General features: G+C 40.8%; 6 protein-coding genes, 1 long non-coding RNA gene and 2 other non-coding genes across 45 annotated transcripts; 3 read left to right on the forward strand and 6 right to left on the reverse strand.

Moving 5' to 3' along the window:
- Positions 1 to 25,847: 25,847 nt before the first annotated feature.
- PALM2AKAP2 (PALM2 and AKAP2 fusion) lies at positions 25,848 to 571,861 on the forward strand. 7 transcript variants are annotated; one of them, XM_054519580.2, is made up of 11 exons: positions 178,465 to 178,808; positions 265,878 to 265,958; positions 279,119 to 279,249; positions 321,902 to 322,016; positions 323,209 to 323,230; positions 330,085 to 330,186; positions 340,807 to 341,502; positions 414,825 to 414,910; positions 535,360 to 537,787; positions 555,599 to 555,777; positions 567,720 to 571,861. In XM_054519580.2, exons 1-11 carry the CDS (start codon positions 178,764 to 178,766, stop codon positions 567,816 to 567,818), a joined length of 3,984 nt encoding a protein of 1,327 aa, XP_054375555.2. In that variant the 5' UTR covers positions 178,465 to 178,763; the 3' UTR covers positions 567,819 to 571,861.
- Positions 423,067 to 423,568, reverse strand: LOC100452985 (large ribosomal subunit protein eL21-like). The gene has a single exon (XM_054520419.2). It carries the CDS (start codon positions 423,505 to 423,507, stop codon positions 423,082 to 423,084), a length of 426 nt encoding a protein of 141 aa, XP_054376394.1. The 5' UTR covers positions 423,508 to 423,568; the 3' UTR covers positions 423,067 to 423,081.
- Positions 571,862 to 597,044: 25,183 nt separating the features above from the next.
- On the forward strand, positions 597,045 to 597,117 carry TRNAR-UCG (transfer RNA arginine (anticodon UCG)). The gene has a single exon. It is a non-coding gene; the product is annotated as a tRNA-Arg (tRNA).
- Positions 597,118 to 598,073: 956 nt separating this feature from the next.
- Positions 598,074 to 606,680, reverse strand: C13H9orf152 (chromosome 13 C9orf152 homolog). The gene is made up of 2 exons (XM_002820082.4): positions 605,908 to 606,680; positions 598,074 to 599,960 (listed from the first exon to the last, which is right to left on the reverse strand). The coding sequence occupies exons 1-2, from the start codon at positions 606,098 to 606,100 to the stop codon at positions 599,434 to 599,436; spliced, it is 720 nt and encodes a 239-aa protein (XP_002820128.1). The 5' UTR covers positions 606,101 to 606,680; the 3' UTR covers positions 598,074 to 599,433.
- A 34,697-nt stretch (positions 606,681 to 641,377) lies between these two features.
- TXN (thioredoxin) lies at positions 641,378 to 653,763 on the reverse strand. The gene is given in 5 exon segments (NM_001132431.1): positions 641,378 to 641,631; positions 642,121 to 642,186; positions 648,140 to 648,199; positions 648,679 to 648,783; positions 653,703 to 653,763. Coding segments are annotated over 5 exon segments (318 nt in total). The 5' UTR covers positions 653,727 to 653,763; the 3' UTR covers positions 641,378 to 641,568.
- A 386-nt stretch (positions 653,764 to 654,149) lies between these two features.
- On the forward strand, positions 654,150 to 805,824 carry LOC112134913 (uncharacterized). Of its 8 annotated transcripts, XR_010136584.1 has the most exons (10): positions 654,150 to 654,277; positions 656,692 to 656,799; positions 668,124 to 668,787; positions 671,861 to 672,043; positions 712,955 to 713,111; positions 729,697 to 729,807; positions 795,298 to 795,382; positions 797,221 to 797,305; positions 798,685 to 798,834; positions 800,091 to 803,754. It is a non-coding gene; the product is annotated as an uncharacterized LOC112134913 (long non-coding RNA). The 8 variants fall into 8 exon arrangements; XR_010136579.1 differs by lacking the exons at positions 668,124 to 668,787; positions 671,861 to 672,043 and having other exon boundaries at positions 800,091 to 805,824; XR_010136581.1 differs by lacking the exons at positions 668,124 to 668,787; positions 729,697 to 729,807.
- On the reverse strand, positions 702,705 to 738,217 carry TXNDC8 (thioredoxin domain containing 8). Of its 19 annotated transcripts, none has more exons than XR_010136577.1 (8): positions 738,059 to 738,186; positions 734,496 to 734,600; positions 729,495 to 729,554; positions 726,447 to 726,512; positions 724,158 to 724,281; positions 721,837 to 721,982; positions 703,721 to 703,786; positions 702,705 to 702,819 (listed from the first exon to the last, which is right to left on the reverse strand). XR_010136577.1 is itself a non-coding variant. In XM_054520427.2 (7 exons), exons 1-7 carry the CDS (start codon positions 738,080 to 738,082, stop codon positions 702,812 to 702,814), a joined length of 396 nt encoding a protein of 131 aa, XP_054376402.2. In that variant the 5' UTR covers positions 738,083 to 738,173; the 3' UTR covers positions 702,705 to 702,811. The 19 variants fall into 19 exon arrangements, 16 of the variants coding, with proteins under 16 accessions (XP_054376402.2, XP_054376401.2, XP_054376400.2 ...); XR_008509940.2 differs by having other exon boundaries at positions 702,705 to 702,943; positions 738,059 to 738,173; XR_010136578.1 differs by lacking the exon at positions 729,495 to 729,554 and having other exon boundaries at positions 738,059 to 738,194.
- SVEP1 (sushi, von Willebrand factor type A, EGF and pentraxin domain containing 1) lies at positions 767,150 to 969,626 on the reverse strand. Of its 6 annotated transcripts, none has more exons than XM_009244733.4 (48): positions 968,351 to 969,346; positions 940,064 to 940,319; positions 936,328 to 936,504; positions 904,075 to 904,233; positions 903,056 to 903,235; positions 893,273 to 893,452; positions 889,285 to 889,482; positions 887,062 to 887,180; positions 879,887 to 880,016; positions 873,814 to 873,921; positions 872,579 to 872,710; positions 871,450 to 871,644; positions 869,839 to 869,960; positions 866,404 to 866,515; positions 862,365 to 862,529; positions 861,569 to 861,802; positions 859,135 to 859,296; positions 856,364 to 856,525; positions 849,380 to 849,541; positions 848,899 to 848,990; positions 847,691 to 847,787; positions 846,014 to 846,127; positions 841,716 to 841,829; positions 840,264 to 840,465; positions 837,111 to 837,268; positions 836,047 to 836,248; positions 833,756 to 833,931; positions 824,976 to 825,100; positions 823,837 to 823,960; positions 822,938 to 823,108; positions 821,067 to 821,240; positions 820,520 to 820,639; positions 818,881 to 819,057; positions 818,527 to 818,611; positions 817,760 to 817,951; positions 816,207 to 816,374; positions 804,883 to 805,555; positions 800,067 to 802,849; positions 798,654 to 798,879; positions 795,206 to 795,361; positions 790,388 to 790,451; positions 788,141 to 788,314; positions 786,796 to 786,972; positions 780,204 to 780,374; positions 778,123 to 778,218; positions 776,239 to 776,334; positions 770,830 to 770,923; positions 767,150 to 767,434 (listed from the first exon to the last, which is right to left on the reverse strand). In XM_009244733.4, exons 1-48 carry the CDS (start codon positions 968,879 to 968,881, stop codon positions 767,413 to 767,415), a joined length of 10,707 nt encoding a protein of 3,568 aa, XP_009243008.4. In that variant the 5' UTR covers positions 968,882 to 969,346; the 3' UTR covers positions 767,150 to 767,412. The 6 variants fall into 6 exon arrangements, 5 of the variants coding, with proteins under 5 accessions (XP_009243008.4, XP_054376395.2, XP_024107811.3 ...); XM_054520420.2 differs by lacking the exon at positions 767,150 to 767,434 and adding an exon at positions 767,469 to 769,755 and having other exon boundaries at positions 968,351 to 969,626; XM_024252043.3 differs by lacking the exon at positions 767,150 to 767,434 and adding an exon at positions 767,469 to 769,731 and having other exon boundaries at positions 968,351 to 969,340.
- Positions 770,500 to 770,608, reverse strand: LOC112135106 (U6 spliceosomal RNA). The gene has a single exon (XR_002916404.1). It is a non-coding gene; the product is annotated as a U6 spliceosomal RNA (small nuclear RNA).
- Positions 969,627 to 1,059,439: the final 89,813 nt, after the last annotated feature.

The raw sequence follows: 1,059,439 nt of genomic DNA on the forward strand, positions 1-1,059,439 counted from the left end.
TGATCCCAGTCAACCTTCCCTGCTTCCTCTCCTAGAAGTCCCTTTATATGCCTTATGTGCCTTCCAAACAGAACTACTCAACCTTCCCCAGAGGTATCCTTTCCTGTATCTGTGCCTTTATTTGTACTATTCCATTACTTAGAATATGGAACCTCCCACTTCCCATCAACACAAATCCTTTATGAAGTCTTCCCTGATCCTTTCATTTTTCAGAAATCTTTTCTCCATTTGAATTTCTAATAGAATTTTAGCAGAGTTCTTTTTGTGTTCATTCATTCCCTAGTGAGCTCTCAAGATTGTGCTAGACACTGTGGGAGGTACTGAAATGAGTGCTGTCTATTCTGTTCTGTGACTTTGCTGCTAGACTCCTTTAAGCTCCCAAGGGCAGGTTTTGCCTAGATTCGCCTATGTCTGGCCTTCCAGTCAGTGGGTACATACTCCCTAATATTTGTCAATTCAATAAAAGAATGAATAAATCAATGGCTGCCAGATGACTTTCAAGAAAGGGGCATACCAAATCAAACCTACAGTGAGATATCACCTCACACCTGTTAGAATGGCTATTATCAAAAAGTCAAGAGATAACAAATATTGATGAGGGTGTTGAAAAAAGGGAGCCCTAGTACACTGTTGGTGGGAATGTAAATTAGTACAGCCATTATGGAAAACAATATGGAGGTTCCTCAAGCAATTAAAAATAGAACTACCACATGAACCAGCAATCCCTTCACTGAGTATATACCTAAAAGAAATGAAATCAGTATCTCAAAGAGATATCTGCACCGTCATGAACATTGCAGCATTATTCACAATAACTAAAATATGGAGACAACCAAAACATTCATTGATGGGTAATGAGAGAAGAAAATGTGATACATATATATATCACAATACATATACAATGGAATACTGTTCAGCCTTAAAAAAGGAAAATGCTGCAATTTGTTACAACATGAGTGAACCTGAAGAACATTATGCTAAGTGAAATAAGCCAGACATAGAAAGACAAATACTGCATGACCTCACTTATATGTGGAATCTTAAAAAAAAGGACACATAGAAACAGAGTAGAACAGTGGTTTCCAGGGATGGGGAGAGGAAGGAAATGGGAAGCTGTAGGTCAAAGGGTACAAACTTGCAATTATGTAGGGTAAGTCTAGAGATCTAATGTGCAACACGAGGACTACAGTTAATAATATTGTATTATATATTTAAAGCTTGCTAAGAGAGATTTTATGTGCCTTTACCACACAAACATACACGCACAACCATACACACACACACAACGTTAATTATGGAAGATGATGGATATGTTAAATTTCTTAGTTGTAGTAGTCATTTAAGTATGGACACATATGTCAAAACATCATATTGTACATCTTAAATTTATACAATAAAAATAAATTTAAAAAGAAAAGGGCATACATTCATTTGTTAAGTAAATATTTTTTGAGCACCTACTATGTGTGAGACTCTAAGTGTTGGGAATATAGAAATGCAAAAGGCAGATTGGTCCCTGTTTGCCTGAAGCTTACAGTTTTTATGGGGGAGGCATAGAATAAACAGACAAACAATCAAAGGAACAAACCAGAAAAATAATAACTGCTCCTAAATGTGTTGGATGTCATTATGAATGGATGGTGTGTTTGAGGGTGTCTGAGAGATTCTTTTGCATTGAATTATCAGGGAGGTTGATACCACCAGGTGACATTTAAGCTGAGCTCTGAGTATCAAGAAGGAGAAGCTTTGGGAAAGTAAAGAGCAGAGGGTTTAATGCAGAGAATCTGGGCAGTGAAAAGTCCTCAAGGTGAAGATTAGCTTAGGGTATCAAGGAGTTTTGATTTTTATTCTAAGTGTGAAGGAATGCCTTTGCGGACTGAGAATGTTGGGCTTAAGCACAGGAGGAATGATTTGAATTCCATACTGTGGCTTGTGAAGTGGCAAGAATGGAAACAAGGAGAGTTTAGGCTGAAATAGTCCAGGTGAGAATCACTAGTGGCTTGGACTAGGGTAGTAGCGACTTGATTACCCAGGTGTTTGTGCTGTTCTGGGAGATAGAGGAGATTAGGAGGGATGCTACAGAGAAGTTCCACCAAGCAGATGAGGAAAGTCTGGATGGGTGTGGCATGCAATAAAGGATTAACCTTGCCCAAAAGCAGGTCTGGCATGTCTCCTTGGCCACTGGGAGGTAACCTCTAATGCCTTGGAATGTCCTGCCTGATTTGTTTACCTGGGAGCCTTGGGCCGTGCTAGATAATCCATGCTAATCATATGATTTATAATGGGGGACCTTGGGCCATGAAGTATCAGCTCATCCTCTGGAAGGGCTGGAGACTAAGGTCAGTTAAGGGGGCAGCCAAACATGTCAATGTTGCTGAGTCCCAGTAAAAACTTTTGGACACCAAGATTCAGATGAGATTGCCTGATTGGCAATACTCTGTGTGCATTGTTATACATCACAGCTGTGAAAGTAAGCACTAGCTGCACAACTGCCCTGGGAGAGGACAACTGGAAGCTCCATGCTTGGAACTCTCCTGAACCCTGCCTTATGCTCCTCTCCCCATGGCTGCTTTTAATCTGTAGCCCTCTGCTGTAATAAACTGTAATCTTGAGTGTAATGGCTTTCAGTGGGTTTTGTGGGTCTTTCTAGCAAATTATCAAATCTGAGGATGGTCTTGGAGCCCCCTGAACTTGCAGTTGGTATCATAAGTGAGGGTGGTCATGGGGATCCCCAAACTTTGCGATGGCGGTAAAAAAAACCTGACAAAGGGAAGCCCTGAGTGACCAATATCAGCTTATATGCCATTGGTCAGCTGAGTCCTAGGAGGATTGAGGAGTGAGAAGGGAGTAAAGAACCCTGCTGTCCCTTGGCAATTGTCTCAGGGAATTTTTTTCTCCTCTACACCCATGTTACATTGAGAATAATCTAAACTCTTCTGACCAGAGAGCTGTCTATAGTGTAACCTGGAGAGACAGCAATGAAGGATAATGTCTTTAGTCATTGCATGTGTGGATATCTGTGGGCAGAAATAGCATTTTTGATAAGCAAGTCACCAACATGGTCTTCATCTAATTGAATTCATTCACTGCTACATTAAAAAAGAAGCTGACACAATTGAAGAATGAGTTCAATAAATCTATCTTGCCACAGAGACAGTTGTGTGTGTGTGTTGACATGGATCTCATCCTAAAGAAAAAATAAATCTTGGCTTCAATCAAATGAAGACTCATTTCACATGGCAGCCTCCTTGCATACAGCTGATGGTTGAAGCATGTGGAATTATTTAAAATTGAAGACTTTGAAAATGAGGACATGGCACTCAATATATCATCCTCTTCTCTGAGGTTTAAAGAGTTCTTCAGAACATAAGCCAGACCAGTTGCTATTTTAATAAAGCTGTAAGTGTCATTTCATGGGCTTAATGAGGGCTTCCCCATTTGGCATCTCTCAGCATCCCCACAAACTTGGCTGTAGATGTTGCCATAGATGTGTTGGATAGAGGCTGCTTGGGAAAGTGTGTCTTGTTTCACAAGCTCTACCATGGACAAGGGCAGCCATAACAATTGTTCAGAACTTCAAAAACCAGATATTCCCTCCTGGATACCTCAGCTTGGATCAGGATTGTATTAGTTTTCTACTGCTCCATAGTAAATAACCACAAAATTAGTGGCTTAAAGCTTCTCTGGGTCAAGAGCCTGGGCTTGGTAAGCTGAGTCCTCTGCTTTAGGGTTTCTCACAAGGCTGCAATCAAGTTGTCAGCCAGGGCTGTGGTCTCATCTGAAAGTTCAACTGCAGAAGAATCCATGATCTGCTTCTCAGCCCATTCAGGTTGGCAGAATTCAATTCCTGGAGGACTGTTTGATTGAGAGCCTTAGATCATTCCTGGCTATTTGCTATAAGCCACCTTCAGATCTTTTCCATGTGGGTCTCTCCAACATGGCCATCTCCTTTATCAAAATACGTAAGTGAGGAAGCAAGCAAGAAAGTTTGCTAGCCAATATGGAGATTATAACCTCATCACATCCCATTGCCTCTGCTGTATTCTATTGGCCAATCCACACTCAAGGGGAGAGGATTGCACAAGGGAGTGATACCAGGACATAGAGATCACTGGGGACTATTTTAGCATCAGCCTGCCATGAGGAGGCTATCCCTGATTGGAGAAGTCACAGCAATATCCTCTTATAAAAAATCGCTGCATATTCCTGAGTTTCAAAAATATTCATGCAGCAGGCAAATTGTATCTCTGAAGAAACTGTGATGTCCTGGTGGCAAACTTATGTCTCTATATTTTCATTTATCTTCTCATCTTTCTCATGAAATGCTATTTTCTATTCTCTCCAGAATCTATTTCCTTTTATTCCTCCCCTTATCACTAACCTAGTTGGGGAAATAGCTGGTCAAATTAGAATCTGGGAGGAGCTCTGATTCCTAGAGATTGGACAGAGTAGACTAAACCTTAGCTGGTGGGTGGTATTGTGTCTGCTTAGGGAAGCTTCCTGACCTTGGATTTCAGTTTCACCATTTCTCTTTTATGCTTATGAGGCTCTGAATCAGACACCCACACAGTTCCAGAGCTGTTTCCTAGAGCTGTCTTCATGACAAAGGATTTCCAGGGAATTCCACGCTCCATCTTCTGTAGTTTTAAAACATATTGAATCTGTTCCTGCCAGTTTTCCTTGTAGATGTGAGTTAAAGTTACAGATGACATTCAAATAGAAAAACCTACATGTCTTTTTCAAATGGTCAATTATATCAGGGATTAGAAAATTGTTGTTATTGTTTTGTTTGCCATAACAATCAAGCACTAGACTAATTCATTCAATCTCTCATTCACACAGTCACCTTCTACTCATTCAGGAATAGTCATTGGCTGCCCACTGCAGCTGCTGAGTGTGACAAGATGTCAAAGGCGAAGTTACTGCTCTTACTAGTCCTTGCTCTCCCCATCCTCATGGTATTTCTTCTTAGTGCGAGCAAAGGTGCCTGCACACTGCTCTGCCCTTTCCTAGAAATAGTATTTTATCTCTAGTGCCTGGTATGGAATTAACATTTCCTTTGTCTGAACAGAGGGAGTCAAGGGCAATTCTTAGGTCCAATCAAATCAGCAGCCCCTTCTGCACGTTCTTCTGGGGACCCAGGTGCTATCAGGAGCCTGCCTGCACTGGGTCTGGGTCTGACCCAAGAATTTGCAAGGTTCCTCCTTTCATAACCTCGTTGGGAGTAGACGATGGAGAAGAGAGGGAAATGGGAGGGATGTTAGGATCTTGCAGGCTAGAGAGGGTATTAGAGCCTTTAAAAGACAAGACAAGATGGTGGATCCCTGAGCCTGTAGGGGTCTAGAGGTAGTTCTCAAACACATTAGTGCACATTAGAATCCTTTGGGGGAAGGTTTTTTGAAATGAAAATTATCTGTCTCCATTCACAGATATTTTGACTCAGGGGCCCAAATAAGGCCTAGGAATCTGCATTTACATTTTGCATTTCTCATAATTCAGATGCTGGAGGTCCATGTTTAGAAACAGTGGGACTTCAGCAAAATAGATAGATTACATGTAAACCATAAGAAGAAAGAATCCAAGGAATACATTTACTGCTTGTTTTTCCCTTCATTGATTTCAGATATATAATCCCAAACTCAATACAGTCTACTTGTTTTTGACCAGAGGTAGAGTGACTGCAGTGCTTATTAGATGAGTGAGATCTGAAAGCTGAAATTAAACCAACTGGCTACTTAATTCAGTTATTCGTCTACTCCAGGCAAGGGGCATTCATTCACTTCCTTTCTTTTCTTTCATTCAAGAACGTAGTCACCTATACTTTATGAATGAAAGCCAGCAGCCTTTCACAGCTAGACAAATAATGCCAGCTTTGGACAACCAGACAATGTCTCCTCTGTACTGATGTCTCTAAATCACGCCCTGAGTACCCACTGCTGTTATTCTCTCCGAAAGAAAGCAAACCAAAGTTTTGGAATTGCAAAGACTGAGAGTGGGAATTCTATGGGCTACTAAAGAGAAAAAGAACAGGTTTAAGAAGATGAATATAATACAATGTAATATAACACAATATAATAAAATATCCATCCATATGTGTGTATACATGTTTTAATATTTCATGATGTAAACTTGTGACTTTTAAGAAATATTATGGTATAATATTTTTATGAGAGAAACAGGTGGAAGAAAAACTCCATGCTGTTAATATTGGTTTTTTTTTAACCTAATTGGGGGATTGGGGATGAAACTGGTTGTAGGAAATTATTACTGCTTTTCATATCTTTGTAACATTTTTCCTAAGGTAAAATCCATATTTTTGTGTTAACATTTTTAACAATAGAATATTATATAATAATTACAAGGAATAGGTCTCAGGCATGTCAAAGTTAAAGGAAGAGCCCAAGTTCAAAGTAGATGCACTTCCTAGAGAAGATGTGTTTTTGTTTTGTTTTGTTTGTGATTTCACTGAAATCTGGGTTGCCTTGGCTTCCTTTAATTTAAGATTTTATTACCAGTGATTGTGTAGGACCTGGATTTTATTTAAAAAAAAGATTTTAGTATGAATGAATAATTCGAATAAGGAAATGGTGCAGACCAGGCTTAAGGACATAATACAGAGGCTGACTGTTTTGAATGTGTCAGAGCTAACCCCTGAAGTCTTCTGGAGAATACACAGACAACTGAAATTGCTTCCTTTGACAACCCATTCGGCTGCCCTAGGGTAGAGGCCCCAGACTGGCCTTTTTGCTAGCTTCCAGCTAAGCAATATTTTACCCAGAGCATGAAAATCTAAGTTTGTGTTCCAAAGTGACTTAGTTTTTCTGTTTTCCTTCTTCCTTTATATGTAAATCCTGTGAGGTTTTTTTTTTTTGCCTTGATTAGAGGAAATCAACCTATTATTATTTTTCACTGTATACAAATAAACAGTATGCTAATAATTTTACTGTATGTTCTTGAGTTATTTTTTGTTATCCTGGAGATTCTGCTGTGATATAACCCTTCAGAAAAATGTGCAGATTCAAGGGCACCTGGTCTGAATCTGGTCTGTACCTGGTCCTCGTGGATCCTTGGCTCATCTCTTGGCTTCTGTGATAAGTCGTGGGTGGCAACTGAGCTCTTTGGCTCTCACATGCTAAATCTGATTCTTGGTTACATCTGTTTCTGCTTCTGATTCTTGGTCTGCTTGAACAGAGCTGATTTAATCCATCATGGTGGGAACTATGGTGGAACCTGGGTTTTCATCTTATGGCCAGACCATTGAATGACTTCTGTCAATTGGCAGCTGACAGGAAATATGAAATCTAGTGTCTGTTAACTTTTTGTTGTTTGGCTGAGAATTCTGATGGTTCTTGGTCCTTGATAATATAGTGTCATAAAGTTTTTGGAGTTTTTCTTACTATTGATAGAATTCTCTGTGTTTACATGTTTTGGTTTGTATCAATTTGATGTCCTCTATCTGATTCTAAAGCTCAGAGACTTTTTCCTTATTCCAAAATTAAGTTTTCATGTGCATTTATTCTAAACCCAATAGTGCCAATGTCTGTAAAGCTAAAATTCTTGCACCAAAATTGAAAGGAAGTAGAACCCTTAGTATTCAATGATTCACTTTTATTTCTCTACACAACTGAATAATTCCAAAATTCCTCTCTTCAGGACTTATAAAATAAGGCTAATGAAAGGATATTATCACTATTGCAAAAATATAGACACTAGAAAAGCAGAAAAAATACTATTTTGGTAAATTTAGAGGGAAATTGCAAAAGCATATAGATTTATCAGCAATGATGCTTCCCCAAAGGAAGTAGTGTTGATTAATTGCATATCTTATAGTATTTGAAATTGAGAATATTGTTTACTTGACCAATATCCTGAATACTGGTGCTCTATGTTTCTGCCTTAAATTCTGCTGCTTCTAATGTATAGATTCAATACTATTTCCAAATTAAATTAAACTACCATTGGGATACTTCAGAGAACTAGAAAAAACCATCTTAAAATTCACATGGAACCAAAAAAGAGCTTAAGTAGCCAAGGCAGTCCTAGGTAAAAAAAAACAAGATAGAAACTGGACCCCTTTCTTACATCATATATAAAAATCAACTCAAGATGGATTAAAGACTTAAATGTAAAACCCAAAACTATAAAAACCCTGGAAGACAATCTAGGCAATACCATTCTGGACATAGGAACAGGCAAAGATTTCATGATGAAGATGCCAAAAGCAATTGCAACAAAAGCAAAAATTGACAAATGAGATCTGATTAAACCTAAAGAGCTTCTGTGTGGCAAAGGAAACTATCAACAGAATAAGCAGACAACCTACAAAACGGGAGAAAATTTTTGCAAACTATGCATCCAACAAAGATCTAATATGCAGCATCTATAAGGAACTTAAACAAATATGCCAGTAAAAAAGCAAACACCCCCATTAAGAAGTGGGCAAAGGACATGAACAGATACTTTTCAAAAGAAGACATACATGCAGCCAACAATCATAAGAAAAAAAGCTCAACATCACCAATTATTCAAGAAATGCAAATCAAAACCACAATAAGGTACCATCTCACAGTAGTCAGAATGGCTATTATTAAAAAGTAAAAAAATAACAGATGCTGGTAATGTTGTGGAGAAAAAAGAATGCTTATACACTGTTGGTGGGAGTGTAAATTAGTTCAACCATTGTGGAAGACAGTGTAGCGATTCCTCAAAGACCTAAAAACAGGCATCTGCCTGCCTTCTCCACTGGAAAGGTACCTGTATTAGTCTGTTCTTAGGCTGCTAATAAAGACATACCTGAGACTGGGTAATTTATAAAGAAAAAGAGGTTAATGGACTCACAGTTCCACATGGCTAGGGAGGCCTCACCAGTCATGGTGGAAAGCAAAGGAGGAGCAAAGGCACATCTTACATGGTGACACGCAAGAGGGCATGTGCAGGGGAACTGCCCTTTATAAAACCATCAGATCTCATGAGACTTATTCACTATCAAGAGAACAGTATGGGGAAAAACCTGCCCCCATGATTCAATTACCTCCCACTGCGTCCCTCCCATGACATGAGAGGATTATTACAACTCAAGGTGAAATTTGGGTGGGGACACAGAGCCAAACCATATCAGTACCCTTCTCCATAACCCATTTGTCGTACAACTAAGCCTTTTTCCCTCCCTCCTTCCCTTCCCTTCCCTTCCCTTCCCTTCCCTTCCCTTCCCTTCCCTTCCCTTCCCTTCCCTTCCCTTCCCTTCCCTCCCCTTCCCTTCCCTTCCCTTCCCTTCCCTTCCCTTCCCTTCCCTTCCCTTCCCTTCCCTTCCCTTCCCTTCCCTTCCCTTTCCTTCCCTTCCCTTCCCTTCCCTTCCTTCCCTGCCTCCCTCCTTCCATTCTATTGACTCATGGATTTGTATTTTATTCAATGGTTCATAATCTGCTTCTGTCATTTTTTTCTGTTGCTCCTAATTTGGCCCTTGAGACAAGATCAATTCGAGTGGGTCCCTATGTTCTTTTGAAATGTTCCATCATCCTTTGAGTACTTCTTTGCTTTCTGGCACAAGCTGTTTCAGGCTCATCTTGCACTTTTCCAGTTCTAGCTCTGGAATGAGTCATTTCTCCAAGGAGCTTTGGTTCCTTTTTGTGGAGAATGATATCTGGAAACCCAGATTTGTGGGCCAAGTATCCTCATTTTTATTGGGATATTACTGCTCCCAGACCCTCTCTTAGTGGACAGAACTAGGGAATATATGTTTGTATGTACATATTACATGTACATACAGCTATGCATACATTTGTTTCTATCTATCTGTCTATCTATCTATCTATCTATCTATCTATCTATCTATCTATCTATCTATACCACTAATTCCAATCCAACTCCACAGGTTTCATTCTAGTTTTTCCCTTTCTGTCTATATAACTCCCTTCTCTGACACTGAGAAACCCAGCTCCCTTATCCATAATGTATTCACTTATTTGCTCAATCTTCCTGTTAGTAACAAATCTCCCATCTGTGCCACCATCCTCATTTTGACTAGACTGATGTTCAACCTTGATGATAATCCTAATATGATATTGTTGGATAATGCTTTACATATGAAAAATAAGGTATACTTTGTTCTGATATACTATAAATTTAAAATATTTTATTATACATACATATATACATAAACATATTTTACTTACAGCTTATTCCATTCAGGTAGCCACATTACTAGATGTTCAAGAGTTAACATTTATACCAATAGTGAATATGTCTTCAGGATTGGTTGTGACTTTGACATGGTGTAAATTTTTTTTTAAAAAAGTTAATAACCTATCGAAGTTACTTCAACATCTGAAGAAAATCTCAGTTACTAAGATTAAAGCTTCAATGAAAGAAAATGCTCCATATGACTGATATATGAACATCTAACCATTGTTCATATGGACTCCAGGATTCTGTCAATGCAGAATGAGCTACAGGTATGTTAAAATCAAAACTATCTGGATTTCTAGAAAGGCTTATTCATTACATTTAGCTGTAATTATAACAATACAGTTGATCCATGAAAACTACTGTGTTCTCATCCTATAAATTCCTACAGGAGGACCTATTGGACTTCCTTGACTCCTCCCTTCACAAACTCTACCTCATTGGACTTCAATTATGCAACTAGTGAGATTCATCATATTTGTTGGGTTTTTTGGGATTCTCACCTTGTACTGCCTCAAGTTTGTTGGCTGTGACCTCAGGCTCTTGCTAATTCTTGTGTCCTCCCTCACCTCTGCTTAGACATGGCAGACTGCTTTTGTTTCAGTCCCTGACTTGGCTCTGGAAGTGCTGACTGGGGCAGGGGCCACTCTCTTTTTCACAAGGGAATGAAAGGCACATGGCACAGAGCAGAACATATTCTAGAATGTTTTTGCCTTGTAGCACAGGCAGTCAAAGCCCAGAACTATTCTAAAAAGGCTAGCTAGCATTTAATTTAGATGGGAGAGTCCTGTGATTTGTACAGTGTTAAATTTGATCCGGTCAACCTTGCTCCTTTATACTGTAATTTAATATTCATTTTAAAAAGTGATATTGAGAGCCTTTCCTGGACCAAATTATTTTTCTTGAGACCAGTCACAGTGTTGACATCAGAACATCAGAGATTCATCTGACGAAAAAGGAGAGCTTCAAAATATTCTTGGTCCTTAATTGCCCTCCATGGAAATATTAATTTCCAAGGAAGTATTGTGAGGCTGAGAAAGGTTCTGGAGTTCTTGAGATAAATTTCATGTTTCAGAGCCAGACTGTCTCCTGCCCACTATTTTTGTTTTAACTTCTCAAATACTTTTTAATGTTTTGGTTTAGGAGTGCAGTGGAAATGATGCTTATGAATATGAAAAATTAAAAGGGAAGCAGGACAAACACATTTAGTTCAAGTGCATCTTTTTAAGTTGTTGGCAGAGAAGGGTTTTATCTTAAGTTAAGGAATGCCCAGGAAAAAAAAATATCTGTAATGTTAAATAGAACCACATGTCAAGGCAGGGGGCCCAGAGAATAGGGGAATAGTTTGGGGAGGCCTCAAGGATGGCTCAGGAAGCAGAATTGCCACACTGGGCAGAGGGTCTAACCACTGGGACAAAGGGGTTTCTGAGCACCATCTTGTACATCACACCTGCAATCGACAGAGCAGCCTTCAGGGCAGTCATCTCATGGCCAAGGACTGTAGCCACCCTGAGTCTGTGAGAGGCACCTCATTCCCCTCCTCTCCACTGATCTTCTCAGAGCCCAGAAAGTGGCATGTCCTGAAACCCCTGACTCCGACAAGCAACCTTGTGTGTGCCCTGAATGCTTTTACTTCCTAACAACTGACACCTTTTAAAGAAGCCCAACGCCTACCTCTTCTAATCCATCATTAAGTAGCCATGGAGTGTATGTAAACTGTGTGACTCTGCAGGAAAGCTATGAAAATTGATGTGGTCTGTGAAATTCAAACCCATCGCAGCTGATCCCTTAAACCAGAGCTGACCCCTTAAACAAAAGTGGCCACAGGATCCACCGGATTACTTTAAAACTTTTACTTTCTTATCCTTTTCTAGGGGGAGATTTTATACAAAGATAAATATTTTTCTTGTTTTCCTAGAGAAAATTCAGGAGATCTGGACACACCAGATCTGTCTATACTCCTGCATGGTCATGGTTGACTGGCCTGAGTAGAGGTTAACCCTGTATATGGTGTATAGTCTCCTTGTCACCACCCCCATCATTTCCTATGGTCCCTCCACCTGGCCCACTTTACTCTTTTAAAATGCTTGACTTCTGTATGCTGAACTCTCAAAACTCACCCCAAATTATCCTGGCAGGGTTGGGGTAAGGTAAGAGAAAATAACTCAGAGGTTGAAAAGGGGTGGGGAGGACTCCAGAACAAAATTACCCTATTTCAAAATGTTTAAGCAGGACATTCCCCTGCCTGCAGGCCACAGAGCCTTAGCCTGATCCTGACTTAGACTTTCTCATTGACTCAGGTTCACTGCCCAGATCTGTGTCAGCGTCACTGGGCAAATATTGGAGGTGGGGGGTATCAGCATCCTCTCTCACTCATTGGAAAGAGGCCAGGGTGTAGTTCCATTTTCACAAAACAGTCTTAGAGTTCAGGGACCAAGAATATGGGGTCAGGGAAGCAAGGAGAGAAGCTGCCCTTGTTCCATACCTCCCATCTGCTTCTGCTTCACAAACCTGCGTCCCCAGGGACAGTTGACACATCAGGGGTGGCTGTGAGGGAGACAGCAAGTAGAGTGTGGGAGTGGTACTGCACTGTCCCTTTCCCAGGATTTGATCCTCAACCCAGGAGTACCCCTGCTATTTTCATGTTGCAGTAAGTTTGTAGGTCATGTTCACATTTGGCATGCGAACATGAAATCTGTTGGGAGTAGCTGGCTGGAGTAAAATGGAGGTAAAGTTTTTGACATTGAAGAGGTCAAGGAACTTTGAAGGAAGGTTTGCATAAGGCATTCACACCGCCATTTAAGTCAGTGATATGAGGATGATATAGGCAGAAAGAAGAGTTCTTGGAGTGTTGATGAAGGTGGGCAACTGGAAAAGGAAGTGGGAGGGAAAAGTTGGTATAATTCACTTGGTTAAAAGGAAGACATTTAAAAGCTTTATCTGAGAATGGAGGTATAACGGGAAGAAGCGGCAACCAGTAGCTAAAAAATGCCTAGCCCAATTTGCTGATCTTTCTAATGATAGAAAGTTTACTACCTGAAAGCCAAGTTATTTCTTATTGGGAGTGACTTACTTGGTTCTCTAGATTAACATATAACAGAAAATGCAACTTGTGAATAACCAGTTGCATTACTTATTTTCCCCCAAGCCCTCTGATACTATAATTTCACAGCTCTCCAGGAGAGTGTATTGCAGAAAATCAAGTTCAATCAATACCACAAACATTCCAGACTTCTTTGCACAGCTCTAATGCAAAAAGCTTGAGATATGTCATAGGTCACACAGAATACAAGGTGGTCCTAGTCCAGAGGAAAGTGATGATAAGCTGCTGTTCATTTGCTGAGGTCAGGATCCTCTAATGGCACCTGTGGGCCTCTCTTGATGCTCTGTGGAGCTCAGTTGGTGCTATCGCCTTTCAAACTGAGTCATTCAAGCCGTGAGAATCAGGCTCAATGCCTTTCTCTTACCCACATATTCTGAGTCCTGGCATATTTCTTGATTCTCTTTCCTTTCCATGCCAACTTTCACTGCCCTAATTTAGGATCTCATTGTTGCTTGTCTAAACTATTGCAGCAGCCTTCTCACTAGCTTTCCTGCCTCCAGTCTTGTGTACACTAAAATCCACCATCTACACTGCATGCCAGTACCTTGTGGACATGACACAGAAACCATAGCATAAGACTGAGTGGGAGATATGCGGTCCAACCTCCAGATGATACATTCCTCCACCTCACAGTATACTGTTCCAGTTTCCCAGTGGGAAGAAAATCTAAACGACTTGAAATGAGATAGAATATAAATTATGATTATAGATAAAACCAGCTATGTCAATCATGATACATGGTTCTATTTGTTCTGTATGTGTCTCAAAAATTTCAAGGAAATACAAATTATAAACTAAGGAAGACTATGACTGTCTCCAGTTATGATGGTCTGCTTGTGATTTGGAGGTGAGCTTAGTTAAGCGTCTACATTCAAATCCACTTAGTCTCATTTCCAGCCTTAGCTTCAGCCTCATCTTTAACCACTTCCTTCAGGACCACTGCATTGCACAACCCCGGGAGGTACCATCACACTGTATTTTATGTTAATGGTACCACTGGAATTGAGCAATACTGTGGTCCTTCTCCGTGCCTCACATTCAAGCAATTGCCAGAAATATGTAGACTTCATCCTACTGATTCTTGTTCCTTGGTCTTTGATTTTGCTGGTCTCTCTACCTGGAAAACATTCTCATGACTTTTTTCTAAATTCTTGGACACACAGGCACACAAAGGCACACAGGCACACAGATGCACACACACACACACACACACACACTCTCTCTCTCTCTCTCGCTCTCTGTCTTTCCTGATCAAGTATTAAAGACATAGTCTAAGTATCAGCTATTCCAGTAAGTTTTACCTATTTCTCTACTCACTGTCATCTCTGTCATCACTAACAACCTTGAACTGCAATTTTAATCATATATGTAATCAGATGATTTTGATTATATAGATTTATTTAAAATATACATTTATATTTATAGATCTATAAATATACTTATATTTATAGATCTATAAATATACTTATATTTATATTTATAGATATATAAATATATGTATTTCCCCCACTCAACCCTGAGTTCCTTAGGGGCATGTCTTATGCACCATTGCTGTCCTGTATTCTACTATAGGACCTGACACCATTTTCCCTTTAACCCAGTGCTAACATCCCTCTTGGCAGGTTTCCTATCCTGAAACTGACCCTTTCCCAGAATGAGAGCGACACTATCTACTCCCTTCACTGGAAACCCTGCCCTATCTATAGGGATATGATTTGATCCTATGGATTATACATTATACATAATACTGGTTCCCAAACATATTCCCAAAGTCTAGGTTAATTGAGTATTAATACTATAGGTGGAACATTAACAATCTAGACCATGTTGTATTGCCTCAAATGTAGTTAAGTTGCTTTTCATAATTTTCTCCGGCATCAAATGAAGAGAAGACAGATTTGCATGTTTTCCTGCATATCGTGCCTGTGTATGTATGTGTGTGAGTGTGTGTTGTTCACATGGGTCATATTCTTGATCCCTTAGCTAGCAACATGTACACACAAAACAGATAACACTATACAGGCATAAGACAGTCAGTGCATGCTTAGAGAAAAAAACATTTCTATGGGAGCCATCAACTGTAATGACTTCAATTTGATTAAAGGTGCATCTAAGAAAGTACCACTTCTTGGGGTCTTGCTCAGGAGGAATTTTTTCATTATTCTATTCAACAAATATTTATTGAGATCCTACTATGTGATAGGTACTATTGCAGGGAACATGTGAATAAATAAAATTGAAAAATAAATCCTCGACCCCTCAGGGCTTACATTCAAATGGGTCCTTGATTGTATTTGTAGAAGATGTTCCACTCACATTTTTCCAAGGGCTAGATAACATTCTGCCTCAGGAATAAACCCCAATTTTCTACTCTCGGAAGGGAGAAATGAGTTTTGAGTCTCATATGATCCTCCTCAAAAGAGTTTCCAAAAAAAATTTGAGGTCCATCTCTGTTGCGGGAAGTCAGGGACCCCGAACGGAGGGACCAGCTGAAGCCATGGCAGAAGAATGTGGATTGTGAAGATTTCATGGACATTTATTAGTTCCCAAAATTAATACTTTTGTAATTTCTTATGCCTGTGTTTACTGCAATCTCTAAACATAAGTTGTGAAGATTTCATGGACACTTATCACTTCCCCAATCAATACCCTTGTGATTTCCTATACCTGTCTTTACTTTAATCTCGAATCCTGTCATCTCATAAGCTGAGGAGGATGTATGTCGCCTCAGGACCCTGTGATGATTGCGTTAACTGCACAAATAGTAGAGCATGTGTGTTTGAACAATATGAAATCTGGGCACCTCGAAAAAAGAACAGGATAACAGCAATGTTCAGGGAATAAGAGAGATAACCTTAAACTCTGACCGCCAGTGAGCCGGGTGGAACAGAGTCACATTTCTCTTCTTTCAAAAGCAAATGGGAGAAATATCACTGAATTCTTTTTCTCAGCAAGGAACATCCCTGAGAAAGAGAATGTGTCCCTGAGGGTGGGCCTCTAAAATGGCCCCCTTGGGTGTGGCCATCTTCTATGGTCGAGACTGTAGGGATGAAATAAGCCCCAGCCTCCCATAGCGCTCCCAGACTTATTAGGATGAGGAAATTCCCGCCTAATAAATTTTGGTCAGACCGGTTGCTCTCAAACCCCATCTCCTGATAAGATGTTATCAATGACAATGGTGCCCGAAACTTCATTAGCAATTTTAATTTCGCCCTGGTCCTGTGGTCCTGTGATCTCGCCCTGCCTCCATTTGCCTTGTGATATTCTATTACCTTGTGAAGTACGTGAACTCTGTGACTCACACCCTATTTGTACACTCCCTCCCCTTTTGAAAATCCCTAATAAAAACTTGCTGGTTTTGCAGCTTGTGGGGCATCACAGAACCTACTGACATGTGATGTCTTCCCCGGATGCCCAGCTTTAAAATTTCTCGCTTTTGTACTCTGTCCCTTTATTTCTCAAACTGGCCGACGCTTAGGGAAAATAGAAAAGAACCTATGTGAAATATCGGGGGTAAATTTTCCCCAATATCTGGCTGAATTTCCCCCGATAATCTCTGCCACAGTTGCTTTTAATATTGACATTTATCCTGTGCGCAGTGTCTCATGCCTGTAATCCCAGCACTTTGGGAGGCCGAGGTGGGCAGATCACAAGGTCGGGAGTTCAAGACCAGCCTGACCAACATGGCAAAGCCCTGTCTCTACTAAAAATACAAAAATTAGCCAGGCGTGGTGGCAGCGCCTGTAATCCCAGCTACTCAGGAGGCTGAGGCAGGAGAATCGCTTGTACCCGGGAGGTGGAGGTTGCAGTGAGCTGAGATTGTGTCACTGCAATTCAGCCTGGGCAACAGAGCGAGACTCCATCTCAAAAAAAAAATGGACATTTAATATTGTATTAGATGAAAGTATTTAATGATGATATACATAAGCCTCCCTTCAAAGATACCACAAAGTAACCAAATAGCTTCTCCATCTTCATGCAGGATGGTGGAGCTGATAGGATTATACTGAGTTAAGTATTAATGGCCTTATATCAATTAAACATCACTGATGTCTTCTGGCTCTCAGCTTAACCAATGTGCAGCATATCCGGATGACATTGCCCTTGCCTATCTCTAATGTGTGGTTAAGGGGCAGCTGTTTTCCTCAGCAAAGTCCCCTTGATGAGTCCATGGTGTCACTGGGTTATCTCTGAGAGGTCATTGTTCTTCTTCCATCATAGGTCAGACTTGGCAGTGGTGAAATAAATGTTCTTGCTACATCTGTACACACATAATCATGAGCTGTTCTGAACACATACGTCATTTTGTGGATGTGTGAGTGGATTCTCAAAACAAAAAACAAATAGGTCTTTTCAGCTTTCTGAGCTAGAAAAAACAATAAGTATGCTGCAACAAAGAGGATGATCCCAGGTCAAGTGCAAAAGTTTGTGTTGGCTGTGGGACTAAGTCACCCCCAGGATCCCTCCATCCTCAATAGACTATGATTCCAAGAATTATCCAGAGTCAGAAGCCAATGCTTTCAGTGTCTGATGTGAGCATACCCATAAATATATATAGAAATCAATGGAAAGACTGTGAAGGGGAGAGGGAGAGATCAATTTTGCCCATGTTTAACCAAAGAAAAGACTGATTTGCATTTTCCCAACATCCTGTCACAATCTATAGGCCACTTTTACCCAACATCTGCAGAACTGCAAGAGACCATTTGAGTGACGTATTTCAGAGAGAACTTATTAGTGGTAGAAGACTAAGACATGAAGGCTAACAGTGACTCCATGATATTAACTCCAGCCCTATAACCAAGTGGGAAGTCTACAGATTAACAAAACTCCACCCATTATTTATTTACTTATTGAGACAGGGTCTTGCTCTGTTGTCCAGGCTGGACGACAGTCATGTCAAGTAATCTAGTAATGTCAGGTAGATGAGAAGACTGCCTGTTTTTATATTTTAATTATCAATCTGATGGTTTGCTTTTGTATGTTAATATATTTATATTATAAAGTATTATAAATTTATTTATTTATTGTAACAGGGTCTTGCTCTGTCGTCCAAGCTGGAGTGTAATGGCTCTATCATAGCTCACTTCAGTCTCAAACTCCTGGACTCAAACAATCCTCCTGATTCAGCCTCCCAAAGTGCTGGGATTATAGGCATGAGCCACTGTGCCTGGAACCATAAATTATTGAATTATACCCTCTGACTCTCCCTCCACCTTACAGCGCTAGATGAACAAATACCTAATTTCAGTTAGAGATGTTTCTTTTCTACACGTCTCTAACAGTAACATTATGTACATGGTAATATAAAAAGGCAAAACAGTACATGGTATAAAATGTAAAAAAGTACAGGAAGCTCCATAGGATAGAATAGTTCCCACTGTAGGAATACAACTGAAATCCACTAATACCAAGTAGATGAGAAGACTACTTGTTTTTACATTTTGATTATCAATCTAGTGGTTTGCTTTTGGTTTGTTAATAAATTGGAAGGCTGCGTTGAGCTTGACAGTGATTGTGCTGGTTTTTATTCCCATCATCCTCAGATAGACATTTTAAATTATAGTGATATGTCCATTCATCCAACACTGACAAGGAACAACAATGCCACTTGAACATGGAAATGAATACATTTTCCAAACAACTAAATTTTAGCCTAGCCAAATTGGAAACATTAAGAGCCTAATCTGAATGGAAAATTGTGACAGCCTGTTTAGTTAAACACGGGTGCTGAACATTGTTACTGCTTAATGTTCTCGGGAACTACTGAGATATGTAAGCCTGTGTATTCCCCTTTTAAACAACCTTCACACGTGTTGAAGTGTGGTCCTGAACTGACGTTTTGGTGGCTGTTGTTGCCTTGTGTGCATTTTCACAGTTTTCTTCCTTGTAGTGGTTACTGCCTAAAGTACCACTTTTCTTGTTTTTCTCCAACCCCTTCTCATGTGTGTTTCTATTTTTAGTAAGCCAGAAAACCATTTAACCAAACATACCAAGTGTTATATCTAGTCATATATAGAGTTGTGTTTGTTTGTTTTGAATCAGGGAACACTGAGATCCTGGTGAGAGGTGTGGACCCCCCTTCTCTATCCCCTACCTCCTCCCAAGCCATAATTCTATCTGTAGTCTCAGCCAAATCCCTGACACCCATACATGGCCCCCAGTTTAAGAATTTCTGTTCTAGTATAGATGTTCTTTAAAGAACTAAAAATAGAACTTCCATTCCATCCAGCAATGCCACTACTTGGTAACTATTTGGAGGAAAATAAATCATTATATGAAAAAGACACATGCACATGCATGTTTATAGCAGCACAATTCACAATTGCAAAGGTATAGAACTAACCTAGGTGCCCATCAACCAAAGAAATATGGTGTATATATACACCGTGAAATACTACTCAACCACAAAAAGGGACAAAATAATGTCTTTTGCAGCAACTTGGATGGAGCTGGAGGCCATTATTCTAAGTGAAGTAACTCAGGAATGGAAAACCAAATACTGTATGTTCTTGCTTGTAAGTGGAAGCTCAGCTATCAGGATGCAAAGGCATGAGAATGATATAATGGACTTTGGGAACATGAGGGGGAAGGTTGGGAGGTAGGTGAGGGATAGAAGACTACATATTGGGTGTAGTGTACACTGCTTGGGTGACAGGTGCACTAAAATCTCAGAAATCACCACTAAAGAATTGATCCATATAACCAAAAACCACCTGTACCCTCAAAACTATTAAAAAACTGGGTATATACCCAAAGGACTATAAATCATGCTGCTATAAAGACACATGCACACATATGTTTATTGCGGCATTATTCACAATAGCAAAGACTTGGAACCAACCCAAATGTCCAACAATGATAGACTGGATTAAGAAAATGTGGCACTTATACACCATGGAATACTATGCAGCCATAAAAAATGATGAGTTCACGTCCTTTGTAGGGACATGGATGAAATTGGAAATCATCATTCTCAGTAAACTATCGCAAGAACAAAAAACCAAACACTGCATATTCTCACTCATAGGTGGGAATTGAACAATGAGAACACATGGACACAGGAAGGGGAACATCACACTTCGGGGACTGTTGTGGGGTGGGGGGAGGCGGGAGGGATAGCACTGGGAGATATACCTAATGCTAGATGACGAGTTGGTGGGTGCAGTGCACCAGCATGGCACATGTATACATATGTAACTTACCTGCACGTTGCGCACATGTACCATAGAGCCTAAAGTATAATAATAATAATAATAATAATAATTAAAAAAAATTTTTAAGAAAGTATTTCTGTTGCAAAGCTCATGCATTTTGCCTATGTGAAATCCCATTAGGTTTTGCTGTCCAAGGTGAATCATTCTTTGATAGATCAGGAGGTTGAAGACCTCGGTTCTGTTGATGAATTTGACTCTTACTGCTATGACTTGAACAAGTTTTTAACTACTCTAAACTTAAGTTTTTTCATCTATAAAATGATGATAATAAATAACTGTCCTATAGGATAATTGCAGGATGAATATAAAACAACATATAAGCAAGGAAATTGCAAATTTCAGGCTAGTAGAACTTTGCCCAAGGTCCATGGACAAGGGATGAGCTTCAGAGCATCAGCAAATGGCCTGATATTTTCAGCAAAATGTGGGTTTGTGCCACCTGTGTGTTTTTCATCAGAAGTTTATGATCTCAAGAAAGTAAGAATAAGTGCTTCTAGCATGGACTTTATGATATCATTGTTTTGCTTATTTCCCAATTCTAAACTACATTTCAGATAGGAAGAGCTGTTAATTTACTGACTTCCAGGTTGGAGAGGCATTAATATGTACTTGGTGTGCAAAGGACCCTCAGTGAACTCAGCTTAATGAATTAACTATGATTTCATTAATTAACTAGTTAATGAATTAACTATTAGAGAATGTGTACCCATGTATCTGCATAGTCATACTCTGCTACTTTGTAGCTGATATGGTCTGGATGTGTGTCCCCTCCAAATCTCATGTTAACGTGTGATCCCTAGTGTTGGAGGAGGGGCCTAGTGGGTGGTATTGGATTACGGAGATGGATCCCTCACGAATGGCTTAGAGCCATTTCCTTGGTGATGAGTGAGTTCTTGCTCTGTTAGTTCATGCGATATCTGGTTGTTTAAGAGTCTGGGACCACTACTCTCTCTTGTTCCCTCTCTCTTGCTCTCACTCTTGCCATGTGATATACCGGCTGCCCGTTTGCTTTCTACCACAAGTGTAGGCTTCCTGAAACCTCACTAGGAGCAGGTGCCAGCACCATGATTCCTGTACAGTCTGTAGAACTGTGACCCAAAATAAGCCTCTTTTCTTGATAAATTACCCAGTCTCAGGTATTCCTTTATAGCAATGTAAATGGACTAATACAGTTAGTGATAACATATAGTTCACAAATGGACTAATGGATATAGATAGCTATGCTATATTTACCAATATAATCTATATTATTTTAAGTAAATAAATAGATTACCTGGGCCAACATTCTTACTTCATTAACGAAAATAAAGAAATTGGTCTTCTCAGTGTCTGTTATCTGTACTGGTTTCCTATCTTCAAAGGGATATCATGAAGATAAATAAAGATATAGCTTTTAAAATTTTGAAATTTCAGGGAAAATTGCAATGTAATGAGGATGATGATGAGGATTAGCTAATTAGAGTTATTGTTTATTGAGTATCTACTAAGTACCAGACTCCATTCTAGGCATTTAATACACTTTGTGTTTAATTTTCAAAACAACCTTTAAAGATAGGTATTATTGCCCTCATTTTATAGGTAAAGAAACCTGAGACTTAGGTTAAGTAATAGATCCAAGTTCACAAAGCTAGTAAATGTAAAGCTGGAATTTTAATCAAAGTCTGTTTGACTCTACAGTCTGTTATTTTTTTCCTACAGTTAATATAGCAGAAAATATATCTGTGACTCTTAATAAGGCATAACCCAGCCCTATAAAATGAATTTTTCTTATTTTCCTATTGCATTTGAAAATTGTAATAGTCAGTCTACTAACTTGAAAAATCTTAGGATGTACCTAAAACTCAATTTAACCTTTATATTAAAGTTAAGAAATGCCGTTGAAAGTTTTCAGGCAAGGAGATGATATGATCAGATTAGTGTCTTTGGAAGTTTGCTCTGGCTGTAGGGTTGAGTGGGTTGGCATGGGATGTGACTGGGGGCAAGGAGGCCAAGAGGGAGGCTGTTTTAACAATAGCAATGGGGTTGGAGAGAAGTGAATGGGCTTGATGACTATTTAGAGGATAGCCTGGATAAATCGTGTTCATTGACTGGATATGGGAGGTCAGGATGGTTAGAAATCAAGACAGACACCCAGATTTTTGGGTGAGGCCTTACATCCTTTCTGGTATTAGGATAGGGGGCAGGTTATTAGGGAGAGATTTACAGGTGAAAATGACAAGTGCTTCTGAGACGTACTGGGTTTGAGGTGTTTGCGAAGATGTTACAATGACCTTTGGGTATCGGTTTTGAAGTTTAAGAGCATGATCTGGACTACAAACTTAGTTTTGGAAGTCAGCATCATATTGGTGGTTAAGTTAAGCCATAGAAGTAGATGAAATTGCTCAGGGAGGGTATGTATAGTGAGAAGTGAAGAGAATTTAGGCAAGAATCCTACAGAACACCAAGATTTAAGAGACAAATAGAAGGGGTAGCTAGAGGTGTGGTACTGTGTTGTCACCGAAGACTGTTTCAAGATGGAAGGGATGACTCTAAATATTTACCCCAAAGAGAACACATTTATTCACATAAAGACCTGTACATGAATGTTTATAGCAGTTTTATTTCATAATTGCCGTAAACTGAAAACAACTATCCCTCAAGTGGTGAGTGGATAGACAAATTGTGGTGCATCTGTACAATTGAAAGCTATACTTATCAATGAAAAGGACCTACCTACCTATATACACAACATGGATGGATCTCAAAAGCATTTGCAATGTGAAAGAAATTGAACATGAAAGGGTATATACTGTCTGATTCCATTTATATGATATTCTAGAAAAAGCAAAATCATAAGAACAGAGATGAGACCAGTGGTTGCCAGAGGCTGGAGGTAGGAGGAGTGGATTGACTATGAAGGGACTTAAAATAACTGTTTGGGGGTGATGGTCATGTAATATATTGACTATGGTGGTAGTTACATGATTGCATAATGTATCGAAACTCATAGGCCTGTACACCTACAAAGGGTGAATTCCACTGCATATAAATTATACCTGAATAAACCTGACTTCAAGTAAAAAACCAAAAACAAAAGGGAGCTGTTAAAATGTTCAACACAGCTTTAAAATGACATAAGAAGAGGACTGAGACATATCCATTTGGCACTGGGGACTTTACAGGGAGCAGTGGCAGTGGCATGGGGGAGGCAGAAGCCAGAACGCTAAGCATTGAGGAGAATTGCAAAGATTACTGGTTGTCTGTCCCCCATACCCATTTCCCCCTTCTTACATGGGAATGGAGGTCTCAACTTTTGGATAGGCTCATGACTATGCAGAGTAAAAACTTCTTTGTCTACTCTCCCTGAAAACTGAATGTAGCCATGTGACTGAATTCTGGCCAAGGAGATGTAAGTGTCCTGAGGCAGCTTCCGGGAGCCTTTCTTAAGAGGCAGCTGGCATGCTTCCTTTAGCTACTTTTCTTTCCTCTTTCCACATTTATGTTGGCTGGAATGCAGACATAAGGGCTAGAGCCAGAGCAGCCAACTTGGACCATGAAACAATTTTAGGAAGGGAGACCACATATGATAGAGCAATGTTTTGTAGGAGCCTGGATCTCTTTGCTCTTTTAGGAGTTGAGCTGATAAACTGGCCCAGGACAGCTTATCTCTGAACTTTTAAGACAGAAAAGCACATCTTTTTCCTGTTTAAGCCTCTTAATTATTCACACATGAACTTAATCCTATATGCAACTGGAAAGGGACATGGATTGGGGGAGGGTTTTATGATCTCCGAATTCACATAGAATTTCTCTGTGAAGGGAAACCTGGAGTTGATCCAGAATTTCCTTCCACCAAACAGCTCTTTGAATCTTCAGTGGGTTTGACTTTGCAGCTCACTCTCCAGAGGAAAATGAGGAGCAGTGAATCCACTGAGAACATTTTTCACGGTTCTCTTTCCAGCCCCTTGACATGTGGAGCTGTCTGCCATCTAGAGCCACCATACAGGCTGTTGACTGGCAGGAAAGCCCTAGCCCTGTGGCTTGCATATCTGAGCCCTCTCCCCTTTCAACCCCAGTCCCTCAGGAAGGCTTTCCCTGAACACCTACCTAAGCACATCCACTTTCCTTTTATTCTCCATCAAAGCATTTTTTAAAAACACGTCTTTATTAAGACATAATTCATAGACCACAAAATTCACCCGGAGTGTATAATTCAATAGCTTTCAGTACGTTCAGTTGCACAATCATCACCAAAAATTAATTCTAGAACATTCATCACAGCATCTAATTACTTAATTTTTATAGCAATATTTTCAGTCTGTGACGATATGTTTATTTTTGTCTTTATCTGTGCTTTGCCTTTCTACTTTAACCCGTGAACTCCTGCAGGGCAGGGACTATGATGGCTATGCCCATGCTTGGTGCTGCGTTTTCAGCACCTGGCAGACACCGACTCACAGAGGGACCCGGCTGCAAGATACAAGAAAAGCCTGAAGCTGTCCCATCTACGCTTCATTGTAGCAGGTGCAGGACACCTGGATGAGAACCAGGTTCCTGCTCTGGAAACCGTTAGGAGTAGAGGATTCTCAGAGGGGGTGGAGGCAGGGAGTACGTACTCCAGGTGGCTTATTACCGCGGGGCCGGGGCCCTGGTAATTTGGGAAACCATAGTCAATATAGCTATTGTTTTCAAATAACAGACTAGGGAAACTGACCCTGGACAATGTCTTCCTGGCAGGCGGGAACACGCAGAATTTGGAGTGAAACGGAAAGGGGCATGGGGTCGCCAAGGTGGTGAAACGCCGCATTAAGGCGCTTCAAGATAGCTGGAGTTTTGCTTGGGAAACTCAGAGGGATCTCGCCGGGCCGGCACAATGGCGTTTCTGAACCCATGCCCAGCCCACTGGGGGCAGTCCTTGCTGCTTGCAGAGGCCAGACGCTTCTTGCAACTTCTAAGCGGCGAGAGCTGCCACTTTGCCAATGATTCACCCGTTTCCCTATGCCCTCTGGGCTGTGCCACCCGCCGCAGCCGCCCTGCTCCCCCACCCACCCTTCTCCCCAGGCTCCGCGCCGCGCCGCCAGTCCCAGGGGAGCCGCCGGCGCACCTGGCGCCTAGAGCGCGCGGCACTGCGCGCTGGTGGCCACCTCACCCGACGCGCAGCTGCCAGCGCGCTCCCTCCCCGAAACCCTGAAGTGGGGTGGCTTGTCTAGCGCCCAGCGAACAACATTATCCAATTGCTTCCCGTTTTATTCGCAGGCTGGGAGCTGAGAGAGCCTGAGCATTCACTTTCAACCCTCCAGGGGAGGAGGGGGTGCGGGCGGGGAGGGGAGACGGCTCCCAGCTCCACCTCGCGCGCGGCGCGGCCAGTGCACTCGGCTCCGGGAGAGGCAAGCAGCGCCGGTGAGCCCCGCAGCAGCGCGCCTGGCCGCCGAGCTCCGCGATGGAGTGAGTATCCCCGCGCCGCGCCGCCAGCTGCTTTCCTCTCGGCATGTTGCCATGGTGACCGCGGCGGCAGGCAGATCCCGCTCGGGTCCGCGTCCAGGATGGGTGTTTAATTTCAGCCCCGTGTGTACGCCTGGTGTTTCTATAGCAGCCGCCGCGGCGGCAGGAGGCAAGGGGTGGGAGCCCCGGGTGGTGTGGTTTTTGCGGCTGCCCCTTGGCCAGCAGGGCCTGGGGGGCGAGTGAGGGGAGTAGATGATGTTGCTAAGGACGGAGGCACGTTCTAGGCTTTCCTATCTCTGCCCCAAGCTTCCGCTTATCGGGGAGTTGGCCGCAATAGCCATGACTTCCGATTCCTAACCATGTCAGCATTATTGGACTGCAGTTAAAAAAAGAGGGAGGGGGTCACTGCGGATCGGAAGCAAACGCGGTTCAGTGTGAAGCGTGTAATGGAAGGATGATGAGTTAGTGGGTAATATGAGCCAGGGCTGCAATGTCCTGGCTACTAGAAACCATCAGAAAGACCCAAAAGAATTGATTTGTTCCTGGGGTATTGGAGAAATAAGACAGAAACATATTGGCGGCAGCCCGGAGTGGAATTACAAGGTTTGGCACCGTGGATACGGCATGGATGGGTGGGGAAGACAAGAGAGGCGTTAACCAGAAAAGACATTAAATAAAGGGCTCCGGTTGTGGGTCTGGTCTAGGCTTCCTCTTTTCTCTGTTTGCATCCCTGCATTGCTTTTTGGACACTCTCGAGCTGCTGCCACAGCAGGACCACTCTGACAGGCGACAGCCAGCCACTCCAAGGAAGGGTCATTTTTGGAGCCAGCTATTAGATCCCGCTCACTTGGTCAGCTTCTCCTCTTCCGTTCTCTTCCCACGCTACTCCTTGACATTGAGGCCGTCTGAAATCATATTTCAAGTTAGAGATGAAGTTATGTTTTCAGACATCAGGACCTTCATACCAAACCCAAGAAACCTTAGATGCAGCCTTTATCCCTCTGCGTATCTGATTGTGTAGATGCAATTTAATCCTCAGAAAGGCTGCTAAAGCAGGAGTGAGAGATAGTGTAGCATTGTAGGAGTCACAGTCATGGATTTCAGGCCCCACCTAGCCTGATACTGCTGTTATTGATTTTCTACTCCAGCAATTGAATGTCTCTGAGCCTCAGTTTCCCTATCTCTGCAATGGAAACAAAGATGTTCCTTACTCACTTTGAAGCATTATTGAGAGGATCATGTAATATTTGTATCTCTTCCAAAGGGCTTTGTAAATTGTAAGATATGTACAAATTTAAGGAACTAGTGTCATGTTTAAGAGCTGGGCTCTGGAGTCAGATTGGCTGGTTTGAGCCTTCTGACACTTTGCTGAATGTTGTTAATCTCCCCGGGCCTCATTTTCCTCATCTGGAAAATGGGAATAATAATAGTAACTATTTCATGTACTTTTTGTGAACATTAAGGAAGTTAATGATGTAAATTGATACATATACATATAAGGTTCTTAGAACAGAGCCTGGCATAAAGTAAGCTCAATAAATATCATCTATTATCTATGAATATTATCTATTATTATTAGGTTGGTGCAACAGTAATTGCAGTCTTTGCCATTCCTTTCAATAGCAAAAACCGCAAATTACTGTTGCACCAACCTAATACTACAGTCTACAGCATTTAATGGGGTTTCGGATTGGCACCAAGCTATTCTTTGTTTTAGACAGGGTCTCACTCTGTCACCCAGGCTGGAGTGCAATGGCGCTATCATGGCTCACTGCATTATTGACCTCCTGGGCTCAAACAATCCTCCTACCTCAGCCTCCTGATGGGACTACAGGCATGCACAACCATGCCCAGCTAATTTTTAATTTTTCATAGAGACAGGATTGTCCTATGTTGCTCAGGCTAGTCTTGAACTCCTGGGCTCAAGCAATCCTCCTGCCCCGGTCTTGCTGGGATTATAGGTGTGAGCCACCATGCCCAGTCTTTTCTTTTTTGTTTTTAATTTATAAAGAAATACATGGTGTGGTTCATGACTGCAATCTCCGTGCTTTGAGGACAGAGGTGGTAGGAAGTCTTGATGAGCCCAGGAGTTCGAGAATGCGCTGAGCTATAATTGCACCACTGCACTGGGTGACAGAGCAAAACCTCATCTCAAAAAAAGAAAGAAAGGAAGGAAGAAAGAAAGAAAGAAAACGAAAGAAAGAAAGAAAGAAAGAGACAGGGGGAGGGAGGGAGGGAGGGAGAGAAGGAAGGAAAGAAAGAAAGGGAAAGACAATGTCTGAAGGGCAATTGAGAGTAACATAATTCCCAAGATACCACTGTAGACGTGAGAACTAGCAAGAAGCCACAGCAGGCTTGGGTATACGGAACAGACTCGGCCTGATGCACACTTTATTCTTGTTCCTCACTGTCATTTTCTTAGACATGGAGACTGTCCTTTTACAAGAGACTGAACATAGATCTAGTCCTCTCACTGGGTAGCGCTAAAGGAGAGCCTGGTCATTTGTCAGGGCAACAACTTTCATCTTTATGCTCTCACATGGATAATCTAATATTTGATATGTTTCTCCCAGACTTAGCACTTGGGTGCTCAATAACTGGAACAGCACACAGGATTGGTAAGTTTACAAAGGTCCTCAGCTCTTTCCCACATTCCCTCTGAGTCTCCTGGCTAAGGTTTCCTCCAGGTGTGCTAAGCTCACACCTGGAACTCCTTGTGAATAAAGACCTTCCTCATCACATTCTTCTCGCTCCACAGGATCCAAATTACTGCCACAATTAGCCTCCTTCTCCCTTGTCAACTTGGCCTCAGCTTTCCCATTCCCAAGCGACATTCCAAAGTTCTCACTTCCTGGTTAACCTTCCCAATTTCCAACTCTGTTTTCTGCCCTACTTCATTTGCTTCCTTAATGTATTAGGCCGTTCCTGCATTGTTATAAAGAAATAGTTGAGACACGGTAATTTATAAAGAAAAGAGCTTTAATTGGCTGATGATTCTGCAGGCTGTATAGAAGTGTGGTACAGGAGTCAGCTCAGCTTCCGGTGAGGTCTCAGGAAGCTTTCAGTCATGGAGAAAGGTGAAGCAGAAGCCTGGCAAGTTGTATGGTGGGAGCAGGAGCAAGAGCAAGGGGTGGTGGGGGATGTCACAGACTTTAAACAACCAGATCTCAGGAGAACTCACTCACTATTGCAAGTGGACACCAAGGCGCCATCCCCAGGATTCACCCCCAGGACCAAAACACCTCCCACCAGGCCCCATGTACAACACTGGGGATTATATCTCAACATGATACCTGGAGGGGGACATCCAATCTACATCACTTAATATAGTGAGTTTTTTCTTTCTTTTTTCCCTTTTAGAATATCATCTTTTCCTGTCCCTCCTTGGGTCTCACAACATTTCCCTTGTGCCAAGTACTGCCCCTACCCTTCAATCTAAACACTCCTCAAATTTCATCCCAGGTAGGAAAGCCCACTTTGAATATGAGTGAAATAGGGACTCCATTCCCCTTACTTACTGTAACCAACTTATATTTATAAACATTTATTAAAAGAGGGAATAAAATTCACTTCTTTTATGTTTTAATTTAACCAACAAATATTTGTTGAGATTAGCACTGGTCAACAAAACAGTCATGATTCTCTTTGTCTGATGAGAGATAGATGTTAAATCAGTAAATGTGTGTATATACTGATTGAATTTCTCCTCAGAAAAAGGGTTTTTCTTTTCTATCACATTGTCAGCCTGCAAATTTTCTGAACTATTATGCTCTGCTTCCCTTATAAAACCGAATGCCTTTAACAGCACCCAAGTCACCTCTTGAATGCTTTGCTGCTTAGGAATTTCTTCCACCAGATGCCCTAAATCATCTCTCTGAAGTTCAAAGTTCCACAAATCTCTAGGGCAAGGGAAAAATGCTGCCAGTTTCTTTGCTAAAACATAACAAGAGTCACCTTTGCTCCAGTTCCCAATAAATTTTTCATTTCCATCTGAGACCTCCTCAGCCTGGATTTCATTGTCCATATCATTATCAGCATTTTGGTCAAGGCCATTCAGCAAGTCTCTAGGGAGTTCCAAACTTTCCCACATTTTCCTGTCTTCTTCTGAGCCCTCCAAACTGTTTCAACCTCTGCCTGTTACCCAATTCCAAAGTTGCCTTCACAGTTTTGACTATTTTTTCAGCAACACCCAACTCTACTGGTACCAATGTACTATATTAGTCTGTTTTCATGCTGCTGATTAAGACATACCTGAGACTGGGTAATTTACAAAGGAAAGAGGTTTAATGGTGAACTCACAGTTCCATGTGGCTGGGGAAGCCTCACAATCGTGGCAGAAGGCAAGGAGGAGCAAGTCACATCTTATGTGGAGGGCAGCAGGCAAAAAGAGAGCTTGTGCAGAGAAACTTCAATTTTAAAAACCACCAGATCTCATGAGACCCATTCACTATCATGAGACCAGCACGGGAAAGGCCTGCCCCCATGATTCAATCATCTCCCACCAGGTGCTTTCCAACACATGGGAACTGTGGGAGCTACAAGACGAGATTTGGGTGGGGACACAGAGACAAACCATATCACCAAGATTTCCAATTTAAAATGAAACTTAGTGAAAATTAGGATACATAGTCATTTTTTTTCACAAGCATTGTTGGTTTTAGTAAAATATGAGCTTCTTAGTTTAAGGGGAAAAAAAAAAACCCCAGCCATAAAAGAGAATGAAATCATACTCTTTACAACAACGTGAATGGAGCTGGATGCCATTATCCTAAATGAGCTAACTCAGAAACAGAAAACCAAATATTGCATGTTCTCATTTATAAGTGAGAGCTAAATGATGTGTACACATGGACATAAAGATGAAAATAATAGATACTGGGGACCTCAAAACAGGGAAGGGTGGGAAGGGACAAGGGTTGAAAAATTACCTATTGAGTACAGTGTTCACTATTTGGGTAATGGGTACATTAGAAGCCCAGTCCCCACCAGTATACAATATACCCATGTAACAAACTTGCACATGTACTCCCCTGAATCTAAAATAAAATAAAATTTACAAAAGGTCTATCTTGGAAAAGAAGAAAAGTCTAATTTCCACCTTAAGAGGCTAGAAGAGCAAACTAAATCCAAAGCAAGCAGAAAAAGAAATAAAAGAAAGAAAGAAAAATATAGGTAATAAACAAGAAAAGAGGATACTAACTGATTGAAGTTAAAAATTTTCTTAGTGACATGCTCTGTACTGGATGTGTAGAACAGAGAAGACCTACTGGAAAACCAGAAGGTGGGGTTGGTGTCATGTTCTGTACCATGTCAGCGTTCTTGTGTGGTACATGAAACATCAGGCAATGGCAGGTACTTGCTGCCTTCCTGGGTGGGTTGGGTATGAGATCCATGTGTTTGTAGGAATGCACTTTAACGCCTGCAGTTATTAATTTGATGCCACACCTATAGATTTTGCCTCACACTTCTCTGGAATGGTCTTCAAAACAGTATGGGATCCAAAAGGCACAAAGAACATAACACAAGAACTGTAAGTTGTTGCTATCCCTGTAAGCCCTGGGGCTCTGACAAAGTGGGTGGCAGCCTTGGATCAGAAGTGGCATTCCCCATCACCAGTCAGATGCCTGTTATCACATGGACTTAGGCTTATAGCATCCAGTGGTGATCATGAAACATCTGAAGTTTGATTTTGCAAATGAACAAATCTAGGTTCATGAAAGAATAGGTGCAGTAGGGACATTAAGTTACAGATAACTTAAGGTTCTTAACATATGCCTTCATTCATTCATCCAGTAACTCATTTAGTTAGCAAATATTTATTGAATACTTCCTATGTATGAAGCACTGTGATAGGTACTTGCGATAAATGGTGATGAAAACATCCCTTACCCTGTCTTCAAGGAGCTTACGGTTTAGTCTATGTGTGACTATGGATACTTTGTGAGTTTGAACTATTTTTCTTGCTAAATCAGTCTTCTGATGACACAAAATGTGGCATTTTATGTGCTCAGCTTATGGTGGGCATTAAACAAATGTGTTTGGAAATGTGTAAGACTTTTAGAGGTTAATTTCTGTGATGAAAGTAATGTATGCTTTTTAAAACAATTCAAATATTGTAGAAGTTTATGAAGTAAATATCCCCATTTTCCATTCTCTCCCTCATATCTCAGTTCCTAGAGGCGATTACCATGAACACTTGGGAAACCTCTTTCCAGATATTTTCCATGCAAACATCATAGAGTTGGAAACACTTATATATATAGGTTTGAATATTTCTTTTACATAAATGAAATCATACCACGTATGTTGTTCTGCAGCTTGCTTTTTCCACTTCATATTATATTCTACATACTTTTACTTATCAATATATGTCAGCATGTGTAGCCCAGTGGTAAAGCACATGCTTTGAATATCAATATATACACATCTACTTCATTTGCTTTTATAAAACTGCTTAGTATTTACTTTTGGAATATCATTAACCAGTTCTTTATGATGAAGAGTTAGACTTGTTTCCACTTTTTGCTACTATTTTCAATGCTACAATGAATATCCTTGTCCACACTGCAAATGAATCTGCATACAATTTTCTAGAAATGAAATTGCTGGGTGAGTGAATATGCACATTGTAAATTTTGTTAGATATTTCCCAGGTGCCTTCAAAAGTGTTGTATCCCTTTACATTGCCATTCATCATGTTTGAGAGCCCCTGTTTCCCCAAATCCTTGACAACCCTAGCCACATTGTATATTCATATTTGAATATTTATGTTTGACTAGTCTAACTTGATGTACATCATCACTGTCAGTGGTCGTGGTCTGTGCTCTTGCTCTCTCTACTTGTCACTTTCTCAGAGAGCCCTAGTAAGCCACAAGGTGCAAACACGTTCAGAAGATAGTGAAAATCACTTACAAAGACAAAGCTTAAAATATCTCATTGACTTTTAAAAGTGATCAAGTGATTGTTTTACAGTTCATCAAATGTAGACTTTATTGATAGATTTCTTACTCTTAAAGTTGAGGAAATGAGCACACGTCACTTAGCCCCCCTTTTACCATTTGTTGCAGTTATAGTGTGATATAGTTTGGCTCTGTGTCCCCACCCAAATCTCATTTCAAACTGTAGTCCCCTTGTTTTCAGGAAGGGACCTGGTAGGAGGTGACTGGATTATGGGGATGGTTTCCCCCATGCTGTTCTCATGATAGTGAGTGAGTTCTCACAGGATCTGATAGTTTAAAAGTGGCAGTTTCCCCTGCTCTTTCTCTCTGTCCTGCTGCCATGTAAGACGTGCCTGCTTCCCCTTCCACCATGATTGTAAGTTTCCTGAGGCCTCTCCAGCCATGCAGAACTGTGAGTCAATAAAACCTCTTTGTTTACAAATTATCTAATTTGTAATTACACTAATGGACTAATTACATAGTGTTAATTATGGACTAATACATAGTTTTATGTTTTCAAAGTTTTTAGCATTTGCAAATTTGAACATAATTCTCTTAGTTCATTAAATCAATGGATTCTTTTTGAGTGCCCTTTTCATCCTAGGCACTGCTCCAAGCACTGAGAATACAGCAGTAAATTGTCAAAGAGGCAAAGGAGCTTATATTGTGTTAGAGGAGACAGACAATACATATATTACATATATACTTTGTCAGGCAGCAATAAATGTTAAAAAAATAAAGCACATTAGGAGACTGGAGAGTGATGGGAGGGTTATTTTTGATAGTGTCATCAGGGAACAGGTTTCTGATGTGGCAAGTTTGGATAGAGACTTGAACAAGGTGAGGGGATGAGACATGCAGAAGAAGGAAGAGCAGTTGCAAAGGTAGGGCCATGCTTTGTGGGCTGAGTGTTAGTCTTGGATCTAAATGCAGTCAGAACACCACCAGCCCTTTCATCAATGACATCCTCTTTTTTGAGCATCTTATAGGTTGATTTAGTGTTTAGTTAAAAGGGTTTGTTTTCAAACGGCCAAAGTGTATTAAATTCTAAATGCCTGTTGGTTGTTTCTATGAACAGACAAGTTGAATGTGTATAAAATTATAGAATCATGTTTTTAGCCCCTCATAATTCTCCAAGATGTTGTTCCATTGTGTTCTGGCATTGACCCTTGCTCTGGGAAAGTCTGAGGCTAGACTGACTATTTCTTCCTTGTAGATGGCTTGCCCACTGCCATCCCTCCCACTCCTGCAATTTTTTTTTTGGCTTTGATGCCGATCAAGTTATTTTTAAACACTGAAAGTTTGGTAACTTCTCTTTGATATTTCTTACTGTAAGTCATTGTGTTTTTTTTTTTCTGGAAAATGGTAGTTCCTTTGCTCTGAAGAGTCATATTTTCCTTTATTTTTTTGTAAAGATATTTTCCCTGTGGCTTTCAATTGAAGAATCTATTAGTTCTGTTATCTACTACAGGGACATCTATTACCCATTGCCCTCCATAACTATTAATTCTGAACTTTTCTCATTTTTTTCCTGATGTTCCTATGAGTTTCCTTACATTTAAAAGTCTGTCATGTAGATAGTTGACTCTCTTTTTAAGCAGCAGTTTCTAAGTAGGGTTCACTTCTGAAATGGTTTTATGGTTATCTTCAATTTATTTTCTGGCTTGGCTAGCACATTTTGCACTTTTTTTACAAAAGAGTTCATGTATTCAATTTTTTTGAATGTATGGAGAATAATTTATCAGAAAATTATCTATTTCTTGGGCTATTTTTCTGAAATGTATTTATCTGCCATTTGCTGGTAACTCATTTTTATAAAAATAATAACTCTGCATATAGAATCTATGCATGTTAATGGCTTTGCATTTATTATCCATTTCCAAATAGAGGTAATTCTATCCAAACCTACTATTTGCCAAAGAATAGGTAGAGGGGATGGAGACAGTGATTTGGGGGAGATATTAGAGATATTAGCTTTAGATTGGATATTTTGTCTCATAAAAAATTCTTACAACTCTGCAATATCTTCTGTTCAAAAAAGTTGTGTAGAGAGTGAGCAGATCATTCAGACAGATCACATATCCCAGCTTACTGAGTGTGTGTGAGTTGCAGGAGGGTAGACAGGTATTTGGTGCTTTACCACTACTTGATGACTTGGTTTAGCATTTATGAAGAGAGTGGCAGGGCAAATCAACTACAAAGGTAATTGCTCTTTTCCTTCTATTTTCCTACATCTCTTGCCTTGAGGTGATTCCTCCGTATTAAGGTTTTCAGTTTTCGGGTTTTGCAGATAATAACCATGAAGGATTCAGACAGTAGTGCCATCAGTGTCACTTTCTCCATCACTTCACTCTGGTAGGGAACCAGCCCCTTCACACAGATATCCCCCACATTTTGCCAGTTCTCACCACCAAACGTTGGGCCTTTCTGTACTCTCTCCTTACTTAGAGAGAAATCTGAAAGCCAGTTAAGATTTGTAGAGGACTATATCACCTTTTAGGGTTGTCCACTGATTTAATAAAAATTATACTCTGTTTGGCAGATAATTCTTATAGCTGGTGATTTGAGAAATGTATCTCTTTGCTAGTTTCATAGTAGATCAATTTATTCATTTATTTATTTGTTTTTTAGAGATAAAGTCTTGCTCTGTCACCTAGGCTGGAGCATAGTAGCACAACCAGAGCTCACTGCAGCCTTGAATTCCTGGGCTCAAGCGATCTTGCTACAGGGCCCCAAGTAGCTGGGACTATAGGCATACACCATCATGCCTGGCTAATTTTTAAATTATTTTCATTTTTAGTAGAGACAGGCTTTCACTAAGTTGTCCAAGTTAGTCTCAAATTCCTGGCCTTAAGCAATCCTCCCACTTCAGCATCCCAAAGTGCTGGGATTATAGATGTGAGCCACCATACCTAGCCTCACAGTAGATACAATTTTTCTTCCAATTTTTCCTTCTTTTAGTTTATTTCAGCAGCTTTGAGGGAAGTACAGAGAAGGCTTTACCATATCTTTGAGTTAATGAATCAATGAATCTTGTGTTTCTATGAAAATAATATTAGTAACTACCAAATGTCATTGTTATTAACAAATCTGTTGTTATTATATACCTTTATTTTTTTTTTTTTTTTTTTTTTTTTTTTTTTATTATTTTTATTATTATTATACTTTAGGTTTTATGGTACATGTGCCCAATGTGCAGTAAGTTACATATGTATACATGTGCCATGCTGGTGCACTGCACCCACCAACTCGTCATCTAGCATTAGGTATATCTCCCAATGTTATCCCTCCCCCCTCCCCCCAACCCACAACAGTCCCTGAAGTGTGATGTTCCCCTTCCTGTGTCCATGTGTTCTCATTGTTCAATTCCCACCTATGAGTGAGAATATGCGGTGTTTGGTTTTTTGTTCTTGCGATAGTTTACTGAGAATGATGATTTCCAATTTCATCCATGTCCCTACAAAGGACATGAACTCATCATTTCTTATGGCTGCATAGTATTCCATGGTGTAGATGTGCCACATTTTCTTAATCCAGTCTATCATTGTTGGACATTTGGGTTGGTTCCAAGTCTTTGCTATTGTGAATAAAGCCGCAATAAACATACGTGTGCATGTGTCTTTATAGCAGCATGATTTATAGTCCTTTGGGTATATACCCAGTAATGGGATGGCTGGGTCAAATGGAATTTCTAGTTCTAGATCCCTGAGGAATCGCCACACTGACTTCCACAATGGTTGAACTAGTTTACAGTCCCACCAACAGTGTAAAAGTGTTCCTATTTCTCCACATCCTCTCCAGCACCTGTTGTTTCCTGACTTTTTAATGATCGCCATTCTAACTGGTGTGAGATGGTATCTCATTGTGGTTTTGATTTGCATTTCTCTGATGGCCAGTGATGGTGAGCATTTTTTCATGTGTCTTTTGGCTGCATAAATGTCTTCTTTTGAGAAGTGTCTGTTCATGTCCTTCGCCCACTTTTTGATGGGGTTGTTTGTTTTTTTCTTGTAAATTTGTTGGAGTTCATTGTAGATTCTGGATATTAGCCCTTTGTCAGATGAGTAGGTTGCGAAAATTTTCTCCCATTTTGTAGGTTGCCTGTTCACTCTGATGGTAGTTTCCTTTGCTGTGCAGAAGCTCTTTAGTTTAATTAGATCCCATTTGTCAATTTTGGCTTTTGTTGCCATTGCTTTTGGTGTTTTAGACATGAAGTCCTTGCCCATGCCTATGTCCTGAATGGTATTGCCTAGGTTTTCTTCTAGGGTTTTTATGGTTTTAGGTCTAACATTTAAGTCTTTAATCCATCTTGAATTGATTTTTGTATAAGGTGTAAGGAAGGGATCCAGTTTCAGCTTTCTACATATGGCTAGCCAGTTTTCCCAGCACCCTTTATTAAATAGGGAATCCTTTCCCCATTTCTTGTTTTTCTCAGGTTTGTCAAAGATCAGATGGTTGTAGATATGTGGCATTATTTCTGACGGCTCTGTTCTGTTCCATTGATCTATATCTCTGTTTTGGTACCAGTACCATGCTGTTTTGGTTACTGTAGCCTTGTAGTATAGTTTGAAGTCAGGTAGCGTGATGCCTCCAGCTTTGTTCTTTTGGCTTAGGATTGACTTGGCGATGCGGGCTCTTTTTTGGTTCCATATGAACTTTAAAGTAGTTTTTTCCAATTCTGTGAAGAAAGTCATTGGTAGCTTGATGGGGATGGCATTGAATCTGTAAATTACCTTGGGAAGGATGGCCATTTTCATGATATTGATTCTTCCTACCCATGAGCATGGAATGTTCTTCCATTTGTTTGTATCCTCTTTTATTTCCTTGAGCAGTGGTTTGTAGTTCTCCTTGAAGAGGTCTTTCACATCCCTTGTAAGTTGGATTCCTAGGTATTTTATTCTCTTTGAAGCAATTGTGAATGGGAGTTCACTCATGATTTGGCTCTCTGTTTGTCTGTTATTGATGTATAAGAATGCTTGTGATTTTTGCACATTGATTTTGTATCCTGAGACTTTGCTGAAGTTGCTTATCAGCTTAAGGAGATTTTGGGCTGAGACAATGGGGTTTTCTAGATATACTATCATGTCATCTGCAAACAGGGACAATTTGACTTCCTCTTTTCCTAATTGAATACCCTTGATTTCCTTCTCCTGCCTAATTGCCCTGGCCAGAACTTCCAACACTATGTTGAATAGAAGTGGCGAGAGAGGGCATCCCTGTCTTGTGCCAGTTTTCAAAGGGAATGCTTTCAGTTTTTGCCCATTCAGTATGATATTGGCTGTGGGTTTGTCATAAATAGCTCTTATTATTTTGAGATACGTCCCATCAATTCCTAATTTATTGAGAGTTTTTAGCATGAAGGGTTGTTGAATTTTGTCAAAGGCCTTTTCTGCATCTATTGAGATAATCATGTGGTTTTTGTCTTTGGTTCTGTTTATATGCTGGATTACATTTATTGATTTGCGTATATTGAACCAGCCTTGCATCCCAGGGATGAAGCCCACTTGATCATGGTGGATAAGCTTTTTGATGTGCTGCTGGATTCTGTTTGCCAGTATTTTATTGAGGATTTTTGCATCAATGTTCATCAAGGATATTGGTCTAAAATTCTCTTTTTTTGTTGTGTCTCTGCCAGGCTTTGGTATCAGGATGATGCTGGCCTCATAAAATGAGTTAGGGAGGATTCCCTCTTTTTCTATTGATTGGAATAGTTTCAGAAGGAATGGTACCAGCTCCTCCTTGTACCTCTGGTAGAATTCGGCTGTGAACCCATCTGGTCCTGGACTTTTTTTGGTTGGTAAGCTATTGATTATTGCCATAATTTCAGCTCCTGTTATTGGTCTATTCAGAGATTGAACTTCTTCTTGGTTTAGTCTTGGGAGGGTGTATGTGTCGAGGAATTTATCCATTTCTTCTAGATTTTCTAGTTTATTTGCATAGAGGTGTTTGTAATATTCTCTGATGGTAGTTTGTATTTCTGTGGGATCGGTGGTGATATCCCCTTTATCATTTTTTATTGCATCTATTTGATTCTTCTCTCTTTTTTTCTTTATTAATCTTGCTAGCGGTCTATCAATTTTGTTGATCCTTTCAAAAAACCAGCTCCTGGATTCATTGATTTTTTGAAGGGTTTTTTGTGTCTCTATTTCCTTCAGTTCTGCTCTGATTTTAGTTATTTCTTGCCTTCTGCTAGCTTTTGAATGTGTTTGCTCTTGCTTTTCTAGTTCTTTTAATTGTGATGTTAGGGTGTCAATTTTGGATCTTTCCTGCTTTCTCTTGTGGGCATTTAGTGCTATAAATTTCCCTCTACACACTGCTTTGAATGCATCCCAGAGATTCTGGTATGTTGTGTCTTGGTTCTCGTTGGTTTCAAAGAACATCTTTATTTCTGCCTTCATTTCGTTATGTACCCAGTAGTCATTCAGGAGCAGGTTGTTCAGTTTCCACGTAGTTGAGCGGTTTTGAGTGAGATTCTTAATCCTGAGTTCTAGCTTGATTGCACTGTGATCTGAGAGACAGTTTGTCACAATTTCTGTTCTTTTACATTTATTGAGGAGAGCTTTACTTCCAAGGATATGGTCAATTTTGGAATAGGTGTGGTGTGGTGCTGAAAAAAATGTATATTCTGTTGATTTGGGGTGGAGAGTTCTGTAGACGTCTATTAGGTCTGCTTGGTGCAGAGCTGAGTTCAATTCCTGGGTATCCTTGCTGACTTTCTGTCTCGTTGATCTGTCTAATGTTGACAGTGGGGTGTTAAAGTCTCCCATTATTAATGTGTGGGAGTCTAAGTCTCTTTGTAGGTCACTCAGGACTTGCTTTATGAATCTGGGTGCTCCTGTATTGGGTGCATATATATTTAGGATAGTTAGCTCTTCTTGTTGAATTAATCCCTTTACCATTATGTAATGGCCTTCTTTGTCTCTTTTGATCTTTGTTGGTTTAAAGTCTGTTTTATCAGAGACTAGGATTGCAACCCCTGCCTTTTTTTGTTTTCCATTTGCTTGGTAGATCTTCCTCCATCCTTTTATTTTGAGCCTATGTGTGTCTCTGCACATGAGATGGGTTTCCTGAATACAGCACACTGATGGGTCTTGAGTCTTTATCCAATTTGCCAGTCTGTGTCTTTTAATTGGACCATTTAGTCCATTTACATTTAAAGTTAATATTGTTATGTGTGAATTTGATCCTGTCATTATGATGTTAGCTCGATGTTTTGCTCGTTAGTTGATGCAGTCTCTTCCTAGTCTCAATGGTCTTTACATTTCGGTATGATTTTGCAGTGGCTGGTACCGGTTGTGCCTTTCCATGTTTAGCGCTTCCTTCAAGAGCTCTTTTAGGGCAGGCCTGGTGGTGACAAAATCTCTCAGCATTTGCTTGTCTGTAAAGTATTTTATTTCTCCTTCACTTATGAAGCTTAGTTTGGCAGGATATGAAATTCTGGGTTGAAAATTCTTTTCTTTAAGAATGTTGAATATTGGCCCCCACTCTCTTCTGGCTTGTAGGGTTTCTGCCGAGAGATCCGCTGTTAGTCTGATGGGCTTCCCTTTGATGGTAACCCGTCCTTTCTCTCTGGCTGCCCTTAACATTTTTTCCTTCATTTCAACTTTGGTGAATCTGACAATTATGTGTCTTGGAGTTGCTCTTCTCGAAGAGTATCTTTGTGGCGTTCTCTGTATTTCCTGAATCTGAATGTTGGCCTGCCTTGCTAGATTGGGGAAGTTCTCCTGGATAATATCCTGCAGAGTGTTTTCCAACTTGTTTCCATTCTCCCCATCACTTTCAGGTACACCAATCAGACGTAGATTTGGTCTTTTCACATAGTCCCACATTTCTTGGAGGCTTTGCTCGTTTCTTTTTATTCTTTTTTCTCTAAACTTCCCTTCTCGCTTCATTTCATTCATTTCATCTTCCAGGGCTGATACCCTTTCTTCCATTTGATCGCATCGGCTCCTGAGGCTTCTGCATTCTTCACGTAGTTCTCGAGCCTTGGTTTTCAGCTCCATCAGCTCCTTTAAGCACTTCTCTGTATTGGTTATTCTAGTTATACATTCTTCTAAATTTTTTTCAAAGTTTTCAACTTCTTTGCCTTTGGATTGAATATCCTCCCGTAGCTCGGAGTAATTTGATCGTCTGAAGCCTTCTTCTCTCAGTTCGTCAAAGTCATTCTCCGTCCAGCTTTGTTCCGTTGCTGGTGAGGAACTGCGTTCTCTCTCAATTCTTAGGAACATGTATGGCAAAAAAAGAGTTAATGAATGAGATTATAAATACTTTACAGTAGAAGTATTTTGGAAAGGGTGTATCTGGTGATGTTCTCCATCTCATCCCTCAAGTCCATTTTCTACCCTTCCCCGCCTATGTTCCTCATGAGGCTGTGCTTCGTGCCCTATGAGGCCGACCTCTATGGACTCCCTCAGCTTGCCTCTCTTACTCTTTGACTTCCTGTTGAGTTGGATCAATGGAAGGCACCAGGAGGAGAACCATGGATGAGAGAAAATTGAGGTCAGTGTACGGTTTAATCTATGGTTTCTCTTCCTACAGGGCAGTGGGTTGGCCAGGGCATCTTTCCTCTTCTGAAGGCCGCAGCAGCCCTTCCTACTGCTACAGCTACAGCTCTCTCCCACTGCTGGTAGCCACTTCCTTCCTTTGCTCCTCTGGGACTTGATGTGGCTATGGCTCCCTCATCACTTTGTTAGCCCCTGGGTGCTTCACCATTGCTGTGGGTTACTGTCAGCTCTGCCTTTGCCTTTGTAAAGCAGTCTCTTTATTAAGATTATTTCAGTTATCCAGCTGGAGTATGCCATCTGCTTCCAGCTGGGATCCTAGCTCACACAGCATGTGAGGATAGAAGCACTGAAAGTCTTATGAGAACCCTTCTTCTTACTGGGATGGAATCTGGTGATTTCTGTTTGTTCATACATTCTGGTCATTGGACCTCAAGGCTCCAATATAGGGAAGAGATATTGAGTGTTGTTATGTGCATACTCAAATATTTAAGAAGGAGACACTCCTATTCCACAGATAGCAAAGTGCTCATTTACTTCCCACTGAAAGATGTCATTTTCTTATATATAACTTATAACAAAAATTCCCCAAATTTGATGCCTTAGAGGGAAGACCAATCTCAGTTATGAGTAGGCTTAATCAAAATTTTATTTTATTTAAAGAAATGAAATCTTATTTCTCTTCATTATAGGAAGGAACATTCCTGGTCAAAATTCTGTTTTTGTAAATAGATCTTTATAGTATTTGATGTACTATTTAAAAATGTGATAATTTAACCTATTAATAGTATATAAACGGATGCTACCTAAATTACTGCCAAGTCAATTAAGCCTATACCATCATGTGTAATCTTCTTCACAGATAGTACAAAAGCATAAAATATAGTGTAACGAAAATGTGTGTTTCACAAGTTCTGAATAAATGGGTTATAAATTAAATATTTTACAATCCACTGACTTTTATATGGTATTTTGATATAGTTTGGATATTTGTCCCCCGCCCAGATCTCATGTTGAAATGTGATCCCCAGTGTTGGCAGTGGGGCCTAGTGAGAAGTGTTTGAGTCATGAGGGTGGATCCCTCATGAATGGCTTGGTACCTTCCCTGAAGTAATAAATTAGTTCATGCCAGAGCTGACTGTTTAACGGAGCCTGGCACCTCCTCCCCTCTCTCTTGCCATGTGACACTCCTGCTCCCCTTCACCTTCTGCCATGAGTGGAAGCTTCCTGAGGCCTCACCAGAAGCAGATGCTGGTGTTATGCTTCTTGTACAATGTGCAGAACTGTGAGCTAAATAAACCTCTTTTCCTTATAAATTACCTAGTCTCCAGTATTTCTTTATAGCAGTGCAAAAACAGATTAATACATATCTCATACTTGAAAAGTCAGTTGTTGTTTAGACTGCTTGCCCTACTTTTAATACTTCAATTTCTCTGTCAATCGTGTTTATTTATTAATTCATTCAACTCATAATTATTAAGTACCTAGTATGTGCCAGACACTTTTATGGGTATCTGTGGTACAAATAGGAGTAAGACATTGTCTTTGCCTTCATAGGGATCACAATCTAATGAGAAACATAGTTGGTCAAGTAATTATAATAAAACATGGCAAGTGTTATGCAAAGGAAAGGTTTGATGGAATACTATCTGTCAGAGGCACATAGCATTGGGGCAGGAGCCTAAATGAATTTTAGGAGTCCAGGGATTCTAAGATGAGGTCGAAATCCAAGCCTGTTTCATAGCCCTTGAAATTAATTCAGCATAAAAAATCTTTAATGTTTGGACTAGTCATCTTACAACTGGTTAAGTCATTTTCTTAAAAAATTAGCAACCCAAATCCTGTATTAAAACTAGTTTGAATAATTTACTTAACCTTCAAATCTTTTTGTTTGCACTTATGAGTCTATGACTAATGCTGCCTCCATGATCATGGGTACGGCAGCATTGTGGAGAATGCCTGCCCCCTTGACGAATCAGAAACTCAGGTTTCAGATGATGGTGGAAAGTGGGATCACAAACAAAACAAAACAAAAAACAAAGAACAAAAAGGAAACAACACAAAACCCCAAACAGAACAAACAAAACGATATACAGATTTGGTGGGCACTGCTAAAATCCTTTGTAGATACTTGGTTTTAGTCACGTTTGCTGAGATCACATCAAAAGCCTCTGAACCTTTGAAAGGCATTAAAAGTTGTCCCACTGCACCTATGAGCCATCCAGAAAAGCGTTAAATAAGTTGGTCCAGAAACACTTTTGAAGTCCTCCATCCCTTCAATACTTTTCTTATCTTCTTTGCTTCTGAGCGGGAGGTGCAGCATTTAAAATCAAGGACATCAATAATAAGGTCTCATTTCCTAAGACAGCATCTTTCCCACTGTAATGTGCATGGGAATCATTTGGGATCATGCTGAAAAGCAGATCCTGATTCTGTAGATAGGGGGTGTAGTTGGGGGGGTTCCTGTGTTCCCAACAAGCTTCCCAGGAGGTGATGCTGATACTGCTGCTCTGCAGACCACACTCGAGTAGCAACATTCTCAGTGCAAATGTAGAGCACAGGGCTTTATATAACACAAGAAGTGGGTGTGGGGTTCCTCATCCTTTTACATTTCCCATCCCAAGACAATCTCATAGTAGGTGAGTCTGATGATGAATTGGAGTTCAACAATCTGTGTGTGGAACAAGGAAACACACCAAGCAAAACCTGGCTCTTCAATTGGCACAACTTAGCAGTTACATGTGGATAGGCAAGTCTCTATTTTTTGGGAAATCAGACTGCGGTAGGGGTTAGCCAATAAGTGTATATGAGATAGGTAAATGCAATCTTATCTTTTAAAATATGATTTGAAAATTTTGTGGTCATAAATAATTTAAATCCTAAAACTATTTTTCTTTGGTCAGTTCTTTAATATTTTAAAAATAGTGAATATAATTATTTATGGCCTCATGTGGCTGTAAGCCATAATAGCTTGGTATAAATCTCTAGTTATGATTATATGGATATAATATGAATATGATGTGTTAGGCCCAAGAATCTCGTGGTATTCCATTTTCTGAACAAGATCAATAAACTCTGGGATCCTTACTATTAAAAGCAAGGGAAAAGCAACTTGTTTTGTAAAAGATAATTCAAACATGTTAGTAAGTTGTGTTTTCATTTATGTGAGATGAGAATTATCTCCAAAACTCTTTCATTGTAATGGGAGCTAAGCTTTATAAAGACAATGCATATTTGATAATTAGACTGCACACAACAAGGTTCAGTTATGGATTCTTGATTACTTGGTAAAATGATGGCTTTTCAAACCTAATTACATTTGGGTGAGCTAAAGCACAGTTCCGAAGGACTCAATATGTTCACTCCCAGCCTTCATCAGCTGTACAATTTGCTTTCCTGTTAGTTTTACTTCAGATCTTGAAATTAAAAGCATTTTGTTATATAAGGATGGTGTGTCTATGACTTCAGTGCAAGTAGAGGAGGAGTGTTCTACCCTGGAATAACACAAATTAGAGGTGCATGTATATATGTGTATGGTGTGTGTGTGTGTGTGTGTGTGTGTGTGTATGTGTATTAAACTTCATGCTTTTTAAAGCTTCCTTCTAAAATGCCATCTTTCAGATATGCCTATCTGTGTCTTGTTTTGGTAGTTTTTTTCTTTCCCCATTCAACCATCTCTTGGCAATTAGAAAAGGATTCCTAAGATCAAAATCCCCAATTTTCTGGAAAAGCTTTGGCACTTGTCACTCTCTCCCCACATTTACTTGCTTCCTAAGATTGGTCAAGGGCAGGGGCCGGGCACAGTGGCTCATGCCTGTAATCTCAGCACTTTGGGAGGCCGAGGCGGGTGGATCACGAGGTCAGGAGATCAAGACCATCCTGGCTGACATGGTGAAACCCTGTCTCTACTAAAAATACAAAAAAATTAGCCGGTCGTGGTGGCGGGTGCCTGTAGTCCCAGCTACTCGGGAGGCTGAGGCAGGAGAATGGCATGAACCTGGGAGGTGGAGCTTGCAGTGAGCCGAGGTCGGCCACTGCACTCCAGGCTGGGCGACAGAGCGAGACTCAGTCTCAAAAAAAAAAAAAAAAAAAAAAAAAATTGCCCAAGGACAGCCATAGGCCCTCTGGGTGACAAGGAACAGAGATTTATATAGTCCATCTTACAAAATATGGATAAAGGGTCTCTTTCTCTCTATAGATGTATTTTGTGTGTGTGGTAAAATATATATAGCGTAAAATTTACCATTGTAACCATTTATAAGTTCATAATTCAGTGGCATTAAGTACATTAACCATGTTGTGCAATCATCACCATTTCCAGAACTTTTTCATCATCCCAGACTGAAACTCTCTACCCATAAAACATCATCTCCCTATTCTCCCCACCCCCTACCCCCCCATTCTACTTTTGGTTTCTGTGAAACTGCCTACTCTAGGTGCCCCATATATGTAGAATCAAACACTATTTATTCTTCTGTGTCTGCATAATTTCACTTTGTGTGATGCTTTGAAGGTTTATCCATGTTGTAGCCTGTGTCAAAATTTCATTCCTTTTTAAGGCTGAATAATATTCCATTGTATGGCTATAACACATTTTATTATTCATTCATCTATTGATCGACATTTGGGTTGTTTCCCCCTTTTGGGTATCATGAATAGTGCTTCCATGAACACTGGTGTACAAGTATGTGTTTGAACTTTATATTCTTTTGGGCATAAGGGTTAATAGATATTTATTGAAAGCCTATTATGAGCCGGTACAGTATTTTCTAGAAGTTGAGGCTATTGAGGAAATGGACAGCATCCCAGCCCTTGTATAAACACAAGAATGATAAATAAGCAATTCTAGATACCAAAAAAATCCTACCAGAAAAAGAAAATTTAAAAATGGGTTAGAGTATCTGAAGTTGGGGCAAAAAGTGAGTGTGGGCAACCACACGTAACATAGAAGGAAGGCGAGCTCCAGGAAAAAGGAATGGCCAGTGCGAAGCCTGAGCTAGAAAGGGCACCAAGGTGGTGGAAGGGGCTCGAGGGTGGCGATTGGGAGAGATGCTGGGGGAGAAGAGGTCAGAGGCTAGGTCAGCCAGACCTTCTAGGCCACTTAGGTCCAGGTGTCACAAGGCTCAAAGTTTATGCAACTTTGAAGGCCGTTGCAGAGGAAGAATAAAAACGTATCTTCCTTTTGCAAACTTTACAAAAACATGCCCATCCCTTGAAAACACATTACTAGGTCCCTTCCAGAGTTTTCAGGGGTTGTCCAAGTGAGGGGCCGTGGCTCTTAAGCTTCAGTGGGTCCACAGTGATCTGTCTCTGAGTGCTGTAGCAAGAGTCTGGCTTTTGTTTAGGTGATGAAAGGAAACTATTGGGGGATTTTAAGCAGAGAAGTTACACAATCTGATATGTGGTTTAGAAAGATGGTTATGGTTGTTGTGTGAAGAACAGGCTGTAGAGGGCAAAGAGGAATTAGGGGATGAGAGGAGGCCGGAGACCTTTTGCAGGTGAGAACTGATGGGTGTGATTGATGGCTGTGCCAGTCCGGATGGTGAGAAGTGGTCAGATTTGAAAACAGTCTCTGAGGAGAGAATTCAAAATTGGTATTGCTAATGATGGCGTGATAGACAAACACACTGTGATATTGATGAGAAGGATTCTTCCTTTCCTTTCGTCTTAGCCTCCTCAAGCCCCTGGTCTCACCATTACATTGTAGCAATATTGTCAGTCATTTCAGTTTAGGAGCTAAGAGGTCCCTCCCAACTCTATTGAAGCTGTATGATGTTCACCTTGGCTACAGTCAACACCTATTTCTCAAATGAAGTTACACTGCCTTGTGGCTAAAAGCTTTGACACTGAAAAATGTATTCTCTGTAAAAGAGATGTCAGTGTATCACATTAAAGGTCAGAGATGCCCCAGGGTCAGAATCTCTGTGGTCCTAGCCAAACATTTTGTAAGAAAAAAATTCTCAACCACTATGAGATCGTTTCAGATTCAGGAGCAAAGCAACCATTTGTCATTTGCAATTTATGATATTTTGCTTCTTCAGGCGCTAGCTTGATGGCCTTTCATCTGGACCGTGAAATATCATGACTGATTGGTTTTTTGAGGAGGGAGAATGTTCACACTTTTCAAACCAGCACATCTGGGGGCTAAGAAGGAAGCTTTGCTTGGGAGGAATCAGCCAGTTGTTTACTGTGGTGGCTTTATGTTTTCTGAGAACAAAAGTGATATGGTATGTGTGTGTGTGTGTGTGTGTGTGTGTGTGTGTGTGTGTGTGTGTGTAAAATCAATGGAGGGTCTCGGGAGCAGGGGAGACAGAGGGAGAGAAATACAGAGGAAGAGAGGATGACAGAGAGAGAGAGACAGAGACAGAGAGAGAGAGAGAGAGACAGACAGAGACAGAAAGAACATACCCATACTGTGTAAACACATTTCCAGGAAACAGAAACAGAAAGACAGGTTGATTGCCTTGGGGGAGGGAGTTGGTATAGTTAAATGATAGGGTTTGGGGGTTTGAATCCTCAGAGAAGCTCAGGTAGAGGCAATGATAGTTGGGTGTCTGCTGATGAGCAGAAGGCTAGGTAACTGAGTGCTGGAACCTAAGCTCTCCCTGCTCATAGCAGTTTTTCTTTGGGTCTCAGGATGTCAGGCAAGAAGTGAGGATGGCTGGGAGCTAGGGAGTGGCATGTCATCCCTGGGGAGATGAGAAAGGGTCAGACTTGGCATAAGTTTTGGAGATTGAGCTCACAGATTTGTGTGTGTGTGTGGGTGTGTGTGTGTCAGGTTGTATGTATATTGTGGCAAAAAGAGAGCACTCACAGAGGGGGCCAAAGTATTTTGGCTTGAGCAGTAGGTAAATGATGTGCGATTTGCTCAAATAGGGAACCCTTGTTTGGGGGTGGGAAAGTAAGATTTGGTTTGGGAGCATGTTGTTTGAAATGCTTATTAGACATTCAGATGGAAATGCTGAGAGGGTGGTTGGCTGTATGAGTCTTGTGTTCAGGGAGGTTCAGGAGTTCAACTGGGGAGTCGTTAGTCCATGGATGGTGTTTAAGGCCATAGGATGAATGAGATCACTTTGGTATTGACTGTAGGTAGCATAGACAGAGACAAGATTCAAGTTGATAGGCAGAAGTTTCTGGTATTCTGTAATCAGGTTTTCATTCCCTGTATCAATATAGCCAATTTTATAAATATCCCTTCTGACCTCTCCAAAAATCTTATAAAGATATAAAGATATATAAAGAATATGTGCATGTCTCCAGGGAATTTAGGAATAATGAGTTTAGCACATGAGTGTCCATACATAATAAAAAACTCTTAGCAAACTAGAAATAGAAGAAAGTTATTTTATTAGTTCACTTTCATACTGCTGATAAAGACATACCTGAGACTGGGTAATTTATAAAGTAAAAGAGGTTTAATGGACTCACAATTGCACACGGCTGGGGAGGCCTCACAATCATGGTGGAAGGCAAAAGGCACATCTTACATGGCAGCAAGCAAGAGGGAGAATTAGAGCCAAGTGAAAGGGATTTCCCCTTGTAAAACCATCAGATCGTGTGAGACTTTAACATGGTTGCTAGATACATGATGAATATAAAAAATCAATTTCATTTCTACAGTCCCATAATAAGTAGAAAATCTAATTTTTAAGAAAAAATACAATTTCAATAATAACAAAATCTGAAAAGTACTTATAAAGAAATATAGCACAGACTTGCAGGACCTTTATGTGAAAAAATAAAGTTTAGTACATTTACAGATTATTTAACTCCATGTATCTCTACAGAAAGTTGCCTTTGAGAGTAAATAAAGCAAATATCTTCCAAACAAACATGAACTATGAATGGAAAAGATATTAATGCTCCATCTCTCTTCATTATGTTCACCTCCAAATACATATTTCATATCCTAAAAATGGTAAAAATGCTATGTAATGGGATTTTTTGTGTGAGAAGGAGGGATTGCTTCAGAGAATAGGTTAAACCAAAGTAAGCAGAATTTTTAAACAACTTTTTTGAGAGATAATTTAAATACCACACAATTAATCCATTTATAAAGTGTACAGTTCAATGGCTTTTAGTGGTGTATCCACAAAGTTGCCCATAAAGTCCATCCACAAAGCCATGTTGCCCAGGCATCCTTCATCAAAATCAATTTTAGAAAACTTTTTTTAAGCCCAAGAATCCCCCCTACTCCCTTACCCACCCACTCCCAATAGCCTATCTTTCCAGCCTTAGGCAGTCACTAATCTACTTTCTATCTATATAGATTTTTAAATTCTGGACATTTCATATAAATGGAATAACACAATACGTGGTCCTTTGTGCTGGCTTCTTTCACTTAGCATAATGTTTTCAAGGTCCTTCTACACCATAGTATATTATCAGTATTCCAGGTCTTTTATTGCTGAGTAATATTTCAATGTATAGTAGAATTTTATAAACATTTAACATTTTGCAAAGATGTGAGTCAGCTCTAAGTAAAATGATGTATCCATAATTATAAATTAGACAGATTGTATTCTAACTAAAATTCATACTGCTCCACTAAAAAAACCTTTTATAGAAAATTCAGATAAAATGCTTACACAAAGCACACAACTGTGCATTAATACAAATACAATAAGTGCACTTCGAAAAAACTTTTTAATTTTATTTATTTTTTTGAGAGAGAGTCTTGCTTGTTGCCCAGGCTGGAGTGCAGTGGTGCGATCATGGTTTACTTCACCCTTTACCTGTCAGACTCAAGTGATCCTCCTCCCTCAGTATCCGAAGTAGCTGGAACTACAGGCACACACTACTGCACTCAGCTAATTTTTTGTAGAGATGGGGGTCTCGCCATGTTGCCCAGGCTGGTCTCAAACTCCTGGGCTCAAGGAATCCTCCCATGTTGGCCTCCCAAAATGCTGGTATTATAGGTATAAGCTACTGCACCTGACCCAAACATAACTCTTTTAGAAAAATGTGTGGCTTCTTGAGATACAAACCCCAGCAAAGTATCTTTTTTAAAATTATTATTATACTTTAAGTTCTAGGGTACATGTGCACAACGTGCAGGTTTGATACATAGGTATACATGTGCCATGTTGGTTTGCTGCACCCATCAACTCATCATTTACATTAGGTATTTCTCCTAATGCTATCCCTCCCCCAGCCCCCCAACTCCCGACAGGCCCTGGTGTGTGATGTTCCCCACCCAGTGTCCAAGTAATCTCATTGTTCAGTTCCCACCTGTGAGTGAGAACATGGTGTGTTTGGTTTTCTGTCCTTGTGATAGTTTGCTGAGAATGATGCTTTCCAGCTTCATCCATGTTCCTTCAAAGGACATGAACTCATCCTTTTTTATGGCTTCATAGTATTCCATGGTGTATATGTGCCACATTTTCTTAATCCAGTCTATCATTGATGGACATTTGGGTTGTTTCCAAGTCTTTGCTATTGTGAATAGTGCTGCAATAAATATACGTGTGCATGTGTCTTTATAGTAGCATGATTTATTATCCTTGTCAAATGGTAATTCTAGTTCTAGATCCTTGAGGAAACCCCACATTGTCTTCCACAATGGTTGAAATAATTTACACTCCCATCAACAGTGTAAAAGCATTCCTATTTCTCGACATCCTCTCCAGCATCTCTTGTTTCCTGACGTTTTAATGATTGCCATTCTAACTGGCATGAGATGGTATCTCATTGTGGTTTTGATTTGCATTTCTCTGATGACCAGTGATGATGAGCATTTTTTCATGTGTCTGTTGGCTGCATAGATGTCTTCTTTTGAGAAGAGTCTATTCATATACTTTGCCCACTTTTTGATGGGGTTGTTTTTTTCTTGTAAACTTGTTTGAGTTCTTTGTAGATTCTGGATATTAGCCCTTTGTCAGATGGGTAGATTGCAAAAATTTTCTCCCATTCTGTAGGTTGCCTGTGCATTCTGATGGTAGTTTCTTTTGCCATGCAGAAGCTCTTTAGTTTAATTAGATCACACTTGTCTATTTTGGCTTTTGTTGCCATTGTTTTTGGTGTTTTAGTCATGAAGTCCTTGCCCAGGCCTATGTCCTGAATGGTATTGCCTAGGTTTTCTTCTAGGGTTTTCATGGTTTTAGGTCTAACATTTAAGTCTTTAATCCATCTTGAATTAATTTTTGTGTAAGGTGTAAGGAAGGGATCCAGTTTCAGCTTTCTACATATGACTAGCCAGTTTTCCCAGCACCATTTATTTAATAGGGAATCCTTTCCCCATTTCTTGGTTTTGTCAGGTTTGTCAAAGATCAGATGGTTGTAGCTGTGTGGTGTTATTTCTGAGGCCTCTGTTCTGTTACATTGGTCTATGTATCTGTTTTGGTACCAGTACCATGATGTTTTGGTTACTGTAGCCTTGTAGTATAGTTTGAAGTCAGGTAGTGTGATGCCTCCAGCTTTGTTCTTTTTGCTTAGGATTGTCTTGGCAATGTGGGCTCTTTTTTTTGGTTCCATATGAACTTTAAAGTAGTTTTTCCCAATTCTGTGAAGAAAGTCATTGGTAGCTTGATGGGGATGGCATTTTGAATCTATAAATTACTTTGGGCAGCAAGGCGATTTTCAAGATATTGATTTTTCCTATCCATGAGCATGCAATATTCTTCCATTTGTTTGTGTCCTCTTTTATTTTGTTGAGCAGTGGTTTGTAATTCTCCTTGAAGAGGTCCTTCACATCCCTTGTAAGTTGGATTCCTAGGTATTTTATTCTCTTTGAAGCAATTGTGAATGTGAGTTCACTCATGATTTGGCTCTCTGTTTGTCTGTTAATGGTGTATAGGAATGCTTGTGATTTTTGCACATTGATTTTGTATCCTGAGACTTTGCTGAAGTTGCTTAAAAGCTTAAGGAGATTTTGGGCTGAGATGATGGGGTTTGCTAAATATACAATCATGTCATCTGCAAACAGGGACAATTTGACTTCCTCTTTTCCTAATTGGATACCCTTTATTTCTTTCTCCTGCCTGATTGCCCTGGCCAGAACTTCCAACACTATGCTGAATAGGAGTGGTGAGAGAGGGCATCTCTGTCTTGTGCCAGTTTTCAGAGGGAATGCTTCCAGTTTTTGCCCATTCAATATGATATTGGCTGTGGATTTGTCATAAATAGCTCTTATTATTTTGAAATATGTTCCATCAGTACCTAGTTTTTTGAGAGTTTTTAGCATGAAGGGCTGTTGAATTTTGTCAAAGGCCTTTTCTGCATCTATTGAGATAATCATCTGGTTTTTGTCTTTGGTTCTGTTTATATGCTGGATTACGTTTATTGATTTGCGTATGTTGAACCAGCTTTGCATCCCAGCAATGAAGGCAACTTGATCGTGGTGGATAAACTTTTTGATGTGCTGCTGGATTCTGTTTGCCAGTATTTTACTGAGGATTTTTGCATTGATGTTCATCAGGGATATTGGTCTAAAATTCTCTTTTTTTGTTGTGTCTCTGCCAGGTTTTGATATCAGGATGATGCTGGCCTCATAAAATGAGTTAGGGAGGAGTCCCTCTTTTTCTATTGATTGGAATAGTTTCAGAAGGAATGGTACCAGCTCCTCTTTGTACCTCTGGTAGAATTCAGCTGTGAATCTGTCTGGTCCTGGACTTTTTTTGGTTGGTAGGCTATTAATTATTGCCTCAATTTCAGAGCCTGTTATTGGTCTATTGAAAGATTCAGTTTCTTCCTGGTTTAGTCTTGGGAGGGTATATTGTCCAGGAATTTATCCATTTCTTCTAGATTTTCAAGTTTGTTTGTGTAGAGGTGTTTACAGTATTCTCCGATGATAGCTTGTATTTTTGTGGGATTGGTGCTGATATCCCCTTTATCATTTTTTATTGCATCTATTTGATTCTTCTCTCCTTGTATTTGATTCTTCTCTCCTTTCTTCTTTATTAGTTTGGCTAGCAGTCTACCAATTTTGTTGATCTTTTCAAAAAACAAGCTTCTGGATTCATTGATTTTTTGAAAGGTTTTTTGCTCTATCTCTTTCAGTTCTGCTCTGATCTTAATTATTTCTTGCCTTCTGCTAGCTTTTGAATGTGTTTGCTTGCTTCTCTAGTTCTTTTAATTGTGATGTTAGGTTGTCGATTTTAGATCTTTCCTGCTTTCTCTTGTGGGCATTTAGTACTATAAATTTCCCTCTACACACTGCTTTAAATGTGTCCCAGAGATTCTGGTACATTGTGTCTTTGTTCTCATTGGTTTCAAATAACTTCTTTATTTCTGCCTTCACTTTGTTATTTACCCAGTAGTCATTCAGGAGCAAGTTGTTCAGTTTCCATGTAGTTGTGTGGTTTTGAGTGAGTTTCTTAATCCTGAGTTCTAATTTGATTGCACTGTGGTCTGGCAGACAGCTTGTTGTGATTTCTGTTCTTTTACATTTGCTGAGGAGTGCTTTACTTCTAATTATGTGGTCAATTTTAGAATAAGTGTGATGTGGTGCTAAGAAGAATGTATATTCTGTTGATTTGGGGTGGAGAGTTCTGTAGATGTCTATTAGGTCTGCTTGTTGCAGAGGTGAGTTCAGGTCCTGGATATCTTTGTTAACCTTCCGTCTTGTTGATCTGTCTGATATCGACAGTGGGGTGTTAAAGTCTCCCATTATTATTGTGTGGGAGTCTAAGTCTCTTTGTAGGTCTCTAAGGACTTGCTTTATGAATCTGGGTGCTCCTGTATTGGTTGCATATATAGGATATTAGGATAGTTAGCTCTTCTTGTTGAATTGATCCCTTTACCATTATGTAATGGCCTTCTTTGTCTCTTTTGATCTTTGTTGGTTTAAAGTCTGTTTTATCCGAGACTAGGATTGCAACCTCTGCCTTTTTTTGTTTTCCATTTGCTTGGTAGATCTTCCTCCATCCCTTTATTTTGAGCCTGTGTGTGTCTTTGCTTGTGAGATGGGTGTCCTGAATACAGCACACTGATGGGTCTTGACTCTTTATCCAATTTGCCAGTCTGTGTCTTTTACGTGGAGCATTTAGCCCATTTACATTTAATGTTAATATTGTTATGTGTGAATTTGATCCTGTCATTATGATATTTGCTGGTTATTTTGCCCATTAATTGATGCAGTTTCTTCATAGCATCAATGGTCTTTACAGTTTTGCCTGTTTTTGCAGTGGCTGGTACCGGTTGTTGTTTCCATGTTTAGTGCTTCCTTCAGGAGCTCTTGTAAGGCAGGCCTGGTGGTGACAAAATCTCTTAGCATTTGCTTCTCTGTAAAGGATTTTATTTCTCATTCACTTTTGAAGCTTGGTTTGACTGGATATGAAATTCTGGGTTGAAAATTCTTTTGTTTAAGTATGTTGAATATTGGCCTCCACTCTCTTCTGGCTTATAGAATTTCTGCTAAGAGATCTGCTGTTAGTCTGATGGGCTTCCCTTTGTGGGTAACTCAACCTTTCTCTCTGGCTGCCCTTAACACTTTTTCCTTCATTTCAACCTTGGTGAATCTGACAATTATGTGTCTTGGGGTTGCTCTTCTGGAGGAGTATCTTTGTGGTGCTCTCTGTATTTCCTGAATTTGAGTGTTGGCCCGCCTTGCTATGTTGGGGAAGTTCTCCTGGATAATATCCTGAAGAGTGTTTTACAACTTGGTTTCATTCTCCCCATCCCTTTCTGTTACACCAATCAAATGTAGTTTGGTCTTTTCACATAGTCCCATATTTCTTGGAGGCTTTGTTTGTTTCTTTTTGCTCTTTTTTCTCTAACCTTGTTTTATCACTTTATTTCATTAATTTGATCTTCAATCACTGACACCCTTTCTTCCACTTGATTGAATCGGCTATTGAAGCTTGTGCACATGTCACAAAATTCTCGTGCCAAGGTTTTCAGCTCCATCAGGTCATTTAAGTTCTTCTCTATAGTGTTTATTCTAGTTAGTCATTTGTCTAATCTTTTTTCAAAGTTTTTAGCTTCCTTGTGATGGGTTTGAACCTCCTCCTTTAGCTCTGAGAAGTTTGTTATTACCAACCTTCTGAAGCCTCCTTCTGTCAACTCGTCAAATTCATTCTCCGTCCATCTTTGTTCCATTGCTGGCAAGGACCTGCAATACTTTGGAGAAGAGGCGTTCTGATTTTTAGAATTTTCAGCTTTTCTCCTCTGGTTTCTACCCATCTTTTTGGTTTTATCTACCTTTGGTCTTTGATATTGGTGACCTACAGGTGGGGTTTTGGTGTAGATGACCTTTTTGTTGATGTTGATGCTATTCCTTTCTGTTTGTTAGTTTTCATTCTAACAGTTAGGTCCTTTAGATGCAGGTCTGTTGGAGTTTGCTAGAGTTGCACTCTGGACACTGTTTCCCTGGGTATCGCCAGCGGAGGCTGCAGAACAGCAAATATTGCTGCCTGATCCTTTCTCTGGAAGCTTCGTCCCAGAGGGGCAGCCGCCTATATGAGGTGTCTGTTGGTCCCTTCTTGGGGGTGTCTCCCAGTTAGGCTACGTGGCGGTCAGGGACCCGCTTGAGGAGGCAGTCTGTCTGTTGTCGGAGCTCAAATGCCGTGCTGGGAGAACCACTGCTCTCTTCAGAGCTGTCAGACCGGGACTTTTAAATCTGCAGAAGTTGTCTGCTGCCTTTTGTTCAGCTATGCCCTGCCCACAGAGGTGGAGTCTAGAGGCACTAGGCCTTGTTGAGCTGCAGTGGGCTCCACCCAGTTCGAGCTTCCCTGCTGCTTTGTTTACCTACTCAAGCCTCAGCAATGGCGGATGCCCCTCCCCCAGTCAGGTTGCTGTCTCACAGATCCGTCTCAGACTGCTGCGCTAGCAGTGAGCAAGCCTCCACGGGTGTGGGAGGTGCACAGCCAGGTACAGGAGAGAATCACCTTGTCTGCCGGTTGCTAAGACCTTGGGAACAGCACAGTATTTGGGCGGGAGTGTCCTGTTTTTCCAGGTAGTCTGTCACAGCTTCCCTTGGCTAGGAAAGGGAAATCCCCTGACTCCTTGAGCTTCCCTGGTGAGGTGACGCCCCACCCTGCTTCGGCTCACCCTCTGTGGGCTGCATCCACTCTCCAACCAGCCCCAGTGAGATGAACCAGGTACCTCAGTTGGAAATGCAGAAATCACCCGTCTTCTGCGTTGATCACTCTAGGAGCTGCAGACCGGAGCTGTTCCTATTCGGCCATCTTGGAAAGCCCTCACAAAGTATCTTTTTAAATGCAGTTGAAGGTCTTTTGTGCCTCTTTTTGATGAATCTCAATTTGGAAAAACAACTCTTAAATGCTTTCTGTATTTTTCATTAAATGGAAGGGTATAGGCCCAGGTAAATGAATGAAAATGCTCTTATACTATTATTTTACACAGAAACCAGAGATGATATCACAACCAGTTAAGCTTATTTCACATTTGTTGATTATAGTAAATTTCACTTCTCTCCCACTCTCAGTTCTGGTGGGCTGACTCCATCCTTTATGCCATTGCTCTTGGTTCTAAATGTCCAGGCTCCCACTTGCAATTTGGATTTGCCATTACAGATGTCGGCTCCTTTTGGGTCTGGCACCCTTGTTAGCAGAAGCCTTGGGAGTCAGCAGAAGGCTCCCAATCAATAACCAGGCTGGATTACCAGAGGAAAAAAACATAGCAAAAGCTGGACAAAGGTGGTGACCCAGAGAAGAATCAGGCATAAGAGCCAGCCCACCAAAGAAGCACAACAGGAACAGAGCAGTTAGATGTGTTCTGTGTGTGCAGGCGACAGAAGCAAGCAACAGAAACCAGCTCTGCATAACTTGTGCAGAAAATAAATGTTTAGAAAGGATGTTGGGGACCTAACAGCCCCCTTCCTAACAGAAGGAAGTGGCGAAGCATCAGTCTTTGGAAAAGACAGAAGCCAAGGCAACTCCAGGTATCTAAGTACCAGGATTCAGTGGACAGTTCTTCAAGGACCCACAGCTGTAATGAACAACCTCCAGCAATGTTCATATTCTGAGCCACTCAATTCAAGATTCATAGGCCCTCCTCTGGAATCAGAGGGAGAGTGGAGGAGAGAGAGAAATAGGAGAACAAGGAAAATGTGAGCTATGTTGCTGGAAGAAAAGAGAATGATGATAGATAGATGAAAAGAACAGCTATCCCCTAAAGGAAGACACAGACACCACCCTACTGACACCCAGAGATGACCTGAAGGAGTACCTAGCTGTAGGCTAGGCCAAGATGTTCTTCAAAAATTACTTTTGGATTTTTTTCTAATACAGAAAGACAGGACAGACCTAGGCCCGAAGATCTACACCAGAGGTCGTGGTTCAATAATTTTATTCTAAAAGCAAAATGAAGAAAGAAACAAGCAAGACCTTTTAAACAAATGTAACCCAGCTGGGCATGGTGGCTCACGCCTGTAATCCCAGCACTTTGGGAGGTCAAGCGGGTGTATCACTTGAGGTCAGGAGTTTGAGACCAGCCTGGCCAACATGGTGAAACCCCATCTCTACTAAAAAAAATACAAAAATACGCTGGGCGTGGTGGCACACACCTGTAATCCCAGTTACTCAGGAGGCTGAGGTGGGAGAATCACTTGACACCGGGAGGCAGAGGTTGCAGTGAGCCAAGATGGTGCCACTGCACTCCAGCCTGTGCATTGGAGTGAGACCCTGTCTCACACAAACAATAACAACAACAATAAGATAAATATAACCAGAAGCCTATAGCTCAGGATAGGTTAGCTGTAAAATATAAACAAATGAGGTAATATGCATGGAATTATTGGGAATACCTTTAAAAATGATGGCTTTGGTTTTAAAGTAATTGAACTACATATCCCTCTGCCAACAACTAGAGAGAAAAGATGGAAACTCACTACTAATCTGTTTATAAAACTGTCATTTGCATGTAGAGGAAAACTTAATTTGCTGTTTCTAGCAGGAGGGCTTACAATTAGCTCATCCCAAAGAGAAAGGAACAAAACACATTCTTGTTTTATCCCATTGGAAAATATCATGCTCTCTATTAAGAAGCCTGTCAAAGAATAACTCAGACTTTTAGTCAGAACACAGCTGAAGCTTAATCATATGTATTGAGAGATTAATTATGTATAGATTGTATGTCTGGGCAAAGGCAAAGCAGAGTGCAGGATACATAAAAGGAAAATCGATTGTCTGGGGCACATAGAGTCTGTCTGTCTCTGTCTTTTTTTTTATTTGGTTTGTGGGCAAACTGATTAGCCAACCAACACTGTCAAGAAGGTGTATGATTAGAGAAGGCAGTTTTAGTTATATGAGGGCTTCCAGAGAGTGTTGTGATTTCATGTTGGAGGGTGGGTATACGATGTTCATTGTCTGCTCTCTTTCCATTGGTGCCTCCACCTTGGTTAGACAAGGTCTGCACCATTTTCTGATTGTATCTTAAGCCCTGTCCCTAGACCTTGACCTTCCGGGTGGCACTAAGGTGCAGATTCCATGTGATCATCAACAGCTGGGACCTATCTTGATACTCTGAAAGCTTAGGTCATCACTGATTTTCATTCCTAAAATTCTATGGGGTGGAAAAGTATAAACCAGGGATCATGGGTAATATCATTGCCTCAAGTCTGCTTAGCACTGGAATGGAAGATTTGGCTTGCAATTGATGAAGAAAACTCACCTATACTTTAGGGACATAGAGGTAAGCTTAAAAACAGGTCTACATTTGTGGAGGGTAAAAGAACTTCCCTTTTCACTATTAAGTAGGATTTTAGTTGTAGGTTTTTCATAGGTACTCTGTATGATCTTCAGAATGTTCCCATTTATTCCTAGTTTCCTGAAAGTGTTTTTTTTTGTTTTTCCTTTTTTTCAATGAATACATGTTACTTTTGTCATATACTTTTTTCTAGATCTAATGAGACGATCATATGGATTCCCTTTGCTAATGTTCTGTTCAGGCTTCCTTATCTATGTTCGTGAACAAATATTGTTGTAATTTTTTTTCTTATAATTCCTCTATCAAATTTTGGTTCAGAGTTATGTTGGCATCATAAAACTAGCTGGAATGGGGTGTCTTCCTCTTTTATTTTCTGAAAGAGTTTAGGTTGAAGTGCTATTGTTTCTTCCTTAAATGTTTGATAGAAATCACTAGTGAAATGATTTGGATTGAATTTTTCTTGGTTGAAAGGTTTCTAATTACAAATTCAATTTATTTAATAGATATAGAACTACTCAGATACTTATATTTCTTTTTGTATTGTTTCAATAAGTTGCATTTTTCAGGAAATTTTTGTTAATATCATCTACCTTTTTAAATTTATTGACAAAGTTTTTCATAATATCTTCTTGATGTTTTTAATGTGCATAGGAATCTATACTGATGCCCCCTTTCATTCCTGATATTTGTTTTGTTTCTTTTCTATTAATTTTAAGAGATTTATTAACTATTCCAAAGTACCAACTTTTGTTTTTATTGACTTTTTTATTGTTTATCTTTCATTTTCATTCTTATCTTTTTTTTCTTTTTCTTTTATGTATTTTGGCTTTAATTTTTTCTTTATCTAGCATCTTAAAAACTTAGGCCATTCAAACATCTTTTTCCTTTTCTAATATTAATATTTCAAGTTATACATTTCCTTTTAAGTACATTAGATGCATGCCACAAATTTTGACTTGTTTTATTTTAGCTGTCATTTAGCTTGAAATATTTTATTTTTTAAAAAAACTTTTGATTTCAGGGGTACATGTGCCGGTTTGTTACATAGGTAAACTTGTGTCATGGGAGTTTGTTGTACAGATTATTTCATCACCCAGGTATTATGTCTAGTACCCATCAGTTGTTTTTCCTGATCCTCTCCCTCCTCCCACTCTCCACTATCCAATAGGCCCCAGTGTGTGTTGTTCCCCTCTATGTGTCCATGTGTTCTCATCATTTAGCTCCCACTTATAAATGAAAACATGAGGTATTTGGTTGTCTGTTCCTGTGTTAATTTGCTATGGATGATGGCCTTCAGCTCCATCCATGTCCCTGCAAATGACATGATCTTGTTCTTTTGTATGGCTACATAATATACCATGGTGTATCTGTAACACATTTTCTTTATCCAGTCTACCATTGATGGATATTTAGGTTGATTCCATTTCTTTGCTATTGTGAATAGTGCTGAAATGAACTTATGCATGCTTATGTTTTTATAATAGAATGATTTCTATTCCTTTGGGCATATACTCAGTAATGGGACTGCTGGGTCAAATGGTGTTTCTGTCTTTAGGTCTTTGAGGAATTGCCACACTGTCTTCCACGATGGTTGAACTAATTTACACTCCCACCAACACTGTATAAGGATTCCTTTTTCTCCACAACCTCACCAGCATCTTTTATTTTTTGACTTTTTAATAATAGCCATTCTGACTGGTGTGAGATGGTATCTCATTATATTTTTGATTTGCACTTCTCTAATAATGAGTGATGTTGAGCCTTTTTCATATGATTGTTGGCCACATGTATGTCTTCTTTTGAAAAATGTCTGTTCATGTCCTTTGCCCACTTTTTAATGGGGTTGTTTGGTTTCTTTTCTTGCAAATTTGTTTAAGTTTCTTATTTATGCTGGGTATTAGACCTTTGTCAGATGCATAGTATGCAGAAATTTCTCTGATTCTTTAGGTTGTCTGTTTACTTTGTTGATAGTTTCCTTTGCTATGCAGAAGCTCTTTAGGTTTAATTAGATCCCACATGTCATTTTTTTGCTTTTGTTGTCTTCATCATAAAATCTTTGCCTGTGCCTATGTCCTGAACGTATTGCCAGGTTGTCTTCTAGAGTTTTTATAGCTTTGGGTTTTAACATTTGTCTTTAATCCATCTTGAGTTAATTTCTATATATAGTATAAGAAGGGGATCAAGTTTTAATCTTCTGCATATGGCTGGCCAGTTATGCTAGCACCATTTATTGAATAGAGATTTCTTTCCTTATTGTTTCTTTTGTCAGGTTTGTTGAAGAACAGATAGTTGTAGGTGTAGAGTCTTATTCTTGGGTTCTGTATTCTGTTCCATTGGTCTATGTGTCTGTTTTTGTACCAGTACCATGTTGTTTTGGTTACTGTAGCCCTGTAGCATAGTTCGAAGTCAGGTAGTGTGATGCCTACAGCTTTGTTCTTTTTGCTTATGATTGCCTTGGCATTTTTGGTTCCATATGAATTTTAAAATAGTTTTTTTTTCCAGTTCTGTGGAGAATCTCAATGGTAGTTTAATAGGAATAACATTGAATCTGTAAATTGTTTTGGGCAGTATGGCTATTTTAATGATATTGATTCTTCCTATCCATGAGCATGGAATATTTTTCCACACGTTTGCATCATCTCTGATTTCTTTGAGCAGTGTTTTCTAGTTCTCCTTGTAGAGATTTTTCACCTTTGACACAGTTAGCTGTATTCCTAGGAATTTTATTATTTTTGTGGCAGTTGTGAATGGGAGTGCATTTCTGATTTGGCTCTCAGCTTGACTGTTGTTGGTGTATAAAACTGCTAGTGATTTTTGCACATTGATTTTGTATCTTGAGATTTTGCTGAAGTTGTTTATCAGCATCAGCTTCAGAAGCTTTTTGGCTGAGACTATGTGGTTTTCTAGCTATAGGACCATGTTGTCTGCAAGCAGGGATAGTTCAACTTCCTCTCTTCTTATATGGATGCTCTTTATTTCTTTCTCTTGCCTGATTACCCTGCAAGGACTTCCACTACTACGTTAAACAGGAACGGTGAAAGAGGGCATCCTTGTCTTGTGCCGGTTTTCAAGGGGAATGCTTCCAGCTTTCGCCCATTCAGTATGATATTGGCTGTGGGTTTGTCATAGATGGCTCTTACGATTTTGAGTTGTGTTCCTTCAATACCTATTTTACTGAGAGTTTTTAACGTGGATCAATGTTGAATTTTACCAAAAGCCTTTCTGTATCTATTGAGATAATAATGTGGTTTTTGTCTTTAATTCTGTTTATGTGATGATTCACATTTATTAATTTGCATATGTTGAACCAACCTTGCATCCTAGGGATAAATCCTACTTGGTCATGATGGATAAGCTTTTTGATGTGCTGCTGGATTTGGTTTGCCTGTATTGTATTGAGGATTTTTGCATTGATTTTCATCAAGAATATTGGCTTAAAGTTTTCTTTTTGTTGTTGTATCTCTGTCAAGTTTTGGTATCAGGATGATGCTGGCCTCATAGAAAGAGTTAGGGAGAAGTCTCTCCTGCTTGTTTTTTGGGAATAGTTTTAGTAGGAGTGGTACCAGCTATTCTTTGTACATCTGGTAGAATTTGGCTATGAATCCTTCTGGTCCTGGGATTTTTTGGTTGGTAGGCTGTTTATTACTGCCTCAATTTCAGAGCTCATTATTAGTCTGTTCAGGGATTCCATTTCTTCCTGGATCAGTCTTGGGAGGGTATATGTGTCCAGGAATTTATCCATTTCTTCTACATTTTCTAGTATAGGTGCATAGAGGTGTTCATAGTATTCTCTGATGGTGGTTTGTATTTGTGTGAGGTCAGTGATGATATCCCCCTTGGTGTTTCTGATTGTGTTTATTTAAATCTTCTCTCTTCTTCTTTATGAGTCTAGCTAGCAGTCTATCTATTAAGTTTTTCAAAAAACCAGCTCCTGGATTTGTTGATCTTTTGAATGCTTTTTGTGTATGTGTGTGTGTGTCTCAATCTCTTTCAGTTCAGCTCTGATTTTGGTTATTTCTTGTCTTCTGCTAGATTTGGGATTTGTTTTCTCTTACTTCTCTAGTTCTTTCAGTTGGGATATTAGGTTGTTAACTTGGGATCTCTCTAACTTTTCGATGTGGGCATTTAATGCTATAAATTTCCTCTTAACACTGACTTAGCTGTGTCCCAGAGATTCTGGCATGTTGTATCTTTGTTCCCATTAGTTTCAGAGATCTTGACTTCTGCCTTAATTTCATTATTTACCCAAAAGTCATTCAGGAGGAGGTGATTCAATTTCCATGTGATTGTATGGTTTTGAGTAAATTTCTTGGTTTTGATTTCAAATTTGATTGCTCTGTAGTCTGAGAGACTGTTATGATTTCAGTTGTATTGCATTTGCTGAGGAGTGTTTTACTTCTGATTATGTGATTGATTTTAGAGTATGTGCCACGTGGCAATGAGAAGAATATATATTCTGTTGTTTTTAGTTGAAGAGTTCTGTATATGTCTATCATTTCCATTTAATCGAGTGCTGAGTTTGGATCCTGAATATTTTTGTTAATTTTCTGTCTTGATGATCTGTCTAATATTGTCAGTGGGATGTTAATAGTCTCCTACTATTATTGTGTGGGGACCTAAGTCTTTTTGTAGGGCTCTAAGAACTTGCTTTATAAATCTGAGTGCTCCTGTGTTGGGTGAATATATATTTAAAATAGTTACATTATCTTATTGAATTGAACCCTTTACCATTATGCAATGCCCTTCTTTGTCTTTTTTGATCTTTGTTGGTTTAAAGTCTGTTTTGTCAGAAACTAGGATTGCAACCCCTCTTTTTTTCTGTTTTTCATTCACTTGGTAGATTTTTCTCCATACCTTTATTTTGAGTCTATGTCTGTCATTTCATATGAGATGAGTCTCTTGAAGACAGAATACCAATGGGTCTTCCATTCTGATAATTTCTTTTGACCTGTCTTTGAGTTCAGTGGTGTTTTTCTTCTGTACTGTCCAGTCTGTTGTTAATTTCATTCAATGAATTTTTGGTTCCAGATACTTTATTTTTCAGTTCTAGGATTTCTTTTTTGTTTTTTTTTTTGTTAGATTTCATATCTTTCCTAAGTTTTCTTATCTTTTTATTCGTCATATCCATATATGCCTATAGATTCCTTATATGCATATAAGGAATACTTATTATAGTTATTATACTTATTATACTTATTATAGTTATTCTAAAGTCCTTATTTGCTAATTTCAATAATCTGGGTCATCTGTAAGTCTGTTTCAGTTTACTATTTTTTTCTTTGTGGCTACAGGTCACATTTTCCTTCTTTTTATGTTTAGTGATTTTTAATTATATTCTGTATATTAAAAATAATATATTGAAGAGACTCGGGATTTATCTTCCTCAGAAGACTGTTGAACTATCAGGCAGTTAAGTTACTGGTGGCCTCCCTTAACTTTGTGGAGGGTTAATTTTGGGCTTTGTTAGACTGTCCTAGACTGATGTTGTTCTTAGGCTTAGGGTATACTTTCTTCTAATGTGTGGCCCTTTTGGGGGTTTAATGGGAAGTCCAAGGTGTTCAACAAGTCCCTTTATATAGGTAATTGGCAAGAACATATGTAATTATATTATGGGGGAGTCTTGCCACATAGGCTACTTTCTATTCCATTTAGGCCCTAGGCTTGGCTTGTTTATTTGTTTTAATCACATGTGTTTTTAAGAAACATTTATGAGAATATGACTAAAATAAATATTACCTAAATTGAGGAGATCCCACATCTTAAAAATCAAATACAGATAGTCCCCGACTGATGATGGTTTGACTTATATTTTTTTTTACTTTATGATGGTTCAAAAGCAATACTCTTTCAGTAGATATCATACTACAAGTACACATATAACCACTCGATTTTTCACTTTCAGTACAATATTCAATAAATTACATGAGATACTCAACATTTTGTTATAAAATATTCTTCGTGTTAGATGATTTTGCCCAAATGTAGGCATATTTGAAGTAAGCTAGCCTAAGCTATGATGCTTGAGAGTTTAGGTGTGTTAAGTGCACTTTTGACTTACAATATTTTCACTTATGATCGGTTTATTGGGATGAAACTCTGACGTAAGTCAAGGAGCGTCTGTATTTTCTAACCCAAATAGAAAACTTATCATGTTCAAATATGGTGGGTGAATGCAAGCCCACTGCCCTTTCAATTGCTTTATGTTTTATTTGTTATATTTTCAAGCATCTTAAGCATGTTATCTATTAAAAGACACTAAGATACTAACATTTTCTTCTGAAAATATGCATATATCTTTCTAGCTGTTAATTACCAATTTTGATAATTATTGATAGGCTATATATTGATAGGCTAAATGCCAATCTAACATAATAATTGGAAAAGTTCTAAGTAGGCAAAAGTTGCCTCCATACTTGTATGGCCATGGTTGGCATATGTATTTAGTTTTTTAATCATCTCTTTTTCTTTTTACTACATATTAACAAAATGTCTGTTCATTATGTTAGCAGAATCCTGCCTTTTCTTTAGGCACAGTTATTCAGCTGTAACATTGCAGTCAGCCAAGTGTGTTTCTACTTTAGCATCCCAATCATCATTGTTTTAATTATAACATTTGTTCTTACAAAGGTGTTCATACATTTCTGACAGTAACACTTTCCCGTCAGACTTTGCTTAGTCCATACTGTCTCCAATTATGCCTGGACACAAGTGGGCATTTTGCATACCTCTTCTCCAGTTGTGCTAGTCAACACTTACGTATGCCTTGTCCCCCTTTGATGACTCTTTACCTTTACCACGTTTGTCTAAGTTTTTCGAATGGTGATAGAAAACTGCCACATTAAATGGTATCCTAAGAGCTCTTAAAGCATCCTAAATTTCTTAATAAAATATCGAAAGATACCAAAAACAAAAATTTTCAACACCCCAAATTGAGATAAATGACCTATTGTTACCTTCTAGAAGGAATTTTCACTAATTGTAGTCAATGGAGTTGGGTAGAGAAGAGCAGTCAGTCAGGGTCCTAACCATGCTCTGCTTCAGGAAAAGAGAATAGCTTCACATTCCTTAAAGAGGTAGAATAAGAGTTCCTCACTTCTTCACACTCTGCTCCTTCATCTGTATTGTTCAAAAAATTGGGCAGCTTTATCTCTATTCATTTCAAGGCATGTATTCTATGATCTTATATTATACTAGAAGAAAACAGGTAGGAATTATTGTTTGTCCACGGTAATCTTGGAGTGTAGCTAATGAGAAAAGTAGTCCAGGATGAGGAAAAGAGAGTAGGGTAGATGGAGGCACCTTAATGAAGATAGGGAACATGGGATGGAAGAGCAAATTTGGATGAAATATGATTACTTCAGTTTTGTATATACTGTGTTTTATTGCAATCATTGAGACTTGAGGCACTGCACATTTTATCATCGTTGAGACTTTTCATGTAGAATCAGGTGAAATTATCGGTAGGAACTTGGCCAGGTGAATAGACTTTAAGGTGGAAGTGATATGGATTTGGAAAACATGTCATAGTTGAAACCATGGATATGGATGAGAAAAGAGAAAAGGGCTTGCATAAATCCCCAAGATGCACCGACTTTAAATTTAGGCAAAGGAAAAGGAGCAGGCTAAGTTAAGGAGGGACAGAAAGAGAGATGGAAACAAGTCAAAGAGAGAGTGATCTCTCAGAAACCAAAGGAGAAAAGTGTTTCAAGAAAGAAGGAATAGATCACAGTGTGAAATGCTTCAGATTAAGTAAGTATGTAAGCTGTGTGTATGCATTAAGCAAGTATTAAATAAGAGTAAGTAAGATGAATACTGGGAAGTGATTACTGTAATTGGGTATTATTTAGTCATTGATTATCTTTGGCAAAAACATTTCAGAGGAAAGGTGGAGGCAGGAGAGATTCCCATGAGTTGAGTGCATGAGAGGGCCGAAATAAGGGTCACAAAAGTCTTTCTAGAAATTTCACTTTTAAAGTAAAATAATGGGCAGTAGCTAGAAGGTTATGCAGGATCAAGGGAGGTTTTTATTGTTTGTGAGAAAGACTTGAATACATTTATATTTTTAAGGGAAAGAAGCAAAGAAATTGACAGAAGAGAGAATAAACAGCATGTTCATTCTCTGAACCTAGAGAGGAACAGGTACATTTATTGGCAAAGAGACAACTTACTCTGTGATTCACAGGACCCAACTTAGAGATATTTGGATCCTTGAGTTCTCAAGCGAAATTAACTTGGTGCTAGGGCTCATAGAGGGCTTTAACGTAAAGTTTGACTTGGCTATAGAATTTTTGCCATACCAGGCTGGGCGCGGTGGCTTATGCCTGTAATCCCAGCACTTTGGGAGGCCGAGGCTGGTGGATCACCTGAGCTCAGGAGTTCAAGACCAGCCTGGCCAACATGGTGAAACCCCGTCTCTACTAAAAATACAAAAATTAGCCAGGCACAGTGGCAGGCACCTGTAATCCGAGCTACTCTGGAAGCTGAGGCAGGAGAATCACTTGATCCCAGGAGGCGGAGGTTGCAGTGAGCAGAGATCGTGTCACTGCATTCCAGCCTGGGTAACAGAGCGGGACTCTGTCTCAAAAAAAAAAGAATTTTTGCCATACCAAGAAGGGGGTTGACTTTGTCCTGCATTTTAAAACAGAGGTTTCTTCTGCCTCAAGCCCCTAACTTCAGCCTGAAATCATCAACATTCATCACGGTAGCAGAACAACCTAGTAGGAATTGTTTCATTCTGAAAAGGCTTTGAGATGATTAAAATATGCAATACAAACGGGTAAAAAGAAATAGGTGAAAAAATCAAGACAAAAGGGAAATTAGGTTTGGGAATATTGATTAAAGCTGGGCAAAATTAGTACCTGGTAAACTCATAGTACACTGTTCTGTTCAGCTGTTACAGGGAGCCTGCAAATTGCCTCTAAGCTTGTTAGTGGCCTGAGCAAGGAGCGGGGAAAACAATTGGTTACAAGATTCAGAATGTCTAAATGACAAAAACAAACTAGTAATTAAGGAGGCCACACAGCTTTTCTTAGTAGTGAGGCTTGAGAGAAGGGTTCTTTCATGGATGTTCTACATTTCCACAATAAATACACAAGCAGGTTTTATAGGGATTTTCTTACAATGCCCCTCACTGAAAATGGACGGCAACATGACTGTCCACATCACTTTTTGTAGAATGAAATGTCAGCAACGGTCATGTAATAGGTACTAAATACTTAAAAGATTTTGATCATTTAAATGGGTCTTATTACTTACACTGAATTGTTCCTCAAACAGCATCTGTCCAGTGTTCCACTCTTTACTTTCATTTTCTTTAAAACTCCTGAGATAAAGATGATTCCCATTTCACTGTAGAATGGATTTGAAAATTGTCTCAATTTCAATTGTCTTTCTCATTGTTTACCATGCTTTATATTCAAGGTGAGCGAAGCAAAGCACTTGTTATTAGGAGATAACAGCACTGGGTTTCATTTATAATCATTAAGATTTTCAGATAGATGCTGTTTTTGGGGGCACATCCTTATCTAGGAGAGGTGATCAATGGGCCTTTGCTAGTGCCCAGTAGAGACAAGGTACAGACAGAGGAAATTAAAATTCTGGGAAGAGGAAATCATTGTTAGTCCCAATGTTATAGTGTTGTTTTCTTTTCTTTTTTTTTTTTCTGGCCGGAGGTAAGCCAAAATTTAATTACATTCCTGATGGTTTGGGCTTGATAAGTGTAATGGATGATAAGTCATAGGTGGCTGAAAATCAATATGTTTTTTCAGCAAATAATAACGTTTGCTTTGGAATATTTTATCTAAGTGTGAGATGCAACGTGCAAAGGCTTTCATATTCCTTTGAGGTGAGAGCTCTGGGAAATGCAATAGGGCAAAGGCAAACTCATGTTTAGGGCTTAGATATGCCCTGGTAGACCCTTGTCTTTGGATAATTATTTTAGAAATCTTCATGCACCAAAAGCTTTGCCTCTGGTTACTGGGGACAAGGTCTTTATGTGTCTGAAACTACATTAGCTTTCTGCTTGTGCTGCTTCTCATGAGTTTTCCAGATTATGTATTGCCAGGCTGTGGCTGTGCTTCCTGCTGAGAGCACCAACTTAAATGAAAGTGTTTTTATTTTGGAGCTGTACCAGATTAGAGGGAAGGTATTCTCAGAAATAGCTGTTGCAGAAGTGAGAAGAGCAAAGATTTACAAAGAGACAAGTGGTATGAGAACAAGAGCAGTCAATGTGTAGAGCAAGAAGCCATCAGAAGAACTTGAATCTGGTTCCTTCCCTAGCCAGATGACTTTGTTCTCTTCTGTTCCATGGATATAGACCTTGTCTTTCACCAGGTGGGAGTAAATTGCCATTTCCCTTTTAAGAAGAGAACCCATGTATACCTTAGATCCCAATCACTGAGTTTTGCCATCGAAAACTCTGACTTATAATACGATGTTTGGAAAGTAATTGAACTTCTGGGCTTCAGATGCCTCTTGAGTATGATCTAGACTAATAATATTGGGTTTTTCTTACCCCAATGGGAGATGCAGAGCTACTCAAAGCATGGAATTCTAAAGCTCAAAAGTCATCTGGCTTAGTCTAGCCCCACGTATGTGAGCTCAGTGGTATGAGCTCTCCATCACAATTGGACCCGCACTAAAAAACAAAAACAAAAACAAAAAAAACAAAACTCTCTTCTTCTCCCCTAGGGTAAAGAAACTTCTCTGGTTGATTATTAGACTATTTTATTGGTCTTATGCAAGTATATGCTCTTTGTTATAAGAAATATCGTTACTGGAGCTGGAAGTAAGATAATATAGACAGTATCCTTTAGTTTGACAAGATGCTTCATTTATTAGCTATGTGACTTGGTAAATTACCTTGATCATTCTGAATTGTTCATCTGTAAAATGGAATAATAATCCTACCTCTCTAGATTCATGCAAAAGGAGAGAGTTTTTCAACTCACATGTGCTAGTGTTACTTTATATTTTGTTCACATTTATTCTGGGAACTAACCACTTTTCATCAATGGCTCACATTTGCTTTGTGGTGCACCAAGATTTCCAGGTGCCTCTGGCTACATCTGGGGCTGTCCAGTTAATTTCTTCCCACCTAGGATATATATGGTTTGCTTTTTTTTTTTTCTTTTATTATTATTATTATTATTATTATTATTATACTTTAGGTTTTATGGTTTGCTTTTGATTCAAATGGTGCAGATTATGTTTAAACTCCTTTCTCTGAATGAAGCCCAGGCACACAGGCAGACAGGCCCAGAGATACGTGCAGATGGGTCCATTTTATCTCATGGGTGGTCAGAGCAGGACAGTCACACGAGGTGTATAGATGTGCGATGTCCCACCTGCTCCCAACACATGGCTGTTCCACAGCAGGTAACCCAAAGCTCAGCTCTGTCTTTGGACATTAACTCAAAGAAAGGTCTCAAATGTGTGTTAAGAATTGAGAATACTACTCTCAGGGCATAAGAGGTCATAAACTTTTTCTGTGCCATGGATCTCTTTGGCAGTTTGGTGAAGCCTATGGACTCCTTGAATCCTATAAAATATCTAGGATTATAATTTTTTTAAAGGAGCAATTATATTGAAAGTCATTAAAATATTTTCAAAACAAATCTGTGCTATTGTAAGGCATGTATTTTTTATTCATTAACTAAATACTAAGCCAAACAGCAAATAGAATAACTAATTTAAAAGCTGTGGTGTGCATAATAGTTATTTTAACATATCTACAAAAAGTATAATATAGTATGAAAGTGTCTGTGATTTCTGTTGGTGACAAGGTCACAGGTACTGCTAATCCTTCTGAGGTTTGTTATCTACAATTGCAACTGAGAGAAATGCTAAAATTCTGTTCGAGATTAATGAAAGTAAATACGTAATTTTTTACTATCCAAGTTCATAGATTCCCCTGGATTCCATCCCAGGTAAAGATCCCAGAGTTAGACAATAAGGAAAATAGAAGAAAAGGTAAGTATAAGGAAAATGGAAAGTCTTATTTTTCAATGTAAAGTTATCTGACAATTATATTTCAAACGAATAACATTAAATGTGTTCCAGTTTAGTGATTAGCACAGCTTTTTGCATAGTTTTCTCTCAATAAATATCTTTTGAAGAAATTAACAAAAACATTGCTTTGCATTGTAATTATCCATCTACTTGTCTTTTTCTTCCACTGGTCTATGAGCTCATTGAGGACACATTAACTGCCCACACATCATTTGTACAGCTTTTTAATATCCTATTAGATAGGAAAGAGAGAGCTCTCACAAATTTCTGGTAGAATTCTGTTCAATAGCTTCCATTGGTTATTTATTATAAGTCAGAGATATAATGTCATTTAATACTCACAATAAGCTTACAGGTATACATTATTCCAATTCAACGATGCAATTCAAATGTTGAGGGTTTATGTGTAGTAAGCCAGGGCAGGCATTGCACTAAGCACAATGTCGCAGTGGGGATGTAGAGATGAAAAAGATTCCTGCCTGCAGATAACATACAATCCAGTAGGGTGGAAAGACATGGATATGCCTAATTATGAGACAAGGTAAACAAGGGCAGGCTGGGGGATCAGCATGACAAAAGACACTAGGGCAGGATTGAGTGTTCATTTTTACAATGGGTTTTTCAGAGAAAGCTGAATAGATAGGCTGAAATTTGAACTTCAGAGCTAAGTATTTTAGACTTATTATTGTATCACTGTTTCCTTCAAACCACATACCAATTGTACATCTCATTCCAAATCATTGTACACCAGATGATAATGATTCTGTAGGAGCCTCTGAGAAGACCATAATGAATTTTGATGTTTTCAAATTAAGTTTAATCAGCACCCCTCTCCCCATCCCTAATGTAAGTGTTGCTCAAAGCATTCAGGTGACTGGATTTCTCACAGGAACAGAAGCATTTAAATGCCATCTGTTACCAACCCAATAATGCTAACCTGAAGCCCTGCTTTGCTGTTGGATTCAGTGGTTAAGCATCATAGTAGTGGTTCCTGGTAATTTTTCCAAATCAAAAGTTTAAGAGGATTAATAACATGTATTAATTTCATCCAACTTTATTCTCTTGGACCAGTCAACACAATTAAGGAGCCACCATCCATGCCATGCCTCTGTTTATCCCAATGAGAAGTGTGTGGATTGATAATGAAGGCTGGCAGCTTAATGTAGCTCAAAACATAATTTGTAAACTCTAATGACCAGAGTGTTAGCCATAAGAATGGTATAAATGGAACTGCTTCTCAGAATATATGCTGTTTTGATGTTTCTGGATCACTTTGCTTCGTTCACTCAAGGAAAAATATTGCCTTGTACATAATGCACTAGATAATCATACAGTTGCATCTTCTACTGAAAACGTTTCTCTCAGAATCATCTGTTTATGTACATATTTGGGTTTTGAATATGTAAAGTCATGGGATATTTGAGTAGAAAGGGCTTACCAGCTCTCTCATCAAATTGCCTTATTTTACAGTTAAGATTCTGAGGCCCAGAGAGAAAGGACTTAACCAAGGCCATTTGACGCCTTACTACTAGACCTGGGATAGGACTCAGGCCCACACATTTGTTCCACACTGAGTAGTTTTTAGGGCACTTGATCTTTTATTTTTTTGCAGTACCTTATGTTGCACGATAACATTTTTCTCTGTCAGGTTTCCAGAACCTTCTTGCCTAGTGCCATTTTGTATTTTGCACCAAGTGGAGAGATAACGTCGTTGACGAAGCATCCTTTCCTCTTCTTTGACTTCTTGCCTTTATTTCTGAATATCCTTCTTGCAGTGGGTTGAATAGTGGCCCTCCAAAAAACATACTTATGTCCTAATCCCTGAAACCTGTGAACATGACATTATTTGGAAAAAGAGTCTTCGCAGAGGTAATTATTGTAATCTCCAATATTGGAGGTAGGACCTGGTAGGAGGTGATTGGATCACAAGGGTGGATTTCTCATGAATAGTTTAGCACCATGTCCTTGGTGCTGTTCTCATGTTAGTGAGTGAGTTCTTTCGAGATCTGGTTGTTTAAAAGTGTGGCACCTCCCCTCCCCGCTTGCTCCTGCTTTCACCATGTGAAGTGCCTGCTCTTTCTTCACCTTCCACCATGATTGTAAGTTTCCTGAGGCCTCCCCAGAAGCCGAGCAGATGCCACTATGCTTTCTGTACAGCCTGCAGAATGGTGAGCCAATTAAACCTCTTTTATTTATAAATTACCCAATTTCAGGTATTTCTGTATAACATAGCAAGAATGGATTAATACAGATCTTGAGATGAGATCATTCTTGATTTAATCCAATGTCAGATATCCTTGTAAGAGAAGTGCAGAGGGAGATTTGAGACACATATGAGAAGGTCATGTGGAAATGGAGACAGAGATTGGAGTTCTCCTGCTACAAGCCAAGGAACAGAAAGGATTGCTAACCTCCACCAGAAGCAGGGAGAGGAGGCAAGAATAGATTCTTCCTCATAACCTCCAAAAGGACCAAACCTGCTGACATCCAGATTTCAGACTTCGGCTTTCAGCACTGTAGAGAATACATCTTTGCTGTTTGAAGTCACCCGGTGTGTGGTGATTAGTTACAGCAGCCCTAGGAATCAAATATGCTTCACAAGCCATTTTCCTTGGGCCCCACTGAGGACTGGGCACTGTAGAGGCCACGTGTGTGAGCATTGAGGGGAGCTGATTCATGTTCATGTTCTTGCTCCCACAATGACTGGAGCTATGATGCTGGTAGGTTAGATTACTGCTCTGTGACTTGGGTTTTTCAACTATAAAATGGGGATCGTTATGGGTTATGATAAAGTACATAATTATACATGATAATGTATAATATACATTATATAGTGTATATTGGTTATATTATAACTGATAATGATCCCCATTTTACAGTTAAAAAAATGAGATAATGAGATAATGTATATCTCATAATGAGACAATGTATATTAGTGCTTAGCATGGGTCCTGGAACACACCAAATGTTTAATAATGTAAGCTGATATTATTATAATGTCACCAGACTCTTTTGCTTGCTTCTTTGCTTGTAGAAAGGGGATTCATAAGCATTTCCTAGCCCGATGAATGGCATATGTGCTGTTGCTTGTGGTGTGGCAAACTCCGTGTAGGAAGGTAGTCCTTTCTGATACATGGGCTCTGCCCTCCTTTCTATCAGTGGGTTCTCATGGCCCCAACACGCCCTCAGCCCTGATGAACCTTCCTTGAGAAACTCTCTTCCTGCAGCATCTAGGGCAGTGGTGCTCATCTCTGGCTATGTGTTGGAACCACCTGTGGAGTTTCTAATGAGCTAATGCCCGGGCCCCACTCTAGACCCCTCTGAATCAGTGTTTTCGATAGAACAGGCTCAGTGACCACAGGGAGAAGGGCTCAGCTATGGTTCAGGTAACACACCTCATTGGAGTTTCTAATCTGAGAAACCGTAGGCGGCAGGCAAGGAAATAAGAGTTGTCACCTAGAGCAGAATTTTTCTATCCAAGGTGAATTACAACTTTAAGAAAATTTCTAATCCACCACAGCCAATATATTAGTAAAATACAATAAAAAGTGAATTACACAAATTCTACCAAATACCCGACCGGTACTCCTCATAAATGAATTACTTAAAAAACAAAATTTAAAACACACACAAAATAAAACCTCTTTTTGATTATTACATTAAACAGATATAAATCATTTTGTCAAATTGCTGAAAAGAAGTTAAGCATATACTTACTATACGAACTAGCAATTCCATTCTAGGTATTTACCTAAGAGAAATGAAAACATATAAGCATACAAAGAGTTGCATATGAATGTTCATGGCAGCTTTATTCTTAAGAATCCTAAACTGGAGATGATCGAAATGTCCATCAGCAGGTGAGTAGATAAGCAAACTATGGCACATCCATACAATAAAATGTTACTGAACCATAAAAGAAATAAATTACTGATACACACAAAGCATGAATGAATCTCAAAGGATTACACTAAGTAGAGAAACCAGATCTCAAAGATTACAGTATATATGATCCATTTATGTGCAATTCTAGATGATACAAAATTATAGTGATAAAAAGCAGATTAGTGATTACCTGAGTCTAAGGGGTGGTCATAGGAATGGAGTGCAAAGGGACTGAAGGGAGTATTTTGTGGTAATAGAAATGTTCTGTATCTTGACTGTAGTGGAAATCCCATGACTGTGTATGTTTATACATATACTGTGTATGTCATTTAACTGGACACTTAAAATATATGAATTTCATTTTATGTAAATTACACCTTGAAAAAGCCGATTTTTTACTTGCTGTAAAACTTTTTAAATATACACAGTTATATGTCAGAGATATTGTGAGTTCAGTTCCAGACCACCACAATAAAGTGACTATTGCAATAAAGCAAGTCACACAAGTTTTTTTTGGTTTCCCAGTGCATATAAAATTTATGTTTACACTATACTATAACTATACTATACTAAAGTAGTTATAGTATACTATACTGTAACTACACTATACTCTAAAGACTATATAGTCTTTTAAGTGTACAATAGAATTCTGTCATATATATATTTACACATATATATATACTTTAATTAAAAAAATACTTTATTGCTAAAAAATGTGGACAATTACTTGAACCCTCTGTGAATTATAATTTTTTTTTTTTTTGGTGGTAGGGTCTTGCCTTGATGCTGATGGCTACTGACTGATCAGGGTGGTGGTTGCTAAAGGTTGGGGTGGCTGTAGCAATTTCTTAAAATAAGACAACAATGATGTTTGCTGCATTGATGGACTTTTCCTTTCATGAAAGATTTCTCTGTAGCATGCAATGCTGTTCGATAGCATTTTACACATAGTATTTTTTTTTCAAAATTGGTGTCAATCTTCTCAAATCCTGTCTTGTAAACTAAGTTTATGTAATATTCTAAATCCTTTCTGTGATTTCAACAATGCTCACAGCATCTTCACCAGGAGTAGATTCCAAGGAACCATTTTCTTTGCTTATTTGTAAGAAGCAACTCCCTGTCCATTCAAGTTTGATAATGAGATTGCAGCAATTAAGTTACATCTTCAGACTTCATTTCTAATTTGAGTTCTCTTGCTATTTCAACCACATCTGCAGTTACTTCCTCCACTAAAGTCTTGAACTTCTCAAAGTCATTTATGAGGGTTGGAATCAACCTCTTCCAAACTCCCATTAACGTTGATATCATGAATGTTCTTAATGGCATCTAGAATGGGTAATCCTTTCCAGAAGGTTTTCAATTTACTTTGACCAGATTCATCAAAGGAATCATTATCTGTGACAGTTATAGCCTTATAAAATGTATTTCTTAAACAATAAGACTTGAAAGTTGAAATTATTCCTTGATCCATGGGCTGCAGAATGGACGTTGCATTAGCAGGCATGAAAACAACATCAATCTCCTTGCACATCTCCATTAAAGTCTTGGGTGACCAGGTGCATTGTCAAGGAACAGTAATATTTTGACAGGTGTCTTCATTCTGAGCAGTAGATCTTAACAATGGGCTTAAAATATTCAGTAAACCATGCTGTAAACAGCAGATGTGCTGTTGATCCAGGCTTTGTTGTTCCATTTATTTATTTATTTTATTTTTTATTTTTTTATTTTTATTTTTTAGAGCATTAACCTTTGCAATTTTTTAAATTATACTTTAAGTTTTAGGGTACACGTACACAACATGTGGGTTTGTTACATATGTATACATGTGCCATGTTGGTATGCTGCATCCATTAATTCCTCATTTAACATTAGGTATATCTCCTAATGCTATCCCTCCACCCTCACCCCACCCCACAACAGGCCCCAGTGTGTGATGTTCCCCTTCCTGTGTCCGTGTGTTCTCATTGTTCAATTCCCACCTATGAGTGAGAACATGTGGTGTCTGGTTTTTTGTCCTTGCAATAGTTTGCTGAGAATGATGGTTTCCAGCTTCATCCATGTCCCTACAAAGGACATGAACTCATCGTTTTTTATGGCTGCATAGTATTCAATGGTGTATATGTGCCACATTTTCTTAATCCAGTCTATCATTGTTGGTCATTTGGGTTGGTTCCAAGTCTTTGCTATTGTGAATAGTGCTGATAGAACACAGGCAGAGTAGATTTTGCATAATTCTTAAGGGCTCTAGGATTTGGGGGATAGTCAATGAGCATTAGCCTCAGTTTAAAGTCACCAGCTGTATTAGCCCCCCAAAAGAGAGTCAGCCTGTCTTTTGAAATGTTGAAGTCATGCATTGACTTCTCCTCTCTAGCTGTGAAAGTGCTAGATGACCTCTTCTAATAGAAGGCTGTTTTGTCCTTATAGTGAAAATCTGTTGTTTAGTGAAGCCACCTTCATTCCTTATCTTAGTTAGATCTTCTGGATTATTTGCTGAAGCTTCTACAAGAGCACTTGCTACTTTGTCTTGTACTTTTATGTTATGCAGACAGCTTCTTTCCTCAAACCTCATGAACGAACCTCTGCTGGCTTCCAACCTTTTTCCTGCAGCTTCCTCACCTTTCTCGGCCTTCATAGAATTGAAGAGAGTTAGAGCCTTGATCTGAATTAGGCTTTGGCTAAAGGGAATGTTGTGGGTGGTTTGACCAATAAATCTTTCTTGATATCAGCAATAAGACTGCTTCACTTTCATATTCATGCATTCACTGGAGTAGCGCTTTTAATTTCCTTCAAGTGTGTTTCATTTGCATTCACAACTTGGCTAACTGTTTGGCACAAGAGGCCTAGTTTTCAGCCTGTCTTGGCGTTCAACATGCCTTTCTCACTAAGCTTAGTTATTTCTAGCTTTTGATTCAAAATGAGGGATGTTGTGACTCTTCCTTTCACTTGAACACCTAGAGACCATTGTAGGGTTATTAGTTGGCCTGATTTCAAAATTGCTGTGTCTCAGGAAATAGAGAGGCTTAAGGAGAGGGAGAGAGACAAAGGAATGGTTGATCAGTGGAGCAATCAGACAACACACAGCATTCATTAAGTTCACCATCTTACATGTGAGTGGTTTGTAGCACCCCAAAACAATTACGATGGTAACATCAAAGATCACGGATCACAGATCACCATAACAGATATGATAATGATGAAAAAGTTGAAATATTGTAAGAATGACCAAAATGCGACATAGAGACACGAAGTGTGCACAAGCTCTTGGAAGAATGGTGCTGATAGATTTACTCATCACAGTGTTGCTGCAAACTTTCAATTCGTAAAAAATGTAATATTTGGGAAGCACAATACAATAAGGTATGCCTGTGTTGTTGATTTCTGTATGTATCTTGTTGTAGATGAACAATAAATCATTTGTAAACCCGTACTGGTCTGTGAACCAAACTTTGAGAAGCATTGAACTAGATGATGGAGCACCCATAGGGTGGCATTCAGAGCCTTGCTCTATCTTGAGTGTCTTAGGAGGTTATCGTCAATGACTTGAGTGCAAGAACCAACGTAGCAGCCTGATCCCTCAGAATAGTCCTGCAAAGGGTTTGAAAGAGCTGCTCAGGCCCATATTTGGAAACACCAGGTTGGATGTTTGCTTGGCTGGAAATACAATCCAAGAATAGACATTTAAGCCCCACTTGAATTATGATGAGGCCATCAGACCTCCAGTTTTAAGAAGATATTTAATTTTGACCTCCCTGAAAAGGGGCAGCGAGATTAAGCTTGCAGTATGAGTAGAGATATACTTTATGGAAAGTGGATGCTAACAAATAATTATAGGTTGAATGAGAGGCAAATAAATGCTTGCTTCTAAAAAGTACATAATGGTCCAATTCATCAGCCTGCCAAAAAATTAGGCCCTGTAGAGAAGATAATAGAAGGTTGAAATTCTCAAAGGAGAGGCAAATTCCATTGTAACCTTTTTGATGCCAAATGTATTTTTCTGCAATAATCGATTATGTGAGTTTGAGACTCCAGTTGGTATCATCATCTGGGAAAGATCCCGCAGTTCTTCCATACTTCGCCACCATCAGTCAGTAGGAGGATAACTGTTTTTTCTTCAGGGTGGAGGTAGGCTCTGAAGGATCACATTCCCATAAGTGGGCTAGTGGCAATAAGAAGAACTAAGTGAGTTCAGTGATTGGCTCTGGGTCTTTTAATAACTTCTGATCTTCAATTTTTTCATCTGTAAAATGGAACAATACCTTCTTTTTTTTTTTTTTTTTTAGATAGAGTCTGGCTCTGTCGCTCAGGCTGGAGTGCAATGGTGTGATCTCAGCTCACTGCAACCTCCACCTCCCGGGTTCAAGCGATTCTCCTGCCTCAGCCTCTTGAGTAGATGGGATTACAGGTGCCCACCACGCCCAGCTAATTTTTGTATTTCTGGTAGAGACTGGGTTTCACCAAGTTGGTCAGGCTGGTCTCAAACTCCTGACCTCAGGTGACCCACCCGCCTCGGCCTCCCAAAGTGCTGGGATTACAGGTGTGAGCCACTGCTCCTGGCCAAAAACAATACCTTCTTTAAAGCCTTATAGAGATCCCAATGTGAGATGGGTGTGATACATATTTTTAAGAGAACACAATAAATAGCACTCCACTACTTGCCTGAATTCTGAACACATTGAGAAATAGGACAAAAGAATCAATAGATGGAAAATGAAAGTATCATCTTCATGGTTAATAAAGGCTAAGATGAGCGCAGTGTGAGACTCACATGTGGCTGTAAATCCCATCGTGGGGAGGACCTGCCTTTCCAGTCTCAGGCCACATTGGACCCTGTTGTGGGGCCAGAGCCTGTCTCTGGAGGAGCTGGGCAAACTTCACATTCTCTATGGTCTGGCCAACTTCCGAGAGGAAGAGGCAGGATTATGCATGTTAAATTTATGTCACCAAGTTCACCACCCAACTGAATGACTCCCAGGGGAGGAGTAAGCTAGAAGTGGAATGAGGCCAGGAATGTCATGGAGATAGAGAGTCTTCCATACAGAAAGAGACATCAAGAATGGGGAAGAGTTTTTTGTTTTTTGTCTTTTTTTCCTCTTAAACAATCAGGACTAACCCCTAAACCTGTGCTTATCCATGGAGTAGTTTTCCCCCTGCCAGAGGGGACCAGTGGGTCAGGAGGGCTGTCCCATTCCCATCCTCATGGGGCTGTTCCCCATACCAACCACTGCTCACCAGCACAGCATCTTGCCTTGGTTTATATACAAGATAATACTTGTAGTTTAGTTCACAAATCTAGAAATATGTACTTTGAAAATTTCTAATAGTTGGTATAGATTTTGAAAGAAATCAGCTGTAGGTAAATATATCTTGATAATTATGAAGTTAGAGGAATGAATCTTTTTCTTTTCAGAGTGTTGGCTAAAAAGGGAGGTTGAGAATTCTCTCTTTCTCTGTCTCTCTCTGTCTCTTTCTTGCCTTTCTCCAAAGGCCCATCTGTTCTCTGCTCCAAATTTATGTCTCTCAATCTCAAAAAGTATAGTTGGCTTTAAAACTCTTTATAATTTTGAAATGGTGTTCTATTTTCCTACAGTTGTTATAGCTTAATACTATGCAATCAGGAAGATTGCCTAATGCTCATAATTTGTAATAGATATGAAATTGTAATTGATGTTGTATATACATTTATGATTTTTCCGTCTTCAAACTGAATTCAAAGATAAAATTAACCTAGGGTACATGGAGACCTGGGATTAAATATTTTGAAGAACTAAGTAAAGCTGAATTAGTATAGCTTACAAGTGTATAAATTATAAAGACTCTCTCGCTTTATGTGCACCCAATACCCATGGGAACTGGTTATTAAGTTTGGATCACATCCAATACCTTTAAAGATGAAACAAAATCTCAATTTTACATGTTTTATGTTCTGTGACAGCAATTCTGCTTGTCTGCGATATGTCTCCTAACTTCAACATATGCACACTGGTCACTTCTCAGCATGAGGAATGGATGTATATGTTTCAGAACAAAAGCTATAAAAATGGATTTTTAGTGCCCTGTAAAGAAGCCTGGAAAATCTTGAAAGAAACAGAAGTGGGGAAGTTGAAGGGGCAGTGGAAGAATTTGCTATTGGCACTAAATCAGAGGAGGCTAAAACATAATCACATTTGCAAATGTTCTCTTTCAAAAGTGCTTCGATCTCTGAGAGGTACCAATGTTGCATTACTTTGAATTTTACACACACACACACGTGTGCACACACAGCTTCATATATCCTGCAGCGAGCTGTAATCTGTCAGCACAATAGCTGGGATGGAGTGAGAATCAGTATCTGATTTAATAGTAAAGTAGAAAATTTCCTTCCTGTCTTTTTCTTTCCTCTTTGAATATTCTACCTATGTTTATTTACAACATAGCCTCTTGGATCTTTGAGAGATAGAGGGGACCTTACTTAGAAAGACAGTCTAATTTCCCAGCAAATTTAAGAATGCTCTTTCTAGCATTTCAAATTGTGGTCTTCCTACCTGTATTTGAACAGGTCTAGGAAAGAGATACTCCCAAATGCTAAGGACAATGGTGTTCTTTGTAGATGCTGCTAACAATTAGAAAACTCTTATATCAAATTTGACCTTTCTCTCCCCATAATTTCTAGTCTATGGTCTTCATTCAATCTTTTGGAAGTTAGGAACCAAAAAGACTAAATTTAGTTTCCCCCAACCCCTCCTTCTCACAGGACTCTTCGATGTTGGAAATAACCTCTCATATTACAGTAAGCCTGCCCCCACCCCACCCATGCTTATATTCAAATACTGCCCATAGCGAGAAGTGGCATTTCTAGAGGAGAATTAACATCTTAATATCAATTTTCTAATCCAGAAAGATGATATATATATATACACACACACACATATATATACATATATATACATATATACACATATATATACATATATATACATATATACACATATATATACATATATATACATATATACATATATACACGTGTATATATATACATATATATACATGTATATATATACATATATACATGTATATATATACATGTATATATATATTATCTCCATCTCAGTATTCATTAGTTTGCTTCAGTAATGCTTTTTAATCATTTTAATGTGCAGGTTTGACATAATTTAGTTAAATTTATCTCTAAGTATTTAATAAAATTTTTAAATTGAGATATAATTCACACATGATAAAATTTATCCCTGTAAAGTATATAAGTCAATGGTTTTTACTATATTCATAAAGTTGTGCAAAAATCACCATTTCATAGTTTTAAAATTTTATTGTAAATTTCAATTTCCAATTATTTACATATAGTATCATAGTTGGTACTACATAGATATACAATTGAGTTTTGCATTTTGACTTTGTATCTTGAGACCTTGTTAAACTCATTAATTAGTTCTAATAAGGTTTTTTTTTTTACATTCCATAGGATTTTCTATACAATCATGTCATCATTGAAAAATATAGTCTTAATTATTCTTTTCTTATATCTATCTTTTACTTCTTTACTTTGTATTATTATTAAACTTCCATTAAAATGGTGAATGGCAGTGGTGAGAGCAAGCATATTTGCCTCATTCCTGATCTCAGGAGAAAGCATTTAGTTTTTCACCATTAGGTGTCATGTAGCTATAGGTTTTTTTATACATGTCCTTTATGAAATTGTAGTTTCCTTCAACTCTTAGTTTGCTGAGAGTTATTTTAATAAATGGATATTTAATTTTGTCAAATGGTTTTTCTGCACCTGTTGGTATTACTATATGGTTTTCCTTTTAAAATATGTTAATATGGTGAATTACATTAATAAATTAATTTGAAAATGTTAAATGAACCTTGCCTTTAGGGATGAACCTCACTTGGTCATGATGTATTATTCTTTTTCTATATTGGTTTATTTGATTTTTTAAAAAATTTGAAAGTTTTGCATCTATGTGCACAAGGAATATTGATCTGTGATTTCTTTCCCTTCCCGCGCCCCCTCCATCTCTCTTTTCCCTCCTTCCTTTCCTTCTTTTCTTTTTCTTCTTTCTTTTGCTAACAATTTAATGGTGGCCTTATAAAATGAACTTGAAAGTGTTCCCTTTCTTTCTATTTTCTGGAATATTTGTGTAGAATTGGCATTGCACTCCCGTAAATGCTTAGTAGAAATTACCTAGAGAAACATTTTGGGCTTGGTATTTCTTTGTGAGAATGTTTCCAATGCTGAACTCAATTTATTTAATAGATATAGGCCTATACAGGTTATTTATTTATTTATTTCTTGAGTGAGTTTTGGTAGTTTATATCTTTAAAAAACTGCCAATTTATTTAATCTTTGTCAGATTTGTTGTCACAAAGTTTTCTTACAATTCTCTCATTATTCTCTCTGTAGGATCTCTGAGCAGTTTTCCTTCTTTCACTGCTAATATTGGTAATTCATCTGCTCTTTTCTGATCAATCTACCTAGTGTTTTATCAATTTTGCTGACTTTTTCAAAGAGCTGTAGTTGATTTGCTTTATTCTTTTACTTGGTTTTTTATTTTACCAATTTCTAATCTTATCTTTATTACTTTCTTTCTTCCACTTACATTAGATTTAATTTACTTTTTAATTCTGGCCCCATAAGGTGGAAGATTAGATAATTGATTTTAAACTTCTCTAATATTGATATTCTACACTATAAATTCTCTCTAGTCATTAGTTTAGCTGCTGCTCATAATTGTAACACACTGTGTTATCATTTCATTCAGTTTTAAATATTTTCCAAATTCCTTTGTGATTTTTTTTGATTCATGCATTATTTAGAAATATGTTGTTTAATTTTTAAATATTTGGGACTTTATCAGATATTCTTCTAACATCGATTTCTAGTTCAATTCCATTGTGGTAAAATTTCAGTACTTAAACTTATTGATACATGTTTTATGGACTAGACTATAGTGTCTTCGTAAATGTTTCATGTATACCTGAAATGAATATATATTCTGCCAGTACTGGGTAGTGTGTTCTTTACCACAACAGTTTTCCTTTATTCGTTCCACATCACCTACCACCATATGATATGATGTTATAGATTTATTTCTTCACTTGGCTTGTTTTCTGCTCCCCCAATCTCCCCCTTCCCCAACGTACAACTGGAATACATACTCCGTGAGGGCAGGAGCTTGACTGTTTTGTTTACTCCAGTATTCTCAGTTCCTGAATGATTAAATAAATGAGTGGATGAATTCATGAACTTTTCTCAAAACATCAAGAAAGTGTATATACTCGAAGTTATGTACAGGCTAGACCATAGGGCTCAGATGAGTACTTTAAAACTTTTCCTCTTTGGTTGGAATAAAAAATGTGAATTTCCTCTTTGGTTGGAATAAAAAATGTGAAAACTTACATCACGTACATATTTACCTAAAAAATCAGCCATTAAGAAAAATAATTTGTATGTTTCACACACAATTACTTCTTAAATTCAGAATTCAAGAAAATACTAACCCACTGCATTTGTCAAAATATATTTATAGAATTAAGAGCGGAAATATAAACAACAACCACTATAAAATATAATGGAAAATGATCCCATTTACATCAGGAACATTAAAGAAAATCTAGTGATACACTTAACAAAAATGTTTAAGATCTACATGAAGAAATCTTCAAAACACTATTAAGAGATACAGAAGTTTAAATAAATGCTTATTTCTTGGAAAGGAATACTCAATATTATCAGCTGTCTATTCATATTTATTAATGTACAAAGTTAAAATAATGCCAAAAGAAATACTAAAGGTTTCTCTGGTGTATCAGGAAAAAGAAATCTGCCAGAGTAGAAAGGAAGATTCTGAAAAAGAAGACCAATAGTCAGTGGTGACTGGCCCTCCATGTGTTCAAGTTTATAACTGCTGTACTTCAAACTGTGTAGTACAGAATCAGACTTAGACAATGAATAGGTCAATGAAAAAGAAAGGGAGTCTAGAAATACACCCAAATACTTATAGGAACTTACACTATCCCAAAGACACCATTTCGTTTTGGTGAAGAAATGATGACTTAATTAATGCATGGTATTAGGACAAGTGAGATGTCACCTGGAAAATAAAGTATTTTAAAAAGTTGGATTCTACTTTACTGCTTATACCACAATAAATTCCAGCCAGATCAAATATTTAAATGTAAAAAATAAAGCCATAAATTTCAAGACAAAAATAACTGAATAATTTTTTATAATCTTGGAGACTTTGGAAGCATGACACAAAATTGAAATGCCATTAAAAAGAATAACACTGACTATTAAAATGTTTTAAATTGTCTTTTTTTAAATTTTATTATTATTATACTTTAAGTTTTACGGTACATGTGCACAATGTGCAGGTTAGTTACATATGTATACATGTGCCATGCTGGTGTGCTGCACCCATTAACTCGTCATTTAGCATTAGGTATATCTCCTAATGCTATCCCTCCCCCCTCCCCCCACCCCACAACAGTCCCCAAAGTGTGATGTTCCCCTTCCTGTGTCCATGTGTTCTCATTGTTCAATTCCCACCTATGAGTGAGAACATGCGGTGTTTGGTTTTTTGTCCTTGCGATAGTTTACTGAGAATGATGATTTAAATTGTCTTATAAAATGCCATAAGCAAAGTCAAAAGCGACTTTGGCTATGGTGAATAGTAGCTGCAAAAAACATGGGAATGAAGATGTCTCTTCTATAACTGATTTCCTTTCTTTTGGATGTATTCTCAGCAGTGGGATTGCTGGGTTATGTGGCAGTTCTATTTTTAGTTTTTTGAGAAACCTCCATACTGTTTTCTATAGTGGCTGTACTACTTTACATTCCCACCACCAAGTATATGAGCATGCTCCTTTCTCTGCATCCTCATCAGCATTGTCATTTTTTGTCTTTTTGATAACAGTCATTTTAACTGTGGTGAGAGGGTATCTTACTATGGTTTTGATTTGCGTTTCCCTGATGATTAGTGTTGTTGAACATTTTTCATACACCCATTGGCCATTTGTATGTCTTCTTTTGAGTAATGTCTATTCAGGTCTTCCCGCATGTCCATCAATGAATGAATGAGTAAAGAAAATGTGTTATATGGACACAATGGAATGTTATTCCATATAAAAAAGAATGAAATACTGTAATTTTCAACAACATGCATAGAACTGGAGGTCATTATTTAAAGTGAAATAAGCCAGGCACAGAAAGACAAATATTGCAAGTTCTCACTCATATGTGGGAGCTAAAACCGTAGATCTCATGGAGGTAGAGAGTAGAACAGTGGTTACCAGAGGTTGACAAGGGTGGGGGTGATGAAGAGATGTTGTTTAAGGGGTACAAACATACAGTTAGAAGGAATAAGTTCTAGTGTTTGATAAAACACTAGGGAGACTATAGTTCACAATAATTTATTGTGTATTTCCAAATAACTGGAAGAGAAGAATTGGAATGTTTCCAACACAAAGATCAGATAAATATTTGAAGTAATAGATTCCCAGTTATCCTGGTTTGATCATTACACGTTGCATAAATGTATCAAAATATCAAATGTACCCCCAAAATATGTACAACTATCACATATACATAGAAAAGTCACTTTGAAAAAAACTGTGAATATTTTTGACAAAGAAAGGCTAACGTCATTGATGTCAAGAGCACTCATGTTTCAGCAAGAAAAAAAAGCCCAGTAGCCAAATTTTAAAAATGGGCAAAGGACACAGTCAGTTCATCGAAATGGAAATAAAAATAGCTTTGAAACATATTGAAAAATATTCAGAACTTCTCATAGTAAGAGAAATGTGAATTAAAGTTGCAACAAGATGCCATTTTCTGTCTATCAGATTGACAAAGATTAAAAAATTTAGTAGCGTATGTTTTCAGCAAGGGTGCGAGGAGACAGAAACTCATATGTTTTGGGTCAGAATGTAAATTGGAAAGCAATTTGGCAATATCTATCAGAATTTTAAAGTTTATAGCTTTTGACCTGGTTATTTCGCTTCTAGTCATTGATCACTCAGCGGTGTTGGCACACATATACAAAGACATGTATCTACAAGGATATCAGCATTGCCTGTCCTTACAAAATTGGAAAGTACCTAATATCCAATGTGGTGTTCCACCTGCATCCCCTTCCCTGGGCCAGTGCATCTGTCTCCCGCCACTGTGAATGTTGGCTGCTGATGGCTCACAGCTCACCCTTCCCCAGAGAATTACCCTCAACTGACCAGGACCTTCCTGACCTGGAAGTAGCTGGGAGGTTACCCAGACGTCCATTTCTTTGTATATTGGCAATATACAAAGCCAATGTCTATTGTATATTGTGGTACAAAAACTCAAAATGTTTTCCTGCTGCCATGCATGCTCCAGTGCTCCCCATGGGATCAGGTTTGACTTGACTAAAACCACATCTTTGAACCCATCTGGTCCTGGACTTTTTTTGGTTGGTAAGCTATTGATTATTGCCACAATTTCAGCTCCTGTTATTGGTCTATTCAGAGATCCAACTTCTTCCTGGTTTAGTCTTGGGAGGGTGTATGTGTTGAGGAATTTATCCATTTCTTCTAGATGTTCTAGTTTATTTGCGTAAAGGTGTTTGTAGTATTCTCTGATGGTAGTTTGTATTTCTGTGGGATCGGTGGTGATATCCCCTTTATCATTTTTTGTTGCATCTATTTGATTCTTCTCTCTTTTTTTCTTTATTAATCTTGCTAGCAGTCTATCAATTTTGTTGATCCTAACTGGTACCATTCCTTCTGAAACTATTCCAATCAATAGAAAAAGAGGGAATCCTCCCTAACTCATTTTATGAGGCCAGCATCATCCTGATACCAAAGCCTGGCAGAGACACAACCAAAAAAGAGAATTTTAGACCAATATCCTTGATGAACATCGATGCAAAAATCCTCAATAAAATACTGGCAAACAGAATCCAGCAGCACATCAAAAAGCTTATCCACCATGATCAAGTGGGCTTCATCCCTGGGATGCAAGGCTGGTTCAATATACGCAAATCAATAAATGTAATCCAGCATATAAACAGAACCAAAGACAAAAACTACATGATTATCTCAATAGATGCAGAAAAGGCCTTTGACAAAATACAACAACACTTCATGCTAAAAACTTTCAATAAATTAGGTATTGATGGGACGTATCTCAAAATAATAAGAGCTATCTATGACAAACCCACAGCCAATATCATACTGAATGGGCAAAAACTGGAAGCATTCCCTTTGAAAACTGGCACAAGACAGGGATACCCTCTCTCACCACTTCTATTCAACATAGTGTTGGAAGTTCTGGCCAGGGCAATTAGGCAGGAGAAGGAAATCAAGGGTATTCAATTAGGAAAAGAGGAAGTCAAATTGTCCCTGTTTGCAGATGACATGATTGTATATCTAGAAAACCCCATCATCTCAGCCCAAAATCTCCTTAAGCTGATAAGCAACTTCAGCAAAGTCTCAGGATACAAAATCAGTGTACAAAAATCACAAGCATTCTTATACACCAATAACAGACAAACAGAGAGCCAAATCATGAGTGAACTCCCATTCACAATTGCTTCAAAGAAAATAAAATACCTAGGAATCCAACTTACAAGGGATGTGAAGGACCTCTTCAAGGAGAACTACAAACCACTGCTCAAGGAAATAAAAGAAGATACAAACAAATGGAAGACCATTCCATGCTCATGGGTAGGAAGAATCAATATTGTGAAAATGGCCATACTGCCCAAGGTAATTTACAGATTCAATGCCATCCCTATCAATCTACCAATGACTTTCTTCAAAGAATTGGAAAAAACTACTTTAAAGTACATATGGAACAAAAAAAGAGCCCACATCGCCAAGTCAATCCTAAGCCAAAAGAACAAAGCCGGAGGCATCACACTACCTGACTTCGAACTATACTACAAGGCTACAGTAACCAAAACAGCATGGTACTGGTACCAAAACAGAGATATAGATCAATGGAACAGAACAGAGCCGTCAGAAATAATGCCACATATCTACAACTATCTGATCTTTGACAAACCTGAGAAAAACAAGCAATGGGGAAAGGATTCCCTATTTAATAAATGGTGCTGGGAAAACTGGCTAGCCATATGGAGAAAGCTGAAACTGAATCCCTTCCTTACACCTTATACAAAAATCAATTCAAGATGGATTAAAGACTTAAATGTTAGACCTAAAACCATAAAAACCCTAGAAGAAAACCTAGGCATTACCATTCAGGACATAGGCATGGGCAAGGACTTCATGTCTAAAACACCAAAAGCAATGGCAACAAAAGCCAAAATTGACAAATGGGATCTAATTAAACTCAAGAGCTTCTGCACAGCAAAAGAAACTACCATCAGAGTGAACAGGCAACCTACAAAATGGGAGAAAATTTTCACAACCTACTCATCTGACAAAGGGCTAATATCCAGAATCTACAATGAACTCCAACAAATTTACAAGAAAAAAACAAACAACCCCATCAAAAAGTGGGCAAAGGACATGAACAGACACTTCTCAAAAGAAGACATTTATGCAGCCAAAAAACACATGAAAAAATGCTCACCATCACTGGCCATCAGAGAAATGCAAATCAAAACCACAATGAGATACCAACTCACACCAGTTAGAATGGCAATCATTAAAAAGTCAGGAAACAACAGGTGCTGGAGAGGATGTGGAGAAATAGGAACACTTTTACACTGTTGGTGGGACTGTAAACTAGTTCAACCCTTGTGGAAGTCAGTGTGGCGATTCCTCAGGGATCTAGAACTAGAAATACCATTTGACCCAGCCATCCCATTACTGGGTATATACCCAAAGGACTATAAATCATGCTGCTATAAAGACACATGCACACGTATGTTTATTGCGGCATTATTCACAATAGCAAAGACTTGGAACCAACCCAAATGTCCAACAATGATAGACTGGATTAAGAAAATGTGGCACTTATACACCATGGAATACTATGCAGCCATAAAAAATGATGAGTTCATGTCCTTTGTAGGGACATGGATGAAATTGGAAATCATCATTCTCAGTAAACTATCACAAGAACAAAAAACCAAACACCGCATATTCTCGCTCATAGGTGGGAATTGAACAATGAGAACACATGGACACAGGAAGGGGAACATCACACTTTGGGGACTGTTGTGGGGTGGGGGGAGGGGGGAGGGATAGCATTGGGAGATATACCTAATGCTAGATAACGAGATAGTGGGTGCAGCACACCAGCATGGCACATGTATACATATGTAACTAACCTGCACATTGTGCACATGTACCATAAAACCTAAAGTATAATAATAATAAAAAAAAAAATAATAAAAAAAACCACATCTTTCCTTAGCTTCTTCCCCAACCTAACTTTTCTCTCTGGTTTCTATATAAGATTCTCTTGAAAGCACTTCTTGATAAATCACTTGCATGAGAGTCTCCCCCTTAGGTTGTGCTTCTAGAAAATCTCACCTAAGACATTCATCAACAGGGTACTGGTTAAATAAATTACGGTATTCCATATAATGGAGTACCACCTAGACATTAAGAACAGAGAAGGAACTATTCTCTATATACTGTCATGGAAGTCTCAAAATAGAGTGAAAAAAGCAAGTTACAGATTAATATGAATAATATATTACCATTTATGTTAAAATGGCAATTTACAAATATAGTTGAATATTCATAGAATATCTCTATGTATAGAATATCTCTGCATAACAGTGTTTGCTTGTTGCAGAGGGGAGGCCAATTGGGGTCTATGAAATTAGAAGGAAGAAGATACAGTGAATTTTGCACTATATACTTTTTCTACCTTTTAAATATTCTACTATGTAAATAAATTATCTGTTAAATTATATTATTTCAACAGTGGTAAAAAAGCATTAGTATTTTCAAATAACTTCAGTGTTTTGAAACTGAAAGCGTTAGTAGTCTCAAATATCTTCAGTTTAGGATAATGTCATTTATCAGAAATCTTTTCTTCTGCCCTCAGGAATAAATTACATTTAAAAAAATTAGCATGTCAGTACTCTAAATGAAAAAGTATGTTTTTGAAGTCCCTAGAGGGTGCAAAAAAACTATCTCATTATCTGTATCTTAAGAATTCTCGGAGGGAGGAGCCAAGATGGCCGAATAGGAACAGCTCCGGTCTACAGCTCCCAGCGCGAGCGACGCAGAAGACGGGTGATTTCTGCATTTCCATCTGAGGTACCGTGTTCATCTCACTAGGGAGTGCCAGACAGTGGGCGCAGGTCAGTGGGTGAGCGCACCGTGCGCCAGCCGAAGCAGGGGCGAGGCATTGCCTCACTCGGGAAGCGCAAGGGGTCAGGGAGTTCCCCTTCCAGGGGTGACAGACGGCACCTGGAAAATCGGGCCACTCCCACCCGAATACTGTGCTTTTCCGACGGGCTTAGGAAACGGTGCCCCAGGAGAGTATAGCCCGCACCTGGCTCAGAGGGTCCTACGCCCACGGAGTCTCGCTGATTGCCAGCACAGCAGTCTGAGATCAAGCAGCAAGTCGGCAGCGAGGCTGGGGGAGGGGCGCCCGCCATTGCCCAGGCTCGCTTAGGTAAACAAAGCAGCCTGGAAGCTTGAACTGGGTGGAGCCCACCACAGCTCAAGGAGGCCTGCCTGCCTCTGTAGGCTCCACCTCTGGGGGCAGGACACAGACAAACAAATAGACAGCAGTAACCTCTGCAGACTTAAATGTCCCTGTCTGACAGCTGTGAGGAGAGCAGTGGTTCTCCCAGCACGCAGCTGGAGATCTGAGAACCGGCTGACTGCCTCCTCAAGTGGGTCCCTGACCCCTGACCCCCGAGCAGCCTAACTGGGAGGCACCCCCCAGCAGGGGCAGACTGACACCTCACACGGCCGGACAGGTACTCCAACAGACCTGCAGCTGAGGGTTCTGTCTGTTAGAAGGAAAACTAACAGAAAGGACATCCACACCAAAAACCCATCTGTACATCACCATCATCAAAGACCAAAAGTAGATAAAACCACAAAGATGGGGAAAAAACAGACCAGAAAAACTGGAAACTCTAAAAACCAGAGTACCTCTCCTCCTCCAAAGGAACGCAGTTCCTCACCAGCAACAGAACAAAGCTGGACGGAGAATGACTTTGACGAGCTGAGAGAAGAAGGCTTCAGACGATCAAATTACTCCGAGCTACGGGAGGATATTCAAACCAAAGGCAAAGAAGTTGAAAACTTTGAAAAAAATTTAGAAGAATGTATAACTAGAATAACCAATACAGAGAAGTGCTTAAAGGAGCTGATGGAGCTGAAAACCAAGGCTCGAGAACTACGTGAAGAATGCAGAAGCCTCAGGAGCCGATGCGATCAAATGGAAGAAAGGGTATCAGCCCTGGAAGATGAAATGAATGAAATGAAGCGAGAAGGGAAGTTTAGAGAAAAAAGAATAAAAAGAAACGAGCAAAGCCTCCAAGAAATGTGGGACTATGTGAAAAGACCAAATCTACGTCTGATTGGTGTACCTGAAAGTGACGGGGAGAATGGAACCAAGTTGGAAAACACTCTGCAGGATATTATCCAGGAGAACTTCCCCAATCTAGCAAGGCAGGCCAACATTCAGATTCAGGAAATACAGAGAACGCCACAAAGATACTCCTCGAGAAGAGCAACTCCAAGACACATAATTGTCAGATTCACCAAAGTTGAAATGAAGGAAAAAATGTTAAGGGCAGCCAGAGAGAAAGGTCGGGTTACCATCAAAGGGAAGCCCATCAGACTAACAGCGGATCTCTCGGCAGAAACCCTACAAGCCAGAAGAGAGTGGGGGCCAATATTCAACATTCTTAAAGAAAAGAATTTTCAACCCAGAATTTCATATCCTGCCAAACTAAGCTTCATAAGTGAAGGAGAAATAAAATACTTTACAGACAAGCAAATGCTGAGAGATTTTGTCACCACCAGGCCTGCCCTAAAAGAGCTCCTGAAGGAAGCGCTAAACATGGAAAGGCACAACCGGTACCAGCCACTGCAAAATCATACCGAAATGTAAAGAACATCGAGACTAGGAAGAGACTGCATCAACTAACGAGAAAAATATCCGGCTAACATCATAATGACAGGATCAAATTCACACATAACAATATTAACTTTAAATGTAAATGGACTAAATGCTCCAATTAAAAGACACAGACTGGCAAACTGGATAAAGACTCAAGACCCATCAGTGTGCTGTATTCAGGAAACCCATCTCACGTGCAGAGACACACATAGGCTCAAAATAAAAGGATGGAGGAAGATCTACCAAGCAAATGGAAAACAAAAAAAGGCAGGGGTTGCAATCCTAGTCTCTGATAAAACAGACTTTAAACCAACAAAGATCAAAAGAGACAAAGAAGGCCATTACATAATGGTAAAGGGATTAATTCAACAAGAAGAGCTAACTATCCTAAATATATATGCACCCAATACAGGAGCACCCAGATTCATAAAGCAAGTCCTGAGTGACCTACAAAGAGACTTAGACTCCCACACATTAATAATGGGAGACTTTAACACCCCACTATCAACATTAGACAGATCAACGAGACAGAAAGTCAACAAGGATACCCAGGAATTGAACTCAGCTCTGCACCAAGCAGACCTAATAGACATCTACAGAACTCTCCACCCCAAATCAACAGAATATACATTTTTTTCAGCACCACACCACACCTATTCCAAAATTGACCATATACTTGGAAGTAAAGCTCTCCTCAATAAATGTAAAAGAACAGAAATTGTAACAAACTGTCTCTCAGATCACAGTGCAATCAAGCTAGAACTCAGGATTAAGAATCTCACTCAAAACCGCTCAACTACGTGGAAACTGAACAACCTGCTCCTGAATGACTACTGGGTACATAACGAAATGAAGGCAGAAATAAAGATGTTCTTTGAAACCAACGAGAACCAAGACACAACATACCAGAATCTCTGGGATGCATTCAAAGCAGTGTGTAGAGGGAAATTTATAGCACTAAATGCCCACAAGAGAAAGCAGGAAAGATCCAAAATTGACACCCTAACATCACAATTAAAAGAACTAGAAAAGCAAGAGCAAACACATTCAAAAGCTAGCAGAAGGCAAGAAATAACTAAAATCAGAGCAGAACTGAAGGAAATAGAGACACAAAAAACCCTTCAAAAAATAAATGAATCCAGGAGCTGGTTTTTTGAAAGGATCAACAAAATTGATAGACCGCTAGCAAGATTAATAAAGAAAAAAAGAGAGAAGAATCAAATAGATGCAATAAAAAATGATAAAGGGGATATCACCACCGATCCCACAGAAATACAAACTACCATCAGAGAATATTACAAACACCTCTATGCAAATAAACTAGAAAATCTAGAAGAAATGGATAAATTCCTCAACACATACACCCTCCCAAGACTAAACCAGGAAGAAGTTGAATCTCTGAATAGACCAATAACAGGAGCTGAAATTGTGGCAATAATCAATAGCTTACCAACCAAAAAAAGTCCAGGTCCAGATGGATTCACAGCCGAATTCTACCAGAGGTACAAGGAGGAGCTGGTACCATTCCTTCTGAAACTATTCCAATCAATAGAAAAAGATGGAATCCTCCCTAACTCATTTTATGAGGCCAGCATCATCCTGATACCAAAGCCTGGCAGAGACACAACAAAAAAAGAGAATTTTAGACCAATATCCTTGATGAACATTGATGCAAAAATCCTCAATAAAATACTGGCAAATCGAATCCAGCAGCACATCAAAAAGCTTATCCACCATGATCAAGTGGGCTTCATCCCTGGGATGCAAGGCTGGTTCAATATACGCAAATCAATAAATGTAATCCAGCATATAAACAGAACGAAAGACAAAAACCACATGATTATCTCAATAGATGCAGAAAAGGCCTTTGACAAAATTCAACAACCCTTCATGCTAAAAACTCTCAATAAATTAGGAATTGATGGGACGTATCTCAAAATAATAAGAGCTATTTATGACAAACCCACAGCCAATATCATACTGAATGGGCAAAAACTGGAAGCATTCCCTTTGAAAACTGGCACAAGACAGGGATGCCCTCTCTCACCACTTCTATTCAACATAGTGTTGGAAGTTCTGGCCAGGGCAATTAGGCAGGAGAAGGAAATCAAGGGTATTCAATTAGGAAAAGAGGAAGTCAAATTGTCCCTGTTTGCAGATGACATGATAGTATATCTAGAAAACCCCATTGTCTCAGCCCAAAATCTCCTTAAGCTGATAAGCAACTTCAGCAAAGTCTCAGGATACAAAATCAATGTGCAAAAATCACAAGCATTCTTATACATCAATAACAGACAAACAGAGAGCCAAATCATGAGTGAACTCCCATTCACAATTGCTTCAAAGAGAATAAAATACCTAGGAATCCAACTTACAAGGGATGTGAAAGACCTCTTCAAGGAGAACTACAAACCTCTGCTCAAGGAAATAAAAGAGGATACAAACAAATGGAAGAACATTCCATGCTCATGGGTAGGAAGAATCAATATCATGAAAATGGCCATCCTTCCCAAGGTAATTTACAGATTCAATGCCATCCCCATCAAACTACCAATGACTTTCTTCACAGAATTGGAAAAAACTACTTTAAAGTTCATATGGAACCAAAAAAGAGCCCGCATCGCCAAGTCAATCCTAAGCCAAAAGAACAAAGCTGGAGGCATCACACTACCTGACTTCAAACTATACTACAAGGCTACAGTAACCAAAACAGCATGGTACTGGTACCAAAACAGAGATATAGATCAATGGAACAGAACAGAGCCGTCAGAAATAATGCCACATATCTACAAGTATCTGATCTTTGACAAACCTGACAAAAACAAGCAATGGGGAAAGGATTCCCTATTTAATAAATGGTGCTGGGAAAACTGGCTAGCCATATGTAGAAAGCTGAAACTGGATCCCTTCCTTACACCTTATACAAAAATCAATTCAAGATGGATTAAAGACTTAAATGTTAGACCTAAAACCATAAAAACCCTAGAAGAAAACCTAGGCATTACCATTCAGGACATAGGCATGGGCAAGGACTTCATGTCTAAAACACCAAAAGCAATGGCAACAAAAGCCAAAATTGACAAATGGGATCTAATTAAACTCAAGAGCTTCTGCACAGCAAAAGAAACTACCATCAGAGTGAACAGGCAACCTACAAAATGGGAGAAAATTTTCGCAACCTACTCATCTGACAAAGGGCTAATATCCAGAATCTACAATGAACTCCAACAAATTTACAAGAAAAAAACAAACAACCCCATCAAAAAGTGGGCAAAGGACATGAACAGACACTTCTCAAAAGAAGACATTGATGCAGCCAAAAAACACATGAAAAAATGCTCACCATCACTGGCTATCAGAGAAATGCAAATCAAAACCACAATGAGATACCATCTCACACCAGTTAGAATGGCAATCATTAAAAAGTCAGGAAACAACAGGTGCTGGAGAGGATGTGGAGAAATAGGAACACTTTTACACTGTTGGTGGGACTGTAAACTAGTTCAACCCTTGTGGAAGTCAGTGTGGCGATTCCTCAGGGATCTAGAACTAGAAATTCCATTCGACCCAGCCATCCCATTACTGGGTATATACCCAAAGGACTATAAATCATGCTGCTATAAAGACACATGCACACGTATGTTTATTGCGGCATTATTCACAATAGCAAAGACTTGGAACCAACCCAAATGTCCAACAATGATAGACTGGATTAAGAAAATGTGGCACTTATACACCATGGAATACTATGCAGCCATAAAAAATGATGAGTTCACGTCCTTTGTAGGGACATGGATGAAATTGGAAATCATCATTCTCAGTAAACTATCGCAAGAACAAAAAACCAAACACCGCATATTCTCACTCATAGGTGGGAATTGAACAATGAGAACACATGGACACAGGAAGGGGAACATCACACTCTGGGGACTGTTGTGGGGTGGGGGGAGGGGGGAGGGATAGCATTGGGAGATATACCTAATGCTAGATGACGAGTTGGTGGGTGCAGCGCACCAGCATGGCACATGTATACATATGTAACTTACCTGCACATTGTGCACATGTACCATAAAACCTAAAGTATAATAATAATAATAATAATAAAAGAAAATAAATAAATAAATAAAAAAAAAAAAAAAAAAAATATTATAATAAAAAAAAAAAAAAAAAAAAAAAAAAAAAAAAAGAATTCTCTCTGCAATTCTGTTAATTTTCTTAGTAAACACTTCCCTTATAGATAATGGCATTGCAACTTCCAGCTGGCCCTTTTAAAATGATCACAAATTGCCATGTATCTTCATTTAAATGAATGTGCTTTTTCTTAACCTGAATTTAATTACCATTCATTTTACTGCATTAATTATGATAGATTTCCTGCCTCCTTCATACCTGTGGCCACATAGACATTGCACCATTATTAGTGCTGTTGGCCTTTGGTTACAAATTATACACACACATCTGCTGTGAATTGTGGATTACATTAAGAATCAAACATACTGGATCTAGGGCTTCAACACAGAAAGTGATACCAATGCATAGTCCTGAAACATGAGACCACACATTGTCTCTGCCTCATAGAACAGAGGTCATGACTATATAAAAAACCTTTTTGCAGCTGAGACATGGTTGAATATATTTCATACATCTCTCACTGTCCATTCATAAGACCAGGATGTATAACAGCCCCCAGTGGCCTTACCCTTCGCCTGCATGTGTGCTTTTTTTTTTTTTTTTTTTTTGAGACAGAGTTTCGCTCTTGTCGCCCAGCCTGGAGTGCAATGGCATGATCTCGGCTTGCAACAACCTCCACCTCTTGGGTTCAAGCGATTCTTGTGCCTCAGCCTCCTGAGTAGCTGGGATTATAGGCGCGTGCCACCACGCCTGGCTAATATTTTGTATTTTTAGTAGAGACAGAGTTTCGGCATATTGGCCAGGCTGGTCTTGAACTCCTGACCTCAAGTGATCTGCCAGCCTCGGTCTCTCAAAGTGTTGGGATTATAGGCGTGAGCCACCGCACCTAGCCGAGTTGCTAATCTTTGAGGCAGGCAACACACATCCAAAATGCTTTACCCTACCATCTCCCCTCCCTGCCTCTCACTCCTGTCACATTGGTATATCCATTCAGAGACGGCACAGGAAATACAGAGTGGGAAGGCTGGTACGAATGCTCTTGTGGCAGTGGTGGCCATTTGTTTGTTCACATGTTCTTTCATTCAATAAACATTTAATGATTCCTGTGATGTGCCAGGCACTGTGCTAAAGGAAAGGATAAGCCATGGTGAATATAGTATCTAGCCTTGAGGGGTAGAGACTTACTTTTGAGAGTCAGAGAGTAAGCAAATGTCTTTTCAATGTACAAAAAGGAGAGGGGGAAACACTGTGAAATTTAATGCTCTATGCATGTATAATTATATAAGTAATTTGACTACATAACATTTAAAAATTCTGTGCACAAGAAACAGAAGAAATAAAGTTGAAAGGCTAAAGATGACAACTTGATTGCAGCACATAGGACATTTTTATGGGCAAGTCGTGCTTAAAAATAACAGAACGACAAATGGGCAAAAAGAAAAATGGGCAAAGACACAAACAGATGATTCACAAATAATGATCACATTAAATCAAACACAACATGCCATTTTCACCCACTGAACTGGCAAAATGTTGTAACTATATTACCTTATGAAGCAAGAATGTAGTTGAAAAGATTCAACACAGCTGTTAGTAGAATTGGTACCTCTTTTCTGATGCCTGTCTGGTGGACAATCAGACAGTATAAATCAAAAGCTTGAAACTAGTTCTTGCCGTTGGAGTCATAATTCCACTTTTCAGAATTTTATATTGAGGGAATAATCAGAGATGTAAATAAAGATTTTTGTACCAGGATGTTTATTGTAGCATAATTTATAATTATGAAAAATTACAAGCAATCTATTCCAAAATTAGATGATTAAATTTACTGACAAAATTATAGGCCAGAACATTATTCCACCATTAAAATCCATATTTTCAGAGTAAAAAAATATTTCAGAGTAAAATATGAGAAAGCACTTAAAGTATATTATTAAGTGAAGAAAGCATGACAACACAGTGAGAACCCAAATGGACATAGACAGAGAAGAGGAAGCCAAAACATTAAGATTGATTATTCAGAGGTGATTGAATAAGGAGTGATTTTTATTTCCGTTTTGTCTTTTTCCCTGTATTTTCCAATATCAACTGTCAGCAGCCATTACCTTTTCTTTTTTTTTTTGAGACGGAGTCTCACTCTGTCGCCCAGGCTGGAGTGCAGTGGGCATGATCTCGGCTCACTGCAACCTCCGCCTCCCAGGTTCAAGCAATTCTCCTGCCTCAGCCTACTGAGTAGCTGGGACTACAGGCATGTGCCGCCGCACCCGGCTAATTTTTGTATTTTTAGTAGAGACAGAGTTTCACCATGTTGGCCAGGATGATCTTGATCTCCTGACCTCATAATCCGCCCACCTCAGCCTCCCAAATTGCTGAGATTACAGGCGTGAGCCACTGTGCCTGGCCTACTTTTATAATACATTAAAATATTGTACCAAATGGGAAGGAAGAGATATAAATACCACCAAATTCATTCTGCACTTGATATGGTTTGGCTGTGTCCCCACCCAAATCTCATCTTGAATTGTAGCTCCCATAATCCCCACGTGTCATGGGAGGGACCCAGTGGAAGGTAATTGAATCATGGGGGTGGGTTTTTCCTGTGCTGTTTTCATGATACTGAACAAGTTTCACAGGATCTGATGGTTTTATAAAGGGCAGTTCCCCTCTACATACTCTCTTGCCTGCCATCATGTAAGACGTGACTTTGCTCCTCCTTCACCTTCCGCCATGATCGTGAGGCCTCCCCAGTCATGTGGAACTGTGAGTCCGTTAAACATCTTTCCTTTATAAATTACCCAGTCTCGAGTATGTCTTTGTTAGCTGCATGAGAACAGACTAATATAGCACTCAATCCAATATTTTAAATGATTTTTTGCTCAAACTCTTTAATGATTTCTTATGTCCTTCTGAATACAACTGCCCCATGACATCTCAAAATTCCTCTCGGATAGATTCCTTGTTCACAATTACACTTTGTTGTCTCACTGGAAAGCTTGGGCTCTTTCTAAAAACTTACTCTAAAAAGTTCTTGACATCCTCCCCAAATATTTATTTGAAAATTTTTACTGGGCTGTCTCTGTCTCACCTGGAGCTCTTTGGAGGCTTCATATCCTTTTAATCCAGGAAAGCAGATGTATTATTTCTCTGTTTCCTTTTTCACCACTCTCTTATGTTTTCAAAGTGTGCATTTTAACATCAAATAAAATTAGCCTTTCACTGGAAGGTCAAACATGAGTGTAGCTGGCAAAAATGTACTATGTCAATAATATGACTGGAATCGTAACAAGAGCAAAGTATGGGATATTGCATATGATAGGCATGGAAATAAAAGCTGAAATGCAACGTTTTGTAGTTGGAAAAGAGGGAATATTTTAAACAATATTTTGTATTAAGTATTAAATTTTAAGAGATAATGTAAGGTTAGGGTATATAAATTATGGATACAGACAACAGAACAATCTACAAGATACTATGGTTAGAAAATAAATCCTTGGGCATGCCAAGGTAATTTATAGATTCAATGCCATCCCCATCAAACTACCAATGACTTTCTTCACAGAATTGGAAAAAACCTACTTTAAAGTTCATATGGAACCAAAAAAGAGCCTGCATCACCAAGTCAATCCTAAGCCAAAAGAACAAAGCTGGAGGCATCACGCTTCCTGACTTCAAACTATTCTACAAGGCTACAGTAACCAAAACAGCATGGTATTGGTACCAAAACAGAGATACAGACCAATGGAACAGAACAGAGCCCTCAGAAATCATGCCGCATATCTACAACCATCTGATCTTTGACAAACCTGACAAAAACAAGAAATGGGGAAAAGATTCCCTATTTAATAAATGGTGCTGGGAAAACTGGCTAGCCATATGGAGAAAGCTGAAACTGGATCCCTTCCTTACACCTTATACAAAAATTAATTCAAGATGGATTAAAGATTTATATGTTAGACCTAAAACCATAAAAACCCTAGAAGAAAACCTAGGCAATACCATTCAGGACATAGGAATGGGCAAGGACTTCATGTCTAAAACATCAAAAGGAATGGCAACAAAAGCCAAAATTGACAAATGGGATCTAATCAAACTAAAGAGCTTCTGCACAGCAAAAGAAACTACCATCAGAGTGAACAGGCAACCCACAGAATGGGAGAAAATTTTTGCAATCTACTCATCTGACAAAGGGCTAATATCCAGAATCTACAATGAACTCCAACAAATTTACAAGAAAAAAACAAACAACCCAATCAACATGTGGGCAAAGGATGTGAACAGACACTTCTCAAAAGAAGATATTTATGCAGCCAACAGACACATGAAAAAATGCTCATCATCACTGGCCATCAGAGAAATGCAAATCAAAACCACAATGAGATACCATCTCACACCAGTTAGAATGGCGATGATTAAAAAGTCAGGAAACAACAGGTGCTGGAGAGGATGTGGAGAAATAGGAACACTTTTACACTGTTGGTGGGACTGTAAACTAGTTCAACTATTGTGGAAGTCAGTGTGGTGATTCCTCAGGGATCTAGAACTAGAAATAGCATTTGACCCAGCCATCCCATTACTGGGTATATACCCAAAGGACTATAAATCATGCTGCTATAAAGACACATGCACGCATCTGTTTATTGCGGCACTATTCACAATAGCAAAGACTTGGAACCAACCCAAATGTCCAACAATGATAGACTGGATTAAGAAAATGTGGCACATATACACCATGGAATACTATGCAGCCATAAAAAAGGATGGGTTCATGTCCTTTGTAGGGACATGGATAGAGCAGAAAAAGCAAGTACTCAAGGGCTGAAGGAAAGAACAGAAGATACCCTTCTTCGGGCCAGATATTTACCAGCTGGGCAGGTGGGCTGGTGCTCAGAGAAGTTCTCAACTATGACCATGAAGTCAGCAGATTCATGCTTCTTCCAAATTTCCCCCCTTTTTAGCCTGTAAAGCCACAGCTAAGCCAGTGCTGGCTCTGAATTACTTCCCTATGCATGATGTGTAAATGATTGAAATCAGATTAGCCATAGACTGTAAATTCACTTGTATAAATATGTGAATTATTGACATGGATCCAATTAAATGGGGAATGGTAGCAAGAAGTAGTCCTTGGTCCTTCATTGTAGGGAGAAAAAGTTTTAGAGGGAGGATACGGCAGAATGGAGTTTCTGATGGAAAATGTTTCCACCCTCACAGATTTTAAATAACTCTTCTTTAGAGAGGTCAATGAGGCTACAGGGAGCCAGAAGGTGGCCCCTGCTGACTGTTTCAAGGCTGTTCTTCCCCTCGTCTCAGGCCTTTCACCCACTGGTGTCATTTCACACGCGTGATAATCTTCAAACCCAGCTCTGCCACCATCTACCTTCCCCATTGCTGCCCTTCTGCCCCAAAGGATTTGAGAACAACATAAAACAATAAATACTCAGCTCCCCATGAGCTGCCATTCACTTCTACTTGGCTTTCACCAGTGCTTGACACATCTTCTCTCCATTTCTCCCTGGAAGGTCTCCAAAAGGGCTGCTTTAAACCATTCCTCTCTCCTTAGCCCCCAGTCCCACATGCTGAGAGTCAAGAGAACGTGTGTGAGAACGTAGGTGTAGGCATCAGATGGAACTCAGCACTCACCAGCTGCAGGACCTTGGTTGCATTTCCTAACTACATCTGGAAAACAAAGATGATCATAAATAGAACTTAACCTTTGAAGGTTTTATGAGCCTGAAAAGATGTCTGGAAAGAGCTTAGCCCACCAGGACAGGGCTCCGTGAATGTCATCTGTGACTGTGGGTACCCTTCCTTCAAATGGGTAAACAATTCCCTCCTCATTGACTTGGAAAACAAGTGCCCCTAGCATGCTCCTTCAACTACTTGATATTAATTTTCACATATAACTCACTATTTCCACTTAATCGCCTTTTCCAAAATGTACCTCCACCCCTGTGTTACTGGATGCCATTGTTTGTGCCTTAGGCTCCTTGTTGTTATCATTATCCCGCCTTCTCTGGGACCTTCCTTGGCCTTTAGGAAAACTTTATACTTTGAAGCAAGTGGGCTGAAATGCTGTGTTCTCTTGGATGACCTGGCACCATTGCTACTATATGTCACTTGTGTCCCCCACTTTTTCCTGTGTCATCTCCTGTGGTTCAGTTCTTAGTGTTTCAATCTTTGCTTTTGACCCATTCACTCCAAGGGCTTCTAGAGGATGTTGAATGGGACAAAATATTGCTATGTGACCCACATTCAGAGAAGATCCAATGACAGTTGGAGCCAGACACCTCCCTATGATTTACCATTGGGAGGCAGAACTACCCAGTTAAGGAAGGTGGTATTTGTCCTTTTCCAAAGGTAGCGTAGTGGTTAAGCACACAGATATTTGGAGTCAGACTACTTGGGTTTGAATCCAGCCTCTGCCACTTACTAACTGTATGCTTTTAGTTGAGTCACTTAACCTAGTTGAATTATTTAACTTCTCTGTGCCTCTGGTTTCTCATTTGTTAAATAGAGATAATAAAACTTTCTTACTCCATAGGTCAATTGAATTAAATGAATCCACTATTAAGAACAGCAATGATATCACTATAATTCCCCAATCCTTCTGCCCTGCCCCAAGTCCCACTAAGGGAGGAGAGAAGAAAAGAAGGAATGAACCATGTTTGCCTCTAACTTCAAGTCTCCCCAGCAAGGGGTCAAAATCGTGTAGAAGGGAAGGGGAGGGGAAGAGGTGAGATTTTAATCACATTTGAGATAGAAACGTTTAACTGGTTTGAAATTTTAATACCTTTTCAAAAAAAAATGCCTGGAAAGCTATGATATATGTTCAAGATGTAATTAAGAACTGAAAAGGCTTTATTGCAGTTTTTTAGAAAAATAAAAATGATTTCATTTAAATTCACCAACTTGATTCCTCAGTAATAGTCATAATAATGATGATGATGGTAGCTAGCTGAATTCAGGATATGTTTTTTGATATTCACTACCATGGCAAACTATCAAACTTAAAAAATCATTTATAACTCATATCCACTAAGATGGATATTATGAAAAATGCAAATACTAACAAGTATTGGTAAGGATGTAGAGAAACCCAAATACTCATACATTACTGGTGGGGATATAAAGTGGTGCAGCCACTTTGGAAAAAAGTTTGACTCTTTCACAAAATGCTAAGCATAGAGTTACAATATGACCTGGGAATTCTACTACCTAGATACATTTCCAGGAGAAATGCAAACATACGTTCACACAAAAACTTGTCCACAAATGTTCATAGCAGCATTATCCATAATTGCCAAAAAAGTAGAAACAACACAAATGTCTGTCAATGGAAAAATGGATAAAGAAAATTTGGTATGTCCATAAATAAAATATTGTTTTGCCATGAAAAGAATGACATATTTATACATGCTACAACCTGGATGCACCTTAACAAACACGCTAAATGAAAGAAGCAAGTCACAAAACCTATATATTGTGGGATCCCATTTATTTGAAATGTCCAGAATAAGTAAATCTAGAGAGGCAGAAGTTAGATTAGTGGTTTCCTAGAGCTAAGTGTGGGCTGGGGTGGGAAGTGACTACTAAGGGTACAAGGTTTCATTTTTGGGTGATAAAAATAGTCTAAATTTAGATTATGGTGGCGGTTGCACAATTATTTTAATATGCTAAAAACCATTGACTAGTACACTAAGTGAGTGAGCTTTACAGAGTATGTAAATTTATATCTCAGTAAGTTATTAAGAATCAGCTTATTATTATCCAAGTTTTGAAAACAGAGTCACAGTTTCCCTGACCTTGGGCTTTAATCTTTAGAATAAATAACCTTTGCCTCCTCTCTCTGCATGGCCTCACTTTCCAGTTGGTGATGGCAATGGACATGTGTCATTTTTCTGGCTGCCAGCATTTGAATCCATTTCCAAGTTTAGGGAACTGCCCCCCTACCACCACCATTTATGAGTCTTGGTGGAGTGCATCAGCCGCCTCCCATTATAAAATGGAAAACGCTGGTACCTGCTTGCTAAAGTTTAGAGGCCCCCACCCTGTCCCATCTTTGAAGTCAGGCACTTCAAATACAAAGATACACTTCAGATACAAAGAAGTGAGGACAGTGGGCAATCCATTCTGATGGCAGGTGAGCAGTGACAACAGCCAACTTGGTTTCCAGGGACAGCGTCCATGTCCAGTGCCAGGTAGCGCAAGGCATGGCCCCACTGTGCTCAGCAGCAGTGATCTCACCATATTGACTTTTGGCTTGATTTTGCCTGTGACTATATGCTACTTAGTCTTCTGGTCCTGCCTGTTTCCAAGCCTGTTTCTTTAACTTTCCCACTAATTGTGTGAGTTGATTAATAGCCTTCCGATCAGTTCCTTTCCTTCCATGCGCAGTTTCTCTGCTTGCTCCTAAGAATCCTGTTTGATACAGTCAGCAAGGCAGGATAATTTTCACCCCAGTCTCCAGGACCTTTCTCTTTAGATTCTGTAAACATTTACTTATTTAGTGACTACTTTGTGCCATCCAATAAATGATCTCATAATCACACAGTGGCACCGATACCAATAGCTCCCATTTCACAGTTGAAGAAACAGGCTCGTTGAAATGAATAGCTTGTAGATTCAAACCCAGGCCAAGCCCAGTGCCTTTCCCATTAGATCTTCGTGGCCCCTTCTCCATTTTCACTGACACCACATCTCGCTCATTATTTACAGAACAAAAAGGTCCCACTCCTCTCCCTCCCTCCACTATCTTTCTTCTTTAAATCACTGTGGGCATCATTGTCATATTTCATCATAAGAGTATTGTTGATTCCTTTGTACAACAGCTGATGATGACTCCCTACTGTTTAGGTGATCAGACCTCAGGACGGTATTTCCTGCTCACATCCAATGCCTCCTTTGTCTCTGGCCATATCTCTTACTAATTCTAAACAAGCCCATCACATGCTACAAGAGTAAGTCCTGTTTTCTCTTAGTCTGGCTCAACTTACTATAGACAGCAGGACCTCAATCAATACCCTTAATCTGGAGGCTGACTAAAGACAAAATATTGAATTCACTCTTCATGTTTTCATCATAAACCCCAAATTCTATGACAATGATGATTTTGGAAACAATAAATTAAGCATCAAGCATCATATGGCAAAATCTATTGGAATGTGATATTTTTGGCAGGAAATCATTTCAGAGTGGAAAATGTTTGCTAAATATAAACACTGCAAATCCATGTGCACTGCCAAGACTTTATTATTAGATTCTCAGGGATTTTTATTTAGAAGCTGAGGAACTTGTGAGGCTGTACAATTCCTGGAATGGAATTTAGGTTTGCTTTCTGAAATCAATCCGGGCAAGCCTTTTTGCACATGAGCATTCTTAGAAAGTCTTTGAATGTCTATTCTTACTCACTTCTACGGGTGGCACAAAATCCAAAAATAAAATTACCATGAGGTTCTGCTTGCTTCCTGCTTTAGTGACACTGGAAATCCTCCAAGGATAGCTCATGTACTTTGTAAGTTCTCCTTTGCCTCTCTTATTGCCAGCAATGGGTAGTTGAAGCCTAGACTCAGGGCAAGGTCTGGGATGGTGTGAATGTCAGGAAGGCTGTGCAGGAGAATTCAGAGGACTGGGCCACAACTTCTAAAGGTAGACCTGGAATGCAAGGGCAATTCACAGAGGGTTGGTCAGCAGGGATGGGGCCAGCTATTGTGGTACTTGAGCCTGTCAAGGGGCTGAGCAGAGAAGCCCGGCCTGACTCCTACCTTGCACTACTCCTCTCTCAAGTGGGAATACTGGGGGATCCAAACAGATCCTGGCCATTAGCAGGAGAGATTGAAGAGACCACAGCCCACATTCTGGGGCACTGCAGCATGTTCCTTTTATTGCTGGATCTGGCTCTAACTTTGGGACCTGAATGTGACACCCTGTGTAGTTATCTTGTCAAATCCCCTTGTAAGGCCCATCCTAGTGCTTGGATGCTTGACATTTGCGTCTTCTTTCTGTGTGCTTCTTCCTGCCTCCCATGTGACTTTCTCAAGATGGCTATCGCTCCATCTTTGTGGCTATGAGCTTTGAGCCCCTTTGGACAACTCCTCTGGATGCTGCTTGCTCACCTGGGCCACTGCCTGTTGTTCAGGCCATGGCTTTCCATCAACACTATCTTTTACCGTCTCTTGCCAAGTCAAGCCTGTGCCCTCAGGGCCAGTCTTCCTCCATACAACCCTGTGAACAGACCTAATTTCAGACCCTGACCACGTGTTGACTTCACCAGGCTCTACTCCTCAGAGGGGTAGCAGGAGCTGAGGAGGCTGTCAGGAGCCCTGGCATGGGTTAAAGACTTTGGTAGCATGAATAGAAAGAATGGGTCAGAAACCCAGACTGATGGACACAGGCATCAGGGAATGCACCAAGGAGACCAGGGCTTCATTGGCTCACAGGTCCCTGTGCTAAAGAAGAAAGCACATGCACAGTTTAAAAAAAGCTGCTCTTCCTTCAGGTGTATACAACCTGTAGCGATTTGAATGTTGGCTCCAAAAAGATATGTGCAAGTCCTAACCCCTGCTACCTGTGAATATGATCTTATTTGGAAAAAGGATCTTTGCAGATGTAATTAAGGATCTTGAGATTGAGATCATCGTGGATTATCCAGATGGGCCCTAAATCCAACGACAAGTGTCCTTATAAGAAGAAAAGAAACAGTGAGAAGAAGGCCACGTGATGATGGAAGCAGAGATTGGAGTGGCATAACTACAAGCCAAGGAATGCCAAGTATTGCTGGCAGCTGGCAGAAGCTAGGAGAAAGGCAGGGAACAAATGCTTCCTCAGAGCCTATATAGAAGGACCCAATCTTGCCAACACCTTAGGACTTCTGGCCTCCAGAACTGTGAGAGGATAAATTTCTGTTGTTTTTAGTCAGTTTGTGGTAATTTGTTAAAGCAGACTTTGGAAAGTAATGCACAGCCCCAGAAGGAGACATGGCTTTTTGGGGAGAGCACAGGCTAACTTTCAGCCCTTCCTGCCCAGCAGTCTGGTTTCTTTGTGCAAGGCACAAACTACACCACCATTTATCAAGGCTCTGATGGAGACTGAGGAACCAGAGCCCAAATCCACAGAAAGACTTAAAGGAGTCAGCATTTGGTAACAGGAAAATAATGAACTCTATAGGCAGATGGAAGCCTGGGATTCTGACACTGTCGCAAGTTAGTATGACGTTGAGTATCAGTTTTTTTCACCTGCAAGACGGGGTGGGAAGGGAAGTAGCACTTATTGATCACCTTTTGGGAATGATGATTCCCTTGAATTCACTGGATGGCTCTCAGGATTGGATGACAGAGTACAGTACTTGGTTTCCCGTCTGTCCTCAATAGATATTTATTTCCTGTCCCCTCCTCTCCTCACCTTGGGTAACTGGTATTAGTGTTGCAGGAGCAATAAGGACACTTGAACTCTGCTACAACTTTGCTTAAGCTCAGAAATATTTGGAGCCTCTTGAAATTGCAGCCAATGGTGTCTGCCATTGGCTCCATGGGCCTTGCAGGGAGAATGAAATTGATATACCTTCTGGAAAAGAAAGAGCAGGGAAAAAGCAGGAGCTACAGTTTATAAATTATGTTTCTCCAACGTGGCCACAATTTGAAATCTACACTGCATGTTTATTCTGTTGTAGCACTAAATACATGCAAAACTGGTTGAAGACAGTTTCCATGATGACACAAGCATTATAATTGCCATGTTGATCTCCATAGGAATTCAAGTGGAAAAAGGGTTCTTTATTCCAGGATGCCCATATTTGGACATTGTTGCCCTTGCCAGACAAGAGGTAATGACCTTGTTCTTAATTAAAAAAAAAAAAAATGGAAAGGTGGTGGTAGTTGCCTGGTAGTAGCCTTGGTTAAAAGATTATGGGTTCACACTTTTCTACCAAGTGGAATCTGTCTGGCTATTCTGAAGCATAGAGACATTCTACGTCTTCTGAACATAAACAGGAGAGTTTGTTGAAATAAAATATTAATATGCACTACTGAGAAGATTTTGATGGTTCGTAAAACCCTCATGAATCATGGATGAGAGAGTTATTGGAGTCTCACAGATCAATTAATTAGATGTACAAAGTGTATACATTTTTCATTTGATTATATTTTGGTGTTGTGTTATAGATATTTGGTGGATAAAGTGAATCCAAGTATTTATTAATTAATTTATTTAAAAACTACTGCAAGATGACATTGGAGGGTGGTTAGTGAGTCTGAGTTGAAGGATTATGAGGGCCCCAAGGCTGGTCCTGAGTGTGCTGGTTAAAGGGGTGCACAGGCACCTGACATAACAGAGCTGGGAGTCCAGCAACTAACAGGAGAGAGAAAAGGTGGCATCCTTCTCCCTGTGAAAGTCACCTTAAGAAAGCTTAGGCTCCACTTATGGCAGAGAGAGCTAAACATGCATTGGCTTTTCCCTCCAGGGAAATCCTTCGGGGTGCTCTGAACACATTTCTGTTGGATTCAACAGGGCCCTTAGTGAGATGGTGTTAGGCTGTCCAGCGACTGGGATCTTCCATTTCTTTCAGAGCAGGAGACAGCAAAATCATGGCTTTTGTTATCTATCTATATATACTTATTAATGAAGACATTCCAAATGAATGATGACTTCCTGAGCTATCCTTGTGGCATGTGCCTGTCCTTGTGTGAGTGCTTGTGTGTGTGTGCGTGTGCATGTGCGTGTGTGTGTGTGAGCAACTCACCTAAAAAGTAGGCTCTAAAGTAGGCTCTAAAGGACTTGGCTGTGAATTTTGAACTGACAGATAAATATACTTTATAGAACTGTGAACTTTTTCACCCAATAAAACAGGGGTAATACAAGAGTCTTCTATATCTTTATGTTTCATGTCAGTATTACCAGGAATTCTGAGGCTGAAGTTCATTGCTTACAGGGTAGTTAAATAAAGATGCTAAAGGATTAGCTAAAACATTATCCATGTATTATCCCAGAGTCAGTGGTAATATCTACTGACAAAAGAGAAAATTAACCTCAGAGCTTTTTGCTAAACAGCAAGCTGATGCTCAAGTCACGTTTCAACATATTTCTTTGCAAGGAGGCTGTTTTATCTCTATCCAAGGTGATACTGATAGACATATGGAATATGTTTTCCTGGTCTCCAGAAGTGTGTCAGCTTTCCAGTGACATGTTTTTTTCAATAATTCAACTCATCAGATCCATCTGGAAACAGTTGTTTTGATGTCTTCTGTCTTTCATGTATGTGGTGCCCTAATAAAGGCTGCAGAAGGAATATGGTTTGCAGAAAGATTAAGGTGTCCCAAAGATGTACAAATGCCCTGCTGATGTTCAAACAAGCCAATGGCTTTTTCTTTGGAAGTTTAGGTGTTAGTAGAAGGAGACACAGAGGCTTGGAGTTACAGAATGTTTGGCCCAGAAGAGCTTAGAGATCCCATACCCACCTCGCATTTGGGAGCCCTCTATGGCTTCCCATTTAGGTGGTCTCCAGCCATAGTTTCTGCACATTCAGGGCAAAGAAAGCTCACTATTTCCCCAAGGCAGTCTATTTCCACTGTTAGACCATGATAACACAAGAAAAGTACTTCTGAGCTGAGCTGAAGTGAAATATGCTTATGTAACATTTGGTCCTAGTTCTGCTTTCTAAAGCAACAAAGAATAAATCTTTTTCACCTTGATGGGCCACACAGTCCAGATGAATGGATAGAGATATTGGGTTTGACCCTGCTCCATCACTTAAGTAGCAGAGCATGTTAGAATCTCTCAGAATCTTGGCTTTTTGATCTCTTAGACGAAGATCAGGATCCCCATCACCTGGGCTATTGTGGAGTTTGGGCCAAATAATATAGTTTAACCATCTATCATGGTACTTGGCGCATGGCAGGCATTTATTGAATGCTCCCTTCCTCCTTCTACTTGGCAGCTCTTCAAACACTTGCATGCAGCAAGTCTATTTTCCTTTGGTTTTCCCTTTTCCCAGCCTTTGTGCTGCAGATCAAAGGAATGGAGCTGAAAGTGGGGGCTGGGAAATATCTAAGTCAGTGTCTCCTAAAGTGTGGGCATCAACAGGTGGTAAGAAAGGTTATTTTTAGATAGCACATGCATGATCATCTTATAATTTAAATATAAATCTATCTATCTATCTAAATGATATATTTCATAGCTGTCCTGTATTATGTCAGGGAATACTATTTTTCTATATATGCTAGTGATATAAAGTCTCCTTTAAAATAAGGTTATTTAGGAATAAAGGCAAATCAAGTACAACAAAAGCTGTTATTATTACCTTGTTGAAAATTAAATGAGTTTCCAAGCAAATCAAAGTCTATTTCAAAATCTCATTAGCAAGCAGATCTGAAGAAACGACATGGTGTATGACTCCAACTATGTGATATTCTGGAAAAGGCAAAACTAGAAAGAGAGTAAAAAGATCAATGGTTGCCAGGAACCTGGAAGGAGGAAGGGATGAATAGGCAGAGCACAGGGGATTTTTAGGGCAGTGAAACTACTCTGTATGATACTGTAATGGTGGCTATTTTTACATATTACATTTTTCAAAGCCCATAGAATGTACAACACAAAGAATAGGTCTAGTAAACTATAAGATATTAATATTAGCTCATCAATTGTAGCACATGTATCATACTAATGCAAGATATTAATAATAGGAGAGACTTGAGGGTATATGGACACTCTTTGTACTTTCTGTTCAGTATTTTTGTAAGCCTAATACTGCAGAAAGAGTCTATTAATTAAAAAAATTCCAGCCTGATTGTTTATTCACTGCCATTTCTCCATCTGTCTTGGGGACATTTCATGTCAAAAACCAGATTAGTCACCTTTCTCTACAGAAGAGTACTGCTATCTAGTTACTTCCAATTGCTAACCTCTGAGATCCTCCCAACCTTAGAGAATATTGTGCTCCTATTCCTCCTTAATTTACCACCTTAGGTTCATTACTAAATCTCTCTGTCCCTCTACTCCCTCTCTTTACTGTCTCTGGAATCCCAAACCTTCGCAATTTCCACAACTATTGCCGTGGACTGGGAGCTCTCGTCACTCCAAGCCTGGGCTACTCTGATTGCCTCTTGGATGGTCTTCTTATCTTTAATTTCTCCTCCATTCCAAGATCATCCATGAACAGCTGTTAAAATCAGGTTTGAATACCAATTTCACCCCATTCCTTCTTTGCTTGAGAATTTGCAAACCTCTGTTTCCAACCATCCAAGTGCATGGAATGGTCAAAGACCTGGATATTACCTGTGCCCACCAAGTCAAGACAAGGACTTGGATGATCAGCTACTAACTGATCCAACAAAGATAATTAACACCGATAGTTATGACCATGTACTGAACACCAGTAGAGGATTCTGTGGTGCATGCCCAGGATGAGGTTCTCATTCCTTCACCCAGTGGCTGGCACTCTCAACTGAGCCCCTCTCTAGGAATTGCCCCCACCTGAAGGCAGCCACCTCCCAGGGCCAGCACAGACTTGATGACTGGTGGATGAGGAGGAATAACGGCCCCATCTCCTAGCCATGAAGCAAGATACTTCAGAAGGGTCAGCTGAACATGAGAGCTCCCATGGGATGGGCTGCCCCTGTTGTGACTGCATCAAAGTTTAGCTTTTCCCCAACTTCCTCACAGCTCTTGCATCCTACTGTGCCAGCCAATAATCTCCCTGCACACAAATCCCATCTGGGCATCTGCTTTGTGGAGAATGAGCCCTGCAACAGCATCCAAAGTCAGTTGGACTCTGAGTTTGTGCTATGTCCACTGATCTACACTATCTTTTGAAAGCAGGCATAATAATAGCTGTCTGCTGTCAAATACTTTCTCGGTTCCAGGTGCTCTCCTAGGATATTTTATTTGTACAAATTCTAATCTTCACATCAACCCTGTGACATAGGCCCGCTTTCCAGATGAGAATACCTAAGAATTAGAGAATTTGGAAATGTACAAAAGTGGTCCAGTCAAAAAGGTTTTGGGGACTTAGGGAAGGCCAGTCCGTGGCACCAGGGAGGCATGAAATACAAGTGACTTGACATTGAATTATTCACTTCAGACTCATTTACTTCTCCCTGCCCAGGGACAGATCTTAAGAGGGGTTAGGAGGGCTGGGCAGTTGTTCAACGTTCCCTGCTTATCTCCATTCTTCTTCCCAGGGATGCATCCTCATTAGCTCTTCTTCTGACTACATGTGAGCATTCCATTCCAATCCAGCCACTCAGCCTGCTGTCCACTCCCTGCAATGTAACCCAGCCCAGCCCCTGCCTTATGTGTGTGTCCTGTTTTGTCTTCTGACATGCTCATTCCTCTGCCCATGCCCATCATGTTCCTTTCAGTTTGGTTAAAAAAGGATCTCCTTCTGAAAGGACTTTCTGGTGCTATTTCCAGAGAGACAATTCACCTCCGCAAGTACTTAAACACTCATTGTGGCCCCAGTTGTTCTAGCCTATTTCACATCCATTAGAGGTCATACTTAGAATTCAGACAATTTCTTTTTCTTCTTTCTTCCTTCTTCCTTCTTTCTTCTTCTTTGTTAAGCAAATATACTCTTCTCTATGTATTACCACCTCTATGGTGCCCGTGTGATGTTGAAGTGTTTTTCGTATGCCGTTAGACCTGGTCTTTTCTGCCAGGTTGACTGGAACTGGTAGAACATTTTAGCATCTGCAGCTGGGAAATCATAGAAGAAATGCCTGAATGTTTTCCTATGTGAGTGATTCTTATCTCAGCCAAAGCAGAAGTAAGATTTTAAATAAGCCAAAACTGTTCCATAAGGCAATTCTAGGAGTGAGCATTGTGTAAAAATCTGGAAAAATAAAAAGTTTAATTGTGATAACTGGGGTTTTATGTGGTAACTCTCTCCTCTTTATGTTGTGTTATACCCAAGAAAATCTTAATATCTCTTCCTATGTTTATAATATTATTGAGGGTCAAAATTACATGATGAAGGCGTAACTGTGCATGGTTCCTGTAGCCACTGAATCCAGATAAATAGACAGATAAACTCTATGTCCAGAACCAAGGAGTCTATTTTGGTTGTCTATTGTCTGGATCCACTCATTAGGCTAGAGAAGGGTTACCAGATAAAATACAGGATTCCCAGTTACAAGTGAATTTCCGATAAACAGCAGTATAAATGTCAAGTATCACATGGGCTATACTTATACTGCTGTTTATCTGAATTTCAAACATAAATGGGCATTCTGTATTTCACTTGCTAAATCTGGCATCTGTAAGCTGGCAGGTACCTGGAAAGACTCCTCCTTCCAAGGAGGAAACCAGGTCATGGGTGAAGGCTTTAGTCAGGGATGGGGGAAGGAATATTTTTTAGTGGTATCCAAGTAGGTCAAAGTAATGCATGTTGTTCCATCAAATGCCTTTCTCCCTTGGAAAAACAGAAACCATTACAGGAAGGTGAGCCTAACCAATGATATGTGAAAGTCGGAGGATGAGACAGAGGGCCCACATGTGTACATCTAGAAAACCAGCTGGGTGATGTGGATAGGTTTGGCTTTTGGTTATGCGGGTATCCTAGCAATATTATGAGTAAGTGAAGAAAAATGAGGTTTTGGGGAATCAGAAGGGCAGGGCTGGCTTGCCAGAAGGACTGACTCCTGATGGGATGTCTGGTTTTTTTTTAACATCTAGTATTGAAAGTTACAGGGCAAATTTGGCCTTGGTTTGGGCAAGCTATACAATTCAGTGAGATCCAATGTGGCAGGCTGGTTGTGGGAGAAAGGTTTGGCTCCCACAGAGAGCACTGGTAAGAGTTAGGGTTAAGTGTCATAACTCTTGACCCAGTAGGGGCCTGGAGAACATAGAAGGTCATGATGAAAGAAGCTGAAGGCTGGAGAAGGGAGTTAATGAGGACACCAGCTTAAAGCTCTTGGACTCCTAGGCTTCTCCCAACACTCTAAGGATCCTTCTAGGGAAGCCTGTTTGATTCTGGGTCTAGCCTAGGGGTGGAGTTGAGGCAGTTCATGGCCTATCTGCTTTGGTCAGGCTGGCTCAGAGTTCAGGAGGTGGGAGGCCCATGAGATATACCAAACAGTCAAGATCTGAGTAGCTCACAGGAAGCTAGAGGAACAGCTCCCAAATCATCTTCATTTGTGCCAGGAAGGTGTGTGGGGTAGAGAGTAGGCAATGTACCAGACACCACATGAAGGAGTAGCAGAAACAGTTGGAGAGACAAGACTGATTGAAACAGGAAAGTACAGGCCAAAGAGGCAGATGAGTCATCATGTAAAGATAGCACTAGACGCCATACAAGGTCTTCTTCTTTTGAAAAGCAGAAACAATTATGAAAAGGTGGGAATAGGCTTTTGAAGGTTGTGTCTGATCTCTGGCTAGGCTCACAAGCCCAGCAGGAGCCTGTCCTACAAAGCCTTTCCCTGAGGAGAGCTTGCAGGTTGGGCAGCCTAAGCCCTCGACAGAAAAGCACATATTTCCATGAAGTCTGAAGTCTCAAATGATTGCATTTTATGGAGTTTGCCTTGTGCAAAGTCATAGAAACAAATCCAGGTACACTGTGGGCACCAGAGCTAATAAAGAAGAGAATCTTGTAGATGTGAAAGAGAGAAAGTAAGAGAGATAAAAGGAGATATGTGGAAAGAGAGAGAGAGAGAGAGGGAGGCCATAAACTTTGGTGGTTTTTGCCTTTAGTTTCACTGATGTAGGCCTTTTTGACTAAAAATGCTGAAGATTAGTGTTTGCTAGACCTTCAGTTACCTTATTTTTCTTTTCTTTCTTTCTTTTTTAAAAATTTTTCTGAGACAGGGTCTCATTCTGTCTCCCAGGCTGGAGGGCAGTGGCGCGATCTTGGCTCACTGCAGCCTCAACTTCCCAGGCTCAGGTGATCCTCCCACCTCTGCTTCCTGAGTAGCTGAGACTGCAGGTGCATGCCACCATGCCTGCCTAATTTTTCTGTATTTGTAGAGATGGGGTTTTGCCATGTTTCCCGGGCTGGTCTCCAACTCCTGAGCTCAAGAGATCTGCCTGCCTTGGTCTCCCAAAGTGCTGGGATTAGAAGTGTGCACCACCATGCCCAGCCCCAATTACCTTCTTTTTCAATATTTAAGTTAGATATTACACAAAAATGTTTGCAATGTAATTATCAACTTCTATAAGGCATTCCTTACTTGTTTACTTTGCACTGAGTTGATTTATATTACAATGTTGAGAAGCTCACTGTCTGGATGTGGACTGTGCTGGGCCCTGAACACTTGCTTGTCTAACTTCTTTTTTTTTTAACATTTAAAAAATAAGCTTTATTTTGGAGTAATACTAGATTTGCAGAAGAGTTGCAAAGGTAGTACAGAGAAGTCTCATATGCCCCTTGCCTAGTTTCCCCATTGTTAACATCTTAACAATACCAAGTACATTTGTCACAACTGAGAAACTGGCTTGTTTAACTTCTAAATGCGCTCCTAAATGCCCAGGCTTTCAGGAGTGGAGAAATGCTCTACTCAGGTTGATGTTTTTTCTTGCTCCGGGAGCCTGAACTTTCCCACCCTTGGCTTTGGTATCCATGTGTGGTCCCTTTTCCAATGGTGTTTTCCTTTCTTATTTGATTTTTGTATTTATCATATCTCAATTTACATTCCCAAATGTAAAATAAACTATTTCAAAATGATTTTTTCATACTTCTAGAGTTAAAACAGAGGAAAAAAATGCATTGTTCTGGCAAGGAAAAATATACTAACAGGAGTAAAATAAAAACAGTCACTTCATACTCAAGGCCAAACTCTGGAATTTAATCATCTCTCATAAAAAAATAAACAATTTTTGAAACTTACTTAATTCATCACTGATTGAGCCTAGAAATTAGATATCAAGGAGCAAAAACAATAAAACTCTGTTAGTTAGCATGAAAAGGCCAAAGCATGTTTAGTCTAAGTGCTTAGGTTAATAGACAATCACTGTGTGTTCACTCTAAAATAAGAGATCAGTTGTGAAAGAGGGCTCTAGTGAGTGGGTTAGGAAGGTACAATGCATGAGAGCACTGGGCTGAGAGTCTACTTCCAGTTTCTCAGGCTAATTCTACTACAAATGCTTTGTATCCTCCAAGGCAAGCAACTTTATCTCAAGCCCTGATGTCTTCACTTGTAAATAAGAGATAGTTAGAGATAAAGAAGTGGCTCAAGATTTCCCCAAATTCTAGATTCTGATTCCATAACAAAATCCAATTCCCTAAACACTCAGGAGTTTAACTGAGTATTATTGGATGATTCACTTGGCAGTTAGGAACTTGCTGTGGAAGAGGGTCACCAGTATGAATGTTCACTATGGTGTTGATGAAATGTATAGGTGAGAATTCACGGATAGTTGGAGGATCAAACACAAGATCAATGCTTCCAAATCTGCTTTATGATGTGGCACACATAGAAAACAGGGGTAAACAGATGAGGATGCCTAGACCTGGGGCATACTTAGATTCTCTAAACTATTCCCAGTTCCTCCATGGGCTCATGCTTAGATTCCCTAAGCTCTTCCTAGATCCTCCAAGGGCTGAGAGGATTGATTTCTTAGGTAACAACTTATAACCCAGTAATGGCATAGCCTAGCCCAACAGTCAGGAAGCTCTTGACTATGGACCAGAATTTTCTCTAGAATGGAGAGTGACATGTAACACAATAAACATGATAGCTACTAAAGATAACATGCCTTTATATTTTTATTCCTTTTTTTTTTTTGAGATAGAGTCTCACTCTGTCACCCAGGCTAGAGTACAGTGGCGTGATCTCCGCTCACCACAACCTCTGCCTCCTGGGTTCAAGTGATTCTCCTGCCTCAGCCTCCTGAGTAGATGAGCTTACGGGCACATGCCACTGCGCCTGGCTAATTTTTGTATTTTTAGTAGAGATGGGGTTTCACCATGTTGGCCAGGCTGGTCTTGAACTCCCGACCTCAGGTGATCCGACCGCCTTGGCCTCCCAAAGTGCTGGGATTACAGGCGTGAGCCACCGTGCCTGGCCTCTATTTTCATTCTTTAGTTCTTGTAAAAAAAAAAAAATTCAGAATGAGTGAGAGGGAACAGATAATGTGAAGGGGGTGGATAGTAAATACAATTGGTGACACACTGATTCTGAGATACCTCTGAAGCATCTGAATGTAGATATTGAGACTATTGGTAGGTCCTCAGAGCTGGAAGTCATGAGGGAATTGTGGGCTGCAGAGAGTTTTGGAAGTCATTAGCCTATATAGATGAGAGTTGAAGCCATGGATGAGGTTTCTCTGAAAGAGAAAATGAGAAGAAGCCAAGGATAAAGCTCAGGGGAACACTAATATTGAAGGAGCTGGCAAAGAGAAGGAGCTAGCAAAATCTATAGGGCTCATTTAGAGCTACTTACACAGTGATTTAAAGTCATTTCATGTGTGAAAAACGTAAGACCAATGGATATCCACATATAGATTTGATTTGTGTTGTGTAAGGATATACACAAATGCAGGCAAAGTAACCCACATGCTGTGGATTTGTTCACTCATTCACTCATTCACAGTGGACGCATTGATTCTTTCAATGAATGTTTACTGAGCGCTTACTGTATTCCTGGCATTGTTCTAACCACTAGGGATAGAGCAGTAAGCAAAACAGGTTAAGTCCCTTCCCTAGCGGAGTTTTACTATGGCACATACCACCACACACACCACTAAATACTTCAGAGCTTGCTCTCCAAGAGGGAGAGCAGAATGTAGACAGGCTCTGTATTTTTACCTCTCAAGGATCCTGTGTCTTCCTGAAGGATTGCTTGTCATCACACCAACTCATAGCTTTGGCCCTGGTTCTGTATTTGACTTTTATTCACTTAAAAGTTTAACTGGATGGCTGAATTACAGGATTCTAGCCAAAGTATGCTCCCTAGAGGATTCCCAGCTAATCAGTCAGCTGAGCTGAGCTGACGTCTGTCTTCCATTCCTAAGGAGCTGGGCATCTGTAGGCTGAGCTCACACTGTGAAGGCTCAGCAAGACCTTGATCTCCCTTCACAAGTCATGGCTGAGTGACAGGGAGCAGTAAAGGTCATGGTTCAAATCTGAGGTGGCAGATTCTGAGGACAAAGCCTGCAGAGATCACTTTATATTGGGAATTTTCTCATTTTAATCCATTGTCAGAATATTCCAACTCCAGGCCTTCCAACTCCAAGGAAACTGAGGCAAAAATCTACCTTCTATCTTTTTATTTCCCCCAGATTAATATTTTTCTTAAAATGTTCTCAGATAATTAGTAGATCAGAGATTTCCTTTATTTTGGGGCTGGTATGTTTTGGGTTTTCGTTGGCTAATTAGCCAACTTCATCTCTAGAATTTTCTATTTCTATCAATATCTATCCAAGGATGTCTCTAATCTCCCTGGTTCTTTAAAGTAATTCCCATGCATGAAGCCCCCCACATCCACTTCTTTCTCCATTGTCTGGTTGAGATCTAGTGGAAAGCCTACATGGCGGTGGAGATGGGAAAGTAGACAGTCTTTGGGTGAAAATATGCTCCATTATGGCTAAAGTGTTGGCTGTGCCAGTCCTTTTAATTAATGAACTTAAAGTAACCTTAGACTCCTTCCTCTTCCATCATCTGTCATATCTAAATAATTATATGTGAATTAGATTTCTTAAAATGCTGTATGTACATGCATGCTTTGGCAATTAACTTTTAATGCATCCCTATTACAGATTGGAACCCAAATTTATTAGCCTATTCTTTGACCTGGTGATGAGTGCTTTCAGGATTTATCTTACAAATAGAGTCAAACATGCAAAATGACCTATTTGAAAAATTATTTATTGTAGCATTGTATGTAATAGCAAAATACAGGAAGTGATTTAACTGTCCATTTATTGGGGACTGTTAATAAATTATGATTCATCTCTACAGTGGAGTACTATGCAGCTGTTAAAAAGGAAATTCTTTATATACTAATGATAATGACCTCTAAACTATATTGTAAAATGAAAACAGCTAAAATTTGTGAAAAAAGAATACACACACATACACACATACATATCCAATTTCTTGTAATATGCACTTAATATCCCTGGAAGCATACATAAGAAACATCAGTTTCCTCAGGAGTGGAGAGTTCGGTAACTGGGGAATAGGGGTGGGAGGGGAACTTTTCACTATAATATGCTATGGGAACTTTTGATTTTTTTTTATTTCCCTTCGTTAGTATTTATTTATTTATTTTTTATTATTATACTTTAAGTTTTAGGGTACATGTGCACAACGTGCAGGTTTGTTACATATGTATACATGTGCCACGTTGGTGTGCTGCACCCATTAACTCGTCGTTTAGCATTACGTATATCACCTAATGCTATCCCTCCCTCCTCCAGGAACTTTTGATTTTTGAGCCATGTAAATTGTTACAGATAAATATACAAATAGGAGCTAGGTGACGTGCCTCACACCTGTAATCTCAACACTTTGGTAGGCTAAGATAGGCAGATTGCCTGAATCCAGGAGTTCAATACCAGCCTGGGCAACATGGAAAAACCCCATCCCTACAAAAAATACGAAAATTAGCCAGGCGTGGTGGCATGCACCTGTAGACCCAGCTTCTCGGGAGGCTGAGGTAGGGGGATCGCTTGAACCCAGGAGGCTGAAGCCGTAGTGAGCCTTGGTTGCATCACTGCACTCCAGCCTGGTAGACAGAGTGAGACCCTGTCTCATAAATAAATAAACAAACAAAAACACTTCAAATTTTAAAATTCTTCACCTGGCATTTGAAAGCCCCTCACAATCTGCCCTTGATTATATTATCAGGCATATTTCTAGAATATCACATTTTCCCTTGCACAAGCCCTCTGCTCTGCCCACCAAGCACCTCCTGTCGCATGTATGATTCCATTTAGGTCCTTTCAAAGCCAAGTTGCCAGGTTCTAGTCCCAATTCTACCCAACTCACATCTTCTGGAACCTCCGCGAAAAGCACTGTGCCTGCAGCTGCAGGCTATACTCTCAACTTAGCCTTTCCTCACTTTGTATTCCCTGGGCATGTAAAATTTGTTAGGGCAACATCCTTGATCTTAGACCCTTTTGTGGAGAGAAGGAAAATAAATGGGGTAGAAAGAGCTGACAAAAGCTTCAAACTTCTTCAGTATCCGCTTAAAGGCCCATCTCCCCTAGGAAACCAGGCCTACCCATTCAGCCATGGAGATCTCCTCCCCTGGCTCCTATAAGTCTAATTATGATGACCCATACCACTGCCCAGCACCGACCTTATGTAGCCATACATTGACATGTGCGATCATGCTGTGTCCCCCCACCAACTCAATGCGTCTATGTCTTTACCAAATATTTAATGAACATCACCATGCTACCATGTTACCAGGTAGCAAAAGATGACCAAGACCCCATTCCTGCCAACAATGGAACTCATAGGCGAATCAAATAACAATTGTACTTGAAGAAATTGTCTCTAAGATAGTACAACATGGAAGTGAGACCTCTGTGCTCTGCATAGAAGACCCGAGAGGGCTGCTAAGGGGATACTGTCCTTGACATGAGTCATGAGGATATATATATATATATAACTTTTCAAGTGGAAACAAGTGGAAAAAGAAAAAGGCATTTAACAAGAAGGTGTTTCAGGAGAATTCCAACTAATTCAATATGGCTAAAGTACACAGCACCTGCAAAAAAGCAAAGGTGGTGAGGGTGGATCCATAGGCATGAGCTAAAACAAATTCCTCCTGTGCGTAGGGTCCTTAGCAGCAGAGATTTTTGTCTGTTTATTGATGGATCCCGGGTGCTCCATAGTGCCTGGCACAGAACAGGTACTAAATATATATTTGTTGTATAGGAAAACAAATCAATATTGGAAATGGATTAATAAATGTATGTCAGGACCAGAAGTTTGGACTTTGACCTAAAGGGTTATTGAAGGACTTTAGGCAGCTCAATGGCTAGGTCATACATTCATTTCGGATAAGCACGTAATCAACTGGAAAACAAATGGAAGTATATAAAGGGGCTCAATGTGAAGGCTTCCAGAAAACATACAGACATCATCTCTTTATACATATATGTAATGTCCAATAATAAAATAAATAGCAATAAAAATTTAAAACACCAAGTAAAATTAAAATGTGCAAGATGTACATCTTTAAAAACTATAAAACTTAATAAAAGTAAAAAGAAGAAGACTTGACTAAATAAAGGGAAACATCATGTTCTTGGGCAGGAAGACTCATATTGTAAAGATGTCATGCTTCCCTAAAGTAATATATAAATGTAACACAGTTTCAATTAAAATCCCAGTGAGGTTTTGTGGTACTTGACGAATAGCTTTTAAAATTCATTTATATGTACAAGTGAATGAAGATAGCCAAGAAAAACTTGAAAAACCAACAAAAATGAGAAAGGAGCTTGCTTAACCAGATCAAAAGACACCAAATAAATTTATGGTAACTAAAACAGTAAGGTACTAGAGCAGGAACACAGAAATTGAACAGAATCAAGTATCTAAAAACAAATCTTGTGTATAGTTAGCAGTGGTGGTAGCTCACATTTATTGAGTGCTTACTATGTGCCTGGCATTTTTCTAAGCATTTTGTGTTACTCATTTTATTCTCATAAAACCCTCTGAAGAGTGTCCTGTTATTATCCCCATTTTATATGTGACAAAGCATACATAGATTATGCTACATGCCTATGGTTTCAGAGCTGATGAGTGACATCCAGGCTATCTGACTCAAAAGCCTTCATTTTCAATCACAATAAAATGGTCTTTCTGCAGGTAAAAAGCAGAGGCATTCAAAACATAAGAGACAAATTTGACTATATAAGTATTTAAGGCATCGATCCTGAAAAAACAGTGTTAAATGAAAAACGAAAAGCTAGGAAAATATTTGCAAAGTATGTGATAGCAGGATTACTATTCTCAATATAAAATGAATTCTTACACATCAATAAAATATGAACACCTAAATAGACAAAGTAAACAATCATTATGAACAAGACAATTTATACAAGAAGAAATGAAAATGGCCAATAAACATATAAGATGCTCAATCTCAATAGCAATCAAAAAAAGAAAACTAAAATGAGATGTCATTTTTCTCCCATCAGAATGATAAGAATGAAAGGTAGGAGCCTAGGGTTGGCAAGAACGTGGTGGGAACAGTGTCAAGCCAACAATATTGGAGCTTGAGGTAAAAGGAAAAATCAATAATATTGATTCTACCTTTATTTCAAATGTCGATATTTTGTTCATCATGGACTTTTCTTGCATGAATTTTGATTTAAAAATATTGTATCAAAATATTTGTTTTGATTACTGAAGTTTGTTTATGGCACGTTAAATTTTGTGTCCAAGGGAAAGTGCCTCACTCATGTCCTCTTAGTCCCAACTCTGCATGGACAGTCTGCAAATATAAATAAAAATGTTTAGGTGTGCTTAGTCACTACTAGCACAGCAATTCTTTTTCTAGGAATTTAACCTAAAGGAATAACTCGTCAAGTGCACAGAGATAAAAGTACACAGATGCTCATTATGGTACGACTCGTAAGAAAAAGTTGTAAAGTATCATTAAGAGATTGGTTAAAGTATGATATATTTGTACACTAGAATACTATACAGGCATTAAAAATGATGTCATAGAGGTGTGCATATTTAAAGGAAAAGATATCCGTGTTGCATTAAAGAGTACATAAAAAAGCAAGAATATGTACAATATGTACAATAATTCCAATTATGCAACACACACATGTAACTCCAAAAAAAGTCTTAAAAAGTAATAAGTTTTTATTGGAGTGACATGAAAAAGTAGCAAAATGGAATGTCACACTTCACACAGTCTCTCATCGTGGCAGCTATTTTATTTTCTCTCACAAAACTCCCTTTTGCTAACATACCCTCTTATAATTTTTTGACATATTTTAATTTCCCCATGGTAGCAGGTAGTGCCTCATATGCCAGCATTTAATCTGCCCCCATGTTTTCAATTCTATAGCTCTGCCCATCACCCAGGAGGACTAGTACCTTTAACACATTAGCCTTCTTTCCTACAAGGCAGGTGTAACAGACATTTATTTTTCTTAGGGGAACTCCTTGACTTATGAGTCTGCCTCCCTCTATAGAAGCCAGACTCTTGTTATTCCAGCCTCCCTTTCCACTTGAGCATAGACATATGACCTGGGCTCTGTCAATCAGCTGCCCCTGCCCAAGACTTGCAGTCAGAAGCTAGTGACTGAAAGCAGCAGGTGCCACGTAGAATCCAGTCTGGTGGTGGTGGTGGCAGCCAATGCCTCCAGTTTTCAGAAGCAGCAATTTCAGGGCTCCCGGTGGAGGCAACCAGTGCCCAGCATCTGCCGGGTCAGCAGAGCAGGCTTCTGTACCGCATTCAGTGGTGGGGCTGTTGTGTTTCCTCCAGACCAGCTCTGCAGTGTGACTGGGACTTCTCTGGCCATGCAGCCTCCACGCCTGGGTTGCTGACCATTCCAGAGAGTCTGTGAGTGACTTCACATTCTTTAACAAATCTCTTTCCTGCTTAAATTAAATGTTTGCTTTCCATTGTTTTCAACTAAGAATCCTCACTAATACATAGGTATTTTTGGTACTGCCATATATATGTGTGTATGTGTGTAGAAATCTGATTTCAACACCCATTATAGCATACTCTCCCAAAGAAAAACAAGAGTATAGGTTAAATCAAGTTGATATGCTTGGGGAAGCTTCATTCATCTAGAGCTGTATAGTCAAATACAGTAGCTACTAGGCATGCATGGCTATTCAAATTTAAATTAATTAAAAGTAAATAAAATTTAAATTCAGCTTCTCAGCAACTCTAGCCACATTTCAAGTGTTGAAAAGCCACATGTGGCTATGGGTACCAAATTGGACAGTGAGATCTAGAACATTTTCGTTATTGCAGAAAGTTCCATTGGACAGGACAATCTAGAGGGATCTTGAGATTTCACCAGCCCACCTCACTGAACCATTACAGAGAGTGAAAAACCACTTTGGGATACATGCATTGCACTATCTAACCATATCGCAGAAATTTTATGTTAACAGACAAGTAACCTTGCTAACTAGATTAGAGTGTGCTTTACTTCTCTATTTAAATTATTCTTGTTTTCTTGCTCTCTGCCTCCCAACCTCCCATTCTCTTTCCTTCCTTGCCAGGACTTTGAATTTTTTCAGGTTACTTGGCCATATGCTTTAAGTCTTCTATGATAGTATCTTCCCCACCAACTTTACAGGATTGCTGTGAGCCAATAATATACTTTGGGAGGGAATTTTATATTCATGATTAGTCTGAAATGAGCCCTGATATTAGATGATTCTATGATTCTAGCCATCTGACTTTGAGCAAATCACTTAACTTTCCTGGATTCCTGTTTCCTCACCAATCAATTGAAGAAGTTGAATAAGATAATTTCTAAATTCCATTAACAACATTAAAAAATTATCTTATTTTATACAGAGCCCCAAATACTTTATTTATGATCTCTTCAGCAGAGCTGAGAATAGGAGTTCTGATGCAGGTGGCCAATGATGAGGCGGGTAGAGATGACAATAATCAAGAATGAGTCTTTTTTCAGGATTTGGGGCACTAGCCCATTTTACTAGAGGCAAAACGGAATATAAAAGGTAGAATAGCAAAGTGAAAGCTTATACTACAACCTCTTTCTCTCAAATCACTCAGTGGTCATATTTTTCATGCACTGTAGTTAATGTTTAAATGTTCAGAAGAAATTGCAAATAAGTGAAGTTTTTAATCTCTTTCTTTTTGAGATGCCCAGCTTCATGCTTGGCAACGCATTCCTTGCTACGGCAACACAGTCTACCTGAAAATGATTCCATTGTTGTTCTAACTAACTACATGTTCTTCTAAAAAAATTTAAACACATATTTCAGAGGTGACCCCTTTAGATCAGTGCCAGGTCCATCCCAGAGAAAATCGCTTGAGCCTCCGCAAAGGGCTTTCTATTCAGGAATTCAAATACACGCGACAGTGTCAACCTGTCTCTCTTGAGTATCCTCCACTACAGTTTCTATTACCAGATTAAAATGTTAAGCTGAAGCTTCTTGAGAAGCAAGGGTATTCTAGGTAAGAATGTGTTCAGGTCTTGCAGATTGGATAGCTTAGAATATCTTTTTAGAACTTTCTATCAGGAAAATGGACAGTCCTTATTGTTATTAGGGAATTGTGTTATGATAACAACATTCATTAAGCATTTTCTACGTGTTAAGCACTTTATATGCATTATAGCATTCCCATTTTGCAGATGTAGACACAGGGATGCAGAGTGGTTTGGCAACTGCCTTGCCTTACATCTCATAGTTAATCAATGGTGTGAAGTTGAGAGGATTTGAAGCTTGGAGCTGCTGCAACCATCTTGCTCCTACTTCCAGGTGGAAAGTGATCACAACACACAGAAGGAAGAAGTAAAAGAAGCGAGCTGAGAAAAATCTCATCCTGATGCAGCAAGTGAGCCCTAAAATCAGTTGTGCCTGAAGCCAGCTCTATCCCTGCACGCTGAAGCTTTGATGAATCAGTCCCAACCCTTTTCACTTAAGCTTTGGGTGTTAGTTCTTCTTTAATATGTACTCTCAAGAATTTTACTTGATCTAAACTTGTTTTAGTTAATGTTACCAGTGAAAATATACATAACCTTATCCAAGGGATAAGTTTTAATTCAGGAATGTGCAGAAAAATAGTTCAAATTTTTTTTATTGTGGTTGATTTTAAAACCACACCACCCCCATTGTGGCTCCCATAAGCTGGCTGGACATGGAGGTTTGTATGTCACACTCACCCACTATTTCCTCATTCAGGAACCTAAGCCCTGAATTGCACTGGAGAAATAATTTAATGTGGCATTTTACTGAAACATCCTGTGGATATTTTAGGTATTTGCACAGAGAATTTTTTGACCTTTGAATAATATATGTGCTGAGAAAGGTCTTGGGATATTTTAACAACATGTTAAACTGAGATAGTCCTGATGAGATTTATTTTGGTCTCTGTTGGCTGCTACGTTTTTTCAAATCCTGTTGGAATTTTTAGTTTCTATGAGGACACTTTCAAGATTTTTTTACTGCAGCATATTTCATGCTATTTAATGGTCCCTTTATCAAAGATGACAGGCAGGCAGTTGATAAGCTCTCCAGAGAGTGACTCCTCATAAAGCCTTTCCTCCGTTAATGTGCTAGGTACATTGCTACTGACCTCCCATGGCCACCTGAGCCTCCAGTAGGCCCCTCCAACTTGACGTATCCTAAAGTGGGTGCTGGGTACTTAAAATGAATACACAGTTTTCTAACATTTAAAACCACTGATTAATTCTCTGAAAACATAAGTACAGGTGATCACAGGCATAAACTGGCCAGTATAGCCAAAGGCATCATGAGGATTGGATCGCTTCCACGGGCAGTGGACATTAGATGATTCTATGATTCTAGCCATCTGACTTTGAGCAAATCACTCAACTTTCCTCAATTCCTGTTTCCTCACCAGTTGATTGAGGAAGTAAATATTAATTAGATTAATTAATCGAAGAAATAAATATGATCAGACTTCCCCCATCAGCCCCTTGTAGAGGAGGCCAGAAGTAATTCTGTCAGTGCGGTATGACAGACTGCAGCTTAAACAGAGGATTAATTGAAGGTGCATGCATTTAAACCACAAGGCGCATATTCTCCCAGAATGCAGGATGGTTCCTAGGCTAGGGTTTGGTATCTTTGAAGGACCTGTTTACATTTCTGTGCAAGTAGGCTGCCAGGAAATACATTCCTGCCCCAGAGGACCCTTTGTCTCCTAAAGAAAGGAACTTGCATTGTGGAAATTTGTGGGTGAGAATGCAATAGGTTGGTTCTAAATTATGTTAACTGGATTTTCTTCCAAATTAATAAAAGAGCATGGACTGGACCTGTTTGCTCATTGCTGAGTTCCTAGAAACTATCACATTGTTTGCATACAACAAGCATGTACTAATTATTTCTTGAGTGAACAAATGTGCTAAAGTGGTGAGCAAATGTCTTGAGGAGACGGAAGTTACCTTGCAAAGGAGACTTTTGGAACTGGGTGTTCAAGAATGAGTAGGGGCTCTCTTGATGAAAGGAAAGAGGAGTAATAGGAGAAAAAGAATTGTAGTCAAGGAAACAATGCACAAAGGAATGGAGACATGGATTTCAAGCTTCTAGTAATTCATAGCAGGAATCTATAAGGAAAATCTTGCACAAAGTTATGAATGACAAACCTTCACAATAAAAGTGCAAACAAAATCCCAATTCATAAATGTCTTGCTGTGAATATTGGTCAGAAGCTGGACTTCAGCCAAAACATAAGCATTATACTAGGTCAATTACCTTTGTGAGGTGATGAACCATTTCTAGAAGTTGGCAAGGTCCCCCGTGCTGGTTTTATAGGCTATTGCATAATGTCAACCTATTCTAGAATGTTGCCTGAGGCTGCATCACTAGGATTCAAGGATTGGTCAGGAACATACATTAACCATCTGTGTTTGATAAAGTGGGAAATTCTTCTACAATTGGTCTTTGGCTGATTGCTGTGTTTTTGCCAGTAGTGTACTTCTGACAGTTTGGATTTGGCTTAAGAAATCTAAGACAATTTTTAGAAATCAATGTGTCTTAGAAACCATTAAACACATTTATCTCCTTTTATAAGTTTAGGATATGAATAAGAAGAGTCCTTAAGGAATGGTAATCACTCTCTTCTCAGGCCAATGGGATGTGTCGCAAAAGAGAATGGGGATAATCTCCAAATATGTTAGGCTGCTGGGCACACCAGAGCATATTCCCTACTCAAGCAAGGGTGGAGATGTCTGCAATCTTTCTAACCAACAACATATCTTGAATAGCACTCATTTGCCAATGGAAAAAAAAAAAGGGTAACGTAACATCCCTTATACTAATTAACAAACCATCTGGTGCATATTTAGATAACTGTTCCTGAAGTGCTTGCCTTTGCTTTCCAACTGGGGACTGTCAAATGCTAACCAACCATCCTGAAGCATGAATTGTGTGAATTTCTTATTAGGAAATGCAGATGTTAAACTAATTACACCTGGAGTGTATATTGACGTTAACTTATATACATGTATACATACAGACACACACTGTCTATGCTGAACTACTCTGAAGTAATTACAGAGGAGATTGTGTCTTAATTCCTGATTTTTTCCTAATGGTTCCATCTCTACCTCTACTGCCAGCAAATAATGGAATCAATAAGGCTGCATGAATGAACCGACTTATACTGGACATGATTTTGCTCTTTTCTGTGTCAAATAATGCAGTTGTCAAACTTCTTATTATAGTAGTTTGGTTCTCAACAAATTTATTCGTTATCCTGTTGATCTCATCTTCCTACTCTTCTGAAAATGAAGAAAAGTAAACTGAAGAAAAAAATTAGTCATGGCTCCAATACCCTAACATAATCACCTTTTGAATTCAGTAAAAAGAATGGTGAACTACAATGTTTAAATTGAAGTGAAATTGTCAATTAAAATATGCTTTTCTTTATATAGTCTGATTGCCTGATTATCTTTTACCTCAGTGGACATTAGGGGTGAGTTATGTTACATCTAATTTATTACCAATGCTATTATTATTAATAGTAGTATTTCTTGACTATAAACAATAATTTATAATTTATAAGTAAATAGTATTATTTATGAAATGCTGAACATTGTGAAAAATTTTGTAATATAAACTGGAATAGAATAAGCATGTTATACTCCTACACCTGTTCTCAGGTGAGGAAATGTTGAAGTTAGCCATGGTGCCGGTTAATATGCATATGTGTTGCATGTGTGTCAGGGGAGAAGAGAGGGTAAGATCTCTGTCTTGTTTTGGCTTGAGATGCTTATGTATGAGATGACCTTGGCTTTGATTCTGCTCCAGCCACAGAGCTGGATGGGGACTGTGGATGGTGCCACGAATAACATCCTGGCCAGAATTCAGCCAGGTCTGCGATTTGAGAAGCTGGGTACTTTCGTGCCTTCAGCAGGAGCCACTTTGGCAGGAAGGACAATGAGACAGGAAGACCCCAACGAGACCTGTCTTCCTCAAAGCAAATTCAAATTACCTGCTTCATTATGTGCAGGGCTGGAAATTGTGCAAAGACCAATGTACAGATCAATGGAAGTGAAAGACATTGCACATAAGAATAGCATTCCTTCCATGTGTACCTAGCTCTGTGGTTTCCCCAAAGCTCTCAGGTATATTGCCTCAGAAGGCTGGGAAGGTAGTGTGTTGTGATGAGAATAGCACCAGCTTTGGAGTCAAACAGTCTGAAAGCTCAGTTGTGTCTTCACTGTGTCCCTGCATGTTCATTATTTATAATAACATATCCATGACAAGGTTTCTGTGATGATTAATGAGGTATCTTTGGGGGAAAATAGCTTTTATTTATAATTGATTGCTGTCACCTAAGAATGGGTGGATGACAGTAGTTGGAAGACTTTTTGTTTGTTTATCAGATTGATGGGTGGTGGGCACGCAAGGTTAGACTGGTTAGGAAAGAGCTAAATTTTTTCCACTCATTCATTCAACACATGGATATTTGGGATATAGATGAACAAGGCAGACAAAGACCCTGGTGATACAGTGATTACCTTCTAGTTGGGGAAAGACAGATAATAAAGAAATAGTCAAATAGAAAAACCATATAATGCGGGTAATGATGAGTGTTATGGAGAAAAAGAAAGTCAGGGGAGGGGTTAGAGAATGGCTGTAATGGAAAGGGTAGCAGGGAGAAGGTCTCCCTTTCAAGATGCTCAGAGAAGTCCTTTTTCTGAGGTGGTGGAGCAAGTTGTGTAAAACTCAGGGTTGAAGAGTGTTCCTGGCAGAGGTTGCTGAGGTATAAAGACCCTGCAGTGGGCATGGGGTGGGTATGTGTGACAAATTCCCCAGGGAGATCAAGGGATCAGGAGTAGAATGAGGCATGCATGGTAAGAAGTGAGTTCTGAGAGGTAGACAGGACCCAGATAATGTTAAGAGGCTCCAGTTAGTGGTTCAGATTATATCCTATAGGGGCTGGGAAGCCATTGAAATGATTTGAAAAGAATGATTCCAGTAATGTATATAAGAAGAGGGGAGGGATTTAGAGGCCTAGAAGGAAGAATGAGGAAACTAGAATGGGAAATAGAGTAATTTAGATGCATCCTGGAAAGGGGTTGAGGGAAAAATATATCCCTTACCTTATCTTCCCACTGGCTTGGTCAAAGAGGGTCGTTGGGGAGAAGAGAAGTGACCAAAGAACATTTGTTAGATTGTTCAAAGTATGGTGTATAATGAGAGCTCTTGCCTCTATCTCTGCTACAGAATCTTCAAGAAATCTCACACTGGTTAACAATACTTTAGGGTGAGTAGATCCTGAATGGTGAGTGGGAGGAAGTGTTGTGTCTGGCTTAATGGCTAGGCGGAGTGAGAACAGAGGCTGGAACACATGTGGAAATACCCTGGCATGGTACAAAGCAGAGACTCATGAAGTGTGCCTTTTCCCTTCCGTAGTCCTTGCTTTGTTTTCAATTTGTGTGTAGGGCCATCTCCTTGTTTGTAGAATGACATTCAACCAGCCTGAGTTCCTTTCAAGGCTGACAGTTTATAACCCTATGGCCTATGGCTTTTATCTCCCAGACAAGGGAACTCTCTCTAAATGTAATTTTTCCCTCAATTTTAATCACAGCATTTAATGTAATCATTTGGGGGAATCAATCTGAAAATCATCAGGGATTCTTTTTTCTTTTTACTGCTACCACGAATAGTGATTGTGCAACAGAGTTGGGGAAAGACTTTTGTTTTTGATGTTGTAATAGCAGGAAATAGAAAGTTGCTGCTGTCAGCCACTTGGTCAGAGTTACATTTCTTTTGCACCACCAAAGAAGACTTGTAGGAGACTGGAATATGGTTCCAGGTAACTCAACTAACTATACATCCAATGATGAATGCACCACTGCATAGGAGAGGTGTGGCCATTGTTGAGTAATTTGATGAAAGAACAACTAAAACAGATTCTAGATGATTTAACCTTGACTTAAAGTGAGCCCGAGGGGGAGACCATAGTTATAACTAACTTCCATTTTTCTTGGCAGAGTCTACAGTCCATTTTGTTTTCATTTCATTTAAAGTATTCCCACTACTGGATTATTTCCATTTTAGATCAATAATCCCCTTCCTCCTCTTGCAGTGGCTTTAAATGTTTTAAGAATTTGTAGTCATTTTTTTCTTTCAGCTATCCTGAGGAATCAATCTAGACTATCACTTAGGAACAAGAAATGCATCATAACTGGCATCTTGCAGCTAGTATAAAGAGAGTAAATTACAAATTAAATATTGAAACTAACATTGAACTGTGCTAATAGATAGCCAATAGGCACATTTGTCAATTTAAATTTAAATGAATTACAATTAAATAATATTAAAATTTAGTCCTTTATTTGTCACATTTCAGGTGCTCAAAATAGCCACATGTGTCTAGTGGCTACCACATTGATGTAATAGATATGGAATATTTTCCTCTTTGCAGACAATTCAATTGGACAGCCTGATTTAGGAATTTTAATAGTTGGAGTCAAGAGAAGAGTTCTTTAGAGTGTATAAAGAGGCAGGAGAGTCTCATCAAACAGATTCCATGACATTTTAATTTCATTAAACATGACATCTTCAGCAATGGATCCATGTGTTAGAACCAATTAGCTATCCCAAAGGAAGAAAAGTAAAGATAACTTTCCCACAGTTTCCAATGTGTTAGTATTGCCCAGATTGTAGGTTACTTTGCAAAATGGCCAAAAGCATTTGCAGCATGTGGAAAGAGGGTCCCTCTGCCAAATAATCACAGGGACCTTCCCCTCCCTGGAGAAATAGATTGAAACCTCTTCCCCTGCCTGGAGAAATAGATCAAAGCCTCTCCACTGCCATCTTGTCAGACGTATTTACATTGCTCAACTGACTTGGGAAGAAAACAAATTTCCAGTATGAGACTCTCTGGTGGGCCAAGCTGTTTCTCAAGGAGCATTGAGAAATAATAGCAACTCCAAATATTACCTTGGGCAAGACAAGGCAAATGATATCCTTAACTTTGTTATCCAAGCATAGTTGAAAGAGTGTCTTCTTCCAGTTCTCTGTGTCTTTGACTCTGGCTAGACCCTCAGGGCCTGGCTACTGCCTTGAATACTAGATTCATGGGTATTTTCCTGAAGTTCCTTTGTAGCTCAAGCTGGGCCTGCTCTCCAGCAACTCAAACTCAAGTAGAGCTTTTGGCCCACCATCTTTTATGATCTCCTAGCACTGTAGGGAAGGACACACTGTGTATATATGCATATTCGCACACTTGGGATACATGCTCTCTGAGGGGCTCTGGGAGGTCATGTTTCAAAGGCTTCCTGCATCTGGGGAGTCTGGGTTAAAGGCAGTTTCATGGGACAAACTCTCAGCTCAAATCTTGTCCTGCAGGGAGCTGTGAGCTCTGAGTCCAGTAACTTCAATCTTCAATGCTATGGAATTGGGTAGAAAAAGACTAAATGAAATGCCTGTAATCACACAGTAAGTTAATTATGGAATCAAGAAACGATTTTTTGGTTGAAATATCTGTTGCATGATTAAGAAGTTTCCTCTTTTCATTTTGCACTGCTCTTTATAAAGGAGCTTTGTGTGCCCAGAGGAAAAGGGAAGATGGTGTAGATACTGATTTTCACTTAATAGAGTTTCCTTGGGATGTTTGTTAGTTTTGTTCCAGGCATTAATGGTAGGTCTGCCTTCATGCACCTTTTCATCATGCTGATAGGAGGAAGAGAAACAGAAAAAAGAATCCTTCTTTCCCTGCTGCTTAAGACTGTAACTTGGGTTTGCCTTCTGTTTGTGTGCAACAGGCTTGGGAAGACAGGCCATTTCTCTGGTTCTCAGATGTTAAGGACTAGGACCAAATGAGAAGAAGAAAGCCAAGCAGGCGTTTCTCCCACGGTAGTTATCTTTAGTCTATGCTGAGGTCATGTCCCAGCATAAGAAAGTTGCCTGCTTATGGGCTTGGGGCCAAATTCACACTGATTCTTGAAGTCTGGAAAATCACCAACCATTCCAGCATCTAGGATCAGACTTCTTCACAGGCACGACGGTTAAAATCCCCTGTGTTTTTGTCTTGCCTTTGTATATTTATATGTGGAAAATAGGTCCTGGGGGGCTAGTCTTGTACAAAAAAGTGAATTATTATAAATACATATAATTTGTGAATATATGCATGTACATATAAACACACACTATAAAAGTTTTCTGTAGCGACAATGAACGTGAGAGAAATTGATCATTTACATTTAAATTGAATGAATTGATGATTTATTGGAAGACATGTTCCAAGAATGGTCTAGGTGTTATGAAAGGGCTTAATCTTCCAAACCGAAAGTGAATTCAGATCACCACTCAGTCACTATTGGCCAAACAATAGTCTAAGCAAGATTAGTTATTCTTTCTTTAGTTTTAGTAGAAGGCATTGATGTAGAGCCATTTTTGCTTCATGACTGAAAATATTTGACTGCCATTTTCTTTTTTTACTTTTATTTTTATATATTTTAAAATTTAATTTATTTTTAAGTTTTTATGTATTTAGGGGGTACAAGTGCAGATTTCTTAAATGTATCTATTGCATAGTGGTGACATCTGGGCTTTTAGTGTACCCATCACGTGAATAGTGAACACTGTACCTAATAACAGGTGATTTTCAACCCTCACCCCAACCTTCCACTCTCCCGCCGTCCCACCTTTTGTAGTCTCCAGTGTTTATTATTCCGGTCTGTATTTGACTGCCATTTTCTGGAGGCTGGAGAAAAGCATCTCTTCCCATGATTACAGCTAACATATGGTGTGAATGTGCAACCCAAGAGCAATTGACAGGAAATAGCCTTAAGGAACTGAATCACTACCACTGTAGCCATCTCTTTTGTATATTAGCCTTGGCCATTCTAATCTTTAACATCATTGGGAACTAGAAAACATTCGAAAATTGATTATAAGGACATCATAGTGTAAGACGATTTTATCGCTAGGGAGGCATCATCTAGGAAAGTCTTTGCCAGGAAGCGTTCTTTCTCATCCCAAATCCTAGGAGGCACAGGAGGAATAGGGATGAGTGTTCTGGATCAGAAGGCACCAAAGGGATCCTGGAAACGCTGTGATTACAGTGGCTTCCAGAGATGTGGTAGGAAAAATGTGAGCACCAGTGGTCAGCATGACCAACTTACAGGTCCAGCAAACTGGGTGGCCTGAGTGGTCATCATGATGGGAAAGAAGTGACCCATGGATCTATTTGTTCTGTGACAGCACAGTTAGGACTGTGCAGTCATGGGAGGTGACTAACAAACTCACTGACTCCATGGCCATGTGGCCAAGGGTGAGGTTCAGCTTGATTGTACAAAGCGTCACTCACTCTGCTGAGTGTGTATTTGGAAGAAGAAAGAGGCAAGTGAAATGTTAGAGACAGCGGCAGCCACTGTAAATGGAAATGAAGCGTGCCAGGAGACCTGCCACAGATGAAAAGAAGCAAGCCAGGCACAGAAGAAAGAAAGGTTGAAGGAAAACAGGACAAGGACTGGAACTAGGGCTTTGCTAATTTTAGCTAGGTGCATCTACTGACCTCATAGTAAGAGTAATTGACAGTCCAAAGAGAACAATAACTAGTTAGCACACAGTCAATTAGTTATTTTTCATCCTACATTGTTTAGCAAATCTGTAAGTAGTTCACTCATAGGGTTCCAAGGCTTGTGCTTTCAAAGAACCAAATTAAAGAACTCTGTTCAAACATTATTACTAATCTTAAAATGGGCAGTTGCCATCCAGTTTGAAGGTTTTATTCCAACTGTGTTTTCTTGAAACCATCATAACATTTGGGTGTTGGAAACAAAAGACATTAGGTGGATGGACACCAACCTGACTAGCATGGCTTTGATGCCTTGGCATGGAAAATCTTTATTGAGTCTTCCAGATGGCAAAAGGCACAGACAATCATATATTTGGCCTCTAAACTGAAAGTGTTCCTGATACCAATATTGAAAAAAAAAGAAGTGATACTCATTTACTGAGCACCAACTATATATAATCTATTGCACTTGCTATGAATTTCTTTATATACTCTTATGTTTCCCTCACAGTATATCTGGGAAGTAGAACTACTATTCCTCTATTAAAGATAAGGAAACAGTGGTGTAAAGTTTCAAGTGAGATCTTCAACCCACTTTCTCACAGTTGCCCCCAGAGCCTGCCGCTGAGAACTTACAGTTTGGAGAAATGAGAGCTGCCACCAGGGGCTTACTGATTGGTGTGCTCTTTTTGAAGAATGAACAGAAGTAAAAGTCGTACACTTAGGAAAAGAGAATAAAACCGTCTTTATTCACAGAAAAATGATTGTTTATGTAGGAAATTAAGAAAGCTACAAAAAAGTTACTAGAACCAATAAATGAATTTAGCAAGGTCTCAGGATAAAAGATAAATATAAAAACATCTATTTCTATACACTAGCAATGGTTGTGTATAGAAATGTGATTGAAAAATGACATTTAAAAACATTTCACTTACAGAATTCCTGGAAAGCATTAGGATCTGACTCATTTGTCATTATGGTAGTCTTCTATCCAGAAGAAAAAGGGAGTCAACAGAGAATAGTTGCTAGGACAATCAAATGTCTACATTTTACTTCCAAAGAGTTGAGAATCCTCAGACTCTTTACACCATTCCCAGAGATACTAAATAATTTGCCCAAATCCACACAACTAATAGGCCCAAAAACTGGGATTTGAATTTTGGCGTCTTTGATTTAAAAAATCTCTAGTTTTTTCCACAGAGCCCCTGCCATTAATTAAATTCTTTCCCTGTGTACTGCAAATGGTGGAACACCTTATCTACTCTTTATTCCAAGTGCCTAAAGGTTCAAAAATTGTTTCTGAACTCTCAGAATTTCCATTTGGCTCTTGGTTGGCATTCAAAGTCCAATAGTATAATAATACTGTCTCATATTTGAACAATACAGTTTATTAAACTTTCCCATGTATTACCTCATTTAATTCTCACAATAACTTGTGGATAAGAAATGGTTAAAATTATTTTCTCAATTTTATAGCTGATGCATAGCTAGACCCAGATGAAAATCTACTTTGAAAACATCAATTCAGAAAGAGCACCAGACTTTGCTGACATAGACGGGTTTTGTTAATTCAAGTAGTTCATTGACTTGGACAACATCTAAGCATTGGAATTTATTTAAGAAAGTACAGGTTGTTATATCCATTTACTTAAACCAGTACTCTAAGAAAGATGGGGAAACGCAAGTGCGGTGTCATGTTTTAGAGAATGCCATCAATTGTAAAAAGAAATAGGAAACTCATTTGTAATATGCCCATTTAAAAAAAATAGATGTCATGACTGAAGGCTTTAGTCATCCAAAGCTGAACTATTCCTTGGTATATAGGTGTGTAGATCACTGATTCAAAACATTCAAGACTTAGAAATGGATCTTAGAGGTCTCCTAGTTGAACCTGCTCTTTCCTAGTTGAGGGAACAGAAGCTCCAGGATTTTCAATGATTATTTCTGGTCACACCACTAATTAGTGGCAGAATTGGTCTTGGAATCCAATTAGAGCCAGACTCCAGGCCAGTTCTATCATATACCCCAAGCTCAGGAATTTCTTCTTTCTCTTTTTAATTTCTATTAGACAGTTTCAAGAATAACTTTGAGGTCTCTAGTTCTGAGTGGCCATGATTTTGTAATTCAAGTGATGCCAGCTCAGAAACTCCATGCCTGGCCCTCTGTAGACACCCAAGGGAAGGGATGCAGAACATGGGCAACTCCCAGGGCTTTTCAGGCCCTGGACCTTCCCACCCGGAACACAAAATACACTCTCATGTGTCATCTTGCTTTGTGACTTCTCATCTTAAGGTCTTGTCAAAGCTAGCCACGTAGGCCTTTGAAAATATCATAGAGTTCTTTGAAGTAGGTTGTTTACTTTTCTTGAAACACGTCTGTGATTCATCTTATTTGTGTTTTAAAATGCAAGTGTTTTGGCCAGCAATTTGAAAGAGAAGTCCAATAGAAAATCAGTATACCAGTCCAATTTGACAGCTTTCATCTAATCTATCATCACTTTCTATTCATTTGTTCACTCATTCATTAAACAGCTACCTAATGGGTATTTACTACATGCCAGGTACTGTTCTAGATGCTTGGGAAACAGCAGTGAGCAAAGCAAGGTCAAGAAGGTTTCATTCCAGGGAAAAGAGACAGATAATAAACAAAGGTATAAATTTTTTATGTGTCAGATGTTGATGAGTACTATAGCAAATAAGCAGGGTGAGTGAGGACAGGGAATGTGGTGTGGATGGTGCTGATTGGGATGGTTAAAAAGGCTTCTTTGCTAAGGTGGCATTTTGTGCAGAGACCTGATGGAAGGGAAGAAACAAGCCATGTAGCCATTTGGGGTAAGAACTTCCAGACAGAGGCAACAACAAGGACTGGCTCCTGAGGCTAGGAGACTGCTCGGTATGTCTAAGAAACAGCTAAGAAATACCAAGTGGAGTGAGTGAGGTCTGGAATGGTAGAAGATGAGGTGTGGGGAGGTTGCAGGGACCAGGTTATATAGAGCTTTATAGAATAATATAAGGACTTTTGCTTTTTTTTTTTTTTAGACGGAGTCTCACTCTGTTGTCAGGCTGGAGTGCAATGGTGCGATCTCAGCTCACTGCAACCTCCGCCTGCCGGGTTCAAGCGATTCTCCTGCCTCAGCCTCCTGAGTAGCTGGGACTACAGGTGCGTGCCACCACACCCAGCTAATTTTTGTATTTTTGGTAGAGACGGGGTTTCACTATGTTGGCCAGGATGGTCTCAATCTCTTGACCTCGTGATCTGCCCACCTCGGCCTCCCAAAGCGCTGGGATTACAGGCGTGAGCCACTGCACCCGGTCAGACTTTTGCTTTTAAAAAAAACTAGGTTTTTAAAATTGAGGTATGATTTACATCCAAGGAAATGCACAGATCTCAAATTTGTTTTCAAGGTATCTGGCAATTTTATACTCTGCAACTGTCATGCAAACCCAGACATAGAGGATTTTCATCACCTCAGAAAGTTTATTTGTGATGCTTTCTTTTTTTTTTTTGTCAATTCTCCATCTGCTCCCAGCCCAGAGGTAACCAGTGTTCTGATTTCTATCACTATTCTGGAACTTGTAAAAATGAAATTATGCATGCTTTTGAGTCTGGGTTTCTTTCACTCAATGGAATGTTTTAGAGATTCACCCGTGTTGTTGCAAATATCCATCGTTCATTGCTGGGTAGTACTCCATTGTGTAATTATATCACCACAAGTTTATTCATTTTCCTGTTGATAGGTAATTAGATTGTTTCTTGGTTTTGGCTATTTTCAATAAAGCTGCCGTGAATATTCTTGAACAGGTCTGATTGTGCATATAGTTTTCATTTCTCTTGGGTACATACCTAGCATTGAAACTGCTGGGTCATAGGGTGACAGATGTTTTAACTTTATATGAAACTGCTGAACAGTTTTCCCAAGTGATGGAACCATTTTATGCTCCCATCAGCAAAGTGTAAGAGCTTCCATTGTTCCATATATTCACTGACATTTGGTTATGCCTGGTGGGTTTGTTTGTTTTTGTTCTAATCATTCTGGACAGTGTTCTGTATAAGAAATATCTGTCTACTCCAAGATCGTGAAAGGATTTTCTCGTAGAAACATTATAGGTCTTAGCATTTAGGTTTTAGCTCTAAGATCCATCTTAAATTAATTTTTGTGAATGCTGTAAGGTGGAGGAAAGAAGCAGATATCCAATTCCATATTATTTGTTAAAAACACTGTATTTTCCCATTGAATCGTCTCAGCAGAAGGAGTTTGCTTTTATTCCAAGTGAGAAGAAAGTTGCTGGGGTGTTTTAAATTTTCCTCAAGGCAATAATAGTTGTCTTGCATAATAGTGGTCTACTTTGCATATTAGTTGTCTATTGCACTTTTAATACACATGTGCATGCACATTGCACACACTTTGAGAACAGGAACTACATTTTGCTTTTATTTTTATCCTCAACTTCAGTACCTAGAGCAGTGCTTGGCAAACCATAATCAATGAAAGAATGAATGAATGAATTCCAGCAAATGACATAGCTTTTTATTTTCCTGGGTAGCCTGTGGATGTACTCATTTTTCTGTGACGTACTCACATGTATGTACTCACATGTACAAATGAGTACATGTGATGTATTCCTACACACACACACACACACACACACACACTCACAGCCACTAGAGTCGACTGAAGAGATCAGAGAAGAAAAGAAGTGAGGCAGCATTCACTCCAACCTAGAAGCCAAGCCTCAGAAGAAGTGAGAGCCTGGAACTATGAGCCTTATGTTTGAGCAGCTCTTGTACAAAAGAGAAGTGAGATAAAATGGGTCAGGAGTCTAAAAGATGGCAATCCCAGTTTACCTTTGCTTTTATTCTACTTTGATCAAATAATGAGTACATGTGATGTACTCTTTGTCAAACGTACTCATTTGTCTGTGTTCTATATGGCTCCCACACATACTATGACCATTTCCACTTGAGGTTGTTAGTCTCAGATTTATGGGTCATTGATAATGTACATGCAGGATTATATATTTCTTATATATACCACATAAACCTATGCTGGCCCCTTACATGGTTAACTTAGCTGCTATTTTTGTTTTCACTTCTATATGCCATATTTGGGGTAGAGAAGATTAAAAAGCATATGTGGACAACACAGAAATGGCATCTGGAAAGCAGCCGTGTTGCAGCGCTCTCAACTTCCCTTGAAAATTTCCAGAAAGGCTCAGAAACAAGAAAAAAATCTCACCACAGCCACAAAAAGCATGTTTGTCAGACAGCCTATTGCCAAGACCCAGGAGCCGCCTCCCTGAGGGAAGCAGAGATAGAGGGAGTGGAGAAAGGCTTTTATGCCTCCCCTGGAGTTTTCCATTTACAGAGCCCCTTGGTCTTTCCAGCCAGAAAGCTGAGTTCCCCTCCCATTTTTCAGGGAGCTGCTTCCTTTTAAGGCAGGCAAAAGGCTGCTTCCCATTCACCCTTCCTTCTTTCTCTATTCACCCAACCTCCACAACTCCCCAAATCCAGTAGGATGAAAAAAGGGAGGGATCTTTTTCCCTCCCTTGAAGCATGTGTAAAGCTTAACTGCATCCTGGGAAGTGTAGTTCCAGCACTTAGGTGGATCCAAGAAGAAAGATTTATGGCAGAAGTATTCTACATGATGGGATTGTAGCTTTTCATGCACAGGGTGTTGAGTCAGCGTCTCAAAGAATCAGACAATGACGGGTAGGAGCAATGCCCCCTCAGGGGTGCAGAGCTGCATTAGAATTTAGAGTTAGGTTAGAAGCTGCGCAAACACCTGTTCTCCAGCTGCAGGTGTGAGATCATCATACAAATGGAGGGCCGGCATTGATGAGGCCAACCCCGTACCATGTATGACTGCTGCCTCGAAGTCTCAAGAAAGCTCACCTTATTTAAATATTTATATTGAAGAAGTAAGTTATATGAAAGACTACTTGGAATCAGTGAAAAAAGTGTTGCAGACCCCAGGATGTCTATTTAATGAACCAGGAGAAAATTTCAAAAATTTTCAAAATATCTTTTGAAATGTAAGCCTTCCTCAGGTAGGCAACACTTTCTACCTTGCATTATGGTTGTTTGTGTGCAACATCGTAATACACATAGGCATATACATCTGCCCACACACTTTGATAACAGGAGACATATCTTTCTTTTATTTACATTCCTAACATCAGAGCCCAGCACACTGCTTGGAATGTCATAGGAACTCAATGAATGAATAATGAATGAATTCCAGCAAATGACAAAATTTGCTTTTTTTTTTTTCTTATTGAGTAGGTGGCTGTTCTCATTTGTTTATGTTCTATATGGCCTTTAAGAAAACAGAAATGGAAAACCACAAGGTCATAAGCATGGGAGTGAGAGTGAGGTGAAAATGAAAATGTGAAATGGATAAAATCTGACTGAAAGTTAACAACTCAAGAGCAGAATTGAAATTCGTATTAGAGTCAACAAATAACTGAACTAAACCAGAGAACAACTGAATAATGATTGGAGAGGATAAACTGGAAATCTCTCTCAGAATGCAGAGAAAAGGGAAAAAGCTATCCATGTGATAGGAGAGATATCGTTAGATGTGGAAGGCAGAGAATGGAGTTCCAACCTCAAAATTATAGGTATTTTGAGTTAGTAAGAATAACTGAAACAGAAATAATTATAAAGACTTTGAAGAAACAATTTTCTGTACTAAAACAAAGAATATGGTTGTCATACTCCAGGCAAAATGAATAACGACTTTTTTAAGACAAAGAGAAAGAAAAATATCTTGCAGATCTCAGCTGATATCATCTAGCTGCATGGAGTGGGCAATTTTCGGAGCCTAATTTTCTTCATCTTTAAAGGGGAAAGTTTCCAGAGAGTCACTAGATCCCTGCTAGACGTGACTGTTTTATGATTTCATAAATGTTTGGAGGACTAGAGGGTCTAAGACAGCGACTATCTTAACATCTCATTTGAGATAAACCAAGCAAAGAACAATTGCAAGTCCTCCTAAACAAGGCTTTATTGCCCCTTAATATAATTTGCTCTAGTGCATTAACTGGGATTCCAGGAATGTTCTAAGCACCCCAGATGTTCTCATAGTAACATCAGGACCTCACAGCCTCTGGGAACACTACCTGTTTTTGACTTCTTGTGGAGCAGAAACCTCCTGATCATGATGATGTCTGTCAAATCCAGCATTAAGATTTTGAACACTAGGACCCTCCAACCTCCCAGCAGATTTTGGCGCACTTCTTGCTCTCTCTTTTCTTCCAGAAGACTCTAGGACTAAGGCATCTTCTCCATGAGCTCCCTCTAAGTCCATGCATGCCCTCAGCCCCAATAATTTTTGGCTTCCAGAGCTCCTTCCTCTCAGCACAGGCACCAAGCAACTTTTCAGCATTTATTCAGCATTTAAATCAGCCTCAACAGTGAACACAGGCTTCCTTTTTGCTCATTTTCAGAGCCCAGCGATTTCATAGAATGGCAGGGCATCAGGTCCAGATCATTTAGACCACTGCCATGACCAGCGAAAGGTATGGACTCCACTTAAAAATAAGGCTCATAGCCACGCATGGTGGCACAAGTCTGTCATCCTGGCTACTCAGGAGGCTGAGGCCGGAGAATCGCTTGAACCTAGGAGGCAAAGGTTGCAGTCAGCTGAGGTCGTGCCACTTCACTCCAGCTTGGGCAACAAAGTGAGACTCTGTCTCAAAAAAAAAAAAAAAAAAAAATAAGGCTCATAGTTCCAGGCTCTCATTTCTTCTGAGGCTTGGCTTCTAGGTTGGAGTGAATGCTGCCTCACTTCTTTTCTTCTCTGATCTCTTAAGTCGACTCCAGTGGCTCTGTGTGTGTGTGTGTGTGAGTGTGTGTGTGTGTGTGTGTGTGTCTGTGTATGTAGGAATAGGCATGAATTCACCAGCCAGAATGTACACACACACCCTTTCCTGTCTTGCCATGTCCTGTTTTAGGTTATTCAAAATGTTATTCAGTGGCCACATTTGCAGCAATAATAAAAATAGGCAGAAGTCATCAAGACTATGAATAGTAAACACATTTAGAAAAAGGTGGCAGACAATAACCACATCTGGGAAGTGTTTCATGGAGTCTTTCCTCACATGAGCACACAGTGGCGTGGCTGCCAGAACTCCCTGGCTTCTGCACTTGATTTACACAATGGCCTGGGTTGCCCTAGTTGTAACCATGCAGCTTGGCTCTGGGCTTCATAAATTCAGACCCCAGAATACAGTTTATTTATGTTATGACTCCATCCAAAACGTTGCAAAGAAGCCAACTCCCCTCATCTCATTAAAAAGGTATAATATGTATTTTTACTAGCCTGCAGAGCTTGGCATTCAGAGGTAACAATATGTGCTTTGTTACTCCACAAGTTTGCCGTGAAGTGTGCTGTAATCTTTGCCAGGGGTGTGCTGCTCTCTCCCAAGAGGGTTCACAGCCCAGGAGGAACACTTCAGACTGCTTAATGACTTGCTCGGGCCTTGCCTTATATGGAATTTTTCCTTCTGCACAAGAGAATGACAACCACTTAGAGTGTCAGCCAGCAGGGAACAGATGACAGCCAAAAATCCACTCTGCTCTTGGTCCCAGGATGTCCTATCTGACTTGAACTTTTGCTCTTTAGGCTTGCTGTCTGATAATGAATTTGGGAATGCCAACAGGTTTGGAGGAATAGGAGTCACTTAGAAAAGCTAGCCAGATAACTCCATTTTAGAAAGCACGGGGGAATGTCTTTCCCATTAATCCTGGTAAGTTAGTTAACAAGCACAGGGCACAATAGGTCCCCAAATAAATGGAAGAAATGGTGCAAAATGCAAGCTGCAAAGTAGGTGTTTGATCATACACATTCATATTTTATTATTTAATTTAATTCAATCTAACTAACAGAAATAATTCAATCAAGCTAACAGAAATAAATATATTTATTATTATTATTGATCAATAATTATTAGAACCATAAAGAAGTGTCCTCACACTCAAAGTCTAGTGTGCTAGCCCAGTTGAGAGAGACACCAATGATATCCCCAGGAGGTTGAAGGGAGGATGGTGTGGCTCTGGTTCAGGCACTGCTGTAAATGCTTTAGATCTACTGTCTCACTGAATCATCACCACAACCCTATAAGATAGTCCTATTTTATCTTCATTTTGCAGATAAGGAAACCAAGGCATAGAGAGACTAAGAAACTTGCCCAAAGTCACACAGCTAGTTGTGGCTAGTTGTGGCTTCTGGTTGGCAGCAGCGTAGAGTTCAAATACAGGCAGTCTTGCTTTGTGAAGATTTTAACAGGCACAGGTGGAAGAAGGCAGTGGGTGTGGCAGAGATGTCAGAAAGAACATGAGAAAGGCATGGAGTAGAGAACAGGGACATGTCCAGTTGGACTGGAGTATGGGTAAGAGGGTTGGGGGAAAATTACACCACAAACACAAGCTACTGCCATATTGTGGAGGGCCATGAATGCTGATGTGAATATACTCTAATAAATATTATTGCTAATAATAATAAAAGCCAATATTTCTATAGTTTTATATTGTGTATAATATCTGTAAGTCTAGCTCTGTTTTTACAGGTGCCCAAAAAGGCCACCAGCAGATGGACTCACCAGGCTCATTTCTCTTTGCCCTTGTCTTACAAGTGGTTGATGTCAGGCCAGCCCCAGGCCACCACGCTGATTTTCAGTTAAAAAGTCACTGGTATTGAGGTTTTTTTAAATTACAAATGCCTTCTTAAACAGATGCTTTACTCTAGAAATGTTTTTAAAAATACATTCTATTCAATTTCTAGTAATGGTTAGCAAATTTGCCTTGACGTTCTTGGGGTTCCTGTCTTGGCATCCATGCAGAATTTGATATAAAATTATATATACTCATAAGAAGAACCAAAGAATCAAATAGTTCTTCTTGCCAGTCACTTGGAGATTACAAAACAGCATTTCTGAGTAGAAGGCATAATCAAATGTGATTTCATGAACTGATGCATATGAGTTAGAGGCCAAGAAATATTGAATCATGAAGTAAGGTTCTTCTCATTTCTAAAATACTGTAACTCCATAATTTTTTTCTTTTTTTTTTGAGACACAGTCTCACTCTGTCACCCAAGTTGGAGTGCAGTGGCATGATCTCGGCTCACTGCAACCTCCACATCCCAGACTCAACGGATCCTCCCACCTCAGCCTCCCAAGTAGCTGGGAATACAGGTGCTCACCACCAGGCCTGGCTAATTTTTTGTATTTTTGGTAGAGACAGGGTTTTGGCATGTTGCCCAGGCTGGTCTTGAACTCCTGAGCTGAAGTGATCTGCCTGCCTCAGCCTCCCAAAGTGCTGGGATTACAGGCATGAGCCACTGAGCCCAGCTGGCTATATCTCCATAATTTTAAAGATTACAAATGACTCTATCAAAATTTTTTCTGTCGACAGTTTCAACACAATATTTACCAGTTGAAACTGATTTTTATGCTCTTGGAAGCTGGTGGCCACCTTCTTACATATATGTTTAGTTTATTCTGGGATACTTAGTTGATTAACCACTGGAATGAAGTAGAATTGTGTTTTCGTTTTTTTCTTTTTTTAACTGTAGCAGAGTGACCAAGCATGCAGAGGAGGAAGAGAGAATATGATCCATGGCAAACACAAATACCCCCTATACTCTTTCCATCTGGACTTGGTGAATTGGGCTGCCCTTCTGCAGTTGAGGGCAGATGAACAGCCCAGTTTCTCATTCCCAAAAGGACACCAGGGTTTGCAGGGAATGACGCACTACAGGGGATCCCAAGACAACTGGGGCATCTGCCTTAAACATGAGGCAATAGGAGCAGCTCTTGTACAGAAGACGAGTGAGATAACATGGGTCAGGAGTCTAAAAGATGGCAATCCCAGTTTACCTTTGCTTTTATTCTACTTTGATCAAATAATGTGTGACGCTGACATCATTGTATTGGAAATAGAATCACGATGCTTCCTAAGTTAAATGGCAGATTGCATGTACTGTCATGTGTCCTATCTGTCATGATGCTGACAGTTACACAATTTTGCTCTGGAAATTGGGAATTACACTTTGGTGCTGGGGTAGAGGGTGTTGTATTGGCTTGCTAGGCTGCCATGACAAAGTACCAGAGACTGGGTGGCTTAAACAACAGAAACTTTTTTGCTCACAATTCTGGAATCTGGAAGGCCAAGATCAAAGTGTTGGCAGGATTAGTTTCTTCTGAGGCCTCTCTCTTTGGCTTGTGAATGGCCATCTTCTCCCTGTGTCTTCACCTGGTCCTCCCTCTGTGCAAGGTTATGTCTTAATTTCCTATTCTTATAAGGACTCCAGCCATATTGGATTAAGGCCCACCCTGATGATCTCATTGTGACTTAACTGCCTCTTTAAAGACCTTATCTCCAAATACAGTCACATTATGAGATACTGGGGATAAGGACATCAACAGATGAATTTTTGGAGGACACAATTCAGCCCATATCAGATGTGCTCTCCCTTAGGGGTTCTAAGACAACTGGGACATCGGCTTTAAACATGAGGCGATAGGAGCAGCTCTTGTATTTCTGTCTTTAGTCCCTTGGTCTGCCCGTTAGTCCTTCTAGAAGGAGTCCACTTGACAGATCATGATGCCCTTCAGAAGTACCCAGGTCTCTCACAGTATCTAGCAGGGCATCCCCAGGCTACTCCAACAGATTATTGAAATTAGTCATGTGCCCCACCATATTAGAACCACTTTCCTGGGCCTAGGCAAGTCCCTAGTGCTGGGGAATAATCACTGGACTAGTGATCAAGAGATATCATTCTTGTCTAGATTGCTGCTGGCTTGCTCTTGGGCAAGTCTTTTTCTCATCTGGGGCTGATTTTCTTACCTAAGAAATGTTGAGCTTTATGATTTCTGAGGTTGGCTGTATGTGAATTGCCCTAGTAAGTGCAAATGTGTTTTCATAGGTTAGAAAAAAAAAAAAGCCCAAAAAGTATTTTCTGGGAACTGAGAGTTTTAAGCACCTACAATTCTAGAATATACTTTATTATAAAAGTTAAAATATTATGCAATCCTATAGAAAAATTCAGGACCATTTTGCTGTTGTCTAAAATCAGATGTGTGATCTCCATCTTCTTAATTTGACAGACATTTGCCACAAGTCACTTCCACACAAGGCAGAGTGCTGAGCACTGTGAGAAGGATGTGGGAATTCAGAGGCTAATAAGTTTTAGTCCACTGCTCCCAAGGAGTTCGTTGTCAACCTGTTTTCATCATTGGATGTTTAGAAGCCTTAGATAATATCAAAGGTATCTATGTTGGAGACCATGGGCTTCAATTTCTGGCTGTCTTTTGGCATTTAGAACCTAAACAGCTCTGGGCTGGTAGACATCACTGACATGACTTTATTGCTCCCATGAGTGAAAATTATACCCCTCCATCTGCATGAGATCAAGAGTAGTGATTTCAGTGTCGCCAATATTGAAAAATACAGAAATTGAGATTGTAGGTAAACCCCTGGATGGTTATAGTTAAGGACAGAAAGACAAGGAGTGAAAGAAACTCCATGAAACAGGAAATGCCAAGAAAAGCCTATAGCTTCCCTGACTTGAGACAAAGACTGTTGACTAGGGTCTCTTGATTCTTAGTCCACTGATTATTTTCTAACAATAGGGACTTGCTCAAGCACAGGAAATTAGTTCCAATATGGCGGGGGCACATGGCCAATTTCAATAGCCTGTTGGAATTGCCTGGAGATGCCTTGTTATATACTGGCATGTTGATTCCTTATTAAAGAAAGATAAAATATATACAATTGCAAAATTCTTATAATTCTGCAAAAGTAATATAATGTAAAGAAAAAAAGAGGAAAAAAAGTTCTGCTACCATTTAAAAAAATCATGCAATACTAAGTATGATACCTGAATTAGAATGGTCAAGGGTAGCCAACCAGTGGAGACAAAACTCATTTCCTTCTCATCCTCAGAGCTCTGCCCTAGGACGTGTGTGTGTGTGTGTGTGTGTATGTATGTGTGTGTGTCTGTGTGTATACCAGGATGTTAGCTTGTATGAAATTTCTGGGCTAGATGAGAGGGGTTGGGATTGAGGCAAGTTCTGGAAAATAATTTGGTTTTTTTCTAAAGGTCATGATAGCTACTTGGATCTAGCCAATTGTTACCATGAAGAAATTTTTAAAATGTTGGCAATCAACTGAAGACATTCTTTTGTAAGATATAGTATGGTCCAAACAAAACCATGCCTTGGTCACTAATTTGCAATTTCTGTTCTACAGCATCTTCCAGATCTTTATGGTTACATTAATGATCTGAGGCAAAAAGTGCAATTCAAGACAAGTTCCTTTCCCAATGAAGAAATACCAGATAGGACCCAACGCAGGCAGAGACCCTTGCATCCCACACTTACCCCTGCTTCTGACTTCCTAAGCAAACTGTACAATCTACTTAAGTGTGATGTCCATGTGAGTCTTTCCAAAATATACCTGAATCCAGCCAGGCAACCCTAGATTTTCAGTTCCGTTTTGTTTGCTTTCAAATGATTTTCATTCAGTATTCCACTCAGAAAATGTCTAAACTGAGTGGGGAACTGCATTTGAGTTGGGCATATACAAGGATATCCTCAGTTTGAATCTTCCCTAAATATCCATAAGGGAAAAAACCCCACTTTAATAATAAATTATTCAAATGTGCATTCGTTCTTGAAACATTTTAAGGATGTTTACATTGAAACCAGATGCCTGCTCCACAGACAGCCCCCGTTTCTGTTGATTTTACAGCTCTCCTGCTCACTTCAGTTTTCTCAGTAGGGTCTTTGTTTTACTCACTAGTAAAAAGAATGTTTCTTTTGTTTGCTTTTCTTTGCCATCCGTGCTGGCCAGACTCTAGAGGGAACTCCAGCCATGCTGTGATTTGGCTAGCATCCCCTTCATTTCACTCCTAAAAGTCATATGTGCACATAATAGTAAATCGTTTCTGAGACCTCATGCACTTGGGCTTTTCCTAGCTCGTTCTTCTTCCATGTGGTTGGAGTTTTGCAGCAGTTTGAGTAACAGTTCGATCATGCTCTCAATTAAAGAAGTTGAGTCAGTTCATGAGACCCATCTCATAGAGCAAGATGAAGCTAGGATTTCTAGGGAATTTCTGGCCCTTCAAAAATGTCATCTGAACCCAAAGCTTTTATTTCTAAGCTGAGCCGAATCCATCACCGAGTAAAGAGCAGGAGGGAGAACTCATTTGTTCAAATGCCTGCAGGTATTGGCCTGAGGGAATATGGGGAGAATAGCTATTCCCAAGGATACCCTTGTTTTTTCTTAGTGGTTGGCCATTCAAAGTGTAGCAAGAACCAGAAAGGTGAGCTATCTAAGTCTAAGAAAAAGTAAAAGTCATAAAGATAACTAAGCAAACCTTTTCTACTCACACTCTATTTGGCCTGATTGGTCCTTTCATGTATTCATTTGTTTATTCAAAAAACCTTTATTGAGCACCTACTATGTATTGCTAGGTCTGTGCTAGGTACTGTAGTGCATATCTCTTGGTGGAGGTAGCAGAAGAGTCCAGAAAATTTTAGTGTGGTAACTAATATGGAGAGAAACACATAGGATAATGGGACATTGGAGAAAGGCATTCAATGAAAACCAGTTAGAGTGAAGGTAGAATGCAAGAAGACTTCTGGGAAGAGGTGGAGCCTGAAGTGACCATGAGTAGGAATTAGCAAGCCACAGCTTTTCAAACTTTCGCATGCACAGGAATCTCCTGGGAATCTTGCTATACTGGTGATTTTGACTCAGGTCTGGGATGGGTCCTGAGAGTCTGCATTTCTAAGGAGCTCCCATGTGAGGCCAATGCTACTTTGGGTAGGAAGGAGCTAAATGATGACTTGACATGGGAAAAGAGAAAGAGGGATTGAAGAAAACATTTCAGGTAGAGGGAATGGTGTGTCAAAAAGCCTAGAGGTGTAGGAGCAGGTGGAATGTTTGGTAAGTTGCAAATAACTCAGAATGGGAGAAGCCCAAGGGGATGAGGGGGAATGATGACCTTGAAGCTGGAAGCAGCCATCCGATTATGAAGGACCTTGAAGGTGGTGCTAAGGATTTGGGGCTTTTTCCTAAGAACAAGAGGAAAGCACTGAAGAGTTTTATATAAAGGAATGATAAGAACCACTTCATTTTGAGAGGATTACTCTGATTGCGATGCAACAGATGGATTGGGGAAAATGCCACCTAGAGGCAAGAGACCAGTAGCCGGGCAATCTTATTAATCCAGTTGAGAAAAGATGAGGTCCTGAACATAAAGAGTAGCAGTGAGTAGAGAGAAAAAGCAACCGGCTTTGGAATATTACAGAGGTTCAATGATGAGGAGTACTAGCTGGTCAAGAAGAGGAGAGACAAGTTCAAGAACTGCCTGTTTTCTGGCTTTAGATGAAGTTCACTCCATTTCAATCCTGGTCATAGTGTCCCTCTTCCTCAAGATAATGATTGGTGAACCAAGATGCCACTTGGAGTTTCCAAGAGAAAATACCAGAGCCAGGATTTGTAGCCATGACTTCTTGGTTCAAAGCCCAAGTTCATTTTACCATACTCCATTGCTTCTCAGTGGCTTTCTTAAAGCCAGAGAGGAGAAATTTGGAAGTTCCCACCCAAGTTGAGTCTTAGAGATTTTACTACTGAACGCTGAAGCACAGGGGAGGGATCAAGGCTTTAGGGAATCAGAGTGACTGGGGTACTTAGTGGTTGTTTCCAAAACCGTTCCAGTTCTGCTCTAATAATGGGGGAGGGGGGAAAAGAGGGTGCCTCTTTCCTCAGTTTGCTGTCTTCTTTTTCCAGCTTCCAAAAGCATACTCGAGGAAAGCCATTGGAAACCTGTCAAGCTGTTCCCTACTACTGAAAGACAGTTTGTGACAAAACAGGCTTTTCTGCCCCCTTGGGCTTTCTGTGAGTTTCTGAAGATGTTTGCAGTTGATGATCTGCCTGCAGCAAGCCACGCTGACAGTTTCTGACCTGTTTCCAGCACCTTTGCAAGTGTGTGTGGAAGCACTGTTCAGATTCATTTTGGATGCTTTTCCGTATGTCATGGGGAATTTGATCTATATATCTCAGAGTCACTTAAAGTTAACTCATCAAGGCAGTTACAGATTGTGCCCATCATTTACTAAATTATAAAAAGGATTAACTAAGACTAAAAGCCATCCAGGCATTGGAGTTCTTCACTTATTAAAAGTAATTGAATTCAGCTCTTAACTTTTTAAAAATCAAGGATACTACATTTTTCGGATTTCAAAAATGATACAAGTTTATTGTAGAAAGTTTGAAAAAAATACAGAAAAGACTAAAGAAGAGAAAAGAGTAATTATAATTTCACTGCCCTGGTGTAACTACTGTCAACACCTTGGCATGTGACCTTTCCATCTTTTAAATAGACCTGCCTATACACAACTTTTCAGTGATTGATACTGTACTCTGCACATTGCTTCCTCACTTCCTGTACATTAAATGTTTTCCCTTGATTTTTCCTTTAGTAGATTTTATTGGAGTGCCAAATACAAAACATGTGGCATGAAAGATAAAACAGAAAAAGTATCTTCTAAGGTATCCAAAGTAGCTTGGACTCTTATTTGTAAAAATCAAGACCAGTTAAGCTACTTCTCTAAGATCACATTAGTTAGGAACTGAGCAGGACTACAAAGTAGAACATTGTAAGTGCATTGTTTTGGTTACTATGAATCCTATAACAGAATCCAAAAGCTGAGAACTAGAAGTAATTTTAGAAATGATCAAATTCAACTTCTTCATTCTCTCTTTTTTGTCTTATTATGGTAAGAACACTTAATGGGAGATCTGCCCTCTTCACAGATTAAGCATAGTATACCGTGTTGTTAATTATAGTCACAGTGTTCTATGGTAGATCTCTAGAACTTATTTATCTTGCATTTTGTCATTGACTTCCTCCTTCCCATCTGTTTTAGTCAGTTTGGGCTGCTACAACAAATTGCCATAGACTGAGGTTTCTGAGACAACAGAAATTCATTTCTCACAGTTGTGGAGGCTGGGAAGTCCTAGATCAGGGTGCCAGCTTGATGAGGGTTCTCTTCCTAGTTGGCAGATGGCCTTCTGGCTGCATTCTCACATAACTGAGAGGAGAAGCAAGCTGTCTTGTGTCTCTTCTCATGTGGGCACTAATTTCATCATGAGGGCTCCACCCTCATGACCCAATTACTCCCGGAAGGCCTCAACTCCAAATACCATTACATTAGGGATTAGGGTTTCCACATATGAATTTTGGGGAACACAACATTCAGGCCATAGCACCATCCTAATAAATGGCACCACCATCCAACCAGTTGCACAGACTCCAAACCTAGGCACCATTGCTGCCTCTAGTTCCTCTTGCCCTATAGCCTGTGTATAAGCAAGTTCTGCTGGCTCTCCTGCCAACACCAAGGGCTCCTTAGAGTCTCCACCTCTGCCACCCAAATCTAAGCCACCATCACCTCTTAGCTGCACAAATTCATCGGCTTTCTACCTGGTTTCCCTGCTTCCTCTCTCACTCACCCATCCCCACTACCACATACATAGCAGCCACAAGTATTTTTTTTTTTTTTAGTTTCACTATTTCATTTTATTTTATTATCTTTTTTTAATTATTATTATACTTTAAGTTTTAGGGTACATGTGCACAATGTGCAGGTTAGTTACATATGTATACATGTGCCATGCTGGTGTGCTGCACCCATTAACTCATATTTTTAAAATGTAAACCAGACAATGCCACTTCCCTGCTCACACTCCTCCAACAGCTTCTCATTCAACTAAAATCCAAATTCCTTATCCTGACCAACAAGCCTCTTTATAATTGGTCCTGCCAGTTCCTCTTTCCTCACCTCCCACCACTCCCCCTCCATTCATGTTGTTCCAGCCACAGTGACCTTCAGACTGTTTCTGTAATGTGTCCAGCTTGTTCCCATCCCAGACTATTGGTCTCATTGTTCCCTCTGCCTGAAACCTCTTCTCCCTCATCTTTGCATGGCTCACACCTTGTCATTTGAGAATAGGAACATATTTCCTGACAACTCTATTGAAAACAGCCCACAGCCAGGTGTGGTGGCTTGTACTTGTAAGGTGGGAAGATCATTTGAACCCAGAAATTCCAGGCTGCAGTGAGCTATGATCATGCCACTGCACTCCAGCCTGAGCAACAGAGTGAAACCTTGTCTCTCAAAACAAAAAATAGAAAATCAAAATAAAATAGTCCCCAGCCCCCACCTCCACCCCCTCAGTATCCCTTTACCCTGCTTAACTTTTCCATAATGCCCTCACGACTATGTAACGTTAAATATTTATTTATTTATTTATTATATGTGAGGAGAGCCTCACTAGAATGTAAACCTGATGAAGACTTCAAAATCCCTGGAACAGTGCTTTTGCACAGAGTAATCGTCATCAATACATACCTGGTGAAAAACTGTAAAAATGGCAGCACAATCTTTTATCACAGAGATGTACCATGATGAGCACACAGATTGATTTTGATTTTTCATCACTGCACATGATGGTTTGATGAGCTTCCTTATACATAAACCCTTGTTCCCATCTCAGTTATGTTCATTACTGATATTCCAAGGGGCAGAATCACCTAAATCAAGGGGTATATATAGTTATAACACTTTTGATTCACATCACCAAATGGTTCACCAGAAGACTTGCACCATTTATATACATACGGATACCAACAGTATGTAAGTCTGTTCCTCAAACCTTCACTAATGCTGAGTGTGATTGCTTTTGAAATCTTTTCCACTTTGATAGTCAAAGTAACACATCACATTTTGTGTTTCTTTGGGTATCTGTGAAATGAACATTTCTCTCATGTCTGTTTGCCACAGGTATTTATTTGTATGTGAATGTGTGGTTGGACCCACATTCTGCTATTAATCTTCATTTTTTTCTTATTGATTCATAAGGGCTGAACTGTTGATCTGTTACACACAGATGTTGTGGATATGTTTTCCTATTTTGTTGCTTGCCTTTTGATTTTGATTGTGGTGCTATCTTTTATAAACATGTTCATTGGCTTTTGGCCAATTTTATCAGTTTGTTCTTTTAGGATATGTCCTGTTCCTTTTACACTCAAAAGTCACTTTTCACCCTGAAATTAGGTGTTTACTTTTTATGCTTAACTCTCTAATCCATATGGAGTTTATCTGAGTGCCAGTTGTGGGATATGAATTCTAACTGTGGTTAATTTTCCCCAGAAGTTAACCAGATGCTCTATGCACTTTACTGGATATCCCATTATTTCACCACCAGTTGGAATTTCAAGATTCATCATATACTGATTGCTTTGAATCACTTGAGATTGTTTTATGCATGGTTAGCTTTTAGTAATTCTGACCATCTTTAATTTTTTATTGATGAGTACATATTTATAGGGTACATGGGATATTTTGAGAACATGTATTGAAAACAATGATCAAATCTGGGTATTTAAGATGTCTATCACCTCAAGCATTTATAGTTTCTATGTTTTGGGAACATTTCAAGTCCTCTTTCTAGCTATTTTGAAATATACAATACATTGCTGTTAACCATAAGTGACCTATTCTGCTATTGAACATAACGTGTTCTTTCTATTTATCTGTATGTTTGTGCCTATTCACCAACCACTCTTTATCCCCACCTACCCTCATACACACCCTTCCCAGCTTCTAGTAACTATCATTCTAATCTCTACCTCCATGAGATTAACTTTTTTAGCTCCCATGTATGAGTGAGAAAATGCAAGATATGCCTTTCTGTGCCTGGATCATTTTACTTAACATAATAACCTCCAGTTGCATCATGTTGCTTCAAGAGAACATTTAGTGGCAAAGAATACTTTGTAAGAATTCCATACTGTATATCCTTCTTTCATACCAATGCATGGTTTAATATATAATAACCTTGTTTGAAATAAAAGGCTTTGATGCCTGGTGCCCTTACCACATATGAAGTAACCATCGGTTTCCACCACTAAAAGTCTCCTATGGTCACAAAGTCCTTTGTGAAAAAATCCAAAGGCAAAGAGAGAGGCAGGTCTGCCCCATACAGAAGTTCAAGCTGTGCATTGCACAACTCCAAGGAGTGTCTATCACATAGCAAGTTATATAAATGGTGCCCCTAAGTTTGATAGTCCACAATACGTACAGTTGTGTGCACTGATCATGAAGAGAGAATCCGTGTTCACATCCCAACTCAGCCCTCAAGAAAACCAACACGAGGTCTTCGAGAGCTTACTAGATCTTAGAGATCAACTTCGTCATTTACAGCAAAGCATGCCAAGGTTCACCAAAAAGGTATAGGCTTGTCTATGGTCATAAGACTTAGTGATAGAAAAGGGATAGATCCCAGATTTCTCTTTTTTTCATTGATTTATCTATGTAACTTTTTATGTATTTCATTGATTTATCTATGTCATTTTTTATTTATTTTCAAGTAGGTAATATATTCTCATGGCCCAAAATTCAAAAGGCACAAAAATTTATATCCACAAAAACTGCTTTACCCATCCTAACCCCCTCCCAACCCCTCTGAGAGTTCCCATAAACAAACCCTAATACCAGTTGGTGACATATATTTCCAGGGATAGTCCAAGTATATACAAGCAAATAACAGCCATACATTCTCCAATCACTCCCCTTTTTAACCTAAATACTAACATACTGCACACTATTCTGCATTTTGACTTTTTGATTTATAATATGTCTTCATGCTTGCTCCTCATCAGTGCATGAAGAGTTTTTCCATTCTGTGTTACAGAGAAGTTGTGTACTATTGTATGATATACAACAACTCTTTTAACCCTATGGATGTACATTCATTTGCTATTAGAAATAGTACGACAGTGAATAATGTTCTCATATCATTTTGAGCGTGGGTCATCTGTAGGATAAAATTTGTGGAAGTGGGATTGCTGGGTCAAAGTACATTTGTAATTTTAATAGACATTGCCAAATGGTTCTCTATAAAGGGTTGTTCCATTATTAGCTGATTTTCTTATATCATCATTAACACTACTAGCAAACTTGGTACATTTTGCCAGCCCAATGCATACAAGAGAGTGCAGTTTGTGTGTGTGTGTATCAATGTAAAGACAAATATTTCATTAAATAATAATGTATTTGTATTTTTTTGCAGTGGAATTGGAAATTTTCTCATAGTCCTATTCAGATGTGCAAAGAAGTGGTAGTTTATTTCTATAAGTGAACTAATCATCCACCATGTACATTTGCCGTTTAATGAAATCTCAGCTTCTCCCAGCTTTAACATGTATTCTCATTTAAAGATATAGAAAGATAAAGTAAAAGGATGGGGATCAGATTCTGCCCTTCCTCTATTCTTTCCTACAATTTGAGTCTCATGTTGGCTCTTTGGTTCATTTGTTTTTAATTGACTTATGATAGTTGTACCTACTTATGGGGTACAATGTGAGATAGTGCAGCTTTCATTTGCCTTTCTCTTGTTATGAGTATGTTTAAGCATCTTTTCATGTGTTTCAAGCTATTTGTATTTTCTATTCTGTGAGCTATTTCGTTCCTCTACTCATTTTTTAAAAGAACTGAGCTGTTGGTCTTTTTGCTTACTAGTTAATAGAAAGAGAAGTAACTCTTTCACTAATTATATTGAAATAGAACATCTTTTCATAGTTTGAGAGCCAGTGTATTTTCTCTCCTGACCTGTCTGCTGGTATAGTTTTCCCTTCTCTTCTTTTGGGGTATTAATCTTTTTGTTCTTGATGTATGGAGTCATTTATGCATTATAGAACCCAGATTTTTGGAACCCCATTCCCAGCCTCTTACACTTAGATGTGCTGTATCCTCATTTCTTCATTGCACATTTCTTCATTTCATAGAACGGTAGAATGTTTTGTAAGTGTACATGTAAAAATTAATCAATTCCAGAATCACCACAAACTCAGAAAACATAGCATCAAAACGGTGATTCTTTAAGGTGCAAGATAGTGTGAATCATTTAGTCTCTGGCAAATGCATCTATCATAATACAAGACCTTTTAGAATTAGAAAAATAATCAAACCTGTAACAAATTTTGCAAGCAATTTATAAACAGGTGCTAGAATCTAAGATATTGGTGACAGTAGAGAAGCAAACAAACAACAACAACAACAACAACAACAACAGCAACAACAACAAAAACCAACCAGTGATTAATTGTAATCTTTTAGGCCCATTTTAAATGCATCCTCCTCCATGAAATATTTCTTGGTTTCTCTGGGCGGATGTTGTTTCTCTTGCCTCTGAATTCCCAGAGAACTTTGTACCTCTCTTAGGGAAATTATCAATGTTCTGTCTTTTATTATAGTTAGTTATGTACATGAGTATTTCCAGGAGCACTGCCAATTTCCTATATTGATCATAGATTTTTCCTAATGAAAGGCTCAAAGGTCCCAAGGCGAAGTATTCTTTTTTGAAGTAAAGTTATTGTGGTGTAATTTATATATGGTAAAATTCACTCTTTTCAAATGTACAGTTAAACCTGTTTTGACAAATGTATACATGCACATAATTACCTCCAAAATGAAGATACAGAACATTTCCGTCACCACAGTGTTCTCTTGGTACTTTTGTTGTCAAGGCACCCTTTTCACCCTCAGCCCCTATTGATCACTGATTTGATTTTTGCCGCTACAGTTTTGCCTATTCCAGAATGTTGTATGAAAAGAATCATGCATTCTGTAGCATTTTGTGTCTATTTTTACTCTAAACCGCAGTACTTTGAAATTAAACACGGGAAATAATTTACTCATTGCTTTGTGGAATTTAGGTTAAGTAGACTTGCTCACCAAAATCATGCCAGTGGTTAGTCAGTGGTCAAAAGGAAGGAACAAAGAGGAAAAGGGAGGGAGAACAGAAATTGAGAAAAACACAGAAGGAAACTTTAATATTTATTATAATATTCTTTATTGTTTAGAAATTATTTTCTATAGAGCACGTCCAATGTCTCCAGCATTTTGTGTCATCTTCACGATAACTTTACAAACTGTTATTATTCCCGTTCTGCAGATGAGGATGCTGAGGTTCAAGTTATTTGACTGACTTGTCCCCAAACAGAACCATAGAAAAATGAAAAATCAGCATTGAATAAACTCTGATTTGAAGGACATTGTTTTGTGGACTCCTTCAGGTTTCCTGTTCCCCAAATTCTAGTAAGAGAGAGTTAACAAGAAGACCTGTCAGCTCTGGAAGGAAGAGCTTCTCGCTTTCACTTACCATTGTAAACCCAGAAACTAGCACTGTGTTAGCCCACTGTGTAAGAGGTGTTCATTAAATATTGTTAAATGAACTCACGAAACAAGTATCTATCCTTCGGATCCTTAGAGTACAAATGCACTCAATTTTCCTCCCCAAGAGCTTACTGGGAGTTTTTCTCAACGGTTGCATTTTTTTTCTCATTTTTTAAAGTTTCCTTTTTTTACTCAAAGTAAAACACAAATGATTTCTCAATTCCTATAACTTTGTGTCAGGGCACATTATCCCAACACATGCATTAAGGTGTGTGACTGAGTACCACCTTTTGGATTGTCTGTCATTTGAATAAAGAATATGGTTTATGTTCATTAAGGACCACTCCAGAGGTAGCCTTCAGCTAATCATTTCTTATGTTCTTCATCTAGACCAGTGGAGTAATGATCAAACATAAAGTGATCTATTTGAATGCAAAACAGGCTATACATAAAATGGTTTTAAAATGAAAAGAAAATCTAATCTTATGGCATTTTAAGATGCTGACAAACCAACAGGGTATGTGGAAAATTCCTTACAAAATAATATTATTGCTTTCCTAAAACCAATCTGAATGTTTGAAGGCAGATGAATAGGTCAGGAATTGTGACAATATCTATCACTTTGTGGATTGTTGTGATGTCTGAAAACAAGGATAGGATTTTTTTTTAAATTTTACTTTAAGTTCTGGGATACATGTGCAGAACGTGCAGGTTTGTTACATAGGTGTACATGTGCCGTGGTGGTTTGCTGCACCCATCAACCCATCATCTAGGTTTTAAGCCCCACATACATTAGGTATTTGTCCTAATATTCTCCCTGCCCTTGCTCCCCACCCCTGACAGGCCTTGGTGTGTGATGTTCGCCTCCCTGTGTCCACGTGTTCTCATTGTTCAACTCCCACTTATGAGTGGAACATGCGGTGTTTGGTTTTCTGTTCCTGTGTTAGTTTGCTGAGAATGATGGTTTCCAGTTTCATCCACATCCCTGCAAAGGACATGAACTCATTCTTGTTTATGGCTGCATAGTATTCTATGGTGTATATGTGCCACATTTTCTTTATCCAGTCTATCATTGATGGGCATTTGTGTTGGTTCCAAGTCTTTGCTATTGTAAATAGTGCTGCAATAAACATACATGTGCATGTGTCTTTATAGGAGAATGATTTATAATCGTTTTGGTATATACCCAATAATAAGATAGAAGACATTTATGCTGTCAACAAACATATGAAAAAAAGCTCATCATCACTGGTCATTAGAGAAATGCGAATCAAAACTACAATGAGATACCATCTCATGCCAGTTAGAATGGCAATCATTAAAAAGTCAGGAAACAACAGATGCTGGAGAGGCTGTGGAAAAATAGGAATGCTTTTACACTGTTGGTGGGAGTGTAAATCAGTTCAACCATTGTGGAAGATAGTATGGTGATTCCTCAAGGATCTAGATGGATAGAATTTTTTTTTTTAATGGTATTGTATCATATAAACCTATGTAGTTCCCAAAGAGGTCTTCAAAGTGTTTTAGGTTCCTGGGAAGTTTTTGATCTTTTGAATTTCTCATTTTCTTTTTACATAATTATGTCTCCAAGATGGCTCCTCTTTTGGCAATAAACTTTGATCAGTGGAAGACTAGTGACACCTGGATTCTAGGTCTAAGTTTCCACTTTTAATTTAAATATTTGTCTATTTAACACCCTGGAACTTTCCAATGAAATTCCATCCTAGAGTATAAGAAAAGTCTTTATTAATCTAGATGTGTGGGGCAGTATAGATATTCACCTTTAAATTAATTGATTGATTATCCTCACTGGCAAATTTGCCACCCCAGACCCACAGAAGGGATTATCGGAGCTGGCAATCTCTTGAAATGGCAATGTCCACATGGAAGTGGCAGTAATACAGCAGCCTTTGTGCTTTGTCATTGCAACCCAGGCCAATGTAAGTCACTCACTGTGAGGCAGGAAAAAAACCCTAAGTTATTATAAAGGGGCAAAAGCTACTTTTATATACTTTTAAGAAGTCTCTTGCCTTGGAGCTGAGATAATGGGACATTTTAAAAAGGAAAATAGGAGAATGACATAGACGAAGTGACTTTTTGCCTTGGCAGACATGGCTTTCCTACCCTCCCTTTATCTCAATGCCCCTCCTTCCCATTCCCCAGGGGGTTGGAGGGGAGGAAAGAGATGGGAATGCTGAGAACAGAAACCAGAGTAAACATTAGGATTTTCGGGTCAGGAAAGAGCTCAAAGCTGTTAAGAGCATGTGGCCAGAGCTGGCCACATGATCAGAGCCAGGCACGTGCCTATGTGGACAGAGAAGCCAAGAGAGACCAGAGGGCAGCACTTTCAGGGAGTCAACAAGGGTAGAGCCCTTTCAAGGATATAAGTGGAGAGAGCAAAGGACTCCTTGAGAAGCAGGTCCCAAAAGCAGGGCTAGAGAGTTGGACAGGTTAACATATTCCGGGGGTCACTGTGGCATGAAAAACAGAAGCTGAGGGAAACTCAGAGGGCGGAGGGACCACAAAAGCCTGAAACCCAGAAGGCTGGCCTCCTCCTGCCCACCCTCCATTGCCAGGCCCTATTCATCCTCCCCGCCTCCTCAAATCTGCCCTTTTCTCTCTATCTCCATAGAGCTGAGACCACGGGCTATACTCCCAGACTGTCGGTAGGTAAGACCCTGCCCTGCCTCCTACTTGCTTTGCAACCCTAGGTCAAATACCTAACTTCTCTGTGCCTCAGTTTCTTCATCTGAAAGATGGGAATAATACTACCATATCCACTTTAGGAATTGTTTGGGGTGCCAAATGAATTGACACTTGTGAAGCATTCACAGGGTACTTAATATTAGTTTGTTAGCTATGTTAGTTTCCTAGGGATGCTGTAAGACATGACCACTCACTGGGTGGCTTAAAACAAGAGAAATTCACTCTCTCATAGTTCTGGGAGTGGGAAGACTGAAATCAAGGTGTCAGCAGGGTTGGTTCCTTCTGGAGGCTCTAAGGAAGAATCTGCTCCTTGCTTCTCTCCTAGCTTCTGGCAGCTGCTGGAATTTCAGAGATGCAAAGGCCCTCAATAGGGGGTGGGAGGGAAGTAGGTGGAGTTCCTTGGCTCATGGACACATTGCTCCAATCTCTGCCTCTGTCTCCACATGGCCTTCCCCTCTGGGTGTGTGTGTGTGTCTTAAATCTCTTTCTCTTATGAAGACGTTGGTTATTGGGTTTAGGTCCCACCTTAAATTCAGGATGATTTATCTCAATATCCTCAACTAAATTACTTCTGCAAAGACTCTATTTCTAAGTAAAGTCACATTCACAAGTACAAGGGGTAGGACTTGGACAGATCTTTTGGACAGCCACTATTCACCCAGGTACAGTCATCATAATTATTACTTTCAATTCAGGCTCCTATTGTCTCTTGACTATACTCTTATAATAGTCTCCTTGCCTGCAGTCTTCACACAGCAATCCATTCTCAGTAAAGTAGCCCCAGTGAGCTTTCCAAAACATCTTCCTCTTTTACACCCTAAAGTGGCTCCCTGTCACCTTCAGGGGAACATCTGACATGCTGAACTAGACCCAACCTGGAGCTTATCTCATCTCCCCAGGGCCATCTCCCACCCCCCTCCATCTTGTACATCCTTCTCCAAAACAGGGTGGCTCCCAGAACTCTAAACACACTGCGCTCTTTTATACCTCCTGGCCTTTGCACAGCTTGTTCTCTCTGCCTATATACTACCTCCCCGCTAGCCCCCATTGAGAGCCTATGCATCCTTGAAATTCAGTTCTTATTTCATCTCCTCTGAGATGCCTTCCTGGACCCTTCTCTGGCAGTTCCCCTAGATCCCAAGAACTGCCTCCTTATCCTCACTGATTCTTGAGCTCACCCCTGTCATCAAACTGTATCAACTGATTCCCAAATGTCTGTTAATGTTTCTGTTGCCCCTTGAGAGTTACACCTTATTCAACTCTACCTCACCGATGCCAGTCCAGTAGTGGAAGGTGTTGAATGATGAATGACTGGTGGATGGATGCATGGATGGATGGGATGGGATGGATGGATAGATGGATGCATGGGTAGATGAATGAATGTATAAAGGGATGAATATTAAAAAAAAAAAATCTCTGAGTCAGGAATCATTTGGAACTACAAGGTGAAACCTGGACCAAAGCTAGGACCATCTGTGATGAGAAGACCTGAGCAGTTATTAGTGAGGAAGGAATGTGGATACTCAGGATTCATATATTTGTCATATAAATAATGAACAGCCATGTATCTGAACTGCCCCATAGATGATGCCAAGAGTAACTGCTGAGCAAACTCATTATAGCTCTGATTCTTTTTAATGTCTAAAGCCTTAAATTAAAGAAGGCCCTTTGAGAGTGGATAAAACATGGTTCTCACATCTTACACTTTAGTATGAATTAGATTTACCTGGTGCAGAAGTTTAAAATGTGGACACCTAAGCTCCACCCCCAGAGATTCTGATGAAGTCAGCCTGAGGCAGGCTCAGTGATTTGTGGAGAGGTTAAAATTGCAAATTCTGGCTCTGCCACATCTGTGCTATATGACCTTAGGCAGTTCCTTAATTTTTCATCTCTTAAGTGGAGACAATGCTAGTACTTCTTCACAGAATTGTAATGAGTTAAATACTAGTAAGAAGAGTTCAGCACATGTAAGTGCTCAGTAATGTTACCTGCAATCACTGCCATCTTCATCACCACCACCACCACCATCATCATCATCATCATCATCATCATCATCATCAATGACATCTGTGGTTTTTAATAGTGGCTGCATAGTAAAATCACCTGGGAAATGTACAAATAGATCCTGATATAGTTAGTCTGGAGTGGGCATTGGGTAAGGGTATAATTTTAGAGCATCCCGCCTTTAAAAGTCTGATGTGCAGTCACAGTTGAGACCCAGTAGGCTCTTGATCTGTGCTTCTCGAACTTGAATTGTGCACAGATCACTAGGGCAGTTTGTAAAAAATGCAGATTCTGATTCAGAAGGTCAGAATCAGAATTTGAATTTGAATTTCAGAATGCAGATTCTGATTCAGGGTGTTGATAATCTGCATTTCAAACAAGCTCCAGGTAATGCTGATGCTGCTGCTGTCACAGACCACAGTATGAGTCATCAGGTTTTAGGGGATGAGTAAAACCTCCTGAGCCTGAGATGCAATGCACAACATGGTCGGGGACTTGGTATCAACCCAGTGGCCAATTGTGATGGAGGCCACATGGTTCCTTGTTATACCCAGGCCTGTCACATGCAGAGTGTCACATGCCTTCCTTCTGGAATTCCCCCAGCTCCTCACTAATGTCCCAGGGAGGAGAGGCAGGCAGGCTGTCTTGGACTTCTCTGATAAGATATGTCAAGTGTACATGCATTACCTTCCCTACTGTCTGGGGAGTCCTTTCGGAAACCACTTAAGGACACGCTATGCACTGAGCACTTAGCTCTTTAGATTGTGGAGCTCAGGGTCAATGTTTTGCCCATAAAAGGGCCACTTGTGTAGGTCAAACTGCCGAGTCAATGACCCTGCCCAGTGGGAATAGTATTGTCACCCCTGTTTTTGGCACAAATGATTTGAGTGTTTTCCAAACACCATTAAATGCCAAGGTCCCTGACCCTAAATGTGGTTCAGGTGTAGGGACCCAGAGGCCCACAGCTAGACTGGGCAAGGGAGGGGTAGAAGATTAAAATGGGAACTGATAGGCATAGGCTATTAATTCTCAAAGGCTGGCTCTACATCTTCTTGCAGACTCATTGCGATTTCCTCAAAGCAAACGCCTTCACTGCCTGGTTATGCATCATAGAGTTCACAGCATTGTGAAATCACCCTTAAGGCAAAGCTGACAGCATCTTTATTTATTGTGCATGGATTTCATGTTAGCCTTATCATCCTTTTGCTGCATGTTATAAGGCAGAAATAGTGAGTCATTTAAATAGCGGATTACAAAGACTCTGATGTAGTAAATCTACCCTCTAGGTTTTCATTTCATAAAGAATCTGTGCATTATTTATCATCTTAATCAGCAGAATAATAAAAGCCAACACAGACCTTCTCATGAAGCCCATAATGTAGATATTATTGTCCTCAGTTTACCCAGGATAAAATTGAGGCACAGAGAGGTGAAGTAACTTGCCCAGGGTTCCCCCATACCAATAAATATGGAGCTGACATTGGAACCCGGAGCCTTGCAGTGCCAGTGCTCTTAGCCACTGTCCCTGACTCCATTTGTGAGAATGCTGCTGACTGGCATTTATGAGAGTGCTTAGTACCTGCCAGGCACAGTGCCAGGGGATTTACATGGATTATCTACTTTTACCCTCAAAACACCGATATGAGTTAGGCACTATTAATTTCATTTTCTGATTGAGAGAGCTGATGTGAGAGAAATGCAGTGATTTTCTCAAGTTCAAACTCACCTTGTAAGCTTCAAAGCTGTGATTGGAACCCGAGGGGTCCATGTTCCCCTTGCTCATGTGTTCTGGCCCCTCCTCAGCTGACTTTGGATTTTTGCCCCCTCCTACTGCCCCCTCCAACCCCAGAGTGAAGGTCTCCTGGCTTTGTCCAAACATTAGTTCCATCAGGGCCGCCCCACCAGCCTGTGCCCACCCTAATACCACTTCCTTGGAGTCCCTTTTGCCATTGGAGATGATGCATTCACAGGTTCCAGGGATAAGGGCGTGGGCGTCTTTGGGGGCTGTTGCCCCGTCTACCCCTACCACACCATTTTGCAGGTCTCTCACATGAATCCTGCAGGATCCTGCTGGTTTCCCTGCTTACATCTTCTTCCCTGCCTCATCCCTGGCAGCTGGAGTGACCTTTTAAAATGTAAATACATTACTTTGCAGTTTGCTTAACCCCTCCCAAGGCCAAGATCTGGTGGGGCCACTCTTTGGCCTCCTCTCCCCGAACCCCTCCCCTCGCTCCCTCTGCCCTGACATGACTCCATCGTTGGCTTCATTCGAGGCTCTCTGATTGTCACTTCCTCCTCCCATACCTAAACCATCACCCCCATGCCACTCTCTGCCCTTAGTGTTGGCTTGCTTCAGAGCATTCCTAAGTTACAGTGTGCACTTCTCTGCTCTTAATGTCTCTCTCCCTTCTGTGGATTCTAGGTGGAAAAAAGGCAGCTGATCTCTAGCACATGGGACAATGCCTGGTTCAAAGTGTGGGCTAATACATGCAGCAGGATGGAAGGAGGGAAGGTGGGATGGAAGGAAAAGAGGGAGAGAGGAAGAAAAGAAGGAAGGAGAAAGGAAGGAAGGAAGGAAGGAGGGAGCAAAGGCAGGTAGGTAGGAAGAAAGGAAGGAAGGAAAGAAAAAGAGTGAAGGAAGGAGGAAGGGAGGGAAGACAGGCAGGAAGAAAGGTAAGAAGAAAGGAAGGAAAGAAAGAGAAAGAAATGGAAGGAAAGAAGGAAGGAGGAAGGAAGGGAGGGAGAGAGAAAGGAAGGAGAAAGGAAAGTAGGAGGGCAGGAGGGAGTAAAGCAGGCAGGCAGGGAGAAAAAAGGAAGGAAGGAAAGAAGGAAGGAAGGATGGGGAAGTCAGCTCAGTTGATTGTCCTTTTAATGTTTGTTATCTGAGGCCTTATTCCTTAGAGAGGATGACAGTCCAAGTACTTAAAAAAAAAGTATCCCTTTTGCCTCTTTCAAATGCATTTTTTTATTCTTAAATTTTTTATTGATACATAATATTTGTACATATGTATGGGGTTTATGTGATATTTTGTTACATGCATAAAATATGTAATGATTAAGTTAGGGTATGTGAGGTATCCAGCACCTCAAACTTTTATGATTTTTATGTGTTGGGAACATTTCAAGTTCTCTCTTTTAGCTATTTTGAAATATACAATTTTTTTTATAATACTGCTAAATGTTCCTGATACTTAAATAGTTCCACACAGTCACGTACTGCAAACAGTAAGCTCATCACCTGATATTATTACATCTGCCACTTAGAAGCTGTGTGACTGGAAGCACTCTGTGGCTCAGTTACCTCATCTGTAAAATTCGGATAATAATAGTGCTACCCTCATAGGCTGATGTGAGGATTACATTAGTTAATATATGTAAAGCACTTTGAATGAATTCAGTAATATAGTCAGCACCATGTAAGTGTGTATTAAATTTAAAAATAGACCAGGCAAGGTGGCTCATGCCTATAATCCTAGCACTTCAGGAGGCCAAGGTGGGAGGATTGCTTGCATCTAAGAGTTTGAGACCAGCCTGGGCAACATAGTGAGACCCTATCTCTATTTATAATAAATAAATAAATAAATAAATTTAAAAACAACTTAAGTTCAAGACTATCCTTTTCAATCTTCTATTCATACTTTTATTTAATTTAAAAAGACTGTTGGAAACTTTCAAGTTTTTACTTGCATTAGTTTGTTTCTGCCTTATCAGAACCCATAAAAATAGTAGTTTTTACTCGCATTAGTTTGTTTCTGCCTTATCAGAACCCGTAAAAATACTAGTTTTTACTCCTACGAAAGTAAAATGGCAAAAGTGTACCTTTGCACATTTTTTTTCCCACCAGTGATCATATTCTTAGCAAATAAAGGTTTTCTCTGTGGGCTGGGGCTGTTACAATGTTTTTTAAATAGTGGGATTATCAAGTTTAGGGTTTTATTGGCTCAGAGGGCGAGTGTGAAATCTTGAGTCTGTCTGGTGCTGGGGTTTGAAACCTGATGCCCATGTGTCACTTGCTTTATTAAGTCACCACCTTGGAAGGGCTGCTTCCTTCTTATTAATGAAAAGCCTGCTCCATTTGTTTTGGCTTGCACCAACCTAACAGTGTCTTTAAATCAGCGACAGTCTGTTTTCCTTGGAAGCCACAGAGTCCAATAGTTTTGGACTAAGCTCAGATTCTGGCTGGAACTTCCAAACTGGAAGTAAAATGACTTCACCCAAGAGTGGTTGGGGGGAAAAGCCAGGCAGGCTTTTGGAAAGTGGATTTTTAATATTGGAGGATATTTGTGAAGGTGCCTGACGAGATGGACCTAACACTGTTTGAGGGTGATGTGGACAAACCGTTTTCTTATTCTGTTTCAACATAGTGCTATGTTTTATTTAAATGAATTTACAACTTGGGGTCCTGAAATCTATTTTTGTTTTGGTTTCCACCTAGAATAGAAAGCACTTTCAAGCTTATCCTGGGAGGCAAGAATAGATTGAAAGGATAACACTGTATGTAGATGCAAAGGAGGTACCTTCTCTGGGAGATCGGGTGAAGGCTGTTCTCCCTAGAAGAAGAACTAAAGGCTTGGTAGACATGGAGTCAGAGGAAGCTTTGGTTGGGAGAAAGACAGTGGCAGTAACCCAAGCCCAGAGAGGGGATTCCTTGGCATTTGTGCCTTTTCTGTGCCATCAACAGCAAAAAGAACTAGGGAAGGACAGCTCTCAGAGCTCAGACAGCCAATGGTTGGCTAGGTCAGAGGGGCTCTTGGGCTGGGTAGGAGTTGGCCAGACTTCTTGTGCTCTTCCATTCATACCCAAAGGGAGCTTCTGGGTCTTGAAGATAAACCCACTTTCTCTTGTTCCTCTCAGTTGCTCTGATATTCTAAGACCCAGAGCAGATTTTTTTTTTTTTAAACCAGGAGTCCATGAGTCTTCTAAGAATGTCCTTGGAAGAATTCAAGGAATTCCTGAAACCCCACAAACTACATATGAAATGCAGTATGCATGTGCACTGCTCTGAGAAGGAGTCTATACTTCTTACCAGATTCTTGAAAGGATTCTGTGAACTCTTCTCCCCTAATGCTTAGAATCACTGTTCTGGATGGTAGCAAAAACCACACAGTAGAACACTTTGTACTTTTGTCTTCCACCTTTCATAATAAATGCAGAATTTGGCATAGTCAAAATGTTACAAAATGTTTGTACAGCATCAAAAGACCTTGGATTGCAAATTTTACAGGTGAGAGGCAATGACCAGGTTAGCAACCAGTCAAGAACATTCATGAGCAAATGCTGGTCTAGTCTGAAGGGCCATCTTGGGTACATGGGCACAACTGGTGCTGGGCTGAACATGCCACTCAGGAGTTTTTACTGGAACACAGGCACGTAGAAACACATCCAGAAGGATATAGGTGTCAACATCCAGAAGGATACGGATGTCAACAGATAAATAAGATTATGCTCATAATTAGAAAATAGAATTCATTGAGCATCTGCAATATGCCAGGAGCTTTGTATACATTATCTCATTTGTTCGTCACAATAATCTTATGAAATGAATACTGTTGTCTTTCCCATTTTACAGACAGCATAGCTTAAACTCAGAGAAGTCAAGTAAATTTCTCAAGGTCATTAAGTGGTAAGAGCTGGAAGATAAGGTCAGGTTTGTCCAATCTGTGCTTCCTCCCAACTTAAGTAGTTTCATCACATGCAAACAATGATCATGGTGGCTTATGGGACACCAATTAATCTGACAAGAGCTCCTTCGAGGCTGTGACTTTATAATTTTTAGAATTAACTGAAAGAGTGACAAGTTGAGCATTCAATTTGCAAGTCACGCTATGTTCGGAATTAGGAGGGATAACCACTTTTCCTTCCCAAAGGGACTGACAAGCATACCCAGAGGGGGTGGGATTTCTGGAACTCTGTGAAGTTAACAAGAAGGGACTTGGAAAGTTAGAAGAAGGAGGGGGAGCTGCATTCCAAGCATAGCTCATGGTATGAGAAAGCACCAAATTTGGAATGGGACGAACAGATGAAGAAGGTGTCAAGTTCTCTGGGGAGGAGTGGAGGGTACTAGACACCAAATACAGGGTAAAGCTCTGGCAAGATGCTGTGGTGACTTATCTGAGCCTAAAACAAAGGAGAACCATCCCAGAATCCTAGAAATCTCCCTTCCCCCAAATCAACGAAAGGAAGTTTCATAATGATGGACAGAGTCCCAGATGGAAATTGACTACCTGTTCTACAGAAAGGTCTTCAGTTCTAACAGAGAACTCTCTGATCACAGGAAAAGCTATCTCAATTTCAATGACTTGTCTACTGACAGAAAACAGTGTAAGAAGGGCTCACTCTGGGGGAGTGAGAAGTAAAGAATTAGAGGAGGAAAGATGATAACTGAGTGGGAAGAAAGAAAATCATGAAGGACCAACAGGAGGCACCTGGGTCACAGCCCAGGGAGCATTAATGATCCTGCCTCCAGTTTTAGGGGCACAATACTTAATCTGACCCAGAAGGTGGAATGCAACAACCTCCCTCTCCTCCCCTCCCACCCCAGAGGCATTACCCCAGCAGATAAACAACTGGCATGACCCTCCAATAGAAAGCAAGATCACCTTTGCAGCAGAAGTGGCCCTGCCAGCTGCCCTTCTTCTTTCCATGGGGACAGACACTGTTTTCCTTGGGGAGGCCCAGAGAGCTGCTGAGTCTTCATTTCCTGAAGGGTTGGGCCAGATTTGGGAGCTCATGGGAGTTATGGAACTGCTTTTTCTAATTTACAAGTTCTAAAGTCTTGTTCCTGGTCACTCCCTTCTCAAAAGCAAAGGACGCAGAGGCTTCTGTGGAAACACCTTCCCTTGTGAAGTCTGCACAGGTTCCTCACAGAGCCTCTGGAGTGGCTACCTTCTATGTGCTGGCTCCCACCGTCTTCTTCCAGGGAACTCCACAAGGCTCCTGGCTCCCAGTCAAGCAGCCGCCTTTGTGTCTGCTCTTTTTCCACCCCCACCTCCCCAAGTATGCCTTCTCCTCTAGTGGGATAAATTTAGCTCTGAATGAATGCAGAAAGAAGAACACATTAAAGTAAACACAGACCAAACAGCATTCAAATATAGGTTTGGCACACACACACAACTGACAAAAGATCCAAGTTTTTCTGTTTCCTTCTCTTCTGCTTATCTCTGTTTCTCCCATCTCATCCTCTGACTGCTACACTCTTTTCTGCATGTATTTAAGCTAATTAGATATGTAGATCAGAATGTGGGGCTGTTGATCTTCAGACCCCATGAAGGAGAAATCACTGGAGTGACTGAGAAACATCAAGGAGTGAATGAGAGCCCCAGGTGGTGCTGGCATTTTCATTTACTGGCTTGATCATCTTAGAAACTCATCCAAAAACTTGAAAGCATATTTTATCTTATGTGTTAGCACAGCCTTTTCTCCCGGTGCACTGAGTCTACAGTGGCTATAGAATGTTGCAAGGTTGGGCCGGGTGTAGTGGTTCATGCCTGTAATTCTAGCACTTTGGGAGGCCGAGGCGGGCGAATCACGAGATCAGGAGATGGAGACCATCCTGGCTAACACGGTGAAACCCTGTCTCTACTAAAAAGACAAAAAATTAGCCGGGTGTGGTGGCGGGCGCCTGTAGTCCCAGCTACTTGGGAGGCTGAGGCAGGAGAATGGCGTGATCCTGGGAGGCAGAGCTTGCAGTGAGCCAAGATCGCGCCACTGCACTCCAGTCTGGGTGACAGAGCAAGACTCCATCTCAAAAAAAAAAAAAGAATATTGCAAAGTCTTTTTCTTTTTTTTGATATAGGGTTCTCATTCTGTCATCCAGGTTGGAGTGCGGTGGCATGATCATGATTCACTGCAGCCTTGACCTCCTGGGTTTAAATGATCCTCCTGCCTCAGCCTCCTGAGTAGGTGGGACTACAACCATATGCTGCCACACCTGCCTAATTTAATTTTTTTTTTTGTAGAGGTGGGGTCTCACTCTGTTGCCCAGGCTGGTCTTGAACTCCTGGCCTCAAGCTATCCTCCCACTTCAGCCTCCCAAAGTGCTGGGATTGTGGGCATGAGTCACTGCACCTGGCCTGCAACACCTTCTAAACATCTTCCCACCAACCAGTCAGTATGTCCCTAAGCCCTACTTTTGAAATATTTTATTTCACTGTAGTTCTTCACTCTCACAGCATTTGTAGTTCTCAAAGCACTTTCTCATTCACGAACTTTAAACTTATAAGAATCTAATGGGGCTAGTTAGCTATCCCTGTTCCCAGTTTACAGATGGAAAACCTATTCCCATTTTACAAATAGAGAATCTCAGTTCAGAGCAGGCAAGTGACTTGTACGAAGTTGCACAGTAAGTGGCAGAGTTAGGATTAGGACCTAGGATTGATACTTTGTCTTATGTTCATTCCACTCTACCATGAGCTGCTTTGGGGAAAGGCAGTTTGTCTGGGAGGCCCTGGCTGGGAGGGTCACACATTAGTAATGAGCAATTTTTGAGACTGGCTGGCTACTTCTCAGTGAGACAGGCTCAGAGGGGTCCAGGATCCATTTAGTCAATATATGGAGGGTGTGCAAGGGGTGGTCAGGCAGTTGAGACCTCTGTCATTCCCAAAGGTGTCAGGCAGGCACAGCATCCGTAGGTGGTAGGAGCTGAAGCTAGGCTTTCCCAATTTCATTATTCATTCCCCAGCCAGCAGGGTGGACAGGATTTAGTGGGCAGGCCACCATCCCTCCACTGCCAACCCCGCAGGAAATTTCTCTCTTGTCAGCAGTGCTGACTTGCAGAATGTACACGGCATAATTGAAACATGGTTAACAATGAAAGTGTTGATGGCCACACTACCAAAAGGGATTCCAAGCTGACGGGGCACATCGTGGTCATTGTGCTAAGGTAAACTAGACTGGCCCCTAAGCTCTCTGAGAAGCCAATGACCCGACTGTGTCTACTGGCATCAGATAACCAGGCTGGGGTAGAACCTGGCCTTCCCAAAGACTTTCTAGTTTGTAGCTAATTCATAGCCAAACCTAGAATTGTTTCTACCACAGAGCACCTTCAATATGTAGGCATGTAGCTCTCTTCCTAATGCTCAAAAATTAAGCTGTTCTTCTCATATTTTCCTAGGATTTAATCTATCTCCTCTTAAATTTTTTAATTCCTTCTTATTTATAATTGTTAGATTGACCCACTGTAAAATATAAGACTGTAGATGTCTAAGAATCATTAAAAGCAGAGTCTAGTAAAGACGTTTCTAGATAATAAATGACATAGGGCAGAATCCTCTTGTTTAAAAGATGGAAAATGAGAAGTACTGACTAATGGGAGGAATGTTAAGAATACCGATAGCTCACCCCTTTAAAAAAAAAAAGCCTACATAAAAGGGTGGATAAAATCAAGTCATTCACTTAACTTGGTCTATGGCATTTTTATTGAAGCAACGATTGGGTTGAGTGATCAAGATTACCATTTCCAGAGCACCTACCATGGCCAATCACAAACCTTTTACATCTGTTATCCTTATTTATTACAACATCCCTGTGAGAGGGCTGAGATTCCAACTTGTCTTCAGAGTTCCTGTCTTTTCTGTGTCATATCTACCTCCTACTTCCTAATCCCACTTTTCAAAACTTTTGTCATTAACAGGACTACTACTCTGGACCAACATCTGAATAACACAGTATTTAAACTCATCAGATATGACAACCCAGTGAGACTGGACATCATATATTTTCATTTCCATCTTAATGTAAGGAAACTGTCCTTCTAATCTATTATGTGATTTGTCCATACTACCACAACAAAGTAAATGTAGAATGATCGCTAACCATTCGGCTCTAATTGATTCCCGTACACTCTCCTTATCTACCCAGTTTCCTCTAGGGACTCATGTTGATCAACTGACATTGCCAAAGCTAACCAAGAGAAAAGGAAGCCATCACAGTGAAATACTAATATTCATTTCTAGCCAGATTTCCAATTGCTCATTTTCAATCTGCTATGTAAAGACCTTAGCCACTATATACCTTAAGCAACATTCAGCCTAGTTTATTTTTCACAATGGTGCTGTTTTCTGACTTCTTTCTCTGTCTTCTTGCTCCATGGGGACTCCCTAAATGAATCTATCATTTGGATCCCATGGAGAAAAACAGCATATACTTGAAATCCCATCAACTTTCCCAAAGAGCTAACAACCACAGGAGCCAAGAGGACCACAGGCAATGTTCTCCTTCTTTTGATTCTGTGCAGCTATCACATATGTTTTAAATGACCATTTATTTTCAAAAGATCCCAGGCAAAAGAGAACTAACACAAATATAAACATTTGAGGGGATCCTGGCATTCCTTTCAAAATTACTTTTGTCCAAGGGAAGCTTCAGGTTGCTGGGAAATGTCACACTCGTAGCTCTTGCTCAACAAGACTGACTTTTACTCACACAACGGGCCTTGGCAAGTCATTTCCCTTTTGGTATACAGAGCTCTCGTTTTCCCCACAAGGGAATTGGCTATGATCGTTTGTGATTCTCAAAGGACTCATGTTCTAAAATAGATTCTGAAATTTTTATTAACAAAACATCTATTTTGCATATCTAGCATTCAGTATCCTTTTCGTATAATGCTTTGCAATGAAGCATCTATCATAAAAACCACTAAACAGTACAGATGGTGCTTATGCAACACAATTTAATGTCCCAGCAAGAACCAGTGATTTGTTACATACATTATGCATCATTGTGATGTATATTTCCAGATTTTTAATGTTTGGAGGGCAAATAGTCACCAATATCATTGTGGCACTAGACTATGATTTTTTTTCTTAATACCAGGCCATGGCCTAACATCTAATATAAAATAATTATACAATATAAGTTTATTAAATAAATAGCATAGTTTGGGTTTTAAATGCCTGTGTTTGTAATGGGTTCAAAGATTTTAAAATACTAAAATTTAGAAAGTTGAAAGAAGTGCTGAAAGAGGAGAAAAGATTTTCCCTCTGCTCCTTGGCCAACCATCAGGCAGTCATTTCATGTGCCTTCCTGTTTCACCTGGGGTTCTTGGTCCCAAGCAACAGAAATAGATTCTAGCTGATAGGAGCAGAAAAAGAATGAAATGAAATTGTATTAGATAGCTCACAGGAGAGATGGAACATCCAAAGAAGGAAGCTTGGGCAATGGGTACAACCAAAGGTGAGCTAATAGCCTGAAGGAATTCTCTAAAATGCTAGTCTCCAAAATTCTTGGCAGGCACACATGCCTGACTGAGCCCAGATTGCCTGCCATACCATGGCTTCAGGGGGATCTGGGGAACAAGTGTCTGATACCTCCCAGCTTCTACCACAGGATGTGGCTCTGCCTCTCACTATGGCTTGAATATGGGAATTCCCCAAGGACGGGAAGGCATACACAAATTGGCCAGCCAAAAAAAAAAAAAAAAAAAAGTGTAAATGAACAAGTCTGTTACACTTCCTACCTGGCCAGAAGCATTTTGAATTTCCTCTCTTCTTTGGCTTTTTGTCATACCTGCTTTGATAATCCGCAACACTGAATAAACACAAGCTTTTTTTATTGTGGGTCTCAGGGCAGTTAAAAATCACTTAGGAAGTACACACAATTGGTCATGAGTCTTTAGTCTATTCCTAGTAAATTCAATTAGTACAAAGGTTCTAAACCCATCCCTGACTCCCATCTCACCCCGTAGAAATTTAATTCTGTACAGGTCTTCAGGAGATACTGATGCAGATTTCTGGTTAGGAACCATGTTTTAGTCTTTTTCATCTTTCACAGTTTCTTTACAAACGATTTCTACGTTTCTGAAGCCCCAACCCTACGCCATCAGTCTTAATCAATGACTCTTTGTTCAATTGGGAAAACCAGTCCATCTGATGCAAATTCACTTAACTTCCCTCCTGAGACTTCAATTCAAACTTTCTTCTTGTCTTTATCCATTTCTTCCTCCTGCCCTGCTTCGTTATTCCTTCTTCCCAAGGCTAACTGGCTAATGTGATGCTCATCTGAATGTCCTCTCGACTAATTAGAGACTTTGCCTAATATTCACCTTCCTTTTTGACTGTGTCTTTGGCCTAATTTCCCTGTTGTCTAATTTGCTTTGACCCCCAAACATCCAAGTCTTGCCTGACCTAAAAACCCTTTCCACTAGACCCTGCTTCCCATGGGCTATGTTCCTGTTCTCCACCTTTATCTTTCACATCCGAAGAGCTGAAAGAAGCAGTTTGTACTCATGGTTGCTTCTCTGATCTCTCGCTCATCCCCATTTTTGTTTGTTTTATTTTCAACATTCACTTGGCAGCAGTCATTCCTCAACTCTTGTAAGTGCTTCCAAGCTCATCTTCTGGACACAAGTCACTCATGGCTTCCTGACAGCCCTCCAATGGCCTCTTCTTCATCTGCATCCCCCATGACCTTTCAGAAGCATATGACTCTGTTGAAAACCTCTTTCCTTCTTTGTGGCTTTTGGTGCAAATCCCTTTGGATTTTTCCTTCTACTTTTCAGATAATGCTTTATCAGTCTTCTTTGCTGGGCTCTCTCCTCTTCTTGCTCTGTTTTCTCATCCTGGCTGTTCTCATTTCTTCAGCTGTAACTGCAAAGTAGATGACACTTGGATGTGTGTCCCTAACCCTGATTCTTCTATTCAGAGTTCAGATATTTCCAACTGATCACTTCCAAAGGGTGCCCAGGCCCTTTTCCTTCTCCATCTCCCCATTCCATCACTCCTTTTAAAAATTTATTGTGGTTAAAAATACAAAACTTAAAATTTACCATTTCAACCACTTTTAAGCATATGGTTTGATGACAGTAAGTACATTCACACTGTTGTGCTCAATCATACCTTTTAAATATCTGTATAGCTGGGAGTAGAAGGACCATTTCTGGTTCAATTGTTTATTCCTGGGGCCTGCTTCTATCTCCATATCATTGGTCAAGCCTGGTGCTTAATGGTTAAGAGCATGGGCTCTGGTGAGTGTGATCTGAGTTTAAATCTCAGCTCTATAACTGTAGCTGAGTCGTTCAACCTCTCTGGTCTCATTTTCCTCATCTTGGTATTCTCTACAATCACTCTGCTGAAGCAATAACAGCTTTATTTATTTGTGAGCAAACCCCCTTTAAATAACTTGTCCTGCTGGGGCTTGTGCTGGAAATGAAGAAAAAAGGATGCATTTGAAGAAAAGGATGGGCTTAGCCAGAAAGTAGAAGTTTCTGATATATTGGAGTGGGATGTAGAATCTGGCACTGGCTTGGATTTATTAAACAATCAGCCCCACCTACACTTGTTATGAAAAAGATGGGAAAACAATCCATCAGTAAATAATTTTGGTGAGTGCTTCCATCTTTGGTCAGAGGAGTAATTGTTCATCAGTGACAGGTGAACCTCTGTGAAAATTGAAAGGGCAATTTAGTTGAAATGGAAGCATTTATTCAGGAAACAGGTGATTTGGGAAAATTTGATGTGCATTTTTTTTTTTTTTGAGACAGAGTTTCACTTTTGTTGCCCAGGCTGGAGTGCAATGGTGTGATCTCGGCTCACTGCAACCTCTGCCTCCCAGGTTCAAGTGATTCTCCTGCCTCAGCTTCCCAAGTAGCTGGGATTACAGGCACCTGCCACCACGCCTGGCTAATTTTTTGTATTTTTAGTAGAGAAGGGGGTTTCACCATGTTGGCCAGGCTGGTCTCGAACTCCTGACCTTAGGTGATCCACCCGCCTTGGCCTCCCAAAGTGTTGGGATTACAGACGTGAGCCACCGCATCTGGCCTGATGTGTATCTCTTTTAACATGCCTTTAAATCCTGTGGATCTAAAGAGGCCATATTAGTTATTTCGGTGTTTATTTCATTTGATGAAGAAACGTTTGCATATGAATGTTGGGAATTCTAGCAGGTCCTGCCTCAATGTGAAGAGGCTTTTTTTTTGTCTTTGGCATTGATCTCCTTTTGGACTGGGCCTGATCCACTTCTTACATCCAGTCCAGGACCTGTCACAAAAGACTCACATTAGTACCACATGGTATCCTGTTTTAGTAAAGAATAGGTGAAATATTTTAGTGAGTGGATCCTACTTTTCCTTTCAGATGCAATGAACAGAAGACCCTGAAAGGATTTCAATCCAGAATGTCACAGGATAATGACAATAAGAGCAGATGTCTGTGATGCCCTTTACAAAGCACCTTTACATACTGTCTCTCATTCGTCTCTAATGACACCTATGTGATCCTCCATTTTTTTCAGATGAGGAAACTGAGGTTCAGAGTGGTTAAGCGAGTTGCCTGAGATTTCACAGCTAACACATTGTGAAGTCTAGTCTAGCACCCAGGACTAAAAACTCTCGGCTTCTTTTAAGGCCACATATCGCCTCACCAGAAGGGTGGCTTCTCTGGAGATATACCCTACCCTGAGAACTTGGTCATCTTAAGCATGTGGGCCACTTGGGCAAGGCAGCCCTTCCCAAATTGTAAATGTCCCCACGTGGAGCTCAAGCGTCTGGCTTGAGCTAGAAGGTGCCCTGAACACTCGGTGGCCCCAGCCCCCACGTAACAGCACGTGCTCGGGTCCCACATTCGGTCAGACGCCCCTCTCCACTGGCATCTGCCCGGTGGAGGCGCCACTGCGCTCTGCCTCCGCCCCAGCAAGCGCGTGTCCACCCGGGCGCGCCACGCCAGCCGTGCGCCCCAGCAGCTCGCCGTGCGCCCGCGCCCCAGGTGCCCACTGGCTCGCGCGCCCTCCGTCTGCGCCCTGGAGACCCGCGGCGGCGATCGCTCGGAGCCGCCCTGGACCGCCGCCTTGGGTCCACCACACTCCAGGGGCGGAGCGAGGCACCGAGACGTCAGGGCGGAGAACTAGCGCCGGGCTAGCGCGCCCTCCCGGCGGCTGCCCGCGTCCCACGTCCTCGGCTGGCGCGGCCGGCGGCGGCGGCGGCGACCGGGAGATGCAGTGAGCGGCGGCGCTGGGGCGCAGCCAGGCGGCCGGGAGGGCGGGGGCCAGAGGCTGAGCCCGGGCGAGCCCGCCGTGCGCACAGCTCTGCCCGCCGCCTCTGGAGCGGATCCCCAGCCGTCCCTCGGCGTTCTCCCGGGTTCTAGCAAAGCCCCCCGGGGTGCCCATCAGTTTCCTTGGGTGACTACAGCGTGTGTTTTTTCTTTCCTCTTTCCCCTGCCTGTGTGCCCTTCTCCAGGATGGCAGAGGCGGAATTGCACAAGGAAAGGCTGCAAGCCATAGCAGTAAGTCCACTTTCATTTTATTTTCTTGCTCTATTGTCTGGGGTGGAAGGGGGCCCCCGAGGGTTTCGGGGCAAGCGGCATGCCAGCACAGTAGCCGCAGGTCATATGTTCCGGGGGCTAAAACTCTGTCAGGGCTCAGCTAGGCTGCTTTTTCTTTTCTATGTCTGTAGATGGAAACCCCGAAGGGCGCGCTTTGGACTGAGGATTTGAATGTGGAAGATTGGCTTAAAAATAAGATGCTTGCTGCTGGGCTTTGGGGAAGGACTAAACAGAGGCTTGGGGTGGGGGGGACGACTCCAGGAATATTATGACCGAATGCTCAGGCATACGTTGACTTCATAGCCTGGAAAACCAAGAGAAGGGTGACCTGAACAGTGGCTGCCATCCTTTCTGCGGAAGCTGTCCTCCTGTTAAGTGGAAAACCAGGAGTCAGCGACTCAGCCAGCCACGCGGTAGAACCTCCTCCCAGAAACCGGGAATGTTAGTTTTCCCTTCTCTGTTTGATACTGACAAGGGCACTGGCGCAAGCCACCACCCTGGAGGTCTGGGGACTTCATACAACTGGGTCCTGGTTATAATATTCCATGAGAGCCTCCTTCTTATGGTGTGAAGTATCTGAAAACCTATTTTCAGCCTACAAAGGAGCAGTCAGTTTTGGCAAAGTTCGTAGGCACTTTCAGAAAAGTGTACCCATGTGCATCTTGGGTTTAAAAAAGAACTCTCTGAGACTGCCTAGATTTGAGCAATCTTAACACAGTGTTGCCAATGATCCACAGATGTGGTATTTTTACTGGAGCCACCACAGCTGGATTATATATTTCCTTCGAGGATGAGGGAATGATTACTGCTGCCATATGAAATAGTAACAATTAAAAAAGAAGGTCCGTTAACATATTGGCATAAAAGAATCTCCAGACATTCTTCCACCTAAATACATTTTTTTTTTTCAGTTCGGAAGTTCTCTGGAAACGCATATAAATTTGTTGGAGAAATAGTGTGTAATGTTTTGGAACCAAAGTATATTAAAGCATTTTCCAAAACCTTTTTGGACAGATTCTTCATTGGGAAAATGCACACAGACCCTTCGCTTTTTAGAAGCATTTGACATGGTCTCCATGGCTCTGAGACCCTCTTTCTCAAATGCCTCAAATCTGAAATGTCTTGGAGACTTCACCACTGAAGTGAGAGAGATGTTTGCTGGCAATATTGAAATGCCATGGTTTGCCTATTAGGTAGTCTTTGAATGTGGTGCTCTGAACTCAGAAGGGTTGTTTTTTCTTCTTTCTCTTTCCCCCTGTGCATGTGTATTTTGATGGTTTGTGAAGTTATTTGTGGTTTCTAAAGTTGGTGGCAAGGCAGCATGGCCAGTGTGTCATGAACTTGATAAGAATGGTGACATTGAGTTAATGGTGCCATGTAGCTGGTGGGTGTTTTGTGTGAACTGGATAATAGGCTGCTTCAACTGTTGATGCAGTGGCTGTTCCCATTGGCCGCTGCTGAAGGCTTCCAACAGTTGTCACATTTTCTGCCTTTGCACAACCAGCTTTACTGGATGCCTGAGGAACAGCTGAACTCCATGAAAGGACTTGCTTTCCAAACATGGAGCCAGTAGCTGCTAACACTGGGGCTACCCTTTTCCAAGTGCGGTTGAGTAATCCCAGCAGAGGCCAAGTTGATTTTCCAAGAAAGATCTAGGCAAATCTTTGGGAATTCTCTTGAGTGTATAAGAATATACCCAAATACTCACTCGTGCCTCTTCAGTTATTGAAGAATTGAGTTTGTCCTGTGTATCTGGGGAGCTGTTGATTATTCTCATGAATGTGCACCTATACAGTCTGCCCTCCCTATCCATGGGTTCCATATCCACGCCTTCAGTCAACCTTGGATTGTAACTATTGGAAAAAATAATGGATAGCTGAGTCTGTACTGAACATGTACAGACTTTTTCTTGTCATCATTCCCTAAATAATACAGTATAATCAACTGTTTATATCGCATTTACAGTGTATTAGGTATTATAAATAATCTGAAAATGATTAATGTATGTGGGAGGATGTGAGTAGGTTATATGCAAATACCATGCTATTTTATAGGGACTTGAGCATCCTTTGATTTTGGTATCCAAGGGGGTCCTGAAACCAATTCTCTGAGGATACTGAGGGATGATTGTATAATGTTGTCAGGACAGATTTGCTAACAGCGTGTGTGTGTGTGTGTGTGTGTGAGAGAGAGAGAGAGAGAGCCAATTAAGAGACAGAGGGAGTTGGGTGGGGGGACTTATGGCCACATCGGTAAATGGTTTTATGCTATGCTTTGGTCTAGTGCCTACTCTCTGAATTCTGCAAACCCTGACTCTCTCATCACTTTCCTGGAGTTCTCAGGGGACCCTGAGGAGATCACAAGCCTGCCCCCAGAACCTAGCACTCCTGAAGTCTCTCTGGAGATGTGAGGGAAGAAGAGAATAGGTCCTCACATCTTCACCTACTTGGGCTTCTCTCTCAGAGGCAGAGCATTGACGGGGATTCCAGTCTGCAGGGCCTTGGGCAGTCTTTAGTCTGGGTCTCAGCTCCTTCATCTGTAGAATGGGTTCATGAGTTCTACCTCCTGGGCTGGTTGTAAGGTTTAGTTAGGATGGAGGTGAAGCACCTGGCAGGTAGCTGCCATTGGTGTTGAGCAGAGCCCTTAGCTTTTGTCTGTATTGCTGTCTTGTCCTGTGGGGGTTCAGAAGCAACATCTCTGAAGTAGAATGTGTATTAATGACTTTTTTTTTTTTAGACAGTCTCACTCTCTCACCCAGGTTGGAGTGCTGCCATGACGGCTCACTGCATCCTGAAACCATCCTCCCACCTCAGCCTCCCCAGTAGCTGGGATTACAGGCATGTGCCACCATGCCCAACTAATTTTTAAAATTTTTGTAGAGATGGAGTTTCGCCACGTTGCCCAGGCTGGTCTGGAACGCCTGACCTCAAGTGATCCTCCCACCTCTGCTTCCCAAAGCACTGAGATTAGAGACACGAGCCACTATACTCGGTCTGAACAGCTTTTTTTTTATCCCTTCCTTCAACTGACTGAAAGTCAGGGCCCTGCCCACCATCACTTTCTCTAACTGCTTTAGACAGAGGCAGAGATATGACTTGAGGATTCATTCATCCATTTGTTCAGTAGGTATTTACAGATTGCCTCCTCTGGGAAGGTATTGGCAACATTGAAAAGTTGGTGTCCCCAAGTTTCAGCCACCTGAGGCTGAAACCTTTATTTCACCTTTTGCACATAATTTCTTGAAGGACAGATGTCCTGAGACCTAAGATACTTGTCACATGAACATCTGTGGAATATCCGCCCCCCCCAACAAAACTGAATTAAATACTTAGAAACTACAGTGCTTCAATGGAATCTTCCATTTGGGTCCAGGAAGTAATCAATGAGAAAAGATGGCTCTTATCCTAATTTCTGCCAAAAGAAGAGTAAGTCTATCTTTGGCAATGATCTCTACACTCACATGCTCCTTTCTTCTGTAGGGATACTCCCCAAACTTTACATTTAGAACATGGTAAAAAGCCTCTGAAACAGCATGAGTGAGAATGGTAATCCCAGGGACTAATAACAACAATTGCCATTTATTGAATATTGTTCATTCAGAAAGGCACAGTGTGAAATACTTTTTGTTTTTCACCTAACGTTATTTATAGTCTAATGGAAGAAATAGAAAAGCACATAAGCAGTTACTATCCAGGAATACTATGAAAATGAGCATCCAGGAGGAACATGTAAACCAATCTCAGAGTTGTGAAACAATTCCCCAAAAAGAAGACATTAGAGTAAGTCCTGAAAATTGGGTAAAATAAAATATAAAATAACATCATAACCTTCCCAATTACCAGGAGGCATTTGTTTATTCGTTATTTGATTATTATTTATTCAGGACATTTAGTGTGAGGAAGGGAAAGGCAAAAACATGAAGAAGTTAAGTCAGTAGCTGAAGACACAAACTCAGAATGAACACTGAAATGCTTTTCAGCATGTATTATCTCATTGAATCCTAATAAGAAGCTTATGAGGTAGGCACTACAGTATTACTTATATTTTATAGGTGAGGAGGTTCTAGAACTGGTCTAACATTAAACTGATAGTATCAAAGCCAGGATTTGAATGCTGCCTGCAGCAGTCCATTGGAGCCTTTGCTTTGACTGCTGCCCTGAGCTGCCACCCAAGATGGCGGCAGCGTCTCGCACTTTTCCCATGAGCACACTGTGCAGGTGGTCTCAGCAGCCTGAGTGTGAGCCACAGACTGATTCCATTGCAATGGGAAAGCTTGAGACAAGCCAGGAGGCCTACCTCCTTTTGAGAGTCTTTCAAGCCTGGATTCAGTGCATAGAAACACCCAACGTAAAATTTAATGGAACGAGTAACATTCCCATGGGGAAGAAGCTGTTGTGTCTCAGTGGAAACTAACCTTGTGGGAGGGTGCTGTTATGTCTGCACATTGGAGAGGAAGATAGTTTTCTTTGGGCATGAGTGAAAATAACTAAATGTTATAGAAATTGTCTTGGGTGAAACTCCTAAGAGCCACGTGGACAAGGCTCAGGCTACACCAGGGACCGGCATGAGTATGTTTATATATGTGCGGAAATAGGAAATGCTAATCTAACCTATGCTGTTCTTTAGGGAATTTTGTCATTTAATTAGAACCCACTCTGTGAAGTAATAAAAATGATCTTTGCGTTTGTGCAGTACTTTATAATTTATGAAAACCTTGTATATGCTACCTTCTTCCTGAGGTGTGTAGGGCAAATCTTATACGCTTTACAGGTGAGTATTCAGAGCTATCCAAGCTTACACAGATAGAGGTGGACGAGTTGTAGTAAATCCCAACCTCGCCTGACTCCCAATGCTTGTATTAGTCCGTTTTCACCCTGCTGATAAAGACATACCCGAGACTGGGTAATTTATAAGGAAAAAGAGGTTTAACGGACTTATAGTTCCACGTGGCTGGGGAGGCCTTACAGTCATGGCGGAAGGTGAAAGGCACATCTCACATGGCAACAGACCAGAAATGAGAGCTTGTGCGGGGAAACTCCCCTTTGTAAAACCATCGGATCTCGTGAGACTGATTCACTATCACAAGAACAGCATGGGAAAGACATGTCCCCGTGATTCAATTACCTCCTACCATGTCCCTCCCACAACACGTGGGAATTCAAGCTGAGATTTGGGTGCGGACACAGCAAAACCATATCACTTGTGTTAGTGGTACAGCCAGCCTTGGAAGGGTGCTTTGATATGGGCTGAAACTGCCACTAAGATCCTGCTGGACTAAAATCTTCTGGCTGGGAGGAGAGGAGTGAGCTTGGATGTGTCTCTATGGAATATGCCCTTGTTAGGATTTCGCTTTCGGCCTCTTTCATTCTTGAAACTCTCACCAAGGGGTCGGCTAGTGAGTTTATGGCTTTCATCTGATTCTATTCTCAGTCCTGCATAGACCTGGGTATACGTTGTTGGCCTAGGCTGGCTGTGCCGTGGGCTTACAGAGACGTGCTCATTGGCTTTTCGTTGGATTTGCCTCTCCATGCCTTTTCTTGCCTGGGAGCTTTACAGCCTTGAGTACCAGACTTGGAGTGTGGGGCCAGTGGCCAAGGAGGCCACCACCCTGCTTTTGGTCCAGGCCTTTTAGGCCGACCTGCCCAGCATGGGCAAAAGTCCTTGCAATGATTTACATACTATCCAGTCCGCCTTCCCAAGGATCCCTCAGAGGGGTTAGAGACGCAAACCCAAGCCCTGTAGAAACAGACACTGTGATTCATGTGGGGACCATCCCCATCCATGTTCCTTGTGGACTTGTGTCATTGGTATGCAGCTGTCAGAGAACTGGAGAATTTAAGATCCTGGTCATTCATCTGTTATCTTCTATCTCAGAGATGCAGATGACACCATGCTTCTAAAATTCCATGTTAAGGCCTAAAAAATCATTTGCATGGGATATCAGTGCTGAGGAAGGGTTCAACTTGGCTGAGTCTGCGGAGCTGCCCACTGGATAGGTGACACTTTGGGCCCATGCAGGGTCATTGCTGTGTCTGGGAGTGCCAAGGCAGGCCTTACACAGCATGCGTAAGGGTCACACACCTCCCTGCTACTTATTTGTACCTCTGAGTATTTCAGTTTTCAGCTTATTGGGACAAAGAGCAGCTACTCTGACAAACTTTAAAATGCTCTGAGAAATAGAGCACTTATCATGAAAAAAAAAAGTCATCATAGAAAAAGCTAAGCGAGGGGGGTTGTGGGTTATAGTTTGTCAATATTTAAAGGAAAACCAGGGCCCAGTAGAGTTGTTTCTATATTTCTTTGGGGGCTACTCAATGCTTTGGGGCCACTGCTGGCCCCTTTGAACTCTCCACATTTCACCACTGATCCCATTTGGGAATGTTGATGAACTTGCTTGGCAGTAAGAATTGGTCATTCTGTGGTATGAAATTGACTGAGACAGCAGATGGACATTGATGCACAGAGATGGTGGTCCCAAGGGCTGTCAGTCTGGTAGGGTAGTTACCAGCATGGATTTTGGTGTCAGGAAGGCCTGGCGCAAGTCCTGGCCTTTCCATTAGTATCTGTATGATGTCACTGTACCTTGGTTTCCTCACCTGTAAGATGGGGCTAATGATCATACTCAGTTCATGGTCTTGTTATGATGGTTCTTTTAGAGGTTTCTTGGGAAATGCTTAGAGAAAGCATGCACTAAGCACTCACAAACTTTCCTATTTATAATAAGCAAACCAACAAATCATAACTCATGCATCTTTAAACAGAAAGTGAACACAAAGAGTGAAAGGAGAATTCTGCTGGCCGTAACATTTTTGCCAAACTAGGAAATTAGATAAATACTAGGAAATCAGATAAATGTTGTAACTCCTGAGTTTTCAATGCATGAAGATAGTATTAATAATAATAAAATGGATTATTTGTAGTGAGCAGGAGTAGTAAACTCAACAGGCCAGGGGGCCAGCGTGCAATGTAAATGAGGGACACAGATTGAGTCGAAAGTATTGGTCCCTAGAGAGCAGATGCCACCTCTCAGTTAAGATGCAGTTAATTTATGCCTTGTGAGAACGTGGGTCTTATGTTGTTACATCAACTCATTTTCAAGAGAAGCCAGAAATCTGATTTTTAAAATGTGAGATCTCCCACTTAAAAAAGAACAGTATTAACTAGTTTAAAAACTTTAAAAAGATTGGCAGTCACAACACAATTCCTTTTGATCAAGAGGCCGACATTTTGTGACCTTTAGATATAGATAGAGCTTTGAATTTTACAGTATGCTTTCCTTATGCATTGATTTATTTGGATTTCATAAGGATACTGTGAAGTAAGCCTATCAGCACCCCCGAGATCTTTCATAATGTTGTAATATCGGGTTGCATTTTCACCAGAGCTTTGTGAGTTTGGTGTCCAGATGTTTGGATCGTTGGATAAATGGTGCTTATTTGCAATATCTTTTGACATTAAATGAGCCCTTGAAAATCACTGACATTATTAAAACTCAGAATACTCACATCTAGATAGGTAATTGCTCTCTAACTCAACCAAAACAAATCTAAACCACATCAAGTCAGCACTTTAATTTGGGAAATTCCTCTTATTAGAAAAGAATCTTTAAGAACTATACTCAAGGTATGCAAATCTGAAATGCAAACCTGATATGAAGCCCAAGCCTATCTCATGTCAGCCAGGATGTTTGAGTTGATCCTGATTTATTATTAGCCTCAAGTAATGGACATTGTAGGGAGATTCTGCTGGGCTCAGGACTCATAGTAGCAGCAACTGCCATTTGACCGGTGTTTTTTATCATGTATGGTATAGAACAGTGATTCTCAAACGTTAGTGCATTAGGACCACTTGGAGGGTTCCTTAAAACACAGATTGCAAGAGCACACTCCCAGAGTGTCTAATTCTGTAGGTCTAGGGTGATGTGGCCTGAGAATTTGTATTTCTAACAAGTTCCAAACTGCAACTGCTATTCTGGGGAACACACTTTGAAAACGACTGGTGAAGTGTAGGAGGTCAATAGTAAAGGAAGATTATGACCTGGGTCCTGATATGCATCACATGCCCATTGTGATATACCCAGGAGTTTGTGTGGTGTTTGTATTCTGAAGAGGTGAAATAGAATAAAAGGCCAAATTTAGTCTTGATTAATGAGAGCCTTAAACATAGCCCAGTTTGGAAGTCATGCAAGCCGGGTGCGGTGGCGCACTCCCATAGTCCCAGTTACTTGGGAGGCTGAGGTGGGAAGATCGCTTAAGCCCAGGAGTTCAAGGCTGCAGTGAGCTATGATCACTGCCACTGCACTCCAGACTGGGTAAGAGTGACACCCTGTGTAGCTGTGTCCTTCTCACATTAGATTGGCTAATCAAGAAGAGGTCTTTGCTTATCTCGGGAACTTGCTTTAATCTATTTAAATAAAGCGAGATATCTGTTTGTTACTTGACAACACCGGTTTGGAAGGTTTGCCTGTGATTGGCTGGGCAGGTTGAGAGAGTTTGCCTGGGATTGACTGACTGAAACTATGGGCTACAGAATTCCCTTGGGGAGGCCTTAGGGGACACCTCAGTGAGATAAGAAGTCATGCGGTAGAGAAGATATCCAGCAACATCATGACAGCCCCGTTGAGAGAGGTGTGCCATACATATGATGGTGCTGTAGATGAAGACATCCCATAGCAGATCAGCCCATCAAGCCTGGTGGCCCCTTCTCCAGCCTGCAGGTGCTAATTCACGATGTGATTGCTTCTCACATGGGCAACTCCAATAGGATGCCAGGAGAAGCAGCAACTGATGTTCATTTATTTAATGATGGTTAATATTTTATGAAGCCAGTCTGTGTATATACAAGTAAGACTAGTTATTGGCATATCAAGGACAAGTTTATTCTTCCGAGGATGTCATGCAGACTTCCCTCACTTGTCTTTGTACCATGCATTTTTTGAGCTAACCCTTCATTTTTGGAAGGATTCTGCCTCACCGGATCTCTTGTATATCTTAAAACACAAAGCACCGAGGCTGCACTGTATAGGATGAGGCCTAAGAGAACGTGGAGACTGTAGGGGATGGGCCACACAGCACGGAGGAGTTTGTAGAGGAAAGGTTGCTCATAAGTGCTCTGGGTTTGGGAGAAGACCACACAGCTGAGATCTATTTCTGACAGGAAATGCCGGCAGGAGCAGAGAGTGGTGTGGGGCAGTGCATGTTGGAGCTACAGTGCCTTGGTTAATTATTATCTCAGTATTTCTCATTAGTCTCTTGTTGAATTAAAATGCTCAAAAGGAAATTATTAAATACACACAGAAAGGGAGACAGACTGACAGACATAGAGACAAGACTCAGCCTATTTACATAATGCTTGAACATATATTAGAAATACTTTGGATTACTCTTTGACCCTAGTATCACTGTTTCTATAGGATCATATAAGTTTAGCTAGAAGAAAAGAATAGGGAATCTGTACCTTTCTTTTGCATAAGATCGAAGGGGAAAGAAAAGCCATGTGAGGCCCAAGATAAAAGCCCCAGCTGTAGATGAAAAGGCTGTGGGCCAGACGTCAGAGCACATCTTCCTGTCCATCATTTCCCTTGTGGAAGCCTATTTCATTACCCTGCAGGCTTTTAGGCTCTAGACAGCCTGTGCAATACCAAATATCTTGAAGGCATTTGTAAAACCTACTCTTACTTTTTTCCTGGAAAAAAAAAATTATACTGGTTTACTTACTATTCTAGGTGGGTGGGATTTTTCTCCCCCTCTGCTAAATTATAACCAGTCATCTAAGTATTCACTTTATTTTTAAATTCAGGGCTGAAACTTAAAACCTTGAGGGTTACCAAAAAATGTTATTCTTAAGAGAAAAACATGCTTGAAAACTTAACCCCTTTGGTGGCAGGCAGGGGATTTTCTTTGTCTGTGTTTGAGTGCTAATGTCGACAACTTTGAGGCCAATAAATACCAGATGGGGCTCTAGGATTTGGGCAACTGTGATAGTGTGTGTGTCCTGCATGTGACATGAGAGAGAGGGAGAGGCCAGGATTTAAGAAAGGTGCCTCCTGGCTGGGTGGCATGAACTCAGTCAGCTGGCTTTCCCCAGACACCTGATTGGCCTTAAACACTGAGTTTTTGTGGCGTGATTTGACATACATCTTGGGCTGATATCACGTGCTGTTTCTACTGGGGTGGGAAGTGCTTTGAAAATGTCCTTGCTCCAGTGGAACTGTGAGACATATCTAAAAAGCTTAAGGCCAATATGAGTGATGCTGAAAGGAAGTCCTGCTTATCCAGGTAAGCAAAAGCATACTCTAGGATAGCAGTGCTCCTGTAACCTGCATGACCTCTTTTTCTTTTCCAGGTGGTATGCAGGCAGTCTTGTTCATGAACATTGATGTCTGAGCATGTGTGTTCAAAATTCAGTGTTGTTAATCAAATAAAACTCACCACAAAGCCCAAAGGATATTTAACAATAGGTGGGATAGGTTTGGTGGGGATGGGTCAGAAGACAGAGGAGGTCCCGGAGGCAGCAGTAGAATGTACTTTCCAATCTTACTGATGACTAGAGATAAGACACTAGTAGCCTGTTTACTCCCCATCCGTATTTACACTGGAGTGAGAATGATATATGTCAGATCAGTATTGGATGCGATGAGGGAGAATGAAGAGAAAATATTGACTCTGAAAAATACAGACAAGAGGAGGCAAAGTTGAAAGTAATGTAAACTGCTTAATTACCTGCCTTTCTCTCTTTCCACCATCATCTCTCTCTACTTGACATGTTCCTGCTTTTGCCTCTGGATGGTTCTATCTCTCATTCCCTCTCAGCCTGAGTCCACAGAGAAAAGCAGGAAGCAGCCTGGCATGGCAGTGGAGGGAGCCTTTTCCAGGCTTCCTCCAGCAGAAGTGGGCCCTCTCCCCTATAGGGAGATAGGGCGCCCCAGGCTTCAGAAAGCAAGGGAAAGATGGTACTTCATCATGTAGCTTTTCTTAAGGGGATAGAGGGAAGGGCTTCCAGTTCTGGAGAGGGTCCATGTGCCAGCCACCCTGCTGAATGCCTTATGTTAGGGGGGTGAGATCTCAGGTGTGCACAGGTACCAGGTTGACTTGGCTGAGCTTTTGGGACTGTGGTAGCCAAGAGAGGGCAGACTCCTGAGGGGACAGAGAGCACTCAACTCCAGCTGATGGGTACTGTGTGGGAATTTGAGCCCAGAGTCTCCTGCTTTTCCTAAAGAACCTGGAAATCCAATTTTGAAGGAAGTCTGTTGATGTTTAAATGCTCACAACAATTTAAATACTGTATGGGCCAAACCAAACATAACACAGATTTTAACACGGTGTGGGCTTGATTTGTTCCCTGTCTCAATGACCCTCCCCCTCTACCCACAGCCTGGGCCACCAGTTTTCCACGTCTGCATGTCACAACCTATTTTATTTAATTACAAAGCCAATAGTATGTGGGAATGGGGGCTGGGGGGGTGGTACAGCATAAAGCTATGTGAGATGTAGACACACTTAGGTATATTGGGCGCCTTGGTGGGATGGGCCTGCAAGAAGGCCATTTGTAAGAGCAGTGAGGGCCCTCTGGGATCCATACCCTATAAGAAAACCATAGTCTTGGGTCAGAGTCAGGGCTGCTACTTAAATCAGTTCCTTATCCAACATGCTGGATGAACTCATGAGTTCTCTGTAAGAAGTAAAAACTACAAGCACTCTTTTAAAAAAATGAAAATGAATGAAGAGAAAAATAGACTTATTAAATTTCTTTAATTTGGAAGGCTGGGTCTCACTATGTTGCTCAGGTTGATCCTGAACTCTTGCGCTCAAGCGATCCTTCCACCTCAGCTTCCTAAGTAGCTGGGATTATAGGCATGTGCCATTGCTCCCAGCACTAAAATTGACTTTCTTGATGTACACCTCTCTCAATTTGAACACAGGTGTGGATTTGTGCAATCACTGGTACACTCAGGCAACAGAACAGTTCCATTGACCCCAAAAGTCTCCCAGGAAGCCTGATTTTAAAACTCTAACTGGAATCTAAGTAGTTCTGCTTGGGGCTACCTTATACCCTGACTTTGAAGACCCTAAGAATCAGTTGAGGGTGGGAGGGTTGACCAGAACATGAAACTTGGGTTCCTAGCCATTGGTGGGGAACTGTTTCATAATGAGCACCCTACCATACCTATATAACAAGTTTTTGCTTCTTCCTAGTACATATCTTCTGCTCCAGCCTGGGTCATCTTTTTACTATCCCCTACTAGGGTTGTTCCATTTAGCAACTAAACGTATAGGATGCCCAGTGATTCCATGGGGCCATATTTATATTAAAATATTATTTGTTGTTGATCTGAAATTCACATTTAACAGGACATTCCATATTTTATCTGGCAAGCCCATCCTCTTCACATTCGTGCCACATTCTCATGTAAGTTCAAAACCTACTTTCTCTGTGTTTCACCAAAGGGTGAAAATACTCTTTGAAAATACTCTTTGATTTTATTACACTTAATCTTAGCCAAAGGCCAAGAAGCGATTAGATGCTTTGATTTTAAATAGTAGCATGTTTATAGGGAGATAGGGCAAGTGTTGGAAGGATAAGAGTGCTTTCTATACACATAAATGGGTTTTCAAGAAATATTTTGTGACCAACTGGTTATATCCTTTCCTGAGAACAAGAAATGATCTAATATGTGCTCAAGGAAGGAGGACAACTGGATTTCAGAAATTGGTTCATGTTACAGCCCCTCCTCTACCCTTTTTCTCTGGCCCGACCTTTGAATAATATAAGTCTGAAAAGACTAAACAAAGAGATTGCTCAAACTGGATGAGTTTAAAAATAACATTGGAATGCTAGCCTTCAGCAAGCCATATATCTTATACTGCACTGAGCAGGACAGTGCCTTGTGGTTGGTAGAAGATGAGTCACACAGTGATCACAACCAGATCCTTCCCAGCCTGGATACTTTGGTGGAGAGTGGTGTGATGGCTGATTTATTTGTCTTGTTTGTTTGTTGTTTCATTTTCCCATTTTACTAGTGTGATTTCAGAATCACAAGGAGGCAAGAAGGAAAATTGATTTTAGATAGCAGCTTCAGAATGAAAAATGAGTTGAAATTCCAATTTTCGGTCTAGACCAGGGACCAGCAAACGATAGCCCGTGGGCCAAATTCAGCCTGCAGCCTCTTTTCATAAGGCCTATGAGCAGTGCCTGGTTTTTATATTTTTACAAGTTTGAAAAAATTCAAAAAAGGATCTTTTATGACACATGAGATTTGTATGAAATTCAAATGTCAGCATCCATAAATAAACTTTTACCAGAGCATAACCATGCCCATTCATGTATGTGTTGTCTATGGCTAAGTTTGTGCTATAATGGCAGAGGTGAATAATTAAAACAGAGACTCTATGGCCTGTAAAGCCAAAAATATTTACTATCTGACCATTGGAGAAAAACTTTGCCAACCCCTGCTTTCTACATGGCGTATTTCAATGGCTGTATTTGCGATGAAGGCTCCAGGAGTCTTTTATCTAAAGAAATCACTATTGCCTCGTTGCTTACAGTCCAGAACAATAAAGCATCTCAGACATCCTTTTCACTGTTTTCTGGGCTTACCATGATGAGAGATTTTGTTTACTGAAGCTGGCATGTGAGTTTTGCTGCTGTGGAATTTTCTCATTATATCCTTTGCTATCTAAGCCAACTGCATGTTGTTGTTGTTTTTTTGTTTTTTGTTTTTTTTTTTTTTTGAAAACCAGAAAATCTGATCTCTTAGAGGTAACAGTTTGGCCCATCTAAAATAAGTCCATACAATTAAAAACATTTCTTTCTATTGACAGGGACTGAGGGTTGAGGGAAAGCACTACAGATTTTCCAGGTGAATTTTTTTTTTTTACTCCCTGGATTTTGCCTGAACCCTCACTTTTCTCTCTCCACGTAACTTTAAGCACACTTAGTGAAAGACTAAAGGTCAGAGAGCACACCAGCCACATTCCCTGAGTCCAAGCAGGGATCCAGAGAGGAGTGGCTTCTGGCCAGCCTTCCCTGTTCAGTTACCTCATGGAACCTTTGGGACCACTGCCTTGATTTACAAATAGAGTGGCCACCAGGTAAAAGTTGCCCATGGCCAGTGGTAGCAGGGTCGATCCTAGTGTCTCTGAATCATTAAGTACTTCCTTTCTGCCCTCTTCCATTTCTTACTCGAAAATACCAGCTACAATTTTGAGTCTGGTCTGCCTGGAAATTTCCAAAGGGACTTTGGTGCCTTAATAAATATTTTTTAATTGCTCAAGATTTTGGAAGATAGCAGAGCCATAATTGTGAAATCAGGTTAAAAAATGATTGCTGCAGTACTTGCGCCGGCCCTGTGGCCATGCTGAAGTGGATAGGGTTGTGGACACTCACAATTGCTCACTGCAGATGGACAGCCTTTGCTTTTCTGGTCATACATATGCTTGATCCTGAAACTCTCTAGATGGGCTACTTCTGAGCAGCTGCTTGGAGAATGGGAAGCCAACCCTATAGTGTAAGGTTTCTTAACTGAAGTACTATTGACACTTTGGGATAGATAATTTTCTGCTGTCTGTGGGGCCGATCTTTTGCATTATAGGATGTTAGTGGCATCCTTGGTCTCTATCCATTAAATGCTAGTAGCACCCCCCACTCTTCATTGTGACAATCAAGAAGGTCTCCAGACATTGCCAAATATCCTTTGGGGAACAAAATAACCCCTTTGAAAATCACTGATGTAGTATAACATAAAGGTTACCTGACCAAATGTACTTCCCATTCTTTTACCATTAGGGATTTATCCCTTTAAGTCTTCACTGTCATCATTAGGGATTAATTTCTTTAAATGTCAAAGTCTTTTTTATTTTCTAGAATCCCTCACAACAATATTGATTTAACTAACCTGCACATTGTGCACATGTACCTTAAAACTTAAAGTATAATAAAAAATAAAATTAAAAATATGGTAAAGCCTTAAGCCTGGGTTGGCAAATGATTTTCAGCTCTTATGTGAACTCTAACTGACAGAAAGTGTCCATCTATAGTGCTGCCGTGGGAAGATCTTTGAAGCTGCATTTTAGGTGTTGGAGAAAGGACATCAAGATAGATTAGAGCTGTCTTCCATGGGCAAGAGATGAGGGAGTTGGCATACACGCATAAGGAACCTTCTTACCTAACATTTCTGCGGAGATTCACTATAGTCAGGCCTTAGGCTGGTGCTGTAGTTCAGCCTTACTGCTGAGCCCTGTGCCAGGGCACTGTTCACACAAGGTCCCTGTAGCCTTGTGTATTTGTTAGGGCAATTTTCCAGCAGGTTTTGAGGAAGGGGCACCTTTTCTAGATCACAGAGTGGCATATGGGCAAGTAGAGGTGCTGTACTCTGTTCATGGGAATAGAAGTCAGGGAACAAAAAGAGAGGGGCAAAGAATATAACTTCCTGTCTGTCTCTCCCGCCTGACTGTAAACTTCTTGAGGCCAATGACTATGTCATATTCACCATTATCTACTCTCTGCCTGTCACAACACATTTTGCATAGTGTCAAAGCAAGTTTAGTGACTTTTAGCAGAGTTCTTGTTCTGTATCTTAGACTCCTTCGCAGTCTTGTGAAACCTATGGGTCCCTTTTCAGAATAGTGCTTAAATGCACAAAATGAAATATTTAGGATTAAAAATATAACCAATGAAATTTATATATAGTCAGCAAAATATTAGAAAACTGTGATAGATAACGTGCTTTGATTGATTGATGTACAGTCAGCAAAATATTAGAAAACTGTGATAGATAACATGGGCTTTGATTGATATACAGTCAGCAAAATATTAGAAAAGTTATAGATAACATGCTTTGTTATTAAGTAAAATCTAGTGGCAGTTTTAATACTTACTCTAATTGCAAATTATTGGTGAATGTAAGTGATATTTTGAGCTGTCTCCAACAACTGTAATGTTACATAAAAAGTCTGTGATTCCTACTCCTAATAAAGTCATAGTATATTGGTCCAATCCCACACTGCTGTAAATAACTTCCCCTGGGACTGGGTAATTTATAAAGGAAAGAGGTTTAATTGACTCACAGTTCTGCATGTCTGGGGAGGCCTCAGGAAACTTACTATCATGGTGGAAGGGGAAGCAGGCACATCTTACATGGCAATAGGTGAGAGAGATCATGTGCATAGGAGTAACTGTCAAACACTTACAAAACCATCAGATTTCATGGGAACACACTCACTAGCATAAGAACAGCAGGGGGGAAACTGCCCCCATGATCCAATCACCTCCCACCAGGTTCTGCCCCTGACACATGGGAGTTATGGGGATTACAATTCAAGATGAGATCTGGGTGGGGACACAGAGCCAAACCATATCGTATAGGTACTAATGATCTACCTGGGGCTTGCGCTTACATTCATAACTGAAGGTGGTGCTAAATGTTATCTAGGGGGTGGTAAAAATAACCTTTAGCTGGGTACCCCAAATTCTGTCTTATCCCCAAACGCCGTGAATTCTCTCTTCTTTCTTTTGTAACTGGGCCCCTGCTCTGATGGTTTCCTCCTTTCCTTTGCCTGATGCTACCTCTGTCACCTTCTTGGGGTTCTTCCCCAGCAAATTTCTCCAGGTTCTTTCTTCTGCATTCACTTTCCATCTCTCCCAGCTGGGTTGTGTCCTTTGGCCCCGAAGTTCTCACTCAGCTTAGCACAGGAAGGGAAGCTTCCAGGCCCAGCTTGGGGTTACCCTGAACTTCAGAGGAGAGAGGGAAGTTGGCACATCACAGATACTCACTGAATGCTTTTTGAATTGAAACAGTTGCTTGCCAACTTCACCTTTTTTATCAGGGGCTCTTCTTGGATGCTCGGACTGTGTTTGAGATCAGTTCACTCTTGATGTCTCCCCTCCGCATGGAAAGCATCCACAATTTCCAGCTACAGCATGAACTTGCAGTTTGGTTTGCCTAGATCCTGGAAGTCTACAGAGTTAGAACCTTTCCTGGTTCTGAACTCAGAAGCAGCAGTGAGCAGTGGGACTGCTAGGACCTTTACCAGCAATCACCCACCACATGCACCAGCTTCAAGCAGCTCTGCAGAAGCCGTCACCCTCCCTGTTGCACAACTTGGCTGTGAACCGCCAGGGCAAGGGCATGTGTGGGAAGCAGGTGGCCTGCAGATTCATTATTGCTACAAGTGAATTTCATAATAAACAAACAAAAACGGGCCATCTCTAATTTAGTTCCTTTTGAGCATATAGGCCATCAGGTCCCAAAATGTCCAGAGTTGGGTTAGTATCTGTGGCTTTCACCAGGTAAACACATCAGTGTTCTTCCTAATTTGGACTGTTGTGGCTTCCCCAGTTCTTTTTTCCCCTAGATTGTTATAAAGACTCTGTATTAGTTTTCCAGGGTGTTATAATAAAGTGCCACAAATTGGGTGGCTTAAACAACAACAATTTTATCATCTCATAGTTCTGGAGGCTAGAAGTCTGAAATCAAGATGTCCAGCTAGACTGGTTTCTTCTGAGGGCTGTGAGGGAAGGATCTGTTTCAGGCCTCTGTCCTGGACTTGGGGATGGCCAACTTCTCCCTATGTCTCTTCACATCGTCTTCCTTCTACATATGTCTGCCTGTGTGTCCAAATTTCCCCTTTTCATAAGGACACCAATCATGTTGGAATAGGGCCTACCTTAATGACAAAAGTTGATGACTTCTGAAAGGACCCTGTCTCAGAAATATCCTGAGGTACTGGGGGTTAGGACTTCAATATATCTTTCTGGGGACAGGGTCCTTACATGCTGTCAGATGATACCTGCATCTCGCAGTGATGGTCAAGTGTACCCTACTCTGCTTCTGGCTATGGCAGTAGAAATTGTGTCCTAGGGGAATGGCTAAGGGGCCTGTAAACAATGGGTGCCATTTGCCATTAATGGCTCAAACCTCTGCCTTGTCTACACACTCATGTATCCCATAACCCTCTGTCTCCTGTCAAAGCCTTTTATCAGGAAAGATATAGAACCACATTTCACGCTAAGGCATAATGAGTATTAAACATACCCTCACCTAGCCAGTTAAAAACATTGGGCAAAGCTGTAAACTACATCACAGGAGTTCAAAATGTCAACTGAGCCGCCCCCAGTCCTGTCTGTGTTTTTGCTCAGTACCCAGTGTTGTGTCACTACTCCCCATTGATAATAAACAAAACATTCCTCATATGTTCACAGTTATTTAGAGTTTACAGAATTCTCTCCTTCTATCAATTTGTTTGTGCCTGAAGGAGCAGGAAAGGTATTATTTTCTGCATTTTATTTCAGAGAAAACAGAACCTCAGCTGAGTAATTTGTTCAAGATCATCCGGGCTGTGGCCAGAGCCCACATTGTCCATGTCTCTATGTCAGCTGTCTTTCCACTGCTCCAAGCCACCTGCCCTGCTGCCCTCCGTTTCCCCTCCAGGTCACTGTTGTGCAGACCATGCAACCTGAGTCTCAAAGACTTATGGATCCCCTTGCTGTGCTCTAGGATCCAGTCCTAGCACCTCCTAACCTCCCCAAGAGGGCAAAAAGCAGCCTAGGTCTGGTGAGGGTGGCCAGGGCCAGAGAATTCTGTTAGTATGCAGATCAAAGGAGGAGCATGGGCAAAGTGACGAGGTTTGTGATGGAGCAGAACAGTGTCAGGAAGTGACGTGAAGCTCAGTGTGGCTCGTGGATGTTGAGAAGTGAGGTTGATGGGCAGGGGCTGCTGGACCACAGAAGACCAGGTGTTCCAAGTGGGGCAAAGATGTGGTCTGTGAGAGGCTGAGAGCCACTGAAGACCTGTGATTTATCAGAGACTGCTGTGGTGGCAGAGTGGAGGCAGGATGAGGCAGGGAGCTGCTCCAGGTTCCTGACTGCCCATCCCTGCCAGTGCTGGTACATTCCTCAAGGCTTCTCAGTGGCTCACCATTATTTCCATAGAGGGGTCACCTTTAGTTTTGGGGAGTTTATTTTTGGGATGGGGTCTCACTCTGTTGCCCAGGCTGAAGTGCAATGGCACGACCATTACTCACTGCAGTCTTGACCTCCTGCGCTCAAGTGATCCTCTCACTTCAGCCTCCCAGGTAGCTGAGACTGTAGGCATGCAACACGATGCCTGGTTAATTTTTTTGTATTTTTTGTAGAGGTGGGGTTTCGCCATGTTCCCAGGCTTGTCTCGAACTCCTGGGCTCAAGCAGTACACCTGCCTCAGACTCCCAAAGTGTTGGGATTACGGGCATGAACCACCGCGTTGGCCACCATTAGTTTTTTTAACTGTTTAAGGCATTCTCTTTATACTGAAACCCAGAAGAAGCATCCTCCCCGGCTTCAGTGGAAAGCCTTAGAGCTGATGGAAAACCAATTTCGAGTTGGAATGTGGAGGCTATTTCTGGCCTTTGTGACATCCTGTTCAACTTTCAGAGGAGCCTGGGAAGAAAGGGGTGACTCAGACTATAAGCTTATTTTTAGGGAAAGCTAAGAATTCAGTCAGAGCCACTCAGATTCCCCATTGCCTGCCATACAGAATGTGCTGTTGGTGGAGAGACTGCTGGGCAGAAATCCTGTGTTTATCACCTGATTGTTACCCAGCACCTCCCATGTGCCAGTACAAGGTTTACTGATTTGAAAAGAGGATGGAGATCAACACAAACCCACTTTTAAATCAGAGGAGCATATTTCAAGGCATTTATATTTAAGAACTAATTTTAGGGCCAAAGAACTAATATTGTAAGAGCTTCTGTGATTAGGTACTTAATATATACTACATGTTATGGTAAGTGTTTAGCAAATACTACCGCATTTTATAGAAACAATAATACTCTGTTAGAGGAATTCTTATCACTGTTTTAACAGAAGAGGAACTGTTAACTTGAGGAGGTTTAACATTAGCCCAAGACCAGGTAGCTGAGCCCAGATTCGAACTCAGATCTGTCTGGCTCCAAACCCATGCAAATGACCCCTCCAGGTTTGGCAATTAAACGACTCACATGTTGCCACCCTTTGTTCCTATGTATCACTAATTGATCATGGAATTATTTCTTGCTCAGCTCAGATTTGACCTCAGGATCCTTTTCAACACAATGCTACAGGTAGCTACTGCTCCCAGCTGAGCAATGGTAGTACTGAAGTAGCATCTACCTGTCATCTTAGCTTTATCTTTCTCTGTATTTACTCAAAATAGAATCTTTAAATCTTCAGAGGTTTGTTGTTGTTTATTTCTACAGATGTATTTGTAATCTTTTATTGATTAAACAATTGTAAGAAATGGAGTATTCAATACAATTTCCTTTTATAGTCACTGGAAACTCTGCGTGCTTTAATAGAGGATCCTAACTGCCTTGGAGGGAAGAATGACGTCTTAAGACTCAGAGCCTTGATACAGGCAACTGGCTTATGTGTCAGTGTGGTGGTGATGAGTGGGAGATGAGGAATCAGCCTGAAGAACTCAAGCTGTATAGCAGTAAAACTTTCAATTAGCCCAGTCTGGTTAATTACAACTGGATGGTGAGGTGGGGTTGGGGGATGTGGTGGGAAGGCTAAAGAAGCAAGATGACGGAGTAGATTTGGGGGTTGCACACATACACACCCTCAGTTGCCGTGAAACATTTCAGCTCAGCAGACAGACCTGTTGTCCTAAAAGTATAGCACCATGTGGGGCTGTGGGTCCCTCCAGGGAGAAAGGAGTTCCTTAAAAGCAAGCTCAGACAAGAGAATGGGGAAGATACCCGCAGGGATGGTGGTGAAGGGAGAACCTAGAACCCAGCCATGCAGGAGGATGAGGTAGAAATTGGTCCAGGAGGAAGTCCATGGACAATATCTAAAACTGGAACATCAAGAAATAGTAATAGAAATATGTTGCTTAGAAAGGTGGATTCCAGATGATTGAGCTGAAATGGAGTTGGACAGTTACAGTGTATGGAAGGTAGTGCAGGTGCATCACCAACACAGATTCATTTGATAAAATTAAAATGTTTTTGTTTTACTTTCAAAAAAATAAATAGCAAAAAAGCAAGCTCAGGCCAGTGTTGGCTGGTGGCCTGTCAGCATGGAGCATGGACCTTAGCCACAGGCCAGGGCTTTAAAGCCAGGACTCCAGGACCTGGGATGGGTCATTCTGAAAGCTGATTATCAGAATGCCGAGGCCAGAGCTGGGCCAGCTGCCCAGGTGTTGATGTGTGTGTGTGTGTGTGTGTGTGTGTGTGTGTATGTGTGTGTGTGAAGGGCTGAGAACTGCATCTACTAACATACTCCTTGTGTGATGTTAGGGTTAGTGAATTGACCTATAGTGGTACTTGGCCTGCAGGAAGGGGATAAAAATGGGCATCACGGTAAGAAGTTGAGTCAACAAGCAGCTCTAGTCTCACAAAGCCTTTTCCTGGACTAATGAGAGGGACCATGGGGAGGGGTGATCCCCCCAAAATCAACCAGATCAAGTTCCTGATGAATGGGCAATTTATGACAGACCAGCTGGACACAAAATGCCATTGAACAACCCAAATGAGCAACACTTCTCAGTCAAAATGCTGCTTTGGAGAGTCTGTATATGCAAATATACCCCATATATTCTCACTGTGGGACGGAGCAAGAAGGCCCTGAGCGTGTTTCTGTAAAAATGCATAGCAATAATCCTAGTCTTAATTTTAGCCTCTTCTGGACATCTGAAATGGGGTTGCTACAGTTAAAGTAATGCTGTATAACTAACATGATATTGGGTATTCAGGTCAGAGCAGCGCTGGCTTCATCAGCACGTGACTTCTGTAGTCACATAGGTTCCTCACTTTGTTAAATGCTCCATAGCCATATTGAAATTCTTAATAACTTTTGGACCAGGGGCCCTGCATTTTCATTTTGCCCTGGGCCCTGCAAATTATGTAGCCAGCAGTGGGTTGTCACACCCCAGAGTCCCAGACACCAGCCAGACCTTTGCTGTGTTGAAATTATATAGGGGAAAAATATAATTTAGAGCATAAATAAACCCCCATACTTTCAGCAATTTAACAGTCTAATGCAGGTATTCCTTGCCAGCGGACAGCTTTCCTCCATGTGGTTTCTACTATTTCTGACTCTGCTATCTCCCAGGGCCTCAGAATCCTTTGCCTCCAGCCTGTCAAATGAGAGAGGATGAAGAGGTATACTCACTTATTAACTGCCTTGGTCTGGAAGTGACCCACATCATTCCTCTCATAGTCTGGAAAACTAGTCATATGACCACATCTAGGTGCAAAGAAAGCTTGAAAACATGGTACCTGGCTGGGTGGTCACTTTCCAGGGCTGCCTCCATCCTAGGGGAGGAAGAGCATAAATTTAGATGGATCATTAACCTTCTCTGCCACATAGATTGTTCATGAAGGAATGCTGATGCAAAAGCAGGTATCTCGGTGCACACTACTGTGATGGATCAGGAAAGGTAGGAATCCAGGTCTTTTTAACACAGAGGCCAGTCTCTTAACCTCAGCAGTTCATTATTATTAAGGATGCTTGCTAGTTCCAGAATAGGAAGAAACTAGAATCAGAATAGTCTGTGTTTGTTTGCTTGCTTGCTTATTTATTTATTTCCAAGAACAGGTTTTTGGGAAAAAAAAAAAAAAACACTAACACGTTAAAATGTACACATTAACTGTAAGATGCATTGCTATTTCAGTAACATTATAATGTGAGGGGAAACACAATAGCATATCTTAGAATTGAAGAAATCTAATAATTGTCACTGTGAATTATTGGTTTAGTAATTTTTCACACATCCTTTTGCTAGCTTCATGAAGTCCTTTAATAGTGCTCATCGGGGATAGCCATGTGTTGGCACTTGGATCTGGTAGGTTCTGCCTGACCATTTTAATCAAAATGCTGTTAACCAGGGTAGGCACCACCTGTTGAATAGCACACCTTCTTGGTGAATTTGTCTCGTGGAGCCTCATTTCTGGGTGTGTCTTAGGCAAGCTAGGAGCCCTCAAGATCATCTAGACCCACGCTAGAAAGAGGTCTACCTTGGAGATGCATTTACATTCCCCCCTGAGATGCTGGTGATTTTACAAGTAGTAATCAGGCCTGGAAAGCTTCAAGAGTTCTGTAGGAAATATGTCCTGGTCAGTTCTCATCAGCTCAACAAACTGATGTGGCTCTTGAGGGAACCAGTTGCAGGAGGCAGGAAAGCAAGTTAGCATCAACAGAAGTGGGCCGACACCATAGTCCTAATTCTCCTCTTTCACCTGCTTCTCCTCCACCCTAGTAGACACCTTGGGAAGACAAGGTAGAGACAGTGGCTTGAAATTCCTTGTGTCTGCCTTTGACGGGTATGTGCTCCTGCAGAGTTAAGGGAGTAGATGAGGTTAACTGTCATCTAAACAAAGGCAGTGGCTGTAAATATATTCCTTGGAACTTGGGAGCCCCATGGCTATGTTCCAGGCCAGAGAGTCCAAAGAAAATCAAAGACTGCCACTTAACAGCTTTTTTGGGCATCCTGAAAGTCCCCACCTTCTCCCAGGTAGCTCCAGAGAAAGGCAACTCCCAGCCAGGCTCTGACAGCTGAATCGAATGGCCCAGTGGTGGCACATTCCCCAAGGGGCTTCAGGTTCAGGATGCAGCCAAGTTTCCTGCTTTATCCTGAGTTAAGCAGAGATCATCACCTGCCTGGATGTTGTTTTGTCTGTGTCACCTCATCACTGGAGAAAACACATTACCACCTCCTGCAGTTTTTTTTCACAAAACAGAGCATGGTATCGAGGAAATAAGATAGTCAGCATGGCATCTCGGTGGGTCAGAAACAATATCATCTGTATACTTTGATTACATTTTCAATTCAGTTTGCACACAATTGGGGTTCATTTAATTAACTCTAAGCCGTAATCTCAGTCTGGGTTTGAATGGATCTGCATTTTAATAGCTTTTTCCTCCAAAATATTATTTCTATGGCAAATAAGCAGCCCTTCCTTGTAATGCTGAAATCATAGACGTTAGTTGTTTTCCCCTCATTGTTTGACAATCATTCTTTTTGCAGGAGTAACGAAATCAAGCAGTTTTCATTTGGCTTTTTGGTCGTTGAAGTTAATTTGTTAATTTCCTGCTAGTCTTCTATTACGTACACATTTTTCTGGTTAGCTGACAAATCAGAATGCTAATGATGGTGGGGAAAAGAAGACTGGCAAATTTTACTTCTGTGTGTTTTACCAAAATCATAATTGGTTGATTTTTCCTTTAGATTTTCCAGGATAAAGGATTTTTTATTTTTAATAATATTTTCTTCATTCTAAATAAGAAAGTGAAATGTACAAAACAGTAGAAAGAATAAAATAACTTAAATGTGCCTGTCACGGGGCCTTACACTCAATCAGTATGTTAACATTTTTAAAGAAAAGCAAAATGCCCATAATCTCATCACCAAACACATGTGGGGAATTTTTTTGGCAAAGATTTTATGTATTTGTAGTTATACGCTCTATAAATTTTGCATCAAGCTTTTTTCATTTCACATTTTCATAAATAATTTCTCATGCTATTATAAGCTCTTCATAAACATCATTTTAATTGGCTATGTAATTGTTTTTTAGGAGTACATTTGGCTGCAAGTACCTGAAAACCTGGGAAGAAACAGCTTAAGGGTTTTTGTTTGTTTTTTTCATGGAAGAAGACATTGAGACAAGGGGATAAGGGGTCATTGAGGCCATCAGAGAACCTCCTCTTGCAGCTCTGTCTTTCTTAGTGATGGTGGCTGCAAGCCAAGCACAGGGCTCTCCCAGAGAAAACAGGGAATCACTCCCATCTGCAGACTAAGCCATGTGATCACCCTAGCTCAAAAATATCTGGGAAGGTGAGTTGATAACTTTCCAGCCTTTGTAGTGGAGGAATATGGGTTTCTTAAAATAAAATGACCTGAATTAGAATTACTGTGTCAAAGAGCAGTTGATTATTTTTTTTTTCCCGAAATTCCAGTCTGATTGCTTATTTGGTGAAAAGCAGGATTTAAAAACCTGTGCTCCATTTACTACCATCTCATTTGGCGCTGGAAACACAAATGTACAACTAGTTATAAAAGTAGGATCAAGCCCAAAACCTGTGGCTATCAGTTTCAGGGAGGCAGCTGTCAATGCAAGATAAGGAAAAAATTCCTCAATATTTAGAACTGCCCCAATTTGGAATTAACTACTTCATGGGATGGTGAGCAACCTTTCCCAAGATGCAGAGACTGAATAGATACTTGGTATATAGGCAGAAGAGGTAATTTACGCATTTGGTAAAGTAGACCAGGTGACCTGTACCATCTAGGCATCTCCATGATTTTAAAATTAGGGTTCATTTGCTGAAATATTTCCCCAAGCACCCAGGATATCCTTTGTATGGTGGAACCTTGTTCCAGTGTTGCTTCAGATCAAACATAGTAGCCTGAAATGTGGCTGTAGTAGAGTAGTTGCCTGAGATGGGAAGAATTCACCTCCCAGGCTCCTGACTCCAGGGCCATGGAAAAGCTCTATCTTGGGTTTGAGACCAGCCATTACCTGGGTCAGGCCCATATACCAGCCCCATCCAAGATTACATATCTGATTTCCTCAGTGCCTGTTAACATGACTTTATTATTTTTCCTGATGCCATGGATTTCTTCTTTTGTATCAACAAAATGTGCATGTTCCTTAGGTAAAAGGTGGTATAAGTTCTATCTTTGACATTACCCAATTATAAAATGAAGTAAATGTAAAAACAATCTTCTTTTTGATTTATTTGCAAAAGTGGTCTTTCCAAAACAGTTTTACTAGTTTAACTCATTTTATCTGAAGTCCAGCTTAAAGCTGTGAAGTCATGTGTGATAAATAAACATGCGTCTGAGTTTATGTAATTCAGCCAAGAAATATTTTTTGAACATTTTCTATGTTATAGATATATTTGTGGGTTCTGAGAATGTTCATGGTCAATACAAGACAGTCTCTGCCCTCACGGAGCTTGCATTCTGGTGGGAGACTAGGGAAGAATAATTTATGAATAAACTATTGAATATATACTGTTTGTATAGTTTGTAGTACAGAGACTAGGTTGTGCTGGGGAGGGGGATACCTTCATAGAATGTTCAAGAAAAACCTTACTAATAAGCTAGTGTTGGAACTGTGATAAAAAAACAAAGAGTGAGCCATGTGGATATCTGGGGGAAACACACTTCTGGTGGAAGGAACAGCAAGTGCTGACCTGAGCTGAGATCATACTTGGTGTGTTCAAAAAGCAAAAGGAAAGCCTAGTGTGGCAGGTGGGGAGTGGGTGAAGGACAGTGGTAGGTGATGTGACCAAAGAGGTGGTAGCTGGGGCTGGATTATGAAGGCATCTATATACTGTGGTAAGGATGTTGGCCTTTACTTGACATGAGATCAGAATCCAGTGGAAGATTTGGAGCACAAAAATTGCACAATCTGACCTATTTTTTAGGAAGATTACTCTGGCTGATGTGGTGAGATGAGTTAGAAAGGAAGTGGGCAAGCGTGGAAGCAGAGAGACTAGTTGGAAGGATATTGTGGTAATTCAGAGGGAAAAGAGATATATGTGGGCCAAGCTAGCAGCAGAGGAGATGGTGAATCCTGGATTGATGTTGATAGTATAGTTCAGGGGATTTTTCTCATCCAGTAGATCTAAGTGGAATGTGAGAGAGAAAAAAAAGTCCAGAATGTGCCAAAGGTTTTGAGGTAAGCAACTAGAAGGATGGAGTTTCACTGGAATGAGATGGGGATCACCATGGGAAGGCCTGCTGTGAAGGGAAAATAGGAGTTCAATTCTGGAGATGTTAAGTTCAATTTTTGGAGATGTTGATCTGATACCTAGGTGGAAGTGTTGAGTGGTCAGTGTCTTAGTCTGTTAGTGCTGCTGTAACAAAATACCATAGACTGGGTGGCTTATATACAACAGAAACTTATTTCTCATAGTTCTAGAGGCTTGGAAGTCCAAGACCAAGGCATTAGTAGATTTGGTGTCTGGCAAGGGCCTGTTTCCCGGTTCATAGATGGAACCTTCTATATATATGTTCACATGGTGGAAGGGGCAAGGCAGCTCTCTGGGACCTTTTTTTTTTTTTTTGTCTGAAAGAATTCCAATATTATGAGCATGTAATATAGACAAAGGTAGTGCTTTAATCTATTGGGAAAAGGATGAATGATTTAATCACTAGCAATGACATGGAGGGAGAAAATCAATATGAACCAATGGAGCCTCTTTTATAAAGGCACTAATTCACCCCCTGATATGGTTTGGCTATGTCCCGACCCAAATCTCATCTTGAATTGTAGTTCCCATAATCCCCACATATTGTGGGAGGGACTATGTGGGAGATGACTGAATCATGGGGATGGTTACCCCTGTGCTGCTGTTCTCATTATAGTGAGTGAGTTCTCACAAGATCTGATGATTTTATAAGGGGCTTTTCCCTGTTTTGCTGGGCACTTCTCCTTCCTGCCACCATATGAAGAAGGACATGTTTGCTTGTCCTTCTGCCATGTTTGTGAGGCCTCCCCAGCCATATGGAACTGTGAGTCAATTAAATCTCTTTCCTTTATAAATTACCCAGTCTCAGGTATGTCTTTATTAGCAGTGTGAGAACAAACTAATACAGTAAATTGGTACTGGTAGAGTGAGGTGCTACTGTAAAGATACCTGAAAATGTAGAAGCGACTTTGGAACTGGTTAACAGGGAGAGGTTGGAACAGTTTGGAGGGCTCAGAAGAAGTCAGGAAGTTGTGGGAAAGTTTGGAACTTCCTAGAGACTTGTTGAATGGCTTTGACCAAAATGCTGGTAGTGATGTGGACAATAAAGTCCAGGCTGACGTGGTCTCAGATGGAGATGAGGAGCAAAGGTGACTCTTGTTATGTTTTAGCAAAGAGACTGGTGGCATTTTGCTCCTGCCCTAGAGATTTGTGGAACTTTGAACTTGAGAGAGACGATTTTTGGGCATCTGGCAGAAGAACTTTCTAAGCAGCAAACTGTTAAAGATGTGACTTGGGTGCTGTTAAATGCATTCAGTTTTATATATTCACAAATATATGGTTTGGAATTAGAACTTATGTTTAAAAGGGAAGCAGAGCATAAAAGTTCAGAAAATTTACAGCCTGATGATGCGATAGAAAAGAAAATCTCATTTTCTGAAGAGAAATTCAAGCCAGCTGCAGAAATTTGCATACGTAACAATAAGCCACATGTTAATCACCAAAACAATGGGGAAAATATCTCCATGGCATGTCAGAGGTCTTCATGGCAGCCCCTCCAATCACAGGCCCAGAGGGCCTATGAGGAAAAAGTGTTTTTTTGGGCTGGGCCCAGGGCCTTGCTGCTTTGTACAGGCTTGAGACTTGGTGCCCTGTGTCCCAGCTGTGGCTAAAAGAGGCTGATGTAGAGTTCAGGCCGTTGCTTCAGAGGGTGCAAGCCCCAAGCCTTGGAGGCTTTCACATGGTGTTGAGCCTGCAGGTGCACAGAAGTCAAGAATTGAGGTTTGGGAACCTCCTCCTGGATTTCAGAGTATGTATGGAAATGCCTGGATGTGCAGGCAGGGGTGTGCTGCAGGGGTGGGGCCCTCATGGAGAACCTCTGCTAGGGCAGTGTGGAAGGGAAATGTGGGATTGTAGCCCCCACACAGTGTCCCCACTAGGGCACTGCCTAGTGGATCTGTGAGAAGAGGGCCATTGCCCTCCAGACTCCAGAATGGTAGATCTACTGACAGCTTTCATCGTGCAACTAGAAATGCCACAGACTTTCAATGCCAGCCTGTGAAAGCAACTGGGAGGGGAGCTTTACCCTGCAAAGCCACAGGAGCAGAGCTGCCCAAGGCCATGGGAACCCACCTCTTGCATCAGTGTGACCTGGATGTGAGACATGGAGATAAAGGAGATAATTTTGGAACTTTAAGGTTTAATGACTGTCCACTAGATTTTCGACTTGCATGGAGCCTGTAGCCCCTTGGTTTTGGCCATTTTCTCCCATTTGGAATGGGTATATTTACCTAATGCCTGTACCCTCATTGTATCTAGGAAATAACTAACTTGCTTTTGATTTTACCGGTTCATAGGTGGAAGGGACTTGCCTTGTCTCAGATGAGACTTTGGACTGTGGACTTTTGAGTTAATGCTGAAATGAGTTAAGACTTTGGGGACTGTTGGGAAGGCATGTTTATGCTTTGATGTGTGAGGACCTGAGATTTGGGAGAGGCCAGGAGTGGAATGATATGGTTTGGCTGTGTCCCCACCTAAATCTCATCTTGAATTGTAATTCCCATAATCCCTGTGTGGGATCATGTGGGAGATGATTGAATCACAGGGGTGGTTACCCCATGCTGCTGTTCTCATTATAGTGAGTGAGTTGGTTTTATAAGGGGCTTGTCCTCTTTTTGCTGGGCACTTCTTCCTGCCACCATATGAAGGACATGTTTACTTCCCCTTCTGCCATGATTGTGAGGCCTCCCCAGCCATGTGGAACTGTGAGTCAATTAAACCTCTTTCCTTTTTAAATTACCCAGTCAGATATGTCTTTATCAGCAGTGGGAGAATGAACTAATACACCCCCAAAGGCCCTACCTAATATAATCACATTGATAATTAGGTTTTCAACATATAAATTTGGCTGGTGTTGGTGGGGAGGTTATAAACATTCAGTCCAAGCATGCAGATAAATTTAGGAGTCTAGAATTCAAAAGAGACGTCTGGCTGGCTGTATAAAGATGGGAATCATCAATGTTTGGATGGTACTTCAAGCTAGGAGGTTGGATGAAATCACCATGGGAGTTAAGGTAGGTAGAGAAGAGGTCTGAGAATAGAGCTCTGGACTGTTACAGGAGATGGTGAGGCACTAGGAAATGAAAACAAGAAGGGCTGGCCAGTGAATTAGGAGAGGACTAAGAGAACTAGGGACCTAGAATTTAAGAAAGTATTTCTTGAAAGGGGCAGTGACCATCCTTATGAAATGCTGCTGACATGCCATGAAATCTGAGGCCAGAGGATTGTCCACTGGATTTAGTAGCAAGGAGGTTACTGGTGCCCTGAACAGGAGCTGTTTAGATGGAGAGGTGGAGGTGAACACTGGGAGGTCTGGATTTAAGTGAGAATGAGATGAGAGGAGGCAGCAGGAGTGTTGACTCCTTCAAGGAGTTTTGCTGTAAAGAGGAACAAAAAAAACGGAGTAGTAGATGAGGGAGAGTGTGGGCTTGGAAGGGGATACTTTTAGAGGTATGACAGTATGTTTGAGGGCTGCAGAGAGTGATCTAGAGCCTGGGAAACATTGATGAGGGAGGAGACAGATGAGACAACTGCTAGAAGGAAGCGCTTGAGTTGGGAAACGAGGAAGGCATCGAGTGCACAAATAGAGAGGCTGTTCTTAAAAAAAAAAAAAAAAAAAAAAAAAAAAGAGAGGCTGTTCTTGTGCAGGAGTGATAGCAGAGCCCACAGAATGAGTGCAGGTGTGCGGGAGCCCTTGGTGGCTTGGTCTGTGGATAAACCTTCTGACTGCTTCCATTTTCTCAGTGAAATGGGAAGCAAGGTCATCAGCTGGCAGGGAGGGAGGGGGAAGAGGTGTTGGAAATTTGAGGAGAGAAGAGAAGGTGTGAAATAATCCTCTCGGACAGTTCAGGAGTAATTGATCTAAGGCAATACAGTCAGATTTCTGGATACCTCCAACGGCTCCCCTGTGATTAGGGATCTTGAATTTAAATAAGAGCAGACAGTAGAAATCAGGTCTTGGGTGTGTCTCCAGTGTTTTCAACTCAATAGGTGCAAATACAGGTAGGCAAAGTATTGGATTTAATCTGAGTTTGGCTTTTGCCAGCTGAGCGTGACAGAGAGTGAGGGGTGCAAGGCAATTGAGGATGTGGACTGTGGTATGATGATGGTTATTGATCATAGAATCTGAAAGCTGGTCAGAAAGGGACATGAGGTGGGTGCAGGGCAGTGAAGGGGTGGTAGAAAGAGTGCTATGCTTTATTTGACTTAACAAACTGGATTCCTTATTATAAATTCAATCACATTTCTAATGCATGGTGGAAAGTTAGTATGTTAAAAAAATCTATAGTACATTTTTATATGTTAAATATCCTATATAATAGTAATAATTATCTGCTATGTTGCTGTTTTTATTATATTCTTTTTCTTTATGTTTTTAGAGATGGAGTCTTGCTCTGTTGTCCAGGCTGGAATGCAGTGCCATGATCATAGCTCACTGCAGCCTTGAAGTCCTGGGCTCAAGAAATCCTCCTGCCTCAGCCAACTAAGTAGCTGTGACTACAGGTGTGTGCCACCATGCCTGGCTAATTAAAAAAAATTATTTTAGAGACAGCGGCTTGCTATGTTGCTGAAGCTGGTCTCAAACTCCTGGCCTCAAGCCATCCTCCTGCCTCAGCCTCCCAAATAGCTGAGATTATAGGCATGAGCCACTGTACCCGGGTATATTGTATTTTCTTAAAGCAAGTCATGGTATACCTGAAAGAAACCAAATATAAGGCACTGTAGATGAATCCCAGTGCAGTTGGCAGAAGGGACAGGGAGGCCACAGGTGACCCAGTGGTCACTGGCCCTGCCCCAAAGGCTGAACTTGAATATGCAGCTGGTGCCACTGGCCAACAGAGCCACGGTCTCGGTCACAATAATAGAACTGTTGACCTATGAGGTTTCTGGTCATAGGGGCATAAACTGCCAACAGGGAGACAGGGAGAGGGCAGCTGGCCATCTGAAGCCAGGATCTGTCCCATCCAGGAAAGGAGAATTGGCAGGAGTTGGGGACATCTTGCCATGGGTGAACACTCCTCTGAGAAGGGAGAAGGGAGGAGGCAGCTTACAGACAGAACCACGAAGGAGGGACAACCTGGAACCCAGAGCCCTGCCCTGAGTTGCTGGGTCTGTTTCTCGGGGTCAGGGTCGTTTGTGAGATTGCAGAGGCAGCAGAAGTAGCCCAGATGAAAGGGAAGAACCTGGGTTGGTCTCTTTGCTGGGCAAACTCTTTGCACCACAGTCTGGGCTGGCTCAGGCATTGGATAGGAGTGAGCCTGAGGGTGGGGGTACTGACCCATCCAGAGGCAAAATTTGGGAAAGGAAGGGGCAGAAGAAGCAAAGCGCGGCTGATGAGGAACATCTGTTCTCTTCCCACAGCGCAGATGGAAGGCCTAAATGCCAGCACACCGTTTATTTCACTTTGGCAAAATCCATGTTTATTTCATCCCTCACCTCATTGTCTAGACTTAACATAAATCAGGACAGTGCAAATGGAAACCACAGGTCTTTCTCTTGGCCTTGCCAGCTTTATTCTTCCCTAGGGCAGGTGAGCATGTTGCATTAGTGTCATAAGGTGGCATGAGACTGTATTAGGCCATTAGTCCTGATTCTAATCCAGCAGCATCACTGCCTTGCTCCGTGATCTTCCCATGTTTGAGTCACCTCATCCTTGATATGGAAGTGGCAGTACCTGTTCTCTCAGTAGCATAAGATAAGAGATAGGGAAGTGCTTGGGAAAATGCAATAAAAGACGCTGCTGGAAGCCTTCAGCAGTAGGTTGGGATACAGAGGTCCTGGCCTTGCAAAATGAAGTGAGGTCAGCACAGATTAAGCAGACCAAATCAAATCTTTGATGGTTGAGTGATTTTTAAAAATGATTGCAGGTCTGCACAATTTAACAAGACTGCCCATAGCAGCTGAAAACATTTCCAGAGCAGATCAGATAAAGCCAAGTTAGAAACTGGTCATTGCTGTAAATCAAGTGGCAGACTATCAATGACCTAGATTACCCCAGTTTTCCCACAGGAAGTGAAAGGAAAACCACTGTGTGGCTGCTGAGGCTTGATTTGTCAAGAGCTGAGAGAGCTACACAACATTAAAAGATTGCCCATTTCTCAGCTTGCCCTAATGAATTGGGACTCATTTAATTCAGAAGCCAATGAGATGTGTAAATCACATCTATAGAATAAGTGGTCAGATTTAAACTCCAGTTGCCAACAATCTGTAACAGCCTCTGGTTGCATTGTTCATCTCTTAGTTAATAAATGCTTGGCTTTTTGCTGAAGCTGCTGCTTTTTAATGTCTAACACCATGACGTCAGCATTTTTCCCATTTTCTGCCCTCCCTTTAAGGAGGTAGGGATAAGAAATGGTAAGAGGATAGGGCTTGTTATGGGCCTTGACTTGGAAGACCCAGAGCATGGGTCTTGAAGTAGAGCCTTGATGGCTCTTTTCTGTCTGTGCTGCAGGTTTAGGGGCCTGCATTTAGACCGGCCCATAACTATGGGAGCTGCTCCCAGCCATCCTAGACTTCTCAAGAAGCCCATAACTCTTAGGAAGAACTAAGAGCCTAACTCATCTTGTCCTGGACTTTTCAAGAAGCTGATAACTCCTAGGTTGAACCAGGAACCCAACTCTACTCGTCTGTCCTATGTAGGGTCTACAAGGCAGTGTAACACACCACACCCTGCACCCAAACTGATCATAGTCAGCCGTGGTGACCACAGGATGGTTCATCCTTCTTGCTGGTTCCCAATGTGCTCTTTTGGCACTTATCACTCCCACATTCTGAACTCCTGGCCCTGCAGTTGACTTTGACCCTACCTTCGGCCCTTTGAATTTGTGCAAATACCACTGCTGAGCTGACTTGACTCATTCTCCAGCTCCCACTACCCTTTGCAGTGAAGATTTGTAATGCCCTTGATGAGAATGAAGCTCCCAGTTTCACACTGGGACACAGTGGGTAAGCAAATGCCACACAAAAGAAGGCACATAGTGCACACTTGTACCGTCATCTAATGTCTGCATGGTTCTATTGCAGGGCTATACTTTCTTATCGGTAGATACATGGAAATGGAAATGCACGTGCTTTTAAATATATACTTAATGCACAAGTGTCAATGATATAGTTTTCACCTGAAGAAAATCTAGAGCCATCAAAGTACAGGGAGAGACTTACTATATGAGCCTGAACGATTGTGGCAGGATTCTAAGAATCTGGATGATGAATCTGAAGAACTCTGTAACAAACAGATGCAAAGATGCCATATTTAGACCTCAGAGGAAGTGAGCCTCCTGTCACTGGGAGAATCCATTCATTCTCCTGATTCACTCATATGCAGAATAAGTGTTGATGGCCTGCTGTGTGCTAGGGATTCAAGGACAGTGCAATGGAAAAGATGAGCTAGTACGGAGGATTTAGAAGGTGGTGTGGGACAATAAGTACTCTGATAGAGAAGCATGTGGTGTTCTCAGAAGTAACTTGTCCATGATCACAAACCAGTAAGTGGCAATTTAATTTTGAACACATGTATATCTGACACCAAGACTCATCTATCAACCATTAAGCTATATCATTGCATAAGCCGTTCCCTGTAACTGGATTGGAAGGTTTGAGATAATGGTGAGAATGGTGAGAAAGGATGATGGAGAGATGGACTGTCTTGTATGCCATTTTAGGTAGAGTTTGGATTTTATCCTGTGAGTCATGGGAATCTCTCAGAAAGTGATCTAGTTGGATATGCATTTTTGAGAGAGTACTCCACTGTAGTATATGAAGTAATTTGAATTGGGAGGGATGGGGATTGGGCAGTAAGACCACTCAGAGGTGGCTATCCTGATATTGATCCAAGAATGAAATAGGGATAGACTGACATGAGAGAGTGGCTGTGGAGATGGTGAAGAAGGCATGGATTTGATAGTTATGTGGTTGAATTGCTGGAACTTGATACTGATTGAGTAAAGGGTGAGAGGTATGGAGAAATAAAGTTAATAGCCATGTTTCCAGCATAGACAAGGGGATGGTTGATGTTGAACATGGAAAGAGGGACATATTTTGGGGAAAGGTGATGAGTTTATTTTGGACATGTTGAGATCATAATACCTTTGGAATATACATGTGAGATGCCTGATAGGAAACAACATGTAGATATGGGATTCAGGAAGGAGATCTGGTTTTGGGACTTCAGTCAATCTGCATTGAGTAGTAACTTTAGCCATGGATGTGAATGAGGCTATCTAGGGAGAGAATGCAAAATATAAGGTCAACCTGGTGACTCACCGTGCTGAGGGCAGCCAGGGAAGCAGAAGGGGAGTCAGGCTAGGCAGAAACAGCAGGGTAGGTGTTGATGAAAGAATTTTCCAGGAAGGAGGGAGTGATGCATGGTGCCAAATGCCACTGACAGGCAATGGCACACATTCTAAAAGGTGTCCATTGAACATACCAACTAGAAGGTAACTGGTGGCCCTCACAAAAATGGAAAAGCAGGTTCAGTAAGGTTGTGGAGTGTGGAGTTGAGCTGAGAGGAAGTCAGGGGAATGAATGAAGTCTTTGTCTCCCTAAGTGGTGTGGCTGTGAAAGAAAGAAGAGAAGTAAGTCTTAGCTAGAGAGGGCATAGGATTTGCATGGATTGTTTTAAGAAGAGGAAGTCTAAATTCTTAGGTGAAAGAGTTAGGAGAAAATAGTGAAAGAGGTGAAATGCAGGTGATTGGAAGATAAATGATGGTATGGGGTCCCTGAGAGGTCAGCGCATGATGGAATTCAAGGTACTGGTTATTAGCCTTTTTATGTACAAACAAAAAAGATATTGATGTTCTATTTATGCTAAGTATGGGCTTGTCCTGGGGAGAAAGTATCTTTAACCGAAGCTAGAGAGTTGACAAGGAACATGTACAAAGATCCCTGGACAGTGTTGAGAGCTCAGATAAGGTTGGAGACCACAGATTTGTAGTGTCGTTCTCGTACACTCCAGGGCACCTTATGTAGGTGTTTGATCTTGGGAAATGAGACTGTGCTTAGCTCTCATTTGGGATTTCTGCCAGATACCTGGATGTAGCCAAAGGACGAGGAGGCAAGATTGTTGAGGGTATAGGAAGACAGTGCAGTGATTGGAATGGATTGTTCACATGATCTTAGGTGAAAAGACATAAAAATGAAGACAGGAGGGCTATGATGGACTGGGATAAGATAGAGGAAGCTGGAGATTAGAAGATTTGAAAAGACCCAAGGGCAGGGGTGTGAGGACAAGCCAGTGAGAGACAGGGAAAGAGGCGAGGCTGTGGTTGGAGTCTGGGCCATTGCACCTAAACAGTTCCACATTTAGTGATGAGGCCAGATTTCAGCCCTGAGGACAGATGGTTGAGGAGAATGAAGATCAAGGTCATCAGAGTTGAGGTTTTCAGGAAACTGTGGGAATAGGGTTGAATGAGTCATTAACACAAACACTGAAGTCACCCCGGATGATGGTGGGATTTCATATAGCTCCTGTGAGCCAAGGAATGAAGTCATCAGTGGATGTACGGAAGTGACCAGAAGATCAGCTGGGGACACAGTTAAGGAGAGAGGGAACAAGGGAACAGATGAGACTTTTTCCATGAGGGCAGAGGAGTCATGGTCTGGAAATGACATGAAGGAGTAAGAAAAGTGCCAAACCCACTTCCTGATCCTAATGCCATCTGGCTTAAGAGCCCATATTCATTGAGTCTGAAATGCAATGGACAACTACCAGTTTGCCTGGAGGTGGTACCAATACTCTTCTAATATTTTTTAAAAATCTATAGGATGTAGTCTATTTTCAACTTTATTCAACCAAATTTATTTACCCCTACTGAGTTTTCTAAATCAGTCAGTATTTTAAGGAATAAATCTTAGGCACATGAAATGATAGGAATAAAATATGTATTATAAAGCCTCTTTAATCATTACAAGCTATTCTTATAAGTCTATTGGTTAACGTCTAGATTGCCGTGCCCACTTAAAATGGGAAAACATTCCAGTTGGCACTTTGTGGATGTTGAGTTGCTACTTGGACACAGTTGCTGGCCTTTTGGTCCGATCTGAGGCCAATTTTGAGCTCGGAGTTTCCCATGCATATGCATGATGTCCTACTATCTGTGATACATGCTGGGCATCTGAGCCTGCCTGGTATGCTAATTATCAGACCAGGGAAATGCACATCACTGTGAGTCACAAGGGTAGCATGTCTAATCTAAAAAATTCAAACCCCTATAATTATAGTTCAGATGTCTTCATAGCTCTATTCCTCAGATTTTTTTTTATCTGAAAAACAAAAGCAAACAACAAATCATCGTGTAAAAGTAGACAGTCTAGGCTTGTGTAAATTTGCAGTGGAAATCTGCCTGTCTGATGAGCCGTACAGTGTCTATGGGTTGAAAAACGAAATTCAGAAAGCAAATAGTTGGTCACCTTAGAGCCTGGAGTGATGCTCAGAATTTTCTAACCTCACAGTGGTGACTACTGAAAGTTTCATTCTGTTTTATGACTTGCAGCAAGGAAGGTAGCACAGCTGTAAACCAGCTGTATTTTATTTATGCTTGGAAACAGGGCCCCTTTGTTCCAAATGTTCCTGGCCCCCTCCCTCAATTTCACGGATTTAGGTTGTTAGTGGAAAAGTAGTTGTTGAAATATCAGTTCACTCTTGGAACCTGCCACTCACCAGGACTTCTGGCAACCAGTGAGCCTTTTCGTGATATGCAGCAAGGTAAAGAAGTCGTTAAGTGAATCTCCCACATGTTCCTCTGTGACTTCATTCGTAGAAATGCGCTGATAACTGAGTTACATTAAGCGCAGTCTTCCCAGCTGTCTGAGGACATAAGGGATGTAGCGCCTCCTAGTGGAGGGAATTTCTTAGCGTGTGTTCAACCCCGCACATATTTTTGGAATGAGGCAAGGTATTTAAAAATACTGTACGCTAATGAATGTGTTTATTATATGTGGGTAGCAGCGAAACAGAAAAGGTATGAATAAGCCTTTCGAAAAATGTGCTTACTACACAATCTCTTTTTTTTGGCAAGTCAGCCCTTGAATACAAATAATCTTTTAATGGTGAAAAAAAAAATGACTGAATCATAGCATCTTATAACCATAGGAGCTATGGGTATCAATAACATGGAAACTGAAGCTGTGGTTATTTTTGAGTGGAAGAAGAGGGATTAAAATTGGCATGGGGCACATGGAGAGGCTTCTGGAAGTGGCTGGCAAGTTCTATTTATTTTTAACTGGGTGGTGATTACAAAGGTGTTTGCCTTATAAAAATTCATTTAGCTAAACATTGGTTTTATGATGCTTCTGTATCTGTATTGATAAGAAGGTAAAAAAAACATAAAAACTTTTCATTAAACATACTACCTGCTAAATTTTAAGGAAAAACCTCAAAAATGCTAAGCCATGTATAGTTTACTTTTTATTTTTAGAGATGGAGTCTCACTATGGTGCCCAAGCTGAACTCAGACTCCTGGGATTAAGGGTTTCTCCTGAGTATTTGGGACTACAGGCGTGCCTGGCATGGTTTTGACACTTTATTTCACTGTACTTTCAAAATAAGACTTAGGTACCAGTGAACACCTACATTGACAGGCCTGGTAATATCATTAAAACGTGAGCTTTTATGTTGTCTGTGGCACAGACTCTCTTCTTTCTAGTTCTTCAGAGAACTCCAAATTCAGTATTTCACTTGGAACATCCAGTTGCCATAGAAATGACCATGTAGGTTACAAGTTCATTGTTGTAACCAGTCAAAAGGAGAAACTAAGAATGACATGAAGTCATCTTTGCATTGGAAAAAATCCTTTGCAGAGTCCCAATTTGAGAAAAATTACATTTTGCTTTAGAAATGAGAGGCGAACAGATGAATTAGTAATGCTGAAATATTTGACTCGTTCCCCCACAGGTGAAAACTCCTGCAGAGCATCTTATAAGAAAAATTATTTTAGACTAATATAGGTGATGGCAAATTGACATTGGGTTGTAATATTCTATCCAACATAGTTTAATTCTGAGTTATTCAATCATAACTAAATTTACTCAAGACATAGAATACATTTAAAAATTCATCTTAAAGGAAATTTCATAAAGGCTTTTACATTTGTGTAATCCAGATGAGAAATGAAGAGGGGGGCGAGCAAAAAGGTTGAAAGACCCAAATTGATTCCAGAAGGACTTGCCAAGTTTCTATAATGCCTCATTAGCTGCTTAGGTGGGAGGGATACCTGGGAAGAGCAATAACTCTTTTCTAGGTTCTCAGGTTAGGGAATGAGATTTTGAAGTGGCCAATTTGATCTTATATGTCCATTCATGTCTTTTACCTTATCATTTTCTTTTACCTTATCATGGACAGAGTGGCCCCTCAGAAGCACAGGATGCAAGGGCCACACACATTTCAGTGGCTGCTCCTTCTACATACATCGTTGAGCTCTGCCAACCACCCAGGGGTTTGAACACACACACACGTAAATAAAGGCCTAATTATGTATGTGTGTGTGTATTATATGTATTAAGCTCTTTTTTCTTTCTCCATAGCACTGCATATATAAAGATCAGCAACCCTGAGTTGAAATAAACTGTCATGATCTGTTTGGCATTGTGAGATCACCACTCACCAAAAAATAAGCTTTTTAAAATGTTAAAATTGAAGTGAGAGCATGAGCACAAAGAAACAAGGACCAGAAGGTGTTTATAATCATGAAAAATTGGGAACAATTCAATAGGAAAACAGGAAAATGGTTAAATATGATATGTTCGGAGTATGGAGTATGATGCAGCAGTTACAAATAGTAAAATAGATCAGTATGTACCAACATGAAGAAAATAGACTTACACATACCTTATGTAAAGGAGGTGAGGAAAAGGAACTTTGGTCTTTTCTGTATTATTAGAATTTGAATATCAAAATTGGATTCATATATTATATAATTAAAAAATTTAAGTTAGTCAGACTTAGAACTCTTTGAAATCTAATTTTTGAAAGTTAATTTATGCCACCTGGAAGCAAACATGCCAATGTGATTGAAGTTTCAGTGGTAACCTGAATCCTCAGTCTCGTTGCACATTTACTCTGAAGACATTCTCAAAAGAGAATTGGAGAGGAAATCCACCCAGCGAGTCCCCTCATGTATGTCTGTCTGGGATGCTCCAGAGGTGAGATGCCGTCACCTCAGTCCATTGTGTTAGTTTATTGCAATGTTCTAGGGTTCAGTCTTAGCCCCATTCCTCCCAACTGTTAGCTTAAGGCCCTTGAGCAAAGGAGATAAAATTGTTCAGGGCCAACAGATCTCAGAGTTTCTTGGAACCTTAAAAGGAAATGACCCAAACATTTCTTATTCAAGATGCCACCAGCTCTAGTCACTCAAAGTGACTTGCCACAGGGGCTGGTGATGTTAGCTGCTTCCTTGGCATCTGAGTTCTCGCTTGTGAGCAGATCTTATGCCCAATACATCAGAAACTCCAAGTCTCCTTCAGTTGTAGTCGTTGGGAGAATCTGTGGGTTGACTGGAGCCTAAGGAAAGCACCAAAAAGTCACTAGAGGCACTGGAGTGGATATGACCTTTTCCTTTGAACAGCATTTTGCACAACATATACCGATGGCTTTGTAGATCTGGTTTTCATTACCATTTCTGTCCTGGGGCAGCCATGGAAGCCACCTGAATATTTCAATTAGTGGAGCAAGCTGGAACTCATTTACTTTAGAGTCTACTGCCTGAAGCTTCTCCCAGCTGGGCACCCAACTATGCCCAGGAACTTCTAGATATAACACAGCATCCTGATTTCAGTCTAATAAGTAGATCTATTTTAGTCTTCTCAATTTCCAGTCATTCTGAAAGTGCTCTCCTGTCCCCATACCAGGCATGGGTTCCATTCCCAACTTCTATCACTGTCAGTGGAGGTGGCAGCCTTGTGAGCTGCCAGGTGGGACCAGGTGCAACCCACAGCAAGGCCACTTGATGTCTCAGTCTGTAGAGTAGGTGCTTAATAATTGTCTTTGATGAGTTAATGGGTGCAGCACACCAACATGGCGCATGTATACATATGTAACGAACCTGCACATTGTACACATGTACCCTAGAACTTAAAGTATAATAAAACAACAACAACAAAATAATAATAATAATTGTCTTTGAATGGCTGACTGAACGCACATTCATATTACCTGGTCAAATGAATGTCCACCCACCACCATAGAGCCTTTGTAACTGAGCCACTGGAGTCTACCTCATTTCAGAATCCCTCAGAGTCCATGGTGTATCCATTCATGCATTCATTGAGCAAATATTATATACCTGTTCTGTGTTAGAGAATATTTGAAGTGGTAGGAATATAGTGGTGAGAAAGGCATGTTTCTGCTTTCAAGACATCACCATATAAAAGATACTCTAGGATGGATGGAGGGTGTTATAGAACCCCAGCAAATTGACAAGGCTGCTTCCCCTGTGTCCCCTGACTAGTAAGGGATTGGTGGCTCCATGAAACAAGGAGCTGCCCTGTGCTGCCCAAGGCTCCAGCCCTGCTTCCTCCTCATCTCCCCGCTGGACGTGACTCTGCCTCATGGGGAGCCCATTCTCTTAGGGATCTTTGTAAACTGATCTTGTCGTGTCAAAAACATAAAATGCCTCAGATTCCATTGCTTATAATAAGCACTTTGGGACCCAAGGAATTTTTTGTAATGAAAAAAACAGTTTTTCATAAGTTAATGTTTTTCCTTTGAGACCTGGATGCCCTTCTCTTATTCATCCACTGCCCACACAGCTAATCAGATGTGAAGGGTAAAATAATACCAGACTTATCATTGCATGTTACATGAGAAATGTATTAGTTAGGAGTCTGTGGTTCTAAGGCATAGAGACAGCATGAGCTAGCTCAAGGAAAAAGGGGAGGGAATTGTTATAAGGGCACAGGGGTGCCTCACAGAATCAAAAACAGAAATGTGACTAGGCCTAAGGAAAGCATCAAAAAGTCACTGGATTTTTTTTCTGTCTTTCATCTCTCTTCCCATCTTCCCTATCCATCCATCCATCCATCCATCCATCCATCCATCCATCCATCCATCCATCCATCCATCCATCCATCTCTCTTTCCTTCTCTCCTTCCCAGATCCTGCCTCTGTATTTCTTCCTCCTTTTTTCTTCCAACTTTTATTTCAGGTCCAAGGGGTATATGTGTGCATTTCTTATATGGGTAAATTGCATATCACGGGGGGTTGGTGTACAGATTACTTTGTCACCCAGGTAATAAGCATAGTACCTGAAGGTACTTTTTCGGACCTCACCCTTTTCCCACCCTCTACCCTCAAGCAGGCCTTGGTGTCTGTTGTTCCCTTCTTTTTGTCCATGGTATACTCAATGTTTAGCTCCCGCTTATAAATGAGAACATGTTGTGTTGGTTTTCGGTTCCTGTGTTAGTTCACTTAGGACAATGGCCTCCAGCTCTATCTATGTTGCTGCAAAGGACGTTATCTCATTATTTTTTATGGCTGTGTAGTATTCCATGGTGTATATGTACCACATTGATGTCCACCATTGATGGGCATTTGGGTTGATTCCATGTCTTTGCTGTTGTGAACAGTGCTGTGATGAACATATGTGTGCATGTGTCTTTATGGTAGAATGATGTATATTCCTTTGGGTAGCTAACCAGTAATGGGATTGCTGGGTCGAATGGTAGCTCTGTTTTAAGTTCTTGGAGAAATCTCCAAACTGTTTGCCATAGTCCGCCTCTGTATTTCTTCCTCCACCTAGCTTCCTCTGCTTTCTGGTCCATGAGGTCAATCAAATAGGGCTGCCCCATAGTGTCTAAGTTTTCATGTCACCAGCCCAGTCACATCAGAGAGACTCTGTTCATATCAGCTATGGCCAGAGGTCATATTGTTCCATAGTGGCTCCTGGATGCAGATTAACTTCCAGCGAAAAGGGACACATTTTGAGCAGGACAGACATGGCCAAAGCTATCTAATATGCCCAAGTCTACACACAGACACATGCCCAAATCCCTGTCATGGCTACACATCTAACTAGAGATGGTCAAATGGACCCTGCCTGAACCCACATGGGAAGATGTGGTTCTGACTTGAGTTGCAGGATCCTAGAGCTTGTGTTGAGGTGGGAACAGCCCTGGACCTGAGCCTCCAGTCATGGCTTCACCATTAAACAACTCTAGAGTCTTAAACAAGTTCTTAGCCTGTCTGAGTCTTTATTTTCTGTATAAATTGGGAGTCACAGAGGCAGCTTTCAATTATTTAAAGGACCACATTGTGGGAGGGGGATAGGTGTGTTACCTGTCTAGTGTTGGAAGGTGAAACCACCATGGAGACCACAGAGTGGCAATTTGTGGCTGGAGATTCAGAAGAACCTTCTCCCAATCAGGCTGCCCCAGCATGTTCAACCTGTCTGCCTTGCAGAGAGTTGGCTCTCCCTGTTACTGTGGGAAATCCAAGGGGTCTCAGAAAACATTTACAGAATGGAGATACTGGCCCATTTCCTAGCATGATTATCTGTGTTTGTGTAGGGGTGGGGGGAGTAAAGAGAAGTTTGAGTGCTACATACAAATGAGTATTTTTCGCATTGTGATCTTAACAAAGAGAAAGAAGTATTTTGCTCCAGTTTGTATATTCTTTCAAAGCCTTTGAGCCACACTTTATTTTTTTAGACAGGATTTCACTCTTGCACCCAGGCCGGCGTGCAGCGGTGTGATCATGGCTCACTACAGCCTCAACCTCCCCCAGCTCAGGTGATCCTCCTGCCTCAGACTCCCAAGTATCTGGGACTACAGGCACATACCACTATGCCTGGCTTTTTTTTGTATTTTTGTAGAGGCGGGATCTCACTGTGTTGCCCAGGCTGCTCTCAAACTCCTAGGCTCAAGTGATCCTCCCACCTCCACCTCCCAAAGCCCTAGGATTATAGGTGTGAGCCACTGCAACCAGCTGAAGCACACTTTTTACTGTGTCTGCCACAAGGGTTTCCAAGGCCACTAGTTGGCAGAAGGATAAGGTGGGAATGTAAATGACATGCCCCTCTCTTCATGAAAATAATGTCAGTTGTTCCTGCCAGTCCCCACCATAACAGTTTCTGAAATTCTTTCTCACCTCCTTCACTTATTTATCCTTTCTGCTCCCTGCTAGACTGCTAGGGGTGGGGACAGGAGTGATGTCTGATCACCACTGCCTCTGTGACCATAACCTCTGATACTGTCATTTCTTCTTTCCAAAGTCTTGGCTATCATTTGAGGAGCTGAGACAATAGGATAGTTCTGCTTTCACAGAGCATATTAGCAAAGACCCTGTGTGAGGCCCTAATGACATATTTGGCCCTTTCCATCTTTGGGGCTGTAATATTCCCTACAGATGGACCCTTTGGTTAAGTCTCCTTATGTTGCTTTTAGTTTTCATCAATATCTGGTTGGTTTTTGGAACTACTAAATGGAGCCATTAGGTCATTCAAAAACAGGCAGATATATGTATGTTTGTGAGCCATGATAGGGATCCAGAAATATTTACATAATTTTCATCTATTAAGAGATTTAACAGCTGTGTCTGCCATGTAGTTACTTCAAAATATAAAATGCAAGGTCAGATCTCTTGGGGATACTGTTTTGTTTTTCTTTTCTTATGATTGCTGTTAACGATGTCATGTTTAAGTAAGGAAAGAAGGTTTTGATATTCCTCTAAGAGTTGCCAGCCTGTGGAGGAGTTGTGCTCCAAGATGATCGATGGCTTAGAATTCAAATGTAAAAGTGTTTACCTTCTTAGGCCAGTCATCTGATCAACACGTAATGTAGCTGAATTAGTACACATTTCCAAAGAATTTACAAAACAAGACACCTTGCAAAACTAGCAGTCAAATAAAACAGAACTCTAAAATTGAATTTAAAATACAGTTTTGTCTGGCTAGCCATATGTAGAAAGCTGAAACTGGATCCCTTCCTTACACCTTATACAAAAATTAATTCAAGATGGATTAAAGACTTAAATTTTAGACCTAAAACCATAAAAACCCTAGAAGAAAACCTAGGCAATACCATTCAGGACTTCATGTCTAAAACACCAAAAGCAATGGCAGCAAAAGCCAAAATTGACAAATGGGATCTAATTAAACTAAAGAGCTTCTGCACAGCAAAAGAAACTACCATCAGAGTGAACAGGCAACCTACAGAATGGGAGAACATTTTTGCAATCTACTCATCTGACAAAGGGCTAATATCCAGAATCTACAAAGAACTCAAACAAGTTTACAAGAAAAAAACAAACAACCCAATCAACAAGTGGGGGAAGGATATGAACAGACACTTCTCAAAAGAAGACATTTATGTAGCCAAAAGACACATGAAAAAATGCTCATCATCACTGGCCATCAGAGAAATGCAAATCAAAACCACAATGAGATACCATCTCACACCAGTTAGAATGGCGATCATTAAAAAGTCAGGAAACAACAGGTGCTGGAGAGGATGTGGAGAAATAGGAACACTTTTACAGTGTTGGTGGGACTGTAAACTAGTTCAACCATTGTGGAAGACAGTGTGGCGATTCCTCAGGGATCTAGAAGTAGAAATAGCATTTGACCCAGCCATCCCATTACTGGGTATATACCCAAAGGATTATAAATCATGCTGTTATAAAGACACATGCACACGTATGTTTATTGCGACACTATTCACAATAGCAAAGACTTGGAACCAACCCAAATGTCCAACAATGATAGACTGGATTAAGAAAATGTGGCACATATACACCATGGAATACTATGCAGCCATAAAAAAGGATGGGTTCATGTCCTTTGTAGGGACATGGATGAAGCTGCAAACCATCATTCTCAGCAAACTATTGCAAGGACAAAAAACCAAACACCACATGTTCTCACTCATAGGTTGGAACTGAACAATGAGAACACTTGGACACAGGAAGTGGAACATCACACACCGGGGCCTGTTGTGGGGTGGCGGGGGGAGGGATAGCATTAGGAGAGATACCTAATGTAAATGATGAGTTAATGGGTGCAGCACACCAACATGGCACATGTATACATATGTAACAAACCTGCACGTTGTGCACATGTACCCTAAAACTTAAAGTATAATAAAAAAATAAATAAATAAAATACAGTCTTGTATTTTGTATAAAATACAAAAATTAGCCAGGCATGGTGGGGTACGCCTGTAGTCCCAGCTACTCAGGAGGCTGAGGCAGAAAAATCGCTTGAACCCAGGAGGCAGAGGTTGCAGTGAGCCGAGATCGCACCACTGCACTCCAGCCTGGGTGACAGAGTGAGACTCTGTCTAAAAAAAAAAAAAATTATGAGTTGCTGGACTGCATGATGATCTACTGAATGAGAATCCATTCTCCCCCCAGTAGACTTTTCCTTTATCTGCTTTATCTCATTGGCAGGCACTCATTCACAGGTCCACTCAGGACAGTCACAGACAAAAGGAAACAGGATTGTGAGGATTTAGCCCCATGGGGCTAGAGCACTGCTACTGAAAAAAACCACCCTAACTATATTTGCAGCTTTACAGTGTGTAAAACTTCCGTTTAAAAACAAAAGGGAAAAAAGGTCTCTGCCTTCAAAGATTATATGCTATTCATTCAAAAAGACCAAACATTGTAAGAAATAACTGGATAGTTAATCCATAAAGGGCAAGAGAAATAGAGCTAGCCTTTATTGAGTACCTGCCTACCTGTGTGCTGTGTGCTGAGTGAGTACTTTATATATGTCACTTCCTTTAATCCTCATTTTAATCTTCAGAGGTCAGTAGTGTCACTGGCATTCTACAGATTAAAATACTGTAGTTGAGGGAATTTAGGGGATTTGAATTGCATTACCTCTCTAGAATGGGGTGAGATAGAAGTGGTGTCCTTCTTTTGGGCATCTAGGTTTGTTTCTTTGGGGTGTGTATGTGTGTATGTTTCCATGTGTGTGGCAGCTTACCAGGCTATCTCCCAATTAATAAGGAGATGTATCATCCTCATTCCAGTTTTTCAAATGTGACTTGACCAAAATGCATTCTATTCCTATTCTTTGAGTTTATATGCCAGAAATGGAGTGGGCATGTGTGTCTTCTCAGGACTAATCCATGCATGAAGCTCTTTGAATCAGCACAATATTATACAGCCTAGTTGCGTTCTGTTCATCAAGCATTGGTCAATGATTTATTGACAATGCAAACAAGTGGTCTGTTCATGTGAGTTCATGATGATTTGTGAGTAACAGCATGCTTCCTGCCCATCTGCTCTCTCATTTTAAGTGTGCTCTGTAATATAAAAATGATGGTCATACAATAATTCTCTTGGGGTAGATCTGTACCACTACCCAGAAATATTTGTTTGACTTTTACTATTATTTTACAAAATGGGAATTTCTTTCACAAAGAAGATGAGTTCATCGTACTTTGGCTTTTTGTAAGAGAAAGTGAATGTTGTGACACTGACATGAATAAATGAGTTCATGTTTTCTGATCCCATGGAAAGGAAAGAGTAGAATAATATCAGCACGTGGATCTCATAATGAAAGGGGAGTAAAGTGAGTCTTCAGAAACAGACTTAAAATAAGCTCAATTCATTGTAATTAGAAAATGGATCTTGAAAGGGCATTGCCAAAAGGCGACTGTGTGATGTTGGGGTGTAGAGGTTTTTTGATAGTGGACTCTTTTATCACAGAATGTGAGGTGGGGCAGAGGAAATATGATTCATGTTATAGTGCTTTAGTTATTGATTACATAGGAGTTTGCTTTCTCCAGCTCTTGTTCATAGCTGCTAACTGGCATACAGAGGAAATATTGTTTACTTATTTAAATAATTTTTAAGATAGTGAAAATTCTGTATGTTTGGTTAAATTAAACTTGGTTGTTTGCATAGGCTATCTCTCTCTGAGACGCTCACCTCACTTCTCTATGGGTCAGGGAAGCACATACCCTGTGGAATCACCTCCCCTATAAAACCCCATGGCAACCTCTTCCAAGAATTCATCCTTTGCATTCCATCCAAGTATGTCTTGTTATATCCACAGCATTTTAGTGCATTTATTATTTCCTCTCCTGCTTTCCTCTACTAGATTGTGAGAGCCTTAAGGACTAGAGAGTGACTGATTTATCCTTGTTTCCCCAGCACCCTGAAGCAAAGAGCCCAGCACATAGTAGTTGCTTGTGGTGAATGTAATTCAGGATATCTTAGGACTATCCTGCTCATTGTGAATAGAGGATAAAAACAGATTTCTAAGTTCTCCATCTGCCATAAAATTCTAGGAAGAAAAAATATGAAGTATTCCTTTCTGCACACACAGAAGTCTTCCATTTTGCAGTTTTCTATCTAGTCTGCTGTCTTTTCTCTCTCTTCTTTATCAGGGCTACACATCCTCTCTCCTGGCCAGAGCGTCATTTGAGGCGTGCTTATGCAATTCTCATTGTCTTCAATTAAGGTTCGGGACTGATATTACCAACTTGGCTTGGTAACCCTGTTCACTTATTAAAAAATCAGTCAATCCTTCATTTTTATAAAAAGATGCAATGCAAAATAACCTGGATTTAGAATTTAATGAGGCTGACATTTAACCTGAGTTCAGTTAGGCAGACAAACGAAAAGCACAGACAAAGTTGAGAGAAGGAGAATAATTACCTACTTAAATAGCATGGGCGATTCTCCATCCATGTGCCGCAGGAGAATATGAGGTGGGAGACACATGAATTACCTGAAATCTCTTTTAGCCTCTGTTTATGATTTTAGTCTTTCAAGATGCAGGTATGTTTTTCATGCCTTGTGGTCCCTAAACACAAGCAAGCTTTCTTTATCTGATGGTCAAAAGAAGTGATGATCCAGTCCTTAGTAGGAGAAAAATGTGCCTGCATGGACTCTTTGTGAGACAGTGTTGTTGGATACTTTATGAACATTTTAAGGGATTCTCATGAGTAATTTTGATTATAGATGATTTTTACTTTATGCATTGACTAGGAACCAAAGGCAACTTTCTTAGAGAGACACAAAATTCATTGTCCAAATAGACCATAGGGTCAGCAGGCTTTGTAAACTTGTTTTGTATGTGCCTGGGGGTTAAGAGCAGGGGCGGGAGAGGATCTGCTCAGTTCACCAAACCAGGGGCTGGTGCTAATGTTTGATCAACAAAACACATGTAGGCCTAGGCTCTGATCTAGGTCCAACTGTCAACATAGCCTTTTCGTGCCTGCCTTTCCTACTTCAGGTAGAGAGAGGAGAAAAAAAAAAAAACCTATTGAGGAAAAAAAGAAAGAATAATATTAGCCCAAGCAGTGGTTCTACTCACTTCAGGAGAATGGAGTATGTTTATTTAATTTTAACTGAAAAGTCCTGGCCAATATTTCTAAGCCTGGCTTGGGATAACAGAATGAATGGCCTTGGGGGAGAGGGAGGAGAAAGAGGATGACTGGTTTTAGTGTCTGCTTTATGGTGTGTGCTGTTTTTAATCCTCATGACAATCCTAAGTGGAAGGAAGAACTCCCCATGTTACCAGTGATGCAGCGGAAGCCCAGGTGCTACTGAAGGTCACACAGTCAGCATTGACGAAGTCTACACTAGAATCCAGGCCTGACCCAACCCAAAGTCTGTATTTTTTCCCTCTGCAGTCTCTTAAAATTGGCAAAGGGTAAACCTTCATGCGACCCTAGATTTGATTGAAACAGCAGATTTAGGGGTCATGCAACAGGAGAATGAGTGGATTATAAGTCTTTGAGTCCCCAGATCTTTGGGGAGAAAACCCAGTTCTGTTGAAGTAGGAGCTATTCAATTGGAGGTGAGATTTTTAGTAGGGGTTTCTAGTGCATTCTTTTTTCCCATTGATGGTTGTTAATACTTCCCCTACACACACACACACACACACACACACACACACACACACGCATAAATAGGGCACATGTATTCTCCCATGTAAGGGCTGCTGTCCCTTCTCCCTCCCACTTACAGCAATGTGTGCCTCTCTGTAGCTGAAGGTTGCCTTTATTAGGACACTGACTGATGAGTACTCCCCACCAGGGTCCAGAGAGTGTGCTTCATTCACCTTTCAGCCTCTCACAGTTCTAGCACAGGGGAGATAAAGATGTTGATGGTTTGAGGTGCTTTTTGATAAATAACATAGGCAAACACTTGACACCCCTAGGCTACCACCTGTCCTGTTGTGTGGATACCTATTCAGTGAAGCCAGATAACTTTTACAAATCACAATGAATACATCCTCAGCAGAGCCAGTTGCCTGAGGGAGGTTACTGAATCTTCTGGGAGTCGTTTGCAGGCCTTTAGACACTGGGCTCCTTTCTGGACCACCCCCAAACTAGTGACAGATGCAGTCAGAGTAACAGAATAAGGAAGTCTAAAATCACCCAAGCCTCTTAGTTCTTGATAATTGACATGTCCAGCATTTCTTGACCATCAGTGGAAAATACTAAACTTTACAGTGCATAAAATAATCAATTCATTCCTCTGATGGGCCAGCTATTTAAGTCAGTATGGAACTCTATCTTTCTGATTGCTGCATTAGTCCCTTTTTTTTTTGTTTATTTTGCTTCTTAGTAGAAAAAAAACAATCTAAAAGATTCTCATTTTAAGTGACTTGAGCTATCAGTTAAATTTTAAAAGCCAATTATTTTGAAGCAGTAGAGCCTTACGAATTCTAAAGTCACACACTGGAAGCCAAACTATCCAGATTATAAATATTTTCTTTTGAGGGGGATACTGACAGATTCTTCTATTTCATCCCAATTCCAGTTCCTGCCCTCCACTCACAGACAGGGAGGCAAGGGGAAGGCTCACTAATTGGCAAGGCTGAACAAGCATAAAGGATTCAGTGCATAAAGAATCAAGCTTCTGATCCTCTCAGGAGGTCACACGCAGAGTGTCTATGTGCTGGACAGCTTTGGCTATACACACCAGAAGTGTTCCAGGCTTAAGGTTTTTGGCAAGTCTCATTGCCTACATTCAAGCCCTCTCTGAGTCGCTTACTAGTGTGTAAACATAGCTGAGATATATGTTTCTAAGCATCAATTTCACTGTCTGTAAAATGGGGATGACGATAACTGTACCCACCTCACAAGGATGCTGTGTTGTGAGGTGTGAATGAGCCATTTGTGTCAGAACAGCACAGCGCTGGGCTCACACTAAGCATTCCATTCATGTCAGCTACTAGCTCTTTGGAACTTTTCAGCTTTGGTCCCTAGGGCTACATTAACCCCTCTTTCCTGCCAGACAATAATCTGAGGTTGGTTGCTGCTTTCAGAAGAAACAGTGTTTGAAAGTTAAGAAAAATGTACCTAGAAATCTAATTTCTAATTTCATTGTCATGCCTTAACAGAACACCCAGATGCCTTAGAAGACTTTTACAAAATGCAAATTTCTGATCCAGAAAACTCAGCCATAGTGCCAAAGAACATTATCAGACCCAATTCCCTTTATCCCAACAAAACCACTCCCCAGTCACAGATTATCTGACACAATTTCATTGGGGTTCTCAAATGGCAAGAGTTTGTTTAAAATGCAAATCTCTGAGCCCCACCCTCAGAGAGGCCAGCGGGGCAGTGGAATATGCACTGAACACTTCGGGCACTAACTTGCGTGCCAGTGGTTGCATTTGGACATATACTACTCTAGGCCTTTGGGCTCCTTTCACCCCTGCAGCACCTTCTGTCCTCAAGACAGGGGCTCTCTTGTTTTCCTCATGCGAGAGCTGTTGCTCAGCTAGTCCATCCCACTGAGGACAAACTGACTCACCTTTTAAGATGTAGTTCTCTGGCTGGGCACGGTGGCTCACACCTGTAATCCCAGCACTTTGGGAGGCCGAGGCGGGTGGATCACGAGGTCAGGAGTTTGAGACCAGCCTGACCAACATGGTGAAACCCTGTCTCTACTAAAAATACAAAAATTAGCTGGGTGTGGTGGCACACACCTGTAATCTCAGCTACTCAGGAGGCTGAGGCAGGAGAATTGCTTGAACCCAGGAGGCGGAAGTTGCAGTAAGCCGAGATCACACCGTTGCACTCCAGCCTGGGCGACAGAGTGAGACTCTTTCTAAAAAAAAAAAAGAAAAAAGAAAAAAGAAAAAAGAAAACATGAAGTTCCCAACCATGTGCTGTGTAGTGAGCACCATGGTGGCCCTGTAGAGTACAAAGGTGAATTGGCCATGATATGTGTTGGCATGGAGCTCCCAATCCAGCTAAGAATACCCTTCAGGGCCAAGCTGGCTCCACCCTGTTTCCTAAGGCCCAGTCAGTGGTCCCAGCTTCTGGTCTGTGGGATCACCTAGTTTAAAGACCCCCTTGAGCCTCAAAGGATGTTCCAAGCATGATTCAGGTGGGGAGTTATTGGTCAACATGGTGGGACAATTCTTCACTGTGTGGGACTGCCCTAAACAGTACAGGGTACTTAGCATGTCTGCCCTCCCAACGCTGAGTACCAGTGGTGCTCCACAGTCACTGTGACAATCAAGAAAAGTAATGATTGCCACATGTTTCTGAATACCCCTGACCTCTGGGGAGTAATACTGCCCCAAGTTGAGAGCCTCTGTCCAGTTTAGGTCTTTCTACTCAGTCCATACCTCTGCTACCTCCTTAAGGGACCAGTTCCCTCCAAGGGGGATGCTTTCTTAGAAATGTCATTTGATGGCCGGGCACAGTGGCTCACGCCTATAATACCAGGACTTCGGGAGGCCAAGGCGGGCAGATCACCTGAGGTCAGAAGTTCGAGACCAGTCTGACCAACATGGTGAAACCCCGTCTCTACTAAAAATATGAAAATTAGCAGGATGTAGTGGCATGCACCTGTAATCTCAGCTACTTGGCAGGCTGAAACACAGGAATCACTTGAACCTGGGAGGTGGAGGTTGCAGTGAGCCAAGATCGCACCACTGCATTCCAGCCTGGGTGACAGAGCGAGACTCCATTTCAAACAAAACAAAACAAAACAAAACAGAAAAGAAAAGAGTGTCATTTGACAGCGTACAAAGTTTATATATTTTAACGTACAAATGAAGTTGACATGATATCAACCAAAGGGAAAGAAGGGCCATTTTGTAACAGGCAGAAACCAGTTGGGATTTAAGAAGCACTTTAATTACCCTTATTTTTTTTCTATAAAGGAAAATACTTTTATTTCTTTCACTGATGTGCCGGTGAGAGTCTTAGTAGGCTTGCCTTTGTAGGTAAATATGATGGCACTTCCCAATCATCATGTATTGGGATGTGAAGTTGTGTGGAGTCTGAGGCTGACCCCTGGTAGTGTGAGGACCTTGGGGGATTGCGTTGGAGAATAGAGGGTCCAGCCCAAGGCTCTGGCTTTCAGGGTCAGGGTTTGAGATGAATTTGTCACAACTCTGCCTGAGCTCACCACACTGGGAAGTCAAACAGAGGCAACAGCTTCTGTTTGCTAAGTGTTACCACATGCTAGGCACTGTGTTGAGTATTGTGAAGGACCTCTTAAATCTTCAGATTTAAAACCAACGTTTCAGCATTTTACAGCTGCAAAAACTGAGTCTTAGCAAACATGGTCTTAGAGCCACGAGAATGGACCTGGGACTTAAATACCAAGTCTAGAGCCTGGACTCAACCACAGCACCATCCAGCTTCTCACCCATCTTTCGCTCAATTCATCCCTTTAATCGTTTATTTTAGGATTCAGTTTGATTCCCTCAATCTCAAAACTTTCAAGGATGAGCAATACTTCTCACACAAACACACCTTCTACTGAATGCTAGGAGGGGTCTGCGCTTAGATTCCTCTGCTGTCACAGTGCCATTGAGTCTGACTGCTGCCTGACTGCTCGGCTGTGGTTTTTTGACACCTGGCATTTGTGTTTAACGGCCCCAGTGGTTGAGAAGCAGAGGGGACCCACACTGGCAGAGGTGGAGGGAAAGAGGAGACGGTGTAGGGAAAGAGGAGAGGGTGTAGGAAAAGAGGGGAGGGTTTAGGGAAAGAGGGGAGGGTGTAAGGAAAGAGGAGAGGGTGGAGAGGTAGAAGGGAGAGTGGGGGGAAAGAGGGGAGGGTGGAGAGATGGAGGGGAGGGTGGAGGGATAGAGGAAAGGGTGGAGGGATAGAGGGGAAGGTGGAGGGAAAGAAGAGAGGGTGGGGGCGGTTCCAAGATGGCCGAATAGGAACAGCTCCAGTCTACAGCTCCCAGTGTGAGCGACGCAGAAGACGGGTGATTTCTGCATTTCCAACTGAGGTACAGGGTTGATCTCATTGGGGCTTGTCAGACAGTGGGTGCAGGACAGGGGGTGCAGCACATTGAGTGTTAGCCAAAGCAGGGCGAGGCATCGCCTCACCCGGGAAGTGCAAGGGGTCAGGGAATTCCCTTTCCTAGCCAAGGGAAGCTGTGACAGACAGCACCTGGAAAATCGGGTCACTCCCACCCTAATACTGCACTTTTCCAATGGTCTTAGCAAAAGGCACACCAGGAGATTATATCCCGCGCCTGGCTCAGAGGGTCCCACGCCCACGGAGCCTCGCTCATTGCTAGCACAGCAGTCTGAGATCAAACTGCAAGGTGGCAGCAAGGCTTGGGGAGGGGTGCCTGCCATTGCTGAGGCTTAAGTAGGTAAACAAACTGGCCAGGAAGCTCGAACTGGGTGGAGCCCACCGCAGCTCAAGGAGGCCTGCATGCCTCTGTAGACTCCACCTCTGGGGGCAGGGCATAGCCGAACAAAAGGCAGCAGAAACCTCTGCAGACTTAAATGTCCCTGTCTGACAGCTTTGAAGAGAGTAGTGGTTCTCCCAGCATGGAGTTTGAGATCTGAGAATGGTCAGTCTGCCTCCTCAAGTGGGTCCCTGATCCCCAAGTAGCCTAACTGGGAGGCACCCCCCAGTAGGGGCAGACTGACACCTCACAAGGCCGGGTACCCCTCTGAGATGAAGCTTCCAGAGGAACAATCAGGCAGCAACATTTGCTATTCAGCAATATTCGCTGTTCTGCAGCCTGCGCTGCTGATACCCAGGCAAACATGGTCTGGAATGGACCTCCAGCAAACTCCAACAGACCTGCAGCTGAGGGTCCTGACTGTTAAAAGGAAAACTAACAAACAGAAAGGACATCCACACCAAAACCCCATCTGTACGTCACCATCATCAAAGACCAGAGGTAGATAAAACCACAAAGATGGGGAAAAAACAGAGCAGAAAACCTGAAAATTCTAAAAATCAGAGTGCCTCTCCTCCTCCAAAGGAATGAAGCTCCTTGCCAGCAATGGAACAAAGCTGGATGGAGAATGACTTTGATGAGTTGAGAGAAGAAGGCTTCAGACGATCAAACTTCTCCGAGCTAAAGGAGGAAGTTCAAACCCATCGCAAAGAAGCTAAAAACCTTGAAAAAAGATTAGACGAATGGCTAACTAGAATAACCAGTGTAGAGAAGTCCTCAAATGACCTGATGGAGCTGAAAACCATGGCATGAGGACTATGTGGCGAATGCACAAGCCTCAGTAGCCGATTCGATCAACTGGAAGAAAGGGTATCAGTGATGGAAGATCAAATGAATGAAATGCAGCAAGAAGAGAAGTTTAGAGAAAAAAGAGTAAAAAGAAATGAACAAAGCCTCCAAGGAATGTGAGACTATGTGAAAAAACCAAATCTACATCTGATTGGTGTACCTGAAAGTGACGGGGAGAATAGGACCAAGTTGGAAAACACTCTTCAGGATATTATCCAGGAGAACTTCCCCAACATAGCAATGCAGGCCAACATTCAAATTCAGGAAATACAGAAAACGCCACAAAGATACTCCTCGAGAAGAGCAACTCCAAGACATATAATTGTCAGATTCACCAAAGTTGAAATGAAGGAAAAAATGTGAAGGGCAGCCAGAGAAAAGGTCAGGTTACCCACAAAGGGAAGCCCATCAGACTAACAGTGGATCTCTCAGCAGAAATTCTACAAGCCAGAAGAGAGTGGGGGCCAATATTCAACATTCTTAAAGAAAAGAATTTTCAACCCAAAATTTCATATCCAGCCAAATTAAGCTTCATAAGTGAAGGAGAAATAAAATCCTTTACAGAGAAGCAAATGATGAGAGATTTTGTCACCACCACACCTGCCCTACAAGAGCTCCTGAAGGAAGCACTAAACCTGGAAAGGAACAACCAGTACCAGCCACTGCAAAAACATGCCAAATTGTAAAGACCATCGATGCTAGAAAGAAACTGCCTCAACTAACGAGCAAAATAACCAGCTAACATCATAATGACAGGATCAAATTCACACATCATAATATTAACCTTAAATGTAAATGGGCTAAATGCTCCAAGTAAAAGACACAGACTGGCAAATTGGATAAAGGGTCAAGACCCATCAGTGTCCTGTATTCAGGCAACCCAGCTCATGTGCAGAGACACACATAGGCTCAAAATAAAGGGATGGGGAAAGATCTACCAAGCAAATGGAAAACAAAAAAAGGCAGGGGTTGCAATCCTAGTCTCGGATAAAACAGACTTTAAACCAACAAAGATCAAAAGAGACAAAGAAGGCCATTACATAATGGTAAAGGGATCAATTCAACAAGAAGAGCTAACTATCCTAAATATATATGCACCCAATACAGGAGCACCCAGATTCATAAACAAGTCCTTAGAGACCTACGAAGAGACTTAGACTCCCACGCAATAATAATGGGAGACTTTAACACCCCACTATCAACATTAGACAGATCAACGAGACAGAAAGTTAACAAGGATATCCAGGAATTGAACTCAGCTCTGCACCAAGCGGACCTAATAGACATCTACAGAACTCACCACCCCAAATCAACAGAATATACATTCTTCTTAGCACCACATCACACTTATTCCAAACTTGACCACATAGTTGGAAGTAAAGCACTCCTCAGCAAATGTAAAAGAACAGAAATTATAACAAACTGTCTCTCAGACCACAGTGCAATCAAACTAGAACTCGGGATTAAGAAACTCACTCAAAACTGCACAACTACATGGAAACTGAACAACTTGCTCCTGAGTGACTACTGGGTACATAACGAAATGAAGGCAGAAATGAAGATGTTCTTTGAAACCTATGAGAACAAAGACACAACATACCAGAATCTCTGGGACACATCTAAAGCAGTGTGTAGAGGGAAATTTATAGCACTAAATGCCCACAAGAGAGAGCAGGAAAGATCTAAAATTGACACCCTAACATCACAATTAAAAGAACTAGAGAAGCAAGAGCAAACACCTTCAAAAGCTAGCAGAAGGCAAGAAATAACTAAGATCAGAGCAGAACTGAAGGAAATAGAGACATAAAAAACCCTTCAAAAAATCAATGAATCCAGGAGCTGGTTTTTTGAAAAGATCAACAAAATTGATAGACCACTAGCAAGACTAATAAAGAAGAAAAGAGAGAAGAATCAAATAGATGCAACAAAATTGATAAAGGGGATATCACCACCAATCCCGCAGAAATACAAACTACCATCAGAGAATACTATAAACACCTCTATGCAAATAAACTAGAAAATCTAGAAGAAATGGATAAATTCCTGGACACATACACCCTCCCAAGACTAAACCAGGAAGAATTTGAATCCCCGAATAGACCAATAACAGGCTCTGAAATTAAGGCAATAATTAATAGCCTACCAACAAAAAAAAGTCCAGGACCAGACAGATTCACAGCCAAATTCTACCAGTGGTACAAGGAGGAGCTGGTACCATTCCTTCTGAAACTATTCCAATGAACTGGAAAAGAGGGAATCCTTCCTAACTCATTTTATGAGGCCAGCATCATCCTGATACCAAAGCTTGGCAGAGACACAACAAAAAAAGAGAATTTTAGACCAATATCCTTGATGAACATCAATGCAGAAATCCTCAATAAAATACTGGCAAACCGAATCCAGCAGCACATCAAAAAGCTTGTCCACCACAATCAAGTGGGCTTCATCCCTGGGATTCAAGGCTGGTTCAACATACACAAATCAATAAACGTAATCCAGCATATAAATAGAACCAACGACAAAAACCACATGATTATCTCAATAGATGCAAAAGAGGGCTTTGACAAAATTCAACAGCACTTCATGTGAAAATCTCTAAATAAATTAGGTATTGATGGGACGTATCTCAAAATAATAAGAGCTATTTATGACATACCCACATCCAATATCATACTGAATGGACAAAAACTGGAAGGATTCCCTTTGAAAACTGGCACAAGACAGGGATGCCCTCTCTCAACACTCCTATTTAACATAGTGTTGGAAGTTCTGGCCAGGGCAATCAGGCAGGAGAAAGAAATAAAGGGTATTCAATTAGGAAAAGAGGAAGTCAAATTGTCCCTGTTTGCAGATGACATGATTGTATATTTAGAAAACCCCATCATCTCAGCCCAAAATCTCCTTAAGCTGATAAGCAACTTCAGCAAAGTCTCAGGATACAAAATCAATGTGCAGAAATCACAAGCATTCTTATACACCAATAACAGACAGAGAGCCAAATCATGAGTGAACTCCCATTCACAATTGCTTCAAAGAGAATAAAATACCTAAGAATCCAACTTACAACAGATGTGAAGGACCTCTTGAAGGAGAACTACAAACCACTGCTCAACGAAATAAAAGAGGACTCAAACAAATGGAAGAACATTCCGTGCTCATGAATAGGAAAAATGAATATCGTGAAAATGGCCATACTACCCAAAGTAATTTATAGATTCAATGCCATCCCCATCAAGCTACCAATGACTTTCTTCACAGAATTGGAAAAAACTATTTTAAAGTTCATATGGAACCAAAAAAGAGCCCGCATTGCCAAGTCAATCCTAAGCCAAAAGAACAAAGCTGGAGGCATCACGCTACCTGACTTCAAACTATACTACAAGGCTATAGTAACAAAAACAGCAATGGTACTGGTACCAAAACAGAGATATAGACCAATAAAACAGAACAGAGCCCTCAGAAATAATACCACACATCTGCAACCATCTGATCTTTGACAAACCTGACAAAAACAAGAAATGGGGAAACGATTCCCTATTTAATAAATGGTGCTGGGAAAACTGGCTAGCCATATGGAGAAAGCTGAAACTGGATCCCTTCCTTACACCTTATACAGAAATTAATTCAAGATGGATTAAAGACTTAAATTTTAGACCTAAAACCATAAAAACCCTAGAAGAAAACCTAGGCAATACCATTCAGCACATAGGCATGGGCAAGGACTTCATGTCTAAAACACCAAAAGCAATGGCAACAAAAGCCAAAATTGACAAATGGGATCTAATTAAACTAAAGAGCTTCTGCACAGCAAAAGAAACTACCATCAGAGTGAACAGGCAACCTACAGATTGGGAGAAAATTTTTGCAATCTACTCAACTGACAAAGGGCTAATATCCAGAATCTACAAAGAACTCAAACAAATTTACAAGAAAAAAACAAACAACCCAATCAACAAGTGGGCTAAGGATATGAACAGACACTTCTCAAAAGAAGACATTTATGCAGCCAAAAGACACATGAAAAAATGCTCATCATCACTGGCCATCAGAGAAATGCAAATCAAAACCACAATGAGATACCATCTCACACCAGTTAGAATGGCGATCATTAAAAAGTCAGGAAACAACAGGTGCTGGAGAGGATGTGGAGAAATAGGAACACTTTTACACTGTTGGTGGGATTGTAAACTAGTTCAACCATTGTGGAAGACAGTGTGGCGATTCCTCAGGGATCTAGAAGTAGAAATAGCATTTGACCCAGCCATCCCATTACTGGGTATATACCCAAAGGATTATAAATCATGCTGCTATAAAGACACATGCACACATATGTTTGTTGCAACACTATTCACAATAGCAAAGACTTGGAACCAACCCAAATGTCCATCAATGATAGACTGGATTAAGAAAATGTGGCACATATACACCATGGAATACTATGCTGCCATAAAAAAGGATGGGTTCATGTCCTTTGTAGGGACATGGATGAAGCTGGAAACCATCATTCTCAGCAAACTATCGGAGGGGCAAAAAACCAAACACCGCATGTTCTCACTCATAGGTGGGAATTGAACAATGAGAACACTTGGACACAGGAAGGGGAACATCACACACCAGGGCCTGTTGTGGGGTGGGGGAAGGGGGGAGGGATAGCATTAGGAGATATACCTAATGTAAATGATGAGTTAATGGGTGCAGCACACCAACATGGCACATGTATGCATATGTAACAAACCTGCATGTTGTGCGCGTGTACCCTAGAACTTTAAGTATAATAAAAAAAAAAAGAAAGAAAGAAGAGAGGGTGGAGAGATAGAGGGGAGGGTGGGGGGATGGAGAGGAGGGTGGAGGGAAAGAAGAGAGGGTAGGAGGAAAGAGGATAGGGTAGGGGGGTGGAGGAGAGGGTGGAGGGAAAGAGGGGAGGGTGGGGGGATGGAAGGGAGGGTGGAGGGAAAGAGGAGATGATGGAGGGATAGAGGGGAGGGTGGAGGGAAAGAGGGGAGGGTGGGGGATGGGGGAGAGGGTGGAGAGAAAGGAGAGCGTGGGGGGATGGAGGGGAGGGTGGAGGGAAAGGGGGGGTAGAAAGATAGAGGTTAGGGTGGAGGAAAAGAGGGGAGGGTGGGGGGATTTAGGGGAGGGTGGAGAGATAGAGGAGAAGTTGGAAGGATAGAGGGGAGGGTGGAAGGGTAGAGGGGAGGGTGGAAGGAAAGAGGGGAGGGTGGGGGGATGGAGGGGAAGTTGGAGGGATAGAGGGGAGGTGGGAAAAAAGAGGCCTGGAGCTGGTGTTAGGAGGCCAGGGTCTAAACCCCGCTTGAAAACCTACCTGGTGGATGACATGCACAGACTCTCTGGGCCTCAGTTTCCCATTCACATGTGAGATGGGGAGGCCTTTATCCACTTCACTAAGAGGGTTGTTGTGACAATTCAGAGCAGTGTTAGAGTCCAAAGGGGGTGAATGCCCCTGGGGAGTGTACAGGACCATCCTTTGTAGTGTGAGTAGAAAGCCTTAGCATTTTTATTTTTTACTCAACAAGAAATTAGGTTTTACACATACTTGATATATGGATGGACCGTGACATCCACATCAGCTGCATGTTCTGGGCATGTCCTCAAAGAACGAAGGGACTTTGCAAATGGGAAGGGGTTGGGAGCTCTATCCTCATTCATTCCCTTGCAGCCTTTGTGATGTTTGATTGCAATTTGCCACTTCCGGTGAGGTGGGTACACAGAATACATTATCCAGCTTAAACTCAACAAACCCTGTTTCAACAAACTGAAGAAGTGGCTTAAAAAGTTTTCACGAATTAAAAGCTAATTAAAATCTATAATGAACAATATCCACATAAACCAAAAAATGACAGTTAACACTTCACTGGGAAGAAGTTTTTGTTGTCATCGTTGTTGAATCAGCCCCAAGAAGATGTGGAAAAAAAACAGACTAATGATATCTGACAAGAAGTTGGCCCAAGAAGTTCAAAATTATCAAGGTGAGGTGCAGTGGCTCATGCTTGTAATCCCAGCTCTTTGGGAGGCCAAGGCAGGAGGATCACTTGAGGCCAGGAATTTACGACCAGCCTGGGCAATATAGTGAGATTCCATCTCTACTAAAAATCAAACCGTTCGGTGGCTCACGCCTATAATCCCAGCACTTTGGGAGGCCAAGGAGGGCAGATCACCTGAGGTCGGGAGTTCAAGACCAGACTGACCAACATGGAGAAACCCCATCTCTACTAAAAATACAAAATTTGCCAGGCATGGTGGCGCATGCCTGTAATCCCAGCTACTTGGGAGGCTGAGGCAGAAGACTCGCTTGATCCTAGGAGGCGGAGGTTGTGGTGAGCCGAGATCGCGCCATTGCACTCCAGCCTGGGCAACAGGAACGAAACTCGGTCTCAAAAAAAAAAAAAAAAGAAAAGAAAATCAAACAATTAGCTGGATGCTTGTTGTCTCAGCTACTCAGGAGGCTAAAGAGGATCACCTGAGCCCAGGACTTAGGTGCTGCAGTGAGCTATGATGGCACTACTGCACTCTAACCTGGGCCACAGAGTGAGACCCTGTCTCAAAAAAAAAAAAAAAAAAAATGAAGAAGACCTTTTGAATGAAAGAAAGATTTACATCTCCTCTCATTAATAGCACTATTGATTTTTATTTGATTTAACACATTATTTCATTATATTATTACAAATTATGTGTTTTAAATGCCTATTTTGATGCATATTCTATAATGTACAGTTAGTTCAGTAGTACATGTATATTACTTGTATTTATCATGTATGAATATATATATACACACATGGTATGTGCTCAAAATATTTTACAGATTAGAGTATGTGAAAAAAATTTGAAGACCACTCTGCATAATAAGTGTGCAGGGGCTGGCCCATGAGACATGTTCAGTAAATGCTTGTTTCCATCCTCTTTCTCCCTGGAATAAAGTCAGTAGTGTGTGTGTGGACCTTGCTGATTAAAGGAGAGTGGCTGATTTGATTTCTGGAACAAGGTGCATCTCAAACTAGCTGGCAGCACTACCTCAGCCTGGCCCCATCCCAGCTGTTCACACCGAGTTCCAGACATTTGTAGGAGCCCGGACGAGGCCAGCTGGCTGCCTATCAGTGGCCTTCTTCTGTCAGCACTACACAGTTGTCACGGCTCACATCCAACCGCCAGACAGCCAAGAAGGAGATGCCAAGATTTAAATCTGCAGTTCCTGACCTCTGCAACCACACCCGATTCTTTGGTTGGTCCTAGACAAAAACAACAGTTTTGCAGATTTGGGGTCTCTTTCTCAAACTGCCTTTTGATGATTTATTTGTGGGATATGATTGCTCCTCTTGCAAATCAGAGCTGGTTGCAGTAGCTAACATTTATTGAGCAAGTAGTATTCCCAGGCTTCAGCTAAGTGCTTTCTGGAATTATTTACTTTTCACAGCAACCATGTAGAGTAAATTCTGCCACTGGCACCACTTTACAGATAAGCAAATGGAGACTTAGAAAGGTTAAGTAATTTTACTAGAGGAACATAAACTAATGGTGAAAGTGAGAAATCTCAGAGTCTCATTGGTCTGACAGCTATATAAGGAACTGAGGAGATGTACCATTGCAAATCGTCAAAATGGAAATACCCCAAATGCAATGCAGGACTCTGGATGCGATTCTGGAGCAAAGAAAGAACACTTGTGGGGAAAAAAAAATAGTGCAACCCAGAGTCTTTAGTTAACAGTATTGTATTAATGTTAATTTCTTAGTTTTGACAAATGCGTCCTGGTTATGTAAGATGTTAGGATTATGGGAAGCTGGGTAAGGATAGATGGAGAGTTTCTGCACTATGTCTGTACTGTTTTTGTAAATGTAAAATGATTCCAAAATAAAAGGTATATTTAAGAAACAGAAATGCCAAGCATGTGTGTGTGTACACGTGCTTGCACATGTGTGTGTGTACAGTTGTGCACATGTAAGTCTTTGAAACCCACCCTGCCCATTGCTGCACACCCCCTGCTGTTCTCTGTGTGCTGCTCCACTCAAGCACCTGGGACTTACATGGATGTCAGCGAGAGGGAAGCCCACACAACTCACATGTGACATGCCCACCATGCTCTCGTCATACCTCACCTGTGCTGTAGAACCCCTGGGTCACTGGTGGCAGTCTTGTTCCCCCATAACAAATGCCAGAAAATGATGTGTATGTGTGTGTGTGCATGCACGCACGTGCACTCTGTAGGGGGGTTTCAGGAAGTCATTCGTGAAGATGCAGTGTAGCATCCAGAATAAAATAACCAATTTACACCTTGAACGCTCTTCTCCAGTAAGGCCACTACAGCCGCCTCTGCTTACTAAGTGCATTTGAAGAGTCCTCTGCTTTATCCGTTCTTTATCCTCCTGAAAAGCGGCACTGGCCTGAAAGGCAAGCCCAGGAGCTTCTGGGCCCAGACTTTTGCTTTGTTTCTCACCATGTGCTGTGTCAAAACTGAGAGAATATTTTGATCACCTTTTAGCTAAGAGCTATCTCCTGGGCAGCAGCTTAAGGCTGGAGTAAGGACATTTCACAGTTTAGGAGAGAGCAGTCACTGCCCCAAATGGCTCCGAGGAGGCCACAAAGTGCTTGACTTGCAACAAATTGCTCCATTATCTAGATTCAGGGATTTTCAGGATTTATGGGCTAGGTTGCGCTAATATTACTGTGGTGCTTCTCAGTATAATTGCTAGAGGCCTCCAGTGAGCAGAGGAATTGTGTGTTCAGTCTGTCCTGGGTGACCCTTACTGTGTAGTCCTAGGCAGAAAAAGAAAACCCACTCAATCCAGGAGGCTACAGAAATAATGTTTGTGGAGATCTCAGTGGGTATCGAATCTGTAACCTGAGGGGGAGAACTCTAGCTGGGCTCAGTCTTTGCTGGAAACAGAACTTACTGGATGTGTGTGTTTACTCACTCATTCATTTGTTTATTTATTTACTGTGACAGGGTCTTGCTATGTTATCCAGGCTGTTCTTGAACTCCTGAGCTCAAGTGATCCTCCCACTTCATCCTCCCAAGTAGCTGAGATTACAGGTGCACGCTACCACACCCAGCCGTCATTCATTTACTTATTGAGTGTCTACCATGCACCAGATGCCCAGGTTAAGCATAAAGGATATAGAGCAGGACAATCAAAAAGTCTCAGATTCAGAAGGAGGAGATGGATAAAAACCAGCAAACATCTAAAGTAGATAATTTCAGATTGTGATAAGCACAAATAAGCAAGGAATACATTGATGGGATAGAGAGGGCCGTGTGGGGGGGCAGTATGATTCCTTTAGATTGGGTGGATCAGGGTGATGACTTTTCAGTTGAGATTGGAGGAATGAGAAGGAGGAAGGAGGAAGAAGTGGCAGCTGGGTAGGACAGCAGGTCTTCTCTGTCCCCCCAATTCTTCTGATGTCCTGCACAGGAACCTGAGTGGTAGACTAGCAAAGGAGAAATCCAAGCTCAGGCTGGGAAAGAAGCTCATGGCACCAAGGTTAGGGCTTATGAAAACAGGGACCTGCTTCAAGAGAAAGGGAGGTGGGTGGCAGATTGGTCTCATGGCTGCCACCCACATAATTCTAAAAGGCTCCCAATGGGAGAACAGCCACCCTGGTAAGCGTCCAGCATCATACAAGGAGTCTCTGCCCATTGTGGCTCTTGCTCGAGCCTCCACACTTAGCCCACACCAAGCTGTGTGATTTAGGATTCAGGTGTTAGAATGGAAAAGGCACCAGGCTTACTGCACCATATCACTGAAGCCTCTGCTTTGGGGGAAACAGAGCTGGGTACGAATACCAGTGCCACCCATTCTTCCCTCAATGCTTTGGACATTCAACCCATCTGAACCTTAGTCCCTTCATCTGCAAAGTGAGGACCATGCAGTCTTCCTGGTGGTGTTGTAAGACTCAGATAGAATAACCATACAGTTCCAGGAGCATATGGCACTCAGTGAGAATCCGCTTGCTTTATCCTCCCTCACTCCCTTCCTTCCTCCAGGAATAAAGAGCACACTAGTTGAAGAATATTTCTTTGCCTTCCTTCTGTAGCAGCTCCAATACCAGCCTAACAGCACAATGAGCATCAGATGTGCTTTTTTGATGTTTGAAATTTATAGTCTCTGTTGAATGTTGGCCAGGACAGCACTTCGTCATTTGAACAATTTCCATTTTCCACAAGCTCTCTGTGATTGATGACCTAACCAGGCACATGGCATTCCGTTCCACCAGCAATGTGGCCAGTGGGGAGATGGCTATGTCAGTAACACCTGTTTGTGGTAGACCAACAATGGCGCCCTAAAAGATATATCCACATCAAATCCCTGGGACCTATGTGTGTGACCTTATTTGGAAGAAGGGTTTTTTTTTTTTTTTGCAGATGCAATTAGGAATCTTGAGATGCAGAGAACATCCTGTGCTATCCAGGTGGGCCTTAAATGCAATGACTACTGTCTTCATAAGAGACGTATAGGGAGATCTGACAGATAGAAGGGGAGAAGGCAATGTGATCACCACTAGGTAGAGGTTAGAGGGATGCACCCCTAAGTCAGGGAATGCCAACAGCTGCCAGAAGCTTAAAGAGGCAAAGGATGACTTGTCCCCTAGAGCCTCCAAAGGGAGTGTGGCCCTGCTTACGCCTTGGCTTTGGACTTCTGGCCTCCAAAACTGTGAGAGAATAAATATCTGTTGTTTTCGCTGGGTGCGGTGGCTCACGCCTGTAATCCCAACACCTTGGGAGGCCAAGGTGGGCAGATCACAAGGTCAGGAGATCGAGACCATCCTGGCGAACACAGTGAAACCCCGTCTCTACTAAAAATACAAAAAAGTAGCTGGCCGTGGTGGCGGGTGCCTGTAGTCCCAGCTACTCAGGAGGCTGAGGCAGGAGAATGGCGTGAACCTGGGAGGCGGAGCTTGCAGTGAGCCGAGATCGCACCACTGCACTCCAGCCTGGGCGAGAGTGCAAGACTCCGTCTGGAAAAAAAAAAAATCTGTTGTTTTAAGCCAACCAGTTCGTGGTTATTTGTGTAGCAGCCCTAGAAATGAAGACAGCCTGCGAGCACCTTGCCCCACCTGGCTGTAGGTGACTTTTGGTGCCACCATTTTTGACTCTTGTGGATAAAGAGCAGACTATATTCTTTTTATAAGTAAGTCCACCTTTTACAGAAAAATTAATAGCCAGGATCATGGTTTTAGAACTCATAGAATACACTCCTCTCGTCCTCTCGTTCTTTCCCCCACCCATTGGCTTATAAACTTGTTCCTATGAAATAAGTCAGCTGAGTTGAGTTTGTAAATGTATCTTGAATAAATGTGTCAGGTGGGGTCACAAACATGCAGACATCTGCCTGTGAGTGTCACTGACCTGCACTCTGAAAGGCCCCTATATTGATGATACTTCTTAATCTCCTATGGCTCTTCTTCAGCCCTGGGAGCAGGGGAGTGCAGATTTTTGTTCAACCCCTTTTACAGATGTGCACACTGAGGTCCCGGTGTGTCCAGTGACTTGCCCAAGGTCATCAGCACTGTCTGGTGGAGCTGGGACTTGAACCCAGTCCTCCTGCTCTCAGCTGTGGGAAATGGAGACAGCAGTTGCCCTGGAAGATATTTCCTGTGCTGCGTGTTTGTGGTTGTCTCAGGATTTGTGAGACTTACTGTTTTCTTGTGTCTCCTGTCCCTGTGACTTATCTTTGTGCCCACTCAAGCCACCACCACTTCCAACACACACCCACACCTGTGGAGAGACTGCAGCCTCCTAGAGCTCATGTCGTGGCAGGGCTGAGGGCAGTAGTCAGTTCTTGGTGCTCTCTAATAGGGCTCTGAATTGCAGCCTGGGCCCTGCCCATTCATTTATGTATTGTCTATAGCTGCTTCTGTGTTACAAGAATTGACAGAGACTGGGTGTGGTCGCTCACACCTGTAATCCTAGCGCTTTGGGAGGCTAAGACAGAAGGATCACTTGAGCCCAGGAGTTTGAGATGAACCTGGGCAACATGATGATACTCCATCTCCACCAAAAAAAACAAAAAAAAAAATTAGTTGGGTGTTGTGATGGAGGCTGAGATGGGATGATTGCCTGAGCCCAGGGGGTCGAGGCTGCAATGAGCTGTGATTGTGCCACTGTCTCACAAAAAAAAAAAAAAAAAAAAAAAAAAAAAAAAAAAATGTTGACAGAACAAGTTGATTCAATTATAGACTTGAGTAGTTGTAATGGAGACTATAAAACCTAAAATATTTATAATGTTAACTTTGATAGGACAAGTTTGCCAGCTCCTGCACTAGAGGATAAAGATTAAGAGGACTGACTCCATATAGAGCAGAGGAGAAGAGAGGAGAGGAGAGGACAAGAAGGGGCAAGGATGGAAGCAAGGAGGGAGAAGGGGCAGAGAGAAAGAAAGAGGGAGGGGGTCACTCAGAGACTTCACAAAGTATGTTATTTCCTAAAAACTGTAATGCCCAGTATCTAGTGATTACCTGTGGCACTGTCAGCCTTCTGCCTGGGAACAGGAATCTTGCAAAGATCAAATGCAGAGCCCAGAGCCCCAGGACTCTGCGTTGGCATTCGTCAGTAAGTTTTGAAGGAGGCAGACATCTCAAAACCAGCCTAAGCATAAGGCACCCAGCTGGTGATTTGAAGATAGGCGTCTTCCCCATTACTAGTTGGCCTCACTTTAAAAAATTTTGTTTCTTGGATAGCATTTTTCTTTCACAAGTTAGTTGGCTTTCACATGTCAAAAAACAAAACCAGGGCTGGGCACGGTGGCTCACACCTGTAATCCCAGCACTTTGGGAGGCCAAGATGGGTGGATCATCTGGGGTCAGGAGTTCGAGACCAGCCTGGCCAACATAGTGAAACTCCGTCTCTACTAAAAACAACAACAACAACAACAACAACAACAACAACAAATTAGCCAGGCATGGTGGTGTGCACCTGTAATCCCAGCTATTCAGGAGGCTGAGGCAGGAGAATCGCTTGAACCTGGGAGGCAAAGGTTGCAGTGAACCAAGATTGTGCCATTGCACTCCAGCCTGGGCAACAAGAGTGAAACTCTGTCTCAAAAAAACAAAAAGCAAAAACAAATAAACGGGAAGAGAGAGAGAGAGAGGAGAGAGAGAGAGAAACACATACCATTTGCCATATTTGTGGTTTCTCATTCTTGGGCTATTTTTTAAACCTTTCATTACATTAGGCCTTTATCAGATATTAGCGTTGGTTCTTCAGTTTCCCCCCTGATGAGGAACTTCCCTGAAATAAATGCTGGTAAGATCATGGAAAGTTCCCAGGAGAAGGATAGAACAGGTGTACCCCAGGGAGGCTGAGCCAGTACAGAGAGACCTATGGGTTTCACGGGCCCTCAGTAGAACAGATTCCCTCTCCTTGTCTCAGGTTGTCATCAGCCACTGAGCAAGACCGAATAAGGAATCTCATGAGGCTTTGGAGATGGATGCAGGATCTGTTGCCTGCGATTCAAAGCTGGTGGAGGACTTGCTTAGGTCATGTTAATTAGTTTTTCTCAGCTCTCACCAGGTGTCATTCATGGAGGTTGCATAAAAGAAACTCATTCTCAGGGATGAGCTTTTTCTTAAATATTACCTTTCTGAATTTTGAAATTTAGTGTAGCATTGAGACATTTAAACACATTTTTGAAGCACAAAACTTATTTATCCTAGTTCAAAGCCAGATTTGGTTTGACCTGTCTTGGTGGCGTTTTCTGTGGTTCTGAGATCCAACCCCCAACTTCGTCCCTTTTGACCTGGTTTATCACCCATGTCCTTGGGTTGAAAATAGTAGTCTAATCCTAAGAGAAGGGGCCTAAAAGGAAGGGAAGAGAAATCAGATGTCAGCTGGCGAGGATGAGAAATACTGCAACAAGGGAGCAGCGTTGACCATTGAGAGCTACATGCTAGGTAGAGTCAAGCTCTACCTGCCCTAAGTCAAAAATTTCAGTGACCTGTGGCTAAAGCCCAGACTTTGAAGAGCAAAGAAAGCAAGGATTTAACTGTAAAAATAGAAAAGTGGCTGACCCAGTGCTGAGGCTTTTAACAAAATTTACCCAATAGTTTATTTCAGACTGAGAAAGAAAGAGCTCAAACAAGCTTAAGCAGCAGCAAATGCTATCAGCCTGGACCATGAGATTGCATGTGCCCTGCAGTGATTTTCCACCTTGACTAACATTAAAACTACCTGGTGGTGGCCGGGCGCGGTGGCTCACACCTGTAATCCCAGCACTTTAGGAGGCCGAGGCGGGCGGATCACGAGGTCAGGAGATCAAGACCATCCTGGCTAACACGGTGAAACTCCATCTCTACTGAAAATACAAAAAATTAGCCGGGCATGGTGGCGGGCGCCTGTAGTCCCAGCTATTTGGGAAGATGAGGCAGGAGAATGGTGTGAACCCAGGAGGCAGAGCTTGCAGTGAGCCGAGATAGCGCCACTGCACTCCAGCCTGGGCAACAGAGCGAGACTCCATCTCAAAAAACAACAACAACAACAACAACAAAAAACACTACCTGGTGGTGTTTACAGCCTTGAGTGCCCAGATCAATAAGATCAAAATCTCTGAAAGTGGGGCCTGGGCTTGGTGCTTTTTAATGATCCTCAGGTGATCTTAACGGTCTTCCAGGGTTGAGCACTGTGGGCAGAATTGAGGTCAAGATGTGGAGGGATCCAACTGGCTTGTGCGTGTTAAGAACTGGATGAGACGGGAAGCCAGACATTAGAAATAATGGGGTCAGGGCACCACTTACATGGTATTAATAGCCAGAGGTCTTGAATCTTCCTCCAGTCTACAGCGAAGAGAGATATACATATGGGGCCCAAAGGGAAGCAAAGTTCCACATTATTTTGAGCCAGTCTTAGTATGGACCCCCACTGCCTGCCTGCCATCCATTCCTCTCCATGGCCAATCTCCTGTTATCTGGGTTTGGGTGAGACTGTCCTCTTTCCTGAACCACTGCCAACCCAAACCTGAGTCTGACTACCGCAGCTACATGAAAGGACAGTGAATTCAAGTGGGAGAAGCACCTGGGTAGCTTGCTGTGCTGTGGCACAGGTGGAAGAGGAAGACCCAGAGAACCATGCTCATGGGTCTGCCCATTTGAAGCAGGGACCAATCCACCTTTGTGTGCAGGAAATACCCCAGTATGAGCAACTCCTCTCAGGAGCCCTAAGGGTTCAAGGAGAAGGTTGGGGAAGGATAGAAACGCAGAGTTCCCCTCTCTTAGATCCCTACAATAAAGCTAAATTTTACAAGGAATTTCTACCAACTACCAACATGCTGAAGTCTGTGTGGGAGACCCTTGCCAGAAAATTCCTGTTCATCCAAACTTGAATCTGGAACATGGTAAAAGACTGGCAGAAAATTGGAGAGCATCTGGTCCATGGGTGGGAGCTCCTAATGAGAGGGAGAAGAATAGGAATGCATCTCACAGCATGGAGAGTGCTTCCCTCTTGGAGATGGGCTTGTTTCTGCCATCTAAGAAGGTTCACGGAAGGAGATAGGGCCTAGTAGCTCCTCACTGCTTGCTCTGAGCAGGGCAGTACTGATGGGCAGACCTGGAAGAGAAAGCTGTCCAGGAGACTAGACAGAGCGGGGGAAGAGCCCAAAGTCCAGTAGGAACTTCCTGGGAACTGTAGAGGTGGCTAGAGTGGGCCACATGCTGCAGGGACATGAGTGCCCAGCCCAATAAGATCAAAATCTCTGAAGGTGAGGCTTGGGCTTGGTGCTTTTTAATGATCCTCAGGTGATCTTAATGGTCTTCCAGGTTTGAGCACTGTGGGCAGAATTGAGGTCAAGATGTGGAGGGATCCAACTGGCTCATGCATGTTAAGAACTGGATGAGACTGGAAGTCAGACATTAGAAATAATGGGGTCAGGGCACCACTTACATGGTATTAATAGCCAGAGGTCTTGAATCTTCCTCCAGACTACTGTGAAGAGAGACACACATGTATCTACCTGATGGTAGATACCAAAGGGAAGCAAAGTACCACACTAAAGCAAAGTACCATGGAAGGACTGCTCCCCACTTTTGATGCATGGTAAAGACCAACCTGCCTGCATGAAGATGATGGTGCACTTCTCCTGGACTTCACCGTCATGACCACAGTCAAAGCCAGAGCGACAATGATGGAGTATAATCACACCAATAAATGAAGTTCCCCTGCTGTCTTCTGACTCACTTCTAAGTGGCCTGGACCCTGGTGGTTAAGAAAAGTAAACCCCCAAAGCAGTCAGTCATTGTCGGTTTGCTAACTTGAGCATGCTGAAATTAAAGGACTAAGTACTTTAACTGGGTCACCTCTATTAGTGGGTAAAAAGCTGTGTGTTCTTTGTTCACTTCCTTAAAATGCTGCTATACTTGATGGCAAGCAACAGAACTAGCCACGAGAAAGCAACATGGAAACCACTGAAGTCAAGACTTAATCCTACCTGGTTCCCCATCAATAGGTAAAACAAAGTGGTTCTGAGCACAAACTCTGAAGCCAGATGATCAGCTTTTAAAAAAAAAATTAAAGAATATTTATTTATTTATATTTTATTTTAGATTCAGGTGGTACATGTGCAGATTTGTTACATGAGTATATTGTGTGATGCTGAGGTTTAGGCATCTAATAATCCTGTCACCCAAGCCATGAACATAGTACCTGATAGGTAGTTTTTCAACCCTTGATCCTATCCCTTCCTCCCTCCTTTTGGAATGCCCAGTGTCTGTTGTTCCCACCTTTGTGTCTGTGTGTACCCAATGTTTAGCTCCCACTTACAAGTCCATGTTGCTGCAAAGAACATGATTTCATTCTTTTTTTATGGCTGTGTAGTATTCCATGGTGTATATGTACCACATTTTCTTTATCCAATACACTGTTGATGGGCACCTGGTTGATTTCATGTCTTTGTTCTTGTGAATAGTGCTGTGATGAACATACGAGTACATGCCCTTTTGATAGTATGACTTATTTTCCTTTGGGTATATATCAGTAATAGGATTGCAGAGTCCAATGGCAATTCTGTTTTCAGTTCTTTGAGAAATCTCCAAACTACTTTCCACAGGGCCTGAACTAATGTGCACTCCCAAAAACAGTGTATAAATGTTCCCTTTTCTCTGCAACCTCACCAACATCTGTTGTTTTTTGACGTTTTAATAGTAGCCATTCTCACTGGTGTGAGTTGGTGTCTCATTGTGGTTTTGGTTTGCATCTGTCTGATGAATAGTGCTGTAGAGCATTTTTTCATATGTTTGTTGGCTGCTTGTATGTCTTTTGAAAAGTGTCTGTTCATGTCCTTTGCTCACTTTTTAATGGGGTTGTTTTTTACTTGTCAATTTGTTTAAGTTCTTATAGGTTCTGGATATTAGTCTTTTGTCAGATGCATGGTTTGCAAATATTTTCTCCCATTCTGTAGGTTGTCTGTTTACTCTGTTGGTAGTTTCCTTTTGCTGTGCAAAAGCCCTTTAGTTTAATTAGGTCCCAGTTGCCAGACCAACAGCTTTGAATTCTGGTCTTAACACTTCATAACTGGGGGATCTAGGGGCAAGTTACCTAACCTGTCTCAGCCTCAATGTCCTCATCTGTAATGGAGGGATAATAGAAGCTTCCCCCCAGGGTTACAGTGAGGGTTGATGAGGTAGTTCATTTAAAGCACTCAGAACTGTGTGTGGCACTTGTAAACACTCCCACCCCCAGTACCTTTTCACAATTACTATTAGGATGATGCTGTTTAACAGCAATTATCAGCACCCCTCAACTCAAGTTATATTGCTAGTAACAAAACCTTTGGCATTTCAGTGTATAGCTTTCCAATCTTTTCCATAACTGTATTTTTTCTTATAAAAGTGAGATTATAGTGAGCATACTCTTTGCTTTTTAAACTGACTATATTGAGCACATCTTTCTATTTCATGTAATCTTCTACAGCTTCATTTGTAATGACTGCATAATGGTGCAGATATATCATAGATTATTTAACCAAACACCTGTGGTTTAATACTTAAGTCTCTCTTTCTCTTTTTTAAAAGCAATGCTGCAGTAAATATCATTAAGCAAAAGCACTGCTCATTGGCATAATTTCTCCTTTAGAATAAATTCCTAGAAGTGAAATGTCTTGTTCAAATGGCATATAAACTTGAAAGTGTTTGCTATTCTATATGACTGCCAAATTATCCTCTAGAAAGATTCTACCACCACCAGCAGGGGATAAAGAGCCAGTTTCCCCTCACTGTACTTGACACTGGGTATTACAGTTTTTAAACTATAATCTGTTGTATTTGTTCTTGACCTAAAGCTGAGCTCTGCTGTTTGGGGCTTGGCTTCTCTGAACTTGGTGCTGATTCTTGCTTTAACTGGAGCTTCCTACTGGAGCATCCTAGGTGGGCTCTTACTGGCTCAAACAACCCTATGAGGCTCTTCTTAGTCTTCTAGGACTAGAGTAGGGCTCAGCCAAGCACATGGTGGTGGCAGGACCCTTGGAGCTGTCCCTATACCAGCAACAATCTTTTGTCTTGCTTATTTAATTACTTTATCCTAAAGTACGTCTTTACTAGAAATTTGCTGTCCTCAGTGAGAAGAAGTACCTTTCCCTTGTTGCCTGCTGAACCACTGGGGTCACCACTAGCAGATCAGAGCCACTTCCCTGTCCCTGGGGGCATCATCTTAGACTTTGGTCACCACCAAAGAGGAGACATAAGGAGAAGGGCAGGAAGAGGTAGCATTGAGCAGGAACCCTGGATATGCCATCATCAGCTGAGGATTCTGAATTAGGAAACATATCTATTTAGGTTTAAACTACAAAATATGCAAGGGTTCCTATTCCTAGCCTCTCAGAAACATCCCTCTGGCCACAGGCAACTGTCACTGGTGATGGTTATTCTCTCAGAAGATGCTGAGGATCAGGGTGTCTAAGGAGTGGCTTTGCTTTAATCTGAGCTTGGTATGTTACATTTTGCATGTTAGCCTACCTAATAGGGTGGGTTCACTTAGAAATACTAGAAAACACAGAAGGATATAAAGAGCAAAGATGAAAGCATTTCAAATCCTACCATCTAGATACAACCTATGTTGATATTTAGCATCTATCCAGAGGTAGAGCTGTAGCATGATCATTTATATGCATGTACATACACATGCATTTACTTTTTATAAAAATGATACAATACTGAACATGCTATTCTGTAGTCAGTTTTTAAAAGAATGTTTTTTTTTTTTGTTTTTGTTTTTGTTTTTTTAGATGGAGTCTTGCTCTGTTGTCAGGCTGGAGGGCAGTGGCACAATCTCAGCTCACTGCAACCTCTGCCTCCTAGGTTCAAGTGATTCCCCTACCTCAGCCTCCTGAGTAGCTGGGACTACAGGTGTGTGCCACCACACCTGGCTAATTTTTTGCATTTTAGTAGGGATGGGGTTTCACCATGTTGGCCAGGATGGTCTTGATCTCCTGACCTTGTGATCTGCCCACCTTGGCCTCCCAAAGTACTGGGATTACAGGCGTGAGCCACCATGCCCAATGCCCCCCGCCTTTTTTTGGGGTGGGGGAAACAGGGTCTTACTGTGTCCCTAGGCTGGAGTGCAGTGGCAAAATCTCAGCTCACTGCAACCTCCACTTCCCAGGCTTAAGCAATCCTCCCATTTCAGCCTGCTGAGTAGTTGGGATTACAGGCATGTGCTACCATGACTGGCTAATTTTTGCATTTTTTGTAGAGATGGGGTTTCACCATGTTGCCCAGTCTGGTCTTGAACTCCTGAGCTCAAGCAATCTGCCCGCCTTGGCCTCCCAAAGTACTGGGATTACAGGCATGAGCCACTGCTCCCAGCCTTAAAAGAATTTATCTTTAATGGCTGTGTTTTATTTATACATTTTCAGTCATTCATTCATCAATAATAGTGATTCAGGCCCAGTATGTGTTAGGCTTGATTCTAGGCAAGAGAGAGAAACCATGAATGAGAGACATGATCTCTGCCCTTGGGGAGGGTGTAATGAAGTTCGTCAGTTTTGTGCTTTGTGGTTTCTTTCTATGCGTTATGTTTTTAAAGTCCTCTTCCATCCTAAAGTCAGACAGTCACTATATTTTCTCATATTTTCACTTTTTACATTGCCTGAGTCCATCTAGAAATTGTTTTGGTGGATGAAAAATTTTGTACTTTTTAACCATTGGAGGACAGCAATGACCACAAAAGGATTAAATCCTCTTTCCTTATAGACAAGTGGCCACAACTTGGCTATGTGATAATTCTAACATTAGCAGTGCAAAGAAGGGAAGTACAGTGTTGATTCTTCATGGGAGACTGATGGAGTTATAATAGACTTCTGTTCTTAAGGTAGCAAATTATCATTTTTTTAACCTGAAAAGATAGAGTAATAGTCTATGATAATGACAAATTACCCCAATATGTTTTTAAAACATTGCAATTATTAACAAAGTGGTAGATACTTTCTTTCATTTAAAACCCCCTTGGGCCCTAAAGATATAGCTAGCAAGAGGAAAAACTGTCAAAACTCTTATTAGTTGGTTGAGTTTATTTTCTGCTCACAATTGTATCATTTAAAACCCTGAGAAACTGTTTTTTGGAGAGCAATTTGTCCCTATTAGAGTTTTATGTGTTCAAATCCTTGACTTAGCAGTTCTGCTGGTAGAAATCCACCCTATATATGGAATCACAGAAGTACGTCTAAGAGGAACATAGAGGAAGATTCATTGCAGTCCTGTCTATAATTGCAAACAAAGCACTGAGAACCACCTAAATTATCTATTAGCAGCAGACTGGTAAAGTAAGTTAAGCTACATCTGTGAATCGCCATGCCGTAGTTGTAAAGAATGTGGTGGGATTCCATGTGCTGAATGAAATAGTAAAATCTCTAAGATACATCACGAAGTGGAGAAAGAAAGCTGAAGGGCAGGTCTTTTGTATTAAGAATAAAAGACCCCAACTTATAACATGTTGGTGTATCCATTTTTTCCTGTAGGATACATAAAGGACTAATAGGAATTGTTGCCTGAAGGAACAAAGCTGGTAGGGATGAGGTGAAGAGAGAGTCAAATGTTCATTTTATTCCTGTGTGGATGGTGTGAATTTTTCTACCCTGCACGTTTATTACTTTTATTTATATTTTGTAATGCTTACTCCATTTATCTAGGCAGGGAGGTTATAGACAATTGGTGTTTCCTTCTTTATACTTTTCTATATTAAAAAATGAACATAGATCAGAAATGTTCACCAGATACTGGCATCTAAGAAACAAACAAAAACATGATTTGTCAAAGTCAGAAAAGGAGTGTGTGTCTCTGTTTGGAATTATGCTAATTTCTTGGAGTTTGCGTTCCTTTGTTGTCATCAGAATGCTGCACATTGTGTTCTCTCTCTATTTTTGTGCACACTATTTTGTTTTGCATTTCCAACCACGACAGCTATGTTCAGTCGTGCCCCATCCCCTCCCCTGTTCTGTGGCCTGCGGTACTGAGAACCGCGAGCAGCCAATGGGACTGCTGCTTACTGTAAGGTCCATGCAGTGTCCACCCCCGCTTCCTGCCCTGAGACTGCCTCCAGGCCCGGCACGTCTTCCTAAGACAGGCCTATCAACCCAGTGGATCCTTCTGCCCCTTCCTCCTCCTGTCCTCCAAGTTCAGGGAGCCATATTCTGATATCCAGAGATCCTGGATTTAGAGCATCTCCTCCATTCTTGGTAAATTGAGAACCTTCCCAACCGCTGCCTCATCTGCAGTAGTTCCTTTCAGATGAAAAGTTCAGATGGGAGAGAAATATTTTGCATTTGCTCTTTTCATTAGACTATTCGATCCCCATGGAAAAGTCTTCTACAGGGATTGAAAGAAACGAATATATTGGTTCACCAGACATTGCTGAAGGTTCCAACACAGCCTTGACCTATTTTTGTTTGAAACTGAGAAATGCTCACAAATGTAAGAGGCCTCCTTTTTTTGGAGATTGGAGGGATTTGACATCAAGATGTTTTGCATTTTCAACAGCTCATTTGCTCTGGATGGCTTTTGGCAGATAAATGTGGAGGAGGTGGTGTAATAGGTTTCATGTGTCCTAAGTGGAATTCACTCAGAGCCAAAAGCTAGTAGCTCTGAACATGTCTCTTTTCATGGTAAAGTACTCTGGAGTGAGACTGTTTTAAGTTTCAACCCCTGTTTCGCCACTTCTTAGCTCAAGGGCACTTCCCTTACAGTAGCTAAGTTTTGGTTGTTTCATCCATAAAACGGAAGATATTAAAGTATCTACCTCAAAGTGTGATGAGGATTAAGTGAAAAACTGCAGGGCAGTTCTTACTATAATGCCTGACATAGCAAGGCATCAATAAACTCAGTTGCCATTATTATTCTTACCATTATGGTTTATGCCACTACCATCATTGGGATTATTAGGTTCAACCACTACACAACTGAATTGTTGTTGCATGAGTAAATTGCAGTTGTTTGGACAAAATCCTAAGCCAAAAACTTGGTGCTAGGTAGAAAGGAAGCACCTTCATTTATTAAGTCCCTGCACTCTACCAGGTGATGTGCTTAGTTCCATCTTTGCTGTATCTCATTTCAATCCTGCAGTAGCATTTTGCAGGTAGTTCTATTTCAGTACTTCAGAAGAGTTCCAATTGTTTGATGCTTACTAGCCACATGACCCTGTCTCTTTATCTTCCTGTGCCTCAGTTTTCTCCTCTGTAAAATGGGGATAATGATAGTACCTAACTCATTAGGTTGTTGTGAAGATTAAACATGTTAAATCACACAGAACAGTGCCTGGCACACAGTGACCACTATGTAAATGTTTGCTAGAATTACTTTATAACTCAGGAAGGGCATATGTGACAGTCTGGAACGTGTGAAGTCGTTGTTCTCCTTAGCACTGTGGAATGTTAGTGATGCTGGAGGAACCTTAGAGCTAAGCTGGCCCAACCTACTCATTTCACAGGCTGGGGATCCAAGGCCCAGAAACAATAAGGGACTTGTCTAAGTCACTCAGGGAGTTAGTGGCAGAGCCCCTACCTGATACGAGATCTCCTGACTCTGCTCACAAGACTTCATGGTGGGAATAAGGCAACACACGGAGAGGGATGAGATGGAGATCACATTCTTTGGGAGAGTTTGATTCTGTTATTCCTGGCATTTGGGACTTTTTCAGAGTCCTCTACCATTCTGCCTACCTGTACAGAAAGTGCTGGATTTTTCCACCACAAGGGGCTTATCAATGTGGTGTCATAAAGCAGGTCTGACTTTCTCATCAGAGCCCATATCAGACCACTTCCCTTCTTGGTCTTTAGAGGAAACCAAAGGGAAGCACTCCTAGCAAAGAATTTGATGTTATGACCATCTAAGCAAAAGTGTAGCTCTGTGGTTAAATAATTACTTAAAGGGTCACACTGTGGGCAGACCTTAAAAAATAGACTTAAGATATAACCCATATGGGCTATAAAGTATCTATAAAGGACCCTAAATGGAAACTCTGCTGTGTTGTGCATTTGACTTGGCACTAATAGGCCAGATATATTAACTGTTGGGTGAAATTAATGATAATATTGCATCTAAAGTCTATGGGATGTTTTGGGTGTTAAATTACCCCTTCTAAAAGCCAGTGTTGAGGCTCGAACTAATCAATGTCTTCTTTTTCTTTTAAAAGTTATCTTGACCATATTGTTTCTATTACAAATGAAACATGAAGGTAGAAAGTAGAATGATAAGTTACAAGAAGTGGAGAAGGGAGTGTGTGTAATGGAGGAAGAGAGAGGTTGGTTAATGGGTACAAATATACAGTTAGGTAGAAGGAATAAGATCTAAGGTTGGATAACACAGTAAGGTGACTTTAGTTAACAACAATATATTTTAGATTTTAAAATAGCTAGAAGAGAAGACTAAAAATGTTCCCAACACAAAGAAATGATAAATACACAAGATGGTGGATGTCCTAAACACCCTGGTTATTATACATCCTATGCATGTAACAAAATATTACATGTACCCAACAAATGTGTACAAATATCATATGTCAATAAAACATTTAAAAGCAAATAACTACAGAAAACAATACAAAGCTGGCAGTTCCCTCTTTTACAGATAGATGGCAAGCTCAAGTCCAAATAATCAGTTGAAGAAAAGAGAAGTTATATAAATGGAAATGCTGGTCCAAACTGAGGGATGAGGAATAAATAGAGTTGTGGAATTATCCACTTCACATGGTGATGTTGAAGGTTAAATGGGTACACGGCTAGGCAGAACAACGTAGAAAACCTACCTTACTTGTTCTTCTGACCAAGCCTTTTAAGGCTGTCATTTAAACTGGCTCTGAGTTCTGTTCCTTAGTTTTGTAGGATCAGAAAATCACATGCCAACTTAGCTTTCAGCTACTTATCTACAAACCCAAGTGTCTATGTATTTTTCAGTGGATGGACACTGCAGGGGTCTTAGCAAGTACCATCTCTCCATTTAGCTAACTACATAGGAAGCCTGAATAGAAATCAGGATTATGGTTGGTGATCTTGAAGATAGAGCCAGGAGAGTGAGTTTTAATATCTGATGGTGTTGAGATGAGATAACTGATCTCGAACAGGGATGTGTCTGCTGAGCAAACTCAGCATTACTTGTTAACTGGACAGGCGATTGGACATAGCTGAGTGAGCACCTCTTCAATTTTTTTTATGCTTCATTACTCAGGTTTTCAGTTTTTAGACAGACTATTTTTCTTTTTTTTTTTCCCCTCAGATGTATAAATAGCATTGAATCTGCAGTAGTGTTAAAAAGGTAATTATAACCCAACCATGCCTGAGATGACATTGTGATTTCTTAATAGAAAAAGCTTGTTGGGTCCCCACTTGCAAGTTGATTTTTCATAATTTAATTCTCGAAATGTCACCTTATTTCTTGGTGTAACCCAGATAAAACCTAGGTACCCTGGCAATCCAGTTTCAGCATGAAGTTATATTCAAAGAAACACAGGCTAGTTGGCCGAAGTAATTTCAGTATCCTTACTGGAATCTTCTGGAGAACATCAGAGGGGATTCATGTTATAAGCCACAGTAAAATATCTCAAGGTTCTCTTTTCCTGATTTCCTGGCCTTAATTTCTCAGCCTTTTCGTTTTAAACTCTTGAACTTTAAACTGTCTCTGACCCCTTTCAGTGCTTTACTTCTTCATCTCTTCTTTCCTTTTCTCGATCATTTTTCCCCCTAAATAGCATCCCCCACCTATTCCCTTTCCAAGTGCAACTATATAAAACAGTCTGTTTCTCGCAGTTTTTCAGTACTTTACCTCTTTCTATTATTCTTCATTGCAAAAGCCTAGGAACCCGCTGGCAAAAAGTCACTTAAAAGGTTTGGGGCAAGGGCACAAGATTCCCTTTAGCTCACATGGAAGGAAGTCAAAGCTGAATTATCTTCATCTAGCAATAGAAAGAATAAAGATTGCAACGTTTACAATTTAATATATTCTCTTTACCCTCCTCTTGTCTAAATTCTGTGACCTCATGATGGCAACAGGGCCTTGAGTAGGTCTTCTGGTCGCTTCCCACTGCTATGCCCTGGGGCGCGAGGTATCAGCGCAAGCTAGAATGGGGGTTCAGTAGAGGAAAGGAAACACCCTATTTCTGCTTCTGACTACCTTCCCTGCTTAGCTTCTTTCCCTGTCTCCCTGTTTCTCACACACTCAGTTGGGACACCCACCTTGTCCACAGCCACAGCCTGGCATCCCCTAGTGCTCCAGTTGCAGCACAGTAAGCAGGAGAGAAGAGGGAGTCTCAAGGAGCAAAAAGGTGGAAATAGGCTTTCCTAACAACAGGTACTTACCATATCTGTCTTCTTATCATATTTATTGAACAGAATGTGCTTCATTCTCTACGGGTGCTCTTTAACAATAGTTTACGTGTTCATCATGTTATAATCCTTCCAGAAAATACTTGCCAGGAAAATATATAATTTATAGAAAGCAAATGAAAGTGGCTTGTTAGCCTTCCCAGATAGTGGAGGAATCTGGAAGTCTTTCTAATGGATTGAGATCACGTCATTCCAGATGTCTCTTGAGGCACACTGCCCCGAATGGTTGCTACTGTCAGCTCATTATGCTTTTCCCTGGAATTTCCACTTCCCCCAGCCTTTCTCCCCAGAATAAGCTTTCCATGATTCTTTCCCAGAATTAGCCTTTTCAACTCTTTCCTCATATGCATAGCAACAATAATTTATTTCATGTGGGTTAATGTCTTTAGCATTAGGACACTTCTGGTTTTATGGACTGATGGCCAATGTGTTTTTAATAATGTATTTTGCTTCTATTGAAGTCATGAGTACAAATTCGTAATTCATTTGAATGAGGGATATGGACAAACAGGAACACAAATAGAAGAGAGAAAAAAGAGGATAGTACACTCAGAGATACTCAGTAATCATAAATTACATGTATTCATCATGCAATATTCTAGGCTTTAGAGATGTGTCAGCCAAGATCCTTGTCCTCAAGGAGCCCATAGTTTGTTAGAGAAAGAAGATGTGTAAATAGTTAAGTATATAAAGTGCTACAGTGCTTGAGGTCTAATGTAGAAAAATCCACAGCCTGTGGGGAGGGAAGAGAAAGGAGGGAGTGATGCAATCTATTTGGAGGGAACAGAAAACTCTTCTGTATTTGTCAGTACTCTTTGAGTTGTAAGTGGTAGAAACATCACTCAAACTAGCTTAAGAAAATGGGAGATTTATTAGTGTATATAATTTAGGAAGCCTGGGGATGGTTCTGGCTTCATGCATGACTAGATCTGGGACTCAAACAATGTAGTGGGACCCTTTTTTCTCTTTCAACTCTGCCTCCTTCTGCATGTTGACTTTATTTTCTTCAATGTAGATGCATTTCTTTTTGTGACTTGGAAAAATTGCTACTCAGAAGTACATCATCTCAGCTTAATCCTAGTGGTATGTTTTTTCACTTCTCTCTCGGTATCCATGTGTCTGTCCCTAGAAATATCTCTAACTGGTGTTTCTCAGTTCACTTAGCTATCCCTTGGATCAATAGCTATTGCAAAGAAACAAGGTAGCATGATTGGCCTAACCTGGCTCACAAACAAGTCCTAGTGTCAGGAATGAGCAAACCATGACTGGCATTTCTGCCAGAGCCATTTACAATGAGGGTAGATGTGTTTCCCCAAAGGAAAGAATACTAGGCAGATCAAAATTGACAGATGTTCATTAAAGCTTCATGGATATTTAAACTGTGCCATCATAGATTAATTGTTTTTTGTCAAATGAAGCAGCAATGGACATCGATTATTGTTACGGGAAGCAATAAGAGCAAAACTAAGAGGACATGAACCAGCCTAGAAGATCAGGAGACTGTAAGTAGTCTTTGAGGTTGGATCATGGTTGGGGGCCATGGCTTGAGATGAAGCTGTGAAATAGGAGCCTCCCTGTCTACGCTAGGGAACCTGCTCTTTGCACTGTAGACAATGGGGAGACATTCTTGGTTTTAGGCAAGGGTCGGAGGTGGTCAGATTTCCATTTTAGAATATCACTCTGGCAGCAGTGTGGAGATTGAGTTGGAGAAGCCAAGAATGGATGCAGGGAGACTAATAAGAAAACCACTACAGTAATCCAGCTGGAGATAAGTTCTGTGGTGTGCTAAAGATGCTAATATGGAATAGTCTGCATGTCCAGGTAGGAGATAAAGGAAGGAGTGTTAAGGCAATACTCAAGGTTATAGTGGGGAAGCAAAAGATGTGGAAAAAGATGTGGAAACTGGCCAGCAGAATCAACATGACTTGGTCTTTCAAGAAAGTAAGTGTCTAGGATGACTTAGATTTCTGACTTGAGTAGTGTCATTTGCTGAGATGAAACATAGAAGAAGGAACAGGTGTGAAGGTAGAGGGTGGGGAATTTCTTGAGATGGTGATTGCATGTGTTTGAGTTTGGGGGAGTGACTATGAATAGTTGGCAGTTCACTATAGGGATCTGCAGCTCAAAGGAGAGGTAGAGTTGTAGAGTTGGTGAGAATGAAGGGCCCAAGAGTTACTGGTTTTGTCCTGGTTAAGGGAAAGAGAAATCTGGAAACCAGTGGGCTAGCCAGGTGAGGAGCACAGCTCAGACCTCAGCCATCAAACAAGTGTCAGAAACTGCAAGTGAGTTCCTTAATGGTGTCCTATGCGAACTTGTTGTCGTTTGACTCATATCTAATTCTGAGCATAGGCTGGTTGCCTCTTGTCCACCTAGAAGTGACTTTAAGACCATCACTATGGGCCGGGTTCGGTGGCTCACACTTATAATTCCAGCACTTTGGGAGACTGAGGTGGGCGGATCACCTGAGGTCAGGAATTCGAGATCAGCCTGGCCAACATGGCAAAACCCCATCTCTACTAAAAATACAAATACTAGCCAAGCGTGGTGGCACACACCTGTAATCCCAGCTACTCGGGAGGCTGACACAGGAAAATCGCTTGAACTCAGGAAGCAGAGGTTGCAGTGAGCTGAGACTGTGACAACAGAATGAGACTCTGTCTCAAGAAAAAAAAAAAATCACGTGAAAGGGAGCTCAGCTAGTCAAAGAATCCTGCAATAGCTATGGATGCACAGTGGGTCCTTGTCATGGGGCCAGGCCCAGGGTCATCAGTCAGAATGCAGTTGTAAACATGCTAATGCCGCTGCCTGGTTGTATGTGCTAACAACTGCTTAGTTCCAAATTCTAACCCAATAAGGAATTTCCTCAGGGGAAATGTATGACTACAGCACAAATGGGCTCAGCCTTACTGCTTTCCCACTGTTACCCCTTCCTGCACCAGCGCTCTTCTGGTCTGTGTGACTAAAAGCCAAAACACTGCTTTGCCTAACCCCCCAGATCCTATTAGTCTTGAGTCTCATCAATTCTGTTTCTTGCATTTGTCCTTTTCTTTCCATTCTGATTGGTACAACTCTAAGCTAGGAGGCTTGTTAGTTCATCCATCCTCACTGAACAACCAGGTGAATGGAACATCCTCCTAAGGCACTTAAATGATATTTGAATCCACAGGTCAGCAAACTAGGACCTGTGGGCCAAATCTGGCCCACTACCTGTGTTTGCAAATAAAGTTTTATTAGAACACAGCCACACTCATTCATTTAAATATTGTCCAGGACTGCTTTTGAACTACAATGGTAGCATTCAGTAGTTGCGACAGAGACTATATGTCCCACAAAATCCAAAATATTTACTTTTGTTTTATAGGAAAAGTGTATCAGCCCCTATTAATCCATGTTATATATGAATGCCAGATTAATGTTCCTAACATGTCATTTCACCGTATCATTCTATAGCTTAGAACCCTGCAATGACATTGCATTGTCCATGCTATAAAATCTAAACTTCATGGCCCTCCATGGTATAGTCCTAGCCAATCTTTTGGGTCATTGGTCTCTGTTCCTAAAGGCAAGCCCTACAACCAGTTAGATTTTCCTCCTCATTGTCCCTGGAATATGCAGTGCATTTCTACCCTTGTTCACCTAGTTCCTTTTGCCTGGAATGTGTTGCCCATTTGTATCTACCTAAATCCTACTCATTCCTTTTTTTTTTTTTTTTTTTTTGAGACAGAGTCTCACTCTGTCGCCCAGGCTGGAGTGCAGTGGTGTGATCTTGGCTCACGGCAACCTCCACCCCCTGGGTTCAAGTGATTCTCCTGCCTTAGCCTCCCAAGTATCTGGGATTACAGGCATGCACCACCACACCTGGCCAATTTTTATATTTTTAGTATAGATGGGGTTTTGCCATGTTGGCTAGGCTAGTCTCAAACTCGTGACCTCAGGCGATCCACCCGCCTCAGCCTCCCAAAGTGCTGGGATTACAGGTGTGAGCCACTGTGTGCCCGGCCCTAAATCCTACCCATTCTTAAAGGACTAACTTGAACTCTACATCCTTCATGACCATGTCAGTTACAGTGATCACCAGTGAGCCTGCTGCTTGAGCATGTAAAGGTCCACTGCCCGTACCGCCTGGTAAGGTTTCTTCTGCTCAGAGAATGGTTCACCAATATGATGACGGGCAACTCTGGAGTGAGGACTTTCTGATGGAACAAAGTCACAGCTGTGGGAAAGCCTGGGAATGGTTTGGAAATGACAAGACATGTAATGAGAACACATGACACTCAATTAATATTTGTGGAAATCTTGAGTCATCAGCCTCTCATATCTATGACATACATCTTGGTTCTGTATTTAAATGTAGGACAACACATATCTTGATAGCCAGTGGGAATGACTGACAAAGTCCGGTAAGTTTACTCTTGAGAGATTCTAGAATGTAGAGATAGCAGCTGGACCGGGAAGCCCTAGCTTTATCATGTGCCATCTCTCAGATGCTGGATGTGGGCTGTTCCCACTGTGCCTCACTTTTCCCATCTACTGTCATATATTATATGGTCTTGCACACACTCTGGGATTAAGTAACATCAATTATGCACCATTGATTGGAGTTCTTTGGTAAATGGTACTACATTCCTAAAATATTCATGCGTCTTACTTTGTCAGGGAGATTATATCCCTGACTTAGATATCATATTCTAGTGGCTTAAGATTATGAGCTAATATTTTGTAAGGTCTGGGCATTGCACAGAAAACCTTGGTTGTAATACACATTATTATTACATTGATTTGAATAGCAATGGTACAATCATAGCCCTGGAAACATAGCAACTACATAAAATAAAAGCTTCCATTAACACCGAGCACAGCAGCCAGGCTTCCGCATTGTTGTTGTCCCTAGGATTTGGCTGTTGTATTGTCAAATGCCATTATGTCTTGTCTAATAAGTTTCTCCCTGCATATGTGAGTAAACGAAAATGCTCCAGTATAGTAAATGTCTCAGCAAACCACTCCTGTGTGTTTTGGAAACAGAACACTAACAAGGAAACTTCATGAGAGCAGACCCTTCTGTTCTCATGAATCACATTCATATGATGTTTATTGTCCACATTGGAGAAGTATAGAGAAGAAAAATATGAAGGGTACACTCTAATGGAAAGGTTATAGTGGAAATGCAAGGAAAATATATCCCTTTACAACCAGCTTCTAGGCATTACCTAGAAGTAAACTTATGACAATAAGACTAACAGCAAATAACATTGAGCACTTACTCTGTGCCAGGTATTGTTCTAGGCCTTTGACGTTACATCATCTCATTTAATCCACTCCACAACCAAGTGGTTTGGGTGCAGTTATTATCTCCACTTTATGTACGAGAAGACCAAGCCCCAGGGAGGTAGAAGAACTTGTCAGAAGTCAGACAGGTAGTGAGTGGTAGGGCTGGGAGTTGGACCTGGACAGACAGATTCCAGATTTCATATTTATCATAACCTCAGCTGCCCCACCCACATGAAATGCTACCCCAAGGCTAGTGGCAGCAAAGATAACCCATTTCATTTGCATTGTTTGGTATGTCCAACTGGGTGATTTGTCCGACAAAATTTGAAACAACGTCTGCTTATTTATGTCTATGATTTTGATCAAATAAATCTCACCCAGAATTTCCCACTGTTTTATTCTATGGTATTTGCAGTTTGTAAGAACCTCTGTCTTTTGGATTGAGACATTTTTATTCTTTGCGTCCAAATTAACACTGCACAGAACATGGTTCTCTGTGTGTGTGTGTGTGTGTGTGTGTGTGTGTGTGTATGTGTGTGTGTCTCTGTGTGTGTGTGTGTGTAGAAACCGTCTTTTCTTTTGGATTAAATTCTTGCAGCCTGGCTGAGTGAGGAGAATTTCTCCCACTCTTTGAGCCTACAGCAGACATGTTAGGAGAATGCTGCTGCTTGCAACACACCCAGAGACGGTGGGGCAGGTGACACTGCGTGTGTGCCCGGTGTCTCTGGAAGTGTCTGTACAGATGTGTGCTGCTGCTGCTGCTGCTTTCTGCCTTAAAATTTCTGGAGCCAACACCCACCCACTCTTACAGCCTCTCTGTCTTTATTTTCAAGGAAAAAAGAAAGAGGCAGACTGAAATAGAAGGCAAGCGACAACAGCTTGACGAGCAGATACTTCTGCTGCAGCATTCCAAGGTAAGCGGCTGATCCCAGGAACCTATTCCATTATTAGACATGCAGATCACACTCCGGAGAGCTGGGCAGTGCCTGCCCTGCCGTGAAGGCACTGCCGCCAACCAAACCAGCCTTTTTCATTCAATCAGGAAACCATCTCTTGGCTTTTCTTGTGAATTTCTCAAATTCAGGGCATTATTACAGCATTCCAATTTCTGCAAGCATAAGATTACAGTGTGCATGTGGACAGGGTGGAGGGTTTGTGCATGTGAAGTGTGGTGGCTATATATAGAAATTGGATGAGAATACTTCACAGGATGGGTGAGGCAGCATTTCAGGATTGTTTCTCCCATGCATAGGTGCTGGGTGTGTTTGCTCAGAGACCCCAAAAGATATATTTCACAGAATGTTCTTTTTATTCACTTAAAAATGTTAGTATTTCCTTTCTTGATATGGAGAAAAGGGAGATTAAACAATGTGATGTGATAAAAGAACAACACTGTGTATTTCAGATTATTCATTTATTTTATTTGTACTTTAACAATTTTGAAAGTGTTCTGTGAGAACAAGCGGTTGGTCAAAGATGGCTTTGAAATGATTTGACTCAGACGGGTCTCCATGGTACCATCTAAAAAGAGAGAGAGGGAAAGAGAGACAGCATACAAGAGCTGTTTATTTTTTCTTTAAAACATGATGCACTTAAGCATCGTAATTGATTACAGCTCAGGAGAAAGCTCTGTCACTGTCAAAAGGAACCCACTGGTTGCAGAATGTTGCTTTTCACATGTTAGAGAATAATGTGACCACATTCCAATGGCCAGCCGGGAGTTGCTGCTTGCCTTTGACTGCTCCTGGGCTTTTTGGCAGGAAAACCTTCTCCTGCTTACCTCATGTTGCTGTAGCATTGCCTGCACAGAGCTGCATTGCTCAGAGGGCTGGGTGGGAAGGTGGTGCTGACTTTTGGGGTGATGCTCGGTATGAATTATCTGGATTTTTTTCAACAAGATAAACCTTTATGGCTACTTTTCCTATCCATTTCTAGAAAACAGGATTGTGCTAAATGAATACCCAAAATGAGAACCATCAGCAAGCGAGTTACTGATTGAAAATAGCAGCATGACCTATATCTGCTTAGCATGTTTATCAGTTTTTGCCATTTACCTTAACCAGAGAAATGTGCTTAAAAGGAAGAAAAGCAGCATGATACTGAGGATATTGCCTGTTTCTCTCTGTTCATCATATAAATTCATTGACAGATCTTTCTTTGTAGGAGCTTGCTCTGTATCCCCGGTGCTGTTGCTCTTTCCCCACAACATTCCTGAGGGAGGATGGAGGGCTAAAATTAGTATCCTCTTCTCACAGAGAGGGGGCCTTAAAAACACCTAATAGAACTGAATGAATTGTTCAAGGTCAATCTGGACAGAGCTAGGTCTCTGGCTCAGAGAACAGTCCATTCAGTATGGTGCTTGTGAGAGACCAACATGTACTAAAACCTCAGTGAATTTCTGGTTAAAGGTGAAATTTTAAATAAGAGGACCAAATGAAAAAAGAGAGGCTGCTTTGGGCTAGACAGCCTCACTTTAAGCTCAATGTAGTTCTTTGCTTTTGTATTCCCTGAATCCAGTCAGGGAATAAACATATGTCAAAACATCAGGGATTTTTTTTTTTTTGGTCTCCCTTCTCATGATCCTGGATGCCAAATAAGATACCAAGGGCTCATTTATTGCTGATGTGCAGTGCAGTATTAGTATATTCTGTTCATATTACATCTATTCATTTTTTGTTTGTTTGAGACGGAGTCTCGCTCTGTCGCTCAGGCTGGAGTGCAGTGGCATGATTTCGGCTCACTGCGAGCTCCGCCTCCCAGGTTCACGCCATTCTCCTGCCTCAGCCTCCTGAGTAGCTGGGACTACAGATGCCTGCCACCATGCCCAGCTAATTTTTTTTTTTGGTATTTTTAGTAGAGATGGGGTTTCACCATGTTAGCCAGGATGGTCTCGATCTCCTGACGTCATGATCTGCCTGCCTTGGCCTCCCAAAGTGCTGGGATTGCATATTCATTTTTCATCTATGCATCCATTCATCCATCTTTCCATCCATCCATCCATCCATCCATCCATTCATCCATCCATCCAATCAACAGAAACAACAGTAGAAATGAACTTGGTCTTGTATGGGGAAGCAGTGAGGTTTTTCTCAAGGACTTGGAAACAAGGGAATCAGCTAGTTCTTTATGGCTATCTTGGTAACATTATCGCACAGTTGATGAGATTGGCTATCTGAGGGAACACCCAACACTCGCACCATGGCAACCTTGCTATTGCAGGGCAGGAGGTGGGTGAGGTGGGGAGGACTGGAGGTGATGGTAACTTACTAAGTGGAGGCGAGTGCATTGTATGTCTCTCTCTGGGAAAGGCTTGTGTGGACAGAATGAGGGTGAGTTATTTGCCTTGAATACTGAAAAAGGAAAGCTCAGAGGTTCCAAAGGTGGCAGTGGTTGTCTAGTGCTACCTGCAGAGAGACCCCCAGCTTTGGGAGGTCCTGAATTTCTGTATGCTGGTGAGGTGGGGTCAGTGGTAAGGTGAGGAGGGTCCTCAGGCCACAGTGAGGCCCAAGTGAAACTTCCCTCAGGACCTTGCCTCTCTTTGTTCTGAATTCATCCTCCCTATAATTATTCAGTTATTTTGATATGAGGAAAGGGTTGCCTGATTGAAGGATATGATCACTTTCGGCACTAGGAAGGAATATGTTTCACTTTAAATCAATAAACTGGTGACTGAACTTGAATAGCATGAGACTTTTTCCCTGTAATCATCTAGTTTGCAGCCTAGTGGCCTCGCCCCTAGATGGAAGTACATTTGTGGAGGTTATATTTTCTTCTCTGTGAGCCTCTCCAAGGAGTCAGCCAGTTTTCTTCTGGTAGCCTGTTAGCCACCGTCAGTAACAGTCACCATTTTTTTGAGTGCCTAACACGTGCCTGATACTTTAAACACGTACCCTCAATAATGACCACAAGACAGTTATTACTCTCTTTGTCTTACAGGTATGGGAACAAACTCATGAGGTCAAGTGATTTGCCCAAGACCATAGAGACTCTAAGTGAGGGAGCCTGAGAGAAACTCCTGGGCTATCTGCTTTCAAAGACCGAGCTCTTTCCAGGCCACTGTTCTCTTTGAAAGAAATGTTTCCTTTGGAATAATTCATCTAGTGAGATGCCAGTTACCATCATTGCTGTCTCTCTTACTCTAAATATATTGTGATGGACTCCAGAAAATTTAGATCGTGTGGAGACATGTCACAGTGATTACTGAAGTTCCTTGAAGTAGAGAATATTAGGAAATATGTCAGTAATCAATATTTGTTTCACTAATTTGCAAAATCCTAGATACTCTCTAGGAAAAAAAATTCTCCTTGCATTAGAGTTAGTTGTCATGTTTATAAGATATAACTTTCATATTCTTTATATAATTCTCTTATTCTGTGTCTTAAGATAAAATCCTCACATGTGGGAATTATCAGATAGCCTGTGGACCCTTATTCTCATGCAATGAGATGAATTATTTAGACAGATTCACTGGTCTCTGGTCAAAGCAAATAAATAGAATGCAAGAAAGTAGTTTTGGCATACATATATATTTTTAGAAGACTTACTCATTGCAATATTTAGGAGCATATAGTGAGCAACTCTACAAATTGGAATATCATCACTTTGTATATGGACCTTGAGCAAATTCTGTAATACAATAAAAGACCAAAGTATAAAATGGTAAAATACTAGCTGCTACATCCCAGTGATTAGGAAACCTCAAGACACTTTGAACTCCAGGCCAAATTAAACTCAGATGTATTTTTAAAACATCCTTAGCTATATGTAGTGTGGTGTAATAATTTCTAAGCATTACAAGTAGAACTAGTAAGCAATTTTTATAGCTATATTATTTTTGATGATTACAAAAGGAAAGAATGTATAATCATTGCAAAAACTAAATTAAAAAGTACAGCAAAATATAAAGAAAAAACATGTACTGTATACTTACCATTCAGATAGAACCCATGCAGAGGTATATCCTTCTATACTTTTTTCCCCGATATATTTCTGTAGATTAAGATATGTAACCGTTGTTCACAGGGCTCACCAACCTGTGGGTAAAATGAAATTATATTAACATTAGCATTGGAATAACATTAACCTTTACCTCTTTTTTATGTGGGTTCTTTTTAATTCCTGTACAAAAATTTATAATTTTTATAAAATCCCATGGAGCATTCTTTTGCTTTAGGATAACTGACTTTGAAGTCTTCCTTGAAAAGAATGTCTCCATCTCAAACTCTTAGCTATTATGTTTCTTATACTTCAATAGCATTAATTCATCTAGAATTTATTTACAGACGAGGTATGCAGTAGGAATATAACTTTACTTTTTACTGATGCTGAGCTGCTTGTCTCAATGTGATTTATTGATTAATTCATCCTTTCCCTCACTGATTTAAATGTCTTCTTTATCACCCACATATTTCTGACTTACATTTGAGTCTACCATTTATAGATTCTTTTTATTCCATTAATCTGCCCATTCCTATGCCAGTATCATTCTTGTTTAATCCCTATAGCTTTTTAATATATTGTAATATTTCATAAGACAAGAACTATCATTATTCTTTTGAAAAATTGTCTTGGCTTTTTATTTCATAGAAACAATTATTTACTTTTATTGTTTTTATAATGAGACTTGTGATGATATGGATTTTTTTAAAATAAATCAGCTACTATATCATACTAGAGCAGAAGGAATTTAATATTTCCTTCTGTCCCTTGGTTGAGTTGCCAGAAGTTTGTCTATTTTATTGGTCTGTTCAAAGTCCCAGCACAGAGTAGGCACTCAGTACCTACTGCAACATGAGTTCCTTGGAGACTGTCATATTTACAAAGGTTTGCCTGACAGAGTTGGCCCTGTCAGAATCAAATTGCTAATACCACGTCTTCAATACATAAACTGCCTTTGAATTACTTATTCATGAGCAGGGAACCCTCACTAGAGTTTTCTTCTAATCCAAGCTATAAAAATTGTCATTATATTTTGAAGACCACAGCCTTTTCTTCCAAGAAAGCTGAATGAAAAAAGATGAAAGGTTGAATTGTGACCCTGTGAAATATTTATTGGCAACCCACTAAGGTCATTTGCTGAAGAGCCTGAAGGTATCAGAAGACTTGCTACAAAGATATTACAGTGTCTTTCCCGGTTTTGAACATTTAGCACTAATTTTAGACTTTTCCTTGTTACTGGGATGTGTGAAAGGCTTATTTCGAATTTTAAAATATTGAACAGATAGGCACAGTACACAGTGTAAAGTAACCTTAGATCTCCTCCCTTGTTTCCATACCCAGAGCTTGAATGGAAGTTAAAACCTGATTTCTTCTATCAGAAGTCTTGGGTCGGCTTCTCCCTGTGTGGACTGAAGCATATAACAAAATCTCAAAACGAAACCAAGATCTTATTTATTGAGAGTCAAGAAAGAGAAAGGAAAGAGTGGGAAGGATAGGGGAAGGGGAAGAGGGACAGGACACAGATGAATGACTGAAAACACAAACACAGCTATTGCCTCATGCTGAGTTTAACCCATTTTCTGTTAGAAAACTGAATTTAGGTCAGGCATGGTGGCTCATGCCTGTAATCCCAACACTTTGGGAGGCCAAGGCGGGCAGATGACCTGAGGTCAGTAGTTCGAGACCAGCCTAGCCAACATGGCGAAACCCTATCTCTACTAAAAATACAAAAATTAGCTGGGCTACTTGGGAGGCTGAGGCAGGAGAATCACTTGAACCTGGGAGGTGGAGGTTTCAGTGAGCCAAGATCATGCCACTACACTCCAGCCTGAGTGACACAATGAGACTCCATCTCAAATAAAAAAAAAAGAAAAGAAAAGAAAAGAAAAGAAAATTGAATTTAGCCATATTCCAACCATCATCCACTAGAATAGCCAATATCAGCTTCAGCCAGATTACAAATGAATGAAAGATCCAGAGTTAAAAGTAAAATCATGAAAGTACACAAAGGAATCACAGGTGAATATTTTTATAGTGAGGGTAAGGAAGTCTTATCTATGTATGACATCAAAGCCAGAATGTGCAAGTAAAAAAGATTGCCAGATATGACTTTATAAAAATAACAAACATCTGACCAGGAAACAACTGGAGACTTATTACAAGTTCTGATTCACCTCCTACTTCCCCACTCTGCCCCACCCAGACTCTCCAGACATGCCTCACTATTTACCGGGGTCACCTCAAAAAGTGGTATCTAGGCTGGGCACAGTGGTTCATGCCTGTAATCCCAGTACTTGGGAGGCTGAGGTGGGAGGATCATTTGAACCTAGGAATTCGAGACCAGCCTGGGCAACATAGATTCCATCTCTACAAAAATAAAATAAAAAATAAAGGAAAGTAAGAAAAGTGACTTCATTGCAGTTACCTTAGCTGTAGATGAAAAACATTGGGTTAGATGATCTCTGTGATCTTTTTTTAGCTTTAGTGATCCAAGATTTTATATTTGCTAAAGTACAGTGTATGTGCATGATTTTCCAAGAATTCCTCACATGTCAGCCTCTGTGGATGAATAAAAGATACAGCCCTGACTGCGAGAACTCAGGGGCAAGTGGGGGAGAGAGAGCATCAATATGGAACCCACCATTAGAGGAGCTGAAAAATAGTTTTCCATGTTATGAAGTGGATCAGTGGCACCTGATGATTTTGTAAATCCTATTTGAGCAAAAAAGTAAAAAGGATTCTTGGGTGATCTTACACAGAGGCAAGATAGCAGAGTGTACCTCTTGGCTTCAAATCCCAGATCCACAGCTCACTCGATGTGATACCATGGATAAGTCAGTTAATGTTAGCACCTACCTCGTGGGATGCTTGTGAAAGTTAAGTGGATTTACATGTAAAGCACATAAAGCAGTAAGAGTTCTATAAGAATTATCATTATTGTCACCATCATCACCCAGTACTATGGCTGCAAATACCATTTATGTATATATGACTGCCAAATTGAGAATCCCAGTCTTCCATGTTCAACTGCTTTTCTGACATGTCCACTTAGATGGATGTCACTTTCATTTAGAAGCCTCTCAAACTTAACATGCCCAAAATGAAAGATTTTATTTTCTGCTTTTCTATCATTTGTTCTACTCTTCCCTGTCTCCAATTGATGATACCACTATTCACCCTTTCACTCAAACCAAATATCTGTGCATCACCCTAATCCTTCCCTTTTTCTCAGCCCACATCTAATCTATTACAAGTCACACTGATTCTACCTCCAGAATGTACCACCAGGCCTTTCGATTCTTCTGTCTGTCTTCTGTTTCATGCTAATATGCTCTGTCACTTGAACCATGCAATAAACTCCCATCACTTGTACTTTGTAATCCTGCCCCTTGCAATGTGTTCTTCCTATTGAGCTTAGAAGACACAGCAAACTCCTTAATAAGGCTACAGAATCCTACCTAATCTGGCCCCTGCCTTCTTCTCCATCTTCAGTTTGTTCTGCCCTCCCACCCCAACCTCACTTACTATGGTCCAGCCACTCGGGCATTTGTTCAGTTCTGCAAACACACCAAACTCTGTCCTACCACCAGGCTGGTACATTTGCCAGTCCCTCCACCTGGAACACCCCTCCGGATCTCAGATCTCAGCTCGAATGTTCAAGTCATCAGAGAGACCTTTCCCACTTTAAATGTCCTCCCCTTGTCCCTCTTTGTCACATTGTCCTGTCTACCTCTTCCTAGGCAGCATCATAGTCTGAAATTATCTTGCATCCTTGTTTATTGGGATGAAGGCTTGGGTGAGAGTAGGGACTTGCCTGTCTTCCTGAGCTGTGACTTCAGAGACTGGCAGAGTTCTTGGCACCTAGGAAAAGGTTAAGAGAGCCACTGCTCCTGAGTTGGGGACACAGAAGTAGAGGATGAGGAGTTCTTTTAGATTATGGTTTTTGACCAGCCATTGAGAAAGCTTGTGTATTGTTCAAGCATTTGGATAGTCATAGGTCCTCATGCTGTGCTACTCAAATCGTGGTCCTCAGTCTGGCATTGCCAATGACAGCATCACCTGGGAGCTTGTTAAAATTCAGACTCCCAGGCCTTATGCAAGACTTAGAGAATCTGCCTCTCCATGGGTGGATCCTGGAATCTGTGTCTTAGGAAATTCTCCTGGTGGTCCTTATGCATACTGAAGTTTGGGAAACTCAGTTCTTGCTTTTTGTTTTCCAAAGCTGGCCAGGCCAGTAGAGCAAGAAACAGATTTACTTTGGGAGTTCCCTCTGTCCTCCTTTCAGAAGCCCCTGTCAAGGTTCCCTTTGTCCAGCTGCCAGCTCCCCATCTGCTCCTTCCTTGTATTGACTTGCCATGGTGACATTCATTTGACAAATGTGAAGTTTGACAGTCCTTAGCACCTTGGGAGGAGTTCGAGACCAGCCTGGCCAACATGGTGAAACCCTATCTCTACTAAAGCTATGACACTATGTTAGCTATGATACTTTTTTTGATGTATGTTATTTAGACAATAAAGGCCACAAACAGAGAAAAGTTTTTTAATTTTTATTTTTTTATTTCTATTGAGCTCTGCTTCCACCAAATTCTGAAACACTGAGGCAGCCAATACAAGACAGCACAGTATAGGGGACCCTGTGCTTTGGATGGTGCACTCAGTGTACACCATTCCATTTGGAGACATGTTGGAGACAACATAAGGGGAATCTGGAGTCGGTTAAGGAAGCCTTTTGAATTGGTGATTTCCCCTGACAGCATGAGTTTGGAGCCAAGTAGAAAATCAACTATGCTTTTTTGGCTTCTTAAAAATGTCTAAACACCTTTGTGAAACAGGATTCTCTGAGACCAGGCCTACTGCCTTTTCCAGTTTTTTTTCTTTCTTTCTTTCTTTTTTTTTTTTTTTTTTTTTTTTGAGACAGAGTCATGCTCTGTCCCCCAGGTTGGAGTGCAGGGGCATGATCTTTGGCTCACTGCAACATCTGCTTCCTAGGTTCAAGCAATTCTCCTGCCTCAGCCTTCTGAGTAGCTGGGATTACAGGTGCTCGCCACCACACCCAGCTAATTTTTGTATTTTTAGTAGAAACGGTGTTTCACCATTTTGGCCAGGCTGGTCTCGAACTCCTGACCTCAGGTGATCCACCTGCCTTGGCCTCCCAAAGTGCTGGGATTACAGGCATGAGCCATGCACCCAGCCCCACTACTGCCTTTTTCTGTTGGAGCCTCTCTTCCTGGCTCCTCCTATTGGGATGTTCTTAATGATGTCATGCCTATATCAAGAAAAGAGATGGAAGTAGAGGGACATGCACCTCTGGGTGACCAGAGTCACCAGGCTGCTCTGGCCAGAGCTACCTGCTGATGGTGGCAGCTAAGTTTGTGAGAAGTGAGGGGCTAGACCCTTCATGTGGTAGCAGGAGGCACTGTGTGAAGAAGAGCAGAGAGAACATTCCAAGAGCAGCCACTTACATTGCAAGAAGACGTGGCTGCAGAGCATCCCTGCTGGTGTGGAGACAGCCAGGACTGTCCACGGCTGCCTTTCCAGAAGGGTCCACACCAATGCCAAGGCTTCCAGGATGTCTGTCCCCCAGAATCCTAAGGTTTTTACTATCTGTGGTTTGGTCACCTTTAGCACAGGAAGCACCCTGAAAGTGTGGTCCCTACCCCTCCCAAATAATTAGAGAGAAGGAAAGTTGAGAGTTTCCCAGTTCATCCATTTACTCATTGATTCTAGGGAATTGGGCTACAATTCCATTGACTGAATGAATAAATGGATGAATTGGGAAATTCTAGGTGACACAGTGAATGCGAAGGTGGATAAAGGACAGTCCCAGCCTTCCAGGAACCCACAGGCTACAGGGGGAACAGATGTAAAAAGAAAGAATTTGAGGATAGTATGAAAGGGCCATAGAGTATGTCTCAGAGCCAGTAGAGGTGGAAGGCTTCTCTGGTGGTATTTTACTTGTTCTTTCTTAGGTAAATAAAGCAGAGGCCAAGGGAACAGGATGAACAACAACAATAGTAAACATTTCTATAGTACTAAGTATGTGTGTGGCCCTTTTAGCCTATAAACTCCTTTAATCCTCATAACAACCCTCTGAGATGGGCACTGCTATTGTCTCCATTTTACAGATGAGAAAACTGAGGCTCAGTGAGGCAAAGGAGCCTGTCCAAGCTCACTCAACTGGTAAATGGCAGACTGGTTCCAGAGCTCAGGCTGTTAGCCACTGTTCAGCATGGCTTCTTGCAGTCTCTACCCTCTTCCTGAGAGTAAATTTCAGAGCCAAGTTATAGTTCAAGAAAAGCAAAGCAATAATCATTCTTCTACTTCAGAATTGCTACCAATGAACAATTTATTTTGTGCCTACACCAGATTAAATATCTGAATAAAAATATAAAAACATTAATTGATTAAAAAATGGCCTCTCATAATGTGCAAAACAGGGTCTGTCTGGGAAATTTTGATAGGTTTTTGTGGAGAACAATGGTTCTGAATTTTTTGTAGAAAGAGCAACCGATTTGCCCCACCCTTTTCCACTTTCCAATGGAAAAGAATCTCTGACAAAGCTTTGATAGGCAACCAACGTAAACAAATTGTACTGCACTCTTTTACACATGATTTTATATTATCAAACAATGCCCTATAATGTACAAACTGTACATTTTAATACCTACCCTGGTGGTAGATGCACACTGTTTATACAGAGCACATTCAACAGGCAGCATGTTACCAGTGATGCATAACTGTTTACGCATATTGGGGTGGGGGTGGCTCCTGTCTATAATCACTGTAACAGTATAGTTAGGATGTGAACAAACTCAAGTCTTTAAGCCTAATTCTTAAAAAGTTACAAGTCAAGTACCATAAATTTGCCTGTGTGCTGCAAGAGTAATCAAACAGATCTCTACAAACAATGATTTGTGGGTGGGGGGAGAGGGGAGGGATAGCATTAGGAGATATACCTAATGTTAAATGATGAGTTAACGGGTGCAGCACACCAACATGGCACGTGTATACATATGTAACAAACCTGCACGTTGTGCACACGTACCCTAAAACTTAAAGTATAATAAAAAAAAAGATTTGTAATGAAAAGGCAAGAATAACATCAATAAAAACAATGGTCACCTGAACCCACACTGATGATGTATTTTCAACACAGAGTCTATCCTGGAAGTGCAGGAATTCCAGGCTGATTGAACTAGCTCCTGGGCATGGAGCAGGGTGTCTACAGCACCAAATGACCCCTGAACTTCTCAATAGAATGGTGAATCAGGACCATTAGTGAAGTCTAACTTACTAATACTAAGTGTTGGTAATTTTTTTTTTTTTTTTTGAGACAGAGTTTCGCTCTTGTTGCCCAGGCTGGAGTGCAGTGGCATGATCTCAGCCCACTGCAACCTCTGCCTCCCAGGTTCAAGCGATTCTCCTGCCTCAGCCTCCCGAGTAGCTGGGATTACAGGCGCATGCCATCACACCTGGCTAATTTTGTGTTTTTAGTAGACATGGAGTTTCTCTATGTTGGTCAGGCTAGTCTCGAACTCCTGACCTCAGGTGATATGCCCGCCTCGGCCTCCAAAAGTGTTGGGATTACAGATGTAAGCCACCACGCCCGGCCCAGTGTTGGTAATTTTTAAAGACTCGTAGGTTCATAATAAAGTGCCCTTAATGCCGCATACAAATGAGGGCCTATGGAATTGTGCATCCTTTGCTCATGAGAGCTTCAGGGAGTCTGCTCCAAGCCTGCATTCCTGGCTCTCAGTTGTTAGAAGAGTTCTTTCCTTTCACCTTGCTCACCCTGCCTGATGAGATCAAATGAAATTCTGGACAGTGGTGATGCCAGGGAGCCAGGGAGCCAAAGAGCCAGGTCTTTATTCTGTGTTCGCTGGCTTAATAGCCATTGCTCCTGCTCTTCCTTTGGTTGCTTACTGTTTCTGGGAAGAATTGGTCATGTGCCCTGCATCCTCACTTGGTCCCCTCTGGTGACCACTGACCTGCCCATGGGCATGCTCACAGGTCCTCAGCCATTATGTACAGGGTTAGTAGCTGCTGCCGTCAGTCATCTAGGGACCATATAAGTGGAACTGGAATCAAAATTATCCTCTCGCATCTACCTCTCCTTGCTCTTCCTTTTAGGGAATTTCAACATGCTTTTTTCTTGAACTGTTTTCATTTCCCTTCTCAAAGCAGTAATTGCTGCCTCCAAACCATCGACCTGAAACAAAAGCTTTTTATTCCACTGTACTGTATCGTAGTACACTTGCAAACATGGGATGTATGGTTTTTTTGTTTGTTTGTTTGTTTGTTTTGACAGGGTCTCGTTCTATCACCCAGGCTGGAGTGCAGTGGCATGATCACAGCTCGCTGCAGCCTTGACCTACCTGGCTCTAGCGATCCTCCCACCTCAGCCTTCCCGAGTAGCTGGGACTACAGGCATGCACCACCACACCCAGCTAATTGTTTAATTTTTTGTAGAGACAAGGTCTCACTACGTTTCCCAAGTTGGTCTACAACTCCTGGAATCAAGCAATCCTCCTGCCTCAGCCTCCCAAAGTGTTGGGATTACAGACATCAGCCACTGTGCCCACCTAGGGGCATATGATTTTTATAACATTTGGAGATTATTGCTGAAGATGATTGGGAGTCATTAAAGAAGGGAGTCATTGAAGAAGAGTCTTGACAATCTTTTTAAAACACTTTAATATGGATCAGATATTAGGTGGTCGTAGGAAGTTAATTAAATTACAGTTGCATAGAAAAATGTTCTTAATTTTTAGAGACTCATACTGACATATTGTTGGGTAAAATACTGTTGTTATTTACTTTAAAATCATTTGATGAAAAATATATGGGAAAATATGGCAAAATGTTCATAATTGTTAAATCTAGATGAGGTTACATGGTCATTCATTATACAGTTCACTCTGTTTTTAATTTTTTTAATAATAGAAAATGATGTAGAAATAAATCTCTTTGGGTGTTGGTCTAGAGGGAAGTAGGCAGCCAAGTTAGTGAGGAGGTGAAGGCAGCGATTCAGGCAGCGCTGGTGAGGGGTGGAGCTAGAACAGCACCACTGCAGAGGGAGAAGACAGTGTGGACTGAAAAGTATAATCTTGTCTGTTGTCTTCCCTCACTCCCACAGTCCAAAGTGCTTCGGGAGAAATGGCTGCTGCAGGGCATACCCGCTGGAACTGCCGAAGAGGAGGAAGCCAGGAGGCGGCAGTCTGAAGAGGATGAGTTCAGAGTCAAGCAACTTGAAGATAACATTCAGAGGTAGGTGGCTTCCAGCCCGGGGAACCCCTGCTACAGTTTTTCGGTGCAGTAACCACTCCTCTCCTCTAGGTGGCCTTTCTCAATACTGTTAACCTTCTCCTGTACTTCAGAATTTTCTTCCTAAACAAAGCACGTTGATGTTGTTTAAACTTTTCCAGATGACCCAGAGTTATGACACAGAGTACTAATAATTTTTATTTTTATTTTTAACTTTTATTTTAAGTTTAGGGTACAAATACAGGTTTGTTACATAGGTAAACTTGTATCATGGGGATTTGTTTAACAGTTTATTTCGCCACCCAGGTATTAAGCCTAGTACCCGTTAGTTATTTTTGCTGATTCTCTCCCTCCTCCCTCCCTTCACCCTCCAAAAGGCCCCAGTGTGTGTTGTTCCCTTCTACGTGTCCGTATGTTCCATCATTAGTTCTCACTTATAAGTGAGAACATGCAATATTTAGTTTTCTGTTCCTGTGTTAGTTTGCTAAGGATAACGGCCTCTACCTCCATCCATGCCCCTACAAAGGACATGATCTCATCCTTTTTTGTGGCTGCAAAGAGTACTAATTATTGCACTGGGCTGTAATACAGCACAGTGATGGCTTCATGGGCCCACAAGGTGTTGTGAGCAGCTTGCCCCTTCACTAGGTGCTCCCTTTGAGTTCTTATATTAGCTTTCATCTTTTTCCTCCTTTGGATCAGGTTGTTAGCTGTTATTGCTGCTGTAGTGAGTCTGTTTTCAAATTTGCTGTATTTGGTCAATTCGAAATGGGAAAACTGTAGTCAACAGTCTTGGGATTGAAATGAAGAGTGCGGAAGTGCTGAGTGAGAGCACCTCTGTAGGTTATGTGCCCGTGCTCTAAAAATTAACTTTGTATTGTCTGCTTTCGCTGCTCAGAGAGTCGTTTCTTTATGGTTCTCAACCAGGATCTGATCACTTCAATCTGGGAGATAAGCAACCTGTCTGTGGGCAATAACTGGCCAGGCTCACACAAGAACAATAATGTAGGTTTTTACTTGGGAGCTATAGCCACTCCAGGTCCCAGGACACCTAGCCAGAGAGATATGAGAGGGATGGAAGGTGGTAAGCATAGATGCCTTAGAACAAAATCTATCCCTCCAACCCATCCCACCAAATTCTGCCTGAAATCTCACCATCTGGAGCTTCATCTCTGTCTTCTGAGCTTATGAGCTCTTTTTTTTTTTTTTTTTTTTTTAAGATGGAGTCTCGCTCTGTCACCAGGCTGGAGTACAGTGGCACAATCTTGGCTCACTGCAACCTCCGCCTCCTGGGTTCAAGCGATTCTTCTGCCTCAGCCTCCCGAGTAGCTGGGACTACAGGCGTGCACCACCACACCCAGATAATTTTTGTATTTTTAGTAGAGACGGGGTTTCACCATGTTGGCCAGGATAGTCTTGATCTCTTGACCTTGTGATCTGCTCGCCTCGGCCTCCCAAAGTGCTGGAATTACAGACATGAACCACCGCACCCGGCATGAGCTCTTTTAAAATACAAAGGGTAGTAGCTAAGCTGCTACCAGCCATTTATAACCAACAGCAAATTAAGACTCTGAGGGCACCTGTAATAGTGTCACTAAAGGGAAAAGCAAGCCGAGTAAATCCCAAAGGCATACGTCAGCCTATGTGCCTACTTTGCTTAGGTCCTCACGTGTCTTAAAGAGCTTTCAGAGCAGCTTGACTAAACATTGTGAAGGAAACTGGCCAAGAAAAAGTTTGGAGGGTTTGTGTGTACATATACGTATGTATACTCACACACACCTGTGTACATGCACATGCTTTTTCTTAGAATACAAAGGATAAAGGCTAAACTGTTACCAACCATTTATATCACACATATAGATATCATATACATATATGTAGAGAGAGAGTAGGTGTTATTATAGACAGAAGGCAGAAAGGATTTGGCAAATAGGGTAAAATTAGTTACATGACCTTTTCTATTTTTCTTTTTGTTTTTTTTTTAAGAGATGAGGTCTCACTCTGCTGTCCAGGCTGGACTGCAGTGGTGTGATCATAGCTCACTGCAGCCTCAAACTTCTGGACTTAAGCTATCCTCCGACCTCAGCCTCCTAAATAGCTGTGAATAAAAGTTCATGCCACTGTGCCTAGCATTTTTTTTTTTTTTTTTTTTTTGGTAGAGAAAGAGTCTCACTATGTTGCTTAGGCTGGTCTTGAACTTCTGGCTTCATGTGATTCTTCCCACTCAGCCTCCCAAAATGTTGGGATTACAGGTGTGAACCACCATGTCTGTCCTATTCTATTTTTCTTAAATGGCACTGGGAAACATGGTCTTCCAATCAAATTGGCAGTTTAACCTTGGCTTGAATGCAAATATGTTGTTATTATGGTCCAGTAGGTGGTAACTCGCACTTGTAGAATGAGCCATTGCATGTGGAGGCTAGAGTCTTAAACTGAGACTCAGTTTCTGGGTAAATTGACCATTGGAAGGAGGTGTTGTGACTTAGGGGCTGGTTTATTATTCAGGTGGTCATGACTATACTCAGAAAAAAGTTGTTAAAGTTCTTTTTATCCTTTATGTCCTTTACGTCAACGGAATAAAGAGCACACTCAATGTATGCAGGCAGTCTCGCCCATTTAGAGCTAGAATCCCAAGCCAGAGGAAGGAAATCACAATAGCCTACAGGGGTGGGTGGTGAGGCCTGGATTCAGGTACCATTTCTTCTGTCTTAGTCATGACTTTGGGCCAAATGGGCACTGGATATGTGCTGGGATGAGCTGTGCTCGCTGGAGCTGCTTTCTGTAGGAGCAGGACTGTGGTGAGCATCATTTCCTCTGCAGGGCCTCCTGAGGGAGGACTTTCTTCTACCCTGGAAGTCAGCTTCTGCTTCTCTTCATCTTGCTGGCATTTTCTCTACCACAATGGTTATTAGTGTCTTTAATCTTCAATCCCATGGGAAGAAACAGCTGTTATCTCTCTTCCCATAAAGGACACTCAGTCACCTAAGACATTTCCCTGTAGTTGAACATAGCTTAGTTCTCGCTCGCAGAATGACATTTGAATAGTTCTAAAGGCTCATTGCAAACATGAGCACCCTACGGTGTTACAAAGTCCCTGTGGATTGGCTGGCATGGCTCTGCTGATAGGGCTGAGCTCGCCTAAGTGACTCTAATCTGTATGTTGCCTGAGTCCGCTCTTGTTTACCCTGCACTAACAGGCTAACCATGATGCTGTCTCTTTCTGGCAATGGGAGAGGTACAAGAGGGCTGAGCAGAAACAAGGCCTAGGCTCAGACTGCCCACAAGCCATCTGCCAAACCAAGTCAATGAGCAAGCCCAAAACCAAGGGAAGAGACAGCCAGCCAACTTTTAGTGGAAGGAACACAGATCAGGGAAGGGTGAAGAATGGGGATGAATAATTCAGTCTTCCAGGAGCATGATTGTTGAATTGAAAACTGCAAGCATTCAGGAAAATGGACCGGCATTAGGGAAACTACAGAAAAGACATTTAAAAAGAAAGAGAACTGGCTGGGCACGGTGGCTCATGCCTGTAATCCCAGCACTTAGGGAGACCGAGGCAGGTGGATCACCTGAGGTCAGGAGTTCAAGACCAGCTTGCTCAACATGGCAAAACCCCATCTCTACTAAAAATACAAAAATTAGATGACTGTGGTGATGGGCGCCTGTAATCCCAGCTACTTGGGAGGTTGAGGCACGAAAATCGCTTGAACCCGGGAAGCGGAGGTTGCAGTGAGCTGAGATCATGCCACTGCACTCCAGCCTGGCAACAGAGTGAGACTACGTTTCAAAAAATAAAAATAAAAATAAAGAGAACTAACTAAATGCAAGAATGCAGAGAGGAAGGAAGAAAAGAGTAAGAGAGAATATAAGTGACTTCAAGATCAAATTTGCGATCTGATCTTTATATAATAGGAATCTTGAAAACTATAAGATCAGATGCAGAACCATTAAATAAAGGCATTTTAAGGGAAATCTTCATTACTCAAGGCAAAACATTAATCTGTAGATCTTTAGATTTGGGCCCACTAGTCTAAGTCACCCCCAGCAATCAATTAGATTCTCCTAAAGAGATACATAAACTGGTTGCAAACTATAAAGTATATTAGTACAGTTGTGCCCTGGAGGTATTTTCGTCCTTGTTGTTGAACTAAGAATAGCTTGAAGACACTGAAGGAGGAATAGAGAATAGTAACCAAAGAACAAGGAACATTTCTACAAAGAAAGACTAAGGGAAATTGGGTCATTTAGTTTAGATAACAAAAGGATAATGGTATCATAACTCAGAACTTCAAGTGTATGTAGGATCTAGGCCATGTCTTAATTCTTTATGTGCAGGCCATTTTGAATATGGCAAAGGCTTCAAATAAAGCATGCAAATTTCTACTTAGATGTCTATTTCCCTAGATACCTCCTAGAAGAAAGAACATAATCACCTTTTAATTCTTATTCTGTGATTCTTTACAGTGCCAGTAACTGTACAAGAAGTTCCAGGTTTACAGACTTTTTTTCCAAAATGTTATTTATAAATTGGTGGTGGTTTGGAAGGGTGAATGTTGTTCTTCTGCCAGAATTATTATATGTGGTGCTTCGCTTTTGAGGGCAGCCCCCGAAGAAGGAAGGAATGGAGGAAGGAAGGACGGAAAAATATAACTAGAATATTAAACCCTGGGCATTAGAATCACTTGAGAAGGTTTTTAAAAATAAGAATTACCAGGCCTCATTCTAGGAAATTTGGATTTAGTGATCCAAGTAAGGAGTCCTGTAATCTGTTTTTTAAAAGGGCGTTCCAGACAATTCTGTTGTATGGTCAGGTTCAAGAATGATTGCTGTAAATGGAAAAAAGGATAGACCATAAATGAAATCCCATTTTAATACCTAGAAACCCCCCAAGGAGAGTGGGAAGTAAATCATGTTTATAAGAAAACTGGCCTCACACACAAGGATAAAGGACAACCCAACCCTTGATTCAGACTGTTTCTGAGCCTTCCTACTTTGACCCAAGGATATGTGAAACCTGCTTTGGGGCTTCCTGTAGGTGAGAGTAGCTCTGGCTTAGAGCTGAAGTCTCTCCTCCGTAGGCCCCACAGTAGAGCTAAGCTTTCATTTGAAGTGGATTAGAAACAGCCTTGGTTTACCAGGCTAAAGATGATCCAGGTCAGGAAAACTGTCTACTTTACCAAAGGCCAGAAAACTCTACCATTCTTCCAAGATTTCTTGCTAAAATTCCAAGTAATGTGGTCTTGAAGGGGTGACACCAAAGCAGCTGCAAATGAAGAGGAAAACTCGACTGCCACAGTGGAGAAATGGATTGTCATTGTTTTGCACAGCTTTTCCTTGGGTGATGTCAGGATTATATTTTTGGCTCCCTGGAAACCAGAATTAAAATAGGCTAAATAAGATTGGAATTGTTGAAAGCAAAATCTGTAGACGTTTCCTTTCTTGAATTTTTTGAATGTCCACATCTTCTGTATGCTTTGCTTCTTGTTGGAGTGATGTATTGAGAAAGCCCAAGAGATTGTTTCTGGCTTGGGCCCATTGCCAGCCATTGTCCATGCCATTACTGTGTGTGGTGGGTCCCTGGAGGCCACATGTGGACCTCGGGTTGATACTCTTGGAGATTTTAGGTAGTTCGATCCACACTAGCCCTGTTTACTTCGTGTCTGCCCCAAGCATCAAGTCTTGTTGCTTACCTTGTCACTTTCCCACTTAAGATTCTCTTTCATTTCATTGGGTTTTACTAAAGTGTTTGAAATACAGGGTTTTTAACTTCCTTTGATTAGTGAGAAATATGGGGAAAATTTGTCTCCCAACCTTATCAGTTGGGGGCGGACCAACCCCAGTGAAGATGAGAAACTTCAGGGAGTATTAAATGAAAATGGGATGAGCTGTCACAAAGCCAGGGTGTTAATTCTAGCTCTGCTGATCATTTGCTGTGTGACCTTGGGTAAGTCTTTCACTCTCTCCAGTCTCAGTTTCCTCATATCTTCAGTGAGCCATCTCTCAGGATCTTCCAGCTCTGGTATTCTGAGTTTCTCTAATTTGACGAGTTGGTTAGAGATCTCTTTTCTCAACAGTGTACCTGTGCCAAGAAATGTTACTGTTATAGAAGGAAGTGGTTTTGGAAACAGGTCAGAGTGGAGGAAGGAGGTTAAGTTCTCAAAAAACAAAAGGCTAGGTATAAGTAACTGATTCATCACAGAGATGACTAATTCATCAGAACAGCTGTCTGTTCTAAAATATGTCACATCAAATATTCATTGAATAAAATATTGAAGTCTCAGTTGCTAACCTAGAGAGAGCCAAGCAGCTTTAAAAAAATCAGGATACAAGTGTACTTTTCATTTCCACATTGGACCTATAATTCTCTGAGTACCTGTGTGGGTCTCTGGTAAATACCAGAATTCACTTAATTTTCCATATTGTTAGGAAGCTCAAAGCCAAAGACGTAGAGACGTCAGACATAAGCATATGTATCTTATTAAGCTTCTGTATGTTATGTTGTGGGGTTTGGCAACCAAGAAGATGACAGTTACTTACAACTGTTCTAGAAAAGGCAACCACTGAAATGTTCATTGAAATCACAAAGGATGCTTGCTTGGGATTCATTGTGTTCTTCACATTTGCTATTTTTAACTCCGTGATTCACTGTTCTTTTGAGCAGGGAGGGGAGCACTCCACAGTGGCATTCCACATCTGTGCACTTCCAGCCGGGGTCCCCACCCCACGTTCAGCCACATTTGCAGCCCAATTATTGTTTCCATTCTTTTGTTTCCTTCCAAAATAAAACTATATATGCTATGTATACAGTAAACTATATAGTAGTGTCACTATATTGTGTAATATTTCCTGTTTTGTCACTCCCTTCTGGGTAGCGGCCTAGCTTTTCTGCCTCCATTTAATTCATTAATTTTCTAATTTAAGCCTCATAATACTGCCATGAGGTAGTGATGGTGATGATGATGACGAAGAGAGAAGAGAGGCACAGGAGGTGAAGTAACTTGCTGCCCCCTCCAAAAAAAATTCAATGGAAGGACATACAAGATGAATGAAAAAAAAAAAAAAAAAAGTGAAAGAGCAAGTATTTGAACGCAACTTTGCCTAATTCTAAAGCATGTTCTCAAAAATCCCAACAGAAGTTGTTATTTTAAGCTAAATTTTTTTGAGACCTCTGATATTGAGTGAAATTACACTAACGTGCACCTCGTGATGTAGGAGACGCACCATGACCCTGGAGGTGCAGGTCTTCAGCCTATTGTGGGTGGTCATCGTGATGGTGAGACTGCCCCCTTCAGGTTCTTTTATGAAGTGCAGGTTTCATTTTAGGCTTGGCTTCCTTCTGTCTCTTTTGGAAGCCCTTTGTTCCTGATTGCACTTTCTAGCCTGTGTACAGTCTAAACCTCTGCTGGAAACAGTGTGTGCTTCTGAAAAGGGCTCCAGTATAGCAAACTCACTAGAAAGCTGGACCTCAGAGCTTGACCAAACTTGGCTGGAGTCCTAGTTCTGTATTTACAAGTTGTTTGATCTTGGACAAGCCATATAAACTCTCTGGACTTAAGTGTCCTCGCCTGTACATTGGGGAAAACTATACCCACCTTGCAGTGCTGTTGTAATGTGTAGAGGTCAGGTGTGTTTGTGAAGTGCCAAGAACAGCAGGCTGTCAGTAAGAATAGTGCTGTTGGCTGGGCACGGTGGCTCATGCCTGTAATCCCAGCGCTTTGGGAGGCTGAGGCAGATGGATCACCTGAGGTCAGAAGTCCGAGACCAGCCTGGCCAACATAGTGAAACCTCTTCTCTACTAAAAATACAAAAAATTAGCCAGGCGTGGTTGCAGGCGCTTGTAATCCCAGCTACTCAGGAGGCTGAGGCAGGAGAATCACTTGAACCCGGGAGGCAGAGGTTGCAGTGAGCCAAGGTCGTGCCATTGCACTCCAGCCTGGGCATCAAGAGCAAAACTTTGCCTCCAAAAAAAAAAAAAAAAAAGAATAGTGCTGTTGTTATTGTTGTTTCTTCCATCCCCCTACAGCAGGGTTTCTTAACAGCTGTGCTATTGACATTTAGGGCTGGATAGTTATTTGTTGTGAGTGGCTGTCTTGAGTATTGCAAGATGTTTAGTAGCATCCCTGGCCTCTACCCAGTGGCTTCCAGGGGCACCATTGCCCTTTCTCAGTCATGATAATAAAACATGTCTCCAGACATTGCTGAATGTTGCCTTGGGGGACAAAATCTCTCTGAGATGAGAACTACTGCTCAAAAGCCTGGCATTATGTGTATTGATACTAAGATGAGAATCTCACCACCAAGTAGTTTCAGAATACGGAACCCTAAAAAGATTTATGAAGATAACATTAGTGATTCTCAGTGCAAAATGACAAAGTGTTTCAGTTACTTGAAAATATAGGGCTTCTCTTACGCACTGAGCCATGAAGGTCTGTTCAGAATTAAAAAGAAATAGTTGCTTTTTTGGTTTTTGCATTCAGTATTGTGCTGCTTTTGCAAAGGCAATAATTTTATGACAGTTCATAAAACCATAGAATCTTAGAGTATGCATAACTGACATGTTATGTGGATCAACTCCTATCTGATTCTTGAATTTGCAATGAACATAATGAGTGGGAGTCAAAAAACAGTCTCTCCCCAAAGCCTGAAAGTGACAGGAAACTCATTTATTTGCAAAATAAAACCCAAGTCTACACTGGAACAACTCTAATTAGTACAGAGGAAAGTTTTGTTCCCTGCAGCTCCTACCCTCTGTCTGGTCCCTGCCCTATCCTCCAAGGACCACACAGAAAAAGCCCTCTTCACTGACTGAAAAAATCTAGATGCTTAGGGTTTGTGGTCAGCTTTGCAAGCTGGCACAGGTAAGGGAGGAATCACTCTGAAATTGCAGTCCAGCATTTCAACATTTCATGTGTGTTACTTAGCAACAATAGCAGAAGGCCTGCCAGATGTACCAGAGTCATCGTGCCTCACTCGGGTTTTGTAGGATCCATTATAATCATCTCATTATTGGTCTGGCAAATTGGGTTTATAGTGCCCAGAACTATGAAAATAGTAGTTGAATTTCTTCCATACACTGAGGCCATGTAAGAGCCATATTTGGGAAATATATGCATTTCCCAGCCCTCAGAACAATTGCTGCAATGGAAGGAATTCTGCAAAGTCAACTTTTTTGGTAGCCGGTTCCAGGCTTTTTGGCCTATGATTGCCACACCCCAAGTTTTCTCTCTACAAAAAGCTTTGATAATAGTCTTTTTCCAATTTTAGGTCACCTTGCATAGCCCCTCTGGCTTGTAACGTGGTCATTTCCAACCCTTCTACATTCTTGATGGAATGAAAACATCAAGCTTCCTGTTGACATACTCTTCCACAGTTTTCATGAATTATGCATTTTGAAGGCAGCAGACAAGGTGGTGTCTCAGTCCTTTTCAGCGATTTTCCAGCATGGAGGTCTTATTTGGTGCCTCCATCACAAGGGCCCAGAGCCAAGATGATCTCTTTAGCACAATCCCCACTTTGTGTTTCCCCTTTTCACTGTGTAGGCCACAGGGAAGAGTACTGTGGGACCTGAGGCTGCTTGATGCTCATCAAGGCCCGCTTCCTCCAGCCTTCCCAGCTTCTCTTTCCCTCAGGTCTAGGCGTGGAGCCCTCCAGGACAGCGAATGGGTGATAAAATACACAAACTCTCTCTGATTATGGGATTTTGGCCCCTTAGCCAACGCATGCAAGGATGGTAGAAAAAACACTCATCTTCCTTCTACTATCCTAAAAGCAACTTCCGGCATCAAGAATTTTTTTGGATCTCTCATCCAAAGGTATAAACCTTAACAGTGGGAAATTCAGGCCAGGTGAGAGGAAAGGGTTACACACTAAGAGATGACTTAGGTTTGGGTAGGTTCATCAGGAGAGGTCATCCTGTCCTTGTTTTGAGAAACTCTTTTTAGCATACTTGGAGTACATGTTCAGTTAAACTTGCAAAGTGAAGAATCAGGGAATGGAGGCCTAAATGTGATTCACCTGAGGCCACACGCAGAGTGAGGAGATACCAGTGTGCTTCCTGCAGAAGCATCTCCCACATCTCTGCCAAGCCTTTTTATCTCCTTTGAAACAGAATCTCTAATGGAATAAACCGCTCCAGGGATCCTAGAGTCTTGTGTTTGTTCCTCCTATGCAGAAAGGCAAAGGAAAAAATTAAATAATATCTGAATACCACCTAGTGCACAGAGAGTACCTGTGAAATTACAGGGACGTTCAGCCAGCAAAGAATGTCCCCCTGGCCAGGGTGCCTGGAGGAAGGCTTTTAAGCATTACCATGCTGTGCAGCATGGGGCTGCCAGCTTGACCAGATTCTAGCTGGAAGGATCAGGCATCTTTAAAGACCAGTAGCATTCAGGGCCATTGCTGGGCCACATGACTCCTTTGTGCAATTAGAAAATGCAGTTCCACAGGGTAGGTACCACTTAGAAAGCCACTGGCTGGACTTCAGCTCCCTTTGTTCCCTTGTCTGGCATCTTGGGCAACAACGATCTGTACAAGCATGCACCATGGCCCTGCTGGCTTCTTGGTCTCCATGTGCCTCCTTCTTGTTGGTCATTAAGGTTATGCCATTTTCCCCCATTATTAAGTAATGTCAGTTAAGGCCTGAGGAGATGGAGAGGAAGATTTTTACAGGTCGCAGGGGAACACTGACATGTCACTCATCATTTTGTGTGTGTGTGTGTGTGAGACAGAGTCTCACTCACTCTGTAGCCAGGCTGGAGTGCATTGGCACAATCTCAGCTCACTGCAACCTCCATCTCCTGGGTTCAAGCGATTCTCTCCTGTCTCAGCCTCCTGAATAATTGGGAATACAGGCACCCGCCACCATGCCAGGCTAATTTTTGTATTTTTAGTAGCGATGGGGTTCCACCATGTCAGCCAGGCTGGCTTTGAACTCCTGACCTCAAGCGATCTGCCCACCTTGTCCTTCCAAAGTGCTGGGATTACAGATGTGAGTCCCCATGCCTGGCCATCACCCGTCAATTTTTAAATGGTGGAGTGGCTCCCATGATGGATGTTATGAAAGGGTCTATGGGTGCATATGAAAGGGAGTGATCATTACTACTCAGTCCAGGTAAAACTCCCTGGATGGAGGGTGAAGACAATGTGGTTTGAGTTGTTAGGTAAATGTTTCCTTATCATTTTTCATTATATGTTACATTTACATTCTGTTCATCCCTAAGATATAACTCCTTAAGATTACATCTCTCAGATGTAAACTCCACCAGAGTAAGGACTGTCTTGGTTACCTACTGTGTTCGTTTCCTGAGACTGATGTAACAAATTTCTACACGCTTCGTGGCTTAAAACAGCTCCAGAGGCCAGAAGTCCAAAATCAAGATACTGGCAGGGCTGTGCTTTCCCTAGAGCATCTAGGGGCAAATCCTTCCTTGCCTCTCTTAGCTTAGTGGGTCCAGACATTCCTTGGCTTGTGGTTGTGTTGCTCTAATCTCTGTCTTTGTCTTCACATGGGCTTCTCCTCTTGTCTCTGTGTCTTCTCCTTTGTCTCTTATAAAGACCCCTATCATTGGATTTAGGGCCCTCCTAAATAACTCAGGATGATCTCATCTCAAGATCCTTAATTACATCTACACAGACCCTTTTATCCAAATAAGATCATATTCATAGGTTCTGGGGGTTAGGATTTGGACATATCTTTCTGGGGCCATCATTCAGTGTACTATATCTGAGTGCCTAGATTACTGTTTGGCACCTAGGAGGTTGCTCAATAAATAGTTTTCAATTTAATTTATCTGTATCAGCCTTAGTTCATCCATAGGATTGCCATGAGGTTCAGAAACCATCATTTATATCCAGAGATGGTATAAGGCAGTGGTTAAGGGTATGAACATCTGCATAATACTTGCTGGGTTCAAGTTCAGAATCTCTGCTTGCTGCCTGTATAATTTGAGGCAAGTTCTTTAGCTTCTCTCTACTTCAGTTTCTTCTTCTATAAAAAGAAATAATAATAATAATAATAATAATAAAGATCAACTTGATTGGGGGGGGTGACTATTAAGTCAATATATGCAAAGAGTACCTAGAACTATCTTGGACTTGGTGCCCAATAGGTTTTGGCTTTTATTATAAAAATAAAAGAATGATATGACAATGTACAATATATGAACAATCTCAAATTGTTTGATTTTATCAGACTCCCTCTCCACTTTCAGAAACAGCTGAGAGGGCTGTCACTGCCCTGAGATTAGCATGGCATTCCAGAACTCAGCCCCGGCTGAGCATCCAGGTCCAAGGGTGCCTTGGAGGGATACACCTCACCTTTGCAGTCCAGGGCAGAGGAAGGCAGGGAGGCTAGGAGTGCAGCACTGAGAGAGGGGTAGCCACTGCCTTACAAAGCCAAGAAGCGTCCCATCTCCACAGCAGCTGTCAGTTCCTTCCTGCCCTGGGAACAGCTCTAATCTATCTGTTTACCACCTACCTGCCAGCCTTCAGCAGGAATTCCAGGACTGCTGGGCCTATCAGCTAAAGTAGAGGATGAAAAAGAACAAATCCAAAGGCAGAAGAAATAGGATAATATGATAGATGGATCTGACAAGAATCCAGACCAATTGTGGGCAGACCAAGTTGAAAAGGGTGAGAGGCTAGAGTTATCTCAGCAGGGGTTTCGTTTTGTTTTGTTTTGTTTTTTAAGACAGTCTCACTCTGTCGCCCAGGCTGGAATACATTGGTGTGATCTCAGCTCACTGCAACCTCTGCCTCCTGGGTTCGAGTGATTCTCACGTGCCTTAGCCTCCAGAGTAGCTGGGATTACAGTTGTGCGCCACTACACCCAGCTAATTTTTGTATTAACACCGTAGAGATGGGGTTTCACCGTGTTGGCCAGGGTAGTTTTGAACTCCTGAGCTCAAGTGATCCATCCACCTCAGCCTCCCAAAGTGCTGGGATTACAGGCATGAGGATTGTACCCAACCATCTCAGCAGTTATTTTAAAAAATGCTTAGCCTTCTGATGAGAACACATGGACACATGGTGGGGACAACAAACACTGGGGCCAGTCAAACACTGCAGGGAGGGAGATCATCAGGAAGAATAGCTGATACTTAGGTGGTGGGTTGATCTGTGCAGCAAGCCACCATGGTACATGTTCATCTATGTAACAAACCTGCACATCCTGCACATGTACCCCAGACTTTAAAATAGAAGTTGAAGAAAAAAAGAAGTTAACTTTTCTGCTTTCCAGTTGCTTATTTAAAAAAAAAAAAAAAAGCAGCATCTGGCTGGGTGTGGTGGCTTATGCCTGTAATCCCAGCACTTTGGGAGGCCGAGGCAAGTGGATCGCCTGAGGTCAGGAGTTTGAGACCAGCCTGATCAACATGATGAAACCCCGTCTCTACTAAAAATACAAAAAATTAGCTGGGCATAATGGCGGGCACCTATAATCCCAGCTACTCGGAAGGCTGAGGCAGGGAGAATTGCTTGAACCCAGGAGTCAGAGGTTGCAGTCAGCCAAGATCGCACCATTGCACTCCAGCCTGGGCAACAGAGCGAGACTCCATCTCAAAAAACAAACAAACAAACAAACAAAAATGCATCTAAGTTGTCTGAGTGATGTCCTGCTCAAGTCCATAGGAGACTTGCTTTATTACAGAAAAGTGGCCAAACCCAGTAATATTGAAAGTATGGTCCAGGGACTGCTTCTGGTCAGGCAACTGTTTATTACCAGTCTGTGACAAAGACAGAAATTGCCAGTAAGGTGTTTAGAAACTTTAATAGCAATATGATATCCCAGTGGTTGATCAATGGACCCATCTTACTCAATAGGGTGGAGACAAGTTTGAGTGTCATTGCACTCACGTGGTGAGCTACATGTGTCATGGGCTGAGTGCTAGTATTGGTCTGTGATGGATTGGGATCAGACCATTGTCCATGACCATAAAATCTTGAGCAATATTGCAGCAAGCCAAATGGCAAAGATGACTATGTGCCCCAAGACCACACTTTTTTTGCTTACTGTTTTTTTAAGAGAGACACGGCCTCACTCTGTTGCCCAGGCTGATCTTGAACTCCTCGGCTCAAGCAATCCTCCCATCTCAGCTTCCCAATGTACTGGGATTACAAGCATAAGCCACTGTGCCAAGCCTCCCTAAATGTTTAAATCTTGTCATTGCCACCATTCTGCAACATTTACCTTTGAATCTAGAAAAGAACTTGGAGTCTTTCTACTAGGCCTATCCCCACACCACTTCCCATCATAGAGGTGAAGAACCTGAGGCCAGGACAGGCCACAGGACTCTCAGAATGACACAGCCAGTCAGTGATTTTCCTGGCACAAAACCCAGTGTTCTTTCAAAGCTACCATTCTTTTCCTGTAACTAATGCAAAAGCAATTCTTAGCCCATGACAGGGAATCACAGATTCCAAATGAGTGCCCTCAGAATGATTGGTTTCCTTGAAAGCAGCTGTTTCATAAACATGACTTTGCGGGGGCATCTCAGGCCTTCCATGCAATGGAGACTGCTGGTCTTGGGGCTGCTCTGTTAAGCAAAGGATGGGAACCAAAGGTACTGACATTTTAATATTAGCCACACAGATGTCTTGGCTTGTAATCTGGAGAAAATCAGTCAGTGTCCCAGCTCAATCTGTAAATAGGAACGAGAATAAGATTTGCTCTCTCTCTCGGGACATCCTAAGAATTTTTGTCAGGCTAGAAGAGGCAGCCTGGAGAGATTTGTTTGATCTGGGAAAGCAGAAGTCAAACTTGGTTTTTCATTCGTTAAGATCCACTATGGTTAAAATGTGGTCAGAGGGCTCATTCAGCCTCCTACTTCAGGTCGAACTATACTTACTTTCTCTTACTTTTAAAGAAGGAAGGGAGATTCTGTAAATGAGTGGCTTTTCTTTTAGTCAGTGCTGTCATATGCCATGACAATATTGTGTTTAAGTCTGTTCTCACAGTGCTAATAAAGACATACCTGAGACTGGGTAATTTATAATGGAAAGAGGTTTAATTGACTCACAGTTTAGCATGGCTGGGGAGGTTTCAGGAAACTTACAATCATGGCAGAAGGGGAAGCAAACATATCCTTCTTTACATGGCAGCAGCAAGGAGAAGCGCTGATCATAAGGGGGGAAAATCTCCTTATGACTCATGCCTGTAATCCCAGCACTTTGGGAGGCCGAGGCAGGTGGATCGCCTGAGGTCAGGAGTTTGAGACCAGCCTGGTCAACATGATGAAACCCCGTCTCTACTAAAAATACAAAAAATTAGCTGGGCATGGTGGCAGGCGCCTGTAATCTCAGCTACTTGGGAGGCTGAGGCAGGAGAATTGCTTGAACCTGGGAGGCGGAAGTTGCAGTGAGCTGGGATCACACCATTGCACTCCGGCCTGGGCAACAAGAGTGAAACTCCGTCTCAAAAAAAAAAAAAAAGAAAGAAAGAAAGAAAGAAAAAGAAACCATTAGATCTCATGAGAACTCACTATCACGAGAACAGTATGAGGGTAACCGCTCCCAGGATTCAATTACCTCCCTACCAGGTCCCTCCCATGACACATGGGGATTATGGGAACTATAATTCAAGATGAGATTTGGGTGGGGACACAATGAAACCATATCAAATATTAATAGAGTCTGGCAGGGTGGAAGCATGACTTCATACTGGTGGTGAGTCAGAAGGGGCATCTTCATATTTTAAGGAAGGTGGCACTTAGATTCCAAGTGTGTCCTGTGTGCAGTGGAGTCATATGCAGCTCTAATAAAGAACATTATTCAGGCCAGGCATAGTGGCTCATGCCTGTAGTCCCAGTTTGTTGGCAGCCTGAGGCGTGAAGATTGCTTGAGCCCAGGAGTTCAAGACCAGCCTGGGCAACATAGTGAGACCTCATCTCTACAAAAAATACAAAAATTAGCCAAGCGTGGTGGTACATGCCTCTCGTCCCAGCTACTCGGGAGGCTGAGGTGGGAGGATCACTTAAGTCCAGGAGTTTGAGTCTGCAGTGAGCTATGATCATGCCAATGCACTCCAGCCTGGACAACAGAGTGAGGCCCTGTCTCCAAAAAATAATTGATCATTTAATTTAAATGTTCAAAAGAACATTATGCAGATGCTTCTCAGGCTTCTCTTCAGATGGCGAAATATCACTGGTTTTCAAATATCCTAACTGAAATGTTCAGTTCCAGCCATCTTTTGCTTCATCCAGTAATTAGTTCCAAGTTTTTTTTGCCTCTCTTTAGATGTGAATCCCATGCTAGGTAACAAATTATAGTGACAGGAAAATGTGGATTTTTCCATAAAGTTTAAATATTCACCACTCAACGTTTTAGCAGAAAGCTCTGGGACCAACCTAGCATAAGTATAGAGTTGAGGGTTAAGAGTAAACATTCTTCGCTTCGTCACTTATGTGGCCTTGAACCAATTAGTTAAGATTTTGTGCCTCATTTTCCTCGTCTGCAAAATGGAAATAATCATAAGGTATACTTTGGGGGTTAGTGTGAGGGGCAAATGGGTTAACATGTATAAATTGCTTAAAATAGTATTTGGCAGCCAGGCTTGGTGGCTCATGCCTGTAATCCCAGCACTTTGGGAGGCTGAGGCAGGTGGATCACGAGTTCTGGAGTTCAAGACCAGCCTGGCTAAGATGGTGAAACCCCATCTCTACTAAAAATACAAAAATTAGCCGGGCATGGTGGCGGGTGCCTGTAATCCCAGCTACTCGGGAGGCTGAGGCAGAGAATTGCTTGAACCCCGGAGGCAGAGGTTGCAGTGAGCCAAGATTGCATCACTGCACTCCAGCCTGGGCAACAGAGGGAGACTCCATCTCAAAAAGAAAAAAAAATAATATTTGACAATGTTCATAGCTGCTGTTATTATCATGACCCAAATGCTATATTTGCTTCAAGTAAATGGAATGATTCTCAGACCAAATTTTTTCACTAGCCATTTATTAGAAGGAGGTTTCATGTAATTCTGAATTATGCTCCGAATCATATTCACTTCATTCAATATGAAAAGCAAGTATAGATTTACAGTTTAATTGTTTTGAGACAGGGCAGGATTCCTAATCACATTTTCAGAAATGACTTTTGTGTCTTATATTGTTCATCTCCTCTCACCAAGATTCCGCTGTGTTCCATACCAGCTTGTTCAGTTGAACAAGGTGGAGAAACCCATTTACTGTTTGGATTAATTTTTTTTATCACCAGTGTATGAGGATTTGCATTAAATAAATTATAGGTAATTACATTAACAAACCAAGAAGACTTACAGTTAAAGAGGGCAAAAATATAATTTACTTAACTGCTCTATGAAATCTATTAGTGGATTTCTCTCTTCTCAAAGGAGAATTAATCAGAGAACAACTTTGTTGTTGTTGTTGTTGTTGTTTAAGAAAAAAAAAGAAAGAATGAATGAAAGATCACATATTAGCAGTGGTACCCTATTCACCTTGCAACAGTTGTATTCTTCGCACCTGCCCCAGGTTATAGCAACATCAAGGTCAAGCTCCCAATATTTCAAGTACAAATAAGACTTCACCTGTGCACAAACATGTGCTTACACACTTCCATCCTCCCGACTTTTCTCTCCAGACTGTTTTACAGATAAGGAAACAGCTCTCAAAAGACCTCTCTCGGGTCTTTTCAAAAAAAATTTGAAAACACATTTTTTTTCCAGAGTGCTAAATTCATGCTTCTTATTTTATATATGTTAGAAATAAACACATAAATAATAAACAGTCTTGCACAGACTGGTTCATGTTCAATTCATAGGCACTGAATGTTCTTTATTAGGACATACTCACTATTGTTTTTGAATTATTGCACTTTTAAGAAATCAACCTGAAGATTAAACATTAGGAGTCTCGATAAAAAACAAGTCTCTATACTTTATGAAGATCTTAGGAATTTCTAACTGACTTTGGAACAGCCATTTGTTAAAAAACACTTTCCCATCCCAAACTCCACTGACTCCATTTTTCTTCTGCACTAACTCTCCCTTCCTCCTCCCCCATATTTGGAGCAGCATCTCTATGTCCCATTCACTCTCCTACACCTGCCAAATCACCAGTGACTATTTAGGGGCTAAGTGCAAAGGAGACTTCTAAATCCTCACTTTCATCAACTGTTGAGCAGCAGTGGAAGCTGCTGAATGCTCCCTATTTCTTCTTGAAACACACTCTCTCCTTGTTTGCTTGAGATGATACTATCCTTCCTCTGTCCATCTGGGAAATAGTGGTGCTTTGAGGTTCTTGACTTGGGGCTCCTTTCTTCACTTCTCCCATTCTCTGAGTGACATTGTCTGTTCCCATGGCTTCTGAAATATAGGCATTCTTTGATCTAATTTTTTCTCCAGACCTACCCATACAGCCAACTGCCCCCTAACCATATCCATTTGGATCCCCCCAGACACCTAAAACTCAGCATGCTAAAAATTCATTAGTCATTACTTTCTCTGACCGATTCCTTTTCATTGATTCTTAATCTCATTGAAAAGCATCACCATGCACCCAGTTGCCCAAGTCTGAAATCAGGACATTGTCCTTGTTTCTTTTCACCCTTTCAACTCCTCTATCTAATCAGTAATTTTATATAATAAAAGGATTCTTGATTCCTTCTACACTTTTTCCTTCCCACTTCCGTGACACTAGTCCAGTCCACCATTATCTTTCACGGGGATTGACGCAAGATCTTCTCACCTAGTCTCCCTTCCCCTAGTGTTGTGTCCTTCTGACCTAACTTCTGCCACCCAGCAGAAGTGTCTTTCAAAGTTCATATTTGATGATGCTACTCTCCAGCTTCAAACCCTTTACCTGTTTTCCTTGGACTATAAGATAAAGTTCAACTTCCTTAATTTAGCTTAGAGAGTCTTTTATGATATGACCTCCTCTTACTTCTCTGGCCTTGTCTCTCATAATTGTGTCATCCCATTGCCAGCCACTCCAGCAACTACCTGCCATTCCTTGGATGTACCAAGCTCTCTCTGTGTCCCGTTCTTTGGATCTACTGTCCCTTCTCCAAGGAACGTTCTTCAGCTGCTCTTTATGTGGTTAACTCCTACTGAACCATCAAGTCTCAGCTGAGATACCACTTTCCCTGAGCCCTGAACCCTGGTTTAATGTTTCCTGTGGGCATTTTTACCTTAGAGCTTACTGTGTCATAGTACATTAGAAGCTGATTTCTTTCTCTATCCTCCTCTAGCCTCAGCTCCCTAGGGGTAAAGACACTACAGTGTTCACCCTTGTATTCTCAGATCTTAGTACACTGCCAGGCTCAATGGGTTTTCATACATATTTACATAAAGAAAGGAGAAAACAATGACAAAAGTACAGATGACATGCCCATGGATACTCTGGACATAAATGCTTGTAATATTTCTCTCTGGAAGCATTTCCAGTGGGAAGTTCAGCTTTTGTCTCAGTTACTCTGATTGGCATGCAATCATGACAAAAAACTAAAGGAAGGAGATTGTTTTCTTGACATTTACCTAGAAATATAGACAAGTACTGCCATGAACAAACCTTCTTGCTAACAATTCTTGCTCTAAAGTGGTTGATATAACATCCACTTGGGTCAAAATGATATAAGTAGGTATCCATTGAGTGTCATGCATAGCAATGGCAAAGTATTGGAGTTACAGAAAATAAGTAAAATCTTCTTCCTTGCTCTCAGATCTGATGGTCTAGGTACCCAATAGATGGGTAAACAAGTACTGAGAGATGTCATACTTGTCCTCGAGATAGTAGAAATTCAAGAAAGGAGTGACCATGGAGGACCTTAGGATTTGGGCTTTTACCCCACTGGTGTTTGGCTGAGTTAATCTTTCTAAAATGTATTCATCATTCAATCAAATGCTTCTTCTGGAGGCCAAGCATAATTAGAGATACAGAGATGAAAATGACAGTCATTACCCTCACGAGACCAATAATCTACCCAATAATAATGGGAGACAAGCCTTTAGAGTTTTTTAATTTGGAGTTTTCAAAGATTTCCTGAAGCTTCTGGACTGACATTTCTATTGTACTTGAGTCCCATCATTTGACATTAGAAGATCTCCTTCCAAGAAATATTTCTTACCACCAAAAGACAGTTAACTTTGACTTCAGACAGAACATTCTGATCTGCACCCAGAACCTTTAATACCTGAATTTTTTAAATCAGTGATGGTCCCTTCTTCTCAAAAGTAAAAGATAAATCAAATTCAATATGTCTCAATTAATTGGAAGGGAGTTTCAAGCTCATAGGAAATGAACTATGAAGCCATGTTGGGATATGAACTGAATGGTTGCTATTGAGATAGAGCAAATATACCTGGATATCATTAGGTGGAACCAGACTGGAAAATGGGGGTCCTTCCTTGACCTCAGTGAAGATTTGGCACTTTCAGCCTCAAGTAGTATCCCAGCTCCAGAACTGGGCCTGAGTTACTGGATAATGCTGTCATTAGGAAACTGTGACCACCTAGGAGTTGGACTGCTGAATGGGCAATGTCAGCAGGTTGTTACAGATACTCTATGCAGACCAAGCTCATTTGGCTCATCTCAGCTCAGCCACCTGTTGTAAACAGCTGAGGGGTGCTTAGCTCCACATGGAGGTTGTCACTATCTCTGGTATGTTGTCTCTCCCTGGGAACGGACATGAGTGTGGAAACAGGGAGGACACAGTTAATTCCTGCTTTCACTGAGTCACTCTGTCCATTAGGAGAAACAGTCCAGGCATGGCTAGCCAAAGGGTGATTCTTCTTTGCAGGATCTTCTGTCTCTTTGAAGATGGGATAATCTCAGGCCTAACCACAGAAGCAGTTCTGGAGAAGAGTCAGAATAGCAGATTGGAAGCAGCTCACAGGGGCCTCTGAATGCTAAGTGGAGGGACTTAGAATTTATCCCAGAGGCCGTAGAACACTATTAGAAGTTTCAGAGGTATAATAAAGATAGTTGTGAGGTTAGGATGCTGGTTCAATGTTACAGTTAGAGCAAGGCAGGAGGTAGAGAAGTCAAAGGCAGACTGGGAACCAGCTGGGCAGGCCACTAGTTTTGGTTGAATTTGGCAAGACTGAGGAAGACAATCTACCAATAGAGGATGGATCAGGACACCAGAAAGCAAATAAAACAAGTCATTCAAAAATCCCAAGATCATCGTGGCTGGGCCAGAGAAAGAATCAGACAGAAGCAGCGCAGGGCTCTGGAGAGTTCCAGGGAGAAGCATTGCTGCATCTGCTGTCTCCTTTCCTTTTTCTTTTTTTTAATTATCAGCAATATCTTGGATCTGAATAGAGTTCTATCATGGATTAGGGTTTCTCTTTCCCCAGAGTTCCCAAAGACTGAGCAGGATCTTATTACAGATGCAGCGAAAAGAGTATGTTTTTCAGTATCAGACTGACCTCATCTGAATCTCAGCCTCACATCTCATTAACTACATGGGACCTTGGGCAAGCTACTTCACCCATCTGCAAAGTGGGAATCAATGATATGTATCTCATTTGGCTGTTGTAAATCTTAATCAAGTTAATATATGTAAAGTGTCTAATCAGTGCCTAGCACATAGTGAGTTCCCAGCTTCTATAGCACCCTTTCATCTTTCTCTCCTTATAGCATCAGAGAGCTTGTCTTCTGTAGCTCCTGTTTCTCTCTGGCCAGAGGCAGAGACTCCATGGGAGCATGGGAGGGATATAATCAGAACAGCAGCATTCTTTCATTATGAAGTCAATTCAGCCATCCCTCAATTTACTGGGCCCCTGAAAGGCCATACAGTGAGCCATCATTGTAGTGAACTAAAAGTAGCTGGATACTCCAGGAAGCCCTTCTAGTGGCCCTTTGTTAGGTGAGATATGTCAGCATTGACTTCTTTTGTAAGTGCTACTTCTGTTGAGTTCAGTGCGTTGAAAGGTGGAATGCATTGATGAATGTATTCAGTGCCTTGGCCGCTCCTCAGTTAGCTTTTAGAGTAGAGGACCTCACGGCCACCTGCCAGAGTCTAACTGTCAGTTTCCAGACATTTACTGTGCCCTTGGCCCTGCTTGGACTTTGGAAATCCAAAGGTACATATGACTGATGCCTGCTCTGGGAGGAATTCACTGTCCATACGGAACACATCTATGCCCTTTTGGTCCAAGTGAGAAGAGAACATGAGGGAGCAAGTGTGCACGCCCATAAATGCCGGTCCCTACTCAGTTCCCACTCAGTTCCGCAGATACCCAGGTCTACTTTATGCAGGTCCTTGTGTTGGTTTCTGGCATTGCTGAGATGACAGAGGCCCCAGTCTCTGGAGCCTCAGAGATTTCATGGACCTCTTTTTCTGCTTGAGCTCATGAGCCAGATATCACTCCTGGCCCAGGTCACTGGGTTACCAGATGCACGGGTGAAAGAGCTGCTCTTGAGCAAAGGGCCTGGGACACACGTGCTGGAGAAGCATGGTGAGCCAGCCTCAGGGAGGAAGAGCACTTTGCAGGAGCATGCTGTGCAGGGTCTTGCTGCTGCTTTTCAGAAGCAGGAGAGCCATGAGCCTTGGGGTTCACACCAACACCGAGACTGGCCTTTGGTGGCAGGGAGGATATGTGTAGCGGGACGGGTTGGCCGTACTGGACCACAGGGCCACTGGTTGGGTTGTTCATAATTGGTCTTTGGGGACACCTACTGCAACACACTTATTAGGTGCCCCCTCTAAAGTGATGATCTCAATGAAGATGGTTCACATAGGCCCACTACTTCTAGAAGGCCCGAATCCCTGGACCTTCCCAACCACTTTTTCTCCCTGTTCCTGGGTTACATGGCTCAGCTGGATATCTTTGCACACAGCATTAAGGGCAAGTGCACTGTTCCTTTGAAAACCACAAGGGAACAAGGAGTTCAGTGTTGTGGACATTTAATGAACTTTCTCCTCCTAAGTACACAATACCAAATCTGCAGAATCACAGCTGTCTCCTCCAGCTTTACCTAAATTCCCACACGTGCTACCTCAGTTAGGGAACTATGACTTCACCTGCCACTAGATGGCCCTCCATGTGCACATAAGCTGCTCCCACATAGTGAACTTGCATCAGATTTTCTGGATTTTTTTTTTTTTTTTTTTTACATGTAGACACACATGTGCATACACAATCTTAATTTTTACCATCCTTGAAACCAATAATCAACACTTTAATTTTCCTTTTAGCATTCAAATGATAGAATGTATTATCATTCTCTGGAAAATCAGTTTAACATCAGAATCTACAGATATTCCTGAATATTGTGGGCCACAAAGCACATATTAAGATGAATTTGAATTTATTCTATTAAATAGTATGTTTTGGTTTATCTTATAAATGCTGTATTTAACAGACTGGTTTCTAAATTAAATTTTTTTAAAGCACTGGAAGAGAAAGGAAGCACAAACATTTGAATAGTACTTGCTCCATGGAGGCGGGCAGTGTTCTGAGATATTTTAAACATTAGCTCATTTAAGCTTCATAACTTTGATGTAGGTATTCCATATGCATCATTATAACCATTTTATAGATGAGGAGAAAATCAGATTGCAGCATGAAAGGTGTTTAGATTCCCTTTTTCCTTCCTGTCAATTTTCTTACCTATAACATGGGAATAAAATAATCCCTAATTGCTGTGAAAGGGTGTTGTAAACTCTAAAGCATTACACAAATGTTATTATTATTATAACTTGTGTTTCATGGGAATATAATTTTCATATGTGCTCAGGAGGCTTGTGATCATTCATTCATTCACATGAAAACATTTATGCGGGTCCCAGGTCATTGCCTCGGCATGAGACGTCTCATACTGAGATGCCTGTACTATTTCTAAAACAAATCTAGTCTGTCTTGAACTCTCTTGTAGCTGAGGGTTCCAGGGAGGTTGCTGTGTGCTTTCAGCAGGTAATTCTCCCTTAGTCTCAGGATTTAGAAATGATGGATGTGGTAGGACAACTTCAGGGGTGGGACCTCTGCTGAACACAGAGGTGGCCGGTGCTGATTTCACATAAGCCAAGCCAGCGGGAAGAGGCAGGCTGTTTTTTAAAATTATTATTCTGGAACACGATGTACTATCTCTGTATCCAAGAGTTCACATTTCAAGTGGACTATCAGATCATCTCTTTGACAGAGGGCTTTAATTAAAAGCATGAGTCTCTGGTTGGATTTTAAGTGGCATTGTTTTTCTTTGGACATTATGCAAGCCACTTCGTGCTGTAAAAGGGCTTTTAAAATTTGGCTTAAGGAATGCTTTACCCCTCAGGCTTTGATCCCTACGTGTGAATCATTTTGTATTTGGAGGTTCCAATTTGCAGTCTCCTGGTGTAAGGAAAATTCTACCCTCACAGAACATTTTGGATTTGAAAACTGAGAAAACTGCATCATTCTCGACATAACAGCTGTTGTAAAATAGAATTAGGGCTGATAAGTCTATAGGGATAAAGTTCACCAAAGAATATTTTAAACTTTATTTCCTAAAGTTTTTGTCTCCAACTGCCGTAATAAATGTATTGGGACAGTGACCCACCCACTCAACTCCTGAAGCTCAGTGTTCTCTGCACTCAGGCCAGGTGGACTCAGCCATCGAGGCCATTATCCTTGTCCAGCCTCCCGGGGGCGTGCATGAGCCAGGGCCAGGATATGGATACTTCTGCCTCAACACCATCTGTACCACTGGAAAAGGGCCCCAAAGGCCCCTCTCACTGCCATTTGTAAGGCAAAATGTCTCTATTTTATCTAAGATAGGAAAAAGGCAGAGAGATGCCAGAGAGAATGCAATGACTGTTCCCATGAGAAACCAACAGTGCAGGGTGGCGATCCACCCGCAGCACATGCAGGATGCGGCGTTAGATGCTGACTCAGTTTCTCAGCCATACAGGAGAAAAGTTTCAGCATTTCTCAAACTCCATGACCATCCTTCAGTCGGCTACTCCAAGCTCTGTTTTGCTGCAGCCGGGTGAGGACAGTAATGCAGCCCAATAGGTTAAGGGGCTAGGCTGTCCTTGGGCTTGAGATGATTTCAGTCCCTGGGACATCTTAAATTAGGGCCTCAAGCTTCAAATTCATGCCTTGGCCAGCACGTTACCATAAATGATCACAGGGAGAAGAAACAGTCAGGCCAGGGATCGTGGCTGGTTCCTGTAATCCCAGCAGTTTGGGTGGCTGAGGTGGGAGGATCACTTGAGGCCAGGAGTTCAAGACCAGCCTGGGAAACATAGTGAAACCCTGTCTCTACTAAAAATAAATAAATAAATAAACTTTTTTACAAAAAAAAGAGAAGAAATGGTCAGTTTACGTTGCATTTCCTCCTTTTCCTCAAGAAGAGGTGCCCTGTGGTGCCTGAGACAGCTGGGCCATCCCATGAAAGTGGCTGAGAGGTGGGCTAGAAAGAAAAGGAGGAAAATCCAGGGGTCCCACCAACCCCAGGCAATCTCTAGTCACTGGGCAACCTCAATCTACTTCTGGTCATAGTTTTACAATTTTGTGAGGGTAGAGGGGATGGAATCTTGCTCTGTCACCCAGGCTGGAGTGCAGTGGTGCAATATCGGCTCACTGCAACCTCCAAGCAATTCTCCTGCCTCAGCCTCCCCAGTAGCTGGGATTATAGGCCTGTGCCACCGTGCCTGGCTCATTTTTGTATTTTCAGTAGAGATGGGGTTTCATCATGTTGGCCAGGCTGCTCTTGAACTCCTGACTTCAAGCAATCCACCTGCCTCAGCCTCCCGAAGTGCTGAGATTACAGGCATGAGCCACTGTGCCCAGCAATAGTTTTACAATTTAATGTTGCCAACTTTTTTTTCAGCCCAGCCTGTGCAGCCACACGAATGCAAAAAGGTTAGCTTAGGAAGTTGTCAACATCATTATACTATAAAAATCAATAAATGGAACCTTCTTGCTTCCCACAGTAGTCCATGCTAAGCTTGGCTTCACCATCCCTTGCTTGGACAACTCCTAATTGTTCTTTATGATTTCACTCTGTACCCCTTTCACACATCCAAATCCGTTCTTTTCACATCTGTCCACATGGTCTTTCTAGAACATAGCCAATCCTATCACTGACTTAAAGCAAACACATAAACAGGCAGACAGACAAACAAGAAACTCAAATGGCTTTCTGTTACTTTCTGAATCAGACTCATTAGTGTGGCATTCAAGAGCCGTCATATCCTGGACCTGATCCTCCCCATCACTTTCTTTCCCTCATGAGTGCACTCAGATAGGCCAGTCCTACAGAGGTCCTCATTCACTCACTTGAGCCTGCCGTGCACATTTCTGCATGAAAGCCCCTTTGTCCATGTTATCACCCTAGCTTGAAATGCTGTCTGAGCACCTCTATGCCTTGATCATTTTTCTCATCATTCAAGATCCTACTGACATGTTCCAACCTCCTGAAATCCTGCCCTGCCTCCCTGCAAGCAGAGTTATTCAAACTCTCTTCTTTGCATTCCTGCAGCATTTTGGTCTTGCAATTTGAGCTCTGCTGTGCACTGCATTGTAACTGTTCATATAGCTTCCTCCCTCATGAGATGATGAATTTCTCAAAAGTAGAGACTGGGCAGCTGTTACTTAATATAGCGCAGCACTTGCTTGATAATGCTCGATAAACATGAATGAGTGACCCAGAACATTTCAAACTTCCCTTCCAAGACCTGAAAGACTCATATTTCTGGGTGTTTTAAGCTCTGTGATTTCTGCTCTGGTCACCTGGGCCAGGAACTGCCTGCCTCTATTTTCATTTCAGGCTCTTCTCTCTCTGCCAGATGCCTTGATCTCTGAGCCGAGTATACCTTGACCCAAAGCCATGATGCAGCCCTCAGCTTCTGAGAGGAAGGGGTAGGGTTCAGTAGTTGCGCCTCTGAGAACATGACAGAGAACAATAGCAGGAAGCGGCCAAGCGGGAAACAATCAGCCCGGCACAACCCATGTGGAGGAGCTTCCTGATTGGCTTGATCTGGTGGGAGCAGGAATTCTTACAATAACTCTGGAATTATCCCAGTGGGATGACAAATTTCTCCACTGAGGAGAAGCTGTCACCTGGTAATGTCAAGCACAGAAAACACAGTTAGCAAAAAACGAAACAAAACCCAAGACAAAGTTCTCTTGAGGAAGAGCAGTTTGGATCAGTTGGAAGCCTCCCAGCCACTGCCATAGCACCCCATGCTGACCTCCCTCCTAGTCTCTGTTTCAGGTACAATTAAGTCGTCATCTCTACCTTCCAGATAGATATCATTCTCCTGTCCATGGCTCAAAGGTCAGAGGTGCTGTTTATTCTTTGGTGTCCTTTTGGGTAGTTTAGGGAAATCCATGCTGTAGGTGACCACAATAGAGAATGTTCCCTTTTAGAACTATATTGATTGAGCACAGGCTGTGTGCAAATACTCTTCTAGGCACTGTGGATGCCATAGCAATACATGCTGTTTCTGCTTTCATAGAGCAGTGATTTCCAAATCCTGCGTATCCTATGGAAAGATCAAGCAAGGCAAGGGGTGGAGTGACAGGAACTCCCAGTCAGCTTTCTCCTTAAACCACAGCAGCTCCCTTTGATCAAGATATTGGAAAAGAAAAATCTACCCCAAAAAGAGGAAATGCTGAAAACATTTGAATTGGAAGTGGTTTCATTTGCTCTTAGGGAGGACACAGCGCAGTGTAGCAGTTAATATTCTAGGCTCTAGCTACGAGCAGACCTGGGTTTGAATCCCAGCTCTGCCACTTACTGGTGGAAGGTCGTAAGTTGCTTGAACTCTCTCAACCTCAAGTTCTTCATCTGTCAAGTGTGAATAACAGTAGTAGATATTTTACCAAGTGCAAAGAATGGAATAATGCTTACAAACCATTTAGCGTATCATCTGGCATTGTCTATCACAGTAAATGCTCAATAAATGTGAGCTATTTTACCACTGTTGTTTGACATTAATTTTTTTTCAATGAATGACTCACTGAGATACTAACTCATGCGTCTTGAACTCATGCGTCTTGAAAACACAAACAGTCTCTCCAGAGTAACCTCCAATGTGGACAACAGGCAAAAATGTGATTATTCCCAGTTTGGGCATTTGTGAAAGGTGTGGCTGAGGCTGTATGGATGCACACACACACACACACACACACACACACACAGAGGCCGATGGGAAAATCTAACTCAGCAGGAAGGCTATCACAGAGTGCTGGATTTAGGCACAATGAGTAAACAGGGATTTGGAAGAGAGGAATGCACCACATAAACAATTTTCACAATCTGGTATGAAAGCCCAGATGCTTCCTGCATGAAGGGGTGAACTCAGAGAGAGTCACAGGGCAAAATGAAGTAAATGGTGAGACTGTCCATCATTCTGGCCCAACTCCTACATATCTGTGCATCTTCTACTTATGGTTTTATTTAGGTGAGAGTAAATAAGAGTACCTCATAGTAGATAAGAATAGTACATTACACACACACACACACACACACACACACACACACCCCTGGGGTTAGATGAAATTGTGTATTTGGGGAACTTGGGGTAAAGAGTACAGAGCCACATAGCAGTTACCTTCTGCATCCTCCTGCTTCAGAGAAAGCAAATAAGACCAGTTTCTTTTTAATCTGTTGTTTTTAGTAAGTCCAGGATTGATGTTAATTTGAATTTGTTCTTTTAAGATTCATTTCTGACCGAAAGAATTGAGCCGGAAGGTCTGCTTGAGGCTACTTCCAGTTGAGAAACAATTTATATGTTCATTGAGACAGTCATTTGCTCAGCCAACACTTACTGAGAACTTTCAATGAGGCAGATTCCTTGCTAGATACAGGCCAGCTAGATGCTAGAAGCCATCATCAAAGAAAGATGAAAAAGAGATGGTAATTATCCTCTAGAGGTTTGTAAACTGGAGTTAGAGAAGGGAGCCCAAAATCCATGAATGAGTGATTAAAATACAGTGGGATAAAGTTGGTGGTAGAAATACGTCCATGAGATATGGCAGCAAAGAGGAAGAGCACCTTCATGGGAAGAGTCCAAAGAAGACTTCCATAAAGAGATGATACCTGAGCAGATGCTTTAAAAATGAGTAGTAATTACCCATGGGAAGGGGAAGAGAGAGAACAAGGGCAATCCAGGCAGAGGGGTGGTATGAGCAAAGGCATTGAGCCAAACAAGGAAATCTTCATTTCTGCAGGTAAATGAGAGGCTGGGAGTGTGTCATATCCATGAGCTTTAGCAGAGAGCCCATGAGGGCTTTTCAGCAGGGGAGTGCTGTTGTGGTGTGTCTAGGCACATTCTGGATTTTAGGGTGATGGGGCTGCATAGAAGCAGAGAGATTGGTTAGAAGGTTGTTGCAGACATTTAGGAGAGAGCCTATACTAGGGCTGAAGAGAAGGAGCTATAAAAAAGAGACTGTGGGGCAAATTGGCTTAGTGGCTAATAAGACACTTAGTTGACCTGGTGACTAATAAGATACATGTGTGTGATGATAGTAAGCGAGGGGCAAGCCAGAGGTGAAGACAACATCTAGGTTTCCCTCCTAAGTAGAGTGGATTAACGGTGGTACCAGCATCTGAGCTAGAGAATAGGGAGGAGCAGCTCTATGGAGAAAGATGAGTTTGGTCTTGTATATGTTGTGTATGTGGACCATCCAGGTGGAGACATTCAAAATACAGTTGTACATAGAGGCTGGAGTTCAGGAGAGATGCTGAAGATATAGTCTGGGTAGATTTAAGCATGTTCGGTAGGAATTAAAGCATGAGGCTGGACATGAGTAGCCAAGAATTAAATGTTAATCAATAAGAACAATAAAACAAATAAACCTTAAGTGGTGGAGTAGGAGAAGAGGTGCCCATATGGAGAACATGGCGTCATGGTCTCTTCATCATGGAGGAAGAGTGATCAACAATGTTTTTAAAAACGAAGAAGTCAAACAGATCCACACCAAAGAGGGTCCCTTGGACGTGGCAGTCATGGACTTGACTCGGAGCAGACGCAGCAAGGCATGAGGGCAGAGGGACTGAGGCTGAGGCATGGACTTGACTAAGAGCAGATGCAGCAGGGCGGTGAAGGTGGAGGGACTGAGGCTGAAGCATGGACTTGACTAGGAGCAGACACAGCAGGGTGGTGAGTGCAGAGGGACTGAGGCTGAGGAGGGGTCAGGATGTGAGGATGTTGAGGCAGTAAGAGACGACTGGCCTTGGGGAAGTCTGGAAGAGGGATTCAGCAGCAACTAGAACAGGATGCAGGGTCAAGAGAAGTTCACTTATTTTCAGTATGGAAAGAAATAATTCTTGTTTATTGACTAGCAGGAAGGAGGCATCTTGGAGAGAGGTGAAGACACAGGGGAGAGGGGATAGTTAATGGGGTACCCTCCCAGATCAGTCTGCACAAGCTCAGGTGCACGGGTGGAGGTGCTGGCCTTCAGCAGACAGTCTGAGTCAGAGGCTGGAAGTCAGAAGGTGTGGCTGGATGGGACTTTTTCTCTTCCTAGAAAAAAGGGACATTTCTAGGGGGAAAAGGGGGGGTTTAAGCTATTGAGAAAAGTATTGCTTTGAAATGAAATAATCTCACTTTCCTGTAATCAAAACTCTTTATTTCTGATGAAACAGACTCAAATAGGAATCACAACGAAGAAATCAGTGCTCAGCTCAAGCCTGGAAATGATTTCCTATACGGAAATCCACTTGCACAGATTCTGATAGTGTGAGTCATGTGGTTCCAGATGGAGTAAATATACACGAAAAGGAGAGAAAAGCTGGTGTCTCCATGGGCTGAAGCACACTTATGGAGAGGGAAATTTTCATTTATTTGTATTTGGGCTTCAATATGATTACATCACCATCAATAATGAAAAGTGCTGCCATGTCCCAGCTGTATACTTAGATCAAGACATAAACAAGTCCAATATAGTTCTTTTTTCTCACTGAATATCTAAATTTGTATATTTGAGGAGAAAGTAGAAAAACCAAGCCAAGATTTTAAAAATTACATTTACTATCACCATCTCCAAGTTACATTCACTATAGAATCCTTTAGAAGCATGTTCTTGGGTAGCTTTGCTTTTTATGCACTCAACAAATATTTATTGAGCATTTGTATGTACAGGGAAGAATGTGAGGTACAGTAACACAAAATATATAGTCCTATCTCTTAATAAGCCTGCACTTGGGAGAGAGGAGGTACAGGTAGGGTTGGGAAGGATATATTTTTAACTCTCTAATACAAGGCAGAGTGTACCAAAAGTTAGAAATGCTGTGGAGAATCAGAATGAATGAACATACCAGGCTGGGCGGGGGTGCTGGGGGAATTAAGGAAAACATTCCTAAAGAGATGTAATTTGATTTGGGCTTTTATTATGATATCTGTTTTCAGACAATGGAGTTGAGAGTGGGGAGCCCTTCCTGGCTTTGTCAGGAGCAGTTTGAGGTCTTGGCTGAAGACAGGAAGGCATAAGGCTGGAAAGGGGTGGGAGCAGAACATGGAGGGTGTGAACTTCCAGCCGAAGAAGTTTGATGGGGTTTGGGAAGGAGGTGAGAGGGAGCCACCAGGAAAGGATGTGAGCTGGACCTTTGGAATTCTTAAAGGGACCCTTGTCTTCTCTGCCATATTTCTGTCTCAGGGATGACGTGAGAAAAAAAAAAAGAGGAGGAAATGGGCTTGAGTTTCCACTGACACCTTACAGTCAAGGAAGGCCCTGTTCTTTCATAAGGAAAAGTGGAAATCCTCTGTTTACTTAAGGGCCATTAACATGTTTTCATATTAAAATACCAAATGATCTGCCGTGACTCCAGATAGACTCATCTAAATAAAAGGAAGCTGTTTCCTTACAAATTGAGTCACAAAGGAGAAATATTTGGGGAGTGCCATAGAAACAAATGCACTGTCTTCCTGAAATGTGGAAAATGAATTTTGTAGCATTGATTTTCATGAAAACAATATTCTTCCCAGTGCTCTACCTAGAATATTGAAATGGAGGTATTAAGATAGATGATAGATAGGACAGATAGATTGCTAGAGAGCCAGATTAGATAGATAGATAGACAGACAGACAGACAGACAGATAGATAGATAAGATAGATAGATCGATGAGGTTAAATATTCTTAGGATGGAAGAAGGGGTCAGATAATCACGTCTCAGACAGATCTGGAATTCCAGGCAGCAGGAACTAATGAAGTGGTCTCTTCAGAGTTTTACTATGGGATGAATTCACCCCTGATTAGTTTTTATTCTTTGAGTCACTTCTCTCAAGACAAAGATCTTTGGGCAAGAGTTTGGTTGGCCTAGCTTAGATACATTTCTACTCCTTGGCCAGGGATGTGAGCCCTCTGACCAATAATAGTTTCACCAAATCTACAAGGAACCCCGGAGAGACTTTTTTCCCAGTGGAGGAGCTGGATATTGTTCCTAAAAGAAAAGGGCAGAGGGACCCTGGGCAGGCAAAATTTTCAGCTGCCTGCCACCTTAGCCCCTGTCCCCACACTCACTTCTGAACCACATGTGATCACTCTTCTCTTCCCACCACATAACTGAAACTTCAAGGTCATGGGTGAGCTCTATGTTGTTAAGTGTTATTTATAGGAGCGATCAGCTCACTGCACTGCAAGGCTGGAAAGGTGTTTAATATGTAAACTTAGCCATGTCTTGGCTCTTTCTGATATAATTCAGCTGGCAAAGGCTCTGGCAGGAAGCCAGACGGACACAAATAGCGCACCAAAGAGATGCTAAGACATGGGTGATTATAATTGTGCAAGGAGTAGAAACTTCTCTGCTAAGACTTTGGATGTGGCAGAGATTTGGGGAGTAGAAGGGGGGCAAAGCACAGTTCCAGCCAACCCCATTTACAAGCGTTGATTAGCAGTAATGAATTCACAACCTTGCAATTGCTCATTTTTTTTCTTCTGCTGCTGAGTCATGGATAAGACTCTAAGCTCTGATTAGCTGTGATCCCCAATTCTCAGCACAATTCTAAGAGCATTCATTCAAATTCAACAATATGTGGTAAGTGTCTTGTATTAATTAGGATTCCATGTGGATGCAAGGAACAGAGACCCACAATAACAGTGGCTTAAACAAGATGCTTATTTCTCCCTTCAATAAAAATCCACAGGTATGCAGTTATGTAAACATCCACAGGCATGCAGTTAAGAGCTGTTTGGTGGCTGTGCCCTGTGAATTCCTTAGGGACCCAGACCTGTTCCACTTTAACCCTAAAGATTGATCCTTGTCAACAGTGACCAAGATGGCAGTTAGTGCCTCAGCTGCATACATGTGCATTTCAGGCAAAGGATGAAGAAAGAACTGGAGAAGAAAGGGCTAAAGAAGATTCTAGGAGCTGACATATAGCACTTTCACTTACATCCCTTTGGTCAGAGCATGTGGCTACAAAGGATGCTGAGAGATGTGGCCTTTACTCTGTGTGGCCATATGCCCAGCTCAGCCACAGGAATGACATTGCTTTGAAAGAAGGGGAGGATGGAAACTGAGCAACTTAGCAGTCCCCTTTCCACTTTTACTTGTGCTGAATTCATAAACATGTGGGCAGCTTTCCTCTCCTCTGAGCAGCAAACACTTCTCCTGAGGTTCTTGTTTTGGCAGGTTGGCCAGACAGGCACCCCACTTGACTGCTCAACTATGAAATTGCAGTTCCAGAGAAGAGAACAGGTCTGAATTAAGCACCTTAAGCCAGTTGGTCAGCATCTCCTTTTATTCTGAGAGTAGTTACTGAGATTCAAACCCATGTCAACTGAGTAGCAATGTGTTTGGCTATAGGGTAGGGCGTAACCCTAGTCTATGTCCCTCAATAGTGAGTTATTTCATAAAGGCTCAGCCCATCATCAGGAATATGCTGGTCTTGCTTAAAGCTTTTTCAGAAGTGTTCATAGGGTCCTGATAATTTTGTGAGCACTTCTTTACTGCTTCTCTTACCTCCTCTTTTAGTTGGTGCTGAGTTCACTGCATGAAGGGTCCCAGGAGTCCTCTTTCCCCTTGGTTTTTCTACTCCTTTCCTTTTCTGCTCTTTCTACCACCTCCTACTGCTGGGCCTCTTTGTATCTGTACTCCACTATGGAAAATAAGTTTTGTTTGCCCCAGATCTTCCCATTTCCCAGAGTGGAGCCGTTATAATTCATGATGTTTACTGAACTTGATCTCTGCCCTTTCAAGGGATGGAACTCAGATAATGAAAGATATAGGGAGGGATACATTGCTTAAATCTGTGAGTGGGCATTACGATGGGCCTAAGTGTCCTAAGAGGGATTGGCTTGCCATGGGAGGTGGTGAGCTCCCCATGTGTGGAGAAGTTCAAGAAGGTGTGAAATAATCGTTGGGTGGAGGACAGTTCAAGGACTTCATGTTTCTGGAGAGCAATTAAGTTCAATGGCTTCTACTCCCGGTCTGACCTGTGCTTCTGTGAGCTTGAAAAATATATATTGTGTTGCAACGTGCATTCTTGAGGGAATGAAGGTAAAAGGGCAAGTGGTCATGGGAGGTCGTCAAGGATAGGGGCAAAGGGTACTGGTTTCCCAGCCAGACCACCAGGGTCCAAATTCTGGCTGCACATCATCTCTGCAACCCTGGACAAGTCAGTGCTCTTTCTGTGTATCCATCCGTCTGTGTCATGGGAGTTGCAGATTTTTTTACTTCATGGGATATTGTGAAGATTAAGTATTATAATGTATGTAAAACACTCATAACAGTTCCAAGCACACAGTAAGCACTCAATAATCCTAATCCTTATGATTATTATTGTTACATATATTACTGTATCTAGCAAAAACAATATTAGAATTGTTAGTATTATAATAATTATTATTATCATTGATGGGGAAGGAAAAATGAAGCCCACCTGAGTTGACAGGCAAGACCCTCTCCAAACAGTAAAACAATTAAAAACCAAGTTGTATTTGTCTGTGCTCCTTTGGATTCAACTGACCAACACCCAGGCAAAGGGAAAATACATTGGCTTGCTTTTTTTTTTTTTTTTTTTTTTTTTTTTTTTGTGAGATGTAATCTCGCACTGTCGCCCAGGCTAGAGTGCAATGGCATGATCTCGGCTCACTGCAACCTCCGCCTCCCAGGTTCAAGCGATTCTCCTGCCTCAGCCTCCCTTGTAGCTGGGATTATAGGTACCTGCCACCACGCCCAGCTAATTTTTGTATTTTTAGTAGAGACGGAGTTTCACCACATTGGCCAGGCTGGTCTGAAACTCCTGACCTCAAGTGATCCACCCGCCTTGGCCTCCCAATGTATTGGCTTTTGTAAGTAAGAAGGGCAAAGGAGTAGCTGAGGATCTGGGAAGCAGGAACTGGAGATTGAATGGCACGGGTCCCCAGCAGCCAGCATGCTCTGTCTTCCCTTCTGTTTGTTTGGGCCTTGCAGGAAGGTAGGCTCTCAGCAGAGCCTTGAAGGCCAGGTATTTGAGAGCCAGGCAAGTAGAGCAGAAGGAGAGCATGAGTGAGCCATTGGGAGTGGGGACAGGAATGGCGAGAGCCTATCCGAGGCACCGTGCTGAGCTATGAAGCTGGAGGGCAGCGCAGGCTGTGACCCGAAAAGGCCACACAAGGCCACATGCTCCTGAGTGACAGGAGGGACATGTGATATGCTGGGCCTTGGCCCATGCTATCTCCTCTGCCTGGCTCATTTTCTCCTCTTTTCCACCTGGTGAATGCATCCTTCAAGGCCCAGTTAATGCATCATCTACTTTGTCAAGTTTTTCTCACCACCTGTATCAGTTGAGAATTGCATTCAGCTGTGATCACAACAGAGTGTTAAGCCCATAACAAACAATCTGGAGCTAGACATTCCAGAAGTGGTGTAGTCTTTCCATCGTGCCCTCTGGGACCCAGGCAATGCCTCTCTTTCTGCACACTCAGACATACTATTGCCCCTGTGGACATGGGATTACTGCTCTGCCTATAGCATCATATCCCTTGCAGTAGGTAGAATAATGGACCCCCAGAGATGTCCACACGCTAAGCCTCAGAACCTGTGAATATGGTAGGTTCCATGGCAAAGGGGAATTAAAATTACAGGTGGAATTAAAGTTTCCAAACAGCTGACCTTAAAATAGGGAGATCAGTATCCTGGATTATCTGGGTACACTTTGTATAACCACAGGATCCTTAAAAATGGAAGAGGGAGGCAGAAATCAGAAGGAGGGGTGGCTGCAGGGAAGGTCAGAGAGATGCAACAGTGCTGGCTTTGAAGATGGAGGAAGGGAGCCATGAGGCACGGAACGTGGGTGACCTCAGGGAGCTGAAAAGGGCAAGGAAATGGATTCTCCCCTAGAGCCTGCAGAAGGGAACACAACGCTGCCAGCACCTTGATTCTAGCATGGCAACCCCCGTGTCAGACTTCTGACATACAGAAATATAAGATAATAAATTTAGATTGTTGTAAGCCACTAAGTTTGTTGTAGTTGTTACAGCAGGAATTGGAAACGAATGCATCTCTTTAGCACCAGATCCCTGTACCTGGCAGGAAGGAAGGAAAGGCAAATGTCACTTAAGCCAACGCTCCTTTCCTTTTTTTTTTTTTTTTTTTTTTTGAGACAGGGTCTCGCTCTGTCACCCAGACTGGAGTACAGTGCTGTGATCATCACTCACTGCAGTCTTGAACTCCCGGGCTCAAGTGATCTTCCCACCTTAGCCTCCAGAGTAGCTAGAACTAAGGGTATATGTCACCATGCCCAGCTACCTTTTTATTATTTGAAGAGATGGGGGTCTTGTCTTGCCATGTTGCTCAGGCTTGTCTCATCCTCCTGGGCTCAAGCAATCCTCCAGCCTCAGTCTCCCAAAGTGCTGGGATTACAGGCATGAGCTACTGCACCCAGCCCTCCTTTCCCTTTTAGGGAGTTGTGCGGAAGTCCCTTTGGATCATTTTTACTTACATCTCATTGGCCAGAGCTGTTCATGGCCAGCTTTATCTTCAGTGGAAGCTAGGATACATAATTTTTTTCAGGTGGGCACGTTGCCATCCCCAACCAAATAAGGATTCTGTTAGTTTGGAAGAGGGGGAGAATTGATATTGAGAAGACCACTCAGCGTGGTCTTGAAACCCACCACACACTCCCAGGCAGAACCAACTATTCTACAGCATGTTGTTCTTTCCTCTATTATTGCTATTTTTGGTTTGTATTGTAATTTATGTGTTCACATGGCTGTTTGCATTACTTGACCAAGAAGTCTCATGAGCAGACACTGTGTCTGATTTATTTCTCCATCCCTAGTGCTCAGCATAGTGCCTGCTACAGAGAAGGTGTTTGCATGAAGTTAGATGGATGAATGTCTAAATAAACTTTGAAATAAGAGCATGATCGATGGACTTCCCAGAGCGAGAGTTCCTTTCTATTTTCTTGTGAGGATGATCTATTGGGGTTAGGTAGATTTTATAAGACCATTTGACCATGATTGCAACCTCATCTCCAGTAAATTAAACCTACCCAGCTGCAGTGTGTCACCTTTCCTTACGGCTTACTACAATTTGCTTTTTGCTCAGAAGGAACTGAGCAAGCAGGTTAGAGGCTGTTATGTGCACCTGCCACAGCCTACGGATCCTCAATTAACCTTGCGTATAAATTACACTTCCTGCCCATTCTTTATTTTTAGCACAGCAATATCTACTTGGCTCTTCCAGAGAAGACTGCATTAGATTTCAGTCATGAAACTACAAAACAGTGGCATCTGCAGCCTGGCTGGGATGACTGTTGTTAACCCCATGATGCTCTGTTCCTTGGGAAGCTGCTTTGCCCCAGGACTCAGGTTTTCCTGAGAAAGAGAGCAGCCTGGACTGACCACACCCTCAGAGCCTGGCCCAAGGCCACATGTGAATTTATAGAAAAATCCGCTATTGGATCTGACATAAACTCTCCATTTCCTTCATTCATTCCATTTGGGTTGAAACTCAGTTGTTGTCATCACAAAGGTTTCATTTCGTTCCTTTTTTTTTCTCTCCCTCTCTCTTCGTTCCTTCTCAGTTACACAGTATCATGACCCAAATCTTTAGCACCTGAGCTATATAGCGGAGAGCCTTGAAACCCATAGGGCCAGGGCACGCTGTGGAGACAGGCCAGCCAGTGGGCATCAGGTCGCAGAGAATTCTTAACCACTTGAGGTTGCTTCACTGGAAGAAGTGAGTTACTGAGAGACAGCCATTTTCGGTTTTAGTCAGCCATTTTTATCACGATCTTGTTTGTTTTAGAATCCCCTATAGTGCTAGCTCGGAGTCCAACCAAACAAGCTCTGTAAATGTTGATTTTGAATTTAAATAGATGTTGGGGTGCTCCCATTTCCCCTTCACTAGACACATGGGAAGCTGAGGCCCTGGCCCCTCTTTCATGCCACAGCCTGGGAGATGCTGCCTTCTCAGCAGAAAGCCTCAGGAGGTATTTTGAAAAGGGAATTTGTTGTTTTCATTCTGGTTAGATAAGTAACAAATGAATTTTTTAAATTGGGAAAATATTGAAAATTATTTTTTAAAAATGAAATCACCTTTAATTCCATTACTCAGAGACAACTATCACTGACATTTTTCTGTTTTTTCAGTCTTAATTCTCATGAAGGGGTACCCTGTTTCCCTCCAGATTTCTCAGAGGATTGAGGATTAGGGAAGGGAAGAGAGGGTGCCTTATGTTCTTTCTAATCGTTTAGCTTCAGGTATTATTGGGATATATATAAATATATATAACATATAAATATATGTGTATATGTATTATATAATTGGCATGTACATTATTGGAATATATATTAGTAGGATATACATATATATATATAATGTATACACACTTCTATTTGACCTGTACCAGTTCATTATTACTATAATAATGCTAGATAACACGCCCTCAAATTCAGTGGCTTAAACCCAAAGTCATTTATTCTTGCCCACACTTCTGTGAGTAGGCTGGGTATTTGCTGATCGAGGCTAGGCTTAGCCAAGTGGCTCTAATTTTAGGTGCATCTGAACTATATAGCTGAGAGCCCTGAAACCCATAGGGCCAGGGCACACTGTGCCTATTTATGGGTTGGCCGCAGGTCTATTCCATGTGTGTTCTTTCTGTGGTCCAGGCTGAAGGGGCAGCAGCTGCCCAGATAAGTTATTGTCTTGGCATTGGAAAGGGTGCAAGAGGACAAGCTCAACTGGGCAAGCACTTTTCAAGCCTCTGCTTGTATCTTATCTGCTCACATCCTATTGGCTAAAGCAGGTCACATGGCTGCGGCCAGTGTCAAGGGACTGGGAAGTGTATCCCATCCACCATGAGCCTAGAGCAAATCACATGGTCAAGATTGACATCAGTGGCTTGGGGAAGCATGTACTCTTCCCATGGAAGTAAGGGAGGAAGGAAGAGAATATTTTTGAGAATAATGTAATCTTTTTTTTTTTTTTTTTTTTTGAGATGGAGTCATACTCTATTGCCCAGGCTGAAGTGCAGTGGTGTAATCTCGGCTCACTGCAGCCTTGCAGCCTCTGTCTCCTGGGTTCAAGCGATTCTCCTGCCTCAGCCTCCAGAGTAGTTGGGATTACAGGTGTGCACCACCATGCCCAGCTAATTTTTGTATTTTTAGTAGAGACGGGCTTTCATCATGTTGATCAGGCTGGTCCCAAACTCCTAACCTCAGGTATACGCCCGCCTCGGCCTCCCAAAGTGCTGGGATTACAGGCATGAGTCATCGCAACTGGCCCAAGAATAATATAATCTACTGCACACCCTAAATATCTGCTAAAGTACTCTGTACTTTGAGATTTAAATCAAATCTGCTCAGGCCAGGCGTGGTGGCTCACGCCTATAATCACACCTCAAATAAATAAATAAATAAATAAATAAATAAACAAATAAATAAAATCTGCTCAGAGCCCACCTGGTTGGTAGTATCATCCAGTCTACACAGGGAACCTCTAGTCCAGAGCTCCTCTACTCATTGAATTAACTCAGTTTCTGGATAATGTGACTGTCTTGTGTGTTGCTCCTATTTCACACTCATATCTCTTTACTTACTCTCCCCAAAATAATTTACACAGATGTGTGTAGAAGATTTTGCTGAACATCTGGAACAGCAAAGAAGTTTTATATTTCTATGTTTGTATCTCTAGATTGGTCAGCCCCCTCTCCATAAATTCTCTTTGCGTCTCGCCCACACACAGCCTCTCAAGTTAAAGCTTGCTGAAGAATTCACTCTTGTCTCCGAAATTCTGAAAGTCTTATCTTGGCTGGGCCATACCTTTGTGCAACTTAGCTCAGCTTTTTAAATTCATTCAATGTAGGTGTATTGAGCATTTGTGCCCTCTGTCTGAGGAATTTATAATCTAGTAGGGGAAATTAATAATTTATGTTACTATTTGGGGCCAGAAAATTCTTTGTTGTAGGGTGCCATCCGGTGCATTGTGGGATGTTTAGCAGCATCCCTGGCCTCTGCCCACTAGATGCCAGTAACACCAGTCCCACCCCCTTGAGCTTTGGACAACCAAAATATCTCTAGATATTGCTGAATATCCCCTGAGGGACAGGATCACCTCAGTTGAGAGCCACTGCTCTAATATATGGTAGACTTGACAAGACTTCTGATAAAACAAAATAATGTGCTAAGAAATGTTCAGAGGGAAGCGATGTTATTTCCTGGCAGTGAAATCTGTGAATGCCTCATGACAGGTGGCATCTGAGCTGAGACTTCGAGAATGGTTGGGAGTTTGAGTTGAGTTTCCTAGAGAAGGAAAAGACATGGGGTACATGTGGGCAAATAAGAGTGGCTCTATTTGACTAATGCATGAAGTGAAATAGGCATGTTGTTAGAGGGGAGCTGATAGGTACTGGGAGGCTAGATACCATGGGGACTTACAAGCTGTAGGACTTCTACTTTTACCCTGAGTGAAATGACAAATATATCAGAGCTGTGTTCATTTGGAGGAGGTTAATTTGGATATAGGGCTTGCCTTCATAACCCAAAGTAATTGTGGCAAAGACTTATCCCTCCAGAGGTCATTTTTCTGACACCCAGGAAGGAAACAGAAAGGCCATCTGAGGGGTACAGTATGTTGCTAAATAAATTCATGCTTGGATCTTGGTGTTCCTTACCTTTCAGAAAACCCCACTCTGAACTCCTTATTTTAGGTCTAAGTCTAATGGCCAGTTCCCGAGAGCAGATTAAAAGATGGAAAAAGAGGGCCAGGCATGGTGGCTCACACCTGTAGTCTCAGCACTTTGGGAGCCTGAGGCAGGAGGATTGCTTAAGCCCAGGAGTTCAAGACCCACCGGGGCAACATAGTAAGACCTCACCTCTACAAAAAAAAAAAAATTAAAAATTAGCTGGGCATGGTGGTGTGTGCTTTTAGTCCTAGCTCCTTGGGAAGCTGAGGTGGGAGGATTGCTTGAGCCCAAGAGGTAGAGGCTGCAGTAAGCTATGATCATACCACTACACTCCAGCCTGGGTGACAGAGTGAGACTCTATCTCAAAAAAAAAAAAAAAAAAAAAAAAAAGGAGATGGAAAAGGAGGAAGGCAAGGGAGCGGACTTATATAGGCAGACACAGACTCAGCAGCAAAGCTTCTAGCACAACAGAGGGGAAAGAGACCGAAAGAAAAAATGAATGAATGAGTGATTGAATGAATGAACCAATGAATAAATTCAGATTAAATAATTCAAGAGGCACAGCAGTCTAGAGTTTTAGCAAGAGAACATTTATCCCTTCATTGTTCCTGAAGACATTGCTGCATATCAGTGCCATCCTACTATGCCAATATATGTAATGTTTAACAAGGTGGGGGATGTGGAGAACACTTTCAAACCCATGTGGTAAGAGTTGCTCAATGGTTAGGAACAGGCTGTAGAGTCAGAGCACCTGGCTTGAATCCTTGCTTCAAGGCTCTGTGGCACGAAAGCCTGCTTTACTAGGTTACTTCACCTTGCCAAGCCCTACTGATCTCGTTGGTAAAATAGGGATTCCCTACTCACAGGGTCATTGGGAAGTTTGGATAAAATAATCCACATGAATTCTTAGCTCAGTTCCTGGCACGGAATAAGTGCTCAGTAAACACTGGTGGTAATTATTATCATTTCACTGAAAGAATATGGCTGTTGAGACTTTCCCCAAATCATAGCTGCAGCTGCTGTTCTGGAATATTTCGAGTCTCCTGGCAGTGCTGAAATTTCCCTTTTATAAAATACATAGGATGGCGTGAAAATTGAGGAAAGTTCCAGAAGGCAGGGGCAGTTGCATCTGTCTTCTTCATTTCCCCTCTTTTTGGCAGTAGAATCCAGGCCACAGAGGGAGAGGACACCAGGCTCCCAAGGGTACTGGCCACCAGCTATTTCTTGGCAACATACTTCCTTTGAGCAAGAATGGCCCTTTACTTTTTGGCCAACCTGAGAGAGCACTTACTCTGAGCCGGCCAGGAGAATATGAAGCTATTTTCCTTCTGATGTTATGTCCTATGCTATGTAAATATAATCTCCCTCCAAATAAGAAAGGTGCGCATGCATAGGGTTGGCAGGGAGACATCGAAGCATATTGCATAGTGGTGGCTGTGAACCATTGGAGGCAGTGCTGTGTTGATTTCCCTTGACCAATGTCTGCCCAGTGGCAGAGCTGGAAACACAGGATGCTGTGTAATATAAAACCTTGGCCTGGCTCCTCAGCGTAATGTAAAACAAAGCCTGCCAGGAAGGTACAAATCGCCCAGCAGGAAGGAGCTGCTCTCTTGCCCGTGAATGGCAGGACAATAAAGTAACTTGTCCTTTGTTTGTGTGTTTTCCAGGCTGGAGCAAGAAATACAAACGCTAGAAAGTGAAGAGTCCCAGATATCTGCCAAAGAGCAAATCATCCTAGAGAAACTGAAGGAGACAGAAAAATCCTTCAAGGACTTTCAGAAGGTGAAGAAAACAAACACGATTTCTCGAAGTTATTTCCATAGGGAAGTAAGGCCTAGCAAAATGGTGCCAACCGGGAAACAGGCCAGTTGGCATTGATGAGAAATCTGAGCCACGAACTCTATGAAATGAGGGGCAGATGTGTGAGGACCAGGGGCCATCCTGAAGCTGAGCATGACATATCTTTGGGTGTGGGACCATCTGGCCTGCTGCAAGGCATAGGGAAGAGTCATTAGATTACCCCATCTGCCTGTTCTCCAGATCCCTGATATGCCTCGTGCCTGAAAAGCCTTCTCTTATTGGACTCTAGAATTCTAAAACCAATTCTGATGAAGCAGAATAAACATGCTCTTTGTGGCTTTAATTATAGTTTGCTTTTTGAGTCTTTCATTATAAAAAGGCCAGAAGCAACACCCTATGAAGTGGACATGAATTCCAAATACAAAGAGTGTAAATACATGAAATTTTGCTGTATATAAAAACAGATGGCGCCTGTGATCCCAGCACTTTGGGAGGCCGAGGCAGGTGGATCACGAGGTCAGGAGATCGAGACCATCCTGGCTAACATGGTGAAACCCTGTCTCTACTAAAAAATACAAAAAAATTAGCCAGGCGTGGTGGTGGGCCCCTGTAATCCCAGCTACTGAGGAGGCTGAGGCAGGAGAATGGCATAAACCCGGGAGGCGGAGCTTGCAGTGAGCCGAGATTGCGCCACTGCACTCCAGCCTGGGCGACAGAGCAAGACTCTGTCTCAAAACAAACAAACAAACAAAAAAAACAGATGGTGCTGTGTGTCAGAGTAGAGTCCGTAAAACCAGTAGGCTCTGAACAAACATCTCAGGACCTGCCTCCATTTTATAACTGTTTCTGCTGTACCTATGAGTGACAGAAAAGCAATCTAATGAAATCAATTTAGGATAGGATTTTCTGATATCATTCTCCAGCATGACCAAGGATATTTGCTAGATCATTGAAATAAATCTCTATTGGGAGAAATTTAATATAAATTGGGAATTATAATTTTGGAATTCTAAATAAATTGTCCAGAAGAAAAGAGATCATTGCGTTTTCCCAGCACAGTCAAATTCTGGGCCTGGGCCTGGGAGAAAGATGGATTAAGTCTTTAAAGATGGGAAAAGATGGGATTGCACCCCCGCATGTAGGGTAACGCTCTGCCTTGTTTTTGTTCCTACAGGGTTTCTCCAGTACGGATGGAGGTAAGTGCTCTCTGCCCCGACTGTAGATGAATGTTTTAATCCTGGTCAGCTTAGGGGGTTTCATTAACAGGGGCTTAAGGAAGAGGTACTGTGTTGATTTGTAAAGGCATCAGAAGAAGTAGCAGCGCTGGTTGCAGTCCACTGAGGAGGTCCACATTCCAAGCCTTCCGTGCCTCTCTTCTTCAGGAACTGTCTCTTGGCTCACTGTTTCTCCTCTTACAAAATTGGCCTGGCTCTTCTCCTTCCCATTAGTCCCAATGCCCAGTGCTTGGGCCTCTCTTGAAAGGTACCCAGCAAAGAAGTGTACTGACATCAGGACCTAGTCTCTTGTAGGGATGAGCCCATTTGTCTTGGTGGTTAGGTCCTCAGGTTGAAACACACGTGAGAAGTTTAAGAAATTTGGGGGAAATATTTGGTGTTTGGGAAACCTTTCTACAGCCTCTGGATTTTCTTTGCTTTCTCTCTGTCTCTCTCTGATCAGACAACTGTCGTTTCTTCCATAGAAACAGGGCTGGGCAAAAACTTCCCTCCCTGTGTGGGGTAGTTGGTTCAGAGCATAGGAAGGTAGCAGCGGAGTCCTGGCTTCCTGGTGGCAAGAGCAGGTCTTTTGCCTTCTCTCCCTTCCCTACCTTTCCTCTGTCCTCTCCTCTCCTTACCTGGACTGTGGGGATGAACTTGAGATTGTGTACTTCTCACCCTTCACCTTGCTCCATATCCTCAGCTGCAAACCCATGATTCCTACTTTCATTTGTCCCTCAGCTAGACCTGCTTTACAATGCAGGGACTTGTTAGAAAGACCAGATATTGTCTGCTCCCCTGCCTCTTAGAAAGTCACATTCTAGGGCTGGGTGTGGTGGCTCAGGTCTGTACTCGCAGCACTTTGGAAGGCTGATATGGGAGGATCCCTTGAGCCCAGAAGTTCAAGGCTGCAGTGAGCTATGGTGCACTCCAGTGAGCACCAGTGCACTCCAGTCTGGGTGATAGCAAGGTCTTGTATTAAAAACAAACAAAAAAGGTCAACCTCTAGACTAGGAAGATGATCAGGAGCCAGGATAAGAATTGGTATCAGTGTTTTCCCAGTGTCATTTGGAAATATACGGGGAAAGGTTTAAAAAATGTGTTTCTCTGGATTAGTCAAAGATATTTGCATGAAGGATAGTTCTGACTTTGGCAAAACAAACAAACAAACAAACCTGTGATTTTTAAATTTTTTTTTCCCCTAGCAGGAGACCTAGATTTTGTCTCCCCAGGTGATCTTTAGGAAGATACTAAATTAAACTTCATGCTCTGAGTGCATGTAAGCAGGGCCAAGTCATGTCCAAGCTAGCAAGGACTCTAGGAAAAGAGGACCTACTATACTTCTAGGAAGTCTCTATGGTGTGATCAAGTCAGGGCACTTGTTCCGTGCTTTGGGGGTGGAGCACGGATTGAGGAAGTGGCCTTGGGGAATTGTGGGTACAGCATGAGGAGGATGGCAGGCTTCCCTGAGTCTAGGAAGACCTGAGACATGCCACACAATTAGCAATAATACAGTGCATGTCAGGCTGGGATGCAGTGTGGGACACTGACCCATGAACACCTACCCAAAGAGTGCATGTTGGCCTTTTATGCTTTCACTTGTTTTTTCCCTTCCCTTCTTAAATCAGGAATTTCCCTAGACATCTCTCTGATAATTAGGGAAGGGAAAGACCCTGTATAATAATTAGGGAAGGGAAAGACTCCTCATGTTCCTGGGGAGTCTGTGTGGGGCATGGAGACCTGTCATACTCTATGACTTGTTAACAAGCAAAAATGCAGCTGCATCATAAACTCTCACCACCTCTTTCATTTTTACCTCAAACTTCCTTCATTTTCTTCTGCATTGCTTCCCATTATTTTCGCTCATCCACCTAAGCCATTCGTAGAGGTGGTAAGAAGCCTAGTCATAACTGAAAAGAGCCTGCAGAGAAAGTTGGCCACAGACTCCACCCTCCAGGATGGGGGAGCTCAGGCTTAAGAGGATGCAAAAGTCTTAGGGATCTCATTTCTTGGGAAATGGCCCAGGGAAGAGTTTCCGTGGTCTTACCTGTCACCCTGCATTATAATTCCTGCCATCTGTGGTTATCACCAAGCCTGGGTGACCTCTTGATCTGTCATACCACATCTATTAGCAAAGAAAGAAGTTTGAAGGCGGGAACACGTACATCCCAGAATGTGATTGATGTATATAGAGTCACACTGTGGTGAAGCACATCCCAGTTGAGGGACTTTGGGATGTCTCTTTATCTTCTCATTCTTCAATTTCAAAGGCCCCGAGTTGCCAAGACCCTCTTAGAATCAACCAACTTGCTACAAAAAACTAACCAGATATTATTATAGAACAATGATGACTTAAGAAACACAGTTAATTTCTGATGCATGCAGATTACAGAATCCAGGTCCAGTTAGGATTATGTAACTATACAGACACTGCAGATAAGCAGCAAAAGCATCCCAACTCATGAGGTGCTATGAGATAGCTGCTGGTGTCTGTGTGTGTAATGACCCCATCTCAGGTACCTTAAGTGTGTCCCTCTATGCATGGCAGAGGAAATAGAGGTACTGCACTGCTGGATCACCAGTGGCTTTTGATTGCATGATAGCCTGGGCAATCAAGAACAATTTATTCTATTCTTGAGTAGAATCTCCTGGTCATATACATTCTGACACCCCCGCTCCTCCCCCGCCAACACACATTGTTGTTATATAGCAGAATGCTCATCTATTGGGTGGGTTGGTTTTCACTGTCTTAGGCATAATGTCTTGTACAACTATAAATTGCATATAGTATATATCTGGTGCTAATTCTGTTCTTTACCCACTGAGGAGGGAGCTGATGCAAAACTCTTGCCAGAACAGGCAAAGGAAAATATGTGTCCTGGGCTTATCTCAGTCCTTGGTGTATGATATGGATCTTCTTAGGTTCCCATCCCATACCAGTCTGTGGTGGCTTAGAGCGTTTCCCACATCAAAACCTTCATACCAGTTATTCGCAAACCTCAATCTTCAGTTGCCTATAAGTTATATGTTTGTTTGTTTGTTTGTTTGTTTGTTTTGAGATGGAGTTTCACTCTTGTCGCCCAGGCTGGAGTGCAGTGGTGCCATCTTGGCTCACTGCAACAACCTCCTCCCAGGTTCAAGCCATTCTCCTGCCTCAGCCCCCCGAGTAGCTGGGATTACAGGTATGAGCCACCGCATCCAGCCTAAGTTATGTTTAAGAAGAGTTTTCATCAGTCTTGTTTCTCTGGCTTTAGCTGTTTAGATTCTTCATAGCTACTGTAAATATTTCAGCAGGATTAGAACTAAGAAGCAGCACTCATCTTTAATTTCTACTCTATAAGTTACTGCTTTCCACCTTCTCTGTCAGTGGGGAGAATAGTGTTAGACTATTCTGACTTTGGCAGGAAGAGGGCAGCTTATTAATTGAGGCCACCTGAAGAAGTTTTTCCCATTGAAGGTTTGGCAGGCCTGTTTGTTACTCTTTGTGCTCGTCTATCAGACACTTCCTGTCTATATAACCTTAGGGTTTAGTACTTAATCATATATTGAGGGGGCTGCTCTGTCCTCTTTCTGATGCCCCATTCTCCACTCCCTTATCTTTCTCTCACTCTCTTTTTTTTTTGAGTCAGGATCTCACTCTGTCACCCAGGCTGGAGTGCAGTGGCGTGGTCTCAGCTCACTGCAACCTCCGCCTCCAGGGTTCAAGCGATTCTCCTGTCTCAGCCTCCCAAGTGGCTGGGACTACAGGCACACACCACCAGTCCTAATTTTTGCGTTTTAGTAGAGACAAGGTTTCGCCATGTTGGCCATGCTGGTCTCAAACTCCTGACCTCAAGTGGTCTGCCTGCCTCAGCCTCCCAAAGTGCTGGGTTTACAGGTGTGAGCTACTGCGCCCAGCCCATTCCCTTATCTCTTAACAAAAGCCATGTAGCCCAACCCTCCAAGTGCTGTAGCCTTCAAGCTTGTAGCCAGTAAACATCTGGCAAAGGTAACTCCATCATCCACTCCCATCTGGCAGGGAGCTGTCTCCTGGAGGAGGCTGAGACATAAGCCCTGGGAATCACATGTTCTTTCAGATGGAAAATTCCCTGTCTGTAAGTAGTTTTTATGTTTTGTTTTGTTTTTTAACTGCTAAAACATTGAGTATGCAGACACGCATGTGACCAGTCCATGAGATCACACTTGGGCTCCAGTCTGCATCTTATTTGAATGCAGAAAGTCAAATTCACCAAGATCCCGTTCCACAGATTTCTGGAAATTATCAGTGAATCTTGGAAGTTCTACAAATCTGCTCTGATCATCCCTTCTTTCCTAAACTGACCCTCTAGTCCTAGATTACTGCTTCATTCTTCCCACAGACAATTGTCACCCACCTGCCCCTACCCCCTCAGGACCACTGACCTCAAGCTGCTGCTCTTTCTAGTTCTGCCTTGTGCTGCTTTAGGGCACAGACCCTTCCCACAGCCTTCCACAGTGGGAATTCAAGGAAAGAGAAGTCTGTGACCTAAGTTTAAGAATCATGGAGGTGGCTCACGCCTGTAATCCCAGCACTTTGGGAGGCCGAGGCGGGCAGATCATGAGGTCAGGAGATCGAGACCATCCTGGCTAACACAGTGAAACCCCGTCTCTACTAAAAATACAAAAAAAATAGCCGGGTGTGATGGTGGGCGCCTGTAGTCCCAGCTACTTGGGAGGCTGAGGCAGGAGAATGGCGTGAACCTGGGAGGCGGAGCTTGCAGTGAGCCGAGATTGTGCCACTGCACTCCAGCTTGGGCCACAGAGCGAGACTCCGTCTCAAAAAAAAAAAAAAGAGAGAGAATCATGGAGGTGCAGTTCAACATGGAGAACAATGCACAACTTCAGACATGTGGCTACACTCACAGCCCCTGACTGAAATCCAAAACCATCTTTAGGGGGTCCCTGCAGGCTGCTTTCCAGCCATCTCCCAGCCCACCGTCATCTCAAAGGCTCAATTTCCTTCCTTGCAGTGAGGGGTGCCTTCAACCGTGTCTGCCTTATCCGGAATCCAAGCTCCAACACATATAAGGCACCTGAGAGGGAAAGCAACTTGAGTCTCACTCCATCCTAAGTTCTGCTGTTCTAATCTTCCTTTCTCATTCCTTCTCCCCAAATGGTTAATATGGAAAAATCTATTTTTTTTTTTTGAGACAGAGTCTCACTCTGTCGCTCAGGCTGGAGTGCAGCGGCACAATCTTGGCTCACTGCAACCTCCGCCTCCTGGGTTCAAGCGATCCTCCTGCCTCAGCCCCTCTAGTAGATAGGACTACAGGTGCGTGCCACCATGCCCAGCTAATTTTTGTATTTTTAGTAGAGACGGGGTTTTGCCATGTTGGCCAGGCTGGTCTCGAACTCCTGACCTCAGGTGATCCACCTGCCTTGGCCTCCCAAAGTGCTGGGATTACAGGCATGAGCCACCATGCCCAGTGAAAAATCTGTTTTCTTAGAGATACTCTACCTTTGCCTATGAACATAATGGTCTAATATCAATACATTCTGGATTGTTCAGACTCATTTGCAAGTCACCAAAGGGTCTGGTTGGTCTAGAGCTGAACTAAGCCTAGTCCAGTGTCTGTTTGCAATCCTCTTCAGCAAGAAATGAAAAAGAAAGCTGCTAGAATGGAAGCAGTACGAGTGGGGATGCAGAGGAGGGGTCAGTGATGAGAAATGCGGAGGAGGCAGAGGCTATTGAACAGATTGGATACCAGCAGGGGGAAGAGTGAAGCGTGCTGCTGAGGATCCCAGGTGAACTGTGGTGCTCATGAGCCAAGATAGAGGACAGGAGAAGCAGCAGGTGGGCAGAGATACAAGGTCCATTTTGCGCATGTTGAGTTTGAGGTGATTGTGGGATATTCAGTATAGACCTACAGTGAACAGTTAGATGTAACCATTGATGACTGATGGACGTTCCAGGATTTTGTGATATGGTCATGATGCGAGGAAGGAATCACATCTCATGGTGCCCAGCTTTCTGGAATCTTCCTGCTTTCACTTTCCCACTTCTTTCTGGGGTGTACCCAGATTTGTCTTGTCTTGCCTCAGGGGTTTCCTCCTTTCCTCTGATACCTTGGCATGCTTGCTAATGTTCATGTTCCCCAGGTCTCACCTCCCTAAAGAGGCTTGTTGAGGTATTTGCCCAAGCAAAGCTAATGGGCTCCTTCTTTTACATAGCAACATTCCCTGCAACTGGGCTAATGGTGGGCTCAAGGGGTGTTGTCATTTAGAATCTCAGGACTTTCTAGCTGAAACACCATCCTGCAGTATTGAAAACGTGAGATCCATTCTAAAGTCTGTTTATTTGTTGTAATGCATATAAAATTGGTCTTTTGAATGAATCAGGCTCATAAAGCTATATTGCCAGTTCAGGGAATGAACCCCATAATAATCAGACACAGAAAGCTTTGTTTCTGGTTCAGAGAATGGATCTGTTTTTCAGTACTGTTTAATGTACATTTCTAGTTTGATGTTTTCTATTTGTCAATCCCACCAAGTTGATATGGCTCCCACAAGCCCATCTCCGTATCTTCCCCCCGTCCCTGAACTCATTGTCCTCCTAGAATCTAGAGATTTCTGATGACTCTTCTAATACATAGAGCCATCCTGGGGCTTGAGCTCTCTGGCCAGGATCCCTCCTGCCTCAGCTACTCTGCTGAATACCAGTCACCAGGCAAATGCTTGTCTTTGTTTACCCTGATCCTCCTGTTCAGTGGCTGCCTCAGCGGTCCATTATGTAGGGCAGACAAGCTGCTGTCTCGGCAGTGAACCCACTGGGCCTCCCAACACTGTGACTAATTGTATTCCCTGTTCTCTGCTACCAGATGCAGTAAATTACATTTCCTCCCAGCTTCCCGACCTGCCAATCCTCTGTTCACGAACAGCAGAACCATCACCTGGGCAGGACGGGACCAGCAGAGCGGCTGGTAAGTCCTGGGGACCTTTGGACGCTAGGATGGTCCAAGGGGCTTGCATTTCACTGAGCTTTATTAATGAGATGAGTGCCCTGCTATCCTTACATAGGGGGACCTCACCTTCAGCCCAGCCTCAGACGCAGCCTTCACAGTGGCCACACAAGACAGGCAACGGCCCCAGATGGGTAACTGAGGACCAAATGGGAAGGAGTTCTGAGGAAATCATACGGCATTTCACCTCCAACTTTGGGGGAGTCTTTCTTTGGTGTTTGTGGTCCTTATATCTGTGTTTATTCTCAAAGTTAATCTGTATTCTGCCTCCAGGAATTTTCATTTTCCTCATTGGAAATATACAAATTGAGAGAGCCATCCATGATGGAAGCTGGGTGGGAAATATTTTCAAAGCCTGTGGTATCTTTACAGAATCCTTTGGGAACTGAGCTATTTGTGTATTATGAATACATATATTCCTAAGTCTTCCCATTTCTGGAGTTATTTCTTAGCCACTGTGGTATATTTGGGAGGAAAAGAAACAATTTAAAGAACACGTGTTACTTGCTAATGTGTCTCACAATTGGAAATTTTACAAATAATACATTTATGAGTGTTGAGTGTAGGGAGAACCATGCTTTGCTCTGCTTAATGCAGACGTGCCTCAGAAATCAGAACTGGAAGGATGCAAACAATAATCTGTACACCAACCCTTATGATCTACACAGAAATGTGCTGAGGGCTGGGGGTTAAATGGAAAAATGAATTGCCCAAGGTTGCATGATTAGTTACAACATAGGTGACTTCAAATATGAGTATCAGATTCTGCTTTGTATATTCTAGGTAAGTGTACATTTAAAATAAATCACATAATGACAGATTTTATAAAGTAAAACAATCATGGATGTTTAAGCCAGAGGATATCTTTTATATAGGCCAACCTGAATATTTCATGAAGCAAAGAATCCCTCCTTATTTTAATACAAAAGTAAAATAAAAGGCAAGTAAGAATTAACATAGTTGTCATCTCCACTGGCTAATTTAAATATCTGTTGGGCATCTCTGTAAACATCTTAGCAGATTACTTTTATGTGCAAACTCACAGAGTCCTAGAGATGCTTGGGACTGTAAGTGGTATCTGGTCAATCCAGAGCCAGTTCCACATCTTCCTGGACAGTGACAGGATGGATAAACAGGAACCTGCAACCTGCAGTTACGCTTCAAAGGACTCACTGGTAGTCACTTTAACATTGGACTCTTTAAGTACTCCAGGGTACACTTCTGAGGTACACTTCTGAGGTCAACTTAGGTAAAATGTGTTTAAGAGTCACACACCTCCCCTCTGGTTATTAGAGACATGGGTGTTGATGGTTCCTGATAGTTGTAGGTAAACAACTTCTCAGGTCCTCTGCACAAGTTCCCACACTTCAAAGGACACAGGATATGTCCAACATATGGATCAGCTCATGGGAGGGCAGGGACAATGTATGAGAAATAATTTTAAGAGAGAGAAAAAGAATTTGAGCAGTGTGGGTAGTCAAAGAGTTTAAAGTTCAAGAGTAACACATGCATGTGATTGTAGTGCTGTGTAAGCAGGAATACACATTATTACCACAACCCAGCTCCCTTTATCTTTGAAGATCCTGCAAAACATGATTTTAAAAGCCAATGCATTTTTAAAAGTATAATGTGATCAGAATCTTTTTCAAAGTAAGTTTACATATTTCTGTTGATTAGTTAAGAGTTAATTTGCGTAAATGCATCTACTGTGGGATTACATATAAGCAGAGCTATGGAAGGAATTGTATTTGTTATGATGAACTCCTTTGTCCAGGCTGTTTAGGGAATGGGATGTTCAGATTCATGATCAATTATGGTTAACGGTGACTACACAGAGCATGTGTGGCTTACCAACCAAGGGTACTCACTAGAATTCTCCTAGATACAGTCCATCTTGCTTTAGGAATGTCCTTTTGGAAATTTATATAACCTCAGGGACATTTTGACAAATATCACTTGTCATTACTGAGTAGTATAACAAATATCCTGGTTGTTTGGCATTTGGAAGGTTTGGGACCTTCCTAAATAAATGGGAATTTATTTAGAATCATTGCTTTTCAGAATTAGGAGACATCTATTCCAATCCTTTATCCAAACATTGAATCCTTGACATAGCAGCCCTGTGAAGAGGTCCTCAAACCCTGCTCACACACCTATGTGATTCATGTTTAATCTTCCTCCAAGTTGCCCATTCCATCTCTGGTTGGTTCTGACTATTGAGAAATTCTTCCTCTAATGGAGCCATCATTTGTCTGCCTTCATCTTCCACCCACTTATCCTTATCCTGCCCCCTGGAGCTACTCAGAACACATCTAAGTTCTAATTTCCCTTCAAGTGTTAGAAAGTCACTGTTATTTCCTGTTTTTCTCTGATCCTTACTCTAAATCCCCTTTGTGCTCACAGTCCCAGTCTCTCCAGCTGGTATTGAGATGATGAGATTGCCTTTAGACACCCTCCGCCATCCCTGTCCCTCCCCTCTGCACGCTCTTCACTTGGTTGCTAGTCTTCTTGATGTATTGTGTTCAGAGCTACCCAATGCCTTCTGAGCTAGGCTGCTCACCCCCAAAATAGAGCACGACGCTGCAGACCACGTGGCTGACTTTGCTGGCAATGTGGCCTTTCAGCTTCAGTTTTTAAAGGCCTCAAAGTCATTTCATGTGTGCCACTGCTCAGCCTCACTCCGTTTATCCATAGAATTGTTGTTTCTGAATCATTTCAGTTGAAATGTTCAGTCTGTTTCCCCTAGCTATACATATACTACTTCACCTGCTCATACATAGAAGGACCTACAGAATTCTTTTGTTTTTTTAATCTCGAAAGACAAAAATAAGCATGAGCTATGCACTTTTCTGTCCTTTGTAGATTTGCTATGACTATTAAATTTCTTCTTGTTAGATTGTCTCTCAAGAATGTTGCGGGTTTCATGGAGGCACTGAGGAACCACAGCAGGAAGTGGGGGAGGGGAGTGATGTCATGGGATTTGACAGGGCTCTGACATTCCCTCCCATTTCGAACACACGCAGTTCCTCCATCCTCGTGTTTACATATTGTGTTTCTGCATCAGATTTCACTTGAATCTAGGGCTTAACAAGTTTTGAATGTAGAAAACCCTCTTCTCTATTGTTAGGGTCTTTGTATCTCATGATTATGGTATCCTCATAGCCTCACTTTGCTTCTCAGTTTAGTACCCCCTCAAATCTAAAAAAGCAATCTTTTATTATTTTTTATCATCTCACTGCTAAAAATGTTGCATGTTGGAACCAAAGTCAGAGCCCTGTGGCACACCATTAGAGATCTCTTGGCCCTTGATAACCCTAAATTGACATCTTCGGGGTATGATCATGCAACCACTAACAAGTTAATTGTCTTAACACCCAAGGCACATGTTTCTGTGTAGTCCACAGTAATATAAGGGATTTTGTGATGATCCAAATACTCTGGATCTTTTCAAATGCAATTTGCCTATTCTTTCCAGAGACCTTGAACAGAAAAGAAAATGAGATTAATCTGCATAATTTCTGCTTGATGAACCCATGCTGGCTCTTGGTCATCTCTGTTCTTTGAAGATTAACTTTAGAATTTAGCTAGCCATGATGTCAGGCTCCTTCTATGTAGTTTAGAATCCCCTCATTCTCATTTTTGAAAATCAGACCTTTGAGTGTCAGCTTCCAGCACCTTTCCTGGTGTTCAAGATTCTTGAGACAAATTCAACAAGGGAACCGGGACCCTGATCCCAAAGCGCTGAGAGCCTTTGTATCCCTGCAGTGCTATATTATTTTCCAATCTTCTCTGCTCATCTGGGCTTCACTTCCCTTTCTGCCACTTTCTTTCTGGCTCTTTACAGGCTGAAAACTCTCCTTCTTGACCAAAAATAGAAGCAAAATCAGACACAAGAAATTGGCTTGCCTTTATTATCCATCAACATCACACTCTTGCTGACTTATTTTTGTTACTACTAAGATGTCTTGGAAAAACAATTGATTCACAGAAATTTTTGATCACTGTTTTTTTTGGGGGGAGTTACAATTTTTTATTGATACATAATGTACATATTTATGGGGTACATGTGGTATTTTGATACATTCATACAATGTTTAATGATCAAAAGAGGGTAATGACGATATCTATCATCTCAAACATTTATCATTTCTTTGTGTTGGGAACATTCAAAAATCTTCTAGCTATTTTGAAGTAGACAATAAATTATTGTTGGCTTTAGTCACCCTACTCTGTATTGAACATTAGAACTTATTCCTTCTATCTAACTATATTTTTGAAGTTAGAGATTGTGCTTTGGGATGAGAGGGAGAAACCATTCTGAATTAATTTCCTCATTTTTATTGTCATTGACTTCACAATAGCCATTTTTACATTTCCAGCCCAAAGAGAATATGTGAACACATATTTATATGTATAACCATTTGCTTGAAGGGATATAAGTACCCATATGTATGTTCATTCAATAAGTCAAGCATGTGCATTGCTTGTCTATCACATGCCAGGTGCAATGCCAACTACTGGATGTTTCTTTTACTGAGATGACCCTGACCCCCCATGGATGACACTTATGATCTGCTTCCGTCCTACTGTACTTTACACATCACTGACTCGTGAACCACGCAGGGTGTTCACGGCACCATAAAATATCAAAGCTGGATACCTTTCATTGTACAAATGAGAAAATGAAGCCCCAGAATGTGGTGTGATCTGGATAGGAATTCAGATCCTATCTTTCTCCCTCCTCCCATCTCCCTGACTAATGACAGTGGAGCATGTGGTGCTTATATTTTAGATGTGGGCGCTCAGCCTGTTCCTCCTCCCGTAATCACAGTGAGTGAAAGGAACTGAGCTGGGAAAAGCCTGAATCAATGATTGAACTTTCCATCCTCCTGAAATAGTCTTGTTTTGTGTGCTCTTGGACTGATGCTCAAATGTATTCATGTCCATTGCTCTTCCTGCCTTGCTTGTGTCAGTTGCTCTTGTTCCCTCTTCTCTAGGCTCCCTACAGCCCTTACAGTTGCCTTCTCTCTGCCAAAGGTGAAGGCAGCAGGCAACACGGGCATGTGTAGAGCCAGGGGGATAAGTTTGAATCAGAACCAAACATTCTCTGCTCCTCAGACCCATCTCTCTGGGCCCTGCAGAGCAATCGCTTCTCTGCTCAAAACGACCACCTTGGTTTTTAGGTGGACACCTTCCCCAGAGGCCTCACACTCCGCTCCACACCTGGTTGTTTTCAGAACCTAGAGACTGGAATTCTCAACCTCCACTTAATGTCTCTACTCCTTCAGGGCGTTTCCCTATTGATGAAGGAATTATTAGGGAGCAAGAACCAAGAAAACCAAATGCGGAGGCCCAAAATCAAAGTATCCATGTAGTCATTCATCTGTATCCCTTTGAAGAAGCTAGCAACATTCATTCTTATTCTCTTTAATGAAAAGAGCATATTAAAATAAAATAAAATAAAATAATTCTTAAAAAGAGCATATTACTCAGCTGTCTTGCTGGCTTCTTGGAAGGAGTAGCAAATGTGCTTTATATACTCCAATCTCATTGTCATCAGTATATAGGGTTTGGAAATCAATAATTAAATACATAATTTAATAAAAACATACTTCCAGATTTCAGCCAGCCTATCAGTGAAACTTCCATTGAATTGTCTTCTATTTCTTTTCCTCCTTCCCCAGGTCCTTCATCCAGGAAAATTTCCTGAGCTTTCCTTCAAATACTTTTCTGTATGTCCATGTATGTTTCAAGGTTTCTTTCAGGGCTCCCCAGAAAGCCCTCACCCCTCAACAGCACTCCCTCCTCATTTTTTTAATAAGATGAACAAAGGCACCAAGCCCTTTGACCCTCATCATTATACAAATTGTAGTGTACCTCTGACCCAGAAGCTGGAGGGAAGACAGGGCAGGTTAGAGAGTATGGTTTGTGCTTTGTGGTTAGAGGTGAAGGGATGATAAGTGTGAGAGGCCATTGGTATAAACTTTTGGCAGCAACAGGAAGTAGAAGAGTTTTTATAATTGTGTGCATCAAAAATAAGACATTGCACTGAAAACGTAAGTCTTATTTTCCTATTGGTTCATATGCACTCTAGTTCATGCTTTTGAATATTATTGGCTGAGAACTGAAGCAAAATATAAATGCTTACTCATAAAGATGACATTTAAACATTCACACCTCTTGCATGGCTTTCTAAAAGGCCTAGGTAACATTCTCATATATGTATCCATGAAAACTAAATATTGCCTTTGGGTTAAGCCAGAGCTTCTCAAAGTGTTCGCCTTTGTTCTCCTTACTGGAGGAAAGAGTGAATGCAGAAAGGAATGTAGAATCACACTCTTAAGTGTGATTTGTGGTTCCTCTGAAGCCTTATGTTTTATCTAGGAAAAAAATACATAAGCATTTTGTGACATAACATATCTAAGTTTATTTTATTATAAAATTATATTAAAATTCTTAAAATATTCTATGCTTATATTCTAGGAATATTGGAAGAAGACTGTACAACATGTAAATATAAATAGGTAACCTTAGTAAAACCATGTCACATGTGGTTCAGTCCCAGAGCCATGTCACATTTAAAGAAATACAGCTTAAAATTGCACACCAAAAAACCATTAAGAAGGTGTTCTGTTCTTTAACTATTTCTCCTGGAGGATATTAAAAGGGACCTTGGCCGGGTGCGGTAGCTCACGCCTGTAATCTCAGCACTTTGGGAGGCTGAGGAGGGTGGAACACTTGAGGTCAGGAGTTTGAGACTAGCCTGGTAAACATGGTGAAACCCCATCTCTACTAAAAATACAAAAATTAGCCAGGCATGGTAGTGTATGCCTGTAATCCCAGCTACTTGGGAGGCTGAGGCAGGAGAATCGCTTGAACCCGGGAGGCAGAGGTTGCAGTGAGCCAAGGTCGCACCGCTGCACTTCAGCCTGGGTGACAGAGTAAGACTCTGTCTCAAAATAATAATAAATAAATAAATAAATAAACGGGACCTAATTTATATCTCCACTAAGCAATACTTCTCATATTCGCTTTTCTTTCCTCCACATATCACCTGCTCTAAAGCATCATTTCCCACCACAAAATACTCCTTCTCTATGCATATTTCACACAGTTTTTACTGTCTCTCCCACTAAACTCCTTCTTTCTCATTTGTGTATTATGTGGATATACTTAACCTTTCCAGCAAAGAACTTTTCATCATCATCTCTCCTTTCTTCCAGGCTCTGATTCTAGAACAGGCAAAGATTAAAATGACAGAAAATTGGACCAACAATGATCAGCATTCTCATTGGTGGGCAGAGGGAGAGGGATATCTGTAAACATCCCCTTGTTAATAATTTGTATTTTTATCCTGTCACATATGGATATAAAAATAGAAATATTTTTTTCCATATTTTGTATTGATTGCAGGCCAATGTGTGGATTTGTTCACAGATAACTGAATATTTGCAGAATAATTAGATATTGTACCTACAAACTAACAATTATTACTTTCCTTATTTATAACTGTGTCCCATGAGTGTGTTAATAGTGATAAGATATAATATTCTAATCCCAAACTGTGCTTTTTAAAATAAGTGTAATATTTCAAGAACAGGCTTTTGGAGTCCATGCAAATTTTAAATGCCTATTCTATTCCTCTGATGGCACATTTTGTGAGAAATCAGGAACTAACTGAGATAAATGTTTATTTGGATACACAGTCATTGTGTGTGTCCATGCAGCTCTATGACAAATACTGGTTGGCCTCCCATTGTGTCACTTGAAGAAACTTGAGATCTTTATGCTGAACAAGTGAAACTTTCAAAATGGATCTGATGAAAACCAAACATAGGATTTTGTTTCATAATCTTTTTAGTTAAGTGTTAACCAGGAACAGAGTGTATCTTATTATGCAAGCAGATGGAACAATATCATCGCTGTTATTTTTTCAAACAAGTTCAAACATTAATTACTGTGTGTACCATTTCATTGGTGTCATATTATACAAAATATCTGTTACTACATTACAACAACCATATTAGACTCTTGAATTATTAGCCTTTGTTTCAGAGATGTGTATATTGGTACCTACTATACAAATGGCTCTAAGGTAGGTGCTGACAGGGAGGGGGCGTCATGGATAGGTGTTGGGCAAGAAACTAACCCTCAAAAGATCCTAAAAATCTATGAAGCTGATGAAACATTCCCACAAATAATTATACAACTGAGTGGTAATTGTTAAGAGCCTTCAGAGAAGTTTAGAAAAAGTGTTGAGAAAATTTTAAGAGAGGGATGACTTAGAGATGGAAGGATCAAAGAAAGCTTATGGAAGAGGAGGCAGTTGACCTTGGCGTTAATCAATGGGCCATATTTGGATATGTAGAAACTCAAAACAAAGACATTTCAGGAGAAGGGAATCTTAACAAAAGCAGAAGATATTTAGGTCTGGGATGGTGTTATTTGGTTGTGCTTAAAGGGAAAAGGAGCGCTAGAACATATGGTTGAAAAGATAGTTTGGATCTTCTTAACACAGGGAACTTATTCAGAAAGAGGTAGGGACTCAAGACAATGACAAGCAGATGGGCTTGATCTCTAGAAGTCTGGAGGAGCAACAGAAGGCTATCAAGGCAGAGGGACAGTAGGCACACAGATGAGCAGCCGTGGGAGGAAGTTGAGTGTCCTGGGAATAGTGAGAAGTCGTTATGGCCACAATGTGTAAAGAATGAGAGAGCCCGCAAAACAAGGCTAGAAAGGAAGGTTGCAGACACATCCTGAAGGGAACTATATGCCATGCTGGGGAGTTTGGTGTTTATTTTCGAAAGACACAAGGAACCAACAGAGGGTTTATCACTCAAGTAACTATGGGCAGGATGGAGCACACGCTGGCAGGGGTCGGGAAAATTTTTAGATAAATAGCCAGATTTTAACTATTTTAGACTTTGTGGACCATATAGTCTTTGTCACACATTCATTGTTTTCTTTCTCTTTTCTCTTTCCTTCCTCCATCTTTTCCTCCCTCTCTTTCTTCTTCTTCTTCTCCTTCCTCTTCCTTTTTCTCCTTCTCCTTCTCTTCTTCTTCTTCTTTTTCGTCTTCTTCTTCTTTTTTTTTTTTTTTTTAAAAAAAAACAACCATTTACAAATGTAAAACCACTCTTAGCTCCTCTGGCCATACAGAAACAGGGTCAGGCTGTCTTTGGCCCTCTGGCCACAGTTTGCAGTCTCCTGGACTAGAGCAAGAAGACAGAAGTGTTAGGTAAAATAAAAAACAAGGCTGTTGTGCAGAGAGCAGAGGAGGGCCTGGACTAAGGCCTTGGTGACAGAAAATGGTGGTGAGGAGACAGATGAGATATATCTGAAGTAGAATGATTTACTGTCAGTGAGTGTTTGGCTATAAGAAAGTAGGAAGAAAAGAACAAGTCAGGTGTGATTCTCAGGCCTCTGGCTTGAGAGACTAGGTAGCAGTGCTGCTGTTATTTGGCACGGAGACTGTGAAATAGTTTTGACAGAAGAAGCTGGAGTCAGTTTGGAAGCTGCTGAGTTTGATGGGTTCGTGGCACATCCAGATAAAGGGCACCTGGAGCCTGGTGGCTCTATGGGCCTGGTGCACAGGTTCTTCCCATCCAGGAAGCCTGTGAGGAAACCAGTTTGGAAGTATGAGGTGTCACAAGAGTCTATAGGACAGGAAAGAGCTGTCCTTAGCAACCCCAGACTGGCAGCAAGATTTGGGATGAATTAGAAAGGATACAAGACTGAGAGGCAGGGGCAAGGGGAGGGGGAGACCAGGTAGGAAGGTCTTCCAACAATCTAGGGAAGAGGAAGTGAATGTCTTACATTGACTAGTAGCAATGGAACAAAAAGAAGACAACAGATGGGAAAGCTATTGTGGGCAGCAGGACTTGGCACTCTGTGCATGGAAGATGAAAGAGGCCTTCTGTGATCATTGTCTTCAAATTCCAGTGTCCTATGTGATGTTACTTCCGTCTTGTTCTTTTCTTAGTTCTTATTTTAGGTACCTAGCTTAGTGACTGAAGTACTCGCAGGGCACATAATATGAATGCTCTCATGCCTTTTCAATTGTTGAAAATATTCTGTTGTATAGTACAGTGGAGGATAGCCATGTCCCACCTACAAAAACCTTTGTGGAAATGTAGAGAAAACGAAAACATTTGATGAAAGAGGTTTTTTTTATTTATTTAAAGTTTTGGACCTGGAACACATTGTAACCAAGGGTTTGTAAATTGTCAGCCTGGGAAGCCCTCAATCAAGGTAATTTGCATGTTGCCAGCCTCCCTGAAATTCTTCACACCAAGATCTAAAATCTCTTGTGCCCTTATTTTAGCAGATCTTCCTTAAATGTGTGAGTGCCATTGAGATATAGCAACCGTGCATCTGTCTTCCCAGTGCATTAAACTGCTGTGTTAAAATGCAGATATAACCACCTTTGTTCACAGTGCGCACCTCACTCTAACACTCAAGATGCTTGGCAGTTAGAATAGAAAGGGCAGAAAACCTTTTTTTTTTGTCTGTTTGGCAATTAACCATTCACTGGCTTTTTTTGTTGTAACATGCACTTCCTTTCTCTTGTTTTCATTCAAGCTGTGTACGCCATGGAAATTAATGTGGAGAAAGACAAACAAACAGGAGAGACCAAGATTCTCTCTACATCTACCATTGGCCCAGAGGGGGTCCATCAGAAAGGAGTCAAAGTCTATGATGATGGTACCAAAGTAGTGTATGAGGTGCACTCAGGAGGCACCGTAGTAGAAAATGGAGTGCACAAATTAAGCACAAAGGATGTAGAAGAGCTTATTCAGAAGGCTGGACAATCAAGCTTAGGAGGAGGGCACGTGTCCGAAAGGACTGTGATTGCAGATGGGAGCCTCAGCCATCCCAAGGAACACATGCTCTGCAAAGAAGCTAAGTTAGAAATGGTACATAAGTCTAGGAAAGACCATTCTTCTGGGAACCCAGGGCAGCAGGCCCAAGCCCCCAGCGCTGCAGGGCCGGAGGCAAACTTGGATCAGCCCGTCACCATGATTTTTATGGGCTACCAAAATATCGAGGATGAAGAGGAGACGAAAAAGGTGCTAGGCTATGATGAAACCATCAAGGCTGAATTGGTCCTCATTGATGAAGATGATGAGAAGTCATTGAGGGAGAAGACAGTGACAGACGTGTCCACTATTGACGGGAACGCGGCTGAGCTTGTGTCTGGGAGGCCGGTCTCAGACACCACAGAGCCCTCATCCCCAGAAGGAAAGGAAGAGAGCCTAGCTACAGAGCCAGCCCCAGGTACCCAAAAGAAAAAGCGCTGTCAATGCTGTGTTGTCATGTGACCACTTCTTTCTTCTCCTTTCTTCTGGGCAGCCTGTACTCTCCACCACTCACGTAGACCTCACTATACCACTAACTGCAATACTGTGAACTGGAAGCAAACACCTGCCTTGCCTTGCAGTTGGATTGCTTTGATCTCTCTCATTTTTTTTTCCTTTTCCTCACCTGAGAGACAACGTGCATGTGTGTGCTTCATTCTCTCCAAGAACTTGCTTTTCCTCTAAACCTTTCCTTGTGTCTTCAAGAGTGAATCACTTCCTTCCTGCTCGATTGGAATGGACTCTTCGTATCAGCCAGTGATATGGTAGCCTTAACTCACTTGACTGGAATTGAACCCGTTGGCACTGGGGGTTTCATTTTGTAGTGTGTTCCTGTAACGTAGTCACACACTGCCATGTCCCTGGTTTCTCACTTGCCTCCTTTGCTGTGGATCTTTGTTTTTATATCTTGTGTGGCAAAATGCTGTTGGCTCTAGCTGGTTGCTAGTGTAGCCAAAAGTGGACCTTACTTAGTCTGTCCGATCTAGGGTGATGCTTTTTGCTGCCTTACATAAGCTTCCAGATTACAGTATTGTGCATTCATGGCTTTCTTTCTGTTAAAACTGAAATGAAGTCGATGTAGAAGAACCCAGAGCTTGTCACAGCTGAACTGTAGGGACTGATTCCATAACCTGCCCATCAGCGGTTGTCTCTCTTTCTATGGTTTAACCGATGAACCCTTTATATAAGAAGCACCATTTTAAAATTTCTAAGGACATGAAACAAACATTGTTTGAAGCATCAGTAGCAATTGATCTCCAAACTTAGGCAAATTCACAAGCCTTGTTTCTATTCTCTTAAAAAAATGTAAATTTTTATATTGTTTCTTTTTTCATGGATATTTGCTGGTCATGTTAATCTATTTTCAATGAGGGGATCATCTTGAGAACTATCTTTGCAGTGACCATATTTCTAAAACAGTCTTTCCGACCTATAGTGGTTGCCATGATACTCCCACTTCATCATGGATGGTGCTGTAATGCATTAAGTGTTCATCTCGTCCCCGGTTGATTACAAAGCCTTGCATCCGTACTCTTTTCTTTCTGGCCCCATGAGAAAGAGAATGTTTTAGCTAACTTCAACTTGTAGCTTTATCCGCCCTTCAAAAAAAAAAAACTTTAAAAAACTTTTAAAAATTAAGAAAGACCTGTCTTCTCAATGTTAAGCACTTAATTTCATAACAAATACTAAGTGGCACATAGCTGAGCTTCTTAGGGCATTGTTTTGTTTTTAGCTTCTGGAGATTCCAGAAGAGCAAAGAATATTTTTTATCTAGAATACAATGAACAGTTTTTGAAATACCTTCTCAGCACTCCCCCAAAGCAAAAGCCACATATGTAGTAAAACCAAAGGGAAACAATTTAATAAAATAACAATAGTATAGTAATGAAATAAAGATATAACATGATTACTGGTTTTAATAAGAGTTAACTTTGTTATTTGCCCAAATATTTATAGCATTGTTATGAATTATTCATAAAATTATGTCCCATAGTGTATAGTTTTGAAAAAACATATGATATACTACATCAAGTCTAACTTCTGTGGAAAGTAGATCAGAAAAAAATAAGATAGTCTTGAGAGAATCTTATTATAGAAGCTGTCTAATTTGACCTATTTTGCTTGCTCAGTGCTAAATCTATTGTTTTTTTTAAATTTCCTGGCTTGAAATTATATTTACTTCAATAGGAAAGGTAAAAATATCAGTTTTTACTTTTCAAAGTTAATTTTCTGAAATAATTGCATTTTAATGAGCACAAAATGGGTCATTTTATTATACTCATCTTGTTTACGCCTATACATAAACAGAAAAAGTTAAAGAAGAGAAAAATAAAGGAGCTAAGTTCTGCTGTTGAAGATTATTTCATCCAAGGCTTGGTTTTGAATAACTGAGGGAAATATCTCTAAATCTCAAGTTCATCAAAGCAGCTGCAATGGAATAAAATTGCTATTTTATCGAGAAACCTGGTTTGGATGCCTATAAATTCTGCTACTCTCAGCTTAATTTTCCTGAGTACGTGGTCATTGAAGCATCATTTAGACATTACATAAACTGGCATGCAGATAAACCTATTTACATAGAGGGAGAAAACAGTTTTAATGTCTTGGACAATCTATTATTTTAATGATTTACTTAAGAAAGAAATAATCTGAAAGTTTACCATAGCTTATCTTTTCTACTCACTTGGAGATTCAAGCTATTCAATGTGAGTTTTAAAAATTTAAGCACAGTTAGCGAGTGCAATAGTAGAATGTAGAACCCTTAAGCTTGCTGGTTGATAAACAGAATCAATCTTCCAGGACAGATAATTCCCTGAAGGGACCTACCCTTGCATAAGTGAACTAGTTACTCATAAAGAAAATGATCTGCACATCTTACTACAACACTACACACGAGAACTGAAAGATTAATGATTATCTGTGTTCTCTTCACTAATTACTATTATGGGGGAATAATGATTAGCAAATTATATGAATTCAAGTTCTCTCTATACTTTTATTAGTAAAGCTTATCATTTAATGGACTGTGAAGTAAGATGTGTTACCTTTATTCAAGCTATTTGTAGCCACAGTAAATGAAGGTGTATTTGAATATGGCATATATATTTGCATATGTCCCATCATTTTCTTGTCATAATGGGGGATTCAGGCTTAGCCAGTACTTCTATGGGATGAGACCTATAATCCCACCTATAGTAGCAAGTAACTACCCTTCATGATGATAGTGTACATGGAGCTGTGATTGTGAACATGCTGCCTTTCCTGCTGCCGTTGGCATTCTGTCTGTAAATTTTATTATGTGTGGTATCACACTCTCCAAAAATGCAGGGTATTTGGTTACTTAACCAGAATAATTAAAGAAGCAGTAATGAAACTGCAAAACCATGATCTTTTTTGAGCTAATGATTAGTTGGGCTTTCCTTTAAAATCATATAATCAGGCCAAGTGCAGTGGCTCACACCTGTAATCTCAGCACTTTGGGAGTCCGAGGTGGGCGGATCACCTGAGGTCGGGAGTTCAAGACCAGCCTGACCAACATGGAGAAACCCCCAACTCTACTAAAAAAAAAAAAATACAAAATTAGCCAGGCGTGATGGCACATGCCTGTAATCCCAGCTACTTGGGAGGCTGAGGCAGGAGAATCGCTTGAACCTGGGAGGCAGGGGTTGTGAGAGCCGAGATGTGCACTCCAGCCTGGGCAACAAAGAGCGAAACTCCATCTCAAAAAAAAAAAAAAAAATATATATATATATATATAATCAGTTCCCTTTTAAATAGAAAGAGGAGGAAAAAAAAAAGAAAAGGGGGGTTATCTCATTTGTATATAAATAGATTTTCAATGGCATTTAATAAAAGATTCTTTAATGGTTAAAATGATAAAGATTAATTCTACATATCTTGAAAAATCTTAATGACTCCTGTATTCTTGACTTCTTAAAAATATTTTCTTTCTTTTAGTGTGCAATAAGACAAACTAAGGGGAATTTTTTCAGCTTGTATCTCTTTTACCCATATTATTTTCCTTGCATAAGCAAAAAAAAATAATAATTGCCTCTAAAACTGATTTGACAGTGTCCAGTGACGTCATTTAATATTGGTTATGGGGAGGAAGAGAAGGTAGGGAATGCCCTTATGGCCAAACCTAAAACACAGTTTCCTTGAGCCTTCTGAGCAATCTTAGAATCATTCAGAAGCTTTCAGGAAACTCAAATTCTATTAATTTGATTTGGTTCCTTTCCGAAATGTTAACAGACATGTATTTGCTTAAAATGTCTACCTATTCCATTTAATTTCCTGCTGATAAATGTATTTTATCTACAAGCAAGTAGAATATTTTGTTTTGGTTAAAGTCAAGTTTTCATAAAAGGAGGGGAAGTATATAGAGAGAGTTTCCTAGAGATACAATATCATCTCTGGAGCAAAATATTGAGGCCAAGTGTAAAAACAGACTATTTCTCTTTACTTCCTGCAGAATTTCATTTCAAGGGACCACAACACACCCTTGAAAATTACCATTTATTTAATGCCGATTGAACCAATGGGTAGCAAAAGAGGAGGGAGGGAACATGGTCATAATCTAACTACTATACCAGGTCTTCCTTTGTAAGAAATATTAGCCCTGCCAATATAAAACGCAGGTGGACATAGACAGAATAAGCATCGAGGACTTTTTCTTATTTACTTGAAATCTAGAAGCTCAGTCATCTCTGCTCATCCCTGGACCCACTGGAGAGTTTTACTCACTAACAGGTCCTTTCCTGGAAGAAATAATCTCATCTCCTGCAATATTAGTTTACAATAAAAATCATTCCAAAGTGAGCCATTTCACATTGTATTTTTGCCACATGCACATTTGCTATTGAAACCACAGATTCTCAGCGTAAGTAAGACATAGGTGTTTCAGAAACTTCATAAATACACGATCTTTCAGGTGCTCCTCAATTTCTTAATCAAGGTATATTGAACTCCAGTGATTAGGATAGAACCTGAAAACATCCTTTGTTCTATTGGATAGTACAACACAGCAAGAGCACACAGTTATTTGTATAATAAAACAACTTAATTAATGAGGAAGATGGGATGTTTGATTCCTGCTACCACCAGTTCACTTCACAAAGGCCTTCTTCTGGTATTGCCAGGAAAACTTTCCTGCATTTTCTAGGGAAAAAGAAAAGTCATTTATTAGGAGCACAATGCAGATATGTATCTGTGTTTTCATAGCTTCAGCAAACTTCTTAATAAAATTCCCATTTCAACAAAAACCAAAATACTGATTGTTTGAATGTAGAAAGGTATAGAATAAAGACTACAAAGGGGAATTTTACCAGGGCTCCTTAGACCAGCTCCCCCCGCATAATTTTTATATAACTCAAGTAAGCCTCTGCTTCCCCTCTCCCTTCCAGTCTAACATAAGACAGTCGGAACTGTTGCACAAAAGAACTTGGTTTCAATATGAAAATATAATATGTAATTTTGGTGACTGCAGACTTTCTGCATCAAAGATCTGGACAGCCTTAACTTTTATAAAAATAATTTTTCAATGCTCTCTTTTACTAACCAGGAAAACAAGATGTTTTCTGAAATTAATGACTTTTTCTATTTTGTGTCTGTTTTCTAAGTTTTTACAGGTTGAGGTATAAAGGGTCGTCTTCTCCTCATATTGCCTCTTCATAAGCACCTGGGGCTATTTTTTGCAAGTCACTGCATTTTTACAAAAAATAAAAATAAAAAGTATATCTCAAAAATCATAAAATTCTCCCTAGACTTCAGACAGTCCTTCTGGAGTAAAAGAATAGAAATACAGAAAGAAAAGAATTACAGGGTGGCTTTCTTTTTATTTTCCTATGGTTAATGTACTGTATGGTATATATGTTTACAGAATGTATCTGCCTTGTGATGTTAACAAAATGAATGACAAAAAATAGTACTGATGTGCCATTTGACAGTTTGCCTTAGCATCACTATTTATGTTCTTCTTTTCTGTCCTTTTTGAAAAAAAAAAACGCAGGTTGTATTCCAAAGCTGTATTAACACAACATTCTCTTCCCCACTCCTACCCAGCCTTCTTCAGAGCTGTGAATTTCATTACAGGAGCATTGAGGCAGAACCTTGCAGGTGTGGCCCAAAGGGGCTAAAGTGGGCATAGGTTGGGATTTACTTCTGCCCGTCTACCAACCAAACACGTATCTGTGTTCTCATATAAGCCTGAAAAATCACACCCTGCCTTTCAGGGAGACAGGCCACATGGAGCACATGACCTCTTGCAGTCATCTCCTTACAGTCCTTCCCACTGTGAGAGAAGGAAACTTGCAGATCCCCAACTGGGTCTGGGAGCATATTTTTAAGCACAGTTGGCATTGCTTGAAAAAGCAAGAGAGATGGACTCAAATTCTATGATTGAGCCATGACTGAGGAATGTGCCCATTCGTTATAGTCTAAGATGAGTAGGATGATATGGGTGAGAATAGGAGTGGCTGTAGAAATGGAATATTTTACAGTTATGTATTTTTTTAAGGAATAGTATTTTTATAATGAAATCTATATGCATTATGGAGCTTGAGTTGGAAAACACCCTTGATTGAGCTATTTCTTCATTCCATTAAAGGTAACTTTCTGGGGAGTCCTATAGCACTAGGCCAAGCCTTGGGGGCATGAACAAAGGGCCTGTCACTTGGCCTTGCACTGCCATTACATGAGATCCAGTGTTTCCAAATAGGCCTTGGTTGGAAGATCGAGCTTTCTATACCTGCCATTAGGTAGATTAGATAGATGGCTTGATAGCTCTCTGGGCTATACTTTTAATAATATATAATAATCTTTGGGAAGGAGATAGCTATTTTAAATGCAAGCAAAGCCCAGAAACTATCAAAGTCCAAATCTTTCACATATTTAAGGAGTAATTGCCACATTTGAGGTTAAGGGACCACTCACTGTGGTGCATTTGAGAAATATATATGAAACGGTGAGTCAGAGCCCTCTGACCATCTTCAGTCTATACATAAGCAGATAAACCACCAATATAAATCTTACAGGGGCCAGACGTGGTGGCTTATGCCTGTAATCCCAGCACTTTGGGAGGCCAAGGCAGGAGGATAGTGTGAGCCCAGAAGTTCAAGACCAGCCTAGGCAACATGTTGAGACCGTGTTGTTTAGTCTCTACTAAAAAATACAAAAATTAGCCAGCATGGTGGCACACACCTGTAGTCCCAGCTACTTGGGAGACTGAGGCAGGAAGATCGCTTGAGCCCAGGAGGTGGAGGTTGCAGGGGACCGAGATCTCACCACACCATTCCAGCCTGGGCAACAGAGCGAGACTCTGTCTAAAAAAAAAAAAAAAACAAAAACAATTATCAGTTGGCCTTCTACATAACACAGGGCTGCACCATATTTTTAGAGTTAAGTAGATACAGTAAAAGATTGTCTTTATCCTTAGAGGAGATTCTGAATTTTTAGAGTTTCTGAATATTTTTCCCCAAGTTTCTGTCAAATTCCTGAAGTCCCATCCCTATCACATTCAGTTTCCTGAAGCTCTTCCCAACACCTGCTCCTCTGTCTGGCTAACAGAGTTGTCATGTCTCAGAAACTACTTACCACTCTTGTGAGACTCTCTTCCTAAGCATCATCCTTCCTCAGGATGAGGCCTTCTTCTACTACCCGAGAGATCAAGACCCTTTTTCTAATAAGACAAGGTTATATCTACTCCATTTTCAAGAGAAATAACCCCTCTGGTTCCCATGCAAATCGTTTAAATTCCTTCATCACCAGAATCTCTCCAACAGGCCCAACTCTAGCCCAGCTGTGAACATTGCTGTCATGGAGACAACTCCAAAAATGAAAGAACTATGCAATTGCCTGAAGGTGCTAATGGAGAGCCAGTTTACTCTAATCTCTTATTACTAAGGAACCTCTCGGTTTCGAGATTAAGTGGGCAGGGAGACATCCAGTCACTTAGTTTTGCAATGACAGGTCTTGATATACACAGAGGCCACCAGGCAATGCCTGATCCGAACTATTCTGTATGTAGCTCCAACTCCAATTCTGTGATATCCTATTCTGGCAGGTGGGAAGAGTTCTATTCTTTGCAGGGTTCTGGAACATTCTTTCCTCCTCTTAAGCTCCTGACTTAGGAGAGTCAAAATCATACAGGGGTTCCAGAAAATGTTGTGTCTGATGCAGCTTTTCAGTGAATGTAGGTTGTTGGTGAAATTTTCAGCTTTAGCATCTCACTCGGGGTGAGTGACGTCTCTGTAAATACTTTCATTTGTGGTTGGTTGGTGGGGGTGGGGGTGGGAGGCTGTCGTGCTTACTCTGAATTAGCTTATTGGGCTAGCTGCTGTACTTTGTAACCTGAAGTGTACTTTGACTGTTCTGTTTCCTTCAGATGAAAAACAAAATAAAAACCAACTTCAGAAAAGACACTGCCAGCGACAGCTGATGCTGTACTTGTAGCTTCTCTCTGTTCCTCTGTACAGTATTAATAGACAATAAACTGCCTTTTCACTGCATCTACCTCTGTGTGTCTGTGCCCTGATTCTTTCCCCTTCTCACCTGCCACTGGCAGACTTCAGGCCAGACCGTGTTGGGAGCACCTTCCGCTGTTCGCTAAAACTAAACACTAACCCAGTGCCTCTCAAACTCCAGTGTGCTTCAGAATCACCCGGGGGTACCTGTTAACAATGTCGAAGCTTAGTCACACCTCTGGAACTCAGATTCCAATTCCCAGGTGGGGCCCAGTAGTGTGCATTTGTAATAATGTCTCCAGGTGATTCTGATACATGTGGTACCTGGACCACCGGTTTGCGTGCCCCTTGGTGGGAATCCTCATGGCCCACCTGTTGTAGTTGGTTTCTACACTAATCCAATTTCCCAACATGTCCTCCCTCTAACCCCCTTTGCACGTCTCTCTCCACACCTGTCATCCTTTTCTTGTTCCTTGCAAGCTCCCAGCAGCAGCCCAGACGTGATCAAACTTGGGCTGCCCCTTAGGCTAAGTGACAGGGTTCATCTAGTGCAGTCTGCTGTTTAAGAGCATCTGAAGACACGTGGGGACTTTGTTTCTCTTGTTCACCTCTCTTTACCTGGAACAGGGTCAGCATAGTTTTTCAATAAATGGCCAGATAGTTTTGGCTTTGTGGGCCAAATGATCTCTGTTACAACTACTCAGCTCTGCTGCAAAGCAGCCATATATGACATTTAAATGAATGAGTATGGCCATGTTCTAATAAACTTTATTTACAAAAACAAATGCTGGGTCCAATTTGGCCTATGGGCTTATAATTTGCCAACCCCTGGCCTGGTCCATAGTAAGTGCTCAAAAAAAAGTTTCAAAAAATTATTGCATGAAAGAATGAATGAAGAGAAGATGTGATGCCTACCACCTGCAGAGCTGTCACAGAAAATGGTTTTCTTTGAGGATATTAAGTAAATGAATCAGTTGGGAGTTCTCATCTGGTTGGGCTCCATGGTAGATTTTTTAAATGTCTTTATGCATGGAAGGTAACTTTAAAGATGGAAATATGAATGGTGTTTTATAGATTGCTCAAACCGCCAGGTTAAGATTGACAAGAGTTTCAACCAATAGAAAGTGGAGGAAATGCAAGAACATCTTGTCCTCATCAAAAGTGCTGGGGATACCAGAACTGGGTGCTCCCTATGTACCTAAGCATTTAGTGCAGTTGTTTGTGGAGCTATGTTTTGTCAGATTCATCTTACACAGTGAATGACAGCTTTCTTTACATTATTCTCTTTGTTAATTGAAATACTTTTTAATGTGTAATTAAGTAGGCTGGAACCATTATAGCACATTACACATCCAACAGTTCTAGAGCATACCAATGGGTTCAAATGTAGGAGCATATGGAAAGTCGTGTGCTTACATTCATCCCTGGTGTTGTGAAGTTAAAGGAAATTATATTTATTAAAAGCACTGTGTAAGCTGGAAGTAGATGACAAATGTTAGTTTAGTTATAATGAGAAAGTGTCTGTTCCCCAACCAGGGGCCTCATCCTGCCCAAATATAGAGATTATAAGCTGTTCAGGCATGTTTCAGAACTAGTATAGAAAGGGAAGCTTCTTTGTCCTCCATTAGATTTGTGACTGCTTTTCTAGTACATTGAACCTTATGAAATTGCCATTTGTAGATCCATAATATTGACTATTGACAGTTCCATAAAGTTCAACCTCATAATTCTATTCTGGGGATTATTTCTCATCATGGAGGGCAAATGATTACCAGATGAACTCTAAATATAGCAGGAGGAATTAGATGAGAAAATTAGAACTTTGGAAGGGAATGTAGTTCAGTACTACCAAGTAGACTAGGCATTTCACCTGATAGGGTAGGATTTCCTTTAATCTCACATCAACCTTGTAAGGTAGCCATTGAGGTTACTGTCCTTTTATACATGAGGAAACTGAGTTATAGAGATAGTAAGTACTTTGGATAATGTAGCAGGGCTAAAAATCCGTGTGGGGTGGAGGAGGGCCAAGTTCCAACCTCAGCTGTCTTTACTTCCTCCCACACAGAGGGCTATGTTATGAAAGTGGTGTGGAGGCCAGGCACTGGAGGCCGGGTGCAGTGGCTCATGCCTGTAATCCCAGCACTTTGGGAGGCCGAGGCAGGTGGATCATGGGGTCAGAAGATCGAGACCATCCTGGCCAACATGGTGAAACCCCGTCTCTACTAAAAATACAAAAATTAGCCAGGCGTGGTGGCACGTGCCTGTAATCCCCGCTACTCAGGAGGCTGAGGCAGGAGAATTGCTTGATGAGCAATTCTCCTCAAGAATTGAGGAGGTGGTGGCTGCAGTGAGGTGGAGGCTGCAGTGAGCTGAGATCACACCACTGCACTCTAGCCTGGGTGATATAGCGAGACTCCATCTTAAAAAAAAAAAAAGAAAAGAAAGTAGTGTGGAGATGCCCCTGAGACTGGAGACACAAAGATTTAGATAATGAGGTTATTTATGCAAGAAAGACCCAATGGCACCAGTTCTTATTTTACACCTTTACCTACGCAAGCAAATGCTCTGTTAATTATACCACCCCCTGGAGGCTGGGAGACATCTCTGCAGCACTTCCTTACCAAAGGAGAAGCAGAGGGTAAAATCACTTTGTTTTCTTATCTGTTCCTCAGGAGTCCTGTTGTTCTATTTGGCAGTTTTTCCTTCACCATTCATAAAAAGGATTAACAAAATTGCCCGAAACAACTCTATAAAGTCTAGGAGTGGCACGTCAGTCTCTGAACAAGCAAAGAGGGTTTTGTTATTGTTGCTGATGATGGTATTGTTATTATTTCACCACTGTCATAACAGCTAAGAGGAACAGCTGCCCTATGGCGTTATGCAAATGCCTTTTGATCTAGGCTATATCACCCTTCTGCAGCTATTAATAGACCACATCATCTCCCCAGCAGCCCCCAAGCCCTAGCTTCTGTCCTGCTTTTCTCAAACAGTATTAAATCTTCCATTTTATCAACAGCACAAAAAAGCAAAGATTTGCTATTTAGAAGTTAAGGTTGCAAGATCTTAAGTGATCATGTAGGGCAGAAGTCAGAAAATGGTTATGCAGATTCTGGGCTGAATCTGGCTTACAGTAAGGTTAGTTTACCTGCACAGCATTTAAAAATCATTTTGAATTCATTGCCAATAATAATAAATTAAGAGAGTTCTTATTTTAAAAGTATATTTCCGACTTCTCTTGAGAATTCAGTCTCTGGCAATAATAGCCTGTTCTCCCCACCGGCAATTGTCTGGAGCTGATGGTGGTTGCTAACTTTAGAGAAGCCATACTCCATTGTTCATCACCACCACCACCACTAACACCACCTCCTATTATTCATACCACCTTCTATTATTCTTACTCTTGGCCCACTTCCTTTGTTTGTATCACCTGCCTGGCCCCTATTGGCATTTGAGCATGTGACCCCTAATCTACCATCGTTCACTTATTTTATGGCTGGGTCAAATAAGTCCTAGGTGGAAATGGGACTTACCTTAGCAAGATAACAGCAGACTCAGAACTAAAGTCCCCTGAACTCTTTGGAAGAATGAGGCTTTGTACTATGTTGGGATTCGAATCTTCTAAAGGCATTTTTAGTTTTGAACAGGCTACAAGCAGAAAGCTAATGCCAGAATCTAGTGCTTTTGCTACAGAGGAACCCATGTGACTTATATAATGATGAATTAACCTTAGGTTAAATGAACAATGTAAGTTTGTAAGGAACTTTAGGGTGTCCTGTGTTTCATGGTAAAAAGTTTCATTCCCAGGGAAATAAATAGAAACTTTGTAGTCAACACCTCAATAGTTCTGGAGGCTTCATGTTACTTCTTAGCAAAAATAACAAGAGGCACAGCCTATAATTATTTAAATTGAAATGTGATCTTCTATCCCTTCCTAATCCTTAGTCTTTGATTGTGTTCCTGAGGTCATGTGGTTATAGAATACTACTATTCTCTAATGTCCACTTTTTTATCTTCCTAAGAGCAATAATCCTCACAGAAGCTTGATAATTCAAAGGACTAATGAAACAGAGATCTTTACTCCCAGGGCTTGTCATAAATCCTGGCCAACATGGTGAAACCCCATCTCTACTAAAAATACAACAAAATTAGCTGGGTGTGGTGGCGCGTACCTGTAGTCCCAGCTACTCAGGAGGCTGAGGCAGGAGAATCGCTTGAATCTGGGAGGCAGAGGTTGCAGTGAGCCGAGATCGTACCACTGCACTCCAGCCTGGTGACAGAGCGAGACTCCTCTGCCTTAAAACAAACAAACAAACAAACAAACAAAAAAAAACTGATATGATTTAGTGTTTGTTTGTTTTAAGTAAAGACTAATTTTTTTTTTTTTTTTTGAGACAGTCTTACTCTGTCACCCAGGCTAGAGTGCAGTGGCACGATCCAGCCTACTGCAACCTCCGCCTCCCAGGTTCAAGTGATTCTCCTGCCTTGGCCTCTCTAGTAGCTGGGATTACAGGCGCATGCCAACATGCCAGGCTAATTTTTGTATTTTTAGTAGAGACGGGGTTTCACCATGTTGGCCAGGATGGTCTCAAACTTCTGACCTCAGGTTATCTGACTGCCTCAGCCTCCCAAAGCGCTGGGATTACAAGTGTGAGCCACCGCATCTGGTCAAGGCTAATTACATTTAAGATGATAATTGTATTTCCCAACTTTAAAAAAAAATTTCCAAGTCACTGAATGTTAAAAACACGAGCTGTGGGCCTATTCTCTTCAGGCCAGGGTTCTTAGGTCAACCTCAGACAACCTGAAAGTGAGATAAATTCTGCAGTCAGAGTGAATTATTCATACTATCAGAATCTGCCAAATCAGATTCCATTTCTTCAAGAACTTATTTCCAATCAGAGTACAAAGATAGAGTCAGCGTTTCTACTTTTCCTGAAAGACTGCCTAAATTGTAACTATAGCTCAGAGACTCAGTGTGAGGTGCTGTCACATACCTTAACTCAGTTTTTCCTCAAACTACAGACTTTTGGGCATCACATTTGTTATTTTTGTTCTGTGTGTACCAGCTCACTCCTATTAAAAGAAGGAAATAGCCAGGTTAGAGAGATGTCAAAGACATAGCTCCATCTCTTCAATATAATCAGGTGGGAGTGAAAGAGAATCGAGATGGCAGTAACTTTCTTGCTATGTGAGTCAGTGTTATGTAATGCCATGCCCACTTACCCCCAAAATTTAGGAAACACTGTCTTGCCTCCTTGCATTCTCTTAAAAAAAAAAAAAAATCCTAATTCCTTGTTTCAAAGAGACTAGGGTTAGAAATAGAAAGTGACTTGCTCAAAGCCACAAGAAGAGCAGACACAGAGCTGGGATTCAGACCCAGGCAGGGTGACTTCAAATTCTTTCCGTTGCACCAGGTGCCTGTCATGCTGTTCCTTTTCTAAGGATTGAATCAAGTACATCAGCAGCAAACTTAAAACTCTCCAGTAAGATCACGATCGTTTAAACAAACAAAAGTAACATCTGTTCCAGCTAAAGAGCTGTCTCTGGTGTAAGCAATTTTTCACCAATGGAGGCTAGATCTGACTGGGTTCTTGCTGAGTCATTTGAGCAAAGTTACGTGGCCAGATGTGAGTTTTCAGATAGAAGGGGAAGGGAATGCAATATACAAGCACATGGGGAGACTGATGGACCCAATGGCTGGCTCCACTATAAAACACTCCAGCCTTGACCCTTTATTCTGCCTCCTGGGCATTAGCAAGCTGACTCCCGCACAGAAGACTTTTTGGTTGCCTCTTGAAGAGTCAGGGATTTAGTCAATGCAAGCTGTAAACTGGCTCAGCACTAGAGAAACAGCAGACATGAGTGGAAAAAGGTTCTCCCAAAGACAGCTCAGCTTCACTTTTCTCTTCTCTCTTCACTCCTTTCTTCTCTCCTCTTTTCTATTGAATGAACTTAAACATTTTTCAGCTGAGATGCGTTTCCACCTGCAGGGTGAACTGAACTTTTAAGAAGCCTATTAATTCTCCCAGGAAGCACCAGGCTGCAGCTCTCTGGTTCTCATTTCTTGCTTGCTATATATTAGAACCTGGGACATTTTCTCCAAAATATAATGCTATGAGGGCCCCCACTCCAGAGATCATGATTTAATTGGTAAGGTGAAGCCTGGCACATTTATTAAGTGGTTCTAGGTGATTCTAATGGAGATTCAGCCAGTGTTGGAAATAGCAGCACACGGGTGCCCAGGGCAGGCCGCGGTGAGTCCAGGCTTATGATTCTTGCCTCAATTCTGCAAGCCAAGAAAAATGGGCTTTGGATTCAGGAACAAAGTAAAAGCCCAAGTCTGTCATTGGCCAGCTGAGTAATCTTAGGCAATTAATTTCAATTCACCAAACCTCAGTTTCCTCTTCTGTAGAATGGGAATAATACCTACCTTGCAAGGCTTCTGTTAGGAACGTTGTAAAGACTTTTCTTTCTGCTTTCCCCTTCTCCTTTCCTTCCCATTACAAAAGAAATATATTTGAGGCAGTTGATTGAAAAAACACAGCAGAAAAAGAAACAGATAGAGAAATTAGGCCAAGAGAAAAATAAGGTGAAATTAGAAAACTCAATCTAGCTTATATTACTGAACGTTACTTCTCTCATTTGTTTGAGCAATTCGGTTTGTAAAATGCACCACATAATACTACTTTATCAACCAAACCACTTAATTCTAAGATCTTGGGTCTATTCTGAAAACAACAAAAACATGATGTGATAGAAGCAGCATTTTTGAGTATAAAGGGACCCATGGGCTGAGCTTTGTCTCATTTATGCCTTTATCGTATGACTTAGAGGAAGTCATTTTTCCTCTCTTGGTCCCAACTTGCTCATCTATAAAATGAGACAACGTGATGGTGGGTGACATTCTGGGTGGACGCCAACCTCAGGAGTATTTTTCTATAATTTAAAAAGAAAGGAGAGAAGAAAAAGAGAAAGAAGAAGAAAAAGAAGGGGAGAGAGAGAAAAGAAGGAAGGAGGGACAGAGAGAAAGAAAAGGAAGAAAGAAAGGAAGGATGAAAGAAGGGAAGGAGAGGAAGAAGAGGAAGGAAGGAAAAGAAAGAGAAAGACATTAAGAGGAGGGGAGTTGTTCCTTGAAGGTGCTGAAGTCCCTGGCCTTTAGAAGCCATCACATCAGCCATCTGCTGTGCCTGGCCCTGTGAAGTTCCTAGTAAGCCGCCCACCACTGCCTTGTTCCAGGGTCTTGAAACCCTGTGGCTGTTTTCCTGTGTATGAAATTCAGTGGGGGGAATACCTGCCTGACCAAAATTTGTAGTTCCCCATGGTTGAAAATAAGAGTCTGAATCTTCCCTTTAAATATATGAACAGAATGGTCTTTGCCTGCCATCTTTGTGCCCCCACTTTCTCCTTGGAGACTTGGCAAACCCCCCCACCTCGAGGGAGAATACTGCAGACACGTGCCACTGCTCACTTATTCTAGGTGGTTTCTCCAAAGGAACGTTGAGTTTGTGAGCAACAGGCTGACAGTGCTTCTCTCCACAGACAATGTTTAACTCTGGACAAAATACAGGCTCCTTCTCTTGTTCTCACTTGTGACTCCCTGCTCCATGAATGTCCAGTGTAACTGGATCTGAAAGAAGTAAGCCAGTTCTGCTCTTTAACAGCTGTGTCTTTGGGTCAGACACTTAGCCTCTTTGCTCTGTAGTATACCATAGAGAGTTGTCTTAAGTATAAAGATCCAGGCCAGGCACAGTGGCTCAAGCCTGTAATCCCAGCACTTTGGGAGGCTGAGGCGGGCAGATCACAAGGTCAGGAGATCGAGACCATCCTGGCTAACACAGTGAAACCCCGTCTCTACTAAAAATACAAAAAAATTAGCCGGGCGTGGTGGCGGGTGCCTGTAGTCCCACCTATTCGGGAGGCTGAGGCGGGCAGATCACAAGGTTAGGAGATCGAGACCATCCTGGGTAACACAGTGAAACTCCGTCTCTACTAAAAATACAAAAAAATTAGCCAGGCGTGGTGGTGGGCGCCTGTAGTCCCAGCTACTCAGGAGGCTGAGACTGGAGAATGGCATGAACCCGGGAGGTGGAGCTTGCAGTAAGCCGAGATCATGTGACTGCACTCCAGCCCGGGCAACAGAGCAAGACTCCGTGTCAAAAAAAAAAAAAAAAAAAAAAAAAAAAAAAAAATTCCAAATATTTCCATTGATCCGAAGAGTTTTAGAAGTGGTGGATAGAAAGTTAGGCATAGAAGCTCCAAGTTGAATGGGGTTAGTTAGCTGAAGTTTGGCTGAAGAGAGTTTGTTTTCATGTCTTTTCACCTACCAGGAGAAAATTTTCCTCACTGAATGTTGGAAGGAGACGTGGGAATTTTTAGATCATTTCCTGAGGCAGTGGCTGGGTAATGGAAACTCTCATTGTGAGTGTACAAGCATCCATCCTCATCACTAAGGCACTCTCCTACTCAGTAAGAACAGAGAATCACTGCTTTGTTCTCTTTCTCCAGAATTAAGATCAAACCCTTCTCTCTGGAATTCAACATTTGCTAAAATGCAACAACTTCTCCATCACCCCTCTCCACCAAACCTTAGTTCCCACTGATTCCCAACATAAATTTTTCTTTTTAATTAAGGATCCCACCCGGGCCCTCACTGGCCATGTTCACCCCTCCCCCACACTTGGCTCATGCTGTTCTGTGCACACTTGGAATCATGCCCCTCTTCCCCTGGAGAAGCCTTCATCCCGCTCAGCCCAGCTGCAGTGCTTTCATCTCATACTGCCCCCTGCACCCACCCACCTTTCGCTATCAGCCCTCCTCTGCACACTGCACTCCTGCTGTCTTTACCATATGGCTGACCCTTCGGTGGGGCTCCTCTGTATAAGTAGATAAAATACTAATTTTTTAGTTCCAAAATGGATCAGTAGCAGCACCTTTGATCTCTGAGGTAGTTGACTTTCACCCTGAGACACAGACTTACAGACCATAGATGAAAAATGACAATCGAGATATAATGCATAAGTTGAGCACGGTGGTATGTGCCTGTAAGTCCCAGCTACTCAGGAGGCTGAGGCAGGAGGATTGCTTGAGCACAGGCGTTTAAGTCTGGTCTGCACAACATAGCAGGACCCTATTTCTTTAAAAAGAAAAAAAAGATGTAATGCTATCTTTTGGCTCCCAACAGTCAGTAGGAAGGATGGGAGAGGAGGGTACAGGAGCCCTTGCCAGAAAAGGAAATTGTAGTTTTATTTTCTCCCATGTGTCAGAAGAGAACAGATTGGTATGGTGTGCAGGTAGCCATGGGTCTTCTCTTACCAGGCCAGAGTTGAGGCTGAACTTCCCTCAGCAGTTCCCAAGCAAGTTTAGCAGCAGAAGCATAGACAAATTGTCTTCCTGTGCCTTGCAGTGTGGGTGCTTGTTTACTATTTGAGGGAAAAGTGTTTAGGCAAACATATATCCTAAGGGTGACCAGCTGTGCAAGGATTAGGCTACTGAAGTACACCAGTTCTGGCTGGTGAGAATGAGACCGGAGCTCCCCAGCAGGGCTGCCAAGTATGATTGTTCAGGTTGCGTACTGCACAATCCTAGAAGGCTCCATTCACATCAAGTACAATGTGAATGGTGCTCTTAGAGTTGTTCAATGCATAAGATGCATACTATACCTGCCCAGGCAAAAGCAACCTATCAGTTCTTTGGAACACATAGCTAATATTCAACCAGAAACTTACTTTATAATCATAGCATTGCACATATATTAAACTTGCTGTAGCATGTCAAGTTGCAGGAATCAGTTTAAACCCTGAAAACTATGGACTTGACTTCTAGGAACCGGTAATGAAGGCATACTTCCAGGGACCAGGCGTATTCTTCCTTGATTTTCTCCAGTGAAGTTTAGCATGGTATAAACACATGGTATGGGGTAGATAGTTCATGATGTTGTAGCTGGGATCATGGAGCAGAATGAAAGGGGAGAACCAGTTGCTCTTTTCTCAGGCGCAGCATTGCCCAGGCATGAATTGTTATTGAGTGGCCACTTAGAAAGATTTCTCTGACCGGGGTGACCATATGTCCCAGTTTGCACATGTTTTCCCAGCCTAATTTTCAGTAATGTTCAGTTGGGATGATGAACCATATGGTCGTGTGACCTCTGGCATGGAGATGGGCATCTCTGCTTTGTCAACTAGTCCACATCTGCAACCAGCCTTTCCTTTTATTGATGCCTTGGCAATTCTCCATGATACAGACACAATGCTGAGGGCATGGCAAGACTTCTATACTCAAACTGTTCTGAAGGATCAGAGTGTTGTAGGGTGACAGTCAGCCTCATCCACATCAAAGCATTTCCTTTTTTTCTTCACCATTTTTGATCAGTTTCATATTCCTGTGGGTACTAATGAAAAGGAACAGCAGAACCACTATCAAGTCCAGTATTTACTAGACAGATAGAGACCCACTGGCTTCTGGCCTGTGCCACTTGCTGCTGCCCACACTAATCAGTGGAGGAGAATTCCCTACTAAGTTTTCAGTAGTTATAATTGACACCAACATTGCATGGGAGAGAGGAGCATGACTTGAAGTTGTTTGCAAATGTATGTTCATCCAACAACAGCCATGAAGCATACCCAAGACTGTGCAGGTGCTGCCCAAGGCCCGAACACATTACTGCACAGTTGCTCAGAGTTCTGGTTCGACTGCTACCTCTTGTACCCCAGTTTCTTCATGTGTAGAGTGGCAGTGAGGGTTAAATCTCTTACAAAGTGTTTTGGATACCGCCTGGTAAATACCGGCAGAACTAAAATATAGCTATTAGTAAGAATAGTAACAGCAGCTTTGAGAGCCAGGGAACAACCTCTAAGAATGGTATGAAGCAGGGGTTAGCAACCATGGCCTTTGGAGCAAATGTGGTCCTCTGCCTGTTTTGTAAATAAAGTTTTATTGGAACAGAATTATGTCCGCTTATTTAAGTATTGTTTATGGATGCCTTATTGAGTAGTTGGGGAAAAAATCATATGGCCCATAAAGCTAAAATATTTATTGTCTGCTACTTTACCAAAAAAGTTTACTGGCCCCCAATTAAAGCATAAGTAAGATACTCAAAATCTCATTCCTATTCCTATTCCACCAGCAGTTACTGAGCACTGATTAAATGCCCTGAACCATGCCAATTTTTTTTTTGTAAGACAGAGTCTTACTCTGTTACCCAGGCTGGAGTGCAGTGGCACGATCTCGGCTCACTGCAACCTCTGCCTCCCAGGTTCATGCTATTCTCCTGCCTCAGCCTCCTGAGTAGCTGGGATTACAGAAGCGTGCGACCAAGCCTGGCCAACTTTTGTATTTTTAGTAGAGATGGGATTTTTGCCATGTTGGCCAGGCTAGTCTCAAACTCCTGACCTCAGGTGATGCGCCCACCTCAGCCTCCCAACAAATGTTTTAACATAGATTATCTTATTTAACTTTCATGAGAAGTAGCTCTTCAAGGTTAATGGAAATATCATCCCATTTTACATGTGAGGTTCAGAGCACTTGTGCTTGTGTACAATTGCAGAGCTAGGATTCATACCTGGTCTCCTGACTCTAAGTCTGGAATTTTAGGAGTTATGAGGACAGACATCCTGGAGGAGTTGGGTTTGCACTTGTTCTTGAAGAATGAGTATGGTTTTCAGTAAGCAAGGAGAAGACCCAGGGGAGGGTATTGCAGACTGAAGGAATTGACTGAGCAAAGGGCCTGAAATAGGAAGCTTGGGCTATCTCTGTTTGTCTGATTTGTTCAGCCTGAAGGGACTGAAGGAGACAAGGTGAAAGAAGTGGCTCTATGCCAGGATGTAAAGAGACAGGTACTTCCTCGAGGAAGCAGCTATAAACTGAAAGTTCAAGGTCATGTCCATAGACATATTGTGTTTGGCCTTTACTGTATTGATTCGCACAAGGGTGTTTGCTTTGGTTTTCACTTGAATTTATAACCAGCACATCCTACATTTCATCTCCTTGTAAAAGATTGGAAGATCTAGCCAGACTCAGCCACATTTCCAGGAGGCGGGAACTAGCTAGAGTTGAGTTTAGCTGCCTTCTTTAGATGCAGCTTCTGCTTTCCTATGGGCCTGATCAGTATCATCTTAGACTCAAGCAAGCACAACCCCCATCTTGGGCCCTGGGCTTTATAGGGCCTTGCTCTAGTCACACCCTTTTCTAAGGGGTGAGGAGTCTTTGGGCAAAGGCAACTTGCCTGCTCCCTACCCCTGTCCCCTGACTGTGCTTCACCTCCCGAGACTCTGAATTGTCTCCTGAAAAGTCCCAGCTCACATCCAGAACTCACATGGGCCTCTTCTCTGCATCTGTCTTCCCAAGGGTGGGCCACACTGAAGGGTGTACCAAAGGGAAGCAGTTTGCCTTGAGGGTAGCGTATGTGTGGATGGAGCTTTGAGGTGCAGGCTAGGGTGTCCACCATGGGTGTGCAAGGCCTCTAGAGGTGCAGGACAGAGCAGAGGGTACGAAGAGAAGGGAAGAAGGTAACAGGCCACAGAATCTCGCTCTGCACCACCAAATCTCAATATGGGACCGGCAGGAATCCAAGAACTCACAATTTGAACTTGGCTTTCTCAGTCAGTGTGAAGTATATTTGCCAACTTAGTAAGAGAGAACATAAAATATTTAATAATTTTGAATTTGATTTCAGATATTAAGATATACTGTATGTCAGCATCTATTTGTGCACTTGTTCCAAGCCCCAAAAATGTTTGGCATAGGCCTGGCTTCAGCCCTACCAGTTCCTATTGTCTTACACCAGAGCTGTGTCTCTCATGGACATGACCTGTCTGGTGCTTACAGGAATGAGAGGTTTTGGCCCTTGCTAAATCGATTTAGTGGTGAAGAAGATTGAAGGTTTTGATCAGGGCAGATTGTGCCAAATGGGCTACCGCAGGCAGAGGCAGAGGCAGGAAGGCCAGTGAGGGAGCTACTACAGGAGACCAGCTGGGAGGTCAGAGGTTTGAACCAGTGGGAACAAGAGAAGAAGGGACAGATGCAAGATTAATTATGTCTTTCCTTCCACAATGATCTTTAGGTTAGGGTCACCAACTTATCCCGATTTAGCCTGTGACTTTCTTGGTTTTTGCTCTGCAAGCTTCTGTCCCAGGAAACCCAATACTGGTCACACTGGGGAGGCTGGCCTGCCTACCTACCACCTAAATATCAGTCACCATCATATTGAGCTCTTACTATACCTCAGCTGGGAACTTGAGCTCAAGGCTTTGGACTTGAGTATAACTTTGCTCCTGGAAGCAAACTGTCTGGCTATTTCTATTCCTTGACCCTAAATCAAAAAATGGCAAATAACTCTCAGGCCATGGAGCTTCCCTTGGGTGTTACAGTTACAGATTTTCAAGTCAAGGGTATGTTCAGGACCTAATTAGCTCAATCCAGACACTTAGAATCTAGATTCGTGCTGGAAGGGAAGAAGATATCTCCCTGTCCACCTTTGCTGGACACAGGGATGTGTCATCTTTCATCTGTTTCTTGCCATTGTCATTACCATCAACATTGACAGAGATAACACATAGCACCTTGAATTATGGAATCCTTATTAAGTTAGATACGCATCTCTTCTGGAAAATAAAATGTTTATTAGTAAAAGCAGAATCCTCGGGAAAACAATATTTAAGCCCTAGACACATGGCCCTGGACAAGTCACTTAACTTCTCTGAACCTCATTTTCCTATGAAGTGGGACTAACAATCCCTACCATAGATTTGTTTGGAGAATAAAGTTTGAAATGCCTCGTGCACAAAAGAATTGAGAGCAAGGACTCGGACAGATATTTGTATACCAGTGCTCACAGCAGCATTATTCCCAATAGCCAAAAGATGGAAAAAACCCCAAGCATCCATCCACAGATGAATGGATAAACAAAATGTGATATATCCATACAATGGAATGTTATTCAGCCACAAAAAGGAATGAAATTTTGATATATGTCACAACGTGGATGGACCATGAAACATAGTGCTAAGTTAAACAAGCCAGAGAGAAAAGGACAAATATTGTATTATTCCACTTACATGAGATATCTAGACTAGTCAAATTCGTAGTGACAGAAAGGTTACCAGAGGACCTGAGGGAGAGAAGAAAGGAGAGCTATTGTTTAATGGGTACAGAATTTCAGTTTGGGATGATGAAAAAGTTCTGGAAATGGCTGGCGGTGATGGTTGCACAACAGTGTGAATGTACTTAATGCTATCGAACTGTAAACTTAAAATGGCAAATGGTATTATGTATGTTTTACCACAATAAAAAAATAAATGCCTCGTGCAGTACCTGGCCATTGAAGATATTCAGAGGGGGAGAAAAGAGCTAAAAAGAGATATTAAGATGTTTCTAAGTGTTACTGAGTTCAGAAGTGGGAGTTCATACTTTAAACTAAAAGTAGTCAACGGAGGATTTGCCAAGGAGATGGGATTTGAGATGGAGTTTGTAGGACCAGGCAAGAGAAAAGGCAACCCAGTCAGGAGGAAATATGTAAGCAAACCATGAAGCTGCTGTGTGTGGTGTTGGAGACCCGGTGATGATGTTGTGATCTGTTTTGTTTTCTGTTGGAGACTAGAGTTGGGATGGGGTTTCAAGGGACTTAGAGTCCAAGTTGACCTGTTTAGGTGCCAGGCAGAGCAGAGGCACTAAAACTATCTGGGCAGGGAGGATGATAAGATCAGTGTTGGCAGAAAGATCAATCTGGGGCGTTGTAGAAGAAGGATTGAATGGTGCCATACCAGAGGTTCAAAGCAGCCAGGGCAGTGTTGCACAAGTCCTAGACTAAACTAGGATGGTGGCTGTGCAAAAGAGAGGAAGAAATGGAGACTAATTTCAAAGAAGCCTTGATAGACTTAAGATATCAAGGAAGAGGCGGCAAAGTGTTAAATGTTCAGCAGAATAGCTCAACCCTGGAGCCAGGTACCCTGCATTTAGTACTGCTAATGTTCTAATACCAGTACTGCTGCTTATGAGCTTGTGTGACCTTGAGTAAATGACTTAATCTTTCTGTCCTGTTTCTTCCTCTATCACATAACAATGAATGACAAAGTAGTGCCTCTTTCACAAGGCTGTCATGAAGGTTAAAGGAGTCAATATTTGTAAAGATCTTACAATAGTATTCAGCACAGAATATATGCTTGCTATTTTTTATCTTTTAAGTCTGGATGGTTGCTACGTTGGTGTCTGTTACATTATATTTTGGTGTTTGAATATTTTAAAGCATGACCTTAAAATAATGTACTTTCAAAACAGTCTTGCTAAGCAGTGCTTCTTAAAGCTTAACATGCATGTGAAGTGTTTGGCAGTCTTGTGAAAATGCAGGTTCTGTTTCAGTAGGTCTCAGGCGGTACTCAATGGTCTGTGTTTGTAACAAGCTCCCAGGTGGTCTGGTGCCGCTGGTCTGCCGGCCACTCCTTGAGTAGCAAAGTTGTTAAGGAACGGAGTTCCATCACGGTGTTTCTAGGATTGTTCTGGTTGTCTTTTGCCACATAACAAATCATCCAAACCTAGAAGTTAAAACGAAAACGATTTATGTTCTATGCTGTTGTTGTTATTATTAATATTATCTCTTGCAGTTCAGCTATGTAGTTCTTGGGATCTGTCACAAGGTGGTGGTTAGATGTAGCTGGGGCAAGAGTCAAGAGTCATCCTGAAGGCTTCCTCCCCCTCATGTCTGGTGGTTGATGCTGGCTGGCTGTGGGGACCTCAGCTGGGGCTGTCAGCGAGAACATCTCCCCAGGGCATCTCCATGTGGCAAGGGGCTCTTCACAGCCCAGCAGCTGTGTCTTAGGAGAGAGAACCAGGCAGAAGCTGTATTACCTTTTCTTGCCCAGCCTCCAAGTCTCACAGCATCGCTTCTGCCACCTTCTATGCATTAGAAGCAAGGCACTAAGGCCAGCCCATATGCAAGGGGAGGGCAGTGAGACCGTGTCTTTTTTTTTTTTTGAGACAGAGTTTCATTCTGTTGCCCAGGCTAGAGTGCAGTGGCACGATCTTGGCTCACCGCAACCTCCACCTGCTGGGTTCAAGTGATTCTCGTGCCTCAGACTCCCGAGTAGCTGGGACTACAGGCAGGCGCCACCACACCCAGCTAATTTTTGTATTTTTAGTGGAGACGGGATTTCACCATATTGGCCAGGCTGGTCTCGAACTCCTGAATTCAGGTGATCCGCCTGCCTTGGCCTCCCAAAGTTCTGGGATTACAGGCGTGAGCCACTGCACTTGGCCAAGACTCCACGTCTTGAAGGGAGAAGTGTGAAAGAATGTTTAGACATGTCTCAAAACCACCACAACAGCCTGCTTAAGAAAACTCTGGGAGGAACAGAAAGTGGTGGATGAGCCAACCAGGGAAAGTTGACTTTGTTGTGTTTAAATTTGTGGGTTTGGGGTACCATGAAGACCATTTGAAGTTATTCTCCAACAGGCAGGATGGCGTGTGAGTATCTGAGTATCTGTCTCTCACATCAGATTATAAGCTTCTTGAAAGCAAGGACTTGGTCTTTTTCTCTGCAATAGTTCTGGTGTCTACCACAGTGCTTGGCACACAAAAGTGACCCAAACAATGTTTGTTTGATGAGGGAATGAATGAATCAATGAACGAATGAATGGTAAAGGATTTAGGACTGAGGCTCTGTGGTCTGAAGAAGAAAGGATACTGGAATTCTGGAAATCTCTCCCAGAACAGGCCTCTCTGGCACTTCTGCCAGGGAGAGGGACTCCTGCATTTGCTCAGAGGCCACCATGGCCCTGGGGGTCTGGCCTGCCTGCTTTACAACTTGGGGCCCTCGCGTACCCCATAGGCTGTGGAAGGCCTGGATCTGCTGGGAAACCTCCTTCTTCCACTAAATGGAAACTGGAATTCCAGGAGAAAGCAAAAATCAACAAGAGTTATTTTGATTATAATGATATCGCATTTCTAAGCAGCTCTCTCTATTTCCTGTTTATAGCCCAAACTGAGAGCAGAAGTGACTAGATCTCTCAGGGAAAGGTTTTCTCCAGAGACTTCTAGCTATATCATCAACAGGAAACAGTGAAGGCTCTCCCAAGACAAAAGTCCCTGTCTCTGGCGACTCTGGTGGGTTTCATTGCACCCTACAAAGGGAGGTGGGAAACCTGGGTTTCTGAAAGAGGCCCTGATTTTGTGTTCAGCCTTCAGCATCTACCACTTGTACCCAGCTCCCAGTCCCCCAAATTTCTGGGGACTCCATGTGAAATCAATGCACAGGAATTGTCGGGGGAATCCCCAAGGAGTCCAGCCGCGATTTTCAGCGCTGACTGGGCAGCTACATTTCACTTCAAAACTCCCAGTAAGTCTGCCACTAAGACCCCTGGAAAGGCTGGCTATGTCAGCCCTCTGACTTCATTAGAAGAATCTCAGGATTTCTTCTAGTGACAGAACATGATCCTCAGATTCCAGGGAGTGACCCCAGACCCAATTCCTCTCCGGGCTATAAAACTGTGGAGTGTGACACAGAGAGACTGTGGCAATTCAGAGACTAAGTAGAAAACTGACTAGAAAGCAACTGAACAGAACAGCTGCAGGAATGTAAAATGCAAGGCCCTCTGATCTGACAGTCTTTTCCTGCACCTCTACAAATGTGCATGTACACATACACACACACACACACACACACACACATGCACACACACACACGACTCCCAGAAAGGACCCTCTAAAGACCGGACATTTCAGCTGACATCTGAAAGATGAGGAAGGCAGCCATGCCAAGAGTATTCCAGAAAGAAGGAACAGGGGTTGCAAAAGCTCAGCAGCTCCACAGCTGCTGGTCTGGGCCAAAGAGGACAGCCTGTGGCTCTCCCCACACCTTGTGCTTCCTCACTCAGCCACTGAGTCTCCTCTCGCCTGAAACAGCCTCCCGCTCTGTCCTAACCTTCCAGCATCTTTCTCATTCACTCTGTCTCCTGAATGTCACCCACTAAGGGTAGCAGTACCAATCTTGGTCCACACACTTATGCAAGAAATGCCACTTTGTTTTCTTTAAATCAAATGATATCAGACTCTGTACCCCAAGGCTGCTGGTCTGGCAGGCGGTTCAAACTCAGTCATTCATGGGACTCTCTCCCACCCAAGGTCATGCAAAGGTGCCATGCTCATCTTGGGGAAGGCCCACCATCACTGGTTCTCACTGGATTTATCCTTGGGTGTGCATTGTCCTGGCTTTCAGAGCCCCTTCAGGGCTGAAGTCTGTGTGGCTTCTGAGCCAAGCTTGGAGACAGGAGCCTTGGCAGAGGCTGGGATCCTGGAATCAGCATCCAGCTTCCCTGCCTACACCACAGTGTAGCGCTCCCACATCCTCACCCCACCCCACCCCAAGCGCAGCCTACAGCCCCTCCCCTCTACTGCTTCTGGGAGAAAGTGCACCCCTCCCCAAACCCCACCAGGATGCCTAGCTTCATTTCTTTAGTGAACTTTTGGCTTTTGCAAAAGACCTGAAGGCCCATTGACCAAAAGTAGCCTCTGCCCAGGCAAGGGAGCACAAAACCCACTCATCTTCTAGAAATGGACAGGAGAGTGCAATACAGGAAGTGCCCACACAGATGTTTCCTAGACCTTGCCTTTAGGGTCCCTCTGTTCTCAGGGATGCAGTCTATCCAGCCCAGGGAACTTGAACTCCCTGAGAACAATGTCCCTCTCTATGGTAAAGGATCAGGTTTTGTTTTTTTCTTTTTAAGCTTCCAGTTCATCTCAGAACAGTACTTTTGTAAAGTACAGTGAAAGTGAATGATAAGAAAAGTGAAATTTTTAAAAGACATACAGAATACAGGTACTGATTTTTTATTATTAGATTCAATAAATTGTTATTAAGGGTTCTAAACATATTCTTTCCGTTTCTGTACTCACTTGGTCACAAATCAGTAACCAACTGTGGAGGGACATGGATTGGTGGGCCACTCACTTTTAGGAGCACTGCCTTAGAGCACTCAGGAGGGAGCAGTGAGTCTCTCTTCACCTCTAGAAATGTGGAGCTTAGTGAAGTGTAGAATATTCAAGGGGTTAGGGTAGAAGCTGGAAACAGGGACAGCCTTTACCTAGTGAGCCAAGAAACAAAAATCCAGCCTCCTCTTACAACTACTTACAATGCAAAAAGAAGTACAGTGTAGGGCTATGGATCCTGCCTCTGGGGCAGGCTGCCTGGTGATACATTCAGCTCTGCCACTTACTGCCTTGACCCAGGATGAGTTAACAGCTCAAAGCCTCAGTTTACTCATCTGTCCAATTAGGATAGTAGTACTATCTCAGAGGGTTTTTGTAAAGACTGAAGTTAATAAGTGCATAATCACATAGAGTTGCTCTTGGAAAATAGTAAGTGCCTGCGAATATTAAAAATTTCCTGGCCAGGTGCCGTGACTCATGCCTGTAATCCCAACACTTTGGGAGGCCAAGGCAGAAGAACTGCTTGAGCCTAGGAGTTTGAGACCAGCCTGGGCAACATAGGGAGACCCTGGCTCTACAAAAAAAATTTAAAAAATTATCTGGGTGTGGTGGCATACACCTGTAGTCCCAGCTACTCAGGAGGGTGAGGTGGGAGGATTGCTTGAGCCCAGGAGGTCGATCACACCACTACACTGCAGCCTGGGCAACAGAGCAAGACCCTGTCTCAAATAAAATAAAATAAAATAGTAAAAAAAATAAAATAAATAAAAGTTTCCTTAGAATGAAAGCTTCAGGAGTTTAGGGATCTTTATTTCCTCATGTTTCCAAAATGCCTAGAACCCTGCCTGGCACATAGCAGTGCTCAATAAATATCAGTAAATGAATCCATCTCCTTATCCAATGCTGGACTTCAGGCTTCCATGTTTATCCCACTCTTAGTCTTTTTTTTTTTTTTTTTTTTTTTTTTTTTACAGAGAAAAGGGGTCTGTCTGTTTGCTCTTTGTGTTCTTTGTGTTCATAGTGTTTCCAAGCCCCAGGCCATTCAGAGCTTTTGTCTCCAGTGCCCCACACATTCAAGAAAGACTTGAATTGCCTCTCAGGTCTGAACCTGTTTTGTGCAGGGTATTTAAGACTGGACTCAAGATACATTTTTTTTTTCTTTGAGACAGAGTTTTGCTCTTGTTGTCCAGGCTGGAATGCAATGGACCGGTCTTGGCTCACTGCAACCTCCCCCTCCCGGGTTCAAGCGATTCTCCTGTCTCAGTCTCCCAAGTAGCTGAGGTTATAGGCGATCACCACCAAGCCTGGCTAATTTTTGTATTTTCAGTAGAGATAGGGTTTCACCATGTTGGTCAGGCTGATCTCGAACTCCTTACGTCAGGCAATCCGACCACCTCAGCCTTCCAAAGCGCTGGGATTACAGGCGTGAGCCACCGTGCCCAGCCAAGATACATTTTTGCAGAGTGTAAAACCAGATCTTGTTGACCTGGCATTTAGACCTTCCAAAATCTGATTTCCACCTGTGTTTCTAGGCATGTGACCCACTGCACACTACACAGCTCCCACAGGGACCATTTCTCCCACCCTGAGCAAGCTGTTCCTCCAAGACACGCTTTTTTGCAACTCCTGCCCGTTGAAAGATTACTCATTCTACCAAGCCAGGCCTAAATGCTGCCTACTCTCTGAAGCTGTCTCTGATATTCCGCCAGAGTTCGTCTCTCATCTGCACATCTGCTAATTCTCTGTTCTCGACTCCTGTTCAGAAGACCTTGTAATCAAGTTCATTGTTTGCACATCTGTCCCTTTACTAAGGTGGAACTCCTTAAGGACAAGGGACCATATCTTCAGCAGCTCTGAATAGCATTGGTGCTTCATGCAGGGCCTCACCTACAAATACATCTTCACTGTATGGGAGTAGTGGGTGGATTCCCACCTGCAAGCATAAGTCAGCAGGCTTCACAGTGAGTGGCCTAACATAGGTGTGGATCAGAAGGAAATGAAAGCTTCATTCTAGCTTCCCCAATACTACTTGTCTCTTACCATTCCTTTGTCTTGAGTATTCTCTGGGGAACCTGCTGATATAGCAGGAACAGTGGCTTCAATCTGAAGGACTGTGCTAGCTTAGGGTGAGTATGACTCAGTCTGGAAGCAGAAGCAGAAGGGAATATGGTTTTGTGGATGAACGTGGGAGACAGCATGGCATGAGGTTAGTGCTCTGAGGTCTGGTGCGTCTGGCTTCCTGTCTAGGTTCTGCTGCTGACTGGCTGGATGACCTTTAGCATATTCTTCACACTTTGATGCCTGTTTCCCCATCTGTATACTATGGACAATGTTGGGACCTCCCCTGACCCCTGCCACTAGGGGCATAATGAAGAGGAAGCCAAGGGGTGCGCATATGACCCCACCACCAGTCTGCAGGGAGTGCCACAAAGATGCTAGCCTTTGCAAATTCTGGTGCAGTGTTGCGAGGAGACAAAGTTCACAAGCATTACCTTGCCCCTGGGTACCACGTGACTTGTGTCTCCCTATATCTCCTGCACAATTGCAAGGATTAAACGTGCTAATATATATAATGGACTTAGCACCCTGCTCTCCAATAATGGCTTAATAATGCTCTGGTTTCTCTTCAGATCATATAAATCTTTCACGTTTTACCAATAATGGCTTAATACACCTTTTACCAATAATGGGTTAATACACATAAGCAAAAAGACTCAGTTAATATAGGCTATAAGTTGGAATCAATAATCCATGAAAGAAACCCTGAATAGGGTTTTTAGGCCACAAGCACTGCTATACCCTAATAGAACGGATCAGCTTTCATTCAGTTAAAAAAAAATCTGCTTCTCTTTTATGCCACAAAGTGCCACTTAAATTTATCGTAGTGACTGAATGTCACACCCAAAAGAATCAAAAGCACTGGAGCAGTAGATCTGGTAGAAACTTCAGCATGTGTTTGTTCATTCCACAAAGGTTTACTAAACCCTTGCTTTGTGACAGGCACTGTGTACCAGTTGGCCTTCTCTCTACATTATGCTGCTGCAACAGGCAACCCCACTAATGGTTTCTTTCTTGCTCATGTTTGGCACTGCATGCAGGGTGACTGGAGCTCTGTTCTAGGTGTCTTCATTCCTGGACCCAGGCTGCAGGATCAGCCCCTATATGGAACATGCCATTCTTATGACAGAGAGAAAAGGGTATTAGGAGAGCCATATAGTGGCTCTTAAAGTCATGCTTGGATGTGGCATGTGTAGCTTATATTCCATTGGCCAAGGCAAGTCACATGGCCAAGCCTGGCACCAATGGGGTAGGGAAATATCCTCCTCCCATAGAGCAGCACTGCAGATCTCTTGACAATGAGTGAGGACAGATAATCCTCCTACAGGGAAGGCAGAAAAGAATTGGGAGCAGTAATACTGTCTGCCACATGCTGTCATGAATGCTATCTAGTTTTAGTCTCTTGATAACTCTGTGAGGTAGGTATTATTATCCTCATTTTACAGAGTGGAAAATTGAGGTTTGGTGTGGCTAACTAACTTGCCCAAGATGTAGCCAGTAATAAGCACAGCTGCCTGAATCAAAGCCAGTACCAATGGTATATAACCAGCCTTGGGCTTCTTGAGGACTCATTTTCATATAGATGTTGTCATTCAGTAAACATTGATAAAGCATCTACTATGTGTCTAGCGCTGTGCTGGGCATTGGAAACATAGTGATGTACAAGACAGACACTCTTCCCACTCTCATGGAGTTTAGAGTCTAAAGGAAGAGAAAGGCAGACAGGACACATGTAAAGTATGACTGGTATGTGCTTCTATGAGGGAGATGCAGACTACAGCAAGAGTCCATGGAGACAGCATGCAACCAGACTCAGAGCATAAGAAATGGACATGTCTCTGATGACTGCACAGAATCTAAGAGCTGGAGGACTGGGTCACATGGCTCTTGTCAAGGCCCTGCCTGGCAGGGTGAGTGCCAAGGGCAGTTTCTGATTCAGAATTCTAAAGGGCACTCACAAGAGTTCAATGCAGATAGGCATATGCCCAGCCTGTTGCTAACAGGACTGGACAAACTAGTGGCTGTGTGGCAGGAACCTACCATGTGCTTCCTACTAGTGAGTCTGACCCAAAGCCCTTTTCAGGCTTCTTCTGGGAGCGTTGCCTCTGCCTTATCTACACTCAGAGCCATGCACGCTGAAAAAAAAAAAAACCCCAAAGACCCAGAGACGTCAACAACAACCTGAGAGAGAAAGAGAAACCCAGATTTGATCTGATTTTGAATCGGCAGAGTGACACACATTGCTTAGACTGCCAATGCATGCCACTGTCACTTCCCTGAACGGTTTCCATTTTAGTGGCATGGTAATAAAAAGAAGAAGGAAAAAAATCCCCTGCCATGGTTTACAAAGTGTACCACAATAGTAAGAAATACCATTTTCTCATCACTGCTGCTGCAGCACCAGAGTATGGGGCCCAGCACTAGGCCTGTCTTTGCAAGCACGACTAATTACATAGTAAGTGATTGCCCCTCAAACAGAGATGGCATGTGTGCTGGGAAATAGGTCACTTCTTAAAGAGGTGAAGCCCCAGCAAGAAGCAAGCACAGATGCAGACTGTTCCTCTTGGGATGCAAAAGGCATCTGAAAGGTGAGCACATATGTCCCATAGGGAAGCCTCTGGCCAAATGTCACATCTCCAAGGAAATGTCTTTGAAACAGATGACTCTACTTTCAGATTGGTTATGGACACACACAACCTTGAAAGTTTCAGCAAATAGCACAAAGCCAAATATATATGTATATGCATGCACACACACATACACACATGTTTATGTATATTAGGATTCTTAAGAAAAGCAGAACCAATAAGATGTATGTAGACATATAGAAAAATATTATGAGGGATTGGCTCGCTCAATTATGGAGGTTGAGAAGTCCCATGATCTACTATCTACAAACTGGAGGCCGAGGAAAGCTAATGATGTAATTCCAGTCCAACCCAGAAGGCCAGAAACCAGGGGAGTCAGTGGCACAAGTCCCAGTCCAGGTCCAATGGTCCAAGAACTAGGGGCACCAGAAGATGGACATCCCAGGTTAAGTGGAGAGAGAAAATTCACCCTTCCTCTACTTTTGGGTTCTATTCTGGCCTTCAACAAATTGGATGATTGCCCACCCACACTGGTGAAGGCCATCTTTTTACTCAGTCTACCAATTCAATGCTAATCTCTTTTGGAAACACCTTCACAGATATACCAAGAAATAATGTTTTACCATCTCTCTAGCCATTCCTTGGCTCAGTCAAATTGATACATAAAATTAACCATCACAGTAGGTATATGTATCTTCTTACCCTTGATTGTATTTGAAAACTACACATGGACACTATTGGGCTTTGAGTGTCGACTTGCTTTAAAAATAGTCTTGGAGCTTGGAAAGGAGCCCTTCTTGGAGAGACAAGCAAACTGACTCAGCCCGAGGTTTATGGGCAGAGAACCTGCAAAAATTGTGGTTCCCAGCCACCATCATACGTTCCTTGCTAACTCTGACATAAATGGTAAAGCGATGAAGAGCTACACGTTGTTGGGGAACCACAGGGCCTGTGTATTCAGGGTCAGCCGGTGTGGAGGAGGAAGAGCAGATTAAGCAAGTACGTCCCATGCCCCATGCCTCAGTGATCAAGATAAATCATATTTTAATAATGCAGTATTTTAAAAAATCAAATTAGCAAACTATGGCCATGGGCCATTTGCCTGTGTTTATAAATAAAGATTTATTGGAAGCATTTTTTCTGAAACTATTCCAAGTTTTACTGGAACGGAGTGTAGTGTGCCTGCTTAAATTTTACACCCAAGCCAAGTCCTTACCACCTCATCTTAGTCCTGGCCCTGCCCCATATCCATTCACGCATCATTTCCCTCTCATCCAGCACTACAGAGTGCCAGGCACCAGGAGACAGAGCTAACAGTTACTGAGCACTTAATATATGCCAAGTACTATCATTAGCAGTTTACACATATTACCTCACTTAATCCCCACAACAATTTCATAGGTAAGTACAGTTATTCATGCCATTTTACAAAGGAGGAAACTGAGGCATAGAAAGGTGAAGAAGCTTTCCCAAGATCAAACAAGTAGGAAGAGGTAGAGTCAGGGTTCATATGAAGAAGTTTTAGGGCTTTGATGGAGATGGATGCCTGGAGGAAGGAAGGATTACTCAGCTCTGAGAGGTCATCACAGAGGAGGTGACTTTGAGCAGGGTGTTGAAGGGTGAGTAGAAGTTTGCTAGGCAGAAATAATAAATCTAGATTGCTGTAGTGTTTCAGAAGAGCAATATCTGGAGAGGTTTTCTCTGGCTTCCCTAGGCCCAGGTGTTGCCCTAAAATCAGAACAGCAGCAAAATAATACAAATAACCATTTATTGAGTGCTTACCCTATACCCTATGTACTAGGTACTGAACTAAGTACTTTATATGTGTTATCTCATTAAATCCTCAAATAAACCTGCGAAATGGGTACTACTCTTATTTCTGTCTGACATATGAAGAGTCTGAGGCTCAAAGGAGTTAAGTAACTTGCCAAAGCTATACAGATAGTAAGTGGCTGAGCCAGGATGCAAACCCAGGGGATGCCACAGTGTGAACCCCAGTGGGAACTGCTCATCTTGTAGTCTGTGCAAAACCCAAAAACTTGGTGTCAGAGCTTCAGGCTTAGCAAAAGCAATATGCCAGTGGTGCTCAAACTTCACAATGCATCCAGTTCATCTGAAGGGCTTGTTTAAAAAATAATAATAAAATAAAAATAAAAATAAAAAAGAAAAACAGATTTCTAGGCCACCTTAGAATCAGAGGTTCTGATTTAGGAGGTCTGAGGTGAGGCCAAGAATTTTTATTTCTAATGCTGCTGGTCCTGGGACCAGACACGGAGAACCACTGTATCACATTGACTCTCAGCAACAACAATAGTACTGTCCTCCTAAGCTGCCCCAGGGAATACAAGTACAGGAGGTAGTTGAAAGAACATCCTTCTTCCTTCTTGGTATATAGATCAGGATCAACCTACTGAGAAACATCTGACCTCCCTTCTTTTTATTCCAGTTGTCCTTTTCTCTGATACTTGCATCAATTTCCTTGATTGCCTAGGCTCTTAATATTGCTTTCTGTTCATGTGGGCTTTAATGATTTGCTCCACATGCTAGTGTTTTTGCAGAATTAGGCAGCCCATGTCCCACCACTCCTGCTCTGAGCCTGATGTGCCTCTTAAATTGACACAAACTCCAGCTATCAACGTGAGAAGGATCATGTGTTTCCTGGTGGTTCTCTAGGCTCCACAAGGGCCAAATTACACCAAATAATAATTGGTTTCATGTATTAGTCAGGAGTCTTTGGGTTGCAAGTGACAAAACCCAATTTGAACTGATCTGGAAAAATTGACATTTACTGACTTACATATCCTGATCACAGGAAGAGCGAAGGTGCCACTGGTCCGTAAGCGCAACTCATCAGGGCTTTAAATGCCACTGGGACTCTGCCCTTCACCCCCTGCCTCTCTCTGGGTATCAGCAGCATCCTCTCAGGCAGGCTCCAGACAGCTGCCTTTGACTCCCAAGCTCTGTTTTCAGTCCCACTTTGAAATAGGGACAAACAGACCTGGTTTCTGGATTCTGGGGAAGGGCTCTCGATGGCCTAGCTTAGATAGTTGTCCATCCCTGGACCAGGACCTTGACCTTTCAGATGTCTGCCCATAACAATCTGAGATAGAGTGGGACACGGCTTGTGGAAGATGTTAGCTTTCCCTCAAGCCATAATGTCAGAGTGAGTGAAGGAGCATTTCTAGAAAAGAGAGGAAGAGATATTCGGTAGGAAAATAAAGCCTCAGAGATGAGTGGGTGAGTAGAAGGAGGGATGCATGCGTTCTCAGGACCAGGTGCTGAGCTGGCAGAGGGGAGATGGAGAGAAGGGAGAAGGAAAGTCTCAGCCTTCCTGGAGCTCACAGTCTAGAAAGGCCAAGTCATGCCAGAGATGTCAGTGGATGTTGGCAGACATTTCTGTGGATCACAGCAGGAGGCATAGCAAATATTTCATCTCAAATATTTTGAGAAAACCTGGGTTCTTCTGGATGGGCACCCCCACCCCCAACCAACTTTTGAGCATCTACTGTGTGTTAAACAACATGTCTGCACTCAAGAAGCTGAGCATTAATAGAATGCCCTAAGGTGGCATCAAACCTTGTCTCTAGTGGATCAATCACTCCCAAAGATGCATTTAAAGCTCCCTGAAAAGGAGCATCTGCATCTTCACTGGCTACTGTCCCCACTCTCCTTATGTTGCCTGTAAGAACTCTCTTTCTACATCCACTCAGGCTTTCACAGGCCAAGGCTCTACCTCACTTTTGCAGGGTAATCTCACTGAGAATGACGAGTCCCCTCACTGTGGCCTTCTATTTTCTGACTCTGGGTCTGTAAGTGGAGATAGTCTTTCTATCCCTTTATGTCATTGCCTTTGATTTCCTTGGGATACTCCCTGAGATTCCTTGGCCATCTTAAGCTGTGGCTTCTAGAGCTTTGTATTAAAAAATAGAGCAATCGAGGCCGGGCGCGGTGGCTCATGCCTGTAATCCCAGCACTTTGGGAGTCCGAGGCGGGTGGATCACGAGGTCAGGAGATGGAGAGCATCCTGGCTAACACAGTGAAACCCAGTCTCTACTAAAAATACAAAAAAATTAGCCAGGCCTGGTGGCAGGTGCCTGTAGTCCCACCTACTCGGGAGGCTGAGGCAGGAGAATAGCATGAACCCAAGAGGCAGAGCTTGCAGTGAGCCAAGATCATGCCACTGCACTCCAGCCTGGGCGACAGAGCGAGTCTGTCTCAAAAAAAAAAAAAAAAAAAAAAGGAGCAATCATTGCAAAGCCCCCTCAGCCATTCAATAGTGTCACTAGAGACATGCTTGACTCCATTTCTCTGACTGAGCTGGCAGATTTTGACCCTGAGAGAGGACAGGAGGCAGATGCCACTGGGCCTCTGTTTCTCTTTCTGTCTTCTCCACATGCCTCTCTGCTCCAGGCCTTCTTTTTTTTTTTTTTTTTTTTTTTTTTCTTTTGAGGCAGAGTGTTGCTCTGTCACCTGGGCTGGAGTGCAGTGGTGCAATCTTGGCTCACTGCAACCTCCTCCACCTCCCGGGTTCAGGCAATCCTCCCACCTCAGCCTCCAGAGTAGCTAGGACCACAGGCACATGACACCATGCCCAGCTAATTTTTGTATTTTTAGTAGAGATGGGATTTCACCATGTTGGCCAGGCTGGTCTCAAACTCCTGACTTCAAGTGATCCACCCACCTCGGCCTCCCAAAGTGCTGGGATTACAGGCGTGAGCCATTGCACCCAGCCTCAGGTCTCCTCTTTCTAAGAGTCTAGCCATGAGGGTGGAGGAGGAATGCAAGCCTTGCTCTCAAGCCCCACTTGTCTAAGAGTCTGAGGGGCAGTGTGGCCTGAGGAACTTATGTGTGGCAACGTGGGGATATCAGTCACCTGTCTCTTACCTCACTGGGAATGTCAATAGCCCATCTCTACCTCTGCAGCAATGTAGTAAACCAAGTTTAAAGGTGTCTTACATCATCTTTGTACTTTCCATATTGAGGATAACTTTCTCTCTGCCTGTCTGCCTGGGAGCTTCTATTTGGTGGCTGTCTTTACTGTCTTTATTTCCTCAATGCCTAGCATAGTGCTTGGAGCACAACAGGTATTCAACAAATGACTGATCCCATTAATGGAACTAATCAAGGAACCAGCTCAACCATTCCCTTAAAAGTAAGGGATGAGTAGGAACAATATTGTGGGGGCTTCTGATGTTATTGTTGGATTTGGTGAATGATAATTAAGAGCACCCTTAAGTTCCCTTTAAATTCAAAATAGATTGAAAAACGAGACATGAGCTTTTTATTTGTACAGCTGATTAGAGAATGTGATTTAGATCTGTGTGCTGAATACATCCTCAGCTGAATTAAACTCTCCCCCAGACGCAGACAGGCCTGGATGACACAGTCATCCTCTGGGAATAGGCTGCTTTTCAAAAGACACAGGAAAGAAGTGTGTCCTCAGGATATTCCCAAAAGGGTAGAAAGGCCATCCCACACATGCCCGTGCCTGTCATAGCTGGGCCTGCTCTGAGCTCCCTAAACCCTCAATGTGCCCTGTGCCCACAGTAGGCCACTCCACCATCACTCTTCTTGGTTCTCAAGTTCCAGGAGCTTTGCAAACAACAGATGCTTCCCTAGTATAAAGGAAAGAACAAGTCTTTGGGCCATGGCTCCTCCTCTTCTCAGTGTCCCTGGATAAAGTCGTCTAATCACCTTGAGCCTTGCTTTCCTCAGTGAAAGAATGGGGCTGATCTCAACCTTGCCTGCCATCGAGGCTCAGATGACCTCCAAATGCATCCTAAACTGCTTGCATTCTTTTGCGAGGAGGGTTTTTCTTCCTCAAAGCAAATGGGAGGGCCAAGTAAAAGAATTTATACAAGGGCTTTGAAAAGAGCTCTGCATGCTTCTTTTGGAAACTGAGGCAAGTGAGCGCTAAGTAACTTTCTGGAGGCCTCATCGTACACCAGCTGGGATGCAACCTCAAGTTGTGCATGTTGGCCTCCAAAAGCCCTGACTTCTCGCTAGAAGGAGCCTTCTCAAAATGAATCCTATGACGACCTAATGCAGGCTCATAGGTCTCACTCCAGAATACTGAATCAGAGCATCTGAGATCAGGGCCTGAAAACCTACAGGTTAACAGGTTCCTCGGGTGCTTCTTACTGCAGTAGCTCAAGCTGTCCCATGGTGATGGGCTGGAGCTGCCACATACAGGCCAATTCTTCTACTCAGTTATTCTCATCTCTGCCATTTCCAAAATGACTTAGCATCTATACCCATCTCTAAAACGTTAAGGCACTTTGCCAAACATTATTCTGTTTAATTGACAGACTGAACCATATAGTGGTTAAGAACCTAGTTTCTGGAGCTAAGCTGCTTGGTACCCAGTTGCAGCTGGGGCACCTGCCAGCTTCATGGTTTGTGCCTCCATTTCCTTCTCTGTACCATGGGAATGCGGTTTGCATCGTACCTCATAAGAGTTGTTAGCAGTGAAGACTTCAGTGCACTAAAGTACATAGAATAGTGCCTGTTGTGGAGTAGGTGCTTAATAAATCTTCATTTATTATTCCTAATGAGGAAATGGAGGATAGATTTGTGTAGGATACAGTAAAAAGTGGACTGACCACAGCCAACACCCAGATTTTCTGGTTCTACTTCTACACTTTCATGAACTTAATATTTGTTTGCCTTTCAAAGTCACTTAGAATTTAAAGCAGTAGTAAAAATACCTCAAATGCAGTCAACCAACAAATATTTATCACGTTTTACTGATGTGTGCAGGATGCTGTAGGAAGATATGAATGGATGTTATTAGCACACCTAAGCTGCTTAGATGGGCTTGAAGGGTTGAGAGAGCAGAGAAGTAGCGGAATGAAAGCAGCTTTGAATGGCAGGAGCTTGTCTAGGGAGCAGAGGCCTAGGTCTAGCTGAGCTGCTCACCTGGTCCCCATCGCCCACAAAGCTTTAATCAAGATATTCTGATCAGGCCAATGCCTCTGAACAGGCTAATAAGGAATTAACACATAGATGTTGCTTAGCAAACTTCTCCCTAGCATGGAACTGAAACAGGGACAGTGCTGAGAGGGAGGTTTTGTTTTGTTGTTGTTGTTTTGGTTTTGTTTTTGAGATAGGGACTCAAATGGCAAACAGGTATTTGAAAAGGTGCTCAACATCACTGATGATCCAAAAAATGCAAATCAAACTACAGTGAGAATCATCTCACCCCAGTTAAAATGGCTGTTACCTAAAAAACAGGCAATAACAAATGCCGGCAAGGATGTAGAGAAAAGGGAACATTCTTGGTGGGAATGTAAATTAGTACAACCACTATGGAGAACAGTTTAGAGGTTTCTCAAAAAACTAAAATTAGAGCTACCATATGATCCGGCAATCCCACTGATGGGTATATACCCAAAAAAAAGGAAATCAGGATATTGAAGAGATGCCTGCACTCCCATGTTTATTGCAGCATTATTCACAATAGCCGAGATTTGGAAGCAACCTAAATGTCCATCAACAGATGAATGGATAAAGAAAATGGTACATGTACACAATGGAGTACTATTCAGCCATAAAAAAGAATGAGATTCTGTCATTTGCAATAATATAGATGGAACTGGAGGTCATTGTGTTAAGTGAAATAAGCTAGTCATAGAAAGACAAACTTTGTTTATTTTCACTTGTTGGTGAGGACTAAAAATTAAAACAATTGAACTCATGGACATAGAGAATAGAAGGATGGTTACCAGAGGCTGGGAAGGGTAGTGGGGAGGGGGAAGTGGGTATGGTTAATAAGTACAAAAATATGATTAGATATATAACTAGAATGAATAAGATCTAATATTTGATAGCACAACAGGGTAACTACAGTCAACAATAATTTATTGTACATTTTAAAATAACTAAGAGTATAATTGGATTGTTTGTAACACAAAGAAAGGATAAATAGATAAATGCTTGGGTGATGGATACCCCATCTACCCTGATGTGATTATTTTGCATCGTATGCCAGTATCAAAATATATAATGTACTTCATATATTATACCTACTGTGTACCTACAAAAATTAAAACAGTAAAATTTTTTTAAAGAGAGAGAGAGACAGGGTCTCATTCTGTCACCCGGGCAGGAGTGCAGTGCATGATCATAGTCCACTGCAGCCTAGAGCTCCAGGGCTCAAGAGATTCACCAGCTTCAGCCTCCCAAGTAGCTAGGGCTATTGGTGTGTGCCACCACGTCCAGCTATTTTGAAACTTTTTGTAGAGATGGGGTCTCACTATGGTTGTGTAGGTTGGTCTTGAATTCCTGATCTCAAGTGATCCTCTTGCTTTGGCCTCCCAAAGTGTTAAAAATATAGGTGTGAGCCACTCCACCTGGTCTTTAGTCTGGTTTTTGACAAGAAAGAGCCAGCCAGCTGTCTGCCCATTGAAAGTCTTTGAGCTACATGAAGATTAGATCCCGTTAGTCTCGGAGAGGGAGCAACAAGAAATAGAAGAGGGCACAGAACTGCATGTAGCCTCACCTACTTCAAAAGTTTCCCCTAAAACTCCTTAGGCATTCAGGAATGGGTGGGAAAAGGGTTTTCTTTCTATGAGAGTGGGGATTCCTCTATAAAATTTCCGGCTTTCAGGCTAGCGGACTCACATTAAAGTGTTAGGGGCTAGCCTGGAAACCTAAATTGTTTTCCTTGACAAAATGTGCCATAGATGTGAATATCTGATTCTGGTTAAAGAGTTGGTTTTTGCTGATTGTATAGTATAAAATGGAATCTGTTTTCCACTTTCCTTCTCTTCTACCATCCCTTTGCTTTTTCTATGCTCTCTCCTCTCTCACCATTTGTTCCATTCATGCTCTCTCTCTTCTTTTTCGTCTCCTTCTTTTTCCTTCTCACCCCACTCCTCCTTTTTTTTTTCCTCTCTCTCCCTCTTCTTTTCCTCACTATCTATCTGTTCTTGTTTTCTTAACCCCATATTCCACAAAGCATTTAGGGTGGCTTGCAGAAATGGAAACTAATATAGTAAAATGTAAGTAAAACATGTAAGATCTGGCTGGGTGCGGTCTCATGCCTTCAATCCCAGCACTTTGGGAGGCTGAAGTGGATGGATCACTTGAGGCTAGGAGTTTGAGACCAGCCTGACCAACATGGTAAAACCCCATCTCTACTAAAAATACCAAAATTAGCCAGGCATGATGGCACATGCCTGTAATCCTAGCTACTTGGGAGGCTGAGGCATGAGAATCTCTGGAACCTGGGAGGCAGAGGTTGCAGTGAGCCGAGATCATGCCACTGCACTAAAGCCTGGGCAATACAGCCAGACCCTGACTTAAAAAAAAAAAAGAAAAGAAAAGAAAAAAAAATTGTGAGTCAGATGCTCAATGGCATCAAGGAGATAATTTATATAGAAAACAAGTATTCAGGGATGAATTTATTGAATAAATCATCATAATTAATGTATTTTTCAGAATCAAGAGGAGCAAAATAATTTAGGAACAAATAGTTCTGATGAGATGCTAAAAACTCACCTAATGTGTATATGACTTCATCTTTTTTCTTCAGTCTTGACCACTTTTTGGAGTGAATTTCTCCATTGACTTTGAGACCCTTAACCCTATATATTTTTAATAATACTATTGGGGTAGCTAAAATGAATTAGTACAGTGAAGTATATCTCTAGTCTCTTAAATACATCTCTAAATAACAAATATATTCCTGAAGATCTCTTTGTATTTGTAATTATTGCAGATCGAATATTTTATTTCCATAGAAAACTGACCTAAAGATGATACAAGGTGTTTCTCTTTAGTATTAAAGAATTTATGCTTTAAAACTTTAGATACTGGGTATGGTGGCTCTTGCCTATAATCCCAGTATTGTGGGAAGCTGAGGTGGGAGGATCACTTGAGGCCGGGAGTTTGAGACCAGTTTGAGTAACAAAGCAAGACCAGATTGAGCAACAAAGTGAGGCCCTACAAAAGAATTTTTAAAAAAGAAGTTAAAAAAATTAAAATAAATAAATAAACAAATAAAATTTTAGAAACTTTGGGCCAGGTGTGGTAGCTCATGTCTGTAATCCCAGCACTTTGGGAGGCCAAGGCAGGAGGATTGCTTGAGGCTAGGAGTTTGAGACCAGCCTGGGTAACATAGGAAGAACCTATCTCTATAATTTTTTTTTTTAAAGAAAAATTAGCTGGGTGTGGTGGAGTGCCTTTAATCCCAGCTACTCAGGAGATTGAGGTGGGAGGGTCACTTGACCCCAGGAGTTCGAGGTTTACAGAGCACTATGATCGTGCCACTGCCACTCCAGCCAGGGCAACAGAGCCACACCCTGTCTCTTAGAAAAAAATTTTAAAAAGGCCGGGCGTGGTGGCTCATGCCTGTAATCCCAGAACTTTGGGAGGCCGAGGCAGGCAGATCACCTGAGGTCAGGAGTTCAAGACCAGCCTGGCCAACATGGTGAAACCCCATCTCTACTAAAAAATACAAAAATTAGCTGGGCATGGTGGCGCACGCCTGTAGTCCCAGCTACTCGGGAGGCTGAGGCAGGAGAATCACTTGAATCAAGGAGGCAGAGGCTGCAGTGAGCCGAGATCACGCCATTGCACTCTAGCCTGGGTGACAGAGCAAGACTCTGTCTCAAAAAAACAAAACAAAACAAAAACAAAAAACTAGATATTTTGCATGTTACCTTTTTTAAAAGCCTGACATATCTGTATGATATCCCTGCACTAAACATTTGCTATCCATAACGAGGTAAAATGTGCTTGGGCTTTTTCCCCGATGTGAAATATGCTTAATTGTCTTGTAAAACTGTCTTGAGTAATCCCAGCACTTTGGGAGGCCGAGGTGGGCTGATCACGAGGTCGGGAGATCGAGACCATCCTGGCTAACACGGTGAAACCCCGTCTATACTAAAAATACGAAAAAATTAGCCGGGCGTGGGGGTGGGCACCTGTAGTCCCAGCTACTCGGGAGGCCGAGGCAGGAGAATGGCGTGAACCTCTGGGGTGGAGCTTGCAGTGAGCCGAGATGGCGCCACTGCACTCCAGCCTGGGCGACAGAGCGAGACTCCATCTCAAAAAAAAAAAAAAAAAAAAAAACTGTCTTGAGTTTTCTTTTCTTTTCTTTTCTTTTCTTTTTTTTTTTTTTTTAACAGTCTTGCTTTCTTGCCCAGACTGGAGTGCAGTGGTATGATCTCTGCTCACTGCAACCTTCGTCTCCTAGGTTTAAGCAATTCTCCTGCCTCAGCCACCCAAGTAGCTGGGATTACAGGCATGCACCACCATGCCCGGATAATTTTTGTATTTTTAGTAAAGATGGGGTTTCACCATGTTGGCCAGGCTAGTCTTGAACTCCTGCCCTCAAATGATCCACCAACCTTGGCCTCCCAAAGTGCTGGGATTACAAACATGAGCCACTGTGCCCGGCCTTTGAGTTTTCTTTTATTCCGGCTGCATACCTCCCAGTTAATCTGACATCTCTCTCACTTCATTAAACTGGCTCCAACTGGTAATACGTCATCAAATTCAAAAGAAATGCGACCCACTACCAAAATCCAGATCTGAAAACATTTAACCTTAGACTGTGGTTCAAGGTACAAAGAAAGCTAATATCTAACAAAGCCTTGGTATAGTGTGTTCCTTGAGTCAACGTTTGAGAAACTGAATGACATAGAGCTGTGTGAAAGTTTAGGGGTAAAAGTGTATTTGATTGAATGTAATTAATGTGTTTTTCTGAATGATTTTCTTACGGTTCATAATGAACCTTCTAATTTTACAGTAATTTTCTTGGCCTTGATTTTCTGATCTGTCTTAATTTAGCTGTCAATACTATGAGTAACAGAATTCAGTTTCATTGGTGATCCTTGCAAGAGAAATTCCAAAAATAAAGGGCTATAAGCACCTCCTACAAAAAGATTCCTGCAGCTGTTTCATCTAATATGGATCTGATAGGTTTCCTTTATGTCCAGTTCTTCCTTTCTCAACATTTTCTCTGATTTTCAGGCAGATGCAAATAGACTATTCGGTGCTACGACTTCTCTGACTTAGATTTTCTATTTCCCTTGTGTTTGTGCCAATTAAAACAAGACTCAGTCTGTGCTTGTGACATATTTTTGGAAATTCATTGTGTAACAAATATTGACATTCTCTTGTATTATTTTCCCTGAGTCTTTACCCGCCTCATCACAATTCTTGCCTTTCTTTTCTTTGAAGTCTGTGTGTTTCATATGTTTTGAAAACTTCTGTCACATATTTTAGTTATTATAATGGATAACTGCATTGAGGAGAAAGCTCTAAATCATAGGCTTGGAATGACTAGTTCTAGAAGCATTTCCTAAAGCACATGCCCCTCCTCAATAGACATTTCTCTGCCATTTATTTTGTGCAGCAGTTCATATTTGTGGCCTGATGCTATCTCTTTTCTCAGAAATTTCAATAAGTATTTCAACTTGAGTAATCATTTATAGAAACATAATGTAGTGGACATTCAATAATAAACTATTGCCATGACATTGAATTGTCTTATGATCTTTGGTGGAAGCCGTGTGAATATTTACATTGTCAGGATCATGCACCTACCCTTTATGTTCTGCCTTCCTTTCTCTTTTCTTTTCTTTTTTTTGAGACAGAGTCTCACTCTGTTGCCCAGGCTGGAGTGCATTGGCATGGTCTCAGCTCACTACAACCTCCGCCTCCTGGATTCAAGCGATTCTTCTGCCTCAGCCTCTTGAGTATCTGGGACTACAGGTGTGCGCCACCACACCTGGCTAATTTTTGTATTTTTAGTAGAGAGGGGGTTTCACCATATTGGCCAGGCTGGTCTCGAACTCCTGACCTTGTGATTCGCCCACCTCGGCCTCCCAAAGTGCTGGGATTACAGGCGTGAGCCACCATGCCCAGCCTGCTTTCCTTTTTCATAATGTGATTTTCATGTACACATGTCTCTGCGTTTTTCAGCTTGAGATAAAAACTTGCTATCTTTTGGGCATTTCTTTGATATATCATCTCCAAAGTGACTTATTAAGTAAAAAATATAAACTATTTCATCATTTCCTGGAATGCTTTTGCTACAAGTAACAGAAAATTATATCTCAATTGGCTTGAACAACAAGAAAACAATATAATTGCCCATAACAAGAATTCCTGTGGTAGGGCTGCTATGGAGTTGTTTAATTTTACAACACAGTGACATCCTCAAGGGCCCAGTTTGCTTCCATGTTTTCGTTCTGCCATCTTTGGGGGAACATGTGTGTCATGAACGATGTTCTCATGGTCACAAAATGGCTGCCACAGCATAAACATCACCGTACCTCACAGATATGACAATGTTCAGTGGAAGAAGAGAAGGAAGTTTCTTCATCTGTGTCTCTTTTAACGAGCAAGAAAATATTAGAGATTCCTCATCAGTCTCTGTTTCATTGTTCATTCAACATTTCTTTGGCCAGTCCCTTTCCTAAACCAGTCCCTGGCAAGGGACATAGGATTTCTACCATAAATTTAGTATGGGTTCTGTTCTACAGAGTAAGAGTGCTTTCTGCTACATATCGTTTGACATGTGGCCTAGGTTATTATTATCTCAAGAGGCAAAACCGCTTTATAGTACCAACCTGCAGTCTAATAAGTGTGTTTGTTCCCTGACAAAGCTAAGTTTCTATATGTTTTTGCTTATTATTATAAATTTGAAGGGTCCTTGTATAATGAAAATGTTGTTGTAATTTATGTTTCTTTAGTGATAACAAAGTCATATGCAGTCTTTTTAGAATGAGTTAGTTTGTTTTCATTTCCTCTAGTGTTTTACCTACACTGAATTTGAAGACTCCATTCTAACCAATTTTATATAGTCATTGTGCCAGGATATTTGCCACCACTCATTATTCTGTAACATTTTTGAGTCACAGACCATATCTACTAAATAAGCCAATATTCCAAAAGTCTTCCTTATAAGATGTTAACATTTAAAAGTAGGTGAAAATAAAAGAAAGAAAAGGAAGGAAGGGAGGGAAGAAGGAAGGCAAGAAGGAAGAAAGGGAGGGAGAGAGGAAGGAGGAAGGAAGGAAGGAAGGAAGGAAGGAAGGATCGAAGGGAGGGAGGGAGGAAGGAAGGAAAAGAAGGGAAGGAAGGGAAAGGAAGGGAAGGGAAGGGAGGAAGGAGGAAGGGAGGAAGGAAGGAAGAAAGGAAAAGAAAAAGCAAGCAAACAAAGAAGTAAAGGGATAGTAATATAGTTTGGTTGTATCCCCACCCAAATCGTATCTTTGAATTGTAGCTCCCGTAATTCCCATATGTTGTGGGAGGCACCTGGTGGGAGATAATTGAATCATGGGGGTGGTTTCCCCCACTGTTCTCGTGTTAGTGAATAAGTCTCACAAGATCTGGTGGTTTTATAAGGGGAAACCCCTTTTGCTTGGCTCTCATTCTCTCTTGTCTGCCTCCACGTAAGATGTGCCTTTTGCCTTCTGCCATGATTGTGAGGCCTCCCCAGCCAAGTGGAACTGTGAGTCCATTAAACCTCTTTTCGTTTATAAATTACCCAGTCTCAGGTATATCTTTATCAGCAGCATGAAAACAGACTAATACAGATGTGTTGAGAGGTCAAAAATTCTAGATACTTTGGGATTGAAAGACATTGAATCTGGAGCGAAAAGGACACCCCATTTAACAAACTGCCAAATGCCCCTCTCCCAAGGGCCCGTCCCTTCCCAGCTTTATCTGAACATCAAATTGTGCCATCCTGTTGTCTTGCCCAACAATGATTGGCAAGGCAAGCAGCTGGGACTATCTACTCGTAGCTTGTCACAAATGTGCTCCAACTCCAGATGATGGTACAGTAATTTCCTCCCTTTTTCTTTCGGGTTGTGCTTTCTGCTCCTCAAAATTTCTGCTCTCCTGTGATCAAGATGGTAAGTCCTGTTTCATGCTGTTGCCCCTTTGGAATTGTGCCTCCAAATTCCGTTTGCCTGGAACAGTCACATTCTTCAGAGTGATGGGCCTCAACCACAAAACAGCAACAGCAAAAAACATTTTTCTCTAATATTTGTTACTCCAAATAGGTCATCTTCAATATGTTATTGTGGTAAGAGGTTCTTCTCAGGAGTGTTTGCTGCTGTCAGGGGTAACATGGTGAAGGACAGAGCGAGCTCTGCCATGCTCCAGTCTCAGCTGGCTGTGTGGATTCCACCCAGGAAAACCCTGCCAGCTTCTCCTACTGCGGGTCCATCACAGTCTGTCCATTCTTGTCCCATGTAAGATGTAAGTTGCCATAGATGGCTGCCCCTTCCACCATTCGCCACGTGGGCATGTAGGTCACATCTCAGTATGTCCCTAAAGATCCCTCTCCTAATCTAAATGCTGAACTTCCACGTCAGTTAAGATTGTTTCTCTAAACACACACCAAAAGGGGAAAACATAGTTACTTCCTAAATTCTTATATCCGAATGGAAATAATTTTGGGAATAACAAACTCCTTACGTTTACCACTGTTCCACTGTTTAAGTCACTGTTTTCTTTTTTCTTTCTTTCTTTTTTTTTTTTTGTGGCAGGGTCTCACTCTGTCACCCAGGCTGGAGTGCAGTGGTATGATTTTGGCTCACTGCAACCTCTGCCTCCTGGGTTCAAGTGATTCTCGTGCCTCAGCCTCCCGAGTAACTGGGGTTATAGAGCCCAGCTAATTTTTCCATTTTTGGTAGAGACAGGGTTCCAGCCATGTTGGCAAGGCTGGTCTCGAACTCCTGATCTCCAGTGATCCGCCTGTCTCAGCCTCCCAAAGCACTGGGACTACAGGCGTGAGCCACCGTGCCTTGCCTGAACGCATTGTTTTCTCAGGGATTGGCTAGATGTCTTCATGAAGATGCAACAGGCTGCACTTCAGTGTGTCAGAACAGGTGTGGCACAGTGAGCCCACATATTTCTGTATACTGTCGTCAAAGCTCTTTCCATTAGTGACCCTATGTAAGGGTACCCCAAGTTGATCCTAGTCTAAAAAGCAGGGTCTCAGGGCAGAGTTCAGAGCCAGCTCCTTAGATTCTTAGTCCTTGCTTCAAGAGCTACCTTTAAAATGGCTCAAAAATTCAACTGTCTGTCGAAGTAAAAGTGAAGCCATCTGGCTAGGTTGAACAAAGGCAGCTTTGCTTTACTGCAATAGGCATCAGACCAAAGCCACAGATCATTTGGGTGTGGGAATGTAAAGCTGAGTCAGTGACATTGCCAGAAAATGGCACATTTGCCAGAATACTTTGCCTTTTGTTCCTTGTGAGATAAACATGAGCTCAGAATCCTGTAAATCTGTGGTAATATTTTTACTCTGGGAGAAAAAAATTAGAAGACAACGTTGAGAGGCTTTTTCCACATATTCCAAATTTCCTTTTGGTGCCGAGTAATTTGTTTTCAACTAGTGTAAGAGGGCCATCTTGGGCTAGTAGGGAAGTCCTCTAAGTTAGGGCCCAGGGATATGGGCTCCCTAGGGCAATTACCCCTTACCTCTGTTTCTGACTGTTGGGGGGTCTTGAAGCAGCTCGCCTGGGGTGGGACTGGTGCAGAGAGCAACATTTCTGCATCTCTGGTTGGGAAGGGAGCCAGGTTATTTTTTTAAGTGCTACCTATTGACAACATTTTCTCTATGTCTCAGTTTTTCTTCTTCCTCTAAGAGCTTTTTATTATAGCCTTAACCATCATCACATTTTTTTCTTTTTTCTTTTTTTTTTTTTTAAGATGGAGTCTCCCTCTGTCACTCAGGCTGGAGTGTGGTGGCGTGATCACGGCTCACTGCAGCCTCAATTTCCTGGGCTCAAGGCATCCTCTCACCTCAGCCTCCCGAGTAGCTGGGACTACAGGCAAGCACCACCACACCCAGCTAGTTTAAATTTTTTTTTTTTTTTTTTTATAAGAGACGGGGCCTCCCTTTGTTGCCTAGGCTGGTCTAGAACTCCTGGACTCAAGCAATCCTCCTATCTTGGCCTCCCAAGGTGTAAGGTTTACAGGCATGAGCCACCACACTTGGCCACCGCATATCTTTAAGATTATGAATAAAAAGGTGTCACTTTCGAAGATTCTCAGAGGGAGTAACTCCTCCCCCTAATACTGAGCTGCAGTCCATCTTAAGCCTTGCTGGTGTACATCTCAAAGAAGAAGATATCGAGGGTAGCTTGTGCAACGTAGGTCGGGTGGCCACTAAGGAAAGAGCAAACAGCTCTATGGCTGCAGACATCAGGCTTTAAATGACACCAGGATGGTGAATGACCTAGGAACATAAACAAAGGGATGTCTCAGCTGGGACATAATCGCATCCTGGAATGCCTCAAGGCAGTTTTGTAGAGGAAGAATAGACATATGTTTGACTCCAGAAGGCCATGCTAGGACCAGTAGTTACATAAAGTTAAATTCTAGCTCAGTATCAAGAAGAACATTCTGACCTGAAAGTTGCTAAAAATGGAATGGGCTGTGTATTGGTTTCTTAGGACTGCCATAGCAAAGTACCACATATTGGGTGGCTTGAAACAACCTTGTTTTTTTCTGAGTTGAAATTAATTTCTTCTCTCACAGTCCTGGAGCCTAGAAGTCCAAAATCAAGGTGTTGGCAGGGCTATACCCTCTCTGAAGGTCTAGGGGTGCTTCCTGGCCTCTCTCAGCTTCTGCCCCGAAGCATTGCTTGGCTTGTGGTAGCATAACTGTCATCTCTGCCTCTGTCTCCATGTAGCCATCTTCTTGGCTGTCAGTCTCTTCTTATTAAGGACTCCCAGTTATATTGGATTAAGGCCCACCTTGATGACCTCATCGTAACTTGGCTACATTTGCAAAGATCCTATTTCCACATAAGATCATATTTTGAGGTACTAGGGGTTACGATTTCAAAATATCTTTTTAATTTTATTTACTTTCTTTATTTATTTTGAGACAGGGTCTACTTCTGTCGCCCAGGCTGGAGTGCAGTGGTATGATCACAACTCACTGCAGCCTTCCTGGGCTCAAGTGATCCTTCTATCTCAGCCTCCTGAGTAGTTGGGACTGCAGGCATGTACCACCACAACCAGCTAATTTTTGTATTCAAAGTATCTTTTTGAGGAACACAGTTCAATCCATAACAGGCTGCCTCTATCAAACTGAGTTCCTTATCCCTGGAAGTGTGCAAATGTAATCAGAGTTTTTCAAAATACTTGAAGAGGTGTAAGCGCTAAAGAGAGAATGAAACTAGCCGGGCGTGGTGGCTCATGCCTGTAATCCCAGCACTTTGGGAGGCCGAGGCGGGCAGATCACCTGAGGTCGGGAGTTCGAGACCAGCCTGACCAACATGGAGAAACACCGTCTCTACTAAAAATACAAAATTAGCCAGGCGTGGTGGCACATGCCTATAATCCCAGCTACTAGGGAGGCTGAGGCAGGAGAATCACTTGAACGTGGGAGACGGAGACTGCGGTGAGCCGAGATCGTGCCATTGCACTCCAGCCTGGGCAACAAGAGTGAAACTCCGTCTCAAAAAAAAAAAAAAAAAAAAGAGAATGCAACTAGATGACTTCTAGCATCTCTTCTGACCATAGCATTTCCTAATGCTATGAGTCCTGTAGTAAATGACTCTACTAAATCCTGGGACCACACCTGGGAGGACCACACAGTCTTGGTGAAATGTCACATGCACAGAAGCATAGTCTAGCTTCCAAAAACCATTCAAAGGAGTTTTAATCTTTTCTTTTAAATTCATATATATATATAGAGAGAGAGAGAGAGAGAGAGAAAGAAGGAGAGGAGAGAGAGAGAGAGCAGAGAGATTTTATTTGGGCCAAGCCTGGGGACTGCAACCCAGGAGCATAGATTCAAGTTGCCCTAAATATACACTCCCTCCTTTTAATTCTTGAAGAACATCAATGAAGATTCCTTTTTCTGTCCCCTGCAGCTGCTCCTCTTGGAGTCTCTCTGTTCAGTACTCTTTTGGTCACACATGACAGAATCCTAATTCAAAGTGCCTTAAAAAAAAAAGATAATATCTTCTTGCAAGTTTCAAAAGTCCAGGAGTTGTTGTTTTGGCTTGGACTCCATTTCCCAGCTTTGCCTTCCTCTCTGTGGGCTTTCTCTTCTGCATAGTGTTTCCCCTAAGAGGTGGCCACCAGGACTCCCAGGCGTTATTTAGCAATTGAGCAATTTGGCAAACTCATTGAGAAAAGTTTCCTTTTTCCAGCATTCTAAGGGAAGTCCCAGGGCTGGCTCTCATTGGGCCAACTCTGTCACCTGCATTTATCACATGCCCATCCCTAAACTTGTCAGTGGGACTCTGACCACCTCCTGAGGAAGGAAACTTAGGAATGGAGGCACCTCTATGTGAGTTGCATAAACTAGGAATAGAAGAGGGTAGCAGCCCAAAGGGAAATTGGAGTGCTATTAACATAATAAGGGGGAGTCCGTGTTGGGAGGGCCAAAGGCCAAAACAATCACTGTCTACTCTGATTCCTCCCCTCAAACCACTGTTCTCTCTCTTCCTTCCTCTCCTCATTCTCCCTCCCCTTCCTCTCTCCCTTTCTTCTCTCCCTCTCTGTTTCTCTCTCTCTCCTTCCCTCTCTCTCTCCCTCTTCTTTTTCACTCTCTTTCTCTCTGTCCCCCTTTCTTCTCCTCCTCTCTCTTTTAGTCTCTCCCCCTCTTTTTCTCCCCTCACATCTGTCTTCATCTCTCCCTCTCTCTCACCCTCTTCCTCCTCTCCCTCAAGTCTAGGCAGCTCAGCCTCTGTCTTTTTTCTCCTTTCTTTTTCCCCCTGCCTCTCCAGCTTATCTCTTCCTACTTATTTTCCCAATTCAGTTTTATAAATACCTAGCTACTGGGCTGGCAGATACTGAACTCTCCCTTAAGGGTAAGGAAGGGAAAGAAATGGAGCCTGCCAGTGCAAGGTTCCTTCAGCAGCTGAGGGGAGGGAGGAGAGGAGGAACTCCCATTGGTAACTTTTATTCCCATCGTATATCAAATCATCAGAGTGATCCTGTGTCATTTTGAGTTGTGAGTGCTTTCAAAATTTGCATTTGTGTCCAGGACAGAGATAGATGAATTTGCACATGATGGCAGAGGAAGACTTTGGGATGTATCCACTTTGATGCTAAGTTATGGATACATCCCAAAAGACTAGACAAACAGTATCTGTGTTTTAGCTTCCAGACTTCTGTAGCGGGTCCAGCCAAACTCCCAAATGAGTTTTTAAACTTGAGAAACCTCAAGCTTTTTTGTTTCCAATCATACAAGCACTCTTGAATTGAAAGCAACACTGGGTCATAAAGCAATATGAAAACTACATAACTAATATCTTGATCCATCTGCTTTCAGCACATTTAGCCCCACAGCAGTTTAGACTCAAATCCTCTAAACAAACCAACCCCCTTACCCCACTCACAAACAGCCTGCCAAGAGCATTGAGCGCCCAGTCCCTGGATTCCATCCTGACCACCTCCTACTCCCCCGTCCTGCATCACTGGTCTTGCTTTGGTCATCTCTGTGTTCTCCATTGCGCTGTCTCCCCTCCACCACCCCATACCCACAGGCTTGGTGAGTTGTCCCCCAACACTCACATTTAGACTCTCCCTTCCTCAAGCCCCCTTGCTCTCTGACTCTGCTGGGAGGCTCTGATCCTGAGCCCTGCCATGGACCTGGTTCTGAGAGTTGACCTTTGCCCCACACCCATCAGCTGCGAGTCAGGGGCTCTCTTGTTCTATGCCTTGACCTGGTGGTACCCAAGTGTATTCATTTGCTAGAATTCATTTGCCATAACAGAATACCACAGCATGTCTACAAGCCACCAGGGCTGCCATTTATAACTCTGGGTGGATGATTACCCTAAGACCCTTCTGGAACTTTCCAGACAATTCTTTTAAAAATATTCTCTTTTATAGGCTTCTACTTGATTCAAGTGAGTTTCCTGAATGGCTGGGTGAGCTCCCATAGGTGACCTGACACTACCACAGCCCTCTCCCACCCAGGGACTGGAGAGGAAGCTCTGGCAGGACACCCAGAACTCAGGGTGGAAATGGAACATCCTGGCCACCTACCCAGGAGAGGCCTCATGTAGTAAGAAAAGGGAGAGGAAGAAGCAGTGCTGGAAATCAGATTATCCAGACAGAAAACCACCTCCCAGACTGCCTAATGGCAGGGGGTGGGTCTTTCCATCTTAATCTCTCCAACCCAAGCACCATGCCTGCAACACAACAGAAATGCAAGGAATGCCGTTGAGGTGGTGCATTAGTCTATTCTCACGCTGCTAAAAAAGACATACCCAAGATTGGGTAATTTATAATGGAAAGAGATTTAATTGGCTCACAGTTCCACGTGGCTAGGGAGGCCTCACAATCATGACAGAAGGCGAAGGAGGAGCAAAGTCACATCTTACGTGGCGGCAGGCAAAGAGAGCATGTGCGGGGAACTCCCCTTTATAAAACCATCAGATCTCATGAGACTTATTCACTATCATGCGAACAACATGAGGAAGACCCGTCTTCATGACTCAGTTACCTCCCACCAGGTCCCTCCCATGGCGTGGGCATTATGGGAGCTACAATTTGAGATTTGGGTGGGGACACAGCCAAACCATATCAGATGGGGAGTGATGTGAGCACAGCTACATTTCTGAAAAATAATGATGGTCATGGAATGGAAGACAGATCTGAGCTGAGGACCTTGGAGGCCTGAACTGGTGCACTTGCCATGAGGATGGAGAGGAAGGATGAGGCAGGAAAGATGCTGCAGGTCCCAGCTTCTCCATGAATCCAAGGGCTTTGCTCTCCACTCTGCCTTCAGCCTAGTGACACAATTTATACAGCAAGAGAAGGAATGTCACAGACCACCAAATGGGTAGCTGACCCTTCCAAGAGCACAAAGACTCTAAGTATGTCCCTGTCACCACCTGCTGTTTTAACGACTAGTTGTTCAATACATCTCCTCTGGATGGAAACTAGATCCAAGACAGTGACTTTGGGTTTTGTTTAATTTTATGTCACATTTTTAGGGAGCAAATGTTAAATATGTTTCCAGCCTAGTAAAATAAGGGTGGCAAACGTAATCATTAGTGTATGTGGAGAATATAACAGGATCTTTTATTGGACCCGAAAAGGGGCCCCACTGAATGGCAATATCTGTGAAATAATTGGAGAGGAAACCAAGTTTTAAGCTGTTAGTTCTCTAACCTTTGAGTAGGGAAAAGGAACAGTCCCTTGAACTTGCTGCAAGTCTCATGGTTGTCTAAAAAGGCTTTAATTTCTGAGGACTGGCACAGGCCAGCCAAAACAAACCATTTCCAAAATTAGTTTGGGCCTCAAGGGTCCTATAAAACTCATTTTAAACAATGTACCATGATCCTTTTTTGCTCTTATTTTGTGCAATTGGAGTCCGCTTCCTTCTTCATATACAGAAGGATGTTTAAAATGCACCTTTGAGAGTAGGGTGTTGAAACACCCAGTTTTCTGACCCACTCTCAGATGCTATGACGGAGAAAAGCTCTTTTCTCCTTCAAGAGAGGTCCAAGCTCCTGAGTGTACTGTGGTAGCTGGAAAGCTATTGCAGCTTCATGCCCAGATATGCTCTGTGTGTGCACATGCACGTGGGTGTGTGCATGGGCTGTGCACGTGTATGTGTGTGGGTTGGCATGTGTACACACAAGCCTGCACATAAATGTCTAAGAGTGCATGTGTGTGTGCATGTGTGTACATAAGAACATATGGGCCAGGTGTGGTAGTTCATGCCTGTAATCCCAGCACTTTGGGAAGCTGAAGCAGGTGGACCGCTTGAATCCAGGAGTTCAAGACCAGCCTGGCCAACATGATGAGACCCCGTCTCTACTAAAAATACAAAATTTAACTGGGCATGGTGGCATGTACTTATAGTCCCAGCTACCCAGGAGGCTGAGGTGGAAGGATCACTTGAGCCCAGGAGGTTGAGGCTGCAAGTGAGTCATGATCACTCCACTGCATGCCAGCCTGGGTGACAGAGCAAGAGCCTCTCTTGAAAAAATAAATAAATATATAATAAAGTAATAAGAAATAAATAAATAAATATTGATTCCATCACTTGTTAGCTCAGTCATTTTAACTTTTGCAAGCCTGTTTTCTCATCTGCAGGGTGGGGATAATATTGTATCTACCTCATCATGTCGTATAAGGATTAAGTAAGGTAATACACATAAAGGCTATATATAGTACGTCCTCTGGACAGTCTCGCTGTCATTACTGCTACTATTGCAGCCCCACTGGCAAACAGAGCAAGGGGGTTGAGAAGACATGGGGCCACACTGGCAAGACATTGAGAGTTTTATATACATACATATATATATATATATATATATATATATATATATCTGAGATCCTTTAACATCCACTCAGAGGCACTCAGAGAGGACTACCCTACTCAAGGAGAAATAGTTGGGGTTGCAGAAGAGGTTTCCAATAACCTATGGGTGAGTTTGAGAAAAATAACTTATCCAAAAGATGGACCTTCCTGTTTCCCAATGAGCTCTCCTCAGAGAGAGGAGCAGAGGGAGAGGGAATTGCCCTCTATTTGGAGGCCCCAGGGACTGGTCCTCACAGCTATCCCAAGGAAGAAAAAGCTCAGGACCAAGGAAGAGCCACCACCTGGAGTGGGGAGGGTGGGACGGGGTTGCATCCTGCCCTCCTCCTTCAAACCCGGGGCAGAGCTTCCCATCCAGAGGAAGCAGGCCCCATCAGCTTATCCTGGGGTGGGGCTTCCTAAAGCCAAGTGTTTAAAGGCAAATCATTGTTCTGAAGTTCCGCTAAGTTTTAATGCCCACCCTGCTGAGAAATCCTCCAAGAACAAAGTGAGATTTTAAAAATCCACAGGGTTACTTGGAGCCAAAGGCAATTAGGAAGAAGAGAAATAACTGGCCAAGTCTCACTGTGATGGCTCTCTGTGCAGAGACTCTAGTGAGGAAGAGAGCTAACCCCATTCTTTTTGTTGTGATCAAGCAAGATGATTTCCCAGTGGGCCAATCTTTTTCCTATAAAATGAGGTTGATATGATTTTGTCCAGGAAGAAGTCTGGTTTAGGAAAAGCAAAGGCGTTCTTGTCTCCTTCAGTCCCAGCTTAGTGGCTACTGACTGTGAGACCATGACAATTTATTTTCCAACTCAGAGCCTCGTATCTCTCCTTGAAACCCAAAAGGCCAGGCTCCAGACTTCCTCAAAGTTCCTTGGCTGTGTCTATGACAGTGGGCTGATGAGGGTAGAGGCAGGGGTGTGATGAGGAAAATAAGCAGGATGGATAGGAAGGCTGGAAGGCTGAGAAGGGTCTACTAAAGTCCCAGCAAACAAAAGCGAACACTCAATAGCCGTGGAGGGTACCTCACCATGTCCTCTCCAGAAGCCAGGCTACATAGGTCATCATCTGGGATCTTATTTTTCTGAATTGTTTGTGGCTCAGCTCTTCTTAATATAGTACTTTCTGACCGGGGCGGGGCGGGGGTGGGTAGCCTGTAGTCTCAGCTACTCAGGAGACTAAGGTGGGAGGATTGCTTGAGCCCAGGCATTCAAGGCTGCGGTAAGCTATGATTGCACAACTGCCGTCCAGCCTTGGTGACAGTGAGACCCTGTCTCAAAAAAAAAAAAAAAAAAAAAGGATAGTCCATTCTAGCTGCCCAATGTGCATCACCTTGTGAGGCAGTAAGAACCATGATCAGGAAAAGGCAATGTCATCCATCAGGTGACTTTGTAGAGGAGGCTTCTGCCCTGATGGGAGAGTAGCTTAGGCAGCCTCAAGGCCCCTTCCACTTCAATTTGGGAAATATTTAATGAGCTTCCACTGTGTGCCAGCCCAGGCTGCGCTGACTGAGGCCTGGGGTGGGACAGCAGGGAGGACAGTCCCTATCTTCAAAGTGCTCAGGGTCTGGCTGGGCACGGTGGCTCACGCCTGTAATCTCAGCACTTTTGGGAGGCTGAGGTGGGTGCATCACCTGAGATCAGGAGTTTGAGACCAGCCTGGCCAACATGGCGAAATCCCATCTCTACTAAAAATACAAAAATCGGCTGGGCTTGGTCACGTGCGCTTGTAATCCCAGCTACGTGGGAGGCTGGGTCAGGAGGATCACTTCAACCTGGGAGGTGGAGATTACAGTGAGCCAAGATCACACCAAGATCACACCACTGCACCACTCCAGCCTGGGTGACAGAGCAAGACTGTCTCAAAATAAATAAATAAATAAATAAAATAAAAATAAATAAAAATAAAAAAAATGTGCTCAGGATCTCACCACCCAGACATGGTCTAGTCTACTCCACCCATGTGGTTCCTGCCTCTCCAGTTTAGGGCGATGGACTGAGGCCTGGGACCATCTGTTCCCAGTGCCCTCTGCCTTCTCTTTTGTAGCATTCTTCTTTTCTCCTTCGGCACTCTCTGAAGTTCCTGTCGCCCAAACCTTCCTGCCCAGAACTAACACTTCTCATTTAACAGACACTTGGATGAGACTAACTGTGTATAAGCCCAGTTCCTGCCCACAGGTGCTTTGCCTGGAGAATGGCCCGCTGAAGCAGCATCGACCAGGAAACACCATGAGACACATGTCAGGGCTCTCCCTGCCCAGGCCCTAATTTGTGTCCCACTAAATGGGGCCATGATCAGAACTGTGAGTTCCCAGCAGAGGGTGGAGGTGGAGATGCCACACTGGGGCTGAGCTAAGACACCCACAAGGAGGAGCTGGCAGCAGAAGGCTGAGTCCCAGGATCCCCTGTGTACTTAGCTTACACAAATTTGAGTGTAGATTCTTTCTTTTCTTTTTTTTCTTTTTTTTAAAAAAAGACTGAGATTTTTGTATTTATTGAGTGGAACATTCCATTTTTTCTCTATTTTTTTTTCTTTTTTTTAATTATCCTTTAAGTTTTAGGGTACATGTGCGCAACGTGCAGGTTTGTTACATATATATACATGTGCCATGTTGGTGTGCTGCACACATTAACTCGTGATTTAAAATCAAGGATATCTCCTAATGCTATCCCTCCCCCCTCCCCCCATGCCACAACAGGCCCCGGTGTGTGATGTTCCCCTTCCTGTGTCCATGTATTCTCATTGTTCAATTCCCACCTATGAGTGAGAACATGCGGTGTTGGGTTTTTTGTCCTTGCGATAGTTTGCTGAGAATGATGGTTTCCAGCTTCATCCATGTCCATACAAAGGACATGAACTCATCATTTTTTATGGCTATATAGTATTCCATGGTGTATGTGTGCCACATTTTCTTAATCCAGTCTATCATTGTTGGACATTTGGGTTGGTTCCAAGTCTTTGCTATTGTGAATAGTGCCGCAATAAACATATATGTGCATGTGTCTTTATAGCAGCATGATTTCTAATCCTTTGGGTACATATCCAATAATGGGATGGCTGGGTCAAATGGTATTTCTAGTTCTAGATCCCTGAGGAATCGCCACACTGACTTCCACAATGGTTGAACTAGTTTACAGTCCCACCAGCAGTGTAAAAGTATTCCTATTTCTCCACATCCTCTCCAGCACCTGTTGTTTCCTGACTTTTTAATGATCGCCATTCTAACTGGTATGAGATGGTATCTCATTGTGGTTTTGATTTGCATTTCTCTGATAGCCAGTGATGATGAGCATTTTTTCATGTGTCTTTTGGCTGCATAAATGTCTTCTTTTGAGAAGTGTCTGTTCATATCTGTCGCCCACTTGTTGATTGGGTTGTTTGTTTTTTTCTTGTAAATTTGTTTGGGTTCATTGTAGATACTGGATATTAGCCCTTTGTCAGATGAGTAGATTGCAAAAATTTTCTACCATTCTGTAGGTTGCCTGTTCACTCTGATGGTAGTTTCTTTTGCTGTGCAGAAGCTCTTTAGTTTAATTAGATTCCATTTGTCAATTTTGGCTTCTGTTGCCATTGCTTTTTGTGTTTTAGACGTGAAGTCCTTACCCATGCATACGTCCTGAATGGTATTGCCTAGGTTTTCTTCTAGGGTTTTTTATGGTTTTAGGTCTAACATTTAAGTCTTTAATCCATCTTGAATTAATTTTTGTATAAGGTGTAATGAAGGGATCCAGTTTCAGCTTTCTACATATGGCTAGCCAGTTTTCCCAGCACCATTTATTAAATAGGGAATCCTTTCCCCATTTCTTGTTTTTGTCAGGTTTTTCAAAGATCAGATAGTTGTAGATATGTGGCATTATTTCTGAGGGCTCTGTTCTGTTCCATTGGTCTGTATATCTGTTTTGGTACCAGTATCATGCTGTTTTGGTTACTGTAGCCTTGTAGTATAGTTTGAAGTCAGGTAGCGTGATGCCTCCAGCTTTGTTCTTTGGGCTTAGGATTGACTTGGTGATGCGGGCTCTTTTTTGGTTCCATATGAACTTTAAAGTAGTTTTCTCCAGTTCCGTGAAGAAAGTCATTGGTAGCTTGATGGGGATGGCATTGAATCTATAAATTACCTTGGGCAGTATGGCCATTTTCACGATATTGATTCTTCCTACCCATGAGCATGGAATGTTCTTCCATTTGTTTGTATCCTCATTTATTTCATTGAGCAGTGGTTTGTAGTTCTCCTTGAAGAGGTCCTTCAGGTCCCTTGTAAGTTGAATTCCTAGGCATTTTATTCTCTTTGAAGCAATTGTGAATGAGAGTTCACTCATGATTTGGCTGTTTGTCTGTTATTGGTGTATAAGAATGCTTGTGATTTTTGCACATTGATTTTGTATCCTGAGACTTTGCTGAAGTTGCTTATCAGCTTAAGGAGATTTTGGGCTGAGACAATGGGGTTTTCTACATATACAAGCATGTCATCCGCAAACAGGGACAATTTGACTTCCTTTTTTCCTAATTGAATACCCTTTATTTCCTTCTCCTTCCTGATTGCCCTGGCCAGAACTTCCAACACTATGTTGAATGGGAGTGATGAGAGAGGGCACCCCTGTCTTGTGCCAGTTTTCAAAGGGAATGCTTCCAGTTTTTGCCCATTCAGTATGATATTGGCTGTGGATTTGTCATAGACAGCTCTTATTATTTTGAGATATGTCCCATCAATACCCAATTTATTGAGAGTTTTTAGCATGAAGGGTTGTTGAATTTTGTCAAAGGCCTTTTCTGCATCTATTGAGATAATCATGTGGTTTTTGTCGTTGGTTCTGTTTATATGCTGGGTTATGTTTATTGATTTGCGTATGTTGAACCAGCCTTGTATCCCAGGGATGAAGCCCACTTGATCATGGTGGATAAGCTTTTTGATGTGCTGCTGGATTTGGTTTGCCAGTATTTTATTGAGAATTTTTGCATCGATGTTCATCAGGGATATTGGTCTAAAATTCTCTTTTTTTGTTGTGTCTCTGCCAGGCTTTGGTATCAGGATGATGCTGGCCTCATAAAATGAGTTAGGGATGATTCCCTTTTTTTCTATTGATTGGAATAGTTTCAGAAGGAATGGTACTAGCTCCTCCTTGTACCTCTGGTAGAATTCGGCTGTGAATCCATCTGGTCCTGGACTTTTTTTGGTTGGTAAGCTATTAATTATTGCCTCAATTTCAGAGCCTGTTATTGGTCTATTCAGAGATTCAACTTCTTCCTGGTTTAGTCTTGGGGGGGTGTATGTGTCGAGGAATTTATGCATTTCTTCTAGATTTTCTAGTTTATTTGTGTAGAGGTGTTTATAGTATTCTCTGATGGTAGTTTGTATTTCTGTGGGATCGGTGGTGATATCCCCTTTATCATTTTTTATTGCGTCTATTTGATTCTTCTCTCTTTTCTTCTTTATTAGTCTTGCTAGCGGTCTATCAATTTTGTTGATCTTTTCAAAAAACCAGCTCCTGGATTCATTGGTTTTTTTGAAGGGTTTTTTGTGTCTCTATCTCCTTCAGTTCTGCTCTGATCTTAGTTATTTCTTGCCTTCTGTTAGCTTTTGAATGTGTTTGCTCTTCCTTCTCTAGTTCTTTTAATTGTGATGTTAGGGTGTCAATTTTAGATCTTTCCTGCTTTCTCTTGTGGGCATTTAGTGCTATAAATTTCCCTCTACACACTGCTTTGAATGTGTCCCAGAGATTCTGGTATGTTGTGTCTTTGTTCTCGTTGGTTTCAAAGAACATCTTTATTTCTGCCTTCATTTTATTATGTACCCAGTAGTCACTCAGGAGCAAGTTGTTCAGTTTCCATGTAGTTGTGTGGTTTTGAGTGAGTTTCTTAATCCTGAGTTCTAGTTTGATTGCACTGTGGTCTGAGAGATAGTTTGTTATAATTTCTGTTCTTTTACATTTGCTGAGGAGTGCTTTACTCCCAATTATGTGGTCAATTTTGGAATAGGTGTGGTGTGGTGCTGAAAAAATGTATATTCTGTTGATTTAGGATGGAGAGTTCTGTAGATGTCTATTAGGTCCGCTTGGTGCAGAGCTGAGTTCAATTCTTGGATATCCTTTAACTTTCTGTCTCGTTGATCTGTCTAATGTTGACAGTGGGGTGTTAAACTCTCCCATTATTATTGTGTGGGAGTCTAAGTCTCTTTGTAGGTCTCTAAGGACTTGCTTATGAATCTGGGTGCTCCTGTATTGGGTGCATATATATTTAGGATAGTTAGCTCTTCTTGTTGAATTGATCCCTTTACCATTATGTAATGGCCTTCTTTGTCTCTTTTGATCTTTGTTGGTTTAAAGTCTGTTTTATCTGAGAGTAGGATTGCAACCCCTGCCTTTTTTTGTTTTCCATTTGCTTGGTAGATCTTCCTCCATCCCTTTATTTTGAGCCTATGTGTGTCTCTGCATATGAGGTAGGTTTCCTGAATATAGCACACTGATAGGTCTTGACTCTTTATCTAATTTGCCAGTCTGTGTCTTTTAATTGGAGCATTTAGCCCATTTACATTTAAGGTTAATATTGTTATGTATGAATTTTATCCTGTCATTATGACGTTAGCTGGTTATTTTGCTCGTTAGTTGATGCAGTTTCTTCCTAGCATCAATGGTCTTTACAATTTGACATGTTTTTGCAGTGGCTGGTACCGGTTGTTCCTTTCCACGTTTAGTGCTTCCTTCAAGAGCTCTTTTAGGGCAGGCCTGGTGGTGACAAAGTCTCCCAGCATTTGCTTGTGTGTGAAGTATTTTATTTCTCCTTCACTTATGAAGCTTAGTTTGGCTGGATATGAAATTCTGGGTTGAAAATTCTTTTCTTTAAGAACGTTGAATATTGGCCCCCACTCTCTCCTGGCTTGTAGAGTATCTGCTGAGAGATCAGCTGTTAGTCTGCTGGGCTTCCCTTCGTGGGTAACCTGACCTTTCTCTCTGGCTGCCCTTAAGATTTTTTCCTTCATTTCAACTTTGGTGAATCTGACAATTATGTGTCTTGAAGTTGCTCTTCTCAAGGAGTATCTTTGTGGTGCATTCTCTGTATTTCCTGAACCTGAATGTTAGCCTCTCTTGTTAGATTGGGGAAGTTCTCCTGGATAATATCCTGCAGGATGTTTTCCAACTTGATTCCATTCTCCCCGTCGCTTTCAGGTACACCAATCAGATGTAGATTTGGTCTTTTCACATAGTCCCATATTTCTTGGAGGCTTTGTTCGTTTCTTTTTCTTCTTTTTTCTCTAAACTTCTCTTCTCACTTCATTTCATTCATTTGCTGTTCCGTCACTGATACCCTTTCTTCCATTTGATCGCATCGGCTACTGAGGCTTGTGCATTCATCATGTAGTTCTCGTGCCGTGGTTTTCAGCTCCATAGGTCCTTTAAGGACTTCTTTGCATTGGTTATTCTAGTTAGCCATTCGTCTAATCTTTTTTCAAGGTTTTTAGCTTCTGTGCCATGGGTTCGAATTTTCTCCTTTAGCTCGGAGTAGTTTGATCATCTGAAGCCTTCTTCTCTCAACTTGTCAAAGCCATTCTTCGTCCAGGTTTGTTCCATTGCTGGTGAGGAGCTGCATTCCTTTAGGGGAGGAGAGGTGCTCTGATTTTTAGAGTTTCCAGTTCTTCTGCTCTGTTTTTTCCCCATCTTTGTGGTTTTATCTACCTTTGGTCTTTGATGATGGTGACGTACAGATGGGGTTTTGGTGTGGATGTCCTTTCTGTTTGTTAGTTTTCCTTCTAACAGTCAGGACCCTCATCTGCAGGTCTGTTGGAGTTTGGTGAAGGTCCACTCCAGACCCTGTTTGCCTGGGTATCAGCAGCGGAGGCTGCAGAACAGCAGATATTGGTGAACAGCAAGTGTTGCTGCCTGATCATTCCTCTGGATGTTTTGTCTCAGAGCAGTAACCTGCCGTGTGAGGTGTCAGTCTGCCCCTACTGGGGGATGCCTCCCAGTTAGGCTACTCGGGGTTCAGGGACCCACTTGAGGAGGCAGTCTGTACATTCTCAGATCTCCAGCTGTGTGCTGGGAGAACCACTACTCTCTTCAAAGCTGTCAGACAGGGACATTTAAGTCTGCAGAGGTTTCTGCTGCCTTTTGTTTGGCTATGCCCTGCCCCCAGAGGTGGAGTCTACAGAGGCAGGCAGGCCTCCTTGAGGTGCGGTGGGCTCCACCCAGTTCAAACTTCCTGGCCTCTTTGTTTACCTACTCGAGCCTCAGCAATAGCAGGCGCCCCTCCCCCAGCCTTGCTGCCGCCTTGCAGTTTGATCTCAGACTGCTGTGCTAGCAATGAGCGAGGCTCTGTGGGCATAGGACCCTCTGAGCCAGGCACTGGATACAATCTCCTGGTGTGCCGTTTGCTAAGACCGTTGGAAAAGTGCAGTATTAGGGTGGGAGTGACCAGATTTTCCAGGTGCCGTCTGTAACCCCTTTCCTTGGCTAGGAAAGGGAATTCCCTGACTCCTTACGCTTCCCAGGTGAGGCGATGCCTCGCCCTGCTTCGGCTCACATTCAGTTTGCTGCATCCACTGTCCTGCACCCACTGTCCGACACTCCCCAGTGAGATGAACCTGGTACCTCAGTTGGAAATGCAGAAATCATTTGTCTTCTGCGTCACTCACACTGGGAGCTGTAGACTGGAGCTGTTCCTATTCATCCATCTTGGCTCCACCTCTTTTCTTTTCTTTTCTTTCTTTCTTTCTCTCTTCATCTCTCTCTCTTTCCTTTCTCTCTTATCCTCTCGCCTGCCTGCCTTCCTTCCTTCCTTCCATTTTCTCTCTCTTTCTTTCTTTTCTTTCTTTCTTTCTTTCTTTTTCTTTCTTTCTTCCTTCCTTCCTTCCTTCCTTCCTTCCTTCCTTCCTTTCTTTCTTTCTTTCTTTCTTTCTCTCTTTCCTCTCTCTTTCTTTACAAGATCTCACTCTGTCATGCAGTGTTGCAAACACAGCTCACTGCAGCTTCTACCTCCTGGGCTCAAGTGATGATCCACCTGCTTCAGCTTCCCAAGTAGCTGGAAATACAGGCTTAGACCTGTGCCACCATGCTCAGCTAATTTTTTTTGTTTGTTTTTAGAGATGGAGTCTCGCCATGTTGCCCAGGTTGGTCTTGAATTCCTGGGCTCAAGTAATCCTCCCACCTCAGCCTCCCAAAAGTGCTGGGATTACAGGCATGAGCTACCATTCCTGGCCCTGAGTGTATATTTCTAACTAAATTAATGAGAACAAGAGAGAAAAAAATATAAATTTATATAACATAAGTGATTCTGCCTGCCATTCCAATCTACATGTGCATCCTCTTGTGACAGACTGATTCTACTAAGTGCTTAACTGATGGCCACCTACATATTCCTGTCTTTGTTGCTAGTCAAGATCCTGTTTCATTCCTTTGTTCATCCTCCAGGTGGCCACATCCTGAGGGAAGGCTGAGACCTTCCTCAACCCAGGGGGTTAGTCTTGGTTCATTAACTCCAAGCCAGTTTTGATGATTCTATTCCCTTTCCTTTATTGGTTTAGGAGTAGGGTTATGCTGTATTTTTGATCAGTGAGACTTTGGGGGATCAGCTTTGGTGAGGGGTAGGGGGTGCTTTGGGGAAAGCTTCTTTTTTCTTAAAAAGGGAGGAGGGGAGAATCCTCCCTTTTCCTGTCTCTGAACATTTTAATGACACATGGAACTGCTGTGTCCATCTTGGGACATCAGAGGAAAGCCAAGAGAATTGCAGAGAGGTCAAACTGAGGCCATCAGGGCATTGAGCCACCGAATTAGCCACCTCTGGTGCCATACTACCTTGGGACTTGTTGTTACATGAGCCAATCAATCCTCTGTTGTTTAATCCTCCATTAAATAATCTTTCTACCACCTGCAGGTAAAAGCATTCTAAATGATACAGTATGAGGATGACTGTTCCCACAGTTGGTCTCAGCCTCTTGTATCTCTCAAAATCTGAGCATCAACAAATCCCAAGAAATTCTAGAGTTTCAAGATATATATTTTTGTACAATATGATTCTTAATACAAGCCAACAACATCATCTGGTATTTAACATAAGAAAAGGAGGTCTGTTCCTAGGCTGGAACTTTTGGGTTTTAGTGAGGTATGACACTATATTGTACTTATTGGGAGATTTAAGGAGTTCTCAAGGGGAGTTTTGACTATGCAAACTTCTGCCTTTTCTCCTTAGAACCTAATCCTTTCCTGAGATGCCACCGTAGGGAACTGAAAAGAACTTTCCCTTTCACCCTGTGAAGGTTCACTGAAAAATCAATTCACGAAAGGCAGATTAATTGGTGGAAAGACATATACATTTGTTTAACATGTGCATGGGAGCCTTCAGAAGGAATACCCAAAGATATAGGTGAAATTGTCCATTTTTATACTTAGGTTCAACAAAGTTTGGACAGCCATGTAGATCTAAAAAGGATATGATCTAATGTTAATAGACAGAGTGAGGAAACCCAGCAAGGCCTGTCTGTCTAGATTCTTCTTGAGCATGCATCCTCTAAGCATGCATTCCTTCCTTCTGAGTGTGAGGCAGGACCCCTTCTGGAATGGGGGTCTTATGACCTATAGTCAAATTAGGTAGGTCAGATAATTTCTTCATGGCCAGTTGTTACACAGAAAGGTGGTGGGAAAGTTTGAGTTATACCTGCAGGTTTTATGGCTGGCGCTGGGGGAAAAAAGGGTTCTGGTTTCTGTGACTACCCCTTGGGGAACAGGGATTCTAGTTTCTATGGCTAGCCCTGGGGAAGAATGAGACTGAGAGACAGGAGGACAGAAGAATGTCAGAGAAAAACTGTTGTTTCTGAGGTTTTCATTTTAGGGTATGTTTTCTGAGTCCCAACACAACTAAATTGTGCAGCTGGGCACAGTGGAAACAGAGAGTGGCCCAAAAGAAGTAGAAAGTATGAGCCATTCAAGACCAGCCTGGGCAACATGGTGAAACCTCATCTCTACAAAATTAATAATAATTATTATAATAATAATTAGATGTATTTAATAAAAAAGAAAAAGAAAGTATGGGCCATTATAACCTGGTTGAGGAGACAAAACTTAAATGGCAGGATTGATTTTGAGGCTAGAACACAGCAAATTTATCCAAAGGAGTCTCTATCATGGGACTTGGAGGTTGATGGGGAAGGTGAGTCTGGAAAGACTCCTTCTTCTCATGAGGCTGGGCTAGGCTATGCTGGTGTAATAAACAAACCCCAATCCTGTGGCTTCAAACAATAGCAGTTTAGTTCTCACTCATATTACATGGCCAAGGTGGGTTGCTTGTGTTTCTGTGCTGCATTGCCCTTACACTGGGGTTTAGGCTAACAGAATTGCCACTATCTAGGATTGCCAGTTGCTGTGGTAGAGGGGCAGGGTCATGTGACCAGTTCTGGCCAATGGGTGTGGGAGACATCTATTACTTCTGAGTTGGAGCATTTAACTGCTGATGTAGGACACCTTGCTGCCCACACCCAATGGCCAGAACTGGTCACATGACCTCAGCAACTCTAAGGAGGCCAGGAAGTGAAATCCTGTTACATGTTTGCAAGAAGAAAGAACTGGGAATATTTGCGTGAGCGGCATTAATGGCCACCAGTCACCCTCTTTGTCCAGTGATCCATCTAAAATCTGTGTGGACAATGAGCAAGAACAAATTTCCACTTTCTTGCACATTCGGGTCCATTCAGACTCGTCTTTCTCTCTTACTCTGTTTTCACGTGGTGGTGCCTGGTGATTCCAGGGAGTGTGAGTACAGTCAGTGTCCTTCCATGCAGTGCTACTCTCTCCCTCTGAGGCTTTGACCCTTTACTTTTACTTTTATTTTATTTTTAGTACTAACCAAGGTCAGAGCTAAGGAAGTCACCCAGTGATTTTTTCTGGAATGCCATCCATTGCTGCTTCCCCAGGTCTCTTTAGCCGCCTGACGCCTTCATTGCTTAGTGTTACATTGTCTCCCTTTGTTCAAAGATGCAAAGTTATTTTGTCTACACATTACTCTACTCAAACCCTCATGGCTTCCTGCTACCAGCCCAAATCCCTCTCCCTGCAGATCCTCATGTGTGTCCTTGGCTTCTCCAGCTGGGTCCTGAACTCAGCTCCTTTGTTTTGGTGGTACACCTCTGTCTGCCCTCACATGCACTCTTCCCAACAGAAGTTAGTAGCAGAGAGGGCAGCCATGTAAGTCAACAGAGCACGCCCTGTGAATGGAGACACAGATGTTGGCGCTAAGGAATTGGAAGCCTGGGCGAATGGACTTATTCCTCTGACTGTGCAGCTAGGTGAGAGAGTGTATAAAAAGCAATAAAAAAAAGTTATTGTGGTTGATTTCATTTATTCCTGAGAGGTCTTTATAAAACTGTCCCTGATGGATATTTATAAACATAACCTCAGCTACAAGTAGACAGGTCTCAATTTCTCTTATCACAGGGAAATGCAAACTTATTCTCTTCTTTCCTCAAGGTTTGGTCTTGTATTTTAAAAATGGAATAAAGACTGTAGTAATGTTGCTAGGGATTATAGGAATAATATAAATATAATTTCTCTTCTCAAAGACATTATAAATAAGAATTTCAGCAAAGGGAGAAGAGGAATGTAAGATGAAAATGGTTGTTTGAAAGTGCAGTATGTAGAAGTATAATATACATTTGTATATACAGAGATAGAATATACAATTAATATACATATTATATGTATTATACGTATTATACATATATGTATAATACGTATAATACATATAATATGTATAGAATATATAGTTAATATAACAATATATAATATAATTATATAAATTCTCTACATATATAAATTCTATATATAGAATATATAAATTTTCTATATTTCTATATGTTCTATACATTCTATTCCATATATATTCTATTCTATTTATATGTTCTATAAATATATAGAATACTTAAATTTATAGAATACTTAAATATATTTTAAAATACTAAAGTATATTTATAGAATATATATACTTTTGGGCCAGGTGCAGTGGCTCACACCTGTCATACCAGCACTTTGGGAGGTCAAGGCAGGTGGATCATCTGAGGTCGGGAGTTCCAGACCAGCCTCAACATGGAGAAACCCAGTCTCTGCTAAAAATGCAAAATTAGCCGGGTATGGTGGTACATGCCTGTAATCCCAGCTACTCGGGAGGCTGAGGCAGAAGAATTGCTTGAACCCAGGAGGCGGAGGTTGCAGTGAGCCGAGTTGGCACCATTGCACTCCAGCCTGGGCAACAAGAGCGAAACTCCGTCTCAAAAAAAAAAAAAAAATATATATATATATATATACTTTTGTATAGAATATATAAATTATATATTTCTCTCTATATATATTCCATATATATTCTCTGTCTAGAATATATAAATGTATATATGTAGAGAATATGTATAATTTTTTATATGTATAGAATATATATATGAATTTATATATGGAGATAATATATATAGGATTTATATATATTTCTATTTTTTATATATATATATACTTTTTTCCCCAAGTTCTTAGGTCAGATTCTTTCTATAGGGTCTTCCCTTACAACCAGAGGAAGCTGTGTTTGTATAACTAATAATAGAAATACATCAGCCTAGAATATCTGTCTTTTACAATTGAACATCTAAGCTGTGCAAATATTGGTGCTATAGTTATAAACCATGGATCTTAGTTGAGGGGAAACTCTTCTCAGGAACTCAAACATGAAAGCCGATGTTAAAAGTCATTACTAAAATTCTAGAGCTGAGGGGATTACAAATCAGCATTCTAAGCTATCCTCCTACCCACTGGTCCAATGCATTACATGTTGGCAGAATGGAAATCATTTTGGAAAAGGGAAGTGGCATTTTCAGATGCACAAACATCTTCCTATAAAGAAGTGTCTGTCATTTTCTATCTCTAAGTTCTCAAGAAGACAGGGTCTCCTGCCCCTTGGTATCCAAATAAAATTGGCCGGTAGTCTACTGTGTGCAGTGTGTGGGTTAAGTGCTTTCTCCAAGATTCTTAGTGTTGTGTCCTCCTTCAACTCCACATTCTCAGCGAGCTCCCATGGGCACACAGCTGCTCTCTTCTTTCCATCCTCAAGTCCAAGTGGGATGTCATTCAGCTTCCAACAGACAACTCTAGCACAAGATACTGGTGTAGAGCAGATCTCCACCGTAGGTACGAAAGTGAGGGAAGAATTACATCATGACACAGCATAACAAATACTTTAAAATGAATTTGTAAACATTGCTGTTCTGAAAAGTCCTTTTTAGGCTGGGCACGGTGGCTTATGCCTGTCTTCCCAACACTTTGGGAGACTGAGGTGGTTGGATCACTTGAGGTCAGGAGTTAGACCGGCCTGACCAACATGGCAAAACCCTGTTTCTACTAAAATTACAAAAAGTATCCAGGCATGGTGGTGGGTGCCTGTAATCCCAGCTACTTGGGAGGCTGAGACATGAGAATTGCTTGTGCCTGAGAGGTGGGGGTTTCAGTGAGCCGAGATAGTGCCACTGCACTCCAGCCTGAGTGACAGAGCGAGACTCTGTCTCAAAAAAAAAGAAAAAGGAAAAGAAAAAAAAAGTCTTTTTTTATTACCTCCTGGTAATTTCTTACTGCCAATTTTTGCCCTAATTTCTTTCAATTTCTTTCCCTCTTCTAACTGCACCTCTTCCTTCTTACCTTCCTTCTGTGATGTGGGACCCACATTTTCACACCCAAATGGTCCATAGAGTTGCTTTGTTCTCCAAAATAGTTTTCTCCTTGGAAGGAATTTTACCTCTAGCTTTTAAAATAACATTTCTGTTCTCACAAACTTATCATCAGGATTAATCACATTTTTAAATTAAAATGTTATTACTAAAACATTTTAAACTAAAATAGCATTTTTAAACTAAAATGCTATGTCTGTTTTCTCTCACTCTTGTTATGAAATATTTCCTAATGTGAAGTGTTTTCTTGATGGAAGACTAAAATATTGAGACAACATATATATTTATGTCTCACATCTCCTTCTTATGGCCATATAGCCTTTAATAAAGGTAGTGTTGCTTACAAAAGGAATGATTGTATAATAGCAGAGAAAAAATTCTTTCCAAAATGAAATAATATATAGAGATGAAAACCAACACTTGTGAATGAAACTTTTTTTTTTTTTTGCGACGGAGTCTGTCGCCCAGCCTGGAGTGCAGTGGCGCAATCTCCGCTTACTGCAGGCTCCGCCCCCCCGGGTTCAAGCCATTCTCCTGCCTCAGCCTCCCGAGTAGCTGGGACTCCAGGTGCCCGCCACCTCGCCCGGCTAATTTTTTTGTGTTTTTAGTAGAGACAGGGTTTCACCGTGTTAGCCAGGATGATCTCGATCTCCTGACCTCATGATCCATCCACCTCAGCCTCCCAAAGTGCTGGGATTACAGGCGTGAGGCACCGCGCCTGGCCAAATGAAACTTTTATATGCAGAATTATATTTGCATAGTTGAAGGTAAAAGTACTTGTCCATAATGATTTTCATATATAATTTTGGTTATAGATTGTATCTATTAGCTATTGTTACAATAATGCTGCTTGACAAACCATCCCAAAACTCATTGGCTTTCGTTGTCATACATATGTAGTTGGCTGGGGCTTGGCTGATCTAGACCTGGCTTGGCTTCCAGGTGCAGATTGGATCCAGATCTGCTCCCCAGGACTCTCATCCCTTTGCAGGCTGACTGGGGCTTGTCCTTCTCATGCTGTAGCAGAAGTGTAAGCCTCACTTCTTAAGCCCATTTCAAACCTTTGCTTGCATTATGCGCTCTAACATCCCTTTAGCCAAAGCAAACATCAGTGAGACAGGGAAGACCATTTCTCCCACAGCAGGAGAGGAGGAGAATGAATAATTGCTGAACAGTAATTCAGACTCTTACATAAGTGAAATATCATCTGATTGTCCAACATGTCCAACATCTGTGTCTCTCTGCCAGCCAAATCCAACAGGTATCAAAACTGGCTTAAACCAGGAGGGGTTATTAGTCGGTTAAAAGCAAAGCATGTCAAGGAAATAATCTATTCATGTAGGAGCAAAGATTTTTCTTCTATAAACTTGCATTTAAGATAAAGCTGACAATCTCCTTGCAGCAATTTCTTGAGAAGAAAGTGTAGGTCAAGGCACAACACTCCTCTGGCCCAATTCCTGCAACCTAGTCAGAGAGGACAACTATTTGCACCATGAAATGAATTACAGCCAAACAGGTCTTGTGTAATTCGTTGTGCATATATCCTATGAAATGAAGCTCTCAAGGACCCAGAATGTAAAATTTAAAAAGTAACCAGTGCTAATACATTAAAATTTAATTAATTTCGTATTAGTTTACTGAAAGCCTCATGTAATTTCAAGCAATTATTAGTCATTCATCACCTTTTGTTCAGTTGATTCTTACTAGAAATGCTGGAGTATGGCAATCTTACACATCTCTGGGTTCTTGATTTAGCACAGAGGCTGGTAGAGTACATCTCATGGGACAAACTAGCTCACTATCTGTTTTTGTCAATAAAGTTTTATTGGAACACACTCATGCCCATTTGTTTCTATGTTGTCTGTAGCTGCTTTCACTCTACAAGGGCAGACTGAGAAGTTGCAACAGAAATGCTATGAACTCAAAGCCTAAAATATTTACTACGTGACAAGCAGAAGAAAGACGGCCAATCCTGATTTAACATAATGCTAGACAGTTGAAATTTTGGAATTTGGGTTATTCACACAGTTCTGGGATGAATATTGTTCTTGAGTTGTCCTTAGATAACTATCTAAATACTTAGAGAAAAGTATTTTTTAGGAAAATCAATAATGTAAACAAATATTACACAGATAATTTTAACCTCCTTAAGAAAATAATCTTTTTAATACATTAGGTTATGAGCACTTATTTCCAAACAGTTATTATACCAATCATAAAATTTGTATTTGCTTGTTAAAGGAGACCCTGAAAAACTCTATCAAATATTGCTTTATTAACCTTTAAGGAGATGATTATTCTTGCAATAAACCTACGGTTTTAAAAAATATACACTTGCCAGTTGGGCACAGTGGCTCACTCCTGTAATCCCAGCACTTTGGGAGGCCGAGGTGGGCACATCACCTGAGGTCAGGAGTTCGAGACCAGCCTGGACAACATGGTGAAACCCTGTCTCTACTAAAAATACAAGAATTAACTGGGTGTGGTGGCACATACCTATAATCTGAGCTACTTGGGAGGCTGAGGCCAGAGAATCACTTGAACCTGGGAGGTGGAGGTTGCACTGAGCCAAGATTGCACCACTGCATTGCAGCCTGGGCAACATAGAGAGACTCTGTCCTCTGTCTCAAAAAAAAAAAAAAATATATATATATATATACATATATATGTATATATACACACACACACACATGTATCTTGCCATTTCTTCAAACTTTTCACCAATGTAGATCATTTTAACTCTATTCACATACATAATTGCATCTGAATTAGTACAATTTTACTATATTGTGTTTAAAGATATTTCAAAACACCACACTGGCCCCTGATCTTTTCTTTGATATTAGAAAAAACAAAATCTTGTGTCTTGCCAGATATCCACTCTTGGAGACAATCTGGTGGCTTTAGAAGAAAGAAACATTAGCATTTCTAAAGACTTGGAGAGAGAACATGGGCAGATATTAAAAGTGACAACACATTCTTAGTTATTTCCAGTAGATAAATTGAGAACACAGAAAAATCTGGAGTCATATCTATTGGGTATTGAATTAGATGTGTGTATTTCTGTGTTCTGGGATTCACTTTAAAGCCCCAAGTGAGTCCTCAATATGAGGCCTAAAATGGAGAAGAAGAAGAGTTCATGGAGAAGAACAGAAGGGTGGCTCACACCTGTAATCCCAACACTGGGAGGCCAAGGTGGGTGGATCACCTGAGGTCAGGAGTTCGAGACCAGCCTGGGCAACATGGTGAAATCCCCGTCTCTACTAAAAATACAAAAATTAGTCAGATGTGGTGGCGGGCACCTGTAATCCCATAATCCCAGCTACTTGGGAGGCTGAGGCAGGAGAATTGCTGAGGCAGGAGGCGGAGGTTGCAGTGAGCCGAGATCATGCCATTGCACCCCAGCCTAGGCAACAAGAGTGCAACTTGGTCTCAATATATAAATAAATAAATAAATAAATAAATAAAAATAAAAAGAAGAAGACGAAGAAGATGAAGAGTTCATCCCAGCCTCTTCTCCACCCTGGGCTAGGACTAGCTCTCTATAAGATATAGGACTTAGACAATGGATCCTAAATTGGAGATTAGGTAAAAACAAAAGAAGTGCTCCAGGACTACACTTCTGAAAGGAAGTTTTCCTGGCCCAGTAACTGCAAGATAGGTATAGAGCTATAGGTCATCATCAGCTCCCTTTACAAGTCACATGGTATTGTAATCTGAGAAATAACAACTGTGTATCCATGTCAGCTGAATGACTTGGCTCAAATGGCACTTCTTTTCTTCTTTCAGAAGTCGGGTGGGAGAATGTGCTGCTAAAGGAGGGTGAGTCAGCCTCGAATGCCACAGAAACGTCCGGCCCAGACATGACTATCAAGGTAAGGGATTCTCTTCAGGTTGATTCTCAAAGTGTATCTCTAGAGTAAAGGCAGCCTATGGCAGGTTTTACTGGGGGCAAAATGAACACTACCAATCCACCTTGCTGGAGTTCTCTCTCTACTCACTGAGGTCTTAGGGAGGCAACCGTACATAAGATTTTCTGAAATTTGGGATCTGGTCTACAGCCATACCACCCTAAACACGCCTGACCTCGTCTGAAACTTGGGATCTGGATTAGGAAACTGCTTGAAAACCAGAATCTAAGATGTGATTTCCAATGGGCCTGTCGTAGGGTCTTCAGTGAATATCTACACGTAAGCTATTTGTAAATGGTAACCCCAGTGGGCACAGTGGAGCAAATCTGAAAATTCTGAGCTGAGAATTCAGGCCCCACTGTGCATTGTGAGGAAAGGTCAGAGAGGCATAAAGTAGCTTTGATCTTGGCTCAAAATTTCCACTGATGTCAGCGGGAAGGCAGCACATGGCCCACTCCAGCTGAAACGCTAATGGCCAAAGGTTTACAAAATGAGTCATCTGGAAATCCACTTAACTATCACTGTTCAAATTAAATGCATCAATTTGTAAGCACTGGCCAGATTAAAGAATCTGTAGCAAAAGTTATCAGAGGCTCAACCATTTCCCCTCTGTTACGGGATTAGACACAAAGGAATGGTCTTCCTCTCTTAGAACTCTGCTTACATATTAGTTAACAAAGGATGGGGGTGGGAGGGCTTTCTAACATTCTTGCTTGAATAATTATAATTTGAATATATGCTACTTATGAATTTTTCTTTGAAAAATAAGAAGTAATGTCTTATTTTATATAGAGCTGTGACTGGAGATATTTCTTTTTTTTTTTTTTTTTGAGACGGAGTCTTGCTCTTTTGCCCAGGCCGTTGTGCAGTGGTGCGATCTCGGCTCACTGCACTCGGCTCACTGATCACCTCCTGGGTTCAGGCCATTCTCCTGCCTCAGCCTCCCCAGTAGCTGGGATTACAGGCACCAGCCACCGTGCCCGGCTAATTTTTTGTATTTTTAGTAGAGACGGGGTTTCACTGTGTTAGCCAGGATGGTCTCGATCTCCTGACCTTGTGATCCGCCTGCCTCAGCCTCCCAAAGTGCTGGGATTACAGGTGTGAGCCAAACTGGAGATATTTGTCTCCTGGATCTATTAGTAGAAGTTGTACAAAAGAATATATAGCATGGATTTACTCAAGTTTTCTTTTGTAATGTGAAGGCTAAACTTGTGTTGTCTATGTTACAAATGGTAGAGAAAGCAAGCAAATATTACCATAGTAAAGCTAAATGAAAGATAGGATAGTAGCCTGATTAGTCAAAAAGTCAACTAATCTAAGTGGTAACTATCCAGTGCTGAAAGAACTGTAACTACGTTTAGCAGAATTTGTGAGACAATAATATAAATTGCAATGACATGTTGGTGTTTTATTGGCTATTATTGCAATGATTGACAAGTTTGAGTCTATGACCACATTGGACGAAGGGGAATGGGTGCCAATAGTGATGGACAATACCTGATGGATTTAGATTTGTTATTTCAAAATCTGTTATCATCTGGAGAATTAGTTTTTGAGATGAGTTGCTAGTGGGAGAGGAGACAGCATGTTGCCAGTGTAGCTGCAGATGTGGTACAGACAGACATTCAAGTAGTCAGAAAGACTGGAGTTTACTTTTATAAAGCAAATGGCATATTCTTTTTTTTTTTTTTTTTAGACAGAGTCTCGCTGTGTCGCCAGGCTGGAGTGCAGTAGCGCAAACTTGGCTCACTGCAACCTCCGCCTCCTGGGTTCAAGCAATTCTCCTGCCTCAGCCTCCCAAGTAGCTGGGACTACAGGCTCCGGACACCATGCCCAGCTAGCTTTTGTATTTTCAGTAGAGACGGGGTTTCACCATGTTGGCCAGGTTGGTCTCCATCTCTTGACCTCACGGTCCACCCGCCTCAGCCTCCCAAAGTGCTGGGATTACAGGCTTGAGCCACCACTCCAGGCCACAAATGGCATATTCTAATAGAAGCAAGTCTTGTCCAAATCCCATTTGATAAGATTGCTACTTAACCAGGCTACTCATCCATGGTACCAGGATCTTGACTGAAGTTGTATTTGGGTCCCTCTAGTTTAGACATCATTCTCAATCTCCCTTTCTTTTTCTTTTAATGAATACCTGAAAATTTCTCATAAGAAAAGATTTATTTTACCCCTGCCCTACCCCAGGAAGATTTTTCATCCATAAGAACTGAACTCATTCTGAGGAATAAATACCATACACTTTAAATAGTTGAGCAATATAGAAATTTATTTCTTTATTCATTTTGAGGCAGAGTCTTGCTCTGTCACCCAGGCTGGAGTGCAGTGGCATGATCGTGGCTCACTGCAACCTCCACCTCCCAGGTTCAAGGGATTCTCCCACCTCAGCCTCCCAAGTAGCTGGAATTATAGGCATGTGCCACCATACCTGGCTAATTTTCGTATTTTTAGTAAAGATGGGGTTTCTCCATGTTGACGAGTCTGGTCTGAAACTCCTGGCCTCAGGTGATCTGCCCGCCTCGGCCTCCCAAAGTGCTGGGATTACAGGTGTGAGCCTCTGCACCCAGCCAGCAAAATAAAAATACATTTAAACACATCAATAAACCCCTACAAATATTCTAGAGTTCTTCTCTTAATGCCGGTTCCTTCTCACTAAGGAATTTGTGAATTTTTTAGGTGGATATAACTCCAGAAAATGCTTCTGTTTCTATTTTCTCCTTTAGGATTCCCAATTATGGAGCAGTCATTGACTTTTTTCCTTTGGGAATCATGTTGTCTCCCACCCCACATTGCCTTACATAACCATCATGTCTTCGTATCCAAATGAAAGTATTATTTTTTCTGCTCCACTTCACTAATCAGAGAAATGCAAATTAAAACCACGATGAGATACCATCTCACAGCTGGTCGTGGTGGCTCACACCTGTAATCCTAGCACTTTGGGAGGCCAAGGTGGGTGGATCACGAGGTCAGGGGATCGAGACCATCCTGGCCAACATGTGAAATGCCAACTCTACTAAAAATACAAAAATTAGCCGGGTGTGGTAGCGCGTGCCTGTAATCCAAAGCTACTCGGGAGGCTGAGGCAGGAGAATTGCTTGAACCAGGGAGGCAGAGGTTGCCGTGAGCTGAGTCTGCGCCACTGCACTCCAGCCTGGCAAAAGAGCGAGACTCTGTCTCAAAAAAAAAAAAAAAAAAAAAAAAAGAGAGATACCATCTCACACCAGTCAGAATGGCCATTATTAAAAAGGCAAAAAGTAACAGATGTTGGTGAGGATGCAGAGAAAAGGGAACAGTTATACACTGTTGGTAGCAATGTAAATTAGTTCAACCCCCATGGAAAACAGTATGGAGATTTCTCAAAGAACAAAACTACTGTTTGACCCAGCAATGGATATCTACCCAAAGGAAAATAAATCATCTTATCAAAAATACACTCATACTCATATGTTTTCTGTAGCACTATTCACAATAGGAAAATCATGAAATTAACCTAAGTGTTCATCAGCGGTAGATTGGATAAAGAAAATGTGGCATATATACACCATGGAATACTACATAGCCATATAAATAATGACATCATGTCCTTTGTAGCAACTTGGATGCAGAAGGAGGCCATTATCCTGCATGAATTAATGCAGAAACAGAAAATCAAATACTGCATATTCTCCCTTATAGGTGGGAACTACTACACATGGGCATAAAGATGGAAACAGTAGAGACTGGGGACTCTAAAAGAAGGGGCAGGAGAGAAAGGAGAAAGGGTTGAAAAACTACCTATTGGATACTATGTTCCCTATTTGGGTGATGGGTTCAGTAGAAGTCCAAATCCCAGCATTACGTAATATACCTTGTATCAAGCCTGTACATGAACTCCCTGAATCTATAATAAAAAAATTAAAATTAAATAAAAAGAATTATTTTTTTTCTCTCTGCATATAACTGCCTGGAGCTCATTAAGCACACACTCCCCCTCTTACATTTAGCTGCAGCTATTCCTACTTCTAATAGCTACTTTATATATCCTTGCAATATCAGCTATTCCTGCCTTTTGCCTGAGAAAACAAAATATTCTGTTAATAAAACCTGATACATTGACACTTTTCAAGGGAAATATCAGCAGAAATTACAAAGATAGTTGGGTTTCTTCCATATTGCTCTTCTTGTGATAGAGATGTCTATCTTAGTATTTAGAAATTTTCTTTCTGAAAAAGGAATACAATGTTTTGAAGGTGCTTGCTTCCTCTTTGCCTTCCATTTGCCTTGCCATGATTGTAAGTTTTCCGAGGCCTCCCAGTCATGCTTCCTGTTAAGCCTGTGGAACTGTGAGTCAATTAAACCTCTCTTCTGGCTAAGCACGTGGCTCATGCCTGTAATCCTAGCACTGTGGGAGGCCAAGGTGGGTGGATCACCTGAGGTCAGGAGTTCAAGACCAGCCTGGCCAACATGGCGAAACCCCATCTCTACTAAAAATATAAAAATTACCCTGGCATGGTGATGCATGCCTGTAATCCCAGCTACTCAGGAGGCTGAGGAAGGAGAATTGCTTAAACCCAGGAGGTGGAGGTTGCAGTGAGCTGAGATCACGCCACTGTACTCCAGCCTGCGTGACCAGAGTGAGACTCCATCTCAAAACAAAAAACACAAAAAACCTCTCTTCTTCATAAATTACCCAGTCTCAGGTAACTCTTTACAGCAGTGTGAAAATGGAATAATACACCTGTGAATGTGACTTATTTGGAAAAAAGTCTTTGCAGATACAATTAACAATCTTGGCTGGGCGTGGTGGATCATGCCTGTAATCCAAGCACTGGGAGGCTGAGGTGGGTGGATCACTTGAGGCCTGGAGTTCAAGACCAGCCTGGCCAACATGGTGAAACCGTGTCTCTACAAAAAATACAAAAAAATTAGGTGGGCATGGTGGCACACGCCTGTAATCCCAGCTACTCCGGAGGCTGAGGCACGAGAATCATTTGAATTCAGGAGGGAGATGTTGCAGTGAGCTGAGATCACGCCACTGCCCTCCAGCCTGGGTGAAAGAATGAGGCTCTGTCTCAGAAAATAATACTAATAATCTTGAGATGAGATCATCCTGGATTTACCAGATGGGCCCTAAATCCAATGACACATGTCCTTGTAAGAGACAAAAGAGGATACTCATATACACAGAAGGCCATGTAAGGGGACAGAGGCAGAGGTTGAAGTTATGCAGCCCAAGTCAAGAAACACGTGGATCCACCAGTAGCTAGAAGAGGCAAGAAAAGAGTCTTCTCTAGAGCCTTTGGAGGGAGAGGAGTGCAGCCCTCCTGACACCTTGAATTGGAACTTTTGGCCTCCAGAATTGTGAGAAAATAAATTTCCGTTGTTTTAAGCCACCAAGTGTGTGGTAGTTTGTTATGGCAACCCTGGGAAATGAATGCACTCAGATTCTGCCAAGAATCACACCTACGCTTCTTGAGTGCTAATGCCATAGAGGCTGATAAACCAATATTATGCAGATCCACATAATTTTCTTATTTTACTCTACTTACCCTTATAAATTGTTTTTACCTGTTCTTGTTTTGGGAGAACCACTAACTTTTTTCAGCCTATATTTATCATCCTTCACTGGAAGAAAAGGGTAGCTGTATCTCAAACTAGCTTCTATTTGATATCCTATTCTGTTTTGTTGCTTGTCCAGACATTGAATTTAAAAAAAAAAAAAAAAAGCAGTTATGGATCAGTATTTCTTGAAATGCCTGACCCTGAGAATCACCTGCAGCAATGTAGAAAACAGCAATAACACAGCTTGCCAGACTTCTTTCAGAATTCAGATTCAGAAGACCTGGGCTTGAGAATTAGCATTTTTAATAAGTGCTCCAAGTGACTTTCATGATTTGTTTCAGAAAATCTTGTCTTAGCACATACTAATGCAGTCTGGGGGTGGCCATGTGAGCCCTACTATTGCTCTTGGCTCTCCAGTTGTCCAACCAATCTGAGGCAGAATTTGGATACTTCCCTATTCAGTGCCCTTTGATTACTTCCCGTTTCAACACTGAATAAGCCTCAGGCTTCCCCTGGCTTCTAGACTTCCTTACTCTTAACTTCAATTTCATTTTTAGTGTTGTCTTTCACTGTGTCTTTCTTTGTACCCATTCTTGCCCTCTTTATCTGGTCTACTTGGAGCCTGGATACTGTAGCTTTCTTTTTAAAAAGCTGAGCTCAGCTGGGCATGGTGGTGGGAAGATTGCTTGAGCCCCGGATTTCAAGCCTAGCCCAGGCAACACACTGAGACTCTATCTCTAAAAAAATAAATGAAAAGATCAAGCTGATAATATCCCTCTGCTAAGGCCCTGCTGGCCTTCCCATGGCTCCTGGAACAAAGACCAACTCTTGCAGGCACTGTGTTTTTTAAAAGCCCCTGGCTTTCATTCACTTCTCCCTTTCTCTTCCTGCTCTCCCTCTCTCTTTATAGTCACATCTTTGGCTCAAATATTCGCTCCTCCAGTGGCACATTCTTTTCTTTTTTTTTTTTTCTTTCTTTTTTTTTTTTTTGAGACGGAGTTTCACTCTTGTTGCCCAGGCTGGAGTGCAATGGCGCCATCTCGGCTCACCACAACCTCCACCTCCTGGGTTCAAGCAGTTCTCCTGCCTCAGCCTCCTGAGTAGATGGGATTAACAGGCCTGCGCCACCACACCCGGCTAATTTTGTATTTTTAGTAGAGACAGGGTTTCTCCATGTTGGTCAGGCTTGTCTTGAACTCCCGACCTCAAATGATCCACCTGCCTCAGCCTCGCAAAGTGCTGGGATTACAGGCGTGAGCCACGGCACCCAGCTCCAGTGACACTTTCTAACAAGCACTGTATGTTTCATATTCTCATAGGACCTAATAGCTCTCCTTCATAGCCAGTCACATCAATAACCATAGAAGTCGGGCAGGTGTGGTGGCTCACACCTGTAATCCCAACACTTTGGGAGGCCAAGGTGGGTGGATCGCTTGAGACCAGGAGTTCGAGACCAGCCTGAGCAACATGACAAAACCCAGTCTCTACGAGATATAAAAAAATAGCTGAGTGTGGTGGCATGTGCCTGTAGTCCTGGCTACTTGGGAGGCAAAAGGCAAAAGATGGGAAGATTGCTTGAGCCCAGGAGATTGAGGCTGCAGTGAGCTGTGATAAAAAATAAAATAAAAATAAAAATAACCATAATTTTCATTGCATAATATCCAGTTGCCCTTGCTACAATATCATTTCCATAAGGTCCATTTTTCTGTTTCATTTTTTACTTGTTAGAGGCTCTAAATTGTAGTTCTTTTTTTAAAAAACACAACTTTATTAAGGATAAAATTTGCATGCCATATGGTTCCCCCAAGTAAGTGTACCGTTCAATAATATTTCATAAATTTACTAACCATCACACAATCCAGTTTTAGAACACACACAGTTTTAAATAATTTCCATCATTCCAATAAGATCCCTCATGCCCTCTTATAGTTAATCTCCATTCTACCCCATCCCCAAACAACCACTCATTCCTTTCTGTTTCTATAAATTTGGCTGTTCTGGACATTTCATATAAATGGAGTCATACAACATGCAGTGTTTTGTATCTGGCTTAGGATGGTGATGATTTTTTCTTTTTTGAGGTTTATCCATGTTGTAGCCTCAATCACTATCCCTTTCACTCTTTTTAATGCTGAATAATATTTCATTTAATCAATATGCCAGGCTGGGCATGGTGGCTTATGCCTGTGATCCCAGCACTTTGGGAGGCCAAAGTGGGTAGACCACTTGAGCCCAGGAGTTGGAGACCAGCCTGGACAACATGGTGAAACTGTGTATCTGCAAAAAATACAAAAATTAGCTGGACGTGGTGGCATGCATCTGTAGTCCCAGCTACATGGGAGGCTGAGGTAGGAGGTTCACCTGAGTCTAGGAGGTAGAGAGTGCAGTGAGCTGTGATTGTGTCACTGCACTCTATCCTGGGTGATGACAGAGTAAGACCCTGTCTTTAAAAAAAAAAAAAAAAAAAAAGATATGCCAGTGTCTTGGGTTTTTTTTTTTTTTTTTTACAGCCCAGAGGTCTTTTATTTATTTATTTTTTTAACACCTATTATGCCATGAATTCATAGGGAATAAGTTCCAGCAGTTCAGGCTCCTTCCCATTGGTTCTCACAAAGTGCTTCTCTGGGTGGAGCAGGTTGGCACTTCAGTTGAACCCAGGTACCTTTCTCTTTGGCTTCTGTCTTTTTCTGATCATTTTCCTTCACGCATTTCAGGAAGCTATCTCGGCTCTTAGAGTGCTTAATGTGCTCAATACACACATTAATTCTCTTGGCAAGAATCTTGCCCTTAACTTGTTTGTTTACAACAATGCCAACAGCATGCTGGGTAACATTGTAGACTCTTCCAGTTTTGCCATGGTAACACTTGTGGGGCATTCCTTTTTGAACAGTGGGCATTCCTTTTTGAACAGTACCCATTCCCTTGATGTCTACAATATCACCTTTCTTATAGATTCGCATATACGTGGCCAAAGGAACAACTCCATGTTTTCTAAAAGGCCTAGAGAACATATATCAGGTGCCTCTCCTCTTTCCCTTTGTGTTCGTCATTTTGGCGAATTACTGGAAGATGGCGTTTCTGGCCGAAAGGCTTTTTTTTTTTTGTTCATTCAGAAGTTGATGGATTTTGAGGTTGTTTCTACTTTCTGGCAGTAAGTATTCTTGCTATGAATAGTCGCTGCTGTGGATAGTCACATGTAAGCCTTTGTGTGGACATAGGTCTTCCTTTGTCTTGGGATCATACCTAGGAGTGGAATTGCTGGGTCGTATGGTAAATCTGGGTTTAACTTTTTAAAAAGCTGTCAGACTCTTTTCCAAAGCATCTACACCACTTTACACCTCACCAGCAATGAATGAGTCTTCCAAGTTTTCTACATCCCAGCCAACACTTGCTACTGTCCATCTTTTGATTATGACCATCCTAGTGGGTGTGTAGCAGTATGTCATTGTGGTTTTGGTTTGCATTTTCCTAGTGGCTAATGACACTGAGTTATTTTCATGTGCTTATTGCCTATTTGTATGCAGTTAATTTTTAATGGCTTGATTTCCTTTTTTGTCATAGTTTGTTCAATTATTAAATTGAAGCACTCTCTCATTGCAGCTGCCCAGTCAGTGTTTTCTGAGTGAGGGACCCTCTTGTTGGCTGTGGCAGGAGGGTGCACTCAACTCACCCTTCCCCTTTAAGATCACTGCCCTCTCCACCACTACGTCCCTCTGCAGGGGTCACATCAATCTCTCTTCTTTCTATTTATTTTCTTTCTCTCACTCTTTTCTTTCTTTCTTTCTTTTAGACAGGGTCTCACTATGTCACCCAGGCTGGAGCATGGTGCGATCATGGCTCACTGCAGCCTCAACCTCCCAGGCCCAAGCAATCCTCCTACCTCAGCCTCCTGTGTAGCTGGGCCTATAGGCGTGCAGCACCACACTTGGGTAAATTTTTATTTTTTGTAGAGAAGGAGGACTCCCTATGTTGCCCAGGCCAATCTTGAACTCCTGGGCTCAAGCGATCCTCCTTCCTCAGCCTCCCAAAGTGTGAGATTACAGGTGTAAGCCATCACACCCAGCGATTATCTCTCTTTTCTATTTTCCCTTCACATCTTAGCCTTTTTTCTTTAATTATTTTTATTAGCCTAATCAATCCTATTTTTTATTGTGGTAAAACAGATATAACATAACATTTACCATTTTAAGCACTTTTAAAGGGTACCCGTCTGTGGCATTAGGTACATTCAAAGTGTTCTGCAACCATCATTGTCATCCATCCTTCTCCAGAACTTTTTCAGCATCTTCTTCAACTGAAACTCTCTACCCATTAAATACCAGCCCCCTATTCTCTCCTACTCCAGCTCCTGTCAACCACCTAAATGTTACATTTTACACCTAAAATGTATTACTATTTAATTGCCTTCTCAAAGGGATTTTGAATACATTATGTTAATAGTAAAAAGCCAGTAAGGCCGGGTGTGGTGGCTCACTACTGTAATCCCAGCACTTTGGGAGGCCAAGGCAGGTGAATCACTTGAGGTCAGGAATTCAAGACCAGCCTTGCCAACACAGTGAAACCCCGTCTCTACTAAAAATACAAAAATTAGCTGGGTATGGTGGCACACACCTGTAATCTCAGCCACTGTGGAGGCTGAGGCACGAGAATCGCTTGAACCCAGGAGGTAGAGGTTGCAGTGAGCCGAGATCGTGCCACTGCACTCCAGCCTGGGCAATAGAGCGAGATGCAGTCTCAAAAACAAAAACAAAAACAGAAAAGCCAGTAAGATGGCTACTCCTCAGAAATAAAGTAGGAAGCTGCTACAAGCTAGATTTTTAAAGATATTGCTGGTTAAAGAAGTTCCTTTCTTCTGTGGCATGAACTGTCCAGGACCCTCATACTGGAAATGTCTTGGCCTTATTCAGCTGGTGGTGCCTTGCTGCAAGTCCCAAATCACACCTGCTTGGCTCTGCATCATTTTCTTGAATTTTGTTTATCCAATGACTGGATAAAATGACATCAAGTAATCCATGTTAAAGAAATATCTTTAGGATAAAAATTTTGTGATTTGGCTGTCATTTTCATCAAATACACCAACTAAATCCTAAATGCTTTCATTATCTTGCCCTCTTGTCCATATATACTAAGACTAAAAACTAAGTGTTTGCAAAAAGGAATACAAAAAATTTTAGCACAGCAGAATTTTCCTCAGAATGAAGTCTGGTATTCTTATTTACATGTTCAATATTTCTCATTTATGCTTGAACGAGAAACAAGGTTGGTACCCCTTAGGCAAGCTAGAGATTCTGGCTGTAAAACCATTTGAAAAGGGTACAGTTTCTATTCAAGGACATGGGAAAGCCACATTTAGAAAAGGATGTTGCTTCTCTACACGTAAAACTTGTTGGAAGACAGATTATCCTCCTAGAAGGGCAGATGTTCTGTATTACAAAAGAGGAAAAGCATTTAGACTCTTCCGGTGGTGAATAGAGGCCACAGGTTACAGCTTTCTTTGGCCTTTGCTTTTAAAAAAACATTCTGCTGAAGGCCTTTTGTTGCCAGTGGTGTCCAGCCGGTTGCCCTTTGTATTTGATGATGACGACATTGAAAGGATTGTTTTGTGCAGGGACTCTGGACAAAAAAGAGACATTTGGGACAGAAAACCTTTCTACATTGTGTATATACATACAGATCGCTCTAAATTTGGTTCCTTGCCAAAGGAAATATTTTTGAAGATTTTTTAAAAAAACCTTGAAACTATTCAGGGTAGTGGATCTCAGAGGGGGTTTGGCAGTGGTGGGTAGGAGGCATATCGGCCCTATATGGGTCGGTTTTTATAATACATGTCTTTGAGAATCATTGTCTTGAATTTTCTTTAAAATGAATATGAAGAGCTCTGTTGTAAACTGTAATAAACTATATCATTAATGGTTATTTATTATTCCTGTGTGCTACTCCCTATTTGTCAAATAAAATAAATGTGAAAGAAATGAAGTCACAACCATTGACAGCTTTCAATAATCTATGTATAGATAAGGAATATTCGTGGCAAGTGAATAATCTCAGGTACCTTCTTCTTTGCCATTTTATTTCTTCACCGTGTTCTCTTGCCAACAATAATAGCTAACATGGGTTGAACGTTTGCTTTGAGCTGAGTACTGTGCTACACATACGCCATCTCATATAATCCTCCAGATGACTCTGCTAAGGAGAAACTGTTATTAATCCCATTCTACAGATGTGTGACTGTGGCACGGTAAAGTAACTTACCCAAGATCTCAAAGTGAGTGTGTGGTGGAGCCAAGCTTTGAACCCAGATGGAAGGACACTTTGTAGCCTCTCTGTTTGGGTTTTAATAAGTGCAAGTTTATTTTTTTATTAGCTAAAGCAGGGGAGCTCCAAGGACAGGGCAAGGGTAGCTGAGCCAGATAAAATACTAGATGCCCAGTTCGATTTGAATTAAATTGCATGGGACATACTTATATTAAAAAATTATTTGTTGTTTACCTAAAATTCAGATTTTACTGGGTGTTCTGTATTTCTATTTGCCAAGTCCAGTGGCCCTAGGCAAGAGGAGTGTTGAAAAGGAAATGAAGGGAACCGCATAATGTGTTTTGATTATTGTCCTTTGGGATTATTTGTGGTTTTGGGTTCTTTTTTTTTAAAAAAAGAAAAAAAAGACTTTTTTCATTTTGAACATGACAATGTATTTTATTAAGCTTTAAACCAGACAGATGTATATTTTAAGGACCTGTAATATGCTGATAACCTATCAAGGGACATCCCTTGATATGCTTCTTTGCTAGGAATCCAAATCTGATCCATGCCAAGATTTGTACCTCATTGGTTTCTCTACGAAGTGAAACTGTGAGAAACACTACCGTCTATTTGTTTGTTTGATTGTTTTTTCTTTTGAACAACAACAACAACAACAAAAACCCTTTACCTCAATCTGAGTATATCATGACTTTGTGGAAGCCTTATTCTAGGATCTTCTTTTTAGTTGGGATATCAGTGTTAGCCTAATTTCATTTTCTGCAGATAGCTTCATCATCCCAATTTTTAAAATGTTGATGAAATACTCTTGTGCTTTTACCAACTCCTACTTGGTAAAATCCCCTATCTCTGAGTGGTCACCCTAAAATACATGACATGGGCATGAATATTCCCAGCAAAAGTTCTGACACATTCATAAATGCTTCCTGAGGACATCTGTCTGTTTCCTTCTATGCACATTTTGAACATTCCAGCAGTGAGAATGACTAATGATGCTAAAGCTCTAGAAACTGTCACGTGTTGCTGTTCAGTATGTCAGAGCCTGTCTGCAGATAAGCCTCATTTCTTAAGAATAATCTGTCCCAATCCAGCTAGTTTTGCAACGAGGCTCATTTGCAAGTACCAAAGTCTATGACTTGTGAAAGAACCAAGCCACACAAACCAAACATAGAACCCAGTGACAGAAACTATTGGTCTTTAGTGCTACTGGAAGGTAGCCAACCTGGTTCTCATTTAGGCAGGGAACCAGTTTGTCTCTCTAGTTAATGTCTGAATAAATTACCATTCATGTCCCTGAGGGTTTGGAATGATTGCAAATTATTTCTGAAATCCTGGGTAGAACTCATGTGGCCACTTACAATAAGCCTTGTCCTTCTGCAACTGGTCAGGTATCAGAGAGGTCTCATAAATCAAGATTGTAGTTATCAGGAAAAGTTGTTGGATTCATAGAGTAGGGGCCAAGGGAAAACTTTCCCTTTGCCCTCTGAAATTTCGTTGAAAAATCAATTGACACTAGACAGATTAACGGGAGAAATGGCATAGAAGTTTACTAATGTGCAAAGAGAGAAAATTACACACAATGGCGTACAGATGGTTATATACCCTTCTTCTTAGAGGAAACGGAGATAGGAAGTGTGGAGATAGGAAGTGGGCGGCAGGGGGGCAGTAAATGATTTTTACTTGAAGAACAAACAGTGACCTGGGACAAAGTCTGTTGGGCCCACAGAACAGACAACAATTTGTGACAGAAGTCTGTTCAGATATGTTGACAGACTTCAGTCTTTCTTCCTGCTATATGAGTTTCAGTTAATGAAAACTCAAGGAAGAGACCAGAGGTAATTGTTTTCTTCTCTGGAGGGTAAGATTTTAGGCAGATAAGGGAACTTCACAGAACCATTTCATCCTGTGCTTAGGGGAGAGACAGAAGATTGACAGACAGGAGTGAGGGGAGGTCAGAAAGACCTTGAGACTTCTTCAGGTTCAGAATATCAAAGCATCATATTTGGGGATATAGGTTTCTGAGCCCTAACAATGGGAAGAATGATCTTTCTGTATCATATGAATACTGAAGATTGTTGAAGTGAGCATCTAGTGCTCCTATCTCGATAAATTATCCAATGCCTTTCCCATCTCTTTCTCCTACCCATTCTCTAGTGGCCTGCCCTCTTGCCTTTTTTATTGTAGTGAAAACTTAGTAGTAAAAAACACACTTGGTAAAAATCATGACATACATGTAAATTGTATGTAAAAAGATGACATGCTTATACAAGATGCTTGATTCATTGCCTAGCAGAGCAGGCCACTGATAGGTCTGCATACCACGAGCTGGTCTGTTTTGAGGTCACTTATGCTTACTATCATTGCAACAACTACTTCTTCCTCAGAAGTGAGTCAGTGGAGATGTGACATTTATTTGATCTCAGCATTTTTATGTCTGTTTCTGAAAAGAAAAAGGTACCAGCAGTTGCAGTTCCCACTCCGTCTCCCAAAGGGATCTGGGCTAGAGGGTAGGGTATTGGATTTGTCATCATACTTTCCATCTGCTCACAGATTGTGAGGTTTATTTTTGTTTCTGTTTTTGTTTTTTGAGACAGGGTCTCACCTTGTTGCCCAGGCTGGAGTGCAGTGGCGCCATCTCAGCTCACTGCAACCTCCACCTCCCGGGTTCAAGTATTTCTTGTGCCTTAGACACTAGCCTCCCTGGTAGCTGGGATTACAGGTGTGCGCCACCACGCCTGGCTAATTTTTGTATTTTTAGTAGAGACAGGGCTTCACCATGTTGGCCAGGCTGGTCTCGAACTCCTGACCTCAACCGATCCGCCCACCTCAGCTTCCCAATGTACTGGGATTAGAGGTGTAAGCCACTGCACCCCACCAGAGTGTGAGTTTTGATCTCCAACAGTATGCATTTTCTAGTGAAATTCAGTTTAATAAAATGAATAATGAGATAATAGCTAACATGTATTGAGAACTTCCCATGTGTCAGGTAGTGCTCTGGGTGTTTAGGGTATATTCTATTATTTAATTCTTACCACAACCCTATGAGGTGGGTACTAGGATATCTCCAGTTTACAGAGAAAACAAGGTGCAGAGAGATTAAGTAACTTGTCTAAGGTCACACAGACAAGGAGTGCCGGAGCCTAGGTCTAAGCCAGACAGCACTAGATCTTCATGACTTTGTCACAGTGCTTCACCTTGGAGAATAATGAGATGATGCTGGTATGTAGACATGCTAAGGAGGTCTTCCTTGCCTCACAGTCCTGATCAATATGGGGGCTTTTATGTAGTTCTGTTTGCATTCATTCTTCCAATGCAAAGCTGGAGTTTACCTAGTGGGATAAGATTTGATTTTCATCCTTGAGAATGAGTTGTTCTTCAGGCTTGCCCGTGAGTCTTCATCCTGTCAGCATTCTCATTACATTTCTCATTATCATTCTCCCGCAGTGATTCATGAGTGTGATAAAACCAAACAGCCTTCTCAGTAAATAAGCAAAGCTTAGCTTATGGTAAAAAAAAAAAAAAAAAGTAGAGCTTTCTTTGAATCTGGAGAAATTAAGCACACAGGTGTCCTGCAATACTAGTTAAGAGACTACTGCACCCATCATACTGTAGCTTAAGACAGTTTCTTCTTTTAGTTTTTTCTAAAATATCTCAATGTCTGTGTTATGCCACAAATAATACAGCCTTGGTTAACTTTTGGATTAAAAAAAATCAACTTATTGGCCAGGCATGGTGGCTTACACCTATGATTGTAGGACTTTGGGAGGCTGAGGCAAGAGGATTGCTTGAACTCAGGAGTTTGAGACCAGCCTGGGCAACTTGGCCAGACATCATCTCTAATTAAAGAAAAAAACTGCTGTGCGCGGTGGCTCACGCCTGTAATTCCAGCAGTTTGGGAGGCCGAGGCGGGTGGATCACGAGGTCAGGAGTTTGAGACTATCCTGGCCAATATGGTGAAACCCCGTCTCTACTAAAAATACAAAAATTAGCTGGGTGTGGTGGCGTGTGCCTGTAGTCCCAGCCACTCAGGAGGCTGAGGCAGAAGAATCGCTTGACCCCAGGAGGAGGAGGCTGCAGTGAGCTGAGATTGTGCCACTGCACTCCAGCCTGGGCAACAGAGTGAGACTCTGTCTCAAAAAATAAATAAATCAATAAATAAAATAAAAAATAAAAAAACAAACAAAATAAAAAAATAAAAAAACAAACAAACTAGCTAGGTATGGTGGTGTGCACATGTAGTCTCAGCTACTCAGGAGACAGGTGGGAGAATCACTTGAGCCTGGGAGGATGAGGCTGCAGTAAGCCACAATCCTACCACTGCACTCTGTCCTGGGTGACAGAAGGAGACCCTATTTCTATTAAAAATAAATAAATAAATTTATTGAATGTTGTATTATATGTGGCATACCATATTTAAGCAGGGTCAAATTTTTGGCCTGACTTTTCAAATTAATGTGAATAAGTCATTTTGAAATTTTGGAGACAAAACCTTATTTAAGTTGAGAAATAGACAAACATTCATCCACTAAGAATTATTCTTTTTATTATTCTTAGTGTGTTTGAGTTTGTTCTTGCACAGAAAATATAAATAAATCCCAAATATGAAAAAATTTCTAAGTTTATATTAAGTGTATCCCATGAGTGACATAGGAAAATCCCTTTTAAGAGAAATGATATTGCAAAAGACACAACAAATCTTTTTCTCTTTTAAATAAAAATATGCATTCTGTTTCTAAGCATTTTCCAAACCTCTCTCCTTTGTGTGGCTTTTACCAAACCTTCTATCCTGTAACAGTCATTGACTTCTTCCTACTTTCTTTTTCTCTCTTTCCTTCTCTCCCTTCACTACCTTTCTTTTTCCCAGTGTTTACTGTGGGCTAGCCACTGTGTTAAACACTTTACCTGCATTACTCTCTTTAACACTCAAAATGACGCCATGAGATAGGTACCATTTTTTGTCCCATTGTGCAGATGAAGAAATCAACACTTTGAGAAGGTAAAGACTTTATGAGCTCACAAATTCTGGAAGAGCAGAGTCAGAATTCAATTCCAGGTTTGTCATATTTCAGAGCCCACAGTTTATTGCTTTCTGTGTAATGAGTAAATATTTCTTTTAGAATCAAAAAATATTTTAATTAAAATGTAATGACAGGAAAATAGTTATGATCCTGGGAGCAAGAATTAGTCAAGAATGGACCTGATCTAAGACCACTCTAGTTTTTTGGACAGGCTATGAACCAGTGGACTGGCACAGATTAATACAAATATCACATAGCTAATATTAATTGAGAATCTAAAAGGTATATTCTGTGGCCTTCATAAGCATGAACTTATCCATTGAGTTCCATGAACCCATGATATAGATACTATACACTTGTTCTTATTTTAAAGACTAGGAATCTGAGGCACAGGGAGATAAAGTAACCTGTGGAAGTTCCTGCTCAGAATCAGTGGAAGAATGAGGATTCTGCCTTCATTCCTAGCATTCTTCGTGTGGTTAGCATAGTCCCCTAACCACAGTGCCAGGGCACCTCTTGCCTGTGATCCCTAAGTGCTCTTCTGCATGTTTCTTTCTTTCTTTCTTTCTTTTTTTTTTTTTTCCTATTTTTTTTTGAGATGGAGTTTCACTCCTGTTGCCCAGGCTGGAGTGCAATGGCGTGATCTTGGCTCACCACAACCTCTGCCTCCTGGGCTCAAGCAATTCTCCTGCCTCAGCCTCCTAATTAGCTGGGATTACAGGCATGCGCCACCACGCCCGGCCAATTTTGCATTTTTAGTAGAGACAGGGTTTCTCCATGTTGTTCAGGCTGGTCTCAAACTCCTGACCTCAGGTGATCCGCTCGCCTCGGCCTCCCAAAGTGCTGGGATTACAGGGATTACAGGCGTGAACCACCACACCCAGCTTCTTTTGCATGTTTCTTGGGGAATGCAGAGCCAGTTAACTTTACAACTAGCCATTCACTTGGAATTCAGATCCACAGCATAGAAAAGACCATAGCGTATGCTTTCCCTATGGAGAGAATCCAATAACTATCAAGCCATATATTCCCTTTTTTTTTTTTTTTTTTTTTTTTTTTTTTTTTTTTTTTTTGAGACACAGTTTTGTCGCCCAGGCTGGAGTCCAGTGGTGTGATCTCAGCTCACTGCAACCTCTGCTTCCCAGGCTCAAGCGGTTCTCCTGCCTCAGCCTCCCGAATAGCTGGGATTACAGGTGCCCACCACCATGCCTGGCTAATTTTTGTATTTTTAGTAGAGACGCGGTTTCACCATGTTGGCCAGGCTGGTCTCAAACTCCTGACCTCGTGATCCACCCACCTCGGCCTCCCAAAGTGCTAGGATTACAGGTGTGAGCCACCATGCCCGGCCGCCATATATTCTTTGTATAAGTGACATGTCTGAAAATAGCTGTGTTTATGATTACAGAGTTAAAGGGAAAAGAATGCCATAGCTAATGGGAGAGAAAAATGAAAGGCCAACTGAATTTGCCCATGGTAAATGTTAGAAATTTAAGGGTCAATGTGATCCTTTCATATGAAATACTAAATTCTTGGAATCAACTTATGGGAAAATCTAGTTTGTTTAGTGTTTTACAAGTGCTTTTTTTCTGCCTAAAATTCAAGAACTACTTTACCCAATGTACTAAATATATATGTGTGTGTGTGTATATATATACATAAAAAATATAATATATAAGAAATATATATAATATATAATATATAAGAAATATATATAATATATAATATATAAGAAATATATATAATATATAATATATAAGAAATATATATAATATATAATATATAAGAAATATATATAATATATAATATATAAGAAATATATATTATATAATATATAAGAAATATATAATATATAATATATAAGAAATATATTATATAATATATAAGAAATATATATAATATATAATATATAAGAAATATATATAATAAATATATTGTTTTGGTGAGTTGGTACTTTTTGTTGTTGTTGTTGAGATGGAGTCTTTCTCTGTCGCCCAGGCTCGAGTGCAGTGGCGCGATCTCAGCTCACTGCAAGCTCCGCCTCCTGGGTTCACGCCATTCTCCTGCCTCAGCTTCCCGAGAGTACAGGCGCCCGCCACCACGCCCAGCTAATTTTTTTGGTATTTTTAGTAGAGACGGGGTTTCACCGTGTTAGCTAGGATGGTCTCGATCTCCTGACCTCGTGATCCTCCTGCCTCGGCCTCCCAAAGTGCTTGGATTACAGGCGTGAGCCACCACGCCCAGCCCTGTACTTTGTTTTTTTTAAAAGAAACTTCCTAGAAACCCTGATCAAGTGTGAGTTTTTTTGAACCAGTTAATAAGAACACTTTATTGTAATGAAAATAAGAGGTATTTGGGCATGCATCTGATAATTATGTGTTGAATGCTTCCTGAGGGCAATGCTTTGTGCCATGTGTCATGTGCCTGGTGCAGCTTCCACTTCCAATTATGTCTGGAATCTGATTTCACCATTGATGTCAGCACTCCACCATTACCATTCTGCTTTCAGCCATTATCATCTCTTGCCCAGATTATTACAATAGCTTCTAAGTGGTCTCCCGGCCACTCCTTTCCCTTTCTGTAACACAGATTCCACCCAGAAGCAGCCACAGTGATCTTTCAAAAATCTAAACCAAATCAAGTCATTTTTCTGCTTGAAATAATGCAGTGGCTTCTCATCTTATTCAGGAAAATAAGTAATCCAAAGTGCTTATCAAGGTTTGCAAGGACCTTATGATCTGGCTCACTGCCAGTCTTCTCTCACCCCTCCTTTCTCAGCTCTGAAGTCCTCCTGGCTGCTCCAAACATCATTGCTCATGGTCCCCACACCTGCTGTTCCCTATGTTAGAATGCTTTTCCCCTTAATATCTCCCTGGCTCACTTCCTTCCCTTCTCCAGGTCTCTGCTCAAATGTTCCCTCAGTAAAGAGTCTGTTCTTGACCATTACATAAAATGGTACTCACCTCCTACTGCCGTTAATATCTATCCCTTTACCCTGCTTTATTTTTCTTTATAACAATTACCACCTCCTGACACATAATACATTTCATGTATGTGCATGAATGAATTCAATTGGCCTTTGATTTTCTTTCCTGTTATCTATGACATTCTTCTCTTGCTTATTGTTTATCTCACCTCATTATCCATGCCATATTAGGATGTAAGCTACATGAACACGGGGACTTTCCTTTTTTTTTTTCAACAAATATTTTTTGTTGTTTGTTTTTTTGAAACAGAGTTTCACTCTTGTTGCCCAGGCTGGAGTGCAATGGCACGATCTCAGCTCACTGCAACCTCAACCTCTGCCTCCCAGGTTCAAGCAATTCTCCTGCCTCAGCCTCCCGAGTAGCTGGGATTACAGGCATGCGCCACCACGCCCAGCTAATTTTGTATTTTTAGTAGGGACAGGGTTACTCCACGTTGGTTAGGCTGGTCTTGAACTCCTGACCTCAGGTGATCCACCCACCTTGGCCTACCAACGTGCTGGGATTACAGGCGTGAGCCACCACACCCGGCTTCAACAACAAATATTTAATGAGCACCTACTCTATGCCAAGCTCTAGGCATCTAGAAATTAACAAAAGAGACCAGGTCTTGTACTTATGTAGATTACACCTCAGTAGGGTGAGATAGACAAGAAACAAGCAAGTAAATACTATCATATGAAAGATGGTGATTAATGCTCTGGAGAAAAATCAGAATATTGTAGAATATGGGGTGATGTGGTTATGGCTAAAAGGATGACCCATCTTTAACAAGGTAGTCAAGACTATAGGAGGAGCAGGTTTTGAGAGGAAATTAAGAATTTGCAATATACTTGTTAATATAAAAATGCCTTCTAGGCATCCAGTGGAGAGGTTAAGTATGAGTCTGAAGTTCCATGGAGAAAATAGGCTGACATATAAATTTGGGATTCACCTATGCACAGCCATTGACTGGATGAGATCACAGAGAGAATGGCCTGAGGGATAGAAGGGATCAAGCCCAAGTCATTGCTCCATCCAAATTAAAGATTTGGAAAATGAGGAAGAACCCTAAAAGAGGACTAAGAAAGAATGGTCAGTGAGACTGGGCGCAGTCGCTCATGCCTATAATCCCAGCACTTTGGGAGGCCCTCAAGGTGGCAGCATCACTTGAGCCCAGCCGTTTGAGACTAACCTGGGCAGCATAGCAAGACCTCCCTCTCTACAAAGAATAAAAAAATTAGCCAGGTGAGGCAGCACACACCTGTCATCCAAGGCTGAGGTGGGAGGATTGCTTGAGCCTGGCAGGTCAAGGCTGCAGTAAGCTGTGATTATACCATCGCACTCCAGCCTGGGTGACAGAGTGACCCTGTCTCAAAAAAAAAAAAAAAGGTCAGAGAGCGCTGAGGAGAATCAAGAAACTGTTGTGAAAGCCAAATGAAGAAAGTAGTTCAAATGTGACTGACTGACTGATGTCCTGTGTTAAATCCTGCTTAAAGATCAGGTCGGGTGAGTTTGGAGAAATGACCACTGGGTTTGGCAACCTCAGGATCACTGATGACTTTGACAAGTGCTGTCTTGGTGAAGAAAACATCTCTTTTAAGAACTTTTGCTTTAAGGGGAAACAGAATTGAAGTGGTAGGATCAAGAGAATTTCTCTTAAAAAAATTATTGTAGGCTGGGCATGGTGGCTCATACCTGTAATCCTAGCACTTTGGGAGGCCGAGGTGGGCAGATCACCTGAGGTCAGGAGTTCGAGACTGGCCTGTCCAACATGGCGAAACCCCGTTTCTACTAAAAATACAAAAAAATTACCCAGGCTTGGTGGTGGGTGCCTGTAATCCCAGCTACTTGAGAGGCTGAGGCAGGAGAATTGCTTGAACTTGGGAGGTGGTTGCAGTGAGCTGAGATCGTGCCACTGCACCCCAGCCTGGCAACAAGAGCAAAACTCCATCTCAAAAAAAAAAAAAAAATTATTGTCATAGAAAACACTAATAACGTTGGCCTGGTGTGGTGGTGGCTCATATCTGTAACCCAGCAATTTGAGAAGCCAAGGCAGGGAATTACTTGAGCCCAGGAGTTCAAGACCAGCCTGTGCAACATAGGGAAAGCTTGTCTCTACAAAAGATACAAAAATTAGCCAGGCATGCTGGCACATGCCTGTAGACCCAGCTACTCAGGAGGCTGAGGTGGGAGGATCACTCGAGCCCAGGAAGTTGAGGCTGCAGTGAGCCATGATCATGCTACTGCACTCCAGCCATGGTGACAGAGTGAGGCCCTATCTCAATAAATAAATAAATAATTTTAAAAAGAAAATGCATAATATACAATCTACCCTCTTAAAGTGTTCATTTAGTACAGTATTATTAACTGTGGGCACATGAAAATTTTTTTTGATAGAAGAAATCACAGCATATTTGATAAGGTGAAAGAAAATTCATGTTTTGGGAAGGATAAAATTGCTGGAATAATGTCCTAGAGGAGATGAGAAGGGAGGGATGGCAAGGCTGAGCGATTTTCCTAAGGTCACACAGCCAGTAAGTGACAGGTCAAGATTCCAATCTAGGTCTTCTGGCTCTCTGTTTTTTACTGACATTTTGCTATACTGTAAAATGAGAAAAATGGCTTGGGCGACATGTAACTTTCCTCCTAGTTCTAACTTTCATGTCTCTAACATTTTGAGATGCCTTCACCCATCCCAAGCATGTAAAGAAAATTCCCAAGTCAAACATAGTAGCAGCAGCAGCAGCAGCAGCACCTATCTGAACCCACAGTTCTTGTCTAGGTGCTCACCTATCTCATCTCAACCACCCTATGAATTACTTAGCAGTCAGCACTTGGACTTCTCAATGCCTGAGCCCTTTATAGGAATCACAAACTGTTTCTGATACCTGGAAGCTTTACTCATTTATGTTGTCTGTCTGGCTTCCTAAGGTATTTGAGTTTGCAATACTTCCTCCTAAAATTAACTAGGCAGTGGTTTAAAAAGAAAAGGAAGGAAGGGAGGGAGGGAAGGAAGGAATGAAGGAAGGAGAGAAGGAAGGAAGACAGGAGAATACAAAGAAAGGAAGGAAGGAGAGGAGAAGAGAGGAGAGGGATAGGGAGCTATAAAGAAGGTGTTTACTTAATGAGTTGGAAAATCTTCAGAAACAATATGGGTATGGGTACTTTAGTTGATTGTATTATAAGCTATTGTGGTTTCTAAAGTGATTTTATGTTGGCCATGGTCCCAATCCAACAGAGGCTTTTAATATGCTATAATAGCTATTATTATTCTCCGTATTTAAATGATCTTAACACCTTATAATCGTAATGGTTACTTAGAGAAGTAATTAATTTATTCTGTGTATGTAAACATAATATGCCTTCATAATATTGTCCCATCATCTTCAGTGAACTTTACATTAATGCTAGGAAAGTCATTTAATATGTTCAGTATACTAGAAGGAAAAAGCCCATTTCTCAGTGGATAGTTCTCAATACTAAAACATTTGACAAGCAAATCAGAGACTACCGCAGAGACTATCTCTGAGAGAATCAGAGTTCTTAAAATTTAAAATCTCAAGATTTGATCTTTTTCCCCCTAATATGACTGAAAATTCCTTGTGGTTCTTCCCTTAAATTAACAGCCTGTGCTTAAAAGTTCTGAGGGAAACACTTGCAAATTACTAGGAAAATGTTACAGTCCTATTTTTTTTTAACAAAAACTAAAAAATAATTTCCTGTTTTATCTAAAATTGAAAAGAAGTTAAGCACCACTGGAAAAGAAAAATACATTTGCATCTAAAACACAGGTCCCTAATGAGAAGAAATTCACTTGGTTAACTCAGTAAAAGCTGTCTTCTGGGACTCCACACTATTGGCACTGTTTTCCAGCATTCTATCTGTGAACAAGCTGTGTACATTCCAAGTATATTAGGCATATTTTATGTTTTCAGTGCCATGCTTAAAGAGTACCTTGTTGTATGCTGTCTCTCTATTACAGCATGAACTCTGGAGTGTTTACTAGATTTTTTAAATGCTTCAGTTGCTAAATGAGATAAAAGTCTCAGCCAAGAACCAAAGAACTTGGACCTCATAGGACTTTGCTCCTGTTTATTATCAAAGTAGTACATGGCTACATTCTTGTCATTATTCCACAAGATTTGAGGCCTCTGGAATCAAGGTGCCATCTTGCTTTCCTCACCAGGGGACTCTGTCCTCTGGGCTCTTTCTCATTTCCCAACTCTGTCTTTCTCCTACATAGATACCCACTTTTCACTCTTTCCAACACAGGTCTTCCCATGCTGCTTTTTTGTTGTTGAAGATTTTAGTTTTGAATAGTGTTTTTTTTTTTTTTTTTTAGTATACTGGTGCCATTTACATGTATATTACAATGGGCAATTTGGGTGGTACAATGTTATGTCAATGTTGAGAAGGCACAGCCCAGCTACAGTCTGGAACACAGTGTAAACAATTCCATGGGCAAATGTTGCTCGGGTTTTGGAATGTTTCTTATAGGTGTTTTTAAATGTCTTTTAAAGAGCCTCAAGCAGCTGCAGTGAATATAATCAGGTCACCGTTTCCTTATGTTTAAGGGTTTGGCGGAGGAGAGGTCAAATGTGAGGATGCAGGGAAAGGAAATAAATGTGGAACAGGCAGGAAAGAAACTTACTTGGGCACAGGAAGCCAGAGACCCTGGAGAGGAAAAGCAGGAACCGCAAACTAGGCTAAGAACCACAGTAAACACAGTCTGAGAGCCAAGTGTTCTCTTATGACATCATCCCTGTTGCTGTGTTTGCTTCTCTGTCCTTTCTTCAAGTAAGGGTGACTGTGTCCACCTCCCGTGGTTCCCAAACCAGGCTGTCATGGAATCAGATGGAAAGCTTAAGCAAACACAGATTCCTGCTCTCTGGATCACCTAGAGAAAGGAACCTGGAAATTTTCTTTTCTTGTTTTCCAGCTACTCCCAATGTAAGCCAACTTGGAAACAACTAATTTACAACATCTTAAAAGCTGACCACCTTATCTTAGGGAAAGGCCAACCCCCTTGGAGAAAAGATGGTTTAGAAGGGTGTTTTTAATTGTATAAAACACAACTATAAGTCAATGCAAACAATCCACAGACTAACATATGCCAGTCTTGGATGTGCATTCTGAAAGTTGATGGTTAAAATAGTCTATGTGGGCCGGATGCGGTGGCTCAGGCGAGTTTGAGACCAGCCTGACCAACATGGAGAAACCCGGTCTCTACTAAGAATACAAAATTAGCCGGGCGTGGTGGCGTGTGCCTGTAATCCCAGCTACTCGGGAGGCTGAGGGAGGAGAATTGCTTGAATCCAGGAGGTGGAGGTTTCGGTGAGCGGAGATCGTGCCATTGCACTCCAGCCTGGGCAGTAAGTCTATGGATGGATCATGCCTGCTACAGAAAAGCCAATGATGCTTAATCCAGAGATGACCTTTTTGCCATTAAGTAAGAACCAGAGATCAGTGAGAAATGTCTTACTTTGGAAATCCGTAAATGTACAAATCATCCATACGGATGGTGTAAAACCACTAGTTGAGCTAGAGTAAGCAAATGATCTTTGTGGATTCTAGGAATTAATTGACTAAATATCCCATGTCCTCCTGCTTACACTCCTACCAACATAGTATTGGAGGTTGTCTGATGCTCACCCCACTATTTTTATGGATTTTTATCTTGAGGCACAATGGGTTGGGGTTAGTTCTCCTAGACTTTTGTTGTTCTGATTTCCTATTTCTTCTGAATTCTTTTTTTAAAATTCTTTTTTAATTTTTGTGGGTACATAGTAGGTGGCATGTAATGTATAAATAATTACATCAGAGTAAACTGGGCATCCATCACCTCCCCAGTATTTTTCTTTTGTGTTACAAACAATCCAATTATAGTTTTAGTTATTTTTAAATGTACAATTAAATTATTTTTGACTGTGGTCACCCTGTTGGGCTAGCAAATACTAGGTCTTATTCATTCTTTCTATTTTTTTGTATCCGTTAATCATCCCTACTCCCCCGCCTCCCTGTTACCTTTCCCAGCCTCTGATAACCACCCTTCTTCCCTCTATCCTCGTGAGTTCATCCTCTGAATTCTTACTGTTACATCCATTTTGGCTCCTATGCCTGGTCTTCACCCCACACCAACTCACACATAAACCCCTTTCTTCCCTTTGGTGCCCCAGACAAATGCTGTTATCAGAAGTGTAGGGGGTTACAAGAAGTGTTTACATCACAACATAACACTCAAACAACTTTAAAAGTGTATATTAAATATTTTCTTTTGGCCCTCTCTGTGATCTGGAATTTCTTGTTTACTGACCCCTCCCCACCACTCTGGTCTTTCATCCAACTTGAGAGATTTTGTAAACTTCTGAATTCCAAAAATGAATTGCAGGTTCAAGTGTATAAACATTTTCTATCTCTAGAGTTATCACCAAATTATCTTTCAGATTTACCAATTTATTATCAATCTTTATGCCCATCAGTAAAGTATAATCACTTGATTTTCATCATTCCCTTGCCAAAAATACATATTTGTATTTTATATATTTACTCATATTGTAGGCAAAAAAAAAAAAAAATTAGTCCAATATTTTACTTGCACTTTTTTAATTATGAAGAGTTTGAGTATCTCTTCACAAGTTCAAGGGTCAGTTTTGCTTATTTATCTGTAAACTACATTTTTGTTTTTTTTTTGGAGACAGTGTCTCACTCTGTCACCCTGCTGGAGTGCAGTGGCATGATCATGGCTAACTGTAGCCTTGACCTCCTGGGTTCAAGCAATCCTCCCATCTCAGCCTCCCAAGCAGCTGGTACCACAAGCATGTCACCACACCCCGCTGATTTTTTTATTTTTTGTAGAGACAGGGTCTCACCATGTTGCCCAGGCTGGTCTCAAGTCAACCTCCCACCTTGGCTTCCCAAAGTGTTGGGATTACAGGTGTGAGCCATCACACCCAGCCCAGGTTTGTTTTTTCTATTGAGGAGTTGGTAGTTTTCTTCAATTTTCTTATTGATTTGCAAAAACTCTTAACATATGAGGAATAGTAACTCATTGTCATATATGTTGCAAATATTTCCCCCAGTTTGTTTCTTCTCTGAAATTTTCAGTGGTGCATCTGATCCCATGAAGATCCCCCTGGGCTTGGGATTACTGCTAGCTTCTCAGTGAGCTCACTCACTGTTTGATGGGAAAGCCCCAGGGACATAGAGCTATTTGTTTAGTGTGAGCCAGTCTTTTTGTTTCTGTTGTTGTTTGCTTTTCCTGCTTTTTCTTTTTCTTTTCTTTTCTTTTTTTTTTTTTTGAGATGAAGTCTCGCTCTGTCGCCCAGGCTGAAGTGTAGTGGCCTGATCTCAGCTCACTACAACTTCTGCCTCCAGGGTTCAAGTGTTTCTCCTGCCTCAGCCTCCCAAGTAGCTGGGATTACAGGCACCTGTCATCACACCCAGCTAATTTTTGTATTTTTAGTAGAGACGGGGTTTCACCATGTTGGCCAGGCTGGTCTCAAACTACTGAACTCAGGGGATCCACCCGCCTGGGCCTCCCAAAGTGTTGGGATTACAGGCGTGCCACCTCACCCGGCCTTCCCTCTTTTTCTTACTTTTTTTTTTTAATTTTCAGCCAACCTTTATTTTCTGTGGGACACATTTAGCACTTGTGAATTACTCCCAGCTGATACTTTTTGGTCTTTCGCCTTGGTAGGAGGAGGAAATAGCAAATTCCCTTTTATGACCCACTGTCTTGCCCCCACCTTCTGGTTTTCAGATCAGTTCTCTGAGACACTTATAAGTCTATTTTTCAGCTTCTACTGTTCTCTAAGTTTGGGGGCATGTGCCTACTGCTAGACCATTATTATTTGCTGGATTTAGTTCATTTTGTTCAGTTTGAGGAGAGAGGGAGAAGAGCTTTTCTCAACCTGTATCTAGGCTAACTTCTCCCCAGAAAGCTATTCTTTACTTTGTGTGTTTTTGTAGAAAGAACATTCTACTTCTTGGGTCCCCTGGAGGCCACTCTTGCTCAGGGGTGTAGTTTAAAGTGGGCCAGTAGCATGGGAGAGGCAATGTGAGTAAAAATGTACACTTAGGCCACAATGAAAGAAATCTTGATTTTCTGTCCCCCTAAAAAGATTTCCATGGAAGATTTTGTGCCCTTGATGGTATAGGGCCTGTGGGAACATGTAACATTTACACGTTTGAGTTATATTTCTCTCACATAATTAATAGCCATTTATTTTATTCAAATATGCTCCTAAAGTACATCTAGGAGAGTAAATATGCTTCTTTTATTATAAAATATTCTCAGCTCTAATAATCATTATTATGTTAACACACATACAATGTGATGAACCACAAGCAGGCAGTGCGTGATAAAGCTAACTTTGCCCATTGCCAGTGTTTCCCAAACTTTCATGTTTTTAAGAATCACCTGGGAGCTGTTAACGCAGTTTCCTTGGCCCTGCCCCACACATTCTGATTCAATAAAGGTAGAGCCCAGGAATCTGCCTTTCTTTTTTCTTTCTTTTTTTTTTTTTGAGGCAGTCTCTGTCGCCCAGGCTGGAGTGCAGTGGTGCAATCTCGGCTCACTGCAACCTCTGCCGCCCGTGTTCAAGCGATTCTCCTGCTTCAGCCTCCCGAGTAGCTGGGATTACAGGCTCCTGCCACCGTGCCTGGCTAATTTTTGTAGGTTTTTAGTTGAGATGGGGTTTCACCATCTTGGCCAGGCTGGTCTTGAACTCCTGACCTCGTGATCCACCCACCTCGGCCTCCCAAAGTGCTGGGATTACAGGCGTGAGCCACTGCACCCTGCTGGAATCTGCCTTTTTAACAAGCACTATCTGTGGTCTTTAGTACTGGCTTCGAAAAATTCTGGGGCAAGATATCTCAACCTCAGCATTACTGACATTTAGGGCTCAATAATTCTTTGTTGGTGGGGCGCTGTCCTGTAGATGCCAGTAGCAACCCCCCTAATCGTGACAATAAGAAATGTCTCTAGACATTGCCAAAATGTCCCCTGGGGAGTTTAATCACCCTCAGTTGGGAACCACTGGCCTAGGAGAAAATAAATGAGAAAATGTTAATTAAAAACAGTGTTTACTTTTGCACGCAGCCATTCATACTCTTGCATGGATTTCATTGAACAAATTAAACAACTATTTCTGAGCATCTGGTATGTACCAAGCCTTTTATATTAAAAATGTTTAATCATGGCTACCTCTTTAATAATTTGGAAGGTGAAAGAAAAGAAAATGTTCTTCTAAATTAGTATCTATTGAGCATATATTTTTCCTAAATTAATATTCCTAATAGTTTTCTGAAGAATATTCTAGAACTTTAAAATTAATATTAACAAAGCATTGACGTTGTTTTAGTAAAGACGCAATTCAGAATAAAGTTGGTATGATTGCTTTACACTTTTTTTTTTGAGATGGAGTTTCGCTCTTGTTGCCCAGGCTGGAGTGCGATGGCATGATCTCGGCTCACTGCAACCTCTGCCTCCCAGGTTCAAACGATTCTCCTGTCTCAGCCTCCTGAGTAGCTGGGATTGAAGGCATGAGCCACCACGCCTGGCTAATTTTGTATTTTTAGTAGAGACGGGGCTTCTCTATGTTGGTCAGGCTGGTCTCAAACTCCAGACCTCAGGTGATCCGCCCGCCTCAGCCTCCCAAAGTGCTGGGATTACAGGCGTGAGCCACTGCACCTGGCCTTGCTTTACTGTTTCTAATAATGGAACTAATTATGTTTGTAAATTTTACACTTATGTTTAGGAAGATACGAGAAGAGACTGATGAAGTACCTGACATGATACTGTTTATAAAATCTCACATCTGATGTAATTCTAAAATTCTTCCTTAGCAAGTCTATGGTCCATATAAATAAATAAGTGATATCCAAGTACACTCATTTTAATGTGAGTTTTTCACATGATATTAAAATATTAAAAATAGATCAGTATGTAGGGCACCCAAGCATTTAATTCCTTAAATCGGAGACATGAGGAGAAAAAAATGAAAAGGAAGAAAGAAAAGAAGGAAAAGGAAGGAAGGAAGAAAAAGTTGAGTCACGGCTGAAGCTCTGGCATCTCTAACCACTGGTCAGTAAATTCTATTGAAATTCAATAGTATAAGAGACAAACAGGCAAAAAGGATGGTGAAACCATTTCCAAATACCAAGATAAAGGAGCCTTCAGGAACCCTGAGAACAGCTGATGTCCCATTGTAGACTTCATCCTCTTCCTTGGGTGAAAGTGTGAATAGAGCTCAAGGCAGGGAAGAAGTCTTTTCTCTGGAGGTGCTATTTATGGTGCCCTTGGCCTGGATGGGCTTTCCGGGTAGTTTCCAAGGGTATCATTTCTTTGTATTGGAAATCAGGGACCTTTGTGGGTTAGAAAAGTAGAATCAGGCCATGGCTATTGTCTTTCCCTGCTGTGTTTCACATGTAAAATTGACTCCCAGAAGAGCATCCCAGGGCCTTGTCAAGGAGCAGGGAAAACAGCAGACTGCCCTAGGGTGGAAACCTAACTGAGAGTGCAAGGGCTACTTGCAAAGCTGGGGAGAGAGAATTACTGGGAAAATCGTGCCTAGGGCAAAGCTGAATTCAAGAAATCTGACTTTTGTGATCTTCCTCTGCTGAGAATGAATGCCGCCACCTACAGCGGAGTAAGACCACAGCTTGCTTTTGAAAAGTGTTGCTCTCTAGGTGGGATGTTTGTTTGTGTGTGCGTGTCCTCTCTCAGGATTTCTAGACGGTTCATTTTCAAAGGGTCATTAACATTATTTAAATATTCATGGTGGAGGAGGGGATGAGAGACTGAAATTTCAGACATCTCAAGAGTGAGGGATGGCTGGCCACCCGCCTAATACAGCCCCAGTCTGCGGATCAGCTGCCTCCTTCCCCTCCGCTGGCTTTGTTAGCACACGCGCTCTGACACCGGGCCACCGGCTGCCACTACACGGAGGGCAGCAGGAAGGCTCTGGCGAGCCAGTGAGCTGGAAGCATCTCTGTCCACACCTCAGCCTCTGAACCCCATCGGGGGAGTCCTCAAACACGCGGAGACACCATTACTGCCACAAAGACGCACTTCCCAACCAGTTCCGGGGGTCGCTCTGACCCTGAGGACAGTCGTGGTGCTAGGTAAGGGACGAGGGGCTGTTTCCCCGCCTGAGTGGGAACTCAGCAGCTCCTGGCATTTGAGCGCACACAGGCACTCACACACTTCCACATACGCTCATGCGCACATATGTGTACACCAACACACACGTCCACGTGCACACACAGCGACACGCCACCCCGCCCCAAGGCCCCGTGCGCTAACAAGTATCCACATATCCAGACACAGCGCTCCCCTGAGTTAGGAAATACTCAGCTTTGCGCGCCCCATCCATCCCTCCATCTTTCCCTCTCTCCAGTCTCTCCATTCATTCATTTCTTCGTTTGTGCATCGATTCCGCCGAAGCCACTGAGAGGTGTGGGTAGATGGGGAGGGGAGGGGAGGGGAGGGGCGGTCCGTGGGCGCTGGGCTACTGGAGGGGAAGCGAGGAGGCGGGGAAGGGGCGGGCCCCGGGAGCAGGCGGGCGGGGCTCCCCGCCCTCCAGCGCGCCCGGAGGCTACCACTCCCTGCAGATGCGCTGGCCCCAGCCCGGGGCTGCCGCTCGCCTTTCCCCGGAGTCTCCTGGACCCCCGGAGCGGGAGGCAGCGGCCGCGCGGCGCTGGAGCAGAGCCTCAGGACTGCACCCCCGGGAGCGGGCGCCCAGAGGTGGGTGTCCAAGCTGGGGAGGGGAGGGGCTGGAGTGTCCTCGAGTGTGAGGAAGGGGTGGCCGAGGAAGGGCTGGAAATCTGGGAGTCCTCGGAAGCACCGCGGGCTTTTAAAGGGCTTTTTGTGGTCCTTGTCGAGCGGAGCGTGTGCTGGGACAGGGCCCGGGTGGAGGGGCTGTGGCCATGTGGATTTGAATTCCTAGGTTTGTGGGAGGGCCAAGCCTTTGGCTGCCTTTGTTCAATGCTTATCACTTATATATGCTTTAAAAAATAAACGCAGGACTCCGCTTCTCCCTGTATACACACAGAGCTGGGCTGTGCGTGTCCTTTTCAGGAAAAGCAGTGAAATCAAATGTGGTTGTGGCCGCGTCTGCTGCCCCGGGAGCACTGGGAGGTGCAGCAGTTCCTTCTAGCTCGCGAGGAAGGCGCGGGTCCTGCCTTTTGGGTGGCAGAGCCGGGGGCATTTTCGCCAAGTCCTGAACTTTTCAGAGAGACTGACGTCAGGGAGGGCCGGGCCCCGGCCCCAGCAGGAGTCTTTCGGAATAGGGTCCAGGGAGCCGAACTCAGGAGATGATGCAGGAGGAGCCAGCAGCCTCTTCTGCCCTGGGAGGGAGAACGCGGTCCGGGTCCGAGCTGAGCCAGAAGTTCGGCCTGAGGCTGGGACCTCAGCAGTTAGAATGTGGTATCTTATCCGGGATGAAGCCGGCGTTTGCGTCTCTGTGGGCCCTTCTTGGGGGCACTCTGGGGTATGGGAAGAGCAGACCGTGGGGGAGAGCATTGGGCAAGCCGTGCCTGTAATGTCCGTGGAGGCGACGCGCCTGCAAGAACCAGAGCAAGGAGACACTGGTGGCCCCAAGAAATCCCAGAGAAACGGAGTGGACAGGAGGGGAGTAAAACGGAGCCCGGGGGAGCCGGAAGCCCGCAGCAGGGAGCTGTGGCGCTGGTGGCCGGGTGAGGGCTGAAGGCAAAGGGCGAGGCGGCGTGCAGCCGGGCTGCCGAGCTCTCCAACGCGGATGCCAGGCGCTCGCCAGCCCGAGGGATCCCTCCCGACCCACAAAGAGGGCGTCTGGGAGGTGACTCGTTTAGAGAGATGGTGGATTCCCTCTCCAGACCCAGGAAAGCCCGTTTCCCGTGTAGGGTAGCATGGGTTTGGCTCTGATAGGCTGCGTGGTCAGATCAGACTTTTGACATATCACTACCCTTCCCTGTAGCAGTTTTAAATGCAGCACAGGTGATTTGGGAAGACTTCCTAAACGTATAGTATTTCTTTTTGAAAAGAAACTTCACCTACTCATACGTCTATATGCCTCTCTCTGTATTGCATCTTGGAATTTGTGAACAAGTCCATGTCTCCCAGGAAGCGCTCTTCTATCCCAACTCCCGTTTCACAGGCTCCTGGAGACTGCATGAGTACAAACTCCTCTCACCATTGGGATCCCAGGGAATTTGCTTCCTTGTCTTTTGTTCTGATTAGAGTTCATTTAAGCATCACACTTTTCTTTCTGGAAATGTTCTTAATTTAAATTTAGCTAGACTTCTCTTTCTTCCAGTCTGGCAGCTTCCCCAGCATTATGAATACAATTTCATAATAATATGTCTAGAAATGAGGCTTATCCAGCAAGGAGTTTTACTCTGTTTCTTTAAACATAAAGACTTGGCCTAAAGAGTGTTTTAATCAGTGCTCCGCTGCCGGTTGTCTCCTCCCCAATTTTGACCCTTGGCTCTTTCTCTCTTCTTTTCTTTTTTTTCTTTTCTTTTCTTTCGAAGTTTTGCTCTTGTTGCCCAGGCTAGAGTGCAATGGCATGATCTTGGCTCACTGCAACCTCCACCTCATGGGTTCAAGCAATTCTCCTGCATCAGCCTCCTGAGTACCTGGGATTACAGTCGCCCACCACCACACCCAGCTAATTTTTATATTTTTAGTAGAGACGGCGTTTTGCCATGTTAGCCAGGCTGGTCTCGAACTCCTGACCTTAGGTGATTCACCTGCCTCGGCCTCCCAAAATGCTGGGATTACAGGCATGAGCCACCGCACCCAGCCTGGCCCTTTCCTTAAAGGGGATCTTCTCCTTTGAGTGGAGGCACACCAAGTTTCCTGCAATTATCTTGGACAGCACCAACAAAATTAGTCCTGAGCCAGGGACAACAAAAGTAAGGCTGCCTGTCTCCCAGTCTTTACTTAACCGACTCTGCTGGAGAGTTCATTTCACTTTCTTTCTGGGATGCTGAGATGCTAGGATGAGAGGAATAGCTGGGCTTTGAGATGGGACAAACATTTTGAAATACTCATTATCTCATAGTTCTGGCATGACAGTTGGCACCACTTCCTGCCTGCAGAGTTTGAAGTTATTTCACTTTCATAAGTGGCTTATTCTGACTCAGTAGCCTCAGGACCTCTGGCTAATAAAGTGAAGTAGGTTGTCTTAACTTTGTTATCAAATGAAGGGAGAATGAATCCACTGGCTTTGTTTCTGAAAGTTTCGATATTTTCTTATAGAACTAACATTAAATATTACTTCCAAAAATGCAAACACTTTGGACTTTCTAGTCATTGTAATTATTGTCTAGATAATTACAATAATCCAAACAATAACCATTACGGATTTGGTGAGCTCTTAAAATACCCATGTCCCAGATTTCTATCACGGTTATTACCAGTCTCTGCTTATTAAGGTAATGAGAAATATTTCAAATGAAGACGAAATTGAATTTGGATGGAGGTTGTGTTGAGGGATTTTAACAGTTGAAACAGGAGCGTGCTAAAAAGTTACTTCTGAAGACCAAGGATAGACCGTTTAGTTCCAGTCTTTAACTTTATACATGACTCAACACCAGTAGAATTGATGCTCTATCTTCAATTAGCTTTTGGAATGATTGTTTTTTGATCTTGAGAAACATAGTACTCACTGCTTAGATTGTTGATCAGGGATTCTGTGTCAGCTATTGGAAGTTTGAAGTAATTTATTAGTATCCTGATGAGCTTCAACAATTTCAGTAAGTTTGGGTAGCAAATTGCACCCTTTTTTTTTTTGAAACGGAGTCTTGCTCTGTTGCTTGGGCTGGAATGCAGTGGCGCAATCTCGGCTCACTGCAAGCTCCGCTTCTCTGGTTCACATAATTCTCCTGCCTCAGCCTCCCAAGTAGCTGGGGACTACAGGTGCCCACCACCACGCCCAGCTAATTTTTTGTATTTTTAGTAGAGACGGGGTTTCACCGTGTTAGCCAGGATGATCTCGATGTCCTGACTTTGTGATCTGCCTGCCTCGGCCTCCCAAAATGCTGGGATTACAGGCATGAGCCATCATGCCCGGCCCAACATTTTCTTTATACTGTGCAAACTCAACACCCAGAGGCAGAATTTCTGTAAAGCTAAAAATAAAGGAACAACTTCAACTTCAGTTTCTCTCATTGGCATGAGCCTCACGCAGCAGCACTTCGGGTGGCTTGGGCCTCAGTGAAGAATGTTACCATGGACCATGATGGGAGTTAAGGTAATCCATATACATGTATATTTTACTTTGTAAAATAATCCCCTCTGTGAACATGTAAGACTACTGTTCACATTTTGGACATTTTCCTTTCAAACACATTTTTCATGAATATATTATAGGAAAGTTAAAACCATCTCTATTCCAAAAGGAAAATCTACCATTTTGCTTAAAGAGAAAGTTACTGAGTTTGTCTATGTGATTTTAAGTAGTATTTGATTAGAGTATTAAAGAAATGGGATACTTCAAGTAACATAACACCTGATATTTAAATCTAAGTTTTAAAAATGTATTTCACCCATTGTTAATGAAAGTGTTTCTAAGATGTAACCCCTGGTTAGCTCTTCTGCCTTCTTGCCTTGATGGGTTGACTGGTGGTGAATGTGCTGTTGTCATTCCATTGACAGTTCAGGATTTTGTGGTGGTCTCAGCATATTAGTATAGATGTGAATTGTAATTTTATAGGATTATGGAACTGTAATTGTGGAACTCCTGCAGGGCAGACTCTGGAGGCTAGCTTTTTAGAAAACTAAAATCCCCAGTATAAACTTAATTTCTGTCATTTGCCCCATTTTCTTGAAAGTTAAGTGCCAGAAAAGAAAAGGATCGAGTCTCTCCTTTCTTTCTACAATAAAACAGAATGTACTTTCTCCAGGGTTTGGCGGTGGGTTCCTTTTTCCTGTTGAGGTAGATTCTGAGATTGAGGAGGGCCTGGAGAAGACAGAGCATAAGGGAAAGAGACTGAGAACACACTCAGGCTGCCCTCGCCTCCTTTTCCCTTTCGTGCTCCTGTCTCCCATCTAGAAGGACCAGGGCTACCAGTCCTTGTGGGGACAAGTTTGAGTAGGATCAAGAGACATGTAACTGGGCCAAGTGCTGTGGCTTACGCCTGTAATCCTGGCACTTTGGGAGGCTTAGGCAGTTGGATCACTTGAGGTCAGGATTTCGAGACCAGCCTGGCCAACATGGTGAAACCCCGCCTCTACTAAAAGAATACAAAAATTAGCCAGGTGTGGTGGCAGGTGCCTGTAATCCCAGCTACTTGAGAGGCTGAGGCAGGAGAATCGATTAAGCCTGGGAGGCAGAGGTTGCAGTGAGCCGAGATGGAGCCACTGCACTCCAGCCTGGTGACAGAGCAAGAACTCTGTCTCAAAAAAAAAAAAAAAAAAAAAAGAAAAGAAAGAAAAAGAAAAAAAGAGACATGTAACTGGAATTTGTTCCCATCTTGGTGACAGTCTCAGAGTGCCCTGCATAGGCCATGCAACTGGAGAAGGTGCCCTGTGGAGAAAGAATGCTGCTGCTGGGGTCCTTAACCAGGCAGAGGTTGGGTATGAGGATGAGATGATGTAGCTTCTTTGAGTAGGTTTGAGGGGTTGGGTTTTTTGTTTGTTTTTTCTTCTAAGCCTTGGAAGGTTGCATGAACTCATTGAAGGGGGTGTGACATGAATGCCAGGGAAGGAGAGAGACCTGTGGAACTTACTGGGGAAGGCCACTATGCTTTGAACCCTTTTTTTTTTCTTAGATATGGGCAGGGGCTTTGTGGTTGTTTTTGATGCCTGATTGGAGCAGATGGGGTGGCAAGACCAAATACGCAGATATTGTGGTGCCCCCTTTATCCAGAACCAGGGCATGGCCAAAGCACCCTAGTGCCTCAGCCAAGTTCTCTGTGAGATCTTGGTCTGTCACATAAACAAAATCTTAGTTCATTCATCTATAAAAATGGAGATACCAGGCCGGGCACGGTGGCTCACGCCTATAATCCCAGCACTTTGGGAGGCCAAGGTGGGTGAATCACCTGAGGTCGGGAGTTCGAGACCAGCCTGACCAACATGGAGAAACCCTGTCTCTACTAAAAATATAAAATTAGCTGAGTGTGGTGGCACATGCCTGTAATCTCAGCTACTCAGGAGGCTGAGGCAGGAGGATCACTTGAACCCAGGAGGCAGAAGTTGCGGTGAGCCGACATGGTGCCATTGCACTCCAGCCTGGGCAACAAGAGTGAAACTCTGTCTCAAAAAACAAAAACAAAAAAATACCAAAACCTACCTGTTCAAAGCTTGTGTAAAATCAGATGGATATGGAAGCACCTTGCACATGTTGTATTCCTCCCAAAGATGGTTGTTCTTAGATTAACCAAAGCCTTCTTTCATCTTCATTACAGATGCAAATGATAAGTAAACAGTTTTTAAATTAATTAATTTTTTTTTTCTTTTTTTTTTGGAACAGGGTCTCACTCTGTCACCCAGGCTGGAGTGCAATTGTGCGATCATAGCTCACTGTAGTCTCAAACTTCTGGGCTCAAGCGATCCTCTTGTCTCAGCCTCTTGAGTAGCTGGGACTACAGGTTCATGCCACCATGCCTGGCTGTTTTTCTATTGTTTGTAGAGACAGGGTCCCACTACATTGACCAAGCTTGTCTTGAACTTTGGGGCTCAAGCAATCCTCCCACCTCGGCCTCCCAAGTAGTTCCACAATTACACTCCCAAAGTGCTGGGATAACAGGCATAAGCCACCATGTGCAAAGTTAATACTTAAAATGCTAGCAGTTGTGCAGCAGATCAGTTGTTCATTCTTCACACTGATTAAGTAGCTTTGAACATGGAAATTCTCTAAGCCTGACTCCCCTCGACCCCACCCCCCACTTTGGGGGTGACTAGCTGACATTCTCTTACCCCCGAAGCACTTGCGCTATTGACAGTTCTTCTATTTTTCATTACTTGATCCTTCTTTAAACTTTGAGTAAGTCAGGAATTGGTCCTCATTGGGACAATGGACTGCAATTTTCAGAACCATAATCCTGGTTTTTTAGTTTTTTTTTTAATTTTTATTTATTTATGTATTTTTTGAGACAGAGTTTTGCTCTTGTTGCCCAGGCTGGAGTACAGTGGCGCCATCTCAGCTCACAGCAACCTCCGCCTCCCGGGTTTAAGCCATTCTTCTGCCTCAGCCTCCTGAGTAGCTGGGATTACAGGCGTGCGCCACTATGCCCAGCTAATTTTTGTATTTTTAGTAAAGATGAGGTTTCACATGTTGTCCAGGCTGGTCTCAAATTCCTGACCTCAGGTGATCTGCCCACTTTGGGCAATTCCAAAGTGTTGGGATTATAGGCATGAGCCACCACGCCTGGGGAAGGGGCCTCTTTTAGTGAAAAGGCAAGGGCACTACTCCTATTCATTAGTGTTCTACACTTACGAACTAATCACCTCCCAGAGGTCCCACCTCCTCATTCCATTATATTGGGGATTAGGCTTCAAAATATGAATTTTGGTGAGACACAAACATTCAGACCCTAGCAGGGACCCTGGAAACGATTCTCATTGTGCAGAATATGGATAAACAGTGATGCTAGAGCAGTTTTTCCAGGGTTGTCAGAGAGGGCTGAACTAGAAGTTTCCCCACTGTGCCTGGAGTGCCCCGGGTTGGTTGAGTGTAGGGTTTCGAAGATAATTTTGTCAGGACTCTTAAGTTTTTAGTCTTTTATGAGTTAGAAGAGTGTGCATATGTAACTGCCACCACACCACAGCAAGTTCCAGCAAGCGAGAGGATTCCTCAGATGGCCATCCTATCCAAACTCCATGGCTCTTTCCAGGGCGTTTGTGGGAAACCTATGGGGCTAGGACTGAGCTAGACTTTTTCAGTAGCTGAGACTGGTCCTGCAGACCCATGAAAGGTGCCGTGCCATCCCCCAGTAGGGGGCAGGGAGGGACCCTCATTTGCCCCTCTTCCCGCCCAACAGTTGCCTGACTTCAGCCTTAATGCGTAGCTCATCCAGGGTCCTCCTGAGCTCCCACCTGGTGAGGTGTGTGTAGAAGGTGTGAGGAAGGCCAAACCACATTCTCCTGGCAGTGGTTAACTGACCGTTTTCAGCCTGCCTCCCAGTGCAGGGGACTGCGTCAGCTTACATTACAGTGATGTCATTCCCATGGTGGGATAATACAGCATCTTACTTTGTCTGGAGTGGTGCCTCCCATAAGTTTTTTGATACCTCCTACAAATGGAGAAAGACACCATTGTTTAGCCATTTTTATTTGGGTGGGTTGGAGGAATGACTTTCCCAAAGGAATAAATCTTAGTTAATATTCCAGAAAATTCAAGTACTTCTCAACCCTAATTGAAAGGCACTCTGTGTGCGTGAATTAAAATCAAGGTGGAGTCCATGTGCCGTGTGCTGTGTGATTCCAAAGCCATATTTTAGCTTGGCATATTAGTATTTTGCATCAGAACATTTTATACTTGCAAAGGTTAGCAAGAATTTTCCTCAGACACAATTACAGATGAGCAGAATTTATTCATTTTGGGGGAAAAAATGAACAGACTGTATTTGGAAACTTAGATCATATCCAAAGCACTTGATGATTCCTGTTTGGGATCATTTTTCCTTTAAAGAATAGTTCAGATCAGTGTTAAATGCAGGGCAGAGATGGACTCAAGAGTGGGAGGCATCGCTTTTGAATGGAATCACAATGTATATATCATTATAAATATTTTTATGGTATGTTTCATTATCAAAACAATCCATAGCCTCCAAAGGATGACAAGTGTTATAATGTGAGTGGCATAGAGGGTGTTGAGATAGAGGAATGAAAAGAGAAGAGATCTTTCCCTCTCCACTCACTATTCATAGAGGAACTAAGTTTTACCTTCTAGGGAATTCCCTGTAATTCCCAGGGACTCCTTGTTCTTGCGGTTCCCAGGCAGGATGGTAGGAGGAGCTAAATGGGAGGGAATTAATATTTCTTGAGTGTCGGCTGGTAAGTTGGTTGTTTTACCTCCACTTTTTTAGAGACAGGGTCTCACCGTGTCACTCAGGTGGAGTGCAGTGGGGTGATCATAGCTCACTGCAACCTTGAACTCCTACCTCCACTATTTTACTTAATCTTTATAGTCACCATCATTTTTCAAATGGAGATACTGAGACATTTGGAAGTCACATAACCAGCCAGGGGTCCCACAGCTACATAATGTCAAGTCAGTTTTCCTACCCAGCTCCTTCTCTTACTGTTTTTTTTTTGGTTTGTTGTTTTTTTTTTTTTTTTTTTTTTTTTTTTTTTTTTTTGAGACAGAGTCTCGCTATGCCAGGCTGGTGTGCAGTGGCGTCATCTCAGCTCACTGCAACCTCTACCTCCCAGGTTCAAGCGATTTTCCTGCCTCAGCCTCCCTAGTAGATGGGTCTACAGGCACGTGCCACCATGCCCGGCTAATTTCTTATATTTTCAGTAGAGACAGGGTTTCACCATGTTAGCCAGGGTGGTCTCCATCTCCTGACCTCATGATCCGCCTGCCTCGGCCTCCCAAAGTGCTGGGATTACAGGCGTGAGCCACCATGCCCGACCCTCTCCTTTTCTTACTAAACCAGTGCTGTAGGGGCTTGCTACTCCAAGTGTGGTCTGGGGACCTGCAGCATTCCTATCATCCAGGAGCGTGTTAAAACTAGAGTATCCTGAGCCCCATCCCAGACCTACTTAATCATAATCTGCATTTTAGCAAAATCCCTAATGATTCCTGAGCATGTTACTGTGTGAGGAAGCTCTGCTTAGAGGAGGAAAGTCTGGCAATTACCACTATGCATCCTGGCCAAGACTCAGGACTTGAATCCATGGACTGGACCCGAAACATTCGTCTATCTCAGTGAGGGAGGAAGGGTGCTACTAGAATCTGATATATAGAGACCAGGGATGCAGCTAAACACTCTACAACACACAGGACACCCCCTTCCACCAACAAAGAATTATCCTGCACAAAATATCAATGGTGCTGATGTTGAAAAACCCTGGTCTAATTGTCTAGATGTAGAATTCACGTCCTGTAGATATGTTTCGGTAGCCTCAGATGTATGCAAATCTCTAGGAAGTAGATCTTAAAGGAGTTGATACAAATTGCAGTGTGCTATGCAAATGGGAATCTTTTTATTGGGACTTGAAAAGAGAAAAAGAGCTTAAACTGAAGCATGAAAGATTTCCATTAGAGTTTTGAGAGTGTCAGACTCTCAAACAATAATATCAAGGATGCAGTGGAAAAGTTTCTAAGCATGTACTGAGTACCCACCATTGAGGGTGCTACAAGGCAACATTCCCTCCCATTCCCAATCCTGCCTGGCAACAGTGCCTTCTGTTTCTTCGTTTTATTCCTAAGACTTGCCCTGGCCTTTGTCCTACCTTTCCGTTCTCAAGCAAGATATACTGGGTCAGTTGTGCCACCTGGAGGCTGGGGGAGGAATGCAAATAAATGAATAATTGGTAAAGGGAGCCAAAGCCCTGTTCCTACCATCTTTTCCTCCCTGCGTGCGTGGATCCACGCCTCACTGTTTCTTACTCAACTCCTTCCATTCCACGACACTGTAGCCACTTCCACTGGTGGACACATATCTTCTCTCCCTCCTTCCTTCCCGTTCTCTTTAGATCCTGGCCCAGAACATCTGAAAAGATCTGTCCTCCATCCCCTGCCTCTCTCCCTTTTTTTCTTCTCTTTCTTCCTTTTCTGAGCTGAAAAGCAACCTGTATCAATACTGGGAAGTAAAATGAGTATGCTTATTGTATATTGATGGAAAGTTTTTTTTGTTTTTTTGTTTTTTTGAGATGGAGTCTTACTCTGTTGCCCTGCTGGAGTGCAGTGGTGCAATCTCGGCTCACTGCAACCTCCGCCCCCTGGGTTCAAGTGATTCTGCTGCCTCAGCCTCCCTAGTAGCTGGGATTACAGGCATGTGCCACCACGTCCAGGTAATTTTTGTATTTTGGGTAGAGACAGGGTTTCACCATGTTTGCCAGGCTGGTCTCGAACTCCTGACCTCAAGTGATCCGTCTGCCTCGGCCTCCCAAAGTGCTGGGATTACAGGTGTGAGCCACCGCGCCCATCCGATGGAAAATGTTTTGAAGTGAAATTATATCCAATAAAGAGCTCCTGTCATTCATCCAGTTGTGAGAGTCCCTTTAAGAGTTGCCAAAAATGTCTGCTGTCTTGTTTTTACTCTTAAATTAACTTGCTCTTTCTTGAAGTACAGAATTCTAAAACAAGAGTTGGTGTTTTTGTTGTTGTTCTATTATGTCCTCCTGCTTTCTTTAGTTGTTGGTACTAGAATAGTCATTTTCTACTACTTTTTCATGGACATTATCCTTGAAATAGGTTATTCTAGACAAGTTTTGGAACCCAAACTGGATTTAAGACCAAGGCATTCCAAGAAAAATAAAATCTTTTTGCAATTTCTATGCATCATCTTTTTATAACTTCCACTCTCCTTTGCAAAGGAAATGTGGGGCTGTGGATGTGAAAGGAGGTGGGCGCAGTGACTGGCCAGCTGCAGAACATTCAAGCCTGGCCTTTGGACTCAGAGACTAGGGCAGAAGAAGCCAGAGTGCTAGGCTTCTGGCCAGAGTGGAATGTGTCTTCCCAGGAGTGGGAAGCCTGTGTTTTTCCACCTTACCATCTGATCTGCTCCAGAGGGCTCTGCATTAGAAAAATAGGGAGCTATGGGGAATGACTGGGGGGTGCGGATCATGAGAGCAGTGTCTATGGAGGATTATCAGTTATGCTCAGAAAGGGAAGATGTGGCACCTGGTCATCGATTTTTAGTATAGTAATTGTTTTGAGAAAAGTATCTGAGAATCAATATTAGAAACAATTTTTAAAATATATCAGTCTTAAAGGTACATAAATGAGAGGAAGAAAACCAGAGATCAGGTGTCTGCAAGATGGTCTACTAGGCTTTTTATTATTGTAATTTGTGATTGAATGCCCTCGGTGGGCCAGGTATTTTTTTTTTTTTTTAAGATGAGTCTTGCTCTGTTGCCCAGGCTGGAATGCAGTGGTGCGATTTCGGCTCACTGCAACCTCCGCCTCCTATGTTCAAGCGATTCTGCTGGCTTGGCCTCTCAAGTAGCTGAGACAACAGGTGCGCACCACAACGTCCGGCAAATTTTTGTATTTTTAGTATTCACCATGTTGGCCAGGCTGGTCTCAAACTCCTGACCTCAAGTGATCTGCCTGCCTTGGCCTCCCAAAGTGCTGGGATGGGCCAGGTAATTTTATTTTAGCCTCGCAACTACTCTTTGGGGTCCTTGGATAGTTTTTAATTCCATTTTGAAGATGGAAAAGTGAGATGAACTGGTCAAGGTCAGGCCCACAGGCCCTGTTTTTTCCCGCTTGCATTGTTCCTGTGCTGGGTGACAACCGGTGCTGAGACAGCTGCTGTCTCCATCACCTCTCATGAGGAAAGAGGGTTGATGGGTCCAGGAGTTTTTGTTTGTTTGTTTTAGATGGAGTCTCACTCTGTTGCCCAGGCTGGAGTGCAGTGGCGCGATCTCGGCTCACTGCAACCTCCGCCTCCCGGGTTCAAGCCATTCTCCTGCCTCAGCCTCCCGAGTAGCTGGGACTACAGGTGCATGCCACCAGGCCTAGCTAATTTTTGTATTTTTAGTAGAGATGGGATTTTGCCATGTTGGCCAGGATAGTCTCCATCTACTGACCTCGTGATACACCCGCCTCAGCCTCCCAAAGTGCTGGGATTACAGCAGGAGTTTTTATTCTAAATAATAAGTTAAGCTTACAAGTTAAGCTACTTGTAAGCTGTCTGAAGGTCTGTTTCCCTGACTGTGCAGTTCCTTAATTTTGAAGGCAATCTCTGCCTGTATGTCTTCTTCCTTAGCGACCTTTGTCCCATTAAGGTAACCTCCTCTCCCAGCCCACACTTTCTAAAGTACCTTGTCACATCTCATGAACTCCACAAGGGTCCCCTTGGGCATGATAATGTGTGTCACCTCTTGCAAGATCCACTAAACCCTCTTTGCCACAAGTTATGCTTTTCAAAGTCTGCCTGAAAATATGCTAACAAGAATCATTGTACAACTGACTTGCAAATACTTGAACAAATACAAATTAACAATGACTGCAGCTTTATGAAGAATGCATCCAAACCAAGGACAGAGTGAATGGAGGAAGACATAATACAATGTATGGGTACAATTTAATAAAACCTCGAACCTTTAACATGGGCCCATTTTCATCCATGCATTATTATCAAGTTTTGTTCAGAAGGGTGTAACTTAACTTTGAAAAAAACTATACATTTTTATGTGTTTTCAGTGAGTTTAACCTTCCATAAGCACAGATACTCTGTTATAAAAGGGAGTTTAAGCTGCTTCTTGATAATGAATGTTGACTGAAAGTCAGGCCCTATTTTCAGTGTCATATGTGGATTGTCATATTTAACCCCCATAACAACCTTTGATAGAGATACCATTATTTTCTCTGTATATAATATATATATTTATTTTCTCTCTATATATATTTATTTATATATATATATAGTGTGTGTACATATATATATGTGTACAACAGGTACACACCACCATGCCTGGCTAATTTTTGTATTTTTAGTATAGACGGGGTTTCACCATGTTGGCCAGGCTGGTCTTGAACTCTTGACCTCAAGTAATCTGCCTGCCTTGGCCTCCCAAAGTGCTGGAATTATAGGCATAAGCCAACATGCCAGACCAATATTATTGTAATTTTTTGTTACAGATGAAGAAACAGACACAAGGGTTTAGGGCAAAGGTACACAGCTAGTGGCAAAGCCAAGCTAGGAATCCCTATAGGCTAGTGGTTAGAGACAGTCTCTTAATCATTCCTGTTTTTATTATGCTGCCTTCTTAGTGCTTAATACAAACTAAGCTTGTTCTCTCCTTTTACTATGGTTGGGGGTATAAATCTCAGTCCATAAACAAAGGCTTACAAAAAAATAGCATTAAAAAAATTTTATTTTAAGTTCCAGAATACATGTGCAGGACCTACAGGTTTGTTACATAGGTAAATGTGTGCCATGGTGCTTTGCTGCACCTATCAACCCATCACCTAGGTATTAAGCCCCACATGCATTAGCTATTTATTCTGATGCTCTCCCGCCCCACCCCCTCCAAGAGACTCTAGTGTGTGTTGTTCCCTTCCCTGTGTCCATGTGTTCACCTCCCACTTGTAAGTGAGAACATGTGGTGTTTGGTTTTCTGCTCCTGCATTAGTTTGCTGAGGATAATGGCTTTGAGCTCCATTCATGTCTCTGCAAAGGACATGATCTCATTCCTTTTTATGGCTGTATAGTATTCCATGGTGTGTATGTACCACATAAAAAATAGCATTTTAAAACTTATGTAAATTAATTTTATCTCCAAGCCTTCAATCTGTCCAACTATAAGAAAATGTAACCTATTATTTTTAGACACACCCACCCTAGGATTACATGCAGGGCCTAAGGTTTTAGAATGTGCTAGGTTGTGGGAAGTGGTCCATCCAACACCTATCTACAATGGTTTCAATGGTGATTTCTAGCACATGTGTTATATTAGTTTGCTAGGGCTGCCATAGCAAAGTACCACAGCCTGGGTAGTTTAAACAACAGAAATCTATTTTCTCATATAGTTGTAAAAGGAAGTTAAATGTTGGGACCCCAAACTCATTTAGCCAAAGGGAAAAGTCAAGCTGAGAACTGGGTCGTACAAACCTGCCTCCCCTCTTTGGTTCCTAAATAAGATGGCTACAAGATGAAAAATTACCTGCCTTCCCCATATTTTGCCCACAGGGAAATTCCTGGTGAGCTGTTAAAACTTCACCATGGCAATGCAAATTGATAGTTTATCTTATACAGGTGCAGTCACCCAGGCCCTGCCAGACTCAAAAGCATATCTGTTTGTTCCCCTACCCCATTTTGTCTGTGCTATCTTATGTAAAATGCGGATTCTCCACATTTTTTCCTCTGCCACTTTTGTTTATGTGAAAACTGTGTGCTTCTCAATATCCCACCTTTTCTCCTTTAAATTTGGAATCCTCAAAATCATCTTTGGAGAAAGGCGTAGATCTGTCTCCCAGGCATGTTCTTAACTTTGGCAAATAAATCTAAAATGATTGAGACTTGTCTTGTCATTTTCTTCCATTGACAGAGGCTAGAAGACCAAGATCCAGGTGTTTGCAGGGTTGGTTGCTTCTGAGGGCTGTGAGGAGAGGTTCTGTTCTAGGTCTTGACTTGTAGATGGGCGTCTTCTCCCAATGTCTTCACATGGTCTGTCCTCTGTGTATGTATCTGTGTCCAAATTTCTATTTTTTGTTTTGTGTTTTTTTTGTTTTTTTGAGGCAGAGTTTCACTCTTGTCACCCAGGCTGGAGTGCAATGGCACGATCTCAGCTCACTGCAAACTCTGCCTCCCGGGTTCAAGTGATTCTCCTGCCTCAGCCTCCCAAGTAGCTGGGATTACAGGTGCCCACCACCAAGCCCAGCTAATTTTTTTTTTGTATTTTGAGTAGAGACGGGATTTCACCATGTTGGCCAGGCTGGTCTTAAACTCCTGACCTCAAGTGATCCGCCCACGTTAGCCTCCCAAAGTGCTGGGATTATAGGTGTGAGCCACCATGCTTGGCTCAAATTTTCTCTTCTGTAAGAACACCAGTCATATTAGAATCATCCACTCTAAAGACTTCCTTTTAATTTAATTACCTCTTTAAAGACCCTGTCTCCAAATACCATCACACTCAGAAGTATTAGGGGTTAGGACTTCAACATAGGAAGTGGAGCAGGGGTTGGGGTAGAGGTGCACACAGTTCATCCCATTTGAGGCTCTTTACCAGTTCATGCAGGCATGGGACAGGTCGGGGAAATCCTTGGTAAGTCTGGGAACCTGGAGCCTGGAGCCCCTCTTCTCTGAAGCCTTGCCAGTTCCATTAGGAACTTCCAGGGACCAAAGTGAAACACCCAGGGGTGGAGGGGGTAAGGAGCCTTTCTAGAACACCTTGCAAATCTTGTTGATGGCTTAGATGTTTACAAAACTCTAGAAGAATCTTATCTCCTTGATATGAGATCCTGGAAGCAAAGAGTTAAAAGCCTGGCTGCCTACCTAAGGAGGAGGAGGAAGGAGTGGAAGTAAACGAAGACATTGATTATGATAGAAAAAATGTTAATAGAAGGCAATTTTTGGAAGCCAAAGAGAAAATTCAGCTTGAATCCCCTAGTAGTGTGTATGCTCATCTTCCCAAGACGGAAGCGCCTCTCCTGTCCGACCTCCTAGCCCAGCCTCGGTCTGGAACACATTGGGTCCTAGGCACCCAGTAGTGAATTGTCTCAGAAAGTGTTTGAGGGCTCAAGTGAGTCCAGGAACGATGGCTCATGCCTGTAATCCAAGAACGTTGGAAGGCTGAGATGCGAAGATTGCTTGAAGCCAGGAGTTCAAGCCTGTGTAGTTAGTGGTATGTCCTCAGCAGAGGCCACAGGACTGTGATTTGAAGAGAAGGATATGGGGTTGAACTGCTTCTTACTGCCACAGCAGCTGTCTGGCCCCGGAACTGGGGCAGTTCCTTCATTGTCCCACCTCTGTCATTGCAGGAATCCCAAGCTGTCACACTTCTCAGTATTGTTTCCTTTGCAATTTGATGCGGACTTGGCACATTTCCAAGGTGGAAACGACCCCTCATTCATTATTTTTGGGACCTCGGTGGCCCCATGATAAGGGAAATGATGGATGCCTGGACTTGTCTTCTGGCATTGAGCACCAGCTATCGGGACCCTCCACAGGACCAGCCTATGAGACAGGAAGAGGCTGAAGTCTTAAAGACATACTTTCTTGGGAGTTTGATGTTTCCTCTTGCTACCACAGCTGTCAGAAAGGACTTGTTCTGAGGGTGACCTGCAGGTTGCAAGGCTGTGGAAACATAGCGGTGACAGTGTTGAATGGCTTATCCCCATCAGTGAGCTTTGGTGTCACACCAGCCAGATGACTTTCTGGTGGAGGGCCAGCTTCCTGCACTTCCGTGACAGTAGCCTGACAGCCCCATGGAGGCATGGCTGTAGACATTAAGACATTTCTGTAGACATTTGTTCTAGTTGTTGTCCTTTTTTGTCTGTTATTTATTATTTATTTATTTATCATTATTTATTTAGAGACAGGGTCTCACTCTGTCACCAGGCTAGAGTGCAGTGGTGCAATCATGGCTTATTACAACCTTGATCTCCTGGGCCCAAGTGATACTCCCACCTCAGCCTCCTGAGAGGCTGGGACCACAGGTGTGCACCACAATGCCTGGCTAATTTTTAAATTTTCTGTAGACAGGGTCGCACCATGTTGTCCAGGCTGGTCTCAAACTCCTGAGCTCAAGCGATCCTCCCACCTTGGTGTCCCAGAGTGTGGGGTCTTAGGTGTGAGCCATCGTGCCTGCCCTGTTTTTTATTTTAATTGTGTGACATAAAATGTAAAATATACCCTCTAAACCATTTTTTAGTGTCCAGTTTTGTGGTATTAAGTACATTCACATTATTGTGCAACCATCACCACCATCCATTCACAGAACTCTCTCAACTTGGCAAAACTGCAACTGTATGCATTAAGCAATAACTGTCCCTTCCTTCTTTCCCCTTCCCCAGCTCTTGGCAACCACCATTCTACTTTCTGTCTCTATGAAATTGTCTACTCTAGTAACCTCATATAAGTGCAATCACATATTTGTCTTTCTGTGACTGGCTTATTTCACTTAGCATAATGTCCTCAATGTTTATCCATGTTATAGCATATGTCACAGTTTCCTTCCTTTAAAAAAGTTGAATAATGTCCCATTGTGTTTATATGCCACATTTTGTATATCCATTCATTCATTCAATATTTGGGTTGCTTCCACCTTTTGTCTTGCCCTTGTTTTTGAGAGGTTAATCCACCTATGAGGTCCTCCAGACATCAAAAGAGTTCCCCAGTTCCCTGCTTTCAAGAAGTTCACTATCCCTAGCAAAGATGCAAAGAACAGATACATGAAAAAGTAAATCATGGTGCAAAAGTTGTATGAGACAACAGTTCAAGATGTATCCTATAAGCGTAGGTGTAGATTTGCAAAATGGCTGGTGTGGAGTTTTTGGAAGAGGATGGCTTAGAGAGAGTATGGACTTAAAGCAGAGTTAAGGAACCCAAGCTCAAATCCTGGCTTTGTGACTTCCTGTCCTTGTCACTTTGGGTGAATTATTGAACCTTTGTAAGCTTTAGTTTCCTCATCTGTAAAACGCAGATAACAGTACTTACCTCATAGAGTTGTTGAGAGGATTAAGTGAGTAAATGTAGGTAAAAGATGGGCATGGTGACTCATGCCTGTAAAACGCAGATAACAGTACTTACCTCATAGAGTTGTTGAGAGGATTAAGTGAGTAAATGCAGGTAAAAGATGGGCATGGTGACTCATGCCTGTAAAACGCAGATAACAGTACTTACCTCATAGAGTTGTTGAGAGGATTAAGTGAGTAAATGCAGGTAAAAGATGGGCATGGTGACTCATGCCTGTAAAACGCAGATAACAGTACTTACCTCATAGAGTTGTTGAGAGGATTAAGTGAGTAAATGCAGGTAAAAGATGGGCATGGTGACTCATGCCTGTAAAACGCAGATAACAGTACTTACCTCATAGAGTTGTTGAGAGGATTAAGTGAGTAAATGTAGGTAAAAGATGGGCATGGTGACTCATGCCTGTAAAACGCAGATAACAGTACTTACCTCATAGAGTTGTTGAGAGGATTAAGTGAGTAAATGTAGGTAAAAGATGGGCATGGTGACTCATGCCTGTAAAACGCAGATAACAGTACTTACCTCATAGAGTTGTTGAGAGGATTAAGTGAGTAAATGTAGGTAAAAGATGGGCATGGTGACTCATGCCTGTAAAACGCAGATAACAGTACTTACCTCATAGAGTTGTTGAGAGGATTAAGTGAGTAAATGCAGGTAAAAGATGGGCATGGTGACTCATGCCTGTAAAACGCAGATAACAGTACTTACCTCATAGAGTTGTTGAGAGGATTAAGTGAGTAAATGCAGGTAAAAGATGGGCATGGTGACTCATGCCTGTAAAACGCAGATAACAGTACTTACCTCATAGAGTTGTTGAGAGGATTAAGTGAGTAAATGCAGGTAAAAGATGGGCATGGTGACTCATGCCTGTAAAACGCAGATAACAGTACTTACCTCATAGAGTTGTTGAGAGGATTAAGTGAGTAAATGCAGGTAAAAGATGGGCATGGTGACTCATGCCTGTAAAACGCAGATAACAGTACTTACCTCATAGAGTTGTTGAGAGGATTAAGTGAGTAAATGTAGGTAAAAGATGGGCATGGTGACTCATGCCTGTAAAACGCAGATAACAGTACTTACCTCACAGAGTTGTTGAGAGGATTAAGTGAGTAAATGTAGGTAAAAGATGGGCATGGTGACTCATGCCTGTAAAACGCAGATAACAGTACTTACCTCACAGAGTTGTTGAGAGGATTAAGTGAGTAAATGTAGGTAAAAGATGGGCATGGTGACTCATGCCTGTAAAACGCAGATAACAGTACTTACCTCATAGAGTTGTTGAGAGGATTAAGTGAGTAAATGTAGGTAAAAGATGGGCATGGTGACTCATGCCTGTAAAACGCAGATAACAGTACTTACCTCATAGAGTTGTTGAGAGGATTAAGTGAGTAAATGTAGGTAAAAGATGGGCATGGTGACTCATGCCTGTAAAACGCAGATAACAGTACTTACCTCATAGAGTTGTTGAGAGGATTAAGTGAGTAAATGCAGGTAAAAGATGGGCATGGTGACTCATGCCTGTAAAACGCAGATAACAGTACTTACCTCACAGAGTTGTTGAGAGGATTAAGTGAGTAAATGCAGGTAAAAGATGGGCATGGTGACTCATGCCTGTAAAACGCAGATAACAGTACTTACCTCACAGAGTTGTTGAGAGGATTAAGTGAGTAAATGCAGGTAAAAGATGGGCATGGTGACTCATGCCTGTAAAACGCAGATAACAGTACTTACCTCATAGAGTTGTTGAGAGGATTAAGTGAGTAAATGCAGGTAAAAGATGGGCATGGTGACTCATGCCTGTAAAACGCAGATAACAGTACTTACCTCATAGAGTTGTTGAGAGGATTAAGTGAGTAAATGCAGGTAAAAGATGGGCATGGTGACTCATGCCTGTAAAACGCAGATAACAGTACTTACCTCATAGAGTTGTTGAGAGGATTAAGTGAGTAAATGTAGGTAAAAGATGGGCATGGTGACTCATGCCTGTAAAACGCAGATAACAGTACTTACCTCATAGAGTTGTTGAGAGGATTAAGTGAGTAAATGTAGGTAAAAGATGGGCATGGTGACTCATGCCTGTAAAACGCAGATAACAGTACTTACCTCATAGAGTTGTTGAGAGGATTAAGTGAGTAAATGTAGGTAAAAGATGGGCATGGTGACTCATGCCTGTAAAACGCAGATAACAGTACTTACCTCATAGAGTTGTTGAGAGGATTAAGTGAGTAAATGTAGGTAAAAGATGGGCATGGTGACTCATGCCTGTAAAACGCAGATAACAGTACTTACCTCATAGAGTTGTTGAGAGGATTAAGTGAGTAAATGTAGGTAAAAGATGGGCATGGTGACTCATGCCTGTAAAACGCAGATAACAGTACTTACCTCATAGAGTTGTTGAGAGGATTAAGTGAGTAAATGTAGGTAAAAGATGGGCATGGTGACTCATGCCTGTAAAACGCAGATAACAGTACTTAACCTCATGGAGTTGTTGAGAGGATTAAGTGAGTAAATGTAGGTAAAAGATGGGCATGGTGACTCATGCCTGTAAAACGCAGATAACAGTACTTACCTCATAGAGTTGTTGAGAGGATTAAGTGAGTAAATGTAGGTAAAAGATGGGCACGGTGACTCATGCCTGTAAAACGCAGATAACAGTACTTACCTCATAGAGTTGTTGAGAGGATTAAGTGAGTAAATGCAGGTAAAAGATGGGCATGGTGACTCATGCCTGTAAAACGCAGATAACAGTACTTAACCTCATGGAGTTGTTGAGAGGATTAAGTGAGTAAATGCAGGTAAAAGATGGGCATGGTGACTCATGCCTGTAAAACGCAGATAACAGTACTTACCTCATAGAGTTGTTGAGAGGATTAAGTGAGTAAATGCAGGTAAAAGATGGGCATGGTGACTCATGCCTGTAAAACGCAGATAACAGTACTTACCTCATAGAGTTGTTGAGAGGATTAAGTGAGTAAATGTAGGTAAAAGATGGGCATGGTGACTCATGCCTGTAATCCCAGCACTTTGGGAGGCTAAGGCAGGAGGATTACTTGAACCCAGAAGTTCTAGACCAGCCTGGGCAGCATAGTGAGACCTTGTCTCTAAAAACAATTTAAAAACTTAGCTGGTCATGGTGGTGCATGCTGCTTGGGAGGCTGAGGTGGGAAGATCCCTTGAGCCCAGGAGTTCTAAAGTGGCAGTGAGCTATGATCACACCACTGCACTCTAGCCTGGGGAACAGACCAAGACATTGTCTCTTAAAAAAAAAAAAAAAAAGTAGATAAAGATTGAAACAGCTTGGCACACGGTTAGAACTCAGTACTAAAATATAAAGGAGATAACATATTGCCCACTAACATTTTGGCTATTTTTAATATATTGTTCTTATCTTTTTAATATGACCACAGATATTCTTTAGTATCTGTTTGCTGTAGTTTTTGCAGGTATTTATGGTCCCTATTATGCCTTTCTTATTTTACCTCCTTTTCAGATTATGATAGTTTTAGCAAAGAAGTATTCAGTTCTAGAGACTCATTATCAAGGAAAGAGAGAGCTCTTCATTTGGTTTTATCAGATAATAGCTAATAATAAATACGGCCTGGCTTTCTTTGCACTGGGAAGATAGAGAATGAGGAAGGAGAATGACTATTAGTCATTCTAACGTTAGTCTGTTTTATCGAACTGACGAGGGAGTTAGCTTTCTGCAACTCTGGGCAGATTACCGAGAGTAGGATGCCAGGTTACAGTCTCTTTTGGGAGAACAGTGCTATCATGGCTGATCTCTCAATTAGGGACTTCATATTTAGATTATTTAAATCTCAAATATTGAAATACTCTCATTTTTCTAGCAATGATAATTAAGAAAACTTTGTAAAGTTACAAATAAAGTGAAATTGAAAAGGTTTGCTGAATGAAGTATTTTACTGTTGAAAAATCTTCTAGAATGTAGGTTTCAAACACATCGTCTGGCTGGTGCATTACTTAATCTATTCCTGTTTGGCTGCTGCTTGGTATTTCCCACCCAGGAGTTCATTGACTTCAAGGCAATTGAATGCATTATTAGCCAGGAGAAGAAAACATGTGAGTCTCCTTCACCCAACAATAGATTTTTTTAAATGCATTGTGCACAGTCCTCTTAAAAAAGGCATCAATGGCGGGTGGGTGTGAACAGAGGAATTTCCTCCTCCACCCTGGCTGTTGCTGAGCTGTAAGCTAACATTGTGAGAGACAAAAAGTATCAAGGTCTCAACTTTCTTTTGGATATTGCTTTGTATTTCTGTTTACTAGTCTGAATGAAAATTTCCCTGAAAATGCTGGCTAAAACTGAATTTTGGTGTTGTCTTTCTAATGGAATTTCTGATCAACAATTTCCTTTATGTTGACAATTGCTTAATCTGCTGAAGTAGGTAAGGTAGTTGTGCTGCCTTAAAATTTATTTTTATATTTGTCATTAAAAACAAACATGAAACTTGGAGGTTAATTTTGTCTATTTAAATTTTGATGCTTTCATTTTGACAAAATCTTTTAAGAACAATGATGAGGCTGCAGTGATTGAAATACAGTTTGTGTGGCTTTTAGGCAAGTGAGCATTTAGCAAGTAAGAATTTCCCAGATTGGGTTTAGAGTTGTATTTGCTTATGTTCCAAACTCTTTTTTTTTTTTTTTTTTTTTTTTTGTAAGGTAATCTTGAGTATCAGTAGAACTTTGGGCAGATAGAATGACAGAACATGGAATGTGTAATCCTTTTGGGATTCGTATCTTAGTTAAGTAAACTTTCATGATGGATTAAGGAGGACAAAGTCTCCAGCAGATTTCACTTGGCTGATTTTGTTTTTCTGTTCTTTTTCTGTTTTCCTGATGAGGCTTCTGTACTTTTCCCTTTAAGGAGGCAACTGAATAGCATGAAAATAAGGGATATGGGTGGTGGTAGTTGCTGAGGGGAATGACAATGGATTTGGTAACACAGCATGCTAATATCATGCAAATAATGAGATGATATAGGAATCTCTGCTCTAGTGGTGGGTCTGAGGTTTTCTCTAGTGAGGGCAAAATTGGAGCTTTTTTTTTAAAAAAAATTTATTTAATTTATTTTGAGACAGGGTCTCCTTCTGTTGCCCACGCTGGAGTGTAGTGGCGCCATCACAGCTCACTGCAGCCTCCACCTCCCCCAGGCTCAAGCGATCCTCCCACCTCAGCCTCCCGAGTAGCTGAGACCACAGGTGTGCGCCACCATGCCTGGCTAATTTTTAAATTTTTTTGTAGAGAGAGTCTTGCCATGTTGCCCAGACTGGTCTCAAACTCCTGGCCTCAAGTGATCCTCCTGCCTCGGCCTCCCAAAGTGTTGGGATTATAGGCATGAGCCGCCACACCCAGCCTGGAACTTTCTTAAAGGAGAACTTCTTTCTTGGTTTGCCACACCTCTGGGTTAACAAGGTGCCAGAGATAATTAGCCCTTGGTTGGGAGAGTGTGGGACTGTTCACTATGGAAGGATCTTACAGTATAGAAATGAGACCCTAGTGTAGGAAGGGAGCTGACATTTTTCAGTGTCACCTTGACTTAATTTGCAAAATGTTTTATTTTCTGAAGCCACAGTGTAATTCACAGATGCACCAAGATCAAAGGTCTCTAAGAAGAAGTTGTAGGGAAAGAGCCCAGTAGAGGTAGGGAAGCCAGAATGAACCCATTGAGTTATTCCACCTGTCAAAACCTTGGTTTTGTGAACTGCAAAATAGGGCCAGTAATACGTATGATTAGCTGCTGCTGTTAAGAATTAAGTTCAGTAACAAGTCCGACATGGCTGGCGCATGCTGTTTTCAATAAATATAAATTCTGCTCCCAACCATTCAACATCAAATGAGTTGACCTGCAAAAAGTGTTTTGAAAACTACAGATACTAATTTTCATTTGTGTATGCCTGTTAGTTGACTTCAAAACATTTGTTTGTCCCAGGAACAGAAGAGAAATATCCTTTGATCATGAGACAGGTTCATTTTTAGTATGTTAAGGCCACTCCATGTCATTCTTGTGGTTTTTTAATGTGGTTAATTTAAACCCTTCCGTATTCTTGATGGGGCAGAACCTTCAGCTGTTTTCATGTTCATGTTCTGGGGTGTAAATTTCTAGACCATCTTGTGGGCCTCTGTCAGCTCTGAGATTAAATGACGTGTGCATTTGCTTATTGGATTCTTAACTCTAAAACCCTGGGATGAGGACTAGGAAGGAGAACCAGGAGGCACTGAGGGAACAACAGCTTCCACATGACCCATCTGCTTTGCAGAACCTGTGTCTTTGGGGCACAAGTGAGCTGGAGGTGGAGCTGCAACAGAGTGAGTCCCCGTGGTCAATCACATGCACTGGCTTCCACCTGGTCTGATTCATCAGCAATGATACAAACATGATTCAGAGATAGTTTTATAAGAATTTTTACTTCGGTTAAATCATAATCAGGCGGCTCTTTCCGTTTTTCTAATGTCACTTGATTAGCTCAAGATGCCCAACCCTTATTGTCCTGACTCATGGAGGGAGGCTGCTTGCTAAGTAATCCTGAGACCCGGGAGAGGAAGAGGGTTGGCGGCCGTCCCCACTGGAGGGGCATCCTGGAAAACTCCAGAGAGAGAAGCTTGTGACCATGACTCCTAGCAGAGCAGTACTGACAACCTAGTACAAAACCCATAGTGGAAACACTTTCACCTACTCCCATACATTCATCTTCCCCTGAGAGGAAGCGGAGCTGACATTGTCCAGTCCCATTCTGCACTCAAAGAAATGCAGTCTCAGAGAAGCTATGGGAATGGTTCAACGTCACATGCTTGCATATGGCAAAATTCCAAATGCAGACAGATCACTGAAATTAGGGGAGAGGGGAGATCTTCTCTTTCTACTTTAAACTATTTTATATTGTTTGGGTAGTTTCCAAAGAACAATGACTATTTTAAAAAGAATTTTAAAAGTTACATTTAAAAACTAAAAAGTTTTAGAAACTAAATTTTAAAATCTCTGTTTATTTGTGATTATTCAAATTTTAGAAAATGAAAAAAGAGCCTCACCAATTCTTTCAGTCGATCCTCTCATTTTTACAGACCAGGGGACTGAGAAAAGTGTAAGTCGGTCAATTGTGATAAGCTGGGGGTAGTGGCAGAAAATCTGTTTTAAAACTTAGTAGGCTCACTGGGATGATTGAAGCTCTGTGTTCTGCTTAATACATGTTTAGCTGCCTGAACTAACTCAGATGACTCCATGCTGTACCATAGAGAGAGGCGCCTGACCTTTGGCTTTGGGGTCTATGAGACCCCAGTCAGAACATGGCACTTTTGATGTCTTCATGACCTTGGGTGTGCTACTCTTCCTCTTTGCATTTCTGTTTTTTTTCTTCTGTAACTGGGAATAATAATGCCCATCTTGCAAGGTTCGAATTAGAAATTAGAGGCCAGGTGTGGTAGCTCACGCCTGTAATCCCAGCACTTTGGGAGGCCGACGTGGGTGGATCACTTGAAGTCAGGAGTTCAAGACCAGCCTGGCCAATGTGGTGAAACCCCAACTCTACTAAAAAAAATACAAAAATTAGCCAAACGTGGTGGTATGTGCCTGTAGTCTCAGCTATGTGGGAGGCTGAGGCAGGAGAATTGCTTAAACGCGAGAGGCGGAGGCTGCAGGGAGCCCAGATCATGCCACTGCACTCCAGCCTGGGCGACAGAGCGAGACTCTTTTTTTTTTTTTTTTTTGAAACAAAGAATTGGTAGAACCCATCTGAAATTGCCACTTTTATAGGTCAAATGGTCGAATATTAGAAATTTCATATAGTTCAACTCAACATTTAGAGTCTGATAGGTACTTAGTAAATAGTTACTGTTAGAGATGTAATAGAGGATACAAATAAAATTCTTACGGCTGCTTTAGCGAGGTCCCAAATGTTATTTTCTCCTCTCAAGGAAATGACTAACAGGAATATAGCTTTTCACTTTTTTACATGGGTAAAGATCTCTGACTTTGGAAAGCCTACCACTTACTGAGGGCCACCTCTACTCATGGCTCCCAGGATGTAGTCTATCTTATTGACGTTTTTGACAGTTCATAACTCAGTTCACTTTCTCCCTCTCTATGCTTGGTCACTTGGATGGATATATGTCTTCTGTAACTCCTCCTTCTTTCAGTTCTCTTTCAATGAAGATCAATTATTTTTCATTTAAGAATCTTCCTGTGCAATGATTGCTCTATGGCCTGATACATAGAAAATGGGCATATTTTCCGATTAGCACTACCATTGTTTCTTGTGGGTAAATTTTGGCTAAAATTATGTCTATAAAATTCCCTTAGACTTAAGTAGTATTATTGAGTGATAGGAGCCTGAGGGTAATTTGGGAGATACTTGTGCTCTGCCTATCACTGTTATTAACTAACCTTATATAGTCTTCATAGGACTTGTTCATATATGTACAAGATCAGTAAGATCATTCTAAGTCAAACGTTTGGTTGTCTGTGATTTTTCTCACCATTTTGTGTTTATAGATAGTTCAGATAGTGAGTGTTAAGGAAACAGTGAAAGGTGAGTTAGTAGTAGTTAATATTATTAACTCATTTTATTGGAATTTCCAACTTTTCCTTCTCAAAATTTTTCTCTGAACCAGTATAACCCTAAACCTATTGGTAAAATATAGAATCTTAAGCCTATTGGTAAAATATAGAATCTTAATTACATTCCAATATAAAGCAAACTGTTGATGTGGGCAAAAATGAGGGGGAGGAGAGGGAGAAAGAAGTGGAAGAGAAAATGAGAAATTCTAAGTCTTCATCACTTTCCACAGGACTTGGCTATAACCCAAAGTCAAGCTGCCCACTGTTGCTTGGGATGGTGGGCTCTCTCTGGACTGGCTCTGTGGCTAAGGGTGGCAAGAGGCCCATCAGAATGGAGCAGTCCCTGATCTATCAGAGGTCTCAAAAAACTGCCTGCTACTAAGCTTGGATCTTTCCAGAATCATGTGGATGATAGAATTTGCCTATAGTGTCATGCATGGAAAAGGAAGAGAAACTAAAGGCAGACTTTAAAGGAATTACTTACTTATCTGTGCCCTCTAGCATCTCTGAGAATTGTGCTAAGGATTTGTTGCAAGGATGGGGGTAGATGAAGAAGCCATTGGTTTGAGTGAGATTTGGAGTTAGGCGTAGTAATCCTTGGATGCTGGAGTAGTGTCTTGTTTGAGGGAGCAGTGTTCTTACGGCATAAATGCTATAGAGGTGTCTGAACCACCTGGAGCCACAATCTGTCCACATGATCTTGCCCTTCAAATGCAGCCTGCATGCCCAGATAACCCACCTTGGGGTGTAGCCAATACTCAGGCTGCTCTGTGGGCTGGCATTCTTTGTCTCCTGACTTCTGCCCCAGCTCTACCTTGGTTGATACCCCAAATGCCCCTTTCCCTCTGGGCTACCTAGCCTGCTTTCTCCCCTTCTTCCTTGGTTAACTTTGCACGTGACCATTTTGATTCTCTAAAGAGAATCGTTCAATTAGGAAATGGAAATCTGAGGCAATGAGAGAGAGGAGACATGCATCACTGTTTATTTTTAGAAACTTCACACAACACCAAGCCCAAACTGTTAAGCATTGCCTTAGGAAAGGTTTCTACCATTGTGCTTGCCAGGTATAAGAAAGGAAAATTACAATTGATTCTGCAATTTCTTTTGTAATAATCATCATAAATTCTAAAACACAGAATGAGTCTTCAGTGCAAAGCCCTGAAGCCTTTATCTGCAAGTCCATCTTAATGACAGTTTTTGTTCTGAGCAAGAATGCGTCATTGCTGGTCTTGTGTTTTCAGACAAACACAAAGCTTTTAGGAAATAAGAAGCTTGAGTAAAAAGACTACAGGTTGTTCTCTCCTGGGAGTTCCTGGACGCCCTCTCAACTGGGACACTTGAAGTGAGCCTCATGACCTGAGCTGAGTATTGCCATGGCTGAAACAGCTTTTATAGGGTGTTTTACATGGACACTTGACACTCTTTGGATCACATTGTGTGTGATCCAGACTCAAGCCAGGGTTAGCCTAGCTTGTTTTATCTCAGTTAAAAGCCTTTTGTTAAGAGAACAAACAAGAAAGTTCAGATAGGTCAAGAAAGCCAGCTCCAAGGATATATCTAGAGAGCAAATCATATTTATTTTTCAAAGTTTCCCCAGGAATTAAAGGTTGCACATCTAAATGTCACCACTTCTGTGACTTTTGCAGATAAACGTTAGATTTACCTTTGGCAAACTGCAGTGTCTGCATTATGGGATTTCCCTCCCCAGAGTCTTTTCTCTGGGGAAGTTCTGAAAAATTGTTTCAGGGATACTATAGTTCTTAAATATAACTAACAAACATATTATGAAATTCTGTTAGTTTTTTTCTGGAGGCTGAATATTGATTGCTACTTAGGATACCTTTTTTAATGATTATATTGTCCCACCAGGGTATTTACACAGCTTCATGTGTCTTCCCACAAAATACATATGAATTGCAAAGGGAATATAGTAACTTGGCAGTAGAGAAACTTGGCAGATACCACCCTAATCAAATAATCAAATCTAACACCATTAGTAATTGGACAAATTGGCAGTGTGCACCATTTGATGAGATGCACAGAGGAAAACACAGCATCGCTTCTGTGATACTCCTGCACAAATGCATGAGTTAGATCTAATCATGAGGAAATATCAGGTAACCTCAAATTGCGGGATGTTCAACAAAATAACTTGTCTATAATCTTTAGAAGTCCCAAATTAGCTGGGCATGATAGCTCACACCTATAATCCTAGCTACTTGGGAAGCTGAAGCGGGAGGATCCCTTGAGGCCAGGAGTTTGAGGCCAGTCTAGGCAATATGGTGAGACCCCATTTCAAATAAATAAGTAAGTAAAAGTCATGAAAGACAAGGAAAGACTAAGAAAGTACCCCAAATTGAAGGAGACTAGAGGCATGAGACATGGGAGCCTGGATTGGATCATTTTATTGGTAAGAACATCATTGGGACCAAGATTGAAATTTGCATGAGTTCTGTGCTTTACATGTAGAATTCCATCAATGTTAATTACAAGATTTTGAGGCTGGACTGTGGTTAGGTGGAAAAGATCCTTGTTTTTAGAAAATGTACCTTGAAGTTTAGGAATAATGGGGCATGATGTCTGCAAAAAGACTCCAATAGTTCACAAAAAAATTAAAGACACACACTGGCACATACACACACCATGTAGCATTCTAATTTTTAGAACCAGAAGTGAGTTTTTAAAAAGTCACCATAGACTGGGTGTGGTGGTTCGCGCCTGTAATCCCAGAACACTGGGAGGCTGAGGCAGGTGGATCACCTGAGGTCAAGAGTTCCAGACCAGCCTGGCCAACGTGGCGAAACCCCGTCTCTACTAGAAATACAAAAACTAGCTGGGTGTGGTGGTGCATGCCTGTAATCTCAGCTACTTGGGAGGCTGAGGCAGACGAATCTCATGAACCCAGGAGGCAGATGTTGCAGTGAGCCGAGATCGCGCCACTGCACTCCAGCCTGGGCGACAGAGTGAGACTCCATCTCAAAAAAAAAAGTCACTATAAGAGATGAATTAGAAGAATGTGTCTTGAATGTGGGCACAATTATTTTCGTTGTCAATTGACAATCTTGAAAAAATTCTGGCTAAATGTTGGTGTGCCAGCTGTTTCATGCACCAGACCTGTAGTTCACCCCTACTCTTCTACCTGTAGTTCACCCCTACTCTTCTAAGGCTTGAATGGAAAATAATTTCTAATGTGTTGTAAAATTTTCCAATTTGGTATTGCTGCTGTAAACAGGATTTTATCTAGGGTTTAGATGCCTTATCTTCAAATTCCACTATCAAGCTAGTACATAAAATTGTTTGAAAACTGAATCAGATCTTTATGTAATTCATAAAAACGTGTAATTTCCCTCTAATATTTCATTTTTCCTGATTATGAAAATAATGCATGCTTATTATAGAAATGTAGACATAAAAAAGTATAAAAAGAAGAAAAACTCAATCTGAATCTTACCACTCAGAAATGACATGCCACCTTTTAACATTTAGACTTATTTCTTCCTAATATGTATATTTTAAACTGCCCTCATTCTCTTTTTTTCTTTCTTTATTTTTTTTAACCTGTATAGTCGCTCCTGTAAAAGCTGCTCCTATTCTTGTGACATTATTCTACAATGGACTTCCGTATCTTAATGTTTTTACTCACTTTAGCATAAGCATTTTCCCATGTAGCAATATTTCAGATATTTTACCTTTTTATTTTAAAATAATTTTAAACTTAGAAAAGAGTTGCAAGAGTAGTACAAAGAATTTTTGTTTTCTCTTCACTAATTGTTAACATTTCTCATATTTGACATGTTATATAATTTATATATGTCTATATTATATACAGATGTGTAATTTTTAATATTTTTTTCTGAACCTTCTAAAAATAAGTTGCAGATATCATGCCCCTTTATATTACTTTATATAGTCTCAAAAGTGTTAAAAAAATTCAGGAAATTTGACGTTGATACAATACTATTACCTAATATAAACTTTATTTTTCAAAATTTGCCAGTTTTTGCAAAGTGACCTCTAGTATTTTTTACCCCAACACCAGGATCCAATCCTGGATCACATTTTTGTATTTTGATATTGTTTCTTTATCACCCTCTAATCTGATAAAGCTCATCAGTCCTTTTTCTTTGTCTTTCATGACATTGACATTTGTAAAGAATATTTGTCCTTCCATGTGAATTAGTCTGGTTTCTACACATGGTCCTTAATAGCTATAAAATATTCCACCGAATTTTACCTAAATGGTTTATGTTGGTGATTTGGTGGTTTCCAATGTTTATCTTCATAAATAAGGCTGCAGTGAACATCCTTGTATTTATGTTTTATAAACATCCCTGGTTATTTTCTCTCTGATAGAATCCTGGAAATAAAATACTGGGTAAACTGGCATAGGTATATAGGCTCCTGAGGATATATAGGTATATCATATATATATATGATATATATAGGTATATATACCTCCAAAAGGATGCTTTTCAAAAGGATGAAACTGGCAAGAATAAAATCTCACTAGTTGCCAAATGAAACTTCGTTTTTGAAACACAGGAGTATAAAATAAAAACTTACAGAATATATCCTATGTCATTATTTTTCAGTTATCTAGAATATTTTGGTCAGATGTGCTTTATTAAGTAAAAATATAGGGTCCCAAATTATGCATACATCATGTTTAGATGCATACAGAAGACCAGCTAGACAAGGCCACCTCTGAGTTTTGTGTGTTGAGCCACTTTTTATGGGTTACTTATTAATTTGAAGTTGATCCTGGCATCTGTCAAGGTAACATTACAGTATCATTGCTTGGGGCTCCCTTTCACTTGCCTGTATGGATAGAGCTTTAATGTTTATTTTGTGGGCAATTCATAACCTGTAGCCCATGAAGGAGGCTGTCACACAGTGCGTACCACCCCTGTGGTAGGCCCAGGACCGATGTTTGTCTCAAACAATTCCAGTAGGCCTTCTATTCAATGGTGTGGATAGATTTGGTGGATACCACTCGGTGAGTCAGAGTTTTGGAATCATTGCTCTCCATAGTTCATAGCATAAGCTCTGGAGCCTGATGATCCTGGGTGTGATTCTCAGCTTAACTACTTGCTGTGTGACAACAAGCAAATCCCTTAACCTCTCTGAGCCTTGGTTCCTTTATCTGTAAAAGGAAGACTGTAGTTGTACTCCTCTAATAGGGCAATACCCTATTAGATGTAGATGAAATATAATAACACATAGGAAGCCCTTAGCATGGTACTTGGCACATTGCAAGTACACATTCGGTGATAGCTTTCATAATTACTATAATAGTACATTCACTTTGAGGTTGTACATTACAGTGACCAAAACACTTTAACATCTTGTGATGTGAGCAAGTTCTCCCATTTGACAGATGAGAAACCCTAGACAGAAAGGGGGTTATGTGAACAACAAAGCCATGTGTCAGCTAAACAGTGAGGCTGGGCATTAATCTCACGTCTCTGACTCATGGGTCAAGGGATCAGGGCTCTCTTCGGGATATCCACTGACTGTTCCATAACTCGGTACCTGGAAGTCCAACGCTGTTTGGGCAAATTTTGAATAAACTCAATGGTTCTCCTACAGATATATCTTGATTTAGAATAGGCATTAGCAAATATTTTCTGCAAAGGGCCAGATAGAAAATACTGTAGGTCTTGGCCGGGTGCAGTGGTTCACGCTTGTAATCCCAGCACTTTGGAAGGCTGAGGTGGGCGGATCATGAGGTCAAGAGTTCGAGACCAGCCTGACCAACATGGTGAAACGCCGTCTCTACTAAAAATACAAAAATTAGCTGGGCATGGTGGTGTACGCCTGTAATCCCAGCTACTCAGGAGGCTGAGACAGGAGAATTGCTTGAACCCAGGAGGCAGAGGTTGCAGTGAGCCGAGATCGCGCTACTGCACTCCAGCCTGGGTGACAAAGTGAGACTCAGTCTCAAAAAAAAAAAAAAAAAAAAAAAAAGAAAATATTGTAGGCCTTGCAGGCCATATGGTCTCTGTTATAACTACATTTCTCAACTTTGCTGCTCAAACTTGAAAACAGCCTTAGACAATATGTAAATGAATAGGCGTGGCTGTGTTATAATAAAACTATTTACTAGAACCAGTGGCAACCAGATTTAGCACATGGGCTGTCTTTATCAACCCCTGGCTTAGACAGTTGGTGTATTCTGGCAGGGGGCACATGCATTTCCTTATATTAGTTACACGACAACCTTCTTTTGAGTTCTTACACATAGTGAAGAATACTCCAGTACCTTGAGTCTGGCAAATATTAGGTATTTGGTCACTGTTTGCTGAATACAGGAAAGCTTCTCTGTCTATATTTTCGTATGGTGAATTTTTCTGAATTTATGTATTATCTATTTTTAAATAACTGTGTTATTTTAGCACTTATGAATTTTTAAGTTTTGTTTTTGTTTCACATTGTTCTGAAAGGACATTAAAAGCAGATTGGGAAAAGAGCATTTAGCCCCAAATGTAGGTGTAAACATATTTTCAGATATTCTTAGTGTTTGTTGCATATCAGTTTGTTATTTTATTATCATTCTCTTGCACTGAGGGTAATTTCCAATAAAAACTCTGGAGAATTTAGACAGCTTTTGTTTTAATTAGGAAGATATTTCACTTGCACTCTTGTACTAGTGTTGACTCAAATAATTAACAGTAATGGCTGAGTAATTTGTTCTTTCAAAAGTAAACTACCTCCCTTTGTAATCTAGAAAAGAATCAGCTGGTAGATACACGTGGCGTGTTTGCTCCAAGAACATTTCTCATGGTGTGGAAAATGGCAGTGGTGGCCTCCTGACTTTCAGGCCGAAATACATTTAGCTGATCTTTGTCGGCAAAGGTGTCCAACAATAGCAACTGCTTATGACAACTAATTTTAGGAAACGTGTGTAGTTAATTTGAAATATTGCCCTGGGCAGTTCAACCTTGGCTGAATAAGGATGTTTTCTTTTAAAATCAGTACTTTGCTTCCCTCAGTGATTATTCCCTATTAGCCTGCCAAGAAATATTATTTCCCTTTTGTATGATTTGATGAAGTACCTCAAAAATCTCCTGGTTATGGTCAACATTTCATCTCATAGGAAGCGAATATATCTTTCTGGTATACAGTGAGGCATGAGGACACACAGCTTATTTTAATCTTCAAGCTCGCTTGTAATCCTAGCACTTTGGGAGGCCGAGGTGGGTGGATCACCTGAGGTCAGGGGATTGAGACCAGCCTGGCCAATGTGGCGAAACCTCCACTCTACTAAAAATACAAAAATTAGCCAAGCATGGTGGTGCATGCCTGTAATCCCAGCTACTTGGGAGGCTGAGGCAGGAGAATCGCTTGAACCCAGGGGGCAGATGTTGCAGTGAGCCGAGATCGTGCCACTGGACTCCAGCCTGGGCGACAGAGACACCATCTCCAAAAAGAAAAAAAAAAAAAAATCTTCAAGCTGAGATGTTAGGTTAATCTTCAGTCTCCCTGGGTTTTCTCACAAGGAATAGTGTGGAAAAGACTTGGGGAAAAAAAAAATCATCATGATTCAGCCAATGACCAGGGCAGAGGTATAAACAGAGCATGATTCTATGTATCTGTCTAGAAGGTATATACGGAGCATGATTCTATGTGTCTGTCTTTCTGTACTTGTTGCCTACTGAGAAAATACAGATTTTTATTAGAAGGTTGCTGGGCACGGTGGCTCATGCCTGTAATCTCAGCACTTTGGGAGGCCAAGGCGCACAGAAAACCTGAGGTCAGGAGTTCGAGACCAGCCTGGCCAACCTGGTGAAACCTTGTCTCTACTAAAAGTACAAAAATTTGCTGGGCATGGTGGCAGGAGCCTGTAATCCTAGGTACTCAGGAGGCTGAGGCAGGAGAATCACTTGAACCGGGGAGGTGGAGGTTGCAGTGAGCTGAGATTGTGCCATTGCACTCTAGCCTGGGAGACAGAGCGAAACTCTATCTCAAAAAACAAAAAAATTAGAAGATTGAGGATCCCTATCTGAAAAATCAACTTTGTTCTTTCTCTTCATCAGTTTTGTCGGTGTACATTCAGTAGCTACTACACGCTAGGCATAGTGCCAGTCAGCCCTGGGGATATAAACATGTAATCTATCACTGCTGTTAACCTACTGGTGATTTAAAGACTGCATCCCAGGAGACCAATGATAGTGATGGAAATTGGCAGGGAAGGTTGCTTTAAGGTCTTTAGTATCTTCTGTTTTCCTAAGAGAAAGAGAACTTTTGGGAGAAGAAACCATACATTTTATCTTTTTTCATCTTTATGCCTTATGTTACCAGGAAAAGATTTAATAGGAGTTGCCAATAAGGTTGATAATTCTAGACCATCAAAACCATAGAGGTGTGATGTCAGGTGTAGTAAGAGATGGGAAACACGATGTAAAATGTCTGCGTGGCTCACATAGGAAATCTGTGCTTAGAGTGCTGTGTGGCAGAAGTAGAAATGGCTGTCAGCCAAATGATTTTCTGATTCTTCTGTCTATAAAAGCTGTGCCCATTGTTAACTTAGGTGATAAGTTGAATTTTTAGTTTTTTAAGGTTTTTGTTTGTTTGTTTTTGAGGCGGAGTCTCACTCCGTTGCCCACACTGGAGTGCAGTGGTGCGATCTCGGCTCACCACAACCTCCGCCTCCCGGGTTCAAGCGATTCTCCTGCCTCAGCCTCCTAAGTAGCTGGGATTACAGGCAGCCACCAGGTAGCTGGGATTACACCCGCCACCATGACCAGCTAATTTTTTGTATTTTTAGTAGAGACGAGGTTTCATCATGTTGGAAAGGCTGGTCTCGAACTTCTGACCTCAGGTGATCCACCCGCCTTGGCCCCCCAAAGTGCTGGGATTACAGGCGTGAGCCACCGCCTGTATTTTTGAGCTTCTCAGAGGAAACCAATGAACTGAAGTTCAATAATCCGTGGTTTGTGTTACAATATTTTGAATCCTTCCGGAGACTGAATGAAAGATACATATTTAAAGTGAATGCAGTAAGTAGGAAGAGGCACTGCTTCAGCCTGGTAACATGCAGTTATTGCTTTGAGGGTCTTGCAGAAAGAATATGCACATTGAGTAAATAGAAGAAGGTGTGTATTTTGGAAAAATCAATCAACTTAGTTCAACTTGAAGGTTTTCCTATCTGAAAAGTGATGTATCGAAAGATATTTTTTCTTAGGAGGAAAAAATTCACAACTCGCACCAGAGCATTTCATTGAGAATTACTGTTGTTTATGTTTTGGAATTTACATTGTTAAAAAGAGAGATTTTGGAAAGGCAGGGGTGGGACTAGAATTGTGGCTTGCATGTTGCCTATAAACATAGATTCCTTTTTTTAGATGTCTGTGTTTCTTAGTGGATTATGTTCTTAAAATAGAACATACCACATTACTCTCTGGCTTGGCAGGGTGTGGTGTTTTGTTTACTGCTTGGGTCAATGTTCTGTGAACATGAATCTTTTCACAAAGAATCCCAGGGCTAAAATAATTCTTAGAGGTGAGCCAGTCGAGGCCCCAGCACCTGCTTCCCAAAGGCTCTTCCTGCCGGCCACCAGGCCTCATGCTCCAGTGGCAGTGCAGCCCAAGCGACAGGAAACTCTCCCTTCTTTTAAACTGGAATCTCATCCCCAGTGGCTTCTCTGCTTGTGCTGGGTCCCTGCTGGGGCTTCCCAGAATTCTGCGCAACTCCTCTTTCCTGTGAGAGCCCTCACGATATTAGAGATTTGGTGTGGGGTTCTCATGCTCACTCCAAAGCCCCCAACTCACCAAACCTTCTTCACCATGCTAAATAGCCCCAGTTCCCCCATATGTGTTCTTATTTGATAGTTAAAGCCCTTTGCCACTGATTTCAACTTTTTAATGTGTGCAGTCAAGAGAGGAACCTGTGTTCTGGTCTAGAACATCACCTCTCTGGTTCTTTGGTTCATACTTTTCTTAATATATCCCAAGGTAGTGCAAGCAGTGGCTTTTTGTTTTGTTTTGTTTTTTTGAGACAGAGTCTCGCTCTTGTTGCCCAGGCTGGAGTGCAGTGGTGTGATCTTGGCTCACTGCAACCTCCGCCTCCTGGATTCAAGCAGATTACAGTAGTGTGCCACCACACCCGGCTAATTTTGTATTTTTAGTAGACACAGGGTGTCACCATGTTGGCCAGGCTGGTCTCAAACTCCTGACCTCGGGTGATCCACCCACCTCAGCCTCCCAAAGTGCTGGGATTTACAGGCTTGAGCCACTGCACGCAGCCAAGCAGTGGCATCTTAACAGAAGAGGGTCAGGCTCTAAAACACCGTAGGAAGTGAAACCTGATATGGTATAAAAATCACCCTTGAGATCACCTATAAAATAAAGTATATAAAAACAACCAGTAGTTTTGTGTCAGAACCCTTTGTAATAATTCTTATGTACCCTAAAGTTTAGAACTGCTGATCTGGCCTAAAGAGTAGAAATAAGGGAAAAAATCTCGTCTACAAAAGACTTCTGCATAAAGATAGTGGATTGAACACAGGCATCTACTTGCACCCACCACCAAACAAAACCTCATTTAAATGATGCAAAGAGAATTTTTGGTTTTGGTTTTGTGGTAAAAATTATGTAACATAAAAACTACCATTTTAATCATGTTTAGGTGTACAGTTCAGTAGTGTTAAGTACTGAACATATTGTGCAACTGTTGCCAACATTTTTGTCCAGAACTTTTTCATCTTCCCAAACTGAAACTCTGTGCCCATTAAACAATGACTCTGTAGGGCCGGGCGTGGTGGCTCATGCCTGTAATCCCAGCACTTTGGGAGGCTGAGGCGGGCGGATCACCTGAGGTCGGGAGTTCGAGATCACCCTGACCAACATGGAGAAACCCCGTCTCTACTAAAAATACAAAATTAGCCAGGCGTGGTGGCGCATGCCTGTAATCCCAGCTACTTGGGAGGCTGAGGCAGGAGAATCGCTTGAACCTGGGAGGTGGAAGTTGTGGTGAGTCGAGATCACGCCATTGCGCTCCAGCCTGGGCAACAAGAGTGAAACTCGATCTCAAAAAAAGCAAAAAAACAAAAAACAAAAACAATGACTCTGTATTCCTCACTTCCCCCAGCCCCTACAGCCACCCTTCTACTTTCTGTCTGTATGGTTTGGCTACTCTAGGTACCTTGTATCAGTGGAATCATATAGTATTTGTCCTTCTGTACTAACTTATTTCACTTAGGGGAGTTTTTTTTTCAAAAGGCATAAGTCTATAAGCACAAGGATAACAGAAAACGAGGCAACAGCAGCGTGGTTTTTGGCATTAGGATACAGGGGTGTGTATGGCTAAAATAAGGAGGCCTAGTCTGTTTTAATAATGTTGAAACATTTCTGAGGCTTTGCACTTCTTTAGATGAATCAGTTGGTTCTCAGCCTTCCCCATGGACAGCCTAGGATACTGTTTCATTTTTGTTTTTAAGTCTGCAAAGTTTTTTGTTTTGGTTTGTTTTTTTTTTTTTCCTACTTACCTGTCTTGCCAAGTTTTGTTGAAAAATTCCATTGGTAGCAAAGAGAAGATCCTACCTATAAGCTTCCAGGGGGATAAAATAGATCACATACAAAGAGTCAAGAATAAAAATGGGCTTGACTTCTTAACACCAACACTGGCAGCTAGAAGACAATGGGAACAAGGCCTCTGATAGCATGGAAGAGCATGATTTTAAAACTAGAATTGTATATTCCATCACACTCTTGTGAGGGTAGGATAATGCATTTCCCACATAACAGGTTTTCAGAAAGTAACGGAGAAGATGGTCCACTGAGATGACGGAGTAAACCAGGAAAGAAAACTACCAGCGGTAGAGCAAATGGGAGATCCAATGTGAGAGAGGCAGAGGAAATTTCTAGATGCCTTGGGCGGGAACTCCCAGCTGACTGCTGTGCTCACGAAGCATGCCAGAGGCTCAGGAAGTGACTTCCTTTGTAAGGTGGAGTTGATAGAATATGTGAGGCATCTTGGTGTCATGAGAAGAGATTTAGAGATATGATGGAAAAGTTTAGGCTTGAATTAGCAAGAGCTAAAACACTAAGCAAAGGTGGGGAAATACTGTTACTAACGCTGAAGAAAACAGTAAGATGTTCAGGAAAGGAAAATAGACCATCATTCACCATATGGCTTAGCTGAAAGTAATGTTACATTATTATAATACTGATCTTTAAAAGTTTCCATATAATTATGTTGGGAAGAGTACCCTCATATGGTGAGGGTGTAGATAGGAAAAACCATTAAATTATCATTCTCCATATTGAGAAGTTAATAAATAATGCCAACAATGGAAAAATCACAAAGAAGCAAAGTAAATTGTTACCAAAAATTACGTAAAAGAGGTTAAAGTACCAAGGATACCCTTGGTAACTATGGGGGGGGGTTGGTTCCAGGAGCTTCCTCAGATACCCAAATCTACAGATGGTCCTTAATATAAAATGGTGTAGTATTTGCGTATAACCTGTGAAGATCTCTAGATTATTTATGATAGCTAATGCCATGTAAATGCTGTGTAAATAGTTTTCATACTGTATTATTTAGGGAATCATGATAAAAAGTCTGTGAATGTTCACTACAAGTGCAACCATACTTTGTTTGTTTGTTTGTTTGTTTTTCTTTTTTTTTTGAGATGGAGTCTCGCTCTGTTGCCCAGACTGGAGCACAGTGGCGCGATCTCGGTTCACTGCAACCTCCGCCTCTCGGGTTCAAGCGATTCTCCTGCTTCAACCTCCCGAGTAGCCGGGACTACAGGCGTGTGCCACCATGCCCAGCTAATTTTTTTGTGTGTTTTTAGTAGAGATGGGATTTCACTGTGTTAGTCAGGATGGTCTCGATCTCCTGACCTCGTGATCTGCCTGCCTCAGCCTCCCAAAGTGCTGGGATTACAGGCGTGAGCCACCGTGCCTGGCCTAGATGCAACCATACTTTAAAAAATATATTTTCTATCTGTGGTTGGTTGAGTCTACATTGTGTAACCACAGAGGCAGAGGACCAATTGTACTCACTCTTGGGTGGAAAAATTGGAGGGAAGCAGGCTGAGGTGGTGACCTGTAGGAATTGTTGTTTTCTGTAAAATCCATGGAACTATTAGGCACTTTGAACTATGTCTTTAATAAAAAGACCTGTATGTCTTTAATAAAAAATAGTAATTCAAGTTAAAGAGAATGTGGAGAAAGGAAAGGGAAAGGTACTGGAGGATATGCTCTAGCAAGGTGAAGGGGTAAGTCGAAAAAGTATAAGAGGTGGGATACAGGAAACCAGGGATATAGAAACTCAAGAGAATATAAAGTCTAGCAGTCAACTAAGCAAGACTGGAGCAGGAAGACCCATGGCTTTGGTACAAAATGGAACAGGTGGATTTCTTGATGTATTGATGTAGAAAATACTACTGTGATGTTTCACCACTCTGGAACTTTGGGCCGAGTTAACAATATGTAAGTAGAAAACTAAGCAATTCAGGAATATAGTTAACTTCACAGTAAAAAACCCCAGAAAATTAGACAAAAAAACATAATATACTCTGTAAGTCTTCAGTTCACAAAATTTATATGAACCTAATAATAAACACTGAATAATAAATTTGTGAAGTAAATAAAAATATTGGGAGGACAAGCTGAGGGGGATGCCAATGGATAATGCCTAAAACTGATAAATAGAAAGCAAGATAGCCTAAACATCATATTTAGAAAAGTGTGGCAAGTGCCAAAAAGAAATAACTACAGGCCATGCTCACACCTGTAATCCTAGCATTTTGGGAGGCCGAGGTGGACGGATCACCTGAGGTCAAGAGCTTGAGAACAGACTGGCCAAAATGTTGAAACCCCATCTCTACTAAATATACAAAAATTAGCTGGGCATGGTGGCACGTGCCTGTAATCCCGGCTACTTGGGAGTTTGAGGCAGGAGAATCGCTTGAACCCGGGAGGCAGTGGTTGCAGTGAGCCGAGATTGTACCACTGCACTCCACCCGGGCAATAAGAGTGAGACTCCATCTCAAAAAAAAAAAAAAAGAAAAAGAAATAACTACAAAGAGTTGCAAGTGGTATAAGACTGAGAAGTAGGAGGATGTGGGGCACTTTTTGACAATTTAACCCTTAAACTCTGTTTGATTTTTAAAAACTATGTGCTTGCTATTTGCATTTTAATCTAATGAAGGTAAAAATTGATTAAAATATAAAAAAGAAAAGCCATCTATATGCAGATGTCTGGGCAGTATAAAGGGTCTAAGAGATGTGCTTAATACTATGATTATTAAAGAAGTTAATGTCTATGAGAGCACCCAGCACACAGTAGGCACTAAATAAATGTTTGCTGGATTTGAATCTAAAGCATACTTGATCAGACCTACATAGAGGCAGTTCCTTGAAAAGCTGCAGAGAATGACTTGTACCATTTGCTGACTTTTCAAGATGGCATTTCTTGCTGGGGCTCCACTAATTATTACTGTCGTACCTGTGGGCATTGGACTCATGACCCCATAGGTGCGTGTGTGTACATGCACATGCATTAAGTTGCAAAGTCAGTCTAAATGACATGACTATCAACCTGTCTTTGGCAGCCATATCACTTTTGACCCAGTTGACACCATCAGGTGTCTGGACACAGAGGCAGTATTTTCCATCCCTGTCCTACAGAGTATATTTGTCTCAAGTGTTATGTACTTTTCCAGTTTCTTTGCCCCCAGTTAATCTCTAGGGTCATGAAGATCATTACAAAGCAGACAGTCATTTCATCTCTCTTCTTAAAGCCTCTCACCCATTGCCCTAGGAAGAAGACCCCAAATCCTCGGCATTCAAAGCCTAGGTGGTCAATGATTTGACCCCCAACCCATTGCTCTGGCTTTATTTCTTGCCATTCCAGACCTCACTCTTTACAATCGAGTAAAACCAAAGTAATTGCAATTCTCTGTAAACACTATGCCATTCCATACCTCAGGTGACTTTGCTTTTGCTATCCTTCCTGCCTGGACTAACTATCTCACATCTCCCTGTCACACCCAACCCCCAATTCTCTCCATCATGCTGGTCCTTCTCTCTAACATGGCTAACTCTACCCCACTTCAAGACTCAGCTTTATCAGCCCTTGCTCTGAGAAGCCTTCGTTGATCACCCCAGGAGGAAAAAGGTGTCCTCTTTTGTGCTCTCCATCAAGAGGGTCACAGAACTAATGCATCATCTTAATACTATTAATGTGTCTGATGTGTCAGAGAGGCCCCAAAGGTTTGAGGACCATGTTTGTCTCTATCACTGCACAGTACCTGACACAGCTCATTCCCAGTAGGGCTGGGACTAATCTTGCAGGTCTTCACAGTTGCAGTCATTTGTTCAGAGGTGGCTCTTCCCCACTCTATTAGAGAAGCCTCATGTCTATTCTTGGAGAGTCTGAAGATCATGGCCTCTAAGGTTCCAGCCTTATCGTGGTTTGGAGGCTCCTTCACTTCCTTGTCATTTGAATGAAGAACTGGATGCTGTGAATGAATTCTAGAACATGGTTCCATGGGGCAGAGTTCTGTCTTTTAAAAAGCCATTTACTAACCAAGCTGCATGGATTTCTCTTTTCCCATTTCATCAAGGAAGCACCCCGGCTAGGTGAGCTGGTTCATTTCATTCATTGACTCAACAAATATTTACTAAGTGTCTGCCATACGCCAGTTACTGTTCTAGGCATGTAGGAGCCAGTAGTGAGGAAGATGGATGAGGTTTCTGTCCTCAGGGACCTGAGATCCTAGAGGAGGGAAGCAAACACAGAGCCATTTGGAGTGGTAATAAGTGCTGAGAAGGGAAGAAAGGGAATGTTGGATGAGGGGGCTGCTTAGATGTGCTGATCAAGGGAGGAGGTCTCTGAGAAAACAGCATTTGTATTGTATGGTTCTGAATTGCAAAAAAGAGCTGTTCAAATTGTTACCGGTGGAGGGTGTCCAGGTTCTTGGCGTCTTGAACAAAGAATTGGACAAAATGCACAAACAAAGCAAGGAAAGAATGAAGCAAGAAAAGCAGAGATTTATTGAAAATGAAAGCACACGCCACAAGGTGTGCCTTCGCAAGCAGCAAGCAGCTCAAGGGACCAGTTACAGAATTTTCTGGGGTTTAAATACCCTTTAGAGATTTCCCATTGGTTACTTGGTGTATGCCCTATGTAAATGAAGTAGGGGCTCATGATTAGTCTGATTGGTTGCAGGAGGGGACCAATCAGAGGCTGAAGTTACAAAGCTACACCCTATGCAAACATCTGATTGTGGAAAGCAACCAATCAAATGCTGCAGTGAAGTTACAAAGTGATACTTCTATGCAAATGAAGATTTGGCCCACGGCCAACCTGATTGGTTGTGGGAAGGGAGCAATCAGAGGTACTTTCAATTTTTCATCTGCTATGCAAAAAAAGGGTGGGGGATTTGCAAAGGGAGTAGTCTGGTCCTTTTGTTACTTTGGTGTGGAAAGTTGAGGTTTTCCTTTTGATTCAGTTCTAGGTAGTCAGCGTGAATTGGCTTTAGGTTCCCTGCCTCTAGACCCTATTCTCCTGCCTCAAAATAAAGAGCTATATAGCTGCACTCTCCAGCCACTGGCCACAAGTAGCTATTAAAGTTTGCATTTACGTTTTTTTTTTTTTTTTTTTTTGAGACACAGTGTCACTCTGTCGCCCAGGCTGGAGTGCAGTGATGCGATCTCAGTTCACTGCAACCTCCGCCTCCCGGGTTTAAGCAATTCTCCTGTCTCAGCCTCCCAAGTAGCTGGGAATACAGCTTCAAGCCACCACGCCCAGCTAATTTTTGTATTTTTAGTAGAGATAGGGTTTCACCTTATTGATCAGGCTGGTCTGGAACTCCTGACCTCAGGTGATCCACCTGTGTTGGCCTCCCAAAGTGCTGGCATTTCAGGCATGAGCCACCGCGCCAGCCTACAGTTTGCATTTAAGTTAACTAAATACAATTTTAAAAATCATATCCTCAGTCACACTGGCCACATTTCAAGTAGTCAGTAGCCAGCCTATGACTAGGAGCACCATAATGGGCAGTGCAGAGCAATGGGGAGAAAGGGCACTGGGGAGGCGGATGGGAGAAGCAGTAAGAAAGGGAAACTAGATCACTTGTTGGAGAGCACATGTATGTATTTCAAAGAACTGCCTCCTTTAATTTCACTTGTTGAAATTGGGGCTGAAGCCAAGACTAGTTATGTCTGATAGAATGTTTTAAAGTGGAATGAAAATGATCTCTAGAGATAATATAAAGCAGGTAAAAACCAGCCATGAAAAGATCTTTATTAAGGAATATGGCATGGCTACAGCAAGTCCCAAGATGGAGATAAGTACTAGTTGATTCCAGGGGCCAGTGGATGAGGTCACAGTTACCCCTTGGCCTTAGAAGGAGAGAGCCAGACATCCTAACTCTGACACCAGGAGCATAATTTACCTAAAATCTTAAAGACAGGACAATGTTTAAAAAAATCCCTTCTTAACACAATTCTTAACAAAAATAGGATTTTGACTTTTGTGTCTTAGGAGGCTAGAATTGTATTCTCATGCCATTACCAGGAATGCCTGTGCCTTGACTTCATTTTGTATCATGTTTCACAAGATGCTCATCCCTTTTTGCACCTGCCTGTTTGCTAAACAGGTTTTCTTCCTCTCTGTAAAGGTGCCTTTGTTTGAACCAATAGTGTTACTTCTCTTTACTGTAAACAGTGTCTGGTGACTCTTCCTTATCGTGGAGAGCTAGCAGCCTTTTACAGGAAGAGAAAAGTCTTGAAGGTCACTTTCAGATGTTTACATTATAAGTCATCGTGACTTTAAAAAATGAAAACTAAACAACAACAAAAAACCACAACTGCCTACTGCTTACCCAGGGCATGTTATCCTATTACATTTGAATTCAAGTAACAGCTAGTATTTGTCAAATCATAATTGATCTGATAAAATGTAATCTGATCATTGGTAGCTGTGTAAAGGTAAATACACTCGACTCCTGTTTCATTTGCCCTTGAAGGCTGTAACATGCTTCCAAAGTGTACCTTTGAATCGGAGAAGTTGGGCCGGTTCACATCACAGTCTGTGTGCTTCCTGGGGCAGCGTCCACCAGGTGCGTGCGGGGAGGTACAGGATGCGAGCTCAGTCCTGCTTCACCTGAAATCCTGTGACCTGGCAGAGGGTTGTGTTCCTGTGTCCTTACATTGGATGTCCTATTGAAGAAAGGGAAACTGGAACGAAGCTGTAGGCACAGTGGGTTCTGAAGATCAGGTATAACTGAGGGAAAGTTAGGTCATGATTGCCACCTGGATGCTGTTCTCTCTCTTTACGGTAGGTCTCAGTTACTTTTATTGTGGACTTTTGCTTGCTGCAGAGGGAACTTACACCTTTTATGCCTCAAGCTCATTAAGGCACATTTCTCTTTTATTCTTCAGGGACATTGCATTTATGAACTCAAGGCATTGAGTCACCCAGAGAGAAAAAGCATATCCTGAACATTTCAGTTTCTGGGAGTTCTAAAAAGCTAATGATGTGTTCCCATGGCCAACATTTCTTTAAGAGAGCTAAAGCAGAATAACTCTAGGTCTGTAAAAATGCTGTTCTGCTTCAAGTTCTAAATTTATTGTGAATTATTTATTTTTCCCTAGTAATTACTGTAATACCTTAGTACCTTCAACTTATATAGCATTTTTCAAGGAGGCAAAGCATCAGTAGGAATGTTCTCTGGGATTTTTTTACCTGATGTTTTAATGCTGTAATGATTTCTCAGCCCCTTAGTAATAATGTTAGATGCATTGTGGAGAAACTAGGCACGTAGCTGTTAAGCTGGGAATGCATGAATGGTATACATGCTATGCTTTAAAATCTAGCTCAATTTATTTTTGCATTGACCTTGAACATGCTGACAACATAGGTCGGCATGGGTAAAGCTAAAGAATGGCCTTAGGGTTTGAAAACAACTACATGAGCTCCGTTTCAGACCCGCTTCTAGTCGGGTACTTGGCACTTTGCAGGGATTTGGGGCAGGTTTTGTATTTGTGTGCTTCTCTTAGAAGTCAAAGAGTTGGGGAGGTAACTGCAATCCTGTCTGTATCAGTGTAGTGATAATGCAGTAGTGTAATGAAGAATGGAGCTGCATGTGTGAGCTTTTTCAAGTCCACAAAGATCAGGTATTGTCCACGGTCAATAAAGACTGTTTTAAAAAACCCTCTTAACTAAAGAGAGGTAACTTCCTTTTCAAAACTCTGAAATTTACGTGTGCTGACTTATGTGTGATCCTCTTTGCTTTTCTGATCCTTGGTGGTTGGGGGGGGTGTGTGTGTGTGTGAGAGAGAGAGAGAGAGAGAGAGATGGGCTTTTTAATCTTTGAGATTTATTCTTTTTTTTTTTTTTGAGACAGAGTCTCGCTCTGTTGCCCAGGCTGGGGTGCAGTGGCACGATCTCTGCTCACTGTAAGCTCCACCTCCCGGGTTCATGCCATTCTCCTGCCTCAGCCTCCTGAGTAGCTGGGACTACAGGCGCCTGCCTCCACGCCCAGCTAATTTTTTGTATTTTTAGTAGAGATGGGGTTTCACTGTGTTAGCCAGGATGGTCTCGATCTCCTGACCTTGTGATCTGCCCACCTCGGCCTCCCAAAGTGTTGGGATTACAGGCGTGAGCTACCGCGCCCAGCCAAGATTTATTTATTTTTTACTTACACGTAGTGAAATTCATTCTTTTTGCTGTACATCTCTATGAGTTTAGATAAATGCTTACAGTTGAGGAAACATCACCACAATCAAGATAGAGAACAGTTCCATGATCCCCCAAATATATTTTGCTTCAAATTTCTATTGGCATGTTTGAGTATCAAATTTACTACCACTTCTGAAGATGGAGCCACGCCCTTTTGTAACAAATAGCACAGCTGTGTCTGACACTTTTCATGTGAAAGGTTGCCTGAGATGTCAGAAATAAGATCTGGCCAGTTGCGGTAGCTCATATCTGTAATCTCAGCATTTTGCGAGGCCAAGGCAGGAGGATCACCTGAGGTCAGAAGTTCAAGACCAGCCTGGCCAACATAGTGAAACTCCGTATCTGCTAAAAATACAAAAATTAGCCAGGTGTGGTGGTGTGTGGCTGTAGTCCCAGCTACTTGGGAGGCTGGAGGCAGGAGAATTACATGAACCCCGGAGGTGGAGGCTGTAGTGAGCTGAGATTGTGCCACTGCATTCCAGCCTGAGTAACAGAGCGAGACTCTGTCTCAAAAAAAAAGATCTGATTGACTTATCCTTTTCTCAGAGTTATAAATGGGAAAATTGTACAATCTGAATATTGTTTCTTTGTATTTTAATTAATGAATGTAGAATTGTATAATGTATTATATGCTTTTTTAAACTCAAAGAAATTTGTAATAAATACTTTAGTAAAAAGAATATACTGAAAGTGAAAAAAGTCAATTTTTTGCACTTTAGATTTTTTTTTAAGTGAGCTTAGTTCTGTGTGGTTTTAAGGGCAGTGAAATGCTGTAGAAGGACTGTACACTGCATAACTCAAACTGGCTTTATAAGGGGAATTTATTGACTAATATCACTGAAAGGTAAAGGTAGAGGGATAGCCTTGAGGCATTGTGGGATCCAGAAATTCAAAGGACATTATCAGCCTCTCTCTTTCCCCACTCAGCTGTGTTTCCCTCTGTGTTGGTTCTATTCTCTGGTAGACTCTTGCTTGCTGTATCAAGGTGACTGACAGCAGCTTCTGGCTTTTATTCTACTTTCTCAATTCCGTACAGTTCCAACAAGTCTCAGAATGGGGTCTCATGGGCTCTGTTTGCTTCTCCTGCTCCTTATGGCCCCCAGGGATGGGGTGGGGGTGAGCGGCAGTGCTCTGATTGGTCAGACTTAGGTCACCTGCTCACTCCTAGAGCTGAAGGAGTGAGAGCTCCCCCTAGACCACAGTGCAGAATGAAGGTAGAGAGTGGCAGAAGAGGTGGTTCTTTAAGGGAAATTGAGGGACATGTATGTCAGATCAAGAAAACAGATGTCCTCTGCAGAGACGTTCAGGCCATGTAGCCAGTTGTTGTCTTTGTTTTTAAATAATTTTTATAAACACCTACCTTCCAAATAAGCCAAAGTTTCAGAATTGATAGTTGGTTGATTGATTATTTTATGGCTTATGAGATGTTTACTGGATGTGAGATGTAACATTTTGGGAGGAAAATAGTGAAAATTGAGTGACTGCGGGACTCAGCTAAGATGGGTTGATGGGGCATGAGGAGGACTAGTCCTGTGCCTGTCAGGGGATCAATGAGTAAGGGAAAATGGGCTTCAAGGAAAAAAGCCAGGACAAAAGAAAAAGAAGATACCAGAGATTGGCAATTGACCAAAAATTTAGCAACATTACCATTGCTGAAATAGCAGAAATATTGTCTTGGATAGAAATGCTATCAGGGACATTTAATGAGAATTTATGAAGATTCAAGGCTGGCATAGCTGCTCTAGTCATGTGAAGAGTGATTGCATCTAGAATGAAGCCCAGATTCCCAAACCTGACATTTGTGATCTGGGGCCCGTCTCCCTCTCCAGGCTCATCTCCTCCGCTGCTACCTTGCACTTTACAACAAGCTGTTTGTAGTCTGGAGGGCATCACACTACCCTGTTTCCTTCACTATTCATGCTCTCTCCTCTGCCTGGAATCCCTCTCCCATTGACCAGACTCATCTTTTAAGACTCAGTTCAGATGACAGGTTCTCTGAGAAACATTCTTTGATTTTGCCTCTCTGGCTTAAGAATTCCTCTTCTGTACTCTCATGATACCTTGTGTGTCTTTCCCAGTGGTCTCAACCGAGGGCTATTTTGTCTCCAAGAGGACATTTGGCAATGTTGGGATACATTTTTGATTGTCATGACAGGTGAGTGCTACTAGTTGGTGGAAGCCACGGATGCTGCTAAATATCCTTCATACAGCACAAGGACAGCCCCAACAAAGAGTCACCTGGCCCCAAATGTCAATAGTACCACTGTTGAGAACCCTGGTTACCATTGCACTGGCAACATTGTTGGATGCGTCTGTTTTTAGTCTTGTCTTCACCACTAGGTTGAGTCCCATGTGTGTGATCTGCATCATTGTATGTCTAATACCACAATGCACCACTGTAGGGTAGTTCCTCAGGAGAGAATAGTTTAAAGATGATTGTGTATGTTTTCTTAGGATAGTGACCAATGAACAAGGCAACTGGAGGCCGTACTCATCTTTGCACTAGGTAGCCTTAAACTTGAGGCTCTCTGTATTAGTTAGTTCTCACACTGCTATGAAGAAATACCTGAAACTGGGTAATTTATAAAGACAAGAGGTTTAACTGGCCCATGATTCCACAGGCTATATAGGAAGCATGGTTCTGGTATCTGCTCAGCTTCTGGGGAGGTCTCAGGAAACTTAAAACATGATGGAAGGCAAAGGGGGAGTGAGCACCTTACATAGCCAGGGCAGGAAGAAGGGGGCGGGGAGGTGCTACATACTTTTAAACAACAAGATTTTGTGAGAACTCTGTTATCAGAACAGCACCACGGGAGGTAATCTGCCCCCATGATCCAATCACTTCTCACCAGGCCCCACCTCCAACAATGGGGATTACAATTCGACATGAGATTTGGGTGGAGACACAGATCCAAACCATATCACTCTTTTATCTTGCCATGCCTTTGTCTCCTCACTCTTCTGCAAAAAGAGCTTTGGGGTTTGCTGTAGCAAATAATGGAAAACATTAAAGAAGTATTGTTAGCATAGTTCTTTTGCTTTCAATTTTTACCTAAGTTATTGTCCAATTTTACATTCTGAATTGTGAACTGGGTGGCCTGGCCACATTATTTGGCTGCCTCTGGCAAAAACTTCTGCCCTCACTTCTGACCATTACATTTCCCCCCTACCATAGGTGTAGTACTCTGGATTGGTAACATTTGATGGGAAAGAAAACAAAATCAGAAAGCAACGATTCTGAGAGCAGGAATAAGGAATGTTAAGTCCCCTTTCTGGCGGCTGGGCTTTTTTTCTTATGCCAAGTGTAAGTGCAAAGCAGCAGTTCCCTTGTGCCTTGGGACTTTTGCCTAGGAACAAGGGACTGCCAGAAAACCTCAGAAAATCCCCATGGAGATGTCTCTGAAAACCATGTAAATAGGGACATTGTCTAAGTGGGTCATCCTGAATATATGATGCAGGATGGAAACCTATTTAGTTATTGAATATTTCAGATTAAGAGGACACCGCAGCCTTGCTTTGCACAATCTTGCTAGCTTTGTGAGTTTCACTGGGGATTGAAGGGGAGGCCCGCCTTCAACTTGAGCTGCTTGTGTTTTGGTTGGTGGTAATGCCTTAGAAACAGAAGGGAGCCAGCTCCCCTTCAGCCACTCAGGCTTCTGCCTGGGTTTCCTTTTAACCCTGGAATTTCATGTGGACCCTCAGCTATGAAAGCAGATCACATATGGCCTGCTGTCAAGCGTAAGAATTGCGTTTTTGTTCTTGGGGAATTGCACAAAGCAAGTAGGAGACGGGGAAGAAGACCTTTCTAAGCAGGAAAATATATTGCATTAATTCTTCCCTTCCATTGCCTCCTCCCCATCTTGTGCTGTTTTTTGGGCACTAGGACTTTTGCTTTTTTCTAGGCCGAATCACATTTGGCCATAGCAGAGGAAAAGTGATAGCTGTTAGGGGTCTTAGAAGGAAGAAGTGTTGAGTTCCTAGAGTGGGACCATCTTGGCCAGGCCACTTCTTGTCCTCTTTTGGGGCTGGGACTGGCATGATGTTGAAGTAGTCCATCTCTAAGTCTTCCACTCCTCCCTGCCAGCTTAATTGTGCAACATTGTTCAATCAACTCACTGAATCATCAACCCTGTGATATCTACAAATGCATGCATGTGTCTGAGTGAAGTGAGCTGGGCAGTTCCATGATACCCTTTTCTATGTATGGAGGGTGAGGTGTTTCTCCTTGGTTTATCCTGACCAATTTATTATTACTGTTCCAAAAAGGAAACTGCATGATTAATGTCAGAATCAGGTCCAAAGGCCTCTGGCTCTGGTGATGGCTAATGTGATTTGGATCTAGATTCTGTTTAATAACCTGCCAAAGGCACCTAGCTCTTTCTCTTTTTTTGTTGTTTTTTGTTTGTTTTGATTTTTGTCTTTATAAGACAGGGTCTTGCTCTGTTGCCCAGGTTGGAGTACAGTGGCGGGTTCATATGTCACTGTAGCTTCAACCTCCTGGGCTCAAGCGATCCTCCCATCTCAGCCTCCCAAGTAGCTGGGACTACAGGCATGCACCATTATGCCTGAATTTATTTATTTATTTATTTTTTAAGATGGGGTCTTACCATGTTGCCCAGGCTGGTCTTAAAACTCCTAGGCTCAAGTGATCTTCCCATCTCAGCCTCCCAAAATGTTGGAATTACAGGCGTGAGCCATCATGCCTGGCCTTGGCTCTTTCTTCTGTCCCCTTGGTGGGGATATTGGGGTGGTCCATATATTGTGCATGGCAGGTAATGTTCTTTTCATACTAGCCAGTCTTCTGTTGTGATTCCACTGTGTGTAAGATACGTCCAAAATGAGGAGATGCATCCCCGCACCTAGGGGTGTACAGTCTAGTGGTCTTTCTGCTTTTCCTGCTTTTTTCTGGGAAAGACACTTTTTGAGGGGTGGGGGGGGGGGGAGTCCAGGACAGCAAGTTCATCATAAATGCAAATGGGAAGGCTATTGATATTTTTATTCATAGCATGAATGATGTAATAAATGAGTCATGATGTCAGCCTCTTTTAACAGAATCACAGAATTTTCAAACTGGTTTAGAATGCTGGCTCTGCAGCCAGACTGCCTGAGCTCAAATATCAGTTGACTTTTCTGTAAAATGGGATAATAATAGTACCAATTTCATAGATTTGCAGGAGATGTGAGATTACATGAATTCACTTATAAAAAGTGCCTGATACTTAAAGCCATGTTACCTTTAAACTTCCAATCCATTCATTCATTTATTCAACAAAAACTGCATACTGTGATGGTTGCACAAGCCTGTGAAAATACTGAAAACTAATGTATTGTATACTTTAAAAGGGTGAATTCAATGGTATGTAAATTAAGTATATCTCAATGAAGCTGTTTTAAAAAAATTAATTGATTACCTACTATGTGCTGGACACAGCTCATTTAAACTGAGGCCTAGAGCAGGTGACTTGCTCAAGGTGAGCGAATGGCAGAGTTAGTTCTAGAACTCAAGTCCTCTGACACATCAGCCAAGCTCTTTGCAAACTGTCAGGGATCCAAATGAAGATCGCAATCCAGATTGGAAACTAAAGTCGCTTTCTGTCCTGGTATAGAACCAAAGTTTAACTTAAGAAAGAATTGTGACGTGACCTAAGGACCTTGAAATTCTACTTTACCACCTCTCTCCACAGGTATTCTCATTTCCACACACCTCCACATCTTCCAAGACTTCAGACAAATATATCACAAATAACCTATATCAATTCACTATATGAAAAACAGGCCAACATTTCCACCCCATCCTTCCTCTTTCCCCCAGCTCTGGATATAAAACACATATTTTTCAGTTAGATTTTTTCAGTTAAGTGATTACTTTCAATTCCCCTGCTTTTGGCATTTAAAAATGTTCACTTCTTATTGCAAGACAGGGGACAGTCTTTAAAGATTTTTCTGCTCACCACCACTACCAAAAACTAATAACAAATTTTGTCCTCATGGGGAAGAAAATCTTACTCATTCTGAGATTTCACAGCCATGTCTAAATATCTAGGCTATATAAGGAGAGAGGAGTGCCTTAGAAATGTAATGCTGTTTTTCCTACGGAATCAATTTCTGTGGTAATAGAAACCATGGTGCATCCAGAGTTACCCTGCAGCCTTCTGCTCCTGGCGGCTTGTGTGTGTACTCTGCCACATGCTTTCTTCTGGGATTTCTTCCTTCTACTGACATCTGGTACTTAGGATAAGGGAAAAGGCTTTCCCTGAACCAGTGAAATTGCTATCAGGAAAAAATGACTCAAGTTTCCAGGCAGCTATGAATGAGGTGTTTTTCTGGGCGGTCTGAGCAACTATCTTTCGGAAGGATACATAAGAAGGTACAAGCTGCCAGCCCATCCATTTCCCTAAGATGAACTTGAAGCACATTTTCTTTCAGCAGCCCAGACAGCACAGGCTTTTCCTAGCAGATGGGTGGCATTACCTCACTGACATTTAATGAATAGGTTGCCCCCAGGGGGTGGAATTGTAGCAAAGTCTATTATGAAATCTCATTTGCTTTGCGTGAATCAGTTTAGGAGTCCCGAGAAAACAAAATCTGAAAAATGAAAAGTGGCCACATAGCTTGCCCTGTAACTGCTTGGACATGGCAGGTAATAATCATAGTCAGTTTGCACTTTTATGATGGAGAGGGCTTTCAATTGATTTATATTTATTGTGAGTAGGAACAAAGCCAGTTGTAAGTACCTTTTAGCTTTGTTCCCTTCTTTCTCATTTTCTAGGACTGTAGCATCTGGGGCATATAATTGAGCTCTGAAAGCCGAGAGCTGGAGGGGGAGGGGTTGGTCAGAGGAAAATTATTCAATTCACACATATAACATGCATATATATATGTGTGTGTGTGTGTGTGTGTGTCTTAAACATATATGCATATGTATGTGTGTCTATATATATATATATAGAAACATAAATATTTTATCAAGTTGAGAATGGGAGAATAGATTTCTTTCAGCAAACAACCTCAAGCCTTTTATACATCTGATTTATGAAGGGTAAGAAATTCAACCTTAACCCAAGCAAAGGTTTAAAAAGGCAGCGTGGGTACTATTGGGCTTAGGAAAAGGTGGAGGCTGCCTTGCTGCCGTCCTGGAAGATTGAGACAGTGGTAACCACATGCGTGGCAACCCCCTGCACTTCTAGAAGGAAGCTGATACCTGTCTACGTGTTTCAGCGTTTGTCTCTGAACCTAGTCTTTTCTTGGTCACATAGGGGAAGCAACAGAGGTGGTTTATCATAGCAATGCAAAAGCCTTTAATGAAAAATGGGCTTAGGTTTTGGTTCCCTTCCCCCACAAAGGCCTTTGTGTACATGGGGTGAGGTAGGGGTCTGAGAAAGGCCATTGGAAATGGAAGGCTTAACGGCCAGTCCTCTGCTGTGTCCCAGATGGAAAGCTCCTTGTATCTAAGAAAGGCAGGAAACCATGTCACCTGGCTTCTGATATGTAGCAACCCCAAATTATTCCCCGACCCCTTGAAGGCCAGCTGGGCTCTTTTGCATCAGGGGGATTGTGTTTAGAATTTGTGTCAAGTGTCTTTGTAGAGATCCTTCTGGATAACTACTACAATTCCTGGGATATTCTTACAGTGGGCATATGACAAAGACATGTGACACTGGCCCCAACCCCCCTCAACTTGGAAAAGGGGTGGATTCCCCCAGCTGACTTGAAGATTCTGGTCTGTGGATTCAGCAAGAGTCTGAGGCCTCTGCTGAGTGAGCCAAGGGTGGCTTCTGGGGAGGTGAGTGCCTAGAGGAGAATGTTCCCAGAACCAAGATGGGATGCCTCCTGGTATCAAAGTGATGTTCAGATTTTTTCTGGAAATCTAGAATAGGATAAATGTGAATAGAGATTAGAGTGAACATCTTCTAGGATTTGAAGCTCTTGAGAGCTTCTAGGATTTGAAGCTCTTGGTCTCGAGACCAAGCCTCTGCAATGCGTCTGGGGTCCGTTGCACAAGTGTGTGTCTTTTTACCAGGTCTTATCCCCGCTTCAGCCTTTTCTCTCCTGTTAGGGATCAAAACTTGCTAAAACAGAAATTTTAAAAAGACGCGCAGGATGTGGGGCTGCTCCTGGAAGGTTTACTGTGTGTGTTTGGGGTCCTGCACCCTCCACTCCACTCCTGAGTGTCTAAGGGTGGATGTCCAGAAATTTAGCCACCTACTCCCATCAGTGTAGCCAGAATCTTTGCTGGGAGTTAATCTCTCTCTCTCCTTATTACTTTCTGATCTGCTTGAAAGACAAATAGAGGTTAAGGATATTAATATCAGTATGTCTCCATGGATGGCCCAGGTCAAGGCGGACAAAGATAGTCACACGCTTTCAGGGGCTGAAAGACAAGTAGAGGTTAGGGAAATATATCAGCGCGTCTCCATGGATAACCCAGGCCAAGGCAGACAAAGAAAGCCATGTGCTTTCAGGTGCAAACAGCGGCTGCCTTTTTTCACTGGAAATTATTGGGCAGCTGTTGCTGTTATTTCCCACGGCCTCTCTGGAGGGGAAACACAGCTGGCTTCTGTGGGACAGCCTGAAACCATCTGCAGCTGCTTGCATGCTTTCAAATGTAAGTAAAGGAATTTCAGCAGAGGTTAATCTGGGAAATCCTCTGTATGAAACATTTTCCTTTTCACTGTTCCCTTTCCTTTTGGATATAACATATGACCCACTTACGAGGCAGCCTGTTGGATCACTGGTCCCCAAGGAGCTGTGGATGTCTTCCCAGATTACTCCTGCCACCACCAATGTGTCTACTACTACGGGAGCCGCTGCTGATGGGCACTGCACTGTGCATGTTGCATATGTGATCTCATTTAGCACTGTGACACTCCAGGGACCACACTCTCATCTCATTTTCGGATAAGGAAGCTGAGGCTCCAAGAGGTCCAGCAGCTTGTCTTAACAGTGAACAGGTGCAAAACCAAGATTTGAAACCAGTTTTTGATCTGGGTTTGATCTTGATGCCACATCCCAGCCTCTTTCTACCTCTGCAGGATGGTTTTGTGTCTCCTCTGCATTTTCAGCCTCCATTGCTAATCTGACACCATCTGAAAGCAGGAATATCCTTATTAATGGAATAGTGCTTAATGGGATCAGGCTTACTTCTGTATTCTAGACAATATTTACTGAGCTGTTAGATGTAATGTGTTTAGAAATAATACAGGGATTTATTAATATGTATTAAATATTAGAGTATAAACTTGATATCAAGCAGAGAATATATTTGTCCTCCAGTGTTGTTGGCATTGTATGTTTTTTGTTTGTGTTACCTCCAGAGCTGGATTTTGAAAGATTAAGCCAAGAAAAAAAGATCAGACATTCAAAAGTAAATAAATTAGTTTAGGCTTGGCTTTTCTGGGGCCATGGAGTTGTTATCCCAAAGTCCTTGCTTGGACCTCTCCTCCTCTCCACTCCTCCCCTCCCCATTGGGCACTGCCAGGGCCCAGTGCAAGTGAAACAGATGCTCAACTCCTAGACTTGTGGAAGCTTAGGTAGACCAGCAAGTCACTATTAGGACAGAAAAACAAGACCACGTCATTCCCCAGCCCAATCCCTTATGCTTTCTTTCAATGACACTTAAAATTTAAGACCCAAACCTACATGATCTGGCCCCATCTGCCTTTTCAGACACTTCTTCCTCCTGGAGCCCCTTACCCCATCCTAGCCACCGAAGCCAGTGATGTCACATCCCAGCCTCTTTCCACCTCTGCAGGACAGTTTTGTGTCTCCTCTACATTTTCAGCCTCAACTGCTAATTGTCCTCTCTTGTCCTCACTTCTTTCACTCCCATCTCAGGGTCTCTGCATGCTGGTTCCCCTGCCTGGAACAGCCTTCTACCCACCATTTGTGACTTAGTTCACTTCCCACATTTCAGAGGGCAGCTCAGCTTTCACTTCCTCATGGAAACCTCCCCTGACCTCCTTGAGTAGCCCAAACTCTCGTATTGTAGGCACTGTCTTTCAGAGCGCTTATCAGATGCAATTTTACATTTGTTTGTAATTCTGTTTTGTTTTTTCACAACAATAAATTTTGAGAGGGCAGCTCTATGCCTACCTAGTCCCCACCCTGTGTCCCCGATGCCCGGCACAGTGCCTGAAGCACAGTAGGTATTCAGTTGCCTGAGTGAATGAATGAATAAAGCCAAACCAAGCACAGTACTCAGATCTCAAGCTCATAGTCACTGCATAGCTTGTGCTAACCTTGCAGCAAGTGAGACACTAAGCAAGTGAACAGCTTACATTTCTTAGTGGTGGTGGTAAATTTACAAGGAGAGCATGTCACCTCTCACTTCAAGTTTCCACACTTTTAGGCCATTCTTAGTGTTAATAGCCTATGGAGGACTCTTTGAGGAGAGAAGAGGGGAATTCCAAAGATTCAGCTTGATAAATCCTTCATCTTTGACCTCATGTGTATTCTGCTTAGGAATTAAAACGTAGAGTATGGCTGCTGCTACAGATCTTCTTTGCAGTTTTTCCTCTAGCTGATTTTTCCACTTTACCTGGAATTTTTATCCTGAATTTTGTCCTTTTTTGAATCCATATGGCACACATACATTGCCCTACCAGGCTAATTTGTGTTTGAGATTTGAGATGCTATCTGAGGCCAAGACCTCCAGAATTAGATAGGCCTTTGTTCCCAGAGCCTCTTTGAACAGAGAGAAATTCTTTGCTATGCTGGCAAAAGATCCTTCATATCTATCTGTCTTTCTTGTTCAGACTTCTCTTTTGGGCACGTGAACATGGATCCACCTGCCCCCTCTCCTTTCTGGCCTATGCTGTGATCCCTGGAACGTTTCAGGTTTCAGTGTCAGCCACATCTTCTTTAGGACCATTCAAGGGTCTGCCTCCAGGAACAGTGGAATCTATTGAGTGCCCCCCAGAGAGCTCCCCATATGCCGGTTTGTTTGTCACTTGGCCACACAGTTCTACATTTTCCTCTTTGTCTGCAACTGAACAGCCTAGGAAACTTACAAGATTTCTGCTTTTTTTTTTTTTTTTTTTTTTTTGCGGGGTGGGTAAGGTATCATATTTTGAGTTCAATCTGGTCGCAAACTGGATTCTATCCAGATTTTTTGGGGATTTCAGATGTTTAGCCCCAAACAAATTGAAAGTTAAGTTGAAACTGGTCCAGATGAGGTCATGCTTAAGATTTCTCCCACAGCACAAATAGTACTTTAGTGGAAGCTATTGTAAGGGAAGTTCTTGAATCTCTGCATTCCCAGTACAGACTCATGGTAAAAACAGTTAACAATTAATTCGCTTCGGTTCCAGTGACTTGAAAAATAAGCATTAGCACCCTGGAGACCTCGTCTTATCAAGTTCTGAAGGATGGTTTTTATAGCTAGTATAAGCCCTTAGTTTATCAGCTTCACTGGCCTAGAAACCCCTCAGACCTGAATATTTGGGATCAGCAGAATGGGCCAAGCTTAGGAATTCCAAGAAGGCAGACTCGAGATAGAGGGCTGCCAAAGCTCACAGATGTGGAATGAAACCAGTTTCAAAACCTGATTCTTCGCTCAGTTGGAATGTGTTTTAAAACCTGGACTCACTTGAGATGTTTGTACCTGGTAAGAATGTTGCAAACCTTGAATTCTACTTTGTGTAATTATCTGTGAAATGTAATGATGATAGCTCCAAGCTGTCTCATAAAGCTGCTAAAGTCTTCAAAGCATTCATTCTATCTTTTAGAGTTACAGAAACACAAAATGGTAACAGGTGTGTCATATGCATCCAGAGACTACCTCAAACTTTTCTCTCTAGAACTCAAGCTTCAGACTTGAGATATTAGTTGATAGATTGATAAATTGACTCAGGTTAAGTGGTATTATTTCTTAGATTATATAGTGTCATCCTACAGAGTAACCCCATTTTACAGGAGAAACAAAGTTGGCCAGAGGACGAGGCTAGAACCCCTTTCTAGACTGTCAATTCAGGCAGAGCTCTGTATATATTTTAATGGTTAGTTTTCTAAAGAGTTTTACCTAGAGGCCAAATAAATCAGAAGATCAAACACAATGTGTTCTCTGTCTTCTTTTTAGACTGGCTTGCAAGAAAGCCCTTGGGTTAATTTTTGCCAGAAAAGAGCATGCAGAGTGAACTTGTGACATAATACATTCCTTGAAGCTCCCACGTTATAGTTTCCTGATAACATAGAGTTGTTTATATTATTGCTACTTAAAACTTGGTTGCTTTGTAGATCCTACTTGGGAATTGAATTAACTTCAGTGAACTTGATAGAAGCTGCATCTTTCTCTAAAGTTTTGGGCAGGTTTTGTCACTGACATTAGGTGGTGATGATTTTAAAGGACTCCCATTACTTATCCAACATGTGCACGCATACTGTATATATGTCATTAGAAATAATTAGGAGTTAATTTTCAATAAGGTCCATTTGGTGGCTATAAATTAATACATTTAAAAACCCTGATATTTGACCCTATTAATTATATCCTGCTGTTCATTGGTGCTTAACCCGCAGAGCTAATGAGATGCCTAAGTACCACTATTTTTCATTGCTCTTTACTGTAGGGAAGTAGGTCTCTCGTTTTCTTTTTAATGTGAGTGGACATAAAATTTATCAGCAGGCATATCCACAGAGAACTAACTTTATTACAAGTATCCTTTTACACTTGCAAGCTCCCTCAGCTAGTTAATTTTGCATAAGTCTATGTGATTTTCATTCTAATGTCTTTTGGAATTAAATGTAATGCTGTAAGAAAAGAAGCGTCTGACCAATAAAGCAAGGCAGTCTAGGCTGTTTTTTATATATATGCACTATATCCTGTCTAATCTAGTGCTCCTATTTTCTTTTTCATATTCTTTCTGTTAGAGCCAAACTCACTACTCTGACTTTGCATAATATAAATACAGAAATCCTTACTCATTAAGAGCCTGTGTTGTTTCAGAAATTAGTAAGTGGCTACATCTGCATATTTTTGCATTGGTGAGAGTTGGCTTCTTCGGCAAACATGATTTTGTATTTTTGGAGAGGAAAACCTTGGGCCCATCAGGTTAGCCTTTTCTGAGATGGAGACTCAAGTGGGACCACCCAGGATGGTCACAGCTTCAACTCCCACACAATGAGAACTTGTGACTATAGCCTGGGAGAGCTGACTGTGCAGGAGACAAGAAATCCAGAGAGTTGGGTCCAGAGGTAGCTGGCAGAAGGAAGATTCTGTTAATATTGTAACCTCAGAAGAGCAGCTTCTAAATATGTGAAATGAGTGCTGGCCTAGAGGGGAAGGGCCATACTCTTAACCACCTCAAGCTGGTCTTACCATTATTGCTGGGGGGATGTGTAAGGCTGCAACCTTCCCTTTTAGGTAGAGGGAAGAGAGGACTCCCTTGTGGGTGTGCACAAAGGAGTATGATGAGAAGAGGGTGGTGATCGGTGCTTAGCTTGATGCTTACATCATCCCAGTGCAGCTCCATGATTGCAGGTACCTTGAGAGGACCCTTGTGCACTAAGGTGGGAGGTTAGGAAAAGCAGAGAATGCCAGCCAGCCATGAGTGGATTTGAGAGGTCTGAAGGACAAAGGCGATGTTGCTTTGTATGGGTGCACAAGGGGATGTGTGCATTTAAATCCGTCAACAGTCCAGAAATTGGATTGCCATTTCAGTTCCCAAACAAATGGCTTGTTTATTAAACTAAAAGCCCCTATCTCCATTAGGAAATATTCAGTTCCAGCAATTAGCCCCAGGGTGAAAGAGGTCTCCCTCTCTCCAGTCTGTTTTTGCTCTGTTCCCAAACAATGCTTTGATGTGCAAGGCACTCCTAATGGAAGATAAGTCATCAATTAGCCCAATGGAAGGTTAAGCTGAAAACAGACTTTTCAGGGAAGGGATTATCACTGAGCTGTTAATCACTGATTGACATTATGTATTGGGGATATATTCTTATGGGAGACTTACTCTCCACCCAGGCAGAAGGTAACAAAGATGCAAAAATATTCTAGTTGTTTGGTTTTTTTAAAAAATGAGTTTTAGTGTTCTATAGCACCATAGAATAACTATAGTTAACAATAATATACAGTTTCAAATAGCTGGAAGATGGGTACTGAATGTTCCCCACACAAAGAAATGGCAAATGTTCAAGATGATGAATATGTTAATTGCCCTGATCTGATCAGTATGCATTGTATGTATGGAAATATCACTATGTACCCCATAAATATGTACAAGTAATATATAATAAGTAAATTTTAGAAATAAGAGAAAAGAAAAAATGTGAGTTTAGAAATAGGATCTTAGATCAATTGAGTCAGGGGTGGAGATGATAATAGTTTTCTTTCTAAACATGTATGTTTTACTTTCTTTAAGAATTGTTGGTCATAATATGATTACACTGCTAATTTATGAAATAAAAAGGAGAACCTCTAATTTTTTTTTAGAGTGGGGAGACAGTGTCTCACTCTGTTGCCCAGGCTGGAGTGCAGTTGTGCCATCTCAGCTCACTGCAACTTCCGCCTCCCAGATTCAAGCGATTCTCCTGCCTCAGCCTCCCGAGTATTTGGGACTGCAGGTGTCTGCCACCAGGCCCAGCTAATTTTTGTGTTTTTAGGAGAGACGAGGTTTCACCATGTTAGCCAGGCTGGTCTCGAACTCCTGGCCTCAGGCAATCTGCTTGCCTCGGCCTCCCAAAGTACTAAGGATTACAAGCATGAGCCACCATGTCCTACCAGAACCTCTATTTTTATAAGAGTAAGTTGATATGAACAATATTGTGAAGGTAAGCACAGTGCGCATGAGGCAAATTTGTAATTCTGTGCTTGAGATTTACAAGTGAAATAAGTTGATTTTTTTTTAAACTCTAAGTAGTGGCAGATGAGTGTTAATTTACGTACAACTTTTCAGGAAAATATCAATTGCATACATTAAGCTATTTTGCTGTGTTTTTTTTTTCCTTTGTGCCTTTTGTTTTTCTTTTTTTCTTTTTCTTTTTCTTTTTTTTTTTTTTTTGAGATGGAGTTTTGCTCTTGTCTCCCAGGCTGGAGTGCAATGGCGCAATCTCGGCTCACTGCAACCTCCGCCTCCTGGGTTCAAGTGATTCTGTCTCATCCTCCTGAGTAGGTGGGATTAAGGTGCCCGCCACCACACCCAGCTAATTTTTGTATTTTTTAGTAGAGACAGGTTTTTACCATGTTGGCCAGGCTCGTCCTGAACTCCTGACCTCAGGTGATCCACCTGCCTCGGTCTCCCAAAGTGCTGGGATTACAGGCGTGAGCCACCCTGCCTGGCTGCCTTTTGTTTTTCTAGTATGCTGATGAGACCAAAAAGAAGATATAATAAAATTAATTGCCAAAAATTTAGAAAATGGAATAGGGTAGTTATTCTACTACCCTAATATAATCAATAACTATTGTACTCCCTACCACTCTTTTTTCTCCTGTTTGCTACAGGGGTGCAATCCATTTACCTAGATTCTGTTTCCTAATTAGCCTCATAGAATGTTTCAAAAATCGTGTCCCATATAGCTTAATGAGTACAGAGTTTCTGTCTAGGGGGTGATGAAAAAATCTTGAAAATAGTGGTAATGGTTACACAACATTGTGAATATAATTAATGCCACTGCATTGTATACTTAAAATGGTTAAAATGGCAAAATTTAAGTTATATATTGCATGACAATAAAAGAAAATGTATAAAAATTATGCCCCTGCATTTACAAAAAAATTTTTTTTTTTGGTGGGGGGAAGTAAAGGATTGACAGATTTCAGTCTGTGGTGCTAGAAGAAAATTTTAGGGTGAAGTTATTCTCCATGGGGCTCAAAACCCAAAACTTTTCAATACTATTGAATATTAGCAATAATAAGCCTGTAATTCGAACCTGCAGGGTGGCACGTTGTTAAAAGTTAAAACTTCAGAAACTGGTCCAGTGTGGTGGCTCATGCCTGTAATCCCAGCACTTTGGGAGGCCGGGGCAGGTGGATCACCTGAGGTCAGGAGTTCGAGACCAGCCTTACCAACATGGAGAAACCCTGTCTCTACTAAAAATAGAAAATCAGCTGGGCATGGTGGCACATACCTGTAATTCCAGCTAGTCGGAAGGCTGAGGCAGGAGAATCGCTTGAACCCGGGAAGCGGAGGTTGCGGTGAGCCAAGATCTCGCCATTGCACTCCAGCCTGGTAAACAAGAGGGAAACTTTGTCTCAAAAAAAAAAAAAAAACCAGAAAGAAAAGAAACATTAAAAAAAAAAAAAACAAAAAACTTCAGAAGCCTTCTGAGGTTCAGAGGTCATGTTTCAGAGGTCATGTTTCAGGGGTGCGGTATTTGGAGTCCTCCCGGAAACACAAAAGCCTCCCTGGTGACATTGTTAGCCCCTAGGAAGGGCAGTAATGACAGCCCACGACTGACAAGTACTGATGAATAGTTCTTGAAGGCAAACCCTGCCCTCAGGGAGCTCTGACCATAGCTTGGCATGTCTTCTAGAACTACGTGCAAGGTGTCACAGAGCAGCTAATTCTGCCGTGGTATGGGCAGTCACCAGGAAACTTCAAGGGGGAGCAGGTTTAACCTGAACCGTTGCTGAAAATAGATGAATTTGCCTGGGAGTGAGAGAGAAAAGGGCATGCCTATGTGGAGGTACCAGCAAGGGGACAGATACAGGAAAAGGGTGCCAGACCCCTTAATTCCAGGTTTAGAAGTTTCTTTAAAAAAAAAAAAAAAGTTCAGGCTCAAAAAACTGAAAATAGAAGTACCATATGACCCAGCAATCCCACTTCTGGGTATAGATCCAAAGGAAATGAGATCAGTATGTTGGAGAGAGGGACTGGGTGGAGGGGAGGGGGATTGGGGAGATATTGGTCAATGGATACAAAATTTCAATTATGCAGCAGGACTAAATTCAAGAGCTCTATTGTACAACATGGTGACTATAGTTAATAATGATGTATTATATATTGTACTTGAAAGTTGCTAAGAGGGTAGATTTTAAGTATTCTCCTCACACATATGTGAGGTAACATATAGTAATTAGCTTGATTTACTCATTCCACAAAGCATACGAATTTCAAAATATCACGTTGCATACCACAAATGTATACACTTCTTTTTTCTCAATCAGAATAAATAAATAGTCCAAGGGACATTTATTGAGGGCCTAGTTGTTGGGCAGCATCTTAGGCTTCTTTTGCTTTCTGAATGGTGCCCTGGTCAGGGCTTGGTGAGTTTCCGATCCCCAGAAAAAGTCTGTTCTTAGCTTTGATGGGGGAAGGAAGACCCAGAGCAAACCACAGTGGCACTGCTGATCTAGAGCACCCTTTAGGGTGGCTGGGGTTCAGATTACAGACTGGACCACACTCCTAACTTTCTTTACCCCTGAGACCTCTGAAGTCCTAGATGTGGACTTGGTGTTTATGGTGCATTCATGCTTCTGAATTCTTTTTTTTTTTTTTTTGAGATGGAGTCTCACTGTTGTCCAGCCTGGAGTGCAGTGGTATGATCTTGGCTCACTGCAACCTCTGCCTTCCGGGTTCAAGCGATTCTCCTGCCTCAGCCTCCTGAGTAGCTGGGATTACAGGCACCTGCCACCATCCCTGGCTAATTTTTGTATTTTTAGTAGAGTCAGGGTTTCACAATGTTGGCAAGGCTAGTCTCGAACTCCCGCCCTCAAATGATCCATCTGCCCCAGCCTCCCAAAATGCTAGGATTACAGGCGTGAGCCACCATGCCTGGCCTATGCTCCTGAATTCTTAAATACTCCAAATGATGCGATCCAGGCTTACAAGAGAGGAAGGAGAGTTAGATCTATGAATCTAATTAGGCTAAATGTGTTAAACAGCTCTTCTCTCAGGATATTGTTTTTGTTCATATCCCAATTCTGAAATTCATTAGCCTTATAGAAATTTACTAAACCTGAATTACAGAGTGAAATCAAGAAGCATTTTTTTTCCTTTTTTCTTTTCTTTCTTTCTTTTTTCTCTTTTTTCTTTTTTTTTTTTTGACACGGGGTCTTGCTCTGTCACCCAGACTGGAGTACAATGGCAAGATTACGGCTCACTGCAGTCTCAATGGCTCAGGCTCCAGTGATCCTCTGACCTCAGCCTCCTGAATAGCTGGGGTCACAGGCATGCACCACCAAACCCGGGTATTTCTTTTAATTATTTGTAGAGACGGGGTCTCATTACGTTGCCTAGGCTGGTCCTGAGCTCCTGGCCTCAAGTAATCCTCCTGCTTTGGCCTCCCAAAGTGCTGGAAATATAGGCATAAGCCACTACACCTGGCCTCAAGAAGTAATTTTAAATAATGTTTTTCATAAGAAGTTGAGCCACGTTACCGAAATGATGACATGCTGAATGGTGCATTGCAGCATTGCATAGTGAAATTGAGGGGACTTGACTAAGTTGGGAGCTGGCAAACCCCTTGCCACCACCACAGCCTTTGCAGATAAAGTCTTTGCCTTGCTTCCCCATCCCCTAATGGCAAAATGAATTGCTATGAGAAAAAGGAATTTTGCACCATCAGCACCAAATCTGAGGTTTTGCAAGTGATCACCAATGTGGAGAGCATGGTCAGGACTATGTGTTTATTTTTATTTTTATTTTGCATCCAGCGTGCTCAGAAAAACTAAAGGAAAAAAAATGGAAGGATGAACATTTTAAAATACAACAAAGCTTCATCATCCTCCAGCCAACGTTTTGGTTCCAGCTGTCTTCTAGCATTGCACAGCTTGAGATATTTGTTGCTTGTGTTCCTGCAGCATTGAAGCCCCTGCTCCCACACCCAGCCCCTGTCATTTCCTGTTTTCAGATCTCCACCTTCTGCCCTGCATGTTGGGGAGGGGTCAATGGCCAGAACAGACTGGCAGCTCTCTGCTATTGTAGGATCCCTGCTGTTGTGCTCGAACCTGTATATAAGACAAACAGTCATTCTTGGGAGTGGCCAGACATTATCTAGAGAATTCCAACCACTCAGCTGAAGACAAAGTCACTCACCTGGAGTATTTAGAGGAGAACTCCAGGCATCTTTAAGCAGGTGCAGGTCAGAGACACAGCCCTTGAAGATTACCATCCAAGATACAGCTAAGAGCTCAAAGTGAATTCTTAGATTCAGTAAGCCATGGCACATCATGTGTTTTGGAAGAGCAAAAAGGATGTCAAGATGTACTCCTTTATAGTGGGCTTTGGAACGCTGGATAGGCCAGGGCTTGGCTCTCAACTCTGTCCCTCCTTGTTTTGTGTCTTTGGGCAAATTACTTAAACTCTGAGCTTCAATGTGTTTATCCACAAAATAGGGATTAGCCCTATTTCACAGAGTTGCCATGAGGATTTATTGAGATAATGTATGTAAATGCCTACACATTGTAGGTATTCAATTAATAATTGTTACCATCATTATCCATATCATCTATATTTCCTGTCAAGGAAACTGGCATACCAGCTAAGCCAGCAAGCACGTGCAAATAGTTCTAGGACCCGTTTAGAGTATATGATAAAGTAGAAAAAGAATCTTGAGGCCAGACTTCCTAGATAAGCTTCCAGTTGAGATTGTACCAGTTTCCACCTTTCTATCTACAAGAGGCAAGATAGTGGTTAAAGGCCCTGAGACAGACTTTCCTCCAGTTCAATCCCAGCTTTAGCACTTATGGCTGGAGCCCTTGGGCAAGTCACTTAAAACTCTCTGAACCTTGGTTTCCTGAAATGTAAACTAGAGCTATCAAGAGTACTGACCTCCTATGCTTGTTTTGAGGAATAAATGTAATTATGCATAAAAATCGCATGGTCTAATGCCTGGCATATCATAAATGCTCAACAAAGGTTATGAGCACCTCATCATCAACTAAAGTTGCTAATACTTTTGAGGACTCTCGGGCCCTTTGTTTCTTCTACAGTTTGACAAGATACATTCCCATTGCCAGCTCTGTGACAGGCTGTCTTTGTAACCTGGCTTCTGTGTACAACAGCATACATGTATGCTTCTGCTCCAGTTGGGCAGTCGATAAGCCTGCAGCCTTTGCTGCGTTGATATGCCCTTATGCCACAGGTATTCCTTTGTTGTTTCTGTTTTATCTACAGGTTTTTATTTTTGTTGTTGTTGTTTGTTTTTTTGTTTCTGTTTTTGTTTTTTTCTTTTTTTTTGAGACGGAATCTCACTCTGTCACCAGGCTGGAGTGCAGTGGCGCCATCTCAGCTCACTGCAACCTCCGCCTCCCAGGTTCAAGAGATTCTCCTGATTCAGCCTCCCGAGTAGCTGGAACTACAGGTGTGCACCACCACGCCCAGCTAATGTTTATAATTTTAGTAGAGATGGGGTTTCACCATGTTGACCAGGATGGTCTTGATCTCTTGACCTTGTGGACCTTGTGATCCGCCCAATTTGGCCTCCCAAAGTGAGCCACTGCACCTGGACTTTTTTTTTTTTTTTAGACAGAGTTTTGCTCTTGTTGCCCAGGCTGGAGTGTAGTGGCACAATCTCGGCTCACTGCAACTTCTGCCTCCTGGGTTCAAGCAATTCTCCTGCCTCAGCCTCCCAAGTAGCTGGGAGTATGGGATTACAGGCGCCTGCCAGCACAACAGGCTAATTTTTTGTACTTTTAGTAGAGATGGGTTTTCATCATGTTGGCCAGGCTGGTCTCGAACTTCCGATCTCAGGTGATCCACCTGCCTCGGCCTCCCAAAGTGCTGGGATTACAGACGTGAGCCACGATACCCAGCCCTGTCTACAAGTTTTAAAAAGCATGAATATCTTGGGGCAACCCACCTCTGAGAAGGCTCGAAAAATGCTATAATTAGCTTGTGGCCAGAGTAGAGGGCAACAGTGAACTACCTGGCATTGAAGTCCTACCATGTTCCCATTGTGGGGCCAGCTGCCTTCACATTCTGTCTTTTCGGAAATCCTCATAATAGCCTCAGAAGGTAGGTGTATTGATTTCCTAGGGCAGCTGTAACAAATTCTCACAAATTACGTGGTTGAAAACAATAGCAATTTGTTCTCTCACAGTTCAGGAGTCCTGAAGTCTGAAATTACAGATGGCAGGGTTGGTTCCTTCTGGAGGCTTTGAGGGAGAATCCATTCCATCCCTTTCTCCTAGCTTCTAGTGGTTGCTAGCAATGTTTAACATTTCTTGGCTTGTAAATGAATCATTCCAATTTCTGCCTCCAGATTCACATGGAGTTTCCTCTGTGTATATATCTGTATGCCCTCTCTTCCCCTCATAAAGACACCAGTCATTGGATTTGGGGTCCACTCTCACCCAGTATGATCTTATCTTAACAAATTATATCCGCAAAGATCCTATTTCCAAATGTTACATTCTGAGGTTCCGGGTGGACATGAATTTTGGGGCGGGGCACTATTTGACTCACTTCAGTACTTATTATACCCATTTAACAGATGAGGACCCTGAGTCTCAGGGAGGAGAAAATCCTTTGCATAAGCATCACACAATCAGTTTGTGATACCCAAGGATTCACAAACCCTGACCTTCTTTTCTCTAGATTTGTGTACTTCCCACCATATCACTTTACCACATATAAACAAATGTAGAACAAAGAGTCTAAAAACTATGGCAGCAAAACAGTCAACAGCAGGCAGCCCTGGGATCAAAGAGGGTCTCTGGAGGGTAAACAGGATGAAGCAGAGCCTTTGCAAGCAAATGGCGATCCCTTCCTTGTTTCTGGTTCTCAGACTTCATCCTGTTTGCATAATCAGTATTACTTATTGGCTCTCAACCACCCGGCTCTGTTCCTGGGATTCCACAGTCGGGCAGAGAGATTCTTCATAAATGAGAGAAGGTAGTAGTCAGTTTCTTTTGCATTAAGAGAAGGAGCACATTTCTTTGCACAAAGTAAAATACCCTCCCATGACTCCCCACTGCTCCCCGTATCCCTGCTGGCTTATGCTTATTGTGCATCCCAGTGGTGCATGGAGAAATTCCACGCTTTCCTTCTCCTGCAGACGTTCCTTCCTGGCATTCAGAGCCATAAAAGCAGTGGACGGAAACAGGTGACCAGCCCTCAGCTGCTCCCAGAGTCTGGCTGCCTAAACTTTTCCCAGAGCGTGGTCCAGCAGTGCTGCTCCAGGGTGGGCTTGGGAGAGCAGAGCTGTGGGCAAGAGAGGTGCGAGTCCATGTGGTTCCCCTGGTTCTGGCTAAAGGCCGGGGCTGGGACAGAATCACAGTCAGAACCAGGGTCAGGTCCTCAGTGTCAAGGGCAAATATCGTTTGCTTCAAACCACAAGTGCACCTCTTGGTACCATGCTCAGAATCCCTTGTAGAGAGTGGCATCCGTTTGCTGCATGAGATGGGAGAAAAATTAGTGGCCCTGGCTTGAGTCTTCATTGCCCCTTGGCTGCCCGCCGTGTCCTGTTTCTCATTAGGCCAGTGTCCCCAGTGCCTGTCCTGATCCAGAATTACCACTTAACCCTAGTGGAGCAGGACTCTCAGACTGACCATCTGGACTTTCCTCGAGTTCTCTTTTCCTGCCAGAGTGTGTCAGAGTGAATTGGATTAGAGTTCTGTTTGCTGCACAGCCTGGCTACACATGAGGCTTTGTGCTTTTGAAGAAACTTGAGACAAGACTATTCACGAGTTCCCAGAGTGGGTGGCAATTCACAGTGATGCTGATATCCACGATGGTGGGGTGGTTCTGTGCAGGGATCTCTAAACCTTTTAGAACCTTCCACCAGTTTCCCTGCAATCAATAGGTAGCTGATTCCATCAGATCAAACCGTTTTCCTGTTGGAAACTGGTAGGTCCTTTTGTTAAGTGTTCTTAGAACTCACCAATGATTTCATCGAAAAAGCATCTCTGATGGTTTTTCTTTCTCCTCTGGCATTGTGAACATTGTCTTGGAGAAGTGAAGGTTTGCCATGTAACACCTGCCTTTGAGCAGGGAAGAGCATGGTGGGTAAATCTACGAGAGAGACCTGTTCTGTTCCCTGGACTCAGCTCCCATAGAGTCCACCACTGACCTTAGACCCTCAGGCTCCACCGGATGGATAGGAATTAAGTAACAGAAGGGTAGGAATCCCATACATAATCAGTATGGAATTTGGGATTGCCTAAGTGCAGAGTTACATTCTGTTCCAAGCCCCAGCATTCACTTTAAACATTAATAAGAGATATGGTGCTTTTTGCCTGTGGAAGACTAGATTAAACAAACCCAAAATATTATTTTTAAAACTTTACTCAAAATTTTAAAATACTAAAAGAAAAAATGGGACTCAAATTTAATGAACGCGCGTGTGTGTGTATGTGTGTGTGTGTGTGTGCGCGCGTGCACACACGCGCACCTTGTAGGTAGGTGAAGAGATTACTAGATTCACTCTCCTGTACATTTAAGTTAAATGGAACCAAAAAAGTGAACATCGCTTAGAATAATGGATAAGCCGGCCTCCTATTTTTTGTTCTCTACTTGACTGATCAGTCCTTGGGAAATTCTTCAGTGGGATTTTCCTATGACATATTCTGTCTGTGACATAGTTCATGAAATTCTACGACATTTGATTCCCAAGGGGGAATCTGGTTACTCACAGCGTGTTTCACAACTTTTCTGGGAATAGGCAGCTCTTGGAAGGAAAATGTCTATGTATAGCAGTGAGCCAATAACTTATCTTCAGTGAAAACGGAAGGTGATATTGTCATACAGCTGTGTAGAGTGAGAGTACTCCTAAACAGATAATAAATTACAGCCAGAAAGCAAAACCTCCTCAAGAGATGGCCAAGTTTTGGTACACATTTGTTCACTGTGGCTCTATTAAAGACCTCACTTTTTAATATGTGGATGGAAAATGGAGATCAGGGGTGCTGTAAAACGTAACAAGTAGATGAGCCCTGGCCATTTAAAAGTCTAAATGTATTTAAAGCTTGAATTTGTAACTTTTTAATTTATGTATGATACTCTCAATCCTTGCTTTTCCAATTACAATACTAATACATGCTCAGTAATATGCATCTTTGTTTGTTTGTTTTTGTTTTGTTTTTGTTTCTTGTTTGTTTGCCTTTTGAGACAGGGTCTCACTCTGTTGCCCAGACTGGAGTGCAGTGATGTGATCACAGCTCACTGCAGCCTCAACCTCCCAGGCTCATGTAATCCTCCTGCCTCAGCGTCCCAAGTAGCTGGGACTATAGGTTCATGCCACCATGCCCGGTTCACTTTTTAAAATTATTTTTTGTAGAGATGGGGTCTCACTGTGTTGCCCAGGCTGGTCTTGAACTCCTGGGCTCAAGCTATCTTCCCACCTCAGCCTCCCCAAGTGCTGGGATTACAGACATGAGCCACTGTACCCTGCCAGTAATCCACATCTCTATGAAATAAAAACTATGGACTCCACTTCAGCTTTTCATCACCCCTTTAGCACTGAGTTTCCCCCATTCCTATTCTCCAGGGTTAACCACTGTCTTTGTCTAATTTCTGCTGCTAAGAGAGGATACCTGAGTCTGAGTAATTTATAAAGAACAGAGATTTAGTTCTTACATTTCTGGAGGCTGTCTCATCCCATAGAAGAAGGTCAGAGGGCAAAAGAGCATACAACCTGTGAGAGACAAGAGAGGGCCAGTCTTACTTTGATAATGAATCCATTCCTGGGTTGACCATTGGTGAGGTCAGAGCCCTCATGACCTTATCGCCTCTTCAAGGTTCCACCTTTCAACACTGTTGTATTTGGGATTAAGTTTCCAACACATGAATTTTGGGAGACACATTAAAACCACAGCAGCCACAGATAAGCTATATATATATAGAGAGAGAGACAGAACTATAGAGAGAAGGCAAACTATATATATAGAATAAAGTATATATATATAGTGTAAGATATATATATATGTATGTGTTGTTGTGTGTGTGTGTGTGTGTTGTTGTGTGTGTGTGTAGTTCTACTTCCAAGAATTTATACTACAGCCATGGAGGCACATGTAGAAAATGATCTATATTCAAGGATCTCCAATGCCACAATGTTTGCAACAATAAAAGACTAGAAATAACCTAAATTAATAGGGAACTGATCTTTTTATAAAATGGAATATATATTTTATATATATTCCATGTATATATATTATATATATATTCCATGTATATATACAGAAATACACACACACACACACAAATTATATCCTTATTTTATTATTTAATTTAATTTTTGTTTTTGAGATGGAGTCTTGCCTGTCACCCAGGCTGGAGTGCAGTAGCACAATCTCAGCTCACTGCAACCTCTACCTCCCAGGTTCAAGTGATTCTCCTGCCTCTGCCTCCTAAGTAACTGGGACTACAGGAGCCCACCACCATGCCCGGCTAATTTTTTGTATTTGTAGTAGAGACAGGATTTTGCAATGTTGGCCAGGCTGGTCTCAAGCTCCTGGCCTTAAGTGATCTGCCCACCTCAGCCTCCCAAAGTGCTGGGATTACAGGTATCAGCCACTGCGCCCAGCCTTCTTGACTTTTAGAGAGTGAATTTATCTCCTCCAGGTGCCTAATCACCCATCAGGAGTGCCATATTTCCTTTTAGTGCTTTCCCACCTGTCTCTCTGTATTTTTAAATGCTTACTTCCTTTTTTCAGAAGTTAATATATGCACATATTCTAACATTGGAAAGGTGTAGAAAAGAACACAGTGAATAGAAGCTTACCTACACCTGATGTCCTACATCACAGTGAATAGAAGCTTACCTACACCTACACCTGATGTCCAGTGACCCCCTGATGTCCAGAGAAAATCTTTGTGATAGGTTGCTTATGTGTCCTTCCAGGGATAGCTTATGAATATGCAAATATATATACACGCATACCTACATATATACAAATAAAAATATATACATATAAGATTATTCATATTCATGTTTGTTAACATCAAAGGTAACATGCTCTTTATAAAATGTTCCATAGCATTTATTAGTAGATTTTGAAGATTGCTACATATAAATTTTTATAGAGCTGGGAGTTCTTCTATTCTTTTAAAGTTGTATAATATTCCATTTAATGAAAACATCAGGCCAGGCACAGTGGCTCACGCCTGTAATCCCAGCACTTTGGGAGGCCGAAGTGGGCAAATCATGAGGTCAAGAGATCGAGACCATCCTGGCCAACATGGTGAAAATCCGTCTCTACTAAAAATACAAAAATTAGCTGGGCGTGGTGGTGTGCGCCTGTAGTCCCAGCTACTCGGGAGTCTGAAGCAGGAGATTTGCTTGAACCTGGGAGGCAGAGGTTGCAGTGAGTCAAGATCGCGCCACTGCACTCCAGCCTGGTGACGGAGTGAGACTCCGTCTCAAAAAAAAAGAAAAGAAAAGAAAAGAAAATAACAGTTCCCTATTAATTTAGGTTATTTCTAGTCTTTTATTATTGCAAACATTGCAGCATTGGAGATCCTTGTGAATAGATCATTTTCTGCATGTGCCTCTATGGTTGTAGTATAAATTCTTGGAAGTATAACCACTGGGTCAAAAGCATTGTGTATTTTAAAGTTGGGTCCATATTGCCAAATTGCCATCCAACTTTATGGAGTTGGATGAGGGTACCTCTCTCATTACATGCTGATAACTAATTTATAGGTGGAAAACTTGTAATTTTTATTTTGTGTTTCTTTTTTATAAATGGGACTGAGAGTCATTTTGTATGTCTAAGAATAGTTTATATTTCTTTTTGTGAACTGTCTATCCATATCTTTTGTCTAGTTTTATGTTTGGGTTGTTGACCTTTTTTATTGATTGCAAGTGTCCTTTATATTTTAACACCATCAAGCCATTATAATAACGTGCGTTGTGAATATTTTCCCAGTTTATTTCTATTTGAACCACCATTGGTTGAATCATTTTACTGTATGACAAGCCCTGTGGTGAGCATGTCATGTTTTACAACTGCTCCCTAAGTTAGCAGTGGTATTATGCCATTTTACAGAGAAGGGCCCCAGGTCTGTCGGATGCCAAAGTTGATTCTTGACTTGAACTGTACACCCCTTTTGCACATACCTATTTATATAGCATCATTTCAGGTTGTCATGCAATTATGATAAATATCCTTTCCACAGGCTGCATAGCATTCTGTTAGTTATACAAATCAAAATTTTCAAATGCTGATACTTAGACTACACATTTTCATCACCTGTAGGTTTTCACAGTTATAAATAAGATTGTGATACATGTCTTCTAAAAGTCTGTCCTCCCCAATGCAACAAGATGGTGCCATTGCTCCTGCAGGAGATAAGATATCATGCCTGAGGCAGACAGCAGAGTCATCTCTTGAGTCGAAGATCCTTGACGGGGGAACTCAACAGACTTGGGGTAGAAATGGGGTGCATATCAGGGGATGGGGACATTTTATTGGCCTGCTAGACTTCTCAGTGCCTTTCCCTTAAATGTCACCAGTAGCTTCACCTGGTTCTGGAATGAAATACAACACACATTAGGGCTTCAGACCCCCTTCTCTCTGAAAGCCTGCCCTTTTTTTTGAGACGGAGTCTTGCTCTGTTGCCCAGGCTAGAGTGCAGTGGTGAGATCTTGGCTCACTGCAACCTCTGCCTCCTGGATTCAAGAGATTCTCCTGCCTCAGCCTCCCGAGTAGCTGGGATTATAGGCATGCACCGCTATACCCGGCTAATTTTTCTATTTTTTAGTAGAGATGAGGTTTCACCATGTTGGCCAGGCTGGTCTTGAACTCCTGACCTCAGGTGATTTGCCTGGCTTGGCTTCCCAAAGTGCTGGGATTACAGGCATAAGCCACTGTGCCCGGGCCGAAAGCCTGCTTTTTGAGCGGCAATATTGGAGACAGTTGTAGGAAACACTGAAAGACTGCAGGATGCAGTGGGGAGGGCGAAGGCCAGGAGTTGACAACTATTTAATTTTTTGTATAAAATAGTATTTCAAATAATATTTCTAATGGGAATAAATGAGATCATGGTGCATGACGTACATAGCTGAGGGGTCCATATGTTTGTATGTTCTTGTGGATTCTTCTCAACCCTCTGCTCTGTAGCTTTCTGTGCCCTGAGCACTGGAGAAGCATTACCAGGTCTGGGTGTTCTTTAAGCCTTTCTAAAGAGAGTTGCTGTTTCTGTTTGCCTTTTCTCATCATTTTCCCCTTAATAAATTAAGGGCTAAGTGTGTCTTAGTTTCCCACACCTTACTCCAATCAGGGATTCCTTTGGGTAAACAAACGCCTGTCTTAAATTGTAAGTATTCCCATCTGATTTACATGTAAGTGCAAATTGTTTTAAAGACCTGGCTCTATGCTGAGATGTAGGGTCTTCTGGTGACGGGGCTTGGAGGAGGAACCTACCTGAAGGATAAGGAGGGAGAGGACAAGACTGGGCGTGTGAGGAGGAAGGGCAGTTGTGAGGCCCAGGCTTCCTTCTCTGTGTGCCTTGAATTGGGCCTTGGAGCAGCTTGAAAAGCTGCCCCAGCTTCCCTAAGCGCCAGGAAGCAGGGAGGGGAACCTTCCAGTGCCACCCTTTCCCCTGCACCTGCTACTTTGCAATTCCAGGCAATAGGCTGGCTCTTAACTGTGTTTGAAGCCAGCCTCTCTACCCTGCGGGCCTCATTCCTTCCTTAGCCCTTCAAACCTGTTTTTGGAACTTTCTGTCACACTAAGGTACTAGTGACTGCTAACTGTCACAAATGGGATAGTTACATTTAGCAGAATAAAATCCTTCTGTTAAAGAGATAAAGTTCTGACAAGGGGATTGTCTACAAGCCGCGCCTCTTTCTGGGAACTCTTAAAATCCCTCTCGGCAAAAGTATCACCTGGTTTCCAAGGCAGCTGCTGCTCCTATCCTCTTGCAGCCTTTCTTGAGACTCTGCCCACTCAAAACGAGTTCACCTTTGCCCAAAGTTCATGCTAAAACCACAGAACTTACAGAGATTAGGAGAAGTGAATTGTGAGGGTTTATGTACCTGGGATCTCATTTTACTGACCAGAAAACTAAGACCTAGAAGGGAAATGAGGCCTTCCCAAAGCTCCTAGCAGCTGGCCTACGCTTTCAAAGTCGTCTCTTGCTGCCTTACATTACAGACACTTCTTAAGGTTTTTTCTTTTTTGATCATGGCTCACTGCAGCCTTGACCTCCCAGGCTCAAGTTCCTCCTGCCTCAGCCTCCCAAGTAGCTGGACTACAGGTGCATGCCACCGAGCCTGGCTAATTTTCAAATTTTGTAGAGACAAGGTCTCACTACGTTGCCCGGGCTGGTCTCAAACTCCTGAACTCAAGTGATCGATTCTCCCGCTTCAGCCTCCCAAGGTGCTGGGATTTCACAGGTGTGAGCCACTGGTCCTGGCCTTAAGATTTTTTTCTTTTATTTGCATTAGCCCAAACGCTTCTTGGGTCTGCTCCTTCCTGAGCTGCCTGGTGCGGCTTCCATGAGCCCTGCTGCATTTTGGGGATTCATGGCTTCTAGCTAGAGCTCTGTTCCTAACCAGTGGGGTGACCCTAGGGGGTAGGTGGCTGCCATTGGCTGGGGTCTGCCCCTCTGCAGAGTGCATGATAATCCCCACTTTGCCATTAATGGGAGGATTAAATAGAAGGTATGGAAGGGTATGTGGCACAGACAAGGCACACAGTAGGCGCACCATAGATATTGGCTGCATGATGATCATAATGGTATCAATTGTCTTTAAACCCCAGTGGCTACTGGGCAACTTCATAAATTGAAGTTTACTTCCCAGTCAACCAGGACCAAGTTTCAAAATGGCTTCTTTTCCCCCAGGGCAAGCCACCCTCAGAAACTAACGAAATCAGGTTACGGCAAAACAGTGCAAATTTGTTTTCAGAAAACCCACCCCAAGCTCAGAGTCTACACTTGGAGGGTGTAGAGGTGTGAGCTGCAGCTGGATGTTACCTGCTGGATTCTACCCTGATCATTTCTCTCCAGAGACTCCACTGTCATCAAGTGTGGGATGGCTCCGTTTATGCTTTTGCAGCCTCAGGCTAGCTTGCTAGTTGTTCATGTCTCCCTCTGCCTCTGAGTATAATCCACTTTTCTGGAGTACCTAACTGTGACTTTGCCATAGAGTATTTTTCTAACCTCAACCCTATTTTTGCAGCTTGGGTTGAGGGGAGACTCAGGGAACTGTGTGAATGTGTGTTTTTGTGTGCACGCACAAATACAAATGCATGGGTGTGTATGTGTGAGTATATAGATCAGTTTGCTAGGGTTGTCATGACAAGGTATCACAAATTGGTGGGGGGAGGCTTAAACAACAGAAATTTATAGTCTCACAGTTGGGAGGCTAGAAGCACAAAATCCTCAGCAGAGTTGGTTCCTTCGGAGGGCTGTGAGGGAACGATCTGTTCCAGGCCCCTCTCCTTGGCTTATAAATAGTTGTGTTCCCTCTATGCACATCTCTGTGTCTACATTTCCTCTTATTCTAAAGACCCTAGTCATACTGCATTAGGGCCCACCCTGGTGACTTCACTTAAACGTGATTACCTCTGTAAAGACTGATCTCCAAATAAGGTCACATTCTGGGGTCCTTGGTGTTAGGAGTTCAACATAAGAACTTGTGGAGATGACTCAAGTCAACACACAACAGTATGCCTGTGTGTGGGTGGAGCATATGTGTGTTTGTGTGTGTAGCGGACTCTGGCGTCTCTGAGACGCCAGGTCATTTGCAAACCTACTCTTTGGAAAATAGTACTTTAAGAGCACATACAGTTGTCTCTTGTGAATAGGGCAGATTTAAAACCTTTCTCTTAAACAAATCTTCCCACGGGTTTGGAGGGACAGGTGTGGTAATGGAGTGGGTCCTGGGTACCCCTCTTGCATCGCTGGTCGAGGGCACCTCATAGTGGAAAGTCCTTCCCTGGTTCTTCATTCTCAAGCAGAGCAATGCCATTGGCGTGTAATTTCTGCCTCATTTTACTTTAGATGACTAAGTAACATCTTGAAGTACCTTTGACTACACAACAGAACATTCCGATTATTCCACGGGGCAACATAAATTCGGAGTTCCCTTGGAGCTCCCTGGTGACTTGATACCACCAAGTCAGTCACTGAGGAACTCCCCAATATTTCTAAATAAATTTGGAAAATTTTTTAGCATATGGAAAATGTTATTTAGATGCTGTAAATGGTTGTAAAGTCTACTTTTAGCCTCCTTTTCAAAAGAGCCTTCCTGGGCTCCATCTACTCTGATTATCCCTTCCTTGACTCGTGTGCTTGGGAGGGTCCCAGGAGGACTGCTATGCTGGCTGGTGTGCAGACCACAGGTGAACTCTGTTCCATCTTTCAGCTGCTCACCAGGACAAACTGCTCTAAAACTGACCTGAGATGAGCTGGCCCCACAGAACCATGTGTGGCGTTTGTCATCTTTTCCCCAGTTTACTGTAAATCTCAGTTCTCTTTGACCTCTAAAATCTTACTGAAAAAGTGAGTACTTCATGGTACTGAACTGACCTGGAATTCCAACTGACTTTCTAGTTCTGCCCGTTAAGTTATGCCCCAAATTTTCCAGGTCAACGTAGAGTTCCAGGGAACGAGGTGGACGGAATCTGGAGGCAGAGTTGAGCCAGCGGGTGTTATCAGGCAGGGGTCACTGATAAACACGCCAGCTCCCGGTTAGACTTAGTGTAGTGCGGGGGGCCCTATTCTGAGGTGACACTGATGTCTCTATTCAAGGCAAATGCGCATCTGTTTTCTCAATGGCAGAGGACTGTTGTTAGCCACGGGATGGTGCAGCCACTTCCTCCAGATATTCCTTGGAATTAGAGCACTCATCTCAGACTTCAGATGCATCTGTCCACTTTGGCATGGACTATAATATAGCCACTTAAAATACATCTTACAAGGGCCATTAAATAACATAAAAAGTGCTTGTGAAATGATATGAGTAAAAAAAAAGTTGGCACAGAATTGCATTTACTGTCTGGTCTCAATGATATTAAATATGTATTTCTGAGAAGATGACAATGGAATGAAATAAAATATTAACTTTTTTCTGATTGGAGGGGTAATGAATATTTTTTATTTTCTGAATGTTCTGTGGTGAGCATTTGTTATCACACACACACACACGCACACATGCACATACCACCTGCACGTACACACGCACAAGCACACACCACAAGCTGTCCTGAAAAGTCTGTCTAACTGGAGATTTCTCCAGGGTCTTTCAGATTTTTTGCTGCCTCAATACCCCTGGGATATCAATTCCCTGTTTGTCCCAGGGCCCACCTCTGAATTGCTGAGAAGACAGCGGTAGCTGATTCACATCAATGCTAACTGATTCACATCAACGCCGCCTCCCTGCTCAGCCCTGAGTGTGACAGGAGCAGGCCGGGCCTGCTCTCGCTGGGAATGCCGCTGCCCTCCAGCTCCGGCCAGCCAGGGAGGGGCCAGGCCTCTCCGAAGGAGGTTAAAGTCCTTCTTTGTGTGAATGGCCTTTTAGGGAGCAGAGGGAGGGCCCACGGTGACATCACAGTCTTCCGTCAGGAGGCTCAGGAGGAATTTGTCCAGCTTGAGCCAGGGTGCACGCAGGAATCTGTCTGGAAAAAGGCAGTTCTCACTGAGGAGGTTTGAGGCGCGCACTCTGGGCAGGGTAAGCCGAGTCTGCTGACTTATCTTCGTGTCCTTTTCTTTCTAATTTGAAAGGACAGGGGTCTTTTTTGAGGCCAGTGTCTTTATGGAGGAGGTTTTCTGAGTCTGTCATGTGCTGTGGAGTCCTTTCTTGCTGGAGAGTAGGCAGCCGAGCTCAGACTGGTATCTTGCTTCTCTCTCTATCTCTCTTTTTTTTTTTTTGCAAATCTTGTAAAACTCAGCTTTTGTGCTAAGAGGCAAAGAGGACGCTCAGTCCTGCACATACAGTGCAAAGCTATATGAGTCGTCTGTGGCAGACCACGCTTTGCAGATGGTGAAAGTGTGTCTGTGAGAATCTGTGTGCCCTTTTCCAGAACAGAACCAAGTGACTCGGTGATTCTGGTGCCTCGTTTCTTAGCCATCCTCTAGCATTCGTTCAAGAGACTCAGTCTTGTGGTCTACAGCTAGCCTTCTGTTTCCATGCTGTAGAACTCACCACATTTACAGGGTGGCTTGGGGGAATATGGTTTTGGGGGGAATGTGTGGTGCCTGTCTCTTGGAGGTCCCATGGGTATGGAAGGAGACCCTCACCAGCTTCATTCATAGGCACAGAATCATCTGTAGACAGAGGGTTAACCACAAATGCATCTGGCACTGTTTTCTCTTTTCTTGGGGCTCTGCCTCAATATAGTGGCTTCTGCTGGTCCACAGTGGTGTTTGACTTTTGATCCCTGCCATGACCTGCTCACCAGGCGTGAACCCAAGATCTGGAACTATTTTTAAACCAAGAGGGACACAGCAAATTTATAAAGAACTGAAAAACTAGGCTTGCTTTTGTCTTTAGCAGAATCGGTTACCCTAGAAATCTCAGCTTGCAGGAGCCAGAGTTCCCTCTGTGGCCTTGAGCTTGGTTTATTCTGGGGTGGGGACTACCTTGCAAAATAATCTCCAGTGAACAGGGCCTTTGGTGAGAAGAGCGGCCGAGGGCTCCTTGATAGGGCCCTCAGTATCCCCCATTGAGGAAAACATGAAACTCACATCTCTCCTCATTCACCGGAAACCCGGAAGCCTCCCAGTCACTCCTGTAAGAAGTGGGTCTCCAAGTAACGGAAAGAAACAACCCTTTCATCAGCTGCTGCAGAAAAGGCAACAGCAGCTTCCTTCCTTTCCTCCCCTCCCCACTGCTGAGCCCCACCACACACACTATCTTCAGTTTCTTTCACAGAAAGCCCAAGCTGTAAATATATTCATCAAATAACACCTTAACATTTTCCAGATGTGATTGGAGCCACTGACTTTTCAGCAGGGCTAAGAGGAGGTTATTAATAGGCTAAGCTATGGTGCTGGGGGAGACTCCGCTCTATGAGAAATTGACCAGTCTCCTTCACTAGGAATGTGGGTCAAGACACAGGGAAGCCTTGTTTCCAGTGAAGGGGTGGGGAGTTCCAGAAGTATTTTCATCCCGTCTTCAGACCTGTACCTGAGGCATAAGACAGAGAGAATAGCAGAACAGTGATTACTCTTTTGACCAATACCGTAGAAGCTCTCAGAAAAAAAGGCTGGACTTGCAGAAGCAGGAACAGGACTCCTGGCCTCCAAAGGGTTGAGTTTTCTTTTTAGAACTGCCCTAGTCACATTGAGCTGTAATGGCTTCATGGCAGGAGATCCATGGAGGCAAACCAAGAAGTGTTTTTAGTATCTGCCCCTTTTAAGGCTCACAGCATTGACCCGAGCCTGCTGGGTCCAAATTTAGCCTGCGTTTGCCCCAGGAGTGCTTGAGGTCTGGAGTTTGGCCGGCTGTCTTCCATCAGCCAGGAGGGGAGGCTCTAGCCTCTTTAGGGAGTGGCTTAGTTCCCAGTTTCCCACAATCAACACGGGCCCCTAGTTCTACAAGCCAGAAGAAGCTCTGCTCGGGGGATGGAAGAGGAAAGCCTGTTCAGGGCTGGAATGTGGCCCAGGTTATCACCCGGGGCCTCTCCTCTCCTCCACTTCCCGCTTGTAGGCTCGGGTTTAGAGGCCCAAGTCTAACCCTTGCAGTAAGCAGTTCCCAGACTTTCCTGCTGTCAGTGCCTTCAGGGGAGGGTGGAACGGCCCACTCGGAGTCCCAGATCCTTCTCTTTCCTGCCGTCTTCAGCAGGGAGGGCCAGAGGAGGTGCAGCCAGCCTGCTTAGGAACTTTGGTGCACCGCGCTTTCTTCAATTCTTTTTGCCCGGCACAGTTTGCGCCGTTGAAGAGGGCTGGAAGTTTATTTCCAGCTATTGCTGCAGCACATTCTTCCCCTGGTGCTATTCGTTCTTCTTATGGGAACTGGTACTCACTCCCTCCAAGTCTGTGAGCGTCTTGCTGGGGATGGCACATCACCTTGGAGCTCTGAGGACCTCGCATGGCCCAGGCTGAGAGCATAAAGCTCTGCAGGGTCCCAGGATATGCTTATGGATCCAAGGTAGTGTTGACCTCTTCAACTTCTGTTCCCCTTCCTTATGCCTTGGGTTCCCTCGGTTTGGGGAGTTAGCCTCCCCCAGACCTCCTGACTGCAGCTTTGCCTGGTTTGTCCAAAGCTGATGAGGTTCAGCTGATGTGGGCATCTTTTAGGTTTCTGGGCATCATACACCAGCCAAGTGCACTTCCTCCCACCCCACCCTCACCCCTTCTGCATTTGCCTTCGTGCTGGAGACATCCTGACTTAGCCAGAAAGTTAAAAGTTTAGGAAGAACCTCTCTAAAGACAGCCATGCATAGCTCGTGGAACCAGTCCTTCATCATGATTGTCGTTGGGTCCTGTGTACTGAAAACGTGACTTACAAAAGAGAGGCAGGATGAGAAGGGAAAACGGAGATACTCTCTGATCTCACAGCTATGAGGAAGTTTTGTTTTATAGCCATGCCTCTGTTCCTAGGCCAAGAGTGAGTTTATATTTTTGGTGGAACTTATAAATAACTGGATTAAAGGATCGGGTCACCTATTATCTGGAGAAAAGCATTTCTAATTTAAATGTCATGGCTTTAGTAGGAAGTAATCTGGGTTATTCAAAGCAGAGAAACCTGGTTGTACAGCCTGATGTTTGAGTAATTTGGTTCACACTGTGCATCTAGGCTAGGAGCCTGGGAGGTCGAGATGGGTTAGGGACACTGTCGAGCTTTAACAGCCTGAGGATGGTGGGGCAGAGGGGAGGCTGTGAACACAGTGAACATTGTCCTTGTGGTGAAGGACACCTTTCTGCTCTCCGCCTGGGCTCAGGCAGGCCTGCTAAGGAAAATGCACTTCCTTAAAGTTATTTCTGCTCATGACATGCCTAGCTGTAGGCCTAGGTACCCTGGGCAGAAAGAACACATGGGTGTCTATGCCCAGTGGGGCAGGGATCAGGGCCCTGCTGTTGCGTTTTCTGTACAAATGTAAACAGGCTTCTAGAATCTCACTTGTGGTGTTGGTGAGGAGTTGCAGCCTTTTCCCACAGTGTCCATCACAGTGACATGGACATGGGATCTTAATATTTTACCTCTGGCAAGTGGCCAGAGGAAACAGAACCCCTTCAGAGACCAGCCCAGAGGGTGAAACCCCAAGACTGTGCAAGAAGTCACATTTCTAGCTGACATGTAGAGCAACAGATATGTCTCCAGAGAGTTAACTCTCCAGGGAGTTCATCTATTTCTGACCAAGACTGAATAAGGAAGGTAAAGGGATCATCGACTTTTAAAGCTAAATTTGAGTCTCACATCATCTGCAGAGATTCAGGCAAGCAAAAGATCAACCAAAAAGCCAAGCTAACTCTCTTTTGATCCATCCACTCTTCTTACCATTTCCCATGTCATTTTAAAAGCCTCCTATTATTGAGACTACATTTTGATATATCAGGATAGAATGCGAAGAACCCACCTTCAAATCCCGGCTAGGGTACTTACTAGCCAGGTGATCTTGGGAAACGTCCCTCTATTTCTCTATACCTCTTATTGTGAAGTTTTAAGACTGAAATAAAATTCATGCCTTTCCCACTTAACAGAGGGCCATGTTTCAAGCATCAGCTGACATATGTATGTGCATGTACTGTGAAATGATAAGCTATTAGACATGTGTCAACCAGAAAATGGGGATGCCACACTTACAGCATGCCCACAGGACAGGCTTGTCAGGGCTGTCTCATTCACTCGTACATTTATTTGGCTAGTTGAGTTGTGGAGATGGACCACGTTCTGTTTTATCCAATGTGTGACCCCTCCTCTGCTTCCCATATGACTGGAGCCCCAGGTCTGGGTGGTTCTTGACTGCTCATTCCACTTACTGCATTTCAGGACTTAACTTTTAAGGACATTTTGTGAAATTACATTTTGTGTGTTGCAGCACAACTGTATCTTCCTAGTCGTGTTCAGCTTCAACTAAAATTCACATGTAAGGATCTGGGGTTGGGGGAAGATTAGGGAGACTAGAGCTGCCATAGGTTCTGACTTTGAGTCTTTCCTGGGCCTTTTTTCTTTAATCTTTTCTTCTTGATTTCTTTTCTTCTAAAAATCTCCTGCTCTTTTCCCAAAAGAAAATCGATCTGCTGCCAGAAAGAATATAATATCTGTCATTTAAACCTCAGTGTAAAATGGCTTAATAATAGTGAACATTTGCATTAACCGTTTTACAGTTTACATAGTACTTTTAAGTACATTTTCTAACTTAATTCTCAAAACAGATTTGGGAGATATTATTAGTCCTGCTTACAAAGGAGTTCTATTCTCAGCAGAATTCCATAATTACAGTACAAAAAGTCTGGTAGGACTTTTATAGGTACAGCCAAGAAATGACCCCAGACTCTGGTCTTGGGATGCCAAACTCTGAATTACCACATTGTCTGCATTATTTAGGTGGAGACATAGGCACCTGTGTTGTAAATTAAGCCACGCTAATTTGCTTTGCAAAACTATTAAACACTTTTTGGCAAATAAAGGTGACTTTAGTTGCAGCCTGGCTACCAGGTTATATTAAACACAGGTCTCTGGGACCAAATTCTGGCACTCATACAGACTTGTGTTAAATAAACATTTATAAAAAACACTATGAAGAAATCTCAGCTCCCTAAGTTTCTAGATGCTCCAACCCCACCTTGCCTGAAGACAGATGTGGCAACTTTATGAAGACAGGATTCTGTTACCATTTTAGTGGGTGGTAAGCAACCGAAGTCCCCTGAGCCAAAGGCTAGAAACAAGATTGTTTAGTTCTCAAACCTCAAACACCATCCCTAAGGGTGTATAAACCAAAGGGCTCACGCTATTGGCATATCCCCTTTATGAAAGGGTGAGGAAGATCTCTAATTCACAAATTTAAACACCACCAATTTCACGGATTTCTAACATTCATTATGCTAATTGACAGGCCACTAATTTCACTAATGAAAACCTATTTCTCACCTTAATTATGCCAATTAGCAAAGCTTCAGGGTTCTTGGGAGTTAAAGGGAGCTAAGTACTGGAGGAAGCCACCTGTGGGGCGTGGGCTCTCTCATTAGATCCTAGATGACCATCCCTTGAGTTTATATTCCCAGTTAGGATGGTTGTCAGACCCTGGAATGTAATTTAAACTAATTGCAGAAGCACACAGCTGTATTAAATTGCCCCGATCAAGTATTTGAAAGTAAATGGTAGACATCCTAACCAGCTGTTAACTACTCTAGGAATTTAGTGGGAAGGGCAGGTTTCTGTGTCGTGGTGTTAGGGCTCTACTTGGAGGGTGAGCTGGGCCGATCTAAAAAGCTCCCACAGCCCCTTTGCACCCTAGTTTTTCTCTGACCTTAGAAAACCCAGTTTGATGATTCTTTCATATCCTCCTGTTTTTGCATTGCGGCATAGTTCATTTCAAAAAGGGCTTTCCTGGTGATTGAATTAATGTGCATCTTATCTGAATCTGGAATCACGTTCACCTAATTTGAAGCATGGAGAAAATTCTGGACCTTCTTATCTTCAAAGACAGCAATAAGCATTTGTTGGTTTAAACAAGACATCATCTGACGATACCAAGCCCAGATTCCTGCCCAATCCAGATAGGTTGGATTTCCAGCCCATTTCCATTTACCTGGTGTAGTTGCCGGTGGCTTTGATTCCATCAGGCCATCATGCATGAAGGCAAATTCTTACTGCTGACTGTGGAACTCAGGAATTCGCTCTTTTGTTATCATTGTTGTCTAACTTTACAAAACCTCAGAACCTCTGGTGCATGATTGTGAATCAGTAATTCAGAGTTGTTTATCTCTTTAAATACTTCCATGCCAATTAGAGGTTAAACCTGCTGCTTCCTGAGTAGACAGAATTGAGTGTCAGGAAGAATTTTCTGAATTTATGGGGAAAGGGGGACTGGATGCCATATAGCTCACAAGAAATAGGGCCTCTTTCCTGTTTACACCCTCCAGTGTCTAGAGGTTTAAAAAAATGTATCGGAAAGGAATCATCTCAAATTACACTGGAACCCCCAAAGTTTGACTTTTAACAAGTAACTAGCCTTTTTGTGTGTGTGTGTGTGTGTGTGTGTGAGAGAGAGAGAGAGAGAGAGAGATGGAGTTTCACTCTTATTGACTAGGCTGGAGTGCCGTGGCGCGATCTCGGCTCACTGCAACCTCGTCCTCCCAGGTTCAAGCAATTCTCCTGCCTCAGCCTCTCAAGTAGCTGGGATTACAGGGGCACCTGCCACCATGCCTGGCTAATTTTTTGTATATTTAGTAGAGACGGGGTTTCACCATGTTGGCCAGGCTGGTCTCGAACTCCTGACCTTACCTCAGGTGATCTGCCTGCCTTAGCCTCCCAAAGTGCTGGGATTACAGGGGTGAGCCACTGTGCGGGCTGCTTTTTTTTTTTCTTTTTGAGACCAAGCCTTACTTCCTCGCCCAGGCTGGAATGCTCCAACCTCCGCTCTCCGGGTTCAAGTGATTCTCTTGCCAAATAGCTGGGATTACAGGTGTACACCACCATGCCTGGCCAACTTTTGAATTTTTAGTGGAGACAGGGTTTCACCATGTTGGTCAGACTGGTCTCAAACTCCTGACCTCAAGTGATCCGCTCACATTGGCCTCTCAAAATGTTGGGATTACAGGCGTGAGCCACCGCACCCAGCCTTTTTTGAGACAGAGTCTCACTTCCTCGCCCAGACTGGAATGCAGTGGCACTACCTTGGCTCACTGCAACCTCCACTCTCCAGGTTGAAGCAATTCTTATGCCAAGTAGCTGGGATTACAGGTGTACACCACCATGCCTGGCTAACTTTTGTATTTTTAGTGGAGAGGGGGTTTCACCATGTTGATCAGGCAGGTCTCAAACTCCTGACCTCAAGTGATCCGCTCATCTTGGCCTCCCAAAGTGTGGGATTACAGGCATGAGCTACTGCACCCTGCCAACTAACTAGCATATTTTAAAATCTCAGTTTGACCGATTACAGAAGACATAACTACTTGTAAAATAATTTCTGATTCAAAGATAATGGCAGTTTTGTATTTTTTTTTCAGACAATTGCAAAAGTATATTGTCAAATTGTCATCTTAGATTTTAAAAATTTGGTACCAAAACAACTATTTCTAGTTCAAAAAGTGTGCCTTGGAAAGAGCTGATACAATTTTTGAATCCTAAAAAGAAAACATGGAAAGGCATCTGCTCATTCATCATCGAGCACTTGAAGTATGAAACATTCAACAGAAAGGGACAATGCTGATGTGAGGAGCGGAAAAGTGTTCTTGGGAAATGGCTTTGGAGATAAGCCCCATCACCCCTTCCTCTGTGATTAGCAACAAGAGACAAAGAGAAGCAATTTCTTCACTTGCCTGATTCAGACTAAGAAAACTCTAAAATAGACTTAGGGCTTTCTTGGAAGTACAGGTAACTAATTTTTTTTTTTTTTTTTAAGGGTGTTGTCTTCTGGAGCTTATTGTTGCTGCTAATTTCATTATGACCCTGCAGAATAAGCTCCCCTCATGTTTAATGAACGGATTAATTAACTAAACTATAGAACTAATTATTTGCCTTTTAGTTTCCTTTACTATTACGTTGCCCTTCTTCCTCTCCTCAAGTATTCTAAAGCATCTTGTGTTTCAGGAGAGCAGTGTTTTCTAACCATATTTCAGTCCTACCAGCTTCCTACTGATTTCCCACTCCCCTCCACCCACCCCGGCCCCAAAGCCAAAAAGGATAGAAGGAGAGCTCTGTTGTTCCCATGCAGAATATTAGCAGTGAGTCATTGGCCAAAAGAAGCCAGCGGTGTAAGGGTGCCGTAGGTAATCTGACTCATCTTAGCAGTACCATGAATCTCTCTTTGTCTTCTTATTCCAATAATAATTTTCCATGGAGCGGGCTAATTTTGGCCTAGGTTTACTTGAAACTGAATAGCAGCCAGTAAGTTTCAGCATTCAAATTTTGTGTAATTCTAGTGATATATGAGTAGAAGTTACTGACAGTGCCTCATCCTACAAAAAGTTTAGTTAATAGTTTTAAAAGGGCTGGCCATGCAGGGTGGCTCATGCCTGTAGTCCCAGCACTTTGGGAGGCCAAGGCTGGCTGGACTGCTTGAGTCCAGGAGTTTGAGACCAGCCTGGGCAACATAGCGAGACTCTATTTCTACAAAAAATTTTAAAAATTAGCCAGGCATGGTGATGCCCACCTGTAGTCCTAAGGGAGACTGAGGCAGGAGGATCCCATGAGCTCAGGAGTTCAAGGTTGCAGTGAGCTATGATCACATCACTGTGCTGCAGCCTGGGCAACAGAACAAGAGCTTGTCTCTAAAAAAAAAAATAAGGAAAGTGGCAGCAAAAACTACTATTTAATGATGGCCAAAAATAAAAAATAAAGATGTTAGCAATTATAAATATTAATTGTGTTAAGTATCACTCTTTAACAAAGACCAGACCTAGACTGGAAGAAAATCAGAGAACAGAAGATGTTGACAAAAGAGGAACACTCATTATTTGTGCCTGTTAATGGAGAAGACATATATATTACTAGAATAATTTAAGTCTGAAAGGAAATGTGGAAAGTGAAGAGTGAAGGAAACCCCCCAGTTCATGGATAACTCGGAGAGTTTTTCAACATTCTGACGGCAGTGTAGAGCACTTACGATGAACTCCCGTGTTTTCTTAGGTCTCAAGAACAAATCCATAATTATCTACTTTTTTGGGAAGGATTTTGAAATTAATTTCCTGAGAATCATCCTAAGGTGGTGTTTTCATATTCTAAGCATTTAAAATTGTTGAAACCTTAGATAAATGTAAATTACACCCTCTTGCAATTTTGCATTGTCCTATGTCAATAATACAAGGCACATTATAAACTTGAGACAGGGAAACAAAGCCGACCTAGGTGTTAGTAAGGTCCTTGATGGGAACTCAAATTAAGTTTACACTTTACTGGAATTCTTTAAGATAAACCAGAGTCCTTTGATATGAAAAGGAAAATCATCTTATAATTTGAAAATTAATGTTTCTAATGCCAAATAACAAAATTACATAGGCTAGATAACTGGTAGAAAAATAGGATGGATAGGTTGGGCGTGGTGGCTCATGTCTGTAATCCCAGCACTTTGGGAGGCTGAGGCGGGCAGATTGCTGGAGTGCAGGAGTTCAAGACCAGCCTGGGAGACATGGAGAAACTCTGTCTCTGCAAAAAAATAAAAATAAAAATTATAAAAATCTGCCAGGGGTGATAGCACACACCAGTAGTCCCGGGAGGTGGAGGTTGCAGTGAGCCAAGATGGCACCACTGCACTCCAGCCTGGGCCATAGAGCAAAACCCCATCTCAAAAAAAAGAAGAAAAAAAAAAAGACCCCAAAACAAAAAACCTCCTTCCTTAAAAAAAAAAAAAAAAAAAAAAGAAAAGAAAAATATGATGGATTTTAAAATATTAAGAAGATAGGGTTTTCTTATTGAATCACAAACTGAAGATATCACATATAAAGCAGTTAAGAAACTGGAGGAGAGGTACCATTGGCCATTAGTTTTTCAAAGCAATGCTGACTTCTTAACTGAAGAGTTATTATTTTGATGCAATCCCAGAAAACAGAGCTGTGCAGTCAGTGGCTTTGGTGATGGTGTTTATAAGGCACATCGTCAATTACAGCCATGGCAGTGAGGCACTGTAGCCTGTGTGCTGCCATTAAAGGGATCTACTGTTTTCCAGTATTTTATTCTGGAGAGATTTTCCAAAAAGTTTCTTGTCTCCAGAATAACTGCATTACATCTGGCAGAGAGTCATATGTTTTAAAGATCTGTTCATACAAAAGGACCTTCTTTTTGCAATCCTATTAATAGTCCTATTGCATAGCCTGCAATCATTTGCTATAAAATACTTGGGAAGACTCTGGTACAATAATGATATAATCTCTTCCACCTTAGTAGATAAAATTTAAAAATGGCACTAGCATGTAAACAAACTGGAATCCATAAATTAGAGAGGATTGGGCACCTGTTACTACAAGAAAATGAACATTTAAGGGATTATTAGGAAAATTCTATTCGAAAGAATTTGTCACTGTGGTTTCCATTTTCCTTCCTTTTAGTTATGAGTCAGTTTGTCAGCATTCACATCCATAAGAGATGCAGTATTTAACCCTGACTTTTGTTTACTCTTTATTCCAGAAGCCTCCCCAGCTTTCTGAGGATGATATCCGGCTGAAAAGCGAGGGAGACAACTATAGTGCCACCCTCCTGGAGCCTGCTGCCAGCTCTCTTTCCCCAGATCACAAAAACATGGAAATTGAGGTGTCTGTTGCAGAATGTAAAAGTGTTCCTGGAATCACCTCTACCCCACATCCCATGGACCACCCCTCCGCTTTCTATTCACCCCCCCATAATGGCCTCCTCACTGATCACCACGAATCCCTGGATAATGATGTCGCCAGAGAGATCCGCTATCTAGATGAGGTGCTAGAGGCCAACTGCTGCGATTCTGCTGTGGATGGAACGTACAATGGAACATCCTTCCCAGAGCCTGGTGCAGTGGTTCTGGTGGGCAGCCTAAGCCCCCCTGTCCACGAGGCGACCCAGCCAGAACCTATTGAGAGAACAGCTAGCCGGCAGGCACCTCCTCACATCGAGCTCGGTAATAGCAGCCCTGACCCCATGGCAGAGGCAGAAAGAACAAATGGCCATTCCCCCAGCCAGCCTAGAGATGCGCTGGGGGACAGCCTGCAGGCACCTGTCAGCCCCAGCTCCACAACCAGCTCACGGTGTTCTTCCCGAGATGGAGAGTTCACTCTCACCACACTGAAGAAGGAGGCCAAGTTTGAGCTGCGTGCCTTCCATGAAGACAAGAAGCCCTCCAAGCTCTTTGAGGATGACGAGCATGAGAAAGAACAATACTGCGTTAGAAAAGTGAGGCCTTCAGAAGAGATGCTGGAGCTGGAAAAGGAGAGGAGAGAGCTCATCCGCAGCCAGGCCGTCAAGAAGAATCCTGGCATTGCAGCAAAATGGTGGAATCCCCCACAGGAAAAAACCATTGAGGAGCAGCTGGACGAGGAACATCTGGAGTCGCACAAAAAGTACAAGGAGCGCAAGGAGAGAAGGGCACAGCAGGAACAGTTGCTGCTGCAGCAGCAGTTACAGCAGCAGCAGCAATTGCAGCAGCAGCAGCAGCCCCCATCGCAGCTCTGCACAGCCCCTGCCTCTTCTCATGAACGCGCAAGCATGATTGACAAAGCAAAGGAGGACATTGTCACAGAGCAGATAGATTTCTCTGCTGCTCGCAAACAATTTCAGCTGATGGAGAATTCCAGGCAAGCGGTGGCCAAGGGCCAGAGTACACCCAGGCTGTTCTCCATCAAGCCTTTCTACAGGCCTCTGGGGTCAGTCAACTCAGACAAGCCACTGACTAATCCGAGACCACCTTCTGTTGGGGGACCTCCAGAAGATGGTGGTGCCTCAGCCGCCAAGGGACAGAAATCCCCCGGTGCCCTGGAGACCCCATCGGCAGCAGGAAGCCAGGGTAACACAGCCCCTCAGGGGAAGGAAGGGCCCTACAGCGAGCCTTCTAAACGTGGGCCCTTATCTAAACTGTGGGCTGAGGATGGAGAATTTACGAGCGCCCGGGCCATCCTCACTGTGGTCAAGGATGATGACCATGGGATTTTGGATCAGTTCTCAAGATCTGTCAATGTCTCCTTGACCCAAGAGGAGCTTGACTCTGGTCTGGATGAATTGTCAGTGAGGTCTCAGGATACCACAGTCCTGGAGACCCTATCCAATGATTTCAGCATGGACAACATCAGTGACAGTGGGGCCTCCAATGAGACAACCAATGCCCTCCAGGAAAATTCACTGGCTGATTTTTCTCTGCCCCAGACGCCACAAACTGACAACCCCTCAGAGGGCCGAGGAGAAGGCGTCTCCAAGTCATTTAGTGATCATGGTTTCTATTCCCCTTCCTCCACGCTGGGGGACTCTCCGTCGGTTGATGATCCCTTGGAGTATCAGGCTGGCCTCCTGGTGCAGAATGCCATTCAACAAGCCATAGCCGAGCAGGTGGATAAAGCTGTGTCCAAAAGCAGCAGGGATGGAGCAGAGCAACAGGGACCTGAAGTGACTGTAGAGGAAGCTGAAGCTGGGGCTTTCGGCTCAGAAAAGCCTCAGAGCATGTTTGAGCCACCTCAGGTGTCTTCTCCTGTTCAAGAGAAAAGGGATGTATTACCAAAGATTCTGCCTGCTGAAGACAGGGCGCTCAGGGAAAGGGGCCCCCCCCAGCCACTGCCAGCTGTGCAGTCCAGTGGCCCGATTAACATGGAGGAGACCAGGCCCGAAGGAAGCTATTTCAGCAAGTACTCAGAGGCAGCTGAGCTGAGAAGCACAGCCTCCCTCCTGGCCACTCAAGAATCCGATGTGATGGTTGGGCCTTTCAAGCTGAGGTCCAGGAAACAGCGGACTTTGTCCATGATCGAGGAAGAGATCCGAGCAGCTCAGGAAAGGGAAGAGGAGCTGAAGAGGCAGAGACAAGTCTTGCAGAGTACGCAGAGCCCCAGGACAAAGAATGCCCCATCGCTGCCCTCCAGAACATGCTACAAAACTGCCCCAGGTAAGTGAGGTGCCTTACATGAGAGACAGATGCCACAGCAGTCTGTTGTTGTTGATTCCAGCTCATGGGTTTCTATGTGGAGCCTCCTGTGTGTGTGTCTGGAATAAGTGTTGGGGGGACACTGGCATGAGAATTCCAGCATACAGGGACATGCAACAAAAGTGTCAGAGTGTCCTCTAGAAGAACCCTGAGCTTGGTTGGAGTTTGCCACTTTCCAGAGGATGCAATAGCTCCTTCTTTGTTGTTCTGCTTTAGCCTTGGTTTATTATAAAGAATTGTTCTCTTTTACTTGAAAGCCTGCCTCTTGTCTGAGGAGAGGCTGTTTGTGGCATAGAACCAGAGTGGACCCATGTGTGGACTATGTTGGAATCAGTAGCTTGACCCTCAGTATCTAGTTAAATCAAACCCATCTGATTTGGGAGATGTCCTCTACTAACTAACCCCTTCTGAATGCTGGTTCCCTTCCCAGCAATGATAGTCATGGCTTGGCATTGCAGACTGGTCCATGCAAAATGTTTTTGTTCATCTTCTGTGTAACTGGGTTTTTCTTCTGAAGTCACCACAAAGCAACTACTTTGGAATCAGGGGTGGACGCATCTATTCTTGTCATGTGACCCATTTGGAGAAATTGAATTACTCTTCACAAAGGCAGGTCTTTAATCCCTTCATATTGCCTGGGTGGTCCCTTTTTTGAATACTTTGTATAGATAGTTGATGTTAATTAGGGTGCTAATTATTATTGCTACCATATGGATAACAGTGTGACCAGTTGTTTTTATTTTCCACGTGAATGTGATGGCAATCAGGGATCCACAGATCTTCAACTATAGAAAACACTGCTCAAAGCGTGGTCCAAGCTAGTCCAGGAATCATTTGCTACTGGTTCGTTCTAAGTTCAGACACTGAGAGTAAGCATTTGAAAACTCTTATTACAATGTGATATTGTCCTGAAATCCAAGTGTGGGATTTTTGTATTTTACAAAACTATTGCTTCATAATGGACTGGTGGGGAAAAACTGATGCTTCACCAGAGAAAATTTAAGAATCATTACCCTAAAGGATAATTGTTGACACTTATCTTGCTCCAGTCCAGATCTTAATCTTATCTTGACACTTGGCTTCCATCAAATCTACAATGACACAAGGTCACTCTTCTCATTAACTTTTTAAATTTGGAAAGAATCTCCAACATAAAGAAAAGTTCCCAAGTACAGTACAAATGTCTTTCTGTTCTGAATCATTTGAGAGTAAATTGCCAACATGATGCCCCATCACCCCTAATTTTGTAGACTGCTCCCTAATGTGGGTCTCTGATGCTTTCATATGATGATTTTCAGGTTGTGCATCTTTAGTAGGAATACCACCAAATTGATGCTGTGTTGTCACTGTATCCAAACAGGTAGCACATGGTATTAGTTTGTCCCATTATGGTGACAGGTGTCAACTCTGATCACTTAATATTGATTATGATCACTCCATTGAGGGAGTGTCTGCCAGCCTTCTGCACAGTAGTTACTTTTTTCTTTTGTAATTAATATACATTTTGTAGGGCAATACTGTGGTATTCTGCAATTTTCACCCCATTTCTTATCAAACTTCATTTATTTATGTCGGTATGATCTCATGGATTCCTGTGATATTCAGTGCATTCCTATGATATTCAATGGATTATAATCCATTTCTTTTATTATTTTTATCCTCAACTTGTTCAGTTACAGCTCACAGGATCCCTTTCTAGCTAACTTATATGTCCTTTGGAGTTGTCCCTGTTATCCTTTGAATGCTTCCTCAATTTCTGGCATCACGAGATATTCCAGTTTCATCTTATACTTTCCCAACCCTGAAATCAGTCGTCTCTCCGAGGAGCACTAGTTTCTGATGATGGAGAATGGTATTTAGAAACAAAGATCTAGGTGTTAGCTGTGCTCATTGTTATTGCATTGTCGCTAGCCCCAGGCACTCTTAGTGTACAGAATTAGAAATTATACACATCTCTCTTGAAAGTCATGAGTTTGCCCTGATGCTTTTTAATTCTTATTTAATAAAAGGTTCATTCATACTTTCTCCCTTTCCATATTTGTGACCACCTTCTTGACAACAAGATACTTAGTTTTTATTATCTATAATATGTTTATTATTTAACTAGCGCCTCCTTCCCCCACACTCCAGTATAACCAGTCTCCTGTTTTCCTCACCAAACTTGGGCTCCAACATCATTTTCTGGGTGGCCACTGCCACCCCCCTTCACCAACACCTTCCTTACCCTACCTGGGCTCCAACACTACAGCAGGTACCATCTTATTCAGCCTGGCCTAGTGACTTTTGGACTGAATTGTTTGGGAAGGAAAGGAAAGGAAAGGGAGGAAGAAGAGGAAGAGCGCAGTGACTTTCTTAATATATGCCATCAAATTGGTGATAAAGTTTCAACAAATGAATAATGGGGGGCGGGCACAAACATTCAGACCGTAGCATGAGTATTTTCAGGCTTCTCTGGCTCTATCTCTTAATCGAACTCCTCACCATATTACCTCCAACTTTATTTCTAGCACGTAAACAACTGTCTAATATAAAGACATTTCAATGCTTTCTCCTAACTCCCCCACCGGCTGTTGTCCATCAGGCTTCTCCACCAGGACCGAGGTTGCCTTAAACAAGTCAGCATCCTAAGGCTTGCCACTGGCATCCCAGCAACCCAGTATCAATCTCCCCAGTACTTCCCTCTATCCTAATGCTGATCTCTTCTCCCATATCCCACCCCCATAGGATTGATTTCTGGTCCCTACAAGGGGATGGTAATTCATCTGTGCAAGTCTGTTCCAATCTTGATGTCATATTGAGTACAATCATGATAATGATATGCATACATGTCATTCCTTCATGTTTATCTCTAGAACATTTAAAGCAGGCACCCGGACTTCCCAGAATTACAACATGAGTTGAAAGAAACGGAATGTAAAATACAATTTTCTTCCTGTTCATGCCTGGAAATCTTTGGAGTATTGCTTGGCTGGCCAACCTCCAAGTTCATGATCAGGGAGAAGGCTGACACATGACTCTGAGCAGCCAAACTAGACAATTCATGGCTAGGGTCAGAACTCCTGGCTTCAGTGGTTTTGTGAATGGAGGTATTACCAAGTTCCTGCGGCACATTTCATATTTCATGCCAGAAGAAGTGACTCCACTAGTTTGTTGTGTGACTCAGATTGATGATTGGATACTAGGTGATGAAAAATATAATTTTTAACTTCTCTGGTAGAAATCATGCTGGTGGCATGCTGGAATACTAAAACCTTAAAGCAAATAAAATCCACTGAGAGCCAAGATGTGGTAAGGAAGGAGAAATCTTCTAATTCTTTCCACACAAAATTTATCTAGACAGAAACCCCATCCCCCAGGTGTGGAAATGACGTTTGTTTTTGCTTTTAGTGCCTTTGCTTTTAAAAGATGGACAATGAATGATAGAAGTTCTGTTTTGAAAAGGATATAGTCATTGTTAATGACCAGGTATCTAGAAATTATCTTGTTGGTTCTTATTTTATTTTATTTTACTTTTTTTTTTTGAGGCAGAGTCTTGCTCTGTCTCCCAGGCTGGAGTGCAATGGGGCAAACTCGGCTCACTGCAACCTCCACCTCCCAGGTTCAAGTGATTGTCCTGCCTCAGCCTCCTGAATAGCTGGGATTACAGGTGCCCATCACCATGCCCAGCTAAATTTTTTGTTTGTTTGTTTTTTGTATTTTTAATAGAGGTAGAGTTTCATCATGTTGGCCAGGCTGGTCTCCAACTCCTGACCTCAGGTGATCCACCCGCCTTGGCCTCCCAAAGTGCTAGGATTACAGGTATGAGCCACTGTGCCTGGCCCTTATTTGACTTTTAAAGGAAGAAGCTCCACTTAAATAGAAGTTGAGTGACATTTGTTTATACAGAGGTTAATAAAAATGTATAGTCCCTGCTCTCAGGGAACTTAATGGTTCAGTAAGAGAAATAACATTAAACAAATGAGGCAATTTTATGACAGAGAAGCACAGAGACCTGTAGGAGCACAAACAAGGAAGACCATATCATTTGGAGGATAAAGAAAGTCTTCCTTCCTTAGGAAATTACTGTCTAAGCTGAGAACTGAAGGGGTAAAGTTGGGCTCAGGGTGTAGGGGAGAAGGAAGGGCACCTAAGAGAGGCTCAAAAGGAATAGAGAACTTGGCACATTTGAGATATTTAAAAGTAAGTTAAAGGAAGAGATTTAAAACAAAACAGAAATAGATGTGGAGCCAGACAACCAAGAGCTCTATCAATCATGTTAAGGGTTGTAGTCTTTAGAGTTTACCCTATGGTCAGTGAGAAGCCAGTGAGAGTTTTTAAAGGAGTGATTATCAGAACACAACCCCAAGCTGTCCTGCCTTCACTGTGAGTTGATGGACTAAATGTCTTCCTATTGTAATGCATCCATTTCGTAGGCTTGGATTGAGCTCTTCCTGCTTATGAGCACTTCCGAAGGGAGGCACCATCTTGGTGAACACCCTGTATGTTATGTGAGAGGGGCCATGCTCCCAATAGTGTGTGCATGTGTGCCCTCTGCTGATGGCACTTAGAATTAGAGACTAAAAGGAAGAAGGCCAGGGTGGTGGTGCATGCCTGTAATCCCAGCACTTTTGGAGGTGGAGGCAAGAGGATTGCTTGAGTTTGAGACAAGCCTGGGCAACATAGCAAGTCCCCATCTCTAAAAAAAAAAAAAAAAAAAAAATTACCTGAGTGTGGTGACACATGCCTTTTGTCCCAGCTACTTGGGAAGCTGAGGCAAGAAGGTTGCTTGAGCCCAGGTGTTCAAGGCTGCAGTGAGCTATGATCGAACCATTGTACTCCAGGCTGGGCAGCAAAGTGAGACCCTGTCTCAAAAAAAAAGAGAGAGAGAATAAAGGAAGCATCTTTGCAGGTACATGAGCCTGATTTGAAGGGGTAACTCACACAGTGCTGTAAAACACCCTTGAGGAAAGAATTAGGGGGTCGGATATCCAAACATTGTATTGAAGTTGCAGTTTAAGACCTTTTCAAATGTCTTTTCATATTGGGGTTGCCAACAGTTCTCACTTTAGTATCTGTGTCTATTATTAGATATCCTGGTTTCACTTCCAAGTTCTAAGCATGCCAGAGAAACCCAGTTAGGTGATGATTTGTTTGATTTTTTTAAAGTTTCTGTTTTCATGCCAGATGTTGAATTTATTTACCAAGTCAGATCATTCACCCCATGAGACCTACATTATGGAGAGTGGCAAAAGAGAAGGTGTAGGTTGCTATTAAGTTCCACAACTTGGGGTATCTGTTCATGTCTTCTAATATGTGGAAAGATGTGATAGTTATAAATCTTACTTTTGTAAGATGTAGAGGAAGTGTTGACTTCTGCTGCTGTCTGTTTAGATTAAGATTAGACATGAGGTGATCATAACATTATTATAAAGATTCTTAACTGGGTCTTTGTTCTTTCCCCTTCATTATCTGCAAATATCACAAAGGAAAGTCTTAGGAAAAATATATTTGTGACTGTCCACACACTCTTCATGAAGCAGAGCTTGGTGGAGTGTGCCATGCTGAATTAGAGCCACATGAGGCACAGTTTCATTTGAGGTGCCCTCATTGCTCCATGGGGGAAGTCCCTGTGTTGGCATCTAACAGAAGGATTGATGATGAGAGAGCTCTCCAACAGTAGTACACAGTGCCTCTCTTTCCTGCAAGGCAGGCACCAACTGTGCAGCTCGTAGAAGCCCTTCTGGCTGTGTGAAGCTAGCTAAAGCTTACTGTCGAGTGTCCACAGATGGTTATTGTCCACCACCATGTTTCTAAAACATTCTCTGGTTACAAAAGTCTAATCATGGTATAATCATGGTAGTTACAACTTATCAAGGCCTTAATGCTGCATATAATACTAGTTATTTCACACTTTTCATTTCTCATTTTCTCACTGAATCCTCCCAGCAGCCCTCTAAGATACAAATTACCTCAACCCTTGAGGCCAGATATATTTCTAGATTCAGACTTCTTCTGATTTTAGAGAATTTATAAAGTATATGCTATTATTTAGAAAAGTAATACAATGAACATACTGTTATTTAACACAACTGGCAAGTTCTGGGTCAACACGCTGTGATCAAATTAAATTTCTACTCTAAAACTTGAGAAGAAGAATTAGTTACATTAAGTGGGTAAAGACTAGGAGACCCTCATGTCAGCTCATGTCAGGTTTTGCTGCCAAATAAGTTATGAAAATCTTTCTTTTCAGAGTTTTTTGGATTTGGGAATTATACATGAAGAGTTGTGGACCTGTACTATTATTCTTTTTCAAAGAATTACTACTAGAGCCCAGAGAGATTAAGTTGCCCAAGGTCACTCAGCTTGAAAATGGTAGAGCCTGGTTTCAAACTCAGGCTCTCATTTGTCTTCAAAATCCATCTTCTTTCCCCTACCTTCTTCCCGTCTGTTGAGTCTGCTCTATGAGGTATACAGTAATAGCTTCTCTCTCCAACCTGTAGCTCAGGTTCCCTCTACCCTTTCCCAGTCTCATGCCCAACCCCTGCATTTTCCTGGGTCCTTCCTGATCCTCCATTTAGGAGCCACTGTAGCTCTGCAGTCCTTCTCTTGCAGTGGCCTGGGTGTATAAATTTGACTCTCAGGGGCCATGAAACAGTGCTTCCCTAGTGACCCAGGATGATTCCTTTCTGCTTTCAGAACTCAATTCCAATGCCTCAAGTTACAGTAGGCAAAAGCGCTCGGGCTGTCCAAAGATCTGAGCAGATAGCCAAGGGACTGACTTAGTCCACACCAGCCATCTAGCCTAGCTGCTCTTGTGAGTTCTTTTTGAAAGTTTATTTCCCAGGAAGAAGCTCTGCCATTAACTCCAGAAACAGGTTCATTCCTTGAAAACTTCAAAAGAACTGGGTAATCAAGCAAGGAAGCAATTTTTAAATTTGAGGATAAGCAGGGATAAGTGTTCGTTATTCTGTTAACTAAACATGAACACTTTTGGTGTACTAGGGTCAAAGTCAACTAAGTTAGTTGACTGGTTATCATTGAGCACCATAACTACGTACTATTCTCCTTGCCTTTTGAAAATTGATCTTTCTCCCTTGGCCCAGAACTTCCCTGTGTTCTCTTTATCTAAATCCAGCAAGCATGTTTTCTTGAAAAATGCATGCCATTTGGAAAAGAATTGGTAAGAAAAGACTATGTTGAAGCTGTGTTTGGCAAGGGGTGAAGGTGTGCAATGAAATCAGGACTTTTCAAAGTATAGAATTCCACATTCTCTTTAGATATTACCCTTAAAGATTTGGAAAAGGCAACTGCCGTGGTTAAACCTGCCTGTCAGCCTCACTCTCTTTTTTTGAGACGGAGTCTCACTCTTTAGCCCAGGCCGAGTGCAGTGGCACTATCTCGGCTCACTGCAAGCTCTGCCTCCCAGGTTTACGCCATTCTCCTGCCTCAGCCTCCCGAGTAGCTGGGATTACAGGTGCCCGCCACTGCGTCCAGCTAATTTTTTGTATTTTTAGTAGAGACGGGGTTTCACCGTGTTAGCCAGGATGGTCTCGATCTCCTGACCTAGTGATCCGCCCATCTCGGCCTCCCAAAGTGCTGGGATTACAGGCGTGAGCCACCGTGCCCAGCCCAGCCTCACTCTTGAGATCCTATGGGCCCAGAAGTCTTTCTTCTGTGACAAGCCTGCGGTCACAGCTTCTGGGCAGCAGAACTTTGGAAAAAGCAGAACGTTCCCCACCAGCTGAATTCCCTGGTGCAAGCAGGTTCTGCTGATCCTGCTGATTGTGCTGCGTCTTCAGATAGATCCATGTGTCTGGGTTGGCTCCTGCTGGTGCTGGGCCACCATGTGATGTCCTCATTGCCTACTTCTGCATGGCCTCTCCATGCTGCAAGTTAGTTAGGGGAGCATCTTATGAGGAATCAGACTCAGCCATGCACAAAAACAGATGCATAGTTTTCAGGTGACAAAGAGGAGGTGAATCAAAGAACCTAATTCTTGCAAGTTCCTTGGTAAGAAATAGGAACTAATCAAAACCAGGCTTGGGAGCAGGATGTCCTCTGTGACTGCTGGGGTTCAAGGCAGAATATGACTGTGTCTTTTACTAGCCATAGTTACTTGCTGTGTACTTCCCTAAGGAGACTGGCATTTCAGATCTATTTGATCTTTGTGTGCTGCATACTTATGGGGTGGAAGACTAGGAGGTGAGGTGGGGCAGGGAGAAAGAGTATGGGACCGACAATTAGAGCACCGAAGAATATATGTGTGGTTCTTGTAATGACTTTTTCTTTCTCATGGCCCTGAAGGTAAACTTAAAGGCTTCCCAAAACGTGTGTGTATCTAACTCACAAGTATTACCAGTCTCTCTTTTATTTCCCATTACTCAAGTATAAATTTATGTGCGAGGTGGCTCATGTCTGTAATCCCAGCACTTTGGGAGGCTGAGGTCGGTGGATCACTTGAGGTCAGGAGTTCGAGACGAGCCTGGTCAGCACAGTGAAACCCCATGTCTACCAAAAATACAAAAATGAGCCAGGCGTGGTGGCACACACCTGTAATCCCAGCTACTCGGGAGGCTGAGGCAGGAGAATTGCCTGAACCTGGGAGGCGGAGGTTGTAGTGAGCTACAATCCCTACTGCACTCCAACCTGGGCAGCAAAGCAAGACTCTGTCTCAAAAAAAAAAAAAAAAAAAAAGAAAAAAAATCACGTGTGATGGTCAAGGAGAATACATGCTAAAATGTGACAGTCACTTCTCTGGATTCGTATCTCAAGCTTAATTCCTGACTCCACCGCTTACTAGCTTTGTGACCAACTTACTTCACCACTGTAAACCTCAGTAAAATAGGAATAAAGTTATACCAACCTCATAAAAAAGTTGACACAGGGCCTGGTACATAAAAAGCTCCCAGTAAGAGTTATTATTGTTATTGTCATTACAACATTACAACATTACAGTTGCTCTTTTGTTTTAAGAAAAAGCCTAGAGGCTGATCGCTTGAGACCAGAAGTTCAAGACCACCAACCTGGGCAACATAGTGAGACCCTGTTTCTACAGGAAAAAAAAAAAAAGCTGAATTTAGTGGTATGTACCTGTAGTCCTAGCTACTCAGGAAACGAGGTGGGAGGATTGCTTGAGCTTGAGTTCAACACTGCCGTGAGCTATGGTCATGCCACTGGACTCCAGTCTGAGTGACAAAGCAAGACCCTGTCTCTAAAAAGAAAGAAAAGGCCAGAAAGCCTTAGTAGAATTATTTATGAGTTACTTTTTTGCAGCAGTTGTGAGCCTGAAATGAATAACAGAACACACATGATAAAATGGCTTTCTATTCCTAGCTGGGATTTTTTTCAGTTACTTCCTTAGAATTAACATTTCTCTTAGAAACTTGAGGTCAGGAATAATGAGTTTTCAGTAGTCTACTATGATTCGAAAAACTGAAGATTAAAAAAGTCCATCATTAAATATATTGAGTGAATAAAATTACATGTATTACCATAAAAATGTTTTCCTTTTTGGGGGAGGTAATCTTCACACAGCCAAGCCCACCATGCTAGTAGAAATGTATTTAACGAAAGGATCTTGGTGGAAAATTACTATTCGCCAAAATTTTCGTTCTTACTGTTTTAATTAACTTTTTTCCTTTTTGGCCTTAAACTCTGCTTGCCCTGTAAGAGCAGAGCTCTTTCTTTCCTTCTAGAGTTTTCATCATCTTCCAGTTGTGTTCATAGGGATAAACCCAATATCAGCAACTCATCCAACAACCCGACTTACCTTTAAGCAATAATATTTGACAGTTTCTCAGACTTGTTTACCAAGCAGGGGTATTTCTCATTTCTCAGCTAGGTTTATAATCTGAAGATTCATATCATCACATTCTCCCACCCCTGGGGCCTTCAAAGGAGGAGATGAAAGAAGAAGGGACCAGCTCTTGGTGTGCAGGTCACAGCTGGAACCGCACAAGTCCATGCACTCTGGGGCTGACAAGCAGGATGTTCCCTTGTACTGAGAGGAAACGAAATTGAAAATGCAAGTCTGAGCTCATTTCTTTCTGGTGACTTGTGAGTCGCTTTAGATGTTTGCAACCTTATCCCAATGCTGTATGAAGAAAGGAGGTCATTGAAGGAGGCCCCGGCTTAGGCGTGTCCTCTGGTGGGTGCTTTTGTTCGGTTCAGTTTGGTTTTTAAATACGAGTGGGTGATGGCTTTTTCTTTTCTTTTGAGAAATGTGGAAACAAAGACTCTTTGATTTAAGACCTCAGACTTCATGCATAGAGAGAGTAATAATCACCCAAATCATAATATCTGACCAAAATTTTCAGAACTTTTGGAATCCCCATTCTTGGCTTTTTAAAAGTTAGACCTGAAATCCAGAAGGAAGATTTGGGCTGTCAGGGATAACAGCTGTATTCTGAGTGCATGCAGCCCTTTCTTGGGTTCTTTGGGTGGGAGGAATTGCAGATTCTTTTCTCTGCCTCCTGTCAGCACAGCCTGCCACAGATGCCCAAGGGAAATCCGTCTGGCCTGGAAAATCCAGAAGCACAGCCAAGGCATGGCTTGCTTTCTCTGGACCACAGAGTGGTATAACTATTTATGATAAATAAACAGGAAACACCAATTTATGCTTTCCCACTCATGATGGGACTAAACTAGCTAGTTTGGAGTGAAACTCTTTGGGCTTCCTTGCTCCTTAGTCTACCTTGCAATGCTACAGTCTTGTGAGCACCACCATTGCAGAGATGAACAGTTTTTTTCCTTCTGAGCTCCTCTGGGTATGCACTGCCTGGGATGATGGAAGGGCTTGTGGATCTGCCTAGTCCATAAAGGTTAAAGCAAGCAGGTTTATCTGCTTTTCTCAGCATGGGCTAATAATATTTACAAGAAAACTTTTCTGGTTTGTTTTATATTTTAAAATTAATTTGTGCTTATTGTAGAAAAAAATGTAAAAAGAATCAAAAGTGATTCATAATCCTACTCCCCTAGGAGTAGCCACCTTTCTAGATTTTCTCCACGCCCATAGGTGCATGGAAGTCAATACTGGGTTGATACTTGCATTCGTTTCTATTGCTGCTGTGACAAATTACCGCAAATATAGTAGCTTAAAAAATATGCATTTAGCCAGGCACAGTGGCTCATGCCTGTAATCCCAGCATTTTGGGAAGCTGAGGCTGGAGGATCTCTTGAGCCCAGGAGTTCAAGCCCTGGGCAACATAGCGAGACCTTGTCTCTAATAATAATAATTTTTAAAAATACACATGCATTATCTTACAGCTTTAGAAGGCAGAAGTCTGAAATTCATCTGCTGTGGATGAATATCTGACCAAAATAACTTTCAGAACTTTTGGAATCCCCATTCTTGGCTTTTTAAAAGTTAGACCTGAAATCCAGAAGGAGGATTGAGACCAGGCTGGTCTCAATTGAGACCCCCGTCCCGCAAATTCATATACTGAAGTCTTAACCCTCAGTGTGGTGGTATTTGGAGGTGGGCCTTTTGGGATATAATTAGGTTTACATGAAGTCACAGACTGGAGCCCTCATGATAGGATTAATGCCCTTGTAAGAAGAGACATCAGACAGCTTCTCTCCCCACTGTGTGCGGACACAGTGAGAGGGCAGCTGTCTGCAATCCAGGGAGAGAGCCTTCAGCAGAAACCGACCATTCTGGCACCTTGATCTTGGACTTCCAGACTCTAGAACTGTGAGAAAATAAGTGCGCGTTGTTCATATCAACCAGTCTATGGTATTTTATGGCAGCTCAAACAAACTAAGACTGGGCTAAAATCAAGGTGTCAGTGGGTAGTGTTCCTTCTAGAGGCTCTGGGGAAGAGTTCACTTTCTTCCCTCTTTCGTTCTGTATGCTGCCTACATTCCTTGGCTCATGGCCCCTTCCTCCATCTTCAAGGCCAGCAGTGCAGCATCTTCAGATCTCTCTCTCTCTCTCTCTCTCTCTCTCTCTCTCTCTCTCTCTCTGACCTTCCTAGTTCCCTCCTGCAATTACATCAGACCCAACTGGATATTTCAGGATAGCTTTCCCATCTCAAGTACCTAAACTTAATCACAACTGCAAAGTTCTTTTTACCTGTAAAGCAACGTATTACAGGTTTTGGGGATTAGGACTTGGACACTGTTGGTGAGGCCATTGTTCTGCCCACCACAGGAGGCAATATATAGTGTTCATCTTATGCTGATTGAGTGTCTGCCAAGTGCCATGCACTTTTGCTTTCTTTCGCACAGTTAATAAGTGGTGAACTAGGATTTGAACCCAGGCAGTCTGGCTCTCCCACCTGCACTCTTGAACTCCTGCAATATATCTACTTCTGCGGTCTGCTTTTTCTCTTAATATAGTTTGAATATGTTCTGGTGACCTTAACCATTCCTCTAAGTTTGAGAGTCTGAAACGTGATTTGTAATGGCTAAATAATACTTCATTACCTAAATGAGCCATAGTTAACTTAACCGTTCTTCAATAGGAAGAGATCTTGGTGTAGTTAAAAAAACACAGTGCTGAACATTCTTGTACATGAGTTTTGTGCCCATACTTAATTACTAAATGAACTTGGGCCAGAAAAGTTCCTTGGAAGCTGGTTAACTACTGTACATTAGACAACGGTATTTCCTAAACAGTTTTTCTTTTTTTCCCCCCTTCTGTATTCATTTACTTACTTTAAAATTTTTTTCCCCTTCTGTATTCGTTTACTTACTTTAAAATGAGGTCTCACTATGTTAACCAGGCTGGTCTCAAACTCCTGAGCTCAAGTGATCCTCTGACCTCAGCCTCCCGAAGTACTGGGATTACAGGCATGAGCCTCTGCACCTGGCTTTTTTTCTTGAGGTATTTAATAGATTCTATGAAGTGAGGTTTTCTGGTTAACTAAACTTGAGAAATGCTGCACTCCCATTCCTGAATTAGAGCTTCACAATCATATTCACATTAAAACCAGAAGTCCTCTGGTAAACAAATCCCTCTCTCCATCCTTGTTTTCTTTAACCCAGTGTTTCCCAAGCTTAATTTGACCAAAGATTTTTTTTCTTTGAGGCATCAAGTACTATCCTACAAAGCTAAGGTCACAGGACACAATGTTAGAAACACATCTTTGGAGTCAAAAAAGTGAAGCCACTTACCCTCAAACTCCTTCAAAGGCTTAAGTCTAAAATTACTCCAGATGGAATAGTTTAAATATAATCACATTTATGAAATAAACTCAAATGTTTCCTATTCTCCACTCAGAATTTCAGTCTAACATTGTTCTAGTGGTTCCTTATGTTCATTATAGAGGTCACATTATACCTGTTCCCTGCTCCGTAAATGTCAGGACTGGCCATCAGCCGAGACCAATACAGATCTGCCCTGAGGTCTACATGGCACTGTGTGTTCATGTTGTTGTTTAGGGATAGCGACTGACGTCCTTCAAGAGAGCCATTCTGGCCGGGCACAGTGGCTCATGCCTGTAATCCCAGCACTTTGGGTGGCTGAGACAGACTGATCACTTGAGGTCAGAAGTTCGAGACCAGCCTGGCCAACATGGTAAAACCCTGTCTCTAGTAAAAATACAAAAATTAGCCGGGCATAGTGGTGGGTGCCTGTAATCCCAGCTACTCAGGAGGCTGAGGCAGGTGAATCACTTCAACCTGGGAGGCAGAGGTTGCAATGAGCCAAGATCACTGCACTCCAGCCTGGGCGACAGAGCAAGACTCCGTTTCAAAAAAATGAAAGAAAAACAAAAGTGTTCTATAGAGTGTTCAGTGCAGGTGAGGAACTGGATGGCAGGATGTTCTCATTGAAAATGGGGCAAATTTCAGGCATCACAAGCTATTGAATCATTACAGGTAAATAAACCGATAGCAAAGTTTGAGGGAGTAAGCGAAGCTGGACCTGGGGTTACTGGGGAAGTGCTGGGTGAGATGTACACTGGAGCAGTGAAAAAGAAGTACCAAAGATAACCATCATGGTTTGGGGAGTCTAATGGGGCATGTCCTCTGGGCCAAGGGACTTCAAGGGGCCTTATGGGGTCATGAAAAAGGATGTGATTGAGCTCCCAGGCCTGTGGCACAGACTATTTGCATCACATTCATGTAATGATCTTTGAGACCCAAACAGTGGTGCTGTCCGCAGTGTCCACTACTGGGGGAAGAGCATCCGGAGTGCTGTCACCATCCTAATGGAGAGGACCTCTGGCTGCAAACTCTGGACCTCTGAGGAAGTTGTCAGGTGTGGAACAGGTTTCTCTCCAGCCTTTTGGCAGCCTGTGTGATTCCTAAGATGGCACCCAGAATTCTGGTGCCTGGTGTGAACCATACTTGGGGAGGATCATCAGAGATCACAGTGCCCAGCAAAGAAGCCTGGCTGAGCTAGCTTCCCTTGATACTGACCAGAATGATGGCCGGAAGTCTGGGGATGAGGCATAGTGTCTTCTCTCTCTGGGGACCTGTGATAGCTCTCCTAAGGGGGTAGATAGAACCAGAACATGGGCTTAGTTATCCAAAGCGACCATTCTCAGCCCCCTTGTCTCTCTGGAAGCCCCTGCTCCAGAACTGCTAAGCCAGCCTTCCTTTCCTGCTACTTCTCTGACCTCTAGTGGCTAGAACTGGAAAAACTTACTCAAGGGATGAAATCATCAATAAAGCAGGAAATGGCTTTGATGTTTAATGGCTGACCACTTCTCTATAGTAGTCCTTCACCCTCTTTACAACATTCTTTCTGCATACATTCCATCATTTAATTCAGCCATCATCAACACTGGGTTTGGGCTCCAGACTGTGACTGTTACTATCTCATGTAACTTGGGCTGGAGTTGGCCTCTGAGCCTCTGTGGTCATGACATCCAGGTGTCACGACATCCACCCTAATAACTGCATTCCAGGGTTGTTGCAAGGCTCAAATGACATGAAGCCTACAAAAGAAGTGATATATAAATCTGCTTGTTACTCCAAAGCCATTGAGTCTGTGATTCTGTAAACCTAAAATGTTTTAATTCATATATTTTGGTGAAGGCATTTAAGCCCTTTCCTCTGATTCTCTATGGGAGATTCTGTCCCAATCCATAAGCATTTACTTGTGGTTGTTATGTACATTTCATAATGGGCTTACTGATTACTCAACAAACATGAATTGCCTACCTCGTGCCATGTACCACAGCTACTGCTGGGATCTGGCAATGATCAGACAGGCAAGGCTCTACTTGAATGGAGTTTACATTCAAATGAATTAAGGGGATTCATAGACAGGTGAAACATACCCCCCTGTCCTCAGGATGACATTATAGCTTAAATGAGAAGACAAAAGCTTCAATAACCAGATAAGATTCAAGTCAGTATGTGAAAATGGCCTTCACAGAAATATAAACAGGAGTTCCACTGTGCTGTGTGTGAAAGGGAGAAGCTAGAAGCAATGAATATAGGCTGTGCTTTCTAGGTGTTTAACGATGGAAGAATGGCTGGTGGGAAGTGATCTGGACACTTGAGAGGTCAACTGGAAAATGATGAAAATTAACCTGGTAATTGGTGTCTATAACCTGGTAATTGTGTCATAAAATGACGCAAACATTTTATGCAGAATATGCATGAAATTTTTCATCTCACCCTGTAGTCATATTATTCTTTGAGATTCCAATTAAATGGTAGCTAGATTCATTAGATGCTTTCTGTTCTGAATGTTAACCTTATAAATATTAACTTTGTCCTCATAATAACTATCTGAGGGTAGGTACCCTTATCATCATACCCATTTTACAGATGAGGGAACTAAGATATCAAAAGAGTAAGTAACTTGCCCAAAGTGATTTGGCTGCCAAGTCATGGATTCAAGTGCACTGGCTGGCTCCAGAGCTTACACGCTCACCACTGTGCTATATTGTTTCTTAAGCCTTCAATTAAAAAGTCAATTGGAATTTTCAGAGATACATACTAAGTGTGCAGGAGTGAGGTGACCTGAGGTCTGGGATTGGTTTAAAATAATTCAGCAAGTCTAAGGAAGGAAGGAAGAGCCAATTATGCTAAAATCTTGATAAATGTTTACTCTGGGTGATATTTATAATGTTTATAGGGGTCATTATAGCATTCCCTCATTTCCGTAATAAAAAATAGAAACGGTTTCTAGTGAACTTGGAGATTTTGAAATACTTATTATTGTACTGTTAATATCAAAAGACTTTTCAGTTATCTGGGTAATTTAGATCAAAGCAACAAATTTCACTGTTATTAATGTAATGTGGCCATGAAATGGAGTGCCCTTTTCTGTATATTAAAACCTATTTTCCACCTAATCCCCAAGTGTGACAGCTAAATACCTTAAAAAAGAAATCAAGAAGGGTGTATCCTGCCAAATGTATTTGATAGAATAGCAAAATGTTTGAGTTAGAAGAGACCACAAAGATAACTTCTTCCAAAATTCCCATTTAACCGCTATGGCAGTTAAAGCTAGGAGAATTTAAGTGATCAGCCCACGATTGAAGTGGGAACATGAAATGATGATCTGTAGTCAGTCACATAGCCAAGTACTGGAAGAGCAGGAGTTAAAAACCTGGGTTTCCTGGACTCCAGGCCTTTGTATCTCTCATCAGAAGGAGGTTGTGCCAGTAAAGGGCTAAGCAGCCCACATGGAAACATGGACACCAGGCTTTACTTGTGATTCCTGCTACATCAGGCAGTTGCCAAGTTAGAAGCCTGGGATATAAGATGAAGAAAGGTGAGTCCCCTTCGGCTTGGAACTGGAAGAGGTCAAATGGCCCTTTCCCCTCCCAAATGGGGCCATGCAAGCCCCATTTATCTTGTGTGTTTTCTCCACATTCCTTGTTCACAGGTTCTAGCTGCGTCAACCACAAAGGGCATAACTGGAAAAATCATAATTGTTGCACTTGAAGATACTTCCCAGAAGTGCATTTGGGGCTCTGTGTCAATAAACCCACCCCCTGAAGGGCCAGAAGCCAGGGCCGGGCATTTCTTGGGAGGGAGGGATGGAAATGGTCTTGGTGAGGGTGTGTAGAGTCACCACAACCACTGTTGAATTAATCACTGACCTCATCTCTCCATCCTGAGGATTCTTGGAGGACATTGCAAGAGCTAAGATCTCCTCATTCCCAAGGCTGGTGTGCACCTTTTCCACTGCCTTTGTTGGTGTACACTTCTTAAGGTCTGGGAGGCCTCAAACCCCAATGTTTCAGGACCCCAGCAGGTGAAGTAAATGAATAAAGCTGGCCAGTGTAAGACCGGGGCGAACTGAGAAGAACAAACTTCATCCTTATTCAAAGGTTTTATAACACTGGGCTGTCCGCACAAAAAGCCTGGGCAGGTCAGCAGACAACTGGCTTCCTCTGCTATAGAGGATAGACCCTGGTGAGGAAAGCAGGAGGCCTGGGTGCCATCACTGGCTCCCTATGACTTGAGTACAGCCTTCCCTTGGCAGAGCCTCAAGCTCTTTCATCTGTTAAGAAGTGGGTCTGTGAGTCTCCAAGGCGCCACCACCTGTGACAGTCTAATTCTATGATCTGTGATAGAATACATGTCTCAAAACAACTGGAGCCACTGTCGGTCTGTCCAACATATATTTGCAAAATGCGTGCTGGGCCTGTTTGATCTAACTGACTTTTTGGAACTTGGTGTCCTTGAGATCTTTGGATGGGTTTGTGCATTAACCTTAAGTTCTTTGATCCCTGTAATATAATAAAATGGCCTACACTTAACCATCATTCTGGTACCACTCTCTGTGTCAGAGGTTGTTGCTCTTTTATTTGCCAGTTTTCTTTCTAAAAGCAGTCATGAGCAGACAAGCTTAGAAAGGGTATTCTCTTCGTGTTGTTTCAGGGAAAATAGAGAAAGTCAAACCTCCTCCATCCCCCACCACTGAAGGCCCCAGCTTGCAGCCTGACTTAGCCCCTGAAGAGGCTGCCGGAACCCAGCGGCCCAAGAATCTGATGCAGACCCTCATGGAAGACTATGAGACACACAAATCTAAAAGGCGCGAGAGAATGGATGATAGTAGTGTAAGTTTTTCCTCCTTTCCTCTTTCACTTCTCTGAGTGCGGCCATCGGTGTGGCGTGTGGCATTCCAGTTCAGGCACAAATGTGTCTGTGGTTGTCTGGTCAGCATTAGGGTTCCAATATCAGTTTTCAAATATGTGGTTTCACATGCCTGGAACTGGGTTTGGGTTTTTGCCTGTTTCAAAAAAAAATGTTGATCATGCAGGGAGCTGGTCCTTTGCGGCCAAGTATAGCTGGAGTCGACCAGCAAGGCTAGTGCGTAAGATGTTTGGTGCATAGAAAGACAGCATGCAAGGGCCACGCAGAGAGAAGGTTGCAAGTGCCCTGAAATCATCCCTAAGCACCTGGGAGCTGATTTCTACCATTGCCCAGTAGAGATTTTATTTCTCTAGACAAGGATGAAGATGCTGTTCCTTCAAAGCCGACCCTCTAGGCAATCCCTAACAATGTTACGGTGCTTAAAAGACTGAGTGTGTTTGGGGCTGTTAACAAGCCCATGTGCATAGCTTGACAGCAAAGAGCCAGTTAAAGTGACCGTTGAAAACCACATGGCTACTCTGCTACCCCCAAGCCCTCAGAACTTTGCACATAACGTTCAAATTAACTGTGAAGGAAGTCATTTGCTCTGTGGTTTCTTTCTCCGGTTAGAGACATAGGAACTGTTGCTCTACACAGTCCCAGGAGCCTGGAGATCAGCCTCAGGGTTCATGCCAACCTCCTATGGGTCTTCTGGCACCAGTCTCTTAGCACATATTGAAGTCATCACCTCCTCCCCTGACTGCACTTAAGTCACAAATAGCTTGGGTTGGTTGAGGATCCTGCTGAGTTTACCTGAGACAGTCCTGGCTTACGCCTGTTGTGGTGTTGTGATTATTAATATCCCCTTTCACTCTTTTGTTGTTGTTGTTGTTGAGACAGGGTCTGTCTCTGTCACCCAGGCTGGAATGCGTTGATGTAATCATGGCTCATCGCATCCTCGGCCTCCTGGGTTCAGGCAATCCTCCCGCCTCAGCTTCCTGAATAGCTGGGACCACAGGCGTATGCCACCATACCTGGCTTATTTTTTAACTTTTTTGTAGAAAGGAGGTCTCATTATGTTGCTCAGACTGTTCTTCAACTCCTGAGCTCAAGGGATACTCCCACCCCAGCTTCCTAAAGTGCTGGGATTACAGGCATGAGCCACTGCACCCAGCCTGCCTTTCACTCTTGAAAGTGTCCCAGTTTGGGTGATAAACCATCTGGTCACCTTAAACTTGAATGCTATGAAGTTCACAGTAAGAATTCCCTGCTGTTTTATTGCCTTTTATATCCTAGCTGGCTAACTTAAAGGATTTCTGGAGTTGAAGCCCAGATGCTGAAAGTTGCTTTCAAAATATATGGTGGTAAAGAAAGGAAGAAAGCAAATGGATATCTGGCAGCCTGGCTTCTCACTTGGCATCTCCCAGGCTTTCCCTTGTGTTTACACCTGAACTGCATGGAGCACTGGCTCAGCTGCTGTATTAGGCTGCAGCTATTCTACTGGGCTCTTCACTGTATTAGACAGTGGGATGATGCCCAGCCCTGGGTAGCTGCTGCAGACATTTCCACTGCTGAACCTCACTGTAGGGGAGCCAGCAGCTCCTTTTGTGAGCCTGTAGGAGCCAGCAGCTCCTTTTGTGAGCCTGTAGGATTTTTCCCTGGCTACTCAGTCACTTTACCAGCCCTTCTTTGAAGCCCCACTTCATGCCTGAAGAAAGGATAAAGTTTGCCTTAAGAATTTTCTGGAAGTTAAATCATTTTGAAACTTGGTGCTCTAGGTGTCTGGTTTCTTTTCTCCTAGCGACTCTGCTCTATACATCAGCAGCTTTGGTAGAATTTAGCCAAGTGGATGCCCCACATTCTGATGTGGATGGGGAAGAACAAGTAGAACCACTTAGCATGTGACCCACGTGAGTGTTTGCTGAGCACACTCTACTTGTCACTTGTGTATGTCTTTTGTGTTGGAGTGCAGATGATAGAGAAAAATACTCCATACAGAAGGGTAGAGGCAGTTCTCACTCATTTCATAAAGGCAGAGGGCTGGAAGCTCTTTCGTGCACACGCTGACACTCTGGCAGCCACCTAACAAATGCCAACCAGGCTGGGTTTTTCCTCTGCATGAATGAAGCTGCTTGGAATGAGCATTTTAATATGCTGATTGCCCTCCACTTATGAAGCAAAGAGGCAGCCTCCTGTCTCTATATTTTCCAGTAAATAAACATTTTGAAAAAGAAAGAGACCTAACTAATTAAGCTGTTAATATCCCTGGATCTTGGATTCAAAGCCAAATGTTTTGCACTGTTATTGCTATTACAACAGAACAAGTTTGCTGTTGTTGAAAATTCTTAGGATCAGGACAAAATCTACCAATCCACTATATGCTCATTTAAGAGACCCAAATCTAAAACAACAAATTCAGATTGCTTCTAAAGCAAAGATATGATCATCAGTCAGGCTTCAAATAAGAGCCCTCTCCTAGCCCTTCCAATTCAGGGAAACTTTTCTCCTGTGTCTATGTCGATCACTGGTGAATGTGTTGAAATTTACCTGTAGCGATGGACAAAGATTCATTTGTTTCCTAACCAATCTGTGGCCCCTTTTCCATTTTTTCTTTTTCTTTAATACCAGAAGGATAGTAATAGAGAACAGATGGATTGCTGGGGGGTGGAGTTGTGTAACTGGCTTACCTATCCGTAGAAGCATAAAGTTAATTCTCTTAAAGGTTAAGTAATTCTGATCTCCAGCCTCCATTTACATACACTATTCTCATGGAGAAACATGGCTTCTTAGACTCTCCACCCTCTAAGCACCTCAGTGGCTCACACCTACACACCCAGCATCTCCCCATGTTATGCAGCATCACCCCCATGTTATGCAGCATCACCCCTGGCACCTCCATTTGCCAATATTTTTTCCAGTAAGCCACTTGGCAGTATTTTGGCATGTCGTTTTGGAGACGATAAACCACACCTGAGAATCAATGCCTGTCACGTGATTAGAACACAACCGTGTGTTTGCCCATCGAAAATAACAGTTGTTTGTGAATTGAGCAAAAATAATTCTTATTTTTTATTCTTTCTAAGGAGAAGGCAGAGTTAAAAACAAGACAGGTGCTGATCATTGGAATGTGTATAAAGTGTGATATGTTAGACACAATGATATTGAGGAGAGTGAAAGACAGAGGAGAAAGATAGAATGTAGCTATGGCTGAAGTTTTGCTGAGTGAGAAAAACTTATCTTTGCCATCAAAACAAGTTCAGTGTCCCCCAAGCCCCCATCAGAGTTGTGGTGGCCTCTGGGGTCCTGTCCACAGGGACTCAGCTCAGGGCCCTGCTCTATCCAGTTTTCCACTTTATAAAAAGTCATATGCAGCGAGGCCCCTGGCTTATGGGAGTCAGGGAGTGGTGTTATCCAAAGGTTATCCCCAACCGGCCATATTTGTTCCTAGCTCAGAACTTGAGCAAAGTACTCCCTTTAGTTGCCACAGTCTTCACCCACCTGGGCTGATTTCTTTGTCCTGTATATTGGAGTCACCAATGAGTGTCTCCAGCCTTACTTATTAATGGACCTCTTGGCTAATTCTGGGGGCAGGAGGATTACCCCACCCCTACCCACTTACCCAAGGCTGTTTACCAACCTATGCAAGGCCTTTGTGTGAATTAGGAAAAAAAACACCCTTGTTCCTCTATGAAGATGCAGCCCTGCACCAGCCACATATTTGGGGGGTAGAGTAGGGGACTGGGCTTTAGTGCCATTCATTCCTTTAGTCTGACGCTTTTGTGCAGTGCACACACCACACACCCAGATGCAGCAATCCTATTCATGTTGTGGGTTTCTCTTATCTGGAAATGTTCTCTTATGTGGAAATGTCTGCTTATCTGGGTCTCATACCATTTCTGCTCAGTCATGCAATTCATAATGGACTAGTGAATCCTACTTTTCTAAAGGGCTTCTTGATGCCTTGCAAAGGGACTGCCTCCAAGGTGGGGTTGCCCACTCATGGATCTAGAAGACATTTGGATCAGTGGGCACAAGTGATAGGCTATTTGGATGTTTTTCCTTCAGGCATGAAGAACCCCTCTAGGAAGCTATGATTCATCAGTCTGTCCTGAGTGACATGACTGTATTTAGGCAAACAGTATTTTTCCAGCCAATTGTTTCCCTAACCTGACCTGAGCCTCAGAAAGTGAAGATGATGGGTCACTGAGTCAATGGTGCTCATAAACATCTCGAGGGTTTGCTTTGCCTTTCTCAGTTGAAGGGATGCTGACCAGAGTCCAAATCATAGCCTCCTGGATGTTCAGCCCCATCTTTACTTCAAGCACAGGATCTGCTCTCAGTGGGGTTTTCCTGTGTGCTCTCTCTCACTCTCTTTCTCATCCCATGACTTCATTACTGAGAGGTCATCCAACCACTCTGTCTCATCTTAGAACAAGAGAAGACCTCGTCAGTTTTCCTGGGCTACGTCAAAGCTGAGAGTTCCTGGCACACATTACCCTTCCAGACCAGGACATGCATTGAGAGTTGTGGCCATACTCTCGCTCAGTGCGTGAAGGAAGCCTATCTGCCTCCTGTTCCCCCAGATGCTACAGGAAGCTCAGTGATGCCTTGTGCTTCCCTAACTCTCTCTTAGGTTCTCACTCATACCCTAGTGAAGATGCAAAGGAGAGAGAAGAGCTCCTGACTTGTCAACTCCCAGCCATTAGCCCAATCATGACAGAACTATAATTCCTAAGTGCTATATATAAGAAGCAGTCAGCAATCACAGATGTGTGATCCCACCTAACTAGTCTGTGGCTATCAATGCCCCAAACCAATAAATGCTTTAAATGCCCCAAGCAGTGTAAATGTACGCTCATTACCATAATTCTGGAGAGGGATGTCCCAAATTGGTCCTGCTATCTCATTTTCCATAGTCAGGCCATTTTTTTCTGTACTTTGAGTAAGACTTTTAGGAACTAAAGGATCATTTCAGTTCCTAAGTGCTCATACTAATAATCCTATATAATCACCAGAAATTGCTATCAAAGGATGATCCCACTCTCAGGAACTTACCCAGGCCTCCAGGGTTCTGACGAGGGAGGCTGTGTGGTCTCCCTAGGCAAGACTACCCTTAGGCCGGTTTCAGAGAATCTGACTACACAAACCAACTGCTGTGATTAGGATCTTCTTTTAATGGAACAACAGGTTACAAGACGGCTTTGGGGTTCAGAGAACCCTACGGGAAGAGAAAAGGCTGTTTGGCTACAGATTCTAGCAAATCCAAAATGGCCCCCAATGACCTTGCTGGTGGGCAGCTGATTGTGTACAGAGGGGAAGGAATCTTGTTAATTCAAAGTACAGAAACTGAAAGCAACGTTTTGAATTAACAAAGTATGGCTTATCTGATATTTTTATTAGTGAACAATAGGGTATCTAGTTGCTGCAAAGAATAGACTTATAAATAAACTAATATCAGATGGAGAAAGTTTTGGCATGGGTGTAGAGTGGTCTCCTGGTATTACTTCCCCTCCCATCCTCTTCTGGTGTGGTGCCTGTTCCCAGCTAGGGGGTGTTCTGTAAGTGTGTCACTGCCATGTACTAACCCTGGTCTTTTCCCTCTCTGCCAGTACACTTCTAAGTTACTGTCTTGCAAGGTGACTTCCGAGGTACTTTTCAATTTGTTTGTCTTGGTCTTACTGAATGCATGATCCAGGTGCATGCTGCTGTGGTTTGCCATTTCCTGATGAGTTAAACGAAAATGGCAAGAAAAATGACTTGTCTCCGTATGTATTTTTTTGTGCCTTTTCTGAATTATGGGACTGCCTCAAAATGTTGGAGTCCATGCAACAGTGATATACGATGGTGTGGTTTGCTGTGCTGTGCTGTGGGGGTGAGTGGGAGGGTACTGGGGAAGACCTTGCCTGCTCACGGATCTTGAAGACGTTTGGACCAGAGGACACAAGTGATGGGCTATTCTGGTTTTTAAAGTTTCTTTAGGCATTAATAGCAAGTATACTTGGCCTGGTTGGAAAACAGTGCAGCTCATGCAGATTGAGCTATTGATTTTCACCCATTCTTTGTTTACCTTAACATAAAGCTAGAAAGCTCCATTCTATAGATTTAAGATGAACCATCCTAATCTATAGATTTATCAAACGTAAACCATCCCAGACCTCCCTCCCTCCAATCTTAAAAGTGTATTTTTATTTTAGAAACTCTAAGCCTTGTTTTCTCCAAAAGCCTCCTTGTTTAAGAGACAAGGTCTTACTCTGTCGCCCAGGGTGGAGTACAGTGGTGCAATCATAGCTCACTGTAGCCTTAACCTCCTGGGCTCAAGCGATCCTCCTGTCTCAGCCTCCCAAAGAGCTGGAACTATAGGTGTGTGCCATTATGCCCAGCTAATTTATTACTTTATATATTTTTTGTAGGGACAGGGGTCTCGCTATGTTGCCCAGGCTGGTCTCAAACTCCTGGCCTCAAGTGATCCTCCTGCCTCAGCCTCCCAAAGCATTGAGGTTACAGGTGTGAGCCACTGTTCTCGGTCCCCAAAAGTCTTCTTTCCTTTTACACAGATTTCACAAATATATGTGCTATAAATATGTGTGCTATGAGAAGGCATAATATTTTTCTCTTTTAATTTTTTTTCTATTTTGTCCATTTTTTCTTTTTGCTGAGAAAGCACAATATTTTTCATATTTTTATTTCTGTATTTTATTTTGATTTTAAAAGAATTATTTCAAATATACAGAATTGTAGAGAGAATCATTCGTTCATTCATTTAACAATTTTCGAGGCTCTACTATGTGTCAGGCATTGTTCTAGGTTCCAAGAATACAGCAGTCAACAAAACAAGTTCCTGATATCATGGAACTGGCATTCAGAATAATATAAGATAATAAAATAATAAAACCCACCTACCCAGCTTTGTTCATTGTTATCATTTCATGATATTTAATATTTTTAAAAGAAATTAATATTGCAAATACGATTTAAGCCCTCTTGTTACTTCTCCCAGTTCCCTCTTCCCCTACAATCTCACAGAGGTAACTATTTTTGAGCTTGTTGTTCATCATTTCCATGCATGGTTTTATACTTATACTACAAATGTGTATATACATAAACAACACCTTATTTTTGCATGTTTAAAGACATTCTGTAAATGGTAAATCATGTTGCAGTATCTTCTGCTCCTGACTTTGTTCTGTCTGCATTGTTTTTAGATGTGTCCTTGTTGATCACTGTGGCTGTGGTTCATTCTTTGTAACTGCTGTATGGTATTCCATTGAATGAATATATCACTATTTATTCAATCTTCTATTATGGAAATGTAGACTGTTTCCAGTTTTTCTTACCGTTAGAAATAATACTTTTATGAATGTTATTATACATGTCTCTTTATGTACCTATGGAAGAACCTCTCTCTATATCTGGGAGTAGAAGCACTGGCTACTAGCCTGATACATCCTAACATTTACTAGATATTGTAAATTATTTTTCAAGTTGGATGCATTAACCTGTAGCATAATAAGTTTTGGTCTCTCTAGCCAAAGAATTATATTTAAATATAGAGCTGACCTGCTGATTATCAGTAATTTTCTTTCATAAGATATCAAATGAATACTGAGAATATCATTCCGTACCTTCTTTAATGTCTAATTGTGGTTCTCATCTGGAGGATGGCAGTTTGAGAATTAGGACTAAGCCCATCTCCCCTTTGAGTCCATTTAAAACAATGAAAATCTGGTCAAATATATCCAAGGAAGATAGAGTTGGGCCCACTCTGTCTTCAATTTAAAAGCAGATTGGAAGATGAAATATAAACATTAATATGCATAGGGTGATATTCTTTAACATATCTGTCTTTTGTTTCATATGTCCAAATTAAAGTTTTCTATATTGATTGCTTTCAAAGTTAAGCAATTCACTTGAATTCCCTAAGCATTCGAGAGAAAAATTAATATTAAAGGGTTGTTGAGAGATAATTGTTTTTTATTCCCCACCAGACCTGAATGTGAATTTGTGAAAACAATAAAACTTTATTTGTTTATGTATTTAGTTTACTTTTTTTTTTTTTTTTTTTTTTTTTTTTGAGACACAGTCTCACTCTGTCGCCCAGGCTGAAGTACAGTGGTGCGATCTCAGCTCACTGCAGCCTCTGCCTCCCATGCTCAAGTGAGTCTCATGCCTCAACCTCCTAAGTAGCTGGGACTACAGGTGGCAGCCACCATGCCCAGCTAATTTTTGTATTTTTAGTAGAGACAGGTTTTCACCATGTTGGCCAGGCTGGTCTCGAACTCCTAGTCTCAAGCAATCTGCCTGCCTCGGCCTCTCAAACTGCTGGGATTACAGGCTTGAGCCACTGCACCCAGCCACAATAAAACTTTAAATCAGATCCTTTTTTGTTTTCCCTTTTCCATTTCCATGGGGAGTGTTGATTGCTCTTCTCTGATGTGTCTCCTTCTGGACTCCTTACAGCCATTGGGCAGCCATATAGTTTGGTGGCCTCAAGCATCAACTCTGCACCCAGAGTGCGGAGTTCAAATCTTGGTTTTGCCTTCTGCTAACTGGCTAATTCTGGGCAAGTTACTTAACCTCCCTGTGCTTCAGGTTCTTCATATAAAAAGCTTCAGGTTCTTCATATAAAAAATGGGAGTAATAACAGCATAAATCTCATAGACTAGTAGTGAGGACTCAAACAGTAACATCGTACTTAGGACGTGAGTATGACTATTATTAGAGCCCCAGAGACATGTGCCTTTTTGCCCAGAAAATAAAGGAATGAACTTTAGAAAGTAAAGTTAATATGCAGTAATAAACAAGTAATAAAAGCTCTAAATTTGCTAGAGATTCACACACACACACACACACACACACACACACACACACACACACCTGAATTAATTACAGAACAGATGCTTATTCAAATACCTTGATTTTTGAATCTTCTGAAGACCAGTTGTGGGGCGGCTTTACTCCCAGATAGCCCTGGGTCATAAGCCTTATGAACCCAAAGACAGCTTTATATCAAGGTTGCCAGGTATTTCAGTAATGATGTTTATTTTCTTGTCTGTGCCATTACTAGAGGCTTTAGATTTCACTAGAAATTTATTGTATGACCATGGTAAGTGGGCATACAAACTAGGGGAATGAATTAAGAAAAGAGAGCTCATTGTTGGTATAAGTGAATTATTTGGGCTCTTGACAAGTAGATGTCCAAACCCAAGCTATACTAAACGTTTCCATAATTATGAATATTATTTTTCTGCCCATTACACTTTTGGTCACTAAGCTCCATGAGGTAAGGGACTATTCTATCCTCAACACGAAGCACTGTGCCTTATACTTGGTAGGAAACTAATAAATATGTGTAAATTGGATCGATAGATGGCTTGTAACAAGAGTTCCTAAAGAGCAGAGCAAACTCAATTTGCTCAAGTTGTTTGAGAATTAAAATAGGGTTTAAATAACAAGACAAAGAACATTCCAAGAAGATGGGGACCGTAGTTTTTAGAACTTTAGATTTATTTTTAGCTTTGGGGTAAACCTTTCTGTTTGTATCTGCAATCTGAAAGGCAAAGAGATGATCCTTTTATACAATGTAGAGTTCTTTATAAAATGCCCTATTTGTATGCCACTTCATAATTTATAAATCCCTTTCACATGATGATAGAAATAATTATTCCATCATAGTGAGAGCTTACTATACGCTGGGAACTGTACTTTACATACATTGCCTCATTGATTTATCTGTCCAACTTTATGCTGTAGTTTTTATGATCCCCATTTTACATGGGGATACTGAAGCACAAGGGTAAGTGACTTTTCCAAGGTCATGAGGATTTAAAGTAGACCTAACTGGACTTCAGAGTCCACAGTGCCTTCTGAGAAAGCCTGTGAAGTGGGGTAGCTGTGTTCTCCATGTTATAGATAAGAAATGTGAGACAAAAGATGAACAACAAAGGACAAAACTGGAAATAGAGCCCAGGACTTCCACGTGCAGTCCAGTGCTGTTTTTCAGTTCCATGCTACCACACGTTAGACTATTAGAAAATTTCTCTATTTAACTATAGCAGATTTGGAAGCGTGCTTTCCTCCTACTAATTTGTTATTCTTAGATATCTGTGGATATTGAGTGAGTGACCATGATATGCTTATATACAAAACACATTATGCAAAACATACATGGCTTATGTGCTTAACAATGCATCATTCATTCAGCAAACATGACTGAGGAGGAAAAGGGGAGGCTTCCCAGAGGGAGATACATTGAAGCTCTGGGTGGTCCATTCATTTGGCAAAGGTGCAGAGAAGCAGGTTGAGATGGACCCCCTGATCTCCCATCTACCCAGAATCTGCTTATGTCTGGGCTCTGACCTCTGCCTGTAACTGCACCTCCTTGCTTCTCTGGAGTTGCCAACTATATTAGTCCATTTTCATACTGCTATGAAGAAATAACCAAGACTGGGTAATTTATAAAGAAAAGGAGGTTTAATGGACTCACAGTTCCACATGGCTGGGGAGGCCTCATAATCATGGCGGAAGGTGAAGGAAGATCAAAGGCACGTCTTACATGGCAGCAGGCAAGACAGTGTGTGCAGGGGAACTGCCCTTTATAAAACCATCGGGTCTGGTGAGACTTATTCACTGTCACAAGAACAGCATGTGAAAACTTCCCCCCAAATATTGAATTACCTCCCACGAGTCCCTCCTGCTACACAAGGGGATTATGGGAGCTACAATTCAAGATGAGATTTGGGTGGGGACACAGCCAATCCATATCACCAACATCACTGTCCCTTGCCTAACTGATTATATTTAGAATAAGCAATGCCTTCATTGCAGTTTGGATAATCAACCAATGTTGGCTCTACTGGACTTTTCTTTAAAATCAGAAACTATACATCCTAAGCAAATGCCAGAGCAATTGGTAAGAATGCCTGGGCTTGTTTTTGCTGCATTGTCATGAAATAGAACCATTTTTCATATGTTGGCAACCTAAATGCCATTAATCTGGAATCTCTTCTTGATCAAACTGAAACTGGACCAGATAGGCTGAAGTCTCCTCTTAGGAGTCCATGGCCTGCCCTAGTGAATGGGAGGAAGGGAGGCTCTCCCTCAGTGGTGGTGAGCCTACTTGTCCTTAATGTTGTTACCTTTCATTTCATTGATTAGCATGTAGGGTCTGAAGTTGTATCAGAATGCTGAGATTGCTTCTATTGATCCAAGAACTTTTTTTTTTTCATGTAATGGCTTTTTTAGTTTAATTTTGCCAAAGTAGGTTTTTATACTATAAATATCGTCATGGCTTATATAGGTTTGCAAAGCTTGATGGACTGAATCCACACTGGTCCCATTGTTTGGAATTATTTTCTGGTTGCTTGTTTATGAAGAGACTAAGACCATCTATATAGTGTGCTCTCTAATATGGTAATCACTAGTCACATGGAGCTATTCAAATTAAAATTAATTAAAATGAAATAAAATTAAATATTTAGCTTCTCAGCCACACTAGCCCTATTTCAAGTGCTCAATAGCCACGTATGGCTAGTGGCTACCATACTGGATAGCAGAGATACATTTTCATCATTGCATAAAGTTCAGTTGGACAGCACTGATCTGTTGTGTGTAGGGATCTGCTTTATCTGAAAACTTGATGCAGAATCATGGCTAGTTCAAAGAAACTTGCAGAACATTTCATGAAAATTAAATTTCTCTATGGTGAAAACTAGGGGTCAAGTAGCAGATGAATACTGGCTATGAGATGAATGCATAACCAGAACCTCCCATTCCCCTTTTTCCAGCGTCTCTCGTATCTCCCAACAGTGCTTTATCACTTTCTCCTCTCAAGTTGATAAAGAGAAAGGAAGAAAGAAACAGAGAAGTTGGTTTATGTTCATAATTAACATCCATGAACTCTGCATAATTTTTTTCCCTCTCTTTACAGGTCCTTGAGGCCACACGGGTTAATCGAAGAAAGAGCGCACTGGCTTTGCGCTGGGAAGCAGGGATCTATGCCAACCAGGAGGAAGAAGACAACGAATAAACTTCCTTCAACCCAGGAAGCATCTTTGGTGCTTGGGAGACCAAGAAACCAAGAAATTAACAACTGAAAGCATTTTAATGGACTATTTATTAAAGTGCAAACAAACTCAGCAATCCTTATGTAGACCAGAAGCTACAATACACAATGATGAAAACAAAACGAAAAGGAAGGCCACCCATCAGACTCTGGACACCCAGGAGTCAAAAGAGAAAGGACTTTTTTGGTGATTCAATCCCAGTGTCTGGTTTTGGGCCAATCTACAGTAGATCCAAAAGGACAAAACAAAAGGACAAAACATGTTACAAGCAAATCAACATAGTTGCTACAGGCGGAACTGAGACCAGCCTCTCTGGGCGATGAAGGACAATGGTGATAGGGCCACTTAGAGAGCAGTAGGGCCCAGGCTGGTGCAGCCTACATGGCACAGGATATTTCCCCGCACCAGTTTCCCACCTGTCGCTCGCAGCATCAGAGGGTGTTGCATTAACTCCATTTTCTCCAGCAGCCATAAAATGAATGGCATTTCTCTCCATATTTGCCCAGAAGAGGCAGTTATGATTCCACTTCTCTTACATTTAATTATTTTTAATTGAGAACAACTCATGATCACAATTCATAAAATCCATATTTTAAGACAATATTTCTTCATGTCACAAACACAATCTATTCTGCATGAGAAGGCTGAGAAAGGGGAAGAGAAAACCAAACCAAATGGATGATGTTAGCTTTAGGATCGTGTCTGCTTATAATATTCACTGATCTGCAGTTTATGAGAACACATTTTCACAGTTATGTTTCTTCACAGGAAAACTATATTTAGTGGGCAACAACTATTTTTATGATGGGATGGGGGAATATATACATGTATAGAATCTGTACACATCGAACAACTTGGTTCAAGATGGTGGGGGCATTTTTAGAGCAGCAATAATTGAAAAAAAGGCGAACTCTGCCTTGGAGAGGTAGATGATAAGAAATAAAAAGGTGTTTATAACTATTTTGTATTATAAAGTGGGCCTTAGAAATAGGAAGAAGAATGATGGATTCTTTTTGGATCAATCAGAAAGGAAACACGAAAGAAAAGTCATGAAGGTAGAGAGAGAAAAAGGGAGGGAGGGAGAAAGAATGGGAACAAAATAAGGAGGTAAGAGATACTATTTTTGCTGAGCAACCAGTGTTTTTCAGGATGATACAAAGAAAAATAGAGAATAGAAATTTAAGTGCAGGCTTGGAATCAGCTACAAATCCTAAAGATGGGATGTGTGTGGATGTGTGTGTGTGTACACCATTGTGTGTTTGTGTAAAATGTGTATGTTCGTGAGTAAGGGTGTGTGTGTGTGTGTGTGTGTGTGTGTGGATGTGGATTAAAATTCCGGAGTGACTGTGGCACTTGAGTGTACAGGTAATTCCTCCAAAGCTGTTTGCTGGCTTCAGGAGTGGAGTGAGAATTTCTTTTTTATGAAAAGGGATATAAAGGCACCGAGCTGATGCAGTATTTGTAATATTAAATTGACCTAACAAGGTATTTGCATGAGTCACAATTACAAAGTTTTGAGTGGTTTTGTAATTTGACATTTAGGAAAGTCTCCTATTTATTCTCATACTTGACATTCATGCTTAGTATACTATAGAGGATGCCAGCTTTAATCTTTCTGTCATTTAAAGCAATATGATAAGGGTATTCAATAATTGGGTGCCCTAAATTTCTGGATGAGAAAATTTTCAATTCTGGCCATGAGAAAGAAAAAAAAATAACCAGCCTTCTTTTTTTTTCCTTTGTTTTAAAACTGTGGTTTTTAAAAAAGCAATAATTAACTCAGACCTCACTAAAAATCATTTTTGTTTTTATATTGTTATGTCATAAGCTCTATTATGTTATTCTAACAAGTAGCAATTTCACAAAATTTGTATGTAGATGTTAACGCACATTTCCTTTGCTTCTTTTATTAGACTAGTGTTGACTTTGGGGGGGACATTTATTCACAGATGAGAAGTAGGCACAAAGTAAAAAATGGAACCTGCTAACAAGGATCCTTTAAAACTGCCAAGGGAAGCTCTAACTTGAAGCCACAGTCTACAGATGGCAGCCCAAATAGCACATGGGCAATTGGCACCATCTTTATATGGTTGATTCTCCTGAATATTTTGAATGAATTCTCAAAATGTGCTAGCCACTGGGGACATAAAACAAGTAAGATCCCTGTTGCAAGAAATTCATTTTATAGTGAGGGAGCCTGGCATGGAGACTAACATTTTCAGGAAAATGAGATCCGTGTTAGATAAGAAGTCCCGACATGAAATGGGAGGACCCAGGAAGGACGATCGTCTTTACCTGAGGATTTCTAGCCAGAGGTCCCAGATGCCTGGGCTGAGAACCCAGTGATAAGGGGAGGTTCCCAAGGCAGACACAGGGATAAGAACAGAGGAGGCAGCATCGTTGCACAGCCCCAGGCACAGTGGCAGTTAGGATGGCTAGAGAGTAGGATACTACTCAATAGTTCTATGGGTTGCACAAAAAATGTGATGTGCTTCATGTTTTCTCTAACTCATGGATCTGGTAGAGACCATAGACATGATATAGACTAACTTACCCATTTTTCACAAGAGGAAACCATCCTTATGACTTACCTTAAAGTTTTTTGTTCTGTTTTGAAGGAAACCATGTGCTACATGAAACCTACATTTGACAAGAGAATGTACAGATAAGAGAAAAGCTTAAGAGGCCACACTATTCGCGGAATGGCTTTAGAGGCAGATGAAGTGGTCTTTGACCACTGTTGATTGAACCAGAGCACTTATTGCTTAAAGAATAACAGAGTTCTAGAGCTGGGGGTTCTTGGGCCATGCTCCGTGTGTGGATAAGGAAAGAAATACTGTTTCTGGGACTCTCCCACAGTCACAAAGCTGTTTTCACTGTGGCCCCTACATCTCTTAACTTTTGCTATTACTCCTATGCTGCCTTCCGGATTACTGCTGTCTATCTTCTTGTTCCACTCACTGAAGATCCTATTATAATCCCATGAAAGTGTAAATTACAGTTTACTTGGGAGAGCCAGATTTTCTCTGTGCTCTTGAGTTTTTTATTCATTCAAGAAACCTTGGGCCACCACTTTGTACAAAGCACCGTGCTAGGCTCTGGGATCCCAAATGGACCCTTTTAACTTTCTGAAGATGGGACCATCCCCTGGAGGAAAGTCATTCCTGCCTAATCCATCGAGAGAAAGAGGCTTACGAAAAACTTTGCCTCTGATGCTCAGCCCCACCCCCAAATAGCGCGCAAGCTTGTTAACCCCATCTCTTACAAAATGTTTAGATTCTGTAGATGTTAAAAGCCTTTCTGGGAATATTGCATTCTGCCGTGTTTATAGGTGTTCACTTTCCTCCGGAGCTGATTAACTACTGACATGCCTTGGCTTTCTCATCCAGAAATTATGGAAACAGGGTCTGTCAGTGGCAGGAGGCCGGGCTGTGTTTTACTTGGATGACACAATGCAATTTACTTGCCTCTTCGTACCCATGCATGCTGCTCACCCTAGACAATGACATATAAGCCGTATATAGATCAATGTCCACATATATATACACACACACACATATATACATATAAAGTGTAACAAGGAACACTAAACCAGTGTTGATTCTTGTCTCTGAAGACAAATAAACCTTTTTTTTCCCAACTAAAGAATGGATTTAATTAACCTATGTATTGAAAACGTAGCCTAAGTGTTAGAGATGGTGAATATATTCCATTTTAGTTAAAGAACCAATTTCCTGAATTTTAAGCATTCAGTGAGCTGCCAATTTTGATTTTGTGTTGCTCTTTACCCAAATTATTTTTTCTTTGTTTTTCTTTTTTTGGGGGAGGAGGGGGAAAAAGCAGCAATACTGTGTTTGGAAATTATACTCTGTATCTGGCTTTCCTGTGTATGTTAACCACTTAAATGTTATTATCCTGCTTTGGTTTTATAGTGATTGTGAGGCATTCAATGCAAGTATACAGTTATTTTCTCATTAAAATCCAATGTGTGTTGAGTTTTTATAAATAATGGCTGCTTGTTTGACCATGAGGGAGGGTGGAAGACTGGGCCAAACAGTGGCACGCCAGCGTCCGACTTGGCCACTGCTGTGTGACAGCTTCTGCTTCCTCGTGTTTGCAACAAAGGAATCAATCCGAGCTAAGGGGGCACTGTTGCACCAGGCTGTTCCCACAGCCCCCTTTTTAATGCTGCCCCCAGCCACCCTGGCTAGATGCCAGAAGCTGCAAGTGCCTCTTAAGGACATAGACTCGAAGCCACAGCGAGAGCTGGACAAACAGCAGGACGAAACGTAAACTCCAGCCTTGCCTGTAGCTTTTAGCTCTAACCTTTAGAATACATTATGAGCACTGGCCGGGCGCGGTCGCTTACGCCTGTAATCCCAGCACTTTGGGAGGCCGAGACGGGCGGATCACGAGGTCAGGAGATCGAGACCATCTTGGCTAACACGGTGAAACCCCGTCTCTACTAAAAATACAAAAAATTAGCCGGGTGCGGTGGCGGGCGCCTGTAGTCCCAGCTACTCGGGAGGCTGAGGCAGAAGAATGGCGTGAACCCGGGAGGCGGAGCTTGCAGTGAGCCGAGATCGCGCCACTGCAGTCCAGCCTGGGCGACAGAGCGAGACTCCGTCTCAAAAAAAAAAAGAATACATTCGGAGCACCTGTATTTGGCTCTCCTCTGCAAGGAATAGCTGATGGCTACATGTTGACATGAAGGACTCCTTTTGTTGTATTCAACATAAAGCCCCTTTCCCCAAACTCTTACTCTGGTTTCTTTATTTTCCTACTCTTCTACTACCTCCAACTCTTTTTCTTTTTCTTTTCTTTCTTTTTTTTTTTTTTTTTTTTTTGCTAGAGCTTTATTGTGGTATAATTTACTTAACAAAATTTATTCATTCCAAGAGCATGCGAAGACCACAAGTTTATCAGGAAGGGTCCTCCCACATTTCCGCCTGTCCTCCCTTCTACTTTCTCCCTCCCCCTTCAACTACTCCATCCCATCACTGAGCCCTGGGGCCCTGACCCCTGACCATCAGTTTTTCTAGTCTTTCCCTCAACCCCTCCTCTTCCTGGTACTTCCTTTCCAGCTGCCTTTTTCTCTCTCTTCCCATTTGTAACTCTTCCAGCCTTTTTCTCCCCAGGATTTCCAACCGTATCTTCCTGTTCTGAGCATCTGGGGGTGTTCTGTGGCACCTGTCGGGGGTGACATCTTTCAACCTCTAAGTGGTGAGAGTTCTGAATTTGGAAGTGGGGGCACCCCTTTAAAAATTTGATCAAAGTCTAGTAACAGTGGATAACACTTGTGAATGTCGCTGAGACGGTAACAGGCACTCCAGGCTCTCCATGACTGCCATATATTTATATTTATATTGATTTCCATTTTACATAGTAGGAAACTGCAGCCCTGGGAGGTTAGTTTTTCAATGCATAGCTTGTAAATGGTAGTGCTTGCATTTGAACCCCAGCTCTTAACCGCTCTTCCCACAGAAGCGCACATTGGCAGCTTCACATGTGTGTGAAGTCGAAATGGGCTTGCACCACCTCCCCGCACTGTACTGTCCAGGAAAGGGGCTCTCAGGGATCAAAACCAAGGCTGTGATAGGAGCCCAAGTCTAGGGGAAGAGTGGGGTTTTGGTGGGAACAACAAAGAACTTTCTTCCTTTGGATGAACTTTCTCTGGGCTCTTCTCTTTGAGATCATCTCTCCCAGGTGATGGTGACAGCAGACGGCCCAGGCATCCCAGCTGCCAAAAAAAAAGGACCCAAAACTGACTGCAAATAGGGTGATAAAGATGTGATAAAATTAAACTATGGTGATGGTTGCACAATTTTAAATGTACTGAGAATCATACACTTGAAATGAGTAAATTTTGTTAAGTAAATTATACCACAATAAAGTTCTAGCAAAAAAAAAAAAAAAAAAGAAAGAAAGAAAAGAAAAAGAGTTGGAGGTAGCAGAGGGAGTAGGAAAATAAAGAAACCAGAGTAAGAGTTTGGGGAAAGGGGCTTTATGTTGAATACAACAAAAGGAGTCCTTCATGTCAACATGTAGCCATCAGCTCTGTCACTAATGAGGAAGAAAGCTTGCTCTCCAGGCTGCCTCCAGGAACCAGGGGCAGTGGTGCTGTGACCACCTATGGATTCAGTCCTGGTCCTGTTTCCATCCATCCCTACTAACATCTGGAGGCCTCAGGCAGAGGTAGGGATGAGATTTGGCAGGCAGGTGTGCTGGGAAGGAAGAAATTCAGGCCATGTGTGAAAAAGCAAGTCTCCTGCAATGGTAGAGGAGGATACAACACTCACAATAGAAGTTATTTTTTGGGAGGCTCTAACCACAAAACTACCAATGTTAAAAGGCATTAACCCTTTACCCAGTAGAGGGCAGTTATGCAGGCTCTTTGCTCTGTGATGTGTATCTGTGGGAAGGGACGGGGGCCTGTGTCCATTACCCAGGCTCATCTCCCCTGTTTTGTATTTGTGACAGAGACTGTCATTGTGAGACACACAAGGCCAGGAGGTTACTTTGGAGCACTGCTCATTTTAATTATGCGATTCCTGGGCCATGAGAGGGCGGTGACTATACTCCTCCCTACACGGAACCCACACCAAATTCAGAATTGAGCTGCTAGGGACATAGAGAACAAATGGGAAATCGAAAAGGAGAATGCAAAAGGTTTTAAATGTACAAGATGACACCAAGTGAAAAAATGGGGACTCAGGAAATACCTGGAGATGCCACACCGGCAATTTCTAAATGTTGCCCAAGCATTCACATGCTTTCTGCGGGAGAAAGAAGAGTATTTGCATGATGCACATTGTTTCATGTTGCGAAGACATGGTGATCTCAGTGTCAGTTAACCTTGATGGGAGAGTTATCCAAACTCTGGATGGAGAGTTATCTTTGTTCTAAGTTCAAAGTGGGTGGACTCTGAACAGCTGGAATGAGTCTTCTGCTACCCGAGACAAGTAAAAGCACAAATCAGTTTGGTTTTTCTCTGTCTGCTCATGTATGGAACATTCAGTCTCTGCAGCGGTCTTCAGCTGTTTATATCAAAGAGCCTCTGGTGAGCCCTGGCTCTCAAACTGGAGTGAGTTATGCATCACCTGGAGGGCTTGTTACAAATCTGGGCCCCATTTCTGATCTACTGAATCAGATCAACTGATTCTGGGTCCCATCCCAGAGTTGCTGATCAGTAGATCTGGAGCGAAGCCCTAGAATTTTCTAGCTAGCTCCCTGGAGATGCTGCTGCTGCTGGTCCAGGGACCTCCTTTGAGAACCATCGGTCTAGAGTATAAGAAATGAACAGGTCTGGGCCTGCCACTTAGGTTTGAAAACGAGGGAACTGATACATGACTGATAAGCTGCAAACACGCCACATGTGGTTCTGGGGTGTTTTGAATATTTGTTGGGGGCTTTTGTGTGTTTGTGCAGCCTATCAACTCACCATTTTGTGGGCCTTGGTGAAGCAGAACTTTGACTCCACTTAGATTCTCGAATGAGGCCCCTCCAACTGTGGCTAAACAGATTAAGAAGACAGTGGGGGAAAGAGGAAAATATCTCTGTATGTTCAGACTTTAATTTCAGGGTAAGATCAATGAATTCATTTGACCACTGGAAGAAGTTTTTATTGTGTGGGCTGATGCACAATAACATAAGTTTGGACTTAATAACATAAGGACCAATAACATAAGTTTGTTTGAGGGACATGGTTACATAATTTGAGATGAGATGCAAAATAAGAAGTTATTCTTATTTGGTCGAGAGCAGCACATCTCAATTCTGACTCCACATGAGAATCACCCAGAGAGCTTTAAAATTTGGATTCAATTGACATGGGTTGGGGTCCAGGTATTAATATGCTCTAAGAGCATCCCAGGTGACTCATATGCAGCAAGCCTTGAGCATTACCACCCTGTGCAGTGGCTCTAACCTGTGCTTACATTAGGATCAGCTCAAGTGATTTTAAAAATACTAGTGCTGGCTGGGTGTGGTGGCTCATGCCTGTAATCCCAGTACTTTGGGAGACCAAGGCAGGCGGATCACTTGAGGCCAGGAGTTCAATACCAGCCTGGTCAACATGGTGAAACCCCATCTCTACTAAAAATACAAAAATTAGCCAGGTGTGGTGGCACATGCCTGTAATCCCACCTACTTGGGAGGCTGAGGCATGAGACTTGCCTGAACGCAGGAGGCGGAGGTTGCAGTGAGCCAAGATCATGCCACTGCCCTCCAGCCTGGGCAATAGAATGAGACTCTGTCTCAAAAATAAATAAACAGACAAACCGGTGCTTGGGCCTCAGCCCCAGATATTCTAATTTATTTAATCTGAATTGGTCTCAGATATGAGTGTGAACATGCGTATGGTAGCACACGCTGGTAATCCCAGCTACTTGTGAAGCTAAGGCAGGAGAATGACTTGAACCCAGGAGGTGGAGGTTGCAGTGAGCCAAGCTCATGCCACTGCACTCCAGCCTGGGCAAGAGAGCGAGACTCTCGTCTCAAAAAAAAAAAAGGAAAAAGAAAAAAAAAGAAGGAAGAATATAAAATGTGGTGAAATAATTGATCAGCATACATCAAATACATATAAAATACATTAAATGAATGTTAATAGGTGGTGCCATAAAACAAAATATTTAAATAGATAATACAGGTAAATACAAACAAATGTATGTTTGTATTGCTCTGTCACCAGGCTGGAGTGCAATGGCAAGTCTCCGCTCACTGCAATCTCTGCCTCCCAGGTTCAAATGATTCTCCTGCCTCAGCCTCCCGAGTAGCTGAGACTACAGGAGTGTGCCACCACACCCAGCTAATTTTTTAGTATTTTTAGTAGAGATGGGGTTTCACCATGTTGGCCAGGCTGGTCTTGAACTCCTGACCTTGTGATCCACCCACCTCATCCTCCCAAAGTGCTGGGATTACAGGCATGAACCACCGCGCCTGGCTGTTTCTTTCTTTTTTTTTTTTTTTTTTTAAGTCTCACCTGGAAGCAGGCAACTAGTTCCTGCACAGAGGTCTCTGGACAGGACCCTCAAATGGACTTTACTTTTGCAAATGTCTGCCCATCCTCACCTGACCCTCCAAATTCAAAGGAAGGATATGAGCTTTCCCTAAGGTTCTGCAGGCCACAGGATGCATCCTTTGTTGCCCTATGATTGACTCATCTGTCACCTCCACACCTAAGAATGCTGGGCATTGGGAGGAGTACAGCCAAGGTTGGGTTTTTTTTCTGTGCCCTGCAGCGTCTGGTGTTTGCCAGTGGCTGACACACCGCAGGTGGACCCAGCTTATTAATAGGCAACTCTTGGGATGGATGCTGGTTGGCATGGTAACACTGAAGGTTTCTTTTTGGAATCCTGGGCACCACAGTCATATTGCTCATTGCTACACCCTTTCTGACAGTTTGAGTTAAAGTAGAATCATAAAAGGGACAATGCTAGGAGAAGCAATAAAAGAAGAGCATCACATGCCACCGTTTCTAAGGGTCTCACTTCTGAACATTTTATTATCTCTGCAATCAGAATGTGTCTTACAATCCCTGCTGCGTGGGCACAGACATGATGTATCTGGCCTGCCCTAAGCAAGGGGAAACTTGGGTGTGGCTATTTCTATTGGGGTCACCGTAATTGAGTTTTCAGCCTTGCTGGCCATGCATGTGTTGTTTACATACTAACCCATGCAATGGAAGGCAAGAGGAATGGACAAGCCTTAGAATAGATTTTAAACATTTCAAAGAATGAGAAGCTATTGTAAATAATTTGTTCATCATTTGGATCATTTTTAGGATGGCAAGCATGAGTTTGATGGAAGCTGCCTGCTTATTTAACTATGAGCTTAGTCCAGTGGGAAAGTGCCAGTCACGAAATTTACAGAATGTGTATGGCTAACTTGGAAGGAAACACCAGATTCAATAGTGGAGTACCCCCTTAAGAAATACTGTGCCAGCAAGGCATAGTGGCTCATGCCTGTAATCCTAACAACTTTGGCAAGCTGAGGCGGGAGGATTGCTTGAGGCTAGGAGTTTGAAACTAGCCTGGGCAATAGAGTGAGACTGCCTCTCTACAAAAGCAAAAAATTAGCCAGGCATGGTGGCACATACCTGTAGTCCCACTTGGAGGCTGAGGCAGGAGGATCACTTGAACCCAGGAGGTTAAGGGTGCAATGAGCTATGATCATGCCACTGCACTCCACCCTGGACAACAGAGCAAAATCCTGTCTCAAAAAAAAAAGAAAAGAAATACTGCACCAACACACATGGCCACAGAGGATGATCATGTGTATAAAAATGTGGAAAAAGAACTCAGGAGAGCTAGACTTTAAACATAAACATGTCTTAGGAATACCTTGGCCAATTTATTTTGTTTGTACTTTCCTTTTTTGTGCATGCACAAGAGTGATGTATCATAAATATCTATATTTAAATAAGCCCAAAGGAGCTATTCAATGGGTACAAAATAAACATTCTCAGTGATCAGAGGGTATTGGGTTGTGGTCTAAATAGCAGTGCTTTTTCTTAATGGTTATATTTAGAAATTCAAATTCCGATTGATGGCATCTGAGATTTGATGAAATGTGGTAATAAGGCAGCTACAACTTATTACAACTATATGCTAAGTCATGTTATTCCTCCTTTTTCACTGTTAAGAAACTGAAGCACAAATAGTTGAAGTGATGACTCGCATAAAGTCATCCATATCTAGGCAGTCTTACCAAAGTCAGAGTTCTTAACTACAGAACTAAAGAGAATTATCAGTGAGGCAAAGACATTTTAACTTTGTGATAAAGCTATACATTCAAACAAGAGACTATAGTCACCTATCCTCTGTATTGTGTTGAGAACAACACAATTTCTCTTCATACTAAGAATGTGGTTTGGGGAAGAGCTTGAGCTTATTACACCTGGAGCCTATCATCTCTCTAAAGGTAGTAAGGGGCCAGGTGCCATGGGTCACACCTGTAATCCAAACACTTTGGGAGGCTGAGATGGGTGGATCACTTGAGGTCAGGAGTTCAAGACCAGCCTAGCTGGGTGTAGTGGTGGGGGCCTATAATCCCAGCTACTCAGGAGGCTGAGGCAGGAGAATCACTTGAACCCAGGAGTTGGAGGTTGCTGTGAGCTGAGATTGTGCCACTGCACTCCAGCCTGGGTGACAGAATGAGGCTGTCTCAAAAAAAAAAAAAAAAAAAAAAAAAAAAAAAAAAAAAAATAGTAAGGGGGCTAGGATGCATAGGAAAACCTCTAGTTACAATTCTAAGTGTCTTTGTAGCATCTGCAATTGCTTAGCACATTCTTCCTGCCCACTGCAGAGAAAAAACCATTTTGCTGAGACCATCGTATTGCAGCAAAGAGTGTAATTAATGCAAGGCTGGCCATGCAGCAGATAGAGTTATTACTCAAATCAGTCTCCCCAAAGGCTTGGGTTTTTCAAGGATAGTTTGGTGGGCAGGGGGCTAGGAAATGGGGAATGTTGACTGGTTGGGGATGAAATAATATGGATGTGGAAAATGGTCCTTGTGCACTGAGTTCACCTCTGGGCAGGGGCCACAGTAACTGTTGAGTCACAAGTCACGTGGATCCAGGCAGAGTCAGTCGGTTGCCAGAAATGCAAAACTCTGAAAAACATCTCAAAGGCCAATCTTAGGTTCTACAATGGGAGTGATTGGAGAAGTTACAGATCTTGTGGCCTCCAGAACAATGGCTGGCGTAAGTTAATGGATGTGATTTGGGCAAGGATAGGCCAAGGTGGGATGTTTACATCCTGTATGACTCAGCGAGTTTGTAGTGCAGGTGCGTAACTCTGCTTGTTATAATGTAAACACAGCTATGTAGCCATAACATGGGAAGGCCATCACTTGGCTCTATGCCACTATTGTCTGTAAAAGGTATAACTGCCCTGCTGACACTGTACAGATGCTCACACCCCGAGAAAGAGAGAGAGTCAAAGCTACCTTTGCAGATGGACAGAGGGGAGCCAGGACACAGCTCAGCTTGGTGGTGCCAAGAGAGAGAAAGAGTTAAGCCACTGACCCTGAAGGGAGAGCTGGCCACGCAGCTGTGCATGGGAACTGCCAGAACAAGCAGCCAAGACAGAGCAGACAGTGTAAGAGAGCGGGTGATGAGACAGCTGCTGAATAAACCTGTATTTCGCCTACCTATGGCCCCCCAAATGTTCTTTCAGCTATCTGCCATTTATCCATCCACTCCCTCCAGACCTCAGCATGGGCTGGAACCGGACCCCGGACCTAACAGCTGGTTATCATTTAACTACACCTATATCTTAGCAGAATTCAGGCCTCTCTCATAATCCTAATCTTGTGGGCTTTCATTAGTTTTACAAAGGTGATTTAGTTTAGGGAAGGGCTATTATCATCCTTGTTTTAAACTATAAAATAAATTCTTCCCACAGTTAGGTTGGCCTACACCCAGGAATGAGTGATAACAGCTAGCCTGTGAGGTTAGGGGCAAGATGGAGCCAGCCATGCTAGATTTCTCTCACTGTCATAATCTTTGCAAAGGTGTTTTCAAATCTCTATATCTTTTGACCCAAAACTGGTTAGGAACGACACAGAGCAGGTGTTTATGTGACTAGCTGGGTTCATTCTAATTTTTTTTTTTTTTTTTGCAAAGCTTTTTAGTAAAGGGTCAGATAGTGAATATTTTAGCCTTTGTGGGTCATACAGCCACCCAATTCTGCCACTGTCACCTGAAAGTGGCCATAAACAACATGGAAATGAACTAGTGTGGCTGCGTTCCAGTAAAACTATATTTCTGAACATTAAAATTTTCATTTTATATGATTTTCACATATCACAAAATATTTTTCTTTGATCTCTGTCAACCATTAAAAAATGTAAAATTGGGCTGGGCGCGGTGGCTCACACCTGTAATCCCAGCACTTTGGGAGGCCAGGCAGGCAGATTACCTGAAGTCAGGAGTTTGAGACCAGCCTGACAACAAGGTGAAACCCCATTTATACTGAAAATACAAAAATTAGCCAGGCGTGTTGGAGGGCACCTGTAATCCCAGCTACTTGGCAGGAGAATTGCTTGAACCTTGGGAGGTAGAGGTTGCAGTGAGCCGAGATCACACCACTGCACTCCAGCCTGGGCAACAGAATGAGACTGTATCTCAAAAACAACAACAACAACAACAAAAAGTAAAATCCCTTCAGGATGTACAAAAGCAAGTGGCAGGCCAGATTTGGATCCCAGACTTTAATTTGCCCCTGCTAGATGGTTGGTGTCTTTTCTCACAAGGGTTCAACTTTTGGGATTGGGCAGGGAACTCAAATTAGGGGCCTGACATGTTTTCTGTGGAATTATTGACAGTTTGCGTATTTTAGATCAGATTGCTGACTTACAAAGTTGCCATGAGAATTAAACCATATGTCATATGCGAAGTGTTTGGTGAGAGGTTGATACAGATGTCCTTAGAGTTCATTCCTTCTAAATTCCTACATTTAGGAATACTTATTTGAGTGCCTACTATGTGTCAAGTTCTATGAATATAAGGAACAAATTAAAAAGGGGGGTTCTTAGGATGGTTTCAACTGGAATCGGGGAAGTATGTTAAGTTCTCTCTTAGCACTGGGAGTTTGGGAACATAGCTGCTCTGAAGTCAGGCAATGTTTTCACACCTGCATTTCCTTAACTATTAAATAGGCCATCCAGTGAGAACCTGTACTGTCTTAGCATGCTTTTAATTTTTCCACTCACTATTGGATTCATCTAACTGTGTATTCTTCTGGACATGAGAGAGACTGCTAGGTGATAAGATGTTTAGTAAAAACAAGAATTATTTCAGAACTCCTTAGTAGAGGATCACAAGGTTCCAGGTGCTCTAAAGGAGAAATTTAGGAAGGAACCTCCCAAGATAAGCATGAAGGCAGCAGAAGCTCCTTCATTGATAATGGAAAGGGTTAACGATCAAATCAAAATTATTGAAAGGCTCAGGGAAAATGCTGGCTTCAACCCCAGGTGGCTACAATCCCTCTTTAATGGATTAAAATCTACAGGTACTTAAAGATAATGGAAAGGGTTCTACTTTCAATGTTTTCAGTTGACATCAAGATGCTCACCTTTACCTGCAAGTATAGAATGTGACCAGGAGGTGGCAGTGGTCCCTAAAGTAAAAGCAGCTTCTATAGCTAGGAGCCTTCCTAGGAGGCCAGGAGGACTTTTCTTACCCTTCACACTAACCAGGAATCCATGAGATGTACATATAGCTATTCCCAAAACACTACGATGAACACCTGCATGTGTGCAGTCCTATCTGTAGATCAAATGTGGCACTTACACACATTTAAATAGAAAACTGACCTTGTTGCCAGATGGCAGAGGATACCTGCATGCTTCTGTCAATCATGGCTCATCCTTCTTAAGGGCTAGCTCTGAACTAGGCACTGTGCTGAGCGTCTGCTATGGATTATTCCATTAAATTTTTACAGTACTCCTTTGAGATACATACAACTAGTTTCACCTCCATTTTATAAAGGAAGGAACTCACTCAGAGAGTTTGATTAACTTGCATGAAAGGAGAGATCCAAACCCAGGCAGTCGGAGCCAAAGCCTGTGCTCTTACCTCCGAAACTTTCCTTCTCATCAACTTCATTCAATAGCAAACAAACACCTAGTCTTGGTCCTGGGCCAGATCTGCTTTTTCTCAGACCAGTGGCGCCTACCTTCAGCACAGACCAGTGCCAAGAAGGGAGATGGCACAACTGAGTTGGAAATTAGGCCGTGTACAATGAAGTGGCTCAGGCATGGGGATAAGGGTGGGGTGCTGATAGTGTCTGATAAAAGCACCCACTGGGCCAGGCGCGGTGGCTCATGCCTGTTATCCTAGCACTCTGGGAGGCCGAGGCGGGCGGATTGCCTGAGCTCAGGAGTTCGAGACCAGCCTGGGCAACACAGTGACACCCCCATCTCTACTAAAATACAAAAAAAAAAAAAAAAATTAGCTAGGCATGGTGGTGGGCACCTGTAGTCCCAGCTACTCGGAAGGCTGAGGCAGGAGAATGGCGTGAACCCAGGAGGCGGAGCCTGCAGTGAGCCGAGATCGCGTCACTGCACTCCAGCCTGGGTGACAGAGCGAGACTCCGTCTCAAAAAAAAAAAAAAAAAAAAAGCACCCACTGTCCCTAAGAGCCAACACATGCTAAAATTCTGGCTCTTCCCAGCTGCTGTCTGGAGAGCACATAGGCATGCGGCCTGCCTTCTAAGTTATCACAAATGTCTACTGAGTTATGCAAATATTCTGGCCTGCCATAAGAACAATCTCCAGCTCCCCATCCTGCAGTTGCATTGTCTGTTTCCCGACCTCCTGCTGTTCACAAGTACACACACACACACACACACACACACACATCTTACAGAATCACCCCAGTAATAAGGTGCCCATTTCTATATTGGGTAGAATAAAGTTAAACAGCCAATAAAGAGACCCAGTAAATAATTCAGTGGCTGAAAGAAGATAGAAGTTTCTCTCTCACGTTACAGCCCAAGGGGAGCATTTGAGGTCTGAAGGCAGATTTGTTCTAAGCAGTCATTTAGAGGCTCAAGCTCTTTCCACCCGATTGCTCTGTTAACTCCACAACCTTGTTGTCATGAGCATGGCCTAGCCTTAGGAAACTGTAAGGTGCGGTAAAGCATTTACTGAAAATACAGGTGGTTCCATTCCCTGAACCAGCAGCTGTAGCTTCCTTGCCTTGATTGGGACAGACAGCTGACCAACTTCTGAAGATTAGGGAACAGCCATGCCAGGGTTCCTGCTGCTACCATAGATGCTGGCAAAAGAACAACTCAAAGTAAGCCCAAGGCATAAACTGTTAGAAGCTGATTAAGGGTGCACATCCTCCCTCATTATTCAGGCCGCACCTAGTTTATTCCTTCCCGTAGTTACAACAGCAAAAGCTATGAGGAGAATAGCTCCAAGGACAGATAGGAGAAACACAGAGGAACTTTCCGTTAATCCTGGAAAGGCCTCTGGGTTGATCAGGAGATCGTCTATATGCACACCAGACACCATTATCATCTGAATGCTCACAACCCACAAATCCTGCATCTCATGGGAGCAGTGTTCTTGTGCTTAAGAAGGCTCCATCACAGACACATAAAAATACATGTAAAAATAAAGTGACTATGTTCAGAAGTCCCTTGGCCACGTGACCTATGTCTCACTCCAGGGCAGCTAAGGAGGGCTTTTCAGAGCCTCTCAGGGTCATGCGGGTGTTTGTACTTGTGGCAGTTTCTGTAATTCTGAGTTTGCAAGCCTTGCAGACTGACCTGAAGAAAACGGCTGTGGCTGTCAAACACGTTTGCCATGTGGTTTAGTCTGGGTTCATTTCAGCTGGTCTGGATTGACTGCGTGCTTATCTCCAGAGCTACCTGGTGCGCGGTAGTGACCTTAGCTAAAACTATGGAATGCATTCACTAAAGATAAATAATGTGTTTTAACCATGAGTTCATGAGTAGTTTCCCGAAAGGATGTACCAGTCTACCTGCAATGTTTAGTAATCATAATTATTATATGCATCTGATGTTGGTGGAGCCTGGGTTGACCTTTAAGGCTGGCCATGTAGCTGGAATGGCCTAGGGGACCAGCTCACTAGAAGAGACCCTCCCAGCAAGTAGACCTGGGTTTCCAGTTCTCAAATTCTCTGTGTGAACGCTGATGGTGTCTGAGACCTAGAAACCAAGCATGTCTTGTGTGACTCAGCAATGGGAAGACAAAGAAGCCTGTGCCTAAGAGCTCCAGATCCCTTTTGATACTCTTCTCTCTCCTGTGGTTGCAGTATTGTACCCTTTACCTATAATAAAGCTGTCTGAGTATAAACTCAGCACCTTAAGTATAACACTTAAGGTAATTAATGTGTAATTAATGCACATATTCTTCTAGATACACCTGCATACTTATATAATGTCACCCAAACCATTAAGTGATTTACTTGATCCTTGGCCATCAGTCTGGTACACTGGAAAGGTACAGTCTCATTACAAGGGTATGATGAGGGTTTTCTACCGTAACTCTCTGGACTCCATAAACATCACCAAAGAGAATTCAGGTTATCTTTTCCACCTGTGTGTGAGGTGCCACAGCACAAAGCTCACTCCAGGCAGACAGAGGAAAGTGAGCACTGGGAGGGTTGAGGCAAGTATGAATCATCTTCTGACATCAGACCCCTCCTTGGAAGCTTTATCATTGGTAGGCTTAATCCAGTTCCTTCTGAGCCTACATCAAAAGTGGAGAAGAATAAGTTTGGGGAGCAAAAATGTGGGAGTGAATTTGGTGCAAGGGGTTCACATTAAAGCATAGCATTCCAGAAGCCCATTTAAAATGGGTCCCGGGTTTCAATAGAGTGAGCAGGGCAGGATATTCCCCAGGGAATCACCTGCATAGATGTGAGAGGTGACGCCATGAACCACCTCGCCAACGAGGAATGCAGACAAAAAAATGGGATGAGCACCTGGGACAGAGCCATGTGGATGAGACAGAACGATTCAGGCAGAAAGGTCAGAGGGGAGCCAGAGGGCAAGCACACATAACTTTACAAAAAGGAATAACTTGGCCAGGGATAGTGGCTCACACCTGTAATCCCAGCACTTTAGGACGCCGAGGTGGGGGGATCACCTGAGGTCAGGAGTTTGAGACCAGCCTGTCTAACATGGTGAAACCCATCTCTACTAAAAATACAAAAATTAGCTGGGTGCGTTGGCGGGCACCTGTAATCCCAGCTACTCGGGAGGCTGAGGCAGGAGAATTGCTTGAACTGAGGAGGCAGAGGTTGCGGTCAACGGAGATCATGCCATTGTACTCCAGCCTGGGCAACAGAGCAAGACTCTGTCTCAAAACAAACAAACAAAAAAAGTAATAAATTATTAAGAGGAAATTCGCATAACATTAACCATTGAAAAGCAGACAATTCAGTACATTCATAATGTTATACAACCACCACCTCTAGTTCCAAAACCTTTTCATTATCCCAAACAGAAATCCTGTGCTGTGTCCTGTAAATGGTCACTCCCCATTCCCCTCACTTCCAGCTCCTGGCAACCACTAAGCTGCTTTCTGTCTATGAATTTGCCTATTGTGCACATTGCATGTAAATAGAATCATACAATATGTGCCCTTTTGTGAATGAGCTTCTTTCTCCTAGTATAATGCTTTCAAGGTTCATCCATGTTGTAACATGAATCAGTACTTCATTCCTTTTGATGGCTGAATAATATCCTATCATATGGATAGACTACATTTTGTTTCTCCATGCTCTGTTGGTGGGCACTTGGGTTGTTTCCACTGTTTGGCTATTGTGAACAGTGCTGAAAACATGGGTGTACATGTACTTATTTGAGTCCCTTTTTTCCATTCTTTTGGGTGTATACCTAGGAATGGAATTGTGAGGTCATATGGTAATTTTCCGTTTAACTTCATACATCACTTTCAAGCTCAGCTGCATCAGCGGCTGGCAATTAGAAGAAGGTTGTTGGAGAGAACTGTCAGTCAGCTGAGATTCCTGTCCCCATAAAGAGGGGGCAGTAGGGGATGCCTGCCTCATTTCAAGCTGTGGGAAAGAGGTTTTCAAAGGTGCCCCTCAAGCAGCTTTTATTTGTTCCTTGTAAATTGGAGAACATGACACACCTGAGAACTCCAAAGGGCTCCAGGTTGTAGCTGATGGTGTCCGTAATGGCTGCATGAGGTTGGCCTCCTCTCCTGAGTTTGTGAGCACAAAGCAAGTGTGGGACCCATGGAGCAGAGAGGGGCTTCGCATTTAAGAGGGATGGTGTAAGATTTTCTTAGATCCTGGTTACAACCACTGCCTTGGAGGGGTGAGAAGCAGAGCAAGAGCAAAACCGAGCTGGAGGTTGACTTCTGCATGCGGAGGAGCTGCAGATGGGTTCTAAGCAACCAGGAGAAGCAGAGATGCCTCCTCCCATGTCCAGGGAGGATCCCATCCGCTAGAGGGTGAATTTCCAAAACCAGGAAAGAAAAATGTCAGCATTTAATTCCTTCCCCATGCATCTCATGACAGTATTACTCAAGTAAGGTCCTACCCCACCTCCCTCCCAGTTATTGTACACTCCCAACCCTGGGGAGGACGAAACTTCTCTAAGTAACTTGGGATGAGAGCTAGAAGCTCAAGTTGGGAGAGCAGTTAACCAAGTTTCCCGTCTTTCCTCACTGCAGACATCCAGCCCAGAGCTCCTGAGAAAGAAGTTGGAAGCCTTTTTTGTTTTTAAACTTGTGCTGGGCAGGACTTATTAAGTTCTGAACTGAAACGAGTGGTTTTCATTCCTGTGAGTGACACACCCAGCCATGCATTTCATCCAAGGCCTTGGAAGGTAAAAATGAAGTTGTTTATAATGAATTATCTCCTGTTATGGAGTAAATGTTTGCATATCCCAAAATTCATATGTTGAAATCCTGAACCCCAATCTGGTGATATTAGGAGATGGGGTATTTGGGAGGTAATTGGGTCATGAGGATGGAGCCCTCATGAATGGCACTGGTGTTCTTATAAAAGAGACCTCAGAAAAAAAAAAAATAAAATAAAAAAGGGACCCCAGAGAGATCTCTTGATCCTTCCACCGTGTGAGGACACAGTCAGAAGATGTCCATCTATGAACAGGAAGCGGGCCCCCATTAGACACTGAGTTTACCAGTGCATTGATCTTACACTTCCCAGCCTCTAGAACTTTCAGAAACAAATTTCTGCTGTTTATAAGCCGCCCAGTCTACAGTATTCAATTATGGCAGCCTGAACTGACTCAGACATATCCCAGAAGTTGTACCTGTTCCAAGTGGTTAAATTTTTGTTACTTACCCTCCTTAAGAACAAAGCTCGTGACTTCCTCTGTATCTGTTGCTTTTATACCAGAGTCTGGCATGTGGAGACACTGAGTACATGTTCTCTCTTTGTGCATAAACTCTGTTTACTTCCTCATCAAGCATTCCAGCTGGAACTCAGCAAGCAAACACAAGGCGTGCTTCACAGCCCTAGGCCTGGAGGCTACTGCAGCAAAGGGTGGGACGTTCTGTGCCCTTCCTATGGGGATAGGTAGGGAGTGAATCTTTTACCCTGCCACCTCCTTTCCCCCATCAGCAGAGACCAACAGAATGGACATTCTGTAGACTGGATAGGAAAATGGAGCTGAAAGTTACTTATCTTGCAAAAATGTCATAATCTCCCCAAAACTAGTAAGCAATTCTCTGTGTCTGTCCAAACGCTTGGGTCACTAAGGCGGATTGTTTTTTTTTTTTTTTTTTTAAACTCAAAAAAGAAAAAATGTTCGCAAGGGAAAATCTACAAATGTGACTTCTCCATACTGATCACCCATTAAGGCAGGGGGTAGACTCTATCACAAATGGTGGTACTCAAAGTTGAGTGTGCATCAGAATCCTATGGAGGGCTTGCTAAAACGGACTGTTGGCTCTCGCCTCTTGAGTTTCTGAGTCAACAGGTCTGGGTGGAGCCAAAGAATTTTCATTTTGGACATGTTTCCAGGTGACACCGATGCTGCTGGCCTGCAGAACACACTTTAGCGTCAGTGAGTGAGACATAGGAGAATTGTTGGGATTCGAAATCACTCTGAAATTAACCACCCTAAAATTTTTAAAGTGTCTGAAAAATACCCTGAAAATAACTCTTTGCCCACCCTCGTCATCTCTGGCTACATACCTGAGAGAGGTTTTTCAGGAGTTTCTTGCCCAAATCATTCCAGGCCCTTGCCCTGAAGCCTGCCTCATTGTAATCACTGCATTCTCTCTGATCTTCATATGACTTCCAGTTCGTCTCAAGAATAATGCTGAAATTAGAGAAACTCCAAGACATGAAGTCATCAGCACACTTCTGGTTCTACGTAATGATGAAAGGCAGACAGGTCAGCCCTAGTGCAGAAGCTCAGGGTTTTCCAAAGCTTTGGGATGAGGAAGCTGCATCCCAAAAGAGGGTCCTCTGAGATGGTTCTCAAGGATACAGCAGGGCCTACCAGTTGGTAGGAGGGACAAAAAGGGTCTTCTGGCCTACAGTCTTTTTCAAAGACTCATCTGGGTGACTTCCTTGCCTGCTACTCACAGAGCTGGTGTGATAAAATACGCATGGGGCTGCCTCCCCCATAGGACCCTCCCCAACCCCTTCTCCCCACCATGGCAACTCAAGTGGAATATAAGAGTGGCACCCAAAGGAGGAGGGACATGAAGATTCCCACAAGTTCTGTACTCAGCCTCGCAAAGAAGCCTCTATCCATTGAGCACATTTGTGCCTCAGTTTATAATCAGTGTGGTCCTAAGGCAGTGGGTCTCAATGCTGAATCTTAGAATTCTAGAATCACCAGGGGGAGCTTTCAAAAACTACCCATGCTTGAAACCAGGTCACCCAGACAGGCATCTGTAAAAAAAGAGGGGTGGGGAGATTTAAAGAGAAATGGAAGCAAATGTCCACGAAAGGATGTGTAAAATGAACAATGCTTGCTGTATGCATATGGCAAAAAAGTAGAAACAGGAGAATGGAAAAATAAATTGTAGTTAATTACTGGGAAGAGACTGAAGGTGACTTTCTAGAATGCTCAAAATGTATATCTTGGTCTGTGTCACACATGTGTGTATGTATCTGTATCTGTGAAAATAAGCAGATATAGATGTAGATATAGATACAGATATGGTTTGACTGTGTCCTCACCCAAATGTCAACCTTTTTTTTTTCTTTTTTTAGATGGAGTCTTACTGTATCACTCTGTTGCCCAGGCTGGAGTGCAGTGGTGTGATCTCGGTTCACTGCAACCTCCGCCTCCTGGGTTCAAGCGATTATGCTGCCTCAGCCTCCCGAGTAGCTGGGACTACAGGTACAGGCCACCACGCCTGGCTAATTTTTATATTTTTAGTAGAGACAGGGTTTCACCATGTTGGCCAGGCTGGTCTTGAACTCCTGACCTCAAGTGATCTGCCTGCCTTGGCCTCCCAAAGTGCTGGGATTACAGCTGTGAGCCACCATGCCCATCCCCAAATCTCATCTTGAATGGTAGCTCCCATAATCCCCACATGTCATGGAAGGGAGCCAGTGGGAAGTAATTGAATCATGGGGGTGGGTTTTTCTTGTGCTGTTCTCCTGATAGTAAGTCTCATGACATCTGATGGTTTTATAAAGGGCAGTTTCCCTCCACTTGCTGTCTTGCCTGCTGCCATGTAAGACGTGCCTTTGTTCTTCCTTTACCTTCTGCCATGATTGTGAGGCTTTCCCAGTCATATGGTACTGTGAGTCTATTAAACCTCTTTTTCTTTATAGATTACCCAGTCTTGGATATTTCTTCATAGCAGTATGAAAATGGACTAATACATATATAATACATAATAACTAATACATAAGCTGTACTCAAGATTAACACACTTCCCACACTTTACATAGTTTATGCCTTGATCAACAGAAACAATACCAGTGCTCAAGCCCTATCTACTTCAGAGATTGTCATTTAATTGAATATTTTCCAAGCTTCCTGATGATTCTCTTGTGCAATCAATGTTGAAAAACACCATCTCAGAGGATAGGGCCACCTTGGTCTGGGCCTGAGGCTAGCGAAACAAAAAGAGGCCTTGTAGGCCATCTAAGACTGGCTGGACTCATCAGGGTTTTACCATAGTACACACTTGTTTGGAATTTCCTCTGCACATGCACCCTTTGGGGACTGGTGGTGGTGCCTGACTGGTCAGGGGTCTTCTCATTGATCTTGTTAATTTGTGGCAATGCTCAGCAGAGAGGATCCTGGGATTTAAGTGGGGCATCCCCGCAGCCCTCAGGTTGTGAATGCAGCCACTGGTATCATGAACAGTGCTTTAAAAGGAGAGCAAGGCTCCAGTCTTGGGGGAGAATCCAGCAAGTGGAATCTGAAACTGGCAGAGAAAGGGACCCATGGCAAGAGAGAGACAGGTCTCGCTCTTAGAACCCTCCCACCACGAGAGCACCTGCATTTCCCTTTTTTTTTTTTTTTTTTTTTTTTTTTTTTTGTGTGTGTGTGTGTGTGTGTGTGTGTGTGTGGTGGAGTCCCGCTCTGTTGCCCAGACTGGCGTGCAGTGGCAAGATCTCGGCCCACTGCAACCTCCACCTCTCAGGTTCAAGCTATTTTCTTGCCTTAGCCTCCTGAGTAGCTGGGAATACATGCACACACCACCATATCCGGCTGATTTCGCATTTTTAGTAGAGATGGGGTTTCACCATGTTTGCTAGGCTGGTCTTGAAATCCTGACTTCAGGTAATCTGCCCGCCTCTGCCTCCCAAAGTGCTGGGATTACAGGTGTTAGCCACCATGCCCATCGCACCTGCATTTCTTGTAAAGAGAAGCAGTTCCTGCATTGGGAGAAAATGTGCTAATCTGGATCTGGGGCTGATACTGATTTTGAGAGCCAGCTCGCCCCCTCCTTAAAAACATTTGGGGTTTGGGTTGGCAGAAGACAGCATTTGCTATGACCAGCTTTTTCCTCCTTCTCCTATTTCTCAGCCAGGGCTTGGGGGCTGGTGTGCTACCAAGTCTTAATTATGATCCTGGACTTGAGGAATTCAGGGGGTGGATTCACATAGGATGGGGGAGTTATCAGCCAGCAGACAGAGGAGAAATACAAGGATTAATAACACAGAATAAATCATGGTTAATTACTGGGAAGAGACTGAGGGCAACTTCAGTGGGTGTATCATCTTATTGGATGGAATTGGAGGGGGAAATTTAATGTAATTGTCACAAACACAAGGCCAAGAAAAAATATTACAAGTTCAGTTCCTTGAACTTTTTGTTTCTAGGAAGTGTGTTATTCATTAGCTGTGGGAGAAACACAGTCACAGCTGGCGAAAGCTTTCAGAATTTATGTGCAGACAGAAAATGCTGGAAGTCACTACTGAGTCTTTCTCAATAAGGAAGTGGTCTGAAGGAATGTTTGTGAAGAATGTGGAGGGTCAACCAGCACCTGAGAGGCTGGGGAAGGTGAGGTTTTATGAAGAAGAATTTAGGAAAAGTCAGGATTCTCTCTGGCCTCCAGTTAGAAGCAGCAATTTCACCATTGGCAGTTTCAGTTCAAAAATATTTGGAGGGTGGATTTCCCAGCTATGATGTTATAAAAATAAGTGAAGGGAAGGAGTCAGGAGAAGATAGTTTAATGTTGTTAAGAGTTCAGACTCTGCAAAAAAAAAAAAAAAAAAAAAAAAAAAAGGCCAGGTGCAGTGGTTCACACCTATAATCCCAGCACTTTGGGAAGCTGAGGCGTGTGGATCACCTGAGGTCAGGAGTTTGAGACCAGCTGGCCAATATGGTGAAACCCCATCTCTACTAAAAATACAAATATTAGCCGGGCATGGTAGCTCGTGCCTGTAATCTCAGCTACTCAGGAGGCTGAGGCAGGAGAATTGCTTGAACCTGGGAGGCGGAAGTTGTAGTGAGCCAAGATCTTACCACTGCACTCCAGCCTGGGCCACAGACCAGAGCAAGACTCCGCTTCAATAATAATAATAATAATAGTAAAAAAGAGTTTGGACTCTGGTATATGGCTTGTGGCTGCCTGAGTTTGCTGTTTCCTTGTGCAATTTGCTAGCTGTGCCACCTTAAGCAAGTGATATCACCTTGTTAGACTTTTTACCTTCATTATGGGGCACCCTACTCACAAGCTGGGGTGCAGGGATTTTTAAACAAATAAGATGAACAGAAGAGGCATCCTCTCAGGAAGAACCTGAGGCTGGAGGTGCCACTGGAGACGATTTATAGTTTTTCTGGACTAAAAGAATTGCAGATGCTTCTCTCAAAACCCAAGAAAACCAAGTAAAAATTAATGTTTTTCAAATATGAAAGATCAAAACAGGGACCAGACATAAAGTATTGCTCTGAGACAGGTCTGAATCAATTTATGAGTTAATTTTTCCAAGGTTAAGGATATGCCCAGAAGGAAAAATATGGAATCACAGACACAGTCTGTGTGATCTGTGCCTTTCTCCAAAGATGACTTCCAGGACTTCACTATTTAAAGGGGAAAAGCGGCTGGAGGGGAAAAAGGGAGGGTCTGGAAATCCACAAGTTGCAAGGGAAAAGGAGAAGGTAGGGGAATAGTCAATTATGGATTTGTTTCTCAATCAGTAAATCAGTGTTTACATAAGATAAGGTGAAAGTAGAGTAGCTGCCTGTGGAGATATTTAACCGTTTATCTGTGCTATCTGTTTAGGAACAAAAGGAAAGGCAGTTTCATTGTATGACTCAGCTTTTAGCCGTTTTTTTTTTTTTTTTTTTTTTTTTTTTTTGAGACAAGTCTGGCTCTCTCGCCCAGGCTGGAGTGCAGTGGCGCAATCTCGGCTCACTGCAGGCCATTCTCCTGCCTCAGCCTCCCTAGTAGCTGGGACTATAAGGCACCCGCCACCACGCCCGGCTAATTTTTTGTATTTTTATTAGAGACGGGGTTTCACCGTGTTAGCCAGGATGGTCTCGATCTCCTGACCTCGTGATCCGCCCACCTCGGCCTCCCAAAGTGCTGGGATTACAGGTGTGAGCCATCGCGCCCGGCCGAGGTCCTGAGTTTTCATTTCCTTTCACAGCATTAAGTAGTGGCCATGACCCAACCCCTCTCTGAGGCAGTTTCTCCCACCACCATGGGGACATGTCCTGGATGGGTGTGGCATTCCGAGGGAGTTTGACTCTAGCTCCCCAAAGAGGTAAGGAGTTCCCTTCTCTCTACTCATCCCCACCAACCTCCCCCTTGACCGCTGTGGGGAATCTCCCTCCACACATACATGCACACACAAGTACTAACGAAGTCCTAGTTTGTGAGTGAGCAGGGACCTTGGAATAAGTCCTTTCCTAAGGTAGGGTCTTAAGTTGCTATCCCCCCAGGAGCCTGAATGCCTAGAGGGAGGGCGAGGAGACAGCCACAGGCAAGCGGCAATATTTTCTCTACATATTCTGCCTGGAATCAAGATGCTCAGGAAATGGCCGGGCGCGGTGGCTCACGCCTGTAATCCTGGCACTTTGGGAGGCCAAGGTGGGCGGATCACGAGGCCAGGAGTTCAAGACCAGCCTGGCCAACATGGTGAAACCCCGTCTCTACTAATAATACAAAAATTAGCCAGGCATGGTGGCACATGCCTATAGTCCCAGCTACTCAGGAGGCTGAGGCAGCAGAATCGCTTAAACCCGGGAGGCGGAGGTTGCAGTGGGCCAAGATGGCGCCACTGAGGGAAAAAAAAAAAAAAGACCCAGGAAAGAAGTTCTGGACTTAGAAAGTGGCTGGAGTTTTGTGTTGTATTTTTTTGTATTTTTAGTTGGGATGGAGTTATAACCATGTTGGCCAGGCTGCTCAAACTCCTGACCTCAGGTGATTCATCCAGCTCGGCCTCCCAGAGTGCTGGGATTACAGGCGTGAGCCACCGCACCAGGCCAGGGTTCTGGTTTCTATGACCCACCTTAGGGAAGAGGCATTCTAGTTTCTGTGGCTAGCCCTGGGGGAGAATGGCACTGAGAGACGGGAGGGCAGAAGGTCAGAGAAAAGTTTTTGCTTCTGAGGCCTTCTCTTGGGGGCACTGTTTTCTGAGCCATAATAGGGACATTCAGTGTTTGTATGGAGCTCATTCCCTTTTCTCCTCTCCATGGAATTAAACACCTGACTAAGGCCGAATGCTATGGCTCACGCCTGTAATCCCAGCTCTTTAAGAGGCTGAGACAGGTGGATCACTTGAGCTAAGGAGTTTGAGACCAGCCTGGGCAACATATTAAGACCCTGTCTCTACAAAAAATACAAACATGGCCGGGCGCGGTGGCTCACGCCTGTAATCTCAACACTTTGGGAGGCCGAGGCGGGCAGATCACGAGGTCAGGAGATCAACACCATCCTGGCTAACACGGTGAAACCCCGTCTCTCCTAAAAATACAAAAAATTAGGCAGGCGTGGTGGCGGGCGCCTGTGGTCCTAGCTACTCGAGAGGCTGAGGCAGGAGAACGGCGTGAACCTGGGAGGCGGAGCTTGCAGTAAGCCGAGATCGCGCCACTGCACTCTAGCCTGGGCGACAGAGAGAGACTCTGTCTCAAAAAAAAAAAAATAAAATAAAAATACAAACATTAGCTGGCTGTGATGGCATGCACAGATAGTTCCAGCTACTCAGGAGGCTGAGGTGGGAAGATCGCTTGAGCCTGGGAGGTTGAGACTGCAGTGAGTTGTGATAGCACCAACTGCACTCCAGGCTGGGTAACAGAGTGAAACCCTGTCTCAAAAAATAAAGAAAGGAAAACAGCACATACACACATAGCCCACTTGACTAGTTCTTCTCAAAGCCAAAGGGGAAAGAGGGAGGGCAAAAAGAACATTTCTTTTTTTTTTTTTTTTTTTTTTGAGACAGAGTCTGGCTCTGTCGCCCAGGCTGGAGTGACTGCAGTGGCAGGATCTTGACTCACCACAACCTCCGCCTCCCGGGTTCAAGTGATTCTCCTCGCCTCAGCCTCCTGAGTAGCTGGGATTACAGGCACGAGCCACCAAGCCCAGCTAATTTTTGTATTTTCGGTAGAGACGGGGTTTCACCATGTTGGTCAGGCTGGTCTGGAACTCCTAACCTGAGGTGATCCACCTGCCGTGGCCCGCCAAAGTGCTGGGATTACAGGCGTGAGCCACCGCACCCAGCAGAACCTTTATTTTAAAGATGGTAGCGTTGGCCAGGAGAGGTGGCTCACGCCTGTAATCCCAGCACTTTGGGAGGCCAAGGCAGGTGGATCACCCAAGGTTAGGAGTTCGTGACCAGGCTGACCAACATGGTGAAACCCCGTCTCCACTGAAAATACAAAAATTAGCTGGGCATGGTGGCATGCACCTGTAATCCCAGTCACTCGGGTGGCTGAGGCAGAAGAATCGCTTGAACCCGGGAGTCGGAGGTTGCAGTGAGCCGTGATAGTGTCATTGCACTCCAGCCTGGGGAACAAGAGCAAAACTCCACCTCAAAAATAAATAAATTAATTAATTAATTAATTAATTAAGTAGTGTCTGCAAGAAGGAGGGCTGACACATTATCCCCCCACTAGATGATTGCTCAGGAGAAAGGGGAGACTTCAGTGGAAACAAGACAGTATAGAATGGCCAGATAGAGAAGGTGCAGGGATGATCACCTCACATAGGTGCAGAAAATGCCTCCTGCCTGTGGGTCTACAGGCCGAGCTGGGCTAGCAGAGGTAGATGAACTTGGGGCAAAGGGTAAAAAGAATGGGCTCCTGATGCAATGGGGTGGAGGCAGCTTGACCAGGCATAGCCATCTTCCCAAGGTACCCTCCCGCCCCTCACACCATGCTAGCGGGCTGCTTGGGATGAGTCCCTCCTCAGCAGGAGCCCACTAGGGCCACCATCTGTCTATACCAAGCCTATAGATGACAAGCCAGGCCAGCGTAAACGGCCAAGGGAGAGACCAAAACTACACCATGGCCAGTCACATAAAGGGCTATCTGTGCTTCCTCTCCATCCTTCCTACTCCATTGTCAAAAATCTGTGTTAACAGAGACAGAAGGGTGTGGGAATGAGCCTCTCCCTCCAGCCTTAAAGGCATCAATCAAGGCTGTGCTGGGAGGAGGTGGAGCCTGGTTGACTCTGACTTGAATATGAGATGAACTTTAACATTTGAACAGTTCCAAGCTTTAACAACTGAAATGAATGGCTTTAATGTCAGAGAGTGACTGAAAAGTTAGGGAATCCGACTGAGATAGTGTGAGGGCAGCCTGTCCCCTAGTGGGGAAGAAGCTGTTGGATCCAGCTGAATTGGTTCTTGGAAAAGACCTTTTCTGTTCCTAGCTTAGGGAAAACGTCACTCCTCTGCGTCCCTCACCACCCCAGGGAAGATTATTGCCTTCAGTTAAACTGGGAAATCTGTGGCTCTGAGATTTGGCTCTGAAATCTCTGGCTTTAATTCACCCAACAAAGGTCACACCTCTACCAATGGCAGTGCCCAGACTAGAGCCTGATCCGTCCTCCTCTGACAGGGGAGACTGAAGCATGGTGTGTGCCAGGCAGCCACATGGGGAGTCCACACTGGGAAGTGGAAGCCTGGGGAACCCTAGGTAAAGGTGGCCTGCCTGATGCAGGATTTACAATGTGAGCTGTTTTTTCTCTACCTTAGGAAGAGAAGAGGAAAACCTTCTTCTGCTAATGTTATCGGTGGAGACCATCCAGGCTCTTGGCATTTTCAACAAGGTCTTGGATAGTCAGGTGGCCGCGTGGCCTAATGGATAAGGCGTCTGACTTCGGATCAGAAGATTGCAGGTTCGAGTCCTGCCGCGGTCGTGGAGGTTTTATCTTTTGCTGAGTGCGGTGGCTCACGCCTGTAATCCCAGCATCTTGGGAGGCTGAGGAAAGCGGATCACCTGAGGTCAGGAGTTTGAGGCCAGCCTGGTCAACATAGAGAAACCCCATCTCTACTAAAAATACAAAATTAGCCAGGTGTGATGGCGCATGCCTGTAATCCCAGCTGCTCGGGAGGCTGAGGCAGGAGAATCGCTTGAACCTGGGAGGCAGAGGTTGCGGTGAGCTGAGATCATGCCATTGCACACTCCAGCCTGGGCAACAAGAGCAAAACTCTGTCTCAAAAAAAAAAAGGGCTGGGTGTGGTGGCTCACACCTGTAATCCCAGCACTTTGGGAGGCCGAGGCAGGCAACATGGTGAAACCCTGTCTCTACAAAAAAAACACAAAAATTAGCCAGGCATGATGGCGCACGCCTGTAACCCCAGCTACCAGGGAGGCTGAGGTGGGAGAATCGCTTAAACCCGGGTGGTGGAGGTTGCAGTGAGCCGAGATTGTGCCACTGCACTCCACCCTGAGAGGCAGAGCAAGACTCCATCTCAAAAAAAAAAAAAAAAAAAAAAGATGTAATTATTGGCTGGTTGTGGTGGCTCACACCTGTAATCCCAGCACTTTGGGAGGCCAAGGCAGGCGGATCACCCAAGGTCAGGAGCCCAAGACCAGCCTGGCCAACATGGTGAAACCCCGTTTCTACTAAAAATACAAAAAATTAACTGGGGTAGTGGTACATGCCGGTAATCCCAGCTACTTGGGAGGCTGAGGCAAGAGAATGGCTTGAACCTGGGAGGCAGAGGTTGCAGTGAGCCAAGATTGCACCACTGCACTCCAGCCTGGGCAACAGAGCAAGACTCCATCTCCAAAAACAGGAAACAAAAGCAAACCTATAGAAAGATACGTTACTTGTGGGACACTTCTTTAAAAACAAAAGCAAAGGACAAATTTTTTTGAGAAAATTTCCTTTTTTATTAGAATATTTAAAAAACAACTGAATTGTATTAATTATTCACAAAAGGAATGACAATTCCCAAATTTGAGTGGATTTCTGGGTGGTTCAACGAGGCTTCTACATGTTTTTCACAGGTAATGACACTACTAGTTAACAGCTCTGGATGTAGATGGGCAAGACTGGACGGCCATACGGAGAAAAGAAAGGTGGGAGTGAAACTTTACAGAGAAAGCACCTGAGATGAGGGAAAGGCACCTTAGGTGTGTTTAAATAGCATTACAAAAGCTAAACATTAACCAGGAAATACAAGCTCTTTTCCCTATCACCCAAGTGACACCTGCTTCGCTTTGTCTTAGGTTTAAAAATATGTACTTGATCCCAGGAAGGATCTGAGTGATCCAAGTTGGACTAAACAGGAGGCAGTCTATAGGGAATGCGTATTTTTCAAGCAGGAGCATTTCTTTGCTTCTTTTGTTCAGGATCTCATCATTATATATCGTCAATGATTGGCAGTTTTTAATAAGAACTTAATTCGCAGAGAGAGAGGGAAAAGATAGACAGGTAGGAAGGCAGGAAAGAAGGCAAGAAGGAAGAGAGGAAAGAGAAGGAAGGAAGGGAGGAAGGGAGGGAGGGAGAGACGGAAGGAAGGAAGGAGATAACTCTGTGATGATGCTGGAATGTACATGTCTCAGTGAGCAGTGACAGATGATTAGCCCTTTCTAAAGACCCCTTAAAGACACAAAATGGTAGGTAGCATTGATCTGACCTTCATACCCAGGGTGACCATACTTTGGGAAGCCCAAATTGAAATGATGTGATCACTGCCAATGAGTGTTGTGACTTCTAAGTGAGATGGCCCCCCAGACACAGCCACCAGAAAAAGCGTCTAAATTCTCAGAGCTTGTCTTCTCCAGAATATGTGAGAAATCATCAGAAGACATTGAAAACAAGAATGCCCATGCCCATTGACCCCTGGGCATTGCTAAGGCATTCTGTTGGCTAGAGTCCCTGGTTTATGTTCCAAAATTCTCCAGTTCCAGGGATGGAGCAGATGTTTTACTGGTCCTCCCCAAGGAATGGATATCCAGGACCTCATAGTAATGTCAGAAGGGGGCTGCACTGACCAGACAGTCGTCTTCATCCTAAACTGTGGGCAATTTGGCCTGGGAAGTCTCTTCTTATTGGAAGGGTAAAACCATGTTACCACTGTGAAGTTCATCTCCCACAATTCCTATAATTAGGTTAGTCCAGTTCTTGCTCATAGCTAGAGACCTCGTGTGTCTCTGCCTCCTTTGTTCTCCTATAAGGCCATAGCTGGCCTCAAGGTCAAGACATCTGGCAGAATAGAAAGCTTCAGGCTGAGCCATATAAGCCCAGGTTCCGGGCAGCTTGGGAGATCCTGGGAGTTTTCCTCCGGGGAAATGGATAGTAAGCTGGTTTGCCAGACCTGTGTGGGTTCTTTATGGAAAGAGGACATTGAGTGCTGAATTTTAAGCCAGATTCCACTGCCTTTGTTTGGGTATTGCCCAGCTGGCATGGAAGCTGGGCAGCCTCTGGGATTCTGTTTCCTTGCTGAGTCATCTGATTGGTTTCAAACAAGTGTGTGTCTCCTTCAGGAGGGAGCCTTTGGTCAGATCCCACAAGCTTACCCCTATGATGTACTTGATGACTGGTGTCCTGGGGGAAGGTTTCAACCAAACGATGCATCTCCAGGTGCGTGTGCCATGGAGACTCGGGGGCCTGAAGACAGCCCTGGGCAGCCTCCTCCAGCCTCCCCTCCACCTCGGAATCTGCCTCTTCCAGGAACAGTGAGCTCCTTCTCTCCTTGTTAATCCAAACAGCATTGACCATCGATTCTGCAGGGGCAGGTGTGTTTCCTCCTGAAAAGAGAAAGCACCAGCAGGGTCATCACTGGAAGGGACAGGGGTGGCTCTCACTTAGGGGGTCTCATTGCTTTCAAGCTGAAGGAAGGCCATCCCCAGAAGATTCCTGGTACATTGCATGTGTGTACATGTGTCCACACACAAGATCTCACTTGCATGCTCACACACATGCCCTTTCACACCTCACCCATATATACTCACACGCACACAATTATTCATTCATTCAACACATATTTATTGAGCACTTAATATGTGCCAGGCATTATTTATTCTAGGTCCTGGGAATACAGCAATGAACATTGAGACAAAACCCACACCTTCCTGGGTGTGTCCTAGTTGAGTAGAGACAAAAATGCATATTTATAGTAAAATCTCAGGTGGCAATCAATGCAATGGAAAATCTCAAGCATAATAGAGGGTCAAACACTGAAGTGAAAGAGTGAACTCTGGGAGGAGATAGGGAACTAGCATTTGGGACTAAAAGAAAGGCAAGGAACAAGAGCACACACAGACTCACAAATGTGGGTTCACATATGCTCACCAGTGGAAAAGATTATTCTTAACTTATGGGGTTTTGTGTTCTGGGATTCTTTTTTTTGTTTGTTTTTCTTAAGACGGAGTCTATGGGGTTTTGTGTTCTGGGATTCTTTTTTGTTTGTTTGTTTTTCTTAAGACGGAGTCTCACTCTGTTGCCCGGGCTGGAGTGCAGTAGTGCAATCTTGGCTCACTGCAACCTCCACCTCCTGGGTTCAAGCGATTCTCCTGCCTCAGCCTCCCGAGTAGCTGGGATTACAAGGCACCTGCCACCACGCCCGACTACTTGTTGTATTTTTAGTAGAGACATGATTTTCACCGTGTTGGCCAGGCTGGTCTTGAACTCCTGACCTCAAGTGATCCGCCCGCCTCAGCCTCCCAAAGTGTTGGGATTACAGGTGTGAGCCACTGCGCTCAGCTGTGTCTTGGGATTCTGTTAGTGAGTTTACCACCCAAGGCAGAAGACGGAGGAGTTATGTTTTGAAGCAGCTCCTTTTAGAGAACCAATCATTATCCTTCTCCTAGTCCACAGGCACTGCTCTGGGAGGCCATCTGCAGCATTTATGGCTTCTCAGAACTGGCTTTAGGGTGGAAGAGGCAGACCAATGTCTCTTTTCTTTCTTGGGGACTTCTTTTTAAACTACCTAGTGGAATAGGACAGTTCATTGTTAACTCTTGGTGGCAGTGAGAGGGATTGGAATGACTGAAAGGCATTTTCCTTATAGAAAGCAGGTGTGTGACCAGCTTGGAGCTCCTCAGAGGTGTCATTTAGGTTCACTTGTCTGTTCCAGCACCTGTTATCACAGGAGGCCCTGGAGGTGACAATGTGCAGAGCAAGAGTGGGGAGATGATGTTGGAAGAATAAAGTCAGAAGGAAGCCCCTGAGCTCCATTTCAGGGATCCCAAAGAAACAGAAGACCAGCTGCAGCCATCTCAGCCAACAACTACTCTCCTGTCAACACTAACTCTAGTGTGAGGCTCTCAAGATTTGTTTTGGCTTTGTAACTGCATTAGTTCCTTAGTATTATTTTCCAGCATGAAATGAAGGAAACTTTTTTTTTTTTTTGAGATGGAGTCTCACTCTGTCGCCCAGGCTGGAGTGCAGTGGCGCGATCTCAGCTCACTGCAACCTCCACCCTCTGCGTCCCGGGTTCAAGCGATTCTCCTGCCTCAGCCTCCCGAGTAGCTGGGTCCACAGGCGCCCGCCACCAAGCCTGGCTAATATTTTTTGTATTTTTAGTAGAGACGGGGTTTCACCGTGTTAGCCAGGATGGTCTCAATCTCCTGACCTGGTGATCCGCCCGCCTTGGCCTCCCAAAGTGCTTGGATTACAGGCGTGAGCTGTAAGGAAACTTTAAAAATATCCAACATGTTATGTACTTATTTGAGAACAAGGAAGGAGGGAGACACAATGGGAGAACCTAGAAAGTGGTATCCTCTCCCAGCACGAGTTTAGAAGGAAAGGACTGAAGGTGAACAGGCCTGTTCAACTGTCAGTCCCAGCCTGCGGTTCAGAGGAAAGGAAAAAGAGTTAGGCTGGGAGGTACCCAGGGACCCCACCCCAGAGCAGCCTCTGCTGAGAATCACCATGAGCCCTCTGCAGCAGTACCCTCCACATCTTGGGATGGTGCCTGCTCTTCACTGTACAAGTGAAAGAGAATTAGGGTAATTGCCTGAAGAGTATAGGGACATTTTGTATCATGTTTTTTATCTGTTTTGTTTTGGTTTTGGTCAGTCAGGGACTGGAGATGAAGGAAATGTACTCGTTGTCTATAATACTTTCTTCATTCTTCACCCTTGATTCACTTTGCTAGGAGATACAAATTGGAGAAGGGGTATTTTGAGCCCCTCCTTGATTTCTCTCTTCAGTGGGGATGAAGGAAGCGGATGGAGAGAAGAGCGAAGAGAGTGGTAGAGAGACTCAGGGAGGAAAGAAGAATCGAAATTCACCCTAACTGCCTGAGACCTTTGGTGGAGCCTCTCTCATCAAGCCAGAGTCAGGCAGACGTGAGGTCTAGTCCTGAGTTCACCACTGACTCACTAGGAGACCCTAGGCCTCCATTTCCTCATCTATAAAATGGAGATCTTAAAAAGGGAGCTACCTTACAAGGCTGCCAGGAATGTTCAGTGAAATGTAATATAAAACATCCAGCCCAGATATAAGTCCCGACCCTAATCCCTTTTTCTACATAAGGCAAGTCACACAGTGTCTGACTGTGACAAAAGCATATTCCTTTTGGACACCAATCACTGGGGGTAATTGGGGCTCCACAGACTTCTGAAAGTAGCTCAAGGTCCCCTGGGAACTTATGTTGCATCAGGGAAGGCACGCTGCTACTTGTAACTGCATTTCCAGAGCCTGGATCCATTGCATAATGCTAAGACAGGGTGAAGAAAGCTAATTTCGGAGCACTTCCTTTCATTGATCAGCTCCTAGAATTTCTGAGCTTCTAAATGCAACCCAATGTCTTGAGACATTGACTTCTAGCTTTAGTAGGAGCCCAGTCTCAATGCTTACTCTGTCTTCCTGGGTCTTTCTGCTGCACTGGGCACTGAGGATCACAGTCCTCTAAAATCCTTCTACCAGCTTGGCTTCATGACATTAATTGCTCTTGATTTTCTTCTACCACTTAAAATATGTTTAATTGTGGTAAAATACATAGAACATAAAATGTACCATCTTAACCATTTTTAAGTGCACAGTTTAGTAGTGTTCAGTACATTGACATTATTGTGGAACCAATCTCCAGAACTCTTCAGCTTCCCTAACTGACACTCTATAAGCATTAAACAATAACGCCCCCTTCCCCATGCCCCAGCCTCTGGCAACCACCATTCTGCTTTCCTTCTGTCTCTTTAAATGTGACTACTCTACATACCTCATGTAAATGGGATTATACAGTATTTGTCTTTTTGGGATTGACTTACTTCACTTAGCATAATGTCTTCAAGTTTTATCCATGTTGTAGCGTATGGCAGAATTTCTTTCCTTTTTATGGCTGAATGATATCCCTCTCCTCAAATTTTGACTGCTCTCTTCATCTTCCCTGGCTTCGTTTCCTCCTCTTGTTCCTTAAATATTTCAGTATTCCAGAACTGTAATTTTCATCCCAGTTTCTTATCAATTTACACATGGATTTCCCACAGTTTTATCCATGCCCATGGCTTCAGCTACCATCTATAGATGAATGACCCCAAATCTAGCTCTCCAGCCCAAATGAGATCCAGGCTGGATGGAAGGTCTACAGGCAACTATCTCCAATGCAGTATATTCAAAAACAAGTTCATCTCTCTCTACTAAAAACCTTTTTCTCCTGTATTCTCAAGGAAAGATACCACCAGCTATCCTGTTGCTAAAGTATAGGGGACAATTAATTGCTCTTTTGCCTCCTTAGTGTCATTTTCACCTTATTTTTGTCACCTTACCCTGATTTCTCCCTGGAGAATTACCTACTCCTTCACATTCAGTGCTAGTGTTTCAAGTGGCCTTCCTACTTAGATGCATGTGACATACGTGATCTTGTCCTCAGCCAATCAGTGCATAAAGCCTTGATGAGCTTTATACATATTAATTCATTTGATTCCTACAACAACCCTATGATTTGGGTACTACAGTTATTCCCAATTGACAGGTGAGGAAACTGAGCCCCAGAAAATTTACGTAACTTGTTTAAAGCTGCATATTAAGTAAATAGCAGAGCTGGGACTCAAACTCAGGTTGTGCTCCAAGACCCAGTACATGACCACTCCATTACACAGTATGCTGCCTCTCACAGTTAGATAAAGAATGTGGAACTCAGCCAAGTATGGTGGTTCATGCCCAGCACTTTTGAAGGTCGAGGCGGGTGGATCACCTGAGGTCAGGAATTCAAGACTAGGCTGGCCAACATGGCGAAACCCCGTCTCTACTAAAACAATACAAAAATTAACCAAGCGTGGTGGCAGGTGCCTGTAATCCAGCTACTCAGGAGGCTGAGGCAGGGAGAATTGCTTGAACCTGGGAGGCAGAGGTTTCAGTGAGCCGAGATTGCACCCCACTGCACTCCAGCCTGGGCGACAGAGCGAGAATCTGTCTCAAAAAAAAAAAAAAAAAATGTGGAACTGCAAACTGCTGAAAGTGCCCTGAATGATCCTGACCTAGCTGGGAGGTCAGAAGTCTTCTTGGAGAAAGCCACACCTGGGCACTCCTTGCATGAACCATAATTTAGCACCTAGTAATGATGGGAAAGGGGGCACTGAGTTACCAAGAGCAGGAGAAAGGACGAGCACAGGGGGTAGTGAATTCTCTGGGGGCATGTTGAATTTGAGATGTCTTTGGATCATCCCCACTAAGCAATTAGATTTGTGAGTCTGAATTGCAGGTGTATTAAGCATGGTGTTTCCATTTGATAGGGATTTAAATTAATAAATGTTTGTTGAATAACTGAATGAACAAATACCCTCAAGGGTGGGATAGAGCTTTTGGAACCTTTCAGTTTATGCCCTGCAGAGATGGTGACTGTTTGACTGTGCCAGTTCACTCCTGCCAGGAATGAGGATTCCATTGGTTGGCAACAGCCCAGGTAATGAGAGATGGGCTCCTTCAGCTCAGTGGTGCCACTTTTGTTCCCAAAAGGCAGCGCACTTCCTGCCCTAGACAGAGAGGTCCCTCTGGCCCCTGATTCCTGCCCAGTTTGGCCTGGCAAAGGGCAGCCCAAAGAGTCTACTGAACTCTACAAATAACCACAGAATCCCACAGAGCCCAGCTTTGACCATTCAGGGCATCTTCCCTTCTCCCTCAACCTGTTCCTCTGTTCAAGGAGGAAGGGCTGGGATTTGACATGCGCTTGCTTTCTGAGCCCTGTGCCTCTAACTCCCTCCAGGAATGAAATCTGAGTTCCCAAAGGGAGGAGGTTTCTCCCCATGAGGGGGTTTCTGTGTCCAATCACACCTCCCTGCCTGATGTTTGAGGCTGGATGAGCCTGGGATGCCTCATGGGTCTCTGAGCCCTAGATGTCCTCTGGCCCAGACAGTTCCCAGGCTATTGGGAACGCCATGTCTTCTACCTCCAGAGTGAATTCCTCTGGTTTGTAGGAGGTGCCTTAGTTAGACCCAGCCAGGAAGCAGAGCTCCTATCACCATACCTGGGCTAGCAGGGGGGCCAAGCCTGGCTCACCAGGCTGACCAGTCTAGCAAGATTAGAACATCAGAGCAGAGGCCAGGAACAGTGCTGGCAGCCAGGTGCTTGGCTGAGGCCCCTGGCTCCCTTAGCAGGTGGGACAGCTGAGCAGAGCTGCCCTGAGCCCGCCTCCCCTGCTCTTCCCCACTGGGAGGGAGGGCTGGCAAAGCCCTGGCTCTGCCTCCCTGCAGCTCTTGCCACTCGGGCCTCCCATGGTAAGTCTCTCCTTCCCCAGCACCTGTCCATCCCTACCTTTCGGAAGCACCAGGAGGTGGGCCTGGGTCCTCTGCTGCCTCTTCAAGCCTTCATACTGGGCTCGCAGGAACTGGATGCTGAGTGGGGGCCCTTTCCCAGGGGCCTGAGTCCTGGAGCCCTCAGCCATTAAGTGAGACCTAAACTGCCAGAAGTGGGGCAGGGCTGGGCATGGGCAGGGCAACCCCTCCATCCGGATCCGGGAGAAAAGCAAACAGAGCTGGGTGGGGCAGGTCCTGGGGAGGGGAGAGAGAGGGAGGGGGCAGTGAGGGAGAAGGAGAAGTGACAGGCAAAAGGAGGGTGGAAAGAGGAGTGGGACTGAGGAAGGAGATAGAAAAATAAGGGGGAAGGAGAAAGATGAAGGGGAAGAGGAGGTAGGGATAGGGAGAAATGGTGGGGAGGAGAAAAGTGGGAGACAGGGGCAGTAAGAGGAGAAGGAAATGACGGAAGAAAGAAGGGGCAGTGAAGGGAGAAAGACTGGAGGAGGGAGGTGATAGTGACAAGGGGGGATTAATGGGGTGAGAGAAGAAAGAGAGGGAGGAAGATGGAGACAGGCAGGAGGAGGCAGGGAAAGGAGTGATGGGGAGTGGGAGACTGAGAAGTAAGGGGAGAACAGGAGGAGCAAAGAGAAAGGCAAGCCCAGCTGCTCAGACCCCTTCAGGTGGGTCAAGAAGGTGTCTTATTCCAGGTCCTTCCATTGCTTGATCCTAAAGTTTAGAATCCAGTTCCCAGGGCCACGGTGAAATCTCCCATTTCCTGGCAGAGCTGGGACTGGGGCTGGGGAGTGCTAAGCTCCCGCTCTGCTCACACATTTGGGACTGGAACGTGGCCACTTTTCAGCAAACCTGCTGGTTGGGTTTGCAGTAGTTCAAAGAACACCCTCGGGAGCTTCACGAGGTCGGTGCCTCTGGATGTGTGCCCCGCGGCCACGCCCTAAAGAAACCCAGTAGCAAAGATCTCCCCAAGATCTCCACTCACACCCCAACACACACCCCAGGTGAAAATCCATCCCCAAAGTCAGCCATGGGACAGAGCCCAGGGGAATCTTGGCCTCTGGCCAGCCCTACCCCTTGGACATTTGGCGTAGCCTCGGCTGTCTCAGCATTTTCCAACCAAGCGGTAAGTTAGGCATCCCCTCACCCTCTGTTTGCCAGCCCCAACTTTTCCACATCACTTTTGAATCCCAGACCCTCTCCCTCTTATACCAGCTTTGACCTAGTCTGGCTGCATTTGGTCAACTAAGTCCCTTTCTATCTTCTCCTATCACGGTGCTTACTGATTACCCAATTACCCAATATGTCTACAGAGGCAATGGAAACAGAGTAGAGCCTGAACCTACAAGACATTTTGGACATTAACCAGACAAGATCTAGTCATTTGATGTTGGGGAGCCGTGGAAGATGGAGGGCAAATCTTCACTGGGTAGTGTTTGTTAGTTTTGCTGGGGCTGCCATAATGAAATCCCACAAACTGGATGTCTTAAACAACAAACATTAATGTCTCAGAGTTCTGGAGGTTAGAAGTCCAAAGTCAAAGTGTGAGCAGGGTTGGTTTCTTCTTGGAGCTGTGTGAGAGTACCTGTTCCATGCCTCTCACCTTGCTTCTGATGGTTTGCTAGCAATCTCTGGTATTCCTTGGCTTGCAAAAACATTGCCTAATCTCTGCCTTTATCTTCACATGATGTTCTTCCTATGTGGGTGTCTCTGTGCCCAAATTTCCCCTTTTTGTAAGTACAGCAATCACATTGGGTTAGAGCTCAATCTGTCTCAAAAACATACCAAGAGAGATGCCAAAGCTTCCTTATACCTTTTTATTGGTAGGTCGCCCTATCATGAAGGCAAGAGCAACCCATCCATGCTGGATCAGCTGCACCTGCCATGAAATCATGGCAGTAGACATCATGGCAGTAGGCCGGCCACAATGGCTCACAACCGTAATCCCAGCACTTTGGGAGGCTGAGGTGGGTGTATTGATTGTGCCCTGGAGTTCAAGACCAGCCTGGGCAACATGGTGAAACTCTGTATCTATAAAAATTAGCCAGACATGGTGGCACATGCCTGTAGTCCAAGCTACTCAGGTGGCTGAGGTGGGATGATCGCTTGAACCCAAAAGCTCGAGGCTGCAATGAGCCATGATTGCACCACTGTACTTCAGCCTGGGTAACAGAGTGAGCTCCTGTCTTAGAAAAGGAAAGGAAAGAAAAGAAAAGAGAAGAGAAGGGAGGGGAAGGGAAGGGAAGGGAAGGGAAGGGAAGGGAAGAGAAGAGAGGAGAGAAATAATGGCAGTAGAAATTTCTACTATATTTTGGCATTTACTTGTCAGCCTTCATCTTTTAGCATTAACAGTTTTTGTCTTTTTCTATATGGGCGTGTTTGTGGATATTTTGATGAGAAGTAAATTGAAGCTATCTACTGCTGATTGAATTCCTTTTAGGAGCTTAAATTCCCTCTTTTAGTTCATATAGTTCCTCTTTCTTTTAAAACTCAAATCTTTAATCCATTTGAAATTTATTTTAGTGTTGTGTAAGGTATAAGGCAAGGATCTAGGGGTTTTTTTCCTCCAAATAATTGACCAGTTGTTTCAATAGCACTTACTGAATAAACTTTCCTTTCCCTTGGTCTGTGATAACAATAACAATAGTATAAGAAAAAATTGGCAACTCTATCTCATCCCAGGGAGTCTTTAGAAATAAATGAAAAAAGATGATCAAGCCTGGAGTTTGTTCTGGGTGGCTGCCACTAAATGGGTGACTTTCATTATCCAGGTAGATCCTCCAGAGGAACTGGAAATAAGCTTCAAAGTTGTTCAGGGCTCGAGATGCTGGAGTAGGAATAAGATGTCTTGTTATTCTAGGGAATATTTTGTTTTCCTGTATGTATGTAAACTGTATGGAACCTGAAATGTCCCATTCTGGTTGAAAGATAAGACTGTGCTTAATGTAGCAGGTTAGTTCATTACAGGAACCAGCATCCCTACAGCCCTCCCTGGAGCTTCCAGTAAAATAACTTAGACCAGAGGTTCCAGGTCCACTCCTATCCAAGGGATCCAGCTATTCTGTGAGACTTGAGTGGTAACAGGTATCACTCACAACTGGGGCACCACTCCAGAGAGAATGACTCAGACAATAACCCTGTCCATGCAAAGACCAGTCATTGATGGGTAGAGACTCAGAGACTTGAAGAAGGAATCCCTTAGGGAGCTGGCTTGAGAGCAGCAGGCTGGATCAGCCCAGTATACAGTGGGGGCAGGACAGGAGTGGTGGATCCTGTTCTTGTGAAGAACTTCAGTTTGGGGTTCTTTCCACTGGAGACTCCAGGAAAACTTGAGTTACCCTGTTCTTTCACTTTTCCTCTCCCTTGTAATAAGTTCACTCTGAGATTATCCCATCCCTAAAGCCTAGTGATCTAGCCTTAGAGAATCCAAGAGGGCAAGATTGCAAGGGATGGAGGCTTCCCTGTGCTCTCTTCTCTCTGGTTCCAATGAGGAGGGGACCTTGTCCTATGGAGTGGACTGTGATTTGCAGGTGTATGAATGACAGTGTCCACAGGAGAGCCAAGTATGATGAAGAAGGACTCAGGATGTCAAGAAGTGCTTCAGGGCAGACAGACTCAAAAATTCAAAGCTCTCAGCCTTAAGAGTAAGGGAGATTCCTCTCTGAAAAAAGAGATGCTAGGCTAGACATATGAAAACAATAGTTATAACTGTTGAGCTAAAACTGCAATGGGTCAGATATGTGCTAATCACTCTGTGTAAATGATCAATTTTTTCATTATGGTAATATTTGTGTAAATGAAATGGACTATTTTAACAATTTTTCAGTGTACAGTTCAGTGGCATTGCATTCATCCACAGTGCCCTGCAACAATCACCATTATTTCCATCATCACAAACAGAAACTCTGTACCGATTAAATAATAACTCCCTACTCCCCATTTCCCTACATCCCTGGCAACCTCTACTATACTTCCTGTCCCTATGACTTTGGTACCCAACGTAAGTGGAATCATACAATATTTGTAATATATTTGACTGGCTTATTTCACTTAACATGTTGTCAAGGCCCATTCATGTTGTAAACATTCATCAGAACTTCGTTCCTTTTTATGGCCGAATAATATTCCATTGTATGGATAGGCCACAGTTTGTTTACCCATTCATCTGTTGATGGACATTTGGGTTGTTTCCACCTTTTGGCTATTGGGAATAGTGCTGCTATGAACATTGGTATACAAGTGTGTGTTTGCATTCCTGCTGTGAATTCTTTTGGAAAAGCTGGACTATATAATAATTCTATGTTTAGCTTTTTCGAGGAATCTGGACAAAATTAAATTTAATTTCTCATGAGAACACTGTGAGAGAAGCAACATTACTATCCTTTCTCCTTCACCTTTTACACCCAAACCATCTCTAGGCCTGGGAGATTCAAGCTCTAAAAGATACCTGAAATCCGGCCAGGCACAGTGGCTCACACCTGTTATCCCAGCACTTTGGGAGGCCAAGGTGGGTGGATCACCTGAGGTCAGGAGTTCAAGACCAGCCTGACCAACATGGTGAAACCCAGTCTCTACTAAAAATACAAAAAATTAGCCAGACATGGTGGCAGGCACCTGTAATCCCAGTTACTGGGAGGCTGAGGCTGGAGAATCACTTGAACTAGGAGGAAGAAAATGCAAAAAAAAAAAAAAAAAAAAAAAGATACCTGAAATCCATGTATTTCTCTCCACCTCCACTGTCATCCACCTAGCCTATGCTGTCCTCATTTCTTTTTCCAAGACCACTGCAACAGCCTCTTACCTGTCCCCTCCCTCCCACTTCCACACGTGTCCTCTCATCCATTGATCCATTGACCTCACAGCAGTTAGTGTTCTCCAAAAGACACAAAGTAAATTGCATCTCATGGCTTCTCTCCCAGTTAAATCCTTCAGTGGCTTCCGAATACACTCAAACTCACGTTCAAATCCTTCTTATGGCCCAGGGGGTTGTGCCTGTCTTGGGTCTGTCTCACCTTTCCAGTCTCTGTGTCAACTTTCCCCTTGCTCTCTACTTTCTAGACAAGATTTCCTATAAGTGGGTTCCAGATATGCCTATGACTGAGACCCACAACTCCTGGGCCAGGTGTCTCCAGCCACAAACATCTTCTGCATTTATTTCAGTGATCTATACAAATAGTGTCATTTTCTAGGTGTGCCATGATGTGAAAGAGGGGAGAAAAGTATTCTCACCGCTTTAGCCTTCTCTAAAGGAATTTCTTGAATTCCACCAATGTCTTTCCCTCCTTGGAGCTTTGGTATGTGCTGTTCTTTGTCTTCTAGAGCACTCTTTTACTTACTTTCACCTCAACCGTATCTTCATTATATTTCCATAATTGGCAGCACCCACATGTCCCCTAGCTAACTTGTAAACACCTTCAGTTCTCAGCTTTAAAAAGTGGTACAGTGTAAGGATTGAGAGCATGAACTATGAAGCTAGACTATGCGGGTTTGTGTTTTATCTTCCCTATTCTTAGCTACTCTCCTCTTGCTCTCTAGAGTCAAGTGTGCCTTTGGGTTAGTTAAGTAACTGGAGTCTTGCTCTGTCGCCCAGCCTGCAGTGAAGTGGCGTGATCTTGGTTCACTGCAAGCTCAGCCTCCTGGGTTCAAATGATTCTCCTGTCTCAGCCTCCTGAATAGCTGGGACTACAGTTGCGTGGCACCACACCCGGCTAATTTTTGTATTTTTAGTAGAGATGGGGTTTCACTATGTTGGCCAGGCTGGTCTTGAACTCCTGACCTCAGGTGATCCTCCTGCCTCGGCCTAAGTGCTGGGATTACAGGTGTGAGCCACCACACCCTGCCTAAGATGTCCTCTCTTAGCAGTATGCCTTTGGGCCAGTTACTTAACTTCACTGTGCCTGCAGACAGAGCGATTACCAAAGAGAGGAAGATGGCTTGAGCTGAGCAAACAAGCAAAACGGACTTTATCAAGCATTGCCTTCCAGGTGCTAAGCACGTGACAATATTGCGCATGTGTTGACTCATTTAATCTGTTTAACTCTATAAGGCAGATGCCAAATTATTATTATTATCGTCCCCATTTTCCAGATGGGAAACTTGAAACTCAGCAAGGGACTTTCCAACTCCAAATGCTTTTCCTCTCCAGAGCGTCACTGCTCTATGCCAGTTACATACAGAGTAATATATTGGAATGCTATTTGCCTGGGGACAGTAAAGTCCTGGCCTCCAGCCTTGATCAGGATCCAGGTGTAGTCAACAGATCCCAGTCTGGCTAATTTAAGCAGAAAGAGATTTCACATGGGGAACTGGTGCTGGTAAGATTATTAGCAGAGCAGAAAGAGCAACATTAGGCCTCCAGACCACTCTTTCTCTTACCCTTGTAGTTTTTCCAAAGATGGATAAACACTATCTTTCATCTCTTGTACCCTTTGGCAACTGAGCTTGCCATTCCCTCATCAAGAGATGGAGCCTATATCACTTTCCTAAGTGTGAGTTGGTTGAGTGGTATCATTTGGCTAACAGAATGTGGTAGAAATGACTCTGTGTCTGTTCCTGGTGTAGCCCTAACTGCGGCTTCTGGCAGCTTCTGATTCCTGCTGTTTGGAATGCTGACTGTTGGGATGTGCCTCCTCTGAGCCTGGACACCATGTCATGGGCAGCCTGAACAACACAGTGAGGCGTGTCACGGTAGGTGTGTCAGCCACCAAATTCTGGTGAATTTCCAGCCAATAGCTGGCTTCAACTGCCAGAGAGTGAGCCCCCAGGTAATCCAGCCCAGTTGAGCCGTTGAATCACTGTAGCCCGGTGCACATTTGAATGTAACTTCATAAGAGAGCCCAAGGGAAACTTACCTACTTGAGCCCAGTTTATGCTTAGACCATGAGAAATAATAATAAATTTTGTTTTAAGTCACTAAGGTTGGGGATGGTTCATTAGACAGCAACAGATAACTGGAATATTTTTGATTATGAATGAGTATACTACCACTGCTGCTGAAGCTGCTGAACAGGAAAACCACCTGCCAAATTAGGAAACTTCCAAGACAGCTCTTTGCCCCCAAACCACACCACCTGGGCCATGAACCACACCTACAAAATGGGTGCCTGCATCCTGCCTCTTTGCCCATAGAATCTTACGAAAGCACAGCTGATTGCTCAACCCAAAGCATGTCTAGAATCCTAGCTCCAAGGAAATCTGGGAAATGTAGCTTTTAAAAGCTCCCCAGCCTTTGTAAGATAAAAGATTTAAATGGATATTGAAATAAGCAATCCACAGTACAGCCACCCATCCTAATTCCTAAATAACCAAGCAATAGCAAGACTCAAGAAAATAGAGGGAAAGTTTAAAAAAGTTATGCTGCATAATTCAGAGTCTTTTCACCCAAAATATCTTTTGCATTTATTACTCTATAGATCTTTGGGACACAGCTCAGCACACTCAATTATTATCATGTTCAAAGAGATCTTAGTTGTATCTAGCTGAATTTCTACATCTCTTCTGAAAGTTCTTTGATCTTTGCTATCCACTTAGCAAATACACAAGGCAAAAGAAACAAATGATAGCACTTGGTGATTGGTTACATTTTAAACCAAAAGGATGCAGAAATCTTTGTAGGTTGTCATTGTACATAAAAATGGAATATTTTATAGTCTTAAAACACAGGTAAATTTTATTTTAAAATTGGTTGTAGGTTGAGTTTTTTATTTATGTGGGGTAAAACTCACATTATAGAAAACTCACCATTTTAACCATTTAACATAAACAGTTCAGCAGCATTCAGTACATTCACAATGTTGTACAATCACTGTCTCTACTTCTAAAACATTTTCATCACCCCAAAGAGAAACCTCATATCCATTAAGAAGTCATTCTCAGCCGGGCGCAGTGGCTCATGCCTGTAATTCCAGCATTTTGGGAGGCCGAGGCAGGTGGACCACCTGAGGTCAGGAGTTTGAGACCAGCCTGAGTAACATGGAGAAACCCCATCTCTACTGAAAATACAAAAATTAGCGGGGTGTGGTGGTGCACACCTGTAATACCAGCTACTGGGATTACTGAGGCACAAGAATCTCTTGAATCTGGGAGGCGGAGGTTGCAGTGAGCCGAGATGGAGACACTGCACTCCAGACTGGGTGAAAGAGTGAGACTCCAAAAAAAAAGAAGTCATTCTCCCTTCCCTCTGTTCCCAGCCACTGGCAATCACTCTGCTTTCTTCCTTTAAACATTTGACTACTCTGGATATTTCAAATAAATGGAACCATACAGTATGTGACTTTCTGTTCTGTTTTCTTTCACTCATCATAATGTTTTCAAGGTTCATTCTATGTTATAGCATATATCAGCACTTCACTCTTTCTTATGGTTGAACAATACTGCATTGTGTGGATATATCTTTTGTTTATCTATTCATTCACCGATAGACATTTGAGTTGTTTCCACCTTTTGGCTATTGTGAATTGTGCTGATATGAATACTCATGCTAAGTTTTTGTTTAAATACCTATTTTCTATTCTTTGGAGTATACACTCAGGAATGGAATTACTGGGTCATATGATTGTTGTATGTTATTTTTATTGCAAAACTTACTTGGCTGAAATTGTGTTGCATTTTGATGATACCGAAAGACTTTTGCATTGTATGTTTTGGCTTTTCTGTTACTATTCCAAGAGCTCTGCCCTAGAGCAGGCTGGCTTTTGTGTCTTAGTTGGTTAGTGTGTTTGGTCTTTTTGAAACACACTAACACTTAGTTGGTTAGTGTGTTTGGTCTTTTTGGATTATAGTTTATAATTTTTCATCATGTACTGGCAAAATAACTCCCTGGCTAGAAACAAGATTTGGACAGGAAACAACAGCTTCTGACCTATTTGTAATTCTTTTCCCATCCCTATTATTTCAAATGGATTGAAAGTCAATTAGAAAAAATGCACAGAAGTTCTCCCAGATTTATTTTTCTGTGTCCTATCAGAATCATTACCAATGAAGCTATTGCTTTTTGTAATAATTGTATAAAATCATTAAGTGAAATTTAGAGGCAGCATAGCAATTATATATTTGGAGTTCGCAGCGAGAATACCTGAGTTTGAATTCCAGCTGTTCAATTTACTACTTGTGATATATTGGGTAAGATTCTTACTATCTTTGTGCCTCAGTTTCCTCATCCATAAAATGGAGCTAATAATAGAAACCTTGTAAGGATGCAGTCTTTAGAACAGTGTCTGGCATGAGGTCAGCGTTTGTTGAATATAAATCCACAAATTCCTCCAGATAATTACAATACCTATTACCAAGATAATAAATTAGCTCTTAATCTATAAAGAGGTCCTTATTTATTTTAGTTTGACAATGCCTATCAATTTTCTACAAAAGAACAGAGATTTCCCCAATAGATATCATATAAAAGATATTGAAGGAACACTATGGGACAACCAAACTTAATAATTCATCTAAAATACCTAAGAACAGATATTACAAAATTTAAAAACAGTTTTACCAATGACAAAACACAATGTACTATACAACAGCCACCTGGGCGTGGTGGCTCATGCCTACAATCCCAGCACTTTGAGAGACCGAGGTAGGTGGATCACTTGAGCCCAGGAGTTTAAGAGCAATCTATGCAACATGGCAAAACCCCTCTCTACAAAAAATATAAAAATTAGTCGGACATGGTGGTGTGCACCTATAGTCTCAGCTGCTTGGGAGGATCGCTTGAGCTCAGGAGGCTGAGGCTGCAGTGAGCCATGACTGTGCTACTGCCCTTCAGCCTGGGGGACAGAGTTAGACCCTGTCCCAAAAACTAAAAAATAAACGAATAAATAAAAATAACAGCCCCCGTCTTTTGGTTTTGAAGTCAGGATTCTTTTGTTCATTCAACAAGTACTATTCAGCCACTACAATATTCCAGACACAGTACTAAGTATAGAATAGTGAATAAAACAGACACTATCCTCATGGAACTTCCAGTCCAGTGGTGGGGACAGAAGTGAAGAGCAAGTTAACTGATAATTGTATGGCTACAATTTATGGTAAGAACTAGGTAAAGAGAATACAGTAAATAACTTAAATACTATAATGCATATAAAGTGCTTAGAGGAGTGTCTGGATCTTAGTGTGCGACAATTGTTACCTATGACTATGATTTCAATAATCATTATAATTTATCCAGTTTATTAACCTTTACAACATAAAATCCATCTTAAATGTAAGTTTCCTGCCCTCTAGTGGGGACTTTGAGTCATAGCCAGACAAAAAAAGGGGTTTTGATGTTTCAGCTGCTTTTTTGTTGTCCTTGTTTGAGACAGATGGAGTCTCATTCTGTTGCCCTGGCTGGAGCGCAGTGGTGCGACCTCGGCTCACTGTAGCCTCCACCCCCTGGGTTCAAGTGATTCTTCTGCCTCAGCCTCCCGAGTAGCTGGGACTACAGGCGCCTGACACTCTGCCCTGCTAATTTATGTATTTTTAGTAGAGACAGGGTTTCACCATGTTGACCAGAGTGGCCTTGAACTCCTGACCTCGTGATCCACCTGCCTAGGCCTCCCAAAGTGCTGGGATTACAGGCATGAGCCACCATGCCCGGCCTAATTTTATTTTTTAATAGAGATGAGGCTTCTCTATTCCCCAATAGATATCATATAAAAGATATTGAAGGAACACTATGGAACAACCAAACTTAATATTTAATCTAAAATACCTAAGAACAGATATTACAAAAGTTAAAAACAGTTTTACCAATGATAAAACACAATGTACTGTAACTGCCACCTGGGCGTGGTGGCTTATGCCTATAATCCCAGCACTTTGAGAGACCTAGGTAGGTGGATCACTTGAGCTGTTTCCCATGCTGGTCTCAAATTCCTGGCCCTAAGCAGTCCTCTGGCCTCAGCCTCCAAAAGTGCTGGGACTACAGATGTGAGCCACTGTGCCTGGCCCAGCTGCTATTTAGTGAGCTCCTAAGGGCTGGAACACGCCAAACAGAACCAGACAGGCCAGACCAGACATTTGCCTGCCATCGACTCCCCTTCTGGGAAGCACAAAGGCTCCCCATGCAAGCTCAGTGCCATGTGACCTCACCACTGTCCCTGAGCAGCCATCTGGGGTCAGCCAGCAGCCTGTGAAGTGGCCTGGGGTGGAAGCTTTAGTAAGCAGGGCTCCTATACAGGAGGGTAGCAGGTCCAGCTAATTGGACTTTCAAAATAAAACAGGAAAGAGACCCTTCATCCACAGTCAAAGAAAAGACATAGAAAGTATATGAACCATGATTCTGACAGAACACCAGAATGAATGAAGCCTGATGCAGAGGTGGCCAGGACTGCCTCCCATCCCAAAGACAGTACAGTAGCCCCAAGGAATTCCAGCTAGGGCTCATGACTGTTACCTTCCCTGAGCATCTTCACCATAAACCCAAATTAACCCAGGTGGCTCTGACATCAAAGAGTCTAACCAACAAACATGCTTTAAATACGCCATCCCATTTCATCCTTACAAGCTTCCTAAAAAACAGGTATTATCATCCCCATCTTACAGATGAAGTACTCCAGGCTCAGAAAGTTTCAGTGAACCACTTCAGGTCCTGCAGCTAAAAACTGGCAGCACAGGTTTTTATACCTACTTTGTTCTGTTCTCAAAGCTCGTGTTTATTCCACTACCCCATACCTCTTATCCCATGGTATTGAAGCCTGAGTTTATTGGAGTCATGAGATGTTCTCCCCACGTTTTATTATAACAAAACCCTCTTTAAAAAAATTACTAGGTTAAACAACTTTAGTCAAGTTGTCAGATAATGTTTTGTACAAGCTTTAAAATAAGTGAACACCTAGGAACAACTTGATCTTTTGCTGCATAATCTTCGAGTATTCCTTTAATCAACTCACCCTGAATCTAATCATTGAAAAGTCTTTTCCGGCAGTTTGGGCCCACACTCTTGGGCACTGTTCTCTGTTTAAGCTGTAGTCAGATGACTGCTGTCTTAAGTTGCTTAAATTAAATTCGGGAGCTCTCAACTCAGACCGCACATTAAGAATCACATGGGTAACTTAAAAAAATTACTTACACTGGGGCTTCATCCCACACCAATTGAATCCAAATCACAGGAGCAGGTAGAGCCCAGGCGTCAGTACTTTTAAAACTTGCCAGGGGTGCTGGGTACAGTGGCTCATGCCTGTAATCCCAGGACTTTGAGAGGCTGAGGCAGGAGGATCACCTGAACTCAGGAGTTTCAGACCAACCTGGGCAACACGGTGAAACCCTGCTTCTATAAAAACTACAAAAAATTAGCTGGGTGTGGTGGCACACATCTGAGATCCCAGACACTTGAGAGGCTGAGGTGGGAGGATCGCTTGAGCCTGAGGCAGAGGTTGCAGTAAGCCGAGATCGCATCACTGCACTTCAGCCTGGGCAACAGAGTGAGACTCTGTTTCAAAACTTGCCAGGGTGCAGCCAAGGTCAAGAACCACTGAGCTATTTAAATGGTTGCGTGTCAAGCTACCTACTTTCAGATAAACTTTTTTTTTCCTTTTTCTTTTCTTCTTTCTTCCTTTTTTTTTTTTTTTTTTTTTTTTTGAGACAGAGTCTTACTCTGTCGCCCAGGCTGGAGTGCAGTGGCATGATCTCGGCCACTGCAACCTCCACCTCCCAGATTCAAGGGATTCTCCTGCCTCAGCCTCCTGAGTAGCTGGGATTGCAGGAACGCACCACTATGCCTGGCTAATTTTTGTATTTTTAGTAGAGGCGGGGTTTCAGCATGCTGGCCAGGCTGGTCTTGAACTCCTGACCTCATGATCCACCCACCTCGGCCTCCCAAAGTGCTGGAATTACAGGCGTGAGCCACTGCTCCTGGCCCAGAGAAACTTTTTTTTCTGTTCATGGTCCTGGCTGGTCTGTTTGCAGAAATGCATTTATACTGGAGTAGTAGTGGGAGGGGAAGGGCTCTGCTTCCAGTCTCCATCTTCCTAGATTTCCGGCTCTGAGTTTTCTGCCCCGTTGTCACATAGGTAGATGTGAACCCTCTGCACTGCTCCTTGAACTTTGAACATGTCACACAGATTCAGAAAAGAATAGTGAATCCAATTTCACAGATTTTCAGCCTGGACTTTACCCATAGCTATCTGAACTGTAAATTTTGCCCTGCCTTGTTACTCAGGCTGTGAGCTTCTGCCTAGGCTATTATCCCAGTGTGGGCCTCTGCTCTGTTGCTCGCCTACACTGGACGCATCTGAAGAGCATGTTAATTTGTGCACAAATCTGCATGTGTGCACTACACACCAGAGAAATTAAAAAGTCCTACTAGTTTCTGTTTTGGTTTTTACCAAAGATTTCAGCTGCATCTGTGTCTTTTGGAGAATAACTTTTGGGTCCCAAGAGGTTTTGTTAATGACTCCTGGACTTATAGAAATTACCCAACTTGAACTAGACAGGTAAAAGTTGTTCATTTTGGCATACTTTCCCTCTTGGGTTTTGGCACTTAATTTGGCCCTTTCTGATATTCTAATTGGCTATGTTTGTCTTTTGGTGGATTTGGGGATGTGATAAGCCCAAGAACAAAAGGAACTTTAAGAATTGGAATTAAGTTAGATGTTTGCTGGACTTTGAGCCTCATGGAAGTTTTCATTTGTCCTCAACTGCTGGGTTCTTCCCAGAAACTCTGGGTGGAGACAGACCTGGATGGTCTCCCCACTTCCTCACTGGAAAATCACTAAGGAATAAGTCTTTATTTTTATTTTTTAAAAATGGGGACTTGCTCCTTTGCCCAGGCTAGAGTGCACTGGCACTATCACAGTTTATTATAATGTTGTACTCCTGGGCTCAAGCGATCCTCCCACCTCAACCTACAGAGCTGCTGGGGCTGTAGGGATGCACCAACATGTCTAGCTATTTTTTTTTTTAACTTTTTTTTTTTGTAGAGATAGGGGTGTCACCATTTAACCCAGGCTGGTCTTGAACTCCTGGCCCCAAGCAATCCTTCCATCTGGGACTCCCAAAATGCTGGAATTATTACAGGCATGAGCCACCATGCCTAGCCTAAGGAATAAGTCTTTTATGTGTCTCTATTTAGCTCATGTGTCCCCAGCTTTAGCTCAGCCCTCCTGAGAGAGTGGGTATTCTTTTGAACGGTCAAAGGCAAAAGAAAATATCAATAAAACTGTGACAAAAAGGTAAGCAATTTGGGCCTTTAGGAAGTTTGTGAACATGGAAGACAGATAACCAACTAGAACAGTCCTGACATCTTCATAGCTGCAGTCTGCAGGAGAAAGGCATGAGGTAAGAGTTGGAAGAAAGTTCTGATCCATCCAGAAATTAGAATTTGTACTTTAACTTGAAAGCTAATTGATATACTACATGAAGACACTCTCTGATGATCTAGTGACAATAATTAAACCCCCAAACAACTCCTGTATTGAATTCACATGGGGGCCCAAGGAGAGGGGAATCTAAATCAAAGAGAAGTCAATTTCAAGCCATGTACAAATTTATATCAAAACAGAAAACTCCCTTGAAATAAAACAGCATAATATGTTTATGACAAAGGTGGCACTTCAGAGCAATGAGGAAGGAAGAGATGACCTTTTCTTTTTTCTTTTTTTGAGATGGGGTCTCACTACATTGCCCAGGCTGGTCTTGAACTCCTGGACTCAAGTGATCCAACTGCCTTGGCCTCCAAAATTCCTGGGATTACAGGCATGAGTCACCATGCCTAGCCGAGATGACCTTTTCAATAAACAGTATTTAGCCTAGTGGATATCCACATCTTGACCCCTACCTCACATCATAAACAAAACTCAATTCTAAATAAATTGTAGGTCCCCATCTAAAAAGACGATACATCTTCTAGAAGAAATCATAGAATATTTTTATTTATTCAGAGAAGGAAAAGATGGTTTAAATGGGACAGAAAAGCTACCAATGATAAAGGATATGATTGATAAAATGGACTACATTAAAATTTTAAAATTCTGAATTTCTCATCACAGATACTAAGACTAAAAATGCAAGGCACTGAGTAGATATAAAAAGTCAGTCAATGGACTTGTACCTAGAATATATAAAGAACTAATTAATAAAAAAATAGGCATCTAGGCTGGGCATGGTGGCTTACACCTGTAATCTCAGCACTTTGGGAGGCTGAGCAGGAGGACTGCTTGAGCCCAGGAGTTTGAGACCAGCCTGGGCAACACAGTGAGACCCCATCTCTGAAAAAAAAAAACCAAAAAAGAAAGAAATAGACATCAAATACAGAAATTGTCAGAAAACAAGCAAGTACTTCCAAAAAGAGGCCAATAAGCATATGGAAAGGTGCTCAACTCCCCACATCACTAAAGACAATAGCTATGCTTTTTACAAAAGGTATAAAATGAATAAAATATTCACATCAACTTTCTTGTTTTCTTTTTCTGGTAGTTCAACAATACATATAATAACTGTTAGTTGAAATAACATTTGTCTCTGATGATCAAATTGAACCAAATATAAATTTCTTTTTTGAAAATATTACAATCATTTTTTTCTACCTATAAATTCTACTTTGAATTTATAGGTAAAGAATGATAGTAATATTTTCATATTACAATCATTATCAATATTATCCATCCGAGATAATCATTTGCCTCCTTGTTTTTATCTATTTGGCCATTCTAGCACCAAATTTCAAAAGCATTTATAGTACTTTCCATTGTTTTCTTTAGACATTGTGCAGTCAGTTAAGCAAAGATTGCTTAAAGAGGACACAAAAATGCTTGGCTTAATACTGTTGTTTTTCAAGAAACTTAAGCCAATATTCCTAGCCAGTATTGACTTATTATTTTTCAATATCATCAATTGTTAACTGTTGACTAACCTACTCACCTTTTCCCCCCAGGTTTAGTAATTGCATATGTGCTTCCTTTTTATGTACATGTGATGTTTCATATTCCTTTAATGAAGAATCTAGATTACTAAATTCTAGTGCAGAATCTAGTTTAGGTAGTCATCAATACACACCTTGGCCAAAGATAATCCTGAAAACTAGGTTTGTCAGACACATAATGGGAATACAAAAATGCTTTTCCTTGGACTTAGAATATAAAACGCCAGTTTCTACAGGGTCTTTCTCTGTGCTTTAAAATGTAGTTTTTATTATTCAGGTATGCTAAGGCCAACAGATCAGGAGATGACTGCCATTGAAAAGATAGTTTGTTATTCACAGTTCCAAGAAGAGAGGTGATATGGTTTGGCTGTGTCCCTACCCAAATCTCATCTTGAATTGTAGCTCCCATAATTCCCATGTGTCGTGGGATGGATGCAGTAGGAGGTAATTGAATCATGGGGGTGAGTCTTTCCCATGCTGTTCCCATAGTGGTGAATAAGTCTCATGAGATCTGATGGTTTTATAAATGGGAGTTTTCCTGCACAAGCCCTCTTTGCTTGCCACCATGTAAGACTTCCCTTTGCTCTTCCTTCATCTTCCGCCATGATTGTGAGGCTTCCCCAGACATGTGGAACTGTGAATCCATTAAACTTCTTTCCTTTATAAATGACCCAGTCTCAGATATGTCTTTATTAGCAGCTTGAGAACAGACTAATACAAGAGGACATGCCACACAGGTAAGCACCAGGGTTGGTCAAGAAACAAAAGGAGTGAGGAGAAAACATATGCAAGAGCCTGTACTGTGGTTTCTACAGGAAGGCACAGATGAGGCAGGGTAAGCAGGTTTAGGATTGGCTAGTTTGAATAATTTCAGCGGTCTCTAGGGGTATAGGGGCTGTCCCTAGTTGCCTGGTACGTGGCTCTGGGGTGACCAGGATAGGTGGATAGTGGCCTTGAGTGTAAGAGCAGGATGTAGGATATGGGCTCTGGATCAGTAGGTTTGCATATGAAAGACAGCTCACAGACGAGTCCTTTACTCTCCCTAGGAATTGGATGGCTAGGCTGTGGAGGGCCAGTCTCCCAACAGTCAGTAAGACCCTAGATGTCAAAACAACAGAATAAAAAGTAATGCTTTAATACTCTCTTTTTAGAAGAACTAGTGTTAGATAATGATGTGATTTGGCTCTGTGCCCCCACCCAAATCTCATCTCAAATTGTCATCCCCATGTGTCAGGGGAGGGACTTGAAATCCCCACGTGAACAGGGAGGGACGTGATTGGATCGTGGAGGTGGATTCCCCCCCATGCTGTTCTCGTCATAGTGAGTGAGTTCTCATGAGATCTGATGGTTTTATAAGCATCTGCCTTTTCCCCTGCTTGCTCTCACTCCCTCCTGCCGCCTTGTGAGGAAGGTGCCTGCTTCTTGCCTTCCACCATGATTGTAAGTTTCCTGAGGCCTTCCCAACCATGCAAAACTGTGAGTCAATTCAACCTCTTTCCTTTAAAAATTACCCAGTCTCAGGTATTTCTTTATAGCAGTGTGAAAACGGGCTAATACAGATGAAATACCAAATTTTCTGTTATGTTTATCTAAGGAAAAATCGTAATCATTAATTTGAAGCACACTTTGTTTTGCTGCAAAGAATCTCATGCTGTCAAAAGGAGTAGGACCAATTTCCAGAATCTTTATCCAACAAACCTAGTGACACTCCAGAGGTTCTAACTTTTTGACCAATTTGCTGATTTCATGGATATAATTTTCTCTATCTTGCAAGGTGCAGCCAAGAATTACATTTTTTCCTTCTGAATTATGTATTTGATATGAATAATTCTCTTTTCTATCTCACCTTTACTTTGGCTCTGTGTCCCCACCCAAATCTCCTGTTGAATTATAATTCCCAATGTTGAGGGAAGGACCTGGTAAGAGGTGATTGGATCTTGGGGGTGGATTTCCCCCATGCTGTTCTCATGATAGTGAGTGAGTTTTCACAAGATCTGATGGCTTAAAAGTGTGTGGCACCTCCCCTCCTCACTCTCCTTCTCTCTGTTTTCTGCCACCACATAAAGAAGGTGCTTGCTTCCCCTTCACCTTCCACCAGGATTGTAAGTTTCCTGAGGCCTCCCAGCCTTGCTTCCTGTTAAACCTGCAGAACTGTTAGTCAATTAAACTTCTTTTCTTCATAAATTACCCAGTCTCAGGTAGTTCTTTATAGCAGTATGATAATGGACTAATACAGTAGCTAAAGAATCATTTACCAAATAATTTGAAGTTGCTAAGATTGAATCTGACTTGAAGTTCAAGTTGTGAATTTGGTAAGAATAAATACCTGTTTCATTTTCATGAGTAATCTTCATCCATAATTTACAATGCCCTATTTCTGAACTTTACATGAGTTATACTCAACAAAGTCTGCTAGTTTTTATTGTTGCCAGTTTTAAAATTTTAAATAGCCTCTTATTTGAAAATTTTCTATTTTTCCGTTGCAGTTTGTTTCTCTTCTGATTCTATTTACTTATCTATTTATTTTCAAGATAGGGTTTCACTCTGTCACTCAGACTGTAGTGCAGTGGCACAATTACAGCTCACCGCAGCCTCAATCTCCCAGGCTCAAGCAATCCTCCCGCCTCAGCCTCCTGAGTAGCTGGGACTATGTGCCACCACACCTGGCTAATTTTTAACATTTTTTAAAAAGAAATAAGGTCTCCTTATGTTGCCCAGGCTGGTCTTGAACTCCTGGGCTCAAGGGATCCTCCCTTGTCAGCCTCCCAAAATGCTGGGATTACAAGCATGAGCCACTATGCCTGGCCATGAACTTTACTTTTATATTACCTATTTCTGTTATGGTGTTGACCTGTACTCTTTTCAATGATCTAAAGGCTTAAATAATGATGTGTAGTTGTTTTCAAATATTCAAATTCAATATTTCAATTTGCAAGGTGCATCCCAGAGTTACATTTGTTCCTTCTGAATTATGTATTTGATATGAATAATTCTCTTTTCTATCTCACTTTTACTTTGGCTCTGTGTCCCCACCCAAATCTCCTGTTGAATTATAATTCCCAATGTTGAGGGAGGGACCTGGTAAAAGGTGATTGGATCTTGGGCGTGGATTTCCGCCATGCTGTTCTCATGATAGTGAGTGAGATAGTGAGTGAGTGAGTGAGATAGTGAGTGAGATAGTGAATACGTCTCACAAGATCTGATGATTTCATAAGGAGGAGTTCCCCTGCACAAGTTCTCTCTCTCTTTGCCTGCTGCCATCCATGTAAGATGCGACTTGCTTGTTTTTGTCTTCTGCCATGATTGTGAGGCCTCCCCAGCCATGTGGAACTGTGAGTCCATTAAACCTCTTTTCTGTTTAAATTACCCAGTCTTGGGTATGTCTTTATTAGCAGTGAAAACAGACTAATACACTATTGCTTCTTTCACTCAATTTCCTTCTGTACTCTGAAGTAATGCTCATCTCCCGCATGGGCAGCAAATTGAATACCACTCACAGCTATGTTCGTTATATATTGCTATGTAACAAACAAGTTCAAAACCATGGCTTATAATAGCAATGATTTATTAATTTTCTGAAAGTTGGCTGGATATGTTCTTTTGCTGGTTTCACTGAGGCTTATTCTAAGACATGCCTTTTGGTGAATTATTCACGTATTTCATTTGGGTATATGACACTCCAGTGAATTCTTGAAGTCAGTTTTTAAAATCTTTATATTATTACCTGTAGGTAATGACAGAATGGTGTAGGTTCTATCTGCAAATTATCTATCATGTTTCAAATATCAGTGTTCTAAGAATCACCTGGGGAGCTTATTTAAAATGCAGATCACTGGGTCCCACCCAAGACATTCTAATTATATAGATGAGGCCGAGGAACCTATATGTGTTAGAAGTTCGGATGACTACACTCTAAAAAATACTGGTCTACACCAGCACTCCTGCTTCAACTTCGCAGACACAGTCCAGGTCCTCCAGTTTCTTGCTTAATGCATATGCTCCCCAATGATATCCCTGCCCTGGAGCACACGAATCTAGCAATTTTCATGACCAATTGCTTATTTAAATCATCTGGAGAACTCTTAAAAAATTACTGATGCCTGGTCAGGCAGGGTGGCACACACTTGTAATCCTAGCTACACAGGAGGCTGAGGCTGGAGCACCACTTAAGCCCAGGAATTTGAGACTAGCCTGGACAACACAGCTAGACCCCATCTCAAAAAAATTTACTGATGTCTATGCCTTACCCATAGCAATTACATCAGACTCCCTGGAAGTGAGGCCCCAGCTACCAGGATAATTTTAAAGCAACTTGGTAGATTTGACTATGCAGCCAGAATTGAGAACAGCTGTTCTCATTCATCCGCTGCCTCTAGTGGTCTTTCTTACTACACCCTAAAGTATTCTAAGGTTTCTTCTTTACTAGAGCATAGCTTCCCAGCCTGTATCCCAGGGAAGGGAAACAGGCTACAGGTGTGGTACAAAACATCAATTGGCCAGTGATCCAGGCTGCTCCTGGGCCTATCAGCTTCAGGTAAAAGCAGCTTCTCCTGAGGCTTCTTGGATGGTAGCCTGAGTTGGGCCAGGTTTGCCCATGTCCTCCATTGCCCACTGCAGATGTGTTACCCATAGAGATGCAGAAGGAGAATGTTGCCCAGGTGTCCAAGAAGCTCAACCCAAGGTATGGCTGGTTGGGGAAGGGGGTATGCTGCAAACTGGCTTACTGGTCCAAATTTCTGTCTTCACATGTATTTGATTCTTTTCCTCAATAATCACTGAAGTGCCCTCTGTGTGGCTACAGGGTGATTGATCTAACAGTGTATGTGCATTTTTAGAATTAGTTGCATTATCATTTTGAACAATTTGATGCCCGGAGTGGCAGCTCATGACTTTAATCCCAGCACTTTGGGAAGGCTGAGGTGCACACCTGTAGCTGCAGCTACTGCGGGTTAGAGGGAATGGCAGGGGAGTTTGAGGCAGGAGGATGGCTTGAGCCTGGAAGTTAGAGGCTGCAGTGAACCATGATCACGCCCTTGCATTCCAGCCAGGATGACAGAGCAAAACTGTGTCTCAAAATACAATTTTAAAAAAGAAATAAAAATTTGATTGGAAGACATAAAATTGGATTTGAAATCTATCAGCATTATAACAGTAAATTTTAATACTACGTTGGTCAAAGAAAAAAACTCACGTTTCTTTTAAATAAAATTTTAGATTTTTTTTTTGTTTGTTTTTACTATATTTTAAATTTTAGGGCAGGTTTGTTACATATGTATACATGTGCCATGTTGGTGTGCTGCACCCATTAACTCGTCATTTAGGATGAGGTATATCTCCTAATGCTATCCCTCCCCCCTCCCCCAACCCCACCACAGGCCCCGGTGTGTGGTGTTCCCCTTCTTGTGTCCATGTGTTCTCATTGTTCAATTCCCACCTATGAGTGAGAACATGCGGTGTTTTGTTTTTTGTCCTTGCAATAGTTTGCTGAGAATGATGGTTTCCAGCTTCAACCATGTCCCTACAAAGGACATGAACTCATCCTTTTTTATGGCTGCATAGTATTCCATGGTGTATATGTGCCACATTTTCTTAATCCAGTCTATCATTGTTGGACATTTGGGTTGGTTCCAAGTCTTTGCTATTGTGAATAGTGCCGCAATAAACATACGTGTGCATGTGTCTTTATAGCAGCATGATTTATAATCCTTTAGGTATATACCCAGTAATGGGATTTCTGGGTCAAATGGTATTTGTAGTTCTAGATCCCCGAGGAATCGCCACACTGTCTTCCACAGTGGTTGAACTAGTTTACAGTCCCATCAACAGTGTAAAAGTGTTCCTATTTCTCCACATCCTCTCCAGCACCTGTTGTTACCTGACTTTTTAATGATTGCCATTCTAACTGGTGGGAGATGGTATCTCATTGTGGTTTTGACTTGCATTTCTCTGATGGTCAGTGATGATGAGCATTTTTTCATGTGTCTTATGGCTGCATGAATGTCTTCTTTTGAGAAGTATCTGTTCATATCCTTTGCCCACTTGTTGATGGGGTTGGTTTTTTCTTGTAAATTTGTTTGAGTTCATTGTAGATTCTGGATATTAGCCCTTTGTCAGATGAGTACATTGCAAAAATTTTCTCCCATTCTGTAGGTTGCCTGTTCACTCTGATGATAGTTTCTTTTGCTGTGCAGAAGCTCTTTAGTTTAATTAGATCCCATTTGTCAATTTTGGCTTTTGTTGCCATTGCTTTTGGTGTTTTAGACATGAAGTCCTTGCCCATGCCTATGTCCTGAATGGTATTGCCTAGGTTTTCTTCTAGGGTTTTTACAGTTTTAAGTCTAAAATTTAAGTCTTTAATCCATCTTGAATTAATTTTTGTATAAGGTGTAAGGAAGGGATCCAGTTTCAGCTTTCTACATATGGCTAGCCAGTTTTCCCAGCACCATTCATTAAATAGGGAATCGTTTCCCCATTTCTGGTCCTTGTCAGGTTTGTCAAAGATCAGATGGTTGTAGATATGCGGCATGATTTCTGAGGGCTCTGTTCTGTTCCATTGATCTATATCTCTGTTTTGGTACCAGTACCATGCTGTTTTGGTTACTGTAGCCTTGCAGTATAGTTTGAAGTTAGGTAGCATGATGCCTCCAGCTTTGTTCTTTTGGCTTAGGATTGACTTGGCAATGCGGGCTCTTTTTTGGTTCCATATGAAATTTAAAGCAGTTTTTTCCAATTCTGTGAAGAAAGTCATTGGTAGCTTGATGGGGATGGCATTGAATCTATAAATTACCTTGGGCAGTATGGCCATTTTCACGATATTGATTCTTCCTACCCATAAGCATGGAATGTTCTTCCATTTGTTTGTGTCCTCTTTTATTTCATTGAGCAGTGGTTTGTAGTTCTCCCTGAAGAGGTCCTTCACATCCCTTGTAAGCTGGATTCCTAGGTATTTTATTCTCTTTGAAGCAATTGTGAATGGGAGTTCACTCGTGATTTGGCTCTCTGTTTGTCTGTTATTGGTGCATAAGAATGCTTGTGATTTTTGCACATTGATTTTGTATCCTGAGACTTTGCTGAAGTTGCCTATCAGGTTAAGGAGATTTTGGGCTGAGACAATGGGGTTTTCTAGATATACAATCATGTCATCTGCAAACAGGGAGAATTTGACTTCCTCTTTTCCTAATTGAATGCCCTTTATTTTCTTCTCCTGCCTGATTGCCCTGGCCAGAACTTCCAACATTATGTTGAATAGGAGTGGTGAAAGAGAGCATCCCTGTCTTGTGCCAGTTTTCAAAGGGAATGCTTCCAGTTTTTGTCCATTCAGTATGATATTGGCTGTGGGTTTGTCATAGATAGCTCTTATTATTTTGAGATACCTCCCATCAATACCCAATTTATTGAGAGTTTTTAGCATGAAGGTTGTTGAATTTTGTCAAAGGCCTTTTCTGCATCTATTGAGATAATCATGTGGTTTTTGTCATTGGTTCTGTTTATATGCTGGATTACGTTTATTGATTTGCGTATGTTGAACCAGCCTTGCATCCCAGGGATGAAACCCACTTGATCATGGTGGATAAGCTTTTTGATGTGCTGCTGGATTTGGTTTGCGAGTATTTTATTGAGGATATTTGCACCGATGTTCATCAGGGATATTGGTCTAAAATTCTCTTTTTTTGTTGTGTCTCTGCCCGGCTTTGGTATCAGGATGATGCTGGCCTCATAAAATGAGTTAGAGAGGATTCCCTTTTTTTCTATTGATTGGAATCATTTCAGAAGGAATGGTACCAGCTCCAACTTGTACCTCTGGTAGAATTCGGCTGTGAATCCATCTGGTCCTGGACTTTTTTTGGCTGGTAAGCTATTAATTATTGCCTCAATTTCAGAGCCTGTTATTGGTCTATTCAGAGATTCAACTTCTTCCTGGTTTAGTCTTGGGAGGGTGTATGTGTTGAGGAATTTATCCATTTCTTCTAGATTTTCTAGTTTATTTGCATAGAGGTGTTTATGGTATTCTCTGATGGTAGTTTGTATTTCTGTGGGATCGGTGGCGATATCCCCTCTATCATTTTTTATTGCATCTATTTGATTCTTCTCTCTTTTCTTCTTTATTTGTCTTGCTAGTGGTCTATCAATTTTGTTGATCTTTTCAAAAAACCAGCTCCTGGATTCATTAATTTTTTGAAGGGTTTTTTGTGTCTCTATTTCCTTCAGTTCTGCTCTGATCTTAGTTATTCCTTGCCTTCTGCTAGCTTTTGAATGTGTTTATTCTTGCTTCTCTAGTTCTTTTAATTGTGATGTTAGGGTGTCAATTTTAGATCTTTCCTGCTTTCTCTTGTGGGCATTTAGTGCTATAAATTTCTCTCAACACACTGCTTTGAATGTGTCCCAGAGATTCTGGTATGTTGTGTCTTTGTTCTCGTTGGTTTCAAAGAACATCTTTATTTCTGCCTTCATTTCGTTATGTACCCAGTAGTCATTCAGGAGCAGGTTGTTCAGTTTCCATGTAGTTGAGTGGTTTTGAGTGAGTTTCTTAATCCTGAGTTCTAGTTTGATTGCACTGTGGTCTGAGAGACAGTTTGCTATAATTTCTATTCTTTTACATTTGCTGAGGAGTGCTTTGCTTCCAACTATGTGGTCAAGTTTGGAATAGGTGTGGTGTGGTGCTAAGAAGAATGTATATTCTGTTGATTTGGGGTGGAGAGTTCTGTAGATGTTTATTAGGTCTGCTTGGTGCAGAGCTGAGTTCAATTCCTGGATATCCTTGTTAACTTTCTGTCTTGTTGATCTGTCTAATGTTGACAGTGGGTTGTTAAAGTCTCCCATTATTATTGTGTGGGAGTCTAAGTCTGTTTGTAGGTCTCTAAGGACTTGCTTTATGAATCTGGGTGCTCCTGTATTGGGTGCATATATATTTAGGATAGTTAGCTCTCCTTGTTGAATTGATCCCTTTACCATTATGTAATGGCCTTGTCTCTTTTGATCTTGGTTGGTTTAAAGTCTGTTTTGTCAGAGACTAGGATTGCAACCCCTGCCTTTTTTTGTTTTCCATTTGCTTGGTAGATATTCCTTCATCCCTTTATTTTGAGCCTATGTGTGTCTCTGCACATGAGATGGGTTTCCTGAATAAAGCACACTGGTGGGTCTTGACTCTTTATCCAATTTGCCAGTCTGTGTCTTTTAATTGGAGCATTTAGCCCATTTACATTTAAGGGTAATATTGTTATGTGTGAATTTGATCCTGTCATTATGATGTTAGCTGGTTATTTTGCTCGTTAGTTGATGCAGTTTCTTCCTAGCCTCGATGGTCTTTACAATTTGGAATGTTTTTGCAGTGGCTGGTACTGGTTGTTCCTTTCCATGTTTAGTGCTTCCTTCAGGAGCTCTTTTAGGGCAGCCCTGGTGGTGACAAAATCTTTCAGCATTTGCTTGTCTGTAAAGGATTTTATTTCTCCTTCACTTATGAAGCTTAGTTTGGCTGGATATGAAATTCTGGGTTGAAAATTCTTTTCTTTAAGAATGTTGAATATTGGCCCCCACTCTCTTCTGGCTTGTAGAGTTTCTGCCGAGAGATCCGCTGTTAGTCTGATGGGCTTCCCTTTGTGGGTAACCCGACCTTTCTCTCTGGCTGCCCTTAACATTTTTTCCTTCATTTCAACTTTGGTGAATCTGACAATTATGTGTCTTGGAGTTGCTCTTCTCAGGGAGTATCTTTGTGGTGTTCTCTATATTTCCTGAATTTGAATGTTGGCCTGCCTTGCTAGATTGGGGAAGTTCTCCTGTATAATATCCTGCAGAGTGTTTTCCAACTTGGTTCCATTCTCCCCGTCACTTTCGGGTACACCAATCAGATGTAGATTTGGTCTTTTCACATAGTCCCATATTTCTTGGAGGCTTTGTTCATTTCTTTTTATTCTTTTTTCTCTAAACTTCTCTTCTCACTTCATTTCATTCATTTGATCTTCCATCACAGATACCCTTTCTTCCAGTTGATCGAATTGGCTACTGAGGCTTGTGCATTTGTCATGTAGTTCTCGTGCCTTGGTTTTCAGCTCCGTCAGGTCCTTTAAGGACTTCTCTGCATTGGTTATTCTAGTTAGCCATTTGTCTAATTTTTTTTCAAGGTTTTAAACTTCTTTGCCACGGGTTCTAACTTCCTCCTTTAGCTCGGAGTAGTTTCATCATCTGAAGCTGACTTCTCTCAACTCATCAAAGTCATTCTCCGTCCAGCTTTGTTCTATTGCTGGTGAGGAGCTGCATTTCTTTGGAGGAGGAGAGGCGCTCTGATTTTTAGAGTTTCCAGTTTTTCTGCTATGTTTTTTCCCCATCTTTGTGGTTTTGTCTACCTTTGGTCTTTGATGATGGTGACGAACAGATGGGGTTTTGGTGTGCATGTCCTATCTGTTTGTTAGTTTTCCTTCTAACAGTCAGGACCCTCAGCTGCAGGTCTGTTGGAGTTTGCTGGAAGTCCACTCCAGACGCTGTTTACCTGGATATCAGCAGCAGAGGCTGCAGAACAGTGGATATTGGTGAACAGCAAATGTTGCTGCCTGATCATTCCTCTGGAAGTTTTGTTTCAGAGGAATACCTGGCCATGTGAGATGTCAGTCTGCCCCTACTGGGGGGTGCCTCCCAGTTAGGCTACTCGGGGTTCAGGGACCTACTTGAGGAGGCAGTCTGTCCGTTCTCAGATCTCAAGTTGCATGCTGGGAGAACCACTACTTTCTTCAAAGCTGTCAGACAGGGACATTTAAGTCTGCAGAGGTTTCTGCTGCCTTTTGTTTGGCTATGCCCTACCCCCAGAGGTGGAGTCCGCAGAGGCAGACAGGCCTCCTTGAGTTGCAGTGGGCTTCAGCCAGTTCGAGTTTCCCGGCGGCTTTGTTTACTTCCTCAAGCCTAGGCAAAGGCGGGCGCCTCTCCCCCAGCCTCGCTGCCACCTTGCAGTTTGATCTCAGATTGCTGTGCTAGCAATGAGTGAGGCTCTGTGGTTGTAGGACCCTCTGAGCCAGGCACGGGATATAATCTCCTGGTGTGCCGTTTGCTAAGACCGTTGGAAAAGCGCAGTATTAGGGTGGGAGTGACCCGATTTTCCAGGTGCCCTCTGTCACCCCTTTCTTTGACTAGGAAAGGGAATTCCCTGACCCCTTGCACTTCCCGGGTGAGGCGATGCCTTGCCCTGCTTTGGCTCACGCTCGGTGCACTGCACCTACTGTCCTGCACCCACTGTCCGACACTCCCCAGTGAGATGAACCCGGTACCTCAGTTGGAAATGCAGGAATCACCCGTCTTCTGCGTCGCTCACGCTGGGAGCTGTAGAGTGGAGCTGTTCCTATTTGACCATCTTGGCTTTTTCCTAGATGTTGGTTTAACAATCAGATGCTGGCTGTTAAAGTGTTTTAAATTTTTGTCACCTATTTGTGTGATTCAACTTTTCTTTTTTAAAAAAATTATTATTGGGCCAGGTGCAGTGGCTCACGCCTGTAATCCCAGCACTTTGGGAGGCCGATCACGAGTTCAGGAGTTTGAGACCAGCCTGGCCAACATAGTGAAACCCCGTCTCTACTAAAAATACAAAAAAATCTAGCCGGGCGTGGTGGCACATGCTTGTAGCCCCAGCTGCTTGGGAGGCTGAGGCAGGAGAATTGCTTGAACCCAGGAGGTGGAGGTTGCAGGGAGCTGAGATCACGCCATTGCACTTCAGCTTGGGCAATAGAGTGAGACTGTCTCAAAAACAAACAAACAAAAATTAAATTATTATTTATTTATTTTAACTTTTTTTGAGACAGGGTCTCACTCTGTTGCCTAGGCTGGAGTGCAATGGTGTGATCTCAGCTCACTACCACCTCAGCCTCCCAGGTTCAAGTGATTCTCCTGCCTCAGCCTTGCTAGTAGCTGGATTAAAGTTTTCTTTTATTGGTTATTAGTGAAAATACAAAGATAAAATTTTAAAGCTTGATTAGGAATTGTGTCTGGTATAAGCTATCATCATAAAAAGTGTTTTCAATATTAAAAGCAATTATCTCCCTGACCTCAAAGTTTCAACAATATCAAAATTCAGAACTTCTGTTTACTTAACTCCACAAAGTGGGTGAAAACACAAGTGCCACACTGAGAATATATTTGCAACCAAAAAGTCCATGAAGAACTGGTGTCTACAATGGATAAAGAATGCCTACAAATCACTTAGTAAAGAATGGACAATTCAATAGTAAATGGACAATTCAGATGGACAATTTCACTTAGTAAAGAATAGACAATTCAAAGAATGGAAAGTGGGGACAAAGACTTAAACAGATCACAAAAGAGAAAATCTACATAATCAATAGCATATTGAAAATGTTCAGCATCACTAGTAGTTACAGAAATGCAAAATTAGGCTGGACACAGTGGCTCATGTCTGTAATCCCAGGACTTTGGGAGGCCAAGGCAGGAGGATCTCTTGAGGCCAGGAGTTTTAGACCAGCCTGGCCAACATATGAAACTCTGTCTCTACTAAAAATACCAAAAAAAAAAAAAAAAAAAAAAAAGCCAGAATGGTGGCACATGCCTGTAATCTCAGCTACTCGGGAGGCTGAGGCATGAGAATCACTTGAACCTGGGAGGCAGAGATTGCAGTGAACCAAGATTGCACCACTGCACTCCAGCCTGGGTGACACAGTGAGACTGTCTCAAAAAAATAAAAATAAAAAAAGAAAGAAATGCAAGATAAAACCAGGAAATATAATTACACATCCGCTAAATTTGATTTTAGTTCATTTAAATTTAAGTCTAATGATACTACGGAGTATGTAGAATAGCAGGGACTCATTCCTATAAGTACTTGGGAAAAGTGGCATTATCTAATAACATTGGTCAAATTTGTACTCCACTCACCGTATGTGGTTCCTGGACCAGCAGCACTGGCATCTCCTGAGTGCTTGTTAAACATGCGTAATCGTGCGCCTGTAGTCCCAGCTACTTGGGAAGCTGAGGCAGGAGAATTGCTTGAACTGGGAGGTGGAGGTTGCAGTGAGCTGAGATCGCGTCACTGCACTTCAGCCTGGGTGACAGCGAGAGACTCTGTCTCAAAATAAATAAATAAATAAATAAAGAAAGAAAGAAAGAAAGAAAGAAAGAAAGCAGAATCTCAGACCCTGCCTCAGACCTGCTGAATCAGAATGTCATGCACATGTTAATGTTTGAGAAGCACTGCTCCATGACCCAGAGATTTTACTCCAAACACATACCTTAAAGAACCTCTTTCACATGTGTTCCAGTGATGTGATCAAGTATGTTTGTGGCAGCATTTTGTTTTGTAAAGAAAAACTGAGGCTAACTCTAGTCCATTAACAGCAGAATGGACAAATTGTGGTGCAGCTATATAATGGAATACTATGGATCGGGAAAACAAATGAACTACAATTATGCACATTAACACAGTGACACTCACAAGCATGGTGTTGAGTGCAAGAAGCAGATCACAGGATGATACCACTTACATAGCATTCAAAACCAGGTTAGTTATCTTGTTTAGGATATACAAATATGGGCTGGGTGCGGTGGCTCACGCCTGTAATCCCAGCACTTTGGGAGGCCGAGGCAGGTGGATCACCTGAGGTCAGGAGTTCGAGACCAGCCTGACCAACATGGTGAAACCCTGTCTTTACTAAAAATACAAAATTAGCTGGGTGTGGTGGCACATGCCTGTAATCCCAGCTATTCGGGAGGCTGAGGCAGGAGAATCGCTTGAACTCGGGAGGCGGAGGTTGCGGTGAGCCGAGATCGTGCCATTGCATTTCAGCCTGGGCAACAAGAGCGCAACTCCGTCTCCAGGAAAAAAATAAAAGAAAAAAAAGAAAGAAAAAAGCAAGAAGCAAGGGTATAATTATCACAAGAGTCATATGGGGTTATCTCTGGGCAGGTGGAGGAAGAAGGTATGATCGGTACACACTGGGGACTTTTAAGACATTGGCAATGTTCTATTTCATAACCTGGGTGATCACTACACAGCTAGCCATTTTGCTGATATTTCTAAAATTGTGCATGTGTTTTATATATTCTTCTGTATTTCACAATTAAACATTTTTAGAGAGGTTACATTCATGAAAATGAGCTTGAAGTTTCACACTAAAACATTAGGTAAGATATTTTTGCAGAAGTTTGATACAAATTCAGTAGTTAACAGTCTCTGTAATAGTTTCCATTTGGTTTTTGTGTTAAAATGGTTTAAAGTAAAAATGTCATTTTTTTCACTAAGCCACATATAGATGTTCCCAAATCCTTTCCACTGTAACCCAGTGGGGGGTTCAAATATTGTTTTCTTTGTGTGCCATGACATAAAACACATTGTGATGCAGGGAACTAGAGACCAAATTATTTCCAAGGCATTCAAGGCTCCAACCTTCACTTGCAGCTTCATCTGTTGCTCCGCTTCAAATTCTAGCTGTTGGGTTCCTTGCCTTCCTCCAAAGTAACTGCCATGCCATTAAGCTCATGCTTCTTCTGGATGACCACGAACAACTCTAGGGTAGTGTGCTATACCACACATTTTGGAGTAGTCATGTAACGGAATACTATATTTGCCCCTCCCCTCCCTTCCATTGCCGTGCCCTGCCCTCCGCTCGCCTCCCCTCCCCTCCCCTCCCCTCCCTTCCCCTCCCTTCCCCTCCCTTCCCCTCCCTTCCCCTCCCCTCCCCTCCCCTCCCCTTTCCCCTCCCCTCCCCTCCCCTCCCCTCCCCTCCCCTCCCTTCCCCTCCCCTCCCCTCCCTTCCCCTCCCTTCCCCTCCCCTCCCCTCCCCTCCCTTCCCCTCCCCTCCCCTCCCCTCCCCTTCCCTCCCCTTCCCTCCCCTCCCCTTCCCTTCTTTTTGAGACGGAATCTCACTCTGTCTCCTAGGCTGAAGTGCAGTGGCGCAATCTCGGTCTCGGCTCACTGCAACCTCCGCCTCCTGGGTTCGAGCAATTCTTTTGCCTCAGCCTCCCGAGTAGCCAGGATTACAGGTGCCCACCACCAAGCCCGGCTAATATTTGTAGTTTTAGTGGAGACAGGGTTTTGCCATGTTGGTCAGGCTTGTCTTGAACTCCTGACCTCAGGTGATCTCCCCGCCTTGGCCCCCTAAAGTGCTGGGATTACATGTGTGAGCCACCACTCCCAGCCAATATTTGCCTTATTTTAATGACTAGTTAGTCTATATTCTATGGAACTATAAATCCTATATTTACCTTCATTACTATATGTATTGACAAGTAAAAAGTGCTCACTAATAATATTTCTAGATTTATTAATATTAGTAATCCACTTTGGGGACAATAGAATTTGTGACATTGAATTGTGCTGTGCAGTTACTGAGATTTTTATGAAGTATGGTCTTTAGTTAACTCTAATATCTTTAATATTTGAAATAGGTAATAATATATTCAAGTTATGAAGCATCTACTCTAAACACTTGTTCCATAACAAAGCAACCAAGTTTAGCATCTGTGAATTTTTTGGAGGTTGGCAGTAAAGAGCTATGAAACGATATGAATGAGAAGAAACACCACGATATTTATGTTCATCTCTTAAACTGCTTTTGAATCAAGAAATAAAAAGCATCTGTTAACTACCTTCTGCAACAATTAGGACGTTTCCCATCTCATGCTAAGAGACTATCAATGAATTTCATTGTGTTGACCACAATCACTGCCAGAGACAGGTGATCAACTGGTCACCCATCATCTCCTGGCCATATTGTATACCCCTTAAACTGCTGGTTCTCAACTTTGAATGCACATCAGATAGTGTCCAGGTAACACCCAAGACCATTTACAGCAAAATCTCTGGGAGTGGAATCCCAACATCACTTTTGTTTTTGGAAAACTCCCTAGTTGATTCTAAGTGCTGCCAAAATTTAGAGCCATGCCCTTAACCTGAACAAACCCTGCCTCCCAGTCCCTTTCACAGTACCTGCTGGAGGTTTGCTTTGGATCAGGAACCATCTCTGTATCTTTAATGTGTTCTTGGAACATCAACTCCTTTCTTAACAGAAATATCCTAAGGGCTCCCCCTCCCCTACACTTTACACTCCCCATACCCAAGTCGGGAGGTGACTGGATTTTTTGCTTGCCTCCCCACCTAAGGCCCCTTCCAAACCACTTCTCCTTCTTGCAAAATCTCCTACTCCTTTGAAACTCATTCATGAAGTTGTACCAACTTCCTACCTTCCTTACTGATCTGCTATCAACCTCCTCACTCACTGAAGATGGTTCACCTCACAGACTTCTCTTTCCATCCCTATTCCCATTTTCTTTCCCTGAAACCCATGTATGCTCCTGGCCTCAAGTCCTTGACCTGCTGAGTTCCAATCTTCCTCTACCCCACTTCACCTACTTCTCATGGTCACCCTAGTCTTTGTTTTCCCTGGAAATTTGTTTCTCAAATCTGTTTTTAAATCTTGCTCTGCTCATCACCTCCTATCCTCTTAAAGTTTGCTTGCTCAGTCACTCCCACTGCCACCTTTCTTTGACCTTGTCAAGACCTCTAATCCTCAGACATCCCTTTCTTTCTGGCTCACCAGCCTCTTCTTGGCTTCTCCTCTCTACTTCTCCAGCCTTGATTCTATACTGCATCAGTATAATCAATCCCTCGAAAGTACTGTCAGCTTCTCTGCATCCCCACTCGCTACTGGACTCAACTACCAAGACCCAATCCTGCCCCGGCTTCAACTCTCCACCTTCGGTTGCCTGCCCACACAGCAGGGCTCTGAGGTCCTAACAAACCTCATGTGGGCACTCAACTACGCCCAGAAACCACGCTCTGCTTTGCCACTGTGAAGATAAGTTTCATACCTTCTCCTCAAAACTGCCTGCTTGGAAAACAGACTATCAGATGGAAATACCATCTTCCCATCCCCAAATCGACAATGCTCTCTAACCTTGTGCTCACTTTCGTCCCACTGGTTATGGTGGAGGAAAGACAGAGCCAACACCAATCTCTCCCATTGTGCTCTGAATCTATACTTTTTTTTTAACTTCTAGTTTATTAAGGCATAATTGACAATAACTGCTTATATTTAAGGTGTACAATGTAATTATTTGAAATATGAATGCACTGTATAGTAATCACATTAATTAACATATCACCAGTTACCATTTGTGTCTGTGTGTGTTGGGGGTGGGGTGAGCACACTTAAGACCTACTCTTAGCAAATTCCAAGTAAACAATACAGCATTATTAACTATAGTAACCATGCTGCACATTAGCTCCCCAGAACTTATTCATTTTATAACTACAAGTTTGGGCCAGGCACAGCGGCTTATGCCTATAATCCCAGCACTTTGGGAGGCTGAGGTGGCCGGATTGCTTGACAGATATGAGAAGTGTGATTTCTGTTCCCACCAATTTGGCTTCCTTCCCCATCACTCCATAGGAATTTTGTGTTGCAATCACCAACCTCCATTTTGTTTTCTCAACCTTACCTTTCTTAGCTCCAAGGGAATTTGGTAAATGATACTCCTTCCTTTTTGAAATGCTCTCCTCTGTTCTTTCAGGATAAAACCCTCTTCTGGTTTTTCTTTCCCCTCTGGCCACCCTTCAGTCTACTTTGTTGGTTCCTATTCTACTTGATCTCCAAATATTGAGTCCTTCAGGCTATCTTGAGCCCTCTTCACTCTGGACTCTTCCTGGGTGATGTCATGTTTGTTTATAAATGCCATCTACATGACAATGTCTTGCAAATTTCTATCCCAGTCCAGACCTGTCCTTGGAGCTCTCAACTAGGTATTCAACAGCCTGCACATCACCTTCAGTGGAACGTGCACCTCAGAAGCACCCAACTCAGAAGGGCCAGAGACTGACTCCCTCACCACCACCCCTTTCTCCCTCCCATCCTCACCTCACTCATGACATCACATCATACCCCGACCACCCAGGGCTTCCGCCAGAAACCTGAGATTCACTCCTGGGTCTTCCTCTCACAGGCCCTTAGACTTCGTTCCATCTCTGTCACCTCCCCACTGTCCTCCCATCATTATCTCTGATATAGGTAATTGCAAAAGCCTAACTGGGGCTGGGCGTGGTGGCTCACGCCTGTAATCTCAACACTTTGGGAGGCTGAGGTGGGTGGATCACCTGAGGTCAGGAGTTTGAGACTATCTTGGTCAACATGGTGAAACCTCATCTCTACTAAAAATACAAAAATTAGCTGGGCATGGTGGTGGGTACCTGTAATCCCAGCTACTCAGGAGGCTGAGGCAGGAGAATGGCTTGATCCTGGGAGGCGGAGGTTGCAGTGAGCTAAGATCGCGCCATTGCAATCCAGCCTGGGTGACGAGCGAAACTCCATTTCAAAAAACAAACAAGCCTAACTGGTTTTCCACTTTTTAAGTTTCCATTTTCTATACAGGTGCGAAAATAACTCTTGTTATCAAAGCATGTACCCTGACTTACCCTTCAATGGTTTCTCATCCCCTCTAGATCAAATAATGCCCTGGCTGACCTAGCCCTGCCACTCTATCGAGCTTTATTTCATGCTCTTCTGATGATTCTACAAGGTACCAAGCTCTTTCTTGACTCAAGCCTTTGTGTCTGTCATTCTCTCTGCTTGAAAGCTGATTCCCTGGCTCTCAGCAGGTTGGAGTACTTTTTATCCATCAGCTCTGTTTACAGTCACCTCAAAGAACCCAGGAACCACCTGATGCACAGCAGGTTCCCCTATTCTTCTCATTACTGCGCCCAGTTTTTGGTTTTGCCTTGTAGAATATACCAGTCTATTATTCACTAGTTTGTCTCTGCTTCTAGAATGTAAGCTGTATGAGGATGAGGGTGTCTTAGTCACAGCTTTATCCCAAGCCTAGCATGATGCCTGGCACATAATAGGCATTCCATTAGTATTTTGAGAGATCATCTAAGTTTGGCATCCTAATTTCACATGAGGAAAGAAACTCAACTAAGGGCCCATCATTTTCCTACTTACTCAGATTGTTGCACTGAGGGCAATGTAGTAGTTAAAGGCACATATTCTGGTACCAGACTTCTTTGGTTCAAATCCCAGCTCCTCCAATGACTAGTTGTGATGCTGGGGAAATTACCACCCTCTGTCTTGTTTCCTCACTGGTAAATGGGGATTATAGTATCTATATCTAATAGGATTGTTACAAAGATTAAATGAATTAATAGAAAGATGATGCCTGGCATATGATAATTCTGCTCTTCATTATTATGTAAACTCAAAAAATTTCTTCAACCCCCCAACCCCTTACTGTGCTTAGAACACAAGAAACAATGTTCTTTGAATGATATAACTAATAATTTCCCACAACTTTTACCACTCAAGACAGAACCTATGTCTGGCCTATACAACTAGACTTTCTCAGATACTTCGAGGAGAATCAAGATCCAATCCTCGTGGCAAAACAAACAAACAAAACGAACAAGTCCTTCATGAGTGGACATCAATTTTGGTCATGCTGATCTTTTGGAGAGCATAGAGGATTCACCTGCTAAAACAGAGAATGCTATTTTCTCCGTCAAAAGATAACAAATAACAACATACTACTTTATTACCTGCATTGCCCCCAACAAGAGATTTTTGTAGCAATACATTAAGGTAGCAATAATAATTTTTAAAATCTTAAAATAATCGGTGGCCTACAAGGTTATAAAAAGTGATTAAGAATATAGGAAAATACATTAAATGACCATTTCGCATTTATTTTGAAAGCTATTCAGACACCAGACGGTTTTAAAAAGTGTTAGAATTAATGTTTTATTGTCACGCAGATGGCAACTGGGTTTATGTCTTCATATTTTATATTTTTGTAAATTAAAAAAATTACAAGTTTTAAATAGCCAATGGCTGGTTATGTTTTCAGAAAACATGATTAGACTAATTCATTAATGGTGGCTTCAAGCTTTTCCTTATTGGCTCCAGAAAATTCACCCACCTGTTAAGAGAATATTGAATTGACATTAGATGTAGCACTGTAGCACTGTTTTATACATAACATATCAGCATAGAATTAAGGAAGAATAGGGGTGGAGGGAAGAAGAGGTATAATTTTATTTAAAATAAACTTCCCTGAATAACATACAGTTCATTTAAGTTATAAACAAAGAAAAAATATCAGAGAAAAGTCAAAAGGCTCAAGTACAAATTTTCTTTTACACAATACTTAACAACAAATGAACTGCCCAAGTCTAAGAAATTCTATGTGCTTTATGATATAAATAGGACAGTTCTAGGAAAGATTGATTTTCAAGTAGATGTCACATTATGTACTTAAGCCAATGAATTTTGGCATATTTAAAAATTCTTAAAAGCAGAACTTGGTGATATGCCTCAATCTTTAAAGGGAACATCACTCCAGTGATTTATTCACTTATACTGGGTTTCCTTTTGCCCAGTTAGAGTTTTAAACGTCAGATGTACGTACCTTTTGTCCCTTCTTAAAAAACTGGAATGTTGGCATGCATTTGACTTCACACTCTGAAGCAACATCCTGGTAGGGAAAGTAGCAAGGGGAGAGGATTAAATACAAGACTGTGAGTACTGAGCTTTGACAGAAGTAATCCCAAACCAGAATCTTTTCCCTGTCATGTACCCCACATTTCCGTATGAGGACATTTTTCAGCATATGAAAATTAATATAATGAATATAATGGCAGTACAAAAGCCAAACCGGTTACATTCTCAATGAAGAAGTTTTATTAATATTTACTTCCTTTGATGGGCACATTAACAGGCAGAATATTCAGAATGTTACTAGCATCAGATTACTCCAGTGATCCAATATGCTGTTTAATCCAATCAAATTCTCAACTATTTTAAGTATCATACAAAGAAGAAACAAAAAATTCTGCTACAATTGGACTCAGTATTATAATCTTAACTATTCCTCAGAACTAGTACCTCTTATTTCCTGCTCATAATTTTTCCAGTTTTATTATGAAGGCAGAGTACACAGAATGATTATATATAAAGGCTAAAGTCTAAAGTCTAAAAAAATAAAAAACAATTGTTCAAGAACAAAATAATAGTAATCTAAAGGAATAACTCCACCCTGGGTTTACTGATTATTATTATTTTTGAGACAGGGTCTGGCTCTGTCACCCAAGCTGGATGGAATGCAGGAGCACAGTCTCAGCTCACTGCAACCTCCACTTCCCGGACTCAAGCCATCCTCCCTCCTCAGCCTCCCCAGTAGCTGGGACTACAGGCACACGTCACCACACCTGGCTAATTTTTTTTGTGTGTGTATATATATATATATATATATATATATTTTTTTTTTTTTTTTTTTTGTGGAGACAAGGTCTTTCCATGTTGCCCAGGCTGGTCTGGTCTCAAACTCATGAGCTCAAGTGATCCGCCTTCCTCGGGCTCCCAAAGTGCTGGGATTACAGGTCTGAGCCACCACGCCCAGCGTCCTGCTTATTTTTAATTAAAAATTGATTTGTGAGGCCAAGGCCGGTGGGTTACCTGAGGTCAGGAGTTCGAGACTAGCCTGGCTAACATGGAGAAACCCCATCTCTACTAAAAATACAAAAATTAGCCAGGCATGGTGGTACACGTCTGTCATCCCAGCTACTCAGGAGGCTGAGACAGGACAATTGCTTGAACCTGGGAGGCGGAGGTTGCAGTGAGCTGAGATCATGCCACTGTATTCCAGCCTGGGCGACAGAATGAGACTATTTCGGGAGGAAAAATAAAAAGACTTTGTGGATTCTCAAACCTTGTTGCAGTATCAGAATCACCTGAGGGATACTACAAGTTTCCCCATCAACCCCCATCTTAAACCATTACAGTTGAAGTCGGGCTTCAGGTGACTCTGATGCTCTAACCTTTGAAAGCCATCCTAAGAAAATCAACAAATTCTGAACATTGCAAATTGGGCTAGTTGATCCGTATTTTCTCCTCTCCTAGAAGTGGCTGTTACCACAGCTAAAGATTTTTCTACAGCTCAAAGGTAATTGAAGTAACAGACATTCCTCAACTGTAGAATGCTAAATAAGAACTCTTATAATACCCCATGCTCAACACATTGTTCATGCTATAAGAGGGCAAGGTTTGGAGGACAATACCACGAAACTGGTTTGGTTTGGAGCCCAACAGGGATTGAAAATGTCAGCCAGGCACTCAAAAGAGGACCGGGAAAGAATATAGAACCACTCAGCACCTAAGCAGCAAAAGCTATACAAGACAGCAAGCGAGCAGGCAGGACTGTTGATAACCAAATCATGGAAACCAACGGAGAATTCTCAAGGGGAAGAAAGGCCAGCTACAAACACTATGACGACCTCTAGGATGGTGGGTGGCACTACTGTTGAGGAGTTCTTTCTAGGTAATCTTTACTTTTTCTTTTAACGCTGGACACCTGCTGAACATGAAAGTTCAGGTTCCAGTAAGAGGCACAAGGACAGTAATGGCTGGAATAAAAATGGCGAATGTTTATTGAATGCATACTATTGAAAACTCACTCCAAGTAAGGGTCAGAGGGAGGTTACCATTTATAAAATAAGTATCATAACCCTGTTGGCTGTCAGAGAAATAAGGTTGGTTTATCATTTTCAAAAGGGCTACTACTCATACTTTTCTATGAATCTATGGAGGCAAAGTTAAAGTTCCTCAGTTTGTCAGAGGGTCACTTCAAGGTTTTAAAAGACACTTTCAGGCCAGGCACGGTAGCTCATGCCTGTAATCCCAGCACTTTGGGAGGCCAAGACGAGTGGTTCACCTGAGGTGAGGAGTTCGAGACCAGCCTGGCCAATATGGCAAAACCCCGTCTCTACTAAAAATATGAAATTTAGCCTGGTGTGGTGGCGGATGCCTGTAGTCCCAGCTACTCAGGAGGCTGAGGCAGGAGAATCGCTTGAACCTGGGAGGTGGAGGTTGCAGTGAGCAGAGATGGTACCACTGCACTCCAGCCTGGGCGACAGAGTGAGACTCTGTCTCAAAAAAAAAAAAAAAAGATACGTTCAGGGTGATGAGGGTGCACCAAGCAGACATGAAGGAGGAGCTCTGTCATACAGAAGTCCTCGAGTGCTTTGCACACCTATAGTGCGCCATATAACATTTAGGTCGACGACAGACTGCATATATGTGGTGGTCCCATAAGATTATAATGAAGTTGAAAAATTCCTCTCACCTAGTGATGGGTTAATGCCATAGCCCATCGCATTAGCTGGTGCAAACAAATCTGCGCTGCAATTACATACAAAGTATACCGCTACAGACTGCTTTACCTGTGGAGTATCCATTCTTTTGTTCCTTTACTTTCTTAATAAACTTGCTTTCACTTAAAAAAGCATATCACTACAATTATGGACAGTATATACTACTTGATAATAAACACCTAGGTTACTGGTTTTTGTATTTACTATACTTTCATCATTAATTTAGAGTGTACTCCTACTTATTTTTTAAAAAAGACAGTTACTATAAAACAGGCTCAGGCAGGTCCTTCAGGAAGCATTCCAGGAGAAGGCACTGTTATCATAGGAGATGAAAGGTCCACGCATGTTACTGTCCCTGAAGACCTTTCTGTGAGACAAGATGTGGGGATGGGAGACAGTGATACTGATGATCCTGACCCTGTGTTGGTCTAGGCTAATGTATGTGTTTCAATCTTAGTTTGTAACAAAAAGTTTAAAAAGTCTTTTTTAAAAAAGCTTATAGACTAAGGATATAAAGAAAATATTTTTGTAGAGCTGTACAATGCATTCGTGTCTTAAGCTAAGTGTTATTACAAGAGTTAAAAAATAAAAAAATTATAAAGTAAAAAAGTTACAATAAATTTATTGCTGAAAAAAGAAATTTTAAAAATAAAATTCGTAAGCATGCAGCGTTTATAATGTCTACAGGTTCTAGGCCTTCACATTCACTCACCACCCCCTCACTGACTCGCCCAGAGCACCTCTCAGTCCTGCAAGTCCCGTTTATGGCAAGTACCTTATACAGGCATACCATTTTTTAATCTTTTATATCATGTTTTCACCGTACCTTTTCTATGTTTAGATACACAAATACTTACTGTTGTGTTATAACTGCCTACAGTATTCAGCACAGTAACATGCCTTACCTGTTTGTGGCCTAGGAGCAACAGGCTTTACCACATAGCCTAGGTGTAGAGGATGCTATGCCATCTAGGTTGTGTAAGTACAGTCTATGTGTGCACAACAAAATTGCCTAACATTTCTCAGAAAGTATCCTCATCATTAAGTGATGCATGACTGTACTTCCCAAAGGCAGTAAGAACACCTGTCCTCAGTACAGTATGGTGCATTGCTCTACCTCAAGAGACTGACTTCACCTTCTGTGCTGCAGTCCCATTACCTGTTTAATGAGGGTGCTAATAAAAAATATTCTTATAATTATTGTGAGGATTAAATGACATAGTGCATGCAAAGGGCTTATCATGGCATCTGGCACCTATTATTACTTTCAAATAAAAATCAAGGCCGGGCGTGGTGGATAATCCCAGCACTTTGGGAGGCCGAGGCAGGTGGATCACCTGAAGTCAGGAGTTCGAGACCAGCCTGACCAACATGGTGAAACCCCGTCTCTACTGGGGTTTTAATTTTGTATAAATACAAAATTGAAACCCCGTCTCTACTGGGGTTTTAATTTTGTATAAATACAAAATTAGCCAGGCATGGTGGTGCATGCCTGTAATCCCAGCTACCCAGGAGGCTGAGACAGAGACTTGCTTAAACCCGGGAGGCAGAGGTTGCAGTGAGCCGAGATCATGCCACTGCACTCCAGCCCAGGTGACAGAGAGAACTCCGTCTCAAAAAAAAAAAAAAAAAAAAAAATCAAGTTGCTATCTGATAGGATCAGTGGCAGTTAGAATTTCTCTATTCCAGGTGCAATTTTCCCCTAGCTAAATTGACCTTAACAGAAGAAATGAGACTAAGTTTGATTAAAACAAGGAATAAGGATTTTTCACAAAAGTGCAATTACGCTCTTTTTAAAAAAAAAAAAAACTCTGGGACACATCTAGAACAGTAACTTAACAACCATATCACAGTCAACATGCAAGGCAGGTGTGCTAGGTGAAGGGCAACCAAGGTGAATTAAGACAGGGTCCCTGATCCTAGGAATCTACTGAGACTAATGGTAAAGGACAGACATAAAGATCATTATAATTGCCAAGATTTACTGAGTACTTAGGGCACACAAGGCGGTAAGTGGAGAAGGGGTGAAGCTCATGACAAGGAGTTAGTCAGGTAGGAAAGGAAAGGACAGGCCAGATGGAGAAGACAGCACAAGCCAAGGCAGGGGTTGCCCAAGGCACAGAGTCAAAAACCAGCAAAGAATACGCAATCTGGGGTTGTTGCACCCTCCCATGTTTAGAGAGCACTGCCATATGCCTGTTTTAAGTGACCCTTCAGCCTTTATTGGATATTCCATGTTTGCTCAATGAATAAGCAACCTTGGGAGGTTGCTGGGGCAGGTCTTAAGGCTCAAGGAAGAGGAGTGACTGGCCTAAGCAGACGCCAGTGAGCCAGGACTGGAAGCCAGGTCCAGCGCCTCCGTTGCCACACTGCACCCCTCCCCCATCGCCTTTCCTTCTCCACTGGGGCAAAGTGAAAATGCTCACATATCTGTAAAGAGTCCAGAAGTGATACCGCCTCAACAGGCTCTCCTAGGTCTGTGGTCATGTGCTAAGCACCGGATCTACACCCACCATAAGACAGAACATCCTCTAATGGGTAGTGCTTAAGGTCAAGGGCTGGGAAGCCAGACCACTTCATTTTAAATCCTAGCTCAGCCACATACTCACTGAAACTTCACGAACAACCTGTGTTTCAGGTTTCTCATCTATAAAATAGGGATGATGATACCAGCACTCAGGATTAAATGAACTGATACTTAAAAACTACCCAGAAAAGTGCCTGGTATATACCTAGTGCAAAACAAGTATTCGTTAAATAAAACCAACCCTGGAATTTCTTCCAAATTATTCTCTCAGGTAGCTTGGTGTTTATTTGTTAAAACATTTGTGGTTTCTAATTGACTAAAATCAACCAAGACTAGAATAGGCTTGCAAACGCAGGTTCTCATGCTATTGCAAGTTCACAAAGAGCCCTACAAGCGGTCTCATAATTTGGTGACTCCATCAAGCCTATGGATGTAATGATCATAGCTAAATTCAATCTCTATTTATTGCGCATCTCAGAGTGTAAGGTAGAATGTAGGATTTTAGAAAGGTGGGTGGCCGATAAGATTCAGAAGTTTCACTCATTTATTTCTGTTTACTTTAGTATGTGATATACAGCTCCTGATAGCTAGGATTAAGCTCCTAACTTGCCTGCTCTTCTGAGATAGAACTTTTTAGACAGGATTACAGTTCTAGAATTATTTGACATATTTATGGAAAAAAGCACTGTGCAATTCAGAGAAAAAGGCCAATGTGAAAAGTTCAGCAGTATCTTGTATTTCCAGCTACGTACCTGACAGTCATCCACATCTACTTCAAGGAATATCACGTTGGAATACTTTTCAGAGAGGGACTGGAAAATTTAAAATGAAAAATCCAAAAAGATTTAGAACTAGGTAATGGCAATCAACATACTCAAGCTTCTTAAATGGAAACTTAATAAAAGTAGAGACTAATTAAAGATCCAAAAATTTAGATCTTTGGAGACATAGATCTAAGAGACATAAATTTTCTCTAAATCAAATTTTCCTTAGTATAAAACAGTTTGGCATAACAAACTCTAAGGCTGGGATTTCAAATAAGGCCCATGTTTCAATGTGGGAAAAAAAAGAACTATTTAAGACAAAATTAACTTCAAAAATTTGTTTTCAATGGGCTACATGTATCAAACCTAAATTATTCGTTATACTACTACTTTTAGACCAAAGATCCAGCCAAAGAAACCCCCCCCACCGAAACCAAAATCCTTTAACTGTCTTTCTTTCCTACCGTTGTGACCACCAACCCAAAAAACACAAATCTCTTACAAAGTAGACATTGTTTAATACTCACATGAAAGAAAGGCTTGATCATTTTGCAAGGTCCACACCACGTGGCTGAGAAGTCAACTACTACAAGTTTATCACCTGCAGCGTCCAAGGCTTCCTGAAAAGCAGTCTAACAGCAAAAGAAAAGCTTATATTAAATAAATAGTTAAATATTAAAACTTCAAAAGACTCGACACAATGACACAAAGCACATTCTGGAGGTCCTCCTTTCAGGACCTACCTTTTTAGTGCCCACCGCCCCCCCCCCAAAAAAAATCCCCAAACAAGGCAAATAAAAAACTCAGTTTGAAGAAATTCTATACATTGTTGGTAGTGTTGCTTGATAAGATGAAACAAGATATAATGTGTAGAGTATACCGACATTCATGTCCTCATGACTATTTTATAAAATATTGTGAACTGGCTATTTTCTCTCTACACCAAACAAAAGGAAAATAAAAATAGACATTTGTATTAAAAGTGTTTCCATGTCAAGGTTAGGTATATGGTAGATATTCACTAAACACAGATTATGAAAGGGGTCACTGGAAGTCACAAAGGCATAGGATTTTGCAATTGAAACATCACAAGTTACTTAAAAATAAAAGTTGGCCAGGCATGGTGGCTCACGCCTGTAATCTCAGCACTTTGGGAGGCCGAGGTGGGCGGATCACTAGGTCAGGAGTTCGAGACCACCCTAGCCAATATGGTGAAACGCTGTCTCTACTAAAAATACAAAAACAAACAAACAAACAAAAAACCAGCTGGGCGTGGTGGCATACGCCTGTAGTCCCAGCCACTCAGGAGGCTGAGGTAGGAGAATAGCTTGAACTCAGGAGGTGGAGGTTGCAGTGAGCCAAGATTGTGCCACTGCACTCCATCCTGGGCAATAGAGGGAGACTCCGTCTCAAAAAAAAAAAAAAAAAAAGCTATGACTTGATTAAACTCATTTGTCTATGGTAGACCATACGAAAATCTAAAATTTTTTGAATAGTCCAGGAAACTTACCTTCCCCAAACCTCAACACTCAGACATCACTGTTGACATAAGCATAATGGGGTTTCCAGAGTTGACATCACGTGTTTACCAACCTTTGATTTTTGCCCTTTATTTTAAAACTACATCCTCATCATTCATTAAATGAAAGTTTTCGTTCCTCATGAAGGAAATTTTTCTTAGATATTATTTTTCATAAGGAATGCTTGTTAAATTCTCAGTAGAAATGATCAAGAAATCTCTTACCACTAACTTCCCTGAATTATTTACTATCTAGATACTGTAACCCTGGGAACCGAATATTCTAGTTACCAAGGACTCATTTTTGCTTTGTTTTGTTTTTGAGACGGAGTTTCACTTGTTGTCCAGGCTGGAGTGCAAAGGCCTGATCCCGGCTCACTGCAACCTTTGCCTCCGGGGTTCAAGTGATTCTCTTGCCTCAGCCTCCCGAGTAGCTGGGATTACAAGCCTCTGCCACCAGGCCCAGCTAATTTTTGTATTTTTAGTAGAGACAGGGTTTCGCCATGTTGATCAGGCTGGTCTTGAACTCCTGACCTGAAGTGATCCACCCGCCTTGGCCTCCCAAAACAAAGGACTCATTTTAACCACATTAGTATGTTAGTGCTGACCAAACCCAAAAACCAAACCAGAGCAATTAAGATAAATCAAAACATAAATATCTATATCTGAAATCTAGGTTTTCTTCAAGGAAACAATGCTGGTCAAATAGGTTTAATAAAAAATGAACATTCCCTGCCCCCCGCCGCCACAAGAGGTCTCATAAAGAAAGAAATCAAATAAATAAAAAACCAAATAAACAAAAAAACCCAACAAGAAAACACTAATATGACCTCACGTAGTAATAGTTACTTCTCTAGATTTCTAATTTCTACCTCATGTTTTTGGGAAAATAATTCACAAATGGTGTTCCTGAGAAAGGTGGGACAACACTTTCATAAATTTTTTAGTTATGCAAATCCCTGAACCCCACCTCTAGAGGTGGAGACATGGGGAGAGCTGCAGCAGGGTACATAGAAGTATAGCAATTGTTTTTCCAAATCATCACTGATTGTTTCAGATCAATTTCATTCAAAGCCTTCCCTAATGTGATTTTCAAGAAAGTTAAACCAGGCATCCTTTATTGCAAGATCCAGGTAAGACAGGAAAAAAGGTCAAGAAATGCCAATGTCTGGTTGAATAGACATTTTTGTTTTTTTAACATGATTGACCCTCATTAAAAACTCGAGATTACTTTCAAGAGGGAAGGTATTTCAAACATACTCAAGGCTTTTCCAAAACAGTTCTGAATCAAATTTAAGCACAAGTACCTAAAATTCTGAAAAGAGGCATGCAACAATAACTTTTAGCCTAACTGAACATGAGTTACACCCCACGTATGTGCAGGCTTCATATACAAATTCTCTTCTGATACTTCTAAACGGGTATCAGCTTGAAAATTATTCAAGATTGTATTACTAAGAAGAAATCACAATTTCTAGCTCCCAGAAACTAACAGGATTAATAAATGTCTCCATCACTGACACCAATAATCTGGGGGAAGCAAAACAATGTAGTTGGGGTAAATAGCAGCAAGAGTCTAAGATCTCGTTGCCTAAACATACCTACTCTGAGGGTAATAATCGTGAGTGGTTTCTGAAGTACTTAGCCAAATGCCCTGTAGATGGGAGTTCAATAAATGGTAGGTGTCATTTTTTTTAAAGAAGTGTTTATTTCTTCCTCATCACATTTACAATCAATTGGAAATTCCATTCCTCTCTGAAATAGATCCCAGTTGGCCCTAAAGCACCAACAGAGTGCCTCAGAAACAGAATTGTTCTGAATGGCGAATGGTGCCAATTTAGCCCATCAGGATGAAAATGTAACATGTATTCAACATTTACGAATAACACGCTGGGCGTGGCGGCTCACGCCTGTAATCCTAGCACTTTGGGAGGCTGAGGTTGGTGGATCACCTGAAGTCAGGAGTTCGAGACAAACCTGACCAACATGGTGAAACCCCATCTCTACTAAAAATACAAAATTACTGGGCGTGGCAGCGCATGCCTGTAATCCCAGCCATGTAGGAGGCTGAGGCAGGAGGATCGCTTGAACTCGAGAGGTGGAGGTTGCAGTGGGCCGAGATCGCGCCACTGCACTCCAGCCAGGGCAACAAGGGCAAAACTCCATCTCAAAAAACAAACTAACAAACAAATAACAATCAAATTAGTGTAACTTTCGATCAATGACTTTGGATTGTTATTTTGAGGATTAATTGATTATCAGGGCCTTTGGGCCCCAGGCTGTAGTGCTTTTTTAAAAGTTCCTGTCACCCTTGTACACCTTTGTCACTGGTAGAGGAGGAAGGTGCCACCATGCTCTGACAACTGGGAGGACTAAACTGTGTGCTCCAGAAATCCTAATCAACTTTGTTTGTAGTGTCTGGTTTTTGTGACAACTAACACAGACCACTCAAAGGTCTTCTGGCTCAGTGGAGGGGGTTCTTAGCAGTTGGGTTATACTGAGGTTGCCAGACCCGGGAAAACAGAATCCCAGCCCCACTCCCTTCCCCAGGAATGGACTAATAATTTGTCACACAATAGGTGCTTGGAAAAAAGTATATGAAAGACAATTCACTACTAAGGATCTTTTCAACACATGAGGGCTGCTAAAATGAGAATCCCACTAAGAAAAAACTGATTGAGAGGAAGATAGAAGATGACAGTGGCAATCAACATATGAGAAAAAAATACTGAGAGTCAATAATAATCAAAGGAACAAAAGGATCGGGGACACACTGCAGACACACTTCTGTTTCCGAAGCCCACCCGGCACCAAACAGGTCAGGGCACCCGAGGTGGGCGAGGACCCGCCCTCCTCTGCTTCCCGCAGGTGGGGAGGGGTAATCGCAGGGTAGGCGCTGGCGAGGGGTCTTCTACCGTTCGAACAGTATCAATTTCCTCCACTCACTCTTCTGACGCTGCATTTAACAAGTATTTCTGGAGTGGCTACATTAGACTAGACACTGCGCGTTAGGCTCTGGGTTTCCCAGTCTAGAAGGTTTTAGGCTTGCAATAACTTTCAAACATGGGAAGGCTGTTTTGCCTTGGGCATTTTTAAGAGGACAAAACAACGATCGGGGTACCGATAGGTCGGCGAGCAGGCAGCAGGGCGCGGCTGCTCCCAGGAGGAACCCTGGCTCCAGCAAAACCTACCGACTGAGGGTGAATCATGGACGGGTAGGGCAACCGAGGCCCCCGGGCTCAACCTTGGGGACTGAGTCATTCCAAAGCCACTGCTGCCGGAAACGCGCGCTGCGCCACAGGAGTCCCGTGGGCGCGGCCCGGACCTCACTTCCTCGCGGTCACCTGGGGCCCTCGGGCCTCCTGGACAGACCTGCACGTGCCAGGGGGTCTCCAGCCGCAATCCGCCCCCTTAGTGCGGATACAGCACGCGTCACCTTTGGGGCCGGGCATGGGTGGAGGCAGCCGGGGGTCTCCGGCCTAGACCCGCTCCCAAGGGAGATCACTACCCCCGCTGCGGGTGGATCACTTCACATACGGAAAGGCAGCGACGGCCAGCGACCCGTGCCTTCTGCAAGGGCCCTCCCTATCCTTGCCTGGGGCCTGAATCTGGATACAGAAGGGGGGCCAAGGGCGGACCCCTTCCATTCCCTCATCTTCCTCCAGTCGGGGCTGCCCGGACGGGAGGGTGCAGGAGGCGCAGCGTGGGGACCCCTCACGCTGTCTGCGCTCTCACATCCCCCGGGCGCTCCCCGCGTGCGTGCAATCCCCCGGGGAACAGGGTGCGAGAAACGCTGGGCACCACCACTCCGCCCTCCAGGGGACCCTCGTCCCTCTCCTCCCTTCCCCCAGGGCAGGCTCCACCGCCTCGGGCGCGCCCAGGCCGCTGCTTCCCTCAGTCCCAGGCCGAGACGCCGCGTCCCTTTCCCCTGGCGATGCGGAGGGGCGGCCTCCGCACCTCCCGCCACCGCCTTCCCCAGTTACAGAGGCCGCGCGCGGCGCCGGCGCCCTGGCCTTCCCCGGGAGCGCGTACCTTGCTCTCGATCTGCTTCACCATCTTGGCTGCTGGAGTCTGACGAGCGGCTGTAAGGACCGATGGAAACGGATCCAAAGCACCAGACAGAGCTTCAAGACTCGCTGCTTGCTCTCTCCTTTTATAAACTGGCACGCCCGGCGTGCGTGTGGCGGGGGCGCGCGCGCCCGCCCGGACCTCCGCGCCCGTCGCTGCGCCCCGGCCACGCCCCGCCCCTGGAGCCTGCGAGCCGGGATCGGGGCGGGGCTGGCGCAAGCGTGGGGCGGAGTTCCAGGGCCTCCGCTCCTGCGCCCCCAAGCCCAGCTCGCACACCAGCTGGAAGTGGGGATCAGCACTATGCGTGACGGTGGGAGGCGGGGAGACGGACAGTCACCCCCAGAGACACAAGGTCCCTCCCGGGTCACCTGGGGATGCGTCCGCCGGTCCTGAATCGAACACGCCCACGCTCGAGATGGGGACAGTCCTGGGACCGCCCAGGCAGGGCTGGATTCCTCGGAAAGGCCCGCCACGCCCGGGCCTGCCCAGCCCCGTGAACCCCACAAAGTGCTGAGTAACGGTGACCGGGAAGTATCTCGGTGTGTACGTCCTTGCCTCCTCTCCGGAATTTACCGTGACCGTTCTCTTCTCTGTAACCTCCTTCTGTTCTTTCATTTTCACTGCTGAGCTCGCTGCTCCAGCTTGACACAGCGGTTTAGTGCGGTAGAAACGACCGGGGGACTGGTTGAGCTCTTGACCATCAGACAGCTGCGTGTGAGATGGAAGTGCCACCGGGTTGAGCTCTGCAACTTAGTTACGCAGTTGTGACCCTGGAAAGGTCCTGACCTCCTAAAGTCTCAGTGTTTCCTTCTGTAGAACGGGAATCATGATGGTCTCAATCTCACGGTGGTGGTATTTTGAGGGTTAATAGTGCTTGCAAAGGACCGTGCTTGGCACATAGTAAACACTCCATAGATAGTTCTTACTATTCGGTGTCTTGCAGGGACTGATTGGGCCTGGCCACCTTATACAGCATTTACAATAGCACAGCACGCACATTTGTGTGAGATTCTTCTAACAGAGGCAGACTCCTGGAACAGAAGTCGGAGTTTGCATTGATCCAGGAATGCCTGTTGCAGGTTACGTCTGGCAGGGCTGGGGATTGTGGAAGGTGGGTATGTTAGCTGGCCTTGTGGAGCCAGGAGGGCCTGTCAGCGGCTGGAAGTGGAGGTTGAAAAGCTGCTCACAGGAACGAGAGCCAGAAGGCTGGGAGGGAGAGTCCCAGGTCTGTATTTTCAGAGCTGAGCTGTTCCCGATGAAGCTGCAACTAGGTGTGATTGCCTAGGGGTGGTGATACTGCTGCCTGGCTGCCCCCTAAAATCCCTGGCTTCCTTCTTTCACTCTTTCAGACAGAGGAAGGGAGGAAACCAGAGGTTTTGAATCTATTGTGCAAAGTTTCGAGGGGGCTGAGGAGCACGGAGCATGACTATGGATATAGGCAAGGGATACATTCGAAAGACAGCCCATAGGGAGGGAAGACAGACTGCCCTGAATGCAGCAATGTTCCCAAAGAGAGGGAGGAGCTGTACGGAGCACCCAGAGCAGAATCTATAACCTGCTTTTCTGCTGCTGGGTTTTCAGTTCAGCTGCATCCCAGCTTCCTGACTTTTATCTGTTTGTTGGTGAATTTGCATGGGTGATAACAACAAATCATTGAGTTCCAGGAAGGGGCAATGCAGGCCATCCTCAGCTGACTTCTCTCCAAAGACCTTCCAAATGTCCAGTGACTCAGTGAAGGAGGTACTCCCTCTCTCCCACCTCCACAGAACCAATGCAGAGTAGATGTGGAGGATGGTACAGTTATAAGGAACTGGGAGGCCAGTCTGGACGCTGCAATTTGACTCCCTTGTCCTCATCCCTACTCTACCACTTCATGACTAGGTAACTCTAGGCAAGTCTAAATAGCCTTTTTGTGCCTCAGTTTCCTTATCTGAGAAGTGGGCATAATAATAGCTTGTGCTATTATAAGGGTTGAGTTAACTAAAATATATGTAAAATGCTTAGAACCGTGCCTGGTGTGTAGTGAATGCTACATGAACTATGATTATAGGCTGTTAAATGAATGATGAGATCCATCTGGAATGATGGCAGAGCTAGGGTGGAAGGAGCGACTATAAAACAGGTGTCAGTCTTAAATGAATTAAGTAATGAAGACAATAGTAATGAACAGTGAGCTCTGTAACATAAGCCTCAAAGGAAAAGGCCTTTTTTTCCCTGCAAGGAAGAAAGAAAAGTGGGCTGGACCTGGTCCCAAGGAGCAGGTTCCCTGCAGTTGTGGCAAGGAGGTGATGTTCTTTGAGGAGACTGAGGTACAGGGGAATTATTTGGGACTGCCCAGAGAGGAAGGGTTCATTTGTGCAGAGAAATGTGGAGGCTCTGTGTACTAGTCAGAATTTTCAGTTGCAAGGAGAAATTCTAGCTCAAACTGATGTAAAGCAAAAAGAGAATTAGTAACTCAGATTAGCAAGAACCCCAGGGGCCTAATGATGTCACAGGGCACCATCTCTCTTAGTTTCATTCACAAGTAGGCACTCTATGTAAGAGTGGAATAGGCAGCTCCAGACTTAGGTTCTTACTAGTTTAGTATCTCTACAGGAAGAGTGTTCCTCTTCCTTGTTCTTGTAAATGTCTGAGAGGCTGACTTTCACTTTCATGGCGCGGTAAGGGATTATTAGCCTTGCTTGAAGCTTTGGGCTAAGAGTAGGGAAAATCCAGGGGGTTACCAGAAAAAGGGGAGATTGCTGCCGGACCAGCAAAAATGATGTTTTTATGTCACCCAGAAGGGTGGAAACATGTAACAAGCGTGATGGGCCTGCTTCAGGCCTGGGCCAGCTGAGTCCAGCCTCCACATGGGACTGGAGAACTGGGTCAGCTGTCTTTGTTTGGGTCTCAACTTGAATTTGAAGAAAATGCAATTGTAGGATTTCTGAAACAAGTTTTTCTCACATCCCAGGTGTCTCTGAGTGGTTCTTGACCACCTAATTCATCATAGCCAAAGGTGCTCGATGATACTGCACGTTCCTGGACCACACAGACAGACATACAGAATCAGTCTTTTGAGGTAAGTCTTTGTAATCTGCATTTTTGAAAAGCATCTCAGGTGATTGGGTACACTAAGATTTGATGAGCTTTGCCATGGGACCTTCAGAGGGAGGCCAGCATTAGTTAAGCTTCAAGACTGTGTCTAGCAAGACAGTTGAGATGGGGACTCAAAAGAGAATGTGGTAAGTGACATAAAATCAGGAGCTCGAAGTACTACAGTAAAAAAAGTGGTAGAAGGAAAAGGAACAAATTAACCTGGGTGGGACAATCATTAAATGCCAAGCCTAGAGCTGGGTGTGTCTTATCATTCCTCTCAATATCCCTTAGAAGATAGACATTATTTTTCCTATTTTACAGAGAAGGAAATTGAGATTCAAAGAGGTCACCTAGTCATATCCAATGTTCGCTAATTCTTATACTCTGTCCATGAAGGGTGGGAAGTATCAGCGCAGTTTTCAAGCCCATCTGCATACATTAAGTACCCCTCATTTCACCAGTGAAAAATATCTGACATCCCTTATGCTAATGTTCTGTATATTACAACACATCAAATGTTAACTCTTTAGATTGTAAAAACTAATTTATGCATAAATATATATCACACTTTAATTGCCAAGTATTTTAATGTAAATTTCAGATAATGTAATAACCCCTGTGAGTAACCTACCCTGCACATCACTGCTCCTTATAGCCCTTAATTTGGTCTAGTGGTCACCCTTGCTGCCCCCTTGAGCCCTTTCACCATGTAGCATGGAATCATCTGGATTCAGCAAGCACCACTGTATTCCCAGATGTTTCTTTTGCTTTAACCGAAAGTTTTGCCCCTCTCAGTGTATATCATTGCATGACATACAATGTTCCACGTATGTCACGGCCAGGCGGTAAGGCAAGTGCTTCCCTTTGCTGCATCCAGTTTCTTTCTCCTTCCAAAATCCCACAGATTTTTAGAAAGTGAAAAAAAATTTTTTTTTTGAAAGAAAAAGGAAATTGACCTTTACAGCATGCCATAAAATTACTTAAAATTTACCAAGGAACTCCTGGAAGAAGACATTAGAGATAATCTTTGCAACCTTGAGGTAGGCAAATATTTCTTAGGCAGAACACAGAAATCACTAGCTATAAATGAAAAAGTTAATAAATTTGGCTTCTCACAACACACACACACACACACACACACAAATATGTGAGGTGATGCATATGTTAATTAGCTTGATTTAGCCATTCTACATTGTATACGTATATCAAAATATGTTGTACACCATCAATATATACAAGTTTCACTTGTCAATTAAAAAATAATTTTTTAAAAATGGGGGAAGCTAGCAGTCTTGCATCCCCTGTGAAGGGATGTATGCTCTAGGGGGTGGATTTTACTTTATATTAAGTATTGTTATAAGTAGTTAGATAGGCATGAGTGAGGCAGGAGAGGGCTCTCCACCCACCCACTAGGAATGTCAGATGACAGTTGGACAATTATCACACCACCACTCTAAAAACGATAATGTGGCAGCCTACCCAGGGTGCCAGGGAGAGGCCATTTCCTGGTGATCCACAGCGGTTAACATTAAAGTGTTAAATGAATCCAGATGCCCGGGAGGAGAAACTGCCTGGGCATGTGCACTAAGTGACAAAATGGCAAAATAAGACATTCCAGGCAGGCTCTTCCCGAAAAAGGGAAGAAAGTCTCAGATAGGCATGCATATGACTTCCTAAACACACTGTGTGTGCTCAATTCCCCAGGGTAAGGGGGCAGGCACTAGGCAGGCAGGCAGCCCACCCTGAGGGAAGAATCATGGGAAAGAGGCAAGCCTATAAAGTCCTGAGATGAAGTCGAATTCTCCTGAGGAGGCAAGGACGAAGTTGCTGTAGATGTGTACAGATTCGCTGCTAATAATTCAGGGTAACTTGGATCTCTTCCACTTGTAACAGAATCATCTAAAGAAAATAAAAATAAATAGAATAAATTATAAAAACTAAAAATCTCTGCTCTTTGAAAACCATTGCTTAAAAATAAATGAAAATGAATAAATAAATTTCTCCCAGTCTGTGACTGGAAGAAAGTATGCTCAATACATACTTCTAACAAAGGACCTACATTCAGAATGTATAGGGATCTGTTACAGCTCAATAATGGGAAGACAAATAACGGGTAAAAACATGGCAATAGATTTGAACACATACTTCTTAAAAGAAGATATATATCAAGAGGCTGAGGCAGGAGAATCGCTTGAATGCAGGAGGTGGAGGTTGCAGTGAGCCGAGATGGTGCCACTGCACTCCAGCCTGGGACTCTGTCTCAAAAGAAAGAGAAGATATATGAATGACCAGTAAGCACATAAACAGATGGATTGCTCAACATCCGTAGTCACCAGCGAAATTCAAATTAAAACCATAATAAGATACCACTATGCGACCTCTAGGCTGGTAAAATTAAAACAAAACAAAACACACACACACAGACACTACCACATGCTGGCAAGATTGTGGACTCATCGGAAATAATTCATACTTCACTGGTAGGATTATAAAATTGTACACCCACTTTGAAAAACAGTTTGGCAAGTTTTGTTTTTTGTTTTTGTTTTTAATGAAGTTAAACACACATTTACCATATGACCTAGTAATTCCACTTCTAGGCATTTACCCTCCAAAAATTAAAACACATGTATACAAGGACTTGCATATGAATGTTGGGAGCAGCTGTATTCATGATAGCTCTAAACTAAAAACAACCCAAATGTTCACCAACAGGTGAAATAATAATAAATGTGATATGTCCATACAATAGAATACTTCTCAGCAACAAAAAGGAACAAAATGCTTATATACACAATAACATGAGTAAATATAAAAAGCACCGCTGAGTGGAAGAAGCCAGACACTAAAGATTGTATGAACTCATTCCTAGGAAGTTCTAGAATAGGTAAGTCTATAGTGACAGAAAGTAAATCGATGGTTTCTTGGTGTCGGGGTGGGAGGATTGCAGAAAGGCACGGGAAACTTTTTGGTGGGAAACTTTTTGGTGATTACGTAGGTCTGTACATTTTCTACACCTCATGGAAAAATGCACTAAAAAGAAGTACATTTTATTATGGATACAAATAATACCCTCAATAAAGTTTATTTAAACTGTAAAACGTGGTCTTTGAATAATCCTGTCTAGGCACAAAAACCATCTGTAAAGACATTAAAATACATAAAGACATAAAAATATATAAGGCAACAAAGATAAGTTGAAACATTTCAGCAGAGCTCTAACTTGGGCCACAAAAATTCTAAGCATGACTAAGTGAAAGTGCATGCGAAAGTTGATAAGCCTTTTACAGCAATGGCAGCCTTCAAATAAGATACAGATGTTAAACATAGACAAGTTAATTGGGTGATCTACCAAACTTACCTTAAATGCTGAGACGTGGAGAACCACTGAGGGAAGCATACAAGTAAAAAGAACTTGGTGTCCTCTTTACAAAGGAGATGGAACCATCCACATTAATGCTTCAAGAGCTGCACATAACTAAGAAAGGTAGGGTAAGAATCCTCCTTATATGCTAGGATCAGGTAAAATACAGGGATGTCTGCTCTCATTATTTCCACTCAATGTTGTGCTACCAGTTCTCAACAGAGCAACTGGGCAAGAAAAATAAAGGGATCCTAGTGGGGCGCATTGGCTTCTGCCTGTAATCCTAGCACTTTGGGAGGCCGAGGTGGGTGGATCACTTGAAGCCAGGAGTTTGAGACTAGCCTGGCCAACATGGTGAAACCCCGTCTCTACTAGAAATACAAAAATTAGCCACGCTTGGTGGCTCGTGCCTGTAGTCCCAGCTACTTGGGAGGCTAAGGCACGAGAATCGCTTGAACCAGGGAGGCGGGAGGTGGAGGTTGTAGTGAGCCAAGATTGCTTTACTGCACTCCAGCCTGGGCATGTCTAAAAACAAAAAAATAAAATCCGATTAAAAAAAGAAATAAAAGGAATCCAGATTGGAAAAGTAGAAGCAAAACTGTCTCCGGTTGCAGATGACACGAGTGAAAGAAGCCAGACACTAAGGATTAAATGAATTCATTCATATGAAGTTCTAGAACAGGTAAGTCTATAGTGACAGAAAGTAAATCAATAGTTTCTTGGTGTATATAGAAGATCTTAAGGAACTTGAAAACTATTATAACTAATAAACAAGTTCAGCAAGGATGCAGGATATAAACTAAATATATAAAATTCAAAAAGAATGAATTATTTTGGTATAAATTTAATAAAGGAAGTACAAGGCTTGTACAGCAAAAACTATAAAACGTTGTTGAAAGAAATAAAGAGTTCCTGGGCATGGTGGCTCATCCCTGTAATCCTAGCTTTTTGGGAGGCTGAGGAGAGTGGATTGCTTGAACTCAGGAGTTCGAGACCAGCCTGAGCAACATGGTGAAACTCTGTCTCTACAAAAGCATACAAAAATTAGCCAAGGCCAGGCGCGGTGGCTCATGCCTATAATCCTAGCACTTTGGGAGGCCAAGGTGGGTGGATTGCCTGAGCTCAGGAGTTCGAGACCAGCCTGGGCAACATGGTGAAACCCCGTCTCTACTAAAATACAAAAAATTAGCCGGCATGGTGGCGTGCGCCTGTAGTCCCAGCTACTCAGGAGGCTGAGGTAGGAGAATTGCTTGAACCTGGGAGGTGGAGGTTGCAGTGAGCCGAGATTGCACCACTGCACTCCAGCCTGGGCGACAGAGTGAGACTCCGAGACTCCGTCTCAAAAAAAAAAAAAATGCTGAGCATGGTGGTGGGTGCCTGAGGTCCCAGCTACTCGGGAGGCGGAGGTTGCACTGAGCCAAGATTGCACCACTGCACTCCAGCCTGAGACCCTGTGAGAGTGAGACCTTGTCTCAAAAAAAAAAAAAAAAGGAAAAGAAAAAGAAATTAAAGAGTTAAATAAATGGAAATACATCTCATGTTTATGGACTGGAAGACAATATTGTTAAGATGGCAGTACTCTCCAAATTGACCTACAGAGTCAACATAATTCTTATCAAAATCTCAGCTGCTTTTTTTTTTTTTTTTTTTCTGAAGTTGACAAGCTGATTGTAAAATTTATATGGAAATGTAAGGGGCACAGAATAGCCAAAAACAATCTTGAAGAAGAACAAAGTTGAAGAACTTACACTTCTTGATTTCAATACTTACAACAAAGCTACAGTAATCAAAACAGTATGATATTAATGCACAACTATTATGTATCCATAAAAATAAAAACCAACCAAACAAACAAACAAAACACCGCAGTATGGTACTAGCATAAGAAAGACATAATAGAATTGAGAGTCCAGAAATAAACCCATAAATCTATAGTCAATGGACCTTAACAAAGGTACAAGATCATTCAGTGGGGAAAGCAGAGTCTTTCAACAGATGATGCTGGGACAGCTGTACGTAGACATGCAAGAGAATGAAATTGGGTCCCGCCTCACACCAGTAACAGAAATTAACTCAAAATGGATCAAATACATAAAATTAAAACTCTTTAAAAGGAAATACAGGTGTAAATTTTTATGACCTTGGATTAGGCAATGATTTCTTAGATACGACACCAAAAGAACAACCATATAAAAAATAGATAAAATTATGACTTATTCAAAATTTTTAAAAAATTGTGTTTCAAAAGACACCATCAAGAAAATAAAAAGATTGATTCTACTGTAGAAAAGTAAAAAAAAGGGCTGGGCACAGTGGCTCACGCTTGTAATCCCAGCACTTTGGGAGGCTGAGGCAGGTGGATCACGAGGTCATGAGTTCAAGACCAGCCTGGCCAACATAGTGAAACCCGTCTCTACTAAAAATACCAAAATTAGCTGGGTATGGTGGTGCGCACCTGTAGTCCCAGCTACTTGGGAGCCTGAGGCAGGAGAATCGCTTGAACCTGGTAGGCAGAGGTTGTGGTGAACCGAGGTTGTACCACTGCACTCCAGCCTGGGCAACAGAGTGAGACTTGGTCTCAAAAAAAAAAAAAAAAAAAAAAAAAAAAGAAGAAGAAGGAAGTAAAAAAACCTACAGTGTGGGAGAACATATTTATAAGTCATATCCGATAAGGGACTTGCATTTAGAATACACAGAGAACTCTTAGGATTTAGCAATAAAAAGATAACCTATCTTAAAAATAGGCAAAGGATTTGAATAGACATTTATCCAAAGAAGATATACAAATGGACAATAAGCACATGAAAATAAGGTCAACATTAGGAAAGTGCAAATAAAAACTCCAATGAGATCCTGTACATGTACCCTGGAACTTAAAAGTTGAAGGAAAGAAAAAAAAATACAATGAGATATTTTGTACCCACTAAGATGGCTATAATAAAAACTACAGACAATAACAAGTATTGGTAAGGATCTGGAGAAATTAGAGCTCTCCTACATCGCTAGTGGGACTGAAGAATGGTGCAGATCTGTGGAAGAGTTTGATAGTTCCTTGATAAGTTAAACACAGTCACCATATGATCTAACAATTCTGTTCTGTATATATCCAACAAAGTTGAACACACGTATACACAAACACTTGCATGTGAGTGTTCATAGGAGCATTATTCTTAACAGCCTTGATAGAAACAACCCAAATGTTTATTAACTAATGAGTGGATAACAAAAGGTCATATATTCATATGATGGAATATTACTCAGCCATAAAGTGCAATAAAGTTCCGACATGTGCCACAACATGATGAACCACACAGAAAAGGCCACATTTGTATGAAATGTCCAGAACAGGCAAATCCAGAGAGTCAGTAAATACATTAGTGGTCCAGAAACCAGGGGATGTGAGAATGGGTAGTGACTAGTAATGGTATGGTAGCAGATTCTTTTTGAGGCCTAGAAAATATTCTAGAATTGGGCCGGGCGCGCCTGTAATCCCAGCACTTTGGGAGCACTCACGCCTGTAATCCCAGCACTTTGGGAGGCTGAGGCGGGCAGATAACGAGGTCAGGAGTTCGAGACCAGCCTGACCAACATGGTGAAACCCCGTCTTTACTAAAAATACAAAAATACAAAAATTAGCCGGGCTAAAAATACAAAAATTATTAAAATACAAAAACACTAAAAATACAAAAATTAGCTGGGCGGGGTGGCGTGCACCTGTAATCCCAGTTACTCGGGAGGCTGGGCGGGAGAATTGCTTGAACCTGGGAGGCGGAGGTTGCAGTGAGCCAAGATGGCGCCACTGCACTCCAGCCTGGGTGACAGGGCGAGACTCAGTTTCAAAACAAAAACAAAAACAAAAAAAATCCTAGAATTGGATAGTGGTGATAGTTGCATAACTTTGGGAATATGCTACAAACTACTAAACTGTTAAAAATAAGGATAAGGATATATATTCTGCCTTTACCAAATAATCTAATGTAAATAAATATGCTTTGCAAATTGTAATGAAAAAGAGAGAGAGAGAGAGAAGAGAAAAGAAAAAGGAAAAAGAAAGAGAAAGCTTTCCCATAGAAGCCAGGTGAGACCAGTTCCTTGTAATCATACTTTGGAAACCTTATCACTCCTAAAGGAGTGAATACCAGAAGAATATCTTTGCCCAGTACCATTAACAACTGGTCTAAAGCCAGGAGACAGCCTGGCTCTGGTGGGAGGACAACTTGCTTATCTATGTCTACTAACGAGTAAGTGTATATTTCTAATCTGCTCCTTACCCATATGGGTGTTGGTTTTCTGAATCTTTCTGTGGCACTCTATGAACAATGCAATCATGCACAATTATTTTTATGAACAGATAAACTTTTTTTTTTTTAATTTTTTTTGAGACAGAGTCTCGCTCTTTCACCCAGGCAGGACTGCAGTGGCGCTATCTCGGCTCACTGCAAGCTCCGCCTCCCAGGTTCACGCCATTCTCCTGCCTCAGCCTCCCAAGTAGCTGGGACTACAGGCGCCCGTCACCGCGCCCAGCTAATTTTTTGTATTTTTAGTAGAGACGGGGTCTCACTGTGTTAGCCAGGATGGTCTCGATCTCCTGACCTCGTGATCCGCCTGCCTCGGCCTCCCAAAGTGCTGGGATTACAGGCGTGAGCCACCGCGCCCAGCCATGAACAGATAAACTTTAAGGAAAAGAGACTGATCCCAAAAAAGACTTTTTACATGATTGGATCTTTCAGACATAAAAAAATGTAAAAGTTCCATTAAAATGCATGGTTGTCAAGGATGTCTAACCTTAGAACCATTCAAAAATCACTTGACTGCAAAAAAGTCATTAAATGCTCCAAGTACATTCACACTTTTTTCTTTTTAAAAATTTATTATTATTATTATTTGAGACAGGGTTTTGCTGTGCCGCTCAGGCTGGAGTGCAGTGGTGCAATCTCGGCTCACTGCAATCTCTGCCTCCTGGGCTCAAGCAGTCCTCTTACCTTAGCCTCTGGGTTAGCTGGGACCACAGGCACACATCACCACGCCCGGATAATTTTTGTATTTTTTGTAGAGATGGGATTTCACTATTTGCCCAGGCTGGTCTCAAACTCCTGGGCTTAAGCGATCCTCCTGCCTTGGCCTCTTAAAGTGCTGGGAATATAGGTGTGTGCCACCAAAACTGTGCCTGGCTGACTCAAAATTTTTCTTGATGTTGGCAATTTTGAGGGCACAGTCAAGGTGGCATATGCCAAGATGTAACATGTTATCACTAGATTTTTATGTTGTATTGGCCTTGAGCTTTTATCATTGTAAATTGGCATGTTTATAAAGCATATGTTCTATCATAACCCTCCTCCTAAGGAAACAGGGTCAGTGCTTGAATAAGAATCTTTATCAGCAAAGGGAAATAGAAGAGACAACATGATTAAAAAGTGTAAGTAACTTTTGCCAGATATGAGGTCCTCTTTGCTTTGCTAATAAATGATGCCTTTACTCCAATAAAGTGCTTGGAAAGCCTAATTCTTAAAAAGATGCTGTAAATTTATTGAGCTAACAAAAGTGTTTCTGAGAGTTCACAATTGGTAGTTTGCAAAAACACTCTCCTGACCAAAAAATTAGGAAATATTTAATAGGAAATGTAAAGCTTTAATGGCAAGAAGGAAAAACTTTTGATCGATTGAAAGCATTCTGGCTAAAATGACTGTACGAAATCTGATATTATTTGAATTGTGTTTAAACCACCAATTTTGTTCTCCATCATGGCTTAACTTCTATAGTGATCAAACTTGACTGTAGTCAAATAGATAAGAAGCATAAATGCCCTAAAGATAAGGTATTTAAAGTAAGGAGAGGCCTGGTTCAGTGGCTCACATCTATAAGTAATCCCAGCACTTTGGGAGGCTGAGGTGGGAGGATCATTTGAGCCTAGGAGGGGGAGGTTGCAGTGAGCTGCAGTTGGGCCACTGCATTCCAACCTGGGCAACAGAGCAAGATGCTGTATAAACTAACAAACACATAAATAAAGTAAGGAGAAAGTGAAAAAATCACTTTGGCAATTTTCAATCTAGATTTAGCTCTGATTTGCTCGTCTTTTGATTTTTGGAAAAAAAAAGTTCAAATGTAAGAGCTTTTATACTGATTTATTGTAAACTTCCAAGTCTGGTAACTTTTAAATAATAAAACCAGACAATTCGCCGGACACAGTGGCTCACGCCTGTAATCCCAGCACTTTGGGAGGCTGAGGTAGGTGGATCGCCTGAGGTCAGGAGTTCGAGACCAGCCTGGCCAACATGGTGAAACCCCATCTCTACTAAAAATACAAAAATTAGCCGGGTGTGGTGGCGGGCATCTGTAATCCCAGCTACTCAGAAGGCTGAGACAGGAGAATTGCTTAAACCCGGGAGGTGGAGGTTGCAGTGAGCTGAGATCATGCCATTATACTCCAGCCTGGACAACAAGAGCGAAACTCCTCAAAAATAAATAAATAAATAAAACCAGAAAATTAAATTTTTAAAGAATCTAGTTTTGTATTTGGAGTAGTTCCTGGTGGCTCACGGCTGGGCACTTGGGTCTCCTCCACATGGCCTTTCATCCTCCAGTAGGTTAGACTGAGCTTCTTTTCAGGGCAGTGTTTGAAGAGGGTGACAATGGAAGCTACAAGCTTTCTTGGGGTCTAGGTTTGTAAGTCCTACAGTATTACTTCTGCTGTACCTACTGGTCAGAAAAAGTCACGAGGCCCGTCCAGTTTCAAGGGATGGGGAAATAGACTACATCTCTTTATTCAAAAAGTATCACAGTTATATTGCAAAGGTGCTTACCTATAAGTATTAGATGAATCACTGGGACCATCTTTGTAAGCAATCTACTCTAGTCCTTATTTTCATGGCTCAGGAGACAGCTCTAGCCATAAAGTCCATGTTCTAAGCATCAGGATGGGGGAAGAGAAAAGGAGGGCATTCCCTCTCTCTTTAGGGATATGTCCCAGAGGTTGCACATATTATATCCCTATCATTGATTAAAACTTAAGGGCCAGGTGCAGTGGCTCACGCCTGTAATCCCAACACTTTGGGAGGCCGAGGCGGGTGGATCATGAGGTCAGGAGTTCAAGACCAGCCTGGCCAACACAGTGAAACCCCATCTCTACTAAAAACACAAAAAGTACCCGGGTGTGCTGGCATGCACGTGTAGTCTCAGCTACTCGGGAGGCTGAGGTTGAAGAGTTGCTTGAACCCAGGAGACGGAGGTTGCAGTGAGCTGAGACCATGCCATTGCACTCCAGCCTGGGCGACAGAGTGACTCTGTCTCAAACAAACGAACACTTAATTACATGGCCACATCAAGCTACAAGAGGCTGGGAAATACAATCTTTGTTCTAGGTAGCCAAGTGCCCAGGTAAAAAGCATGAGTTCTGTGTACTGTAGAAAAAGAAGACTGGATTTTGGTGGGGCAAAAACCAATAGTATCTGCCAGACATAATACATGAATATATTGTACTGATTCAACTCCAAAAAATATTTTCACCTAATCCACATTTCTTAATTTCAAATTCCACTACTACTGCCCTGAGTCAGACTGGAACTGCCTTTGCAAAAATTATGACAGTGAGAGAAATCTAACATAACTGACTTCATCTTGCTTCTAACCTCACAAGATAACTGCCCTTGCTCATTCCTGGGCGTAGGCCAAGCTAACTATGGGAGGAATTTAGTTTATAGTTTAACCTTAAAGCAAGGATGATAATAGCTGCTTCCCAAAACTATTCCCCTCCTTGTTTGGGGACCAAAACCACCTTTGTAAAACTAATAGAGTCCACAAAATTAGAATTTTTGGAGGGGCCTGAATTCTGTAACACCTATGCATAGTTAAATGATAACTAGTCATGGTTTCCTAATGTGCTTACTGCTCAGGAGTCATGTAGCTGGTGTTCAAAAGATTTAAAACTTCTCTACTTTCCCCTATAGATAACGTCACTCTTGTAAAACCCGAGACTGGTGTTGGAGATATTTTTCAGACTTTGCATTCTGATGGAACAAATGATACCACCTGTCTGGTCACCCTCACCCAGGAATGAACTCAGTGCCTATGATTTCATTCCTGCCCCAGCCAAACAACATTTCACTTCCTAACCCTCTACCCACCAATCTATCCTTAAAAACCCTAGCCTCTGAGCGGATTTGGGAAACCTCTCTTGTCCTCCTGCTCAGCTGCCTTGCGATAATTAAACTCTCTGCTATCTCAGTGTATTGGCTTTATCTGTGCAGTGGGCAAGAAGAACCTATTGGGCTTTAACAAGATTACCTCATCTCTTACCTGGACCACAGCCATACTCTCGTAACTCATCTCCCTTCTACTGTGTTTGATCCCCTGTAAGCCTTTCTTTACACAACTGTATGAAAATCTTCATATGTCACTCTTCTACTTGAAACCTTTCAATGTTTTTTTCATTGGCTCTGAATAAAACTAATACTTACCATGGCCACAAGACCATGTATGATCTGGTCTCCATCTATCCCATGAACTCATCTCATTCTGCTTTCCACCTGCACTCACTGTATCTCCAGGCACACCAGGCTTCCCTCAGGTCGTCTCTCCAAGCACTTTCCTCCTTTGGGGGCTTTATAAGAGGTAAGTGATCACACCCCAGCCTCCTTTCATGAGTTTGGAATCAACTAGGAAGAAAACACAAGGGTCAGACTGACAGAGATAAAAATATCAGCTTTATTCTTAAAAGCACTGGGTTGGAGAACAAGTTTAGATGTGCAGCTATAATCAGACCTTCTTGGGAGCCAACATTTTCTTGTAGAAATACAAGAACTGAGGCACAGAGTTTCATCTCTCTTTACTTCAGGCCTTTTTCTGTTTGTTTGCTTGTTTTTTGATTTCACAAGCTACTACTTTGTGTAATAGTAAAAAGGGTTGTTTTATGGTACCAGGCACGTTGTTAACACAATTATTTTTTTTTATTCTTTTTAAGACAGAGTCTCGCTCTGTCGCCCAAGCTGGAGTGCAGTGGCGTGATCACAGCTCACTGCAACCTCCACCTCCCAGGTTCAAGTGATCCTCCCACCTCAGCCTCCCTATCACCACGCCTGGCTAATTTTTGTATTTTTGGTAGAGATGGGGTTTTGCCATGCTGGCCAGGCTGGTCTTGAACTCCTGACCTCAAGTGATCCACCTGCCTCAGCCTCCCAAAGTGCTGGGATTACAGGCATGAGCCACCGTGCCTCGCCTTGTTAACACAATTCTTAAACAATTGTGAAGACACCGAGACTTTTCTCTCCTTCAATATCACCTTTGCAAATTATAGGATATTTATCACTTTTGTAATTTACAAAAAAATGTAGTGTTATTCACATTTAGTCATTTTTTCAAGACACACATTTTGAAATTGTCAGCTTCTCTGGAGAAATATGATTAACCAAAACACAATCTAGCACTGCCCCTTCCTCCCAAGAAAAATAAACAAACCAGCAAGTCAATGTAATCCTAAATTGAGGGTGTGGTTTTGTGAAATAACACTTGTTGAACATTAGTATCTAAATTATTCATAGAACTCAAACAGATATATTTAGCTTTTAACCATTCCTCCTTCAAAACAAACCATGAGCTCTTAGTGGAAGACATGATTTGACCACAAAAAACTTAAATATGAAGCAAAAAATGAACTTCAAGGTGAATGAATTCAAAGGTAATTTGTCTTGTAAACGCTCTGATTTTGGAACAAATCATGCCCTTTAGGAAAAACAAAAACAATGAAGCTACTCCTTTTGGTAAAGCTTCCCAGGCTGCTTCGGAAGCAAATACAAGAATACTACCTTAGAACAGAATCCTGTTGTACCGAGTGCTTTTCCATACCTGCTCCTTGCATATTGCTATCCCCATTATGACCATGCAAGTCTCTAGGGCAAGTAAGAGTATTTCCTTCTGCAGGGAAAGAGACAGAGACACTCATGTGAAGTGATTGCCTGAAATTATATGCTACCTTAGCAGGAGATCCTAAATAAGATGGCCTAATCGTCATCCAGAAGTCTAAGGCCTTGGCCCTGAGCCTGGCTGTGACTATTCATTCAGGGCAGCCTCATCCTTACACGTGGGGGAAAGCCAATGGTATCAGTTAGAACTCTCTTTTCCAAGACCAGAAACCAAACTGACCTAGAAAAGGGGACTTTAAAAAGGGGATTACTGTGTGGCTTCAGTGATGGCTTAATGAAGTAGGTCATGTTACCAAGACCTAGTCTTTCTTTTGTCTTTTTGTTCTACATTCTCTGATTTGTCCTGTTTTCAGCCAAGCTTCTTCATTGTGGTAGCAGTTTGGTTGCTGTAGTTCCAAACCTAACTTTCTATCACTTCAAATCCAGTGAAAAAAAGAGCAAAAATGTTTTTTTGTTTTTTTCCCAGAAGTCCCAGCCCAAGTTTTATTTGTGTCCCATTGACTCTAATTGAGTGGATCAGTCACTATGTGACTGGTAACATATGTCACTATGGCCACATGTTGTACCAGACCTTGGTCACTTGCTCCTCCACTTTGACTAGGCTGGAGGCAATTCTGCAGAATCAAAGATTCTGTAGCATCCTGCATAAAGAGGCTTCAGAGAAACCCGCAAAGGCAGGCTTTGGTTTTACTGTTCCTTTAAACTTTCCCATAGTTTGGGAGCAATACTTTTGTGTAAGGAAATCAAGCTGTGTGAGAAAAGAAGGATGGATGCTGGGTGGAAAAACAACCCTCCACCCATATATACTTTAGCAGCTTGTTCATATTTGAAGTTCTCAATTGGGAGAATCTTTGCCGCAGATTTGGTTTCTAGAGCCATGTCAGCAGCTCCAGCTGTGAGGCGATGAAGCTGGAAGAGTCTAGAGAGGCTGTGTCCACCTTAGAAGCACCACTCAATCTCAGCAAACAACATTTATTTTCACTTAATAAGCCACTAGCTCAAGAGACCTGCCACTCCCTGGCATGTGTGCTAGGTGGCTAATTTCATGATCAAGAACCAGCATGCTTCCTTCATGATCTAGAGAGGACAGAAGGACGGTATTTCCAGTCTGCCAGCCATTAGTTAATTAAATTGCTTAATCACACCATTCCATGACAACTGGTAAATTAGCATCATCCCTCGATCCAAAGGGAATTAAAACCACTAAGATATATTATTCTGGGGCAGTAAGACAGTTAATAGGAAGGCAATATGATTTAGGAGCCAAAAATATTAACAATGCTTTTCACACTACAGGTTTTCAATGTATTCATAGTCTTAAACTTAATAATAATGAGATTATCATTTATTAGAAGAATTTAGTTGTATTAGTTGAGAGAGCTAAAGGAAAAGGAACAGTCCTAGTAAGGGAAAGGTTTCATCTATTCCAGAATTTTACAATCCTTGATTTTTAAGTCATCTAGTGTTGCAGAATTGTTTTCATTTTACATTTAGCTTAGTTGAAGCAGGAAGCATTGCATGAATTTCCTTCAACCACTGACAAAGCAGAAACTTGCAAACAACCCTGTTCTCCTGAGGCCCAGACTTCAGAAGCCTGCACCATGCTACTTATGCTTTAAAACAAAAATTTCCCCCACTTTGTGTTTTATACAGATCTCAGTGCTATAAGACAGGATCACATTTTTATAGAGGATGTTGAGGTTCATATGACCAGGGTTTATAGTGGCAGACAACTGAAGCTTACGTTGTATGATTTATTCTCACAGAATTTCTGATAATGATGCATAAGTAGGCTTGGAAACCAAGCAGAAGACAGGAAGGTATTTAGCAGCCTGGAAGAGGCCTGATAAACCCAGTCTGATGAGGGCTCTCCTGCCTTTACCACTCAACACTCTGCTGCTACCAGAAACTGGATGCCATTGGATAAGGGTTGTCAGATAAAATACAAGGTACCTAGTTATATTGGAATTTTAAATAAATGATATATTTTTGAACATAAATATGTTCTGTGCAATATATCAGGCATACTCATACTAAAAAAATTGTACTAAAAATATTTGTTCTTAGGCTGGACATGGTGGTTCATGCCTGTAATCCTAGTACTTTGGGAGGCCCAGGTGGGTGGATTTCTTGGCACTTTGGGAGGCCGAGGTGGGTGAATTGCTTGAGCTTGGGAGTTTGACAACAGCCTGGCCAACATGGTGAAACCCTGTCTCTATAGCTGGGCATGGTGGTGGGTCCCTATAATCTCAGCTACTTGGGAGGCTGAGGCAGGAGAATCGCTTGAACCTGGGAGGTGGAGATTGCAGTGAGCTGGTATGGTGCTACTGCATTCCAGCCTGGGGGACACAGCGAGACTCCATCTCAAAAAAAAAAAGAAAAAGTTGTTTATCTGAAATTCAGATTTAACTGGACCTCTTGTATTTTCATGTTAAATCTGGCAACCCTGTACTGGATGTCCTATTGCTACTGCCATGGCTGTCCCTGTAAACTAGCCACCACCTGCCACTCAAATGGATTTTCCAGGTGGTTCCTGGCTCTTTGCATCATGGGTTCTGAAAAGAACCTGAGTCAGGTATGTGTGATCGGAGTAGCCTCTGCTACAAGCCCCTGATTCGAGGGAGCAGAAAGCTCATGGTGTCTTCGGCATTGTTGGTGGGAAGTGGCCCCGGTCTTCTACTGAATCTTAAATTTCTCAAACATGGGGCTGGGCAGCAGTGAGGTCCAGATATTGGGGTGCTGGTGGGGAAGACAAATGCCTATTTTCTCTTTAACATATATCCCTCCTCTTTTTTACTGTCTAGTGGCCTGTGAATGGGGGCCAGGCATGATTTGTGTGTGTGTGTGTGTGTGTGTGTGTGTGTGTGTGTTTGCCAGTGACTGGTTCAAGAACCCATATCTAAGCCAGTTAGCAAGGCCGGGAGCAGTGGCTCATGCCTGTAATCCCAGCACTTTGGGAGGCCAAGAACGGCAGATCGCCTGAAGTCAGGAGTTCGAGACCAGCTTGGGCAACATGGTGAAACCCCGTATCTACTAAACATACAAAAATTAGCCAGGTGTGGTGGTGGTAATAAATGCCTGTAGTCCCAGCTACTTGGGAGGGTGAGGCAGGAGAATCGCTTGAACCTGGGAGGCAGAGGTTGCAATGAGCCCGGATTGCGCCACTGCACTCCAGCCTAGGCAACAGAGCAAGACTCTGTCTCAAAAGTAAAAGAAAAGGAAAAGAAAAAATAAAATAAAATTTCATCAAGCCAGTTAGCAGATGACACTGCCTTGGCCACTGGGTTATTTTAAGACTGAGCACATGACCCAGTCTGGGCCAATGAGATGAGAGGAAGGTTTGCTGGAGGATTCCAGGGAAAGTTACCTTATTCCTGATACCAGAATAAAGAAACGATCTTGACCAGGTGTGGTGGCTCACGCCTGTAATTTCAAAACTTTGGGAAGCCGAGGCGGGCAGATGGCTTTAGCCCAGGACTTAAGAGACCAGCCTGGGCAACATGGTGAGACCCTCATCTGTATTTATAATAGTAATAAGAAAGGAAAGATCTTATCTTCCTCCAGATATTGTTGTGTGTAGTGGCGAGATCTAGAAATTTTGTAGCCATCCTGCTTCCAGCCAGAGATGAAGAACACAAAGAGAAAACAAGAGCAGAAAGCATCCTGGTAGTTGCTCAGGTGTGGATCTGGGACCACTGGATTAAGTTCCCTGAAGCCTATTCGCCATCTGGATATCCAGTTATGTACACAGGTTCATTTTTATTTGGCTTAAGCAACTTCAAGTTGGGTGTTCTGGTACTTACAGCCAAAACCAACCCAACTAAAAAGAAGATTCATGAATATGTGAAATGCTTTTGTAACCTTATCATTTGCTGAATTCTGAAAGTTTAGCATAATGTTGTTTTGGTTGAACTAGAAATTATTGATATTATGAAACTGTATTTCAAAGATTAGTATTTAAATTAATGCAACAGAAACAACTGGAGATCTGCTTCATTAGGCCAGAGAAAGCAATTTATGATGATTGCCAGATTCTTGCTCTTTTTGCATGAATGCCTGGAGAATGAGGAACATGAGACAGCCTCTCAGGGAGTACCTTCTGAGGAGAGAAACATATTTAAATTTTTGGAAAGGCCTACAGTGCAAACATAAACAGGATTTTAGAGAACACTGCCCTCCCTCCGTTTTTCTTCATATGGTGGACAGCTGCTACTTTGGCCTGCCTAGCAACTTTCCCCACTTCTTTGAGAATAGCATTCTGCTTTTCCTTTGTATAACTCTCTCCTTCATGCCCTGCAATCCTGTTGGGATCAGCCACCCAGGTCCCACATCTGCTCTCAACCATTAGCCCTGAAGGTAGGCGTGTAATTTCTTACAGATTTTAGATCTCCAAGGGAGTGATGCAAGAGGGAAAATCTTCTTGGGATTATTCCCAAAGGAACTCTCCATGGATCCCTGTTCTTGAAATCCCCAGAAATGGAAATACCTGATTCGTGTTCTTTCTGTGTGGCTTGATTCTAGCCAGCCCCTCTAATGGCTTTGCTTAAGGTAGCCAGTGTGAGTTTCTGTCGTATGCCACCAAAGACCTTAGCCCATACTCCACCAGAACAGTCTGTGAAAAAAAATCAAGCCTTTATGTAGGAGCTACATTTATGTTTTTACTAGATGTGCAAATATAAGTGTGATATAAACCAGTTTATAGTAACTTCTATCACATGCCTAAACTATCTTATAATCAATTGTTAACAAAAGCTTTTTGGGAACTGAAGTGTATTTTGTTTATTTATTCATTTACCAGTTATGTGACACTTAGTGTGTTGAGGGCATTGCTTATTTGTTTAATCCTCATTACAGTCTAGTAATGTAAGTACTTATTCCTAATTTACAGATTCTGAAACTAAAGCACAGAAAGGTTATGTGCTCAATGTCACACGGCTAGTAAATTATGGAGCTGCGATCCAAGCTGTGAGAGGCTGACTTCAGTCTGTGTTTTTTATCCATTGTGTAAAACTGCATCATTAGAAGACTGAAACTTAAAATATAAAATCAATTTCTAATAAATAGGATTAGATATATGGAAAAGCAGCTTAACAATAAAATATCTTCCAGGCCAGAAGCCAGAAAGAGAAACAGAGGTGTCTGAAGCCCTTGGATTGCAGCTTTCAATTTCTGAGCCAAATAAAACTGCTTAGGATTTCCAGGTGGGCGGTGGGGGTGCGGGGGCGGGAATCCTCCTCTAATGAATGAGCAAGCCTGAACTAAGTCCAAACACCTGCTACCTTTTTTTTTTTTTTTTCCTTTCACTGTTGTCAGGTGATCCATGATGAGCCTTGGATCAATAAGTAATTATAATTGACATAGTATATAATTAATTATATAATTTCAACTTACTAAGTTTATTTCCACTAAGATCGTCCCATAAAACTGGGATATTTTAAAGGCTTCCATGGAAAAGGAGAGACTAAAGATCAAAGCCTTTTTTACATTTGACTAAGCTATGAGTCATATCCTCTACAGTGTGAATTATCTCAGCCCACCATTATTAACTCTTGCAAATATTATGAAATTATTCCATCATTCATTCAACTTTATGCAGTTGGTGCCAAGTGCCAGCCACACTTCTGGGCACTGAGGATATGGCAGTGAATAAGCAGGTGAAAATTCCTTTCTTGATGGCACCAATATTCTAGTGGGCAGTTGTAATCCCACCACTGCACAACTGAACAAGCCTGAATGTCTCCAGGCTCCAAATTGTTTCCATTACTACACAGAATGAAAGAATAGATTCATCTAGCCAGGCGTGGTGGCTCATGCTTGTAATCTCAGCACTTTGGGAGGCCGAGGTGGGTGGATCACCTGAGGTCAGGAGTTCGAGACCAGCCTGGCCAACGTGGTGAAACCTCTTCTCCACTAAAAACACAAGAATTAGCTGGTTGCGGTGGCACATACCTGTAGTCCCAGCTACTCAGGAGGCTGAGGCAGGAGAATCGCTTGAACCCCAGAGGCAGAGGTTGCAGTGAGTTGAGATGGCACCACTGCACTCCAGCCTGGGCGACAGAGAGAGACTTTGTCTGAAAAAAGAAAAGAAAAAAAAAAAAGAATAGGTTTCTCCAATAGCTGTGCTGAGTGTTTGGGGGAGACATCAGTTGGCTTGGTCCTTCTAGAGGTACCAAGAGAGAGGACACTTGGTGGAAGACTGCCTGGCAGAGGCAGTAATATCTGCTTGGAGATAATGATGATTTGTTATTGTATGTTTAAGGTTTCACAGGAACAGATTGTGCCCAAAGGAACTCTCCATGGATCCCAAATTTTGAATATATAAACTTTATATACTTTAATGTACTTAATTCTCACAACAACCTAAGATCTACTGTAGTTCCTACATTTACCGACTATTTTCATACTTAACTTTTCTGAAATTGAGATGCATCTTACAAGCCATGGTCTGTTATTATTACTGTCAGTAGGGTGGAAATGCCGATGGAGATACTGGGGGTGTTGCACTTGGCCAGAGCTGTTCATATTTTCAGCAGTTCAGGTGAATTATGAACATTGCTGATACAGCATGTGTTGGGTTACTTGTTGTTTATATGTTCCTGGTTCTTGTCTGAAACCTTCTGTTGACACCTGCTGTTCAGATCATCTTGCAGAATGGGTGCCAACGGCATGGAAGAAAGTCTCCAAGATGGAGCTGGGAGTTAGATGAGGCATGCACAGTGGAGCATTTCTCTAGGAAATGTGGCTTCACCAGTCCTATCGATGGAACAGATGGTAGTTTTGTATGGAAAAAGCCTGAGTAAGCATTGGATTCTAATGTAACAGGATTGTTTTTCTTTGTAGTACATGGTGTGTATTGTAATCAAAGGCATTCTAGATTCAATGAAATACAGGACTATTACCTCATTTTACAGAGGAGGAAGCTGAGCCACAATAATGTGAATTAACTTGCCCCAAACTTCACAGCTTGAGATGGCAGAGCCAGGACCTAATCCTGAACTGCATGATTTCAGAGTCCACATATTCAGTTAACTATTGTATTATGCTGCCTGTCAGTATAAATGCAGCTGGCTGAGGGAGGTTACTACAGCCTGATTTACTTACTTAGTGAATCAGTATTCGTTGCGTGCCTACCACGTGCCTGATATTGGCATGTATTTGGGGACAGGTACAGTGGTGAGAAAGAAAGTAAAGCCTTGTGGAGTACATAGCTTAATAAAAGGGAATAGGTCTTAATCAAATAACAACAGGAGAGCCAGGCACGGTGACTCACACCTGTAATCCTAGCACTTTGGATTGCTGAGGTGGGTGGGTTGCCTGAGCTCAGGTGTTCTCGACCACCCTGGGCAACGTAGTGAAACCCCATCTGTACTAAAACACAAAGTAATTAGCTGGGTGTGGTGGTGTGCCTGTAATCGCAGCTACTCGGGAGGCTGAGGCACGAGAATAGCTTGAACCCGGGAGGTGGAGGTTGCAGTGAGCCAAGATCACACCACTGCACTCAAGCCTGGGTGACAGAATGAGACTGTGTCTCAGAAAAAAACAAAAACAAAAAAACCCAGGAGTAAATGTCAAGTTGCAAATGTGCAGTAAGTGGCAGGAGAGCTACATTGTGCCGTTAAAATGTAAAAGCGAGGGGCCCTTTTATAACCTGAGGAATCATGGAAGGCTTCCTGGAGGGAGAGTCCTTTGGGCTAAAGGTAAATAGGCAAACAGGGTACAGGGAGAAGCATAGCAGAAGGAGGAAACAGCATGTAAAAAAGGCCCTGTGGTAGGAAAGAACTTACTGCCTTTCTTTTATTTATTCAATTTAAAAAAATAGAGACAGGGTCTCACTATGTTGGCCAGGTTGGTCTTGAATTCCTGGCCTCAAGCAATCCTTCCACCTCTGCCTCCCAGAGTGCTAGGATCACAGGCATGAGCCACCATGCCCAACCAAACTTATCACCTTTCCATATTAGAAAGAAGCCAGTGTGGCATGTCTCTGTGTGTGCATGTGTGTGCCTGTGTGTGTGTGTGTGTGTGTGTGTGTGTGTGTAGGTGGGGGTCAGAGGGTTGTAAGATGAAGGTAGAGAAGTAGACGGAGATGAGATCACATATGGCCCTGTAGCCATGTTAAGGATTGTAGTCTCCAGCCTGAAAGGAATGGGGGCCTTTTGTACCCCAAAATGAGTCATTGACTATGGATGCCTTTGGAAGTGTCATAACCGTTTAGACAAAGCACTCCCATCAGACAAGGGTCATTCTTGGGAGACGTGGGGCAGCTGAGAGCCATTAGCAGCCAATAGCCACAGTAAGCAGTGGTTGAGACCTTCTACTTGTTACTGGGGATTTAGGGAACATTACAGCATCCACTATGAGAATCGTGCTCAGCTTCATGGTTCATAGCGTCCACGAAGTAAAAACCAGCTACTCTGAAGAAGAAGAAGAATTCCTCTTGCTGAAACCAGGATAAATCTGTTCTGTTGTGGTGTGATTTGCAATGTTCTTAGTAATATCCCTAGAGTAGACTCAGAGCTGTTTCTTCCAGTTCTCCTGAGAACAGGGCAATCAGATGCTGTGAGAAGCCACAATTGCCACAGGTACAGAGATTTTTTGATCTGTATGTGGCAGATTTGGCTCCCAATGGAATCCATTGACTCCTCACTTCCAGGGGGTAGCCCACAGGTGAAACTATAAAGTCAGTGGAGGGTATCTTCTCTGTCCGTGCCTCACCACCACCTCTCAGCATCCTTTTCTGTCCCCACTTCACTACTACCTTTCTTCCATTTGATCTCCAACTTTAAATTGTTTTCTAGATATTTCTTTCTTTCTTTTATTCTAAAGGAACTTAGCTTTAAAAAAGTGTTAGAGATTTATGGTACACGTAGGATGTTTGCATCTTAAAGACCACCGGGAACCAACAGTGTTTATCATAGGGAAATGAATAACTATTCATATAATTTAAGGCATCTGGACCCCTTTAAATTATGTAAGATGACTAAGCTCCTCATACAAACTACATACACAGGGTGATTGAATAAGCAAACAGCAGAGAAAAGTTGGGAAGCTCTAATTCTGCATTCTTATTTTGCATATAGAACAATCCAGGCCATTACTCTTAGCTAATCCTTTTTCCTCTCCCTTCCTGTGTCTTGGTTTTCTCTTCACCAAACAGAGAGAGTGGCAGGGTAGATGGCATTGCTAGGCCCAATCAAAGACAGAGACAAGGATGGAATAATTCTGATACATTCATTTTCCCCATGGCTGTGATAACCAGTACAACAGCAATGGCACAACCAACAATTACTGAATGTCTTCCAGCTGTCAAGTTCCTTTCAGTTTCCAAGTCTTGTAAAAAGGAAGATGTCAGTGGATTTTCTGGCTAATGAGAGCCAAACCTCAACCTTTGGATCCTTCTTAGTTTCATCAGCTTGAGTACACATAGAAGCTGAGCTATAACGGGTGCTAAAATGGCTAGAAAAAAATAGACCACTGTAGTCTTTCCTAGACTTACACTTAGCACTGGGGAGAAGCTGGCTCAGTTAAAAATTTACCTTACAGGCAAAGTAAACCGTCCAAAGCCACAGAGTTCCAAGAAGAGGCTTTGGGGCAGGGGTGACATTGGCAGGTGCCAATGAGGACTTTGCTAGGGTTAAGTTATTTTATTATGGAAAAACAAATGTAATGATAGCTGCAGTTAATTTAAGCTAGGAACGAATAAGGACTAAAACTGGAGACTAGCTTCTCCATGGTGAGTGTTCGTTTGCCCAGAGTAGACTATCAATCACTTCGAACTCTTTTCTTGAATGGCTGGGCAACCACCATCTATTTTGAGATGTGTTTGCAATAGTTGGTGCCTGTGGTTAGGGCGTGTATCCAATAGAATGTCTTGGTGGGAAATGTGGGAAGAGGAGTTTTTATGCCAAAATCGTCCTTCTCTATTTTAAGAAGTGCCTACTTCTTTATTTCTTTCATGTCTCTTATCTGCTCAAACTCAGTCTATCAGTGATTTGGGAAAGACAATTTGCAGTCCACTCTTCACCTACAAAGGGGTTAATTTTTGTTCATACCTTACTCTACAGTGGTTAAATATTCTCAGCTTTATGAAAGGCACTAAAACACTGAGAATTTTTTTTTGAGACGGAGTTTCGCTTTGTTGTCTAGGCTGGAGTGCAGTGGCACCATCTCGGCTCATTGCAACCTTTGCCTCCTGGATTTGAACGATTCTCCTTCCTCAGCATTCCAAGTAGCTGGGATTACAGGCGCACACCACCATGCCTGGCTAATTTTTGTATTTTTAGTAGAGACAAGATTTCACCATGTTGGTCAGGCTGATCTTGAACTCCTGACCTCAAGTGGTCCGGTGGCTCACGCCTGTAATCCCAGCACTTTGGGAGGCTGAGGCAGGCAGAACGCTGAGAATTTTCTAAACTTTGGTCTTTTTGGATGTATACAGGATAACTACACTTTGTTGCGTTTTACACTAGAGGTTTCTGGGGAATATAAAAGAAGTAAAGGGCTGGGCACAGTGGCTCATGCCTGTAATCCCAGCACTTTGGAAGGCCAAGGCAGGAGGAGCAGTTGGGCCCAGGAATTCAAGACCAGCCTAGTCAACATGGTCAGACCCCATCTTTAGAAAAGATAAAAAAATTAGCCAGGCATGGTGGCATGTCCCAGCCACCCAGGAGGCTGAGGTAAGAGGATTGTTTGAACCCAGGAAGTGGAGGCTGCAGTGAGCTATGATCACACCGAGGCACTCCAACCTGGGAAACAGAGGGAGATCCTTTCTCAAAAAACAAAAGGAAGTAAAAAACAAATAAAGCAGTTAATATGTTAAAGGAGATTGTAAATCTAGCTGGAAAAGTAGAAATGAAAATACAATCATCCTTATCACCATCATCATTACCGCTCTTGAACACCTGCTATTGGCAGGGACCATCCAAAACACTTCATGTACCTTACCTCATTTAATACTCAAAGTGACCTCTTGGAGGTAGCCATTATAACCTGGTTTACAGGTAAGAAAGCTGAGCTCCAGAGGGGTCTTTAGCTTGGCAGTAGCTGAGTCATAACTGCAAACCTAGGTCTGTCCAACTTCAGAGCCTGTGATTGACTCTTCCGTTACTGTACTCTGCCCTCACAGGAAAGCTTTAAATCCAAACACAGTGATTAATTATCAGCCTGATTAATAGAAACAGAACAAGTCTCAACATGGAGTAGATTCGCTCCTGGCTGCTGTTGCTATTTATTCTGCCTGGCTTTGGACTGAGTGTAAGTTCTCACCTTCATAATGCAATCTGTGTGGGAGCAGATTGTAGACTTGTGAAGTATAGGGAAACCATGCAGTGTGTGAGTTGTTATTCTATGTGTTAAAGACAAGATAGAGAATAATACAGACACCTTTGCTCCTTCCTTCAGGACCAGTCTATAGATTATGAATATATTATATTTGAACACATGATCTTTCTCCCTTCCAAACCTGCATTTCTAGGTAGAAATAGAACTGTACTCATGATCTTAGTTGAAATCCTATATTATCTCATAGGTGAGTTCGGTGCAGTCATTCATGCAATGATTCATAACCAAATCTTCACTAAGTCCCTGGTAATGTCCTAGGTACTGCACACACAAAGCTGGAACGCCACAGTCTTTGTCTTTAGGAAGCTGAATCTCACTGGAGAAAGGCATAGCATTGCCAGATTTAGCAAGTAAAAAAATACAGGACACTCAGGTAATTATTACACGAGACATAGTAAAAAATTATCTCCTGTTTAACTGAAATTCAAATGTAACTAGGCACCATGTATTTTATCTGGCAACTCTGGGCAGTCATAAACATCCACCACACTTGACAAAAAGATGGCTGCTGTCAAGGGTGTGTACATGTCTCTGTAGCTACTGAAGGGAAGGAGCACTTTTCCCTGCCTGGAAGTGCCAGCTTAGGCTTCATAGCACTGCGTGGGGTGGCTAGTAGGAATTATGAGCTTGCTGGGTGATCTTGAAGGATGATTAGGAGGTATGTTTATAGCGGTACTATTCACAATAGCAAAGACTTGGAACCAACCCAAATGTCCAACAATGATAGACTGGATTAAGAAAATGTGGCACATATACACCATGGAATACTATGCAGCCATAAAAAATGATGAGTTCATGTCCTTTGTAGGGACATGGATGAAACTGGAAACCATCATTCTCAGCAAACTATCCCAAGGACAAAAAACCAAACACCACATGTTCTCACTCATAGGTGGGAATTGAACAGTGAGAACACATGGACACAGGAAGGGGAACATCACACACTGGGGACTGTTGTGGGGTCGGGGGAGGGGGGAGGGATAGCATTGGGAGATATACCTAATGCTAAATGGCGAGTTAGTGGGTGCAGCACACCAACATGGCACATGTATACATATGTAACAAACCTGCACGTTGTGCACATGTACCCTAAAACTTAAAGTGTAATAATAATAAAATTAAAAAAAAAAAGTAAACTCTAAAAAAAAAAAAAAAAAAAAAAGATTTGACAGGCAGAGATGGGGGAAGAAAGTTTCAGACACAGGGAAGACCATAGAGTTTGGAAATAATGCCCGGGGTGTGTGGGCAATGGGAGGAGGGAAAAAATGAATGTGAGCGCCAGGTCATGAAGGGATTTGGCAGGAAGGTGAACCATTCAAAATTTCTTTCTGCCATCAATAGGAAACCATCCAAACAACACCTTTTCTTTTCTTTTTTCTCTTCTCTTCTCTTTTCATTTTTCTCTTCTCTTCTCTTTTCTCTTTTCTCTTCTCTTCTCTTTTCTTTTTTCTTTTCTTTTCTTTTCTTTCTTTCAGTTTTGCTCTTGCTGCCCAGGCTGGAGTGCAATGGCACAATCTCAGCTCACTGCAACCTCCGCCTCCCAGGTTCAAGCAATTCTCCTGCCTCAGCCTCCCAAGGAGCTGGGATTACAGGCGTGTGCCACCACACCCAGCTAATTTTTGTATTTTTAGCAGAGATGGGGTTTCACTATGTTGGCCACGCTGGTCTTGAACTCCTGACCTTAGGTGTTCCGCCTGCCTCGGCCTCCCAAGGTGCTGAGATTACAGGCGTGAGCCACTGCGCTTGGCCTCTTTTTTTTTTTTTTTTTTTTTTTTTTTAGTATTTATTGATCATTCTTGGGTGTTTCTCGGAGAGGGGGATATGGCAGGGTCATAGGATAATGGTGGAGAGAAGGTCAGGAGATAAACACATGAACAAAGGTCTCTGGTTTTCCTAGGCAGAGGTCCCTGCGGCCTTCTGCAGTGTTTGTGTCCCTGGGTACTTGGGATTAGGGAGTGGTGATGACTCTTAAAGAGCATGCTGCCTTCAAGCATCTGTTTAACAAAGCACATCTTGCACTGCCCTTAATCCATTTAACCCTGAGCTGACACAGCACATGTTTCAGAGAGCACGGGGCTAGGGGCAGGGCCATAGATCAACAGCATCCCAAGGCAGAAGAACTTCTCCTAGTTAGAACAAAATGGAGTCTCCTATGCCCACCTCTTTCTACACAGACACAGCAACAATCTGATCTCTCCTTCCTTTCCCCACACTTCCCCCCCTTCTTTTCAACAAAACCGCCATCGTCCTCATGGCCCCCTCCTGATGGTCGCTGTCTCTTCGGAGCTGTTGGGTACACCTCCCAGACAGGGCGGCCGGGCAGAGGCGCTCCTCACCTCCCAGACGGGGCGGCCGGGCAGAGGCGCTCCTCACCTCCCAGACGGGGCGGCCGGGCAGAGGCGCTCCTCACCTCCCAGACGGGGCGGCCGGGCAGAGGCGCTCCTCACCTCCCAGACGGGGCGGCCGGGCAGAGACGCTCCTCACCTCCCAGATGGGGCGGCCGGGCAGAGGCGCTCATCACTTCCCCGTCTGGGCAGAGGCGCTCATCACTTCCCAGACGGGGCAGCCGGGCAGAGGCGCTCATCACTTCCCAGACGGGGCGGCCGGGCAGAGGCGCTCATCACTTCCCAGATGGGGCAGCCGGGCAGAGGCGCTCCTCACTTCCTCCCAGCCGGGGTGGCAGCCAGGCAGAGGCGCTCCTCACCTCCCAGAGGAGGCGGCCGGGCAGAGGCGCTCCTCACCTCCCAGAGGGGGCGGCCGGGCAGAGGCGCTCCTCACTTCCCAGACCGGGCGGCCGGGCAAAGGCGCTCCTCACTTCCCTGACGGTGTGGTGGCTGGGCAGAGGCGCTCCTCACTTCCCAGATGGGGCAGCCAGGCAGAGGCGCTCCTCACTTCCTCCCAGATGGGGTGGCGGCCAGGCAGAGGTGCTCCTCACCTCCCAGACGGGGCGGCCAGGCAGAGGTGCTCCTCACTTCCCAGACGGGGCGGCCGGGCAGAGGCACTCCTCACTTCCCAGACGGGGCGGCCGGGCAGAGGCGCTCCTCACTTCCCAGATGGGGTGGCCGGGCAGAGGCGCTCCTCACTTCCTCCCAGATGGGGTGGCGGCCAGGCAGAGGCGCTCCTCACCTCCCAGACGGGGCGGCCGGGCAGAGGGGCTCCTCATCTCCCAGACGGGGCGGCCGGGCAGAGGTGCTCCTCACTTCCTCCCAGACGAGGTGGCGGCCGGGCAGAGGCGCTCCTCACCTCCCAGACGGGGCGGCTGGGCAGAGGTGCTCCTCACCTCCCAGACAGGGTGGCCAGGCAGAGGCGCTCCTCACTTCCCATATGGGGTGGCGGCCGGGCAGAGGCGCTCCTCCCTTCCCAGATGGGGCAGCCGGGCAGAGGCGCTCCTTGCTTCCTCCCAGACGGGGTGGCGGCCAGGCAGAGGCGCTCCTCACCTCCCAGACGGGGCGGCCGGGCAGAGGTGCTCCTCACTTCCTCCCAGACGGGGTGGCAGCCGGGCAGAGGCGCTCCTCACTTCCCAGACGGGGCAGCCGGGCAGAGGCGCTCCTCACTTCCTCCCAGACGGGGTGGCGGCCAGGCAGAGGCGCTCCTCACCTCCCAGACGGGGCGGCCGGGCAGAGGTGCTCCTCACTTCCTCCCAGACGGGGTGGCAGCCGGGCAGAGGCACTCCTCACCTCCCAGACGGGGCGGCCGGGCAGAGGCGCTCCTCACTTCCTCCCAGATGGGGTGGCGCGCTTGGCCTCTTACTTTTATTTTTATTTTATTTCTTCAAACTTCAGCTTAGCAGAGTTCACAAAATGTGGGCCATGGACTATTGTTACTGTTGGAGGTAATTTCAGGTAAATTTTGGTGATTTAGGGTAGTCTGGAGAATGCAGAATTAAATAACCTTGATTTACCCAGGGAGAAGATTAATTTATTTAAAAAAATTTAAAAGTCTTAGTTTTATTTCTATGTGTACACTTTTTAAAAAATAAGACTTTAATTTTTAGAAAAGTCTTAGGTTTGCAGAAACATTGAGGAGAAAGTAAAGAGAGTTCTCATATAGACCCCTCTTGAATCCTTTTCATTCTCTTCCAAGGCCGGGCTTGGTGGCGCGTGCCTGTAATGCCAGCTACACGGGTAGCTGAGGCACTAGAATCGCTGGGACCCTGGAGGCAGAAGAAAGTTCAATGAGCTGAGATCGCGCCACCGCACTCCAGTCTGGGTGACAGAGTAAGACTGTCTCAAAAAAAAAAAAAAAAAAAAAAAAGCCGGGCACGGTAGTTCACACCTATAATCCTAGCACTTTGGGAGGCTGAGGCGGGAGGATCACCTGAGGTCAGGAATTCGAGACCACCCTGGCCAACATGGTGAACCTGTCTCTACTAAAAATACAAAAAATTAGCCGAGCGTGGTGGTGTGTACCTGTAATCCCAGCTACTCAGGAGGCTGAGGCAGGAGAATCGCTTGAGCCAGGGAGGCTGAGGTTGCAGTGAGCGGCGATCATGCCACCGCACTCCAGCCTGGGTGACAGAGTGAGACTCCGTCTCAAAAAAAAAGAAAAAAAATCGATCATCTTTCAATACTGATTGATTACTCAAGAAGAAAGTCTTAGTTGGTGCTGTTGTATCTTTAACATCTCTCTGATAATTGCTCATCCTGCTGAAGGGGATCGGGGAGGGAAAGAAAGAGACAGGGAAGAAGAGAGGGAAGAAAAGAGAGAGAATGAACACACATGTTTTGAGTCTTTGACAAGCCACATATCAAGTTAGAATTGAAAAAAAAGTCATTTTGTTTTCAATGCACTCATGTTTGAAGTTTTCTTCCACTTCTGAGAGCAACACTCATTTTCTCTTTAAGGCATGGTGATAAAAGCTTTCATTGTAAAATCTATTCATATACAAAAAGTGAATAGGTGAAGTAAATGATGATAAAGGTGACTTGCTGATGACTAAAGCTTGAAAAGTTAAGGGCTAAGGAATTCTGGCAGAGGTTGCATTCTTACCTCATGGTAAATTGCCATCTGATCTTTCCAGGGTTGATGGAATTTTCTGGAGAAAAGCCCCACCTTCTTTAGTAAGAAGGAATAAGGATCGCCCCAGGGGAGCAGTGGCTTTATAAAAATACTGTACCGTATATTGCTTAAACCTTCTTTCCTTGGCTGCTCTTCTCTGCCCTCTCATCCCCATCCAGTCTTTTCTTTTTTAAAAGTTTTTAAATTATTATTATTATTATTATTATTATTTTGAGACAGGATTTCACAACTGTCACCCAGGCTGGAGGGCAGTGGCACAATCATGGCTCACTGCAACCTCCACCTCCTGGCTCAAGCAATCCTTCCGCCTCAGCCTCCCAAGTAGTTGGAATTACAGGCACATGCCACGACACCCAGCTAATTTTTGTATTTTTTGTAGAGACAAGGTCTCACTATGTTGCCCAGACTGGTCTTGAACTCCTAGGCTCAAGTGATCCACCCACCTTGGCCTCCCACAGTACTGGGATGACAAGCATGAGCCACCGTGCCTGGCCAGTCTTTTCTGTAAAGCCCCGATGAGGAATAATAAAATTAATGCTTCCTTTTAAGAGGACACCTAATGTGAACAACAACAATGGCAAGAAGACAGGCTCAGGATTTTTTTTTTAAGAGTGAGCACACATAGTATATTAAAAAGCTATCAGTGGCACACACAGATTTTCAGGAACACTCCTGGGAGAGGGGAATATGCTAGCCAAGGCAATTTCTCTGAAATCCATTTCCTGTATCCTAGGGTACATGGGCCCGAGGGTGACACCAATAAAAGGATTGACTGAGGCAGTAAATTTTCTTTGCTTTGAGAGAATCTTTGTCATATTAGTGTATCATGCTTTTAATTTTCTCTGGCATACCTGGGTTCACATCTACACTCTACCATTTGCTGGTTGTGTGACCTTGGACAAGCTACCTCAACCTTTAAACTTCGTATCTGTACAATAAGAAGAGTATTACTGATCTCTGGAGTTCAAGACCAGCCTGGGCAACATGGCAAAACCCCATCTCTACTAAAAAGACAAAAATATTACCTAGATGTGATGTTGCATGCCTGTAGTCCCAGCTATTCGGGAGGCTGAGGTGGGAGGATTGCTTCAGCCAGGGCCTGGTCAACATGCTGAAACCCTGTCTCTACTAAAAATACAAAAAATTAACTAGATGTGGTGGCTAATACAGGTACATGCCTGTAGTCCCAGCTACTCGGGAGGCTGAGGTGGGAGGATTCCTTCAGCACCGGAGGCAAAGGTTGCAGTGAGCACCACTGTACTCCAGCCTGGGCAACGGAGTGAGACTCTGTCTCAAAAAAACCCCCCCAAGAAACCAAAAAAGCATTACTGATCTCAGAGTTGTGCAAGGAGTAAATGAAATTGTGTGTGTGTGTGTGTGCGTCCCTTTTGGGGAAGGAAAAGTTACCAAGTAAATGGTGGATAACTGGAATTGCATCTGCTGCAAAGGTAACTTGTGTTGACTTCAACTATATGAAGAGAGAGAAAATAATATAAACACCTCCTACTCCCAGCCACATACACATACTGGGAAATTAGTTTGTTTGCCCAGGTGGGTACCATCTCACTACACAGAACAGATTCTAGTATTTTCAATTAATATTTTTGGAACAATACGGCCCTAGACACAAGCCAATACTCCATCTGGCCCTCCATCAAGGAAATGATGATGGGTTTCAGTGCAGAAGAGCAAAAATGACCTTACTGGGACACAGGACTGACTGTACTTTATGGAGGATCTTGACTGATGTTACTTTTTTCTTACCCTCTATCTTTAGATCCTAGCCTTGTGTAAGATGCAACTCTATTAAAGAAAACTTACTTACCCCTGTAAGAGTTTTTGTAGTTGTTTTTCTGGCTATTTATTTGGGATTCTTGAGCCTCATTGTTTATCAAAGGGTTGCAACTTGTTTTTGTCTTTACTCTTTTGTTTTAATGCCTCATTGATATTTTTAATCAGTTCTTTGGCGTACTTCACCAGGGTTGCTCAAAAGCAAGTGTGCATCAGAATCATCTCCATTTTCCTTGCATGTGTCCTCTGCCTCCACCTCTAACAGCTTCTGATTAGGGGCATCTGGAGTGGGGTCTGAAATGTGCATTTCTAACATATTCCCAAGTGATGCTAACACTCCCGGTCCCAGACCTTCACTTTGAGAATCCCTGAACTAGGTCATCCCTAAGGAAGATGAGGCCCCTACCACAATGACTTTCAAACTTGACTACCAGAACCCACATTATTATAGTAGATGCACTCTGATTTTTTTTTTTTTTAGACAAGGTATCACTCTGTCACCCAGGCTGGAGTGCAGTGATGCAACCTCTGCTCACTTCAACCTCTGCCTCCTAGGCTGAAGCAATTCTTTCACCTCAGCTTCCTGAGTATCTGGAACTACAGGCTTGTGCCACCGTGCCTGGCTATTTTTTTATTTTTTTTATTTTTTTTTATTTTTAGTAGAGACAGGGTTTTGCCATGTTGCTCAGGTTGGTCTTGACCTCGGCTCAAGTGATCCACCTGCATCAGCCTCCCAAAGTGCTGGGATTACAGGTGTGAGCCACCGCACATGGCCTCAGATTTTTTTTGTTTGTTTGTTTGAGTTTAAGAAAATGCTGACCCACTGATTGCATTTGATGAGCCATTACTGGGTCATGTTCCAGCTGGAAACACTGTTAGTGTTTGATAAATAAAAATTGTACTGGTAAAAATGCATGACTCTTCATTAGACAACAGACAAAATAAGTCACCTCTCTCTTTTCCTATTACAACAGAAAGGCCATTAAAAAAGCATGGATCCTTCTACTTGTAAGCAAGTGAAGTCACATTGAGACTTTGGCTGCTGAAAGTGAGATGGAGAAGCCTTTGGTTTCCAGAGAATTCTCTTGGATTCTGACATATGGCTTGTTTTATTGTTCCAATGTAAGGCAGAACCAAAATAATAGTGAAGAAAACTGAACATCTGCCTGCTCCAACATGTAGAGAGATGCTACAGAACGTAAAATGCCTGAGCTGCCAGAGTAACTCCATGTGACTTCTGCCACATGTGGGCATGAAATTCATTCTCCATCCTGTTCTTCTCTAAAGACATTTTCACAGCTGCTGTTTCCAGAGGTCCTGTGACTTGTTAGTGTTGGCTTGGGTTTACAGGTGGTCTTTGACATTCATTTGTCTAACTTGCACATACTACACGTTGACATTAAACCTTCATGCACATAATTTGGCCTTTCTATTGTCACTGGCTATATAATGATTTTCCAGCCATCCTCATTACAGTGGCCTGTGCTCTGGAATGATGGGGCATGAGCCAAGGTGCCAGGCATATTCAGTCGCTTTTACTAATACTAGTGCTGCTCTAGGTCCAGGGGCCTTGTTTTAGTCCACACCTCCTTGGTCATATTCTTCGCCCTTCAGCAGCTGACTCTCTAGAGCAAGCTAGCTCCAGGCTTCCATCCTTGGCGTGGAAATCTTGTCTGGCCCCAGTTCTGTTCGGTTCTCACTCCCATATCACCTGGTCTTGGAAGAACGGCATGCATGGGGAATGGGTAAGGAGTGATAGGCTGCTTTGGTGGAGTGAAGAACACACTTCATTTGTCCTACTTAATGGACCCATCACATCTGGACCCAAATATTTAAAGATTACAGGCTGTAGAGTTTTCCACTCCTGTCTCTGGCAACATCAGGTTTGTGGGAAAGAGAAATGGCCTCAAAAGCAGTGCACAGTCTCCTCACCCCCTGAAGGTTTCCATCTGCCTCACCAGGCAGAGGTCTGGGCTGAAAATGCGCAATGCATCAGCAAGAATACTTATGATCTTTACTTGAAAAACTTTCTCGGAAGCAAAATGCTTGTTTTGTGCGTGTGTGTGTGTGTGTGTGTGTGTGTGTGTGTGTGTGTGTTTGAAGAGATGGGTCTTGCTATGTCACCCAGGCTGGAGTGTAGTGGCTATTCACAGACGCGATTGTAGTGCCTTGAACTCCTGGCCTCAAGCAATCCTCCCTCCTTAGCCTCCTGAGTAGCTGGGACTACAGACGCACACCACTGTGTATGGCCAAAATACTCTTGTAATGTCTAAGTATGAGTTTGTTTGACTTTGAGAACTGCGGTTTTCAAAAATGCCCCCTCATTCTTAAGGTGTCAGGTCTACAGTTATTTCATCAGGAAGCCATCTCTGACTTCTGGCAAGCTCAAATTTCCTTTCCTTAGGACACGCTCACAAAGCACGAGTGCTTCTCCTTCATAGCACATCTCCTTACAAATGCATTTTTTTTTTAAATGGACTTTATTTTGGATTTTTAAAAAATTTATTTATTTACTTATTTTTGAGACAGAGTCTTGCTCTATTGCCTATGCTGGAGTGCAGTGGTGTGACCTCAGCTCACTGCAGCCTCCGCCTCCCGGGTTCAAGTGATTCTCCTACTTCAGCCTCCTGAGTAGCTGGGACTAAAGGCACGTGCCACCACGCCCGAATTTTTTTTTTGTATTTTTTTTTTTTTTTAGTAGAGATGGGGTTTCGCCATGTTGGCCAGGCTGCTCTCGAACTCCTGACCTCAGGTGATACACCCACCTCAGCCTCCCAAAGCATTGGGATTACAGGCATGAGCCACCGTGCCAGCCTGGATTTATTTTTAAAAAGTTGCAGAGATGGTAGAGAGTACCTGTATATTCCTCACTCAGTCTCTTGATATTAACTTTTTTTTTTTTTCTTGAGTCAGGGTCTTGCTCTGTTGCCCAGGCTGGAGTGCAGTGGCATCATCTCGGCTCATTGCAGCCTCGACCTCCTAGTCTCAAGCAATCCTCCCGCCTCAGCCTCCTGAGTAGCTGGGACTACATGTGCGTGCCACCACACTTTGCTAGTTTTTGTATATTTTTGTAGAGATGGGATTTTGCCATGTCGCCCAGGCTGGTGCTGAACTCCTTAGCTCAGGCGATCCACCTGCTTTGGCCTCCCAAAGTGCTGGGATTATAGGCGTGAGTCACCGTGCCCGGCCCTGATGTTAGCATCTTAAGTTACTGTGCTGTATTTGTCAAAACTAAGAAACCAACATTGTTACATTACCTTAGACTAAACTCCAGCCCTGCCCACAGCCCCCTGCTGCCCACGCACTGTCCAGGGAACCAGCAGCAAATAGGTGGAAGAACCACCCAGTGCCTGCTCCCCAGGGCTGCAGCAAGCAAGGTGGAGCCAGAGACCACCACCAGGCAAGTGAGAACCAGCCCCGCTTCCACGTGGGCAAAGCTGCCGCCACCTCCGGCCTGTCCAGGACGGCCGCAGAGGCCCCACCTCGTCCTGCAAAGGAGGGAGCCTGCTGCGCTCCTGGCTCTGCCAGACGCTCCTGCCCAAGGGCCTGCATCCTGCAGTTCCCCAGTGCGGGCTCCCGGTCCCTCCCACCAGGTGCCCGGTCGGTCGTAGGGGACAAATTTCTAACCAGCAGATACCTACAGGAAATAACTCTTTTAGGAATTATTTGGAATGTAATTCTTTTAGGAAATACATCTCTCCTAATTGGCCACCAGCACCTTTTCATTTGTCCTCTTGAATAGTAAAACCCAAGTTCCAGAAGCAACTCAATCAGTTTCCCACCCCACTGTTGCCAGTGGCCTCCATGTTGCTCAAGCTAATGGTCAGTTCTTACTCTGCATTGTACTTGATCCATTGTTTGGTATAGTCACTCACTCCCTCTTCCTCTATACGCTTTCTTTACTTGGCTTCTGGGACACTACACTCTGTTTTCTTCCCACCTCACTTGTCATGAATTCTCAGTCTTCTTTGTAAGTTATTCTCTTCTTCTCATCCTCATAATGTGGAAGTGTCTAGGATCCTTCATCCTCATCTCAATCTATATGCACTCCCTTGAAGGTCATATTCAGTCTTGTGATTTTAAAAGATTTATGTGCTGACTACTTCGAAATTTATATCCCCGGCTGGGCACGGTGGCTCACGCCTGTAATCCCAGCACTTTGGGATGCCGAGGCAGGTGGATCACTTGAGGTCAGGGTTTCGAGACCAGCTTAGCCAAGGTGGTGAAACTCCATCTCTACTAAAAATACAAAAATTAGCCGAGTGTGGTGGCGTGCATCTGGAATCCCAGCTACTCGGGAGGCTGAGGCAGGAGAATCGCTAGAACCTGGGAGGTGGAGGTTGCAGTGAACTGAGATTGTGCCATTGTACTTCAGCCTGGGTGATGGAGCAAGACTCCGTCTCAAAAAAACATAAAATAAAAATGTATATCCCCAACCCAGGCTTCTCTCCTGCACTGCAGATGTATATATTCTATAGCCTATTCACTGACAGCACTTGGATGCCTAGTAGATGCCTCAAACTTAACATGTCCAAACCTGAACCCTGATCTTTCCCTAGAAACCAGCTCCACCCTCAGCCATCTCTGTCAGAGTGGTTGGCAACTCCACCCTTCAGAGTGCTCAGGAAAATCTTTGGTATTCTTCTTCTTTCTCTCAGGCCCCCCATACAAGCCGTCAGGAAATTTAATCCCAATTTATTTACACATATAAAAAATCCATTTCTCACCCCCTCTGCTGTTACTACCTTGGTCTCAGGTCCATTCTTTTTTTGTTGTTGTTGAGACAGATCTTGCTCTGTTGCCCAGGCTAGAGTGCAATGGCACCATTTTGGCTCACTGAAACCTCTGTCGCCCAAGTTCAAGCAATTCTAGTGTCTCAGCCTCCCAGGTAGCTGGGATTATGGGTGTGTGTCACCACGCCTGGCTAATTTTGTATTTTTAGTAGAGACGGGGGTTTCACTATGTTGGCCAGGCTGGTCTCGAACTCCTGACTTCAAGTGATCCACCCGCCTCGGCCTCCCAAAGCACTGGGATCACAGGCGTGAACCTCTGTGTCTGGCTGGCTCCATTAATTCTTGCCTGAGTTACTGAAACAGGCTCCTCCTGGTTTTCCCTTTGTCCCTCCTCTGCTCAAAACGTCACCAGCCCCCATTCTGACAGAATAAAAGCAAAGTTCTGACGGTGTCCTGCAAAACTCTATATGATCTAGTCTTCTGAGATACTTTTGTGACCACCTCTCCCAGCACTCTTTTCCTCATTCCTACTTCAGCCAGCCCTCCTTGCCGTTTGTCACCTGCCGACTTGTCACCTTTTATTATAATCTACTCTTTACTTATTTATTATTTTCTGTCTTTTTTCGTTAGACTGTAAGCTCCTTAAGGTAGAGGATCTTTATTTTTTTTTCACTGTTATATCCTTTCTCACACACACCAGGCACGCTCTGTCTTGGGGTTTTTGTTCCAGCTGCTCCTTTTGCTTCAATTCCTATTCTCTCCACAGAGTTTGGCTAATTTCCTTACCTCCTCAAAACCTTTGCTTAAGTCTTACCTTCCCACTTGGAACTACCCAACAGGTTCTCCTTGCCTGCTGCCTAGACAGAGCTGATTTATCAAGACAGGACAATTGCAATAAAGAGTGTAATTCACACACAGCCAGCTGTACAGGGGACTGGAGTTTTATTATTACTCAAATGGGTCTCACCAACAATTGGGGGATGGGGTTTTTAAGGACATTTTGGTGGGTAGGGGTCAGTGAATTGAGAGTGCTTATTGGTTGGGTCGGAAATGAAATCAGAGAGAATCGAAACTGTCCTCTTGCATTGAGTCAGTTCCTGGGTGGGGGCCACAAGACTAGATGAGCCACTTTATCAATCTGGGTGGTGCCAGCTGATCCATCAAGTGCAGGGACTGCAAAACATCTCAAGCACTGACCTTAGGCTTTACCATAGTGATGTTATCCCCAGGAGCAATTTGAGGAGGATCAGAATCTTGTGGCCTCTAGCTGCATGACTCCTAAACCATAATTTCTAATCTTGTGGCTGTTAGTCCCTCAAAGGCAGACTAGTCCCCAGGCAGGAAAAGTGTTTGTTTTGGGAAAGGGATATTATGTCTTTGTTTCAAAGTTAAACTATAAATTAAGTTTCTTCCAAAGTTAGTTTGGCCTACGCCCAGGAATGAACAAGGACAACTTGGAGGTTAGAAGCAAGATGGAGTGAGTCAGGTTAGATCTCTTTCACTATATCACTGTTACAATTTTGCAACAGTGGTTTCACACTGAGGCCAACTGACATCTTATTTACCTGCCTCTTTCACTCCCCCATTCCTGATCCTCTTTATCCCATCTTATGTTTTCATTTGTTTTGCAAGGCTTGTCACCTTTTATTATAATCTGCTCTTCACTTATTTATTATTTTCTGTCTTTTTTCGCTAGACTGTAAGCTCCTTAAGGTAGAGGATCTTTGTTTATTTTTTTCACTGTTATATCCTAAGAACTTAGATCCATGCCTGGTACATAATAGATGTTAAATAAATGTTTACTGACTAAATGAATTAATCAAAACTGACCTGTTACATATACTGTGTCTTCAAAAACTTGCTCTATATTCTTTAAGCAAAACTACTAAACTGTTAAAACTCATTCCTCCTCTACAAGAGACAGGAATCAGGAGAGGCTAGAGAGACTGAAGAGGTCTTTTGGAGAAAAGAGAAATTTATGAGTCTTCTTGAATCACCCCATGTAGATGGCTACATATACGAGTAACATTATGGTGCCACCGTAGCAGTATCTCAAACGACTACTCCATCACTTACTAGCTGCGGAGAACTTAGACAAATTCTAAATCTTAGTTTCCTCATCTATAAAGTGGCAATCGTGATAATATCAATTTCAGTCATTGTGAGACTTAGATGAGCAATGTAAATTGAGTCTGAGGTATATTGCTTGGTACAGTGCTTGACATACAGCATGCATAGAAGAAGAATGAACACTATTCTGCACGGAACCTTAATAGACATTGAGTCTATAGCCCAGAAATGTGAAATGAAGGTCCAGAGACATGGGAAATGCATGTCTGTTTGTTTCAGTTTCCCAGGGTTGCTTGGGAGCCTTGAGAACACTACTACCTAAGAGTGCTCAAGTGTCTTCAGGAGGACCTTCTGCCCTTGCTGAACACACCAAGAATCAAGACTTCCCAGGTGGCAACAGTTCTGAGCTGGGCTAGCTTCAGGAAGGCCTTCAACTCTGGACCAAAGTGCTATTCAGAATATTAACCCATGGAGAAGGCCAACTGCCTTAGTCCACTGTTTTTTCTGGAGATGAGTAGTTCTATCCAAGCATGTTGTCTGAAACAGTTCTTCCCCTTTCTCATTGGAGGAAAGGATGCCTGATACTAGGGCTCAGTCATAAAAATGTAATGTGAAAAGTGATTCTGTTCCTCAGATGGGCTTTTACAAACTTTGTTGTAGTTTCTTCTTTCTTTTCTCTCTCTGTCTTTCTCTCTTTCTCAGAGCCTTACTCCCTCTGTTGCCCAGGCTGGAGTGCAATGGTGCGACCTTGGCTCACTGCAACCTCCACCTCCAGGGCTCAAACAATTCTCCTGCCTCAGCCTCCTGAGTAGCTGGGATTACACCACCACACCTGGCTAATTTTTGTATTTTTAGTAGAGATAGGGTTTTGCCATATTGGCGAGGTGGGTCTCGAACTCCTGACCTTAGGTGATCCACCCGCTTCAGCCTCCCAAAGTGTTGGGATTACAGGTGTGAGCCACTGCGCCAGACAGAGTAGTTTCTCTTATTGAGCACAATTCTTTTTTCTTTCTTTTTTTGTTTTTGAGACAGCGTCTTACTCTGTCACCCAGAGTGCAGTGGCACGGTCATGGCTCACTGCAGCCTTGACCTCCCAGGCTTAGGTGATCCTCCTGCATTAGCCTCCTGAGTAGCTGGGACTACAAGTGTGTGCCACCACACCTGGCTAATTTTTGTAATTTTTGTAGAGACAGGGTCTCACTATGTTGCCCAGGCTGATCTCATTCTCCTGGACTCAAGTAGTCTTCCCACCTCGGCCTCTTCAAGTGTTGGGATTACAGGCATGAGTCACCGCATCTGGGTGACAACTTCTAAATGAGCTTAGCCTACCACTGTATGTTCGCTAGTGCCCTATGCAATTTTTTTTTCCTTTGACAGTGTCAGGCAGGACCTACTTCAGATTTAGGTGGGCTAACTCTGATTTTGGACAAGAGCTAGACAACTGGACCACACAATAGTGCTTACTCAGGAGTGGGGTTTGAATCTCATGCTGAGCTTTCTCACAATCCACATGTGGGGTCTCATAATAGACCCTGGAGGGTGCTCTGCTCCTGTGAAGTGTGGGGCTGAATAGGAGCACCACAAGCTGTGGAAAGCAGCACAGAGAACATTATTTCTGAGCTCAAGCATCACTCCTCTGAAATAGTACCACAAGTTGGTCCACAGTGAAAATGTATTTTTATTATTTATTTATTTATTTATTTATTTATTTATTTATTTATTTTGAGACAGAGTTTCATTCTTGGTGTTCATGCTGGAGTACAGTGGCATGATTTCGGCTCACTACAACTTCCGCCTCCCGGGTTCAAGCAATTCTCCTGCCTCAGCCTCCTGAGTAGCTGGGATTACAGGCATACGCCGCCATGCCTGGCTAATTTTTTTGTATTTTTAGTAGAGACGGGGTTTCACCATGTTGGTCAGGCTGGTCTTGAACTCCTGACCTCGTGATCCACCCGCCTCTGCCTCCCAAAGTGCTGGGATTACAGACGTGAGCCACTGGGCCCAGCCTTTTATTTTTTAATTTCATCTTTGGAGACAGGGTCTCACTCTGTCACCCGGGCTGGAGTGCAGTGGCATGATCTCAGCTCACTGTAGCCTCCACCTCCTGGGTTCAAGCGATTCTCCCACTTCAACCTCCAGAGAAGCTGGGATTACAGGCGTGTGCCACCATACCTAGCTAAATTTTGTAATTTTAGCAGAGTCGGGGTTTCACCATGTTGACCAGGCTGGTCTCAAACTCCTGACCTCAAGTCATCCACCAGGCTTTGCCTCCCAGAGTGCTGGGACTACGGGCATGAGCCACTGTGCCTGGCCTGTAGATATATTTATGAGTGGGCCTTTTAGAGTCCTTACTCCAGCTTCTCTTCCTAAGTGTTGAAAAATCAAGCTCAGAGAGATTGACCTACCTCAAACAACACAGCTGCTAATAGACTATGATGAGAACTCATCTTCTGATGGTCAATCAAGCATGCCTTCTAACACTGAATGTTACTGTGCTAAACTTTGCTCCTATGCAAACAAATGCCTCTAAGAAGGAGACACTTGAAGCCTTTTAGGAGGCCTACTGAGATTAGCTGCTTTTTTCCATTTTCCCCAAATTCCAGCACTGCAGACTCTGCCACTGTCCCTCCGCCCTCCATTTTCAAATCACTTTTTTGTCTGTGTTATCAGCCTTTTCTTCCCTTGGGTATCTAACAGACTCCTCCTAGCCTTCAAGCCCAGCCTAACTGTCAGCTCTTCCCAGAAGCCACTGAAATGCAATCCCATTCCGTACCCAACCTCCAGGCAAATCAATCACTCTTACCTGTCATTTAGCCTTTGCATCAATATTGATTAGAGCATCTCTTACTGTAATTCCTTTAGCTTTGTTTGCTCATGCCTGTCTCTCTTGCTGAAGTGTGAGCATCTCAAGGAGAGTATTCATACTCTATGCATCACTAGGATGGGCCTACTGCTAGCATCAAACCACCCCGTTAATGACTGTTGGATGAATGAGTGAATGAATGATGGGAGAAATGGATCTTGGTAAGAACAAGAAAGGCTTTGGGGAAATAAGACATAAAATGTGTGCTGGGTGGTGATAGCAGATTAGGATGAGGAAAAAAACCTGGGTGAGAAGGTACTGAAAGTGAAAGTGAGGAAGGTCCCAACTTGGTTTTTGACCCACCTCACACTTTTCCAGGACTAGTGGTGAGTGTGCCCAATATAAACGTTTGGGGAGGAAGATTTTAAATTTAGACTGAAATTTGTAAATCCTAGGTGAGTAAATGTTAACGTTAAGTCAGAACTTTCTTAGCATGTTAAAAGTGTGTTCACGGGAGATGCAAGAGCTAGGTAAATTTTTTTTTTTTTTTTTTGTGACGGAGTTTTGCTCTTATTGCCCAGGCTGGAGTGCAGTGGCACAATCTTGGCTCACTGCAACCTCTGCCTTCCAGTTTCAAGTGATTCTCCTGTCTCACCCTCCCAAGTAGCTGGGATTACAGGTGCCCACCACCACGCCCAGCTAATTTTTTTTTGTATTTTTAGTAGAGACGGGGTTTCACCATGTTGGTCAGGCTGGTTTTTTTTTTTTTTTTTTTTTTTTGAGAGGAGGTTCTCACTCTGTTCCCCAGGCTGGAGTGCGGTGGCACGATCATGGCTCATGGCTCATTGCAGCCTCAAGCTCCTTGATTCAACCCGTCCACCCACCCCAGCCTCCTGAGTAGCTGTGACTACAGGCGTGTGCTACCATGCCTGGCTAATTTTTAGGTTTTGTAGAGATGGGGTCTTGTTGCATTGCCCAGGCTGGTCTCAAACTCCTGGCCTCAAGTAGTCTTCCTGCCTCAGCCTCCCAAAGTGCTGGGATTACAGGCATGAGCCCCGATCCCTGGTCCTAGATAAAATACTTTTGTTGTGGTTAAGTAATGTTCTTAACTTCACTGGGAGGAAATGATGCAGTAAATCTGGATACATATTTTTCTTTGTATTTTGTCATTAATGCAAACTTTGAGAAGTGAGAGAACTGTGCTTGGGAGCCAGGAGGTTGGGGCAGATATTGTTGAGTTGTTCAGTGCACATGGAAGAAATCAGGAGGCTGTCAGGAAAGATGGTGGGCTTGCTTCAGTGAATACTGCAGGGTACTACCCTGGAGTAAAGCAGACTGCTGGCTTAAAGGGCCCATGGGCTCTGATGGAAGCACTTCAATATATATATATATATATTTTTTTTTCCCGAGACAGAGTCTTGCTCTGTCACCCAGGCTGGAGTGCAGTGGCTCGATCTCAGCTCACTGCAACCTCCGCCTCCCAGGTTCAAGCAATTCTCCTGCCTCAGCCTCCCGAGTAGCTGGGATTACAGGCACCTGCCACCACGCCCAGCTAGTTTGTGTATTTTTAGTAGAGACGGGGTTTCACAATGTTGGCCAGGCTGGTCTTGAACTCCTGACCTTGTGATCCACCCACCTTGGCCTCCCAAAGTGCTGGGATTACAGGCATGAGCCACCGTGCCTGGCAGAACTGCAGTATTCTTTGTGGAGGTTAAAAAGAGGCCCCAGGCCAGGCATGGTGGCTCATGCCTGTAATGTCAGCATGTTGGGAGGCTGAGGAGGGCAGATCATTTGAGCCCAGGAGATCTAGACCAGCCTGGGCAACATCGTGAAACCCCATTTCTACAAAAAATACAAAAATTAGCTGGGCATGGTGGCACATGCCTGTGGTTTCAGGTACTTGGGAGGCTGAGGTGGGAGGATCATTTGAGCCTGGGAGATGGAGACTGCAGTGAGCTGTGATCGCATCACTGCACTCCAGCCAGGGCAACAGAGTGAGAACCTGTCTCAAAAAAAAAAAAAAAAAAAAAAGAGAGAGACACACAGAGAGATGATCTAGAGAGAGAGAGAGAGAGAGAGAGAGAGATGATCTAGATACAGTATGGTGCAAATAATTGGGTAGATCGCAGTTTGGTTTAGAAACTTGGGCATTAGCCCTGAAAGTTCAAATTGATATATGTTACTCTAAACCCATCTAAATGAGGTCTTATTAAACTGAGGTCACCAGACAAGATGATCTGAAGTTTTCTGACACTTAATTTTGTTAAGCAGTAAGTGTGACTGGTAGAATTTAAGATAAGCATGGCACCATTATATGCCATACTTATAAGCTTGACTATACAACTTTTCTTTAACCTTTAGTCTTAACTTTGGCATCATAGAGTCCAATGCGGATTTTTCTGGGGAAATTTGGGCAAGTCATTTAACTTCTTTGTGTCTGTTTTCTCCTGTGCAAGAAAATAGGGATAAAAGTAGTACCTCCACTGTAGGTACTGGTGTGCTACAGCTAAATCTTACCAGCTCATGAGGGCCTGTTGTGTATGTCTCTTCCCAACTGCATGCTCAGTGATGCCGTTGGGTAGCTTGAAATCTACCAAGTATTTACACCACAGAAATTGGCAACCACTTCAGACCAGGCAGTGTTTTTCTCCCAGAGAACCAATTGTTAAACATTTCTCAACACAATTCCACTTATAGGATTGCTGCAAAAGTTAAATGAGGTAATGAATGCAAAGGGTTTAGGATATTGTCTAGCAAATACACTAAATATATATGTGAGCATGGCATATACAGATTTTTATCAGACAACTTTTGCTTTAAATTGTTATTTTATTTTAAAAATTTATTTTTTGCAGTGAGCACAACATTTTAAGTCTTTTCAGCCTCTTGCTTTTCTGGGGTTCCCACCATCTCCACCCCCACCCTTATAATAGGAGCAAAATTGCCTTTATTGTTGTGATCCTGCCCCCTGGCTAGAGTTGTTCAGGAAGGAATAGTCTGGCTGGTCTCTTGAATGGAGGAGATAATACATGCTTGGGAGTTATTGGCAGGGACTACTTTCCAGCACGAAGACTGGAAAATAAAGAACATCTATCTGTAGCAACATAAAGGATGATTCAGATGAAAAGCAGAGGACAGAAATACTTGGAAATATCCTGAGTCCCCCATAGCTTTCCTCTCCCTGCTTCTAATCTCATGTGAAGGCTGACTGTATCTCTGCATTTGGATTCCACGAATCAAGTTTTATTTTAAGTGCCTATTCCAGTGTTTGGCAGAGTAAGTGCTCAGTGCATATTTGTTCTCCTTTTCGTTTAAACTAGTATGTGCTGGTTTCCTCTGTAGCCCAAAGATTTTTTTAAATTTTTATTTATCTATTTATTTATTTTATTTTTTATTTTTGATACTGAGTCTTGCTCTATTATCCAGGCTGGAGTGCAGTGGCATGATCTCAGCTCACTGCAACCTCCACCTCCCAGGCACAAGTGATCCTCCCACCTCAGCCTCCCAAGCAGCTGGGACTACAGGCATGAGCTACCATGCCTGGCTAATTTTTGTATTTTTTTTTCTTTTTTATAGAGACGGAGTCTCGCTATGTTGCCCAGGCTGGTCTCAAACTCCTGGGCTCAAGTGATCCTCCCACCTCAGCCTCTCAAGCAGCTGGGACTACATATGCAAGCCACCATGCCTGGCTAATTTGTCTGTTTTTTGCAGAGACAGGGTTTCACCATGTTGCCGAGGCTGGTCTCAAACTCCTGGGCTCAAGCAATCCGCCTGCCTCGGCCTCCCAAAGTTTTAAGATTATAGGCGTGAGCCACTGTGCTTTGCCTACTCCAAAGAATTCTAAAAAAGCATATGGAGCCTATGCTTTGTCAAAATCTCAGTTATTAATGCCTAGGAAAGCCAGCTCCACTCTGTCTATGACTTAAGACTCCAGTGTTTATCTGGTGGCAGCCTCAGCATAGGCACAATTAGTATAGTATAGAAGAAGCCTTCTCCTCTGGGCTCTAAATGTCTGAGTTATCTCAGTTTTTTTTTTTTTCAATAGGCAGTAAAAGGACTTTCTGGTTTATATGTGTGTGGGTCTGTGTGTGTGTCTGTTTTTATAGGAGGACTTTAGAAAGGGAGTGAGAGAGAGAGAAAAATGACACAGTTCAAACATAAAATGATGGCTGGGCGTGGTGGCTCATGCCTGTAATCCCAGCACTTTGGGAGGCTGAGGCAGGAGGATCACTTGAGGTCAGGAGTTCGAGACCAGCCTGGACAACATAGTGAAACCCTGTTTCTACTAAAAACACAAAAATTAGCTAGATGTGGTGACGCCTGCCTGTAATCCCAGCTACGTAGGAGGCTGAGGTGGGAGAATCGCTTGAACCTGGTAGGCAGACATTGCAGTGAGCCGAAATCATGCCACTGCACTCCAGGCTGGGCAACAGAGCAAGACTGTCTCAAAAAAAAAAAAAAAAGATGCATTGGAGAAGAATTTTGTACTATAAAAAATGGCTGAATGGGCAGAGGCTTTCATATATTCAAAGTGCACGAGGGCATTAAGGCATTTATTTGTTCCTTGACCACTGGGAAGAATTGGATCTTTGCTAATCTCTGGAAAATCTTGATGACCTGGTATTACTTAGCTGTGCAGGACCTCTCTTGTGAAGCTCATAAAAACACTGCCAAAGGAGTGTGCGCAGAGCAAGTGGGAAGGCCAAGTTGGAGAATGGAAATGACATAATATCTGATATTGCAACAGTTTTTAGCAATTGTGCAATGAGATTGCATTATGGTATTCAACCAGCAAAGCATTAGGAGAGAGACCAATAGAACACTACAATGTTTGCTGGAAATAAAAGCACAAACACATTTGCTCTTGCCTTTTAAAATGTCACAAGTGTATTTTGCCTTGGAGATCAGCTTACATTAATTCTTGAATCTTGGCTTCCAATTTTTTAGCATCAGCTCCACAAAATTCAAAAATCTGTTCACAAATGCACAAAGGTGAAACATTTATTGATTCAAGTACTGCGAAAATGTTGAGGCTTTAAGGAATTTTATTCTTGATTGAAAAGTTAATCCTACTCATTTCCATCATCTGCAAGACACTTTAAATATAAATACACATTAAACACATTAAATTCATAATATTTTCATATTTGGCATCCTTTCAAAATTACTTATGCTAAAACTTTGCCAGATCTCTATAATTCTCCATAATATACCTTTAATCTAAGATCTAAAACATATAATGATGCTGGAAATAAACAAACTCCATCACTGGAACTTCTCAGAGCTCTTATACATTGGTATCGAGGATTTGTTAATTAATATACACAATCTCCTGAAATCAAATGGCCTGGGATTTGTCATTCCCTGACTTCTCCCCAGGTAAGAGTATTATAATTCATTGATTCTAAGAAGCACATGTTCTTTTCAAATGTTTACATCTCTGAATCAGAATTCATTTCATAGTGGATGGTATGTTATATTTCACTTGGAACACTTTTTAGTGGTATATAAAATAATGCATCTTTCACGAGAGTGTCTTATTTTGAAGAAAGATGGAATTCAAAGACTTTAGTACTAAATATATTACGTGGTTGAAGACAAGGAAGAGTGTGAGGTTGGGACTGGGTGAAAACTTGAGTTCCCAGTAAGGGGGTGGTTGAGCCACCAGGAATGATGGTGTTAGGACTTTGGGGCAGGGGCTAGAAAAGTCTAGAACTAACTTTAGTGCCTGGTGTGCTGCAGGGAGAAACCATCCCCACACCTAAGGCTTCTGCTTCTCCAGGCAGCAGCATTCTGCCTGAGTCTGTCATTATATTTATTACTTCAAAGTAAACCCCAGATTTGTAACTCTACCTTGATCCCATTTCACTTACCAGGTTGCTCATGAATCCACTTCTGTAACAGCAAATTATTCTTTTGATTCTTGAGAATAGGGTTACCTAAGTGTGGGTGCAGAATTTCATAGTTTATCTGAGTTGCCTGGTTTGTAACCATCTCCCCTATAACTAGTTCTTTTGGCCTTGGCCAGGGGAGGAAGGTGTCAGAAAGGATCTGCAAAAGTTTCTCTTTGCTAAGAGTTAGGTGGCAGCTGGGTGGTGGCTCTTTGGCATGAAGGGAGGTTCATGATTTTCTGTGAAATCTGAGGTCAGAGCTCATGCAGAGATAAGAACTTCTGGTGGGAACATAGGCAGGGCTTGGCTACCTGAACGACCAGTCTTGGCAGGAAGCAATGATAAATTCATTTTGCCTGTTTTTGGACTTTTAAAGATGGACGGCTGGGTGCAGTGGCTCATGCCTGTAATCCGAGCACCTCGGGAGGCTGAGGCGGGTGGGTCACTTGAGATCAGGAGTTTGAAACCAGTCTGGCCGACATGGCAAAACCCCATCTCTACTAAAAATACAAAAATTAGCCAGGTGTGGTGGTGCGCACCTGTAAGTCCAGCTATGTGGGAGGCGGAGGCACGAGAATCACTTGAACCCAGGAGGTGGAGGTTGCAGTGAGCCACAATCAAGCCACTGCATTCCAGCCTGGGTGACAGACAGAGATTCTGTCTCAAAAAAAAAAACAAAAACGGAATATGGTGCACTGATTCAAATGTAATTGTTTTTAAAAAAATAGAAAAAAAGAAAGATGGAATTCTACAATATGTATTCTTCTGTGTCTGGCTTCTTCCACTCAACATGGTATTTATGAGACTTACCTGGATAATGTCACTGCAGTCATTTTTCAGTGTTTCTTTGGTATTCCATTGCATGAATGTAACACAGTTTATCCATTTTCACTGTGACAAATAGTGCTACTGTGGATGTTCTTGTCCATATCTTTGTAGGGATATCTTTGTGGGCACATAAGCACTGATTTCTGTTGTATAGCTAAAAGTGGGATTGTGGGTTCTGCTTCAGTAGAAGCTACCCCACAGTTTTTGAAATTATACTGCATGTATTATTTTCTTTCTTTCTTTCTTTTTCTTTCTTTCTTTCTTTCTTTCTTTCTTTCTTTCTTTCTTTCTTTCTTTCTTTCTTTCTTTCTTTCTTTCTCTTTCTTTCTTTCCTTCTTTCTTCTTTCTTTTCTTTCTCTCTCTCTTTCTCCCTTTCTTCTCTTTCTTTCTTTCTTCCTTCCTTCCTTTTTTTTTTTTTTTGACAGTCTTTCTCTGTCACCCACTTTGACTGTAACCTCAGCTCACTGCAACCACTGCCTCCTGGCTTCAAGCGATTCTCCCACCTCTGCCTCCCACCACCACTCCTGGTTAATTTTTAAAATTTTAGTAGAGATGGGGTTTCACCATGTTGGCCAGGCTGGTCTCAAACTCCTGACCTCAAGTGATCTGCTCATCTCAGCCTCCCAACGTGCTGGGATTACAGGTTTGAGCCACCATGCCTGGCCTGCATATATTTTCAATTTATACTCTACCAGCAGAGGATGAGTGTTCTAGCTCTAGCTCTGCATCCTTGACAACACTTGATATTGCTAGTCTTTTTCATGTTAATTCTGGTGGCTTTAGGGGACAAGTTTGCTACCGAATTCCATATGTTTCACCTGACTTTAGCAATGGCTATATAACTTGTCTCTTTCGGTCTCCAGTCTTGTGCCACTTAGGTCCTTTCTCATCCCTGAAGCTCAAAACCACAAATCCAGGCATGCGATCCTTCTTTGTAAACATCTTCAGTTTTTCCCCATCACCATACAATCCAAGCTTCTTCCAAGGTCTCCCTAATTTTGTCCTGTCTCCCTCCCTGTTGCTCCTTGCCATAAACCTTGAACTCAGATCCATTTGTTCATTTAACAAATACTTAATAAGTGCCTTCTATGAGCCACACTTACTGTGAACAAAACTGACAAAATCCTCTCATGAGCTCATCTGCTAGTGATAACTTTTTACTATTGTTGTGTTATTAGCCAAAGAATTCCTGACATATACCCATGTTATTTTATAACACTGCTTCCTGTCATCTTTTCTCACTTGCTAATCTTAACCATCCCTCAAGATGGTTTGAGTAACTCATAGAGCCTTCCTTGAACCTTTTCTCTGTGATCCCATAGTAGTCTGGGCATCGCAGTATTAACTAATTTTTGTCATCTGTCTTTCCCACTACACCAAGGACGAAGACTGTACCTGAAATTTTTTTCCATATATTATTTATTTATTTATTTTAGAGATGAGGTCTTGCTCTGTCACCCAGGCTGGAGTGCAGTGATGCGATCATAGTTCACTGCAGTCTTGAACCCCAGGGCTCAAGTGATCCTCCCACCTCAGCTTCCTGAATAGCTAGGACTACAAGCATGCACCAAAACACTGGCCTTTTTTTTTTAATTTTTAAATTTTTTGTAAAGATGAGGTCTTGCTGTGTTACCTAGGCTGGTCTCAAACTCCTGGCCTCAAAAGATCCTCTGCCTCCCCTCCCAAAGTGCTGGGTTTATAGGCATAAATCACTGTGGCTGGCTTTATAGTTTTAGTATCCAATCTAGTACCTTACACAGAGTAGGTGTACCATTGATGACTGTAGGCCTGTGTTGAGCTAAGTTTCAGCAACTAGGTATTACCTGTCTTATTCTATCTTTATCTTGTTTGCCAAAGAGAAATGTTACATTCCTGTCTCCCTATCCAGCACTGCGCTCTGCATACGGGAACTTAATAGGTGGAGTTAGTGGATAAGGAGCAATTTACTGATAAGAGCTTATTGCACAGATAGCTTTCTTTTGAAGAGAGATGTATGCAAGGCAAATAGTTTAATTTCTGCCCAAAGTGTTGTGAGAGGAAAATAAATAAATCTTGGGGTCCCCAAATCACTAAGCTAAAGGGAAAAGTCAAGCTGGGAACTGCTTAGGGAAAACCTGCCTCTCATTCTCTTCAAAGTCACCTCTCCGCTCACTGAGATAAATGCATATCTGATTGCCTCCTTTGGAAAGGCTAACCAGAAACTCAAAAGAATGCAACCATTTGTCTTTTATCTACCTATGACCTGGAAGCCCCCTCCCCATTTCAAGTTGTCCTGCCTTTCTGGACCAAACCAATGTTCATCTTATATATATTGATTGATGTCTCATATTTCCCTAAAATGTATAAAACCAAGCTGTGCTCCAAGCATTCTTATACACCAATAACAGACAAAAAGAGAGCCAAATCATGAGTGAACTCCCATTCACAATTGTTTCAAAGAGAATAAAATACCTAGGAATCCAACTTACAAGGGATGTGAAGGACCTCAAGGAGAACTACAAACCACGGCTCAACGAAATAAAAGAGGATACAAACAAATGGAAGAATATTCCATGCTCATGGATAGGAAGAATCAATATCATGAAAATGGCCATACCACCCAAGGTAATTTATAGATTCAATGCCATCCCCATCAAGCTACCAATGACTTTCTTCACAGAATTGGAAAAAACTACTTTGAAGTTCATATGGAACCAAAAAATAGCCCGCATTGCCAAGTCAACCCTAAGCCAAAAGAACAAAGCTGGAGGCACCACACTACCTGACTTCAAACTATACTACAAGGCTACAGTAACCAAAACAGAGATATAGACCAATGGAACAGAACAGAACCCTCAGAAATAATGCCACACATCTACATCTGATCTTTGACAAACGTGACAAAAACAAGAAATGGGGAAAAGATTCCCTATTTAACAAATGGTGCTGGGAAAACTGGCTAGCCATATGTAGAAAGCTGAAACTGGATTCCTTCCTTACACCTTATACAAAAATCAATTCAAGATGGATTAAAGACTTAAACGTTAGACCTAAAACCATAAAAAACCCTAGAAGAAAACCTAGGCAATACCATTCAGGACATAGGCATGGGCAAGGACTTCATGTCTAAAACACCAAAAGCAATGGCAACAAAAGCCAAAATTGACAAATGGGATCTAATTAAACTAAAGAGCTTCTGCACAGCAAAAGAAACTACCATCAGAGTGAACAGGCAACCTACAAAATGGGAGAAAATTTTTGCAATCTACTCATCTGACAAAGGGTTAATATCCAGAATCTACAAAGAACTCAAATTTACAAGAAAAAAACAAACAACCCCATCAAAAAGTGGGTGAAGGATATGAACAGACACTTCTCAAAAGAAGACATTTATGCAGCCAAAACACACATGAAAAAATGCTCATCATCACTGGCCATCAGAGAAATGCAAATCAAAACCACAATGAGATACCATCTCACACCAGTTAGAATGGCGATCATTAAAAAGTCAGGAAACAACAGGTGCTAGAGAGGATGTGGAGAAATAGGAACACTTTTACACTGTTGGTGGGACTGTAAACTAGTTCAACCATTATGGAAGTCAGTGTGGCGATTCCTCAGGGATCTGGAACTAGAAATACCATTTGATCCAGCCATCCCATTACTGGGCATATATCCAAAGGATTATAAATCATGCTGCTATAAAGACACATGCATATGTATGTTTATTATGACACTATCCACAATGGCAAAGACTTGGAACCAACCCAAACGTCCCTCAATGATAGACTGGATTAAGAAAATGTGGCACATATACACCATGGAATACTATGCAGCCATAAAAAATGATGAGTTCATGTCCTTTATAGGGACATGGATGAAGCTGGAAACCATCATTCTCAGCAAACTATTGCAAGGACAAAAAAACCAAACACCACATGTTCTCACTCATAGGTGGGAATTGAACAATGAAAACACTTGGACACAGGAAGGGGAACATCACACACCGGGGCCTGTTGTGGGGAGGGGGGTGGAGGGATAGCATTAGGAGATATACCTAATGTAAATGACCAGTTAATGGGTGCAGCACACCAACATGGCACATGTATACATATGTAACAAACCTGCACGTTGTGCACATGTACCCTAGAACTTAAAGTATAAAAAAAACAAACAAAAAAAACCAAGCTGACCATCTTGGGCACATAGCATCAGGACCTCCTGAGGCTGTGTCACGGGCACACGTTCTCAACCTTGGCAAAATAAACTTTCTAAATTAACTGAGACCTATCTCAGATGTTTGGGGTTTACATTTGGCAACCACAAAGGGATTCTGAGTGGAGGTACCCCTGACCTTTGGTAAATCTCCTATTGGTGTTTGATACCAGCATGAGATAACTTTATGGCTCAAACCAATGGGACAATTTGCTGAGGTCTGGGAGCACCCCACTCTAGAGAATCCCCAATCTCCTAAGATTTGGTCAAGATCTAATTTATTTTGCTGTACAACTCCCTTATTTTTGGAGTTTTACTTGCTTCCAACAAGGAAGGCAAGATTTCCTGCTTTCATGATGATGGAAGGCAGGTAACTCCTTTATAGAGTCTGAGGTTGCTCCCAACAGGGAAGACAAGTTTGATTTTTTTCCTGCTTCTTCAGCCCAAGACACAACCCTAGGTAAGTAGCTGAATTTGGGTTTTGTCTTGGCTAGAGTTAACAACCAGCTGATCTTAATTTCTCCTTATCATTAGCGTGCTCAGAGATCACATTTTTGTTATTGTTGTTGTTGTTTGTTCTTTTCTTTCTCCCATCAGATTTGACCTACTCTACCTGACTTGGTCAAATCTGAGTGAGAATTCCAAATTATGGGTAACAAGGCCTCTCTAATTTGGCTACAATTCCTTGCAGCTGCAAAAGAGGGAAAACAAAACAGAAAACCATGCACTTGGTTTCTGTGTTTGCTTCCTGTCTTTTAAAAAAAAAGTTTCTTTCATTTACTTTTCTTCTACAGCATACCTCCTTCCCCTTTGCCACCTGCAGTACCAAAAAAATCTAGAGAAGGCTTCTAATGATTTGAACCCCTTTAAAGAATTCAGAACAAAGGTGCCACTCACCCCTTTTGATGTGTTGTGTTTTCTTTGTGGAGTTTCAAGAGTCATGGGCAGATTCTTCTTAGGTCTAAAGCTCTATTTTCCTGTATTGCATGACCTGACCTCTTTGGCTTTGTGGGTACCAGAGATGACCTTGTACTGTGAGAGGTTTTGACCTTAGCGTGTGTAATGGCGAATGAGAACTACAAAGTTAGGGGTGGCTGAGCACAGTTTACAGGAAGTGGTCTTGGCTGTTATTTTATTTTTTCTCCTAGGAAGTTGTTAAGGATCCTAATTCTAGTTCAGATATGCATTCTAAAGGATCTTCTCCATTGCTTTTTCTCTGAAAATTAATCTTGATTTGGCTTGTCTGTGTATATTTGCATAAGAGACTGAATTTTCTTAGCTCTGAAGAGAAACAACATTTGCTCATTCCAGCTGAAAGTTGCCCCTGGGTGACTGGGGCCTCGAGGGAGTGTCTGGGGGCTTGACACCCCCACAATGTGCAGCAGCCCTACAGGAAAATCCCCAACAAAAATTAATTTTATGTATTTATTTATTTTTTTGAGATGGGGTCTTGCTCTGTCAACCAGGCTGGAGTGCAGTGGCATGATCTCAGCTCACTGCAACCTCTGCCTCCCATGTTCAAGTGATTCTCCTGCCTCCGCCTCCCTAGTAGCTGGAATTACAGGCATTCACCACCATGCCTGGCTAATTTTTGTATTTTTAGTTGAGACGGGGTTTCACCACGTTGACCAGGCTGGGCTTGAACGCCTGACCTCAGGTGATCTGCGCATCTCAACCTCCCAAGGTGCTGGGATTACAGGCGTGAGCCACCGCTCCTGGCCTAAAAATTAATTTAAAAAAAGGCTCATCCAGGAAACACATATAAGGGCTGATTACCTAGTGTTTTGAGCCCTCTCAGAGATAATAGACCTCTGGAGAGAGAAACTGAGTCATGTAAGAGGGTAGAAACAACTCAGTGGTGTGGAATCCTGCTTACAAGCAGCACACATCGATTCATCACACAAAAACTCTAGGCCACAGCTCAGTTCCTTTTATTAAGAAAAAAAAGTGGGAAACCAATAATCTAAGTTCCTTATTAATAATCTCAGTTCCTTTTATTAAGAAAAAGAAAGTGGGAAACCAATAATCTAAGAATGAGAAGAAAACAAGGAGAATGACTCCCCTTTCAAGCACTCCGTAGGTTTTATGGCACCTCTACTTGCCAGAGTTTATGTAAAATGGAAATAATATGGTCTTTGTGCACATTCACATTAAAGAAAAAAGAGTCCTAGGATCCATCTGCAAACTATAGAGTTCCTAAGTTATAGAATCTTTGTGTGTGTGTGTGTGTGTGTGTGTGTGTGTGTGCATGTGTATATTGGAAAGGCCTTTATAATTTCTGTAATTTTTTGTTTAATTGGCAATTAAATCCATTTTAATTTCCCTCTAGCACACCAGACATTTTCTTTCCATACTTGATTATGTAAATTTTGCTGATTTTCACCTGAGTTGTTTCCTTTAATATGCAAATTTAAGGCGATTTAGCTGACAATTGTCTAGGGTAGTGAAACAAGTTATCAAGAATTTGAAAGTCTAAGATAGGAAAAAATAGATTCTAGATGTACTTCTATTGGCATGCCTAATACATCTATGTATTTATGTGTTATGTTACACAATGTTTCATTCCTGAAAATATATAAAAGAGCTCTAATTAGTTGGCTTAAGAAAATAAAAGTACTTGAATCAAATACTTTATCAGGAAAAAAGGAAAGACTAGTCAAAGGCTTTTTCAAATTTATGTAACTTAAGTAAAATCTTTAATAAATAAGCTAGCTTTAAAATTATTGGAAACGTAATATTAGAAATGTCTTAAGAATTGCCAGCATACATTTTTGTTTGCATTTATTAATCAAGCAACTTAATACTTATCCCTGCTAAACACTATAAGGTGTCAAAATTTGGCATAGGGGTTACAAAACTATAAACCCAGCCCAAAACAGAATGAACTTTGCTTGTGTAATTTTTAATAAATAAGACATTGATATTGGTTTAATGAAAATAGTTACATCTTGAATTTAGTAACTTCTAATCTTTTGGCTTCAAGCAGTCTAGTCCACAGGCAGTAAAGTTTGTTTTAGGAAAGGACTGTTATCATCTTTGTTTCAAAGCTAAGCTATAAACTAAGTTCCTCCCAAAGTTAGTTTGGCCTATGCCCAGGAATGAACAAAGACAGCTTGGAGGTTAGAAGCATGATAGATTCAGTTAGGTCAGATCTGTTTCACTGTCTCAGTAATAATTTTGCAGTGGTCGTTCCATAACTTTAAATGATGACTATCACAGTTTACATAAATAATCTAGGTAAATGATTAAAATAGTTAGGTAAATACAATGGGAAAAATACTTGTAGACAAACTCATCATAATTTAGAATCTAAAGTTAGATTAATAGATATTTCATTATTTGGGTATTTTTCAATAATGTATTGTAGGAAAACATTTTTTTTTAAAGAAGTGTGTCCTTTTTAAAAAGGTGAATAATTTTTGTCTAATTCAAAGCTTATTTAAAGGTTATGTATAAAACAAGGTAAAAGAAACCAGGAAATAAGAGCAATGTAAAGAAAGTTACAAAAATAAAGAGGTATATATATATGTGTGTGTGTGTATATATATCCATACTATATATATACACACATACTATATATATATATCCATACTATATATATACACATACTATATATATATATCCATACTATATATATATGTATCCATACTATATATATATATATATATATCCATATATATATATATATGGATTGCTATATTACTATATCCATATATATATATGGATATATATATACACTATATATGGATATAGTAAACTAATTTAACTTTTTTGTTTTTTGAGATGAAGTTTCACTCTTGTTGCTCAGGCTGGAGTGCAGTGGTGCTATCTTGGCTCGCCACAACCTTCGCCTCCCAGGTTCAAGCAGTTCTCCAGGGAGAGCTGAAATGTTCATGAATATCAAGCAGAACAGGAGTTATCTGCATGGACTGAACTAAAAAAAACCGAAGTAATATTTTTGACTTTTTCTTAAAATGTTGCTGATCCTTTGTATTGTTTTTCAGAGTCAAGGAAACTTTTGCTTTATTGACAGCTTTTAACAATTTAGTATACTTCTATGAACAAAATTTGGAGTATATTTGTTTCTCTCTACCTGATTTCTCCAGAATTTGGAAACTATTTGTGAGTATTCTTAACTTATGGCAATACAGTTATGGCATAAGTGCAGTAAGAACCTGTTTTCATTTGTAACAGGACACAATTGGAGAAACTGGTTATTTTACCAAAGCTTTGGAATGGTGTACTTTCCCTTAAGGAATCAAATTTGACTTATGGAAACAATAAAAGTCCTTTGGGAAAACTGGCCTCATAACTTGTCTACACAGTTCCTGTACAGGATTCCTGACCTGTGGTAAGTAAAGAATGTCACTTTCTGACAGGCCCAGGAGCCCCAAGTCTATCTTGGAACCTCAAGGGGAGAGGAATTCCCATAGGCATTTGATGGTACAAATCCATCTATGGTTGGGCTCAGCTTTAAAAAAGTCTTATCTGAGATTCTTTCTATGGAACAAAGTTCCATCAAAGTCAATTTAAAAGCCTATGTAAAAAAAATTATTCTTGCTGCACTGTATACAAATACTCAGTCCAAGTATAATAAAGCAAATCAGTCCTATCATGATTTGTCTTTAGTAGAAATGGGAACCTGGAGAGAGAAAATTATGTTTCAAAAAATATAGTACATCTGTTGTTAGATTCTAGTCTTGCCTAATGTTTTTCTATTTATATTATTTTCTGCAGTTTGGACTGAATTCTAACTTCTCTTGGCTACAAGTCTTCTTTTTTTTGTTGTTTTTGAGACAGAGTCTCGCTGCTGCCCAAGCTGGAGTTCAGTGGCATGATCTTGCAATCTCAGCTCACTGCAACCTCCGCCTCCTGGATTCAAGCGATTCTCCTGCCTCAGCCCCCCAAGTAGCTGGGATTACAGGTGCCCGCCACCTTACCCAGCTAATTTTTGTATTTTTAGTAGAGACAGGGTTTCACCATGTTGGCCAGGCTGGTCTCGAACTCCTGACCTCAGGTGATGTGCTCACCTCAGCCTCCCAAAGTGCTGGGATTACAGGTGTGAGCCACTGTGTCCAGCCTGAGTCATATTACTCTGAAGTACAAAAATTACAAAAATACAAAATTTAGCCAGGTGTGGTGGCACACGCCTGTAATCCCAGCTACTTGGGAGGCTGAGGCAGGAGAATCACTTGTACCTGGGAGGTGGAGGTTGCAGTGAGCTGAGACCATGACACTGCACTCCAGCCTGGGTGACAAGAGCAAAACTCCATCTCAAAACAAACAAATAACAAAAAAACAACCAAAATGGAGTAATGTGGCCTATACAGATTTTCCAGGATTGTTCTTTTGTTTGTTGTTGTTCTTCTCCCTTCTTCCCTCTGTTTTCTTTTCATAGGATGTGAGACTTCACAAGCTGCTAAAAATAAGCTTTCCTAATAACTTGGGACCCACCTGTCTAGGAATAAACCATCCTAGCCATGAGAGATCAGATGAAACCTGAGACCAGAGACTCATTTTCTTCTAAAATGATTTCTCTAAAAGATTTTTAAATAGAAAAGGGGGTAAATGTGAAAGGAAAATAAATCTTGGGACCCCAAAATCACTAAGCTAAAGGGAAAAGTCAAGCTGGGAACTGCTTAGGGCCAAACTGCCTCCCATTCTATTCAAACTCACCCCTCTGCTCACTGAGATAAATCTATATCTGATCGTCTCCTTTGGAGAGGCTAATCAGAAACTCAAAGAATGCAACCATTTGTCTTTTATCTACCTATGACCTGGAAGCTCCCTCCCCACTTTGAGTTGTCCTGCCTTTCTGGACTGAACCAATGTTCATCTTACATATGTTGATTGATGTCTCATGTCTCCCTAAAATGTATAAAACCAAGCTGTGCTCTGACCACCTGGGCACATGTCGTCAGGGACTCTTGGGGCTGTGTCACAGGTGGACATCCTCAAACTTGGCAAATTAAACTTTTTTCTTTTCTTTTTTTCTTTTTCTTTTTTTTTTTTTTTGAGATGGAGTCTTGCTCTGTCACCCAGGCTGGAATGCAGTGGCGCGATCTGGGCTCACTGCAAGCTCCACCTCCTGGGTTCACGCCATTCTCCTGCCTCAGCCTCCCGAGTAGCTGGGACTACAGGCGCCCGCCACCCCGCCCGGCTAATTTTTTGTATTTTGTATCTCGGCCTCCCAAAGTGCTGGGATTACAGGCTTGATCCACCGCGCCCGGCCGGCAAATTAAACTTTCTAAATTAACTGAGACGTGTCTCAGATATTCAGGGTTCACATTGTTTTCTCATTTTATTCATGTCGGGTTATGCCTCTCAAAGGCATGCTCCACTCTGAAATATTAAGGGAGCGAGTTTACTTCTCTCTCCTCAATGCCTTCACTTCTCATGCACTGCTGCAACCCTAGTAATAACTGCTAATGAAAATTATAAGCTCTGGTTTGCTGAGACCAAGAGAATGGGGTGTGGCTGTCCATGCATAATATAACCAACTAAGCTCAGTGATCAGATTTTAAATCTTTTATTATGAACATTTTCAAACATCCACAAAAATAAAATAATGAAGTGAACCCTTCTATCCCCTGCATTTGCCCATCACCCAGAGGCAGGTTTTTTGTTTTGTTTTTTTGGCTCTTGTTGCCCAGGCTGGAGTGCAATGGCGCGCTCTTAGCTCACTGCAACCTCTGCCTGCTGGGTTCAAGTGATTCTCTTGCCTCAGCCTCCTGAGTAGCTGGGATTACAAGCACCCGCCACCACGCCCAGCTAATTTTTGTATTTTTAGTACAGACGGGGTTTTGCCATGTTGGCCAGGCTAGTCTCGAACTCCTGACCTCAGGTGATCCACCCGCCTCAGCCTCCCAAAGTGCTGGAATTACAAGCGTGAGCCACTGCACCCGGCCCAGGGGCAATTTTTTTTAATGCCAAAAACATTCAATCACTTACAAAAATTCTAGTATTGCTGCTGCGAAATGCGAAGAGGCTGGAGACAGTGGTCCCCTCCTCACAAATGGACTTCTGAGAGTACCAATTAGACTTTAGAGTCTGACTAATGACACACTCAAAAGATAATTATAGCAAAATATCTTGGCCAGTTGATACGCAATTTTGGTTTTGATCCTCCTGCCTCAGCCTGCCAAGTAGCTGGGACTACAGAAGCCTGCCACCAAGCCTGGCTAATTTTTGTATTTTTTTTGTAGAGATAGGGTTTCACTATGTTGTTCAGGCTGGTCTTGAACTCCTGGGCTCAAGGAACCCACCTGGCTTGGCTTCCCAAAGTGCTGGAATTACAGGTGTGAGCCATTGTGCCCAGCCACAAGACACTTTTTTTTTTGGTGGCAGGGGAGGGGGTTGAGGGGGCGGGGGAGCGCAGGCTGTAGAAATGTATGTACAATATACTTTCTTTTTTCTTTTTTTTGAGACAGAGTCTTGCTCTGTCACTCAGGCTGGAGTGCGGTGTTATGATCTTGGCTCACTGCAACCTCCGCCTCCCGGGTCCAGGTGATTCTCCTGCCTCACACTCCTGAGTAGCTGGGATTATAGACATGTGCCACCACACTCGGCTAATTTTTTTTTTTTTGTATTTTTAGAAGAGATGGGGTTTCACCATCTAGGCTACCACCAGCTAGGCTGGTCTTGAACACCTGGCCTCAAAGTGATCTGTCTGTCTCGGTCTCCCAAAGTGCTGAGATTACAGGTATGAGCCACTGCGCCTGGCCTGTACAATATAATTTTATAATTTATAATGATATTATATTCTCTTTTTAAAAAAGAGTTTACTAAAGCATTGAATGGTATGAATAAGATGAAAAGAATATGTCTAATAAAAATTTTTAAAATTTCTTTACCTTCTGTGGAGAGGTGGGCAATGTTAATTACTGTTTGATCCTATCTGGGCCCCTTTCTCTGACTCCTCCCCACCCATCTGTTCCCCAGAGCCATCTGCATCACGTTGCAGGTATTTGAACACTTCCCCTTTGACTTTCACAAGACTCAAGACAGGCTTTGCAACTGCAGGGGGCTTGATTAAAGTTTTTGGAGGAGCTAAATAAAAATCAAGCAAGCAGCTTGAATTTATATGCACTCGAATTCAAGAACAAGAGCCTATAAAAACAATGTTAATTTTTTTACTTATCTATACTGGCCTTTTTCTCAACTTATTCTAATAGTGCGATATCAGCAAAATACAAATTTACTTGCATTTTCTTGTAGCTGATTTAAGAAACTCTGCTTACAGATCTGATTCTTTGAGCATTGGTGGCATGAATAATGCAAGACTGCTTTTCTTCTGTGTAGGGGTTGACAAGCTTTTTTTGTAAAGGATCAGATAATACCAGTCTTAGGCTTTGCAGGCCATTTGGTCTCTGTTGCAACTACTCAAATTTGCTGTTGTAATGCTAAAGCAGCTAGCAACAATTCATAAACAAATGGGCATGGCTGTGTTCCAGTGAAAGTTTATTTACAAAAAACAAGTGGAGGGTCGGATTTGGCCCTGGGACTTTCATCAGCTCTTATTCTGTGCCATCAACTGAAGATGTTGAGGCTTCATGCAACTTCCTAAGAGCTAGGTACTCAGTACAATGTGGCTTTCTGTGGAAGGGCAAAAGTGTGTGCATCTAATGTCATGGGAATTCACCTCAAGCCACACCTTGAACAGGAAAACTGATTTTGGACTCTGGCCAGAGGAGATGTCATTTTTCCCGTTACTGGAAGTGTGGGGTGAAACTTTATTCTCAGGGATAAACATGGTTTGGGGGCCATTCCCTTCAATGGCTCATATACTTGTTCTCATGTTTCCACTGGAAAATCTGCTCAAATACCCAGTATTGAGAAAATATGCCTGTTTCCTATATCCCTTCACTTCTCCCCATGTTTAGAGGTGAGCTTATCTGTTAAGCTGACACAAAGGAATGAACTTGTGCCTATCCTCTCTCCTTTTGGGGATGCTCTGCTCAAGGGACAGGTAGGCGCTCTTCCCACTGTCTTTCTGCACAACACATGGGAAGTGGGCCCTAAACCTGCCCAGATAGATCTGGAAGGCCATCATACTATATCCTCACTTTTGGGGCTTGATAGTTGTGCAAAGCAACAATACCTCTTTTACCTGCACAGGTAAGTTTCTTCTTTGCAGCCCCAGATTCTCCCACAGGTGGGTCACCCCAACGTCTAGGCTTAAAGGGAATAGTAGGAAGTCTGTTGACATAGATCCCAGCCACATTGTTCAATGAGCACAGTGTAGCATTATGACTACTTATAATAAAGGTGATATTGTGATTAGCCACATGACTCCTTGGGAGAAAAGAGTTAATGCAGCAGGTCTGGTTGCTTTCTTCTTGTGTGTCTCCAAGAGAACTATGTTTGACCCTTCACCACCTCCTAGAAATGTGGCCCTCCAAGTGTTCTTTGTGTTAGTGATTGTCAGACTTTGTTATCTATTCCTGGAGGGATGGACCATGCCATGCTGGCGTGTCAAGTTGCTTTGCATATACATCAATATTGATGATATGCCCATGGTTTTATTGTTGGGGTTCTGAGTTTCTTTTGCCATGGCCTATTGTGTAGCAATAGTTGCACAAGATAATTATATGTAACAACTACTCCCCTACTTCCACAAAGACCTCAGTCTCTGAGCTCAAAGTGGTGTTCCTAAGTAGGGCCATACCACATAGCTACCCGAAGTTCATTGCTAGAGAGAGAGCATTCGTATGTGTCTGACAAGGAAAGACCTCAGAAGTCTCTGCTGGACCTTTCTGGACTCCATCAATGCATATCTTTTTTTTTCTGCTGCTTTTTCTCTGTATTCTTTGCTGTACTAAATCTTAGCTATGAATATAACTTGTGATTGGGTCTTGTAAGTCCTTCTGGTGAATCACCAAACAAATCACTCCTATATTTCCACAACTTAAAATTCAGAGGAGAAGAGCAGCGTAGGGACTGGGGTAAAAAATTTAAGGGGTGGCCGGGCGCGGTTGCTCACGCCTGTAATCCCAGCACTTTGGGAGGCCGAGGCAGATGGATCACGAGGTCAGGAGATCGAGACCATCCTGCCTAACACGGTGAAACCCTGTCTCTACTAAAAAATACAAAAAATTAGCCGGGCATTGTGGCGGACACCTGTAGTCCCAGCTACTCGCGAGGCTGAGGCAGGAGAATGGCGTGAAGCAGGGAGGTGGAGCTTGCAGTGAGCCGAGATAGCACCACTGCCTTCCAGCCTGGGCGACAGAGCACGACTCCGTCTAAAAAAAAAAATTTAAGGGGTAGCTGCCAAAACTCAGTAATCAAGATAAATATTATGTTAATAAGTATTATATGAAAGTATTAAAACCCAATGCAAAAAATCCATGATGAACAAAATATCAAAAATTTAAATAAAGGTAAGATTTAATCCTGCACTTGTCATATCCTGACTTGCTTGCTGCACCCTAATACCTGCTTGGGAGAAGAGACACACGTGAGCCTTTCAACTGTTAAAGCAGAGAGCAGCATCTTTAGCAACGGTGCTAAAGGTTGCTAGATGTTTCTAAATAGTTACTACACTTTGCCCACTTTTGTTCCATCTCACTTAGTTCTTGCCCCCCGACCCCCAGTCAATCTCTGCCAGTGCATCAGCTGTTTATGGAGTTGATAGGAACCCCTTTTAGGGATCTGCACCTTCAGAGTCCTGCACGTGAGAGGTTTCTTTTTTTTCTCATGCAGAACATCTCTGTGTGTAACACAGTCCTTGACAGGTTAAATATTATTGGGTAGGCAACTCCTGAATGCTAAAATGACTTAGCTTAAATGGATGTTGTAGTTATTGAAAGAGCCTTAGAGGTCTTCATAAACTTTATTTCTAAATTACTATTTATTTATACATTTTCAGAGAGATGGGTGTGCACAGCTAGATCCTGGGACTCTAATGATAGCTACATCTTCTAGTATTTACCAAGTCCAGTGCTAGGCACTTTAGATACAATATCACAAATTTGCCTGACAGTTGTTTAAAGATAGGTGGTGTCCCCATTTTACAGAGAAGGAAACTAAGCCTCAAGGTGGTTATGGTACTTTGCCACTAATAAGAGGCAGACCTGGGGCTCAACCTGCAGTTGTCTGATTCTATAGATGGCAAAAACTTACTGAAGACGCTCTTTTGGGAGATGGATCAAGCACTGTGTTTTATGAAGTTGAACAGAGAGAATCTGGGAACATGATTCTCCAGGCACCAACATCTTCCTCAAAAGTATTGTTTCACCTTATTCTCCCTACTTGGTCCTTGAAGACACAGAGTGTGTGACCCTTGCTTCCAATCTTGTCCTCTTTCTAGCATACCACGGTATCATCTCCTGGAGATTCTTGTAATTCCTGTACCTACTTTAAGGAGCGTGCTGTTGAAATGACTTTTATAATCTCAGCAAGAGCCCTACAGTTCATAAACATAAGGGCACAAGCTTCCTCCCACTTTATATGATAGCTCAGTCTAGCAGATGGGTTTTCCTGAATTATTCATTTGTGACTAATTTGTTTAGTAGCATCTATGTACTCATATCCCATCTCTCTTATGAGTGAACCTAAGTGCTTTGGGAAACTATTTTATTCTATAATCAAAGAATGAAAGATGGAGTCAACTTTTGATGGTTGGCTTATATTTAAGCAGTTGCCCCAAACTTGCTAATTCCTGGTTTCTCTTTCCCTACTCCATAGACATACACCAACCATGAGTTGTGTATCCAAATCTCATCTTGAGTTGTAGCTCCCATAATTCCCATGTGTCATGGGAGGGACCCAGTAGGAGGTAATTGAATCATGGGGGCGGGTCTTTCTTGTGCTATTCTCTTGATAGCGAATAAGTCTTATGAGAGTCTGATGGTTTTATAAAGGGGAGTTCCCCTGCGCACACCCTCTTGCCTGCCATCATGTAAGACATCCCTTTGCTTCTCCTTTGCCTTCCACCATGATTGTGAGGCCTCCCCGGTCATGTGGAGCTGTGAATCAATTAAACCTCTTTCCTGTATAAATTACCCAGTCTCAGGTGTGTCTTTATTAGCAGCATGAGAACAGATTAATTCAATGGGTCTACAACCAAAGTTATTCACTTTGGGGATCCATTGATAGGCTTCAGAGGGTCACTGAATATCCTACTATTATCTCACATTTTAGTTTATGTGCCTATGTTCTTTTGTCCGGATGGAGACAGTTCATAGCCTTTATTAGATTTTAAGAGGATCTATAAATCCAATTTATGAACAACTTACAAGAGAATACAGTTTAATATTCTGGTTACAAAGACCAGACAAAGTTTTGGCTCCCCCATCTGGAAGAAACCACAGGAATGATCTTATTTACCACAATTAATCTTCCTGAAACATGATGTGATGTCCTAGATGAAAACACCAAGGAGTACAGCAGGAAGGAACAAGCTCCCCTTATTTATTACCTGGAATTTGCTTAGGCTCTTCTTTGCCCTAGAACTAGGACATAACTTCAGCCACTGCTTATATTGCATCCCTGCCAGATGTTCGTTCAATCTCTGCATGAAAACTTCAGCAACCAGGGATGGCCCATAATCTGCCATGGTCCTAGGTCATTGTATATAGCTTCGTTTGTTTTAGTTTTTTCAAGTTCTATTTTATTGATGTTTTATATACTTTGAAAATAATTGAAACGAGCTAGAATCAAGGGGAAGAAAAAATAATGAAACCATTCAAGGATGTTGCTGTGTGGGTGTGGCTGATAGGGAGTGCCAGGAAACTGCTGGTAAGGGAGATTACTATGTTTGAGCAGAGGAGGCAATCCTGAGATTCTTGGTGGCCATGGCAAAAAGAGAAGCCCAAGGGATTCCCTAGCTTTTCTGATCCAATGCAGAGAAGAGAGCCATACTTTCAAGGGAGGTGAGTATTCTCCTAACTCTTGTGTTCTGGGAGAAATTATCATAAAGCTTTTTATACAATGTACATTTAAAAGGGTATAATGGACAAGTGGCTCTTTGCCAGATGTTTTACCAGAAATGTAAGACATTTCTTGTAAGAAGCCTTAATAGGAACTGGACTCTAGGTTTTATTTTTTAAAATAATAAAAGACACACAGTACTTAACTGCTTCAATAAGTCAGTTTTCAGTTGTGCTGTCCCAGATAAATGAGAGGAGCACATTTATGGAGGTAGTCCTCAAAAAAGTGCATTTGATTTTTCTTGACCCACCAGGAAAACAGTGGATGTTCATGGACACCTTCCTAGTCAGTTCTATGAAAAAAAAAAAAAAAGGGAAATTTATAGGAACATGTCTTTTTGGCTGGCCATCCAAACCTGCCTCCTCTGGTTCTAGTGACTTTCCTTGCAGGTCACTGTGAGGTAGGACCAGGGGAGAGTTTCAGAGGTGTCATGGCTTAACTGCAGCTCTGGAGGCAGTGTAGAAGTGGGGACCTCACTGACCCTGACAGTGCTGCTCAGATACCAAATCCTGCAGGCTGAGTCACAAGAGGTAAACGATTTCTAATACTCTCTCTTTAGGATCTCCTCCTCCTTTTTGTATCTTTTGCATAGAAAATTGATATTCTTTGTCAAATGGACTCAGTATTACAAATTTTTCTGGAGGTTTTCAAATTATATCTAAATTGATCCAGGTATGAGTCTGTCAAAGATATGATTACGATGTACAAAACGTTTAGAAGTAGACTCATTTGTATAATGTGACATAAATGGTCTCAAGTTTTTTTTCTAAATTCATAACCAGGATGCTAAGTTACTAATATTCAATGATAAATTGAATCCTCAATAAAACTTCTTGAGGTATGAGTATCCACATTATAATCAGAGGCTTGTTGGGTGACCCTGGAATTAGAATATGGAAGTGTAAATCATCTTAATGGTTCAATTTGTTTTCTAATAGCTGTCTGGCAGAAAATTCAGATTTGAGATCTTTAGTGATCTCTGGAATGCAGGATCTATCAATTCAAAAGAGATACATATCCATTAGAGACCAGTTAAGATATAATTGTTTATAAATGTCCTCTCTCCCCAGCTTATTGAGGGTGCTTCCATCCCCATACAGAATTGAGACCAAGCAGGGCCATGCCTTTCCTCAAAAGCATAGCTTGGATTGGTTCAAGAGCTTAGACACATAATTAGTTGAGAACTCAGAGTCTTGTGTCATCATAAAATGGAGTAAAAACTGTTGAGTGGCAGCAGCTACCAAACAATATCAGTAGCAGAAGGAATAAAACCAGAAAATTAGACTGAACTGGAGAGAAACTTGCCCTGAATCAGACTGGTACCAGGACAGAATCAGGAGGGGAGGCTGAGCTGGCAGTGGGATGCAGGGAAAAAACAGAAACATTCATTCATTCATTCATTCATTCATGCACTCACTCATTCATCACACACATGATGAGTATTTTCTATCCACTTGGGAATTCTTCTAGACACTGAGCTTTCAAATCAGACATGACCTCCTTTAGGTGCTTGGACTAGTATGAGAAAAATACATGAAGATCTGAGTTAAACAGAAAAAGGCTTAAAGCAGTAGATTGGGTCAAAATTATGGAGAAACTTGAATGCCAGCCTTAAATACAATGATTTAGCCTTGATTCTATAGGCAATGGAGGGGGAGGGCATCACATGTTAAAAAAGGGGATGCCATACGGGGAGCTGTGCACAAATCTGGAGATGAGAACAGAGCTATGGTGCTAAGTTGAGGGTAAGGAGGGGGCATTGCAATTGTCTAAGTAAAAAAGTATTTATAGATGGAACTAGAAGTAGGAATGACATTGCTAAAGGAGAGAGGTAGAATGGGAAATGGATTGAACCAAAAAGATAGATACCCCAAATGGATATATTTGACTATAACAGGAGACAAGCCAGAGGAGAGCATAGGGAGGGATGAGAGATAAAGTCAAAAGAGAAGAAAATTTCCAGAATATAGAAGCTCATTAGTTAATGGTGCTTCTGTGTAGCTAAGGAATCAAGAATTGAGAAATGGCTATTTAAATTAGGTGCAGGGAGATCCTTGGTGACTTTAGAGAGGACAGAAAGATAAATAGATAGATAGATGAGGGAATGAGTGGAAAATGAGAATTGGAAACTGCAAATATATTCTACTCTTTTAACGATTACACCATGAAATGAAGGAGAGTAGCCTGGGAGAACACCAGATATATTCATCAGAATTTTTGGGGTTGCAAGTGACAGAGAAACCAACCCAGAGTTTACATAGCTGAAGAATCTATGGGGATAGTGTAGGCTTCAGGCATGGATAGATTCAGGGTGCAGTCAATGCCGTTAGTACCTCTTGGCTTGACTCTGTTTTCTTCTGTGTGGTAGATTCATTTTCAAGTTTTACATGGTGACAAGCTGTAGTAGCTTCAGACTCATATCTTCCCAAATTCAAATCCAGTGATATCAAAAGAGAAGGTTATTTACCTAGCTGCTTAAGCAAAGTCTTGCAATTAGCTCTGGTTTGACTTGGATTGGCTTGACTGGAGTCAAGGGTCCATTTCTGATGGGGATGGAGTTCACTGGTTGGTGTAGGCCTGAAGATGGAGCCCTAAGGAAGTACATGGGATAAGAATGCGAAAGGGAGTGGTTCCTTGGAGGAAAATCAGAGTACTATTAATAGAGAATGGATGCTGGGTGCCAAAAAGAAGTGTCTAAACTCCAAGTTTTAAAGAGAGTAACTGATGGATAGAGGCCTGAAGCAGAAGGTAGAGAATGCAGTCAAGCTGCGTGGATGAAACTGATTTTGAAAGGAGGAAGCATTCTCATTTCTGAAATGGGAGTGAAGGAGAAGATAATAAAAGATGATATGTAGACAATTGGACATCTAAGTCAGGTAAGTTGAGGGAGCATATGTTAAATAACTTTAGTTTTCAAGTAAAAATCCAAATGAGGGAATATGTAGTGTTATTTTAAAAAATAATTGAAATATATTGCATGAGCTATATTACAGAAAATACTTAGAAATTGAAAATAAAATTCTGCAGCTAGCATATCCAATGCTTTCATTCTTTACACTGCAGACATAATCTTTATAAAGCTTAAGCATGCATTTTGCTTTAAATTATTCTTTATAACTTTTTTTTTGCTTGCATCCTATTTCATGGAGTAGATGTATCAGAATTCACTTAGCCTTTTTACTTAAAGACGTTGAGATTGCTTTCATTTTTTAAAATTAGATATAGTGCTACAAATATTATTATATAGGTAGCTGTTTTTTTTTCCTTGAGGTATTTCTGTACCGAAAGTTCCCAGGAATGGGGTAATTGTGTAAAATGGAATAAACATTTTGTGTCTCCTACATATGTTTGCAAAATCGCCTTTCATAAGGTATGGAAAATTGCCAATGCCCCCGGCCATATAAGAAAGTGCTAGTTTCCACCAAGTGCGGTGGCACATGCCTGTAATCCCATTACTTTGGGAGGCCAAGGTGGATGGATGACTTGAGGCGAGGAGTTTGAGAACAGTCTGGCCAACATGGTGAAACCCCATCTCTACTAGAAATACAAAAATTAGCTGGGCATGTTGGTTCTTGCCTGTAATCCCAGCTACTCAGAAGGCTGAAGTAGGAAAATAGCTTGAACCCAGGAGGCGGAGGTTGCAGTGAGCTGAGATTGCGAGATCATGCCACTGCTGTCCAGCCTGGGTGACCTTGCAAGACTCTGTCCCCCACTGCCCCAAAAAAATAACAAAGTACTAGTTTCATAACTTGCTGAATATTTTAGACATTTTATTCCATTAATATTTTTAAGATAACTAACATAACACAGTAAGCACTTAATGCCAGGAGGGGTCTAAACACCTGAGTCATGTTAATTCATTTAATTATCACACCAACCCTATGAGGGGAAAATTTATTATGATCCATGTGTAAATAGGGAAACTAAGATATAAACAGATTAAATACACTACTCAAGGCGCTACAGCTAGGAAGTGCTAGAAGCAGTATGTGAACCGTGGGAACCTGAATCCCGAGCCTGCGTGCTCAACCACTGGGCAATATTACTTTGTGATAGCTTTTGGTTAGCATTTCCTCAAGTATTGTTTAAATTTGTATACATTTTTTTTTTTTTTTTTGAGACGGAGTCTCGCTCTGTCGCCTAGGCTGGATGGAATGCAGTGTCGCGATCTTGGCTCACTGCAAGCTCCGCGTCCCGGGTTCATACCATTCTCCTGCCTTAGCCTCCTGAGTAGCTGGGACTACAGGTGCCCACCACCACGCCTGGCTAATTTTTGTATTTTTAGTAGAGACGGGGTTTCACTGTGTTAGCCAGGATGGTCTCGATCTCCTGACCTTGTGATCCACCCGTCTTGGCCTCCCAAAGTGCTGGGATTACAGGCGTGAGCCACCACGCCCGGCCTACAACTTGTATACATTTTTGTGAGAATTTCAGAATATCTTTCTCTGAAAGAGTCTTTCTTGATGGTTTTGCCCCAGTGTAGAGATAATAGTGGGAAAATACTTATGGACTTGGATACTTCAGATGGTCTGAATGGGGAGATTTACTAATAAGTCATACATTTTTTAACCCTTTGTAAAGTTGTATGTAAAGTTGTTGTATGTAAAGTACAACATACTTGTATGTAAAGAATTATATTGGTAAGCATTAAAAATAAATGTAGTTATTTCATCCACCCAGGACAGCCAGGCTTTTTTGAGGAACTCTGATGGTTCTATAATCTAATTCAACCCTGCTGGTTACCATGGAAACACACCTTCTGGCTTTTCTTGAACATCTGAAATGTGGGTATTGTTTTGATGTGACAAGTTTCAGCCAGTTCCTGGGAAAGCAAAGAAATGGCATGAAGTTAACAGTATTGGTGTCCTCTCTCTGTACCAAGCATGTTATTTGGTAACTTCTCAGGAGGCGTGTCTGAAATTCCAAGGACACCTGACACTTTACAGACTCTCCTGCTATGAACTTTTCTAACATTCCTCCAGGAATGTCACAATGATTGACATGAAATGATTGATAGAAAATGATTGTTACAGCATTCCTGGGCTTTTTCATCCCATAGAACCGGGAGGTGGGTAAGAGATGGAGGCCGCAACAGAGTAGATGCTTAATAACAAAATGAGCTGCATTTAAAGGATCTTGTGAAAGCATACAGAGGGGCCCCAGTGGAACTCAGTATAAGAAGAGCTTATTGCAAAAATAGAAAAGAGTAAACAAATCTTTATAACTCTACTTGAGGCGTGGAATGCATCCTGATCTAGCATTTTAAGTAAGGCTTATAACCATGTCTTTCTTTTAAGTCCTTCACTGCTCATCTTTGTGAAAGATTTGGAGCCAAAATATGAGAAAATATGCCAGAATCCCAATTGTTTTAATCTATTTCAAACGACTTTCAAAGGTTAGATTTTGTTTTTCTTGTTTAGGAGTCAAAAGAAAATTAGTCACCCACAGGATCAACAGAACTGGACATCTCTCTCTAATATACCAATCATTTTGTTGGCATTAAATCTGTTGCCCTGCTACTCACGCACACACACACACGCACACCTGAAGACATACTGTATTATAATTTTTCGTGACCACACAGTGAAAACAACTGATACATAAATTACTATTAGACAATTACGCATTTTGTTTTACCTTAAAAGACAATGAGCTCTAATCAAAAAGCCAGACAATAACACAGGTTGGCAAGGATGTGGAGAAATCAGAGCTCTCATACATTGCTGGTGAGAATGTAAAATAGTGCAGCTGCTTTAGAAAACAGTTTGCCAGTTCCTCAGAAAGTTAAACAGAGTTACCATATTACCCCAAAATTCCAATCCTGGATATATACCCAAGGGAAATGGAAATTTTGTTTACACAAAAATTTGTACACTAATGTTTATACCATTTTTTTTTTTTTTTTTTTTGAGATGGAATTTCGCTCTTGTCGCCCTGGCTGGAGTGCAATGGCACGATCTGGGCTCGCTGCAACCTCTGCCTCCCAGGTTCAAGCGATTCTCCTGCCTCAGCCTCTCAAGTAGCTGGGATTACAGGTGTGCATCATCACGCCCGGCCAATTTTTGTATTTTTAGTAGAGATGGGGGTTCGCCACGTTGGCCAGGCTGGTCTTGAACTCCTGACCTCAAGCGATCCACCCATCTGGGCCTCCCAAAGTGCTGATATTACAGGTGTGAGCCACTGTGGCTGGCCAAAGTACTGATACATTCTATAATATGAATGCACCTTGAAAATATACGCAGTGAAAGCAGCCAGTGACTAAAGACCACATATTCTATGATTCCCTTTAAAGGAAATGTTCAGAATAAGCAAATCTATTTTGCTTACTGTGGATTTGTGGTTGCCTAGGATTGGGGGGGTGGAGGGTGGAGGGAATTGGGTGTAACTACTGAAGGGTACAGTGTTTCTTCTTGGAGTGATGAAAGTGTTCTAAAATTGATTGTAGTGATGATTGCACAACTCTGTGAATATAGAAAAGGTAAAGAGATAGTCATACTAGCTGTGTATTCTCAATTTATAGGTTATGATTCATCCTAAAGGGCAATTAAACACTCACACTTCAATAAAGCTTGAAGGAAATGGAGAAAGGGAACTTCTATTATGCTCTGGGCACCATGTCATTTATTTAATGTATTTTATCTCATTTTATCTTCAGTTAAGTGTTACTATCCTGTTTTACAAATGAAGAAACTGAAGTTTATGGAGGTTGAGCTATAATGGGTCACAAAATCATTAAAGGGCAGAATGGTAGATATCACTTTTTTCATTCTAAAGCTCAAATGCATTCTAACATGTGAATAGACCACCTGTTGGTACCTTTCATCATTACAAATTAACAGATGTTAAAAATAATAATTTTGTAGAAACATTGTGTGTATTAATAAGACACACTTTGTTTGAGGTTATGGGGTTGATTTTTTTTTGGGGGGGTGGGATGAGGAAGGATGGCTTCAGAGACAGGAAGAAGGGATTTCTGGGAATTTCTTGTGATGCTTCAAAAAAAAACACAAAAAGCATAAGATATTGCAAGAGAAAAGCAAAATATATTAAGATGTCTGTAATGCACTGAGTTAGGTTTTAGAAATTGATTAACAAGGCTGGATGCTGTGGCTCACGCCTGTAATCCCAACACTTTGGGAGGCTGAGGCAGGTGGATCACATGAGGTTGGGAGTTCAAGACCAGCCTGACCAACATGGAGAAACCCTGTCTCTAATAAAAATACAAAATTAGCCAGGCATGGTGGCACATGCCTGTAATCCCAGCGACTCAGGAGGCTGAGGCAGGAGAATCACTTGAACCCAGTAGGCGGAGGTTATGGTGAGCCAAGATCACGCCATTGCACTCCAGCCTGGGTAACAAGAGTGAAACTCCGTGCCCACCCACCCCCCCAAAAAAAGAAATTGATTAACAATCCATCACAGGGATGAAAACCATCTTTCACCTTGAGCTGAACTTTAACAGATTTCTATTGTCTCCCTAGAGCAACTCTGCTGAGGAGGATTCTGGGGCAGAACCCAGAGCAAGTGGTGAAGAAAACTGGGATTGATTAGTGAGGCCTGCCACAGCATAAGAGGGGAGAGGGGTATCAGGAGAGCTAACCTTTTTTTTTGCTAATCTTTTTCTTTTCTTTTAAGTAATACAAAACATATAAGAGCGTAATGAGGTTTACTGTAGTTATTAGAAAAAATATAAAATTCTACTTGATTTTAAATTGATCATGTATTAATAATTACTGAGACAGTGCTATTCAATTACAATGCCTTTGGATTTTGAGTATGTGCACGGAAGATTTAAGATTCTTACCGGAGAATTGTTCACATCCACATTAGCAAAAAATACATTTTGGTATTTCACAGACATAGCCTTCAAAATAAAAAATAAATATTTCCCATTAGTTTGATGTTAATATTAAAATACACACTGGAAGTGTCTTTTCAGTAGAAACGAAAATTGAACAAAAAGGCTGTTAAAGAGGACTAAGCATCATTCTGACATTTCACTACAGCCTAGAGCCTGAAGCATCAAGTCGAATACCAGATGATGCCGAGGTCAGATGATGTAAGGACCAGTGGCAGAAGCAGAGTCAAAGAACCAAACTGAAGATTACAGTTTCAAGGTTGGCAAAGAAATAACAGAATGTGCGTGGTGGATCCAGACTTACTTTGTGGGGTGGAGGAAGGGATAGTAGAGTAGCTTTCACCTGGGAGAGCAGTTGGGGGAGTCTGTCTTCAGTGATCTTTGAGATACAGTTCTCCGAGCCAAACTCTACCTTCTCTTGCCTGGCATTTTGGGAGGTGCTGGTGCTACTGGTGCTAGAAGGCTGTTCTGCTTGAAGCGATGTCAACATTTTAATGCTGACCATTAGCCTAATTTATTTGCACCCCTGTTGCCAACTCTCTGTGCTCTACTATGTATGGAAACTAGATTTTCCAGGTTCCATTGCTGGCTGACTTCCAATTAGCTCCTTCCAATGGGAAGTATTTGCAGGAAATGGAAGGGGAGGAGGGAAGAAGTAACTCCGTCCTACTTCTGTTTTGTTCTGGAATCATCTTTGGCAGTGGTGGTGATCATGGTGCTGGTAGTAGGTCTAGGGGAAGAGGAAGTGGCAGCAGCCACAGCAGCAGCAGTGACAACAGTGGCCTGTAAATGTCAGCTCCTGGGTGTCTTTTCATACAGCTGTGTTCATACCTTAAGGACACTTGATGGCATCTTGAATTGTTTGCTTAAAATCATATCTCATGTATTGCTAGTCGCTTATTTCTGTTGATCTAACTCTAAAATGTTTCCTGAATTTGATCTTTCCTTTTTCTCTGAAAGTCACTGCTCTAGTTTTGGAAAAACCTGTCATTACTGACATTCACTCTGGGTTTCCTGCTTTTAGACTTTCCAACCTATTCTTGTGCAACCTCCAAAAATATTTTCTAAATGCCACATTTGATTGTGGCAAAATCCTTCTTAAAATTGTCCTATTTGACTCTCCACAGCAGTTTGTTAAGTTATAACACAAGATCCTACTCGATCTGGCCTCAGCTTCCTTTTTGCGGCTCATTTTTTGCCAGTTCCATTGCACACTATATGTAAGCCTCACAGACTACATATTGCCTTCCCCCGATCACACCATACAATTTCTCAAAAAGATTTTAGCCTCTCCTTTTCTAGAAATGTTCTTTTCAGGGATCTATGCCTAGTGATCCTCTTAGCCCAGGATCAGCAAACTATGCCCTGTGGACCAAATCCAGCCCTCCACCTGTTCTTTTAAATAAAGTTTTTTTGGAACTAGTTGCCCATCTGTTTTTGTGCTGTCACTGGATTTTGCACTACAGCAGCAAGGTTGAGTAATTGTGACAGAGATCATATGGCCTGCAAAGCTGAAAATATTTTCTATCTTGTCTTTTACAGGAAAAGTTTGTTGACCCCTGCTCTTGCATGATTTAAATTACTTCTTAAAAGCCACATTTTCTTATGATTCACTGTTTTTTGTTTTTTTTTTCTTGTTGTAATACATCCATTAGCAATTTCTTCAGAGAGATTCTGTGGCTAGTAAACTTTTAGTTTTTGTGTGTCTGAAAATGTCTTGAATTCTTTCCCTCTCTTGAATAATGGTTTTGCTAACTAACTTCCATTTTACCATCCTGGAGAGCCTGGAAAGGAAAAGTGGTGAAGATTTCTTTGCCTCCCTTGCAGCTAGAGTTCTGGATGCAAATTTCATTTTACCAGTCAGATGCATGCCAGTGTAAATGAGACAGAAGCTATTTTCTTCTTATTTTTTGGTGGAAAGTGAGGTCGTGGGTACTGGTTGTGCTAGAGGCAAGCAGTGGTGGCAGCCAGACTCAGGGTCCAGAAATTAACTTCTTAGATGTCCAGAGGCCATGGTGGCTGTAGTAGCTGCCTAATCCTGCTTCTGACTCTCTGACCGCTGATCTGTTGGTGGTTTTTTAACTCCCAATCATGGCCTCCCGTTTCCCGTGACTTCTGGTTATGGCAAAGTTAGAAACTCCACAGGTGGGTCTGTGGTGCTCTGAAGAGTGGTTCGTGGAGTTTCTGTCCCAAACCCATTCACCCAGTCTTCTGATGATTTTATGAGCATTTAATTCCTTGTATTAAAATCCTTTTCTAATTTGGTTCTAATGTGGTTTATGTTTCTTGCTTTGATCTCTGACTGATACAGTCATCTAACCTTTTTGATACCAGGGGCCAGTTTCATGGAAGACATTTTTTTTTTTCCCCAGACTGGGGGTGGGGGGGTGGTTTCAGGATGAAACTGTTCCACCTCAGATCATCAGGTATTCGATTCTCATAAGGAATGTGCAACCTAGATCCCTTGCATATGCAGTTCACAATAGGGTTTGCACTCCTATGAAAACCTAATGCTGCCACTAATATAACACGAGGCGGAGCTCAGAAGGTAATGCTTACTCGCTGGCCGCTCACCTCCTGCTGTGTGGCCAGTTCCGAATAGGCCATGGACCTGTGGAGTGGTACTGGTCCATGGCTTGGGGGTTGGGGACCCCTGATCTAGGGTAAGTAAAGCCTTCCTCCAACCCCCTCATATACTATGAGTTAAAAAAAATTACATACATGATACAGGAATGTCTTTTTTTGCAAAAGTTCAAACATTACAAGGAAAAACTGGTTATGGCGAAGTTAGAATCTCCACAGGTGGGTCTGTGGTGTTCTGAAGAGTGGTTAAAAAACTGAACACTAGATATTCCGTGGCAAAGTCAAGGAGATCCTCTTTTCTAAGTCTTGAGTGTCAGCATGGTAGGACCTGTCAGAAACTAAAATGTTCCCTCAGGATATTCTTCATTTTTTATTTTTAAATACAGACAGGGTTTCACTATGTTGGCCAGGGTGGTCTGGAACTCCTGGCCCCAAGCAATCCTCCCTCTTTGTCTTCCCAAAGTGCTGGGATTACAGGCATCAGCCACCATGGCTGGCCTCCCTTCTGGATATTCTAAGAATTTTAGGCAGATAAGGGATGTTGTGATGTTATGTAGCCAGTTTCTCTATTGGAGTATAAGTTCATTTTAAATTAAATATCAAAGATTGTGATTGTGGTTAAAATTAACTCAGGCTGTGACTGAGGCTCAGGTGGATTTAAAAAAGTAGAAATGTCAGAAACCTTGCTGAAAATAAACCAGAGTATTTTTAGCTGTATAGAGTATTCTTTATATTTGAAGGAATAAACTTCACAAAAGTGACCATAAAAACATGTAAAGTTTTATACAATAAGAAAAAATGAAAAAAAGTGCCCTGAGAGTCTTTCTGCAGTATGTTATACCAAAAATAAATATATAAAATGTTAAAAACTGTTATGTAGGATATTACAGAAATTAACCAGATAAAATATTGTATAGATATTGAAAGGTTCATTTGGAGACTATGAAAACATGAACCAATGTGTACGTGGAAAAAAGATTTGAATATAAATATATGATTACAACTCAGTAGAATATTGTACAAAGTAAATCACGGACAAGAAAGGAACATGCAAGGTGTATTATTCGCCTCATTGCAACAACATGTATGGACCTGGAGGACATCATGCTAAGTGAAACGAATGAGTCACCATAGAATAAATACTGCATGATTCAATTTTTATGAAGTATGTAAAATATAGTCAACTTACAGAAGCAGAAAATATAATGGAAGTTGCCAGGGAACAGGGAAGGAGTAAGTGAGTTGTTTAATGGGTATAAAGATACAGTTGTACAGGATGATAAGTTCTAGAGATCTGATATACCAGGCATCCTCAATCCCAGGGCCAGTCTACGGCCTGTTAGGAACCAGGTTGCACAACGGGAGGTGAGTGGCGGGCGAGCGATCATTACTGCCTGAGCTCTGCCTCCTGTCAGATTAGTGTGGAATTAGATCCTCATAGGAGCAAGAACTGTATTCTGAACTGCACATGTGAGGGAGCTAAGTTGCGCTACTTATGAGAATCGAATACCTCATGATCTGAGGTGGAACAGTTTCTTCCTGAAACCATCCTGGCACCCCCTACCCTAAGCCCTAGTCCATGGAAAAATTGTCTTCCACAAAACTGGTCCTGGTGTCAAAAAGGTTGGGGACCACTGTGATATACAACATAGTGCTTAGAGTTAACATTAGGGTGTTGCACACTTAAAAATTTAGTGTAGATTCCATGTTAAGTGTTCTTATCACACATACACACACACACAAAAGCAAATGTATTTTGATTGTGATTTGGAGGTGATGGATTTTGATTGTGGTAATAATATCATGGGTGTATACATATGTCCCAACATCAATTGTTTACAGTAAATAAACAGATTTGTTTATTTAACAATTATACCTCAATAAAGATATTTAACAATTATATATCAATAAAGCTGTAGGAAAAATAACATAAAGACGTATGGTTTGTTCTGATAATAAGGTTGAAGAATTGGGAGAAATTTATTCTTTTATGTTATATTTAAAAATAAATATCATATTTATCTGTATTCTAATCCAGTGTTTGAAAGTTCTGAACTCTTGAAACTTTGGTAAAATGTCATTGCTATAATAGGAAGAATCCATTAATTTGTACAATTGGACTCCTTTGCACATCTTGAGATGTTCTTGCAGAATTACCTTGGACAAGTAGTATTAATCTTCTGGTGTGTACACTCATTATCTAATTAGATCTCAGCATATTATCTTCAAGTTAATCAGGGTGCTTCAAAAATCTATGGCTCCATAATGGCTCATAATTGCCAAACTTTTAAGAATTACTGGGAAAAATATTCTGGAACTTTAAATTTCTTCTGAAACTATGAGATAGATACTGGTTGTACTCACATGGAAAACAGGAACCATCCTTTTGCAGGGACCACACTGTTTCGAAGAAAATTCAACCACTGCGAGTTTGTGTCCGGCAGCTGTCAAAAATGTTTTGAATTCATTCTGAAAACAGAAAATAAATGAGGAAATGTGCATAATGACTGAATCTCATGACATTTTGTAGAGAATAAGATGACAGATTAGTTTTGGTTTTGTTTTTGGTTTTTTAAAGCCAGGATATCACTGTGCTGCCCAGGCTCGTCTCAAACTCCTGGGCTCAAGTGATCCTCCCGCCTCAGCTTCCCAAAGTGCTGGGATTACAGGTGTGAGCCACCTTATCTGGCCATGTTAGTTCTTAAAAACCTTAACCACGTGTACCATGCCATTGTTCTCTAGCTGACCCCACCTTAAATGTCCCTCATGTCAAATATATTTCTCTTTGTAAGTACATACAAATCATGGAAGTCTATGCACCAAAAAGGTTGGTAATGGAAGTTGATAACAGTGGTTACCTCTGAGGAGAAACAGGTTGGCCAGGGAGGGATGGGGGCTGGAGGGTGGAGGTGAACTGCTGTTCAGGGCGGATATCTATAGTACTGGATTTTTATTAAACAAGGTCCTAAACATGCATGACTAGTGAACTTTAAAAGGAGAAGAATTAATCTCACACCTTGAGTCATTTCTTATTTTTTGGGGGGGAAGTGATCAGTATTACAGCTACAGTTAAAATTATACATTTAAGGATTTGACATGCTTATTGCTGAATGTCAAGTGAATTTCCCATCAACTGTTTGTATCATCTAAGTAAATAAAGTTTTCCCTTCCTGGGACTCAGATGACTGCATCTATATTTGATTGCTTTATGACAAGTGACTGGTCCTACACTAGTTATTTCATGCATGATTGATCTCCTCAAGTCCTTACAGGACTTAATCTTGATTCATTCGTGTACCTCCCATGATCCCTAACTGACACATAAGTGCTCATAGAGTACTCATAGAGTAAGTGCTCATAGAGTGTTTTCTTTATTTTTATTTTAATTTAACTTTATTTTTATTTTAATTTAACTTTATTTTTTGGAGACAGGGTCTGGCTGTTTGTCCAGGTTGGGGTGTAGTGGTGCGATCTCAGCTCACTGCAGCCTCTGCCTCCTGGACTCAAGCCATCCTCCCACCTCAGTCTCCCAAAGTGCTGGGATTACAGGTGTGAGCCACCCCGCCCAGCCTGAGTGTCTTCTTGATGAATGAATGATTTGCTAATATATAGTACTCTGTTCAATACTTTTCCTTTTCTCACTGGAATTGCAACAATTGTAGCTAATTTACTCTGTGCCCTATATTCTCTCGCATAATCTTTACAACAACACTACAACGTGTATACTATTATTATCTCTATTTTACAAATGAGAAAACTGAAGTTCACTAACTTTATCATGATCAATTAGCTGGTGAGTGGTGTAGCTGGCATTGGTATCCTAGGCAGCCTGACTCTAGTTCCTATTTCCTTAACCACTACAGAAAATCCACTCCTGAGTTCATCATAGAATTAGGACTTATTCTCCCTTTCATTGGCCCTAATTGCATTGTGTGCTTATTCCTGGACCAAACGTTAAGAGGAGGGGGATGGGATTGTTCATTGTATTAAGTCAAGCAAGGCCTATTCCCACTATGGTTGGGTTTAATCCATACAAATGACATTTGATACAGTTTGGCTGAGTCCCCACCCAAATCTCATCTTGAATATTATAGCTCCCATAATCCCCACATGTCATGGGAGAGACCTAGTGGGAGGTAAATGAATTATGGGGGTGGGTTTTTCCCATGCTGTTCTCATGACAGTGAGTCAGTCTCAAAAGATCTGACGGTTTTATAAAGGGCAGTTCCCCTGCACATGCTGTCTTGCCTGCCGCCGTGTCAGATATGCCTTTGCCCCTCCTTTGCCTTCGCCATGATTGTGAGGCCTTCCCAGCCATGTGGAACCGTGAGTTCATTAGATCTCTTTTTCTTTATAAATTACTAAGTATTGGGCATTTCTTCAGAGCAGTATGCAAATAGACTAATACAACATGCCTGCTCTATAATAGCCTTGACAATTATGTGGCTACTTTGTTTAGTTTCAATCAGGTGAAAGTGATGACTCAAAGAAGATGCACTCTCTTTCTTTATCAAAATTCCTCTAGGATGGAGTAACTAACTTTTCAGAGAGCCATGCCAAGCCTTTATTTCTCACTTGCTTCTGAAGTTATAAGGTAGATGCTATCCTCACAAGCTCCCAACACTCTTCACTTTCCAGTAGTTGTTGTTTGGTTGTGAGCTGGCCTAGTTGGACCCATGAACTTGACTTGACTAAACTATCTGAAGGGAATACTCTCACAGTATAGGTATTTATTTAACATATGCCTATTGAGGCCTATACTATGCCAGCTACTGCACAAACTGTGAGGATACCACTGTGGACAAAAACAAAACAAAACAAAACAAAAACTATGCATTCTGTCTCCATGAAGTTTACATTTTAGAATGGGAAGCTTACTGTAAGGTCAATAGGTAATAGTTATAGTATATTAGTGATAATTGCTAATAAAGAAAATGAAGTAGGAAGGAAGAATGAGGGTTGTATTACAACTGTAGTCCAGATGACCACAGTCAACCTCAAAGAGAAGGTGGCATCTGAATAAAGATAGGACAGAGAGCAGGGATTCCGGAAAGGTCCCTGGGGAAGAGAGAAAAGGTCTTCTGAAGGAATAAGGCTCCGGGCTATTCTGTGACATCCCCAGAACATTAAAAAAATAAGTGTCAAAAGCATTAGCAAATGTGTGATGTTTCAAAACATGTTCTTACATCAAAGTTACAGGGCAGTACTGTCTTTCAATCTGGTCAGTGTCATTTTTGTGATCTGTATAGCCACCTTTGGGAAAAATGTCACAAGTCTAAATCTGAGGGTGCTCATGGATATGAGGCTCAGGCCCTAAACCCTCTCCCCTCCTCCAGCTCTTGACTTCCTGTAATGAGGGCAGGCATCAGAAGGTCTGGGTTCTAATGCCCACACCACCTCTTAAACGAACTAGCCCTGAACCTCTCTTTTAGAGGCAATTTTCTCCTTTACAAATCAAGAATTATCTCTGTCCTATACATGAATTTAGATTTGTTGTGACAGCAACATTGGGCTGTTCCCAATTTTCCCACCCCATTCCACATCTGGGGTTTCTGTTCTCTTTCCTTGGATAAAGATGTGGGCTCCCTTACTTCCATGGAATTTTCCAAGCACAACTGAGGTAGTATCCATGGGATCAGATACAGGATGGGATGTACTAGGAGCTGGTCTGGGATTCACCTGAAGTCAGGCAGGAAATAAGAGTCCAGGAGGAAGAAAGCCCTTCTTTATCAATTTGCCCCTTGGCTGCTTTTCTAGATAGTACCATCCCTCAAGGAACAAGATAAAGAGCAAGAATTTAAAACTCTCCCCTTGCTACAATGCAATGATAGAAGACTGGATAGAGAGAACACATTCTTAAAGTTTTTCAAATCTGTTCCCAAGATGGCCACATTTGAAATATTCAGTGAAGCCAAATAAATACTTGCCATGTCTTTAATAATCTGCACCATGATTACACCAGGGAAGTGCTGATGAAAATCCCCTGTTGGTTTAGTTGGATCACTGTAGCTGTCTCCTATTTATTACAGTATCCTGCCTGGAATACATGGGTAACTTCTCTATGACATCATTAAACATGTCATCTCAGAACCTGGAACTTTGGCAGACTTTGGATCCCATTTTCACTTTTATGCCATGACTAGTTCACTTGTGGACAGCCAAGAATCAGAAAACTGAGGGCCTTATACGCAGAATCAGTGATGTGTTTGCTTTATTTTCATCTTTTATAACCTATTTCTAAATATCCTTCTCCCTTCTCTAATCCCTCCATCCCATCACCAAATGAGAAGTAAGCAGAGTAATATTAAATAGATGAGATTTTCACTTAAGAATTTGAGGACGCGATTTTGCTGTTGAGAAAAATACCAAAGTCTTAACCCTATAATAATGAGTTTCCTGTAAGTTTGATTTCATGAGTCATAAATTCCATGAACTTTGTTATTTTGCTCTAATTATTTAGAGAGTAAAGAAATGTCACTTTTATGCACTAGATCAAGGGTTGGCAAATGTTTTCTCTAAAGGAACAGATACTATTTTAGCTTTAAGGGCCACATACAGTCTTTGTTGCATGTTCCTTATTTTTTTTGCAACCTTTAAAAAATGTAAAAACCATTCTCAGCTCTAAGGATGTACAAAGAACAGCAGCAGTTTGCTGACCCCTGCACTTGATGATTTGCCATTTTCAGAACTGATGTCAGAAAAATTCTGAACATGGCCATGGCCAATGTTCTTCAAATCTACGGAGCAACAAGAACAACCAAAATGAGAAATAGTAGATTCTATAATAAAACAAAAATAGCAAAATCCTTCTTTCTGTTTTTCTATGTATGCAGCTCTGGGCCTTTAGTCATGTGTTGCATGAAAACTGTCAGATGGAGACAGTGGCTGCCTCTGTAGAGGTATTTGAAGTATGCATGTAACAAAATATCACATGTACCCCATAAATATGTAGAAGTATTATGTATTGATATGGTTTGGCTGTGTCCCCACTCAAATCTCATCTTGAATTGTAGCTCCCATAATTCCCAAGGGTTGTGGGAGGGACCAGTGGGAGATAATTGAATAATGGGGGCAGTTCCTCCATACTTTTCTCATGGTAGTGAATACATCTCATGAGATCTGATGGTTTTATAAGACGTTTCCGCATTTGCTTGGCTCTCATTCTCTCTTGCCTGCTGCCGTGTAAGACGTGACTTTCGCCTTCTGCCAGAATTGTGAGGCCTCCCCAGCCACATGGAACTGTGAATCTATTAAACCTCTTTTTCTTTATAAATTACCTAGTCTTGGGTATGTCTTTATCAGCAACGTGCAAACAGACTAATACATGTATTAACAAAATTTTTTTTTATTATACTTCAAGTTTTAGGGTACATGTGCACAACGTCCAGGTTAGTTACATATGTATACATATGCCATGCTGGTGTGCTGCACCCAGTAACTCGTCATTTAAGATTAGGTATATCTCCAAATGCTATCCCTCCCCCCTCCACCCACCCCACAACAGGCCCCGGTGCGTGATGTTCCCCTTCCTGTGTCCATGTGTTCTCATTGTTCAATTCCCACCTATGACTGAGAACATGTGGTGTTTGGTTTTTTGTCCTTGCGATAGTTTGCTGAGAATGATGGTTTCCAGTTTCATCCATGTCCCTACAAAGGACATGAACTTATCATTTTTTATGGCTGCATAGTATTCCCTGGTGTATATGTGTCACATTTTCTTAATCCAGTCTATCATTGTTGGACATTTGGGTTGGTTCCAAGTCTTTGCTATTGTGAATAGTGCCATAATAAACATACGTGTGCACGTGTCTTTATAGCAGCATGATTTATAATCCTTTGGGTGTATACCCAGTAATGGGATTTCTGGGTCAAATGGTATTTTTAGTTCTAGATTCCTGAGGAATCGCCACACTGACTTCCACAATGGTTGAACTAGTTTACAGTCCCACCAACAGTGTAAAAGTGTTCCTATTTCTCCATATCCTGTCCAGCACCTGTTGTTTCCTGACTTTTTAATGATCGCCATTCTAACTGGTGTGAGATGGTATCTCATTGCGGTTTTGATTTGCATTTCTCTGATGGCCAGTGATGATGAGCATTTTTTCATGTGTTTTTTGGCTGCATAAATGTCTTCTTTTGAGAAGTGTCTGTTCATATCCTTCGCCCACTTTTTGATGGGGTTGTTTTTTTTTTTCCTGTAAATTTGTTGGAGTTCATTGTAGATTCTGGATGTTAGCCCTTTGTCAGATGAGTAGATTGCAAAAATTTTCTCCCATTGTGTAGGTTGCCTGTTCACTCTGATGGTAGTTTCTTTTGCTGTGCAGAAGCTCTTTAGTTTAATTAGATCCCATTTGTCAATTTTGGCTTAAAAAATTAAAAAAGGTATTTGAAGTATTTTCAATGTCTTTGTTCATTGCTTGTTCTCTCTCTCTCTCTTTTTCATTGGGATGCATCCTCCATCACAGCCAGAAATTTTATTCATGCCTATATATTGTAGATCTTATCCTCATCTATTTCTCCTCCATCTTTTCTGTTATTTTCATTCAAGAAGGAAAAATGGATGTTGACACAAACTGAACATCTTCCAAGCAGGGTTTCTTAACCTCAGCATTCCTGATGCTTTGGGCCAATAATGCTTTGTTATAGGGGGCTGTCCTGTGCATTGTAGGCTGTTTAGCAGCATCCCTGACTTCTACCCACTAGATGTCAGTAGCACCTCCAAGTGGTAATAACCACAAGTGTCTCCCGGGGGGCAAAATTGTCCCCACTGGAAAACCGCTGCTTCAAAGTGTGAGCTCCATTGTAAGCATTATTTTCATACATGTTATCTTATAAGTGCCCAGTTAGCTAAGGTAATTCTGTCCATCTACAGGTAAGATGGTCCAGGTACAGCAAGTTTAGATAACTTATGATTGCTAGAATTAATTTAGAATCCAAGCCTGGGTTGCTTCTCATGTAGGAAGGAACACAGGGTCAGCTAAAATATATAGGTCTCTTAGAAAGCCATTTAGCACTGGATGATCTGAATTCAGAGTGAATTCCTTTTTTCTCTGCACCAGGAAGACATCTACCATTTCCATTCTCCTTTTCCTTGTGGAATTAGCTCTTCTTGAACTTCTCTCCACAGCATTTGAAAAGAAGATGGTTCATAATGAACGCTCAGACACAGCTGCTACACCAACAAACTCTGGCCATGTCCCTGGGGTTTCTGGAAGTCAAGCAAGGCTGGGCCAGTACCTCTACCTTTCAGTGCCAGGGCTTGTAGACTTTTTTGTGGAATTTGCTGCTAAGAAGCTTGCCTAGCCCAAGGACAGGGAGAGTACAAGCTGATGGCTCACAGAGGTTTATTTATTCTCAACTAGAATAAACACTACTACAATCCAGAAAATGGCCAAATTGACTAAAATTGATTTTTTTTTTAATGTTTTGCAGAGAGAGAGCTAGTCAGTAAGCATGGCAAATTTCTAGTCCTGGAAAAAGACTACTGGCCTAGTATTTTCTAGAAAAGAGCCATCAGGGCTTTCCCTTTGCACTTGACTGCCTTCTTTGTTTCCCTAGACTAATTTCTTACCTCGTTGGACTCACGAAGCTCCAGGACAGTCTGGGTAGAGTCTCTTTTTGAGAAGTCAGGGTTGCATTTTTTGTTTTTTAAAAAATTTAACCAGGAAGAGAATCCTGAGAGTGGGTTGGGAATTTTAAATCTTGAGAAATCTACAAGAAAAACAGACTGGAAAGAAAAGAAGTAAAAAGAGAAGGGAAAGGAAAGGAAGAGAAGAAAACTGGTAAGAGGAAAAGGGAGAAAGTAAGAGCAAAAGAAGGCAAAGCAAAGTTTAAAAATTAAATGAAAGAAGGGCGAAAAAGTAATTATAGACAGAGGATAAAGAACTTATAATTAGGGGCTGGGCGTGGTGGCTCACACCTGTAATACCAACACTTTGGGAGGCTGAGGTGGGTGGATCATTTGAGGTCAGGAGTTCGAGACCAGCCCTGCCAGCATGGTGAAACCCCGTCTCAGTATACTAAAAATACAAAAATTAGCCAGGCATGGTGGCATGTGCCTGTAATCCCAGCTACTCAGGAGGCTGAGGCAGGAGAAATGTTTGAACCCAGGAGGTGGAGGCTGCAGTGAGTTGAGATCGCACCACTGCACTCCAGCCTGGGTGAAAGAGTGACACTCTGTCTCAAAAAAAAACAAACAAAAAAACCCAAAAAACAAAAACAAAAAAACAAAAGAAAACCAGAAAACATATAAGTAGGACTTTCATTACGTGGTCATACATAGACATTAGCATCACCTGGGAGCTTGATAGAACTATAGAACTTGTAGTTCCATCCCAGATCCATTGAATTATAATCTGTGTGATTCTGGTGAACGTTGATGTTTGAGAAGCACTGTTCTGGAGACAGAATTTCTAACAGAGAACTGTTCTGTGGACCTGTGAACCAGCAACATCAGCACCACTTGAGAACTGTGAGAAATGCCAATTCCCAGGCCCCACCCTGGACCTGCTGACTCAGAATCTCTGAGGGTAGGGCTGACAGTGTGTGTTTTAACAAGCTCCCCAGATGACGCTGCTGCCTGCTCAAGTTTGAGAACCGCTGGGCTAGAGGTTTTTTTTTAAACCACTGGATGGGTTTATGTTGCTCAGGTGTATCATGTCATCGACACCATGACGGCTCAGGATTATTATTCAAAATATTTAACAATTTGAGTGGCTTGCATGCTGATCAGTCAGAATGAGCAACAGCTATGCATCTGCTCAGCTAATTGCTTTGCCAGGCATAAACCCTTTTAGTTTCTGGATTTGGGGGAGATCCAGGGTGTCCTAGGGAACAGATTAGGTCAGCCTCAGTGAGGTAGGACGTGGGAATAGGGTGGGGGGGCAGAGCCTATTTATCAGCCATTATGTATTTCAATAATTTAACAACTACTATGAGCATTCCTGTATGTGTCAGCTAAACATTAGCCTTGTGATGTTGATGATAAATTCAACAACTGCTCTTCCTAAATGCCAAGTAGTCAACTGCAACAAAGTGATTTATTTATCAGAAAAAAAAATGTTTATTTAAAATTAGTGGCTGGGCGCAGTGGCTCACGACAGTAATCCCAGCATTTTGGGAAGCTGAGGTGGGCAGATTGCTTGAGCCCAGGAGTTTGAGACCAGCCTGGGCAACATGGCGAGATATCATCTCCACAAAAAAATTTAAAAAATTAGCTGGGTGTGGTGGTGCATGCCTGTAGTCCCAGCTACTCAGGAGGCTGAGGTGGGAGGATCATTCAAGCTTGGGAGGTCGAGGCTACAGAGAGCCATGGTCATGCTACTGCACTCCAGCTTGGGTGAAAGAGCAAGATCCTGTCCCAAAACAACAACAAAACCCTAAAAAACAAAATTAGTCAGTTTGCTTGGAATCGCAACATGAACATGGGGCTATTTGATACATTTATAACCTTCAGTGACCGCCCCCCTTCTTATTGTTAGGAAGCAAAACTCTGTAGCTGATCTCAGAGACAGGACCGGAAAAAGCTCTATTAATTGAAGGGCACTCAGTGCTGGCTACAGGTTATTGAGCAGGAGTTGAGGGGTTGGATACCATGGATAGTGCACATCTTGAAAAGTGTGGAGAAAAAGAAACCCACGAGGCCAAGAACTGAACAAAATACCAAGACAGAAAAGACCATTCTCACTCTTCATTCAACCCCTGCAATGTGCTTTAAGGGCCATGAATGAATCTACATGTGCAAAAACTGTGCCAAGGACAAAATGTTCCACAAAAATGAGTTATGTAGTATTACGGCAATTATCGCCAGCATGGGGCAAACTCATGCCTCTGGCTTTTGTAGGCTGTGTCTTTGTGCGCTGCTGTGAGATATGCAGAAATTGATCATAGTGAGGACAAACATGTACATCATTATCTAAAACTTTGTAGATTCTGATCTTAAAAGTCCTTGGATTTTCCTTCAGGCATGAAAAGAGCTGGGACAGAGAGACTGAGGTCAGGCAAATGCCTGCCTCTCTGTACTAAACAAGCATTTAGAGTAAGGGAGCTGCTACATTTGGGTCAGTTTAGAAAAATGATTCAGCAGGCCAGGCACGGTGGCTCACGCCTGTAATCCCAGCACTTTGGGAGGCCGAGGCAGGCGGATCACGAGGTCAGGAGTTCGAGACCAGCCTGACCAACATGGTGAAAACCCGTTTCTACTAAAAATACAAAAATTAGCTGGGTGTGGTGGTGTGCACCTGTAATCCCAGCTACTTAGGAGGCTGAGGCAGGAGAATCTCTTGAACCCGGGAAGTGAAGATTGCAGTGAGCTGAGGTTGCGCCATTGCACTCCAGCCTGGGCAACAGAGTGAGACTCCATCTAAAAAAAAAATTATTCAGCAAACATATTTCATGAAAACGGAAGTGAACCTCAGTGTGCCCTTGCATAAACCAAGGAATAGGGACAAGAACGTTAAGAAAGAATATCAAGTTTTAATGTTTTAGCAAGAAAAAAAGTCACTGTAATAAATTCAGGAAAACTGCTTCATTGGAGCAGCCTACTATTGGGAAAGGACAGAAAAATGTGAGATGGTATTATTTTATTTTTTATTTTATGTATTTTATTTGACGGGGTCTTGCTCTGTCACTCAGGCTGGTGTGCAGTGGCGCCGTCATCGTGCAGAGGCGCTGATATGCAGGTCGCCCCATCACTGCAGCCTCAATCTCCCATGCTCAAGCCATCCTCCCAGCTCACCCTCCTGAGTAGCTGGAACTACAGGCATGCGCCACCACGCCAGGCTAAGAGACGGCATTATTAAAGAGGGTCCCCAAATGCATATTGCTTGTAGACAGAACTTATAATGTGTTATCAGTGTAAGAGTCTATTCCTGCGCAATCCTGTATCTTGTATCTGTCTTGTGCCACAATAACGTGGCTTAGTAATATTATACCATCGTATAGAAAAAAGCTTAGCAGTAGCAGAAAAGGCTCTGGAGGGAAATAATTTTAAAGTGTTTATTTTTTTTTCAAGCATTTCACAAAATAGTTTTAAAAATAACATGTATTTGATTAAAAGATGAATATACATTTTTGAAGAAAATTTGGTTCATCAGGGATAAACCAAATATGATAATGGGATTAGAATTCCTGTCATCTACTAACACTTTACTCGCGTGTTTGTGTCAATGCTGTTGTAAACACGTTGGGCTGCCAGATCTGCAAAATATAGCTCATACAATTATGTATAGCACAGAACACTCGATAATGGTGACAAACAACTATGCTACTGATGAATGTGTTTACTATACAGTTGACCCTTTAACAAAATGGGTTTGAAATGTATGGGTCTACTTCTGTGTGGATTTTTTTTCAATAAATATTTTAGAAAAATTTTTGGAAATTTGTGACAATTTGAAAAAACTTGAAGCCAAACTGCGCAGCCTGGGAATATAAAAAAAAATTAAGAAAAAGGTATGTCATGAATCCAAGAAACACACATAAATACCAATTTTATAATTTACTACCATAAAATAGACACAAGTCTTTTTTTTTTTTTTTTTTTTTAAGACAGATCCTCGCTCTTGTCACCCAGGCTGGAGTGCAGTGGCGTGAGCTTTGCTCACTGCAACCTCTGCCTCCTGGGTTCAAGCGATTCTCCTGCCTCAGCCTCCTGTGTAGCTGGGATTACAGGTGCCTGTCAACACGCCCGGCTAATTTTTGTATTTTCAGTATAGACAGGGTTTTGCCATGTTGGCTAGGCTGGTCTCGAACTCCTGACCTCAGGTGATCCACCCACCTCGGCCTCCCAAATTGCTGGGATTACAAGCATGAGCCACCGCACCCGGCTGACACCAATCTATTATAAAAACTTAAGATTTATCAAAACTTACATACACAAACAGATCGCACATGGTACGTTTCATAGTCGAGAGAAATATGAACAAATGCAAAGATGCAGTATTAGATCATTTAGTACAATTTAGTACAAATTAGATCAATTTACTACAACTGTACTACTGTAATAATTTTGTAACCACCTCCTGTCGCCATTGTGGTGAGCTTAAGTATTACAAGTATTCTCTTAAAACACTGTGAGATGCTCATCATCTCTGAGTGAGCTGTTGTCACTCCAGTAAAGTGTGTCTCACTGTAAGATGTGATCTCTGGCAGTTCTTGCATATTTTTCATAGTGTTTAGTGCAATACTATAAAGCTTGAATAACACCATGGGACCCATACGAAGTGCCGTTAGTGATGCTGGAAGTGCTTCCAAGAAGCAGAGAAAAGTCATGACATTACAAGAAAAAGCTGAATTGCTTGATATGTACCATAGATTGAGGTCTGCAGATGCAGTTGCCTGCCATTTCAAGATAAATGAATCCAGCATAACGACCATTATAAAAAAAGAAAACGAAATTTCTGAAGCTCACTGCAGCTATGCCAGCAAGCATGAATACTTTACACTTTTTGCAAACTCCCTTTTTATCTCATATTAAAAATGCAGCGTTTATATGTAAGTAGGATTGCTGTAAGAAAGGCATACCTATAGACTCTAATATGATTAGAGAAAAAGTAAAGTAATTGTATGACGACTCTGTCAGCAAACTTTTTCTGTGAAGGGCCAGATAGTCACACAAAAGTGGCCATAGATAATAGATAAATAAACAGGCATGGCTGTGTTCCCATAAAACTTTATTTACAAAACAGGCACTGGGCTGAATTTAGCCCACAGGCCTTTGTTTCATGGTCCACGTCCTAGATTAAAATGTAGTTTAATCATGCTGGGCATGGTGGCTCATGCCTATAAACCCAGCACTTTGGGATGCTGAGGCTGTGGAGGATTGCTTGAGGCCAGGAGTTTGAGACCAGCCTGGATAACATAGCTAGACCCTGTCTTTATTTTATATATATATAGTTAATCAAAGAGAACACAAATACCTAGAGACATAAATAAGTATGTGAATCACTACATATCAAGTTGGACACAGTGGTTTATCATAAGGTGACACAATCATATCTGAGCACCTTCCATTCATTCCAGATTGGGAAGAATTGTGTGTGATTCTATAGATAAGAGGGGGATGGGTTAGATGGCTTCTGCTATTGAAGTTCTAGAGCCATTTGAACTTCAATCACTTTTCTTTTATATCTCCTAGATTATTAATCAATCTTTAAGATTTTCATGCTAGCCAGGTGCAGTGGCTCATGCCTGTAATCCCAGAACTTTGGGAGACTGAGGCAAGCCAATCACTTGAGATCAGGAGTTCAAGATCAGCCTGGCCTACATGGTGAAACCCCATCTCTACTGAAAATACAAAAATTAGCCAGACATGGTGGCAGGCGCCTGTAGTCCCAGCTACTCAGGAGTCTAAGGCATGAGAATTGCTTGAACCCAGGAGATGGAGGTTGCAGTAAGCTGAGATCGCACCACTGAACTGCAGCCTGGGTGAGAGTGAGACTCTGTCTCAAGAAAAAAAAATGATTTTCATGCTAACTAAATTTCAAGAGGCTACTTGGTCTCATGGAAAAAGGATTGAACTCTGACTATGTTACTGATTACTTGTGTGACCGTGAGAAAGCCACTTAATCCCTTATGAATCAGTATTTTTCACTTCTAGGCGTTGGTCTCAAACCATGCTTCTCCAGAGCACAGGTGTTTCTTTAATTGAATTGAGCTGTTCTGCTGCTAAAATGCCCAGATTAAATAGCATTTCTAGGTGTGTCTGTGAAGGTGTTTCTGGATGAGATTAACATTTCAATCTGTGGACTCAGTCAAGTAGATTGCCTTTCCCAATTGATTGGGCACCATCTAATCCATTGAGTGCCTGAATAGAAAAAAAGGCAGAAGGAGGAGTTCACCCCTTTTTTTTTCTGTCTCACTGCTGCAACTGAATATCTCATCTAATTTGTATTCTGGGACCGGGATTTATACCATCAGCTCCTTTGGTTTTTAGCGTTTGGACTTGGACTGAATTATACCACTGGCTTTTCTGAGCCTATAGCTTGAGATGGTAGATCGTGGAACTTAACCTCCATAATCCTATGAGCCAATTCTTCATAATAAACACACACACACACACACACACACACAATCAGTTCTGTTTGTCCAGAGAACTTTGACTAATATACCCACCAATAGTCCACATGGTTTCTGCCTGACCTGTAGTCAGACATTGCCATGCCCCAGAATCTACAATTTAAGTTGCTAATTTAAAGTGCCAGTAAATCGTGTTGTTCCTCAAAGGATACCATGACCTCTTATCACTTTAAACCTAAACACTGTGATTTATAAAAATAGGGATAGGGCCGGGCACAGTGGCTCACGCCTGTAATCCCAGCACTTTTGGAGGCCGAGGAGGGTGGATTACGAGGTCAGGAGACCACCATGGCTAACATGGTGAAACCCCATCTCTACTAAAATACAAAAAAATTAGCCGGGTGTGGTGGTGGGTGCCTGTAGTCCCAGTTACTCAGGAGGCTGAGGCAGAGGAATTGCTTGAACCCGGGAGGTGAAGGTTGCAGTGAGCTGAGATCGTGCCACTGCACTTCAGCCTGGCAACAGAGCAAGACTCCGTCTCAAAAAAAAAAAAAAAAAAAAAAAGGGATTAGATGACTTGGCCTACCTAACTTACTGAGTTGTTGCAAGGTAAAAATAAAAAGAGAAACTGGCTTTGAAAGCAATGAAGTGCTCCACAGATGCATGAGATTGTGATTCTCATTCATTTAATGCTAAGCCAGCTGTCACTGTGCACCTATACTAGGGCCTAAAGATGAATGACAGAGTTAAGACATTTGGAAGTTAGGTAGAACCTAGGTCTGAAGTTTACTGAAACAGAGTTTCCCTTTGGCCTGTCTAGGAAAAATCCTCTTCTGGATTTTGATAATGCAATTTCATGATAAAAGCAAAACAACTCAAATAGAAGATTTAGAGCACACAGCTCCTTAGCTAGGCTACCTTCTCTCTTTTTTTTGGTGTGTTTGTGGGGGGGTCTCAATCCACACTTTTTCACATGTGATGTTAACAAGTAAAAGAAGTGTTTGGGTCATAGAAGAGGTAGATTTTAGTGTATGCGAGTCCATTTTTCTAGAAGCTCTTTGATGATCAGGTATGTAGCTCAATCGCTTGTGACTTTCTAGACTTTTACCACTGTTACTTTTTGATGCTCCTTGGGACAGTTGCTGTAATCGAGAATTCTACCAGAGTGTACTACATGTGCTACAGGACATGGGAAAGGCACAGGGCCTGTGATTCCTGGGTTGCCTAATATGAATTCTGGAACACAAACACCTTGTGGGGGCAGTTCTTGGTCCTGTAGTTGGTGCTTAATCACCCAGCCCTGTCACTTGGAAACAGTTTGGTGCTTGATCAAAATCTTTTGCACTCCTTTCCCTCTATCACTTCCCTAGTTGCTTTCCTTTCTTTCTGCCCTCCATTCTCCTCCCCCAAGAGAAAAAACAAGGAGTAAAGCCAATGTAGACATGCGGAGGAGATTAAATTACCACTTTTTGTTTTTTTGAGATGGGGTCTCGCTCTGTTGCCCAGGCTGGAGTGCAGTGGCATGATCATGGCTTACTGCAGCCTCGACTGCCTGGGCTTGAGCAATCCCCCCAACACAGCCTCCTGAGTCGCTGTGACAACAGGTGCATGCCACCATTCCCGGCTAGTTTTTTAAAAAAATTATTTATTACTTGCAGAGATGGGGGGCTCATTATGTTGCCTAGGCTGGTCTTGAACTCCTGGGCTCAAATGATCCTCCCATCTCAGCCTCCAAAAGTGCTGGGATTCCAGGTGTAAGCTACCACACCCTCCCCACACACACTCCTCATAAGATGTTGGGAATGTGAGCTGTGATCCTTGGTGATCATCGTGCTACACTGCCGCAACAATGAGTGGGTGGGAAAAGGGCTTCTGTTTCCTTAGTAGCATGTCATAAGCCAGTGTGTTGAGCACAGGACAACTGCAGGGACATGGATTCCTGGCAGGGAAGGACAGTGACAACACGTGTCGAAAGTCACTTCACAACATAGGTTGCAGAGATGTCTCATGTTAAGGATCCAGAGCTGAAGAGAGGTGGAGACTTCTGGAGGAAAAGAAATGTTGAGGCCGGGCACGGTGGCTCACGCCTGTAATCCCAGCACTTTGGGAGGCCAAGACGGGCGGATCACGAGGTCGGGAGATCGAGACCATCCTGGCTAACACGGTGAAACCCCGTCTCTACTAAAAATACAAAAAATTAGCCGAGCGTGGTGGCGGGCACCTGTAGTCCCAGGTACTCGGGAGGCTGAGGCAGGAGAATGGCGTGAACCCGGGAGGCAGAGCTCGCAGTGAGCTGAGATCACACCACTGCACTCCAGCCTGGGCAACAGTGTGAGACTCCGTCTCAAAAAAAAAAAAAAAAAAAAAAAAAAAAGAAATGTTGAAAGGAAAATGGGAAGAGGAGAGAAGGGGGGACTTGGACTGGGTCTCTCTCCTTGATTTTAGGGAACATCTATGAGGGAACATCATGAGCGTCTGGGCAGGGAGGCCTCCTACTTTTCTGGAGAGCAAGAGGACTAAGTTGGAATAAGAGGGGCAAATGCCAGATTCTTTTTACTTCCAACTATTACTAAGCCTGTTAAGTTTTGGTTTCTTGCCTTTATTTGAGACAAAACTATTGAAACTTTTTGGGATTGTGTGTGTGTGTGTTCCCATGTGTTTTTGTTTAAAAGAGAATGCAGCCAAGATGTTTGCTAGCATGGGAAAGGAGAGTTCATCCCCAAGTCAATGTCATAATTTTACCATAAAGAATGGATGATAAAGGGACCTAGTCAGGGAAGATCCCCAAATGGGGAAGGCATCCAAGGGGTCAAAGATGAGGAACCTATTGCCTGGTTGAGTGAGGATGCCAAGGACATAGGTTGGGTCATGCTGTTCCCCTTTCCACATACCCTCCATGCTTCAATGCGGACAACTGATTCTTTCTTAATCTTAAATAAAGTCATATGCACATGTACCTTCAAGCTTCACTTCCAAGCACACTGCTACACTTATAGAGCCACCACTTTTTGTATTAAGACAGTGATGTCCAGTGCATTCTCATACCCTTTTATTATAATCCGGAAAGATTACAAAGAGCATGATAGCTGTCCAGGATTGCAATTTATCTGCTGTTTTTGAGACTGTGATTGGGGAGAATCTAAACTGAGGGAAGAAGCACATCCTCCTGAAGGAAGGGCTGGAGGTGATGGCCAAGGTTCTGTTCTTCACTCTTTTAGAAGTGATGGTGTCACTCTGGGTAAGTCCCTCACTCTCTGAGCCTCATTTGTAAAATGTGAAAATCAAGAGAGGCCCTGTTCCTTAAGGATCTTAAGGACTTTACTAATGCCTTTTCCTCCTCTGGTTACAACACTGCAGAGGCTTTTGCTGTCAAGGATACTGGCTAGTTAAGATTCTTACTCTGCTGAAGCTGCTTTGGGGAAGGACACATTTCCTGGGAGAGCATGTGAAGCTGAAGGTCATCATACCAGGAAAAACAGGAGAAATTATCATATCAGCAATAGGAAGGCAAAGTAAGGGTGTAGGGTGTAGCTTAGATATTGCTGCCAAAAAAGACAGGCCTCCAGTGCCTGTGGATGTGAATCACCAGGGAGCTTGATGACAAGGCCGATATTGGGTGGAGAAGGAAGTTTAAATGTATGAAAGGGAAAGACTCTATTATAAGAGGCGTCTTAGCAGGGAAGAAGCTGGATCTAGCCAACTCCTCCTTTTTATATTCTCTGCTCAGCTATTAGGGAAACCAATGGGGTGGGGGTTGGAGAGGACTTGTTAAGATCTAGAGTGGCATTCTACAATGACTCATACAAACCAAAACAATGACACTTAGGAAAGAGCCTTTCTCAAATCAAGGCTCAGGTTTTCAAGGAGCTCATATGTTATTTTTTTATCTTGATGATCATTTTTTTGTTAGAAACAGCAGGGCTTTGAGAACATAGCCCTAGAGAAAAACACCATAAGGCTTTTCACAGACCTGGAAAATACCTCTATTTCTGGGTAGAGAAAAAAACCTCTGAGTCTTTGGCCAGTAATTTGCCTAAGCCTGTAGGTTTCCATATGCCAAATATTATATTGATACAATGCCACATTCTGAAGATTTAATATTTTTTTCTTTTTTTCTTATTTTTATTTTGAGACAGAGTTTCACTCTCGTTGCTGAGGCTGGAGTGCAATGGCACAATCTTAGCTCACTGCACCTCCACCTCCCGGGTTCAAGTGATTCTCCTGCCTCAGCCTCCTGAGTAGCTGGGATTACAGTCACCCGCCACCATGCCCAGCTAATTTTTTGTATTTTTAGTAGAGACAGGGTTTCACTATGTTGGCCAGACTTGTCTCGAACTCCTGACCTCAGGTGATCCACCTGCCTTGGCCTCCCAAAGTGCTGGGTCACCAGGCATGAACCATTGCGCCCAGCGAAGATTTAATCTTATCAGTTCTTGTTGAACCTAAGATATCATGTTTGTAAGATAAATCATTAAATTGCCAATCATACTATGCAATGCTATTGCAAGATGCATTCCCATTTCAGAGATGTTAAGATATGTAAAATACATATTATATTTATATTGGATGAATAAAACATGTTAAATAGCTTAACTCTGTTGAATTTTGTGATTTATGTTTAAGTCTAACTGCTACCTAGACACTGCTCTGAGAATACAGTGAGCTGACTCTGCCAAGAGTTTGTTAATCCCCAAGCCTTTATTTTAATACCTGAGTCAGAATCCTGAACACCAAGCCTGTAAAATTCCACTGGGAGAGTCACTGGTATTGTGTTGACAGCAGGGACACCAGGTGGGTCAGTTATAGGAAAACAGATTGTCTTGGCGAATTGATAGCACAGCACAGCAGGGCAAGGACAAGAGTATTCTTCAAGTTCAGTTCCAAGGGCTTGATAGAGTACATCTCTCAATACTGGCCTTTCTTTTAAGGACACTAAAGCATAAAAGTCATAAGTTTGTGTGTGTACTTATTGTTTGTGAGACCTCTTAATCCTTACAGAAACATCAGTAAGAGTGGGCCCTATTATTGCTTCCATTACGCAGATGAGGAAAGAGGCATCCAAATCACATGGCTAGTAAAGGGAAGGACCAGGGTGTGGATATGGGCAGTCAAATTCCAGAGCTTGTGCTTTTAATCACTGCACCCATCCATGAGAAATAAACCTTGCTATCAAAGCAATTCAGACACGTAAACTAGCCATGATATAAAGAAAAAAGTGCTTTTCTTTGATAGAGATGTGTGTAAAGTGATGCAGAGCCTGAAGGATAAAGCAACTAAGTTCAGGAATCTTACATATTAATAAAAGCCCTGAGGCCGGGCACGGTGGCTCACACCTGTAATCCCAGCACTTTGGGAGGCCAAGGCACTTTGTAATCCGAGCACTTTGGTTGCTATCAAAGCAATTCAGACACGTAAACTAGCCATGATATAAAGAAAAAAGTGCTTTGATAGAGATGTGTGTAAAGTGATGCAGAGCCTGAAGGATAAAGCAACTAAATTCAGGGATCTTACATATTAATAAAAGCACTGAGGCCGGGCACGGTGGCTCACACCTGTAATTCCAGCACTTTGGTAGGCCGAGGCGGGTGGATCACTTGAGGTCAGGAGTTTGAGACCAGCCTGGTCAACATGGTGAAACTCCATCTCTACTAAAAATACAAAAATTGGCCAGGCGTGATGGCACATGCCTGTAATCCCAGCTACTCAGGAGGCTGAGGCAGGAGAATCATTTGAACCTGGAAGGCAGTGGTTGCAGTGAGCTGAGATCACGCCATTGCACTTCAGACTAGGCAACAGAGTGAGACTCTGTCTCAAAAAAAAAAAAAAAAAAAAGAAGAGCAAGCCAGCTACATTGTCTTTTTAAGAAGGGATTCATCTTAATATTCTATAATTGCAGACCATGGGTTTCCTAGATACCATGCGTTTGCATATTTGTGGACTGAATAGTCAATGTATTTACTCCAAGATTCATGAATATCGACACAAGGCTCATTACCTCATAGTCAGTAAATGTGGTTTAAACAAATTTTTTGGTTGTAGAAAGTTTCCAGCATACACAAAAGTAGAGAGGAGCATATGCTGAACTCCCATCTACTACCTACTCAGCTATTATCAATATTTTGCTGCGCTTGCTTTAGCTATATTCACCTTCCCCGTCTCCTTATACACTGTTTTCTTTTGGGGGGATTTGAAAGCAAATCCAAGCATTTACATAATCTCACTAGTAAATACTTCAGTATAGTTATCTAATATACAAGATCTTAAAAAATAATCAAAATTATTCCAACCAAAGGCATTAACAATAATTCCAAATATTCATCTAATACCCAGTCTTTGTTCAGTTTTTCCTGATTAATAAATGTGATTTAATGGAAAAACTTTTACTTCTTTTGTGTTGACTAGAAGTAGATAGTTCTTCCTCTCAGAACTATTTAGGCCATATTTGCAAAAACGCAGAACCTTTCTGATGAGCAATTTAGGCTGTTAGGAAATATAAATAAAATGAATAGTTTTTATAAACAGCACATGCAGTATAACTTTATTTTTAAGATTAAAGACCCACAGTAGATTTTAAAACAAACACCTGGCAATGATAGAGATGAACCAGCATGTGCCCAGGTGAGTCCTGTTGAGGAAGTGCATGGTAAAAATTCACAAATTGAGGGGTAAGATGGTCATTTTGCTCAGGAAGGCTGAGCAAGTAACTCTTGAATTCTGATTCATGCTTTTTCTTTGATCAACGTCATTTGTCATTACTGAATGCTTTCCAAAAACTCATTGGGATGTCGTATGTGCTAAACTTTTCTCAGTCGCCCTCTGAACCAACCCAGTCTTCAAGGTAACTGTGCTGATTTTATCTTTCAGTGTTTTTCTGTCTTTGACTTTAGAAAGGCAAATGATGAAAACAGAATTGAAAACTTAAGTTGTTTTCCTCTGTGAAAAAATGTATATATATGTGTATATGTACATGTACAGAAACATGTAAAATATTGTATTGTTTTTTATGACACTGTATTCCTGGGACCTTCCCTAAATATATATATATATATATATATTTTTTTTTTAGACAGACTTTTGCTCTTGTTGCCCAGGCTGGAGTTTAATGGAGCGGTCTCGGCTCACTGCAACCTCCACTTGCCGGGTTCAAACCATTCTCCTGCCTTAGCCTCCCAAGTAGCTGGGATTACAGGCGCCTGCCACCATGCCGGGATAATTTTGTATTTTTGGTAGAGATGGGGTTTCACCATGTTGGACAGGCTGTTCTCAAACTCCTGACCTCAAGTGATCTGCCTGCCTCGGCCTCCCAAAGTGTTGAGATTATAGGCGTGAACCACCACACCTGGCCTCCTAAATGCTTTTTGAAATTGTTTAAAAGCTTTTCTTCTCCCATCAGGCTCTATTATTTCATTCTTTCCTCAGCATTTATTGAGCGTTTACTACATGTCAAGCATTACCAAGTATACATTGGTGAAAAAATATAATGCTTCTCTTCAAGGAGGAAGAGAGACAGGCAAATGATAAATGTCTGCCATGGGCTAATCCTAGAACCATTGTGGAAGGGCAACTATTGGTCGGGGAGAGATGAGAAAAAAGGTTTACTATACAGGAGGAGGGAAAGGCAGCAGGAAGGAAAGGAAACAAGTTGGTGAGTTCAGGTGTGCCATATATCAGAAGGTGAAATGAGGCAATAAACCAGATGGAACTATTCAGAATGATTTGCAATTTTTTTAGTACAAGAGGATGGGAACAAGAAATAACAATAGGTTTCTGTAGAGTTCAATGTCTCATTCTCATTCCTCCTTTGGGCACTTTTATACCTTGGTTGTCTTATAGGAACTGTAAATTATAAGAACTGTGTTCAACTGTCTTAAAATATAAAGCATAAAATAAATCTGAAGAACAACTACCTGTGGTCTAGTTAGCTTCACCTTGGAGGTGGGTATGGTTTGTGATGCTAAACTAGTTCAGCTGGACCAGACCACAAAGATTGGTGCTGCTTCTTAAACTAGGGAGAAGGAAGACTCTGACTTGTATAGATTGGCTTTTCCTTTAGTTTACTACCAAACTAGCAAAATATTAGAATGGTGATTTCCATGAGATCAAGAATACAAATGAGTGGGTGTGTCTTCCTGTTGCCTCCCTAGTTCTACCACGTGAGGTTATCAAAGTTTGATGATCTCGGCAGCCTGTGTAGAGTGAAGAATCAACCACAGCTGTTGGACCTTTCACTCTTCCTGGAGACACCTTAGCACCCAATAATCTATTCTATTAACATGAGCATCATCTTGCACCATATTGAGAGGTTTCTGGGTTTTATTTCTGTATTTTTGGACCTACTCAAGGTTCAAGTAAAGCAAGCTGGGTAGTGGCTTAACACCAAAGTCAAACTATTCTGATAGGGACAAAGTGTTTGTGGCAAGTGTGTGTGTATGTGTGTGTTTGGGTTTAAGAGTGCTTCTGGATATATCTGATCTGTCACACTTCTTTTGGATCTCAATGTTTCTCTCTCACACACACACAGTATATTCATTCTATAGTTGGATGTCCACACTGGCTTCTGATATGGTTTGGATTTGTGTCACCACCCAAATCTCACGTCAAATTGTAATCCCCAGTGTTGGAGAAGGGGCCTGGTGGGAGGTAACTAGATCATGGAGGCAAGCTTCCCACTTGCTGTTCTTGTGCTAGTGAGTGAGTTCTCATGAGATTTGGTTGTTTAAGTGTGTAGCACCTCCCCCTTCTCTCTCTTCCTCCTTCTCCAGTTATGTAAGATGGGCCTGCTTCCCCTTTGCCTTCTGCCATGATTGTAAATTTCCCCGGGCCGCCTCAGCCATGCTTCCTGTACAGCCTACAGAACTGAAAGCCAATTAAGCCTCTTTTCTTTGTAAATTACCCAGTCTTAGGTAGTTCTTTTATTTTGTTTTATTTTTTGGAGATGGAGTCTCACTCTGTTGCCCAGGCTGGAGTGCAGTGATGCAATCTCAGCTCACTGCAACCTCTGCCTCCCAGGTTCAAGCGATTCTCCTGCCTCAGCATCCCGAGTAGCTGAGATTACAGGCACGTGCCTCCACGCCTGGCTAATTTTGTATTTTTAGTAGAGATGGGGTTTCATCATCTTGGTTAGGCTGGTCTCGAACTCCTGACCTCGTGATCCTCCTGTGTTGGGCTGCCAAAGTGCTAGGATTACAAGCATGAGCCATCTTTCCCAGCCTCAGGTAGTTCTTTATAGCAATGTGAGAACAGACTAATACTTCTTGGTTCTACTCATTGGCGTTGTTGGCTCAAAGGAACCCTGGAATGGGAAAGAGCAGAGTGCATTCTCCCAGCACCCTATAAAAGTTGGACTTGGAGTGGGGATGGGAGGTTTAGGGCAAAGTCAACAGCATCTGAGAACTCAAGAACAAATGGTAGAAAAAATAGGGTGGGGGATAGTGAGTATGATGGTAAGGTTAGGTGAGAACTGGGAATAAAGGGAAGTGGCAGTGGTAAAGGAGATAACTTGTGCAAAGGCCTCAAGAAGAGAACGTGGTGTATTCAGAGAACTGAAAGCTGTTCATCATGAGGTCTTGTCAATGTTGCAATTATGACTTATGGAACATTTTGGGCTGTCTTTTAAACATAGCCTAAAGTTATTTGGTGGAATTCTCACATAAACCAACACTACTTTGTGATTAGGAACACTTTTTTTTTTTTTTTTCAAACACCAGAAACATAGACTGTAATAATAAACCACCATAGTTATAAAGCTTACGTGGTGTTGAAAATGCCAGGGACATGGCCTAGCTAAGGTTCATTGTCTGGAAAGGGTGTTATGACTGACTGCTCTGAGCCCCAGCCTTGGGTCTCAGGTGTTAGGCTGTAATTTCCAGGTCATTGCATTTCTGTGCCTCAGGTTTCTTAAATGGAAAGAAGAGGAAGCTTTGCAGAATTCACTGAGACAGATCGAAGAAGGGTTGAGCAGAGAAAGGGACACTGACATTTATTCAGCCATTGTTACATGTTAGGCATCCACATAGTTTTTAGTTCCCACAATTTATGAGGTAGTGTAAGAGAAAATACATTTTAAATTACAAAGCAGAATGCAAACTATAAGGTATGTAGTAAAGATTTTGGAAGTATTTCCCCATTTGAACATATGATCCATACATTCTCAGTCATCGCTCTTGTGAAGAATGTGGTATGATTGAGAAATGCATGTGGGTAGGTTTGCTACTTTTTTGTGGTCTTTACCTTAATCCATTCTTGCAGGTTTTTCTAGTTTGTCAGTTTTCTCTTTATTGTCCTTGCTGATAGGATACACTTTAACTTACAGAAACATAAACTAGCTTGACCACTGCTGGGAAAGTAAAAAGATCCAGGGGGACATAATGAAAGGTGGAATGTGCATGATTCAGAAGGGTGAGGATTCGGCACTGTAATTAGACAGGTCAGGACTTAGGAGGGTGGAGTGAACTCACTTGAAAATGATGTCTGCAAGGAGTGGGTGTGATCAGCAGTTCCTCCAGAGAGACAGCAGTTTGTATTGTAACTCTTACAAACACCTAGACAGCCTATATCTTTGTGTGTCTTTTTTTTTTTTTTTTTTTTTTTTGAGAGGGAGTCTCGCTCTGTCGCCCGCCCAGGCTGGAGTGCAGTGGCGCGATCTCGGCTCACTGCAAGCTCTGCCTCCCGGGTTCACACCATTCTCCTGCCTCAGCCTCCTGAGTAGCTGGGACTACAGGCGCCCGCCACCGCACCCGGCCAATTTTTTGTATTTTTCTTTGAGACGGGGTTTCTCTGTGGTCTCGATCTCCTGATCTCGTGATCCGCCCACCTCGGCCTCCCCAAGTGCTGGGATTACAGGCGTGAGCCACTGCTCCCGGTCTTGTGTGTCTTTTTAAAGTCGGTTGTCTTGCTTCACAAAACTTAAGAGCCCAGAAATGTTGCACCCAGGAGCATGTATTTTAAGTGGCTTTGCCTGCTGATTCTTGCAGCTGGGAACATGTAGCTGCAGTGCAATATGTTTGCTCTTTTTTTTTTGATTTGTATAAATTTATAGAGTACAAGTATAATTTTGTAATATGCATAGATTATATGTAGTGGTGGAGCTCAGGGATTTTAGGGTGTGCATTACCTGAATAACATACACTATACCCATTAAGTGATTTATCATCATCCAGCCCCCTCCCACTGCCCTCCCGAATCTCCCTCGTCTGTCAGTCCACATTCTATGTCCATGGGTGCACATTATTTAGCTCCCACTTATAAGTGAGAAAATGTGGTATTTGACTTTCTGTGTCTCGGTTGTTTTAACTAAGATAATGCCCCCTAGTTTCATCCATGTTGCTGCAAAAGACATAATTTCATTCTTTTATAAGGCTGAATAGTATTCCATTTTACATTTTCTTTATCCAATCATTTGCTGATGAACACTTAGGTTGATTCCATATCTTTGCTAATGTGAATAGTGCTACAATAAATATATGCGTGCAGGTGTCTTTTTATTTTTATTTTTTATTTTTTTATTTTACTTTGTTTTAGGGTACATATGCATAATGTGCAGGTAAGTTACATATGTGTACATGTGCCATGTTGGTGTGCTGCACCCATTAACTAGTGATTTAACATTAGGTATATCTCCTAATGCTATTCCTCCCCCCTCCCCCCACCCCACAACAGGCCCCGGTGTGTGATGTTCCCCTTCCTGTGTCCATGTGTTCTCATTGTTCAATTCCCACCTATGAGTGAGAACATGTGGTGTTTGTTTTTTTGTCCTTGCTATAGTTTGCTGAGAATGATGGTTTCCAACTTCATCCATGTCCCTACAAAGGACTTGAACTCATCATTTTTATGGCTGCATAGTATTCCATGGTGTATACGTGCCACATTTTCTTAATCCAGTCTATCATTGTTGGACATTTGGGTTGGTTCCAAGTCTTTGCTATTGTGAATAGTGCTGCAATAAACATATGTGTACACGTGTCTTTATAGCAGCATGATTTATAATCCTTTGGGTATATACCCAGTAATGGGATTTCTGGGTCAAATGGTATTTCTGGTTCTAGATCCCTGAGGAATTGCCACACTGACTTCCACAATGGTTGAACTAGTTTACAGTCCCATCAACAGCGTAATAGTGTTCCTAGTTCTCCACATCCTCTCCAGCACCTGTTGTGTCCTGAGTTTTTAATAATCACCATTCTAACTGGTATGAGATGGTATCTCATTGTGGTTTTGATTTGCATTTCTCTGATGGCCAGTGATGAGCATTTTTTCATGTGTCTTTTGGCTGCATAAATGTCTTCTTTTGAGAAGTGTCTGTTCATATCCTTCACCCACTTGTCGATGGGGTTGTTTGTTTTTTTCTTGTAAATTTGTTTGAGTTCATTGTAGATTCTGGATATTAGCCCTTTGTCAGATGAGTACATTGCAAAAATTTTCTGCCATTCTGTAGGTTGCCTGTTCACTCTGATGATAGTTTCTTTTGCTGTGCAGAAGCTCTTTAGTTTAATTAGATCCCATTTGTCAATTTTGGCTTTTGCTGCCATTGCTTTTGGTGTTTTAGACATGAAGTCCTTGCCTATGCCTAGGTCCTGAATGGTATTGCCTAGGTTTTTTTCTAGGGTTTTTATGGTTTTAGTTCTAACGTTTAAGTCTTTAATCCATCTTGAATTAATTTTTGTATAAGGTGTAAGAAAGGGGTCCAGTTTCAGCTTCCTACATATGGCTAGCCAGTCTTCCCAGCACCATTTATTAAATAGGGAATCCTCTCCCCATTGCTTGTTTTTCTCAGGTTTGTCAAAGATCAGATAGTTATAGATATGCAGCGTTATTTCTGAGGGCTCTGTTCTGTTCCATTGATCTATATCTCTGTTTTGGTACCAGTAGCATGCTGTTTTGGTTACTGTAGCCTTGTAGTATAGTTTGAAGTCAGGTAGTGTGATGCCTCCAGCTTTGTTCTTTTGGTTTAGGATTGACTTGGCAATGTGGGCTCTTTTTTGGTTCCATATGAACTTTAAAGTAGTTTTTTCCAATTCTGTGAAGAAAGTCGTTGGTAGCTTGATGGGGATGGCATTGAATCTATAAATTACCTTGGGCAGTATGGCCATTTTCACGATATTGATTCTTCCTACCCATGAGCATGGAATGTTCTTCCATTTGTTTGTGTCCTCTGTTATTTCATTGAGCAGTGGTTTGTAGTTCTCCTTGAAGAGGTCCTTGACATCCCTTGTAAGTTGGATTCCTAGGTATTTTATTCTCTTTGAAGCAATTGTGAATGGGAGTTCACTCAGGTGTCTTTTTAAAAATAATGATTTGTTTCCCTTTGGGTAGATACCTAGTAGAAGGATTGCTGGATTGAATGGTAGTTCTATTTTTAATTCTTTGAGAAATCTCCATACTGTTTTCTGTGGAGGTTGTATTGATTTACATTCTCACTATAACATTTATTTACATTCTCACTATAACAGATGGCAAGGATTCAGAGAAAAGGGGACGCTTATATTGGTATATAAGCGTCCCCTTTTCTCTGAATCCTTGCCATCTGTTATTTCTTGTCTTTTTAATAATAACCATCCTGACTGGCTGCTTCTCATTATTTTGAAATTACTCAATTTCTTTGTAGTTCCATCCAAACCTACACTTTTGGCCCAGGCCACCTTGAACGGTGGCTTATAAGATAATTAGGGAAAAAAATGAACGGCCCTGGCTAAAGTCACAGTTAGGAGAAAATCATGAGTAATTAAATATGATCTTTTGAAAGAAATGAGTGTTGCTGCTGCTATGTTGGTTGTTGAGGAAGCATAAAAAAGTGATTCTGATGTAACTTGGTTGGAAAACTTGAGATATTATAAGTGTGTCCACCTCTTTGGATGTCTCTTACCTGGAGAACCCATAAAGTACAAGGATATGCTGTAAAAATGTACTGATAATTTTAATAATTGATTTTTAAAATTCCTTGACAAGCAAATATTTTCCTCCTGTGTATGCAAATGGCTCAAAATTTATCAGTATTTTCTCTTGGTAACAGCTTCTGTTTCTATATTAAACTAATCATATTGATCTGAACTCTTCACTACAGATTCCTAAAGTTGTGTTTAAACAAAACTAAACAGAGACAAGATCTTTACATTTATAGAATAGATGCCAATGTGCTTGTCAGGTTAATTAGGGTAAATAGAAAAATTATATATGCATACACATTAATGTGGGACTTTTACTTCAATTAATTTTTATGAAGATGATTTTATGAATATGAAAACATATTTACAAATATAAAAATGGAAAAGGAAAATGTGATACACACACACATAGACACATACAGTAGAATACTATTAAGCCATAAAAGGAAGGAAATCCTGCCATTTGCAATAACATGAATGAATCCGAAGGATATTATGCTACATGAAATAAACCAGACACAGAGAGACACACACTGTATGATTTCACTTATATGTGGAATCTAAAATAGTCAAACTCACAGAAGTGGAGAATGTAATGGTAGTTGCCAGGGGCTAGAAAGGGGAGGAGTGGGGGAAATGGGTAGATGTTGGTCAAAGGGTACCAACCTTCCGTTTTAAGATGAGCAAGTTCTGGGAATCCAATCTACAGCATGGTGACTATAGTTAACAATACTGTATTGTATACTTAAAATTTGCTAAGAGAATAGATTTTAAGTGTCCTCACCACCATCTAACTCCTCCAACAACGGTAACTATGTATGGTGATGAATTATGTTCATGAATTTGATTATGCTAATCATTTCACAATGTATACGTGTATCAAATCATCACATTGTACATTCTTGAATATATACAATTTTTGTCAATTATACCTCAATAAAGCTGGAAAAAATAGGCAAAAAATTATGCCAACTTACACTCTCACTGACAATGCATAAAATTTTCTATTTCATCCCACATTTGCTAGCATTAGTTATTAACATTAAAAATAAGTCTCTGCTAATCCGAAAAGCAAAAGGGTTTCCACTGTTACTTGAATTTGTGTGCTGTGTTTGTGAGGTGGAATAGTTTCTCCCATACATACGAAAATGAGTTTATTGCATTTCTCTGGTGGGTTGTCTGTGTTCTTGAGCTTTATTAAATTTTTTTCCCATTTATATGATAAAGGTAGTATAACATGATTCCTTGGTCTGTCGTAAGAAATTTGACAACATTTTGATTACGATTTTTTGAATGACATCCAGAACTCTCAATTTACTTATGCTGTCAAATCTGCTCACCATTCCCACTGTGATTTTACTGTAACTTCTAGGTTTTTTAATCCTTCAAATGTTTGAGAAAATTAACTCTAAAGACAATTTTTATGGTTTTCATATCAATATTTACTTCACAATCCACCTTGAATTTATTTTTATGTGGTAAGAATTCAAACAAAAAGATTTTCAAATTTTTACTAATTGTCTAATACCAGTCACTCAATATTTTTCTCTCTTGCTTTCTAATATTTTATGGTAAACATTTCACTGACTATTGAGGCTTCATTTTTTTTTTTTGGAAGGCTTTCTTGATCACTTATGAGTTTTTTTGTTTGTTTTTGAGACAAAGTCTCACTCTGTCACCCAGGCTGGAGTGCAATGGCATGATCGCGGCTCACTGCAACCTCCGCCTCCTGGGTTCAAGCAATATTCCTGTCTGAGCCTCCCAAGTAGCTGGGATTAGAGGCATGTGCCACCATGCCCAGCTAATTTTTTGTGTTTTTAGTAGAGAAGGGGTTTCACCATATTGGCCAGGCTGGTCTTGAACTCCTGACCTCAAGTGATTCACCCATCTTGGCCTCCCAAAGTGCTATAATTACAGGCATGAGCAACTGTGCCTGGCCACTTATGAGTTTTTAAATAAAATATTTGAATTCATATATAGAGACTATCACATTGATGCTTTTGTGATTCTTGTTCCAGCATATACTATTTTAATTACTGTAGCTTTTTATTATGTTAATTTTATAAAAGATCTTTTTCATTATTTTTCCCTAAAATATTTTAATTTTCCATTCTGCTTTTGCTTGTAATAAACATTAGAATAAATAATTTGGTCATGATCCCCCCAAAAACCCAATATGGCAAATATAATTAGAACTATATGAAGCTTGTAACTTTATTTGGAAAAAAAATCACATCTTTAGGACATACAGTTCTCTCATCCAAGAAATGGCATGTTTCTCCATGAGCTGAGCATTGATGAATGTTTATAGGTATATTTTTCTAATTTTCTTCCTCGAGACTACATATATTTCTTATTTGTATAATCCATATGTATATATTTACTGATATTGTGAGTAGAAGATTTTTACTATATTATCTATAATTAATATGCAGGGAAGCTCTCTTTTTTGGTATGTTTATCTGGTTCTCATCCAGTTTACTGGACTCAGTGTTTCTAATGGATTTTCATGCCTTTGAGTTTTCATCTTACAAGACACATTATTATATCTCCTGCCAAAATGAAACCGTGACAATTTTCTTATTTCTATACTCTTTATTTATTTCATATATTATTGCTCTGGCTAGAACTGAAGAATAATACTCAAAGTGAATGGGAATATTTTGCTTTGTTTCTGATTTTAAAGTGAGGCATGTAGTGGTTCCTAACAGGATTGATTATAATTGAAACAGATAAACTTCAGTATGCTGGACGCTTACTAATTTTGTAGAAATTTAAGAATGTGCTGAATTTTATCAAATGCATGATAACAGCAATAAATATGGAAAAGGCATTTCATATTGTATCATTGTAAAATACCATCTGCCTGTCAAGTATTGTTTTAAAACATTAAATTTGCTAAATATTACCTAGTGTTAGATGTAGGCCAAAAATGCAGAAACAGTAGAGTAGGAAGTTCATGAGTTTTAGAGTAAATCAGGCTTGGGGTTCATTTGGCTTTGCCATTTATTTTTAGATCAGTTATTTGACTTCTCAGAGTTTCACTTTCCTCATCCATAAAATAAAGATAATAATACATATCTCAGTAGAATTGTTGTGAAGATTCAAAGACCTAATCTCTTTAAAACACCTACTGTAGTGTATAGCATGTATTATTAGTTGTTCAAAAACTAGTTTGAAAGCTAAATTATATGATTGATTTATAGTTCATTTTTGTCTTTGTTAGGTTTTTGCATCAGAGTGATATTTGGTAAATATTTGGCAAATATTACTCAATGTTTGCCATCTTTTCCAGCTTGTGGGATAGTTTATATAGCATGGTGAATGGCTCCCCCTTCAAAAATTCACTAGAAGATACATCTAGTATGAAAGATTTTAAAATTTCTTTTTAAAACTTTTGTTTCCCTACACTGGTCTTCTCTGCATAGTATGGAAGATTAAAAAATAATATTCTTCAACTATTTTTAGTATCATTACTCTGTGACTCACATTTCTAAATATGTATTATTTCCACACCTCACTTGTATGGTGCTTTACTTCCTTATATTCTCTATATGCCTGGACTACTTTGACTTACCGTGAAAATATAAACCTTTCAGCCTATTCAAAGTAACCCAACACAAACTCCACTTTGAAGGTATACTTATTTGGTAGGTACTTTCAGAACTGAGTGTTGTTTCCAATTGATTTCTTAGCTTAATTTTTTCTGGTACTATTTTTTTGATTACTCAGATTTGGGGGTGTATTTTCTTGTTGAAATAGGGTCTCACTTTGTCACTCAGGCTGGAGTGAAGTGGTGTGATCTCAGCTCACTGCAGCCTCGACCTCCCAGGTTCAAGCAATCCTCCTGCCTCAGCCTCCCCAAGTAGCTGGAACTACAGGCATGCACCACCATGCCTGGCTAATTTTTTTTTTTTTTTTTAAAGAGGAGATGTGGTTTCTCCAGGTTGCTCAGGCTGGTCTCGAACTACTGAGCTCAAGCTATCTGCCCACCTCAGCCTTCCAAAGTGCTAGGATTATAGGTGCAAGCCATCGCACCCAGCTTTTTTGGCTGTATTTTTATGTTTTTATGATTATAAATGACAAAGATCAACATGGTTTGGAAGTTAATGGACTATGAGTAAATTTATTGGAAGGTAGACTCATAAGCATGTAAGACTGGTCGAGAAAGTGAATGTCAAGAGAAAGAAGGAGAAATCAATGGCTGAGGGATGCCTACGGTAGTGACGAGAACCACTAAGAGAATCAAGATGTCTTTCATCCTTTCTGCATTCCTCCACAGTGCTACAACACACTCCAAGGCCTGTGTGGGAGCAGTTTTACCAGAGGATGGAGGCAAGTTGATTGTGAGTTTCCTATTTTAAAACAAAATCTAGGGTTTGCCTTTATTTTCTGAAGTCTGGGGAAGTCTTCATCTTGGTACAAGTATTGTGATAGAGGTAGGTGACACTGAGGACTGAGGGGCAGCTCAGCTTTCTCTTAGGTGGCTGCAATTCTTTTTTGCAGGTGGGACCAGGAGCACAGCTCTGGGAATGTTTCCCATTTGCCTTTTTCCTTCTCTTTCCCTGTCTTCCCCTTCCTCCCAAAATAGTGAGTTGTGGGATTACCAGTCTGGGTATCAGCTCTCTGTTAATCTTCCAGTTCTTGCATTTCTTATTCCAGCCACGAGAAAGAAGGCTAGCACTTTCATTGTGAACCAAGGTCATTATGCTGTTTCTCCACATCCATGAAGTTAATGCCTATGGCTTTTCAAATGTTGAGAAAAGAATTAGCCAGGCTACCCTAAGTACCAGGACATAATTATGTGGTGGAGAGTACCAGGTCCAACAGTTACTCTCTGATTAAATGAAAGAAAAAGCTTTTATTATTACACATATTGTATAGAAGATGGAACCAGAACAAAGGGGTCTCCTTTATTGTAAGGGGTCTCCTATGTGGTGCCAGTGGCATAGATGAAAGATCATGAGTCCTCTCTCTGAATCCTTTGGCCACCTCATAAAATGGTACTATCCAGCAAAATATTATTTAGTAGCAAAATATATTTTAATTGAAAAATCATTTTAAGTAACTGAATAAAAATGTGTACCAGAAACTTTCCCAATAGACAGCAGAATATGTACATTTTGTGAGGGTAGAGCAGCATCTATTTAATATAATTTTATATAGAAAATACAGGCATATTTAAAAATGGAAACATGTAAGAAAGTATGTTACAAGGAATAACAAAATATATCACAAAATAAAAAAAAGTAACCCCAAGTAACAAGTTTACTAAACAAGACCCAGCACCATGTTGGACTTTCTTTGCATAAGTTCCAGGATGCCCAGGCACTACCAAGGAGAGATGATCCTGCTTTTGGGAGAGCCAGCTGGTAGTGCAGTGGTTAAAACCCAGTCCTCCTTTTCCTGGGGGGGGGGAAAAAAAAGCAACCAAATAGATTTAAAAGAAAAAAATTGAACTGAAGAGCTAACATCTCTTTAGGGGTTGATGAAAACAGGACTGAAAGTCCCAGATACCTGGGCATTATCTGTGACGTTTATACGGATGGGGGTCATTCTTTGAGATAACTAAGAGGCATGGGAAACAAGTGCTAACTTATGGAAAGATCTGAGAAGCATCAGACCTGAGTTTTAGTCTCGATTCTGCCACTAGTTTTCTATCTATCTTACAATTCTCTCTTCTGTAAAATGAGGGGTTTGGATCTAATGAACCTAAAGGTCTCTTAGTCCATTAACAATCTATGGTTTTTCATTATGATATTTGCTCAGGATCAGTTTTCTGAAGATGTGCACAGAGGTCAGAGGAAACACAATTTCCTTCTGAACAACTGAATTATCTGGGGAAAAGGCCAGGTCAGTCTTATTTATCAGTAGAGAAGGTTAAACATTGAGGGATTTAATGGATGCCACAAGGCATTTCTCTACCAACTGACATTCATGCCAGGAAATTGCTCCATCTGTTAACAAGCCTTTATTGAACAGTGACTTTTGTGCCTGTACAAGGCACTAGGCATATATATATTTTTTAAAACAAGATCTTACTCTGTTGCTGAGGCTGGAGTGCAGTGGCACAATCTTGGCTCACTGCAACCTCCGCCTCCTGGGTTCAAGCAATCCTCCCACCTCAGCCGCCTCAGTAGCTGAGACTACAGGCATGTGCCACCATGCCTGGCTAACTTTTCTGGGTATTTTTTGTAGAGAGGGGATCTTCCTATGTTGCCCAGGCTGGTCTTGAACTCCTGGGCCCAAGTGATCCGCTTGCCTTGGCTTCCCATATTGCTGGGATTACAGGTGTGAGCCATCGCACTCAGCCCAGCATACAAACTTTAAGTCATTCAGTCTCATGGGAGAGAAGGAAAAAATTATACGGTAACATTTATTGTTTATTTCTCAGAAAAGCATTCTTCCCCCTCCCACTTTCCTTTTTTCTGGGAATTGCCAGACTCTCCGCCCTTTTACCCAGTTTTTTTTGCCAAAATTACCCTTTATGTTGGTATAACATAATCCAACCTAGGATTATAGTTCATTGATTCATGCTTGGCCATTGAATCAATCTGGACCAATCAGAGTCCTGGATTTTTAAACTAGGACAGTGTACTATGTCTCCGGATACTGTATGGTGACATGTAAAAAATTCTGTAAGAAATTTTGTCCTGGCCAGGCATGGTGGCTCATGCCTGTAATCCCAGCATTTTGGGAGGCCAAGGTGGGTAAATCACCTGAGGTCAGGAGTTGGAGACCAGCCTGGCCAACGTAGTGAAACCTCATCTCTACTAAAAATACAAAAATTAGCTGGGTGTGGTGGCATATGCCTGTAGTCCCCAGCTACTCAGGAGGCCGAGACAGAATCGCTTGAACACATGAGGCAGAGGTTGCAGTAAGCCGAGACTGCACACTGCATGCCAGCCTGGGCATCTGAGTGAGACTCTGTCTTTAAAAAAAGAGAAATTCTGTCCTTCCCTTCCACTTGAACCAAACAGAAGAAAACCACTCTGTAGCAAGACAGAGGATGGAGCAGACCCTGGAAGAGGCGGTGACATGGGAGGTGGAGAGGTACACGTGGCTTTCAAGTCCCCAGTCTGGTCCTCCTGATGCTCAACCACTCCTCTGTCTTTGGGTTCCATATGAGGTCCCTCTATTGTGATAATAAATTCTCTTCTTTGCTTAAACTAGTTAGAGTTTTAACAAGAATTACAGTATACGGAGGAGGAACCTGCCTGGTCCTCTGGGTTGCTAGTTAGCCTTCCCTTGAATGTGAGCTACACCTCTCAGCTTAATTTGCCATTATTTTTCTTGGATGCCTACATAAAACTTTTGCGTAAAAAATCTAGATCTTGTTTTCCTTATTAATGTACAATATTTTAATACAAGCTAATAATTATCCCTTCCTCAATCAAGAAACAACTCCTATGGACAGTTTTTAAATCACACAAACTCTTTCTGGGCTTCCTTTTCTTTATCTGAAAAATGAAAAGGTTGAAATATAAAATCTAATATTATAAGAAAGTACTAAATACCTTTTTTTGAGTCACTGTTTTGTTTTTTTCTCTTTTATTTCCTCTCTTTTGGCTCTCATTTTCTTAAATTCAACTCTGCTCTCAGGTAAAGGTATAATCTTGGCAGCTTCTAAATATATTTGTCCATTTCAAATTTGCTGTTTAGGGTTCAGTTTATTTTTTCTCCTTTTGCAGAGATGGCATATACTTGAGATGATGTGAGGAAATTCACTGGCATTAGACAGATTTTTTTGTTGTTGTTGTTAAGCTAGGTTTTAATTGCTTTTTTTATATTTGCAAGTTGACTTTGACATTCCAATCAAAATAACAAATCAGGAAATGAAAAATAAAAGTTGTTTTCAGTGAACTGAATTTTTCCCACTTTAAAAAATGAATATGGAAATACCCATTTGTTTTTAAAAAGTCCTATATGATAGGGGTAAGTGTACATAATACAAATCTAAGTGCCATGATATATATTGAAAGTCTTAAAATATAGCTGATAATATTTCAACATTGCAACATTGGTGAGGACAATGTTTGAATATTGAAAATATTTTATCTATGGTATGTCACAATATGGCTGATATTTTCCTGATGTTTAAAAAGGTACAAATGATCTTTTAACTATTTTCCCTTTGACTTATTTTTGTGATAGTATTTTTAAACTATGATATTTATCTGGTCAGAAATGAGATACCGATAAAAAAACATATTTTTACATAATCTTTTTGTAGTCAATGAAATGCTACGCATAGAAACACTAAAATACAAAACAAAATATTTTACTTTAAAATAAACGTTTCCTAGCAATTCAATACTATTTTTATTGTAATGAGAACTTAAACATCTATTGGGTCATTTTCAATAAAATACATTGAGTTTATTTATTTTACATCCTTGCATCTGTGGGATGCAATCTTCTGTTCAAGAAGATGATTTATTTATTTATATAACCCATTTTTTTTAATTGCAAAAAATGTGGGATGCTTCACAAATTTGTGTGTCATCCTCTAGCATGGGTCATGCTAATCCTCTCTGTGAAGTTCCAGTTATTTAGTATATGTGCTGCTGAAGTGAGCACAAGACTGCTTATTTTTGAGATATTGTTTTGTCAATCCTGAACTAATATTTCTTAGCTTCGGCTTTTGTTCAAATTTAGAGAGCCTGTCTCAAAATGGATGTTTTCACATACAAAATACTTACAGTCAAACTAGACAGAGATAACTTCTGACTCTTACGACAATTTACTTGAATTTTAGAGTCTTCATGTTATAGGTGAACATTAGTTTTTGGTTATCTTACCTGGAACAGTTATGTCCCGTCCAAGAAGAAAGACAATGACATCGGTTTGGTCTTACACATTTTCCACCATTTAAGCAGGGAGACTGGCAAACAGCTGGAATAAAAAACTCGTGCATTTATTTAATTAATACTTAGCAATTCTGGTGATATCCATAAAGGCACGTAGGATAAGATTTGCCTCTACTTCCTGCAGCAGCCACTGCTGGTCTTCATGTACCATTAGCATTATCCATTTCTGCTGTTCTGCTTGACCTCACATCCTTATGTGGTACCACCTCCCTTTTTCCTTCCAAGCTGGTCAATTTTCATATTTAAGTCCCAGATTAAGTTCTACCTACTTATTGAAGCCTTTGCTGATCACTTCAAGTCCACTGATTTTCGTCTTCTCTAATCTTTTTTGATTTATGCAACCAATCTGACACTTTGAATATTTTGAACTATAAATTTTTTTGTGTTCAATTAGATTGTACATTTCTTTCCACTGACTTGAAGCTCAAGATTGTAAATTCCTCGAGGGAGTTAGCATTGAACTCTATGATTGATTGGGTGATTAAGTCAGACGTCAACTTTTATGATAATAAATTAGGCACATGGATTGTCTAAAATAACAGATGATTCAACATCCCTTTGTGTCTGGCGAGGAGACATAGTTCACGGCTTTTGTCAGCTTTAACTAGAATTACAGAAACTGGTTAGCCACAGATAAAACCCTGAGAGGACACTGAAAGATTTGCTATCTAAGTGTCTTTCTCACAAATCCGTAATCTCATAACCAAACTCTTCAGCTGCATAAATTTATTTGTTAAAAAACCTGAAGATGCTGGTATGAGGTCTAAATGAATTTTTAGCAAGTGTAACATATCAAAGAGAAAGGAGAACTCCCTGTAGGAAATAAAATGTTTGTTGGGAGAAAGCTGGAAATAAGAACCACTCCAATATCTGTAGCACAGAAAGGCAGGCTCTTTCCTGGATGAAAAACTCCTTTTTGGTGAATTGTAAGTAAATGTCCTTTCCTCAGTCATTCATTCATAAAATATGGAGAAAATGTCTGCTAAGCAAGTAGCAGGCACTTGATAAGCACTGGTCCTTGTCCAGAGAGAACAAGAGAGAAGACAAGTAAAATATGTCTTTCCCCTTGGGGAGCTCTCTTGTTAAGAGTAAGAGCTGGCCAGCAGAATGCACTTATTAGCAATCTAATGGGAAAGAAAATTATGAAACAAAGCAGGATTAAACAAGCAAAAATAAAACTCAATAATTGAAAACCAACTCCCCATAGTTTCTGCTTGCTGATATAAGAACATGTTACTCCTTTTCAGGACTATGCTGAATTAGCAGTGCCTGACTGCACTAACAAACTAGTCATTAGGTTTACTTCCTTGTCTAAAAGCTTAAGCCTCCTTCCCTATCACATCGGTGGTCCCAGTGTTCTATTCAGGGCCACCTTTTCATGTTGCATGTCTTCTGCAGTGTTATTTTTTCCTCCCATGAGTATTTTTCAATGATGACTTATAAATCTCTATCTTCATCTAAATGAATTTTCTGGGAACCTAAACTATCATCCAACTGCCTATCACTCCGCTTGTATGTTTCACAGTCCTCTCAGACGCAGCGTGTCCATACTTAACTCCTTATCTCTACTCTCAAGCTTGCTTTTCCTGGCTTCTCTATCTCAGTAAATGGCAACACCTTCTACTCCAGTGCCCAAGCTGGAAACAGCTTTTACTTTTCCAACTAGTTTTGACTCTTCTTGGATTCTATCCCTCACAATAGATCTGTAACCAAGTAGCATTGATTCTTACTCTTTACTGTCTCTCAAATCTGCTCTTTTGTGGTTGTTTCTCCAGACTTCATTAATTCTTGCCACTTCTGCTTTTACAACCCCCCAATGAATCTCTCTATTATAAGTCTTGCTTTCTTCCACTTTTCATACTGTTGCCAAAATCAGTTTTCTAAAAGAAAATCCAGTCACATGATTTTCCTGCTTAAGATCCTTCAGTGGCTTCTGTTGCTGTCAACACATAATTTAGCATCTTGCACTTGGCATGTGATGCGTTTCCTGATCTGATGCTGCCCATCTTTAGAGCTTCATTCCAGCCACTCCCCCGCATTTCCTCTATGGCTTCGGTTATCCTTTGCTGAACACACCTGCATATTTTGTGGTCCATGCCTTTAGCTGCAACGATTTTCTTCTGGTGACTCCTTTTGTTTCTCCTCAGATTCTATGCTTGAGTAGCTTTTTCTGAACTTCAACATTTGGTTAGTTTACCCATTTTCACTGTTGTCATAGCCCATTTTATAGATTTTGATTAGCCTCTATGTTAACATGTCCTAGTTATCTATTTATAGGCCATTCCACATCTCTTCCCCTTTCCTAGATTGAAATTCTGGAGGGCAGGAGCCCCTGTTTTATATGGTTATGGTATGCTTAGTACTTAGGGGTGTAAGTAGGATCTATGCTGAGGTAGCTGCTGTAAGATTTGGCAAAACGAAGGCTATAGAGTTCAGTGTCATTAGGAGCATATTCTTATTAGAGAGCTAAGGTGTTAAAAGAAATGCAAATAAATCAAATCTATTTATTAGCTTTAAACTGCATGATTCTAACTAGTTGTGTAACATTTATAGAAATGGAATGTTAGAAAGTAGATTATTGTGATATTGAACAAGTTTAGAGATCAGAGGAAACTTAGGCAGGACTTGGGGGTTTAGTGAGGCTAGAATAGGTGGAGGAAAGGAATATCATGCGCAAATGTAAGGAGACTGGGGAGGAGAAGAGGCTGCTTGCAGGGGTAGTGAGAAAACCGTCACTGCAGGGCACAGTGTGTGATGGTAGGATAACATGTGAGTTGTGCTTCAGCTGTGCTGAAGCTGGCTTATGCAGCACCTTGGAAGTCAGAAGAATTCAGGGTGAATGTGGAGACTAAAATAGAGAACCATTTAGCCTCTTAAACATGGCAAAGACATGCCAAATTAGTACATTGATGATGTTCAGTCTGGAGGGACTTGGAGACAAGAAGGTCATAGGCCATGATCCAGAGTCTTTTACTGACTGGTGACAGTGGTGTGGAGTAGAATGTGAGAGATGCTGAGCAGGAAGGAACAAAAATAGTGATGGTGCTGTAACCTCAGATGAAAGGGAGGGTGAGTCAAGAGTAATTCATTCATTACCTGCACCAGTAAGGTACCTGGAAAAAAGCAGAGCTTGTTTATAGATGAGCAGGAGAAACGTGGGTAAATATCAAAGTTGATTTGTTATAAACAAACACTATATAGACTGCTTTCAGAGTCTCCAATAAGGCCTTCAAATTCAGCCTCCAGGACATATTTCCTTCTCTACATTCATGAATGGCTCAATTTTGGCTTTCGGTAGGGTGATGACTGCACGTCTGCTTTTGTCTGTTAACAGTACTTTTCAGTCTCATTTCTCTGGTTTACTTATTAAGAGTGCCTCTTTTACTCTCAAAAATGTCCTGGTTTGGAAGCTAAATCATATGGTCTTCCCAGCCTTAGGGTTCATGACAAGCTCTGGTGTTAGGAAGCCCTGTCTATACTTTACATGCCATTTATATTTTACTCCACTGAGGAGGTGGTATAAACATTGTTTATAGGAGGAATAGTGGTATGTCAGAATTAATACTTCATAAATATAGCAAGCTCTATGTTTTAAATGGTGGCTTAAAATTTTAGGGCATTAGAAAGGTAGTTTGTCATTTTAAATTGAGTTATTTGACATTTACTAAAAATATCTACTATATTTCGGCACTATGCTAAGCACTGGGGATATAAAGATGATAAAAAAAAAAATCCTTGCCCTCAAGTGGCGTATAATCTAGTGGGGGAAGGGATAGACAATCAAGCAATTGAACAGATGTCAAAGTACAGTGGGCCAAATACTGTATTTGAGGTCCGAAGAGGTGCTAAGAGGATGTTTGTTACTAATCAATCAACTACCGTTTGTTACTGTTGTCCATGATAAGAAACCATCTCTTTGATGAGTTTTGTAATATTTTTCCTTTTCTTTTTCTTTAAACTTTTTTTTAACTTTTATTTTAGGTTCAAGGGTACATATGCAGGTTTGTTATATAGGTACACTTGTGTCATGGGAGTTTGTTGTACAGATTATTTCATCACTCAGGTACTAAGCCTAGTTCCCAATAGTTATTTTTGCTGATCCTTTCCTTCCTCCCACCCTCTACCCTCAAGTAGGCTCCAGTGTCTATTGTTCCTATGTGTTTACGTGTTCTCATCATTTAGCTCCCACTTATAAGTGAGAACATGTAGTATTTGGTTTTTTGTTCCTTTTCTAAGGATGATGGCCTCCAGCTCCATCCATATTCCACAAAGGACATGATCTCATTCTTTTTTATGGCTGCAGGGCTATTACTAAAAAGTAAAAAAAAATAGGCTGGATGCAGTGGCTCATGCTTGTAATCTCAAAACTTTGGGAGGCCAAGGTGGGTGGATCACTTGAGGTCAGGAGTTCAAGATCAACCTGGCCAACATGGTGAAACTGTGTCTCTACTAAAAATAGAATAATTAGCAGGGTATGGCAGCAGGTGACTGTAATCCCAGCTACTCGAGAGGCTGAGGCAGGGGAATTGCTTGAACCTGGGAGGCAGAGGTTTCAGTGATTCGAGATTGCGCCACTGCACTCCAGCCTGGGTGACAATAGTGAAACTCTGTTCTCAAAAAACAAAACAAGACAAAACAAAAACAGATGCTGGGGAGGTTGTGGAGAAAAGGGAACACTTACACACTGTTGGTAAGAGTGTAAATTAGTTCAACTATTGAGGAAAGCAGTATGGCGATTCCTCAAAAGCCTAAAAACAGAACTACCATTCAACCCAAGCAATCCCATTACTGGGTATATACCCAAGGGAATAGAAATCATTCTACCATAAAAACACATGCTCGTGTATGTTCATTTCAGCACTATGCACAATAGCAAAGACATGGAATCAACCTAAATGCTCATCAATGGTAGACTGGATAAAGTGGTTTTTTTTTTTTTTTTTTTCCATTTTAACTTAAATTGTATTTATGTATAACCTTGCTCTTTCTAAAGAGTAGGCATGAATTTAGTAATTTAGCTTCTTAGAGATTAAAATAAATATTATTCTGAACCTCTGTGTGTTCTCTATGCTCTGCAAAATGAAGCAGATGACATAAAGAAGACAGATAATTGAGTAGACTTAGATGCTATTCTTTGGCACATGACCTGGAAACATGTTTAGGCAACCATAAAATTCAGTGTTGAGACACCAATCCAAGGGATCATCTTGAGGAATTTTTGAGAAACATCAGTACTTTTTCACTTTGCCACCACTTCTGAGTCTGAGTCACACTCTTCAATGTCCTCTGGAGTTTCATGGGACTGAGCCACCAAGAAAACAAACCATGAAACAGGCCTACCTGTATGACAGCGAGACCCCGTCCAGCCAGGCGGGCAGTCACACTGGTAAGGGGCCACACAGCGACCTCCGTTCAGACAGGGAAGAATGCAGATTGCTAAAAAAAAAAAAAAAAAAAAAGCTGGTGGGGATTGAAATGGTGTTGATCAAAGTACACATCTTAGATAGGTTCAAGGGTTCAGAAAACATTTTGCAGGAGTGAAACCTTATATGACTCACTAAATAACTTTCCTGCATTTGTTCTGCTTATTAATGAGTATCATTGGGAAAACACAATCAGGAAAGTAAGCCTGGATTCTTAGCCACATGTAATGACTCTAAGGCCAAATCCACTTTCACTGAAGACACTCGGTAATCAGTGTCTGCAAAGTGCTTTGCTTTAACTCTTCACAAAATAAGCAGAATGGTCTCCATTTATTATAGTTTCAAATTTCCATTACAAATTACATAAAATGTTCTAAGAGGATTTGGCTGCCTTGAGGCTGTCTTCCTGTCTTGAACTAAATGTGAGAATGGGAATCAGATAGGCTATAACATAGGGTTGGAGTTTGCAACATTTTGGTAACAATGGGACAACACACCCTTTATTTCCGAGAAGCTGAGGACTGATGGTGACTGAATGATGCCTCCCCAACACTGTTCATGACTATCATTCCTCCTCCTAGAAATCACTGAAATCTTTAAAGAGGCATAGTCTGTTTAAAAGATATGAGATTGTTGCCTTGCTCCCCAAAATCAAGTTCCCTAACCCCAATAGTCTTTGCATCACCTAGGAGTTGGTTAGCAATGCAGATGTCAGGTACCAACCCAGATCTGCTGATCTCCCAGATGATCTGTATGCACAGCAAAGCTTGGGAAGTGCTGGTGTAATGAAGGAGTACAGGCACATGCTCAGTGAGCCAGACCAGCTAAGGCAGCCAAGCCAGGCCTGTCGTGGGGTACCCCCAAGTCAATGCTCACTAAGTCTTTGGACTCGAAATAAGAGCAGGTTTAAGTCTGGGAGCTCTAGGTGAAATGGAATGATTGGGGTGAGCTGGAAGAGAAAAGTGTGATTTCTCTTTTTTTTTTAATCACTTGAGAATACTTGTTTTGGTGAGTTGTTAGCCTAAATTTATTTCCATCATACATTTTCCTTTATAGATTAGTTGAAAAAGTCACACTTAAAACATTTTAGTCTCCTATAAAATTTCTGCCCTGCAGGAAAAACTGGTATAGACCAATGGCCATCTCATGAATACACTGTTCCCGTTGAAATATGAAATCATTTTATCCTTATATATATATTTTAAGATATTGAAATAAAGTGTAGTTGAGATATTTAAAAAATTTAACATCACTATCTACACCTCCCTGGAATTTCAAATTCAAATGTTTCTATAAGGATCAAAATTCTATATTAATTTACCAAGTATGGATATAGGAGTGCCAGCTTTCCTTATTTTCTTAATTAGTAGAAACTATTCTTAACAACAAAGAGGAAATGGTGAGCTGCAAATATTACCTGCAAAGTACATGTTTTGCAGTGGTGCACGTTTATGCCAACTGCAGCAATGACTGACATAGCACATAGTAGACCCTGAGTTAAAGGAAGAGGATAGCTTGGAGACTTTAAAACAAGCTCCTTCTCAAGAAGACTTTTGCAAATTTGTGCCAGGGAGCATGTGAAGATGACTTTAGATGGATCTTAATAACAGTATTTTCAAAGTCATTAATATTCTAGATCTTCTGCAACCTGTTGACACATATGTGCTCTGTTTGGTGTGGACAGGGACTTACAGCAAATGAATTCTTCCCAACAGTACAACCATTTCCTGGTAACTCCCCTCAGGTGGGAGCAATCAGGCAATTTGTCAGGACTCAAAGTAAGATCTGAAGAGCAACTCACGTTCTTCACAGAGGCGCCCCATCCAGCCCTCTGGACAGGAACAAGCATTTGGGCGTTGGCAGATGCCCCCATTCTGACATGGGAATCGACAGACAGCTGGAAAAGAAGCAGGACGGGTCACAAATGCAGGGAATTACGAAGAGAAGGAGTCAGAAAATAGAATTGCCCCTTCATATCTCATACTTTGAGTCAAGCTTTCAGGAAGAGAGACAAAAATCGAATCTCAAGAGGGAATTTCATTATGTGGAGAAGTATAGCATTTTATTGGCTGCTATTATTTCAGTTTTCCCTGTAGCTTTATCGAGGTGCAACAAATAAAAATTGTATATATTTAAGATTTAAAACCTGATGTTTTATGTATAGATTGTGAAATAATCACCACAATTGAGCTAATTAGCACATTCATCCCCTCACATAGTTATTATTTTCTTTCTTTCTTTTTTTGTGGTGAGAACACAAGATCTATCCTTTCAGCAAATTTTCAGTATACAATACAGTATTGTTAACTACAGTCACATTGCTGGACATTAGAATTCCAGAACTTATTCATCTTGCATAACTGAAACTTTGATACCTTGAGCAACATCTCACTATCCTCACCCCCTCCCAGCTCCTGGGAACCACCATCTACTCTCTGCTTCTATGAGTTTGACTATTTTAGATTCCACCTATCAGCAAAGTCAGGCAGTATATGTCATTCTGTGTCTGGCTTATTTCATGTAGCATGATGTCCTCCAGGTTAATCCATGTTGTTGTAAATGGCAGGATTTTCTTCTTTTGCAAAGCTGAATAATATTTCATCATATCTGCCTATTTTTATCTGCATGTCTATCTAGTCTATCTTCTTAGTCATCATCATCATCATCATCTTTCTATCAACACACACATTTTTTTATCCATTTATCTGTCAACAGACATTTATGTTGTTCAATATCACACACACAACACTCATTCTGACTTTAGACTTTAAGTGAAGTCTGGGATATTCCTTTAAGATGTCCCCCCCCTCAGCACCCCTCTCAGAAGGCTCTACATTCTCTTACATCCCATGTATTGGTGATCTCACTTCTCATTGTTGCTGCCAGACAATGAGTCCTCTTTCTCTTGCAATAGCCCCTGTTTCTTTTGAGGCTCATGCCATTCATCCATTGACTTCCTCAATCTTCCCTGCCTCACCAGTTATTAAAGTCCAAATCTGTTTTTCTTGTAAATTTGTTTGAGTTCATTGTAGATTCTGGATATTAGCCCTTTGTCAGATGAGTAGATTGCAAAAATTTTCTCCCATTCTGTAGGTTGCCTGTTCACTCTGATGGTAGTTTCTTTTGCTGTGCAGAAGCTCTTTAGTTTAATTAGATCCCATTTGTCAATTTTGGCTTTTGTTGCCATTGCTTTTGGTGTTTTAGACATGAAGTCCTTGCCCATGCCTAAGTCCTGAATGGTAGGTGGGAATTGAACAATGAGAACACATGGACACAGGAAGGGGAACATCACACACCAGGGCCTGTTGTGGGGTGGGAGGAGCAGGGAGGGATAGCATTAGGAGATATACCTAATGTTAAATGACGAGTTAATGGGTGCAGCACACCAACATGGCACATGTAGACATAGGTAACAAAGCTGCACGTTGTGCACATGTACCCTAAAACTTAAAGTATTAAAAAAAAAAAAAAAAGTCCAAATCTGAACATTGTTTGTGGTCAACTCATCCAATTATTTAGTTCCTTGGTTTTATCTGTGTGTACTAACGTACTTCTTGACTTCTAGCAAATATTTGTAGAATGAATGAAATAATTATGTATAAAAATCATATTTTATTATAAAAGTGTACATTTTAGGACATAATACCAGGGTGCCTCATTACCTCTGTCTATTTTGCAAAATTTCAAGCACAGAACCTAAGAGTTCTATGTGCTTTTAAAACTCAAACCATAACATTAAAAGAAAATTACACAGCTGCTAAAAGAAATTTTAAAGCCAAGGAAAAATAAAGTAGTATGCATATTAATTGTTGGACAAATCAGATTTCTATACACATTTCCCTGCAGTTTCACTAAGAAATAATCATTCAAATATTTCCTTACCTCTGCAAATAGGTGGTGATGTCCATGTTCCATTTTCTAAACAAACACTCCTCAGGGAACCCTCCAACATGTATCCACTGTAACACGAGTAGGTGATCATGTCTCCATATTGATAATTCACGCCTCGAGCAATTGCATTTTCTACGTGAGCTGGTGGACCACATGAGATTTCTACAGGAAAACAAGACAACAATTAAGCTTGTGCTATTAACACAGACTGAGAACCCAGTCTCATCTCTCAGAATGAATTAAAGAGCAAAAATAAAATAAGGAAAACATTTTCACCTACTTATCTAGAATAGTAAGAACTAAAAGAAATAACTGCTGCTGTTGAGAAAAATTAGACATACAAAGATCAAAGGTTTTTTGTCTTCTGATTCAAATGTTGAAAGTGAGCCTATTTTAAACCTGAGGAAAGCAGTCTGTAGGACATCAAGAATTAGCTCTTGTACCTCATCAAATAACTGGCTGCAAGAGACTTTCAAAACAGGATGCTTATTAAATTAGGAGAGAAAGCATGATGATTGTAGTCTACTGTTTCAGAGTAAAGATCATTAATTGTAGTACTGCATATTGTATCAGGGCTATTTTATTAATGCCTAGAACAGTGCCTAACATGCAACATGCTCTTGAAAATGAGTCAGTGAATAAATATTGTCTCTAGTCTGTAGATGATCAATGAATACAACTTGATGAGGTTTATGAAATTCAAGGTTTCATGTTAGTTTTCCTCTTTTCAATACTGTAAAAGAGTGACTTTCTGCTTTTGGGATCTGTGATAGATTGGATGACAATCCTGTCTTAAAAGGGACATATGCTGTATATTTAAATAGAAATTGTATAACTGATATTGTTTTGAGAATTTTACAAGAAGCCTTAAGATAATTAGAATTATTCCGTGGTGGGACACAAGGCAAGGGCTAGATTGGTATCAGGATTCTAATCAGAATCCAGTTTGTTCAACTTTTGAATGAAGCATCCTTATGAGCTGGCTTCTAAAAGGTCACTTTGTTGTCATAATATTACCAAAAACTTGTTAGAGGAGATAATAAATTTGTATGATTTTTCTAAATTTTTTTTCCCTTCTAAGGTGGACAAAATGCCTACTATGCAACAGAAATCAGAAGGAAATAAGTGAATTATGTTTATTGATTTGCATATGTTAAACCAGCATTGCATCCAGGGGAAGAGGCCAACTTGATTGTGATGGATAAACTTTTTGATGTGCTGCTGGGTTTGATTCTCCGGTATTTTATTGAGGATTTTTGTATTGATGTTCATCAGAGAAATTGGCCTGAAGTTTTCTTTTTCTTGTATCTCCGCCAGGTTTTGGTATCAGGATGATGCTGGCCTCATAAAATGAGTTAGGGAGGAGTCCCTCCTTTTCAATTGTTTGGAATAGTTTCTGAAGGAATGGTACCAGCTCCTCTTTGTACCTCTGGGAGAATTCAGCTATAAATCTGTCTGGTCCTTGGCTTTTTTTGGTTGTAGGCTATTTATTACTGCCTCAATTTCAGAACCGGTTATTGGTCTATTCAGGGATCCAACTTTTTCCTGGTTCAGTCTTGGAAGGGTGTATGTGTCCAGGAATTTATCCAAGGGTGTATGTGTCCAGGAATGTATCCAAGGGTGCATGTGTCCAGGAATTTATCCATTTCTTCTAGATTTTCTAGTTTATGTGCATAGAGGTGTTTATAGTATTCTCTGATGGTTGTTTGTATTTCTGTGTCATCAGTGGTGATATTCCCCCCTTTATCATTTTTTATTGTCTATTTCTTTTTTTTATTAGTCTAGCTAGTGGTTTATTTTATTACTTTTTTCAAAAAAACAGTTCCTTGATTAATTGATTGTTTTGAAGAGTTTTTCGTGTATCTCCTTCAGTTCTGCTCTGATCTTGGTTATTTCTTGTCTTCTGCTAGCTTTAGGGTTTGTTTGCTCTTGATTCTCTAGCTCTTTTAGTTATGATGTTAGGGTGTCAATTTGAGATCATTTTATCTTTTTGATGTGGGCATTTAATGCTGTAAACTTCCCTCTTAACACTGCTTTAACTGTGTCCCAGAGATTCTGGTACATTGTCTCATTGTTCTCATTGCTTTCAAAGAACTTCTTGATTTATTCCTTAATTTCATGATGTACCCAGGAGTCATTCAGGAGCAGATTGTTCAATTTCCACATAGTTTTGTGGTTTTGAGTTTCTTAATTCTGAGTTCTAATTTGATTGAGCTGTGGTCTGACAGAATGTTTGTCATGATTTCAGTTGTTTTGCATTTGCTGAGGAGTGTTTTACTTCCAATTATGTGATCAATTGTAGAGTAAGTACTGTGAAGCAATGAGAAGAATGTATATTCTGTTGTTTTGGGGTGGAGAGTTCTGTAGATGTCTATCAAGACCATTTGATCCAGAGCTGAGTTCAAGTCCTGAATATCCTTGTTAATTTTCTGTCTCGATGATCTAATATTGACAGTGGGGTATTTAAAGTCTCCCACTGTTATTGTGTAAATGTCAAAGACTCTTTGTAGGTCTCTAAGAACTTGATTTATGAATTTGGGTGCTCCTGTACTGGGTGCATATATATTTAGGATAGTTAGTTCTTCTTGTTGAATTGAACCCTTTACCATTATGAAATGCCCTTCTTTGTCTTTTTTGATCTTTGCCGGTTTAAAGTCTGTTTTGTCAGAAACTAGAATTACAACCCCCGTTTTTTTCCTGCTTTTCATTTGCTTGGCATTTTATGTCTTTTAATTGGGGCATTTAGCTCATTTACATTTAAGGTTAGCATTGTTATGTGTGAATTTGATCCTGTCATCACGATGCTCGGTGGTTATTTTGCAGACTTGTTGATGTTGCTTCATCTTGTCATTGATATTTGTACTTCAGGGTGTTTTTGTAGTGGCTGGTAATGATTTTTCCTCTCCATATTTAGTGCTTCCTTCAGGAGCTCTTGCAAGGCAGGCCTGGTGGTGATGAATTCCCTCAGTGTTTTCTTGTTTGAAAAGGATTTTATTTCTCTTTCACTTATGAAACTTAGTTTGGCCGGCTATGAAATTCTGGGTTAGAAATTCTTTTAAGAATGTTGAATATTGGCCCCCAATCTCTTCTGGCTTTTAGGGCTTCTGCAGAGAGGTCTGCTGTTAGTCTGATGGGCTTCCCTTTGTAGGTCACCTGGCCTTTCTCTCTGGCTGCCCTTAACATTTTTTCCTTGGAGAACCTGAGGATTACGTGTCTTGGGGTTGATCTTCTCATGGAGTATCTTACTGGGGTTCTCCGGATTTCCTGAACTGGAATGTTGGCCTTGTCTTCCTAGGTTGGGGAAGTTCTCCTGGATGATATCCTGAAGTATGTTTTCCAAGTTGGTTCTATACTCATCTCTTTCGGGTACCCCAATCAATCATCGTTTCGGTCTTTTTACATAATTTCAGAGTTCTCAGAGGTTTTGTTCATTCCTTTCATTCTTTGTTCTCCTTGTATGCCTGTCTTATTTCAGCAAGATAGTCTTCAAACTCTAAAATTCTTTCCTCCACTTGGTCCATTCAGCTATTGATACTTGTTGCATTGTGAAGTTCTCGTGTTGTGTTTTTCAGCTCCATCAGGTCATTTACATTCCTTTCTAAACTGGTTATTCTGGTTAACAGATCCTGTAATGTTTTATCCTGGTTCTTAGCATCTTTGCATTGGGTTAGAACATGTTCCTTTAGCTCAGCGAACTTCATTATTACCGACTTTCTGAAGCCTACTTCTTTCAATTCATCAATCCCAGCCTCTTCCCAGTTCTGTGCTTTTCCTGGAGAAGTGTTGCAGTCATTTGGATGAGAAGAGGAACTCTGGCTTTTTGAGTTTTCAGTGTTTTCTTCATTGATTTTTTTTTCTCATCTTCCTGAGTTCTCCAGTTTTGATCTTTGAGGCTGCTGACCCTTTGGATGAGGCTTTTGTGAGGGCTTGTTTGTTGATGGCTGTTGTTGCTTTCTCTGTTTTTTCTTTTAACAGTCAGGCCCCTCTTTTGTAGGGCTGCTGTGGTTTGCTGGGGGTCCACTCCAGACCCTATTTGCCTGGGTCCCACCTGCATCTGAAGGTGTTACCAGATGGTTGCCTGCTCCTTCCTCTGGGAGCTCTGTCCCAGAGGGGCACTGACCTGATGCCAGCAGGAACACCCTTGTGTAAGGTGTCTGGTGACCCCTGTTGTGTGGGGGGGGTCTCATCCCAATCAGGAGGCATGGGATCAGAGATTCACTTAAGAAAGCGCTCTAGCTGCCCCTTGGCAAAGCAGGTGCACTGTGCTGTGGGGAATCCCACTAGTCCAGCCTGCTTGGATTCCTCAGAGCCAGCAGGGGAAGAACTAAGCCTGCTGATCTGTGGAGACCATGGCCACATGGAGCCCCAGGAGCTCCATCTCAGGGAGATCAGAGTTCTGTTCGTAAACCCCTGGCTGGAGTTGCTGAAATTCCTGCAGGCAGGCCCTGCTTAGTGAGGAGGGAAGGGTCAGGTCCAGCCTAAGGAGGCAGTCTGGCTACCATCTGTCACAGCTGCTGTGCTGCACTGTGGGGAATTCCTCCTCTGTCCAAATTGCCCAGTCTCTCTGGCATCAGCAGGGAAAAAAATGGCAGACTGGAGCTGCAGTGATGGTGGCCGCCCCTTCCCCCAGAAGCTCAGTCATCTTAGGCAGGAGGCAGCCACAGTGATGGTGGCTTCTCCCCCCTCCGATAACTCGGTAGTCTTAGGCAGCTCCGATAACTCGGTAGTCTTAGGCAGTTTTCAGCTGAGTGGCCGCCAGGAATCTGCACAGCTCTGTGCTTGGGACCCAAGTCCCTGGTGGCGTGGGCTCATGAGGGGGATCTCCTGATCTGCAGGTTGCACAGATCCATGGAAAAAGTGTGGTTTCCTGAGTGGGGTAGCACAATCACTCACTGCCTCCTTTGGTTGGGGGTGGGAGCTCTGCTTGCCCCATGTGTCTCCCAGGTGGGCCGTTGTACCACCTTGCTTTTTCTCACTTTCTGTGGATTGTGCCAACTGCCTAGTCAGTCCCAATGAGAGAACCTGGATACCTCAGTTGCTGGTGCAGGATTCACTCACTGTTTTTGTTCTTCTCAGTGGGTAGCTCCGGCCACAGCTGTTTCTAGTTGGCCATCTTGACCCCTCCCCGCAAAATAAACATTCTAATACTGCAATAAGCTGCTAGCTGAAAATTCAGGGACTTGGGCTGTTGTGTATATCTTCCTATTAGGAATTATTGCTAATATGCATCAATTTGTTTATTCTTCAAATCTATTAAGATATCTATAATAACTACAAGATAGGTATAGTTGAGACTCTTAACAAATGACAGCCCTAAGACTCAGAGAAGTAAGGCACTAGCATAAGTTTAGAGTTAAACATTTCAGAGAAGTAAGGCACTAGCATAAGTTTAGAATTAAACATTTTGAGGACAGAATTCAAACTCAGGCCTTTCTGATTCCAGAATCCCCATGACCTTCACAGGCATATTTCTTATCTCATTAAGTGGAGTGCAAGTGTACTGAAGATGAAGACCATTGTAGGCATGATACATTCTTATACTATGCAGCCTTGTGCCTTGCCTCTGGTCGGACTCAATGAATATTTTAATTGATTACTGTAGAGGGAGTAGCTTAGACAACAAATGAGCCTGGAGAGCAGGGGGATTTTTATTTTTATTTATTTTTTGAGATGCAGTCTTGCTCTGTCTCCCAGGCTGGAGTGCAGTGGTGCGATCTTGGCTCATTGCAACCTCCACCTTCCAGGTTCAAGAGATTCTCCTAACTCAGCCTCCTGAGTAGCTGGGATTACAGGTGTGTGCCACCATGCCCAGCTTACTTTTGTATTTTTAGTAGAGACGGGGTTTTGCCATGTTGGCCAGGCTGGTCTCAAAGTCCTGACCTCAGGTGATCTGCCCACCTCGGCCTCCCACAGTGCTGGGATTATAGGTGTGAGCCACCGCACCCTGCCGGCAGTGAGATGTTTTAAATGGAGTTAGAAAAAGTGTGTGTTAAAAAAGGTTGCATTATCACAAGGCTGCAAAAGATGCCTCCAGATTGCATAAATGCAGTAACAAAGCGCTAACCTATAGTGCTAGTGCTAGCAACGTAGTGCTTGCTAGTGGTTCTCAGATTGTGTTTCCTGGGCCAGCAGCATCCTCATCAGCAACATCTAGAAATGTGTTTTAACAGGTTCTCTAGGTGGTTCTGACGCAGGCTCAAGTTTGAGAACCACTGTGGAATAATTTTTCTATTGCAAAACATTCATAGTCTATTAAAGGATAGTTTGGGGACCCTGACAGTGTGGAGAAAAATTTGTATTTTGAATTTAATATCTTGCTCATTCTTGGAGGAGCACATTTTGAAAATCTGTTCAGTGAATCCTAGTCAGGTGGGTTTTAGTTTAGTTCTGGAAAGCTTTTTTTTTAAATGTTTGAAATTTGAAGATTAAAAAAAATTTACAAACATTAATGAGGAAGATGATAACTGTGATGGCACAGAGATCTAAATATCTACAACTAAGTGACTTGATTGAAAACAACCTCACAGGGATGGGAAAACATTTCACACTAGCGGCATGAACTGGCTTCCACCTGCTGACTTACTTTCACATTTGGCGCTTGTCTGTGTCCACATCTCATCGGGGTTGCAGGTAATGATGCCGTGGCCCTGCAGCAGAAATCCTTCCCTACATTTGATGGACACATTCTGATCAACATAAAACTCCTTTTCAGACAGCAGAGCATTCTCAGGAATCACAAAAGGAACAGGGCATGGATTTGCTGTCAAAAAGAAAAGAAAATGCTTACTGATATTTCCCCTCTTTTCCTAATGTATTTCTTCGAAGGCAGAGTAGTAGTCCTATAAGAGATGGGTTCTCAATAATGATCATATAAGATTTAAAAATGTGGAACTTCGAACATTAGACACAGACTTGTTTTGCATCCTCATGAAATTATATGTAAAGATAAAGCCAGATAAGATCAGAAAACATGAAGTTATTCAACCACTAATGCAAGGTCCTAAAAGTTGAAGATGACAATTTATGCCTCAAATTATGGGCCACAACATTATTTTAGACTGATTTTTGGATCAGCATTGTGAAAACAAAAGGCATACTAGAAATCAAGGGGTATATCAAATATTCCCTTATTTGAAGAATATCAAATACTTCTCATTGTCACCTTACTTTCTTTTATTGAACATCCTTCAGGAGGATGGAACCAGGAAACCATCAGACATTTCTATGTGAGCTGAATATGACTTTAGACTCATACTGCTATGGGCAGGATATTAGAACTAGTGGAGTTTGCATGCTTTATTGATAAAGATGGATTCATTTTTATAGGCCCGAGGGAAACACAGGAAATGATGATGGCATTATGCGTGCTTAGCGCAAGTGTTTGACACACATGTCAACACATATTTCTAGCAATTTCAGATTTTTAAATAGGCACAAAAGTATTTTGAGTGAGGTACACTTCCGTTGTTACTGCCTTATGATGATACTTGAAACAGTAACAAGAGCAATCTCAACTTATACCTTGCTTGTGAATATTGTTTTCATTCGAATGGTTATAACTCATTATCTTAATTTATCATATTTATATATACTTCATTATATTAACATCATATATTAAATGTATTTTCTTTCATTTCTTTCCTATCCCCAGTAGAATTCATGATACATGTATGTCAAAATTTTTTCATTAAGTTGCATTTTCTCTTAGTAATCACTCAAGGAATCTGACAAAAGCTGATTCTCAGACAGGACTTAGATAACACAAATAGATTTTTAAAATAGCCCAGAGAATTCAGCTTGGATAGGCATTAATTGCTTTCTCTGGGCCCATATCCCTTATGAGTGGAGTTTCCTCTATGTTTGGGATATGTGAGAAGCTAATTGTGAAACTGAATCTGATTAAAATTTCTCCTAAAGTCAACACACACGTTTGCAGAGAGGGACTGGGTGGCTCCAGGTTCCATTTTCAGTGCAGTGTGCCTCAGACGGCCCTTCAAGACTGTAGCCTCTGTTGCAGGAATATACCACGTGGAGTCCAGTCGTCGTGTTTTCAATGTCAGCTTTCCCATTGAGAAATTCAAGTGGAGTTTCACACCTGGCCTCTAAAAACAAGAATAAAAGCCTCATATTAATTGCTTCACCAATTCCTCTTTCCTTCTTTTCCTATGATTGCCAAAGATACTTCATGGAATATATAAAATATTATGGCCTACTCATGTGTGAAGCACAGTGATATTCATTGAAGGAGAAAAATATAGCATACCTAATTATTGGATTGATACATGCATGCAATTAAAGATTGGGATTTAGTCCTATTGACTCCAGCTGTCTTTATGTATTATTAATAATGCTGGGGACAGGGAGTATGGATGAACAGGTGGGTAAAATAAAACAATCTCATTGTAAGTTGCTAACAATGGCCAAGAACTTTTCAAACAATATTAAATTTATTTCTTACAACACTTAAGTTGTAAGCCCAAATAAAATACAGGATGTCCTGCTAAATTTCAGTATCAGATAAATAACAAATACATTTTTAGTATAAGCATGTCTCAAATATTGCATATTTATAAGTTTACATTTAAATTATTTATTATCTGAAATTTAAATATAACTGCATGTCCTGTATTTTTGTTTCTTCTAAATCTGGCAACCTTACTTATAGCAACTCTGAGATTATCTCATGTAACAGTTGACAAAAAGTGAGGCTTAGAGAAGTTAAATAATTTGGTCAAGGTCATACTGCTTGTAAGAAGAGAAAATATAAAATTATCAGAAGGTAAAAGATAATAGGAAACTATAAAGAACAGGGACCCAAGAGCTTGTGGAGAATTAGAATAAATGACATTTTATATGGCTTTTGAGGAATATGCTGACTTCATAAACTGGTGAGTATTACAGTAAAGTTATAAAGAATGATTTTGCATTATTGTGAGAAATGTTATTAACAGGGATGCTATGAGGAAAATAGGATCACCCTTTCAAGAATCTCAAAAAATGCGCTTGAGTCTTAATTTTATAATTTTTTGAAGGCAGAGAAGGTGGTTCTAGACTAGTGGTTCTCAAGTTTGGCGGTACCTTAGAGAACCTGGGAAGCATTTATGGCCTATCACAGACCAAATGAGTCCAGATCTTTATATTGAGGGCTACTTTGCAGTATTATATTAAAAATTCCCCAAACAATTCAAATGTGAACTCAGAGTTGAGTCCCTGGACTAGAAGCTAATGGACTTCTTTCAGCCCAAAGTTGAGTACGCTGGGATCACAGATCTTAACCTTGGCTGCACTTTGAAATCACATAGGGAGCTTTAAAATGCTATTGATGCTGTGCCAGGCGTGGTAGCTCATGCCAGTAATCCCGGCACTTTGGGAGGCTGAGGCACGTGGATTGCTTGAAGCCAGGATTTCGAGACCAGCCTGGCCAACATGGTGAAACCCCGTCTCTACTGAAATACAAAAAATTACCCGGGCATGGTGGAACATGCCTGTAGCCCCAGCTACTCGGAAGGCTGAGGCATGAGAGTCGCTTGAGCCCGTGAGGTGGAGGTTGCAGTGAGCTGAGGTTGCACTACTGCACTCCACCCTGGGTGACAGAGTGAGACTCTATTTAAAAATAAAAATAAAAATAAAAATACATACATACATTGTCCTTTGGCAGAGAAGGGAATACTGGGGATAAAGTTATGTGCATTAACCCACATTTTGCCAAATAAACTTGGTTGTTCTCATAAAATGAGTTAATGTAAAATTCCATGCAGAATATTAATTGATTTGACAGATGGACCAACTTGACAGATGGACCAACAGTACATTAAAAGTATTGGCTAGTATTGTCACCAAAAAAACAACAGCTCTAAGCCCTCTATAATTATTTGAGAAAACCCCCCACAAAAATGCTAATAAACTCAATAATTAACTAGTTTTTAAACAAAATGTTTGCCATTCCAGAGTCAGTAATCTTGTGTCCTATTGCAGTTAATTGTTAATCCCTGCTACAGTTTTTGATCCTTTTATTGGTTTACTGCCCTTGAGAAGAAGCCCATTAAAAGGTTCTCATATGGCTTATGGAGTTGGCTTACATTTTAATTACAAAACTAACCTATAAAGAAAATGTAGCCACACTGTTATTTTGTGTCCTCAGTGTCATTTTGGGGGCTAAGTGTCATTCAACTCACCTTTGCATATTGCCACCCCTCCACTCCACTGTCTGTTCTCCTGGCAGACGCGTTCCCTGTTGCCCTGTGAAACAATGGAGAAAGGTCATCAAGCTCATAACTCTACAACAGAAAGATAATAAGGAAATGCAAAGTAATCTTAGCTATGGCCTCGAATCGCTCAGCACTGGAATGCTAAATAAACATGTTAAATAAATACAGTTTAAGGAGTAGATTTAGACTTTCAAAAATGTTTTTATCAAATTGCTTCAAAATTCACACTCTGGCAGACCAGTATAATTAAGGTACAGACTTTGCTTCACCTTTTATTTTAAATGGCAACTAATTATAATCTGTAGCTAAGACTGACAAAGAATGCATTAGAAGTGGTCAAACGGTAGTATTCTTAGAAATATATGAATCATAGTATCATAATATATGTATATACACACACATACATACACAATAGAGTACTATTTGGCCATAAAAACAGATGTGATGTATACACATAACAATATATATATATACACACACACACACACACACACACTTATATCTCACATTTTCTTTATCCATTCATCCATCGATGACACCCAACACTTAGGCTGACTCCATATATATCTTGGTAATTGTGTATCCCAAAAATGTATACAATTATGATTTGACAATCAGAAATAATATTAAGCATACATTCTAAAAATGCAAACCCCCAGAAACTATTTGGTTTAGATGATCTTGGCCTAGCAATATGTACTCTTTTTCTTTTTACAACTTCTCAGGTGATTCTCAAGCAGATGGTAGTGAACTCCACTGATTATAAGAGCAGCAATTTGTCAGTGATTCTCAGTCCTGGCTGCACACACGAATCACCAAGGGAACTCTGAAAAGGGTACTGCTGCCCCAGACTCAATCCACAGAGATATTGAATTAATTAGTCTGACGTGAGAACAGGTATTTGCATTAAAAAAAATGCTGTCTGATGGAAAAATTCAAACACATGAGAAATACCAACAGTAGAAAGAACAGTATAAGAAACTACCATGTAGACATCACCCAGTTTATCCAATTAACTCAAGGCCAACCTTGTTTCATGTAAGCCCCACCCCTTCCATGAAGTCACATTATTTTGAAGCAAATTCTAGACTTCAAAACATTTAACAATAATTATTTCAGTATGAATCGCTAAAAGAGCTCTTAAAAATTATAACCACATTATCACAGCTTAAAAAGTAACAATTCCTTAATAAAATGTCCAGTTTTCAAATTTCCAATTGTTGCATAAATTTCATAATTTATTTAAATAGTTCTGTTGAATAAGTACCAAATAAGATCCACACACTGAGACTAGTTTATGTTTCTGTGATGGTTAATTTTATGAACAAATGTACAGCAAACTGATGGGTCATTACTTTTTTTTTTTTTTTTTGAGACAGAGTTTTGCTCTGTTGCCCAGGCTGGAGTGCAGTGGTACGATCTCGGCTCGCTGCAACCTCCACCTCCTGTGTTCAAGCGATTCTCCTGTCTCAGCTTCCCAAGTAGCTGAGACTACAGGTGCCTGCCACCACACCCTGCTAATTTTTGTATTTTTTAGTAGAGATGGGGTTTCACCATGTTGGACAGGCTGGTCTCAAACTTGTGATCCCAGGTGATCTACCCGCCTCAGCCTCCCAAAGTGCTGAGGTTATAGGCGTGAGCCACCATGCCCAGCCTTGATGGGTCATTACATTTGAAGAAGCGTTAATAGATAATTAACCTTTAAACTTTTGGAAACATCCTGGTATTAACTACAAAATTGAGAGCGCGATAATAGTGATTGCTGTCACTCTGAGCTCCACGCTAGAATCACCTAAGAAACTCTTTACAAATACTGATGTACAGCAACTTGAGTGGGCCATGAGGTGCCCAGCTTAAACACTGCTTCTGGATGTGTCTGTGAGGATATTTCTGGATGAGATTAGCATTTAAATTAGTGGATCATGTAAAGTAGATTGCCCTCCCCGATGTGGAGTGTGGGGGGCATCTTCCAAAACACTGAGGGACCAAATAGAACAAAACGTGGAAGGAGGAAATGGCCCTCTTTTTCTTCCTCACCACTTGAGTTGGGACTCAATCTCCTCCTCTATCTTCAGACAGGGGTTTACATCATCAGCTCACCTAGTTCTCAGACCTTTGGACTTAGACTGAATTACACCACCAGCTTCTCAGGGTCTCCAGTTTGCAGACAGAAGATCCTGGGATTTAGCCTCCATTAACGTGTGACCCAATTCCTCATTTTATATATATATATATATTCTTCTCTCTCTCTCTCTCCTATTGGTTCTCTTTCTTTGGAGAATCATGACTAATGCAATGTCTCTTATGTCCCTCTAAAATTAGTTTCCTTCTCTATTTACTCCCCTCTGCCCTGTCAATTTATTTGTCTTGGACACTGAAAAACTGGGTCATTGGTCCTGTATCTGTTCCCACAGATAGAATTTTCTGTGGTGTCTCTGACACAGTTTGTTGGATTTAGAGGCTTGATAAGTTCCATATTCATTTTGTGTGTGTGTGGTGGAGGTAGGAGAGCACACAATGTTTTCATAGATTGGGGTTGTTCACCCATCCAGAGACACATAATGTCTCATTGTCTCCATTTTTTGTGACTTCAGCAGCCATGGATGATCATGACCTAAATCCATTAATTCTTAGGAGTTGTGAATTCTGCTATTTAAATTCTATTTTATCATTGTTAACTGTAACTTCCCCTTATCTACTGTTTGGTTATCTAGTCAAACAGGTAGCACTGGAAAGACAATTCTTCCTCTTCAGTTGTCTGCTTTTAAAATAATGAGTTTGTTCATAAGCATCCTTTAAGAGTTTCTAACTAATTTTTTAAAGTATCATTATAAGCCTAGTGTCATTTATGACCTATTTGATGTGTTTCAGTCCATTGAAGTTATTATGCTTGTTAATGCTAAAATGGTCTCATCTTGACCTGTGGGAGCCTTGTCCAGTAGCTTCTGAATCCTTTTGACATGTAGTCTTTGTTAGGTTCCCTGCTATTTCATGTGACAAGAGTTTCCAGGCAATCTTTTACCAGACCTGGAATTTGTAATTTCTCCAAGTAACTGAACATTAATATTTTAAAAAGTTTCTCAAGTGATTCTAACATGTATAATAGCTTGGAGTGAGAGCAATCACTATTGCACCTTTCTCAATTTTTCAGTTAACATATGTTTCCACAAATTTTTAAATTATCTGCTTCAAATTTAATGACAGTTTGCTCTATATTTGTTCATAATTTTATATTACTTTTCTTCTTAATAAACTGCAAGATTAATATTCTTGCATGAAGAACGAGGTTTCAAAAACAGGAAAACACTCCGAATGTAATCACCATTACATTATCATCTTTTGAGGAAAGAAGATACATATAAGCCTGGTCCCAGATTGCATATACCTATCTTATGATAATTCTTGCACTGCATGGTCAGAAAATAATGGGACATGCAAAACATTTAACAGAAAACTGGCGATGAATACTTTTTTTTTTTTTTTTTTTGAGACAGGGTTTCACTCCTATCACCCAGGCTGGAGTGCAATGGTGCGATCATGGCTCACTGCAACCTCTGCCTCCTGGGCTTAAGCGATCCTCCTCCCTCAGTCTCCTGTGTAGCTGGGACTACAGGCACATTCCATTGCGCCTGGCTATTTTCTGTATTTTTTGTAGAGACTGGGTCTTACTATGTTGCCCAGCCTGGTCTTGAACCCCTGAGCTCAAGTGATCCACCCTCCTTGGCTTCCCAAAGTGCTGAGATTACAGGTGTGAGCCATGACACCCAGCCAAAACCTACCTTTAAATACCATTATAACAATAAAAATAAAAAAGAGTTTCCTGAAAAACTAAATGACAACATGGTGTAATGTAAAATAGGCCTCTTAAGTTTCAAGTTTAGTGATACGGTGATGCTTTCAGCAAAACTGATTGATCTAGCTCTCCCACTAAAGTAAACAGAGACCTAGGTGCTGCGGAGGGGATTTTAATATTACAAAGCAAGAGTTGTCTCAAGAATGAAGTTGGTATTAGTTAAAACCGTTCTGTGGTTTTTTCAAGCCAGATTTGCTTATGGGAACTTGGCATCTCAATGCCAAGGTATATGAGCCCATTGTTTGAGGACATCCTGGCTTTGCATACCTAAATCCTTGTGGTTACCTCTCCATGGTGCCCAGTGGACTTCCCTGTTGCAGAATATGATTACCAGCAAGCCGAAACACAGTTTAAATGGTCAGTTGAAGTCACAGCATCTGTCTTGTGGTTTGCGAACTTACTTTTTTCCTTCCTTATCATGGCTTTCATGTTTTTTGAGACTTATTTTGCTTTTTTTTGTCTTTGAGATGGTCTCACTCTTACCGCCCAGGCTGGAGTGCAGTGGCATGATCTCAGCTTACTGCAACCTACACCTCCCGGGTTCAAGCAGTTCTCCTGCCTCAGTCTCCCAAGTAGCTGGGATTACAGGTGCCCGCCACCATGCACAGCTAATTTTTGTATTTTTAGTAGAGACGGGGTTTCACCATGTTAGCCAGACTGGTCTTGAACTTCTGACCTCAAGGGATCTGCCCACCTCGGCCTCCCAAAGTGCTCGGATTACAGGCATGAGCCACCGCACCCAGTTTATTTTGCTTTTTAAAACTCTAAGTTGCCTTAAATATTTCTTGGAAAATGTTAGAGTATAAGAGAACAAAGTATAATAGAATCTTTTGAGACCAAAGTCAGTAAAACAAATTTGTGCTAATACTGAAAGTATCCCCAAGTATATTGGAAAAACAAATTAATTCTAGTTAAACAATTTGTTCGCTTACCTCTAGTTCATAGCCAGGCTCACACTGATAAATAATTGTGCTTTCAAAGGTGTATTTACTGCCAACCACAAATCCATGTTCTGGACTTTCAGGTTTCCCACAAGAAACTGGACTGCAAGATTCATCAGAAAATGGTGGCCCCCAGGTTCCATCAAGCTAAGTGACAAATAACAAAATGTAAGTTATGTTTAGAAGTTAATACATACGAATGAAGAAATTTGCAAATATTGGTTATTTGCAGAATAATCTCCAAAATGATAGTCAAAAGCACCTAGAGTTTGGTCCTACTTTTGCTACTTATTATCTGTGGGCTTAAAAAACACACTTTAATTGTTAGATGGCCTTAATAGTCACCCATAGACAATTTTAGACATTTCTTAAGCCCATAAAACAGGCATTTTCTTCCTAATAGAATCTATTCAAAAATCACAAACAACAAGAAATATATTTTCATTATAATGCATGAGAACTGGAGGTTAATACAAATATTCTATGACTTACATGAATGCACTCTTAAATTTCATGATTCTATATTTTATAATAGTTTATGAGAAACAGCAAATTTTAGGCATACTACTCAAAGTTCAAGAAAATCAGCTTCCTTTTCTCCATTCCAACGAGAATACTTGAAAACATTTTATCACATATTTTTGAAGGGGTGACGTAGAAAAAAATTGATATATATATATAAAATTTCATATCTATAAAGAAATCAATAATGATGAAAATAAATTTTATAAAGAAATCCTTAATGATTAAAATAAAAATAACCAAAATAAATTCCAGATATAGCAAAAGAAAACAATAATATGTAGCTTTTAACAGTTATTAGTGTTATAATTACCCAGAAAGATTTCTGCAAAAAAAAAAAATTAAGGCATTACTTACACTATTGAAAAATTAAATGCAACATATATACTAGGAAAATGGTTAATCTGTTGGGTAAGGTGAGGCACACAGAGATATATCTCTTGAAGATTGTTATTCTATTGCTAATATTTTTCTGTTTTCTTTGTGGAAATATATATGAATTGGATAACAGTTTTAAACAGGATTTGAGGCTAAACCCTCATTCTACATATGAACCAAAAGTAATTTTGTATATATGCCTGCATCGTGATTAACCATTTTCCTAGTATATATGTTGCATTTAATTTTTCAATATTGTAAGTAATGCCTTAATAATTTTTTATTTTGCAGAAATCTTTCTGGGTATTATAACACCAGTAACTGTTAAAAGCTACATATTATTGTTTTCTTTTGTTATATCTGAAATTTATTTTGGTTATTTTTATTTTAATCATTTATTAATGATTTCTTTTGCTCCAGAGACTTGTGGTGACTCCTTTATCAGAACCAGCTTCTGACTCATTACTTCTGTTCCCATTTACTTTTACTCCTATGTAATTTTACATGAATACTACACTAAGAGTTTTGTAATTCTGTGATATGTTTTAGTTTCTGGAGATACTGGTCCTCTTTCAGTAGTCATTTTTCAAAATTTATATTGATCTCCTTATCCACGTATTTATTTTACGAACTACAGAATCATTTTGTCACATTACAAAGTACTCCTAGGTGCTGAACATAGTTTTACACAGTTTATTCTTTTTAACACTTAAAAAGGGTCTATACTACTTTTCAGACCAAAAATTTAAACCAAAACCCAGTTGAGCAAAAGAGGGGGGGTCATACTATGTGTGAAGAAACTAATGAAGGTTGTCAAAAATAAATTATTGACTTTAAAAAAAAAGAGCTTAGTATGTTTTTTAGCCAGTATCACAGAGTCCTCCAGGGCTTACAAGGGGACCCAGTTGTCTACACACCCAACCTGGAGAACAACAATTTGATTCCCTTAATTATGGCAGAACTCTGTGTCAGACAGCTCAGAGTCTTAGACAAAGTTTCCTCTAAAACTTCTTCAGCTCTATATCTAAAAGGGACCATCTGGAACCATACAAATTTTGAGGGCATGGTGTTATTTAACTTGTTCCCCCTGATGTTTCTGCTTTTAGGTTTGACATTGACCAATCATTGAGTATGCATGATTTATAAATGGAAAACTGGGAGAAGGGAATCGTTCTTGAGTCCCTACTATAGGTCAGGCAAGTACTAGCAATTTTATATTACATTAGGTAATTTAATCCTTTCAATTATCACAGATTTACAAATAAAAAAATAAGCTGAAGGAATATAAGGTCATAGAACCTATAAATATTTGAGATGGAATTTAAACAAAAAAGTATGTTTGAAGTGAAAGTCTGCTATACTATGCCACATTCCTCTGCTTTTAAACCCCCAACACCCACCCCAACTCCAGCAAGAGTGTATCAATGACACATTTTTTCTTCTCCGGGTATATCTTATGGAAGTTAGGAGAAGGGGATGGGCTAGGGAAGTCTGCTATCTACCGTGCTGATTCCCTCCCCCCAACCCCCGCTTTTTTTTTTTTTTTTTGGTGACACGGAGTCTCGCTCTGTTGCCAGGCTGGAGTGCAGTGGTGCAATCTCAGCTCACTGCAACCTCCGCATCCTGGGTTCAAGCAATTCTCCTGTCTCAGCCTCCCGAGTAGCTGGGACTACAGGCATGCGCCACTATGCCCGGCTAACTTTTGTATTTTTAGTAGAGACGGGGTTTCACTGTGTTGGCCAGGATGGTCTCAATCTCTTGACCTTGTGATCCACCCACCTCGGCATCCCAAAGTGCTGGGATTACAGGCGTGAGCCACCGCGCCTGGCCCGATTCCCATTTTCAAACTAAAAGTGCCAAAATTAGGTAAAAAAATGTGAAAATATCTATAATAAGATTTCATGACAAATGAATCATAAATCTTATGTGCAAAAGAATGTCTATGCATAGAAATCAGCCATGGGTTATGTTTCCAGATTTAGCGGAAAGACCAAGGTTGTAGAAGCAGGCACTTTCCTCCATTATTTATCTCATTTCTCACCAACAATACAAGATACGTGTAATAATACTTTTTTTTTTTTTTAACAAATAAGGAAACCAAAGTTCAGAAATTTTAAGCAACTTTCTCTGCTGCTTACAAGTAGCAAATAGCAGAGAAGAGGATTTGACACCAATTATCTGTCTGCTTCTGCAAACTTTTGTCTTTCCACTAAAATTGGAAAATATTGGGCATAGCCCATGGCTGATTTCTACACAAGGACCCTCTTTTAATAAGATTTATGGTTAATTTGTTATAAATATATTGTTATAGAAATCTTAATATTTTACCTAACCTTGGCACTTTCTTAGTTTAAAGTGGGAATACTGCAGAAAAAAAGATACATTTTACTATATTTTCTACCAAGAAATTGCTCAAATCCTTTGAAATGAGTGAAAACTTGAGACTGTTTCTCTTTTTGGATTACTATTATAGATACTGCTTGCTTGGCAATATATGTATATATAGGCGTTACACATTCTAATTAAGACAGAATCTTACCTGACATACTGATATGTTAACTCCCTCAAAGGTATACCCTTCTGCACATGACACAGAAACTTGCCTATTCACACTGAAATCGTCCCCATGAACAAGTATACGTGTTATGTTTTCCGGGAGAGGACATTTTTTAGGACTGCAGGAAATTCTCTCAGGGAACCAGCGACCATCTTTCTGACAGGTGAATGTATCTGTATCTGTATCCATCGTATAACCTTCCAGACATCTGTAATGGAAATGCAAAAATGAGTGCCTTAAAGGAAGTACAATATAGTTTCTGATCTATCCTTGGATTTAGGAAGCTGTTACAAGGCTCAGTAGACATTTTGTGGAACATATTGATTCTACTGTCAGGCGGATGGCATTGCCATGCAAAAACACCAATATAACAATAACAACCAGTTGAGCTGGGTGCGGTTGCTCATGCCTGTAATCCCTGTACTTTGGGAGGCTGAGGCAGGAGGACCACTTGAGTCCAGGAGCTTGAGACTAGTCTGGGCAACATAGTGAGACTTCATCTCTATAAAAAATAAACAAAATTAGCTGGGCATGGTGGCACATGCCTGTAGTCTCAGCTACTTGGGAGGCAGGGGTGGGAGGATTGCTTGAACCAAGGAGGTTGAGGCTGCAGTGAGCCAAGAACATGCCACTGCACTCCAGCCTGGGTGACAGAGCAAGACTTTGTCTCAAAAAACCAAAAAACAAAAAACCAGTAATAACCAGATCAGTTCTCAGTTATCCACATGAAAGGTCAGTCAAGACTAAAATTACTTTAAGTGTTTTTGATGTTATTTACCTTATTGTGGATAATATTATTATTGAATTCATTTTTATTCTATAAACAGCTAACAGTTCAGGAAATTCTAGACAGTCCAAAATGGACTCAGATACAGCATAATTAATATGTATTGTGAATACCTACTTTGTGCCAAGTGCTGTTCTAGGTCCTTTACATAAGATATTTCTTTTAATCCTGATTATTTGGCATGATCATGGCCTGAATTCTTCAGTTTTTTGCCTTATGTCCCCAGTATTTGCATGTGTAAATATAATCACAAAGTTATAATCATAAAGAAATTTACTATCCTGATGTATAAAAAACAGCTTCATGATTCGAGCTCTTCAAGCTAGTTAGAGGATCTTGCTGTTGGTTTCATGAAGCTCAACAGAATATGATAGTCATGATAATTACTTTTTTTCAGACATGTTTCTAATGTATCGATTTATTTTTATACTCAGTGGATTTCTACATAATTGTAGGTAGAATAAAGCCAAGTGTTAAAAGCACCAGTGTTTGGCGAGCAGGTCAGAGATGATGTTTTCTTCCCAATCAGCAAAATTTTTGATCTATCACATTTCATTTTATAATCTTCCTGCCTGCACCCCTTGGAGACTCTAGAGCCATGGTCTTACCTGAGTTTCACTTCACTTTCGTAGGTGTGTGCCTCTCCGGTTGCCACTGCATTGGCGACGGACGGTGGGGACCCACAAGACAAGGGCTCACAGACTGGATAAGGCTGGCTCCATACCCCTTTCTCTGTACAAATCAGATCTGAACTGCCTTGTATGACATATCCAGACCTGCAGCTGTAAGTTATCACATTTTCCTTCCAAGAGCTGCTCTCACTGATGAACGCATTTGGTATCATTGGAACAGAACCACAAGAAGTGTGTTCACAGTGGGGGAACTCAGAGCTCCACTGGCCATTGGCTTCACAGGTGATTTCAGAAAGTCCTAGGAGCTTGAAGCCTTTGAAGCACTGAATCCGGGCTGACTTTCCACAGTCAAAATCTGTCCCATTGACAGTTCCATATTCAATTACTGGTGTGGGACACCTGCAAGGCAGGCAGGAAGGTGAGCTGCCACTCCAGGAGCCATTGGAGAGGCACCTTCTTGATGAATTTCCATGGAGCTTATAACCAGGAAAGCACTGATACTGTATATGGCCCCCATGAATAAAGGAAAAACCATTAGGGAAGCCATGGGCAAGATCTTCAGGAGGTCCACAGTTGACTGGTTTACAGAGAGGAATCTCTGCATCCCAGTTGCCACCTGACTGACAGGTGAGTTTTGGAGCACCGTGCAAGATGTAGCCCTCGTGACAGTGGAATGCCACTTCCTTCATGAAGCCATAGTCCAGGCCTTCCATCACCCCATTGGCCAGTTGTGGTGGGGTGGCACATCTGACAGGCACACAGTCGGGAGTGGCTCCACTCCAACTTCCATTGGCAAGACAAACCCGACTCCTGGCTCCCTCAAGCAAGAACCCTTCATTGCAAGTGTATTCAATCTCTTTTTGGAATGTGTACTCGTCTCCTCTCACCTGGCCATTGGCTGAGACTGGGGGTGAACCACAGTCCACAGGAATGCAAATGGGCTCATCCTCATCCCAGTTTTTGTCATCCTGGCATGTTCTCCTCTCAGTGCCATTCAGCACATATCCGGGGTCACACTCATAGTACAACGTGCTCAGGTATGTGTAGTTGCTTCCTTTGATGGATCCATTTGTGATTGGATTTGGCTTTTTGCATGACATGGCTTCACAGCGTGGGGAAGCACCACTCCACTTTCTGTTCTCTAGACAAAGCCTTAAGTCGGAGCCCACTAGAATGTGTCCAGGTTTACAGCTATACTGCACAGCACTTCCCATGCTAGTCTCTGTAAAACGCAAAAAGCCATTTTCAGGAGCAGTAGGCAGGTCACATTCAATTGAAATGCAGGACGGTGCACTGCCATTCCAAGTTCCATCTTCCTGGCAGATCAGCACAGGGTTCCCAAGAAGTTCATATCCTGGATTACAGGTGTATGAAACCATGGTACCATACAGAAAGTTTGATGAATGTGTAGCAGGAGACTCCTTTGTATTTTCCCCGGTTTTAGCCAAATGATAAGGAGGGTGAGGAGTCAGGTATGGAACTTCCATCATGTCGTCGTCTTGCTCAAAATATCCCTGGTCATCTTTGACTTTAGTACAGTCGCCAAAATCTATATGAGGAGGGAGGCCACAGTCTATGGGCACACATGTTGGGATGGAACTTGACCATCCTGACTCTTCACAGGTCTGCATGGCATGACCAGCCACCTGAAACCCAGGGAAGCAACTGTAGATGATTATGGCACCATAGCTGTAATCTGCACCTTCTACAAAACCATTTTCAATGGGTTGCGGGGAATCACAGTGGATGGCATTGCACGATGGGGCATCTACATCCCAATCACCTGTCTCTAAACAGGTCAAGGCACTGGGACCTTCGAGCCGAAAGCCTCGGTTGCAAGAGTAGGTAACAGTCTGTCCATAGTGTAGGTCTGTGTAAGAGAATTTGCCATTCAAAATCTCCTTGGGTTTCAGGCACTCAATGGCTTTACATGTTGGTTTTCCTCCAAGCCAGTGACCATTTTCTCCACAAAGGGTGGTAGTATTTCCCACCAATTCAAAGCCTGGCTTGCAGGTATAGAGAGCTGTGCTGAGATAGGCAAGGCCTTGCACATCGATGATTCCATTGGGGATTTCCTCAGGTTGGGGACATTCTACTGGAACACATTCTGGCAGTGGGGAGCTCCAGGTGCCATCAGGTTGGCAGAGAGCGGTAGAATTTCCTCTTAGGAAAAACCCACCCACACAAGAATACTTGACAGTACTTCCAAAATGAAGAGCAGAAGAAGGAACAGGGACACCAAAGGAAATTAGGGGAGGTGGGGTACAAAGAACCATCTTACAAACAGGGAAAGAGTCATTCCAGTGCTGGGATGCCAAGCATTTCAGGACAGAGGGGCCTTGCAGAACATGCCCTTCTTTACAGGAAAATGTCACGACTCCTACCTCGGTGGTCAACTCCTTTAATACTAGCTGGTTTTCCAAGAGGGGCGGCTCTGGGCACTTGGCAGGCACGCACTTTGGATTTGACTTCTTATTCCATTTGCCAGATTTCTGACATGTCCAAGAACTGTCACCAACAAGCTCATAACCCTCATTACAGAAAAACTGAACCTTGGACCCTACTTCAAAGTTTTCTCCTTTCATGAAGCCATTCTGGATCGGGGGAGGTTTTCCACAGTCGAGAGGAACACACATCAGAGGGGATTCACTGTGCCAGTGGCGATTGGCTTGGCAGACAAATACAGGACTTCCGACTGACTTATAGCCCGGGTTACACTGATACCTCACTTCACTCTCAAAGATCCTCCCAGTTGTATGCTGTGCAATAGGAAGAAAGCAAGTGAGTGCGATTTGTATAACAGACAATGGCATTAACTAAATCCTTGGATAGTGAAAAAAAAAAAACACTAAAAGGTCTATGTTAAAATGAATCAATTAGGATATAAGCAAATAATGATTTATGGTTTTTCCAATAGGTCCATTCTATTTTTTTTTAATAAGTGAAAATAATAGTAGAAAGTCAAATTAGGCTGGGCATGACGATTCATGCCTACAATCCCAGCACTTTGGGAGGCCGAGGCAGGAGGAACACTTGAGGTTAGGAGTTCGAGGCCAGCCTGGCCAACGTGGTGAAACCTGTACAAAAATTAGCTAGGCATGGTGGTGTGTGCCTGTAATCCCAGCTATTTGGGAAGCTGAGGCAGGAGAATCGCTTGAACCCAGGAGGCAGAGGTTGCAGTGAGCTGAGATTGTGCCACTGTACTCCAGCCTGGGAGACAGAACAAGACTCTGTCTAAAGGGAAGAAAGAAAAAGAGAAAATCAAATTAAGTAATCCCCATTGCAGAAATCTTTACTACAGTGTTGAGCCCATAAAAAGTAAAAGATCAGTAATCTATATATCGATTGGTGAACTGATGAGGCAACACTAAAAATGATAAATTACTCAGTTCAAAAAAAGTCTTTCTGCCCAAAGAAATGCTAGTAAAGAAGCACATAAACAATGAGCATGTATTTGTTAATGTTGTTAGATCATAAATAGGCAAATAAAATATTTTTATGAGTATGTCTTAACATATTTCTTAAAAATTGCTGCTATAACACAATAGAAAATAAAGAATTTTCTATCTTTTAAAACAAAAAATTAATATTCATGATCTCAAAATTCAAACACATGTAATATAACAGGTCATAAACAAATAAAATTACTCATTTTGTTTATGCATTGCTTGTGTGTCTCCCATGCATGTAAGCACCATGCCATTACGCATCTAATCTGTGTTGTTAAATGCTAGGTTGCCGATTCTTAGAACTGTACCTGGTACCAAGTAGGAGCTCTAGAAATATTTGTTAAATTAATAAATGAACACCTCTCTACTTACACTCTATACCCTCTTCCAATGAAAAGCTACTAAATCTAAGCAAAAGTCTTAAATAAAAGGCTTTTACTGTTGTTTTGTTATTTTGAATGTAAAGGAGAAAAGGTTGTACCGTGTATATATGTGGGTTTTAAAAAAGTGTTTAATTAGAATATGGTCAATTTCAAATGGCCCTTGATTTGGGGGAATAGATTCTCATTCCTATTTTCTTGGTAGGCTTATTGAGAAGACACACATTAGTGTGAAAGCAGGACATATTTGGGTTGGACTGAACTTTTGTCCATCACAGTGAAATTACCTTTAGGTTTACCAAAACAGAATTGTAAAAACTACATTATTTGGTTTACCCTATCTTTTGTCTAAGCATTTAAAATTATATTTCTCTAGGTCCCATTTAGATCTTGCCTTCTATAAAATAAAGCATATATCCATCCTGAAAAACCTCTATAAAACAAAATATTATATTAAAATTGGTTTATTCTAACTTCCTATTTAGGGCTAAGCTGTTGCCACAAAGCACTTGAAATGCCTATACACTAGTAAAATGCAGAAAGTTATATATTAAAGATTCATAATCATCTTCACTAATTTTTTTTCCAGTCTTCACTACCTGTAGATTTTAGCCATTTCTGTTTTTTCAATAATTAATTTGTTCATTGCCCCGCTTCTGAATAGTGGGTTCATCACAGTGGGCTGGCCCTGTAAGTGATGAAAGCCACAGACCATTTGCTAATTAGTCTCTTACCTCCAGAAAGTGATTCACAACCTTAGGCAGATAAATTAATTCATCAAGAGATGAATTAATTATGAAAATGTTAAAAAGATTATCATGATTCTTTGTTAGTGATAATAGTAAATTCCAGTTTCCATGCCTTAGTGAACTTGGCAGTGTTTGGACTCAGTTATTTGTTTTGTTTATGTATCGATGGGCCCTGTGACAAAAGCCATAGACCATTTGCTAATTCGTCTCTTACCTCCAGAAAGCCATTCTCAACCTTAGGTGGTTCACCACAAGATACCGGGTGGCATGTCGGTATAGGACTACTCCACTGCCCTGTGGCTTCGCAGGTGCTCTTCTTTTCCCCTTTGATGTAGAACCCCTTGTTGCAGCTGTAAGCCACCATGGCTCCAAAACTGTAGTTTGATCCACTTGCATAGCCATTCATGATGCTTGGTGGCTCTCCACACCGCACAGGGATGCACTGGATGGACATGGGGGAAGGGTTCCACTGCCCACCTCTCATACATTCAATCTTTGCTGAGGTGTTCAGTACAAAGCCTTCCATGCATTTAAAGCTCACAACTGAGCCAGCTGCAAATTTTGCTTTGCTCACAGATTCCAAGATGCTATAGGAAACCGATGGAGGTTTTTCACAGAAATGAGCTATACAACGGGGCATGTCTTGACCCTCTGGGGGTACCCACTTGCCCTGGGCATTGCATAGAAGCTGGGAATTGTCTGCTAGGCTGTAACCATCAGAGCAGTAGTAGAATGCAATGTCTCCAAAGAGCCGATGGGCAGTCTCTGGAGAGGCGTGGTCCACATTGGGTGGCTCATCGCAGGAGACAGCCAGGCACTGCTGGTCACTTCTGCTCCACTTGCCGTCGGCCAGACATTCAATGGTGTCAGGACCAGCAAGAGTATAGCTATGAGATTGGGAAGAAAGAAAGAATAACTAAGCATAATATTTGAGAAAAAGTGTGTGTGTCTTCTTCTTCTGTTTTTATTTTTTAAATCTTTCCCACAATGACTTTAAATTTATCTTTAATATTTCCTATTTCAATACTGAGCTTATTGATCAAATGACTTTCACCTGAGATATGTCAATACGTTGTGATTTTAATGTTTGTTCAGAAACATTTAAATCTTCCCAACAATGACTTTATCTTTAAAATAAAAATAATATTGACTCTTTGAATATTGAGCTTACTGATCAAATGACTTGGATTTGAGATATGTCAATACATTGTGATATTAATATTTGTTCAGAAAGGGAAATGGATTTAAGATTTTTTGCTACTTAAGGAACTCTAAATTGCTATACATTTTAAAAAATTAAATCGAGGAGTAAGCTATATGGTGCTATTTGACTCAAATATGGAATTCTATCTGCCTTTAGATGGTTTTAACTTTATTTTAGCATTTGTCTTTATTGTTTGTTCTTAAGCTATAATGTACAATGCCATATTTAGCCTACATATAGCTCATTGTTATGTACCGACACCTAGAGAATTTTAAAACAGTGATTATAATTTCAGTCTCCAATGTCTCCTAAACCTTTACCCCACGTGGCTAGAGTTAAAAGGTGTCTTCTGCATATGGCTCTGCTATTCAATCAGTATGAATAAATTTTTCTTAGTAATTTCTTTATGCACAGGTGTTTGCCCATATATAATGATGGATTGATGACTTACAAAAATCTAAAATTACTCTCAAGTGCTCTGTCAATGAGACAGAACAAAAGTTTAGGATATGCAGTATTAGAATAATTATATTTGAGTCATGCTTATTTTCATCATTGCTCTCTTACTGAGCAGAAAATTGACGGAGTTTTGAAAAAATCTCTAACACCTGATTAGCTTGTCATTTTGATACAAATGAAGGGTAAGGGAAATAAAATAATTGAGTACCTAGTTTAATCCTGCTTAGACATATTGATTTCTTCATTATAAAAAAATAAAGTGAATGGTGGTTCAGACAGGCTTAGAAACTTGCCTGAAGTTACACAGCTATAAGCAGCAGAATTGGGATCGGAATTTGGTTGATCAGATTCCAACACCTACACCTTTTCCACAGCACCGCTCTCTCTCTCTCTCTGTTTTGAAAGTGAAGCAGGTTAGATCATACTTTCTGGGTGTCCTGGGCAAACTGTATTGCAGTGTCACTAATACAAATTATTTGACCCACCCATTAGCAAAGATTAATTCATTAGTTAGCAAATATTTCTCCTGAGATCTCTTTTAGTTTTATAAAGTATCAGCTATTATAGAGAGGTTGAAATTCCTTCATCCTAACTGGCAATATTTATGAAATCTATAAAAGACAGAGAAATCAGGAAAAAAATAACAGTGTATCAGCAGAGCTATAAGCCAGCCACCTTACCTAAGTTCACACATCATGCTATGGACGGAAATGGTCTCAAAATGAATACTCAGACATCCCCAATAGTTGAGTACAGCCCCCAGTTAGGGCCTGCTGCATTTCATTGCTTTAGATAGGCTCAGTTCTTTGTATGAAGATCTGAACTTAGCTTGTAGATGGCTTCTATCTAAGAGAATTCAGGAAGGTATACACAGAAAATATACTAAGAGCATAATTTAATTTTATTATTAAAAAATCTATCCTGGTCTGAGTACCTAGATTCTACGATTCTTGTGTAGGATGTGCTTTGGGTAGAAGTTCCCTTTGTTGAGGCTTCTGATGTTTTATAGCACAATTGACATCATGTGCACACTTTGAACCATGCATCATTATTTTCATGAATTCCTTGATGTTGCTAGCATATTTCATTGGCTGAAGTTCACAGACATGGCCTTAGCCATCCCTGATTTATAAGGGTCCATTGTGCCGTCTATAAAATTCTTCATTTCATGGGATCAGCTACTTTGAGGGAGAAGTATCTGCCTCCAGAAGCTTGTAGACTCTTCAAAGTCTCTTGAAAATACAAGAATTTGTGTTTTATAATCTGGCAGCACTTTGTTAGGCCTCTGACTCCTGAGCTTCTGGAAAATCTCCACCAACTACTTATCCCTAATGGAAAATCACAGCAAAGCTGCTCTATGATTTAATGGAAGATCACCACTAAATACATAATTTTTGAATAAATGAATTTAATGTATGCGTTGCTGACATTACCCATAATTTCTTAGGACCTACAATAGCTTTTGATCTGACCTAAGATCTTGACTTTTCTTGATGACTCTCAATTAACATTTAGTTCTTCTTAAATAATTCTTAAAAGCCCTGCTATGTGCCAGAGTTACTTCTTTAGTGCACAGATGCAAAGCCAAAAATGAATTTACTTGTTTACACTTCTGTTGTTCTCTTCACCCCATCAACTACCTGGTGTGTTGTAGGTCTCTTCACATCTATGGTGGTTGCTTACGGGAGAAGTGACTGATTCTGAAGAATGGGAAGGGGAGGAAAGGCCTCACAAATAAAATGGCTCTTCAGGGGAGTCATGATTCTTTCATGAAGAAGTGGAAGAGGAATCATTCAAGACAGAAAAGTAGCATTAGCCAATGGGAGTGTGACACAGCCAGGGAACATATTGGGAATTTACAAATAATAAGGAATGGCATACAAGCATCTGGAAAAGCGAGAGGCAAAAACTAGGATCTTGTGTATTTTTTGACTGGGTTACTGTTATGTTTGATGAAGAGGTGGCAGGAATAGATTAACTGTGTCACATCATAAGAAATACATATTTTCTCTTTCCCCCCAGTACCTGACACAGAGCTCCTAAAGCCCTCGTAATTTCCTGAGTGATAGGGATACCACTGCTTTAAATAACTAGGTTACTTATCCCATGAAAATGAGGATAGGAGTTTATTAAAAATAAGTATCTATCTTCTAAAATCGATCAGTTAGTCTTTTAAGATGCTAAAGACAGGGCGCATTAGCTCATGCCTGTAATCCCAGCACTTTGGGAGACCGAGGTGGGTGGACCACCTAAGGTCAGTAGTTCGAGACCAGCCTGGCCAATATGGCGAAACCCCGTCTCTACTAAACAATACAAAAATTAGCCGGGCATGGTGGCAGGCGCCTGTAATCCCAGCTACTTGGGAGGCTGAGGCAGGAGAATCACTTGAACCCGGGAGGTGGAGGTTGCAGTGAGCCAAGATTGTGCCATTATACTCCAGCCTGGGCAACAGAGTGAGATTCTGTCTCAAAAAAAAAAAAATGCTAAAGAAGGGTATGGTTTCCAAATAACAAAAAAGGAGAAATTAATTGTTAGCTATTGTGTAGATAGATAGCACTATAACTGGTCTCTGATAAAACTGCTGCACTATTTCATGATGTTAAAAGTCTGAATGTGTGTTAAAATTTACAGGGGACATATTTTACCCACTTATTTTATTAAAGAATCACTTAGAGAAGGATAAAGTTTTCTGCAAAGAATGAGATATGCTCTTTAAATGTTTCCTACAAAAGGAGGAAAAATTGGAACTGGTACAAATCTAAAACGATGGAATATTTAAGTTCTGTGTAGCATTTGGTATTCTCATTCAAGAGGCATTGGGGACACTCTTGCACACATTTACTAAAAACCATGATATACACATGATAAAACAAATTGTTTTACTCTATACTTCCAAGGAATAATAGCCTATCGATTTCACAGTGATGCTTTAGAAGAACACATCGTAGGATAAACTGGCTGGAACAAATTTGCATTTTTCTGGAATCATAACAAAAAATCCCTTGAAAATGGGAAGAATAATTTTCAGATGCAATTTGCAATGATTTGATTGACACACTGGGTAGAAGCTTACTAATGAGCATGTGCCTGGAGAGCTTTATGAGACAGCTCCCAAATGCATTATTAGCTCTTCTGTCTTAGCAAAAGAGCCTTAAAAGAGCAGCCTACTAGATATTTAAACAGCTGCAATTTAATAAGAACAACAGGAAGCATAAGTCAGCATCAATAATTATGTTTTCAATAATCATAAATATTTTTGTCTGAACGTATCTAACAATTGCATTTAGAAGTTTATATTTGAGAAGAATCAAAAGGAAAAATTTAATTAGGATTTTAGGGTGGCAATAACCCTTTCTTCCCTCTAAGTTTCTCACCAAGGAGTATAAACATGAGCAGGAAAAGGAAAATGAGAAACAAATGACCACTTACGTATTTGAGCAAACAACTGAAAATCCCCTAGGTTTGAGGGTTTTGATAAAAGGTTTAAAAAAGATAAATGTTTTGATAAAAGATGAATTTGGAAGGCCAAGTTTAGGGTAGGACACAGAAATGAGACTTCTTGCTTCTTTCTTTCCCTGGCATTCATTATATCACTTAAGTCTCCTAAAGTCTCTGCGTTTTTGTCCTAAGCTTGAGAGTGGATCTTGCCCTTATAATTCAAGGAAAGGCCAATGAAAAGTACAACACCCGGTATAGGAGGAAAACACAGTGAGACAGATGCAAAAATGTGTATGTACACACGGTAAGCATGTGGCTTATATAAGGCCCAGGAGGCTTACATTGTGTGCAGGGCAATGGTCCGCGGTAGGCAGCCCCAAGGGAGGAGACAGTTAAGAGGGACTGGGGAAGGAAATAAACTTTAATAAGGCCAACAGCATCTTGGGAAGTGGAAGAAGACAGTAAGACAGGTCACATTTTACAAAGGCCATGACTTGAACAGAGTGATGCCATCCTTGACTGGAACAAGACACAGGGCATGTAGACCTATGCCAATCAACTCCGTGGGGGAAAGAAATAGAAAATAAGTAAAGAGAGATAAGATGAGTGCTGACTTCTTGTTCTGCTATACAATAATCTGAAAACCCTCCCTCTATAATACTTGATGAATTATAACAGAAATTATTTTAAATGCATAGCTGAGCTGACAAGAAAGGAAATTTCCATGTGCCAGAAATGAAGAGGAAATTACAAACAGAAAAGTAAACTTGTGAATGGATGCTATGGTTGACCTTGGATTAGACAAAGAAGGGAAGTCGAGATGATAGAAAATATAGCCTCAGAGTTAAAACAGAGAGCAATAGCAGAGTCTGTACCTCACGTGGATTGGAGTTTAGAATTTATGCCATTCACTTTGTATGGAAAAATCTTCAAATTGATAAATTAATGTAAAATTAGGTTCTTGGCTGGTGATACTACTGAAACACCTGGTAGAAAAAAAATCTACATACTCAGAAAATAAGGGGTTGCCATAGATAAAACAAGCCCTGTTTACTATAAGGGCACAATCTGAAATTATAACACACACAAGTTTTCCATCACAGATGGGTCGGCAGACAGAAAAAACTGCAAGGTTAGAGCACCAATAAGTGAGATAATAGAAAAAAAGTTCTAAAATATAAAAAATAGTATGAAATAAGTATGCCGAAATAAGGACAAAAGAAAGACTCAAAATTCTATTAAAAGTGACTATAAAAAAAGAAATGTTTGAAAAATAGAAATTCTGGAAATAAAAATGTGGAACATAAAAATTAAAAACAACGGACATATTCAAAAACAGACTACAGATACTAGAAGAAAAATCAGTGAACTGGAAGAAATATATGAGGAAATTATCCAAATGTAATAGGTTTTGAAAGAGATGAAAAATGTGAGAGATTAATTAACATGAAAAATAGAATGAAAAGGCCCAACATATATCTAGTAAGACATCCAGAAAGATATAAAAGAGAAAGTGAGAAACAAAATATTTGCAGTGAAAATGACTGAGAATATTCTAAAATTGGTGAAAGATGTAAATTCTCAGATGTAAGAAGTACAATGAGTCCCAAACAAGATGAATGACAATAAATACACCATAGTCATCTCATAGTGAAACACTAAAACAACAAAGACAAGTTTTAAAAAAGTAACCAAAGAGAAAATATATTACTTATACAGAAACAAGAATTTGACCAGAGTTTCTCAATCTCAGCACTACTGACATTGTGGACCAGATACTTCTTAGTTGTGGAGGACTGTTCTGTGCATTGTAGGATATTTAGCATTTTTCCTAGATTCTAACTATCAGATGCTAGTAGCATCTTCCCCCCAGTTGTGACGACCAAAAATATCTCCAGACATTGCCAGATATCCTTGGAGGGCAATATTGTCCTTGACTGAGGATCACTAAATTAGACTCATAATGGAATTCTCAATAGCAACATTAGAATCATAAGGCAACGGAATAATAGCTTCAAAATACTTACGGAAAAAATTGTCAGTGTAGATTTGTATACTCAGCTAAACTACAATTCAAGAGCAAGGGCAAAATACTATTAGTTTCTGACAGACTGTATAATTCATGACTCTTGCTGGAAAAGATGCAAAGAACATCTTCAGGAAGTAGAAACATGAAACTCAAATGGAACGAGTGTGATGCAAAAAGAAATAGTGGTGAAAAAATTAACAGACATGTACGTAAATATAAATAAGCAGTGACTGCATTTAAAAAATGACTGATTTGGAAAGCTATAAGATAAAAGGGAAGTAAAAAGGTACATAGTGATAAGACATTTAAGATGGGAGTGCTGACAGAATTTAATGCTTTCTAAAGTCTTCAAGTTGTTCAGGAAGAAGGCAGAAATATTAAGTATGATCTTAGGGTATGGAAAAACGTCTTAAACCTGACAAAATAAAAAACCCTAAAGGACTCTAAAGGAAACAGCTGATAAATATGGCTATATTAAAATAAAAAAAAATTCTATGACAAAAGGCACCATAGAGTAAAAAGGAAGCCACAGATAAGCAGAATATCTTTGTAACTCATGTAATAAAAAAGGGATTGGTTTCCTGAAAATATAAGTCAATATGAAAAACAAAATGGGAAAGAGACACAAACAATTCATCCCTAGAATAAGAAATACGCACTTTCAATAACCCTTTGGAAGGTTGTATACCCAGTTAAACTACAATTTGAGAAGTGTTTATGGTCTTAAAGTAATTTTTGGGAAGAAACAATGGGACAACCTTAAACAATGATGAAATTGGAAAGAAGAATCAACTGTGATAAACACCATTGTAGGCGAAGATGTGGAGCTAGGGATGCTCTCTCACACATTACTTTTTAGAGTGTTAACTGATATGGTCACTTCTGGGAGCGTTTGGTACTACCTTGTAAAGTTAAAAATGTGCATCTTCCGTGACTGGACAATTCCAACTCTTCATGTCTAGGTCAGAGATGTTCTTTTATATGTGTGCCAGGAAACATATGCAAGAATGTTTACTTCAGTACTTGTATTCAAACAAAGTAAATAAATTAACCCTCTATCAGTAAGGAAGATGGTAATTTAGAGATAGTATTTTCTTGTGAGAACGAGCTATCAGTGAAAATAAATTCAGTTGATTTACATGTATCAAGAGGGATAAATGTAAAAAAAGGTAAGGTTAAGTGAAAATCAAAGCTTCAAAAGGATGTTTAGAATATGAAGCAACATATACAAAAATTAAAATGCATAAATCAATAGGATATTTGTTTATGGGGGAATATGTATTTAATAAAGACAAATATCCATGTTTGTTACTTTGAGGAGTGTAGACGACTGATGAGAATGGCTTCTAATTATATCTGTAATATTGTGTTTCTTTTATAAATAGAGATCTAAGGTAATTATGACAAGAATTTAACATGTACTTTTATCTCAGCAATGGATACATGGGTAATTTTAAATAGAGAGAATTTTATTTTTTTTGCATTTTTGTTTTGTTTTGTTTTTAGACAGAGTTTCGCTCTTGTTGCCTAGGCTGGAGTGCAATGGCACGATCTCAGCTCACTGCAACCTCTGCCTCCCAGGTTCAAGCAATTCTCCTGCCTCAGCCTCCCAAGTAGCTGGGATTACAGGCGTGCACCACCACACCCAGCTAATTTTGTCTCTCTAGCGGAGACAGGGTTTCACCATGTTGGTCAGGCTGGTCTTGAACTCCTGACCTCAAGTGATCCACCTGCCTTGGCCTCCCAAAGTGTTGGGATTACAGGCATGAGCCACCACGTCCAGCCTAATTTTTGCATTTCTATATATTTCAAATGTTTTGTTAAAAATGTGGTCAGAAGAAATGAACAAGAGAGAGGCTTTCCTTCCAGTCTGGCCACTTTCAGAGCACCCCTAAAAGGGCAAAATGCATATTAAAGGGGCATCATTTTTCTTCTCATCAAGAGTTTTAATTTCAGAAAAATAAAACTGTTTCCTAATAGTTATTGTTTTTTTTCCTTTCAGAAAAAGACTACAAGTGGTAGTGATTTGTGACTATGTGTACTTCATATTAATTTGATTTGCTAGCTCAGATAGCTTCCCCATATATTATTGAAATGTCATCACTTTATATGCTAATAATGATACAGAAAACAATAAAGCCATATTTACATCATACTTTATATATATAACACACTTTTATAAAAATGGTCTCATACCCTTTAACAATTACATAATTTAGATAGGCAGATCTGATTCCATCTTTTCAATGACAGAAAAAGTTTCCACAGACTATGATCTTGCATAGAACGAATGGGCCTGTAAGAGAATGTGGCCCAACACTTTTATGTCTTAGCTATAAAGTGGGAATAATATTTCTTCTGCCAAACGCCATCTTTGTAGAAGGAAGTACATGAGATGATTCACATGGAATTCCTCTAAATAAAAAATCCTCTTCAAATGAATAGATTTTTAAATCATTTTCATAATTGTATTAATTGATTCTTTAAATCACTTTTAGATAAACATTAGGCAGACATAAAACTCTTCTTACTATATCTTCTAAGTGAACAATTTGTGAAGATGTGTATGATTTGTGAAGAGGAAAAGGTATAAATCTGTACATGTAGCATCATCTTTAATATTCAAAAATACATGCAAAGACAAAATTCTAGGAAGAAATGAAGTAAAATATTACCAATATTTGTCTTTGGGTAAAAAAATCATGGGTGACTTTTAAATATAGATTTTGTATTTTCTAGTTTTATATGGTGATCATGCATTACTTTTTAAATCAGAAAAAGCACCAGCAATAGTCAATATCTAGATATTGTTTGGAACATGTATATTTGCTAAGATTTCACAAACATTTAAATGACTAATTTTAAATAGTCCTATCAGTTCATTAGGGGCAGTTCTTATGTGAGTGAGTCCACAGGGGAAGAAAAGCCATTCCTGCACTGACATTTTAATATTAAAGATTCTTTGTTCACTTAAGAAGATGTTAAGATTTGGGCTTCAGTTATTTATGCAAGTCTTTAACTCTTATCTTTTCGCAAGAAAATATTGTTGCCACCTGCTGGCAGTCATGTATTAGTGGAATGGTTTTCTATTCCCGTGAAGTAAAATCCAACTTCCATGAAAATACAGAAACTGCACCAATCATCATAATAATGGCTAAGTTTGTTGGGTTCATTGATTTTTTTTCTGATTAGGCCATGTATTATATCATTTTATTTCTCACAATATCCATAAGTATGAACTCATTTTATGCAGGAGGACCATCAAGCCAGAGAGGTCACACTATTTCCCTAAGACCCCACAGTTAGTGAACAACAGAGTTGAGATACAAATCCAGAAAATGGCAACTTTTCTGCTGTGTCAGCTTGTGAAAAACAACTGTAGTAAATCTGGAGTGTGAAAGCCCTATTGATGAAAATATTTATTGAGGATGCATAGAGAAAAAACAATGATTGCAATGAAATGCAACTCAGACGACCTGAGATTTAGCCACCCCTCCATACTTTATTGGCTGCACTGAGACCCTAAACTGATCATCCCAAAGGGAGCCGTTCTCTTCTCTGTTCCTCACAGGGCTTTTGTGAAGATCAAATGAGACAATGAGTCTGAAAGCCCTTCGTAATTTGTTTTCTGGTTTCCAAAGATTATCTCTGAATTAAATAAGATCCTTAGAAATGTAAAAACCTGAACTTTATTATCTTTTTTCCTCCCTGTAGATATGTCATCTTTATGTTATGACTTAAGTCTTGCCTTTGGTTTGGCAGAATATAAATACACAAACGCCCACTTAAAGGTACTTCTTGCATCTTTAATAGTACAATATAAGGCTGGGCACAGTGGCTTATATCTGTAATCCCAGCACTTTGAGAGGCTGAGGCAAGTGGATCACCTGAGGTCAGGAGTTCAAGACCAGCCTGGGCAACATGGTGAAACCCCGTCTCTACTAAAAATACAAAAAGTAGCCGGGTGTGGTGGCAGGCGCCTGTAGTCCCAGCTACTTGGGAGGCTGGGGCATGAGAACTGCTTGTGCCTGGGAGGTGGAGATTGCAGTGAGCCAAGTTCGTACCAATGCACTCCAGCCTGGGCAAGGTGATAGAGCAAGACTCTGTCTCAAAAAAAAAAAAAAAAAAAAAAGGTTAAAAAAAGTATAAGATGAAGATATTTTTTCACTGCATTGCCCAATGTCCATTATTGAGGGTCTAATTTGATATACTACTCAAATTCCAGGAAAATATTATTTCCATAGGAGAATATACTCTGTCTCTGCAGGTAGGAAATAAAAGCATAAGGCTCTCTTTGTCTTTGGCTGCCAGGAAATTAAATTTCGTGTCCAATGGAGCCCATCTCTGCAGTCGGGAGCATCCACTTCCCTGGCTCTCAATGATCCTTTCCTTCACAGGCTCTACTCACCCTTCTTTGCAAGTGTAAGTGACGGTGTTCCTGAAAGTGAAGTTACTCCCCATAATGACAGCATCTTTGATGGCAGGCGGCTCTCCACAGAAGACGAGGTGACAGGCAGGTGGCGCTTTGTCCCAGATGCCAGAAGCCATGCATTCAATAATGGAAGGGCCCTGTAAGCTGCAGGAAAAAATGATATTACTCTTTCATTGGCTATAGATTTGCTGCTATAGAGATAAAACAGGAAGAACTCAGAAGAAAATAAGGGACAATTGAGGAATTTGAGTACACAAAAATAGCATTTCTTCATATTAGATTGCTTTACATGAAAGCAAGAGAAATCTAAACAAGCTATACACCATTTAAAACAATCAATGGGTGAAAACAATATAACAACAATAATCACTTGGTGCATAGTAAAATATTGAATCCGCTTATGGTCAGTGGTGTAAGGCACTCCAGACCTGTGAAGAGCAGATTACTTGGATGAGAAGGGGTTCATTAGACTGGTTAGAATCCAGCAGGAAGAAAGACACTCACCTAAGAAGCCAGGGAATCAGGGCAACTAAGGTCAAAGGGAACTGTCCAGGCCATGAGCCTGGGCATTTGAACCATGCTACCCCTAACTCTGACCTCTGGTCTTCCTTTGACTTAAACCTCACATCCCTATGCCGTGGCTTATCTGCCTTTCTTCTCAACCTGATTCTGATAGCATGCTTTAATTCACTCCACTTTCTGTTCACTCGATCTGTTCCACTTCAGATCCTGTTGATCATGTTTCTGATCACGGTCTGACTTTCTCCATTGTCCCTTCTGTTTAAACATACACACACACACACACACACACACCCCATTAGTTAATCTCCTACAGTATTAAGAACCTAGCCCCTTATCTTGACATGCTTTTTCATAACATTCCATGCAATGTTGAGTATAAGCTTGGTAAGCTGTTTATAAAGAAATCCATCACAAAAGGATTTATCAGGTATTCTGTTTATGCTTCATAAACAATTTTGGCTTTCATGTTTAAAGTCTGAATGCTTATAGCAATTGAACTAGGACTCCCAGAGTCATAGTTAGATAGAATATTTCCTTGGGCATTTACCATTAGCTAGGTAGGCCTCAGGAAGCATACAGATTTGAGAATATCCTCGTATTTATAAATTTGTTTTTAGAGTCAGCCAGTCACGTACAAATGAAACCTATTGAGTAAAGAATACAGGCACGGTGGCTCACACTTGTAATTCTAGCACTTTGGGAAGTTGAGGCAGGTGGATTGCTTGAGCTCAAGAGTTCGAGACTAGTCTGGGCAACATGGCAAAACCCCCATATCTACAAAATACAAGAATTAGCTGGGCATAGTGATGCACACCTGTAGTCCCTGCACTTGGGAGGCTGAAGTGGGAGGATCACTTGAGGCTGGGAGGCGTAGACTGCAGTAAGCTGAGATTGCGCCACTGCACTCTAGCCTGAGTGACACAGTGAGACCATGTCTCCGAAAAATTTAAATAGGGAGCGAGTAACACAGTATTGTAGAAAGCTTGGTTGGTGTCTACAAACGTTACCTGTATCCTGTATCGCATGAATATGATGCAGTAGAAAGGTAGGTAAGCCCACTCAAAATATATTTTCCATTATTTATGTTTTCTGGACTAGAACACTTCACTGGTTCACACACAGGAGGGGAATGACTCCAAGAACCGTTAGCAAGACAGGATGATTCTTTATCACCGGCCAGAGTATATCCTTTATTACACCTAAAGAAGATAGAGGAAAATTACAGGATGTTATTTGCTTTATTTTGCATGCTTTTATCTGTGCCAAAAACCTCTAAAAATATTAAGAATTTATACGTATTGGAAAAGTTGATTTTTTTTCCTACTGAAATAATGCTTTTAATTTTTTTTTCAAGATTGAATACTGTATATCTTCCCCACAGGGAAGTAGGATAGATTTAAGAATCTGGCTTGCCTTCAGTTTGTGTCATGGGTTAGTAACTACAAACAGGGAATCCTTGGCTTGAGAGTGGTGTGGTCTAGTCTGTTTCTGAGACATCAAGAGTATTCATTAGCTAGGAGTATCCACTCTCAGGGTGCCTCAAGGGGGCACTGGAGGTAATGATAGGTTATTGGTCAGGGGATTTAAGGATTCTAGATATAACTACCATTAAATTATTGGATTAAGATTTGTTTATACTACATATCATTCAATTACATATTAATTCAAAAATGTCCTCTGGAATTATTTTCCCACCCCCTTTCTTTCAGTGTTATATCACTACCAGTATGCCATCAACATCTTCTACAATATAGTTTTAATCTTAGATACTTACCTATATGTCACTTTGCTGCCAAAGGTAAATGCTAACTCCTCAATGCAACCATTTTCTGGAATAGCCGGTTTACCACATGAAACAGCTTAACAAAGGAAAAACAAACACGTGACTTTTTTGAGACTGTGTGCAAAAAATCTTTGAAATTTCAAGGGGCAGCTGAAGATCCTTTTTTGTTTCTTTCTTTGTTTTCTCTTTTTTTTTTGGTGTGTGTGTGTGGGGGGTCATGTTTAAACATGAGCCTAATACCTCAGTTCAAATACAAAGAACACTGATATAACACTTCATAATGTCTACACCTTACCTTTCTAGGATTGCCAAACTTAAGAAACATGGTGAATTTACTAAACATACCTTTACAATATGGTATTAGATGATTCCATTCTCCAGACTCCAAACATGTGATTTTGGTTACTCCCATCAACTGGTATCCTTCCTGACACGAAAATGTGACTTCGGCACCTACTGTATAAATCTCACCTGAGGAGTGGCCATTTTCCGGATTTCCTGGAGCCTTACATTTTATAGGTTCTAGAAACAAATGGTTTTGGTGGAATAATAAGTGGCTTTCACACAACCATGCAAAGTCTCACAGCAAAAAATTCCACTATAGTTAAGAAACCTGTTAAAATCGCAAGAGAAAACCTCGTGAAGGGAAATGCATGAGGGCCCAGAGACACATTGGACATTAGACCAGAACATAGATTTAATAAGCATTTAAGCAATAATAGTTTGAAATGGCAATGCCTAACAACAATATACGTAGTTTTTCTGGCTCCAAAGTTAGGCGCTCATTGGGAAAGTAGTGGTGGTGCTAGAGCGTGGCTTAGAAGGGCATTAGCCTCTTTCATCTGTTCCCTCTTCATACCCAGTTTTTCAGAGCAATTGACTTGGTATCAGGCTGATGGAAAGGCTGAATAAAGCAGATTCAGGAAAGTTTCCAGCCTCCCTTCCCAAATAGAGTGTGGGCTCTGGGCTCTCCCTATCTACAGATTCAGGGTTGGTCTCCACTGCTATAATAGGAAGGAGAAAAGGCTAAAGCAAGGTTTGGGCCAGCGTTGAACAAGAAAAGTGAACATAATACTTGAATTCTCAAAAGGGGAGGATATATTGCATCAATCTTTTCAAAGGCCATTTGAGCTACATAAGTCAAGGAGTTTAAACAAATTCTTAAAGTAAATGCAATTATGAGCTGATTTTGAGGAAAACAGCCAGAGGTAAGCATAAAGATGTATGTCCAAAGATGCTTATTAAACTGTTTTCCATAGTGAATATCACCTAATATTAACATACAGAGAAAAGTTACTTATGGAAAATCCATAAAGTGAATTATAAAACGGGAATTAAAATCCTGCTGTCAAACTATTTTGTGACATCAAAAATGTGCCTGATATAATATTACATGAAATAACTAAAATAAAGAACTGTTTATATGGTGTGTTCATATAGACATCTTATTGTTTTCCAGGAGTTACTCCTCACAACAAATGAAGAAATACAACAACGGGTTGAGAGATGATCTAGTATTATCAAAGCTATTTCAAAATATTGTAATGCAAGATGTCTTGGGGAGGCAAGATGTCTATTTTTTTTCAATGATATAATTTTGTGTGACTGAGGCAGAGGAAAGATATTGATAGTGAAGATGTGATAAAGCATCTTCCTTGCTCTGATTGAGGCAGGGAGGTCACCGATTATATTTCTATATCCACTCTATTATTCTTGTACTATGTAGACATTTCAACATTCTAGCAGCATAGTTGGCTATCAGTTTTGTTTCTGAGAAATTGGGAAGTTGGGGGAGCCACAATGCTACTTTAAAGCACTTTTAGTTGTTACCGATGTGTCTTTTGAAGAACTTTATCTTGTCTGCCTACCTGTATGCCCTTTGAAGTCGAAACTATTATCTCACTTAGAAATAACATACACCTAAAATATGTGCTTGAATAAAAGAATGGAATTAGGAACTTCTAGTTCTACATATATTGGTTACCTGCACAGTTTTTCCCATCTCCTGTATACGGTGGGACACATGAACATATGTAGGATCCATCTATATTCAGGCAAGAAGCATGCTCACTACAATCTGATCCAACTGCACACTCATTGACATCTGAAATGAAGACAGCTTATAGATATTAAAGTTGATTCCTTTTCCTTATGTATCAAACATCTGTTTTTACTTTTAAATCATTACATACCACGTAATGCACAACACTTCATATATTTGTATAGAATTTAAATATAACAGTCATAATCACATTGCAGATATACAATAAAAGCTATTATTTCCCTAGTTTATAGGTGGGCAAGTATAAGACAGGGATATATAAATATAGTCTTAATAAGGAGCCTGATAAAAATTTAAAACATTTCTGGCACCTCTACATACAGCTGCTTTGTCACTATGGCTTGGCCACAGCTTACTGGGATGAGATAAAGTTAACAAAGCAATGCCCCAAGAACCTCGGGAATTTGGGATGACTGTCATCTACAGAGCTAGAATAATCTCGTATAGTAGTTGCCAACATTTATCTCACCAAGGCAGGATGGTGAAACGCCGTTCCAGCTCCCATTATCTGTACAGAACATCCTTGAGTCACCCAATAGATAGTAGCCATTGTTGCACTGGTAGGTTACTGTGCTGCCAGCATAAAAGTCATCGGCTGAATGGAAGCCATTCTCCAAAGGAGGTGGCACCCCACAGCTAATGCCTGTAAGGTGACCAGGAAGAAGACAACGACATTAAGAGCAAAATACTCCAAGAACACTTTATTTGTATTAAACTAGCAGTTCAGTTAAGCATGACATTTTTACTGAATGCAAACATCAGACTGAGGGTATCCTAGGGATAGCAGCAGCCTGAACCCTCTGTGTCTAGCACATTGCCTGGCTCATAGTAGGCATGCAATTCATTTATTCAAAAAACATTTACCCACTAGACGCTGATAAAGTTTGGATATCTGTCCCTGCCCAAATCTCATGTTGAAATGTGATCCCCAATGTTGGAATTGGGGTCTCGTGGGAGGTGTTTGGGTCATAGGGGCGGATCCCTCATGGCTTGGTGCTGTCCTTGCAATAGTGAGTGAGTTCTCATGAGATCTGGTTTAGTGTGTGGCACCTCTCCCTCCACTGTCTCTCTTGCTCCTGCTCTTGTCATGTGATGTGCCTACTCTTGATGCCTTCTGCCATGAGTAAAAGCTCCTTGAGGCCTCCCCAGAAGCTGAGCAGGTGCCAGCACCGTGCTTCCTGTACATCCGGCAGAACTGTGAGCCAATTAAATCTCCTTTTTTTATACATTACCTAGTCTCAGGTGTTTCTTTATAGCAACGCAAAATGGCCTAACACACAGACACTGTTCTAGGTGCTGGAGTTACAGCAGTGAGCCAAACAAACAAAATCCCTGCCTTATGGAGCTTATTATCTAGTGGGGTAGATAGGCCAAAAAAAAAAAAAAAAAAAAGGTGAATATATCAGGTGGTAACAGGTGCTTATCTAAAATAGCAGTCTAGCCTCCACCTAACCCTCATTTTGTATTACCTTTTTTTTTTTTTTTTTTTTTTTAAAGATAGGGTCTAGTTCTGTCACCTAAGCTGGAGTGCAGTGGTGCAATCTCAATTCACTGCAACCTCTGCCTCCTGGGCTCAGTGATCCTCCCATTTCAGCCTACTGAGTAGCTGGAATTATTGGCACACACCACTACACCTGGCTAATTTTTGTATTTTTTGTGGAGATAGGGTTTCATCATGTGCCTAGGCTGGTCTTGAACTCTTGGGCTCAGGCGATCCGCCTGCCTTGGCCTCCCAGAGTGCTGGGATTACAGATATGAGCCACCACACCTGGCTACACTTTGTATTTTCCTAGCCTCTTTTATTTTTCTTCACAGCTCTTGCTTCTAGCCCTTACCTTTATTATTTACTATAAATAAATATTATATTTACTTATTTATTTTTCTGTCTCTCCTATTAGAATGTAAACTACATAAGAATAGGAGCTTTCTCCCCCCAACTGCTGCATCTCCAGGACCTAGATCAGTGCCTAGCACATAATAGGTACTTTAAAAGTTGCTAAATAAATGAATGAATGAATGCACTCGACTGAAGATGTCTCTCCCTGTTTTCCCCTCCAGCAATGACCCATCTATCTCTGGGCCTCCACCTGTAGGGTGTGTCTTTCCAACCCTTTCAGTTCCTTGCATCACCTTGGATGCATCCACAAATGGTCCCTGTGGATCCTAATCACCCATCTCCTTCATGATGCCCAGCACAGTTCATTAAACAAAGAAAAGGTTCAATGAATATTTGGTATATTTGCTACTGTGAAGTATTCACTCTTTGTCTAGCATTCCTGAAAAGAGTTCTTAAGTTTTCAATATTTTTCAAAAGTCACTGCTTCAAGAAAGGCAGCTCACGTTCACAGTGAGGAAGTGGTTGTGTCCACTGTCCTTGATTCAGACAGTACTGCACAGGGTTCCCGACCAGCTGGAAGCCCGGATCACAGAACAGATTGATTTTGGAACCTGGCTTTAAATCTTCTGATGCAGTTCTCAGATGAGGCACTGACCCTCCTAAGCGTGGGCAATCTGAGGGCAAAGAACACAGGTGCAGAGCTTGTCAGCAACATAGTCGTAGCATCACCAAGACAATGATTTCAAACTGTATTCTGTATCAGCATTTGAGGGCCACCTTACTGATGTGAAAACGAGTTAACATGTAACCAGATCACTAGCAAGCAACATTACTGAAAAAAAAGCATTTAATAACTCTCCCTCTTTCAAAATATTTTAGGAATGTTAATGAAATGTTCTTGTAAGTTATCAAAAGCCATAAATTCTAGGACAGTCTAAGAAACTCATTTAAATAAATTTAATTTTATGATACAGTTTCGATCATTCAGTTTTAGTGTGCAGATTGCAACATCCATTGCTTTTCTCCCTGTGCTACCTGTTCCTAGATACCTTCTACAAATTACAGAACCAAAAGAGTACCCCATCTCAAACGGGTGCATAGTATGTCGGTGAGCACTGAAAAAAATAACCTCATCTCTTCTCTAATCTTATTTTCCTGATTTTATTTTACTTTCATCCAAATTTCCTCCCTAATTATATCTTGTTATACAGAATATATTTTAGCATTAAAAAAAACAAATCCTTTGGATGAAAGTAGGGTAAATATGAATTAATAGTTACAAAAAGTAGATTGACAGTCACATACAATTGGACCGACAGAGAATTCTGAATTGTCTTCTTTTGCTAGACAGTCCCAGGGTGGTCAAGAGATAGTGGAGTCTACGAAAGAAGGAAATTCTCACCAGAACAAAATATGCTCTTAGAATCGATCTTCACTTTCCCCACAATTCCTGACAAGAAATCAGGCCATGCTAACACGTTTCCTTTACTGAGTTCCTCTGGGCAGGAGGTAGCCAGTGACTTCACCTGAAAGTTTAATAACACTTCAGATAAGCCTTACTTGTTCCATTAAGATGGAGTTATTATACGTTTATTTAGTCCTATTGAAAACATTCACAGATTTTTTAGAGATGGGGGTGGAGGGAAGCAGGTATGATTTCAGGGGCAGCAGGAGATTCTCTTCTGTTTCCCTCTCTCCCAGCTCTATCATTCCCTCTCCCAGCTACTTCTCCCACTAGACTCATTGTTGCCTGAAATTTTGGAACGCTACACCTAGAATTTCCTATGTAAAGCCAAGTGGTTTGTTAAGGGGTTGTAGAGGCTCTCCCCTTTTTCATTCTATGTCTTTGACCTCTGACAAAGCAATGAGGAAGCTGAGGCTTAGAGATTCTTAGAGGCTCAGCCTCTGTAGTAATAAGAGCAAACATTTATTAAGCATTTACTATGGGACAAATACTACCACAAATGTATATGTAGTATTTTGTTCAATCTTGTCAAAACTCTGCTATGTAGTTCTATTTATCTTTTATAGATAAGAAAACTGAAACTTAGTGAGATGGAATAACATGTTCAAAATCATCACAGTGAGTTTGGGGTAAGACTGGGATTTGAACCCCAGCTGTTTGACTCTAGGCTGGTTTTAGCCACTAGGTCGTATGTTGCTCTCTATGGATGATCTCGTGCCAGCCTTAAATTTCCGCATCTTCAGTCAGAGGGATTTGAAGCATTATTCTTTATGATTTTCTCCTGCTTCTTTGGTGATATTCTTAAATTTTATTGGAGAACATTGTTTTGCAAAATCTAAAATAAAGTTTTACAATAAAATTTAAGAATATCACCAAGAAACTAAAAAGGGTGTTCACTGAAAATTACTGTAACTTCTGCCTAACTTCATCTATAACCACAGCATCAAATGATACTGGTGATAAATTCTGATAACCAAGAGCTTACAATAAGTTATGTCATCATTAGGCTGTTCACATTTTTACTAGGTTTGTACCTTTGCATCTCATTACTGTCATACACTGAAAATGGAATTGACCTGCTGTGGAGACAGGACATAGTCCCAGAGGTTGAGCTGGCTTATGGAGCCCACAAAAGACTCAGCTGGGCTGAATCCCTCTCCTTTTTTGTCTTGCTCTTGCCCCAGAACTAACGCACCACCACCTAAAGAGAGAGAAAGAGAAAGAAAAGGAGGAAAACTGGCCTGATGGTCTGTTATTCCTAAAATCTAAATTTAAAGAAAGCATGGCTGATACAAATAAATGAAAAAAAATTACTGAAAAGCAAAATTCTGTAAATTTACTGCAGGTTTTATCAATAAGAACAAATTCAATGTTTTATATAGCATTATATAGAAATAATAGACAGGATTTAGAATGTTAAGTTGATTTATAAACCTGTAACTACAAAAACTATATTCAATACATATATATGTATATAATATTTTATGTTGACAAAGTAGGTGTTATTTTGCTTACTTTCTTGTAGAAAATCACCCTCTGTGGAAGTGACTGCTCTTTATTTTTCTTATTCCTTAAGCTACAATGATATAATTTCTATCACCAAATCCAGGGAACTTTCTAAAGTTGCCAGGGGTCTCCTAATTGTCAAATTCAATAGAAATTTCAGTATTCATCTCTGTGACTTCTCTGTATCATCTAAGCATTTCATCCTATTCAACTTGCTTTTCTGGGTGTGCCGGACAGTCTGTGTCTGCACTGCCAGACTTACCCTCCACCCTTCTCCACTCAGCTTTGTGTCCCAAAGGTTGTCCCCGTGAGCTTCATCACCAGGCTTCCTTGTCCCCTGGCTTCTCTTTGTTTCTGGCCAATGAAGAGCCAGCATGAGATAAGAAAAAGGGATGAGAGAGAACTTGAAACTCCTGCATCCCTTCCTGCCAGGCAACCAACTAGGAGTGGCTTTTTCTATTTCTGAAGAGATCACGGGATTCTCTCCAGCACGACAGGTTCCTAAATTCTGGCAACAATGCCTAATCCTTGTCACTTCAGGCCCATCCCTTACAAACATCTGTTGTTGCTAGTCGTATGTGTTTTACTGTCATATTTTGGTCTTCTTAACCATGCTCACACCTTTGAAAACAGCTTTTCATTAAACTCACTTTAGTGACGCTACCTGTTTCCTGCCAGGAGCCTGACTTGATTACACTACACTTGATTTCTATCAGAGCATCCTCTCCTGGTTTTCTTTGAACCTTTCTGCTCATTCTCAGTCTCCCTTCTCTGCCTGCCTCTTAGAAGTGATCCCAAGATTCTACCCCGTGACTTTCTTCCTTTAACTACTCTTTTTTTTTTATTTCAACAGTTTTTGAGGAACAGGTGGTTTTGGGTTACACAGATAACTTCTTTAGTGGTGATTTCTGAGATTTTGATGCACGCATCACCTGAGCTGTGTAAACTGTACCCAATGTGTAGACTTTTAACCCTCACCCACTTCTCACCCTTCCCTCAAGTCCCCAAAGTCAACTACTCTTTCAATTTGATCTCCCTTGTTGGTCAATCTATGTCCATAGATCCCTCCTTCATGATTTCCCAATCTACGTGTTTTTAAATTGTATTAATAATTTTAAAGTTAATACATGCACAGAAGAAAATTTTTAAAATAAATTATAAAGAACTCCTTACCTAGAAATAATTATTTAATAGTTTTTTGTATTTCTTTCCAGTTTTTGTTTTAGTGTATGTGTATGTATGTATGAGGTATTTTAAAACACATAACTCAGTATCATACTATACAGAATGTTTGAATATTGTTGAAGGTGTTGTGAGACCATCTTGAACATGTTCTCATTTCATGAGTTTTAGTAGTTATGCTATTTTTTTTTTTTGAGACAGAGTCTTACTCCTTCACCCAGGCTAGAGTGCAGTGGTGCGATCTCAGCTCAATGCAACCTCTACCTCCCAGATTCAGGTGATTCTCATGCCTCAGCATCCCAAATAGCTGGGATTACAGGTATGCACCACCACATCCGGCTAATTTTTGTATTTTTAGCAGAGATGGGGTTTCGCCCACCCTCACCACGCATGTTGATCACGCTGGTCTCCAACTCCTGGTCTCAAGTGATCCAGCCACCTCAGCCTCCCAAAGTACTGGGATTACAGATGTGAGCTACCACGCCTGGCCTAGCTATGCTATTTTAACACATGAATGGACAACAAAACATAATTTGCTTCATTAATTAAACAGCCCCTTATTACTGGATGTTGGCCTTGTTTCTAAGTTTAATACTAAAATGACACTGAGAGAAACCTGTTTATTTATACATAATTATACGTATGTTTGAATTATTGATTATTTCCATTAGATTGATTTCTGGTAGTTAAACTGATGGTTGCAGGCAAAGAATTTCTCTAAGGCTTTTGATACGAGTTTCTAAATTGCTTCCCAGAAAGATTGTATCAACTTACATACTTGCCAGCGCTCTATACACAGGTTTGCTATGCTGAATCCTAGCCAGTTTTATGGTGTCACTAAAAACCACTTTGCCAATTTGATATAAAGCAGTATCAGACCTATATCTTTAGCTGTGTTTTTGTGACTAGAAATTCAACATAGACCTTAAACTCAGTATGTCCAAAACCATATACACAATCTCTTCCCCTCTCGCCAACTCCTTTTCTTAGAATTCTTACCTTAGCTAACAGACTCTTCAATAAATAAACTTGGTCACTCAAACTGAAGCCAGTCATTCACTGCTATGCACTGAACTGTGTCCCTGCCAAATTTATATGTTGAAGCCCTAAGTCCCACCATGGTGGTATTTAGAGATGGAGCCTTTGGGAGGTGATTGGATTTAGATGAGTTCATGAGGGTAGGGCCCATGTGATGGGACTAGTGCCTGCATAAGAAGAGACACCAGAAAGCTTGCTCTCTTTCTCCCTGCCATGTGAGGATACAGTGAGAAGGTGGCTGTCTACAAGCCAGGAAGGGGGTTCTCACCGGGAACCAACTATACTGGTACCCTGATCTCAGACTTCTAGCCTGTAGGACTACAAGAACATTAATTTCGGTTATTTTTATTTTTTTATTTTTGAGGCAGAGCGTCATTGTTGTTGCCCAGGCTGGAGTACAGTGACGCGATCTCACCTCACTGCGACCTCTGCCTCCTGGGTTCAAGCAATTCTCCTGCCTCAGCCTCCCGAGTAGCTGGGATTACAGGCACCCACCACCACACCCAGCTAATTTTTTTTTTTTTTTTTTTAGTAGAGACGGGGTTTCACCACGGTGGCCAAGCTGGTCTTGAACTCCTGACCTCAGGTGATCCACTTGTCTCAGCCTCCCAAAGTGCTGGGATTACAGGTGTGAGCCACTGCGCCTGGCCAATTTTGGTTATTTAAGCCACTTTGTGTATGGTATTTTTTTTATGGTAACCCAAGCAGACTAAGACAGCCTTGAAGGGTGTCAATTGGAACTCTGCAATATTTATAGATTCTCAATCATCCTGGCCATCCTTATGCCTCTGGTCAGCAAGCTATTTCCTTAGGTGGTTACTGTAAGAGTTTCTTGGTTTTATTTTCCTGTTCCTTCAATCTACTTTTTACTCTTCCATCATTGTTGATATTTTAAAGATAAAAATGCTTTTTTTAACCAGAAAAGAAATATACGTTATGAAAATATCATAAAATGAAGTCAATAAAAATCACCTGTAATCGCACCACTTAGAGAAGAGATAGTTGAAAACAAGAACACACTAAATTAAACAAACACAAAAAAACCACCACCCCATCTCACTTGATAATGCCATTTCCTTTTGAAATACCTTTAATGTCTCTTAATTCACTGAAGGAGAAAATGTGCATTTCTTGGGGAACATAAACAGGCTCATTACAGCCCAACACTATGTTATGTTTCAGCTTCTTTCTCTATCACATCTTCCTTTTCTTCTCTTCTATACACACTATGCTACTGCTCTGGGGATCAGCCAACCATTCCTCCTCACACAAACCCCATTCATGGCTCCCTGCCTCTGCATGCAGAGCTCCTTCTGTCTGAGCTGCCTTTCCCTGTTCTTCTGACTCATCCTTCAAGACACAGGCTGGTTAAATTCAGATGTTTATGAAGCTACCAATACTATGCTGTCGACAATACCAGGCACTGGACTTACACAGATGAAAAAACATTTCTTCTTCTAAGAGATGATAATTCTAAGGGAAAATTCATACATAAATACTTTCTGATACAGTGTGGTTAATGCAGTAATGGAGGCATGCAGAGTCAAAGAAGAACTGAAAGAAAAAGCTCAGTGAGAAAGGGCTGGGCTCAGGGAAATCTTTCAGACCTGGATCTTGAGGATTAAGAGTTAATCTCGTGCAGAAGGGAGATATGGAGAGTTTCTAGGCAAAGGAGTGGGTAGAATGCCAGAAAGAATTATATAGCAGGATGTGTATGGCAGATACTGAAGGTGTCCATCCACATCCCCTGAGGTCCCCTCTTCCATTCTGAGTGCTACAGCTTCTAATGGTCCCACACCTGCTCCATCTGTGGGCATGTATCAATAAGCTAATCTAAGTGGTGAAGGCAGAAGGGGCCACGAAAAGGGCACAGCCATCAATTAAAAGAGTTAGGCCATAGGAATGCAATTTGAGAAACTCACTTTAACTCTTCTGGAATTCTCTGTTTCTTCATTTCTAAAATAGCATAACTACTCTATTAAACTCACATGATCATCGTGACAAAAATATTGTGTAAATTTTGTAAAAATATTTGGGTAATTAGGCATAAATGGTATTACAAGGAAGTTTTGGTTTTGGCACTGGCTTCCTGTTCAAGCATATTTTACAAAAAGGCAAAGGATGATAGACCACGTTTTAAATTTATCAAGAGTGATTTCATCAAAATTATCTTATTAGATATTGCCCTAGTATTATGAAATAATTACATGATTTTCAAATTATCCCCAATACTCCCATCTTACAACAACCTAATGTTTCTAGTTTGTCTCTGTTTCTCTTTCCTTCCCCTCCAAATTAATCTCCCCAATCCATTTCTTTATAAATCACCCTTGCTCCCTAAATTCATTAAATATCCTGAGCCTCCTCTGCCCTCTCCTCATAGCAAAATGCGTGTGTCCTTGACTCTACAGCTCTGTCCTTTGGGTCTTCCATTTCTGGAACCTCAACACTCAGATGTTGCCTTACTGGCTGGATTGGCGCTTGGCAAATGCTCAGTGTGTGGATACACATCCAAGGATCTGTCTGTATGTTTCATTCCTCTCTTCAGTTATTCTGGGGTTTAAGGAAGAGTGGCTTTCTCTTTTATTTTTCATTTGTCCCAAGTTTCCCTCCCAGGAGAAGCATAATAAATACTTGTTAGAGTTCAGATATTAACTCTCAGTGCTGTCCCTGCACTGGGGAGTCCTTTTGTCCTCTGGTTGGAAACCTCTTTGTTGTTTAGGAATTTTCACATACACCCTATTACTTCTTTCTGCTCGTGCCCAGAACCACCTAAGCTGCCCTTCCTGCCATCTCCCCCAGCCATCTTAAAATGCTTCAGTAACTCCCTATTGATTTTAGGGTGAAAACCTCAATCCTTAACCCACACCACATGGCTTTACGTGATTTGGCCATGTCCGCCCTCTCTGCCTGCATGCCTTGCCTTCCCTCTTTCAGCCTGCATTTCAGATACATCAATCTTTGTCTACCTCTTTCAACAAGCCCCAGTCTCCTTCACTAATTAGTGCCTGATCATCCTTGAGAGTTAGGGACATCTCTACAAGCCTCGATGGACTCCCCATTCTACATCAGCTCCTTGGGTACAGGCTTTCATAGAATGATGTCCCTTTCCTCCATATTGCTTGCCTCAGTGTGAAGTTACACATCATTTAGTGTGATTATGTGATGAACACCTCACTCCCTGACCACAATAAAAGCATCTGGAGAGCAGGGACCACACGGCTTTTGCCCACCATTGGGTTTCCAGTGCCTTGCATAGGTGCCTGGCTCTCCTAGTGAGTGCTTAGGACGTATTCTTTACATTCACAAGTAGATCAATTTTGGTTGGATCCGCATGGATCTTCGTAGTATTAAAGTGAAACAATGCATGGACAATAATTTCTTTCTTTCTTTCTTTTTTTTTTTTTTTTTTTTGAGACAGAGCCTCTCTCCATCGCCCAGGCTGGAGTGCAATGGCGTGATCTCGGCTCACTGCAATCTTCACCTCCTGGGTTCAAGTGATTCTCCTGCCTCAGCCTCCCGAGTAGCTGGGATTACAGGCATCTACCACCATGCCTGGCTAATTTTTTCTGTGCGTTTTTAGTAGAGATGGGGTTTCACCATATTGTCCAGGGTAGTCTCAAACTCCCTCGTGAACCACCCTCCTCAGCCTTCCAAAGTGCTGGGATTACAGGCGTGAGCCACTGCACCTGGCCAATAATTTTTTTTTTCTTTTTATTATTATTATTATACTTTAAGTTTTAGGGTACATGTGCACAATGTGCAGGTTAGTTACATATGTATACATGTGCCATGCTGGTGTGCTGCACCCATTAACTCGTCATTTAGCATTAGGTATATCTCCTAATGCTATCCCTCCCCCCTCCACCCACCCCACAACAGTCCCCAGAGTGTGATGTTCCCCTTCCTGTGTCCCTGTGTTCTCACTGTTCAATTCCCGTCTATGAGTGAGAACACGGGGTGTTTGGTTTTTTGTCCTTGCGATAGTTTACTGAGAATGATGATTTCCAATTTCATCCATGTCCCTACAAAGGACATGAACTCATCATTTTTTATGGCTGCATAGTATTCCATGGTGTATATGTGCCACATTTTCTTAATCCAGTCTATCATTGTTGGACATTTGGGTTGGTTCCAAGTCTTTGCTATTGTGAATAGTGACGCAATAAACATACGTGTGCATGTGTCTTTATAGCAGCATGATTTATAGTCCTTTGGGTATATACCCAGTAATGAGATGGCTGGGTCAAATGGTATTTCTAGTTCTAGATCCCTGAGGAATCGCCACACTGACTTCCACAATGGTTAAACTAGTTTACAGTCCCACCAACAGTGTAAAAGTGTTCCTATTTCTCCACATCCTCTCCAGCACCTGTTGTTGCCTGACTTTTTAATGATTGCCATTCTAACTGGTGTGAGATAAAAGAGGATACAAACAAATGGAAGAACATTCCATGCTCATGGGTAGGAAGAATCAATATCGTAAAAATGGCCATACTGCCCAAGGTAATTTATAGATTCAATGCCATCCCCATCAAGCTACCAATGACTTTCTTCACAGAATTGGAAAAAACTACTTTAAAGTTCATATGGAACCAAAAAAGAGCCTGCATCACCAAGTCAATCCTAAACCAAAAGAACAAAGCTGGAGGCATCACACTACCTGACTTCAAACTATACTACAAGGCTACAGTAACCAAAACAGCATGGTACTGGTACCAAAACAGAGACATAGATCAATGGAACAGAACAGAGCCCTCAGAAATAACACTGCATATCTACAACTATCTGATCTTTGACAAACCTGAGAAAAACAAGCAATGGGGAGAGGATTCCCTATTTAATAAATGGTGCTGGGAAAACTGGCTAGCCATATGTAGGAAGCTGAAACTGGATCCCTTCCTTACACCTTATACAAAAATTAATTGAAGATGGATTAAAGACTTAAACGTTAGACCTAAAACCATAAAAACCCTAGAAGAAAACCTAGGCATTACCATTCAGGACATAGGCATGGGCAAGGACTTCATGTCTAAAACACCAAAAGCAATGGCAACAAAAGCCAAAATTGACAAATGGGATCTAATTAAACTAAAGAGCTTCTGCACAGCAAAAGAAACTACCATCAGAGTGAACAGGCAACCTACAAAATGGGAGAAAATTTTCACCACCTACTCATCTGACAAAGGGCTAATATCCAGAATCTACAATGAACTCAAACAAATTTACAAGAAAAAAACAAACAACCCCATCAAAAAGTGGGCAAAGGATATGAACAGACACTTCTCAAGAGAAGACATTTATGCAGCCAAAAAACACATGAAAAAATGATCATCACTGGCCATCAGAGAAATAATTTCTAATAAATAAAATAAGTATTGTATTTGAGGCTTTGCAAAGGTCGTCTCATCACATTTTTATGAAGTTTAGTATTTTTGTGCTATATTTATTAGTATACTTATCCTAGTTTCATACAACTTACTTCTAGAATATTTTAGTCAGTTTCTAATACTTTAATTCATTTTTGTCTATTTAATTTTCTTTTAGTATACCTGAAACAAATGAGCAAAGTAAAAAATAATGTCATATGCATATACTTCTATAGATGTATCCAGATAGAACAAGCTTATTGCCATGTACAATGCTGAGAACCTGGGTCACCTAATGAAATTTAGTTTGCAATTCTTCAAACTAAAACTCCTGGGATATTTATTAAAAAGTATTTTTTTAGAAGACAAGCCAAGATCTATTTGAAAAGGGCCATAAAAGATGGATAGCAGTGGTCCTGCTTATATACTGATTACAAAACAAAACAATCCTTAAACAAAAAATACCAGTAATTAATCTCCTTGGAAGACAGTTTAGCAACCAGCTGTTAGTTCAGCATGCTTCTTGGTAGTCTTAATGTAGATCTTCAAAGGCATTTCTCACACAGAGAGGCAAACAGCTTACCTAGGAAAAAAAGCTTCTAATAACCCACAGTTAGGATAATCAGGGAGTAGGAAATGAGAGAGATAGCTGTTAATCTTTGTTTGAAACCAAGGGCAACAATGCTAGCAAACCTGATGTCCATTTAAGCAGCATCACCTCTAGAGTCCAACAGAATTATACTCATTTTGTTACAACATACCAGGTATAGGCAAACCAACAGAGAGGCCAGCACCACCGTCAGATAATTTCCCATCGATATAGACTTTCCAGATGCCATTGGCACTTGTCCAAGTGATTGCAATATGATGCCATCTGCCATCATTCACCGAGGGACAGTTTGTTATCTTTTCCCTGCCATTCACATAAAGAACCCAGCTGTAGAGAAAAAGATTCCAGGGAATGCAGTCATTAGCCATATGTTGCAATCCTTACTGTGGGGCGTGTTACTATTTTTCTTCTTTTTCTTTTTTTGTGGGTAAAGTACTTTGTGTAAACCCATTACTCTTTTTTTTTTTTTCTCCATTTGGTCACATTTTGTAGAAGCAGATTTGATTTACTAATTATACTTTATTGTAGCTCACTGAAAATTGGTTTGTGTTTCTTAAACACTGAGGGGTAGGAAAAAGTCTTAGGGTGAGCCAGGAGAAGTTGCTCCAATTTGAGACAGTTTACCAACTGGCTGTTTTGGAGAGAATGAGTCAAGAATGGAAAGGGTGAGAATTGTGTAAATGTCAGACTGACATCCTTCTTCCAGAACGTAAGTTTCTTAAGACCAAGAACAAATTTCAGATGTTTCATAGATATTTCATCAAACAAACAATTAGTCTGTTTGATGGTTGCTGTTATGGTTTGAATATTTGTGTGCTCTCAGAATTTATATATTGAAATGTAATCACCAATGTGATTAGGAGGTGGAGTCTTTGGGGAGTAATTAGGTCATGAAGGCTCTGAAGAGACCACTTGCACCTTCACCATGTGAAGACAGAGTAAGAAGGTGCCATATGTGGACAGGAAAGTAGGGCCTCCCCAGACACTAACTATGCTAGCACCTTGATCTTGAAGCCTCCAGAACTGTGAGAAATATATTTCTGTTCTTTACAAGCCACCAAGTCTATGCTATTTATTATAGCAGCCTGAATGGACTAAGACAGTTGCTCATGTAGTCATATGTCAGACAAAGTATGCCAATCCAAAGAAAAGAATAATTGAAACAACAAGGATGGCCAGCCAGAAGATGTTTCCAATAACTGTGTCATTCAGGGAAATGACAAAGCTAACAAACAGTTTAAAGTAAAAAATCCTCTAAATCAAATGGAGAAAAAGAAATGATTAGAGAAAATTGATAATGAAGATAAAATTTCATTGACTACTTCTCCCAGCATCTTATCAGATCCTGTTTACAGATGTTTATGAAAAAATAATATTTTTTTGCAATATTAATGGTTTCCTTTCTGCATTTTTCCAGTTTCTCTTCTTATTCAAGGAGGCGACAGGTTCTCTCTTTATATATATTTTGTCTCAAAGGAGGGTTTTTGCAAACTTCTTTGATTTTTGTTTTTGACAGATCAAGTACATTAAGAAGAATAGTATTTGAGGATGGGAGACTTCTACCAGATTCCCCTGGATTGGGGATAGAAAAAAAAAGCTCAGTGGGTTTTGAACACCAACAACCTGCTCATACATAGGACAACGATTTCAGTGGATCTGAGAGGAAAAGGACATGTGGTGCACCACAGAATCTAACCACATCAAAGTTATGAACCTGAAGTTTTGCCAAGGATTTCACATGTTTAAAAAAGCAGTGATTTTAAAGGGACCACAAAGGCTGGGTCAGTGGACAGCTCAGTGATAAATAATGTGGACAGCTGGCCAACGATGGAAGTCCTGCTCAAGTCTGTGGCTCTTTGGCAAGACTCTGGGTACAACTAAGGTTGGCTCTCCTGACAACCCATGGGGATGGGGCTCTGGAGTTGGAATTAATGGATTCTAAAAAAAATATGCACACTGAGTTTGTATACTGATTTGTATGCAATACACTTGTCTCCCAAGCGTCAATGATGTCACTGAAATCCCTTAACTTTTAGAGATCCTATTATATAAAAGAAAGAGCATCAGTATTTGAGTCAGAGTTTGAGACTTAGCCCTGCTACTCCCAAGGTGTGAGATTTGGGGCAAGTCATTTAGACTTTCTGAAACTTTATTCTACTGTCTGTAAAATGGGCACAGTTCCTCAAGTCATTGTGAAGATCAGATGAAGTAATACATATGAAAAGACTTAGTAAACAGCAAAATACAATACATGTTTGAGGTATTATCACTAAAATTTTACCTTCTTACAGAACTTGTTCAGATGCTCCATTTGATTGTTGACACCCTGCTGTTTTCTGGGGACACCTGACCCTCTACTTTCCCATTTCCCATCCTCAATGTCAGTTCAATTCGGTTCCAAGATAAGGTCTTAAGCATAGCCTTCCCGACACTTCTGCTTACCCGTTATAATCAGTCAGGAGCAAGGTATTGTCGCTGCCGTTATCAACTGCATAGGAGATTGGTGTTCCATAGTTCATGTCATCAGAGGATTTCATCCAGAAGGTACAGGTTAGAGCATGGAGAGATGGGAGCACACCATCTAGCATGACATATCCATAGATGCCAGAAACTTCAAAATCCAGGTTAAAGCCTGTAGACTGTTCTGCAATGAATAAGAAAAGTGTGCAGACTGTGGCACTTGAAAGACATTTCCAATTGTCAGAGGAAGCAGTGCTATTGTCAAAGAAGCTCATTTCAGTGAATATGATTATTTATCTAAGAAGCAGTTTCAAAATTAAATACATATTATTTACAAAATACATAGTGCATTCTTTTAAATAAAATAACCAGTGAGTATATAAGATAGGAAAAGCATTCAATGGTGAAAGGAAGCAGAGAAACAGGAAGTAGTTGGAAGGAGAGGTGGAATTGAAATGCTTCTAAAGCCAGGAGATACTAAAGCGTGTCTGTATGCTGATGAGAATGACTCAGTAGAGAGGAAGTAATTGATGTCACAGGAGAGAAGGAGGAGGTGCTGCGAGGGCAACATGCTGCCCTACTCAAGGCTCTGGCTTTTCCCTATTTCATGAACAATTCAGCTCTGCCCCAAACCTGCATAGACCACTGAATAAAACAAGTCTTACAGCTAAAAGGCTCCAGTCTCCTGAGAAAGTATTTAGATTTGATCTGCTGATTCTCAAACATGTCCATGGATTCTCACCTCTGAAGTCAAGCGGCTTATCAAAGTATTCTTTCTAGTATAAGTAAGTAGAATGTGAAGAGTTCTACTAAATTCAGTTTTCTCTATTTCCCCCCTAAATTTTTAAGCTTTAATTTCAACATCTGTGCCACTGAGGATAATAGTAGTAGTACCTAGTTTGTTGGATGGCTGTGAAGATTGAATGAGTACAAAGTGCTTGGCATAGTTTTTGGCCTATGGGCAGTGCTTGGTGCAGGCAAAATTGGTATTGTTATTATATTACTATTGTTGGTATTGTTATTAATAACACTGAGTTGACACATACCTGTTTCACACCTTTTGCCTGAAAATCCTGGCTGACATTTACAACTGTATGAATTTAATTCATCCACACAGGTGGCGTGATTTCTACATGGGTTAGACTGACATTCATTGATGTTCAATTCACAGTGTGATCCTGTGAAGCCAGCTGCACACAGGCATCTGAAAGAAAACAAAATGTTGTAACAATTAGAACAGTTGTAGGAAGTCTCCCATTTATGATAATCTCATCTCAAAAGACTTTGAAAATCGAAACGCTGGAACACATTTTCCACATCAAAACAATGCTTTAATTGCAGGTTACTTTTTCCAGTTCACTTGATTAAATCTATGTAAGACAAGATGTATTAGAAATGTTGCAGGAGCAAAAATAAAGTAGAAAGTAGTTCTGGTCCAGGTGAAATATAATTCATACATTGTGGTTTCTCTCCTCATAGGAGTTCTCAGAAAAATATCAAAAGTTCAAATGCTGTTCTAAAGGCTTTCATATGTTAAGCCAATTTTCATAACAATGAGGTAATACTAGTATTATTCCCATTTTACAGATAAGCTAAACTGTGGCTCAGAAAGGTTAAAGAATTCGCCCAAGTTCTATTGCTACTAAGTGGTGGAGTGGGGTTTTGAATCAACCTATATCCTTTTTCTTAATCAGGATGCTATATAGTTTCTGTGCTATGCAACAAACCATTTTAAACTCATCAGAATGGAAAGTATATCTGGTAATGTCAAATGTTGACAAGAGTGTCATAAAACAGGAAGTCCCATATAGTGAGTAGGACTACAATTTGGCAATGTCATGAGAAGTTGAGAGTTTGTGTTCCCAGAGCCCTGTAAATCCATTTCTTGTTTTCTGCTCTAGGAGATAATTGCACAAGGTGCACAGGGACCCATATAACAAATGTTCATAGCAGGATCATTCTAAATGTCTATGTAGAGGAGAATGAGAAAATGGATCATAGTGTAATTAATTCCATCATGTAATGGAATACTAAGGAGCAACTGAAATGAACAAACCAAAGCCAAATGTAACCACCTTGATAATACTTGAAAATATCATGCTGAGTGGGAAAAAAACCGAATTGCAAAAAGAATATGTATGTTATGATACCACTTATGTAACATGTAACTTATATACTGTTTATAGAAGTCATATATGTAGCAAAATATAAAACCTGAATAAGAAAGATATATTCAGACTTCAGGACGGTGATTACTGCTGGGGGAAGAAGGTGAATGTGTGTGTGTGTGTGTGTGTGTGTGTGTGTGTGTGTATGCATGTGTCTATGTTGGAGGGAATCCAGCCCTACCTTTAGAACTTACATCTTTAAAACAGAAGATGTGAATCAAATATGGCAAAATACTAAGGTTTGATAATCACAGTCATCAGTACATGACTTTTATTATTGTAATTTTCCGTGTGACTGAAATATTTTGTAATTTAAAAGGACTGGTCCAATAAATGCGAGTTAATGTTATTGTTACTAGCATATCATACGAAGACCTCTTTGATATTGACCTAACAGTGACTAATAGGAATAACTGGTGTTTGGGGGATTTAAACAAAATCTCAGTTGGAATTGAGGGATATTTACTGGGTCTCTGCATTTGATGGTAAATCTATTGTGACTATAATTTCACTCACCTTTATCCTCCTGTGTTTGGTGTCATTACAACACTATCATATCCTCATCTATGAAATAGATTCACTTTGTCAACAACCTATGTTCCTTCTGAATTGGGAGCTTGTACCTTCACCTTTCTTCTAGTTAGGATTTAGACAACTTTGGTATTCATCCATTGTTTTAAACCCAGGAAAGAGTTTAGAACTCTTGTTGTTCATCTGGAAATTTCTCATTGTCTACAGTTACGTACTATATGCCAGAAAATGTCAAACACCCATGAGAAAGCGATGCTACATGATAAGACCTCATTTCCATATTGTAGGTGAAAGTCTCATTGGCAGAGTTGCCTTCTTATTTTCTTCTGGATAGTGCCTTGGCTGTTTGTGGGAGGATGGTAATGGAAGGGGGCTGAACTAGAAGGAAGGGTATTGGGAAATGTTGCAATTGGGCTAGATCTTTTTTTTCTTTTTGGTTTTTACTTTTGCAAACTTATAACATCAGCAGCATCTTGAGGACAATACAGTTTTCTGTAATTTTGCAAGCAAGAGAAATCTGTCTTGTGTACTACAGATGTGCTATCTTCTGTACTTCCCTGCAAAGAGTGGGGGATGGAATGGGATAGTCTTGATAATGACAACAGGAGAGGGTTGTTTTTCAAACTGTATTCTACTGGCACCTAAGAGCTGCCTCAGGGAGACATAGTCTTTCTGCCCCTCAAATACTACTATTTTCAGCCACAAAAGCTTAGCTTTGATTATTTTACTTTTTTACATTCATGTTAGATTTCTTTTGAACCAAAGTTTACCAAACTAAAAAAAAAGTTTGAAAATCATGGACATAGAATAAAGATGAGCACTATCACAGTATGATTGCAGATTCCATTTTGATTTTATCTGGTATAAAAACTTTAGCTAAAGCACAGGTGGATCACCTGAGGTCAGGAGTTCCAGACCAGCCTGGCCAACACGGTGAAACCCCGTCTCTACTAAAAATACAAAAGTTAGCTGGGTGTGGTGGCAGGCGCCTGTAATCCCAGCTACTTGGGAGGTTGAGGCAGGAGAATCGCTTGAACCCGGGAGAAGGAGGTTACAGTGAGCCGAGATCGCGCCATTGCACTCCAGCCTGGGCGACGAGAGCAAAATTCCATCGCAAAAAAATAAAAAAATAAAAATAAATAAATAAATAATTAAAATATGGGCTTTGTCTAGTGCTACTGTATCTGCTTCTGAGTAACTATATTTCCTTTCATCTTTTATGACTTCCCAAGTATAGAACGTTAGTTCCCAAACATGGCTGTGCATCAGAATCATTGGGAAACTTAAGCCATAACAGGTTGCCTATTTTAAAATGATAGGCTCTACTTCAGGCTTAGTGAAGCAGAAATGGTGGTGGGAATATTCAACTGTAGCCAGTCCTCGGGCCAGCATTTGAGAATGACTGACTTGAGACTCAAAGCAACACTCCATAAAGGCTGCAGAATCACTGAATAGTTTAAAAAATAAAAACAGTGAAAAGAATCAGACTTAGCCTTTTACCTGAAGCTATTGGCACCATCTTTACAGGTAGCTCCATTTTTGCATGGCTGACTGAAACACTCATCGACATTCTTTCCACATCGGGTACCCAAAAATCCAGGTGGGCATTTGCACAAGAATCCCCCAGCCTGGTCTTCACAGACTGCATTATTTAAGCATGGGTTTGACTGGCATTCATTGACTTCTGTTTCACAATGCAGGCCTGAGGATGGAGAAGGAAGAGAAACAGCCCAAATGATTAACTCCCTGGGAACACTGTAACTAAAGTGTTGACTCCCTGGAGGATACTGCTTCTAGAGGATTGGAATGGAGGCTGTGGAGCCCATCAAACCGGTTTGAGATCCATTCTGTAATGGGCTCTGGCTTTTGTAAGTCATTTTTTTGTGGACTCTGAGTTTTTGATAATCTGGGTTTTTTTTGTTTTTTGTTTTTTTTTTGAGACAGAGTCTCACTCTGTCTCCCAGTCTGGAGTACAGTGGCACGATCTCGGCTCACTGCAAACTTCACCTCCTAGGTTCAAGCGATTCTCCTCCCTCAGCCTCCTGAGTAGCTGGGACTACAGGCACCCACCACCACACCTGGCTAATTTTTGTATTTTTTTAGTAGAGACAGGGTTTCACCATGTTGGCCGAGGTGGTCTTGAAATCCTGAGCTCAAGTAATCTACCTGCCTCGGCCTCCCAAAGTGCTGGGATTACAGGCGTGAACCACCATGCCCAGCCGATAATCTGCTTTTTTAAATCTTACTTTTTGTTGAAATTAAGTTTGGTAATATTTTTTGAAGGGTTGTGTCCCTATTTCCTTCAGTTCTGCTCTGATTTTAGTTATGTCTTGCCTTCTGCTAGCTTTTGAATGTGTTTGCTCTTGCTTTTCTAGTTCTTTTAATTGTGACGTTAGGGTGTCGATTTTGGATCTTTCCTGCTTTCTCTTGTGGGCATTTAGTGCTATAAATTTCCCTCTACACACTGCTTTGAATGTGTCCCAGATAGACAACTAATTGAGATAATGTTAAGAAATAAAGCTAGTAAATTTTCCATTCAAAACTTGCCTGTTTCTTTGATCTTGCCTTTTTCCTTCACTGGCTACTTTCTTGGATTTACTCTTTAGAAATTAAGCATACACTTTTAAACCATATTATTGTGCATCTGTTTGCAATATGATATTACATGGTTTGTCTCCAGTTCCTTCTTGAAAATTTGCCTTAACACACACACACCACATACAAAAAAAAATTTTTTGCTGAACCATTTGAGAGTAAATTGCAGACTTGCATGTCCTTTTACCCTAAACACCTCAGCATGTATTTCCTCCAAAAAGGAGGACTTTCTCTTACATAATCACTATACAGTCATAAAATCCAAAAATTCACAATATATATCATGTTAAGAAATGTACTAATTTGTGGTGGTTTACAAGATTTTAAGACAACATAGGAAGACTAGAAACATCTTACCTACAAATCCTTTCACACATGTGCAGCGATAGCCAGCCACACCATCAACACAGTTTCCTTTATTTAAACAAGGACTGGAGCTACACTCATTTATATTTTCTTCACACCGCTGACCTGCAAAGAATCATTCATCTTTGAGCTGGAGAAAACGTGACAGGACTTTAAGACCAATAGTTTCCAAGCAAGTTGTTCAGGCATTGGAATAGGGAAATTGGAAATCATGGCTAACATGTTTGTGACAAATTTAACTCTTTGCCAAACATGTTGAAATAAAATGTTTCTTCTATTCTGTGAACGGAAAAGTTTTTCTAGCAAGAAATCTAACATATTCAGCATGCAATGGAAAATGATAACCATGAATATCTGACCATATTTTTTAGTTAAAAAGATGTGTGATTTTGTTTTAAATTTTTTCTCCTTATTTGTTTGCTAGTTGTTCTGTTTTTGAGTTTATTCCTTTTAGAGTTAAGTGGTAACAGTTACAGCGTTACAGTTACAAAGTTGGCAAAAATTATGGGAGAAATATATTGAATGAAGCAAATAACTCATTTTCTTCTGCAAATTAGGGAAACACAGCCAAATTTCTGTGCAGCTGTCCCATGTTTTGTGTGAACATAATTTGGGAACAACTAATGTTATTCATATCCTTTATTTTACACATCTAGAAACAGATCCAAAGAGGTCTGTGACATTGCCAAGCACAGGCACAGAAATGAGCCTAGAACCATAAATCTTCACATTCAAGAAAAGATGTGCAAAGACTCGTTGGGTTGAAGAGTTCCGGATGCTTAAATTTATAACTCATGGAATTATGTAACACGTATCTAATAATTTATGTACCTTGACATTAAAATATGCTAGAAGGAAATTTCATAATAAAAGTTGTTTTTTTGAGAATAGTAAATCTAACATAAAATCTACACTTTCATACAGACCATTATGAACACTTGTTTTTTCACAGTAAATCCACACAATAAATTTAATGTCTAATAAATAACATACATAATATATTTCACATCTAGTAAATGTATATTTTTAGAAACTTGGTTCCACTTTTCTCACAGTATGTGTCTGCCATTCTTGTCACAAGTTTTTACTATGATTCAACACCAGGTGTCGCTAACATGAGATTTGGAATTTTAAATAAAGAATTGTAGGATACAGGTGCATAATTTTAATACTGCCTATAGAAATGCAACCATAGGCAGATGGTGGAGAGGAAAGAGCATGGGAAAGAAAATGAAAACCAGGCAAGCAATCTGGATGTGGTTCTAGCTGTTGAATACACACCCTTGGTTGGGGTGATGAGTCTGCTGGTCTGCAGTTGGTCTCACAGCATGTGGGCCTCTTAGAGTATAAGCTGAGAGAAATTTGTTTTAAGATATATGCGATGTGGCCCCTAAACGCAAGCCACCCGCTTTGGTGTTCATAAGACAAAAATGATTTCTTCTGTTGTTGAGGTAAAACAGGCATATTTCAAAACAGCATGCCTGTCCACTGTAATTGATAGAGTATGCTATCACTTTATCAAGTGCAATATCAAGTCCACTCTACTTGATGGCTGATTTGAAGGATTTTCAAGGGCAACATTGACATTTAAAATGTCTCCCTATATATAAACTTTCAAATTACACTTCCAGATGAAATGCAATTTTACTGTATAAACTCAATATCTTTTCATAAGCCTGGGACTACCAGTGTTGCATGGATGTGAAATAGAGAAAATATATGAGTTGTTCCAAATGATTACTACTGTAAGTTATGTTAAACATTTTCATGTCTTTATGGAAGTTGTTTTTAGATACACAATAAAATTATTAGAATCTGGTTCCTTTGAAATGTTATCAGGATTTTACTAAACTTTTTAAAATATAGAAAATTATATACCCACACCTATTAAAATATGTATCTTTTTAGTATAATAATGATGAGTTAGGTACAACGCTGGATGATTTAGATGATCTCAGTACTCTCCATAATATTATGGGGTCATTACTATTTATAAAGTAGTAAATCCTAGTCCATTTTATTAGAATATATCATCAATATTAAGTAATTATAATGTGGGTTAACAAGGGAATTGAGAATAAGATCACTGTTTCTGAACTATTTTTGTGAGAAGGTGCTGGAAGCTGCGACTCTTAAGATATACACTTAGAGAAATCTCCAAACTGCTTTCCAGAGTGGCTGAACTAATTTACATTCCTAAAAAACTGCATAAGTGATCCGTGTTTTTCTATAACCCTGCCAGCATGTGTTATTTTTTGACTCTTTAATAATAGCCATTCTGGCCAGGGGCGGTGGCTCAGGCCTGTAATCCCAGCACTTTGGGAGGCTGGAGTGGGTGGATCACTTGAGGTCAGGAGTTCGAGACCAGCCTGACCAATATGGTGAAACCCCATCTCTACTAAAAATACAAAAAAATTAGCCGGGCATGGTGGCATGCGCCTGTAGTCTCAGCTACTTGGGAGGCTGAGACGGGAGAATTGTTTGAACTTGGGAGGCAGACGTTGTAGTGAGCCGAGATCATGCTACTGCACTCCAGCCTGGGTGACAGAGCGAGACTCCATCTCAAAAAATACAAAAATTAAAAAAAAAAAAAAGCCATTCTGACTGGTGTGAGATGGTATCTCATTGTCGTTTTGATTGGCCTTTTTCTGATGATTAGTGATGATGAGTTTTCTTTTTCATGTTTGTTGGTTGCTTATGTGTCTTCTTAGAGAAGTATCTGTTCATGTCCTTTGCCCACTATTTAATGAGGTTATTTGTGTATTGCTTGTTGATTTGTTTAAGCTCCTTATAGATTCTGAATGCTAGGCCTTTGTCAGATGCATAGTTTTCAAATATTTTCTCCCATTCTATAGGTTGTCTGTTTACTCCACTGATGCTTTCTTTTGCAGTGCAGAAGCTCTTCGATTTAATTAGGTCCCACTTGTTAATTTTTGTTTTTGTTGCAATTGCTTTTGGGGACTCAGCCATAAATGCTTTGCCAAAGCCGATGTCAAAAAGGGTATTCCCTAGGTTTTCTTCTAGGATTTTTATAGTTTGAAGTTTTACATTTAAATCTTTAATCCAAGTTAATTTTTGTATATGGTGTAAGGCTGGGGTTCAGTTTCATTCTTCTGCATATGGTTGGCCAGTAATCCCAGCAATCCCATTATTGGGTATACATCCAGAGGAAAATAAATCATTCTACCAAAAAGACACATGCACTTGTATGTTCATCCCAGTGCTATTTACAATAGCAAAGACATGGAATACACCTAGGTGCCCATCAATGGTGGATTAGATAAAGAAAATGTGGTACTTATACATCATGGAATATTATGCAGTCATAAAAACTCCACAAAATCATGTCGTTTGCAGCAACATGGATGCAGCTGCAGGCCATTATTCTAAGTGAATTCAAGCAGGAACAGAAAGCCAAATACTGCATGTTCTCACTTAAAGTGGGAGCTAAACATTGAGTACACATGGAATAAAAATAGGAACAATAGATGCTGGATACTATTAGAGGGGAGAAGAAAGGCAGTGTGGGCTGCAAAACTACCTATTAGGTACTATTCTCACTACCTGGGTGATGGAATTATCTGTACTCCAGACCTCAGCATCATGCAATATAATATATCCGTGTAACAAACCTGCACTTGTACTCTCTGAATTTAAAATAAAAGTTGAAATTATTTAAGTCATAAATAAAGACAAAGATTTTGGATGCTAAAAAATAAGATAACACTTAAATATGCATTTAAGTTAAAAGGAGAGGCATAGTGGTCCATAACAATTTCAAAGATACATGCACCTGAAGTCCACAGTTAGTAATAATTACACACACACACATTGACACACACACATGAACATCCACAGAAATTAGCGTATACACTTTATAAATTCAGTAAAATACTAGTAAAAAGCTTGGCGATGACCTTGTACTTGTAGTAGGCTTTACCTATTTTCTGTCATTTCCTCACCTCCATTTTTACAAATGAAGAAATAGGTCCAGTGAAGTTAAATGTCTTGTCCAAGGTCACATATCTAGCTGGCAAAGATGGGAACACGCCTGCCTGTTTTATAAAGCAATTACACACTGCCATATTGATATCTTGTTCTCCTTACATAACCAGATAAGGACAAGAACGCTTTTCCAATGCATATAAGTAATATTAGAAAATATGCTTCTTCAATATGTTTATAATATTCTATAAATGTATCTTTGACACATTCCAAATTTATCTCAGTGATGAAATCTTAATGATTCAAAGATTTATATTGTTGAAAACAAGAGACCTTCCCCTTACCTGTGTAACCTGAAGGGCACTCACAAATGAATTCCCCAACTAGGTCTTTACAAACTCCATTGTTGAGGCAAGGCAGTGGGCTGCACTCATCGATGTCTGTTTCACACTTTAAGCCTACAATGTAAACCAAATGCTGAGGGACAATCCAGGATGGGATTAACCGAAATAGAACTATGATCATTTAAAGGCAATTATCTCAATAATCAGAATTTTTAAATGGGTAGTGGTAAAGAAAAGGGCAATATTCATTAAGTGCTACCATCTATTAAGTATCTAATGAAGGTAACACCTCTTTCTAAACAAATATAAGATATTCTTATAAAGATACATAGAAGATAGCAAAAGATCCCAAATTAGAAGTGGGGTGGGGGCACCTGGAAGCATAAAATGGAGCCAGGAATTATGCTAATTTCAAAGTGAAAGTTACAATATCATCTGTACTTGCTACCAAGGTCACCTGGCTCAGGGGTGGAGGTCGGGCTAAAGCCTGCCAGATCACAGCTCACATGCCAGGTGTCCCAGAGTGGCTGCATCCTCTCACAGGGTGCACACAGGCTTTCTATGAGCTAGCTGTGCTGGAAACCCATATTCTTTCTCAGGGTCCTCCTCACTAGCATCAGCATTACCTGGGAATGCAATAAAAATACAAATTCTCAGGCTGTACTCCAGACCTACTGAATCAGAAATTCTGGGGCTGGACTCCAGCAATCTGTGTTTTTAACAAGCCTTCCAGATGATTCTGATGCACATGACTGTTTGAGAACCACTGTCCTATATTATACCCTTTCTCAACCACCACTCATTTACAGAATTCCCAAACAAGATCCTTTATTTCTTATGGAACATCAAGGTAAATATTTTTATAAAAATTCACAGAGACACACATGCACACAACATGAGCCAGCTATAATAAATGGAATGCCAATATTCTAGATAGATCTTGGCTATACTTTGTTTTTTGACTTTCCTTTTGCTTATTTTGTGGTGAATTCCTTTACTTAAATACCATTTCTCATGAAAAACTTAAGTTGGTTGTATAACACTGAAAAAAAACTGTCTAGAAGAAAATAATTATTTTAAATTAATTGCAATTTTAAGGTATAGTTCATTTCCCCTCAAAAATTATGTTTCTGGACTCAAGTCAAATGTGAACCAAACTGTTAAAAACCCCCATAATTCCTACATAATTCCTACATAATAAAGTCCAAAGCCAAATTGTTTTCTAAGCACAGCTTCCAGAAAGATAGAAACAAAGCAACAAATCATAGCTATTCACAAGAACTTCTATTAGTGTGTAGCAAATCAGAGAAACTGCCAGTTCATTTAAAAATGTTTATACTGGACAATCTGTTCTATGTTGAGTATCATGCATATAATTTTTGATAGAATGAAACTTTGAACATGACCCCTGTATTTCAATTTAAATTGTGGGTTATGACAAAGACTCATAGGGAAGATGAGCCTTTATTCTTTAGCCAAAATAGGCAAAGAAAACTGTCATTTGTGAAGTATGTATAATTTTTTCACCTATTGTTTATCTTGTTCAACAAATTTTGGCACATTTACATGGTCTAATGTATCTTATCGGATATAGTTAATGTACTGAAGTTTGATACTGCAAGTCATAATGATTTCATATAAAATATTTTAAAATCTACATTCCTCTCAGTTATTTACCTGTATATCCAAGTGGACAGAGACAAACATAACCACGCCCAAGTTGTTGGCAGGTTCCACTATTGTGGCAAGGGTTAAAGAAGCATTCATGGAAAACCTACCAGTAGCATAAAAAAAAAAATCAATCAGAGACAAAGCACTCTATTTATTTCAAAGCAGTCCTGATTAGAGTCAGGTTTGCAACATTAGACAGCTCGTTCCTGTTTCCAGGTAAGTTCACTCAAGCTAGGTGGGTTGCTGCCTGAATAACACTGGTACCTGCCATATAGGGGAGCAAATGATATATATCATTCTTGGGTGATGTTCTGGTAAACCTAAGGAGCGTTTCTAAATGCTGGCTGCATGCTAGAATATAAGTGATATTTTAAAAGCGTACTAAGGTCAGGGCACCAACCCAGATCAGCTAAATCAGAATCTCTGGGAGTGAAGTCTATACATTACTGTCTTAAAAACTTGGCCAGGATTCTATTACGCCTCCACGTGACAGCCACTGCTTTAGGGGATCTTACAAATTCCTATGTCCACTAGGCTGTTTGAAATATGACTTATAGAGTCCTAACAAGTCATTATGTTTGGACTAGGCTGTAGGAAGTTGTAATCAGAAATATATCCCCATTATCCATGAAAATACTAAAAGGCAAGGAATTCATGACATTGGGCAAGGTGAATACAGAGTAATGAGTGAATCTATTAAAGTAATCAAGACTTAACAACTAGTCTTGTAAAAAATATAAAGCATTTGGTTTAGCTATATTCTTAATTTATGTTTCTTAATTTTTAAGGACTCATACTTTTCCCCAAAAAATCTTTTCTTTTCTGGCAAAGAAATTTAAATAATTTTCATGAAAGTTGGGTAACTCTGCCTGCCAATTAGAAAAAGCCTTTCCTTAAACCAAATTCTCTTACTCAAATGATGGGTTGTGCTTGTGGTAAGTGTTTATAGTGAATCAAAAGGCTCCCCGTATCTACTCATTCTTATTGCCAGCCATTTCTGGGAAAAACTCTCATTTTTGGTACTTAGAACATCTAACGTTGCATTTTGGGAATGTTCTAAACAGGAGTCATTGTAAATACAATTATTCATTTATAAAATTCATACATGTTGATTAAAGTTTCAATCCTGGTCCTTTTCCTGTGTGTGACGTGTAAAATGACAAATTGCTTTCCAAGCATTCCACTAGAGAAAATTTTATGCAAAATGAACTTGCCTGACTGCTGATTTCATGCCTCTTTTTAACATGTCCAAGAGAGGCAGGGGGCACCACACTTTCCTCTGCTGCTGAGAAAGTTGAACTAAAACCTAATCAATTAATAGAAAAACATGTCAGTGTGGTACATATGCCAGTAAGTGGACTATGTCTAACACTATGGTCAAGATTCTGGTTGTCAGAGTGAGTAAAGCCACATATATTTTGTTTCACTTATATTTTAAAAAAGAAAACAGAGATGGATGGCCTACATCATTACATCCTAGACTCTTAGAAAGAAATTTAGAAGTTATCAAGTTCAGTGTTTCCAAAACAAGACTCTTTGTGTCATGGTCATCAAAAATACTTCAGAAGGACAATTTAACAAGTCCAGATGCCCAAATCCACCAAAAATAGTAATATTCAGAACTGACACTACAACAGAGACAGGGAAAAGTAAATGTCCAACATAGGATTACATAAGAAACGAAGTTCCTCTTACTTGAACATTCTGTAATGGATCTGGAACCAGCGAATGGGGTAGTTCCATAAAAGGGACAGGCCAGACAGAAGGCCTTCCCTGCATTAGGTTGGTAATAGTCACGAGGACATGGGTGACAGGGCATTAACCCAGAACGCGAGAATTTTCCTTCTGGACAAGGAACTGCAGAGGTAAAAACAAATCATATGTGCATATAAAGTAACACACCCTACATTTGAAAGAAGTGATTTAATCTGTGCATATAAGAACCCTACTGAATTATCTATATAATGTCTTCCGTATATTTAATACCCATATCATCTTATCACCCAGGTAAATGTTTTGTTGGGTCTCCTTCCTGTCTTTAGTAACACGTTAATTTAATAAAGTTTAGAATTGGCCATATAATTGTATTCTGATTTTTCTACCTAACACGATATCATAAGTGTTTCCCAAATCATTCCCCCCGATTATTGAATAGTATAGATTTTAATAAAATAAAAATGTTGCATCTCATTGACAGACCATGATTGATCTAACATTTTTTTCTACGTTGGATATTAGATTGTTTTCATTTGTTTGCTATTATAAATAATGCTGAAGTAAATTTTTTGCATAAATCTTTGTATTTAGCTCTGATTATTTCCTTGGGATAATAGTTGACTTTGAGTAGTTGAATTAGAATAATTGGATTTGAGTAGTTGAATAGTTAGGTCTAAAGATTTGAAAAGATTAAAGCCATTGATATATAGTGCCAAATCATTAAAAAAATAAGTAGTTCCAATTTATACTCCCATTAGTAGTGTATGCAATCACTCTTTTTACTACATGCTCCTCAGCATTGGTATTATTAAATTTTTTTTCCAATTTGAGGGTGAAAATGGAATTACAGTTATTTTAATTTGCATCTTGATGATAAATGAAGTTGCTTTCTTCTACTTATTAGAAATTTTATTTCTCCTGAATAGTCTATTATTTATGGAGGTTTTTTATGATTTTATATATTAAGAATATGAATCCTTTGACACACTCAGACTAATTATTTTTGCCAGTTTGTGCTTCACCTGTTAATTTTGTTTAACTGCTTTCATAACCAAGTAATTATGACTCCTCCTTATTTAATACTAAAATAATATAAGGTAATATATTTACCTATGAAAGGTTTAGCGAAATCGGTAGTTTTATCATTAGTATTTTTATTGGCTATTTTCTAAGTAATATGAATTGTAATTTGATTTTTTGACACAATTATTTTTCAGAAAGAGGTTTAAAATGTATAAATATTTGGAATATGTTTATTAATTTCTGTTTTTAATCATCTTATGGTCAGAATTTATATTGCATAACTAATTGCTACCTTTTGAATTTTATTGAGTTTTGTTCATTATATCTAAAGATAAAAATAATACTTCACTAAAAGTGTTATCACAGTAGAGTAAAAAGTATAACATGTATTATTAGTTCAGCCTTATCAATCATGTACTACAAGTTCTGTGTGTCCTTACTGATTGCCTACATGATCCTTATACATTCAAAGGAGTGGTGGGGCATGGTGGCTCACGCCTGTAACCCCAGCACTTTGGGAAGCTGAGGTGGGCAAATCACTTGAGGTCAGGAGTTCCAGACTAGCCTGGCCAACATGGCGAAACACCATCTCTACTAAAAGTACAAAAATTAGCCAGTGTAGTGTCAGGTACCTGTAATCCCAGCTACTCAGGAGGCTAAGGCAGGAGAATTGCTTGAACCCGGGAGGCAGAGGTTGCAGTGAGATGAGATGGCGCCACTGCACTCCAGCCTGAGCAACGGAGTGAGACTCCGTCTCAAAAAAAAAAAAAAAAAAAAAAAAAAAAATTCAAGAAAGGTATTAAAATCTTCCATGAAAATTTTATTTTTGCAATTTACCATTGTGAGACATACAGATTTTGTTGTATTTTACTGCTGTTATTTGATGACAAAGCTTTATTATGACTAACTTATACTGCTATACTGCTTGTGAATTACATAAAAATAACTCTTTTCTTCCTCATGTGATGCTATTGGGCTTTGAATTGAACTTTTTCATAAATTCCCTTTACCACTGCTACTTGCTTGTTTTTTTTTGTATTCATAGGTCTGGAAATATTATTATTTTTAACCTTTCACCGTCATTTGTGTTAGGCTTTTTGTAAATAACATTCATTTGAGAATTGTCATTTAACCAAATCTGAAATTCTCTTGCCATTAACGAGTGGAATATTAACAAAATTAAAAATGGCCTCAAACATAAAACAAGCTCGGGTTTTCCTCCATGATGTTTTGTTGCATTTAGCAGAGGGCAGGGGAACAGAGTACTCATGACTTAATTCTTTGGTTGGGGTTTTAGACAGCAACCCAAGTACGAATTCAGGTTGGGTGTGTCCTTTCCTTGGGTGAACTGGCATCATCTGGATAGATATTAAAGCCATTATAAACTGAGAAAACTATTAAAAATACTAAGACTTGTCTGCATAAATGTAAGTATGGAAGACAACACAAAAAGTAGCTACTCAGGATGTCAGCATCCTTATCATTTAGGGTTTGGTGGCATTGTAATAAAAATAGTACAGCAGAGATAATTAGCAGTACGGTTGAAAAATTTAGAGATGGACTGAGGTTTAAGGGAGCAGGGTATCCCATGTCATAGCATCTTTTTTAAATTGATTTGAGAAAAAACAAAGCATTTGTGATAATCTCAAGACACTTAGATCAAAATTTTAAAACAAAAAAGCCAAATTTTTTGCTCAAGAGCTCTTTTACCCAATTAACAAAAGAGCTCAATGAAGAAATGGTAATTCAATCAAGAGATGGCAGAAAATATCATAGATTTTAATGCAAATTTAGAAAAAAAATTTCTTGCAGGTTTGGTCTTTACATGCATAAAATTTACATTTTTAAACTGTATCTTTATTTCACTAAGAACAAGCTAATTTACTCTTTGATAGATCTCAGAGTGTTAGATAGAGCTCTGTCATTCACACAAACTGTAAACTTGCTTACTTTAAAATGGGTTTCCTCAATCTTAAGTTTCCAAAAGTGATTGCCTATTTGGAAAAGGTAACTTACACACAGCTAATTAGTTAACTGAAAGCATCAGTCTTCCGCTGGTAAAAGTATAAAACTTTTGTTTGAGTTAATATCTCTGAGTATGTATGAAATGCTGAAAAGATAAATTCCACCAGTAAAACTCAGGATGCTATAATGAAATAAACTTTTTTTACATATAATTTTCAGCACAAAGATGCTCAAAAAGAAGTTTATGCCCCTAGAAACTAACAGAAGGTAAAAAATTGTACTAAGATGTAATAGTAATAAAATACTAACATTAAAAATAAATAAATCTATTAGCTTCTAAGAATACCTAACTCATCACTGTAATGTCTATACTTTTTAGCATAGAAAATATAAAATAAATTTGCATGTGCAATTTTATTAGTTTAAGTTATTGTCCAAGGGCAGACAGTTGTCTTCAGAAATATATTTTCCTGCAGTGGTCAATTAGCATTTAATAGAGTATTTATATATGTAGTAAACATATATACACACACACATATATATGTATATATAAACATACACATATACAAAATAGTGGCACTATCTAATATGTAATATAGTACTAAACATGTACACGTACACACACACACATAAATATGCAATTCCTAATGAACTAGTGTCATGAGAAAAGAGGGGTGAATGTTTCATTTTGATTCTTGGCCAAAGAAACTAGTCTCCCAGTCAAGAAAAATGGAACAAAATCCTCTTTTCACCTCCTCTATTGGAGAGAGAGAGAGAGAGAGAGAAATTATCTAAGTATGCCAAAATGATATTAAAATCAAACGACAGTGCGTGGAAATGACCAGAAAAAAATGTCATATCACTGGTGCTGTTCTCTGACAGTGTTAAGGGCAACACATATAGACCAGGAGCCAAGTGGATTTTGCCTTTTCAATGAGTTTTCTGACTATGATTAATAATACTATATTGCATACTAGAAATTTGCTAAGAGAATTTCAGGTTCTCTTACCACACACACCCAAAGAAGGGCAACTATGTGAGATGATGTATATGTGCATAAGAATATCATAACATCATTTTGTACACCTTAATTATAGGTCATTTTAAATAAATAAATAAATCGGTTTCCTAAGATGAGGTCAGAGGTCAATGACTTCCTGAGCCTCCTTTTAACTTCATCCTGGAGAGTCAGGGTAAAAGGTGGTGTCATCCTAGTCTAAACATCATCTTTTCTTCTCCTATAGATCATACATTAACAACAACAACAACAAGTCACCTGTTGAACTTATTCTTCTGATGAAAATCATTTTTAATGAATGAAAAATTTCAGACTCTTGAGTGTGTACCTACAAACCCAAGAATATGTAATAACCTAAGAAGTTATAAAAAGTAAAATGTACAAAGAATATATTACTTTAACAAACTAATATACTTTGTGATACTTAAATGATTGCTACCTTTAATATTTTAAGTGCCACATGATAGAGAAATGCAAAAGCAATGTCTTAGCAAAAAATAAGATAAACAGTACACTATAAAAATAAATCAATACTGATAGAAAATAAATCAATAATAAAAATAATAAATCAATACCAAAAGAGAAAATGAAGAAAAAGGAAGGAAAGAAAGAAAGGAAGAAAAAGAAAGGCTGACGAAAGAAAGAAAGAAAGAAAGAAAGAAAGAAAGAAAGAAAGAAAGAAAGAAAGAAAGAGAAAGAAAGAAAGAGAAAGAAAGAAAGGAAAGAAAGAAAGAAAGGAAGGAAGGAAGGAAGGAAGGAAAGAAAGAAAGAAAAAGAAAGAAAGGCAGGCGAAAGAAAGAAAGGTGAAAGAAAAAGAAAGGCAAAAGAGAGAGAAAGAGAAAGGCAAAAAGCAAGCAAGAGAAAAAGAAAGGAGTTAAAAACTAACAAAAAATATATATAAGCAACCGTTTTAGAACTTATACACATTTAAGTTTAAAATAAAATGTTTATCCAGCACCGCAGAAGAATGTTAACTTTTGTCATTTCTAATTCCCACTCATGACAAGCAGAATGTGGTTAAACTTTTGCTAGGAATATTAGGAGAGTAGGGCCAGAAATTTAGAGACTTTTTGGGAATTATAACTCCTTATATAATAATTTAGTATTAGACAAACCTCAAGGTTTATTTAGAAAGCTAAAAAAAGTTGTCAAATGTGAACTTGTTTCACTATAAAAATCCTACTTGCTTTTGTGGTTGGAGGAAGTGGGCAGGAAGAATTTTTTACTGTGGACTTTCTGCCAAAATTATTTCTTATATTGACAAAAGAGTCTCTAACAGATCTATTTCAATCAGAATGTGAAGGCTTGTGAGACTTTTAATTAAAAGATCCAAAGCTGGTATTATCCAACAGACATGGTTTATGAGTTTCAGTTAGGCCCTAAATTTTCTTCTCAACTCTTCAGTGAAACTATTAGGTTGATGAACATTACTTGCCCAGTGCCTCAGGTCTCAGACTTGTATCTACCTTGATCCTACCAGACTGAGATAATTTAAACAGATGGAATATATATAAACCTATAATTCAGAGTGTGTTTTGCCTGTTTCCTTTACTTCCAATGCACTTAACTTAAGAGGACTACAACTTCCAAGATGCAATGCTGGAAACGCCCCTTCCTGCCATTGCACATTAACTTTTCCTACCTCTTGTTTACTGGTAATCTCTCTGGATGAGGTCAAGCATGGCTGGGTGCAGCGAGAGTAGGAAGTGTGCCTATGTGTCTCCGTGTAGCCTGAGAGAAGTAGGGAACCAGTAGGTTGGCTTCTTAAAAACATCATTCATTCAATATGGGAACAGCTTCTTCATTTCTCAGTTGCCACAGACCTTAGGTTTTTAAATAAAACTATAGAGGTAGGATACACATTAAAAAAAAAATCTTTCATCAAGGAATGTTTGTTCGGTTCCCAGTGAGTAGCAGAGGTAGGCCAACAAATTTTTGAGTCCAGTTCTATTGACTTTGCAAATTACAGTAGTTGCAAATTTTTTGGAATTTCTGGAAGTAGGCTGACCTTGACTGTCAGTCCTAATTTCACTGTCATTCTAAGTTTTCATCTTTTGTTTCTGTTTACATGTTCATGAGTATTTTGCTGGAAAACATCCCTCAGTAGGGATGTTAGTCAGAAATACTTAAAAATTGGAACTCTAATCTTTTTTTTTTTCTATTTAAACCAGTGGTTCTCAATGTGTGGTCACTGGACCAGTAGAATCAGCATTACTTGAAACCAGTTGTTAACAGAAATACGAATTTTCAGACCCCTCCCCAGACCTACTGAATCAAAGACCCTGGAGGTAGGGCCTCGCAATCTGTCTTAAAAAGCTCTGCATGCTGACATTTGAGAACAAAATTAGTGGCTCTCAGATTTTCGTAATCACATCAAATAATCACCTGGGGAAACTTAAAAAATAAAAGAAAACCAATTCCCAGGCTCTACTCAGACAAGTTAAATCAGAATCTCTGGGAGAGAAGATCAGGTTTCAGTATTTTAAAAATACTCATGTAAATGTGAAGATGATTCTAATGTGCTGCCTGACTGAATAACCACTCATGAAAACCTTCAACTCGTAAGGAATGAAATTCATAATCCACAGAATAAAATATTTTTAGAGTTTCAAGAAACACTAGACAGAACTTCACTTTATAAAGGAGGGAATGAAGTTCCTAGTTTAGATATATTTCTACCATATCACGAAGCCACATGTTTATTACTGTTTGAGGCCTGGGACCAAGTCTTGTACTTCTTTTGTGTTCCTAACCCAGCCCGGTGTTTACACGGCAGGTATTTATACCTAATTGTTAACTGGCTGAGAAACTAAACAAACAAAAAACCTCTTTATGAAAGACAGTTATTTCCATTCTGTGCGTAGAGTAGATGTATGTTTTTGCTGAAAATATGCCACTCCTTCATGCAGACAACCTAGTAGGTTTAAAGAAATATCAATGTCTAAGGCTTTGATAACCTCCACATGCAGAAATGTCCACGGCTCCTCTTTTCACAGTTGAGGTGTTTTCTGGACATGAGAGGCAGCTCCGGGAACCAAATTTTGGCTGATAAGTGCCCAGTGGACACGATTCACAAGTCTCAAGTCCACTGTATGAGTAGGTGCCTTGTTTACACTGAGCTGAAAAGAAAAAGCTAATATTATTTTTAACAATGATATTAAGCTGCACAAAATTAGCACTGTGCGGGATAGGGTTTTCTGCATTTTAATTTAGGACAGAAGGACAGAATGAGGGACCCAGAGAGCTCTTTCTCCTGTTAGCTAAGCATACACATATTGTGGCACCACCATGCTTCTCTATACTAAGGTTCAGACTGTTTCCATTTACTTCCATTATGACCTTTTACAGTGTTTGATGCATAGAACACGTTCAATAGTTGTCGAATGAAGTTAGAAATACATAGCACAGAAGGACACTATGATAGCAACAAGTTGTACACTGGGAATTTGTTCATGTAGAAGTTCTCAATATGTACACTGTTATCCTGAGTGGCGGAAACAAAACCCCAAACCTAGCTAGAGCCTTATAAACTACTCTGAAATCTCTGCTTTAAAAAAGAACTGGCTGCTCTAAATAAGAACTGGCTCTGCTACCTCCTCCTACCTAGACACGCCATTTCATCCAAGGGCCAGTGGGGAGTAGAACATAAAAGCAGACATACCTTCAGGCCCAGAGAGGTGAAGCAACTTTCTAAAATTCATAAGGATGATTTGTAGAATAGAACTTTGGCCAGATGCCCCGACTCCCAGAGTACCGGCCTTTCTTTCTGCTTTTGACCTCCAAACAACTCTACTTTTCACCATTGCTAACATGTTTAGCGCATTTCCAATTACGTAGCACTGCTCTAGAGTTTATATCAGTCATTAAACACCCACACCTGCCTTCAGAACCATGGCAAAGACGCACACTTTTGAAATTCCTTATTTTAGGCATGTCTTGCTGTAGCCTTAATTATGAGAGAAAATGTTTCCATCAGGAACTCTTATTGAGAATAATAGTGAAAAAAACAATTTGAAAATATTGAATATTTTAGTAGCAAGAATATGTGCACATGTGCCTGTAGTTATTCATTTCCAAGTAAACTGAGAACTGATCTCATCACATCAGACACTATTCTACCAAAAAACAATCCAATAATTGCAAAGTGTCACGAAACTTCTTTCCATTAATTAATGTGAGATTCAAGAAAAGAATCCAGCTGATAGATATAGTTTGGATGTGTGTCTCTGCCCAAATCTCATGTTGAAATATAATCCCCACTGTTGGAAGTGGGGCCTGGTGGGAGGTGATTGGATCATGGGGGTGGATTTCTCATGGATGGTTTAGCATCATACCCCTGGTGCTGTTCTAGTGATAGTGATTGAGTTCTTGTGATACCTCATTGTATAAAAGTATGTGGCACCTCCCTGTCTCTCTTTTTTTTTTTTTTTTAGATAGGGTCTTGCTCTATCCCTCAGGCTGGAGTGCAGTGGTGCGGTCATAGCTCACTGCAGCCTCCACCTCCCGGGCTCAAGCAATCCTCCCACCTCATCCTCCCAAGTAACTGGGACTACAGGTGCGCACCACCATGCCTGGCTAATTTTTGTATTTTTTGTAGAGACAGGATTTTGCCATGTTGCCCAGGCTGGTCTTGAACTCTTTGGCTCAAACAAACTGCTTGCCTCAGCCTCCCAAAGTGCTGGGATTACAGGTGTGAGCCACCATACATTCCCCCCTCCCGCCCCAACCACCTGCCTTGCTCCTACTTTCTCCATGTGACATGCCTGCTCCTTATTTGCCTTCTGCCATGATTGGAAACTTCCTAAGGCCACCCCAGAAGCAGATGCTGCTACGCTTCCTGTATAGCCTGCAAAACCATGAGCCAATTAAAACTCTTTTCTTTATAAATTACTCAGTCTCAAGTATTCCTTTATAGCAATGCCAGAATGGCCTAACACACCAGGCTAACTGATGAATGTGGATTGGAGTTTGACTTAGAGACAGCAATGGAATATTTCCAAAAGGAAAGCTAAATGGACTTCTTTAAAGTGGGGGAAACACTCAGGTAATATTTTATGTTTAAAAGAAAGAAAAAATAAATAAATAAAATTGCTTTCTGTATACTATTATTTCACTTTATTTGCCATTTAGATTTCAGGACTGTGATGGGGCTTAGAACACCCTACCCCTAAATATCGTACCTTGCCTTGGCATACTGAATATTTCAAGCTGAAGGAAATTTGAGAAAACCATAGAAGCAGGAAAGTGTCTCTGAACTTCTGCCTTTCTTTCCTTTAGGAGATCTTAAAACCTAGAAATAATTCTCGGACCTTCCCCTTTGAAGCAGACTGTAAAACCCTCATGTGAGAAATGCCCACCCTACACTCAAAGGAAAAGAATATTCATAGCCCTGAAGACACAGGGACACACTGAAGAATCTGAACAAACAAGACTTGCTAAGCTCCACCTAGCTTATTCCCAATAGATTATTCTTCTCCACAACTATCCTCTTCTTCATCAAATTTAGCATAAAAATATACAGGTTTCCCTGATTCATTTCTGAAGGCTCCCATGTCACCTAAAACTTATATTGAATAAATGTGTATGCTTTTCTCTTGCAAATCTATCTTTTGCCATGGGGGCCTCAGACAAGAGCCTAGTGTTGGGTGAAGAAAATAAATCTTTCTTTCCCCCAAAAGGGAAACAAAAATTGGGCTGCTTCTAGTTGAAATGTCCAGTAAGCCTCTACCTTTACAATCAGAGATGTTTCTTGAATGGATATATTCTGTATACATCCCAGAGGGGCAAAGCTTGCACTCAAGTTGCCCTTCTTCATCTTGATAGGATCCAATCCGGCAGCTTTCACAGGTGAAATGTTCCAGAGAATAATAGGTTCCCAAAGGGCAATTGACTACAGAAAAAGCAAACAGGAAACACTGAATAAACTACAACGGCGGAACACACTGGGCTCTTTTTTTTCCTAAGACATGAAAGTAATAAAGCATGCTTGAAGGTGCTATTGTTTATGGGTTAAACTTTATGGCCAGAGGTTTATTCACAAGGTAAACCTTTCAGAAATATATTCCCAGAAACCAACAGTAAGACATTTGTTTATTTTTTAAAGATAAAGCAAATTCTTATTGACCAAGCTTAAGGCTTATATAATGGGGGTTTAAAAGTGTGGGTTAAAGCTATGATAAGCCAGATTATCATGTGAAAGACAGTGACAAAAAAAAGCTGATGGACAAAAAGGAAAAAACAGTTAGTTAGGTTTCTTTGAGGATTTCAGATACTACAAACATTTTCTTAGTTGTTTCTCTGAATGCTTCCCCATTGAAACTGACTGCTTGTCAGTTAGCACCCTCCTTTTCTTGAGATTTGGTAGGTTTGGGGTGGCTCAGAAATTCTGAGACCAAAATACAACATTAAACTGAAAAGCCTGCTACCAAAGTTAATATCCTTAATGGGGAAGACACTTGAGATTAGTAATTAGTACCTAGGTGATTCTGAGATGTTAAAAAGTGTGTAATAATTATCCATGTACTTGTTAAACACGCAGATTTCAAGACCCCCAGCTCCAAATGCATTAGTCCTAGGATGGGGCCTGAGTCAAGATGCATTTTACAAGCATTTTATGTGATGCAAGATCACACTGAGAAATGAGAAACACCGGTCCAGTCAACGTGATTCCTGATTTTTACTCGCAAGGTGGGGAGGAAACAAATGCAGGCTTAGAACAAGGTTTAATGTGCTTTGGATGGGCTGAATTTGTCACACTATAAAAAACCCAACTGAGCTCTTCAACTAGCAATAAGAACTGGGGAAGAAGGACACAAGAACCCACGTTTATGGAGAGATGAACATAAGACTCATGCCATTCGGTTCAGCTGAGTACACAGTTCCATTACAGGACATTTCCTTATCTATAAATGATGATTTCTTTGGGGAACAGGCTGGAATTGATCCAGATCATGGCAGTCTAGAATAGGGGTTAAAAGTTAAGGGGTTGGGAGTGGGGAGGGAGAATAGGAAGTGACTGTCTAATGGGTATAGAGTCTCCTTTGAGGGTGATGAAAATGTTTTGGGAATAGAGGTGATGGTTGCACACCATTGTGAATGTACTTCATGCCATTGAATTATACACTTTAAAATGGTTAATTTTATGTTATGTGAACTTCACCTCAATTTAAAAAAAAGCTAAGACTGGTGTTGGCTGCCTGGATGGGAATTTTGCCACACTACTTTCTATCTTATTTTATTTTATTTTTATTTTTGGAGAGTATCTCACTCTGTTGCCCAGGCTGGAGTGCAGTGGTGCAATCATAGCTCACTGCAGCCTTGACTTCCAGGGCTCAAGTAATCCTCCCATCTCAGACTCCTGAGTAGCTGGGACTACAGGCATGCACCATCATGCTTGGCTAATTTTTGGGGTATTTTTTGTAGAGAAAGGGTTTTGCCATGTTGCCCAGGCTGGTCTCGAACTCCTGGGCTCAAGTGATCCTCCCGCCTTGGCCTCCCAAAGTGCTGGGATTACAGGCATGAGCTACCGAGCCTGGCCTCCACTTACTGTCTTTTTTTTTTTCTTTTCTTTTTTTAATATATATATTTTTTATTATACTTTAAGTTCTAGGGTACCTGTGCACAACGTGCAGGTTTGTTACATATGTATACATGTGCCATGTTGGTGTGCTGCACCCATTAACTTGTCATTTACATTAGGTATATCTCTTAATGCTATCCCTCCCCACTTACTGTCTTAATGGGTAAGTCTTATGGGCAAATTCTTAGCCTCTCTGGCTTCAGTTTTCTCATCTGTAAAATGTGCTTAATAATAATGGTACCTCGCAGAGGTGCTAAACAGGATTAAACATGACAGGTGCTCAGCTGGAATACAGAAGTGGTCAAAAAGTATTCATTATTATTATTGGAGCTGTTACTGAAAGCTGTGAGGTCTAAAGATCTTTAAATAAAAATCAGATTTGAGTCCCTCCCTGAACTAGATTTCTTGTCCTTACCAACAGTAGTTCCTTAGACTCTTGAAACAAAATAGTAATAATAACAACCACACAACAAGAGCAAAATATGTTTCATTTCAATATCCCTTTATAGTTGTAAAGTGGCTACAGCCATCTCATTTGACCCAATATGCACCAAATATTTTTGATCACAGGGAATAGTCTTACCACACATACGCCCTCTCAGCACTGAGCCTGGTCTGCAGAAGGGGGAAGCCTTTTTTGTTTCTAATGAATTGCTGTCGGCTATAAGTATTTCCGATGCAAGCTGAAAGGAATACATGGGGTCTTTATTGAGAGTCCTTTTCAGTTTATTTGTGATAGTTTCCAATGTCTGAAGGAGTCGTTGCTGATTTTCCCATTCAAGGGTATCATTTCTTTCATCGGGTAATGGCACACTAGCTGAGATAAAAACAAAACAAAATAAAACATAACACAAACACATGGTGTTTCAGAAAGTCATTTGTAGTTGATTTTTTACCAAATAGAAATATTTAAAATCTTTTAGTACTAATAACTGGTCTATAGAAAAAAAATCTTTCAGGAAAAATTAATTCAAAATAAATTTAACCACTATTCACCGAACAACTAAGTAAGTACACGGATAAGACTAAGAACTATACAATTTGTTTCAGTCCTTCTCTCAGAAGCTAAATCTATATCACCTTTTTTGGGAGTTCTTTATTATAACATAATAAATTCCTGTAAATTCTTGCATTTTAAAAGCACGCCTTAATCATGCCAAGATGAGAATGAAGTAGGGTGCTTGTCGCCGTGAGACCTACAAAAGACATCTATGATACTGACAGCAAAAGATGACAAGACTTAGTTAACTGTGCTTTCCCTAATTCTGAATTCCAGAGTCATTTCCTGATAATGATAACAAATGGAAGATTTGAGAAGCAGGTTTCCAACCAAGAATTTTCCATAATATTACTTTTTCAAATAGACAGTTTATCCTTACCTGTGATGTTAAAAATTAACTTAATTTTATAGTCAGATAATGGGGCACTTCTTTTAATCCGTGATGACCTGGCATTGCTGATGCTTGTGGCTGTTTCTTGCACAGTGTCCAAGAAGTCATCGTAAGAGTAATCCAGCCTATTAGCTGCACCCCAGCCACCTGGTCCTGGATAGTCGGGGCAGAGACAGAAATGATCACACAGTTGCTTTTTCATCAGCGTTTAGGTGCTAATGTTAAGCCACAAGTGAAATTACACTTGACCATTTCCTCCAATGCCCATAATATACTGCATACAGGGTTTGGTCTACAATGTTATATATATTGTAATTTTTGGTCACTTCATATTTAATACAGATTACCAACGAATAATACTAAAAGGAGAAAGAAAAGTCTTTATGGAACTACCAGGGCGTTTATACCATGCTATCTTTGAGTTAACAGTTAATTATTTTAGCTTTAGAGGTAAATTTTAGAGGTAAATAAGAGCTGGGTGCAAAATTCTAATCAATTTCTATTTCTTTGCAAGGCTTTCTCCAATCCTTTTTTCTTTTTAAATTGGCCTTATAAACTATTAATATACATAAATAGATCTCCCCTTGTGAAGATTACTCAAGATGCTTTCATCATATTTTAAAGGTAAGGGTAGTTTTCAAAGGCAGCCCATAAGTTAAATGATTCTATGATACAACCACACTGGAGGCAACAAGAGTACATGGAATTCTCTAGATGCCCTTGATATCACTGTGATTAACTGCATGGGTTCAGATTGTGGCTCCTCGATGTAGACTGCTGTATAATCTTAGTCAAGTTACTTTCTTCTTTCTGAGCCTCAGTTTCTTCATTTATAAATTGAGATGATTCTTACCTGATAGATTTGTCTGTGGATTAAATGAGACAAAATATATAAGCTGTCAAACTCAGTATTTGACTTATTATAAAACTATATTAGTATTATTCTGGCCATTCTGATGTTTTGTTAGGTACTTTAGACAATAATTTATATTTATATAGGCTTCTCCACTTAGTAAATTGTTTTGTGAACTTTTTGGCTTTATTTATGCTTTGGCTATTAAAATTAACTGGGATTAATATTGTCTTTTTACTTAAACATTTGCTCCACAAGCATTAGGTAGCTGTTATAAAAAAAAATGAGCAAAGAGAAAAGTATTAAAAATTACTATAATTCTACCACATAGAAATAATCACCATGAACATTTTAGGCAAGCTTTTTTTCCCACTATGAATGTATAAATATACACACAGATATACATTTTTGCATATGTGCATACATACATATACACACACACAAACCTGGAATAAAAACAAACAACACACTTTTAACAAAACAAGATTATACTATGTATGTATTATTTAGTAATCTTTTTCAAATTTTATGGCATTTCTATGTGAAATGGCCGCGTAATACTCTCTTGTATGGTACAACACAACCTACAGTTTCTATTTTTAGACTTTTAGGTTATTTCAAATGTTTAGAATATCCTTGCACACACAGTATTTAATCAAATCTAAGATACCATTGGTTAGAAGATACATCCCAATTTCAGGTCTAAAGGAAAAATATGCATCTCAAAATCTATGACGTGGTACATATTTGCACAATGGCATGATTTTTACCTTGAGAAATATTCTTAGAAATGAAATTTCTGGGTCTAAGTGCATGGGCATTTAAAATCCTTTAGATACATATTGTCAAATGCCCTCTTAATTTCTCCTTTCTATACAATGTATGAATATGATTTTTTTCCCCTACACTCTTGCCAACTGTGGGTGTTATAATTCTTGTTTGTTAATCTGACAGGTCAAAAATTGCATTTCACTTTACTTATTTTATTTTATTTTTTGAGATGGAGTTTTGCTCTTTTTGCCCAGGCTAGAGTACAATGGCATGATCTCGGCCCACGGCAACTTCCACCTCCCGGGTTCAAGTGATTCTCCTGCCTCAGCCTCTCGAGTAGCTGCGATTGCAAGCACGTGCCACCATGCTCAGCTAATTTTGTATTTTTAGTAGAGACGGGGTTTCACCATGTTGGCCAAGTTGGTCTCTAACTCCTGACCTCAGGTGATCTGCCCGCCTCAGCCTCCCAACGTGCTGGGATTACAGGTGTGAGCCACCTTGCCTGGCCTAGTTTTAATTTTAATTGCATGATTATTATGAAGTCAAATTGATTTTATTATATTTATTGGTTGTTTATTTTTCATACATTATGATCTGCCAAGGCATGGTTATAAATGTTACACCGATCTTGTGACTTTCTACTGGGAATACATTTGGGGAGCAATGCTTGTTTTTTAGGATCACGTGTGCCACCTGCCCATGCTTTTTTCTCAAGAACTGCCATTTGGACCCTTATTAGATGACAAATATCGCTCATCTCATAGACTTGTGATGACAACTGACTCTCTCTAGGTGTAACCTTGTGCCCCCATAACCTACCCCAACAATATGGGAGGGGAAACCCGGATCGTGTTTAAGAGAAGAAGGTTGATTATTCTATATATGTTACCGACAATGCCACATTACTTTTTCCTATCTAAAACCTTAATTTCCAAAATGTTCACTAAAGTGCTGTACATAATAGTAAACAACTGAAAATAACCGAAAATCTACCAATAGGGAACTATTTCTATAAATTATGGTAAACTGATCAATGGGATAATATGTGGCTATTCAAACTGTATTGAAGTGGGATATTTAGTGAATAAAAATGTCCTCAATACAATGTTAACTAAGAATTTGTGTTCAAAATAGCATCAGCATACACACAATAAACAGTTTTATATATATAGTAATATGTACATATCATAGATAGTATGGTATATATACAGTATATATAGTATGGTGTATATATATGTGTATCTACATACATATATAGTTATAAATGTATACATGTATTAACAGGCTTATTTCTGGGGTTGTGGATTATCTTGATTTCATTTTTTGGTTTTACGCATTTTAAAAATTGTATAATAAACATATGCACAAATGATATTTAAAAAAATTTAAAAATCAAAAGCAACAGTCAACATCACTCTTACTGCTAAATCACCAAAAATATTACAGACATGACTAGTATTCGAAACGGAAAAGATGTCTGCCATAATGCGAATTAATACTTACCATCTCATAACCTTCTAAGTACATGACTTGTACTTATTCATTTAATGCTTAAAATGGTCACATGAGGTGAGTACTCTTATATACACATTTTATAGGTGAGGAAACTGAGGCACAGAGTGTGTTGATAGCTTGCTCAAGATCACACAGCTAGTAGGTAGTGAGGCTAGGATTTAGACATAAGTAGTTGGTTGTAGAATCCACGTGTATAACCACTACACTACTTTGATAACAATATCATTATTATTATTATCTTTTTTTTTTTTGATACCAAGTCTCACTTTGTTGCCCAGGCTGGAGTGCAGTGGCATAATTATGGCTCACTGCAGCCTTGAACTCCTAGGCTCAAGGAATCCTCCCACCTCATCCCTCTAAGTAGCTGGGACTACAGGTGTGTGCCACCATGCTTGGCAAAAAATAATCTTAATAAAAATGTTCAGAGTATATATAGAGAAAACATCAAAATTCCACTTAAAGATATATTAGACTCAAATAAATGGAATCTTAACATATTTTTGGTGAGGAATCTGAATATTTTACATGTGTAACTGTTTTATGTTAATGACTTCATTGTAACTTACACTGAATGCCATATAAAAGTTGCTGTTAGGACTTTATTACTATTCTTTTTTAGGATACATCAACATTTGAATTTTACCAGCATATGTGACTTAGTTTTTGTCATTTTTAAGAATCCTGGCAAATAATTTTAAATAATTTGTTACTAAAATTTGATATATCCTTAATGATCATTCAGCACATTATCAAATTATTTAGCCATCCTAAAATACTTGATGAATAAATTAATAGAAGTTAACGTTTCTAGTTTGCCTCACTTTTCTGGAATTATTCTTATTTTGCAGATTAGTCTTGCCAACTACCGATGCCACAGAATTTAATTACCAATTGCAAAGCCATTTTCATAGTCATAATTATATTCTAGGCAATATTTTTTGGTCAGGTTCTCCTCCAGTCTGCAGTCAATGTCCTCTGCATCACTACAAAATGATGGGACCTGCAAGTAAAAAATGAAGAGGATAAAGTGTAAATCACTTTTCTGCATGCCTTGGATAAACAGTTTGCTCCCCTGGCCTTCACATCTCCATCAGCAGGAGGGAAGGGAGGGCCCCAGAGCTCTGCACATTCCTCAAAGGGATTCTGACCCTCCTCCCCGGCAGCCTCTAACTATCTGTTGGTCACCAGGATTAGTTTCACACCTTTTATCTCTGTTTATGTCACTCACCATGAGAAGCCCAGCACTCCTGGGATATCTCCTGTCTCTAAACTTTGGCTGTATGGCTCTTTGGAACCCTTTCTCTGACCCCATCTCCCACTCCTCTTTCCCAATCCCCCAAGCCTTCCTCTATGCCCTCTGAAGCTCAGTCAGTAATCAGCAAATCTGTTATTTTCTACCTCCTCTCTTTATGTTCTCTTCACCTTTGCCCTAAAACCTTTCCAATTTTCTGGAACATTTCCCAGAAAATATTCTAGAAATACTAGAAATTCCAGAATCCTGGAACTGGGGACAGGCCTGAAGGTGGAGGAAGGTCCTTCTCACTCTTTATTGCTGCTTCCAGATCACACTCCCTCACATCCCCTTAAAGGCTCACAGTTCTGAAGCTCATGCTGTCAACTCTACCACTCATTGACCCTTCTGGTGACAGTCACCTGCAGCATTTCCCCTCTGCGTCACTCCCTCATTCCAAGAACATTTGGTAACTGTCCCTGTTATAGTTCTTGGTAATTTCTATAGCCACCTAGCAAATTCTTCCATCTCCTTGGATTCTCAGTTCCTTTCCCTCTTCTCTCTTGTATTCCAGCCTTACTCTGTCATTCACTCCCATAGTCATACCCTCAGACCTTGTCATTGTCAGAAACTGCACCTTCTTCTCTTCTCAGGAATCCAACAGTTCCTTGACTTCATCAGAATGTATAATCCATCGACCCTAGTGCCTCTCCCTTAGCCACTCATGTCTTCATGTCCTTGTTTACCTATCTAAGATTCCATGATCCATCACCATGGAATGTCTCCTCCCTTGCATGACTCTTCCTCAATTTGTTTGCCTGGACAACACTTACCCTTGGTTAAATTAATCGTTCTGCTTCCCCACACCTGTACTACACAGTCAACTAAGGCTTGAGAAAAAATGTAACCCTGCAGGCTGCCAATCTTACTACATTTCTTTAGCATACTTATTCATCCTTTCTTAGAAAATTATTTTACACCACCTTCTCTCTTCTTAAGCCTCCAACAACTCCTCCCCGTTCTTACTCTCAGATGATCCTTTTTTTTACACCGATCAAAATTGAACTCAGAAAAGAGCCTCCATTCACACACTTCCATCCCCATGAGTACCCAGTACCTGGACCTATGCCCTTGTATGCTCTGCCTCCTTGACTCTTCTCTTTATCCCACAATCTACTTCCAATGTATCAGCAAGTCCTACTGAATCTACTTTCAGAAGATATAAAAAAATCCATTCACTTCTCACCACCTCCAGTGCCACCCAAGCCACCATTATCTCTTGCTTTCATTTCCTATGTGGTCTTCTTACTCTCTCTCCTACCCTCTCCTCCTAGAGCCCAAAGTCATCAGTAAGTTGTTCCCTCAAATGGCTTTCCATTTAATTAAAGTAAAAGGCAAAGATTTACAGTGACTTTCAAGGCTGTCCACAGTCTGATTTCTCTTCTTACCCCCATCTCCTCTTCCCCATGTGATCTTTTTGACCATCTATCACTCAGCCTGTCATCTTCTCTACCTTTGCCACTCTGACATCTTTACGGTGGTTCAAACTCTGAAACACACTCCTGCCTCAGGGACTTTGCACTTGCTGCTCCCTCTGCCTGGAACACTCTTCCCCTAGATATGCTCGTGGCTCACTGCCTCACTCTTTCAGGTCTCTTCTCAGACAGGAACCTAGTGAGGCTTTCCCATCTTCTGCTTTATTTTATTCCATAGCATACGCCATCTGACATGCTACATATTTTCCTTGTAATTTGTTTATTATTGGTCTATTCATTAACATGTAAATTCTATAAGCACAGGGAGTTTTGCCTGTTTATTCAGATCTAAATCCCTGGTGTCTAGAATAGGACATACTTACTAAATATTTATTAAATGAATAAATAAGCATTTAATAGCACATTCTAATCCCTTATAGCATCTTTAACCTGCTACAATTTAGTGTCTGATAGACACTGAGTCTAACACACACAAAAATATTTAATATTTTAAAGATTTCTTCACCACTTTGGAGTGGAGTATAATTAGTGTGAGTGTATTGTTGCCTTTCAAGTATAGGTCTATAGTAACAGAGGCCTAATGGTTGTAATATTTTCTTGGTTTGCTAGCAACAGTGACAACATTATTTCTCTTTTTGGAATTTGGTTTTACTGAATAGATTTAAATATAATGTTTTTAACAAGTGTTTTTGAATGGACATTCGTTAATATGTTAGGTGTACTTGTAATGTGCTTGGCATACAGTAAGCAACACAATAAAATGTTAGCAAATAAATAAAGTGCTACCCAGTCTGCAGGGCATACAAATATGTATCTAGCATGGTTCCTGCCTTGAAGATGTTCAATACAGTTACATATATTGCTTTGTTTTCTTTTCTTTCTTCTTCTTTTTTTTTAGACGGAGTCTTGCTCTGTTGCCCAGGCTGGAGTGCATGGTGCGATCTAGCTCACTGCAACCTCCACCTCCCAGGTTCAAGTGATTCTCCTGCCTCAGCCTCCTGAGTAGCTGGGATTACAGGCACACATCACCATGCCTGGCTAGTTTTTTTGTATTTTTAGTAGAGACGGGGTTTCACCATGTTGGCCAGGCTGGTCTTGAACTCCTGACCTTGTGATCCACTCTCCTTGGTCTCCCAAAGTGCTGGGATTACAGGCGTGAGCCACCGCACCTGGTCTGGTTTTTTTTTTATCATTGTTGTAAGAGTCCTTTCTAAACAAAAATGCATCTTTTAAATCTTTTAAATGTACAATTATCTTTTAAGTGTCCAATTATCTTCTTATCGTAAACAAAATACCACCTACAATGTTAGGCATTTTTGGTCAAACTTTAAATAATAAAGTCATTCTCCAACCATCCAGACCTTAAGCTTCTCTGACTTCCTAAGGATGTTTTTAAAGATTCAAAAATGTTTTAATGCATATTTACTTCTAAGTCATTCTAGAAGTTCAAAATCTATGAATAATTTTAAATATTAGGTACATGTCTGAATCACAAAGAAGAGGGAAATAGGATGAGAAATTGCAGTTGTAAATGACTCAGAAAGGCTATGAAAGCCTTACAAAAGGACACACAATAAATGACCACTATTGATGTACCATTTTTCCCAGGGTCGTCTCAAATGCTTCAGAAAACTTCTTCATCAGATCTGTGTCATCACAACGAGCTGCTTTGTAGAACATCTCAAAGGACTTGAACCCGTGGTTTGCAAAACGTTTTTCTAGAAAATGTTGGACAAAACAGCTTCAGTTGGTTAGTGTTTTTAAAACAAAGATTTGACTTTCTATGAAATAATTGAAACTTAATGTTTTAATTCTAACGTAATTTGTGGGATTGTTATAAAAACAAGAGATGACAGTTAAGGAGAGTTTCTAGGCATTAACTGATCATAATAAACCATCCACCAAGCAGCACTGGACTCAGTTATCCAGTGAAGAGTTTGCTTTTGATATATGATTCTTTATCTTCCATTCATACAAAAAAGTGAGTATTTAAGGGAAGAAGATATATAAAAATTGTTTTCATTATATTCCTGGGGATTTTTGAAAAATCCTGGCTGGCTCAAAGTTGTTATATCTTATATAGCATACATATAATAATTTTAAAAAATAGGCATTGAAACATTTCTAAATATTATTTTTGTGCAATCATATTCCTTGAAAGTGTAATTGTCATAAAGACAAATTTCTCCCTGGATCAAAAGCTTGCATGGTAGACTTTGCAAAATGCCCCTGAAGAATTCAGGGACAGTCTCCTACTAGCATCCCACTGTCTCAATCTGTGAAAGAGGTGAATGGTATTGTTTCTATTTACTACTGCAGTTTGGGGGGGAAATAGCTCTGTTAAGTGGGTTTCATATTTTTTTCCAAGACACTGGTATTTAAATTCCATCTATGGTAGTGGATCAAAGATTCACTTCAGAGAATATTTATTTACACTAAATGAATACATTAGGTTATTTTTATAACAATGTATATTTAAGATTATAGAATAGTTTAAAATCTAAATCAAATATGAAGAGACTATGATTGATGTATTTTATTCCATCATGTATGTTAGATTTTATTTTAAAGTAGCTCTTCTGCAGACTATGAGAGTTTTTTCTCTATTTTTTTGTGCAACAGGGTCTCATTCTGTCACCCAAGCTGAAGTACAGTGACGTGATCAAAGTTCCCTGCAGTCTGGAACTCCAGGGGTCAAGTGATTTTCCCAACTTAGCCTCCTGAATAGCTGGGACCACAGGAGCACACCAGCAGGCCCAACTAATTTTTTTTAAAAAATATTTTTGTAGAGATGGTAGGCTGGTCTCGAACTCTTGGGCTCAAGTGATCCACCCGCCTCAGCCTTCCGAAGTGCTGGGATTACGGGTATACGTCACCATGCCTGGCCACTATGAGACTTGAAATTCATATTTACAGGTTCAGAATTACACATTATCAAGTCTCCAGATATTTCTGATAAATAATGAGAGGGCTCAGATGGTTCTGCCTTAAACTGAATCTTGTCCTACAGCAATACAATCTATAATAAGACTTTAGTGGCTAATATTTTAAATCCAGGAAAGAGTACTTCTCTTATTCACAAACATTTCAAATTCATGGCACCATTTTCCACTAATTCCTATTGTAAGGCAATTTTTCTCTTTAACACTTAGAAATGTACACACATTCATATACATTAAAGAAGTCTAGAATAAAATTAAAACTTACTGGCACAGTCTGGCCATTCAGTGGTATATGTTGGTTTCCAGACGCCATCTTCATAAGCACAATAATACTTGTCAGTAGACCCTTCTGTGAAATCATAGCCCTCCAAGCAAGTTAATGTACAGTTGACTCCAGTATTATCTGGAGTGCATATAAAATCCCCATTTACAGGTATGAATGGAATTTCACAGGGAGAACCTGTGTAAAAAAAATTGTACTATTCATATATAGTGGTACAAGAAGCATAAATTAAATTCCAGGAGCTTAAGCGGAATTTTGAAAACGACTCCTCCTGTCTATCACTATTTCTAGAAAAGCTTTTACCATATGTCTTTAGTGCAGGAGAAGGACAACACCTGCTTTTTGGTTCCTAGATTGACATACATTGAAAAGCTGTACCTACGTGTAATTAGAGGTTGTGCATATTTTTATAAAAAAGTTAAAGTACTTCTGACTTGGAGTAGTTTATTATTATTATTATTATTATTATTATTATTACTTTGAGACAGAGTCTTGCTCTGTCGCCCAGGCTCGAGTGCAGTGGTGCTATCTCGACTCACTGCAGCCTCCACCTCCCAGGTTCAAGCAATTCTTGTGCCTTGACCTCCTGAGTAGCTGGGACCACAGTCACATGCCACCATGCCTGGCTAATTTTTTTATTTTTAGTAGAGACAGGGTTTCACTACATTGGCCAGGCTGGTCTCAAACTCCTGATCTCAAGTGATCCACCTGCTCAGCCTCCCAAAACACTGGGATTACAGGCGTGAGTCACCATGCCCTGCCCTTATTTTTGACATTCCTTTAATAAAAACAAAAACTGAATAACATTGTGCAGCTAATATATTTTCAGAATCTGTCTTCTCAAACATTTAAAATAGAATTATGTCAATAATACATTGTAACCTTAGAGAAAATGTTAACGAAATGTTAACTAAAGACTATTCTGGGAGAAAACTTTTTTATCTATCACAAGGTCAAGGAATGACAATGGAAAACCTAAATAAAACCTGTCAGTCTTCTAACTGTAAAAAATCTAATGCTCATAGCCTATTTTCTTTCATAAAACAGAGCACTATAGCAATGACATGTATCAAATGGCAACTAGAATTCTGGGGGCTTATGAAGACAATACCTTTTATGACAATATGGATATCACATGTTCTGTTATTGCCCGAGGGGTCAGTGGCTGTATACTGTACTATAGTCTCCCCTTGAGGGAAAAGGTCTCCTTGTGTATGACTTCTGGTAATGACCAATTCAGCCCCTGGAAAGGAAAGAAGGCAGCCAATTTTTGGGTTGTATTCACATTATTTTACTTTATTTTTTTTTTGAAACAGTCTTACTCTGTTGCCCAGGCTGGAGTGCAATGGCATGATCTCGGCTCATTGCAACCTCCACCTCCCGGGCTCAAGTGATTCTCCTGCCTCAGTCTCCCGAGTAGCTGGGATTACAGGCACTTGCCACCACGCCCAGCTAATTTTTATATTTTTAGTAGAGACAGGGTTTCACCATGTTGGCCAGGCTGGTCTTGAACTCCTGACCTCAGGTTATCTGCCCACCTTGGCCTCCCAAAGTGCTGGGATTTCAGGTGTGAGTCACCGTGCCCAGCCTGTAGTCACTTTATTAGTCTCTTATTTGATTTGAAGTTTCATGTCCTACTTATGCAAATCAGTTGGGCATCTGAAGTGTTGCTTTGCCCACTTGTAGAAAATAAAAGATTTAATTTTATGCAGTAACATAGAAATAGTAGATTCGACCCCCATTAAATTAAGCCTTTCTTTGATAAACAACTGATTTTCTCAAAGTCCTTTGAGATGTCCTACAAAGCAACTAGGCAATAGGTAAATCTGCTACGACATTGGGACTCTAATTAAGAAATTACTTCATTTGCATTTTTTGTTGTTTCTGGGTTTTACTGAAACCCTTAAAATAAACTTCAGTTGTATTTGCTTAGTTTTTTTCTACTTTCTTATGACCTTTTATAATTTTATTTGTCAAGTATTTAAGAAGTGAGTCTGAATATATAGATCTGCAGTAGAGATGCCGATAAAATGCATGGTTTATGCCTCTAGAACAACATAAGCTTGGAGACTAAAGAAATTCATTAGAACACTGCTAGGTACAACACCTAGTGCAGGTTCAACAAATGTCCATGAAATACTGAATTAGGAAAACTCTCATGGATAGGTAAGATTGATAATGTTAAATTATACTTATTCTGGCATTAAAACATGTTAACTTATATAATTATTCATTCTCCCTAGACAGTTGTTATTTGCTTTTTCTCTTTTATCCCATTAAAAAGCTTTTTAAAATAAAAAAGAATTCAGTGCTACTATGCTGACGACAAAGTCCTTGTCACCTCACCTGAGTTGTCTGAGAACTGAGGCTCATCCCAGCTTGCGGCATGCACCTTCTCTGAGACCTGGATGGGAGGTGGAGATCTGCACCAGTCTATGACAGGTGGTTCTACATCTAAAGAACATGAAATCAGACAAAGAAGTCACAGCTGATATTCACAAACGATGAGGAGGTTTTCAAAAGAGAACTGAAGTCGGCTTGTGCTGGCAGACAACCTTGAGCTTGTAAGAAACAAGGCTGACTCTGTGGCTCCTGTGATATCTTTTCCCTGATCCCCAACATCAAAGGAAAGAGCTGGTTTTGCTATACTTCCCCCATCTGTTGAAGAAAAAAATGCCACCTTTCTAAAATCACCTTGGGCACAAGTGTGTGAAAGGCAATTCCTGATGTGGTGGTCATTTAAATTGTGGGTTTTGTCCACGGTTGTTGAGCTGACCCAACTGGAAGGGAAGAGAACCATTCCAGACAAGCTGAAGGAATGAAATGACCACACCTGTCATTCCCAAGATGTTCCTCTTATCTGAAGGGTCAAGACAAGGGCTAATAGATGGCTAAATAGAAGGACCATGGGCCAGAGATCTGAGTCATGTTGCAGAATAAGCAAGATGTTAGTGTGGGGGGCTATTGCTGTAGGCTAGGAGGTTATGTCCAGAGGTGGAACGTTGGAGCTAAAAGATTTCTAAGGTTGACAAATTCTAGATGAAGACAAAGAAAAGAGTGGGAACCTGGAAGTGAGGAAAGGAGAGAGAGGATGAAAGCCACAGTAGAAGTTAAAGCACTGGGAGTCTGTGTTGCTGAGCACTGGAATTCTGGCTGAAGGGCGGATGTGAGGCGGGGTGAGTGAGCCAGGTTTCAAAGCCATGATTGAATGTGGTGTTTTTAGGATGTTAGTAAAGAACAATAAAGTAGGTGTATAATCTAGGCAACACCATTCAAGACATAGGCATGGGCAAAGATTTTATGACAAAAACATCAAAAGCAATTGCAACAAAAGCAAAAATTGACAAATGGGATCTAATTAAACTAAAGAGCTTCTGTACGGCAAAAGAAACTATTGTCAGAGTGAATAGACAACGTACAGAATGGGAGAACGTTTTTGCAATCTATCCATCTGACAAAGGTCTAATATCCAGAATCTACAAGGAACTTAGATTTACAAGAAAAAAAAAACATTAAAAAGTGGGCAAAGGACATGAACAGACACTTTTCAAAAGAAGATATTTATGCTGCCAACAAACATATGAAAAAAAGCTCAATATCACTGATCATTAGAGAAATGCAAATCAAAACCACATTGAGATACCATCTCACGTCAGTCAGAATGGTGATTATTAGAAAGTCAAGAAACGACAGATGCTAACAAGGCTGTGAAGAAATAGGAATGCTTTTACACTGTTGGTGGGAATGTAAATTAGTTCAACCATTGTGGATGACAATGTTGTGATTCCTCAAAGACCTAGAACCAGAAATACCATTTGACCCAGCAGTCCCATTACTGGGCATATGCCCAAAGGAATATAAATCATTCTATTACAAAGATAAATGCACGTGTATGTTCACTGCAGCATTATCACAATAGCAAAGACATGGAATCAACCCAAATGCCCACCAATGATAAACTGGATAAAGAAATTGTGGTACATACACACCATGGAATACTATGCAGTCATAAAAAGGAACAAGATCAGGTCCTTTGCAGGGACATGGATGGAGCTGGAAGGCCTTATCCTCAGCAAACGAACGCAGGAAGAAAACCAAACACCGTATGTTCTCACTTATAAGTGGGAGTTGAACAATGAGAACACATGGATACAGGGAGGGGAACAACACACACTGGGGCCTTTCAGGGGTTGGGGGAGAAGAGGAGCATCAGGATAAACAGCTAATGCATGCAGGGCTCAATACCTAGGTGATGGGTTGATAGGTGCAGCAAACCAACATGGCACACATTTACCTATGTAACAAACTGGCACATCCTGCATTTGTATCCTGGAACTTAAATTAAAAGGAGGGTGTATAGGAAGTAATTTTAATTTTAATTATACATTTTATATGTCTGAAGTGTTCTTATTACATGCCTTTGAGGTTTGAGGGAGATAGCAAAAGCATTATTTTTCTAATTTTGTAGGTGAGGAATGTTAGACGAGGCAAACTTAAGAAACTTGCTTGCGGTCAGTAAGCTATTAAATTTTAGCCACAAGCATTAAGACCAAGTATTCCTATCCAAGATATATGCAAATACTTACTCTGAAATTAATTGAACTACACCTGTGAGAATATATGGATTCCCATTTTAAGCTAAGTCTCATGAACATATGTTCAATTTTTGTCTTTTCCTCATGTTTGTTATTAGTGCAGACCTTAGGTTTATTACTTTACTATACTGTAAACTCTGTAGACCAGTGATGCAGTCTCTTTTGTTCATGTTTAGATCTCCACTAGATAGCACAGCATCTGGCCTATAACAGGTGCTCAAAACAAGTTGCTGAATAAAGGATAAAGCAATGCTCATAGCAGGTCAGTGTACTTTGAGAATGCTGAATCAAGTCAATTCATAGCTAAATTTACAAATCCAGCAGTATTTACTATTTTGCTAAAAGAAATGACAATTGAATATTCAAAGATTTTCTGGGCATATCTGATTTTATTCAGACATTTTAAAGTTAAATCACAGGTGCAAGAGGGCAGTAAGGCTCAGTCAATTACTGTCAAAAGAATTGGAGGTGCCAGCAGATGTACTGTCTCTAAAGGAGAGGGAGAGCCCACTTCAAAGCAAGTGAGACAGCACTCTGCGGCAGCCAAGGAGAAGCATTCCTGGCTTGCCTCTCATTTATCAGGGTGACACCAACACCCTGAAGAAAATAAGAAAAATGTAAGCTTTGGTGTATTTTCTTTCTCTCTCTCTGTCCCTTTCTGTCTCTCTCTCTCTCACTCCCTGTGTCCCTCTCTGCTTCTGCTTCCTTCTTCCCCTGCTTTATCTTCCTTCTCCTTCCTTCTCTTTCTCTCTCTCTCTCTTTTTTTTTTTCTAGGTGGAGTCTCTCTCTGTCGCCCAGGCTGGAGTGCAGTGGCGTGATCTTGGCTTACTGCAACCTCCGTCTCCCGGATTAAAGCAATTCTCCTGCTTCATTCTCCTGAATAGCTGAGAATACAGGCATGCGCCACCACACCCAGCTAATTTTTGTATTTTTAGTAGCGATAGTGTTTCAACATGTTGGCCAGGCTGGTCTCGAGCTCCTGACCTCAGGTGATTCATCTGCCTCGGCCTCCCAATGTGTTGGGATTACAGGTGTGAGCCACCACACCTGGACCTTCTCTCTCTCTCTCTCTCTCTCTCTCTCTCTCTCTCTCTCTTTCTCTCTTTGAGAAGGAGTTTTGCTCTTGTTGCCCAGGCTGGAGTGCAATGGTGCGATCTTGGCTCAACGCAACCTCCGCCTCCTAGGTTTAAGCAATTCTCCTGCCTCAGTCTCCTGAGTAGCTGGGATTACAGGCATGTGCCACCACACCTGGCTAATTTTGTATTTTTAGTAGAGATGGGGTTTCTCCACATTGGTCAGGCTGGTCTGGAACTCTCCACCTCAGGTGATCTGCCTGGCTCAGCCTCCCAAAGTGCTGGTATTACAGGGTGAGCCACCAAGCCTGGCCCTCTCTCTTTCATAATTTGGGAATTCAGTTAAAGTCTAGTAGTCACTCGAGTACACATTTAACATTTCACTATGCGGACTCTTCATTACGAAAAATTAAAACTTGGCAAACTCTTCAACCACATTTCCAAGTCTAAAATCAATGTGTCAGATTTTTGAGAATCCAACATATTTTTCATGCAAATGGTAAAGTTCATGTTTAAAACAACACTGAAAAAGGAATTTTTAAAAACTAAGCATTGTGAAATAGTCTGATTTTTACTGGATTTCTTTCATCTACTTTTACCAAAACCTGTAATGTATAGGGTAAGGAACCAGTTTAATATACGTTAGTTGTTTCAATAAGTTATGTAACATTTTTAAAACAAAATGAATTTAACGTAGTGAATTTTAAAATAAACATAAGAAAAATAGACCTGAGATAAATGTTGCAAAATGTCAGTATGTTGTCATCTAGCTTTCACACAGAGCTTAAAGTATGGCAGGCACTAGATCAAGTGGTTTATATATTACCGCAAATTAAAAATCTCACAATGAGGTAATACATTCATTACTTTTATTTTTGGATAAAGAAATTGAGGTATAGAGCAGCAACTGGTCCCCTTGACTTTAAGTGGTGGAGATGAACATGAACCCAACCAGCTTGGGTTCAGAGCCCATGCTCTTGTCCATTACAGATTGCTACATAGCCAACCTCTCCATGTATTTTGTTTTGGTAATGAGGAGAAGACCAATTGAGAGATGATAACAGTAAACCAGGCTCAAAAGATTTCAAAGGACTGATCTGCAGTGGTGGTTCTGAGGATGGAGAGAATGGGACAAACTTCAGAGATATCAAGTAGGTGAAACCAACAGCACCTGATACCTTCTTGGATATTGGTGAGAGGGCAGGGAGTCAAGCATGATTCCAATGTTTTTGCTTGGTAGTTAGGTGGTTGGTTGTGTCCTTTTCTGAGCTAGGAAATAATTTAGGTTTGGGTGAGTTTGAAATGCCTGTGAGACATTAATATAGGGAAAGTCCAGGAGGCTTTCAGAGTCCAGTTTGGATTCCAGAAAAGAGATTCGAACTGGAAATAGGAATATGAGTTGTCAGTTAACAAAATCACTCAGGAAAACTACAGAGAGAGAAAGAGAAGACCAGGGCTGAAACCCTAGAGATGATCAACATTTGAGAATTAGCCTGAGGAAGAGAAGCCTACAAAAGAGATAAAGAAGGTTAGGTAAAAATAATGGAGGGAAAAAAAAGACGGGAAAGACTAACATCATAGAAGCTAAGGGAAGGAAAAAGTTTTGGTAAGAAGTGTGTGGTTAATAATGTAAAACATAGCTGGGTGTGGTGGCTCACACCTATAATCCCAGCATTTTGGGAGGCCAATGTGAGAGGATCACTTGAGGCCAGGAGTTTGAGACCAGTCTGGGAACACAGTGAGACCTTGTCTCTACAAAATAAAAAAAAAAAAAAAAAAAAAAACAAATTAGCTGGGTGTGGTGGCACATGCCTGTAGTCCCAGCTATTTGGAAGGCTAAGGCAGGAGGATTGCTTGAGCCTAGGAATTTGAGGCTGCAGTGAGCTATGATTGTGGCACAGCACTCACTCCAGCCTGGAGGACGGAGTGAGACCCTGTCTCTGAAAAAAATTAAATAAATGTAAAATATGAGGAAAGATTATGTAAAATTGGACCAGAAAGTGTGCAGAGTAACACCAGAGATCATTGGTGACTTTGATGACAGTAGTTTATATGAGTGAAGGGGACAGAAGCCAGACTTGGGTGACTCAGAATAAACGGCAATTAAGCAGAAAGACATGGCAAGCATTGGGAACTTTCATGTGGGCTCATATGGGAGGAAATCAAAGAGAAGTGGTGATAGTTAAACGGTATGTAGTTTTCAAACAGGGAGTGCTTTGAGCAAGTTTCAACGCCAGTTAGAAGAATCAGTGACAAGGGAGTTGTTGATCATAAAGGAGAATTAGTCTCTGGGGTTCTGGATTGCTTTCACAAACCTGCCCAAATGATTCAATGAAGACTTACTGTATTAGTCTGTTCTCATGCTGCTAATAAAGACATACCCAAGACTGAGTAATTTATAAAGGAAAGAGGTTTAATGGACTCACAGATCCACATGGCTGGGGAGGCCTCACAATCATGGCAGAAAGCAAAGAAGGAGCAAAGCTACGTCTTACCTGGTGGCAGGCAAGAGAGCATGCCCTTGCCTCTTTACAAGAATTTACAAGGCTTAAGAATTTACAAGGGAACTCCCCCTTATAAAACCATCAGATATTGTGAGACTTATTCACTATCATGAGGACAGCATGGGAAAGACCCACCTCTATGATTCAATTACCTCCCACTGGGTCCTTCTCACGACACATGGGAATTATGGGAGCCACAATTCAAGATGACATTTGGATGGGGAAACAACCAAACTATATCACTTACCAATAACCTTGATATGGAAAATGCAGCTGGCTTGGTTGCCGGATAGGTCAGTTGCCGTGTATACGATAGCAACATCTCCAATTGGGAAAAGGTAAGGTGGGGTGAAAGCTGGATGAACGTGGATTGACACCTTTTGGAGATACACAAGTATTTTGAAAGTTAATGTCAAAAGTGCATTTATTCTTTTCTGATCTATATATTACTAGTAATGTTAACAATGATACAATATTTCACATACAGGAAAGGAAAAAGGCACAGCTTTCCGGCATATTTCTTTCCAGATTATTCTATTTACATGATTTATAGAATTGGCACACATATGAAATGTTTCTCCTTGTTTTTTAAACATAATACCTGAAAACATCTTTTATGCTCTTAGGTAGTCTTTGAAACTTAAGATGACTCTTAAAGGTTTCCATAATGTTGTATAGGATAAATATAATTTAAGAAAAACCTGTTGAAGGACATTAGTTTGACCCAAACATTTCCATTGTAAACAGTTTTGAACAGATAATTTAAACATATTTTTTCTTCTTCTTTTCTTTATTGATGCATAATAGATGTACATAGTTTCAAGGTACATGTAATAATTTCACACATTCATATAATTTATAAAGATCAAATCAGTGCACTTCAGATAACCATCACCTTAAATATTTATCTTTTCTCTATGCTGGAACCTTTAAAATTCTTCTCTTCTAGCTATTTTGGAATATACGATCGATTATTGTAAACTATGGTCACCCTACTGATCTATGTAAGACAAGGTCTTATGACTTCTATCAAAACATATATTCCTACCCATTAATTCTCTTCTCTTATCTCTCCCTCCCCCACCTTTCTTGGCCTCTGATAACAACCAGTCTACTCTCTATCTTAATGAGATCCACTTTTTTTTTTAGCTCTCACCTGAGATATTTGTCTTTCTGTGCTTGGCTTATTTTGCTTATTTATTATTTCCTTGTAATAGAGTTCCATGAACAGAATTATTAAACCAAACCATTAACATTTTATTAGTAGATAATATAAAACTTATTTCCAAATGCATGGTAACAATTCATATTCCCACTGTCAACCACATTTTCTGATCTATATTAAACATCATCAATTTTTGGTAAGTCAAAAATCTGGCACCAGGTCATTGTTTTAATGAACTGTTTCTTAATGCCATATGCTAAGATTAAATTATCAAGTTTGCATGTATTTTTTACTTCTTGAATTGTATGTTTATTTTCTTCATCCATTGAAAATTGATAAATTTCCTTTTCACTGTAGTTTTAAAAATATTTCAATTAAGATTAGAAAGCTATTCATGAAGTGATTTGATAAGCATCCAAATATATTTGATGGTAGTTTTTTTTAATGATTTAAGCTATAATTTGGAAATATATTTTCTGTGTGGTATGATTTGAGAGTATAACTTTACATCTTAAAAATCACTCACTGATTCCCCTTTATGATATTTTAAAATCCATCTATTATGAAATAGTACTGCACCATTCTGTTTATTTTTATTTTATTAAATATTTTGATTTCTGATAGACCCAGTTGTTTCTTATTATTCTTTTCAATACGTTAATCTAGGTATTCTTCTACTTTCCATTACAGAATCACTTTTCATGCTCAAAAATATATTAACAGTACCTTTGAAATACATTTATTCTATAAATATTTTGCTTTTTAATTTTTTTCTTTCAGAAAAACTAGAATGAAATATTTTGCTTTTTAATCTACAAATATGGCATGTATTTCCATTTGATTTCATTATTTCACCTGCCAATGTTTTATATTTTCCTTTAAGGTGCCATTTACCCTTCTTTTTAAATAGAAACCTAAATATTTTACATTTTATCTTGCATTGTAAGTAGAATCCCTTTTTAACATATTTTAGTAACCTATTACTATATATAGCATTACATATTTTATAGAATGGGGTGTGTGTGTGTGTGTGTGTGTGTGTGTGTGTGTGAATTTATCTTTATCTTCGTAGTCAAATAGTTATTTTGCTCCAGGAAATTAAATCAGGGATACAAAGAGTAAGTTTAAAAGTCTCATTCAGGACACAGAGGAAAACTTAGAGTACAAATCATGGAATAGATAATAGACATACAGAACAGAAATTAGAGATATAACTTACGAATCATCAGTGTTCCTAAAAAAAAAACAGAATGAATGGAATAGGAAAAATGTTCTAAGATATAGAAGAAAACTTTGATTTGAAGAAAGCTATGACTGTACATAAAAAGGACTCTTGATGTACCACAGTTGATAAAGAACAATCATCACTTAAACAAATCCCAGGTAACTTAATGTACAATAAAAAATTCCCACAGCATTCAGGAAGAAAAAAAAAGCAGATTATCTAAAAAAAGATAATAATCAGCCTATATTATCTTTCTCTTAGTCATTAAATGCTAGTCTGGAAATAAAAGATGTTCTTGTATATGCAAAGGCTTAATAAATATACCACCTGTATATACTTTTTCTGAAAGAATGGATTTTGAACCTACCAAATGAGATGAATCACAACAACTCCCTCCAAAGAGAGAAAAGTAATGGTGTGAAGAACTGTCAGCAAACACCAAAAGTATGTAAACACATACTCGGTCTGAAAAATTGTGGTTGTTAGGATTCAAGTGTTATCAAAGATTTTTGAAGGGATGTAAAAAAAACTATATTAATTAATCTATAATAAATTAGAATAAGAATCCCAGATTATGTCAACAAACTATAAGCGGCTGAAAAGTTAAACTGATGATAATTTACTCCTTTTACTTGGGTGAAATGCAATAGATACTCTTACTTTTTTGCCACAGATAATCGTGTAATGAAAGGCTTATGCATGTTTTTAAAACTTTATTAAAAAGACTATATTCCTTCCATATATAATTGCAGCTACAGTCCTAAAGCTGAAGAGTATAAAGGTTAAGTAATCGCATATTCTAAAGAGAGCTCCTAAAAGAATGGAAAAATCACCAGGAGGCTGACACAGAGTGGCTGGATATATATATTTCATATATATACATGAAATAGGAGAACTGACTTGGGTAGAGTGTTGGGACATTTCCCCTGTCTTCTCCATGGGGCAAGGAATGGGGAGGAATACTGCCTTAAACCAAGCGGCAGGGCTTCAGACAACCACTCATAGAACATTGGCAGGGGGCAGGGGGTGCCTATAGAAAAGGGAGACCAGCATCCCATTCCCAGGCTGGATGCTTGCTGGGCAGTAGAAATCCACAGATTCACCCCAATGTGAGGAGTGCTAGGTGAGGCTGACACCCATGCCTTGGAGTTTAGGGGCATATATGAAAGTAGACAGGTGGCTGCATCTCTCCTGGTGAATGTTGAAGACAGGGGGCTTATTTGAGCAATATGGACAGACTGGGAGGAAGGCTGTTCTGAAAATGGGTCAGCCTGCACTCCCAGTTTTTGGCATGGTGAAATGACATAGGCTGAAAGGAGAGATGGCAGTACTTGAGTTGTTCTGCCCTACACTCTGCTCTAGGGGTTTTGAGAGGTTGTGGGATGTATGACAGGGCTTGGAGCTAACGGGAAGGGCAGAAGGGGTCCTGTCAGAATGCACCTTCATGGCAGGGAACTGTAAGGGGTTGGGGAGGGGGTGGTGCTCCTACAGGGCCTCCTGCAGAATCTGCACATGGACTGCACAAGAGAGACTTTTTTTTTTTTTTTTTTTTTGCTTCTCAGAGTGCATCAGCAATACAGAGAGGGCCACACAGCCTTAAACAAATGAAAGACTTTTGAACCTTTCCTCAAAAATACTCCTTTCCCAGCTGTGTTCATTTCCTATTGTTTCCATAGCAAATTCCTAAAAATGTGGCAGCTTAAAACAACAAAAATGGGCCATGCCTGTAATCCCAGCACTTTGGGAGGCCGAGGCAGGAGATCACTGGGTCAGGAGTTTGAGACCAGGCTGGCCAACATGGTGAAAACCCGTCTCTACTAAAAATACAAAAAATAGCTTGACGTGGTGGCACTTGCCTGTAAGCCCAGCTACTTGGGAGGCTGAGGTAGGAGAATCGCTTAAACCTGGGAGGTGGAGGCTGCAGTGAGCTGAGATCATGCCACTGCACTCCGGCCTGGGGACAGAGCAAGACTCTGTCTCAAACAAACAAACAAACAAAAAGCAAAAAACAAAACCAACAAAAATGTATTATCTTGTGGTCTTATAGGTTAGAGACACTGATGGGTCTTACAGGGTTGAAATGAAAGTGTTAGTAGGGCCGAGTTCCTTTCTGGAGGCTCTGAGGGAGAATCTGTTTCCTTGCCTCTTCTAGCTTTTAGAGGCTGCCTGCATGGTCCTCCTCCTCTAGCTTCAAAGCCACTGATGGCAGGTTGAGTCCTTCTCTCTGCATATCTCTCAAATCATCGCTCTGTAACCACAGCTGGGAAAGGTACTTCTCTTTTAAGGACTCATGTGATTAAGTTGGATTCACCTGGATAACCCACGCTAATCCTCCCATCTCACAGTCCTTACTTTCATCACATCTACAAAGTTCCTTTGCTATGTAAGGAAACATATTTGCAGGTTCTAGGGATTAGGGCAAGGATATCTTTGAGGTAGCCATTTTTCTGTTTATCCCACCAGCCCTGACCCTAGAGAGGCCAGAGACAGAGACGGGGAGGCATAGAAGGAGGAAAATAGCATCAATTGCTCCTCTTTCCTCAAGTCAGTCAGGCCTCCTCTGAGCCACAAGAGGAAAAAGCTTTGAAGTGGATACAAGATTCAAGCTTTTATTTAGACAGCAAGACTCTTCTTTTTAATCCTTGAAAGTGGTTTTTAATTATGGAAAGAACTACTGGTATACCCTAGAGTAACCAAAGCTTGTGACTGTAGAATAATGGTTATTTTCTGTTGGTGCCTTTCCTAGTTCAGACTATTCAATATCAGTTACACAATTATAGTTTTGATTGCACTGTACATATAATTTAGCATCCTACTTTTCTACCAAGAAATTTCTCTTTTTGGAAATTTTCTGAGGGAATAATCAGAGACAAAAGACAAAGACTTAGTACAAGGATGTTCATGACAGCATCATGAGTTCTTTCTTTTTATTCTTTCTTACCCTGCTTTGAGTTCATGTTCTATTATTACAATAAATGTAGTGGGTTTTTTTCCCCAATTGTCTAAACTGCCTTGTTTCTCTGTCTTTTTTTTCTTTCAAACCTCTACATTATAAAGAAACCCAATTATTTACTTTTTTCATGCCTGTGCTAGAGAATCACATCAATTTTGGAGAAATTCACACAGTAGTGCAGATTAATCTCTCTATAAGTTTATGATCACAAAACTCAAATGGACCCCCAACGGTAGCCAAATAATCCTAATATATTTCTCTGGTCTGTTCACTCTCCTTCTCAGAATGAGTTTTTCAAAACTTCTCAATTCTCCTAAAACTTCAAAACTCTCTTACTTATTCCCTTTAGTTATGCTTCAGGTCTGATCACTTTCTGAACAGAAGCCATTCACAATGAATTGCCCCCTCTTTTCCTTGTATATTCAACTTCTCCATCTCAATTGGTTCTCTCCATTTCTATTTTTATTCTTTTAAGCACATTCAAGTTCTTCCCCCATGTGGTAGGCTGAATAATGGCCCCACAAAGATCATCCATGTTCTAATCCTTGGAGCCTGTGAATACGTTATCTTACATGGTAAAAGGGACTTCGCAGAATGACTAAATTAAGAATCTTAAAATTAGGAGATTCTCTTGAGTTATCCGGATGGGCTCAATGTAATCTCAAGGGTCCTTATAAGGGGAAGGCAGGAGGGTCAGAGTGAAAATAAAAAGATGTGGTGGAAATATCACACATGAGAGACTGCAAATCACCTGAAGTGCATTCAGCCCTAGAAATCACATTTGCCCTTTTCAAACCAGATTTAAAAGCTACCTTGATTGTAAGTATATTCAACACAATGATCGGAACAGTTATTTTTTCCATGTTGCGCTCTACATCCCCCCACCTCCAATCTATCCTGATTGGTACAACTTATATATATTTACAGGTAAGTGTAGGAATAGCATAATATTTAAGTGCATCTTAATGTGTATGAATACTAACCATGTACATATAAGAGGAATTAAAATTCCTAAATGACTATTTTTCTAACATCTGATGGATGATTATTTCAAGCCACTATACAAAGAAAATTAAAATATTGTGTTCTGAATAATGCTGGATTTAGACAAGCTTGAAGAAGAAACACCAATGCTATCTCTTTCTGACTGAAAAATACACAATCATTTTGGGCCCATATTTTAAAAGATAGGTTCATAAATAGGAATTAGGATTGATTCCACATCTTTTCTTTTCTTAAAAGATCCTCAGAACCTAGTAAAGGGCAAAGAATTCTTAGTCAAGTAATCTTAGTGGCTACAATAATACAACAAATCCATAGAATGAAAAGTTTCTGGTTTTGAGGATTTTATCTGAGATTTCTAATTAAAAATTCAAGGTTGATCATTATTCTATCAGATGCAGCATTCACATTTATGAGTAGAGTTTATACACAAAGAGTATTGTGATGGTTAATATTGAGCGTCAACTTGATTGGATTGAAGGATATGAAGTATTGTTCCTGGGTGTGTCTGTGAGGGTGTTGCCAAAGATTAACATTTGAGGAGGACTGAAGAGGCAGACCCACCATCAGTCTGGGTGGGCACAATCTAATCAGCTGCCAGCTCGGCTAGAATAAAGCAGGCAGAGGAAGGTGAGAAGAGCAGACCTGCTGAGTCTTCCAGCCTTCATCTTTCTCCTGTGCTGGCTGCTTTCTGCCCTTGAACATCAGACTCCAAGTTCTTCAGCTTTTGGACTCTTGTACTTATATCAGTGGTTTGTCAGGAGTTCTTGGGCCTTTGGCCACTAACTGAAGGCTGCACTATTGGCTTCCCCACTTTTGAGGTTTTGGGACTTGGACTGACTTCCTTGCTCCTCAGCTTGCAGATGGCCTATTGTGGAACTTCACCTTGTGATGGTGTGAGTCAATAGGCCTTAATAAACTCCCTTTCGTATATACATCTATCCTATTAGTTCTGTCCCTCTAGAGAACCCTAATAGAAGTATTATCATGAGCATATTCGTAAGTCTTCAACACACATATCTGTAGTATATTTAGAATTCATTTGAAAAAGGATGCACATAATTGCGCAAACCTTACCTTTTCACCAGAGTTGTCTTTAGCTGTTGGAATCTGCCAGGTAACATTGGCAGAATCTTGCTGTTCCAGAGTCTTAGCTTCTATGTCCTTAGGACAGTTGATTTGAGGAGCCTCCACGTCTAACTCAGAAAATACACAAGTAGATTAATACACTGATATGTGGTCCTAGATCATTTAAGGAAGAGGTACATATCTAGTTATATTAATACATTGTGATACATTTGTACATCCCAGTTACTGATTGTTCGGAATCTGCACCTGCTTTCCTGATCATTTATCTCAGCATGACTTACGAGCCCAATCCTGAACTGGTACCTATTGACCTCTTAGCCTCATTTCTTCCTTTTCTCCTACAGGAATTCACTCTCCACATTGAGTTACTGTCAGGCCATCACCTTTCTTTTACCTGGGCCCTTGCCTATGTTCTTTTATTTGACTGAATTAGTGCCCTCTTCTCCCTTTACCTGGATGTCTGGTACTTGCTCTTGAACTCTCAGCTTAGACACAGCTCCTCAGGAAGCTCTTGCTGATTCTCCAGGCCCATTTGAAGTGCCCACTCCACAAGTTCCCATAGCCCTCTGGACTTCCCAACCATAAAGCTCAACAAGCTATTTTGAAATTGAATTTTCTCCCCCAATAGAATTTAAGTTATTTGAAGGTCAGGATGTCTTGCCCCACCGTCTTATATGGTACCTGGCATATAATAGGAGCTTGAAAAATATTTTTTGAATGAAATAAATTAAAAAATGAATGTTGACTGTGACAGGAAGGAACTACACTTGAAAACGAGGCTGTCAAGTAGAATTAACTAGCAGAAACTGAAATGTACTGTCAAAGCAAACAACAAATTAAAGCCAATGATATTTTTTACTTATACTATGGTGCTGAATTAGACATGCTAACATTACACAGATGCACACCAGTCATGGTAGTGCTAAGTTTTTGTTATATGATGAAATATATCTTTTATTTTAATTTATGTTAAATTAGGTCTTCTATAACTTCTGGCTGAATATATCTGAATTGATTTCATTGTGTCTCATGTCTTCTGTTTCTTCAAAATTTTATTCAATTTATATTTTCTTTTTCTCAAAGGGTCTTATACTTGGACAACTTTCTCCCACAGGAACACATAGTAGCATATTAACTCTGAAAAAAATTTTTTTAAAGTATTTGATTTTTCATTCATGCTTAAACAATAGCTTGACTGGACCTGGAATCTAAAGTTTATATTTATTTGCTCTCCATATCCTCTACACATTGCTACATTTCCTTGTGGCATTTAAAGTTATAAATGAGATATGTAACGTGAGTCTAATTCTTGTTTCTTTTGTGCAACTTCTTTCTCCATGAAAAGTTATTTAAGATTTTTCCATTAACTCTGCAACTCAGAAATTTCACTAGGAGTAGTCAAAGTATGCCAACCCAACACTCAGGAGTTATTTGTGATCTAAAGGATTAAGCCATTCTCTATCTCAGAGAAATTTTCTTCTCTTGGTAGAGAAATTCTTCTCCATCTCCTCTCCTCTCTCCTTCTGGAACTCCTTATTAAATGGACATTGGGGTTTTTCCTTCTGTCACTGGCATCCCTCAACTTCCATCTTTTTCGTTTGATCAATTGGGAAATTCAAGCACTTTCTTTGTTTACTCATTCAGTTCTCCATTGTGAGGAAACTCTCAGTTCGGTCTTTTAAATTACTAATATAGTTTTCAACAGCATTCATTCCATTCATCTGCCCTTGTCCTTCTCTTAGAGATAGTTAGGACATTTTTTACTTCTAAGAACTCTTTTTTGTTTTCAATAACTCCTTTTTCATAGTGGTCTGCTCTTGTTGCAGGGAAAATGGCAATGTCCTCTTGTGAATGGAATATGATGCCAGGTTTCAAAGTGCTGATGGCTTCTTTTTGAAAATCAATTCAGTCTCATCTGCTTTATATAGACCAAGACTTCCCTAAAGATTTTAGGTCTTATGGAAAACTTACCTGATTTTCAGCTCTACTATTTTCCTTATTTGTGTATTTCTTCTGTCATTGTCTGGCATTTTGTAATCAGATTTTGTAAATCCACCACTTTGAACCAGAAATCCTCATAGAGGATATTGGGGTAGCACCTACCATATTATCACGGGTTTGCAGCAAAAGTTGCAAAGGATTGTCCTATACTGCACCCATATGGCATTATTAAAAAATTTGATTTTTAACCTGACTAGTGTAGAGACCTACCTTTACACACAGCTGCCTGAACTCCGACATTCCATTTTCCAGAAGTGGTACATCTCAGCATTTCTTTGACTCCAGATAAAATGAACCCTTGGCGGCAACTTACATAGCAGATCGTCCCAAATTTGGCTGGCTGCTTGCCACAGTTGTGGGGGGATATGATGACATCTTTGGGTGTCTGAAAGGTGGAACAGTGGCGCTCTACGGTAGGGAAACAGAGAGAATGTTATTTGTGTTCCCACAAACTGGAAATGCCACGGATTCTTTTTACACAAGAAAAATGCAATTATGCTGCCTTAGGATTTACATAAATTGCTAAATGATAACTATATATGACATTGAATGTATAACGTATTGTAAATAACACTAACCTATACCTCTTTAGTTATCTTTTGCTATTTTTGCCAGTGCATCAAAACTTTCAAAAACTTCTGATATTTTAATTAACACTGATTGTGACTTTTATCATTTGCTTGGAGCACATTCATTTAGTTTGCAAAATATTACTTTATGGCTTAGAAGTAGAAAGTCATAAATCGAATTCCATATTTCATGGATTAAGTGATATATTCAGCAATCTCTATTTTATGAGCTTTTTGGTGCTATTTTTAAGCAAGCATATAATGAGAAAAGTTTCTAATAGCCTTCCTAAAATCACTATGTTATATTTAGGGCCTTGACCTTGAATGCTATATTTAGCACAGAAAAAGAATAGCAGATGAATTAGGCAGAATGCAGATGGAATGGAAAATCAAGGCTAGGATTTAATACAGGGAGTGTATGTGAGAGGGGCAGTGTGTGCACACACCCATAGGCACATTTGTTTTTTGTAGTAGAGAATCTACTGGCAGCATTACTCACATCTTTAGTCTGTATTTTCCATGTTATTAGAATAGCTGAATAAATAGCTAACATTTATTCAGTACCTACTATGTGCCAGGCATTATTCTAAGCACTTTGCATGTATTATTTAATCATATGCTGTAAGAGGTATTCCAACTTACAAATGAAAACTGAGCACACTAGTAACTTTCCTAAGGTCACCTTGCAAGTAAGTGGCAAAATCTGTGTGCTACTAAACACTCCACTATCATACTTCCTCCATGAAATAATTTCTTTCCAAACTGTGCCAGCAAAAGCCATTTTTTTCCAAGAAATGGTTTGTCTCTTTATTTCTGCACAGTGTGAACTGCATGCCTGCCCAGACCTCCTAGTCTACTTTGATCAACAGGAAAATCAAAGCCAAATTTGTGGTTCGAAGATAATGACAATGTGGGACTCAGTATCCTTTATTTAGGGCTTGGCCTATATAAAGTAAGAAAATTATCCTTTTGGCTGTCAAAGTTGTTGAAAATTTTATTCTTTTTTTATTGTTTGTTTATGATACTTTCAGTAAGCGTGTCTTTAACTTTTATATAGTCTAATCTACTGAGTGTTTTTCTTTTTGAAGTATTTCCATTGCTTTTATGCTTAGTAAGTTCTGAGATTGGTTAGCATTCACTTACATATGTTAAATATATTCTCTTCTAGGTTGTAATGGTTTTATCTTTTACCTTATCTTTAAAATCTATGAAGAATTTATTTCTGTGTTCAGTGTGAATTGAAAACATAAAGGAAACTTTATTTTGTTTTGTTTTTCACAAGGAGCTAGTCAATTTTCCCCTATGATCAGTTAAATAAATTTTTTTTCTCTCAACTGACCTGTGATACTTCCTTAATTGTGATCTGTATGGCAATCCTTGCATATTCTTAATCTTTGCAGATTAAAAAAGATTTGAAAACCTGATAGAGCTACTTTCTATTTACTATTCCTATTGCTCTTCCTTTTCAAACTGATTTTAGTGATTTTTCGTTACAATATTTTTCTAGATGAACCCTAGAATCACTCCCTAATTCCAAAAGAAGGGCAAAACAGAAAATCCCTTTTAAGCTATTGAATGAGTTTGCATTCAGTGTATTACATATATATGTAATGTGTTAAGTTCTTTCCTTATGTTAATTTGGAAAGAACTTAACATAAATATATGTACTATATATTAATATAATTAATATACATATAAATTATAAAATTATAATACATAATATATAAATTATGTAGTAATATAAATATATACAAATATTAAAAATTTATATATAAATACATAATTTGGAAAGAACTTAACATTTTGAAAACATTTTATATAAATATTAAAATGTTCTTTTTATCTCTCGGTAACATTTTTCTGGTTTGCTTAATACAAGTTCCACACATTTCTATTTAAGGTTATTCTGACATATTTTATATTTTCCACAGATCTTTTGAATGTCATATTTTACCATATGTTCTATTTATCATTGTATATAGTAAAGCTGTTTGTTTTATTTTTCTTTATTTTTTCTAATCTCTGCTGGCAGATACATTTGCTATTCTTATGACTTTAATGAGCTCTCGTTGATTAGTAGATTCATTCTGTTTTGTGGTGGGGGGGCTAGGCTTGTAGTCTACAAATGATGATGATTTTCAATCCCAATATCTCTAATCTCATAATTTCTTACAAGAGCTAAAGCTTAGAGAATAGTACTAAACAATGTGAGTATATTTTTCTTTTGCCAAATTTGATAAGACTGTCTATATTGTTTCTCCATAAGTGGCTGCAGATTTAGATTGACATTTTTTATTAAGTGAGTTATATCAATATGAGTTTTAAAAAATTTTACTGAAAGTGTGTTTTAAATGATAATGAATGAATTTTTATCCTCTACTAAGCAACCATACAATTTTTTTCCAATTTGCTATAATGAAATAATTTATTATATTGATAGATTACTTAATTTTAACTCCTTTTTGCAATCCTAGAATAAACTCTACTTGTTTTGGCAGACTATTCTTTTTTCAATGTGGGTTGCTAGTATATTTGCTTTTACAGCTTTTACAGACCAATGTAAGGTTGGTCCATAATTTTCTATCTCTTTTGGTAATAATTGTCAGGTTGACAATGAAATAATAATACTTCAAGAATATGAATTGGCTGGCTTTCCATTATTTAGGCCAAACTATATGGTATGGAAATTTCTCAGAATTTTTTTTTTTTTTTTTTTGGACAGAGTTTTGCACTGTCACTGGGGCTAGAGTGCAGCGCCGCGATCTCGGCTCACTGAAACCTCTGCCTCCTGGGTTCAAGAGATTCTCCTGTCTCAGTCTCCTGAGTAGCTGGGATTATAGGCATCTGCCACCACACCTAGCTATTTTTTTGTATTTTTAGTAGAAACGGGGTTTCACCATGTTGGCCAGGCTGGTCTCCAGCTGTGACCTCATGATTTGTTCACTTCAGCCTCCCAAAGTGCTGAGATTACAGGCGTGAGCCACCTTGCCCAGCCAGAAAAATTCTATTTTTGAATTTTTCTTACTTATATTTTAAATTCTATTTTATTACTTTATTTAAAGCTTTGCTTCTTAACCATTCTACTGCATCCCTTCTCCCTTTATAGTTTTTTCATTTACTTAAACAATTCTGGTTATATCCTTCTTTCAATTTTCCTTGCAGTTGTTTTATTTTCCTAACTTTTCAGTTGAATGTTCAGTTAGTTTTATTTGTTCTTGTTTAATAATAAAGCAATTTTTGAGATTCACTGGTTCCTAATTTTGTCCTTCCATTAATAAGGTAAATGTAAAACATGTTTAACAAAGCAAGCGTATTATGAGGCATTTGCGTTTTAAAAAAAAATCCATCCAAATTGGCCTCAATTAAAACTAAGAAAAAAGGCATGGTCATTTGAAGGTATAAACTTCTGTGAGTTAGAAAACAGAATTCATTGTAGAAGTTCCTTTGCTAGTGGAGAGGAGTAAGACAACACATTTGTTTTTGTATCTATAACACCTGCACCTGTACATGTGGATGTGTATTTATACTCATTACCAGCTAGTGTTTAGTTCTAGGTCTTCACAGAATACTGGAGAAATCAGAGCAGAGGAAATGAATCACTCAAGGCATTACACCTTCTAGAAACTTACCCACACACCGGGGTTCTGGCCCATCCCACTGGCTGTTTCCTTGACAAGTAAGCTTATCACTGCCTTCTAGTCTGTACCCTTCATCACAGGCAACCAAACATGTTGTCTTATATAACATTTCCCTTGTAGAACAGCTGATGTGGCCATGTTTCGGCTGGCGGAGATGAGGACATGTTCTTACTATGTAAAATGAAAGCATTACAACACATTTTACTAAATACGGATAAAAATAATAATTACAAGTTTAGCAATGCCTGCACATTGCAAGCAAGACAATTTTCTTTTCTTAAAATAGCAAACGATACATAATACATCACCATTTTTTGAGTTCTTATGGGACAATTGAAAGTTCATGTTTTACCAAATGCATTGCCTAAATAATATCACCGCATGCAGCCCTCTGTCCATAGGTGGGAAACTTAACCTGTCTAAGAGGCCTGGCCCTACATGGAAGATGGTAACTGTAGATTAGAGGTGATCACAAAAGGGAGGTACCTGATGCTCTCAGCTGGGCCTTTCCTGTGATTTTTCAGGCTACATTCCAACAAAAGGAAGTGGTCTTTTCCAGGACAGAGTTTTCAGGTTCATGATCAACTTGGTTCTTAGACCTCATGGGCATATCCTAGGCCTTCTAATAGTGTTAGCCTCTGCAAAGCTACTCAACTTCTGCCATCTTCGGTTGTGGTATTCTACTGTCCAACCCCAATTCTTGTTCTTCCAGCTTTTTCACTTCTCCTTCCCACATATATTCCTGCCAATCATAGCTCATGATGCGAATCTTGACTTATGCATTAACATCAGTTTATTTTTGCTGCTGTGGTAGAGGCTTATAGTTGCCCACCCAATAGCCATTCTCACCAGTTTTATTAAGCATAGTAATATGCCCAGCTAGAAGATTACAACTCTCCACCTCTACCTCAACTAATGAGAGCCAATAATATATAGCTGAGATTGAGCAGGACTTCTTGGAAAGCTTTATTTTATTTTATTTTGTTTTGTTTTTTGTTTTTGAGACGGAGTCTCACTCTGTTGCCCAGGCTGAAGTGCAGTGGCATGATCTCGGCCTACAGCAAGCTCCGCCTCCTGGGTTCACGCCATTCTTCTGCCTCAGCCTCCTGAGTAGCTGGGACTACAGGCACCCTCTACTACGTCCGGCTATTTTTTTTTGAATTTTTTTTTATTAGAGATGGGGTTTCATTGTGCTAGCCAGGATGGTATCCTGACCTTGTGATCTGCCAGCCTCGGCCTCCCAAAGTGCTGGGATTACAGGCGCGAGCCACCGCACCCGGCCTTGGAAAGCTTTTTAAAGGGGGCTGTCTCAATTGAGAGAGTACTTCTTTCCCTTCCCTGCTTCCTTCTCCTTTTCTTCCACAATACAGACATGAGGAATGGTAGCCCAGCATACTAGAGTATAAGTATATGATACTATGGGAACATATCATGCACCATGATGGTAAAGCAAAAAGCATAGGAAGTATGGGTCTCTGATGACAGTGGAGCTATTATGCCAACTTTGGATTACCTACTTCTGTCCTTGTTTTAGTTAAAAGAAAAATGAATCCTTAATTGGCTTAACACATTGTTATTTGGGTCCCTGATACCAGCTATACACAATTTCTAATTCCTTCTGCCCAGCATTTGGGTCCTTGATACCAGCTATAGACAATTTCTAATTCTGTCTGCCCAGCATCCATTAACTTTTCCTTTGTTAATTTTTTAGGGAAAGATCTTCCCCCTTTCTTGGATCATGGGATGTGTGTGTGCTCCAAACGTGCTCAGGGTAGAGCATGTTATCTAGGAGCACATTTCCCTGGTCAGAGAAGTGAGCAGGCACAATTGGTGACATGGTTTTCTTCATCTTCTTTGAATTCACCATGAGAAAGCAGTAAGAAGGATATTCACTAAACTGCGGATGCTGAAAACCGCCCCATACCTCAGCCAGCCTCAACATCACCATCAGAAAAAGTGCCACGAGTTATCCAGAGAAACCTGCATTTCCGCGGTTCTGCCACCTTTGAGTCTCTTCCTCAACATTACATCAGAAAAGCTACTGGAGAGCACTCACACTACTCCAGCCTCTGCAGGTTCCCCAACGATGTCTGTGCTCTGAGTTTTCCTGGTAAAAGTCTCCAACTGCCCACTCAAACCCAACAATGTATGTTAGAGTCCATTTCCATTGATTCCATCATGCCCTCTATTCCTGTTGATGGCAATCACTTACAAAGTCCAAGGCTCTGTAGTTACCCCTCATCCACCAGGGTTATCCACAGGTAGCTGTGTTCCAAATCTATCCCCATAGACCCTTGGACCTGCCCCCTAGAATAACGATGGGTTTCAGTAAATCCCCTCATATCCTAAACTTCCTTTTGAGTAACTTTTCCTTCACTTGATTGCCCTAATAAAAATCATGTTGTCTTCTGTAACAGGGACTGGAGGTGAGGAGGTGTCTCTGTTGCTCCTGATTGTCTTCCCAGATCATTCTCTCTCCTTCCTTCCTAAAAACTTCCAGCTCCTTTGAAGTATCATATTATATATCCAATATCCTTTTTAAAATTCTCTGTCTCTCTCTCTCCTTTCTCTTTTTTCTCTCTCTCTTTCTCTCACACACACATATACACACACCTTAGTGACTTCCTTATCTATGTAAATGATCATTCCAGTATCCTGGAGTTATATTCCTGATCTCTTCTTTTCTTTTCTCTCTTTTTTTTTATTATACTTTTAAGTTCTGGGGTACAGGTGCAGAACATGCAGATTTGTTACATAGGTATACACGTGCTGTGGTGGTTTGCTGCACCCATCAACCCGTCATCTACATTAAGTATTTCTCCTAATGTTATCCCTCCCCTAGTCCCCAGCCCTCTGACAGGCTCCGGTGTGTGATGTTCCCCTCCCTGTGTCCATATATTCTCATTGTTTAACTCCCACTTATGAGTGAGAACATGCAGTGTTTGGTTTTCTGTTCTTGTGTTAGTTTGCTGAGAATGATGGTTTCCAGCTTCATCCATGTCCCTGCAAAGAACATGAACTCATCCTTTTCTATGGCTGCATAGTATTTCATGGTGCATATGCGCCACAATTTCTTTATCCAGTCTATCATTAATGGGCATTTGGGTTGGTTCCAAGTCTTTGCTATCGTGAACCCTAGAAGAAAACCTAGGCAGTACCATTCAGGACATAGGCATGGGCAAAGACCTCATGACTAAAACATCAAAAGCAATGGCAACAAAAGCCAAAATTGACAAATGGGATCTAATTAAACTACAGAGCTTCTGCACAGCAAAAGAAACTATCATCAGAGTAAACAGGCAACCTACAGAATGATCTCTTCTTTTCTAATGATCATATCCTTCACCTTATCTCAGCTTCTACCACTGCCATGCCCTCTAGACCTCGCTGTCACCAATCCAAGTTTCCTAGTCTCTGACAATCACCTCTTACCTTCTGGGATCACTCCTTCAAGTGCTTCAATCCATCAGTTCCCACATCCTCCAGGAGCCTCTGATCTATCATCTTCCGTAGTCTCCTCTTTAGAGAAAACCCTCTAGAACGAGTTTATAATCTTGTCCTACACTTCTTGTCCTCTAGTTCTAACTCAGACTCTCTCCAATCAGGGTTTCCAAGCAGGGGAAGGAGGGAGGAGCATAAAGGAGAAAGGAAAAGCCGTGAAGAAGGGATGGGAGAAGAAAGGAAAGAGAAAGGGAGGGGAAACATAGGTGGAGGAGATGAAGAGGAGAGGAGAAGAGGAAGAGCAGGGTGAGGGGAAGGGGAAGTCAGAGCAGGAAAGGAGGGTAGGGTAGGGGGAGGGGAAAGAATAAACAGGGAAAGGAAAGAGAAAGATGGGGAAGCTGTCAAGACCCATGGAAAATGCACTCTCAGTCAGAAGCATGCACATTCCAGTCACGAACAGAGATTGGAGAGGAAAAAAGAGTCAGTGCCTGTTAAATATGCCAAATGATGGGGACATATATTCATCTTGATAGATTATAGATAGAACCTACAAGCATTGGGCATCGTACAAAAGACAGAAATAACCTCTACAAAAGAATAAAGTTCAGTTTCCTCTCAGAGAGCTCTTATAACAATCTCTAAAGATTTTTGAACAAAACATTTGGGACTCAAGAATTTTGTTGAGACTCCGAGTGGGATATATTTTTTCTTCTTCTACTTTTCTGCATTTGCCAATTGTTCATACCATGCATATATTTAGTTACGTCAAAGACAACCTTAAAATACCAGGAAAGGAAGCTGGGGGCAAAATGTTCAAGTGCATATTCAACTGAAGTCATTATTTGAATTTATTCTACAATGAACCCATTCAAATTATATTAATCAGCAGAGCATATGTATTGTGTGCATTAAATAAAAGTTTAGGATTGATTACTCCTTAGAGAAAATGCAAGAGTTAGATTAGAGATTAGATTATAAGCCCTAGCCTCTTTTATCCCTGGAATGGTTTGGACCAAAGTCAAGTATTAACAAAAAATGATCAGAAACATTTTGCCTTCCATGTTTTAATTTTTCCTGAATGTGCCCATTATGCAAATAGAATCTTTATTGTGTCTATCACGTGCATGAAACATCTTGTCTTCTGCATTTTGACTTTTATTGAGTGTGTCCTTCATGTGTATCACAAGGCAAAGTGTGAGGTGAGATGGGATTAAAAGGTGAATCAGATAAATTCTGATGTATAAAATTTGGAAAACCATATTAAACAATGTTTTGGCTTCAACAAACTGCCCAAGAGGACCCAGCTTTCCTAACCTGAGACAAAATGGATTTATTACTGATAATAAATTAGAGTCGGTGCCTCATATAGATGCAAATTATACTGCTTCTCAGATGTTGGTATTAATAAACTTCCATTGCTCCCCACTGAAAACAAAACATATGCAACAATTCCTATTTATTCCTTAAACATTTCACTCAAGAATGAACACTTAATACCATTTTAATAGGTACACACTTCTTAAAGAATTTTCAACTTATATTTTTTTCATTTCAACACGCCGAAAAATCCTGCAATTAATATTTCTTGACTTACATTTATGTTATCACAATTCCTAAATATTTATTTGGTCTTTTTAGAAAACAGAAACTTAGACTTTTAAGAGAACAGTCTACTTGTAGTAGACAATGTAAGAAGCTACTCTGGTTCCCATCTTAAAGACTAATCAGATTTTTTTTTTTCCAGGCACGTGCTTCCTGTTAGTCTCCAAATTGTGATAGTATCTATTACTGAAAATAAAATAAATCTGATGTTAAATGTAAGGTTCTCATTGGTTGAACCTTTTTTCTCAGGTTTAGTTAGTTAAGATTGAGAAACCACAAAAGAATCCTTTCCTGTTTAGAAAGAAATGCAGAATTCTGGCTGGGCGCGGTGGCTCACGCCTGTAATCCCAGCACTTTGGGAGGCTGAGGCGGGCGGATCACGAGGTCAGGAGATCGAGACCATCCTGGCGAACACGGTGAAACCCCGTCTCTACTAAAAATACAAAAAATTAGCCGGGCATGGTGGCAGGTGCCTGTAGTCCCAACTACTCGGGAGGCTGAGGCAGGAGAATGGCGTGAACCTGGGAGGCGGAGCTTGCAGTGAGCCGAGATCGTGCCACTGCACTCCAGACTAGGCGACAGAGCAAGACTCCGACTCAAAAAAAAAAAAAAAAAGAACGAAATGCAGAATTCAGATAAAACTGAAAATGAGTATAAGTACTTTATGAAAAATGCATAGGAGAAGTGAGAATCAAGTTTACCAATTATTAGTCAACATCCACAAAAACATTAACAATGTAACGTGATATTTGTAAAAGGCTTTAGATTTTATGCAGGTCTTTCATTTCAGCCTCAATCTTACCGTATTTTTGAGAAAGTATAACTAAAATTATTCACTGTTCTTATAATTAAATCCGTAAAAATATACTACTTTCTCCATACTACCCACCATGAAACAGACATGAATTCCTACCCAACTGCCATATTTCATTGAATCCCCATTGTAAGACACATTATTTTATGTGCCACTAATAAAGAAACAATAATGCCAATTAAAGGGTTTGCTGCCACTGATTTTAAGATGCATCTCCATTTTAGAGATGTTAAAATGTTTTAAAAAATGTGTTTCAGATTTAGTGAAATATGGCATGTGTTTCAGATTTAGTGAAATATGGTATGCGTTTCATAGAACAATATCTGATGTAACTAAATACACTGAGCATTAGTGAAAGTGTAAGGGCCTGGGTAAGTACCTTCATTCAGTACAACTTTGTATACTCGTAAGTTAGCTGTAGCTTTGGTGGTAAAGTTGAATTGTAGCATCTCTCCTTACTGTGCTTTAAATTATTTTATTTATATTGGAATTGCAATTGAAATTACATAAAAGAGAACAAGCATGCTTTTTTGTAGTCAAGGTCTCAATCTATCACCCAAGCTGGAGTGCAGCTGTGTGATGATAGCTCACTGCAGCCTCCAACTCCTGTGTTCAAGTGACCCTGCTGCCTCAGCCTCCTAAGTAGCTGGGATTACAAGCTTGTGCCATCACACCCATGCATGGTTTTTAATATGAAGTGACAGAAGCAGGTCATCAATGTATATACTGTAGTTATCAATGTACATCAATGTATACATTTATCGATATGTGTATTTGTTAACTTCAAGTTTCCATTCATACACCAGAGGTATCATCAATGATTGAGGGGTAGAAATAAATTCTGTGCTCATAATGAATTCAGTTTAGCAGAGGAGGTAGACAAGTTAATTATCAACAAAAGTGTGGTGCTTTGTATTGCGACAAGTTAGTTACATTGGGAAATATGTTTGCCAGAATCCCTTTATTGTGGTTCCAAGTTAGGGTTGATCAAAAGAGGAACTTGCACTTGATTTTGGAAGGCAGAAGTGAGGAAGTGGTCATTGTCGTCAGAGTCAGTGATAGAAAAATACAGTGACGCCCAGGGGGTTCCAGCTTGCCCTTGCTTGCCTCCATTCCAAGTCCTTACTGCTGATCCCATGACCAGTGGTGGCCCCATGTTCACTGCAAGGTTCTTGACTGCAGAGCCACAAGGGCATAAGTACGCAGAGGTAAAGCTTCTCTTAGACCTTCCATGAGTTTCTCCTTAGCGATTCCACTTCAAAAGCCGGGCAGCCTCTCAAGTTGACCTGTCAAGAACTCCTCTGATCCTCCCACTCCTCTTCTGTTTCCAAGCTCCTTCTAAAATTGTGTAAGCTCCATTCCCTGAAATAAATCCCTCATCCCATAACATGCATGGTGACTGTGCTTCCTTGACTGACCCTGACACATAGCATAAGAAACATAATGAGGGGTGGGGGCAGGTCTGCAGATGCACAGATGCAGGTGTAGAGGTCACCCCATTCAGGAGGAGGAAGTTGGCAACAGTGGAGGGTTGAGAGGACCCAGAGCAAAGGCAGAGCCAGGCTGTGGGGACAGCTTCAAAGGGCCGGCTTCCTGAGAGAGCATGGCTATTTCTTACAGCTTTAGGGTCAGACACAAGGCTTGGTTATGGAGGGTGCAGGCTTGAGAGGCAGGGGCCAGACCTTATTCTGAAAGGGCAATCTTCTCTATTTTCTCACTCCTCTTTGGAAGGTTACTGAGTGGCAAGTTAAAATGTAGTATTTCCCACCCTCTACCGTAAGGTATTTGGAAGAATGGGTAAAGATTTTACACAGAACTTAGAACTATTGACTTCACAAAAATATATTTACAAGTTTTCAAGGATTCATTTTTTCAGTAATGGTATGTGGCTTTTTACCATTTAAGGCATGACTGAAAATGTCTTTCCTTTGCCTTCACACATGAACAGTAGCTTCCCTGAGTTTAGAAATCTAAGGTCTATTCTTTTCCCTCAGAATCCTGGCAACATAGTCTTATTTTCTAACATTGAGAATGGCCAACAAAGGGGCCTAAGGCTAATCTGATTCTTTCTCCTTGGTAGGTAGTGTTGTTTCTAACTATGAAATGGACAGAGTTTTCTGTTTTTCTAGGGCATTCAGAAAATTCACTAAGATTATTTCCGGACATAAATCTGTTTCTAATATTTTTTTGTAGCACTTACTAAGTGATTTTAAACTGAATATCCAAGATTTGGGTGGTGAATATTTTCAAAATTTCAGCTCAGGGATATATCTTTAGATCTTCTACTGGTGCATCTCCTCCATTCTGTTCTCTCTCTGGATTCCTCATGTGAAACGAGTCTATTTCTTGTGACTATTCTCATGTTACTTTATTCTCTCATATTTTTATCTTTGGATTTTTTTGATTGACTTTCAAATGAATTTCTTGAGTTAGTTTTCTAATTTATTAATTTGACTTCTAACTAGGTCCATTCATTGTGTCAGTAACCTTTTTTTTTTTTTTTTTTTTTTTTTTTTTACTTCTAATACATATTTTTCCTCTCAAATTTCTTTCGTTGCTTGGAATCCTGGCCTTATTTTAGCAATGTAGTTGCCTTTGAATCTCAGTGATTCCATTTTTCTTTCTTTTCTGTCAGGTCTCCTTTGTTCAATCTGCTGATCCTTTTCAGTTTTCCTTGTCTTTTGGGGATACCATGTAGGCCAATTTACATTTATAGATGAGTTCAGTATTGGTACCTAATAAATTGGTACCAACACAGATGTCTCCTGGGATTCACAAATGATCTTGGAGTCATGAGAAGGTGGTTCTCCCTTATGGATATGGATGCCAAGAAAAGACCAGAAGACAGAACTAATCTTTAACCAGTGGTCCAGCTGATTTGTGGGGCTGTGGAGTAGTCAAATCCTCAGCAAAGTGTTCTGCCAAAAAATGACTAGGGGATGTGGTGGGAGTAAGGTTGCCAGATTAACAACAAACAAACCAACAAACCAGCACGCCCAGTGAAATTTAAATTTCAGAAAATCAACAAATAATTTTTTAGTATAAGTAGGTTCCAAATCTTGCAGGGGACCCACATATACTAAAATATTATTTGTTTATCAAAAATTCAAATTTAACTGGCATCCTGTGTTTCAACCAGCAACCATAGGTAGGGAGCAGATATTGTACTGAGAAGCTTTGTGGGCAGGGATTCTGATGGAGGTCCTGAAGTCCCTTTGCTTGCCCCCCTCTTACCTTTTCTTAAATATCCTCCTCTTCTAACCCTACTTGTAAAACCCTAGGAAGTTGGTTGTGTGACAGTTGTAAGAAGTAGGAAAGTAGGTCCTGGAGATGGCAAGTGGAGGCAGATTGAGGCACTATTTTTTTTTTAATTGCTTCTCTGTATTTGACACGGGAGCCTCAGGTTCTATTGATGGTGCCCACTTTCTATTGGCCTGAGTAGGCTCCTTGGACTCTCACTTTGACAAATTCTCTACTTTCTATAACAGGTCGACTAGCTGAAGTAAAGGCTGGAGATTACAAGTTGACTAACTGCTCTTGTTGCAGGATACTTGTGTGATTCCTTAAGTCCTACAATTCCAAGAGGCATCAGTCTCCACTCTGATTATTCTAAACTCTCCTTTATACCATGTCTTAGAGGCTTGAAATTTGAGGTTTGGGGTAACCTGTCCATTTACTTCCCAGGCAAACTTTTTCTTTCCTTGTTCATAAAAGGGCTATAAAAGGCATAGTTTACAATTATGTGGTCAATTGAACTTGGTAATTTTGATTTCAAATTTCCTATAATTTTTCTCTTTCTGTAGTGTGGGGTCTATGAAATCCAAAAAGAAATGAAGAACTGCCTGGTTTATTAGAGTTTAAATCAAGGAAATCAAGCAAGACAATAAATAAACAATGTAAATTGGCAGTTTGCATACCTCTGCAGTAGCTCTCCGAACCAGACCACAAACCACTGGGTAGACATAAGATGATGCTGCTTCCCACAAGGTCAAATCCAGGGTGACATCGGACCCCACAGGCTGCATTGAAGTGGTTGTTGCAAGTGTTTTGGATAAAGTAACCATTTTCAGGAGGCTTCAGGACAGGGCAGTGGACAACTAACATTTACAAAAATAAAATTGAAAAGCAAAGTTAGCCTTTCGTCTATGACATATCCTGTTTTTTTTTCTTTCAAGGGGACATTTATGCATATGTGTCAATTGCCTATGGCATTTCCATTTACCGCATTTGGATTTTCAAGTACATATTTGGAAGAAGAACACTTATATCCAATTCCTATTAGGTACTAACTTCCAATTAAATTTTAAATACAAACTAAATATTATTTTTTAAGCTTTGAAAAATTTATTTTGATATCTATATGATATGAGATTTTATAGTTCTTGACCTTTATATGTCATTAGATATTTCCCCTCTTGACTAAGGTAGAATAAAACAAAGAACAAATAAGGCTAGCAAAGTATATTTGCTACAAACCCCAAGAGCCACAGCTTCTTGCACATGGTATATGCTACTTAAATATTTGTAATTTTTGACATGAATAATACTGAGACCCTTTACTTATAAAAATATATTATTTCAAAGATAAATGTGACTATCACCAGAGTCAAGATGAGCTCATTTTTATTCAAATTTGTTGTTAAAATTGTGGCTTTTCTTTTTTTGATTCATTTTAAATGTTTTCCAAGTACTAAGCCTTTCCGATTTCAAGGTGATGTTACTCCCAGCATGTCAATTCCCTTTCTCTGGAGCAGGATAGGGATGTGTTCCGTGATAAGAATGTTATAAAAGCAAATCATCCCACTCCCCCAAAAAATATGATTAGAGAAAAGAAAATTAAAGATCATTCTAAATGAATTAGATGCAAACACAAGCACCGTTTCTCTCAGAGAAATCAGCTTTTATATTTCCTATTTTCCAAGAGTGGGAGACTCACGTTCACAGGTCTGGCCAGATGCCCTATATCCATCTCTGCAGACACAGTCTTCAGGGGACGTGCTTCCAGGTGGAGAGGTGTGATTTTCATCAGGACATGGAAGGCAACTGCTGATTCCTCCTGGTGAACCTTCAGGTTTGTAAGTCCCTGATGGGCAAGCTGTGGGCAGACAAGCCAGAGAAGTCCATGTTATGTGGCACATCAGCTGGTAGTTAACAAAACGTTTGAAATTAATACGGGAGAGAAAGCCAGACAATAGCTTTCCATAGAAATAATGATGCAGGCTGGGTGTGGTGGCTCACGCCTGTAATCCCTGTACTTTGGGAAGCCGAGGCGGGTGGATCACCTGAGGTCAGGATTTCGAGACGAGCCTGGCCAACATGATGAAACCCCGTCTCTACTAAAAATACAAAAAATTAGCTGGGCGTGGTGGTGTGTGCCTATAATCCTAGCTACTCAGGAGACCGAGGCAGGAGAATCGCTTGAACCTGGGAGCCGGAGGTTGCACTGGTGTAGTGAGCCGAGATAGCACCACTGCACTCCAGCCTGCGCAACAAGAGCAAAACTCCATCTCAAAAAAAAAGGAAAGAAAATGAAATAGTAATATAATTCAAGCAAAGAGAGAAATCAACATTTTTGTTTTTTAAAGAAAGATGTAATTTGTTATTTGCAAGGTATGAAGTGGCCTCTTATGTCCCACAATTAGTTTCAAATACAACACAACACAGCATGAAATGTCTGGGCTGATGTGTAGAAAAATTCAAAATAGCAACTTATATTAAGTCACTAGGAGGAATCAATGATCCTCAACAGATTAAAAAAAACTTTGATAAGTATGATGTCCCCTATAGCCCGTCTCCTCCATCCTATGCACCTCATCTCTATCACTGAGCCCCAGCTCCTCTCTTAGCAAAGGAGAATAACTGCAGATATGCAAAAAGCACTTAGCCCATTGTTTCTGTTCAAAGATCTTGAGAAAGGATGAGGAGAAAGTGAAGAGCTTGAGGGACACAATCCAACTGACAGGAACTAGGCCCTTTGAAAAAAAAAGAATTAAAGACCCTGCTTTTCCCAGGCTCATGGAAAAAAAAAGATTAAAAGCAGAATCTAATTGACCTTGCTTCAAATCTTTCCTCTGCAGAGACAATGTAGCTTTGAATTTGTAACTTAATCCCTCTGGAGTTGTGCGTCTGTAAAATAATTTAAATTTCAGAAATTTAATAATAGAGAAATTGTGGAATCAAGAGACTCCAATGCTCAGTTAAGCCAATTAAATGTGGTATAGTCCCAGGTTACATTTTATTATTAAATAACAGTTACAACTAAGCAATGTGCATTTATATTGGTTTTTTTTTTTTTTTTTTTTTTTGAGACGGAGTCCCTCTCTGTCGCCCAGGCTGGAGTGCAGTGGCGTGGTCTCGGCTCACTGCAAGCTCCGCCTCCCCGGTTCACGCCATTCTTCTGCCTCAGCCTCCCGAGTAGCTGGGACTACAGGCGCCCGCCACCATGCCCAGCTAATTTTTTGTATTTTTAGTAGAGACGGTGTTTCACCGTGTTAGCCAGGATGGTCTCTCCTGACCTCGTGATCCGCCTGCCCCGGCCTCCCAAAGTGCTGGGATCACAGGCGTGAGCCACCGTGCCCAGCCTATGTGGGGATATTTTACATAAATTATCTCATTTAATCCTCACAGTATTAATAAGAAGCATTACAAGATTAATACTATCAATATTTGCATTCATTTCATTAGTATTATTATATCCATTTTAAACATCAGAAAATGGAGGCTTAGAGAGATTCAATGACGACTAAGTTACTCAGTTAGTGGGTGACAGAGATAGAATTTGAAAGCAAATATTTATATATCATTCACTACGTCCTAGGGACTGTTCTATATATTTTATAAATATTATCTTGTTAACTTCCTAATACCTTATGAAGTAACTAATATTATTAATCCCATTTGTAGATGAGAAGACAAAGGCACTAAGAGTTTAAATGACTTGTCATAGTTACACAGTGAGTTAAGTGGTAGAGCTAGGATTTGAATCCAGACAATTCAGAACCAGAGTCCATGTTCTTTACCACTACACTTGCTGTGACTCAAACCAGGCCACTTGGACGCTAAAGCTAAATCATTATAATATACTAAATCATTATAATATACTAAAACTCAAGTATACTAAAACTAAATCATATAATAAACTAAAATATAAAATAAAAATATAATATACTAAAACATTATAATAAACTAAAACTAAAACATTATAATATACTAAAAAATCATATTGAAAGGTGGGATTCATAATATGTCATTATTTGAAAAGCCATGCTTCTAAAATTCTTGACTTTCTTTAAAAACAAAAGATACCATTTTCTCATGATATATAGTAGCAAATTCTAGATCTGGAGAGATTTGTGACTATGAATGAAGGAAACACTTAAAAATAGTAATAATGATATAAGACATGAAAAATAATTTAGCATAAAGGAAACATTACTTTGAAGCATTGTATTAGCGATACTGAATTACTGAATTATTTATATTACCGAATATTAATATTGTAATATTTCTTTCTATTAAATATCAGTAAATATCTGATCAGGATCCTCAAAGAGATGAAAGATAACATGGTTTCCTTTAAACAGGAGTCAGCAGCTGTAGAAGAAAATGATCGAGATAAATAAATAGAAAAGAAAGTTTAAAATGTAAATGCAAAATTAGAATTGTCATTGGGCCAGTAAAAAGAAGCCATATAACTCCAGAACAAGAGAATTGAGTAGAAGTAATGGTTGTGATATTAATGCAAAGATATGAGAAGTAATGGTTGTGATATTAATGCAAAGATATATTCCTAACCTGGAGCTTTAGTGCAAAAGTACTCATTAAGTTCCAGGAAAAATTAACAAAAGTCACATCCAGGATGAAAGAAAAATATTGCAAGCTTATAGGAAAAGAAATTAAGATACTCATAAAGGGGATAATTAAACTGATATTTCATTTTTTTCTTTGCAAAAGCAAATGCCAGAAAAAAACTGAATAAGATACATAGCTTTGCGAAAAAGATTATGAACCCCAAATTTTATTATGTGGGCAAGCTATTGGTAAGTAGGTGGGAAGAGAAAGACATTTGAGGATGTGCATGGCTTAGAAAACAAAGCCATTTTATTTTATGTCCAGGCATGGTGGCTCACGGCTGTAATTCCAGCACTTTGGGAGGCGGAGGCAGGAGGATTACCTGAGCCCAAGAGTTTCAATACCAGCCTGGGCAACATAGCTACACCCGTCTCTTAAAAATATTTTTAAAATTAGGCCGGGCACGGGTGGCTCATGCCTGTAATCCCAGCACTTAGGGAGGATGAGGTGGGCGGATCACCTGAGGTCAGGAGTTCAAGACTGCCCTGGCCAACATGGTGAAACCCCATCTCTATTAGAAATACAAAAGTTAGCTGGACATGGTGGCAGGTGTCTGTAATCCCAGCTACTTGGGAGGCTGAGGCAGGAGAATCACTTGAACTCGGGAAGCAGAGGTTGCAGTGAGCCAAGATCATGCCACTGCACTCCAGCCTGGATGACAGAGCAAGATGCTATCTCAAAAAAAAAAAAAAAAAAAAAAATTTAAAAAATTAGGTGAGCATGGTGGTGCTTGACTGTAGCCTCAGCTGCTTGGGAGGCTAAGGTACTGCAATGAGCTATGATTGCACCACCTGCAATCCAGCCTGGGGCCTGGAGGATAGACCAAGAACCTGTCTCTTAAAAAAACAAAAAAAACAAAAACAACAACAACAACAAAAAACCATACTTCATTCACTGAGAAAGAAATTAAAAAAAGATTTCAAGAATGAGAAAAAAAAGGTATTGAATTAATAGTTTGAGATTAGGAAACCTGTGGAACATATAGTAAATTGCTAACTAAAATAATTGTGGAAATGAAAACAAATACTAAAGAAAGCCTAAGAAAGCAAAAGACTCTATTTTGCTTCTAAATACATATTTAATATATGAGACTTGAAGAAAATGATCTTTATGGTTTACAAGTATGTATTCATGGGAGAATTATCAGGCTTTCAGGTTTGTTTATTTTTGCTGATCTACATTTTCTAGTTTTGTTACAACGAATAGGTATTATGTGGGCAAAACTAAAAGTAAACCAAGTTAGGCCCAGCACGGTGGCTCACATCTGTAATCCCAGCACTTTGGGAGGACAAGGCGGGCCGATCACCTGAGGTCAGAAGTTCGAGACTAGCCTGGCCAACATGGTGAAACCCCGTCTCTATTAAAAATGTAAAAATTAGCCGGGTATGGTGGTGCACACCTGTAATCCAGCTATTTGGGAGGCAGAGACAGGAGAATCACTTGAACCTGGGAGACGGAGTTTGCAGTGAGCCATGATAGTGCCATTGCACTCCAGCCTGGGTGACAGAGGAAGACTCCATCTCAAAAAAAAAGACAACAAAAAAAGTAAATGCAGTTATATATAAAAGAGAGTATTGTCTCAAATCATATGTTTCGTTCGTTTGTTTGTCTGTAGACCCCATCTTGCTCTTTAACCAGGCTGCGCTCAAACTCTCAAACCTCCCACCTCAGCCTCCCAAATAGCTAGGACAACAGGCACATATTACCATGTCCAGCTTCAAATCATAGATTTCATTTCATGGTTATCGGCTCTGACCTTGGAGACCACTTTGATTTCTCATTCCTCCTCTATCTCCTTCAATATCTAAATAAAACTTATGTTCTTTGGTTCTTATTCCTTAAAAATCTTCTACGTTACTTTTATCTTAGATGCGACCTCATCATCTCTCTTCTGGTTTTTACAATATCCTCCTTACTAGTCCCTTGGCCTTACCTCTACCCTTCAACCCATTTGCAATGTTGCGACCTGAACATTTTTCAAAACTATAAATTCCATCAAATCATTTTCCACCTAAAGGCTGTACCAACCAGATAAGCCCCTCTCTCTTTAGCCTGGAATATAAAGATATCTTTGATCTGTCTGTAACCTTCCTACCTCTGCAGCTGCAATGAACCAGCATATCATAAACTGGTTAGAACCTGTTTCAAGATCAACTAGTGCCTAGTTTTGTACTGTCCCTTTTCCCTGACTCCCAACACATTTTTGGGGAGTTTGAGCAATTTACTTCATTTCTCTGTGACTTGGTTTCTTCATGTGTAATAGGAGTAGTACTTTCCTTGTACATTTTTGTTGTTGTTGTTAGGATTAATTGAAATCATGTGAGTAAAGCAACAATGCCTGGCATGTTGTTGTCATTTGGGAAATGTTAGAATAATGTCTCCAACCCTTCATTTTCTCAACCATAAAATAGATAATTATACTTCTTTTATAGATTTGTTGTGCCAGATAGATGCTCTGGCGCTTGGTAAATATTACCTTCCTTTCTTTCCCTTTCCTATCTTCCACTTCTGCATTTCTGCCTTCCTGCCTCTGAGTGAATCTCCAGCATCCTTCAAGACTCTAACTCATTCTTTAAAGGTTCTCTAACTTCTTCAGACAGATTTTGTTGCCTTCTCGCGGAACCCACAGAGTACACTACCCATTCCTCTGCACTGGCACACATCACACTCTTTGTAACACACAGGTTTCTCATTCCTTCAGTGGGAAGTGTGCTCCTGTATGTTCAAAGAGTCTTCCAATTACCTGACCTGGCCATTGTCCAGCCAATTGCCTGAGCTGGCAGTCACTCAATCAAAGGAGGGCAAAAGAAAACAAGTCCTGCTGGAGAGTGGAGGGTGGGTTTGGTGTGCAAGGAGAGTAGTAAAGTCAGGAAGACTAACAACAGAATGAAGTGAAGGGACAGTAGACTTGGAGTCAAGACAACTGAGTTGCAATCTTGGCTCTTCCACTAACAAGTTATGGGGTCACTGGCAAGTGACTTTTTTTTTCTTTCATTATAATATACAGAAGTTACAAGTAAGGATGTCTATGATCTTTCCAAGGCTAACTAACATAAGATGATTCCATAAATAGAATAATACTAAAAAGCAACTTAAAGAAATCCTCCATATGAATGGTCGGATTCTGGCTACAGATTTTATAAATTATTTTTTTAAAGTAATACTGCATGAAAAGGACCTAATCTTATAGTATTACTCTCCAAAATCTTTTAAATAACCAAGAGTTTAAAACACTGAAGAACAGAGTTTTGAATAAAAATACCCAAAAGTACATTTGGAAATGTATTGTGAAATTCATAATGATAATGAAAAACAGACTTTAGGAGAACTATTTAAAGGCATTGCACAATTCTAGTGGGAGAGGTGTAATCAACTTCCTTGATTCCCAAGGGGGAAAATTCCTCATCCCAAACCAAGCAAAAGTTGAAAAAAATGAAATAAATCTTTGGTTTGAACAAGTTTCACAAGTCTTCGTAAAGGGCTATGAATTGTTTTCCCTTTTTAATATGAGATGTTTCCTTCCTGGAAATGTACCAAATATTATTTCTTAATTGTTCTTTTGTTGCTGTTAAAATAAGCACTTTCTCTTTTCAGAAACATCTTGGCGGTAATCAGCTACTATTACTGGAAGTGTGAATTCTTGAGGTTATCACGTTGTACTAACATTAGATTTTTCTTCAGCTGACCATGCAGTTCTTTGACTGAAGCAAATAAAAACAACAATCAGTTTGGAATTTGTAAAACACAAAAAAACTCCACTCTTTCTAATATATCTTACCCATTAAATATCAATTCCTTAGATGACTATTTCAGTATTAATAACATATATTAGATGGTGACTTACATTTCACAAAATTTCTTCTCATACATGTCTTAGATTAACTTGTAAAAATCCTGATAAATATTAGGAACCCTTATTTCCTTGCACAATTCATCTTTAAAAGTTAACAAATCACTTTAAGGAGTTTTAGGGCAGTTGCATGAGCTGCATTTAGGCTGTGCACTCCACAACTTCAAGGGTGCCTGTTTATGTGAATAATAATGGCATCCCCTGGAGTTGTACAACACCAGGGCTCTACGTTCTGCTATAAATAGTTAAGAAACCAAGCAAATTCGGGGCCCGCATTCTCTTTTCGACTTTATGGATCTGATCTGAATAAGGAATCTGTTCCTACAAAGAGTCGTGCTAAGATTTTGAACATAGGAATACACTGCTCTAGAAGAGAATGTTTTCTACATGTTGAACCAATGTTTTCAAAAATAAGACAAGGACCCAGGTGTGCATATAGGGACTTTCTTTTTATGAGGCAGCCAAGATCCTTTCTATTTTCCTCAATGAATTAGACAAGGAGACTTTCAATTGCCCTGAATTCTATACATCCGTACCTGTGTAGAATGCATTAGCAGCCTGTCATTCTCCCTGTGACTGGTTAGCTCATTTGGCTGGAGTACAGACTATTTGGACAAAGTTGTGAATTTGAACCCTGATGTGGTGCCATGGCAGGAAATGGCACCCTAACTACAGGATGCCATATTGCAAATGTAAGCACATGCTCAGACTTGCCAGGAGATTCGTGATGGATCAGGACAAGTCTATGAAAAAACAAAACCCTCAAAGGACTGTGTACAAAAGAGGTTGCATCAGCAAAGTAATTTTTATATGTTGGGGATCAATATATGTGTATGCACTCATACACACTCAAAAATACACACATATATTCACACATCAATACAACCAGCTGTGTAGAGAACATTTAAATGAATCCTTTGTTGTTGAAAACTCTGTATTCTTTATTGTCTTAAAGTGATTACCATCTGGATGAGAAAGGTGACATCATCCTGATTTTTATAATTAAAATTTCATTGGCAAGTACTTTTAGGAGAGGCCCTCTGGAGATTTTTTACAATTACCTTTAACGTTATTTTTCTTTGCTAAAATAGCTAATAACTCAGAATCATGTAAGAAAGAGAAAAAAATTGCTAAACAAGTTTGGTTTAACTACTCTTTTAATGTTTGACACTTAGGTTGATTCTAATTTTTTTACAAACTTGAACAGCTTTTTTCTAAACATTTTGTTCCCTTAAATATTTGATCCATTTTAAAAAAAATTTTCTTAGGCAAAGGAATATTAAATTTTTAAACTCACGAGTCTCTTGTTAAACTATTTTATATTCCCATTATCAGGATTGAAAGTACATGACTTATTGTACTCTTCATTTTCACTGGGTATTAGCAGTTTTAAAAATTACCAATGGATAATTATTTAAATATGAAAGTCTGTGAACTTCAGTTGCAACAGGGTTTCAACTTGAACCTAGAGTAGATCCATCCCTGGGATTCAGACTTGTGTAGGTCCAACAGAAGTTGATTTGCATGAAGAATTTGAGAGCCTTCTGGGAGAAAACTCCATCCATGGCAGGGATAACATTAAAAAAATTACAATTTAGGACGGCATGATTGTTGATCACTTAGATCAGACATCCACTGTAGCAGCAAAGCAAGGTTCTGCATACCAACTTATCTGCCAGATGTTACCTTTATAGATGCTGGATTGTGGGATAGGCCAGTGGGCCAGCAAAGGGGGTCAGATAAGCAAAGAGGCACTCAAGGAACTTGAACAATAGCAGTTTACCAACCAGCACATAAGTATTTCAGGATTTTAACAAGTTTTACAACTGTATTGTTGCATACTTGCTGAGGGTTAGCCTGTCCTAACGAAAGAGAGAATCAACATATGTTGGCCCTAATGACCCTTGATTTTAGCAGCTAGGAAGGAGAAAAGATTCTGAGTGTAGTTTGGTGTTTATTGTCAAATGTGTTTTCCTTTGGGTCCTATAAAGAGTGGTAACTTATGAGTAATATTCAGGCTGTAGTTGGCTTTGATATTTTTCTTTCTTCACTCCTCTACCTCACATTCAATAAGAAATTAGTCTGTAGTAGTTTGGAAATACGGATTATATCAGTTGTTATCCATTTCCATTATTGGTACACTAATTTAAACGCCTTTTTATTTTAGGCCTTGATTGTCTCTAACCTCCATACATACGTTGCCTTTTCTACTTTGCTTCACACTCAGTGACTTTCAGCCACAGGTGCCAAATTAATATTCCTATTGTTACACTGCTTTTATCATGCCACTTTTCTGCCCCAAGATCTTCAATACCTCACTATTGCCAGTTAACCAAAGGCCATGTCTTCAGCCTGAAATTCAAGTCCCAGTACAATTTAGAATATAGTCCTTACTCTTACTTGTCTTGCCTTGAATCCTACTATATCCATAGATTTTTCCTACCTTCCCACCCATGCAAGCTACCTCCAGTCCCCATCACAGGCTTATACTTTTCATTCTCTGCAAGTCTTCTTCATTTCTAACTGTCCAAATCCTATCATTCAAACCAAGTTGAAATCCTGTCACCCCCACAACTAATGGGAAACATTTTTGAATGCCTATAGCATTTTGTATATGTTTTATGTCACATTACTTTTATTTTCATTCAATCATAAAATTCTAAAAAAACATTCAATTTACCCATAGGAAGACAGAAAAAAATAAACAGAGAAACAAAAATCAGAGAGAATAAACAGAAAACAAAAAATAAACTGGCAGACTTAAGCCCTACCATATCAATAATTACATCAAATATAAGTAGTCTAACTATACCAATTAAGTGATAGGGATTAAAAACATGATCCAGCTATATGCTGTCTGCAAGAAACTCACTTAAACATAATATAGGCAAGTTCAAAGTAAAATTATAGAAAAAGATACATTGTGCAAACATTAATGAAAGGAAAGAAAGAATGTATGTTATATCAGATGAAGCAAGTTGAAGGGGAAATTTATAGTGCTAAATGCGTGCATTAGAAAAGAAGAAGTCTCAAATCGATAATCTAAGTTCCCACCTGAAGAACCTTGAAAAAGAAGAGCAAAATAAACCCAAATTAAACAGAGGGAAGGAAATAGTAAATACAAGAGCAGAAATCAATAAAATTAAAAACAGAAAAACAAAAGAGAAAATTAATAGAATAAAGATTTTGAAAAGATAAAAAAATGATTTAGGAAGATTAATACAGAGAAAAAGAGAGAAGGCACAAATTACCAATATCAGGTAAGCAGACTCTGTGGACATGGAAAAGATACTATATACCATGCACAGCTCTACTTACATATCTGACAACTCAAATGAAACAGACCAATTCATCAAAAATTATAAACTATGATAATTCATACAGTATTGAAAATAATTTGAATAGCCCTATGGTTAAGAAAATTGAATTCATAATTTTAAAATGTCCAAAAAATATCCAGGTCCAGATGATTTCAGTGGAGAATTCTACCAAACATTTGCCAAATATCTACCAAAAAAAATCAGCACCACTTCTACAAAATTTCTTCCAAAAAATAGAAGAGAAGGGAACATTTCCAAATTCATTTTATCAAGCTAGTGTTACCCTAATACCTAAGTGAGATGCAGAGTATAAATAAGCAAAAAACCGCAGAACAACATCTTAGAAATATAGACACAAAAAATCTTAACAAAATGTTAGCAAATGGAATTCAGCAATATGTAAAAAGAATTATACATCATGATTAAGTCAGATTAAGTAGGGAGGCAAGGCTGGTTCAGTATTTGGAAATCAATCAGTGTAATCATATTAAAAATATTAACAGGCTAAAGAAGAAAATGCACAAGGTCATGCCAATTGATGAAGAAAAATTTCTGCAAACAAAATTGTCACCAATTTATGATGAAAACTCTCAGAAAAGCAGTAACAGAAGAGAATTTACTCAACTCAATGAAGAGAAACCTCAAAATCATACAAATATTATTATTATTATTATTATTATTATTATTTTTAGGCAGGGTCTCACTCTGTCACCCATGCTGGAGTGCAGTGGCACAATCAAGGCTCACTGCAGCCTTGACCTCCCAGGCTCAAGTGACTCTCTTACCTTCGCTGCCCATGTAGCTGGGACTACCAGTGTGCACCACCATGCTTGACTAATTTTTGTACTTTTTGTAGAGATGGGGTTTTACCATGTTGCTCAGCCTGGTCTCAAACTCCTGGACTCAGGCAATCCGCCTGCCTCAGCTTCCCAAAGTGCTGGGACTTCAGGTGTGAGCCACAAATAATATTATTCTTAATAATGAAAGTCCAAATGTTGTTCCCTTATGATTGGAAATAAAGCAATTCTTTTTTAAAACAGTAGTGGAAGTTCTAACCAGAACAGTAAGGGAAGAAAATGAAATAAAACATATTCGGATTAGAAAGGAAGAAATACAACTATACTTATTTATAAGTGATGTGATTCTCCTTATAAGAAAGTTCAAGTACTCTACCAAAAGCAAAAAACCAAAACACTCCTAGAACAGGTAAGTTAAGCAAGGTTGCAGGACACAAGGGAAACAAACACAAATAAGTTGTTTTTATGTACTAGCAGGGAACATGTGGACAATGAAATTAAAAATATGTTTACAATTATTTACGATTGCTCAAAAATAATAAAGCAAGCATGTACAAAACTTACATACTATACAATGCTGAAAAGGAAATCAAATATCTAAATTAATATATCATGTTTGTGGATTGGAAAGCTCAACATAGTAAAAATGTTAATTCTTCCATAATTAATATGCAGATATAATACAACTCCTAGGAAAATCCCAAGATTTTTTTTAATGTAGACAATATTATTCTAAAATTTTTATGGGAAGGCAAAGAAATTAAAATTAGCTAAGACAATTATAAAGAAGAATACAGTAGAAGGAATTAGTCTACTTGCTTTCAAGACTTATTATACAGCTATAATAATCAAGACTATGCAGTATTGATAGATCAACAGAACAGAAGAGCAATCCAGAAATAGAGCTACACTAATGTGCCTGGCTGATTTTTTTTTTTTTTTTTTACTTTTAAAAAAAATTATACTTTAAGTTCTGGGACACATGTGCAGAATGGGCAGGTTTGTTACATAGCTATACATGTACCATGGTGGTTTGCTGCACCCATCAACCTGTCATCTACACCTGGCTGATTTTTAACCAAAGTGCAAAAACAATTTAATAGAGGAAAGATAGCCTTTTCAAGAAACGATTCTGAAACAATCAGACATCCATAAGTACAATAATTAACTTTGACCTAAGTCTAAAACCTTATACAAAAATTAAGTCAAAATATCATGGATTTAAGTGTAAAATATAAAACTATAAAACTTTTAGAAACAAACGTAGGAGAAAATCTTCAGGAACCAGTATTAGCCAAAGAGTTCTTAGACCTGATGCCAAAAGCAGAATTCATAGAAATAAAATTGATAACTGGATTTCAAACTTAAAAATTTTTGCACTGTAAAAGCCTCTCATAGAAGAACTAAAAAGTCAACCCACAGAATGGAAGAAAATATTTTCAACCTACATATCTGACATAGGACTAGTATGTAGACTATATAAAGAACTCTCATAACTTAAAAGTAGAAAAACAAAAACAACAATCAGACAATGAACAAAAGACATGAAGAGACAGTTCACTGAAGAAAAGACATAGATGGCAAATAAACATATGAAAAGATGTTTAACATCATTAGTCACTGGGGACATGCAAATTAAAACCAAAATGTGTCATCACAACACACCTATCAGAATAGCTAAAATGAAAAATAGTGACAACACCAAGTGCTGTCAAGGAGGCAGAGAAACTGGATCACTCACACATTTCTGATGGAAATGTAAAGTAGTTCAGCCACTCTGGAAAACATTTTGGCAAGTTCTTAAACAAAAATATGCAACTACTGTGCAATCCCACAATTATATTCCTGGGCATTTAGCCCAGTGAATTAAAGACTTACGTTCACATTAAAACCTATACACAAATGTGTATAGCAGCTTTATTCATAAAAGCCAAAACCTGGAAACAATCCAGATGTCCTTCAACAGGCAAACGGTTAAACTGTGGTACATTTACACTATGAAATACTACCCAGCAATAAAAAGAAATGAATTATTGGTACACACAACCATCTGGAAAAATCTCTAGAGAATTATGCCATGTGAAAAAAGCCAGGCTCAAAATGTCACATTCTGCATGGCTCCATTTATATAACATTTGTGAAATGACAAAATTATAGAAATAGAGAATACATTAGTGGTTACAATAGGTTAAAGGGGGAGGCGGTGGCTATGGGCTGGCGGGAAGTGCCTGCGGCTCTAAAAGAGCAACAAAAGGATTATTGTGGTGATAGAAATGTTCTGTATTGTAACCAGATCAATGTCAATATCCTGTTTGAGATACTGTACTATAGTATCTCAAGATGTTACCATTGGGGAAAAGGATATAGAGGATATCCTTTAAAGCAGGAAAGGATACAGAGGATCTCTGTATATTACTTCTTAAAATTGCGTGTGACTCTATAATTATTTCAAAAGAAAAAATGTAATAAAAAAATGTTTTTAAAAGCAGAAGACAGGGAAGGAAAATTTCAAGTTACATCCAGAAACATTCAAAGCAGAGAAACTGCATTTTTTAAAGAATTTTTATTTTTTCTTTAATGATTGATTCCTAAAAATTAATGAGGTGAATAGTATGAATGTTTAATATTTTGATAAAAATGTAAAAATTGTGCTCCATAAAGGATTCACTAATTTATACTTCCATCATCATTGTATGCGACTTCCTATTTACCTACATCCTTAATTAGAGGAAAGTATCAATTAATGTTTGCCAATATTATGGCTCAGAAATATTTTCATTTTAATTTGTATTTGTCCATTATTAGTGAGATTGTGCATATTTACTTATGTTTATTGCCTATTTGTAATTTTCTTAAGTGAATTTCATAAAAAATTTTTTTCAATAGCTTTAGGGGTATAAGTGGTTTATGTTCTATGGATGAATTGCATAGTGATAAAGTCTAGGATTTTAGTGTATGCATCACTCAAATGGTGTATATCATACACGATTATAAAAAACTACTAGGTAGGTTTTTTTATCCCTCACTCCCCTCCCACTCTCCCCACTTCTGAGTTTCCAATGTCCATCATACCACACTGTATGCTTTGGCATACCCACAGCTTAGCTCCCGCTTATAAGTGAGAACATGCAGTATTTGATTTTCCATTCCTGAGTTACTTCACTTAGGATAATGGTCTCCAGTTCCATCAAAGTTGCTGCAAAAGACAATATTTCATTAATTTTATGGCTGATTAGTATTCCATGGTGTGTATATATATATGTGTGTGTATATATATATATATACACACACACATATATATATACACACACACACACACACGTCTATACATACATACACACACACGTGTGTGTGTATATATATATATACACACCATGGAATATATATATATATATATATATATATATATATATATATATATATATACACACCATGGAGTATGCGTCATATTTTCTTTAGCCACTCAGCAATTGATGGGCACTTAGGTTGATTCTGTATCTTTGCAATTGTGAATTGTGCTATGATAAACACACACATTTATCTTCTTTATGTAATGGCTTCTTTTCCTTTGTGTAGATACCCAGTAGTGGGATTGCTGGAATGAATGGTAGATCCACTTTTAGTTTTTTGAGAAATCTCCATACTGTTTTCCATAGAGGTTTTACTACTTTACATTTCCACTAGCAGTATGTAAGTGTTCCTTTTCACCATATCTGTGCCAACATACTTTGTGTTTTGACTTTTTAATAATGGCCATTCTGGCTGGAGTAAACTGGTATCTCATTGTGGTTTTAATCTGTATTTCCTTGATAATTAGTGATTTTGAGCATTTTTCATATGTTTGTTGGCCATTTATATATCTTCCTTGAGAAATGTCTGTTTGATTGTCTACTTTTTAATGAGATTATTTGTTTATTTGTTTGTTTTCCTTGCTGATTTGAGTTCCTTGTGCATTCTGGATATTAGTCCTTTGTCAGGTCCATAGTTTGCAAATATTTTCTCCCATTCTGTAGGTTGTTTACTGTTGATTATTATTATTATTATGGCTATGCAGAAGCTTTAAAAATCAATGTATTAAAATAAATTTATTTTCAAATTAAAATTTAAATTACATTTATTAATTTTAAAAATGAATTTTAATTTTTAATTTATTAATTTTCATTTTTGTTGCATTTGCTTTTGGAGTCTTAGTCACAAATTCTTTGCCTAGGTCAATGTCCAGGAGAGTTTTTCCTGGGTTTAACTGTAGAATTTTCAGGGTTTTAGATCTTAGATTTAAGTCTTTAATCCATGTTGAGTTAATTTTTTTATATGGTGAGAGACAGGGATCCAGTTCCATTCTTCTACATGTGGCTATCCAATTTTCCCAGCAACAGTTATTGAATAGGGTGTCCTTTCCCCAGTGTGTATATTTTTGTCTGCTTTGTTGAACATCAGTTGGTTGTAAGTATTTAGCTTTATTCCTGGGTTCTCTATTCTGTTACATTGGTCTATATGTCTACTGTTATATCAGTACCATGCTGTTTTGGTTACTATAGCTTTGTAGTATAATTTGAAGTTGAGTAATGTGATGCCTCTATATTTGTTCTTTTTGCTTTGGTTCTTTGGGCTCTTATTTGGCTCCATATGAATTTTAAGATTTTTTTTTTTATTCTGTGAAAAATGACATTGTTATTTTGATAGGAATTGCATTGAATCTGTACATCACATTGAGCAATACGGTCATTTTCCTTATATTGATTCTTCCAATTAATAAGCATCGGACGTTTTTCCATTTGTTTGTGTCATCTATGGTTTCTTTTATCAGTGTTTTGTAGTTCTCCTCGCAGAGATGGTTCACCTCCTTTGTTAAGTATATTCCTAGGAAGTTTGGGGTTTTTTTGTTACTATTGTAAAAGAGATTGAGTTATTTATTTGATTTTCAGCTTGATTGTTGGTGGTGGTGTATAGCAGTGCTATTGATTTGTGTATATTGATTTTTGTAATCTGAGACTTTACTAAATTCATTGATCAAATCTAGGATTCTTTTGGAGGAGTCTTTAGTGCCTTTTAGGTATAAAATCATATCGTCAGCAGAGTTAGTTTGACTTCCACTTTTTCAATTTGGATGCTCTTTAGTTCTTCTTTCTGATGGCTCTGGTGAGGACTTCCAGTACTATGCTGAATAAAGTGTTGAAAGTGGGCATCTTCGTCCTGCTCCAGTTCTTAAGGGGAAGGTTTTAAACTTTTTCCCACTTAGTATGTTGGCTGTAGGTTTATCACATATGGTTTTTATATTTTGAGGTATGTTCCTTTTATGCCTTGTTTGCTGAGGGTTATTATTATAAAGAGATGCTGGATTTTTATCAAATGCTTTTTCTCCATCTATTGAGATGATCACGTGGTTTTAATTTTGTTTATGTACTGAATCACATTTATTGAATTATGTATGTTGAACCATCCCTGCATCCATGGGATGAAACCCACTTGATTAAAGTGAATTGTCTTTTTGATGTGCAGTTGGATTTGATCTGCTGGTATTTTGGTAAGGATTTTTGCATCTATGTTCATCAGAGATATTGGTCTGTAAGAAACCACATTTTGGAAATTGGTATATCCTGGTCACTACAGAGACAAGGACATGCTTGGTTGGACATTAGGGACATGCCTTCATGACTACACATTGCTTTATGGACACTTTGATACATGGAATAGAATATGATGAAAAGTATACATAAGTATTATAATAACTGGAAAGGGCAATTCCTCCTGCATAAATTCATAAATTGGTATTCTTATTCATACATCAGTTTTTTGTTTTTGTTTCTATTTTGTTTTGTTTTGAGACAGGGTCTTGCTCTGTTGCCCAGGTTGGAGTACAGTGATATGGTCTTGGCTGGCTACAACCTGCACCTCCTGGGTTCAAGTGATTCTCCTGCCTCAGCCACCCATGTAGCTGGGACCACAGATGCACACCACCGTGACCAGCTGATTTTTGTATTTTTTGTAGAGATGGGGTCTCACCATGTTGCCCAGGCTGGTCTCAAACTCCTAGGCTCAAGGAATTCTCACACCTCAGTCTCCCAAACAGCTGAGATTACAGGTGTGAGCCACCATGCCCAGCCTTTATTCATATATCAGGATCAATAAAATTTTACAGCTTTTTACAGCTTCTCATGATGGTCACACAATTTTCTTTCAAATTATTCTTAGAAAATGTATTTTTTTCTTGTTAGTATAAATGGAATTTTATCACATTTTAAAAAGTGTAATGTTTCTCCATAACAAATTTTATTGATTTTAAACTATCTTGCCACATTGCAAATCTATTCTATTAATATTAGCATTTTTCAGTTGATTCCTTTGGATTTTCCAAGTGAACGATGATACGGCATGCAAATAATAAAGCAACTTTATTTTGAATATTAAATTATAGAATAGAGTAACCTTGCTTTATTAGCATTTATGATTTTGTCTTAAATATTTCATATATAGTGATTTGATTTTTTTATAACTTGTTCTATAGTTCACGATTTACTTTCATTTAACTGCTTCCATATTTTGACAACATTTGTAAACCTCAAGTTTTATTGGAAAACATTATGCCACCGGTATGGTTTGGCTGTGTTCCCACCCAAATCTCATCTTGCAATGTAGTTCCCCATAATCCCCACATGTCATGGGAGGGACCCAGTGGAAGGTAATTTAATCCTGGGGGCAGTTACCCTCATGCTGCTCTCGTGACAGTGAGTGAGTTCTCATGAGATCTGATGGTTTTATAAGAGGATTTCCCCGCATTTGCTCAGCACTTCTCCTTGCTGCCACTGCATGAAGAAGGATATGTTTACTTCCCCTTCTGCCATGATTGTAAGTTTCCTGAGGCCTCCCCAGCCCTGCAGAACTGTGATTCAATTAAACCTCTTTTCATTGTAAATTACCCAGTCTCAGGTATATCATCATTAGCAGTGTGAGAACAGACTAATACAGCCACCTATGGTAGAAATAGTTTGACTTATGGATTTGTTAAATAGTTTGTTTAGTAAAAATCCACAGTACCCTGAATGCTATGTCTTGCACTGTTGCATGAATTAAAACACTACCCCAAACCATCAATATATGCAAATAGCTTTAGACACACACATGTGCACTACTGTGGTTTTAGGAATAAATTTGGAAACAATCTTAGTAACCAGATAACATAAAAGAGATAAATGTGTGATTAGCCACTTCCTATTGTTGAACTCAGCCTTCCAGATGGCTTATTTTGATACTAAGCCAGTGCTTCCCAGGGTCAGTAGACTTGTTCACCTTCACTTCTCCAAAAAAGGAATGGAAAATTCCCAGGAAGTTGGGAACCAAGCAGAGTTCCCATATGCTGTGTTCTAGTATCTAAACATGCACTCACTTTATTTATTTACTCCTTCATTCATTCACCAAAAATTTATTAATGCTTACTCCAAGTCCATATGTTTTTTAGCAGAGGCTATAAAAAAATAAAGGAGGCATAATCTTGCCCCAAAGGAATTCATAGAATATTAGAGAAAAGAAAACCTACCAAACATTATAATACCATATGGTAAGTGTAAACAGAGAGAAGATATTTATGACCCTCAAATTTCAGGTCTAGCTGTGTCAGAGCTATAAATCTAAGGGAGAAGGGATGAGAGGAAAGGTGTCATAGAAGTCAGTTTGTTGTAAATCATGAAGGACTAGTAAGAAATGAACAGACACACAAGGCATGAGGGTATTCCAGGCAAAGGGAACAAAACTGCACAAGCATGGATTCATGAAAAGGCTTGAAGTGACTGAGGAGCCACTAGCAGCTTGGGGTATCTGGAGCATAAGATGCTGCAATGATCATATCCAAGAGATCATTCAACCCTCGTAGAATCACAGAATTTGATATTTCTTCTAAAAGTTTTTAAAAAGAATTACAGTAGTGTTTTTTTAATCATTTTAATGCACTAATCCAATCTGTTAATACAGAACAGGGTTTCTTAATGTCAGTATTATTAATGTTTGTAGCCTCTCAGGGGCTGTGTAGGGCATTGTAGGATGTCTATCAGCATCGCTGACTGCTATCCACTAGATAATAGTAGCTCTTTCCAGCTATGATAACCAAAGTTTCCTCCAGAAACTTTGCCAAATGTCCCCTGGGGAGGGGGCAAAATTGCTTCCTGTAGAGCAACAGTCCCCAACCTTTTTGGTACCAGGGACTGGTTTCATGGAAGATAATTTTTCCACTGACTAGGGTATGGGATGGTTTCAGGATGAAACTGTTCCACTTCAGATCATTTGGCATTAGATTCTCATAAGAAGCATGCAAACTAGATGCCTCACATGTGCAGTTCACAATAGGGTTCACTCTCCTATGAGAATCTAATGCCGCTGCTGATCTGACAGGAGGCAGAGCTCAGGCAGTAAGGCTTGCTCACCTGCCGCTCACCTCCTGCTATGCAGCCCTGTTCCTAACAGGCCACAGATCAGTACCAGTCCATGGCCCAGAGGTTGGGAACTCCTGCTGTAGAGAACTACCACTAACGGAGCACAGTAATTTATGCCAATCAGCACTTACTACATGCCTGGCACTTTAGCAAGCTTTTATTCATATCTTATTTAACGTTTCTCACGAGCCTACTATTATTAACCACATTTTATAGACTGGGAAACTCACGTCTTAGAGATCAAAAACTGCACAGAAAAACACAGTAGGTGACAGAATCAGGATTCATGCCATTAACTAGTATCAATAACTATATATGATATGAGCACACAGTTGCATACTGACTGAATCATTCACAAACCACATGTAAGGGAACTGAGCATCCTTGAATTTTAGTATCCTCAAACCAATCTATTGTGTATACCCGGGGTTACTATCTCTGTGTGTGTGTATGTGTTTGTGCGCACGCACGCACGCGAGCATGTGTGTGTGTATTTTGGCATCACCACCACTTAGCACACTATAAGACACACCATGTTTTCAACGAGTTTGGAATGATGGGCAATTTGAACAAGCATAGCCTGATTTCCTCTAGCTTGGGCTATCATTTTCAAATTGCTAACACTGGCCATCATCTAAACTTGGCTAATCATGAAACATTTAGTGAACAACAACCCCATGCAGGCCCTGTGGAACCAAACACTGGAAATACTAAGCTACAACTTAGAAGCAACTGTTTATTTAAAATATAACCTGGAAATAGCAAAATATTTCTGGATCATTTCTTTGATGGATAATGACTGAACAATGAGTGCTATGAATGAATTGCAAGTAACAGCATGAACTCTAGGGTCAGAGATCTGGGTCTGCAGGCTAACTCCACCATTTTTTTAAACTTTCACTTTAGATTCAGGGGTACATGTGCAGGTTTGTTATATAGGTAAACTCACATCATGGGGGTTTATTATACAGATTATTTCATCACCCAGGTACTGAGCCTAGTACCCAATAGTTATTTTTTCTGATCCTCTCATTCCCCATACCCTCCACCCTCAAGTAGGCCCCAATGTCTATTGTTTCCTTCTTTGTCTTCATGACTTCTCATCATTTAGCTCCACTTTTAAGTGAGAACATGTGGCGTCTGGTTTTCTGTTCCTGCATTAGTTTGCTCAGGATAATGGCTTCCAACTCCATCTATGTTCTTGCAAAGGAAATGATCTCATTCCTTTTTACAGCTGCATAGTATTCCATGGTGTACATGCACCACATTTTCTTTATCCAATCTGTCATTGATGGGCATTTAGGTTAACTCCACGTTGTTGTTATTATAAATAGTGCTGCAGTAAACATTTGCATGCATGTGTCTTTAAGGTAGACTGATTTATATTCCGTTGGGTATGTACCAAGTAACAGGATTTCTGGGTCCAGTGATAGTTCTATTTTTAGCTCTTTGAGGAATCATCACACTGCTTTCCACAATCGAACTAATTTACATTTCCACCCCCAGTGTGTAAGTGTCTCCTTTTCTCAGCAATCTCATCAGTATCTGTTGTTTTTGACTTTTTAATAATATCTATTCTGACTAGTATGAGGTAGTGTCTCACTGTGGTTCTGATTTGCATTTCTCTAATGATCAGTGGTATTGAGCATTTTTTCATATGCTCATCGGCTGTATGTATGCCTTTGAAAAGGGTCTGTTCATGTCCTTTGCCCATGTTTTAATGGGGTTGCTTTTTTTCTTGTAAATTTGTTTCAGTTCCTTATAGGTGCTGGATATTAGGCCTTTGTCAGATGCAGCATTTGCAAATATTTTCTCTCATTCTGTAGGCTGTCTGTTTACTCTGTTGATAGTTTTCTTTGCTGTGCAGAAGCTCTTAAGTTTTATCAGATTCCATTTGACAGTTTTTGCTTTTGTTGAAATTGCTTTTGGTGTCTTTGTCATGAAACCTTTGCCCATTCCTATGTCCAGAATGGTATTGCCTAGATTGTCTTCCAGGGTTTTCATAGTTTTGGGTTTTACATTTAAGTCTTTAATCCTTCTTGAGTTGATTTTTATATGGTGTAAGAAAGGAATTCTGTTTCAGTCTTCTGCATATAGCTAGCCAGTTATCCCAGCACAATTTATTGAAAAGGGAGTCCTTTCCCCATATCTTGTTTTTGTTCATTTTGTCAAAGATCAGATGGTTGTAGGTGTGTGACCTTATTTCTGGGCTCTCTATTCTGTTCCATTGGTCTATGTGTCTGTTTTTGTACCAGTACCATGCTATTTTGGTTACTGTAGCCCCATAGTATAGTTTGAAGTTGGGTAACATGATGCGTCCACCTTTTTTCTTTTTTCTTAGGATTGTCTTGGCTATTCTGGGTCTTTTTTGGTTTGAACTTAAAATAGTATTTTCTAGTTATGTGACGAATGTTATTGGTAGTTTGATAGGAATAGCATTGAATCTGTAAATTGCTTTTGGAGGTATGGCCACAGTAATACTGATTCTTCCTACCCATGAACATGGAAAGTTTTCCCATTTGTTTGTGTCATCTCTGATTTCTTTGAGCAGTGTGTTGTCATTCTCATTGCAGAGCTCTTTCACCTCCCTGGTTAGCTGTATTCCTAGGTATTTTATTCTTTTTATGGCAATTGTGAATGAAATTACATTCCTGATTTTTTTTGTACATTGATTTTATATTTCTGAAACTTTGCTGGAGTTGTTTATCAGCTGAATGAGTTTTTGGGCAGAGACTATAGGGTTTTCTAGATATGGAATGATGTCGTCTGCAAATTGAGATAGTTTGACCTCCTCCCTTCCTATTTGGATGTCCTTTATTTCTTTCTGTTGCCTGAATGCCCTGGCCAGGACTTCCAATACTATGTTTAACAGGAGTGGTGAGAGAAAGCATCCTTGTCTTAAGCCAGTTTTCAAGTATTTTCCTCATTCAGTATGATGTTGGCTGTGGATCTGTCATAGATGGCTCTTATTAGTTTGAGGTATGCTTCTTCAATATCAAGTTTATTAAGAATTTTTAACATAAAGGAATGTTGAATTTCATCAAAAGCCATTTCTGCATCTATTGAGATAATCATGTGGTTTTGGTCTTTAATTCTGCTTACGTGATGCGTCACATTTATTGATTTGCTAATGTTGAACCAAACTTGCATCCCAGGGATGAAGCCTACTTGGTCACAGTGAACTCTACCTCTTTATAGTTGAATGACATTAGAAAAACTACTTAAATTATTCAAAACTGTTTCCTCTTCTGCAAATGAGAAACGTATGCAAGGCAAAGGCTTTGCAAGTGGCATGTGAATGTTACACGCATCCTTTTAAAAGAACCAATTTCCAGAACCTCAACATACATATACAACTAAATTAGTATGCTGGAGAAAGTGTCTATGGCACCTTTTCACAATCGCCTTTCATTTTTCAAAAGAAATGTGAACTTCTCACCCCTTCAAATCTTACTAGGGTACATTGCCCCGAGGTGAAAAATCTTCAGCATGGTTCAAAATCTTGACATTTGGAAACCCTCCTTTAATCAAGAAATAATAAGCAGGGTCTTTAAGAAGCTTTTTTTTTAAAATTATACTTTAAGTTCTAGGGTACATGTGCACAATGTATAGGTTTGTTACATATGTATACATGTGCCATGTTGGTGTGCTGCACCCATTAACTCGTCATTTACATTAGGTATCCTCCCTAACTCATTTTATAACAAGTTTTTCTTAACTACAGGCACTGTTTTACAGCATATCTCCAGAACTTATTCATCTTGCATAAGTAAAACTAACAGATAGTCATTTAACAGTCCTAGTAAAGTCTTTTTGGAGGGCATCCCAGAAATTGAGAAAGTGAATGATTGCAATGATTGTGTAACAACTCCTTTTGCACATCAAAATGTCTCAAATTCTTCAATTTCAATAAAGATGTAAAGGACCTAAGGGACTTGTAAGCTAATAACTCATTTACGATACTTTTTTGATGATAGATAACCGATGTTATTTTTGGCATGCAACTCAGGAGGAACTCCAAGAATTGAGTGACATCAATTTAACACAACTTATTCAAGTCCCATGTACATATTTACATGAAGAAGGTTTTCAGCACTAAAATCCATAAAACTGAAAAAAGGAAATAAAATTGATGTTGTATGCTCTCTTAACCTAACAATGAATAATAAAAATCCATGGATACATGAACTAATTAACAATGCATCTTATTAAGAAGTGAATTTTCAATAGCATTTTTATGTGTGAGAAAGTATCAAAATGTATAACATGCATGACAAATTATATACAAACAGCAATTGTGATAATAACTCAGTCTAGTAGCAACTTTGGTCACAGAATATTTAAAAATTAATTTCAATTTTTATCCACAATTTTTGTAGTGGAGAAGTACAATTCTGTGATCAACAGAAGGCTTTGGAAAAAAATATATTACATTAGAATAGAATTATGTAGTGGAAGTAGAATAGAAGAGGACTAAGAAAACAAGAAGCCAGCAAAATTTCTGTAATGAAAAGGGTGCTTGTTAACAAATGGATACTAAAAACATTGGCTATAATATTTAGATTTTAGTAGGTATATTTGCAACTGATACAGTAATTTTATTTTAAAATGTCAATACAGTATTATGAATTACCATATTTTAAAGTCCTGCCAAAGTTTTAGATGGCTATTTAAAAATCAACGAGGGATTTGTAAATTTTCCATTTTTTTTAGGGGTTACGTGAGCAAGTGTTTGAAGATCATGATTCAGTCAGTAGATGTTAAATGTTTTCCCTTTGTTCACATATCATTTTTATTGGAGAGAGTCTTATAATGGGGCTAGGGAAAGGAAGAAGAGAAAGATAAGATCTTATAACAATAAGCAGATATTGATCACAATCCTTATCTTGAGAATTCTTGGCAACTGTATATATTTTTTGAGTATTTCTAAGGAATCCAATACACTGACTTTGGGGGTTTGTGATGCTTCACACCAATAGTCTAATTTTATGTGTGTTACAATCATGATAGACTGGAAAATGCACTATCAGGGCTGAATACCTACCTCATTCAATAGAAATGGAACAAACTAGCCTGATTTAGGCAACAGTTACAAATTCTCCAGCTTAAGTTGATGGAACCAGTGTCAACATGCTAGCAATATTCCTTCATAAAAAGCAAATGGGAATACATTGTACAAATTCTTTATACCTTACAAATCCATTATTACGTACCACTGAGGATATTTTTGGGGAAAAAAAATCAGCCAAGCTCTGCTTACAGAACAAGATTTCCAAATGTTTTGGTTTTCATTCAAGAATTTCTAGAGCTCTTTGTCCTCTCTCTTTCCAAAGAAATGATATAATATTTAGACAGGAAAGTGTGTATGTGTGCAGGGTAGGGGTGGGGATTTGTGTGCATATATTTACATGTATAATAAGATACTCCCAAATAAATATTCCAGTGTTTCTATTTCAATAGTGTTTCCTCCTTTTATGAAAATAATATAGCTGGAGCTTTGGCTCAAGTTATCTGGCCCTCAGCTTTGGCCTCTATCCAGCTATAATGTTCAATCTGCTAATCATGCCTAACTCATTGAAATATAGCCAATCTCTGCAAAAGAGCACTGTCCTCAAGATGCCTGTTGTCTCTATACTTTGTGTCTCTTTTTTTTTTATTTATTATTATTATACTTTAGGTTTTAGGGTACATGTGTCTCTCAAATCCCTCCAGGGGAAATTCAGAACAGCTGCAACTGCTTGGATTTACAACAAGAGTTCACCGACTACTCTCAATGTGATTTGATGATCTATCCATCTTAAAATGACTAATCTAGGAAAGCAACCACATGCTTTATTTGATTTGTTGTTGGCAAAGGTTAATCAAATGTAAATATTTTGGTTTCAAATAAATTAAAAGCATTTTTAAAATTTTTACCTAGTACCTTTGTGCTAGGAATCCTGTGGTGCTCAAGGCAAACATGAAAATCTTGCAATTGCCTAAGATTTCAGTAATGAGTTCTGTTCCGCTTAAAATTCTGGTATTAAAGTTTACTTCTTACTGACATCCTTTTTCTTGAGCACTTACTTACTATAGGCTCTGAAGACAAGCAGTGGGGATACCAAATGAATTAGAAAGTCACTGCCTGTTAGCAACACTTCAAAGTAAGAACAAAGAAAATAGTTAGGTGTGATGGGAAAGGGAGCCAGAAAAAACATGAAGAAAGATCCAAGGAATGAAACAGCATGCGAGCTGCAGAAAACTAGAACTAGTTCGAGCTCTCAGCTCAAAGAATAAAGGAGAGGTCAAGTCATGCTAAGCCTTTATACCATGTGAAGGAGCCTGAACTTTATTGTATGAGTGGGTCATAATTCGAAAACATTAAACAGAGTACAGTATGACCAGATTTGAATTTTATATAACTCATTCTGTTCTTTTCCTTCTGAGTATTAGGTTGAACAATATGAAGATGCTACTTTGTAAGTTTAAAATGATCAAATATTCATAATAAATATTGATGATATTATAAGGGATAAACTAATACTTAACAGATTTTGAAAGTATATATATACACATATGTATGTGTTACATATATGTATATATGTACATTTCATATATGTATATATGTACATTTCATATATGTATACATGTACATTCCATGTATGTATGCATGTACATTCCATATATGTATACATGTACGGTACATATATGTATACATGTACAGTACATATATGTATACATGTACAGTACATATATGTATACATGTACAGTACATATATGTGCATATTTAAATAAGAAATGCTTCATGAATTTGCTAGTCACCCTTGCACAAACCCCTCTGTGCAATTTTCCCTGTATCACTCCAATTTTAGTATATCTGCTGCCAATGCAAGCACAAAAATTATATTCTTAATTGTGAGTCTGTTTGTTAAATTTCTGTCCCTATGGCTAGACTATAGACTGTGCAGCCAGAAAACTCAAGCTCATATCCCAGCTCTATTAGCTGTGTGACCCTGGACAGTTGCTTAAGTTCTCACATTTCTAGTTTCTTTATCTACAAAATGAAAAAATACTCCAGAGAGTTATTGTAAAGATTATGAGTTAATATAAACAATGCTTAGAAAACTGTCTGGCATATGGTAAGCACTATTTAATATTAGCTACTATTATTATCAGTTATTGCTATCATCATCATCATTATCATTCTCACTATCCAAATGCCTAGGTGAAAGGTAAAGGATGAAGACAGTCATACTAGTAACAGGTAGAAATGTAAGTAACACCTTCTTTTCATTAGATCCACAGTTTTGCAATACTGTTCCCTTAGCTGAAGTTTAATAACTAAACCCAGAATAATATTTTCTCCATCCTCTAAATCTAATTATGTGTGTTAAAATACCAGACCTACATTCCTGAGTCATCCAAAATATTTGCGGTAAATGAAACAGAGTTATGCAGGGTTTTTTAAAAAAAAAACAGCAAAATACCAATGCTTTTGTAAAACATTGATTGATTTACCACAAGAAAAGTATTGATATCTGGATATTCCTGTTTTTCTCCATTTCTGGTTTCTTAAGGAGTAATGTAACATCAAGAGAAAAGAACAAGAACGACAAGACCACTAGCTAAAAGCACATGATTAACTTGAAACTAATTCATTGAAGTTTTGAGTCAAGGGAAATTATAAACCAGTTCAAACATATCATGTATTATAAAACTGAACTCTTTGACAGACTATTACTTGTCAGTGATTTCTAACAAATACCTCTAACAAAGACTTGTATTCAAGTTAAGATTTTCATGGCATGGAACAGATCTACAATTATTACAATATTTTTGTGCATCAGGATCTTGTCCATGAAGTAGCTGCTTTCTGTGACAGTGGCGTTCATTTCAAGGGAAGCCACTGCCTTGGCCACAGATTTGAGAGGTCATTGTTTGAAGACTCAATTAACTCAGACCACCAATCTCCCACAACAACGAGGAAGAACGAGAAGACCACAGTAATATCGTGATGGTCAGCTATCTTTGGTCTCAAGGGTACCCTGTGAGACAGCCTTGGCCTGGGAATTGGGATACCTTAATTCTACTTCAGCTCTGCCACAAATTTACTATATGATGATGGGATGGGATTTCCTCATCTTCTGAACGAATGATGAGGAAAAACCCTTATGGGCATTTCTAATATTCTACTTGTCTATGAAACTAACAAATATAACTCATCTCAGCATCTGTCCTTATCCTAATCAAGGTAAACAACCTCTACTTTTTGTCTGTTTTAATTTATTATTTTTTTTAAACTTGTCATTGACTTGAAGCTTAATAACATCTGCTTTCTTCAACATTCAATGGCACTTTACTCCTCTGCTTTCTCCCATCTAATATTCTTGCTTTTCACTGCATACTCATCAGATTAAAAGTTTATTCCAACTTTAGTAGGTGCAAGGGCTCTTTACTAGGTGCAAAGCCTGTGCGCCAGCATGCACACATGTTCTAGTCTAGCCTAGAACAGTGGAATTCATAAGATATACGGTTGTCACTTCATACTTGAAGTAATTATCTTAATGCTCATTCATTAGCTTTCTCATGACATTTATATTATCTCAAAATAATCGTTAATAATAAAATCCACCCTGGTTGAGAATTGATGTGCCACATACCATCTTATGTATTCTAAGTATATTCTCTATTAACCCAACTAGTTTTGCATACACATACACACATGCAATCTATATACATATCTACATATATCTATATACATAGATATCTATATATATCTATATACACAGATATCTACATATTACATTTATACATATTTATGTACATAGACATGCATATATATGCATGTAGATATGTATAAAATTATACTATAATTTAAGCCCATTTTACAGAAAAAACTCAGAACAGAAGAAATTAAGTTGCTCATAGCCACGCAGTTTGTAATTGGCAGAGGCTGAATTTAAGCCAGCTCTTTCTGTGTTGTGAAACATTTTGAACACAGTTCAGTGTCTGTTGTCTCTGAGAAGCAATGTATATAAGACGTTATTTTCAAACATGGGGGAAGACAGCAGTGTGATATCTTGGAAATAATATAGGACTTAGAGAAAAGTGTCTGGGGTTCTTCCCGGGGTTCTGCTGATGGTTGGGTATGTTATCTTGAGCAACATACTCATCTTTCCTGAGGCCTCAATTTCCTCTTGTAGAATGAGAGGTTTAGAGCAGATAATCTCTAGGGTTACTTCTGGATCTAAAAGGGAATGATTTCCTTCTGAAAGGCATTGTTTCTGCAGTGAGGATAAATACTCAGAATTCCAACTATTCAGAATGAAATTTAACATCCTCTCCTTAAGTAATAAAACATCTATCATCTAGTCATCCTTCAGATCTCAGCTGTCTAACTTGAAACTTCTGTGTCGTCTGTTCTTTATATTATGGACATTTAAAAATAAAATTTAATAACACATAACATTGTTGGCAATTATAAACTGATTTTTGCAGTTAGACTGTAAGTCCCAAGAAGGTAGTGAGCATATCTGTCTGCTCACTATTGAATACCTACCTCATACCTAGCAGTGGGCTTGGTGTGGAGAACATCCTCAACATTTATTTACCAAATGGATTTTAAAGGGGCTCACTGATGATGAGCATTTTTTCATGTGTCTGTTGGCTGCATAAATGTCTTCTTTTGGGGAGGGGGTAGGGATAGCATTAGGAGATATACCTAATGTAAATGATGAGTTAATGGGTGCAGCACACCAACATGGCACATGTATACATATGTAACAAACCTGCACGTTGTGCACATGTACCCTAGAACTTAAAGTATAAAAAAATATATATATATAAATATACGGGCTCACTGCTTCTAGGTTTTTGGTCCTGGATGACTTAGAGCTAAGATTTCTTTCTGCCTTTCCGAAAGGAGAGTCTGGTCATGAGTCCTTCATGCCATAGGAAGGATATAATTTCTTTTCTGTTAGCTCCTACTATTCCAGAGAAGCTTGTGATCAGTACTGCCTCCTACAGCTACACAAAGACAGAGGCACCTCTTGGAGTTCCAGTTCCACATTTCCTAATCTCTTAGAAACAAATATTGAAGATGACCATATGAAAATTTGTGTTGATGCAATTCTATATAATTTAAATCTTGTATGTAAGAAAGCATCACTGAGTATCAGTAAGCTGAGGCTTACTAATTTAAGGGCAGGGATGGATAAACTAATCCTTATGTGCCTGGTGTTCTTGGCTAGAAGCAACAGCAGAAGTGCTCCAGTCCCCTCTACTGATGCACTAATGACAGGCCCACCCAACTATATACATTTTACAGACTGCTGCGCCTTTCATCCTGGAATGTGTTATTGGTAGTAGACAATGCTACTTGGGTAACTGGGGGCAGTGGTTTTGTGAACTGCCCCCTCTTTCTTCCTGCTGCTTGTCCCCTGGGATGCAAAATTCTGGTGCTGTGGAACAGCAAGAGTCGCAGCACAGAGTGGCTAAGGCTGTAGGCAGCCACAGGCCACTGGCTGTTTGGCAGGGAGCAGTTCAGTCTAGGACCACACGGAAAGCAGACATGCTGACTACAGCATCCAGCAAAGAAAATGAGCTCTTCTGCCTGGGTTTGGTGGGCTAGGATGGGGGAGTAAGGAATGGGGGTTGGAGAGAGTGCCAAGCTGGGCTGTTGATGAGAGTGTGGGAAGATTCAAAGGGAAGGAAAAACAAGGGGAGGCACTTTGCCAACTCAGAGGCAGTTGAGCTGATCCCCTCCCAACCCCCCACCCTTTTTCTGCTTAAGTGAGAAATCCTGCTGGGTGGGGTGGGAGCAGGGCCAAGAAAGGAGTGATTCTGCTGGGTGAGCATGGATGGTTGGACCCAGGAAGGAGGTTTCTGCCAGCTTGGATCAAGGCCAGAGGAAGCAGGAAAAATTAAGGGAAAGGAGATGAGAGGCAACAAGAATAAAAGAGAGTAAAAGAAAGATGCAAGAGGAAATGTCCCAAGAGAAGAAGGAAAGAAGAAGGAAAAAAGAAAGGAGGAAAGAGGAGAGAACCTTTCAGACAGACAAGAGAACCACATTTCTGTGTGGAGAGCACACCCATCTACAAAATGCCAGAATAAAATAATGTTCACATGAAACAAGCAATGAATGACCACATGGTACAAAATAAAGCGAACCCAGTGCTCCTAAATTTTCCTTGTGGGTGTTAATTTCCATGGGAATACAGTTTTCCGAAACAGCAAATCATGAAAGAGCTGCAAGCTATAAAAAAAAGTTGCTCTTTAGGTAAAAAACAAATCCAACAAATGCTATCCAACACAGAAAAACCATGTACTACTTTAAAATATTAGATTTTCTTAAAATATAATGTAGAGTGCAAGATTCCTAAGTTTCCCTTCTTGCCTCTCTAATAAGATATAAAAATATAAAGATCTTCTTATAAGAAAACCTAGAGAGGGAAAAATTACAAACGTCAATGAATTAAATCCCATTCATTATTATTTTTTAATTGACATATAACAACTATTCATACGCATGGGGCACAGTGTGATATTTTAAAAACATGTATATAATGTGTAATGATCATATTATGACAATTACCATATCTGTCACCTCAGTTATCATTTCTTTGTGTTGGGAACATTCGAAATCCTCTCTTCTAGCTATTTAAAGATGTACAATAAATTATTGTTAACTATAGTCACCCTATATAGTGTTACGGAACATTATAACTTATTCCTCCTATCTAGTAGTCTGTTACCCAACTTCTCTCTATCCCCCATACCTTCTACCCTTCCCAGCCTCTAGGAAGCACTCTTCTCCTTTCTACTTCTACGAGATCAGCTCTTAAAAATTTCCACATATGAATGAGAACATGTGGTGTTTGTCTTTCTGTGCCTGACTTATTTCACTTAACAACTCCAGGCTCACCCATGTTGCCATGAATGATAGGATTTCATTCTTTTTTTATGGCTGAGTAGTCTTCCATTGTGTATATAGACCACATTTTCTTTATCTATTCTTCCATTGAATAGACCCTGAGGTTGATTCCATATCTTGGCTATTGTGAACGGTGGTACAAGAAACATGGATGTGCAAATGTCTCTTTGACATATTGATTTTCCTTTTCTTTGAATATCTGCCCAGTAGAGGGACTGCTGGATCATATGGTAGTTCTCTTTTTAGTTTTTTGAGGAACCTCCATACTGTTTTCCATAATGGCTATGCTAATTCACATTCCCACCAACAGTGTTTAAGAGTTCCTCTTTCTCTCCATCCTTGCCATCATTTGTAATTTTTTGTCTTTTTGATAATAGCCATTCCAATTCCATTTTGAAGTGATGGCAGTTTTAGAACTTTTCGATGCACTTTTGTGGAGGCTCCTAAAGAGTTTAAAAAGCCATCAAGTGAACGATGCATTTTTTTATGTGTTAATTCTTACCAGTTACATGTGGCCTGGGGACAAGAATTCCACTGGCTTCAATCTCATAGAGAGACTGAGGCATATTTTAGTTTACATGCCTAGAGGACAGATTTGGCTGTTTATTAGACTAATTACAAAGACCCCAAATCTTTCTCCTCCCAGTTCTGAACCTAGGCTTCAAGGGGCCTTACAAGTTTCCATTCTTCTTCTTGGAACCCTGCCATCCCCACCTGAACAAGCCTGGGCTAGCCTGATGGAGTATGAGAGGCCACATAAAGGACAGCCTTGTTGTCCTAGACAAAGCCATTTTAGGTCAGACTATTGTCAGACACCCAAACACATAAGAGAATCCAGCTGAGATCAGCCAGCAGCCTACTCAACTCACCGCTGATGGCAAATAAATGAGTCAGCGCAGCTGAAGCCCCAAAGAGCTGCGCCACTGACCCCACACACTAATGAGCAATAACAAGCATGTATTCCTTATAGCCATTGCATTTTAGAATCATTTGTTACACAGCAACAGACAACTGATATACATAGATTGGAGACTCACCTGTGCATTCATACTGCAGACCTTTCCCGTAATACCCCTTTTCACAGATGCACTCAAAATGGCCTGTGTGTGTCCCACATTTGCAGCTTGCCATTCGGTCACAGCAGTCCTTGCCTTCATCACAAAGATATGAGCAGTGGACCATATCATCTTGAATAAAACTCCCAGAAGGTAGATCTACAAATAACATATGACAGAGGGCGATAAAAAAAATGAGTCACAGTTCAATGTTACATTCTCTAGTCATTAAAATTTAAGTGCAAGCTGGAGAAAATATCTTTCCATATCCCTCTAATTCCCAACTGCTTCCTGCTCCCACCCAAATATGAATGTGTGTTATTTGTACTAGCGCACTCTGGGAATTCGTTGAAGCCAGTTAAGTTATTCCAGTCTGGGACCTCATCATAAGTTCTCAAGGCCATGCAGGGTCAGGCAGAAATTAAGTAGTTTAGTGAGGAATCTCCAGATGCTGCAGGAAGCAGTGCAGTCAGTTCTGCAGGTCATTCCCCTGGCTTCCAAAGCAGCAGCATTCCACTGCCTCTGGGTGAGGTCAGGCCCCAGCAACCAGATTCCCCAAATCCTTGTTCCAATGAGAAAAAAAGCCACCATCCTGATCACTGCGCAGAGATGTTAATTGTGAGCCACCAACTTTGGAATAAACACCATCACTTCTATGGTATTTGAGTAGGTAAGTGCAGACCATTCTTATTACTTGAGCCATGCTCTGAAGAGAGGCATGCTGGGAATGCAATAACTCAGCCAGACCTGCTTAGAAAGTGACTTGACAGGGTGGGTAAGGTTGAATATGATTGACCCAGAATGGATGGCCTAGAATCACACAAACAGTAAGCCCTTTATTCTTTTCAAGAAGTTTGAAAGTTTTAGACTAAATTCCAATACTAGGTCCATGGGGCTCTAAGCCCAGATATCATGATGGGCTCGTAGTAGGAATTCAAGTGGGTGAGTTCCAGCAAGACATGTGGGCTGCAATTGGACACCTGGGAAGGAGATTGGTGGCAGACTCAAATATAGAACATCCATCTCCATGCATCTAGATAGGGGCAAAGCAAAGGGAAGGCTCCAGCCCCAAGGGAAAGAAACCACTGCAACCAGGTACCCTGGTAAGCTCCTTCCAATAGACTGTGGTGTGGGTAAAAGATCTGAAACACAGGCCCTTAGGACTCAGCTCTGAGACACTGGACCACAGGTTTATTTGGCAGTAAAGCAAGTTAGGGAGCAAGGAGAACCTATTTGTCCAGCCTGGGTAACATAGTGAGACCCTGTCTCTATAAAAACAATAACAATTTTTTAAAAAATGAGCTGGGTATGGTGGTACACGCCTGTTGTCCCAGATACTTGGAAGACTGAGGTGGGAGGATCACTTGAGCCTGGGAGGTGGAGGCTGAAGCGAGGTGTGATCACACCACTGCACTATAGCCTGAGTGACAGAATGAGACCCTGTATCAAAAAGGGTGAGAAGAAAAGAAAAGAAAAACATAGCTGTCAAAACTAGTGTACTAGCATTCAGGTCTGGAAGAGAGATAAGTGGAGGAGGTACAAATGGGGAAAGCTATTATTCTGTAACCTATGTCTATTGAGAATGGCCAGAAACATGAACAGTCATGAAACCCATAGTGGATCCATCTAAATTGAAAGTAGCTGCAGAGAACACAGAGGCAGGGGAAATGAGGCTCATTTCCTTTGATCTGATCATGTCTTTCCAGTAAAAACAGGGTTTTACTTACTAAACCTAGAAACTCAACTAAAGTATTACACGTTTTAGATATTAGTTTAGTGTAATAAATGTGGTGTCTTCTAAAACCCTATTGCATTATGGTAACCAAAACCCTTTCCTTGTTGACTCTAGTTTCTGGGTCAACTTCCATCAGGACAGAAGTCCCCACTCCTAGAAGACAGAGGGATGACAGGAGCTGAAATTTGTTGATAGCACTCATAATTTCATAATCCCATCTCGCAACACCCACTATCTCCAACTGCAACCACCCTATTTTCCTACTTAACATACCACTTTCCTTGGAGAAAAGGACAAAAAAAGGTAGTCAGTTACTGAACTTCTTCAATGTGCTAGATACTGTATTGGTGATATTTTCAATATCTTATTTAATCCTCCTGAAAACCTCCGTGATACATATAATAATACTTTCCATTTTTAAAGGAGAGAAAACTGAAGTTCATACTTGTTAAATAAATTGCCTAGGGGATTAATAATAAATAATAATTTATGTTAATAAATAATAAATATCAGTAATAGTAGACAGTTATTGAGTGCTGAGTATAATAAGCCATCAGGAACTCTCTCATCACTTTATATGTATTAACCCACTTAATCCTTGTAACAATTTTATGAAGTAGATACTATTCTCATTTCCTATTCTATTTACAAGAAACCTAAGGAATATAAAAGATAAATGATATGTAAAAACAAAACAAACAAACAAAAAAACAAAAAACCTCAGCTAGTAGGTAACAAAATTGGGATTTAAACCCAGACATTCTGGATTTTTAAGGCTTGGCTCTTAAAAATTAGATTTCATTAAGTTGCAGGCCGAGAACTTAAATCCAAACCTGTTTGAACCCAAATCCATACTTTATTTCCCATCCTTAATTTCTTGCTGCTTCTAAGCCCTGTCCTAAGTCCTTGCTCACTTCACTAAAATCCTAGCCTCCAAAAACTTTGGCCAGCATCATCCCTCAGAGAGATCAATCTTTTTTGCTCTATGCATGGTGGCTCATGTCTATAATTTTACCACTTTGGGAGGCCCAAGTGGGAGAACTGCTTGAGCCCAGGAGTTTGAGACCAGCCTGAGCAACATAGTGAGACACCATCTTTATTTTTTTTAAAAAAAAGAAACTCCAGTAGAGCTAACCCACTTATTATGAACATCACTAATTTCTTAGAACTCATGTTGCCATGGTTTTCCCCTCAAACTGAATCTTTCACATGGATACCTGCAAGGATCAAGCCTAATTTGCCACATCACTTTACTCTGAGGCTAGATTTCCTGTGCTCTCTTCCTAGGCTGTGTTTTCTTCTCCTAGCTCACTAAGACAAAACCTATATTCTGATAGGAAGTTTAATTTAAATTACATAGCTAACTTATTATAATGTATAACTATGATTTAATTTTTAAATTATAATTTATAATTAAATTATAAGTGATGCATAGAAAGCTCTAATAATGATGCATTTGCTGATTTCCTTCCCTTTTAGGGTTAATGCTCTTAAGCTTTTACATAAGCATATTTATCTTCAAATGGTCAGGGCAAGAAGTATGTGTTAAGTATTTATTGTTCCTATATCTTCATGTGTATTTCTGGAAACATTCTGGTGAGTTTCACTGAGCATGTCTCTGAATGTTTACTTCCCCTGTCCAGATAACTGTAAAGAGACCTAAGTCAAGGCTTCCCACTCTGTGTGTGGCCTCAAAACACACCTAAATTCATTCCACTGATTCTAAGGTGGGAGCATATGGATATTTTAGTGAAAACACATAACAGCTGCTAAGAAAAAAAACAAAAGGAACACTTGTTGCAAGGTCAGAATGTCATCTCTGTGAAGTTTAGCACATTTCACGATGCCCAAAGGACACATGGGCATCATATTCAGCAAAGACCTTGTGAGGGTTTGATAGTACCCTCCCGTGGGTTTCAAGCAGTGAGAGGGAAGGAAGCCTCATTTAAAAGTACCTTTGTGATGCCATTAGGTTTCCATTACCTTCATGCAATGCCCGGCGAGCTAAAGCCTCAAATTCTTCAAAACTGTGTAGCAGGTAACAGTGCTCCTCCTTTGGGGTGGAAGCCATGTCATTCAGCTCTCGAATGTTCCCTTGCCATATGCCAAAAGTGAAGATCTCCACTCCTGAATCTCGCAGTGACGCTGCAATTGGTCTAGGGTCTCCCCCATTGGAATATCCATCAGTGATGAGAAATACAACTTTTGTTGAGTTTTCTCTAGCATGAAGAAGAATTTGCTGTAATGAAATGGGGAAAGTTAGTATGAGTTTGTACTGTCTTGCCTACTGTGTGCTTCTCTTCTTACATAAGGCGGTACTCGCAAAGATCGTTAGTATTTCACAGGCATGAGGGATGGAAGCCCTAGTCAGAGAGTAAAACAGAAATAGGCACAGATGAGAGCCTACAATGGTCTTCTCACAGAGCCACAATAAACCTCAAAAGCATTTAAAAACTATCATCATCATCATCATCATCATCATCAATATTGCTGATGAAGCTTGCTAATGAAGTACAACAAACACTTATGGAATGAATTTTTAATCAATATTATCACTTACTATTACATTATTTTTACTGATTCTTAGGCTCTCAAAATATGAACAAAATCTGAATCCAAATTCCACAAATTATCTATCTTATCTATCTATCTATCTATCTATCTATCTATCTATCTATCTATCTATCATCTCTATCCAAACCACTGCATGATCATACACCAAAATCCTAATGGGAAGGAAATTTAACAGAACATGTCTTTTCCAGAGTCAATAATGGCTGACCTGCTTCCTACATTTGTTTTTCCACTTGCTCCTTCAAAAAACGCAGAATTGATTCAATACTTCATCTTTTTGGACCACCCAGTACTAGCATAAAAATAGCTAGTTTTGGTGGTATCCAGAAATACTGATTCACTAAATCCGACACTGGGACTTTATTATTTTAGGACAAGTGAATTCTGTTTTACAATGATATACGTTCTTCCTTCTCTACAGATAGAATTTTAAAAAATGAAACCTTTTAAAAAGACATTTATATATTGCCGTTGATGCTTTCTAACACCAGACTATAAAGGCACAAGAACTCCAGTGGTGAATCTGGCATTTAATTCAATTTGCTGTTGTTGCTTTTCACTACAGATGAGTAGAAAAGATAAAGAAGCACCAGGGTATATTTTCTGGTAAGTTCTTAGAAGAAATTCCTGTTAAAAAATAAATTAATTTTTAAAAAAGAACTTCATGTTTATTCAGCAAGAACTCAAGAAACACTACATGCTTTTCAGAAGGTAGGCAGGAAGAGTGACAACTGCATCCTGCATTGTGTTAAAGTGAAAAGGAGATATTGTGATTTTTTAAATGTTTGATACAATTCACTTTAGGGTGTAGACTCACTATGAGATCCAGATTCTCTCAGACTATGAGATTCGTGTCCGTAGAAAGCAATCTTCATTAGTATATAATCAGTGGGTATTCATTACAATTCAATAAGTTTTACCTAAATTTAGTTAGTCTTTGTGAGGCAAAGCTAAAGCTGCTAAACCTGAATTTAAGGAAAATTAAATGAAACTAACAATGCCTCCAGAAATATCTGGAAAGCCAGCAGTTTGAGAAAAGGTATTCAAACACTTCACCACACTCTTTCTCAAAAACCAAATGAGATCAAGGAAAATCGTACAGATGGGACCACACCAAAGACAGGCACAGAGGGTGGCTTCTGGCTTCTGAGACGGAGTAGCATTCGGGACGTTACCGGAGACATTCCCCAAATACACACACCAAGAGGCCCAATCAACACTCTCAAAATTCTTGGCTCTTAAAGTTTAAAAAGCTGCCCTCTTGACGAATGACAGGAAGATTTGGAGTGAATGCTTGGTAAGTGTGAAATTTTTCCACACTCTAGAGAAGAAAAAACCTCTGAGGAGAGGAAGAGGGAAAGAGTTAGGGGAGAATGAGAAATGTGAGATGTTGCTGTGAGACCCTGAACTCTCCACACTCTCTCCACACCCCTAACTCTGTCACAGAAGAAGAGATGCTTGACAAGCCTCCCTTTAGGCACAGAGGTCCCCAGGTCCTCTTTCCATCTGGATATCTGGGATGGTGGTACGTCCCAAAGAAGTGCCCTTGGTCATAATGACAGCGGACAATAGAGCAGTAGTCCCCAACCTTTTTTTTTTTTTTTTTTGAGTCAGAGTCTCACTCTTTCGCCCAGGCTGGAGTGCAGTGGTGCGATCTCGGCTCACTGCAGCCTCCGCCTCCCAGGTTCAAGCGATTCTCCTGCCTCAGCCTCCCGAGTAGCTGGGACTACAGGCACATACCACCACGCCCGGCTGATCTTTGTATTTTTAGTAGAAAAGGGTTTCACCATGTTGGCCAGGATGGTCTTGATCTCCTGACTTCGTGATCCACCTGCCTCAGCCTCCCAAAGTGCTGGGATTACAGGCGTGAGCCACCACGCCCTGCTGCATGAGCCACCACGTCCGCCCAGTCCCCAACCTTTTTGGCACCTGGGACCAGTTTCCTGGAAGACAATTTTTCCATGGACTGGAATGGGGCTGGAGGACAGTTTCAGGATGATTCAAGCACATTATATTTATTGTGCACTTTATTTCTATTATTTTTATATTATAATATAGAATAAAATAATTATACAACTCACTATAACGTACAATCAGTGGGAACACTCAACTTGTTTTCCTGCAACTACATGGTCCCATCTGGGAGTGATGGGAGACGGGGACAGAGTGCACAACTTAGATCCCTCGCATACAGTTCACAATAGTGTTCACGCTCCTATGAGAATCTAATGCTGCCGCTGATCTGACCGGAGGCAGAGCTCAGGTGGTAATGCTCGCTTGCCCACTGCTCACTTCCTGTTGTGCGGCCCAGTTCCTAACAGGCCATGGATCAGCATCAGTCCACGGCCTGGGTACTGGGGCCCCCTGCAATAGAGTAAAACTACTCCATTGGGTGGTAAAGGAGAGGGTACCTGATGAAGCTTATGTATTCCAGAGAGGTGTAGCAGAGAAAGAATCAATGCAATTTTAAGACTCCTGAAGGAGTCTTGCAATAATAAAGGTATGGCAGTAGATGACACCACAGACCTTGTGAGCCAACAAGAGATGTGTCTCTCTTGGGCAATATCCATGGGAAGAAATACTGGAAGCCCCAGGAGATAGCTGCCTCAAAGGTGACAAAACTAACCAATAGACATGCAGATGACCAAAAAGACCATCATGACTATTGATGAGACAACTAGGCATCTCAGAGGATGGCAGCACAGGACATGTCAGAGCTGAGAGGTGAGTATCTCTTCCTTTGCTATAACTTTGCCCAAGCCCCAGAGCTTCAAGTCAACTACAGGGAGGAAGGGAAGAGGTAATATTTCTCAACGTGACTTTGTTTTCAAAAGTGTAGTGCTTGAGAGCCTTCTGATTTTGAGTTTGCTTAGATGTGCCTACATGAGGTTTCTGTCATCAGGAGAACTGGGGTCACAAAATGTAAATTAAATTTAGTATTGGGGAAATAGAGATTAAAAAATTTTAATCAGCAGATAGTGAATTTGTTTATCTTCTACATACACAGTTTCTCTTCCTGATGAAACCTTGTGATATCTTGGAAAGTAAATAGAGAAAACTTTTTGGAATCCTGCCATCACCATCTATTTAGGAGGAGAGGCAAGGGCTAGAGATGAAGGCCAAGGCTGGAAGAGAAGGAGGTCACTTTAACCCCTCTGCAACACAGTTCAAAGATATCCAGGGGAGACAGGCCCAGGTATTTCAAGGCCAAGGATGGCTTCAAACAGAAGCCTAGTCTTCTCCCTAAATGTAACTTCCTTGAAGGCAGGTATTTTTGTGTATTTTTTAAAGTCATCAAAATCCAGAGACTAGAACACTGCTTGACAAATGATACACGCTTAATAAATATTTGTCAATAAGGAGTGGCCCTTCATGCAGCAATTCTTCCAGTTGCTCAAGCAAAAACCTTGGAGTCATCCTTATCTCTTGTGTCTTCCTATATCTTGCTTTAAAAAGTTTCCCCACCCCAAGCCTATTAAATATTCTCACATACTTTTCCTTAATGCTTATATTTTTAAAATATTTCTTAAGTCCGAATAGATATATTTTGTCTTTGCTGTGACATAGAGACTACTTTTACTTTTATTAAACAGGGTAAGCAATTTTCCTGCAAATCATTTACTGATTAAACTGTTCTTTCCCTGGGTATAATCTCTGCATCCAGGTTTATTGCTCTACTTGCTTATTCTTGGCCTATACCACCCTGTCTCGGCTGCTATAGCTTTATACTATTTTTTTTTTTTTTTAATCTGGTAAGGAAAGTCTACCATCTTTTTTTCTCTCTTTTAAAATGTTTGTGGTTAACCTTGAATTTTTCTTTTCCAATAGAGCTTGAGAGTCTGCTTATGAAATTCTTCATTAAAATGTTTCTATCTAATCATTGGATCCAGTAATCCCACTTCTAGGAATTTATCCCAAAGATACACTGGCAGATACACAAAAATGGACAGAACCAAGGACCAGCCCCAGTAGAAATGGGCATCTCTAAAGCCCCCACTGTGGTCTCCAAGTACTATTACCCACTAAAAGGAACCAGGAATTGGTGAAGAAATGGTTGATTTCAGGTCTATGGCAGGGAATGTTCAAAATGAGCTTGCAACATCCTCTCATGTCAGAAAACAAAGACGCAGTTCAAGATCCCTAAAAACATGCCCAGAAGAATCAGGAGCCAGCCTGAAGAGGCTCCTTCTGGCCAAATAAAGGTCAATTTGAGTATCAACAAAAATAATATCTGAAATGGATTTAAATGTATCAAGTATAACACAGACATCTATGTGTATGTATAGATGTGTGTGTGTATGTGTATGTATGTATTTACATTTTCAGTTAGTACACATTCCAGGGGAAAAGTGTTATTGACGTAAATAATAATTGGAACAAGGTGAAATATGCACACACAAATACACACGCATTTTTGTTGTTGTTGTTCAGAACCACCTTTGAGGAAAAGTCCAATTATCTGTTTTGAATGAGATGAAATGAGACATTATTTGTCTTTAAAATTATACTTTTCCATATTCAAAGGGTAACTCCTAGTTCTAGTATGCCAAGAGGTGGCAAGTTGTGTTTACACCATCCTTGCTCTTTACCAAGTAATAAACTCGCTTTCTGTCTGAGTTATTCCCCTCTGAAGTCACAGTCTCACCTCCACAGACACCCACCCTAAGCTTGTGCTCATTTTGATTACTGTTTCTTCTACAAGGTCACAGCAGTCAACTGTAAGCAAGACACTAAAAATGTGAGAATTTTCCTAGAAAGGAGGAGAAGTGAAAAAAAATAAATAAATTGTCTCTTCAGTGTGATATTCTCAATAGTGCTGGGCACAGAGTACACGTTCATAACTATTTCTTCAATGAATGAATGAATGAATGAGTGCAGTGGATAAACTACAGGATAGTCTGGAGCAGAGTTACCTGAGTGAGTTGGTCTTGAGTGAGTAGTTAGTGTGTCTGGGTACATGCATGTGTGTATGTTTTGTATAGTTTTGTACACCAAAGATAAAATTATGTGCGCCTTTATTGTCCTTCTGAAACAAACGAATGCTATTTTTTTTATTAATCTAGCTCCTGTCAATAACATCCTTTAACATCCAAATTAGGATTTAGCAGTAATTTCTTGCTGTACTACTCATTACACACAAAACACTTCAAGCCATGATTCTATTTTTCTTCTCTTTTTACAGAGAACTGGTGAATATTTACAGAAACCATTACATCTGTTGGCAAGACAATATATTAAGCTTAAAATAGCAAGAAGAATAGCAGGACTAGTAGTCCAAGCAAAGAATTACACAAGATCTGGGTTTGGAATGCACTTTAAGGATAGAGGAGGGGTGGGGGATTTACTGAAAATAATTTACCCCTCGCCCCAATCTTTGTGCTTCATCGTACTTGAATAAAAACATTAATTCAATCAAAACATTTTTATACCCCAGATTTAAGAAGTATATAGATCTGCGGTAATGTTTGTGGAATGTATTAGAAGCCCAGCACTTGATTCTCTTTTCAATGTTCCTGAAATAGTTTACATCATCTGCTAGCCTTTGTGAGACATTTAAGAAACAGAATTTTTTGGTCCAGAATACTGAATGAGACAAACCCTCCACTGCCAAAGAAAAACTCAACATGGACTCTGTATGGCAAAAGGTTATCACCATCTGTATTGTATCAAGCCTCCGATTAGCTTGTATACATATCTGGCAGGAAAGTAAGCTTCCCTTGTCCAGCAATAGTCATTAGAATGACAAAAATGCAGGGTTGTGTAATATTGTTCTAACACCCGAGATCCATCACCATTACACAAGACTGCACCCCCACACCATGTCAGGCTGCAAGAGAACTGTTTTGAAAAATGGTCTTGAAAGAAAAAAGAGAGGTCACAGCAGATCTGGCGTGGGGACAGTGTTTGCTCTTGGGCTGTATTAATTAAACTACGTGCCGATATCATACCGACTGCAACACAAGCTTAGTTGCAATTACCCGTTGTGACCAGCCTTCACTGAAAATACTAACTAGAGACGCTAATAAAGTCTTTTTTTGTTGTTGTTTTGTTTTCTTTTTGAGACAAAGTCTCACTCTGTCACCCAGGCTGGAGTGCAGTGGTGTGATCTTGGCTCACTGCAACCTCTGCCTCCCGGGTTCAAGCAATTCTCCTGCCTCAGCCTCCCGAGTAGCTGGGATTACAGGCATGTGCCACCACGCCCAGCTAATTTTTTGTATTGAGTTGGGGTTTTGCCATGTTGGTCAGGCTGGTCTTGAACTCCTGACCTCAGGTGATCCACCCAGCTCAGCCTCCCAAAGTGCTGGGATTACAAGTGTGAGCCACCACACTCGGCCATAACGTTATCTTTTAAAGAACTTGATCAATCTTGATGAACCAATAGAAGAAATATAAATAAATAAATACAATGAACTAATACCTACAATGACTATACGACAGCTATTCTCCAAGGGGCAGAAAATTAGTAAATTATGTCCGTGTTTCAATCTGTTTTCCACATATATTGTTTCTGTGTTAAGAAACATTTAGTCCAAACAACACACCATAAGCTACTTGTAATACTTCAACCTTCAAATTCTAAAATTTCACCATGCTTTGTCTGTTATTTAGTTAATATTTCTAATTTGAATCTCAGGTGTTCTTCAGTTCAAAGGATGTTAATGGTTTTATATTTAACATTATTTATGGGAAAAGAATCTATTCTTTTCATTGTTTTCCGGACTTCCTATATTCTAGCATGTTTTCGTTTTTATCTCATCCTACTTCCAAGCTTTTCTTCTATACCACTGTTTCGGGTGTATGCAGTGTCGTTCTCTTCTCTACTTCTAATTGAGATTGAATCCCGGCATTGCATTTATTTTCCTTATTACAATATTTCTGTCTTTCCTATAGTTCTCACTTTATTCTTTTCAGCTTCTCGGCCAGTTTTGTTTGAATTTTAATCTGTTGTTTATCTTCTCTTTTCTCATCTCCATTTCAAAGTTTTATTAATTCATGTGAAGCACATGTAACCCCTTCCCTCCCTCCCTGCTTCCCTCCCTCCCTCCCTCTCTCTCTCTCTCCCTTTCTTTCTTTCTTTCATAGGGAATTCTTATACTTTATATCTTACATTCTACCTTTATTTTATTTAGCAGAAAATTTTCAAAGAAGCCAGATAGAGTTGTGGATTTTTATTCTGCTTTTTCACCATCCATGAATGAAGACATATATTCAGTCATAGTGTTTGCAACAAACAATAAACAACTAACTGGGTAAAAGTAAAATGAGTGTTGGAATTTATGGTTGTAAATTCTGCTATCTATTATTAGTAATATTGTTAAAGCAAGCTGATAACCTACCCAAATGATCAGTGAAGAGGTTAACCCTCCTATTTGTAACGAATAAGCCACAGCCTGTGTCTAAAAATGGATGGCCTAGATCACCAGTCCCCAATAGAACTTTCTGTGATGCTTGACATTATCATTTGTTCTGTTTCATACAGTAGCCACATATGGCTATTGAGCACTTGAAATGAGGCTATTGCAACTGAGAAATTCAATTAGTAAATTTGTTTAATTTTAATTAACTTAAATTTAAGTAGACACATGTGGCTAGTGGCTATAATACGGGACAGTGTAAACCAAGATAGATATATCCTCATCCCAGGATGAAAAAACACAAAACATCTAGAGAAGGCCTATGAAAATATTCTGTAAATCTAAGCTATACAAAATCAACTGGAGCATTCAGAAGAGTATGTAATTTAATACTAAAATAAGAAAATGAGCATAATTGGCCCAGTGCTGTGGCTCACACCTGTAATCCCAGCACTTTGGGAGTCCGAGGCAGGCGGATTGATTGAGCCCAGGAGTTCAAGACCAGGCTGGGCAACATGGAGAAACCCTGTCTCTACAAAAAAATAAAAATAAAAAAATAAAAAATAAAAAAATGCAAAAAATAGGCTGGGTATGGTGGTGCACACCTATAGTCCCAGCTACTTGGGTGGCTGAGGTGGGAGAACTACTTGGGCCCACGAGGTGAATGTTGCAGTAAGTCAAGATAGTGCCACTGCACTCCAGCCTGGATGACAGAATGAGACCCTGTCTCAAAAAAAAAAAAAAAAGCATAATAAAATGGTGCTTGTATTACTAGGATTTAGAAAGTCAAAACCTCTATAAAAACAAGAACTGAAAGCCATAGAAAAAGAATAGGCTAAAATGAAGAGAGATGTGTAAGAGAGGAATTTGATAAGAAACTAATGAAAACTCAAAATAATGAAAGACAGAGATCCACATTGCTCATAGTGAGATAAAAATGCCAGAAATTCAAATTGATAAAGTTTAGTACAAATTTTAGTGTAGAAAGCTGCTGACTAATCTCACATAGCCACAAAATTTTATATAAATACTACCAAACTGAATTCAAATAATATTAAAAGAAACTTTCTCGTTTATGTGATAAGGCTTATTCCTCAAATATAAATATATATTAAAATTGGAAAGTCTTTTGCTCCAATGCAACACAATTATTATCCCAATTAAAAGGAAATAATAATCCAATATGCTGAAAAGACATTCAATAAATTAATTTTTTCTTTGCTTATCAATAAAAATTAGGAATAAAAATATACCTCATTAGTATGATAGATTATCTATCTCAAAACAATAATGGAAACCATGTTCGACTATTAAAAAAACAGCAGATTTCCCAAGTAGATAAGAAATAAATCAGTAGTATTAAGTATTTTCATTATTATTTAAAATCCTTTTGAACTTCCTAGCTAACATAATAAGACACAAAACCATAGAAAGTGTTATACTTCTTAAAGCTTCTGCTCCCTCTAAAAAAATCAGAATTAGAAAGAAAACAACAAACTGGAAAATATATGTCTTATGCTTATCAAATACAGCATTAATGTCTTTAAAATATAAATAATTTTTATAGATCTCTAAGGAGGAGAAAAGAGAAAAAATAACAGAAATACAGTTGAGCATTTTTGACCTAAGACCAAAAAAAGAAATTGTATTTGCCAGAAAATATGAAAAATGCTTAACTTCATTAATACCAAAATAGCATAAGTTTCAAAATAGTAACACTGTTTTTTTTTTTTTAACTTCTCAAATGGCCAAGGTTTTCTTTAAATTTCAAAATTTCAAAATACATAGGAAAACAGATATTTTTGTTGGGAATGCCACCTGTTCTGGTAATATTTGGAGGACGGTTTGACAAAGTGATCAAAGCCTTAAAATTTTCACACGATTTGAACTGAAATTCTACAGCTAAGAATGTCTTAAGGAAATAACAATGGATACACACACAAAATGATCAAAAGGATGTATGCGTATCCCAGAATAATTTGCAATGATAAAAAATTAGAAACAATATACAGTTCCAACAATAGGACAGGTACACTAGTTAAATAAATTATAGGGTAATCACATAATATTATTACGATGATATTATTGAACACTATTAAATTTAAGAAGTAGGCAACCAAACACAATGATTTCATTACCTATATGTACATTACATTAGTGTGCATGTATGTGGAAATGTACTGTATGTCTGTGTATGTATGAGTGTGACTGACTCATACAGTATATAGTCATGTACACACTCATGTACCACATAATGATGTTTTGGTCAATGACAGACCACATATACAACCGTGATCTCATAAGATTATAATGCCATATTTTACTCTGCCTTTTCTATAGCTATGTTTAAATACACAAATATTTAACATACTGTTACAATTGTCCACAGTATTCAGTACTGTAACATACTGTAAGGGCTTATAGCCTTACACGTCCTTTTACTATCCAGTGCTAAATAATGCTTCCAACCGCAACCCTTACCACACCCTTGCCTCCTGTCTACCCTCTCCCCAACCCCACTTTTGCACTCGATTTTAGCTACACCAATCCATTTGGAGGTTCTGAAACATACCATGCGTTCTTGATGTTTGCTCTGCTTGGAAATTCTTAACAACTCTTTCCACCTCCCAACATGTCCACCTCTGATTTTTACTAGTTTTTCAAACTTTAGATCAAAGTTTCCTCTTTTAACCTTTCCCAAATTCTTCTGCTATGCATAAAATCAGTGCCCCCACTCACATTCCATTCCATTATATTAACCCCATCGTAATAAATTCTTGTAGGTCTGACTACATCCCAAGCCAGATGGCAAGATACTCTATGGAAGGAATTGAATCTTATATTCTCACTCTATTGATAACAAAGATTAACTATGAAGTAAGAGAATGAAAGCAATTGCCTTAATTTGTACTAGCTATATGTCCACCATGCAGAATAAACTAATACATTCTAGGCCAAAACGTTTTCAGTAAATTCCATCCTGCAATCATGAAATGAAAATTCATATAAATATTATATGTAAACTTATTTTACCAGATCCATATTGAGCATCTATCATATACCAGGCACTGTGCTAGGGATTTACCAGTTGTATTATTTGATGACACAACCATTAACTAAAAACAAACAAAATAAGTAAATAAATAGATAAAACAATGACAAAAGTATAAACTAGAAACAGTATTCTGCAGTAACTGGGCTTTTCTATTTATACTGTAATTTTAAGTCAATCACTTTTAGTATGCTTCATTTATTTTAAGTATTTACTTGGGCTTCATAGACTGAGAGTCTAGAAAGAAAGAAAAAAGTTGGTTGGCCCTATAACATTTAGGCTATTTATTATAGTCTAGCCAAATCACAGAAGAACCAGAGGGTCAAAGAAGAACTAAGTCTCAAATTTATGGTCACGAGGTTTTCCACCCACATACATATTTTAGTTATTAAACATGGATACAAATCATTTTGAAATGGACCCATAGGGACAGTACATCAAATTGGGAAATGGTATGCACAGGAGTTGATGAGTAGCAGACTTAATTAAAACGGTTTTAAAAAAAACATGCAGAAGACCAAACAAATTTCTAATAATGACAAATTCCACCATTTGGAATAAAAGCACATAGAGAATAAAGAAAATCTGAATAGCAAAAAAAAAAAAAAAGTCACCAGAATCCAAATGAAAATTGGAGGCTAAATGACCTATTATTCTTAAACAAATGCTAATTTATTACAGGATAAAAAATCAAATTTAATTTTATTATCAATATTGTTATGAGTAACTCTATCATTTCAGTTGAGATGTTAAATTCCTATACAATATGATCAAGTAGCACTAGCCCAAAAAATCAAAGATATTAGAGAAATTATTCACATGCTAACGTCAAGAGGTCAAAGGAGAAAGTAAGATAATCTCAAATGGCCCAAGTATTACATATGGTATTTGGACATCAGTGTATGATTCTACAAACAAATTAGGGAAAGAACAGAGAGGTACTTACTTAACATGACCAAGAGAGCTATCATAAACCAATGACCAAAATCACGCCTGAAGCATTCTTATTAAATTCGAGAACAAGGCAAGAATGCCTCATCACTTTTTATTATTATTATTATTTTTGAGATGGAGTTTTGCTCTTGTTGCCCAGGCTGGAGTACAGTGACGCAATCTTGGCTCACTGCATCCTCCGTGTCCCAGGTTCAAATGATTCTCACTAACTCAGCCTTCCGAGTAGTTGGGATTACAGGTGTCTGCCACCACACCCGGCCAATTTTTTGTATTTTTAGTAGAGATGGGGTTTCATCATGTTGGCCAGGCTGATCTTGAACTCCTGACCTCAGGTGATCCAACTGCCTCAGCCTCTGAAAGTGCCCCATCACTTTTATGTGAGAAGTTCAGCTGTTGTAACAAGGCAAGAAATATAAATAAGTGTAAAAGAACTTAATCATGTTTCAGATGAAAGAGAATAAATTAAAAGATAATATTGAGAGGTATTGAGAAAGATTTATATACAAGAATAACTATTTCAACTGCAAAATTTTGCGGTAACTGACCAGCGATAGGAGATTTCTAAAATTCAATTGTGGTATATCTACATGAAAAAATATACCTGAAAGGTAATTTTAGAGGAATCTATTATATGGAAAAATTTTCATTATGCAACTTTAAAAATAAAAATTACAGCATGTGCTTTTACTACATATGACATGTAATTACGTATGCCCATACATATATAAAAAGAGTGAGGGACAAAAACTGTAATTATTATTATGTTTTCCTGCTTTATCTAAGCTATTAATTTGTATATTATTTCCATAATAAGGAAAACAAGCAAAAATTATTTTAGAGAAACATGCAAATAGAAGAAGAAAGTTAGTAAAGACTTTTAATGGTTACCCTTGAATTAAATTTATTCACAAGTGTGTAAATAAATTTTGCAATTTATCGGGCCTTTGCAAATTTATTTGCCAAATTCACAAAGAATGAGGGCAACCACACTCTGTTGTGTGGTTGGATAATCACTTAATTAGCTTAAACAAAGATTTAGTGGATGCATATAGGAATATTTTTTTCTAACCCGAAAGTAGGGAGAAGAGCTGGTTCTCAAGAGAGATTGAAACCAGGAATAAGCAAGCCAGTAGAAGCCATGGTGGCTACTTCCTCCAACCTTACATTTATTTCCTCTGGAGTTACACAGTATGTTGTCTCCACTTCTCTTTGTAAAGCTTCTTCATTCTCTCTTTCTTACGTTGATGAGATTTCTATGGTTCTCTGTGCAGCCTTAACTCTGTCTACTGGTAACAAAACCAAAAAACACCTACCCTCTCAGGGTTCTTTGTGCCCTAATTCAAATTCCCAGGAAAAAGAATATAAATGAACTATCTCAATCTCCGGATTGCCACCTGCAATCCAAACAGAAAGGGACAACCCTCATGGGTAGGCAGTGGACTGAAGAGTGGGGGCATGGTCCTCAGCGAAAGTGGCTGTTGATTGACTGGACTGCAAAAAATATGAGCTACGAAGAGAAGAAATCATTTAATGCTATGCTTAGGCTTAGCCAGTAGAACAATTATTTTGGAAATGTATCAGGTCAAACTGTTCTTCCAAAAGAGCACCAAATGCCAGGAAGCATGCATAGAGATTGGGAGAATTCAAGTGTAAAAATATTACTGAGAAAGAAGAAAAATGTGATTTATGATTCAAAGCTGTTAGAAAAGAAATAATGTCTTCTTACCAGGTATTTTAATATTTACCATAAAGAAAAAGTTTAGCAGGAATTTAGAACACATGAAAGACGTGGAAAATCTAACCATTACCTTGCAAATACTTAGGCTTCAGCAACAATCCAACTCTGGAATGCTTCAAAAAGCCAAATATATTTCAAATCAAATCTGACACAAGGGGGATGCAAAGGAGTGGAGGTTGAAGGGAGATTTTTTAAGTTCATGAACTTACTGTGTACTTTCTTTGTTATAGTTATCTTAAATTCATAAAAAAAACATTTAATTTGTGACATTTATTAGCATTCCAAATAAACGACATTTGGAAGTTTGTTTCATTTTTTTTATTTGTTTGCATAATTGACCACATGACCACATAAATAAACCAGGATGGAGCAAAATATTCTGTTTCTTATCTTTAAAAATTGAAATTAAACCCCAAATGATTCAGGGTTGACTTTGATTCATAGATTAGAAGATTAATTATCTGTATTTAAATTATCAATCAATGACAGTAGTCATATTTATATACATTATCTTTCAAATGTGTTGACTTTTAAAATTGTTTTGAATAAAATGTAGTCTCTGGTGGATTAAACAATCCTTACAATTCAGTTACATGCTTCCTCTTACAATAGGGGCAGTGTTCTTTAAATATGCACTGGACATATAAATGAATCTAGATTATTACCTACCATACTTGAAGAAAGATTTTAGTAAGCACTGATGATCATGGAGCTAATTGCTACAGCAAGGTTTTGGGGTTTGGTTTTGTTTTGTTTTTTACCTGAAGTAAGTACTAAAATAGTCAAAAGGAATTGTTTTTTTTTTTCTTTTGTGAAATGGGTAGTGTATGAAAAGAATAGGAATGTTATGATGCAGGGGAACGCTGAGTATCTCAGATTAGGATAAATTGAATTTAGCTGGAAGACCAAGTCTTGTACTGAGGTTTGGCATATATATTTACAAACTTAAGTGTAGGCTGAATGATTGTTTGAGAGTAATACTTAAGGTCACTTGGGACTAAAAGAAAATTGATTTTTGCTTGGGTTACATTTTATTTCAACAAAGGGTGTGAGGTGGAGTGCTGACCTTGGATTAAAGGAACCTAAGACTTCAGACAGCTAGATAAATAAAAAGGACAGAGGCAGATATCTTGCAGCTAAAAGATATGATCTCCTACCTCCTCAGTGGCTTGGTCTCTGCAAGGACTGGTAGAAATATCTGTTAAAGTATATGAGGCAGGAGATGCTAGCTGATACGATTATATCATGTAAGAATGGCATCTGAGAGAGGGTGAAGTGGGTGTGAGATAAGGGTGGTCAGCTGGGATTATCAGGCAACTTAGAGAGTGCCCATTCAAATGACAATCTCCAAACATCCCCTTCTCTTAGTCCTGTATCTGCTCCAACCTGCCTTCCGCTTGGTCACGGGCATACCCAAGTCCCTTTCATGGCTGCCGTTTCTGCCTCCTGACTTTGCAATGAACTACATTGGTGAGTATGTATCAGTGTGTCTTGCATCTACTAGATCTGACAACATGACATAGAGGTAGTTTTGCATGGTGGTTAAGAATTTAGACTTTGGCCCAGACTGCCTGGATTTGAATCCTAGTTCCTCAACCTAACCAGTAGTATCACCTGGTCAAGTTACTTACATTCTCCATGGTTCAGTTTCTTCATCTGCATTTTCGTAATAATAATAATAACCTAACTGGCCAGGTCCAGTGGCTGACACTTGTAATCCTAGCACTTTGGGAGGCTGAGGCAGGTAGATTGCTTGAGCCAGGAGTTTGAGACCAGCCTGGGCAACATGGCAAAACCACGTCTCTACAAAAAATACAAAAAGAATTAGCCAGGTGTGGTGGCTTACACCTATAGTCCCAGCTATTCTGGAGGCTGATGTGGTAGAATCACTTGAACCTGGGAAGTTGAGGTTGCAGTGAGCCGTGATAGTGCCACTGCATGCCAGCCTGGACAACAGAGCAAGACCCTGTCTCCATAATAATAGTAATAAATAAATAAATAAATAAATAAATAAATGATAACCTAAGTAAGAAAGCTTGCTATTGTGAAGATTCAATAAATTCATACGGGTAAAGTGCTTAAAGTGGTGCCTGACAAGTAGTAATCATTCATTATCATATACCATGATTCATCCAAGGAACTTTTAACATGTTGCTAGAATACATCTGTCAAGTAGATAAACCAATTACAATGCAACCAACATTTTATGCAGAACAGTGAATGAAAACCAGTAATCATGCTTATTACTGGCAGGACATGGGATTAGGGAAAATTGTGACTCTATAACCAATAACCACACAAGTCCACCTGAGCCAAAAAGTAGGTGGTAATGTTTTTGGCAGAAGAGCAGAAAAAGAACTATCTGAATCTGTGCAATATTGAGGAGAACATTACAGGAGTGGTTAAAGGGCAGTTGTGACAGTGATATGGAGAGAGGACATGAATTTAAAAGCCCAGAGCCTACAGATTCCTTGAGAACTCACTGGATGAGCTTCTCTCTCCAGAGGTGCTGTAAAGTTTACCTCCTTGATCACATTTTGTGGGAAAACAGGTAGGAGTCCACATGTGTCTGAGATCCTTCTAAACACTTTATATTGCTCTCTCGGGAAAGTGATCTGAAGGATGAATTTGCTGAAATTATCCTATCATTTCAAAAGTCAAGCATCCACTGAATAGTCCTCTGAGATGTTATAACTATTTTGTTTCAGTTATTTGCAACAGAAACAAACTTAGGAAAACACAATATAATGCTTGATATACTAAAATGAAATGCACTAAAGATATATCTTTTCAAGAATTCTAAAGTTTTAATGAATATCATTTTCTAGGTCTTGTAGGAGGTATAAAGTCAACTAAGATGTGATCTTTGTCCTAAGCAAGCAGAGGGAAGACAACACACGCCACAAGAGAGTTATAAACCACGTATATACACCTCTGTAATTTCCTTATCTAATATCTTCCTACAGTATTTCCCCACATTTTGGGAAAATATCAAATTGGTGAATACAAATTACTCTGAAAAATTCCCACAAGAACCATACTGCTGTGACTTCAGCCACCTTTGCCTACTAAATTTTGATACTCGGTCTTATCCCATGAAACAATAGGAGAAAGAGGAAATATTGAAAGAGAAAAAGTGAAAGGAAATAAAAAGGCATTGGTGCTTTCTGTGTTTGTGGACTCTCAGATGCTGGCCCATGTGTGAGTTCTTTGAAGAACGCTCCACATTTTCTCAGATCCCACTTCCAGTACTGCACCTAGTAATTTCTTACTGCTGGAGTTGTCTGCTTAGTGGGCAATAAAGTGATTTCAGTTGAGCTATTTTCCATAGTTCTTCACCTGTGGAAATGTCACATACCCTTGCTTTGCCAAAAGTTGATAGTGCAGGCTGGTCCTCTTAGCCTCCCTTTCAAGCTGCCACAGACGACCCTGCTGATGGCCCACCCAGACTTCCCAGACTTCCCCTGCCAGCATCTGCATCTCTGCCTGAGGGCTTTCTTGGGTTCCTGGAGATGACTCTGCCTACTTGCAGGGGACAGAAAAGTGACAGAGAATTATTGCCCTCCAGGAACCAATCCTCGGCAGTGACTGACATGAGGTAGTCTCTAAATACCTGAGACCTATCACCCTTAAGTTGTGATACTTCTAAGGCCTGAATTCTACACTGGCTCCCAGTGTTCCCTAGTGGAATTAAGAACAACTACTGTCTTATGGTGCTGTTGGCTGGCTTCCTTTCCTTGTCTCATTTCCCCACTCTCACATCAATATTTACTAGGACCAACTCCCAAATAAGCTACTTACACTAGAATCCTCATCTTAGGTTGTGCTTCTGGCAGAGTCTAGATGGAGACATCAGATGTGTCTCGAGCTCACTTCTTCTTCCGTAAGTAGGCACAGGGGCAAATCAAGGCTCCCGCTCAAGTTCTAAGAGTGCACATAGTTTATGAAATTGAACTTACATTATAGAGAGTTTATATACTCATGGTAAACACACACAGAGTGTGTGATGAACATTCTTTTATAGGGAACTTTATCTCAGATTATTTTCTCATGGGAAATTCCTTGATTGGTAAATATTTAGTATTAGGATTTATACTTTTATTGCAAACATACTGACAATTTACCATATTGCTCTGGAAATATGATGCCAATTTCTTAAATATGTAGACAAATCGTGAATGCTCTATCTTCAGAGAAAAAGGCCTGTGAAGAGGAAGATCTCAAATGTGCAAGAAAGAAGTGAAAATGCTTGGTGAAAGTTCTACTTTGCTGAAGGAAGGGACCCTTACTCTGATAAATGTAAGAAAACAAGGATGATTACAAATGCACAAGTTTATGGGTTGAACTAGTGAAAATTTAAGAGTTTATATCTAATAAAATTAGAACTGGTGGTATTTTAACCATGTACCTACACAAATATATATTTTAAACACCATCTTTGAAATTAGAAAGACAGGCCAGGAGTGATGGCTCATGCCTGTAATCCCAGCACTTTGGGAGGCCAAGGTGGGAGGATCGCTTGAGCCCAGGAGTTCAAGACCAGCCTGGGCAAAACGGCAAAACCCTGTCACTACAAAAAATACAAAAATTAGCCAGGCATAATTTGTGACCCTGTAGTCCCAGCTACTTGGGAGGCTGAGATGGGAGGATACCTCAGGAGGTTGAGGCTGCAGTGAGCCATGATCATGCCATTGCATTCCAGCCTAGGAGACAGAGTGAGACCCTGTCTCAAAAAAATAAAATAAATAAAAATTAAATTAAATTAGAAAACAAACAAACACACTTGGCATTAGCAACTGGTACATCCTATCTGCTAGTGCTATAGGGTGGGCAATTTAAAATCTGAGGCTTTGGGAGGCCGAGGTGGGAAGATCACCTGAGGTCGGGAGTTTGAGACCAGCCTGACCAACAATGAGAAACCCCGTCTCTACTAAAAACACAAAATTAGCCAAGCGTGGTGATGCATGCCTGTAATCCCAGCTACTTGGGAGGCTAAGGCAGAAGGATCACTTGAACCTGGGAGGTGGAGGTTGTGGTGAGCCGAGATAGCGCCATTGCATTCCAGCCTGGGCAACAAGAGTGAAACTCAGTCTCAAAAAAAAAAAAAAAAAAAAAAAATTGAGTCTATTGGGACTGTTTCAAAGAAATTAGGAAAATAGTTCACCAAACTCATGTCCTCAAAATATACTCTGGCAGTAGCTTGCAACTGGAAAAATATTTAACTTGGTGTTACTACTTTTTCTTAGTAAATGACTCAGTCATGTAATAAGTCCTACTAAGAACTTCCCTGAAATTTTTTTTCTCTATTTATCTTGTAGGAATTAAATTTTTCCTTAATTAACTTCAAATTACATTTATTCACATAAAACAAGGTAGCTGTCACTACTTCAATAGATGTAGTAATTAGAATCTATCTTCAAGCTTACAGCTTACACATTTAGTGCATCTATGAAATAACTATATGCTCTGAACTTGAAAAATCTTTATTGCTTCACCCTTTACAGAAATAAACTATTAACTTCTTGAATGACCCCATGAGAAAGACATATAGCAGAGAAGATGAATACTTTAAAAATCTTTTCATAAAGATGGATAAGGGAAAATGCATCTACTGATGGTTCACATATTGCATTTTCTGAGTGCTATCTTTCATTTTAAGAGAAACATTGTAACAACATTCGTGCTAAACAACAACTCTCACAGAGTTTTTCCTATTCACAGCTGACCTCTAAATCAGAGCAGGTTACTGTATGGAAGCGGACTCTGACTCTATGCCGGAAATCCAGTCTTCATATGGTCCGGAGAGATTTAGAGAACAGTCTTTAAAATCTATGGGAAATGCAGAGACAATACATAACAGGAAATTCCTTTCAATGTAGACATGTCTTCACCTGGCAGCTTACTAGAGAAAAGATGAAGAACCATGTCTTCCTGAGAAATGTTCATTTGTATTTATCAAATTAACACTAAAGTATTAATTTTATTTTGTAGTATACAATTTTCCCTGTCTCTATCAGTATCATCTTTTATTTGTGAGTGAATTTCATATTATTTAGAAGCTTCTGACTTCTGGGAAACTAAGATAAAAAGTTTCCATTGCGTGTGTGTGTGTGTGTGTGTGTGTGTGTGTAGACAGAGTCTTGCTCTGCTGTGCAGGCTGGAGTGCAGTGGCGCAATCTCAGCTCACTGCAACCTCTGCCTCCTGGATTCAAGCGATTCTCCTGCCTCCGCCTCCCAAGTAGCTGGGATTACAGGTGTACACCACCACTCCTGGCTAATTTTTGTAGTTTTAGTAGAGATGGGGTTTCACTATGTTGGCCAGGCTGGTATTGAACTCCTGACCTCAGGTGATCTGCCTGCCTTGGCCTCCCAAAGTGCTGGGATTACAGGCATGAACCACCAAGCCTGGCCATACCAATTAAATGAGTTGCTTAGGAACTTTGATAATTTTTACTAAAAGAAGCATCATCTGCCCTAAGGACTAAGGTATTTTCAGTCAAGGCCAGACTCTTCTATCTTGATCCTGGCCAGGCCAGTGGCATTTGAGGAAGAAATGGAATGGGATTTCTCGATGTCATCTCCCTGGTTAGACATACAGTCTTCCAGACAGTTCCTTTTTTTTTTTTTCTTGAGACGGGTCTTGCACTGTCGCCTGGGCTGGAGTTCAATGACATGATCTCAACTCACTGCAACCTCTGCCTCCGAGGTTCAAGTGATTTTCCTGCCTCAGCCTGCTGAGTAGCTGGGATTACAGGCATGTGCCACCACAGCTGGCTAATTTTTGTATTTTTAGTAGAGACGGGGTTTCACCATGTTGGCCAGGCTGGTCTTGACCTCAGGTGATCCACCTGCCTCAGCCTCCCAAAGTGCTGGGATTACAAGCGTGAGCCACAATGCCTAGCTAAGCTTAGCATCCACATTTTCCTTCTTTTTCAGCAATAAAGCTCCATAAAACTAAGGGTAAGCAGGAAACCAAGTGTTCCCCAATGAGATCTATATGGAAGTACTGCATGGACTGCCACAGAGTCTCCTTAAGAGTGTGACTGTCTCTGTCCTTTTCTCCTTCTTGGCACTTGGAATGAATCCCTGATGGTAGGAGCTCCAGTAGCCAACTGAGACCGTGAGGTGACCTGAAGATGATGAAGCGGAGCTGAAAAGAGGGAACTGGATCCCAGAAGACACTTCAGACCTGTCATTTTCCCTCTGAATTTTCTACTCAAGGCTTAATTTGAGAAAGAAATAAATGTCCATCATGTTTAAGCTAGTGGTACCTCAGATTTTCTATTAGACCCAGCTAAGCTACTCCTAGCCGCTTCATTCATTCTAGTTTATACCATCTAGGGGGTTAACACCATCTCAACCTCTGCCATTGATTGTTCCATGTCAGGCCATGAAATAGCAATCAAGGACCACAGTATGAAATTCCAAGTGCCAGGTGGCGACTCCAATGAGCTGAAAGAATACACACCCGGAATTGCTACAATTTGCTAAGAGTAAGCCAAAAAGCCAGATTTTTGAAAACATGCTATCTCCTGATTTTAAAATGTGTGATTAAATTATACACACACACACGCCAAGTGAAATGCACCCTTGGAATGAATATTTTACAGCCATGGTTTACGTTCTCTGGGTTACACTGTTTGGCTTTGCATCTTGTGTAACAGTTTAGCAACACTGGACATGGAATCCCCTACCTTCTCCCTAGTTTTTGATACCTACCTCCTCCCTAGCTTTTGATACCTACCTCCAGAGGTAATATAGTAAGATATAGGGAAAGAGGGGGTACAAAAAGACCAGGTGATAAATCAGAAGACTGGATAGACTGTCTTTGGCATTTACTTAGCTATGTGATTTGTGTGTAATTATGGTCATTGATAAGAGAAATCCTCTCTATGCACATTTGTATCATTAGGTCATTGGTGGAGAATTTTCCTACCCTTTGGCCACAGCTGTGAGGGAGGACAAAGCAGTTGGCTCTCTTCACGTGTCTAAGCATTCATAGTCTTTGACCAAGCATTTTCATGATGTATTTCAACCAAACAGAATATAACACTGGCAGCCAATAATAATAAGTGCCTTTAACAGTAGCAGTAGGTACATATTCTTATAACATATCAGTGTCCTATATGCAGGAAATAACAAAACTAATAAATAAAATATATGTAATGTTAGACTAAGAAGAAATTTGAATTCAACAATTAAGAATTATTCACTCTCTCTTCAAATTAAAAATTTTAGGTCAGGCACGGTGACGTACACCTGTAATCCCAGCACTTTGGGAGGTCGAGGTGGGCAGATTACTTGAGCCCAGGAGTTCGAGACCAGCTTGGCCAACATGGTGAAACCTTGTCTCTACTAAAAATACAAAATTTAGTCAGGTGTGACGCCGAGATGGCGCCACTGCACTCCAGCCTGGGTGACAGAGGGAGACCCTCTCTCTCTCTCTCAAAAACAAAAAAATTGTTGTACATACTGAGGATTTATTTTTTCATTATTCATTCATTCCATTCCATTCTATTCCATTCCACTTATACTTCTAAAGTTCTGATAAGGTTGAAAAAGAGATTCCTATATAATACTAGGGATGATTTGAGAATTCTTCAAAAGCTTAAGAAGCACAAAAGAGAGAACATTTCCAGACGTAAATTTGGAAATATATCTTTTCAGCATGAAGAACTTAGCTGCTGCAACACCATCCTCTGAGTGTGGAACAACTGAGTCCACTGCAGATTACATAAGTACCCCCACACCTTCCTATAGAAAAAAAGAACCTAAACTTTCCTTATTACTTCAGCACTGGGGCCATCAGACAGATGACTGCAAAACATACAAAGGCTATTATCAGCCTATTGTATGAACAAATCCTAGTGGCATCTCACAGATCCTCAGGGTTTGTTAGAAAACATAAAAGGACACACTTTCTTCCCATAAGCCTGGGAGAGATTACTCTCCAGGTAAAGGTATGAATATCTACTAGTGTGGACACATCATGGAAGATGCTCTTTCCCTGAGCTAGGAAGCACTTCCACCCATACATTCCCAGTCCTCTGACCATCTGAAGCTTGGATGTTTGGCGAGACAGCGCATCCCCCACCAGAGGATCACATTTCTGAAATTCTGGAACAATGAGGAAAGCAGATTTTTTTTTTTCAAAGGAAGCTTCATGCGATGTTTGTTTAATGGATATTTAGCAAAAGTGAAGTGGAAATGAGGGGCTCTGGTTTTATTTTGATGTGAAATACGTAGGATTGAGAAGAGCCTGGCATTCACAGTGGGACCAATTCAAACATATTCACTTTAGGAAAGGTAACTTACAAACACATGGCAGGAAGAAAAACCAAGAAGAAAGGTCGTTATGAGATAATTACTCCCCCGGAACAAACAGCTGAAGAGCTTTTTATTAATTCTGTAAAAGGATTTCATGTAATTAAGTTCAAGGTGCTAAACTTTCCCCCAGGCTATTGACTGTGTACTAATTACAGAATTCACTGCTTTAGTCCTTGCGCTCTTTGAAGAGTGCTAGGGGGTGGTGTCTGAAGAGACTATGTCTACACTGCACTTTATCCATTCAAATCAGGTGTGATAACGGTGAGTACCCATTCATATACTACCCCTTCAGTTGTCCAATTCTGACACCAAATAATAATCATTTAAAAAGAGAAGCAACACTGTTATCCTTTTTGTTTGGTCAGTCCCATCTGCTGAGAAATAACAGCAAATTTCATGTTGTTAAAGAAAATTTCTACGTCTCACGGTTTTTATATAAGAGGAATAAGATGTCTGACTGAGGGGTAACTGTGTGCTTGCACAGTGTGCCTATGCGCCATACATGTTTATGTGTTTGCCTGTGATTGTGTCTGTGAACAGTTGTGTGAGCATTCAGTTTCAAACAGAAAAGGTTTGAAAAACTGATTTTTCCAGGGAGTAATTAGTAATCTCAGAAATGTCCCTGTGATTTTCAATTTCACACAAAGGCTACGTCACAATCAGTTATGATAATACCATTCTGCACACACGTGGGAATCTGACAAATGATCTCATTTCCATGATGAAATGTACAACGTTTCAGGTCAAAACCCACACAAGATAGCTTACCATTTTCAAACTAACTTTGCAGCTAAATGCTTCTGCCTGATCCCTATGCAAAAATTCAAGCCTCAACCAACACCATTTCTAAATGTTGGTCGTCTTCTACCAATTTTCTCTAAATCTTATATTTTAGTTATACCTAAGAATGCTCATCAGAGGCTTGGAAAAGTTACAATGCAGACATGTAGGCTTCCAGTTTAGACAGGGACTGAGTCCAGTTGACCTTGATTTTTTTTTTTTTTTTTTAAGAAGGAGTCTCACTCTGTCACCCAGGCTGGAATGCAGTGGTGTGGTCTCAGCTCACTGCAAGCTCCACCTCCCGGGTTCACGCCATTCTCCTGCCTCAGCCTCCCGAGTAGCTGGAACTACAGGCACCCACCATCACGCCCGGCTAATTTTTTGTATTTTTAGTAGAGACGGGGTTTCACCGTGTTAGCCAGGACGGTCTAGATCTCCTCACCTCGTGATCCACCTGCCTTGGCCTCCCAAAGTGTTGGGATTACAGGCATGAGCCACTGTGCCCGGCCAAGTCCAGCTGACCTTCTTTTGTACCTTCTCATAGCCCAACCAAAATGAGAAAAAATAAAAATAAAAAAAGTCAAAGGGAAGATCAGCTAATACAAACTTTTGAGAAATCCCTGCTTGTTAGATTACAAATGGATCCAGGCTGAAGAGCAGCACTGGGAACCTTGCTGGCAATTCCCCTTTTCAAGACAGGATGTAGTAGCTGGAAGGGGAAAGCTGAAGACAGAGTAGGTCTTGAGGGGAGCACTGTGTACTCGACTCATTACCCATTTTACTGTTTTGGATCAACATTCTCAGAGGCCCCGGGCAAGTCTGGCCAAGCCAAACAGAGGAGCTGGCACATGGCAGGTTTTTCCCTGATGCAGCAGGGTTCTTCCTTGAAGGAGCAGACCATGGCATTAGGAATAAGGCCAGCCATCAGGACCTCATGAGTATTTAGAGCGGAGACCAGGTCAAACAGGGAACTACAGCTGCAAAACTATACCCTGCCTGGTGCGACTGCTTCAACACACCGAGAGCATTTTTAGGGTGGCTATTTATCTCTTAAAGGCAAAAGCCTTTAAACTTTCATAAGCAATGAAAACAGCACAAATGAAAAAAACAATAGATCCAATAGACTAACAAAACATTTGTTGCTATCACCTTAAACAAAATTAAAGAGCTGAGAAAAAATATTTGCCACATACTTGGGTCATGACAGCTGAGGGTTGATACTGTTAAGATTTAAAGAGCATTTGCAAATCAATAAGAAAGAGAGCCACTGCCAGTTAAAAACTGGATAATAATCCTCAAATATCTTAATGGGTATTCAAAAAAAGGAGCTATATGTGGACAATAACATATTTTTAAAATATTCAGCCTCACTAATAGGGAAATGCAATTTAAAATGGGACTCCGTTTCTCACTTAGAAAGTTGGGGGGTGGGGGATGGAATCTTCAAATGATATTAGCCAGCACTGGCTGGTCTGAACCCCAGGTCCTGACACTGGGGCTGCATGTGGAGGGCAGGTTGGCACCATTTTCTGCAGAGCAGCTTGACACATGTATTAAATGCCTTTAAAAAAACATGAATATTCTTTGATGCAATAATGGCACTTCAAGAATTTGCCTTAAGGAAATGATTAGAGATATGGGCAAAGATTTAGTTACACAATGTTTGTAACAGCCTAAATTAATAATAGGTAGTCTCTCTCTCTCTCTCTCTCTCTCACACACACACACTCACACACACAAAAGCACATTCTACAGTGGAAAACTGTGACCCTGAAAAATAATGATAGTAGAAATATGTTCCTTATTTTGGAAAGAAGACTGAAATATATGGTGGGAATACAAAGTCAAATTACAAGAGGATGTACAATTGAATCCTTTTTCCTGGGTAAACATAATTTAGGCATAATATATGTATGAAAACATGTCTGTTACCTAGACAACTGAATAAAGTCAAGGAAGTTATATACCAAACTATGATAGTATATTTCCAGGAAATAGTTTTCCTGATTATTTTATTTTCTGCAATAAATCTTATCAGTAAAATAAAATATATATAAAAAGAGAAAAAGAATCAAAGAGACCAACAAGAATCCAAATATAGAAGGCATATTTTTAAAAATCAATGTTTCTATATGTCAAGAAAAGTCGTTTGAAATTTAATTTTAAAAGATGCTATTCGTGACAGTAATATTGAACAGAATATATTTAGATCTAAACTTGAAAAATATATACAGGACTCAATTTCTAAAAATCTACAACTTTGTTAAAGATGTATAAATGTATATGTATAAAGAATACGCATAAATGCTATTAAGCAAATTATATGAACCAAATAGTGCTGAGACAACTGCTTACTTATTTAAAAAATAAAATTAGACATCTTTGTCATACTATGCACAAAAGTAAGTTCCAGATGGATTAAACTGCTAAATGGAAAACTATTTCTCTGATTTGGGAAATAAGAAGGCTATTCTAAGACTTTGAGAAAATATAAGGTCTTACACTTTTGAAATGGAAGAATTATTACTATAAAATACATATAATCCCCAAGTTAATTCAATATTTTCTATATTGAAATCAAAATCCTTACTGACTTCATTGGTAATATGTAAAAATGAATTTAAAATTCATGTTAAATAATAAGCGGGTAAGAATTAACTAGAAAAAGAATAGATTTTTTAAAAGGAGAATTTGCACTACCAGATATTTAAATACGTTGTAAAGTTACAATAGTTAAATCATTTTGGCAATGATACAAACGAGATAGAGAATGGGATGAAATAGAAAGCCAGGAAGAGATCAAATACCCATAAGCATTTAGCACATGATAAACATGACATTCAATTAAACTGGAAAAGGACAGATGGCTATTAAGCAAGTAGTGCTGGGACAACTGGTTAACTATTTATTTTTTAAAATTAAATTAGACCTCTTTGTCATACCATACACAAAAATAAATTCCAGACAGATTAAGCTGCTACATGGAAAACTATTTCTCTGATTTGGGAAATGAGAGAGCTATTCTAAAACTATGAACAAATATAGGATCTTAAGGAAAATGTTTGATAGATTTGAGTGTATAAAAATGTAAACCATTCATCTAACAACATTTCCATAAACAAAAATAAAAGACAGTGAACTGGAAAAACATTTGCAGCATATACACAAAAGAATTACTGGCCTCACTATATAAAGAGCTTTTGCAAATCATTAAGAAAAAAAACAAGCCAGTGTGTTAAGAAAAAAAAACAAGCACTATAATGGCAAAATGGGCAAAAACTATAAATATCAAAGGAAAAAATACAAATGTCCAGTAGATGTACTGGAAAATGTTCATCCTCAAAAGTCAAAAATGTGTATTTGCTAAAATGATGCCTCTATCACCTCTTAAATTGACAAAGATATTAAAAATAATAGTATGATATTGGTGAATATGTGGCAAATTTACTGCTGAGATACTCTGCTGATGAGAATATAAATTTATACAACCCTCCAAGGGAGAAATGGACAATATGTATCAAGAAGTTACAAATGTTCATAACCTTTAGTTCAGGAACTTTTATAGAAATTCTTCCTAAAGATTTAAACAGAGGAGTCCACAAATATTTATGTTCACGATAACTTAGTAAGGAAAAATCCTAAGTGTCCAACAATAGGTGATTGTTGCATGCAATGGAATAGTATGCAGCTAATGTAGAACATTTTAATTAGGATATAACAAATGAAAAATGTAGGCTACAAAACAGCAAGATATTAAAAGTATGAATGGATGTACATACTGGGCAACTGTTCAACAACCTGCAAACAGTGGCTTTTTTAAAGTGATGAAATTTTAGTGTTTTATTTTCCTTTCCCTCCTTTTTGTTTAATTCATTCTACAAACACTGGCTTGCTATTATGTTAGATATTTCTATATGTTTCTTTTTTCCCTACTGAATATGGATTAATTTGTAATCAGAAAAACAGACACACTTTATAAAAGTCCGACATCCCAAACTGACTTCCTCTTCCAGATATTAAAAATCTAATAAAGGATTGGAGCAAAAATAGGAAGGGCATGAATCTTACATTGAAAGCATAACATAACTTTAAAAAGAATTTAGGTTACGTTCATATCACTCCATGTCCTACCTTTAGAAACACTTTGTAAACCATACTCACCTGTTTCAGCTTGGATACCGTCTGCTCCTACAAATGTGAATGTGATTAGGGTTTCAAGGATCCCTTCCTAACAGAGTCCTCGAAGCCGACTATTTAAGGAGCCTGACATCTCTCAAAGCGTTTTAAAATCCGTTATCCCATTGGAACCCCCACAACAATAATCGGCGGGTAGCGATGACTCTGGTTTTGTGGATGGGGACGCTTGACTTAGGGAGGTTATGCCTTGCCCAGGACTGAACCCCGGGATAGAGATGGGCAGGCAGCGGTGGGTCGAAGGGCCCGGGGACTAGGGCCGGGGTCGGGAGGGGCGGGAGGGGCGGGCGCCTTACCGCGGCTTGCTGGAAGGCGCCCTTGGTGTAGGTGCCGCCACCTCGGTAGGAGATGGCAGGGATCTCTTGGAGGAGCAGCGCGCACTTGTGCTGGCGCGCGCGGCGGGTGGAGATGTAATCGACGCGCGGCACCACGTAGTTCTTGGACGAGAAGGTCACGATGGCCACGCGCGTGGCCGTGGGCACCACGGGGAAGTCGGACAGCAGCTTGCGGACGAACATGAGCTCGCTGCGGAAGTTGACTTCGCCCACGCTGGACGAATCATCCACCAGGAAGACAAGCTCCAGGCGCTCGCTGAGCTCCCGCAGCCGCCGCACGCGTCGCCGAAACGCCTGGCCCAGCCGCTCCACTCTGCTCCCCGCCGCTTCGTCGCCAGGAGCGGGCTGCTCGGGGATACTCCCGGGGGCCCCGGGCGCGGTCTCGGGGAAGAGGCGGAAGGTGAAATTGCGCGACGGAGACATCTGCTGAAAGGTCGCCCAGCCCGAAACGAGCGCCAGACCCCAGCAACAAAAGGCCAGGCGAGGCCACATCGCGCTGTAGACAGAGCGGCTGCCCCGGAGCGCAGGCGGCGGCTCGGGCGGGAAGAGACGCTCGGCGGCCGGACTCGAAGAGGGGCGTGCGCGGAGCTGGGCGCGGGGCAGCGGCCAAGAGCCTCAGCGCCCTTTCATCTGACACTGGGGACAGACACAATCCAGACTCCTCAGCAGCTCGGGAACTCCGGAGGGAACGGCGCGCGCTCTCTACCCCTCTCGCTCTCCTCTTTTTTTCTTCCCTCTCTCCTCCTCCTCTCTCTCCCTGAAGCCTATAAAATGTTTGAAGGAAAGGGGGCAGTCAAGAAAAATCTCCCGCTTCCCTCCTTCTCTCCCTCTCCCCGCTCCTGTCTCCTTTCTGTATCTCTGACTCTATCTCCCTCCTCCCCCTTCTCATTCTCCTCCCGGGATCAAGCCAAAGGCTCGGAGATTCCATGACACCAGAACCCCGCGTCTGTCAGGCTGTCAACATTCCCGCAGCAAGCGCACCAGCGCTGAAGCCCTGATTGATTCCATATGTCTGGCAGGAGATGCAGAGGAATTCACTGGAGATGGATCCAGATACCGAGAGTGCCACAGTAATTGGAAACACTTTGTAGACGAAAACATACACGCGGACTGGCCAGGGAGTTGAAAGCATCCTTTGAAAACTGCTTGCTCACCTTTTGTGTTTCTTTTCCCCCATTCAGTGTCCCAAAGCCCTCACCAAATAGATGATTGTACAGTTTTCCTGATGGGGATTTCTAATCAGTGGTGTGTGTGAGCGTGCAGATTAAGCCCTTAAGGGCCCCCTCAGATCACACTACAAAGGAGTTGCATCTAACCTTATGCATTCCATAGGAATGATTTGTCATGGTGCTTCAGTCGTGCATTTATTCATTCATCTGTTTGTTCATTCTTTCCTGATTTTAACAAATATTTTTTGAATGCCCATTGTGTGCCAGGGGCTACGTGAGGCACTGCAAATATAAGGAACAAAAATTGACACGGATTCTATCCTCAAGGAACTTAAAGGGTAACAAACGAGGTGACCATTAACCAGATATTAACATACAAACTGGTAATTACAACTGACCATGCTAAATAAAGGAGAGTTTAGGTAGACAGACTTGACCTTGGAGAGGCCAGAGAAGCCTTCTCTGAGGACGGAAAGTTTGTGCTGAAGTCTGAAGCATGAGTAGGGGTCCCCAGTTCCGTTTCATGTGTTCTTGATCTATTTCAACAGATAAGATCCACCTGACTTTAAATGGTACCTGGCATATATCTGCTTTGAAACAAGTTGCTACCTGGGGTGGTTTTTCCAAAGCAAGACCTCCAAAGGGGATAGCGCACATGTAAAGGAAAGGTGCACTTTGCATGAGGGTGGGGCCTTTGGTTAAAGGATTCCAGCTGGGAGTCAGGAACATCGTGTAGATAAGCCTACAGTTATGTAAACCACCTGAACTGAGTCACTTCCAATCCTTGGCTCAGCATCAGTATCTATTTCATGATGGAATTCAGTGATCTCAGTTTCCTCTGTTTCTAATAGTGAATGATTTAACTCCATCTGTACTTAACAAAATACTTTCAGTGACAAGTATCACAGTGTATTGGTTAACATGTTAGGGCTCTGTAATCAGTTTTCCTGGGCGAAATCATGACTACCATTTATTAGTTGTACAGCCTTGACTCAGTTTGTTCATTTGTAAAATGGAGTAATAACGATAACATATTAAGGGTTGTCATAAGGATTAAGTCATAAAAAAGTAAAATTCTTAGGACAATGCTTGGAACATAGCATGTACTCAATAAATGCTGGCTGGTTGCTCTTATTGCCACCTTTAATCATGAATGTTCTTCAAATTATTTTCGTAACAATACATATTGACCACCTGCTATGTGCTGGCATGTTAGATACTGAGGATTTAAAGGTGAATAAGACTGAGTTCCAGTCCTCCAGAAGTTCAAAGAACATTAGAAAAGAATATAGATTTGCAAACAATTACAAAGCAGTAGGATGACTGCAAAAGCAGAGAAGAAAGAGCAAGGAGAAAGATCTCGTTCTTCTTGGGGAATGAGTAAGACTTCATTTGAGCTGGGACTTTTTTCAAAAAAAAAAGAAAAGAAAGTTTTTCCAAATATCATCTACTCTGTGTAATTTAAAACACATCATGAAGCCCTTTATGTGCAAAGCACCGTGGCATCTGCAATGTGTGCCATCTCCTGTGTTCCCCACACAAACCAAGGAGGTATGCAATTGCTTTAGAACTCTTGCTGCAAATAAGTGGCACCTAATGTCTCCTCATTTAAACAAAAAGGGATTTCTTGGTTAGTATAACTAAACTAGGGAAAGGGCAGAGGGTAGAGGTGGTCTCAAAAAGGCTTGGAAAAGGAAATTAAAAACTACTTAGAAAAATTAAAAATTACTTAGGTCTTTAATTTTTCTCTCACTTTGGCTTCTTTTTGGATGCCACATTTAGTCTCTTCTTCGGATTTATGACCTGAGAAAGACTTTTACCCCACCAACTCAAGCTAATAATATTTTGAGATGTCTGCCATAGGCCTAGGCACATTCAAAGCTTTCTGGATAATTCTAACACATGCCCCAAGGGTGAACACCTAAGAACAGCACTCTGGCATTGTGTACCTCCAAAGGGATGAACAGTCAGGCCTATGTTACTTGTCCTCATGGTAAAAGAGTGGGGACACATCAGTCAGAGAAGTCCTGCCTGAGTGTTATTAAGACTGCTACTCCAACTCTTGCCACCACTCCCCAGAGCTCTGTAGTCCCTTCTACTCTCTAAAGCAGTGGTTCCCAGCGGGAGAGATTTGCATGTCTCACTCCCAGGAACCTTAGGCAATGTCTGGAGACATTTGGGGGATGGGGCAGTGCTACTGGCATCTAGTGTATAGGAGTAAGGGGTGCAACTAAACCTCCTACAATGCACTGGCAGCCACCACAACAAAGAATCATCTAGCCCCAAATGACAATAGTGGTGAGGTTGAGAAACTCTGGCCTATACCACAGTAATAGATGCAGAAGATGATAAAAACTTCTTAGACTAAACATTAAGATTAGAAAGGCTGAGCACAGTGGCTCATGCCTGTAATCCCAGCATTTCAGGAGGCCGAGGCGGGTGGATCATTTGAGGTCAGCAGTTCGACACCAGCCTGACCAACATGGTGAAACCCTGTCTCTACTAAAAAATAAAAAAAATTAAAAAAAAAAATAGCCGGGCATGGTGACACATGCCTGAAGTCCCAGCTACTCGGGAGGCTGAGGCAGGATGATCCCTTGAACCGAGGAGGCAGAGGTTGCAGTGAGCCTAGATCGCACTACTGCACTCCAGCCTGGGCAACAGAGTGAAACTCTGACTCAAAAAAAAAAGAAGAAAAGAAAAAGCAACTTAAAGGTATAGAAATGACAACATGGAGCTGAAGTGCAAAAAAAACCTACCCTGACTTCCTGACTTCATCTCATGAAATAAAGATTTCTGGAAAAAAAAAAAAAAAAAAAAAGTGTGTTGGTGGGCTAGGGCAAGAGGCATGCATTATATTCTTCTCACCACTTAAACTGTGATTCAGAGTCCCACATTTTGTTCAATCAGGAATGGAACCTCAATCCTGTCTACCCACTGGGACCTCTGCTTGAGTCGAGGACACCAACTACACCCTCCCTTCACAGCACCAGTCTTTCTACATTGAAGCTGATACAGTGAACAGATAAGTTGCAATGTGCATATGGGGAAAGATGGAAGAGGGACCGAGGAAGAGAGCAGAGAGTGGTGCTGGCAAAGATCCTCCTGAGATTCCAAGCATCAAGTCCAGTCATGGGAGCAGAGGCAGGAAAAATGTCTGTTTCCACGCATGCTAGTTGTCATGTTTTGTTTTAAAAACAAAACTATAACACAGTGTCAGTGAATCACAGCGGCAGGCAGTGGAGATAGGAGGAAGATGCCACCTTGTGACTGCATTATGACTGTATTTATAAGAATATCTTTCTGCCGTGAATTTAACAAAGACATTCTCTCACATACAGAGGTTGGGAACATCTGCCACTCCATACGTTTCTTTTTTAAAAAAATTCCCATCGGTTTTTTGGGGAACAGATGAGTAAGTTCTTTAGTGATGATGTGTGAGATTTTGGCGCACCCATCATCTGAGCAGTATACACTGAACCCAATTTGTAGTCTTTAATCCCCCACCCCCTTCCCACCCTTTCCCCCTGAGTCCCCATCCTCAAAGCTTAGCTCCTGCTTATGAGTGAGAACATACGATGTTTGGTTTTTCCATTCCTGACGTTACTTCACTTAGAATAATAGTCTCCAATCCCATCCAGGTTGCTGCGAATGCCATTAGTTTATTCCTTTTCATGTCTGAGTAGTATTTCATCGTTCACAATTTCTTATCCACTCATTGATTGATGGGCATTTGGGCTGGTTCCACATTTTTGCAATTGCAGATTGTGCTGCTATAAACATGCCTGTGTAGGTATCTCTTTCTTTTCCTCTGGGTAGATACCTAGTAGTGGGATTGCTGGATCAAATGATAGTTCTACTTTTAATTCTTTATGGAATCTCCACACTGTTTTCCATAGTAGTTGCACTAGTTTACAATCCCACTAGCAGCGTAGAAGTGTTCCCTGTTCACCGCATCCACCTCAACATCTATTATTTTTTGATTATGACTATTCTTGCTGGAGTAAGGTGGTATCTCATTGTGGTTTTGATTTGCATTTCCCTGATCATTAGTGATGTTGAGCATTTTTTTATATATTCATTGGCCATTTGCATATCTTCTTTTGGGAATTGTCTATTCATGTCCTTAGCCCATTTTTTATGGGATTTTTTTTTTTCTTGTGAATGTGTTTGAGGTCATTGTAGATATTAGTCCTGTGTCAGATGTATAGATTGTGAAGATTTTCTCCTGCTCTGTGGGTTGTCTGTTTACCCTGCTGACTGTTTATTTTGCCATGCAACAGCTCTTTAGTTCAATTAAGTCCCAGCTATTTATTTGTATTAATATTTATATTTGTATTTGTTGCATTTGTTTTTGGGTTCTTGGTCATGAAATTCTTGCCTAAACCAATGTGTGGAAGGGTTTTTCCAATGTTATCTTCTAGAATTTTTATGATTTTAGGTCTTAGATTTAAGTCCTTAATCCATCTTGAGTTGATTTTTGTATAAGGTGAGAGATTAGGATCCAGTTTCATTCTCCTACATGTGGCTAGCCAATTATCCCAGCACCATTTGTTGAATAGGGTGTCCTTTCCCCACTTTAGATTTTTGTTTGCTTTGTCAAAGATCAGTTGGCTGTAAGTATTTGGGTTTATTTTTGGGTTCACTATTCTGTTCCATTGGTCTATGTGTATTTTTTATGCCTGCACCATGCTGTTTTGGTGACTATGGCCTTATAGTATAGTTTGAAATCAGGTAATGTGATGCCTACAGATTTGTTCTTTTTGCCTAGACTTGCTTTGGTTATGCAGGCTCTTTTTTAGTTACATATGAATTTTAGAATTGTTTTTTTTCTAACTCTGTGAAGCTTGATGGTGGTATTTTGATGGGAATTGCATTGAATTTGTAGATTGCTTTTGGCAGTGTGGCCATTTTCACAATATTGATTCTACCCATCCATGAGCAAGGGATGTCTTTCCATTTCCATTTGTTTGTGTTGTCTATGATTTGTCTCAGCAGTATTTTGTAGTTTTCCTTGTAAGGGTCTTTCACCTCCTTGGTTAGGTATATTCCTAAGTTTTTTTGTTTGTTTGTTTGTTTTTGCAGCTATTGTAAAAGGAGTTGAGTTCTTGATTTGATTCTCATCTTGGTTGCTGTTGATATATAGGAGAGTTACTCATTTATGTACATTAATTTTGTATCCTGAAGCTTTGCTGAATTCATTTATCAGTTCTAGGAGCTTTTTGGAGAAATCTTTAGGGTTTTCTAAGTATAGGATCATATCATCAGCAAACAGCAACATTTTGACTTCCTCTTTACTGATTTGGGTGCCCTTTATTTCTTTCTCTTGTCTAATTGCTCTGGCTAGGACATCCAGTAATATGTTGAATAGAAGTGGTGAGAGTGGGCATCCTTGTCTTGTTCCAGTTCTCAGAGGGAATGCTTTCAACCTTTCCCCATTCAGTATTATGTTGGCTGTGGGTTTGTCACAGATGGCTTGTATTACATTGAGGTATATCCCTTGTACACTGATTTTGCTGAGGGTTTTAATCATAAAGGCAATGCTGGATTTTGTCAAATGATTTTTTGGCATCTATTGAGATGATCATGTGATTTTTATTTTTAGTTCTGTTTCTGTGGTGTATCACATTTATTGACTTGTGTATGTTAAACCATCCCTATATCCCTGATATGTAACCCACTTGATCATGGTGGATTATATTTTTGATATGTTGTTGGATTCAGTTTACCAGTATTTTGTTAAGGATTTTTGCATCTATGTTCATTAGGGATATTGGTCTGTAGTTTTCTTTTTTGTTATGTACTTTCCTGGTTTGGGTATTAGGGTGATACTGGCTTCATAGAATGACTTATGGAGGATTCCCTCTGTCTCTACAATTGTTACCAATTGTCAATACAATTGGTACCAATTCTTCTTTGAATGTCTGGTAGAATTCAACTGTGAATCCATCTGGTCCTGGACATTTTTTGTTGGTAATTTTTTTATTATCATTTCAATCTCACTGCTTGTTATTGGTCTCTTCATGGTATCTAATTCTTCCTGATTTAATCTGGGAGGGTTGTATCTTTCCAGGAATTTATCTATCTCCTCTAGGTTTTCTAGTTTATGCATGTAAAGGTGTTCATAGTAGCCTTGAATGATCTTTTGTATTTCTGTGGTGTCAGTTGTAACGTCTCCCATTCTATTTCTAATTGAGCATATTTGGATTTTCTCTCTTGTTTTTTTGGTTAACCTTGCTAATGGTATATCAATTTTATTTATCTTTAAAAAAACAGCTTTTTCTTTCATTTATCTTTAGTATTTTTTGTTTGTTTCAATTTCATTTAGTTCTGCTTTGATCTTGGCTATTTTCTTTCCTCTGCTGGGTTTGGGTTTGGTTTGTTCTTGTTTCTCTGGTTCCTTGAGGTGTGACCTTAGATTGTCTTTACTCTTTCAGACTTTTTGATGTACGCATTTAGGGCTATGAACTTTCCTCTTACACTGCCTTTGCTGTATCTCAGAGGTTTTTATAGGTTGTGTCACCATCATCATTCAGTTTGAAGAATTTTTTAATTTCCATCTTGATTACACTGTTGAGCCAATGATCATTCAGGAGCAGATTATTTAGTTTCCATGTATTTGCATGGTTTTGAAGGTTCCTTTTGGAGTTGATTTCCAGTTTTATTCCACTGTGATTTCAATTTTCTTAAATTTATTGATACTTGTCTTGTGGGCTATCATCTTGGAGAAAATTCTACGTGCTGATGAATATGATATATATTCTGTGGTTATTGGGTAGAATGTTCAGTAAATATCTGTTAAGCCCATTTGTTCCAGGGTATAGTATAAGTTCATTGTTTCTTTGTTTACTTTCTGTCTTGATGACCTATCTAGTGCTGTCAGTGGAGTACTGAAGTCCCCCACTAAAACGTATTGCAGTCTATCTCATTTCTTATGTCTACTAGTAATTGTATTATAAATTTGGGAGCTCCAGTGTTAGGTGTATATATATTTAAGATTGTGATATTTTCCTGTTGGAAAAGGTTTTTGTCATTATATAATGTCCCTCTTTGTCTTTTTAACTGTTGTTGCTTTAAAGTTTGTTTTGTCTGAAATAAGAATAGCTACTCCTGCTTGCTTTTGATGTTCATTTGCATGGGATGTCTTTTTCTACTCCTTTACCTTAAGTTTATGTGAGTCTTTATGTGTTAGGTGAGTCTCTTGAAGGCAGCAGATAGTTGGTTGGTGACTTCTTATCCATTTTGCAGTTCTGTATCTTTTAAGTGGAGCATTTAGGCCATCTACATTCAATGTTAGTATTGAGACGTGAGATACTATTTCATTCATTATGCTATTTGTTGCCCATATACCTTGGTTTTTTGGGTGTTTTTAAATTGTATTTTTGTTTTATAGGTCCTGTGAGATTTATACTTTATTTATTTATTTATTTATTTTTTTTTTTGAGATGGAGTTTCACTCTGTCATCCAGGCTGGAGTGCAGTGGCATCATCTCGGCTCACTGCAACCTCCACCTTCCAGGTTCATGTGATTCTCCTGCCTCAGCCCCCTGAGTAGCAGGGATAACAGGCACCCACCACAATGCCTGGCTAATTTTTTTTTTTTTTTGTATTTTTAATAGAGACAGGGTTTTGCCATGTTGGCCAGGCTGGTCTCGAACTCCTGACCTCAGGTGATCTGCCCACCTTAGCCTCCCAAAGTGCTGTGATTACAGGTGTGAACCACCATGCCAAATTTCATTTGTAAATTATCATACAGTAAAATTGAGTTTTTTGTATGTAGAGGTCCATGAAATCAGGAACTGTTCTGTATCCTATTTGTGATTGTGGTTATGTAACCACAGATCCAATTGTTTTGTAATCAGAATACAGAAGAGTTTCACTGATTAAAAAACTGCCTTTATAGTTACACCTCACCTCACCCCTAATCCCTAGCAACCACTGATTTTTCCTTCAACATTATAGTTTTGTCTTGTCAAGAATGACATGTAAATGAAATTAAACAGTATGTAATTTTTGGAAACTGATGTTTTCCACTCAGCATAATAACCTCATCTAAGTGTTTGTGTACAGGCCTTTGTGTGAACTTATGTTTTCAATTACTTAGGGTAAATACCCAGAGGTGAAATTACTAGGTTATTTGCTGAAAGTATGGTTTCATTCTAAGGAATTGCCACAATGTTTTCCTGAGTGGTGCAGGCACCATGTCTCATTCACAGTAGGAATGTATGAGAGTTCTAGTTGCTCTGCATTCCATTCAGTATTTGGTATTCTGTGTGCATGTGTGTGTGTGTGTGTGTATACATATATACAGATATATGTAGGTGTATATATATATATAAAAATACATACATAGATGTATATGTATACACACACACACATATAACCATTCAAATAGGTGTGCCGTGGTCTCATCATAGTTTTAATTTGCATTTCCCAAATGGCTAATGATATTGACATCGATATTAACCTTTAACTCCTGAATTTCCAAGTTTCTCTCTACTTGCCTAGTAAATATTTGCAGAGCAAATCTACTAGCAACAAATCCTCTTAGTTTTCTTTCATCTGAAAATGTATTTATTCCATTTAAGTTCCTGAAGGATATTTTTGCTGGATATATAATTCTGGATTGATAATATTCCCCTTTTCTTTGTTATCTCAAATCAACTATTCACCCCATTCAGTAAGTTTTTGTTTTCAGTCATTATATTTTTCAGTTTAAAATTTTTCACTTCCTTCTTCATTGCTTCTATTTCTTGCATGAAACTTTGTATTTTTCCATTTGTTTCAAGAGTGTTTATGATTGCTTGTTGGGTCTTCATATGATAGCTGTTCTAAAGTTTTTATGATATAATTCTAAGATCTTTCATCTGGGGCCATCTTTTCCTATTGTGGGAAGTCAGGGACCCCAAACGGAGGGACCGAATGAAGCCATGGCAGAAGAATGTGGATTGTGAAGATTTCATGGACATTTATTAGTTCCCCAAATTAATACTTTTTAAATTTCTTATGCCTATCTTTACTGCAATCTCTAAACATAAATTGTGAAGATTTCATGGACACTTATCACTTCCCCAGTCAATACCCTTGTGATTTCCTATGCCTGTCTTTACTTTAATCTCTTAATCCTGTCAGCTGAGGAGGATGTATGTCACCTCAGGACCCTGTAATAATTGCATTAACTGCACAAATTGTACAGCATGTGTATTTGAGCAATATGAAATCTGGGCACCTTGAAAAAAGAACGGGATAACAGCAATTGTTCAAGGAATAAGAGAGATAACCTTAAACTCTGACTGCCGGTGAGCCAGGCGGAACAGAGCCATATTTCTCTTCTTTCAAAAGCAAATGGGAGAAATATTGCTGAATTCTTCTTCTCAGCAAGGAAACTCCCTGGGAAAAAGAATACGTGCCTGAGGGTATAGGTCTATAAATGGCCCCCATAGGTGTGGCCGTCTTTTATGGTCTGTAGACTGTAGGGGTGAAATAGACCCCAGTCTCCCATAGTGCTCCCAGGCTTATTAGGAAGAGGAAATTCTAGCCTAATAAATTTTTGGTCAGACCGGTTGCTCTCAAAACCCTGTCTCCTGATAAGATGTTATCAATGACAATGGTGCCTGAAACTTCATTAGCAATTTTAATTTTGCCCCATTCCTGTGGTCCTGTGATCTCGCCCTGCCTTCACTTGCCTTGTGATATTCTATTACCTTGTGAAGTACTTGATGTCTGTGACCCGCACCTATTCGCACACTCCCTCCCCGTTTGAAAATCCCTAATAAAAACTTGCTGGTTTTGTGGCTTGCGGGGCATCATGGAACCTACCGACATATGATGTCTTCCCTGGATGCCCAGCTTTAAAATTTCTCTCTTTTGTACTCTGTCCCTTTATTTCTCAAGCCAGCTGATGCTTAGGGAAAATAGAAAAGAACCTACATGACTATCGGGGCAGGTTCCCCGATGTTTTCCCATACAAGTTGTCCCCCTTTTTTTGGTAGGACAAGTAATATTTAATCATATCCTGAATATTTTAATATTATGTTATGAGATTCTGGGTCTCCTTTAAATCCTATTGAAAGTACTGATATTTTGTTTTAGTTGACAGTTAATCTGGGGAGGCTCAGATAACAAGATGTAACCAACCTTCTATGGGTATTGATTCCAATGTTAATTCCAGTTTCAAAGTTTCTGCAATACTATTACAGTTTTTCCTGTGTGTGAGCTCCTCACTGGTCAATCTGGGATATGGGTAGTATTCTATCTGAGATATCCTTACTAATCAAATTCAGATTCATGGATGAGCAGCTCAGGAGTGAGCCCAGAAGTTCCTGAGCCCTTTGCTCCCCACATGTCCCTCATTACATTCTGATTTTCTGGGGCTCCCTTTTTCAGACCTCTGCCCCTGAAGCTGCGACTTGAATTATCCTGCTCTCCTATACACTTCTGTGAGTGTCCTTGCATCTGGGTCAACTAGGAAAACAGAAGCATGGGAAAGTCAAGGTGAAACTATTTTAAAATCAATTCCATCTTAAAACTAGCAAGGACATTCCTTGTCAGTCACCACCAGTAGTCATAAGATGTTTACAGTAAGGGAGCAGTTCAGTAATGCCTGCAAGGACAAATTCTTACAAGAGTAGAATGTCCAGATGTCCTGATATTGCATAACAATATATGCTTTTAAGATAGTTATAGCCATGCTTTGATGCACGTATGCACTAAAATGCTAAGAACAACTTTCTTTCAGTCAACTCAACAAAGTACTAAATTTTGTCATGTTTACATTAAGGAACCAGTTCAGTAATCCCTGCAAGGACAAACTCTTTCAACAGCAGAATGTCCAGATGTCCTGATACTTCATAACAATATATGCTTTTAAGATAGTTATAGTCATGCTTTGATGTACGTATGCACTAAAATGCTAAGAATAACTGTCTTTCAATCAACTCAACAAAGTACTAAATTTTATCATGACCACACACCCGCATGTAGACATAATTAGCTCAGCTTTTTCATATATAAGACCCCTATTTGAGAAGGGTTTAAAACAGACGGCACATTCCTCCTCTTACTTTCTGAAGACACCCTATTGTGCATCTGAGTAACTTTCAATAAACCATCTCTTCTCACTGCACTCTGTGACGTGTCTTGAATTTTGAATTCCTTCCTGTGTGAGATCCAAGAACCCTCTCTTGGGATCTGGAATTGGGACCTCTTTTTCTGACATCAAAATGACAGGAGGACAAAGAGGTTTTGCCCCCATCCTCCTAGATTTACAAGTCCTCCATTAAGAGAAGAAGGTTCTTTTTCCTCCAAGGTTTGGCTCCTGCAGATTCCTGTTGCATTACAACCTCTACAATGGCTGCCACTGTCAAGAGATTGCCTACGGGTGGGGAAGTAAGAAAACAGAGAGAAGAAAGACAAATGGAATTTCTCTCTCTCTCTTTCTACTCTCTAAGGTAGAATTTGAATGCCACTTCTGGAGCTCTCTCTGTCTGGATCCATGCTTACTTGGGGTTTCAGGCTGTATTGAATTAACACTAGGGGATCCTAGAGGGGAATACAACTGGTAAAAAACTCACTACTGCTTCCATGGCACTTTAAATTCTAACCTTCTCCTCAAAACCACCTGCTACTATTAACTTTTCAGTGCCCTCAAATTATGGCTCCATGCACTCTGTGCAGATTTTATAGTTGTGTAACTGCTCAGTGGGTTCACCTTTCCCACAGCCTAGACAGAGCAGATTCATCAAGACAGGAGAATTGCAATTCAGAAAGAGTAATTCATGCAGAGCTGGCTGTGCAGGAGACCAGAGCTGTATTATTACTCAAATCAGTCTCCTGTAAGCATTCAGAGATCAGAGTTTTCAGGGACAATTTTGTGGTTGGGGGAAGGCCAGTGAGTCGGGAATGCTGATTGGTTATGTTGGAGATGAAATCATAGGGAATTGAAGCTGCCCTCTTGTGCTGAGTCAGTTCCTGGGTGGGAGCCACAAGATCAGATGAGCCAGTTTATTGATCTGGGTGATACCAGCTGATCGATCAAGTACAGGATCTGCAAACTATCTCAATACTGATCTTGGGAACAGTTTAGAGAGGGTCAGAATCTTGTAGTCTCTAGCTGTATTACTCCTAAACCGTAATTTCTAATCTTGTGGCTACTTTGTTAGTCCTGCAAAAGCAGTCTAGTCCCTAGGCAAGAAGGAGGTTAGTTTGGGAAAGGGCTGTTATCATATTTGTTTTAAACTATAAACTAAGTTTCTCCGAAGTTAGTTCAGCCTAATGCCCAGGAATGAACAAGGACAGCTTGGAGGTTAGAAGAAAGATGGAGTTGGTTAAGTCAGATCTCTTTCACCGTCTCAGTTACAATTGTGCAATGGCAGTTTCAGCTGCATTCAGTGGGCTGGGCTGGGCTTAATACCTAGTTGATGGGATAATCTGTGCACCAAACCTTCATGGCACACGTTTACCTATGTAACAAACCTCCACATCCTGCACATGTACCTTGGAACTTAAAATAAAAGTTAATTCAGAATAAATGGATTTAAGTCAGGGTGAAGTGTGTTTACTCCATTTTACTCAGAACTAGATTCATTACTTTATGTTTTGAATAACAATTGTATTTTGCTCCTCAATTATTATTATTATTATTTTTAAATAGAGAAAGGGTCTCACTATGTTGCCCAGGCTGGTCTTGAACTCCTGGACTCAACTGATCCTCCTGCCTCCATCTCCCAAAGTGTTGGGATAACAGGCGTGAGCCACTGTGTCTGGCCCTTAATTACTCTTTAAAAGTCATCTGTTCATTTAAAGTTCAGTACTTCTTAAGAAAGTTTTAGTAATTCATATTTTCTTAAGAAATTGTTCTTAAATTAACACATCTTAAAATGTGTTAACCAGAAAATTTGAGTAGCATGTGCTTTGATTTATTGTATCCTCCTTCATATCTGTGGTGTTAGTTTCTTCCCAATATTGTGTATTGGTAATTTTACTGTTTTTTCTTAATTGCACCTGTGAATGTTTTATCTATATTGTTATGCTTTTTAGAGAACAAATGCTTAGACTCCTTGTTTTCTGATACATTAAATTATGCTTTTATTCTGAACAATGTGTTTTGTAGTTCCTTGACTTAAATCCATTTATTCTGAATTAACTTTTATTTTAAGTTCCAGGGTACATGTGCAGGATGTGGAGGTTTGTTACATAGGTAAACGTGTGCCATGATGGTTTGCTGCACAGATTATCCCATCAACTAGGTATTAAGCCCAGCACCTATCAGCTATTCTTCCTAAGGCACTCCCTCCTCCCACCCCCAACCCTCCGACGGGCCCCAGAGTGTGTTGCTTCCTGACATGTGTCCATGTGTTCTCATCATTCAGCTCCCACTTGTAAGTGAGAACGTGGGGTGTTTGGTTTACTGTTGCTGCATTAGTTTGCTGAGGATATTGGCTTCCAACTCCATCCATGTTCCTGCAAAGGACATGATCTCATTCCTTTTTGTGGCAGTGTGTATTCCATGGTGTATATGTACCACATTTTCTTTATCCAGTCTATCATTGATGGGCATTTAGGTTGATTCCATGCCTTTGCCATTGCAGTGCTGCAATGAACATAGGTGTGTATGTATCTTTATAATAGAATGATTTGTATTCCTTTGGGTATATACCCAGTAATGGGATTGCTGGGTCCAATGGTATTTCTGTTTTTAGGTCTTGAAGGAATTGCTATGCTGTCTGCCACAAAGGTTAAGCTAATTTGCACTTCCACCAACAGCGTATAAGCATTCCTTTTTCTCCACAACCTTGCCAACATCTGTTGGTTTTTTACTATTTAATAGTAGACATTCTGACTGGCTGAGATGATATCTCATTATGGTTTTGATTTGTATTTCTCCAATGATCAGTGATATGAGCTTCTTTTCATATATTTGTTGGCCACATATATGTCTTCTTTAGAGAAGTGTCTGTTCATGTCGTTTGCCTACTTTTTAATGGGGTTATCTGTTTTTTTTTCTTGTAAATTTGTTTAAGTTCCTTATAGGCTCTGGGTATTAGACCTTTGTGGAAGGATAGATTGCAAAACTTTTCTCCCATTCTGTACGTTCTTTGTTCACTCTGATGATAGTTTCTTTTGCTGTGCAGAAGCACTTTAGTTTTATTTGATCCCATTTGTAACTTTTTGCACTTGTTGCAACCACTTTTGGTGTTTTCTTCACAAAATTTTTGCCATGCCTATGTCCTGAATAATATTGCCTAGATTTTCTTCTAGGATTTTTATAGTTTGGGGTTTAAATTTAAGTCTTTAATCCATCTTGAGTTGATTTTTGTATATGGTGTAACGAAGGTACCTAGTTTCAATTTTCTGCATATGGCTAGCCAGTTCTCCCAGCACCATTTGATAAACAGGGAATCCTTTCCCCATTGCTTGTTTTTGTGAGATTTGTTGAAGATCAGATGATTGTACGTGTGCAGTCTTATTTCTAGGTTCCCTATTCTGTTCCCTTGGTCTATGTGTCTGTTCTTGTACCAGTACCATGCTGTTTTTGGTTACTGTAGCCTTGTAGTATAGTTTGAAGTTGGGTAGCGTAATGCCTCTGGCTTTATTCTTTTTGCTTAGGATTGTCTTGGCTATTAAGGCTCTTTTTTGGTTCCATGTGAATTTTTAAATAGTTTTTTTTTCTAATTTTGTGAAGAATGTCAATGGTAGTTTAACGGGAATAGCATTGAATCTATAAATTGTTTTAGGCAGTATGGCAATTTTCATGATATTAATTCTCCCTATCCATGAGGATGGATGTTTTTCCATTTGTTTGTGTCATATCTGATTTCTCTGAGAAGTGTTTTATAATTCTCATTGTAGAGCTCTTTCACCTCCCTGGTTAGCTGTATTCCTAAGTATTTTATTTTATTTTATTTGTGGCAATTGTGAATGAGATTGCGTTCCCGATTTGTCTCTCAGCTTGGCTATTGTTGGTGTATAGAAATGCTAGTGATTTTTGTATGTTGACATTGTATCCTGAAACTTTGCTGAAGTTGTTTATCAGCTGAGGGAGTTTGAGGCCAAGACTCTAGGGTTTTCTAGATACAGAATCATGTTATCTGAAAACAGTGATAATTTGATTTCCTCTCTTCCTATTTGGATGCCCTCTATTTCTTTCTCTTGCCCGATTACTCTGGCTGGGACTTCCAATACTATGTGGAATAAGAATGGTGAGAGAGGGTATCCTTGTCTTGTGCCAGTTTTTAAGGAGAATGTGTCCAGCTTTTCCCTATTCAGTATGATGTTGGTTTTGGGTTTGTCATAAATGGTTCCATTATTTTGAGGTATATTCCTCCAACGCCTAGTTTATTAAGAGTTTTTAACATGAAGGAATGTTGAATTTCATCAAAGGTCTTTTCTGTATCTATTGAGATAATCATATGGCTTTTGTCTTTAGTTCTGTTTATGTGATAAATCACATTCATTGATTTCTATATGTTGAATCAACTTTGCATCCCGGGGATGAAGGCAAGTTGGTTGTGGTGAATAAGCTTTTTGATATGCTGCTGGATTTGGTTTGCCAGTATCTTATTGCAAATTTTTGCGTCAATGGTCATATTAGTTCATTTTCACACTGCTAGAAAGACATACCAGAGACTAGGTAATTTATAAAGAAAAGAGATTTAATTGACTCACAGTTCCACATGACTGGGGAGTCCTCAGGAAATTTACAATCATGGTGGAAGTGGAAGCAGGCATGTCTTATGTGGTGGCAGGTGAGAGAGAGCATGTGAAAGAAGTGAAGGGGAAAGAGCCCCTTATAAAACCATCAGATCTCATGAGAACTCACTCACTAACATGAGGAAAGCATGAGGGAAACAAATCCCATGATCCAATCACCTCCAACCAGGTCTTTTCCTTAACACCTGGGGATTACATTTTGAGATAAGATTTGGGTGAGCACACAAAACCAAACCATATTATTCTGCTCCTTGCCCCTCCGAAACCCACGTCTTTACACATTTCAAAACTAATCATGTCTTCCCAAAAGTTCTCCCAAAGTCAACTCATTCCAGCATTAAGCCAGAAGTCCAAGTCCAATTCCAAAGTCTCATCTGAGACCAAGCAAGTCCCTTCCACCTAGGAGCCTGTAAATAGCAAGTTAGTTACTTCCAGATACAGTGGGGGTACAGGCATTTGATAAATTCTTCCATTCCAAGTGGGAGAAATTGGCCAAAACAAAGGGGCTACAGGCCCCATGCAAGTCTGAAATCCAGCAGAGCAATTATTAAATCTTAAAGCTCCAAAAGAATCTCCTTTAACTCCATGTCTCACATCCATGGCACATTGATGCAAAGGGTGGGCTCCCATGGCCTTGGGCAGCCCTGCCCCTATGGCTTTTCAGGGTAGAGTCCCCTTCTCCAGCTGCTTTCACTGCTGGCGTTGAGTGTGTGTGGCTTTTCCAGGCACATGGTGTAAGCTGTCAGTGGATCTAGCATCCTGGGATCTGGAGGATGGTGGCATTCTTTTTATAGCTACGCTAGGAAGTGCTCCAGTGGGGACTCTGTGTGAGTGTTTCAACCCCACATTTCCCCTTTGCACTGCCCTAGCAGAGGTTCTCCATGAGGGCTTTGCCTCTGCAGCAGACTGCTGTCTGGACATCTAGACATTTCCATATGTCCTCTGAAATCTAGGTAGCGGTTCCCAAACCTCAGTTCTTGACTTCTGTGCACTCATAGGCCCAACACCATGTGGAAGCCACCAAGGCTTAGGGCCTGCACCCTCTGAAGCAATGGCCTGAGCTGTACCTTGGCCCCTTTTAGCCATGGCTGGAGCTGGAGTAGCTGGGACACAGGGTACCAAGTCCCTAGACTGCACAGAGCAGGTGGAACCCTGGGCCCAGCCCATGAAACCATATTTCCCTCCTAGTCCTGTGGGTCTGTGATGGGAGGGGCTGCCATCAAGATCTCTGGTATGCCCTGGGAGACATCTTCACCAGTTTCTTGGCGATTAACATTTGCCTCCTAATTACTTATGCAAATTTCTGCAGCCAGCTTGAATTTCTCCCCAGAAAATTGGTTTTTCTTGTCTATCATATCATTAGGCTGCAAATTCTCCAAACTTTTATGCTCTGTTTCCTTTTTAAACATAAGTTCCAATTTGAGATTATCTCTTTCAAGTTTAAAGTTCCACAGATCTCTAGGGCAGGGACAAAATGCCTGCCAGTCACTTTGCTAAAGCATAGCAAGAGTGACCTTTGCTCCAGTTCCCAAGAAGTTTCTCATCTCCATCTGAGACCACCTCAGTCTGGACTTCATTGTCCACATCATTATCAGCACTTTGATCAAAACCATTCAACAAATCTCTAGGAAGTTCTAAACTTTCCCACATCTTCCTGTCTTCTTCTGAGCCCTTCAAACTGTCCCAACCTCTGTCTGTTACCCAATTCCAAAGTAAAGTTGCTTCCACATTTTTGGGTATCTTTATAGCAGTACTCCCTCTACCAGTACAAATGTACTGTATTAGTCTGTTTCACACTGCTACAAAGACATACCTGAGACTGGGTAACTTCAAAAGAAAAGAGGTTTAATTGACTCACAGTTCCACACGACTGGGGAGGCCTCAGGAACCTTACAATCATGGTGGAAGGGAAAGCAGGCATGTCTTACCTGGTGGCAGGTGAGAGGGAGCGTGTGTAGGAAGTGAAGAGCCCCTTATAAAACCATCAGATCTCAAGAGAACTTGCTCACTATCACGAGAACATTACGGGGGAACCACCCCCATGATCTAATCATCTCCCACCAGGTCCCTCCCTCAACACCTGAGGATTACATTTTGAGATGAGATTTGGGTGTGGACACAAATGATTTCTGCCTTAATTTCATTATTTACCCAGTAGTCATTCAGGAGCAAGTTGTTCAATTTCCATGTAGTTGTATGGTTTTGAGTGAATTTCTTGGTCTTGAGTTCTAATTTGATTGCACTATGGTCTGAGAGATTGTTTGTTATGATTTCAATTCTTTTGTATTTGCTGAGGAATGTTTTACTTCCGATTATGTGATCAATTTTAGAGTAAGTGCCATGTGGCGATGAGAAGAATGTATATTCTGTTGTTTTGGGGCAGAGATTTCTGTAGGTATCTATCAGGTCCACTTGATCCAGAGCTGAATTCAGGTCCTGAATATCTTTGTTAATTTTCTTTCTCAGTGATCTGTCTAATACTGTCAAATGGCAGCCTGCTCCTTCCTCTGGAAACTCCATCTCAGATGGGTATCGGCCTGTTGCAGGCCTGGACGTGCCTGTAGCAGGTGGTTGGAGACTCCTGTTGGGAGGTTTCACATAGTCAGGAGGAACAGGATCAGGGAATCATTTAAAGAATCACTCTAGCACTTTTGGGTAGAGCAGGTGTGCTGTGTGTTGGGGATCCCTTCAGTCCCAGATTGGTGTGGGCTCTTCAGGGCTGGCAGGCTGGATTGACTGAGAAACTCAAATAGCCAAGGTGGCAGCCTGCTCTGCCCCCCAGGCACTCCATCCCAGGAGGAAGTTAGACCTTTGTTGGCCTTAGAACATGAGTGGGGAGTGGGTTGATGTCCCAGCTGGGAGGACCTGCCCCATGAGCAGGAGTGGATCGGGTATCTCACTTAAAGAAGCAGTCTGGCCACGATCTGGCAAAGTAGCTGTGCTGCGCTACAGAGACTGTTTCTCATCTAGACCATTTGGAGTCTCCAAAGCCAGTGAGCTGGAACAGCTGAGTCAACCAAATCACAGAGATGGTGGCCGTCCCTCCCCACAGGAGCTCCATCCTAGGGAGAGATCAGAGCTCCGTTCATACAAAACTTGCTGGGGGTGCTGTAGCCCCAGCAGGGAGGTCCTGCGCATTGAGGAGAAGTGGACTGGGATCCTGCTTAATGAAGCAGTCTGGCCATGATCTGGCAAAGCAGCTGTGCTGCACTGGAGGACCCTTCCTCTTCTGGACCATTTGAACTCTCCAAAGCCGGTGGGCTGGAAGGCTGAGTCGACCAAACCACAGAGATGGCAGCTGCTCATCCCCCTGGGAGCTCCATCTCAGGCGGGCTCCACTCTGTTGCCATTGGCTGGCTGGAATTCCAAGCCAGTAGGTCTTATCTTGTGAAGTCCTCTGGAAGTGAAGCCCACAGACCGACGCTGCTTGGCTCCCTGGATTCAGCCTCCTTCCTAGGGGTGTGTACCAACCTCCTGCCTTGCCAAGGATCCTAGGGCCGAATATGTAAATCTCCTGGGTCTCTGTGCATGCCTGCGCAGCTGCTCTGCGGAGATTCCGCACAGCTCTGTGTCAGACCCAAGGCCCCGGTGGTGTGTGCTCACAAGGGGACCTCCTGATGCAGGGGTTGCAAAGATCCATGAAAGAGGCGTGGTTTCCCAGGCATGGTTGCACAATCACTCACGGCTTCCCTTGGCTGAGGGTGGGGGGTTCCCTTGTCTCCGTGCCACTGCCGGGTGGGCCATCGCTCCACCCTGCTTTTCTTAATTTCTTTGTGGGTCAAATTGATTGCCTAGTCAGTCCCAGTGCAAGAGCCCGGATATTTCAGTTGAAGGTGCTGTATTTACATATCCCTTATTCTGCTTTTTAAATAGAGCTTTTACAGATAAAATTTTCCATTAACTAAATCTTATGTGTAGTATCAGTATTACTTTCTAAACATTCTATAATTGGAGTTTATTTTCGTCTTTTGCCCAGAAATTATTGAAGTAATGGTGTGTTTTATTTTATTTTTATGTTGTTATTTTAAATCCAAATGTTTATTTGTATGTTTTTTTGACCTATTTTAAATTAATTCCTGACTTTATTTCACTGGAGTTAAAAACAGGCCTGTACATCCTCTGATCTTATTGAAATTTCTTGTAGCCTACTATGTGACATGCAGTAAAACATACCATTAGATTTTGAGAAAAATAAACACTTTTGGTTGTAAGATATGTATAATTTATCTTATAAATCAACTTTATTATATACATTATCCAACTACTCTATATCCTTAGTCACTTTAATCTATTCCATCTGTTTGAGGCTGAAAGTTTGTTAACATCTAGTACAGTTTTTGACCATTTACATTTGTATTTTTCCAGGGTTTGCTTTATATTTTTATGATGTTTTAAATTTTATGCATAAATGCTCATATTTACATATTAATGTGAATAAACATTCATTTATTAACAATGTAACTTCGTAACTTTAATAGCATAAAATCAGTCTTTATTCATCTAATATATTTACCTTGAATTCTATCTGTGTCTGGATGACATTGCAGCTTTTTTTTTCCCCCCCAGGAATGAAGGGTTTAATGTAGGATGTAGACTTTACACAGTAGTTGGGGGAACTGTAGGAGTGAGAATCAGGGACATCACCAGCAGAGATCAGGATATCTGCCACCACAGATCTGCATCTGAAACAGCTGGATGGCACTTCAGCTTTTATTATAATATTACTATTATTATTATTATTATTATCATCACCATCATCACTATTTCCAATTTGCTTGGATATTTCTTTACTCTTTCTTTTTACCTTCTTTTTTAGTCTGTGTCTCTTTGAGTTGCATTAGGATATTAACCCATTTTCACAAATTGTTTTAACCAATACATTTAGTTTCCTGTCACTTTATCCTAGGTTCTTTGTTTTTAATGCATGTTTGCCACCTTCCTTTGTTCCCTTCCATTTTCTTTGCAGGGTAGATTCGTCTCTACTCCTCAGTTCCATGGAAGGTATTGTTTCAACACCCCTTAATTTGGGGCTCAGCCTTGTGACTTGCTTTAATAAACAAGATGTTCACAGAATCGCACAAGCTTGGGCTTGAAATGTATTAGCACAGTGAGCTCTCTCTTGAACCTCTGTTTTTGCCATAAGAAAAAACATGCCTGCATCAGCCCATTGGTCCCAGGAGACAGCAGGGAGATAAGGAATGCAGAGCCAAGTCTCTGTAGCCCAGCCCATAATAGCCAGGTGCAGGAAGGCCCCCAGCTGAGATGAGTAGAGCTGCTCCACCAAGCTGAGCCACTCCACCAAGCCCAGCCAGTGTGTGCTTATGATTGCACATACTAACATTTGTGGGGTTTTGTTGTTGTTATCTCATTTGTGTATGTGTAGATGTATGTGTGTATTCATCTCTATGTGAATATAGATAACAGACAAATTGTATAACCATGAACTTGGATGTTGTGGCAAACACTGTTAGTTGGGTCTCCAGTAATCATTCCCATCCCCTTTACCCTTGACAGGTTCTCACTACTACAGTGGCTGAAGAAAACAATCTTATTTTCTCAGAACCTCCACTTGCAGGACATGGTCATGTGATCCAATTTGACCAAAGAGACATAAGGGGAAGTCAGTTGGACGCTTCTTGGAAAGGTTTTTCATCCCTGAGAAAGACAGGGAGTTCAATGAGACATTTTCCTCAATGGTTCTCTCCAGTCCCTCTAATACAAACACCCTAGTTTCTGCCTTTTAGGGGCCCATGGGAGAATATAATGCCCCGAACTGTCACAGTGTGCTTGTGACCTGAGGTGAAAGGGCTCAGAATGAAAAGCTAGCATAGTTCAATTCCCACCTATGAGTGAGAATATGCAGTGTTTGGTTTTTTGTTCTTGCGATAGTTTGCTGAGCCAACTAAAAAAAAACAAAAAACAAAAAACAAAAAAAAAAGAAGAAAAGCTAGCATAACACTGGTAACTCACAGAGCCAACTCTAGGACATCTATTTGTGTTGACTTTCAAAATGATCAGGTGAAATCTTTTATTTCTTATTAAATAGGACATTTCTTATCCATAGCCTTAATCATAAATGCTATGTAGACTTTTTCTCCTCTGTCCAGTGTGGCCTTTGTCTTTCTATATGGAGAGACTGAGGGACCAGTTCCTGAATCGTTGGCTGCTTTTAGGAAGTAGAAGGGTGTACTTGCTTCTTGGCCCTAGATTTCTCATTTGAGAAGTGTCCTTTTGTCTTTATTCTTTTCTCCACTGTGGTTTCAGATCTGGTGTGTTTTGGAACATTAGGTGAGGTCCCCATGGGCAGACACCTGGTCCCTTGAGCAGCTTTTAGGGAAAGGAAATTCCCTTGAGGATGAGTCATCCCGTGCATCCAATCCTTGGCTTGGATGTCTGTCACTCAGCCTTCTACCCCTCACCCACACAGTCCCGGGTACAGCCTTTGGTTGGGTATTTTGCGCAGCCTCTGTTCCAGGCAGCCAATGGGACACAGCTGGGGTGAGGTCAGTGAGTCACTTGCCTTGAGCACAAAACTTAATGAGGTGCCAACAACTTTAGAAATCAAGATAAGTGACCTCCTAACACAATATTTTTTAAATAGCAGAATGAATGCAAACAAATGATTAACAAAATATCACAATTTTAATTAACAAAAGAATCTGCCCTGTGCTTGCATGACTTGCCCTCACTTGTTCCATCCTCACTCTAACTATTCAATGGGCATTCTCTTACCATGCTCTTCAGCCTCCTTGTGCCACTCTATCTCACGTAGCGATATGCAACCCATTCCTGGGGATACTTTATATTAAAAATCTGGATAGTACAGGCAAATAATCAGCTACTCTTAAATTAATTTACCCTGTATTTGAAGGTCAGGATGGTGCCCTGCTAGTCCCATCAATCCTCCTCTTTTCATCCAACCAATTAGTCCTATCTAAAAAAGGGAGGGGCCAGAAAAATAATCTGTACTCCCAGACCACATCTTCCAAAATCTCTATTTCATGCAGAGGTAAAGGAGCTTTTGACCTGGCCAGCTAATATGACTTTTGTTTCTCAGTGGGCAATACACGGGTGTTCTAGAGGAGAAAAATAGAATGTCCCTTTAGTTGTTAAAGTCTCCTACAAGTTAAGATTTCATATACTGTTCTCCTATACTCACATATGCATAAAAACATCAGAAATATATACATATATATGCCATGCCTTTACATTATTTTCCATTTGAAATAAATCAATTAATCTTTGTCAATAAGAAAGAATACTAAATGATGTGCAGCAAGTTAAAAATGCCACATTATTTCTGAACAGCTCTAAAATGTTTAAATCATGTAACTCTTTAACCATTTTAATTGCAACAACCACAGAGGAACCTATGCACCAAAATAAACACAAAAACAAAAACTCTTTTCTGTCCCATTTCTTCCTATTCAATCACTCTCAGCCAGAGGAGAAGGCTGTCAGGACACAGGGGAGTCTGGATCCTTTCTTCAGCAGGTGTAACCTGGGCCATCCTGCCCCAGCAGTACTGTATGTCAGCGCTTCTATATTGTTACCCAGCCCAAAGTTTCTCACGGGCCTCATCTTTTCCGATTTTGTAGAGAATGGGCTGCATTTTTATGCTGGAGCATAAAAGAAAGCCTTCAGGTAGCTGGCTCAGGGTTTGGTTTCATGTACTGGCCCTCTCTCTTTCCTTTCAGAATTTCAAAATGCAACCACAATTCCCTCTTTTTTTTTTTTTCTTGAGACGGAATCTCGCTCTGTTGCCCAGGCTGGAGTGCAGTGGCGCGATGTCAGCTCACTGCAAGCTCCGCCTCCCGGGTTCACGTCATTCTCCTGCCTCAGCCTCCCGAGTAGCTGGGACTACAGGTGCCCGCCACCACGCCGGCTAATTTTGTGTGTGTGTTTTTAGTAGAGGCGGCGTTTCACCGTGTTAGCCAGGATGGTCTCGATCTCCTGACCTCGTGATCTGCCCGCCTCGGCCTCCCAAAGTGCCGGGATTACAGGCGTGAGCCACCGCGCCCGGTCGTAATTCCCTCTTTATACCAGAGTCAGCTGCTTATGAAATTCTGTAGCTATCTGCAAAATTATTTATCAAACCACTTAAAGCATGTGTATTCTACTTTGTGAAATGTGTGATTCTGCCAATGTTAGGCTACTTTAGCAATGGGAAGACCATCCAGGAAGGAGTGAGTCATCCTCCCAGTGGCCATGCCTTTGAATTGTGCTATATTAATGAAACTTGTATTCACCGCCATCCTCTTCCCTTCCCCCACCCCACATGTTCAGCGTGAGTGGATTTGTCTGGATAAATGCAGAGAAGACCTCCTATGCCTCAGTTGCTGTTTTACATTCTGCTGTTCTTCCTTGCACCTCACCAGAGTGACCAATCTGAGAAACCCAGGAGCTGTGCTCCTCCGGGAAAAAGAGAAGCTGAAGAGCCCTCACTGACGTAGGTCATATTATTTCCTGTTTTACTTATATACTCCTCTTTACAGACAGTTAGTTGAAGTGGAGACAAGAGAATGTAATGGTGAAGCCAACTGGGGAATTCAACAGAAGTGTTTCATTTTGCTCTGTTTTTACCTTGTCAGTTTGGTCTATTAAAGAATCAGGGTTTGAAGCAGAGGCTCATGACCCTTCTCAGAGACTTCTGTGCTTTTTCCCCAGATCCAAGGCACGTGGACATACCACAGTACAGGTCCATGCTGAAAACACAGAAAATGCAGAAAAATCCCAGGAACACAAGTGACCACCAGAGCGCTGTACTGCACTTTTTCTAGCCCTGCACCAAGACAGAGGCTTAATTTAATCCAGAGATTCAGAAGGGAAATCCAGAATAAACTAAACCTAATGGAGTGAAAAAAGAGAACATTCTCATCTCTTTAGCTTTGGCAAGATGCCAGACAACCTGTGCCAATATCCCAGAATCCATCACCTGTCGAGCTTTTACTAGTAACATCAGGTTTCCCACATCCTGGGGTACAAAATTCATCCTCAATGCTGGTTACCTGCCCCATGCAGATGCTGGCATTTAAAATGTTTTGTCGGTGGGTCACGCCTGTAATCCCAGCACTTTGGGAGGCCAAGGCGGGCGGATCACAAGGTCAGGAGATCAAGACCATCCTGGCTAACATGGTGAAACCACATCTTTACTAAAAAAAAAAAAAATACAAAACATTAGCCGGGTGTGGTGGTGGGCACCTGTAGTCCCAGCTACTCGGGAGGCTGAGACAGCAGAATGGCGAGAAGCCGGGAGGTGGAGCTTGCAATGAGCCGAGATTGCGCCACTGCACTCCAGCCTGTGCAACAGAGTGAGACTCCGTCTCAAAAAAATAAAAAAATAATAAAATAACAAATAAAATGTTTTGTCTCCCTCAAAGGAAGTTAGCAGTAGTGATGCCTCCAGTTTCCGACACCTTTTTGATATCCTCTTTTGTACTTTAGTGTACCCTTAAAAATTTAAAACCTCAGTTCTCCTTTAAATTTATTCTGAGGCCCTGGTTTCCTGCCACCGCAAAATTCAATTATGCTTGTGCTTTCTGTCACATAAAAAGCAAATAAGTTAATTTCATGGCCTTATATTTCTCATAATCTCTTCATCTCCTTCTGATCTTTTCCACGTACTTTTCCAACACATCTGGAGCATGGGGGGTTTCTTTCATCAGCATTTTCCAAGCCCGTGTCCTCAGGAGGCAAGGAAAAAGCAGTGTGATTCCTTCCATGTGTTCATATGCTTGAAAGAGAGACACCAGAGATGAATCATGAAAAACACGCCAAAGGAAAGAGAGCCCTTCCGAAGACCTAGAAAGGAGTTGAGGTAAGTCATCTATTCATAGACCACAACTTTGTCCTCCAGCCCTAAGAATAAAGGTTTTCAACCTTGGCTATACCTTAGATTTTTAAGAGTACCTAGGGTACTTTTTAAAAATGCCTATCCTGGGCCAGGCGTGGTAGCTCACGCCTATAATCCCAGCACTTTGGGAGGCCGAGGCAGGCGGATCACTATGTTGGCCAGGCGGGAGTTTGAGACCAGCCTGGCCAACATAGTGAAACCCCTTCTCTACGAAAAATACAAAAATTTTGCTGGGTGTGGTGACAGGCACCTGTAATGCCAGCTACTTGGGAGGCTCAGGCAGCAGAATCGCTTGAACCTGAGAGGTGGAGGTTGCAGTGAGCTGAGATCACGTCACTGCACTCCAGCCAGGCGACAGTGCAAGACCCGGTCTCAAAAAAAAAAAAAAAAAAAAATTCTTATCCTGAACCACGTAAGTAAGAATCTCTGGAGTGTTTTGTTTTGTTTAGTTTTTAAATTCCTCAGGTTATTCTAATATGCAGTCATAGTTGAGAATCATTGCCTTGGTATGACAGACCAAAGTTGTCCCCTAAGAAATCTATTTTATTAATTGATGGGACGTATCTCAAAATAATAAGAGCTATTTATGACAAACCCACAGCCAATATCATACTGAATGGGCAAAAACTGGAAGCATTCCCTTTGAAAACTGGCACAAGACAGGGATGCCCTCTCTCACCACTTCTATTCAACATAGTGTTGGAAGTTCTGGCCAGGGCAATTAGGCAGGAGAAGGAAATCAAGGGTATTCAATTAGGAAAAGAGGAAGTCAAATTGTCCCTGTTTGCAGATGACATGATAGTATATCTAGAAAACCCCATTGTCTCAGCCCAAAATCTCCTTAAGCTGATAAGCAACTTCAGCAAAGTCTCAGGATACAAAATCAATGTGCAAAAATCACAAGCATTCTTATACATCAATAACAGACAAACAGAGAGCCAAATCACGAGTGAACTCCCATTCACAATTGCTTCAAAGAGAATAAAATACCTAGGAATCCAACTTACAAGGGATGTGAAAGACCTCTTCAAGGAGAACTACAAACCACTGCTCAAGGAAATAAAAGCGGATACAAACAAATGGAAGAACATTCCATGCTCATGGGTAGGAAGAATCAATATCATGAAAATGGCCATCCTTCCCAAGGTAATTTACAGATTCAATGCCATCCCCATCAAACTACCAATGACTTTCTTCACAGAATTGGAAAAAACTACTTTAAAGTTCATATGGAACCAAAAAAGAGCCCGCATCGCCAAGTCAATCCTAAGCCAAAAGAACAAAGCTGGAGGCATCACACTACCTGACTTCAAACTATACTACAAGGCTACAGTAACCAAAACAGCATGGTACTGGTACCAAAACAGAGATATAGATCAATGGAACAGAACAGAGCCGTCAGAAATAATGCCACATATCTACAAGTATCTGATCTTTGACAAACCTGACAAAAACAAGAAATGGGGAAAGGATTCCCTATTTAATAAATGGTGCTGGGAAAACTGGCTAGCCATATGTAGAAAGCTGAAACTGGATCCCTTCCTTACACCTTATACAAAAATCAATTCAAGATGGATTAAAGACTTAAATGTTAGACCTAAAACCATAAAAACCCTAGAAGAAAACCTAGGCATTACCATTCAGGACATAGGCATGGGCAAGGACTTCATGTCTAAAACACCAAAAGCAATGGCAACAAAAGCCAAAATTGACAAATGGGATCTAATTAAACTCAAGAGCTTCTGCACAGCAAAAGAAACTACCATCAGAGTGAACAGGCAACCTACAAAATGGGAGAAAATTTTCGCAACCTACTCATCTGACAAAGGGCTAATATCCAGAATCTACAATGAACTCCAACAAATTTACAAGAAAAAAACAAACAACCCCATCAAAAAGTGGGCAAAGGACATGAACAGACACTTCTCAAAAGAAGACATTTATGCAGCCAAAAAACACATGAAAAAATGCTCACCATCACTGGCTATCAGAGAAATGCAAATCAAAACCACAATGAGATACCATCTCACACCAGTTAGAATGGCAATCATTAAAAAGTCAGGAAACAACAGGTGCTGGAGAGGATGTGGAGAAATAGGAACACTTTTACACTGTTGGTGGGACTGTAAACTAGTTCAACCCTTGTGGAAGTCAGTGTGGCGATTCCTCAGGGATCTAGAACTAGAAATTCCATTCGACCCAGCCATCCCATTACTGGGTATATACCCAAAGGACTATAAATCAGGCTGCTATAAAGACACATGCACACGTATGTTTATTGCGGCATTATTCACAATAGCAAAGACTTGGAACCAACCCAAATGTCCAACAATGATAGACTGGATTAAGAAAATGTGGCACATATACACCATGGAATACTATGCAGCCATAAAAAATGATGAGTTCACGTCCTTTGTAGGGACATGGATGAAATTGGAAATCATCATTCTCAGTAAACTATCGCAAGAACAAAAAACCAAACACCGCATATTCTCACTCATAGGTGGGAATTGAACAATGAGAACACATGGACACAGGAAGGGGAACATCACACTCTGGGGACTGTTGTGGGGTGGGGGGAGGGGGGAGGGATAGCATTGGGAGATATACCTAATGCTAGATGACGAGTTGGTGGGTGCAGCGCACCAGCATGGCACATGTATACATATGTAACTTACCTGCACATTGTGCACATGTACCATAAAACCTAAAGTATAATAATAATAATAATAATAATAAAAGAAAAAAAAAAAAATAGAAATCTATTTTATTTTCTCCTGAGCCATATATTATGAAACTGTTCCCTCTTGAAGTGGAAGGAGATGGGCAACTTTGAGTGCCCCATACATCTCTGTAATCCTCCATCAGAGGTAAGAGAATGTGTCCTACAAATGTACTACCTGAATACCAGAATATCAAAGAGTATTCACAAACACACCCCATACATGAATTATGTACATATGTGTAAATTACATATGATAATTAGGAAATGTTGTTTTAGCCACTGAAAGTACAGGAAAATTATTTCATGGTGCTAAAATGGCTTTTATCCATTCTAACTTTATTGAAAATGAAGCATAGCTATTCTGAAGAAGTTAGTAGAGTAAATGTGCTGACTTAATGAAAGGAAAAGGGGAAATAACTCCATAAACTTTATTGAAAATATTCTTAAGAAAAAGATAAAAATTAAAACTATAAGCATGCATTCCTAATTACTTAATTTCAAACCTTTCTTTCTTTCTTTTCTTTTCTTTTCTTTGAGATGGAGTCTTGCCCTGTCACCCAGGCTGGAGTGCAGTGGCACGATCTCAGCTCACTGTAGCCTCTGTTTCCTGAGTTCTAGTGATTCTCCTGCCTCAGCCTCCCAAGTAACTGGGATTACAGGTGTGCATCACCATCCCCAGCTAATTTTTTGTATTTTTAGTAGATATGGGGTTTCACCATGTTGGCGAGGCTGGTCTTGAACTCCTGACATCAGGTAATCTGCTGTTCTTGGCCTCCCAAAGTGCTGGGATTACAGGCATGAGCCACCACACCCAGCCATTGTTTCTACTTTTATCAAAAGTTTGCTGTTCCTTCTTTCAGGAGAAGTTGAATGATTGTTCTTATTTGTTGAACATGACCCTAAATGAATTTCATGAGCTTGAGCCTCTTGGGATTCTAAATGCAGGAATTCCGTGTTGATGCTCCAGATGGGGCATATAATCTTTGGGACCTTCTCCTTAGCAAAAATGAGTTTCTCCTTTCCAAAAAAGTGTATTTATCTAAACTACTAAGGATCTCGCTGGAGACTTTCTTTAAGAAAAATTATGCAAAGCAACCTTCCTAGAAGTAATTAATGAACTTTGGTAACATCTACACGCCCAACAGCTTCTGCATCTCTGCGATGTTTTTGTTCCCCCTCTACCTATTCTATATCTGTTTGCCTTCTTTCCATATATATGTAAATGAGGAGACAATAAGAGTTTACATAAAAATTCTTTCTCTCTTTTTAAATTATGTTCTAATCTTATAGTTTAAATCCAGAGAATGTGTTGTATAGACAACTCAGAATGAGCTTTTTGCTTTTCGGTCTCTTTTGGATGATTTTGCTCATTGCAACATAGTAATTAGAAAGATAATCAATATTTCCACTCAAGCCTCTCAAGCCTAAGAATTATTTCCCACAAACTAATAAGCTTACAGGAAATTCTGTGTTTGATGTTACTTTTTGAATTTTCTGTGCTAGTACAATAAAAAGTAATAAATTTGAAAGTCATTAGATTTGACAGGCTATAGGCCAAAAATGTTCACTGCTTCGGCACATAGATAAATAAGTAAATAGATAAATTAATACATAAAGACAAAGGATACTATGTCTCAGATGCAAATTTAAGGAAATAGATCAATGAAATGGCACAGAAATTTCTGAAACAAACACCAGAATAGTTAAGAATTTAGTGCATAATAAAGATTGCATTTCACATCAGTGGAAAAAGAAGGATTGTTTAATAAACATGCTAGGATAATTGCTTACTTATGAAAAATATATAAACTTAGATTTCTGATGGATTTAAGAGATAAATATAAAGAGATTAAATCATAAATAAGTCAGAAGAATATATAGATAAATATTTATAAGATTGTAGGTTAGGAAGGAATATTTTAAGCCTGCACACAAAGGAGGAAACCACAAAGAAAATGTTAAATTATTTGATCATATAGCAATTACCACTTTTATTCATCAAAAACTCATAAATAAAATAAAATAAATAAAAATGACAAATTAGAAAATAGTAGGAAAAAATTTAATTATCCTTATACATAAATCACTAAGTCCATATTAGCAAGACAACTGGAAATATGGACAAAGGATAATGGAAAAGTAATTTACAAAAGAATAAGTTCAGATGGACATCAAGCATATTAAAAACTATCCAACCACATTTATAATTATGGAAATATGCCTTATAACAAAAACAAGAAACTTTCTTTTGTATTTCATGTTGGCAAAAATTAATGAATATATGTATATTCATCCCCAGAACTGGCTAAGGCTGATTTGGCAGACACAAAACACATGTGCTTCTATGCTTCCATCCTTCATTGAGGTTAAGCACCACTAATTTATCTTAGCATTCTTTGCTGCCATATTCAGATGTCATCTTGCAGCCATTCTCAAAAAGGAGTACCAGGTCAACACTGATATTTAATCAATGATGGTACTCTAGATGAAATCTAATTGCCCTTCCCAGGGTTTGAAGAAAGTGGAGCTGTTCTACATGGTTAGTCCTTGACAGTCTGATTCAATAATATGATCTTTTTTTAAAGCTATGATAATGGCCATATCCTTCAGCTAGAAATCTTTTCTAAGGAAATAGTCAGAGATGAGCACGTGCATTCATATATGATAGAATTTACAGTACAATTACAAAAGTGAAATGTTGGAAATCTTGGAAACAACTTTAATATATAATAAGAGAATGGTTAAAGTATATTAAATATAAAGAAAAATACATAGTTATGCTATGTTTTCAAAACTAATGTTAAAAATGCTTAATACATACTGTTAAATTGATACACAATTGTGCAATTTTTTTAATGTGCACATAGAAAAGATGAGAAGAAACATACAAATATGTGATAACATTTATCTTAAGGCAGAACAATAGTTATTGATTGTCACTTATTTGTTATATTTTAAACTATAGAAAGTAATTAAGCTAAGAATATAAATTTGTATCTATATCCAGATAGATATTATAAAATGTACATCAGTTGTGTCCTATAGCTAAATAATGTAATATTGTAAACCTCCTGAAATGTCCACATTTAACATAAAGGAGTTTTTCAAATTTTGGCTTTATGTGACAGACCATCCTAAACTTAATGACCTAAAGTGATAATGTCTTACTATCATTCTTGATTCTATGTGTTGACTGGAATCAGTTGAGTGGTTCTCACTTGGGATTTCTCATGTGATGGCATTTAGACATCGGCTGGCTCTGGAGTGACCTAAAGGCTCAAATGAGCAAGATGTCCTGATGTCCAGCATTCTCCAAGAGAATAGCTTGGACTTTTTATACGGTGGCTCAAAGCTCCAAAGACAGGAAGCAGAAACTGCTGAATCTATTAAGAGTGATGGCTGGTACTGACATGCCATCACTTCCACCATATTCTAATGGCCAAAGCAGATATAAGGCCAATCCAGAAAGAGGTAGAAAAATGGACTCCACCTCTTGATAAGGGAGTAGCCAGGTCACACTGCAAAAGAGCAGGTGGAATGGAAAATATTATCATGGACCACTTTGTAAAATACTCCCTGCCACTCATTATTAGAAGAAAATTTGTCTCTTTTAGACATCTCCTTTTTGCTTTTCAATTTGCCAGCCTGATACCCAAGTATTCTATTCCTTCAAAGAGCTTTAATGTGCTCAGTGGGTCTTAAGCTGATATAAAGTCTAAAAAAATAGGAATGTCTCTCTTACTTCTCTACTTGATAAAGGACCAATTTGAAGTAGCTTAATTTATCCTTTGCAGAAGTGTGATTTGATCTCAGACTCACAAACTTGAACAGTTCAAAATGAAGTAACGTACTCCACTAACTTCTGTTCACCCTAATTGTGCCTTGTTTTCCTCCAGCCAGATGTTTCTTGTACTTAATTTGCCTAATAATATTCAGACTAGGAAACCATTCTGCATTAAAATGATGCACTAAACATACCCACACTTATTTTCCATATCCTTGGCTCTTTCTAGATCTGCCTTGCAGTTTTCAACATACTTAATTTCTTTTGAATCCAGATGGAATCTATGTTTACCAGAAAAGAAAACAAAACCTGTAACAGTATTTTATATTCTTTCACTTACATGGAAAAGATATGAAGATATAATATGTACTTAAAAATTATACACACAAGGCAGTGGTTTAAGACAGTGTGGCAGGCAACTTCCAAAATGGCCCCAAATTAGTTCCACTTCCTGATATTCATGTGTTGTATAATTCCATCCCCTTGAATGAGGGGCTGGCCTTAATGATTCACTTCCAACAAGTAAAATATGGTTAAAATGTTGGGATGTCATTTTCAAGATTAGGTTACAAAAAAGACTCTGTTTTGCTTTTTTCTCACTCTCTTTCATTCTCTCTCTCTCTCGCTCTGAGGAAGGCCAGTTGCCATGTTGTGAGATGTCCTATGGAAAGGCCCATATGGCAAGGAACTGATGTCTCTGACCAACAGCCATCAAGGACCTACAGCATGTAAGCAGCCATGTAGTGAGCTTGGAAGTGGAGCTTCTGAAACCTGTTTACAGCCGTATGAGTGGCCTTGGAAGCCGGTCTTCTCCCTGTGAAGCCTTGAGATGACTGCAGCCCTGGGTGGTACCCTGATTGATTGAAGCCTTATGAGACACCTTCAGCCAGAAAACCCAGTCAAGTGACACCAGGAATCCTGAACCACAGAAAATGTCACATACTAAATGTTTGTGTTAAGCTACTAAGTTTTAGGATAATTTGTCATGGCAGCAGCAGTGTGGGCAGCAGCAAAGCCCAGAGAGAGAGCTCATTTCTCTGAGTAGAAGAACAAAGAAAAGGGACACCTATGGTCCAAAGAGTATGGAGGGGATCATCATTGTTCTCTCTCTCTCTCTTTCTCTCTCTCTCTCTCTTTCTTGCTACTTCATCATGAGGAGCATCTCAGCTGCACAGACTACACACAGAGTAAGGGGCTAAAACTCAGATACCATGGCTTTCTGGTTAGACGAATGTGCTCAACGGATCTTATGGTCCCTATGGAAAAGGGACCATAAGAAAAGGAACCATAAGAGCCAGAGAGTGTGATGGGAAATGCCAGGTAGGGGAGAGCTGGAGAAAGATATCCCCTAATTCTATGTATGCACTAACGTAAGTTCTCACTATGACCTGCAAATGCATGGAACAGACACAAAGAAGCATAGCTTTGAAAAGTGAACTACAATATAAACCACCAGCTATATCTCAGACTAACCCAATGAGGTACATGCACGGAGCAGACCCAAGCAGCATAGAAAAGGCTTTGAAAACTATAACTGCCTCCCATAAAAGGAGAGACAGAGCTCATGGTCTAAACCTAACTGGGCAAAAACAAAAACAAATTGACATCTCCAAAAGGTTTTAACATGACCAGGAATCTCACAATATAATCATCAAAGTTTTCAGCATACAACCCAAAATTACTTTAAAAAGAAAGAAAAATCTGATCACTTTTCAAGGAAAAAGGTAAACAACAAATGCAAACCCTGAGATGGCCTAGATATTTGAATTATCAGACAAAAATGTTAAAGCAGTTGTTATTAACATGTTCCATAAGGTAAAGGTGAACACTTTTAAATGAACAGCAAAGTGAAAGTTCTGAGCAGAAAAACTATGAACATCAATGAAATGGAAATTTAAAAACTGAAAAATAGAATATAAAATTTTTTTTAATTACTGGATAGGCTTAATGGCATAGGGGAAAAGACAGAGGAAATAGCATTGAATTTGAAAGTAGGAAAATATAAATTATCAAATCAGAAAAAACAAAATGACAGAAGAGATTTTTAAAAAAGAACAGAGTCTCTGGTACCTGTAGAAGAATATCAAAGACATTTGCATCATTCAAATCCTAGAAAAAGAGGAGAAATAGATGACTGCCAAGTTTTTTTTTGAAGAAATATAGGTGAACACTTTGTAAATTTTATGAATTTAAGACATAAATTTACAGATTCAACAAGTTCTGAGAACCCCACATAGAATAAACTCAAAGAAAACCATGCTAAGGCACATAATTAACTACTTAACCAAAGATTTAAATATTTATATAGAGAGAAAGTGATCAGTGACAAATAACACATTACATTCAGGGGAACGACAATTTTCTTATCAAAAGCTGTGGAGGCTAGAGATAGGGAAATACCAAATTTCAAGTGCTGAAAGGGAAAAAAATTGCCAGCTCCTATGCCTATATTCAAATGAAAAGACCTTCTGGAATGATAGCAAACTAGAGACATTTTCAGCTGATCGAAAGCTTGAAGAATTGGCAGGCAGCAGATGTGCTTTAAAATAAATGTAGAAGGAAGTGCTTTAGAAAAACAGAAATGTAGATATCAAGGTAAACATACAATCATCCCTCAATATATACAGGTGATTGGTTCCAAACCACTACATATACCAAAATTTGCACATACTCAAGTCCGGCATTTGGCCCTGTAGAATCCACGTATACAAAAAGTTGGCCCTCAGTATATGCAAGGTTTGGATCTTCAATACTGCATTTTCGATTCACATCTGGTTGAAAAATGTCTGTGTATAAGTGGGCCCACACAGTTCAAACATGTATTGTTCAAAGGTCAAATCTAAAAGCCTATTTTTCTACTTTTAAGTTCTTTAAGTAAGTAGAATTATCAAAAGCCAAAATTATAATATTGTCTGGTGGGGGTTTCCATGTGAGTAAATGAATATATATTATATATATAATATGCACAGATATTATATAATTATTATATTATGTAATACAATTATATGGCAATAGACAAGTTGCCTCACCTCTCTGAGTATTGGTGTTTTCATTTATACAACAGGGATAGTAATCCTAACCCAACCCTAATATTATATTAACATAGATAATAATATAATATTATATATAAGTATTATATTATAGATATTATATATATTCACTACATAAAGAAGAGAGCAAAAAGGGACCATGTAAGATTTCTACATTTCTATATGCTCTAATTAAAAAACAGACTATCAGATTCAATTTTTAAAAAGACAATTATGTTGACTACAGGAAACCCATTTAAATATAGATATGTAGATAGATAAAAGTAAGAGAAAGATAAAAGATATATCATAAAAACACCAATCAAAAGAATACTGGAGTTGCTTTATTAATATCAGATAGAATAGACTTCAGAATTAAAAATATTATCAGGGATAAGAAAAGACATTAAATACTAAGGAAGGGGTGAATTCTCCGAGAATACGTAATAATCCTAAATGTGTATGCTCCTGACAACAGGCATCAAACTATGTGAAGCAAAAACTGAGAGAACTGAAAGAAGAAATAGGCAAATTAACAAATCTATTTGAATATATCTACACTCAGGAATTAGAAGAACTAGACAGAAAAATCAATAAGGATATAGAAGACTAAAACAACACTAGTTGACATTTATAGAATACACCACCCAACATTAGTACAATACACAATATTTTCAACTGTTCATGGAATATTCATCAAGAAAGACCATATGCTGGGCCATAACACAAGCCTTAATTGATTTACAATAATTGGAATCATGCAAAGTATGTGCTCTAACCTTAAAGGAATTAAATAGAAATCAATAACAGAAATACATCTGGAAAATCCCAAAATATGTGGAAATTAAAAAATCCGTGAGCCAAAGAAAAAACCTCAAGGGATATTAGAAAATATTTTGAACTAAATAAAAATGAAAATACAACATATCGTAATTTATGAAATACATGAAAAGATCATTAAATGCTCATATTAAAAAAGAAGAAAGGTCTCAAATTTGTTAGTTAGCTTCTTTGCTTAAGAAACTAGTAAAAAAAAAATCAAATTAAACCCCAAACAAGCAGAAGGGCAGAAATGATACATATAAAAACAGAAATAAATGAAGTGGAAAACAGAAAAATAGTAGAGAAAAATCAATGAAACCAAAAGGTGGTTCTCTAATTAAAACTCTACTCAGACTTTCTATGGGTGGTGGGTGTTATAAATAGTTTTGGTACTGCAAAAAAAATAGCACTCGAATATAAAATTTTCTTTTTAATTATCAGCAAGGCAAGGTACTTCTACAGAAGGGTGCGCCCTTACAGACGGAGCAATGGTGAGTGCACACCTGGACAAGGGAGGGAAAGGGGTTCTTATCCTTGACGCATGTGTCCCCTGATGCTGTGTCATTCCCCTATTGGCTAGGGTTAGACCGCACAGGCTAAACTAATTCTGATTGGCTCATTTAAAGAGAGTGACGGGGTGAGTGGTTTGGCGGGAAAAATGGTTATGACAGAGCAGGTAATCGAAAATGACAGAGCAGGTAATCGGAATGAGTCAGGGTGGAGCAGGTGATTGAAATGAGTCAGAGTGGAGCAGGTAATCGAAAAAGGTTGCTTTATGAGGAAGTTAAGTTTAAAAGTAGAAGGCAAAGAATTGAACATACTGACATACTGATTCTTTGAAAAGAAATTTACAATTCATATCTAACATGGGGGAGTGGGAAGAGGAAGAAGATACAAATGACCAGTACCAGGACTGAAAGGGAGATATCACTGCAGACCCTACAGACATTAAAAAGGCTAATAAGGGAATACAATAAACAATTTTATGCATACAAATTCAACAATTTAGATGAGATGGACAAATTCCTTGAAAATTATAAATGCCAAAAGTCACCCCAAACTGAATTTTTAGTGACTGGAGGCATTTATCTCAGCAGACTCTCCAGACTTTATTCAGAGCCATTGCCTGCTTCCATCAAGCTTAGTCTTGAATCTTTACCAATCTTTGATTTATTCCTCTTACTTTTTTTCCATTAACTTTGAATACCATCCCTCCTCCTTTCCAAGACTTTATTTATTGAGAGTGATAATTGACATAACCTTCAGGAACCTCAGAAACCTTAGACATCTGCAGAAACATTTGGAAGCGTATCAGACTAGCCTCTCTTTCTAGGAACCCAATTCCCATTCCCCTCTGCCAAACCTCTCAGCGGCGATGTGTGTACTTTGTATTAGTGCACATTTAGGAAGGTTCAAAGCACTTGTCTGCTACTCTTTATGTGGCCACCCTCTCAGTCAAGGGCCTTGCTGCTTCCAGCATCATTGCAGATGGATTTGAGGCTTTGAGCTGTCTCCAGGGGAGCCATCTCCTCCAGGTTTTTGTTCCCTTTTCTGACTCAGAACTTAACCATTCTGGTAAACCTTTCTGTGGTGTGGCCATAGTTGCAGCACAGTGTTTGCCTTCTACGGGTCTTACAACACTATCCCCCAAATCCACCAATTTTCAGTAGCATGTAGCTTGTCTCATAAGCTTTAATCCTGCTTTAAAGGATGAACAGTCCTCAGAGGAACCGAGTTCCTTGCCCAGATAATTTTGGCAAGGCTAAGACACTGAAGGACATCTATACGCCTTGTTTTTTCATACATCTTATGCCTGTAAATTCTGGTTTATGGGTTCACATCCAGAGTCCCTCCTTTCTTTCCAGCTTTCCAATTAGTTTCTGTTAATTTATACGGTAGAAAATACATATTTCAAAGATGTAGTTCTTAGCTCTGTCTCAAAGTGCTTAAGCAGTTTTTATCAATTTCTTCTCATTTGGGAGTGGTATCCGCAAGCTAATACTGCCTGTGAGGGAAAAATATATACTCTTAGGCAACATTTTGCTAGTAGCTTGATAATCATAAGAGTGTCTTCTTGCTAGCAATATTTTGAGTACAACAGCAACAGAGTGTGCAATGGATGCACTGATTAAGCCAAAAAGTTACAATGTTTCAACCTCCCAAGGTCCACCTCCATATTTAATATGAATTTCTTTAAACTACCAGAGCTGGGCCTTATTTCTCCCATACTCTGTGGGAATTCTGACTTTCATCCAAGATCTTCCTCATGACTTTAAGAGCAGAAAGACATGGTCCTTGTGGTGTCTCCCAAACTGGACTCCTCCTCTTAGTTACAAGTGGACTATGACTGACTTATTAAAATGATCCTCAGCTTTCCAGAAGCAGTTGAATGCTGCCACCAGTATATTTTTTAGCTGAGACCTTCCTCTTCCTTTTTCCCCCATAATCAGAATCTGTGGCCTGTGCTAACGTTGCTTCTCAATGAAAATTTCATTCCCACTCCACTCTTTCTACCTTTCTGCAAATGCCCGCACTTCCACCACAAATCATGAAATGATTTCATATTTTTAACAGCATTATTGAGATTAAATTTATTTAAATTTAATTTAAAGCTCACCCAGGTAGCAGTGGCTGCCTACTATCCCCTTTCATAGAATTAGCCTTTTCTTTAGGCTTTGCTCTTCTCAAAACAAATACTTCCCTTTTTGTTCTCTTGTTTCCTCTTCTAAGTCCCTAGGATTATTAAACATAGGGCTTGAATTTCACTTTGAAATGTTTTCCACGTTTGTGGTAATAATGTCACCTGAGGATTTCTACTAGATTAAGTAAAGGAAAAAACAGAGTGGGAGGGGAATGAAGTGTGGCAAACTCTCCTGTAAAAGATAAAGCAAAAATGGCAGTCAATTATTATTTCCGATAAATGTAATGTCATCCAATAATTTATAGTAATTTTGAGAACTATAGCCAGTAAAATGAATTTGCATAGTCTTTCTCCTTTAGGACACTAATTTTCAAACTTGAATGCACACTGGAATCACCTGAGGAATTTAAAAAACACCGACACCTGGATCCCACACAAGGCTCCTGATTTAAATTGTATGAATTGCAACCTGAGCATCAAGATTTTTTAAAGTTCCCTAGGTGATTCTATTGTGCCACGAAGTGACTCTTGTACTGCAAACTTGTTAGCATGATCAGAATCACCAGGAGAGTTTGATAAAATAGATTGCTAGAGTTTTTGATTCAGTAGATTTGGGTGAGACCAGAGAATTTCCAGTTCTAGCAAATTTTTGGCTAAAACTGATGCTGTTTTTGTGGAGAATATATCTTGAGAATCACTGCTTTAGAGCACTTGAATATGCAAATGAATCACCTGAGGATTCTGTTAAAAGGCAGTTTTGATTCAGTAGATATGGAACTGGACCTGAAATTCTGCATTTCTAATAAGCTCTTAAGTTATGCCAGTGCTGCTGATCCATGTATCACACTTTAAACAGCGAAAGATTAGAATACGGAAGTTAGCAATTATGAGTAGAGAATACAGTAAATAAATTTTATTTTGTAAAAATATTGAGAAAAAATTAGCATCCAAAGCACCAATTTAAAGGATATTTTATTCCTTAATTTCCATATTATTACACGGATACATGATTTTTTAAAATTCCATGATCTTTGAGAAATTACCAAAATATTTTGGAAATGTATAACGAGAAATTCAAAATTACAAAATTACCTTTTTTTTAAGGTAAAGGTGTCTAATGTTCAAGAATGCCCCCCAAATCATGGAATGATTTCATATTTTAACAGCTTTATTGAGATATAATTTACTCATTTGAAATGTACAATTTTATGGTTTTCAGTATCTTTTCATCATCACAAAAGAAACTTCATTGTTCATCACTCCCCATTTTTCTACTATCTGAGTCCTAGGCAGTAACTAAGCTGCTTTCTGCCTCCATAATTTGCCTATTCCGGACATATCATATAAATGGGATCACACAATATGCAGTCTTTTGTTCCTTCATTTATCGTAACACTTGCTTTTCCATGATATAATCCCATCAACATTATATATGGAAATTTTTCTGGTGATATTTAAAAATTAATATTCAGCTTTTCCATCTGTTAGTTTAAGTGTAAATAATCAATTCTAACCAAGAATGTAAACGTAAACCAGTAACTCACATTTCTGCTTTTAAGTATACTAAGAACAGTATCAAATTTGGCTCCCGCAGTTCTGAAACTTAAGAGGAACGCATGGAGAGTCTGATTATGATATTTATATCTACGTATTTTTTTCCCTTGATTTTGGTAACTTACAATATGGGAATAAGACCATCTTCCAAAACCTAATTAGGAATACAGTGTTTAGCAGATCAGTAATATGTGTATTTCTCTCTTTCTAGTTAGGATAATCCTCACCAGCCTCAGAGTTCATGTCTGAAAGTATAGAGGCCGCAGGTAACCAATCAATGCAAGTGAACGTGGGTGAAGATGGATGAAAGTCCATCTGGGCTCTCTGCAAAATGAGAAGGTTCTAGACACTGTTTCTTAACTACTTTGGAGGCGAGGATCACAAAATGCTCTCAGAAGTTTATGAAAGCTATGGAGTCTCCAGAAAAATTCAGAATTTTGCATGTAATTTTCATAGATTGCAGATTCCTGAAGAACACCAATAGTTGAGGACTCCTAGAACCCAGGTTAACAGTAGCTAGGGTTCATGCTGTTCTTGGCATGTAGTAAGTTATAAATGTTGGTGATGATGAGAATTAATAGCTTTGTTTCATGAAGTGAAGAATGAGAAAAAAAATACTTGTTTTTATAAATGGAGTTTTTAATGATTACAGAAAATATCTGTCCAGAGTCTGGAAACAGGCTGTTTGTTAACATTTATTATCAGTGTTTATTATTTTTAATGCTCATTCTTTTGTTTTTAGTCGGCAGTTTTGGCAATATGGAATAGTCCATTTAGGAACTCCTGACTACTAGTTATTTACTTTATACCAAGCACGCTGATAATCAATTTACCTGGATTAGCTCATTTAATCCAAACAAATCCCAATAAGTAGGTTTCTCTAATGAAGAAGTTGAGACTTAGAGTAACTCGTAATGGTCCCAAAGACTGTCATGTGTCGGGAACAACTTTGTTTCATGAAGTGAAGAATGTATAGAACACAAACTGTATTTTTTATAACCACCTTTATTGGCAAAATAATTGCTGAAAATTTCCTCCAGATTCCAGCAAGCATTTGTTAATGATAATTTGTTGCTTTGTATTGATGTATAATCTGGCTTTCACTGATATTTTAGTAAGGACTCTGGACAGGATAAGTATGGAAAGCTAGCTAGAAGCTATTCTCACTCTTCTCTTCAGCATGGTGACTCGAATTTCCATGGCATAGTTTCAACACTGTCATTTGGTTTCCTCATTATCTTTGGCTTTTCCAAGAGCATGCTACCTAGATTATAAACTGAACCTTATTTTATGTTCTATACCTCCATAGCTTGTTTCTGCTTCATTCAACCTGATTTCATGCTAAATATGAAAGTAGCTATAAAATTCCCACTTTAAAGTGTTAATTGAAAGATTATGAAGAAAAGAACAGGGTTTTAGTAAAGACTATATTTAACTGATGGTAAAGACTATCATGACCAAATTTATTTGGGAAATGTTTGCCGCTAATGTTGACAGGTAATGTAAACTGCTGATACTATAATAATCTGCTTTCTTTTTTTGTCTTCTTCCAGCTTCTGGATGGAACCTTCCACCATTTTAAAGCTCCTTTTATGGGTATTTCTGGTTTTGGTCTCAGATTTTCATTCTCCAAACATTCTCTTTAGATGACCACATTCACTTTCAAGTATTCATGCCAAATAAATCTTCATTTCCAGCCCAGACCTCCCTCCAAACTCTTGGTTTGTTTAGTCACTTGCAACACAGATTATTCATCCAGATTTCCATGGACATCTCAAAATCAACACATCCAAAATGAAGTTATCATCCCTGATGATCCTCCTAGCTCCTGTCCCATTCATCTCCCTCCCATCTCTCACCCATAAAGAATTAACTTCTGATGTTTCTCACTACCCAAGCTGTAATAATGACCTGCATGAATTAATCCATGTGCAATTCAAAATTACCTACATTCATTTATCCATGTGATATTTTCACTCATTAATCACCATCGTCTGCATATGAAAGCAGGAAGAATAACATCCACCTATCCCAGCAGGGGTTTTGCAATTATTTTAAAGCCTTTTCAAATATATTTTTGTGTGATTAAAATGATGGAGATATTTCGAATGAATTCAAGTATAAAATGCAAAATATTCCAACTTTATAAACTGTTTACTTTTGGCTTAGAAAATGTTAATATTTTTACTCAACCCATCTGGCTCTTGGAGATACTGTGTGTGTTTGATAATTGTATGTGAAAATTATTATTTGCATCTTTAAAAATTACTTAAGGAATGCTATTTATTAAACTTGTTATTCCTATCTATTTTTTGACAACATAATACAACTTTAAATTCAAAAGAAAAATTGACAAGACATATTTTAGCAGTTTAAAATGAACATCACAGATACAAAATGATCAAAGTAAAATATTATTAGCTGTAGATGACTCAAATATTTCCTCGTCTTACTGTCTTTTGTTTTGATGTGATTTCCTTCCATCCTTAAAAAATCCTGTAGCACCATCTGCTCCTATAACACTTTGGCATGCTTAAAAATTTCATTTCCAGACTTGGCAGTTTTGAAATACTTCCATGGACATTTCTTAAAGAAAATAAGTTGGAAGAATTTCCATTCCTCCCAGCTTGTTTCCTAATAAACAGCAGATGAAGTACTCAAGAAACACAGAGCTATATAAATGTTTTGTTATAATCAGATATTTCCCTTCTGATTTTCCCTCTGACCCTGTGGCTATATTATGCCTGAGGAAACAGTATTTTATATGCTATGTACACAGTTTATGCAACAATTTTTTAGTATGCAGATCTGGTTTTATAATTTGAATTCTAAAATGTAATGAATTTCCATGAAGTTTTGTATGCTTCATGGATAAGCCAGCATTTAATAAATGACTAGATTACCCAAACAAACACTCCAAGGGAAGTTGGAGACTAAGCAAGTAATATCAGTAAAAATAATCCAATAAACTAAATAGATTCTCCTTCTACGAAATTTAAGCATACATTTAGAAAAAGTTAGACTTCCAATTTTTGACAGCTGTAATGGAAAATTAAGTGGCTTATTTTTTCAATGTGTATGACTCCAAGTCGTTGAAACTGATATAGAAATACAAATAAGAGTTATTAAGTGATGCTGAAACTGTGGTAGGAGAAATAGCAATGGACCAATGGCCTCCTCAGGGAAGCCTAAATATAGGTGTTGCATTGTTTACAAATATATTCATCCTTTTAGTCAGTTATTCAGCATATATCAAACACCTACTATGTCTAGATTTCACATTAGTTTCTGCAATTAATCAATAATTTCCTTATCATTTTAAAATAATATTTATCTATCATCTTAGAGATGCAACTTGGCCCCCTTCCTCCAGCAATTTCTACTCTAACCCATTTTTCACATAATAGCCAGAGTAAATTTTGTAAAGTTACAATTGTATGATAAAGGTCTAAGTCCTTAATATGGTTTACAATGCCCTTTACAGAAGTCTCACTTTTACTTACCCTCTTAGTCTCTGCCTTTCTACACTTACTGTCTAGCCATACTGAATTACTTTGCTGTCACTTGAGACTTAGTTCTTTGCATGCTCTTTCCTCCACCAAAAATATTTTTTTTTCTCCTCTCCTTACGTGGCTTCTTTTTAAAAAAACTTTTATTTATTTATTTATTTATTTAGAGACAGAGTCTCTCTCTATCATCCAGGCGGGAGTGCAGTGGTGCAATCTCGGCTCACTGCAACCTCTGCCTTCCAGGTTCAAGCGATCCTCCTGCCTCACCCTCCCAAGTAGCTGGGATTACAGGCATGCACCACCATGCCTGGCTAATTTTTGTAGTTTTAGTAGAGACGGGGTTTCACCATGTTGGCCAGGCTGGTCTCAAACTGCTGACCTCAAGTGATCTGCCTGAGGCCTCCCAAAGTACTGGGATTACAGGCGTGAGCCACCATTCCTGGCCTCATTACCTGACTTCTTTTCTTTACCCTCTAGTTTCTGACATAAACATCTTCTTATCAGTGAAACCTTCCCTAAGGAACAATGCCAAGTCAGACGACCATAGTGACCTGTGCTTTCCACCTTGCAGCGCATAACACAGCAAGTTATTTATTTCCTTGCCTCTTCTACTGGACTGTAAACCCCTTGAGGACAGGAAATATACTTTGCTTGCCCTGGAAACCTCGTCATGTGAAATAGCGCTTTGGCATACCTTGGCAAAAAAATGCTGAATGAGGAAGTGGAAGAGTGAGCCATGCATTCTTCTTGTCTCTCTGGGTGAGGTCATTCAAAATGGCAAGGGTGTAAAGACAAGGGAGGCATTCATTTGCCTTGCCACTTGACTACATGGGTTGGAATATTTGATGGTAAATGTGCATACTTAATCATACTCTTTTTTAAACACTACATTTAAATTCTAATTTACTATTAAAATATTTCCAACTTAAATCAGTAATGCCTCAATTTTTCTTGTGGAGAAGAGTATGTGACTTCTTCTTCTTATTCTTACTTTAATGCATTATGATGGACTGAAATACAAAACAATTCCAAGATCAACTTAAATATATTTTTCTTGTTTTGGAAGCAGAATAATAATAACAAATTAACTAATCTAGAGAAATAAATATGTTCAGTAGAGAGATAATTGCATTTGCTTAGGTAAAATATTTTGGCCTGCTCAGTATCACATGTAAACAGCTGTATTTCTAAAACAATTTTATTCATAAATAACATTTCTTTAAATATTTATTGATAATGATATGGCAATCTAGTATTATACTATGATTTTAAGCTCTATCTATAGATTCTAAGATCAAATATGTAAATGAAATAAACATACATCTATGCATATTCAACTAGGAAGCACTGTATTAAAACACTAATGATAGTATTAAGGGTTGAATTTTATTTTCATTTTTTTACTTTTCTATATTTTTCCAAACTTTGAGAATGAGCACATAGAAAAGAAAACCAATTAACATTTTTATATATAAGATAGAGCAGAAAAGATAATTACATTGTTCAAGAGAGGGATAGTAGATATGGGTGTTCCATAAGTTTCTTGCTAGCTTTAAAACTAATTTTATGAGTTCTCAATTGTACTGTCAAAAAATATATAGATTTCAATCCAGTAGAGATTCAAATAGAAATATCTGTTAAATATTCTTTCTTAATAGATAATTAATGAAAAAGCATACAACATGACTGTCATAAAAGGTGAATGCCTTGCACCTCATGGGCACTTATGTATCTAATGAATCCATGAACTGGTCAATGAATAGAAACTGAAGTTTGTGTATTAAAATCCTGTCTCTGCTGCCCTCCAGTGGCTTAACTCTGAAGAACTTCAAAAGAGAAAATCAAGTGCCGTCTGTTCCCAGATCCTTATTTGTGGTGAGTATGAATGCTCAGGTGGGTGAGCTTGGGAATTTTCTTGGACAGTTTTGTATTTGTCCTATTAGATATTACCTTGGTATATCAAGACCAAATTCCCAAGACTAAATGCATTACCCATCTCCTCCCACCTGCAGAAGGGTAAGCTGGAGCAACTGCCATAAATGGTGCCAATAAATACTAGCATTTGTTCATGGACAGTTTATAGAGATTTTTCAATTGTGTTATCACAGAAAACTCCTAGTAAGAAATAGTGGTGATAGCAATTGCATCTCGTTTATTAGAAATTTCTCTGATTCCCTTTACAAAGTGGGTGATGGTGTCAGTGTTATCTTTAGGTATGAAAACCCTATGAACAGTTTGTACTCTAAAACTTACAATGTGGTGCTGTAGAAAGATGTTAGCTTAGCAGCAAATATCATCAACAAATATCTTCTGCAATCTGGTAACCATTAGAATTATATATTTTTTATTGCCCTGGACTATGAGAATTACATTCTGAATTCATTTGGTGTCTTTTGTAGGCATAGGAGAAAACCTTTCTGTATCTAAGAAAATGGGGTTTTTGACATTGACTATCACCTGTTCCCAGATCTCCTATGACTCAGACCTCATCCTGGGGTTTTAGATAGTGATCTCCAATTGAGTTCTTGTCTAGATGAATTCTTAACATGTTTTACCTTTCCCTATTATTGTGGCTCTGGAATATTCTTTTGGTTTTAGCCAAGGAAATCTCTCAATTTCTTCAAAAGTTTGCTACTGTGCCTCTAGGTGGTACGATTATTTCCATCTTTTTGCTCATTTGCAGCCTGTCTTTTTGGATTATAGTCTACTACCTAAGCAATTTCTTCTTTTTCTGTAGTATGTCTCATTTGTCCTTCATAATAATGAACGTCTGTATTTTTTATTCTCAAGTAGATTACTGGAATTTTATGTACATTTTATTGGCATTCTCATGAATGCTTGGGTTTAACAATTGTACCATTTTCCAACTTTCTATGTCATAGTAATTTTGCAACTTGTTTTCAATTAATAATATGTTGAGACTAGTGTACATAAAATGCATTTTAGAACGAATCCTAAGATAAAGTGTCTCATCAAAGCATATTTTATAACAGTAAAGCATTAGAAAAAATAAGTTAACTAAATGTCCAACAAGAGGAGATGTATTATATAAATTCAGTACCATCAAAAATGCAATATTACTCAGTAATTAAAATTATATTTTATTTAAATGTTCATTGGCTTGTGACAAGTCTATAACATATCAAGTAGAAGTTAAAGTTATAAGATATTTTGTAAATTAAAAAAATTTTAAAAGGTGAGAAGTATATACAAGATTTTTTCCATTTTTTTAGAAATGGATATGCGTGTGTACATCATATGTATGTTTATATGTTATGTATATGCACACAAAAAATGCCTAAAGGATATAATCTAAGTTACTAATAGTGATTTTATCTTTGGTGTGGTTGTCATTATTTAAATCTAAAATAAAAAAAATCTCAACTCCATTATCCTTCATGAAGTCCTTAATCTAATTGAATAGTTCCTTAAACTCTAGTATACACTACTTTTACACTGTTGGTGGGACTGTAAACTAGTTCAACCCTTGTGGAAGTCAGTGTGGCGATTCCTCAGGGATCTAGAACTAGAAATACCATTTGACCCAGCCATCCCATTACTGGGTATATACCCAAAGGATTATAAATCTTGCTGCTATAAAGACACATGCACATGTATGTTTATTGCGGCACTATTCACAGTAGCAAAGACTTGGAACCAACCCAAATGTCCAACAATGATAGACTGGATTAAGAAAATGTGGCACATACACACCATGGAATACTATGCAGCCATAAAAAAGGATGAGTTCATGTCCTTTGTAGGGACACGGATGAAGCTGGAAACCATCATTCTCAGCAAACTATCGCAAGGACAAAAAACCAAACACCTCATGTTCTCACTGACAGGTGGGAATTGAACAATGAGAACACTTGGACACAAGAAGGGGAACATCACACACCGGGGCCTGTTGTGGGGTGCGGGGAGAGGGGAGGGATAGCATTAGGAGATATACCTAATGTTAAATGACGAGTTAATAGGTGCAGCACACCAGCATGGCACATGTATACATCTGTAACTAACCTGCACGTTGTGCACATGTACCCTAAAACTTAAAGTATTAAAAAAAAAATAAACAGCTGAAATGAAAAAAAAACTCTAGCATATACTTTCAGTTTCCTAAACACTCTCATAAATGTATTATAGTGCAAGAAAATCTAACACATTATAATGCCATCTTTATTCTATCATCTCCTATCAGTTCTTAGTGGAATAAATTTGAGATCAGAACAGTAAGATAATTCTATTGACCAATGGACATTACTGAATTGGGGGAAATTCCAAAGTGGAAATGCACTGTGTCATACGTTTGTTTATTATAGTTGCAGCCTCAGCATTCATCTTTAGGCCTGACATAAGTTGTCTGAAACCCAGTCATACCCCGTCACCTTTGGCCTAGTTAAAACTCCCCCTTCCTGTGAGGTTGTTTGCAAAATAACATGCTTATGCCTCATCCCACTGAATCCAAAACCCAATGCATCCCACCATTGCCAAGCACAACAACACCTAATGGTCAACACCAGAGCTCTATAAATAAGTTCCTCATTCACACGTGTTTTCTTTACACTAGCCAATCCACAACTTCTGCAGGAAAAACTAAGGGATAGTGCCCGTGGCTGTGGTCCTTCCTAAAGACATAGCCCCACAGGTTCCCTGCCTCCCCATCTCATTGCCCACCTACTGGTTGAGCTTCCTGCTACCACCTACAGATTTCCCCATAGGCCTCACATTGGCACCCCCAGCCTCTCTGGAACCGGTGAGTAATAAATTGCTTGTGTTTTATGCATTTTAGTTTCACAACCTCACTGAGTCTCACTTGGCTGACCCACTTGAGCCTAACTTTCCCCCATCAGTGCTCTCCTAGGGAGTGTCTATCTCGGCTTATGGCGACTCTCAAGAGAGAGATCGCAAAAACAAAGCAGACAGAAATGATAACATTAGAAATCATAACACACTGCATTGGAGAAGTACAGGGAGTTTTCTTCAAACCTCTTAGGTTCTGTGGCTGGGTCTGAGAATTAAAGTAACAGAAGACATATTAACAAGAGAAAAACATACAAGTTTAATTTTTTTCATATGTACATGGGAGTCTTCATAAGGAAAATTAAGACCTGAAGAAGCTATTAGGCCTCAATAGTTATATATCTTTTTAAACAAAGAACAATAAATTGTGAGGATGTGACAACAAAGAAGCTTGGGCCAAAGGCAGTAAATGTGGGACAGTGACTAGGAAATATATGGGAGAGACCAGTGGAAGATAAGGACTATTATAATAGATTTGTTTGTACGATTGATTTTGGTGTCAACTCCTAGTCTCCAGTGATAAGGATGGTCTTCTCTTCCTGGTACAAGAAGGGCATCTTTTTCATGGGAAATTTTATGGCCTGCTTTTAGATAAAAGGTGTTCAAAGAGTATTTTCTGTATCTGCTGTTTCTCAAGTGTCTCCAGCTCAAAATAATCAATATGCAAAACAGTAAATTTGGGGGTGACATGTTCTGAACCCCTTTAGAAGCAAAATACATCAAGCTTGGTTAATAGACAAAAAATAAAACAAGATAAATAGATAAATTAAGAAGACATTTGTCATTGAGACTTACGGAGACACACACAAAAGGCAAACAAATTGACCAATCTGTGGAATGCCTTCCATTCCTGTTGCAACAAAAGTAGACAAATAACACAATAATAATTTGACCTAATAGAATTAAAATTTTACCAAAAGCCAAATAAAGCATATAACACTCCCAATTTTCCTGGCAATGGGGCTGTCATTTCTGTAATAATTACATTTTAATGAGGATAAAACATATCCAAATAAGATAAGCAATAATTAAAAACTGAGTCACATGTGTTCTACTTAGTTCCACTTTAAGGAAAGATCTGAAGAGGAATTGAGAGATTTTTGTTGCAGGCCAAAAATAAAGTTATGAGAAAATAATTTGAGTGATATAAATGAATGATAAAATTAAGCCTTTGTTCTGAAGAGCCTCTGGGTATCATACAACTGTGTTTGTCCCAATGTCTTTGATGGTGATAGCCACATTGTCTCACCTGTTCTTCCCATCAGCTTTTCTGATTGGAGAAAATGAAGACTAGAAAGTGGCAAAAGCTCATTCTTTCAGTGGCCTGAGAAACCCAGTAGCCATAATGAAAAATGTTGACAGTAGCCATAATGAAAAATGAAAAATATAATTACTTAAATATTCTTTCGGGATAATGATGGTTCATAAACAAGATTAAAAAGGCAAATAATAGAAGAAAATGTTGCAACACATGAGTCATGAATTAATGTCTTAAATCTTTCAAATCAATAAGAAAAGGCAAAACTTGACTGAAAAATGAACAAAGGATGGAGCAGGCAATTCATAGGAGTAATGCAAATGGTGTAGGAACACCAAAAGTAAATCATCTTCTCTGGGAACCCTAGAAACGCACATTAAAACAAAAATGAAATTCCATTTTGTTCCATCAGTTTAGCAGTGATGTAAGCACAGAGACATTCTCATCTGTTGTTACTGAGAGGCAAATTAACAGAGCCTTTGGGAAGACAGTGTTACACCCTCTAAAAATATTTAAAATGTGAAAAGGTAAGACAGCAATTTCACTTCAAGGAATTTAATCTCTAAAACTATAATGCACCCATATATACCCATAAGCAAACAGGGTAAAAATATTTATGTACAAAATTGTTCACTGTAGAAATATTTGTGTAGTAGTCAAATTGTAATCAATATAAAGGATTAAATAAACTATAATATGTGCTTATTACTAGTATGCTGTAATGCAATGCTTCCACTTAAAAGGGGTTAGAACTATGTGTACAAACATTGAATGATGTCTTTAATATAGTTTGAGTTCAAACGTGTTGCAGTTATGTATATATTATATATATGTATGTATATATACGCACGTTAAATCATCTTTTAAAAATAAATTCAGATGAGTTGTATGATTAAGTTTTCTGTCTGGGTATCACCATTTATTTTTCTGTTATTTATTAAACTGACCTTGGACAAGTGACCTGACTCCATGTCCTCCATGTCTAAAATGGAAATAATAATTTAGTGAGTCTTAAATGAGTTAATAAATATAAAACAATTAGAATCTAAGTGTAAAGCCTGGCACAGGGTTAAACTATATGTGATGTCTATTATTATAGTATTTTTATTATCTAAATAATTTTAACCCTTCTTACAAAGAATGTTTTGTCACATAGACATTATCTTTTTTTCTTATTAGTAGAACTCTGACCTTGTTTTTTGTCCATGCACTTTTGTGTGTCTAAGTGCTTAAGAGAAAGACAGACTCAATTCCAGTCTCGTCAATTAAATCTTGATTAGTTTAAGCCAGTGATAAGCCAAAATGTGAACATTTTAGGTCAATGAGAGATGACAGATAATTACCCAGATTTCTGGAAAGAATTCTGGGATCTGGAAAAGAGGCATAAAGAAGAGACTGTCTTTTCAAATTTTGTTTGTTTGTTTGTTTTATACCTAGATGTTGGTTTGTAATGATATGAGGCCTGAAGCTGCTGCAGTTATTTTATCTCTGTGAGGGAAGTTAGCAGCCACAGATGATGATAAACGGAAGAGATAAAAAGAATCTGTGTCTTTGTTGACATTGCAGAGCTACTGAATTGATCACTTATAGAAGGCCTTATTATATAACATAATAAATTTTGTTTTTCCAAAAAATATTTTGATTGGGATTTAAATGTAAAAACACCTCCCAATAAATATGGCCATAATCCTGATACTTTGAAAAATCTATCACCTTCTATTCCTCTGCCCTCACACCCATGCCTTCCTCTATCTTCTTGAATATATGAAACATATTTATAATAACTCATGGATCTGTTCCCATAGCTTGATTTTTCTTATATGAGTTATGCTCATATTTTCCTCTTGAGTTATATTCATATTTTCTTCTTGAGTTATATTCATATTTTCCTGCTTCTTTGCATTCCTGGTAATATTTAATTGGATGCTGAACATTGTTAGGTGCTGGATTTTGTTGTATTCCTTTAAATATTTTTGGGGTTTTGTTCTGGGATGCAGTCAAGTTACTTGGAATTAATTTGTTCTTTTGATTCTTGCCTTTAAGCTTTGTTAGTGTGTGTCTAAAGCACACTTTAGTCCTAAAATAATTTTGCTTCAGTATTTTTTAAATGATTCTACCCCAAACCCATGTATTAAGAGGTCTTTCTACCCTGGCTGGTGGGACGAAGAACTATTCCCAACTCTTTGTGAATTTTAGAAATGGTTCCCCTTCATTCTATCAGTTCTTTCCCTGGCATTGAGTAGCTAACTCACACTCATATTAGGTCATTACTTGGTTATAAAGACTCAAGGAGACTCCTTTGCAGTGGTCAGGTCTCTTTCTGTGTAGGTCTTTCTCCTCTGGCATATTTTCCCCAGCAAATTCTAGCCACTTAGCGTACCTCGACTTGGAACTCAGAGTGGCTGCTGGATGCTTTTGGATGTTCTCTTTATGCTCTGCAGCCTGGAGACTCTCCATCGATGGTAAGCTTGGCCACCATAGGGCTCACCTCATTTGTTTCCTACTCTCAGGGACCACTCTTCTAGCTGTCCCTTGTCCAATGTCTAAAAACAGTTTTTTCATGCACTTTATTTGGTTTCTAGTTATTCAGGGTGAGACATTTTCTAGTTTAATAAGATGAATTCTACAGCTATGAAGTACTTGTTTGTGTAGTGTAACATAGTTTATTCAACTACCTCCATATATACAAACATGCAGTGTTTCCAAGACTTTGTCGGTACAAACAATACTTTAATTAATGACTTGTACATATGTAGTTTGTATTGCTAGAGGAAACTTTAGTGTATATTTCTAGCCAGTGGGAACACTGGGTTAAAGGTAGTTTTGTTAAATACTCCATAAGTATTGCAACAACTTGTATTCCTGCCACTGATATGGACATATGCCTTTTTCACCACAGCCACACCAGTTGAGTGTGTGTTGTTATATTTAAAAAATTTTGTTACTCTGATGGATGAGAAATAGTTCCTCAATGCAGTTTTATTTTGCATTTCTCTCATGGTAAGCAATGTTGAGCATTTTTCCATATGTTTAAGTTCCTTTTACATGTGTGTGTGCGTGAATTATTGCAAATATTTTCTCTCGGTTTCTTTTAAACTCTGTTGTTTTTCTTTTTTTTGCTATGCAGAAGTATTTATTTTTATTCCTTTATAGTCAAATGAATTATACCATCTCAATTTCTAGTCCTACTTAGAAAACCTTTTTTCCTCACTGAAGTTAAAGACAAATTCACCCATATTTTCTTCTACCACTTGTATGGTTTTTATAGTCTATATTCAGATTTCTGAATCATTGGAGTTTATCTTTATCCCTGGTATAAGGTATGGATCTAATTTTAACTTTTTTGAATTGGCTACTTAGCACCATTTATTAAAATGTCTGACTTTGTCCCAGCAATTTTTGCAACATTTATCATATGTTAAATTTCCATATGTACTTGGATATCTTTGAATTTTTTATTTAATTTCATTGGCCTGTCTGCTTGTTTGTGTGCCAGTACCAAACTGTTTTTATTAGAGAGGTTCTATAATGTGTTTCAACATCCATTTCCTGGATATTCTTACATGTTTATTTTTCCAAATGAATTTCAGTATCAACTTATCTAGCTCCATTTAAAAGCTCGCTGCTGTTTTTATTGAGATTGCACTAAATTTATCCATTAACTTAGAGAAAGCTGATGTATTTATGATGTTGAATCATTCCAAGAACAAGGAATATTTTTCCAATTGTTCAAATCTCCTTTTGGGTTTTAAACACAAGTGTTTTAAAGTGTTCCTCATATAAATTTTACACATTTTCTATTAAATATATTTCTAAGTATTTTATTTTTGTTGCTATTGTGAACAGGGTTTTAAAATATACACATACAAAAACACACATCTTTATTGTTTAGAAAACATATTCTAATACATATATCTAGATTTATATAGAGAGATGGAGAATATATATACTTTAAAAAGTATTCATCAGTTTTTATTTTCTTGAGTGTTTTCATCAGACAAATATTCGTTTTTATCTAAGACTTTTTTCATTATCTATGAATATAATCAAGGCTTATTATTACAAGTGTTATTTGAATAAATTTCTTAATATTGAATCAATCTTGCATCCTTGGAAAAAAAACTACTTGATTGTGGCATACTGTTTTGTTAATGTGGTGTTTGATTCTCTTTACTAATATTTTATTTAGAAACTTTGCATTAATATTGATAAATAATATTAGTATCTTTAATTTTATACTTTCTTTACTAGATTTAGGTGTCAGGTTTAGGCAATGGAAAACATATAGAGACTGTTTGGCCTATGAAAATCTGGTAGAACTTCCTGGCAATTGTTTATTGGTTCTTGCCTTTATCACTTTTTCTATTTCTTCATGGAAATTAATCTGTTTAAGCTTTGTATGTCTCATAGGAAATTTTTGTAACCTGTATTTCTGTGTAGGTAGAATCGTGTCCCTCCCACCCTGTCCTCAGCTCCCTAAAAAAGATATTTTCAAGTCCTAAACTTCAGTGCCTGTGAATGTGACTTTATTTGTAAAGTCTTTTTGCAAATGTATTAGATGGTACAAAAGTAATTGCGATTTTTGCATTGTTGAAATTTGCTCTTTGATATTAGAATACATTCTTAAATGTGGTTATGTTAGACATCATTTTAATGCATATTTCTCACTTTATGTTTTTTGCTAATGACTTGTTACTTGCTGTTTATTTTATATGTATTTTAGACTATGGAAATGATGTCAGACAAAAAACAAATTTGAGCGATTTTCTTGAGTTCAAAACGTTTAAGCAGCCGAAACAACTTGCAACATCAACAATGCATTTGGCCCAGGAACTGCTAACAAACCTACAGTGCAGTGGTGGTTCAAGAAGTTTTGCAAAAAAGACAAGAGGCTTGAAGACGAGGAGCACAGTGGCTAACCATCAACAGTTGACAAAAACCAATTGAGAGCAATTATCGAAGCTTATCCTCTTACCACTACACAAGAGGTTGCTGAAGAACTCAAAGTCAACCATTCTGTGGTTGTTTGGCATTTGCAGCAAATTGGAAAGGTGGAAAAGCTCAATAAGTGGGTACCTCATGAGCTGAGCAAAAAATTTTTAAAAAATCGTCATTTTTGAAGTGTACTCTGTCTTCTACATCACAACAGTGAACCATTTTTCAATCAAATCATGACATGCAATGAAAAACGGATTTTTAAAATTTTATTATTATCATTCTTTAAGTTTTAGGGTACAAACATGGAGGTTTGTTACATATGTATATATGTGGCATGTTGGTGTGCTGCACCCATTAACTCGTCATTTATAGCATTAGGTATATCTCCTAATGCTATAAATGACGAGTTAATGGGGAAAATGGAATTTATATCACAATTGGCGACGACCAGTTCAGTGGATGGGCTGAAAAGAAGTTCCAAAGCACTTCCCAAAGCCAAACTTGCACCAAAAAAAGGTCATGGTCCCTGTTTGGTGGTCTGTGCCGGTCTGATCCACTGCAGCTTTCTGAATGCTGGCAAAACCATTACATCTGAGAAGTATGCTCAGCAAATCGATGAGATGCACCAAACACGGGCAGCCAGCATTGGTCAACAGAAAGGGCTCAATTCTCCACAACAATGCCCAACCATATATCACACAACCAACACTTCAAAGTTTTGCCTCATCCACTATTCACCTTACCTCTCCCCAACCAACTACCACTTTTTCAAGCACCTCAACAACTTTTTGCAGGGAAAACTCTTCCACAACCAGCAGGATGCAGACATTGCTTTCCAAGAGTTCATCAAATCCCAAAACACGAATTTTTATGTTATGGGTATAAACAAACTTATTTCTCGTTGGCAAAAATGTGTTGATTGTAATGGTTCCTGTTTTGATTAACAAATATGTGTTTGTGCCTAGTTATAATGACTTAAAATTCATAATCCAAAACTGCAATTACTTTTGCACCAACCTTTTGTATTTCCCTTTTGCCCATTCTGCAAAAATCGTTTAATGTAAGGCTTTTAAATTCCCAGCTGAACCTTTATTTGTTGCTAATAATTTTTAGTTTCTTGGCTTTGTGATAAGAGAATATGTAATATTTCTAGTTCATGTTACTTACTGACTTTTTGTGTGTGTAACATGATCTCAAAGTCAATTTTTGTGACTTCCATTTACACTTGAGTAGGTGCACTCTCCATTAACAGAGTTTAAAGTTTTGTATAGCCTTAAAATATACCCTATTTATTATGTTGTTTAGGTCTTTTATCTTATTTATTTTTTGTCAACTTAATCTGTCTTATGTGGAGAATACTGTGCTAAAGTTATAATGAGTGTGTTTCCACTTATGTCTTCTTGCATTGTAGTTTTTGCTTCAGTGAGGCAATTCTGTTATTTAGTGCATAGATATTCATAAATATAACTTTGTTGTGAATTATGATTTATTCTAGCATTAAGAAGTGAATTATGGTTCATTCTAACATTAAGAAGTGTCATTTTTATACCTTTAATGCTTATAAAATTGAATGTTTCTTTGTCTAATGTCAGAATTGCTACACCTGCTTCCCTGACAGATTCCATTTGCCTGGTATGCCTTTGTCTATCTCTTTATTTTTATCCTTGTAGTCACTTATTTTAGAGATGTGTCTTGTGTGTCCATATAGTTGGTTCTTGTTTTGTGAGTCAAATTGGAAATCTTTTTCTATTAATATATGGATCAAATCCATTCACGTTTATTAGTAAGTGTGATTGTCTAGTCTCACATCTACATATTATTTGTCATAATTATGCATTTTATGTTACAATTGCTGAGCTTTTTCCTTTACATATATTTTCTTTGCTGTTTTACCTTTACAATTTCTTTGGCTATTTAGAAAGTTCCAGTGACCATCTTTATCTTAATGCCTTTTTAATGAAATTGATAGATAAAATCGTATGTATTTATTATGTACAACATGATGTTTTGAAATATATAAACATTGTTGAATGGTTAAATCTAGATAATTAACACATGCACTACCTCACAAAGTTATCATTTTTGTGGTGAGAACATTTAAAATCTACTCTGTTAGCATTTTTCAAGAATACAATATATTGTTATTAACTATAGTCACAATACATCATGATCTCTCTCATATGTGGAATATATCTTTATAGCTTTTTAAATATCATTAGTTCTCTGTTTCCATATTTAACCTTTTACTTACTACTTTGTTAGTTTTTGCTGGTATCCATTAGCTTTCACTTGTTCCCTATATTAAAAAATTAATGTGCTTATTTTATTTTCCTCTTTCGATTTTTCTTCTCTCATTCTTAGTCACATCATTTATATTTGTCAAAGATAAGACACATAATATGATATATAATATACGCTACGTAACATGTTATTCTCTCACTCTTATCCTCACTTTTTTCTGATCTCACTTGTATCTACAAATCGAACATACTAAATGCTCACCATTAGTCTTTCTTCCAGAAGTTTCACTAGTCATATCTTGGTTCAAAGAAGCCCATTCTCTAGTGTATTTCTCAAAATGGGCTGCTGAGGATAGAATTTCCTGATTTCTTCCATATTTGAAGCATTGACATTTTAAAGACAACTTGGCTTTATAAAATGTTTAGTTCACATATTCTTCCCTTGAATCTTTTGAAAATGCTGCCCCATTGATGCTTTGCTTTGTATGTTTGGTTTTTCCTTATTATCTGGGAAATTTGATCCTAGTCTAATCTTGTCCTTGTAATCTATTTGTTTTTTTAAAAATCTAATGGCCCTGATAAATCTTTTTCTTTATTTTAAAGTTTGATAGTTTTACTAGAGTTTGTCACAGAGTTATCATTGTGGGTCAGTTTCCTCCAGTACCTGGTGGGTCCTTTCCATATGTAAATACAGATCTTCTTTATTTCTAGAAAGTTTACTATAATTTTTTAAAATATTAGTTCTGTTCTATTGTTTAATTTTTCTTCTTTTGAAACTCCAATTATACATAAATTGGTCCTTTGCCTGAATACCATTTCAACCAATTTTATTTGACCTTTTTAAAAAGACTTTTTCTTATTTTTTCATTTTATTAGTTGTTTTTCCACTTCTACTCATTGCCCTTTATTAAGTGATCATCCACACCTTTTCTTCCTTGGGTGCCGTAGGTGCCTTAGTCTTCATTTCTTATGTAATTTTTGCCCCTGAATTCAGTCAGCTCTCATTTCATTTCTTCCTATTCTTGACTTTTCAACTTCAGATGCAAGGTCTTTTGCTGTTGTTGTTGTTTCATATATCAAAATGCTTGTTTGAGGATACTTAATTCAGTTTTAGAAACTGTTTAATAGTTTTGTTTTGCTTTGCTTTGCTATTCTTCTGCTTAGAGAAAAATTCCTCAGATAAACTGTTTTTATTTTAATTTGTTTTCCTTTAACAGTAATTTGTACAAAGACTATGTCCCTGCTTGTTGTAGTATATAAGAATCCTAATTCAAAATTGCCTCCTTCTATCAATATAGCAAAGTAGACCTTGTTTCTAGATAGCTTTGCTTTCTGTAGGGGTTTGGGAGAATAATTGTGTGTTCTTTGATATTTTTACTTCCTTTTGTGTTTCAAGATCTTAAATTTCTATCTCTTGCTTCTTTTTCTCATTCACTGTGAATTTTCCAAAAGGTGCCTCTTCTGTCCTTTTAACCATTATCGCCTCCAAATATTTACTTTTTTTAAAATAATTGCCTCCTCATATCTTAGGTACACTTTTAAGTCTCTTCCATGAGATCAGTACTTTTTCAGTATTTTTCTTTTTTTTCTTGAGATGGAGTCTCACTCTGTTGCCCGGGCTGGAGTGCAGTGGTGAGATACTGGCTTACTGCAACCTCTGCCTCTTGGGTTCAAGCAATTCTCCTGCCTCAGCCTTCTGAGTAGCTGAGATTACATGCACACACCACCACAACTAGCTAATTTTTGTGTTTTTTGTTGTTGTTGTTTTTAAGTAGAAACAGGGTTTCACCATGTTGGCCAGGCTGGTCTCAAACTCCTGATCTCAGGTGATCCGCCTGCCTCTGCCTCCCAAAGTGCTGGTATTACAAGTGTGAGCCACCGTGCCCGGCCTTTTTTCAGTATTTTTATACCTATGGTTGATTTTCTTCCTCTGGAAGTGTTTTTTTTTTAGCTTAATCCTAGCTGCACTGCTAGTTCCCCTCTTTTCTCTTTTGTTCAGTTTTTACTTGACTGTTTTGTTTTCCATGAATGCATTTGTCATGAGTGTAAGAGGTAATTCAGTGGTATTTTGTTTTTATTTTTCTTACTTTACAGGTTATATGAAGTTTGGGCATTCTCTACTAATAAAACTCACGAAAGCAGGTGTTTTGCATGGTCATATTGGTTCTTTTTGTTGTTCTGACTTCTTTCTTTAAAAGTTATGCTGGGAGGTTTGAATATTCACCACTGCCATTGTTTTGGCTTCCCCTAAATTCCCCTGATTTATTCTCAGGTGGCAAATTGTAATATATTATCAACTTGATTAAAGGTACTTTTGAAAACAATATGTATTTTTAAAACAATCCCACACAGCAGCACGAGAAGCTTCTCAGTAAATCTGGATTATAGCGCACAGACATGGATTAGATTTTATTTGATACCATCGTGAAATATGAATGAATGAGGAAAAAATATAGAGCTACTCTGGTCCAAATTTACTTTTGTCTTCTCTTTAAAGCAAATAAATATGGGACTGAAAATTCTAGAAAAACATCTCTCTTGGAAGATGACTGGAGCCCTAGATGGACAATGAGCACGGAATTAAAGAGAACACCAGATAAACATGTTTAAGTCTTCAGGCTGTGCTTGAAGAGTACTTGCTATTGAGCTACCGGAACCATTGCTATTGATCCTCAGAGATATGAAGGGGCACGAGACAGTTGCAAGGAGATTGCGTGTGGGAAATAGTGTTCACATTTCCACAAAGTGAAAGATGAGTTATGTAAGACAATTATAGCAATGTGCCTAAGCTGGGTCACAGAATGGTTATTAAAAAGGTAGTTTGGAATTACTACGGTGAAGCACTAGTTGAAGAGGAGTCCATTGTGAAGAAGCACTATCATGTTAGCTGGACTACTTTCTTCTATAGGATGGATAGGTTTGGGGGATTACTGTAAATATGATGTATCTGGAATTGAGAAGACATTTGACAAATCTTTTATTACATCCCTGTGGACAAATGGAAAATATAGCCTGTATTATAGTATCATCTGATTCCTATTATTTCCTATAAGTATTAGACATATCTGTGTCAGATACTCACCCCACCATATAAAAGAAGTCCATTAACACATTCTTTTCCACTCCCATGTCCTAAACAGTTGTTCCTCATTCATTACCCTGATTTGTTTTCCCATTTATTATTTATTTATTAAGGTATTTCACTTTACCTTGAGCCTTGGAACTATTACTTATTATAATTTTCTGGCTAGCATCTACACTTCACTAGCATTCTAAACTTGGCTAAGTCTCTCTTTGATCACTTCTATGACAAGGAATTACTGTAAATTGAAGATGATAAAACTGTAATGCAAAATGTAGGAATAAAAGAATGGTAGACTCAGTGTTCAGATTCTGAACACCATATGTAAGAGTTAAACTAAGTAAATTTCACAATATTTCTTCTTATATATTCCACTTTTCTTCTTAAATATTTTATAATGTTTAATTATGATAATTACTGACTTCCCTAAGTTCCGAAAAATTTTATTGTTGTTCTGAAGGAACACTCCAAGATGATCAGCAGATGGCACTGCTAACTTGAAAAACCAATTCCTAGATATATTAAAAATTGATGACATATTTTTAAAGCTGTTAACAGTTACTATGATGTATTACAGAATAGTGAGAAAACAATGTTAAACAGGTGGAAGAAATTTAAAATGATCCATAATTGTATATAAAATAATGATTAACATTTTAGTACATGGCCAAGTTTTATATTCACATAAATGGAATCTATCCTACAAGAGCCTACTAACTGAATTTTGAAAATAAAAAATGTATTATATCAAATTGCCATGTCATTAAATCTTTCTCGGCAACATGATTTTTTATGGTATATAAATACACCGTACTTTAGTTAACCAATGACTTGTAGTAGGAAATTTAGTTTATTTCCAATTTCTTATTCTCATAAATAACACTGTTATGAACATCCTTGTGTCTAATTCCTGAGTTATAGGTCACATATTTAATTGTCTCCACAGGATAAATTCCCAAAAGTAGAACTGCTGTATTAGAATATATTTTTAAAATATTATTTTCAAATTGGACCCAAGAAAGGGTATAATAATTTGCACTCATTTTTTAAATTTATACACATTGAACGTTACATTAAAAATCATTTGTCTCAAAATAGGTACAAAATATAACTTTATTTAAAATTATGTCTTTGATTAAATGTTTTCAAACATTTTGTAGGTTTATGATCTACTTGATATTTGTGAATTTCATTTTCATGTCTTTTAACCCTTTTAAAAATAGAATAATTCACAATTTTTCTACTTATTTTGTGAATACTCTTTATTAAAGTCATCATTGCAATTAAGGCTATTCTATATAAGCCAACGTTGCTAACCCAAGTGTTATTTAGGAGAGTATTATTTTACTTTAGAAAAAAATGTGTCTTTTTTTAAAGTTTATTGAATTTTTCTTTGAGTGTTTTTTCATGATAAATTTTAATAACTGTTTCTCAGGGACCACGAAAAGGATTAATCTATATTTGTATGATATAGAATTCAAATGTTATAACCTTCTTATATTTCTCAGATTCTCTATATAATGTTATGTGTTTTGTTGTTGTTGTTGTTGTTTCTGTTTTTTTTTTGAGATGGAGTCTCACTCTGTTAGCCAGGCTGGGGTATAGTGGCGTGATCTCGGCTCACTGCAACCGCCACCTCCTGGGTTCAAGCGATTCTCGTGCCTCAGCTTCCCAAGCAGCTGGGATTACTGGGATTACTGGCATGCGCCACCATGCCCGGCTATATTTTGTATTTTTAGTAGAGACAGGGTTTCACCATGTTGGTCAGGCTGGTCTCGAACTCCTGACCTCAGGTGATCCACCCGCTTCGGCCTCCCAAAGTGCTGGGGTTACAGGCGTGAGCCACCGCACCCAGCCAATGCTACATTGATTTTAACCACTTGATTTCTCATGGAGAAGAGATACCAAAATCTCTGACAATTGTATTTCTTTTCATTAACATTTGCTTTTTCTTTATATATTTTACCATTATATTATTCAATGAATTAAAGCTTATAACTCATATTTTAGTGTGATTTTTTTCATTTTGATTTTAAAAAGCCCTTTGCCTCATTTTAAGTTTTGCTTTTCTTAACTCAAATTGTACTTAGTATACCTTCTAATTAGTTTGTCAATGAGTATATTTATTAGTATATCAATTAATATATGCTTCTAAAGTAACTGAAACATTTGATCTTTTCAGTAGCATTAAAAGTTTTCCTAAAAATATATCTTACCGTTTTTCAATGGCTTCCTTCAAACTGTAGCCTAACCACAGTCTGTGACAGCATTACATATGACGAATTAATGAGGTCCGAATTCCATAGTATAAATGCTGTAAAGAAGAATGTGGAATATCTTTATGTGGTCAGTATTTAGGAAGCTGCCTAACTGGACTAGAATAGTTCCCATTTCAATTAGTGGATTTTCAAAAATTATGGCCATTCGATTAATGACAAAGTTTCCGGAATAATTTAAACTCTTTAAGCAAGGGATAGGTGTACTTGCTCATCAAAACATCTACACGAGGTACGTATTATTATTATTATAACATTTTAGAAAGGAGGAAAGAGATTAAATTACTTGCCCAAGGTAATATAGCCAGGCTTCAAACCCACACAGCAAAAACATCTTACAGCTTGTGGTTTTATTTCCACAACTATGTTAGAGAGAGAGAGAGAGGCCTGCAAATAAAAACTTCAAGTGCTGATTTTACCTAGAACTCTGTAAGATGACTTAACGTAGCATTGATTGTCATCTGTGGCTGGGTGGGTGCCCGGTGGGAGTACCTAGACATCTGCAGTGGAAGTTGTTTTGACAGCTTCAGGAGTATTAGAAGACAGTCCTTTTGGCAGGCCTGGTGACATTATTACAGAGAACAATAGAAGGAGTGACAGTGATGAGAGGCTCTTACAGCTGAGGTTTGACAGGATGTCTCATTGAACAGGCTGTTGCAAGGAAGTAAGATAACGGCAGCTATGGGGGTAGGAGAAGAGATTCAGTTGTGAATTCAAGTGCAACCGCCCACCCACTCACTTACCCTGGAGACTTGCAATGTATACGATAGACTGTGCAGAATGCCTGATGCTACATGGAGTGAAGGAGTTGAAAGCAGAAAATTTTGCATATGCCTTGACAAATAGTCCTACTTTTGCCTCTGGTATGGTCTAGAGAAAAGACAGTATTCCTCTACCAAGACAGAGAAGCTGTGTCGAGGGGGCAAAGTTGTAATTTGGCAAGAATTACCTTCATGACATCAAGGGATTGATTTGCACAGCCATAATTCATTCCTGGGCTGCAATGCTCTATGATAGCTGAAATCCAGTTATCTTTATTTTGAGTCAGTTGGTCCTTTGACTGAAGCAAACTTCAAATGATGAAAACTTAATGGGGCTCAGAGAAAAGCTAATGTAGGATTTAGAAAGATCCACTCATGGGTTACACATCATCGTTTTTCATGGATGATTACTAAATTAGTCAGAGCAAATATTTATAATTTTACCTGCAGAGTCACAGCCCTAGCTCTGCCAAGTGCCCTGAGCTTTGCTTGATCTGAGGGACAGCATACATAGCCTTGGTGCAGTCACCAGGGGTGACCACAGAATTTCCATATTCCAGGTGACACTGACCTTCAAATTGAAACAAGCCTCTGTCTTAATGGCTAAAATTGGTGAGAAATGGAACCAAAGTTTTTCCGATTTTGATAATGAAACACTGTAGGAGTAACCAGGCAAAAACAAAATTAAAAAGGTGACTTTCAATACTACAAAAATTAGATTTGCTTCAAACTCATGCAATATTAAATGTCCATCAACAGTACGAAAAGACTGTATTCAATCTATTGCCTTTTATGAGTGGAGTCTTTAGGAGACAATCTTTCATATACAAAGCCTTAGAAAATAGCTACTATGTACCCTTCCTGAAAAAGAAAGAAAAATATTTTACTCAATAGAAAAATGAATCAAAATTTACAAGTCAAGGCCAGGTGCAGTGGCTCATGCCTGTAATCCCAGCACTTTGAGAGGCTGAGGCGGGTGGATCACTTGAGGTCAGGAGTTTGAGACCAGCCTGGCCAACATGGTGAAACCCTGTCTCTACTAAAAATACAAAAAATTACCCGGGCGTGGTGGTGGGCACCTGTAATCCCAGCTTTCTGGGAAGCTGAGGCAGGAGAATTACTTGAACCCGGGAGGCGGAGGTTGTAGTGAGCCCAGATGGTGCCACTGCACTCCAGCCTGGGCGATGGAGCGAGACTCCATCTCAAAAAAAAAATTCGCAAGTCAAGATAGTTTTGTGACATATAAGAACTGATGAGTGCAGGAATAATGTATAAAGTTGACTAAAGTGTTGTAAGCATAACTGCAAAACTGGGCATAGACATAAAAATTGTATGTAAATGTTTATTTATAAATTTTATATATATGTATGTGTATAGTTGAAAGTAATGCATAATCATAGTGAATAATTTAGGAAATCAGAAAATTCAATTATAAAATAAGAATATAAAAATATATTTTATATAAAATGTAGAAACTTTTTATATAAATATAAAATTAAAATATTAAAATATTTAAAATATATCTGCTCTTCTACCTCTGAGAGAAAATTCTAAAGATTTCAGTGTATTCTCTCTCTACATATATGCATGTGTACAAACCATACTATATAGGCACATTTTATACTTTAAAAACAATAATGACACTTTGGGAGGCCAAGGCGGGCTGATCACTTTGAGGTCAGGAGTTCGAGATCAGCCTGTCCAACATGGTGAAACCCTGTCTCTACCAAAAAATATACAGATTAGCTGGGAGTGGTGGTGTGCTCCTGTAGTCCTAGCTACTCAGGAGGCTGAGACACGAGAATTGCTTGAACCTGGGAGGCGGAGGTTGCAGTGAGCGGAGATCACGCCACTGCAGTCCAGCCTTGGTGACAGAGTGAGACCCTGTCTCAAAATAATAATAATAATAATAATAATAATAATGATAATAAAAAATGGATCAAAATTTATATTCTTAAATTCAAAAAACATGATTATTTCAGCTTCTTTTTTTGGGCTATAATGTCTAACATAGATGTAAATCTCTTTTACAGTTCTGTGTTGGATAGAGTACTGAATGTGGGACTAGTTGATATAAAGGTATTGTCCTTATGAAGCTTTTGATAAAAATTTTTAACTAATTTGCACAATCTTCATCTGTGAATAAGAGTATCAGTCTCACTATCTCATCAATAGCAATACTTATCCTCAAAAAATATAACTTTTCCATTTTAAAGGCATTATATTTTATTTCATTTAGCACCTGTGTCATCCGCAGAAATTCAAGTCAGGGTATTCTCCCTGGAATAAATGTAGCTAGTGAAGGAGGCAAGGAGTCATGTTCTATTTAACTACATTATCTGAATAGACTATGTCTACATCTTAATGGCACCGAGCCCTCAACCATACCATCCTCACTGTCTATCGCCCCTGCACACCACTCTGCCCCTATATTGTCTTTCTAGCTCTGAGCAACTGTCATATTGTTACACCATCTACCTACCACATAGACTGGAACAAAGTAAGTTAGAGCTTGGGTTAGAAGCATAGTATGTTCACTGCTTTTCATTGACTAACATTCTCTTACAATTTGCTAACTTGAAACAGAGAACAAATTCTTAATGGCATTTGATTTAACTTCCTTGATAAAGTAAAGCTTAATAACATTAGAAATTAAGACATTCTTATAGTCATCAGGAGCTGATCAGTACAAAGTTACTTTGACTTATCACAATATTAGCTGTATATTAGCAAACTGTTCCTGCTTTTTTCTCTTCATCTCCCAAGGTAGAATAAATAACTCTAAGAAACTTCATATATATAAAACTCTGATGTTTATTATTTGTATTTCTTTGAATAGATGAATTTCAAAATGTTCATATTTTACTAGGTATTTGTAATTGTGTGAATTTTTGTATCCTTTGCTCTATTTTCTTTGGAATTTCTCTTTTTTTCCCCTTATATAAGCTCTTTGTGCACTATATGTAGTAGCCAGTTCAAATCCCTAACCAATATGTACCCTTAAATTCTATTTGGCAAATAATAGTTCTACCTTATTTCTGATGTTTATGTGTGAACTCTATTTGTGTAAGATTGCTGGTTATTTTTTAACCCATTTCTTTCAAGGGGAGAAGAAGCATTGTAATCCAATTGATGAGTTTGGGAGCACAATCTTGGGCATATATAGCCTGACATCCTTTTCAAGTTTATTCTTTGGCGGCAAACTTCCCCACAGTGAGACAAGAGGCATAAGTTGTTTTTTGCTTTTTTACACTGTAAGTTCATCAGAGGCAGACACCATAAGGGAAGGCCTGAGTCACTCCGAGACTGCCTGTGCGTGGATGGATATATCTGCCTAATTTAAGGGACCCATGTTAGTAAACTCACCTGCCCACCACCGTCCAGCAACATTCTACAACCTTAGTTTAATAATGATAAGGATGATATTTTGGCCTCTATCCTATTGACTCATCTTCTTTATTGTTCATTTGGTTCAGAAGTTGACCAGAGTAGAGGTGTCTTATTTATTCAGCCCCTGAATTCCAGTTATTTGTTGTTTGCTTCTTAATGATGTTTTTATAATACAAAATACCTTAATTTTTGTAAAGTCAAATCTCTTCATGCTTTCTTTTATTCCTCACATTGATTTGATTCTTAAAAAATATTTCCCCAAGTCAAGATCATTCAGATTTATCTATATTTTTATCTACCTATTGCGTAGTTTGGTTTTTGTTGTTCAAATCCATGTGGAACCAGTTTTTGTACATGATGTGAGGATTTCTTTTCTGAATAGTTAAGAAAGCATCCTGCAATCAGGCAGGAGAAAGAAATAAAGGGTATTCAATTAGGAAAAGAGGAAGTCAAATTGTCCCTGTTTGCAGATGACATGATTGTATATCTAGAAAACCCCATCTTCTCAGCCCAAAATCTCCTTAAACTGACAAGCAACTTCAGCAAAGTCTCAGGATACAAAATCAATGTGCAAAAATCACAAGCATTCTTATACACCAATAACAGACAAACAGAGAGCCAAATCATGAGTGAACTCCCATTCACTATTGCTTCAAAGAGAGTAAAATACCTAGGAATCCAACTTACAAGGGATGTGAGGGACCTCTTCAAGGAGAACTATAAACCACTGCTCAATGAAATAAGAGGACACAAACAAATGGAAGAACATTCCATGCCCATGGAAAGGCAGAATCAATATCGTGAAAATGGCCATACTGCCCAAAGTAATTTATAGATTCAATGCCATCCCCATCAAGTTACCAATGACTTTCTTCACAGACTTGGAAAAAACTACTTTAAAGTTCATATGGAACCAAAAAAGGGCCCGCATTGCCAAGATAATCCTAAGCCAAAAGAACAAAGCTGGAGGCATCACACTACCCGACTTCAAACTATACTACAAGGCTACAGTAACCAAAACAGCATGGTACTGGTACCAAAACAGAGATATAGACCAATGGAACAGAACAGAGCCCTCAGAAATAATACCACACATCTGCAACCATCTAATCTTTGACAAACCTGACAAAAACAAGAAATGGGGAAAGGATTCCCTGTTTAACAAATGGTGCTGGGAAAACTGGCTAGCCATATGTAGAAAGCTGAAACTGGATCCCTTCCTTACACCTTATACAAAAATTAATTCAATATGGATTAAAGACTTACATGTTAGACTTAAAACCATAAAAACCCTAGAAGAAAACCTAGGCAATACCATTCAGGACATAGGCATGGGCAAGGACTTCATGTCTAAAATACCAAAAGCAATGGCAACAAAAGCCAAAATTGACAAATGGGATCTAATTAAACTAAAGAGCTTCTGTACAGCAAAAGAAACTACCATCAGAGTGAACAGACAACCTACAGAATGGGAGAAAATTTTTGCAATCTACTCATCTGACAAAGGGCTAATATCCAGAATCTACAAAGAACTCAAACAAATTTACAAGAAAAAAACAGCCCTATCACAAAGTGGGTGAAGGATATGAACAGACACTTCTCAAAAGAAGACATTTATGCAGCCAACAGACACATGAAAAAATGCTCATCATCACTGGCCATCAGAGAATGCAAATCAAAACCACAATGAGATACCATCTCACACCAGTTAGAATGGCGATCATTAAAAAGTCAGGAAACAACAGATGCTGCAGAGAATGTGGAGAAATAGGAACACTTTTACACTGTTGGTGGGACTGTAAACTAGTTCAACCATTGTGGAAGACAGGATCTAGAACTGGAAATACCATTTGACCCAGCCATCCCATTACTGTGTATATACCCAAAGCATTATAAATCATGCTGCTATAAAGACACATGCACACATATGTTTATTGTGGCACTACTCACAATAGCAAAGACTTGGAACCAACCCAAATGTCCAACAATGATAGACTGGATTAAGAAAATGTGGCACATATACACCATGGAATACTATGCAGCCATAAAAAAGGATGAGTTCATGCCCTTGGTAGGGACATGGATGAAGCTGGAAACCATCATTCTCAGCAAACTATTGCAAGGACAAAAAACCAAACACCACATGTTCTTGCTCATAGGTGGGAATTGAACAATGAGAACACTTGGACACAGGAAGGGGAATATCACACACCAGGTCCTGTCATGGGGTGAGGGGAGGAGGGAGGGGGGAGGGAAAGCATTAGGAGATATACCTGATGTAAATGACGAGTTAATGGGTGTAGCACACCAACATGGTGCATGTATACATATGTAACAAACCTGCACGTTGTGCACATGTACCCCAAAACTTAAAGTATAGTAATAAAAAAAAGATTTTTAATAGCCAGTATACAGAAATTAAATCAATTGATTTTTGTATATAGATCTTGTATCCTGTTTTGAAAAAAAGAAAAAAGAAAACATCCTGGTGCAACTTTTCCAAATAATCCTTTCTATTCACAAAATTGTGATAACTTTATCATATACCTAATATGTATATGTTGTATATACATGCACACACAACACATACATATTTTGTATATGACATATATAGACAAACATATATATACATACATGTACACACAGATATATGTGTATATATGCATGTAAGTATGTGCATACATATTAGTATATGTCATTTTTCTGGGCTATCAATCATACATGCTGTTGGTTCTTTTGCCAAAGTTTTATTTTACAAATTACCATAGCTACATTTTTTTTAATCGGGTAAGGAAAGTTCTACTTTGCAAGGTGTGATTATGAGGATACATGTTATGATAAAATACCATCTTTCAACAATCAAGTTTGTAAGCAAATATTTAAATGAATTTTCCAGAATAAACTTTTATGTAACTGTGATCTTTAAACATTGCTCACGTGTATGAGGAGTGAGAAGCCTGATGCCTGTGAGTCAGGCTGTGGACTGTACTGTGGCTCGTGCCACCAGCTGGCCTATTGCATGACAGAGAATGGTCTCCACAAGTCACAAATTACATCTGTTTATGCTTCTATTTGTTAGACAATCTGGCACCAGGAACAGCTGAGCAGAAGGATTTGAAAACAGCTTGTTTGATTGATGTATCTAGAGTTATCTCTAAATCCAAATAAAATGTTAAGTGCTATCAAGAAATCATAAATCAGGCATGTCTCTCTTTGAGCTATAAGAAGTTCTTGCTAAAGCTTTTATGACACCCATTTGAGAGAAATACAATTGGCTTACATTCAAAATAGGATTTAGGCCTGTGTGTACCACACAATTAATTAGGTCACATTTTTAACCCGATTCAGCTGTGAGATATAGCACAGGGCCTAGCATGTAAGTCATGGTGATGGAAAAGGTTGGAACTAGGGTTTTCAACCAGGTAAGAGAAATGCAGAGAGCATCAAGTACAAATGCAGAAGGTGGTTGATACTAACGAGTATGTTCAAAGAGTAGTTGTGATCAATGAGCTCTGTTTACGGGAGCAAGATGCCAATCAGAACAGGCAACAACACAGGGAAGCTGAGTGCTAACTACTAGGACATCACTTTGGCGGGATCCCAGCACTGAATCTTCATCAGTTATGACAAGAAAATTTTACATGCTTATGTCTGTGAAAACTCTAAATGCCCAGGAGACAGTACAAATGCACTTTTTCATTAAGCAAAACTTTTGGGAAAACTAAAAACAAAAAACAAAAAACTTCCAGGCCAGGCACTGTGGCTCATGCCTGTAATCCCAGCACTTTGGGAGGCCAAGGTGGGAGGATCACTAGAGCCCAGGAGTTCAAGACCAGCCTGGACAACACAGCAAAACTCTCATCTATACAACTTTTTTAAAAAAATTAGCTGGGCATAGTGGTGTGCTCCTGTAGTCCCAGCTACTCTGGAGGCTGAGGCAGAAGGATCACTTGAGCCCAGGAGTTCAAGGCTATAGTGAGCTATGATTGTGCCACTGCACCAGCCTGGGCAACAGAGGGAGACACTGACTCAAAAAACAAAAACAAAACATTTCTGTATCTGTTGTATTAGGTGTTGCCAATTAATATCAGCTCTGCCTAACTTAGGCTGAAAAGGAATTATTAGAAGAATATTGTGAAGTTTATAGAAACAACAGGAAGGCTAGAGAATAAAACTTGAAAAAATGGGTAAAACCCAAGGAAAGCTAGGTGGGAGGCACAAAAGTTTAGTCAAAGTCATGCCTAGGAGCAGATGGGCTCTGGTGACATCTTGTCACCAACACTGCTGCTCCAGACTCGGTTGCTGCTGTGCACCATGACAGTGAATGTATTCTCCAGTGCCTTTTTGCTTTGGCTTGACTTACTCAAGAGTCAGTGCCATGGTCAGGAGCATCCCATTGGCTGATCCTGGTCACGTGCCCACCTGACTTTGCCTGCAAGGAGAAGAGATCTGGAACCTTCAGCTTCTTTAATGTAAGGCTGGACTTTGACTTCTTCTCAAGTCTCCAAGTGTGGGAGGGGAGAAGTTCTGGATGTTAAGTAGCAAAAAGTACACACATAGGCAACCATACACACACAAACATATATATACAATAACTGAAATTTTAACATTTTGAATACTTATTACTTATGTAATAAAAATTTGTTTCTGTTTTTTTAATAATAATTTACTTTTATTTTTCTTAAGGTCTATTTTTTCCACTTTTGATGAAAGAGTCTCTTCTGTTTACTCATTCTTTTGTTAAAGGCCTAATACGTCTCCCTATAAGTGTGGTGCCTGGATTCCCCTTATATTTTCCCATACTTCACTTGAGTCTTCATAATGAAGCCTAATCTCTAGCTCCTTCATCCGGTAGCCCAGATTGAGTGCATAGTGATCTGGGGCAGTAGGTAGTCCTGGCAAGTACATCTCATTTCAGGAGAGTTTCTCATCTGTGTCTCTCAACACTTACCTATAATGGTGCGAAATCATTTATGGCTGCATCCCATTCCTGGTGCAGTATATGAAAAACTATGAGAACCCAATGAAAACGTGCCTCCTACAGGAGATCGTTCCTCACCTGCCTTCATCTACCCCCCAGTTTCAGCATTCTGAACAGTTAGTGACCTAGACCTTGACAAAAGTTTTCCAATGTCACCCTTGCCAGCAGCCAGTGACTTGATAAAGCCATCTATGGCCCAGACCTCATGGGATAGCTACTCCTGAATCCTGTTACAGTCTCCCTAGGCAGCTACAGCACTGAAGTCTGGCGAGCAGGCAGCCTCTGCCAAACGCCCTCAAAGAACGAGATTTTCCTCTGATTAGGTGGTCCATTACTTATCCAAGTCCTAGACTAGATAAATAATGGGATTTATGACATTCAAAATCTCTTGTTAATTTTTGAAAGGTTCTGCTTTCTAAGGCAAGTGATTTGCAAGCCAGTCCTGCTCAGCCTTCTTCATACATGTCTCATCTGTCCTGTAAGTAACAGAAATTCTAGCATTTAGATGGTTCCCTAGTTTCTGATGTGAATGTAGTTGTTTCACCATTTTCTGGGTGATTTCACTAGTTACTGCGGGAGAATATGCAAAATATCTGTCTGTTGTGAAGTGGCCACCTTCCTCCAGAAGGCAAAATGATACCAATTTGTTCTCTGATTTTATTTCACCTCTTTGAATCCTTGTCTCATGATTTGCTCTTGGCATTCATGGAAAGGTACAAGGGAAAAACAAACTAGGCCAGAAAGGACATGGCATGTATCTCTCAGATCCCGACATCTTGTAGGCTGTTTTCTGTGAGCTCTGCTGCTCTCCCTGCCTTCACATCTACCCACTTAACAACTGCTTAGTTCAAGCACTGTCCTCTCTTGGTGGGGTGGGGTGGTCATCTCAGACTGCCCCCATGATTGCCTAACTCCTGTAAGTGCCCATACTCTGTTCTCCCAAGAGCTCTAAACATGCCTAACACTTATTGCACTCTCTCATAGTTGTTGATATAGTCACCCATCTCCCTAGTCAGACTGTGAGTTCTCTGGTAGAGACTCATCCACCTGTCACCGCATTCCTGGCATCAAGTTTAGTTAGTTAAATGAATAAATAGGTTTGGAAAAGAGATGGGAAAGAAAAGAAGAAAACAATTTATTAGAATATCTAGATTTTTTTCTAAATTGGTAACATTTAAGATTAATCATGCTTTGACAGTTTGGAAGAACAAAAGTGAAGAATAAAGAAAGAACTAAATTGTGATACTGATAGCCTTTTTGTTTCTGCTCTGTTAAAAGTATAGTACATGTGTTAGAAGTGAACTTACTGATTATGAATAACTAATAATAGAAAATAACGATAGAAACATATCTTCTGATGATAGTTTCTGTATAATTCCCATTTCTTTGTAATAAATACACTATTCTTCAGTGGTAGAAAAACTAATTGTTCACAGTGAAAATGCTACCCATTAGCATCACTCTTCCTAAACAATATACAATCTTGTCTTTTATGGCTCTCAGCTGCACACTGCCTGGAAGATACTTTAGACATGAGCCAGCTTTTTACATATAACAAATGCCCAGTAAGAGACACTTAGAATTCCAGTTGGACTGAAATTGCCCCTTCTCCAGAGGGCACATAAATGAATACATACAAGGAAATCCCCTCCCATCATGCACACACATATGCCCGCACGCAATCCTCGGAGCAGCTGTGTTATATTATAAATTGGAGGCCTTTTGTTAGTTCAGATGTTTCAGGTCTGCAAAGGCACTCTGGAGAAGAAATAAATATTATGAGTAAGTCTCGTTTCCATTCTTGTAGTGGGGAAATACTTTCCAGCACAGTTTACTACGGTTTTATACTAAAACAATCTCGTAAAACAATACCAGCATTACTCACTCAGCACATGACTGCTAAGACAAGAATGGTGTCTGTTTTATTCCCTAAATATTCAAAACATTATTTCATTCAGACTCTGTCCCAGATAGACTTTCTTTTCAGTAAAACTAACCAGAATAATCATGGATTGTGTGCTCACTAAATCTATTATTCTTTTTTTAATACAAAATAATTCGTCTTTTTTCCTACTTTACCAAATATTGCATATTTATAAAACTTCACCAATAAGAGAGATCCAATATAAGCATTCAAAGGAAAGGCAGCTTGGAGCTGGGTGAGAGCTCAGTTTGGAATCCAAGTCATTCCATTTAAGGATCTGGTCTTCTGCTTTGAAGGCTCAGGATCTGAAGTTGCTTATAAGCTTGGTAATAAGAAGAGAAGGTACTAGAGATAGGTATAAATGCACATTTATTAATTTATAAGGGGAGAGGACTCATAATAGCATACTAAAAGTCTACACAACAAGTGCATTCTCCTCTTATTGTCAAATTATACCTGAAGCCAGTTTATAAGAAGATTTTAGTAAATATGAAGTCAGAATAAGGGTAAACAGAGAAATTTATTTTAATGGCACTGGCCTAAGAGAGATATATTTATCTCCCTATGAGATCTTGTCAAAGGGATTAGAAACACTTTGCCATGCTCTTACCAAAGCCTGGCACACTCTCCCGCCCCCATCCTCTGCTTACTTTTAGTAATCCATTTAATCTTAGCTTAATTATCACTTTCTTAGAGAAACCATTCCTGGGCTTCTTATCTAAGAAGGGGCCCTGACGTATACTCCAGAGCACTCTGTGATTTTCTTTTGTAACACTTGCCTCAATCTGTAGCTCTACATTTATTTGTTGTTTTAAGTTTTGTCTGCCTCTAGACTGTAAGCTCCAGGGGAGCAAGCATCATATTTGTTTTGAGCTCTACTATTCTCAGCATCTAGCACAGTGCCTGGCATAGCTAGGAGTATTCAGTACACATTTGTTGAATGAATACATGAATGCACAAGATAGTGGCTGAGAGCACAGGTGCTGGATTCAGGCTTCCTTAATTGAAATCATTGCTCTGCTTCTTAATAACCATGTAGCCTGCAAATTACAAAATTAATTTCCTTACCTGTAAAATGAGAAAATACCTACCTCATATGTATTATACTATCTAATGAGGATTAAATTCCAATGAGGATTAAATAATAGATACAAAATACTTGGAACAGTGATTGGCACAGAGTAAGCACTCAAGCAGAGTTAGCTGTTAATATCATCTTACAAAGAATAATTCTAAGAAAAGTTGAAAGCCTAATTTCTAAAACTCAGCTTTCTTGGGACGTTACTGGAATAGTACTATCAATACCAACCTGTGGAGATATTTATTTATGTTTCCAAGGTTTAATAGAACCACCTTTTTATTACAAAATTCTTAAATTAAATAAGTGACTATTAAAACAGGTTATACCAAAGCCCTTTCAGCATGAAATAATTTTTTTGTTAAAGTTCTGGGATACCTGTACAGAATGTGCAGATTTGTTACATAGGTATACACATGTCATGGTGGTTTGCTGCACTCATCAACCCGTCATCTACATTAGGTATTTCTCCTAATACTATCCCTTCCCTAGCCCCTCAACCCTTGACAGGCCCGGTGTGTGATGTTCCCCTCCCTGTGTCCATGTGTTCTCATTGTTCAACTCCCACTTATGAGTGAGAACATGCGGTGTTTGGTTTTCTGTTCTTGCATCAGTTTTCAGCATGAAATATATTTTATCTTATTTTCACAATGTTTTGAATGTACTTATGTGTACTGATCTATTATGCATAGATTTCAGAACTTAACTCTGATGGCAACTGTGTTCTTATTTCCAAGTTGTTGGGAGGGACATCTCTGTAACAGTGAACTATGAACAACAGTATTACAGGTGGAAATCATAAAATTTAGAAAGAAAAAAATAAGAACATAATAACTATATATGTTATATAACATATAACTATATAATAACTATTTTATAAAAAAAGAGGTGGTCATTATTGTATTTGTTTTATATTGTTGTAAAGGCTTTACTATGGGGCAAAACACCTTATTTAACAATGATATATTATTATGTTGTAAGGCAAATCTTGGTTGTTAAGTTGGCTGTGTAGTTGTTAAGAGTCTTAGTCTCTGGCTTATTCATTCAACATTTATTGAGTGACTAATGGGGCTGGTTTATCACATTTTGGATTTGCACTAAAGCATGGTACAAACAGGATTCTGTTTTTTGATAAATTGGTATTTTGATCATCAAAACTTTTATCAATTATTTTTTATGTTTTGATCATCAAAACTTTTATCAATTATTTTTTATGTATTACATCTGTTATTTTCAATGATAAAATACTGACAACAATAATGTATGAAAATGCATTGCTAAAATAACCAAAGTAAGGGCAACCACCCTTTTCAAATTTTCTTATCCTATATATACCTGTAGTGCACCCTCTGATCATTAGCTGTAGCTGCTACTCAAAGAGCTTATTTTCATTCACAATTGAGCACTTTTTACCTGGAATTAAAATATTCATTTCAAAACATATTCTTTTCTTTCCTTTAAGGCTATTATAATACTTAATCCTAAATCGGGACTTTAGGAGGTGGCTTTCTATATTTGAGTCTTAATTTGTTCACCTTCTCACTTGTTGGAATCTCCATCTTTTTATTTTCTCACATAGGGGTTCTGCTGTTTTCAGTCCCTAAGACAAGATTATATCCTGTGTCCACATGAATATCCCACAGATTAAACTAGTGCACTGTCTGTCCTCAGAATTGAATCAAACTCAAATATCTTGTACAATTACTCATCTGTTATTTTCTCTGTACCAAAAGAAAGTACTTATAAAAACTATAATTTGTACACTTGAATTATATAGAGAGATGTGTTAAAAATCTTCCACAATGGTTGTAGATTTGCCATTTTCTCATAGTAATTTTATAAACTTTTGCTTTATATTTTATAATGGCTATATTATTAGGTACACATACCTACAATATATGATAGCAGGTCAAGAATAGACATTAATGAAACACAATGTATACGTATAAAGCATATTTAGTATTCCACTCCCACTTATGTGCTCATAAGAGACATCAGTAATTAATCACAGCACTCCATTTTGATCCTAAAGTTGTTCCAGAATATGTTTTAACACAGTGCCCTGTGCAATCATCTTAGTTGTCATTCAAAGTAATTCCTGTTTGCCTTTCCTTGCCCCACCTTATTTTCTTGAAAAATAGAATGTACTAAAAAGGTGGGATTTGAATATCCCATCAATGGGATGAACATTATAAAATATTACTCAATAGATGGTGTTGGAACAATTGACACTTTTAAAAAATGATGTCACGTTTCAAACTTTCATCATATGCTAAAAAATCAATTGAAACAATTAACGTAAATATAACAAACTTTTAGATGGTCTAGAAGAAGATATAGGTGATTATCTTTTCTTGAGATCCAGAGACCTTTTATGAACATATAAGCAGAGGCTAGTGAGAGGGCATAAAGAAAATCTCTGGTAAATTAGGCTTCATAAAAGTTAAAATCTTCCTTCTTTCAATCATAAAAAGCAAATGGAACAAATGAGGAAAAGGTAGACAGTGTATGTAATACTAAAAGTTCTTAATATATAGAGATCTTATAAATTAAATAAGAAAAAGATTTCTAGGTGAAAAATGACTAAGAACAAAATCACACAATTTGAAAAAGAAGTATTAATGGTGAATATGCATACTACAAAAGGTTAAATTTGACACTAACACAAAATAACACAAGATAATTTTTTTCCTGTCAATTTATCATAGTTCAAAAATAACAATGTCATGATATAATGTACATTGTTGAAAATATCTGAAAGGAAATATAGATCAAGAACCTCATAAATATTCACAGACTTTGATTCAGTAACTCCATTTCTATTTTTACCTGAATGCCATAATTTGAGGATTGCATATGAAAAGAATGGATGAGATGTTGACATTTTATTCCTAATGATTAGAAATTGGAAGTAACTAAAATAGGTGAATGATTACACAGATAAGAGTATACCTATATATTGGAAGAAAATGTATAATAACCAATTATAGTAAAATGTATAAAAATGTGCAATATACATAAAATCCTACTTAACACATTTTCTATATATATATGTAATATGAAAGAAGATGAGAAATAAATGTACAAACATGGTAATATTTGCTTCCTAAGTCTTGGCACTACTGAGAAATGATCGTTGTTTTTGTTTTTGTTGTTCTCAACCTTTTATGGTTCTTATTATTTTACAAAAAACAACTGTAATCAGAAAAATATTTTTTAAAAAGAAAATGTGAGAGAACAAATAGTGCCTAAAAATCATATCGGTTTATTGCAGTCCCCAAGTATTTCCTAATCTGGAAATATATAACTAACAACTGTTTCATTAGGCTATTGCCAAAGAAACATCTCAAAGTTACTTCACTGATGAAGACAGAAAACCACAGAAAATTTCTTCTTGGGTACATATCGTAATAACACATAAAAGCCTGTGTAAATCACAGCTCAAAATCACCAGGACTTTCCCTAGTCAACACAGTTCAATCCAGCCACTGCCCTGGGCTAACTTAGAGGAACCTCTAGTCTGGTCCGTAAGCCACACACCCAGGCTTTGAGAAAGGGCCAGAAACATAGCTGGTTTGCTTTCCTAATCCTGGTGATGACCAGGACATTACAAAAATAAGTTTTATCTCTGGGTGTATATTTTTATTAAATTAAATCTCCTGAGAGCATCAGAGTTATGCATAGACCATATTTATTAATCTTGCATCAGCTCTAAGTGATTGTTTTAAAAATAGGCTATGAATAAATTGACATGTCATACTGATTCAGTTGTGCAGCATAGTTTTCCTAGCATACTTTGGTGCTGCTGAGCTTCTAGGGGACTAATCTGAAGGATTCTCTTTCCTGAGGTGGTATATTTTGCAAAAGGGGAAAATTATTTTCCAGGCAGCCATGACATTAGCATTACACATTTTTGAGCCTTTATTTAGCCAGTATCGTCACTACAACTGTACTGCACTATTTATAGATGATGCTAGAAGATTCCGTTATTGTATTCAATCACAAGCAGAACCATTTTCATACTGCATGTGCAACTAGTAATTGTTGCCAGTTAAGGAGTAGGGAGAGCTGATTGTATTCATTTTCTTATCTTTCAGTAACCTGGCAAGAAAAACGAATAGTAATTTTGGGAAGAAATTTGCAAAGCTACTTTAAATATGGCGTTAGTAGTTTCAATACATTATGCTTTTATTTTCTGAAATAGGGATTCTATAAGTGAAATTAAATCAAACTGAAATTAATAGATGCAGAGCTCTCCTAAGGACTTGTCATGTGAAATGTTGTCTATAACCCTTTTTTTGTGCTCATATTAACTCTTAAGTCTGCAATATGAATTACTCCTGTCAAGGTCACTATCTGGCCAAATCAGGTGGATACTTCCCATGTTGAGACCCCCTCACCCTCTCAGCAGCATTTAACCAATTTGATCTCTCTCTCTTTAGGAACTTCCTTCCCCTTCTTCTCACAAGAATGCATACACCTGGATTCCTCCAACTTCTCTGGCGATAGTTTCTTACTCTCTTTTGTTTTACTAACTTGCTCTTCTTCCTCAATACAGCCTCTATGGGTTGGTATTACTAAGGTAAAATCCTGGGCCCTTATTTTTGCTCCACCTGTTTCATGACCACATGCTACCCCATGGTTAAACATCAACTTGCTGTAAACTCCCAAATTTATATTCAAGCCCAAACTTCTTTTTTGAGGTCCAGATCTAAACCTGACCTGCTTACTAGGCATTTTGATTCAGATATCACATAGGTATCCCAAACTTAACATCTAAACTCAAAATCATGATTAAGAAACTTTTCCTCTTTAAACTTCTTTCTTTTCCAATTTTCTGCCGACTAGATCACACCACATTCATTGTTATTTAGTCCAAAAATCTGGGCATCATTTTGATTCCTCTTTCCACCTCAACTAATCCCAACCTTCTAACACCCCAGATGGAAGCAGCAGTCTTTTTATAACTTCATCTCAGTAGCAACACATCAATACTTCTTCTGTGTTCTATTCATTAGACGTGAGTCCTCAAGTCCAGTCCACCACTAGGGCAGCTTGGTGAGGATTGCCTGTCATCCTTATGCAGTGCTCCAAGCCTTGCCAAGCACTTCTCTCCTCACATAGCCACATGGCCTGGTGGATGCAGTTGTCAATGTTTCTTTTGGATTCTAGTGTCTGGCATGGCCCTAGCAATGATCTGCTGAACTGGATTAAAATATACCAGTCTAAGCCATGGTGAGAACATATAAACAGTACTAATGGCTAGGACTAAACTGAGAAATAAAACTCATACAATGGGATGTTTCCTTTGGAGGTGATCTAGTTCACTGTTTTCCTATTTTTTCCACAGTGTTCCAAAAACACATCTAGTATTTTTGTGTAATATACAGTAGGATCTGGAACACTCCAGCTATTATAATAAAGAAGGAGGAAGAAGACAGGCAGAGAGAAATGGGGATGAGTTTGTCACCCTGGTAAGGGCTCAGATGATAGTCTTCAAGCTACTCTATGTCTTTCTATAATAACTTTGGAAATTCTAGATGAAGTCTAAAATTGAGGGAGGCAGAAGAGATGAGGATGCAGAAGGGAGGCTTTCAGGACACTCAGCTACCAGTTGTATTATAAGAGGAACCAAGGAGAGAAATTGCTTACTACCGCCTTCAAGATACCAAATGATAAAGCCCAGGGAAGGCCCAAATAAAATTCACTCTTTTCCTGTAAACAGAATATGCCCAGAATTCCTGCCCACCATATTTTCTCTAATGAGCTGAATAAATAGCATAGATCCATTTTGCTCTACCAAAAGCATAGACTTTAAGTCTATGCATATGAAAAGCACTATGCAATTTCAGTCCTTTCGCTCCAGTGTTGAGTGCACCTCCAAACAATCATTTCCCTGAGTTGTAAAATGCAATTCTGTATCACTTAGAACACAGTTCTCTATAGCTTAGCATGGCTCTAAGAGGAAGAGAAAAAATAAGACCTAAGAGACTGAGCAAGGAAATCACTTGTAATGATTTCATTCCCCTCTTGAAGAATTCATCTCCAAGGCCTAAAATTCCTAGGGCTATGATTTCATTTATTCCCTCTTTCATCATAAACTAGGTACCTAGTGCTGCAGTACATCAGGAACTCTGCTAAGCATAGGAAATGCACAGATAAAAGACATAAAAATCAGTCTTCAGTAAGTTCACATTCTTGCAAAGAGAGAGATGCAGGAACAGGTGAAGATTCTTTTGTAGAGTGTGTTGTGAGTTAGGTGCAGTGAGCACGGTGTGGGAGCTCTCCATTAGAGCAAAGAAGAGGACATCCTACTTGGACTGAGGCATCAAAAGGCACCTCTCAGGAAAAGTAAGATCCAGGTGGAGTCTTGAAAGACAGAGGTAATTGGCTAAAGATAAAAAGGAAGGGGAAATTCCAGTGGAAGGGAAGACATTAAAAGGCACAGAGGCTAGAAAGCACGGTTATGAAAAAATGCTCATCATCACTGGCCACCAGAGAAATGCAAATCAAAACCACAATGAGATACCATCTCACACCAGTTAGAATGGCAATCATTAAAAAGTCAGGAAACAACAGGTGCTGGAGAGGATGTGGAGAAATAGGAACACTTTTACACTGTTGGTGGGACTGTAAACTGCTTCAAGCATTGTGGAAGACAGTGTGGTGATTCCTTAGGGATCTAGAACTAGAAATACCATTTGACCCAGCCACCCCATTACTGGGTATATACCCAAAGGATTATAAATCATGCTGCTATAAAGACACATGCACACATATGTTTATTGTGGCACTACTCACAATAGCAAAGACTTGGAACCAACCCAAATGTCCAACAATGATAGACTGGATTAAGAAAATGTGGCACATATACACCATGGAATACTATGCAGCCATAAAAAAGGATGAGTTCATGTCATCATGTAGGGACATGGATGAAGCTGGAAACCATCATTCTCAGCAAACTATCGCAAGGACAAAAAACCAAACACCACATGTTCTCACTCATAGGTGGGAATTGAACAATGAGAACACTTGGACACAGGAAGGGCAATATCACACACCAGGTCCTGTCATGGGGTGGGGGAAAGGGGGAGGGATAGCATTAGGAGATATACCTGATGTAAATGACGAGTTAATAGGTGCAGCACACCAACATGGTGCATGTATACATATGTAACAAACCTGCATGTTGTGCACATGTACCCTAGAACTTGAAGTATAATTATATATATATGTATATATATATATAAAAGAAAAAAAAAGAAAGAGCATGGTTATTCTAAAGACCTACAGTTATGCCCAGGAGCAAAGTGTGTGAAGAAGGGAAGATGAGAGAAGAGAGGGGAGAGGTGAACAGAGGTTTGACAGGCTAGGAAGTGTGGAGTTTCTTTTAAAAAACCATGGAGAGTCAAAACATTTCAAACAAGACAACAATGCAGCCAAATTTATGTATTAGAAGGAGCTCTCTGACACTGGTGCAGAGAAATGACTGGCAGAGAGGCCCATTAGGGAGGGATCCGCTATAGTAAACAGACAGTAAATTAATGAGGCCTTTAACTGAGGCAGAGAGTGTGGTGAGGAAGGGTTGAACTAGAGAGGCTTAACAATGTCAAACTGATAGGACTCATTAAACATGAGGTTCAGGAAACTAGATGTCAGGGATGATTCACAGCTTGATTGCTTGGGAAGCTGAGTAGAAGATGGTGATATTCACTGAGATCAGAGATGAAAGAATTCCCAGGTTTCAGGGAAGTTGATGAGTTTAGTATTAAGCACAGCAGCCTAATTCCCCCTGGTACTTAGGGCACGTACTATCTTGGATAAATTTAATTAAGACAGACTCTTTGGTCAGTAGAAATTTCTATCTCAGATCTTGAGCAACATGGAAAAAAGGTTTTAAAACAGATTTTATCAGCTCTAAAAGTATAATATCTTTTCAAACTGTCTCCCAGTACTCCCCATAATGAATTCTTCTCACTTCCATAGAGAGCAAGGAGGCGAAAAAAATGGATAGCATTTTATTTGAAGATAAGTTAGCTGTCTAGGTTTAGCTATTTGTGTGATACTATCTTAACTTTAAGAGCACTTTGACTTTTAGAATTCATGTTTTTTCAGGTCAATTTACAGACCTGTTAATTTTTTAAAAACAATTCCGAATTTATATACCACCTGTAGTTTATCAAACATATTACATATGCCAGGCACTATTTCATTAAACTCACCAATAGAAGGAAACACATATTCCCAAACTTTTCCCCTGGGCCTTCATGTATAAGGATTTTGAACAGAGTCCAATATCTGGATGTGTGTTGGTTTACAGAAGTATTTTAGCTCAATGAGGACAGTGAGCACCCATTATGGAGATATGGCCTGTAAAATGGCATTTTGTTTTAAAGTCTCTGACAGTGATGGGAAGAGAAAGCAAAGTTTAAAAGTGAGCAGTCCTCTTTGATCTCACTGTTAGTTCTAATTGAATATTAAACCATTTAAAGATTAATTTAATTTATCTCAAGAGTTGAGTTTTGGTTTCTTGTGAAACAGGCATGTAGGTGACCAGATATACAGGTGTTTCCCAAGACAGAGATTTAATTCAGAGATACAGGTGTAGAATTCATATGCATATACATGTTACCTAATGCTGTAAGTGTGGAGAGTGAAAAAAAATGCCAATGACTTAAGTTTGGAGAAAACTAACATTTATTTTCTCCATGGAAGAAAAAGGATTTCATGAAAGAGAAAACAAAAAATAACAAGAAAAACAGGAAAGAGCCCTATTTAAAAAGCCAAGTGAAAAATGGCTTTAAGTGAAAATAATTGGCCAGTATTTTCATATGTTCGGGAAAATACATATAAAGCTATAGATCTAATAGATATATTCCTTCTCTCTCATAGACATGTTTTTTCTAGTACTTTTAAAATCTGAAATTTTATTTTGGCTTAATATATGAGGCACAGATGTAATTGATTTTTTTAAATGGCTACCAAATTCACCTAATAAGTCATCTTTCCTCACTAATTTAAAATGGCATCTTTATCATTCATTCAGTGTCCATTGACCTTCTACTTATAGCCTCATACACAGGGTTTTAATATCATTACATGAAGCTATTATTAAAGCTTTACAATACATTTTAACACTTGGTAGGCAAGTGATTCCTTATTACTCTATTTTTCCACATTTTCCCTGATTATTTTTGCTTACTTTGTTTCTGTATATGCATTCTAAAATCATCTTCCTAGTTTCCAAAATACTATTGGAATTGTATTAACATTACCTTAAGTGTATAGGCTACACTATGTTAGGAGACAACAGTTCTCACAAAACTATGGTTTGCTATTTTTCTCCTTCACAAACTACACTAGGAGCAGGTTGGAGAAACTGAGTTGTAAATGAAAACCCACTACCAGTAGCTCTCCTTCACTACCTAGATCTCCAGTTCTAAGAAAGACTGCATAAACTAAGGGTGTGTATAGAGTAGATGTGAAATCGAGGTTCCGGTGGAGAGGGAAGTATAGTCTCCATTTTGTTAAGAAAGAAACAAAACCCCAAACTTCTCCATAGCTTTCATACTTGCCCAACAGCTTAGGCCCTGAAACACAAGGATAATTAGGTGCCCAAAAATTCATAATCATTACTTTTTATTCCTCCTAACTGCAATTTTGCACCCTTTCACCAACATCTCCCCAACACCCATTTCCCCTCCCCCAGTCCCTTGTAATCACCATTCTCTCTACTTCTATAAGGTCAACTTTTTCAGATTCCACAGACAAGTGAGACCATGTGGTATTTGTCTTTCTGTGTTTGGCTATTTCACATAATATAATGTCCTCTAGGTTCATTTATATTATCCCAAATCACAGGATTTTCTTCTTTTTAAAGGCTGAATAGTATCCCATTGTGTATATGTGTGTGTGTATATATATATATATATACGTGTATATATATATGTGTATATATATACGTATATATATGTGTGTGTGTATATATATATATATATATTTTCTGTACCACATTTTTGTTATTTTTTTATCTAGTCATGAATATGTAGGTTGATTCCATACTTTGGTTTTTGTGAGTAATGCTGTAGTGAACATGGGAATACAGGTATCTCTTTGACGTACTGATTTCATTTCCTTTGAATATATACCCAGTAGCGGGATTGCTCTATTATATAGTAGTTTTCTTTTTAGGTTTTTGAAAAACCTCCTCACTGCTTTCCATAATGGCTGTACTAATTTACATTCCCACTAACAGGGTACTGGGTTCCCTTCTGTCCACATCCTCACCAACACCTGTTATCTTTCATCTTTTTGAAAATAGCCATTCTAAATGGAGTGAGATGACATCTCATTGTGGTTTTGATTTGTATTTCCCTGATGATTAGTGATTTTAAGCATGTTTTCATATACCTGTTGGCCATTTGTATGTCTTTTAAGAAGTGTCTATTCAAATCCTTTGCCCACTTTTCTTTAAGAGAATGAGGTCTTGCTATGTTGCCCAGGCTGGCCTTGAATTCCTAGGCTCAGCCTCCCGAGTAGCTGGGACTAAAGGGGTGTGCCACTGTGCTTGACTTCTTTGCCCATTTTAAAATTGGGTTATTTGGATTTTTTTTGCTATTGAATTGCCTGAATTCCTTATATATTTTGGATATTAACCTCATGAGGTGTACGGTTTGCAAATATTTTCTCTCATTCTGTAGATAGTGCCTTTACTCTGTTGTTTCCTTTGCTGTGCAGAGGCTCTTCTGTTTAATGTAATCTCATTGGTCTATTTCTGCTTTTTATTGCCTGTGCTGTTGGGGTCACATCCAAAAAATCACTGCCCAGACCAATGTCATAAAGCTTTTTCCCTATATATTCCAGTAGTTTTAGTTTCCATTATTACATTTAAGTCTCGAATCCATTTTGAGTTGATTTTCATATAAAATAAGGGCCTAATTTTATTCTTCTGCATGTGGCTATCCAGTTGTCCCAACACAATTTATTGAAGAGACTATTTTTGTATATTCTTGGCATCGTTATTAAAAATCAATTGATAATAAAGGCAGAGATTTATTTCTAGTTTCTGTATTCTGTGCCATTAGTCTATATGTCCGTTTCTATGCCAGTACTATAGCTTTATATTATACAGTCATTTATCACTTAACGTCAGGGATATGTTCTGAGAAATGCATCCATAGTTCATTTTGTTATTGTGTGAACATCATAGAGTGTACTTACAGAAACCTTGATGGTATAGCCCACTGCACACCTAGGTTGTATGGATAGCCTTTTGCCCCAGGCTACAAACCTGTCAGCATGTTACTACACTGAATACTGTAGCCAATTGTAGCACAATGGTACGTATTTGTGTATCTAAACATAGAAAACCTACAGTAAAAATACAGTATAAAAGATAAAAATGGTACACCTCCACTGGGCACTTACCATGAATGAAGCTTTCAGGACTGGAGGTTGCTCTGGGTAAGTCAGTGAGTGAGTGGGGTGTGAATGTGGAGGCCTAGGAATTACTGTACACTGCTGTAGACTTTATAAACACTGTACACTTAGGCTACACTCAATTTATTTTTAAAATATTTTTCTTTCTTTAATAATAAATTAACCGTAGCTTACCACAACTATTTTATTTTATAAACTTTTTAAATTTGTAAGCTTTTTGACTCTTTTGTAATAATACTTTGTTTGAAACACAAATATATTGCACGGCTATACAAAAATATTTTTTCTTCATATCCTTAAGCTGTTTTTCTATCTTAAAATTTTTATTTTTATTTTTTACTTTCTAAAATTTTTTTGTTAAACACTAAGACAAAAACACACAACAGCCTTGGCCTACACAGGGTCAGGATCAAAATCTCACTGCCTTTCAACAGCTTGTCCTACTGGAAGGTCCTCAGGGGCAATAACACACATGGAGCTGCCATCTCCTATGGTAACAATGTATTCTTCTAGAATACCTGCCGGAGGCTGTTTTACAGTCATTTTTAAATTTATTTTTATTTTTTATGTTTTTAAATAAGTACAGGGTATACACAGTAAAATAATAATAAAAATACAGTATAGTAAATAAACCAGCAACATGGTCATTTATTATCATTATCAACTATTATGCACTGTACATAATTGTATGTGCTTTTTTATTCAAAAAGAAAATCATTAAGAACACAGCATTATTAACATTTATTCTTTTTTTAGAAGAACCTGATTTATTTATTTAATTTTTTTTATTATACTTTAAGTTCTGGGATACATGTGCAAAACGTGTAGGTTTGTTACACAGGTATACATGTGCCATGGTGGTTTGCTGTATCCATCAACCCGTCACCTACATTAGGTATTTCTCCTAATGCTATCCCTCCCCTAGCACCCCACCCCTCGACAGGCCCCAGTGTGTGATGCTCCCCTCCCTGTGTCCATGTGTTCTCATTGTTAGCTCCCACTTATGAGTGAGAACATGTGGTGTTTGGTTTTCTGTTCCTGTGTTAGTTTGCTAAGAATGATGGTTTCCAGCTTCATCCATGTCCCTGCAAAGGACATAAACTTATTCTTTTTTATGGCTGCATAGTATTCCACGGTGTATATGTGCCACATTTTCTTTATCTAGTCTATCATTGATGGGCATTGGGGTTGGTTCCAAGTCTTTGCCATTGTGAATAGTGCTGAAATAAACATATATGTGCATGTGTCTTTATAGTAGAATGATTTATAATCCTTTGGGTATATGCCCAGTAATGGGATTGCTGGGTCAAATGGTATTTCTGGTTCTAATCCTTGAGGAATTGCCACACTGTCTTCCACAATGGTTGAACTAATTCACACTCCCACCAACAGTGTAAAAGCGTTCCTATTTTTCCACATTCTCTCCAGCATCTGTTGTTTCCTGACTTTTTAATGATTGCCACTCTAACAGGCATGAGATGGTATCTCATTGTGGTTTTGATTTGCATTTCTCTAATGACCAATAATGATGAGCTTTTTTTCATATGTTGGTTGGCTGCATAAATGTCTTATTTTGAGAAGTGTCTGTTCATATCCTTTGCCCACTTTTTGATGGGGTTGTTTGTTTTTTTCTTGTAAATTTGTTTAAGTTCTTTGTAGATTCTGGATATTAGCCCTTTGTCAGATGGATAGATTGCAAAAATTTTTTCCCACTCTGCAGGTTGCCTGCTCATTCTAATGATAGTCTCTTTTGCTGAGCAGAAGCTCTTTAGTTTAATTAGGTCCCATTTGTGAATTTTGACTTTTGTTGCCATTGCTTTTGGGGTTTTAGTCATGAAGTCTTTGCCCATGCCTATGTCCTGAATGGTATTGCCTAGGTTTTCTTCTAGGGTTTTTATGGTTTTAGGTTTTACATTTAAGTATTTAATCCATCTTGAGTTAATTTTTGTATGAGATATAAGGAAGGGGTCCAGTTCCAGTTTTCCACATATGGCTAGCCAGTTTTCCCAACACCATTTATTAAATAGGGAATCCTTTCCCCATTGCTTGTTTTTGTCAGGTTTGCTAAAGATCAGATGGTTGTAGATGTGTGGCATTATTTCTTAGGCCTCTGTTCTGTTCCATTGGTCTATATATCTGTTTTGGTACCAGTACCATGCTGTTTTGGTAAACCAGGAAGAAGTCGAATCCCTGAATATACCAATAAGAAGTTCTGAAATTGAGGCAGTAATTAATAGCCTACCGAGCAAAAAAAAAAATCCCAGGACCAGACAGATTCACAGCCGAATTCTACCAGAGGTACAAAGAGGAGCTGGTACCATTCCTTCTGAAACTATTCCAAACAATAGAAAAAGAGGGAATCCTCCCTAACTCATTTTATGAGGCCAGTATCATCCTGATACCAAAACCTGGCAGAGGCACAACCAAAAACAGAAAATTTCAGGCCAATATCCCTGACGAACATTGATGCAAAAATCCTCAATAAAATACTGGCAAACTGAATCCAGCAGCACAACAAAAATCTTACCCACCATGATCAAGTTGGCTTCATCCCTGAGATGCAAGGCTGGTTCAACATATGCAAATCAATAAATGTAATCCATCACATAAAGAGAACCAGTGACAAAAACCTCATGATTATCTCAATAGATGCAGAAAAGGCTTTCAATAAAATTCAACACCCCTTTATGCTAAAAACTCTCAATAAACTAGGTATTGATGGAACGTATCTCAAAATAATAAGAGCTATTTATGACAAACCCACAGCCAATATCATACTGAATGAGGAAAAGCTTGAAGCATCCCCTTTGAAAACTGGCACGAGACAAGGATGCCCTCTCTCACCACCCCTATTCAACCTACTATTGGAAGTTCTGGCCAGGGCAATCAGGCAAGAGAAAGAAATAAAGGGTATTCAAATAGGAAGAGAAAAAGTCAAATTGTCTCTGTTTGCAGATGACATGATTGTATATTTAGAAAACCCCATCATCTCAGCCCCAAATTTCCTTAAGCTGATAAGCAACTTCAGCAAGGTCTCAGGATACAAAATCAATGTGCAAAGATCACAAGATTCCTATATACCAATAACAGACAAACAGAGAGCCAAATCATGAGTGAACTGCCATCACAATTGCTACAAAGAGAATAAAATACCTAGGAATCCAACTTACAAGCGATATGAAGGACCTCTTCAAGGAGAACTACAAACCACCGCTCAAGGGAGTAAAAGAGGACACAAACAAATGGAAAAACATTCCATGCTCATGATAGGAAGAATCAATATTGTGAAAATGGCTGTACTGCCCAAAGTAATTTATAGATTCAATGCTATCTCCATAAAGCTACCATTGACTTTCTTCACAGAATTAGAAAAAACTACTTTAAATTTCACATGGAACCAAAAAAGAGCCCATATAGCCAAGGCAATCCTAAGCAAAAAGAACAAAGCTGGAGGCATCACGCTACCTGACTCTAAACTTCTATAAATGAACTCACGAGGCCAAAGAATGAAGGAGACACCAACACAAGGGGGAAAAAATCAAAACAATATGGTCAGTGCAATGGTAGAGATGTGCACAGTATATTATGGAAACCCAGAGAAGACAAACGTAACACAGCTTTGGGAAGATACGGAATTTTTCTCCCAGGAGGAGAGGATGATCAAGCTGAGAGAGGTGTGAACTGAGTGGAAAGGAGGGGAGTAGTATTCCAAGAGAAGCAAACAGTATGAGCAATTCATGGAGGTAGGAAAGCTGTATACAGGGAAACATCAGCAGGTTGTTGAATATAGGAAGCTGAATGGGGCTGGGCACAGTAGCTCACGCCTGCAATCCCAGCACTTTGAGAGGCCGAGGTGGGATCATCACTTGAGGCCAGCAGTTTGAGACCAACCTGGGCAACATAGCCTGACCCCATCTCTACAAAAAAAAAAAAAAAAAAAAATTAAAATTTAGCCTGCTGTAGTGGCAGTGCCTGTAGTCCTAGCTACTCTGAAAGGATCACTTGAGTCCAAGGGGCTGAGGTTGCAGTGAGCTATGATTACCCCATTGCACTCCAGCCTGGGCAACAGAGCAAGACCCT

Source organism: Pongo abelii, chromosome 13 (assembly GCF_028885655.2).
Source record: "Pongo abelii isolate AG06213 chromosome 13, NHGRI_mPonAbe1-v2.0_pri, whole genome shotgun sequence".
NCBI lineage: Eukaryota > Metazoa > Chordata > Mammalia > Primates > Hominidae > Pongo > Pongo abelii.

What these genes read in the sequence shown, in the direction of transcription:
- TXNDC8 (XM_054520423.2), bottom strand. Translation starts at nt 738,082, where the DNA reads ATGGTGCAGATTATTAAAGACATG. An exon ending in TGCAGATTATTAAAGACATG is followed by an intron (nt 734,601 to 738,058) that starts GCAAGTATTTAT and finishes TTCTGTTTTCAG; the next exon opens with AATGAATTCAAAACATTTTT. An exon ending in TGTTCAAGAAAAGCCAGAAG is followed by an intron (nt 724,282 to 726,446) that starts GTGTGTTTCCAT and finishes GTACTTCCTTAG; the next exon opens with GGCTCCATCTTCAGGCCTAC.
- LOC100452985 (XM_054520419.2), bottom strand. Translation starts at nt 423,507, where the DNA reads ATGTTCTCTAGGCCTTTTAGAAAACATGGAGTTGTTCCTTTGGCCACG.
- PALM2AKAP2 (XM_054519580.2), top strand. Translation starts at nt 178,764, where the DNA reads ATGGCAGAGGCGGAATTGCACAAGGAAAGGCTGCAAGCCATAGCA. An exon ending in TTCTGCTGCAGCATTCCAAG is followed by an intron (nt 265,959 to 279,118) that starts GTAAGCGGCTGA and finishes TCACTCCCACAG; the next exon opens with TCCAAAGTGCTTCGGGAGAA. An exon ending in AGAGAATGGATGATAGTAGT is followed by an intron (nt 555,778 to 567,719) that starts GTAAGTTTTTCC and finishes CTCTCTTTACAG; the next exon opens with GTCCTTGAGGCCACACGGGT.
- SVEP1 (XM_054520420.2), bottom strand. Translation starts at nt 968,881, where the DNA reads ATGTGGCCTCGCCTGGCCTTTTGTTGCTGGGGTCTGGCGCTCGTTTCG. An exon ending in CTCCTGACTGATTATAACGG is followed by an intron (nt 833,932 to 836,046) that starts GTAAGCAGAAGT and finishes TTTTCTCTACAG; the next exon opens with CTGGGTTCTTTATGTGAATG. An exon ending in GGGGCGCCTCTGTGAAGAAC is followed by an intron (nt 776,335 to 778,122) that starts GTGAGTTGCTCT and finishes TTTTTTTTTTAG; the next exon opens with CAATCTGCATTCTTCCCTGT.
- C13H9orf152 (XM_002820082.4), bottom strand. Translation starts at nt 606,100, where the DNA reads ATGGAGGGGTTGCCCTGCCCATGCCCAGCCCTGCCCCACTTCTGGCAG. An exon ending in CCTCCTGGTGCTTCCGAAAG is followed by an intron (nt 599,961 to 605,907) that starts GTAGGGATGGAC and finishes TTCTCTTTTCAG; the next exon opens with GAGGAAACACACCTGCCCCT.